The 1,005,000-nt window shown below is 41.3% G+C and overlaps 51 protein-coding genes, 2 long non-coding RNA genes, 1 other non-coding gene and 1 pseudogene across 98 annotated transcripts in view; 18 read left to right on the top strand and 37 right to left on the bottom strand.

The window, feature by feature from the left end:
- The window catches only part of pde3a (phosphodiesterase 3A, cGMP-inhibited), an 80,964-nt gene extending 61,106 nt beyond the window's left edge, over nucleotides 1-19,858 (top strand). For both annotated transcript variants that reach the window (XM_055025225.1, XM_055025287.1), the window contains 10 exons: nucleotides 6,720-6,793; nucleotides 7,539-7,687; nucleotides 8,521-8,658; nucleotides 9,773-9,884; nucleotides 10,135-10,248; nucleotides 10,729-10,928; nucleotides 12,586-12,789; nucleotides 13,166-13,327; nucleotides 16,085-16,325; nucleotides 18,186-19,858. In XM_055025225.1, the coding sequence (XP_054881200.1) occupies nucleotides 6,720-6,793; nucleotides 7,539-7,687; nucleotides 8,521-8,658; nucleotides 9,773-9,884; nucleotides 10,135-10,248; nucleotides 10,729-10,928; nucleotides 12,586-12,789; nucleotides 13,166-13,327; nucleotides 16,085-16,325; nucleotides 18,186-18,481 (1,690 nt within the window). In that variant the 3' untranslated portion in view covers nucleotides 18,482-19,858. The remainder of the gene's footprint in view (nucleotides 1-6,719; nucleotides 6,794-7,538; nucleotides 7,688-8,520; nucleotides 8,659-9,772; nucleotides 9,885-10,134; nucleotides 10,249-10,728; nucleotides 10,929-12,585; nucleotides 12,790-13,165; nucleotides 13,328-16,084; nucleotides 16,326-18,185) is intronic.
- Nucleotides 19,859-27,316: 7,458 nt separating this feature from the next.
- LOC129365935 (solute carrier organic anion transporter family member 1C1-like) lies at nucleotides 27,317-40,342 on the top strand. Of its 3 annotated transcripts, XM_055039488.1 has the most exons (15): nucleotides 27,317-27,389; nucleotides 28,726-28,883; nucleotides 30,839-30,980; nucleotides 31,689-31,821; nucleotides 32,034-32,155; nucleotides 33,133-33,279; nucleotides 33,665-33,763; nucleotides 34,511-34,765; nucleotides 35,658-35,822; nucleotides 36,605-36,800; nucleotides 37,914-38,079; nucleotides 38,207-38,391; nucleotides 38,477-38,541; nucleotides 38,779-38,896; nucleotides 39,475-40,342. In XM_055039488.1, exons 2-15 carry the CDS (start codon nucleotides 28,791-28,793, stop codon nucleotides 39,698-39,700), a joined length of 2,112 nt encoding a protein of 703 aa, XP_054895463.1. In that variant the 5' UTR covers nucleotides 27,317-27,389; nucleotides 28,726-28,790; the 3' UTR covers nucleotides 39,701-40,342. The 3 variants fall into 3 exon arrangements, with proteins under 3 accessions (XP_054895463.1, XP_054895471.1, XP_054895480.1); XM_055039496.1 differs by lacking the exon at nucleotides 27,317-27,389 and having other exon boundaries at nucleotides 28,637-28,883; XM_055039505.1 differs by lacking the exons at nucleotides 27,317-27,389; nucleotides 28,726-28,883 and having other exon boundaries at nucleotides 30,885-30,980; nucleotides 32,008-32,155.
- A 730-nt stretch (nucleotides 40,343-41,072) lies between these two features.
- bcap29 (B cell receptor associated protein 29) lies at nucleotides 41,073-44,781 on the bottom strand. Of its 2 annotated transcripts, none has more exons than XM_055039516.1 (8): nucleotides 44,481-44,781; nucleotides 44,050-44,151; nucleotides 43,742-43,842; nucleotides 42,701-42,848; nucleotides 42,481-42,616; nucleotides 41,915-42,011; nucleotides 41,377-41,477; nucleotides 41,073-41,288 (listed from the first exon to the last, which is right to left on the bottom strand). In XM_055039516.1, the coding sequence occupies exons 2-8, from the start codon at nucleotides 44,139-44,141 to the stop codon at nucleotides 41,253-41,255; spliced, it is 711 nt and encodes a 236-aa protein (XP_054895491.1). In that variant the 5' UTR covers nucleotides 44,142-44,151; nucleotides 44,481-44,781; the 3' UTR covers nucleotides 41,073-41,252. The 2 variants fall into 2 exon arrangements, with proteins under 2 accessions (XP_054895491.1, XP_054895499.1); XM_055039524.1 differs by lacking the exon at nucleotides 44,481-44,781 and adding an exon at nucleotides 44,382-44,478.
- A 12,872-nt stretch (nucleotides 44,782-57,653) lies between these two features.
- On the bottom strand, nucleotides 57,654-62,975 carry LOC129367688 (G-protein coupled receptor 22-like). Its single transcript, XM_055042324.1, has 3 exons — nucleotides 62,596-62,975; nucleotides 60,800-61,800; nucleotides 57,654-59,770 (listed from the first exon to the last, which is right to left on the bottom strand). Exon 3 carries the CDS (start codon nucleotides 59,764-59,766, stop codon nucleotides 58,450-58,452), a length of 1,317 nt encoding a protein of 438 aa, XP_054898299.1. The 5' UTR covers nucleotides 59,767-59,770; nucleotides 60,800-61,800; nucleotides 62,596-62,975; the 3' UTR covers nucleotides 57,654-58,449.
- A 32,487-nt stretch (nucleotides 62,976-95,462) lies between these two features.
- LOC129366026 (uncharacterized) lies at nucleotides 95,463-102,341 on the bottom strand. Its single transcript, XR_008606574.1, has 4 exons — nucleotides 102,301-102,341; nucleotides 102,024-102,084; nucleotides 100,490-100,546; nucleotides 95,463-96,002 (listed from the first exon to the last, which is right to left on the bottom strand). It is a non-coding gene; the product is annotated as an uncharacterized LOC129366026 (long non-coding RNA).
- Nucleotides 102,342-117,063: 14,722 nt separating this feature from the next.
- hbp1 (HMG-box transcription factor 1) lies at nucleotides 117,064-124,523 on the bottom strand. 2 transcript variants are annotated; one of them, XM_055039771.1, is made up of 11 exons: nucleotides 124,451-124,523; nucleotides 122,502-122,655; nucleotides 122,234-122,411; nucleotides 121,773-121,893; nucleotides 121,548-121,662; nucleotides 120,800-120,918; nucleotides 120,387-120,543; nucleotides 119,472-119,616; nucleotides 118,994-119,281; nucleotides 117,925-118,066; nucleotides 117,064-117,822 (listed from the first exon to the last, which is right to left on the bottom strand). In XM_055039771.1, the coding sequence occupies exons 2-11, from the start codon at nucleotides 122,572-122,574 to the stop codon at nucleotides 117,805-117,807; spliced, it is 1,356 nt and encodes a 451-aa protein (XP_054895746.1). In that variant the 5' UTR covers nucleotides 122,575-122,655; nucleotides 124,451-124,523; the 3' UTR covers nucleotides 117,064-117,804. The 2 variants fall into 2 exon arrangements, with proteins under 2 accessions (XP_054895746.1, XP_054895735.1); XM_055039760.1 differs by lacking the exon at nucleotides 124,451-124,523 and adding an exon at nucleotides 124,317-124,408.
- A 2,104-nt stretch (nucleotides 124,524-126,627) lies between these two features.
- Nucleotides 126,628-147,628, bottom strand: hsp90b1 (heat shock protein 90, beta (grp94), member 1). The gene is made up of 28 exons (XM_055027229.1): nucleotides 147,446-147,628; nucleotides 146,807-146,909; nucleotides 146,063-146,204; nucleotides 145,864-145,980; nucleotides 145,307-145,638; nucleotides 145,054-145,165; nucleotides 144,833-144,958; nucleotides 143,823-143,939; nucleotides 143,596-143,733; nucleotides 143,425-143,502; nucleotides 143,277-143,342; nucleotides 142,920-143,189; nucleotides 142,589-142,834; nucleotides 142,346-142,482; nucleotides 141,651-141,729; nucleotides 141,383-141,542; nucleotides 141,194-141,258; nucleotides 137,050-137,359; nucleotides 135,339-135,374; nucleotides 133,528-133,580; nucleotides 133,302-133,385; nucleotides 133,034-133,140; nucleotides 132,793-132,946; nucleotides 130,626-130,727; nucleotides 130,472-130,546; nucleotides 130,305-130,373; nucleotides 130,026-130,164; nucleotides 126,628-129,061 (listed from the first exon to the last, which is right to left on the bottom strand). Exons 1-28 carry the CDS (start codon nucleotides 147,492-147,494, stop codon nucleotides 128,928-128,930), a joined length of 3,600 nt encoding a protein of 1,199 aa, XP_054883204.1. The 5' UTR covers nucleotides 147,495-147,628; the 3' UTR covers nucleotides 126,628-128,927.
- Nucleotides 147,629-149,998: 2,370 nt separating this feature from the next.
- nt5dc3 (5'-nucleotidase domain containing 3) lies at nucleotides 149,999-164,602 on the top strand. Its single transcript, XM_055037744.1, has 14 exons — nucleotides 149,999-150,366; nucleotides 150,981-151,153; nucleotides 151,729-151,803; nucleotides 151,888-151,943; nucleotides 152,825-152,915; nucleotides 153,003-153,140; nucleotides 154,693-154,753; nucleotides 154,922-155,024; nucleotides 158,006-158,107; nucleotides 158,233-158,314; nucleotides 159,195-159,281; nucleotides 162,127-162,267; nucleotides 162,363-162,427; nucleotides 162,555-164,602. Exons 1-14 carry the CDS (start codon nucleotides 150,084-150,086, stop codon nucleotides 162,832-162,834), a joined length of 1,737 nt encoding a protein of 578 aa, XP_054893719.1. The 5' UTR covers nucleotides 149,999-150,083; the 3' UTR covers nucleotides 162,835-164,602.
- Nucleotides 164,603-165,365: 763 nt separating this feature from the next.
- Nucleotides 165,366-166,674, top strand: parietopsin. Its single transcript, XM_055038217.1, is given in 6 exon segments — nucleotides 165,366-165,403; nucleotides 165,576-165,775; nucleotides 165,817-166,037; nucleotides 166,143-166,234; nucleotides 166,236-166,406; nucleotides 166,530-166,674. Coding segments are annotated over 6 exon segments (867 nt in total).
- A 5,550-nt stretch (nucleotides 166,675-172,224) lies between these two features.
- Nucleotides 172,225-174,031, top strand: LOC129367537 (dopamine D2-like receptor). Its single transcript, XM_055042070.1, has 2 exons — nucleotides 172,225-173,700; nucleotides 173,876-174,031. Exons 1-2 carry the CDS (start codon nucleotides 172,225-172,227, stop codon nucleotides 174,029-174,031), a joined length of 1,632 nt encoding a protein of 543 aa, XP_054898045.1.
- A 3,281-nt stretch (nucleotides 174,032-177,312) lies between these two features.
- Nucleotides 177,313-241,169, bottom strand: LOC129361887 (potassium voltage-gated channel subfamily D member 2-like). 2 transcript variants are annotated; one of them, XM_055033088.1, is made up of 7 exons: nucleotides 240,596-241,169; nucleotides 239,122-240,330; nucleotides 185,757-185,919; nucleotides 185,167-185,265; nucleotides 182,721-182,819; nucleotides 180,828-181,048; nucleotides 177,313-177,751 (listed from the first exon to the last, which is right to left on the bottom strand). In XM_055033088.1, the coding sequence occupies exons 2-7, from the start codon at nucleotides 240,231-240,233 to the stop codon at nucleotides 177,577-177,579; spliced, it is 1,869 nt and encodes a 622-aa protein (XP_054889063.1). In that variant the 5' UTR covers nucleotides 240,234-240,330; nucleotides 240,596-241,169; the 3' UTR covers nucleotides 177,313-177,576. The 2 variants fall into 2 exon arrangements, with proteins under 2 accessions (XP_054889063.1, XP_054889071.1); XM_055033096.1 differs by lacking the exon at nucleotides 185,167-185,265.
- A 32,634-nt stretch (nucleotides 241,170-273,803) lies between these two features.
- On the bottom strand, nucleotides 273,804-302,426 carry LOC129358499 (filamin-C-like). 2 transcript variants are annotated; one of them, XM_055027595.1, is made up of 47 exons: nucleotides 301,614-302,426; nucleotides 298,237-298,485; nucleotides 296,352-296,449; nucleotides 295,210-295,360; nucleotides 294,786-294,904; nucleotides 294,591-294,668; nucleotides 294,005-294,167; nucleotides 293,707-293,907; nucleotides 293,427-293,534; nucleotides 292,684-292,821; nucleotides 292,412-292,538; nucleotides 292,190-292,326; nucleotides 291,504-291,697; nucleotides 291,301-291,414; nucleotides 291,038-291,181; nucleotides 290,763-290,886; nucleotides 289,951-290,111; nucleotides 289,758-289,848; nucleotides 289,491-289,660; nucleotides 289,288-289,405; nucleotides 288,940-289,202; nucleotides 287,933-288,530; nucleotides 287,612-287,785; nucleotides 286,733-286,895; nucleotides 285,920-286,248; nucleotides 285,004-285,127; nucleotides 284,657-284,813; nucleotides 284,379-284,568; nucleotides 284,276-284,299; nucleotides 283,944-284,185; nucleotides 283,753-283,852; nucleotides 283,539-283,679; nucleotides 283,318-283,446; nucleotides 282,734-282,907; nucleotides 282,482-282,646; nucleotides 281,952-282,155; nucleotides 281,716-281,868; nucleotides 280,919-281,041; nucleotides 280,517-280,771; nucleotides 280,167-280,436; nucleotides 279,476-279,613; nucleotides 279,230-279,345; nucleotides 277,583-277,715; nucleotides 277,312-277,488; nucleotides 275,893-276,111; nucleotides 275,230-275,451; nucleotides 273,804-274,497 (listed from the first exon to the last, which is right to left on the bottom strand). In XM_055027595.1, exons 1-47 carry the CDS (start codon nucleotides 301,987-301,989, stop codon nucleotides 274,310-274,312), a joined length of 8,232 nt encoding a protein of 2,743 aa, XP_054883570.1. In that variant the 5' UTR covers nucleotides 301,990-302,426; the 3' UTR covers nucleotides 273,804-274,309. The 2 variants fall into 2 exon arrangements, with proteins under 2 accessions (XP_054883570.1, XP_054883578.1); XM_055027603.1 differs by lacking the exon at nucleotides 293,427-293,534 and having other exon boundaries at nucleotides 301,614-302,425.
- Nucleotides 302,427-309,537: 7,111 nt separating this feature from the next.
- On the bottom strand, nucleotides 309,538-344,791 carry LOC129376914 (coiled-coil domain-containing protein 136-like). Of its 6 annotated transcripts, none has more exons than XM_055056830.1 (9): nucleotides 344,603-344,791; nucleotides 322,122-322,445; nucleotides 318,090-318,164; nucleotides 316,913-317,215; nucleotides 315,915-316,032; nucleotides 315,306-315,582; nucleotides 315,080-315,211; nucleotides 312,477-312,589; nucleotides 309,538-309,652 (listed from the first exon to the last, which is right to left on the bottom strand). In XM_055056830.1, the coding sequence occupies exons 2-9, from the start codon at nucleotides 322,405-322,407 to the stop codon at nucleotides 309,640-309,642; spliced, it is 1,317 nt and encodes a 438-aa protein (XP_054912805.1). In that variant the 5' UTR covers nucleotides 322,408-322,445; nucleotides 344,603-344,791; the 3' UTR covers nucleotides 309,538-309,639. The 6 variants fall into 6 exon arrangements, with proteins under 6 accessions (XP_054912805.1, XP_054912961.1, XP_054912597.1 ...); XM_055056986.1 differs by lacking the exon at nucleotides 344,603-344,791 and adding an exon at nucleotides 340,781-341,287; XM_055056622.1 differs by lacking the exon at nucleotides 344,603-344,791 and adding an exon at nucleotides 337,208-337,564.
- A 3,870-nt stretch (nucleotides 344,792-348,661) lies between these two features.
- On the bottom strand, nucleotides 348,662-364,177 carry LOC129377248 (transmembrane and coiled-coil domain protein 3-like). 9 transcript variants are annotated; one of them, XM_055057409.1, is made up of 6 exons: nucleotides 360,483-360,527; nucleotides 357,194-357,286; nucleotides 357,026-357,092; nucleotides 352,834-353,768; nucleotides 352,246-352,384; nucleotides 348,662-351,521 (listed from the first exon to the last, which is right to left on the bottom strand). In XM_055057409.1, exons 3-6 carry the CDS (start codon nucleotides 357,089-357,091, stop codon nucleotides 351,216-351,218), a joined length of 1,446 nt encoding a protein of 481 aa, XP_054913384.1. In that variant the 5' UTR covers nucleotide 357,092; nucleotides 357,194-357,286; nucleotides 360,483-360,527; the 3' UTR covers nucleotides 348,662-351,215. The 9 variants fall into 9 exon arrangements, with proteins under 9 accessions (XP_054913384.1, XP_054913300.1, XP_054913467.1 ...); XM_055057325.1 differs by lacking the exons at nucleotides 357,194-357,286; nucleotides 360,483-360,527 and adding an exon at nucleotides 361,205-361,290; XM_055057492.1 differs by lacking the exons at nucleotides 357,194-357,286; nucleotides 360,483-360,527 and adding an exon at nucleotides 361,089-361,196.
- A 3,834-nt stretch (nucleotides 364,178-368,011) lies between these two features.
- On the bottom strand, nucleotides 368,012-375,067 carry nr2c1 (nuclear receptor subfamily 2, group C, member 1). 4 transcript variants are annotated; one of them, XM_055038471.1, is made up of 14 exons: nucleotides 374,960-375,067; nucleotides 373,624-373,758; nucleotides 373,263-373,496; nucleotides 373,025-373,103; nucleotides 372,740-372,919; nucleotides 372,497-372,647; nucleotides 371,565-371,661; nucleotides 371,026-371,204; nucleotides 370,518-370,671; nucleotides 370,266-370,387; nucleotides 369,558-369,700; nucleotides 369,272-369,409; nucleotides 369,038-369,143; nucleotides 368,012-368,894 (listed from the first exon to the last, which is right to left on the bottom strand). In XM_055038471.1, exons 2-14 carry the CDS (start codon nucleotides 373,693-373,695, stop codon nucleotides 368,723-368,725), a joined length of 1,827 nt encoding a protein of 608 aa, XP_054894446.1. In that variant the 5' UTR covers nucleotides 373,696-373,758; nucleotides 374,960-375,067; the 3' UTR covers nucleotides 368,012-368,722. The 4 variants fall into 4 exon arrangements, with proteins under 4 accessions (XP_054894446.1, XP_054894455.1, XP_054894474.1 ...); XM_055038480.1 differs by lacking the exon at nucleotides 374,960-375,067 and adding an exon at nucleotides 374,818-374,924; XM_055038499.1 differs by lacking the exon at nucleotides 374,960-375,067 and adding an exon at nucleotides 374,615-374,682.
- A 1,213-nt stretch (nucleotides 375,068-376,280) lies between these two features.
- Nucleotides 376,281-393,718, bottom strand: LOC129364703 (FYVE, RhoGEF and PH domain-containing protein 6-like). The gene is made up of 21 exons (XM_055037518.1): nucleotides 393,307-393,718; nucleotides 389,124-391,122; nucleotides 387,701-387,842; nucleotides 387,453-387,520; nucleotides 386,129-386,159; nucleotides 383,198-383,349; nucleotides 382,193-382,349; nucleotides 381,977-382,064; nucleotides 381,432-381,482; nucleotides 380,924-380,982; nucleotides 380,770-380,841; nucleotides 380,592-380,660; nucleotides 379,693-379,776; nucleotides 379,511-379,590; nucleotides 379,298-379,400; nucleotides 379,026-379,172; nucleotides 378,320-378,422; nucleotides 378,065-378,159; nucleotides 377,140-377,268; nucleotides 376,928-377,067; nucleotides 376,281-376,819 (listed from the first exon to the last, which is right to left on the bottom strand). The coding sequence occupies exons 2-21, from the start codon at nucleotides 391,118-391,120 to the stop codon at nucleotides 376,783-376,785; spliced, it is 3,804 nt and encodes a 1,267-aa protein (XP_054893493.1). The 5' UTR covers nucleotides 391,121-391,122; nucleotides 393,307-393,718; the 3' UTR covers nucleotides 376,281-376,782.
- Nucleotides 393,719-394,780: 1,062 nt separating this feature from the next.
- Nucleotides 394,781-400,228, bottom strand: LOC129364711 (uncharacterized protein C3orf20-like). The gene is made up of 8 exons (XM_055037530.1): nucleotides 400,160-400,228; nucleotides 399,538-399,682; nucleotides 398,874-399,096; nucleotides 397,757-397,834; nucleotides 396,681-397,041; nucleotides 396,290-396,406; nucleotides 395,537-395,679; nucleotides 394,781-395,344 (listed from the first exon to the last, which is right to left on the bottom strand). The coding sequence occupies exons 1-8, from the start codon at nucleotides 400,178-400,180 to the stop codon at nucleotides 395,308-395,310; spliced, it is 1,125 nt and encodes a 374-aa protein (XP_054893505.1). The 5' UTR covers nucleotides 400,181-400,228; the 3' UTR covers nucleotides 394,781-395,307.
- A 105-nt stretch (nucleotides 400,229-400,333) lies between these two features.
- LOC129365206 (uncharacterized) lies at nucleotides 400,334-402,347 on the bottom strand. The gene is made up of 6 exons (XM_055038246.1): nucleotides 402,143-402,347; nucleotides 401,965-402,055; nucleotides 401,527-401,727; nucleotides 401,274-401,423; nucleotides 400,812-400,932; nucleotides 400,334-400,489 (listed from the first exon to the last, which is right to left on the bottom strand). Exons 1-6 carry the CDS (start codon nucleotides 402,219-402,221, stop codon nucleotides 400,334-400,336), a joined length of 798 nt encoding a protein of 265 aa, XP_054894221.1. The 5' UTR covers nucleotides 402,222-402,347.
- A 4,116-nt stretch (nucleotides 402,348-406,463) lies between these two features.
- Nucleotides 406,464-414,971, top strand: LOC129364474 (methionine aminopeptidase 2-like). Its single transcript, XM_055037132.1, has 11 exons — nucleotides 406,464-406,648; nucleotides 407,324-407,455; nucleotides 407,702-407,764; nucleotides 408,713-408,815; nucleotides 408,961-409,122; nucleotides 409,218-409,399; nucleotides 410,176-410,270; nucleotides 411,702-411,798; nucleotides 411,887-411,990; nucleotides 413,399-413,514; nucleotides 413,609-414,971. The coding sequence occupies exons 1-11, from the start codon at nucleotides 406,501-406,503 to the stop codon at nucleotides 413,859-413,861; spliced, it is 1,455 nt and encodes a 484-aa protein (XP_054893107.1). The 5' UTR covers nucleotides 406,464-406,500; the 3' UTR covers nucleotides 413,862-414,971.
- On the bottom strand, nucleotides 409,368-423,769 carry LOC129364467 (netrin-4-like). 2 transcript variants are annotated; one of them, XM_055037118.1, is made up of 11 exons: nucleotides 423,541-423,769; nucleotides 422,902-423,464; nucleotides 421,333-421,605; nucleotides 420,771-420,897; nucleotides 420,066-420,254; nucleotides 418,756-418,963; nucleotides 418,502-418,614; nucleotides 418,346-418,414; nucleotides 417,290-417,463; nucleotides 416,845-416,983; nucleotides 409,368-409,418 (listed from the first exon to the last, which is right to left on the bottom strand). In XM_055037118.1, the coding sequence occupies exons 1-11, from the start codon at nucleotides 423,599-423,601 to the stop codon at nucleotides 409,394-409,396; spliced, it is 1,941 nt and encodes a 646-aa protein (XP_054893093.1). In that variant the 5' UTR covers nucleotides 423,602-423,769; the 3' UTR covers nucleotides 409,368-409,393. The 2 variants fall into 2 exon arrangements, with proteins under 2 accessions (XP_054893093.1, XP_054893083.1); XM_055037108.1 differs by lacking the exon at nucleotides 409,368-409,418 and adding an exon at nucleotides 415,380-416,236.
- A 3,323-nt stretch (nucleotides 423,770-427,092) lies between these two features.
- Nucleotides 427,093-427,179, top strand: trnay-gua (transfer RNA tyrosine (anticodon GUA)). The gene is given in 2 exon segments: nucleotides 427,093-427,129; nucleotides 427,144-427,179. It is a non-coding gene; the product is annotated as a tRNA-Tyr (tRNA).
- Nucleotides 427,180-428,776: 1,597 nt separating this feature from the next.
- Nucleotides 428,777-436,228, bottom strand: hal (histidine ammonia-lyase). 2 transcript variants are annotated; one of them, XM_055037587.1, is made up of 20 exons: nucleotides 435,896-436,220; nucleotides 435,719-435,779; nucleotides 435,600-435,627; nucleotides 435,450-435,524; nucleotides 435,283-435,355; nucleotides 435,079-435,145; nucleotides 434,956-434,993; nucleotides 434,745-434,870; nucleotides 434,471-434,610; nucleotides 434,252-434,299; nucleotides 433,034-433,181; nucleotides 432,833-432,928; nucleotides 432,615-432,673; nucleotides 432,155-432,235; nucleotides 431,978-432,043; nucleotides 431,735-431,900; nucleotides 430,642-430,776; nucleotides 429,617-429,725; nucleotides 429,458-429,527; nucleotides 428,777-429,299 (listed from the first exon to the last, which is right to left on the bottom strand). In XM_055037587.1, exons 1-20 carry the CDS (start codon nucleotides 436,140-436,142, stop codon nucleotides 429,168-429,170), a joined length of 1,965 nt encoding a protein of 654 aa, XP_054893562.1. In that variant the 5' UTR covers nucleotides 436,143-436,220; the 3' UTR covers nucleotides 428,777-429,167. The 2 variants fall into 2 exon arrangements, with proteins under 2 accessions (XP_054893562.1, XP_054893570.1); XM_055037595.1 differs by lacking the exon at nucleotides 430,642-430,776 and having other exon boundaries at nucleotides 435,896-436,228.
- Nucleotides 436,229-438,877: 2,649 nt separating this feature from the next.
- Nucleotides 438,878-446,810, top strand: LOC129368194 (ETS domain-containing protein Elk-3-like). Its single transcript, XM_055043105.1, has 5 exons — nucleotides 438,878-439,256; nucleotides 441,333-441,541; nucleotides 442,015-442,767; nucleotides 445,235-445,357; nucleotides 446,117-446,810. The coding sequence occupies exons 2-5, from the start codon at nucleotides 441,335-441,337 to the stop codon at nucleotides 446,213-446,215; spliced, it is 1,182 nt and encodes a 393-aa protein (XP_054899080.1). The 5' UTR covers nucleotides 438,878-439,256; nucleotides 441,333-441,334; the 3' UTR covers nucleotides 446,216-446,810.
- A 754-nt stretch (nucleotides 446,811-447,564) lies between these two features.
- Nucleotides 447,565-479,576, bottom strand: LOC129368270 (cyclin-dependent kinase 17-like). 4 transcript variants are annotated; one of them, XM_055043223.1, is made up of 17 exons: nucleotides 479,202-479,576; nucleotides 466,994-467,133; nucleotides 462,912-463,070; nucleotides 461,255-461,388; nucleotides 457,711-457,836; nucleotides 455,914-455,970; nucleotides 455,538-455,652; nucleotides 454,345-454,439; nucleotides 454,090-454,152; nucleotides 453,688-453,811; nucleotides 453,437-453,557; nucleotides 452,425-452,522; nucleotides 452,077-452,182; nucleotides 451,269-451,311; nucleotides 450,686-450,776; nucleotides 450,480-450,557; nucleotides 447,565-448,640 (listed from the first exon to the last, which is right to left on the bottom strand). In XM_055043223.1, the coding sequence occupies exons 2-17, from the start codon at nucleotides 467,109-467,111 to the stop codon at nucleotides 448,603-448,605; spliced, it is 1,566 nt and encodes a 521-aa protein (XP_054899198.1). In that variant the 5' UTR covers nucleotides 467,112-467,133; nucleotides 479,202-479,576; the 3' UTR covers nucleotides 447,565-448,602. The 4 variants fall into 4 exon arrangements, with proteins under 4 accessions (XP_054899198.1, XP_054899422.1, XP_054899266.1 ...); XM_055043447.1 differs by lacking the exon at nucleotides 479,202-479,576 and adding an exon at nucleotides 478,681-479,189; XM_055043291.1 differs by lacking the exon at nucleotides 479,202-479,576 and adding an exon at nucleotides 474,749-476,092.
- Nucleotides 479,577-480,829: 1,253 nt separating this feature from the next.
- On the top strand, nucleotides 480,830-484,325 carry ucmab (upper zone of growth plate and cartilage matrix associated b). The gene is made up of 6 exons (XM_055036732.1): nucleotides 480,830-481,436; nucleotides 481,570-481,757; nucleotides 481,889-481,954; nucleotides 482,055-482,150; nucleotides 484,019-484,117; nucleotides 484,201-484,325. The coding sequence occupies exons 2-6, from the start codon at nucleotides 481,700-481,702 to the stop codon at nucleotides 484,296-484,298; spliced, it is 417 nt and encodes a 138-aa protein (XP_054892707.1). The 5' UTR covers nucleotides 480,830-481,436; nucleotides 481,570-481,699; the 3' UTR covers nucleotides 484,299-484,325.
- Nucleotides 484,326-485,982: 1,657 nt separating this feature from the next.
- On the bottom strand, nucleotides 485,983-513,958 carry camk1db (calcium/calmodulin-dependent protein kinase 1Db). Its single transcript, XM_055031395.1, has 11 exons — nucleotides 513,335-513,958; nucleotides 499,518-499,649; nucleotides 497,248-497,322; nucleotides 492,976-493,114; nucleotides 492,578-492,704; nucleotides 492,269-492,344; nucleotides 491,897-492,009; nucleotides 489,536-489,614; nucleotides 488,787-488,874; nucleotides 488,477-488,639; nucleotides 485,983-487,713 (listed from the first exon to the last, which is right to left on the bottom strand). Exons 1-11 carry the CDS (start codon nucleotides 513,427-513,429, stop codon nucleotides 487,565-487,567), a joined length of 1,236 nt encoding a protein of 411 aa, XP_054887370.1. The 5' UTR covers nucleotides 513,430-513,958; the 3' UTR covers nucleotides 485,983-487,564.
- A 4,338-nt stretch (nucleotides 513,959-518,296) lies between these two features.
- dhtkd1 (dehydrogenase E1 and transketolase domain containing 1) lies at nucleotides 518,297-532,535 on the bottom strand. The gene is given in 29 exon segments (XM_055039930.1): nucleotides 518,297-518,503; nucleotides 518,580-518,665; nucleotides 522,324-522,419; nucleotides 522,422-522,489; nucleotides 523,486-523,568; nucleotides 523,661-523,736; nucleotides 523,738-523,823; nucleotides 525,888-525,922; nucleotides 525,925-525,993; nucleotides 526,059-526,197; nucleotides 526,275-526,423; nucleotides 526,806-526,829; nucleotides 526,832-526,855; nucleotides 526,858-526,888; nucleotides 526,971-527,166; nucleotides 527,168-527,281; nucleotides 527,873-528,071; nucleotides 528,477-528,581; nucleotides 528,584-528,619; nucleotides 528,622-528,646; nucleotides 529,172-529,202; nucleotides 529,204-529,254; nucleotides 529,256-529,437; nucleotides 529,589-529,755; nucleotides 529,758-529,782; nucleotides 529,867-529,992; nucleotides 529,994-530,079; nucleotides 531,166-531,318; nucleotides 532,096-532,535. Coding segments are annotated over 29 exon segments (2,733 nt in total). The 5' UTR covers nucleotides 532,265-532,535; the 3' UTR covers nucleotides 518,297-518,401.
- Nucleotides 532,536-534,434: 1,899 nt separating this feature from the next.
- LOC129365271 (transcription initiation factor TFIID subunit 3-like) lies at nucleotides 534,435-540,705 on the bottom strand. Its single transcript, XM_055038392.1, is given in 11 exon segments — nucleotides 534,435-534,600; nucleotides 535,415-535,505; nucleotides 535,508-535,520; nucleotides 535,682-535,952; nucleotides 536,675-536,757; nucleotides 536,838-536,878; nucleotides 536,881-537,255; nucleotides 537,258-537,383; nucleotides 537,386-538,666; nucleotides 539,743-539,985; nucleotides 540,352-540,705. Coding segments are annotated over 11 exon segments (2,856 nt in total). The 5' UTR covers nucleotides 540,518-540,705.
- A 929-nt stretch (nucleotides 540,706-541,634) lies between these two features.
- LOC129364765 (laminin subunit beta-4-like) lies at nucleotides 541,635-563,741 on the top strand (annotated as a pseudogene).
- Nucleotides 563,742-566,033: 2,292 nt separating this feature from the next.
- On the top strand, nucleotides 566,034-588,902 carry LOC129362213 (laminin subunit beta-1-like). Its single transcript, XM_055033649.1, is given in 34 exon segments — nucleotides 566,034-566,132; nucleotides 567,251-567,465; nucleotides 569,148-569,289; nucleotides 569,569-569,642; nucleotides 569,996-570,184; nucleotides 570,312-570,375; nucleotides 570,460-570,662; nucleotides 570,760-570,880; nucleotides 571,298-571,486; nucleotides 572,061-572,237; nucleotides 572,925-573,037; nucleotides 573,114-573,193; nucleotides 574,607-574,742; nucleotides 575,094-575,175; nucleotides 575,178-575,251; nucleotides 575,365-575,492; nucleotides 575,930-576,050; nucleotides 576,236-576,428; nucleotides 577,409-577,552; nucleotides 578,262-578,493; nucleotides 578,568-578,731; nucleotides 581,472-581,696; nucleotides 582,043-582,260; nucleotides 582,515-582,611; nucleotides 584,275-584,644; nucleotides 584,716-584,900; nucleotides 585,358-585,599; nucleotides 585,847-586,056; nucleotides 586,131-586,275; nucleotides 586,422-586,629; nucleotides 586,737-586,878; nucleotides 586,964-587,140; nucleotides 587,219-587,378; nucleotides 588,269-588,902. Coding segments are annotated over 34 exon segments (5,391 nt in total). The 5' UTR covers nucleotides 566,034-566,101; the 3' UTR covers nucleotides 588,409-588,902.
- Nucleotides 588,903-591,010: 2,108 nt separating this feature from the next.
- Nucleotides 591,011-593,645, top strand: LOC129362302 (charged multivesicular body protein 4b-like). The gene is made up of 5 exons (XM_055033761.1): nucleotides 591,011-591,323; nucleotides 591,989-592,085; nucleotides 592,676-592,796; nucleotides 593,209-593,335; nucleotides 593,431-593,645. The coding sequence occupies exons 1-5, from the start codon at nucleotides 591,272-591,274 to the stop codon at nucleotides 593,559-593,561; spliced, it is 528 nt and encodes a 175-aa protein (XP_054889736.1). The 5' UTR covers nucleotides 591,011-591,271; the 3' UTR covers nucleotides 593,562-593,645.
- A 1,187-nt stretch (nucleotides 593,646-594,832) lies between these two features.
- Nucleotides 594,833-605,644, top strand: cdk10 (cyclin-dependent kinase 10). 2 transcript variants are annotated; one of them, XM_055033742.1, is made up of 15 exons: nucleotides 594,833-594,998; nucleotides 597,517-597,747; nucleotides 598,503-598,774; nucleotides 599,056-599,128; nucleotides 599,214-599,285; nucleotides 599,428-599,530; nucleotides 599,789-599,870; nucleotides 600,721-600,788; nucleotides 602,079-602,131; nucleotides 602,507-602,576; nucleotides 604,158-604,217; nucleotides 604,360-604,483; nucleotides 604,564-604,703; nucleotides 604,792-604,844; nucleotides 604,919-605,644. In XM_055033742.1, exons 3-15 carry the CDS (start codon nucleotides 598,685-598,687, stop codon nucleotides 605,020-605,022), a joined length of 1,092 nt encoding a protein of 363 aa, XP_054889717.1. In that variant the 5' UTR covers nucleotides 594,833-594,998; nucleotides 597,517-597,747; nucleotides 598,503-598,684; the 3' UTR covers nucleotides 605,023-605,644. The 2 variants fall into 2 exon arrangements, with proteins under 2 accessions (XP_054889717.1, XP_054889725.1); XM_055033750.1 differs by lacking the exon at nucleotides 594,833-594,998 and having other exon boundaries at nucleotides 596,747-597,747.
- A 68-nt stretch (nucleotides 605,645-605,712) lies between these two features.
- vps4a (vacuolar protein sorting 4 homolog A) lies at nucleotides 605,713-613,799 on the bottom strand. The gene is made up of 11 exons (XM_055033682.1): nucleotides 613,601-613,799; nucleotides 611,638-611,749; nucleotides 611,411-611,555; nucleotides 610,842-610,903; nucleotides 610,375-610,494; nucleotides 610,084-610,240; nucleotides 609,853-610,001; nucleotides 609,627-609,708; nucleotides 608,687-608,906; nucleotides 608,393-608,533; nucleotides 605,713-607,411 (listed from the first exon to the last, which is right to left on the bottom strand). The coding sequence occupies exons 1-11, from the start codon at nucleotides 613,619-613,621 to the stop codon at nucleotides 607,310-607,312; spliced, it is 1,311 nt and encodes a 436-aa protein (XP_054889657.1). The 5' UTR covers nucleotides 613,622-613,799; the 3' UTR covers nucleotides 605,713-607,309.
- A 1,410-nt stretch (nucleotides 613,800-615,209) lies between these two features.
- Nucleotides 615,210-638,681, bottom strand: sntb2 (syntrophin, beta 2). Its single transcript, XM_055033671.1, has 7 exons — nucleotides 637,875-638,681; nucleotides 625,928-626,150; nucleotides 624,330-624,540; nucleotides 621,646-621,788; nucleotides 620,248-620,444; nucleotides 618,610-618,800; nucleotides 615,210-618,348 (listed from the first exon to the last, which is right to left on the bottom strand). Exons 1-7 carry the CDS (start codon nucleotides 638,596-638,598, stop codon nucleotides 618,256-618,258), a joined length of 1,782 nt encoding a protein of 593 aa, XP_054889646.1. The 5' UTR covers nucleotides 638,599-638,681; the 3' UTR covers nucleotides 615,210-618,255.
- Nucleotides 638,682-641,555: 2,874 nt separating this feature from the next.
- Nucleotides 641,556-668,169, bottom strand: spire2 (spire-type actin nucleation factor 2). The gene is made up of 15 exons (XM_055033660.1): nucleotides 667,712-668,169; nucleotides 658,974-659,017; nucleotides 657,903-658,295; nucleotides 656,631-656,711; nucleotides 656,344-656,508; nucleotides 654,735-654,821; nucleotides 653,870-653,987; nucleotides 651,860-652,020; nucleotides 650,419-650,641; nucleotides 647,859-647,980; nucleotides 646,659-646,796; nucleotides 646,506-646,573; nucleotides 646,114-646,141; nucleotides 644,654-644,751; nucleotides 641,556-642,066 (listed from the first exon to the last, which is right to left on the bottom strand). The coding sequence occupies exons 1-15, from the start codon at nucleotides 668,019-668,021 to the stop codon at nucleotides 641,748-641,750; spliced, it is 2,355 nt and encodes a 784-aa protein (XP_054889635.1). The 5' UTR covers nucleotides 668,022-668,169; the 3' UTR covers nucleotides 641,556-641,747.
- LOC129362309 (uncharacterized) lies at nucleotides 661,491-662,741 on the top strand. The gene is made up of 3 exons (XR_008606210.1): nucleotides 661,491-661,649; nucleotides 661,777-661,879; nucleotides 662,220-662,741. It is a non-coding gene; the product is annotated as an uncharacterized LOC129362309 (long non-coding RNA).
- Nucleotides 668,170-669,842: 1,673 nt separating the features above from the next.
- Nucleotides 669,843-671,338, top strand: LOC129362270 (carbohydrate sulfotransferase 6-like). The gene has a single exon (XM_055033723.1). It carries the CDS (start codon nucleotides 669,877-669,879, stop codon nucleotides 671,023-671,025), a length of 1,149 nt encoding a protein of 382 aa, XP_054889698.1. The 5' UTR covers nucleotides 669,843-669,876; the 3' UTR covers nucleotides 671,026-671,338.
- Nucleotides 671,339-672,234: 896 nt separating this feature from the next.
- Nucleotides 672,235-676,285, bottom strand: LOC129362277 (carbohydrate sulfotransferase 5-like). Its single transcript, XM_055033730.1, has 2 exons — nucleotides 676,246-676,285; nucleotides 672,235-675,195 (listed from the first exon to the last, which is right to left on the bottom strand). The coding sequence occupies exon 2, from the start codon at nucleotides 675,107-675,109 to the stop codon at nucleotides 673,967-673,969; it is 1,143 nt and encodes a 380-aa protein (XP_054889705.1). The 5' UTR covers nucleotides 675,110-675,195; nucleotides 676,246-676,285; the 3' UTR covers nucleotides 672,235-673,966.
- A 2,254-nt stretch (nucleotides 676,286-678,539) lies between these two features.
- Nucleotides 678,540-683,876, bottom strand: LOC129362249 (carbohydrate sulfotransferase 6-like). Its single transcript, XM_055033690.1, has 2 exons — nucleotides 683,588-683,876; nucleotides 678,540-681,059 (listed from the first exon to the last, which is right to left on the bottom strand). Exon 2 carries the CDS (start codon nucleotides 680,934-680,936, stop codon nucleotides 679,737-679,739), a length of 1,200 nt encoding a protein of 399 aa, XP_054889665.1. The 5' UTR covers nucleotides 680,937-681,059; nucleotides 683,588-683,876; the 3' UTR covers nucleotides 678,540-679,736.
- A 701-nt stretch (nucleotides 683,877-684,577) lies between these two features.
- LOC129362258 (carbohydrate sulfotransferase 6-like) lies at nucleotides 684,578-698,527 on the bottom strand. 2 transcript variants are annotated; one of them, XM_055033711.1, is made up of 3 exons: nucleotides 698,360-698,527; nucleotides 691,308-691,417; nucleotides 684,578-687,986 (listed from the first exon to the last, which is right to left on the bottom strand). In XM_055033711.1, exon 3 carries the CDS (start codon nucleotides 687,962-687,964, stop codon nucleotides 686,765-686,767), a length of 1,200 nt encoding a protein of 399 aa, XP_054889686.1. In that variant the 5' UTR covers nucleotides 687,965-687,986; nucleotides 691,308-691,417; nucleotides 698,360-698,527; the 3' UTR covers nucleotides 684,578-686,764. The 2 variants fall into 2 exon arrangements, with proteins under 2 accessions (XP_054889686.1, XP_054889677.1); XM_055033702.1 differs by lacking the exon at nucleotides 691,308-691,417.
- A 4,293-nt stretch (nucleotides 698,528-702,820) lies between these two features.
- On the bottom strand, nucleotides 702,821-715,735 carry tmem231 (transmembrane protein 231). Of its 2 annotated transcripts, XM_055042039.1 has the most exons (8): nucleotides 715,352-715,735; nucleotides 714,341-714,507; nucleotides 713,513-713,641; nucleotides 713,250-713,393; nucleotides 704,518-704,599; nucleotides 704,317-704,422; nucleotides 703,670-703,839; nucleotides 702,821-703,542 (listed from the first exon to the last, which is right to left on the bottom strand). In XM_055042039.1, the coding sequence occupies exons 1-7, from the start codon at nucleotides 715,488-715,490 to the stop codon at nucleotides 703,677-703,679; spliced, it is 930 nt and encodes a 309-aa protein (XP_054898014.1). In that variant the 5' UTR covers nucleotides 715,491-715,735; the 3' UTR covers nucleotides 702,821-703,542; nucleotides 703,670-703,676. The 2 variants fall into 2 exon arrangements, with proteins under 2 accessions (XP_054898014.1, XP_054898004.1); XM_055042029.1 differs by having other exon boundaries at nucleotides 702,821-703,839.
- Nucleotides 715,736-716,484: 749 nt separating this feature from the next.
- On the top strand, nucleotides 716,485-723,557 carry gabarapl2 (GABA(A) receptor-associated protein like 2). The gene is made up of 4 exons (XM_055032965.1): nucleotides 716,485-716,715; nucleotides 717,560-717,615; nucleotides 720,135-720,307; nucleotides 721,702-723,557. Exons 1-4 carry the CDS (start codon nucleotides 716,682-716,684, stop codon nucleotides 721,787-721,789), a joined length of 351 nt encoding a protein of 116 aa, XP_054888940.1. The 5' UTR covers nucleotides 716,485-716,681; the 3' UTR covers nucleotides 721,790-723,557.
- Nucleotides 723,558-723,772: 215 nt separating this feature from the next.
- adat1 (adenosine deaminase tRNA specific 1) lies at nucleotides 723,773-730,547 on the bottom strand. Of its 2 annotated transcripts, none has more exons than XM_055032945.1 (9): nucleotides 730,314-730,547; nucleotides 729,794-729,862; nucleotides 729,574-729,628; nucleotides 729,360-729,490; nucleotides 728,535-729,129; nucleotides 728,004-728,149; nucleotides 726,983-727,082; nucleotides 726,811-726,897; nucleotides 723,773-725,029 (listed from the first exon to the last, which is right to left on the bottom strand). In XM_055032945.1, exons 1-9 carry the CDS (start codon nucleotides 730,453-730,455, stop codon nucleotides 724,897-724,899), a joined length of 1,458 nt encoding a protein of 485 aa, XP_054888920.1. In that variant the 5' UTR covers nucleotides 730,456-730,547; the 3' UTR covers nucleotides 723,773-724,896. The 2 variants fall into 2 exon arrangements, with proteins under 2 accessions (XP_054888920.1, XP_054888929.1); XM_055032954.1 differs by having other exon boundaries at nucleotides 729,939-730,390.
- Nucleotides 730,548-732,581: 2,034 nt separating this feature from the next.
- Nucleotides 732,582-787,177, bottom strand: wwp2 (WW domain containing E3 ubiquitin protein ligase 2). Of its 2 annotated transcripts, XM_055031557.1 has the most exons (24): nucleotides 787,129-787,177; nucleotides 782,803-782,884; nucleotides 778,742-778,898; nucleotides 777,965-778,086; nucleotides 776,745-776,882; nucleotides 769,146-769,224; nucleotides 766,515-766,672; nucleotides 766,144-766,390; nucleotides 764,346-764,435; nucleotides 758,097-758,271; nucleotides 750,286-750,340; nucleotides 747,041-747,122; nucleotides 745,286-745,414; nucleotides 744,172-744,250; nucleotides 743,358-743,429; nucleotides 742,999-743,087; nucleotides 740,494-740,653; nucleotides 737,627-737,760; nucleotides 736,596-736,736; nucleotides 736,363-736,483; nucleotides 735,373-735,477; nucleotides 735,128-735,224; nucleotides 733,957-734,029; nucleotides 732,582-733,204 (listed from the first exon to the last, which is right to left on the bottom strand). In XM_055031557.1, exons 2-24 carry the CDS (start codon nucleotides 782,870-782,872, stop codon nucleotides 733,105-733,107), a joined length of 2,673 nt encoding a protein of 890 aa, XP_054887532.1. In that variant the 5' UTR covers nucleotides 782,873-782,884; nucleotides 787,129-787,177; the 3' UTR covers nucleotides 732,582-733,104. The 2 variants fall into 2 exon arrangements, with proteins under 2 accessions (XP_054887532.1, XP_054887541.1); XM_055031566.1 differs by lacking the exon at nucleotides 745,286-745,414.
- An 846-nt stretch (nucleotides 787,178-788,023) lies between these two features.
- On the bottom strand, nucleotides 788,024-791,731 carry polr2c (RNA polymerase II subunit C). Its single transcript, XM_055032932.1, has 9 exons — nucleotides 791,579-791,731; nucleotides 791,343-791,392; nucleotides 791,176-791,244; nucleotides 791,047-791,099; nucleotides 789,777-789,905; nucleotides 789,637-789,688; nucleotides 789,377-789,545; nucleotides 789,218-789,292; nucleotides 788,024-788,431 (listed from the first exon to the last, which is right to left on the bottom strand). The coding sequence occupies exons 1-9, from the start codon at nucleotides 791,662-791,664 to the stop codon at nucleotides 788,287-788,289; spliced, it is 828 nt and encodes a 275-aa protein (XP_054888907.1). The 5' UTR covers nucleotides 791,665-791,731; the 3' UTR covers nucleotides 788,024-788,286.
- Nucleotides 791,732-792,527: 796 nt separating this feature from the next.
- On the bottom strand, nucleotides 792,528-797,442 carry coq9 (coenzyme Q9 homolog (S. cerevisiae)). 2 transcript variants are annotated; one of them, XM_055044213.1, is made up of 9 exons: nucleotides 797,350-797,442; nucleotides 795,818-796,013; nucleotides 795,543-795,666; nucleotides 795,114-795,256; nucleotides 794,435-794,519; nucleotides 794,255-794,359; nucleotides 793,785-793,940; nucleotides 793,552-793,605; nucleotides 792,528-792,873 (listed from the first exon to the last, which is right to left on the bottom strand). In XM_055044213.1, exons 1-9 carry the CDS (start codon nucleotides 797,405-797,407, stop codon nucleotides 792,838-792,840), a joined length of 957 nt encoding a protein of 318 aa, XP_054900188.1. In that variant the 5' UTR covers nucleotides 797,408-797,442; the 3' UTR covers nucleotides 792,528-792,837. The 2 variants fall into 2 exon arrangements, with proteins under 2 accessions (XP_054900188.1, XP_054899421.1); XM_055043446.1 differs by having other exon boundaries at nucleotides 794,153-794,359.
- A 249-nt stretch (nucleotides 797,443-797,691) lies between these two features.
- On the top strand, nucleotides 797,692-802,629 carry ciapin1 (cytokine induced apoptosis inhibitor 1). Its single transcript, XM_055038415.1, has 9 exons — nucleotides 797,692-797,749; nucleotides 799,197-799,359; nucleotides 799,614-799,757; nucleotides 800,334-800,413; nucleotides 801,246-801,414; nucleotides 801,519-801,595; nucleotides 801,909-802,030; nucleotides 802,232-802,313; nucleotides 802,408-802,629. The coding sequence occupies exons 2-9, from the start codon at nucleotides 799,203-799,205 to the stop codon at nucleotides 802,627-802,629; spliced, it is 1,053 nt and encodes a 350-aa protein (XP_054894390.1). The 5' UTR covers nucleotides 797,692-797,749; nucleotides 799,197-799,202.
- Nucleotides 802,630-802,953: 324 nt separating this feature from the next.
- Nucleotides 802,954-812,368, bottom strand: prmt7 (protein arginine methyltransferase 7). Its single transcript, XM_055038447.1, has 17 exons — nucleotides 812,150-812,368; nucleotides 810,953-810,989; nucleotides 810,507-810,656; nucleotides 809,876-809,984; nucleotides 809,116-809,228; nucleotides 807,939-808,168; nucleotides 807,682-807,862; nucleotides 806,716-806,843; nucleotides 806,550-806,619; nucleotides 806,375-806,458; nucleotides 806,240-806,287; nucleotides 805,727-805,816; nucleotides 805,026-805,187; nucleotides 804,624-804,698; nucleotides 804,251-804,411; nucleotides 803,818-803,914; nucleotides 802,954-803,695 (listed from the first exon to the last, which is right to left on the bottom strand). Exons 1-17 carry the CDS (start codon nucleotides 812,242-812,244, stop codon nucleotides 803,537-803,539), a joined length of 1,989 nt encoding a protein of 662 aa, XP_054894422.1. The 5' UTR covers nucleotides 812,245-812,368; the 3' UTR covers nucleotides 802,954-803,536.
- Nucleotides 812,369-812,593: 225 nt separating this feature from the next.
- Nucleotides 812,594-829,726, bottom strand: exoc3l1 (exocyst complex component 3-like 1). 3 transcript variants are annotated; one of them, XM_055040019.1, is made up of 16 exons: nucleotides 829,609-829,689; nucleotides 825,862-826,260; nucleotides 821,871-822,034; nucleotides 821,128-821,347; nucleotides 819,870-820,082; nucleotides 819,000-819,193; nucleotides 818,708-818,926; nucleotides 818,095-818,165; nucleotides 817,592-817,709; nucleotides 816,569-816,694; nucleotides 816,243-816,343; nucleotides 815,972-816,088; nucleotides 815,622-815,892; nucleotides 814,458-814,613; nucleotides 813,875-814,017; nucleotides 812,594-813,347 (listed from the first exon to the last, which is right to left on the bottom strand). In XM_055040019.1, the coding sequence occupies exons 2-16, from the start codon at nucleotides 825,902-825,904 to the stop codon at nucleotides 813,161-813,163; spliced, it is 2,343 nt and encodes a 780-aa protein (XP_054895994.1). In that variant the 5' UTR covers nucleotides 825,905-826,260; nucleotides 829,609-829,689; the 3' UTR covers nucleotides 812,594-813,160. The 3 variants fall into 3 exon arrangements, with proteins under 3 accessions (XP_054895994.1, XP_054895978.1, XP_054895985.1); XM_055040003.1 differs by having other exon boundaries at nucleotides 813,875-814,032; XM_055040010.1 differs by lacking the exon at nucleotides 825,862-826,260 and having other exon boundaries at nucleotides 813,875-814,032; nucleotides 829,609-829,726.
- A 3,647-nt stretch (nucleotides 829,727-833,373) lies between these two features.
- Nucleotides 833,374-853,078, bottom strand: si:dkey-30c15.10 (uncharacterized protein LOC559353 homolog). 4 transcript variants are annotated; one of them, XM_055041285.1, is made up of 24 exons: nucleotides 852,826-853,078; nucleotides 844,667-844,766; nucleotides 844,409-844,576; nucleotides 844,053-844,136; nucleotides 843,521-843,705; nucleotides 843,270-843,362; nucleotides 842,318-842,405; nucleotides 841,606-841,689; nucleotides 840,009-840,304; nucleotides 839,812-839,897; nucleotides 839,266-839,395; nucleotides 838,873-839,008; nucleotides 838,518-838,706; nucleotides 838,300-838,426; nucleotides 838,126-838,174; nucleotides 837,645-837,698; nucleotides 837,523-837,555; nucleotides 837,415-837,439; nucleotides 837,205-837,308; nucleotides 836,787-836,840; nucleotides 836,307-836,393; nucleotides 835,582-835,689; nucleotides 835,356-835,498; nucleotides 833,374-834,522 (listed from the first exon to the last, which is right to left on the bottom strand). In XM_055041285.1, exons 2-24 carry the CDS (start codon nucleotides 844,758-844,760, stop codon nucleotides 834,357-834,359), a joined length of 2,583 nt encoding a protein of 860 aa, XP_054897260.1. In that variant the 5' UTR covers nucleotides 844,761-844,766; nucleotides 852,826-853,078; the 3' UTR covers nucleotides 833,374-834,356. The 4 variants fall into 4 exon arrangements, with proteins under 4 accessions (XP_054897260.1, XP_054897275.1, XP_054897269.1 ...); XM_055041300.1 differs by lacking the exons at nucleotides 841,606-841,689; nucleotides 852,826-853,078 and adding an exon at nucleotides 845,488-845,611 and having other exon boundaries at nucleotides 837,415-837,436; XM_055041294.1 differs by lacking the exons at nucleotides 841,606-841,689; nucleotides 852,826-853,078 and adding an exon at nucleotides 845,488-845,611.
- Nucleotides 849,031-849,631, top strand: LOC129367080 (C-C motif chemokine 3-like). The gene is made up of 3 exons (XM_055041324.1): nucleotides 849,031-849,130; nucleotides 849,219-849,345; nucleotides 849,436-849,631. Exons 1-3 carry the CDS (start codon nucleotides 849,067-849,069, stop codon nucleotides 849,542-849,544), a joined length of 300 nt encoding a protein of 99 aa, XP_054897299.1. The 5' UTR covers nucleotides 849,031-849,066; the 3' UTR covers nucleotides 849,545-849,631.
- Nucleotides 853,079-871,725: 18,647 nt separating the features above from the next.
- Nucleotides 871,726-907,325, bottom strand: LOC129359557 (septin-7). 6 transcript variants are annotated; one of them, XM_055029206.1, is made up of 14 exons: nucleotides 907,255-907,325; nucleotides 907,020-907,160; nucleotides 902,594-902,693; nucleotides 890,302-890,408; nucleotides 883,665-883,765; nucleotides 883,454-883,588; nucleotides 880,637-880,754; nucleotides 879,987-880,079; nucleotides 879,644-879,740; nucleotides 875,703-875,754; nucleotides 874,699-874,824; nucleotides 874,347-874,482; nucleotides 873,941-874,086; nucleotides 871,726-873,539 (listed from the first exon to the last, which is right to left on the bottom strand). In XM_055029206.1, the coding sequence occupies exons 2-14, from the start codon at nucleotides 907,056-907,058 to the stop codon at nucleotides 873,500-873,502; spliced, it is 1,290 nt and encodes a 429-aa protein (XP_054885181.1). In that variant the 5' UTR covers nucleotides 907,059-907,160; nucleotides 907,255-907,325; the 3' UTR covers nucleotides 871,726-873,499. The 6 variants fall into 6 exon arrangements, with proteins under 6 accessions (XP_054885181.1, XP_054885191.1, XP_054885198.1 ...); XM_055029216.1 differs by having other exon boundaries at nucleotides 907,020-907,157; nucleotides 907,255-907,314; XM_055029223.1 differs by having other exon boundaries at nucleotides 907,020-907,157; nucleotides 907,241-907,262.
- A 4,545-nt stretch (nucleotides 907,326-911,870) lies between these two features.
- Nucleotides 911,871-913,598, bottom strand: LOC129358846 (monocyte chemotactic protein 1B-like). Its single transcript, XM_055028065.1, has 3 exons — nucleotides 913,450-913,598; nucleotides 912,661-912,778; nucleotides 911,871-912,570 (listed from the first exon to the last, which is right to left on the bottom strand). Exons 1-3 carry the CDS (start codon nucleotides 913,508-913,510, stop codon nucleotides 912,456-912,458), a joined length of 294 nt encoding a protein of 97 aa, XP_054884040.1. The 5' UTR covers nucleotides 913,511-913,598; the 3' UTR covers nucleotides 911,871-912,455.
- Nucleotides 913,599-918,084: 4,486 nt separating this feature from the next.
- Nucleotides 918,085-919,999, bottom strand: LOC129358852 (monocyte chemotactic protein 1B-like). The gene is made up of 3 exons (XM_055028072.1): nucleotides 919,888-919,999; nucleotides 918,832-918,949; nucleotides 918,085-918,741 (listed from the first exon to the last, which is right to left on the bottom strand). Exons 1-3 carry the CDS (start codon nucleotides 919,946-919,948, stop codon nucleotides 918,627-918,629), a joined length of 294 nt encoding a protein of 97 aa, XP_054884047.1. The 5' UTR covers nucleotides 919,949-919,999; the 3' UTR covers nucleotides 918,085-918,626.
- Nucleotides 920,000-924,846: 4,847 nt separating this feature from the next.
- Nucleotides 924,847-988,405, bottom strand: smpd3 (sphingomyelin phosphodiesterase 3). Its single transcript, XM_055028049.1, has 10 exons — nucleotides 988,239-988,405; nucleotides 958,463-959,195; nucleotides 957,898-958,143; nucleotides 956,243-957,194; nucleotides 942,794-942,869; nucleotides 939,204-939,365; nucleotides 938,155-938,244; nucleotides 934,623-934,686; nucleotides 934,277-934,445; nucleotides 924,847-930,725 (listed from the first exon to the last, which is right to left on the bottom strand). The coding sequence occupies exons 2-10, from the start codon at nucleotides 958,762-958,764 to the stop codon at nucleotides 930,624-930,626; spliced, it is 2,163 nt and encodes a 720-aa protein (XP_054884024.1). The 5' UTR covers nucleotides 958,765-959,195; nucleotides 988,239-988,405; the 3' UTR covers nucleotides 924,847-930,623.
- Nucleotides 988,406-1,005,000: the final 16,595 nt, after the last annotated feature.

Below are 1,005,000 nucleotides of genomic sequence, written 5' to 3' on the forward strand. Positions count from 1 at the left end.
TTCGGTAAATAAAGACACCTTTAATGCAAAGCTGACAATTTTAATGGACTTTTAATACAAGTTTTAACTTATCTTTGCATTAAAAGTGTCATTATTGACTGAATAATGCACAGTTTTAGTCTTCCATTAAAACTGTCATTACCTACCAAGTGACATTTGATTACTAGAGTAGTAGACATTCATAAACATGACAAGTTTCATGTCATGTTTACGACAGTGTCATGTCAGGTTTATGCACACCTGTTCAAATAAAGTGTTACCGATAATCCTTTATAGGGGACATAATGTCTTGAGCTATTTTTTATATAAATAAAACTGTATAAGATAAATTATTGTCTTTCATCAACAGCATGCTGTGTAGTTTTTCCCCTGTAAAGTTTTGGTCTCCTAAAATCTTACCAGATCTGCACTGGTCTACAAATGCAGTCGCCTCTGCTGTAAAACAGCGCCGTGTTTATTTCTGTTGTGTCAAGCAAGTAGGACAGTTTTTGCATCATCCTTCTGAGAGAGACTGATTTTCAACTGCTACATGGGAACTTTTGTTGAATAGATAATCTGGATCTGCAACTCAATTATTAATCTGCAGAAGAGTACCAGTAAGACACGTCTGATGTCTGCCTCAAAGAGACAGAGAAAAACCCGCTGGGATCCAAACAACACAGCTCCAGCTGATCATAACCTATATATTGTAATGTCTGCAGGAGTCTGCATGCGTGTGTGTAGTCACACGAGTTCTCACTTTCTGTATTTAGAAGTTAATGTTTGACATTTTCAAAAAAAAAAAAAAAAACCCTTTCATTATTTAGTGGGAGTCTTGTGAGAAGATATGAATCGGCTCGCCTGAGCTCTTAGTGCTTCAATCACCAAACTTTTAGATATAAACTAATTTAGCTTTGGCAGAAACTGCCTGAAACTTAGCTATTGTTAAATCCTGGAACTGCACATGTAAAATGAGGCGTGACTCTAATACTGCATGGCCTAGTTTAGAAACAAATGTTGGGTGGATAATTGTTAAAAAAGAAAAGACTACTTTGACCAGCCTTTTTTTTTTTTTTTTTGTTAAGATTTGAAAATTACAAGGAAATACCATCATAGGGGCATGCTGATTTGGCAATATAAGGAAAGGAAAAGTAAAATAGGGCAGCATTTTACTGTAATAAATGCGGAGGATACATTAGGTATGGTGAAACTTACTAAACATAATAAATATCTTGAAATAATTCATCCGTGCTGCGTAGCAAAGCCGGCCAGTCTGTAGCTGTGTGCTCTGAAGTCGTCTTTCTTTGGAAATAGTTCTTTCATCGAGTTAGTAAATGATTACAGACCTTGTCCTAACAATAAATTGTTCCAATAAAATGCATGGCTGTTTTTCCGTAATTAGCTATAAACCATGTTGTTTTACAAAATAGACAAAATAACCTTCAAGACAAAGCTTCGGTAACTCATGCTAGACTAAACCTTTAGCTGTCAGTTTTATCCAATCATGTGGTTTTCATTATGTGAACTCAAATTATGTCCATTTAAAGGCCTGTGATCGTATTTAAGGATCTACCAGGAAAGTTCTACTTGATTTTGCTTTTAATGCCACACTGCTGCAGGTTCTGAATTAGGACTGTGTAGAAAAACAACAAAACACAGCACAACAAAAAAAAAACATACGTGTTTCAATTAATGAAAAAATTAATTGGATGAAATGACTTAAAACATGCTGTTACTAAAGAAACTGTCTGGCTTTGTCTCAGCTTTTCTAAGACATGACAACACATTGGAATATATTCTCTCCATTCAGGAACAGTTGATCAAAGCTGCAGCTTTCTCACTTTTGCGGTGCCGGTTTCTGTGTTCAGGGTTTTCTCTATCATATATTTGCAATTGTTATTCAGCCTCTCGGTGAGTAATTTGCATCCGACATTTGGAAATGCTAGAATGGAAATATAACTTGCGTGCCAAGCCCCCAGAACCTTAAAAATCCATCTTAAAGAGGCAATTACTGATTAATCATCAGATTGTTGCCTGGAGTTTGGAAATGAGATGTCAAGAAAAAATAAAATAAAAATCAGGCATAGATAATACGTGATTTTTTTTTTTTTTTTTTTTTTAGGGTTATGATTTAATGCATTTTCCCAGCAACTATAAACTCTGACTAGGTCATAATTCTTTCATTTACTGCTGGTAAAATAATTGCTGAAACAAAGCAAGATTACAACCCAGATTACGAGTTGACAGACTCCCTGTTGCTCCAGTAAGAGACTCCTCAAGATGGGCCCACAGGGTTTTCATCTGACGTCATTTTGTTTTTCTGCATTCCCCCCTTTTTCTCAAGAGTCTTCAGCAGTAAATAAATAAATACATAAAAAACTGTGTGGGCTGCTTCTGTCTGTGTCTTGTTTGGTTCTGTTTGCACACAGACAGCGTGATACTCAAAACAACATCTGCAAATGTAGGCAGACCGAGGCGACTCTGCACACAAAGCTCTGTCCCCTGGACTCAAACAGTCACTCAGCCCGGCAGAGGGCCTCAGCTATACCCACTTATGGTGGTGAGAGTGTAAACAAACACCTGGGCTTTTCCCCCAGTCACCACAACCCCCTCAGTTAACACACACACACTCACACACACACACACACACGATCTGCCGCAGCTGCTGCTTCTGGTGCAGGTTACTGAGTGACTCTTGGTTTGGTTGACTGAAATTTCTTGTCAGCTGCTCTTTAGCTGATTTTCAGCCGTCTGGATGTTCTTCAGGTACCGAAAATGAAAAGAAGAAGAAGAAGAAGAAGAAAAGAAAGATGGTTCAGTATTAAAATGAACTGCTGTTGAAAATGTCCAGTGCCTTCTAAAAACAGCTCGTTCCTGATGACTGATTAATCGACAACAAGAAAAAAAGAAAAAAAAACTCAAATTCTCAAGCTGAGCTTTTACACGACGACAGTGACGTACTGACTTTTTTTTTTTTTTTTGTCTTTTCACTTTTCAATTCGTCTGGCCAAGAAATTTGTATATATATATATAAATCTCTTTAGAGATCAAACGGAGCAAAGGAATAATCTGTCCTCATGTGTCCTTAGAGAGAAAACTGGAAAACATGGACGAGGAGAACACATGAAGGGGAGGTTTGGAGGAAGGAAAAAAAAAATGGAACACATGGTTTCAATTCCCCCGTTCTCTACTCCTCATCAAATCTGCGCGATCTTAATTAGGACATTAAGCGTCTCCTTTCCTGCACACTTTTTTCCATCCCGTCAGCCTTTAGTGACGTGCAGGAACAACACCGACTTCAAAAGCAGCAACGTGGGCTTGTTATCGGACAGCGCTTGTTAAAAAGGGAGCGAGCGATGCCTCCCATTTGCCTCGGCCTGAGCCACGGCGCCTTTATCTCCTTCACGTCATCGAGCTCAAGAGTAGGTAGATTACTGGAAGCAGAAATAATGGCTGCTGTGTTTATCGTGGCTTGGACAATGTCCGTTTGGGCTCTGAACCAAAGATAATCTGTCAACCTGCTGCGAGGAAGGCCGCCTGAAATCTGGGAGTAAAATGCAACAGAAGAGGGAGCAAACAGAGGCCAGCTGGAGTTTACAGTCGGAGTCTGCAGCCAAAACTTTTATGTCTGAAAAATCCCAATTAGAGCAAGAAGCAAATTAACACATAGTTTTCTTGAAAATAAAATGAAGGGATTGAAAGCACGGCAAAAAAAAAAAAATGTTTTATTTTCTTTTCTTTTCTTACGGACCGGCTTGGACAAAGTTCATTGCAGATGGAACATTTTGTTTTCGGTCAATCAGGTTTGACCGAAATATATATATATATATATATATATATATATATATATATATATATATATATATATATATATATATATATATATATATATATTTGTGTTTTTACAAAGTTGATCATTGTCTTTTATATTTACTAATATAAATAAGCCTTTAAGTTGGCAGAAAAAGATGATGCAAAGCATCTGATTCACAAAATCTGAGTGAACTGGAAGCACACCTGCATTTTCGAGAAAAACACAAGCCCTTTGCTTCCTTGTATCAAAAAAAAAAAAAAAAAAAAACAGTCATGATATCAGCAGAATTATTGACCACCAAAAGTCTGGTTCGTTCTCCAAATGCCTCAAAGTTCGACGTTCATCTGCTGTTCCGGATCATGACGTTCTTTGCGCTAGAGATCGACCTATTGCAGTACAAAACGTGCAAATCATCCTCTGTCCACAACCAAAAGCCCCGTAAAAATTCTCTCAAAAGCTCGTAAGAAAGTAACATTTTACAGTAAAATAATAAAAAAAAGCATTTCATTTAAAAAAGATGAACAATTCTAGTTTAGAAATGCAGGCAGCGGCAAATATTTTTGGAGATACGTTCTTTTTGTACGGTGAAACTAAAATTTCGGTGTTTGGCTATAACAACTATTGTTACATGTGGAGGAAAAAGCAGGACTCCTGGAGGTCGAAGGACATCATGCAAGATATTCTGTACAAAGGCAGTGACATCATGTTGCGGGACACTGGAGAGACACTTCATAGAGAAAGTTGGCATCTTGTGGAAATACTGAAGCAACATCTTAAGACATCAACCACCAAGTTGAAGCTTGAGCACAAATTGGTCAAAGATTGAGCATCTCATCAAACCGGTTACCTTAAGGACCAGTGATTCTGGGATTTAGCTGTTAGAAATGACTTTGGTGATCATACTTGACGTCTAAAAGGGAAAGTTTGTTTGATTTAAAGTTAGACAGTAGGATAAAACCAGTGTGCAGATTTACAGGTGAATGTCGAGCGTGCGCACTGTAAATTGGAAAGCAACACATTCCTTCATCCATTTACATTCTCCCCACCAACACATTCTTACCCTGCAGATAAATGTTATTTCTAGCAGACGGGCTTTCAGCGTATGCATACTGGAATGTCTATTATGTTTTTACAATGTTTGCAGACGTCCCACTGAGACAGTTAAATTACTGTAACTGCAGCTCTAACTCTGTATCTGCTCCAGTTCTTCAACGATCAAAGCAGAGTGACTTGACACTTGACTGACGGACTGTGCGAGTGAAAACAGCCAGCCTCCTTATTTACATTTTGTGCTGGAGGCTCGGTGTCAGAACTCAAGGTTGTTCTGCTGCATTAGCAGAACGGCAAGAGCGTCTGCCAGTTCTTCAACTTTCATTAAAGCTAAAACTTTTAGGCCAAACGCTCTGCGCCCGACGCAGACTCTTGCTCCCCTGACAATAATGTTCCAACTGTTCACCCGCCAAACTATCTAACTATTTTATATTCCACACCTGTGATGTATTAGATGCAGTGGTCCGGCCTGACCATGCAAACACAACAGTACACTCCTTGTTAGAGCCCCAGGTCCATTATAGTGGGTGGGTTTGGCCCGAAAGTCTTCCAGAAACACTTTATCAGGAGGAGATAGACACACTGCGGGCCTTTGTGCTCCCTGTGACACAACACTCTAACGGCAGGCATTTCCTTCTCTCAGGAGGAATGTTTTACAACATTTAGGGTGAGGTATTTTAATTGAAACCACCTACAGCCTGACAGTAGCCTCAGCAGAGACACATGGAAAAGTGTCGAGGCTCCCTGCGGTGTCAACATCCCTCTTTCAAAACGCGTGACACTTGCCGTTTGATTTATGTTTTAAAGCAACGCTTGTGACGGTTTCCATCTATCTGCAAGTTCGTGGCTTGCTGTTGGTTGCTCATGTGGCTGAAGTTGCTTTGCCATAAATGACAAATAGAGCGGGCATGTCTGCTAATGAGACATTCATAACAAAGCCAGCACCAGCGAATGCTTCAGATTTGCTTGGATGTTTATTCTCATCGTTTTCATGTTAATGCCTGCATTAATTACACTAATTAATTGGTGTTTTCTTGGAACATCTGTAAATGTCCAGCAGTGCTGGAGTCCCAGTTAGTTTACTTGACAGCTTCTGCGGTTAGTTATCAAAGCATGACTACTAAGTGGCATCATTTTTGCTCTTTTAGCTCATCCACAGACGGCCTGATGTAACATGCTCTGCTTCTACTGATCCATTTGGTTTTGTTGTTAATTTGATATTTAAACATTTACACCAAAACCTTGTATTATGGTATTCATTACATGAAGTTTCATTTTATTCAGTGTTGTCAAATTTGTCCTCTATACTCTCAGTCATAATTCATTCCAAAAGTATTCATAGTTTTCTTTACAACAGCTATTCTCTTAAACTACCAATTTAAATTTATTTTGTTGGGATTTTATGTGATAGAAAAATACAGCCTGAGCTGAACTAGAAATGTTTGTGTCCAAGGGAATTCTTATGTGAAAATGACCCTGTCAAATTATACGCCTAAGTCCAATTCAAGCACTACTGCAAAACGTCGTTGTTCTAGGAGAGCTTGGACTAATGTGCTAACAAGAACGGACTAATGTGCTAACAAGAACGGACAAAAACTGCAGTCTTCAGATGTGCAAAGCTGGTTGGGACGGACACAAAAGAGCAAACCCAAAAGTTACCAAAGCAGGGAAAGAAGTAGTGACTCACTGAGGCTAAATTCAAATACATGATACTTTTTATTGTAAAAAACTTTGGAAAACAACCATAATTTTCTTTCCAATTGGGCCATGTGCACTAAAGAAGTTCATAGATAGTAGCTAAATCTCTGTTGTATGATAATATGCAGTAGAGTAAATAAAGATTTGTTTGATGTGTGTGTAATCTTCTTTTCTGCAGTTGTGGGAGGCCGTACATCAGACTGACCCACGGAGAGGGCTCTATCGATAAGGGAGAGAGGATACCGCGAACAGGTAGGGGCACAACAGCATCAGCATCTTTCCTGTGTCACATAAAGGAGATACAGGCATTTTTACAACAATCGTGGAAAACCCAAGCAAATTCCTTTTGTTGTTGTTTAATGAGAAAATGTGCCTTCATTTCTGACATCTACAACAATTCATGTTTCTGTATAAGTTGTTTTCTTTAACATTTAGTCTTTTATTATGAGAAAGGTATTTCAAGCCAATTGAGTTCTTCAAATTTAAGAGATTTGAAATAAAATGACTTCCTGCTTTGTTGGTATATTTTAAAGAACTGAACAAGATGCTCAATATAAACACGACCCGGAATAGTAGTCAATAGAAAATGTCTCAGATCTGTCTGAGTGCATTTTAAGAGTAAAATCCCCATTGAAATGTCTTAGAGAAATACTAATATGTCTTAATCGTTACTAAACAACAGTCTAATCAAGTGTGGATATAAATGCTGTTCAGTTAGCTTTATTTGTTTTCATGGCTCTAGTTCATAACAAATGTCATCTCAAAGCACAAGATAAGCAGATCCAATAGGCCCAAGTTCAGTTTAAATCAAACTTATTCAAATAAAGTTGAATTATCTAGTTCAGAGTCAGATTAGATACACACCAATACAGGCCAGTTCGGCCGGTTACGTAATGCCAGCTGACGAACAGAGATCTCTGTGAGGAAGGTGAGTTGATCACAGCGAGTCACGGGTCTTGCAGCAATCCGACATCTCTTTGTTTTTCTGTATTGACAGAGGACTCTGTCGTTGTGTCATCAGACTATGACAGCACCCATGAAGCCAACCACAGTGACAGCAGTGATGTAGCACAAACAGAGGAGGACTCAGAAAAGGGAAAAAAGTCCTCCCCGAACGTCATCCTCCATGCACTAATGCCTCCTGAGGTGAGTCAAGGCACGCACGTTCAAAAACATCTCTCGGATGCCGTACGATGCGGAAACGCAGTGGGAAAGAAAGAAGTCTGCACGCCCCTGTAAAAATGGCAGCTAAAACATGTGGTGTTGATTTTAAGAGCTTCTTAAGTTCTCTTTAGACTTCCTGCACTTTTACAAACGTCTTCTTCCATCTGAAGAACGGCATCGCCGTCCACCGCTGTCTTTTGGATGTGGTGAAGTTTTGGTGATGCGCTGTGGCCACATGTTCCAGTTTGGTTTTATTAGACCATACAATTGTCTTCCGTTTGGCTTGGGGATTTTTCTGCCAGATCTGTAAGTTCTTTTGAGAAGGAAGGGGATCTGCCTGTCAACACGACTCCTGAGTCCAAACACATGAAAATTACAGGAGACTGATGTCGCCAGTAAACAGGAGCAACCAGAAAATCCTGCAGTTTCTTCCATTCTGTCAGAGTCTTGAAGGTTCCCCACATCAGATTATGTTTAGTCTACAAATGATGGAGAAAAGTCCAGTTATATAATAGTAATGCTACTGTTCCACATATGTTCTCCAATTATTGTCTTCAATGTACCGTGATAGACATAAAATGCTGTGATTTGCTGCTTTGTACAGTGAAAGACATGTGATGCATGTTATTACAACTTTTTTTAAAGGTGTTTCCCTTTATTAGATGTTTGTTTTTATTTATACACTGAAGTTGAACAACACAAAAATGATTTTACCATAAATGTGCATATTTTTCAGATCCAGTGTACATGCATATGGTTTGTGCCATTCAGAAATGTATTCCTTAAAACATTTACATTATGTGTTTTTTGTGCAGGACAAACCCATTCTGGCACAAGAGCCATTAGTAATGGAAGAGCTGGAGCCTTTAATGAGTCAATTAAATAATTGGAACTTTCCTATTTTCACTCTAATGGAGAAGACAAATGGAAAATGTGGGAGGATCCTCAGTCAGGTGAGAACATTAAAAAAACACGAAGAAGTGAGATCCAACATGAATTACTGCAATCCTCACTTCTCATTAGGGACATGAACAAAACTCCAACACAGTTAAAGACTTTATTTTCTTCTTCATTAAGAACCAACACAGTTTCACTCCTCCAGCGTTTCTGACTCAGAATCAAAAAACAAGAGCACTTAAGACAAATGAAAAGCGCAGCCTCGTTAATAAATAAGAACATGTTTATAGGACATCAGATGAACACTAAATCCCACAGATCCGCAGTTGTTGTTCTCTCACGGTGATGTACGAGGAGAAAACGTCTTTCTCCAAATGAACAACTGTTGGCTTGGGGTTTGTCATTGAAAGCAGTGTGTCTGGGATCGCTCTGAAGGGGTCTGCATCATGTAAAGGTCTCTGGGTGATTTGTAAGGGAGAGGAAAGCAATTTTCTTCATAAGGAAACTTTGCCGAACAACAATTTAGGAGTAGCTGTACATTTTTAAGAGCCAGCATTGGTCAGATGAGACCGAGATGCATTTGTGACGTGTGCAAACCTAACTGGTGCACTGCAGTAAACGTGTGTTCCTCTCAGCCATCCGCAAAGGTGGGAGTGTAATTATATTTTCATATTTGACTGTTTCTGTCCCAAAGGCTCCCAAGAGCGAAAACTACCACGAGATAATGACCAAGAACACCCCCCCCCCCACACACACACACACACACACACACACACACACACACACACACACACACACACACACACACACACACAAATACTTTCTGATGTTTCAGCTGAATACTTTGTAGAAAACAATAGAATAGACAAGAATAGAATAGAAAATATCTGTATTTTTCACCAGAGATTAAATATATATATATATGTTGTTGACTCACAGAGATACAGTGAAGATTAATAACAATTTATAAAAGGGTTATGACCAAAAAGGCAAAAATGTAAGGTTACAAAAGTGAGCCAAAGTAACATAAGACAGATAAATGAAGTGAGTCATGTAGTGGTTCAACAGCTATGACACAATTGACTGCAATGGGATTTTAGCAGATATTGTAATAAACTTTATTTGTCTCATTTTCTGAGGGTGGTTTTCACAGAACATTTTGTGCTGCAGGTGTCTTACAGGCTCTTTGAGGACACTGGCCTGTTCGAGACCTTTAAGATCCCCGTCAAAGAGTTCATGAACTACTTCCATGCTCTGGAGAGCGGCTACAGAGACATACCATGTAAGCTTAAACGTCTCTCAGCTGGTCGTGGTTTCACTCACACTGTTTTCCTGTCAGCTGTTGTTGCAGATGTAAAAAACAAATCAGCCACTAGATGAAAATGCACTCCCTCCAGTTTTTTTCATTCTACGGTGTACAGTACAAAACAAGAGTTTGCCTTTGTGTTGCTGTGAGAAACCTGAACGGCTCAACAGTGCGCCCTGGTGGAAAGCGTTTTAATTTGGAAAATATGCTTTCTCCTCTGGATCAGATCACAACAGGATCCACGCCACAGATGTGCTTCATGCGGTCTGGTACCTCACCACGCAGCCTGTGCCTGGTCTACCCAGCCTCATTAATGATCACAGCTCAGCCAGTGACTCGGGTATGCACCATTTTATCAGTACCTATAAGTGCAAAGAAAGAACATGAGCTTCTTCTTTTTTTTAATGTAATTATAAGTTTTGTATTGGATAAGAAATTTCGGGTATAAAAGGTTTTTCGGAAGGTTGTTCCATGTGCCTTGATCCTCCCTGTAAGCCATCTCATCAGTGTGAGAACATCCAGCTTTCGTCAAGCTTTTGGCACATGTTTTTCTGTATTTGAAGTCTAGGACAGCATGAAATTGCTGGCAAATTACGAGTTCCCTCTCACCAATATTTCAAAAACCTTGTTTGTATGCCTCACCAGGACCATCCCTTTGATCCACACATAAGTCGATTAAAACATCCGTGTGTGTATCTGTGCATATGCGCTCCGCCGTGCATTACTGGCGCATGTAGATGGACCTAAAGTGTGAGTGTTGTGTGTAAATTCTGCCATCCTGATCCGAAACCCCCTCGCTTTGTCTCTTCCCTGTGGTCAGACTCTGACAGTGGGATAACACACAGTCACATGGGCTTCCTGGTTTCAAAGACCTACACTGTGTCAGAAGACGGATATGGCTGCCTGTCTGGCCTCATCCCCGCTCTGGAGCTGATGGCGCTTTACGTAGCTGCTGCAATGCACGACTACGATCATCCTGGGAGAACGAATGCTTTCCTCGTGGCCACCAGCGCCCCTCAGGTACTTTGTTCCCAAAGTCCACCAGAACCACGCTCTCATTTGAATCGGAGAAATGTGGAAATTTGTTCGTCCGACTTTTCTGACATCTTCATCATCAGAAAGGTCAGGCAAACATTTTTGCTGGTGAGCTGTAAAGAAAAGCAGATTCAAACAGTCAGCTCTTCACGCCGTCAAGTGTGCAGATTTACTGGAGTCTCTGCCTGGCCCTGCAATTGTTTCATTTTGTTTTTCAGAAAAGCGTGTTTTCTTTTCTAAGAAGCTATCAGTTGCTGTTGACATGAGTTTGGGCTGTCCCCAAATAATTCACCTCTTTAACATATTTTACTGTTTATTTTTTATTGCCTCATAGCCTCTGCTGCCTAAAACTCATTACATCACTCCCTCCGCTTTTCTGCTTTCCTCAGTTTGTGCAACTAATTTAAGCCCAGAGCCACACCTTTGGAAAAATAAATCCACAGCTTACAGCAAACACCAAAACATGGGGCAATTTATTTACATAAGTTATAATGTCGTAACTTTCAAGTAACAGTGTCCTAAACGACTCACCTCTCTGTAAATCCTGATGTAAAAGTCTGATCAGGTTTTCCAAGAACTACAAACTAAATCAATGTTTAACCAACTGCTGTGTCAACATTCTTGATAGCAGAGCAATAAAAATGTGACATGAAAACATAAATGAGAAGAAGTAGATATTAGCCTGACCTAGAGATAATGGTATATCTTTATTGTGTATTGATATACCTCCAGCTCTATCACTTCCATAGATTTTTCATTTGAACTGAGGCCTCAAAACATCTTAGATGGACCCACTTTTGAGTGTAAGGTTTGAAAGGTCTTAAATGTGCATACTTGCTCATTTATTTCCTCTTCCAAGAAAGTGTTTTCCTTTGTTTTTGAGAAATACTTTGGAAACATTCATGGGTTCCATGTGCTACAGTTCTGGCTGAAGACGTTAACCATCACAGACGATGTCGTCCAGTAGCCAGTCCTGCTGGAAGGAATTGAAAGCCACACATTCTGGCTCATTGTGAAAACCTAAAACAGTGTTCGCCCCAAAATGTCCTTGTTACATAGTTACATACCAGACACTTTTTTTCTGCCAGTAGTGATGCAGCTTTAGTTTAGCTCCTTTTTGTGAAAATTTTCCTACTACTGCAACTTTCACAATATTAGCAATTTATTAATCACATTTATTCAATAGTGTGATTGATATAATAAATGCATCTGTTTGCATAAGGTGGCTTTTGTATGAACAAGAAGCCCCCCCAAAAAAAAAAAAAACCTGTGTGATCTATAACGCAAACAATTCGATCAGGTTTTCCAACACATATAAAAAGGATCAACGCTTTTAACTCACCGCTGGGCCTGCTTTCTTGATGTTAGGACAGTAAAACCTCTTGTGAAAACAAATGAGTCAAAAAGTTTGTTGGGCGAAGTTCCAGGAAAAAGCAACAGTCTCAGGGCCGGGAATAGAGAACAGCTCCTCCCCCTTCAGCCCTCCACATGAAGAGCTTTGATCTAATCTGTGTAACCCTCTCATCTCTAGAGGCCCCGCATTTGGGGGGTAAAATCTCCCGGAATGGTTCCAGGAGATTTTAGGGAGCAACATTGAAGCCCTGCTTGTACACACTCATGCAGCGAGTTTGGCTGTTTGCAGGCAGTGCTCTACAACGATCGCTCGGTCCTGGAAAATCACCACGCCGCCTCTGCCTGGAACCTCTTCATGTCACACCCAGACTACAACTTCCTGGTCAACCTGGACCACGTGGAGTTCAAACGCTTCAGGTTCCTGGTCATCGAGGCCATCCTGGCAACAGACCTCAAGAAGCACTTTGACTTCCTGGCTGAGTTCAATGCCAAGGTACTGCGAAAGATAAACTCTTAAATGATTTTCATTAAGTATGAAATGAAATGGAATACGTATTATTTTTCTGGAAAATCTTATTACAGCAATAAACTCTATATCTACATTTAGGTATATCTAAAAAAGATTTAACATACACTACTTTAGGTAATTTATTGCAAGGAACAAACTTTCATTAGTTTAAACTGCTGTTGTCTGAGCCACTTGAATATTTTTTTCTCATTATTCCTAAGTTTGTTTGTTTTTTTAAATACTGGAAGTAGTCTGTGAAGAGAGGAAAGTATTACACATTTCTAACATTTCACACGCTGCCCAGGAAATTCTTTATTTTTAGATGTGAGAAAAACCGACCGGCCTTTAATTGTTCCCCCAGGTGGGCGATGATCCGTCAACGGGTATCGACTGGTCTAATGAGAACGACAGGCTACTGGTGTGCCAGATGTGCATTAAGCTGGCAGACATCAACGGGCCTTTAAAGTGCAAGGACCTGCATCTGCAGTGGACCGAGGGCATTGTCAATGAGTTCTATGAACAGGTGGGTCAACGCTCAGCGGGGCTGCGATGCTTGTGGGAACGAAGCGATTAAAAACGCCACTGCAGCACTGTGTGCCACAATGCCGCTTTGCAAAATCAATCTTCAATTTATCCTATTTGAGTTTTTAAGTGATAGATCAACAAAACTTTATATGTGGCTGTTAAGGGAAAATAAAGCTAAATTGTAAGAGAACGTACAAGAATTTCTTCTTTTTTTTATGTTCTCAAACAGATGACCTGATTACAAAATACCAGATTCAGGCAAAAGAAACACCTTTCTATTTTTCTTTCTTTAAACACAACAAAAAACCATGAAACTAATACTTGCAGTAGGTAAAGTAAAAATGATTTATGTGACAGCATGATTAAGTCCTTCAAATGCCACATGACAGCAGGATCAGCAGGTGGTGTTAGGATAACAAAGCTTGTGCATAAACAAGAAGACGCTTGACTTTAACATTTGGGTGCCATCTGCTCTTAGGGCACCCAAATGGCTAGCAACGGCCCTGGATACAAATGAGATTGTTGCTTCAAAGAGCAATTTTTTTGTCCACCCATGTTGACAGCTCCTTTGTATTTTTTCAGATTTAAAAAAAATACAAAATTTTTTTTGACAACTCAAACTGTAGGAGTTTTGCATAAAAGTCTGTCTGTACGGTAATTATGGCCTCATTTTGAATGGAGTTGCAGTAACAAACATAACCTAGTTATGACCACAGCTTATTTCCACTCGCAATTGTTTGTTAGGATGGTATGCACTATTGGCACTGAATTCCTCCTGTCTCTGTTAATTGCTCAGGCACTGCTGCTTTAATACGACGGTTTAGTGCCTACATACTGACTGGACCGCCACGCAGGGCAAAGGTCAAACAGGAGAAAAGCCTTTCTGTGACAAAAGGTTTGAATGCTTCCAGGAGAAGTGATGCATGAAGGCGGTGTCTTCCAGGCAGCTGACAGAGATGGCTGAGTGCACTTCACAGTCTCCAACATTATCTGCCTTCCTCAAAATGTTTAAAATTTTTTATTTATTTGTTTCCTGGACATGCCTTATCAACTGAGGTGTCATTAATCATGAGCTCTTTTAGTTTCCTGAAGATGTTTTAAAGTTTCTCTTGCTGCTTTGTCCTTGTTCCCGAGCATGTCAGTATATCACACACTTAAAAATCTGAATGTGGAGCTGCAGTGAGTCCCTGCGGGTCTCCTATGCAGAGACAATTTGTCCTTGACTCAGGTGACCGTTGCTCAGGTCTTTGCTGCATGACCCTTCACTGTGTGCCTCCTTTGCTGTCTGATTCTTACGGTGGCCCTGAGGTGCAAACCACCTCAGCAAATTGAAAGCACAATTACAAATGACAAAAGCGCTACGACATGAACGAAAGAACGTAAAGGACGTAAAAAAAAAAAAAAAGAAGCCTGAAATGAATTCAGGTGATGTTGTGCTGATTTTTCTAATCCAATCTTACATTTTATACATTGAGTTGGGGATGGAAAAAAATCCAACACTAAAATAATTTGACCCATTTTTTTTGCCACATTTCTTCAGGCATTTGCTACAAAACAAATTAAAATTGAAGGCAAAGTTTAAAAGAAGATTCAGGACGTTCTGCAGACTTGGTCATATTTCAGGTTTCAGTGAAATGCAGGCTTGCATCATCCACCAAAGCCACTTATCTTTAAGCCAGAGTAACTTCCTGTTCAAAAGTAATAACGAGCTGTAGTCCAATCAGCGAATTCTTACATCCTCCACTGGGACAAACCTCTTCCATTTCCTTCATGTTGGAGCGCTTGCGTAATTTGTAATATTGCTTTCAATTTGCTGAAGTGGTTTTCACCTCAGGGCCACCGTAGATTATAAAAAAAAGCCCATTAGCGACACTAAAGTAAGAAAAATATCAGAAGATAGGATATTTTATTCTTCATGTAATCATCATCATAGGTCAGTCCTTCACCCAATATCTCTTTTGTTATGTTCTGTTATTGCATGAAAAGGACAGAAGAAGACTCAGCATCCCACTGAAAATTGGTTCTTTGCTAAATTGCCTATTTTTTATTGGCGTAAACTGATTAATTCTTTGATAATTTGTTCTGTTTTAATTTAGATAAGAAACAGTCAAAAACTATATTTCATTCTGCTGGACCATGAATAGCATAATCCAAAGGTGACAAGTTAGGAAAGCCAGAAAACCTGAAAGGAGATGTTTTCACTTTTGTCTCTGTAGATGTCATGGAAATCACACTTTTTGTTGGGTTCTTAATTAATTTCAGAGATATTTGAAAAAGTTTGCAAAAGTACCAAAACAAAAACTATAAGTTGCTTCTGTTCATTGTTCAGTAGAAGTAACTAAGCAAATTTAGCATCTGGTACATGATAATCAGTCATGTTCATTGAATTAGGATCTGCAGATGAGGCCCATTTGTCAAATTAAAAGTACCTTTTAAAAAATAAAACATAGCCTACTTTTTATTAAGCTCATGTTTCTGTATCGAATATGTTTCCTTAATCGTAGGATGCAATAATCTAAAATTAAATGTCATGTTTTCATTGAACCTTAAGCGGAAATGTCATCACAATTAACAGGAATAAAGACTTTTAAACGCCTGCTTGTGTTTTCTGAAAGAAAGGAACTTAATCAGGAATATTTTATTTTATTGAATGGGTCTACAGATGACCAATCAGAATCAGCTAATGCTGTAACTCAGTAAATGTTCTTCCTTTTGGTTTGCATCATTTTGTGATAATGGCTCATTCTGTATGTAGGGCGATGAGGAGTCCAGCCTGGGGCTTCCTGTCAGCCCCTTCATGGATCGAGCAGCGCCGCAGCTGGCCAAGCTTCAGGAATCGTTCATCACGCACATCGTCGGACCGCTCTGCAACTCCTACGACTCGGCTGGCCTCATACCCGGACGGTGGGTGGAGCCAGAGCCTGAGGAGGAGGAGCCAGAGATCGCTGAAAGCGAGGAGGCAGATGAAGACGGATCCACCTGCTCTGACGCGTCGCGTAAGTACGAGGGTCCGAACCAGAGTGAAAACAAGACACCACTGGAACCTTAAAACAATCATGAACCTTAAAACTGTCTTTTTTTTTTCTTTTAGAAAATCATTTTCTCGGTATGCAAATTAACTTGCTCAATTTTTGTTCTTGACCTTCAGATTTATTTATCCAGCACAATTGATATTTATTCAACCAATCTCAGCAAATAAAACCTCCTTCGGTAATTTGTAACATATAAAGAAGTATTTAATATAACCTTTGTTAGAATTGACCCTCTTTCATTCTGCTAAGACTGAAAGATTCTGATAACTCAGTTGCAGTAGCACTGATTGATAATATTTATTCCCAGAAGACAGCTGTAATTGGCAACAAGCAGAAAGCCTTGACTTGACCTATGTCCATCAGGTAGCTAAGTGCAATTTACTAGACATATAATCTCTCCTCTATGCAACACGGATTGTTTGGATTGTCATTTGTTACTAGAGATTCATCTGAGTCAGCACACCCAGCTGGATTGCACTTCATTATGCTCCCATTTTGCTCCTGCTGATCATGTTTTCATTTTTTATGTCTTATCTTTTGTATTTTTAGGGCAAAAGTAAAAAAAAAAAAAAAAAAAATTAAGAAATTAGAAAAATACACGTATTTTTCTAGTAGTGTATTTTAGTGGCTGGACGTCTAACTAAAAATTGCTTCCCTAACTAAAATGTCTTATGTGTGCACGCAGAAGATTGGAACTGCTCTTAAACATAAGAGCCTTTCTTTGTAAATATTTGATAGGTCAGAGTTATGCAATATAAAAGTTTTTATTTTAAAAGTAAATCTCATCTCATTCTGTTTCAGTGAATAATGGCTGACAATAATGAGTTACTGAGGAAACCAAGAAACTTGCAAAAGATGATTTTCACTACACAGGAATATCAACTAAGCTCATTTAAGACCTTAAGAGAGTTTTAGACCTAAGTTAGAGACTTTTAAGAGACTTATTAGTTTAACAAACACATCTCTCAAAAATGTCACATGCAGAACTAAAAGTTAGGAAGAAATGCAAAGACAATTAACCATCCAAGCGCCATAAACCCCAGAGAATTATTGCTAAAGATCCCTCTAATAAGATCTTAAAGATGGATCGCTCTCATCTTTTGTACTGTATTCTGTTTAGAAATACCTGATTGTTGATTTTGTAGCACATTTACAGTTAGAGCACCAGTTTGTCCCCTTTACAACACAGAGCCAGAACTTTTTATCACATTTTGCTTCTTTTTTAAAAAAAAAAAAAGATTTATGAGATGGGTCAGAACAAGGGAGCCTATGATTGCAAAGTGGGGGGAAAAAAACAACATGTTTTCCAATTTTTTTTAAACAGATGCCAGTCTGAAAAAAGTCGCCTGGAAATTTATCCGCACAATCTCCAAGCCGATAAGCTGCAGACATAATTCAGTAACTACGGCTGCAATCTGGGCTGGACATTTGAAAGTGTCTAAGAAACAGTAGCCTTGATTTTCAAAGATTTTTCTTTAAAAAAAATAAATAAATAAAAGAAAACATTGCAAACATTGTACTTTATTTATAACTCATTGATAATGCTACAAAATTGGCCCTGAGCCCAAATCCTTTATTTTTTTCAAACTATAAATGAGACTGTTTATAACTTTATTCACGCTTATTGATTTATTTACTCAGGGGGGTTGAATACATAAACATGTCACAAAAACCCAGTTACTTTCACTTACCAATAATTTTGACCAATAAGTTAATGTTGGTCTGCAACATCAATATATATCCTTTATAAGAGGCATGTTGGTTATCATAAGAAAAAAGCAAAAATAACACTAAATAAATTACTTTCCTTTTTTTTTCATCCAGAAAAAGCAGCTCCCAAGAAAAGGAGGAAAGCATTCTGCCAGATCACGCAGCACCTGCTGGAAAATCACAAGATGTGGAAGAAAGTGATAGAAGACGAAGCGCAGAATGAGGAGCAGGGAACGGAGTCCGCCCACTTAAACAAAGTCACTGAGCCGATTCTGGCCATTGACGAAGAAGAGGAGGAGTCGGGCAGCAGGGAAGAGCCGGTGGAAGGAGAGCATTGTGAGGAGGAGACGGAGAAAGCCGAGTGGCCCGTTTCTGACAGGGACGACTCTCAGACTCCAGAACCGCAGTGAAACCTCTAAACACCCTCAGATAGAGACGCAGCATCAGTCAGGATAAGGATGTAAAGAAATTTTCCTTTTGACCTCATCCTGCTGACTCCTGTTTCTGCCAGCACATTACTTAGACACAACACTGTAGATGTTTGGGAAACGCGTGCCTACACAGAAAAAAAAAACAACAAAAAAACAAAAAAAACAGGGTGGGAAATCTTGTGCTTTACATATTTAATCTGAATATGTGGTTTTACCAAACATTTATATGGGTTTTTCTTTTCTCACATTGCAATAATGCATTATTCATGGACTTAGGGATACAGACTATTTTGCTACTGTCAGGAGTTGAAGACAAACAGTTGCATAGGTTTTAACAAAGCGTGGTAACACAGGACTGCAGAAATCTGCTGCCTCTTTATACAAAAATGATTTCCCGAATGTGATTATATATAAACATCACCATCACATGCTTGTGTTTTGATTGTAGCTCATCTTTTTTGGTTTAAGCTGTGCTAGTTTATGTCTTTTTATTTTTTTATTTTTTTTATATCCACACATAAATTGTAAAGGGACCGATTCACACACTAGGAATAATCTTCTTCCTTTCACCTCTTGACAGAAATAATCCCTCACTTGTGGGTTTTAGCACCCAAAGTCAAATATTTATGAATATGATGTTTGATCTTTATTGCCAAATGAGGTATTTAATGCCGTCATGTGGAGATACGTCTCAGAAACGCAGAGGCAGCTCTGAACTGTCTCTATGCGTCTGCATTTGGGAGTTCCTCAGTTTTTACTCTAATGTACACATTTGTTCTCCAGAAGGCAGAAGGGCGAAAAACATAAGTCAAATGATTTTCATTTTTAAAATGTAAACCTGATGTCAAAGACACAACCGTTTTACAGCATTGCCTGTCAAAAGTACTCATACGCCTCTATCTGCTTCCGATCACAATGACAAACTCGCTTCAGTCAGACCAAAGTTAAACTGCAATTAAACGTGTTAAGCACTATTTGAGAGAGAAAAAAGTAATGCTGCAATGCCAGCCTGAATCCCATCCGCACAGCGCGACAAATAACGGTGGCAGCATCATGCTGTGAGCCGTTTTATTCATGAAAAGATGAATAGCCAAGCAGTATTCTTGAGATCGGGACTAAACCGTTACAATCGAGCCAGAGCCAGACTGAAATGGTTTCACTCAAACACATCCGAACCAAAAATCCCAAGAGAATATCTGACGAGACTCAAACGTTGCTGTTCATGGATGTTCTTTGACCCACCGGATGGAGAAAGAGGAATTGGAGAAGGAGATTCTACAAAACATGGACTGGAATTCAAAACAGGTTAACTTTACATTTTTACTCATTTTTAATTATGCAAAAAAAAAAAGAAAATTTAGTGAAATTTGTGGCCATAATTAATATATTCAATCTTAACCATAGAAGAAAAATTCTGCACAATTCTACACATTCCTGAAAACAAGACAGTAACTGTATGCCAAAAATAACATTTTCTACTGATTTTCTTTTTCCTGTAGAAAAAATATTCTTTTTTGTTTTTTTTTTATTTTAGAAAAAAAAAATTACAGAATAACAATCTCTTAATGAAGTGAGTCATCACAAACAAGATCTAAATTCAGTTAAATTGTTGCCAAAAATTAATAATCCTGGGGGGATTTTTTACCAAACCGGTCCAGAGCTGGAACCAGCTTCAATTCCAGACAACCAGCTTCGTTCTGCTTAGTTATGTCACAAAAAAAATCTGTAGAGGGCCACAGTACAGCGAGTAATTTAAACTATGCTAGTCATAATTTATCTCTGTACCCCTGCAATTAAATGCCCGATGTCCTACATTGTTTTTAAACAAGTCATGTAGTTGCGAACTGTGTTTGACAGTCATTGAATTTGCACACGACTCATCAAAAACGACCTTTTGTAAGTCACACACAACATAGATCAGCAGATTGTGAAACCGTGTTTGCCAGTGCAAATAGCGATGGTGAGCAAAACGCAAGCGTTGCGTCGACTCACATGTGACTCCATGATGCGTGACAGCAAAACTAAAAGCTGAAAAATGAGAACGAGTGACTCCAGGTGTTCAAATGCTTGTTCAGTCTTAGATCCATGTCAAAAGTTTAGATCTGACACCTGAGGTAAGTTTGGAGTTTTTACTTGGCCCGATTAAGTGTAAGTTCAAGTGTCAGTTATCGTCGACGGCGCCAGAGCTTTGGAGCTGGACACAGAAAGAGTCGGTGCTGAGTGAGCGCCGGGACCACTGTGGTGGAAAACAAGCTGGAGCTAAAGTTCATAGTAAAACGGTACTCAGCCGACACGGTCATTCTGCTGAACTGCTGTTCAGAAATGGCTCAGCATTTTTTGGGAAGTCATCTGGTGGCCAAACTCGAGCAGGAGAACATAAAGTTCTTAAATTCTTCATTTAAAACTTAAAAGCCAACACAAGGATTGAAGGTTTTATGGGAGCTGTCACTTTTTATTTCATTAGAGATGTTTACACTTTTTGAATGGGAGCTCTTTGAAGTCTGTCAGATTTCACTTACAGGTACTTTTTGCTTCATCCATCTTTTAGATAAATTATGTAATCGGAATCAAGGTGCTGAATTTTATAAAAAATAAAAAAAACATGAAATGTAAATCTAACAGACACTGGTTGTTACCCTCAGGAAAACTACATCTGTATCACATTTAAAGACGAACACAAACGTGCGTTTGTTCCGAAACACGACTTTGAAGGGCAGAGAACAACTAAAGACACTCACCGTGTCTTTGTGCAGCGAAGCTGTTTGATTCTCCTCAGGGACTCGTTCGTTCACCTACAGTTCACAGCAGACGGCATGCTGACACACACAGGCTGGTCAGAGCTTCGCAGCAAACATACGCAGCAAAGTTTTAATTCTACTTCAAGTTAATGACATCTACTGTGGTGTCTTATTCAGGAGAGAGCTCAGACAAAGCCAAGAAATCTCATACACTCCATGTAGTCTCTTAAAATAGAACTGAAGCTTCATTAGAAACCGCTCTAACTTGTGGAGAGATGTTTGGTCAGCATGGTTATCTGACTTTTAGTTTTGGTACCACCAATGTAGTGAGTTGTTTTCATTGTCTAAGCTCGCCTGGTTCTGTTGCTCAAACCCCCCAATAAATGTCAGGTGTTCGTATTACCTCAAGCATTAGGTGTAAAACATTATTTAGTTGCAGTGATGATCACGGATGCTTCTCTTGCCTCTGCTAGGATACATGTGTATTGGGAGAAATGGTTTCCCTCCATTAGCTGTAAGGGGTTAAAATTATTGAAGTGAAGTTGTGTTAAAAGGCTATAGTCAGTTAAAATAATCACTTTTAGTACAAAGTTTTTTATAGAAATAGTTAAAAGTCATTTAAAGACAATGGACAATCTGCTTTGGCCTTTTCCTCTCTAACATCCATTGATCTGGATTTATGATCAACGAATACATCAGGTAACACTTTACCCTTTTAACAGAACCTCATGCAAAAGAAATCCCCAGCGATCCTTTTGAGAAAATTTGACAAAAAAAAAAAAACAATACGTTCATAAATGTAAGTGTTGCTCCTTGAACATAAATTTTGGAAACATTTCAATCAATTTATTATTATTATTTATTTTATTTTTTTCCAAGAAGGAGCCACAACAAACCTCTTTAATGAAAGAAAAACTGGTGTTTAGGGGTCAAAACTGTGCTGCGTTTACATTGTGTGGAAGATTTATAGCTGTAATCTGGGTGCAAAACATTTTAAAGCTGAATGGAAAAACATTTGGTAACACTTTATTTGAAGGGGTGTGCATAAGACTCACATGCCATAAATATGACATAACATCTTAAACATGAAGGAGCTGTCATGAAGGGTCTTTCGGTAAATAATGGCACTTTTAAAGCAACGTTGCTTTACAAGTAGCATTAAAAGTCCATTAGAAGTGCCAACTTTGCAATATTTGGTAAATAATAACACTTTAATGCAATTATGGCAGTTTTAAAGCAACTTAGCATTAAAAGTGTCATCATTTACTTCATGACTGCAGTCACAGACATTCATAAAGACTCTGTCATGTTCATAACAGTTTACGTTTATGACGTTGTCATGTCAGTCTTACGCACAACCCGTCAAACAAAGCGTTACCAAAGATTCATAGAATACCTCTCTGTTGATTTTATGCTTATTTGTTTGGCTTTAGACATGTTTTCTTTCTGTGAGGGAACAGAAACAGTACGAGTTTTATAAAGATGGTCGACTCCATCTCCTGCTAAGTGCTTCGCTCTTTTTCAGGGGGTGTAACATAAGCGTCACATCAAGTGGGTTTGCGAGTCTCAATACCACAAATGCCAACCTTTTGTAATGCAGTGCTTCAAAATGCCTATTAAATTTGTGCATTCCCTGGTCCCTGGTGGTCACACAATGGGAGCTGTGTGTACATGTTGGGATGTCAGGCAGGAGGCCAGACCATTGTTAGGTGTTTCAGTGGGAAAGCGCAAACTTTAAAGCTTGAACCCCCTTCTGTAAGTGATTTGATGCAAAGGTTTTCACACACAATTTACTCCCATAACCTCAACCCACTGAACGTATCTTCAGGACTAATAACAGCACACAGTAGATTATGCACCGACATGTTTTTTCACCACACAATGACGCTATCTGTGTTGAATAGGCAGTCCATGAACAATGGCCTCTTTGCTACCGTCCTGACTCTGCCACAGTGGGTGCTACTCAGAATGGAGGCCACACACAGGCTTGATAATTGGCTGACCTACCGATTAGTCTGGCATCACACATCTTTGCCCTCAAGCCTTTTATCAGGTCGCAATTGTTTGAAGCCACCGAATCATCCTAACCCTTTGCATCTTTCTGTTTGCAGGATTTACTTTTTTGCTTTTACTTTTTTTAGTTTTTTGTTTTTTGCTTTGTTGATTTGTTTCATTCCAAATGAGCCACAACCATCACTAAACAGACAAAAGCCACATTTCTTTTAATTTTAGAAAATCTTTATATTAGAACGTTTCAGTTTTTTTATTTTTTATTTTCCAATTGATCCACTGGCCCTTTGAATGTGACTGTCCAGTGTTGTACTGCTGTGGTGAGGGATGTCAGTGGGAACACATGAGGAGATGAAGGTCGAAGAGACGCAGTAAGCAGTTTTTAATTCCTCGCACATGCTCCGCTCAGATAGTTATCCTCCAAAGCTCCCGCCGTACATCGCTCCTAGTGCTTCCTCTTTGATCTGCATTCTTCCTTTTCCCCACCGAGTGAAGCAGCAGAGCTTTCGCTGCCCAGCTTCAACAGCTCAGACATGAAGGCATTCTGACTCTGTCTGTGGTGTTCATTTGTTCATCATCGCTTTATTTTAAGACAGACCGATATATGCATTTTCCCGCCTCTGAATATTTGCATTTGAGTTGAAACATTATATCTGTTTTATAGTGTTATTGCTTTTGTTGGATTGTCACAATTATTGTTATTATAGTGTTAATTGTTACCGTTTGAACCAAACAAGCTTTACAACAATGTAAACAAAATGAAATGAGTATTTTTATATAGCTGACACGTAATGAAACAATGACCTGCTTTTTCTTTTGTTTTGTTTTCCTCACTAGTACTCTTCACTTACCACACTATACTAAAGGAAGACTACGTCCAAATTCACAGTATTTGTGGAGGTAAATTAATGAATCTTTGTGCAGGTTGATGCTCCGTTTTGTACAATATATGCTGTACAGATAAAGAAATTTTAAAACTACAAAAACTCTTTTAGATATACATTATTTATTTTTACCGTTTTGTAATTTAGACACTATACTGTAGCTTCAATATTGCCGGACTTACTGGAAGTGCCTATATTGGTATTATGTATCATACAGTGAATATATTTGGAGATCATAGACTTCGTCACAGACTGAACCAGTGTGGATGTTGTAATGTGAATACATTGAATTACAAAACTGCAGTTTCTGTGTTTCTTTTTGTGTTGGTTTCCTGCACCAAGCCTTTCATATTCATGGCACCTCTGGTAAAAATATTTTCAAACAAACTTTCAACAAAAAGCAGTGGGGGATTGTGTTAAATTGATTATGTGAGCTACATGTTATCTTACCATGTTGTTCCCACAGCAAAAACATCCCTGTAGTGTTACTTTGATTCTTTCATGCATGTTGGAGGAATTCCCAGTGGCAGCCATTCAGGGATGCCTAAATGCTTGCTCTCAGAAAGCCTATTCCCATAAAGCTCCTCCAGACTAGTGGTAGCAGTAGTTAACAAACACCTGGTGGGTCTGTGAGTCTGCTGAGCTCATCACATGAGCCACTTCTCTGTCCAATGCTCCTGAGAACGGTTGTAAACGGCATAATGAGAAGCATCGTTGTGATGATGGGCCGATGGTGGAGTGTCTGAAAGAGTAGGAGTTTCCTAAGGAGACAGAGGAGCAATTTCAAGGTGTCAAATTATAAACTCAGCTCTCTTGGAAGCTGACTAAATATTTGATATTTAGAGCATTTTTAGAACAACTGAGGGTAACATAGTTATTTGTGTACTCACGATACTGCCCCTTTAAACTAATTCATCATTAGAGGAAAAACACAATCACTGGTGCCACATCATTGGCACCCCAGCAGCTACGACTTCGGCCTCTTTTGCCACCAGGACAATATTTGTCTGTTAGCCTTTCATATATAGGGCCTTCCTAGATATACATACAGAGGCATTAGAGAGAGACACACCTCTGACCATTCTTCTTGGCTGGTGATGAATGTCTGGGTATTGCCTTATGCTTGCTTCCTTTCTGCTTTATGTCTGGTAAATGAGCTGGCCCTGGGAAAGATTTTGCTATTTAGTCTGCTGGGAAAGTTCAGCATTTCTTTGGAAACATGTTCAGGGATCATTATCCTATTGATCGACCAAATTTTAACTCTTTTGGCATAGGTCATCATATTGTTTTATAATCTCTTTGCATTTCAATTTGTCCCTAACCCTTTACATATTGTAAAGCCGTAATATGGCTTTACATATGCTTTGCTACACTTAACAGTGAGCATGAGGCAGTGCACCTATCCTTTGATTCATCCCAGACTCATCTGGTCTGTTTGTTGTTAAAAAGCCTTTCATTAACTTTATGGTTTCAACACGAGTCTTAATAGCATTTATCAAATTCTGTGACCTCATATCTATGACGATATGACAGCAGTGTTGTCAAATAATAACTTGGCATGTAGAGAGCACCTAAGAGTAATTGTGAAGTCTTTGTGAGCATAATTGACTTGCTTGTCTCAGTTCTACAGCAGTGAGCATTAGAAAAGTTTACCTTCCCAATCCATCCTCTAGTTTTGGTTTATTTTGCAACATAATCTTCTATCCTGTTCCAGGCTTGATTTTTCCAGTTCTACTTTCTTACATGGCCCTACTTCAATGTCTTTTAACTTCCTGATTTTGAAGATCTTCATTTCAATCAGACAGGGCGTTAAAAAAGTTATTCACCCCACTTGAATTGTTGTCAGATTACAACCTTCAAAAGCCACTATGTTTGCAAAACATATAAGCTTTTCATTCTACTTTTTAAATGCAAAAAATGTGGTATAGAATTGCACTCAGCCTCCTTTATTCTAAAATCCCCTTAATTAAAATTTTGCAACCACTTGCCATCACAAGCCACTTAATTAGTTAACGTAGGGACACACCAGGAAATGAGAGCAAAAGTTAAAGAGCCAGCCAAGACTGCCATGGTAACTCTGGAAAAGCTGCAGCGACTCACAACTCCAGAGGGAGAATCTGTTACCAGGATGACTGTTAGTCGAGCACTTCACACATCTGGCCTTTTTTTAAGAGTGGCAGCGAAAAACTACTGGTGAAAGAATCCCAAATGCAGTCGCATCTGCAGCTTACCAAATGCCATTTAGGGAGCACAGGAAACTAACACCTTACTTCACCCTGAGCTCAGCATCCCTGCTGTGAAAGCTGGTGGTGGCAGAATGATACTCCGGAGATGACCTGCTGTCTTTGAATGGACAAACAGACTTTTTATATGAGTGTTTGGGGGGAAAAAAAGTTAAAATGATGTCTAATTTTCCCTTCAATCTCGTGTTTGTCCATCACCCAAAATCCAACTGAGATACGATGAAGTTTCAGGCTGACACTCCACCAAAGTAAAAGTAAAATGTAAATTGCAAAAAAATTTTTTACTAATACAGGCATTGAGATCCTGCCAGGAGAGACATTTAACATGTCTTCATGTGCGTTTATGTCGCTAAAATGCAATGCCCAACAATGTAATGCATTTTGATCTGTTCAGTTTCACAACCTGGACGAATTAAATTAGTACTATCCGATAATTTAGCACGTAATGATGAAACATAAAGTTATTAGTTTTTTTTGTTTTGTTTGTTTGTTTGTTTTTATAATCTTCAACAGAATCGCTGAGAGCAGCCAGTGAATGAATGAATGTCCTTTAAGAAAAATGACGCACAAGGCGGGACTCCACGTCACAACGCGCTACAGGTCTGATCAATGGGAAATCTGACCCTTCCTGGCGGGACTTACACACTGAAGAACAAACTATCGGGAGCTTATGAGAGCGCAGGAAAACCCTGGCATATGTTGTTACAATCAGCACCCCCTCCACACAAATCTTTGAAACAGCAAGTGTGCGTCACCGTGCAGGCGGCGTTCAATCCCCATCCACCGGGCACTGGCTCTGCGCGCTCCGGTCTCAGCTCCCCTGGATCTGGCAGATGATTTAAAGAGCAGTGGGGAAGTTTTTGTCTGAGAAGGGGATTTTTATTAAATCTATTACCCCCCTCTTCATTCACCCATTATTATTATTATTATTTTATTTTATTTTTTTTTTTGCCTTGCTACAGTAAATAAATTGGAGCATCTGTAAGTCGAGAGATTAGAAAACGCGACTTGGGTAAGTAGCCTGGTCTGATTTATGAATTGAATATTAGCTTTCCTTGTGCGGTTCATCTGTCTGCCACAGAGGCTGTGTGAGTGACAGACATAGTCCGTTTCAGTGCAGCATCTCCTTCAAACACTTTGCTGGTGCTGTGAACACCGTTAATCTGCAAACATGTCAGGATCTACAAAAACATGAAATCGCACCGTTTGCCTGTGACCCAAATCCATGTCATAGAAAATCATGGGCTGAAAGAGTCGGCTGAGATTTGATGCTTTTGATTTTAATTCATAATTCATTTAATATTTCATTAAAAAATTTTTTTTATTAATAATTGTATCCTCTCTCCTTTTAAGAGTAAATGAAGTGAGGTATTTTTGTCATACTTTGATCACAATGGTTTGGAGCAAACATCTCCAAATAAACGCGTTAATGTATGGAGTGCCAAAAGTGCCACGATTCTCAAGTAAATCCATCAGTGATTGTGTCAGTGTAGTTTGGTGAGCAATTTTGTTTTTAAGTCTATTGATGAGCAGTATGCAGTTAAAATGATTTCATAATTCGCTGCATCACAAAACCATGAGATAAACCCGGGCAGATGGTTTTGTGCTTTTCTGAACTGAAACTACCTAAAGAATTACTGTGTCCATGTTTGTTTGTTGTTGTTGTTGTTGTTTCTCCAAAATAAAGTCTTTCATGAGAGATATAAATATGGTAATGATGAATTTCTGAATTTCTCCTAGTTTGCCTTGGAGAATTACCTAGACTGTCAGGAAGTCATGCGCTAAATCCACATTTAAAACCTTTGCTGGTAAGGCTGGAGAATAAACATTTTTCAAGGTGTGGAGATTAATTCTGGGTGTAGGGAGTGAAAAAGTGATTGTGAGATTCTGGTCTCAGATCCTGAGTCCGAATCAAGCTGAACTGAGTCGTGACTTAAAACCTACTTCATGTTGACAGACAAGTTCTGTTCAAATGATTTCTTATTTTTACAGTTATGGCAGGAATTATGGCTGGCGGTGAGTAGCAAAGCATAACTAAGGCGTCCATCTTGTACTTTGATGACTTTTTTTTCTGCATGAATCAAATCCTCCTTTGACACCACTTTTATATTTACTCGATAATCAAACAGATTTCTATATCTGCTTGATATAGAAATTAATGTGTTGCAATGTAATATTTAAGAATAAAAAGGCAAAAATCTGCAAGAGGAGGAACTGCATTTCACAACCTCTTAAATATTTAAATTCTGTAATAAATTTGTTCTGAATCCAGAGCCTGTTTATGATTTGCTGCTCATGTCACAATGTTTATCCAGTTTGTTTGAATTATTACGCTCTTCGTATCCCAGGTGTGAGGAATAAACCTGTAGGAAGACCTGAGGCCTGAGTGCGAATCAGAGAGAAGGCGGTTGTCATGCAGAAATTGGAAAAACCAGGCACAGCTAGCTGGATGCTAGAGGACAGCCCTGCCACTTGTACAGCGAAGAACTGTCACCCAAATCTAAAGGTAATTTGTGGGAATAAATTACAAGTTACCTGATATCTAACCAACTAAAAAATATTGTTGAAAGGAAGAGTGAACTGTAATGTACAAACCTCTGGGAATGGAAAATTCATACTAATATCAAATGGCACACCCTGGCGGAGTATGTCTTCTAATTAGGTAACTTTGTTTAGTGGCTTTTATTTAGGGGTATCAGAGTAAAGGGGCTAATATATCCACACATTTTGGATTTTCCTTTCCTTTCCCTGCATGCACTACTTTGTTAGTTTTGCCACATAAAATCCCAATGAAATAGATTAAAGTTTGTGGTTGTAACAGCTCAGGATAATAAAACTTCAGATAAAAGACGGCAATTAAAGCACAAATTGAAGTCCAGTTATTGTCTTGCAGTCAGTGAAGCTACATCTGCCACAGAGTTCATTTTGCATACCACAAAAAGGTCATATGAACACATACGGAGCGCCTCAGCTTAGTGGGACACGGGGCTCCTCGTGCTCGACACTTTCAAAGACATTAAAGCAGCCTTGAACCGGAGGTGATCATGTGTTGGAAATAGCAAGAGACACACAGCAGAAAATCCTCTGGTGTGTCTGCAGAGGCTTCACCTTCGTATGCTTCAGCTCTTTTTCTGTCAGCTTTAGAATCAAAGTGCTGCTGGTGTTTATTTACTAGCAGGCGCTAGCACCGAAAATAAGTGGACTTGGCACATAATGAATTATTCATTTGTAAAACAGATTTCTCTGCAGCATTACTGCAATCTGTTTTCTATAGTAGGAGCGTCGTGGTCTTTATCCAGGAGTCAGAGAAATGAAATAGCCGAAGAGATGCTGTACTGGGAGCTCTGGTTAGTTGGAGTGGCCTGAAATCTTTCCTTTTGCACAGGATCCCTTAATAGTTCAGATTTACTACTAAGGACTTATTTTGGTGGTTTTGTTGATCTGCGCCTATGTTTATATTGACTATTAAGTGTGAATTCAGGATGCAGCAGCATTTTAACTATGAAGACTGTTCATTGGCCTGGTGCAGCTGATCTCAGCTGTTCTGTGGCCTCTCAGGTTATTCTCTGTGAAAACTTTGTGAAGTTTGAATAGAGCTCTTATTCCTCGTTATTAGATTAGAGAGTGTGTTTAACAGCCCTGACAAAGCTGCTTAGTGGAAAAAAAAAATAAAATAGAGGAATTTCAGACAAGCTGCGTTTTGTCTGGTTTTCTCCCACGGCAAGAAATACCCCAGGAGTTAACCCTTTGTGATAAAATGATTTGTAAAGCTGTGTTTTAAAAGGACGTTGTTAAGGATGTGTTTTAAAGGTCAGACCTCGTGTGTTTTACGCTCACGCTCTAAATAAAAACATAAAAGTAGTTTTCACATAGCACGACTGCAGTTTATTGTTCCCCGTGTAATGTCATCTGTCTTTGTCATTTATTTGGGGGATTTCTGCACTTTTATTTTTTACATACTTTTGAAGTTTGAACATGGAAATCCATGTAACACTGATGCACTTCAAGTTCAAAGGCAATCGAGCACGAAAATATCCCAAAATCATAAAATATGCCCTTAATACTTGAGAACATTTATTTCTGTCGGAAAAGATGTGTATCTGATTATCCATTTCTTCTAATTTCAGGATATTTTCAGCACGTTCATCAGAGTGTAGCTATAGTTACCCCCACCACCTGTTTCCAATTATTCTTACAGCTCTGAGTACAGTGGATGTGACTAAGCCTTCCTGTTACTGGGTCCACTAATCCTTCTTTTGTTACTGCCTGTCAGTGTGCGCAGGTGAAGAGCTAAAGACATGAAGAACATGATACTCTGGCCCAAGAATTATGCCAGTTTCCTTCTAACAAAGAGCCAGTTGCACTGTCCACTCATGTCACGCATGTCTTTATTTTTTTCAAGGTATTCTCTTAATAAATTTAAGGTCATGTGGAGGTGAATAATATCTCTTCTCTCTCTAGATGTTCCTTGCAGCCTTGTCCTACGCCTACTTTGCTAAGACCTTATCCGGCAGCTACATGAAAAGCACGATTACACAACTGGAGAGACGATTTGACATTCCCAGCTATCTGATCGGCGTAATAGATGGAAGCTTTGAAATTGGTGGGTTTTCTGTTCCTTTCTGCATGGTCTTCAACTGAACAGTTCAGTTTAATGTGAATGCCTTTTGTGCAAATGGATCTTGTAATTCTGTTTGAATGCCTGATCATCACAAAAATAATGACAGATTTTTGGAATGTTTGTGAATTTATGTTGCAGTCAGATGTGAGTTCAAACTTGGAGTTTCACACTGAGTAGTTACAACCCAAACCTTGGTGTATTGGTTGAGGCTACATCAATACGCCATTATTATTAATCACATAATAATTGTTATTATGCATCACAATTACTATGTCATGCATAATAACTGTGCAAATATCTTTCTACAAATAAAAGTCTGAAAGGTTTGTTGTGCACTTGCACTCACACCCCTTTCCTCAAGATTCAGAAGTACCACTTGCTTCGTCAAGTGAACAGATTTTTAATTCCTTTGTGCAGCGTATCGTCAATAGAAATCCAGCTGTTGCTTAAAGGCCTAGAGGTTTGTTAGAAAACTTTAAAAACTGCATCATAAAGTCCTGTAGAGTTGTGAAGCTCATGTAAGTTTGGTGTTTTCGGAGTGACCTCGAGTACAACTTTCCCCACCCAAAACGCACGCTGCACACAGGCCAAGCCGATCAACTTTGGTGCCATCTGATAAATGGTATTTAGATAAATAGGATTTGTTTATCTTTTGTTTTTGGTTTTATCTTACTTGTAAACTCTCTGCAGGGAATTTGTTAGTGATTGCTTTTGTGAGCTATTTTGGTGCTAAGCTCCACCGGCCCAAGATCATAGCAACTGGATGCATTTTGATGTCTCTGGGAACCTTTCTGATCGCCATGCCTCATTTCATCATTGGCCGGTGAGATGACTTCTTCAAAATTCAAAAACCTTTTGCATCTAAAGTTGTTGCATATGTGCATATTTCTTTCATCATAGAAATGTATCCACATTTTTAAAAATTGCTTCACGTAGCTAGCCACTGAGTGGATTTAAATTGCGAGAGTCTAACTGTACCTGATGCTTTCTCCCTCCCCTTGTTTAACAGTTTTGGCATTGGTATTTTATACGCAGCTATAAGATTGAAACAACCATCAGAGCTTCAGAGAATTCAACCAGCCAGCTCTCTCCATGTCCAGAAAGCCCATCGGAGTCATCCAGGGCAGGTGATAGGCCCTCTTCACTGCCCTCTGAAGGTAAGATATGGAAGTTCAGTCCTCCCATCCCCCAAAAAACACATCTTTATATCAATTCCTTTTGTAAATTGGTGCAGTCACAACAATTAACTTTATGAAAAGTATATTCATAAAGTGTGCAGTGTGTATTACTTTGTGAGCTTTAATGGTACACAACTTTGCATAAACTTTGGACTTAATAAACTAGCATCAGTAGACGACAAGGCTCCCCAAGTCATCGCTGACCGTGGAAACTTCACACTGGACTTCAAGCAAACTTCAAAGTCCCAAATTCATGTTGAATCTGGGACTTTGATTTACAAAAGAAATGCAACATTTGTTTCATCTGAAGACAGAGTTCGGATCACTAAGCATTACTCCAGTCCTTTTTCTCCTTGGCCCACATGAAACACATCTAACATCGTCTTGGGTTCAGCTGTCGAATGTGACAGATGCATCCCATGAGATGAGAACATGGGATGCATGTCCCATGTTCTTGTAGCTTGTCTGAGGGAAAGCTACTCCTGCCACAACCTGCACCTCGTTAATCTCGCCTTTAAAAGGCAATCCACTCAACGGTGCATTCGTTGCTGTTTCTAACACAATTTTACCTTCCTCTAAACTTTTCATTGGTAGAGCATTTCATGAACAACAATGATCTTTCCTTGCTTTCCCTTTCTGTGGAGGTTGTCAGTGACTATCTGCTGGAAAGCTGTCCAATCAGCAGCCTTCCCTTCGATTGTGTAAGACAGAACAAAACAAAGCATCTCTCCACTAAAAATCATTATTTTACCAGTTGGACATCATATTAACTTTTCAGAGAAATTGAATCTTAGGTTTTCATTATCAGTAAGGCATGATCTTCAAAATTTAACATAATTATATGTTTGAATCATCCGTGTAATGACACTAATGATATGTAAGTTTCACTTTTTGTACTGAATTAGTGGAGGAACTTTTTTGTATTTTTTATTTTTTTTATTCCTTGTGAACTGCAGGATGCGAGCAAGAGTCCAGCATTTCCATGTGGATGTATGTGTTGCTGGGAAATGTTCTGCGTGGAATTGGAGAGACTCCTGTGCAGCCTTTAGGAATATCCTACATTGATGACTATGCACAGTCGGAAAATGCTGCGCTATATATAGGTAATTTAGATTAATTCACAACCATTTAGAATAAAAAAAAGAGATTTATGTCATTCTTTTGGTGCTTGGTATCTGCTATCAAAGTAATGTCTCTAAGATATCCTAATATAGGATATCTTACATTTGCATTTTTGTGCACGTTCTTATAGGTATTAGTGACATGAAGTGGAGTTTAGTTGCTCATATTTTACATGTTTAGTGTGTATTACTTCTTACATGTTTTCCAAGATAGCCACCCCGACTCTTACATTGACTAAAAACATCAGTTTTAATATTGGTCAGTCATGCTTATGCATTTAATACATTAAAGGATAAAAAAAAAACAGATAACTGTCGTGACACTGACACCATGTAGCTGAGACTAAATGTTTTCTGTTTATCACAGGTTGCGTCCAAACTATTGCAATTATTGGTCCTGTATTTGGTTTCTTGCTCGGGTCTCTGTGTGCCAAGATTTATGTTGATGTCGGCTACGTAGACGTGGGTGAGTAAAGCTGAACTCCAGCTGAGGAGACATGCTGTTGGGTAATTCTCTGCTGGTTTAGCCTCTGGAAAATTATGTTCGATTTGTAAATTATTTGTTGTCTGTTATAGTTTCTTCGGGCATTCTGCCAGCAGAAAATCAAACTGGACAAATTTATGTGCCTTGTTGAAGTATTCACAACCCTGACACTTATAAAATTCATTGCATTATTGTCAGAGATATTGATGTACTTTATTGGGATGTATTGATACTTTGTTGAGTTTTACAAATAAAAGTATACAAAATTAAATTAAAAATTAAACTAAAGCCCAGTCCAGAAGTCCTTTAGTTAATGAAGAACTCCACCTGTGTGTCATACAGTCTCTATATGAATGCTACTGTCCTGCAGAAGTTTGTTACCGAACTTTGGTGAACAAACAGCCTCATGAAGAAATACTATCAGGGTTTCTTCCACCACTAAATTATGGACTTATTTGAATTTGTCCATCTTCTAAGATCCCAATAAAAAAAATAATAGTTTGTGGGTGTAACCAGACAAAATGTGATCAAGCTCTGATCAAGAAGCAAAAAATTTTTTTAAAGCTCTTGTCAAACTGCATTTTACTTGTATATAAGGATTTATGAACATGTGGCAGAGGAGCATTAAAGTCAGTTTTGTGAAAGTGACAAACGTCTGATTAATTCATGAACATGGGAATAAATTGCACCACAAAACAGGATGTTGACTGTGTGCTTCTCTTTTCACAGAAACAATCACCATCACCCCAGAAGACGCCCGCTGGGTAGGAGCCTGGTGGCTGGGCTACCTTGTGGCCGGCACTGTCACGCTCCTGTCCGCCGTTCCTTTCTGGTTCCTGCCCAAGTCTTTGCCAATACCTGTGGATAAACATGATAGTATCTGTACTCCAGAACAGACCAGGTTTATCAAAGATGCAGATTCGCCAACCCTGGACCACAAGATCAGACCTGAGGAACCAACCAATTTACATGTTATGGCCAACGGTACAACAAACCTCAGAGTTCTGCTGTGACATACATGTTTATATGTTTTTTTAACCTTCACATCACAGACTGCCATGTATTCTGCTGAGATTTCATTTGACAGACAGCAGCGAACAAAAAAGGTTTGTAATTTTTTAGACAAAAGCATCACTGCCTTCAGTGTTTGAAGTCTCCCAAGAGTCAATGCTTCTATTGCCGCTACTACTCCAAGTTATTTGGGGGAATCTGTGCAAGCTGAGCACAAATAGAGATGGAAATATTTTCTCATCTTTGGAAAATAGCTCAAGTTCAGTGAGGTTGGACGGAGCAGTAATTTTCCAGTTGGTTTTCAATTGGATTGAGGTCTGGACTTTGAGTGGACCATTCTAACCCATGAATATAAGCTAAACCGTACTATTGTAACTCCGGCTGTTGGGTGTCTTCCTTCTGATGTGCAGTCTTAGTTTTCTTCCACCCTCAGGAGTTTGTCTATGGACTACAAAGTTTAATTTTGGGTCAAAACTTTTTATTTTTGGCACGTGAGTACTTTTGACTAGATCATTTTGACCACATCACATACATTACTAGTACAATAAAATACGACGTTTGCGGTTGCAGTGTGACAAATTTGAAAGGTTACGTTGTGAATTCATTGTTTTACAAGGGGATATTTTATGGATGTAGACAGATTTGTATCTTTGTGCTCTCACTGGAGTATTTAGAGTTGTATTGCCTCTTTAAACAGAGGCATTATCTTCTGCCCTTCAGGGCAAATCTTTGGTCAGTTGCAAGTCTGAGCTCATTTCACTACATTTAGTAACTTATTAAGAAAGATTTATTAATTATTACCTTTTTTAATGTTTAATTTGACATGCAAACAATGACATTAATTAATTTAAACTTTCCTTTGCAGAATTTGTGCCAACATTGAAGCTACTTCTTGGAAATCCTGTGTACATCCTCTACCTGGGTGTAACAATAATTCAGTTCAACTCACTTATTGGCATGGTGACCTACAAACCAAAGTACATTGAGCAGCACTATGGCCAGTCGGCATCAAAAGCCAATTTTCTTATGGGTAAGTAAATTTAGACATTTTTAATTATATATATATATATTTTAAATTATGAAGCTGAAGGCTTTCGTAGAGATTGTGATGTCGTACCTAAGGTCTGATGGAAGTTATATGTCCTCTGTTTTTTTTTTCCAGTCGGGTATCTTTTGATAAATTTGTATAATCCAACCTCTACCTATGTTTGAAGTAGGTGCTGCAGCTTTGCAGTGCGACATTTAGCACAATTCTTGGTATTCTGTTGTTAGCAATAAACGCCACAGATTAATTAGACCATTTAAATGATCAATATATTGCAGCTGGAGACAGTGTAAAAACATAGCTCTCATTCGTCACCGCAGAGTTCATGGCTGGGAGATTCATAAGTTCTGTGTGAAATGCATACATCTTCTCAACCCTCAGAAGACAATTTGATGTCTTTCATGAATGGCTGCTTCTGTATTTAAATGAAATATGTGTGAGACTGATGTAATATTTCTTATTTTGATGCCTGCCTGGATGGGACGTTTCTGCACATGCTGCTTATATCCACCAAATTGCTATAATTTCCTTTTGTGTTGTATTTATATTCTTTGTTTTGTATTTAATTTGTATTTTTTTGTATTCTTTTGTGTATGCTTACTGTGTGCCACATTTTTGCCTGTGAGCTGCTGGTAACTATAATTTCCTGAGGGAGTCTTCCCAAGGGATCAATAAAGTCAAGTCTAAGTCTAAGTCTCTAAGTCTACATAACGTCTGTCCAAATTCTCTCTCCCTTTAAGAACGAGTTGTTTTCTTTGATTGGCTAGGCATGATCAACATCCCAGCTGTGGCCCTTGGGATGTTTTCTGGCGGCGTCGTCATGAAGAAGTACAAACTTGGCGTAATGGGAGCAGCTAAATTTGCCTTTGGGACTTCCCTGTTGGGGTTCTTTCTGTCATTCCTATTCTTAGCCATGGGCTGTGAGAACGCGAAGGTGGCTGGCATCACAGTTTCATACACTGGGTATGTAACAGTTAGATACATTCTTGATGAATGCAAGCTTAGTGGTTTTAAGTGAATGTTTTCAAGCTCTCCTTATACCTGGTGAGCTATTCAACTGTCCAGGTTAAGTGACTAAGGCCTATTTTGCTTCCAAGTGCCAAATGTAAAGCAAGGTTTACAGTATGGTTGCTGTTGCCTTAAAGGGAGCCTAATGAAAGCAGAGGCAGGTGGGAACGTTGTTTGACTGAATTTTCCCGTAATGCATTTCCAAAGGCGATGTAGACGTGACCTTCTGGAATGTGTTTTCTTTTTGCTTTTTGTTTGGACTGGTTTTGTTCCTGAGACAGAAGTGTTAGCTGGACAAACCTTAACTTTATCCCTGACATTCTTGAATAGCTTTAGCAAATCCACTGCGAGAATGTTCACACAAAATAATCTGTTTAGAGAGACTTGGTCGGTATTTTGAGAAAGTCTTACACCAATAACCAACATGATTTCACATTTTATAGACTTTTGGGTTGTAGACTCTTTGTTTTTATAAATGTTTCTTTGTTGTGTCATGCCTACAATCATTTGCAGCATATTGCATGCTGTTGTAATTGAACAAGTCAGGTCTTTTGATCAGACAGTTTGATAGCCTCAGGATTTTCTTGTGCAAAGAGTTTTCCTAAGAGTTCTGCAGGGTTCGGTAAAACATATTTTTTTCTCTGGTCAAGTGAAGTTAAAAATACTAAGTAGCTTAGCAAATGCTTAGTATACATTGGGAGGAACATGATTCACATCCAGGTCTACCCAAGAAGTCAGAATAAATTAAGTATTTCAATTGTAAATGTGTCGTACAGCATAAGGACGTATTAATAGAGCTTTTCTTGGCATTAATTTGGGTTCTTATTAGACCTGTGCAGGTATTTGGAGACACATTTTGTCCTTATGAAACAAGATGTGCATAACATATTTTCAACAGTTATGACAATCGAAGAAGGAAAACGCATACATCAAAAAGCATAAATCGTGTTTTGTACCAGAACACTTGAGTTTCCTCCCGTTCAAACTAGAAGAGAATTTAAGTTTCTGTCTAAATTCCTAAATGAAATGCACAATGATATGTATGTTTGCTGTTGTTGTCATTCACAGAGTGGAAGACTTGTCTTATCAGGAACAGTCTTTGTTTTCTGACTGTAATTCCGGTTGCTTGTGCTCAACAAAGGAGTGGGACCCAGTGTGTGGAGAGAATGGGATCACCTACATATCTCCTTGTTTAGCTGGATGCACGTCGTCCTCAGGCTCTGGAAGAAACATGGTTGGACAAATAGCATGTCACTGCTTTCTGAGCATTTCCGTACTATCACCTTTCACTACGTTATATAATGTGCCACCTCTCACCTTTTAACTGATTTTTATGAATCGATTGTTTCTCCTGCTGACAGGTTTTTGACAACTGCAGGTGTGTGTCAGTGACTAATGTCCAGCCAGGAAATACAACGGCTAGTTTAGGCCAGTGTTCACCCGGACGCAGTTGTGACAGAGTGTTTCCGTACTTCCTGGCTCTGTCTGTCCTCAGTTCCTTCATCATCTCTCTCGGGGGTACGCCGGGCCTCGTGCTTCTCGTCAGGCACGTAATAAATGACACACATCATGAAAAATTGTTTCAATGCGATTAAATAAAAATAACGAAGGATTTAGTTATGTGCTTACAGGTGCATAAAGCCTGAGTTGAAATCCCTCGCTCTTGGCATCCACACACTGGCCACACGCACCCTGGGTAAGAGCTTTTTATTGACGCGTCTAAGGCTTCTAAGCATTACTTAGCATGAAATGAACTGGTGATATAATCTTAGACCTTAGTTGATGACAGTGATATTTCAATTTGATAATATCACAGAAGACTCATGTCTAACGAGGAAAGCTTAATCTACTGGCGCATCCTGACATTAGCTTTGAACTGTAACCTCATTAGTAGCAGATGGATAAACTAAGTTTTCTTTATCTTGCACAACAGCAGGAATACCCGCTCCCATCTACTTTGGTGCCATAATAGACACAACCTGTCTCAAATGGGCATACAGAACCTGTGGAGGAAAAGGTGCTTGTAGAATATACAACACTTCATCTTACAGGTAACGTGAACACGAAATGCTCTGAAACCTTTAGGGCCTCTTACGACCGCCCAGTAGTTTCCAGGAACTGAAGAACAGTTTAAGGTTAGCGATTTGTTGCGAATTTAGAAGACTTTACATCAGGGTTTGTCTAAGTGTGGGGCATGCCAGAGCACCTCATGAATGTAGAAACTTACTTTTCCTGCCCGTTTTGGAGGCGATATTCTTCAGCAGAGAGTGAACTCTGATTAGTGTGGTAGGGAGGGAGCAAAGACACATATGACTGGATTTTTTTTAATTGTCACACTCTGTAAGCTCCACATGGATTTTAATTACGGCCCAAACTGTTTGTTTCTAATTAAGAAAATTCTGAAAGGGCTTTAATCCCACCTTGTCTTTATTCTGAGCCCTATCAGCTGCGAGAGGACGACCGACGTGTCTTTAATTAAAATGCATTGGACTGAAGGCTTCTTGAAAATATGAATACAAAAGTGTGAATTTTAACAATGACTTTCCCCTCAGGGATTTGAAGCCTGACTTAGACATGCACCAAAGACTGCGGAGCAATCTGTCTTATAACAATATTGTTTTTAATACAGGATAGTGTACCTGGGCCTCACACTTGGTCTGAGGGCGGTCTCCTTCTTCCTTTGCATTTGGGGATTTGCTCTTCTCAGAAGACATATTAAAAGGGAGGAGAAGGAGGCTCTGAGCAACCAAAATGGTGAACTGGAGTCGCTGAGGAAAGAAGAGAACAGCTCCATGCACTGTGAGCAATTTATACTGAGCCCCGACTGCAATCCCGACAGAGAGACTCGTTTGTAATCTTCTACGCATCATCCTCCCTTCTGACTCTTGATGCCCCACACGCGTGTTGAGACGTATCGCAGACCAGACAGGTATATATATTTGTACATGATTTGTGCAGAAATGTGTTATCTGAAACATTTAGAGAAAAAAACAAATAAACAAGCGTTTTAAGTTTGGTTTTAGTCCTCAATACAGTTGTGCTGGATTTTCTGTAGAAATCTTTGCTTTTATTTTCAGCCAGGTTGTGATGTCATCTTGTTTACCAGAATAAGAAACCTGTTGTCACACCCTGCTTTGTCAATGTTGTGTTCATGCATTTGCTCATCTGTACATTTGCATTATTTCTTCGGTATTCATTGGGACAACATCTTTAAATCTCTATAGGCAGAGCTTAAATGTAAGTTCTCTGCAAAGAAAAATAATCGCTGTTTGTCCTGAATATGTTGATTCTAGCATTGCCTTGCATACCTTTTACTGTACGTTTACAGTTTAAGCATTCTAATTAATATGTTACTTTTAAGCAAATGATGCAATGATAAGGCTCTTTGCCGCAAAAACCTACCTCATTTTTCTGGTTGTACTGTGTTGTGTGTGGAGTCCATGTAGCCACCGCTGTGCCTCATTTTGTTTTAAATTAGAATTTCGCTTTACTCAGCTCTTAAGTTTCACTGTCTTTTTTGGATCATGGAGTTTAGTCAACACCTATTCCTCAATGGGTGAAACAGGTATTGCATATGTCACCATTTAATGACATGAAACAGCCGCCAGATATCAATGACAATCCCAAAAGTCAACAGAAATAATTTCATGGATTAAGTTTTGTGTGCTTCAGTGGAATAACACAGGAAATAAATATTATTTAAAAACATTGTTTCGTTAAATCCACTTAGCGGGGCTGTCAACATTAATCGATCCTTTAATATATGGACGTTGCTATATTTAGATATATTTATATTTTTGGACAGCTGCCCTCCCTCACATTTACAATGAAATATTGCTTCCTCCAGCGCCGTTTCTATTGCTTTGCAGAAGGATCCGTTCCACTCAATTGAGAATACTCTACACTGAAACTCCACTCCCGGTTTTGCTGGTTACCTACAAGAAACAACAGAAAAGCATTTCTGAATTATTTTAAAAGTGACAGTGTCTTAAAAGTGTCTTTTTCTATACAGGAGACGTTGCGTTACAAAGTATCTACTCTGGAGTCTTTTGGTCTTTTTTGGGGCATTATTGCACGTCTTCTAGTAGTACATCTTGAATCTGTGGACCTCGTATGCTATTAAAAAAATCATAATCAGTAATAAACTCTCAAAGCATTTTTCCAGCCGGTTTTAAGATGAACTAAGAAGTTTTTGCATATGTGTTGAAATGTTACCGTGCCAGCAAATCAAAATGGACAAAAATGGACTTTTATTCATTCAATATAGTGCATAATTTTTTTTTTACATAACAATCTTCTCCAGAAGAAGCTAAACCTGAAGAGATTTGTGACAAAGACAGCTGTTGCTGCGTCATCTCGTCTGTGGGAGGGGCGGAGGTCAACCCAGGTCTCATCACAGCTGCGTGATTACTGATCTTTTTTGTCCTCAGGCCTCTGGAGGTTCTGTGGATCGAGAACAGTGTTTTCAACAAAATATGGCGGCAGTGAGTGAGGTGGAAATGTTCTGTGATTTGGGCTGCGTGCGGCGAACCTGCAGCAGATGGTGCTCCCTTAGTAGTCGGTCATATTCATGTGTCAGACCTTTGGCCTGCCTTTTCATGGCTTCAACTTCAGCGTCAGACCTTCGCACAGCTGGACACAAAAGCAGTCCATCGTTTCTAAAGAGTCATAAAAATATCTGCCACAGCTGTTAGAGATGACTTAAGGCAGAAGCCAGTGGGCGTCGAGAAGACCTTCAGTTTTCATCCAGCTTAATGAAGTTATGCTTGTTGTCTTGTTTGGAAAGAGTCTTGTTTAGTAAGAGTCATTTTTAACTTGCTCTGATAGTTTTAGATAAAAATGTAGGAAAACGAATATTTCTTGAAGAAAATTTGGGTTTGATGTTTTTACTTTAACACTGATTGTTCATTGAACTGTATTGGATGTAATTATTTGTGTTTTTTGTTATCGGCCACAAAACATACAAAAATACAACCTTAACAGGTAATTAGGAAAAACTGAAGTTTTGATTGTGTTTAGATTTTTTTTAATTACTTTAATTTAAACAAATTAAAGCAATGACTACTCACCTTCCTCTGCAACCTTTAATTGACTTTGAAGCTTTTCAATCTCCCTCTTCAGTTGATTATTGGTTATCAGCATAGATTGTTCTCTTTCCAGGAGAGCCTAAGCAAACATGATCATCCTTAGTTAACAAATTACTATTTTTCATTTTTTTCATTTTTACATTGGATAAGAGAATGCATTATCTTATAACTACAGCCATCTTTTACCTAATTTTTTTTTCAGTTTAAATGTCAGAATTTGAACAAAAAAATAGTTTGTATGTCTGATTACAGCAATTAAATCAGATCTTCTAATCAGTTTCTGAGAAGTTGAAATACTTTCATGTTCTTCATATTCTACTTGAGTGAAAAGTATATTGATGCAGTGCTACTCCTATTGGAAAAGTTTTTGGATACTCTACCCACCTCTGCAAAAACATCATCAGCTATAAAAAAAAAAAAGATCTTGGTTCAGTTGTACATGACAGAGTTTTTCTGCAAAACTTTTGATCAGAACAAGAAATGCATGCAAGATATAGATTTGTTTTAAGGTTTCTATCAGTGCAGAAATATAAATCATTAATTCTCACTGTTTTGAGAATCTGGTTGTCCTCCTGGTGCTTCTCAGCAGTTTTAAATGCATTATCCATCTGTGCCTGAAGACCTGCAGAGTTTACCGAAGTCTCAGCAATCTGGTTTAGCAGAGTGACAATCCGGCGCATGACACTGCAGAGCAGAAAGGCAAATTGACTGCATGTTATCCAGACAAAGCAGGACCTCAGGATGCCGTTTGTTTGGCTCTGCACTCACAGCCAGAGAAAGAGAGAGAAGCCACAGATGTAAAGGTTCCTCTGGGCCCTGAATAGCTTCATGTGGACGTGGTCGTACAGGTTTGGGTTGGCGTGGGCATCATGCGTGGGCTCGGGGCCAGAGTACTTCTGCACCTCTCGGATGGCGTCTGAGGTAAGGGTTGGAAAGCAGACGTGACAGGTTGAGCAGGAGTTCGTACTGACGTCGCTTAGTCATGCAAAGCTTTTCACATTTTGCAACTGAAAATGTTTACCTGCAACTGAAAATGTTTTATGAAACACAGGAACATAAAGTATCCTGTTCATCCTTGTTCAATAGTTCAGACTCACTCAGCATGAATTGAGTTTATAAAAGTTCATTTTCAGCTCCAGACACATGCTGTCAGTTGGATATACTGTGGTTGTGGACTTTGACTGGGCCATTCAATCTTATTGTTGTCCTGGAGTTTATATGGTTGGGTTTAGCTAGAATATACCATAATGTCTTTACACCCTGAATTTATCACCCTGCTTTCAGATTGCCCACAACTTTATCTCTGGTCTTTCTGCTGGTCTTCATAATGTTGTTTTTTCACTAAACCTCACAGGTCTTCACAGAACAGCTGCATTAATTTTTCAATTGATTTGGAAATATTGACATTGCATTCAAGTTGAAGGCAGTCCTGTGGTAGGAACTGAAAATTGTGGGATTTTTTATTCTGTTGGTAATAAAAGCTATGATCAAAACAAGCCAATATTTATGTATTTCACTTCATTTCAGACATTCAAGCAGTGATTAAACTAAACATCCTGCAGTACTATAGAACAGACTGTCATAAATACAATCACCAAGTCATAAGCCTCCTATTTCAGGACGCATTCAATGTTTTTCTGATTCAGAAACCAGTTACAATCCTGCTTCAGAATTTAGTTCCACTTTATTTTGGTGTGTCAAATATACGTGAGAAAAGATGAATGAAATAAGCTAAGCTTTGTGCCATAAGCTCACAAAATATGAGAAAATTCAAGGAATGTGAGCACTCTCTGTCAGCCGAGTCCTTACCACAAAAAAGAACAACAAGGGCCATTATCATCGCAAAGAAGAACTTGTTCCAGTATGGAGATAACCAGCTCCAGATTCTCCAGTTGAAAACTAAATGCCATCTGCACAGAAGGTACAAAACGTGTTTCTTTAATGTCAGACAGTAGAAGTATTTATCAAAACAATAAAGATGCAATCAACTGGAGAATTAATAGACCTGTACTGTTTACACGTCGACTCAAAAGTGTAGATTTGCACAGTCTGATCTGCACAAGCCTAAAATTACAATTAAAGTGTTGATCTAATGTTAACGTAGCATGTTCTGGTACCTCTGTGCTGATATAAAGGGGATGCACAGGATGAGGTTGAACACTATCTCTGCATACAGGAAGAAGGCCACCGCCGTCCACTGGAGAGTCATTGCAACGTTTCTGTGGAGAATAAACGGCCAGAAAATTAGACAAATCTATGATCATCTTCTGTGTGGCTCCCCGGTAAAGAGTTTAAAGATGAAACATGGCCCCCTTCAACTGACCTGAGCCCAGTTGTAAACAGTATAGTTAAATCTAAGCTACTTTTTCCTGCTATATTAAACTACATCTGTGTGTTACTTTCTCAGCCACCCTGATTCTGTTTCCAATCAACTCGCGGACGATCGTACCTGTCACTTTGTCCTGAAACTCAAAATCCTGTCTCACTCCTCTGAGCAGCACTTTGAAGGTTTTCAGAGGAACGGCAGCAAACAGAGCTGGTTACTTACCAGGCAAAGGTTTAAGGTTTAAGCTGGAAAGTTCTGGAGAGTCCCCACACGCTGGTGCTTATCCACATGCTCTCACACAGAGTCACAACAGCTGCTGGGGAACGTCACAACAGCCAAGGCCTGAAATAAAAACTCTGTAGCTGACCTCCTTCGTCATTCCCCTTGGACTCAGTGAAAGATCAGAGCGTGAAAACCCGTCTGAAATCTTTGTGGTGGGCTACAGAAACACTGAGAGTTTTCTTTTGGTTTGAGACTCCGTCTCTCCCTGTGTGAAAGAGAATATGTTTGCCGGGTGTGATCTCATGTTACACGTTGCTTCGCAAAAATAACCAAGTGTGGACGGCTGATTCGAAATAGATTCAAGCTGCTTGTTGTTCTTCCGTTCTATTCAAATTTGTGTTATTTGCTTGTACAATTTAGGAGAACATGGTTCTTTCAAGAAATACAGTCTTGAAAACAATCAGAACTTAATTTTTTCCTCCTTGGAAAACACCTCAGCATTACAAATAATAATAAAAAAGTTGATAAAACTTTACTCTCTTCATAAAAACTTCATTTATTTTGTATAAATCGAGCACTGTGATTCTCAGATCGCATTGAACAGAAATATACTTTATTTCTGTTTGTGAAATTTTTTAGAATAGAACAAAAATGCACTTTAGTGTCCCACAGAGGGAAAGTTCAGGTGCAATGGATCAAAGTCCACACAAAGACAAAACATGTTACATTTTTTTAAAAAGTAAAAAATTTTAGAATATCATACTATGTAGATCACAGTATAAAGATACCATGTTAGAAATACCATTTTCCAATGTGCAACTGTGTAGGATAACTTTTTAAAAATATACATGATGTGCATGTGTATCTGTGCAAACCATCAGAGTGTGTGAAATATTTGAAAAAAATGAAATTTTGCAGAAAAAGAGTTATCAATGTGAGTAAAAGTCTGCAAATAACTGTAGAAATAAGTTATTTGCCTTTCTGAAGCCTTTCTGCTTTCAGAAAGGGTTAAAAAAACTGTGAACTTTACTTAATTTTTGCTCTTTTTTTAGAGAAAATTATCCGTGGAAAGCGGATTGAGGTATAATCATATGCTAGTATTTTTATGTACAAATACTTTCTTTGTACTCTCTAAAAGAAACTCCAAATAACAAAAATATCTGAAGACATTCAGCAACTTCATCGCTGTGCTCAGGTCTTGTTTTAAGGTTTTTTCATTCAAAAAAATTCTAGCTGTAGATTCTGTAGATTTCCGCATCTGTTTATCAACATTCCTATCAGGAAATGCCTCCAATATCCAGTAGGGGGCAATGTTACCTCTTGGACAAACATACACGTCCAACAGGTAACGTATTTGAAATCAAAAAATCCTTTTTGAATGATTACAGTCAATTTTTAACACAGGTAATCATTTCAATAATTCTTTAGTCAAAAACACTTAAAAGTAATTTATGCCACAAAAATATTGCCAGTTTAAAAATAATTACATTTAGCATTCAGCATCATTTCTTGGATGAGTATTGCCTTTTCTTGCCGCTTAGCTCCAGAAACAATTCTTTCTATTCTCTCCTCTCCAATATTTTAGCTCACAAACTGTAATCACACGGGCTTCCTCTGTGAAAAAGCTTCATGACTGCGATAGTCTTTGGCTTCTGGCTGAGGAGCGCTCAGCTGCAAACTGTTTACAGCTGCACCCTGTCACAGCTTTGTAGGAATGGATGAGCATCTCTGACACAACGTGAGATGCGGCGCTTGTCTCTGCGCTGCTTTAGAGGCCACTGATTTGCTTCTGCACAGAGAGGTAGCCATGATGGTTTTCTCCAAGGACCACCTGTGTGGACCTACCAGTGCACATCACTTACTGAGCTGGTTGTGTAGTGAGAAAAGGTAAAAAAAAAAAAATTTAAATGATCTCACTGCCATACACAGTGACATATTGTACCATGATGTCTGTCTCCAGGGATATTTCCTAAAGCGTAGCAGCAGAGTTCAGGGTACTGTACCCTAACTTACGTCAAGGGAAGGTTTGCATTAAACAAGCATAATCTCAGAAAATCTAAGCGTAATTTTAAATCCCAGTTTCCTTTAAAGGGTATCAGCATTGATCTGGTCTGGCAGCCTAAAGCTTAAAACAGGTGGTGCCATTCTTATTTGCAACAGTTTCCAACAAGCTTTTGCAATAACGAGTGAGGCGAGAAACTCTTCTTTGTGAAAAGATTTTTATTTCATCCGTAATGACAATTTTTCAAAAATGAATGACAAGTTTGAGGTTATGCCTCAACACCTCTATTGGATTTGTCCTTTAAAACTAGGATGTTCATAAAATGAGTCCTAAAAATGGCTTCAGTAATTTCTAAAACTATTAATATCTTCTGTTTTCTGGCCTAACAATCTCCGTTGTTGTAGAAAACAATCGCTCAGAGTTAGCATGCGTCAGGGTGAACCTCCATGTTGACAATTGGCATTGCAGGTGAATATACAGATTGTTTGATTAACAGCAGTAGCAAACAAAACAATCAACCTGACTGAGTGGAGCGGAGCATCCACTCTCATGAGCAACATGGTTGTTACCGCAGCTCAGAACCGTGTCAGGAGCCACGCAGCATCACTGCCCAACTGCAAGGCCTGCAGGAATTACGTGATGCAATAATTTCAACATGATCCCTGAAGGTTTTTGTGGCAGAACCTATGAAAAAAGGCACTTTTGAGAGAGCAAAGGGAGATCCCAGCCAGTAATAGTTTGACATACCTGATAAAGTGCTCAATGAACACATAAACGACCTCGCCTCTGTTTCCCTTCGGGGTAGCAGAGGGAAAACTCATTTCAGCTGCTTGTGTCCTTGATCTCACAATTTCAGCGACTGTGGATAATGGCTGGAACACAAACCCACTGGTAGAAACTCAGCGCTTTCAGGCATAGCTGAGTCATGGGTGTCCATGTACCGTTTGTGAAGTTCCTCTCAGTTCTTCTCCTCCTTATTCTTTTGTGTGTTAAAACCTTAACCCAAGCACTCCAAAGGTTGCTTTGTTTTTTAATGAGATGAGTCATTTCCCCTGAGAGCCACTTAAAAGCTGTAGTTAGCTGTTAGTAACTATTTATTGACAAAAGAAAGACCCGATTCCTTGGTTGCAATGTGGCAGAAAAAGCATCTTCCTTTCTTGCCTAGATATTAAAACCAGCTCAGCTACAGTCAGCTGGTAAAATGAAATGAGTTTGACTGCGTCAATTTAATAGATTGTAAATCTTATGACTGTCTTGACTTGTTCTTGCATAACAAAATTAATCTTAAGCACAAACCGACAAAAGTTTCCACGTGTCATTTACAGAAAAAAATGCTTTAATATGAGTGTATCTATATTTATAATGTGAAACACTTAGAACCGCCTTACTGCTGAAATGTGATATTCAAATAAACTTGATTGTTTGATACATTAAATAATTAAATTAAATAAGGGCTTGAAAACATCAATTTGTGTGTAATTAATTTATGTAATTTGCTTCGCTCAGTGAACTGAAAATAAACCTTTTAAAGGGTCTGTATATACATCGTACTGTTCATTATTGACTGTACGATGTTTTTGTTTGCTATTATTACACTTTATTACGTTATAGTGGCCCTATTATTGCTACTTTGATCACATTATTGTTGCGTATTCAGAATCATCTGTTATTTCCCTCCATAATGGCAGATTAAAGTTGTTGCAGGCTTAATATAAGCTATAAAGAGACATTCATTGTCCTGTTTATTGCGTACTATTGTATTTATTTGAAAGACCTGTGTTGAAAACGTTTAGTAGATAGTGGCCCTTCAATCTGCTGAAAAAGTTTGCATTATTTTCAGTGGTACCAAACGGTTTACTGAAAGTATTTCATAGTTTGTGCTTTAAATTCGTTTTGTGGAAATCTAACTGCGGTGCTACAAGTGACCTTTAGGGAGAACTCTTTCACTTGTGGTTTAACATTTTACTTGGCACCATGCTGTCGACTGCTGTGTGACATTTCACTGTAATTAGAACATCCATTATCATTTTATCCTGCAGAGGAATTCAATTCAATTCTGGTTTCTTCCTCCAAAGAGTGTGTGCCATGCATTGCCTTTTCTCCTGTTCTGAATTATTTGTACTTCCGCAAAAAAGCTAATCAATAGAAGCAGATTGTGCATTTCTGTCAGACACCAAAGATATGAAGAGCGAGTGTACGACACCGTGGGCCACTGATATAACATTACAGAGCCCTCTAGAGGACCTGGGGAAAAAAAGTTTTCTTTTACGTTTCCTCGCTTACTGCTTACTCCATTTGCTTGGTCTGATTGTAAATCTATTTATTCTCTGCATATTTATGTCTGCTTGTGCAAGGTTGAGATGGAACTGCACATGAAAACGTCCCTTAAACCATTCAGACTACCAACACAAAAGAGAGACACAATCAAAACTGTCAGGTGACTTAATACCCCAGAATAGTAATTCAGAAACAGATATAAAGCTTCAGATGTGTCACAACAAGATATTAATACACATGGAAAAACCTTATGAAAACCTTATCTAACAGCAGAGAGGACGATAGCCACGGTAAGAAAGGCTCACAGTTTTCAATTATTCCTCATGAACTGATCAGTACAGTATGGCGAGAAAACGCAAAAGAAAGAGAGAAAAAATCCTCCACGTCCCTTTGGGGGCTCTGCATAATGCAATATAAATTGTTGTGAAAAAAAACATTTTATTCTTGCAACTCTATGTTTCATAAACACAGCAGCTATTTTGGATATTGACCTCTAAGTATCTTTTTGACTCTCCCTGTCTAATTTACGACTTTAGCAGCCATCTTGGAATATCTATGGCAGCTTGGTTAGCTGGAGATCACATCACATAAAAGTTATATGTGTGGAAAAGGCATGTTAGAATTGTATTTAGTTTGAATGAAGTGGCAGGGAGAAACACAATAAATGCGAGTAAGCTACGAGAATAACACAGGGTGTTCTCATGCACTTTTCGCCGTCTTTGCAGCAGACAAAGATCACAAAAGCATGTTTCCTGAACTTTCTTGGCCTGGTTCTTCTAAAAGGGAACAGTCTTCTGCAAAATGACGGTTTGCGCTGCCATATCCTCTATTCTTGTTGGAGGCACAAATTGGCACTCGGGAGAAGAGAACACATTTTTCTGTTTTGCGACTTTATTTCTTCCTATTAAAATGGCTTGGAATAGTTAAAACATGAAAAAAAGTCTCTTTTGAATATGAATGCGCAGCGTGTCGCATCAGATCAAACGACAGGGATGTGTTAATAAGGTGCTATGGCGGCCCTATTCACATCTCTTTTTGTTGAGAAATGATTGCTGGTGTAATCACAAGACAGCAGTCATTCACTGGAAGGAAAACTGGAGGGGAGCAATCTTGGTTCTGCTGTCTATCCTCTCTTACCCACAGCAGCTGACATTCTGTCACTGCCTGGCATAAAAAAAAAGATAAGTAAAAAAAAACAGGAGAGAATATGCACACGCAATGGGCAAAGCTGCAGGAGCTGAAGGGGAGACGGTATGGAAATGGACACAGAGAGAGGTCAGCGAGCAGGTCGTGTCAGCACAAAACTTGACTTTATGCTTCCAGTTTGTTATTTTCCTGGAAAGAAATATGCCAGAAAAACTAATCATCTGATTCTTAACTAAGAAGTTGCTTCACAACGGCATCTTTCATGGCAAAGACTTTGTCAACCCTTAATTGAGCGTACTGTTGAATACGCATGTTGTTTCATCTCTTCTCTGTCAAAACAGTTTTTAAAAAGAAGAGAATGCTTGTGCCAGCTGATAAAAACATAAAACAGCGAGCGTGAAACTAATTCGAGCGCACGCTTTGCGTCGTGTTAGCCTCGCGCTAATGCCATAGAGGTCATTGCTGGGAGAGGACAGGCTCCATTGTCTGGTCGTCTGCCGTTCCTGGTTTCTGCCTCTGAAAAGGCTTTTCTTGCCCACAGATTACAGGTTTGCCTTTATCAACGTCGTATATCTTCCGACTGTACAATGCGCTTCCATCTCTCTAGACGCGGCTCGGAGAGAGAGTAACATTTGGAAAATGACCACAAGCAACAATTTGTCAAGCTGTGCCGGCCCGGTGTGTTCAATTCACTTTCTGTTTCTCTACAGTAGCAGAATTACAGTTGAGTGTTCGCTGACCTAATGTAATAGAGGCTCCGTACGAACACAGTAATGTGATTTTCCCGGCTTTTATTCTGTGTCTGTGGTGAGACAGAGAGTGGCCCTGAAGAGAGGGCACCTGAATTGGGGCTGGCCGACTGAGAAAAGGTAGCCATTGACCGGGAGATCGAAGGACATAATGCATGTGATACGAACAGAAGCAAGCGGCAGGCTGGATGTGGTCGACACGCAAAGGGCCCACTTGAACATGGGAAGAGGCTTCAGTGAATTGTGAGAGGATCTAGTGGATCTAATAAATCTCTCTAAAGCTTGTTATACTGACACAATGCGATGGCCTGTTACATATACAGGTAGGAATATCAGACTAATTCAGGGCCTGAAAGGATTTAAAGCCCTTTTTTTCAGGGACAGTGATTAAATTGATCGCATTACCAAAGATTAGGTTCAAAAGTTTTATTATGGCTCTTCCATATAAGATAACATGTAAACATCCAGTCTCTCTAGTGTTTGGAGAAAGGGCCTGTACCGATTTGCGGGAGAACCTCTTGGCTTTCGTAGCCTTTAAGAAGCGCCTGGCATACTTCTCTTAGTTGACATAAGCTGGTCTGTTTTCTTGCGTTGACGCAACTTTTAAACACAATGATTCAAATTATTTTTAATCAAGTCAGAGTATTTCCTGAAGCTTAACATAGTCTAAGCTTTCCTGGACTGCATATCTGGTCATGAGCATCTTGTAGATGTGTTACGGTATCCATTATATGCAAAGATGCATAAAGGCAACAGGGATAATGTGCTTGACTGGTTAGTATGCAGAAAATATACACTTTCTATCCAAAAAAAAAAGTCCCACACGCTGATATTTTGCTGCCTTTATCTTTGATTGCTTTCACAGTGGCATCATTTCAATAAGCCTCTGCTATGGCAGAACATTTAATTTCATCCAGAAATGCATTCATTTTGTCAAGATGATGGGAAAGTTGCACCGCTGTGCAATTTGAGCCCGATGAATCTTGACATTGTAATTTTGGAATCTGTCTGTGGCGTCTGAGAAAAAGAAATCTACTCACGGAGAAAACTGGTTCATTCAGTGCGTGCTGACCTTATTCGCTGGACACACATCAGTGCTGAACCTCGACCTGAACAATAGCAACAGATCGTAGCATCGCCACCAGAGGTTTATGTTCCTCACAGCTGAATGGGGGAAATCTGAGCTTATTAGACCATGTGACCTTCTTTTATTGCTCTGAAGTTCAAGTTCTGTGCTTCCTATGTAAGCTAAAGTTTTTTTTTAATTAGTCACATGGATAAAATGCTTTCCACATTCTTTGCATTCGAAAACGCCACGAGCTCTGGTGCTTTTTTTTTTTTTTCCACATTTAAATTTAGCAAGACATTTTAGTAACCGAGAGCTTAAAAAATCAAATACGGTCCCAGACTATTCTTTCACTTTTTAATAAAACACTGCAATGTTCTGAACCAGACTTTAGAAGATTTAGCAAAAGATGCTGTTTCGACAGATGCATGCCAATAATTTGACTCTTCTGAAAAAGAATGACACAGCCACACAAAGCCTTTCGCTGTGGTTGTTTAAGAAACGAGAAGCTACTCACCGCATCAATTAGGGTTGAATGATTTGCCGCCTGCTGAAACAGTAACTATGTTAAGCTCTTACCTGTTTGCTATGTTAAATCCTTTATTTTGACAATACGTTTATTTCTCCTTGCAAGAGATTTTCTCCAACAGACCACTCAGCTCAGATTTAACTCTTTTGTAACTCGGGAAATATCCGCAGTCAGAGAGTCGATAAATGAGAATATTCCACACAATATGTACATCTTGTTCATGCTAAATAGAGCATAATCAACAGGAGACAATTGCTTTGTTGTTTCTGCTTTGCCTCCAGTGATCAAATTGCTTAATGTACTGTGGCTTTAAAATGAAGTTATATTTAAAGATGATAATGAGGCCAAGGCAAAACTTTAATCACAGGTCAGTGCCTTGTTTTAATCACAACATGTTATGACACACCCTGAAGCCCTTTGGATATTTTACAAGATCAACCCTTTAAAAACATACTCGGTGATATATTCAGGTGGTAAAGGAGGCTGCACTTAACTCTTGTGGACCTTGGTATGTAAAACAGACGTGTGTATTGATAGTGGAGTCGATAACGACAAATACGCTCTTTAAGAAAAGCTTTGCACGTTTTCCGTCAAATTACATCTATATCTTAAATGATGATGATAAATAACTTCCAGAAACAACAGGATTTTTCTCACTGCAAGCACAACATGAAAGGCTGTAGAAAAAATCCTATTATTATCAGAATTATCACATAACTGTTTATTATAATTATTGAGACATTGCTTTCACAGTTTGTTTGATACTAATACTAATTAACCGAAATAGTTTGTTACTTAATGTTACAAACTCTTCTTAAATCTACTCCTAACACATATTTATTAACAATATTATTTCTTTTCTTATTTTTGTTTTGTTTTGTGGTCATTTATATAAAACATTTACAATGTTTTTTAATGTGATTACTGAACAATGCAATATGATAGAGAGAGTGGTGCAGTGATTATTGAGTATGGTTGCTAATATCTATTAAAACACATTGAAGGAGAATAATTTTATTGCTCTGCTTTATCCAGTTGCTCATAAGGATTTTTGTGTTTTATTGATTTTAGATGTACAGGTACAAATCTAAATTTAGGAAAATATCAGGTTCGTACGTTGCATTTTTTCCCCCCTTTCCTCTTTCTTTTCAGGAACATAATAAGTTACTTCACATGAAAATAATTTTAGTCCAGGGTTTGTTGATTTATTCTAGAAGTATAAATATTTCCTGTTAATAGTGTCACAGTCAAAAAAAGACAATGAAAACTCATCCCAATAAAATAAAATAATAACATATTATTATTTTATTATGCTAATTATTTTTTCAGGGCTTCCATAATTTGCAAATGGGGAGGATTATTTGTCACGTGACTGGAGATAATTTGTAAGAAATAATCCTTCATATGCCATAAGCCAATGAAAAACTGTTGTTTTACATTATGAACCTCGTCTGGTTGAAACACTGTAGTTCAAATGCAAATCCACTGCTTACAACTATCAAGGCGAATTCAAAAGGGCAAAACTAAAAATAGAAGACAAAAAAAATAACCTGAATGCATAAGGTCAGTGTTTGCACTGAGGCCATATATTGCTGGTTAATTTTATCTGCAGACTCATATCTTTTTCATCCAAGGAGCCTCACTAGATTTCTATGGTTGCAATTTGTAAATGTCATGTATAATTCTCAAATGTTGAAGAATTATTGTTGCTGCAACATTTTCTACGTCACAAAATCGATTTATGTTCACCTTATCGTTGCACTTTGCAGTTTTATGTGAATAGCACATTTCCCACTCCTCCTATTACTCTGTCCACCACTTCAGTGGGAAAGTCTGAGTGAAGCTGTAAAAAATGTGAAATAGTTATTCAAGCCTGACTGAATGTCTGCCCTTTCTCGTCTTTTGATTTATTACTTTAATGCAACCCATGTCCGAACTGCAGTGGGCTTTGCCTGCACCAATGCTCTGTTAAAATTGAGAAAGTCTGCAAATAAAATTTTTTGGACAAGATTTTTTGGGGCTGCACTATCCCAAATAGTATATCATTTTCATACCTGCCTATTGTGGTTTAAAATACATGACTTTGGTTCATGCAGTTTGTTTATTTTTGCAACTTGTCATCGAAGCATCTGACTCCCAAAAATCAGTGGAAACCTGATTAAAAAAAAGCACAAATATCCTCAACTATCATTTATAAATTGAAAATGTTAAAAACATCCTAATGTTTGAAAGAAAATATGCCCAAATCTGCTGTTAGTAATATTTTTTAAGTTCAATTTAATTTTTTCAGATCATTATCAGAGCAAACGACGGTATTTATACGCCAGTTCTTGAAGGAGTGACCACAAAGAGATGGACTAGACACATGTAGAGGAAACAACCTCTAAATGTTTTTGTCTACATTGTACCACCTAGATTTTCTTTTTAAACCACTCTGAGCTCAAAGTCAAGCAGCCGTCAATCAACCACAGATTTATTTTTAACAAGTATATTTGTCAGATGATATTAACAATTCTTAATAGGACCAAGCATTTGAGGAAAGCTCTAATCTATTTACTCCTCAAGGCAACACAATTGGCAGTAATTAAATATAATTTAGACTTTACAGTGAATTTATTTAATAACACTCAGCAACAGATCTTAGGATTAATTAATGGTAATTTGTACCTCCATCTTGCCCCTGTGGTGTGCAGTTCCATCACATCATACTTGCATTTCTTATCCATAAACAATTTTATTATGTATATTGCTTCATTGTTAAGCAGCTAATTTATGCACTGAGGAAAATTACGTTTAATTTCAACAAAATCCACATTACTATCCAATAATGTTTCATGATGCAATATTTAGGTTTTGGTCCCATCGTGTCCCTCATAATGGGGACACAATGTCTCCTGAAATGTCGCCATTACTCTGCACCAAACCAGAATCAGTTGAACTGACTTCCTGTTGGTTGGTATTATCCACTGGAGTCACATTTTAGGAAATGACTTGAAAACGTTGATTGTCAAAGTAGCCATGAAACGTCCCCAGGTGGGTTTGAATCGACGCCTGCGGCAGATGGCGCCCCTTTTTTAGAGGCTACCTCTAGGGCATCCCGCCCTGGTTAGAGAGCGACGTTTCAGATTTCAAAAACTGCTAGTTATGACTCTCCGCTGTTGATGCTACGATTTAAAATATCCTCAGTACTATATAAATATTCATCTTTATATGTCAGTTTCCCTCTTCTGCCTGCTAATCTGTTGCTGGCTCTGATCCCATCTTCTCTCTCAATCAGATGTGCCCTTAAGGCACCGTAGCATCCTGGCTGCTGCTTTAAAGCAGACCCATAAGGATCCTTGCCCGCCTCAATATTCCCACATCAATTTTCTCTGCAGTGCCACTAACCAGGCGCTGACAGCCAGACACGCATTTGATTGAGGCTGTGCAATCAGTCTGGTAGCCAACAGCTTCGTGCTTTGTGGATTCAAAAGGGCTCCTCGATTTTCTGCCATATGTGAGACAGCAAAGGTGCACATGTGATGGGTTCATTAAGGAGATGAAGAGTGGAGGCAGCGTGCAAGGGGGATTGTGGGTAGGTTTTTTTTTTTTGTATGCATGAGAATTCTACATTTTTCTTTGGACTTCACAAAGAAAAAGACTCTTGACCTGAGGACGAAATGAAGGATGCCTCTCATATTCATATGATAGCCAAACAAATGAGAAATTGTATGTGACTCTGCATCTAGATTTACTGTTAAAGCACACAGTGAATGTCATTAGATAGAGGTTTCTTTTTTTCTCTTCTGCAGCTCTATGGATAGAATATTTCCACCTATTTAGGGCAAGTCGTTCACAAAGACCAAAATACAAAGCTGCAATAACTCAGGGAGAACAATTGTACTGCCTCCTTCAATGACATATGATAAAAAGCATGCATTATTAGTCACATGCAGGCAGTGAAGTACTTCATTACAGCAGGAGGCGAGTAATAAACATTTTTAGTCTCTTTGAAATCTTTGTTTTAATTTAAACCGTCACAGTCTCTTCTCTGCCTTGCGTTACACTCAATTCATCATCTTAAAATTAGTCTGCGATAGCTTTTTCAGTGACAAAAAAATCAATGGCAGGGAAAAAAAAAAACAAAAAAGAAGAGGCAGACCAGAATGAGATTACATCTGGTTTGTGTCAGCCAGGATGATGAGAAGCATGGCGCTCTGTTGTGTCTGTGGAATGCGTGTGCGATTGGAGAACTCTAAACAGTACTTCCTGAGCATGTATTTTTTCTTTTTTTTATTTCAAAACCAACATCCCCTGCTCTTCTCTGTGTACAGTATTCATGTTCTCATCGTGCGCATGAATATCTACCTAACTGACTTGTTTGAACCATTCTTTATTTAGATGATTCTGTGACTTTTAGAAACTTCAACATGTTGTCTTATCCAACAGAAGGTCAAATTATACATTGAGGTTAAAATATGTACATTCACCTTCACTTGCATTTAGTTAAGTCCTCTTTATGGAATTGTGGGAAAAGCACAGACTTCTTCTGTTCCTCGATATTTGGCTCTTAATACAACAGGAACAGCTCGTTCATATGTGTCGTCATCCTGGCATAAACTCAGCTTTTAAGTGCAATCCACATGTTTTCAAAGGGTTTAAGGATGCGACTGTTTAAATAATAAGGTTAATTTATTCCAAAACCAGTTTTACTGTGAAGCTGCGATCGTTGTTCTGCGGCTTGTGTGTCCAGGTTCGTGTCGAGTTTCCAACCGTCCAGGTGTGAATTTGAGGGGAAGGTGAAGAATACGGAAGTCGTCTGACTTTTTCTTTACAGCATCCCTTTTGTGCTGCAAAACAGACATCAGCATAATGCCACAACCACTATCTTTGGTAGATTGCACAGCGTTCTCAAGTTTTGAAAGCCTCAACCTTGACCCTAGAGAAAGTGCTTGTCACTGAAGCCAAATAGCTTCATCTTTGTCCCGTTTTATTGTATTCAATTTTACAGAGGGCAAAGGGACAGCCTGTGTTGGCGGCTGTACATTTGATCCAAGTTTAAAGGTGCTAATTTTAGAGCAGACGCTTTTGTCTTGGTCAGCACTCTCTCAGTCAATGTTGAAATGAAACTGTCCTCACGGTGGACAGAGGGACGGTTGTTCCAGCATCTTCCTGTTTCACAATAGCATCGCGCCGTGGTGCCAATCAGGGCCATCAGGTTGAACCTTCAACACAAGTCGGTGGTCACATATTAAAACATTAAAACTGGTGTTGGAATGGAAGAAATAGGCAAATATTAAGCTTAGAAAATTACCCAGACCTCTCTAAAAAATGCCCCCCCCCCCAAAAAAAATCCCTGAAAAGCAATCCATTTAAACGAGGTCTTTCAATGCTGATAAATCAAGAATTTAATCTCATATCTCATTTGTTTTTTCAGACACTTGCAAAAAGACAATTACACAAAACTCCAGTGGAGGAGTATGTGATGTTTTCTCCCTCAGTATATCGTTTTTCTGGATGACAGAAAGTCTCCTGTAAATTCAAACATGTACTCCCAAATCTAGTCTTTAGAAATCCTTGAAGTTGTTTGTCTCACCATCATTTCACCACGTTTTGTACCCTGAACATATTTATGCCTTCACACCTGCACTACATATGACCTGTCTTTGTTGCTGCCTTGTATTTATTGTCAAATTTCAGCCTAAGAGCCTTCTTCTCAAACGCTCCCAAGCAATAAGGTTAGCGGTCGCTGGAGACCGCTGGGACTGGTGTCAAAGAAAAGTGGCAACAAGACAAATGTGTGTAATCTCACAGCTGTTACCGATTCACAAACATCTTTCCTGAGGGAGTGGAGAATAGGAAGCTGCATCGGGTGTGAACACAAAATTTATTATAAATATACGTTTACAGAACAATTCCTACTTCTCTCTCTGTTTAAATATCTCGTTTAACCTATTCTGTACATGTAACTGTATGTACATAATGTGTTGATGCTGCTGTTACAAAAGGCCATGCAATATCTACAGTCCAATAATACATCTATGAAACTTATTTCAATTCTCAATAAATAGTAATAAATTATCCACCTTCTAAATTTGTACAACATATTGCACATCGTATTTTACATGACTGCTTTGGAATACAATTTTCCCTTTTTCATGATGGCTTGAAGTCATTTTTAGCTGCTTTGGCTGGGTTTCACCTTAACATTGCGAGCTTCTTTACTCCACATCTTCAGAAGAAAGACATTTCAGCTGTGCGTCTTTGTCCTCAAACGTCACCTTTTTGTTCCTCTTTGGGTCGATCCAGGAGTTGTGAATGATTGCGTTGTTCGGTGTAGGATCAGCCTCGATGATCGACACCACACGCTTCTTCATCTTGCTTTTCAAGACCTTTTGGAACTTCTGCCTTGTAAAGGCGTAGAGCAGTGGGTGAAAGATGGTGGTCCCGTAAGCCATCACCAGGAAGCCGAGTCTCAACCTCACCATGAGGTTACTGGGGCCCACGCTTAGGATGACCGTGTTGAGAACAGTGATCGGCGTCCAGCACAGCAGGAAGGTGGACACAATCAGCAGGGACATCCTAAAAACCCTCTTTTGGCGTTCTCGCCTCTCTCTGTGGCGCTTCACGGCCCGCCGCAGGGCAATGATGACGGAGACGGACGTTCGCATGCCCAGTGTGGGATTGCGGCTGGTGCTGCTCTGGGATGCATCTGTGGCCTCCTGTTGTGTTGACATGGCCGTCATGGACGGACGCTTTTTCCTGCGAGCCTTTTTCTTCTGTGATGCGTGGAAACGTGTACCGATGCGAATGTTGAGTGCCTGCAGGATCTTGGAGTAGGTGATTAGCATGACAATTGCCGTAAAGAAGAAAATAGGGATCTGAGCCAGCAAGTGATAATAGAGGCCAGGTTCGGTGTCGTACTCGTTGCTGAGGACCCCGTTCTCCAACGCTGTCTGGTTCAGCTCAGTGTTGTCGTGAGCGAAGAAGCCCACTTCAATAAAGGGAACAAGAAAACTAACAAAGGACAGCACCCAAATCGAAGCCAGCAGCGCCAGCGCACGACCCATGGTTAGCACCCTGTTGGCCGGTTTCACAGAGATGTCATAGCGATCGAGGGTGATAGCGAGAACGTTGGCAGCAGTGGCGACGCTCGCGAAGGAGACGCAGGCTTCGTGGAAGCAGCAGACGAGGGCCATGTCTTTTTCCAGGGAGAGAAGCACCACCACAATGGTTAAGGGGATACAGCACACACAGATCAGTACGTCCAGCACGTGAAGGTTCATGGTGACGATGTTGCTGACAGAACTAATGAGATTTGACTTCATACAGTAAAGTGCAAGCACTGTGAGGTTGGAGCTCAGACCCAGCAGTATTTCCAGCATCAGGAAGCCTGTCAGGGAGATCTGAAAACTGACAGGGTAAGGGTACGGGTCGGGGGCCGCCGGACTCATGGCACTGCTGATGGGCTCAGTGTTGTCAGTGACCGTGACGTTGCTCATGGTGTCTTCTTTTTGTCGGCAGGGAAAAATATGCATTATCCTGCAAGTAGGTAGAAGAAGAAAGAACTTATAAAGTAGATGGTAAATGTAACAAAAATCTGTATTTGTTCATTCTTATCCAGACAGTAAAAAAACAAAACACGAAAAAAAAACCCATCAGATTTAATGCTAGAGTTTGTGATGTCATTGCAAAGAACAACACACTAACAATAAGTCTTAGTTAAATGTCCTGACCTGCCTCGTCAGTTGCTTTCTTACCATATGTATCAGCAATAATGCATTACAGAGATGCATCGTTCAGACTTTAGTGGCCCATTTGCGACTTTTATTCTGCTAATAAACATTTTCAGGAGATTTCGATTGGACTTTAAAAATCTGAAGGAACAGCTTTCGAAACACGTTTTACGAGCCCTCCTGGTAAGAGCAGTGTTTGATCGAGGACCTCGAACAGTAAGTGTGCTGGAGTGGTATCGCTTTAGAAGTGGATGTTATTGTTTAAAGACAATGATTACAGGTTTAAAGCTGCCTCCGCATCCTACTCGCAGTAGAGCTTTGTAATCCTATTGAGTAACTGTAAATACCCGTCTCTGTGTGCAGTCCCTAAAGTATGCATCAGATTTTTGAGTTTCCGGCTGACTGATCACAGCTCAGAAATACACCTGGTGCGTCTTTAGACTGTATGCCATTAAAAAATAGTATCTTACGTGAATGCTTAAGTAGCGAAGTGTGATTTGGTTACAGATTTCACTTTTTATTACTGAGAAATATTCAGAGTGACTTATAAAAAAAAACAGCTCCACTCTGACTGAATATGCCTCCATCTCTCCGAGGCATATTTTCTGTTTCTATTTTTCTGTTTCGAAAATAGAAACAGAAATGTGTTTCATCTAAATAAACCCACAAAAGATCTCAGTCGTTTTAAGCGAAGGTCTTGATTTCATGTAGTCATAAAAAGCCTCGAGAGCGGCTCTGCAGACACTGCAACAACAGCTTTGCATGCACACAGTTGATATCATTCCCCAACATTATTCTAGGTAACACAGGAAAAAGCAAAGGTAGTTTTAATTACCTTTTGCTCCAGAACTATCTGAACACCAGGACTGTGTAATCAGAGCAGGCAGTCCGTGCTGGATCCACAGAGAGACGCATCGCATCCAAACATAGCCGGTGGAAATGTTTCCGCTCTAGCAGAGCCCCCCCCAGCCCAGCGAGGCTTTTCCCTTCACTCCATCCCAGAGGTGCAGAAAAGCACCTGAGCTTTTCGCCAAAAATTCCAGCTTTTTTGTCTGAGCTCCACGGCCAAAAAGCAAGAGCTATGGTCAGGGAAGGGTTGCTTTGAGGAAGATGTAAGCATTGACAGATCAGTTGAAAAAAGTGTAAGATGTCAGAGAATCCCTCTGTTTAAAATATTATATTCCCAATTCGAAGCGACTCAAGCCAACCAAGAAAATATTTTTTAAAAGTCTTCTTTAGCTCTCTACTGGAATATGTAACTCATGAAGCACCCAGGTGTGTGCCTTGTTCCTTTTCTGTTTTTATTCCAGCTCACAGATAATGATATGTGTCTTAGATGTGTAAATGTGGTAAATGCTTCCAAACGTCACGTTAAACTCCAAAAGGAAAAAGCTGCTATTGTTTGTTCCCCAGCACGCAGCAAGGTGGTGTTCAGAGTGTGCTGGGAATAGGTCAGTACATCCAGACGGTGTCGAGGCCTTTGCCTCCCCAGGGAGCGCTAATGGAAGAGGCCTTCACTCTCCAGCCTTCACGCCAGTCTTTGTTCCTCTGGCTCCAGCCAACATTGACTTGTGAACCACGCTCAGGTCTCCAGTTTTCCCCTAAATCATCGGAGACTTTGCTGCCACATGGACGTCCAATTACCATGACACATGTGATCGCCGGTAAGTGGACGCATTGTGGCTCGACTCAGCAGTCTACGAGAAGGTCATTATCGTGAAGTAATGGAAGTCACTTCTTCAGCCAGAGAGCAGCAATCTCTGACATCAATTTGAAATCGCAGAGCAGGATGTCATCCGTATATCCTTCATTTGTATGTCTTTGGATTACAGTAACCTGAAGTGAGAAAGGGGAAAAAAAAGGAGAGTATGTGACAGGGGGAGTGAGAGACAGCAGAGGGAGAAGGTGGGGGATGTGTGAGTGACTGTAAACATATTCTCAGCAAAGAAGCAACAAGAAAATGCTTAATGACAAAGATCGCAGCCTCTGATCTTTCATCGAGTTCCTCCGCGGCACCACATGGACTTCACCTGATTGTTGTGCCAACACATCTCATGCTCCTGTCTTCAGATGCAAGACTTATTGGCAGACAGTTTGCTACTTATAAAGCGCCGATGACCGGACTGGCTGCCTTGAAGCTTTAGTACAGAGTGATCCCTTTGGGGAGTCTGTCATAAAGACACGCTTACTTTGCGTGTCTCTCCATGTTGTCCATGTAATCTCGTCAAAGAAACGCCTTGTCCCCTTTTCAAGGTTGTTCCAGCCAAAGAAGATTCCTTCACTTGACTCAATCGCACTAAAACATCAGGGGAAATGTTTGGTGAGTGTGATGCCTCTATAGCATAAAGATGTGATTGCACACACTGTAATAAAGCACTCAGTTGAAGTTCTTGTTTCACAGAGTGCATGTTCACCACAAGACGCACACACATCCAAACTTATAAGTGAAGACACCAAAAACCTTTAGCTTATTGAGTCATTGCTCATAAAATACAATGCAACTGAAAACGTGCCGGACCAAAGACTGTGCACATAGGGCTACATCTGCCATCTTGCCCGCATTATTTATAGTCTGACTTTAAATCAAGCCTACAAGTGTGCACTGTCCTAACGAAACACAGCAAAGCTCACCATGTGGAGTAAACAGAGGCTCCAGAGCCGCTCCGGTCACCACACCGTATCCTCTCCTCCCATCGCTGCAACAGCTGCAGGTCGACTGGTGATGATTCTTGTTGATTTCAAGGAGCACTAAAGGAATCACAGCTGATTTCCTTGGAGCAGCCAAGAGTCCTCAGTGTTTTCTTCATGCGCCCCATTTAGAAGAAGTCCAGCAAAGAGTTGTCCTTCATGGACATGTGACATTTTTGTTTCCTCCTCTGGTCTTCATTTTTGACATCAGCTTAGATTTTGTGAATAATCTACATCCAACTAACTCTGTTACGCTTCCTCTGGATTAGAGTGCACACCATCACACTCCTGGTATCTCTGCATCTCCCACTCTCGCTCTCCTCCTCCTCCCTCACATCCTTGCTCCCCCTCTCTCTTTCTCTCTCTCTTACTGCGGCGGTTTGCAGTGCTCCCCCAGTCCTGATTGGTCTGCAGTAATAGGCTTAACTCTTTTCTCACCAGCAAGGGGAGGTGTTTCTCGTAGTTCTGCCTCTGTCCTCGCTTCCCCACTGCTGCCTGTGCAAACCCCTAGGCATTTGTTTAAAATGTTCCAAACGTGTTTTGCTCTGTGACTTTTGACGTCGGCGTGCAAACATGCAAACAATGCTGCAGAGACACTGACTTTTTAGAGATAAGGTGATGAAAACGCTACAATGGTTGTAATTATCGGATCTGACACCATGTAGTGAACGAGCAATGTGCTTGTGAAGGATTATGAGGCGGGAAAGAGGAGCAGCATTTGTTTTGAACTAATTTCTTTTGCACTTATGTAAGTTTGCACGAGAGACAACAGGGCTGTCAGAGGAGAGATCGATTCTGGCAGCTTTGAGTAGGAGAAATGGATGGATGATGCAAGAAGGACTGAAGTCAGAAAAAAGGAGAGATGGAGGGCTGCAGCTCTGACTGATAGTGGCAATTTAGTAACTCGATCCGATCGGCAGGGGGTTGACCATCCTCTGTTCCTTTGTCAGGTGCAACCATGACCAGAGGCTATCCTGGCAACTTTTCTCTCTTCCCAGAAAGGCAGAAATGTTTTCTTAAATCTTTTTGCATTAGTAGATAAACAAACAAAACCGGACTCTTATCTTTTGGCGCTGGATGGTTGCTTAATGGACAAAATTTAATTATGCCTTCTGTGCACTCATAAGTCAAAATATCCAGATTTATGGTTAGAAAAAATGACAGAGTAACTTGGACTCTTAACAGAGTTAGCATGGAAAGGCGTGTGACATATATTGTTTTTTGTGATATGATCATTTTGTGAAAACGTGTCAAACTCATGGCACATGTCTGCATCAGGCCAAGTTTTGATGAACGCCTTTTCTTTGCCATGGTTTACAAATAATGCTGAAGAAACCCATACTTGTCACCTGACACCTTTGTGTCATTATGCCACATTGATCTTCTCTTAATTCTTTTTTTATCTAAATGCACAAATGTCAATAAATGAGATTGAACAGTTTAACTCGATAGTAATTAGATTCACTACAGTTAGTGTTAGGTGTCGCCTGGCCATCGTCTCTTTACACTATTCCCCTTGATTCTCATCTACCTTCAGTGCTCCATCTGGGCTTTCTCCCATAGAAGGGGATTTCTCTGTTAGGATTCCAACAGATCCAATCAGCGAAGAGAAGGAGAAGTTGTGAATGACGTCAATTTTCTACGCTGTTTCAGAACGGTAGTCTGACTGTAGTTTGGTAATGAAAAATCGTCATCATTCACAGAGATATTGGCTTGAAAACATCTGTCTGTATTTAATTTATCTATATAATGTGTTTAATGTGGTGAATTGAGTGTGTTGACTTTTCAATAGCATTCAGATTATTCACAAATGACTAATTCAGAGATTATCTTAGAGCCCTCCTTGATGGTTATTGGTGCTCAGTTGTGTTAGACGTTCTCAAAATGTGGTGAGATACATGCAATAAGTTTTTGTTTTTTATTTTGGCTTCAACTGGAAGGAAGTGAAAATTCAAGATACTCTCACAGCAATGTTTTTATGAGCTGCAAGAATTTTAAATTTCATTTTTGGGGACTTGGTTTATTCATCAACCTCCGTCCATCTATTCATTTTCTACAATGTTTATCCTTTCGGGGTGTTTATCTGCAGCGGTCAATGGTGCAGCGGTCAATGGTCGAGCGGCAGGGTTCACTCTGGACAGGTCGCCAGTCCATCGCGGTATCTATCCACCTATGAATAATAAATGGGATTGATCTGAATTGTTTTCGCACAGGTTAATGCCGTGCTTGCTTGTCTTCTGTGTGTTGCACCCAAGATGATTTTATGAATCAACTGAACTGAAATGAGTAGAAGACTCAACCAGCTCTTGTTAACTTGAAAACAAGCAGATCCCAGACAAACGACCAGAAGTACACTGTGCTTTCCTCAAGAATCAATAACTCATATAAAAGACATGGTTACAACACAAATTGCCCCTTTTTACTGCTGGAGCGTGGCACACAGTGAGCAAGAGAACAGCCTATTTTTTCAACAAAACAAGCTGCCATACAGATTGGACATATGAAACTGTCTCCAAATGCCACTTGTTGGACAGAAGCACTGAAAAGAGACTGAATGAGTATCATAAGTTCAATGAAAATGGTAGTTTGTTTGCTTGTGAATTGATTTCATATATATATTTTTAGCACATGGTTATGTTTCGCTCCAAAGGCTGGAACAATATTTGCTCCACTCAGTTTATTAGAACAATATTTCCAAGGTAAAAAACTGAATTTATTCCAAATTTACAGATTTTGAATCATCATTTTTCCAGGGTGCTGTGATTTTTAAAGTGCTTTTGCCAACAGAAGCAGCTTTACATAAGATCTGTAGTAAAACAGATACATCTTGTTGGGGAAAACGTAAAAGGCCGGAACAGAGTAATTCAAAATGTTATTCATGCTGAAAAAAGTCAGGCTGTACATTTCCCTCTCTGTTTGAATGTCAAAAACTGCAATTTCAGGAGATGTCAGAAAACAACATTTAGTCACTGAATGCTAATGTGCAACAGCTACTTTCCGTGTCCCACTTACAATGTGGGCTTTAATTGATGCATATTGGAAGTGGCATAATGAGCTTAGCAGCCAGTCAGTCTGAGAGTCCTGATGGAGTCCATTATTGACACCAGTGTCAACCCTTTTAATGTGCGAGTTCAGGACAAACCTTTATTGTAATGTGGAACAATCAAAGACACTGGATCACACTCCAATTCAAGTTGCTGTTCCAGGTGATATGCACAGAGCATCGTTGTTTGTAGGATAAAGAACACCAAATATGAAAGCTTCACATCACATGATATGGAGAGACATTTGTAAAGAGGAGCATCTTTACCTGTACAGGTAGCAAAGGTGTGAAGTTCAAGACAAAAAGGGAAATTTCATTCCTAAAATCTCTTTATCATCCAGTAAACCTTTAGAAAGAATATAGAATGATGTAAACGCATCACATCAATGTGCATCCAACATCAATCAAATAATAAAATAATATTAATTAACATATTTATTGTTGGTCTTACACCAATGGCAAGTTGTCAGAACTTGGAAGGCATTCACCATTTTCTGTAAGTAGCTCCAGAAACAAAATAATAATAATAAACGAATAAATGCTTGTGCTGTAAATAAAACTGGAAAATGTGCATTTACTGCAAAAATACAGTGTGAATGCTGTATGCTGAATGCGCCAATACTATCTACAAATAGTATTGGAAACTGGTGCAGAACAATGCTTGCAAAGCTAAGTTCTAAGCCACAGTAGTTTATAAGGTAAAATAAGATTATAAACTGAGCACACATAGGCTAGGACTTACATGTTGACCTACAGTCATGTAATCCATGCAGAGTGAAAAAACCCATGTAAATGATCAAATTTGCTGAAGAACCAAAGCTAGCTAAAAAGTAATGCTAGCACCAAGGTTAGCATGTTGGCCTACAATAAAATTTATTCCATGTAAAAACTAAAACTAGATAAAAACCTCAAGCTAGCTAAAATATTAAGGCTAGCACTAGCATTGTGACTACAAGACACAAACTGAATGCAGTATGAAAAAAAAAACTATGTAAAAGCTCAAATGAGTTAAAATGACATAGTTTCAAGGGTATCGTAATTATGTTGGTTTATGTTGGGATAATAGCTGATAATGCTAAATCTGATTCACCATCTGACCACAGTACATTAGCAACCAACAATCTACTGGATGCAAAATGCTTAAACCTTCGGTATGCAACGTTATATGAAACAGTCCTTTAAAACTAATCACTTTTTTTCCCAGATGTTAAACGTTAAAGCTGTTTAACAAACATCTTGTTTCCTCGCTGACAGCTCTGAAACTGGATGACTCATTGTAATCAGTTAGACAGGAAACTGACACATCGAGTGTAAAACACAAATGACATTTTATATTGTAATTCTCGTCTCCTCCTTAGTTGGACCTCCTGCATGCAATGACAGATTCTGGTCACCCAGAAGATTTCTTGGTGGGACAATAATCTTTAGAATTGACTTCTTAAGTTTGCAAAGTCACTGTAATACAGTTTTTTTTTTTATTTAAGGTGACGTCTACTCATCAATAATTCCAACCATTCTTTTTGTATAATAGCATTGAAAAAAAAAAATTATATTCCATCATTCATCGAAGAAAGTGGAAACCATGAAAATGACCAAAATGGCATGCAGTGTGACTCTTTTTGCTGAAAATATTTCACAAATTTAAAGAAGGCTCAACAAAATGAAAAAATGTTTTCCTATAGCTTGAGCCCACTTATGGCTACTGATAAATCCTTCTGTTTGAACACATCTTAAAGATTCTGCACCAAAAAAACAAAACAAAACAAAAAAAAACAGCATTTGCCATTTCATTTCATGAATATTTTATATGACTTTCTCTCTTTCACTTTGCTGTCTGGTTTCAAATAGAGCTTTTTTTCTTTTTTTGCTCCTCTCACTCTTGAGTGCCTTTAGATGTTCATGGAGGTGCTGTGTTCATTTGCCTGTTGAAAGCCTTGGATATCTTCGTGCGCCCTCCCCTGGTGCATACTCGTGGCATATCTGTGAGAAGTATAGGCTCTCTTTCTTGGGGGTGATGAAGAAAAGGTGTGCACGCATTGTCCTTTGCTGGTCAGTAAGTCCACCCAACGCAAGCCAAACATCAGCAGGTAATCATGCAGCAGCAGGACAGGAGCCAGCAGAACCGGAGCACCCCGCTCTCAGACACTTTATCTCCTCTGTGCAGCTGGCATCGTGCACCCATACGATGCCGCTGTGATTTGCCCCAGAACTGAAGCACTAATGGAGAGGCTGGCCTGTTGTTTTTGGATCTGTAGAAAGTGCCCTCTTAAGAAAACCCCAAGGAGCTTCGGTTGCATCCCCCAATGGGCAAGTGGGATCTGTTAACAATGGGGAAAACAAAATGCTGCTCGCTGTGCTGCTCTGGCTCAGGTTTGTGTGTGTGTGTGTGTGTGTGTGTGTGTGTGTGTGTGTGTGTGTGTGTGTGTGTGTGTGTGTGTGTGTGTGTGTGTGTGTGCGCGCGTGTGTGTGTGTTAGTTCTAATCAGAGCAACAGCACATCCTATTTCTCTCATTATTCACCTAACCCTAAATCGATGCTGGAACAGGAGAGTCAGTCAAAAGGAAAAATGCAAGTAGATCCTGGGTTCAGATTTCAGGTGGATAAATTATGTTGACATCATAGTTGTTGTGTCTTTAGTGTTTCCACATACTCTTCGTTTATTCCACATTTTCCTTCCATGCCCACAAAGAACTTTAATGTATTTACGTCACAAGTCGACAAAAACAAATGCATATTTTTCCAGGGCAAGGTGAAGCATACTTTGTTGAACTAAAGTAGTGCACCACCTGTGCTTATCCAGACACAGAAGTGTTTGCAGATCCTCTGACCATATCTTAAATTAGTCTTGTATTCAAAGGTCAGAAAGGTCACTCAGAGAAGAAGAAGCCATCAATCCAAAAGCAACATGAAGGACCAGATTACAGCTTGTAAAAATCTTAATGTTAGAGAGAGTTGTCCTATATTTGCATACATTGACCATTAACTCATTAAAAGAAGCTTTTAGTACAAGTAAATGAGACAAAATACGTAGTTTTTATACAATGCATGAAGGTGAAGTCCTTCACACGGCAACACACACTTAATTTCCCTCAATTGAACAGTTTTCTATTTATAAAATCAGTGTTCTGATTTTATAAGTTACAAATATGTGAGCAGTTTCATAAAATGTCGATATAGATTTGACACAGCAGTCCCTGATTCTGAGTGAGTACTGAGAATCTGCATCTTAGATTCTTAGCACTGAGAATCTGTATCTTCTTAGATGCAGATTCTTCTTAGAACTTCTTCTCAGAAGAAGTTGCTTCTTCTTATTTTGCCGCAGGTCGGTGCTGCGCAAGTACAACTGAGTGCTGCATCATAAATCAAAAGAAAAAAATCCTCTGTGTTTTAGAGTTGAAACAGATTTTTCAACTCAGAGAACAAATACATGTCATGTGTTATTTAACCATGAAAAATCTTGGGTTCATTTAATTATCCATTTTTTTCTGCACCTGATTTTGTTTGCTTTCTGATTTTTGCTTGCTCAAACAGAGCATGGCTGAGGTTTTTCACCTGTTTTTTTTCCCCTTTTTGTCCAAGTCAGTCACTTATTTTATGCCTCTTTTTAAGAGTTGTATTCCTTAAGAGTTGTATTCCAGATTTGCATGCCAGGATGTCTCCGGAGCAACAAGGTGAAGTCGGCTAATTAACCTTCAGTGTTGGATCGTAAATATTCTGCCGAGCTCTCAATCCGAAATACCCCCCACAAACACTTGCGTGGGAGAGACTCCAGCTCTTTCCGGCTGGGCTGTGACCTCCTCGCTGTTCTCTGTCACAGAGACGAACAACCTCTGCTGCATCAGGCCCTCAGAAGCAGGCCACTTCCTGTTTCGACACAACATCTGTTTACGTTAGTAGTGTCAAAGATTGTCCAGAGAGGCGTGGGAACCCGAAGCTTTGCATGGCGGTCCCCGCTCCATCAAGGAGAGGGACAAGTGCAGCGAAAGGCTGGCTCTCGGGGGGGAGGGAAGCACGTAACGCACTCACACTCTGCAGACGCACACATGCACACGTTCCGGCTTCTCCCCACAGACACTCACTCATCTCAGCGTTCTGTTTATCCTCTCATTTCATCCAAATATGCTGCTTCTGCTGGGAATTTATCTGACTGGAGGTGTAGTGCTTTCTTACTCTGTAACTGGTTTTTTGAGGAGTTTAGTTGCAGATCCGTAAACTCAGACCAATGGGAAGGTTATTCTAAAATAACATTTTTGAATGGATAGAAGGGATGAAAGAATTACTTAATTATTGGGTTTCTGTCTGTGTCTGTCTTTGAATCAACAAAAGGGAAGTGCTTTTGGGAGCCTGATCTTGGCATTGACTTGGGTTTTCTTGACTGACGGTTTGCTGATAAAAAGCCTTATCCTGGTTCTCAGAGGCCATCAGGGTCCCGACAGACAACTGAAAGAAATGACCTGCCAAAGAGCACAAACACCATTAGCCTCCGAAGGCTGAAGCAGTGGAAACAAAAGACCACTTTGTGATAAACACTGGCATTTGGTTCCTTTCAGTTCTATTATGTTTATCATTTGGACAATCTGTTTGTCATTGTTACTTAGTTCAAGTAAAATCAACTAAATATGACCAAAAAAAAAAAAAAGGATTGTACAATAGAGCAAAACTGCATCAAATTGTAGATCTAACAAAAAAAACCCTCTCTCTAGGAAAAATCTAAAATTTTACTTTGTAAACCCTCAAGCTTTTATCATTGTTTATGCAAATCACTTATGTTCTATATTTTTCTCAAATTAGGTAAAATTAAGTAATTTTTTTTCAACTGACTTAAGCAAGACATATGTTGCATTAAAGACTTTAATCTCAGTTTCATAAAATCACAAACGTGACATTTTAGCAAAAGTGTGGCTGATAGTGTCTGAGCAAAAAGCCAGAATAAAGCCAGATAACCAACTATCATAACATGAAGAATCTCCAATACTACAGAGACACAAAGTTGCTGCAATGTAGCGCTTTGTAGTTTGTGAACTTTGACCTTGTGGTTGTCAGCCCAGACAATGCCTGTTTATTTTCCTTCTCTGTTTCTCCTTTATGCTGGAGACTCAAGGGACTTGCAGAGAATGTCTTGTGAGCAGCTCACTGTAGGCTCACGTAGTTTCATTCTTCTCTGTTGAGCATTTATTTATTATTTATTCATTGCATTTTCATGAAACTATCATCCCAAGTTGTTCTGTGCAATCAGAACAATCTAACAATGAGCCTTAAGATTTGCTCAAGAGAAAACAGCTAAAAAATGTTGACTGTTTTTTCTTTTCATGTGATTGAAACTTTCTATTTCATTTTGTAGATAAAGTCTATGAGATTATCGTTCGACATTACTTGTAGACACAGACATCATGAAATAAAGATATTCCTTTCTTATATCGCCCATTTCATGTGTTTGCTCCCAGTTCCTCTCTATTCTGTGTTTCACCTTCACGCCGCACCGTGTCAAACGAGCCAAACGCTTTGAAAAACCTGTTCACCTTCCTCGCCTGTAGAGGCGCTGCTCCAAGAACTACTGAAGAAAATTATTAGTGTGCTTACATCTCTGCAGATCATTCAGCCTTTTTAGTCAGGTGTGCAGGTTTCCATAACTTGAAGGTCTCGGCCCTTCATGGTCGTTGGGTTGGGGTTAGGGTTAAGCTGCCACCACTGGGCAACAATGAGCTCTGTGCAGGGACTTTTAATTAGCACATGTCATTAGTAGTCATGTTTAACAGAACTGTTGAAATCCAGAGCTGCTCATTAACCCACAGCCATGTAGCATGTATCCTGTTTCGTGCCCCTGATTGTCCTCTGTGATCAAACATTCGTATCCGGTGGCTCCGCAGGAAATTGTGCACGAGTCAATTCAAAAAGAAAGAACTCAGAATATCACTCAAATGCCATTTAGTTATTTAGAGATCATTTTCCATTAAGATGTTTGCTTTCAGGGTGAATGCATCGTGCCGTCAGCTTGGAGGAAGTTGCATCTCTTGGGCTCATACTCATCACTGCAGAATGGGAATTGATCGCACTTCATCCAGGCAGAAATCCAAGAGGGGGGGGGGCTTAAAAATGAAACCAAGTCGGGAAATGTGAAGGCCACCTTTCATCGTCTGTTTAAATATTAAACAACTTTAATGATCCGTTTTACGTGGTTGTACTGTGAAGCTTGTAAAAGAAAAGGTCCATGAATTAGATTTCTGATCAAGGAAAATCACTGAGTCATAACACACGGGGGAGTGAGAATAGATTTTATGCTTTTGCAAAGTTTTTACCTGGTGATACAGATTTTAGGTGATTACATCTTCTTCCAGAAAACTGTAAAACAGCGGAAACCCTGACTTCCTTTAAATCTCAACTAAAAACGCACCTGTTTAGAATTGTATTTGAAATGTAATATGTATGGATTTGTATTTGTGGACATGTATGTAATTTTTTTTTCCTGTTGTGGGCAACGGGGCCCGGCAAATACCCGTGTTTGAACGGACGGCGGAGTTCGGCGGTAACAGGCGCTTAAATTTCGTGTCAAAAAGAAAAGGGAAAAAAAACAACAAAGAAAAAACCATTTGGTATTTTATTCTGTTGCATGAATTTGTGTTTTGTGTTTATGATGTAAAGCACTTTGAAATGCCTTGTAGCTGAAATGTGCTATACAAATAAAAGTTGATTGATTGATTGATTGATTACCTTGTGACAAAAATCAGTATTATGGAGTTTAGAAAGTTTTTGACAGCTGATTGTTAAAATACTCATTTTGAGTCAATGTTTAAGCCTGGATTTAACATAGGACTGATAAATGATTATCATAGAAGTAAAGCAGTGTCAGAGCTAATCCCGATCAGTCTTAATTTGTAGTATTTCTTTTCAATAACTTATTATCTATGTGTGTCTTTTTGCTTCATTATAAAGGCCTCACTGATACTGGAAATGGTTGACTATGGGACTTCTTTAATCACATAAATATGTCAGTTCCCAAAATGATTCTTGTTGAAAGAGCTTTGTAGGATATGGTAACTTTACACACAGAAGGAGATTTTGAAAACTGCAGTTATTCCCATTTATTTTATGAGGATTCCTATTAAATGCACAATGCCCATTTATTATAGCGTTTTAAGCTCCAGTGATAAAATATATTTTTTTACTCAAGAAGACAAACAAATACACTGAGATGTAAAGTGTTTTGCAGGAAAATGAATAGAAGAATGTTGACCTCCTTTGCAAACTTGACTGATTTACTTGAGAACCCACTGAGTAATAAACATATACAAACTTTTTCAGAGTTGCTTAATGAATGTCAAATTAAATATTTTAATTCTTCACATTCTAAGAAAACAAACAAAAAGATGGATTATGGTAGAAATATTGAATAATTTAGTCCACAGCCTTTTTTCTCATTCGCAAAACAGCAACTTCAATGAAATCGGCTGCATATTTTCTGTTTTTTTGACATTTCAACAGTAGATATGTTATGACTATGCTCTCAGACTAAGCTTTAATAGATGTAATTACTGTTTTTTAAATATGAGCCACAAAGATGCTTGTAAGCAGGCTCTGTGAAAACTCCCTTTAACAAAGAAGCTTTTTTGTGAAGACGGAGACAGATTATCATTTAAGTGAAATATCTGATGTATTGGACAAATTTCTTTCGGCTTCCAAGAAAAGTCTGAACAAAATATAAAACAATTGCTCAACTTAATTTAAGCACAGATAAAGACAAGCTGATAGTGTCCGAGTTGTATTTTCTTACAAGTGCAAACATCATGAGTGGCTTTACTCTAAAAGTCAGAATGCATTGCCAATAGGTATCGGGCTGGAACACTTTACAAGTAAGATTCGAGGTGAGCAATCATTTCGTGACAAGAGAGCATCAAATTGGGATGAATGGTGGCCACAACAGGAGACATCCCAAGCAGGAAATACATGCTTGAGTACCAAACGTGGCAAGCAGATGGCAAGCAACAGGGCCCTGTCAGTCCAATGAACGAGTGGGCATGTGGAAGAAAATGAAGGGGAAAAACAGGCAGGATGGGTAATATCAGGCCATCTGTCTGTGTTACAACAAAGCATCATTTTGAAGCGGGTGGAAAGCTCGCTCTGACTGTTGTTTCAGATCATGTCTGGACAGCAGCTAGCATGCTGGGAATGTGCTTTTGCCTGCCCCGTCGTTTGTCTTCGCTGTGTTTGAGGGCAGGAGCAATACGAGAATGTTTTGAGTTTACAGACAAAAAAAAAAAACTAGGAGACGAACAAGGGAACAAAAGAGGTTCATCTTTGATTTGAGACGTTTGCGTTTCTTTGCTAAGGAATAAAAACAAACACTGTTTTGTGCTCTTAAGAGTGATTGTGCTGAAATCCTTTGAGTTTGACTGATTTGCAGCTTCAAAGTGTCTCTAGGTCGATATGTAGATGTAAAAGTACATTTAAGAAACCGTAACGCAATGAAAAAATAAACCTGGCATTCCTTAAGATCGCATTGAGAAGAAACTTATTCAAGAAATTTTGAGCATTTTTGAAGTTTCAAAATTAAACTAAATGTGGAAACAGTGCTTAGTTCTGCAGTTATTTTTTTCTTAAAATGTTTGTTTTGAGAATTCTGACAACTATTTTTAATTCTTCACTATTGCCCTGATGCACCCCAAAATATGAGCGATAACTTTGTTAACTGAGACACATACCAGTGATTGCTGCTTTGTCAAAAGAGAACAAAGAGGCCTGCATGAGAACGATGCTCTCTGCAGAGAAAAGCAATGAAATTCACACATATGTAAGGGGACATTCAGACTCTTTCCAAGTGGAAGGGAGTTTGTCCGCCCCCGCACGCTGAGAGGACCAGGAGATATGTGTCTGGGCCTGGTTTCGAGGCTGCTGGCTTGCTCCACAGTACCAGGTGGTGTGTGTTTTCCATTTACAAGAAAATACTAAGTGTAGGCAGCAAAGAGGAGGTGCTGTAATCTATTCCTGCTCTGAACAGGGCCCATCTGAGCCACTCTGAGGCAACATGCCTGAGGCAGTAACATCGCCAGAGAGCACAATAGAAAATAAAGGTGCGGAAAAGGTATTAATTACGAAATGCTGCTAAACGAAGGAAAAATTCGAGAGGCACTGATTGCAATTTTCTACACTCCACCTGTTCATTGATTCATTCATACACAGAAAGTTCTGAATTGCAGAATTTAACACCCTCCAGTTTCCACCCACCAACGATTACCTTGGTTTGTAGCAACTAAAACACATTGTTTTTGTTTAAAACGTCAAATAATAAGTGATAAGAATGCACTATCATTTATTTTGGGCTTTAGACAAATGCCTCGACATTTTAGGAAAACAATCCATGGTGTAGACCATAGAAAAAAAATCTATCACAAACAGATTGGTTTGTTCTCTGCAGCTGTTTCGCTCTTAATGAACTGTTCAGGTCATGAAATCAGCAAAGGTTTCCTGCAGAACAGGGCCGTGCAGAAACTTCTGGAGGGCCAGGGGCTCAAAGTTACAAAGGGGCACATTGAACAAGATCTTAAAACACCAAAGAACAACATAGCAACAACCCATAAAAATCAAGAATTTAATTGGATGCTACTATATAATTGCCATCATGCGGGATAATGCAAAGCAAATGTAGTCTATTTTATTGATCTAAAAAGCTCAAAGGGGTTTAACTCTATCATTGTTTGGTGATAGCACCTCTGAATTATAAGACTGGGATATCAAGGCAAAGTAAACTCAGTAGCTGCTGGTAGGGGCCTCCAGACATTCAGGAGCCTCTAAACCTGTAACATGATTTATAGAAAATGACAATGTTATCAAATTTTATTTAATGCATTCGGATGAGAAAAATAAATTGCGCATTTAGGATTTAATTAGGAAGTTTAGTTTGTAAAAGTTTAAAGAATCATCTTGAACTTAAACTTGGCCAAAAACCCTGGTCTCCCTCACAGATTCACCTTATTTATATTTAAACATGTTAGTGATGCTGAGGTTCTTAGTAGGAAGAGTTTTGGGGGATGAAGGGGTGATCTTTCTAAGGCCCCATGTTACCTTGGGCCGGCCCTGCATGAAGAGCCTCTGCAATGCATCTCTGGAATCTACCTGGAATCTACCTGGAATCTACCTGGAATCCCCCGGTGGCCCCTATGGCAGCCCGCCGATACTTTGGGGACATTTTGATTCATTTCATTGTGGCATGTTTGGCTTTATGCTGAGGGGCACAAGCAGGCCTTCTGACATACAGATTGAAAAATATAAATTGAAGACAAATAATGCTAAAAAAAACTCAAAAAGGGCATTAGGGGCATCAAGGATAAAAGGGGCAGGTGCTCCAGCTCCCATTTGCCCCCCTCTGCATGTGCCTGCAGCAGAATATGATTCTCTTACTCATTTTTTTCTGATCACTAACAAGACATCAAGAACATGACAGGTTTTATCAAGCGATCTACACAAAGTCTCGTTAGTAAAGATACCACATGCTATTTTCTCATCAACCAAAAGTCACCAAAGTTTGCAAGATATTTGGATGTCTTTACTCTTTGGACAGAAAGGGCAGCATGATTTTAAAAACATGGGCGCTTGTGCTGCCTTCCTGAAATACATCTTCCTCCCACAGTTCAAAATAGGCCTTTTGAAGATTTTCCAATTCTTGTTTGCAGTTTCAGAAACAACAAGAAAAAAGACACTATTCACAGATCTGAGATTTTGGTTTGACAGCGTAAAATGGCTTTAGTCTTTAACAAACAGAATATGTTCAAGAGATGAAAGTCAAATGTTAAAATTAGCCTAAAAAAAACTGTAATGTGGATTTCTAAACAACTGACGCTTCGGTGTAAATTAATAATCCAACCCTTTTCTACACCCACTAAGTCTTCACAAGTGAGCTGGTGCCGATGTCCATTAGCCGATTGGTAAAGCCAAGACAGATCGTCGGTCCATCACAGGGCAAAGCAGAGACAGAACCACACAGCTGCACCTGAGGCAGTCAGGAGTGGCCAATTAACCAGAAGTTCCTGTTTCTTGATAAAGTTTGATTCAAACCTCTGTCACTACAAAATGGGTCATAGAATATTCCTGCAGATTTTAAGAGTTGTCCTTTTAAATCAGTACTCCACAGTCACGTGCAGGGGGGGTGAGGGGGGCGAAGAGGGCTTGAGGCCCCGCCCCTTTTTATTCTTGATGCCCCAAGTGTCCTTTTTGATTTTTTTTAAAAGAATTATTATTTTTTGAAATTTGTATGTGAGGAGGTCTGCTTTTCTCCTCAGCAATAATATTTAGCTAAATATGATAATTTATCAAACTCATCTAGTCTGGCTGCCCTCAGCCTAATAATGACTCTCAGTTTCTGCCTCCATGTTGTTCAGACCCGGGTCCATGGTGAGGAGGAGGGGGCGGATCTGTGCCTCTAACTATCAAATTATGATCAAGAAGATTTTTTCATAAACTGGTTTATGAATAAAAATGTATAGAAAACCTGCTTCTGTTTATATTTTCATAAATGTCCTGCAATAGCAGGACAAAACCCGAAACACAGAAAAGCTTCGGCTGCAGAGAAACTTCTGACTTTAACTTCGTCATTCTGCGAAAGGCCCGGTTCTACTGGCAGTCTGGGTCGGTCCACCGACAGATAGAAAGAATGTCTTTATATCAGACATCCTGATATAACAAACTGTGACTGTCACCTCACAGCCGGTACCACCTAGTACCATCTGGTACTACCCGGTACCACCTGGTATTACCTGCTGACTGTTTGCCTTGCTTCTCCTAAACGTCGCTTCCAGGAGGGTTAAAGCTGCTGCTGTCTGGATCTGGTCTGGAGGTGAGCGGCTGTAAACAGCAACTTTATGCCTGTTGGGGAAAATATATTACATTTGCTTTGCATTGTTTCGCATGATGGCAATTATATAGTAGCATCCAATTATATTCTTTAATAAATTAATATGGGTTGTTGCTATGTTGTATTGTGTTTTAAGACCTTGTTCAATTTGCCCTTTTTTAGCTTTGAGCTCCTGCCTCTCCAAAGGTGTCTGCACAGCCCTGGTGTTCCCTGTTGCATTTCAGACAATCTTCCTTCAAAGAACATGCTGAGGCCTTAAATAAGCATGCATTTTTGAGAAAAAGTAATAAGGAGTGATGAGAAAGACAACAGTGCACCCACAAAATTCTTGAAAGCTGCCCGTTAGCATTGTCATCATAACTCAGGAAAGTAAATGAAACCACAGGCTGGGGGAGGCTTTCACTCTGCTTCACTCAAAATCAGCGCACAGGGCAGGTAGAGGTTAAATTTAAAAAAAGTTGAGGAACGTTATCCCGTCAGGAGAATTAATTAACAAAAATGTACAGACAGGCGGACATAAACCGCTTTCCAAACTTGACGTACGCTTGACTTTGCAGGATTCGATGCTGCACTCTGCTTTTTGGATCATTGATTGTCTAAGTGGTTGACATCCGTGGTGAAACATACTTTGCTGTGTTTGCAGTGTTCTGGGGGATGCAGAATGACCAAGGCTCTTTTTACTGTGAGAAACAAAGAACAAAGTCTGTGTCACAGTCATTTGAAAGACCGCTTAGCCCTTTTTTTAATACAATAAAGTTATGCAGTAGCTTTTGTTTTTGAGTTGCTTGATTTCTAAAAACTGAACACAAAAATTGTGTAGAGCTTTTTTTTTTACCACAAGGGTTAAATATGGTAAAAAAAAATGCTCTCTACTCCAGCTTAGAAACTAAACTCTGAGTTAAAATGACAGTGAATATGCAGCATAATGTGCTTCATTGTGGAGATTCAGCTGAGTCCGAGGCAGCATCAGAGGAACAGAAAGGTCTTTTGAAAGTGCTGGAGTTACTTGGGTATACACTACTCTGCAACACACACTGTCTGATGATGCAAGCCAAACTTTTCCAATTGCTAAAGTATGCAATGGTTCAATGGTTTTGGACATTACATTCACAGATAGCATTGGTTAGAAGATTGGTTCTCAAAGTTTTAATGACTTAGTGTTCATTTATAGAGTGAGAATATAATGAAGGTCCAGAGGGATACGAACATTGAGTATGTACAAAGTAAGAACTACTTTTTCACTGTGATGTTTTAACATCATTGGTGCATAACAAGAATTTCAGAATAAAAAAAAAAACATCTTCTTCAACTGCTACTCACTGGACTTGGCTAATCAAAGATGTTGAAATCTTCTTGGTAAAGGATATGAATGCAAAGTTGCATTTTGTTGGGGTTATGAATGAGAGAGCCATTGTGAGTGTTTGTATTTCATCGCTTATATTAGTCCTTTGCAACTTTGTTACAATTCCTTTTCAGAGTTATAAATTCTTGGACAGGGAAGGGATTATGTTTGTTCAGATGAAGCCGATCATATTTGCCCACACAATGTAGGATGCACAAGTAGGAGCTGATCTTTTTTTTTTTCTTGTTTGTTTTTTTTTTTTTTTTTTTTTTTTTTTGTTACTGCATTTTTCTTTCCTCATGTTGGGTTTAACAAAACCTAATATCCATCTTTTTCACCAGTCTTCTTTCACAGTGACTCTTCCTAAACACCACTTCACCTAATCTGAATGGAACGTCCCCCACGGTCCAGGGATGTCAGGACCTCCAGTAGGTTAGAAATCGCTGAACATCCTGGCAGTACCTAATGTGACTCGCCTCGAACAAGGAGACTTGCATGTGTGGAATCTGTGTTGCAATCTAAAACAGACATCATGCAGTTTTAAAAATGACAAAATTTCAGTAAAATTCACATGAAGTAAGCCACATGTTCATCGACTATAATAGGAGTCGTTTGAAGGCAGGATGGAGATTGAGGGTCTCCGGTTAAAAACACAGATGTTAGATTGGAGCTTGCAGGCTGTCTCTATATGTGGAGAGTTTTCAGGGCCTCTCAGGCTCCCATAACTACACGTACATGCATGTTAGGCTACGTGTTAACTTTAGCTACATTGTGGGCTTTTTTCTGGCTTAGTTTTTTTTTTAATCTGCAGATTTATTTATTAATTTGTGCTTTACTGCAGGTATGTATATCTTCATAGAAAGATACTTAAGATATTTAAAGCTTCCTTGGTTTTCTTCAACATAAAACCATAAAAATAGGGGCTCATCCAGGAAGAAATTAACTTTACAGTCTTTATTTTATTTATTTATTTTTTGCTCAGTTTTATTTTTGCTCTCATTTTGCCTTTTTGAGTCCAGTACTGCTCACACCATCTCTGTTTCCCAATTGGCAATAGAAGCTGAGCAATAATGTGAGATGAATTGCATTATTTTATACTGTGACATTTCTTTTTCATGCAAGTCAGTCCATTATAATTAATGAATTATTAGTAAGGACCATTTGTGTGAACTATTTATAGAACTGATTGCTGTTTTGACAAGGAACAGGAACTCTGTGGGCTTCATTTCTCCTTCTTATTTGATAAAACATTTTATAATATCCTCCTCCTAAAATGTTTAGTCATTTCTTTAAAAATTCCCTGAATTTGGTGTAATCTTGCAAATGTACCGTCTGTCACTGTTTGTTTGTGTTAAAAGATTCAGGAGAGTTTAAACATTTAACTGCATCCATATAATCATATCTCTTTTACTGGCAGCCAGAGATAATAACTCCATCTTTCATCTAACAATCCATCTTCAACTTCAGTCAGAAATCAATACAAGCCGGCCGGGCCATTTCGCTGCACTGGAATATGCAGGCACCTGAGCGAACAGCCTGCACACACAGGACCCACAAACAATTTGCTCATCCTGATCACAACATCTGTAACTCCTTCACATCTTTCAAAATGCAACAGAGCTGAGTTCTCTCAGCAAATTTGAAGAATCAAATTAGGAGCCAAGAGTTTACATCTGTCAAAGATAATGAGGAGAAATAGATTATTAAATGGAAGTGTGATAGCATTGCTCAACAATTTTGATAAACCTTTAGCTTTATTAATAATATAGCCGCTGATTTCTACGTAATTATTGCTCAGAGGTTTGGGAGAGAGGATCTTTGAACAAATAGCATTGCAATGATCACAGAACTAAGCAGACAGGGTAGAGGTGAAGTCATTTGAAAGCCTTAAAATGGGATTACTCAACTTCACAAACTCTCAACTTATCATTCAGCACTGCTCAATATGCCAGTGGAAAATAGAAAGAGCATGGTTTACCATGCAACGATATTATGATCTTGAAATTTCAGGTATACATGTGAAACCGTACATCACTCTGAACCCACAGTGAAACCTGATGGTGGCAGCATCATGTCGAGACAGGGAAATCGGTCAAAACAGGAGCGAGATGTAGAAAAATACAGAGCAGCTTTTGATGAAGTTGCACAAAACTCCAGACTGAGGCAGAAGGTCACCTTGCAGCAGCAAAATGAGCCTTAACACAGACCTGGGGCTGAAATAGAGATTTATACCCAGGCATGCGTTATAATGGTCCTGTCAAAGTCTAGACTGAGTTCCAGCTTGAAATGTGTGTCAGTACATCAGAGCGGCTGTCCCCTCATTCAGTCATCCAGAGCGCGAGCTATTTCACAAAGACGAAATAGCTCGCGCTCTATTGAATGGGCGGGAAAAAAATGTTCTTCAGATACAAAGCTGACACAAAACATGACGTAAAAGTCTTGTAGAACAAGGTGATTCTATAAGGCATGGACTCGGGGTCAATTCCAAACAAAGTTTTGTGCAAGAATGTTGCAAAACTGTATTTTAAAAGTACAGCAAAATCAACCAGTTTTGGTTGCCAGAATTTTACCGTATAAAATCGCCAAAGTTCTGGCAACCGCAGCTGCCACTATTTTACCATAAATTAGAGCCTTTTTTTTTTACAGTGCAGACTCTGATAAATTACAATAAAGGATTACAACATGCGAAAGTTACCAAGAAGTGAGGATTATATTTCAGTTCATCTACATAATTAAGGGCATAAGTGTCGCACGTGCTCAACAGCTCTTTCTCCAGTTCGTCATAAAATCCTTTATCTCCAAAGCGGCGTGACGGCACAGGAAGCATGGCTGAAATGCAGGATGACAAGGCCGTGTGGCAAAAAAAAAATCAAAACACTGCCGACTGTCATTTGTATGCAGCGTGGACCTTTCTTTCTTGTCAAGTTGGACCTGTGCAGAAACTCTCTCTCCCAGAACAGCAGATAAATTGTCTGTAGTGAAAAGAGCAGCTGAGGAAAGTCTGTGCTCTTTCTCAGAGTGGATTCTGCTCTGCTCTCAGTAGTTACAACAGAGCAAAATGCAAAAAGTGGTACGAAGGGAAAAGGGAGGAATTTTAACCTCTCAGTAATACGGCCGCGACAAAGAGAAGCTGGGAGACAGATAGAAAACCTTATTAAGTTCTGCTCTCCAGCAGCTTAGTTCTCAAGACTTGAGTGAGTTTTATCTGCAAGCCTCTTCAAGCATGACCACAGTAATGAACCTATTAGCCATGAAATTGACTTTTCGGATAAATAGTGAACAGCTGAGAGCATTAAAGTCCTTTTGTTTGCAAATCATAATTGTGCGTGGCTGGGTCTGTTTAATTTATTTATTTACAACGGGATCTGCACACGTGCGGCAGCGTGTGGGCCCGTCTTCGTTCCAGAGAAAGCCATTATCTTGTTGTTTTCTATGTATTAATAATGGCCTACAGCCACATTATTCTCCCGGATTGAAATGTGTCATTAGAAATCAGCACTTAACATTTTCAGAAGATGCAGATAAGTGAATTATTGTTTTATTTAACCCCTAGGAGTTCAGGCTGTTAAGACAGGTAGAGAATGAGCATCAGTCAGTCATTTGTGGATACGAATCACTATTTTTTCCCCCCATCCAGTTATTTATCGTGTAAAAAAAATTAAAAATGAGAGAGCAAATTTTTTCTCTCAGTTTGCAGGTCTGTCTTCTCTTGATTCCTGGTTATTTTTTTGGTAAATGTCATTTGGTGCACAGTCTTAACAGCTAATATATGAAATGTGTGAATGTTTAACAGTCAACCATCATGACATAAGCAATGTAGCGGGTTACATTTGGGGGAATTCATGTCTCTCAACATGTATAAATGCAGAACATTTCTTGAAATAAAACTTACTTGGAGACGGTCCTCCAAACCAACTGGTTGTGTTCCTGTTCATGGTTTCATTTTTGGATGTGAAGCATGGCAGCGATTCCTATTCTTCTGTTGCAGTTTTACAATGTAAACGCTCCACTTACGCTTGGAGATTTTTCCAGTCTGGCATCAGCTGCAGCCAGTCTTTGTTTTTCATCCTCAGCTGGCAGACAAAAAAAAAAAAAAGGTCTTTTTGTTTTGCTGCATCTCCCCCACTATTCTCCATGTCCAGTTTTCCATTCCATTTGGCTGCTTGTCAGATAACCTCTACAGCCATCAGGCTGAAATCATCTGCCGCCGTGCTCAAAAGTTGCTCTTCTCTTTCGTTTCTTTTGTGTTCGGACCATTTATGGTTTGCAGAGCTTCCAAGCAAGTCATTTATCTTTTCTTTCAGTAATACTCCTGATCAGACATTTAGGACATTCACTGTGAAAACATAGATCACGTTTGGGATGACGTTCACGGCCACAAAAGTTTGCAAAAGTTTCACATGCCTTTAAAAACAATCACTTCTGTCCTCTGGTTTCATTTCTATATGCCACAATATAACGGCATCAACATTCTGTATGCAGCTTTATATCAAGAGTATTTTCCGAAGTTTGGGGCTCATTTCGTAGATAAGCGCCATCTGATCAGTATCAAGATGGCTATCAAGATTTTAAAATAATATCACACCCTAATGATGCTTAATTATCTTTAATCAGTCTTCATCCGTTCAGCTCTAACCTCATCATTTATCTCAGTGCTATCTATTCTGGTAACATCAGATAGTTTTTTTTTTTATTATTTATTTTCTATATACTGAGAAAATTGTGCATTGACAGACAGAAAATAATCTCATTTGAATGCACCACATTGTTTCCTGTCAGGGTTTATAGCTTGTCTGCTCTTCTTCCTCAGTCCCCACCTTCACTGACAGATGTTCTCCTCTTCATGTTGTCTAACGTTTCTAAACTCTAACCTTCAGTTAGCAAGTCGTAAGATCTCAAAAGCAAGAATCCTTCCCTTTTTGCCCACAGTTGTCCATTCAACCCACAAAATGGCGTCTCAAGATGGCTGACTGCTAACTGGAGCCGGCTAAGTGGCTAAAGTGACCGACTGTCCCAAAGTGGCTACTATGGTCCTCAAAATGGGTGTTGAGCTAAACAGGCAGTGTGTTCCCGGTGTCTGACATTGTTCCATTCAGACTCTGTCCTCCCCCGGTCATTGGAAACCCTCGGACTCTTTGAGTGGTCAAAAACCAAGGCAAGGGTGTTACCTTGTGAAATTCTGCAAAATGTGGTTGCCAAGTCTCATACCTGCCCCTGTGACCTCATTCTGTGACGAACTTTGGACGCCAGGACCTTCATTTGGTTGGACGTGAAGTTGTGTGCCACAGAGAAATACATGAATGTTTATTCAAAGAATTAGCATTTCTTAATGAGGACTCATTCATCTAACAAAAATGTTTGTCCTAACACAGTGTTTTGATTTGTTGCAACACTATTTTATCGGCCACCAGTAGATATGAATAACAGTGGAAGGAGCCATCAGGTGAAGCAGCAGGTTTGGTTATTTCCTCAGCTAAAGACGACGACAATAAACACTCCTGTGTAGTTTTTTATAGTCGGCTCAACTATTGTCCAAATCCCAGTGCGTAAATGAAATGTCCCACCACAACACAGCTACATTGTGCGCACCAATCAGCTTATCCCGTTGTGCTGAGTGTCAAACGCTGGCTGATTGATGGTAGTTCTGCTTTGCACCTCTCCACTCAGAGCTCAGCCCTCCAATGACAGCGAGGACACAAAGATGAATAATGCATGTCTATATCAACCCATCTTGCAGAAACGATGCAAACAGGGAACAAGATGGATAGACAAAATGAGGGACAGGTGGCCCGAAACTGGCAGGTGAGGAAGATGAGCACTTAAGCGATTTGACATAAGTCTCAGAAAATTACATTCTCCAAAACCCAAGAACAGAAAGTAAAACCCTTTACTACCTTACATTAAATTGCACTACAGAACTTAAATATATATGAGCATGTGAGCAGGTCTTTTGAGAGAGGTTTTATCCCTGCCTGAAGCTGTATTCTGTTACTCTAATGGCTTAAAACAGGTATATATATCCACTTCTCTCCTTCTGTTTCGCGGGATAAGATGATGCTGTAACTTAACTGCATCATAATCCTGCTGTGACCTCAAAGCAATATGCAGCGGTGCTAAAAGTGACAGAAGTCTGATGAAGTTCACAAACTAAAGGACCAGTTACTTACATAGACTTAAGATTAATCTTTACCTTGTAAACATTTCAAAGCCCTGTCACATAAAATGTACTCCTTGTAACTTCCAATTCTAAGTGAAGAATATGTTTATTTTCTAAGGCCGGCCATCGCAATTTGTTAACCATGACAATATCATAGGGTAGACAAAAATATGGGCCATCCATTGCATTGCAAACTTATTTAAAAAGTATAATATAACTAATTAAAATGGAAATAGTTACACTATCAATACATGTCATTACATGTTGTTGTCCATGTAATGACGTTTACATGGAGCCTTGTAGTAACCCACCCAACTCTCTTTGTCACATGCGTACTGCAGATTACAGTCTAAATGCTTTCCTCATTTTTCAACCGTAAGAAATCCTAAACAAGGTTTTAATGGTTCCTGCGCAGACAGAGTGTCGGGTTTTTGCAGCAGTCAAAAGTGTAGTGGCCGCTGTGACCTGAATTCTGAATAAATTGGTCCGCTCATTTCAGCAGAGGTGTCAGCTGTGTGGCTCTGCGTTAACTTTGTAAAACCGACACTAAATTGTTTTCCTGCATCCTGGTCTTGTCGTGGATTTCGTTGGTAGGTGTCGTTGAAAGCAAGAATTGTCACATTGGAGTCAACGGAGATGAATAAAGCCAAAGCAGTAAATAGTCTCTGTAAACAGCAGGCAGCATGCATTTAAATACTGTGGGATTTTCCATACAGACTACCCACCTACTCACACATGGCATCATGCTGTTCCTTGTTCGGCTGCAAACTGGTGGAAAATGAGGCGAGGGTAAAATTTCTTATAGCGCCTCACATGAAGGAAATAGAACAAAACTGGAGATATCACATCAAATCTTAGCATTTAACAAATCTCTAAAAATTCTTAAGACTGTTGTTACTATAAGTGAATTGAATGCTGGACGCTCACATAAACTTATTATGAGCATTAATGACACTTCTGCTCAGGTTTATTTTCACTTCCCAAAGGCGAGATTCAGACATATGATATTTTCTATTCATTTATTTATATGTGTCACATTTTGATAATACTCTGTTCACCTTTGTGTTGTTGGAATCCATGTAGAAACTCTCACAACTGCTGCCAATAATCAGAAATATGACTAAAACAGATAAAAACCTGCACAGTTACTTTTAATCCAACTAAAGATCCACTTGAAATGTTTAAGTTTAATCCGGTCTTTAAAGGACAACTTGTATAATTCTGACTGGGTTTTTTTTTTATTATTGCAAATATTTTGGTCCTTAGCTGCTGCGTTCACTGTTCTTCTGTACATCCTGGTTTGTTTCAGTCTTTGACCGATCGTTGTCACGGCAACCGTCTATTGTCTTCAGCAACTTTACTGCTCCACAAATTGGTTTTAGCCCTGTGGCCTTGATCAGGACAGAAATAAAAGCCTCCCATCTGTAATGATCTAAAAATACAGTAGTTTCATGCACAACAAGGCATCCTGGGGATTTGAGCAGCTTAGTTTCCCTTTAGAGATTATGCTTAATCAAAATATCTTCACTCTGCTGCAGTCACAATCATTACTGAGGCAATCGAGTCTTTACTGTTGATTACGTAATGGCCATCAGATTATTTGAAGTGTATATTTTGTTTAGTTTTCTGATGCATGTAGCACAAAGTGATCAGCGCATTAAACAACCTGACGAAAATAAATATTTATGGATCTTTTAATATCCAAAAATAAAAGTTGTTTTTACCTCGCCGCCATTTTCTTTTCTTTTCTTTATTTATTTATTTATTTATCTCAGATAGACAAAAGTAAAAGCAAGCAGGAAAAAAAAATACATTATCACATTATCTGTTAAATAAAGGATCAGATGGAAGGTCTTAGGATTTCCTGCTTCTCTCATCCTGATCAAGTTATAAACAGTTAAATCTCCAAATAACGAATAAACTTAGATTATTTTCACACTTAAATCTCACATTATCATCTTTAAATGTACAATTATTTGAACAGTTCCTTTGCACAGATTAAGAAGATATAAAATCCTTTAAGTTTGGTTTTCAGATAAAAGGTCAGAATCAGTCAAGAACAAATAATAAAAAAAGTAAAACAAAACTTAAACTTTGTGTTGCGTGAGAATAAAGCCTAAAAGATTTCTGCTAGTTTAGCTGATGTAATTTATTTCATTCTTAATTACTGATGCCAACATTTTTAGCATCTAGTTAAAAAAAAACAAAACACATAACCCAGCATTTTCATCATATGCAAATCACTGGAAAACACAATTTTAGAGTAAATCGACATTCCAGGCCTTGGAAACAATTCAGAGAAACCACACATGAAACCTCGGTAGATGCTACCCAAATATTTTATACCGAGACTTCGTCCTACCATGCCTGAAACCCAAGACAGACTTTAGCCGGTTCATGGATTTCACACTGTGATTTTGTCCTTGTTCACTAAATCCTCCCAGTTTTGCACTCCTGTGGCAGCAATTAGCCCCCACTCTGTCAGGGGCTAATAGCTTTCTAATTGAGTCACTACAGGTAGTACACCTGTTTCAGGAGGTTAAGCAGAGACAGGACCCACATCTCACCACACTGGGCAGTCGTTGTGGGATCGATTTACTGTAGGGGCATCTGTGTGATTTTTCTTTTTTTTTAACACCTTAGGAGAAGAGAAATCATGTTTTCGTCTTTCAGGTCATCTCTTCGAAGAGATTTCACCCCATGCTCTTGATCTGATCTGACCTCTTCATCTCCTCCGTCTGTTTGACTCCATTTGTCTCCTGTAAGCATCAAAAATGTGTCATCTCACCATCTATACTCACGCTTTCATGTGGTGGGTTCTGAGTGGCATTTATGACTCCGATGTTTGCTTCCCACATTTCAGGGTTAAACCTTAAAATTACACAATGGTCTATACCAGCGTGACCTTGCAGCAGGACGACAGTGGCGCTTTAAAACGTCCATTTGCCCTTATTTTTATTTTTATACATCAGAGTCCTCCTAACCCAGCACTCTGTCTCTAGCTCCAATCTTCTGTCCGATACCCCTTTCAGACCTCCATTTTCCACTTTCCATTATCATTCCCATACAGCACTCTCCTTTTGGAAGCCATCTCTAAATCTATCTGTGCGCTTCTCTTTAAAAGCCTTTCTGTCTCTGACCTGACCGAAGGACGACATCATCACTGATACCGCCCACTGCCTATTTGTTAACGAGCCAATCACTTTTGCTCAATACGCAGGTAAGTGTTCGTTCATATCGTAAGATTGATGTCAATAAAGTCACAAAAATAATATTTTAAAGATTCTCTGATCTCTTCCTCCAAGAGAGAAAGGCCTGCTGTTTGTCTGATTTGGAGCAATTTGTCACTGAATCAGCCTAAAAAGAATTATTTAGTTCACCCGTGTCTATTTAGCTTTTATTTAGCTTTTTTAAGTAGTGTTTAGTGCCTTGTAAAAATATTCACGCCTCTTGAACTTTTTCACCTTTCCTGACATGACATGAATCAGGTTTTGTTGATAAAATTAACAAAACGTTAATATTACTTTTGGAACAACATGTTGGCAAAATTAAAAGTTGACTTTAACATTACTGAGCTTAAATGCATTGTTCCTTTGTGTCTAAAACACAGTAAAATACTCAGTAGTTCTTTGGCTCTGATAAAACTAAATGTGTAAGGAAAAAGTCCAAGGACTGGCAAAGGTTCTGTGTTGCTTCAAATCCCCTCTGTTATTTGAAAGTGCACAACATTCTGTTCCGTGGTAATATTCAATGAAGTACTTTATCCACAAATTGATTCTTGTAACATTAGCACTAATGCAGCAGCTTACCTCCTAAGCCAGCGGTGGTATACGTTATACAATCGACAAACCCGAGTGTGGGACGTAAAGTACCACTGCATTGAGCTCGGCACGCATTTTCACCCAAATTGACTAACAAGTGAAAATCCATTGCTTCAGTGTCAGCATGGACATCAGGCTTACGGGCACCTTGACACGCGAACTGGGCAAATCGGGGATAAAACAGTGATCTCATTACAAGAGGAACTGTTAGATAAAAACATCCGCATTGCTGGATTAGGAACTGCCATTTGCGTTGGGAAAGACGTCGCTCGTGAGGAAACGTTAGCCTGAAAGCTTTATGCGGCAATCACAGTAATGCTTACAGCAGCGTGACTGCAGGCTGCGCAGGTGAGGCCGTCACCTTCTTCTGTTTGCTCCTTGAGTATAAAAAGCCATATCTTCGAAACCATAAAAAATGTCGTGCCATTGAAGTGAAATGAAGTGTGGCTAATAGTGATCAAGAAATAAAATGGAGGAATACCCCGAGGTCGTGTACCGAGTTAAATCGGTCAACCAGCTCCAGGTGATGACCTCTGAACTCTTTACCCCCTTCTCTTTTGATAAGATGAAAGGGATGTTTATAAATTCTTCTTCGAGCCAATGTATAATGAAATGTGAATATTTCTAGAGTTTTTTTCTAGATTTTAAAAATATTGTCTAACTCAGTCTTCGGTTAAGTCATACCTTGCTCTGCTTCCATAAGTCAAGCATAAGAGATATTTGGAGAATATTATGGAACAGTGTGACGCTACATACATGGCGGATTGTGTGATGAGCGCTTATGAAACGCAGAAATTCTTCATATTTTAACATATCCATAGTTTTTACTGAAGTACATAAAGAAAAGGTAAATAAGACGACTCATAATGGGCAAAAAGAACTTCATTGCAGTACATTTGTCTTCTTCGATAAATGTAGTTTGGTGGACAGTTATGATTGGAAAACCACGGAGTTGAGTCAGAGACCACGCTGCTTAAACTCAGGCGAGCTATTTCTCCGTCTGCACCGCTGCATGTCTCTCTGCGTCCAGGCAGCCTCGGGACAGATTGTTCCCATTGCGGGTCCCGCTGTAGGATTTCGCCAGGCGTTGCTTGGAGGGAGGAGTCAGACCTCAGGCCTCAGCTGCCGCATGATTTCATGGTTTTTGTGCTGAAGCAAGTAAAAACGCTGCGCGTAGAGAACGCCTTGTAGAGAGGAAATGTTTAGGCTAAACAAGAATCAGAGGGAGAAGAAATCCCCAACTCTTCAAAAATAAGCTTCTTAAACTGATTATCTTTATGCAACTTTTTTTATTGACAGTGATTACTCTGGAATACTCATTGGATTTAGGCTGGAGAGCAATTAGCTTCGCTTCACACATAAACCACTTGCTTGAAATTAATCTGCTATAAATTCAAATGTATGAAAGCCTCAAAGGTTTGCAGGGAGATATTGGAGCATCTTTTTTTACCAGAACATTAGTGACCAACCAGGATGATGAAGGCCAAACATCATCGCGGAAAGATTAAGACTGGTGGGGTCAGAGCTGAGAAATGCATGCATGAGTTTAAGATCCATTTGAAATTCTTTACAACTGAATTAAATTACTCAACAAAACAAAGTGAAACCAGGCGACACTTTAAAATGACTTTTTAAATGTTGCTTAGATCCACTTCAACAATATTTGAAAGAAAGTTTCACCGAAGATCAAAATATAAAAGCGCTAATCAATTCTTAAGACTTTTCCACAATACTATGGAGCATAGGGAGTTTTTATGTCTTGTCTAGTTACATGTTGTTGTTTTTTTATTTATTTCTACACCCACTCCTTTGGCCTGTTGGCACATTTTTCTCCTATTGTTTGACGCTTATTGAAATCCTCTACGTGAAGAACCACTTAAAATATCTGAAAATGTAATCTTTCTACATACCCATTATAGAATTTTGGATTTTTTTTTCGAGTTTTTCCTGAAGTGTTTCTCACTTTTACCTCATTTTCATGAACACCACTGTGTTCTTCTGCTCCTCTTTCCCACTCATTTTGCCCAAAGTGGTGAAGCAGGAAAAAAAAAAAAAAGGCAGTATGCTGTGTATTGGACTATATTTCCACGTGAGTGCGTGTGTGTGTGTGTGGGCGCGCATACTTGTGCTTTTTTTTTTTTTTTTTTGGAGTGGGTGTCGCTAAAATGATGTGTTCGATGAAGTGAGCTGTGCAATGTTTTCTTCTTGGTTCATGTCTCGGCGTGGCTTATTCTTTTATTGGTAGCAGACAGTCTAATTACAAGAGTTAAACAATGTCATGCCTTTTAGGTTAAGTGACATTAAAATTTTACGGACTGTGTCAGACAGATTTCTCTGCTGGCGCGGCCGTGCATGCGTGCGTGTAGGCAGGTGATGGTGAAGGAGGAGGGATGTGAATCCATGATTAATGCAGCATTGCCCTTGTATGTTTCAAAGAGGAGAGAGGACGGAGGTGAACGTGGCAGCATTAGCATTCTGTTTGTGCTCCTGGAGGAGACTGCTACGCCCCCTGCAACGACGGTTTGCAGCTTTCCAGATTACTGAGTAGATACTTGAGAAACTTCAGTGTGAATGAACAGGTGTCTCCCAAACAACTGTGCATTCATGGAGCCATTTTACCTGGTGTGATTAAACTGTTTTCTTTTTGCGCCAAATTCAGCAGCAGCAGGTTAATCTGTGACTAATTTCCTCTAATATTGAAATGCCGTAATTGTGTCAGTGGAGTCTCTCAATGACAACATAGTGCAAACATAAAATTTCAAACAGATTTTGCTTCGGTGCATCTCTGAACGGCAACACATCTCTTTACAGGAAGCCTGGAGTCTTTTCAATGCATGAGTGGAATGGATTTAAACAGGAGCCGTGTGGCCACTGTTTTTAAAAAAAAATTGAATACAAGTCAACAAATTAAAAAGAAAAAAACTAAACGTTAGATTCACCGATATTTGAAGATTAATATTTTACACTATGTTTCGGTACAAAATCACTTTAAAAATTGTTATAAATATTTGAATCTTCTGACTTTTGGTTGAATCAGCTACTTGTCGTCAATGTGAATATGCCAATTCATTTTGTAAACAAAACATGCATCAGCATACTTTATTCCTGTTGTTTCACACCATTGGTTGAATATTGCTACTCCTTAGACATAATTTGTTCAAATCGAAATCCTCTTCATCCAAATTCCACTTTAAATAACAGCTTGAATTTTTTCAGATGCAGATGACTGAATACGTCATTTTCTCAGTTTGAACATGCCCTGTGGAGGTTTTTGGGGTTCTACTCCGAATGCTGAACTACATTTTGCTTCCATGCTGTTGGTAATTTCTAAACCCGCAATGCTGGCCTGACCTCTTTAGATGTGATTTATTTGTGCGCTCGCTAAAAATAAACAGTTTTTGATGCAAGCAGCCGGCTAGTCTGTGAATCCATTGGTATGTCTGGCAGCCTTTCTGTGCAGTCTTTGTAGTGGCCTCCTTTTTGTTGTCTTCTGGTTCACTGCTTTGTGGAAAAAGATGACAGCTCCTGTATAAAAAAAACAAAAAAACAAAAGCACTGCAGTTATGCCCCACAGACTCAAAACTCAAATATACGTTTCTGGTTTGTTTGTTTGTTTGTTTTGTCCTGCTTGAGCTTTTAATTTCTTTATGAAGAGTCTTTATCGTTGCATCTCTTCGATTGTAAAATCCATTACTTTAACCCGGCTCTCTATCCAAGTACTGCTATTGTGTTGAAAAGCAGAGAGGAGCATTTTGAACATTTTCGAAAATGCCGGCTAGATTAGCCATTACTGAATGAAATTATTTTAAAATAGAAATTTAAAAAAAAAGAAAGAAAAACCAGATATGCCATTGCTTCTTCTGATTAATTTTTTTGACTTTCAGCATTTCTCGGCACAATAAGGTTGAATTTGATTTGCGTGTCACAGTGTTTTTAAGATGTTCCTTCACTATACTTCTCAACAATACTTAGATTCAGGTGTGACTTTTTTCTTTATGCCTGAGCCAAATGAAAATGAGAACTCGACTGCATCAATTTTATATGTCAGTGATTTCACTTCCCATCAATTTGAAGCATTAATGGCCTAAATGTAAAATGCAAACAGGGTGTAAGAGGCCAAGTGTTGCTTTAAGAGATACATTATCGTGGTGCAGTTTCAAACTCAGAAGTAGAACATGGACTAGTTGTGCGAGGAAAAGTGAGACTTGTGCAGTCATTGTTAATTTTATGTCAGCTATTCTGATTACATGTTACTTGGGTGATGTACAGTATTAATGCTTGATCAGCTCTGGAGGGCCATAATAACGTTAATGCTGGAGTTTTAGTTCTTTTTAAAACTATTTTTTGTCACAATTGGCTTTTTATCACCGAGGAACGTTGTAAATAATTCAGATTGGGCTTTTAAATCCCGACATGAGGTGACAGTTTGATATCTTTGAGCTTTTTACACGTTCCCTGTTTCAGACATGAATGAATGAATGAATGAATGACAACTACATATAAATCCAAACACACATAAAAAGAAAAACTGTAAATGATCTTTAAAGCTCGCGGTTTATATGCAAACTGTCTCAGCAAAATATTTGAGTGTTTTATTCCAAAACTGGTAATAAAATCATGAAGCTGTTGGGCTCCTCATCACCGAGTCAAACTGCTGACGCTACTTTATGGTCGTGGATATGTTGGATTATAGAGGAACAGCAAATCAAGACAAATCAATAATGCATTAGAAAAGCTGCAGTCATTCTCTCACCATCTTGTCAATTCTCCCATCTGTCCAAGAAGAAGACAATGGAGCGACTTTACAGAGTGAACCACTGGCTTCAAGAATATCTCAAGTAATTCTTCACATATTTGATGTTTTCAGAAGCATCGGTGTTAATCTGTCTGACATGTTGGAATATTGCATACGAAAACAAACTCATACAGGAATAAAAACGCAGAGAGCTGTATCACAACTAAGGTAGAAATACACTGCGGGTATTTCTACACTGTAATGCTCACAGTTTAGAAATAAAGGCAGAAGAAACACTTGTACCCATGTTACATAATATGAAGTGTTGGTGGAAGAGCTCTGCTCAGAGCGCCTTTTCCTTCTGACTTTCTGAATTTGAAATAATTCCCAGAAGTGTTCTACACACACTTTATGAACATCACAGCATGCACATCGCTCCCGAATGCCTGAATTTAAGCTGAATGAACAGAAAAATGGTGGCGCGCTGTGAATCACTGCTGCTTTTGAAAGGAACGATTCTGTTTGAGCCAATGAGCTGGAGGTCGGGCGTTTTCATTATATCATATCAGGTCATGCTTGTACAACACAGCGCCTTATAAAAGCAATCATGTCCATTCCCCTTTTCACATTTTGTCACATTACAACCAGTGATGTAAATGCTTTATGTAACAGACCGGCACAAAGAAATACATCATTTTGAAACGATAAGTGGTTTCAAAACTGTTTTACAATGGAAAACCTGATAACTTTAATGTACATTTGCAGTCAGACTTCTTAGCCATTGCAGAACCAATTTTTTTTTTTTTTTTTTTTGCAACGAGAGCTGCTAATTTTTTTGGTAGTTGATTCCACCAGACGCTTTTTTAGACGTATCAAAATAAAGGGGACTGAATACAAATCCACACCGCACCATTCAGATTTTTATGTGTAAGACAAACAAAAGCAGGCAGGAGCATTGCATGAAACTTCAGAGAGCCGCTGAATGTTTTGCGCCTCGACTAAAATCCCCAAATCACTGGGTTATGCTTGGGATATTCTGCAGAGTGTGAGAAAGATCACGAGTGAGGAAAACAGCACAGCTTGACTGCCTGAACAAGCTCGTAGACGTCGCCTCACTTGTGAAATTTCCTCGCAGCCATATATCCCACGGCCCATTGTTAGAGGTGTTATAGCAAAGCAGGTACAAAGTGGTAGCCATGTCAAATTATGCAGCAGGGTCTGCAGTTGCTGACGACCGACTATTCACACTGTAAGTGGCCATCAGGTGAACGGGTATTATTGCTGTATGGCTCAAATGCGACTTAAGCTGTTTTTTTTTTTTGTGTGTGATTTTTCTCCAGATATTTTACTTTTATACTGAATCCCTTTCTTCATCTTTCTTTTTTTTTTTTTTTTAATTGAGAGGCCAATGTAAATACACTAGCTGGACTCCACAGTTTACCAAGTTAAGATTTGATGTCTTTCGAAGGCCATGTGTTGTTGAAGTGCAGAATCCAAAAGCAGCTCCTTCATGCCCCATTTTTCAGAAAGCCAATATTATGGCCGTACTTTGCCTCGGGTTTGAAGTTGCCGTCGTCATTAATTTCGCCACTGGGAGCACACACGCCTCTGTCGTGGCGTGTGTGCTACAGTGGTCTACATCTTTCGTTACCAGCCTCGGCTGCACAAATAGGCAGGACTACAACAAACAGCTAAACCACCTACAGCCTCAGAAAGAAGGACACAGAGAGCTTGAATCGCAGTTCATTTTATTCATTCTGCACAAAAGTGCCAAGGAACAAGGAAGCAAAGAGGAGAAAACACTTGATGTCAGGGACATGAAGATGGATCCACTCAAAAGAGACGAGAAGATACACACAAATGAGTTCACACAACCTGGACCAGACGAGAATAGCAACATACTTAGGAGAACCAGTAGTAGTAAGGAGAGAGGGTAAAGGTCTCATACTGTAAAATATATGAGTTTGTGGTATATTTCAATGCAGGGTTTGACAAGGAGGCCACATATATTAGTTCATTAGTGTTTGTCTAATACTAATGTGATCCAAATGCCAGTAAAGCACAAATGTAATAATGGTTTCATCCTGTTTTAAGAACTTTTTTTTTTTTTTTTTACTGCTACATTATCCAGGTCAAATTCACTTAATAAGAGGATCAAATCAGTTAAGGGAGCAACAACATGCTAATTCAAGTTGTATTAGTTAACCAATCATAATTTTGTTACGGTGCTCAATCATGTGTACTTTGTCGTCATCAAGTTTTCCTTTGCGTTCTTCCGTCAAGTGTCCAAAAATATCAGGCATTCGATTAGAGGCGTCTTCAATACTTTTCTAATCCAGTGTTGTTGTTGAGCTTGGCAACGTCAATGCCACGACGGGAAGACGGAGAATCACAATTCCTTTTGTTGTCACTGTGCAAGACAGAAAGCAAAATCTAAATCTAACAAAAAACAACTCACTAAACACATCCTGTCATGATTCAGAATACGTCTCAAACAATGTGTCGAGCTTTACTAACTACGCTTCACACCTGGTGCTGAGAATAATAAGAAAGAATTGCTTTGTGGGATTTGTTCTATGAAAAAAATAATAAAATACATTTGTGTAAATTGCAGCTCTTTTCATTAGTACATCAGCCTGGCAAATTTGTCAACAAACAGTGAAGTCTGTTTGCCCACACGAAACCACAAACACCAGAAGCTAGCTGAATGAGCAGGTTTTTAAAATTTTATTCCTCCACTCTGCTAAAGCTAAATATGATCATCATAATTCAAGCTTTGTTGTAGCAAAAGCTAAAGAGCATAGATTCTCTGTGTTTTTTATTAGCAGCTGCTGTGGCAACTACTGGTTTTGTTTTCTGATGGATAGCATTTTCAGCAAACTATTAATTTATGCTTCGAGAAAAAAACGTTGTTGTATCATAATGAATTTTTGTCACAATAAAGTTTAAACCAGATGAGATTGGATCAAGGCAAACGAGGCTTTTTCTGTGAAGTTGCAACAAACAGAACACAAAACTAAATCAGGATATTTCTTATTTAGTCATTTTGTGATCCTCCGACACGCATAATCCATGACATACATTCATTCACCTCTGACTCTAATCTCAGTAAATGCTCTGTTGCTTTCTGTCACTTCATTGCCTGGATTGGTTAAATGATTTCCTCCCAACTTATTCAGCAGCGCCGGCCTTCGGTACGAATCACAAACATTGTACAGGGCACAGACTTTCAGTTCTGCATAAATTTGCAGGGAATAAATTTTGTGTCACAATCGTACCGCAGCCAGCTACTCTCCCGCATACCGGCGCTTAATTATTGCTAAAGAAACACTGAACAAGCTGCGTGTGGAGGCCCTAGAGTGAGGTGTACAAAACACGGCTTGTAGAAACTGAAGGTAGACTGTAAGCTCACTGTGACCCTCCATTTGTTTATGCTGCTACTCATTTCTCCATATTAAAGGATGCAGTCTGGTTTTCTAATGTCATTAACTGTGCGTTTGCTCAGGTCCACCAGTAATCTAAATAAAGCTGATAGTTATCTTTCCCTTAATCAAGAGCATGTGCCCTCTTCCAACAGGGTGACTGGAAACCTCGGTAACAAAGCAATTTGGCACACCGCAGCTCCATAATTAACGGTACGTCGAGTCCCGCTGCCAGGACTCCTTGGTGTATTCTTTACAATCACACAGGATGAGTGCTCAAACCATCTACATTCAGCCAACCTTTATATTGTATGACTGTATTTTTGAGTGTCGCAATTTAAAGAATTTTAAATTGTCTGTAAGAACTTTTGCAGGTTCTGAAATACAAAATCTCTTGGCCAATCAGAGTCTGTGGATTCAACTTTAAATCATGCAAAGATGGAACTTTTTGCCCTCTTTTCACCTCTGCATTAAAAAAAAACCCACAGAACTCATTCCAGATGCTCTTTTTGTTGTCTTTACAAATTAACTTCTGAAGGAGACACATCTGGGTGGACTTCCTCTGCACTTCTGATGAGAGCTGCCCGCTTTTGACTCTGCTCTCCTTACAGTGCAAACACTTGGAAAAGCCAGAGTTTGCGAAGAGCCACTTCTCTAAACTGTCACCTTTTATAAGTGCGAAAGTCCAGACATGCCGTGCCATCTGTCAGCGGGGAATGCTGATTATTAGCTTGTGCTGCAGAGCTCATCAGTGACACAGTGAAGCTGGCCAGAAAGCCATGTGTGTCCAATGGCGAAGCTTCCTGCTGGGAAAACATCTCAGACTGTAAACTGGAAGAACTCAGAGTACTGAAGTTTGAGAAACAGTAATCTAATCTCCTGACAAATCTTCGCCTCTACAAATAACCTATTTTATTAGGGATCATATTAGTGGTAAGAATCAGATAACATCCACAGACGCCGAGACATTCCTTTCAATCGTCTCTGATCCTTCTTTCTTTCCAGTGTTTTTTTTGGGGGGGGGTTTATCCCAGGAGTTTAATTGCTTATCATGGAGCCAGCTCAGTTTAGATTGGAGGATCTTATGTCCCCTAAATAAAGTTTATGCTGGTGGTTCATCTTACTTTCCCCATCTGTGCAGCGCCGAACAGGACCTTTCAGAGATTCGATACCTGTATGCGTTACAAACAAAGATGGTTATTGTAATAACTACGGATGATCCGCAGTAAAAGTATTCTCTAAATCCAGTTTTTCATTTGATTTATTTTCATTTTTTAGAAGAAATGTTCTCTCTTTTTTAATAAATTTTTCATCAAGATTTTCCAGTTATTATTTATTCATTTCATTTTTTTTTTCCTGCTGCTGAGTGAAATGACTAGTACAGTCCAACACACTTGGCCATAACACTCTCCGACATTTGCATAAATGAAAATAAATAAATAAGTAATAATAATAATACATCAGAAAAGTGAGAGAACTGAAGCGAACTGATACATTTGCATCTATTACTGGTATACTTTTTTCACCACCGCTTCCTTATCTAAAGAAAAAAAAATCTTTATTTTCATGTCGAACTAACATTAAATATCAAAACACTGGCACTGGCCTGGAAGAGACGTAGGAAAACTTCACTTTAAAGTTGACCTGAAACGAGGGAGGAAAATGTGTAGAAATGCAGAATTCATCAGAAGAATTAATTTCCCTCAGAAGAGAGCGTCAGAGAGTTCATTCTGACCTCAGAAGTGACAGAGCTTGGTTGCATTCGTAATGTGACAAATGCATATTTTTGCGTGCCTTTATTTTCACCCAGGTCTCCTTTTCTGCATCCTGCTCACACCAGAGCAAAACAAAGATCAAATAAACAAGCTTAGATTACTCGTTAAGTTGTGCTACAGTAAAATAATTGAAGAAAACTGTCATCGTGTCAGATTCCAGCCTTTTATTTTTTTACTCAGCATATTTTGAAGCTGAATTATGTGAAGTCGTGATGGCAACTCATTATCTTGTCTGCAGTAGAAAGCACTGAGTTTAACCTCAATCTGGAGATACAGGGTGAAGGGTTTATGGCAGATAATCCCAACCTTTTGAAGTTTTCTCTAGAAGAGAGACTTGATGTGTCTATGCAAGTAAAACGACATGAAAAGATCATTTGCATAGAGTGGCATAATGTTGTGATAAGTGATGTTATTATTAAGTAGTATGCGCACTATTTGCACATTTATAATACACAGTATCAGAATAACATAGAATGACTTGGACTCCAATGAAAAGTAGATATTTATTTATATACTTTATGTGTCAGTCATGTATTTGGTGACCCTTTTTGTTCAGTGCAGCAGTGGAGGGCAATAGGAGTTGGGGTGAAGCTATGAAGGAACTATAACTACATCTGGTGTGACTTAGCGTGATATTGCTTTGTTCTTTTTTTAGCATGTCAAAAAAATATAGAATTCCCTGGCAAACGCATCCTGTGCCACGAAATGCGAAATAATGCCGTGGCATTGTTTTTCCTAAAGCAGCACATCTTCCAACACGTGCAAACATATTTTGGGGTATTAGAAAAACATCACGTGGTGAACAAGTTGATTCCACTGCTCTAGATAAAAATCTGATCTAAAGCTGATCCTTAAGGATCGATTCAGATGATGGTGGTTAAGCATTATCTTAACTACCAGGGAAACGCTGAAGCAGGGAAACACCTAGAGCATGCAGGGCAGTGCGCCCTGAAGAGCAGCGTTGGAAACGGTGATCCAAGGAGTTCTTAGTTTGACTTTTCAGAAATTCTGCGTGCTTCTTCTGAGGCCGCTTTAGTTACGACACTCATTGCTCACAACTTTTTGCACTTACGACTCCACAAACTCCCTTCAAATCCTCCTCGGAACGGCGGCGCAATCAGCATGCTGAAAATAAGCATCCAGACTGTGACAAAAGCACAACCAGCAGCAACCTTTGCTGGTTTGCACACATTTTGCCTGCAGAGAAGAAAGCAGCTGAGGAGAATCTGAGGTAGTCTCTAGACACACTGCCCTCTACCTGCAGCTGATAACCAGGTGAGGTTTTTTAGCAGGTGTCCTGTCACCTTCACCATTATATTCAGTACATATCATAGCAGTGGGTGGAGGTGGTAATTAGCTGCTATTTTGCCATTTTTAGAATGTTGCCATGACAGCTCTGCATGTTTCTCCACTTTCTCACTTTTATTTTCTCGACAACCACCGCCTGCCTGCGTTTCCCTACATCCTGGCTACGTGTGGAACATTTCCTCCCCCTTGTTTTTTTTCTCCATGTCTTATAAATATGATTTTGAAAAGAGGGTTACGGCTCCTTCTGCATTGTTTTTTGTCAGTCCATCCAACGTCTTTCTCTAATTCGTCAGAGAAGCACTGAAAACTGAACCCTTTCCTCACTGAAACGATTGGTTAAATTTTTTTAGTATGCTTTGATTTATTTTCACTGCATTACATTGTTGTCTTACCCACATATCATCTTCTGTGTCCCCACTGCCAGTGTCTGCAAAGGTTGTCCACTCACTCTACAGAAAGACAAACTGCAACTTTAAATCAATGTTATAAAATAAAATTAATGGTAATTGTTTTTAGTATATGTTTTTAGTACTTGTTGACTTGTTGTTGTTTTTGGTTTATTTGCATTTTCTGTTCATAATTCCATTTGTTAGTGTTCTTTTGAAACAATAATCCTCTGTGTATATCTTAGTCGTCTAATCATCCCTTTTTGATGATGTCTGGTCTCACACACAGATACAAGTAAGAGAAACTGCATATAATACTGGCATATTAGGCAGGGTCACATTGTGTCTGTCTAATCATGAATTGAAACAAATGTTTTTTTTCTGGGATTTATGGTTAAAGAAACGATCCCTTAGTGTTTACTTTTTTACATTTTCTCCAACTTAAGTGACAAAGTGTAAAAATGGCATTCACAGAAATTAAATATGTCTCCACACAAAGACATAAAAATATATTGTAGACCTAATTATAGATATATATCTATATTAGATATATATCTCTATAGATATATCTCTATATATCTATAGAGATAGACATATATCATACAGATATTGATATATCTATATAAATGTACCATAAGGTGTATTGGCCCATAAGCTTCCTGTGTATGGAAGCTTATTTCCCATCCCATGTGTCATGTGACCATAATCACATGACACAGACCCCCCTTGTCGCACTCAGACAATGGGGGCCAAACAGGTCTTTCATGACCTGACATTTCCCTTGAGCAGAGCATAGCTTGTAAACTTAAGAAAGGATATCCGATCTTAAAGCCATTGAGTCTCCAATGGCTTCGTGTTTGCAAGCATTTACTGCAAAGACAAGGGAATGATTTGCGACCAAATGATCTCAGAGGTCCAGCATTCAAAGGCTCTGCTTCTGCTGGTCATTGACGTCAATCTGTGACGTCACATTCGGAGTTTGAATGCGACAAAAAAAAAGGTCACGTGACCAATGACTTGCTGAGCCAATCAGATGTTTGGTATTGGTCACGTGACCTTCCTGTGGCAAACTCGAAGCCTGAATGAAACGTCATAGATTGACTTCAAAGACCTGTATCCCCTCTGCAATCATTTAGTCGCTAATCATTTTCTTAACCATCAAATGTAAATTTTATATAAATTATATGTGGATAAGTATTGATGTAACGGATCTCTTCAAGAAAGCTTCAATCAGATTTCGATCAAGTTTTTCTTTATTCTGGGAGAGAAGAACAAAACAAATTAGCTTCCTCTCCAAATCCTCTCCTTACGCTCCAGCCCCTCAGCAGCGCGAAACAACGCTGTCTACTAACAATTCATTTAGTATTATTTTTTTTTCTTTTAGACTCAACAAGAGTCAACAGAAAAAAAAGAAATCTCACAAAAATAATAAACTAAAAACAAGAAGAGAAAAACACCACCTGGTGGCCACAACATTACAATACAGGGGGACAGAGTTAAATTAAAAGATTAAAAGTATAACTTAAAATAAAACACATACCTGGGAGAGAAGAACAAAACAAATTAGCTTCCTCTCCAAATCCTCTCCTTACACTCCAGCCCTAAATGTGAAAATAAAAATAAAGTTCATCCGAGCTGTGCTAGACTAACTAGCACCGGTTGTTCGCGCCAAAATAAAAAGAAAGAAATTATAATAAAACTGTTTAGAAAAATCGGCAATGACTGTCAAAACTGCAAAATAACTCACTAACAGCAATAATAAACAACACATGGTAGAAACCTCAGAGTAAACAACAATATTCATACAGAAAACATACATCACTGCAGCGAACTTTCCTCTCACTTGCCCTCAGCAGCGCGAAACAAAGGGGTAAGCGATGAGCTAGGGCTGGGGCAACTACGGAAGTCTAGGAGACATAATCGAGGAAAATCGCAGAAAAGCGACCCCCGCAGGCAAAAGCAACAAATCAAAATAACTCAATAAGATAAAATTCACAAATTCTCAACATAAAATGAATTAGAAATAAAAATTTTATAAACACATTTGTAACTCTGTTACACTGACACATAGATATCTATATCAACATATCTGTATTTTCAATTTGATATCTATATATAATTTATGTATAACTAAGATATCATTTATATTTGATGGTTAAGAAAATGAATATTGAAGGGCCACGTGACCTATTGCCTGAATCTGACTAGCCCAGCTGTTCATTGGTCACGTGACCTTTTTTTGACTCATTCAAACTCCGAATGTGACGTCACAGAATGACGTCAATGACCAGCAGAAGCAGAGCCTTTGAATGTTGGACCTCTGAGATCATTTGGTCGCAAATCATTCCCTTGTCTTTGCAGTAAATGCTTGCAAACAGGAAGCCATTGAAGACTCAATGGGCTTTAAGATCGGATATCCTTTCTTAAGTTTACAAGCTATGCTCTGCTCAAGGGAAATGTCAGGTCACGAAAGACCTGTTTGGCCCCCATTGTCTGAGTGGACAAGGGGGGTCTGTGTCATGTGATTATGGTCACATGATACATGGGATGGGAAATGAAGTTCCATACACAGGAAGCTTATGGGCCAATACACCTTATGGTACATTTATGTATATATAGCTTATGGTATGTACCATGTACCATAAATGTACCATAAGCTGTACAGCTTATGGTACATTTACTTATATATATATATATATATATATATATATATATATATATATATATATATATATATATATATATATATTATATATATATATAAATATATATATATATATATATATATATATATATATATATATATATATATATATATATATATAAATGTACCATGTATATATATGTATCATTATATATATCATATATATATATATATATATATATATATATATATATATATATATATATATATATATAATGATACATATATATATATACATATATATATATTATATATATATATATATATATATATATATTATATATATATATATATATATATATATACATACAAATGTACCATAAGGTGTATTGGCCCATAAGCTTCCTGTGTATGGAAGCTTATTTCCCATCCCATGTGTCATGTGACCATAATCACATGACACAGACCCCCCTTGTCGCACTCAGACAATGGGGGCCAAACAGGTCTTTCATGACCTGACATTTCCCTTGAGCAGAGCATAGCTTGTAAACTTAAGAAAGGATATCCGATCTTAAAGCCCATTGAGTCTCCAATGGCTTCGTGTTTGCAAGCATTTACTGCAAAGACAAGGGAATGATTTGTGCGACCAAATGATCTCAGAGGACATTCAAAGGCTCTGCTTCTGCTGGTCATTGACGTCAATCTGTGACGTCACATCCGGAGTTTGAATGCGATGCAGAAGAGTCAATTGACTAATGAACAGCTGAGTCAATCAGGTGTTTGCCATTGGTCACCTGACTAAAGCAAGCTGGAGGATCGGACGCCGGGGATGCTGGAGAACAGGTGTTTCTCGGCATAATAGTGTAACATGATCACCTTTCTTAACCATGTAAGCCCTGAAATGGTGGGTTTTACTTCGCATATTAATTGATATAAATACGGTTTTGTAACTTTATTGAGACGTATGAGTCGAACGAGTTGCAGTCAGTGTCTGATGAAAATTTTTTCCGCAGCTGGTTTGAAGTTCCCAGATTTTTCGTTAACACCATAATAGCTTAAAGTCTTACAAAACAGAGACCCATTGTGCAGAACATTTTATATCACACTTAACTGTCTGGTCCAGTGGTTCTCAAACTTTTTTCAGTGATGTACCCCCTTAAAATAATATTTTTAGTTAAGTACCCCCTGACACGGACAAAACATTTTTGGAAGAAAAAAACAGTGCTGTAAAATCACCGTCTGATTTATTAAAGCCGAACACCTCATATCAGTGAACCTGACAAATACATCCATATTACAAACATTGCATGTAGAAACAAAAAAGAAAAACAGAACACAGTGACCACCAGGAAGGCATAAAACCAGTCAAAACTGAAATATGCAAATCACTGCTAATTTATATTGGTCTCCGTAATGGTACAAAATTAAATATATACATAAATAACTAAAAAATGTTCACACAAATAAATCTATAGCTTAATTATAAATAAATTATATTTTGTTTACAAAATAAATTGACTTTATAAATAAAGATTTGCTCACAAAAAAAAAACAATGAACGTTACCTCTCTTCGGATAAAAAAAGAAGATTGCACTTTAATCACTTTGCATTGAACATTTGATTCGGTTTGAACAGTAAGTAACGGCGTCATTAGACAGAGTTTTTAATGTATCCGCTGATTTTTTTTTGTACAGCATAGTTTCAACTGCAGCGGGGAGCAGCAGGTCTTCCGCTATGGTGAACGGTTTTTTGGCTTTAGCTTTGGCTGATGCAGTGGAGGCTTTTCGCATTGTGGCTTTGGGTGACTTGAACTCAGAAAGTTTTCTCCTGAAGAACTCCGGTGGCTTACCAACGCGACGTCCATGTTTTGTGGTGAGATGCCGCTGGAGGTGTGCCGGCTTGCATGCTAGCGTTGGCTAGCATGCAAGCTAAAAAAATCGTGGACGTAAATCCCATTAACACATACTTTTCCATGTACGTTCTGTACTTCGTCGGCTCTGGTTTTGCCTTCTTTTTCACTTTATCTGTAATTTCAGCAGCATTGCTGCTGCGCTTTAGCCACGTCTCCATAGTTAAAGTGTAGTCATGATAACGACAGGTCGTAGAGGTCCGTGGGTCAAACTAACTTGGTGGGGGGGGGGTCCGTTTTATTTTAAAGGATATTGAAACTAAATACTGAATATAAAATTCAGTGCATGAACACACATTTATATTTTATCGAACTTTTTTACAAAATAATTTCCCAAGACTTATTATGAGGAGCCGACTGATTTTTTAAAAGATATTTTGAAAAGCTTCACGTACCCCCAGGGGTACGCGTACCCCCATTTGAGAACCACTGGTCTAGTCTATTCATGTAGGCGGGATGCGTTTTAATGTCGGAGCCTGCACAGCTTATTATTAGCCTGCCAATATTTGCATGCCCTCCCTATTTTCCTCAAATATTATCCCATTGATATAAACCTCACAGCAGTAGTTCATCGTGTAAGACTGAAAATTGGAGTTATGAAAATGTTAAATGATTTGGAAATGTTTTATTTTGAAAGGGCCTGATGGGGAGAAAGGGCGAAGGGGAGAAGGTTTGGTGACAACTGATTAAGCAGCAGAAGAGAAATTAAATGTTCGACACTGAGAAAGAGTTCAATTGTTTCTGCGGATTATTATGCAAAGGAGACTCACAGTATCTGGCGTTTCGACCCGTCTAGGGGTAGCCAGGTCATAACACAAATGATCCATCCTCTCTCAAGCGGTCAACATACACAAAGTTGCACATTTTATAATGTTATTTATTGTAAAAAGATGTATTTTTGGACTGAGTTGTTACACCCGGGGGAGCATATGACTTCAGAGTGAGCTAATGCCGAAAAGAACAAACTAAAGGAAACTATGTGAATATTAACCAACTTACCTAATTGAAAATAAAGAAACCAAATGACAAAAACTTCCCTCCCTAACTAAGAAAACAGGAGAAAACTAATGAAACATAAACGGCAGCTGACTCCTACAAACTCCAGGACTTTACATGATTTTACAGATGAAACAGTGTGGCCAGTTGAGATGAGCTGAGGAAGGATGACATGAAGTGCACGTCTTCAGCTTTTATATCCGTCACCTCCGGGAGACCACCAATAGGACGTCCGTCGTCTTCCATCAACCAATCAGAGACAGGCACCTACACACTCATATTTGAATAAGTACGACACCTTCCATAAAGGACACGGAAAAGCTCAAAATCTACTTTGTGACGTAAACACATGAGGGTGTGTTAATGATTTCAAACTTGAAAAAGTGTTTCTTTCCATTAAAGCAGATCTGTTCTAACAGATAAATTTGGGTAAGGCATGTGGCACATTAAAGATGGAAAAAGTTTTGAAGCTCACTATCCTGGTCATATTTCTTAAAATTACAAAAAACCTGGCTCCAACAGGCCTGTGTTGACTCATGTTTCTCTGTTAGAAGGCTCCAAGAAAGAAAAACACCGCTGGCGAGGTAAGAATAGCACACCGGGCCAGCCTCAGTGTGAGACAGTGCTCTATTTATAACAATAATTTCTGATTTAATATTTGATGCTCGGCGCTACTCAAACTCATTCATTTATTGATGTCACTATTTTTAGTTGCATTGTTGTGACATTTGAGCTCAGCAGCCCTGGCTTCGCTGGCGCTCTGAGCTTCCCAGTCTCGTTGCATGTTGCCCTGCATGACGCAGAAAACTCTCACCTTACATACAGGCGACTGATCAATTAACAGCCCTTCAGAAATGTGTTTTCTCTCATGTGTATGTTTTTTTGTGTGCTGCGACTCGAGGCAGGTGGTTTCTGCCGAGCGGACACCCTAATCCATCACGGTCAGATCAGGTCACAGACGCTGTTTAGTGGGCTGCGGCCTGCAGGAGAGAGCGGTTGCTGCAGAGTCCCAGCTGTCATTCATCTCCAGAGTCTCTGTTGTGACAGGCTCTGCCCACAACAGGCTGCTGCAACTCATGTGGCTGCACATGCCATTCCTGTTCTCAGCGAGACAGCAAAGGCCAGGTGAGAGTTTCCATATCAACTTGTGGTCTGCGCCATTGGGCTATGTGCCTGCGACAGTGTTTTTGTGTTTCGCGTGATTTGTTCTTTGTGGTATTTTGAAGTTGCAGCACTGTCACCTGGGCAATACAGATAATATGTGAAGAAGAATCAAGCTGTCGCATAGCAGAGAGGAAGGAGTGACACGGACAAGGCAAAAAAAAAAAACTGATTTGCTTTTCACAGATTATCTGTCTAATACTGTACTGTCACAACATGAGGGCAGTTTCAACAAATACGCAAAAAAGATGCCCACTGCAACTTTTATGGATGGATTATGTTAGCCTAGAGTTGCTTTGGTTCAAAGTGGGATGGATGAGAGTATTGGGCACATTGCGGTTCCCTATACTAGTAATTGAGCCCAGGCCTTAAGTACTCGATGTTGGTTATTTATTTGCATGGTAGGTCCATTGAACTCCTCTGAAACAAACGCTGACTGTGGAAGCATCACCCGGGAGTTTGAACAGGACATCTCGTGCCCATTTGTTGCTCCTCCACACTGTTTTCATCTCAAAACAAGACTTATTCAGCCCAGGCAAGAGACGTCTCGACTAAACCACGCCCGCTCCAGCCTCATGTCTCCATGCCATCCACCTCTTCCTCTACGTACAAAAATTCTTGTTTTTCATCCATTTCAAAGAAGGCTCTGGCTTGTCCTACTTACTTTAAAAGCCTTCCTGAAGTCCAGAAAAATAGACTTGTGCTCCTTTTCCTTTTCCATTTTGTCATTTTAATGTGTGGCCTCTGTTAGCAAGTGGAAGCCATTTGAACAATCTTTCTCAATCTGTAACACTGTCACGTTAAAAGTCATGACAGCCTTTCCTCTTTCTCTGTGTCACTGTTCGTGACAGATTCAGCAATAAGATCCAAATACAGTTTGTGAGGAATATTTAACATTTAATGACCAAGGATAGCCGCTATAATGCTTCAGAGTGGCGGTGTGACAGAATTATAAGGTGATTGCTTAAGGAGGAGATGGCATTTGAGTGATGATGCCTGAGCTATGCTAAATCACCCACTGTCCTGTTAATACAGTGAAGATGAAGTGCAGAGCAAGAGAGCGAGAGAGAGAGTAGGCAGACATGTTAACATTAACAGTCAGTCTTGTGTCCACCTCTTTAAGTGCTGACTATCTCCAGCTGGTTATCTTTGAACGTTTTTCAACGATTCGAAATTATCGATGTGTCTCCAGAAGGTCTTCTTCAAATCCAGCTCTGATGGTAGAAGAGTGATCCGTCAGTGAACTCAGTCTCTGCTGAGAACCAAGATAAATCTTCCGGAAAGCAGTGTGGTTCGTTGTCCTTTAGTGAAACTGAAATGCAGATCATTTTAGAGCATCACTACATGTTACTTCCAGTCAGAAGTAACATGTTAAAGTTAAAAGCAAACCCAAGTCTGATGGCTGATGAAATCCAGGTGAGCAAGAGCAAACCCGTTGGCTCCGCCCTCCAATGTCTCAGCCTGCTTGGTCCACTGCGCCCTCTAGTGGACACAGAGATTACATAATCAAAACAGCTCTCTGCATTACAGCTTACAAGGTAAAAATGTTTTGGGTTTTTTTTTAATTTCCATCCAATCTTCTTCAAGCCCTCTGATATATTTACTTAGGAACAACCTGTGACAAGTGACTTGTGAGGCCAATCAATATTGGATGTGGTACATGAGATGGGACAGCAGATACTGAGCTTTATTGGGTTAGAAATCTCCAGAGATTCAGAAAAAGATAAAGCGACCAAATACAAAGCACCGCTCGCCTCGTTTCATCTTTGTCCTTGAAACGGACTGAGTCGCTCTGCCAAATTTATGTTCTGAAGCACAGGTCGACTGCCAAGGCCCGGAGTTTACCAGTCACATTGGGAGCGTGGGAGAAAGGTTGATCCTTTCCAAAGGCTGGTTATGCAATGCTTTGTTTTATCATTTATCTGTGGACTCCTCGTATGTCAAGGTTTGTAGATGTGTTCATCATCATCCAAAAAATCTCTATGTGTCCCTTTGGGATCATTTAATGTACCTTCTGCAGCTACAGACAAGCAGGTTTTCTTTATGCACTTGAAGTGTTTTTAAGTAGCTGCATCATTTTAGGACTGTCTGTCCTCCTTTCATGTGTAGATGGTCAGTGGTTTTTGAAAGCACCATGCACTTGAGGTATAATGTCACACTCACAAGACAACAGAGCTCAGACCTCTCTCCAGAGATTAGATGAGGTCTGATTGAGTAATTAGATGCATGGTGTAAACAAACTAAATCCTGCAGGCAGAATTTCCCCTGCCAGAAAAATATTGCAACATCTGCAATAGCTCAACTCTGAAACTACAAGGCCAACAAATGTGTTTTTTCTCCTTGCCATCTGACTGAATTGTAAACTCGTCCTCTCCGGAATTTGATCTACCGGCTTTTTATTTTTCGTCCACATTTTCTGCTTGTTAAACACACATTTTAATGGGTTCAATCATTTCCTGCGTGTTGACGCTTAACAGGACATTTACGCGGAGAACGCTGCTCAGCGCTCACTCTGTTCATATTTTAAAAACAGTTCGCTGGTTCCCTTCAAAAGTATGCAAATGTGAGCCGCCACTCTTTTCAGTCCACAACCACTGACATTATCCTTTTTAATTCATATGTAAATTGCCTGGATAAGGTCAGGATTAAAATAATGAAATTAAAGAGGTGAACATTCAGAGATGATAATGAGATTTTTTTTTTTTCTCAAGTGTGTACAGCACTATTGGGAGTAGGAAGCAAAGGTGTCAAAGCAACAGTATGACTGAATCACTGGTTGTTGTTGTTGTGGGCGCTAACGCACATTTTGTCCCCAAACATAATAAATAATTTTAAGGCATAAAGACGTAAACCAAGCTCTCTCTCTCTCTCTGGAACATATTTTCTATTGTCAGGAAGAAGTTTGTCAACTGGATTGAGTAGGTCCTGCTTGACCTTTTGTCACATTTTGTCATGGTACAACTGCAAATTTCAATGTGTTTTCACACATATTTGTAGAATTACATTGGATTTTGCTTGACTGAACAACACAACAATGTCTATACCTTTAAAGGTGACCATACTGATGAGATTTCCAGGATGGTGGAGCAGTTTTACAAGACAAAGGTGACAATGAGACTCAGAAATCATAGGCTGGAGTTATACACCAGCAACGCCTGTTGTCAGAAGGACGACCAGAACCCAACAAATTGTGTCAGATTGATAAACCAAAAAAAACACCACCTCTCAGAACTGCAATACCTGTTGTTCAATATATCACAAAAACTTGAGAAAAATACCCCAAAGTTGAGTCACCGATAACTATTTTGGTTTTGACTCTACTTATAAACAATTTTGATCGAATTAAAAGGAAGTAATTCTCCCTCCCCACACACACACACACACACAAAAATGGAAAGCATTCAACATTTAACCTACTGCAACAACATCTTGCTAATAATAATAATAACAATAATAACACAGTGAGCTCCCATCGACTTGCAGCAGATCATAGAAACATATTACGAAAGAAGTCAAATGAGTCCATTTGTCTCAGTTTTTCTCTCTCTGCCATGTCTCGATGTCTAATTATCTGTGAGCTCTGGGGCTATTGATCTCCAGGAGACGCTAATTGTGTTATCAGAGCATGACTTGTATCCTTCGACATAGGAAGCACAGGAAATGAGGATGTGAGGCTGGCGGTGTTTACTGTTTTCAGTAAATGGAAAATTCACGTGACCATCTGAGCTTTGAGTCTAATTCCAGAGAAAACATTAATGCACTAATGCATGAATATGAAGCGTTACTTGTTCGTCACACATCACTTCCGAATCAAGAAGAAATGTGAAATGAGTCATTCATTTAACCGATTCACTTAAAAATGAAGAAAGAAATAAAATAAATAGGTTGCTTTAATTTTCTTTAAATGTGTGAGATTACGGATTTATTCTGGTAGTGCATAGAAATATGCAAATGTAATGATGTAAGCTGGATTGGACCGGATTTTATCCAGATGAGACTGAGAAGGGCGAACATAAATGTCGGCCTGTCACAATAAAACATTTAGCTGCACAATAAATTGTCCCAGAAGTTATTGCGATAAAACGATGGCATTGTTGTTTTGAGACCATTTTCAACTGATGTAACGGTAAGTATTATTGCGACAGACCTGCATAAAAACATGCTGCATTTTCAGAATCTTATTTGTAAAAACCCCAAAGTGAAGACCCTAAAAAAGAAAATCTTCCGTTTTACATCTTTGCCCAACTTTACCCTATTAAATACCAATAAAACGCATTGAAGATTTCACTTGCAAGACGGCGAAATGTGAAAGAAAGCAGCAGCTGTTTTTAGGTGCTGATTTCTGTCCTTTCAGCCTTTCTGTCAGAGCAAAGAGCAAATTGTATCAACAGGAGCAAATTCGGGTCTACTTCTCCCTCGTCTGAAACCTGCAGACCAAGATAATGGAATGATTTTCCCCCCATTTCACAGTGTTCACACACCAACCAATTAGAGGGAGGCTCCGGGGAGCGCATGCAGGCAGAGCTGTGGACATTACAAAAGGACAAAAGAATGACAGGTTACAGGACACACACAGCGAAAAGGACAAAAATGAAGCGGAACATTATGCTGATTAATGCATGTGACATGCGTATGCGTTCTTAACATAAATGTCTTTTCTGTTCATTTTTGTTCACAGCAATATCTGAAACTGAGTCTAAATACTTACATTTCGCAGGTTGTGAGATGCGTTTATGTCTTTCCACTATGAGGGGAAAAGAATCATTTGTGCTTTTGTCTCTCTGCAGTCAGTTTTAATTCACTGACTGATAAAGACCAGCAAGGTAGCAGTCACTGGGCTTTCACTGGCCTCTGAAGTTTTGGCTGTTTTTCAGGTTAAGTACTCAGCTGTCCATTTTTATTTTTTTTTCCACCGTTTTCATAAAACTCTAAATAGCACTATTTTACATGAGGTCAGAGCTCAGCGTGGATGCACTTTTAATCCTCAGTCTGCATCAAAGAGATTTTTTTTTCCAAAGGCAGAGTCACTGAATTACTAAAAAAAAAAAAAAAAACTCCGCCATCCGCTGTAATGGATGAAAAAAATAAGCAGCGCAGTCAAAGTGATAAATATATTGCAACACACAGTTCAAAACTCTGTCAGGTTTCTAGACGCAGCTTTAAAATATTTTCTACCTTCTGAAATACAAGGTCAAAAGGCAATTCAGGACGGTCAGTGTAAGCCTTCAAATATTGGTTTTGATGTATATTTGGGATCATTTTTTTGTTGGATCACCTTACAGTGTCTCCATTTCAACCATTTGACCCGAACTGCCAACTTGAAATGAAAAACTATTGATTACATTGTTCAGGAGCTACTCATTGTTATCTTTAAAATGCTAAAGCACAAGTGCCCATGTTCATTTAAACAACAAGTCAAGTTTTGGGTTTGACCTTTGAACTTTTAATTCTCAATAGCAAAAAGAAAAAAAAATGCTTGGAAGAGTCGAGGTGAAGCTTCCAAGCCCTAAAAAGACAGAATCAAGTGTGAGGCACGGTGGAGGTAGCATCATGCCAAGGGCCTGTTTTTCTCGTTCATGCTGCCAGTAACTTGCACATGAAGATGGAGGACTTTCTCCAAGTTACGACTGAACTCTACCATCCTCAACCTCAATCAGAAGAGGAATTTGTCGATGGCCACAAAATGAGTTTGTGAATTGAATTTCTCCTTCTCAGCATCGAAAGAGTTCAAACATGTGGCCCGGGAAGCCTCAGACCAAACCCTGTCCCTCCTTCAGTTTCATACCTCCTCCCTTGTCATCACTGACAAGATTACAAGCCGGCAGAAATATTAGGCTCTCGAAGAAACCGAGACGGCTGAGGAAGCGAGTGAGAAATCCACCAGGTCCTTTACCTGCCTCTTCTCTCTGGTGCCAGCTCCGTTTGAGATTGTCCCTGTGTCTCAATCCGCGTTGCGCATGATTCATAAAGCACTGACGCTAAGAGGAAGGGAGGAGATGCGTCTTTTGCAGCCTTTTCCATGTGTGCGATTGGATAAATTATATTAACTGCTCCGTAAGAAAGATAAGATCATACATCTGTATTAAAATACCTCTCAGACATTCCTGCCAGACAAAAGCACTTGCTCTAACAAAGACACTGGATGACTGCTCTCTCTCAGTGAATTACTTAAGCTAATTGCCCCTAATTAGACAGCCATGATTGAGGTGCAGCCTCTGATTTATGAGGAAGCCAGCAGCGATGGTGCCTGCCACATTTTCCACCATTCAGACAGTTCATCTTAGCGTTCACGTCTTCTTTGTGCGTCCTTTTCACGCGACTCCATGCATCCTGCTGCATCGCTTCCTGTGTGGACTAATTTGCAACCCAGTGACCTCAAATGAATATACAATTTGCACATTTTTGAATCCCTAATACGCGTTTCTATTCTGGCGCGCGGCTCAGGCCCAATTTGAATAATGTTGTTTAGAGCCGAATGGAGCTTTCTTGCCTCCTGTTAAACGACATTAAGCGTGTTTTTGCTGCGAGGAGTACCACATTTCTTCTGTGTCCAACGCGGTCGGGTTCATAAATAATAGAATTTTGCTTTCCCTCTCTTGACAGTGAGACATTGTTTTAATTTCCAAAAGTGTGACAATGTTTGAAAAATGCTTTTAATTCCCAAGCACTGTAATGATATTCTTTAGTCTTCCTTGTAAATTTGAAGCGGAGTGCAGCCAGCAGCGCATCACACTCAGCTTCTCGCGCACCACTCAAGTACATCAGAGTTGGACTTGTATTCCTGTTGGAAAAGCCTGTTATGGATGGGTTTTAATTAGATCCCTGTGCTGAAAAGTAAGTGGGTTCTTGATCAGGGGCTTAAAAAAACAAGCACAGTAAAGGCAACAGTGTCTCATCAGTTCAGGCTGAATCTATTACTCACAGTCAAGATTTCTCCTTGTCTAATTCATTAAGTCACTTGGAAATGTCTTTTCTTGACGCATTTTTAGTCAACTGTTGTTCTTAAATGTGCTATATTTGATTGTAATATTGACATTCTAGTCATTTTGGCTGACTACTAATAAAAGCCATTTCTCTTTAGAATGTTGTGTAACACCACATACAGTCATATAGACAGTTATGATTTGCACAGCCATGTTCTTGTATGCACAGTCTCTGGAACTGCTGAGTCGATGGTTGTTTCGCATGTGGTCACTGACTCAATATATCATTGCTAAAGAGGTTCATTGGGGGATGGGGAAGACTGTATTCAGTCACAATAAAAATAAAGTTGAGTGGTAGAAAAAAATGCACAACTGCAAGCTTAACAAGACTGTAAGGCAGAACCAACCCAGGAGTTTTAGGGGAAATTCACAATTTGTGACTGGAATCACAAAGAGATGTTTCCTGAGCATGGGCGACAAAAACTGTGTTTTATTTGGGGAGCAAGAGTCTGGAGGAACAGTGAAGAGACACAGGATCCATGTGGCTTGAGGTCCAGAAAGAAGGTTTCGTAGTCAGTGAAGATTTTCGGAGCTGTGTTGTCTTACGGTGTTGGTCTGCTTTGTTTTCTCAAGTCCGATCAGCCGTCGACCAAGAGGTTTTAAGGTACTTCATGCTTCCCTTTGCCGCCATGTTTCATGGAGATTTCCACCAGGATTTGACCGCCGTGCAATCTGTTAACAGTACCAATACCTGCTCCAAAGTTGTCTGACAAACTAGCCTGACCCAAACCCCGGAGAGACTCAATGAGATCAGCGTCGACAGAGAGCAGAGAGACTGAGACTGGCATAGATGCAGACTTTTTCCATAAATGACATTTTACAGAGAGAAAAAGATTTCATTGAAGTGGATAAATAGCGCCCTCTGGTGACAACAGCATATACAGGCTGAAACAGAATGATGTAAGAAATAATTTGATGCACAGATCTGGAAAAGAAATTAAGAGACCTCTGCACTGAACCCCATTCAGTATACAAATCCGTATTTGTGGTTATTCCACCAGATATTGATACTGAACTTTTCCTGAGTTAAAACATTCGCATCGTTGTTTCTAAATGAACATGAACTTGTTTTCTTTGCACTATTTAATGTCTGAAAGCACTGCATCTTTTTTTGTTATTTTGACCATTTCTCATTTTCTGCAGATAAATACTAAATTTTTGCTTGGAATCTCAGAGACATGCTGTCAGACGTTCATAGAATAAAATAGCAATGTTCATTTCACCCAATCATAGACCTGGAGAAAGTAAAATCAGAGAAGCGGATCATTTTAAGCGGTCTCTTAATTTTTTTCTAGTGCTGTATATTTTACAAAGTTATGTTGAAATTGTATGGAAACGTGTGGGTTTTAATTTTCTTAATCTTAGTATTTGATGTCATTTATCTGGTTTGATGGAACAAATATTCTACTAATGATGTGTGCCATAACGAAGAAGACAATAACCAGAGAAGCTGTTTGACAAGCTCCGAAAGGCGACTATAGTTATCTGTATTGAAGGTAAAAGTTGTCAGACCATCTGCAAGCAGCATCATGTTCCTGTGGCCACGCTCTCCAAATTTGTTAAAAAGTATACAGATCACGGGGCTGCAGCCAAACTCTCAGGATGTGAATGGAAAAGCAGCTTCAGGCCGGTCAGGCAGATGGTGCAGATGGTCGAAGAAAGTGCCAAGAAGAACATCCAAAACCAACTCAAGCTGAGTTCCAAGGTCAAGGTACGTCACCTTCTAACCACACCATCTGCCACATTTTGAGTCATCGTGGGCACCATGGAAGAAGACCCAGGAGGGCTTGACTATTGACAGAAAAAAGCAAACTAGCCAGACTGCGCGTTGCCAGAATGAGTGTTCACGACGCCCAGAGTTTCTGGGAGAAAATCCTCAGGCCTAATCAGGCGAGATGGAGCTGTCTGGCCAGACAGAACAAACTTTCAATAAAGCGAGTTTCTTGTTACTTCAGGAGTGGCTGGAGTCTTCACCTATCAGTGGGTCATTTTCCATCTGTCACCAACATACAAGACCCCCAAGACAAAAGTGGCTGTAGAGTCTAAAATCAAGGCAGACACTGAACGTTTTATTTAAATGTCCGTCTGGACATTAGAAAGCCAGGACGTGACATTGCTTTGCTTGATGATCTGGAATATTTTGTGGTGGCAAAAAAAGCTAAAGCAAGACGTTTGTAAAGGGGAAAACAATGTTTATCACGGCACTGTGGTTTGACTTATTTTCAAATAATCTTGCCAAATTTAAATATAAATTTCAGTTTAGCTTTTAATAAAATGTAATGTAAAAACTTCAGATACTTGCCTTGTACAACCTATGTTTACTGCTTTATCTGATATTTAAAATATGAAGCAAACCATATGAGATGTGATGATTTCTTTCTCCGCAGTTTTATTTCCTTGAATTTTTCATTTTTCTTTTTGTTGTTGTTGTTGTAAGTGCTTGCCTTCGATGCGTCTTTAAGCCTTTGGAAGCAGTATTTAGCCACAGATTCACAACGTTCCACATCAAAGAAGGCTTTCTCCAGGGAAAATGCAAGTTTGCCTTGAAACCACCATCTGCAATTAAAGCATTTTCTCTCATTTACATTTCCTTTGAGATTTTCCAAGGTTCCAGCCAGTACATGATTCAGTTGAAACCTTTGATGTTTTCCCGCACACAGGACAGAAAGTGTCATTTCCCGCTCCCCATGTTTTTGACTCCTCAATACCATTAGCGCACAACGTTCACCGTTTCGCAGACATGAAAGGAAGGTAACCCGGAAATCCCGGATCGGGCACGGAACGTCGTGAAGTTGTTCAAATTTACCGGCTCATTCCCACACATGCTTCGCGGTACAAAACTGAGGAGTTAAAGGCACACATGAAATAACAGGCCGACGCAAACGGTTGAGAAGTTTTAAAAAAAATTATTTATAATATGATACAAGGATATTCTGTGCAACAGGGGTCGTCGGTGCAGTGAAACCTGTACATTATCAACAAAGCACTTAAAATTCAACCTGAAAGCAGAGCCTGACTGCTGGGCCATGGCTGTGTTAAATGGCTAACTACTAAGATAATAGTTTCAATATACAAACATTTGTTTTTTTATCTGTATACATTGGTTGTATAGATTCAGATTACATTATTTATATAAAGTGCAGAAAGTTGACTGGTGGCATGATAGGGGTTCATATAAACTGTTGGACATCGTTCAGCGGTAGAATATACACTGTAATACAAACCGAGTTACCAATCTGTGCATATGCATACAAAAACGAATACAAACAGGTATAAAAGTTTGCTAATATTGCCCTTTTTTTTGTACAATTGTATTAATGCTCGCGGCTTTTTCTGTGCAATTTATTTTTCGGTTTTTCACAACTGGATAAGAAATGACCTGAAGGAGGTGAGAAGTTTCACACTCTTTTTGTTTTGTTTTTCTCTCTCTCCAAGAGAATAAGACATCTTTAAAAGATATATGAAAATATATAAGCTGTTAGTGACTAGATTACATGTTCTGTATACGTTTCATAGTTCTGTTTTGTCACTATAAATGTGTCGAGGTTACAAAAGCGAGTGAATTCAGCATCACAGTTGAGTCTCGAGGATGCAGGAGAGCAAAGAGGCATCGAGCAGGAAGATGGTCTAAGTCTGCTGGGAACCCTGCAGGAGGACAACAGGAGATGCAGGTGAACTTAAGAAGGTCATCATTAAAAGACCTGAATGACTTTTCTTTTTTCTTTTTTTTTTTTTGGAGTTTCTTACCGAGTTGGTTCGTTTCCGTTTCCAGCAGTCTGGATTGAGTCTCTTCTGCTCCTCGGCCAAAGCCTTGGCCTCCATGGTGTACATCCTCCTCTCCTCGTTCTTCATCTTCTTCCATTTGTCACCCAGGATGACGCTGATGGCTCTGAGGTTCGGAGGTTCAAACAGAAGGAGAAGGGTTTCCATCATCTCCTGCTTTTTGTTTTCTCTTTTTCTTCATGTTGAAATTATGCAAAAAGTGCATTCAGCAGAATCTAAAACTAAATCTGTACAGTTTTTTTTTCTTTAAATAAACTAGAAACTTGAGACTTTCAAAAAAGAGAACAGAAATTGGTAAATTGTGCAATTCTTTAAAAGTGTAAAAATAATAAAGTGGAACTATATATTTATTCTTTGAATTCATAAAAAGATTCCAAACTAGTATTGATACAAGTCGAATCAGTTACTGTATTGATACTTCAGGTTTCCAACTCCACTTTCAAATCTGGAATAGGTACCTTTTATTAAAAAAAATAGTTAAATATTTGTTAAAACTCCCTATACGATCTGACAGCAGGAGACAGATAATCTGCCGTCCTACTGCCATTTGCAGAAACACTCCATTAGGTCAGAAACAACCAATCACAGCCTAGAGGAATATCTTCCCAGCTTTAAAGCTGGAAATGTGCAGAGATAAAAAACACTCCAATATATTTTTTGTGATATATAATTAAAAGGAGAGATTTTTTTATGTATAAAAAACAAAAAACAAGTTTGTCTCCATTACCAGTTCACTGTTTTCCTGCCATGTTTTAACGGTTAAAATCAAGTGCGTCCAACACAAATATTCCAAACAGCCAGAAATTTTATGTCTGGCAAAACGCAGACTTGTCTACGCACAAATTAGGTCAAAAATAAAGTTGCTGGTCGTTCAATATATAGAGCAGCTTTAGACAGTAATAACTTATTTAAAGTTTAAATGAGGTAAAAGAGGGACTGGCTCAGATTGTAACTTAAAACGGAGGAAGGTGAAGACTTCTGCGGGGTCAAACACTGACAGAGAAATATTTGGACCCGACGCGTCAAAGTTCACCTGTTGTCCTTTCCGGGATACATCTGCGTGTACTCCACTCTGTACTTCTTGGCGAAGAGCATGAAGGCGTTCATTGGCCGCTTGCATTTCATAGGCGTGGCACCGCTGGCTGTCCCTGAGAGGTGGCTCCGGTGGGATTTGCTGCCCGAGGATTGTGGGGAGCTGGAGCGCTCCAGCTTATCGCAGTCTGGACTGACGGCGCCCCCGCTGGACAGGGAGGCTCTGCGCTGACGGGCCATGCTGCTGAGAACGTAAACTGCTGAGGAATCTAGTGGGGTGAAGTCATAGCTGCAAAAAAAAAAAAGATATTGGAGACATTTTAGCATTGAACGCGTTTAATAAATTTAAATCTTAGCAAAAGATTTGAATACAATGCATACAATAAACCTCACTGAGGTCATTTTACTACACATACAACCATAAGAGGAGAGCAGGTGTTGACTTACAGAAATAAAAAATAAGAACATAAACTGCATACCTTCTGAAAGTGTCAAAGACAACCGAGTCGTCACAGTTGATGGCATCTGGGTGGTTCGGTGGCAGGCACACATCCCCCAGCTGCATCTCGTAGCAAGGAATCCCATGGTGCACCACGGTCAGGCTTGGGTAAAAGGAAGACCACCCTGACAGAAACAGATGGTGCAGTAATGTAAAGCTGTTTCAAACAAAACAACCCTGACAATAAGTCTGCAGGCAGCAAATGGTATTTAGTCCGTGTTCAGTGACATCACAAGCACAAATTTCAATGTGCTTTATGTTGCACACAAATTGACGGGGATATTTAAATAGGGAGGGCAAAGATAGGTGATCTTATGTTTTGTTTTAGCAAGAAAATCCAAAAAGTGTAGTGTACATATGTATTTATTCCAAAAGTTCTGTCATTTTTAGAGATTGTGAAAGAGAGACTCAGTTTTGCAAATCTGGAGCCAAGAGTCATCACTCTTTCTAAAATCTAGAGCCTAAGAGTGATCACTCTTTGTAAAACAGCTTAAGCTCAATCAGACTGGATACAGAGATTTTCTGTGAAAGGTCATTCTCAAATAGATTTAAATTTAGGCTTTGACTAGGCCAGAAAACAGATGAATGTGTTGCGATCTAAACTAGAGATGCAGAATGGTAGAATACTGAAATGAGCGCACTGATTTTGGTAAAAAAAAACAAAACAAAAAAAAACATGAATAAATAAATGAATTTAAAAAAATTAAATAAAAATATGCTCCTTGATTTTGATCCCATAAAATCCTAATAAAATACAGAGAAGTTTGCGTTTGTAGTGTGATAAAATGTGACAATGTTTAAGGGGCATTAATACACCTGCAACGTGTAAAAAACAGGAGTCATAATTCATTTTTATTGTTGGCTATCAAATACTGTAGAAAAGGTTCAACAGTACCTTTGTTCTTGACAAAAAACGGGTGATCCAATCTGCATTCGGCTGTGAGGAGACCTTTTTCTGGGGATCCGGGGTCAAAGGTCAGCTTGAGTGCAGCCTGGCCAAAGGATACTGTATCTTCATGGTTTACGAGTTTAAGTCCATCCGAACCAAATCTCTGTAAATAAAGGAAATAGCAAATAAGAGCGTTATTTACCAGCAGAATGAACAAACTGGTGCAGAAACAACTTGGTGTCATGTTTCCTGAACCATGAGTTTCTGTTTTATGTCAAGGGATTATCAACGCAAATCACTTCGGTTTCATTTACTGAACTACTGCATTTTCCTAGGCGACTTCTCTGCCATCTTGTGGCCAGTTCGGGGAAAGTTAGAAAATTCAGAAACATCTGTCCTTGAGGCGTGCACTGCCTTACTTTGGTTGAGAATGAGGACTGTGACATGTTTTCGTCGTCAGAGTCGTCATCCGAATCGCCCAGCTCATCAACTTCTTGCCACTCCACATTCGGACCTCGGTGGAAGCGTAGGCGGGTTCCTGAATCATCAGCACAACAATGTAACCAGATGAAAAGACCACGGCCAACAGAATCTATGTAAATAGATGCAGTACAGATGTTTGAACACTAGAGGTTGGAGAGGCTTAACAAATGTGTTTCTTCCAAAAAATACTCCAGTCAAAGTGTGGAGTAAAACTTTGCCCAATCAGTGCTGCTTGAACATAAAGAGTCTCACTCAAACCAAACGGGGTATTTTCACAAATGAAATGACTCGTTTCATATGATTTGATTGTGTTTGTGTGCATAAAAATATGAGTTTATTGCTCATATTTTGTTACATTACCACCACAGACTGCAGTCTGTTTTATGTGACAGAACAACAGAAAGCCGCACCTTCCCACTATCTCTGGAAGGAAAACTACAGATCTATACAACTTGATTCATCGTTTTACACGAATCAAGAATGCTGTATTTTTTTAGATTATTTTTTGTAAACCAACCGTAACGCCATTCATACATTCTCTACCTCTCCAATAATTTGCATTGATTCATCACATCAAGTCCCAGAATTATACATTAGAGCCTGCTCTCGCAACATGATAAAATGTTGCGTGGACGTACGAGTACTTTAGTAAGGCGCCGCAAACGTGCGTGCGAATGCGTTCACCTTTTAGGAAGCAGTGCCAGGCTGTGGACGGCCACGAATGAGACCACGCCATGTCTTCGTCATCAGAAAACGACGAGGACATGGAGAAAACGCCGGACTCTGATTCACTGCTGGCCTGTCGTGGGTAAGAAGCATAATTCTCAAATGTTTAGGAATAAATAAACAGCCTAAATATTATGGGGTTAGCAGGAAATTGTCCTTCGGAGCTTCGTGCAGCGAGATTACCCTGACGCGTCTGCGCTCCCTGAGGTGGCCTCTGGAAGGGCTGGGCGCGCTGCTGGCTAACGGAGGCCGGGCATAGGAATGTAAACTGTTACTGTTGCCAAAGATGTGAACTGGAGATGATCTGGAATTGATATTGAGATAAATGTAAATGCTTTTCATGCTTAATATACATTTTTTTTGTTGTGGTTGTTGTTGTTTTTTTAAACAATACCAAAACTCCACAGACAGTGTAAATGACACAATAGCTTTAAGGTGAAACATCAATTTGAAAAAAAAAAGAGCTGGTGATCTTGACAGAAGCGCTCAGACACAAAAACAGCTCAAAAGTACTCTGCAAACCTGCCGAGCCTGCTTTCTAAAAACTCCCCTGTGGGTGTACTGGAGTAATATTATTGGTCTATCACCAGGCTTGAGTCACCTAAATGGATCTGATTTTTAAGTTAGAGCAAATTGATCTGAACCTCTTGTGTGGCACGTCCTTCAGCAGAGGACTCTGGGGACTGGTGGCGATGTTGGCTAACTCGGCGAGCCAGTTGGTGTTCGGGGAGCAGCCGAGCTCCTGGTGGGACACGGCTCCGACCTGAAATAAGCCCGGAGACCTCTGATCCTCCTCCACCTCCTGCAGTTCAGGCATGTCGTCTAAAGAAAAGATCACAACGAGATTCAGCCCAAATATGGCAGGAAGGTAGGGCAGATAATAAATGTAATCTTGCTGTTTCAGCATTTCACCGTATTCCATGTGGCAACCAGGTGAGGAAGGCAGGTCCTCGTTACACTTGAGTGGATCAAACGACTCGTCCATTCTCTGTGTGAGCACTTTCCTCTTGTTTTCCAGCAAAGATCGTGAAGCAACTTACTTAGCTTCCATGTTCAGCAACATCAGCTGGTTATGGTAAAAAAAACAAAAACAGAGAAATAATAAATTAAAGTCGATAAATCAGATGGATTTCTGCTGGTAAATGTTTTTATTTTTTGTTTGTTTGCTTGCTTTTTTTGCCAGGAAGTAATCAACTGAATCTATATAATTCATAATAATATGGATTGTACTGGACCTGAATCCTAATAAATGACAGGAATGTTTTGGACTAAACTGGATTAGGGTCCCTGGAATCAGACGATTTTCATATTAACGGTTACCAATCTGTAACCACTAGCTTGGAAGCTCAAAATCTCATTTTCAACACCAATGAAGTGGCAGCAGTATAGACATTTTTTTTTTCTGTTCTATTTTCTATGACCTGTCAGGACATGTCTGTGTTTCACTCAGCCAGTGAGAGAGAGACTTATCAGCAAATAGTAGGGAGGCTTTGCAGTGAATAGCTTCCAACCTCCTTTAACCAGATGTGGAAATGTGGCGAACTTTGAGACGTCTAAAAATGATATGCTGAGGAATCCTCAAGGAAAATGCACGTTAAAACTCTGCCGCTTCAGTGAGACTAACCACGCCAATCATCCTCATCGCTGATATCACAATGTAATGTTTGTGTGGAATATAAAATTCTACTACTGTTCAGGATTTGCTTTGAAAACACAATTAAGACCTTGCTTGCTGTCATGTGCGCCTCAAACTGCTCTCAAACGCAATACAATCGAAGGCCAAGAATGATTTCACTCCACTCTGTTTGAAATGTTTATGAATTTACACACTTTGCACATCAGATGTCAACGACGTGTAGGAAGAAGAAGAAGAAAAAAAACTCCAGACCGTCTGAAAGCCACGAGTGTCGTTTCAGTCTTTAGTATCAAGGGACACGTGGGCGGTCTTTAGGGAACCCTTTGTCTCTGTGATTGGTCATGTGACCCGCTGCGTGGAGGCCTTGTTTATAAACTTAGAGAGGGGGTTGGCGCATGCGCAGCAGAGCTCATTCATTCACGGCTACGCAGCTGAAGAGTTAAATAACAAGAAAACCGTCTTTTAAAAAAAAAATGGTTCGACGAAACTTTGAGACTTCGAAAGCAGAACAAGGAAAACGCTTCCGACGACGACATGGGGTGTTTTATAAACTCCGTTATTGGGACTAATAATACAGCAAAATCGTCTTTATTTTTTACAAAGGAAGCTGCTTGCCCCGAAATGAATCGGCTTCAGAGGAAGGAGAAAAAAACAACAACCCAGACTTCGCTTTCATAAACGCGGATTCATTGATAGCATGTTGTTGAACAGACGCTTTAGACGCATTCAGACGTTGGAAACACAGAGCACTGGCTTTGGCCTCTTTGACGCGGAGGCAGAAAGTGAAGCTCGTCCACCGAGACCCCGAGCCTGTCGGGTCCAACACAGTAAACAAAAGAATGTCAACAAGTTGAGGCATGACGCAACCTCTGCTGCGGTCAAAATGAATGACACGAAAAGCATCGACTCAAACCCAAATCACGGTTTTACTCGCCTAACTCCGACTTCCGTCAGTTCGATTATTTAGTTTTTTGTTGCTTTATTTCACTGAGTAGCTGTCGGGAGGGGGTTCTTGTCATCAACACGGCGAGCGTCACAACGACAGGGGGGGGAGAGAAAAAAAAACTAGTCGATGTCAAGCTGTCGTTTACCGTCAAATAAAGCCGTGACAACCCGACTGGAACATCGCGTCGGGGCTTCGAAAACGGAGACGGCATAAAAGTCGGGTCAAAACTTTGTTTGAACCATTATTTCTGCGACAATAAGTACTCAACTTCCCACTTACCGTTTCTTTCTATCGCCATCGAGAAACTCTGTGGCTTTCAGTCGAGGGGTGGGAACGAGGGCTTCCAGAGAACGCCTCCCATTGGCCTTTGAGCGTATCGGTGTCATGAAAGAGGCGATTCTATTGGCTGGTACGACTGTGCAACGCAAAGAAGGCGGAGCTGAGATTGTTGATCATTTTCTGATTGGCTGAAAGTATATGCTTGTTACTGCCCAGTAACAGCTGATTGGAAATAACATGAACAATACACGGGTAGTTTTTCACTACAATGCTGCGCATTACACTTTTCCACAATAGTGCGATAGTATGTTCCTACAGGCGTTTTATTTTATGTTTTTATTTTATTTTTTTGTTTTTTTTTGGGGGGGTGGAGGGGGTTGTAAGGTCTAGCAAATGCAAGTGTAATTCAAAGAGTCAGATTATCATTTTCGTGCGATTTTGTTTGTTGTATTTATTTCCATTTTCCATCCATCCATTTTCTGAGCACCCTTCTCCCTAACGGGGTCGGGAGGTGCTGGTGCCGATCTCCAGCCGCGTTCCGGACAGTCTGTCGCAGGGCAACAGAGAGACAAACAGGACAAACAACCATGCACACACACACTCACACCTAGGGAGAATTTGGGAAGGCCAATTAACCTGACAGCCATGTGTTTGGACTGTGGGAGGAAGCCGGAGAACCCGGAGAGAACCCGCGCACACACAGGGAGAACATGCAAACTCTGTGCAGAAATACCCCGGGCCGGGAATCGAACCCAGGACCTTCTTCCTGCAAGGCAACAGCGCTACCCATTGCGCTTTTGTTTTAGCCATTCAATTCAAAACCTGGAACTCATACAGTCAATGTACCAAAGTACATTCTGTTGATTTAGATTATTATGGCTTACAGGTAACAAAAACAGTGTTAATTGCAAGTATTGGTGTTTTATTTTAATCCTTCTCTTTTGCTTTTTTTTTTTTTTTTTGCTGGATAGTGAAATTTTAATCTCCAAAAAAGCTTAACAGCAGAAGATAGGTTAAAGCTCCATAAGATTTCCGCTACAGTCGACCAAAGCTAGCAGATGGCATGGGTACCAAAATCTTCTCCAACTGTATAAACTTAATACTTGTTTTCTGTTCCTCCAGACTTTGGTGCTGTGATTTCCGAATGAGATTCTGACATTACTTTCATCTGAATAGAGGACTTAAGACCACTGAGTATAATTTAAACAACTCAATGTTGCACAGCAACGGTTCAGATTTTTTTCTTTTTAGGTAGGATGATTCAGATGCTGTGTCTCACCCCAGTCCACACCTCGACATTATCTCAGACTCTGTTACTCTTTTTTCTTCCACTCAACCTTACATTCTTATCTTTAGCTGTAGCAATCGTCGTAAGCAACATTTTGCACCTTAAATTCTTAACGAAAGTTGCCCAAGCCTATCTTCCAATTGGGTGTAGGTCAAAATACTACAAAAAAGAAGAATTTATGTATGTCAGCAAAATTTCAGATTTTTACTGCAGGCAAATCCACCAAATCTAACAGAAATAAACAAAAATTTTAAATATATCCAATCAGTGTGTGATAAATCTGAATGCTTCACTTTTCGAACTGAATTACTGGAATAAATTACATTTTTCATGATATCCTATTACTGAGATGTACCAGTGATTTAGTCTGTTTAAACTGTATTTAGGTCTTTTATTCATTTTTACCACCACCCTAATGAAATATACTCTGTGTTAAGAAGTTAAAAAAATTATTTCAACTTTATAATCTTCAAGCACTTTCGAAACACGCAAATCACTGGCCTGACTGCAAGTATGTTGAAGTAATTCCAAGATCCTCAGTATGTTAATTTCTCAGATGAGTCGTATCAGAATGACTCATCCTTGACACAGTCATTAACATTAAGAATAATATAGATTTAAATAAACAAATACAATATGCCTGTTTTTCTTGCTGAACTGATAACATTTGCATTTTGAAATGTTTTATTCTTGTCTATTTTATTGTGTTTGTTTGTGATCTTTTGTGCTTTTGCAAGTGCATCTTTTACTCATATTTTTCCAAACATGATGACAGAAAATCTTAACTTTTTAAACCACAGGATCAACCGGGGCGACCCAAGACCCAAAAAACAACACCAACTCTTGAGTTGTTATGGGTAACAACAAATAATCTCATGTAACACAGAACTATAAAATGTTCTTTAATGACATGAAAAGTGAGACACATAATTGTTTTTTGTTTTGTTTTTTTCTTCTGGCTAACGTTGTGGTCTTACCTTATAAAATAAAAGTGCTACTAAAATGGTTGGAGATCAGCATTTTTAAATGTAAACTCAGCTGCAGACAAAAAAAAACAGAAAAACTTTGTTACAGAAAACAATAAAAAAGAGAGAGATTAGTGGGGGGAAGAAAAAAATGACCCCTTTTTGATTCCTGTTCGGCAGGTATATGCAAAAATTGTCGTTGGCAGAGGTAGACAGCAATAATGTATATTTTACCTACGCAAAAAAATATGGGCTAAATCTCACACTAAAACACAGCAAAGGAAACTGTCTCAAGACACTGCCTACAATGACTACAATCCAGTGGAGAAATGTCTTAAATGCGAAGTGGGCCTACACCGTATAATAACACTCAGTTTCAAAATAGTACAGCAATGTGTTGTATATTCTTACAAAACTATCAGCTATTTCTCCCTCTGACGTTGCCTTTGTTGTAAAAGCAGAGAATTTCGGCAAAGAGCCACTAACACTTATGAAGAATAAAATACTGTTTATCAGATCAAAGAGTTATAATCTGCTGATAAACAAAGATGTACTCGAGTACAAATGTGAACTCAGTTCTGCTCTTAACACAGTATGAAAGATTTAGAAATGCAGCACGGTGAGAAGGTATTCACCCACTTTGCACATTTCTTCTTCTGTTGCTTTCCTTTATACGTATCACACTTAAATGTTTCAGATTAACAAATCTTAAGATGCGCCAGACATACCGTGAGTAAAATGCAAATGGCAGATTTCAAATGACGTGTTTACAAAGAAAAATAAAGCTGTCAAAAATGAAATGGCTTGGTGTGAAAAAGCAATTCCCCCAAAAATCCTTATAAACTGCTTGTTAAGCCCTTTGGGACAACCGCTGCCATCACACCATTTCTGTGGAACAAGTTTGGTCGGCTGTTGCAGACTCCTTTTAATTTAACCACATTAAAAAGGTTTTGCAGAATTCACGTTTCCATTAAGTAATGGACATAATCTTGGTTTTAAAGAATCAAACTGGCCCCAGAGCATCACACTTCAAACACTGTGTTTCCAAAATGCTGTGCCAGTTTTATGTCACATCTAACAGGACATACACCCTCCATATTGTCCTACTCTTCTCTCACCAGTCCATTATATATTTTCCCAAAAGTCTCTGGGTTCATTAAGATACTTCTGGCAAATGAGAGATGGGGCTTTGGCCTTGGAAACCTTCAAGGATGATATTTTTGCCCTGTCTCTTTTTTATGATGAACATTACGATTAACTGAGGGAAGAGAGGCCTCAGCTAAAGGCTGAAGGAAAATCTCAATGCAGTTTTAGAGCAATTTTGTTAGACGTGTTGAAAGTTCTGAATTCTTCAAAGTTTTCTCTGTTTGTGTTACGACTCTCGTGATTTCAGACACGATGCCTTGTGATTTCCTAACGTTTGGTAGTAGTAAGATTGCAATTAGGTACTTTCAAAGAAAACATGGTTAATCATAGCTAATGCAGGCTTAACAAGGGAAGAGGTTACTTTTTTATTTGCATAGGAGCCAGTTAGTTTGGAGACGTTTTTCTCTACGTAAATGGAATTGCCATTTGAAAACTGGATTTTGTTTTTACTCAGGCCATCCTTGCATGATATTAAAATTTGTTTCAATATCTAAAACATTTGCATCCGACAAAAAGAAGCAAAATGGGCAGAAATCCATAAGGAGGCAAATACTCTTTCATGCCATTGTAGTTCATGTGGACTTCTCCTTCTGAGAAAGGTAGTGCACCAAAACTGCCCATGATTATCCAAGCATAAATCAGCTTTGGAGACCTATTTACGATTGGTAAAATTTAGAAATTTACAAGCAATAATACACTTTTTTTTTTTTTTTTATCAGAATACCGTTGTCAAAAAAATGGGGTGAGGCATAACAAAGTGTTTCGGTTTTCAGAAAAAGTGAAGCACTTGACACTGACAAGTAAAATGCACACATATTCTTTACAGTGTAAGTCATGATTAATGTAATAAAACAGGCTTTAAGCAACTTCCGAGGTTGCGACTTTCTGTCACACGCTCTACCAACACGGGCCGTATCTTAGTCTTAATTGTAAGACACTCAAATGTGGTGTAGTGGATATTCACATTTCTTCTTCTGTTTTGAATAGTGTTGTGGAAAACATCCACAGTGAGAACTTTTTTCTTTTCTTTTTTATTTGTTTCTGCCGCCCTCTTGCTTCATGGTTCATTGGAGTCGCCTTATGCACTCTGTTGCTCAATCTCAGCGCTACTTCCAAACAAGGCCACCAGCTGCTCCTCGTAATTAGCGATATTCCTCTTCATGATGTCCATGCAAGGGCCGAGGAGTCTCTCAAACGCTTTCACATCCAGGACTTTGAGAAAAAAAAAGACAGAAAGACAGCTTTGATTTTTATGGGAATTATAGAAGGTCATGTGAAAACAGTAAGTCTATAGACTGAGTAAATCTCATAAAAGATTTTTTTTATTGGGATAAAGGCAAATGCAAGATGCTAATTAAGCACTGCCTATTTAGAGAAGATAAAAAATTAAGGTTGGTTTTGATGAATTACTCAGAACACCCAGCAAAAATTCATGCTCCTTCAACTCATATTTTATTATTTTTGTAGGGCAAACCAATGCATGGTGGTGCATTTGTTTCGTAGAAAAATAATGACATGTTTATTTATTAATACAAATCCAGCCCTTTCCCCTTACTAGAATCACTGTGTTCACAGTCAACTTTAAATTCAAATTCAAAAATATGTTATACACTAATACACTATTAAATAGACATAAAACATGGCAGTGACAGTTTGTCTTTGGTAGAGACATAAAAAGCTGATCAGTTAATAAAAAATAGTTGATGGATTTGGGCGGAGGTTCACTGTGCGACAGGACAAGGTCCCCCAAACCTTTAGCCAATGGAATGGTTTGTATCAAAGTCTAATTAGGACGACCTAGTCAAAGTTCAGACCTAAATCTAATTAATAATCTCTAGAAAGACTTGAAAACTGTTTTTCAGACAAGTTGGTGGAGACAAATCTCAACAGATCTGCAGTGAAAGGTTATTCCACAAAATATTCAGTCTGGAGGGGAAAACATTTTCATGCCATGTGATGTAAGAAAATATAAAAACAAAACAAATTCCACAAGTAACTGTGGCTGCAGTCATCCGTGCTTTTGGTGTCTGAGTGTTCTGAACAATATCTCCTGTCTTATGGGTAATTCTGCACAAACAGTTTTAGGGGAGGGAAAAAGAAGACATAGCGGAAGAGTGAGTATGAATGGCTGCCTCGACCCCTAACACAGCACATCAAAGAAGTGTACAAAATGTACCCAAACATTTGACACTCCCCACAGCATATGCCGATGCAGCTCTGGGCTTGTTTGTGACAAGAGCCAACTCCCCAAAATACTGGCCCCTCGTGCACGTGGCAATATCGAGCTCCTCTTCCTCCTCCTCGTCTTTTTTTGTCTTGTGAGAAACAAAAAGCACAAGGATAAGAAAGCAGAACCGAAAACACGCTTCCAGCACACGCCTGGAGCGTGTGCTTCCAGTTGTGAGGTTGAAAAGCAAAGTGGACACGGAAATCATTTTAAAACGTCCAAAATTACCCGGCTCCTTTTCATGGTGATCCTAACTTGGCCGCTCTCAACGATGTAAAAGCAGTCCGCTAAGTCACCCTGTTGCGACACAGCAATGCAGGCAAGCGGGCTCAGACTTTGCAAGTGCAAAACAGAGGATGAAATCGCTAGGAACACTCCACACAGAGACGAATTACCTGAGCAATAATTTGCTGTGAGTCATTGTATACTCTGGTGGACAGCACGTCTACCACCTTCATTCTCTCCGACACCTGAAAAGACATCAGGCTATCAACACTTTCACTGTGAGTCCGTGGTGCCCTTTGTTTGACACTGTGGTGCAAAGCTGACCTCTAAAGAAGTGAGTAGGGGCAGAGTTTCAATGAACGCTTCGTACATCTTCCTCTTCTTGGCGTTGTTCTTCACTATAATCCTCCGGAATGTAAGACGATCCTGAAACAAAGTTTGAAATAAAACAACTTTTTATTTATGTCTACAGATATAAGTGTGTGTGTTTTTTTTTATTTAAAAATGTTTTTTTAAATATATGTTTATTAACATTGTCACAATGACCTGACAGGAACAGATTTTTTTAAAAATGAAACTTCTCTGGCTCTATGTAGTGATCCAGCTGCTACATGTTTAAACACATTGCTTCCTGTCAGAAACAACCAATCAGAGCTAGGAGGAAGTTCTTAACACCGTCGATCATGTTCATGTATGTGCTGCTCTCACTGTTTCCCCATTCAGCTTGCACTATTGTTGAAGCTCGGGACTGCCAGTGTGCTGCAACTCTGCTAGTGATGGAGAAACAACCCAGTGTTACAGGAGACCTAGCAATTTCTTGAGTTCTCAGCTTAGTTTGCTGAGGAGAGAGGCGCTGTAGTGCAGGAGAGTGCAAAGGCGAGGGTGCGCACCTTCAAGTATAAGTTAGCATATATAATCGACAGAAGGATGGACTATCTGAAAATGAAACTATGGCAATAAAGCAGTTAAATAACTTGTAAAATAGGCATCAGTTGTTGGCCCACTGGTAAGCTTCAAAACAAAATGGTGAAAGTAGAATTGCAGAAAAACTTAAACATTGACAATACATAATTGACTTGTGGCTGGTGGACAATCAGCTAAACTGGCAAGACTTCAAATCAAATTCTGCCAAGGGCCCAGTACAGCCTGTCATTTCATGAGGTAAATGTATCATTACGCTTCTTATTATTATAACTCCAGACTGTTCTGCTGCTTTTTCAGACACCAACTCTTATGAAACCACAATATGCATTAGGTCTCAAAATGAGCTTGTGATTTTTTCTCTCTTTTTTTTTTTTGTGGGTGCAACAAAAGCATTTATTCAAAAGGTAAAAAGAAACACGGCACTCAAACGTTCCTCCTGCTTGTGCCATCTGTCTGCAATACAGTAACAGTGGTTTAATATGCCAAATATTGCTCCAAGAATTAGGCGTCAACATAAAATAGATTGAACTACATTGTAGGAAGTACCATTAGCTGCAGAGGGCGCCCTCCTCAAGCCGAGGCTCGCCATGACAGGCTCGAGAGCCCCAGGCCTTAATAAAGAGGTAAGTACTAGTGCACGTCAGACGGCAAATAACATGTCCACTGTAATGTTCTGTTAGCTCAGAGACTCTCTGGCACCACTTGCTCATCCCCAGACAAAGCTGGCTGCATGGTGAAGAGAGGAGCTCCTGCTCGTTCACAGCTTAAGCTGCACACTCTAAGACTCTCCGGTCAGCAGAGGGTTCAGCGTCAACGTCCCTCGTCTCCCGTAGATGACATAACAGAGCGGCTAGCTGCTCTTTAAGGACACAAACCTTGCTGAGTCATGAATAAGAGGGATGTTTCTCTTCCAAACGAACCGTCGCACTGCTCATCCGGCCCACAGGAAACTTTTTAGAGACAAAATTGCATCCAAATTCTATGGAGTCGTTTCTACTATTTCATTAGCTCTTAGTGAATATGTAAATTCATATCAAGCAGTGATATTAGTCCTCTAGTCTGATTCTCACATCCAATGGATTTCACACAGATGAAACCAGACGTTCACAATGTTGTAGGTCATGTGACTTTCTTCTCCCTGTCCTCTTTTGGATCAGCATCGTTGTTTTCAGCTGGAAGCGTGCGGATGGGCAAGACAGCCTGCAAACTTCACTCGGGTCCAAATCGTTTTTAAATTTTGTGGAAGAATGCGCAAAATGTTTGACCTAAGTAGAAAAAAAATTGAGCAAACATGAACAGTTTGGCTAATGCTAACTATCACCTATGTCAAAATGGTTTCTGACTTCATTGCAAACAGTGTGAAAGAAACAACGATTGCGTCAATTAACGCTTCAACTGCGCATTATGTTACCCAGTCCTGACTGTGCAGCACCACGCTGCAGCACAACCACAAACAGCCTGGGTGTTTATTTAAACTGTGCCAGCTGACTGCACAGCGTATGTCATTAAAACCTGAGCAAGCAGCAGCCAGCTGTGCTCCTGCTCGGGTGCGTAATGTTTCACTCACCAGGCACCAAAGGGCTCCAGGCGAGGTTGCAATTATGGTGGCCGCCCTCGGGGTGTTGTACATCAGCGCCAGTTCTCCAAAGCTGCCCTTGTTGTCATAGGAGCCCACCAGCTTCTCCGCGCCCTCAATCTTTACAAAAATGTTGAACGTCCCACTGACCGACAGCAAAACCACAAAATAAATCACTTTTAAAAATTTAGAAAGACACAATTAATCATTTAAAAGTAAGTGCGTGTAGCACCTTTCGATGACGTAGAAGTTGTCCCCGTCATCATCTTGATCAATGATGTGCTCTCCCTCTGTGCAGAACTTTTCAAACATGGCGTCCAAAACTTGAGATATTTGCTCCTGAGAAGGAGAAAAACATAAGGCTGTTTCAATTTCTTTGTGTTTGAAAACAAATGATAAAAAAATCAATATTTCCAACTTAAAGAGCTGACCAATGGTTGAAACAACGCAGGGAGGAAACACAAGCAACGTAAATCTGCTGGACCAGGTCGTGTACTCACTGGATCTAAGTTCTTGAACAGAAGAATGTCCCTGCAAGCTTCCTGTAGTCTCTGCCTCTGCTCGTCGGTTTTGGGGTGGGTAACCTGCGAAACAAAATGCATTTCACGCGGGACTGTCTTGGAGCGGCCGATGATTACATAAAGAAATCATATTCTTCACCAAAATGTCGTCTTATGCTAAGAGAAATGATATATCTGTATGATTGCTGCATGGACTGACGTTTACCCTTGGCTCTTTATCTTCGTCATCTTCGTCAGGGTTGAACGCCTCTGCACACACTGTATCACAGATAGCAACAAAGGAAAATATTGTCACATCTATGCTGTGTTTTGACAATCTCAAAGTACATTTACTCCATTACAAGCTGCATTTAATCATATTTGCACAGAACCCTGTGGACAGTAAAGACAAACAGCCTTCTTCCCCGTTCTGTTATTATGCCTTTGAATGCAATACAGTAACTTTAAGATATATTCACAGCCCTTCAGTTTTTGCAGATTTTGTCCCATTACACCCATAAGCGTCATTGTTTTGTTTTTTTTTATCAGCACTTTATTTCACAGACCAATACAAAGGAGTGCATAATAATGAAGTGAAAGGGAAATTATGTATGATTTTCATTATTTTCTACAAACAGAAAGCCAAAAGAGGCAAATTTATGAGCGTCACCTTTGCAGACGTCTCTACCCACCTTCTGAATCTAAAGACCGACTCTTGTGCCCATTTTTCTACGGAAAATATCTCACGTTGAATCAGATTAAATAGAGAGCATTTGTGGGCTAGAATGTTTGAGTCTTGTTGGATTTAGGTCTGAACTTTGGCTGGGCCATTTCAACACGTTAATACAAACACATAAAAAATAAAAAAAATTTAAAATAAAAAAAAAAACTCTGAATGTTCCTGAAAAGCCCATTTATTCTAGGAACTTTACAACTAATTGAAACACATTATGTAGCTTAATTACAGATGGATGTTTGAAAGCCATTATTTCCGTTAGTTATGACGATTTTTAGCAAACGGGTCATGAAAAAAATGACCCGTTTGAAATTAGACCATTCCATTAGACCAATAGAAAAACAAAACATTTAATACAGAAATGTGGGTGTAATAAAAAAAAGTTTATTTAATACTTGTGTGAAGGCTATTTTCAAGTTATTTTTAATCTGATAAATTGGCTTCATCTGAATGCATATTCTGATTTATTGACTATGACTGTATGTGTTTTGGATTGGATTGTATCTAATTTGTTTAAGGGAGTCTCTAGCGTCACTCTCAAGTCTTCCATCATAGTTCCCTTCATGAACTATGATGATCTTCCTCGTCTTTAAATCCTAAATATCCACACAGTGCATAATGCTGCCACCACCATATTTCTAAGTGGAAACGGTGTGCTCAAGGTAATTTGAGGTTACCTAAATTTTCTTTTTTTTTTGTTTACATTGAGGTTTGTGTTTGTCTCAAGTCAAATGTTTAAGGGATGTGGATACTTTCGCAAGGCATTGTGGGTAAACTGTGCTATGTTTCAAACAGAATTAAACAGCAACATTTTGTTAAAACATTTTTCCATTCGTGCAATAACACTTTCAGGATAAGGAATGAATTAAATCATTTTTGCAGGTCCAATTGCACCTGGTTTTCATTTCTATCTACAAGATTAGCCGATCCGAAATGCTCATGGTTTAACAAAGTACAAGTGGAACGTTTCACATCAGCAAAACTGCAGCCATCTTTCCGCCAGAGCCACAACCTTTCCCGACTATTGTGAGCGAAAGATAATTATAAGCATCACTTGTCCTGATTTCCTCGCCCATGTCACTCACTGACATAATAAACCAGGTTCAAGACAGAGCAGCTTCACAGCCTCTTACAAATCAGCCTTATTGTAATAAGACGGAAGCGATGACAAAAGACAGCTGGCATAAAAAAAAAAAAGATTTTCATTTGTCGGAGAAGCTACCCGTTCTCTGACAAATGACACAGACCAGAGCCACAGGATGTTAATAAAAAACTTTAACAAGCGGCAAATTGTAACTCACCCGATGCTCTTCTGATGAATCTGTTTATCACTGGCGCTGTAAACAACGAAAAGCCACATGTTCAGTTTCATCATAAGCTGAATCGCTCTGAAAGCTGTTTTTGAAAAGAGGTTTGGTGGCTGTGATTTCACAGCTAATACCCCCGTGGAGCCCAACTCATTAAGGAATCCACATTCATCAGGGTGAAACCTGAATGAGGACAGCTGCTTTGAAGTGGATTTAGGTCTTTGAATAATTTCAATGACAAGGACAAAAAAGAAAACATTAAAATGTAACACGGTGTGAAAGTGCCAAGCTCCTAGAAAATAGATCAGCATGAAATGTATATTAGGAAGTCTCATCTATTGATAGCTTCCCAGTCATGAAGTGGGCAGGGGAAGCTGGCTGAATGATCATCAAGCGTGACCCAAAAACTCGTCGATTTAACAAACAAACCTGCTCATATCTAAGCGCTACAGCCAGCCGGTCGGTCAATTAAAGCTGCAACTAAACTGAGCTGTCGATTTGAATTTTTTGGTTTAGCGTAGTTAAATATTTTTTGTTGCTTGCGCCTAAAGACTTTTTTTTTTCCAATCGTTGTGCCCCTTTTTGAATATCCATCATCTACTCTTGGTACCACCTTCAAATACCGGGATCCCATATTTAAAGATAGAAAAAATAAAAGACCTGAAAAAAGGAATCAAAGCAAGTGTTTTATTTTAGTTGAGAAGTTTTAACATTGCAGCACATGTAAAAGTCTTGAAATTCTACCATGGGGTTTGGTTTTGGTGTACCACCCAAAGTGTAAGTTGCATTCTGCAATCTCCATTTAAGAACATTTTTCCTCGAGTTTGTGAATTGGATTAGAGCAGAATGCTGTGATTGACTTTTATGACTAAGTCAGCACCAAACCAACGAACAAATTCCAACTTGCAGCTAGAACGCATTCAACTCAATCACTATTCATCTCTCACTTCTGAAACAATTTGCAATAATTAATAATCGTCTTCATTTTGCCAAACTTTTCCACAATCGAACTCGAGGAGGGAAATAAAACTGTGCTTGGTGATCCGTGGTTTTATGTGCAAGTGCAACCCCTCAATAGAGTCAGCTTGGGGCCCTATTTATGGTCGGACCGGCCCTGCAACCGGCCCTTTCAAACCCCACCACTCACCGGGATGCTGTCTCTGATGTGTTCTGATGCTGCTTGCATCTCTGCATGGCCAGATGTTTGAAATACAATCACACTTCAGGACAAACAAAATGTCACCTTTCAAAGCAAGGCGTTGCTTAGATCTCCTGTTTTTTCCATCAATTCCCCCTTCCTTACTGGCTAATGAGGTTAAACAGGCCTGCTGATAGGTGGCCTGAAAATACTCAAGACAACAACAACAACAACAAAATAGAAATGGAAAGATCTCTTCATTCTGCAGCTCTTGCAATCGAAATGCATTCTTAACGCAAATAAAACCCCGTTGCAGAGCTGGACACGTTTAGCGCGTCTCTCAGCCTCTCTGACCATATATGGCGAATGACAGACAGCAACGGTGGTGGATGCAAGGTGGCGAGCATCCCCGCGCCTCGTTTCCAGCGTCTCCCAGCCGTGCGCTCGCTCCACCGTGCATGCATATGTCTCGACATGCATTAACATCAGCGACGTGCACATACGCGCTGTGTCCAAAGAGAAAAAAACAAAAAAACAAACAAAAAATAAAAACGCACATCGGCTTACCTATGAATTCCTCGTCGTCGTCGTCGTCCTCCTCCTCCTCCCCGTTCTCCGAATCGATCTGCATGGCCTCGTCAATGAAATTGACCGCTTTCCCAGATCGCGGGGCCGAGTTTTGGTCATTGCCAAAGGAGGCCTCTTTGGTCTCGCTGTCCTTCAGCCGGGTGAAGTACTGTAGCGCGAACTCGAGCAGGTCCCTGGGCTGATTCCTCAACACTTCCACGGTAAAGCTCTGTAACAGCTCCGTCAGTCCCTCGGGGATTTCTATACTCATTCCTGTTTTCAGTCTTTGGATGTGGACAAAACCGGTTTGCTGCGAATTCTACAAAATATCACACACACACGCACGCACACGAGAAAAAGACAAAAACAGCTTCCCCGCCCTCCTCCCGATGGAAATAAGGATAACGGGGTGTATAGTCTGGACGCCCCCCAAGTCAGTCAGTCAGTCAGCGAGCCGTCCACAGCGGATCCTCTCCTTTTCTTGAATGAAAATGGCTGTGGATTTTTTTTTTTTTTTTTTTTTTTGGGTCCAAGCATCTTCTGCTGCTTCTGGCAATAGGAAACCCACGCATGTGACCCAGGAATCCATGGTAACCACCTATCCAGGGATTGCGTACATGAGCGGCGGCGGCGCAGAAACTGCAGTCAGTCGCAAAATACAAATTATGGGAAAGAGAAGCCGACGTGTTGTCAGACATGGATTTTCACCGGAGGAGGTCGGATCCTGCCGGCAGAACGAGACATCACATCATGCTCATGTTCTTATTTTGTGTGTGTCGGTAATTAAGTTGTTATGTCGAGCTGAAATATTGCGCGATTGGGAGTGGATGAAATGCATCGGTGCTCAAATGTGTTGTTTTTCTATTTTGTTTGCTTTTTATTTATTTTATTGTTACTTTAAGTTGAGATCATGAAACCACACCCTCAAAGCAGGTGAGGAAAATAAAAGTAATGCGGATTGAAGTTTGCATGTAGGTTTTGTCTCATCCGTGCATATTGGCCTTTTGTGGTCTGCATTGATAAAAGAATTATAATTAATCACTCAAATCCCAAAAATCTGTGGACTATTACAGCATGGTCTATATTTTGTGTTTCAGATCAAACAAGTAAACAATAGAAACAACTAATGTGTAGGAGGAGTAACACAATTTTCTTTTAAACCATGTTGTCCCTGGATGCTAATTATGTAGAAAATAATAATCATAATAGTAATAATAAGTACAGAGGCAAATCTCGTTTTGACGCCTCAATGCCAGAGAGTTTGGGGACCATTTCCGGAATCACAGGGGCGGAAAAGCAATAACTGCTGCAGGAGCGTTTAGGACATTGTGACTCTGACACTGCACACCAACAACGACGTTTATTATACAGCAGAAATGATCAGTTTCTTTTATAAGTGTAGGGTTTCCTCTCCACCCCCAGGCTTTACGGGATTCTCCTCCCCTTCTTTGCCCTGTATCTGTCACCTTTTGTTTAAAAGATAAGTTTTCTCTCTGGTGAAGATTTTCAACGATTTCTGCTTGTCTGCCTGTTAGCTTCCTGATGGTTTATTGAAGCTGCTCTGTGCATCCCTTTCCTAATATTACATCTACCAAAATTTAATAGTACATTATGAAATTAGTTGTAAAAAAAAAACAGAACAATTAAATTTAGGAATTTTTGATACGTGTTGAAACTGATCAGGACTAGACATATTTGTAGCATTGAGACTGGCTAAATAAATGTGCATTTAAATGAGAGAGATCATTTTTAAAAAAACAAAATATCTTAAGTGTTAAAATTTACATTTACCATGTTTATCAAAAGATATGTCGGTAGGAAAGTGTACCAGATCCTATGTAATATAGTACATGTGACCTGGCTGAGTTAGAGTAATTTGAGTCCCATCCGTGCGATGGCGCCATCTGCAGGAAGCAATATTATACTGCAATTTCTAAGGACAGTTTGTGTTTCCCTTCATAAAGTCTATAGGGTGTAAGAAATAGTTAATATTTTCCTAAATAATTAAAATATAACAAAGAGGCTGCCAATTTTAATCAAACCCCTTTAAAATATACTGAAGGTGAATGCTATGGTGTCAAAAGCTTGTCACTGGGATAAAGGAGTAGTGTGTGATTTTCCAACCACTTTGTGCTATAAAATGGCACTGCCAAATTAAGTAACCATGCATGCTACCTACATTTGTTGAAAAAAAAAAAAATATATATATATATATATATATATATATATATATATATATATATATATATATATATATATATACATTAAAAAAAAACTTGAGAAAGGAATTTTCTCGGGTGGTTCTTATCCTCTGAGCTCGGGTCCTCTACCAGAGGCCTGGGAGCTTGAGGGTCCTGCAGTATCTTGGCTGTGCCAAGGACTGCTGCACATTTCTGGACTGAGATGTCTGATGTTGTTCCTGGGATCTGTTGTAGCCACTGCTCCAGTTTGGGGGTTACTGCCCCGAGGGCCCCGATGACCACAGGCACCACTGTGGTCTTCACCTTCCAGGCCCTCTCCAGTTCTTCCCTGAGGCCCTGGTATTTCTCCAGTTTCTCGTGCTCCTTTTTCCTGATGTTGCAATCACTTGGTATTGCTACATCTACCACAACGGCTTTCCTCTGATGTTTATCCACTACGACAATGTCTGGTTGGTTCGCCATTACCATTTTGTCTGTCTGGATCTGGAAGTCCCACAGGATCTTAGCTCTGGCGTTCTCCATCACCTTTGGGGGTGTTTCCCACTTTGATCTCGGGGTTTCCAGTCCATATTCTGCACAGATGTTTCTGTACACTATGCCTGCCACTTGGTTATGTCGCTCCATGTACGCTTTCCCTGCCAGTATCTTGCACCCTGCTGTTATGTGCTGGACTGTCTCAGGGGCCTCCTTGCACATCCTACACCTTGTAGGTAGTATTTATCAAATATGACTTAAAAGAAATTTGACAGTGTAATTTGACTGTAATTGAATGCATTGAAATTGGGCCTGTCTCTTTAGGTCCTGTTCTATAATCCATAGGCAGACTGTTCTTCTTACACAGCTAAATTTTGTACCCAATCCCCAGTTTCCCCCACTACTTTCCTCAAGTTTCTGTACCGAGAATTGGATGACAGATCAATATCCGTTTACATGAATACATGGCATCACAAAAAATTATATATATTGCACCTCCAAACCAGAGGTGCAATATATTTCCTGCACGTTCTGTTTTTCTGTCTTGATTAATATGGACGGTACTCTGGTAAAAATGTCTGGCAACAGTTTGGAACAGTGCAAACAATATTCATATTGTATGTGAATATACAGAGCATCTTAGGATGTCCTTTGTCATGTTCTGAACTGTTGACATCTACTCCATTTGTTTCACAAACTTGTGAAACAGTGGAAGCATTTTAGAATTGACTTCCTACAAAAATACTAGAATTTGCAAACAAAGTGTCATTTTCACAGAAAGCCAGATATTAAAGTACTCTGAACGTAGCTAGTCACCTATAGCGTTAACTTCGGTGATAGTAATACTTCTAACACTTCAGCAGTTCTGCCCACCTCTGCATCTCAGTCCTCTAATTTATCTTGTGTTCAGTAGTTGTAGCTTCCCTAAACCAACCGAGTCAGTTTTGACAAATCTAAAGATTCTGGAAGCGTTTTCATGAAAATGCCGTACTGTGTCACATTTGGACGTGTTTAATGCAAAATGGTTTGGTAGTACTTGATTTGGTTTCACTTCTGCATTGAAAACACATTTTTAATTGTTTTCCAAAACAAAGATTTTTGTGGTAACATTTATTCGATCAATAGACGGAATTGCATCTTTCCATAAACAGTTCAGTTAAATATTAACAAATTTACAGTCATGAGGAATGTAAAAAAAAAAAAAAAAAAAAAAAAAAAAAAAAAAAAGTCACAAAAACCCAAACAATGGTCTTCTTAAAAAAAAACCCCATCCCCAGGACCCCACTCAGGATAACATTAAACACAGCAGCAATGGAACAAGAACTCCAATTTCCAGTTCCATCGTCACGTCGTCCTTTTCAGTGCTTCACAGTTCATCCTTTGGCTCTGCCTGCAGGGTAAGAAAGAAGTGTGAAATCTTTGGCATTCAGAGTCATGAGAGCATATTAAGGACATGAAAGAAGCCTCACCGTTTCGTCATCATCATCTATAACTTCTTCATCTTTATCTTCAGACTCTTCCTCTGCTGGCTCCTCTGGCTCTTCCTCCGGCTCTTCTTCAACCTACCGAAAAGATGCCATTTTTAATGGGTACTCCAACAGTCAAGTCATTCAAATATTAATGCGTGGGAGTCAAAATTAGATTAAAAGCCAGTGAACGTGCCTGTTCGTCCAGAGGGACGTTCATGCTGAGCCGGAGCATGCGCTCTATTCTGTCTCCGTAAGCTTTTGTGTCGGCCAGCTGGTATCCTGAGCGCAGAGTTGCCGTCTCAAACAGAACCACTGCGAGATCTGATGCGGTCTGGTCCTCAGCATCAGCCTAAAAAATGCAAGAAACAAAAAGTAGTCAGACATGGCGTCGTTTTATCGTCAAAACTGTTTAAGGCATTCGATGACGCATCAGTAGGAAGGGCAGATTGATGCTTACATTGACTCTGTTGAGCATCTGCTTGACAAGGGGATGTTTGGGGTTGATTTCTAGTGTTTTCTTCTGGCTGGCATAATAACTGAGGAACAGACGACAATACATGTGAGCTTCAAGAGGCAGTAAGACAGGTTTACAGGCACTTATACATAATTAAAATAGCAGAAAAACTTAAAATAGAAATTACACAACAAATAGATTCTAATGTTTTGTCAGGGAATTAGATTGTTGTATTGCATGTCATGGACAAGATGGTGTTTTCTGGACTTTTGGGAATCAACTCCAGCTGAAGTCCATACCATCTCAATTTTCCCAAAGACTTGGTATTGCTCATGGGTCTTTAGAGTCCCCACTAACCTTTGTAATTTTTACTACTAAAGTTAGTCCTTCTCCTCAATTTTCCATTAACATTTTTGGAAGCAGCGCATTTAAAAACAGGTTTGAACTCCGAGTGCATGAGTGTGACTTGTACAACAATCATGTAATCAGTCTTACTCTGTGATTGGTTGGGCCACTACATAATATTTTCTAAATAAATATCCCTTCTACAATTTAAGTCTTGGCAATATTTCAAGACACATTTTAGAGTTTTCACATATCAAATAAATACATTAAGTATCCTTAATCAATGAAATTTCAGTTGCATTACTGAAAAGCATCTGATGTCCTTTCTGACATGCAGCTGTGTTGACACTCACTTTGTGGAAATGTCTTTTCCTGTCTGGTAAGCCTGAGCCTTCATGATCCTCTCCATGTTTCCTGACCAGCCGTACTGACTGGCAACCAGAGCGCAGGGCGAGTTGGTCAACCTCTGAGAGAGAACGGCCTTTTCGATCTGTTGAGAAAAGAGGCAAATATTCTGACTATGCGACATTAAAAACGAGCCAAATCCATGATTTCTGTTGGTGGATGAAATAACTACAACACAGCAAATTTTCTACCTTGTCCTTCAGGGCCTTGTCCTTGAGCCAAGTAGTGAGAGGCTCAAACTCCTTCTCCAGGGCCTCCCTCTTCTCCTTGGCCTTATCACTTTCCTCAAACTTGACGCCCTCTTTGGCCACATTCTGGAAGCGTTTTCCGTCAAACTCTGGCAGCGCCTGAATGCAGTACTCGTCCACAGGCTCCGTCAGGTAAATGACCTCGTAGCCCTTCTTCAGCAGCCTCTCAACGAAGGGAGAAGACTCCGCCTGTCAAGACACAACGGATTATTTCAGTGAGCGTTCTAACATTTCAACACTCTCCAATCCACCCCTGTATACCATCGTTACTTACCTCCTTCCTGCTGGTCCCTGCCATGAAGTAAATCTTGTCCTGCTTCTCCTTCATGCGCTCCACATATTGCTCCAAGCTGGACAGGACTGTGTCGCTGTTGGACGTCTGGAAGCGGAGCAGTTTAGCCAGACGGGTTCTGTTGGAGTGGTCCTCGATGACGCCCAGTTTGACATTGGTTCCAAACTCCTTCCAGAACTTTTCGTTGTACTGATCATCTGCAATCTTCTTGATCATGTCCAAAGTCTTACGGACCAGCTTCTTGCGGATGACCTATTGAGTCAGGAGAAATTGTTTAACCAAACGTCTTTCGCCTTTTCATTGAAGGACCGTAGAGACTGCAATGGACTTTGAGATTACCTTGAGCAGTTTGTGCTGCTGCAGGGTTTCTCTGGACACATTCAGAGGAAGGTCATCAGAGTCAACCTGGCAAAGGAGACCACACTTAGTCTCAGAGAAAGTGATGGCAAAGAAAATCATATAAACTAACCAGCTATCAGCAACTCACCACTCCCTTGACGAAGTTCAGGTATTTGGGCATCATGTCGTTGAAGTCGTCCGTGATAAAAACTCTCCTGACAAACAGCTGTGTGACAAAGTTTTGACATAAATCTCAAAGTCCTGCATACGTTTTTTACTCCCTTTTTTGTTGAAACAAAACTCTGCTTTGTTCGCAAACCTTTATATAGTCGTTCTTCTTTGAGCCATACTCGTCAAAGAGGCCACGTGGAGCCGACGTGGGGATGAACAGGATGGACTTGAAAGTAACTTCTCCTTCAGCAGTGAAGTGGATGTGAGCCAGGGGGTCGTCACTGTCCTGGTGGGGAGAAAAACGTGACTGGAATTTAACAGGGTCTTGATATAAAAAGGCTTCTAACTTGTCTGACAAATATAGACTGTTCATACCTTCGAGAAGGTCTTGTAGAAGGCCTTGTATTCGTCCTCTTCAACCTCCTTGGCTGGTCTCTGCCAGATTGGCTTGATGTCATTCATCAGTTCCCAGTCCCAAACTGTCTTCTCAACCTACCATGTGAATGATTGTTTAAGAAATGGTACAATTCTGACTTTATGTACTATCCAATCCACCATGACACAGCAAAAAGATTCGATCAATAGGTGAAGAAAAATAAGAAAACGAAGAGAACTGGTTCTGGTTGGAAAATAAATATCCACTTAAATGCTATCAGTTTGCATGTACAGCTCTCTTTAGTGTTGACATTATTGAGATGTGAAAAAAATTTCGCAGAAGAAGTCCAAAAAGTTGGAAACCTCTTGTAACACCAATGGTCTACCTGAACTTCCGGCATGTACTGCCACAGTTAATAATAACTGTAGCATGATGCTAATACATGATTAGCTCAACATGCTGCTAAACAGTTCAATATGTTAAGTCCATAATGAAAGATTGTGAAATCCTGTTAAACTGCAGAGGAGACTGAACAAAAAAACAATAGGACAAAACAGCTGTTTATATTAAGGAATAATTTAGCGGTCAACAGTCAATTGGAGCCTTTTGTTCTCAAAACTCACTAATTCCAATAGCCCTAAGTGAGTTTTCAAAAAATTACAGGAACAACAAGGATCTGTAGACTTCAGGCTTTCACAACACAAAGTGCCATTTCCACAGTCGGACAGTACGACGTGCAGCTCTTGTTTGTCACACTTGTTTCTGGGAGACAAGGCGTAGCATTTATAATTGGTAAAAGGCTCCAATTGTACATGTAGCATTTATTTTAAATGGACTTTGTCAAGAAATATATCTTTTAAGAAGTTAATTATTAGATTTTCAGGTGAGCAAAGCTAGAGCAGTTCTAATAAGGAGAAAACTTCTCTAACTTTGAGGTGTTTCAAAGGAGAAAACACCCGAGAAGTACAGCTTAACTAAACTATTATACAACTCAACTTTAAGCTCTTACCTTCTTAGTCTTTGGCTTGTCTTTATCCTCCTCCTCTTCCTCTACTTCAGCCTCATCTTCAGAAGCCTCCTTCTCTGGTTCATCTGCCTCAGCGTCATCGTCGATGGGCTCTTCAACCGTCTCAGTCTTACATGTTCACAACAAAAAGAATCATTTGCCCTGCTCTATATTCTCCATCAGCTTTATAATAGCAGGAGTGAGAGTTAGAATTAAATAATTACCTTGCTAGCCCAAACGTAGATGGGAAAGTTGATGAACTGGGAGTATTTCTTCACAAGATTCTTGATAGTTTCTAGTTCAAGGTAGTCTGAAGCCTCCTCCTTCAGGACCAGTCTGAGTTTGAAAAAAATTTAAATAAATAAGAGGCAAAACACTCAAGTTCAAGGCCAGCGTAGAATGAGAACTGAAGTAGTGACTATACAACTAGTAAAATGTTTACAGTTATTCATCAGCCACTATACTCAATAAACGTACGTAATGGTTGTTCCCCTTCCCAGTGTGTCCTCACGGGGATCCTCGATGACTGAGAACTGGTTGGAGTCTGACTCCCAGATGTGCTGTGTGTCGTTGTTGTGCTTGGATGTGACAATAACCTTGTCAGCAACCAGGAAAGCAGAATAGAAACCCACTCCGAACTGGCCAATCAGCTCGGACGTAGACTGCCCTTCAGACTGCATCTCCGTCATCTTGTTGAGGAACTCGCTGGTGCCCGACTTGGCAATGGTGCCCAAGTTTCTCACCAACTCGTCTTTGGTCATTCCGATACCGGTGTCAGTGATGTGGAGCATGTTCTTCTCCTTATCAGACTGCGAACGAGAATGGAGACAGACATGTCACGAGTTAAATTGTTTACAATGTGGCAGTTCTGATAATAAAGCAAAACTGCTTAGGTAGCAGCATTTTCCTGCTTCAATCTGGGGGGAGAATTATACAAAATTCACTCCTGCACTCTCCCTGCCAACACACTTGAGGAGACTGAATCGAACATTTTAGCAATTTTAAACATCTTTAAAATATATCTCACTGCTTACTTTAATTTTGATGGTGAGCTCTTCATTTGCTGCCAATGCTGATTCATCAGTAAGAGACAACAGCCGGATCTTATCCAGAGCGTCGGAGGCATTAGAAATCAACTCCCTGAGGAAGATCTGAAAGACATGAACAGGTAAGCATCCCCCAGACAGTAACCCAAACAGGGCTTCCACTTCCCTCTTCCATCCTCCTACAAACCTCCTTGTTCTTGTAGAGAGAGTTGATAATGAGCTTCATCATACGATTGACTTCTGCCTGAAAAGCGTGTTTTTCAGACTTTTCCCTGAGTTCCTTAATCTGAGAAGCATTCAAACCATCCAGCTGGATAGCCTCCTCCTCCCTTAAGGAAGTCAAATACAGAAACGCAAGTGAAACAAAACAGAGCACACAGATTTAAAACGTCCATAAACAGAAAGCGATTGGACTCCTTGTTTAGAGTTGCTTGTGATGGTCATGTTCTCGAGAACTGAGATTCTACAGCAGTAGCTCGAAGGAAGAGGACACTTTCACTGCTCACATGTCTACCATGATGATCGGAGTACAAAGGCTTGGGGGAGCTGACCTTGAATTTGGGTGATTGTCAGTGTAACCAAAAAAAATAAATTGTGTCAGCTTTGGATTTGCAGTAATTCAGAAAAATGAGCAAAGTTGTTACTGAAACAATATTCTGTGACAAAGAAGATATGTTGTGTTTATTTTTTGGACACTTCTGCTTAGATTGTAAGCATCTCACACACTAAATACATCAGTCCCATTTAAACAATTATATTCACTAATATACAAAGAAAACACGAATCAATGACTGAATGCTAAACTGCCCATAATTGATTTTCGAATGTTCTTTTCCTTGCTGATGTTCTGTACATCAATAGTGGAAGTAACAAATGTGAACTTATTCTGAAAGCCTATTTTCAATTTCCTTAGCAAATAAGCTGCACCTACCTCTGCACCACCTCATCGTCTGTTCTGGAGCCATCTCTGCTCTTTCCCAGGTCGTCCTCAACTGTGCCATCCACATCCACTTCATCCTCGGCCCTTACAGCAGCTGCCACGGAACAGATATGGTTACATTTTTGTCACACATGTCGTACCATACCTCTGCGTCGGTTGTAACGGTCGACGCTGATCGTTTAAAAGACGAAATTAGTTTGAAAGTCCGATTGACTGCGATAGAATGGATGCATTTCTGTAAAGCGAATTGTGTTGCTAATAGAAACTTCTAGAAAAACCGTCACGAATCACAATAGTGTCCATTGTGACAAATAAATAAAAATTAAAGCATATCTGCCCAAGGATTTTCCTGTCTCCATAGCAGCCAACGTGCGGCTTCATTCCCACAACCAGAAACTTCTGGAAAGGCAACAAGGAATAATGAACATTGAAGCTGCTCTGAGCTATCAAAATATGCCGTTTTGAAGGTTTAAAACTCATATTTATGCAGAAAGAAAATAAAGAGTTGAGCATAAGGTGGAAAAGCACAAAGACAAGTTTCCATTAGCCTTGCTGTAGCTGAAGTAGCTAAAAAAAATTAACAGCAAGTGAGCCACAATGACAAAAAAACAACAACTTCCCGCTACTTACCGAAGGCCAGAAGTGTGAAAAGCAGCCCTACCACCCAAACTCGTTTCATTTTGAAATAAAGCTCTACTGATATTGTGAGTGCTCAGCTCCTGAGACAAAAGGCAGGAGAAATAGCGCAGGAAGCTCTGTCTTTGTAGCAGTTGCCGTGCGGCTACTTCTTCGACTGAGTGAGCGTGCCCAGTCCGTTAAACCCTCCACCGTCGACCAATGGCTGCGCACCACGCACAACATTGGACCAATCACCACCAAGCATATGGCACATGCGGTCCAATCAGATCCCTCAACATAAGTCGATGACCGAAAATCGTGGCTAGACACCATTGGCCAAGAGTGAATATTCAGCACATCACTTCCAAAAATTAAGGTTGTATTTTACATGAAAATCTACGTAGGTTAAAGATTGATTTGTTGAATAATATCATAGAGAAAAAATGCAGCTTGATGACACACACACAAAAAAACGATGACTCTTTTTTGTTCATGGCTTAACTGCCAATATCATTGCATAACATATATATATGTACGTAATTAGGTGAAAGCAGATATGCAAATATGAAAGACGAATATGTCTTCATAAAAATGGGAGCTTATTTGATCTGTACTAAATGGGAATCTCCAAGGATTGCGTTGCTTATTCTATAAAGTTTAGTGTTGCTCAGCGATAGACATAAAACCTTTCCAGGATTTGCCTCTGTGCTCTACATTTTTGGTCTAAATTTTGGAAAATATACAAGTAAATGCATGAACGATTCAGGGTCTGTTTTATTCTAAGAGCCCTACTTGTCTTATTCCACCAGATGGCAGTATTTAGTTAGTAAGTAAATGATACGGTTGTCACCTCTAATGAAGAATGTTTATAATAAACAGATGTGCCAGATGTGTATATTGTCGTGTTTCATCCCCCAAGGGTGTATCTGATTATATGAGCATCACATAAGGTTGCACTACTTAAAAAACATATTTATCTGTGTTGCCTCAAAATGAACGTAAATAAAATACCAGATTTTATAATAAATCAGTCTCATTTATAAATGGTCATTTCAAATCTACAGAAAAGTGACTCTGTGTAGTCATTTCAGAGCTTGACATTTTTCAGAAAATGCAAAAGTCATTGCGAGGTTTGGATTAAAAAGACCATGTGAGAAAATTATTCTGTTCTGTTGCCGTTTAAACATGGTCAGGATTGCGCAAGAAAGTAATCTTTCCCAGCGAAAGATTACGTTAGTTGCAATTAAAAACTACGAGGTTAGCAATACCACTGCATAAAATTTGTACACAGCTTTGTTAAAAATAATTACCCAACTTTGAGACGTTCTTATCAGTCCAGTTGGGGATTAACTATGGACCAATCAAGCCCTGGGATGATTTTGGACAGCAGAGTTGACATTGACATGTCATGTTGATAAATGCATTCAAATGACATTATCTAATGTTAAAACTCTCAGATGGAAGGTGGAAAATAATAACCCATAATTTGATTTCTAAAACGTAATACTTGGATGGAGGTGCGTGATTATTGTCTTTTCAGTTAATTTTCCATACCTGAATAGGGCACCTAATCCTGGGGTAATCAGAATTGAGGTACGGTATGCCCTAAGTTGGTGGTGAGGAAATAAGCAGGTTTCATGACAATGATCTGTAATCTCTTGAAAAGGTAAAGCAGAAAATAAAAGCTGCATATTTACACCTGCACAAAACTGATGTAGTTTATTAATATGACACGTTTGTCTTTGGACTGTTGGACAAAACACAAAGCACACTCCACAAAAAGGACATGTCTGCCCTTCGAAACTATGTGCTTTAACTCAACATTTTAAGTCAGTCTATAACTAGCAACTCCCGACCCCGTTAGGGAGAAGGGTGATCGGAAAATAGATGGATGGATATAACTAGCAACTCTGAAAAAATAAAAGTAAATCTTTCAGTTGTCAAAGTCTTCACTGGAGATTTTGCCTTGTACTAGTTGAATAAAGCATTAAATGATTTACTCATTGTTTTCACTTCTATTATCCAGGGTCTAACTTTTGGAGATGGTTCTCTCCACCAAACCCCCCTTACATGCAAAAACGAAGCAAGTGCAGAAAATAGATGGATGATGAATGTGAATGTAAGATGACAAAAGAACACATTATATATTTTTATAGTTTTCTGGGTTTCATTTTAGATCATTATCTCTTTTTAATTAATTCAGAGCGGGATTTGGTTTTATAGGTTTTTCTCAGCCATGTCTTTTAAAAAAATATATATATTTTTAATTGTCATAAAAAGGACGGTAAATGTATAATATATATAACTTTTTTTTTTTACTTCTATTAAACTTTTATCAAATTAATATTTATTTTCCCCTAAATGTCTAGAAAGGTGCAACACTGTGTTTTAGATAATCAGATTATCTAAAACACATCTGTGATTTTCTGCATCTAAAATACTTCTCTTTTTTTCCCCCTGTGTTTACCGAGCAGGCGGAACACCGGACGCATCGGCCTCCCATTGGCTGTGAGCCTTTAGAAACACGGAAGTGACGTCAGAGCAACCACACAGGGACAGTTTCGGTATTTACAGAAGAGCCTGTCCCACATGCGGCGGACTGGGAGTTCACGGCGCCCTCCGAACCGCTCGTCCCGCAGAGAACACCGCAATGGCGCCCCTGTCTCGGTCCCTTCCGTCTCTGGTGAAACACACGGAGTGTCTGTGGAGAGCGGGTCTCTTCCGTAGCCTCATACCCAACCACCCGCTCAGGTCTGGCTGGTGGAAGAGGAATTTCAAGGCAGTCTCCTGCGGAGGAGCCGGCGTCCAGCCGCTGTTCCAGCAGCGCGGAGCCAAAAACTGCGCAGCATCTGCGAGCAGCAGCTCTTCAGAGGGTCAGGACCCGACAGAGAGGCTGTGGTCCGTCTACAGTGAGACTAAAAGACAGACAGAGGGTATGCTGCTCTAACATCAGTATCTTAAATACAATAATACTCTAGCTTTGTGACGCTGATCTAACGAACCGCCTTACAGCTTTGCTTTGAGAGCCTCTGTGAAGAGAAGTTATGTCTACTGTTATGAAGGCAAAATATCACAAATCTTAAGTGTTTTTTGATAGTTTCTTTGTCCTTTCTGTATTTTTTTTAGGGTTTGTGGACAGTTTTTAATTGAAATCAAATTTAACTTACATCATTTGTCGACCAATGTTTCAAAAATAAAACGTATCAGCAAATAAAATTCAATGTAGTCATGGGCGTTGGACCATTTTTTGGCATCACCTTGCACGAAGGGCTGTCATTCATTTCTTATAAATAAATGTTATTTATAATGACACAGACTTGCCCCGAACTATTACTGAGCACTGCCGGTCAGCAGGCATAAAAAGAAACTTGAATCCCAAAAAGAGGCATTTGTCTGTTTGGCAGCATTTCTGTATTTCAAACTAGAGAACAGATCATCCATTTTTTTATATTGTTGATGTCTGCTAAAGTGCCTTGTTGGATGAAATTAAAGCATTTTTTAAAATTGTCATAAAAATTCTGACAATATAATTTCTTTTTCCTCTTAGTAATATCCACCAGCGCCGTTGATCCCGACACCATTTTTGCAAACAATGAGATGAGCCTACGAGACATCGAGATCTACGGCTTCGACTACGACTACACCCTGGCCTTCTACTCCAGCCACCTCCACACACTCATCTTTGACATAGCGCGGGACATTCTCATCAACAACCACCGGGTGAGGCGCCTGACGGGGTTGACTGCAGAAAACAAAAGTTTAAAGGAAATGTACAATAAGGGGTTCTAATTATTTGTGTGACCACAGGATTTGACTAAAATATTAAGAATCTGGAAACATTCTTCCCTGTTTCATTCTCTAGATGACAGATATTTGAATTTCAAAAGATAAATAAAGTCAGAAAATATAAATATTAAATTAACAGGAACCCTGTATTGTGGGTTTTCTAAATTTGTTTTAAAGTTTAACTCGGGCTTCTCAATATCAGAAAAGCATCTAATTGCAATTCTTTTTCTGAATACAGTGATGTCGGTATTGATTAAGAATAACCCACATTGTTTTTGTTTGTTTTTTAGCTCTTTTCTTTGTTGCCCATGCAGAATTTGAAACATAGTATGCAATCAAATATTGCATCCAAGAAGTTTTTTTTGTGTGTGATTGTGATACTGACACAGTGCGAATCAAATTTGAAGTATTGTGCAGCTCTTGTTTAGACCGGGATGTCACCTCATATGTTACCTGTATTAGAGTTGTGTTAACCACTGTTGTCACCTTGAACTTTGTATGATTATTAGTATCCAGAGGATTTGCGGAAGTATGAGTATATTCCAGATTTTGCAGTAAGAGGGCTTCACTACGATGTCCAGAAGGTGAGAGAAAGTTCTCTGTAAAATCGTAAGGATCGGCTAAAGATGGAGTTGCCGTGTTAAAATTATTGATCTGATTTGCGACAGGCACTCCTGATGAAGATCGATGCCTTTCATTACATCCAGCTGGGAACTGTGTACAGGTATTTTCCTCGAGTGTAGAGGGAAATCTTAACATTTATTTGCTTGATGGTTTTAGGATAGGAAGTTTTTCTCATGTCACAAAGAGTAAAGGGTTAAGATTTTCAACATACGCGTGTCTTTATAGGAAATAAAAATCTAAGATATTACCAATAAATCTTTTCAGAAAAGGTTGTTGAGTCAAGGCTGAAACGATTAATCAGAGTAATTGTGATGAATCGATGATTGAAATAATTGTCAACTAATTTAGCAATCAATCACCCCGGACTCAAAAAAAGGCCTTTTGCTGAAAACACAACATTCTCAGGGCCATTAATTAAGCTCAAACCAAACAAAAACATATACATTTTGGATCTAAGGTTAAATAACACCTGTCTAAGCTAAAACTCCTTAAATAGATTTAGCTTCATCCAGTTCAACATCCATTATCTTACATGTTTGTCCCTAGTGGGTCGCAAGGTGTTCTGGTTCATATCATAAAATTCCGAAGAAAAAAAAGCAAAACAAAAAAAAATTCCCAATAAGCATTTTTTGCTATCCACTTATTAATATGTTCATCAACAAATTAGCCCTACATTGTATTTATATCATATCAAGCAGATAGAGCTGAGATTTTCACATGTTGATGCTAGAAGTATTTTTTAGTTGCAGATGCATTCTTTGCTACAAATGATCAAGCGTACACTGAAAGAATGCCACGGTGTTGCATGTAACGCAATAAAGTTAATATTTAAAAAACAAGTTGAATTATTAGTTCATCTGCATAGTTTATTGGATTTGAGATGGTATATTGACGGGCCAATTTATTTATCTGATTAATCCTCAAAATAATTAATAAAATAACCGATTACTAAAATGACTCTTTTTTTTTTTTTTTCTGCAGAGGTCTTCATCCAGTGCCTGACCAGGAAGTCATTGCCATGTATGAAGGCTCCCATGTTCCTCTTGAGATTATGAGCGACTTTTATGGCAAGGTGAAGCTCATTTGCACACTTTCTAGCTCTTAGCTGAGCTGCTGTAGCCTCAAATGTACACAGTGATGATGAGCGCCTGTCCTGCAGAGTACACATGGCCACACCATGAAGCAGTTCATGGACATATTCTCGCTGCCGGAGATGACGCTCCTGTCTTGTGTCAACGACTTCTTCATGAGGCACAACATCGATTACGAGCCAGTCCATCTCTACAAAGACGTAAAGGTAAATGCGCCTCGTCTTGGTTGCATCATTCTTTCTATCCATGGTTGCATCTGCGGGTGCCGGCGTCTGTCTGTATTTAGAATGCCACCATGCAGTGCATTTCAAAACAATTGAACATTTCTGTGTTTTTTTTTACATTACAATTGTGTACATCAGTGAAGTGAGATGAAAATGATTATGAATGTGGTTTCATAATCATTTTATGGTTATGTGCAGGGGTTGTGCACATGTTTATTCAGCCTTCATGAGGAAATTCTTTGAAGGGCCATCTTTCTCCGTCAATTCCAGCCGCAAACGGTGAGGGTTGTGCCTCCCTCCAGCAGCTTCGCACATATTTCTTTATTTCGTCCTTGCAAAATAGCTAAATTCACTCAGATCAGATGGATGGTATCTGTAAAAACAGATATTCAAGTCTCGCCACCGACTCCGAGTTGGATCGTAACATTTTGATCTCTAAAGTGTCCATTGTGCTGTTTGCTTGGGGTTGTTGCAAAGCTTGAAGAGGAAAATCTTCATGCTTTCCGACAGGCTTTCTTCAGTTTTCTCTGAATTTATCTTTTCATCAAAAAAAGGGAAGAACCTCATAGAATAATGCTGCCACTACCATTTTCCTGCAGGGAAGAAGTTGTGTTCACTCAGTGTCAGTTTCCCACCACAGATGGCCTTTTCATGTTGGTCAGTATTGGCTTACTGTGACACTCTTACACATTTTTCTGACATTTATAAACATTATATTCTTTATCACACTACTCTGTGTTTGTCACAGATTCACAAAATAATTCTAAAACGCATTTAGGTTTGTGATTGTAATAAAAATATGTATAAAGCTTTAGGGGTATAAATAGCTATCCCAGACTAATAGTACTTGAGCGTTGCTGTACTTACACGTTGCAGCTCTCTGCGACACTCCAGCCGTCCTGTGCCGTCTTAATTTTAGCACGGCTAAAAATCACTGTCTAATTTTAGACGAGCAATTTCCCCACCAGCCACATGGCTCTGCTACTTCACAGGAGGAACGGTGAGAAATCAACGCCGTGTTTTCCTTCTGAGGCCTGCTGTCATGCTGCTGCTGTCTGTTCTCAGTGACGCTAAAGCATTTTTTTGACAGATAGCTGTCATTAAAAGCTCCACACACACACACACACACGTGTGCTGTGTTTGAAGAATCCCTCTCATCTTTTCAAGGACGCCCTCCTTAATCTCTTTCTTGCCTCCCGCTTTATGATTCAGTTTTGACCTTTTACGTTTTTTGAAACTTTTTGCTCTTTTAAATGTTTTATTGCGTCAGCTAGTCTTTGAATATGATGGAGGTTTTAGGTTTCCCCACAAGTGTATGCGTGTTTTTTGCAGAGTCGTCGGTTCAAAAGTTTTCTCGCTGTGACAACAGAGCTCCGAAACTCCGGCTTTCTTCCTGTTTCATTTGTATTCAAGAACGACTTCTTGCGCTTCAAGCAAACTGTTTATTTACAGAGTAAAGTTGCTGTCAGAGCTGAATGCTAATTGTGTGTCACTGACTTTCTGGCTGAGTGCTGTTTGCTTTTCTTCCTCGCAGGAAGCTATCAGAGATGTCCATGTCAAGGGCATTATGTATCGAGCTGTGGAGGCGGATATTGGTAACATTCCTTAACACATTTCCTTTTGTTTGAGAAATGATACTGCCTTATCTCAGAAGGTGCAAACATATCGTTTCAGCATTGAGAGGTCATGCTTTTTAAACAGAAAGCACAATAGATTGGTACTATTGACCCCTCTTTTTTCTGTTTTCTTTTTTTTTTTTTTAGGAAAATACATTTGCTATGGTGAGCAAAGCCATGCTGTGTTGAAGAAGCTGTCGGCGCACGGAAAGAAGATGTTTCTCATCACCAACAGCCCTTTTGATTTTGTGTGAGTAAGATTAAGCCATGTTTGTTCACGGCGAGTAATGTTTTGCTGTAGTAATGTTGAATTTATGGAGTTGTTTTGCAGTGTTCATAGAGTTCCAACAGCTACCCCGTTTTTGTGGATTTTTGTATTTTATTGGAATTTTTTGAGTGGCGCTTAATTGTGAAGTAGAATTAAAAGCGTGCATTGCATTCAAATCTGAAAAACTGAAACGTTCACAGTTCCAATCTTCAATCTGATACTCCTGAAATTTGTAAAGTCATTTCCCTTCAATAGTGACTTATTTAATCAATAGGTGTGCATAATTTAATCCCAGTATAAAGGAGTTTGTTAGCAAGCATTAATGAACAAACAACATCAAAAAGAAGGAAAAAACATCTGGAATGAAGAAGTTTATAGCTTAAGACCAAAATTGAGGGTTTTTTTTTTTTTTTTTTTTTTTTTTGCTTACGTGCAAAACATAAAAAGCTAACACTTCACATTAAGAAAAACATCATCTCCATGCTGAGTCATGGGGGATGACATCATCACATAGCTGCTTCTCTTCAGGAGGTTCAGGGAAGCTCAGAGTTGGCTGATGAATGATCTAAATACACATCAGACTAGGAAGAAAACTTGAACCGACAGCGCTCCAGTCTCAAAAGGTTCAGCGGGTTTGAATACTTTTGAGAGGCACCGTGTGCAGCGGGCCTCACACATCAGAGTGCCAATACTTACTATTCTGCACACTTTCGCATCGACCATGAAGTCCTTTGAAGTCAAAGCTGTGTGCACAAATTGAGCAGTTGGGAATTTGAGCTTCAAAAGATTATCTAAAGCCCAAAAGCAATGAAGCGATGTCCTTGTTTTAATATTAAGTCATCAAAGCAATAAGGAGGGAGATGAGTACACACACTGAAATTAGTCGATTCTTAAATATTTATTAATGGCGTGTTTCAAATTGCTATGTAAATGCAAGTTTTGATGAATGAAGTTTAGAGCACACGCTCAACACATTTTCCAGCGGGCGGTGGGGTTGGCGGTTTGTTCCAACATACATCTTCAGGCGTCTTTGGAAAACGAGCTCAATCTGTAATTTGCCTCAACAATGTAGGAATTAGCTTGGAAAGCAGGGCATGTAAGTAAGAGGAAAAACTGCTGCAAAGATGGCCAAATGGTACTGCAAAGTGGCCAATTAGGATAAAAAAGAAAAAACACACACCAGTAAAGTGCAGTATAACTACTGTCATTTCTGTAAATGTATGTAGTTTGTGTCTAACTGCTGCATGTTCTCCAGGTTTTGTACAAATAGATGAAACGCCCACACCGAGCCGCAGAGAAGCGGTTGCTGATGTGCCATAGGGTAGAAAAAGCTATCGATTAGGGAGGAAATATTGTCACCCCTCTATGGTCTGCTTTAAAGCTGGGCTGGCCCTAAATATTGATGTTTAAATTGATAAAATGTGCTCTTGTAAAAGCTGTGACACAGAAAATACTATGGCAAGCATAGAATTTTCTGCCTTAGAAAATACTATGCTCTTCATTCTCGCGCCACTGAATAAAATCTGTTTTGTCTTTCACACTCTACCACAGCCACACCGACTGTTTATAATGCACTTTAGAAACAACAGGCACTGACCAAATGCTGAACAAACAAAAATGATGAAAATAAAACCTTTGAAATTGAAACAAAAATGATACAAAAATTAAACTTTTGAACTTGAAACAAAAGAAATGATTAAAAGGAGACATAAAAGATTGATGGTCACTGCCACTTTTTGATAATACAAGTTTCGGAGAATCTTCCTACAGTTTGAAGGTCTTTGGCTTGTTCCTAAGTGCTGCATGTATGGTTCAAAGGTCACGTCGTTTTGATTGTTTCTTACCTGGATTTATTTTGGGATAGGAAACAGAGCGCACCTTCATGAGATTTTCTTCCGAACATGTTCATAGGGGGACAAGACACTTCGATAAACAACAATTTAAGGTCATTATTTCTACACTTTACTCATATTCTACCGTATGGAAATATTGTCAATGACCATCTAGTGATGGTTTAGGTATTAGACATCAAGTTATTTTAGTTTATAAAGAGATGATTGAAGTATTCCCAACGCTACAGACTCAAAGTTTCAGTCTTCAAGTCTGTTTCAACATTTTTTCTTGTCTTTAGCTATAGAAAACTCACATTGGATGTATAACAAAAAAACTGCATATCTGGTATTGTGAATACAGCCTGCAAGGTGAGTGGCAGCAGTGTTTGTGATGAGAAGCCAGCAGGAAGTGAAGGTCAGTTTTAGCCAGCAGCAAACTTCCTTTAAGAATAAATTTGTTCTCCCTTCTTTTGAGGTGAAGACCAAATAGGGCAAAGTTCAGTAGATATGGTCTCTTTTTGTTCTCAGGTGTAATAAATTAACAGAATCAACTCAACCCTCCTAGATTTATATGAGGAACCAAAAAAAAAAAATGGATTTTTTTGGTTCCTTTTTTTTTAGCTTAACTTGGTGTTGTTTTCTGGCAATATTGTTTAATTTGTCTTACGTCCTTATTTATTTTCTTTTACTGGCATATTTTTTCACTTTATGCCTCTTTATAGCAGATCCAGTTTGAAGTTGAGATCTCTACGTGCTTCAGGCATCTTATCTTTTGACTATCTCTGCATAATACCTTCATGTCTCAGTCTGTGGCTTTCAAAGCGATAAACTGTCTTCCCTGCTGTCTTTTAGCCTTTCTTCTTCACGGTACCTTAAAATCAAAGGTACTAGTAGTGAAGTAATAACAATGTTGCAAGAGATGGTAGTGAATAAAAAGTTGTGCCAGTACATCTAAGCAGCTATTTCCCGGCTGTTTTGTTTTCATAGGTCGACACACACTGTGGTCCGTGTGTCTGTGAAAAAATGTTAGTGATGCAACTTGACCAGCACTGTGACCATGTACTGCTTACTCCTCCTCACACCTGGAGGTATCTATAGACTCTCATCCCAAGTGATCCTTGTTCTCATCAGGGATCGTGGAATGAGCTACATTGTGGGAAAAGACTGGAGAGACTTGTTTGACGTCGTTATTGTCCAGGCCGATAAACCCAGTTTCTTCAACGACAGAAGAAAGTAAGTATTTTCTCTGAGCGGCTTCTCCTGTGTTCTCATGAATATATGATTGTTCTGCTTGCTGTTGTTTGGACTGTTTCTAACTGAGCTATTGACAATTTGCACTTTCTGCTTTTCTTCCGCAGACCCTTCAGGCGGGTGACAGACAAAGGTGTGTTACTGTGGGACAGGATTCACAGGCTGGAGAAAGGGGAGATCTACAAGCAGGTACTGCGTCTGAAAATTCATATTTTATACAGTCTAAAAAACTGCAATTAACTCCAATTTTAGAGCGTTTTACTAACTCAGTGTTTGGTCAAATGTGAACTGATGCATAATTTAGCACTTTGTCGATATTGTCAATAGATGAGTTCAACTGTATACTGGTTAAAATGAAGACTATGTTGAAAAGAATCATTCTTATCCTGGATTACTGTAAACTTATATAGTTTTGAGTTTAAGTTTGCATTAAAACCGACCAATTTGATGAAACCTCGTCTTTAATCTCTTGGGAATGACCAATAAAGTAATAAAAGTTAAATTTGGGATAATTTGTCAGCCATAGGCAGAGAATCCAGCATTCAGAGAGAAGTTTGATAGAATATTTATTGAATTATGAGCTGAATTGTCTTAATATAACATGAACACGCTGCACTGTCTATGTTGCCTCTATTAGCTCATGCTTACTATTCATTTGTTCTTTTCCACTTCCATTTTTGTATTTGTTACATGAGCTATTCATATTTATTATTAAGGGAATGAAATAAACAATGGACATGGAAATGCTAACAATTTGGCAACTAGAAGGCAAATGTTTTCTTCTGTGAAAACGATCGCTGACATTTCTGCGATTGTTCATCATCTTTCTATTCTGTATTTGATATAGTGCAAGAGGTTCAGTGAAATCTGATGAGGTCGTTCTTTACTTCTCAGATTTCTGATCCAGTGTCTCGTTAAAACCGTCCAACTTCACTCCCTAAAGGATTTGGCTCAGAGAAAAAATCCAGCAGTTTCTTGTGTGAATTTCCTGCTGTGGCCACATGCATTGATATAACAGTTTCATTGTTTTATTTGATATATATATTTTTTCTTTTTCTTTGCTCTACAGGGAAACCTCTACGAGTTTCTCAGACTCACTGGCTGGAGGGGATCCAAAGTGCTTTACTTTGGAGATCACATTTACAGTGACTTGGCAGTAAGCTTCATCCACACACATTTGATTTAATTTTAGCTAATTTTATCTACACAGACTGTTGCTGTTTGGGATTTGAGCAAAAAGAGGAGTCTTGTTTTACCACAGAGAAGTGTGTAATCCTCCAAGCTGAAAAGACAGATTCTGGCTGTTTAATCTTCCCTGTCGTCCACGGCCCATATTTACCATTCCATTCAATTTTCTGCCGTTCACAATAACACCCCTGCGGGACTCTGGGATTATCAGATAAGATTCAGAAACGTTGCCGACACAAATGCAGGAGCAATCAGCTCATTATCAGTGAAGACCAGAGAGGTTCATGAGGAGCAGCACAAGTTAACGTCGAATCTCAACCGAGCAGACCTGTTTAACCAAAAGCTGGAAATTAACTAATTACATCCCCATGTTTGTGGTGTGCTGCTGTGCACCACACCCAAAACACAGTATACGCTTTAACATCGTCACCTGTTCAGGTACTTGGCATGTGTTCAAGTCATCAGAGCGATGAAAATTCAGTCAGGCATTCGTCCTGCAGCCAGTAGGCTGCCAGTTTGAATGGGTGAATGACTTTACTGTTCAGCTACGTAGGCCTGTCACAATAAACAATAAATCAGTTAATCACACGATAGATTAAAAGAAACTCAGAAATTTTCATTGGCTTCATTTATTGTTTTTCTCTCTTTTCACCAAAAGCCGAATGATGAAAGTCTTCAGTCTGGCGTTTTGTCTCAAAAACAACAAAAAACAAGAAACTATTTTTCTTTTTTTGAAAGATAATTTTGTTTGCAGAGACTTCGTAATTTATGTTATTTGTTGTTTCTGTGGTTTTCTTTATTTATTTTGGATATTCCACATGTCTTCCAGTTCCAGTGTTTAAAACATTCATTAGAATTGAAATGTATTGATCTTTGAGAACGAGTTCTTGGATTTTTATGCGTTTATTATCATTATCTTACTCGAAACTGCTCTCAAAACAACAATATTATCATTCATTGCAATAAGTTCTGGGACAATTTATCGTCCAGCAAAATTTGTTATCACGACAGGCTTACAATTACAGGCCATTTACTATTTTCAAGACGTTCTATTTGGTTTGATGTTGGATGAAATTCCAGAAAGAATACCAAAAAGAGGAAAACTGCTGTTCCACACCGCGTTTTGGCGTCCCACGTGGCCCAGAAATTTTCTGATGGTGTTGGCAAAAAGAATGTTCCTGTGATAACATCACAGGAACAGATTGCAGTGTACAAGATAAAATAGTAAAGCAACCAAGCAAGAACACAAGTAAAGGTTCAGTTTATATGGGCGTTTTTCTCCTGCTGGTATTTTTGATGAATAATAGAGATAAAAAATAATCAGAATGTTGAAATCTTTTGCTGAACATAATTTCTGAGCCCTCTCAGAGTGCGCACACAGCGCATTTTCGAGCCTAAAAGAGATAGAGTGCCTAGGTGGTTACTGACTTTCTGCAGAAGAAGAAGATAAGACTTGTCTTGGTGTTACAAACATATTTGCAGCTCCTGGGAAAGAAAACAAAATGGACTCACCACTGTAGCAGGTTAGGGTGTTTAATTTCTGCTATGGATATGAAGCAAAGCCATTGTTTTGAGTGAGCTGAACATTGCGGCTTTGTAATGCTTTTCTAAAAAAAAAATTGACATGACTGTGTCACAGTTAATGGCACTTTTTTTTTCAGACAACAAGAAAAATTGTAATCATTTATCTTGTGGAAAAAAGTAATGAAAACACAACAGCATGACTTTCACTCCTAAGGCGACACGTTTTTCATCTCTCCAAAACCTTTTCCCTCGTGTTGTTGGCCGTCGTGTTTTCCTCAAAGGCACTTGAAGTGAAACATAGTCACGTCCCAACTTGGAATCGTGTTAAAACATCTTCTGTTTTCAGAATTTGGGGGTTAGATTATTACAGTATGCGTCGTTCACTTAAACGTGTGAAATAAAAAATGCCACATCCCGATTTGCATAGATAACTGCGTCCACTCTGACAAATTGTTAACTGCGTGTTTGGAAAAAAAAAAATTGTTTTGACTAGAACTCTTTAGAGGAAGACTGGGACCCTGCAGACTTAATAAAGTTTTTATTATTATTTTATTACTAAAAGTACAAAGCTTTACTAACGCTGGTCCTGATTCCTTCTGCTAACTGACGCACAAACTGAGACTCTAGCTCAATGTTTGAAATGGAGTAATGGACACTAAAATGCATTATCTCCTGTTTATTTTATCTGCGCAAATTGTTAAATGTCAGAGCGTCAGTATCACTCCACTTTATTCAATTCTTATTTCTAAAAGCGGCTCGTTTGTCACTGCCAGGCCAACTTCTGCCAATATATTATTTGGAATCGCAGGGTTTAAGTGCTTCGGAGATGTGTTTATAAATATGCATGATCAGCTGTGAAGAGTGATACTGAAAGAAACAATTTACATCACTGGCATGAAGCCTGCTCGGTGGCCAGCAGCCATGAGTCAATTATGTTGTCGAGCTTGTTTAGAGCAATAGAAGTTGACATTTGTGGTTTATACTGACCACAACTTACTGTCAGACCCCCTGGATGGAGAGAAGGAGATAATGGCTGTAAAGAGGCACAGTGGAGAAATGTCTTCAGGTTACGGCAGAGTTGATTCAATTACACAAAAATGCTCTCCAACTGCGTCTCAGGTATTTTTGAGTATCTCATCAGATCCCATACCAGCTGAAAATGTGTCTATTGACATTTCCTCTTAAAGTTTACCTAAGCATTATGTCGCCACTTTACTGTTTTGTAACAAATTTCTTGCAATTAATTGGCGCAGCTCACATGCTTTTGACTCAACTTTGATTTTCTTCAGGATTTGACTCTGAAACACGGCTGGAGGACAGGCGCCATCATCCCCGAGCTGCGGAAGGAGATAAAAATCATGAACACGCCGCAGTACGTCCACATGATGACCTGGTTGCAGGCGCTGACCGTACTGATTGAACAGATGCAGGTCAGACGACCATTGCAAACATTCGATTTCATCTTCTTATGCTGCCCCGTGTTTCCTTCTTTCATTTTAACGTGCACGGGGTTTTGTCTAAACAGGCGCACCGGGATCCAGCGACCCAAGCTGTCGTTGAGGAGTGGATCAAAGAAAGAGAAGCCATGAAGTAATCTAAGACGGATTTGATCTGAAAAGATTTGGCTTTAGCAAAAAAAAAAAACAAAAACCCTGCATTATTAACTTGGCTGCAGTAGGAAGTGCCCACGTCTTAATTGCGTTTGTTTTCGTGGCAGGCCGCAGACGAAGGACATCTTCAACGCTCAGTTCGGCAGCCTCTTCCGCACCTACCACAATCCCACCTACTTCTCGCGCCGACTCTCCCGCTTCGCCGACATCTACATGGCCTCCATCAGCTGCATGCTCAACTACGACCTCCAGCACACCTTTTTTCCTCGACGCACTCCTTTGCAGCACGAGGCGCCCTTTTGGCCGGAACAAAATTCTTCTGGATTTGGGGTCACTTCTTCTTCTCCTCCTCCTCCTCTAACGCCTCAGGACCGAAGCAGAGTCTGATCACACAGGAAAGTGTAAGAGTTAAAGATTGAACGGTCAATCTCTTAATTTAATGCTTTAAGAAGTGTATTTTAGAAGTAGTTTGTATTTTAAATGTGCATATGTCTTTTTTTTTCTTTTTCACCTCAACTGTGTTCAGGCTTGTAGATCATGAGTGATCTTCAATTCCATGTCTAAAGTATCAAGCAAAATAATGCGAAAGAAACAAAACAAGTACATTTTAACTGTCGCACCTACCACAGTTAAAAACCCTGGTAGGTTCTTCTGTCAAAGAATATTGTTCTGAGGACACATGCTTTCTTCATACTCAAACTCTATAAGTCAACCCACAGCTGATTTTCTCAGAGGAGCGTGTTGTTTGGCTGCAACAAGTCTCCAATCTAAAATGATCAAATGCTCTCTCCTTCATTTGGCTCACACACAACAGAAAGTGGAGTGGCTTTAGTTGTGTCCGTGCTTATGCTAGTGGTTGAGCCGCATCATAAATTGTGTTGTGTCCAGGTTCTTTCAGGGCAGTATTATGTAAAATCAACCTTTTAAAGCTTTATGTCATATTATAATGTTATTCCCTCATCAAATACAAAGCTAGAGGGTTGCTTTGATTCTTTCATGCATGTTTGGGAAATCTTTTAGCCTCCTGTGGCAGCCATTGTGGTACTCCCCCACACATCTCCTCCAGATTACTGCTCAACTGCTTAGCTCATCATAAAACTACCGTATTTTCTGCACTATAAGTCGCAGTTTTTTTCATAGTTTGGCAGGGGGTGCGACTTATACGCCGGAGCAATTTATGTGTGGAAATTAACACATCATTATATCATGTCACATGTTATTTTCACGCTAAACCGCAAGAGGACGTACAATATTCAGCCTATTGTTGCCTCTATTTTTATTGCCTTTCAAATTGACCTGTCTGTTCATGGTGTTGGATTTTATCAAATAAATTTCCCTCAAAAATGCGATTTATACTCCAGGGTGACTTATATATGTATTTTTCTTCTTTACTATGCATTTTATGGCTGGTGTGACTTATACTCCGCAGCGACTTATAGACCAGAAAATACGGTACTTCCCGAAGGCTTGATGGAGGAAGGTTTTTTTGATGTGCTGAAGGCAGACTATTGGAAAGAGCAGGAGCTTCTTAAAGAGACAGAGCCCCAATTCTCAAAATTGCAAAGTCAAATTTATTTTAAGTCATGTCTGATAAATACAGAATTCCTATAACAGCTGAAAGTAACATGGCTACTTGGTTGAGCTATGAAATCTCCCTACAAGCCTGGAGAATACATAATTGAGATTAAAAATTGTTTCCTAATCCTGGGGAGAAATTGTGGGACAGTTTTGGTGGGTGAGGAGAAAGTTTTCTTTTTCATCTACGTTTGCCCAGTTTTGCCCTCTCCATTGTTTTTCTGTGTTGCTCATGATCAGCCACACTTCCATCCGCCATCTGGCTACAGATGATATGTGGAAGCATGAGAGAATATGTGTTTTAAATCAACTTATGACGGAAAAGTGAATCATTAAGTTTCACGTGTTCAAGATTTTTCTTTTTCTTCTTTTTTTTGCTCTGACGTATATGCCCTTTAAAGTGTAACAGAAGTTCAAACTGTGGTTTCTTTAAACATGTTATTTATTTCAGTCCTTTCAGATTAATTGTCTTAAGAAGCACTGGCTCTATTTATTTTTAAGCCAAATGCCTGTGGGTTTATTTGTTTGTGTGTGTGTGTGTGTGTGTGTGTGTGTGTGTGTGTGTGTGTGTGTGTGTGTGTGTGTGGTGTGTGGTGTGTGTGGTGTGTGTGTGTGTGTAACTGAGAGTGGGTTAGATTTATTTAATAGAATAGATGGATTTTACCTATCTTGAGCAATAGGGGGCAGTCACACATAGGGCTTAACCTGCATTTGTGTTTCTGCCTTATTGTCTCTTGCCTTCCCTGGTGAAATGGGAGTTTTTACATTAACATTATATTACTCCATTGCCTTAATCTGTTGTTCATATTTCTGCAGGACGTGTCGTTTTTTTATTTGGCTGATATTATGCAGTATTTTGGTTCATTTGATTTTGTGCACGTTGACTGACGTATTAGGATCTGTTTTTTTATTATTGGTTTCGCCAATTTACACCAAATTCAGCCTGTATGTTTCATTTTAGACGATTGGTGGTCGATTATCGTTGTGGATGCTGCTGTTTCATAAAAGGATTTTTTTTTTTAATCTGAGGTTATGTGGATTTTACAAGAATAGGAAAATTTATTTCTTTACAAATCCTGACATAAAATCATGTCAAGCACTGATACATCATGTAAAAGGGATTCATTAAATAAACTTTTGGTGGCAATAACCTTTGCGTCGTAGTTTGTTGTGATTTGTTTGTAATTTTACGCGTCGTTTCATCATCAAAATGCTTCCTCTCCATTCTTTAAGTGTTTTCACTGCAGTAATTACATTCATCTTTGATTGCGTTGACTGAATATTTGTTAGGCTCTGCTCAAATATTTATATACTTTATATATTTGCTTATTTGTTCCTTCAAAATGGAAGCTTTTAAGTTTTCAGGAAAAAAAGTGTTGAGGTCTGATTGCTGTTTATCAGTCTTACAATTACAGCCCTGGGTTAAGGAGGTTTAATCCATGCTAATCGTGTCAAGAGTCAATTTCCCGTGTTGCTTTTGTTTTTATTTTTTGGGTGGGGCTTTCTCAATCAGACAGATGCACAACCTGAGATGTCAGACGAAACCATGTCAGCACGGTGTTTTCAGATTTTAACAACAAACTGGTGATAGCTGTGATGCTGAGGAACACGTCTCTCCTGCAGCCCATGAACATCTTGATCCTCATGATCGCCACACGTGGCTCGCTGGTCGCCACCGCCACAAACTACCAGGGATCCTACTTTGCAGGCCACGCTCCCTGTGTTTTCCAGGGATTTTCTGTGAATCACTTCAGTGTGTGGGGGAAAAAAGAGATCTAAAATATCCGTGTGTAGATTTAGGGAAGAAAAATCTTGATAAACCTCCAGTTTATCACTTATAAAGCTCCTACAGTCCCGAAGGCGTCCAGATGTCCTGCTCTCTGGCGTGGGAGGAGAGGTTGTGGAGCAACTACAGCTGCCTCAATCTGCACACACTCCTCTGTTTCATTGTACATGTTACCATCATCATCTACTCCCACTCCCATGTGCTGAAATTCTTGAGAAAGATGGACTTTGTGGATTTCACACCACTTACAGAGTACTTTTAAATCACTGCTTGTTCCACTCTTCTAAATTAAAATTCTAGGTGTTAATGAAGGCTCAAATGTCCTTTTCACCAGCTGACCAGGAGCCTGGAGCTGCAAGGCGGCCGTTCCAGGAAGAGTGAGGATGATCACGCCATCGCCGTGGTCCTGGCGATGATAACAGCCCTCTGTGTGCTGGCCGCCTTGCTCGGCCTTGTCAGCGATGGATCCAGAGCTGCGCGTTCCTCCTCTCATTACAACTCTGCCCATGTACTTTGTAAAAATCAGCCTGGTACACAACCCCATCATCTGCTTCTGTTCCAACAAACAGGTGAACAGGAACACTGTGCATTTGAGATGGTGGGGGGTGTTTTTTTTTTTTAATTGTCTACGCATTTTCCTGACAGCACAGGATAAATAAAGTGTGTGTGTGTGTGTGTGTGTAGGTGTAGGTGTGTGTGTGCGCGTGTTTACATCCACCAGTTCCGTGAGTGTGTTGTCGTGCAGGCGTTCTGTTCCCAGAGGCCCCGCCGGCGTCAGCATCCCTCTGAGCTCCTTGAACAGGGGGAGCTGTCTGTCTTCCAGGAGCAGGAGCGCCAGCACGCGTAGCAAGGTGTTGCCTCTGTGACTTCTCCGCAGCCAAAACAAACAAGGTGCCATTGTTGACAGCGATTGTTGGCGCCTTGTCAAGGACACGGAGTGGAGAACGGGTGATGTGTGTGTGTGTGTAGGGGGGAGGGGGTGAAATTTACAGGGAAACTTTCCAAAATGTGCGAATGCTTTGCAGCTGTAGCTCACTGAATAGAAGTGTTTTTCCGAAAAGTTTGTTCATTTTGGGAATTCAGTCTGGAAAGTAAAACTCATGCATGATTAAAGGCCTATTTTTGGCCATGTTAAGGAAAGCTACCATATGTAACCTTTACAAAAAAATGTTTCTTTTTCACACATTTGTTCATACTGTTACCATGTTGTGACAGTGCAATATGAGAGATAATCTGTGAAAAGATTGAGTTTCTCCACCTCCTGACTGAGCTGCTATGGCCGTCCGCAAAAATGCACCGCTCCCGGTCAAAAACGACCAATCAGAGCCAGAGGGAGAAACAACTCACCATTCCAGGAAACCTGTTTATCCGTCATCATCGGTGACCATGCTAACTAGACTGAGCATCGACAGCTGCAACATGGCAGAGAGCAAGGGGGAGGGTCTTAGCTTGATTGACAGCACTAAGACCCTCCTCCTGGCTCTGATTGGTTGTTTATGAATCAGCAGTGGATTTCTCCACATCGGAGCAGGACCATAAGGAGAAGACACAGGAGCTCAATTTTTTTCACATTTAAATACATCTCATGTAGTTTTAATAAACATGTGAAAAACAAGATTTGTAAAAAAAAAAGAAAATAATAATTTCTTATAAAAGCTTTAAAGTGGTTGAAAACTCAAAATTCAGTGTCTCAGAAAATGAAAATAAAAGGATATTCAGAGCAGAAATGTGTTCAGTACCGTTTACGCATTCAGTACTTGGATGGTGGAAACTGCTGACTTTACAGATGTTTTATGCCTTACCCTCACGGAGTTCAGAAAGCCACAAAACATCATTGCCAAAAAGCCGTCTGTCCGTAAAGTGCTGTGTCCAAGCAAATTAGTGAAAGCTTGAACTGAGGGGGAAAAGTGTGCTGTTGAAAGCCCGTTGAAGAGCCGTCCCACATGCAGGATACGTCTGATGCATTCATGTTATCTCGTTCCTGTACCTGAGCAGAAATGTCTTACTCTGGATTAAGTGGAGAGAAAAAAAATATCCTGTTTCAGATGAAAGTTTTTCATTTGAAAATGTATTTTCTACAGCAGGTGAGGATTCGAGGGACAATGTCATCTGCTGATGTTGGTCCGAGGTTCTTATCAAGACCAAAGTCAAGACATTTTGGAGAACTTCATGCCTCCCTCTCTCAGCTACTGATTTCATTCTCCAGGCCTCGGCGCCTGCTTTAATGACAGAGGTATCATTGGGTTTGACTGCTCTGCAAACGCATCTGACTTGAACCTCAACGATCAATGCAAACCAGATAAATGCCAGCGCAGCAGAACTGATCCCCCTCCCAGTCGGCCTCAAAGGCCACAAGGGATAGAAAGGAATTCATGCAAAACAGAGCAGACAAGAAGCACTAATGGTACGGCAGCACTCTATTTGTTCTGATCTTTTTCTCATCAAAAAAATAATTGTGTTGGCCTTAACAATTCAAATGTCTTAGAAAATGACTTGTGCTTTAATCAGCTGTAAGGCACAAACCCAAAACTAAACAAAAGCAAACGATTGAAAGGAAATGATCAGTTTCACGTTTAAAGATATTGATTTTGCACATATTTATCAAGGTTGCACATACAACTGGAAACAGGTTTGTTTTGTTTTTGCTTAGACTCTCTTTGTAAAAACGACTCTTCGTTTGCCAGTTCCATGAATCACATCACGCCACCGGGTGCTCTTGCTCTTCTTTGTCTATTTAACAGTGGGACGTTCTCAAGTGAAGACTATTTAATTTCCCTGATTTGTTTGGACACACGCTGCGCTGAAAGAAGACACAAAAAACACTGAATGGTGTGAGCTGTCGCTGTCGTCTGTGATTTTCCATTTGTGTGCATATTTAATGAGAGCAAACAAAGCCATCGCAGCCAGACAAACGGGAATGAACTGAAACCTTCTTTTTTCTGAAAACGCAAAGGTACCTGGTTTCATTCCCTGTGTGAAGCTCTATTAAGAAAAAGAGTTTCACATTTTTAGATTGTGTCGCATCTGAAAGCCTCTCTTAAGAGCTATTAATGTAAGAATACAAAAAAAAAAAACAACTAATAAAGAGAAAAAGATTAGAGTCAGCAGAAATCAGCTTCGCTCTCTGATCAATACTTACAGAAAGGTGCAGCACTGCATTTATGGTGATTACATCTCAATACTTGCGAGCCAAACTATAATTTCAACCGTATGCAGGAAAAAAAAAAGCAATTCACCTTTTCACTACAAATCATGTGAACAGAACTGAACCTTTAATCAAGTCCAACACTCTGAAGCCTCACTTCGTCCAGGCTTCAGCGGTGAAGTGACAGAGACGTCATCTGTTGTGTTTCCGAGTCTGTCCTCGCATTTAGTCGGCAACGCTCATTCGAATCCGTTGTGTTTTTAGAAAGTCGGATTTAATTTGAAAGCCCCAAAATATCCAATTGTCTCAGACGTGGAATGACGAAACCGTCTGCGAAGATTGAACCGTCGCTGAGTGAGAAAGGAAAAAGTAGATCCTCGAGAAGTCTTAAAATAAGTCCCCTTTTACGGCATAATCCTAATCCAGGAGAGCGTGAACATCTCAATCTCTTTGTGATCATTTCCACTGAGCTCTATAACGATGATCAAGGCTGACAGTCCTCTTAACTCGTGTTTCAGTGACAAACTTTTCCAAACTTGATTTAATCTAACCTCTGTCAGATTAAAAAACGTCTAACAGAGGTTCATTTTTAGACGAAGATGCAACATGGATCAGGTATATGCATATATATATATTCAAAAACCATCAGCCTTTTGTGCTATTAGAGTTATATTTAGACATTTTAAATCAGCTGGAGCTGTGATGCAAGAGGTTGGACAAACACGATAAGCTGGATTTTTGGTTAAAAAAAGAAAAACAACCTCTGAAGCAGAACAGCATCCTGTTGCAACCGAGTCAGCTCAACAATACTGAGATGCTGTCTTCATGCTAAATCGATTCGGTGGGTAACCATGGTAACCTTTTAGGAGTGGCATCATTCATCTTTCCAAATAGGAAATTTTAAACAACATGATCTGGCGACCTCCGTTAGAAAACTCAGCACGGATCATTACCGGGCTTTTCAGCAGGATAACGATCCAAAAACACGTGGCCAGATCAACGCGGGCCCTCTTCTACACACAGGATTAGATTAGCCTCTCAGAACCGAGGAATGCGGCAGTGATGGTGGAGGAGGGTGCTGCTTTTTGTCGCGCTGGCGTGAGGAGATTTAGGTCAAACAGTCTGTGACCTCTTCCAGCGTGAGAGAATTAGCTGCGCCGGATCTTCAGACGTCCAGATATTTGAAGTGGCTCTTTATTGGGAAGTGTTGGTTTGATGTTGTCAGCGTTGCTCCCGCTTCTGCTTCCTGCAGAAAGAGTGGATGGAGCTGGGTTTATAATGAAAGCTGCATCTTTTAATTCTGCACATATCACGTTTCGGTTCACGCAGTCGTGATGTTACAGCGAGATGGAAACAAAATGAAAGGCAATTTATTTTCCAAGAGTTTTAGTTTTTTTTGTCAGAGATTTCTCCTTGGCGTAACGTTCGGGATGGTCCGGACTGTATCTTATTGTGATAATCTAATCCCAGATTTATCACGGCCCATAAGCTTCCACATTTGAAGCAAAGAGCATTTCACACTATATCTCCAAACAGGATTACAAAAGATGCAACCATAATCCTGCAGCATTGCTCCCACTCTTAACTCGTCCATCTGGCATCACCATTGTCAGGCCCCCAACCTTCCTTAAATTCAGAATCAAATTAAACGGGCAGCCGATCATGTGCTCGTCACAGGGCTTCAGCAACTTGCAAAGGTTCTTACACCCCTAGAATGTTTGGCATCGCTTTATTTGACGGGGTGTGCATAAGACACTGACGTAACACCTGTCACGAACGTGAAGGAGTCCTTATGAATGTTTACGACTGTTGTCATGAAGGGTCAATTGCAAATAATGACACTTTTATTGCAAAGTTGTATTGAAAGTTGCATTAAAAGACCACTAAAAATTACCAACGTCGCATTATTTGGTAAATATTTATCAAATGACCCTTCATGACAGCAGTCATAAACAAAATCACATTTGCACCTGCTTTATTAACATTGACCATCAATGTTTTCCACATCTAAAAAGCATAGCAGGCTAATGTTTTCAGTTCTCTTTACTCGGACAATCAAAACTTAGATCCAGCCACAACCAATTGCCATTGGGGGTCACTCTGCTGGTAAACAGAGTCACACTATGTGCAATTTTAGCTCAATATAAATCATGCTGTTCTGTGAAGTCCTCAGATGTTAAAGGTCCAACTACATCATGATAAATATTTGCTGAAATGTCCACAAATTGGGCCTTAACAGAATGTGGGAGGCAGAGAAAACATTTGGAAGAAGGTGCTCCGAAACAGAGACTTCTGGGTGACACGCCAAATGTTTGGAGTGGCAGGAATCCAACACTGACTATCACCCTGAACGCCTCCTGGAAAAGCAAGGTGGTGGCAGCATGATGTGGTGGGGGGAGTTGTTATTTTCAGCGGGGACAGGGAAGCTGGTGAAAGTGGATTGGAAGATGGACGGAGCTAAATAGAGCAGTCCAGGTAGAAAACTTGCGAGAGGTAGAAAAAGACTTGAGAGCAGGTTTACGTTCCAGCGGGGCAACAACAAAGACCCAGGGCTACAACAAAACGATTTGGATCTAAGCAGAGAGTTATGTGTTAAAATGACCCAATCAAATTCCAGACATAAATTAAGTAATGAAAGTCTTTGGTACTAGTTGAACATTCCTTATCACAGAAGCTCTTCAGATAATATCACTGGACTTCAGCTCCTCAGTCTTTACATGATAGAGAAATAAAACTAAAGTTCTGTAATTACAGCAAGAAATGTGTTTTTCAGGTAATGACTGAAGCAGGCTGTTGTATGCTTCCTCCCTCAACATTACTTTGTGTTGCTCTGTCACACACCGTCCCGGGCAAATTCACTTGAGCTTGGGGTTGTAATGCGGTAAAGTTCAAGGGCTGTGAACCCTCTTCATGCATCCGCTCTTTCAAACCTGAATGCCTGATTGATTTTATGAAGTCATATATGTCAGAGATGAGACAATAGTGACATAACTGCTTTTCAATTAGCAGCCGTCTCTTATTGCCCCCCAGTTGTCTCAGCTGTGAATACACTGCAGAGGTTTTAATGAATGTGAACAGCGAGGACTCCCAGGTGACCCACTGGTGCTGCGGAGTGATAATGAAAAGGGCGGATACTTTGGAGGAACTCGTCCATGCCGCTGCTCCCCCCCCCCCCCCTTATTCATTAATCGGAGGTGGTGTGCGACCGGAGCAGCACGCACGATGTTTGCTCAGTCAGCCAGCTGAGCATGTTGATTCTCTGAACTCTGAGATGAGAGGGCCGCTCGCATCTACAGGAGGCTCTGGGAACGTCACCGTTCGGGAGGCCGACATTGACTTCGCCCTCATGGTGACAAACAGTTTTGTTCTGCTAATCACCTCCGCTGTGGGAACAGCGGCGAACGTTTTTGTGATCCTGGCGGTGTGTCACCAAAAGTCGCTGCAAACGTCCGTCAACGCGCTGGTGGTGAACCTTGCCGTCGTGGACTTTCTGCGCTGCACCGTCGACTGCCCGGTTCTGCTGCACGTCATCGTGACCCTGCACCGTAGGGGCCATGTGGACCGTCTGATCTGTGAAACGCAAACGGCCTCCTTCTCCTTCAGCTGCTGCATCCAGCTGTCGACGCTGGGCTGCATAAGCGCAGAGAGATACCAGGCGATTGCGAATCCCTTCAAAACAACTCAACGAAAACGACGGATGATGGCACTGATTCCTCTTACGTGGCTCCTGGGAGTTTCGGCGGCTGCTGTTTGTCAGGTGTTCTTGAAAGACTCACCTGTGTACGTAAGATGTAAAGAGGGCCACAGAGGAATATCCTCGACCTACGACACCGTTGGTCTCTACGTGCTGCTCCCTCTCTGGGTGTCCTGTTTCGGGGTGATCACTGGCTTCTACGCTCGCATTTTTGCTCTACTGAGATCACACAATCGCAAGATATTTGATGAAGGCACTTCTGTTCCTTCAAAAGACTCAAAGGAGGACAAGCACACCCCTGCAGTGGAAAATGGGCAAGACAAATGTGAGAACAAGCAGATCCTGAGTACAAGTGTTGTTGAACCAAGTCCAATTGGTAAAAATTCCCTCCTGACCTTGGAGGGCACCCCACAAAGCGCCTCCATTAGTCCTGAAAGAAAAACCGAGTTTAAAATTACAGTAGAGATGAGTCACTTGGAGAAGGAACAACTCCACCCTCTTGCAGCGCAGGACGCACCGCAGACTGAGGAGAAAACGTTAAAAACGGAGCAAATCAGTGCTGACAAAACAGAAACAAAAGCCTCTAATCAGGATACGCCTGCTGACAGAGAGACGCAGGAGAAGTCAAGAAGCCTTAACCGAGAAAATCAGACCGGAGAAAGCCTGAAACCTGAAAGTCCGGTCAAAGAGAACAGCCTCCTTATTGTACCATCTACTCAATCAGAGCTCCTTAAATCCACTTCTGTCTTATTGACTGGCCAGAAACAAGAAAACAATAACACCGGAGGAGAGACACAGGCAGCGCCTACGCTAGATCAAGAGCCTCCACTGCCTCCTGTCCAAAGTAATGAAGCCGTAAACCAGGAGGTCCAATTGGAGGGGGCTGTTTGCGTCATGCCTTCGAAGGCCAGCAAGGAGAGAGTGAGGAAAAGGAAGGAAACTAAAATGGCCAAACGCGCCGGGTATATCATCATAACCTTCCTTTTGTTCTGGCTGCCGCTGATCACAACCATCCTGGTGAATTTTCTTGTCTACAAAAACAGAAAAATGCAGGTGAGTCTGTGTGTGAGCTTCTTACAGGACATCCAGAAGACATTACCAGGCAAAAATATTAAGAGTGAACGGCACATTTGGACCCTTCCATCAGAAGGAATATATATATGTGTGCTTGAAACCCAGCAGAGCTCTCACACATATAGTTTATCTTTTTGCTTTTTTCCCCTCCCAGACGCCAGTGATTCAAGACATGGAGATCCTGTCAGTGTCTGTCTCCTGCATCACATCCCTGAGCGACCCGATAATATACGCTGCAGTGAACCCGCAGTTTCGCTCAGAGTTTCACAAGTTAAGGAGCTGGGTTAAATCCAGATTCTGTAGGAAGTGAGGACATCGCTGACTTTTACACTTTGATAAAACTGGACGCACACTTTTGGATTTATGGGGCCCTTAAAAGTGTGATTTAGTTCAGATATGGACTATTTACAGCGACAAACGCCAAAGTATTTCATGAGGATGTTGGGTGATTGGCTAAATTGTGGAGTGAAAGAAGGCTTAGATCATAATTGTGATTCATTTGCTAATTTTGGGATGAAAATACAAAAAAACTAATTGCTGTTCAGGAGATTATAAAAGCTGCATTGGTTTGTATTTGGGGTGTTACATTAAAAAGAGGCAAAATACAAATTTGCATCAGTTTTTATTTATCCTCTGAGAATTACTGTTTTTCTTTTTTAACTTTACCAACTCACAACTCTGTGTTGGCTTGTCACAGACAATCTAAATAAGACACACTGAGTTTTATAGCTTGCAACTAGAGATTCACCAATAAATGAGCCTGAGATCAGTCGTCAAATTTGTCCTTTGTGACAGAATTGATGTTTTTTTTCAATAAGTGGTCAAACACCAAATAGATATTTTTTTTATTTTCAACAACTGCATCAAAACTTGTCACAATTTTCAGGAAGCACGTCAGGAACCTTTTTGAGTTTCATTAAAACCTGATGATACAAGTTTGTCAAGAAAATCTTGTCTTGAAAACAGAGAACCTTCAAAACTGTTTTTGTTTTTCTTACATGTTTTATATTCCTTTAGAAAACGAAATCTGCTAAATGAAAGAGTAGTTGCGACATGACAAAATGTGAATAAGTGAGTGGTTATACAGTGTTACACATCTGATATAACGTAGCACGTAGAGCCTGATTAAAAAATAAAAACCAATCTAAGTCCCTGTCATAAGGGGATCTTTTGTTTTCTTTACATTGAGGTTATCGAGGGTCTTTTGTTTTACACGCCTCTATGCTTTCTCCCATATTCCACCTGCTGGCTTCTCAGCGCTTGCTAAACGCTACAGAGCGGAGGCATCGCATGCTGTGAGGAGCTGCTTACGCCGACGTTCAGCTCAGCAGGGCGGCGCCACAGAGCTCCCCGTCAAACAATCACCGAGGTCAGCTCATGTGTCTCCAGAGACCCCGCTGCCAGGACCCACCGCTGGGCCAGCAGGTCCTCACATGTCCCACAGCAGCTCCTCCTTATGATCCACTCTTTGTTAAACACATACATGCACCCACGCACACACACCTGGAGTAAACAGGGAAGATATTATAGTTTTTAGCCCTCTCATGAAAAATGGATCTTAAAGGAAGAATTTCACAAATTGCTGTGAAGGACAGATAAAAGCAGACATAAATATTTGTGCTAAATAACAGTAGTAAAAATATTCCAGGATCCATCAATGTAATGAAATGAAATGTTAGCTTCATGATATTTATCTACATATGTAACTTGTTAATGTCCTGAGTTGCTAAAATGTATATTTCCACATAGATTTTATTTGAATTGTTCCAGTCCCTCCTGCAGCAAAAAAAAAAAAAAAAAAAAAAAACATATATATATATATATATATATATTATATATATATATATATATATATATATATATATATATATATATATAATATATTTTTATATATATATATATATATATATATATATATATATATATATATATATATATATATATTATATATATTTTATATATATATATATATATATATATATATATATATATTATATATATATATATATGTATATATATATATATATATATATATATATATATATATATATATATATATATATATATATATATATAAATATATGTATTTTTTTTTTTTTAACTCTCGTTCTCAGTATTCTGGCATCATTTTGGACCTAAAACATTTATGCTTTGTTTCACTGAATCAATGAGAAATGGTGTAAATATTTTTGTTTCAATTGTACATGCAGCTATTACATCATCACCCTGATGCATACAGAAGAAAACTGCTGTAGTGACCACCACTATTAGGGGTCAAGAAGAGTTAAAAAAAAAAAAAAGAAAAAAAAAAGACATGGGTCATTTTATAGATGCTTCAGCAGATCTGCACTGTTTATTCTATCCACTGCACCAAATGCACAATGTGTGATAAATTTGTCCCTTTTCTTTACCCTTACACACGCAGTCCATGACAAGATTTGTATTTCATTAAAAGCACACTTTAAAATCCGGACACCCGCGTCGCTCCGTTGTGCTCCAGCCCATTAATCCGGCCGTCACTGAAGCAAACCTCCCAACAAGAAGCAGACACACACTTTAATTAAAACATAATTCTGCAATGACAGCATGCAAATCATTAAATTCAATCAGGTAACAGACAGAAAGAGTTTTCTTTTTCTTTTTTTGTTTTGTTTTGTTTTTTCTTTTTGCCAACAACTGTTTCAAACTAAATCTAGAACTTAGAGGAGCCCAACTTCAGATGCATTTGATAAAGTCCTAACTGAGAAATATTTACAGTATGAAAAATATACAAAGTGGTGCTTTGAACACAATGGAGTCAACCGAGTCGTTGCGAGGAAGTCAGTCGATGACCTTTCCTAAGGGTCTCGCAGGCCGGTGCTTGCATCTTGTCCACCTCCAGGTTAGCAAAGTGTTGCCGGAAACGTTCACTTATGCACTTGTGCCCTAGCTAATGTATACCCTGTATGGTTATCAATAACTGTTAACTACCGACAGGTGGCTTTCACGCTGACCCGGGATGGCAAATATGGCATCTAACACGGGTTTTGGTCGTTCAACCTTCACTTGCACACGTCGGGATGAGTCGTGTGATGTCATTCGCCAGGCGATGGCGCCGGCCGGTTTCGTGAGTCAGTTCGTGGATGTTCACAACAGCGATGCGTTCCGGTGGGCGCGCGTCGTTTTCGGCCTTACACGACAGTGTTACGGGGGTAGGAAAGCGTTTCAATCGAAGAGGGCTTTAAAATGCAACGGCGTGGAGAGTGAGTCCATATTCACAAAGACGGCAAGGAATACGTGTGCTTTAATGCCAAGAGGCCCGTCGAGAACGATCTTGAGACTTTTCCCGCCTTTGAATCAGAGACAGCAAACACATCTACGTCACATATTGAAAAATAAAGTTGTTGATTTTTTTTTTGTTTGTTTGTTTTTTTCCCAGTGTGTCTAGGCAACGATGACGGTCATTCCAAGCGCCTCCTCGCTTTGATGTGCTTAATGAAGCAAAAATCTGCTGGTTCAACATCAAACTCCGGCCCCCCGGGGGGAGGGGGCCGCGGTCCTCAAAGAGTTTAGATTTATTTTTTTTCTGTTTGTTTTGTGTGTGTGTGTGTGTGTGTGTGTGTGTGTGTGTGTGTGTGTGTGTGTGTGTGTGGGTGTGTGTGTGTGGGTGTGTGTGTGTGTGTTTTCTTTTGTAACACCATGCAGAGTTTGACATCAGATGAAATCACAACTTCAAAATAAAAAAAGTCCCCCGACCGCTTGTCAAGCTCACAATCCCTCTCGGTTATGGCAGGTTGATGCTCGGTGGTCCCTCTCCTCAGCATCTGGTGCTTCTCGAGACCCGCTTGGGCTGATCGGGCGAGGCAGGTGCGACATCTACAAGGCAGATACTCGGACAATGTTGCTCTGCGAGTACGTGGTGGTGGCGGTGGAGGCGTCGCCCGACGAGGTCGCCACCGGGGCGGACAGCCGGACCATGGACGGGGAGATGTAAGCCTCGTCGCACTTCAAGGGCACCGTCTCGTCCAGTTTGGCGTTCAGGCTGGAGCGGCTGAGGAGGAAAACCGCCAGAGTCAGTTGACCTTGAGAAGCATTAGCAGGCAGTCGGCTTTTGTGGAATATTTCACAGCCGTGGGAGTCAGTTTCCATGAAGAACACAAAAGCTTTTGTGACAGAAAGTTCTAAGAAATTAGCTTTTTCTCTCTCTCTCCGTTTGTGAGAGCCCATAAAAAATACAATAAAAGAAACAATTTACTGGACTCCGTTTACGAAGCTTAAAGTTTAGTACACGCATTGCTCTAGAAAAAGTAAGCCGTCTATTTTATTTATGCTTTCATTTCAATGAGGCGGACTTTTCTTTCAATCTTTTAAAGTAGAACTTGATCAATATTTCTTCTGGCGTTCTGGAGATCTTTTAAAGTTTTGGTTTTCACCATGTTTTTTTTTTTGTTTTGTTTCTCAGATTTTCTGTGCGGCCTTCGTGATGATCTGGTGATGCAGTGCGCGCTTTAAAACGGACAAACCTAAAACCGTATTATTGGCAGATGAACGGCATCGGTTTGCATTCGCTCTGTGGAAATCCATCGAAAAACCCAGAGCAACGCCTGGGTTTACTTTCATCATCGACTGGATGGCAAAACTATAGGCATCGTCTTGCCGGTGCTTAAATCCGATTTTATTTTCGTCTCTGAACCTTTTTCTTTTCATATGCTCGTTACATGGGAACAGATTGTCTCTATGAGAAGTTGCAGATGATCAAGTGTCTCCAGAGCCAATTGAAAGTTCGCTCTTAACCATCAAACACTTTTTGCTGTTTCAACTACAATCTTACATTTTGTGTGATTTGATCAAATCGACCAACGCAAAGCTGTGTACGAATGCTTTTTAATGAGTTTTTGCTTACTTTGACTGGGCCATTCTAAATACGCATTAATCTAAACCACTGTATTGTGACCGTGGCTGTATGTTTAGGGTTGTTGAGCCCGTTCTCCAGGGTTTTGCAGGTTTTCTTCTTCTTCTTTTTTTTGATTAAGCAACAACAAAAGCCTCACATCATTTTGATGTCACCATCTTACAGCACTGTGGTGAAGTTTTGCTCCAGCCGATATGCAATATGAGTTTTCTGCCACACTTGGCATTTCGTACGGATGCCAAAAAACGTTCCGTTTCGGCCTGTCTGACCGGGGAACCTTTGAGCGCACTCAGCTAAAAGAGCTCAGCGCTTACTTTCAGCGCAACACAAAACCTGTTTACTTCTGTGACTGTAACATCGCAGCATGTGAAAACGGTTCAATCGGAATGACTTCTTTTCCAGAACACACGAAGCTGCCTGTTATACGAACACACAACACGGGTTCCCCCGCTGCAGTCTTTATCTTTTTTTTTTTCGTTCCCCCTGTTCAGCGTCGATGTTTAGTGCATGCTGCATGAATGCCGCTGTCAAAAAGTGCAGCGCATCAAAAGTCGTCACAGAAAACTTCGTTTTTAATTCCTGCTGGGTTTGACTTTGACACCATCAACAGTTCTCAAACTGGGACAGGAAGATGTTTACCCCTGAGTTACATCACCCCTTTTTAGCTCTGTGACGGTAACTGAAGGGATCAGTAGCTGTAGTGTTTCTCAGTCTTTCGTGACAGAGGATTTGGGCAGCTTAAGCACATAGCACACCTCTTCAAACATTGTCACTGTTTCCCTTTTTATTGTTCAAAACGAAGAGCCCAATTCGCAGCCAAATCCGTTTTGAGGGTTCCTTCGTACGCGGCCATGCTGTTACAACAGGAAGGAAAGGACGACGCGTGTCGCCTCAGTTTCAGAAAAAAGTGAAAACGTTTGTTAAGCTTTCTCATTTTAGAATCTGTCATCTCTCAAGCCTTTAGATGTGTCAGACCAGGCACTGATATCCACTACAGAGCCACCGCCTGGGGGCCAGAAGGTTCTCACTACCCAGCACTATTTCTTGTGTGCAGGCTATCTAGGTTTCTTGGGAGAAGTTACTTGTTATACATTGCAACATCTTCAGTAATGCTCTCTGTTTATAGCAGGAAATGATAATAGTAGTGTTTGTTTACATATCAATAGTACCATTTTTTTTAAAAGCAAGCTTCTCTTACCTCACGTTTATCTTCCAATCCGCCCCACCCCCAAAAACCTTCAATCTGTTTTTATTCAGTTTTAATGCAACAAACACTAAGACTTACATATTTGTAAAGTGGAAATAAAAAGCACACATGGTTTTCAAGCAACAAAAAATTGGAGTAGTTTACCTTTCATTGGCATCCAGCTCCCCTCAGCGTCTAATCTGTAGAAGCACTTCCTGCTGCAATAGCCTTTGGGGAAATGCCTTTCTAGCTTTGCACATGTAGAATATTTATTGCTTTTGGGGTTTTTCTCTTCCAAACAGTGTAGTCAGATTGGAATTGAAAACTTATTTGAACACAAATTTCCATTGGATTTCGCTCTGAACTTTGATTAGGCCATTCTGACACGTGGTGGCTCCCTTTGAAAACCCTGTCAGTGCTGTAACCATTATTCAAAACCAGATTCGATTTTATCTAAACAACGACAACAACAAAAAATATACATGTGATTTTAAATTACGGTTTAGAAATTAATTGAATTAAATGCTTTAATTTTTGCTTTTTGTTTTTCCTTCTTCTTCTTCCCTCCAACTTTCCTACTTTGAAAAGCACTGTTCTAATCTAGTCATTGCAGCTCTGGCTTCACGTATGTTCCTACTGTACCAAAAAGCAAGCCCACAGCATGACACTCCCACCACCAAGCTTCACAGTGGTGTGTTTGGCATTATCCGCAGTATTGGTCTTCATTCGAGGTGGCAGAGCACCTTCTTCCAAATGTTTGCAGTCTCCTCTACACGGCCTGCAGCAATCCTTTACTGAGATTTATTTTAATGAGCTGCCAGGCCTCAGTGGACACTTTCCCATTAACCCTGTCTTTGCCCAGCAAGGTGTCGGATTGGAAAAAAAAACATATGTGAGATGGTCAGAACGTATGCTGATGTGATGTTTTCATGTGTAGAGCAACAGGAAGGATGTGCGTTTCCTTCCGCCTTTCGCTCACCCGTCACATGAAACTGGGAAAGGGCTCAAGACCCCGTCGCCATTCCCCACCTGTTGGACACGGGCCGCTCTCGGATCTGGATGGTGCTGAGCTCCTGGTTGTTGGCGCTCGGCAGGCTGAAGCTGCTCTTCTTCCGGTGGCGCCGCGAGCAGCAGGAGCCGAGGCCGTGCGGCGACGAGGACAGCGAGGACGTGCGCGAGCCCGCCTTGTTCACCACTGAGATCTCCATGCAGTTGGCCTGGAACGTCTGCTCGTCCACGAACTCGTGATTCTGGCAGCGGGAGGAGAGGAGACAAGGGGGATAAAATTCAACTGCTTTTCCACATCAGCGTTCAGCACCAAAAAACAAACCTAAAAACCTCATAGATGAGGGAGGAGGGGGAAAAATGAATTCTCAAGGGAGTGGAACTATATTGGGCCAGATGTCCGTGTTAAGTGCCATCTGTGTGAACACAACTGTTATCCCTGTGACAAATGAGCGGAACTTGAAGGTCAGCGTGGAGACGCGTTGCAGCTCCTGCCAGCAGGTGGCAGGGGGACACCGCGGAGGACGGGTCGGGTGCCGTCCCCTGAATCACGCCTCCGCTCTCCTCCTGCTGCTGCTCCTCTCCCCATTATCCATAATGCACATCAAGAGGCCTAATGTAAACATTTGCGCACTCCATCTGAATGCTGTGTGTGACCTCTATGTGGCTCTATGAGGATCCCTCCCCCCTTCTGAAAGCTGCTTCTGCACGTCTCTGCTGCAAGCGGCTGATGAGGGAGGGGGGCAAAAACTGTGCCACTGTATGTCACCGCCATTAAAGAGGCTCTTTCATCTCTAAATTACAGATAACATAAAAACAAAGCAGGCTGCTTTGTTTGGAGGAAAACGAGGCAACTGGCAGGCAGAGTCGAGCTCGTTGCTGGAGACGAGAAACAGCGACAACACGTTTCCCAATCCCGTTGATGGCTATTTTTAACCAGCGCTGCACGTGAAATAGATTCTTACAGTACGAACGTGGACGGAAACGTCACTTTGTTTCTATTTTTGTCTTCCTGTAACAGGTTGGGCGCTACTGACGATGCAGGAGCGAAACGGTTTCGCATGAAAGTGAAGCCCGTTCATCAACCACAGTCTGATGATGAAAGGCTTTTCTTCTTAAAACAAATATTTTGCAGATGGAAAGGTGAGAAGTTGGTTACTTTAGTAGGAAAACTGGAAGATGGAAAGGTTGTTTGCTTTTCGTTGGACGCACCTTTTAAAGGTAATCTCTTTAGATAGAATTTCAATATCAACATGATTTTTGTCTGTTAAAGTAAATCTAATCAAGGTGAAATTCTCGCCACCCCTTGAACGACCTGTTCACTACCCCGGCCTGCTGAGGCGCCGCACCAAGAATCAACATGAAAACCTCTGAAGAAGCACAACACTGAGTTTCCTTCTCCGTGGAATGTAAACATAAAACGGAGTGGCGGCAGATTTTAGTGGCTGTAGGATTTGTTTTGGCAAAAGACCCCGAGCCATTTCTCATTTTTCTGATAGCGCTACACTCGCATGCTTGTTTTGTCTGCGTTTACCCAGAATGCTCCGCGCTGCAATCCGCTTCCTGGTTTTGGAGCAGTCTCTGGTCCACTTGCAGCTATACATTCAAACCACATGACAGTTCACTGCCACCGAACCAAATACCTAGGTTTCTAGATGGACCAAAGTTAAGTTTTTTGGTCCACATCAGAGTTTGATTGCGTGTTCACACCTCCACTAACGAACCGGACTTTCTAGACAAATGAACCAGTTTGATTAAAGCAGACTAAAGAAGACTAGAAGACATATGTTTTTTTTTTATTTGATAAAATCCTGCTGCAGAAATACTTTAATAATTGAGCATTTACTTCTGTTGCCAGTGAGCATTTACAAACAAGAACCCCTGGATCACGTCTTCCACTAAGAAAACTATTCTCACCGTCGTCTTCTCCAGGCAGTGCAGCAAATGATGATGTTGGCTCTCAAACGGAGGGCTGGCCGCCTTTCCAACCAGGGCCTGTCCTGCTTGCTTAGAGGCCTTGGAAAACACAAAGTTAAAACAGACAAAGACAAGAAGAAGAAGAAAAAGAAGCTGCAGTGTAGATGAGCAGGCTCAGACTATAAAATGAACAACCAGATGCAGTGATGCGGTGGGGGAAAAGAAAAAAAAAAAACGGAAAAAAAAAAGCAAAGCACTGAAGTTTAAATGCTGATCTGTAGCTTGGCAGCCAATCTACTGCATCGGATGCATGGAAACTTGGGCTGACTGCAGAGATGCACAGAGAGATCGGCTGATGACTGGAGTTGGATGATTTTCAGACAGATTAACCCTGACTGGTGACCTGGCAGGCAGAAACTCAAACACTCTTTAGATTTTTTTTCTGGAGCAGTAATATTACGTTTGGCCCAGTCGTGCTAAATCACAACTCTTTTCGGTGTGGAAATTGTTACTGAGTGTAAATGACATAAAGATAGCTATTTCTAGCATAAGTCGAGTGTTTTAAACTAAGTCAATAGGATAAAGTTTGTGCTTCGTCTGACTTGCATGTTTTCTTTTCTTAAAGAAAACCGAATTTTGATTCAAACAACAGCTGGGCATCGAGATGTGTGAACCTTTTGCTTCAAAACGAAACGAAATTCTGGTTGTTTGGTGACGTTGACAGTCATCACCAATTAAAAGCACCAAAGTAAACCGAGGTTTTAAAAGTCTTCTATGATACAATTTCTATGGTGAAAATAGCTTTCATTGAGATGCAAAGAAAGAATTCAATTGCATCAGTGCCTCTGCTCCACCGATGTCTGTGCACTGCCACTCAGCTGGCTGAAAGACTATCAATCAAATGTTTCACAGTCACTCCTGCAGAATATATTTACAGTCCCAAAAAATGAACGGAAGGAACAGCAGCTTTTAGCTTGACAGCAACAATAAAATAAAGTTTTTATTTTTCTGAACCGCGTCATGTTTACTTTTGATATCCCGTCCTGTTTAACACTCGCTGCTCCCCTACGGACTCTGTGTGTTGTTGCCTCTGCTCATCATGTAATTAACTGGTGATTGCTGAGGCGGCGGAGGTTGAACAAATACTTTTAGGATTGTGATTTAAGGAATTAGGTTGAAAATAATTCACTGGATGTCACGTTAAAGGAATCTTCTAATTAAATTTTTATTCATTTATTAGTGTTTTGAAGTGTGTCAGCCAGATTCCCAACTTCAGTCTGATATAAAATTTATGAAGGGAGTTAAAGATTAGAGTGACACTATGGAGGCCTTCCAACCAGACTCAGCACCACAGACCAATCATTAAAGTACCAACACAGCAACTCATTTCAATTTTTATTATTTGCAAGACGAGTACAAGCATGCTTTGGCAAGCCATTTTTAATAAAATGTGAAAAAAACAGATAACTTTTGTTCATAAGATAGATGCAATTATTTTTGTTTGGTTGTGTTTCCAACGACACGAGTTGGATGGATTCAGGTTGGCTGGAGGAAATAATTTGAAAATGAAACTAAGAGGATACAGAGTCTGCTAAAGTTGGTGTCAACAGTTCAAAGCATTACAAAACCTCCCAAAACTGACCAAAAATCTCAGACCGTTGCATCTCAAGGTGAAACGGAGGGTCATTTTGTCTGTTTCTCTTCTCGTACAAAATGGAAGATGATGGTCGAATTCAAGCTAAGCTCATTTCAGAGCCACAGCAGTGGCGCACCTCGACACAGATCAAACACATCACAAATTTCAAACTGAAACACCACCACACACTGATAAAAAAAAAAACAACAAAAAAACACACACACATAGTTGATGAAGCTCTGCGCGGCTCTGGGATGGACGGCATGTTGCATTAGTCTATAACCTGGATGCTCAAGAAATCACACACACAGATCAAACACAGAGTTTAGAGGAGATGCAGGCTGAGCACACAGCTTCCACGGCCCGACGCGCTTTCCGACAAGGCCCCCCCTTTTTATGGGGTTCCCTCCTTCCCCTCCAAACCCTGTTGGACAAACATGCAGAGCTTGATTATGAGTCAGTGTGACTGCGTTCCACCGGCAGGAAAGAGTCCCCTGCCCTACAAGGCCCCCACCCCCACTCAAACCCTCTTGCTGTATGGGACAGAGAGATAGCGTTCATGTCGATGCTGCAGCCGAAAGGTTTGATGCAAGAGAGAGGACGATCACACTGAAGCACTGGAATGACATCGGCCCCTATGTCACTGCATGAGAAGCCCCTCCCCACCCTCCCAAACTTCCACGTTGCGTGTGTGTTTGGTGGCATGCCCCTCCCTCCAGCCCAAAGTCCCTCCTCGAGCAAAAAGCGGCATGCAAGCGTCAGCGAGGACCCAGGTCGGTCAGCCCCCATGCTGCTGCTTGGCGCCGTTACCTCCTCCAGCGCGTCGATCAGGAGCCCGTTTTGTTTGTAGCGCATATAGGCGTTAGTGCCCCGAATCTTGGCAGCACGGATTCTAGCGAGGCGAGTTTTCTGTTTGAACAAACAGAACCTCTGTTTTAGCCCCTGACGGTCTGTCTGTCTGTCACACTAATTGGGTCTGTCTCTGCCTGACAGCAACAGAACTGGGCTGGGAGAAGTTCTGCTTAAATCTGCTATTAGGAAAACTGTGCCTTGGCAAACACTTTAAGTGGGAAAAAAAATGAATAGTATAATTTTTTTTTTAAAAAAAGCTGCTGACATGATAATCTGTAGATATATGATTTGTTTAGGCTTCGTCATTCCCTTCTGTTATTTCTGACTCCCACTGAAATACAGTAAAGCAAGTTGAGACCGTCCCGACGCAAACATCCACACAAGCACAATAAAAGATTAATATTCTGGAAGATAGTGTTTACCCTGTCATTCTGTTACAGGCGGATAAGACAGGGACAGAGGAAAAATGGCAGAGAGAAGCAAAACAAACACTATAAAAAGAAGGGGAGATGAAGGACAGGGGTTGAGGGTTGGGGGTGGGTCAGTACCCTCTGGGCTCGTCGTTTCTCCGCCCGTTGGCTTTGGTGGTAAATACGGCTGAAGTTTGACACTATCACAGGGACGGGCAGGGCGATGACCAGCACCCCACTCAGAGAACATATGGACCCAAACACCTTCCCCACAATCGTCTTTGGCACCATGTCACCGTATCTGAAAGAATAAAAAAACACACACAGAGACACACACATCACTGTAAACAGACACACAGGAGAAAGACTGTATGTCTATATTATTAGGTTATTCATCTACACCGTGTTCCAAATTATTATGCAAGTGATATTTTCTCAGATTTTCTTATAAAATGGTCAGTACAAATGATGGTCAATGTAATTTTCAAGTCATGAGCTATTACAGTATAAATCAAATTTTACTGCTGCCCATGAGAAGAGTATTTTTCCCAAAAATAAAAAACTCAAAATGCACTGTTCCAAATTATAATACACAGCAGATTTTCTAAACACTTCATGGATTATAAAGAACTGGAAACAGTCATTCTTTGAATGTGCAGCATTAAGTGATCACATGTACTAAAATCAAAAGCTATTTCAGTCAAAAACATCTTAAACCGAGTTACATGGTAACATAGGACCCCTTTATTATCACCTGCATGATTCTTGCATCCATTGAACTTGTGAGTTTGTGGAAAGTTTCTGCTTGAATTTCTTTGCAGGATGTCAGAATATCTTCCCAGAGCTGCTGTTTTGATATGAACTGCATCCCAGCCTCAGATCTTCTGCTTGAGGAAATTCCAAAGGTTCTCAATAGGGTCAGAGGTCAGAGGAGGATGGTGACCACACCGTGAGTTTCTCCCCTTCTATTCCCATAGCGGCCAATGACACAGAGGTATTCTTTGCAGAATGAGATGGTGCATCGTCATGCATGAGGGGGATTTTGCTGCTGAAGGTGCGGCTCTTCTTTTTGAACTATGAAAGAAAGTGACCAGTCAGAAACTCCATATACTTTGCTGAGGTCATTTTCACACCTTCAGGGACTCTGAAGGTGTGAGACCAGCTCTCTCTCTCCCCATGATTTCGGCCCAAAAAATGACTCCACCGCCAGCCTCTGGAGGATCCTGGACTTTGAGGTTCCAGAGGCACCAGCAGCTTCAAATCACTGTTTGCTGCTTTGTAAGGGCATTTTAACAGCTGCTCTTTTACTCCGATGAATTTGTCTAACAGAAACCTTCCTCATTAAGCCTTTATCTGTGCAAACCCATCTTTGTTCTGAATCAGCCACAAATCTCTTCACAGTGCAATGATAACGCTTCAGTTTTTGTCAAATATCTAATGTTTTCATACCTTGTCACACGGCACTACACTATCTGATGATTTTCTCTTTCCCATATTCATTGAAACCTGTGGCCTGATTAATAATGTGGAACATCCTTTGTAAGTAGATTTCCTTTAATTGTGCCACCAGACAAACTAATCAACCAGCTCTCTGAAATTAATTCTAGAGATTCAAAGAACCCTGACACACAATACCATCTATCAGTTTAACAGCACAACATAAATATTCATCTTTATGACATTTGAATCCAATTTGCATAATAATTTGGAACACGGTATTGACCTCTTTATAGATCCTTGCAAAATGCCTTATGATATTTTTAAACACAGTGGTCTGACAAACATAAATTTCAATGTATTTTATATGATGAATCATCACACTGAATAACTGTGAAGTGGGAAAAAAGGATGCATCAATTCAATGTTTTTCTGTCTGTGTGTTTTTCAACAAATCAAACATGTGATTACTTTTGTTTGTTGAATACTGACACCTTATCGAACCACCTTTCATTGCAGATTAGAGCAGATATGTCTCTTCTAGTTTTCCACGTCTACGCTGACATTTTACCCGGCAAACAGATGGTCAGACTGGAACGACACTGATGACCCCAACATCAGCGCCATTTACGGTACACTTTCGTCTTTACACGAATGTTCAATTTGACTTAGATCTTAATTTTGACTGTGTCGTTATAACCACATTCATACAATATTCAATCAATTAGAATATGCGTTCTGATGATGCCTTTTCGTCAGATTGAACACACCTTTTGAAAATAACCTTTAAACCAGTATGAAGCATAATTTTTATTCAGCCCTCGTTCTTTTTATTGTGATATTCTAATTTTAAACGCCATGTTTTTATTGCCTGTAAGTGGGAAATCATCACAATTAACAGAAATAAAGGTTTCTAAACAGCCATCTCTGTCTAATTAATCTCTGAAACGTGTTTCACTTATTAAGAAAGTTCCTGAAATAAATGGCATGTTAAGCCACATTTTAATTATCGAATGGTTCTGTATGCCTTGATTTTAACTAGGTTTGTCCAAAGTGCAACCATTTGTTGCCCTTTGCATGATTTAGTGTGACACCCCCAACCACAATTCAAGAATGGCAGAAATGCAGCCTGACTGCACAGGTGGTTGTTGCAGATTAACATTTTCTGTTTGGACAAGGTTTTTTATAAGAGTGTACATATCTCATTCTTGTTACTGAGGAAATAAAAATACAAATTTAGACAAAAGAAAACAACACAAAACATGTAGGAAAAAGTAGGCCTGTCTTTTATTAATGAAAAAAAACCCCAAAATGCTTTGGTTCTATAATGTTCAAAAGCTCAATAAAAATATGACATGTGCAGTTTATTGCCGAGGAGCTAAAAACAGCAATTGTTTGCTCAATTTTCTCACCACAGATTTTCTTTGGTAGCGTCAGAGCAATGGGGGATGAACATAATGCCATAAAATTTGGATTTTTATTTGCAAATGACTTCAGAAACCATGCATGATTTCACACCTTGTCTGATTTAAATCACAATAAAAATACTACAAAATTCACAGAGGTAAGCTCACAAAAGGTAAAATTTGGGGTTGAGAACACTTTTGTCAGGTACTGCAGCTGCCGTGTGTTTCATGTTATTTTAGGAGCCCTGAAATAGTTACACTGACCTTGAATTATTTCACAACTTCAAATAAGAAGTCACACATTTGAAGCGGGATGGGGAATAAATAGGATTTCTCTGAAGACTACTCGTCTTGGCCTACTTTTCTTTCTGTGCCACCCTCCTTTAAAAACCCTTTTTCATATATAATTACACACCTGCTGGCAGCGGCTAATGCCTTCACGTCGTGACCAAATGCGCTACACATCCTCCGTGACCTCCGTTAGGCAAACAGCTTGTGAAAGATACGGGGAGCGGTTTCACATCGAGCGCAAGCGAAGAGGGGAGGGGCGGTGGGCCGAAACCTGGGGAGTTTTGTTTCAGATGGTGCTACCGTGGTGCTTTGTTCTTTATTGTCATGTTTAAAACAGGTTGTGAATTATGAAACGCACATATGGAGTGAAATCAAGCATAGGAAAAATAAAGAATGTCAGAAGCTTTTGTAAATTTTCAGTTATCTTGATCGGATTGTGTTTCGTAGCACAAACGGGCTTTATGTGATGAGAACAGTTTAAGCATAAAACCAAATTTGTGTCGCTGTGCTATTGGAAAATCAGATGCGATCGCTCTCGACATAAAACTCTAGGTTAATCCGACCTTTCTTTCTTTTTTCCACCTGGATACCTTGGTTCAATCTCCCCGTCGCCCTCCCCATTTACAGGCTTTTACCATTTTTGATTTATTGTCACTCCTACCTTAATGTTTCTAATCAAAGGGAAAATGGTTTTCCAAACCAAACCTATGTGAGAGAGCTGTCCACCTCAAACTAATAACTGGTTGTGTCACCCATGGCAGTCACAACCCCCATCAAGCATTTGCAGTAAACGGCAATATGTCTTTACAGCTCTGTGGAGAAATTTTGATCCACTCTTGTTTTCAGAATTGCTTTGTTCGAGCCACATGGAGGGTTTTTGAGCATGAACAATCTGTTTATGGTTATGTGACTGGATTGGAGTCCAGGACTCTGACTTGGCCACTCCAAAACCTTCATTGAGTTTGCTTTGGGGAGAGGTCCTTCCGTCGCTCAGTCACGCCTGCTTTGGGTTAATGTTAGTTCATGATTGGCCTTAAATTATGTGAAAATATAAGACACTTATATTTTCACATAAGGCCTGTTGGTTCACGTAACTTTGTATCCCAATGAACAAAGTCATTGAAAATCAGCTTTCCGAGTTTGGTATTATTTCTATTTTCGGTGTGACAAAAAAGAAAAAAGAATCAATTCTGTTGGGAAAAAAACACTTTTCACAACACTATTTCCATCGTTTGTGGTTTTGATATACAATATACAATACAATCTCACACAATTTTGTTGATTGTGACCCATAATCAGATTGAGATAAATTTGATTTATTTCTTGAGGGTGTCACATCACCCTCAAAACATATAATAAATTCTAAGCCATTGTACAGCATACACTACTACAAAATCCTGTTGCATCTGTGTATGTAAAAAGTAATAGGCAACAACATCTGACACCGAACTTTTAGAGTTGTGATCTTGCATATATTATTTTTCAGATGCTTGTTGAGTAAAATCAATGGTGCCAACCTTAATTAGAGATGTACGAATAATACTTTTGTAGAAATATTGCCCGTTTTTGGCTTTTTCCAATCCCACTGGAGTCAGAAAAAATATATACTGCTTTTTAAAAAAACATAAGTAATGGTTTTAAATCCAACCTGAAATGAACATGTCGCCTAATTACCTTCATTTCTGAACACACATGTGTATAACCTGTATCAAATGATGTGTGTTTACCAAAAACATATCAAATTTTAAACTTACATGAAAGAGAGAGCCAGTGAAGCGTCAATTTCTCTAGTTTGACCACTTGACGAGTGATTGCTGCCTCGCTCAAAACAAGACAATGGAAGACATTAAATATGACATCACGCTGGTTTTTGTAACAGGTGAATACTTCTGCGGGTGAAAGCACTTTACACAACTTCACACTCCTCCTCCATCACAAAACAAATTGCTGACACCTCTAACTCTGACATTCCACCTGAATACAGACAAAATGAAGGGCCAAGAGGATACTTCAGACCCAGAAAAAGGCGTAGGCGTGACAGAAAGAAATAGGATTCAGCCCTCGAGTGACAGGTGCAACCGGGAATAAAAGAAAAACATTTATCTGTAAAGGGAAGAACGTGTTCTCACCACAATGGCTGCCGTAGTTATTTGAAGAAAATGAGCAAATCAGACAGAACCCAAAAAATCCTTTGCAGAGAGCATTCAGACGTGTATTGCTTTTCACCACTGGCCCTCTGTTGACATGGTAGGCCACAGGCAACGCTGAGATTCACATCCAGTGCACATGAATGATTCAGGGAGTGTATGTTTTCCTTGCTTCCGAAGCCTTCCTCCACACAACCACCAGTTTGCAGGATTGCAGGTGGGTGAGATGAATGATCGGGACCCTAATGCGCAAATGACCTGAGAAGACCATTACCTCCAGTGAGGAAGATAAATGCAGGTAGGAAGGGACATCAGCACTGCTCAGTGTCTGTGACAGCGGCGCGTCTCTCAACTGAGGCGGCGTAATGTGAATGTATCGCTACACGGGAGGTTGACTATTTCATAAATGAAGTTGTCTAATGCCCACAGCCGTCTGCCTGAGTCATTAGGCTTTTGGGTTTCCATCACGTTGGACCCGGCGGCCTGGACTTCAACCAAAAAAAAAAAAAGATGTAAAAGTGGACATTTTAATATCACGCTCCACGAGGTTTCGTGTACCACGGTTTTGCTTTCAGGTCGACTAATCTCACACAGATGTCATTAGTTTTACAGATCATTACAAGTCAAATAATTTCCTCATGCAATCACAGACGCGTCCTGACAGCTGGTGTCAAATTAGCCGATTCTGGATGTTGTGTTTATATTTAGCTTTCTGGTACTCAAAACGCTAACTGGGGGCCGGGATTGGCCAGTATCGAAGTTGACCAAGCTTTTAACCCTTCGCAAGCTGGGCTCCTCAGAGCCAACATCTGGGAGTGTTAAAAAAATGATAGCAACTGTTTCTATTCAGCACACGCAGCATGGTAGAGTGATATAGTAGGTGTAAAAAGTATCTGCACTGAGTGGAAACCAGTAAATTATAAAACTTTGAAAGGGTTTCAACTCCAGGGAAATCAAAGCAAAACAGAAATCAAAATCAAACACGTACAGCGGTGTATTAAAAAATGCACTTTGAATGGGAGTAATCCTGAAGTAATGCTAAAGGGACACCTATTTCTCGAGCGAGTTTAAAAAGAACATGAAAGAGAGAAAAAAAATACACTTGGTGAAAATAAAATAAAATTCACCCCAAACATATAAAACCAGGCCAAATAATAAGCAATACCACATACATATCAAAAAATAGGTAAAAATAAATGAAAATAGAGGATTAAAATGTAACAATATAAAAATTATTAAAAATACCCATCATACTGTTATTGAGGTTTAGTGTTCTTTCAAAAAAAGATGGAACAAGAAGTTCTGCTATCAGTGAAGTTTTCTCCAAAGGTGCATCGCGGTTTTATCGTCACATTTCGTCTTTCTTAGAAAAAGAAAAGTGTTGGGAAAGTCAAAGTATGCAACCCGGAAGAGGCCAAAGGGACATACTCTCAGCATGCAAGACATTAAGGAGCCATTTCTGTTTAACAGCTGACTGTAACCAGTCAGGAGCAGATAGCCCAGTTAAATAACCAGGAAGTGCCAGCTGAGACCCTCCAGGTCACAGTTTATATTCTGTACAACAAGCATGTTTGATTGGGGTAAGATATTCTCGTCTGAAAGAGACTTATTGGTGAATTATTGTCTTGGATACAGAATGTTGCTCTAGTTGACTGTCGAACTCATCTCTTACTGCATGCAGTTTTTGAGCTTAGTTTTTCCTTTTTGCTCAGGGTGTGAAGTCTTGCTGCACCCAGTGATTCTCAATCCTTGGGACCCATCATCCTGCATGTTTTAAATGAATAACTTAAACAAACAGGTGGTTAACGGGTTTCTGCGTTAACCACCTGTTAACGCAGTCTGTGTTAACAGGTGTGTGTGGATCATATTTCCACATGCTGAGTGGAAATATGATCATTTCAATCAGGTGGGAGCAGAGACACATCTAAAACAGGCAGGTCAGTCTTCAGACAGGTTTCTATTTAGTAGGTTTCTGGATCATAAATATCAGGTTGTAATGATTCCTGGGTACGGCTTGAGAAATCAGACTCAGTTTTACAAAGACAGCATAGGAAAAATAAAGAATGTCAGAACACATCACATCATCCATTTAGTAACTGGATGATGTGTTTACTGATCATAAATGTATGCTTTAAATTTTTTTAGGTAACATGACGGTAATGTTGACCTCTTATTGAAGGCTATCACACGGCTATCCTACTGCTGGCCATGCTAACTGCTTGTACATGTTTCACTTCATTAAGTGGACAGGCAAGAAGAGACGACATCGAGTGTGGAATGCAATGTTTTCCTGCATCAACCTGTGATGACCAGGCATGGCGGTAAGCGGGGGAGGCAGGCTGGGGGGAAGCGCACTCGGGAGAGAAGCACTAACAGTGATGGATTGTTCACAAGAGGGAGGCTGAGACACACCAAGCTGCTCCTCCTGCGTGAAGGCAGAGGCAGGAATTAACAGCGGCGACAGATTAAAGTAATGTTCCTGCTTTGTTCTTGTTTTCTTTGACTGCCAGGTATCCACGTTCACCACCGCCAGCTGACACAACTGAGACGCAAAGATGGATGGCCAGGTTTTTATCCTCACTGCAGCGGAGGAAGAGGAACGTCGGAATGACTGAGTATCAATTCCCCATTTCCACCCACCTGAAACGGTGTTGTCCTCATGCCATTGTGGGGGTGAGGGGGGGTAGAAACCCGAAACACAACGGTTTCTCTAACAATCGTCCTGCGGCGAGACGACGACACTGCGGATGGAGGTCGGGTGCCGTGCAAACGGGTGGAAACTGCGGGTCTTTGAGGGAGAAATGTCAGACCAAAGGGAATATTTGAAGTCTGAAAGCGAACGGATGAATGTACTCCCGCCTAGGCGGTATAATAGACCAATCAAACATTCATGAGTCCCTGTTTCAACCTGGGTGGCAGCATTTGTGCGGCTGACCTCTATCAGAGAGGCCCCGAGACAGATTTCTGCGCATGACCTCATCGCCTCACAGCGAGCGCCGCCGACACCAAGAAAACACAGACACGCCCAGGAACACACACAGGCAGTCACGAGAACATGCACCTGTTTCTCTCTCTGCATGTGTGTGTGTGTGTGTGTGTGTGTGTGTGTGTGTGTGTGTGTGTGTGTGTGTGTGTGTGTGTGTGTGTGTGTGTGTGTGTGTGGGTGTATCGGATGGTGTGTGAAAGGGCCAGTGATTTGACATCTAGTTAAACCAATCCCCCTTCCTAAAAAGCAATCTTGTTCCTTGATTGTCTTCCAGAACCCTGTGTCTGAAATCTGACTGCCATCTGGTTTGTGGGAAGTGCAGAAAAAAAAAAATCTGGATGGTTTTACACTCATGTTATTTGTTTATTCATTTTCTTCAAGGCGCTGTAGGTGCCCTCCGTCTAAAATTAAACTAAAAAAAAGGGGGTAATTTTAACTTCTGTCCTCTGTTATTTGGTGCTGATGGCTGAGTTTGCTGCACACAATCCGGTGGTGATTGTAAAGAAAATAGTAAGTCCTACTGACTCCTGGTTCCGATTAAAGCAGTGAGGGTTAAAGTAAGTCCTGCCATCCCACCAACTCACATTCCAGTTGTGATCATTGCAGCAGCTTAGCAATGCTGACAAAAGGATTGTGGCTGATCTTTCAGCTGAGAGGGTTTTGTCAGGAGCATTAAAATCCAATCATCCTCTGGCACCTCTGTCATACTTCCAGCTTCCACCTCCTGGATTTTCCTGTGTAACCCACTCACCTTCAGCAGAGGAGACTGCAAAGTGCATTAGTGCAGAGAGAAGGAAACAGCTCACATTCACTAGTGCGGGAGGGAAAATGAAAAACATTTCGAGCAACATAACCATAAAACTGTAAATGCAACAGTTCAGAAGGCCTGAAGGAAATTTCATGTTGTAATTGGATGGGAAGATCACTCTTCGGAAGGAAATATATTTCAGTTGCAGTTCGTGAAATGGGCGGTAAAGCGGTGAAGTTTAGATATCTGTGCAAAAAGGCTGTAACTTTACATGCATTACGTCTAAAAATGTTCAGCACGAACGCGCTGTTGTTTTATACCTGTATACAAGCAGTGACATTTACGCTCGAAAGCATACACAGCCCTGTGGAAAGAATATGATAAATTATTTTCTGATTGTGCCATACATCCTGTTCAATTCAAAAGAAAACAAACAAATCTGTTAGGGGGGGAAAGTTTTTAAAATAGAGAAGCAAGAACAACCCAATTGGATAAGTGTGGACACCCTAATCAAAATATTTCTTGGAGAAACACTTTGATTTGATTTCAACATTTATTTATTTATTCAACGGTTGCAATACATCAAAGAGAAGCAAACTACCGTATTTTCCGGACCATACGTCACATCGGAGTATAAGTCGCATTTTTGAGGGAAATTTATTTGATAAAATCCAACACCGAGAGCAGACATGTCACCTTGAAAGGCAATAAAAATAGAATAGAGGCAACAACAGGCTGAATAATTGTACGGTATGCGAACGTTACATGACAAACAACAAACTGAGAACGTGCCTCGTATGTTAGCATAACATATTAAGAGTTATTCAGATAACTATAGCACAAATAACATGCTAACAAGTTTACCAAACCATCCGTGTTTCTCCAAATCACTAAATCAAATGAAATTTTCATCTTCGGTGTCACTTGTAAGAAACTCTGCTAACTCCGAAGGTAGAATAACTCAGGCCTAGAGAGCCCTCTTGCGGTTTAGTGTGAAAATAACTTGTGATATGATGTAATGATGTGTTAATTTCCACACATAAGTCGCTCTGAAGATTAAGTCACACACTATAAGTCACATAAACTGTGACTTACAGTCCAGAAAATACGGTAACTAGAAATAAACTACATGTGGTAAAGTTTTTCTGACATTTTCTCAATTTCATCCTTTAGCTAAAGTCAAAATTTACAGTGAAGTGTCGATAAAAACAGTTTTTGATTTGTGTCTTATTCACTCTCTCTATATATAGATATATAGGTGTGTGCGTACGTGTGTGTCAGAGTAAAGACAACAGTCGTCAGTCATCACTGAAAGAAATGGGACCACTGAGACATTCCATAAATTGGAGGTTTCTCTAGAATGGCTGCTCGGCAACATTGCCAAGAAGCTCACAGAAGAGCCTGCAGAAATTTATGCGCGTACAACCAGATAGTGTTACGGGCATGTCACAACAATTTACTGTATTCTCTGTATGTCTGCAGTGAATAGAGGAAGAATAAAACAAAAACCTTTTGTTCCCCAAGAAAACATTTGAACCCAGCAAAAATCTTCTAAGCCCCATGCCTTGGCGGATGTGGACAAATAGTGCAATTCTTGTAGAACAACGTGTTAAGATTCATTAAGTACCAAGTATGCAACGTGCCTTTTGCAACAGTGAAGCGAGCAGAGCACCATTATATAATTGCAGTAAAAGTGTCCACGTCTTCCACAAGACACCGTGTCTTGTTTGTTTTCTCTGTGGTGGAACATTGATTTCCATCACACAGATGATTGCCAGCAATTAACTCTTACAGATCACATAAGTGACAAACGGATTCAGATGCTTTGGCGCGCGTACTAAGCCATTCCAGACGGTTTTGGTCAACTTTACATTACAACATTATTACCTCAACGCCGAATCATAACAAAAATTGTCCCTTGGAATGAAAGATTGAATAAATTATGGCACGTCTGATGATAAATTAGACCTGAGATCTTCAAACCTGCTCGGTGATGGACTGGCGGCCTGTCGCCCAATGACTTCAGAACATGGGCACCATCGTAACCCTGCAGGAATTGGAGGGTTTAGTCACTGGATAGCTGATGAATAGATTTTCTTGTCTCCTTCATTTTAAGTCATATTCCAAAAGGCAGCTTCACCGCACCTCAGGCCAGCCATAGAAAAGTCTTCATCATATTTTGCTGCCAAGTGATGAAGGTCAAAGACTTCAAAAGAAGAAAAAAAGCACATGAATCTATAAAATACTGCGACGGAGACGCTGAAGCTGCCGGACTCTTTTATGAAATCTCTCACGCTAAAGATATTGAATCTCTCCTTCATCAACCCACATTTTGATCTACATCACTTTGGTATTTTAATGAGAAGCAATGGGATGAAACTAGTTTAATTATCACGTGAACTATATCGATTAATCAGCCGATTAGAGTGAAGATGAATGAAGCCCGTCGTCGTTTCCAGTGCACTGTCTACTCATGTTGTTTCATGACAGAAATTATGAAGGGGACCGCAATCATCTGAATAATCAGAATCTCACTCACGCTGATTTACCAGCTGTTCCAGTTCATTGGAAGTAGATAGAGGTATTTGGATTAAACATGTGGCGCTTGGTGGGTCGTTTCGTAATCTTAACCTGCTTTAAACTTCTCCGCGGCTTTATCCCTGGCTTGTTTTCTGTTTCCTGGTCTTCTTCATGTTATTTGGTCACTAACGTTCTTTAACAAACATCTGATGCCTTCACAGAACAGACACGGCCTCTCCTTGCTAATTAGTTCAACTCCAAAGGCAATTGGAAGCACTAGATTTCATTTAGGAGTATCGGAGTAACAGGGGGTCACCACAGATGAATCACACACTTTTCATTCGTCTGAAAAATGTAGCACATTCCTTGCACTTTTGACGGCTACATACATAAAATCCCCCCAAATATACTGAGGTCTCCAGTTGTCATGAAATCTAAAATCACAGGGAATGAAAACTTTTGCAAGGCACTCTTCTCAACCCGTTTCCTTAGAGCAAAGTCGATCGCAAAGGCTGCTTTTTCCTTCCTCCGATTTCTGTATTTTTACGGTTATTTTCTGTGAAAATAGGAGACAAGGTTTTTGTTGCACCGGTTAAGTCAAAGAGATATTTGAGTGTTAAAAATATATATATATGTTACGAATGTCTAGGCCAACTACTTTCACACTCAGGATGCCTTTTTCATTCCCCAAAGTTGAGAGCTTTAAATTTTTCTCTGTATCAAGTGTCCTCAGTCTGTCATTGATATATCCATGAATGCATAATTTTTCGTCTGACCTTCACCAGCCATCTGATTGCACACGCCTCCCTATCGTGCTTCCTGAGGTAATTCTCTAGCCCAGTTTCACAGCTCAGTGGCTTCAGCACTACAGACGAAGACTCCAAACCTGCGAGACCAAAACCTGTCAATTATTTGGAAACCCTGATACTGTCACTGGCCGTTCCCAAAGTTGATAATGGCAGAGACGGGCATTAACAGTGTGCGCGGATAACAAGATAGCGAAGAGGCCGGGAAGTGTTACATACCGTACCCCCACAGTGACGCCATGTCGAGCCACTGCCGAAGATCAAAAGGTGCCAGAGAAGACATGCTCCCCACTTTTTTTCTTTCTTTTTTTTTTTTTTTGCTACAGACTCCCATAGACATTAACCTGACCGTACAGGAAAGGCTCCATGTGTCATGTCAAAGAGCAAATGGTGCATTGCTGCGCAACAATTCCATTCTCGGTGCCTTCTCCACATCGCGGAAAGAGCACAATATTCATCCTTGCTGACAGTTAAATAATAGATGTAGAAAAAAAATGTAATTTTCCCTTTGAACTCTATCGTGCTATGAAGTATGAATTCAGAGTTTGAGGGAAATAGATTATACTGGCGGCGTGCCATGGAAGCATACAAACATGAGTGACAAGATGGTATAAATTTTTTCTTCGGTTGTATTTGTGAGGACTGCAAGATTTATGGAGTGCTACTGGAGAGGTTGTGACGGTGGTTTTGTCATATTAAGAGCACTCATAAAATATTTACTTTGAGAAAACACACACACACACACACACACAAGAAAAACGCTCTATGCCAAGAGGCGGTGAATCTGACCGTTGACTAAGAAAAGACAAATGTGCAGAGGCCTCAAAAAGTATTTATCATATTTTGTTATGTTACCTTTTTGTCCATTTTTGTGGACAAAGAGGTTTTTAAAATCTTTCACAAAAAGTTAGTCATGTATTGTTGTTCTATCATGTTAACTCTCAAAATAAAACGGTAGCTATCTGAGATTAATTGTTCCAGAAGTTATAGCGACAATTGATAATATTGATATTTTGAGACTATTTTAAGTAATGTGATGGTAATGGCAAAACAAGAGCACATTGTAAAAAAGAAAAAAATCAGTAAAGTTTGAATCTCATGAACATTTACCACTGGAGCTGGAAGATAGTTTAAATATTCAAAATAAATAAACAAACAAAACAACAAATAAAATGAATTGTAAAGTCTTTGTAAATAAAACTTTCCTTCTAAATAAGAGCTTGTTGAGCCCAAAGCACTAAACTGAAGACTTTTATCATCTAGGTTTTGGTAGAAAGAGAGAGAAAAAAAGAAGTTTTAGAAAAACTGGTTAAAGCTGATCAAAAGATGGATGGAACAAAATCCTAGAAGACAGGTTGCATGTTCCACCCTTTGGTTTTTAAAGACTAACCGTGACAACACGTGTGTCATCATGATTGAGAGCAAAGAATATGTGTTAGAATGGTCCAGTCAAAGTTCAGACATGATGCTATTGAGAGTTGCTAACAAGAACTATTCTGCAAAGAAGGAATCAGAGAGACTCGAAACTACAACTGGTGGAAAGGTTGTTCCACCACGCACACCTGCCACACTTTTCAGATTTTTCACTCTAAAAACAAAATGCATCATTTAGTTCCACTTCATTGTTATTCATTACCCCTTTTTTTCTTTTTGGTTCTTTTGCATATCAACACAAAATGATGTGAAAAACTTCAGACAGATGTGAATACTTCTGCAAATCACTTTACATAAATTGACTGTTATTTCAGAAAACAACGTGGACAAAGTAGCTTGTTGAATAAATGATCTGCATCGTATCTATTCTTTTGAGTGAATGTGCCAAATCGATATTGCAACGTCAGCAGCATGTTAAAATATTTAATAGATTCTGTGTTTACCATCTCCGCTGTGAGCTGACTGTCAAAGAGTGCAGTTGAATAAAAGTAATGATGAACAGACTGGCAGCATCACTGGGAGAAAACAGCCTGCAAGAATTTGTCGGTGCAGCGGCAACGTTTCCCGCGTGTTGCACTGCGGTGCTGCGAGATATACCACAAGGTTTCCAGAATCTGAAACACAATAAACGATCATGATCTCCAGCGTGATCCCGGAGCACAATGCATCATCCCCGTTGCTCCGTGCTGCATCTCTGGCTGCAGGCTGGGTGCACAACATCCAAAACGCCAGGCTCTCCTGGGTTTGGACACCAAAGACTGATGGGATTAGGAGTGTGTGGGCTGATAGGATGCTGCTCGGATGCTATCCTTCAGATATACATCATTATAGAGAGGGGAATCCCACAGGCACTGGGATTAGCCCGCTAGATTTTCACTGCAGGTGATAAGCAGGGAGGAGGAGAGGCAGGGAGAGCAACACATCATAATGGGGAGATGGGAGACAAAAGATAGAGAGGGGAGCCAGAGGGCCACACTGCGTGCCGTACGGCATGCAGGAGGGGAAAACAGATTGCTCGAGTGTTACGAACTGTGAACAATAGCTGCAGAGGTAGACAAACCTGAGACAGATAAGTGTCAGTGTTGTTCTGACTGGATTTTGAACTGCGGTAAAATGAAGTGCGCAGCAGATATGAGAGATACAGCGAGGCAAAGAATAATACAAATAAGTGCCAAACACCTTTTTCTCAACAGAAATACTTCTCCTGAAACAATGCAAAGAAATCCAACAAATAAACAATAATAAATTAGGTCATGTGTATTAAGGTAGAGTTAATAAAGTTGCACACGTAATGAAACCAAAATATGAAACAGAGTGAAAAAAACCAAGAGCAATGAAATCTGTAAGCATTTGGAAAGCAATTTTGATTTGTTTTGATTTCAAAATGGTTTGTCTAATTCTAATTAATGACCTACAAAAAGGTCAGTTAGGATCAAGGTGTTGCAAAGGAAATGCCATGAGGAGTCACAACAACAACTCACACAAGACCTCCACAGCAAAATGCTGAAAATATCATAAAATATAATATCCTCCCTCAAATTCATGATGATCAGATTCTCCTCACAAGTCAGAAGAATAATCAAAAGTAACGTCCAAGCAGAGGTCGCGCTAGACTTCTTTGTTATCCGTCATCTTGACCCACAACATAAAAACACATTTAAAAAAAGGTCATGTGCTATTTTTACCTGCCAAATTATAATCATTAACGTTTCCTATTTAGCCGCATTTTTAGTTAATTAACTAATGCACCTTTACTTATTTCCTCAAGATGAACTGCCGGTTCCTCTGTTTAGTGCTGCAAATATATCTAATACCGACTGCGTTGTCTGCATAAAGTAGGTTAATGTTTATTAACAGAGTTTTTGAAGGGTCCAGAAGGTCAATGTCCATTGGCTGAGTTTTGTAGGTTAAATGTTACAAATGTTACAACCTGCAAAATGAGTTTTCTAGGTTAAATATCACATTTAACTGAGTTTTGTAGGTTAAATGTTACATTTAACTGAGTTTTGTAGGTTAAATATCACATTTAACTGAGTTTTGTAGGTTAAATATTAAAAATGTTTTATTTGCATTGTTGTGGCACTTGACTTAATTTGATTGTTGATCCTATCACTTTGTGTTTTTGTATTTATTATGTAAAGCACTTTGAAATGCCTTGCTCCTGAATTGTGCAATACAAATAAAATTTGATTGATTGATGGATAGAAATGGATGAACACAGCATTGCACTCTCTTTAGTTTTCTCTGGTCTGTAATGGAGACTTGAATTAAAGGAGCCATGTCAACCAAAGCTCTGAAATGCGCTTCTCAAACAGACGCTCCAAAGCCTCCGGTCCATAACTCTTCAACTCGCTGCCAGCTCCCAGTCAGAAAGACGCGTTTAGTTTTGTGTCGATGAGATGATTTTTCAGAAAGGATTTCTTTTGTTAATTGATTTTAGACGGGCTTTAAATTTTCCAGTGGTTTAAAAAAATAACCAGTCAAACACGGAAAATATTCCGTTAACAAGAGCCTCTTGTTTATTGACCTGCAGTTCCTTTGTTTTTCCTGTGAAAACAAAGTTTTCCGTACCTTCACAGATATTCACAACATGATACGCCATTGCTGAGGAAAAAGCACTTTGTCCAAAATTTGGCCAAACCAATGAAATAGTGGAAGGATCCAGGTCAGTTGAGACTAAAATTCAACTCGATAGATGTCAGCGAATGCACAATGCTTGAAAAACCGGGGACAGTATGGAAGTGAGAACTTGATGTTTTTCAGAACATGCCGATGGAAATCTTCGCATTAAGTCAGAATAAATGAAGGAATTGAGTCTCAATAAGAACTTAATAAGAAAACAAGAATAGATTTCTCAGTGACACCAGGATCCCAAACACACCCCAGGAAGCTTTCACTCGGGAAACTTCCTGGTCGTTCACAAAGCAAAACCCTCTAGAACGACTCAATCAATCACCAGACTTGAATTTAACAAAGGAATCAATGGAAATAATTAGGCGTCAGAGTGCATAAAAGAGGCCCTAAAAACCCTTCGGATTTGAAGAATGGAGTTTAAATCATAAAGGAGCAACACGTGTAAATGAGTTTTTCCTCTTAAGGGAAGGTCGTTGCCATCACCAAAAGACACATAAATTAGTAAGCATGTTTAGTATTGATTTCCTGTGTGGTCTTACTTTATTCCAGATAACTTAGTTTAATGAATACATTGTTTAAGACGTGTTCACTACTTATGAAGCCCACTGAATGTTCTTTTCTTTCCTTTGGCTGCATCTTCAGCGATCCAGTCAGTGCCTGCAGCCGCAGGTTGGGCAGCAAGAGCTTCAAAGACAGAGACACGAAGCACGCACCTTGCAATGGCAGTGCATTATAAATGAAAAGTAAATGACGACTTTATGGCGCAGTGCTGCCAATGAGGCTTTGATCTTCTAGCTTAACGTTCACGGCAGAGTCTTATGAGCCACACAGACTCAATAAAGACCAGCAAAATGACTCTCCTTTAGCCACGCAGACGCAGATAAACCCCGTGGAGTAATCCTCCACGTATAGTTTCTGCAAAGGCACCTCAGCTCTCGCTTACATATCAAACATGTATTCCCTCAACCCTTCCAAATCCCAGCTTAACCCTAACCATTAAAAAAAAAAAACAGACCTAGGCGGCTAGTTATCAACACGGCTTTGACATTAGCGTGCGCACCCTCCCTCATTTGGGAGATCTTCTTAAGAGTGAGGAATGATAAAAAGCCTTTCCTCTCCGGCGCTCTTCCGATCCTGACTTTGACTCACCCTTCGTCTGCCCGGACCTGCCTGCCTCCCAACTATGAGCTGGAGATGAAACGCTTCATTCTCTTTTCCCCCTCCTTCCCCTCCCTATGTCTCTTTTTCTATTATCATGCAGCGCTGGCACAGCCCTGCTTTGACATTTTTCTTCTATTCTTCTGCTCTCCGGTCTCTCAGGCTACACCCGCTGACTCTCGGGAAACAACTGCCGTCCTATGCAAAAATAATACTAAAACTCCCCCCCCCCCCGCACCCGCCAAAAAAAGTCTATTACCTTACTGTTATATGCCAAGTCACCTTTACTTCAGCTCCTTGTCGTCATAATTGCAAGCAATTCCTTGTGGCGCTTTATTTTAATTACAGGATGAATTGCTGCTCTGTGTTGTTACAAGTGCCTGCATGTTCCCATTAAACTACATGTTACCTTGAGAACGTGCTAATGTGAGAGTAATTAGTTTGAAACGGAAAGTCAAAAGGAACATACTTTACTAAAAACAAAAAACAGGAAGAATGGACTCCACTGTTCAGGTGTTGGCCCGCCTGTCTCACGTAGCGTCAGGGTCTGACAACACATCCCTTCAACACAGTCATAGAGCTCTGATAAGAAAATCACTCTGGTTGAAGAAAGACACATTAAAGAGTGGCTGGAGGCACGGCGAGGTGCCAAAGCTTTGGATTAAAAAAGAAATAATAAAATAAGAACAAATTAAAATCATCGGAACACTCAAGCGATTATGCCAATGAGCTCGTTATGTATTCACAGTCGATTAATCGGCATGCAGATGAAGAGTGAACGGTGGCATTTAGTTGAACGCAGAAAACGTTGATTTCGCAGTGACTTGCATTACATTTAATGCCTGCAGCGACGTTAAAGGGGGAAAGCTTTAATTCGCAGAATTGATTAATCACAAGAAAATGTGTGGTAACCTTTGCGGAGAAAGTAACCGCAGCACTACATGTAGAACTGTAATTTGTACCACGGTTAATGAGACCGAGGTGGTCGGAGCAAAGGAGTCCCACAAGGCGCCGTACTCTCACCATCGTTTTTCGCTTCGTACGCTTTCAGCACGAGTCAGAGTCATGCAGAAATACTCGGACAAGTCTGCAGTGAACAGGAAAAGACACTGGGAGACCATTTCAGATCACAGTTTGCAACAATAATCTCAACGTTGGTGTGAACAGAACAAGGAAGACGATTCTTCGTTGACTTGAGTTATGCTCTAACCATTCCAGGGCCATCTTTGCACAGCAGCAGGGAGAATTACCCTGCTGAAAGAGGCAAGAGTCTTCATGGTTCAATGGTTCTGTAAGTAGTCAGCAACAATGCTTATGCTATCAACCACAAGAGTTAACACCATGCAGATCAATAATATGGTTTAAAGGTCCTTTTTACTACTGAGGGACATCAGCCAAGTTAAAAAGAAGTAACAGAAAATGCAAAAAAAAAAAAGCAGAGCTTATGCTTAGCTATTCTTGAGCAGATGGGTATTCAAGGTCAGACCTGCGACTGCTGTTGTCTGGAAAAAGAAGGGGAAAAAAAGAAGCAGGAGAGGTCTTTGGGATTAGTGGCTCTGTGCTGGAAAGGGGAACTGGTCCAGGAGCCTCATCACACTGACAGCAGATTAGTGCTCTGCAGTGCCAGAGCAGACGGTGCAAGATTAACTTTGATGTGCGATTCCACACGGAGCAGCCGCTGGATATCAGCTTCCTCAACCAAATGGCCCCTTAACTCAGAGTTTGCAGTGTGTGCATTCGCGATTTGAAGTATCTGGAAATCAGCCTCTTTTTTTTTTTTTTTAGCAGCAGGTTACAACCTGACCAGATTTAAAGCACACAGTTTGTGTAATATTTCACCTACCATAAAAAAAAAAAAAAAAAAAAAAAAAAAATTACGAGGTTTTAAAACATGCTGTGGATGTTAGTCATTTAGGCCTTGGTTTAATCATTGCTCTCACTCCACTGGCTTTATGGATGAGGGGAGTTTTGCTCATGAAGTGAAGCACTTCCTTACAAGTAACTCGTAAAGACAGTTACACAATGTCTCCAGTGGATCTTGAGGAGCTTTTATAAAGTACAGCTCCAGATTATGTCACCGTGTTGTCATCCGGGTTATCTACGCTGAGGCTCGGAGACGTTAAACTTTTCAGATAAAGCCCGGGAATAAAAGTTTTAAAGCAGCGGGAATTTTTCAGTCAGTGAGGGATTAAGGAAAGAGGCTTTCAAGTTTTCCATTTTTTTTTTTCTCGACTCGAGAATCAGAAAAGATTTGATCTTTTATTTTCCTTCCCGCCCAACCTGAGGCAAATAGGTTTAACAGGACGGATGATCAGACACTAAGCACAATAACCCCTCCATTTATCAACTGTTCAAACAATTAAATCTGAATGTCAGAAAATAATTGAAAATGCCCATCACCATTTAGCAGTTCTGAAGATGATGTCTTGACCTTCACTGCTATACGATACCTTAATTTTCCACTGCGGAAGACAAAGACAGAAAGTCTTATGTCTCATACCAACTGTAAGGGAAAAAAAAGACATAAAATAGTGAAGACAGTTCGTGAAACTGTCAAGCGATTCTTTTTGACGTGACGGTTATTATATTCCGGAGACCGTCTCACAGTATTTTGATGAAACTGTTTTCACAAGAGGAAAGTCGACTGCGAGTCGGAGATGCAGAAGTTTCTCTCGTTTAGTGCGGTAATGTGGAGCTCAGGACTTTAAGCTTCACGTTTCTATTTTTAACTCTGCGTTTTGTTTCCGCCTGTTGTCTCATTTGGCCTTAGATACTAAATCTCTCAGTCATGTTCAGTTGAAATACAGTAATAATTTGGTAACAGGGAACCTGAAGGACTCCTTAAGTAGCACCAGTTACTTTAAATACAGTCATTAAAAACTGCTTGAAATTTGAAGAGCGTAGATGAGAGCAGATAGTTAACCTGTTATTATACACACCATATTAAAAGACATAACTATTTTTTGTCACTTGCTGGCATTAAATCAGACCAAACATGTTTTTCTTTCAGGCTTGTTACCATGACTCAGATTTATTTATTTATTTTTTATAACTTTCTTCAAATGCAGAAGTTTACATCCACTAATCTGATTTTTTTAACGATTTGGGACAAGCTAGATGAAAGTGTAATGACATTGCAAACTTCTTCCTTTTTAAAAATATGTGCATGGATATATTTTAAGGTAGTAGCTGGGACACAATGCTTCTTTGAAGGACAAGATATCAGGAACAGATCGATACGTTTTTGTGCAAAGCAACTCCTCAAAGAACTTTAGATAGAGTCATCATGCAAATGCTGAAGGCCAGATCTAGAAGGATTGCAAATAAGGAGCTTTTTTAAAATTATTTTTATTGGGAAGGTTTCTTTTTGATTAAATTGATCATGTTGTAGAAAACTTTGGGTAAATTCTCTAAATCTTTACAGAGGAAACTATCATTAATATTTCTTTAATTCCTTCAGAACAACAGCAACAAAAAACCTGTCACATTTCTTCTTGATAAAAAAATGAATGAGAACTGGCTCTTTCTTGTTCCTTTAACATTCGCAGCCATGTTATTTTTATAGGCCCTTTCAAACTGGGACTTGTCCTGATAAATGTGAGGAAAGGTCATTCTGAGCTACGATTCACGAAGAGACAAAAGCATATTTTCTCTTCAGTGGACTAAAATGACCAACGAGGGTAATGATGTGATATTTTTACTGCATTTACCACGACAGCTCGAAGCCAGAGGCCTAAAAAAAAAAAAAAGTCCAAAGGAGTTTTTGTGAGCCACGTTTGCAAGAGTTTCATCAAAGCCGAGAGCCGTCAGAACAGAGTCTATGAACCCATTCAGCTCGTCTTAGCAGTGTGTAATTTTTTTGTCCTCAGGATTCCCTTTTCGATAACGCCGCTTACGTCTTTTTGCTTTTTATCATGGACAAGTATTTTGAGAGAAACATAGGATCGGGCCTTTGGTGAATCTGTCAGTTCTTGAAGAGAAGAAAAAAAAAGATAAAACGTCAACGTTCTGAACGTGTTCCAGGTCAGAAAAAGAAGCACAATACGGATGTTGTGCAAGAGGAACAACTGTTCATGATTGCTTCTTTTTACCAAGTACTGCCAATTTTCTAGTGAGTTGGAACGCCTCAACTATTATTCTGTCCTGAACTCAGCAATTTGCTTTCTGTTGCAAGTTTGTTTTTTTCAGAATCTGACAAAACATTCAGATTATAAAAGGAGAGGAAATTGGCTCCCGACAATATAAAAATATAAACTCCCAACTTCTTCTTCTTCTTACTAAAGGTCAGTTTGAGACTAAGCTAACTGTTATGGCGTCCTCTGAATGGAAGAAAACCACACACACTGTGTTGCGTGTTTTTTGTATGAGCAGGAACCCTGAACGTCAACTGGGGCAGCATTCACATGCAACAACAGTTAAAGATGACACAAATGCCTGCCACACTTTTCAGAATGTCATTTGAAAAGAAATCATGAAAACATATTTTCCTTAAAATTCACAGTTATACCCTGCTTCTTCTTTTTTTTTTTTTCTTCTTTCTTTTTGCCCAGCAACATGAAATAATAATAATACGAACACACAATAAAGTTTGTGTCTGCAATGTGACAAAATGGAGGGGGGGATGTGAAGGGGTGTGAATACACACGCCAGTCTCACAATCACACCAGCAGCTGCCCTTCCTTGAGCTCCACATAGTGCTTATGGAGCGAGCATCCAACATTAAACCACAAAACCATCATTCTACACATATAAGATCCTCACGGCAAAACTAGGGGAGAATACCAGCACTTGGAATGAGACAGAAGGAGTAGCAATGTGTAAAAATGTAATCAGCGCTCTCTCGGAGAGCGTGGACGGCAGCCAGAGAGGCAACAGAAGCGATCCCAGATGACAGCGAGCATCGGGAGCCAGTGAGAATCTGAGAAGAGGTAATGGGAGTGAGCTGTATCTCCTTTAACAGCTGTTGACTGGCCCCAGGGGCAGAGCTGCAGCCACTCCACCTGCAGCACGGGCTTTTTCTTGTGTATGGAGACGTCGTTATTTCTCCCCCGCTTTTCACTCCGCAACGCTTCCGCTGTGACACGAAAAATAATAACTCGAGGCCAGAAAACCAACAACGACAATAAGGAAACGTAAAGGTCATTCTCCCAATGAAACTTGGTCTTACGTGAGCACAATCTATCGGCCATCAGAGGTATTATTACTGTCCGCTTTCACAGCAGAAGATGAAGCCTGAATTAAAGTGACCCAGGGTCAATGTGCATAATGACAAAACCGCCATTATTTATAACGCCGACATCTTTGTCACTGCTGAGGACAAGACTCCCGATGAATAACGATGACACGAGTTTGAGGACAGGCACACTTGAGGACCCCCCCCTCACTACTAATCACTGACCTAACATGTGAATGTACCGTCAACAATCGTGACTGAATGAAGGTTATTCATTTTAATCACACCACAGTCCAGCCTTCCTTCCACTATCCCCCGGGGTTGCTATATTTAAGCACTTTTTCATTTCTTCTCCTCTTTTCGGTCCTGGCTGATGGCGAGGCAATTGCTTTGCGGGACGTCTGCCCTTGAAGACTCAGACAACAGAAGGAAATATTTCTACATAATGTAGATGTGAACAGAGCTGAATTTATCAAATTTGGTGCCGTTCTTTGTGGAGTACACAACATTAAGAAATGACATTAGTTTTTTTTTCTTTTTTGTCATTTGGTTAAGCTTCCCTTTATTTTGTTCATGTACTCTAAGATTGGCTGCACGTCCTCAGGGAGGAACAAGGAGTTGGAACATTTGTCTCCCATCTTTCCAATTTCTAATTGGACCTCTCCATCTGTTGAGGTCCACAAATTGTCTTGTGGGGAAGATAGAGCTAAATATCCAATCAAACACACAAATGCATCAGGGACAGTCGTACTGGAGCTGAACCAGAATAGTCTCTGCACGTGTCTGTCTGCGTGGACTCGGTTTTGTTCCAGTGCTGTTGGGACTGTTTGTACAGTAATATTACAGGAATCTGTATTCCAGAGTGACTAGTTCCATGTGAAATCCACCCAAATTGCTGTTTTGCCTAATCAAAATGTTGGCGTTTTCAACGAATTACAGCCTGAACAGCTACTTTATAAGATAACCCTATTCAATTGCTAAACACAAACACACCGAGTGGCGGCAGCCCCAGTGCATGAAGCCATCTAGATGTGATGAAGACTACTAGCTGACGTTCAGAGTGAGCATCAGATCGGGGAGAAGGGGGATTTAGGAGCATTTGAACATGACTTGGCAGTAGGTGGCTGATTCAAGAAATTCCAGGAACTGCTGATCTACTGAGATTTTCACTCGCAACCCTCACTGGAGTCAACAGAGAGAGATTGGGAAAAGAAAAGAACATCCAGCATGAGGAAGTGAGGACAAAAATGCTTTGTTTCAGTCGGAGGTCAGGAGAATAGTCTGGAAGGATTAAGATGATAAAATGGCAACCGAAGCTCAAATAACCACCAGTTACAGCCGCGGTACGGAGAACACCACCTGCTCGCCCACAATACATCAAATCAATCAGTTAAAAGCCACATTTGACCTGAGGGACGATGTTTCTTGGCTGACCTGGGAATGTTGGGATTCTCCCGGAAGAGCTGGAACAAGTTTCTGAGGAGAGGAAAGTCTGGGCCTCCCTTCTGAAGCTGCGACCCCCGCGACCCGACCCCGGATAAAGCGGAAGAAAATGCATGTATGGATGGATGGGTAGCACCTCATTTGATGGAATTATAAAGTTTTCCTTCCACCTCTGTATCTTTCTTGTTTTTAGATGCAAGCAGCCAGCAACTGGATGCTAATTGGTACGTTCAGAACGAGAACTCTCATCAACTTATGGTTTGATGCTGGTCTCTTTGTCCCGTTTCTATTTTATACTTTTACAGTTCTGCTCATTCTCTACTCTACTTTTTAGGGCTCAAAATAAACCTGTGTCCCACTTCCACTTGAAACACTGACAGTAATTCAATTCATTCCCAAATTGCTGTCATTTATTCCCCCCCTGTTTGGGGAAAGGATGATTTGTGCTCATTAATAAATTATATTAACAAGCAGGAGATCACTCAGTTGCTTTGGTCATCATCTGTGTGCTAAATTTGTTAGCTTTGTTAATTAGAGTCAGTGAAAACATGGCACAGAAAAGGCTGTAGAAAATAATTTTATAATGTTTTGTGAGATTTTACCATTACCTTTGTAGGATATAGCCACAAATGATCAAAATACTGAATTACAGTGAGAAAAAAAAACCCTAATATGCAAAGAGATGTGTAAAAACTACACACCTATACATGATTGAAATGGAGACAAAATTGAAAATGGTCAAATTGACCTGGAAGGTTTTTTTTTCTCTTGAGAATCAGCCACCTGGCTTTGCTCAACTAATAGAAAGCTCAGCACAGGGACATAAACATCCATTCCCTATTGGCCAATCATTTATAAACGTCTTGCTCAGAGTATTCCCACTCTTCAAGAAACACATTAGACTTTAGGGCATTCTCCTTCCTAATCTGCATGCAGAAAGGCTTTCTTTAGTCATGTTTCTGGGTAATGCAGACAAACCAATCTGAGGGCAACACTATCAAGGGCTGTTTACAAAAAAAAAAAAAAAAAACGCTTACAAAAACAATAGATTTCTTTTGGGCGGTGTGCATCTAAATTTCAAGAGTGGTGTTTTGTTTAAATCTCTCATCTACACTGTAATGAAGTCAATACACATTGATCCGTGTAACCCGAATCTGCCATGCTTGTTACTAGCTGTTCGTGTCAAGACAGGTGGACAAGAATACATAAGAGGAAAACTCAATACAATTTCCCCCCAGAATGCAAAAAAAAAAGAAAAAAATGCTCCAGCATCACAGAACAATATCACTACCACTGAAGAGATGCCTAAGACGAAACCTGAGAAAACGTGCAGCTGAGTTAATGTGGAAGGCGTTCTGGAATCAGTTCCATTAAACAAAGCACCGTCGGCCCACCATGATATTTATGTGATCAAGACATAATTTAGCTCCACATTTAGCCCAGTGCCCATCACGTAGGCTGCATAATTACCTTTAATCTCCATTCATGACAAATTAATTGCTAGCCAGCTAGCTACTGCACAGCTGCACTACTTAGGAATCGCTCTGGCTCGATGCTGGAGTGGTCGTCTTGCAGTCGGAGGAGTCTGTGCTTGAATGGGACGATAGGAGAAACAGTGAAGCTCCTTGTGGAATGAAGGTAAAGGTAGACAGACACGTAGACAGATATACTGCGGCAGAGAGGTATAATCAATTTATTTTTTTCTTCAGGTTTCATTAAGCAGATCAAAACAAGATCCATTTCTTGACTTTGAGTTAAGGTTGGGTTACATTATGCCTACATTTTTTTTTCCAATTCTGTCACATTGCAACCTCAAACTTGAATGTATTTCATTGGGATTGTATTTAAACAGCTAACACAAGGTAGTGTGTCAAGGCTAAGGGGCATGACATCACCACCTGATGAAGATTCCCCAGCTTGGAAAAAATGGAAAGAAAACAAAAACTAATGGGCCGTTTGCGTCTTGGTGCCAGTTCACAGTCACTGAGGTGTTAAGTTAACAAAATTAAACAAAGCCAGAGTCACGCTTCTGGTTTTTAAAGAATAATAATAGAAACGTACACTTTACTGTAAATTACTTTAACAGCTGGTATACAGACGGAAACGATGAGTATTTTATTACCTTTTTCTTAATCATTAAAGAGATACTGGCCTTTAATCTCATTGAGAAGGCAGCATTTCAAATAATTCTGCAAACATTTGACACTTTCAACGCACTAGTAGAGTTGTACTATTTTTGTTTTCCACAAAAGTCCGAACTGGCAGTATTACCCTTTTTTCCCCATCTAAATCTAACGATTAATGTATGTTGAAGGGCAAGCTTGTTTACAGAGACTTCATAATCCATTTTAATTGGTGTCGGTTGTTTTATTTATTCTGAATATTTAAAATATCTCCTAGTTTTAGTGTTGATCTTTGAAAGGATGTAGAAGGAAAGAATATAGCTTGAGTTGAAAACAAAAGCCAAAAATGTCTCGTTTTGTCATAAGTCATGTAGACCACAGAGCCTGGCAAACACATGGAGGAAGGTGATCTGATCAGATAATCATTGATCTTGTTGGCTTAGTTAACAATGTGATCGGTGTGCAACTTCCCAATCCCATGATGAAACGTAATGATGCCTGCATCACGTTGTGGGGAAGTTTTTCTTCCAGCACAGCTTCGACTAAAGGGCGAGCAAATAAAATTCACTTGTGAAAAAGTCTAGGCCTAAGCCTATTTGAGAATTATTGACAAGACTCAAAAGTTATAGCCTTTCTCTCGACCAACCTTCAGCTGCACATACAGCAGAAGTGTTGCCTCAAACTCCTATTTCGTGTCGGTCTGTCATAAAATAAAAAAGTCCAAGCAAAATAAAAAGTGTCAAAAACGCTGAAATATTCATGTCGCACGACTTTTGCGAGGGCCTGTGATTTACAGTCGCAGGTCAGCGTAAAGCCCTGGAAGAAAACTCAACTTAATGTCCTCTGACATGGCGGATACAGGACTCTGTGGGTGCACATGTGTGTGTTTCCACCTGTGTGATGTCTAATCAGAAGTCCAGCAGCAGCATACAGCCGGGAGATAAGCAGACATGCCGGATGCTGGGAGATGTGATTTGAAGCTGGAAGAATTGGCTGCTTGTGGAATGAATCCATCCGCCACACAGCAGATCTGTCGTTAGACGGTGGGGTGCTTTAATACGAGTTATTTCATAGGGCGGCAGCAATGAAGGGTGCCTGAAACACAGGGTTGCTTTAATTGGTTGGTGTTGACTAATAGACGTTTCTTCACTGCGGCCCCCAAACACAACTTCTCTTTTTGTTTTTTTTTTTTTTTTTAATCTGCAAAACTTTTTGAATTTTGTTCAAATTCTTGCTTCTCGCTGTTAATGATATGGGGAAACTGTGTTCCTCAGGCTTGTCACTCTTTACATCCCATTGACTAGGAGTTGAATACTCCGGAGCGAGCAGTGGGATGTATGACACAGTATTTGTGGTGATGATTACAGCCCATTAACTTTGATGGATGCCGTTTCTTGGGGAAGACGATGGGAGTTGGAACAACGGCTGCGTGGCTTGTTTTCTGTCACCGACATGTGTATACAGAGTTATGGGGAAATTTACTTTCATAAATTCCATGCAAGATTGATTTCTTTTAATGCACCACCGACCTGATACTTTGAGGTAATTGAATGTCAACATTAGAAGTTGGACGGGAGCTATATAATAAATATCCAGACATGATCCAGTGACCCTCCTCCCAGAGGACAGAAAAGATCACTTCAGCGACGTGGACAAGCAGCAGATGCATCAGTCGCTGAGTACGTCCATGGATTTAAAACTGAGTTTTCCAGTGAAAGTTAATGGCACCAAGCTTGGGCTGAAATTGATTGTGGTGTCTTGGTTTATTAATGCTACGCGTCCGGACAGCTTTTTATCTGCCCAACTCGCTCGTGTTTCTTTGCCTGCTGGCCGAAGGAAAAATGAGGCGGATTCCATTTTTCACTGTCCACTGTGTAAAGATTAGGCCAACTCCTAAGCTCCTTCACTGGGATTACAGACAATTGGCTGATTGGGGTAAAATACAAATAATAATCTACTGTTCACTGGGGGTTTTTTTCCGCAAATACCTCGGAGAGAAAGAAAAATACTCTTGTGGACACGCGAGGCTTAAGCAGTCGAGTGACCCTTGATTAGGACACCAGGAGTGAGACGCACCAGAAAGAAATCCTCAAGAAGTGAGCTAAACTTGTATGACGTAGCAGGAAGGCTAATAGATAAATCTTTGATGCTAAGGATCTATTCTATTTGAAGTAACATTTCGAACCAAATATATCCAATCAACAGAATGTGAAGCATATTCTGCTCGTATTTCGTTTTGCTTTCGACTTTACGCTCTTACCAAGACAGGCCTTCTCGGTTGTGCACCTAAACAAATATACCTGTCAATAATATAAAGTTAAATGAAAAGTAATTTAATAAAAGAGTATTGTCAAGACTGTAATCAATAACCAGCTACTTATATTGAATGCTTTCCTTCGTTTCCTATTTTGAATATTTCCAAAGAGAAATAGGTTAAAAAGATCCATGATTAGTCGAACGTTGCTGCAGACAGAGTTACAGTAACAAAACTGTACAGATGCAAACTTTTATAAGCAGTTTCCTGATGCGCTACTGCGGCACTGTGCCATGCTTGCAAACAGGTGCTACAATCAATGTAAAAAAAAAAAGACAAAGGTATTGGAAAATAGTATTCCTTTAGGATGATTCTGGATGGTGATATTTGTTGCACTAAATGATGCAATTGGAAATCCATTGCCAGATGCAGCACTGCATGAAAATATCCTTAGTTCCAAGTGAGAGATTCTGATTATTCTTGGAAATGGTTTGAAAGAAGACAGATGAGTATCCTTGCTGTATCTGATATAAAACCGTTTATGGCCACATTCAGGGTGACAATTATTCTGCTTTCTGAAGATAAACCTCAATAAGCAGTTTGGGAGCTTTTAATCCCAGAATCAGTATTTGTCCTCATCTGCAGCACAGCAGGTTTCCAATGCTTAACAAGGAATTCCCAGGGTTTGATAATCAGATTTCTGTCCACTAAAGGGGTAAACTTGACAACATATTAAAGTCATTCATCATTTACCAAACAAAGAGACACAATCGGAGCTTGAGTCCCAGACATGTCGTTTTGACTTAGTTCTTTTGTGTTTTGTTTTTTTTTCCTCCTGTTATCATGTGATTGATGGAGCATCGCATGAAAACATGCACCAGTTCGCTGCGGTCATGTCTGCTCACTTTAGGTGAAAATGATGGTCTCAGTTTGGCCACTTATCGGTCACTCATCTCGTTGTTTCCATATGGAGGACATGAAAACCGTTTACTTGTTCATCTCGCGATGTTGGACTCCAGAGTTTGATCTCATGTCTGGGATTTTGTTTCATTTGTCTTGAATTGCTGTTTGTTATAAATGTCAATATCAGGGTTTTCCCATGATCAGATCTAATCCGTAACTGGCTGGTGAAACGCTAACAGTTCCTATACTTTTTTTCTGATTCCTTAAATGAGCAAAAATTGGCAACACCCACCATTTTCAGAGACCAGCAGCAAATGCACTGATATGTTTCATTCAATAGAAATCTATTTGAAATATGTACTTTGATGCGGAAAGGAGATCATTTTTTTAGTCCCTTGATTTTCTTTTACGTTTACATTTTTCTTCTCTTTAATATGTTATATTTAGAAAAAAAAAAGGTCCAAGTTGGAATTTGACCTAAAAAAAAAAAGAGTCATATTTACAGTCCGTCTTAATGAAAGTGCGTGTTAAACAACAGCATAAATCAGACACTTTTTCAGTATTTTTATTGGTATTTCATTAGGAGCATTTTTATCCGTTTTATAATTCAACATCTGAGGAATTACTTTATGTAGTTGTTAATGTTTGCTTGCTTGTTCTGAAAGTTTTAAAAGGGCACATTTTTAAAAATTTAAACCTTTTGGCATCTTGTACGCTGAGCAAACGTACATCGTGCTCAGGAAAGGAGATTAAAAATGTAAATTTAACGGAATAATGCATGCAGGGGATTCTTCGCCGTAGTACGTAAAGGTCACTTCGACTGTTTAATTGGAAGTTTGAAATTTGTCCATCATTATGACAAACTGGGGAAATGGGGCCGGTATACCGTAATGTGATGTAATTCACAGCAACACCATTGTTACCACTGAAGCCCAGATCCCTGCTCACTTGGAAGCTCGTGTGCATTATTTAAAACCCGCAGCTTTCCGCAAACTGTTTAAACTCGAGACCAGCGTTAGCAAGGCAACTTAAAGGCTGCTTCTGATTTATTTCTCTTTTCGTTTCAGTTTTTTGAGTTTACATGTTTATTGTTTGATTATTTTTCAAACTTTCTTAGATCGTCTCCTGAGTGATGGCTAATCTCTTGTGTCTATAAAAGTAAATAAGATTTTCCAGCTGGACCTTGTGTGCATGTGCAGCACATGAGCTCCATGAGTGGCGGCACTCAACGCACACATTTACCAGTGAAAGAACCTCAGAAACAAACCAGCAGTGCAATCAATTCGATCCAATAGCATCTCTACCTGCATATGTTGACGCAGGACATCGATGCGCAACAAGGGAGGAACGAGGGCTAACTTGAGAAAGGACGCGTTTGTCACCATTCTGGGCTTTCTGGGTTTCATCTGTGTTTATAATTTGATTATTTCCTTCTTGTTTACATAAGCTGAGATCTAGCATTATCAGCTCATCCCTTTGCATTTAGTTTTGATTAATGTTCGGTCTCCTCCATCCCCAGTAATTACCTCCAGCTGTCTCTCGTCTCCTGATTTCTCCACCTCTGTGTGTGGAGCTGTAGCTTCTGCTCCCAAAGTTGTCTGCTGGATTCTCTCCTCATTTTCACCCAGCTGTATTCTGGTTGAGCCCCGATTTTGTACGATGACGACTCTACTCCCTCTTGCTTTCTGAAGATGTCTGGTTTGCCTCAGAGGTGCCAACAGGGTTTGGGGTTGAATTTTGCACTGGCACATTAAAAGGGCATAAAGTTTGTTCTTTTCTAGCAGTATAGTCTATTATTTAAAGAAAAGAAAAAAACAGCGTGAGTTTCACCACTAGATCCTACTGCAGTTGCATAAAAACCTAACATTTACCACAAGACCGAGCTCTGCATTTCCACTGCAGTAATGTTTTTCTGTAATTATTGTACTTTGCAGAAACTTTAAGCATGGAAAATATATATTACAAACTCCCTATAACGTCATTTATAATTCAGTACCAGAGAGTAATCACCGTCCTGGCTGTAGGGCAGGTTGCAATCATAACCAGATTCCTCTTCCTCATACAACAGAGGTTATTGAACGGTACAAATTTAAAATCTCTTCTAGATATTGTGTTTGGAGGAACCTTAACTTTTAAACAGTGACTGATATGAAACAATCTGATCATCAAGCATCTGTTTTTTTTTTTTTGGTTTCCCTCTAATGTTTCCAGTTCTGCTGGAGACTCTCTCTTCTTAAGAGTCATTTCTTCCCACTGTCATCAGGTGCTTGATAAGTAGGCAGAATAGTATCAAAGCAAAGGATGTATTTGACCGTATTGGACTGATTTAAAATATTTCTGTACCGCATTAGGACATGCTCGTTTTGTAAACCTCCTTGCGAAGCAACATAATAGAAAAAGCTACAGGAAAGTATTTGCTGGGGTTCAGGGTGATGCTGTAATGCATGTTCAATGCCCACAGTTGTTTTTTTAAGCAATCCTTAATATCTTGCTGCAATCACTATGAGGGAGTGGGACTACGAGAGCAAAAGATGAAATTCAAAGGTTAATGACAATGCAGAAAAACAATCCTCAACTGTAAACCAGCAGTATACAAAATTAATCAAATATTTAAAGCTTTGGCAAAGGGGGCCTATAATTGCTGCAGCTGCTAAAGTTTTTCCAAGTCTTTTTCAAGTTGCTTTTACTGTCGTCATTATGTGGTATTTTAAACTGCTGGACCCAAAGACGAGAGCTTGTAAGCCAAATAAAGTGAACAAATAAACAAATAAAGTCTGCTACTATAAGTTTATACAGCAACCTGGAGAGAGACTCTGTCATGTTTTTCATTGTTGTACTAAATTATGCTGAAATTCATCTAACACAGACTGATCATCTCTCAGAGACTGATCTAGTTGTCATGTTAATTTGCTCAATTTACTGTGTGTGGGCATAATAAAAATATCTTCACTATTTCCTTTTGTGATGATTTATTGCTCGGTTCTTGATACTGCGGAGTGCTTAATTATCTCTGCAGTGACATTAATACAGCACAGCCACTTTTATGCTAATTTATTTGAATATTACAAGAAATACACAAAACTATAAAGAACAAAAATAAATTTCTGCTTTCAAATGTACAAATGGCAAAAACATTAGTGTATTTTTAACTTCTCTCATATAGTTTTTGACATAAAGATTCATGTTTGAAGTGTTTTTCTTTATCATTATTACTATTATTTGTGATTATGTTGGCTTAAAGCTAACAAATCCAAATTAAATCCATCCATTGTTCGCTTATTGAAAATCCGGTCCAGGAGGGAAACTCGGACATCTTCCTCCTGGAGACACTCTCCAGTTCATTCTGGATTCGAAGACATCTACAGCCCAGAAGGGGTCTATAGTCCCCCCGGCGTAATCTGCATCTGCCCCAGGAGTCTCCTCTCAGTGGGACATGCCCAGGAGGCATCCAGACTATCGAAACGCCTCTACTCACTCCCTCAGGTGCAAAGGAGCAGCGGTTTTAGTCAGAGCTGCTCCTGGCAGAGCCTCCTCATCCTGGTGCCGGGCCCAGCGGCCCTGTGGACGAAACTGGTTCTGAATCCAATGTCCGACATTCAGTTGGGGTTTTCTTTCTGTCAGCCCAGAGTTAGCTCTTCCAGGGAGGCAGAAGCAAACATTTCTGTCCGCTTTCTTGAAGCTGTCATAATTCACTTTTATAAACGATAATTTATTTTTTTTCTTTTACATATTTGTTAAAAAACACCATGTCACAACGCTGTAACGTGTGACAGATGATGTGTGGAAAAATGTTGGTCTTCTTTCTCCTTCCTGAGTCATACTGCCACCTGCAGAAACACATCTCTCCTGATCAGAAACAACCAATCAGGAGAAGAGTGCTTCCTCTCACAGACCCACTCAGACCCTTCTACTGGCTCTGATTGGTTGTCTCTTCCCAAGAGGCATATTCCTGCAGATGGCAGTATGGCCACAGGGAGGAGACAGAGGAGCTTGTTTTCTTTCTTTTTATTCCCCACAGATTATGTCATGTTATACTGTGAAAATATAGAACCATTTTTGACAAATCTGTAAGGAACATTATTAAAGTTTTATTGTGCAGCTTTAAAGGAGATCACGACTCTTGTAAAATTATATTATGCAAAAAGAGTGAAGCTATGTTTTTAATGCAGCAATCAAGGCCTAATGTCAGAACATTATGTCAATTCGCTGTCCTCTATAAATACTCAATACTTGGTTGTGGCTTGTAGATTCTATCTCTTTTAGCCTGCTTTTTAATCTGCTGACACGCGCACGCCGCAGCTTACACAACCATGTTTTCTGTACGACTGTCGCCAGGCACAACATAAACAGTCTGAAACTGATTAGACAACCCTTGGCGGGTACAGATTGCAGAGAAGAATAAAAAGCTAAACTTGGTTCCATCCATAAGCTGGACGGTGAAGGACACACCATCCAGCGCTGTTCTATTTGTATGGCTTGTGACATTTGATCATTCTTTGACATTAAAGCTTGCTTTTATGTATAACCAAATCTCATTATTTCTCAAGGTAATTCGCACTTAGGGGTTCTGAGTGACTGGGGAACGGACCCGGTGCAGCACAAAGACAAAAGTGAATGGACGCCAACAATTAGCTGTAAGCCATAATAAGTTAGAGAAACACTTGAAATATCTCTCTGTTCTTAATTAAGCTACGAGTCTCATATTTTGAGCTGTAATAGATACTCTAATTTACTGCGACGTGTCTGCACTATTACAGGAATTACATTTAACTCGGGATGAAATAATGACTATTTTAAATTTTAACACTCTGTCTGAAAGAGACGTCGGTGAGATCGTTAGAGGACACAAAGTTAGACTCCTTCGGAAATATCAATACACAAGGAATCCGCTTGAGGTGAAAGAGGAAGAAACATCCCAGAGCAGATGTCCTGTTTAGTTTCAGTTTGACCAAATGGCCTACATTAGGTGATATATTTTGCTATTTATAGATGCGGGGCAAGGCAGGAAACAGCTGCCATGCGTCAGGGTGACAGGCTGACATCCCTCATCTCAGCAGGACCTCCCTGCCAGGCAGACATGAGGAAGCTCTTTATACCTAAAATGAAATGGGACACGGTCTCTTATCACTCACACCGCATACAGAAAACTAATGATATATGGAGCCTGTGGCAAAGACTCAACAATAAAACTGGGCTAACAGGGGCTTGTATGGGAGGCTCAATTCAGAGTCCAGGCTTTCACTGTTTTGGACACCCATCTGTATTTTTTATGGATATATGTATATATATATATATTTACAAAGAAAGTGAGAGAGAGAGAGAGAGAGAGAGAGAGAGAGAGAGAGAGAGAGAGAGAGAGAGATGCACATGATTCCTCTGCTTCAACAATTAAAAAAAGAGAAAACTTTTGTCAGTGTTTAAATTTACAAAATGACTGGATCGATATTTATGAGTCTGCTCATGTTCAGGTGAAACGAATGGCTGTAAACAAAGTTTTAGCTAATGAAGCTGACATTATTGTACTCCGTGAAATTGATGACGAGCCCTGCGCTGCGTTCGCCTCGACGACATGAAAGTTTCATATCGATTCCAACACTCTCTGAAGACGCGAGACGGCAATTATGTGACCGTTGCAGAGTGGACTGCATTTGCGAGCGATGATCCATTACCGCCACGGGCCGCCGTGAGAGAAGCGCGTTGCGAGAGCCTCTCGAAACCCGTTTTATTTGCATCTCTGCTTTGTTCGCGCAGCAGACTGATGAATGCTGTTCGCTGTAATCTGCAAATCTCAGCTGATCACAGATGTTGCTGCGTTGGCTGAGGGCTGTTTTTGATAAAGAGACAAATGTCAAGGGAAGTGATATTCACACTACCAAAGCTGGCACGCTTTCAAGAGATTGTGTTTGCCATGCTGCCCCACACGCCTGAGAGACATAATCAGTGAACGCAGCAGTAAGAGCCGAAAGGAGATAAAGAAACATTATGCGGCAGGAAAACCATTCGAATAAATTAAACTTTTTGACAAAAAGCAAGGTAATTTGTATTTCTCTTATTTCTGCTTTGTTGTGATGAAACCTTTTGCCAATTAGGTCTGTCTCCTCAAAGGGTGCCAGATTTGTAAGAAAAATGCCGTTGTGAGTCGAGTTGGTAGGTTGAGCCTGTGAAAAACCTGCTAACTCCTCTCTACCAATGCAAAACAGCTTTTGGTGGAGGCGGTGTAATAGTGTGGGACAGCATCTTCCTGTCAGGGAATCCTAATGAAGAAAGATTTCTGAGATAAGATTCTGCGGCCGACATGTCTACACATATCAACCGAACCTCTTCCGCCAAGATGCTGAAGTTTGTTCCCAACATCCTGGGGCTTATTTGGATGGAATTAGCTTCCACAACCTGAACACGTGTGGGATCAGCTTTGATGCGCTGCTCGTACCAGAGTGATAAACACAGTCAAATCGGCTGGCTGGGGACAAATGCTGGCTGAAGAATGGGATGCCGTCCCACAGCAGTGTGCGACCACAAGGAGGAGTAAGTCACAGGCTTGCCGTGGGTGTGTACAGTTCTCCCACATGCCGCTGAGAAAAGTTTTTCCATGTGTGGAAACCGCATCCGCACCTCCAAAAATGCCTTGTCCTCATGTGTCACCACTTGAGGGGAAATAAACAGGCTGCCAAGTTTTACGATTCATTGACCCTATGAGTCCTAAACGTAGCGGCGACAATCCGCTACGTTTTGCGATTTCGTCACACGTTGCCCTATCTGAAAGATTCTAACAGTTTCTGAAAGGGGAGACGCCTCCCCTGTATGTTCCCCACTGAACTCCACCAGACTAGCGTCAGCAGCAATTAGCAAACACCTGGTGGAAGTGTCAGTCGACCGAGTTCATCACGTGAACTACGTCTCGGTCCAAAGCTTCTAAAAACGGCTGTAAACTTCGTGTCAGAGTAGGAGCTTCTTAAAGAGACACAGACCAAATTCAAGGCATCACATTGCAAAGTCAATGTTCTTTTAAGCAATGTCTATTATGTGGAAAATTTTGATCATATTTGACGGTAATATAGTCATTTGATTGTGCTTTAAAATGGACCTGAGAGAAGTTGCTCTCCACCACCTTCTTCAGATCATTTAAAAGGTTTGTGCTATGAGCCTGGAAGATACGTAACGCTAACGTAGAATCAAAAAAGAAGTGAAAAAAAAAAATCTAACCAGAAACGCTGAAAATCATCATGTCATTTAAAGGGCTTTTAATCCTCCTAAACTGTAAATTGTTCGAGAGTAACCTCTTGCACATATATTTGTACTGCAAAGCTGCCCTGTGAAGTGCTAAAGCAGACAAGGGAGCTCGGAAAAGTGCAACTTAATGATCACTAGGTTCAGGGTAATGACACTCGCATCTAAAAATAAAAGAGCAACTGTTTCCCCATCATCCCGCAGTCATTATGTACCATTGTGGGGGTAGTGCAGTGTTCGCGAGGGCATGGGCAAAATGCTACAGCTCAGCATGAAAATGAACCCAGCTTGAGCTCTGTGTGTTGATTAGCGTGAAACAAAAGCAACAAGTGCACGACCGCAGGAACTATATGGAGCTGCTAATTACGTCGCTGATGCTACAGTGAAACTCGGAGCAAAACAGTTTAAACAAGTGAGTGGTAATGCCTATTTTTCTCACAAAAACGCCTTGTGAAAGTCACACAGTGAGGGGAAAGAAAAGGCCTTTAACAATAGAGTCTGAAATTAAGACGGCAGGATGGAGGATGGAGTACCCACGACCACTTAGCATTAAGAGAACTACGTTTATACTTAGAAATGCTTTTATTTTCAAATGTGGCGCAGCAGACTGGTGGCAGAGGTTGGCCTTGGAACGAATCAGCACATCATGGTGAGGTCACCATCCTCCTCTGACCTCATTCAATGGATGCAAGAATTGTGCAGGTGATAATAAAGAAGAGGTCCAATGTTAACATGTAACTCGGTCTGTTAAGATGTTTTCGATTGAAGCAGATGCTGCACATTCAAAGAATGACTGTTTGCAGTTCTTTATAATCCAGAAAACGTTTAGAAAATCTGCTGTGCATAATAATTGGGAACACAGTGCACATGGACGTCTACAGAGTCATAAAAAGGTAGCAATACGTTTACTTTCCCAACCAAGAACATATCGGGATCTTCTCATCCAGACTTTTTCTAAGTTGTTTATCTCACAACAGAAGCCGTTAAAAATTAAGTTGATACTTGCGGCGTTATTTTTAGCAACTTAAGACAACATAGTTACTCGATTGTGCTGGAAAATGGCACTATGTGCCTCCAAATCCCATAATTGTGCTTCTTTAAATACTTCCTGTGCTGGCGATTCTTCTATTCCACACAGTTCAGCTATCATCCTATGAAAAGATACAGCATATCAATCATAGCTGGAGGAAATTTTCATCATAACAATTTTATATGGTCATTATATACTTTACTAGATATATGGCTTTGGCCACCTTTTTGCTAAATTCTTCCTCTTAGCATATGTTTAACGACGAGTCGGAAACATTCCTCAGAGATTTCCAAATTTGCATGATAGAATCACAAAGTTGCTGCAGATTTCTCAAATGCACATTCCTGATGCAAATCTCCTGCTCCACTTCCTCCCAGAGGAGCTCTATTGGATCTGGTAATTGTGGGGGGAATGAAGCACAATCAACTCACTTTCATGATCAAGACATCATGTTTCAGCTAATTATTTAAGTACCAGGCAGTCAGGCTCACCGCCAAAAGAGCAGATGCTGATCGGAAGTATTCGGGGGGGGTGGGGGTTTGTAAACCCGTATTGATGAGAAGGAAAAAATAAGATTTTGGATTTTCCCATCTGCTGAATAGACCCACTTATTCACAAGGGTTTTTATTTGCTATACAAATTCAAAGCAGAAAGGAATGAACACTTTTTATTTATCGTTTATTTATCCCAAATGTTGCAAAATCCTCATTATTCACTGCCATTATCGCATTTTGCATGTTTTTCTAAAATCCTACGTCAATAGTAGAATGTAGGTAAATTTCCTCAGATCATCAGTTTTCAAAATGGGCGCAAAAGACGAGTGTGAAAGACGAGTCGTTGGAAAGGAGCGTCTTGAAGAAAAACAAGAGCAGGTCAAAATGGTGAACGTGACCAGCATGCCATGGGCCTTCACTTCCTGCTTTTATATATGTATAATAAAATCTTGACAAAGAACAGAAAGCTAAACCATTTTGCAGAGACGCGTCAGGGGAAAAAAAGCTTTTTAAACAAAGCAATATTTATAAAAATATAAGCTTGAAGCAACCGAGGAGGAAAACCGTTGGTGAGGAGAATATATTTTCACTTCACTTCACTTTCTTATTTTAAGTTAATAAACTACAAAAGCTGCTTCCAATGCATTCTTTATAAGAAAGATTTCTTTAGCTGACATTGGCAATAGACTCTTCTTTCATTCACCTGTTTAGTGGGGGCTTCATCTTCTTTTTCATGTCAGCGCTCAGTCGTTTGAAGGTCTGCGCTGGAGAAAGGTTAGGTTAGCAAAGACAATTTTTAAGAATCATTCTGTTGTAGTGTCACTGAATATGGGAATGCATTTTTCACTGATATATAAACGACCTTCAGCTAAAAAAAAGTCTTTATATACTGTGTAAAGTGTGAAAAATTCTCATTTTTTCCATATTCTCTTAATATTTAAAGAAAATGGTGTACTCTAAATTATGAATACCTCAAACTCATTGTAGTTTTACTTTGAGACACATTATACTTTAAGTGTTAAATTATTTACAGATGTTATTTTTGCCGCTGAAAGCCTCTGTGATGCTCTACTTATCTTGTTACCAACTTCGTTTGCAACTTCGGCTGGTTGGCGGCTGTTTTGGTTTTTAATAATGCAGCTTTCTTCTAACAGTATTTTATTGATCTCCTCCATGTAAAGTCTGTGATCTCAAACTGCATGTTTGAAAATCATTATTTCCCGTTTTCGCATGTAGGAAGAACGAGCTCCTTAAACCCACACGAGGAAGTAACACAACGCAGTTGGAGACGCCCGCCCGCCCGTCCTTTCCATCTTTCTGTTTCATTTTCTCCTTTAGTTGTTTCTGGTCTTTCCTCTTTCTCTCATTCCTTTTTTCCCGTTTTGCCTATTTTTGCTACGACCCTTGCGTGCTTGAGGTTTTTCTCCTGGTCTTTGTGCTGCTGGGTGCTGTTCTTAGCCCCAGTATTGTTCTTTTCCCCTTGATTTGTAGTTTTCTTGAAGTCCTAGTTTGGCTCCATGGTGTTTATTATTCACTGTTCCTCCGCCTAACAGTCCGCTCCCTTTTACAGCTGTTCCCAATCACCTGATTTTATCACCTGCATCTAATGTTGTTCTCCACCCATTCCTGACTGTCTAAGGATCTATTTACTTTCTAACCTTGCTTTTTCTTTCCGTCTACCTGTTTTATCTCTTTTTCCCCTTTATTCTCCCCCTTAATCTTTCCTTTCTTTCTTTGTTCCTCAGGTGCTAATTTTTTTTTCTCTGAACCTTTGTATTCCTATTTGAAATGGTCCAACAACGACAGCCTGGGAACTCTACTGACTTGAGTTTGCAGTTCGGATATGAAATATCTGGGGGAACCGTGTTTTCTTTCATTCACACGCTTTGTTTCTCTGTTTGGTGCTCCAAATAAACGCACCAACTTGTGGTGGGGTTTATGGAATTCACACAAACGCACCTTATTATATACAATAATCCACCTTTAAAAATGTATTGCACATGAATATGTATGCATTTCGCGGGGAAATGGAAAACATTTCTAAGCACTGCAAATGTATTCAGAAAGATATTCGGCTCATAAATCACGGCTCGCGGAGCCCACTGTGTTATGTTTACTCTTTAACGATCAACACGTTTGTAATAAAAGCTCTGAAATGAATAATCACGGCCGCGCTCTCATTGGGCGTCGGACGAAAACCCAAATCCATGACGCACAGCGCCCTGAGCGCGTCTCTTGGTCATATCTTTGAAGAGCACACATTTATCGATCCTGACGCGATAACTCGATTGAGTGCTAAGTAGACTCTAAACGTAAAGGGAATCCATTTAGAAACACTCTTGCACATTTGAACAAAGTGATGATGAGGCATTATGTGGGTCTGCATACCAATCTCCGTGACCAGACGAGCCATTTTCATCTGTATGTAAATGCTGAATATGTAAATAAGGCCAAGCCGCGCCGGTGGAGCCGATGGCTGCTGGGCTCGGATTTATCACTCGCAGTGTTTGATCCACTGATCTCGTGGCGCACACTTTGCATCGGATTTCTTTTTTTATACGACACGTCGGCTCTGAAGACGGGACACAGTCGCATAATAGGCAATATTTCCCCTTTTCATTCATTCACTCAGAGCTGGGTCAGGGCTTCCAGCTTGCTAGATTGGATGAAAGTGGAGCCAGGCAGAGCAAATGCTTTCTAACAACAATGAAATCGAGGTGATGTGTTTTCTCACATATCTCCTCATTCCCTAATGCAGTGATGCCGCATTCATTTGGGGTAACTTTAATCTTGTTCTGGAAAATTCCATTAATCTTCAGCATTGCTTGCAATACAAAGAAGATTAAAAAATAAAAAAAAACAAGAAAGAAAAAAAGAAGGGGGGAAAAAAATGCTGAGCGGTGGGAAAATCACTGATGCTATATTTTACATCCTCACACCAAGTGGTCCGTGTGCAGAACATGCATGTATTCCCCCCTGCATAATAACAAAGTCAATTAATAAAAATAAATTTTAAAAATCCTCCTGTGTGTGAAGTGCGAGTTACCGGTGCTGCCTTTGAGACGGCCTGTCACAGGAATCGAATCAAACGTCGGGACAGAAATGTTGTCCTTGCCGCATATAGATTATTTATCAATCTGACCGAACACGGTGACGCCTGCCTGCTTTTCGAGTCCGTTCACATACGCAGTGACCTCACATCAGCCTTACCAGCTGGCCACGGTCTGTTCTTCAGCTCAAAACACATTGCAGCTGACATTACCCGTCAGTGTAATGCAGGTATACCCTTAATATTGAATTTAGGGTGCAAAATGTAATAAAAATAATGAGCCGTGATTTGTTTGAGCCCTTCTGTATAGTGCGATGTTACATATTTTATAAGTTAATGGAGATTTTATGGTTTAAAAACCTGCTTTATTCCTCTTGTGCTGAATTTGTGTGTGTGTTGCCTGCACTACTGCTCTTGCTCTGCTGAACCGTAGCTGGTTTATTATTTATGCAAGATGATTGTTAAGCACTGTGAAATGCAGGTGTGGCCTGTTTCAAACGGCGCTTTTGATTGGTTTTGTTGCATTTTTGAAGCAATTTTAGCCCTGAAAGCTTCGATAATAGATTTTGTGAAATGCAACAGATGATTGCCCAGGTTCTGAGCAATTCATGTATAATCTATACTGCAGGTACATTTCAGAATCAGTGGTCTTGCGAATGTGCTAAGAATGAGCCGAGATAGAGGTTGAATTTAAGATCATTCAATGGGGGAGGGTGAATGTATTATGTAATTTCCAGGCACATGATGCCATTTATAATACAGTAAAGTTTAATATTTCACTTTTAGCTATTATGAAAATGCTAAATAACTTAAAAGAAAAATCTAACCGCATGATTTGATGCCTTAAATCTGGCCTCTGTCTCTTTCAGAAACTCCTGCCTTTTCCGACACTCCTGCTTCTCCTTGTGAGTGAGCAAACGACACCTGAGAGTGTCAAAATTCCACTGTGCTAAATTTCAATGATTTCATCCTGATATTTTTTATGTTTTGTTATAAAATCACAAAAACCGGTGCGAAACTAGAGGCACATGTAGCGAGCTACATGCAATCAGTGCTTACAACTGGGCGCTGCGGGGGGCTAAACAAAGCTCATGTAGTCTCAAGAACAGGAAATGAAATTCACTACCCTTTTAAATAAAAGCAGGATTATCAAAATAAGAGAAACAATCGGAACATTCACAGCATGTAGGCCGGTTAATGTCGGTTTGGGTTGGATGTGACCTGTGGTCTGTACAATCCTAAAGGTCTGATGTAAGGCGCTGCATCGCTGCCCGGAGCATTTACCTCGGGTCCCTCTCTCAGCCCTCCCACCTCGACTCCCTCTTTCATGAAGACGGTGGTCTGGCGTCTATAAAGATCCCGCATAAAACTATTTAAAGATGTATGTAATAAAGCTGTAACATATGACTCCATAAAATGTTAATAATTCAGCTCACACATCCATAACAGCCTTTCAAATCCCTGGCTGCTCGTGTGAAACTGTTAGTGCTAACAAAGGAGATTGAAGAAATGCGGGGACTCTGGCTTTTCTGTTTAGCAGGAAAAAAAAAACAAGAAAAAAAGCATAAGATCTGTGTCTTTCTGCTGATTCCGTCTCTAACAATGATCTTAATCTCCTTTGAGGACGTTCCCTATTTCCGCCCCTCGCTCTCGCTCCTCCATTTTGCAGTCATTTGCATGGGCAGAAAAGGAGTGTGTACAGAACACATTTCAGTGCCTGGTTCCTCTCATTAAGTCACCTGTCACTTCAGGACCATTATAGCAACCTCGCATTAGCATTCCCTCTCTCCTCTCCAATAAAACACCTGGTTCCAAATTGAAAGGAGGATGTGTGTGTGTGTACGTGTGTGTGTGTACGTGAGTGTGTGTGTCAGGGGGTAGTGTGTTAGCCTACAGGCGAACGGCAGCCTACACATCTCACATTAACCACTTGTGTTTTACACCGCGGTTCGTCGCATCTCTCATAATGGTTTGCTGATTTTCATAATGTGCATAATACACACAATGCCAACTGGTGTAATGTATTCCTCTGAACATGAAAATAACACCCATCTCACTCCATAATCAAACGCACCAAATGTTCTCGCCGACTGTCGTGCTCTGCGCAAAAGAAAACAGAGAAAAAAAAAGAGAGAGAGAGAGAGAGTGAAAATCCTCTGCTTCATCTGCCAGAGGCGTGCCAACTTACCCAATCACGAGAGGACTAAATCAAGAATGCATTTGTTATCTCTTGGGCACAGAAACAGTCAAAAGGCCCTCCAGATTGTTCCTGTACATTTCAATTAGATTTGACATGTGTTGAAGAGTTTGGACTTCAAAAAGGCTGCGCGCCGTGCCGAACCGAACCGAACCGAACCGAACCGAACCGAACCGCCACGTCAGGGCTCCGCATTGTGTGTTTGCTTTGAATGCTGCGAGGCTGAGGTGTCAAAACTGGCAAGCATGATAATGGTTATACTTCTGGTGGTTTATGGGCCCTACAGTGACCCTTGTGTGTGTTAACCTTGCTTCTTCTGCCTTATAAATCCTATCCTGAGCGTTTTATTGGGCTCCACTCGTCAAGCCTTTCAAGTTGGATTCGGTGGGTTGGGCTGCGCCAATGACGACGCGGCGATAAACTGATGAGCGCAACGTGCAAGCGCGCTCGTTGCGATGCAGGATAGCGCGCTTGCTCGCTGCCACAACAAGTGATTGCTCCTTTTTGCATTATCGCTACGCTGAAAAGAAATTGTATGTTAATTAAAAGTGACATTGAAACTGCACTGTTTTATTGTCCCCTCATAAATACCAATGCGTTGTGGGAGGTGTGATGAATATGATGCCAAGTCCCTGAATTTAAAGTAAACAGAAGTGGAAATAAAGCATGTTTTTTTTTGTTGTTGTTGTTTTTTAAGATGTAGAAGAGAAAAGTTTGAGTTCAGAATTAAAAACAATGTAAAACTTCTTTAATTCCTTAAGTCTGATTGCTTTAATTGCTATAGATTTTTAACATCTACGCCGAGGACGAGGTTTAGTATCATGTTTTAACATATAAGGATTTTATGGATCCACAAAAAAAATAGATAGATAAATAAATAAATAATAATAATAATAATAAAAATCTGTCACACTGTTCTTGCAGGATTGAGGTGTTTCTAATAGCTTGTCAGAGACGGTTGAGGAATCAAAAGAGAAACCCGAAGGTTGGTTGTGAAAAAAGGCAGACTTGTGATTCTTAAGGTGAAACCGCCTTGAAATGTGTGTTAAAGAGTTAATGTGCCTCACGGTGGAAAAATAACTAGAAAGTAACTTTTCACTCATTTACGAGGGAGTTATCTGATTTAGATGTGTGTGTATCTGTGTATATATGCAGCTTGGATGGATCTGCTATCAGTTGAAACGACAGACTTTATTTGAGCAACATTGATTTGAGATGTAAAATCGACGCAGAAGACGTACCGTAGGCCATGTTGTTTACACTGCTATGCATTCTGGGTAGATGATGCAGCCAGAAGAGTGATAAGTAACTTTCACTTCTGGACCGGAGCACACTGAGGCAGAAGCTCCGGCTGTTCAGTGAAGCTGTTTACAGGAAGCATTTAGACCAGGAGATTAGAATGGTGTGTAATGAACACTGTCACTTTAAATATGCATTCATTGTTTTCCTGTTTGATTTAATTTCGTGTTCGCTTTTGCTATTGGTGCCAGTGGATCACAAGCCAATCACATGAGTTGGTTCAGCAGATATCTGGTGTATAAAAACTTTGAGATAGTTTGCCTTTCGTGGCCTTTCTTGGTCATGTCCTGGACTTCTTGTATGACCTGAAGGCTTGAGTCCTCTGTAACCTACTCATGTCGTCCGTCCCAGCATGCATTGCATCAGTGAAAAAATAGTGATCTCTGTAGGTGAAAAACACAAGATGTAAAATTTATAAAGTAATTAAGCGTTTTTATGTATACAAACAACTTTTAAGGTCAATAGGAAAACTATAACATATTTAGGGCAACGTGTTCAATTAGTTGTTAGATATTTTTACATAGCATGCCTAATTATGGAGTGAAAATAGTCTCAAAATATCTCTGCGTGTGTAAAAGTCACCTGGCACACACACACAGACAAAACTGCATTTACGCACAGATCCGGTTACGAGTGCACAAGCATTTCTGAGACTCATTTTACGCTTCAGGAGCTCCCGGATTTGTGGGTAGATGGTGCGTTTACATGCTAGCAGAAAGCTGGGTCATCAGAGGTTTGCTCTGAGTCTAGCGTTTTTATCCTCTAAACATTTCTCACTGTGCTTGTGCTAAAGTGGCAAATACGTTAGTTCGGTGGAAAACGGTCAATCTCAGCACTTCCTTATAATATCCCAAAATTATTTACAGAGATGTTGTGCGTTTTTGAGCGGTACAGGAGACTAAGTGGTCTGAAATGACCACTGGGTGGCAGAACGGTTCGCTGGCCGGTACCAAGAAGTGAAACGGAGCGCCCCGGTGGTCTGAAGCTAAACCTGCAGCCTTTGCTCTCCGATTATAATGAGACATAGAGTCATTATAAATCATCTGTGTGAAAAAATGATAATTTATGTGAAGTGTTTCTCTTTCACAGTGGAATCATTACACAGCAAAAATCTTCAATCAATTTAAAAGACAAATTCAGCACTTATCTGGCATTCTCTCACTTCTGGTTTGATATTTCCCCTCTCTTCTTATCAAAACCTCATTTAAAGTGGTTGGTGTGCTCGCACAAATCTGACTTATAAGTAGACCAAAATTTCTCGATATGGTTGAGATTGAGACCGTCGCCTAAGTTGGAATACCCAGTGGTGTTCGAATTTCAACCATCACAGTTTGGGTTTGAGGTGAAGAGGAAGAAAGAAGCGGTCCTGCTTCGCTATTCCATTCATTTTCCACAAACCCCAAACACACAGCTTTGATGTGTGTTTGGTCTCCTTCTCCTGCTGAAACGCCCAGCGGTGCCCAGGCTGCAGTCGTCTGCACCCCAAACGCCACCATCGGATCAAAGAAAATGGTTTAGATGTTTTTAAAAAGACGAAGAGGAAACACAGATTTGTCCCCACCGGCAGGAAAAAGCTTTCAAAGATTCAAGGTGAGGCACTCAGACCTAAGAGTGCTGTACTGAACTTCTATCTAACAGAAGGTTCAAAGTTTGGAACAATTGAAGGTTTCAGCAGGACAGCAGTCCAAATTTCATCAAAACCGGTTTTGGTGTCGACAAATCAGGCAAGTATTCACCTTCTGCAATCAACCCAACCTGTTAAAAAAAAAGAAAAAGAAAAGGACTTTGATTCAAAGCCTGGTTATCGCCAGAAAAACAACCAGTAAGATCAACCAGTAAGATCAACCAAATGCCATTTGATTGCCAAGTGATCAAATATGTCATATTTCAAGTTCAATTTGAACGGTTTGGAGCGTTTGACGCGTCCGACGCTCCACATAGACTTTGAATGTAAACCGAACCTCATGCTCAAATCTGTTTGGTGTGAACGCACCATATCACTGATAATCCTGGATGTCTACAAAAGAATGTTGCAGACATCCGTCTTCTAAAGACATTTATCCAGGTCTTAGTGGTGGTGGATGCAGGGGTTAGAGAAAACCTACAAGAAATTCGAAATCTGAGAACCAACATCTTGTTCTAAACCAGATCAAGATCCTGGAAGTAATTTGTCGTATCATCACCCCGTAATGGAGGAAGAACCGTTCAAATGCATCACCGAAAGGTTGAAATTAACACCCCATTTAATTTTATGATGAGACGACGTGAACTTTTGACAGACATTACAGACGTAGTGTGCTCGCAATGTTTAACGCTCATTATAGGAAAGATTTCCAGACTCCATGTTCTGCTTTTCCATAAACAGAAGTAAACATTTGTTCACAGCGATCAACTGCAATTATAAAAAAGCATAACACGAACTTCATTAAAAAAACAAAATCAGGGCATTGTCGATGTCTGTTACTGAGATTTCCCCCTGTTTTCAGAGTAAGCAGATGTGAGACGGAGAGGGGCAGATAAACCGTGTCAGTGCGTGTGTGTGTTTGAAACAAACATGTTCTTGTCAGAAGCTGAGACCTCTCGTGTCTATCAGCGGCGATGTTTGTGTGGTTCCAGAGGAACGAGCGTGCCGATGTTCCAGAATAAACCCCGTCCTCCCAGTCCTCCTCCCCTGTGGGTTGCGCTTGACTTCCACCGTTTTCACAGCTGCTCTCAGCAGTGCACTCCATTACACCTTAAATCACTTAAAAAGATCTGAAGCACCGAAAACTCCCTTTGCAGCTAATTCGCCCTGACCGCATGGATCATCCGGAGAAAATAAGAGCACGAAAACACCGCAACATCTGATTCCAGCCTAATAAGCTCTGATGTCTTTAGATACACACAGCCAGTGTGAAACTACGTCACGACGCTGACGCTTTTAGCACGGCTTTTTGAAAGGCCGCCGCAAAACAAAACACCACAGATAGAAATCTCCTACTCTGCACCCAGTCGAGCGTTTTGCTCGAAAATCGGCGCAGATTCGTTTCGACAGACGCTGGTTCCTCTTTGTTGGGTATCCAAAAAGCGGCCGCGGAGATTAGGCCCGATAAATAGGACAGGATAAGTGGTTCTTGTCCTGTGTTTGGTGGCATAGAGCAGAAGACACACAGAGGCATGACATGCAGCTGCACAGAGCTATTGATTCTCCACTGGTCTCCAGGCACCCTTCCCTTTTCATTCAGGCTGCCTGCCAAGTGCCTCAGAACAGGAGCCCCCCGCTCTCCTCTCCCAATGTCTACACGTCTGCTTAAGCACAATCAATGGGCCATCAGCGGGGGAGAGAATGCCCGCCACTGCCTTTGCTTCCATGGGGTGGGAGAAATGGGAAATTGAAAATATACATAGGGGAAATGCATCATGATAACCGCGCTGGCATGAACCGCCTTTGGATAGGAAAGGAAGAAATCTGAACGCTTTGCCTTCGAGTGCAGGTTTCAGTCACTGGCGCTGCTGATAGTCTTTAGAAAGCTTACTTGCAGCTAAATGAAAAGACCAACTCATTCGTATCAGTCTAAATAGCTATTTGTTTGATGTTTTTCTGCATCCTGGACTCTGAAACAAAGCACCAAAACACCTCATTTCCTTTGCGTACTGGAGGAGAGTGCAGCATATTCTCTCAATCTGGGTTTTTTTTTTTTTTTACAGACAATTAATTCAGCTCTACAGGTTGTATGGTTTGGGTGCATCTTAATAAATTGGAAAATCACTGAAAAGTCGCCGTATTTCTGTCGGATATTGCTAAAAAATTGAAGTCGTTCTATTCCCTGCCTACAAAACGTGTTGAGCTCCTTTGGATGCTTCGCCCTTTTTATCGGTTTTTGCAGGTCAACGATGATCAACAAAATTTGCAGTTTTTGACAGAAAAGATGTACAAAAAATATATTTTGATGACAAACTGAAAATTGATTTCCATAAACTAATTAATGGCATAAAAATATGTCACATCAAGTAAGTGACTGCATTAATATCTCCCCCATTCAATGTCAGCCTGAGGCTGCAGTTTTCCCCCATTCTCCATCCTAAGCTGTTCCAGCTCTGTCAGGCTGAAGAGCCTGTTTGAAGTAGATGCACCAATTCTCTATCGGATTGAAGTCTGGGCTTTGACTAGACCACCAAAGAACATCCGCCTTGTTGCCTTGAAACCATGTCTGTGTGGCTGCAGCTGGACGCTCCGGGTCATTGTCTTGCTGGAAAATAAATGTTAACTCAGACTGATCCAGTCAGATTTACAATTGTGGGCCACATTTCCTCCCATGGATTTAGTTGAACTCCAGAAGAAATTTGAGTTTTGTTTTGTTTTTTGGATCCATCCCCTGACTTGTACTTTTCTAAAACATTTTCTCTGATTTGCTTGGGATGTCCTTTTGTCCTTTTGCTGCAACAGTAGCCAGAAATACCGATTGACCAAGGCAGAAGGGCTCAGTGGTAGAGCAGACGTACTGTATGAAAAGGCTTCAGTCCTCAGTGCAGTTGTCCTGGGTTTGATTCCCAAGATGTTTGCTCATTACCTTGCTTAATGACCATGCTGCCACTGTGATTTACAGTCCAAACAGAATCTATGGCATATTGTCAAAACAAAGTTAAAGAACAAGAGCGCTGGCAGCTGAAGGCTGCTGATAAAGCAACTTGTGTTTCCTTAAAACCTCAGCAGAGGCACAGGCTGATTTCCTCCATGCCACTCTGCATTGATGCAGTAATTCATGTAAAAGGAGCCTTGACTAGTGGCCGGCTGAATACTGACGATACATATACATCATTTTCAGTAGGTTGATGTTTTTCATCGGTCTTGTGTGCAAATTCTAATGGAGTCTCCATACTGCGACTTTGTGGCGGAAGAGATTAATTGGATTCATAGTGAACCAATTTAGTATTGGATTAATTGTTAACTGGAGTACACAGACTCAAAAACAGGCCATTTGCTGAAACAACGACATATTCAGAACAGCAATTAAAGCAAAACAGTACAAGTTGATTTAAGATTGGTTAATTGATAAATTAATCAGCAGATTATCCCTAGACTGTGTTCATCTGGAGTCCAGCGGAAAGGGCTGAATGTTGATCTTAGAAATTTTGGGGGTTTGCATCTACAAGTTTTTTTACCTGTAGATGCATTCTTCGCCACAAATGAGCAAGTGTTCACTAAAGGACTGCTAATTAATATGTTGCATTTTAGGCAATAAAATGTATATTTTGTGTCTTTTTAAAGCATTTATTTTAAGTGGTTCAATGAAAAATCTGCTAAATCTGCCAACTTTTTAAACAGAATGATCGACAGGTTAACCAATAACTAAAATAATCAGCAGCCGCAACCCTAATGTGACTTTCGCTTTATAAACTGAGTCACTGAAAACGGATTGCACTCGATTATGTTCCAATCAACGCGGCTGCACACATTTTGTTTTCCGCAAGCGCGCCTCGGAAAGCGATTGCTCCGGAGCCGAGGGCCCACGTTGTTTTCCATCGACGCTTATTCGGGCTGCTCCAGTGGTGGTCCACTATGCAGCATCCTGCACCAACTGGAAAGCTCGAGTTCGTGTTGCAGATCCGTCAGCCGGCTGTCACGGCTCACAATGGAGTGACAGAGACGTCCCCATTACCAAGGACATCTCAGTTTTGTTCCAAGCACACAAAACATCTCTTTCAAATCCATCTCGAGCGGCACAAAGGAGAGAACTCTGAGCCGAACCCTGGTGAATATCTTTGCTGCGCCCACCGTAAGATAAATAATGTAGCCTCTTGCACAACTCGTCTTTCATCTGTGCTTTGAATCTAAATGGAGGGCAAGTCCAGCACGACGCCGAGCCAGAGACGGCAGACCGAGCCTATTACTAATTATGTGCTCACTGGTCATTTAAGGAGGGTGAGTTGTAGTCTGGCTGGTATTGAGTGAGAGCAGAGAGAAGATTTGTATGTGCCATTAAGAGGACAGTACGTCCACTAACTCAGTGTCACCCACATAATAGGAGCACACAGGAGGAAGCCGGTGAGACAGCGAACACCTTGAATGATGGCAGTAATATTTAAAAATCACACAGACTTCCTGCAGAACCGAGAGAGAGAGACGCGGAGCTGCGTCAATGCAGGTGTGAAGCCAGGGGCTGCGGGGAGGGGATAAGAGAAGGTGGAGGGATTTTGGTATTCAGCCCCCGAAAAACAAACAAACCAAAAAAAAAGAAGCCAAAACCCTGTCACGTTCGGGATATTTTTGCCGTGCGGACACTTGTTCACGCTCTCGCCACGCAGCGCTGAGCACCGTGTGGGGATAAATGCACACAACTGCTGGAGATTTGTTTTGCATGTTTGATTTGTGATGTGGGGGACTTTGAGATGAGCGCGTTATTTCAACAGGACCTCGTTTCTGTGTCATCAGCAGCAGCAGGAGTGAGATGGAGTGGGTAGGGGGATGGAAGAAGTGGAGGGGGGTGGAGGGGCTGCGCTCAGTTCTGCAGCAGTGAGTGAAAAGGCAGCCAGTAGCGAATGCTTCCAACAACTGCAATAGTCTGATTGTGATTTCTGGTCAACTTGGTGAAAAAAAAAAAAGCAACTGGTGATTTTTTTTTTTTTCCTAGTAGCATCTTGGGAAAGATATCTCACTCACGCAGTGAATGATAAGGATAATAGGCCAAAATAGCTGCGATATTATTAATATCATTTCAGGACCGAGGATCCGAGCACTTGAGCGCTCACATCAATACAAATTAACGTGATGTAATCGTCTTAACGGTGTTTAATTATTTTATGCTACATCAGCACACAGCAGCCGCTGACATTGTGCATGGGCATGAAATTAGCATTCAAATATTTACTGTACCTCGCTGAAAAGGAAAATGAGCTGAGAGAGGATGAATGAGAGGCAGAGAGCAGAGGAGGAGGGGAGAGGAGAGCGGCGTCCTCTGAGTGCACTTTATCACCAACAAGTTTGCATTCGGTTTAATCCCTGCTGCTCTATAGATCTGTAGGAATTCTGGGGTGATTTTTTTTTTTCCTGTCTTCGTCAGCGAGGTTACAAGGGTCTCCATTCTTGGTTTCACGAGACCTACTTTTTTATTATCATCATTATCGTCTTTTTCACAGGGACCCTGAACCGTTGCTGTGAGCTTTACAAGCGATCCACAGAAGACCCTTGAAAGCGGGCAGGGACGGCGCTTGACCTTCAGCGCGATGATGGGTTCGGCCTCATTGACGGTGTGCAGCAGATCCGCCAGCAGCACCGTGATTGGCCGGGAACAGCTCAAGGACTTTTTAATATGTCCCAGTGCGCACCTGCGGCAGCATATCCAGTCAGTAAAGGTGCATTCAGAAGTTTTTTTTTGTTTGTTTTTCTGGGGCATCTTAATAATCTTGAAGTTTTTACGTTACTTTAATGAACGACTATTTCACCAGGAAGATCAAGAGTAACTTTCCTCCGAGGCTTTCGCCCGGTTGTCCTCCCACTGACCCAACGGGGAAAGAAGTCAAACTCAGTTTGTGGCATTATCGTACGGCTCTTGGCTAAATGTAGCGTTCCAGTTGTTGATGACTTTGTATTCTCTGACATAAAGCACTTTGAAACGCCTTGTTGCTGAAATGTGCTACACAAATAACCTTGATTGATTGATAATGGTTAAATAAGCACTGGCAGAGTCTCAATACAGGTGACATGGCTCTCTGCCCGGGGAGTCACGGCCTAGAGGGTATTTAAATTGATTGTTTTTCTGTTACTTATTTGCCCTCCTCAGTCATTGTTGAACCCCTCGGTGTGTTCAAATAATCCCATACACCCAAGCCGTCTGGTAAAACTGGATAGAAATTGAAAGCAAAATGCGAAACATGCTGTAATTGCTTTCATATACAACAGGAAAGTAACAAATATTTCAAAGGATAGAATAACATAGCTGATCAGTACAACTGTAAATAGGCTCTCAAAAAAAATTAACATAAAACTATATTGTTTAACTTTCATTATGTACACTAAGGCAAAACCTTTTTTGTTCTGCAGAATATCCTACCTTTTGTCATTTTTTTTGTAGAGAAACAAACTTATTCTGGTTGTTTAACAGAGGCTGCTTGACAAACATCCCGAAGTTGTCAAAACGGTTCACTTTGTCACATTAAAATATCAGATCTATTGATCTTTTAAGTTGAACTGCAGCATCCTTCGCTTAGCCAGCTGGAGAGGCAGTGTGCAGCAACATGTCGCGAGTGGATTTCACTAAAAGCTTCGTGGATTTCACTAAAAGCTTCGTGGATTTCACTAAAAGCTTTGTGGAGACGAGCAAATATCCTGTCTGGCATCCTTTTGATGATGCGTTACACTGCAGGAACACGATGGTTGGCGAAAGCTTTGAAATCCTTGGTGACGATCACAGTCAGGATAAACTTGGACTGGATTTGTTACACACTGATTGGACTGTAATTTGCAAAACCTCTTTATGGGGGAAAGAAAAAATAGATTCTTAAAATGTTAAAATACACATCTATCTTTCAATGCAATCACATATAAATATGCATAGTTCATATCAGATCAATGCTTTTGGTTATTAATGTTTCTAAAAAGTATCCCCTCCTTCTGCCTTCCAAATAGCTTTCAAGCAAGAATCACCACTTGCACATACATGTATGCAACATCATTTCACCGAAGCATCCTGCAAAGCTTGGGTGGGGGAGGGAGGCAGAGAGGGAGGGAAGGGGGGCTTTCAGAAACTTGCGTGATATCCACCTACCCCAGTGTTGTCATGGTGACGATGGTGTACCAAAAGGCTGCGGGGATGCTGGTGAACTTGGTTGCTGTGGAGCCTTTCTCTGCATAAAACATGACCGTGGCGAATATAATGATGGCCATGGTGAGGGAGAAGAGGAGGAAGCCCAGCTCGGAGGCGCAGCTCTTCAGGGTGTAGCCCAGGATGCGCAGCCCCGCCGAGTGCCGGGAAAACTTGAAAATCCGAAAGACGCGGAAGACCCTCAGCGTGACGAACGCCCCGCTCACCTGGTCGTTGTCGGTCATGACCAGGCCGATGTAGTAGGGCATGATCGCCACCACGTCGATGACGCTCATCACGCTCTTCATGAACTTGCAGCGGCTCGGGGCGGCGATCAGGCGAAGCAGGTACTCGACCGTGAATATCATGACGCACGCCGTGTCCAAACAGAAGAAGGCGAGCGCGTAGCGCTCCCCGCAGGACAATTCCTTGGACCTGTTGGGCAGAGTCCCGCACGGCACCGTCTCCACCACGTTGGCCATCACCGAGATGGCGATGAAGAAGCCCGTCACGTAGTAGAACACCAGCGCCAGGGTGCTGGTGTGCGGGTTTTCAAAAGCCCGCCACAGATACTCCCGGTACGTCAGATTCACCGGCGCGACTTCGTTGCTCATGTCCATCTCCTCGTCGTCCTGGAGCCGCTCCGCGTTCTCGCGCCTCCGGTCCTTGTACTCCTCGTAGCAGCAGTCCCCGATGATCTCGGGGATGATGCCGAAGAAGGCGAGCTCCTCGTCGTACGCCGAGATGCACTCCTGGCGCGGGTAGTGCAGCTTGCCCGTGCGGTAGAAATTGAGGATGTGCCTGAAGATGTCGGGGTCGCGGTCGAAGAAGTACTCGCTGGTCTCCTCGTGGAAGAAGAAGTCCCTCTCGGTGCTCCCCAGCAGCGTGTCCGGGTACCGCTCCAGCGTGGTCCGCCACGTCTGGAACTTGGTGCCGCTCACGTTGAGGATGATGAGTCCGTCCTGGGCTTTCCTCTTGTCCTGGGGAGGGATGGGCATCGGGGTGCTCGCCACGGGCATCCACCCGATGGCCGCCGCTCTGGCGAAGGGAAGCCATGCCGCTACACCTGCTGCCATGCTGACCTGTAGTGGGTTTTTTGTTGTTGTTGGTTTTTTTTTTTAAACGACCCTTCTCCGCTTGTCACAGTGCTACGGGCTCAGAGATAGATTGCATCTGCAGGAGGAAGAGCAGATAGAGAGAGACGCTCAACGAAATAGAATATTTTAACATATGTATATAATAGAAAACAACCACTTATTGAGATTCAACCGAACCTATCCGGTCTTCTCTAACTGTTGTGTTAAGAAAGAAAGCCCACTCTTTGCGGCAGAATATCAATTAGATTCCCAAATCTTCATCCAACAATAAGCGGGATTTTTTTTTTATTCCTCTTTGTCTCCCTTTCGGAAACGAATCCAAGAAAAACTAAAGGACCCACCACAGAGAAGCTCCATCATTAATCTGCGTCCGCGACGAAGTCAATGAAACACTAATCCTCGGAAGAGAACATTTGCAATCCCGCCAGCCATCAATTACCCACTGCAGCCCAGGCGACTGAAGACAAGAGGAGGGGGCAAAAAGAAGAAGAGAAAGGGAGAACTGCTGTAACGGCGCATCAACAAGTTAAACAATTGAAGCGGCGGACTCCGAGCAGAGCGTGGTCGTTCGTCCCTCCTTCGCCGATCCGCAGGGCTCCTGTGCAAAGGTTTTCTCCCCTCTCGCCGCAGCTGCTCCCCAGCAAACTCATGTTCCCTTTTTTTTTTCGCTCGTCGACTGCAAGACCACCTTCCTACCCTTCCTCGCCTCCCCCCTTTTCTCAGCACAGAGCAGTGGAGAGATGAGAGGAAAATCGGATGCAGAGAGAAAAAGAGAGAGAGAGGGAGAGAGAGAGACAGAGAGGGAGGAGCGGTCCTTCCTGCACCCTGAAATTCCTCTGCTTGCCTTGCTTCAGCGTGTGCATGGGGAGCTGCTCAATGCGTAACTTTGGTCCAAGTAGGCGGTGTATCTCCTGAAGCTCGACTTAAGATTTGTGTGTGGAGTTGGAATTTTTTCCCCCAAGATGGATCAACAGCGTCTGCAGTTTACCTGAGATATCATGAAGTCCAGGCGAATGGAACAAGTCCCTTTAAGTTTTCTGCTTATTTTGTTTTGCGCCTCGTATTTAAATCTGACCCTGACGAGATGTTATTGTTTTTTTCTTATTATTGGAATATAACGTGTTTCCCACATTATTATTATGCAGATTGAAAAAGCAGAAATATATGATTGATGAATATATAAAAAGGAAATATGACTATGAACAACTTTCTGGACTTCTACACCTTTTCGTGTCTAATGCCACGTCTCTCCACAAATCTGTCAGTCCTCCATCCATCCATCCATCCATCCATCCATCCATCCATCCATCCATCCATCCATCCATCCATCCATCCATCCATCCATCCATCCACAGTTTTTTCTGCCATTGGGCTGGACTGGAGTAATTTTCACAAAATAGAAGAATTCCAATAAAAACACTTTATAAAATGCAATAAAAACACTGACCTAAACCTGTTTGAAACCACCCTGATTTCATAATTGTCGCTATGCGCTGATGTTTTGAAAATGTTAAAGTCACGGTTGACAGGTTGTTCTCGTCTCCTGCGGATTCCTAATCCGCTTCCAGAGAAAAATGGCTTATGCGACAGCGTGAGAAACATGTGAACAAGAGATCTGAGAGTCCTGACGCATGTGGCGTTCTGTTATCAGACGGTAGGTTAGATAACATTGACCATATCTTCACTTTATTAAAAAACTAAATGTGTGTCGGTCTATGTTGGACCGCTGTGAGAATTAGCAGCAAAGATGTGCTTATAATGTGGTTTAGAGGATTGAATATTACAAGAGGCAGAGGTCATCAAATTCCTTTGCTTTTGGAAGGTCGACTGAAGGTCAGATGAAGGACAGGTGACACGAGGTGAGGTCACGGGGTGATCAGGGTAAATAAAGAGTCAACATTATCGTCCCAGCCGACCACTGACGATGAAAATTCACGGGACAAACTTCTGTATTTACACCTTAAAAACGATCTGAAAGGAAGTGAGGAAAAACTACGGCTCCGGAAAGGTGTGGAATGTTTTGACATGAAAAATGTGCAGGAGCGCTCCTTTCATATCGGCAACAAACGATAATCAATATCGTCTTATGAACTGCGTTGTTCTGTTATACTGTTGAATGGCTGTAAAAGGTCAACATCATTGGGCTACACCAATCTGCTGACATTTTCCAAAATAACTATAATCAATGAAAAGCACACGGTCTCCTCTCCTACCCCCCCTCTCCTCCCACAGGCCTGCAGACGGCTGTGGCCCCCGGGGAGCCGCCGTGTCTGGACTCAGCTTCACATATCGGCCTCTTGGAGCGCTCACGCCGAGCTTCAGGCACTTCTCGGTGTTTCGGAGATGCTTCAGCACCATGGACAGCGCCGGTGCTTTCAGCACGCCGTCCCGGGTTTATCTGCTCAGGAATCGTGCCAATGAAGACCAGAGAAAATTGGATGGCCAGTCCGGATGAGGTGTGGCACGTCCACTGCAGCTGTTGCTCTTATTTAATTTGCGGGGGCAAACGAGCGGGACGCGGATCCCCGCTTTGCCCCGAGTCAGTTTTGACGGTGTAGCTGTCTGGCTGACGGACACATTAGATGCTGCGGCAGTCAGACCTTTGACCTCCCGCTCTCCAGACCTTCAGCCGGTTCCCACAACATTCACTCCCCCAGCCTCTGGTTCCCTCTGGCACGGTGCAGCGTGTTGCTTTCTTGCTTTCTTTTTTTTGACGGCCAAATGCATTGAACTGTCAAAAGTCCTATTAGTGTATGCCGTGCATGTCAGCGCACACCCAGTGCTCAGTTTGAGCAGTCAGGCCCAGGGGCTATGTAATCATCAGAGCATTTAAATATTCCTGAGCTTGGCACCAAACAGAGTCAGGCCTGCTGAGCTTGATAGCTCAAGAGTTAAGTTTTCTTTCACAGCGCAGATAGCTACTGTTTTTGTTCTTTCAAAAGTAAGAATTAGGTGTCACCTGGTGTCAAAGTGTTCAAACGTTTTAAAATGGTACAGTAGCAAACTGATAGTAGATTTTTTTTAACCTATTCTTACTAAAATACATTTGAAGCGATTTTAACGAGATGTTTAAAACTGGGCTGAAGTCACCGAAAGCTTCTTTCACTGTTTGTAGCGTACAGTAACCACAAGCTTGCCCGTCCCCAGCTGTTGTTATGAAGCATTTGTCTTTTTAAAAAAAAACAATTCCTGCTTTTGAAATATCTCCATTTAGGGAAACACGGAAAATAAGTGGGTGTTGGGGCAGGACACTGGGGTGGTACTCTTCACACTTAAAGTGAAACGGTTTGAAAACTACAAGTGGCTGGCAACCATCTGGTCGGCCAGCGGATTTAAATTGGATGCATTGATATGAACCGATCAAATTTTTCCTGACGGATACCGGTGACAGCAAGGTTGGATTTTCATAGAGGTCTGATGCAATGTTTGTGATTTTCACCAAATCGCTTTTCTTGTTTTTTTTTTTTCTTGTTTTTTTTGATGCTAAGGACAGAAATACATAAAAACGTGCGTTGCAGGTTCTTTGATCGAGGTGTTTGCTCACGATTTGACAAAAAAGAAAAGGAATTATGAGACTCGACATTCATGCATCAAAACCACATGAATCTAACCGTGATCAAATTCCTCCTAAATATTCATCAGAATTATGACGGCTGACGTTCATAGAAGAAAAGTTATATCCAATCCCACCTCTGATGCACTTGCTCAGTAGGAAAAAGAAAGATATTGCCAAACAAGCAAAGACAACAACGAAAAAAAAAACCCAGCAGACTCAAATTTGGCCAATTTCTTGAGTTATGTATTCTTCTGTCACAGTTTTGTGTTCACACAATCTAATCGCTGTATTTTTAGTTTGCAAATTAAGCAAAGCAGTTTGCCAACCACACAATAAAAGAACCAACTGCTGCTCCAAACCCGCGATCCTCCGTGAGACAAACGGCCGCGCTGCTCTGCGTTCTGACCAATGACAGCACGAGGCACCGACACTCTGTGAAGAGCGCAGACTCCCAAGGTTGAGCTCCAAGGTGATTTCGGATGAGTGGCGTCGATGCAGAGCAGCGCAGATTATTTCATTACTCCGTTGGTGTGTTTATGGATTAGGGTCGTGCATCAGGTAATTAGTGCACGTGTCCTCAAAAAGGTTGAACGCCTTGTGTTGCCGTTTCTGCTGCGTGTTTCCTCTGGTTGGGGGGCGGTGAGTAGGGCTGACAGCAGGTGACGCTAGAATCTAAAACCACAACAACAACAAAGAAACAAGTTGCCGTGACCTGCAGCTAAAACTAAATTGCCTTCAAATCCTCGATCTGTCTGCCCAAATAATAATTGCTTGCATGTTAAACTTGACCAACTCTAAGGCTTTTGGGATTTGATGGGTTGTGTAACAGGATGAATTTTGTAAACGGGTTCTTAAGGGTATTCATTGCTGTAGCACAGAGGCAAGCACCCAAAACAAACCCAAACATACACACTCACTCACACACTGTCTGATGAGGCTTTAGACATTCGTGTGGGCTCTCACACACGCAGCCATATTTTCCGGCACTTGATGCTCTGACAGTAACAGACTGTCCACTGTGTACACTAATGCAGCCCACACTGCTGCTTGTTTTCTGTTTTCTATATTTAGTCAGGCCCTGCTCAGTGATTGAGATGATTAAACAAATGAGTTCTCCTCCACTGGAGATGAGCCAGGCCTTGTTAAGAAAAGGAGCAAAGGTGCGCAGCGGTCGACTTCATTCCGGTTTATTGAAGAAAAATTGCTGATTCTTTTCTTAATTGATTGAGGTTATTGTACTGAAGACGGAAATAATATTCTACGGTGCAAATGCTTACTCTTATGAGGGGGGGGGAACCTTTTGAAGTCAGTGTGGTGAGACGATGTTGTGCAGAAATTTGTTTTAAGCTGAAAGTCACCTCAATATAGGGCACTGCAAGAGGACGCGGGTTCACGACAGGCAATATGAGGGTATTAAATAAAGTACAGAGTGAGAAGCGAGGATCACACAACTGGAGGGAAATATTCCTAGAAGGAGAACAAAAGCGGGCCAATTCCAATTTATCCCCAGACTAAGACTCAGAAATACCACCCGGCGTGTTTCATGAAATGCCGCTAATGAAGTCATGAATGGTCCTCGTGACCTCACAGTGACACGCCGGTATCTGCAGGTGAACAGGCACACAAGTCGAGCGGCACCGCCTCCCACCACGTCATCTCCCTCAGCTGCCTCTGCCTCCTCTTGGCTCTAATGAGTTATTGACCCCCTGCGGATGTGTAAAATAGAGTAGGTCCTCATGGTTCTTTATTGCATATGGCAGCTGGTGCGGCGGCTTCTGGACGCACGCGCGCGTGACGGCGTGTGCACCAGCGTGCACGCTGCGGCGCCCGGCGGTGTGTGCCTGTGCGCCTGTGCTGCGCGGAAGAGAATGGGCCGGAGTAGCAGGTTGATCCAGAGGAATTCTGCGGATAATGTGTAATTTATCCACCGCTGGCAGCCGAATAACTGCAAGTTTGCAATATGGATATGGATGCCTCCCTACACGTGTAGTGCTCTCTGTGCAATTTGTCTTTACAAGCGTATTTGCTGTATCACAGGACTCTGTTGGCTCTAGACAAAAGGTCAGTAAGTCCAACTATATGCATCCATCAGTATTAAACACTAATTTAGCAGATAAATAGATTTCATTTGATGAATTTAAGTCCTATATATACACTGTCATCTAAAAGGAGGACCACATATTTTAACTACTTCCCTAATTTTCTTACAATCCATTCCTGCTCCAGTGCTTTTGTGTTTAGCCGTGTCTCTTTCCTGGAGTGTGTTCTCTGATCTTTATTTCTTATTTAACCCAGTCCAAGCTCGAGGTTTCATTGCTTAGCTGTGTCTCTATTCTGGACAGAACTATCATCGTTGATCACTATGACAGAAAGAACTGTTCGCCCAGTGAATCTGCGTTTAGCTGCGTCACATGGCGGAGCGACAGCTGCCACTGACTTTCTGCACTTCCCTCGTTTATTTTTACTAAAGTAAGTGGCTCAAAGCCTTTGCTGTTCAATTGTAGCTTTCTTTGAATTAATGTCCCATAAAAAAAAAAGTCAGTCCAGCTCATTTGACAGATCTGGTGCTGTCGAGCATCTTTTTGTAATCTTTCTTCCCTCACCAGTTCTCCTGGCGAGAAATTTTTATGAATCATTATGTATTATAAATTTAGTTTGTTTTCTGTCCAGCACTTTCTTTCTCTATTTATAGGTAGATGTAGCCTTTCAAGAAATGTTCACTGAATATTTCTTGGGGTTTTTTTTTACTGCAATTTTGTTACTGCAGCATGTGGGGCTTTGAAACAATCTGAAAAATACACACCGACTCCTGCAACTGCACAAGGGCAGGCATGTCAGCTGGAGAAAAAAGGAAGAAAAGAAAAATCTACAGTATGGCTATTAAACCAAACTGAACTTTTCCCCCTCTTGTCTGTTTTATTTCCAACGGTCTTGCTGCAGTGCAGGGAAAGAAATACAGGATGTGGGCTTGGTGCATAATGTGTAATTAAAAGCTAAAGGCCCCCACTTAGCAAACACTTGCTGCAATAGTAATTCTTTGCAAAGACATTGCATTGTTCGAATGTGTTGAACTCGTTAGCGGCGGCGGAGCGGGGCGAACAGATGCCATGCGAGCATTTAAAACCAACACTTCCTTTAACGGGTTCAAAATGCCTCCATGTCCACAGTGCGAAATTAAAATGAAGCTTTTCTTTTTTTCTTTTCTTTTTCTTCTGTATTTTTTTTTTTTTTTCATTTCTACGGTTTATTCGCTGCGTGGCCAGCGTTGGAGCCTTTACGCTTCAGCTGCTTCTCTGCAGCAGAGTGATGGCTGAGATAAATGCAGGAATTAACCTCGGAGTTGTGCTCGGAATCGGATCCGGCATTAGCCGGCGTATTCGGGGTTCATTGTTCATCACCAGAGCACATCGCTCTATGAGACGTTCATGCCAGAGCACAAGGGATGGTATCCAAGATACAAGATATATATATATATATATATATATATATATATATATATATATATATATATATATATATATATATATATATATATATATATATATATAAAGTTTATCTAATCTTCTTACTGTTGAAATAATGTTTGTTTGGCAGATATGAGGCTCCATTTCACTGGATCGCGATCAGCGTTTTAGTGCCATTTCAGCTGATTGATACTGAAATGTCACTGGATTTGCCACTGCTGGCTCAGAGGTCCGAGAGTTACTCAATCTGGATTGTGGACCTGATTTCGGTTGCCTTTCAGGGATAATCTGACTGAAGCGGACCACAAGTCTCATTCCTGTATCTTCTTGTTCATGGGATTTTCACTCATTTCCGGAGACTTTTGTCTTCAAGGCCCCACAGTTTAAGCTTTAATTCCTAGATTACTGTCACTGTCGTCGTTACGAGCGACCGACAGTAAGGTAAAGGAAGGGTCAGCGAGGGATTGAAGCATGTGGCCGGGTTGTTTATTTGGGCGGTGAGAGTGTGGGCCTCTCCTGACGTCATTTGTCAGGACTCGGCATTGGTGACATTTGCTTTCCCACCATGTGGCCCCTGTGCTTTGAGGCCAGATGGCAAATGACGCCTCCGAAGCAGAAGACACACACCACAAAAAAAAAAAAAAAGAAAGAAAAAAAAATACTCATGCACACTCACTGTCAAGTTTCTCATTTCTCAGCAGCAGAGCCGGTTTGGGACTAAGCAGGCGAACGATTTATCACCCAAAATGATTTATAAAGTCTTGATTGAATGCCAGAAAGCAAACTTGGGGGGGGAAAAAAAAAAGTAGTGGTATTATGATTGGTGCCGGCTAGATCGATGCTTTCTTCTCTCTGTGAGCCTCATCTTGTTTGTGCAGGGTGAAATATCATCTTGAAGGCACAGTGCAGAGCTCTTACACCTCCTCCTTTTTCCGTGGACTGCAGAATTTCTTTCTGATTCACTCACTGTCTCTTTTCCGCCCCTTTTCCGGCTTGCCTCGGTATCTTTCGGCAGCATGAAGGGAGGATTTGTCACCTGTGAGAGGCAACAAGCGGCGAGTAAGGGTTTGTCGCTGGAGCAGGTGTGTCGTGATTAAACCAAGAAAAATGAATGCTGAAAGGCAAACTTCAAACGGCGCAGTGGGACTGGGAGAGTCACTGTTCAGTCTGGAAACGTTTGGAATGTGAGAGGTGTTTTTTCCAGCTCTGGATAAGTATGGAAAAACTCTACAGAGCAACAAAAATATTCCTGTTTCTACTGTTTTTTTCTCTCACATTGACTAAAGGCAGCATTATTCCTTCCTTCCTTACTTCTTTATTTCCTTCCTTCTTTCCTTTTTCTTTCATGCCTTTTTTCATTGCTTCTTTTCTTCTTCCTTCCTTCGTTTGTTTCTTTCTTTCTTCCTTTCTCTATTTCTTCCCTTCTGTCTTTTTCTCCCTTCCTTCTTTCTTCCCTCCCTTCCTGTCCTCTATTTCATTCCTTCCTTCCTATCCCTTTGATTATAAGCCGTATCATTCCTTCCTTCCTTTCCTTGCTGTTAATATTTCTGTCATAAACTCACACAGTTCAGTGAATGCAGCAGAAGCTGTGAACGTTTGGAGGCAGAAGCAGCATCAGTTCTCACCGTGACTGTAGGAAGCCGCCTCATCGTGATGAATCCTTCGGCTTTTTGTCTTTTGCAGATTTCATTACTTCGTCCCGCCGCTGCGTCCTGCGCGGCTCCCCGGACTGTAAGTTAAGGCACCATCTTCCGCAAGGAAGTGAGTCAAAGCGTTTCGAAATTTGACAAAATTGATCCAGCCGCATCACTTATCGAGCTGATGCTCTCAGAAGGAGCAGCCCTGACGGAGGAGGCAGCAAAATATACACATGGAGAAAATGATGAAACCGTGTATCAATTCAGAAAGGCTGCATTGAGTTAATTTAAGTTAATCTGAAAGCTGCATGAGTTTTGGTGAGGGGCGGGGGTGAGAGTCACCTCTCTTGGTATCATCACTGATAGTCTACCATAAAGATCAACTTTAAATAATTTTGAACATCAAGAGTGAGATGTTTAGTCCAAAAGTGTTGGGTCGTCCCTCATCCTTTAACGTGATCAATACTTCAGCAAAATCTTCTGAGGTTTTTGTTTTTTAATTTTCATTGGTTACTCTGTCATCACTTTTCAGTCCCGGCATCTGACCGTTTTTGCAAAATGTTTTTGTTTGTTAAGCTGCTTAACTCTGTCCAATAAATGATTCAAACCTAAAAAGCCTCTCAGCTGATGAACCCTTGTAGAGTCAGCCTAGCCAAAAAAAAAGGTATTTTTAACTTGGAACTTTAGGGCCTTTGTTAGGCGAAGGCTGTCAAAAAAAAATGCAGGTTGTCCTCATTTATTTTGCTGAGTCTGTAAAACAAACAAACAAAAAAAAAAACTACCAGCTGTAACACAGAACATGCACAAAACAGTCTTTAGCGCCACTAGAAGATGTTAACAGATGGATGGTGCATTTCGGTTCTTGTGTCAGGATGAGTTTTAGATACTGTTTATATGACTCTGGCTTAATATATCTTAGTTCTTATCAGCGACTTGTCTACTCATAGAGACCACTAGCAAGATCAGTATAACTTCTTCTTCCACTGGCCTTCTTCTCTTGTTTCTTGAAGACATTTTGCTGGAAACCAGATAATTCCTGAACGTGAACTGAGCCGTGCAGATTGCGGTGCAGCAAAGGAGAGAAAAACAAACGATATAAGAAAAGGACGATGGCATAGAAAAGAGCCGAGTCATCGGGTGAAGAATCAGCATGCATGTCAAGGACAAGAGACGCAGCATTGTGAACGTTTTGAGAGGAAACACGTGTGTGGTTTGAGAAAACAGGAAAGCGTCTGTGGTAAACGTAAAAAACCAACACCGAACAGAGGATTTTATATTTCTAACGCCTCTGCAGCCCTGAATCGTCTCCACAGGTGTTTCTTAAGGCCCACCTTGAGACATGTGACCAAAGCAACTGGCAACGTTAGGGGAACATTTGGATTGTCAAACCGTGAGCTCAAAAACCCAGTTTGTCAGATGGAGGGTGGGTGGGTGGATGGATGGATGGATGCTTCCAGGCACCATCAGAACTGAAGGCACCCATTGGACGAGAGGCGAAACAAGAAAAGTCCAGCTGAGCACTTATAGTGTCCGTGAAAGGAAACGTATGAAAGCATAAAAATGATGGCTGGTTTAAAAACTAATCACATATGTAATTCAGTGTAAATGTGCTGTTAATATCCTCACCTGTCGGAAGTCTTAAAGCTCAGTCCTAAAAGAAAATGGAGCCTGAGTAAAAAGTGAGACTGATCACCCGTCCTGTTCGTTGCACATCAGTTAAACGCATGAGGAAGCAAGAGTGAAGAATAGAAATATCTAAAGTCCTGACCTGAATTCAACCACAACAAAAAAAATTGCAAAGCAAGGAAAGAGAGGGTGTTCTTAAACCAAGCAGACGTGTCATAGGTGGAGTGTGGTACTGATGCAAAGAATATTTCTGACGCTTATGAATACATCGTTTCTTCTGTAACAGATTGTTCTTTCCTTCAAGTTGTCACTTTGTGGCGTATCTGCTTGACTTTTTTTTTTTTTGGTCTTTTTCAGCTGTTCTCTTCCGATTATGGTTCAGTGAACATGTACACGTCTTCAAATGTGTCCTATGAGGTTCTCACAGTCTGCCAGAGGTCAGTGTGTTTAATGTGGCAGACCGTTACAGTAGCATTTGTACATTTCTTAAGCGACAGCCCATATTTTCATTCCTAAGCGCTTTAACTTCTTTTTTCCCCAACTTCTGATTATTCTGTTCCCCGCCAAAAAAAAACCTCAGTATTTTAAATCATTGTATAGCATATAGTGTTATAAAGCTAATATCAATTCCTGTTCTGAGTTTCAATTGAACAAGGTATTCAGTGAGAACCGTATCGATCCTTCCGCTCACATCTGAGCCGATGCCAATTGTACGTATCGGTACATTTATCCTCTTATTTTTATTGTTGACATATGATCGCGATGCGAAAAGGATGTTTGCAGGGTAATAAATCCCCGGAGGGAGCCCGGTAATGAGCTCTTTTCAGCGACTTAAATGTACACAGTCCGAGTTAAAACGCGACCGGAGGCACGAGTCATTAACTCGATGGAGACTCTGCGGAGCGACGCCGCTTCCTCCGCCGCTAAAGAAAATCTTTACGTGGAACAGCTTGAGACAAATATAACGACACATTTGAGTCTCGCACAAAGAGGCGACGCCGCCAGTGAGTGGCTGCGCGTCGGCAGCTAATGAGATAACCTGCCTGTTGGAGATAAGGCCGAGGAGTTGGGGGTCATCGGCGGCGGAGCGGCTCCACTCGGCTGCCGTAAGAGAGAGGAGGGAGGGGGGTGTTAAGGAGGCTGCGCCGTCCTTTGAGGGGTTTTGTAATTAATCAAAGTCCCTCCTTTTAAACTCAACCATTTCGCGTTTAACTTTATCTGCTCGTCTCCCACATGCAAAGCCCCCGCGTGTGACGCGAGCCCGTATCTTAATTACTCTCAGATCACCGATACCTCCCGCGCGCACACACACACACTCACACACGCGCGCGCGCTCTGGCGAAGCCTCCTGGAGAGACAGAAAATCATTTTTACAGCCGAGCAGAGATAAGTCCCCGCGCTCCCTTTTAACGCCCCCGGCAGCCCCCCCACTAGAAACCGCCGTCAGGACGGTAATGCGGTGACAGGCAGCCGGCGAAAGGCCGATACTGATAATTCATCTGTTACACACGAGTAATGAGCGTCACACACGCGCACGCCCATGAGATGGATTTCAAGCTGAGTCCTTGCACAAACATTTCAGTTTCAGACTACTGTACATCATTATTTAGTTATTAATGATGGCGGGTGCTGCATGCGGTCTGCTCGCAGGAGACGCTTCTCATGCTGAGCGAAAAGATCATTACGGCGCGTTCGGGTGTGTGTTGGTTTAGCGCCAGAATGCTGCCGTTCGCTGATGAATCTTAGCGGCCGCTAACCTCTGGGGCCGCTAATCGCTAAACGGTGTCCTGGGCGACGACATCAGTCACACCCGGGCTGGAGCGACTGCGACGCTCTCAGCCTCGCCTTGAAATAGCTACCACACTTCCTGGGAAGCCCCTTAAAAGTTTAGTCGATAAATGTTTAATGTGTGCTGTTACAGGCGATTAAGTATTTGTACACCCACAGGAGAGACGGCAGCTGCTCATGAATATCCAAGTGGGACAAGAGTCGAACAAAAGTTAAGACACAGAAAAGGAGAACCGGTCAAAAAAAACAAGATGTAGTGCTCTTAGATCTCAAATGATGCAAAGAAAACTAGTTCATATTCAGTTAGGAACAGCAATACTGACGCCAATGTTCAGAAATCAGTATTTGGTGGAATAACCTGGAGGTTTTCAATGGGGTTCGGTGCAGAGGTTTATTCTTTTTTTCCCCCAAGAGCTGCACATAAACATAAGCAGTTCATTTGAATCGTTGCTCAGACTTACTGTCAAAACAGCCCAGAAGCACTCAACAGGTCTGACCTGGACCACAAGCGCCATGTTTAGGCCTGTCACCATCAACACTAAATCAATTAATTGCGCGATGAATTAAAAGAAACTCTATGATTTTCATTTGCTCGATTTACCATTTTTTCTCTTTTCTTTCCGTTTTGACGGAAAAACCGAATGATAAAAGTGGTCAGTCTGGAGTTTTGTTCTCAACTAGCCCTTTTTAGAAAGATAATTTTGTGTACAGAGACTTCATAGTTCATTTTATTTATCGTTTCTGCTGTTTTCTTTATTTATTTTGGATATTTAAAATGTCCTCCAGTTCCAGTTTTTGAATGTTCGTTGGAATTTAAAGGTGATTGATCCTTGAGATTATGTTCTCGCATTATTGTGCCATTTTTACGATTATAATACCTGAAAACAGTCTCAAAACAACAACGATATCATCGCAATAAGTTCAGGGACAATTTATCGTCGAGCAAAATTTGTTTTTGTGACAGGCCATCTTACCCTCTGTATTTGTCCCAGTCGTTGACGTTTTGGAATAGCCTATAGTGTTTCAATCTTTCAGCTGTTATTGGAAGTGATGCTGAAGAGTCAGAGGGAGTTAAATGCTGCTTGTTCAGACGCTCAGCATCATCCTGCAGTCGTACGAGACCTACTGAGAGTCCGTTTTGTTGCTATCAGTGGTGCCACTGGTGCAGGCGGACTGCACAAAGTGGGTGGAAAAATGAGCAGGTGGGACAACCTTGAAATTCTTCAGCATCAAAGCAAATCAAAAGCGACATCCCGATGATATAAGCGACAACGGGATGCTTAAATAAAAACATCCTAAGCCAGGCGTCTCAAACTCCAGTCCTCAAGGGCCGCTGTCCTGCAACTTTTAGATGTGCCTCTGCTGCACCACACCTGAATAGAATAATTGGGTCGTTAGCAAGGCTCTGGAGAACTGATCTACACAACCAGGAAGTAATTAAGCCATTTCATTTCAGCGTTTTTTGTACCTGTGGCACATCTAAAAACCGCAGGACAGCGGTCCTGGAGGACTGGAGTTTGACACCTGTGATCTAAGCACATCAAAATGGGTTTCAGATTGGACAAATTACAGGAAGTCAACATGTTCAAATGACCTTCTCCATTCCTGGCGATAGGAGTCGTCAAACATCCATGCAGAATGATGAAAAGGACCTCTTTGATGCATTCATTCATGTGTTCAGTGTGTGCGCGTTTTGGAGTTTTTATGTCTAATTTCCACCCTGTGTGAATTGGACAGGGCGCCTGCCTTAAATTCAGACTCGCACAGCGTGTACTGTGCCCATGCGAGTCAGAAGTGTATGTAAAATTCTGACTGCCGATGTAAAATTGTGGCGGATGAAAGCGTAACATTTTGATATGCAAAGCCTCGCGGTTCTTTATCTGCAAAAGGAGAGAAAAGTGCCAGAGGGCAATCCTCGGGCTTTGGAGAGTAGCTGGAGGGCTTTGCTGACAACACAAGCATCTGGTTAAATTAAATGTGAGGCTGAAATAAACACTAGTGAGCAACCTAAACCCAACCCGTTTTATTAAATGTCGCAGATTTCCGCTTTCTGACCTGCCAGAGACGATATAATGTCATAAAAGCTCCTCCGTTTTGTACGCTCCGTAGAAATTAAAAATAGCGGAACTGCTTTTTTTATTGCAATTTAGGATTCTTGTTAAGGCTGGCCTCACCACCATGAGGATAAACATCAGAAGACCAACCGTTACTGCGGAAAAAGCAGCCCAAATACTCACCTGCTTGTTTCCCCCACTGGCGGATGAATCAGCCTGCAGTTGTCTAATCACCTCCTTTCACTCCTCCAGCTTGTTACGGGGTAATCACGCTCATTTGACTGGCTCACATGTGTAATTACTGCTGTCAAGCAGTCCCGGGTCTCGCAGGTCAGCTTGCTCGGAGCCTCGGGTCCATTATAAAGACGCTAACTTATGATCATAGCTGCAGGCCGGCTGCAGTACCAGAGCCCAGGGGAGCAAATGTCAGGCCGTCTCATTGGGGGAAATGAAAGTGTTTGTTTAACACGGAATGAGGTCGGCGTTGCTTTTGATTAGCATAAATGGCCGTAACTCATTTACGCCTCGTCCGTAGGCTGCTGTTCTCCAATCAGCAGGTCTTGCTGATGAGGCAGGCGGTAGGGCAAACACACACCTCACCTCACACACCTACAACAGCTCGCTCTGTCCAGGTCAGTTTGGCCGGCTCCACCAAATTTTAGATATAATTTTCAAAAAGCAGAACATAATTCCCAAAGTTGCGAGCCTCGTCACTACGGTCCTGTTTGTTTGCCTGGAAGATGCTAAATGATGGGGAAAGTTCTTCCAAGGATGAGATTATAGAGAATCCATTCATCACTATGGAGCCCTCATGTTGTTTCTGATTGGTTGACCGCTCCCTCGTGACTCTGACTGAACTCTTGAATCCATCAAAAACTCGGCCTCCCCGGACGGCGATGTTGTTTTTATGTTTTCTTATTCCATCTGTCTCATTTCCTCCAGACATACCCTATGCATTAAAAGTCAAATTTCAAATGAAAAAGCTTGTGACGGAGCTGGAAGGGTAAATTGCGTCAGAGAAAACTCAAACTGCAATCGTTGGTATGCAGTCGGCGTGAGCCGGGGCAGGACGCCCTCCCTGTGCTATTTGCAAAAAAATGCATTTTCAACCGGAAATTATGTTTACTTCTCTATTTTAGTTTTCCTAGATGCTTTATCAGAATATAGTTACTTTAAAGCATCATGGAAGAACAGCAGTCATACGTAGCAGAAATAACTCCACATCTCTGTCGTGGTCGGCGGGCAGCTGGGGGCTGGAGTGAATCAGTTCAGTGTTTTTGCGACCATCACAGCGCAGACAGATTGAGCATGCCACAGACGCATGAAGTGCAAAATAAATGTCCTGGCTGCCACGCTGTCTTTTAAGGGGCTCAGACGCTTACATTTCCTGTGTGACGTTAAATTTAAGGGAAATGCTCGCTTGCAAGCTGAAATCCAACGTGGGTCTAAAGTCGCTTGCCGAAAAGCAGGATAGGCTTTATTTTAAAACTAGGAAAGATTCTCAGATTGTTCAGAGGGATTTCATTTGTATGGGTTCATGTTCACAGAAAAAGAACTGCCTCCTGCACGGCTTAAATTCCCCGGTCATGACTGATACCAAGAGCATGAAAATGGCATCGGTGAGCACGAATTTGTTTTGAAACATTTATGTTGAGCTCTGCAGGCCAGCAAGATTCCTGATGGGCAAAGTTCTCATCCATTCCTCGGTTCATACTCTTTTCCATCTTCTTCTAAGATCTCGCTCTGGGATGTAGGTGGATGCTGAGTGGTGGTGGGCAACACATTCCTTTATTATTCAGTTTTGACCACATATAGCGGCAAAGTTGTAGGTGTGGGCAAGTTGACATCGATGTATCCTCGGATGTGAGCAAACCATAATGTTTTAGGTTTATATGTGACTTCTAAACATGAAGATAATTTCATGCAGCTAAACGTCACAACAAAGCTAATGAAGCAGTTGTTTTGGATTTCTTCTGAGTTATAACACAGTCAAAGCTCAGAATTTTTTTTGCAATTTTGCGGGAAATGGGAGTGCATGAGGAGACGATGTATGTAAATAGGCTGTTTTTTTACTTAGGCTGCAGAAAGTGACACCCAGAGGATGAGCTGCACTCTCAGGGCACCTACTAGTCTTTTTTTTTCCACTTTACCTTTAACTCCCTGTTTCCTCCTCGCGCTTCTCTTTTACTCCATCACCGTGCTCCCAAGAGGTGAAAAGAACTGAGCTCTGAACTGCAAGGAGAGAAGAGGAGAAGGAGGAAGTGAGAACAGGGAGAGCAGAAATTCACAAGTTGTTTGACTACGATGTGCGTGTGTGTGTGTGTGTGTGTGTGTGTGTGTGTGTGTGTGTGTGTGTGTGTGTGTGTGTGTGTGTGTGTGTGTGTGTGTGTGTGTGTGTGTGTGTGTGTGTGTGTGTGTGTGACAGAGCGAGAGAGAGCGATGACTGCATGTGTGTGGTGGGGGAAATATTTTACAGACAGACATCTGGGGATGCTCTGCAGCCAGGGGGGCTTTAAGCCGCCGTTGAGTTGAGAATCTAAGACGCGGTGCAGATCTGCAGCTGAACTGCACCAGCGTTACGGCTGGTTTATGGACTAAGCTCGTCCAATCAGAGCTCTAATTAAACCGGAGCTGCGAAGGAATGGTGAGAGAGTGTTGTTTACTGGAGCCAAAAGACTGCAGTGTGAACGTGTGCTGCAGTACCATGTCGACATGGCTGTTTTATTATGAACAAATAGCTGGGTCTTTTTTATTTATTTTTTTTATTATTTCCTTCTTTTTCTTCTTCGTCTTTCTCGCGTCTTCTCGGCTTAAAAGAATCTCGGTGAGGCAGACCCAGGAGGCTGCACGTTCTATTTCATTTCCATTTGAAAAACGGCGCAGAGGAAATGACAAATGCGCGAGGCCTGCCGAGAAGCCTTCGGGGCGCTAATGTAAATAACAGAAATTAATCATCTTCTCCAAAGAGGGAGAAACACGCCTCACAGTCACAACAAAGGTCGCAAATCCGGCCCAAGCTTTAACATCCTCCAAAGAAGAAATGACAGACTTCTGACGCTAGGCTAATGCTTGACTGTGTGGTCTGAGGGCTTTAGCATGCGCATGTTTGCGCACCGATTTCAACGTAGTAGTAGTAGCATCTCTAGTGTTTGGACTTTTTTTTTTTTGAAAGATTTATTTTATTTTAGGATTTCTAAAGATTTGTTTCAAATTCAGCATCAGTATACCGTGCCGCGCAAATTAGTTCTTGCAGTGTGTTTTATTTTATTTATTTTTTTCATTCTAAGTGATTGATAGACCAGCAGAGTAGAGTACAAATTAAATGTACGATTGTAAATTAAATGTATACAAATCTGAAAAGTGTGACTCCTCTAGATGACATCAAATGCAACCAACATTTCAGAAGTTATCAAATCAGCAAAACTAATGGCCTAGTCAAAGTCTCGACCTAGACTCGGCTGAAAATATCCAAATTTGAGGCATCTGCCAAAAATTTGGCAGAGACAAAACGCCTATTATCGCTTCGTTGTTTTGCCCTGTCAGATAAAATCCCAATAAAACACTATAAATATATGGTTCCAACTTGAGAAAATGAGGGGAAAGAAAAAATCCAGGAGGTATGACGGCTTTATGTATTTGCAAAACGTTTACGTGTTTCCACATATTCCACAATCCCCAAGTGTTTGTTTGGCCGCTGAGTGGCTTCTTGCTTTGAAGCTGAACCGTTCACTTTTACCTGACAGCAAATAGTTGAGCAGAACCAATTTAATCTTGTTTTGCAGCCCGGGATGACACCGAGGCGAAGTGAGGCAGTGAGGCTTGTCCCAGCTCCTGGTGGAGGTAGTCACTGAAGGCGCCCGTGCACTGAGCATAAGGGGGGGGAAAAAAGATGGTAATTGCAATGTGTTTATTTGAACTTTATAGTCATCATGGGAAGCCGTGGCAACACAGTGTGGAATTACCATACCCGGGGTGCAGACACGCCGCAGCTCTCTCCGACGTAGTCCAACAGCTTCCAGGGAAACTAATTTGCAGCTTGGGAAAATACCACCTGACAGATCGATTCACCGGTTATACTCACAATTAATGGACGACTCGCTCTCATGGAACAAAAAGAATCCCCCGGCTGGCCAGACCTGGCACAGAGGGAAGGGGAGAACAAATGTTGCTCTCTTATATCTCATAAATGTCACAATTAAACGTAACCACAACCTCCGTGAACATCACGATTCTTCTCAGGGGGACGGCTTGACATTTGGACAATCCTGTTGGGTTGCTGGTCGCTAAGAAAACCAAGCGTTTCTGTTATTTCTTTCTTTGTTTTTTTGAAAGAAACTGCATTGCAGCACTCCCGAATCTCATTTGCAAACAAAGGAAGAAGCATTTGCATAAGGCATAAAGTGCATCAGAATGTTGCATGTGTATTCTTAGCTTGCAGGAGGTGCTAAAATAGCTGTTTGCAACGAGAGGGTTCTATACATAGAGCTGGTCTGAGCTGAAGTGTTGTTGGTGGCGAACACACACCAGCTGTCAGTGTGAGGAAAGAGAAGAAAATACTTTCCATCGTATGGATGGAGGACAGAGAATCGCTCGGCCACAGAGAGGCAGACTGTGAATCGGTCGTAGGTTGTCAACCGAATTCACACGGGGCGAACCCCAAAATCAACCCCGGGGTTGATTTTGGGGTTCGCCCCGTGTGGTTCCCCCACGTTAACAGCTCCTCTGTTTCCCTTCTTCGTTTCACGGCTGCCTCAACGACGCCGACGTCCACAGGAATGCCCTCCTCTGTTCAGAGAGTCCGGCTGAACAGGGAAGGATAAGCTGAGCCTGACCCCATGATGACCAGGCTGCGCGACTGACAGCCTGGTCTCCTCCCTGACTGTACATGCATAAATGCAGTACATAACTTCTCTCTTTTTTTTTTTTTTCAGGACCCAGCCAACTAATAAATGGGTTATAATTTTTTTGTATGGCGCTCACACACCGCCCTTATTTTTTTCTTTTTCTTTTTAAACGCTGCCCAGGGCAACGGAGGAGAGGCGGGGGAATGATGCAGGTTGTGCAGTTTAACCAAACTGCTCGTCATCGTCCCAGGAGGACGCGCGGATGAGCAAAGCAAAGCCACGACCGACAGAAATCCACGCTTTTCCTAGAAATCTGCACAGTGCAAGTCAGATTAACTGTAGCTTCTCATCATCAAACAGTTCAAAGAGTCGTTTTACATAACATCTGTCTGGGTGCAGCCTCGCCCTGACTCCCCCCTCCTGAAGCCCGGGTCCTCCGCCGTCGCCCTGTTGCTTGTGTTGTTTTTGTTGAGGGACAAAATTATGGGACTTTGACTAAGAGGATTAAAATGACAGCCGTTAATGAGACACAGCTGGGACCGGATCACAACAGACGAAACCAAATTGCACAGAGGCGGCACGTGCTCGCCAGGGCGCGCGTGCATCAGCGACCATGTGATCCCCATCGCGCTCTTTTCTGCCTCCTCCTAAAACTCACCGAGAGACTCGGAGACAGGCTGCCAATCACCTCCATGTAAAGCGAATTACACAGGGTTCATTATCCCATTCAAGTGAACCAGATTAATTATGCCTTTTATGACGGATTTGAAGTGTTTAGCCTAACAGGACGCACTGGGAATAACAGTGTGATTGTAAGCTCTCGCATAACCCCTCCCATGTTGAGCTAAAATAAAGGGAAAAAAAGTTATTTAAATGTCTGTAACCGAAGAATCGACACGCTGCAAAACCTGAAGTGTGGAATAAAGTCATCTGGGGTCTTTAAACAGAAAATCACTTTTTGTGAAGCTGTAAAATTGTTGTTGCAAAAACCACTGCACAGCAGAACCTTTCAGAAGAAAAAAAAAATCCCCAAAACATTTAGGTCTCGACTTTGACTAGGCCATTCTAAGACATGAATATTCTTTGATCTAAAACAATAGATGGAATCTCTGTTCTGGCTGTATTCAGACAGCAGCTCTTCACCTATTAACCATCTTCTCATTCCTGCTGAACGAAAGCATCCACAGAGAATAATGCTGCCACCACCGTGCTCTGCCTCTAAAATGGTGGATTTAAAATGAAGTGCCACACATGGAGCTTTAAAGTTTGGTCTCATTTTATCCACGCATCGTTATTCTGCTCTTCACATTATATTGCTTGAAAGTGCAACGTGGTGCATGTAAAACAACGTTATTATCGTTTATCGCAATAACTTCTGGGTCGAATGATCATCCAGCAAAGTTTGTTATCATAACAGGAATGCATGTTGATCTCAGTCCCTAATTAGTAAACTTCAAAAGGCAATCATTCAGACTGGATTGTCTTTAAAACCTTCAGAGAAAATGGGGTCTGAATGCAAATGCACACCACACAGTTCAGATTTTAATTCATATAAAATAACAAACAACAAAAAAAACGCTTTCAGCCATAATTTCCGTCCACTGCATAATCATGCACTCGTTTCTATGGTTTACCACAAAATAGCCCCACAATGCTTTGAGGTAACGCAACATTTAGGCTTGTGCACGGCTGCTGTAGCTCGTGAAAGTGGTCCAGGGAAGGACAACGGGCGAACCTGTACTTGCATCGTGTCCATGTGGGGGAAGAGCGAGCGCCCTGTGTGGTCCGGCTCCACAAAGCATCGCTTTAGGCATTAATTGTGTCTGTGACAGAAATGTGTCAGGACACAAAAGTGTGCTGCTGCTGCAGTCTGATGTGTCTGGCTGCTGCTGCTGCTGCTGCTGCTGCTGCAGGCCAGAGGAGAACAAATCCCAACCACCATGCCGAAGAAGTGAAAGGAAGTTGCTTTTCTCCTGATTAAGAGAGGTAGATGTGAACGGGTTTATCTGGAGAACAGATTGAAGCTTTGGGGCAGACAGAAACTTCTTAATTTTATTTTTTTTTCTGTGATAGTTTTGAAAGAAAGATGAGCAGAAAAAAAAAATATCAGATTTACCCTTGATGTTTTTCTGTTTTTATTTTGTTTTGATTCTTTTCCTCCCGGGGAAACAACAGCCAATATTTATGAGCTCCCGGTGATGCAAAAAGATAGCCAGCGAGCGGAAAGGGAGGATGGATTATGAAAGGTGTTTTCTGAATGTCAGGAAAATGTATAATATGCAGCTAAAAAAAAAAAGAAAAGAAAAGAAAAGCTTAACTAAAGATTCAAAGACATTTTTCGGAGAATTAAAATCAAGCCGTAAAAATCTTCCTCGTGTCCTGCAACATCCTGCTCTCCGTTTGTATCGACTGATTTAACGTGCCGCTCTCACCTACAGCTGGTCTCTTACACAAACAGTCCAGTTTCCTTTTTTTTTTCATCTGCAGCAATCAATTCTGGAACATGACACGGAACTTAAGTGGAATCCAAATTACTAAGATCCCCATCTCATCAGCCATCTGCGAGATGTGCAAAAAAAAAGAAAGAAAGAAAAGATGGATCCTCAAAAGATCTTAAACAGAGACCTTAAAACGTCTCTTATAGGTCACCTTAATCTGCCTCTTGGAGACAATTTCACTCATTTCTTTTCAAGAGAAACTGCCATCCACTAAGTGTAATTTTCTTTTTTTTTCTTCCCAAGCCGGTTTGTTTAGATGGAGCTCTCGGGGCTGAATTTTAAAATAGAGGTTTGAGAAAAGAAACATTTCTTTCTAAAAGAGTAAACCAAAGATAAATAATAAAAAAAGGGAAATGGGCAAAGAGTCTGGTCTCATAACTTTTACACCATGACAGAGGCAGCCGCTGGAGCCAATTAGGACAACGAAGCTCGTGCACCACTTATGGTTTCTTGGCACTGCCACTAAGATCCAAAGGGGGATTTTACACAACTCCCTAACTGAATATCGAGACGGTGTTAGAAAAGTAGTGTAAAGCTCTCTATAATAGAACTCTGTAAATATCGGTACGGTTTATGAACATATAAGGTCTTCTGCACAGTTGCAAACATTTTTTTAACTTTATTTTATCAGCAGTTCATCCAGCTTTGACAGGACTAGCTTTTTTTGTTTGTTTGTTTGTTTTGCACACGTGCACAACGAATGGAGTCTCTGAATCGGTAGGTATTGTCACAGTTTAGCCCATTCGGAGTTTTGTCGCTGACTGAATCGACCCAAAATAAGGAGGATCAACGACTCCCCGACTTGCTCCTGAAGCGCAAAGCAGCCTGGATCATCAGTAATGAAAACCAGAAGGTCATTCCATTAAACCGTTCTCATCTTCCAGAGGGACGCTGGTGCAGATGTAGCAACCGGAAAGTCTGCAAACGAACCCAGAACCCTGCATGAGCGCTGACTCCCTGTGAAACCTTGACTTCGATGCAAATGCATTGGGATTTGCATGGAAGCAACAGAATACCGGGGTTCTGCACAACCGATGCCTTTGTGTATTGAGACCATGAAGTTGAATTTAATTGGACTCATCTGACCAGGGCAACATGGGTCACATGTTTACTGGGTCTGTCCAACATGGCTTATGTCAAGCTTCAAAAGGACATCAGTTATTTATTTATCTGACTTTATTTATTGATGTATTTATTTGATCTTATTTTGTTTTCTTTTATTATTTTTGAATGAATTCCAGTCCTTTGTAAAGGCAATATTAGTACACTGTGCTAACATTATATTAGCTAATATTGTTGTGCTACTATTAGCAATATTAGCATAATATTAGTTGTGCTAATATTGCTAGTATTAACACATAGTTGATACTGTTAGTATTAGTATCCACTACCTGGACTGTGAATCTCTGCAGCTCCTCCAAGGTTACCATGAGTCTCTTTTGTACTTGTGGGGGGGAAATTTATAATTTCTCTTCCCCAACAAAGTTCTGCTCTTCTTTATGACGGCTTATCAAATAAAACCTTAAATTATATCGAAGTATTTGTCCAAAATGAAACTGCACTTTTTGTTACTAACAACAAGCATGAAGTGTCTTTGTAGTCAACAAACAGGAAGCATGCCCGTAATTTGTTTTCCCATCTTTCTCGGAAATTCTGATGCTTTTGAAAAAGACGGCAGAAACTCTTAGGAAAAGTTGATCAAAGCTAATCTTCTTGACCACTCACCCATACTCTGCGTCCGACATTCTCGTAGGCCAGAGAACGTCACCTTGTCAGACGACATCGGCTCCTCGCGGGACCGAGGTGACTGCAGGTCAGGCAGACGTGATGTGCTGTTGGGAGAAAGTTTCACAAGAGAAAGTCAATAGAAGCCAAAGGTATTGCAGTTATTGTAGCCATGCTAAAAAAAAAACTAAAACAACTTGTATAAAAATCCAACATTTGCTGCTTGGTTTTAGGGAGAACCGTGAAAACAGCGTCATCAGTGTTTCCTGCTAAGTTCAGGCCCAGACTGCGCATTAAACCCAAATTAACATCAACCATGTTTGTAAACACGGCAATAAAACTGCTTTCATGGAAAATTGTTAAAAATCATCGCATTAAAGTGCAGGAAAAATGTATTTAACACGCCTGTTATGCTCTCCTCTCCCTTTACCGACTGTTATTAGCACAGCATCGTCTCATATATGCTGTATAAATGTCACTGTGTGTTATTTAGTGCGGCGATTATAGTATCCCAGATATGGCGTAGAGCTTTAGCTTCATTAAAAAGATTAGCGGCAGACGGAGACGAGAGCTTCTGCGGCCAGATTTGTCCTCCAATCTTGAGCGCAACAATCTTCGCTCTTCTGAGTGACGATGTCTCTAATGTGTGTCGAATGTGAAACTTTTGTGAGAAGTCGGTGAAACGTTGCCGCATGGGAAGGGGAACCTGCAAGTTACTGTTTTTCTATCTGCATATTTGGAAAAGAGTTTAATTAAACTGAGAACTAGCGTGGCCTGGACACATAGAGTAATGTGATATGATATCCGGAGGTGCCTACTTTGGAGATTTGATGTAATGTGTAATGTAATGCGTGCGTTTTAATGGGATCAACGTGGAATCGTTTGTGTCTGCATGCCCTTCGCCGTGGGTGTTTTTAATCTATAGCCGCTTCGTGTCTCTCGCAGACAGACGGCAGTGACGTTGGCGGCTCCGTATTTTCATGTAGCGGCTGATGGAAACATTTGCAGTGGCCCCGTTCACTGTCGTTGGCTCAGTGCCCAGTTGGTGCAGCTGAAACTCCGAGGAAAGCAACCAGCACGCTTTCATCAACATTCAGCATTTCACGTCCAGCGTGTCCGTCCAGGCGTTCAGCCGCGCGGCTCCGCGGGAACATTTGGAATCGCGTCGCCCTTTGGAAGCTCAAGGGGCCGCAGCATTATTTGGCCCCTGCCCGACGCGGTGATGAATTAAGTGAGTTTCTGTGAGTGTGCGCTGAATCCCATTATGCTAATATGAACATCGGCTCCTTCTCTCTTTCTCTCTCTCACTCTTTTTTTTTTTTTTTTGCGAGGCTGCATCAAAATGGGCTTGTGTTCCTGTACGCTATTTGTGCTGCAGATTCAACCACCTGTGCACATGATCTAACACAACAGTTTGCACGAGGCTTTGTGGCTGTGACTGCATTAATGTGCTCTAATAGGAATTGGCTGACACGGTGAAATGTAAAAAAAAAAAAAAAATGCAGTGCAGGTGGTTACCCAATGAGCCACGGGGCTCCACACACACCGTGTCATCTCGCCGGGTTAAGAGCTGACCGAGAGCTTAGAGTCTTAGAGCAGGAGGAAACAAAAAGAAAAAAGAAGAAGGACAAAAAAAAAAGAGTTATGCCTCCATTTGAAATCGGCTTGAGTTTCCAGCCACCACACAGGTCACGCTTCAGTGGTCTGAAAAATTACAGGATACCACCCTTTTCCAATTTCACCAGCGCCGGACCAAACTGTTGCGGGCTCCTGAAACAATTACCCCAAGGGCTGCAGAAGCAACCTTGTTTATAGCTCATTGAGTACCTACAGTTCCGATTTAGCGCCGGTAATTACAACGTCGTTATCTCCCACCCACCCCTAAATCTTCTCCAAAGGTGTTACCGCAAAAGTGAGCTGCCTTTGGCTCCGCCGCTCGATCATCGATCAAAACAAACACAGCATCGGTATGCCCGGTGTGTCAGGACGGCCTAATGTTCCCTCCTCCAGGTGTCTGTGACCCAGCGGTGCCCGCTCACCCGGAACACATCAGTCACACTAACACACATCTGCCGCCCTCCATCACAGAATATGGCCTCTCTCTTTCTCTCTCTCTCTCTGTTTCTCTCTCCTTGAACGTCCTGCCCTGCTTCAGACGGGGACAAACAAATCTACTGATTTGCCTCTAATCTGTAGTCTGGACCCTCAGCGTGCGCTGCCGTCAGGCCGGCACATCCTGAAGAGACATGCCACAGGGGGGGCCCCGTGCATTAGAGCGGCATCCTGCCTCCTCGCCGCGGTGCGACAGGGACAGGGCAGAGGGACGCGCTCCAATTAGAGACGGAGATGTGGGGGACTTTGCCCCTGACTCGTCCCTGCCCGCTCCACAAAGGAAGTGCAAGCACACCTTCCCTCACACAGAAGGACAGCTTTCTCTTCTCCTGCCGCAGACTGATGCTGCTGCTGCTGCTGCTGCTGCTGTGTAGTCACAGACCCACATGAAGCCAAACCATTTCACATCACGCTGTTCCTTTTCATACGTCTGCCTGGGTCAAGATTTTATGTGTGTGTGTGTGTCTCTGTAGGGAGGCGGGGGAGAGGAAAGAGTCTAATCTAGTGCTTGTCTGCACACTTACTGCTGCTCGTGTGAAAAATGCTGTGCAGGGGGTCGGAGGGTGGGGAGGCAGTGAGGGTCTTTGGCATGCATCTCTCGTTCCAGTCTTCCATCAACTGAAATCCGTCCCTCTCTATAGTGCAGCGTGTTTAGCAAACGGGTGTGTGAGGTGCACCGGATCTGCTTCACGCATGGTGCGTCTGCATGCTGCATGAACACAGTCTGCCAAAGCCTGACACACACACACACACCTTTTCATCCATTTGCATTGTTTTTTTGGGGGGGGGAGGAGGGTGGGTTGCTCCCCCAAGCACAAGGGGAGCCAATTGATCTTTAATCAAGATTTTGTACAAGAGAGGTAAGAGACACGGAGTAAAGCACAGTGGAGCAACACCATGATGAATATTTCATCCTTATTCTGTATGAATGAAACAAACATTGGTTCCTGTTTCAAACGCAGGACTGAGCGTGTCCTCCTCATCCCACGAGAATCTGGTCATGAATCGTTAACAAGCAGACACTGAAACGCTGACGGTGCCTCGCAAAGACAATTACAACCCTTTTTTTTTTCTCCATTTGGGTTTATTGACCTGCTGCTGGAAGGTGGACCTCTGTCCCAGCCTCAAGTCTTTCACAACCTCTAGCAAAAATCTTTTTCTCATGTATCATCTATATGCCTCAGCCGTGATCAGCTTTCCTGTCCCTCCGGAAGAAAAGCGTCAGGATAGAATGACTTTTCCTTCAACCCTTGAGGATCACTTTTCCAAAGTCATGTGCAAGTTTTACTTTTCAGTTTTGATCTTGTCTTTTCGCGCTTCCTGTGGTCCCTACATGGGACTTGTACGAAACTTCAATGAACGGGTCTCGTTTCATCGAGGGCTCCTACCGTCCGGTGGTGGGAGTTCGTCCCGCAATCGGTGGGCGTCTGGTTTGACCTCCATTCGGTCTGCCTCAGTCGTTGTGCCCTTGGGCAAGACAGTTCACCCTCCTTGCCTGCTGGTGTTGGTCAGAGGGTCCAGTGATGTTGCTGGATTGTGCTACTGGAGTGTAGCCACAGGGCACAACCACAAGCTACTACAGTGGCTACATTCCAGTAGCTTGTCACCATCAGCGTCTGTGTGTGTGTGTGTGTGTGTGTGTGTGTGTGTGTGTGTGTGTGTGTGTGTGTGTGTGTGTGTGTGTGTGTGCGTGTGCATGCGCGTGTGCGTGTGCGTGTGCGTGCGTGTGTGAATGCCTGAATGTACCGTGAAGCACTTTGGGATCATCTGGACCTGATGAAGCGCCATAGAAGAAAAACTCATTCAGGAAAAATACCTTCCTTTTTGCCAACCTGCAAAACCAGGATTCTGAAGATCGGCGCTAATTGTTGTCCAGTTGTCAGATTCTTCTGCCAGAGCTGTGAATTTCTTCAGCTCAGTTAAAGTTACACTGGCCCTGTTGACGTCTCTGACGGGGCTTTCCTGTTAGCTATGCGGTAGACTCAGCTGTCTCGGTACAGTTGCAGCTGTGCGGTACTTTTATATCTTCTTTTTTTTCATTATTATGGATCGGACATTACTCTAAGGCAGTGCTTGCAGAGGTCTGTTAATCACCCCAAATATTCAGTGCAGGTGTGTGGCAGAAGGGAAACACCTAAAACATGCAGGGCAAGGGGCGTGAGGACCGGAGTGGAGAAACACTGATTTTATGACTTATAACTGCTGTTCTTTGTTTTTCTCTCACGTTCTCTGACAGACCTCTGGAGCTTTCACAGCTGAGTTTATGCTGAGATTAAGTCACTCACAGGGCTCTCTTTTTCTCTCTCTTTTCTTTTTTAACAATCACCTCATTTTTGAAAGCAAATGATTGAAAGGGACTGCATCTGTGGCTCACTACACTTCTTTTATCAAAAGATATTCTGACAAAACACATTAGAGTTCACGTTTTTAACAGAAATGTGAATGAGTTCAAGAGCAATGAACAATTTTTTTTTTCTTGTTTTTTTTTTTTTTTTGCAAGACACTGCAAAACCGACTTCACCCGCGGCATCCAAAGAGCGTGCTTCAACATAAAGGATCAAACGTGTTTGTTTGATTATTCAGTGTATCAACTATGCATGAAGCAATTATGTCCTCCTGCCTTTGGGCTTGAAATTAAACAGATGAAATCCTGGTGCAGCAATCCCTCCTCCTTCCCTGTCTGCACGTCCATTCATTAACCTGCTGGGCGGCCATTTGTTTGTGCAAACATTCATTTAGTCTGTGCGTTCGTTTGTTTGCTCAGTCATGGAAGTGTCCCTCCCCTGCACCCCCCATCGCCTTTATGACAAGTCGGCGTGCTGCGACACGGTCTGCAGGGACTGAAGAGATGGGCTGCACTGACAGATAAAGGTCAGAGGTAAAACGGACACCTCGGGACAGAGCCTGAGGTGCCAGGAAGCGTGGAGATGGAATGCAAAGCACTGCATCTGCAGAAGCTTAGATTGATTGGGATTTGAGGACTGGGAGGGAAAATTAAATCTCTGGGAAAAGAGGGCAGGGAGAAGGCTGGAGCGGAGTGGATGGAGAGCAGCAGTCAGCACGATAGAGGCAAGCGACAAAATGAGATTTTTTTGCCCCGAGAGCTCAGCCTTCACAAGCTTAAAGACGCATGCCTTGACTCAATGTTACTCCTAATATGGTCTCCAAGTTCTTACTGTGTGTGCGTTTGGGTCAAAGCGCGTGACGATGTTGGTTAAGGAAGGGTAAGAAACAAAAACATCGCGAGGCGGAAAGTCCTCAATAACTCACCAGTTCAATGACAAATGAAGAAGCTTTGCATGTTGAAGATGCTATCTGGTGATTTACAGATGAATAAAAAGGTAAAAAATAGGTAAAAAAAAAAAAAAAAACATCCAGTCCAGGATTTTACAGTGTGCAAAACCTTTAAGATAAGACATGCTGACTCAGCTTTGTGAGTATTTGGGTTTTAAGGCATCATGAAAGCAACTAATTGGCCCATTTAAACCCAAATTTTTCCCAGACATGAAAATCTTAAAGTCAGATGTTGTTGATGGCCCTTTGAACTAATCAAGGGGAAATCATTGTAAGAATTGAGGAAAAATGTGTGAAAAAGTGTTTTATGATCAGTCACAATGTGACCGTGGGATAATATGGTGTTCTTACTAAGATGAACTAAAAGTGCTTTGTCCCGATAGAAAAGACCATAATATGTGAACATTGTTTCTTTATTTGAAAGTATCTTGTCACAGCATTAATTTAGTGCAACATTTGCTCTGTAAAGTATAAATTTGACTATCTGAATATTCTAAACCAAGGTAAATTTGAGTGTTTAGGCATGATTCTATTGAATTTCAGTCTGTTGTAGTGTTACGTTATTCCATTAACATAGATCATAAATAGAACCTCTATAATGGAGGCCTTCATTTATATTATTGAAAATCATGAACATCTGTCATACAGTAATAAACAGCCCAGGGGTCTGTAACTCCAGGGTGTGAGGGCCGGTGTCAGGCATCTTTTCCATCCATCTCTGCTTCAATTCCTGAGTCAGGTGATTAACAGGACTCTGGGGAACTGGACCGTATACTGAGGAGGTCATCCACTTAATTCAGGTGTGTTGGACCAGCGATACACCTGAAAGTTACAGGACACCGGATCCCTAGGCCTGGAATCAAAAGCTAGATCTGTGGCTCCTTCTCACCATTTGGTGACTTTGGTTTCTCATAACTGCATTGTTGCATTCTTTGTCTGGCCTTCACTAAGTCTAGCAAATCAAGAACCACGCTTAAAAAGGAAGAAGTTTGGAACTGGAAGAATTTGGTATGTATTTAAATAAGCTTACCGAGGTCAAATATTGTCCCACCGGCCACTATTGTGACCGTCAACATGCTCACACACCAAACCAAGTCTTGCAAGTGCAAAGATGTATATCATAACTAGACACTTTAAAGATGACGTGCACCAAAAATCTTTGTTGTATGTTTATTTAAACATACATTGCTCCCCTTTTCTTTGGGAGGTTGGTGGCAGTTTTCCTTCGCCCAATGAAGATAAAAACAGCTCTGGTCATGTGATAATTTACTTTGAACATGTGATACTGCATCAGTATTATCCAAACACTAAGCTTTCAATATTTCCGGAACATTAACTGAACATTTAATCTGTAAGCTTTTTGGAGTCCTTGAAAGTGAAATTACTTTCTTGGTCACTGTTGTGACCGGTGGGTTTAAATGGTTCGTACAGGATTCCTTCTCCGTTTTGTGCTTTGAGTTTGTTCGGTTTTAAAAGAAACCGCATCATTGGGGAAAAAACAAAACAAGTAAAGTCAACAAACTCATGGACTGATTTGGACCAGCCGATGACGGAAGCAAAAGGTGACTGACGATGAGCATCTGCAGAACTTTAGCTTTATCTGATTTGTTTCCATGAATCTTCATCACCCCTAATCACCGATTGTGTAATCTTGAGAGTTACGTAATTTTGCACTGCTTGGAGTCTGAACTCATAATGCCTCGGCTTACCTCCGCTTCTCTCTCTCTCTGGCTGCCAAGTGGTATTTTTTACATCGTATTTTTCTTCTTGCTTCTTACCGCTGGTGTTTGCTTGAGTGATGACGATGCTTGGAGCTGAGTTGGAGGTGCATGCACACCGGGGCTCGTTTTAAGACCTTGTTTACTCTCTGATTATTTACAAAACTGAGACTCTCTGCTCTGTTTTGCGCCTCCCTTCCACAAGAAAACAAGATTTTTGATAACTGAAATGGAGAATTTGTACAAAACCTGCCCAGAAGTGGAGCATGTTTGTCTATACGTGTGGATTTGATATTGTGGTGTTAATTAAAAATAATGACGCAGAAGAGCCACTGATGAGCTCAACATGTCAGCTGTGACTTTCTCTCCTGGAAACCATGACAACAACGGAGCAATTGTTTCAACACGTTTCTCCACAATTTATCTCTTTGTTTTGACTGTGTGTCTTTTTTTTAATTATTATTATTATTATTATTATTATTTAAGTTTTCGGCTGAAACCATTAATGACTGAGAGCAAAACATAGAAGAACACTGGAGCTACAGCTCTTTGTCCAAAAAAGTACAAAATTAGCCAAGCACTAACTGAGCCATGCACTGGATCTTCTTTTAAATTCACAGTTTGGAGTTTGTAATGATGAAGCATTACAAGGTGTTGCTTTTTGCTTTTTTCCCCCCACAGGAATCCCGAGGAAGATTCAGCACGCATTACATTTCGGTTAAAAATGACAGCCGGGCGAGCGTAGCAGGGACGCCGGAGCTATTCCTATTTGAAGTGGGAAAACTCATTCAAACTTTGGTCCACTTGAAAACGTGAGTCTCGGTTCACTTGCATGTCATTCCTGATGCAGTGCAATTAATGGAGGACGGAGGGCCATTTAGTGGACCAAAGAGAGGAGCAAGATGCTTGCTGCTTGTAGCGTCCTGCTGCTTTTTGCTTTAAAAGAGACGCAATTAGATTAGCGCACCGAAATAAAAGCAGAAATGTGAGTCTAAATTAACTTAGCGTTGCTTCGTTCTTGTGTTTGCTGAAGATGATTGATTTCTTCTTCTTCTTCTTCATGCTTTTTGCCTTATCTTGAGCTGATGAATGAAGCCCTGTGTGATGTCACCAGAGGCAGATGTGTGTGAAGGAACTTGTTGTTTTGTTTGTTTGTTTTTTTGGGAGGCTATAGATTTTATCATGATTGAGATAAAGAGGAGAGAGAGAAACTCACCGTGACATGTTGTTCTGTAAGTGATAAACTACACATCTCGGAGGAGTTGGGCTGATTTTCAGAGAAAAGCCCTGATTCGTATAGGATTCCTTCTCCGTTTTGTGCTAACTGGATTTGGGGCAATGATTGATTTATTCTTAGGTTCCCTTTTCAGCCCGTCTCAGATGTGTGAGAGTGTGCTTCCCATTCTTCCATCTGGATTCTTTAAATCCTTGTAATCCATCTTTCTCACTGTTTCCCTTCCTCACCTCCACCCTCCTCCTCCGCATTTCTCCTTTTTTTCTCTTCATCTTGCCTGCTTGATGGCTGCTGCCTGCAAGGGGAGGAGCTGGATCCTCCACGATTCAGATGAACATGTTGTAGTGGACAGACGCCTGAGTCCCGGTGCGGATGAACAGGACGGGTTGTGGGCACAGACTAGGATGTGGGTGGGGCCCTGACCCTAACCGGGTCTCCATCCTCAGTGCACGCAGCATCAGGCGGCTCCGGCTCCTCGGCCAGATGGGTCTGCTGGAGTTTGCAGCCTTCGCCTCTGTTCGTCAGATTGCACCCGGCACGCTCTCCCCGTCTCTTCTGCCTCACCATGGCCCCCAGCGTCGTGTCAGAGAGGAACCAGAGAAAATTAGCACCTAATTATAGGCTCCTCTCTGTGAAGAATGGTACTGGTGCCCATGGAGTGTGTCACCATGCGGGGGCTGCTTGGTTGACTCACTGTGAGACTCGGGCCTGAAAACAACGCAGAGGACAGAAAGAAGCACACACACACACACACACACACACACACACACACACCCTTACGCACGCGGGTCATAGAGTGATTACACACGCAGACAGAGACGCAGAGCTGCTCCACCCTTCTTCTTCTTCTTCTTGGTTGGTTTGTGCCTCAGCAGGTCCCTTCCCCTTTTGTGAGGGGCTCTGCAACGTAAACCACTTGTTTCACTTGTGATCCAACAGGATTAATTACACACAATGGAGGCCTCTGCCCTCTGGTTTCTGCTCCCCTGTGTGCTGGTGGCGGCGGCGGCGGTGGCGGCGGTCTGCTTCATCTCCAACAGGAACGATGGAGATTTGTGTTTAGGCATATATACAGATGTGAGCTTGAGTATGCTGCCATCTTGTGATTGCATCTGGACATGATTATAAATCAAGACTGTCGAGAGAAGTAATCTCGGTGAGCTCTTGTTCATAATGCAGCATCCAGTGGTGGAGGCGAATTAAAGATGAATGAGGAGCTGCAGGAGGCTCAGCGACTGACGCAGAGTTCAGCCTGCAGAGTGCGGCTACACACACACACACACACACACACACACACACACACACACACCCACACACACAGCCCTCAGCAAAACCCTTCACACACACACTGCGGCGTTTTTCACATTTATTGGTCTCGTTGTCTTTGAGGTGTAATAATGAAATGAACATGCATTATCGGTAAGTGGGAGAGAAACGATAAATGACCAAACAAAAACTGAAAAGTGTGGCGCGTGTTTCTGCTTAGCCTCCTTTACTCTGATACCCTTAAATAAATACCAGCACATTTGCAAACAGATGCTGCCAAGTTGATAAGAGGACCATTTTGTAATTCAGTTTTTGTATGAACAGAGCTGTTACGAAACGATCTCGGTTTTTCTTGCGTCCTATTGTGACAAAAGAAAAGAATGATGCTTGGTTTTCAACATTGTTCACATTTTATTTTAAAGTAGAAAAGCTTGTATGTATTCAGTCGATACCAAATCAGTATTTTGAAGTAGCACCTTTCAGGCATTTGAGGGTCTGGGTTTTTTGCACGTTTTTGCCAGTTGCTCTTTGCAAAATACCAGAAGCTCCGTCTGATTGGACAGAGTGCATACAAGTCTTACCACAGTTCTTCAGCTTGATTTAGTTTGAACTTTGAGCCATGAGTGTGATTTCAGTAGCAGCCCTGATTATATGCTTACAGCTAGTTTCATTAAACTGTAAAAAAAAACAAAAAACATTTTATGAGGACAATAACTCCAATCGCATTCATCAGGAAAGTTAGTAAACAAATCTTTATTAGGTCTTCAGAGACTTACCAAAAAATGTTAATAACAACAACAAAAACATCAATCTTTCATTCTTAAACCATACAAAAACCACGTAACATCACACGTCAATACCTTCAGTAACTCCGGCGTCTCTTAGCATCTGCATTTTGTCACCTGTCTGCACCGAACAGTCGAGACAGACAACGTTTTATCAGACAACCTTCCCTCAAGCCCTCTGAGGAAGTCTGTAACGGCTACATTCCCGCAAACGTGGATGCACAGCTACGTTTCGAGTGCGTTACTCAACTTCTGAAGTACGTAAAATAAGCAGAAAAAAAACGTTGGCACATTTGACATTCAGCCACCAGGAAAGCTGCAAGCAAAGATTTTCCTTGTGCTTCACGCATGAACATGAAGACCCGGAGAAGCTTGACCGATGTTTCGCAGATGATCAGAAAGGAGCGGAGGAGAAAAAAATTGATTGTATTTTGCAGTTTTTGGTTTGTTTTTTTCAAGGTGCAGTCACTTTGTAGGGGCTCCCCGGGACATTATCGTCGCCCCATTTGACGATAACGGTGTAACTGCCCTTGTCCTTGACGGTATAGGTGACGTTGTACAGCTTGTTGCCCATGTGTTTGACATAAACCTCCTCGCATGGCGCTAAGGGTCCGTGCACGCCCACCATCAGCATGTTGGTACCTGGACAGAGAGAGAGAGAAAAAATTTGAGATTTAAAGCCACCAGCTTGACTGTTTTTACAAAGCAGTCAAACTCGGGTTAAATTAAAACCTTAAAGCCAGAAGCTATAGTAAGTTTACTTATCGTTTCGGTAATTTGTTGAAAATGCTTATTAAATGAAGAAACAGTCGGCACTTCCAAAAACAAAAACCCATTGGCAAATGCTTCTGATTATGATTAATTTGTTCCTCTATATCTGCAGATTTTTAAAAATATTTCACCTTTAATAGATGCAACAAAGCACTTTGAGCAACATGTGAAAACTCGTCACGCAGTTCAGAAAAACCTAGAAACACTTGAGTCAAATTCTGGCTCAGAAATGCAAAGTTAAACTTTGTGCAGCTCAAATCCTCCTAAAATCGCAAACCTAGGTTGAAAACTGTCTAAAGTCACAATAATGTTTACGGATTAGCTCAGTTCTTGCGCCTCTTGTGATGTCATCAAGCAGATTTTTTTTTTTTTCAGTTTTCTTTGCAAAACTGAATTTTGTAAAATCCTGTAGAGGAAGTCGAAACTTCACTACACAGGTACTGATGTGTTTTTCCTCTGACTGTGTTAGTGAGAGAATAACGCTCCCGGATGGCACCTTTAATGATCACGGTGGTCGCAAATGCATCCAAGCAGATGGAAATTGTTCGCGCTCGGCATGTGTGGACAATTTTTCGATACTTCCTAAATTTATCCTCTCCTCACCTGCCTTGCTGGAGTCAACAGTGAAGTTATTTTTCTGCCCGACCAAAGCCTTGGACAGCCCCGCTCCGCGACAAACCACCTTGCTGGCGTCACACGTCAGCTTGGCTGAGGTGGCGGAGGAAGACGAGCTGTAGGCGCCGCCGACTTTGGAGGTCTTCGTGACAGTTTCGACCAAAACGGAGGAGGTCTCATGGAGGCTGTGTCCCCCTGACAGCCGGGCGCCTGTGGGAGACGGAGAGAGAGAGAGAAAGAGAAAAGAAACCTTATCTAAAACTGTATTGGTTCGGACACGGTTACATAACCCACTGGGTATTGACAGCGAAAACGAGGAAGGCGCAGGAGCAGCTGCACCTGGGAGAAGTTCTCACAAAAGTGAGAGAAGGTGGCCTGAAAAAATATTTATCACGACTCGAGGATAAAATAAACGTTCACAACTTGAATCTTTTAAATTTTCTTTTTAAATCACATTTTTAATGCTACAGCAAAGATCCTATTGTCAAATAGGAGCTCAGAGCTGCACAGACACACATTACATAACGATTTTTTTTTTGTTGTTTTATTTTCCTTTCCAGAACTGTCACACTTTTTTCAGCAGACCATTTGTCTCATTATGGTGACATTTGTCATCCACAGATCAGATGGGAGAGTGACTGTCGTGCAGACCTGTGATTTTGGCTTTGAAGGGGCTGCCCACTATGTGCTGTGGCCCGCCGTATTTGATGGTGATGAGATAGTTGCCGGGCGCCATCGGCGTGTAGGTGATCCTGTAGCCTTCTGGACACTCTCGACAGTCCATCTTCACCTTGGAAGGGCCGTCGATGTTGACTGACAGAGCGCCAGAGCCGGCGTTGCAGGTGTTGATCACGAACTCCGTGGGCACGCCTGCAGGGACGGTGGGCAGGAATTAATACGGCGGTGCCAAAATCGTCAAGTCAAACACACATGCTGTCTAAAACGACGAAAAATGTGCTTTTGCTTCTGCTCAACAATAAACTGAGCATGCAATGGAGCAAGTGCACGAGTCAGTTTCTGAAGGAAAGGGAAAAAAAAAAACTGAGTTTTTCGTGTTACTTAAAAGAAAGTCATCCAGGCTTCACATTCTTTTGGACTCGGATGACAAAAACAAAGAAAGAAAAAAAGTCTGCCTGTCCTCAGCAATAGCAACAGAACTTCACTAAAAGAGGTTTAACCCTCCTGTTGTCCTCGGCTCATGTCGACCGAGGACAAGCCCTTAAAAAATATGTTTTTCAATTGCAGCTGCATACAGAAACTTTAATCTAACAGTCCTGCATCAGAACTATGGTGTGCACAACTCAGGGGGAAGTTTAGGCTCAAGCAATCCAAATGTGAACTTTACAAAAGAAATAAAGATAACCAAACCCAGGCCTCAGGTCAGACTGACCGGAAGACTAAGGAAATCACAGCTGGACAGGCAAACAGTATGGAATGGCATCACTGATCTCCGTAAAACTGATATCTTTTCAAATTTCCCCCCCCTCCTGTTGCCCTCGGGTTGACATGACCCGAGGACAAGCCCTTATAAAACATTTTTTTAATTGCAACTGCATACAGAAACTTGAAATCTAACAGTCCTGAATCAGACCTACAGTGTTCACAACTCAGATGGAATTTTCTGCTGGAGCAATTCAAATGTGAACTTGACGAAAAAAATAAGACTAACCTCCTGTTGTCTTCGGGTCAAAATGACCCGAAGACAACAGGAGGGTTAATAAACTATATAGGAGCAAATCTGAGTTTTATGAAGTCTAAGTTGAAGTCAGTTTATAAATATGCTCCGATTTAAAGTAAAAAAAAAACATATTTATTAAAAGACAAATACTTTGTGTTGTACTTTATAATTTTCATTGTAGAAAATATTTGTCAGTAATAATTTCGCTCTGATTAAAGAAGAAAATAAAATCTCCATTTGCATCAATCAACTGTTGTGGTGGGCCAAGCAGAGTCAGCCAAGCGCCCGCTAATGGCCCCCGGGCCGCGCTTTGGACACCCTTGTCTTAAATATAACGCCTCATTTACTGAGCGTAAACACCCCAACGTGTGAGCGGTGTGTGTGGATTGTACCTGTGGTTCCTCCCAGCAGCCCGGCTCCGTGGGCCGTCACCAAACCGGGATCAGCGATCAGACCCGGGTCGCCCACTCGCACGTTAAAGGGGCTTCCGGGAATGTGGCACCCGTTGAACTTGACATCGATGGAGTGAACGCCGTTCTCACGTGGAATGAAACGGATTGCACTTTTGTCTAAAAAGAGAGAGAGAAAAAAAAAAGCGAAAATCAATGCAATGATTTTATTCCTGTTGGTCGAAATATGACCATCTGGGCTCCCTCTCCGTACCGCCGTCCAGATCGCTGACGTAGCACTCCTCGGATGACCCAGAGGGCGTGTGAACTTTGGCGTCAACCGCACCTCGGGCCCCGTTGCGCTGCACCATGAAGGAGGCCTCCTGGTTTACTTTCAAGTCCTTCTCCTAGAGGGAAACCAGATGAACAACTTTCAGCCATCATCAACTTACAGCACGAACTAATCTCAGGCTTTTAATGAGGCATTTGAAGTTAACTCACAGCTTTTAAATCCATAAATGTTCATTTTCGTATAAAGGTGTATGGATTTACGTGTTCATACGGTTTGCAGGATCAATGTGTCCTTCAAATCACACGAGTTCTTGCAGCCAGTTGGTTCTTCATTGACGCGCAAGCCGAGTGATCCACCGCTAAGAGTTGTCTGCTTGAGTTTTTGTGAGGACAAGCTGAGAGACGGAGAGGGTTTGACAAAAGCACACCCTCTGGTATTCGGATCAATATCCGTGCAGAAGCCACAAATTTTGCAGCCATCAACAAGCTTCTGGAACCGTTTTTGCTGGAAATTTGCCTGCTCTCGTCATCATCACATTGGTTTGAGTCCCACTTTTAATCACAGTCCATGAGTTTTCAACAGGTTTGAGCTCAGGGTTTTGAGGAGGCCGTTTAGGAAGCGTAATGTAAGCCCTCCAAAGCTATTTTCGACACGTGTTTAGGATTTTGATCCCGTTCGTTCCCCGATCGCATTATGAGAACAGCTCATAATGTTCAGGATCTACCCAGAAACCACCTGGGCTCTAGGAGATCGTAAGCTCCTGGAATGCCAATGTCGCTGTCCACGCTGAAGCTGAACAGTTTTGCCACTTTCTTCTTCTACTACTTTGCAGTATGTGCAGTCAACTGTTAGCGTTTTGCTTACTTTTCAGTAATTTTCTCACCACAAAAGCTACATCTGGCCCAGAAGATAATATCCACAGTCAATATATGTGGCTTATGTCCATGATAACTGAATGTGAGGCTCTCATTGGGAGTGATTGTGCCCACACCTGGAGGGGACACAACCTGTATGACTCACCAGCTCTTAAATAGCCCAGAGTGAGTTATCGGGAACGACATGCAGAAAAAAAAAAGTTCACAGCGAGGCGTTGCCCCATAAAGCGAAAAACAACACCGGACGCAGGTGACCTCATGCTTAAAACACTTCGGAGGCACTCCGGCTGGCTTTTATTGTCATTCGGATCCCTGAAAACACGGCTCTCAGCTTTACGTTAGCAAATAAAACAAACGCTCCTCTGCGACGGCTGTAAACTTGTAGAGGTATCTTTATCTGCTTTATCCGCTCCTTGTTTTGCTGCCGCTCCAAGAGAGATGCATAAACTGACGGAGGGCCCACATAGCACAGCTTGCATCGCCCCACATTAGCGAGGGACAGTTAATCCAGGCCTTCATCGCCAGCCAGCGTCGCAGTATTACTGTCATGCAGACTGCCCCAACACTGGCGTTCAATTACACTTCAAGGGCAAAGAGCTATGAGACAGAAATATCCACCACAAATCACACTCACCATCTGCTGCTCAGCTCTTATATTTTGTATATGTGTATGTTTTATGTGCTGAGAATTGATTTGATTTTTATCACCAGCGCGCGAGCGCGCGCGTGTGTGTGTGTGTGTGTGCGCGCGCACCTGAAGGCTCGTCACAGTGAGCCTGCGGGCCTCGTCTGACAGCGTAGCGATCGGAACGATGAACGGGCTGTCAGGGATGTGCTCGTTGTTGAATTTGATTGACACCTCGTAGTCACCTGGGGAAGCAGACGTGTTATTTACTTTCACAATCAAGTGAACCGCGGGGAAGCGGAGGGAGAACAGCTGGGGAGCCGACTGGCGAGGAGACAAAAATAAGCCGGCGGGCGCGTTGGCGAGGAGCCTCACCTGGCTCCTTCACCACGTACGAGACGCCGCAGGAGCCGTCTTTCCTGTCCTCGAAGGAGATCTCCGCCTTGCTGGGGCCTTCCACGGCGATGGAGAGGCCACCGGCGCCGGCCTCGCGGGTCCAGATGCTAAATTCGGCTAGAGCGGGCGAGACAGAGGAGAAGAGAGATCTGAAACGCCAAACTTGATAGAGTATTACTGATATACTCGTTTGTTAATTTGATCATTTAATTCTAATAAAAGAGCAGCTCGTACAAATTGGTTTGCACAAAGGCTGCTGGATTTTAAGCGTGCACTTCTGCTCATTTTGATTATTACCCAAAATTCAGTTTCTCATAAAAAATTTTATATTACAGAAAACCAACTAGAAAGCCTTTTTATAACCTCCCAAGGAGAACAAGCCATGTTAGGTAATTGCTTTGTTATCTGGCTATTTATCTATTCCTTCACAGGGAAAGTTAGGTGGAAGGAAAATGTGATAACGAATTACCATGTCAGTAATGTAAAGTATCAGAGTCCATGCACTCAAAGCTTCCTTTGCATAGCAATTTTTTTCTGAAAAAGTGAATTTGTTTTATTTTCTATCTATGAGGTAGAATTGAAAGTTTGAATCGTATCTCTCTTTCTCTTCAGCGACACTCAAATGACCGAGATGCACTTCTGCAAGGTTCTGACATCATTTCTGTCTTACATGGTGCTCCAGCCACGCCTCTCTCCAGGCCCGGACCTCCTGCACGGACCTTGTGGGCCCCGCCTTCGCCCATCGGCCCCACGGTGAACTGGAAGGGGCTGCCCGGCACGTGCTGGCCCCTGTACTTCACGTTCACGGTGTGGGGTCCGATCTCCTGCGGGATGAAGCGGACGCTGTACGTGCTGCTTCCTCCGTCCACGATGTCCGCGTCCACCGTCTTCCCGCTGGGGCTCGTCACCTGCGCCGTCATAGCCTGGGAGCCGTTCTCGGCTGCCGGGTCACACCCAACAGGTTAGACGCGGATGAGATGCTCACATCAAACAGCGCGGCTTGATCAAACTCCGACTCACGCTCGGGTCTGGCGGTGATGCCGGCGAAGCTGCTGAGGCTCTCTCTGCCCAGAAAGTCTCCGAACACGTCTCTGAAGGGGCTCCCTCCTCCTCCTCCTCCTACCTGGGTGCTCTCCTCCACGCGCACCTCCCTCTTGGTCTCCCCGCCGCGGGTCTTGCTGATCTCTGTGCGCTCCGTGCGAGTGTATGTGTGGCTGCTCCGGGTGAACGTCCTGGTTAGCCTCTCCTGAGCGGAAACCATCTGGAACCAGTTTCCTGCAGAAAGGAAGCGGCGGTGAGCATACGGATGGAAGTGTGTGTGTGTGTGTGGGTGTGTGTGTGTGTGTGTGCGTGTGCGGCGCTGGCCTCATTTAGTCTAAAGCGCTCCACCAACGCTCTCTGAGCGTTTTCTGATGCCCTCACCTGGGATCTTGAGGTTGAGGCCGCAAGTGCTGCCCACTGAGGCGATGGAGGAAGCCTGTCTCTTCCTGGTAATGCTCTCCTTAATCCTCCCTTCTCCGGTCACCTTCACTGTGAAAGGACTTCCTGCAGGAAACACAGAGAAATGTCAGAAATAAAACAAAACCTTTCATTCGAAGTTGTGGTGGACATTTATTACATTGTTTATCATGATACGAATTATGGTTTATCATTGTCATGATAAATTTTAGTTACTGATACTCATTAAAAAAAAACCCAGACAGTATAATCAGAAATTTTCTTTCTGATTTCCTCCACTTACTATTACTATTTCCTCCACTTTTTCTTTCACAAGAGCATCAATAAATATCAGTAAATTTGAAAACGTGAATATATTCAGCTGCTGTGAGCAGAGAAGTGACATAAATCCCTCTTCCTTTTATTAACCCTTTCATGCATAGCGGTCACTACAGTAGACAGTTCTTTAAAAGCAATTTTCTTGTGCTGCTTGTGAATTTTTATGTCACAAGTGCACACGGACCACTGAAGAGGACACTATTGCATCATAAAATACACTATCAACTACTGCCCATCAGCTGCAAATGCAAGTGATTATTTTTGTTAAATCCAACATGGCCGACAGACAAAAAAGCACGCCAGTTTTAGCAACGTGTTTTCTTTTTTCTTCTCAGTTTTAATGCAATATAAACTTTCACCATAAAAAGGCATTAATATTGTAAGGAATTTCCTTTTTTATGAAGTAAGGGTCTCTGTTCCCTTTCTTTTTTATTTATTCTAACCTGGGATGTGCTTTTCAGCAAACTTGATGTTGACGATGTAACTCCCAGGTTCTGTGGGGCAGTAGGTCACCCTGCACGTCCCGTCCTCCACGTCTTCGCAGTTTATATCCACTTTGCTCGGACCCTCAATGGACAACGCCAAACCGCCGTAGCCTTGTGCACAAACCGGAGAAAACGATCAGAGCCGTGTTTTGTCCAGACCTGTGTGCCAAACGGTCGGGACGCTGAGAGCCTACCGGCGTTCCTCGTGTCCACAAAGAATTCAGCCATCTCGAAAGTGTGCGCCTCGACCAGCCCTTTCCCGAAGGCCTTCACTCGGCTGGCCTCGCCGATCTCCGACTGGCCGACCATGATTTTGAAAGGGCTGTTGGCCACGTGCATCCCATTCTTCCTCACGCTCACCTCGTGCTCGCCGACCTCCTTCGGGGTGAAAGAGATGCCTGTTGCAAAAATGATCAAAGCGAGGAAAAGAATAATTGAAATCAAGACAGAGAAATGACCAAAACGGGCATTTCCTCGGAACTGACTACAATGAACGTCAACGAACGTCTCTGTGCTGGTGCTTTATGAGACGAACCGAGGCAAAACTTTGTGAAATTACGAGGTGAAAAACAAAAATATTAAATGGCTTTAAAATTTTATTGGAAATAAAAATGACAAAATGCTGCCGTACTCTGCGAACAACAAGATCTCTGACTTTCCGCCGGGAGGCATTACGCCCACCGCGCTTTACAAATGCCCTGTTCTGTTCGTCTTTCTGCCTCACCCAGGTGTCTGTTGGGCAGCCGTTTGAGCAGGCAGGGCTCCTCGTTGCCTGACGGCGCTCTGATGCTGGCAGTCAGGGAGCTCAGGTCAGTCTCCGCGATCTTCAGGGACACGTCGGCTGCCGTGCCGACGTTGAGCTGGGATGTCCTGGTTATGGTGTCATCCCCTTGACATTCAGAGGAGAAGAAAAGACAACATCAGATGTTTTTCTGTCTCACAGCCGTTTACGTTCACAGACGAAGCGTTTCCTCACCGGTGATCTTAGCGGTGAAGGGGCTGCCGGGAATGTGCTTGTTGTCAAACTTCACAATGATGTTGTAGTCTCCCGGAGCCGTGGGCAGGTAGGACACGGTGCAGGTGCCGTCTTTGTTGTCCTTGCAGGTGATCTCGGCTTTGGAGGGACCCTCGACGGCAAGTGACAGACCGCCTGTTGGAAGAAAAGAGAGAACGGGTGAGATTCACTTTGCAAAAGCACAAAATCTCACTAAGTGTTGTGCTCCAGTTTCGAGATATCAAAATATCTTCAAAGAATAACTTGCAAGTAACTTTCCAGCAAGACACTTGAAACAGGAGTTCGTTTCAAGTCAATAACTGAAAAGTTATAGGACTTTTAAACTTCATCAATATTGAGGATTTACTGACATAAAACAAGCTCCTATTTCTTGCTGAAAATGTACCTGCGACTTGGCTTTGTCTTTTTTCAAGTGCATAAATTTATTTGCACTAAACACGACACCAAAATACTTTGTAAAATGTGTTTTTGCAGTGTAAAACCTTAAAATCATATGAAAAGTTCTAAAAAAAAAAAAAGGGCATTTAAAATTGCTTCGCTGTCACCTTCTCCTGCGTTTTTGGTGACCACGGTGAACGTGGCGGCTCTGTTGACCATTCCGTAACTCAGACCCGGACCGTAGGCGGTCACCACCCCGCTGTTCACAGCATCCACGAAGAACTGCAGCGGGCTTCCTGCTCAGGGTGAGAGGGAGAAAGATAACTCGTGGAATTGGGATACCATGAACAGATTCAGAAATCACAAGAAAGAGCCGCCGAAAGCTGACCTGGAATGTGATTTCCGTCGTATTTGATGTCCATCTCATGCAGACCCCTCTCTGTGGGCTGGTACTTGATGGTGATGGTGCCGTCTTTGTTGTCGGTGATGTGTGGGCGGGACGTCTTGCCAGAGGGCATCCGCACCTCACCTGCAGAGCGTTTAAATATCAGTGACCTGGGCAAAGGAGAAACGTTGCAGGTTTTAAAATCCGCCGGCCTCACCTGTGATCTCTCCTTGCTGTGGCATGAACGGCACCAGGAAGTTAACGGGACGAAAGAGAGGATCCACGGGGTCACGGGGAACCACCGGCTCGTTTGAGGCCTGGTGACACGGCACGACAAAAGCAATGCGTTTTTAATGTCGGAACTTGCAGCGCCCGCCTGTAGCAGCTGTTTGTGACTGCTGCACTCACCACCACATGAAAGGGGCTCTTTGGGATGTTCTCCCCCCCAAAGCGGATGGTGATCACATACTTCCCAGGTTCCGGGGCCGTGTAGTAAATGTCAAAGGTGCCGTCGTGATTCTCCACCACGTCCATGTCCAGCTCCATCCCCTGCGGAGTCAGCACCTTGCAGGTCACCTTGCCTTTCCCGGCTGCCTTGGCGTCCACCGTGATGACCGTGTCCTCAGAGGTCTGCAGCTTCTGGAGACTCGCTGTGTGGGAGCGGACAACAGAGGGCATTTTAAACTTTGCTTCTGAAACAAATTCATGTAATTTAGCTGAAAAGAAAAGGGTAAACTCACAAACGCCATGTCCGCCAATTGAAACTGCAAGTTAAAGGACGAAATGAATGCGACGCTAAACGACTGGCTTTGAAAGTGTAAAACCGCGGCACGGCTTCGTTACCCGTGAGGCGGCACTTGCTGGCGTCTCCCGTGGGAAGCGACTGGATTCGATACGGAGAGTAGGGAATCTCGTCTCCTCCGTACTTGATGGTGATCGTGTAAGGACCCGTGGAGTCAGGCACGTAGGACACGGTGTAAGTCCCGTCCCTGTTGTCCTGGATGGTGGCGTTCTTCGGCTTGCCCTCTGGGTCCTGGTGCGAACGATATGCAAAATGACGTTGGCTGGAGAAAGCAAGCTTGCGGCTCCGATGATGAGCGCACATGGCAGCGGAAGCTCACCAGAATCTGCACGGTGAGCAGTCCCTCTCCAGCGTCCCGGGCATCAATCGTAAACTCAACAGGCAGGCTGGCAGACACTCCTTTGGTGTCTAGACCGGGGCCGCTGGCGCGGACCTTGCTGGCATCGTGCCCAGGCTGAGACATTACCTTGAATGGGCTGTTAAAGAGGGGCAGAGAATATAGAGCGTCTGAGACGAAAAAGAAATAAGGACAGAAAAATTGCTGAAGCACACCTTTTTTTTATATTTTAATGCAAGCAAGGGGAACTTTAATTAAGACGTATGTGAACATACAGCCTGGTTGTTTCTTTTTTATCTATTTATAAACTCATTAATCTTATGCTGAACCTGTGTGGGGCTTCCTGATCTGCATATTTAACAGCTACAGTGTAGGGGCCGTCCTGCGCCGGGGTGTAGTGAACTGTGTGGGTGCCATCGCCGTTATTCTTCACACCCACCGGCTCCACGGTGCCTGCAACACACAGAAATATTGCATTGTTAATTCGCTTTACCGAGCAGAGTGTGAAAGGTTAAGGGAATAATTCAGAACGTTTAAAGTGAGGTTGTGTGGAAAGGTTACGAGCAGTTATTATCTTAGTTCCAGTAGATAACTCTTTAGCATTTCTTGTGCAGCAGAAGCCCAGAGTCCCAGGCATGATTGCTGATTTAAGTTGATCGGTGGTTGAATTGATTAAATCATTTTCAGTGTGTTTGGTTCTTTTGCAGGCTGCACAGTGCCAAGATGAAACGTGTTCAACAAATAAAGCCGAATTTGCTTGATTCATAACATTGGAGGTACAATGATCTTCCTACATGAAACATATACGCAGAACTTTACACAAAAAAAACGTCTCTAATTTTCTCAACGAGGACATTCAAGCGATTCATATGAATGCCAATCGTTAGTATTTACACTGCCTTAGAACGTCATTCTGATTGGAAATGGTTTACGTGTTTCCTTCTCAGTAATTGTTTCACAGAAAAAATAGGCAGATTTTATAAATAACATCCTGAAGTTGATGCGACAAAAGCTTCGCCAGGTCACAATACTGTCACTAAGGTTTTCAGATAGACGATGATTTTAGACAATCCTATTCCACCCTTGTTTTTTGTTCCCCTCTTATCGAACTAAATGCAGGTCTTTAGCATCCAAGACCTGCTAATCTGGATCTACACCAAATGAAGGAGAATGTAGGTTAGAAATTGTCTGCTTACAACCTGTTAATCTCCCTTTAAAGATTTTTAAACCTGTCTTAATTTCTACCTGTGGGTCCGTAGAGTTTGACGTCCAGTGGCGCCTGTCCGGCCTGGGTACAGTCTACTGTGAAGGTCTGAGGAACGTGGGCCCTCACTCCGGCGCCCAGTCCTGGACCGGAGCATTTCACCTTGGTTGGATCCACCGGGTCCTTCACCGGCACACGGAACGGACTGCCGGGGATCGGCTGGCCTCCGTAGTTGATATTTACGTCGTAGTCTCCAGGAGTGAAGGGGACGTACTCAACGCTGCAGCTGCCATCTTTGTTGTCCTTGCAGGATATTTTGGCCTCTGAGGCTCCCTCGATTGTCAGACCCAGGCCTCCTGTCCCGGCACCCCTGAGGGAGAGAAGCCAACATGGCCCACTAAAGAAACAAAAGCTGAAACATCCATGATTGTAACTGGCTTACAAGTCAATAACTTGTAACTAACATGTAAGTCAGTCACAATAAACTTGTAACTAACTGTTTTATGCTCGTTTCATTGAGCATAACACAAGTTCAATGAAAGATTTGGCATCCAAGACCAGATAAAACAAGCTCAATAAGAACTTTTTTAAAGGAATTATTGACTTAAAACAAGCTACTTGTAAGTGAGTTTTGTCTTATTCCAAATGCACTGTAAATGAAATATTTTTTACCTTTTACTAGAAGGTAAAAAATATTGTGGATTTTGTGTTTTTGCAGAGAAGATCTTACCAAAACAGGTTTCCACCTTACGATACATTATAGATCCCAGAGAAACTCCTTCCTGTTTTGTTGTGTGCTGTTTAATATAGATGAACAAATGATATTATTTCCCCTTTGTGTGATTAAACGCTACCTGGTTTCCACTGTGAAACAGTTGGGCCTGTTGGTTATTCCTCCCTCCAGACCTGGTCCAAACGCACGCACACGGGTCGGATCGCATCCTTCCACCACAAACACTCTGAAGGGACTCTTGGGAGCGGGTGCGCCGTCGTACAGGACCTCAATCAGATGCATACCTGCGCACACGGCAAAAACAAAAGAGAAAGAAAAAAAAATGTAAGCTATCTCATCACAGGCAAAAATACTCAGTCGTTGCGCTCTTGCTTGTAATTATAGCCCAGCGAAAACTCCCTTTTAGGGAGATAAACATCTGTTTATTTATAAAATGCGCTATCTGGAGTGCAGACGCTCGGGTGAACATACAAGCCGTTACATCTGTTCCCTATTCATTATTCTGTTACAACATTTTTCTGACAGAGTGCTCTCAGTAGGCCTATAAGGCAGATTCCCAGCCACACGGCTACAGTATTAGAAGATGTCTGGTGAAACGAGAAGTGCTCTGTGATCTCTTAGCTTTGTGTTATAGGTCTCTATTAATATCCCCCTCTGTCACTCCCTGTGTGCAGGCAGCCTTCAGCACACATACCTGCCTGGTTAAGAGCTTCTGTTCCACAGCACACTATTTATAAAGCAGAGCCTGTCTGCCTGATCTCTGTCCCTCACATCATTGCTTGACTGCATCATTCTGTATTTATACCGCATACCTCGCTTGCTCCGTCTTTATTCCCTGAACGGCACCTAAATCAAGAACCTGTTAGTGCTTTTTCTGTCTATCTGCCTGAGCTCTTTCCTGTCCAGGTAAAAATCCTCTGCATTACATGGAATATTTAACGTGCGTTTAAGTCAACGCAGTTAAATTAAACGTATCGAAGAGGCGTGCCTTCTCTCTTACCGTCCTCGAAGGCCGTGTACTCCACTCTGTAAGTGCCGTCTCCCTTGTCAGTGATGTAGGTGTCGGTGTTGGAGCCAGAAGGGTTGACGACGCGAACCTTCACGCGGTTGCCTCCAGCCTTGCTGAGGGCACGCGCATCCACAATGAAGTGGGTTGTGACTTCCCTGAGGACCCCTTGAAACACAAAAGCACTTCTGGTGATTTGCAGCCCTGCATCAAATGGGCTCAATAATGCCAAGTCATCACGCGCCCTCACTCATATTGATTTAGACACAAAGCGTTGGTGAGGTGGATTTTGTCGAATAGCAAAGCGAATATTACCTCTCGGCTCCACTCCAGGCCCATAAACGTGAACCCCACTGGTGTCCACAGACGGTTCCACTTGCAGCACCTTCGGGAAGTGGGGAATGGCGTGCCCGCCGTACTTGATGGTGATGGTGTGCGTGCCATGGAAGGATGGGATGTACGTGACGGAGAAGGTGCCCTCCGATGTTTTCTGGATGTGCACTTCAGCCTTAACGCCGGTCTCGGACATGATCTCGATGGTAAGCTCCGCGTCACCCGCTCTGGTGCAGTCCACAGTGAAGGCGGCTGGTTCACCCGCCTTGGCCTTCTCCAGGCCCTGTCCGCTAGCCGTCACCTTGCTGGGATCGAAGGCCGGGCGGACCGCCGCTTTGAACGGAGAACCGGGGATGTGCCGCTCGGCATACAGGATGTTGATGGCATACTCGCCCGCCTCGGTGGGAAGGTACGCCACGGAGCACGTGCCGTCGCCGTTGTCTTGGCACTCAATCTTTGCTTCGCAGGGACCCTCGACTGTCAGGCCAAGACCACCGGCACCAGCTCCTTTTGTATCGATGGTGAAGGGAGCTGGTTTACCCACAATGCCGCCCTGCAGGCCTGGACCAAAGGCTCGCACCTGTAATGTAGCAGCCAAATCAGTTTGGGGTAGAAATACCCTGAAAAGGTCATGTTGCAACCGCAAACTGTAAATCCATAACTATACAGCTTTTGGTTTCCACAAACCAGCTGTACTTCTATTAAGATTAAATTAATTTTACTAATAAAGTGATTTCTGAGAGCAATTGGTGGCACCACTCTTGTCCTCCAGAGCAACTTTTACATGCATTTCTGTTCCAACACATCTGAATCAAACCTTGAACACAAGACTTCTGATTGAGGAGTGTCAAAGTACAAGCAGTCAAAGACAAATAATATTGTTTTTTTAAATTATTTTTTATAAAACCATGTGCCATTAATCTTCCATTTCACAGTTATTCACAAGTTTGCAAAAGTCTATTGTTGAAATGTGTAGTTGCAACTTTTACCTTTGAAGGATCCGCCGGCATGACCGCTTCAACCCCAAAGGGACTCCCCATCACAGGGTTCCCATCATAGGTGACATCAACCTTGTACTGGCCCTCCTCTGGGGGAATGTACTTCACGCCGTGACTGCTTTTGGCTTTGTCTGACTCCAGCTTGCAGGGGATTGGTCGGCCTGAGGGAGAAGTCATCTTAACTCCTACGTTGCCCTGGCCACCGGCTCCCTTCGTGTTAACAGTGAACTCCTGATCCCTCCCAACCTCCACTTCTGCAAGTGAGAGTCCAGCGAGGTTCTTAACTGGTACTGCTTTTACACAGAGTGTGTGAAAATGTTCAATATGGATGACACTTACTGGTATCCAACCCTTCCACTTTCACTTTTCCGATATCCAAAGCTGGTGCCACCGTGACGTGGAAGGGGCTTTTTGGGATGGGATCTCCTCCGTGAGTCACAGAAATAGCCATGTCACCCTGATTAAAAAAAAAGAAGATTGAATACTTACTAACGCGAGGCGTCGTTACGCACGATGACGCTTGTCAAACCGAAGCTCTGTACCTGTTGAAGAGCCGTGTACTTCACAGTATAGGAGTAATCATGGTTATCGATTATCTCAAAGTCACGAACCGCCTCCCCGGGGCCTGACGCTGCAAAATGGACCTCGGGTTTGGCCTTCCCAGCTCCCTTCGTGTAGATGGTGAAGTGGGTTGGATTCCCCACTTCCACACCTGAAAGAACAAGCATTTTCTAAGCGATGCCAGTCAAACCGTCAGATTTAGCCATAAATGAGGCAGAAACTCCCAAGCAGACTCCGAAAGATCTCACCTGTCTTGTTGAGTCCAGGACCCTCCGCTCGCACTTTGCCAGCATCATGGGAGGGGTCCACCTTCACTTTGAATGGACTGATAGGAATTTCCTGATAAAAGCATTAGAAACCGTCAGGATGACAAGACTTTGAGCAGCTGGATGGATACAGCAGATGGCAGCTCTCTCTTGCATGTCAGCTCCACATTCCTACCTGGTCAGCAAACAGCACCATGATGGTGTACCGGCCCGGGCCGGGAGGAGTGTATTTGACAGTGAAGGTGTCATTGTCATTCTTGATGATGTCAAAGTCGATGTCGGCCTCTGCTGGCCCGACCACCCCCGGGGCGCACTTGATTCCGATGCTGATGTCTCCTAATGGTGCACATAAATAAAAAAAAAAGAAAAGAAAAAAAATGCTGAATCAAGAGAAGATAAAGTAGCAATCGCCAACCAGGGCTGGATTATGGGCTGGAATATCATGACTGAAAAATGTATCAGGATGTAAAGGTTTCATATCAGTTGATACCAATATTTATTGATTAGTTTTTAGTTCTAAATATGTCCAAATTGCTGCAAATCTGGTGACGTGACCTTTCTCTTTTTTAGCCACTCTTTCATTTACAGTAGTAGATATATAATTAATCCACACCGTTCTGTTTATTTATGAACGAGGAAGCTGGTTCAGCTGGTCGTGGGAGATTGAGCAGCTAAACCTTTTCTTCTGCCTACATCCCCCACAATGCTGTTTGGTTCTGGATCGGAGATCAATGAAATTATTCAATATTCTTTCAGAGGTATCATCTATTGATATTATTCATGCGTTTCTCCCCATAGTATTGTTGTTGATTTATTTCCCAGCCATGAGGATTACTGATACCTTTGTACCGGTAACCTTATGCTGTGCTGCATGAGAGTCACCAGTTCTCCTTTTTATAAATCACGGGCTGGAGGAGACTTTTCAGCCAACCAACACCCGGGAGAGCCTTTCCTAACCGCTCACATCAGCTCCTTGTGCACGCTCACCTTGGCCGGCCTCGCTGCAGTCCACGGTGAAGTACGTCGGCTCGTTCGCTTTGAGCCCCGTCTTCTCCACTCCGGGCCCATAGACCTTGACTTTGTCAGGATGACAGCCCTCTCCAACCAGCACCTAATGAATTCACAGTGTACTTAAAGCAGAGGCAGGCGAGCTGAAGTGCAACGTCTGCAGTCCTCTTACTTTGCCTATATTTGGTAAAGTGTCATCGCATTAGATTGATTTAATTTTACATGCCGTATCCGTGGCTGAGCATGTATCTTACCCTGAAGGGGCTGTTGGGCACGTTGACCTCCCCCCAGGTGATAATGATGGTGTGTTTAATGGGTTTGACAGGAGTGTAGGCACACACGAACGTGCCATCTCCCCTGTCTGTGATCTTGATATTGAAGGCGCATCCTTCGGCGTCCTGCTCAGACACACAAGCCTCGCAGTCACTTCTGCTGTGTGCCAGCCTTATGCAATATAAATGCCACATCCCTATGAATAAAAGATAAAGGCTCTGCAAAGGTGTGTGCAACTCCATACCTGGGCATAGATCTTCAGGTGACCCTTGCCAGCCATGCGGGCATCAATGGTGAACTCGGTGGGTTTGTTTACGATGACCCCAGTTGGCTGCAAGCCTGGTCCGTAGGCTTTTACCTGCAATTTTTTTGTGTGTTTGTTTGTTTTAAATGCAAGAAATAAAGGTTCTTGAAATTTGGTTGTATGCTGAACTGAAGAGGAGTTACCTTTTCTGGGAAAACATCGTTAACAGCAGGAAGAATGTGAGCCATGAAGGGGCTGTCCTTGATGTCCTCGTCGTCACAGATGACGTGGACGGCGTAATCGCCGGGCTCGGTGGGCCAGTAGCGCACGTCACAGGAGCCGTCGCCCTTGTCATCGCACTCGATTTTGGCCTGCGATGGGCCTTCGATGGAGAAGCCTGGGGGAAATTTAACATTCAGAGGCTGTAAAAAGCCTGGCTAGCAAAAGTATGCACATCAACTTTCTCACATTTTGTCTCGCTTTGGCCACAAACTTTAATGTGTTTTGCTTGAGCCGTGGATCTCTGCAGAGATATCAGTAGCTTTACAGTAGTTAACTGTAAAGCTTAGGAGTACCTTTGTGTTTTAGTGTCTTTGACGTTGTTCAAAATACTAGTCTGTATCAAACCACAAATAAATAATAAGCTTAGTAATTTTACAAAACAGCTAAGTATCTTTTACAGTTTTCAGGAACACATGATTATAAAAAAACAACAACTATAGAATAAATAGAAATCCTAGAAAATTATTCGGTTTAATAACTGTTCTTCACTCAAACCCTTTGGACTTTGGAGGTCTGGAGTCGCACTATTTCCATTTTCAGATGCTGAAAAGGATGTCAGTGTGTTCGCAAGAGGCTTCAGAACAGTTTGACGAGCTGAAAGTCTTACCCAGAGTTCCAACTTCAGTGCCGATAGCTTCGACCACAAAATCAGCAGATTTTCCCACCATGCCAGTCTTCAGACCCGGGCCCCAGGCCCTCACCTTCTGAAAACCTGCTTCGTCTCCCACCTCCACTTCAAAGGGGCTGTGACGCACACAACAACGTCACTCGGCTTCAGCCTGATAATAGACGAGGACAAAGAGGCTAAAAGGCGGCGCCGGGATCCTACCTGCGCGCGATCGGCTGGCCTCCCCAGGTGATGCTCACTGTGTATTTACCGGGACTCAGTGGGTAGTACTCGCACTCGTACACTCCGTTCCCGACGTCTCGCACTTTCACTTGTTCCTCTGCTCCGGCTGAGGATGAACACAGAGGTTCAGCACAGTCTGACTCGTCACTCAGAACCGTGTGACGCGCACATGTAAATATAACCTTCAGAAGACATTAAAAAAGGGAAAGAGAAGAAAGCGACGGAGAGAAAAAGGACTCTGTGTGACTCACTTGGTGATTTGACAGAGACGTTCAGGGCACCGCTGCCAGCTCCTTTGGTGAAAACTTTGAAGTCTGCCACCTCTTTCACTCTCACGCCTTTAGGCTGGAGCCCTCTGCCAGTAGCTCTGCAAGCGTTGGGGTTTACGGCTGAAAGGAAGAAGTGCAAGAGAGAAAATTATTTTCAGGGGGCGGGGGGAACAAAAAAACGGGGACAGCGGTTTGACAGTATTGTTAGTATCCAAGCTGAATTTTCTGGAGAGTCTTTAAACGCTGACGAGAAAAATCCTGAAAACAACAATGATGCTTTTTTTTTTTTTGGATCAGCACACTAGACCAGATACACAAAGCAAAGGGATAAACTGGCACATTACAGTGCAGAAAGAGGAGCATCCAACAACATTTCAGTCAAGACACTTAAGACTGAAGAAGGCAGGCTTTGAAAAGGAGAGATGGCTGACTTCAGATGGGAAAACAAACGTCAACAGCACAAGCAGAGATACCGAAACGAGGAAGAACACAGCAATTCACAGAAATGCAAACGCAAAGACACTCTACGTCTATGAAACTGTTTGTACAACACTGACGGTTTCTGAACAGGACCGAGCCACCAAGCAGCGAGAAGGCGGAACAGGCGAACCAAGCAAGGCGTTACGCCCTTAAGTTTCAGGAAAGCGCAGAGCGCGCAGAGCCTGGCATAGGAGGGTCGGCGCTGGGATGGTTTGACAAGCCCCTCCTAGCAGATGCATACTAACTTGGATGGCCAGGTTTTGAGGGAGGGGCACCCTTCGCTCCAGGAGGGGTGCGCACTGACTGAGGAGCTATCTGCAGAGGAGCTCCTGGGGGAGGAGCAACTGCCGGAGCTAGAAATGACAGACAGCGTGGGTTACGGACGTCAGAGGAGGGCTTGGCTGTTTCCAGGGCTAAAACTACATGACGGAAAATTGTGACAGATAGATCACCCTGACACCAGATTGCCCGCTAAGAAATCTGATCTGTTTGACAGTTAATGTGCAACGCAGACGGATGGCTCACCCTCCGCGATGTTGACGTTGAAAGGGCTCTTGGGGATCTCCTGGCCAGCAAACAGCACATGGATGGTGTGAGGGCCCTCCAGCACCGGGCGATAGGTGCAACGGAAAACACTGTCGCCCTTATTTTCCAGGATGAGTTCCACGGTGTCCTTTTTGCCCTGCGGGTCAACGATGACCACGCTGATGTCACCAGTACCAGCGCCTGAACGTGACAGACATATAGGGTGAGCACCAAGTAAAGGAAGGGTTTTTTTTTTTTCTAAACACTTCTGGCAGATAAAGTGTGTTTTAGTAAGTACCCGCTGTGTAGATGTCAAAGTAGGTTGGCTTGTTGGCCACGTTGCCTGTAGCATCCAAACCTGGGCCCCGGGCATGCACTTTGCTTGGGTCGCCCATTGCTTTGGCCACATTGACGGAGTAGGGGCTCTTGTCGATGTCCTGACCTGCAAACAGCACCTTCACCTACAGTCAAAGAATCAATCACGTAATTAAAAAAAAGAAAAAAAAACTTTTATTTATCTTCTAAAATATCTTCTATTTTTCCATGTTTTTCATACTAAACATTAGCAGTTTGACATGATAGCACTACTGTCCAATTTTCTATTGAAAAAGGCATTGATATTGATATTGTAATTGAAAAAAGCATGATTATTTGTCAGCATCTATCACTGAATATAATGATATAATAATATAACTTTTTCTCAAGTGATAATGATTATGAGATAAGTGCTATTTTAATGACAATGCGGTAAAATACTCATGTTATTTGTTGTCGTTAGTGGGGTTTATTGTCCAAAATAAAAGTGATACTAAATAATTATGTTGCAAATATATTAATTAGTGACTCCACAGTTAATAAGAAAAGAACAGTGAGTTTGCTCTTACCTTGTGGACACCCTCCACTTTAGGAAGGTAGGTGACAGTGTAGGTTCCACTCTTATTTTTGTTGGGCTTAACTTTGGCCTAGAGAGTCAAGGAAAAAAGAAAAACAGTCAAAAAATTTAATCCCAAGAAAAGATGCTACACTTTGCAAAAACTTGGAAGAGTCAGCTTGAACGGATGTTGAGATTTATGACTCGCCTCCTCTTTGTGTCCTTCGGGATCCTCGACAAACACCAAGACTTCCCCGCTGCCCGCCTCCAGGGTTTCCACCGTGAACACGGCGGGCTGCAGGACTTTGTTGCCGTGAGGCTCAATACCTGGAAACGCAACAGGAAGAGAGACGAGAGAGAGAAGAGGCTTTGGGTGAGGAAATCATAAAATAAATAAATAAAAATGAAATAAAATATCTCAAATAGATATTATTCTTTCAATAAATCAACAGAATCGGATGGTTCTACGTGAGGAAGGAGGGCACAGAGTTTCAGGAAGACCACGACAAAATATTACCGTACAAAATCTTTGACATTTTTAATTTAGCTTATTTTCGGTGCCTTGCATTGACAATTTACCCCCTTTAACTTTTCAGCATTTGGACAGAGAAGTCAGGCTCTCGCTTGCATACCTGGTCCGTAGGCTTTGACCTTGTCTGGGAAAAGCTGCTTGGGCTTGAGAGGAGCGCCGGGTTTCAGCTTGGCCTTGGGGAACTGAGACAGGTACGTCATGACCGAGTGCTCGTCCACATCTGGGTCCACGATTTCCTCGGGGGCGATCACCTGAAACCCAGAATGTGCTGCAGGGGTTAATTGTTCAAACTGCCCAGGATGTTTCTGTGCAAAGGCATGCTCTGGTTTTCATTTAAAAAAAAAAAGAATAAACGAATGAAAACTGATTCTTAAATGAACTGTATGTCATTTTCAACAAGGGTGTGGATTACTCTTTCGGCATAATAGAATTGGATTTAAGGATTAAACGTATTTATTCTCTGCACCTCTGACTTCTCTCTCTCTCTCTCTTAAGGCACTTGTTTGCCTGCGCGTTGCACAGTGGCACAAAGCCACGCTTCACAACGGTTATATTTAACCTTAGGACAACAGGGTTAAGCCACCATGGGGGAATTTATCCTGAGCCAGACCTCTCCCCACATCTACTTAACAACACCACACTGCATTCCAGTCCCCTCCACCAACAGGCCTGCAGAGCCGTGACATTACACCACTGGCTATCTAACACAAGCAAACGCTCGCTGGGAATAGATAACAACGTCTCTTAGCAAAACAAGTAAACAGACCCCATGGTGCCCATTGTTATTCAGGGGAACGCTTACAAATGTACATGATTTAGTTGCCGGCTTGGAGCATGTTGAGAAATCTCACAACAAATTTGTGAACTTTACCAAATAAAACGCAATCGCCCACCGAGAGGTACAAAAAAAGAGACGATGGAAGCAGTTGGAGGCAGAGCTAGGTAATAAATATTTCATTTCATTCTCCGGGATGTTATCCTGGGAAAACACCAGCCTCAAACATAATCCTGATTTTAATTAATAATTTTTTTTTTGTTGTCTTTTTTGTCTAATTAGATGTTTGCACTGGCAAACTGTTGGCTGCTTTGGGTTGCTTGGAGCTTCTTCTGCGATTTCATTCTTGACTTCAAAGAGAACAAAGCAAACAGCCCTGCTTCTGTTTGTTGTTCGCGGGTGAGAGCAGGTTGACGGTGCTGAGCGGCGAGCCACGCCCCGCGCCCGCCGTCCGGCACGGATCTTACCTGGGGCACGCCCAGCCAGTCGTCGGCCTGTTGCATGGCTTCTCTGGCATTCTGCACGGGCTGATTGGGGTCCCACTCTGCCCAGTCCGGACACAGACCTAGCAGGAATGCAAAAGAGGCCAATTAGGAGAAGGCGCGCGCGACCGGTCTAACGAAAGGCAGCCGCTATAAAAAGGCCACTCAGGCTTGTCAGTGCTATCTCTGCAGCGTTTGTACGGCACTGCGAGACTGGCTGACCTTACCCACGCCGCCCTGCTGCAAGCGATTCTGTATGTGTGACAGCGGATGTCTCTATCGGGAATTCACAGGAGGCAGCGTCGACAGACACAGCGGTGCGCTCGCTGCGGCAGAGCCTCGCACGCTCCGGGCTGCTAATGCCTAAATTGGATTAGTGCTGGAAATGGAGTGGTCACTCGCTCAGAAGGCCAATGAAAGCGCGCCACAGAATGCTATGATCTGATCAATATTGACACAGGACCACTGGACACATGGGTTTCTTTAAAAAAAAAAAAAACAGTAGCGTATCATTCAATAAATTAAAATATGGGCTTCGTTTATCAGATTTAAAGTACTTTCTGTTGTTAAAAAGTTTTTTATATTTATATATTGGTTTGAAGCAACATGAAAATGATGAAAATCATCATAATTAGCAGAAGTAAAGACGTGTGATTAATCGACGGCGTTTGCTTCACTTAGTGACAAGGTTCCTGAAATAAATGAGTTTTTAAATAATATTCTCACTTATTAATGGGTCTGTACTCTGAAGCTGTAAACGTAACATAAAGAAGAACTATATATGGTTAAAAAAAAACAAAAGAGGAATTATCTATCCTGTTGTTCAGCTTTGTCAAAGCCTGGGTAGGAAACATGCTTTCATCCATCTGAGTTAAATCAGAACTTTAGTGTTTCTAACTCGGACCCTGTAGGTTCTGATGACAGAAACTTCCAGAGTTCTAAATCTCACAACGAAATCATGTCAAGTACTTCTGTAGTGGTCACTTTGCAAAGGAAGGAAGTATAGATGAGTTGCTACAACCTTTGTACAACAGCAGAGGGAATAAGTGCAAATGTTTAATCTATGATCAGTTTGGCGACACACATCCCACAGTGTTCCAGACTTTTGCAGACTGCACTGAATCCCTGCACTCAATGGAGCCACCTTCTCATCTTGTCTAAGCACCAGCAGATGAGACAAAACCGACCTTGTATGGTCATTGCAGCAGCACTGTGTTTAAAAGATGCGTCTCCTCAGATCAATGGCTCCTATAAACACAGTCGAACACGGTGTTCCACGTTTGTCACTCCCCCACTTTGCTCTCGCTGAGGCAAACCCGAGGGAGGACTCACTCTTTAGCATTCATTGTTGGAGGCGAAAGCCTCGGCTGGCTGTTGATCAACTCGGCGTCCTTGTGGTCGCTGGATCTGAGGCTTAAGCAACTCCCTATGACAGATTACGCTGCATTTTGTTGCAGCCAAGCATCCCCCCTCAACTCCCCTCGATGGGAGAGGCGGAATGGTGCCCACATTTGGGGGTGTTGTGCAGCACCGAGGCTATAAACACTGACGCCAGACTTGGGCCTGAGGGCTTTGTGACACTGGAAGTCAAATGGTTTAGTTATTATGGAACAGCTGACAGGGCAACACTCCCAACGCAATCAGAAACCTCCTTTTAAATGAAACGAAACCCAAAATGGAGACTCTATGACGATGATATTTGAACGGTGATCAGTGATCACCTGCTTATAAAGTGACCTGAGATGGCAAAGTGGGGTTTGAACTCCTTGACTCAGAAAACACTTGAGGACGCCGGTGTCATCAAGGGGTTAAAGCAGACAAAAGGGCAACTGCGCCGCACATTTTCTGACTCAGCGTTTGAGCTCCTTACCCGGGGCGCAGTTGTCCACCAGGGCTCCGAGGGCTTTCCCGTCGCGCCAGTCGCGGTTGAAGTTGTTGATGGGCAGCTGCGGCACCTTGTTCTGAATCCAGCCCAGCAGGCGCTGCTTGGGGGTCAGCTTCTTGGTCTCCTCGTCGTCCTCGTCGTCCCACATGGGCATCGAGATGGAGTAGTGGAGGATGAGCGTCCATATGAGACCCAGGATGAGCTTTAGATTCCCGTCCACAATGGCTTTACTGTCTGTAGAGAGACAACAGAGACAACGGGGTTCATGAAGGGCTGAACCGTTGCGCACATTTGGACAATCGAACGTATTTCGAAGTATTTCATGCAAAGGATTTTCTGAAAATCTCTCTTCCTTGCAGGTCTTAAGAGACGGCCACTCTATTTTAAGAAAGAAAAAAAAAGATGAGGTGTAAAGAATGCAGCACTCCTCACCCCGTACCCACTGCCCCCCTGCTCCTCCAGGCATTTTCTCCAAGACAGCTGTCTGGCTGAAGACCCTGTGACAGTTTGTCAAGCAGTCACAATAGTCCACTCTGAACGCAGTGACAGCTGAGGACGTGTGGAGAAATGGATCTCCTCTCTGCATAAATGCCACTTGGATTTCAATTACCTCCCTAAAGTTGCTGCGCCAGGGAGAGATAAATCAAGTAGGCGCAGATTAGAGTCCCCTCGCGGCGTCCACGCAGCTCATTTCCAAAAGTTCTCAGAGGGGAAGAAGTTTGTCAAAGAGGCTCGATGAGTCGCACTCTGAGGCTGAAATTCAGCTATTAAAGCCAAACATTTGCGACCTCTGAGGAGTTTGGAAACTTTAAGGGTATTCTTTCCTCTTCTTCTTTTTTTATTGATTAACAAAGTTGCTTAACTGAGGACGGTTTTTCATGTCGCCCGCTTCGCTTTTCAGGCGGCTGTGTTTGATGTGTCGCCCCTCGACTGGCAGAGACAGGTGCGAGCAACGCCTGTCTGGCTTTACGGGTGACCGTGTGGCCAAAGAGGCATCCATCATGCCGTATCTGGTTACACGCCCTGACACATGTGCAACGGGTGATTCTGTTCGGCGTCCCCGCCGCAGCGAGGCTCAAGGCTGTATTTTCGGAGGGCTCCCTTCTCTCGCTAGAGCGTGCCAGGAAGTATAATGCCGGCGCTTTGATGATCACACCTTTTTTCCGTCAAAGCAATATTGACCTAGGGCCAGTCGGGCTGTGCAGCGGGGATAGCAGAATACTAAGCATGAGACTCATCAGCCATGAGGAGCAGCGGTTAAGGTGTAATCTGTGATTGTGACCTTTGCTCTCCTGTGATCAGCAGCGGGGCTGCAGATTGAATCTGGCCATTTGCAATCTGTGTACGTACACACACACCGGAAGGGCGTGCGGCGGGGGTCTCTCCTTCACAGTCCGACGGCCAAAACCTCAACCCTGCCAGGAATTTCACTGAAATGTGGGAGCAGCACGAAAACAGATAAATGCTGTCAAACTCTTAAAGGTGCTTCCAGGAAATCGGTCCTTTCCAAGTCAAAACTCCAACTTTGAACAAGTCTGACTCTTTTAAATCAGAGACAAAAGGACCTGCAGGTTGGCTGATCAACTTTGGACCTAAACAGAAAATGTTTATTCTGATTTACGCATCAAAGCACCAAGCTCGATCTATATCCGATTATAGTTAGGCTAAAACAGAGCAGATCAAAGTACACGATGCGGCTCAGCGCATTTAAAGACCAATAACAGAAGGAGTTCTTAGTTGTAATGCATTTATTTAATGCGTTTATCCATTGACAAATCTGGTTTTGTTCTGATCAAAATTTTAACTTATTGGTTGTGATCAGAACCCATGAACGAAAAAACCGGCCTGATGAAGTTTTTAAGCCGTTCGACTGGCGTTCAACTCATTCTGCGCTCCATTTAAATCACGCCTTTGTAATTCTGCGGATGTGACGACTAACACATATATGGCAAGCTGATACGACCTGTGTGTCAGTCCCAATGGACTTAATGCGCCCGATACGCACAAGTGCCGCCGATGGCCTTAGATCGCCCAAGACGGGACCACCCCGCCCCCACGACCAGCCAGACGCAGCTGCGTTTGTGAACGTGTGCGTGGTGAGACTAATGTCTGCGTAAAAACTGTATCATTCTCATTAGCACAGCCTTGATACTTTTCCAGCCCACAGCTCAGCACACTGCAGCAGCAGGAGTTAGTTCAAGCTGGCAGAGCAGCCGCTGGGTAAGGGACCCGATCCAACTCTGCGACCTCGGTGACACGTCCTGCAGTAACTTTCCAATAAGCTCCTGACCCTCAACTCAACGCCGTCGACACCAGAGGCCCCTGAAAGCCACGTCTCTGTTGCCTGACACCTGGACTAATAAAACACAGAGGCGATTATACCTTCTTTTCTTTTCTTTTTTCTATCTATTATGTTTAATTTTGGATTCCACAGCTAATTATAGGTCAGCGCATGCTTATCTAAAGTGACCAGTACGATGCGCAGTCTGTCTAATACGGCACAGCACTCTGTAAATGCCATTGCAAAAGTGAAACATGGTAATGGTAGGATCATCCTGTGGGATTACTTTTATTTAGCAGCTACAGCGAGGATACTTGAAGCTGATTGGAAGATGGGTGGAGCCCAAATAAAGAAACCTGTTGGAGTCAGGTGATGAAGGTTCACCTTCCAGTGGTACGACGACTCTTAAAAAGACAACATGGTTTAGATCAAACTGATTGAGAACCACTACCCTGATGGGCCTTGTGTCGCTTTTAGTGGTACTCAGAAGAAATGATGTCATTAATTATTGGTAGAGTATATACAAGCATAGCAACCACAATAGTGAACCAATAATTGGTATCAAATCAGACAATAAACTGGTTCCGGTGGAAGTTCTTATCTGATAATTTCCCTAAATCTTTTTATCTATTTATTTAATTATTTTTACCACTAAACCAAAGGTTACACGGAATAGTGTGACTGATTAACTGGACCCAATTCAAGGGAAATAATGACAAAAAATAATTATAAAATTTTCAAAACAGGTTTTTAAATGTAAGGCGTCCATGTTGGATTTATAGGTCGGGATTGATGAGAAACCTCAGAACTTTCCGACTTTTAGGTACCTTCCTGGTAGTTTCATTTCTGTATTTTATTTTATTTTATTTTTACTTTAAGCATGTAAAAATTGGACCCATAATTAAACTGCACCCTTCAATACTACATACAAAAACCAGTCAAGCTCATGTTGCATAAAACAACATGAGTTTCATGCAACATGGAAATGTCAGCTGCCTCCATGTCCTTCCAGAAGGACTGGTGGAAATAGATGCATAAATAACAATCAGAGACACGATGACCTGCAAGGTCTCCAGCTCACCTATTGAGACCAGTTTGATGTGCTCCCTGTCCAGGAACTCCAGCGCCACGGACACGTTCTCCAGCTTCATCTGGCGGAAGTTGGGCCTGCTGTGGTGCTTCCTGTACATCTTCTTCTGACTCAGCACCTCCAGGAGCGAGATGAGCTTCAGGCCGTCGCTGAAGTCCCTCTGCAGGTCGGCGATGGTCTTGTTGACGCACTTCAGGTGCTCGTTGCACCACCGGGTGAAGGTGTTCTGCTGGATCTTCTTCCACGGCGCGTCCTCGGCCAGGTCCTTCTCCGTGGCGGGCATCTCGTCGTCCTCCTCGTCCCCGAAGTCCGTGGCCTGGTAGTACTGCGGAGGCAGCTGGTCCTCGCCGTAGTTGTTGCTCGTCATGATGGCCCTATGCGCGTCCACTTTCTTTTCTTTTTTTTTTTTTTTTTTTTTTTTTTTGTTGTTTTATAGCTCGGAGGTTGACACCCAGGTGCGCAACCGCGATGGAAACTTTTAGCGGGTCGATGGCAAAAAGTTCAGCCGGGACTGAGCGAAGGATCCTCTAGATTGGGGAGGAGAGGAGAGAAGAGGGGGGCGTTAGATGATCCGGTGAAGCGGGAGGCTTTGCTCCTTTTGGCACCTTCTGGAGAAGTTGTCCTGTGAGGATTGTACTTGGAGACAGAGAGAGATAGAGAGAGGGGGGAAAAAAAGGAAAAATGAAAAAAAGTAGTGGCTTTAGAGGCAGGTGAGCTTGGAGCGGAGCGCGTTCAACTTTTGCATGCAGAGAGGAGGACGGAGATGGGGTTTATAAAGGGGCCCCGGGGCCGCGTCACTCTGCGTCTGTGATCATGGTCTATTTGTTAATCCATGAGGAAAACGGGAGGAGTGGGTCGTGGGGGGTGGAAGGGGGGGGGGGGTACTGTGATTGGTCAGACCCCTGGCAGCGCAACAGTTGTGGCATGCGCCTTATTTTTAGGAACTCCAATTCGGGCGACTGAGAGGGAGGAGTGGACCGGGACTCACTGACCGATTGTTGTGGATGTGTGTCAGAGAGACAGAGAGAGGGGAGGGGGGAGTGAATGAACAACTAGACTAAGAAAAGAAGGAGTAGTGAGTCCCTGGGGGCCACAGGGTTTTCATGTCACAATTCAAGATTTATTTTTTTTTTTTTTGTTTCTATCTCTCAAATTAAAATCCTCCAGTGAGTCCTGCAAAGAAGAGAAGACTGTGGGTTTTAAAGAATGAGGTCATTATATGAGGTGACTGAATCGTGTGTCTTCCAGCTATCTGCCACCACAGTGAGATATGCATCTCAAGCAAAGGTCAGCGAGTTCACAGAGGCTTATGAGATTATATGTTGCACCATATGGGTTATGTTTAAAAAATAATAATAATAATAATAATAACTCCCCGTTTGGATGGGCAGATTCAAGTTCTCGTGCTTTGCAATCGCAGAAGAACCCTGCAAAAGGATCCAGGGCCCTTTCGCGTTTTGTCTCGGTGTGAGTCGGCTGCACGCTCAGCGAATTGCAGAAAAAGATGCTCTGATCGGAGAAAACTGGCGTTCCTGGCCTACAGGCGGGACGTCCTGAATGGTGCGACATGGCGAGGGCGACATGGCGATGGGCAGCACGATGCCGTGTCTTGTTTTTCTCCAACAAACAAACAAAACCAAATTGGGGCTGTGAAAGACTTGAGGCTTCACCTTCCAGCAGGATGAACGTCCTGAACACACAGGCAGAACCATTCCAGGTTACTTCTGCTGTTGCGTTTTTGCTGCACTCATTTCACACCATCAAACCAATTCTGAGGAAACACAGAAAGTCGTTTTCACATCGGGATTTTATTTTCTAAGGGAAAAATCTGTCCAAACCAGCCTGGCTCTGTGTAAAACCTGCCCCATCCGTCTACGATCATAAGTGAACTGTGAAGAACAACAATAGCAGAGTTCAGATTCACTGGCCACATAACAAGGAGTAGGTTCAATGATAATGAGCACATCCCACACATGGAGGCCTCAGTCCTGGACGCGGCTGTCGTAGGTTCGATTCCCTGCCCGGTGACCTTTGTCGCATGTCTTCTTCTCTCGTTACACATTTTCCTGTCAATTCACTAACAACCAATTAAGTCCACTAGAGTCATGTAAAGAAATTCAAGAACAGATAAGAAACATTAAACTGGAGCAGGTTATAATCCCACATCCAAGGCTTTGGTGAACCACAGTAGGAGCCATAATGGTCTGGACTTATTGAGTGCTTTATCAAGTCCAGTGGACCCAAAAAGCACTTTAGGCTACACTGAGTCATTACCCATTCACACACTGGTGGTAGTGAGCTACTACTGCTCTTGGGTCTGGTAAGTGAGGCTGCCATGCACCAGAGCCACTGGGTTCTCTGATTGCCACCGGTCGGCAAAATGAAGTGTCCTGCTCAAGGAAACAAAGACTGGCACAGACGGAGTTGGGACTTGAACCAGCAGCCCCTTGGTTACATACTTACACACTCTCACCACGGTTGCCAACCTGATGACTTTATTCCAAATGAAGTGTCAAAGTAATTGGCCTAGTTAAAGTGTACACTTAAACTCTTTCGCTAAAACTCCTTCACAGCAACGTAAAAACCAATTTCTGGTTATAACAAATGCTTTACGGCAGCTAATATCACCATGGATTGGCACAACCAGCTACTATGGATACATTTTACATATAACCAGGTTGGCCTGGATAGAACTGTTCTCGAGATAAAGGGAAACCATTCGCTGAAAACATTTTGCATTTACTCAGGTTTTTGTCTGACGCTAAATAGATATGAGACGACATGTCCAGTTCAACGATTACAAAATTGACATTTTTGCAGGAATAAATCGCATTTTCGGAGCAAAAAGCAGCTTCTGCACCGTGGAACTTTGTTTGGTTGAATTTCCAGCAAGTGAAAGTGTCATCTCCACATTTGCTCACTGACAGCACTGTGAGGAGGCAGTACATAAGTTTATATATAAAAATATATATATATCTTGAGGAGTCAGTAAATGTTGTGTTTGCAGCAGGTCCTGGGATTGTCATGGTGTCGTGACTCAGCACTGGTTGACACCAGCTGCCAGCTCCAGCTTGGATAAATAAGTGGGAGGTAAGAATAACTGTGACACATGCAGAAAGCGCTCTCAGGAGGGGGGCTTCAGCGGCGGGGCACCCCGGGTGGGTCTCCTGAAAGGTCACCTGATACCACAAAAGCGTTTGAGGTGCTTCTTCAAACCCTGCTTTCTTGTTTTACTTCCAGCCGACGTCGGCACAAAGCGGTCGTCTGATCTAAACGCGCAGCGTGTAGTCACTGAAAGTTGAGTCAGCGCCTCTCTGAGGGCTCGGCGGATGTTCAGGTGTCATCCTCTTCACGCCGAGTTTGTTTCCAGGCGGAGTACTCACCTCCTCACTTTCAGCCATGACGCAGCCGGAGGGGTCACAGGAAGGCCTGGCGCAGGCGCCGGAACATTCTGCAGTGACAAGAACCGCTTAACGAACGGAGATACGCCACGAGCTGGAAGACTTACACAACCACAAGAAAATCTTTAAAAAAAAAAACAGCTTTAAAAAAATAATCACAAGACGTGGAAGCATTTGTTGCTATAAACTTTTAAAAATATCACTTGAACCAGACTGGTGGCTGCATTATGCTGTGGGAAATGTAAAAAAAAAAAAAAAGTTTGGATTCTGTTCTCAGACTTCGGGGAAAGTTGCTGTCATTTCCATTTGTTTCCGTTTTTCCTTTTGCCGCTATATTTTGCGAGTCACCGTTAACACACACCCTTTAAAGCTGTTCTAAATTATTTTTATGTTTTAAAAAAAGCCCATAAAAAACAGAAGTTTGCCAGAATGTATTTTCATTCATTCATCGTAGTTTCACAAATACAAAGTTGCAAGGCTTCCCGCCGCCATAAAAGGCTTCTCAATGTTTCAGCTCTTCTGCTGCAGAAAAGTGATCAGAATGGTCCAAAGCTCAGTTCATTCATTTTAATAGTCAAAAAGTGATGAAAATAGAGCAAATAAATAAATAAATTGCTGAGGTTCATCTGTTAATCTGGCCTTTTGACTTTTTATCTTTAAAGTTCGCCCGAGGCGTTTTTCACTATCTGCCTCGCACCTTTTTTTAATTAGCTTTCCCCCTGTTTGCCTGTCAGTTGACTGTATTAATTATTTAAAAAGGGATTTGGGGTGAATTTGCTGTGCAGATAGGCCCAGGGCCATAGGCTATTTGATGAGCCCATTAAGACACGTTTTAATCCTTTAGCTGCAACTCTGACACAGAATGAGACAGGAACCTGATTCAGGATCCTAAGGGAGGTTTGGCAGACTTGGGTGGGGGGGAGGAAACTAATTTACTTTAAACCTAGGCTGGCTTTTTACACAAAGCTGCACATCCAGGGTACTTTCGGATAATTAAGATTCCCCTAATCTCAGCAAACCCATGAGCTGTGTATGGTGCGGTTCTGAGGCCTTGTCGTGAGGCGCCACTTCCCCGCAGCACTGCTTGCGTCCAAACTGCGCCTGCGAGATCGTGTCACGTCTGCGGAGTGACGGCTATTAATATCGGTACGACCCGTGTGTGTAACGCGACGCCTTCAGAGGCACGGCTCCTGCTCCGGCTGACTGTTTTTCATGAATGGGACTCCCGGACAACCTTGGACCTTGTGAGCATGACGGTCGGTGAGGTCAGCCGCCCAGGAAAGAAAGTGGCCCTCAGACATCATGTGGGTTGGATATATTTATTTCCTCGACTCATTCGCAGTGCAAAATAGACATCCGGGTAACAAAATAGCCGCGACTATATATCGGAGACAAACAATGCAATAAATGTGCAAAAAAAAAAAAAAAAAAAAAAGCGTTAAGCTTCGAAACACTGTGCAACATTGACGCTTCGCAAACAATAGTAGGAACTCTGAGAGACAATAAAAGGAAAGACGATGTCCTACATTGCCTGACAGAGGCGTTTATACCAGTTGATCTATTCCACATTTTTTGTTTTATTTCAAAACACAGACTTTTAAGGAGTTTCATGGGGACTGGGTAAGACCGACTGGGTAAGACAACATGCTCTTGTTGTTCTTGGAAAAGAACAACAAGAGCATGTTGTTTTTCTGCGCTCAGAACAGAAGTTCTGTTCTGGGCGCAGAACAGAACTTTTTCACCAACAAGCGAAACACCGTGTGGCAGAAAACCAACACTGCAGGTCACCCTGAATGTACCAGCCCCACTTTGAGACCCGGTAGGGGCAGCATCATGCTGTGGGGAGTGTTTTTCTCCAGCCTCTTGCAGTTTTACAGAGGGAAATTGGCGAAAGGCTGTGGCCAACAATGACCCGACACACACAGCTGGATGTGCAAGAAAATAATTTGAACCATTTTTATTTATTTTTTTTAGAATGGTCCAGTTAAAGTATGAATGCAATTGTGAGTCTGTGCAAAGACTTGAACACGAACGTTCTCCGTTCAACCTGACTGAAGCTTCGACGGGTTGCAAACGTTTTCTTTCCGCTCCATGCAGTCTCCTGCGTTGGCCCGTCACAGAAAATACCAGAGATAAAATGCCGTTTGTGGTTTTTAGTGACAAAACGTGGAGACGTTGAGAGTGAATGTTGGCTTTTGCAAGGCGCTGAACATAATGCAATATTTAATAGGACTTCGGTTCGTATTACAAGTGGGTCAAGTAGTGGCAGCTGCAGTCCTGCGGCACGTGTCTACTTCATAAAATCTCATTGAAGGCAGATAAAGCTCGTTAAAACTCTGTTTGACAATAAAAGTGTCTGAAATTCAGATGACTGACCAAAAAATAAATAAAAAAGGACGGTTTCATGTTGGCTAAATGCATGCGACGGCTGCCAGAGGGATTTTAAGAAAGACGTCTGGAAAGTAGTCCCCTGACTAACGATACCATAAATAAACATTTACATAGCTTAGAGTTTGGCTATCAAATATACAACGCTCTTTAAAATAGAATCAACTTTCTACAAAGCTAGTACAAATGGATTTAGGAAAGAACTCTCTCCCATAGTACTGCATGTTGCCTCTATTTACAGGAAATAGAAAGGAACCAAATTCACATAACCGACATAAATATAGTTTTGTGCTTCTATGCGTTTCTAGCATGCTTTGAGTTCGAAGCGATTGTCACAAGAAAAAAAAGAACATTTCACAAATGTAAACAATGTCCTTTGATTACATACAGAATTCAGCAGTAGATGATGCTTAAGATAGGTTTTCTGATCTCCTTATGTACAAGATTCAGACACAAATCACGTCCTATTCTAAACTTCTAATAGATCCTCAAAACAAAACATTTGGTACTTTGTCAGATCTTCACACGTGAAGCTGGCAGTAATCCTTTTCTAACTGTACCTTTAAAAAGCTGAGGAGGTTTCATAAACATCTAGCCAACTATAGTATTATATATATATATATATATATATATATATATATATATATGTAGATACATATATATTACATGAAACTGAAATGCGTCTCAATAAATTAGAAAATCATCATATTATCGTCGCGAAGATCGTAATTATAGCTTACAGCTGCTGCAAACCCAAATTCAGTTTCTAAGAGTATTAGGAGATTGCATAAAACTAATGAAAGTACTGTTTCAATTCAGAAATGTTGAGAAATAACTGGGAAGATTACAGAGTTGTTCAGCAGACACTGACAGAAGCTCGCAGAGTGCTCTACGCAAGTCCACTGGTGGAAAGTTGAGCAGAATGAGAAATTGTGGTGCTAAAAGTTCCTTGAATTTGGCAGCATGATGAGGAACTGAATCCAAGATGCTTGAGTGTAAAGCGTCTTCCCAAACTATTCTCATAGTTTGGGAAGATTGTCGTCTGCTGGTGTCAAAAAGTCCAAAATTGGCTCATTCTTCCCTCTGCTGACAAGCTTCACGGAGATGCAGATTTCCTCCCTCGCTGCCAAATCAGAAGCTGATTTAATGACCGTGACTGGTCAGCAAGCTGGCCTGACCAAAGGCCCAGAGTGAATCCATGAAGTGGCAATAAGACGCCCTGCATAGGACACAGCGCTGTATTTAGTGGGTTGACTTTTCTGCACTAAAACCCATTTATGAGACAAAAGCAATATTCAAGTTTTCAAATAAACAGAATTTTGGGTTTTCCTCAGCTGTAAGCCATAATCATCCAAATCAACAAAGAGACATCAAACAAATTCCTCTGTGTGTAAGTAATCTCTAAAACCCCTGAATTTGCCCATTTTTCAACTAAATCACTGAAATAAATGGACTATTTGATCCCGTCCTTCATCAATTAGACCATTTTCTGGGTGGGAGTTTCTTCAGAAAGCCGATTTAAAATGTTTGGTAAGGAAAAACTTCAGAAAATCTCACTGTAGGAGTTTGATGCAGAAAGTTCGAGAACTCAAGCGAGAGTGCTTTGTTTCACGATTGTGAGTTAAAGGCGAAAGAGGAGCTGACTTCACCCATCAGAGGATCAATATTGGAGTTTTGCAATAAAAAGAAGAGATTTATAAATACAGGAGTGCAAACTGACTGGATGTCACGTTTTAAGCTCGCTTTGTTCAAACTTACAGACAGAGGATTATTTTTCATCATTATCAGAAACACCTACCTGACACAAGACGAAACATAAAATTAAATTATTCAATTTTACAAATTAATTACATCCTAACTAGGGAATAATAAGAACGAGCATGTCGCATGTTAAAAGAGAAGAAGATCATATCCACAGAGGACTGTCACAACACAAGCGTACGTCTATTGAACAGATTAACTTCTCGATCGGGCCGCAGCGCTCAGGCCGAGCCCGTCGTTCCCAGTCCGTGTTTTCGTGTACCGTCTCGCTGGAGAACAAACTTCCCACGTTTTCACGTGTCACGATGAAATGATTTCTGTTCAGTCGGCTTAGGTGGCGAGAACGCAGGCTGGTCCGAAGAGGACGTCCGTCCCATCCAATCAGCACCGGACGAGAGCTCTCAACAAGCCGGCCATTGCCAGTAGCAGGGCGGTGGCTGCGGTGAGAGTCACAATGGAGTTCCAACCTACCTCACTCCCCTGAGGGGACAGACAGAAAGACAGAAAGTGTTAGGACATGTGGGGAAGTTCTGCGTTTGCTCTCGTTCTGGTGAAAAGTTTGGGAAAGCCGGTGATCCGTCTAAATGTACATTTAAATGTTTGTCTTTAAGTGTCGTGCCTGAGCAAAAACAAACTCTAACATTATTCTGGATGGATGTTTTTCGGCTTAGATCCAGCTTGTGAGCATAACCCATACATTTTCAACGGAGTTGAGATTTGGGCCATTTCAGAAGCTTCATGTTCGCCTGCTTTTTCTGATCTTTTTATTTTTTTTATTTGCTTTTGCGATCTTTGTCCTGTCGGAACAAGCAGTTGTGCACAAGTTTCAGGCAGCTACTAGTTGGGCCAAGAGTTAGAAACAGTCCTGCTTCTTTATTTTTTGCATACACATTACGTAGCATGACAGGACGACTCGTATCAGAACCCACACCATGATGCTGCCACCACCAAATCCGGCGGTGGATGCAGTGACTTTGACTCTTCCTCTCGCCTCTTTACGGACAGCTGATTCAAACTCTACTAACCATAAAACCTTTCTGCAGACGGCAGCTTCAAATTACGGTCAAACTTAAACATGTTGAATTTTGATCATGTTTTCTCTACTTGGTCTGCAGGTCACAGTTTGGGTCCGATGGGAAATCGATCATTTTTGAACCACTGCTCAAAGGCAGGTCTGTACAAGACGCCATAAATGAACCACTTCATTTGTGCGGATCCAATTCTTTTGATTCAAAGGACTTTTTACTTTTTTTTACAGTTCCGTTGCATCGGTAAAAGTCTGGAAAGTGTGACTTTCACACCCCACAGGGACTGAATATTAACTTCTCGCTGGAATTGTATTCAAGGATTTTACCAGGACATTTAACGAATAGTTCAACATGTTTAGAAAATCTGAATATTTGTTTGGGAACAGACAGGAACTCTAAAGCTTGCAGATCATCACAGTTTCAATTAGATTACAAACACTGAGGCAAATCCAGGCATATCAGACTTCACCGGTTGTGGTGAGGATCTCAACCCACCCTCACAAAACCACTAATTATTGTTTTCAGATTTCTGCCTGCGTTCACAACTCGAGCACCCAGATGTCTTTAGCTCGGCGTTAGCCGAGACAAGTGTAGCCCGGGCCGCATCGTCGCACACTCACTGACAGAAACTGCTTAGACGTCTTCCTCAGCTCTTAACTGAGTTCATTAGAGGTCAGGTTACAACACCTGACAGAAAAATGACCCAAACCCACCACACATGAAGAGCAACTGGACAACACAACCGCCTCATGCTGCACACGGGAGCCAAATCGCTGTTCATCCAGCCTGTCCAAACTTGGGCATTTAACGCTTTTTGCCAGTAAGTGAATCATTAAAACGTTGCCAGCAGCACTGCTTTTCTGTCTTTCTTAAAGCTGCTAAACATTTTAAATGCAAAGTAGAAGAGCCTTTTATTTAGTCAATATATGAAGACTTCCAAGAGCGATAGCCAGGGATTCACTTTAAATTTAACAGCAGCAAAATCTTTAATGAAAGTCATCACATCTCAGTTCTGAATATTACGTCACATTGACACCGTTGCCTGATTAGAAACTGCATTCAAGACAAAAAATTAAGACTTTTTATGAAAATAAATAAATACATAACAAAAACAGCTATGAGCATTTGTTTTAATCCATTGATATGGATATTTAAACATTATCTTGTCTATTTGGTGACGCACATGTCATGAGGCGCACCTGGACCCCTCTTACGGTGTTTTGATGCCATCTTTTTACTTAAACACAAAATAAATGTTTCAGAGGTCACGTTTGTGGACGGCACGTAAACCGAATGCAATAAAAGTTCCTATTGTGTCGTGCAACAGTTGAAACGATCAAAATAAAGTTGACGACAAACCTGTAAACTTGATGACGTCATAATTTTTGACTCTTTTTATCTAAAACTCGAAAGGGCATTTTGCAATTTAGAGGGAGGTTTAGGTTTAGTTCTGATTTGTCAAACTGCCCACCCGTCCTGCCATGTTGAGCTTGCATCATAAAACTCAATCATAACATTTTGATTTTCTGGATTAGGATTAGAATATTTCAAACATGCAGAACAAATTCAAATCACAGTCTTTCAATAATCTGTCAAAGTTGACAAAAAAAAGGAGTGAAGTTATGAAACAGTTGCACCTAAAATTATTCAACCACCGCTGCAAATTGTTTGCAACAAAGTGCTTTGATTAATTAAATAGACATAACATTTGACATGTAATAATAATAATAACAATGCTAACAATTATAAAGTTTATATCTTGGCACAAACAGGAAAAAGGAGGACACAACTCGTTGATAAAGACCTTGAATTTTTGTGTGCAAGGCTAAATTTAAAGGAATAGTGCCTACATCATCTGGAATCAAGATGGATTCAGGTTCAAGAAATCCTGATTGGAAAATGTCTGTGAGGACGCTAATGCTTGAGCCTCCCAAAATCAGGACAACAATGGTGACTGCAGACAGCCGTGAGCTTGCATACTTACCAAATAAATACGATTTGCAGAAGTGATTTGTCTCATTTTCGTAAAACTGTTTTAAAACTTTTTGCTTCAAGATTATTATCCTCCTCTTTTTTCTTTCTTTTTTTTGCCACAATTGAGTCATTTCTTTACTTTCTTTTTGAATTTGTTATTTAATTAGACACTCAGCTCGTTTGCTTAGCACTACTGGAAGATTTTCTATGAAGCATCTCAGGTGACGTTTCGTTCGGATGTCCAGATTAGCAAAACAAATAAACAAAACAATACATCAGGTAGAGATAAGCTCCTGCCATACCTTGCTCTCTGGGACGCCAGCTCCGACAACCAGCACCAGACCACAGCCACAATTATAATCATTCCTACGAAGGGGATGGAGAGAACAGGGTGCTCAGATGGATGGATGAATCTCTGAGGAGGGAACAGAAAACAAACACAAGGGCCATGGAGGTGACGGGGGTGAATGAATGGATGACCTGATAGAATCGAAACAATAATAAACATACACTCCAGAACAAACACACACAAAATAAATGAGACATGTTCTAATGCTGGGATTTGCACGGGGAAGGACAGCGATGGAGCAATTTGAACGCCCTATAAAGCAGACAATGCGTAACTTTACGATGGCATTAAGCATTAGGTCAAGATGAGAATGTGTGCTCAGGATTTGCGCGGCATTTGTCGTCAAGCATGTGATGGTTTGAAACAGAAAGACGAAACAATGTGAGGGGGGCAGTTTCGTTGTCTCTATCCTCGTTAATGCAGCTAATTTGTCGTCTGACAGGCTGAGAGGTCATGGACATTCAGAGAACAAGGACAGCGTCAGAGACGGGCAGACAGCTTGACACGACGCAGACACACTGCTTCAGTGCTGTTGAAGACAAAACATGAGGTTTTGTTTTTCGTCCTGCTTTTGTTTTGTCTTTGAGCACCAATGGGTTCAGTTTTTACCTAACTGGTCCCAGATTTAGAAGATGAGTAAATATCACAAACAATAAATAGTCAGGAAACATGTGTTTGGTTGGTTTATTTTCTTGTTGTAGGCGTTGAAAAGCCACAGAGTTTGGTATGTAGTTTGCAGACATAAGATTTCTACTCTCTCTCTCTCATGGCCAAACGTCTCTTGGTCGGTCATCTGGTAAACATGACCAAATAGCAGAATGAGCTCAAGTAATTAGTTTTCCTTTCGGCTCAGTTTCGGTATCCAAACTTCAGCTTGAGGGTCGTTTGTGTGACTCGCGGCTTTATATCAAAATGCTACTATCTTAGCCTGCCACCACATGCAAGAGGTGGTGTTCAAGACAAAGTGCTTGTCTTTGTTCACACTTTTGTCTTTGTTCACACTTTATGCTTTCATTGGATGTTTGTTGCTGGACAACAAAAACCTTTACTCTAAAGTTCGCAGACTTCCGAGCACACATTGATTGCATTTAGCTAAATATTGCAAGCGTTTCTGAGTGTAGACAAAACTATTTCTCCACCATTCAAATCATACTTGAGGAGATTCTGTTTTAATAAGAAAAAAAACATAGAATGTGTTAATTGATTACTCTTCTACAAAGATTTGAGTGCTTTATCTCCTTTCATAAAATGTGGTGTGAAGATTGAGCAGGTAAATATATAAAAAAAAAATCTCCCTTGAAATTATTTTCGCAATTTCAATTTAGAAAAATGTGAATTTCTGGACCGGAAAGTAAATGTTTTTTAAAGGAAATAAAGCTTCAGCATGGACTGACATTTACTTCTATTAAATAATAATAATAATAATAATAATAATAATAATAATAATAATAATAATACATTTTTCTATGTCTTTGCTCAACAGTATAGGAGAGAAATCGGGCTACGTTAGCATCAGTGCGCTACAAACTTTTTGTCATGGAAAGCTCAACATCCCCACGCTCTGAAAAATTGTATAACACATTAATATGGAAATTAGACTGTTTTTAACTTATTTGTTGAAATAAAAATTGTGCTAAATGGAATATTTAAAAAAAAAATTCAATGGGTGTCTAAAATATTTTGCTCATCAAACTTTATTTGGTAATCCATAATTTATTATTATTATTTTTTCCATTCTTATTTTTATTTAATAGTGTTTTTGTCCATCAACAGAATTCAAGCACCGTCGTCACAGAGAGGTCAGGACACAGACAGCGTGGACGTGAGGGGACGATTTCCCCCCGGCCCAAAGAGGAAAACAAATGCTGATATGAGCCGACAGGCCAGACCGGTTCATATCAGAACATGTATCTCCACAGAATGGGACACATAAAAAGTGGGCAACACACACAGGATACGAGTGGGTGCTATGCGTTAGTTGTAGCTGCAGAGGAAAAAGCATTTCTTTCATTATGCAGAAAATGTCTGGTCAAAAAGCTACTTTAGAGTGCATGCATGTCATTAAGAAAAATGCCAACATTTTCTTCAGAATTGCACTGTATATTGTCTTATAAGCATATTCAAACCCCTGGAATGTTTTCGCAAGTTTTATTTGGGATTTTATGTGACAGTCCAACATAAAATAGTTAATAATTGTAGAGACAAACTATGCTCTATGCTCTCCTCGGCACTAATGTCGTAAATTGCCTGAAAAAGTTACAAAAAGGAGCTGTGCCCGCAGCAAAAGAAGTTTCTGCCAAATATTGACTCAGCAGTGATGAATAAAAACAGTTTTCAGAAATCATTCAAATCCAAGAATTCTTATCCTTCCACTTCACAATCTCGTCAATCTCACATAAAATACCAATAAAGTGCACTGAAGATTTTAGTTGTAATTTGTAAAATCTAAGGAAAAAAAATGGGTATAGGTATCACTGAAAAACATAACACATACCGAACACCAATTTGTAATTCCTGTTGTCCCCATTTTGACAATGACGTCTGGTCACTCCTCACCTGAGAACCACCTGACAGCTTCTGCAGCTCCGCCTTGCAGCGCTGCAGCTCCTCCTCCAGCTCCGCCCTCTCCCTCTGACTGCTGTCGTACAGAATCTGCAGCTCCTGCAGCTCCATCTTCAGACCGTCACACTGGGGGAGGGGGCGAAAAAAAAAAGACCCAACATTTATTTTGTGTTTTAAGATCGACTGACTTGAATATGAACGTCTTGCCGAGGCGTCGTACCTCTCTCTGGACCTGCGAGGCCTTCTCCTCGGCCTGCTTCAGCTGGTCTCTCAGTGAGAAGATCTCCCCGATCCCGCCGCTCCAGCTCGTCGGCGTCACCGGCTTCCCGTCAAAAGAGATGTTCTTCTGAATGGAGGCATCCACCAGGCGACAGTTCTCAGACTGGGTCATGGTCATGTAACTCCCGGTCGTGACCTCACCCGAGCCGGCCTCGCCCTCCTTCACCTCTTCGCCCTCCGCTGCATCCTCCTCTTTGAGTGACAGATAGACGCTGGAGCTGTGGAGACGTGATTCAAAAACGACATTTCCAATTCGCGTGGCAGAATTTGCTCAAACACTAAACGGTTTAAATCTCAGTTGTTTCCAGTTGCACATCAACTAATAACATTATTTCGGTATTTGTGCATCATCCAGCTAGGTTTATTTTTACAGCAAATTTCAGCAACAAGGCCGTTCTGTGGTCTTCCACACGAGCTGCGGTAAGTAAACAGGTGGGAGGTATTTTTTCACATGACACATGGCAGCGCCTCGGGGTAGTATTCCAGAGGGTATCCCCAACAGCTGATGCAACGAGGACAGCTCGTGATTGAGCAGCCATTGACCTCTCACCAGGTTCTCTGTCTGTGCAGCAGCTGCAGCTTCTCTGTGAGCCCCCTGTTGTTTTCCTTCAGGGTCTGACACTCCTCCCGCAGCATACGGCACTCCTCCTTCAGAAGGTCCACATCACCTAAAAGAGACGACGGCAAAAGGTCAGGAGACAGAAGGGCTCACATTCTGCTCATGAAAAAAACATACTGATATCATCGAAGCCTATTAATAGACTATGCATGCCTTAGTGTTCAAAGGAATGCCTACTTTTTCTCTTATCCTTGGGAGGAAAATTAGTCAATAATAGGTGATGAATTACCAGCTGTTAGCATCAGCAAACTGAAAGTTTTGTCAGTTCTCCACTGTACAATGAAAACCTGCAGACGAAGCGCAAACACTGGAGCTGCTGGGTCTGAGTGAGGAGGATGGTTGTAATGGTGATGCATCGTGTTAGTTTTCTTCCACACAGAGTAACGGCATGTAAGCCAAAAGTTTAGCTTTGGTTTCATCGTCCAGCCAGAGCGCTTTCTACCACATGTTCGCCATGTCCTCTGTTTGCGTGAACATAAAGTTAGGCAGATTTTTTTCTATCATTGAAAAAGTTGAAACAATCAGAGAAAACTATGAGATCTCCTTCCCTGGCTCAGCCGCTGAACCCAGCGGTGAACTCATATGTCCCTCCCTGTCATGACTTCATGTTCCTGGTATCCAAATGACACACATGCGCCACTCCCCTTCCCAACAATTTGCAGTCACATCTGTCTGACGTATTATTTATTGAAGCCTAAAGCTGATTAATGTACTTGACAGCAGGATGCTAACATGATGTGAGGGAGGACTACCCAAGCTCTTGTGTTTATTTTGAGATTCTTTGTGGTTTTTAGAGAATAGGATACATTTGATTTTAAAAGCACGTCTTTCACTCTGTCTCTCATTGACATCAGATCCACTTGTAAGCGTTATTTGTGTTGTATTTTTTCCTCTTTCTGCACCACACCGATTCCTCCTCACGTCCTCACCCTCTCTCCTCTCGGCCTCCCGCCGCTGGCTCTTCATGCTGATCTCCGCCCTCAGCGTTGTGATCTCCAGCTCGTACTCCTGGGTCTCCTCGGTCAGGCGCTGCAGCTCGGCCCGCCTGCGGCACAGCTCCTCCTGCAGCGACGCGATGTCGTTCTCGCGCTCGGCGGCGGCCTCCTCCGCCGCCTGCTGGAGCAGGAGCACCTCCTCCTGGGCCACGCGCAGCTCCTCCTGGGCCTCGGCCAGCTCGCTCTCCTTCTCCTCCTCCAAACTGTTCATCTCCTCCTGCACGGAGCGCAGCTGGGCTGGATAGAGCGGGGAGATGTTAGTCTTTCTTTATGGAAGGCATGTGTGTGTGTGGGAGAGGCTGTGCGTGTGTGTGTGTGTGTGTGTGTGTGTGTGTGGTGTGTGTTGTGTGGTGTGTGTGTGTGTGTGTGTGTGTGTGTGTGTGTGTGGGTGTGTGTGTGTGATCTCACCTGAGCTATTGCTGCTGTGGGTCTGTGTGTGTTTCTGTGTGGGTGGTGTGTGCTTGCAGAATGCAGAGCTGATGTAACTCAGTGTAACTTTATAGATTTTTCAAGATGAAGTTGGGATTGTTCGGTAATTACAGGAAGAGAAAATACTCTGCTGAACATATAACTTAGATTTCTACATACCTTTGAGATCTAAAAATATTAAAGGCTTTATAAACAAAATTTATAATTAGTATTATTATTAGTAGTAGTAGTAGTAGTGGTATCTATATTTACAGTGAAATCTTCCCTCTTCTCAGAAAGATGAACTGATTTTTGCACTTCAGACTTTATTCACTTCAAAGTTGTATTTGAATAATTTTTGACAGTCTAATACAAAATATCAAATACGACAACTGTACAGCTTTTTTAAAATATATATATTTTTTCAATTTATTACAGAGGCATCATCCCTGAAGTTTTGCCTATTTATCCTCCTCCAGCTGGACTTCTATAACACTTCTGAGGTAGAAAATATTGGTTGGAATGAGATGATTCTGGCTACCCGGTTCAGTTCTTTGAGCAATTCCTTGGGCACCATGAGAGAGAAAACTTGCATAAGGTAGAGTACAGTATAAAAACTTTCTCAGTCTAAAATGTTAGTCCAGAGAAAGTGACATGACAAACTAAAGGATTTTATCTGCTGAGGTTTGTGTTTTGGTGATACCTTGTAGATTCTGGATCTGCCGAGTGAAGGCCTCGGCCTGATGGGCGCTGGCCAATCGCTCATCCTCCAGCAGACCTGAGGACATGTGAGAAAGAAGAGATGGAGAGAGTGTGAAGAGGTGAAAGAAACACACAACACATCAGTAGGCCAGAAGGGAGAGAGAGAGACTCGATAAGCTGCTGGAACCTGACGCACGACTGGAGGCCACAGTGAAAACCTTCGGCATGTTTCTCTGTTCATATTCCTGTCATAGCAGCAAATAATAAGAAAAGTTTGATTTGCTTTTGGTTGCTATTTTCACAGATTTATTTCACTGCTATTTTTAGTTTGTTTTTCTCTCAGTAAAAGCTTTTTGTTCCTGCTTGCATAATCTGTGCCAGCTATGGCGTTTTCAACCAGAGTTGTGGGATTTAGTGCCGAGGACAGAGAGCAGACTGCTCAGGCTACAACTGGGTGAAAGACAGAGAAAACGAAATGCCTCAGGACAGCGCAGACCCTGTATAAACATGACAGGTATTATAATCCAGGCAGTATTGAGTTAGCAGGTCTCTGTGGCTCCAGCCCTCCCTGCTGCTGGTCTGAGTCAAGGTCACATGTCTTATTTAATGCAACCCAACGCCATTTTTAGATGGTTAACAAGTGTGTTGAGTTTCAAACGCCTCTTTAGTTTGTCTCACACATAAAGTCCAGACCTGTCCACTTAGAACTGAATTGAGTTTTGCATGTTTTTTAAGTTGTTTTTGTTTGTTTTCTTTCACTTTTAATTACATTTTTGTTTCATTTAATTTATTCTTAATTAAATTTTGAAATGCCATTTTTATTTACTTATCATTTTAAACTTCTGTCAAATAAAACTTTTATTCAAAACCATGTCAATGTGGTCCATTTGCCGACATCTTTCCCAACGTTCATACTGATGTCTGCAGTTACGGGCTTAAACTGTTTCACTGTTCAAACTTCCTGTTTCTTCTTTCAAATGAAGGCAGGGTTTTATTGCAGCAGATCTGTTTTTTAAGAGAGATCAGATTATTTTCTTAATATGGTTTTATTATCCAGAACAGGTATAAAAGGCCCAAGGCGAGTATCTTAATATCTACAGCCAATATAACCAATCTGAGTCAAGCTATAAAAAAGAAATAGAAAGTGTCCCGTATGTCAGTTTTAGGGGTTTTATTAAAAAATTATCGGCCGTTCCCCAAGTCCTAAAAGTATTTCAATCTAACACCAAGTGTGCTAAACCAGCCATGCACTGGTTGATCAGGTAAAGATGTTTAATAGTTGCAGCTGCTGGACAAGCACCTAGCATTAATTTTCATCATGTCACATCCAATGGGAGTTAGAGAAGCAGAAAACACACGTCAGAGTGGGCCTGGGTTTAAAGTCAGACGACCACAATCATGGAATGTTGCCAAAATATGCGGAAGAAAAAACAATGTATAAGTTAAAATGTGTATTTATCCCTTTTTCTCTCTGTTATGCATAAATAAGATCCAGTTAAACAAATTGTTAGAGAACACAGCTGAACGATTAGTATCATGAAGATCGAGGAGCACCGAAGACAGGTTGAGGATGAAGTTTAGAGCAGGATTATAATTGTGCCAAGTTCTGCTTGGTGAAACATGATGGTGACAGCATCATGCTGTGGGGAGGGTTTTTGTCTGCAGAGCTAAGGAGGCGGAAATCCTGCTATCAGCCGGCGAAAGACTCAAGATATTCAAACCAGACCTAAATCCAAATGACTATCCTTTCAAAACCTCTAGGTTTTACTTGTGCTTCAGTAAAGTATTGACTCAGAGTGGCTGCAAACAAATTCAAGCCGCACGCTTCCAATTTTTATTTTTAAAAAACTGGCATCACATTGTCAATTATGCACCACTTTGTGTCAGTTTACCAAATGAAATTTGAATGACTAACCTAGAAGTTCAGCTAAAGCGGGGAGGGGATCTAAAATAGATCAAGGCACTAATTATGTAGATTACTGTGAGATTTAATGGCTGCTGTTATGATCTGCAAACACAAAGTGTGCGGAGTGAAACACAGGAACCGTTCATTCAGAGCAAAATCTCATTTTTTCAGGCAGAAATTAAAACAGGCATTAAAATACCATTTACTCTACCTTGAAGCTTTTGCTAACATGCCCCAATGTGCTTCGGTATCTAAAACAAAGATGACGCCAAAATATAAAACACACCAAAATAATGAATAATCTTTCCTTCTTTCAAACTGAAAATCATTTCTTTTGTGACCCGAGTCATGCAGAATTACCAAAGTCTCCAAATATGTCTAATTAGCTTCGCCTTGATAACAATGTTAGAGAAAAACGCATCTGAATCGCCCCAGTGCTACCCACACCGAGCCTCTGCTTGTTCCTGACTTAACCCACAGCCATTTGTCACCGCGGTCCAGGACACTTGGTCTGGAAGCTTCTCTCAGTGGACACGTGGTTGTTAGAGGACCGCCCCCACCACCGCCAGACAAACCACTGAGCTCATGGTGAACTCTTATGCTCACACTCATAAACACAAGCTGAGCTCAGAGGGGCCTCATACCTGCGGGCTTAACTCACTGCGAGGCTCCCCCAGCATTAAGACCATCATTTCTAAGGTGTGACACAACGCCCTGTCGACCAGCTCTGAATGGTGGATCTGGTCACTGACTGCATTTAAATGAGACTGATCTGCCTTTAAAGGGAAGTTCAGCTGTTCAGAAGAGAGACATATGTTTTTTTTCTGGGTTTTTAAGTCATTTTGGGGAAGTTTTACTTTTGCTTGTTGGTCTCAATAGGCATCTTGTTCAAGTAAACCTCAGTCAAAAAACTTAGATGTTTTTTTTCTCTTTTTTTTTACTATATATAAAGTATAGTTTTATACCTAGATAAACCGAAAATATTGCTCAAAATATTCTATTGGTCAGATTCTTTTTTTTAGAGAGTTAAATGTTATTGGTCAAAAACATTCATTCTTCCTTTATCTTTCTGGACTAATACCCTTTGTATCTAAAATACAATCCTATATTTTCTGCAATTTTCTTTAAATTTATATTGTAGGCAGAATTGTGAAGCAGAATGAAAATGATAAATGACAAAAAATACAGACCAAGCAAAAATATGAAAGGGAAGTTGTGCATTTGTAGTCAGCCCCCCTTTACTCAAACACCCCTTAACAAAGCCGAGGGCCACCTGCTGTTCTCAGAAGTCAACAGGTGTCCACCTGCATTTAGCTCCAGCCGTCGTCTTATTAACTGTCCCTTCTGGATGAACACATCCCCACAGCCTGATGCTGCTACCAACATTTATCACCATTGGCTCAAGATGATGAACAGCATCCAAGGTTTTGAATGACTGCGGTCGGCAGCCGTTCATCCATCCACTGGCCGCGCTTTTGAGTTAAAAAATGTTGAAAGTTGACAGGAAATTTGAAAATATCACTTTATATTGGAAAATTACCTGAACACCAACTATAAAGTCTTAAGAAAGTGCAAACATAAAAAAGACAACCCTGAAACAAATAGGCAATGCTAAGCCTGGTGGGGGCAGAAGTAAAGCCTGGTGGCCCGCCAGGCTTATAATACACCGAGGAAAACTGTGGCATCAGTGTTCCTCCACATATGTGCAGCACATCTGACTTTCTTCCACAAGTTTCAGTTGTTTCAAACATGACAAACTGTAAATTGTGCTTTTTACAGCTTCTATGCATCAGTTTTCCTTAAATATCAGATTTGTGGGGTGCTAGTCTATTGAGAGATTCTTCCACTTGATCTATGCATTTCTGCAATTACACAGATAAAGATTGTTGCTGCATTGAAAACCAATTCAGCATTTCATTGTCCTCATCACACCCGGTGGCCTACCACATAAAATACTTGTGCAAAAATCTTGACATTTAAAGTGGCAGTGAGAAAAGCATTTGTCTGATGGACATTAATACTTGTCCAAAGCACTGTACGGTGTGCCGATTAGCTGAATTATGGTTCTCCACATGATGAGTGACGAGTTTAGAAATAAGGCTTCCATTTCAAGGCTGGATGTCTCACCTTGCAACTCATGGAAACTTTCCTGGTGCTTGTTGGATGTCTCCCTGGCCTCGTCCAGCTCTAGCAGCAGCTGCAGGACCTGGGCCTTCAGCTCCTCCAGCTCCTGCTCCTCCGTCAGCAATTCCTGCTCCTTCCTCCTCTTCTCCAGCCCTTCCCCTTCTCCTTCCTCCTCCCTCAGCTTCCTCTCTTCCCCCTCGTCCTCCTGGGACCGCTCCTGGTCCATCTCCTCCTTCTCGTTGTCCTCCTCCAGGACGCCTCTCTCCTTGGCCGTCATCTCGTTGTCCATGTTTGGGCTGCTGGCGGCTTTCAGATCGCTGGGATCATCTGATGGAAGGATGCGGATGATAGAAAGAGAGATAATGAAAAGGAGAGGTTGATGTGTTATGAAGAAAAAAAATCTCTGTCATTCTCTGGATTCAGCCATGCTTGAAACAACAGCACCATCTTGTGTGATCCAAGTGGCACAAATTGTTTTTTGCGCACCAACTCTTACTCCACTTATGTCATCTGAAGATAGTGAAAGAATCATAAATATCTGCTGGTGAAGCCGTATTTTACAGAAAAAAAAATGTTTGAAAAAGAAATCACAACACGCAGCTTAAAATCAACTTACAGCATCACAATCAGGATGTAGAGTTAAAGCCATTGAGCTGCACTGTGAATACAAATATTCAGCCAGTAGGTGGAGTGAGTTAGCTGACACATTGCGGCAAAGAATACTAAAAAAAAGGGGGGTTTGGGGCGAGCCAGTGTGCTGAAGCAATCACTATGACTCACCATCCAGCAATGCACCTCAAAGTCCATAACAACACCAGCTACCACTCACAGTGAGACAGATGAGACAGATGCGACTCTCACATTCACACAGCCTTCACAGAATCCATTCTTTGCTTATTTCACAGCCCGATACAAACAAACATGACTGCTAATGGGAAAAGCAAAAAAAAAAAAAAAACATGTTAAAACTGAGGTAGAGCAATGAAAAGAGGCTTTATGTAGATTGCAAGGGGGCCTGCACAGACAAAAGGAGATGATGGAGGCCTGAGCCTCCTCCAGGGGGTTTGGTCTCTTCAGGGAAAGAGATCGCTCGCGCTCCTTTTTCAGTATCACTCCAAAGAAGTCTGCTCACGGTGCGGGCGCACTGACCCTGGCCGTCGTTTCCTTCCCACCTCTCGGCAGCACACTCTTTTAAGGTCGAGTCCGTTTCACGGCTAAATGAAGACGCGGCGTTACAAATTTGTGTCTGAGTGCCACAGAACTGCCGGTTAGTTCGACTCAGAGAGGGAGAGTGAGATGTGCAGAGGAAAGGCAGCAGCAGGGGACGGGGTGGCGTATTAACTACAGATCTACCTAATTAGGAGCCATACACACCGGTGTAATCATCACTCTGGGGATGCGTGCGCTTCTTGAGATAATTATTTCTCACCCTCCCTCTTGACAGGATGTAACTATAGTGCAGAGTGGGGAGAAGTTTGGAGTGGGTTACTTTATGAAACAAAATCCCAAGCCTGAGGTGTCTTACAAAACGCCTTACCAACACTGCAAATTCCCCTGTGAAACACGGTGGTGGCAGAATCATACTGTGGGGGACGAAGAGCAGGAAGGTCAGACATAGCTACCGTAGCAATTGAAGTTAACTAAACTCCACTGAAAATCTGTTTTATTTTCCAAATTTGGCATTTGCAATAAGTACATGGTACACAAACAGTTAAAATAGTTTGTGCAGAACTAAACTCAAAAGAAGTTGCTTCAAATTCAACCACAAAAAATGGGTTTCCGTTACTGAAAGTTCATTTCTTAAAGATGCTCTTCATCCACGCTGACTAAGCTTGAGATATTTTGGAAAAAAGAACAAGAACATTTTCAGTTTAAATGTACAAAACAAGAAGAAACATGCTTTGTAAGATTTGCAAGTGTCATTGCGGTGAAAGGTTCTGCAAAGTATCAACTCAGGAGGCTTTAATAGAAATACTGGTTATTACAAAATGGGGAAAAAAAGAATGAAAAGAGTGTGAATACATTTGCAAGGCAGTGAATTTGCATGACTATTATGCACATGCAAAACCTGCACATGCTTTATACTCAAGAGACCCAATTTCTCTTTCTTCATAATATTGTTAATTCAAAGAAGGCAGCCTCTGAGGGAAAAGTGAGAGGTGTCATGAACACAGGACTATTTTGTCATTAAACTTTGATGCTGGTGTAATGAGTTAGTCATAAAAAGCCGGAGCACATTAGCAGGAGGGAGGGTTAGCTACGTATATAGCCAGCAGCAGATAATGGCCATCAAGAGACTGAACACTTCTCCCTGAATATCACTCAGATTCTCTGGGATGTATGATTAGAGGAAGGATTCGTGCTTTTAAGTCGTCTCTGCTGTTTCTGGGAGTAATGCAGCACCATTCGAGCTCGTTTTTTTGCCCATCCATCCATGCATCCATCCATGCATCCATCCATCCATCCATCCATCCATCCATCCATCCATCCATCCATCCATCTATCCATCCATCCAGACAACCTAGACATCCTCCAGCTCATTCTAGGGCATCCCAACACGTGGGATACATGTGGGACATCCCAGTAATTTCTCCAAAGAGAGATGCCCAGGAGGCATCCAGATCAGTTACCAAAGCATCTCTGGTGGCTGACTCCTTTTAATACAGCAAAGCAAAGGCTCCCTCACTCGGTGAAGCTCTTTACCCTGCCTGCGTGTGGACATCCACCTGAGGATGCTAATTTCAGCCCCTTCTATTCAATATATTGTTCTTTGGGTCACGATACATAACTCATGACCCAAAGTCAGAACATGAACAGGCCGGCAAAATCGAAAGCTTTGCTTTTTTGGCTCAGGTCTTTCTTTACCACAACTCACCAGAGCAGCATCTGCATTATTTCAGGCGATGCCGCAATCTGTCCGCCCATCGTCATTCAATTCTGCCATCAGTCGTGACGTCAAGGTTCTTAAACTCCTCCATTGGAAGCAGAGGGAGTAGTCCACCTTTTTTCTGCTGAAAACCATGTTCTCATCCAAGATGCTTCACACTCAGCTGTGAAAACCAAAGATGAGATCCTGAGGTTCCCGAACCAGGCATCGTCCTCTCTACGATGCAGATAAATACACCTGCATCAGGTTTATTTATGAAGTAGAGCACCGGCGACAAGAGTCCAACCTACACCTGAACAGGTTCGACTTTGTGCCAAGAATGCGGACACATCTCTTCCTTTAGAGACACAAGAATCGGATAGTCTTCAATAACTATTCAAAAACCCCATAATAATGGAATAACCTTCTCCCAAATCCTCAGGCTCCACCTTCTCCACGGAGGACATGTAGTTTGAGGTCAACCAACAACCTTCTCTCCACAGCCTCTCCCAAATTCCTCCAATGGACGAGTTTTTGCCTCCTCAACCAGAGACCTTATCTACTTAAGGAGTTTCTTCAGTTTTGCACCCATACTGCATGCATTTGTTTCACACAGCTAAGTTACTGAAGTCTGTTAGTTTCATTAGGATGTTTAAAAAAATCACATCAAACATCTCGCAGCTTCATTACACCTTTCTTCAACCACACCCATAGTGCAACATCTTTTGCCATGTATTATTTGACGCTCCTTAAATAGAGCTGTTACCAACTGTGCTGCACACATTTAATGGCTCACTTCTGTTCGTCACTTCGGGCACTTTTGCAACATCATTTAAAAATCACCGCGATTGTCACAGCCGAGCTGATAATAAGACACCTTCAACACAAAGTGACTGCAGGTTGCAAATTATCTACTTCATAAACGTTTCAATGGAGAAAGTTCATATCTTTCAGAGTTTCCGTCCCCCACAGCTCTCACTTAGGTTTCCTCTACTGAACTGTCAGTCATAAAGATTTTCAACTACTTTCCCTCCTCTAATGACTCAGTGAGGACATCAGTCTTGCAGCTATTAAATGTGACTAGAGTGGCATTTTAAGACTTGTGACATCGCAAGGTTTGTTGGAAGAGTGGTGAAGCAAATTGGTTCAAGCTCATGCAATGACTAACCCTTACAAATTTCATAAATTGAAAAAAATGAAACAGTTTCGAGGTGGAAGAGAGATGACTTTCTGCCCTGTCTGCATGTGGACGTCCTACTGAGGAAGCTACTTTCAGTCCCTTCTATTCAATATCTTGTTCTTTGGGATAAAGTTGGCTGTGCTCACTGTTGACTGAGACCTGGATTAAGAATTTTAGATTCTTTTTGAACGTTTCAAAGTGTAAATCCACATTCAAATAGGATTTAGGAAAGTAAAATTCATTAAATGATTTCAGTTTTTAGCAAAAGGTCAATGACAAAATCCAGGATGTCCTGGTTTGTGAAAATTTTTTTCTTATTCATATAATCCAGGATGCTCCCTTTTTGTTTATCGTTTTTGTTCTGAAATTGAGAACTCTCCAAACTTTTCAAAGGCGATGAACCTAAACAGTGAGCTGTCGGTGCTTCTCAAACAGAATAGCATCTTTTAACAAATTGATTCACACGGAATAACTGAACCTCGTAACTTCTATTTTTACTTTGCTCATTGGCACCCAGCAGGTCCTGTAATGAGTTTCTGAATCCTCTGACTACAATAAATCATTATGTTCAGAGTACAAGCCTGGAGGGTATTTTAGATCTGGCCGTGCCCAAACAATGTGGGAAAATTAAGCTTCTCTCTGCTGGAATCAGCTCCACTCCTTAAGTAAACATTGTTCAGAGCAAAGCTGCTTAATTTTTATTTCTCTTTGCCACTGCTTCTGAACAGCATGGCATCTTAACTTCTGTGTACTGTATTTCAGTAGCTGAATTTGTGCATAAACCCATCTATTTTGTGAGGGCTTTGGACGTTTGTTAGAGAACATCAGGGAGCAAAAAGCCTCACAGAGGCCAAGGAACAGGGAGAAAGCTGTAGAGAAGTGACTGCAAATCAACATGTCGGATTCCTGGAATGATTTGAGTATTATTAAAATTCCTCAAGGAAAATTTATCTTCCTCCAAAGGAGGGAGAGAGAGATAGATATTACTCAATTAATCGTAAAAAATAATCGATAGAGTGCTTGATTGCTAAAGTATTCTACTACAACAGCCCTAGTACAATCCAATGTCTGAAAAATGGAAACAGAGTGACACACCTACCAAGACATGACTGTCCACCTAAGCTTCCATGCTGGTGAAGGAAAGGCGATAATAAGAGAACAAGAAAAGTCCCATGGTGAATCTGAAGGAGCTTCACAGATCCACAGCTGAGCTGTGAGAATCTCTTGGTACTTGAACGTTTGGCGAATGATAATTGGTCCAGAAGACCCCGAAGCACCTCACACTGCTTTCAGTCATTCCCACATGCATTCACACGCTGACGGTGGTAAGTTACATCATAGCCAGAGCTGCCCTGGTGTCAGTGACTAAGATGGATGGAGTTGGGATTCAACGACAACCCACCGGTTACAGGACAAACTCCTACCACTGTTGCTGCCAATATTATGGAAGATGGACAAGAGAAAAGCCATTGTTGAAAGAAAGCCAGACACAGTCCCAATTAAAGCTCGCCACAAATAACCGAGCAAACAAGCAGAAAAAGGGTCTCTGGTCAGATAAAACCAAAACGTTTACATTCGACGAGATTTACTATGTATAGGAGAAACCTAACCCTGTGCCTCACTCTAGGACACATGTGTCAAACTCAAGGCCCGGGGGACAAATCCGGCCCGCCATAGCTTTTTATGTGGCCCTCCACAGACTAGACTAAACACTAAGTGTGATTAAATATTATTATAAATCATATCAATGCAGTATTTATCTGTTTACTGGCAATCTATCCAGTTTCTTGAGAATTTAGTTGATGTATGATTATAGTCCATGATTTATACAGCGAGTAAATAAACAGTCACATTTATTATTAGTTCCTGAAGAAACTGAAAAGATCTTCAATAATATAATGTAATTTTAAGAATTCATTGACATATTAACAGTTTGTGAACAGATTTCATCAACACATTCTGGCACAACTGGCCCTTTAAGAGCCTTCATGATCTTGATTTGGCCCAAAACGAAAATGAGTTTGACACACCTGCTCTAGGAGGAAGTTGGAAGTTTCATGATTTGGGATTTTATGATTTCTCTTCATCAGCAGCAACAGGGAAACTAATGTGAAGATAGATGGAACCAAATACAGAGCAATCCTGGAAGAAAACCTGCTATAGGCAGCAAAAGACTCAACACTTGGGTGGTATTTCACCTTCCAGCAGGAAGAGACCAGGCGAAGCTGCAATAGAATGGCCTAGTCAAAGTCCAGACCTACATCCAATTCGGAGCACATTCCTGATTACCATTCCCGTATATGCTCCACATTTGATGTGACTGAACGTGAGCTGTGTTGCGAAGCGGAAAGGGCAAAAATGGCAGTGTCTGATGAAAGTCTTGGCTCTGCAATCCCAGTGAAAGACTCCCTTGTTTAAATGTTTTCATCGTTGTCCTTATTCTTCACAAACTGGCACCACTTTGTGTCGGTCTATCTTATAAGGCACCAATGAAGCACCGTAATATTTGTGGTTGCAGCGTTACAAAATGTGACAAGAAAAAAATTAAAGGGGGGCTGAAAACCTTCGCGAGAAATCGTAAATAAGTCAACTTTCCTTTCACTGCCCGAAGACCTCGCCTCACCTTGAGAGCGAAAGTCAAATCGGCTGCGGTCACACCTGCGGTACCTGCGCTGCAGGTCCTCGGTCACGCTGCGACCGCGTTAGACACGGGGCACCGCACACATGTGATGGCCAGCGCAGTCATCTCAGCAACCCCGGGCGGAGGGATTATCTGTGTGCGGCACATTTCCTCCTAATCGCATTGCAGCAGAACACATTCGCCACGTTGGAACAAACAATCTGTCGCTTCAGAAAAGAGGGAAAACACGCAGGTCAAGAGCTTTCTGCGAGCATCTCAAAATACCTGCCTGAAATCGAATTTGCACATTAATGAGGCAACACGGCCTCTTTGTCTCGCCTCTGGTTGGGCGCTCAGTGCCGGAGCGGCTAACGTAATGGAATTTGCACTTTGCAAATTTGAATGGAAAAGTGAAAACTTGGCAAACAAAGGGGAGGGACGTGACGCATACAGACAAGCTGTTCAGAGAGGAGGGAGCAATTCTGCTGCTGTCATGCACACGACAGAATAAAACCTTTACATTCGCTGTTCTGAAGGGAAGCGCCCATAAATTGGAGACGGAACGAATTTGCGCATTTTTACAGACTCAATTTGGCAAGAACTCTTGCTCTCTGAACAATAAACCCTCACAAGAAACTTGACAAACGGTCCGAGGTGTTGAATCCAAATGTGACCGAGCTCCTCCGTGAAGAAATCACGAGGCGGACAATCTGGCAGTCTTTTCACAAGGCAATACTTTTACATTGCCTCGCAAAAGTATTCACACCCCACAACGTTTTAGCATTATGTCTCGTTAAAACCCCAAACTTTTTTATATGGTCACTTTGAACACAGCAGTTTCATAGATCAGATTTCACAAAGGGACGTTCTAATGAAAGGAAGTCCTTTGGGTCTTCAACACACATCACATGCATTGCCAGTGAAAAATTGTCTTACTCGAGTTGAATCAGAGGTTTTGTTTCTGAATGGAATAGAATTGAAGAGCGTGGCAAGACAACGGTGCCACAATTCACCACTTTTCCAACTAGAAACATCCCATGCAACCTACAAATGTGCAAGACTAGAGAAGATCATTAGTATCTTCATACTGAATAATAAATGGATGGTTTGTGATGAACATCTGATGCTACTGATATGTTGATTTAACAATCTAAACTACTAAATTAAAAATACTGCAAGCAACGACCAACAAATTATTACAAAAAAATTATAATTTATTCTCAGTAAAAAAAAAAAAGCCATATAAATTAACTCCAAATCATGTCTCTTTTTTGTTTGTTTTTGGGTTTTTTTGCTGATAAGCAAAAAGTCTTTTTCTACCACTAACTGATTTATTGATCTTGGCTTCAACTTCGACCAGTTTTGCTCTCTTGCTTGATAAAAAGCACTCCATCATCATGATGCAGCCACCATTATGGTTTGGTTTGTCCCCAGGCTGGTATTTCCCACGAAAAATAAGCCAGACAGCTCAATTTCAACAAACAATAACATTTCTTCTCGCTTCTCGTTTGAGAAGTGCAGAAAAAGGCACAGCTAATGCCTTTCTCTTTAAGGAAATTATTGATTAGAGGTTTGTTTTGAAAACAGCTAATTGAAAACCACATCTTTTTTTCTTTCGTGCTTGCACACTATTTTGTATGGATGGTTTGCATAACATTTTCCAGTTTTATGACTGCAACGCCACAAAATGTGGCAATGCCATTTGCGGGGTAGAGCGAACACGTCCCCAGTGGTAACCAACGTGAGCCAGGTGAGGCTACAGCAGATTGCATATTAAATATGGGTGGAAATTTGCAGAAGGAGAAACTCGGGAGTGAGGAGCCATCATTTCACCCTAACGTCTTCTGACAGCCTCCGGCCAAACTCATCATTCCGCATCTCGGAGCCAGGTATAATATGATCCGAAGCAGGGTGCAAAGATATTCTTTGAATGCCAGCGTGCACCTCAGCAATTTCCCAGACCAAATAAAGTCCCATGTCGCTGTTGTGAGAGCAACAGTTGGCTGCGGAAAGCAACGACAGCAGGCTGAAAACTGGAACTGCAGCTTTTCACAGGTGCAGTGTGATGGCGCCTTGTGCTCAAGCATAAAAATATGATTAGACAAGTGTCGGTGTCAGTGGTGTGTGTGTGTGCCGCATATGTGTCTAAATCTGTGAATACGCTGTTTGCAATAGCTTCTGCATGCGCCGTAGCCTTCCTGTATCTGCGAATATCCAGAAATTAAGGCATATGTTGAATAAAAGATATAACTTCATGTCGAACAAATTTACACAATGCATACACAAAGCATATTGGATATTGCTAGGCCGGTTTCTTGATTTTATTAAAGACGTTTCTTAGTGGTGTCTGAGACCCCACTGCTTTCCTGCTGGGGGTTCGGGGGCAAAGGAGGTGCTATTGCAGTAGCATGCCTGTGAGCACCAGAACGAAAGAGTTTAAAGCCATTTTAAAGCACTAACAACACATTTGAAATTGCTGTATCACCTTTAAACCTTTTCACATTTATCCGGGCTGCCACAACAATCCTCAATGTTTCTTCAGAGCGACTGAATGGGATAGACCGACGCAAAATTGCTTCATTGTTAAATGGAAGGGAAATGATACCAGATTTTCAAAAGGTTTTACAAATGTTCTGAGAAAAAAAAAGACAAAACATTTGGGTTGCATTTGTATTGAACCTCCCACTGGCCTTGTTCTACTTTCAGCTGCAGGCCTTTTGAAGCATGTTTTATGATCCAATAATGGATAAGTTAGTCTCTATGAGATGTTCACATTTTGGAAAATCGCTTGACAAGTTAAGCCTGTTTTTCTCCACGGTATCAGAGTAAAGGGGTTAATTTCAGACTCTTCTTAGCAAAGTTTTTAAAACCAATATATTTACCTCCACTTTGTGACTAAATGCAGCTTTGTGTCGATCAATTGTATGAAATCCCTACAAAATATGTTGCATTTTAAAATGTCAAAAAAGACAAGAGTTTAATGAACATGATTATGCATTATACACACCCACCCCCTCCTGCTCCAGCTCTGAAAAGCAGCCCTTGCTCTCTCTGACGTCGTAGCTTTTCCCCTGCCCTGCCTCACTTCCTCAGCTACACATAACACACAGCTGAGGAGGTGGAGTGGTGTGGGGAGGGAGGAAGGGGATTGTAAGTAAGTGAATGGGAGCGACAAGCGAAGACAATAAGAAACGTGCAAGGACAAGGAGCTCTGACTTCAATCGAAGCTTCACAGGCTGCTCCCTCCTTGCCATTAAGCTGTAATCAGGGGCAGCCATGTGCTCAGGTTCATCCCCACCGCGACCCCTGAGGAGCAGCGCGGAAACATATGGATCGTCTCCATGGTAATTCAGTCGGGTTTTCGATCACGAGTTGGCGTACCATGGAAATCTGTCTGTCTTTTCATTTCTGCTTCCTTTTCTTTTCTTTTCTTTTTTTAATGCTTAAACCGCCTATCCTGAGTGATCTTATCAGGAGTGTGCTCGCCGGGGTCAACGGTGCAGGAGATTTGCTGACTCTTGTGTTTAGTGAACAGCTGAAAGCAGAGATGGAGGTCCTGCGGGGCCAATGTGAGATTGTCTCTTTCTCTTTATTGTGCTTGGAGCCTGAGAACTCCGGGGAGACCGAGGAGCAACAGCAATAAAGGCGACTACAAACGCCAGACACATTCATTTAGCTCACTGTGTTGAGTTAAATAATAATAAAATAATAAAAAAATCCATGTTTGCACTTTCCAAAAGAAATAAAGGGAAAGTGGGTCAATGGAAAAGAAATATATTGTGGAATGTGTCACAACTTGGCCTCATTAAATGGGCATGCAGAAAAATTGTGCGAGTCTGGATGGGTGATTTCTGCAGGGATCGTGTGTTTGGAGGGCTTTGTGCATCCGTGCGGTAATCCATTAGGAGGGGCGAACAGCAGGAAAGAACAAGGCATGAAAAATAAGTGATGCAGCAATAATCCCTGTGATCACATATCAACAAATCCCACCTGAAAGCAATCTCTTTGCAAGGTCTGACGTCGCGCAAAATGAAAGAGAGCAGCACAAAGTCACAAAGCTGCAAATTTTCGGAAAAATAAAAAGACTAATGGTGAGGAGGGGTGAACTAATAATGGTGCTACAATGCCAGCCACTGATGCCCGAGAGGCTGGAAAATGTGAAATCAGCAGAAACTTTCTCAACTCACTGGAGAGCTTCAAGAGTTCTCCCATTACGGAACAAAGCAGGGACAAAACAACGGATGGCCCACTTATTTTTGCAGAGTGCTTTGAAATAATTTTTTAAATGAAGCACTTACATGTGCGCGAAATATGTATGTCAACGCTTTTCCCCAGGAAGTATGGAAACATTTCTCGAATGGAAACACTTCTCGTGTTAAATCCACTCTGTCAGTAACAGCTCAATTACTCAACACACGCAAAGAAATCAAAACAAAGTTTATCAATTAGGTTATGTGTATACAAGCAACAGATATCAAAATTTGAGAGAGAAACAAAAGAAAATTGCTGAAATCTGTCCGTATTTAGAAGGCGATGTTGCTTCTTACTGCTGCACATTAACATTGGTTGGTGTCGTCCTAATTGATGGCCTATAAAATGTTTCTCATTTCAAGCCGCAAATGAAAAGCAAGGAATCGAGACCTCTCTCCAAACCTCTCTAAACCTTTGGAACTTTGTAGCTTGCAAAATATACTGATGGCATTGCCAACAAAAGTTCAAGTTAGCAGCACTGGGGCTATAAAGTAGAATTGTACAGAACATAATTTCCCCTCAAACGGAGCATAACCTTTTGCTCCTTGCAATATATTTGATGGAGGAGTCTAAAATACTCAGAGGGAATTGTACAGGGCGGGATTTCAATGAAAACAAAAAGGATTCCACTCAATCTCAGCCGCCTCTCGCTGCGTAATACTCCACTGATGAAGTAAAAGCATGTCCAATCCATTTTAAATTTTAACTGAGCCTTTGAACAGGTCAGTGAAGCCAAAGGAATTGGGTGAGTTGAGATAAACACTGAACTCTTTAGATATCTCTAGATTTAGCTCACAACATGCCTGTAAGGAATGGCATTGCACAGAAACTTCCCAAAACAGCACCGGATCAGTAAATCGGATCTGGGAACATTACGGTCTCGGGCCGTCTAACTGACTGGGAGAAATTTTTGCCAAGACTCTGAAAACACGACAGGAGTGAGTTTTTCAGAAAGAGAGACGGCTGAAAGCTCCCTGAAAAACTCTCCAAATTCTCGATTTTAGAGAAATAGAATCATCCGAGACATAACTCAACTCGGATCTAACTGAGAATATAAGGGAGAAACAAAAAGCTTGGATTGTTTAGAAAAGGTGCAGACATTTTGTTGGATAAAAATCACAACACATGAGAATGGAAACAAGATACATTATGACAAAGGTTTGTCTGCTGCATACCTGATTAATTACAGTGAGATTGTTCAATACATATTCCCTGGCCATTGCACTTTATTACCCATATCTTAAATCATCATCTAATTGCAGGGTTTTTTTTTCCATTTGTGGATTACTAATGTTATTAACAACAGCTGGTGTGAATTTCAAGTCAACAACTTTAATTAGACATAACCAAAGGAGAAAACCGCATCCAATACTTATTTCCCCCCCCAGTGTATTTCCAAGGAGGTCACGACAGATCAACTTAAAAATACCAGGGGCCTGGAAAAGCACGCATAATTTATTTTCTCTTGTCGTGTTTCTCAGGGCTTTCAAAGTTTTCCTAAGGCGACACACTGTGCTGTTTAGAGCCTTAGAGGATTCCTCTTGGTGTGCCTTTGGAAAGTTTCACTCCTGATGAGGGAAATTTCTGTTGTTGTTGCAACAACGAACGCTGGAGAGAAGCTGCGTGGGCCGAGGACACTGTCAGGTGCAAAAGGGTTTGTGCGTGAGTGCATGGGCGTGCATGCGTGTCGGAGTGTGTGTGTGTGTGTGTGTGTGTGGGTGTGTGTGTGTGTGTGTGTGTGTGTGTGTGTGTGTGTGTGTGTGTGTGTGTGTGTGTGTGTGTGTGTGTGTGTGTGTGTGTGTGGGCGCTGGAGAGAGCAGAGGATGGCAGCGGTAACGACGGGGGGAATCAGGAATCGAGTGGGAACGAACTGAGAGAAACGCTTGGCGGCTCGAGCAAGTGGGAGGAGGACCAGCAGAGGAGAATGTTTTTAGACAGCTGCAAATGTCAACCGCACGTCTGATGATGTTTCATTGATTAGTGACAGCATGTGTTTGTGTAGGACCTTTGTTTTGCCTTTTTGTTCTTGTGGATCGAGGAGCATTTTCGTCCCCCCACGGTGATTCGGTAATCTTTCCAAGCATGATAGAAAAAGAAGAAAAAAAAATCCCTTTTCACATGCCAGATTGATGACTGATGTCTGGTCAGAAATGACCTCAGTTAGAGTAAAGGCGTGTTAAACCATTTTAGACTCGCAACTCTGTGTAATTCTGAGCATGAGCTAATGCCAGCCATCACTCTGTCCACTTTACGCTCGCTTGAGTGTTGATATAATGAAACAGTCAGGGCGGTTATTACTGAAGAAAACACACTTGCCGTCACTGCATGGTGAATTTTCCGCGTCACCAGCAGGCCTCGGGCTACGATGAAAGGAAAGAGGTCTGTGGAGTTACCACAACAGCAACAAGCTTGTTAGGGAGGAAGAGTTTTCTCCTGAGAAGGCATCCATGTGTTGTGATGGTCAATACACAGCCTTCAGCAGTGTATTAAGCAGCATTAGCGAGTACATACAAATGATTCAGTAAGTATTTTATGAGTTTCGGACGCTTAAAATGCTACGGGATTTGTTGGTTTGTTGTTTTAGGAAGGTAAAATGCTCCCTGGTTAACCAGAAACTGTCTTAATAAGTGATTGTAGCTGCACGCGCTTCACTCGTTGTATCCCTGGAAGACGTTTCTCTAATGCCAGGCTCATATTGTTTTAAAAACATATTACAAACGCAAATTTCAATGCATTTTATTGGGATGCAATGTAACTAAAAAAAAATTCTAAAAAAGTAGTTTGTGGTTTGAGATAGTTTTACAAATAAAAATACAAAAAACAAGCATCCATTTGTATCCTGCACCATTTTACTCCAGCACCCTTAAATGAAATCAGTTGCTTTCAGAAGTTGACAGGTTATCAGTGACCCTCTGTGTGTAAATGAATCTCAATACAACTGATTCTGGCCTCAGAGGATTTGTTGGAGAGCACTTGTGAACAAAAAGTGTTCACTGCAAAGAACATTTAGGTGACAAAATATTGAGTCGGGCTTGGAACATCTAAAGAAGCACCCTTTAACTCATTATCTGAAACTAAGATAATGATGTACTGCGCTATCTGAAACTAAGATAGCGCAGTACATCAATCTGAACACTTCATCCAACTGGTAAAGCTTGGTAGTGGCTGCATCATGCTGTGGAGAAGCGTTCATTCAGCAGGGAAACAGAAGTTTGTTGTGAAAAAAAAAACAAGCAAATCTATGCTTTAGAACGGTCCGGTCAAAATTAAGACCAAATCGTAATAAGGAATCCACGTCCAGATAAAAGTTGGAACCCTTTTCGAGGCAGTGCGCACATGACTTACGCCTCATCCAGTTCACACACAAAGGCGGCCCGCCGAAGTTCAGTTTAAGGGCAGGGCTTGACAGGAAGCCTGGACGCAGGCGGACCGGCAGGCCTCTGGACCCGGCTTTCTCTGCACACTGATAAACATCCTCAAAACAGAGTTCCTCACAGGGCCGCCCTGTCTGCACAAGCATTCAAAACATGCAAAACAAGATTCCTCTTTGTTTGGACACACACACACACACACACACACACACAGAAAACATTCCAGAGATTTTTCTCAGTAAAAAAATCACAGATTTAGAAAACAAGAATGCTCTGTGCTTAATGTAACAACGCTCCATGGAATAAAGCTGCAGCTGTTCAGCACGACCTTGCAGAGGAAAGAGAGAGAGAGAGAGAGAGAGAGAGAGAGAGAGAGAGAGAGAGAGAGAGAGAGAGAGAGAGAGAGAGAGACAGAAGAAAGAGAGAAGAGAGAGAAAATACAATTCTCAACCCTGACAATAACATATGCTACTCATGTAACAGAGCCAACGCCGGGCCTGCATTACACTGTTGGCTGGCAGCCGTGTCTCACCTCACAGTCTCCATCAAAAGTGAGCATATGCCCACAGCTGACCCCACGGTGCCCACTCATAATGAAAACAATCATCTCCCTGTCTCCTCGCGCGCGCGGCCACCTCCTCTCAACAACCCCGGTAGTGGCTGTAAACACTTCCTCGGCTGAGACAAACAGCGAGCCGCTACCTTTCCTCCCGCCCCCCGCCTCTCCTTTCTCCCGAGCCTACGCGAGAGAGGGCGAGCTGCGAAAAGCAAAGCGCCGACTAAACGAGCAGCGGCACCGACCTGTGGAGTCCAGAGCCTCTTCTATGAGTGGAGGCAAGCGCAGTCCATCCATATCTCCTCTCTCTCTCCTCTCTCCTCTCTCTCCTCTGGGGAAGGCGAGTGGGCGGTCGGAGGGGTCAGAGGACTCCGCGCGCGCCCACCTCCGCTGCCGCAGGTAGACCAACGCGCGGGAAAGTACCGGGTCAAGCGGCTGGCTCGCGCGGAGAAACCGAGCCGAGCGGCGTTTGCGTTCCCCGGGAGGAGCCGCGGGAGCTGGAGCGTGGGAGAGATGCCGAGAGGACCGAGGGGAGGAGCGGAGAAGGAGGGAAGGATGCTGTTTTGCCAGACTGCAAGCTCCCTCCCTCCTCTCTCCCCCTCTCTTTCTCTCTCTTCCTGTCTGCACTCGCTTTTTACTACATGAGCATTTTTGTTGTTGTTGTTGTTGTTTGTGTCTTTCTACTTCATCCCTCTTCCTTTCATGTGCTATTTGCTCCCGTGTGCTTCGCCCCACTCCTACATCTTTATGAATGCTCACCACATGCTCACCCAGCTCACTTTCACCCATTCATCTCAGCGCTGGGATAGGGCTCGTAAATCAAGACGAGTCCTGTTAATGGTTTCCATTCATCAGGATCAGATGAGACTGGACTGGCATAAATCACTCAGAGCTCAGCGTCATTTGTAAAATCAGTTCCTTCTTGTTTAGGGTAAAAAAAAAAAAAAATATATATATATATATATATATATATATATTATATATATATATATATATATATATATATATATGTATATATATATATATATATATATATATATATATATATATATATATATATATATATATATACATATATATATATATATATATATATATATATATATATATATATATATATATATATATATATATATATATAAAATCCAAGTGCCTGCTGTGGGGAAGGTGAGGTTGGATGAGGATCTGCTCTGTCCTTGTGTGCCTGGTCGTTTTGGATTAATATGCTTAATGGCTTTTCTTGCTTATCCGTGGTTGTTTAAAAAAAAAAAAAAAGGAGATCCTCCTTAACTAATCCACATAATGCAGACTCATTTAACATTTCCCATGAACGTCTGCGAACTAAAGCTGAATGATGCCTGAACTCTGTTGATCCCAGCCCTCTTTTCCATGAACACTCATTTCTGCAAGTCAATTCAAGAGTCTTTTAGACCAGCGGTTCCCGGCCTTGGTTCTCAAGCCCCCACCGCCAGGCCTGTATGTTTTAGGTGCCTCTTTACTTGCCACACCAGGCAGAGGAACAGTTTCTTCCCTTCAGCCATCAGACTCCTGAACTCGGAGCTTCATCTCATAGATTATTTACACACATACACTTCACCATATATACATCACTTAAATTACTTTATTGTTCATTAGTTCATTTATTTGTTTGATTTACTCATCAATTTGTGTGTGTCTGTGGTGGATTTCTTGATCTGGGACCTGAGCACAAATTTCGTACCGCAGATTATCAAGGTTGTACGCCAATAAAAAAATCCCTGAATCCTTGAACAGGTTGCGCAGTCATTTGAATGAGGAGTGCTAAAACGGAGACGCATCTAAAACATGTTGGACTCGGTCGGGAACCGTTGTTCTAGTGGGTTTACAGGTAAAGCTCTGCATGTATCAGTGATGTGAACTTGTAGTGCTGTCACAAAAGGCGAGGCAGCATTTCAAAGGTAGACAATGAAGAATAAGACACTATGTTGCTGTGGTTACATTCATGCAGAGTGAGGTACTGCAAGTATTTGAAACTTTTCAGGTGACACATCTGTCAATCACAGGCCAGTTCCTCGCTCTGGTTTACTTTCTCTTTGCTTCACCAGATTGTCTGTTTCGGTCTTTTTGCACTGCAGGGCCTGGAACGGGTTCAATCCCGGGTTCGACGTAGGTGCATTGGTGAGGATCCAGGTTACAGATGTACACTCAATTCAAGGTTATGTCTTTATTGATTTTACTGTTGGAATACGTATGACCACAAATATGGACATCTCCATTTACTAAACTTGGCTAAATGTACTTGGTGTGTGTGATCTCGGTCCAAATGGAGAAAAGTCTGGACAGCACTGGTTTACGGGGTCCAACAGATGAAATGGTTTCAAATCGGCACCGTGGGAGCTCTCATCTGCCAAATCACTGTTTAGCATTGTGGTTTCAACTATCTGTGCCACAGTCTGGTGCTTTTCTTCTTCTTTAGCCTTTGTAGTTTTCTGTTGATGCATAACAACATCGTGGATGAACAGCTCTATGCATAGTTTTGTTAAACGTGTTGTGGCTTCACAGTCCCTTGCTCTTGTGCTAATGTTTTGCTTCCTTGTATGATTTTGAGTGTCTGTTCTTCCCAGTTGGTTTAGCTTCATGCTCACTGCACACTCTGATACAGTTTAGTTGCTTTCACATCTGTCTGCTGTGACTTATTACCTCCTTCCGTGTCTCCCGTGTTCCCTTCATTTTTTTCTCACATTTTTCGTCTTTGTTGTGCTGCGTCTCTCTTCATGCCTACACACCTTTAGTCTTTGTTTCGTTTTCTGCTCTTATGCAAACCCTGCCTCAAAAACAAATCTTGCCTCTAAAGATGATTTATTCGTTATTCATCCGTCTTTAGGCCTCCGCTGATACAGGACCAGACCCGGTTACGGACGTCAAACTGTTACAGAGACCGTGGAGCACCAAGGATGAGTGTAGCTGGTAAAAGGGACGACGCACACTGGATATGTTAACGCTTAACTTGAGAATGACTGGCATTATGAAGGAGACTAGTCAAAGTATCAGAAATTAAGACTCCATTGATCAGCAACACAAGCCGTCTAGTCCGAGTGAAGATGAACCAATCTAACTCCAATATCACAATTAACAAATGTGTGTGCACACTTGTCCAACAACATGCAGAATGTTTGGCGACTTTGGGTTTTATAAGTGCCCTCGCTCAGCGGCATGTCGGCATTTGGAAGCCAAATGTTGCTGTGAGCGTTTCTTGGTTCTTATGCTGGTGTCCGTCAGATTCACAAATGTTAATCCAGGCGAAATCTGGCCGCTGTTCAGTCGGATCTGGCTCGGTTCTGATGAGCTGGAAGCAGAACACAGCGCATGGTGCCAGCATGTCAGCCCAATTGTCGCAGTTCTGTCTGTTTTCTGAGAAATCATTGTTTATTTTTGGTTGCACATCAATAATGGGGTGGGGGGGGAGGAAAAGCAGACAAAGCATAGCTGTTAATAACCAGATTGAGATATTTATTGTTTTACCTACAAGCGTTCGCTCAAACGTCTCACCAAAGGAATAAAACAAAACATGCACTTCTTCTGCGCTCCGCTCTCATTTCTGCCTGCGACAATTAAGCGGCCTGACAGAACACAAGAGCGGCAAAAAGGCATCGGTTGCAACACTGCAGCAGTGTTTGAGCAGGAATTTGCTTTTCTAGTCGCAGCCGAGCCACATGGGAGATTTGAAGAAGTCTCGTAATGAGTGCAGAGAGATGTAATAGAGCAAACTGGGTTTTCAGTGCCACTCAGGGAAATCACAGGACAAAAAGAAAGAAAAAAAACCATGTGCCAAATCTTACCTCTCACTGTTTTTCACTGCTCCCGTAATCACACAGAGGCACACTCACTTCCTCAATTTGCTCATGAACGTTTGGGTCGGAGGCTCTGTGCCAAATTAATTTACCCATAATGAGATCCAGACGGGCTGTTCGCAGCAGAGGCCGACAGCGAGCTTTTGCAGATTACTGATCACTTCCCCCTTGCATTGTTCATTTCCTCCCTTTCTGCACGCTGAGCGCGTCTCACTTGTCTGCTGCTTTCAAACGCCACGCGACAAAACACGACACCAACCCCCCCAACCGAGTTTCGTCGCCGGCGAACTCTGCGCCCACTGCCTATCCCTCACTTCTGTCTCCCGGCTGTCGGTGGGGCAACGGTGAGGAGCCAGAAATGTGAGGCGTGTCAGGAAACTCCGAGGATGTTGTCAGCATGGAGACAAGAGAGAGAGACGGAGAGAGAGAGAGAAGGCCAGACTCAACTTTTGTCCGTCCCTGTAGGAGGATATTCCTATCAAAGCGCTGTCAGGGAGCAGGAAGCGCTCAGCAGGCACACTGACACCAAAACGAGACACGAACACGCGTGTTTGGTCTCCCCACAACCTGCTGACGTCTGAGAGAGGAAGCGTCGAGGAGGGAAGCAGAAGTTTCTGAGACGGAAATAGAGACAGAGGCGCTCAGCGAGGGCTCATTCCCCCCCTGCTGTGAGCAGCAAGGATGTTTTGCAGGAAAGGACAAGAAGAAAAAAAAACCCAACAACAACAGATGAATAAAGCTTGTTCTAATAAAAAAAGAAAAACACAAACAACGTTTGCTACAAACATTTTACCATGACTTGAAATCGTGCCCTTGTTGACGTTTTATCTTCTTTTTTTCTTTTCTTTTCTTTTCTGAGACAGCAAACTGTGTCACGCATCAAAGCATCTTGGAGAAAAATAAATACATCAAAATAGAATCGGTGACAATCCATGTAGGAAATAGACATAACCAGCAGTCCAAAAATATACAAAGATTTTAATATTGGCACAAAAAAAGGAAAAAATCTGTATAGAGATTGAAGGGCATTTAAGCCCAAAAACGGGGTCAACTGAAGCAATCAAAAACCTTGAAGCACATCAAATATAATGCAGGAACAGCTGAAATGACCAGATGCGATTATCTTTGAGCCTCACAGCAAAGCTGCGGTAGATAGAAACGTGTTCAGTTTCTGCACAGTTTTGTCAGGGACTCCACAGCTGAGGAGAGTGGAAACCGAATCCTGACTCACTTCGTTCGTGAGCCTCGTGACAGCGGTCCGTGATGGCTCAGGGACGACTCGGGTGCATCTGGTTTTGTTTGGACCGAACCAGATGACGTTCATTCGTGCTGCCCAGGGTTAGGACGGCTTTCTGATCACTGATAGATTTCAGCTGGCCTCTTGGCTTCTCGTGTCTTTTTCAGCCTCCTATTTCTACACTTTCCTCTCTCCGTTATTTCACCTCATTACACATAACTTCATTTCTGAACTTATTTGTTTTGGTTTCTCTCTAAGTACGGATTGTTTGGGTTGAAAACTTCAATAGCACTTTTATAGTATGTTTACTAAGAAAACCTGTGATGTGCTCGATATTTATTTGACCCACTGTATGTGTCAAAACAAGTTCCATGTAGTAAAGACACCTCTGGTCATCTAAGACTCAAATGTAAGACTTTGAGTCAGGGCAGATGGAAATACTGACTGATGGAAGTAAAAAAATAAGAGCACACCACACTATTCAGAATTTTTATTCATAAAAAAACAACTAAAAGCCTCTTCCCTTGTATGCAGCGCTTGGAGTTATTTTTCCGCAAAACCCCCCCGATATTACCTCAAAGTCTGTGGCTCATATCTGATGAAAGTGTGACAAAGATTAATGGGTGTGACTGCATCACCACAGCACTGTATTGACTTCTGCATGGCCGCCCGCAGCGCAGCTCCCGCAGTTATAATCCCCAGACGAGGAGCCAGAGCAGGGAGACATCTTTCAGTTCAAATTCCTCCCACACTTCGTTCAACCACACACACACACACACACACACACACACACACACACACACACACACACACACACACACACACACACACACACACACACACACACACACACACGCACACACACACAAACAGACAGACAGAGAGAGAGAGAAGAAGGCAGAGAACTAGCTGACAACACATGACAGGGTGTCGATAATGAGCTGACAATGTCTGGCTTCAATCCACAAGTGTCACTGTGAAGTGGCAGCAGTCTATTTGCAGAACAGAAGACAAAGAGGGGATGCAGAAACCATCAAACTTTTATATATATGTGTGTGTGTGTGTGTGTGGGGGGGGGTATGTGTGTGTGTGTGTGTGTTTGCAATTTGATCTAGCATTTTACATGTATATTCCTCAAACTGGTTTTGTTTGCATTTTTGCTTTTACTGATTCATTTGACATGTTTCAACGTAACTGTGGCAATAATAGGAAAAAATTGACCTTATTCTTATTTGTACTTTAACATAAACAAGCTGAGTAAATAGAATCGGTAAATGAGTAAATGAGTAAATGGTCAGGTGCATTATATCGGTGCGTATTTGGATAAATCCTGATCATCCTGTAGTGAGGTAGCGTTTGAAAGGCGCCATTTGTTCTGTAACAAAGAGTACTTCCATAAGGCGTGAGATCGCATGAGACGAATCTGTCCACTCTCCTCGTGCTGCGGCCGGTCACTAGTCCTGATTAGACAACAAATTATATTCAACATTTGTGAAAAAGCATTGCCTCCTTACAATCTACAGATTGCTTTTTTTGCATTTCTTTTTATGTTTCAAAAATTGCCCGATTCGACTGCAAGCTTTGACTAGGCCATGGACTCATGGTAGGACTCTCTTTTCAAATGTTTTTCTCCAAATGTTAAGGCATGCACATCATCCCAAAGTTCCACTCCGTTTCACCAGAACACAGAACATTTTCCCAAGAGTTTTGAGGATCATCAAATTTCTTTTTGTTTTTTTGTGAATCTGGGCTGGTTGATTTATTTATGGTCACGACTGATTTTGGTCTTGCAACTCTCCCATATGTGCCATCTTGTTATTTTTGAATTATGAAGACTAAACGTACCTTAGGCAAGTGAGGAGTCGAGGCGCTTCAGATGTTGTTCTGGGTCCATTTGTGTCGCCATGAATGTGCTTTCGCTCATGTGAATGTGCACCGCGAACAGAAAGAAAGGTGGGCATCCATCCAGGTCCTGGTAGGTTTGTAGTTACGCCGTACTTTGTCCATTTTAGACAACGTATGGAACAGTGATGTTGCTTAGTTAAAAACCAAATCTCACTTTAAACTTCTCCCCTACCTCAGCCCTTTTGCGACGCCACAGCAGAACCTCAGAGGCCTTCACAGAAATAAGATGCCACGCACTGAGTTGCACTGGACTTTGTTTTGCAGAGTCACACCGAAAGGGATCGCAGTAGCAAAGTTTGCACTTTTCTTTCATTTTGATGCACTACTTTGTGTTGCTCTGCCTCATATAATCCAAAACAGAGGGAAAATAAAAAAATAAAAATGTTCTGCATCAACTTGAAAACAGTCATTTTTCTCACGACTTTGAAACACGACTTTCAAAGTCGTGTTTTGTTCAAAATCCTTATTTATTTATTTATTTATTTATTTATTTATTTATTTATTTATTTATTTATTTATTTAATTCAATTAAATGTTTACCAGAAGGTTAAGTTTTTATTTCACTAGTTACAACTGGTAACTCAAAATCTGGCGCAATTATTTTCGACTCTTTTTCTGAATTTCACAAAAAACTGTGAGTTTTCAGTTTTCAACGCAAAGTCACCTACTTCTTCTTCTTCTTCGGTAGTGGTCAAATTGCAGTGGAAGACATTCAGCAGCGCCGGATAGTTACTCAGCGGTGACAGTGTATCGTTGTCACTGTCAGCTGGCTATAAAACATAGTGATTCGACCAACAATCCACTCTTCTTCTACTTCTTCTTCTTCTTCTTCTTGTTTGTTTTGTTTTTCACCCCGCTGACTTGTCAGCCTTTAACTTCCAGCGTTGCCGTGGCGCTCCGTGGTTGCCTAGCAACTAAAAAAAAAAAAAAGAAATCGGAGGTGTCTGAATCAGGGCACTGCGAGGACGTGATTTTTTTTATTATTATTATTATTTTTTTACACAGAGCTTTTAATGACAAATGTATCCATAAAAAAAAAAACTCCCCAATTTTTCACCACCTATTTATATCTCTTCGCGCTTTGACTCTGCAGCGTCACCGAGCCGCTCGTGGTGTTTTTGTGGCTCTCGCGTGGAAGCGGACCATCTCCATGACACCGCAAACAGGAAGTGGGAAGGGCGCCGCGCGACCAGACGAGGCCCGCGTGGAGCTGCTGCTAAAGAGGTCAGAACTTTCCCATAATCCCGAGTTCATTCATGGTTGACCCACAAATTAAAACTCAAAGCTCTGGAGGGGAATGAAGAGACCTCTCCACTCAAAACCTCCTGGTTATTCCGCCAGATATTGGTTTCTGAACTCCTCCTGAGCTCAAACATGAGGCGTCCTTGTTTCTAAACGGACATGAACTCGTTTCCTTTGGAGACGCGTTGTCCATAGAATAAAACAACAATGTTCATTCTTCTCAAACATAAACCTCTAATGAGTAAAATCAGAGAACTGATCAATTTGCAGTGGGCTCTTCATTGCTTGTTTTGTTTTTTTCCAGAGCTGCACTTTTGTGCACTTAAGCTGAGTTATGTATGCAGTGCCATGCAAGAGATATAAAGACGGCACTGTGCATTTCACTCATTTTGGATTTGAATTTGGAAATTCATTTCCCAAATTGCTTTTGATTTTGTCTCAAATGTTTTATGGGAGACTATATTAATTCCAGTCAAAAAAAAAAAAGGAGACATCTAAACTTGTGTAAGCAAAGCAATAAAGCATTAAAAACTCTAATGTGGGTGAATATTTATGGCACGGCGCTTATATCCCCCCCCCCCAATCAACATGGATAACACATTTCATTTCCCTTCTTCTGTTCTGAGAGAAAACAAGTATGGCGGTCCTTTTGGTGGCCTCCTTCACCAAGGACTGCATCCCCCTTCTGCAGTCGCCATGCCAACCCACACAAGGAGGAGGCTTTGACTGTGCCCCCCCCCCCCCCGCCCCCCTACCCTTCCTTAAAAAAACTTGATGAGGTCCTGGGATAATTAGAAGCCTATTATGGAGCTCCGTGAATGGGCCAGCGGGCTCCAGGAGCCACATAGGACCGCACAATGAAACACGCCAAATTGAAGCTGAGATCAAAGGGAAGCGCTTGGCCGCAAGATAAAGAGATGAGAGACCTGAAAGGAAATATTGCTCTGCATTCACACCTACAAATACAGCTCATAATCCCCGTTTTTAAGCCTCTGTGTGTGTTAGGATCAGAGTTTGGGTGCTGCAAAAATGTATGAAACATTGCTGCTTCTCCCACTCAGAGGCACACAAAGACTCGCATGCTTCTCCCCGTTTACAACTACATTTGAGATCAAACATGAGCCCAATGCAAAGCTAGAGAGTTCCCATTGCAATTTAGCACATGGACCTGAACAAACTCTCACGACTGGCATTAGCAGACCTAAACACGGACTCTAGTGCCGTAGACACCATCGTTCTATCAGGTAGGCTCAAACGGATCCAAACACCTGGCTCAAGTCATAACTCGCTGATGGAAAATTACTTGTAAATGTAGGGAATTGTTTATCAGTTATAGCTGGAACTATGGTGTACCTCAAGGTTTCCTTTTCTTTACACCAATGACGCACAAGTTCACGTTCACCGACTGCTTCCTTAAGTGCGCCTCCATAGTACCAGGGAGGCCCGCCTCCAGCTGTCAGAATGATAACAAGCAATTGATCAGATGTAACCGGATCATGTTTCCCAACGACCCAAGTCCAAATTATGCCATTTTTAACAACATTTTAGATATTAAATCTTGGGTAGCTGAGAATTTTCTGCTTAATCAGAACAAAATTGATGCATTAGTTTTTGGCACATAAGAATAAACAGTAAGTAGAAAATGAATGGAATTCATAGTTTATATATATATATATATATATATATATATATATATATATATATATATAGTGCAGGGAACAGTGCACCTACAGCAGCTATAACAGCAGCAGTTACTATGGGAAGAGGGCCCATTGTTTTATCACCTCATCAATTTTCAGAGGCAGCAGAGATTACAGGACGGAGCCATTGTGATACGTCCTTAAGTACGCTTTATCAGAGCAAGTCAGCTTTATTTTTAGATCTCAGTCAGCAGCACAGGAAAGTCCAGAGTTGCTTAGTGTTTCTCTCTGGCTTCCAAAGTCTCCACCACAGTGGTCTGGAAATACAGCCGGTGTTTGCATTTCCCATTTATCTGAGCCATAACTGTGACGCTGGTGACCACACCGGCCGTTCGGCGACGCTAAACTCGGTGCTTAAAGTTGATTTAATTGGAACCGAATGCGTCCCTAATCGTCTGCCCTACGGGAAGCTAAGTCAACCCGCTGCATCATCACACATTCATCATGCTACGGAAAGCATTCTTGATCACAGCTGTCAGCAAAACCTTTAACACCGACTCTCAGACTTGACATTAATGGATCGCATAGGAAAAATGTAGCCAGATTTTTATGCTCGACAACAGGAAGACTAAATTCCTACTGCAGGAATTCTCCTTGGTTGTAATGCTTTCTTTTATAGATATGTATGCATAAAGCACAGACTCCTGCAAAGGAAAATCAATTTGTCATATGAAAAAGAAAAAGGAAAGCATGGTAGGATGAAGTCAGTATTCTGCAGCTGTTCTGAGCCCAGCCAGATCAACTGTGAAACATCTACGCCCCCCAGTGGTCGTATCAGGAAATTGCAAGTATTCCTATACTATAACTGCGAGCTCAGAATTTGTATTATTTACTTGTTCAGTTTCTTTATCCATCTGAGAAAGACGGGGTGGTTGTAAAATGACACAGTACCAGGAACCTAACATTTAGCATTGATCTTTCAAATGTTAAGTACCTACTTGCATTTGAGATTTTGCACATCATCAACTGCTGTTGTTCGTTGTAAGATTCTTTAGCTGCAGTCAAGGAAGCTAAAGAACCGATTTCTTAAAATTTTAGGGATTGTTTTTTCAAATTCAAAATCTTCCTGTCAGTATCATAACTCATATTTTTCACCCTTAAAATGAACAAGTGTAATGAACACAAGGGTTTTCTTTTCATTTGTCCAGAAAGCTTTCATGTCCGATGTGAACTTCTTGTAAAAATGATGCAAGCACTATATTATGAAAGTGGGAGAAAACATTTGCCTCAGTTTTGTGATTTTAAGGAACCTTCAAAACATCCCCAGAATGTTTTGAATATCTACTTTTTTTTTTTTACCTGCACCTTCCATCAGTCTTTTTCTCCCACCACTTACCTTTGGATTATCTAATGGCTCACTTGGTCTTTCAAAAACACAATAAAAACAAATATGCAAAAAAAAAAAGTGCTTGCTAATGCAGGGTGGTTGTAAAGCAAGCTGAACAACTTCAGTGTGGTTGCAGTAATATCAGACTCCTGCTGCAATAAAAACCCGGGGAAATACAGGCTGAAAAGACAAAACCTGTAAGTTAATCGATGCAGAAAATTCTCAACGTCCCCTTCGACTATATAAATAGATCCTTTTCTGAAACAGACTATGCAAATTTGGAGCTTTCCCTCCACTTCCCTCTTTAGAACGACAAAGACATATAAAGCCTAATTGTCAGGTGGCATTTTCTGACTGCAAAACTATTAGAATACTAGTAAAAGAACCCCAATCGTGCAAGACTGCAGAGTTAAAAAAAAAAATAAAAACAGGTTTCGCACAGCAGTTTTAAACCTGTGTAACATGTTGATTAAAAAGGTTTAATTTAACAGAAATGATCAGACAAAGGCACAGAATGCATAAACATACAACTGATTGACCACAGTGCACCAGAGAAAAATACAGAATGTAAACGAGATCATGGTTGTGCATGGAGAATCTTCCTCAAATGTGTCAAAAAAAACAAAAACAAATTTAATCCATAAAAAGAAAAAAGGTGCAACAAGCCGTGACAAAAACTGTGCTACTACGGATTTAGAAACATCATCAGTGGTCCTTATACATTGACGTGCTGTCCTTCTAGACGATGCTCATTAGATAAACATAACATATTACATTAGTGATTCCAAAAAATAATTGGCTTGTAGTTAATCACAAAACACAGGGACGTTTTCCTCTGAAACTCAAGGCAGTTTGTTAAAAAGAGCTGCCCTTAGTTGTAAGGAAAAAAAAGCCCTATCTCACAGTATGATCCACACGCTCCACGTCACATTATAAGAAAACAGAGTAATGAAACTGGGTAAGCCCTTAAGACTTTTATAAGAAAACCAAGCAACATGATGGGGGTTTGTGCCTTTTTGTGCATTTGTGTGCGTCTGTGGCTCCACTGGAGTGCTGCGGTGTTGTTGTTACCAGGCCACCAGCAAGATAATGCAGCTCCATTGATTTTTGGCCTTTAAGAGAGGAGGCAGCTGGTTTTATCAGAGTCCAGCAGCGGGTTAGATGTTTATGGATCTCTCATGTCAGCATTGGTGACAACTTTCTTCAGCAATAAGCCCCTGTCACTGCTGTTGATCAGTAATGTAAAACGCTCACTCCTTTAAGAATTATTTTAAAAAAAGAAAAGAGTGCTCCAAGAAATCAAATATATTGCACATTAAACTGCAACAGTTAAATGAGGCAGATGAACACAATGCAATCGGTAACAGAGACTAAGATTGATTCCCAGACACACTTGCTTTAGTCTGCAGGTTCTCCCTTAAGTAGAATAGTTTGATATTTGGGAACGCAGCAGTCTGATAGCGTAGCTCACACACACGGTGAAAAGCACGCTGCTGCAGTTCTGTCCAAACGCAACAAAATCTGCAAATCAAACTTCAAAATTGAGAGCCTCTGTTTCTTCTTTGCATATTTTTGGGAGAACATGTCTTTTGAGTCTTTCAAACGAGGCTAGCTTAGCAATTTGATGGCGTTTTGTTGGCAGAAGTGAGCCAAACAGCTATTAGCACAAGCTAACGAGCAAGTAAGTGTATTTTAAACGTGTTGGCAAGCAATAGATTTTGATGTTGGCTTGCCGAATTTGAACAGCTCATTTGAGGATCTCAATGTGTTTGTTTAGCTTAGCTAGTTCAGCGATGTGTTTCAGATTTGATGCTAAGCTACATTTAGAGAGATGCAGGTAGGTGTTTGTTCAAGTTTTCAATTTCGTTTTTAGATAAAAAAAATAAATTACAAATGATCTCTTCCTCCTCTAAACAGCTTATTTAAAAATTTTCAAAGACATAAGTCTGCTTATCTAGCAAATATTTAAAATAAATTTTTAAATAAAAGTTTCTGGACTGGCACTGTTCACCTTCCATGTAACAGTCAAATTTGAAGCTTAATTTAGCAATTTGTTGCTTATTCATTGCTAAACTCAGCAAACTGCTGACCTGCACAGATAATTAGAGGTAAGTGAATATTAGAAATGACTGGAAACCAAACCCAACAGAATTTAGAAGTTGTTGTAGTTTGTATATTTTAGGGAGCTTTTTTATTTCTTTTGTCTTAATTTGACGTGATCAAAATTAAACTGCGACTAATGTGATGCAAAATTAGTCTTATTTGCTGCTAGCAGTGTGTCCACAGTTGAGAGAAAGCAAAAGGGTGTATTTTTGCTTTACTTTTATTTCAAAGCATTTTGAAATACTTTCAAAACTTTCTGTTTTTAAAGTATTTTCAAAACAGACCTCTAAAAATAGAGGTCTGTCTTTGGTTCTAGTTTGGAATTTGGGGCAGAATCTAGTTTGTGAGTTTGAGAAGGATTCTTAGCTTAGCAATTTGCTGGTGACTCAATGCTAAGCTAAGAACTTACCAAAAACAAGGGAAGAGTATTTTACCAAAAACAAAGGAAGAGTATTTTAAGGTGCCCAACCACTCTTTTAGACCAAAAAGTGACTATTAGTATTAGTAACGTCTTGGACCTGAGTGTGTTTCCAATCATGTTGCGTCATAATCCGACTGCAACAAAATGGGACGGAATGGGCTGCATTTCTTCAGTAAACAAACTTTCTCACTTTGTTTAATTCTGGCTTTGACCTAAAATATTTTGTGAAAATTTCAATGAGAAAGTAGCAAAATTGACTGGAACATAAAAATAGTCTTTTTTTTATAGTTTAGAAGAGTTAAACACATTCAAATTCCATTCAAACAAACAAAATAAAGAAATTCAATTTAAATCTGTCTTTAAAAACGCAAACCTCTAAAGATGACGGCGATCGCGCCTTTTAAAGATTGTACAACCAATCTTCTTAGACGCCTATTGCAACTAAAGGTGATTAAGTCAATCATAGTTTCAGAGTGATCTTCTCGTGTTTAATTGGGCATCAGCAGTCTGTCTATGGTATACTGTAAACGGTCCCAGTTCCTCCAGAACACGGTCAGAAAGCACACGGCCAGCAGCGTCACAGCCATGTGATACCGGCTCTTCATCAGCGGAGCGGCGAACTTGGCAGCGGTGGAGACGCACACCAGGATGACGGTGATGATGGCCAGCATGATGTTGATGCTCTTCCCCAGTAAGACCCGAGCATCTGGGCTCTCGAGCTGCACCGTTTGCTGCTGGTGCTGCTGCTGGAGCTCCAGCTTGGAGACGCGAGTCTGACACGACTCCAGGGCTTCCTGAGACACGCAGGGGGAGAGGCTATCAGTCAAAAGTTCTTCTCAGTTTGCTGCGGTTGCTTTGGGTGGCGTCCAAATCATCAAATGACGTTATTTAAAAAAAACCAAAAAACTATGACGTCAGAAGAATATCTGGCAACAAATGTTTGAAATGTAGCATCTCAGTCAAGCTCAGCTGACAGAAAATAACAATGTATCACAGGTCTATTGTATCTTTTAGAGTATTTCTTCAGAGATTGTGCAGCAGCAGAACAAAAGGTTCTTAAAAGTATGATTCAATAAGCATGAAAATCGTTCAAACAAATTAAATGTTACTAACAGACACCTATTATTATTGTAGAGTGGGAACTACAAAACCGTTGTAACTAATGTCAGAAAGCAACGATAAAAGTTGTGGATCTTTTAACGCCTAACTTGGTTAATTTGGATCTTACCAAACTGATTTGGGTATAAAGTTAGGATTCTAAACAGCCTACATTTTTTTAAAACACCGCCTGAGAGAGTGATTTGAAAAAATGAGTATCAGCAAATGAAGAAGTCAAGTTTTTTTTTTTTTTTGAAAGTTTGAGGTAAAAGTTTTTCAGTCTAACTTCTAACTTGAAAAAAAGATGAACATGATGCGAAACTCTTCTTGAGGTTTCACATCAACCTCAATAACTAACTACTTTTTGCAGGTTCCTGCTTAGACTTGAGCATCATGAAAATGTGTTTGACCTGTACGAACCTGTATGTCCCGGGCTCTTTCCTGGGCCTGGTAGGCCACCCGCTCCTCTATGCTGGCCAGCTCCTGCTTCAGATTTGCCATCTCGTTTTGATGAAGTTCTGTCAGGTCGTTCAGCTGATCCTCCAGATGCTCATACCTGCTAATCAGAACGCAGAAATATGGACTGAAGAAACTATTTTTGTTTCTACATAAAGAAACATGCTTGGAAAGAGTTTACAATTCCTCATTTTAAAACCCTCCAAGTGCTCAAGTTCCCAATTTTGAAAGAATTAATATCAGTTTCTTCTACAATGACTGGCCCTCAAATATAGAGCACAGATATGACACACACAAAGATGGAATGAATATTGGATGAATCCGAAATGATGGGATATGTCTCTAATTTCATCATCTTCAAATCTGGAGGAAACTTTAAATTAAATCAGATTCCATGTTCATACAAAATTCTCCACTTTATAAAGAAACTGTCTGTGCTTTTTCACATTTACCCCAAAAAACTTGGGTTGAGTTTTTTGGAGGTTGTTTAAACTCTGGATCAAATCAGGTCTGTTGCTGAACTTTGTGATCAGGAAGCGGTAAACAACTCACCTGAACCTCTCCTCTTGTAGTGTTTGGTTCAGAATACCATACTCCCTCTTGAACTGCTCTTTCATCTCGTCCATCTCTTCCTCCAGCTGGTTCTGGACCTCTCTTATCTCTCTCACCTCTTCGTAGCACAGCTCCAACCTGCCCTGGCAGTCTCCCCCAGGCTGCTGCCCCTGCCCCACCACGGCTCCACCCACACCGAGGTTCCCATTGCTGTCTGCTGAAATTGAGGAGCATTCGTCGTCGCTGGGATACTTGGCCTTGCTCACCAAAGACGTGCTGCTGCTCAGCCCCTTCCCTGCGCCGTCGGACGACGCGTCCAGGTTGCTTTTGAGCTGAGCAATATTATCCGCGCTGCCAAACTTGTTCCGGATGAGGTTGGCAAACTCCCTGGGCTTGTTGAAGAAGAAAGGAGGGGAGAGAGAAACGCCGGGCCCGATAGTTTTGATCTTGTCCATGGTCGGGTGGCGCCCGCTGCCGGTCATGTCCCTCAGCTGTCGGGGAGACTCCCTAGGTATGGTGCTGCGTTTGGCCGAGGGCGGCCGGGGCGGCGGGCTTTGAAGAATCTCCCTGTCCTTCATCTTTCGATGATACTGCTCCAGCTTCTTCTGCATCTGCGCAATGTTCTGTGACGACTTGTTGTTCTTCTTCTCGAACACTTGCTTGATGCGCCCCAGCTGCTGCTTGTCCACGCTGTTCACCAGCTTTAGATACTCCGCTACGTTCTCGTCTCTGGCAGCCTGCTCGATCTTCAGCTGCTCCGTGACTTTCAGGATCTTCTGCTGGAGGTTGTCCAGGCAGGAGCGACTCCGGTGGACCTCCGAGACGAGACTCTGGCGGGGGCTCCCGTCGATGAGGTCCAGATCCAGGTTGTTGTCCGAAGAACCCCGACGCATCGATAGAGGCAGGCTGAGGAATCCGGCCTCCGTGTTCCGGTCCTGCGGTGCGAAGAAAAAGGAGAAGCTCTGTTCAGGACTGATGCACTTCCAGAGAAGATGTTCTACACAGAAATGTGTCTCATCAGCAAAAGTGTCCATCCAGGAGGAACTGAAAGTACAACTTCATGTACTGACAGCCCACAGGGTATGGCTATTACCTCATAAATGATGCAATCCTTTGCAGGTTTTGCAACCACACATGGACATTTCTGTAAAATCCTTGCATTTCTAACTTGAATAGAAAAAAAATTAATCTCAATCATACTCTCAGGTTGCACTGATTGCAGTTTCCCAACTGATGATCGATTTTTAAAAATCCTCATCTTGTTTTCTGAAAAGTCCCTACAAATTGTAATACAGTCGCTAAGTTGGCAAAAGTGTACTGACTGGTGCTAACCGTACATGGGCAGATGTGATTTGGAGGACGGGTCAGTGGCTGATTTTCAGACCTTTGCGGCGGTAGATGAGATTGGTCTTTAATTCAAGTATTGGCCAATTGCTGATCTTCCAAAATATTGGTCAGCCGATTCAATGGTGCAACCCATCTTAGGCATAGTTAAATTAAACCTACTGGTGTGTTCACACCAGCTGCTTTAATCAAATTCTAGATTGATCATGGTTTGCGATCTTTCACCAAAGAGAAATTCTACATCTGCTAAAATCTGACGCTACTCCATTTTTGTTTACAATTTGCGAAGAAGACATGCGACTTCTGTGGAGGTTTTTGTGTCGTTTTCTCCAGTGAACTGCTCTGTTGCCACCAAAAGCGAGGGAGTGAACAGGTTTTACTAAAGGTTTCAATAGTTTGACACGATGCAGTGTGAAAGTGAACCAATCCAACTGAAAATACAACAAAAGTAGCAACTTTGATCCCCAATCCAACCCAGTCCACCAACCCTTGGTTACATTAAAAACACTTTTAAAAATAAATACAAGTTTCTATCCTGTGAATTACCACATACATGAATTACCACATACTTTAATACTTTGAATGCTAATGTACCAAACTGTTCATGTTAAACTGTGATTTATGAGTAGGTCCCAATGGTTACAAATGAGTACATTTTAATTTTAGCAATACTTCTCTAAATTCTCTAACGGCCTTCGATGCTTGAATGTGAACCTCCAAATAACATTTGCACACTACTGCACTGCTGACACTGTGAGACCATCTGGGTGTGTCTGTAATGCTGTTACTTGGCACATCTGCTCCTTTTTACGAGCCAGTGTGTAATCCCATTTGTTTATGCTGTAAAACGCAGATGATATTATTCGGATTGCGTCTATGAAACACGTTTCAAAGAAGCATGTAATGTAGGTCAGTCATTAACGCGACGCAAAAGCCACGGGGCTCAGAAAATCTCTGTCCCAGACGCAGCCTTCCCTCCTTTTACAGTTAATTAGCGTTTCTCCCCACAAGGACTGTACAGTGCACTCACTTTGTCACTGAGTCAAAAGTTCAGTGACCAGAAGAGAGCCAAAGCTTCTCGGTTGCTCATTTTGAGGAAGTAAAGAGCGACGCTAAGATGCATGCAAGCAAGTTTAATAATGACAGGAAACCAAAAGGGGACTGTGGCTTGAAGACTAGGAAACTGCAGAGAAGAAGTAAAGTTTGACTTTCTGGGGGTTTCTAAAATGTGCTTTTTATTTTGCAGAGGAGTGGTGGGAAATTAACTTCTGGCATAGTGGAACGGCAACGGCGGCTTGGTGAGGCATCTAAAGATGTGAACACGGGCTCAAGGCTGGTGTTATGACAGGAAGTGCAAGCTGTTAAAAACTACAGCAAAGTATTGTGCAACGAGCACTGTGGGTGGTACGAAGCTGCGCTGATCCCCGGCAAATATAACGCCGTTATTCAAGCAAATAAACAGATCTCAGCTGAGTTAAGAGGAGTTAGGCCCACAATCCTGCTTAGCATTGCAACATCGACATGGACTGGTCGCATACGGCGAGCTCCACATTTCAGCAATGGATCACCACATTCTGACGTTAACGAACACATGACTGTCATGAGGAAATAAGCGGAGGCTTAACCCCGAAGTGGATGAATTATAACTAGATGTGTGCTGACACAGACTGAATAAATCCTCAGACTGAAACAGAAAGCTGTTTCTTCGCACATCTGGACTGAAGTTTGATCCAGTTATCCATGCAGATTCCAATTACTTGCCAAATTATGCTAAGAATATCTGCATTTTACACAAACAAAAGCTTTTTTTGACATTAAACTGTGAATTCAGATCCCATGAAATGTTTTGAAGAACTTCAGTAAAATGTCCCATGTCAAGCTTTTCCATAATCTCTAACAGATATGAACGCAAACAGATTTTCCTGGTGATGTACTTCTCAAATGGCAGCACAAGTTGTCATCATTCCTGGATTTGATAAATGCTTGTAACTGTTTTTTCATGCAGGCATGGGTCAGTTACTGGTATCAAGATATAAAAAAAAAAAGTTCTCAAAGCAGAAGGAAACAGCTGTTGCTTTTCAGGTTTAAAATAGAAGCGACTAGATTAAGTTTTTCTCGACGTTATCACACTGCAAAAATCTCATCCCAGCTAAGAACTGATGTCAAACTCCTTAAGTTGCACCACGCAGATTCAGCTGTAATTTCTTTATGCGTGTTGGCTGCACAGAGTGGCCAATGTTCATATCTTCAAGGCTGCTGGTGGGCGTGGGGGGCCTTTCAGCGTCTGTCCTCGTTCCACCCTCCCATCTGTCCTCCTTGGACACAGAACTCTTTTTGTGCGGAGGGGAAAAAAAGCCACTTTGTCATGTCCCACCTCAGCTCCGTCTCTGACCGAGCTCGATACATATGGATTGACGTGCGAACAGTCCGAGGAGCCCTGTGTCCAATAACAATCCTGCTCTGTCCAGTGTGTGGTCTGTGGAGATTATCTAAACCACGCACACATACCAAACGCTGCCCTATCATCCAACCTGTTTGCCATACGAAAGAAAGAGAAGCCTATCTTTATCCTTTCAAAGGAAGTGTGAACTAGGCTGGTATGTTGGTCTCTTATGCTGCCAAGTCTTTTTGGTTTACAAATGAACACAACAAACTGCCTGTGCAACTCAGCAGGAGAGGAAACAAGCTGTTCCTGAAGCACTGGATCTAAACTTTACCCTGAGGCAACCTCTACATCTTTGTAAAAACATGAACAACAGCGGTCCACGCATCTTCCTCGGGGAAGCTCAACTACGAATTTAAGACACGGAGATGGGTGCATCATGTTTGTGTCGGTCAGTGTACTTACACTGCGGACCAGAGCAGAAGCCATCTCTCCGAGTTTGTGCTGCACAGCTGAGGGCAAGGGCCGCATACTTTGAGAAACAAAAAAAAACAAGCCTGACTTTGGCAAGATGAGGCCTAATCAACGTAACAGGATCACAACCCACGTCTTCATTCATGAGCCACAACTCACTAGCGAGTATGACATCAGCCGGCTTCCCGCTGAGAGGTTTGATGGAACCGTATTTCAACTGAATGAGCGCCTTTCTATTGCCGCTGCTGGATGCTAAGGAGTGAAAGCCACTGATGAGAATTTGCTCCCTGGATGACTGGCTTGGCTTAAATGAAGTAGCCTCCCGCTGATGGAAACATCCACATAAATCTGATGCTGTGCTGCCCTACTTTTCACACTTTCTTCACAGGGTTAGACGCAGCAGGGTGACAAATGGTTTGCTCAGAAGGGCCGGGGCCACTAATGAAGTAATGACCAGGAGGACGTCCTCACCAACTCTAATTTATGACTTTTTAAAGACGGTTCTGAGTGGAATTTTTAAGGCCTAAATGTACAAAAGAAAATGGCAAATAAGTCGCATCTGTATCAGAAAAAAAGTAGACCAATGGCTACGATGAATATCGTCAAACCACCTGCCAATAAATTTGCACTTATCCATGATGGATGTAAAAAAGCTAGCTAGCTAGCAAAGCTATATTAGCAGCTAGTTAGCGGTAGCTGCAACTGATTCCAGTCATAGAATGCAATGAGGTTTTCCGCACGCGACTCAAAGTTTAGCTTAACAGAAAAACTACGTAGACTAAACGAGATTAAATAGTCACGCTAAGACAACATTTAAGACCTGTCACTAATGTATGTAGTTTACATTTCCATTAACTTAAATAAATCAATTTAAGTTAATTTAGCCAGATCAGGACAGTCTCATCTGGCTGCTCCTTAACTTAAAGGTGTTGGTATAATGAGGCAGAAATCATTTGGTGTTTCTGAACAAAGCACTCGTGCATGTGTCTGGGTTTAAAAAGTCCCAAGTTTTAAAACAATCAAAAGTTCTCCCCATTCCATTCATGCCGTTTAAACTTCTAGTAATGTATTACAAAATATTGTACCAGGTTTACTGTGATCATTTGGAGTGTGAATTAATGCCCCTCCTCCACCTGTTGCTATGAACAGTCAGCTCAAATTGACAGCATCAATAAGTTGGTGCACATTTTTAAAAATAAACTTGTTTTACAAAACTAGTCAGGTATTTTTCTGTGATTCCTTGGCTACCAGAGATCCACCAATTATGTCTTCCAACGACTTAAAAAGAGTCGTTGGAAGACATTACTCGACATAAACATATCTGAAACAAGAGTTTAAACAAGCCATCATCATTATGTTGAGGAAATAAACAGCGCCTGCTATGAACGACAGTAGGCGCTAAATAATGAAATAACCAACAGAAAAGCACAATGTTCTGTGCAATTAGTATATTTATCTCAGAACTTTGACTAAATATATTCGAGGACAATTCTTTCAGAACGTCGCGGTCGCTTAATAACTTAAATTATGTCTTTAAAACCAATCTTTAATGTTTAAGATAATAAAAATATATTAATAACTGCATGGGTTTTAACAATAATAATCAATATAATGGCAATCTTTGAAATGTTTTCTTGAGCAGAAGCCAACATAAAATGTTCTGACGTCATTAGAAACTTGCACTAGTTAATTGTGACATTTCTTCCTCTTGATTTGTAACAACAAATGTCAGGGTTTTTATGGGGGAGGTGGGAGTTCCCTCAGGCAGAAATATGAATTGTGATTTCTTTGACATCTCCACCCCAGATGTTCACCCACCGCCTGATTCCCAAGCCATAGGAGATGAAAAGCAGATTCGCAGGAGTGGAAAAACTGAAGCAAGGCAGTTAAGCGGGGCAAGCTAAGCAGCTCATATCTCAATAATCGCCATCAAATATACCGACACACTTCACTCGGCTCTCCTTGTGACCTCTGAGTGGCTCTTCCATACCGCAGTCTGGTAAACCCTCCCCCCCTTCCCCCTTGTCACTCACAATGCCCTACATATATCAAACCAAACATCAAGACCCTCTTAAATCCTCTGGGCACATAATAAAGATCCATCTGCCTGGGCCTCAATCTTAACACAAGCCATACATCCAAATGTGAGCAAAGTCAAAGGAGTCGATAAAAATCCTGCAGATGCTGCTTATCTTGCACTGCAGTATGTCCTCCTCCTGGATCAATGATGTAGTTGGTGGTTCAATTTTTCTTGCAAAAGCAGCTGCAGCATTATAAAATACAGGCAGAGCGTTGGTCTAGATCTGAACCAGAGCAGGGCTGAGAGCTTACAAATTATTTAAGGCAGACTGCAGAGGGTGCTTCTCTGAAAAACTGGTAGGATAAATATTGGTCCAGGTTAGCGAGCGCATAGAAACCTCCTTGCTAACCTCGCTTTCCCTCCCCTCCGTTATGAACAGTAAAAGAACCAGACATTTTGGCATGCAAACGGGCCGTGCACACTGTTCCCTCGATGAGGAAGTTATGCTTCTGTCTGCGCACAGTCGCAGCTGTATTCTCTTGAATCCACCAGGTCGGGTCTCGGCGGAATGTGGGGAGTGGGGGGGATTCCGGAACAGGTGTCGGCGGTGGCCCTAACCCGTCTGATCTGCCTAACAAGAGTCTTATGTGTCGCACATGAAGGGGCACCTATTAGGCCCGGCCTCTGGCAGAGGGCAGTCCACATGAGCATGAAAGGGGAATGGAGCTGGCATGCTCACAGAGACGGAACAAACCCGTCCCTTCAGCGGAGAACAGAACCGCAGAGGCGAAGAAGCCTCCGCAGCTTATTGGTATTCCCTCCAGCTGATCCTCATGGATACAGACTCACACAGAGAGATGGAGCGAGGACCAAAGACAGAGGGAAAGAGAGAGAGCAACAAGGGGCACATCTTTCATTTTAGTCCAAAAGCTGACCCAAAATCTCCTGCTCCCAACTGCGTCCCACAGCTGCCTGTGTAGTCCAAACTTTGAATTCTTTCATCAGCATGAAACCAAACAACGACCCTCATTCAAAGCAGAAAAGAGTAGGGAGAAAGAAAAAAAAAAAAAAAAGAAAAAGCAACAAGGTTTCCTGAATGAAAAATCCCGCAGATTTTTCTGGGAATTAATCGCTTTGGGGCACATTCACTATTATCTCATACAGACGAGCTGGTCCGGGACTGAATCAATAACCCATTAACATTACCAGTGTCTGCTTGCTGTGTATTGAGTGGGATCTAATTACAGTAAATATGCTGGTGCAGTCAGTGTAATGATTCAAAAACGGGACGAATAATGGAGCCGGTGATAGATCAAGGCTGGTGAGGACTTAAAGCGCCTAATTAACCATGAAAAATCGAACGGGCCCGCCTGTCCTGAGAAAGGTTTGGAGCATTGTTTCAGAAAAATGTTAGCGCGTGTCCTCTACCTGATGTTAGAAGAGGGGTTCATACGGGGTTAGGAACCACATCATGACCCATGGCGTGACCTCTGACCTACAAAACCTGGCCTGCTGAAGAACAGCTTTTTGAGGAAAAAAACCTTGACTGTCATAGGCAGCAAGCAGAATTTGAGGAAAAACACCGACCTGTTTCTGACCAGACACGGTGTTTTTAAATGTTGATATTTCCACAATGCCATCTGGTCGTTTAAAAAGACAGTTCCGATTTTGATTTTTATTTTGAAAGTGAAGCGGTAGTTTTTGTGGCGCATCTGTATCTTATTTTGAAGGGATGCGTGAACGTTACCATAGCGACCAGAGCCAGAGCGCGTTAGGGCAGTGGTCGAGACAGAGGAGCTCGCGAGTCTTAGGTCTGGTTCACGCGGCGCGATTTAAGGATTGTCGGCCGATTTTCCAAACCTCTGTGATCACACAGGAGGCGATGAAAGGTTCGGTCGGTTCCTGTGTCGTGTGTACACACCACAAGAACCGAAGAAAATCCAGTAAAACCCCCAACACAGAAGCCCTGACTGAACGAACGGCCCCCGGTCGTTACAACCCAGTTGTGTCAGTTAATGACAGCCGACACGTTACCGGCTTCCTCGACCGCGGTACCGGTTTCGCTCCAGTTTCCTCTCATCATCGTTTCTGTTGACGTTCCCTGCGTCCGAAATCCCGAGCAAACATTCACGCCGTTCCCCACACATCACCTCCAACGTTCGCCGGACTCTCCGTTGCGCCATGTCAGTCGTTTGGGATTTCCCCACCTTTACGTGATTACGTCACGGCGCTCTCTGACTCAACGGGCCGCGCTCTCGTAATGCGGCGACTCCCGTCCCCGACCTGTTTCTGACCAGACACGGTCAGGTGGCAGAATTATAAGCTAGCACGCCCCCATCGGTTGCAGCAAAGACAAATCTGCCTGTTTGCAAACACAATTGCAGACAAAAATAAATAAATAAAATAAAAAAAAAACACAAGAGCAGCACCATGTTTCAAAACTATATTTAGCTAGCTATGAGCAGCATCTCTGTTTGCAGCTAATATAAGCTTTGAGATGCTCTATAAAGAGCAGTATGCTAAAATATATAGCAATAATAATAATATTCATTACATTGCCACTAAATTCTGCAAGAGTCTGATGTATATTTTGTCTTCAGCAATTGAATCAAAATCAAACAAATAAGTGCCATAAAAAGCACTATGGAGCTGTATTAATTAATTTGTAATAGATGGCTAATATGCCATAATTGTTGGTTTTCTGCTGTTACAAAGGGTAGGGCCTCTTGCACCTAGTTCCAGCCACACCAACAACTTAATCTGGATTCATAATAAATGAAGATGCAGAGAGAGTTTTCCACAGCAGGTAAGATATTTACTGCTTAGAAGCTCTCGTCAGAAATCCTGAGCTATCATTTTAAGTGGGAAGGTCTCAAGCTGAAAATGAAAACGCTTCACGATTGAATCAGAGTTTTCCCCTTGTTTCGTAGCGAGGTTCCTTCCTTATTGTCATTTTTCAACCAAGCCCAGAAACACGGACTGGTGTGGCTCCTGACAGTGACTCAGCTCAGGTCTAAGGGTTGACTCAGCTCAGGTGGCGACTTCCTTGTTATTCAAGAGTCCCACATCCTCTCCTCTCTGCGTCCCGGTCACCTGGAAAACCTGCTTCTTGTCAAGCTTTAACTGATCAGAGCGAAAAAGGAGGAAACCTCTGAACTCATCAAACGTCACTGTCCGGAAATGTTTCTGTAGCTCGAAAACAGAGAAGCAACCATATGGGATTTTGTATATTCAAATTTGAGGTATCTTAAAAAAGATTGAGCTATTAGCTGTGCAGAATATTGCTTTTTTATTTTTTAAGAAAAGTGAAGTGGGGTAGAAAAGGCAGACTAACTGGAAACTTTATTTATTAATATATACTGGAAGTGTATATGTTTAAAGGAAGATTTCCCAGTTTGTGGGTAATTAGGGTGTTCAAAATATCAAAACACCAACTTATACCACATTTATTCACAAATTTGCCATTACAGTTTAATCACTTTGTAGCACTACCTATTCTATAAGATGATTGATTACATTATAAATAAAAGTTTCTGTGTTTTCTTCAAAAAAAGGAAATGGAAGTGAATTCTAACAAACGCTTCATAAGAGCCAGACATCAATTTGCACCAGGCTTGGGGATTCATAGTACCTACTTTGACAACCTGTGACTTGAAACAACTTCCTTTACACTAGTCATGTCCACTGTACTGACATTTGGTCAAATACGGTGCAAATAAATATTTTCTACAAGCAGAAGGTACTCTGAGTGGACCAGGACTCGTGTTCTGTCATGAGAGCCAAATGGGTTTACAGGGAGATCAGAACTGCAATCGATGAAATCAAAGTTTAGCATAAACCTTTTGGTACGTCACGTATAATTAAACTACTTTATCTAAAAAATAAAAAAAAAGACTTCATAAAGAATATCTGTCAATGAAAGTAAACTGATATGCTTGGTGTTTTGTATAATTAAAAAAAACACGGATGTTGTATATTTAATGAAATAAATGATGAAATTGGCAAAACAGTTATGCGACTGGTTCAAAAAGCTTTCTACGTTATTGGACAATAATTATGTTACTGTGTTCTTTACATAAAAAAATAAAAAAATATTTCAATATTAATTACTACCTGGTATAGTAACTTGGTGTGGGGGGCCTGGAGAATTCGTTTTTATTATTATTATTATTATTATTATTTTATCATCACGACTGGACACTTTGGAGATTTGTGGGTAAGGAGATCAGAGGCTAATTAAACAACAACCTGGGTCAGAACCGGACTCACCGAGTGACCACAAGAAGACAGAAACCTCCATGAATCCAGTGCAACACTTTGTCACTACATTACCCGGCTCTTTCAGTTTCTGCTGGGATGATTCAGTTTGTGATGCTGATGATGACTCAGGTTTGTTGGGTCGGCACAGACTGACCCACTGTTGTGTTGAACTAGAATGAGCCAAACAGCAGCCGCACTCATCATTTATTAAAAAGTGGGTAAAAAAAAAAAAAAAACTAATAGGAAAATCACCAGATGTAAACGCAATATGGGACTGGTGTGAGAGGCAGCTTTTTTCCCCCTGCGTTTGACAGAACTAATAACAACGCATGAGGAAACTAATGGACCTCATGAATCATTTGGACTGTCTCTCGTTTCGCTCGTGTTCCACCGCATCTTCTACATCCATCACATCCGCCCGAAACGCACAACACCCGGGTCACTCGAAGCCCTTTGTCTGGAGAAAGTGCGGCGCTTCGGAGCCGCTGCTGGCCTCGACGTAACGGAGAGCGCGAGCGGACAACAATGCGGCGCCGGTGCCGCGTGGGAAGAAGCTCGGTTCTGACTCACGGCCGCCCGGCCCGCAGAGAGAAACTCGCTCGGATATTACTCACCATCCGGCCGCCGCTGCTGAGGTATTTCTCCACTTCAGACAAACTTCGCACGGGCACGCTTACCCCGGGCATAATAGCCTCCCATATGGAGCCCGGAGAGGCGGTACCGGGGAGAGGGAGGAGGTGGAGGAGGGGGGGGCTTCAGTTCGGTACCGGGACCAGTTTCCAACTCTCACGGTCTGAGCTCCGACGACTCATGTTCAGCCCGTTCAGCGCCGCGTTGTTGTTTGCTCTGAGTGTGTCCTGTACTCTCGCGTACAAAACTGTGCGTGAAGGTAACTCCGCCCGCTCCTCTCCGCAGAGAGGAGGGGGAGGGAGGAAAAGGAGGGAGGAAGAGGAGGGAGGAGGAGGGGCTTAACCCTTTCGGCCTGTCCGCCTATCAGCGGTCGATTAGAAATCAGTCGAGCGAAAGGCGCAGCGCCTCGCGATGCTCCTCCTCCTCCCGCCGGAACTTCGCCGGGAACCAAATTTAGCATATTTTCACGGTGATGGAGCGAAGCGCTCCGTGACTGTGAACGTCAAGTTGTCAACACTTTGTTCAGACTTCACAGCAGGCCATATGTTACATCTTTACCCCAACCATTTCTGTGCATACATGTAGGGCGGCCTGTTCTTCCCTTGCAGTAACACAAGGCGGTATCCTGCCGGTATGTCACTCTCTGTAAATTTCTTTCCCCAAAGTTGTGGCACAGTTGGTCAGGGAACAGCTGAAAATGTTTTTAGATTTACTCTCACAGCACTGAAAGTGGGGAAGGATGTTTTAAGATGCCCGAGATGGCTGAAAAAAATATTGTGCAGCTTTTTTTCCCCTTCTTTCTTTCTTTCTTTCTTTCTTTCTTTCTTTCTTTCTTTCTTTCTTTCTTTCTTTCTGTTTCTCTTTCTTTGACTCACAAAAAAGGCATTGATACTGCTGATTATATCATCTCAGTGAATCAACTACAAGACTGTGAACTGATTCTCAAACTGCCTGGTGGAACACTGCGTCCAAACTTTGGGGTGTCTTTTCTTCCTCCTTTGTGCTTTCAGGGGAGTGCCTCAGGGCTCCTTACTAGGCCCATTGCACACAATTCTTGTGAACAATCTGTGCGACGACTTACCAAATCCTGCCAGACCACATGGCTGTTTATCGTCCGTCTTCTTTGGGTTTTCAGTCATTAAAACGTCCGCAACCTGCATTTGACTCTGCACGACTCTCACTAAGCGTAAGCAAATTTTGAAAGCAGAGAAATATCCAACTGTGATAGTGAAACCAAACTACTGACCAGGGGGAACCTGTTGGCAAGTGGTTGTGCACGCCATATATCTTGTATTTAATGGCAAAGTGACAAGAAGATAGACATGGTTGAAATGTTTACACCAAACTACTCCTAAAATCTACTTAGCTGTGCACTAGAACTATTTATTTCTTTTTGTTTTTGGACAAAAGAGTAGCTATAAGCACGTTTGTTTTGGAACACTAGCTGGGTGAGTATTTCCCATTCTGGTACATGGTATTCAGACATCTGCGACGTGTTTTTGAAGATATGACCTTATCAATAATGCTGGTAGTCAGACAGAAGTTGGTTTCCTTATCAGAAAAAAAACGAGAAGTACGAAAGCAGCAGCGTCGAGTAAAACCTGCGACTAAAGTTCGCCAACTAATCCAGTCGTGGGATATAATTTTAATATGAAGATTCAAAAGCATCTGGCAGCAGAAAATCAAGCCAGGAGGTTGTTCCCTCCTAATTATCAAGCGATAATTAGGGGCAGTTTAATTATTTTTTGTACGTGATCCCTGGGCTTGATGGGGGGATGTCTAAATATGAAGCACGAAGACTGAGCTGAGATAGCCACAGTGTCTGATTTGAATCTGCGAATGTTCGAAATGAGGAACAACGAACGCTGGAAAAAATGCTCAACATCTCAGCAGATATATATGCATGACAGGAAGTGTGCTTCAAAACCAGTTGGCCTTTCCAACTGGTTTTCACACTATACTTGATCGTTAGTGGATTTTGTTTGAGTTGTTTTGGTTTTGTTTTTTTGTCACACAAAACTCAAATCACTGAACAATGTTTTTACAGAGAAAACACAAAGGCCCGACAGTCTCACCATTTGGCAGAAACGATCTTGTTCTCTTCGCACAGAACAAGATGAAGTCTGCAGGAAGACGAACACGGTTTTTGGTGAAGAAGACGGACAACCAGTGACCATGTCACCACTGTGCTGCCGTTCATTTCTGTGATCCGAGCTGCTGTTTCGCAACACACCTCCCATTGCAAACAATTCCACTGGTCTTTCAACTCACATCCAACTTGGAATGAGCTTATCCATCCTGCACGACACACAAAGGCCAAGAATTGCATCACAAATCCCAGACCCCTTCAATGAGGGGCTTTGTCATTCTGTACTGTTGGGAGCGATTACGAAGCGGCCAGAACGTTTTCACAGGCGTGTCCACGCCGAGACAGCAGCTCTCGGGTTCACTTTCATCCCCGGCTGCCGTTTAAGGACATTTGTTATTTTCATTCTGATCCAATGTACAAGTGGAGCGCAATCATGTGAAAAGATCGGAAGCGGACTCAAAACACAATGTGCTCTGAATTATTCTGAAGTTTTTAGACGCGAAGATTTCAAACACATAGTGAAGGAGGGAAAAGCATCCATAGACAAGACTGGTTAGTATTAATTAATTCTATTTGCTTGCTCCAAAACATTGTGAGTGGGTGTGTAGTGACAAATCTGTCGTCGCCGGGTCTGCTCATTTTCTTGCTCCCAGCATGTCAGATGAACAAAAGAGATGCTGAGCAAAAGCAAAGTTTTTTTTTCCTTTTCAGTGGTTTGGAAATTAAGCTTTAGAAAATGTACAATATCTCAAGATATAAAAAGAGAACAGCCATTTATTACTTGATAAATCATATGCAATGGTTTGACTGGCTTTATGGATTTATTGTACTTTTTACAACCTTTTTTTGTTTTTATTTCGGCCACATAAACATAATTGGCTCAATGTGATCACCACGCAGCAGTTTTTACGTTATAATCGTGTTCTGAGTGTTTATACTGGTGATGTTCTGTGAATATGTGTCGACGCTGCTACGTTTGATGGACGGCAGATTAAGTGAAACAGGACCAGTTCCGGCGACCAGTCGCCCTTGAAGAACGGGTGGGAGAACCTGCTGACAGGGCACCAATTGGTTGTTCACTGCCACAGATCTGGTGTTTCAGAAGAGTAGCAAGAGGAAAGCCGTCGCTGAGAGAAAAGTCGCAGGAAGTAACCATTTACCAATTGGAAACACAGAAGCTCTTCATCCAGTCAGATGGAGCCACATGTTGTTTTCTGAACAGGAACGTGATGAAATGTCTGATCTCCGGATGCACGAAGTCGGCAAAAACGGAGCAGCTTTTTTTTGACTTCAGAATGAAAAAAGTTTAGCAAACGATCGCCCTGTGACACAAACGTGCAACCAGTATTTTTAAAGATAAAGACTTTAAATGGATGGTGCTCTATTAAATCTAGATATTTTTCATTTTAATAAAAAAAATGGGGAAGATTGAGAGCAATTAGAAGTCTTATAATAATCATTCACACATGTAACAACAGAGAGACCAGGGCCACGCTTTAAATAGCTACGCCCCTGCTCGGGAGAGAACAGCTGGTTGCAACAGCTTCATATCTCTCTGCAAGCGTGTTTACTTTACACGTTTCTCTCAAAGCTGGCCAGATTAAGGATTTGCATGGACCATTTTATAGGCAGCATTCATTATGTTCTCAATTCAGAATGTTTACGTGTGAATTCTTCCTTCGTGGCCCGTTTAAGGTGATCTGCTCATTTTAAGCACAGCATTTGTTCTTCTCAGAGTGACAGCGACGGGTGAGAAGTTTGATTGCACCACCGCCGTCCGTCCATTTTGGTTGTTTGACCTGTTTCTTTGCAGAAATTCCTGCTTGCAAACGCAAGAGTTAAGTGGAAGTATCTCAACTTTCAAAGGCCACTGAAATGTAAGCCTTTTTAAAGGCCAACTTTAACAACTGCCAAGTTCATGGAAACGAGAATTTAACCTTGATTGTGAAAGACCTAAAAAAAAAAAAAAAAAAAAAAAGACTGAAAGATGTTTTTATTCTCAAATGACACGACCATCTTTACCCATCAACATTTCCTTGTCCAAAATGACAGAATACACAAATTACCAAATGTTGACTGTATAGCTTTTTTTTTTTCGGTGCATTTTATATATAAATATATATACACAGTTACTTCAGATCCACATGATGCTAAGATGCTGCTAATCCGTCGGATTAGCAAACTAGTGAGCCATAAATAACCTTTGATGAGAAGAGCTCACAAATTTATTTCACATTTTCTTTTGTTGTGACCACTCTAACATAAAAAAAAGAAGCGTGGCCATGTCGGAGAAGTAATGAATACAAAAAAAAAAAAACAACAACAACAAACCATGCTGCGTCAATCAAAATACAAATGAGTTTTTCAGAAAAACAGAGGCGTAAAAGGTACAAAGCATAAAATACTATACAGTAAAAAGCTAAATCTGCTATGCAGGTTTTAAGGATTGTATTCTGAGTCTCTGCAGGTTGTTCCATTAGCGAGCTGAGCACAGCTGACAGCGTGTGGAGAAGAGAAGCTAACAGAGAAAACAGAAATGAAAACGGATAACGAGCCATAAATCTAGTCTGTTATACTCATTCAAAAACCGGTTTGATGAGTTCTCTAAATGCTTTGTTTGCCAACCTTTTGCAATCCAAATGTTTGCCCTTTTTTTCCCCCCTCTTTGTTAAATGGCACCATCCGTTTGTCAGACACCAGAGCCTGCTTGGCTGTTATAATCAGTGGATTCCATCTTGAGGATGTAAGGGATGATGCTGTCAATCTGCACGTTGCCGATGAGCCCGGCGAAAAACAGCTCCTCCGTGACAGCTGCGCTTATTAGCCTGAGGGCCGGAAGACGCAGCAACAGCTTGGATAACCTGGGAGTGATGAGGCAGAGAGGAGACATGAATCTAAAAAAACACACGAAGCAAGCACATCTGGGACAACGTCATCAATCTGTCCCTACTTTAAAACAGCACCGCTGCTCTTTCAGCACCGTTAGCTGCACGCAAGTACAAACCGGTAAGAGTCCTCGGGGTAGGTCCTCGTAACGTAGTCCTGCAGCTCCATGTACGCTTTTTCCTGGAACATCTCGATCTGCGGGATGTTATCTATGCCGGGGTGATCTAGCACAAAAACAACGCGTGCACGGAGTAAGAGAAAAAAAAAAGGAACGTATAAAACATGCTTTATTAACAATAACAATGCACATAAAAAGGAAAAAAAAAAAGAGAAGAAACTTGATTTCACACACCAGGGCTGAAGAGGACAATAGCTTTGAGGTAGGCATATTCATAAGAGTCTGGGGACAGCTTGGACATGCTGTTGCAGAACTCCTGCATTCTCCAGATGTGCTCCATTACCACTTTTCCTCTCTCCGGGGACAGCTTTTCTAAGCACGAGACAAAACAGACAACTGTGTTAAAAAAAAACAACAAATCAATTTAAAGAGACAAAATAAGAACTAAAACTCATCACAATCAAATGTCTTCCCGTTTCAGACATTTGACTATGTTAATGGATGCTTGCAGCCCTCCTACCTTCCTGTAAGCTGGTCTGCAGATGGTTGATAATAGCACTTAGAATGGTACCAACATTCATAATGTTGGAGCACTGTGCCAGGCCCAGGGCAAAAAGTTCATTCCAGCAGGCTTTCATCAAGTTAATGTCATTGTCTTGACCACTGCAAAAGAAGTCACAGACTTATGCTTAATAAAGTTTGGGCAGAGAAGAAGAGTCTGATTCATTTTGTTAGGATTTATGTGATTTCCTGGGTTGGTGCATTTTATGGAGCGAAGGTTTAATATTCCTTCAAGAGTAGCCAGAGACAGTGTTTCTATGTGAAGATCTTCCCGTTCAAACAGAATTATTCACATATTTTATTCTGTTCATCTTTTATTTTTCTCGTCAGCAACCGAAGAGGTTCCTGTTTTATGTTTTATAAATATGTCTTAAGTTTATTCATATTACAAAAACGTGTTGCTGTTTACTCAGTGAGTATTTAACACGGCTGACACAAAATAATGATCAAATGTTTGTTTTCTTTTTTTTTTATTGAGCATTTTAAAGTGAAAAATGTAGCCCTTTATGTTCTGGAAAGACGGAAACCGTTTAATTTTGCTCTCTCTTTTCACAGACGGACCGAGTGGGTGACTGTGACACAAAATCCTAATAAAATACATTCAAATTTGACCAAATTCGGGTCAAATCTAAACAATCCATCACTAAAACAGAAGACATCATCTTACCCTAAGGCTTGAAAGGCAGGTATGGAGCGTGCCCAGTGCATAGAGAGAAAAAGTAGCCGGGACGCGGACTCACAGATGTAGTTGACATTGAGGTACTCTGGTACCGGCAAAGGCATCATAAGCTGGAGAGAAATCATTTCGAAGCATAAAGGGGGAAAACGCGACGACATTGTGCATCTTAAAAGCAAAACAAACTGGAGTAAATTTGAGTTGACGCGAGTGGGAGCTTTCGTACAACAGTTCTGCTTTTACCTTGAAAGGGATATGGCTCTCAGAAAGCAGAGGCCCATCCAGCTCCACCACCGGACCCGACTGGTCCCCCGACATCAGCTGCATGGTGGTTTCTAAAGACTCTCCGGCCGAGCCGTCGTCAGGATGTAGGACTTTGGCCAACGTGTCGAAAGCTCTGAGCATGGAAAAAGAAAATACAAGAACAGGCAGACATTAAAAAGATAAATGTTTGTTTCTTACATTTAGATTAAATAAAGCAGGACATTTATCATAGTACAAAAAAAGGCACTGGAATAGACACCCCAATACAAGATGGAACCTTTTCTGTAACGCTAATAAGATTCATATGACTGGAGTCAGAAACCACATGGCCCTGGAAGAGATTCAATTAAAGCGTCAAGAGCAAAGAGGGAAAAAAAAAAAAAAAAATCAAATAAAAACAGGTTCTGGGTTTCACTCCGGACAAATCCAGTCATTACACTCAGTCGTACGAACACAACGACGAGCATCAAAGGCGTCCAACGCTCACCTGGTGATGTCACTCGCAGTGTGATCTTCAACTTTGACGTCCGTCATGGAGCCGTTGCTGAGCGTTTCGGCTCCCATCACGTCGTTCCCGCAGTCGCCCAGCTCCCTGGTCTTGTTGAGGTGGGCGAGTGATGTCACTACGTTTGCTAAAGTACCAAGGTCCCCTTGCGACAGATCGTCCTGTTGAGAAGAGAGACTCTTCCACTGTTTTTCTAAACAGACGTTTAATAAATAGAGAAGTTACCTATGAATCTACGACGCATAGTTCCAGGGTACCCAAAAATTGTACTCAAGTGAGAGTAGCGCTACTTCAATACATTTTTGCTCAGGTGAAAATAAAAAGTGGCCCTCCGAGAAATGACAGAAGAGTAAAAAAAAGTGTTTGGTAAAAAGGCTATTCAATAGGTCATCAGAACAACCAAAATGTAACGGAGATGTGATTACAAAATAACAAATCAGGCAATAGAAACACATTTCCAGATCAATTTCTTTCAATAAAACAAACCGATTCATACCAGTGACTCAAACATTGAATGTTACCTTATCAGGGGACGCTGGAATCAGGATGGTGTTTTCCAGCTTAGGGAAGGGCTGCTGGATGTTGAGCAACATGCTAGACTCAAGCAAACTCGTGGATCTGAAAGTAGACATTGATTATTGTTATTATTAGACAACCATATTGAATAAATCCAACTATATCAGGGATTCCCCCAGTATATTTCAAGCCTGGCGGGCCACCAGGCTTTACTTGACCCTGCAGGCTGAGCATTGTTTGTTTATTTATTGAAACATCAGTAATAGTGATAGCAAAGACGGGTTTTACGCTAGATTTATATATAATAAAGCATTATCAATCTTTAGCAGACAATTATCCATTTAAAAAAGGCAAGGCATTTGATTCTACATTTTAAAAAAAACTAATGAAATATTGTTTTTATTTAGTGTACCGCTATATTCTCTTTATTGACGTTTTACTTTAAAAATTGTCTGGTAAGTTTTGCACATTATTTTAACAACACAACACAGTGGGCAACTGGTCCGACTTCCCAAGCACCCTACCTCCAGGTTTAGCTAGTTTGCTGGGGGAAACCCTGCATATCAACGTTTTTAAATACCAAAAACATTTGAAAAACTCAGCTGTTGCATTTTAAAATCATATTTGCTTAGAAAATTCATATACTCCATGTCTGATATCTGGTTATTAAAGTCAAATTGAGTAATAAGAAGATACTGCCGCTTATTAGTTGGGTGATTGATTACATTCAATGCTATTTAAACGACAGCATTTAACTAGCTAAAAATAAACATGAAAAAAAATGTTTTAGACATATTTAAAGTATTTTACTTCTGTGTGCTATTCTGCTATAAATATGCAAACAGAACATTTATTGTTTGACATCAACACTGCATGTATATTTCAATGTCAACTGGACATCTCATTACTGTGTTATCTTGGGGTGAATGTTATGTACCGAGCAGTTTCCTTCTCAGATACAAAAGTGGGCGTGGCAGCCAGAGGACTACAAAGGTTCTTTCGGATGTAGATCTTTTCCGTGGAGGCTGCACAATTCATCGATTTCTCTCTGGTGGCAACTTCCACAGGCTTGCGTTCACACTGCACAGCTGGAAGACGACACAGTACCGGACGGTAAGGCGCTTGAATCCTTGCCGACACGTCATCAAAAGTGTATGAGTAGTTAAAAAGGGTCTCTTACAATCCTGCTTCATGCCCAAAGCTATACAGCGCTGTAGTCGGCAGTACTGGCAGCGGTTTCGGTGTAGTTTGTTAATGGCACATTCTCCGGATCCCCTGCAGGTATACACCAGGTTCTTTCTAATGCTACGTTTGAAGAAGCCCTTGCAGCCCTCGCAGCTGACGGCTCCATAGTGACGCCCTGGAAAGAGAAGGAAATGTTACAGCTTGCTACACACACACACACAAAAGCTGGCTTAAAGTACACAAAAATACTGTCAGTATTTAAGTAAACTGTTATTTCTACCTGACGCCTTGTCCCCACATACAACACAGTACTCCACCACAGGCTTGACGATAGACTGGTCCGAGCCGTCAGTCACAAACTGACAAACAAGCAGAACACGACGGGATGATTTAAGACTGTAAACGCTGCGGTAGGTTTAGGCTGACTAAACGGGCCCACGATTCAGTCATATGCTCTTTCAGAGGCTTGTTTATGGAAACAGAATCGGGAATGACGTCGATGTGCTTTGGACAATTACCTGAATCTGCTGTCCTGCCAGTTCGGGGGCAGCAAAAAGCAGCTGGTTGACCCCGGAGCCGTCCGAAGAGGCGAGGATCACCTTGTTAGGAGAGCCTTCCTGCTTGGCCAGAATCACCTTCCCGCCAGGGGAATAGTCGGCATTCGCCAAGATGAACTGTTGCTTCCCTGGGGAGGATGGCTCAAGTGCTGTGACAATTTGGATCTTCTGCCCGGTCTGCTGATCAGTTACAATCTATCAGACGAAAAATCATAGAAAGCGTAAGGGGAATATGTTTATTTATTTATTTATTTTTTTGCAGATAGAGCCTAAAAACACATTAACGTGAATTGTGAGAAGGGTGCCGAGGCCCCTCATTCACCTGAATTCGATGCCCTAAAGCCATGCTGTTGTCTGTTGACACAAGCTGAATCTTGTGAGTCTGTCCATCCATTCTAATAGTGCGCACACCTTCATCCGCCGCTCCTCACATCAGTGCCCCATGAGGCATACACACCTGTACGGCAGAAACCATTACAATAAGAGGCCAGTCATTTTGAAGGTCTATTATTTATTCTGGTAAATAATGACATTCATACAACATACGCAGATTCATGTTACTGAAAAAAAGGCTTTTGAAGGTACAAATATTTCGTGAAACTGGGTTTATTATGAGCTACGACCCCAGTATCACTGAAATCAGCAAATAACCCTTGCAATAGACAAATTCACTTTCTGGATATTCTAACTTATTGACGCCCAGCAACAAGAAACAACAGATCCAGACACAGAGCAGCATGATAAACCAAAACAATGACAGCACCATCTCAGCAAAAATAGATTCTGGTTTACCTCCACTTTTATATGTTAGCACCTCATTCTCTCCCCTCTGCATTTGACTTCTACATATGTGACTAAGCGTACACTTGTGCCAGTTCGCTCAGAATGGCCTGGGTCGGAAAGCATAAACAACCGCTCGGTTTATCATGATGGATGTCAGGACGTGTTAAAAATGCGGAGCCTGCGGGAAGCAACCGAGCTAACATTAGCCAAAACCCCGCAGAAACCCCTCAAGAGCTGAGTCCGGGGATGTCAGATGAGTGGTAAAAACACCATATTTACACATGCCACCGACAGCCGGCTACTTAAAATCTGTACGGAAGATAAAGGTATTTCTTTTCCTGTCGGTGAAAGGTCAACATTGAAGGGTTAAAGCACGCTAGGGTTCAAGGCCCGTGCTGCCAACAGAGACAGTTCCGTTTGCGACAACCGGCCGAAACGCGTTTTGGGAGGCTTTGGATCTTCACCCATATCATCTAAAATAACAAGACAGCAGTCGGGTTGACACCGCAAACCGTTAATATGACGACTACCTGCAATATGGACGCCTTTATTTAGGAATCCATGGGGCTGCTCCAGCACCGAAGGTAGCAGTAGCTCTGTTAGCTGCCGCTGCTAAGCTAACTAGCTGCCACCTTTTATCAACATTCCCTTCGTTCAGCGTCTCTTAAAAGTCCACCTACTCGCGCGTGAGGCTAGTAAAAAAAAGTATGACTTTGTAGGAGCATTCACATACCAGACCTAAGTGTAGCTCCAGACTCCGAGAAGCTATGTTAGCTGGTTGTTAGCCAGTAGCTAATGGCAACTTCCTTCCTGCTTCTCCGACAGCGCGATACTCACGAGTCTCGCGGACCTTCGCAGTAACTAATGCCTCTTACCTTTTGAAAATCCGATATGTAATAAAATGTATTGCCTTTAATGCAATAATATTGGAAGTATTTTCTGCAGTTGCCGAGAGGGTCAGAGTTCGTGACCTTTTCCATCCATAAAGCTTTAATGCGCATGCGCATTAACGTTGCTGCGGTTGTGTATGACAGCGGCTGCGGCGTGTTGACTGTCTGTCTGCATCTGACTGTCTCCTTTCGCTGGTTGTCTGTAAACAATGCTGGTGGCTCTGGATCAAGAGAAACAAAGATGAAAATGACAACAGTCCTGCACTTTACCTCGATGTTCTTTTGCTTAAATTCATTTTAAGTTCCTGAAATAGATAAATGTACATTCAAGTTTCATTTTGTCATTTGTGTACCAAGTTTTTAAAAGTCTTAGACGTTTGTTTAGATTCAGTGATTATTTCTATAGACTTCCTCTGATATTTCGGATTGTTTTTTTGTTTTTGTTTTTTTCAAGATTGCTTAACTGCATGTGCATTCCAGTAGGTTTCTGAATATTGTTTTGTATGGCTTAATGTAATAAACATTAAAACAGTGTAATGATATATACCTTCCTTGTGTTTGCATCGCAGGCATGCGACTCCTTTTAAGCCATCTAATTCACTTCACCTTACTGAAATTGATTTGCTAGAAAAAGGATGTAAGCATTTTTCTTCTTCAGTGGTTCTCAAAGTTGGAGCTGCAAATCAGCAAGTGTGGGGTCTTAATAATCCCTTCAGAAACCACTATTAATGCTGTACCTTCATAATTCCATTTTTTTAACAATGAAACTCCAGTTGACATCTGTGAGTCGGAAAAAAGTCTAAAATTAAATGTGGCATAAAAATAGAGGAGCGTTTCATAAAACAGTCAAATAATGGTAGTAATGTGATGTTCTGGGTCGGCTTCAGGACTTGGATGATATTCTGTAATTAATGGAACCATAACTTTGTGTTCTGTACCAAGAAACTCTTAAGGAAAATGCATATCTGGTCCTCAGCTTACAGATACTTTTAGCCATTATTTCAAAATCCCCTCTGAGAAATTTCCAAAAGATTGGTTTTATAGCTCAAAATGTTGTGGATAGACCTAAAACAGGCTCATGTTCAAAAATCCTCCAAAGTGACTTAATTTAGCCATTTCTGGAAACGAGTGAGTCATAGCAATGTGCAAAACTACTATCAGACAACCTAAATAAAATGTAAATTATACAAAATTAGGAAAGCTAGTATGTATTTTCACAAATGTATTCAACATGGTACTTTAATTGTTCTTTTTAATAAATACCCTTGCATAAAGTCCAGTAAAGTGAAAAGCAATGATACAAATATTCACAGAAGTTTGATTTTATTTTTCTCAGCTCACATGCAAAATTTCATATGTACATGGTCTTAAGTGACATAAGTGCAAAATATTTACAATATTTTTTATTTTTTTTACAATGGATGTTGAAAATGTGTAGCCTCTTATGCAGGGACAGTGTAGTGTCAGGCAACAACAACCGGCCTTTGCACAATTTTTGTGGGCCTTTTAAAGTTAGAACATAGGTCCAATATTTTTCATAAATTTGCAGCCATCATTAACAGGTCATAAAGTGCGAGACAAGAGCCTGACATTATTGAATACTCAGTGAAATACCATAAATCTTGTAGGCAAAGAAGTTTGCTTATATATAAAAATAACATTTACAGGAATTAAAAAAAAAAATCTCATAAAAATGGGAGTCACTTCAACTAAAACGGTGCCTCCAGGAGACTTTCTTCTTCTTTGTAAAAGCCATGGAGCACTGAGGTAAAATACAAACCCCTCCACTCAGAGATCTTCAACAGATGTTACAACACGACTGCCTCTTTGAACGTGTCGATCCATCTACTCAAACAAAAAAAACAAACGACAAAACAGGAGCACATAGTTTTGAAATCGCCGCCGTCTCAGTGTGCCACAGCAAGTTGCACTCATCTTTTCTGCTGCACGTACCTTTGGGCTGTTTGCGCATCGTCTGCCCTGAAGATGTAGTGAAGTGTGTTTTTGTGGTAGAGCTTGAACTGCTGCTTCTGAGAGGAATCCACTTTCAACACGAAGCCCAAGAGGGGCAGACTCTCTAAGGCTGCCACATCCTGCAGGTCGAACCAAAACAAAGGTAAACAATCAGGCTAGTTCACGCATCTTCCTGCGTCGGACGAACGTACCTCACTGGCAGCGTACGTGTACAGGACTTTGTCTTTAATGACAAACCACAGCCTCTTCCCCTGCTTCTTATTGCGCTTGGACCTCTGCAGATATCCACTCATGGAGGAATTGTCCGTGTTGGCGGACACCTGAGAGGAAGAAAAGTGAGTTTTTAGGGCGAAATTTTAAAACAAAGCTCTCGTGCTGTGACAGTATGACGAGCTATTTTGGTGTCAGTCCTCAAAGGACATGCGAGAGAGTGAACATTCATAATTGTGTTGTGTGTTTTCTGCAGAGTGCCCTTTAAATGTACACATACTTCCAATGTATTTTATTGAAACGTACACAAGGCAATTAAAGATGAAAGTTTTATTGTGCTGTATCAGAGTAAAAAGGGCCTGATACAAAATGGGTGGCGCATGTTACACGTTTTTATTTGTAAATTAATTTTTGTAGTTTTGCTCCTGCTTTGTATTGAGCTATCACAAAAGAGTGCAACTTGTGGCTCCAAAGCACAGGTGGCATTTTAGCCATTAAGAGCAATTTTGGGGAGTTAGCAAAGTTACAATAAAATGTGGTTTAAATATGTGTGCGTGTTCAAGCTGCACCATCAAAAATGACTAGTAAGTAGTAATGAATAACAAAAGTGTTTTTCTAAGTAAACAACCTGTTGAGAGCCATAGAAGTCCAACTAAGATTCAAATGTTGCTGAGATATTGGTAGAAATTTTTCAGGGGGCAGGGACTAGTGATGCGACTCATAGGGTGTCGGATAAGTCACACTCGCAGTGAATTTGATGGCGAAAGTTTATTTTTTGAACGGCAATTTATACTCGATGGTTGCGACTGTCTTTCTAACTATCATGAATTGAAAATATCGCGATACATCGAGCATGCTCGATACATCGCCCAGCCCTAATTCGAATCAGGACAAGGCGTCAGTCACCTCTTTCAGGGCCGCAGGTATCCTCTTATGTTTCCTGTTAAATGCAACTGTTGCCTTGCTTCCAGGTGGCAATGTTGCTGCTGAGGCAATTTCACCTGTGAAACAGAAAGTGCTTTAACTCTGAGAACATGTTTCTGAACCTCTGGTGTCTGTTTTAGGGATACATGACACCCTGAGAGAGTAGAAGAACATGCAAGAATGGCAATGTCTTGGTATCAGAATGAAAGCAATGACTCTAAACATGTTCAGGCTTACTTTTATGTTGAAGAATGTCGAAGCACTGGTCACACACTCTTGCTGACTGCTTCTTCAGATATGCAAGACAGTGTTTATTGGAGGAACAAGCCTGGCACACCACCTGAGGGAATGAAACCGCAAAAACATTTCGGTCACATGGTAGAAATTCTAATACATAAATCTGTTTAGTTGTTTTATTTAAGCACTTTAATTGTCAGTGAAAGAACAATGTGTATTACCAATTCTGACCTTTGTTGATGAAACAGAACTCTGTATGACATTCAAAGCCAGGGAAATTATTTCAAAAGATAATTTTGCTTAAAATGTTTGCAAAACTTTATTCCTGTGATACCATGATGCTGTAACAAAACTCTTTTTGAGCTCTCTGTTTGTTAATTATTCGACAGATGGCACTGGGTTTTAGTTTGGAGCGATAGATGATGCAACAATATTTAGATGTTCATTTGTAAACATATGTAACATGCCATTACACACCTACACACCACTTGGTGTTAAGACAAGAATGTAAACAAACACTTTTTCTACTTTTTCAACAAATTTCTACTGGATATATGAAAGAGCTGCATAGTTCTTTTGAAAGAGGCAACCTATAGTTTTTATTTGTCAATAAAAAATGATTTCAGAAATTACACCTGTCCTTAAAGGGTAGAAATAAAAAAAAACTAACTAACTAAAAAAATCCTGCATGTATTTGTCCGCGAACCTTTCCACATGCGCGGCAGTGGTGCCTCCTCCACGTCAGGGTAAAGTCACCAGTGCAGATCATGCACATGGTGGTCCGTGTGTCCGGGATCCAAATGGGGGCTGTGGATCCCAAAGGTGGACCATCAACGCTTTCGCCCACATTTTCCTGGATGAAAGCAAAAATGATGCACTGAAGTTCCCACTCGTTGCTGAACTCTGAGTGTTTAAATCACAGTGACGCAGGCTTTTAGATCACAAAGCAGAAAGGCGTACGCTGAAAAATATTCTTACCTCGGCCGGCTTATTAGTAGATATAAAGCTAATTTTCTTCTTTGTATATTCAGCAATGGCCGAGGAAATAGTCGTGAGCCATTCGTCTCGCTCTGCAGCCGAACTTTCAAAAAGAGAAAAGGTAAAAACCCTCCACATAAAACCAACAGAGTGATCTCATATTGGTGATGGATATTTCCGTGACGAGAACAGAAAGCCTTTTTGCGAACTTACCTTGCAGAGAGAATAAAGGAGCGCTCCACACTTTCTATGTTCAGCTCATTTTGATAGGCCTCTTGACTGGGTTTGCTAACCTGCAATTATCAGCGTTGCGAACGGCTTTAGCAGCATGAAGCTCATCGAGATCACATGAATGTGATCACATGGAGGATGCAAGAAAAAGGCGAAGCTCTCACCTTCATCCCAGCCAGAGACAGCATGTTTTTCAGCTTGTACTGGCCTGACTGAACAGGAGTGGTGTACAGCAACACATCGCTAAGCTGAAAGACAGACAGACAAAAAAAAAAAAAAGAAGAGTCAGAAGTTTTATGATGTAAGTGGTTTCTCGCTCTCTTATGTCACCGCCGGGAATTGCAGCAGAGTAACTTTTGTTCCTCTACAGCCTCAGGATATGAAGAGTGATTCTTTTTTTTTTTTACCACCAATCTAACACATTTATCATGTGGAATCCCATTTTAGGACACACTGAAGTTTTAATTAAGGTGCTCCGTTTATTAATGTGATCCTGGTTGAACGATTTTTGAAACCTCATGCTCAAATACTGGCAATCTTCCTGTTTGGATATAATTTCGGAATGATGAATCAAAGACTTCAGGGGACTTTTTTCTGATCTAATGTAGGAAAATACATCTATCACTTGAGGTCGTTATAAAATTCCAATATTGGAAGATTACATAATTTAATAAAGAGTTAAACAAATACTAGTGAATTACTTACTTATCATATGGTAATCTAATTTAAAATAGCACCAATCGACCAGACAGAGAGGAGAGGAATTAGAGGGAAGATTAATTTTAGGCTGAATGCCTGCATGGCACTTAAAAAAAAAAATAGAGCAGTTCTTTGTTGTGAGTGTTGATCTGACGACAGCTCAATTCTGACACATAAGCTCCTTATATTAGACCACAGTGTTACTTAAATCACAAAATGTTGTGCTGCATTTGGAAAAAAAACAAAACAAAAAAAGCCTTTCTTTCTGGGCTGATTGTGGTTGAGATAAGCAGCACATTTGTGCTTGCCTTACTTTTTATTATCCAAAAAACAATAAATATGAAATAGTAGCAGAGTACTCTACCAGGAAGAACATTCTGGGCTGCATGACCTTCCTGGACAGCTTCATCAGGACGCCCTCTTTGATATAGATCTGGAGCATAAATACCAGCGGAAACACGTTGATTTAATTTAGCTGCTTTGGTCCAACCGCTTTTAATTCACAAAAAGCGGAGACTAAAACCGATTCTTCGGCGTCTCACCCGTCCTGGCTGGACGATCTCATGGCTGCCGTTCAGACGACACTGGACCTGAACCAGCTTCTGGAAGTTATCCTGGAATGAAAGCAGCAACATTTACAGGCCTTTCATATTTATGTCATCAAAATTCCCATATGTGTTTTGATGCAGCTCTCACCCCATGTTTCATGATGTCGTTGGCATGATTGGCCACCTCTTTCACAAGAGAAAGGGCAGCTGGTTGGATTGAGAAAACATGTTTTAATTCGTGTTTTCAGATGAAACACATTGATTATCACAATGTGCCTTGCTCAATATAATCCATTCAAAGCAGCTCCTTTCACAATTTGTCTAATAGGTCTTTTTTTATATATATATATTCAAAGCAGGGAGGACAGGCTTGTTAGGAAGATGGTTAAAGCTGAGCCTTTTAGATCACGTTATATTGATGTGCTAGAAGGATCCAGACCTAAATCCAATTATAAACTTGTCTGAGACTTAAAAATTTATATCCACTGGCATTTTCCTTCCACTTTATGATAATGGACCAGCACACAGAATCCCATGAAGAAACATTGCAGTTTGTGGCTGTAACATCACATAATGGGGAAATAAAAAAAAACTATACAATACGAATACTTTTGCAAAGAACTTCATTTTACGTTACGCAATAAAACACGGCTTACCTTCTGTGTCTTGGTAGTCATCTGAGTCTACCGACAGATTTTTTAGGTAGTCTGCAAAAGAGGAAAAACCATTTTAGATTCAGGAGCAACAGCGAAGGCACATGAAGGGAAAACGTGAATCACCACTCCGGGTTTCAACTAATCGCCTTTTGGAGATGTAAATTCCAGAAATAGTGTGGAAATACAATCCTGGGTGAAAGGGTCTGCAGGTGCTTATGTAATGTAATTACACAACACAAGAGCAAGTGACGCCTGGAGAATTTTTCACATTTTTTGGGACTCGATCCATTTGACGCACAAAACACTTAGAAAGCTTCTGTTATGTCACTAAATCTGGTTTGGGCCGATCCTTAATAATAGGTGAACTGTTGAAGTGGGCTAACTTTTAAGTTTTGGACAGTAGAGGGCAGAATGGGGCAGAAGATGAGCCCTTGAAGGGTGGTTAGACACAAACAGTTGATATTCCACAACAATGATAAGATTTTAAGCAAAATGAATGCAAAAAGACCACCAGTAGCTGATGACGATATTTGTGTTGGACGTACCTGTGAGCAGCAGCTGGTACTGAGGGATTCTCTGAACTGGCTTCAGCAGGTAATGCTTCACAGCTAAGTTGGCACAGCGAGGACTCGCCTTAATGAAACGAATAAAAAAAGAGACCGTTTTCAGGGGCAAAATTACATCCTTCTGTTCTGACAGAAACAACGTAAAGCCACCAACACAGATACACCTCCCCAAACTGGTTTGGCCTGCAGGATTACCTCAAATTCTTTAACCACGGCGCCGAATGCAGAGTTCTTCTTACTCTGCTCTACTAGTAGGGTCACATTCTTGTCGAACTCGCGGATGTAAGTGGAGTACATCTTTAGATAGGGCCCTTTCTTCAGGAAGATGTCAGCCACCTGAGAACTCTCATCCCTGTTCACGAGACAAACCGAGTCAACTCCATCTAATCAGGTGGTTCTTGATGTTCCGGTGGTCACAATCATCTGCATATTTTTTTTTACAGTCTCAAAAATTAAAACTGAAAAATGCTTGAATATTTTGTTTTCCTGATTAAACCCAAGTTAGTATTTATCTATTGATCTACAGTGTCTGAGAACTGCTTCACATATCTGCTGAACGGAGCTGACAGATCTCTGTCACCTGTAAGCCGGTGTACCAGCCCAGGACGATTGGACCAACTCCCACAATTCCTTTCCAGTTCTTGGTTTTGCTTCAGAGGCATCACGGTTTCTATTTCATTGAAGTTTTTTGGCCATTCTACAATGCCAGTCTTATTGGTATGGAAACTGGTGATGATACATGAACCATCATTCTTCACAGAGAAATATAGCTTTAAATCCATGTTTGGGTGTCACCTGATGCGGCCCTTATGTCCCAAAAAACAATCTCGCTCTCATCAGCTGCACAGTTTCTCTCTTGCCCAGTCAGTGCGTCAGTTTAGAAACCATAACCAGCAACTTGGCTTAATATTATATAAGTCGATTATTTTCTCCACTTGCATGTTGTTTGAAAACATAACTATTTGGTGATCTAAGAAGATGTACTTTCATACAATAAATGATCTGATTTATTTTATTACTTGCATTAATAACTTATTCATCATGCGTGGATGGACAGCAGGAACATCTGTGTCGCAGCAACAAAACTGCTGCTGTAAAGCCTGACTTTTAGTCAAATTCACGTCCTTACGTGGATTTGATTTTAAAAGGACTCGCACAGGTTTGTGCATCTAAAAATTCATCAATACAAAACAACTATACCAGTTGGCAACTCTCTGCTCCAGCTCTTTAAGCAGATCCCGGTTGAGTTCGTAGAGCTGAGGGAGATAGTACAGGATCTGATTGAGATGACGTTCCTCAATCACCGGCTTCCCGTTCTGACGAGATGCCTTGTGCACGGCCTCGCGGAAGTCCTGTTGGTCAGAGACACGGATAACATCAAGTTCAGGAATGTGATGTTGCACACACACGAGACAGGATTATGCTGATTAAGGCGGTTGTAGTTCTGGTTTGAGTCAGTATGCAGGTTCAGGGACTGAATGTCCTGCAAATTATCCATCCCTGCCTTAAAGCTATGAGTCAGCCATACTAAAGTTTTTCTTTAAAAGAAGACCAAAGAGGAAGTCACTGGCTACATCTCAAGCTGATTACACATTAAGAAGTCTTACATTTCCCAAAACTATGACTCAAGGGTGAAACAAGAGGGCAGAGAAGCATGAGGCGCCACTGAGCAAATCTTCCAGATGATGTGGCGTCTTGTAAGTGGTTTATAGGGCAGGTGGCAAATAAAACTGCTTTTTGGTCTAAGTCCCAGGAAAAACAACAACTCCTGTGGTGAACATTTTCTGCTTCAACAGCTGATGCAGAAATGTTGTGGCAGCAAATTAGGGAAAGGGGATGACTCTGCAGAGAGAACAGATAACTGAGAGTAAATCATTTTGTTAAAATTGCATGCAGCCCATAACAAGGCCAACGAACTGCTGCGGTGTTCTTTTTGGTGGGTTTTGATTTTTTTTTATATATATATATATTTTTTTTTGCTTGTTCTCCAAACACCAGATCTGAATATGTGACTGTTCTGCATTACTGGACATTCTTCCTCTGCAGATATCAGGGATTTAACCACTTCCTGTTCATGTGCACATGATTCAGCCCAACTACGCTCTCATTTCATGACCTTTTTTTTTTCCATATAAATATCAACTGTGAGGTTGCATGTACATTTTAGAAAATAAGGATGTAAACATTACAATAAAACAATGAGGGGAAAAGCAAGTATGTTAGAGACTTTTTTTTTCTGTTTCCAAAAGGTTCAAACTCAACGTAAAGAAAAATAAATTTGTATGAAATGAAAGTTAAAAAGTTTTGATTTAATTAGAAATAAGAAAATTGTCCACTGTAACATTGTGAGATTTAGGACTCACCGCTATTTTGTCCCTTCCTACATGTAAAACTATGTCTCACTCATTCGCCTAAACCCATGTCTATCAGTTTAGATTTCTTTGTATTTCAGTATCCCTATGAATAGTCAAACATGCTCAAATCTCATGTTTAAGTTAATTCAATAACATATCATTTTCAAAGGAATTTGCAAAACTTCATAATTCAAATTATTCTGGTCCCGATTTTCATTTGGATCACTTGACTCTTAAGACTCTGACAGACATCTGACCAGAAATGTGCTGATTACTGGCATTAAACTTTTACAAAATGGTTTCCATTTTCCTATTAAACTTTCCATAGTTTAAAATCACTCGATGGTTTACTTTCTTTCCCGGAACATTTACTGAATGTTTCACTTCTCTTTAACACTTTTTCTAGCTACTAAACTCTGAGATAAAGGCCATTGGTGACAGACACACAAAGAAACAAACAGAAGAACTCTGAGCAACCTTCTGCCAGTAGATATTATATGTTAGAGTTGCACGTCCCCCATGACAAGAAACAAACTAAAACATGGTCAATAAGAAACATCCTGTGGCAGGAAGCTGCATTTTGTGGCTGAAAGAGTTGGGTACGATACAGTCCAAACTACAAAAAGGCACGAAGGGTAGAGGGGCGAAATGACAGCACTCAAGACGTCCTCAAATCATCAGACGGAGCTTCGAGATTCTGTAAAATGGCCATTGAATTTTTGACCATACAGATGGGTTTCCCCTTCTCTGAAAGAAAAGGTTTACAGCATCGAAATCACTATGCTGTGACAAACGTATTTGTTACTACGGTGTAAGCTCTGTCTACCAGATGGCTTGAAAAGAAAAGTAAAAAGTTATAGTTGTTTAGCTGTTGTTTGACTGCGGGAGGAAGTCAGAGTACCCAGAGAGAAACCGTGCATGCAACAGAGAGAATAGACAAACTCCATGCAGAAAAACCAGAGGCTTCGTTTCAAACCCAGGACTTTCTTGCTGCATTATGTGACAGTCCTGCCAACTGTTCTGATGCGATAGCTAAATCAAAATATGCTTTTCATTGGCTTGATCAGTCATATGGTGGTGAAACTAGCTATGTCTCAAAGGCCAAAATCTACGTCTATTTGAAAAAATGGGCCTAATAGAGTCACTTCAAACCCTGAAGACCTTCTGGAAATAGCTGTGACACATGCTTCTCTTACATCGTACGCTCTGCTAAGTTGTACTTTTTTGAACGATGCTCTGCAGAAGTCTGTTTTTGTTTTTCAGATTGGGAAAAACAAAAACAACTTGGAAAAAGTTGGACAACTTTTTCCAAGTTGTCCAACAGTTCCAAATCCAAAGTGAAGGTCTTCCAGACATCTAAGCCTTGAAGTAAGAGAGACCATCACCACTGGCGTATGTCAACTGACCTCAGTGGCATTCTTGTAACAAACACCTCACAGGAAATGTTGTAGAGGAAACTCAGAATCATGTGTCTGTGCCTTTGATTAAACATTAAAATCCTTTTCGTTTAATCCACAACATGAAAGAAGAGGTTCGTCATACCAAATAACCCGTTTCTTCCATCTGAGCTTACTGACAGTCTGGGGTACACCGAGAGGAATGTGAAAAAACAAAACTCAGGGCGGTTGTGCTGCTCAGGGAGTGACCCCATTTCTTTCACTAGTGAAACACATCTGGAGAAACTGAGCTTGAGCTTTGAACAAGACTCTGCTATTCTCACAACAAAAACAAAGGTTGAAAAGAAAAGGCGATTTTGGTCGGATGTGTGGTTACTTACAACATGAAGCAGCTTAAGGACGTCAACAAACCTACAAAAAAACAGGAAGGGAGAAAAAGCAAATGAGGGTACAAGCAGCAAGTGAGGAGCTAATTTTTTTAAAACAAAACAAGTATTAGATATTAGTAACAACCTTAGGCAAAAGTCCAACAAGTTCGATCGGTTTGTGTGTCCAGCCACATGGCAGGAGCAACACACCACCCACGACCCGATTCCAGTCACGAACATCCCGATCCCAGAAGAAAATCCCGTAAAACCACCAACATACGTCAATTTCGAATAAACAAATACGTGTAATGATGTAGAAGCAGTAGTGATAGTTTGTGGATTCATTTGAAGCGATCAAAGACGAAACAAAAAGAAAAGGCGTCGGATAAAAGACTGAGGGAGCAGCAGCTCTATTTGCTGCACTATGATTTGGAGGTGAGTTATGTTTTTTTCATAGTTGACATTTTTAACTGAATAAACATCCGTGTTCATCAAGCGCATGATAGTTTCCACATATCATCTTCAATGTCCACCGAACTCTCAGTTGAGCCATGTCAGCTGTTTGGGATTCCCCTCCGTTCTTACGTCACAGCGTTTTCTGATTGGCTACCTTTCACGTTCAACAGGTTGCGTTGGCTCAACTGAGAGTTCAGTGGACATTGAAGATGATATGTGGAAACTATCATGCGCTTGATGAACACGGATGTTTCCCAGTCAGGGAAAACCCCACAAGCTGAGATAAAAGGGCCAAGACAACCCCATCATGTTCAGCAGATCCGAGCAGTCCCGACGATCTCCATGACACACCACACACTGCAGGATGATCGGTTACTATTATCTCAACCGAGTCGACATGTGAACACCCCCTCACCCACCCTTTGCCCCGCGGTAAAATTGCTAAGTCTTGACCAGTCCGCAGTGATGAAAAGGTTGGGGACCACTGCGCTAATAAACCTCTAAGGCCTTCACAAAGAACCTGGGTTTATTTCGAGAATAAACTAGATACTAAATACTAATTAGGTGACCCATGAAAGAGAACTGGTTGTACCACATTTTAATTTGGATGGAATGACAGTATAGGATGCTGACGACAAATGCATGCCGCACTTTGTAAAAAAAAAAAAAAAGAAGCTAAGTTGGAAGTCATGTATTATTATGCATTGATAGTTGACCCTCTGCACCCATCAATGCTACTTTACATTGGTTTGAGAAATAATATGAGCTTGTGGCTGTAATGCGACAAAACATTAAAGAGTCCAAGGGAGTTGAATACTTTTCCAAGGCACCACATAACCCAGAAAGCATATGTGAGAGAGATTAAAAGTATTCAACTCACACACTCTCGGAGGTCATGATTTCGGTAGCGATGTGTTGTATCTTACTTTTCTTCTGTTCACTCTGCACCTGTAAAAGATGCAGAACCAGACGTTCATTCAACACGTTAAAATTTCTGTGTTGCAGACCGTGAGCACATTCAAGCAGAGCTTCCATTTCAGTGCTGAAGTGAACAATGAGAAGAAACTGAAGGACAAACGCTGTGAGGCGACTCTATGATGCACAAACCTATCGACGTCTGAACCTCACCGTACTCTGCGCTGGACGCTCATTGTCATCTTTGCCTGAATTGACACTGCTATCATCTTCGTCCTCCTCATCGGAGGTGTTAACTGCGATGTCATCATCGGAGAAAGTATCACTGGTAAACGCCGCCGCCTCATCGACAGAGCTTCCGATCAGATTGCAAACATGAAAATGTTAATACAAAATTAGCAAACTCTGTATATAACACAAATCATCTTTAGACATGCAGTGAGCAAACAGGAAACAAAGCTGGCCTATTAAAATAGTGGTTGAGCGAGATAAGAGGGGGGTTTCAATTTATGACACTTGTTTCAGCAGATTATCTGATAATCTCTAAACACAGCTTGTTCTCTGTATGCATCATGCTCAAATTGAAAGAAAGTTTTACAAACAGAAACCAAAAACAAAGTTAGCATGCAAGAAAAAACCCCCTCTGAAATACAAATCATCACTTCGGTCACGCCCTGCTAACACCAGTCCAGCTGCTTGTATATAGTCAGAGTGTTAATTTGGATTGATTCTGCCAAACCCAAAAGGTGTCCTGAAAACATGAACCAGGCATAAATTACAAACCATGACAGAGGTCAGAAAGCTTGCAGCTTACTGTGTTCAAAAAGATTGCAGTGGAAAAAAAATAAAAAATGCTTTCAAGATGCTTCTAAAATTCCATAATTCCCTCAGGGAGTGCTGCAGCTGAAACAGCGGCACCACCCTTAAAACAACTGCACAGAAACATTACAGCCAGCAGTTCAGTGTTTAGGTCATACTGTGTTGTGTTCATAAGAGCTGTTGCTCTTACCTATGAAGCATTCTTTGAGATCTGCTCCAAGTGCTTTCAGCATATATCTGTTGCTCAGTTTGAACTGCAAAGGCATGTTTGGCTGTACAAAGCAGAAACCTGACAGGCTTTTACTGTGTCCATTCTTCCTATTTGTGTGCACACATGTATTTCTAGCAATACTAGTAGCAACATGTAGACAAGCAGTACCAACACACAGAACATATTAAATCTGCCATGTTCTGTCTATTAAGGGACATATTCCTTAATAATCCCTGTGGAATACCTCAAGAGTCCTTTCCTCTTCTTGTAATTTTTTTCTATATGATTCCTTGAGGATCATCATTTTAATAATTCAGTTTGATCCACATTTCTTCAACAATAGCTGTGCTTACCAAAAACCGATTGAGATATACAAACATAAGTTCCCATTTTACAGCCAAGGCTTCTTGCGCAGTTACAGAGTTGCACATTTATGTTTTAATTATATGTAGTTTAGATTACTGCAGCTCCTTGTTCATTTGCTCTTGATTGGTCATCATCATTATTTTTTGTAAGCCGAATAAAAGAGTCAGGTTCAGCCAGTAACCAAGCATTTTGTACATCATGCAGCACATAACAATGAAGAGAACTGAAATTTAAGTTTACCTGTGGCGTTCTGCTGGTGTCTGATCCTGTTCAGAGTTTTTCACAAGAGAGAAATATGGGTCCTGTAGCTCATAAATCCCCTCACTGTCGTAAGGAGATTTCGGCCAGCCGTCTGTGTGGAAACCTGGAGGAGAGCTAGCCTTTCCCACATTTACGTTCTCATACTGTGGAACATTGTCGTATAGAGGAATGGTCTCGTAGATGGGAGACTCCTTGGGCTCAAGGTTAAGCTCATCTCCGTCGACACTCTGTTCAACGTTGGTTTGTGAAGGATGAAAATTATTATCAGTGCCAACAAATACGGGGAAGTTCTGCTGTACATAATGATCCCTGCGAGGTTCTGGTATGGAATCATTCGCAGTGGATTCATTAGTCCGGTCGGGTTTTGCTGGCGTCTTCGGTGGCGTCTTCTTGACGAGCTTCAGTTCCAGCATTTTCTTGAAGGAATTTCGCTTTTGTCCTTCAGAGCAATTGTGATCGGCAGAAGAAAAAGATTTGGCTTTCTTTTTGGCGGTGCTACTACGAGAAGGCTTGTTGTTTCCAGCCGTTGCATGTTTTTTGCTGGGTTTCTCATCGGGAGTTAAAGGCAGTTCCCTTCTCATCAATTCCTTCGATGCTCCATCTGGTACAGTACCGGCTTGCCTTGCCTCAAAGTCTTCTAACTTATTCACACCTTTATCCTCTAGTATTTCCTTCCTCTGAATCAGTCCCAATGAGCTTTTGTTTCTACGATGCTTCCTTGGCATTTTGTTTTCCATCCTTTTGTCCTCTGCTGCCAAAATGGTGGTTGGAAGAGCTTCGAGTTCAGGTTGTTTAAGCAATGTGTGAAAAGGCAGATGGGTACTTTCTTCCTGATCATCCACAACTTTCTTCTGCATCTTGTCAACCTCACCATCAACACACAACTCTATCTCATGGATCCCGCTGCCCCTACTCGAATCTTCAACGTGCATGTCCTTAGACGGAGTCTGCATAGAAGGGGAAGGTGTGTTCAAATGGTTAGGTAGCAAAGGCTTTTTCCTGGAAGGAGGGACTGGTGGAGGACAAGCTCGCCTTGCAGACAGAAACACTGGCAGCCTATTTTCATTGCTGGGTTCGCTGATGGATAAGGATGAGCATCCTTTTCCGTCTGTTGATACCCCTACCTCTTTGACACTTGCTTCCCTCTTTTCCTGGACAGCAGTTTCATCCCTGCCCTTCTCCACCTTTTTCTGATGGGCAGGGACACATCTCGTGGGTTTCCATGGAACAGGAACAGGGTGAGGCTTCCTAAGGACTGGTGGGGGACGTTTGGGTTGTAACGCGCTGGTTTGCTCTGTGCCAAGACTACCAGCCTGTTGTCCTGTTTCACGTACATCTGGATGTATTGCACTGGACTCTATACCTTCACTTGATGATCTGGGAGATGACCCAACACTGTTTTCTGTACTGAGACTGTAAGAGTGAGAGTTGTGGTTTTGGGTCATGTTGACTTTATCATGATTGATGATGTGACCATTGCTTGAGGAGTTGTTCATCACTTGGGACTTGGTGTTGTTTGTTTTCCCTCGGTTGTTATCCCGAGAATCAAAAGACTGTATCGGGACAGTCTTTTGACTTTCTTCTGGCTTGTCTATGTGTGATGATTCAAAGTCTTTTCCCCCCTGCTCAAGCTTCTTGTTCTTGACGCATGCGCAGTTTTCTTGGCTGCACAGGCAAATGGGAATAATATAATCCCAGTCTGGCTTCGTACTATGTGAAATTCCATTGTGAGTGTTAAGAGTAGCGACTCTTTGATGGGTTTCTAAAGCAGGTTTTTGTTGCGTCCTCTTCCGAATCGGGGGCTTGGATTCTGAAGGTGAGGGAAGTTTAGCCAGGCAGGGCTTGGGGGGAAGCGCTGGTTTGACCTTTCTTGGAGGGCCAGAGGACAGAGGTGAGAGGTCATCTCTTCTGGGGACTGGACAAGGCCTCTGTTTGGGAATGAACGTTGGCTTGGGGGCTACCGGTGGCCTTTCCATGCCTGAGGACAGAAACATAGACAGGGAGCTTAAATGACAACACTCATAACTGGAAAGAAATATGTAAATAATTTAAGAGAAAGATATTGCAGACAAATTAGCATGTGGCTAAATCAATGTACAACTCCAAACCAAACACAAAGTAAAGCCAATGTCTTTGGTTTAATTTTGGAGTTCAAAGATGTGGATTTGATATTGAAAAAAAAAAGCACAGGATCAATATTTCAGCTTTTATTTTTGAAGTATTTCTATCTGTATCTGATGCACAACTTTGATTTATAGCCTTATTTGTAATGGAATACCAAATGTTTCACTTTAGAGAAATATTGGTGCATGTGACAGACAGATGTCTCACATTACGCTAATTACTCAAATAATAAGAAGCTGTAAATGTCTTTTCTCTGTTGCAGTTTGCCTGTGGAAACTTTTCAGCTGAAGATGTGACCAGCATAAAAAGAAGCGAGCAGTCTGTGGGTGGAAGAAAAACATCAAGGAAACTGAGTCAATGCATTGACATTAGCAGTGAACCAATTGAAATGCCCTGAAGAACAAAGAAACCACTGGGTTACTAAGTCAGAGATAACAGCAGCTGATGACTAAAATACTGTGTGAGAAAAAAAATAATTACAGCAACTTTTGTAAGCAGCAATAACCTCCGGATGGGAGGAGTGAAGGTGCCACAACGTGCTGTACTGTTCCAAGAGGAGTTATATTCATACAGTGCAGCCCTTCCAGCATGTTCTCGGTCTTTTTTCTGACAAAAGCCTCCAGAGAGCAGTGCAGAGGAAGAAACCCATCAGTTGCAAACCTTCCCCATCGTCTGATGATGTAGCTCCAAGCCGTGTCTACTGGGTGAGTCCAGCCAGCTGCTCAATTCAGCCTCTTGTATCCAGAACCTCATTCTTTCAGTCATGGCCAAAGACGACGGTCAGACTCGAGGCTGACTTTTAAATGGACAGTCTAGCCTCCTTGCTAAGGTCTTGAGCCCCCATCTTGATTTCCATTATGTCAACACTTATGACTGACACAGTCACCGGGTTGTTGAAGGTAAACCCGGTTGATCCGGGTTGAGATCAACCCTCATCCCGGAGGGAACAGTCCACATTATCAGAACCATGGTCTTAGATTTAGAGTCTTGAGTTTTGATCTAGATTGTTTCATAGTCAGCCTGGATCTGCTCCAGCCCATCCTGAAGACGGAATCAGATCAAAGACAATATCCGAAATATTCCAACCAGACGCCATTTTCTCTGCTAAGACACCTTGGCAAGATCCAGTTAATGACCCAAAACATCAAAGTTATTGAGGGGCATTTCCTCACCTAATTTTTTTTATTTTGGTGTTCTATTTCAACAGATGTCTTTTTAGCTTGTGTATCAGATCCAAATGTGAATACCAGATAGTATGAGTTAAAATGTTGAATCGTCATCCCGCGCTGTCAAACCCTTGCTTGGCAAAAAATAAAGAATAAGAAAAATTTAAATATCTGCCTCACTGCTCACTCTGTAAATCTACTGATCCCAGCTACTAAAGGGCCCTAAGAGGCACCGGCCAAAGAAGTTTAAATGTCACATGGCTTTCTGTGAGCCACCCCACTACACAGCACAACAATCCCACTAATGGCTCATGTCAACAGGCAAAGGAGGAGGAGTTGAAATGGGAGATGAAGAAGCTGGAGGCGAGCTGGAGAGGAAGGGGTGTGGGGAGTGTCAAAACAAACTCGCACATCTGGCTGAACTAGTGTCCCAGAATCATCTGTGCAGGGCAGAAAAAAACAAAACAAAACACACACAAAAAAAACATTCTGCCATGTTGACAGAGACATGGCAGGGATGTAGCCGTCACACAGTTCCTTGTTTACAATGGCACAGTGAGAACACCTGAATTAGAATAAATCATTCAGGAATTAAAAACAAAAAAAATACTCCATGTGTGCATTTAATCCGCAGCTTAAAAGTCTGAGATATTCCATACTTTAAAAGATCTTTTAACGGTACTGTTGAAATAAGAATACAAGGATAAGCGTGCAGAATAACAGATGGCTAATTTCTAAGTTTACTTATCTTACACTTAAAGTTACACTCCAATTTCTCAGCTGTGTCATCTCTTCGGGTTGCATTGGCTCAGCTGAACCAGCTGCCACAATCAAAGCGTTACCAAAAAAAACAGAAGAAGAAGTCGCTTTACCTGGGTTCAACCTGTCCTCGCTCACTTCGCCTTCAAAATGAAAACCGGAGCCCAGAACAAATCCTTCATGTCCGCAGACGCTCAGCGGAGGTTATCCGAGTCAAGCATTTGTTTTTAATTTTTTTTTTAATCCGTCTCCGAATCGGAACAGGACTCGTAACAGTTCGACCCGGCGGAGCGGAGCCGCTCGTGTCACCTGAGACGCGTCGGTGAACTTCCTTTCTGTTCCCCTCGACCGCCAGGGGGCGTCAGAGGGCAGACACTTCAACAAGAACCAAGACAAAAAGATGACTGGAGAGAAACTGAAGAAACTAGTGCTGTAAGCAGTAAAAGAAATGTACAGAATAAATAAATAATTAACAGAACGTTCTTCCTTGTCGTGTTTAGGTTATAGTTTCTTTAAGACGACTTTCGTGTGGCGCGTTGTTTCATTGCAAATTCCCAGTCTGGCGTCTTTCCACGCAGATCATCAGTTCTAATATTAACAGGATGACTAAGGAGCCACAAGTATGATTGGAATCAGACCGGGCAGACATCGTCGTCGTTTTACGTTCTGCGTGACATGTGGGAAGTACAGAGTGTCTCTCTTCCTGTCAGAGCCGCCGTCACGCTGTGCAGCCTATTTGTCAGCAGTCGGTTCAACTGATGAGCAGGAAATAAAACCAGAGAGAAACATCAGAAAAGATACTTGTCAAAGTGAAACAAACAAACAGAAAAAGGTCCAGATCATTTATGTTCTACTGGATCTTCTTATACTTGCAAATGTGATATAGGTCTACTCCCCCTAAACCTGTACACATGTTGCAATGGGCAACCATCTCATTCAAAGTGTTTTGTTGTGATGATCTGTCACTTGCCAGCTAAAATACCAGGAAAAAAAAAAAGATGCATCATTAGATTTTTAGATCTAAAATGTGAAAAGTCAACACTGAAGTCTATTGTCTCTACTAAATTTGCACATTATGACTAAAAATCTTTGCTCTTTTGTATGTTTTCAGTCCAAGTAAAAGGAAATAATCTTTAAACAAAACTGACCCAAGTCTTGACAGAGATTTTTTTTTTAATTAGACCTGGGTATGTACTTTGACTGGGCCGCAGCTCTGCATGAATGTGGCACCTTTGACCCCAATTTCAAGTATTTTGCACTTTAGCATGTTTTCTTCCAGTATTATCCAGCATTCAGCCTCATCCATCTTCCCATGTACTCTTCTTCCCTGTCCCTCCTGACGAAAAGAACCCGATGACAAAAAAAATGTATGAATGTTCAAGGAAACCAAGAGCTGATCCACAAGTACTGCTTTGTAATATGTTTTCTGTGGGGCATGCATGTCGAATACAAACGGGAACAACAGGGTATAATTATTTGGATGGCTCATTCATTTACATTTTTCTTGCTTTAAAAAAAAAGAAAAAAAGAGAAAGCATGGTAATATCACACCTTTAATTATATATCCACATATTGTGTTGGAAAAAAACAGTGAATGAATTTAAAAAAAACACTATAAGCACATAGAACTATTTTTGAAGCTTTAAATCTATTAAACAGATCAGTAGTAAGGGAGAAACTAGTTACATTTACTTGTGTACCTTTCAGGAATAAACATACTTTATGGTTTAGTTTTACTTCACTACCACCAGATAAGCAGAAAAAAATAGATGGATGGATTTACAAAACCAGAGTTTTTACGTTTACTTGAATACTACTCTACTAATACAGCAGCAACATTCAGTATTGCTGCTGTTTCCTGAGCAGCAGCCAAAACCCAGCAGAACTAATATAATCATGTTTTACTCTAAAGTACAGAAATGTCTTGGAAGCACATTAGCAAACACCAAAATAGAGTGTTTTAGAGGGAATAGATATTTGCATGACATGTCCAGTCACTGCTGTTCATCAGCAGAAATGAGCAGCAGATGAAATCATGCATGTTGCAAAGTTCCTCCTTCCTTCTTCCTCAGAGACAGCCATCTTGGAGTCACATCCTTCTGCTCTGACGCAATCTATGCTTCTGTGGCTGCAGGAGCTTTTACCACATCACTGTGATATTGACGTAAAAAAAAAATCTTACGTTGGTCAAAATGTCATGCGCTTTGAACCCATCTTTTATCTATAGCTTGAACGGACACGAGGCCACATTTTCTCAACAGTTTCTGGAACCGGTGACCAACTGGAGGGACGTCTCCGTCCTTACCGCCCGTCAGGGTGAACGTGGTTGGCACTAAGCGATACCTGAGCTTGTGGTCAGCAGGGAGGCTCAAACCCAGTCGAGAGGCTCTCCTGGTCCTGCAGATTTGCCGTTGAAGATCCACAGCAGAGCAGCTGTCATCTCTGCGTATGTAGCCCAGAAACAGCAGCTTCCCCTTGAGGTACATCTTTAGTGCACACACACAAAAACAAAGATTTTATATTCCAATATGGGCGTCGCAAATTTTCCAGACAAGCAGCCAACGGACTGACGTGACTTGAGAGAAGCTCTGGTGATCCACGGCTCAGGTGGGAAAGCGTGTCTCAAATCTGGCGAGGATCATTTAAGAGCCATAAAACAGATTTGAGCTTTTTTTTTTTTTTTTTTCGATCGCCCATGTTTTGCGCGCGCTAGCAGCAGTTCTTTCTGAGGATGAGATCCCTGTGGATGCAGAATTTAACTGCTGGTACAATTTCATGCTGCGTTGACTTTGGTCACTTTTGTCTGATTTATGGAGAGAAGAGTCATTTTTCACTGCACGGCACAAATCAGTCAAGCAGATATCGTGGCTTTGGGCCAAAGATTAGCGATGTCTTTAGTGATTAAGAGGCAGCTCTTCTTGATGCTTGTCAGCACAAAGTGTCTCCGGGATAAATGTGAGACACCTCTCCATCACTAACCCCTTTGTGCTCCCTCACGAGAGCTGCTGCTGCCACCATGTGGCGGCCTGAAGGACCTGCAGCGCTTGAGCACGCCGCCGCCGCCTTGCTGCAAAGGCTGCAGTGAGCTTCACTTACCAGGAACATCCCAGGAGCGGCACCGTGTCGCTGCTGCAGCAGAACGTTCTCCGGCCCGCGGCCCGCCACCCCGTCTGACATCTCGTACCTGACCAGGCGAAAAGAGTCCATCTGGCACTGAAACATGAAACAACCTGTTACAGGGGTTTTCTCCAAACTGCTGACTGGTCTGTGTGTCAGTTTCTGTTCATTTGTTTATGCAACACAGCTTCTATCCTTGAGAAAGCGCATCAGCGTCAATAAAAATTCCTGCTGATTGACAACAGTGATGCCACCTGATGATGATGCAAATCCCTTCTGGATAAATTAGAGACTTAGTTTGGCATTCATGCGTGGTTATGCATGCATTCATCGTTCTTTTGACTGAAAGTGCTGCAGAGTGTCCTCACACCTGGGTGCACGGCATGGTCCTCTGCTCATTCCTCCTCCTGTAGAGATCCTCCAAATCATCCCACCTGCCTGCTGCGTGTGTGTTAACCGGCCGCTGAGGTGTGGTGACACACATCACCAGTATCTGCCTGCTGTCGAGAGGTTGGCCCGTAACGAAAGCGTCATACTCCAGGTCGGTGACCACTGGCATCAGCGTTGCACTGCAGCAGCACCTCCTCCGCCGCTCCTCTCCCCGCAGGGCAGCTCTCAGCAGAGCGGGGCACGTCGCGAGAGGGACGGAGGGAGCGGCGGGCCCCCTGTCCGCAGGGCCACACCTGGCAGGAGGAGTTTCAGGCTCAAGGCTGCGAGAGAGAGTCACAGACCTGGCAGACGATCGACAATCAAAACCAGATGCTTACATTCGCTTTGTGCAGAAACACACACCATCAGACTCAGCGTTTCCTGTTTGAGGTCAAATTAAAATTATATGTTTGCTGCATTCCTAGAATGATAAAAGAGGGATTTATTTTATTTCATGTTTTCTTTCTTAGAAATGCTTACCCGCTTTCTTCACATTCGTATTTTTGCTGCTTTTAAGTGAAGCAGAAACACACCTATTGATGTGCGTTTTTTGTTTTGTTTGTTTGTTTGTTTTTATTTTTCAGCTAACGGCTCAAATCCAAACTGCACCAGGGCACAAAATCTTACAAAGCATTTTTTGTCTAGTTTCTGGTGCAAAATTAACTTACAAGTAACTTTTCAGCAAGAGACATGAGCTTGTTTTGAGTCAAACATTCCTTAATATCGATGAAAAAGTACTACTTATAAGTAAAATAATCAACGAGATAAACAAGACTTTATTAGTTAAAATGTCTTGCTCTACCGGCAGATTACTACTTACAGCTAATACCTTTTCATCAGTACTGAGGAACAATTGACTTAAAACAAGCTCATATCTCAGTGAAATGTCTCTGATTATTCTAAGATGGAGGATGTCGAGATGTTTCTGTTAATCCTAAACTGACCTAAAACAGGAAACTTCTGTCTGATTTAATACCAAACGTGAAAAATAATTGCCTTTTGCACAGAGGGTCTTACCCTGGTTCGATGTTGCCATGAATTCGAAGGGGTCCGATTTGTGTGACAGGAGGCTCCTTCCTGCTTTCCTTCGGTCTCCTCGAAACAAACAGATTTGAACTGTAAAACAATCCTTTCTTGAGGTTTGTATGCCTTTTTGCATGAAGTTTTGTTGTTGTAGTATTAGTTTTTTTTTGGATCAGGTCCCTATTTCTGCAAAGCAGTGACTGGATTTAATTTAATGCACGAGTCAAACTTAAGGCCCGTGGGCCAAATCTGGCTCGCCAGTTTTTTTTTTGTGGCCCTGTAGATTCGAGATTAAACATTCAGTGTGCTTGAATATTATGTTATCAGTCACGTCAGTGCAAGTTTTATCTGCTTACTGCCAGATTATATAAATCACTCCCTCCAGTTTCTTGAGAATCATCGTGGAAATTCACGCAAAATCAACAAATCCCAACTTGCAAAATTGGGAGTTTAGTGCAGAATTTTCTGAAATTGTCAGAAACTTTTTTACTTGTGATATAATGGCTTTAATTTGGTAACAGTCCATGATCTATGCAGTGAGTAATAAAATGTCGCATTTACAGTCACAAATAGGCGCAAATATGGGAAATATTTCCAAATTCAAGCACTTTGATTTTTATTGCAAAAAAATTACAAAAAAAAAATCACAACATCCTGGGGGGACTGAAAAGATGATTAATAATAATAATAAATCATTTTAACCCTCTCAGGCTCAAATTATTTGAAAAGACTGTTTAAGTTGTTGCAAATCTGCAACCCCTGCCTGGAGAGGGTTAAGAATTAATTTAAGAGTTTGTGAACAGGTTTTATCAATACATTCTGGAACAACCGGGCCTTTAAAAGCATTCCTGTATCTTGATTTGGACCTAAACAAAAATGAGTTTAAGGGGCTAAACAAATTTTCTATTCATTTCACAATGAATATTTAATTAACTCTAAATAAAAAAATAAAAAAAACATTGAGGTTTTTTGATCAATTAGGAGGTGGTTAGTGAGGTAAAAGCAAATAAAATATTTTTTGATTTTTATTGGCCGAATCCTACTAAAAGTCACCCTGATGATTTATTGATGAGCTAATAGGACACCAGGAAAACTCTACATCAGTCAGCACCTCTGCATCTGGACGAGGCGGTCGTGACGTCTCTCTGCTGATGCTGAGTGGCGTCCGTGACTCTCTCTGAGCTCAGCCCTCCTGCCTCTCCCGGCACGCCGCGGCGCAGCCGCTGCGCGTTTGGGCGAGTTCGGGGAGGGTAGAGCGTTCGACTGTGGCGTTCGTCTCGGCTGGGCTCGCGGCGGGGCCCCTGCCAGTCGCTCCGCGTCAGGACACTTGATACCTGAAGGAGAAGAAGAGGTCACTGACGTGCGCAGCCACCGAGTGACACGAGTGACCGTGAACAGGATCCTGATGGAACTATTCAATAATGTTGAGTTTGCAGGATGAGGCGATACTGGAACGTTTTAGCTTCAGCAAACTACGCCTTACAAGCCCACCGGGTCGGATTGGCTCGGCGTTCGGTTTCTGCGCTTTGCACCGGGGAAGAGCTTTCTGAAGTGTGCAAACACATTATAGTCGCAAACAGTCATCAAATACAGAAAATTATGACAAGAAATGATTATCCCGGCATATTTCTGGCGCCCCGTCTAGTGTGGCACCCCAATGTGTTGCATAGTTTTTGCGGCACATCCTTGCACCATGAAACGTGCCTGGCATTCAGCATCCTTGTGCCGCGTTGTCATACAGTGATGATGTGTGGGTGAATTCAGTTTGTGGTTACCGACAGCAACGCGATAATAATCCAACCAGCTCTCTGCAGCATCCCGAACTCTCTGCTGAAGCCCCTGCAGCTCCCGCACGGCGTGTCTCCGTCGTCTCCACAGAGCAGACGGCTTCACCTGCTGCTCCTCCTCCTCTCTGACCACCTGGTGAATGAAGCCATAGAAACTTAATTGAGGCACTTAAGGGAGATGTTCATATCAAAAAAAAAAAAAAATGTTCATGTCAAAGGTACTGATAAAAAAAACAAAAAAACATTAAAACTGTGATTTTGATCTGAAATCCCTGCGTTCTGATCAAAGAGGTGTGTAAAGTACCCCAAAAATGATGCTTGAGTAAAGTAACTTTTACTACGGTAAAGGTAAAAAGAGGCAGTCCAGGAAATCACTCAAGTTAGAGCAAAAAAGTATTTGATAAAAATGGTACTCAAATACTGAGTAACGGATCAAAACATACATTTTTTTTAATACTTGAAAATTACATCAACAGACGAACTAAAATATAAAGCTAAGTGGAAATTAGCTTTATATTTTATATATAGGTTTTTTTTTTATAACATTATTACAAAATAAAGAAAAATTCAGCAGTAAATGGTTCTGGTGCAGTAAATAAAAGATCCTCACAGGTGTTTTCCTCTGGCTCATTTTGTTCTCTGAGACGCCAGCGGGACTTTTTTGCTTCTGTAGCAGACGAGGCTCCTGAGCAGCACCTGAGCTGCATTTGTTCTCCGTCTGCAAACGGGGCCGCATGAAAAGCAGATTTCAGAGAGGAGAACCGTGACGGAAACCTTTTTTATTTTAGTAACTACAGGAGAGCTCTGATCTCGCCATTTTCTCCGTCTGGCCTTTGTTGGTGATGAAACGGAGGGGGAGGTGAACACGCTCGTCTTCGCATCGGAAGCTGAGCACACCCGACTTCCCACTGAACAGCTTCACTGAGATTTCCTCAGAGACCTGCGGGAATCAAAGAGAAGAACAATCAGACAATATTCAGTGAACCGAATGAGCGAGTTCATACTCTGATGGCCAGAATCTCACGGTTTGCCGTTTTCAAGAAAACGAAATCCACTTGACCTACCAGGAAATCTCAAGACAAAACGCAAACATTTCCGTTGCCATTTCTACAACTCACTACAGACATGTTGTTCAGCATGTCTGTGTGAACACTTCAACCACATCAAGGTTGTTCCAACATTTATGGCGTTATTTCGTTTTTGCGTAGAAAAACAGAAAACAACTTTGCTCATCTTTTGTCTATTCAGCTGGTGATTCCCACCCGCATCATAATATGTCTCCTCGGTGGGCGATATGTCGGCCAGCTCCACTCCTCCGTTGTGTTTCCGAAATGGTCGAAGCGGAATCCTCCGTCCTGATCCCACACGGCCGAGATGGTGGAGCTGCAGGAGCAACCCAGCGAAGTGATAACAGGGTTAAAGCTTTACAGTACTACTCCTGCATTTGTAAATGCAGACAGAACAAATTAAAAAAACAAATAAAAACATTATTTTCTGTTGTCATACAAATATTGCCACCTACCTCGATCATTCTTTACAGCTGAGAGAATAATTACTGACCCTTAAACAAAATATGAATATTGAGTGACTGAAGCCAGAAACATTGTCACCGGAAACGTTTACGAAGACGCAGCTATGAAAAAGTTTGAAAAGGAAAAAAAAAAAAAAAGACGCCTAACAAGAATAGAAAGCAAAAGATAAACAAACCGCAGGTCTGAACTGACCTGACGGCGTCTGTGACCGCCCCGTGTCCAGACGCCGTGATGGTCAGGAGAACGGCGGGACGCTGGCCGTCGCTGAACACGTTGGTGCAGAAACCTCCGAGAGGCAGACCGGAGCGACTCTGGCACACCGCCACGCAGCCGGACGGGTAGCTGAGGCAGCCAGGTCAAGGGTCAGCAGGTCAACTCCTCTGACACATTTTACACCGTGTTTACTCGGACCTCCACTTCACATGAGACGATTAGTGAAGGATACTAGATGAACGAGGAGCCGTCGTTCATCCTGTAGTGCAGCTTCCTCTGCACTGGATTCTGCAGACTCTCTTCTGGTATCAGGGGCAAAACGTCAACCAGAGGGGCAACCGCCGTCCTTCTACTTCTTCTGTCACCCCTTCCATCACCATAGTGACGGAGAATCAGAGCTGTACTCGGATCTTGCTCGGGTGGAGGCAGATTTCTGAACATTAGGGCCATAATGATGTTTTAGATTCTTTCTTGTGTAGCTACAGTGCCTTGCTAAAATATTCATAGTATTATGCAGCACTTTACGTTGGTCTTTCACATAAAACCCAAAATGTAAGGTGATAAAGTACAGTCACTCCTCGTTTAGATTCTCTTTGGCTTCTATTCGCAAGACCTGCATAAAGGAAGGTGGCTGTTGTTGAAGCTGCAGAAGAAGAGAGTGAAAACCCACCGGGCCGCCCTCAGTCGCTCTGCCACCCACCGGCTCGCTCTCGTGCTCTCAGGCTGGTCACAGCGGCGCTGCTTTGGCTGAGCGATCCCACCTGGACACACACCACATTCCCGCTGAGGCAGCAGAAGGTGCAGCAGAGACGCAATCAATAACACAACGCTGCAGCGCCGCGTCGTACCTGCGTCCTCGCCGCTCCGGACCGAGACGGAGATCCTGACGGCTGTGGAGTTCGGAGCGGGAATGAGTGGCTTTGTCATCCAGGTGGCCCGGTGTCATTTTATTCACGCAGGTTAGATTTGTATGAGCACGTAAGTCAATGAGCCAGGAGCAACTGGATAGCCTCGCCACCGTCCATTAACACAGAGGAGGGCCTCTGCGCTACACTCACACACCCGATCTGGTAAACCAATACCTTCACTTCCACAAGGCTGCAACTAAAGCGGCCCTACCGGAGCGTTTACAGCCACGAGCTTTTACTGCAGAGTCTGTAGGTCGGCTGTGGAGTAAATACTCAGATTTTAGTTTATTTTTAGGATGCTATTTATTTCTCTTTTAAGCACAATCTAAGATGTGGGTTCGGAAGACACTTGATGCTTGCCTGGTTTCATCCTGTTAAAAGGGAAGTGCTTTCTCCCCGCCGTCGCCACGTGCTTGCTCAGCAGAAGGGATTATTGTGAAGTCGGTGGCTTGATAACAGATAACAGATGTTTAACAATTAATTAACTGAATCTGGTGTCAACACATTCCAGCAAATGGCTACATTTGACTGCATCTAATTACCGTATTCTTCAGACTGTAGCGCGGTGGTGCGGCTTATATATGTACGTTTCCAAGTTTTTTCCAAAAAAAATTACAGTGTGGTGCGCTCTATAGTGGGGAGGATACAGTAGATCTGAATATGACAAAATGATTATAATTCATTGGTTTTGTTTGAACGTAATTGTGACCAAACACGATTCCCACACCATCAGGTAGGTATGAACTAAACCTGTTTATCTGATCAAATACATTGTACTGTGATGAAAAAATATATCATTTGTTTCAATCAAACAAAGGGCTAATTATCCATTTAATGCTGGAAGAACACTTAGCTATTAATAACAATAAAAGAAAAGTAACATGTTCAGGAATGCGTCATTGAGGACAAACCTTATAAAAGGTGCATTTTGAACAAGACAGATATTTTAGTCATCTTGCGTCTGTGCTCGTTTTCACGTCTCCATCTGAACTCATTGGATTTATATTTCTCATCCTGTTTTGTCTCAGTTTGAACATTCAGTGGTAAAATGGGTCTCTTTGAGACTGATTGTGGTCTGTCGGTGTTTCTTTCACTGTTTTGCTTCTCGTTCTAGATCTTTCTGTTCCTTTTTGGACCGTTCTCTGCATCGCCTCCATGCCACTTCAACTATTTTGAATTTACTTGTTCCTCTTTGAAAACTCTAGAGATATTTTTGTCGTTGTTGTCTTGTTTATTATATATTCTCACTACTCTGTCGTTAAATGTCACACTTTATTGTTATTTATTATTGTACTTTGACACATTCTGATGTTTTCATGCATAATTCTTTAGGGCACAAATTCACCTCATGCCAAATTTACCTCCTTTTGAGCTTCGTTTTTCCTTTCTTTCACTCTGATTTGCTTTCTCTCTTGTGAGAAATAAACCAGAGCTCCTCCCTCCTGCCTGCCCCCCGGCGCCGTCGGACACCCGCCAGGGTGTTTTCTGCGTCTTCGGGGATTCTGTGGAGCTCCTCGGGTTCCCTGTCGCCGCCGCCGGCCCCCTCCGGCGGAGCGCCGCCCCTGCAGTCAGATCGTGCCAGGAGCAATTCAGGATATTGAGGACGCCGCGGGGGGTGCGGTCTTCCTCCGACCACTTGTGCTGCGAAAGCAGACGAGCCAAGTCGTTTAGTAAATGCGGGGCCGCTCGCCTGTAGGCATCCATCGGATCCTTTGGCGCGGCGCAGACAGATGACGATGATGACGATGAAGGATCACGTCCTTCATCCCCACAGACCGTACTGGAGGGGTTCTGGTTGCTTTTGTCCTTTTGGCCCTCCTCTTGCTGACTGTGAGGAAACGGGTCGTCGCGTTAGACGCGCAGCTCAGCAGCAAAACTCACAGGAAGGATCTTACCGCCTCAGAGGCGCCTCTTCCGGCTGTGGGCCCGCGCTCCTCATCACGGCATTTAAAATGTTGCCTTCAACCGGGTTTCGCCTCGTTGGCTGTAGGGAGGTAAACGATGAACGTGGATTAATTTCTTTAAAATAAATAAATAAAAATGACCGCTCATTTTTATTTATGAGCGGTCATAATAGCGGTTTGTAGAGTGAATGTACGGAAGCCTCACCTGGTCAAAGAAAAACACGGGGCCGCATCTGGTCGCCCGCGCGCCTGCAGAACCCGACATCTGGAGGAAACAAGCTGGACTTAAGCGATCAAATCGATTTGACTATTTGAACACTTTTATTTTTATTTAGATTAATCAATAACGTTCTTATAGAAGTTCAACACCCAACAGACACTGAAACGATGTTTGTCGGTTTATTGATCAGTGTCTCACTTTAGTATAGGCTTTGATAGCTTGGATGCTAACAGATAGGCTATTGAAAATGATCTTTTTATTTATTAATTAATTTATTTTTTAACAAACTGAAAGTTTCTTCAATATCAAGTCTTTATGTTTAGGGCTTACAATGACAGACGGTTTTATTCATTTTTTTGTTACACCCAGTAAAAAAACAAAACGGCGAGAGAAAAACATCTACCTCCTACTTCCACAGACACCCCCCCCCCCCACACACACACACACACACCCCACCCCCCGCTGCGCTCACCTTGTTGCTAAGATACGCGCTCCTTTGCACACGTCTCCTGGTTTGCGCGTCGTCGATTCATCAGCTGCAAAGGGTGTCTGTCACGGTGCAAACAGGAAAACGTCATTCCCGATAACAGTTCGGGGCCCTGGGACGATTGTGGAGCCGCGGGACAAGAACCGTGCCGGCCGGGCTGCCGCTGCGGCAGTCAGGTGTTCACCGCCAGGTAACCCGAAACCCTGACGCGCCTGGAGGCTCAGAGAAAGTTGATGAGTGCAACTTTGGGAGGCCCCACGTCATGACCCCCCCCCCCCCCCCCACACACACACACACACACTGGGGACCAAAACAGGATTTGACTTGAAGTCCCGTCACTGTTTTCCCTTTTTCTTGTTTGAACTTCATGGATTTCACTACTCACTCAGTGTTATTCACAAAAATGGCCACAAAAATGTGATTAAGCTGCAGGAGCAGAAACAAAGAGTCTGCTGAGGTTCTTTGTTTGACCAGCATAATCTTGCGCATGTCCAAAACTGCAGCTGCAGCGTTCGGGGCCTTTAGTGGACAGAATCTGTCAATGGAGGTCTGAGCATGGGGCCAGGTGAGACCCAAAAGAATGCACACTGATCTGCACCTTGAACAGGCTTTCTATGACTTCTATACTCACTCCTATGAGTGTTGGGTCGCTGAAGGCTGCTGAGAATGAGATCTCAGAAGGAGGAGCTCGCCCAATGGAGCCCCCAGGGCCGGACTTACAAGGATGTGGGCTCCTGGGCCGAAGCCAGCTTCGGTGCACGATCCGCTAAGGAAAATGTGCTTTACTAATCCAAACTGCAATAAGTTAATAGGTAGTTCTACACATACACATACGATTTGATGCATGGAAGGTTAAATATGCCTCCTTGCTAATAACGCCATGTTGTTCCCAAAGAAATCAACTATGACTTCATAATTTTTAAACATTTGAATATTGCTTATCCTCATAAAGAGCCTAAACTATCCAATCAATCAATCAGTCAAATTTGATTTGTAGCACATTTCAGCAGCAAGGCATTTCAAAGTGCTTTACATCATAACAAACACACAAAAAACAAAGTCTTGCAACATCGAATGAATACATTAAGTCAAGTTCCATCATTACATTTTTAATTGATTACATTTCAAACACAATACTAAACAGATGCGTTTTTATTCGAGTTTTAAAGGAAATCAGTGTTTCAGCTGTTTAACAATTTTCTAGGAGTTTGTTCCAAATTTTTGGTGCATAGATGCTGAATGCTGTTATTGCAACTCACCTAATTTGAAAAAAAAAAACACACAAACACATTCATTGAAAAGACAATAATATTTGAGTGAAATATAACATAAATATATATTTGCAGTGGGTTATTACCCCTTTAATGCAAGTCTGGCCCAGGTGCCACTGGTTCACTTATGTCTGTGGCCGGCTCGGGTTGAAAAACCTGCTACTGTTTTGACCCAAAATATTGTTTTGTAAAATCCCCCTCCGCAATTTTCTTATTGGTCGCCACAAAGACGCAGCATCTCCTCCCTCTGTTCTCACCAGGTGAAACTGTCGTTAATAAGTCATTACGGTCCGCTGACTTTTTTTTTTTTTTTCTTTTTTTTTTTTTTTTTTTTTTTGTTATCCGCTTCGACCACTTGGAGGCTCCCAGCAGCCTTACTATGCGTCACTGTCTCCTCTCTTCTCAGTCGTTTGGCGATGGCGGAGCCGGAGCGGCGGCGCGAAGTGGAGCCTCAACTTCTCAACGGGGACGAGCTGAACGACGAGGACCGAGAGGAGGCGGACGCCAGCGAGGCGGTGAAGAGAAGGAGGAGAAAGAAGAAGAGGAGCCGGACGAGCGGGCCAGGTGAGGCGCATCACTTTGGCACATGTTGGGGGTTGCGGGGTTGTGCGGGGTTGTGCGGAGGGGGGGTTCAGAGCGCAAAATAAATGTGGCCCCCCTTCTTTATTTCTCTCTGGCTCCGTAAAAGAGCGTAAAACACAGGCGAGTTTCCAACCTGTCAGAGGAATTTTTTCTTTCTTTCTTCTTTTTAGGCTGCAACTCGGTTTGGGGGGAGTGATCTTTAGAAAATGATTCAAAGTTGTCCTGCAAGTACAAAATGAAGGGATTTCATGTTAATTTAGTTTCATTTCATTTAATGGCAGCAGCAACAGTTCAGTGCAGGAACGAAAAAAAAAAAAAAACAAAAGGAAAAGAAGAGAAAAGAAAAGAAGTGACTGCATTATGGCTACTTTTTGGAAAGAACGAGGCGCAAAATCCTGAACAAAAGGCCGAGCTGCTTTTGCTGCATTAAGAGCCATGTTTAGACCACAGCACTTAATGTCATAATGCTGCAAGATACATATGCCCTTGAGGATAAAGACTAAGGTGTAGTGAAGGAATTATTCACAAGCTCTGCCAAGTTCAGAACATAGCGGATACACTTTCTTGGGATGAACCACAAATAATCAACTCTGTGTGTGTGTGTGTGTGTGTGTGTGTGTGTGTGTGTGTGTGTGTGCGCACGTGGATGCACAACAGTATGTGACTTTGCAGCAGGGACAAACGAAGCCGAGGGAGACTCTGGAGAAGCCGGAGGTGTCGGCGAAGTGGCAGCGCAGCTGGAGCAGCAGACCTTGGAGGAGAAGGAGAGGCCCGAGGATGCAGAGGAAGGTATCGCCTTCTTCTCCCACAGTCATCCTCACCTGCAGCAGTGATGCTGCTGGAGCTCAAAGTGTCGTAAAAGTGCCACCGCGAGACTCAGCCGCACTCCGTCTGCAGCGTGATGTTTGATTGCCGAGCGGACGCCCCGGGGCGTGAGCCTGTGTGGAGCGGGGGGGGGGGGGGGGCTTGGGTTCCCCGTCAATAATATTTCCTCGCTTTAATAGCTGCGTCGCAAACTAATGGTTCCTTCACCAGATGGCGATGAAGGGGAAAACTCAGCTGTCAAAAAGAAGAGGAAGAAGAAGAAGAAGAAAGGAGGTGAGGCGCTGCGAAACGGATCTGTCTGCAACCAACTAACTTACTCAAACACTCAAAACTTCTCCGCGTTTTAACATGTGACAACTTCTTTTTTCATGTACTTTTTTATTTTTTTGAAGCTTTAGTTTGTATTGCGGTCCAATAACATAATAGTGTACAACTGTGAAATGGAAGGGAAAGGATGTGTGGTTGGCAACGTCCTCGGAAAGAAATATAAATATAGAAAAGCTTAATCAGCCCTCTTTACTCTGATGCAGGCAAATAAAATGAAGTTCTTTGAAAGCTTCTAACATGGCGCTGGCAGCATTGTGCTGTGGGACTGCAGGATCAGGGAAGTTGGTCAAGATGAATGGAAATAAGCACGGTTAAAGACTGGGGTGAAAGGTCACCTAGCAGGAAACCTCAGCAAGCTTAAAATGAAATCAACCGTGTTCACAGAACGGCCCAGTTAAAGTCCAGACCTAAGCCGAATTGAGACTCGGCGGCAAGAGATTGAAAACTGATGCCTACACAGCCTCTGTTTCCTATCTGGGGTTAAGCTTGTTTGCAAAGAAGAATTGGGAAACATTTAAGTATCTGGAGGAGTGAAATATGTCAGAGACAAACCATAAATCAGAGAGAAAGGCGGTTCTACTCCGGGCACCGAATACTGACACACAGCAAACCCTTAAGAAAATTATTTAGACAAAAAAAAAAAAAAAAAACATTTTGAAAACCACAGGTCACCTTCTATTCTCATTATGATTTTACACCAAATCCCAATTAAAGTGACAAAATGTGTATCTAGCATGCATGCAACAACAATAAGCAATATAAGAGACAACAGATGCCTTCCTTTAGTAGCAGGATTTGTGGTCTGAAATGTAAATATCAGTGTTCATTAACTTGCTTTCCTGCCCTGTATCCCTCTTCTTTCCTGCGTTTCCACTTTCTCTATCTGGGCCACAGCGAAGGGACAGACTGACCCTCCCTCAGTACCCATTTGTGAGCTCTATCCCAGCGGGGACTTTCCAAAGGGAGAGGAGTGTGAATACCCCCCATCGAAAGACGGGTGTGTGACCTCCACACTTGGCCAGAAATCTCCTGCAGTGCCTTCATTTTTATTCTTCTTATTTAGGTCCCCACATGAACCTTGAATAAGTCTTTCTGCAAAAGTGTGTCTTTTTGCTCGTAATAAGTGCCACAAACCCCTCTAGGCGCAGCGCCGCCTGGCGGACCACCAGCGAGGAGAAGCGGGCGATGGACCGGGCCAACGAGGAGATGTGGAGCGACTTCAGGCAGGCGGCCGAGGCCCACCGACAGGTGCGCTCCTACGTCAGGAGCTGGATAAAACCGGGGATGACCATGATCGACATCTGGTTAGAAACGAGCCGCGAAGCATTTCTTCAAAGATTCGCCGCCTCGCGTTCGTCGTCCTTCACCGTCCGTCTCTGCTGCTTTCTGTTGGCGGCAGTGAGAAGCTGGAGGACTGCTCCAGGAGGCTCATCAAAGAGGACGGGCTGAGTGCCGGACTGGCATTTCCAACGGGCTGCTCCATCAACCACTGCGCCGCCCACTACACCCCCAACGCCGGAGACCCGACCGTGCTGCGCTACGACGACGTCTGCAAGGTCGACTTTGGCACCCACATCAACGGTAGGCGTTCTTTTCCGAGCTGCGCCGAAGAAGAGAAACATTTTTTCAGTGTCCTAGCCCAGTGAGAAACAGCTTTTGTGTATAACAACCATGAGTTTCAGTTGTTTGCACCCAAAGCATGTTGTGACACTACCACCACATTTTAATTGATGCGTCAACACTAAATGTCATTCACAGAGGGTAAATGAAACATGGGCAGTGCTGGGACATTTTTACAAATTACGCCTTAAACGTAAATATTGTTCGAAAGAGGAAAGGGGAGATCCACTGCTGAGTGAAGATCTGGACGTCAGAGGCTACAAAAGGCCTTGAACCAGGTGGAGGTTCACCTCTCCGCTGGATAATCATCTTAGACATGAATCCAGAGTCACATAACTTGGATTAAAAAAAAAACCTTTGTCATGCGTTGGAAGGGTCTAGTCAGAGTCCAGACCTAAAATAAATCAAGAGTCTGCGACAAAGGCTCTCCATTCTAACATGGAGGTATTTAGCGAAGCAAAATGGGGAAAAAAATGAGACACACTTCGAAACAATTACAGAGAAAGGTGAAAGGTCAGATAGGTTCTGTAAAGTATTGGCTGAAGTCATGCCACACTTTTTATTCACTTTATTTATTTATTTTTGAAAGTGTAATTATGTTCATTCTTCTTCCCACTCCACAAATTCTAATCTACATGGAGGGCAAAATAGGAAACGCACAGCAAATGCTGACGTTTTAGAAAAGTGATCATTTCATGCGATGTGAGAACGAACACTTAAACCGTTTCATCTCTCAGGTCGAATAATCGACTGCGCCTTCACCGTCACTTTCAACCCAAAGTACGACAGACTGCTGGAGGCTGTGAGGGATGCGACAAACACCGGCATCAGGGTAACACCGTTTTCCTCTCTCCCCCCACACTTTTTAAAAAATATATATATATCTTTCTTTTATAATAAGACAATTCAGGTACAATACATTTAATTAATGAGAGTCTACGTTTCCTGCCTTCCGGACATATTTACAGAAACCTTCTTACTTTACTAAACGGGGCTCGTTTGCGATTTCACCTCTACCGTGATGCCACGGTGCTCTTGAGAACGCTGCTTCAAAAGGCTGAATCAGAAAAAAGGAAAAAAAAAAAACGTCGCTGGATAAATATGAGCGAATGTAATGGAAAAACGCTCCGTAAGCAAACGCCGTAATTCACAGGGGGTAAATGGGACACGTCCTTCTGCGTGTGAGCAGAAGGTTTGCACGAAAATTGCACCTTAAAAGTAATTATTGTTTGAAAGAAACTGGAATAAAAGGGACCTTTAATACCTTCATCTCCGATCACATTACGCCACTTTACCTGTAAAACACTTTAAGCAGTAATAAAGCTGGCCGCAGCATTAGAGGATCAATTCATGTAGCGACATTATCGTTAGCGTCTCAACTTTAAGCTTCTGGTCCACTTGGTCCTGTTGGACCGAGACGATTCGTATCGGTGCAGCAGCTCAGAGGGACAAATGGAGCAAAGTTACTGGGACAAACATATATATATTTTTTTTAACAGGAAGACAAAGTTGGCGAAGGCTGCCAGTTGAAAATCAATCGACTGTGTTTCACTGCAGTTGGGCGAGCAGTGGAAGCAGGAGGACAGCGTCGTCTGTGACACCTGATCGAGTTCACTTGATTGTCAAGAGGTCCGCTTTTGCTCCGAATGAATTTCTCACGTGAGAAACGAAAAAGTGAAGCCGAGCGTCGTTGTTTTCCTCCGGCTCACCTCGTGTTGTCGCCTCGTTCTTGCTCTCGGTGGGATCGCAAACCTTTTATGCCAACCGACTCCTAACGTTAGCAAGAAAATCAAAGTTTGGACAGAGAACCCAGTTGTTAACACTTTTGCTTAGCGAAAAAGCAAAACTGCCATTCATCCGCGTACGAGTGGAAAGATTTGTCTCTAAAAACGGCACAAAAGAGAGATGACAGGGGAAAAAAACGGAAAACGGGAGGTCCAAGAACAGAGCCTTGTGGAATGAGAGCAGAAGACATAGAAATGATACAAATGTTCTATTTCAGAGCTAAGAACAGAAACATCTAAGAGTTTCTCCAGCGTCTTGATAAGGGCGACATTTTCAAAAGTATCAAATCAGCTTTTAGATCCAACAGGAGAAGCTATTCAAAATGATTTATCATGGCTACGCAAACCCAAAATTATCTTCAAGCAAAAACTGAGTTTGTTACGGGAGGTTGAAATGGAACGAACCCTTCGGTTTTCAGAGGAAATACAATATATTTCACACACATATCACCTGAGCCAGACTACTGGATCTCTCCCAGTGTGCAGGGATCGACGTGCGCCTGTGCGACGTCGGCGAAACCATCCAGGAAGTCATGGAGTCTTACGAAGTTGAAATAGATGGAAAAACGTACCAAGGTGAGAGGAGGCTCGCGTTTTGCATCCGCCGACCCGGTCGGTCTCTGTTGCGATCGCATGAATGAAAGCTGTTTCGTTTCCCTTGCAGTGAAGCCGGTCAGGAACCTGAACGGCCATTCGATTGGACAGTACAGGATACACTCAGGGAAGACCGTTCCCATCGTGAAAGGTGGCGAGGCGACCAGGATGGAGGTTTGCACTCAAATTAAGTCTTTGGCAAAAGTGATTGTTTCTGAACTCTGCCGCAGAAGAAGCCAAACGCAGCCGCCGCTGCTGCTGCTGCAGCTGCTGCAATGAGGCACTTCTCGGCTGTTTGACCTTGTAAATAAGCCTTTTTAATTCTTAAGTGTAATTGGATGAGGATTCGGCTGGTGAATCCTTTTGGCTTGCCAAAGGATTCACTCTAGCTGAAAACTGCCTTTGGCACTGACAAAGGACTGCTTTATACAAAAACGATAATTACACAAAGGGCAACGTTTAACCTGCTGCGTGCCAATAAATACCAGCACCAGATGAAGAAGTTTTGGTTCGCGTCACATCGACGGAGTCCTTAGTTTAAATGTTGACATCGAATCCATTGAGGACGAAGTGGGAGAAGGACAATACACGGATTTCTGGCTATTTTACAAATAAATCACTATGAAATCCTTGAATAAAATCAAGTGCAGCTAATTTCAGAAGGACTAAGGAGGATTTAATCTCAGGATTACTTATTCATTCCACTTTTTAAAACAGGAAGAGGTCAAATTGGGGGGGATGGATGAACTCTCCACATGTGCAGTGCGGGTAGACTCTCAAGCTTTGCCGCTGTAACTGTTGCAAAAGGTAATCGATTATACAAAGCATCAAAACCCTCCAGACTTTTCATTTCAACAGTTCATTTCCTCTTAAGGACACGTTTCCTCCCAGCTCACCAATCGCGCGCCGCGTTGCGTCGGCTCCCGCGCCCAGGCCAAGTTCTGCCACACAAAGAAACCGAGCCGCCTCTAAACACAGCCACAGCAAAACAGCTGCATTTGGACAGAAGCAAGCATTTTTAATTGGCAAGTTGCTGCGTCGAGCTTTTATTTTAATTTTTTTACCTGAAGGCTGCAGGAGGAGAGAGGAATGGGGGGATGGGGGGAGGTCGGATGCTGATGTGGCACCTTTTGCCACATTGTATTTTTAGCTGAAGTGTGTCGGTGTAACAGGGCCATTAGCTCTGCTTTTGTGATCAGAGAGTGGGAGTATAGCAGCTGGGCGCGCTGCAAGCACTTTGACTGATTATCGGCGCGGCGGCAGAGGGCGGCGCGGTGGCAGAGGTGCTATCAGCTAATACCACGGGGAGTGGGTGGGACTCCGGCACCGAGCCCGGGACGGCGGAGGCACAAAAAATGTCAGCAAGACGCAGCCAATCAAAGCCCGGGGGGTCGCCGCCGTCCTCATTACTCCTCGAGCGAGTAAATCAGCGGCTCTGACAGCTGGAGGTTTTTAGTTCAATTTACTCTGTCATTCCGCGGTGCCTGCGTCCTCTCGTTCCTGACATTTTTTTTAAAATTTTCGTGGTAATTTCTCACGTCGTGTCAGCGGGGTAATGGGGTTCTCTCTCGCTGCCTTTCAGGAAGGTGAAGCCTACGCCATTGAGACGTTCGGCAGCACCGGAAGAGGCGCCGTCCACGACGACATGGACTGCTCTCACTACATGAAGAACTTCAACGTCGGACATGTGCCGATAAGGTCCAACTTTCGCATTCGGTCCTTCTCAAATGGTTCATTTATTTTTTTTTTTAGGCCTATTTTATCCGTTGCAAAACTTGCCATTGTTTTCCAGACTGCCGAGGGCGAAGCACCTGCTGAACGTCATCAACGAGAACTTCGGCACGCTGGCTTTCTGCCGCCGCTGGCTGGACCGCCTGGGCGAGAGCAAGTACCTGATGGCGCTGAAGAACCTGTGCGACCTCGGCATCATAGACCCGTACCCGCCTCTATGCGACATCAAGGGCAGCTACACCGCCCAATACGAGCACACCATCCTCCTCAGGCCCACCTGCAAGGAGGTGGTGAGCCGAGGGCCCGACTATTAAGGTTTATCGAGACCCCTCAGGCGAAACCCGAAGGAGCGCGGCGGCTGAGCGCCTCCAGAGTGACTGTCCTTCCGGTCTGTCCTTCCGGCGCCTCGCAAAAGTATCCACAGCCCTCGGACTCGTTCGCGGACCGTCGTGTCACAACCACAAACTCCGTCGATGCGGCGAACGCGAATGTTTACGACATAGAAATCGGAAAAGAGCGGCGTTTTGATTCAGTTAGCGAACCGTCAGCTCCGAGTGCGGCTCTGCCGGCTTTGCGCAACCTCAGAGTGACTTTTTTTTTTTTTTTTTGCACGTTTTGCTTCGCAGAGCGGCTCAAGTTCAGTCAGACGGGGATAGATGGCGTCTGTGAACATGCAGTTTCAAGCCCGGCCAAGATTAATTGATAATCTCACCATTTCAGCATGGGGGATTTTGATCAAAATCGCAGCTCTGGCTGTACATATAGGGTAATTGTACTGCTGGTGTTCAACTAGTAGCTAATCAATATATTTTCCCACATGACCTGTGCATCTCTGCAGCTCCTCCAAAGGTACCTCTGATTGAAGGGCTTTACTTACTCAGTCTACCGGCTTGTTCTTGCCATTTGTTTGCTTCTGATATTAAATTGGACCGAACTTTATTCAGTACTTTGAGAAAACATTTGCGCTTGACTTTATTTTTGGGGTTTCAGAGCAAAGAGGGACAAAGACAAACGTATGCCACAATCTTTTTTCATTTCATTTTTGAAAGTAAAACCAAGCTTCATGTTTTCTTCAGCTTGCCTTGTGTTGGTTTTATCAAATAAAATCCCAATAAGTAGATTGACGTCTGTGGCGGTAAAGTGGAAAAGTTCCGGTGTGTCACACTGTAACTGCAACAAAGCAAAAACCTCGTGTCACGAAGAGAGCTTACTTAGTTTTGGTTTTCTTTTAAGGATCAAGCCAGCAGAAGAAAAAAAATATGGGTGTATCTTTAATGAATGCAGCATTGCAGGCTTAGTTAACAGCGCTGTTTTTAGAAGATATGCAAAACTACTTTATGCAACCAGAAAAAAAAAAGAAACATTGATTAGATAAGCAGCTGTCCAGAAAACACATTCAGCTTTACTGTCATGTTAGGACGTCTTGAAAAAACTGCTGTATGATGATGTTCTGCTGCTTTGTTTTCATTTGATGCATTTTTTCTAAAATAAATAAATAAAAAAACAAATTGTTATATATCTGGAACTACCATTCCTATATTTTGGTTTGTGGACATTATAAAACCCTGCATTTATATCACTAAGCTGCACTGATGGCTGTTCAGATTCTCTGTACTGTTTGAATTGGGGATAAAATAATAATTGCAGTCGACTGATTTCTAACTTATTTTTTCCAAGGATGTTTGAAATTTGGGTGACCAAAAAAAAAAAAAACACCCAAAATATTTGGTGGAATTGGCTGAAACTGAACCGTTTAGTGATGCAACAGCTGAATTGAAACGTTTTAGTCTAAATTTAACCACTTAAATGAATCAAGAAGCCAGAGTCCCATGATCCGGCGTATAAATAATTTGTCAATTAAACTTTTACATGTGTGGTAGTCACTAAAATTGTAACAAATATCTTTAACAAATGAAACATTTCATCAATTATTTACAAGTTTTAATTGTTTATTCAGTCCACAATTTAATAATTAACTGTCAAAAATACAAATAAATTAAAACGGATGTTGTAAAACGATGCGTATATTAGCACATTTATAGCAATGTAGGCCAATGCATTTATTTAATATCCATTTCTATTCTAATAAATTTGTTTTACATGTTTGACACAACAGAAGCTGCAACCTGAAAAAAATAAATAAAAGGATTTCTTATGATACAGCTCAGTGTTTAGTGATTTTTCTTCCCTCCTGTTGCATTTTTTAACTTGGTTTTCTGAAAGTTTGCTAAAATGCCATATGAAGAAGTGTCGACCTTCTGGGAGTGTTTTGTTATCTCCTAACCAAAAGAGGGCGGTAAACACACGGCTTAGTCATGTGAAGTAAACATATTCTGGATAGCCATCCTTCACAATCATAAACAAACAAGTAAAAAGATGACAAAACATACTAAGGATAGAAAACACAAATTATGGAACAAAAAACAAAGAGACTTACTTGGAATAAAAACACTCTTGAATAATAATTTCTTACTATAAAAGAACGTTTACCCTATTTTTGCATGTGTGTGTGTGTGTTTGGCTGATGAGTTCATTTCTGAGGAATTCTTTGCATCTCTGTAGGATGTTTGTTGCTCTCCTTGGAGACAGAGCATCAGACCTCTTCCTAATGGGGCGAAAATGTCCAAAAATGTCCTGTTTACTCTGGTTTTGAAGCACAGCCAGAAGAGGACACATGCTGAGCCAACGTCTGCACACACAAATATGGGCTTATGATCAAACTGGGCTCTCAGACGGAAGAGGATCTTTCGTGAAAGAGAGAGAGAGAGAGAGAGAACATCCTGACAGTAAGTAATTGGTTGGCCGAAGGATCTGTGTTCAACTGAACTGGATGAAAGGCTGAATTAGCATGTTGTCACCTTCCTAATGTAACTTGTTTTTTGTTGTTTTTCTGAAGACAGTGACTGGCAACAAAAAAAAGTCACTACCATCTTTGCCAAAAGATGAGTTAGCCAAAACATTACATCTTTTTTGGAGATATTATAGAGCTGAGAGGTTTTTCTACCAAGGAGTCACATGCACACACACGTTAATGTAATAATTTATTAATATTTGAGATAAAAGTTATTATAAAAACTGTGACTTTGAAAATGTTCAAGTACTTATCAATAAAATAACGCAGTGTGACTGTGTGCGTCTTTTTTCCGCCCTATAAGCTCCTCAGTGGAGGAGATGCGAGTCATTCACTCCAGCATCCAAGCAAAAACAGTCGCTCTGAAGATCGTCAGACCCTGATTTTGGTCCGACATTCAGACGGATCAACAAACCGCCCGCTTGTCGGTCTGGGCAGCGTTTTACCTGCGCCCACAGTCTTTTCTGATAACGTGAAGGAGTTTGCGTCCCAGGCTCGACTTCCACGGTTTAACAAAACTCCTGGTGTTCACCATGAGCCGGCCAGTTTTCCGGTTCTTATGGCCAGCCACGACGTATTCATCTCCTAGGGAGGAGGACAAAAATGTCAGATGCGATCAATTATCCAACACAGATGAGCAGCAGTAGAGAGAAGCCATCATTAAAAGAAATGTGTTAAACAACCACTGCTCCAGCTTGAGCTTTCCTTCTTCTCGTTGGTGTTTTCTTAAACATTATAACCACTTTATGTATTGCTTCGACCTTATTCCTGTTGAAAACGTCTGGGCCATGACTAGAAACGGGGTCTGTGCCAAGAGGTTCAAGTAAATCATTCAAAGGTTCTGAGTTGTCACAGCGTTCGCGACGATGCCGAACGGACGTAAACGCTAACCTGGGTTGAGGATGGGACACGTACAGCCTTGGACGGTCCAAGACTCGGGGAAAAGTGTGACGTTTCCGTGCTGGATCTTCATCTGGGGGTTCTGCTGTAGAACCTTTTTAACCTTTGCCTCCACCTCGGCGTGAGAGCCTTTATCATGAGCGGACATCACCTTCACCACCAGAACTGCAACACAAACAGTAGATTTTTTCATTCTTTTTTTTCTTAATTCTTATAAAGGTTATTATTTTTAGTTTAGACTAATTTCATTTATACAGACTTCTATGATAAACAACATCTGGATTCCTTCTTTTGGGCTGGGTCGTTCTGGGACGCCATCAGATATTTTAGGTCACTTACAAGTTGAAAACCGCAATGAAACAACTCATTTTCCTGCCTGGTAAACCTTATGCTCACAAACAACACGTCAGAGTCAAATGATGTCACCGTACCGGTACTGTGGGTGAGAGCTCGCTTCAAACTTCCCTGAGTTTCAATAAGATGATTATCTCACATCGTCCTGTTTCAGGTGTCTGGAAAACAGTTCTTTTTTTTTCTTCCAGTTTCCTAAATGCAGTCATATTCAATAAATTAGAATGTACGACCCAATGAGCCTCATTTGTCAGATTGAAAGTACTTTTTGAAAATAACCTATAAGAAGGTATTAGACATACTTTTCATTATGCCCGTTTGTTTTTTTAAAAAGCTTTCTAATAGGTCTGATGTGTATTCACTCTACAAACTTAATCTACTGAAAGTGTTTCACTTGGTGATAACGGTCCTACAATAACTGGGGTTTTTAAATAATATTACATTTTCAGTGAGGTGTGGCTCGTTTTTTTACACCAGAGCATTTCATTGAAAAATATATGAGCATTAATAAAACAGCTTAAGCATCTAAAGTTTATGCTTCTTTTTTTCCATCTTTGTAAATTTAGTTTAATAATATCAACACTGCCAACATGTTACACCTCATCTTTCTCCGCAGGTTTTTAAATTACATCTGGATTATACGGTTGCCTGCCCTCTGCCTCACACAGTGCGGAATAATTAAAGATTTCTGCTCACCGTAGTCAAACTTCGCTACGCAGAACCACTTAGGGCTGCCCAGGGTTCCTTCAACGCATTGGCATTTCTCTGCAGCACAGAGTAACAGCACGATCAATGTCAAATGGTAGTTTCTTCAACAGACGTGTGGCTGGAAACAGGTGACCAGTTCCTCACCAGAGTGGTGCAGTGCAGAGAAAAGCTCCTTTGCTCTTGAGAGTGCTGTCTCACTATCGCTGCTGCTGTTTCCTGGTTTTCCAGCAGCCGCATAGAGGACCTCGGCATCTACGCTGCACAGCAGAGGCAAAGTCAATTAGACGCGACACTATTCAGCGTTAATGCAGAAAAAAAAAAACTCCCCTCACAGTTTGTGTGTTGCCCTGTCTTGATTTATTTCTGCTGATTAATACGAAACACGTTCAGGCTCTCACCCAGACACGCAGTCACCGGTGTAGGGGTCGCAGTCTCCCGTGCAGTCACACGGACGGCAGCCATATTCGTGGAGCCCCCAGTATCCCGTTATGCACTTGTCACAGTGGGGGCCTTCCACACCAGGCTTACAAGCGCACTGCCCAGTGCTAGGGCCACAGATGGTGCCACCAGCTGAGGGGTCCGAGCCAACAGGGTGGCAGGAGCAGGCTGTGGAGCAAGACAGGTGCAGAACAGGACAAGTGCTTGTTAATATGTCTGAAACGTTTGCAACTCTGGCACTGAGTGCAATGAGAATTTATGGGCATTTATCGTATCGTTTCTGACTGATCGGGCTAAATTTCTCATGATAATAGTTTTGATTTATCACCGCCACAATAAATTCCGATTAGTGATGTGCAAAACCTAACAAAAATGTCCACGTCGTCAGGGTTGGTAGTTTCACTATTTTCGCCACTATTTGTTCAATGAAAGCACCAATAAAAATCAATACATTTGAATACAGAGCTACCATGTGGAGCTTTAATACCAAAGACAATCTAAGAAAATGCAAAATACCTTTTAGAATCAATTACAGCGTCTACAGGTGGTTTTCCCAGCTCAGCAAGAATGATCGGCGATTGGCACGGTAACATAAACAATGAAAGTCCTCTTCGAAAAGACTGGAGTTTCGGTGTTTCGATACAGCGGAAAGTGATGGGCGCTGCGCCGAGAAGCGATCAGCCTGATTCCTCCTTGACTCTCCAAACTGGGATCATTCTGACTTTTGCCTGCTGCCGGCGAGTCACTGACTGCTTCAGCAGCTACCTGGAAGGATGAGTGACGTGTTCTCAAAGGACGCGACGAAAACAGGCTTTACGAAAGCCCCGGTCTACTTGCTCCTCTCGCGTTCCAATCGCCCCCATTTGTGGCAAATGTTCTTTCCAAAAATGGCATGTTTGTTTGTTCCTAAACAAATGCAGCAGCATTCCGTTGGAGGGGGTCGGTGAAAGGAAGAACGGGAAAAATGTGCTCAGCTGGAGCATGAGAAATTCCTCTGCTGTTGGACCTTACAGCCACGTTCCCAAGCGGTGACGCGTTTGGCTCAGGGGGGGACAACGGATATTACAGCTTAAGATAAGGAAGGGGTCATCATCCTGTCACATTACTGATAAAGCAGCGAGGGATGCGCATGCTCTTATCTGAGAGATCGGCGTGCTTGAATCTGGAGGCCAGCAGGGAAATCAGCCTCTCAACGAGGCTTTTCTGCTGCCGTCCATTTATGGTGCGAGGCCAAAGGAAGGTCCAGCCTGGACGCGTCAAATGCTCTTACGTTTGCAGGAGTCCGGGGCGGTTTTGGGACGGCTCGGGTCTCTGTAGAAGCCCCTCTTGCAGTTTTGACAGTGACGGCCCTCTGTGTTGTGGAGACAGTGGTCGCACACGCCCCCTCTCCGCCGTCCCGTGGCCAGCCAGAGTCCTCGACTGAAGTGGCAGCTCCTGGCGTGGTCGTTGCACTTGCATTCTGCGTTCGATCAGACACGCACAGTTCAGTAAAAACATGGCGGTCAGCTTGCATCAGAGACTGTTTTCACCTTTTGCCTCAATAAAATGCAAATTCTGTGCTTTTTATTATCATTTCATGCAGTTGACAAACACAAAGTTTTCATCATTGTGAAGCGGAAATTGACTTGTTTTTTTATATCTCAGTTAAAAACCTTCTAATTCTAGAGGGATTGAATTGAAATAGCAGGAGGAACGAAAAGACAAATATTGATTCATTCGTTTGTAAATGTGGAAATCGCGCCTTAAAGATTTTCTATTTTTGAAATCTTTCTCGCTTCACCTCACAAATATGCAGCACTTTATCATTTTGTGTTCATATAACACGTTTACGCCTTTTGACGCAACAGATCACAAACAAGTTCATGGGGTGCGAACGCATTCAGCATGTGATTCACGACACCCGACTCATTTTCAGGACGCGTCGACATGCGGAGGCTCCCAATCTGCTTTTGCCTTTCTGGGCCCCATCACTCACTCTGGCATGCGTGTGGTGTACCCATGATGCCGTTGGCCGCCTGCCAGGGCAGGTCATTGTAGAGAGGGGCACAGCGCTCGCAGTGGTCGCCGGCCGTGTTGTGTCTGCAAACGCATTTTCCATGGACCTGCCAGTTGGACAAGAGACAGGAAGTGATTTTAAGACTTTTGGAAGTCGGATTGCACGCGCGCCTACTTCAATAAGCCTGGCGTTAAGAGTTTAGAGCCGCCGCCCTCCTGCTGCAGCATTGCGACATTGGCACGCCAGCTTTGTTTACACGGAGTTAAAAGGCAGCGAAGCACATCTATACTCCTTTAAGTTTTTTAAAACTACTGGTTTATCTGACATAAACCAGTAGGCTGCAGAGAATGAACACCTAAGATTAAAGGTCGTTAAAGTCTTAGGCTCAATGCTATAATTGAGATTTCCACATCGTTAAAGTCCCTGTAATGGAAGGTAAAACAACGGCTTGACGTCAAGTCTTCACTTCATCTCTCAGCTCAGGCAGCACGTAAAGTGGCACGTAAGAGTCAGCGTCGGTCTTCACTAAATCGAAACTCGCCACACTGCTGGTCTTTTCCGGGCCGGGTCGATAGCCTCTGGCTGGCACGCAGTGGTCAGCGTGTCCGTTACAAAGGCAGCTGCCTTTGACGACAAAATCATAGATAGCGTAGTGGTCCGTCGGGAGAGAGGCCGCTCCCGGATGCTTGGTCTGGCACGGGCACCGCTGTCTCTGCAGGAGACGAACTCTGAGGTTGGTGATGGCGAGCTGGTTCTGGGCAGCTAGTCCGTAGGGGTCCACCGAGCGCCAAGGGGACAGGGCTCGGTAGATTACCTGAAGAGCAAAGGACAGGGCAAGATGAAAACCAGACTTATAAGACGGTCTTAATTTAGAGAAAACTTTCAAATAAGTGTGACAAAAACAGCAACTGTGTCTCTTACAGTGTTGAAAAATGCAATTTCTCAGAAAAATTACTGTATTTTCTGAGAAATACAGTCTCAGAAAATACAGAGGACAAAATTCAAGTTGTCTGAGGTTTAGTGAGTCGTTGTCGCAGTCAAAGACTATCAGCAGAGTCGTGTCATCTGCTGTTTTCTGTGTTTTCAGAAGACGAAGGTCACTGCAGCTGCCTTCCAAGACTGCATGAAAATATGAAAATATTTCTGTATGAAAATATTATTTCACTGGTTTTACATAAATGACTCATTTGCCAAGAAGCTAGACTTTGCGTGTCTGTCAACTCCACGCCATAATCTCCACAATTAACAAAAATAAACACATGAAATACATCGTTCCGTGTGCGATGAACCTACATGCACTGCCTTCACTTTGTTGTTTCCTCTGCAGAATTTGAGTGCATTACTTTTCTGTTTCTCATACACGGCAAGAGGGTGAGAGAAGGGACTCTCTCACAGCAGACACGATGAGTGAAGAGTGGATTTGTTCCCATGGATTTAACAAAAGGTCCATTAAACAGCACGTAAATCTGCTGATTAGGAAAAATGGCACATGCAAGCAGAAAGGGTTTGTCATATGCGTTAAGACACAAAAAGGTTCAGTGACTTCAAACTCGTCTGTCAAAAAGCTGCAAACCAAAAAGCTGATTATGAACTAAACTGCTATGAGCTCAGTAGTTCTTCTTCTGAGGAAATTTTAAAAAATAAATAAATAAATAAATGATTTCTTCCTTCTGCAGCCGTGACCTGCTTGAGAATCAGACGTTTTTGTGGCTCGGACCCCTGGAGAGGTTCTGCACGTCTCTGTTCCCCTTAATAATAAAAATGGAAATCTTTTTTCTTAAAGTAATAATTTACCACATATGCACTTAAATTTTAGTGCTGGATGTGAGAAAGGTGGGCTGAATATCAAAGAATTGAGTCTTTTTGCATTCAAATTTTGCACTTGGCGCTCCATACCTGTCTCTGTGCACACATTTCTCTTCATATTCAGACTGAACTTTCAGCAGAAAACATCTAGCAATGAGCGTTTAACTTCAGGCATTATATATATATATTTCCTTGCCTCTTTTCTGTGCTTCAGGACTAAATCTGCTGCAGAAGTTCAGTATTTTGGTTGCATTTCACTGTGCTCTATTTTTGGCCCCCTGTTGCACGCTGAAGGGTCTCTCACCTCTCCTCTGGTGCAGGGGGAAGCTCCTGAGTACTTAGAGGTGCATGTCGCCCCGTCTTCCTCGAGAGGCAGACCCTCAGCCAGGCCGAACATCTTCTCGCAGTCCTGGGCGAAATACCCGAGGGTCCTCCATGTGCGCCCAAAGTCCTGGGAACGCTCCAGCAGCATGGCGGCGGGGCGCGGGGAACGGAACACCAGGATTAGATGAGTGAAGAGAAACTTGGTCTCCAGGTCCAGCCGGAGCGCCTCCTCCTCCTCCTCCGGCCCCTGGGCAGACTGCCACCAGGTGTCCGGGTGGCGGAACGAGGAGTCGCTCATAGCCGAGGCGGGGTGCGCCAGTGCGGGCTTGGCGGCGTCGCAGCTGGCGCATTCGGGCGCGGAGCAGGAGCGCCTGCCGCGGGGCCCGGCCGTCTGTCTGAAGAAGCAAAAGCGCTCCGAGGAGTTGGAGCCGCAGACGGACCGCGTGTGGAGCACTCTGCCCGCGGCCAGGTTACCGATGCGGGGGTTGCAGGCTCGGTCAAAGCAGCGGCTGTGCGGACCCGGGCTCTTCGCTTTAGATTGATCTGAGTGGGGAGTAGAAGAAAACTTGATCCTGGGTGAAAAGTTTACTCAAACTCAAGTTGAAAATCTGTAACTCACCGGCTGACAGGGAGAAAGATGAGCACGTCAGAATAAAAGCTAATAGAGTCTCCAGTCTCATCCTGCAGGAGAGGAAAACTTTCCACAAACTGTGAAATGATCCCTCGCATGCCTCCTCCTGACTTAAAGAAATAGTTTGGAAATATTTGCAGAGCTCGGATCACATCTGTGCGCGCGGACATGCAATCATTGTTGATCCTAATATTGTCTTAGAGCCCCTGTCACGTCATGCCGGGGTTCAGGACTCTCCGTGGAAAGTTTCATTGACATTGGGTCCCGATGGGGCTTTAGCCCCGCCCACTTCAGACCACTCCTACTGTAGCTCTTATGATAAGGCTGGAAGGGCTGCAGCCCCTCTAACCAAGTAAATAATACATCTTAAACGTTTTCTGTCATTTTGGATTAAAAAAATAAATTTTAAAAAATCTGAAATGCATGTTTTATAAAATGCAGTGCAGCCAAGTGTCTTCCAAGGCATCTTAAATAATAATTGGAGACCATCTGTGTGCAATTTTAGTCATTTTATCTCTATAAACGCAGCTGTTCTGTAAAAGTCTGAGAGGTTTGTTAGAGACATTATAGAGAGAAAAAAACCAAACAGGATCATGAAGACTAAGGAACACAGTGGACGGGTCACGGATAGAGCTGTGGAAAGATTCAGGAAATGAAACGAAGAGTGAAGCTTCACTGGTTCTGTATCCATCTGGAAATGGAAAGAGTGTGGACAGTCACAGAGCTGCCAGAACAGAGACGTCCTCCCAATCTAAACCTTTATACGCTCACGTTTTCACATGGTTTTAACGCTGTTTTTGTGACAACATGGACTAAGTATTCACCAGAAATTTGTCGCTCAGAAGTCTGATCTCCATCAAGTCATGAAAGCACACAACGCTGAAACCGAGAGTGACATTGGGCCATTTCTGTTTTTTTTTTTTGTTGTTTTGTTTTTTGGCATCTACTCTGTTACAGAGTCTATTATCTATTTCATAACCTTTGCACTTTTCAGTCAGGGTTTGAATTATCCTAAAATAAATGTAGTTTCTGTGAAGAACATTCTGTTCACATCAATCCTGAAACATTGCAGTTGTATTTCTTTTTTCTTTGGCATTTTCACAAGAAACGTCGACAGTTCAACTTGACTCTGAACGTAAAGATGTTTTTTTATTATTATTATTATTAATGAAAGCACATTTATTCAAAGAATTGAAACCCAAAGCGCAGAAGGGTAAAATCTCATAAAGGAGCAGCATGGCCTTTAAATCAGTAAATCAGTAAAGAAAAAACACATCTGGAAAATCAAATACTGCAGTGCTCAATCTTTTCTACTATAATCATCCAGACCTGGAAAATGATTATTTAAAAAAATCATCAATGCTTTTCAAGATTTTATGGGAGCCTCAAGTTTTCCACAAGCCATGTGGTGAAAACAGCAAAAATGAAGTTAATGCGAAATATTGACACGTCGACCTGAACATGTATGCTGCAATGTGACAGAATGTGAGAAAGTTCAAGGGGGCATTTATAAATCTTTTTCTCTCTTTTTTTCCCCCTCATTTTGACAAATCGGTGGCATTAGATGGAACAGAGCGTTCCGGCGCAGAGCGAGATTCATCTGTGACCAACATGCTGTAAGGAGAAGCTTGAGAGCTGCTGCCGGTATAAAACATTAACTGGGACATGAAGATTGCCTCCACATTCCTGAAACGTATCATTAGGACTACCTGGCATTTATTAACCACACCTCGTCTGTCTCCTCAGACAGACAACAGCCCCGGACCCGGGGAGCAGCACAACCCTTGACCCATTAATCATGCGGCTGCACGCATGCCTTCCGGCCCGTTTCAAAGTGACATCATCGCCTGACTGAGTCCAGGCAGATTTTGTCAAGAAAATGAATGAAATCGGTTTACAGTGTGTTTAGTTTGAATGCACAGGGTGGATCTGTTCGTACTGCGACAATCAGCCGCTTTGTTAAACAGCCTCCCATTCGTCAATCTGCGACGTGGTGAACATTCATAGTTTTATTTTAGTTTAGTTTAGTTTAGTTTTTTTCTTCCCTAAAGCTGACATTCCTGGAATTCTGCTGCTCTCGTCACAACGATGCTTCAACAGGAAACAGGCTTGATCTTGGAGTGTTTCTTGATTTACATGGTACGTTGAGTTCTTCCCAGATCATTTGTCTCACAGCAGGTCCCAATGAAAACTGCCTCAGGAAGGACGTCTGATCTCGCCTGATCTGTGTTGTATTCCCTCGGCGGGAAGAAAGCTCCGCACGTTGCAAGCAACTTCCTCTTGCTCTCCAAAACTCCCAACATTTACCCATATTAAGAAGAAAAAATGCAAAGAGTGGAATATGACTAACAGCCACAATCATTTCAGGGAGCTGACGTGATTTTGTTCAATCTGGCCATCAAACTGAAGCTCAGGAATTAAGGTACTCTAACGTTTGATTTGACTTGTAGTAAAACTTTACGGAGATTTGGATTAAGTTGCTAAAAAAAAACCCTCATATATGCTGATATTTCAAACTCATTTTCGACCTTAGCTGCTTCTAAATGTCGCCAATTCTTCATCATTGGACGATCTGAGGTGGGGAGAAATGGGTCCACCTTTGAATGTTTTGGTTCAAACTCAAGGTGAGGAGAAAATTGTAAAAAGTTTTTTTTTTTACAACCACCTGTAAAGCACGGTGACGGCTCTGTCATGGTGTGGAGTGAGCCTACACTAGGAGAGTTGATCAGCTTTTTGCTAAACTGAATGGAAGTAGAAATATCAGTATCCATTGCTTCCCATTGCAATACACCTAGATCACTACATGTTGATTTCTAAGCTGGAGAATGACCCCACATGGACCGAAGGGTCGCGACACAACAGCCTCCTGCTTGTCTCCAAAGAGCTTTGAGAAATCTTAGGCATCTGGAAAGCAGGTCTGGGATCTTAAGAAGGTCGGCTCAAACGACCCTACATGCTATTGTTCATCATTAAGTTAATCAAGTGCGTCTTTTTGATCTCCATTGTGCCTGAGGCGTCGTCCTTGACCAGGCATATGTGTGTTGCAGTGGTCTCCTCGTGCAATGCCTCAGTGAGAATGCCAGACATGGGTCAGACTAGCCAGCTGTATTTCCAGACTGTAAAAGGCGATGCTTCCCTCCTCTTGTCACCCTGTACCTCCAGCTCACTGAACCCGACAGGAATCTGTCTGCACTTGTGCAGAAGCCAGACAAAAAGCCAGAGAAGACCACGGGCTAATCAGAATTTCTCAGCTCATTTTAGCATGTTTACCTTTGGCAGATGTCACAGTCTATGTTATTTATTTTCTATCTTTGTCCATCTTTGTTTCTGTTTCTGCTCTGTTTTTATCACAGAAGGATTTCGTGTTAAACTTGTGGGTGAAATGCGGGCAGTTCTCTTGGAATGTTTTGCTGAATCGGACGCGCTGTTTGGTTTCATGAAATAGATTTGAAAAATAAAGCGATATACTATAGCTCGTGGTTACGTAGCAGGCCAGTCGCCTCTATTAAACGCGTAGAGTCGTCTGTGTGGCCAAGAGTCCCTTCGATAGCTCAGTTGGTAGAGCGGAGGACTGTAGAGGCTTCAGCTGAAATCCTTAGGTCGCTGGTTCGACTCCGGCTCGAAGGAGACGATACTTTTTTTTTTATTCATCGCTATGAATGTTTTCGGTCAACATTGACAGTTGTTTTTGCATTGCTATGACGCAACGCATGAACCTTAGTACGTAGGTTGCCCTTAACACGTTACCCGGAGCAGGTTGTATTATAAGGTGAAGGCGTGTTTGCGTCTCTGTGTGTGTGTGAAAGATTAATGCATAGCGCTAGAAAGGCTGACCTTCATCCTCAGGTAACATATAACAGACTATGCCTTTCGGTCAATCACAAAGCAGGCAGCAAGTCTCGTTCATCTTCAACACAAGCATGTTATCAGCTCTCGCGGTTACGTTTATAATTATAGTTTTGATAGGCAGAGTAGAATGAAATAAAAATATAATTTTGTCGTCCCACAGTCAGGGTTATTCAGCAGAAAAGTCGAGTCAGATGTGTTTGTTTAGCACATTTCAGCAACATGGCGCTGGAGAGTTGCTTGACGCAACAAAAGAGAGGAAGTGCAATTATAATTGTCTTTGTTAAGCCACCAGTTTATGCCACTGTTTGTTTGTTTGTTTTTGGGGCGGGGATGTATTGAGAAATGTATGAATTATATTTCTTTGAGCACTTTTATTTTGAAGGTCTTTTATTGCGCGCACCTTTCCACGTGTCTCAGTGAAGTGCTCTCCCTCACATTGCCGCAAAGCACTAAGAAGGTATACCTCTATTGTAGAGAAATTGCTTCGGATGTTTCTATCCTTTTTTTCTTCTTCTTTTTTTGTGTATAAATATATTCTATGTTATTCCACATGGACGCTATTTACAGTGCTCCTGTGACGCTTGGCTATATGTGAATATATATATATATATATATATATATATATATATATATATATATATATATATATATATATATATATATATATATAATTTACGTTTCATGCTCAGTGGGCGTCCTTTACAGCCCCCTAGTGGCGGGTGCCTGTTATTGCGCTTCATTTGTTTGCCTTTTTATTATTTGTCTGACAATAATTTAGTTTCATGTAGGAGTCAAAAGCGCACATGAAACCCAAAAGACAGCCAATGTGTGTGTGAGCGTGTGTGTGTTTCAGATTTTTAAGTCTGCCAGGTGTGTATTAAAACGCGTAGTTTAAGTAGAATTGCCAATTAAAAGTTGTAGTTTGCTATTAATCCAATGAGAATAGCTGTTTCTTTCTTGCACAGCAAAAGTTAATGTAACACTAATAACACACATCGTTGCCAAGCATTGTGGTGGGGGGGCGGAAGTTCACATGAAACCCACAAGATTACTGATGTGTCTTTTGTCGTCTTTTTGAACAAATGCAGAGCAAACAGTTCGCCCGTGTGTTGGTCTTCTGTATGTATCTGTTACACAATCAATCACTGTGTCTTATTCTCCTTCCACGTGCAGACCCTGAATTAAAAGGGTACTTGTCTCAAGAAAACTCCAAGCTCTGAAGCAGGTGAACATCGACACCTAGTGGTGTAAATGTGAACTGAAAGTAAAATAGAAACTACGAATGACAAAAAGAAAAACCCTGGCAAAGCTTGTGTAGAAAAGTCAGTGACTGCAGCCCCGACAATTCTATGAAGTTAGAAATATTACAAAAAGATGTGATAAACATTTTAATCAATCAAAATCTAGCAAAAGAAATACAATTTAAAACAGACGGATGCATAAACATCACATAGCAGCAAATTACACACAAAGCAATTTTATTTATGCTAATAAAGCCTGAAATTGAAGAGGCTATAAAAACTACATTAGCAGCAATAGTGAAGAGTAATGCAAGTTTACTGCAGTGCTGTCAGGGAAAGTATAGAAAGTTACTAAAGTTATAATAATATCATTTGTAATGTATTTCTAGGTAAGCAACAAATCACCACAGATTTTTATGTCAGGAATCTTCCAGGGTCTTACTGATAATTAATATTTATACTTTTAGCTTTTTGGTAAAAATGATTCAAGCAGAAAACAGGGTGAACTTGATTTGAGGCCTCGTTTCACTCGTGACGGGCGCGCTTCCTCGGTGATGCGGGGGGATCCAGGGAGAAGGCGGTGGGGGAACTGGGTCGAGACTCTGGGATGTATTCAGTCTGGTACTTGTCGATGTAAGGCTTAGCCACCTTCCACACCTGAGATTGATAAGAAAACATTTTCTAAAATCTCTTTCTTCTACTTCACAAATGTGAAAAAAAAATGTTTTTTTCTTTTACATCAAATTCCAATAAGATGACTTTTTTGGTTTTGACTCAACAAAATGACCTGAACTTCAAATATTTTAGCCTCTTGCCTTCTGGTCGAGGAGGAGACGGTGAACAGCTTCGATGTCTGGCGACATGAATCGGTCTTTAATCCATGGCCTGTTACAGTACAAGCAGAAAATGAGAAAATTGGAGACAAATTCGCCCCGTGTACATATTTTTGCGGGCTTGAGATCCATCTGACTCACTTGACAACGGTGCGCACAAGGTCGTAGACCTTCTCCAGCGGAGTGGTGGTCCGAAGAGGGCGGAGGAACTCGATACCCTGGCAGGCCGCCAGCAGCTCTATGGCAAGGACTGATCACAAAAATCCTGTTAACTGTGCTAAAGTATGGAATATCTTTATGTGCGCATGTTTTGGGGTAAAAATGGCCTGATCAAACTGACTTCTAATGCCGCTTTATTTGGCCTGGCAGTCAACAGTTTCTTGTTGACTGCCAGGTCATGGTCACTTCTAACATTACAAAACAGATACATTGTTGACTGAACCAAATCTTGTGTAGAAACAACCCTGACTGACAAACTGGTTAACCGTTTCCACTCAGACGGCTTGTTATAGCCTTTGAGGTAACGGCCTGAAAAATAAGTGAACAAAACAGCCAGAATCTGAAACTGAAAAAAAAATGTATTCAAGTCACTTTGAAAGTTTGAAAGAAAATCTGGCAAGTATTAAGACATAAGGCATGACTCAAAGTTTTCACCGAACTGCATTTAACCCCTTAATCCTCATGCAATGGGAAAACAGCACACGGGCGTCCCACTGCACATTAAGGGGTTAATGAACTGTCACTGGACTCGACTTACTGAACTGACATGCAAATATTCTGTTGTTGCATTAACCTACTTTAGCCTTCTGGTTCTGGTCTGCTTTGCGCCCCCATAATCAGAACCAAACATGGAGAAGCAGCATTAGGTTTAGTGACTGTGCCATTAATCTGGAACAAACTTCCAGAAAACTGCAAAACTGCTGAAACACTGAGACTAAAAACCCATTTGTTTAAAGTCACCTTGATCGCTATCAACTGAGACAGAATTTTAGCCTGTACCCATTTTAACCATCGAAACCACAAAACAAAACCTACACTATGGCCTGTTTAAAGCACTGTCTGAACATGAATTTATGATTACTTATGTTGTTGTTTTTTTCTCGAGTAGGCTCCTCTGGGTTTAGTATTTAGATTTGCTGTGAAATATTCTGGACAGAGCGTTTCACCTTGCTCCACATGTTCCACAACCCGCAAGGCTTTCCGAGCGGCCCAGCCTCCCATGGACACATGGTCCTCTGTGGCCGCGCTGGTGGACAGGGAGTCCACCGACGAAGGGTGGCATAAAACTTTATTCTCTGAAACTAACGGGAAGAGATGTCAAAATGAGTTTTCACTCAGATTCAATGATGAAGAAGAAACGCAAAAAAGGGATTTTGAATTTTTAAAAAAAGCAGCAGAAAAGAGCAAATGTTTTCAGAACCCAAATTGAAAACTGTACAAGAGTTTAAAAAAACAACAACAAAAAAACTTTCAGCTAAAGCAAAAAGCGCACCCACTGACATATTTGTGGAGAACACTGTTCACAAAACACATTTGTTTATGAGCGAACATGGGCAAGAAGGCTAAAGCTAGCTTTTCTAGCCCCTGTATAATCCTAATCTAGATGCTACGAACAGCTTCTGGGTAAGAACACGCATCTTGACTTACAGCAACATACTCAATCCGGTGAAGAAGTCAAAATAAGCTAAAGTAACAATGATAGCATCAAGGCCAGCGCCAGCCATGCTGATCCACAGTATTCTATGCAATGTGAAAAACAAAAGGAGAAAGAAACGCAAGAAATGCGAGAAGAATCATTTAAAAAGTTGAGCACTGACTAAATTTAGCAGGCTTTCATGAAATGTAGACCAAATCATTTGATGTTAAATTTCTGCCCTCATGCCAAGTTTAGGGTTGGAAGGAGGGTTAGAATTCGAGTTTCCTGAAATGTCTAAAAGATAAGAAACAGCATTTTAAAGTTTGAACGGCGTTTTTACCTGAAGTGCAAGGGTGCAACGTTTTTAGCAGAACTTTACCGGAAATTACGCAATGTTCCGTTAATTTCAATTGGGCCCAAGATGATCACAAAAAGCTTTTTGTTTCACAAACCACAGACGACGTCAGCACCGAAAGACGTCGCCCGTAATGTCCTGAATGAGCAGAATGTGGCAAAAGTTGAATGACTGCAGCGGGACGCGACGTTGTGAAGTGGGGAAAAAAGTGAAGATGTCACCTAAAATTCTCAGGTCAGGTTTTCATTTGCTGTGCTCACAAACCAACCTAGAGAAGCAGCGGTGCAGTGGGCAATCATGAAGCCCGAGTTGAGGCCGCCCTCGTTAACAAGGAAGGCGGGCAGCTCACTCAGTGAGGGGTTGCATAACCTCTCAATCCTCCTCTCACTGATGGAGGCCAGCTCATGGACGGCGATGGACAGAAAGTCCAGAGCCTTTTAGAAAAAAAAATATGGCACGAGGAGTTAATTACTTCCTCAAAGGTCATGAGGCCGTTTTATTACCCACAAACCTTTGCCGGATATTCTCCATGGAAATTCCCACCAGAAATGGTTTCACCTCGTTCAGCAAATACCATCTTGTACGGCCGTTAAGGTGACAAATAAATCAATAAGAAAAGTGGAAGTCCATGTGCGAACTTAATAAGTTGGGTTTGAAAAAGTGTGATCGACGTGACGCTGAAGGATACCGGGTTGTCTGTAGCGCTGTTGATCTCTGTGTTGATGATGTTCTGCACAAACATTATTGTGTCATTGGCGATTCCATGCACCTGCATAGAAAGAAATATGCTAATAAAAAAAAAAAACACACTCACAACTGATCTTAACGCCACATATTTAAACACAAACTTGAATAAATTCAAAGAGAAATATCTAAAAACAAACGGTCTGAAACATGTTCTCACTGAGTTCTGACAATTTAGCAAATAGAAACAATTTTGATTACTAATGATGATTGATACCAATTACTAAATCTTAGTTTCTTTTTAATATGTGCTGTGAAAGACAAGCAGGGCAAACAATTGGTTCAGAATGTAACTTTATTCCCAAATTAGGTGAAACTTCTGACTTTCACTTGGAAAATTTCCGTTGCTTCGCTTCAACGTTCTGCTAATCGGACTAATTAAACTACATTCGACCTGAAGTTACCTGAGGACAGCAGCGCATGGTGTAGGCATCCTGGACCCTGTCACAGAACCTATGACTCTCTGAAAATAGACATCAACATCACACATATGGACATGCAACATAGCCACATGACCATGATTTCCTAAATCCACATGGCCGGCAAATTTGACGCGTATTACCATTTTGAAAAGTGGCTTCATTAATCAATACTCCCATTGGGTTTGGGTCGCTCTGCTAACCTGCGATCTCAGACGGATGGTGGTCAGAGTCCAGCAGCGAACGGAAGCGCAGGGCGACCTCCGTCTGGCCCGGATGGGGACGCAGTGAATGGATGTCTGAGGAGAAACCACAATGTGTTGGCATGAACTGTGGGCAAATCCACGTCAGGTCGGAACATCGACGTGGATTTGTCCACATCTGCCCTTCCTGCTGCTGCTCACCGCTGTCAAAGGCCTTAGTGGTTCCCTTCAGCACCTCCAGCGTGAGAGCAGCAACTATGTCCGCCTGCTGGGCGATGGCCCGGGCGCGATCCACCGCCTCTGCCCCCAAAGAGGTGATCATCTGGGTGCCGTTGATCAGAGCGATGCCCTAGGCGAAGGACGGACAGAGGACACCGTCTGTTTGCTTAGCAATTAATGAATCTATCGATTGTTCTGACAATCCATTAATCAGATGGAAATTTCTGCAGATACTTCATTTAACCACTTAGTAGTAGAGAAACATATGATCTAAATAAACAAACAATTAAATTTCTTTTTTAAACAAAATAAGCATTTTATTTTTAAATGTTTGAGTGTGAGCTCTATTACTTGTAGGAAAGGATGGATCTGCATCTTCAAACTTCAACATGTGAAAATCATTCAATCGATACAGGATTGAGCTCATGAATTTTATTTATTTTTTTCACATAATTTCAACCCAATAAAATCAACTACATATCTCTTGAGAGGCTCTGGTTAGAACATTTTTACAGACAAAGTTTTTTTTTAATTTCATTTTATCTCAAATGCAAAATATGTACATTTTTTGTACAATTTAGACAAATATTTTTTTTTTTTTACCTGTATACTCCAGCTCACAGGTAATCAATCACTGACTTGTTGGACGATTATTCCAATAATTGATTCATCACCTTTAATCCATCATCCCTATTGAATGCATCAACTCAGTGATTTCTTATCAAAATAAATATGACATAAATCTGGGCGTTCCAATGATTTTTACTTTTTATTTTTTCCTTTTTAGGCATGATGATGGATACGACCACAATGATTTTTAATAACAAAATTAGCTGTACACTAGGATCTACTGTGATTTTTTTTTTAAATCCACACAGGTCTAAATAACGAATAGATGCTCAAATAGTAAAAGAATGACTCAAATGTCTCATTAATTCAAGTGGCATTCATGTTGACTGTATGTACAGTGAAGCAAACTGTATTTAGGTTTGATTTATCTTATTTAAAACCTGTTTTTTTCATAAATAAAATCGTTTCAACTGATTTAAAATTTGATAATCGTCTGTCTGTCTGTCTGTCTGTCCCACTTTATACATAAAAAAAATAGCATCCTGTAATTGTCAGAACAAGTTGTGTACTTTGAGCCCTTAATCTCAAATAAACAACTACTACACCACGTGTATATTTTTGAAATGTTACCTCTTTGGGTTTCAGTGATATCGGCTTTAGTCCGTGGGCCTCCAGGACCTGAGCAGGAGTGAAAAGGAGACAGAGCGTGTGCAAAGACAGGGGTCATCAAAAAGCAAACATGTTTCCCCTTTGGACCGAGCAACCTTCTACTTTTCCAAGAACGACGCTCGTTTCCTTGAGTTATTATCACAGAGCTGATGTGTTGAAACCATGGAAAGGTGACTGTACATATTTGGCGTCTGCCCATCCGCTCTTGGGGGACCACATTTTCCCTTCTCCCATCAGTCCCAGGGCAAGGTGTGAGAGGGGGGCCAAGTCTCCGCTCGCGCCCACCGTCCCCTTCTCTGGAACGAAGGAGAGGCAGGAGGCTGCATGGGGGCGAAGTGAGTTGGAGAGAAGGACTCGTCAGAAATCAACTCTGAGCCTTTTAAAGAAGCGATCAGATTGGCGAATCAGCATGGGGGAAATGATTTGGTATCTGATGGGTCTGGTTGAAGCTTACCATTGAAGGCCTGGATCATGGCTTGGAGGGTTTCCAGAGAAATCCCGCTGTGACCTTTAGCTAAAACATTGATCCTCAGAGCGAGCAGCATGCGGGTCCTCTCGGGACTCAGTGGATTCCCCAAACCTACAAGTCACAGCAAAAACTCTAAAGTCCAACATACTGAATGCTCAGAAGTGTCAATATCAAGGCGGGCTTTACAGATCGCTACCTGCTGAGTGCGACCGCACCAGGTTCTCCTGGAGTTCCCTGCAGAGCAGAAAGTGTGTGGTACATAAAAGAGGATCGTTCTGCATCAGTTTACAAAGATTAAACCAGAAAAAGTTGCCTTTACTTGAGCTTCCCGACAGGAATGACAGTTCGAGCAAATTTGCCGAAACCTGTCGTGATTCCATACACAACTGCAGGAACGACAGGCGCAGAGGAATAAGTTCATGGTTCATGGTTCGTTTTCCCAAATTGTGGGAAAACTAAATTCTGCGATCACTGATTTATAGCATGCGCTCCGCAGTTAATCAGTCGTCAACTGCAGGTTTACCTCGGTTTTCTTTGACAATGGTGTCCAAAAGTTCTCGTGATTGCACAACCTTTCTCTCTGCCTCCGGAGTTAGCTGAAAAAAAAAAAAAAAGGTTTGGTGGAAGGGAGAGAAGTCAAAGATTTACCACAGACAAAAAACAAAATACACAACAGTGTTTGATCATTACCTTTATCTTGTAGAGTCCTCTGCCTAAGTTGACCAGATCAGTGGAAGTCAGGCTGTTGCCATCCAAATTAATGTACTGCAAAAGCAAAATGTGTGACAAAAAAACAAATCTGAAATCCATTTTTAGGCGTTCAACAGAAAATATACTTACTTCTGCGGGTTCCTTGTACGCAGCTGTGCTGTTTTGTAGTCTGGTTAAGAATAAACGTTATCAAAATGTTGTCGCTACTTGGATTTACTTCAATGTCTGTTTTGCAGGCCTAAGGATACATATTTGAAACTCCAGGCTCACATGGGATGAAGTCGGAGGACATGGTGTCTCCCTCAATTGCTGGAAGCAATTTAGGAGAACAATTATATTAAATTAAAAAAAAAAAATAAAATCTTTGAATTAAGCAATACTCATGTATACAAGTAGGGTTGCCTTGCATTTAAGACATTAATTACCAAGTTCCACAAAGTCATTATCCTCCAGCACATCATCGATGGTGTCGTCCGTGTCCAGCAAGCCCAGGCCCTGGCACCTGCGCACTAAGAACCGCGTCTCCTTCACAGACTCGATGCCGCCGTTGTCCGGCTTGTTCTTTATGTACCGCTTCAGCGCTTCCTGTCCGAGCCACCGGATGTTGTTGGAAGTGTCCCGGCAGGCCACTGCCACCCATTCGTCTCGGATGTGGACGGTAAAGCGAGGCATTGCGCGTCGGCGAGGCTCGGCCGCAGTGAGCGCTGCGCTCCGGGCTCCCGGGTTCCACCTTCAGCCGCACGCCTGCCTCAAACACCAATCAGATGCGGGCTGAGGGGGCCACGCCTCGCCGGAATAGCGCATTTTGTTGTTGTTTTCTTTCTTTCTTTCTCTCTTCAGAGACCAGTGACCTCCAAAGGTTGTTCACACAGATGTTTGATCTCATCGACCAAATGCGGTTACAACAAGCCCAGGGGGAGGAGGCCAGTTTGAGGGAAAACGACTGTTGTAGCAGAAATGATTAACACTGGAAAAATGAAGTTAGAGAATCAATATGTGAATATATTTTTCTTTTTTTGGTCATTATGACAATGAATATTCAGGAAGATGACTTATACAATGACATGATTCCAGAAGCATTTTGCTAAGTCTTTCAAAACTCAGACGAGGCACAAAGGTGCAGCGGGCACTACCTGTGGACGGGTTCGAGTCCCGGTCAAGTCTTGCCGCCTGCCCTACCTGTGAGTTAAAGGCCACTACAGCAAAAATAAAAACAACCCACTGAACCTGTCAGCACATACCTGACATTTATGTCATGATAAGTGAAACGTTTTAGATTTGCCGCAGTCTACAGCTGCTTTTCCTCGCAGGTTTCCGGGGGGCTGGTGCCAAATGTCATCGGGCAAGAGGTGGGGTTGATAGTCCATCACAGGGAAGCACGTAGACATGCAGGACAAACAACTGCACGCGTGCGCACGCACACACACACACACACACACACACACACACACACACACACACACACACACACACACACACACACACACACACAGGCACACATAAGGGCAACTCAGAAAGAGCGAGATTGCAGAGTTCCCAGAGACAACATGCAAACTCAACGCAGAAAGACTCCAGGACCTTTAACAATGTTACATTGTTAAAATATGCAAAGCATAATAACAATAATTATCACAATAAAACAATCATAATGCAGTGAAAACTGTTGTCCAGTATTGGATAACTTTAAACTTCATTCAAACTGCTGGTTCAGTTCCAGATATTTTCTGGATTCAGTGGATTTCTGTCCTCTGTTGCTCAGCTTCACTGCCTCTGTCTCCTCCACCCTTTGATTGATGAACATCCAGAACTTGCTGTACATTCATCAACAGACAGTCTGGGGTGATTGCACTGCAGCATTGCATTGCGTGGATGCGTCTGAATCCACACAAGTATAAATTAATCTCAAAGAACCCTGGATTGGAAACTGCAGGTGTGTTACTGCAAATATAAATAAAATATATTTAAGGTTGCCCTGCTTTGTTCCACACCTTTTCTTAAATGGATTGCGATTTGCATTAGCACACACTTGGTGAAATAACCTAAACGTCTAAATGTACATAGTGATATAAATTGTAATCTTTTCTCGACTTATAATTAATATGATCAGAGTGCAGAGAGTGTGTGCAGAGTGCGGGTCATGTTCAAGGTTTCCATGCTGCTCTGCATTACAACTCCCTGACAGAACCGGCTTACAGTATCCAAGCACGTATTTCATTTAGTAACCGCTATTGTTTTGTTCGTGTTATTATTACACCCCATAATTTATTTAACATTTACTGCCTGTTTCTATGTAATTTGCAAATTACATGGAATTGCAAATTCCATGTAATTTGCAATTACATGGAAACATAAACTTGTTGTGTTTTTGCTGCTGTGGAGATATTTCACTGAATTTGGATGGCTGGAGTACAACAAACACAATAGATTTAAATGTACATATTTAGGGTGAACACTGGGAAAATTTGGCATGGACATGTAACCAAACATGCACCTCTGCACACAGCAGCAACTGTTTTTTTATTATTATTATTATTTTGTGGTGCTGCTCAGCGCAACAAGCCTTGCTGTATGTTTTGAAAACTTTCATGCTATTAACATCTGTACAATAAAGCAGGTCAAAACAAGTGAAAAAAACAACAACTGATGAATGTGGTAAAGTCAGGGTAATCCACAAACAGTGCTTTTCAGAGGCAGGTTACATTTACCCGAGTAAACGTTTGGGGAAATAAATACTTTCAGGTTGTGTTTTATGTCGTACTTTTCACTTTTGCCTGAATGATATTATAAAGTATTGCTACTAAATAGAGAACAAACATATTTTAACCAGAAATGCATCAGACACACACATCAACACTTCATCTTAAAGTGAGCCTGCAATCCACAAACTCTGTTATTTTCTGTTGTGTATAAATAAAAAGTGTTGTTTCTTCTGCCTAAATTTGCTCAATTTTAATTATGTTATTTATTTTTGTAATATATATAGATATATATATTTAAACAGCATATTTATGTTTAGGTTTTCTCCTGTGTCTCTTTGCCTACTCTTCTTGGATGGATGTTGTTTACTTTTACTTGAGTACTACTCTTACCTAAGTAAATTTTTTTTGCCTACGTCGGTTCTGACAGTAAAATAGAGCGCAACAAACACAATAGACGCAAATGTTCATATTTAGGATGTACATTTAAATCCATTTAGGAGGTCAGTAATGTTCAGAAATAGTTTAAAATCCGATCCGTTTTTATACTAAAAACTTTGACCAAAGAAAAAAAATAAAATAAAATTCAAGTGAAGTTCAGTTGAAGCAATGTAAGTATTTTACATTTCAAAATACAACCTGGTGATTTATCTGGTAAAAGAAAAAAATAAACCACCAGATTTTTCTGTTTGTTTGTTTTTTGTTGTTTTGTTTTATTTGTCCCGTTTTGACGAGGCGTCCCCGAAGGCGTCACCGCGCTACCGGTGATGTCAGTTCACGGACGGTAGGAGTTTCCGCCAGCATGCGCGCCGACGGAGAGCAGACCCGCTGCTGGGCGTCGAGGAGGGGAGGAAACGCGTGTTTACACAGACGGCGAGCTGCCTGGGGAATCGCAGGGGAGAGGAAGTCGGCCGGCTCCGCGTCCGCCTGCTCCAACTTCCTGCTCGGAGGCAGAAAAAAAGCCCAGGATCCGATTTCAGTCCAGCACAGCCGAGCGAAGACCGGGAGTCAGCATGGAAGAGCGAGGGCTCACACGGCGCTCGACGTAAAGTTTGGCGGAGCGAGAAAGACCCAGCCGGAGACCGTGAAGGTAAAGTGGACCAAAGCTGCTGGCGTTTCTGGACACAAAAGGGGGTCTTTGTTGGCGAGCGAGGGGGTCTGTAGACCGCAGCGGGGCAGGGCGAGCGGCTCCAGCGGCGCTTAGCGCCCACTTTACCCGAGAGCGTCGCGGCTGCGAGCCGCTGCTTCCCGAGACATACTTTTTGGAGAGTTTCAGGCGAGACTCGAGTCGGACGCGGTGCCAACTTCCGGTCCGAGCAAACATCTTGAAAACGAGTCAGAGGGGCAGGAGGCTGAAGCAGACCTCCGCGGGGTGACCGCATGCTAAAGTGGACCCAACTCTCCACCAGACCCTCCTCGGCTTCTCGCTGAGTTTTTTTTTTTTCTTCTTTTTCCACCGACTGCAAACAGGAAGTGAGCAGATTTGGTCAGGGCCGAGCAATGTCTGCATGCACCATGTAATCTCATTAGGAGTTTCCGTTCAGCCAACACACTGCGTGGCTTTGTGTTCACTGAGAAAAGAGCTCTTCTTCCTCCGAGCATCAGCAGCAGGACTCCTCATCCTCACTCAAACCAGCAGAGATGTTCCTAGAAAGAGCAGCAACATGTCTCCAGATCTCCAGGCGGGCTCCACTCTCTTGTAGGTCACTGTGTCGGTCGTGTTGTGAGGCTTGTGCAACAGGAAGTGCAGCATCTTCTGTCCCACAGGCGTCTCAGCTCGCCGGCTGGACGGAGACGCTTTTCACTTTTGTCTTTGTCCGGCAGCCACAGTTGAGGTCCAGGTTCAGAGCGGGTCGCTGGGTGGACCTGAGAAAGCTGGACAATGATGTGATCTTTTGACCTCCTCCCTCTGGGATCGCAGTGGGAAGTGTGGCCGGATCGGGGGAAACGCGCCCCCGCTGTGGGATCCCCTCACCTCTCCATTTGTCCTTGGAAGTAGAATAGGAGGAAGTCCTGACTTTGACAGGTTTGTGGTTTCACATGGCAGACAGGAGGCTCTGGGGCGAAGCTTGCGTCGGAAAACCAGTCCCAGTCCTCTTTGGACGGTGAAACAAAAAAACAAAAAAGCTTCTCTCTTGTCAGTTTTTCACTTGTTGCTTCTCACATAGCGTACTGTTTTTTAAATCGGTGCCTTTATAACATTTTGGCACCTTATAACCACAAACTCCGGTTCATTTTGCAGGACTTTACATGAATATAACTGGAAAGGTCGACAGGTTTAAAGTGGTCAATAGTCTGTAGACCAGGAGAAGAAAGGCGAGACTGAAGGTCTGCGTTACTTTCTCTTTAAACACCCTCCACACGGTGAAAAATGGTGGTGGCACCGTCATGCTGTGGGAACGGCGTTCCTCAACAGGGACAGGGAATCCGGTTAGACTTGATGGGAAGGCTGAGCAAAGGCTCAAGATCCAGCTGGACGACTCAAAGCACCCGGCAGTGGACCGGCCTGTAGGTCGAAGGGCAGTCATGTGTCAGAATGGCCTAATCAAAGTTCCAGCCTCTGAATGTGTGAAGCCGGTAAAGAAATACCCTGCAATACATACCATTAATCAGCTGAGTTTAAATAACGTCAGTCACGATCCCTTATCAACACACCAGGCTATTATTTGCTTATCTGCTAACAGACTGGCATTAGAGCTGCATGATGGAGCCACTATTTGTGAGAACTAGAGCAAGAAAGAAAAAAAAACAGTCAAAAGGGATGCAGGATTCTTAATGTCGTCGGGGACAGAAAGCTCCTAGTCGGCAGACAGGAGCTCGGAGGCTGCACATTCCTCCATTAAAGGAATAACCCACCCTGGGCCCGTCATGCTTCCTGTGGAGAGAGGGCCAGGTTGAACCGCAGCATATTTCTGGCTTGAGCTGTTGTTCCTGCTTGTATTTTTTTTCTCTCCCCTGCTGCTGCTGCTACATTACACCATATTCTTTTACACACACTGTTCTATTCATGACGGCCTGCGCTCAGACGGGCCGCCCCCCCGACCCCCAGACACACACACACACACAAAACGAGACTCGGTCTGCATGCGGCTAAGCCGTGCTGGCAGGAATACGTTTGAAAGTGAGAGTGATGCGAGTGAAAAGTGTTGCCTCCCGCTTGCTGCAGGTATGGACAGCGCCATCACCCTGTGGCAGTTCCTGCTGCAGCTGCTGCTCGACCAGAGCCACAAGCACCTGATCTGCTGGACGTCCACGGACGGCGAGTTCAAGCTCCTCAAGTCGGAGGAGGTGGCCAAGCTGTGGGGGCTGCGCAAGAACAAGACCAACATGAACTACGACAAGCTGAGCAGAGCCCTGCGCTACTACTATGACAAGGTAATTCATGAGCCGCTTACCTCTTCCTCTGCAGTAGTCTAATTGTTCCCCTGCAGGTTTTTGTTTGTTTTGGTTTTTAGCTGAAAATTGCATGAAAGGATGACAGTTTCTAGGAAATACTCTTTACTTCCTACTTCCTCTTAGGTTGCATTCACACCATTCCTGTTTAGTCTGCTTTAATTCAACTCCAGTTCGTTTGAATGAGGAATTGAACTCTGATGATGGTCTGGTCCATCTTATAAGGCTGTTTTCACACCTGATAGTCCAGTGGACTCGTTTCGATTAGGGACCAAAATTGCAACATTTGTTGCTTTCGCACTGAGCTGCGTAAAACGGTTTAAATCGTTTGAAAAATCCGTCCTGTGCGAACGCACCCTCGGAACAGAGTCTGCCGGACTATCGGCTGATGCAGTTGAGGCTGAACCGAAACTTCAGCCACTTTCTCTTCATTGTTGCGAATGTTTGTGTTGCAGAACATCATCAAAAAGGTGATCGGCCAGAAGTTTGTCTATAAGTTTGTGTCCTTCCCTGAGATCCTGAAGATGGATCCGCAGGCAGTGGAGATGGGCTTAGCCTCTGGAAGGTTTCCCCTCCAGGAGGGAGACGCGCCTGAGCTGGACGTGGAGACGGAAGAGGAGGAGGACAGCGAGGAGGAGGTCCAAAGGAGGACCCTGGCAGCCTTGGGGGCGCAGCAGTGCCAAAGGGACTACCTCCACTCGGGCCTCTACTCGTCCTTCAGAATCGGCTCCTTGCAGAGGAGCCTGCGCGAGCGCCAGGACGAGCCGCGCTCCGTCATCCGCTTCGGTGCCAACACCGGCGGGAGGAGCTCCCCTCCCTCCGTCAAGTCAGAGTCCTACGCCTCCCCCAGGGCGTCCAGACTCCCCTCGCACTCCCACTCCCCGTCCTCCCTGCCGCACTCCCAGCCCAGACGAAGCTGGAGTCCCGCCGCCGAGCAAGAGGACTCGGAGGACTCAGACCAGAACCCTCAGCCACTCAATCTCTCCTCTGGGCACAGGGAGCGAGCCCTGCAGCCTCCTGAGAAGAGGAGCAGCAGCAGCAGCAGCGGGGACCAAGGGGACGAACTTCCTCCCAAAAGCAAAAAGCCGAAAGCTTTGGAGATCTCCAGCCCGTCCCTGCTCCTGGCGGGGAGCGACATCGGCTCCATTGCCCTCAACAGCCCGGCGCTGCCGTCCGGCTCCCTCACTCCTGCCTTCTTCACCGCACAGGTGAGGCGTTAATCTCAGTCACACACAGCTGTCTTAAAAAGTCCCATCAGGAAGCCCAACGTGTGGGAAAGAAAGCGACATCGTTTCCTTGTTTCTAGACGCGAGTTTGGCTTAAGAACAATGGGAAAACCCTGAGTCTGTTACGTTGGACTCCTGTGGTGTTTTCCACCCTCACAGGGATCAAATGCTCAGAAGTGACACAAGCAGCACCAACATTAAACCAGCGGATCAAAACTGAATCCCTCTAAATGGTTCCAGACCAAATGTCCTGTTTCCTGTCCGTCGCTTTAGACGAAGCTAAATATAGTCAGAAAGGTGTTTCGATGATGCGGCTGTTTGGGGTGAACCGGGCTCTCAATCTGCCTTCACCTCCAACGTGCCACCACATGCTGCCACACCCTTCTCTTTCCCTCGCTCCGCACCAGCAGTCGAACCGGATTCTGACACTTTCTTCCAGCCGAAAGCGGTCCAGCTCGTAAGTCACGAAAGCACAAGAAAGCGGTTCCCCTCTGAACGGATGCTCTGATCAAACTTTTCCTGGCTCGGGTCCATTTCCAGGTTTTCGTTGAAGTCCGCCCCGCTGATTCCAGTTTTGACTTCCCCAGAAGGGAAAATGAACTGCAGATCTGAATTTAGCACATAAGTGAAACGAAATACTCGATTATTACCTTGCACTATCGAAGGGATTTTTCCTCCAACACGGAAAAAGTGCATGGTAGTACACTTTGTGTTCGTTGCTCAAAGATTACAGGAGTTCGTAGTATTCATGCATTTAATGACCAAGAAAAAGAGTCAGACTTTTCAGTGTTGCACCCACCTGAAAGCATTTACAGCCAATTAATCGCTGAGAGCAGCAGATCTTTGCAGTGCTTTAAGAGTCCTTAACAAATCCAGATTACACTCGTTCATCAAAAGCTATTTTTTATTTTTATTTTCCTTTTTAATGGGATGTTGTATTTTCGTTGCTAAAACTTCCTAGCAGAAAAAGGGATGAGGTTTCCAGCGCACAGATAAAAGGAATTGAAACACAAATTTCCTTTTTTTATGTATTTTTTTTGTTTTTGCTTACAAAATGACAATTTATTCAGCTATTGATTACATCAAATACCGTAAATAAATGTAAAAAAAACATTTATCAAGCTTTTATGCAGGTTCATCCAAGTTCATTAAATAACATGTTTAAGTTTATCAAGTAGATTAAATATGACTTGCATTATAAAGTTAAACCTAATAAGATTTTTACTAGGTATGTGTAAATGTAATTCATTAAGTAAATACAAACTAATTAAGTGGGATTCTTAAATTATTATTTTTAAAGATGAGTCAGGAAAGGCATTCAGTAAGTATTTCATAAATTTACGGTGTCTGATTTGTCGCCATATTTTTTTCAGACTGTGAAAAAAAATCGTAATTTGCAGGTGAGAAAATTGCAATCGGTGCACCTGCAGTTAAAAATAATCAATAACGATGATAAAAAACAACCTTTTTTTTCCCCCCAGATGTTTTAAAAATCGAAGTCATTTTGCGTGGCGACATGTTTACACCCATTTGTCCTGTTTTTTTTCTCGTATTTGATTTTTTTTTTCCCCCCCAAAGAGGTGTGTAAAATGCTGCAGGTAAGGAACCCTTGCAGCAACAGGTCTGTTTCATTTTCATCTGAAGTGTCAGCCAGCTCATAAATAATGGAGACCTATTAAATTAACTTCCTCGTGACCCGACAAGTCACTCCATGATGCTCATGTTCTCTGTATTTGTCGAAGGTGGCACACTTTTAAATCCAGACTCGTTTCTGCATCAGCTAATATTTGATCGTCCGTTTTAAAATTCGACGTATTTTTTTTTTTAACAGATCACGCAACATCGACGTTAAACCAGAAAGGTATTAATAAGAAAGGTATTAATAAGTTTTCCCAGCCCCGCTGTCTGTTTACGGGTGAACAAATCGGAGGAAAAACAAGCAGTTTACTGAAATCTTCAGCAAGTGGGGCTGTAAAAGAGCAGAGGGGGGCGGCGGGGTGGTCCCTAAGTGATGCCATATGCTCCAATAATTCCATTAATAATGGGAGCAGGGCCGGGTCCGTCCGCTGCAGCTCTGGCTCACGTCGCTGAGGTGACACAGGGAGAGACGAGTGTGTGTGTGTAGACGGGGGGGAGGGGAGTAGATGTAGAAATTGATTTCATATGTTTTCTCTCTTAAGGATCAATGCCCCCCATTGCCCCCCCTGTATTGAGGAGGAGAAACCACAGACTTCCTTCCTGCTCCCTCAGTTTGTTTTTCCAAACGCCAAAGCGCATCCATTTACCGTCTCAGCATGTTTCACATTACCCAAACGTCTCAGAGCAACGTTTTTCCCCCCCAACTCCGTTTCTCCTTCAGTCTTGGGGGGAAAACCTTTTTCTCTTTTGTTTTTTTTTTTATTTTATTTACCGGCCTCCTCCCTCATACGTTTGGACTTCTCGCTCACAGACTCCGTCGGGTTTGCTGCTGGCTCACAGTCCGCTGCTGTCGGGGATCCACTTCTGGAGCAGCCTGAGCCCCGTCGCGCCGCTCAGCCCCGCCCGGCTGCAGGGCCACGGCTCCCTCTTCCAGGTAAGAGCCGCGGCGCATTGTGGGTGTGGCGCCGACAAGCGGAAGACAAAAGGGGCCAAAAATAGCAGAGGAGAACAACAGAAGGTGCAACGCAGAGAGTAATTATTTACTGGAAGCTCTTCAAAAAAAAAAAAAAAAAAAAAAAAAAGACAAAGGAGGAAGTGGCATGCTGGTAAAACACGTGCTCCTACAAAAAAAAAACAAAAAAAAGTTACGATTTTGCTTTTCAGCAAAACTTTGATTATAAATACTTTAAAAAAAAGAAGATTTTCAGTACGTTTTATTCTTTGGTCTTTTGCAAAGCGGCACACACACAGAGTTGAGAGACACGCTCAGACTTTGGAAGCGGTTCCTGCAGAGGTGTCCTGTTTCAGAGCTTGTGAGAGGGAGAGGAAATCCTGTGAATACTTCCTGTTAGAGCCCAGGGGAGCCAGGCTGAACAGGGTGGACTGGTTTGAGAGCTGCTCCTCATTTATGAAACACACACACACTGGAGACACCGTCTCTGCAGGCAGATAGGGCCTGAACAGATAGTGTTCAGGTATTGGTTCATAACGTTTTGAACAAATGATCACTCGTTCTAATGTGGAGCTTTAAGGTTCCAGAGACGAAAAGGAAGGAAGGAACAATGAATTAAAAATTAAAGAGGAAGAAAAAAAAAACAGGAAAGCATAGCAGTGACCATGCTGCAGTTCTTTACCGGAAAGCAGCCACCCGCTAACTCTCGGCCTCGTCTCTCTCTCTCTCTTCCCTCCGCAGTTCCCCAGCCTAATCAACGGACACATGCCTGTCCCCCTCCCAAACCTGGAAGGAACACCCTCCTCCCTGCTCCTGTCCCCCGCCACCCACAAATCCTGATCCAGTGACTGTGAAAGAAACAACAAAAAAAAAGAGCATCATCGTTTAGTTTCTCAGTTGTCCATTTGCAGTCGAGTTCATGTTCAAATTCAGCTTAAAAACAAACAAACTAACTAAAAAAAAACCAAGAGACATGACCTCACTCCTTTTTGCACTTGAGTTGCTCCAGATTCTAGTTGTTGAAAGCACTTGGTAAAAAGCCATACAGCAGGACGTCAGAGACGTCTGTGGTAGAGGAACATTTCATCCACAGACAGGCTCATTCTCTGCAGAAACTTTTTATTTTTGTTTTATTAATTTTGTACAAACATTATTTTTCTCCTTTTTACAAGGTGAAACTGATGGTTTCACTAATGTGGTAAATGTAATGTATGCACTAAGCTTTTCTGATAGTACCAGCCGTGCCTTAGTCTTTTTTTTGTTTTACTTTATTACAAAATCTTTTTAATGAAGACGAGATTTCTGATCAATTAAACAATTTGTAACAGTTATGTACTTTTTTTGTTTTATAATGGACTTGGCATACAGTTATGCATTTTGTATATGTTTTGTATTGTAAAAAATGTCATTTCCAATAAATAAGGCATTGAATGCATGGAAACTTTTTTCATTATTTTAACAACCTTCTGAAAGTATTCATTCCCCTTTGTCCTCAGAGATTTTAGGGATTGGAAGGAAATTGATACATGGTTTGCAAACATGGGGCCCAAAGCCAAATGTGGTTTTGGGGCCTTCTAGTTCTGGTAACATTGTGGACTGGCTGCCATCAGCAGCCCGATCATTAGGTCCTTCACACACACCTGCTATAAACTGCCGATGTTGTTTACATTATGTACATGTATAGGATACATTCACTGGCCAACTGATTTTTCAACCTATTGATTTCTGGGCGCCAGTTTCTTCGTCAGCAAAGGTTTAAAAATAAGCCTCTGATGTACTTTACTAAATTAAAAAAAGTCACGTTCATGTTCCACATTTTGCTTCGTGCAGCGTGTCTGGACCCTCGACGGCTATGCTAAATGCTAATGTTTGGCTGCTAACGTTTAGCCGTGACGTTATGAAGCTTACCGGAAACAGCCTGCGCTGTGAAGCAACCGTCCTCCACTGCGATGAGAAAGAGCAAAGTCGAACAAGTTGACTCGATATTTGAAGATTGTGACCATCGTTTACTTCCACCGCCGCCATTTTGCAAAACTGCAAGCGCGTACAATTCTAAGAAAATTGACGTCATTGCTCAGTTCTTCTGAATTTTGTACAAAGGCAACGATCACAAAAGATGGCGGAAGGTGGGAAATTATATGGGGTATGATGAACACTTCTCAGAGAAACAGAAGCGGATATAAAAGAGAAAAGCAAAACATTTGTTTAAACTTTTAAATTTAATTTGTTTTACTCTGGAAAAAAAACCTCAAAAAATGGGAATCATCTCCAACAAAATCCCACACTGTTAATCATTATTCACAAATAAAGTTAAAGAATATTATACAAAACATCTGTTGTAACACTGGCAGACGAACGATGAGACTGAGGGAGGCAGAACTAGAGAGCATCTTCCTGCTTCAGGAGTTCACTAGCGGTGGCATGCAACATGTAGACGGAGCCGAGAAAGAAAAACAAGAAATGACGTCCCCCAGAACAAAGTAGAACATTGAGGCGTTTCAACGAGGATGTCTTCCAGTGTCGCCCCCGTTAGCATGTTCTTTATCCCAACTTTTGTCTCATTGGTCGTGACTGAGAGCGTCGGAGGACGCAGCCCGCGCTCCGCAGCTCGGGCGTCATCTTCCGGTCGATTGGAAAGCCATCACCTGCCGTGTGACACCTGGCTTTGAAAGCCTTCAGAGGTCACAGATGATTCACGCAGCACCGCTTACGACAGACACAAACGCTCGACCTTCCTCCGAGTTGCCACAGAAACATTGCTACGTCTGCGAACAGCACAAGGAGCTTTCAAGGTGGAGTGAACATGTTAACAGTGGGGAAAAAAAAACTTTAAAAAAAATAAAACTCAAAAATGTATCACGTCAAAGCTCAAAAAAGGAAAAAAAAAGTTAAAAATCTATACAAATGGCATGTATTCATTAAAGTGACTGAGCCAGTTAAATTCTAAACAGTAGTTTGACTTAGCAGCAAATTCAATAAATATAAATGTACAGTAAATAAACGTCTCTTATTGGAGCTGGGCTCGGCTGAACCTGGGAGGAGGACGGAGGGACAGGGGAGGAGTCGTACTGTGGACAGACAGCCTTTCAAAGTATTTTGAGGGGAGGGAGGAAGAGGAGCCATGAAGATGATTTAAACACATTCATCCGCTTTGAGCTGATCTGTCTGCAAGGAGGTCCTTCTCATCGAAAAACAAAACAAAGGTAAAACAGTCCGGTCCGGAGTTTTTAAAACAGCATGCTTTGTCTTCTGTTCTTCCCATTGCCTGGTGGGAAAAAAACAGAGAGGAAACACGGATCAAAACACAGTTCTTATGATTTATAATAAATGGTTTTTAAAGCCAGATGCGAAGGCGAGTGTCGAAACGAATACAAAAAAAAAAAAAACAAGAAAAATAATCAGAGTAAACAAAACAAAGCAACATGCTACCTATTCTTGTTAGCACGCGCAAAGGTTTGTGGGTAATGAGTCAGTTTCACACAGCGGTCAGGCTACCGTAACACAATGTGGAGACTCTGGGATTTTTATAACCACCGTTGACCAATCCAGTTACATTTTCTAGCTGCAGTATGTAAGTATGGATTAATGAATATCAATAAATCAAGTAGGATCAGCAGTGCTTCAGTGCATCATTTGTTTTTTTTTTATTCAGGTAGCATCCCACTGGCAAACAGGACATTCCTCCAGGAAGCTGAAATGTAATTTATCTCCTCTGATCAGTAATAACATAGCAACTCCATTTTACTTTTTACATAAAGTAAGAGGAAAGCAATAACGTCAGAATTTAAATTTGAAAAGATGTGACAGCAGAGTTTATACCCTCACAGATTTGATCTTTGTTTGTTTTTTTTTGGTCACATATTCCAGATATCCAAAATGAAATATTTATTTCACACTTCAGATGTTCTGGGTTTTTGTCACCTCCCAAATGAGTTGTTTCTTTCCCCCCCATTGAGTCGGTTTGTCAGCCGCTGCTACGAAGCTTCACCGCTGTTCCACTCCAGTGGTCCCAAAACCTGAAAATGTCTTTGTAGCCATTTTAAGACTTGATGTCAGCGAGTTTGTTATGAGTTTCTTCACATCGTTGTTTGCTTTTTCAGGCAGAGAAAGTGCTTTGCTGATTGGACGCGAGGCGGTAATCGAACCTTGGTAAGGAATGTGAGACTGAACCCGAGATCTGCTTGAAAACGAGATCAGCCAAAATAATACTCGTATTAAAGAGCACAACTCTGCGGTTGTTGCGTTGGTAAAATATGTTTTATTCCAAAGTTTGTCTCACTACAGTTGCATGCCAATCAGAAGTGATTACATTCATGCAAGGTAATGTGCTGGAACACTTATTGAGTACTCGTCACAGTTGCTATTGTGCCGATACCTTCTTGGAAACCCGAATGCTTTTATTTTCAAGGCTTCGTGTAAAAGATAAATGAATAATAAGTGAGTTTGTGGTCAATTTGTGCCTTTGCCGAAGCAGGCCACTTTACAGTTTACTTAAGGTCACTTATGGTGGTAGTTTGGAATAAAATGCTAAAAATATTTTTATTTTGTTTGAATTTAAAAAGACAAATTCTATTGCACACCATCATCAGTGACTGTGGCTCTGATTCCCATTGATTGATATGAAATATGAGCCAAAACAACTTGCAAAAGTGTCCACACCTCTTAAATATTTCATCTTTTGCAGCTACAAAGGCTCGCATTTATGTGCATTTGTGTCAGATTGTGTGTAATTTGATGTCGGTATAAATACAGGAGTTCTTTAAAGAACAAAGAGAACCAATGCGACCATGAAATAGAGTGGAGAAGTTTAAGGTTGTGCTAAAGACCATCAGCATGATGCGGCCAACAGGGTGGTGGCAGCATCATGCTGTGGGGAATGCACAAATAAGTATCGTGATGGAAGAGACAGAGCGCTGCTCCCTGAAGGTTGCAAAAACACGAGCCTCGCTGAAGATAACATCTGAATAAAAAAATGCAGCCTTGCTCCTTTACAGTCGTGTACGATGTTCTACTTCAAAGTCCAAATGAAACACATTACGCTTCACGGTTTTAACGGGACAAAACAAATAAATAAATACTTCTGCCAGGCAGAATCCCGTCTCACCTGATTCTGCATGCGAGGAGCTCCGGTAGCCGGGGTCTCGCTGCAGCTGCACCTCCTTCAGCGTGAATATGGACATGTCTGCAGAAGAGACGCAGCCTGTCACCTTTCGGTATGAAAGCCCAGACCGATCCCCTCCGCGCTCTGGAAGAGCTCGGGAGCTGTGCACCTCCCTGGCTGCATTTCTGCATCACGATGCGATTACTCACTCTCTGGCAGCGTGTGCACGCGCGGCCCCAGGGTCCTGAAGTACGGCTGCCTCATTGCTTCATCGGCAGAGATCCTCTTTTTGGATTCGTACTGAAATTTGGGACAAAGGGTCGGCTTACGGTTATTAAAGAACAGCTTAAGACGGAGCAAGAATCGCTGCAAAAAGAAACAAAAAACAAACAAACAAAAAAAAACACAACATCTTGCCAAATATTTTCCGTCCGGTTTCTACACTTCAACTAAGACGATTTAGAAGTCAGCAAGAAACACAAACTTGTTTTAAGATAATAATTACTAAATATTGCTGAAAAATACTAGTTATAAGTGAAGTCTGGGAAAAAGTGTGTCGTTTATAACATACTTATTCAACAATATTAAGAAATGATCGACTCCTAACTGCTACTGAAAAGTTACTTGCAAGTTAGAACGTTTGAAATAAGACAAAACTTAAGATATTTGACTGAAAACACTTTTTGCGTTTTTTGCAGTGACCTGTTGTGATTTTAACAAAAACATTATCCTAACAGGAAGCCGCTCTGCTGCTGGCACTGCACCGTTTCTGTCAGGTAGCCAGTGACTCACTTTTAGGAATGAAGACAGCAAGTCGATTCCATCGTTATCCAGCCTGCATGGAAAAGGGGAGAGGGGGGGTGGTGGGAGGAGAGGGGCGTGGGGTCAGTAAGGTGGGGTGACTCACAGATCCTGGCGGCTGTAAGGAAGGAAACTCGGCCAAACAGAGTCAACTATTCCACAGGATTTCCTTACAGGAAGTGACAAAGCACACACACTCCTAGCTAAACAACCCGGCTCCACGAACGTCTACCATTTGACTGCTTTCAGTGAGCTCTACTGCTGTACCTCGGCGTCGTGACAAACGCTTGCTCAGTCCCGCTTTCAATAAGAGGACTGCCAGAAATAAGTGGGGAGGTTATGTTAGTGTGAAGGTTGTTAAAAAAATAAATCCTCGTATGAAGGATGCAGTGCAAAACTCCAAAAATCTTACCAAGTATCTTTGGTCTGGTTTCTACTGCAAATATCTTAAGACAACACTAACTTAAAAGTAACTTTCTCTGCAAGAAATAAGAGCTTGCTTTTACTCAATATGAATGAAGAAGTACTAATTAAATAATTTGGCTTTTTGTCCTGCGTCATGAATTAAAACATCTTATTCCACTGGCAGATTATTTCACTTACAACTAGCACTTTCTTCATCAGTATTAAGGAATTACTGACATTATACGAGCTCCTACGTCTTGCTGACGAGTCACTTGAAATACGATGAAAATACCTTGCAAGTGCGTTCAAGATGTTTGCGCTAAAACTAGACCAAAAGTACTTGGTGACGTTTGGCGTTTTTGCAGTGTAGCAGAGAATGGGACATCTGTCCTACCTGGGAGCATGATTGATCAGCGGCTGTGGCTTGTACTTGGAGAACTTGTAGGACCTGAACTCATCGATGGAGGATATTCCAGGCCAGCTGTCTTCTGTAGGAGAGCCTGTGTGGGACATTTAATCGGAGTCAGGCTTCACTGCGCCAGCTGGAGGGGCTTTTTCATGCACTTAGAGTGTGTGTGTGTGTGTGTGTGTGTGTGTGTGTGTGTGTGTGTGTGTGTGTGTGTGTGTGTGTGTGTGTGTGTGTGGTGGAGGGGTTTACATGCCATGGTTGATGCGATTAAAAGCTCATGTTCAAAAAGTTTGTTTGTTTTTTTTTCCCCCTGTCACCAGGGGCAGCACTGACCTAGCAGTCTGAAGATGAGATGCAGCTCGTCCTCCACTGTGGAACCGGGGAACAGGGGCCTGCCGGCAGCCATCTCGTAGAATATGCAGCCCACTCCCCTGAAAGGTCGACAGATGGTGCATGGGGGTGGGGGGGTCACCAAGAGACGAGCGAGTTCAACTTTCACCGGCGTTCGGTGTCGGGTTCCCCAGAGCGGGGCATTCAGAGGCTGCTTTCAATTCGTCACTCACAAAACTCAACACGGCGCTTGAAGCGTCGGTGAACTCTTTAGCCTCTAAAAGCATTTTAAACCTTTCCATGTTTTGTCAAGTTAGAAACAAACAAACTAAAACAAACTCTTTCCATAGGAACTCTGAAGGAGCTGTAGAGCAATTTTAGTGATTAAAACAAAACGGTTTGTCAGGGCAGATCCAGTCAGATGCAGAGACAGCGATACAAAAAACATTTAGCGGCAATATGAAGCACCTTTAACCCCTTTATCTAAGTTATTCTGCATTTATGGCTTCCATGCAAAGCACTTAAGCATGGCAGAAACTTTTGACCAAGATCTTCTCACCACGACTATGTGACTGTGCCACACAGTGGTGGCGACCTGATAGGAAGGTTTACCCGACTGGCACACAGATAAACCTTACAGGAAGAGTACGGTTTAGACTAAAGCTTACTAAAGTATTAACACATGAACACAAATGGATAAAACAAATATTTTTCACCCTTTTTCTTCAGATTTAGTAAAAAAGTGTTAAATTTCACAAACATTTCATCATTTGTGTTGGGCAATAAAAACTACGCTACACTTTGCCACATTTTATTACATTCGAACCACAAAGTTCAAACGTTATGAGTACTTTTATGAGAAAGCGATAAAATGAGAGGGCTCTGTTTGCACACAGGCCAGACTGAAGCTGTGCAGAGGGAACTCTCCCCGTTTTGGAAATCTTCCGGCCCTCTCCTGCACAGTGCCGACATATGGAAGTAAAGACTCTCTCCGCGCCGAGTGAGGCCCACTCACCACATGTCTATCTGCGTGGAGTATTCAGAGGAGCCCAGCAGAACGTCCGGAGGCCGGTACCAAAGCGTCACCACCTCGTTGGAGTACGTCTTAGTGGGCACGGACTTGGCCCTGGCCAGGCCTGTTGCAGAGCACGTAAAAAAAAAAAAAAAAAAACATCATGTAGTGTTCGGTAGAGGTTTGGGTTATTTTTTCCACAATAATAAAAATAAAAAAAAAACAGAAGATGCGATTACAGCGTTGGACCTCACCGAAGTCGGCCAGTTTGAGCTCTCCTCTGTCGTTGATGAGCAGGTTCTGGGGCTTCAGGTCTCTGTGGAGAACCTTCCGTCTGTGACAGTACGCCAACCCTCTCAGGATCTGGTACAGGAATATCTACAGGAAGAAACCTCTGCGATCAATAAGACAAATACGTCACAGAAAACTGTCCAATTAAAAGCCTGTTAGTGCGTCGTACATTGCTACTCCATCCAACAATCAACGTTTTGGTCAGAAAAATATTAACGTCTTTAACATTTTTGCACTGATTATACCAGTGTCCACACTTTGCCACCAGGGGGCGCACAAGCAGTGTTTCTTAAACCAACACCAGCATACGAGTAAAACAAAACAATCTCGAGAGTTCATTGAGGCAGCTGGGCCGGCAGGTTCACCTTAACGTTCTGCATGCTCAGGATGTTCCCGCAGTCGTCCATGTACTGCTTCAGGTCTTTGTCCTAGAAAAGAGAGCGAGGCCGTGAAGTGACGAGCTCATGATCCGCAACAGTTGCTAAACTAACTGCTTCCCCCAGACTCTGCATAAGGTCATGAATAATAAATGTGAAGAAATGCATAAATTTCGGCATCCGCGGTGCAAGGAAAGGCGCGAGTGGAGAACAAGGTGACAGCGAAGGTGAAGGCAGGCTCACCAGGTATTCGAAGACCAGGGTGAGCGACTTGTCCGTGTGGACGATGTCGTGCAAAGTGACGATGTTGGCGTGTTTCAGGTCCTTCAGTAGAGACACTGAGACAATGAAAGAGGAGAGAAGAGGATGTAATCTCATCCAATAAAGCAAAAAAAAAAAAAAAAAAAAACAGTGAGCAAATTTAAGGCATGACTAAATGCTATTTCTGACCCAGGATGGACGTTCTTTGTGGTTTTAAGACTGTTAAGAGTTTAAATTATGATGATTCAATTTAAGAACCAAGTCTTTTCCTAATTCCACATATTATCTAAAGAAATATGTGGATATTCTCACGTCTTGCCTCGACTGAGGATCTTTGTCCAGGGACCAGAAGCTGGGCTAAAGCAAATCAGCAAACAGTCTGGACACGAAACACGGGCAGATGTAGTTTTTGCAATGTTTTCTTTGCAGTTCCACCCAGTTTATTGTGCACAGACAAAGCTTATAGAAGTTGCTAGGTAATGTTGCAACTAATGACTGAAGCTGTGCAACAAGCTCCCTTGCAACAGTCATTGTCGTTTCAACAGTTTGCAAAATCACAAAGGCAAAGGACTGCCTGGATGCAGGATTTTGTTGGCTGTAACATTTCAGACGCCGTGCATTCAAACGCCGCGAGCACCTAATTTAGATCCTAGCAACAGAGATGCTAAAAGACGCTAAACCTAATGGAGGAAGAAAGTTTTCAAACTTTTCCACTGCCACACTTTAGAGCTAAAAACGATACAAATGAACTAAAACAGACAGCGTCGGTCCACTATTATAAGTCATTTATTACTATTAAAAATAAATTGTGACAATATTCTACATTTTACAGCAGGGACAAATTGAAATGTCACAAAATTGTATGTTTTCAAATGTCTCAGAATATACACCTTACTTCTCTGAGATAAGAAATCTCTAATAAATGATTTGTGTTATATTTTTCCCCAAAAAAAAAAAAAAAAAAAAAATCTCCTGAAGAAAAGCAACCCCAGAGCATGATGCTGCCTCCACTGTGCTTTACAGTAGGGGAAATGTGTAAAAGGTAGGGCCTTCCTGTCGCATTTAGTGCGTAGGATTAAGAAGTCTGAAATCTAAAGCCGCATTTAGCATTAAATTTGCTACTTTGCAGCAAAATGCCTTTGGCTGCTTGCTGCTGTACGTCCAAGTCTTCCCACCTTCTCTGATAGCCGTACACGGGGCCCCCTCTTCGTGCTCCAGTCTGATCTCCTTCAGCGCCACCAGGTTGTCCGTCAGCTTGCTCCTCCCCTTGAAAACCGTTGCGTACGTTCCCTGGAGAGCAGGAGGAGAGGAGGATGAACAAAAAGGCCTCAGAGCTGCTGGACAGAAGCAGCATCGGGTTAAAAACTTTATATCTGTCCACAGGTCCAGCGTTTCAGCTCTCGCAGCTTTAAAGTATTAAAGAAGAAATTAAGCAAGCCAAAAGTCCAGAAAGTACAAAGAAGGAAAGAATGAAAAGGAGGAGCTGCGTTGGTTTTATCAGTCACAATGAGATCGTCTGCGTCCGGGTGACGAGAGAGACGTCTCGCATACCTCCCCCAGTTTGTCCAGTTTGATGTACGTCTCCAGCTTCCCGAAGCCGATTTCTGACTGGAAGAAAGAAGAGGACAAACAACATTAATGTGGGAAGCGTCTTTATTAGCAGCGACAGCATTAACAGACATGGCGACGAATCCTTACGACTGCCTGGCAGCATGAGACGAGGGGCGATGTAAGGAGGTCAAACGCCCAAAACCGAATCAGACTTAATCAGTTGTGACAAAAAGAAAGTTCGCTTCTGGCTTTTGGGATGAGATCGCAAACAGGAAGGCTAAGCAATGACGAGCTTTCCAATCTCCAGATTGGTGCGTCTCCAATAGGGAGCAACATCAATGTGGATTTCTGAAGGAAACGTTTACATTCTCTACATTTCTTTCAAAGCCGAGGCTGGTTCATGTATGGATGTGAGAGCGGTGCCTTTGCAGAGGCCAGAGCTCCTGCCGAGCTGAAAGGTCAGGGAGTCTAACACTCGACTGAAACCATTCGGAGCTTTATAAACAACCCTGCAGGGAAGCATGTATGCTAATGAAGCCAACTGGGTGGGGGACAGGGTTACGTGTTCCTCAGTTCCGCTTTTTTTTCTTTTCTTTTCTTTTTTAACAATGCAAATTCAAAGTATAAACTCAAGCCAATTACTGAAGCTAGCTCACAAAGGGAACGCTGCATTTTAAAACACATGGCGACAAGCTGGGAGGATCAGATTCTCTCACTTCTGCTTTTAAATAAGACACGGCTCTCGCAGTCGGCTTTATTACGGCGTGGCCTCGCCGCGACCCGACCGCTCCGTTTCTATTAAACTCTCATTTCTCTTACTCACAGGCCGTCAACCTCAGATGTCGGCAGAAGGATTCTCAATTTGGTCAAGTGTGATTTAAAAGGCGGCAGTTATAAGATTTCCTATGAAAGTGCATTTTCAATGAAGCAGCCGGTCCAATATTGCTTTTTGCATTGTCTAAATTTACCTGAACAGAGACATATTTAGAAAAAGAGAGGGAAAAACTGGAATTGAACTTCTAATCAAACTTTTTATTTCAATTAAAAACTTCAATTGAGAACTGGATCCTCCCTGGTTCGGATAATTTTCTCTGAAGGTCATTTTGTTTTTTTTTTAATTTTTAATAAATATCAAGTCAGACGACCATTCCGGCAGCTTCAACTTTGTTGCTCCTATAAAAGACCCTGGGAAAAAAATCTCAACCTCTTTTTTCCCCCCAGTCGGTTGCATTTACCGTGAACCCATCCCACCAGGCGCGATCCAAACGTGCTGGGAGAAACTGTATCTGTCATCTAACCAAACAACTTGTTCACACCGCTCGTCTTTGCTGTTCCTGGGTTTTATTTACGCAGAGAGAAAGCGACATTTACTCTGGATGTGGTTCAGAGAAGCTGACGTCACAAAATGTCAGATTCGTGAGGGGGGGGAAGAACCTGACTTCAATTTGTAAGTCTGAAGGAATCAGAGCAGGCTTTCTACAGAAGTCAATCTGGATTTTAGCTTCAATTTAAACACCTTTGAGAGCAATGCTTATGCTATTTCCCATTTTTGTTATCCCATTGATATTTTTCAGCTACATTAGTTACCACAAGTTCTCTTCCAGTCAAATAATTGCAATTGTAAATAAGAAATAAAGTCGTTTCTGACCAAAAGACACACTGCCCATGATCCCTGCTTCTTATTTAACATATTTAATGTTGAGAAACGGAGCTGATTTGAGCTGCTGCCTCTTCCCATTTGACCTTTCTGGACCACAACGTAATAAACCCGACATTAAAACTCCTCCTCTTCCTCACCAGCGATGCTCTGCGGGAGCGTCGGCTCAGCGGCTGATCGAAAGCCGGGCTGCTCAACTGCAGCTTCTGCAGGTAGCCGTCGGGGATCCGGATGTCGGCAGGCAGGGACAGACGTTTGTTCAAGTCCTGCAAATACACCCGGATGGAAATATGAAACAGATCTTAGGAAACGTACAGAGAAACAAAAGTTATCAGGAATCTGCAGATCTTCATCTTGGCTGGTTCTGACCGAAACAGAGGAGACATTTTTTCCTCCCAACATTGAGAACGGATTTTAAAGAATAGTATTTTCTACTATGTGGATGTGGGTCTCCTGTTCATTCAGGCTAAAAAAAAGAGCGAGAGAGAGCAAGACTTCCAGCAGACAGCTGAACAAACTGCATGTTTTTGAATACTTAAGCTTAAGCTCAGCATCCTGGCAATCTTCAAGTTAAAGGTTAGCAGCTGCAGTTTTAGAATACACACAAAAATGTCATTTGTTTTAGCAAGGTTGGCTGTCCTAACCATGGAGATTTCTCATTTAAGACATCAAAAATAGCTCGGAGTCAACTGTAATCATTTAGTCTGTGCTTTGAAACAATCAAACTGTGTTTGTTCTGAAATCAGCCACAAAATTAGCTTAAAATCAAAATCGATGTCAAAAACCTCTTCAGCATAACAGGTGTGTTTATTTAACACACCTGCAGCAGAATGTTTCTTTTTATTATTATTATGCTAAAGCACCTTTTGTGATATTACAAGTCCGTCCCTTTCAGAAATCCGAGAAAGGTCCTGGAATGCCCCGCTAGTCCACTGCGATCCCACTGACATGTTATATAAACTCAAACAGACTCAACATCTGGATCCTTCCCAAAATGCATCTCCAGTTGGTTAGATCACTGTTTTTAATCCGGCCTCTCTCGCTGCTTTAGTTCTGCCTCCAGCTGGCACATTTACACCTAAACTTCCTGTTTTCAGCCAACGCCGACTTTTATGTAACTAACATTTCAGCAACATTTCAGGAAACAGATAGATCTATCCCAGCCTTGTGGACGGGTCACAACAGTGACCCAAGTCTTAGGCTTAGGTAGTTGAATAAACAGGAAGTAGAAAGCAGCACAGGTTGATAATCTGCTGCACAAGGTGAACAGAAATGTCCTCCAGAAGTAGCTGGCGAATCCGCAAGCATATCTTATTAAAATGTTACATTTCCAATTCACATTTAAGGCAAATTAGGTTTAATCAATGCAAACTGGTTTGTAAATGAAATTGCATAATTACTGATTAAATATAAATCACTTTAAAGTGTTACTTTTTTCCATTATGGTAGCACACCATTATTTTTAATAAACCTTATAAATGTGTATTAAAAAAACTTCAGTGGATATTTGGTCAAAATATTTTATCCTAGAACCAACTAGAGGCTTTTAAATTAGATCTGAACTAGGAATCAAACGACTAATCGTGATTAATCGATTATTGAAACGATACTTACCTAATTTAGTAATTGAGTAATTGTTAATAAAGTTGACAAAATAGGACATTTGCTGAAAAATTCAGAGCAGCAGTTACGCAAGACTATACAATATATATCTACATTTTGCATCTAAGATAAAAACACCGCAGTCTGTAAATAAGTTTTAGCCAAAACTTCTAAGGTGGCACAGTTTTATCGTCATCCAGTTCAAAAGTACTAAAGGAATGCTATTTTGTTGCTTTTCAGGCACTAAAATGTAAAAAGAAAATATTTAAGTCTTTTTTTTTTTTTTGCATCTTTTACTGCATTTCTAGTATTGTGTAAAAAGGCCTAAGCGGTAAAATAAAAATCCTGTTGAATGTGCCAGTTTTTTATTCGATTGTCTGAATAATTAATAGAATAACTGATAACTAGAATAATTGCCAGTTGCAGCTCAACTCTCAGCATTTTCTTTGAAAAATGGGAAAAAAAAGTATAAATTTTCACATCCAGTTTACCGCCGTCTTAGTTTGTTTTCATCTAAAGCCATCAACAAAAACACTGCGGCTCTCGAATGGGCCTCTGTCACTGTTTTGTAGATTTTTTCGAACAATTTGCTGATGGCAGATTATTTTGTTTTGTTCAAGCGACGTCCGTCCACCGCCTGACCTTTGCACCCTTGCCTCCCCGCCTCCAGTCGTCCCGTTCTAATCCCTTACAACACGGGCCCGTCTGGACCGCATTACACTAATCCTGGTGATGTAATCCCAAAACGGCATGGCTTCCTCTGCAGAAACGCGATCCGCCACCTGAGCACGCACAGGGACGCTCTCATTTCTCTCAAAAGACCACAGTGGCTGCTCCTCATTAATAACAAGTTTGCTCTGTTGCTAGATACCTGCCAGTTTCTCTGTGTCTTTCATTGTAATGAACTTTTTCTGCTTGTCAAACAGGAAGTCTGAGGTGTGCTGCTCTCTGAGTTTAGCTCTATGTGTGGGCAGCACAACATTTACACCACAAGTACAAAAGGGTTTTTTTTTCCAACCACACGCAATCTTCCATGCATGGTGTCTTGGTTATGCAGGCTATCTGCAAAACCAAGTGTTCATTAATGAAGAAATCACCTTGTTTGAGCTCATTTATCCCATTTTCAGTTGGAACCGCTGAGAAACGTGACATGTGAAAACAGTTTTAATTGTATCACCTTTCACTGACAAAAACGACATCCGTTGAAATGTAAAGATGAAGGAGGGATGTGGGTCTTTCTGAGCATTCACTTGGACAGACATTTGTCCCGATTCCTGATTCATGTCAGCTGTTCAACCTTTAAATCTCATCAGCCCATTAAAACCTGAGGCGCCCTGCACGGGCATGCAGGTGTCGCATTCGCTTCCAACGGTCGGAGACGCACTCGATGCACTCACCACTCTGATAAACGCATGCTAGACTTAAAATACCAAGACGACATCTGCAGGGAGATTTCAATAAACATGCTGATCAATATCTTCCAGGGCAATTTTTCATCCCATTTAACTCGTAGAAGAGAGAAAAACCTTTCACTGCATAAGGAAGAGCAATCTCAAGAAGGAAACAAAGAGACAATCAGAGATTTATTCCTTCATCTCTTCGCATTATGTAATCACAAGAGGAACGCTGAACTTGGGTCGCTCTCGGCAGGATGTGTGAGAGAGAGAGACGGAGAAAAAGGGCTCGGAGTAGGCGGACACAGTGACAATAGTAAAAGCTTTCAAACCATGTTTTAAAAGTCTGCTCTGAAGAACAATAAGTGGAAGAGGACGGAGTGTGTTCACGCTGAGAACACGCCTACGCGGCCGTGCAGTTTGTCTGCTGAAATGCCTTCAGTGAGATGATCAGACTTCCCTTTATTCCTCCGACATCTTCAAAACATATGTTCAGCCATGAAGAAGAGGCCGGATAATCAGACGGCAGCAGAACTGGCAGAGTTAATACGCCGGAGCGTTTTCACGCGTCAGAGTTTGTTAAGACAGACGGATGACTCGCATCCCACAAGACGTCCACAGTGTGACGAGTGGAGAGGAAAAATTAGGACACTACCAGTCTGAAACGTGAGACTGAAGCTCGTCTCACCTCAGCAGAGATGCGTCTGTTCCCTTTGTTCCTCAGACAGACTCCTGTGGGCGACTGCACCTCGTCGGAGGACGTCCCCGACGCCTGATCGCTCTCCCCGTCTGACCCCATGTTTATGTTCTCATGGACAATATCTGGACAATAGGAAGACAAACCGTAAGGCAGGGATGTGCAACACGTGGCTCTGGACCGACACAGGGCTCCTAAGTACTTCTGCAGGGGGTCTCTTCAGCTTAAATCTAAATTAAATACACAGAAAGTTTAATATGTTTAAATACCTAACAGTTCCATGCAAAACACAGTTTTTACACCAGAGTAACATTTAACATGATGAAAGACCGCATTAACAACTTTTAAGCTAATGTAAACACAGTGTACACATTATTTACACTATATACATTGGTTGCTATATTAGAACACTTAATACATTATAAATAAAAAATCTAAATTAGTTTGCTTCACCCACCTTCAACTAGACATATCCTGGTAGTTTTAGATTTTAAACTCTTTTAATTTCACCAGGGTGTTTGTCTCGGACAGAAAATCAGACAGAAACTGTCTTTTTGCAGAGTCGGGTCATCAGTTCAAAATTGTTCATTAAGCTACGCTTGTCGAGCCAAGAGCAGCGGTCAGAAACTCTAAAGGAAGAAAATGTGGTCGCCGCAAAAACAGAAAATGTTTGATGATCTTTATACATCCTGTGAGTTAAAAAAAAACATTTCAGACAGTATTGTGGGTTTTTTTTGAGTTTTCAGTTTATATCCAAGTCATTTTTATTTAACAAAAATTCCATTTCATAACTTCTTGTTACTGATACAAAAACATTACATTTCCAATAAATGTAGGTTATCTTTCAATTTTTTTTGTAAAACTGACCACATTAAGCAAAGCTAAACAATGTGTTGAAATTAATTTGTTGATAGAAGCAAAGTAATTAAGTTGGTCAAGCGTAAATTCAAATTACTAATAAAATTTAGAGTTCTTGCCTGTTTGGCGTTGGAAAATAGAGCCGCTTGCATTTACATGGCATGAAGTGGCATTTCTTTTGCTGCTGCATGAATCGTATTTTGTCCCTTGTTCATAAAGCTTGTGCAACTTTATGTGCAAGTACGGTTACACTTTATTTATTTAGACCTTCTGTGTGTTAATGTCAGAGGACACAGAACAAGTAAATTAGGTTTAATTTGTCTGGCATATTTTATTTATGTCACAGGCGATGAGCCTTACAGAAAAAAAAAGCAGATCAACAAATATAATTGTCCTCTTGCTTGAGCACATTTAGAAACAAAGCACACTTCTATTCCCTCTGGGCTTCATATTTATGTAAAGCACTGATGCATGGTGAACTTGAACCCTTGCTTTGCCTTGAAGAATCTCCATTATTTCTAGTTACATTTATATAAATAAACTTGTGAAAGAAAAACAGGCCTTTGCTGAGGTTTTTGTGAACTCTGTTCATGCATGCGTTCCCCAATCAGGAGGTTAGTCACAGCTGGATTGCTTCTCTTCGGGGTTATTAAAATATAACATTTTCAGAACCTTATTTAAATGCTTCTAACTAAACTCACTATGGTAAAATTGACAGAAGTTCAATATGGGAGAAAATTGAGGTTTCCGGCCATGTTATCAGTACTGAAAGCACAGTGCGACAGCTCACCGAGGCGGCTGCCGTTGCGGGGCATGACCAAACCCAGCCCTCCTCCGATGATGCTCTGCGGCCGTCTCATTGGCGGCTTCTTAAAGGAGCCTGTGTACTGGTGCAGGTACGAGTGGACGCTGTGGGCCGCAGATGGACGGCCGTTCCTCACTATGGGCTCTGCGGGACAGAGGACACTTCCTGTTATGAACACGTCCACTCTAAACAAGAATGTATCACTTAATGATATCCTAACACTCGATTTTATAGACAAATAAACCTTTTCATACAACTAAAAGTCAAATACAACAAAATGTGCTATAGATAACACTATAATTTAAAAAAATATAATTGAAAGAGTCTAAGACTGACTTATTCTCAGCTCTTTCAGTTTCAATTAATCATCAATTATAAACACATTTTCTATCATCTAACTCTTTGTAAAAGTCAAAGAAGTAAAAAAAAAAAGTCAATGTTTCTATATTGTCTTTAATAGGTTTGTGTGCAGAACTAGTAAAAGGCTGTCAAAAATGATTTCATCGGAGACAATGTATCCTCAAAGTTCTTGATGTTTTGATCTACTACTACATCCCTCCCACAGCCTCCCTCTGATACTTCATTACCAAATGTAAACATAGCGGTGAAGCAACGTTGTCCGTTCTGCGCTGTGAGAAATGACCAGACAGAGGTCAAAGTCAACGAGGAGAAAACGGGACGTAGTACGACTTGGAGACGGCATCGGGCTGCAGCGCTGAGGAGGACTGCGCCATCGAGGCTACGGCTTACGCAGATTAGTGAGTGTCAGTGCAGGGTCAGAGGGAAACATGTTTTTATGTGTTTATGACGGATGGATTTGACTGGCTTCCAGCGTCAAATGCTACAGCTTCTTTTTGAACCAGTAAAGCTGATTTTTGTCAGCAGCGATTCAACTGCATATGCACCTGCTCCACAGTCACAAATTGCTTAGATCACCTTATGTCAGCACACTATTTATTAAGTACATATTTTCATTTGGAAAAAGGTGACACACACTAGAATAATACAACAAACACCCGTAGCAATACACAGACATACTGTACGGAGAAGTTAAAAGCCTTACAGTACAAAAGACGAAACTTAAATATTATGGAAAATAGGTACAATAAAAATAAAGCATTTCTATACTGAACCAATACTCAAACATTTACTATTATGCTTGTTATGTATAATGTGTACTACCACTACAGTTAAAGGGAACAACTGGTTGGCAGGCTAAGAGCAGCATGAGGCTGGTTACTGGAGAGGATAAATCAACTGGTAACCCAACTAAAACCAGCTTGTCAGTCTTTAGTTTCTCTACCATGACAAAAAAAGGATGAAATATCCTGTGCAGTAAGTGCAGAACTTTGTATTTGTTCTGTATTTCTAACCACATCTATTGAACAAAATAAAAATAAAAATGTGATATTAATATAACAATAAACATGTACGTGTTAAATTATTTTTCAGCAGTAGAAACAGTTGTTTTTCTGTTGTCAGTGAAAGCACCTCTTTTAGATGTTTTTTTTTTTCTGGATATATATTTCTCTTAACATAGCTGGTCTTTCTTTGATTTAAAAATAACAATAAAAAACTTCCTATAAATCAGATGAAAACCTTGTACATGCAGCCATGTGATTCCCATGTTCTTCTGTCATTTCCCCTTTATCTCTGGGCAGCTGCTGCTGCTGCTGCTGCTGCTGCTGCTGCTGCTGCTGCTGGCCTGATTTATGGGTGTTGCATAAGCAGATCAGCACCAGAACCAATCACACAGTTCAGATCAAATCTCATCTGGCTACTCCATTATGTCTCGTCTCTGCCCTGCTTGCTGGTAAACAGGCCGCAATCTTTCCTTCTCCCAGAGAAACGCGGCGATTCTGCGTCCCCATTATACGAGCAAGGAGCGCCGCGGACTTGGTGCTGATCGCAACACAAAAAGCTCATTGCGAAGCCCAGCGAGTTCTCAGAGGGAGGAGGAGATGGGGGAGTGCGACCGGAGGGCCAAGCTCTGCAGCCGAAACTAAAAGAAACGAAGAGTTTAGAGGTGCAGGGATTAAGAACAGAGGAGGCCATGAATAAAGATGCCTGGATGATTGCACCAAGTCAGCCAAGTCGCCGTGGCAATGTCATGGAAATTCAAGACTGTTTCCAGACCTTGAGAGCCATAGCAACGACACGATGGCACACCGAGGCATGTCGGCCCCTCCTCCCATCCTCCCCACTCTCCTTCTCTGCATATTTTGCAAAACAAAAATAAATAAACAAAGAGGAGGAGCACTGAGCCAGCCTGCTTTAACCTGACGCCTCGACGGCCACAACCTCCACTAGGCTGTGGCCGTCTTCGCGCGAAAAGTACAAAATGTTTCTGCTCCGACATTAAAACACGGCAAAGTGACTGCAGAGTGGAGCTGTGGAGTCGTTTCTCTACAACTTCTCTGGCAAAATAGCACAAAAGAAAGGCAGCTTAAGGACTGCATGGGTTTAAAATAAAAGTGCAACAGTTACATTAGTCCATTTTATTGATAAATGTGAACTGAAGTGAGAGATTAGACATCCACTGATCCAGAGTTTTTAGGTCTGCTTCAGGTTTTATGCAACATGAGATCAACTCATTTACAATTTGGAGAGTTTCCTTTTTTTTTTTATTGATGACAGATAAGCAAAATAGGCTAATATATGTTCTTAAACTGTATTTGATTCTTATTAAAGAAAAAAAATGCATGTTTGGTCGATGCATTTAAAGGAATCAGATTTTAAAACAAAAATTGGCTAATTCTACTCTGGTTGATGAAAGTCCAGATGATACATTTCAGTTTATGTTCAAAAATACCCCATCATACTGAATTATTATTTATTAAATAAATATAATTCAAAGCATAACCATCACTGCACAGGTTTTCAGTCAAATATAAAGTAAAATTGACTTTATTAAGAGTTCTCTGACCTAAACTCAGCCATGTATAAATGTTACGGAGGAGCTGAGCTACAACGCTGTGATTTACCAACGTACAGTCAGATCTGACTCTGTGATGTTGAAAAATCACCAAGGTGATTCACTTCTCGCCAGGCAGCATTGCTGTGGGAAACTACGCTCACCTTCTCTGAAACGTGAAATGAGTCTGCGAGATAAACAACTGTGAAAGCACATCTTACTGACAAATTCAGTTTCTCAGAGAAGAAACGCTGGAATAAAACGTCCCTTCTTTTATATAACATAGTGATATAACACTGTTCCAATGCTGGAATTTCAACAGAATTTGTATACATAGAAAACCAGTTCCTTTACACTCTCTTAAGCTGCAAATGTTATCCAAGTCTTCTGCATCTGCCTCACAGCAGCTATCACAACTTCGTCAATGCTTTCTGCAGTGCACGAGGCTTAATGGATGATTTAATTTAAAATTCACCCTTGAAACAGAACGAGATGTGAACATTTACATTTTAAGGAACACAAGGAGATAAGAGTCAGGCTTTATCAGCCCACATGCAGCAAAGGTCATACTGACCCTAAAACACACAAAGCGCAGCATCGTTTGTGAGGCGCATGGGAAACCGATGCACGGTTTTTAACAACTTTCACAAATAAAATTCTGAAAAGTGTGGTGTGCATCAAGAGTTGTTAGTACCAGATTTTGCTGCAGTTACGGCTGGTTGTGTTTTGTGGTATTTCTCCAACAGTTTGCTCTTCTACAGACTGAAATGCTGGCCCGTTCTTCTTTGCTAAGAAGAACAAACTAAACTCTTCCCAGTTGAAGAAAAGCCTCCCCACACTGTGAGGCTGCTACCAGCAGAGTTAGCTTACGTTTACATCAGCAGAAATCACACACTCTCTTATTACTCATTTTGCTCATTTGTTCTCTTGATCATTATTTTTCTATTTAAAAAAAATTATAAAAGGTGTCAGCAGATGTTTGTGACTGTGATGTGTTGATCTCAAAGCCCCTCCACTGTTTCATATATCTAAACATGAACTCAATGTGCAGTAATTGATGAAATGCGACGTTCGTAAAGAGTGTCAATATAGAGGACATGAGGTCGGAACGCTTTACGTGATGAAGTAAGATTCAAACATAAACGAAGCTCACCGCTGTCCTTCTCGTCTATCGTGATCTGCTCAGCCAGCTCGGACAGAGACTCGTCGATGGTGTGGCTGCCTCGCAGCGTCTGACTGAGGCGTCGCTTGAACCGCTTCATCTTCTCCATGGAGCTCTCAGGAAGGGGAGGCCTTCGAAATGGAAAAAAAAATAATAATAATGAAATGTTAGTGGCGGTAATGGATACAGCTCGTAGGCCGTCTTCCTGATACAGGCCTTGACATTTCACACGGTGAAATCTGTTACATAAACCCGTTCTGGGTGAAGACACCTCATCCACCTGCTGTCATGTTTCGCAATCTCACAAAGAGACGTAGTAAGAAATCGCCAGGAATCCGACAGGGCAAACAATGAAACGGTAAAAATCAACACGGTGACTATGTAATCATGACTCAACTCACTCCGCGGGCCGCCCTCAGGGCCAAAAGCATGACAGGTTGGTGAGAGATTCCTACACGCAACTTTTTTTACAGCACGGTTCCTGGCACACTGAGCTATGAAGGCCAATCACAGGAACCAGCGGGGGATTTGCTGCTGAATGGTTCAGGACGAGCCCGGGCTGCGCCGAGTCCACATCACACATTCCAGCCTCATTTACGGGCTGCGTGAGAGCGGCTGATTGGGGGCGTTTTGGAGACCCTGCGAGCGTACGCGGCGGGGGAGACTCCAGCGATATGGTGCGTGTGACTTTGAATCAAGGCTGGCGATATTCGCAAATTCAACAAACAGCCTCTCCCCATGATCTCATGTAGGTATCAAGACGCCTTCAGCAGATCTGGACATGTGTCTGTCTGCGATGCCGATGAGTAAGGCCAGAGACAAAAACACAGGAGGAGCAACAGTCCCTCAGGGCTCACTGTCAGGTAACTGCTGCACAGGCTCACAGATATCACAGACAAACTGATACGAGTCCAGAAAACCCATCACCACTGGTGCTTTTTAAATTCACATGAAAAAATATGCTTATCCAAGCATTAGGCAACCTCTTGCAAAAGAATAACCACCTCCAGTCTTCCAGATGATTGTAGAGGCCTCAAAAAAATTGTCCCAACATCATGTTAGAAAATATTAGTTTCTGGTCCAAAGTGGTATTTTGATATTAGAGTCAGCACACTGGTTCAATTATTACAGCTCGAAACCAGTGATCAGGTCCAAAATCAGAGTGTGGTGATGGACTCAGACCTGAATATACAGAAACACACAAAGGTAATTACAAAGTTGGCCTTCTATCACCTGAAGAACATTTCAATGACTAGCAGCACTAATGTCCCAGCAAGATCTAGAGAAACTCATTCATGTGTTTTTCTTTAGTAACATTGATTGCTGCAACAGTGTTTTCACAGGTCCTCCTAAAAAAAAAAATAATAATAATAATAATAATAATAATAATAATAATAATAATAAAAAGTGAATCAGGCAGTTGCAGCTGAGTCAGAATGCCGCTGCTCACATTCTGACTAGAACCAAGAAGAGAGACTAACCATCTCTTAGGTCCTTACACTGGCTCCTTAACAAATTAACACATTACATTAAAGATCTGCTGCTGTTGTATCGACCTTTCAGACCTCTGAGGGCTTCTGGTTCTGCTCTGGAGAAGCAGCATTCAGCTTCTGGGCACCACAAATCTGGAACAAACTTCCAGAAAGCTGCAAAACAGCTGAATCAAGACTAAAATCCTGTCTATTTAGATTTACCTGTGATTAGCAGAAAGTAGAACATCGATCAGCGTATTCCATGTGTATTTTCTTGATTATTCCGATGACGGCTTTTGACCATCGGTGATATTTATCGTTTCATAATTGGTCCCCATCATGTTTCTAAATTTGGGGTTTTAGCTTGTAGTCGTCACGCTGAACTGAAATAAGTACTTCAAATATATCACCGTGTGTAATGAACCTACTGAGCATACAAGTTTCTTTTGTCGCCTTATCTAAAATCGTAGCATGATGGACGACTATTTTTAGCAACTTAGTCTGAAAATAGAGTTGAAATTGAAATTTTTGTATCCCCCATCGAGACTTCCTTTCTAACTGAAAGAACCGAGAAGAACCGAGGTCTATTTTCACACTGTGGGAACCAAATGTGAACCAAACAAGCCAACTCAGATAACGACCAAATGAAACCGAAAGGCTGTGGCATTAAACAATTTCAAAAGCTTTTACCGAACCAGCTGCTGCTAGATTTACAGTATTTACAGGATCAACATTATTCTAATTTAGGTTTAAAGCAGGGATTCAAGTTTTTTTTTCCCTCTAAAATCTGTCCTAAGAGGTGAGAAGCAGTGAGCCTGTCCTCCTTCACTCCGCACGGGGCAGGCCAAGACTGAACCTGGGCCACGGGCCAACGCAAATGGGGACAGTGCAGAGCAAAATACTAATCTGTACATCATGCATCATCAGTACATCGAGCTCCACATAAAACTGAGCACACCCATTCCTCCAAAAAGAGTGGGGAAAATAAGCAGAGGAACTGAGCAAGACAGTATTAATTTACTGCATTCAGTGACATTCGTCAGGAACAAAGTGTTACAAAGACCTGCTGTCAACATTTAGTCATCCTGTGATTATTACGGTAAAATGATAAAGCTGCAAGAAAATACAGTCAAGAATTTCACAGTCGCTCTTTGTGTTGCTGAATGTTTGAATTCAGTTGTGATTTAATTGAAATTAGCATTCGTTTCCCGGTTGGCTTGTCAAAACTGATTTCGTTTTTCCTACTATCTAAAAATGATGGGCCTATAAGTAAATGTGCTCACCATCAATTGGCAGCTTAGTAAAAATCAGACGCATATAGAGGGGTAATCTTGTAATTTTGTCATTTTCTGATGGATTTGAACACACTGCTTTTATTAACATAATCTGCAGCACATTCTTTCCTTTTTTATACACAAAGAAAATCAGAAATGAGTAGGAAAATCCTGATACACACGTGCAACTCCAAAAATGTAAAATTCTGACAAAACTGAAACAATTGTATTAAAAAGGAAAGTTTGTCAGTGAAAAAGGAGATTATATATCAGCAAATATCACTAAATATTTTTAACAAAATGTTAAGTCTACCACGGTTGAATATCTGAGTCCTTCAATCATCGCAGCAAAGTACCGAGAGCATATTTTCACAAAAATAAATTTCACTTCTGCATTTTCTCCTCGATTTGTTCCCAGTTCACCGAGTTATTCTTAGTAAAACCACAATCAATTTGATTTTCCGCGAGCCAAGATGAGGGAAAAGGACGCCGACTCGCCTGTCACAACATCAGAACCGTCGGTTCCGCCTCGAGACACGTCATCTCCAGCCAGGCTCGCCGCCTCGCCTCGCTGTCCCGCTGCAGCCACGCACGCACACACACACACACACACACACACACACACACACACACACACACACAACACACACACCCACACACACCCACACACACACACACACACACACACACACACACACACACACACAGCGACATGTGTGCAGCACACACGCAGCTCCACTTTTCTCAGAAAACAAATATTACTCATTACCGCTGAAGCTGATAACTTCCCCAATAGAGCGCTCACTTTAAATGAAGAAAATGAAAGTAGCACTTATTGCAATAACATCCAGGATGAATGCGGCAAAGACATGAAGGCTTTTTCGTTAGGTAGTTTTCAGAAAAACAGCCTGACAGATGAATCAATGACAACCGTTACTGATAGTTGCAGGCCAAAATATATTGCTGTAATAAATCTGGAAAGCAGAAATCCCGACAGCGTTAACAGTCAGAGATAAGATTATGGGATTATGTGGCTCCAAATGAGAACAGACAACCATTCTCGTTTTCCAGAGTTTCATTCATTCCTGTGCTAATTCATGAATCTAGACGGCAGGAATGGAAAGGTTTCATAACTTAAGGTCATGTGAAAACACTTTTTTTTCTTACCATTTTCTCATGTGTTCTGTTTTTTTTTTTTTAAACGAGCACATCAGTAAATAAAATTTGAAAATAGGATTAAATGAAGTCTCTGTGTGCAGTTTAGTGATATAAATTATACTTTTTGTAAATATGTGGCGTCCTGAAGAAGCTTGTATCAAATTAGAATTTTTTTTTTCCGAAAGGCAACAATTTACGTTTGTGGCACCACGAATGCTGCGCCACCGAGTCGTCTTAAGATGAAGTGATCAATTTTATCATCACTTTTATGGTTATCACAGTAGCAATCCAAAATATTGGCATCAAATTCTCAGTCCGTGTCGCCCAACAAGGATGGATCGACAGACGAATGAGTGAATAAGTTGATGCGAGGAAAAAAAAAGATGCAAACATATGTAAATATTCACTAATATTTCCACACCATTTACTTTTTCTATGCTTCATCATAAATCGAAAAAAAAAAAAAAGAAATCTTCTGACTACCAACATCCAATTGGAGACTTTTCATGTCCTGAGACCCAGAAAATAAACCTCACTGAAGAACTAATGGGCTCTGTAGCAGAAGACGAGTGTCTCTTTAGCGCTCGAGTCCATCGGCCCACATTCCTGTAGAGTGTGGAGCTTTGGACCGGATCCCTGCTCGGAGCGGTGTCCCTGCTCCCGGGAGCAGACCGGTCCGCGCTCTGAGCTCCGGATCTGCCCTGGGAGGGGGAGGGAGGAAGTGGGTGGATGTGGAAGAGGAGGAGGAGGAGGAGGAAGAGGAGGAGGAGGGAAGGAGGAGGAGGAGGAGGAGGAGGAGGAGGAGGAGGAGGAGGAGGAGGAGGAGGAGGAGGAGGAGGAGGAGGAGGAGGAGGAGGAGGGAGGAGGAGGAGGAGGAGGAGGAGGAGGAGGAGGAGGAGGAGGAGGAGGAGGAGGAGGAGGAGGAGAGCTCTGAGGTGTGGAACCGAGGGGTCCGAATACTATGCCGTTTCCCGATCATTTGCTGCCACGGCAACCCCCACTGTATTTCCCGTGCTGAAGATGCTAAGCACTGCGGGAAACTTGCATACGTGCTGGTTTTCCGATTCCCTTCATCTTGCATCCGAAGCCGAGGCCTTTCTCCCCCACCGGGTCTCGATCTTTATGCTCATCACCTCGGCCTGAGGTAACGTCTCCTTTAGCCCAACAACAATCTGCTCCACCTGTCCAGCAAGAGCAGGCGGAGGTGAAGCTGATGCAGGGATACAAAGAGAGAGGAGGAGGTGGAGGAGGAGGAGGAAGTGATCGCTGCAGATGCTGAGACACCTGGATTCTGTCCTCCCCCCCAAATACTCACGACAGCAGAGCAGAAACATTTTTTTTTTTTTGAGGACATGAACCGCCACGTGATCGCCTCCGTCTGGACGAGCAAGGTCGAAGCCCCCACATGACCCCCGCAGGGCTCGGCAAAACTCCCTGAAAGGACAACGGGGGGACGCAGACAACACCCACGTCCCCTTTCCGGCTGCTGCAGCGCTCACGCTCGGGAGAATGAAACACGGGAGAAGCATGACAGTTGCTGTGATTCACGGGTGAGCTCAGCCTCGGGTTTTCTGAATAGCAGCCTTTTTTTCTCCGACCCGACCGAGACAATGAGGGCACGAGTGAGGGGCTGCTCGGTCTGTTACTGGGGCTCTAACATAAAGGCTGCTCTGTGCTGAGTCAAAAAGATTCATAAAAAGGGGGCGCCCTCCTTGGATCTGAGGAGGAGCGCTCTGCGTGGTGCTGAACAGATGAGCATGCGCTCGTCACTCACTGATGTAATGTGTCGTTTGTTCCTTATCTTGACTCTTTTTATGCCATTTGACATATTTTCCCGCTCACGGCGCCGTCACACCAGGCTCTCGTGTTGCCTGCATTCAAACGCCTCGTTCGGAGGCGGACAGACGGGTCAGAGCTGATGATTGTGGGAAACTAGGGATGCATGATATCAGTCGATATTGGCCACTGCGCGAGAAATAATTTGGCCGATAACGCCGATATTTTTGTCCCAAATCAAATTTGACAGCTGTTATTGGTCGATACCGATAATATTGTGTATCCCTATGGGAAACAATGTGGAAGAAAGAAGGAGCCAGCAGTGTCCCAAAGCCACAAATCCCAACAAGATTCAACAGCAGCTGATTTAACACTGCTGCTATAGCAGGCCAGCTCCTCTCTGCTCTCGCAAACCATTTAATTCACCGTCATCAACACGTCCATGCTGGAAACAACTTACAGAAAAGTCAGAGATCAGAAATCAACAACAGAAATCTCCAATCTTACCTCCAGTTAGCAAATGAAAGCAATGAAATGAAACAAAAATCCCCTTGCGATTCTGGAAATTATAACCTAATTACCTGCAGTCATGATAGAATTACTTATGACAATTTTCAGAATGATGACTAATTAATACAGTAGTAGGCAAGACGCGGCTGTGTCTCAGTTTAAGTGCCTCTGATTGCTCATAGTACCTGATCAACAATCCAGACTGAGTGTTCAGCAGAGGGCAGGGCTCGAAGAAAAGCTCTGCCACCAGGTGAAACAGTGACGCATTTCCATAAAGTTCCAGATTTGCACTCTTTCAAATGACAACTGTGAGCAGAAATCTACACTCTCAACTAGAGCTGCACATTCTCTTGTGATGTGTGATAATTTGATAAATAGTGGCGACTGACTCATGTAGTGATAAAAAAAAATCAACTTTTAATTTTGTAAATATATCACTGCCAGGCCAAATTGCGAACCCATGACTTCTGGAGATATAGTAGCCCATTACTTGATTGATTACCTACTTTACTGATATATTTGGAAAGTTTTATCTTGATAAATGTTATGTCCCAACAGGAGTTTCTTAAGAACAGCCCACAGCCTTCATTGAACTCCCATCTTGCTCCAGTTGATTAGGTCTTAATGTTAACCCGTTTGTCCTAGGCTAACATTAACTCGTTTACTCTGTTTTGATAGGACTTGTTGAAAGTTTCAGTCACTCGTGTGCAGGCCTTGGGGCGCTCCTAGTCTCAGCCATTAAGTTCCAGAAACATCGATCAGATTTTTGAGAAGTGGAGCGAGAGGACGGCTGACATTTTGGCCTTGTTAACTGCTTCGCTAAACTGGTTCTAAAATATGCTCAGTTGTGTAACGCGACGCAATTTGTCACTGCAATGACTGACACTTTAATCCAAGAATATTCCTTTGTGAGCTCAAAGCAAAACAATGAACTGCTTCTTAGAGGTAAGCAGGCATTAGAGAAAAAACATGACCGCAAAAAAGCCTGATTATTGCAGCATAATTAGCCAAGGGTTGAGTTGAGACGAAATTAATCAAAGGTTAAACTATTTGTACATAACCAGGTCTTTGTGATGCAGTGTTTTATGAATGAAAGAAAAGTCATCCTCAGATGTGACATGTGAACTCCATCAACCCGCCATGCTTTAGAGGTCAACAGAGTGATTTAAAAATATGTATTTTAAATCAAGAGGTGTCAAAAGAACTGATTTCAGGTACAACGATGTTATTAACTAGTTTGGCTCGTCGTGGAGGCAATCAGACCCGTCTGATCTGCATGTTGACTCTGGAGTCGCAGGTTCTCCGATTGAGTGCCGGGCATTAGCATCAAAGAGCGCGACAAGGAGTTTGCCCTCACAGCATCAGCAGCAGCCCCTTTGTGGCTGTTAAAAAGCGGAACAACAGACTGGGAACCAGCTGGCCTGTATTCAGAACATCAGAGATCAAATCAAAGTGTAAACACAAACGGCGGCCTCTGTGGCAGCTTCAGGCAGACTCCGTGGCAGTGCACCTTTTCTTTTTAGGGCGATTAAATAAACATCCGCTGCAAAACTTACTTTGCTTTTGATTGTCTCTTTTGACATCTGAAACGGCACTGAAAAAGAAGAACAAAATAATGAAATGAAATGAATCATCGAGGATCCACAACGTCACAAAAAAGGTTGGGCTTTTCAGGTGCGAGCGCCTGCCTCTGTTGTGTAAAATCATGCCTTTGGCAGCTGATGTGAGGGTTGTGAAATTGTCACGGCAGGCTGTTGCACTGGTTTCTCACATGCAAACTCTGTGGCCCGATCAGGTAGTGAGTCAGACGTTCCCCTCCGCCTCGAAAATTTAAATTATAGATTTAATTAAAGGAAACAGAAGACACCACAAACACAAGAAGTGACTTGTTAATCTAGACGAGCCAGCCCGGAGTATGAGATTCAATCTTGATAAGTAGAAAAAGAAGCACAAATCAAATAAAGACTCATTAATTTGTTTCAGCTGTCATCTCGAAATCAGACGTGGTTTTGGACGACGAGCTCGTTCTGTCGCCGTCGGTTCTGGGAGCGATGTGACCAGTGTTGTGCTGTTTTATTCTTTTTGAGCTTCAATCTGTGTTTGTCGTGGAGCATGCAGAGTTTTAAAATGCCAGCAGCCTTCTGGAAATCTCACAGACCTACATTTTCTCAGACACACATACACAAACAGAGACTACTGTTGTGTTGGTGCAAGCTGCAATGCTAATACAAGATGCTGAAGAATGTCAACTCTGTGAGCATTTTGTAAAGCATTTTGTAAAGCTCTGTTTTACAGCCGTGGCTCGCACCAGGGCTGTTGTAAACAAATATTTTGGTTATCGAATAATCTATCGATTATTCTTATGATTAATCAAGCAATCGGATAAAATAAGATAAAACATTGGTAAATCTAACATATCAGCAGAGTTAATATCGCATATCAACATTAGTCCAATTTTTCACATTTGAGCTTCCCTAACAATGAATTTTCTGTATTTTGGAAAATCAGCCTGTAACAATAGCAGCTCACTTTCTAAGTTAACCTGAAGAAAAGTAATACAAGAATCTGAAGTTCTATTGAATTTAATAATAAAGAGACGGGCTTGCAATTACGCTGATAAAAATACCAATACTCCAGCTTTTTGTTTTTGCATTCATCTCCAGTTATTTTAACAGATGAACTGTCACTGTGCCCAGACATTTATAGCTTTTGTGTTCATGTTAGCGACAGGATTTGACTCCTTCGTTCGTCACACAGAAACATCTTCCAGCTACGTGCCGCCGCCATGAGCTCCGCCACACATCTGGCAGCAGCTCCGGGAGGAGAAAAGCTGCCGGACTCCAGGCATCACGCCCGGTCATTTTAATGCTCATCGGTCCCCGAAAAGCGACAAAGACCCGGACATTATCGCGAATCAACAGAGTCCTCTCACAGTTGGCTTTCCTCAACAACTAACTCAAAAATTAACTTCAATTTCAATTAAATTTTAAGACATTCTTCTGATAAAATTCCATCTTTGTTCTGCAAATATTATAACTACTTTTTCATCATTTAAAACAGAAGTTTCTGCGGCATGGCACTGTTTGAAAACATTTTCTGTCATTTGTCATTTCTTTCTCAGAAAAGAAAGCAAGAAAAAAATAATCAGAAATTGGATCTGGTATGAAACAAATTTTAGATTTTATTTTTTAAGTGATGTTGCCCAGTCCTAGTGTAGAAGAAAATGTTGGCGTCTTATTAAGAAGTGCTGAACTGTGTTCGATAAGAAAAAAACCTTTGACATTAACCCAAACATCTGAAGCCTGGTAGTCTAAATTTAGATCGAAAAAGGCAAAACAGACACTGAAACCCAATTTGGATTTTTATCAAACCACGGGGAAGTTAATTATGAGAACATGACAGCGAGCGCTGGAAATATGCACAGCTTTGCTGGCTCTAATAACACGGGCTCAAATGAACCTGTGTTTGTCTCCAAATAAAGACCAGAGCGGTGTTCAAGCATTTCTCACTAAACGTGCCAAGAAAATAAAAAAAATGAAAAATCAGGCAACAGTCGTCCATCACCTGTCTCTAACTAATGCAACAGCTGACGACAGAGTTGCAGAGTAAGTCACTAATGGGGGAGTCAGACGAGTCGTCCGCCGAGCGGCTCTGGGCTGCATGGAGATCTGTAGGTCAACAGATACCTGAATTAAAAAGAGACAAAGAGTCAGGAAGTGGAGGCTGCCAGACATGCAAGCAGCGACCACATGCGAGCGAGCCGGGCCGCATGCCGACGGTAATGCGGCAGAGAAAACGAGGAAGAGTTTCTATTCATGGCTATCTATAGACGGGAGTGGAGGCTGCGACAGAGCAGCTGCCTACCCCGAAACCCCCCAGCCCCACCCACAGAGAGGAGTGACACGTTAACCTTCAGCCAGCTGTCTCAGCCTGCAGCTTCACCTCGCCGACAGGAAAACTTCCTGGACTTCAGGGGACGCTGCGTTTAAACACATGGACTTTTCATTTCTTGTTGGTTTTTAACCTTTTCGTTCCCTGTGGTAACAGAAAGAACAGCTTCCATCCGTGCACAAGCTGAAGACACGGAAATAAAACTCCCAGCTGGACAGACTGAAAATATATTTCAATGAAACCCACTCGTGTGCATGCTTACACACCCTCACACGCCCATTCCTTTGCCGGACCGTCATCTGATCCGCACTGGGACTCAGTTGGGATCAGCTCGGCAGGCTACAGCTGTTTCCACAGCGGGTCAGGTTACCCTGCCACCGACCGTCCCCAAGGCCTTCACCAGGGAGACGGCCCCATGCCAAAACAGCACACACGGGTGCGTCCCTCCGACAGCTCCCTGCTGCCCTCCCTCCGTTTCTACCCAGCCCCACAGCAGCGGCCGCCGCGAGCTGAACGCTGACCCGCTCCGAAGAGGCCATCGCCTACCAGCTCCATACCGGGTCGCCTGGCAGCTCGTGGTTGTCAAAATGAAACCTGCACACAGGAAGTGAGCATGAAAAGAAGTGCTTGAACTGCACTTTCATTCACTCAAGAAAACATGAGAGGCAGCAGAGCATACAGATGTGGCCTTACTTTGTACCTCAACGAGCTTTTCGCAACGCAGACCAGATAAAAGTTGGACTGAAAAGTTGCTTCTAAACATTTTTGCTCATAACACAGATACTTAGTCATTTAGTCTGATCCATTTTCAACAGCCGGCCCAATAAATGGCTTTTAGGAGGATATAAACAATGCAAAAACGCAAACTCCTACCAAGTATTTTTGGTCTACATTCAAGTGCAAATATCTTGGTGCGTTTGCAATAAGACAAAATTAACTTACAAGTTAAAAACATGACTATTTTTCAGCAAGATAGTCATGTGCATGGCTAATCCTAATCAGACCTAATCAGATACTGATTGGTTATCATCACTCAAACCCGGAGGTCGGGGCACTCAGGCAATCATTCATCCAGCGGCCCGCCATGTTGTTGAATTAAATATTTAAGGTTGACAGGAAATGTGAAAATGTCACTCGATAATTATGTGTCCTTGGAAGATTAATACCTGAACACCAACTACAAAAAACGTGAATAAATAAGCAACGATTAGCCTGGTGGAGGCACAAGTAAAGCCTGGTGGCCCGCCAGGCTTGTAATACGCTGAGGAAAACCTTGCAACTCGTACCACTGAATGGGACCACAACTGACGGCTCCCTGAGATGATTATTCAAAGACAGGGAAACAACAGTTGACCCCCAGCTGTCTAAAAGACTATGGGCACAAAAGTAAAATCAATGAGAATAGCAAGATCCAGAGATACAAATCAGCATTGTTACTCACTGTCCCTGTCAAAGGTCAAAAATGCCTCAGTTGGATGACCCGGTTCATCACATCAACCTGCACAGTCACTCAAAACAAAACTTTTTTTTTCTCATTTCTGATCTTATTTAATATTTGTTTAAAGTTAACATCTTGTGCTTCTAAAATACAGACGACCTTTTGAATCTTCTGCTGCGTCCTCTCAGGGTTGATCCTGCATCAACAGGAGATTGTAGGGAATCACAGAAAGCTGCTCCAGTCCGGGCCTTCACGCAGCAGCTCAGCCGGGGCTCAAAGCTCCTCTTCCGGGGCTGCGTGCGAAGGCTGAGGCCGGTGTGACACCTCAGAAATGCGGGTCATTGGATGTTTGGGTGGCAGCAGTGTAAGATGATCCACGGAGAGCACCCGGCCGGCCCTGCCGTCCCACGCAGCTCTCTGACAGCTTCCACGCAGGATGTTCGTGGAGCAACAAAGACGATACAAATGCCGGAGCACAAATCACAAACTGTTCGCCTTCTCTGAACTTAGTTCAGCAGCATCCAGCTGGTGAACCGCGGCCACTCACCGGAGACTCTCTGCGCTCAAACCGTCTCTAAAGTCCACATTTCTTGCGCGGCCGCGTCGTTGTTACGCTTTGTGCGTCCGCGGAGCGCAAAGTTGAGCAAACTGAGCAGAAATGTAGTGAAAACGAGCCTCACCAGAAGCGACGCAGGCTGCTCCGACCGGAGTCCCCGACCTCGGAGCGTCTTTTCCTCAGGCCGGATGCCGTCGTTCCCTCCGAGCGTGGAAAAAAACCAGAAACACGGAGAAGCAGCTGCTTCTGCTTTTGTGGCTTGTGTGAGGTCGATACTTTCTCCTCCGCAGTGTCGCTTATACCAGCGGGGTCGCAGCGTCCAGCACCATGATTTTGTGGCTTACGCTTCAAAGTTTCTCTCCCCGCAGAGGGCAGGAAGCTCCGTCGAAGGGCTTGTCGACGAGCAGAGCATGGCAGAGGGGACGGCGGCGATTACCAGTTGATCTGTGTCAGTCCCTCCGCGCCAGCTGACGCTGCCTTCTGCCACCAACGGCCGCGAGAGCTGTCGAGCCGCCGCGGTTCCAACAGCGCCATCTACCGGCAGCCGCGGGGAAAAAGAAAAAAAACAACAACACAGCACCGAGTTTGACTCGACGGCGACATCTGCTGGAGAATATTTGATACGGCGACGAGTCTGTGGATTGAAAACAAAAATCACGCGTATTTTCTCACGTCACAAACGTGAAGGTGGAATGGCTTCCAGATAAAATTCAGAAAAAAAAAAAAAAAAGATCCATTCAAATGAAGAATGTGAACGCAGGGCTTCTGTTACAGGTGCAAAAAGTTTCATCTTTAGATGTGCAGAGAGCGAAGGCTTAAAGCAAAAATCTAAATGCTGTTTGCAACAAAGTTGGCATAATAGGTTATACTTCATGTGGGAAACAAATCATCTGGACAACGTGCACTGAAGTGTGGAGATAATTCTTTTTTTAAAAAAAATTAAAGCATTTGTGCATAGCTTAAATGTGTCAATGTCAAATAAGATCAGTTACAACGGCAAAAATCATTATAATATGCAATAGGATAAACATATCTTGAATGAATGTATTTCGTCTAAAAACACACCTCGAATTATTTCATGCATTTACTTGAATGACCCAAAACTGAACGTACCATCGTCAATAGGCCAGAAAGAATTGTCTGTCATAAAACATGAAAGCAATTTTTTACTCATAAACAGAGTCAATAATTTAAATGGGATGAATTCAGCTAAGAGTTTTCAAAGAGGGTTCTCAGGGGAATAAGCTGAGATTAATATCTGTCTCAACAAGTTAGGAAATTGAACAAATTTGAGACCCTTTTTCAGACGTTTTTAATCAAATGGCGTGTGACTGCTGAGCAGGTAAAAAGAAAAGAATTCACAATGAAATCATTTTTTTTTGCACTTTTACCAGTGTTTTCAAACAGGTAATTTTGGCCCAGGATGAAAAACGTTTGGACAGTGTTGAGTTGGGTAAATTCAGGCAAAATCTTTGGGAACGAGGCTCTGCAATGATGATGATGATGATGATGATGATGATGATGATGATGATGATGATGATGATGATGATGATGATGTTTGCACACTCCCTTGAAACATATGCCTTTTGTGTGGGGTTGAGTGCGTGCTAGGAGACCCCTGACCTTTGACCTGTATTTCAGGTTAACTTAATGTCACAATTCAGTTTCATCCATGCAAATCAGAATCATGTTCCTCTTCAGCTTTCGCACCGAACTAAGCGAAGCCTTGCCACTTTTGTCTCGCCTTCTCAAGCCCTCCCTGCGATTTCCTCTCACTTTCCCGTGAGCCAAAGCAAAACCAGTTTCAAATTCCTCACTAAACATTGGGACATTCACGGTTTTCTGGGGCGCAGCCACGATCCACATTGGAAAACAGTCAAGTATGCACAGGGCTGCTCACTCCTGAGCTCTATTTATGCAAAGCAGACGGGGTGGATTGGGGGTAGGGGGGAGTCGTACTAAGGGGCCCAACACTCAGGAGGCCTTTGGCTGTAAATCTGTGCATCAGTTCTTCAGCTCAGCTGTTTTCTGTCACTGGAAGTTAAATATTTATTTGTTCCTCGTCCATCTTTGTCCTACCGCTGGAATTACTCTGAACACTTCTTCATTATCAGCTTGTATAACTGGGTTTGTATCCTTCTCTGACTGAAAAGCCGATTTAAACTAACCTTATTTTCAGTGTGTGGAGTGGAAATCTAACACGTCGCTCCTGAAAGCACTATGAGCTCATTGCAGTATCATGCTGTGGAAGGGGGGGGGATGCAGGGGAGCTGATCAGAGTTGATGGAAAGACAGATGGAGCTGCAGAAAACTTTGGCTAAGGGTTCAAACTTCCATCTCAGTTAAATAAGGAAAACAGGTGATTATATTGTTTTATGATTTATGCACTTTCTTTTTACTTTAGTTCGCTTTTACTCTCAGATCTGCAGAGTGTCTCTCTCTTTCTCTCTCTCTCTCTCTGAATCTCTCTCTCTCTCTTCCTCTCCTGACAGGTAGTCCAGATTTCCCTGAACTCCTCCGTCCTCCTCTAATCCCAGTCTCAGTCATCTCTGTCCCTCCTGCTTGTTTTTTGACTCTGGTTCCCCCGAACACATCAGGACGCGGAGTTTGAAAAAAAAAAAAATGTCCTGGACGCGTGCAACCCTCCTGGCTCTCCTCGCAGTGCTGCTTGCACTGAGCTGTGAGTTTAAATGCTTAGAAAATCTTACGCGGGGACTCTGCTGATGTCTGTTTTGTCTCTCTTTGACTGAGATGTGCTTTTCTAAATAGATTTCCAGTAAGGCCTGTCTCATTTCTGTCTCCTGAACGCAGTGTCTCCAGAGACGGCCGGATCTGCAGCCGTGGACGGCAGCACGAGAAATGCAAAAAGTCCAGCAGGTGTGGAGCTGCATTTCACAACCGTGTGTGACCTCTTGTTTTGTCCTTCAATGCTGAAAAGAAAAAAACAAAAACAAAACAATCTATTCCCCCACCTTAGGTCAGCTGAGGAGGATCTTCATGAAAGAAGCCGATGCCTCCAACTTCTTCAGGAAGCGCAGCAGGCGAGCTGTGAAATCCCAGGACGAGATCAGCGGTGAGTTGGTGGAAGGTGTCCGGTCAGAGAGGCTGAGGCGTCTCGCGGCGTGTGGACACGCTAACGTGGTCACTGTGGGAATCTGTGCGTCACCGTCAAGGAGAGGAGATTTTCACACAGGAGGGATGTGGACCAGTTTGTCCTGGCGAATCCCTTTAGAAATGAACTGCGGATCAGAACAAAATCAAGAAATGTGATTATGCACACTCATTATTATCTTTATTATGAGTAGTAGCAGTGACCTAAACGTGGAACATGGAACATACATCAGCATGAAACGTACAGAGATGACAATGAACACTATTGCCAATATATTGGAATGCTTTGCACATCTGATGCAGAGCTGGTAGGTATATTCAACAACAAGCTGGCAAAAACTGAAAAAAAAATATTTTTAAAATGTGAAATTTTTTGATTTCTCCCATGTCTGAACATGTCTGTCACATTCAAAGCACTTAGCATCATTAAGAAAATCAGCCTTTTATTGTGTTTTCATTCTAAGAAGACATATAAAATGACTCTTTTTATCAATTTTTTTGAAAAACCTGGAATGGTCGCTGTGGTGCTTCGGTTAACCTTTAGCGGGTTTACCCCTCACTAACCGATCACCTCAGTCTGTAGTTACATTACAAACAACACGCTGCTGTGAAGCTGGCGACCGTCTGCCTGTCTTGGCTTCCAAACATTGAACTGCTCCCCTCCCAGCAGCAGGAGGCACAGGCCAGCATGGAGCTCCCACACCCACACCAGGTCTCTGAGCGCAGCCGCTCTCTGGCGGACCGTCTCGACAGCGTTGAGGCGCGATGTTGCGCAACATGCCACAACGTACGTCTGCCAACAAGGTGAAAAAGAGCGAGAGAGAGAGAGAGAAGGAAAGAAGCTGGGATGGAGGAGTGAGGAGGTGGGAGAGCGGCTGAGAGTGCAATGAGGAATTTGCAGGAGCGACCAGACAAAATAAAAGACAGGCGAGAAGGACAAACAGGCCACACATTTTGAATAATAATAATAATAACAAGTCTGTAAGTCTTGTTTAGTCTCAGGATGTTCTGCAGTTAACAGTGGGAGCACAAACTTGAGCAGCCAAGTCTGAGAAAAGGTCAGGGGTCGTGGCCTTCCTTTGGAAAGGTCGGCACTGCAGTCTCTTTTCCGATCGGAGCTGATGTCCCCAACGTTGTCGCAGACGTTCTGAGTTTCACTCACAATCCGATTGCTAAAACAAAACAAAAAAGTTTTCAGACATACGACCTGTTCAGCCCTGACAGGTTTCCTGTTTTTCTTTCTTTCTTTCTGTTTTTTCCAGTTAAACATTTCAGATCAGCAACTCTTTCATAAAGATTAGAGTTGCGGCTGTTACAAGAGGTTCTACCAGTGCAGCTGTGGGTTTCGACGAGTTATTTTCATAAAACCTCTTTTAAGCTGACGTTCTCAACATACTGTTGACGCACCCAGCGTGTTTTAGTCTGATTATGTGGTTATGCGTTTCCATCCCCGAGTCATCACAACATGGCTCTTTTGTTAACTCTTTCGCAACGTTTTACCAGCGTTTCACTGAGAAACAGCTTACGTAACGCGCTCGGCAGATGCGCAGTGCCACCAGGCGTTTGCTAGTTGCTGCTGGCTAGTCTGAAGGAGCAGAGTCAGAGAGTCAAAGGGAAGGGTTGTTCTGAGAGTCGGAGGGTTGAAAGCGTGGAAAATGCTTTCGTGATGAGGGAATAACATTATAAAATAATGCATCGCTCAAAAAAGTTGAGTTTACATAATACTGCCTCTTGAAGCAACAGCCACAAAATAGAAGGAAAAGCAGAGAACCCCTTTGAATGGGAAATCCGGATCGTTATCAACTTATCTGTTTTCTTGTGTGTTCGCAGCGGAGCAGAGGCAAGTTTTGGCTGCAAACAAGCGAAAGAGGGAGTTTCACGAGGAGAAGAGGAACGAGTTCGAGAGCTACGCCGAGGAGGACAATGACGGTACGCGCCGCACGTCGAACAGACGCGGCCGAGAGGAGTTCGCGCAACTTTGAAGCTCAGGTTTGTCTCCCTGATTTCTTCAGAGCAAAGCGAGAGGACCAGAGAGAGCACCGAGCAGTGGAGGGAGTTCCACTACGACGGGATGAATCCTCCCCACGAGTTCAACCGTCACACCGCCTGAGACCGCCGAGAAGGAAGGCTCAATAAATACGCTCTGCTCTTACAAAAAAAAAAATACATTTGATTAATTTTCAGGAGAAATGTTCTCCCATTTTTATTCTAGTGGGGTTTTTTTTTTTTTTGTTTGTTTGCTTGTTTGTTTTTCTTTATGTAGCTTAAATCTAATCCTGTAAAGATTGGTCAAAAATCTTTCATATTTTTGAAAGCAGATCTAATCCGTAATTTAGATCATGCTCGTCGTTTCTCGTCGTTTCATTCCTTCTGCCGTAAACCAGTTGGATTTTTGACGTCAGGACTGATTTAAAAGAACAAATTCTACACAAAATTGAATTCACACAAGTAAATCAACTTCAGATTTGTTCAAATTTGAAACAAAACGACATGTTTCCCACAATTTACAGTAAAATAGGTAGAAATGATCAAAACAAACCTATAGTTTTGTTGTCGTTTTTAAAAAAAAAATTCTTTTCATTATGGCCTAAAAACATTTTACCGTTAATTTCTGCAACATTTGATTGTCTCGTTGAGAAAACAATAACATTATGTTACACCAGGATATTGACAGTGAAAAAGAATTAAAAATACAAGTTGGAAGATAAATCTCTTTTCTTATCGACAGGATTAATATTAATACTCAGTACTCTGTAGAAATGAAAGCTCAGATATTGTTTACGTAGATGTTCACTGAATATTAAGCATTTATCTTAAAGTGACGACGCATATCTGTATTTGTTTTATTCACATCATTATTCAGCAAGGGTTATAAGGTATTATTTTTTTATTGAAACAGTATCTGTGCTAAACTGCTGTGTGATAGTAAATGTTACTTACTTTCCTTCAAAGAGCAAAAATTTACAAAGACTATAAAAAGTTATGCTTTTCTGTTAAATTATCAAGCTTTTCCAATGTAAAAAATAAGAGCTAATAAATTATTGTGATAAAAATAAATAAATGAAACATTTGTTTGAAAAAAAACAACAAAAATCTTTTAGATTGAAAAACAAAAACTCACTTGAAAAATAATGTGGTTGCATGTGCAGGCAGGCCCTGGAACCAGCCTCAAATCACATGGTTTACTTTGTTGTGGACATCATTTTTTTTATCTGTCTTTAAAAGATGGAGACGCTTCTGATGTTACTTTGCCAATGATTCCAACATAGTAGTGAAGATGTAACATATGCAACTCGCTCTTCCCGTTTCATTCAGCCACGGACACATTTCTGCAACGTGGCGTTTAATGTCAACTTAAAATCTTTCATTGCGTCGCGTTTTCTGTAGGGATCCTCAGATTGCAGATTTCTGGCCGATTGCCCAATCTTTTAAAAAGCCTGACCTGCTTTCAGATTCCCATTTTAGCTGATACCGATTTGTTTCGTCTGAAATGTTGCTCAATATAGCAAGAAAGTTGCTGAACTAGAAACAGTGAGGTGACTATTGCTAACAGTAAACGTGCAGACATGGTCCAGTCTGTCAGTCTAACCTCTCTGACGGCGGAGCAGAGGAGGACGGTGGCTGATCTTTAGACCTTTGCCGATGCAGATAAGATCGGTGGAAAAGATCAGCTTCACATGTAAAAATCAGTCGATCACCGATCTCCCAAGATTGCAAAAATCGGCACAGAAGAATCGGTGTACCCCCAGTTTTCTTTTCATGATAATTTACGACAATAAAACACGCAAGGCTGGTGAATGTTGTAGAGGTTTTGTATTTACAGTGAGTATACGTCCAAACTCTTTGATATTCACCACATCTTTTGTCATTAAAGGGCGGCAAAACCTTATACACTGGCCATGCACTTGTTACTTTTCTAGTTTGCTTTTTTTTATATATATATATTTAATTCCACATTCATCTTGAGTGATTAAAGTTAAGCAGAGAAAGCACAAAGAAAATGCAGAGATGAACCCTTTTCTCTTCTCTGTCAGAGGCAGTTTTTACAGAGCAGGAGGGGACGGGGGGTGAGGACGGAGTCCTTCAGCTAAATTCAACAGGCTGGTATGAAAAGCACAGTGATTCAACACAGAGTCGAGCTGTTCCCGGAGCGGCCTCTTCAGGAGCGGAAGCGGGGCACGAAACCTCAACTGCACCACTGCAATGGGAGCAAAACGAAGCAGAATACCGTCACATTACTGGTTGTTCTCCACATCCCGTCAAGGTTCAAGGTTCACCAAGAAGAAACATAGTGTCAGGAAGTAAACATCTATCCCTGTGGCACATTGGGGATCAAAAGCTGGATTTAGGTGTTTTTTTATTCTTTCAGTGAGTCGCATGAGTCAGTTGTGATTGATCACACAGAGGCGTTTGGTTAGATTCAAGCACACATCCCTGCAGATCCCTGAGAACTCATAAAGCGCCCTCCTGTGGATGAAGGAGGACTTTACAGTCACATCGAAACTCCTTAAATAAAACAGCAATTACAAAGTCACATCTATTAGATACTGTATTTATGTGGCAATGACTGCAAGTCCAGTTTTAATAAACATTTACACGTCTCAGCAAATCATATTCTTACAAAAAGTCATAATATGTAATATAGGAAAATAAATATTCCCAATTGATAATCAATCGTTTGCACTCTCTGTCTCTCTCTCTCTGGAATCACAGCCATGACCGATGCAGATTGTCCTGCTTTGATTGTTAACCGAACTTTGAAAAAAATCAAATAAAATAAAGCACAGACACAACACCGACTGCCATACTGCTGGAAGTTATGATGCCGTGAGCCGTCACAGCGAAACACCACAGCGGATTGGACAGGAGAGCCGCCTGAACAACAGCAGGTTCAGAGTGCAGATGATGGCACGATTATTAACCACAGCTTGAAGCTTATACGTTTCACCTGCATGACATGACTCTACAGCACGGCTCCAGGCAGCATGAACAAGGCATACAGCGGAACGACTTTTCACAGTCAAGCTCCAGCAGAGAGCTCCCTCTGGTCCCGTTGCTCCCTCAGCAGCCGCTTGTTTGATCGCCTGCCAGACGAACCGTCGTCTCCACGGAAGCAGCAGCAGCTTCGGGTGAGTCTTCCCTTCTCCCCCCACCTTCATCTGAACTTCCATGTCTGTGTGAAGTAAAGGGGAAGCAGTGCCGTGCGAAACGAGGCCGAGCCAGGGCTCCTCAAATTTCCTGCCTCGGGGTTTCGGCGTCAGCAGACGGGAGGCGGCGGGGTGGAAAAACTGGGCGACCGTGTCGCGTTGTGAGACCCCCTCGACTGCGGTCTCAAAGCTCGGTGGTCTCCCAGCTCACCTCCCGTGGAACCTGGCGTCATTTAGTCCCAGTGTGGATGACCGTGACGGTGGAGGGGCGCGGCCGAGCGGGTTCGGCCACCGTCTGGGGCTCCTCCAGGGACACAGGGAGGTCAGAGTCCTGGTTGTGCACTTTGACGACGGATGGAAGAGGAGCGATGGGGGAACCTGTGGGAGACATCGCTTGAATCAGAGACAGATTTATGCTGCATCATTTTACGTAATAATGAGTTGCTGGCTAGATTAGTTCAGCAAGATATCGGAGCTTGCATCAGTATTAACTCCTTAATATTGACGAATGGACCTACAACTTTTTCATCAATATTAAAGAATCATTGAGTTACAACAAGCTCGGATTTATTGCCAAAAAAAGTTACTTGTAAGTTTGTTTTCTCATTCCAAGTGTACCAAGAGATTTGCACTAGAAACTAGATCAAAAACACTTGATCAAAAAAAATGTGAAAAAACACTTTTTGCAACGCAGTCCTGTTTCTCACTTCAACAAACCTCGTGTAAATCAGAGGCAGTCAGACGATATTTTCCTTTGGTCATACTGGATTTCATTCAGGCGCATCAGTAAAGTAGGTGCACCGCGCTTTTCCAATTTTTCATTGCTAAGATTTTGTGAAGCGGAAACCCAACTCCACAACAAAATCCTACCAAATGTATTTAGGTTTGCGTGCTGCAATGTGTAAAGAGTTTAAGGGATGTAAATACTTTTGGAAGATGTATGTCTCATATCAGCAGCGCTGCAAAAAGGTTTCTTCTTCTCCTTTTTTTTTTTTTTTTTCAAGAGATGATAAACCCAATGGCGGCAGAAGCTTTGATCATCTTAACGGAGCAGGCAGCAGAATGAAAGTTTGGCTAAACTCCAAGCTGGGAGTTGAACACGTCTGTTTTGATCACAGCTGGCATCCGCAGAGTCACTTACAGTCCTTCAGAGAGAGCGGGGCGCAGTCCACAGACTGGCTCTTGGCCGGCGCTCGGCTCTGAGAACTCGCCGCAGCCGTGGCGCTTTGGATGCTGCTTCCGAAGCTGGTGCCGAGCTGCAGACGCCTCATGTGGCGGATCACAGCTGTCGCGTTGAACGCTTGCTAAGCGGAGAAGGTGCAAAACAAAAATTACTCAGCTTTTTTCCCAGCAAGAAGAAACAAAAAGATTGAGTTTTTGTTGTTGTTGTTGTTTTTTGGATTGTTGCTTTTTTTTTTGCTTTGATAAATAAGATTTAACGTTTCACATACCCTCCATTTGCTCTTGGCGAAGTTTTTGCGCATTTGTCGACTGACAGATTCATGTATGTTCTTGCACAGAGCAGTGTCTCCAGCAATCCTGTAGAAAAAGAAAGGAAAATGCACACACACACACACAATCAGTGGAAACATTCGCGCGCACACCGTCCTGCCAGCAGAATGACCCCCATGCTGTTTTCATATTCAATCCCTGCGGTTATTTCCATTCAGTCGCAGCACTTTTTGAGTGGACGGGCTGCTGTTTCTGCAGGATCCCCTCTCACATTCATCATCATCACATCTCTTTACGAAACCCTGTCAACGAAAGCCGTTTCTCTCCATTACGGCGTCCGTTCCCGCCGGTCGTATCAAAACGACCACCTGCCCACGACCCACGAAAACGCCCATTACTCCCTAAACAGATTTGTTGGCCCCCTCGGCGAAATACGTCAGCCCACGCCGTCTCGGCCTCGCGACGACTGACTCAGACCTGGGAATACATCCCAGTTGTTCATTAAGACTTCAAGGATCCTTGAGGATACAAGCCACTAATTGGCGGGGAGTTATTCAGAAGATTTCTCGCCGAGATGCTGGCGCTGCCCGGCAGAGGTGGGCCCGCTGCTTGGAGCCGTGCTGACAGATGACTGTGGGAGGACAAGCTCTCCATGACACATGCGTAAGCCTGGCAATCTGCGTCACAACGCTATGAAACGAGGTGTGTGTGTGTGTGTGTTCGTGTGTGTGTGTGTATGGTTCCTCACCAGGGGTGCTCAAGAGCCTGGTCGCATGTGAATCTCTTTTCAGGGTCCTTCTCCATTAAGCAGCTGATGAAGTCTTTGGCTGTGAAGAGGAGGAGAATAAAAGTCAAGTGTACGTCCAGCTGAGGACACGTTCTTCACTTTCTGACACTCCAGGTTTTGTGTTTTCATCTGATGTCTCACATTAAGCATCGCAATTCACAGTTACTGACAAGAACAAAGGAGGTTGGTAGAAAAAACTAGAAGGGTTTTATGATGCCTGAAACAAGCCAGTGTCTCTTGCTTGATTTTAACTCATCCCCCCCCCTATATATATATATATATATATATATATATATATATATATATATATATATATATATATATATATATATATATATATATATATATATATATATATATATATTGGTTTTATTAAAAAAAACATGCTATCTGTTGAGTGTGTTGGTGAGGTTTATATGTATGTTTGTTTGATTTTTTAAAAACTGATAATTGACTGAGAACACTAAAAATAACCAGAGCTTTAGATATAAATGTCTGCGAAAAAAAAAAAAAAAAAACGTGTCACAAAACAGTTTCAAGGTCAGTCGGCAACATGTTGCAGATTTTGTTTCCTCGTATTCTCAATCTCAATCCACGGAGCTGAATCCAGCCAGAGAGCGGCTCCAGCTGTGAGTCACCAGAGGAAGTGGTGAATGCGACCCCTTCACTCGCGGGACCAGATGAATCTGAAGAGGATGCAGGAAGTACTGCACGGATAAAATTTGCATCACACAAAAATGATTTCAATGTGCGACAGAAGCCTGATTTACAAAACGCTGACGTCCGCAGTTGAGCTACAGTTGGCAGGAAAACTACATTTGTCCGCTTTTTTCCCCCTCTCTTAATGTCTGCAGGTGATTTTCGGAATCTGTTGAATAAAGTTCATGTGTTTCTGCCCTTCTGAGCATTTGTCTGAATCAGCAGCCACATTTTCACAATTCATCTTCATTTCAGGATTTGGTGACCAACTATGATTACTAAAATCTCCAGACTGCTTTTTTTTTTTTTTTTACAAAATAAATAAATAAATAAAATAAAATAAGTGTCATTTGAAATAAAGGGATTGAATCTGGCAAACAGGAACCATTGGTAGCAAATCCAAATTTAGTAAAGACAAACCTCTAACTTTGACGGAACAAGATTTTGTGTAAATTGATGAAAAAGTGGCACAATAACAAACTCAGAGGAATAACAGTTCATCTGTTTGATCCGACAGCAAAGCTGATTGCACAAAGGATCCATTTTGTTTGACACCAAGGACATAAAGCGATATCCTGTCGCATGACTGAGAACTGTATCCATTTAGCTGTCTTGGTTTGACCAGGGGTCATGACCTCTTCTTTGTTTCGAGTCAACTGAACAAAATGGAGGTCAGAGCCGAGCTAAATCTCAAATTAAATATAAAAGTAAATTAAATATGCGATAGACTTTCGTATTCATCTTCTGAAGTCAGAACATATTTGTACAAAAATTAGAAAGGGAAGTTTAAAGAAAAAAACACAAATATTTTAAATAGGGAGCATTTAAAATAGTTTCAATCCTGGTCAATTTAGCATGTAAAAAATTTTTTTAAAAAATTTAAAAAATTACTGTAATGACTTCTCATTTCCTAAGTTTGCTGGAGTGTTGGCAGTGTGCTCCTTTACACGGCTAAATGGTAGGAGGGTTGTGCAAAGAAGCGGTTTCTCTTTGACGCGCGGTTGTGAAAGTCAATGATTTACACTTTGTTTACGAAATTTCTGACTCCACTCAGAAGACCTGCTGTCACTTCTCTGGCTGGGGTCCTTTGTTTTCCACTAAGCCAGAAGAAGATTTAAATATGACGCTATTTTAGGTAAAGCAGGAGCCCCACGTTTGGTGCCGTGGGATGCTGATGCTCGCTTTCCGCACGCAGGTAGCGGCCACGTCTAAAAACGCTGAAACTTGACAAACTGTAAGGCTGGCGCCCCCTAAGCTGCAGCCAGTGATTCGTGTCCACTTTTAAATAGCTCGCTTGTTATGTTTTGACACCAAACGTGGGATATAGACATATTGCAGCATCGAGTTGCCATGGCAGCTGCTGAACTGTGTCCCCTCATTACTTTTTGCCTTGTTATGCGGCTTTAAACACAAGGTCGTTAGCTCTGGCAGAGTTATGTAACGGCAGAATCTCTGGGGGCTTTGATTTACCCTTTATGTCAAACGCAGCGGGAGAACACACACACCCACACATACACACACACACACACATACACACACACACCCACACACACACACACACACACACATACACACACACCCACACATACACACACACACACACACATGCAAACTTCAGCTCACCAGAGTCGGAGATGTCGTCCCAATACGGTGCGTCAAACTCGTAATCTGCCTTCAGAATCTGCTCGAAAAGCTTCGAATCGTTCTCGTCGTAGAACGGAGGGTAGCCGCAAAGCCTGGGAGGAAGATCAAGTTCGAAAGATTACACGACGGTGGGCAAGAAGGTTTGTTATGATGCCTATGTCAGAGTGTTCAACCCGAATCTAAAAGGATTTACAGTGACCAAGTCCTGGAACCTAATCCCGGTTCACAGTATCAAAGTGTGAACGATGTTTAAGCCCCCTGCCGGTTTCTGATCTGAGCACTTGTTCATTCATAAAGCAAACGAAAAAGAAAAATTAGAATTTTAAATGTTAGATAATGACAAGTACTCACAGAATGTAAGCGATGACTCCGATGGACCAGCAGTCCACTGCTTTACTGTACGGCTTCTGCGCCAGAACCTCAGGAGCTGAAACCATGAAATGTTTAATTGATCAGCAATACCTTCATCTGTGTGTAGAAAAATGTTTGGGTTTCTGAATGAATCAGGTTAATCTGGATTTTATTTAAGAATGTTTAAGGAAAATGGCGGCCAACCACATCTGCATACTAAACTTTTCACTTTTCTCATTAGTAAGTAAATTTGGTCTGTCACAAAAACTCCAAATTTTGTAGCTGCAGTCTGGTAAACGTAAAACTTACCGACATATCCTGGCGTCCCGCAGGCGGTGGCCATGACGCCTCCTGTGCCCTCCATCTTGGACAGGCCAAAGTCACTGATCATGATCTTTGAGTCGTCGTGAGGACTATAGTAGAGCAAGTTCTCGGGCTGGAAACACAAACAGGAAGCAGCATGTTGCTTTCCCTCGTCTCAAACCATCCAGGCTAGGCAGTCGGACGGATTTGCCGTTTAAAGAGCTTTCACGGCTCAGTCAAGACCCTTCCTACGGTTTACCGAGAAGGAAAATCCCCTGACATTTAACCTCGACGGGTGATCACCGCAACGTGCGACAGAAACCCACGCAGGTTTCAATGCCAGGCACTCCCCCTCTCGGGCAGAAGAAAGACGCCTACGCGCCAAATGTGAAATACTGCCGTACCTTCAGGTCCCTGTGCACTATGCCCATGGAGTGAAGATAGTTGACGGCGTCCAGGACCTGACGAATTAGCCGACTGGCATCCATCTCTGTGTAGAAGCCCTTTTCCACGATCCGGTCGAACAGCTCGCCACCAGAAACCCTGTTGCCGCAAAAAGCAACACAGGAAACGACAGAAAAGCATGAACAAATAGCATGAAAAAGATCTAGTGGGCTTCAAATGGTTAGTTAAGCCAGTGGTTCCCAAAGATTTTCTGGGCCCCCCCTGTGGATTACAATAAAATCCAACCCAAAAGAACAAGAAAATCAACTGGGCACACCCATCGTTCAACCAGTCATAAACACATATTTTGTTTTCAAACTCCACTGAAGCATATTTCACACTTCAGGTTGCAACAAAACACACTACAAACCATCTTTACAGTGAAACACTTTTTTCTAACTGTGTTTTTTTTTCTTCATTCATCCACTGAGTTAATCCATGCTAGTTTGTCACATTGAGCTTGTAAAGCATAACACTGATGTTGTTGTTTAATATTCTACATCCCTTGCTTGCTAGTTAATGCCAGGAATAAACCCGATTTTCCTTTGTTTCCGTACAAAGGTTGTGCTCACTGTTGCTTTCCACACTTTTAAAAGAAATCTATATTGTCACGAGAGGAAGAGCAAAGAGTGAGAGAGGAGACGTTCAGCCAGAGGCCAGCAGAGGTCAGGTGAGGACTGATCACAACTTGAAGAGAAAAAGAGAAAAGAAAACGAAGCCTAGACTGAGCAGCAATTTCAACTTTTTGTGAAACAATGTTATGGCAAAAGTAAATCTTGACAGCAACTTTTCGGAAAAGCTGCCGGCAAATCAGTCATTTTAGGCGGCAGCAATCACAAACTGAAAAAAAACCCAAAACACAAAACCCAATGTATATTCTAACTCAAAATCTGATAATAGCTATTGCTATTATAAGAGCAATAACTCTGATAATAGGCGTCAGAGTTATTGCTAAACTATTCAGCTGGGCTGATCGGACCTCTAAAACAGGTCCAACATGACAATAGAAACAACAGCAACAACAAAGCTGGGTTTGTGATAGATAAAGAAATCTGGCATTATGCCTGTTGAATATTTCTGATCTCGCCGTAATTAATAAAAGCTGAATATGTCTCAGAAAACATGCTGGCTTTAATCCACCTTTCTGCAATGAACAGTGGTCAGATAATCCAGGGGAATAAACCTTGTTGATGGCAACACTACCTGCTAAATTTTGAAATGTACATGGTGTATTTATTTGTTCATATCTTTTAGTTTATATGAATAAGCTGAAGCTGAGAAAACCTACAATGAATTCAAACAGGTGGATCAATTTCTTGTTTTTAAAATGTATTCAAATTGGACATTTGTACCATTGATCCACCTAATCGAAAAATCAACATATTCATATAAATTACATGATATACATGTACAAAATGCCTCCATATTTAAACATATGTACAAAGACTACCACTGTACTTTATACATCATTCCATTTTCATAAGTTTGTTTTGAAAACAGCTTTTTATTCAGTTTTGTTGACGTCTTCTGTAACAACACTGTTCAAGTTCAAAACTCCTCAGAGTTCATGTTTTTCATTTTCTATCCTCTTGGTAGCTAAAAACATATGCAGATTCTCCCACTCCGATAGCGATTATTAGAGTCGTTGAGGAACGTTCGGGTAAAATCGTAGCAGCAATGTTTTGCATGGTGTTTGTTTTTCTCTTCTCTCATTTCCATAAAGAATTATGGATGTCATAAGCTTGTTGGACACCTGTCCCATTAGTATCCCTTGGGGGTTTCTGACTCGTGTTATCTGGCCAGCCACATGTAGGAACTGAAGAGCAGATCTGACTCCTTTATTACAATGTTAATAATAAAACACTGTAATACGGCGTTTTAGAGGCACTTTAAAAGCTGGAGAAGTTCTGATCCTTTCTGATCTCTGGAGAGGAAATTCTACTCAAAAATCTATTTTAGACAGTTTTCTTGGTTCGCACAGACAGATTGTGATATTTAAACTAGGTTGTTCTTTTTTACTCGTTATAATTATTTTTATTGGTCATAGATGAGCTGAGGTTTGTTTTCGATGCCGCCTCGTGTGACGACAGTACCAGGGACGAATCATCCGGGACGTAACCCCCCTCACCGTCTGACATCGTGTCAAGCCAAACCTTTCATCTTCAGGCCAGTTAGGATTACCGAAATCATTTTTATTAGCTAAATATCCGAATAATGAAAATGTTTTCTGATTTTGCTCGTCTATTGTTGTCCAAGAATTTGGGACAGCCCAGACGATGATACCAAACTTTGTAAAGGCTTCGAGTAACTCACCAAGTTGAGATGATTAGAGGCACATCAGGGAAAATATTTTAAGGCAACAACTCCAAAATAAAAATTCAAGCCCGCTATTGGGGTTGACGCAAAGAAAAAAAAAAACAGGTACAACTGCAAACTATTTCAAGTGGTTTTTGAAAGGACAAAAAATGGTTACCCAATTACATTATTCGGATAAACGTTCCCAATAGTATCGACACACCAACGTTATAATACACGGTGACATTATGCGTCTCGGCAGCGTTTGGGCTTGATGAAGCAGCCGTTCTGAACTCCTTCAATCGGCAATTAGACGAGGCAAAGGCATAACAAGTGACTCATTAAGTTTAGCACCAAGCGTGAGTACGTCTCTGCTTTCACAGATGACTGGCAATCAGTGTTTATTTAAGAATGAGGGAAAGGCAACATCGAGCAGCTTTCAGAGACAAAGGGAGGGCAGCGAGTCATTGGCTAAACTACAGTATCCAATAACTAAATAATCTGCGGTTTAAAATGTAACACTAAAATGAAACCTCATTTCTTTACCATTTTGTAAAGAAATAAAAACATGAAAATAACTTTCAGATCCTTACTTGGGATGCACGGTTTCAGGACAATATTCAATTGCAACAACATCGATTTTTTTTTTATCATAATGCAATGTCTCTACTACTCTTTCTAAGCCCTATCAAAATTAGAGAAGACCCAATGCTTTGTTAACAAAACCTGAGTCAAGTTTGTGCTTTCAAGCTAAAAGGTGAATCATAATTTAATAATGTTTATGATATCTTTGCCAAATTTTCTAAGATCAGATCATGCAATGCTTAGAGAAATCTCAAAATACCCAAAAGGTTAATCTCAGGCCTCAGTTAGCATGTCAAATGTCAAAGGTCAAGCCAGGGCTGACAGCTTAACAAGTACAGTTTATTAGGAAGAGTCGCCAGAGAGAAGGCAAACGGCAGTACAGCTTGCTAAGTGTGAAGTTAGAGCTGAATTCACCTGGATGGATCAGAGCAAACTGGAACTGCTTCAAACTCAAACTCAGCCTGTTTGCACAGACACCTCACAGCAGCTGTGGGCTGCGGCGGTGGAGGGGTTGTTACTTTTATTTTTTAGACTCAGGTTGTGAGTAATTTCCTGTCATTAAATCACCATCTGCATGTGAAAATGTTCTAGAATAAAATATCAGGTCATCTGTCAGACAGCCAAAGCTTTGCCAAAACCGTACCTTCAACAGGATGTTGATGTCAGAACCAGCAGCCCATCGACAACAGAACAAAAAAAACAAAAAAAACAAAAAAAACCTGATGATGATGATGCAACGGCCCAGTCAAAGTTCAGACCTCGACCTCAAGGACATGATGGGACCTTAAATGAACTAACCTCGATGTGCTGAAGGATTGTTTTAAAGAAGTTAAGATATTGCTTCACATCTATGTGAGAAACCGACTGAATCATGCTTCAACTAACCAGCGACTCTTGAAGCTTAAACGCACATTAACTACAATATCGTACATGAAGATGAACTTTGGTTCTATGGAGATTTTCTTGAACTGAGCATCTCCAGTGAAGGTGGAATCATGAAGCATTGAGTTTTCCATCAACATTTGTTGCCTTAGCTGTAAAACAGCTGCAGTTTGTTCAGATATTGAGACAGAATGACTCCTGATTCAGCTTCACATTTACTCAGAAAAGACGGCAGCATCGATACCGTCAACCAAGAGAGCCTCTTTATTAAGAAGCACAGCTGAACTAAGAACTTACAGCTTTGCTTTTTTTTTTTTTTACACACTGCTGCATTCACTTAAGCAAAGATGCCTCAAGGGCATCGCAGACGCTCACTCAGGCTCAGCGTGCGGCACATTATCGAAATGACGGGCCAAATGGGAGGCCGGGAGCTGACCCAAACTAACAGCGTGGTGGGCTGATGTACTTACAGCTGCATTATGAGATACAGGTGATTGGAGCTTTCGTAGATGTCCTCCAGAGCCACAATATTCTCATGTTTGATCCTGGATGGGGGGGGAAGAAGAGAAAATTCACTTAACAACAGCTGAAACCTCCTTCTTAAGCTGACACCCGGCCGACAGAAAGCAGATCCGTCTTTTGTTTCTGTTACACTTCTTTGTCAGAAGAAAGGTGCGCTTGTCAAATACGGTACGCTGCAAAAAGGGCTGAACTCATCTGCATTTTGTCACACCGCGACCACAACGTGCTGCGAGTTTTATCGTGCGAAATGCCAACATGTCGCCGTGCCTAACCTGAAGCAGAAGGAAAACGATGCATTCATTTACATTTTTATTTCAAGCCGGACGAAGTAAAGTACAAATTCGACGTGTGATTTAATTCAGTGTGTGCCAGAAATGGAGCTTATAAAACCACGTTCTGCTTCAATTATTGGACTTTATGACTCTCAGGAGTGACGTCTGCCTTCTGCAGCTTTGCGTATTCTTGTGCGCGAAATAGCTCTGGCTCAGTCAGAGTCAACGGAGACGTCAATAGACAGCAATTTTCAAGACTTTTTCATTAGGTCTTTGGTCTGAACTTTGACTAGACCATTCTAGCACTGGACCATTTTATATAAACCTCTCTACTGCAGTTCTTGGTGCAGTTCTTAGTTTTTCCATAATTTTATTTCATTTTATTAATTTTGACTAGCTTCTTTGTCTGTGATAAAATAAAAAAACAGACAAAAATAAGAACTTTGACGTCACACAGCGCGTTGTTTAGTGACGCAGCAATGGTGGACGCCGCTGTCTGTTTTAAAGTTTATTCAAGATAAAGGAAGCTAATAAAAAGAAAGAGCATCTAATAGAAATTAAATGCTGTGGGGCACCGACTGCAACTTCTGCAGAGAAGTCTGTTTGGATGTGCAGTCAGAGCCAGAAGTGCATGATGCTACGTCCTTTATAATTTCATAATCACAATTTTATTTATTTATTTTTTTAATCACCCTTTGTTTGCGTCCGATTTGGCTTCTTCTGGTGCAAAATTGTGATGCATGTCTCCCCTTACCGATGTAAAACGCGGATTAAATGCAACATGATTGTTCAGATTGTGGGCGCCTTGAATTTTGATTTTTTTGTATTGCTTTATTGATCTTGTATGTGAAAGAGGCTCAAATCAGATTTGGGAAAAGATCCCATTTGGCTCAGGATGCAGAAAAATATTCGGATACGGGTCCCATCTGTGCAAAACAAGAAACAAACAAACAAAAAAAAAAAAACTGATGCACCGCAGCCTATGTGAAATCCAAAAAAAGTTACGCTGGATTGTTTTTCGAGGTGTAAGAATAAAGGGAGCTAAATTGAAATATATGGCATCTTTTGAAAACAAAGAACCATTTCCTTCCACTTTGCACTTACGCACGACTTTGTGTTGGTCTACCACATGAAATCGTTTGTGCAAACCTCCAAGGGGAATGAATGCCTACACGTTAAACTACAAAACCTCAGGATGAACGGAAAATAAGAGCGCTGAGTGCATGTGGCCGGGCGGGCGAGAAGAAAGCACAGGCCGCGTAAAATAAAGTTGACAAAAGGTCTTCAGAAAGGGTGAGCGTTTGAAAAGAGTGAGATGGAGCTGGAGGAGGACGAGGAGGAGGTGAAAGCCTCAAAGGACCAAACAACCTTCACAACTTCTCTCCTTTCCAAGTCTGGAATGAAAATGAAGTTGCAGTTTGAGGACTGTCAGATGAGAAGAGAGCGTAAAAGAGTCACAAACCAAGAGAAAGACAGAGAAAAAGAGAGACGGAGAGAGAGAGAGAGAGGAAAATGCAGCTGTAACCAAGCAACGACAGCCGAGCAATGCAATGCTCACTTTTAAAATGACTGATAACTGAGCTGCTCTGAGTATCGAAATCAGCCCCTGGAGGAGGATGTGTCACCTGGTGTCAGTGCTATCCTATCAAAGCCACATGGGCGGGTGTGTGTGTGTGTGTGTGTGTGTGTGTGTGTGTGTGTGTGTGTGTGTGTGGTGTGTGTGTGTGTGTGTGTGTGTGTGTGTGTGTGTGTGTGTGTGTGTGTGTGTGTCGACAGCAGGGACGAGACAGGGCAGCCACTTAAGCTGGTGGGCTAAATAAACAGAGGCTCAAAAGAGGAAAGAGAGCAAGAGAACCAGAGCTTGGCCCCGGGATAAAAACAAGGTGGGGCGACCCTTTCCTGGAGCTCTGCCCCGGAGAACAGCTCGGTCACTCGGCGGGGCGTACTTCCTGAGCACGGCGATCTCGTTCTCGATGCTCGTCTCCTTGCCCTTGAGCGCCTTCTTGGGGATGCACTTGATGGCCACCATCTTTCCTGTGGCTCTCTCGCGAGCCATCACCACCTCAGAAAACGCACCACTGCAGGACACAGGCAAAAAATTAAAAAAGACAGAGAGAGAGAGAGAGAGAGAGGGTGGTCAGTTCGGTCATATACGAGCTTAGACAATATTGACACATCATCAGTGAGCGGACAGCGGGCACTCAGAGGCAGACGGGCCAGAGTACACAAACAGCATATTGTGAATATTTACTGAGACCCATGAAAGTCCGTGACTGTGGTCAACCACCCGCCGTGCAGCCAAACGCCTGGCAAACACTTTTAACCCCCACCTTTCCTAAAAAAAAAAAAAAAAAAAGAAAAGAAAAAAAACTATCTGCCATTCAGCAGGGCAGATAGCTCGTCTTCTTCTACCACCTGCCCCCACGCGCGAGCGTGTTTAAAAACAAAGCAAATACAGAATTAGGGGAATATTTGCTCAAGCAATCTATCTGTTGCTATGATACCGCAGAGATAATAAGTCTTGCAAAGCAGACCCAGTGATTGCTTCTTCCCCGCTCGCGACACGCGCTCTTTTCCCCTCCGCATATGTCGAGGTTGGCTTCATGTCGGCGTCCTGGGCAGAGCTGGAGAGCTGCAGCATCTTTTGGGTCATATTCACCAGGCCTGATGCTGACGTCACCCTAAATGCTGCAGTTATCTTCACTTCACTGGAGCCTGGTTTTTTTATTATTATTATTATTATTTTGATTTTGAAAGAAAATATGAGAATTGTTTCCCATAGAAATGCTTAAAGCCGATTCTGATGTTTCAGGACTTTCCTGACGCACAATAAAAACGACTAAAGCTCTTGGTTGGTGAGTTTCTAGAAATGGAAGAAATGTAAAGTTTTGATGCATTTAATGAGTGGAGGGGGAAATATTTTTCAGCATATGGCCTTCAGGATATCAATCAGAGTATACCAAGGGAAATATGGTGGTTTTGATCTCTGGCTGACTCACTGATGAAAGCAAAGATAAAGACAAATCTGTTGATTTTAAACTCACAAAGTGACGTTAAAGTCCCTTTAAAACAAAGTGAGAACCACTTTGGTGCAGATTATGTTGTTCACACAGTGCACTTAAATGCATCATCATAATGCATCCAGATTTTCAGACACAGAAAACCTTTTAGTTGATTTACTCACCTCAAAATAGAGTGAAAAATATTCCATTATCATGACATCACTTGTTTTTGTCCTGACAATAAATCCTTTTTCTTACAAAACGACATGAAACGGGTCTATGGCAACGATTGGACGATCGAGTCAAAAATTTGAATCAAGTCCTTTGCACATCACTTTGGCTCTCTGAGTTGTTTTATTGGAGTTAATTTAATTAATTCTAATTTGGATTACAATAATTAGGGGGAGGGGGGGATGCTGATTTAAAACATTCCCTTATTTGGTTCCTCTGATGCTATAAATGAAAAAAAAAAAATAACTTAATGGATAAATGCATCAAATAATCGCAATTCCAGTCTTGTGCAACATTAGCATTTGATTATTTTGACTATATATCAGCAGACTGATTATTTTTTTAGTATTTTTCCATATTCAAATCGCAGCGGCACAGACTCCTGTTCGCTGCTGAAAGCAACCTCATAGTGAGCATCACAGCAGGACAGCAGAGCAGCAGAAGGTGACCTGAAGTGATGACTCAAGCTTTTTCCATGACATCATATCTGCATTTACCTGAGGAAAGGTGGCAGCATGGCGCACTATCAGAAGATATTGACTTTGAAGTTCTGCTTCAAACGTCCTTTAACTTGGAGAAGAAAGCCCTCTGAGCTAACAACAGACCGACTCTGTCCAGCTGTGCATGAGTTCAAGGCGCTCATTTGCCCTAAATCTGTTACATGTTCAGCTGGTGCGGTTCGCTTTCACACTGCACTCTGTCAAACAAACCAAAGCCTTTGGAAAACCTGTTCATTCCCTCGCCTGTGGTGGCGCTGCACCAAGAACCACAGAAGGCAACGACAAAGCCTCTGAAGAAGAGCAACTTCCTGCTTCATGAAATGTAAACAATGAGCATTTGTCCTGTTGTTGGTAAAAAAAAACAAAAAAAAAACACAAGCCCATTTCTCACGCCAGCGCCAGGCTTGCGAGGTTGTTTAGGTTGTATTCACCCAGAATGCCTTGCGCTGGTGTTCTCCCGTCCGCTTGGCGTCCACTTATGAGTTCACTTCAACTTAACCAGACTTAGGGTTTTAGGTGAACCCTAGTTCGTTTTTTTTTTTTTTTTTGGTCCACATCAGAGTTCAGTTTTGCATTCACATCTCCCCAAACGAACCGCATTTTCTATGCAGATGAACTGAAGTTGGATGAAAAGGGACCAAACAGGACTGGTGTGAATGCGCCCACATGTTCTTTAATAAACCTTTGAGGTATTTTACCTTAATAGTCAAGCGGGGATCCAGATGTTCATACCATATGACCCCTCTGAATGTAACTGTGAACGCCGAGAGGGTGCCGACGAAGAACTACTTGTCTTCCCACTGCGGCTCTGGCCGTGGGGACAATGAGCGTCGTTCCCATTCAGCAGCAGCAGCACACGCCAAGGTTTGCCACAGCTGGTGTGAACGTCGACCATCTGCGTGCCGAGCAGTGGGGAGGGGGTGGTTTTGTTTGTTTTTTTTTTCTCTTCAGAGCTCCTCGCTCTCTCTCCCTCTCTCTGCTCTCTGCAGAAGAGACACGCTGATGAAAACCACAGGAAACCTGTGATCTCAACGGGAAAGTGTGCTGAGCTGCATTTTGTACCCCCACCCGGTTCACCACACTGACAAGCAAATACATCACTTCCTGTGAATGACAGCTTTGACACAAGGCCGCCACTTCCCTCGATTTGTCAGAGCATGAACCCTGACAAACAAGGCTGCAAAAGCATTTACTCACTTCGCCACAATTCACAGAAAAAGAGCTTCTTCAGCGCGTGACGGAGACTTGCACATGGCAAAGCTGCTGAATCTCCACCGCAGTCAACCGTTTTCAAACATTTCGTCCAGGTTTCTGCTCTGTGGGGTTGCAAAGTAACAATCATGTTAGCTGGTCGGTTAATTGGATAACAAAATTGCCACATTCTGCAGACTTTTTGCTTTTGCTTTTGTTTTGAACCATTAAAAGATGCATGTGAACAAAACAATAACCTTTTTTAAGTGAGAATCGAAATATTTTATCGCCTAAAATGCAACAACATGGCTTTCCTATCGCGAACGACTGATCATCAGTAGCTGCAGCTAAAAAAATACCTCTGACATCAACATGTGAAGAGCTCAGCTCTTTCTGCTCGACATCAATATGGCGCAGGGCTGATCTGTTGATTGATTCTGGATTACCTGATCAACAACTGGACAGCAGAAGGTGATGAATGGGAGAAAACAAATGATTTTTTTTAATTTAAATTAAATACAAACTGTATATATTTTTTGAACAGTTTTGGCTCAATATTCCTCTGAATATGTTGTTCTTTCGGCATTTCGCTTTTGTTTGCTCCAGTTAATGATTCCAAATTAGTCGACGATTATTTGAGTAATCGCTGGATCATGATTAATTTGATTAACGATGATTAACTCCTAACAGCTTTTTTGTTGTTGTTGTTTATTTGGTTTGTTGGTGATTAAATTCTCTCTCATGTACTCATGCGTGCGGCTGCGGTGCATCTGAACGAGCTCAGCAGCAGACCTCAGAGAAAATCTCCGCTCGATTTCAATCTGATCTCGACCTGTTATGCATCACAAGTGAATCGAGGCTTCCTTTGCAGCGCTCTGTGCTCACAGCTCTGGATGTCCCTACGAGCGGAGTGCGACAGTCTGCAGTCACACAATGTGCAGACAGGGAGGCCCAAAAAAAACCGGCTGACTAATATGAAAGTGGGCTCCGTGTGAAACCCGGCGGCTGTTGCTGCAGATGCAGAGCGAGGCCAGCCGAGAAAACTTTTCACCGCCCCGCCTGCCTGCGGGGGAAAAAAAAAAAAAACGCGGGGAGTAGCCGGCGGCGGCGCAGGAGCTCGGGGTGGGGGGTTGATTAACAGAGGCTCTGCTCCTGGATGCTGGAGGCCGGTGCGGGTATTGTGCTGCTGCTGCTGCTGCTGCTGCTGCTGCTGCTGAGTAATCGCACTGAATCATCTCCTGGAAGATGCATCACGGCAGGCGGTTATGCAACATGATGGAAGAGTCGAGAGCTGATGATGAAGGCGGAGCCGCGGGCCGGGGACCCGCCGGGTCAGAGTCACCTTGCAGCGACGCCTGCAGCCTGACCCAAAACGGAGGATCCTTTCACCACTTCGAGCGACTAATTTATTTCTGTACTGAGTTGCAGTGGCAGAATTCACACAACCCTGATCGTATCCCACTTATACCACTTGAACCTTTTTGTTTTTAAATATTGGCCGTTTACAGCTACAAATCCCAGTGTTTACAACAATTTACACAAACGAGTGCATGACTACAAAGTTATACACTTCATTTCCCCTCCCCCCTTTTTTTAGCCATAAATAAACATAGCAAAAGTCTCCAGATCTGGGGTCTTTTGCAGCTTCTCAGGTTCTCGGTTGCCACCACCTTGGTGTTGCTATGGTGACGGCAGAGTTGAACTTTGCCCTCATCTTCTTCCATGAGCCGAGCTCTCGGCAAAAGTCCACGTTAGGCTTCTGAGGTCTCAAAATACTTTATCAGATAAATGATGACTACTGAAACTCAAACGTTTATTTAGGTTGTGACCACTGATGTTAAAACAACACACACATAAAAAACCCTTTGCTCTCACCCTGTTGAACGGATGTGGGTCAGACTGGGATAAGTTTGCCGCAGTCACATCTTTATCGGGGTTTTTGACTTTTACTGGTGCCCAACAAATTCTCGGCATTTTTATTTTAAAGGTAGCTTTAAGAGGTTTTGTTACGGCGACAGGAAATGAGTATAACATTAGTGGCGGTGAGCCAGTGGTTAAACAGTAATGCATCAAATTAGACACAGATCAATTCAAACTCTCCCATGCTTCAAATGTTAATTAATATTACATAATATGATGTTTTTTGAAAAATCTGGGATGCTTTGAAAACCAGCTTCTATTGATTTTACTTTCCATCATCCATTTATTCCATCAACCAAACACAAATCCCCCTGCAATTCTTCCACATTCTTCACTGCTTCAGTTTCAAAAACATACAGCGTTTCGCTTTGTTTTGCTTCCCCTCCAGCAATAATAAGAACAAAATGGCGGCAGGCTCGTGCTACGTTTTCAGGACTTCTCCGTTTTCCTGCTGTCGCTTCATGCTCTCACCGCTCTTTCACCGAACGTCACTGCAAAACGTGACACGGGCCTGAGATGGTTAGAAAAGAAAAAAAAACCACAAAAATAACTGTATCTGGCTAACTCGGTGGCTCTCCGATAAACTGTCCGTAAAGCACCCTCATGATCATTCTGACCACATTTCGCGAGTGTCCTCCGAATGAGGTAGAAGCAGCTTGTTTGTTTTGTTTTTTTTAGCTCTGCACTGTTGGATTCAAAGGCACCATCTGTAGCGTACCTCCTGATTTTATGCATTTAGCTGTGAGTTCGCCAAATAACGACGAAACGCACACCGATCCTGGTTACCAATATGAAACCAATTCACCCGGATCATATTTCCACACTATGTTGCCTTTTGGCCGGAAGCACGTATGGAGTAATTCGAGTAATTAGTTATTCAACATTGGCCACTCTTCTTGCAGGTATCCTTGAATTGGATTAGGATTACAATGGATTAGGATTATAGTTGATCTGTTAGGTCTATGTCTGTTTATCAGGCTGCCGGATCAGTTTGACATCCATCTGTGGTAACAATGAGCAGCACTCTTATCACATCCAGAGACTCCAGCGTGCGTCACAGTGCAGTCAGTCATGCACGCGTTCACACACTGATAGCGTGTGCTACATTGTAGCCACGGCTGCCCTGGAGCAGACTGGGAAAAGCGAGGCTGCCATTCAGTAGGTGCCGCCACCGAATATAGTAAATTTCCCCTTTGATTTCACCGAATACATCGTCATAGTACTGTTTCATTTTTGTTTTGCTGGGATGGCTAAGTCAAAGTGGTGGCATAACTATCACAGTCACAAATCCAACCAGTGCTGAGCTGCAGTCGAGAGACCGTCTACTGTGAGAAATGTGTCGTTCAGCAGAATCTGATCGTGAAGATGTGCCACAAATCATCTATCTGACTTTCACATTAACCAGCCCATGAAGGTAAACAATCAGTCAGAAATGTGAAAAGCCAATTATTCTCACCGTAATGAACGCTTGTTTATCACATTCTAAAAGTGGGTCAGTGAGCCGCCGACAACAATGAGTTACTCCAGATCCGCCACAGACACAAAATCAACCAATATCATCAATAAATCTGCCTATCAAGCACATAAACTGCTACATTCATTCACCTAAAGAAAATGATGTCATTTTATTAGTAGCAGAAGCATTGACCTTTTAGTTGATTGTGGACGTGAGGTCTTCAAACCATCGACTTTCACCTCATGACGGACTTTTCGTTTAACAAACTACATCAACACGTCCAACGTGACAACGAACGCTGAATCGACTGGGCATTCTGCTGCCATGCATTAAACATTGAAGCTCGCTCAAAATGCTACCGCTAACGCAGGCTATCACATCCTGGTGTTGCTATCGGCAGCGTTGTTCTGGTGTAGCCAAAAAGAGTCTGCACCAGAACTCCTTTTTGTTTGATTGTCCTCCAGAACCGCAGAGCGCTGCGTCACCGCAACAGGTGCCACGATGCCTGGAAACAGTAAACTGTAGGACCCGGCGAATTAATCAATAGCTTCCAACTTCAGCTATGAAGAAGTGAATGTGAGCGAGGCGATGCGGCCGCCGTCTGACATTTAGCAACATTGTAAAGAATGTCAAAGTGATCGGTTGCAGCAGCTTTGGTCAGGAGGATGTGGAAGTGTCAGGGTGAAAACCTGGCCTCTCTTATAACATGTAAAGGTTTACTTCTAGCATTTTTGTAAGCTGAGCTTGAAAAAAAAAAAAGAGAGACTTTTCTCTCAATCCACTTCCTCTTCCCCACATATTGCTGTCAAATATTTGGAGATGTTTGGTTTTGTTTCGTGAAAACCAAATTGTGCCGCCCATTTCTAAATGTGATCAGGAGGGCAAACACTCAACAACCTTACAATTTCAAAGAGAAGAGGTTTTCGACAATTTGAGCTTCACCTCCGGTGTGGACAAAGGACCATAAACACAAGAAGATCCAGAACAAAAAACAATAAAACAAACAAAACAAGAACGTGCGTCCTTCGACAGCCAGCGTCGCCTCAGGACGGCGAGGGCAATGTGTGGTCTTCCAAAGGACTGGGAGCATCTTTGTTACCTAGCTGCTGCGTTCAAAGTGTTCAAGGTTGCGGCAGCATCTCCATGTGGCACATGCAGAGCTCTTTCAGGCATCTTAGTTTTTTTCTGTGCAGCGGGTTGCCTTGAGGCACTGATATTATCATCACTGATATTATGGCTTGTTCAGCCCAGGCAAAAAACACATTTCCAGACAAATGCAGCTGGGGTCTCATGCAGAAAACACTCAAAGCCTGTATTTCTTAAGGTGATCTAGATGTTGATTTGTTTTAAAAAGTGTCAAAATAACACCTTTTTTTAAAAAAAGATTCCGTTCACGCACCTTTACCATCTTTCCCATGTAGCGGCTGTATAAACTGATTTCTGATCACAGGTTTATCAGTTTGAAGATTTTCATTATTAATCTGCCTGTAAGATCTGATCGGGGTTTAAGTACCCTAAAAAAACTTCCAGTCATCAAAACAAGGCTGTTTACAACTGGTTGTAGTTTGCACAATAAGCTCAGCAGATGCGAAATTCCACCAGGTGAATACAAGTTCCTGCTGCCGCTAGTCTGCAGGAGCAGTGCAGGGCGATGGAGGGGAGGGGAGCGGCATGACATTATAGGATAATATAAATCTAAAAAAAAAAGTCAATTTAGCTCCCTTTTACAAATGTAAACTTTTGTTGAAACCAAAACCAAAAAAAAGGGAACTTCAGACGGGATTAACTTTCAGTAGGAGGCATTAGACAGCACTGTGTTCTGTAATACAGCTGGCTGGGTTTAAATGTTGAGTTGACTGGATGGAAACAGACCAAGATTACCTACTTCTCTTAAATCAGCTGCAGCGAAATGCACATGTTTGTGCATTGCAGTTCAAAGTTTCAGAGAGCGAAGCTTCAGGACCAACAGATTTAGAGTCAAGCGTTTTCCTTTTGTCATCGTCTTCCAGTGAACCTCGATTTCACAGCTCCGATGTGTACAACTTTCACCAATCAGCCGCAAATCCTGAGCTACTGCAAGCAGTTGCCAAGCAATATGAAAATCTGAATAACTGGAAGAGCAGGTAGAAAAAGAAAAAGAAAAAAAAAACACAGCAAATCGGGTTTTCTTAAGAGGAGTTTTTCCAGTTCCTCATTTTTATCAGGAAACGCCAGCGGAGTGGGAAGAGGCCACATTTCTGTGTGCAGAACAGCAAATATGCTTCCAGAGATAGAGAGCCGCTCATTGCACTGACAGAAAGGCAAGATAAACAGCTTCGCAACAAATGAGATTATGAGACTCTAAAGTGGTGGTTCGCTGTTCAGCTGCTAAGATCTAATAGACGCTTTGACAAGTTCATAGTGTTTAAATCGGTTCGTTTACAGGGCTCAGCCAAACAACTGGACAGGCAAAAAAAACCAAGGAGACTGCAGAAACAGTTCAGAGTTGTAAAGTCACAAACGATACAAAAAGAGCTCCAACATTAAAAAACGAAAATGGCGCTGCAGTGTTGGGAGTTGTGCGTACATCCAGCAAACAAGTTCTACGACGTTAGATGCCTAAAAACTGCAGTGTAAGGTTAGCAGAAAACACAGCGAGGGGCTTAAAATCCAACTTGTGAAACTCTACTGAGTGGAATTGTTCATTCCTTGCAGGAACGGAGTTCCGAGACGACGGCACAAGCGTTCAACTCCCGAGAAGAGCAGAACTTGTCACTCTTGAATCGGTACCAACTCACTCTGAAGTGCAGGCAACTTCGGCAACGCGCTGAACGAATGTGACAATATTAAGACAAAGTCCAAAATGTCTCAGTTTGGGTTTTGTCTTTTCCCACGTTTGTCCTCCAAGGTTATGGCAAAATAATGTTGAAGTTTACATGAAAAAAAAAAGAATGGCTTCCTCCACAGTGAAGCATGGTGTGGGGTTAACCACAAGCAACACAGCAAATGTTTTACTCGAAAGGGCAGAATGATTTCAGATGACATAATCAAGGTTTTCCTTTACTTTGGTATTTGCAACAACAAAAATGCTGAAGTGCTGGTTATTCTACACGTCCATCTTCTGCTGTTTTGCTCATTTTACACCTGAAATAGTAATTTCCAACACCCTACGTCCACTCGTCCCCCGGGGGGACGCTTCATACTTGGTTTGAAAATTGAGAATTTGACACAATTTCCAGATTTTTACTGTTAAAAAAAAAGAAAAGAAAAGCTTTGTGGCTGATAAAAAAAGAGGACTTGCATTTTCATTGCTTAACAGGTTCTTAACGCAGTTTTTTTTTTTTTTTTGCACTGAATAAAATTTTTACTCCGTTATTTCCTGTCTTTCTCCTCACTCAGGGGAGCCAATCACAGAAGACAAAGCCTCCAGATTCCAATCGATACCTGGAGCGACGCTCTTCAGAGCTCCGGCGTGCTGAGGCAACTGTGGCTGGGGCTTTGGCGTCACAACACTCTGCCCACTGGGGATCTGTGAACGTGCTCGCGGTTTGGTTTACTTAACTTGCCTCCTCAGAGCATCAGCAGCTTAAGGGGCTGGAATTAGCTCCAAGGCAAGAACAGAGCCGAGATTCAGAACCGGAGATCTCATTAACGCTGCAGCAAGACCGGTTTGCAAAACGAGCAGCTCAATTTGCAGTCCTCCAGTGTTTCAGGTTGGCAAATTGAAAAAAAAAAATAAAAAGTACTTTATTGATCCCGAAGGGACATGAAATGTTGTTGTAGCTCATTTAGTTAAAGAATTGTTGTAGGTGGTGAAAGGTCCTCCTGTAGCGGTCCGTATCACAGCGAATTCGAAGAGGCTTCCGACTGAAGACACGGTTTTCTCAATAAATACCTGCAAATCTTTCTGCGTCGTCTGCCGATGTCGAAAGAAATGCAATTTTGCAATTGCGGTGTTTCCGTTAAATAATAAGAGACGCAATTAAAATCACATGTAAAGAAGCGTGCACGTGCAATTAGTCACTAATAAACGCTCTGCGTTTTGGGGAAATTGTAATCTGGGATTTTACAGAAGATCAATGGATTCAACACTTTCAATTGACATACAACTTTTGATGAAGAGTGTGATACTAAGAGCGCTCTGGTGGACCTACAAATAAGGAGGAAGACTACTTTCTCTCGTCTTCTTCGTGGTTTCCGCCAGTAGTAACATCCGGCTGTTGATCACGTGACTTGTGTGATGTGGGGGAAAAAAACAAAAGTGCTTTCATTACAGTTACATGCGGCTGAAAAACCACTTCATCCCAGCACAACTTTGTTTTTTATCCAAAAATATAACTTTTTGTGGGGGTTTTTTCTAAATCGGAGTGTTTCCGATTTTTTTTTTTTTTTGAAATCTGAAACAAATTAACCAAATTGATTCTCATAATTTCAATTTGTGCAATTCTAGCCGAGTTTAACGGAAACTCAGCTAATGACAGTCTCCAGAAGACGATGGTGGTCAGGTTTGTCCATCATCTTCATTTTATGCAAAAAAATAAATAAATAAATTCAAATTTTAAATTACATCACAGGCTTTAGCGAAGAGCACAACGCTAACCACGCTTTGCCCTACATATTTACCCCAACCTAAGTGGAGGAAGGAGAGGAAGAAGATAATCTGTCTCCTCCTTCGGCCAGCAGGCCTTCCTCTTCCGTTTTTAATCCTCGGGCAAAGCTCCAGGCCTGCTGGGCTTTTCTAAACCCAGGTGTCCTGCTGCGAGCCCCCCGCTGTGAGGCAACAAGCCTCTCTCTGATTAAGACCCGGGAACAACTGGGCCGCGGCAAACAAACGAGAAGACGTGACCTGGGTGTTCAGTGGGCGTCTCTTTCCACCTGGCCTGCGATTCGCCTCGCGTCACTCACACACTCCTCACACACACGAAAGCCCTCCAGGCAGGAGCGACTGACCGCTCCATCCGACAGCTGAAGCGTGGGGTCTGACTTTGCGAATCGGCCGTCTGGATGAGGATTTAGCGATGCGGCTGCTGTTGCTCCCTTAAAATAAATGAATAAATAAAAGAAACTGCGGCCCATGCTCGGCACTGTTGCTCAGAAAAGCCAAAAGGAGGCAGAAAACTAAGAGGGACGAGTGTATTTTCTCGTTTATTAAAAGCGAGAAGCGAGCTGTGGGGACGCGTTGCATTTCTGTGATGCTTTACCGCCAGTTTTTGTGTCCAAAATGAAAGAAGGGAAAAAAACAGACCAATTCCCATAGGGAGCCCTCTTCCTCTGCAATAAATCTCAAACATGAGCCCTGAGCTGGACGGATGTGTCTTCGGGGACAAAATGGGTCACAGAAATACGACACAAAATGTGTGTTAACACCTTAAACCATCTGAGTTCGGCTCCAGAGGAACTCTTGGAAGGGTCTCTGTTAGGGTACCGATTTTAAAGATAAAACCAAACTGTGCTCTCTGCAGACAAAAATAAACTCTGGAATTTGACTGCTCTGTGCTTGGAGAGACAAAAAAAAAACCTTGATCTAAAGGGGCCCCAGTTCCCATAACTGTTTACAGCTGGACAGTGTCTTGCTCGGAGAAGCGCTCAGACCCACTGAACTTGTTCCCTTTAGGTCACCCCACAGCCACAGACTTTAGTGAATTTTATTGGGATTTCAATGCGGCAGGCCAACATAAGAGCAAAAATAACAAAGCTTTCTCCCCCTTTTTTCCCCTGCTACTTTCACTATTTAACTTTGGTGATGAGCCCAAAGTCGTTGAGGTCGGAAGGCCTGTTTGCCGTCACCTTCATCGTTAAAAACCGCCACCGATTATCCAACAGATTAAAGTCAGGACTCCCCACCCGCCAAATCCTGATATGACTTTCAGCCAGGAGAAACACACGAGCAGAATCAAAAGAAGGGAAGCTGAATGACTTCTTGCTTCCCTGCAGCTCCGTCAGCTCTGCACTGCTTTCCTGTCTCCGACGATGAAAAGCCCATCCCGCAGGATGAACCCGCCACCGCCGTCTTTCTCTGTTAGGAACGGTGAGGTCAGGGTGGATGCGCAGCGTCGTCGTCGTCAGTCGAGCATGCGTCGCGCTTTGCACTGAGGCCAACAGAAGCTCGAATTTGTTCCGGCGTTGCCTTCGTCCACATGTTTCCCCCCCACACGGCTTCCTGTCTCTTCCTCTGACTTTCGTCTTACCACGACCATCATCTGTCCTCCGCATTATCGGATAATAGATGTGGGCGCTGTCTTAAAGAGGGCGCCAAAACGGTGGCAAAAAAATAAAAAGACATTAGTCGGCATTTTCTGTATTTTTAATGGCTCTTTGTGTAAATGACGTTGTAAACTATCTATAACAGAGGCGCCTCGATTATGTGTCCGCGCACACCTCAGAAAGTATAAAGTTGCACTTAAAACCCTGAATATACAGCTTTGGAAAAAATTAGGAGGCCACTGAAAATGACCTCTGATTTGACTTTTTATAGGTTTATGTTTGAGTGAAATGAATATTGTTTTTTTTATTCTACGAACTACTGACAGCATGTCTCCGAAATTCCCAGCAAAACTTCAGTATTCATGTGCAGAAAATGAGAAATGGTCAGAACATCGAAAACCATCCAGCGCCTTCAGGTCTCAAATAAGTTCACAATCGTTTAGAAACAACAACACGCATGTTCAAAAATCCACATCTGGTGGAACAGCCACGAGGTTTTCAGTGGACTTCACTGCAGAGGTCTATTTAATATTTTATGTCTTTTTCCCCCCCCAGAGCTGTGCTTACATATTTCCTGTTGGCTCTGTGCACATATATTCCCAACAAAAAAAAAAAAAAAAAGAAAAGCTTTTTGGTCGGTGATTGGAATGTGTCAACGTGAGGAAGAGTTGACGGCCCCGAGTCACTGAGAAGGTCAGGAAACCATGGAGCCAAACATGAGAGCTTCTCGACTCGGACCTGCACACTCTTTCTACCGACCCCTCCTTCCAGGAGAGGAGAGAAAGTGACGGAGGTCCCTGCAGACGACTGCGTGCGTGTCGCTGTCGTTCGCTAGTTTGTGTATGCAAACAGGCGCCCTTCTGCGAAGGCGAGCACCGTTAAATAAATGGCTGCCAGCGACGAAAGCCCTGGATTCAGACTCTGAGCGGATGGTCCCCGACAACGAGCTGCTGCGGTTTGTTCGATTGTTCGATTGTTGTTCTTTTCTGAATGAAAAAGACACAACCAAGCGGCGCCCTCCCGTCATATCGCAGCGCGTCTTGTGAATGAGAAACGAGCCGACGAGGCGTTTGGAGACGATCAGTGCGAGAGCGAGGAGAAGTTTAAAAGGCGACATTCAACAGCTGTCAGTCAGCGCGGCGGCTCTGCTCGCTCATTTCCGTTCAAACGCCACAATGTGGCAGGTTTTCTCTCTCTCTCTCTCTCTCTCCCCTCTCTCCTTCTCTCTCTCTTTCTCGCTCTTCTGCCTGCAAACTTTTGCGATCGTCGCCTTTACTCACGTTCCGAGGACTTCCTTGAAGTCGAAGATGCTCTTGATGTCATCGACGTGCTTCTTCCAGGACCCGTCGCTGGACTCGCCGTTTTCTTTCGCCATTTCGCGCCGGGCTCGGCGGGAGAGCAGAGCAGAGCAGAGCAGAGGATGAGAGGAGGAGGGAGGAGGATGGAGATGAGGAGGAGACGCTGCCGGAGGATCAACAGCACTCGTCTCACCCAACCCCCCCTCAAAAAAAAAAAAAAAAAAAGAAAAAAGAAAAAGAAAAGTGGTGCACTTTTTGGTATCTCTCCCAGCTTTCTGGCTGTCCGTCAGCGCTGTCTGTCTCTATGTCTGTCTGTCTCACTCATGCAAGCAAGGCAAGCCCGAGGCGGGTGGGCTGGAGGAGGAGGATGAGGAGGAAGAGGTATGTCCTACCCCGAGAGGTTATTTGACTAATCTGCCTGACGTAGCGGATCCTGAGCCAGAGCCTCCCCGCTGATCGCATCACCGAACGGGGAAACACATGCAGCCCCCCCACCTCTTCCTCCGCCTCTTCCTGTTGCTGCCGGGGCGGGGACCAGTCAGTGCGGAGCGGCGACGCAGTGCGCGTGAGGGTCGGAGGACGGCAGCCGGCCGGCAGGTCGGCCGGCCGGCCGGCGCTGTTATCAGCGGCGGGAGGAGCGGGAGGTTCCCGCCGCACTATCTGACACGGTTCGCATTGCACCAAACCCCGTAGAGCAAGGTGGAAAGTCCGGCCCGCCTTTCAGCAGCGCGTCTCCGCGCACAACAGCAAATCAAATCAATCAATCAAATTTTATTTGTAGCCTATAGCACATTTCAGCAGCAAGGCATTTTTAGTGCTTTACATCGCAAACACAAAGTCATGCATCATGGAGTAAACAATACATTGTTACATAGCCTATTACATTTCAAATGCAATTCTAAACAGGTGTGGTTTTAGTTGAGATTTAAAGGAAGCTGTTTAACAGTTTTCTGGAAGTTTGTTCCAAATGTTTGGTCCATAGATGCTGAAAGCTGCTTCTCCTCTCTTGGTTCTGGTTCTGGTCTGCTTTGCATCCTGAGCGGTCTGGAAGGTTGATACAACAGTAGATCTTTGATGTATTGTGGTGCTAAACCGTTCAGTGATTCTTTGAGCTGCAGGGAGCCAGTGGAGGGACTTTAAAACTGGTGTTATGTCTCTATCTTCCTGGTTTTACTGAGAACGCGAGCAGCAGCGTTCTGGATCAGCTGCAGCTGTTTGATTGATTTGTTGGACAGGTCTGTGAAGACGCTGTTACAATAATCAATGCGACTAAAGATAAACGCATGGATGAGTTTCTCTAGATCTGGCTGAGACATTAGTCCTCTAATCCTGGAGATGTTCTTCAGGTGACAGAAGGCCGACTTTGTAACTGTCTTTATGTGGCTCGCAAGGTTCAAGTCCGAGTCCATCACTACTCCCAGGTTTCAGGCCTGGGAGTAGTGATGGACTTTTGAAGTTAGTTTCAGATTCATAGCAGGGGTGTAACAAGGAGATGCCGAGGTCAGAGGGCAGCAATTCACCATTGCCCCCCCCAACCCCCCACCACCACCTTTTGAATTTCTGTAATTTTATTGAGCTCTGGTGCCTCAACAATCACATTTACAACCTTTTATTGGCTCACTTGTGACAGGGCAAAGCTGCAGTGGCTCAGGTGTGTGACATTGTAATCGCAGTAATCTAATTATGGATCACAACGCAGAGGGTCCAGCTCTGAGTACTCTGATTATATTATTTACACACACTGTGCAAGGAGCAGGTAGTAGCTGTGCATCTGTTACAAATGTGCACAAGATCTCATATTTCTGGAACAACATGAGCTTCGTAGGAGTTGATGTGTTTCCATTGGGCGAATCTCTTTTCGAAATATCAAATTGCGCATTTATGCAGTCAGTGGAACTGCAGCTATTTGTCCTGTTGACTGACGATCCCACCTGAGCCGGGGGGGCTCTGCAGCTCCTCCAGAGCCACCGTGCACCTCCTGGCCGCTGAGCTGGTGTCCCTACAGGTAGAATAACACTTTTGAATAAATACGTCGATCTCTTAACAGGAACAAAGGCTTTCGATCATCCATTCGTGTTACTAACCTATACAGTAAGTTCCACTGTAATAGTAATGTTGCATTTTCATGAATGGATCTTTATTTTTACCATTCTAACGTCACCTCCGCTCTTAGTCGATGTAAATAATGGCAGCTCACAGCAGGAGGGCTCTAAAAAAATAATCAGTGAATTATTGTTGAAGTTTCTTAGGACAAATTAGACTAGGATACTAGAATAAGGTTAGAGCTTTACAAAAATCAGAGACTGGCAATCATCTCTTGTGATTATGAATTCTTGCCTACTTTGAAGTTATGAAAGGCAAATGGAGAACGATGAAGTGAAGCTGGCGCATTGAAAGATGAGAGCAGCACCAGCTACAAACATAAATATCCCCACTCTTAGAAACAGCAGGGACTGAACATCAGCTTGAAACAGAAATGCATAAAAAAGTTCATTTTCAAGGGAAAAGAGTGTGATATTTTGAAGCCAATCACATTCATACTCCATACATTATAAATATATTTGACTAAATGGCCATCAAATTTCATTTACTTTCCTGAGAACCTGGACCACGAGGGACATTATGATCCCAGCTAATCAATGACATCAAACGCAACACATTTTCCAACAACTAGTCCTCAGTTCTTCACTACTTGCATTCTTGCTTGTTCTCCCCCCCTAAACATCTTTTGATTTCATGTGCATGAAAAATAAAACACCAGTTTGGACGATCGGAGTGAAAAAAAAGAATAAAGAAGCAGACTGTTGCTGACCTCACCTGATTCATTTCTTCCGAGTACCGGAAGAAACTGAAAAAAAAATAAACTCCTTTGGAAAAAAAACAACAACAAAAAAAACACTTTTAGGACTCGTTGCTCTGATTTGAGAGACGATGTTAGGCTAAACGTTCATGTTCGTTTCCCCTCGTCTTACCTGGTGAAGTTGGGTAATAAACTCATTTCAGACCCGCAAAGATGCTGATTGCTTCAGATTTTTCGTCTGCCGCGAGCAGCCAATTATGACACCTCCAGACCGCCCCGACTTACTCAGATCAAGAGTAAAAGGCTGCAGCTTCAAAGTCTGCAACCAACATTAAGAATATCCTGCATAAGTGGGAGCAGATGGAGGCGTTTGTCACCGAAGCCCCGGATTTGTTGTTTCTTCAAAAATGACGTGCAGATTTCCAGTTCATACACAGAATATTGATCATCTTTTAACCTTTTCACCTTACAACCTCAAAAGGTTGTTTTTTTTTCTATTATGTTAAATAGCAACACAGAGAAGGGCAGCACTGCAAAACAAAAAGAAATTGTGATTTTCATTTTTAAAAAAATAAATAATGTATAAAAATATATAATTTATAATTCAGTTACATCAAATTTCTTGACAACTGAAGGTAGCATAATTACTTGATTAATATTTTCCCAATAGGGAAATAACTAATAGGGAACCAATAAAGAGAAGCTAACACAGGGGAAGTATGATCCTTTCACTTTTTTTTTTTAAACCAAAACTCACGGATCTTTACCGCTTGGTGGACTTCCTGATAGAAACGTTTCTTATTTTAGCAAAATTGCAGAAGTTCAGAAGGCAGTCCTAGAAACCTCTTTTAATATGAATTAAATTTCAAGAGCAATAGTGAGAAAAACAGAACCAGAACCCCGAAGAGCATTTTAAACTTCCCCACACAGATGTGGGGAAGTTTAAAATAGTTTATCTACAAAACAAAAAGCCAAGCTTCGGACATGGCATAGAGAGGGGGTCATCCTCTGAAAATAGAAACCCATCATGACACCAGAGCAGCCATGTAGGGACAAACACGTGACCCGAGACGTCTGGACAAAATTAAACACATTTATATACAGGTAAGTTCAAAATGATTCACACTCCTGGCAGAATTACATTTAAAGGAATATTTTAATTTGATCCACCAGCGTGTTTCGTCTCATTAAAACATCGTTTGTGTGGCCAGAGTCCTGAATTCAGTCTGAACGGAGATCCTGTGGAGGGAATTAAAGACCTGGAGCTCATGAACTGTTTAACAGATGACCGGGAGAAATAATATTTAATACGATTATTGAATTATTGAGAAAGGATATGAACAATAATCAACAAGCCAGTTTTTAAAGAAAATGTGAAATGTTCCTCTCTGTTTAGCTCTTATCCTCCCAGACAGAACTTGGGCTTTACAAAAATCTGTTAGTGGTAGAAAACGGACATTTTCTTTGACAGCGGTGAGACGTGGAGGTTGAACTGCTATACATTTCCCAGGTATTTTATTGTGAAGGGAAAACGCATTCAAAGCAGTGAACTCTTATTTTGACCCTCGACTCTCAGTTGAATTGAAAGAAACACGACCAAAAAACAAACCGTGAAAATAGATTTATTTAAAAAGTTTTGTTGTATTTACAGGAGCTGTTCCTGTTGTCAGTATTTTGTTTCAGTTTCAGCCTTCGTGTAAACAAGGATGAGATCATCTCAGATCATCTTCTGCGTGCAGAATTACAACTGCAACAGTTTTCACCATTTAATCACAAAATGCTTCATCTCCGTCTGAGCTACGGTTGTTTTGCACAACGCCACACTTCAAGATTAATGCTGTAAGTGTAACAACTTAAACCGACCACTTTCTGCTTTCAGCAGCACAAACATGGACGTCTTTGTGTGCGACATGATCAGATGGGTTTGGATTCCTGAAGAAGAGAACCTGCACAGGCTTTATTTATGCAAATGCATCCCTCCGATCATAAAAACAGAATCGTCATGTAAACATGATCTCTAAGGCCTTGATTCAGACAAATCTAACTCCAAACACAAAAAAACTGCTGTAAAATATAAGATTTAAGACAATGCTTTCAAATGATTCAAATTATCACGCTAAACTACACAGCAGCGACTCAAATTATGAGCGTTATTCTCTTGAAGACATTCGTTGATTGCATCATCACCACTGACCCTGTGGTGTAGACCTGCTGCCCGAGTTCTGCTGAGTTTGGTTTCCAGCTTCACTTCAGGAGAACGTGGCTGTGAGGACGGCCTCCTGCTGCTGCTGATGAAGGGTCCCGATGCCGACGGCGGGGGCAGGAAGAGCAGGGCGACTCGCCAACCGGAGCTGATGTGCAGACGAGAATGAGTCGCTTGTGAAACGGCAGGATGTTCTCGTTGAAAGCTACTTCACGCTAGTTTACCTTGCAGGCCAGCTGCTTCTCGAACCTGGGCGCCACGAAAGACCAGGGGCCCATGTTCTGAGGTTCCTCCTGACTCCAAATGAACTCTGGGAAGAGGAAACAAGCTCACTGTCTCATGGTGAATTTCTGCTGCTTCTCTTTTCTCCTTTTAAAATCAAGCTGCCTGACTTCGGTGTTTGCTGGCCTCAGAAAGCTGAAGTGAAACCAGGAGTTTCAAGGTTGGTTTTAGCTCAGAGTCACCTTGACAGCAGAAAGAAGAAGAGCTCTGAATACATCGCTGTACTCTGAGCAGGTAGCAGGGTGTCTGCAGGTTTCAACAAATCAAATTTAAGATCGTTTTAATGCTGCCTTGGATTAAATTAAATTTTAAAAACTATAGTTTTTTGACATTTGGCCCTTTACGGCTTGGCAACAGAAGTGAGCAGGTGGCAAAAACAAATATCCTGCCATGACAGAGGCAAAAAAGATAACTAGCTAGCAAGGACACGTTAGCAGCTAGTTAGCAATAGCCTCAATCGCCTCGAGTCACAGAACGCGATGAAGATCTCAGTCAGTGCGCCTCAAACTTTTGCCTCACAGAAAAGTTCTGCGATTAAAAAACCAAAACAAACTACAGATACAAGTCTTGACTTATTCTAGGAGGTCACACAGTTTGACATATGATTTTATTCTCTCGTACATTCCCAGCAACAACACGTTGCAAAAGTAAATAAATCAATTAAGTGCAGATTGGGCCTCATCCTGGCATATTAACAATAAACCTAAACTTCCAGATGCAGCAACTGTTCAGCCTCACAGAGAAGAAAGAGGCTCTAGATTTGCTTTGCTGTCATGATGGGTGTGAGGGCGCGCCGCAGACGTGGTGCGTGTGCAGAAGATCCAACAACCCGACTGCAGAGTCTTGAGTCAAAGCAGCAGCTCGACAGCCGACAACAGCGAGAATTTAAGTGAGACGAGAAACAGGAACGCTTCCTTCTGCTGATGTAAGAGCAGGTAATGCTGCTCAACACGGATCTGCATGTGAATTTGGGCTGGAAAATAAACCCCGCTTTGTTTTCATTCATCCTAATAATCAGACAAAATCTGTGTTTTCACTGAATTTAATTAATTAATGAGACACGGTATTTGAAAAAGACAAACTACCATTGAAAGTGACCCGGCCTGCTTTTAGGCAAATTACTTTGAGATTACAGTTTTTTGGGATTTATTTCAAATTAAAATAAATTCCTCAACTCCTCAGTATCAAATAGCTTTTTGACATCATTTCATTTATGTTCAGATTTTAGATAAATCAGAGTATTTTTTTTATCATATACTTTGCAAAACTTCAACTTGGAAAAACACTTTCTGCAGAGTAATTAAGATTTTTTTTCTTTTTCTTTTTTACAAAATTCAGTCGTATTTAACTGTTGAAAAAATGTTTTAACCAAAAATAAATAAATAAATAAATATAAATATAGAAATGTCTATATTTCTTTATGTGACCATAAAATGACATCCAGCTTTAAGGCAATAATCAAACAAATGTTGAAACTTTCTTGAAAGTACATTGGACTCTAGTCGACATATTTAATAATGCAGACAGCCTTTAACATTTAATCTTACTATTTAGTCTTTTTGATTTTTTAACTCTTTTAACAAAGGCACCATCGTTTTTCACTCCTCCATTTTGTGTGTCCTGGTATGTATGTGTGTGAGAGACAGATGTATGTGTTGCACTCGAAACATTCATGAAGCAAACGCCGTTTTACCTGGATGATAAAACTCCTTTAAAGACAGCGAGAGAGTCTAAGTTCTGCCCGTATTTCACGCCAGGAGACGATAAACAAACGCTCTGGAAGCTCTGTGAGATTTACTGCTTGGACACAGAAGCGCAGAGCGACGCGCGAGCATCAGATGCTGCTAATGAGACGACAGAAAAGTCAAAGCCCGGGCCCACGCTTGGCTGATTAACGCTCTGCCTGCGCGTGTTAATGTGCAGAGTTTATGCAGCCGACCAGACTAAATGTGCACCTGCCTGGTTTAGTTATGTCAAATGTGATTTTATCACCTCAAACAACATTTAAACCATGCGAACTCCTAAATAATACATGCAGCTAATAAATACAGTTGATAACTGTGTTACATGTCAAGGTTTACGACTACATTTTTTTATCAGGTTTCAAAGAAGCGGAGTCAGTGGCGCAGTTGGTAGCACTGTTGCCTTGCAGCAAGGAGGACCCGGCTTCGCTCCAAAAATACATGACAGACTTGTTGATGTTGTATCAACGTTCCAGAATTTCCCAGAACCAGAAACAAACGGGGATGAGCAGAATTCAGTTTTTATGCTCCACGTCCAGAAAACTGCAAAACAGCTGAAACACTGTTTTCTTTTTGATCACCCGCTTAAAAATGCCTTTGATTCATAGCAACTGGAGCATCGATCTTTATATCTGATGTGCATTTCTCCATGATGACGGCATTTGACAAAGTGTCACATTTATGGCTTGTTTCATAATTATGTGCTTAGATGAAAACAAATACATTTGACAGTGGCTGTACAATCATTTTATGTTTCTTAAATGCTCTTCCACATCGAAAACGTATAAGTTTCAGTTAAAAAAATTAAAAGATTGTCCAATAAAGTTGTATATTTCAACCTGGATCAGACTTTAGGACATTAAACAATTGTCGATTTTAATTCTTTATGCTATTTTAAGAAGAATTTTCTTAAATTATGCTTTGAACAGTCATGTCAGAGTTGATCAAATGTTCTCTTTCTTGCCATGAAAATGTTTCTGATCAGACTACAGCATGTAAAATTAGGGCCTTTTGTAATTTAGGAATATTACAAAAAACTTTGAGATCTGTGTGAAAAAGCCACCCAGCGATACTCCAGTTCAGAGGAAGATGAGTCTAACTATGTCCTGCTCTAACAGCCTGGTCTGGAGTAAAAATGAGACACATTATCAGACTCCAATTGGAGCATTTAGAAAAAGGATAGGCTAATTTTGATTTCTGTTTTTCACTTCCCCAAAACAGCTCACAGCCCCCTCCTAAAAGAGGAAGTAGTCTCTTGTAGAGCATTCGACTCCACTCACGCTGTCAATTAAAAAGCTCTCGTTTGGAAAAGCTCCACGGCAAATAGAAAATTAAACACGCTTTTTATTACCTTGATTAAAAATGTTAATGACTTTAATTTATTTTGCTCGGCAGAGCTTATCTCCATTGGGTAGTCGTGGGCCGGGCAGCACTTCCTGCTGTTGCAAAGGGGAATTCCTTTAAAAATAAAACCGCTGAAACTCGGGACAGGTGTGTTTTTTCAAAGAGGAACCCTGAAAACAAAGAGACTCCAGAAAAAAACAGGTAAGGTGGTGCTGAACAGGAAGCTCTCCAAGGCAAAACTACGCTCACAAAATGTACCATTACGTATGTGACACAATGCTTCAGGCTATAAATAAACCAAAAATGCAAAGCAAAACTGAAGAGAAGTGGAAATTTATCCACATGGTTGAGATTTGGAAAAAGGAACTTGTAAATGTTCAGGTTTTAGTTGCACAGTAAATCAAAAACATGGTACAATTTGACTCGCATGTGTAAATAAATGAAAACCTCATCTTTAAAGAGTGTGTGTGTGTGGGGGTGTGTGTGGGGGTGTGTGTGTGTATGTGTGTGTGTGTGTGTGTGTGTGTGTGTGTGTGTGTGTGTGTGTGTGTGTGTGTGTGTGTGTGTGTGTGTGTGTGCGCGCGCACTGGCTCTCTCTACCTTTAGCGTTCGGATACTTTCTGAGCTCCTGCTGCAGAGGCTCGACAGGAAACGGACACAGCTCCTCCACACGGACCAGCGCCACCTTCTGGCCGGTGCTGACGTCTCCCTCTGCTTCAGCAGGGCGTAGTAATGCTTTCCAGAGCACAGCACCACCTTCTGGACGCTAATGAGAATGAAGCAGATATTTTTCAGAGAGCAGAGAAAAAAAAGAGGACAGAAAAGGTAAGAGCTCTTGGAAAAACAGATCATGTGTTAAGTTTCGAAATTTCTTCAATGCAATATTTATATATCTGTTAACATTTCCTTAAAATCATGACCAAAATCATGCATAAACAACTTTACAGCTGGTCTAAGTTGCTGTAGACAAACGTGGGTTCATTAAAAAATATGTGATTCTTGAAAAAGGGACTTTTAAAAAAACATTTTTTTGTTCTACACAGATGGACAAAGGAAATGATTTCGTCCTCAACTTGCAGTTTTTAGATTTTTTTAGTAGTTTCAAAAGCAGTTATAAACTCAGTTAAACTTGATGAAAACAGAGTTCAGCTTGTTCTATTCTGGCTGATGACTGAAAAATCTGATTTTCCTCCACCAGTGAACGCATCACTGATAATAAGAGCTAGCTAGAAAAACTCTCCCTCCCTCTGGATGACTCACAATGTCAGCTTCACTGAAGTGTGAGAAATTAGACCAGAGGAAGCACAGAGACGTAAGATGCTTTTTAATAAAACACTTTTTTTTCTCTCAATTTTTCCGGCTGCGACAAAGCGAGAGATGTAGGTCTGGCACTTTTCATTGTGATGTTATAGTTTTCTTTTCTTATCATTTTATTCTATTCTGATTTTACATTTTTCACAGCAGTTTGTTGCTGGTCTGTTTTTCAAAGTGCCACATAAATAAACTTGCCACTGACATTCAGAGAAACACTGGAAGGTTTCTCTATATCATCTGTATGAGATTTCAACATCCATCTATCGTCTGATATTCTGAATTTGGAAATGTTGGACATCTTTTAGAAATTTCAGAGCTGAGATCAGCAACGTCTTCTTGGACATAGACAAGGAGACTTAGGTCTTGACAAAACCTAAAAGTCGAGATCCAAAATCAGACACAAAATGAAATTCTCAGTTCTCCCGGTTAAAGGTCAGGTTGTGTGTACCTTTCTGCGGAGACAGAAGCATCCCCCAACACCGGCCTGAAGGACGTTCCCGGTGCCAGTTCACTCAGACTGGACACCGCTCCCTGGAATAAACAAACATCTCTGATTACTTCTCATGGAAACACTGGAGGAAAAAGAAACAAATCGTACTCTAGAAAGAAGAGCGTCCTCTTACGGAAAACCTGAGCAGCGTTTTGGGCCCGACCACAATGAGAGGTTTGCGGAAGTTTCGGATCATCTGTCTCCTGAGGGTGGAAGTACTGGGCCGGAGTGGTGGGGTTGACCACCGCCATGTTGACGGTGTCGCCGTCCACACCCTCTTCGTTACTGTCGCACATCTGACAGATAAAAGCAAACGAGCCAACCCTGATTTCCTTCCAAAAGATGACAGGAAATCAAAAAGCACTGATGCTCAAAGGTTTTAAGTCAGAATTTTACGTGATCTAAAATCTGGTGCAGAGTAAAGCTGAAACACACTCAGCTTCAACCTGAAACCACATCTAAGCTACCACATCCTAATCTCTGGAGGATGTCTTATACATTAACCCTGAAGAGAGCAACATATTGGCCGTATCTCCTTTACACTGATATACGAGATACATCTGAAATACATTGATCACAAGAATGACTGTCATTGTGATTTTTTTAGCAAATTGCCAAAATGTTTTTTTTTCCAGGGACAATTAATCAGACAAACGTTTGTAAATTTATTCATAATCTATAAATCAATTTTGGGATTAAATATGTAGCAATGATGTTTGGATAAATGTCCCTTAGCATGTTGCAGGGACACCACTTTCATTTTGCCTCGGTCATAAACCTGGATGGAAATTTGTTCCCTCTTCTTGGCAGGTTTTTCCACTGTCTTTGTGATCGACTTGCAGGTTCCTGGAAGCCAAACAAATTTATTCCATCTGAAAATGACAGTTTAGGTCGGAGGGCTGAAATTTGGGCATAAATGGGTCTTTCAACAACACAGTATAGAGAAATAGAGAAAACCCTCAAATCTAATAGAAATGTATGGGTCATGCTTAAATTCCAGGTCCACAATAAGAAGACAATGCATTTACTAATTCTGCGAAGAACGGAAAAACATCCAGTTAGATTTTCCGGGATCACTTAATCTGAAAGTACGACAGACATCACTCAGTCATAAACATGACGTTAGACCTGTTATGAAGCCTTATGAATGTTTAGGACTGAATGTCCTTAAGTGTCATTCAGTGAATCATAGGGAAGCCGATCATATCCACTAATCTCATCCAGCTTGGCAAAGGTCTAAGAATCAACCGCTGTCCTCTTTTGCTCTCCAGTGAGGAAGGTATGACTGACAGACCGGCCCACCAAGTTAAGTCAGCACATTTACAACTAACAATAGTCAGGCCGCTGCTGTCAGCTCAACAACCTTCTTGCTACATTGAGCAACATTTCAGATCAAAGAAATTAGTATCGGCTAAAATCGGCAGGTTTAGCTTTTGAAGAGATCAGTAATCGGCGATGGGCCAGAAAACTGCAAACGGTGCAGCTCTAGCAAATAATGACACTTTTATTGCAAAGTTGTTCTAAAACTTGCATTAAAAGTCCAATAAAAGTGTCAACTGAGCATCAAAGGTGTTATTTTTTTACCACTTCATTCCAACAGCCATGCAAATTCATGAAGACTCCTTCATTTCCATTACAGGTGTTGTATCATTTTTATGACAGTATTATGTCAAAGTTATGCACACACTGTCAAATAAAGTGTTACCAATTCTCCTGTGGTAAACACAATTATGTTTGACAAACAGGTTGATCGTTTTGTCAGAGCCGGCTGCTTCCGGCTCCGAATTCTTATTTCTGTCACTTTTTACAAGCATATCAGCCAATCAGAGCTCAGGTCAAAGTTCAAACAGTAGGGTAACTTTTCATTTGCTTTGGCTGGTCCAAAGCCGTTGAATTTATTTACTGTTTGAATTGCGGACCATCAATGATCTATTTTTGTTGGATGTTCAGCTAAAGACGCAGCAGCAGCTAGCACAAAGTAGCTAGACCTGACCTTGTTGTTTTGAGACTATTTTCAAGTCACATAACAATAATTGTAACATCACATTCTAATTCTAAAGAAACCACAAATAAAATAAATTATGAAGTCTCTGTCAGCAAAATTGTCCCTCAAAAAATTAACCAAAGCACCAGACTGAAGACTTTAGTCGTCCAGGTTTTGTAGAAAGAGAGAAACTATAAATGGAATGAAAATTATTCAGCTTGTTTTCATTAATCATGCCATTAATTGATCACTTTATAGTAGCACCATTACACTTATGTGATTCTGCTCATTTTGGTTGAGCACAATTTTGTAAAATCTGTAAAATGTGTCTTTTAATGTCTGCATTTAAAAGCGTGACATGAACGCAGCGCTGCACCTGGAGGAATCGCTCCATGCGGCAGGACGAGTGTTCGGTCCGGCTCCGTCGTAGCCGTGAGGCAGCAGGATCACCATCCCACTCTGGAGCTGCCACTTGGCTTCGCCTGCAACCCAAACTCAATCAGCCCCGTTCACTTCACCTTAGTGGGAGTATTTAACCCAGGCCGACCTCCTGAGATGAAAGTATCAAATATGATCTGAGCCCCGTTGAAGAAATCCCCGAACTGCGCCTCCCAGACGGGCAGCAGCTTGGGCTGGGCGATGCTCATGCCGTACTCGAACCCGAGCACCGCCTCCTCCGACAGCGGCTGTTGCACACCTGAACGCACAAGATCCTTTTCCAAAACGCGTCCTGACTCGTCTCCAAACTGTGATTGACTTTTACTGTTGTTACCTCGAGGAATCCCGTCTGCTGGGAGCTGATGTGGTTCAGAGGAATGAAGGTGTCGTTGGTATCTTGACACACCAGCATGGCGTGTCGCTGGCTGAACGTGCCTCGCCCGACGTCCTGGCCGCTTATTCGGATGTGAAAACCTGCAACAGTTATAAATCCATATTTACGCTGAAGAGAAAATACGACCAAGAAGTTTTGTCTGGTTTCTAGTGCAAATATGTCAGCACACTTAAATTAAGACAAAAAGAACAAGACATACAAGTATGTTTCAAGTGATAATGAATACAGATACAAAAAATACCATTTCTACTGGGAGAGTTTTTTATTTAAAACAAGAAAAATACTTTTAAATTATTGACTTACAAGTGAAAAGTTGCTGAAAAGTTTGTTTTCTCTTATTTCAATTATACTAAGCTATTGGTAATGGGAATTAGACAGAAATAATTAGTGAGATTTAGATTTCTGCAGTGTAAGCAAAACACAACACCTCAAAAGGGAAACGTTGTGAAGGCGCACACACACCCTGGCAGAGCAAAGAGCCGAAGCCAGGGCCTCCGCTGTCGACCAGTCAGCTTGGTGCCCTCCTCCAACTTTTGCAGCCGAGCCTGAGTTCAGAGAGAAAGCAAGACGACAGCGCTCAGCCTGCGATGGCAGAACCGGACCCTCCGGCCGAGACCACTGCTGTACCTGTACGTGGGTCTTTAGGAGGTGGTTGTGCAAGCTGAGTTGTTCTGGGATGTCTACGGACTTCGCTCCGACAAACTGCAGCAGCTGGGCGGGGACGCCCGTGTCCCAGGTGGTCACTCTGGCCTGGGGCTCCACCAGGTCCCCCCAGCGGCCCTGCAGGTTGGTGGGCGGGGGGCTGTACAGGGTCATGCCGGAGCTTGTCGTTGAGCGTGCCGTAGTAGCTGGACTTGATCTCTGCTCGCTCTGCCTCCGTCATCAGACCCTCAGATATCAGCTGGTCCGAGTAGGAGTCGGGGACGCTCTGACGCGATCTGAGAGGAGGAAAAGAGACATGAAGAAGAAATTTCCAGACAGTAAATCATCTCAATCGTAGGCGTGTCTGTCGCGGTGATGGACGAAATTGTCCCAACGTTTAATGGTAATACTGTCATTTTGAGGCCATTTTTTGACTAATATAATAATAATAATAATAATAATAATAATAATAATAATAATAATAATAATGATAATAATGATGTTAAAGCAAGTGAACCCTCTCAAAGATAAAAAAATATATTTCTAAAGAACATTTCATGTTGGAGCTGGAAAACATGTTAAATGTCCAAAACAGATTAATTCTGAAACAACAATAATGATAATGTGTTATAAAGTCTAAATGTCTCAGAAAATATGAACCCTTAATAGACAAAACAGGCAAATGACATTTATAGTTTAAAAAAATTAAAATTAGGTGCAAACTATTTTGTTCTGGCTCTTTTTCAAAACTGTGGCAATAATAAACAACAGAGAGCATCTCCGATGATCCAGCTGCAAATTGTCGAGCTCATCGTATTTGATCTTATTTATGTCTTATTGAGACAGACTTCCTCAACCTTTGACCCGTGAGGTAACAATGGACCGACCTAATGATCTTGTACATGGCCGGGTTGGTGAAGAACGGCTCGTCCAGCTCGTTGTGGCCCCACTGACGGTAGCAGATCAGGTCCAGGATGACGTCCCTCCTGAACTGTCGCTGGTAGTCCACAGCCAGCCTGGCGGCTCGCAGGACTTCCTCTGCATCGTCGCCGTTCACATGAATCACAGCACAGTTCACCATCTTACCTTCCAAAGAAAAACACCTGGATTTTTTTATTTTGAAAGAGGCTGAAACGATTAATCAGCTTAATCGTCATGAATCGATTAAGGAAATAACCGTCAACTAATTTAGTAATCAGTTAATCCTTACCTGAATATACAGACTCAAAAAACCACATGAAGAAATTCTGTTATCGCTTTTTAGGCAAGACATTTTATTTTCTTATTCAAAAAGGAACTAAAATTACTTATTTCTTTGCATATTTCAATGCATTGTAAATATTTTATAAAAAGACTTAAACAAAACAAAAAAGCCAACAAAATATGATATTTTTATTTGATAGTCGTCAGAATAATAATGAAAACTAAAATAACCGATAGCTGCAGAGCTCATTTTTAAACCAACTACTTGCTCTGCAGAGTTTGACTCACCAACGTCGCTGCAGTACAGGGAGGATCTTCCTCTGTCTGACGGAGTGGTGTACCCCACCTGGTTGTTCACTATGAGGTGAATGCTGCCGCCCACTCTGTAGTGAGTAGGTTTGAAAGGGTCAGCGTTTCTGGAACGATTCCTGGCCGGTAAATGACCCGTCACCGTGAACCTGGAAATAACACAACACAAAATAAAAACTCCCAGGAAGATTGAACAAAATGACATTTTTGTAACTTTCTGTATGCTAACGTGACTAAATACTTTAGTCATTTAGTGACTAAATACTTTAGTCATTTCAGCATTCAACACCATAGTGAAGATGTGCAAAAAGCCTTAAAATAAGCTCTTCTTTTATTACTGTAGCAAATTCTCTTTACCAAAGTATTGAAAAAGGAGAAAAAGTGCAACGAAAACTATTTGGTAGCGATTTCTTGCCGATAAATAAGCCTGTCGGCCTGAAGTATCAATCTGTCGATTGCAACTCATGGCTAAATAGTGTCTCATGTTTGAAATTACACAATATTTTGAGGTTTCTTTCTTCTAGAGTTTTTTTTTCTCTCAACAAAAGTTCTGAAATGTGTTGAAGATTTTTTGCCAATCATAAATCTTGATTTTCCAGCTATGAATTTTTAACTAATCAGCAGCAGATATTCAGGACTGTTGCAGTCTGTGCTTAAATGCGTGCTGCAAGTACCTGCAGGCAGATGACCTGGTCCCCAGGGTAGGCCCTCCTCCGGCGAATAGTCTCCCTCTTTCCTCAGCTGCTGCCTGGCTCGTTTTGCCCTGGGCCACCGGGTTGATGGCCTCCAGGTGAGATGGGTTGGGCAGCATCGTGACGTGAAGAGGGTGCCCCGCTCCCATGTCCAACTCCACCGAGGAGGTGAGATGAGAGAGAACGTCGCCGATAGCGGGGGAGGTGTCGGGGAACTCGCTGAGTCCGCGCATCTTGCGGAACATGAGCTGCAGGGGGCAGCAACGAGAACAACCTGCTTTAGCGCAATTATGGCTTCCAGCGTCGAAGCAAACAGTGACTTTATTGTAGCTTAGCAGCCTGAGCGTCATCATGGTTGCCCTGCAGCAACAATGTTTTCTTTATTCACATCTCTCTGACCTCTGGAGGGAACTTCAGCAGGCCAGTCAGGAGGTTGAGGCGGCCTCTGTGGGGCATCCCGATGACGACGTCTGTCACGCCGCTGTGGGCCGACTGGTGGAAGAGCTCATAGAAACATCCCATCATGCTCTCTGCTCCTTCTCCTCCGTAGCGCTTCACAGTAGCAACTTAGTGGCCAGGAAGTGGTCGAACTCCTACATAAAGGGGGGAGAAAAAAAAACTAAACATTTCCCCACCAGAGATGCGGCCGATACCTGCACACCTCCTCTTAGATCTACCTGAGACTCCAGCATTAGCTTAGCCAGGTGCTTCTTCTCCTCTGGAGAGAAGCCTTCCCTCTTGAGCTCCTCGAAGCGGTCGGCGAACCACTCCCTCTCCTCCAGACTGCTCAGCTGGCCGATCTCCCACGGACAGGTGGCCGCAGTAGACCTGCTCCAGGTAGCTCTGGACCTCCTCCGCCGAGGCCTGAGCCTTCCCAAAGTGACGCAGGCCTTAGCGAGGAAGAACACACACCGTTTACCTGAAGGCTGGGGTCTGCGCATAATTAGAGAAAAGGTTAATAAAACCTTAAAGATTGAAAAGCTTTAAACAGCTTTTCAATTGGTTTTAGTAAGTTGGAACTTTGGGCTTAGTGGTGCAAAATGTTTTGGGAGAACATGTTTTTATTTAATATTTAAATATGAAGACATCGCTCTCAAAACTAAATACAATTCAAGAGAAAACAACCAGTATTATATTATCATGTTTATTTTAAGATAAATTAACTTTCAGGAAATATTCATTTCATTTACTTGAATATATATATATATATTAAAAAATCTATTATTACTTTACTAAACAGGTATTTCAAACTATCTTTCATGACTTTGTAAATTAAGCCTGGATCAGTTCGCTTCACTCTGCAACAGGTTTACACAAGTTATTTGGTTGCACTTAAAAACCAACAAATAGTTCCTGAAATCCTTCATCACAACCACACAAGTGTGTCTTTCTATCTTCACAAGGACTTTGCATAAATTTCCATTCATTTTTAATTTATTTCTATATCCCGACCTACACAAATAAATCAGAAATTATGTTTTGTTAAACGTTTTTTAAATAGTTACTTATCTACATCTAGCAGTAGAAATAAAGTGAAGCAAGTCCGGGCTGGTACTTTCTGGAAACGGGTTGGTGAGTTAATCCTTTCCTAAGGTGCAGGGATTCAATCTTTTGTGATTGGTTGCTCATCCTTGTCAACACAAGAACTTAGATAACACTGAAACTTCCTTAATCTAAAAAGTAGACAGAAAAAGAGGGAAAATAGAAATATGGCACTAAAGACACCAGGAATGTGTGACATCAAATCCTACCTGAAACTCCTGGCTGATCGTAAATACAGTAAATTATTGTCCATGCAGGCGGTGAAGACACACGCTGTCATTCAACCGCCGGTTCTTCCTCAACATTTCCATGAAGTCCAACATTTGATTTTCAGAAGTGAAGCAAGACACAAACAGCTACAGACCCTGAAATATCACTTTCCTGAATGTGTGTCCGACAGGACCCTGACTTCTGTATGTCTCTCTGAAACTTACCTGAGGTGTTGAGCGTTCCTGTGACGGCACCGGCCAGCATGTCTATCTCTGGAACATGGTCCACAACGGGCTGCTGAGGTAGTAGGGGGTTAATTTTAGCAGCCTTGTGTCCATGTTTTCTGTACGCCTCCACCAGGCGGGCGAGACCGTGATCTGAGCAAAGGACAAAAAACATGAGGGTGAAGCCAGAACGGTTTGGGCAGGGTGGAGGATATGCCAGAATATAATGTTGTTCATAAAGTATGTTGCTATGGTTAGAAATAAGTACTGAACCTAGCATGAACAAATAAATGTAATTTGATCTTGAACATAATTGCAGAAAAATATGACACATAAGCATGCTTCTCAAAAAGCTTTTCAGTTATTCAGTTCAAAAAGCTTACAGTATTTAAAGCATTTAAATACTGTAAATGCTTTAAATACTTATTTTAAAGCATTTATTTCTGCTGAATTTGACAACCACAATGAAGCTTGAATTCATGAATGAATCAAAATTAATTTTCCCTGAAAGTCAAATTGCACTAAAAACCTGTTTTAATAGAAGTGTTTATGTTACGCTCATACTTGGTTTAATACGACTCTTTTTCTTCTCCCATCAGTCTGTGCCTAATGAACCTACACAGGTTTTACATTTGAACTGAATTTGTGGGGAATAAAAATGAAATGACTCTAAAGTCTAGTGAAGATGGTCATGGTGCCCCCCTCAGCCCCCCTTGGTGTCGCCTCTGCTCTGAAGAAGAAACTCGACTCTTCCTGATAAACACAGGTGCAGCTAGCACATTTAGTTAGCTCCAGCGGGTGATGCTCAGATTAATACATCACCCAAAGGCACATAAAGGCAAATTATTTGGGTGACGTATTACTGTAGCCTCCGTTTATCCCCTCCACATCGTCATCAGCTCTCCGTGTTGTACTTTCGCCCGTACCGACCCTGGTTCGGAGCAGCGACGCGGTCCTTCAGTGACCGGTCCCCGGCGAGCTGCTTCGGTCGGTACCCGTAAACTCCTCTCTCGGTGTGGTAGTGGCAGGCGAACAGCCGCCTGGCAGCACCTGGTGGGAGTCTGCTCAGAGTCTTTTTCAGGAAGAACACGGCCGACATGTTTCGAGGAGTAAATCTTTAATCCCCCGGCGGGACAGTGGCTCTCCTGACGCCGCAGGGCTACAAGGCGGCGGCCATGCTGCTGCCGTCGAGCTGGGAGGAGATGCTGCACCGGCCACCGATTGGCCGAAAGGCTTGGACACGTTCACAACAACTCACAGTGACTCTGAGTCCGTGTTTTTATTCTAGTATTCAAGACAAAAGTTACACGTGGAACCGGGCCGACGCTGTCGTGTTTCAGCTTATTAAGAGACGCTGATATTTGATGCGACTACCTGAGTTAACGTTCGGCTGATGCGTTCAGGGGCCACTTGAAATTTCATTACCACTCTCTTCCCCTATTATATATATATCAGAGAGAATATATATATATATATATATATATATATATATATATATATATATATATATATATATATATATATATATATATATATATATATATATATATATATATATATATGTATATGTATATATATATATATATATATATATATGTATATATATATATATATATATATATATATACATAATATATATATATATATATATATATATATATATATATATATATATATATATACATATACATATATATATATATATATATATATATATATATATATATTTATTATTATTTTATTGTAATTTTTAATGTCTTTTTTATTATAAAGCTCGACAGGAAAAGAGTTATTTTTCCTTTTGTAACTCCAATAATCTGCTTCCAAATGCAGTTTGCATAACAACAATCGCTCTTTGTAAAGAATCACGTTAAGTGTGTGATCAAAAAAAAAAAATAAAATAAAAAATGGAAAAGTGCCAGAGAGCGAGATCCATCCTCTTTTTCAGTGAATGTTGTTCAAATGTGTGCTCCATTTATTCATTTGTATCCAATAGAGATTTTAGTTGCCATTGTTTCAATTATGAAGGCGAATAAAAACTCTTAATATAATTCATTTCTCGTTGCAGCATTATAATCTCATACTAAAAGGTTTTGTTTCGTTCTGTTTTTAGCAGAAATAGTGACATAAGGGTAACCAAAGTTTAATTTAACAAAAGAAGATTTAGAAAACATTTTGAAACCTGATGAATATTAATAAACATGATTAAAGCTCTAAAAATTCATCTGGTCACATCTTCCCTCAAATCAAAAGGCAGTTCAGCTGCAGATCTTTGAACAAAATGAACAGTGAATAGATGAGAATAATAATAAAGACAAAGAAATGACCTAATTGTGTTTTCTTAGCTTATCTTCATGCTTTTTTAAAGGTGGAAAACAGTTTCACAATAATACAGGAGCCGGTAATGCGCCTCAAGAGTGACACCGTGTGGTCATTTATGGAAGGGACGGGAGCATTTTAACTACAAATGGCAGAAGGGGCATTATTTTTAAAATTGCATTTAATGCACACATTATGTTCTACTATTTCTAAATTTGTTTCTGCAAAGTAAGTTCAAACTAATTCTTTAAAAAAAAGAAAAGTGTTAGCAAGCAGGCGTAGATGTAAAAATGATGCAGATGTGACACTTTCCTTCTGAGTCTGTGGACGCACAGACTGTTCACCTTTAATATTGAAATATCAGCAAAAATGATTTACATTACGAGCACAGCTACAGTATATGACTCAAAGAATCCATGTGAAGAAACAAAAATAAAAATACAAAGTTCAAATTTAAAAAAATGTACAGAAATTACAAGGAAAAAACGGTTGAATTTTAAAAACCGCTAAGTGAAAGTGGTTCAAACGAGACGATCCTAAGAAGAAAACGCACTTTGCTTCCAAGGTGGTATTTACATATTTATACATGCCTGGCGCAATCATCTTTATATACATGACATTTCAATGGTACTGCAGGAAGCCGCAGAAGGGTCCGGCGGTGAGGCCCGGCCGTCCTGCAGAAGACTGGAAGGAAACAGAAACATCTCTCCGAAAAAATAATAATAATCGGCAAACTTTCAGAGCTGATAAAGGAAGAACAGCCTCGCAGCAGGAGTAAGGCTGAGTAGTGCTGGTTGAAGCCGATTCCTCCAATCTCTCCCGACTCACGATGCATAGCGGCTGACCTCTTTTTAAAAAAAACAACCCCCAAAAGTTACCGTCAGCCGCGGATTATTCTTTCGTTTTGTTTTTCTTTTTTTACAGCAGTGCCGCCAGCGATCAATAAGGCTTTATAGTTGAGAAAGTCCCAAATCTGTCCGTTTGTTTTTTTTTTGCATAGTCTCAGTGGGGTTTGTGTTTCTCTTCTTGTGTTTTTTGTCCTTCTTCTTGCTGGAACATTTTACGCAGAACCACGGCTGGTCCTCCGGGGGCGGCGTCAGGATCCCGACACAAGGCCTGAGCGGAAACGAGGAGACAGGAGTTCACACAGTGAGGGTTAGTATGCATTCGGGTTGATGCGACGTGGAAACGTTTGGCTGTCCTAACGAACCAATTCAGATTTAACCAGTAAAGTTCTGAATGAGTCAGAAATGTCTCACTTTTGGACCATGAAGGTCCAAAAGGTCCAAAAGTGTAGAAGTAGTTCATCTTTAATTATAGTAGCCTAACCAAGAATATATGTACTATTTTGAATACACTGACTGGAGAAAATTAGTTCAGTTTAGTGTTCATTAGCGTTAGTTAATTAAGAGTTGGGCTGCAAATAACGATTATTTTATTAATCTGTCGATTATTCTGATGATTAATCAATTAGTCGGATAAGAAAAGTCGGCATATTGTGCAGATCTTTTTAAAAATTAAACTATGATATTAGCTTTTTCTATGAAAATATTAGAACTGCATAACAAGACAGAAATTAGAAAATGATTAAATTCCTTTTTAAAATAAGAAACAAACATTTTATTGCCTAAAAAGCAACAACAATGAATTTGAACCAGGTGAATATTTAAAAAATGCCTCTTGAGGAGTTTTGGGTGAAACATATCAACAGACAAAGAGGAAATATATGGATTTCAAATGTGAAATCCATATATTTTTTCTACATATTTGGCTTAATTTCTGTTCTAAATGTGTTGATTTGTTTCGCAAATCGCAGACTCTTTTTGAGTCTGTGTACTCGTGTTAATGATTAATTGGTTAAATCATTATTGAAGTAATCTCGATTACTTCAATAATTGAAATTAAAAAGGTTAATTAGCGCGTCTCTCACCAGTGGTACCAGTCGTCACAATCGTCACATCCAATCATTGGGCTGCCGTCATCCGGTTTGTTACATCCAGGACAAATCCAGATTTGATTCCCCATTCATCCCGGATCTGGGACACAAACGGACACCACAGAGGATTCCCAAGGGGTTCAACTTAACAGCTATTATGCAGATTTATTAGATTCACGCAAAACGATTAATTATTTTTAAGGTACAATAATTCATAGTTCTCCAAACAACACTGCGGTAAAATACGGTATGGAAACCCACCACGTAAGTACTGACGGTCTCGGTTACGACGCTGCGGACCGGTGGCTTGACGGCGGCAGCAGGGGGCAGCATAGAGGGCAGAGGCAGCAGAGACGCTGGTGGGGCAGGAGCGGGCTGCAGCGGGGAGGCGGGCGGCAGAATGGGAACCACTGGGGGGAGAACCGGCGGAGGAGGCGGCGTCCGGGGACGGTTCCCGGGGGCCGACTTGGCAGCAGGAGTCTTGGTTCCTGGGGTCTTGGGCTCCGAGTTTGGAACCACTTTGCTGATGACGCTGGAGAAACAAACCCAGGTTAGCGTGAACCGCCGGACATCTTTGTGTGACGGTTCTGGGCTGCTCTGCATCCACTGAACCAGAACCAAATATGGAGGAGCAGCATTCAGTTTCTACGCTCCATTAAACTGGAACAAACTTCAGGAAAACTGCAAAACTGCTGAAACACTGAGCTGAAAACTCAGGTGATAATAACTGGAACATTGATCCATATTTTTCATATATATTTGCTTGATGATTTTGATGGTGGCATTTGACAAAATTTAATGTTTATTGCTGTTTCATAATTGGTTACTGTATTATATTTTTATAGTTGTACTTGACTTTGTCACAAAGTTCATTTAAAAAACTGAACTCTACCACCAGAGATGAGTTTTGGTAAATATATCAAAACAACCTAAAATCTACTTTAATTCCAGAAAAGAAAAGGTGAAAATATTTAAATTGCAGACAAGTTTGTAAAAAATTCATAGAAAGTTAAGTGGAGGGAAAAAGTGTGGTAGAAAAAAAAAAAGAGCAGAGGCTGCAGGTATCTTTATGTGTGAGGTACTGTGTAATGAATCGATGCGACAATTCATTTCCACACTTGAATTGAATAACCTGACTTCAATTGAACTATTCAACAATTTGATTTATTGAGATTCGCCTGTGATATACAGGTAATCCAAGAGACTACGGGTTTCTGGATGGAATTGGGGATTGGGAAACGTCGGCAGACTTACATTTTGTCCTGACCTGCTCCCACCCTGAGGGTCAGCCGGGGAATGACTGGAGACGGCAAGACGACTGGAGTCTCCATCTTGACCTGGGATGGCACCAGCAGCGTTACCGTTAGCAGCCGCCGCACAAACAACAACAAACAAACAAACACAAGCCAACGGTTACCTTCTCTAGACGAATCTTCTCCTTCTTTTCCTTCTCCCGTTCTCCTTTTCTCTCTCCTTTTCCTTCCTTTTCTCCTCCTTCTCCCTCTCCTTCTCCTTGGCCTTGTCTCGCTCCTTGTCCTTGTCTTTTTTCTTCTTCTTCTCCTTCTTGTCTCTTTTCTTCTCCTTCTCCTTGCTCTTCACCTCCTTGTCGTGCAGGATGGGCGCTAATGACGGCAGCATGGGGGGCAACCGCAGGCAGGTCGAGGGGCTGAACAGCGGCGGGAGGTCGCTGAGGGAAAAGGTCGACAGCGCCGACTGTTTCTGCTTGTCCTCCTTGTTCCTGTCTTTATTCTTCTCCTTTTTGTCTTTGTCCTTCTTGCTTTTCTCTTTGTCCTTCTTCTTGTCTTTATGTTTATCCTTCTCCTTCTTGGTGCCTCTCCGTCTCTTGATTTTATTTTGACGGGGACCTCCGGCAGGGTGAACTCTCGCGGCATGAAGAGGTCGTCACCCTTGACATCCTTCCAAGGCATCTTGAGCTCCTTGGCGAACTCCTTGTTCTTGTCCTGTTTTTCTCCTTGTTCTTCTCCTTCACCTTGCTCTTGTCCTTTTCCCGATCTTTGTCCTTCGGCTTGTCTTTCTCCTTCTTCTTCATCTTGGTCTTGAGGTCCTTCTTTAGCTTCTTCTTCACATCAGGCGGTGGCAGCGTGATCTTGCTCTTCTCCTCGAACACCTTGAGCAGCGGCTCTGGGGTGGGCGGAGACGCCGATCCCGACGACACATACTCGGCTGGGATGGGGGGAGGAAGGGGAGGAAGAGGAGGATGTGGGGCCGACGGACCGCCCTGGTTGGCTTTGCGGACAACTTCGTTGATCGAATCGTCCAAAGTCCAGTTCCCGAGGCCGACATGGGCGTGTGGGTGAAGCGGCGTCGAAGTGTCCTTCATGAAAGCGGCGATGGCGGCGGGTATCTTGGGCGTGGACGGCTCCATGATGGTCAGCCTCCTGGGGCTGGAGAAGCCGTTGCTGTCGGAGTCAGAGCCAGAGGAGAAGGCGAAGGGGTCGGGCTCGCGCTCGGCGCACGCTCTGGCTATCACGGCGTCGATAGAGTCGTCGATGGCCGTGTTGTCAGGCTCCAGCTTCTTGAACGAGACTTCGGGGAACTGGGGGTCGTCGTCGACCGGACGCTGGTGGACAATATCCTTCCCCATCCTCTCGCTCAGAGCCGACAGCTTGTGCAGAGCTTCCGCTTTGATCTGAGCTGGAGGCGCTTTAAGCGAGCCCATCTTCGGGCTCTTCGGGCTTTTCGGACTCTTGGTCCTGCCCGGGGACTTTTTCCGCTCCTTAGAAGGTTTTGGAGAGTGTATGGGACTGCCTGCGACCGCAACAGGAAGCGCCCCTTTCGGGGACTTAGTTCGTTGCCTGCCGGGGGACGAGACCTTAGGCTTTCTAACCGGGACGGCGAGCGCCTTCTGGTCCGAGTGTTTGGGTAGGACCGGCAGAGGCCTGAAAGGAGGCAGGGGCCCGGATGGGGTTTCAGGCGAAAGGGGGTCGAGGCTGTCGTGGGAAGGCAAAATGCCTGGCGGGACGCGCTGAGTGTTGAGGGAGGTCAGGGGCTCCCTGGGCTCCACGCCCCACTCTGGGCTGAGACCAGGGTACATCCGTGGCCTCTTGGAGGTGGGCATCATGCCCAGGGCCGCGTCGGGACTGTCCAGGTGTCTCTTCAGCGGGTGGTTTTCGTCGTTGACCATTTCGTCTTCGTCTATTTCATCCTCGTCTTCTTCCAAGGCCACCTGCATGGCCTCAGCCGAGGTTCCCATGTCAGGAGGAACCTCTTCCTCCTCCTCTTCTGCTGAGCAAAGACAAAACAAACCAAATAAGCAACTCTAGCAACCTTAAAACCCATTTCTAACCCTGGAAAGGTTGGTGTGTAAATTTGTGAACATCTTGTCAGAAAATGCACAGGTGACAACAGGGCTTTTGAGAGCATTAAAGAAAAACATCAGCATGTTCACTCATTTTAAAACCCAATCTATGTCACTTTGAGTTGTGCAACATGCAGCTTAGAGAATTCATTTTCTGAATCAACACCATTAGACTAACTGGGCCTGTATAGCAGTATAAGATGAGCCTTTATGATGTGAAAGAGCTTTTGTTCACTGCACGGTTATAAAAACCCTGAAACAACTCAGAGCACAGAAGGCAGCAAAGACAGTCAAATTTACTCCAAAGAAAAAATGACGGACTCACCCTTTAAATTGGATTCCTAAAACAAATACCAGCACAAGTTTAATTTGCAAACACTTGGAGCAGAGTGTTTGCAGACCTTAACAAGCCGCACCTATTGGGAACCCTGTTGGCGGATGCACCTCCTTAAAAGATTCCCATTTAATAAATCAACACAGTGATGGTAAAGATGCTGGGTCAGCTGGGCCTCAGATATATTTGGAGAAAAAGACCAATACATGTTAATTTTAGAAAAAGCCCTTAACACGGGAACTTTAAATATCCAAACTAATCATGATAACCAAGAAAAATAAATAAAAACAACTTACAACGGAAACCAGAAGTAAAATGGATTATGAAGTTTCTACAAACAAAATTAACCTTCAAGAAAATAATCTGCAGAATTGAAAATAATTATTGAGCTTCAGGCTCACTTTCAATCATTTGATGGCAGCTATCACCATCAAGGGTGAAGCAACCAGTTATTGGGTGATGGTTACACTGTAATAACAGTCCATCTTGGTTTGGACAGATTATTTCCTTTATAAATGAAAACAAGTCATCAGAAAATCAACATTGTAGTTGGTCTCATTATCTTTGTTGTAAAAACTTGCACTGTGTTCAGAAACATTTGAAACAGAAGAAATCTGGAAGGGAGAATGACTCTTTTTTCACAGTACTGCAGTCAACAAGCATGCTGACCTTCTTGTAAGGAGACCAGAGGCGGCATGTGCTCTGGGATATAATCCTTTCTCTCCTCTGCATCTCTGACTCCAGGCTGAGGAAACTGCAGGACGTTGTTCTTGTTGAGAGGAAAGAGCGGCGTCTGATGGGTGAACGCCACGGCCTCCAGGTTGTTGACGTAGTCTTCCAGTTCGCTCAGGTTGACCCCCATCAGTCTGAAGGCCTGGCTGAGATCGTCCAGAACCGGATCCGTTCTTCCGTCTACAGACACGGGATCAAAACAAGAAGGTAAACCTTTAATCTGTCAATTTAGGGTTGGATAATCTGACTGAAAGCAGAAGCTGGAGATGATCAACACGTTTTAGAGTGACCTAAATTAACACTTCAGAGAAATTACACAAACCAAAAGCGTGTTACTCGTGTTGTTAGTGAAAATAACTGTAAAGTAAGCATAGTGACCACTGAGGTGCGTGGAAGCCGGTCAGGGATTCAGTTGCTGTACTTTTTGACACATCAACCTCCGCTAGGGGGCGCTACTGAAGGGAACAAGTCAACAACAACGTGATCGACAACTTCTGGTTTATTGGAGCAAAAGAAAGTCATCAGAGTATGAAACAGAGAACTTACACAGCTCAGAGTAGCGATGGCAAACCCTTGCCAGCTGCTGGATGTACCTGTGTAGCACATCGGACAGCAGATCGCAGGCTGTGAGCTGCACCGCATCCCAGCCCAGAGCCTGGCAGATCTGCGCCACCGAAACACGCAGCAGCGAGCGGGCATAGTTCTCGCACATCTCGCTGGCTTCGCTACGGTGATCAATACCCCTCAGTTCCGTTTCAAAGACATGCCCCCGGTCTTCATGTTTCACCTAACCCCCAACGGACCAAGCGAAACCCACTATCTCGGTTAGTTTGGGACATTTACTTTAGTAGATATATTGGCGCTTTCGCCAGAGTCGCCATCTTGATTCCATCGGTAAAACCCATCCCGGAGGTCTAGTCTGCACATGCGCAAAAGTGATGGCGAGTCAGTGATGGGAATTGAGTAGATTCGAAGAGATCCGAACCTTTTGGCTAAAATCAGCAAAGCGAGATGAATGTTTCATTGTTTGTTTTTTATAATTAGGTCTGATTTTATTTAATCAGTCTTTAGCTTTTGATTGACTGATTCTGGTCTGTCATCACTTGACACGCCAGAGGCTGTCTGCCACAGACAGCTCCCTCTGCCGTCACAATATGCAATGATCACACAGAGTAACACTGAACTTCCCTTATTTTTTTTATCTTTAACTCCCTATGATGGGTGATTGAGACACGGAGCTTAAGGCAGAGTGACAACTGACTATCCTTCATTAGTGTGTGACAAATATTAATGTCACGTGTGCAAAAAATGTGGTCATCGGTCACGGACAGGAACCGAACAATCAAGTCGGCTCAGTCCCCAACAGCACACCCCAACTGCTTGAGCAAATACAGGAAGCACCGCCGTAGATAACAGATCGCTGGGAACAAGGACCTCGCTGCAGCAGACATAAAGGGGCGGGGACTGACCGCTGTCACTCTCATACCTTTTTTGGAAATGAGAGTGACAGCACTCCTGAAGTAAAGGGGGCGCTATTTCCTGTAATTTGTTTTATTTTCTTAAGGATTTAGAGCCAATTAAATGACATAAACAATACTTTTATACATTATAAATAATATCTATATATCGCCATCAAACATAGGAGGAACAGAAAAAATAAGAAAACATGAAAAATAGTATGATCAACTAACGGGAGGCCATGTATAATAGAGAAAATAGCGCCCCCCTTCACTTCCGGAGTTCAATTTCCCGCCACTTTCCGTTTGCTGCAGCGGCCCAACTGATATATGTGATTCAGAGGCGCCACCTATTGGTGAAAGGGAACGGAGAAAAACAATAACATTGCGGTTGATGGTATGACTGCTTCCAACCAGTGTCCGATGTGCGTTGTTGGCCAGTGTAAGTAGTTCTGTAAGTTATTTATCTGGTTCTGTTTTCCCCTGTCTTTTTTTTTCTCAAGGAAATAAAATTAGTTGTAAAATATAAGAAGGTTGATAATTATGATGCTAATTGTGCTCAATTAGCCTAGCATGTCCTGTTATGCTAATTAGCATAATTAGCAATTTGTAACCTTGTTTTCCACAGTTCAGTTTTTAGTCACAGTGCTGTTTGAGGGATAATTCTTCATCTGTTTTTTTTTATTAAGAACAATATATATAGTTTAACCATAAAAATAATATTTAATGTGCCTGTGCAGGTTCACTGTTTATTGACTCAGCATAATTGCTGAGTCTCTAGCAGCTGAATTTGTAAAGCAGCCTAAAGCTGGTTAATGTTGGTAAGTTTGTGTAGCTTTTAAGAACAGGTCCATTTGAATATTCTAATTTAGTTACTATATGAAAGGAACCTTTGCTTTAAGAGTTTACTTGTTATTAGTCTTGCATTTTAGGACCACACATAAACACTCAGATAGCTACCAAACCGCCAAAAGAGATTTCAAGTCTGTCTGAATGCAGCTCTGATTGTAATCCTCAAATCTTTTCAATAAAGAAGACAAAAAAAAATTCACATTGTGTCCTGACTGACACCGACTACATGTCAGCGTACAGTGATTCATTTCCTTCATTAAGGGTTGTGTGGTGATGTAAAATGCAGTCACTATGGGGATCGTAGGGCAGGACCTGGTCCAGTCGCTCATTCCCATCACGCTTTTGTAGTCGGCATATTCTTCCCTTCTCATGAAGTACTGGTCGCCCATGTAGTTGGTGAGGTCATAGACTATGAAGCAGCCTATCTCCACCCTGCAGGAGTGACCCCTGCTCAGGTAGGAGGACGTGTCAGCGCAGTCGCTGCTGCAGTCACAGGAACGCCCCTGGAACGACCAACTCAGACACTGGAAACATCAACAGGAGCTTTATTGTAACCACTGTTGTATTCTCTGGACAGGAGAGTAAAAATCCTGAAGATATTTGAATCAGGATCATAATTTAAATATCCTTCTGAGGATGTTCTCACTCTGATGGGTCACTGTTCTTCTCCCACCACCAAGTCCTCATCATCAGCTGTCCTGAGCTAGCATTTAGCTCCCATGTTGGAGGATTCTTTTTTTTATTTTGATACCTTGACAAACTTCCTTCATGACCTTCAACATGACTTCTGGTTCTGACCTTCTTAACTCTTTTCTGTCTTCCAGATCTGTTGTACACTTCCACCTCCAGTGGGGGCTCCCTCACAACATCCACAACCTCCAGCAGGGTTTTCTTTACGACCTCCAAAAACCTGCGTAGAAATCTCCTGTCCGATATCCAGTAGAAACTCTTTTATGACCTACAGAGGGGGCTTCTTAACACCATGACCTCCAGAGTGGGATTTATTATGACATTCAGGAAATCCTTCTTTCCTTCAAGAGACCTGCTTTTCAACCTATTTACCCCTAGGGTAAATCCTTCATGGCATCCCAAATCTTTACATTTTCCAGAAGTGGAGTCCCTTACAAAGTTGGAAGTATAAAATGGGCTCTGGAGCCTCCTTCTTGTGTCCAAGAGAGTTTCTTTTTGGTCTCCAAAGAGAACTTGTTCCTGTACGCCATCCGGAGATCTGCCTTTCAGGATGAATTTCTCCTGTGATATCAGATCTGGTTCTTCAGATTTAGAGCATCTAAATCTGAAACATAACGTGTCACTGCGTCTTTTCTCTGAACAACCTGGCTCAAACACACACGTGTGTTAAAGATATCTATTACTGTAATTTTGGGTGGAGAACCAGGGCTGACAATAGGTAACCTGAGGGTCCATTGGACCTAAAGTGCTGTTCCTGAAACCCTCCCCAAACCACCACTCTGTACAATCTTACTCTTGTAAGAGAAACGTCATCAGAGAGGTTGGATATTTTAGTAGGTTTTATTCTGGATGTTCCTCCCAGTGATTTCTCTCCATCTCTGACAGCTTCAGCCCCGGGCAGCAAGTGTCTCAGTTGTGCTGTTACCTGCCCAGGTGTGCTCATTCGTTTGGATGGCAGCTCGAGCAGGTAGGCCCACTTTCTCTCCCTGTAGACACCAAGTGTCTTTGATGGAACTGAAGTTCATGTTGTTATAATTCAGACTAAAGGAAAAGAAAACTGGACTAATTCTGTCAGATGGGTGCAGTTAATCCCTGGATCAGCCTTTTCTCTTGAACAGTCAGTTTTAAAAAAAATTCATTTGGTTAATTTCTTATTTCTTAAATGACTTCTGCTGAAGTAAGAGTTTGCATTGAATCAATTTTGCAGGTTTTATTCTGTGCAGCTTCTTTGTGTCAGCGGAAAAAAATAAACGATGTTCTTCTGAAAACCAGCCAAAGAAATTTCACGAGTTTGTGTGTTTGGGTAGAAGTGATGTTTTATTTTGAAATGTAAATGAAAAAGCTGCGTAAAGGTCACTGTTGGGTACATTTAACTCATCCATTGCCACGCTGACTTCTCCATAAATAAACCAAATGACAAAAGGTCCACAATCCTGAAGAACTTGTGCATGTAAAAACATGACGCACGCGGAGTACTGGGGTTCAACACGCTGTCAGACACACTGAAGATAAATCATTGTTTGCGTTGAGCTTTGGTTTGGTTTCAAGACGCCAGGATGGAAGATAAAAATATTTTACAATGTAATGTTTTTCAACAGAAGATGAACATGTCAGGGATTGAAGTCGCAGTGAAGTTTGAATCGCTGAAATCTGAAAACATAAAGAATGAAGTTAAATGAAATGCTCGCCGTGGTGCTGCATCTCATTTTACAGTTTTTAGTTGTCCTCTTTTAACTGGGTAAAATCATTTGAAATGGTTTCTCGTGTCGTTATTGTAAAATCGGGAGATGCATTGGTTTAAATGCATCTTGTCCCATTTTTCAAATTAACCTGGCAAATTTTTTTAGCATTTGTGTGTAATTTTTACATTTGCATCCAACAGCTGCAGTGAAACATCTAAATATATTTCACAGTTTAATGACTTTATATCAATTCTGTCCTTTTTTCCACTCTGCACCACCTGTAGCACACAGATGGTGCAAATCTCAGTGAAGTTTCTTCTGAATTCATCATTTTCTCTCCAACCCCTGGAGAAGTGGCAGGATAATTTCTTCGTGCAGCTTTTGAAATCTTCAACTGTTTGGTTTTCACCCCCACTCCTTGAAAACGGCGTATAAAAAACAGACATGACCCACAACGTCTGAGAGCTGAAACACTAGTGGCATGAAAAGAAACGGGACCTTATCTCTGATGTTCCATCTTGTTTTAAAGCAGCCACACGACTCTGATCTCCAGCAGATCTTCTCGTTCTGTTTCATGACTATCAAAGTGATTTATTCCTCTGCACTGCAGCCAACACTTTGCATCGTAGCAGAAACCTCAAAAATGAACCTAAATGCAGCGTTGTTACTTATGAAATCGCATGTGCTTATTATTGTACCTAAGACCCACTTTCTGCTCCACAACTTTTATAAAATAACCGCACATTCCTCATTAAATCCATCTGCAGATTCCTCAGAGCTGAAAGAAAAAAACATGTTTCATTTACGTTTAGTTCAGAGGATTCCTCGGGCTAATATCTAAAGCGTAAAATTAGACCTGAGCTGTCTGTCAGAGTAAAATCCCAATTATCTGCAGAGACATGTTCCCTCAACTCCTTTATTTCTTACTGTCCCTAAGCCATGTTTTTAGCTTCTTTCTTTTCTTAACGTTGATCATGCGTGAAAGTTTGCAGCTGGAAAATCTGAAATTTTAACTAATGACATTCATTCACCCATCCATCATCTAAATCCACCTGTCCTGAAAAGGTTGCTGGGGTGTTCACACCTTGGACAGGTCACAAGTCCACTACTGTTAACAGATTACTTTTAAATTGTAATTAAACAAATCTAACACTGAATCTTCTTGATATTAAATAAATCAATTCAAATAAAAATGTTCTATTTAAAAACCTGGTGCTCAAATGTGCTGAACAATCAGGTTGTTGTAGATTTTTATTAACTTTTCCTAATTTTTAATATAAAGGCCAGACCTTAAATCTGCTGTGTGATGATTGAAGAATTGAGATTTTAGTTCTGAGCTGCTGATGGAGTCAACAAGAACATCAGATTTATGGCAGAGGAGATGCTGGTTCTACTGGTGCGTTGTCCTCCATTTCCAGTGAATCTGTTGTGTGTGTGTGTGTGTGGGGTGTGTGTGTGTGTGTTGCTGCAGCATTTGAGCTGGAAATGCAGTACAGTTCAGTCAGTTTTTGGAGAGACACAAACATTCCAGTTAAAGTTCATCAATCCCTTCAGGGCGCACGGTTCACTGCTGGATAAACACGTTTCTACCATCCAGAGTCCTGCAGCTGGGTTCCAGCTCTCAGAAAGTTTCAAACCACAAGAACCGAGTTGGAATCAGCTTCAGTCGGAGAATAAACACGTTTCATTATTAGCAGTGGCTGAACCACATCGTGTTGTGGTCTGTGGGTTTTAACTGGTTTGGTTGTTGCACTTTTCTCTTGGCTGGGTTCAGATGCTGTACTGTTTCTACAAAGCTTCAGTTCAGGGTTACGTATTGCTCTGTACTTTTATTTACTTTTTGTTTTTAAAAGATTTTTATTGACTCTAGTGGCTTTTATTTGGTAGTTAATTGACAGGAAAGTGGGTCATGAGAGAAGGGGAAGACATGCAGCAAAGATCACCAGGCCGGAAATCGAACCTGCAACGTCCGCGTCGAGGACCAAAGCCTCCATAAATTCATTAATTATGAAATCTCTGTAAACAAAATGCGCTACAAAAAACACTCAAGACTTTGTTTTCCCATTTTTGATAGAAAGAGAGCGACAAAAGAAAAACTCAATAAATCATCCAAGTGGAAATTATCAAGCTTGCTTTAATTTATTATGGTGATTCATTCACTGATTTTTTGCGATGGGCCTAAAAGTTTTGTGTCTTGTTTGTTCAGTGAGATTTTATTCAGCCCACGTTGCTGTGGGAGACATTAAATGATAAAATTATGACTTTAGTTACTGTAGTTGTTGGGTTCTGGTGCCGTTCATGCTTTTATATTCCTTCCCCAGAGGGATTTTGTTTCATTTTGTGTAATTGTTTAATCCATTGTGAAGTTGCATGCAGTCCTGGTTTACAATCATCTACACGTTGAGATAAAGCTACTTTTTCCCCACCAACAGATTAGGAATCATCTGCCGTCCACCAGAAACTAGAATCCACCAGATGTGTCAACATGATCCTCGTCTTTATTTTTGGGTGAGTTTGATCATCACATCCCAGACTGAAGAAATGTTCTCAATGTCTCTGCATGGAGGAGGAACTAAGCTCAAGTTAAACTCCAGTGGAATCCGCTGAACTGTGGGAGTTTGGGAAGGTTGTCTGCTTGAAGCCATTGACTTCACTCTGAACTTCTCCCCCCTGCTGAGTTCCTCCAATAAAGGTAGAGAAAATTACCCAGAAGGAAAGAAATCCAGAACAAGATGCTCCAGAACATTTAGAGAACCGAACAGCAGAAACCAAAGCAAAATGAGACAGAAGATTTGTTCAGGCTGGTACTGGAGACATTTGGAGTCGGAAACACTCCTAGAGTCTTTTGGAAGACGTTCTCTTCCAAAACAAGAAACAAGACAGCAGGCTCTGTCTTGAAACAATGGATTCATCTGTCTCTGCAGTTTGTCTCCCGGCGGTAAAACCCCAGGACCTCCAGGACCAGTGCCCTGCCGGCTCCTGCCACCCCCAGCTTGGTGACCTGATGGTGGGTCGAGGAGCGCAGCTCTCAGCCTCGTCCACCTGCGGTGCGGACGGACCCCAGAACTACTGCATCGTTGGATACCTGGAGGTTAGAGACAGCCCTCATACACGCTGTCAGCCGATAAAGAGGTTTTCATTGGCTAAAGCTCAAGCCATTTCCGTGGGTTAACCTGTGCTCACACGTGTTTATGCTGAGGTAATAATGTGTGACGATTTGTGGGACTGTACAGGTTTGGTGGATTTCAATAAGCTGTTGCTGATCTCATTTTTTTCTCCCCTCGTTCTCTGACTTTCATACCGAAACAAGTCTTGATTTGTCACTTTACGTTCTGACACTCTTCACCCTGAGGAACGTTTCCAACTCCTCTCGCCATTAATGCATTTTCCTTTCTCCTCTTCTGTCATGGCTTAAGTGGGAAATTCTTAGAGCTGTAAAAAAGATATGGGCCAACAACTCCAGCCTCCAAGCCCGTCCACAAATCAGACGCCCGTCTTCATGTTGCTCTGAAAAGAGTGGGCTCATTAGATACAAACCCGAAGCTTTCAGCACTTTTTAGTGAACCGCTGATAATTGATAAGGTTCAATGACTAATTTAAATTTTTTTCTCATCAGGGGGAGAAAAAATGCTTCACATGTGACTCCCGACTGCCGTTTAGTCCCCAAGGCAACCCACAGAGCCATCGTATCGAGAACGTCATCACGACGTTTGACTCCGACAGACGACTGAAGTGGTGGCAGTCTGAGAACGGTGAGCTGGAAGCCGTCCAATCACAGCACATCGTTATGAATGACAGAATAAAACATAAAAGCTCGGCTGTTGTTGTTTGCAGGAGTTCATCAGGTCAGCATCCAGTTGGACCTGGAGACGGTCTTCCAGTTCAGCCACATCGTCCTCACCTTCAAGGTAAACGGCTAAAGACACTCATTTAAAATGTTCTTTTTAAGTCAGATGAGTTTTAAATGTGCCTGATGAACTGAACAAACAGTTCCTGTAGGTTGGGTTTCCTACTCCCCATTGACTATCATATTACAATCCATCACTGACTCACCAACTTAAATAATTGTAACGTTTGTTAATTAAGTTAATGGGCCAACAACTCCAGCCTCAAGATTCCAGTTTGAAATCTGGAGGTTGATTCTTACAAAGAACAGGGCATGAACAAGGACAGGCTAGGTTATCCTAAACTTTATCCTCTGGTCTGACAGCGCGATGTTTCTCTGAAGAACATCAGAGATGTCGGACTTAGAGATGAACAGGGTTCAGCCGCTGCATGAGCCCCTGTGTCTGAGCTGTTTGATTGGACACGAATGTCTCCTGTCTGTCTTCCTGCAGAGCTTCAGGCCTGGAGCCATGCTGGTGGAGCGTTCGAAGGATTTTGGACGAAGCTGGAAAGTTTTTCGCTACTTTGCAGACGATTGTTCCCTTCATTTCCCTTCAGTTCCTGCAGAACCTGCCAGCTTCCTTGACGATGTTGTCTGTGACAGCAGATACTCTGGACCAGAACCATCCACAGGTGGGGAGGTCGGTACCACATCTGAACACATGACAGAATACATAAAAAATATGACTGATTTAACATCAGAGAATACAAACTGTGTTTTTTATACAGTGTATGTAAATAAATGAGGAAGGGATTTTAGTTTAGATAAATCTGGTATGTTTGTCCACCAGGTGGTGCTAAAAGCTCTGGATCCTGTCTTTGAAATCGATGACCCATATGCTCCAGACATTCAAGGTGAGACTATGGAAAAGTTTGTCCTCACCTGAACACATATTGTATATTGTATTTATTAATATAACTTCTTATACATTCGTTTATGCATGTCTTAATTATCCTCAGAGCTGATCACCTTGACGAATATCCGGGTGAACTTCACTCGTCTCTTCACGCTGGGCGACACGCTGCTGGCTCGCAGACGCAGAAATCCTCAGGAGAAATATTACTACTCGCTTTACAGCATGGTGGTTCAGGGAAGCTGCTTCTGCAACGGACACGCCAGCCGCTGTGTCCCTGTGGACGGGGGACGTGGGGACGTGGGGACGTCTTCACCCAGTCTGGCATGGTGCACACTGAAACTCCACAGCTGCTTTGACATTAAATTTACCACCAATCAGACAAATTTGTATTCGTGTCAATTCAGAACGAGTATGAGTTTCATTTTTTTTCTCAGCTCAAACAAAGAACAGGGTTTTCCTTATCAAGTTAAATGGATTTCAGACTATTAACCCGTCTGAGGTCTTAAAAACATGTCAGAGCAAATCATCTAATTCATAAATTCAGACATCTCCTGACATGCAAGCAAAGCAATGCAGCTAAATTCAATTCAGAAAGACTTTATCTGTCCCCATAGGGAGCAATTTCTAATACCCTGCAAGCGGCTCAAACATGAGTACAATCACTATAAACACAATAATTAAAATGCTTGGAAAAGCAGATGATAAAAGCCAAGAACAAGAGACAAGGATCACTTTTCTGCTAATCCCTCAACAAAGAAATCCAGATTGGTGTTTAGTAAAAGTGTTATGTTGTTTCAGTTGGATTGCAGCCATTCCTAAGTTTTGTGGAAGTGAAAGTTAATTTTACTGTAAGAACAATATGACTTTCTTTGCTAAAGAGCAGTAAATTCTTTGGGTTTGGAGGGAAATCACAGTCAAATAATTGGCTTTGGAGAAAAGCAACACTTCCTTTTGAGAGGTGAATTCATCAGGTCTGGGTCGCTGGCTTGACTCTTACAGTCCCACTTAAATTAGGAGTTTAGAAGGAAACAGATCCGATGTCTGTTTCTGGGTTTTCCCACGGTTCTGCAGGTAACGAGGGCTTTTCTTCCCCAGGTTCACGGTCGATGTGTCTGTCAGCACAACACAGCTGGGGAGAACTGTGAGAGATGTCAGCCGTTTCACAATGACGCCCCCTGGAAGCCTGGAGGAGAAACTGCACCCAACATCTGCAGGAGTAAATTTGATTAATTTCCTCTTTTGTTTCCGCACAAATGAATCAAGTATCATTTTATTTGGAATTAAATACAGACATATAGATTGTTTGTGCTTCTAAACCTTCACATTTATGATGCTTGAGCCATTGAGACATTTTGACTTGTTTCAGGTTTCACCTGCATGTCTGTGACATTGCTTGTGTCTCTTTAGGGTGTAACTGTCACGGTCACTCAGACTCGTGTCACTTTGATGCTGCTCGCTTCGAAGAGACTGGAGGTACAAGTGGTGGCGTGTGTGACGACTGCCGCCATGACAGGACGGGCCTCAGTGCGAGCGCTGTCGACCTTTCCTGTATCAGGACCCGCAGAGGGCGCTAGAGGACCCCCACGCCTGCATACGTATGCTTCATCGTGTGCAATTTATTCATAGTCGCTGTTTTAACAGTGCAGCATCAAACCAGGTGATGCTGGTGGGAGTGATGGTTCTGATGTTTCACTTTAGAGCAAATAAAAGCTGCAGTTCCAGATTTTTAAAACATCAGTAATGGTTAAGGCTTGTGCTTTTTGGTTCTTCTATATAAATGGATCTCTAGGGATCGGTGCAAAGTTGATACATTCCCCTGCTTCCTCTCTTCGGGATCAAATCAATGACTCATCCATTTGAATAAAGAATACTAAAGATAAGAGGCAACTAAAACAGGGTGTCCAAGTTCAGTCCTTGAAAGCTGCTCTCTGCTTTTAAATGCATCCATTTTCCAACACACCTGAACAAAATGGCTGAACAATTTTATTAAGAATAATAATGATGAGGGAGTTCAGCCTGACAAAATAGCTGAACTCCCTCATCAGCATTCAGCCATTGAACTCTGCAGACGCCTGGTAATATGACCTTCATTACCATGTATATCAGAGAAGGGATGCATGGACTTGGACAGCTCTGATCTTGATTTGAGATGATAACCAATGTCAATATTGTCAGATTTTTTACTTTTGCATTAATGTAACCTTCTTCCAAATATACCCTAATGTCTCAAGATCGTAGCATTTTAGTTCTAGCACCTCTGTGATTGAAACTGGTGCTTCATAACTGAGTCAAACTCGGATTTTCTCTGTGGTTTGAGTCCTGATTCTCAGATGTCTCACAGGTCAGAGATCACTGATGTTTCTGTAGCTTCCAGCAGCATCATGTCAGGACGTTTGCTGAGTCCGAGCATCATGGAGTGACGTTCTTGTTGCAGCGTGTGACTGCGACCCCGCGGCTCCCACAGCGGCGGTTTGTGTGATGCTTCCAGGTCGTGTTTCTGTAAGGAAAACGTGGAGGGTCAACCGCTGCGATCGCTGCAAACATGGCTTCTTCAATTTGAGATCGACAACCCGGCTGGATGTGAAGGTACCAGGCACCTGTTTTTACATTCATTCAGCTCTCTTTACTCATATTTTATTAATTAAGAATAATAATGACAATGTCATTATTATTGCTGTCAATGACAGCAGTAGCTCCTTTAGTGGCCTCATCTAGGAGAAAAATGCAGCCATTTGTAAACTCCATGAACTGATAAACAAAATACTGTTGATCGGTGGCAGTAATAGCTCCTTCAGTGGTTAGACACTGGATTAAACATAGAAAGATGAGGCAAAGTCTGTCGAAAGGGAATAATTTGTTGGCAGCAACATCTCTGCCAGGTGTGACTTTCAAGACCAAGTTAAAAGTAGCAATAACTGTATTATGACGCACGACTGGAGAGTGGTAGGAGAAAGTAGCAGAGTCAAGAAAAGTGGTCATTTTGTCCTCCAGCTGCCTGGGTTTTTAGCAGCAGAATTACAGAGATAGCTGATGATAATTTAAGCTGGTCTAATTATAAGAAAATAATGTCAACAGCACCGAATGCAAAGCACCATTCCCCAACCCACCTCTAACCCCTCATTGGAAAAGTGGTCGCCCAGGACGCCAAGCAGGCTAGGACCGCCTGTGCCGGGAGCTGGTTCTTTAAATTGTCAATAAAATTTCTTTAATCTGTCCAGGATTGTGGTTTCTAAACCGCACATTGTTTGTAATATGCAGAAACATGTTGATGTCCTCGGGCAACTTTAGGTTGCCTACTAATCTGTGTATCTTGTAAGGTGCTTTGAGTGGTCAGTATGGCTGGAATAGAGTGATATAATTTATCTTAGCATGTGGGAATATTGTCAGGGTTTCAGTGATATGATGAGATCAGGTGCAGCATAGATGCTCATTTAGTTGATTTGCAACTATTTTTTAACCATTTAAGAAAACGGACAGACCAGATGAGACAACATCTTGCTCTTTGTGTTATTTCTGGTCAGCTTTGCTCTGACTTCATGCTGTTTTCAGCCTGCAGGTGCCACGGTTTGGGAAGTGTTGGACCATGCAATCCGCTTACAGGGAGATGTAAATGTGAGCCAATGGCCACCGGGCCGCTGTGTGATCAATGTGTGGTAGGTTGAAGATTTGCAGAAACAGATCTGCAGAAACAGATCTGCAGAAACAGATCCATGGTTTATGTCACATTTTGGGAGTTAATGGTTTTGTTTCCAGGCAGGTTTCTGGGGTTTGGGAAACTCCGTGTTCAAATGTTCACCCTGTGACTGTGATGTTGGCGGATCTAGCAGCAACATGTAGAGTTTTCTTTTTCTACTTTTGCCTCTCTATGTTGAAGTGATTTAATGCTTTAATAAAACGTAATCCAGTCACTGGTTGTCATCTGAATACCTACAAGTCATTAGGAAACACACTTTAACAAGATGTGACTCGCTCTGAAGGAATTAACTCTCAAAGAATATAAAATGTAAGGTTTGTGAATGTTCTCAGGTGTTCTCCAGAGGATGGACAGTGTTCCTGTTTACCCAACATGGAGGGCCGGCGCTGCTCTGACCCTGCACCTGGTCACTTCCTGCCTTCGCTCATCTACTTCCTGTATGAGGCGGAACTCGCTGCACAGCTGACAGGAGGGAGTTCCTCCCCTTCTCCTCCTGCTCCTCTTCCTGCTTTCCCCTCTTCCTCTCCACTGGTGTGTATCATCACTGAATGGAAAACTATCTGGTCCAGTTAAACCATCAGAACCAGGGACTGATTTTTAGCATCTGAATTCAAACCAGATTCAGATCCAGATGCTAAAAATCCCAAACCAAACATTAAGTTATATTTCTCAGTCTTTGTGTTTTTAGGTGAATCCTGGCCTTTTGCCTTCATGTGAGCAGTATTACAGAAGTCAGGGCTATGACTTCCAGCTCTCTGATGGAAAAGTGATTTTGATACGGAGGCCTCGTCATCTCACCCGCCGGAGGAGACGGGTACAGCTTTGGTTCATTTCCTGTTTGTCTCTGAAACAGAACTGAATGTGATTCTTTCATTGATTTCCCTTATTTGTGTTGGTCCTGCAGCAGAATAACACCCCTTTGATCCAGGGTCCCCTGCAGATCCTTGCCCACCAGGGCTCACCTGAACAATCAGGAACTGGTCTGGGATTGGTCAGGGTGACAGAGGGGGGGGGCTTAGATTCACTGTGGACAACCTGCCAACTTCGATGGAGTACCACCTGGTGATCCGCTATGAATCTGAGGTGAGGAGAACTGCAGGGTCTTGTTTATGAACTCTGAAAAATAGTCAGCTTTACAGATTTTATTTTTTTATTCTTATTTCAATATATGCCAAAAAAAAAACAGACATAACCTTGAGCAATGTGAGCATCTGAACAAGACACTGATCTTGAGTTTTTCCATTTAGATGTCAACACTATAACATCAAAAAAATTTATTGCTCACATTTTGAAACGATAAATGTAGCAATGTGTTGGAGTTTAATCCAGGAAGTTTTTCTCCCTGGATTAAACATCAGCCATCTTCCTCTGCAGTCTGTCGCCGATTGGGTGGCGAGAGTGAACATCATCACTCTGTCACCAGGAGATGGAGGCTGCAGTGACGACCCTCCAACAGGAAGTCTGACACTGATCCTCCCCAGAAGCTCCAGGTGAGTCAGCCTTCGTGAGCGACAGGTAATTTACCTTGGGAGTTCACATTACTCTTCTGCTGACCACTTTCTGCAGAGCATTCCTTTAAAATGTAGCAAAATGAAAACAGACCAGTAGAAACCAGTTCAGTAAAACTTGTCTGGCAACACAGAGCAGGCAAAGCAAATTTCATAGAAATACATGAGAAATCATTAACATCATCAATGATGCATCGAGAAAGTTATAAATGATCCCAAAACAACATCAGTTGAAGTTATAGTTCATGATTCAGAAGAAACTGGTCCAAAATAGGAGAGTTCCTGAGCCAAACGAACACAAAGTCCCATCTCAGATTCGTCTTTATAAACAAATATTCAGTAGACTCTCCTGACGCTTGGAAGTAGATGGCTGTAGGGTGAACATGGCAGAAACTTATTGATTGGAGCACACAAATAAAAGTGATTTAAACGCTGCATTGCTTCTCAGCCTGTTATCTCATTTCCTCAGTGTCCTCTAGGTGGCATACTTTCTAACACACGAGAGCTTTTGTGATTGTGATGTCAACCGTTTGCCATGACATTTTAACTGCTGATATTTTTATGTGACATGCTTGTTTGTTTTTCCAGATTAGGTATTCTGGATTCCCGCGTGTGTCTGAACGCCAGAGGTCGATACCATGTGGAGATTTTCTTTGACAGGCAGCAGAGGTCAAACGAGGCTCTTCTGCTGGTCGACTCGGTGAGAACGTCATGATCTGAAAACTCATTTCTGCACAACTGGAGGGAAGTATTTAAAGAGCTGCTTTAGGAACAGTTAAATCTGAGCATAAAGTGTCTCGGTAAATAAAGTGGTGTAGAAATATGAAAAGCAATCAATGTTTTTCAGTAATTGTAAGCTAAAGCAAGAAGAGCAAAAGGCAAAAGATTTTTGTTTTATTTCCTATGACCTTAAGGTTATTAACTTTGGTTTATGAAAAGTCTGAGTGTTTTAAATAGAAGAATCCTGTGAATCAGGCCTAATGAGACCAAAGAACCTTATACTGTCATTTTGTGTTGCATCACTTTGTTTTATTATTACCCAGATCATCTTAACCTCAAGTGCAAAAAAGAAAACAAGCCTGTTTGATTAAAATGAAGCTCAGTGCTGTTTTTTCTGTCAACATTTATTATTATTGTTATTATTATTTTTAGATGGGTCTGGTTCAGAGTTTCTATTCAGGCCAAGACTCCTGCTCCCAGAGTGACTTTGACTCTTTCAGTCACTTTCGCTGCGTCGGGTTGGACGTGTATCTCGGCTCTCAGGAGTCACTTCCAAGAATCTGCGAAGGGCTGATCAAGAGTCTGTCGGCGCGCATCCACAAAGGAGCTGTGGGTGAGCCTTTACTGCAAATCCCCAGCCAATTAGAAACGCTCTCATAACATAAACATTAATCAGACCTCGGCAGGAGATCCTTCCTGTCCATCAGCCTCGACAATAACGCTTTAAAAATGAGTTACGGCAATATTCATTTTCAATTTGTTTTTTAATTGAACAAAACATCCAATCAAACTGGACCAAGGTCCACCTTTTAACAATTTACACAAATAATTTATAGGTTTTACTGCCACCTGCTGGAAGTTGTGGATCCAGGTTCTGGTTGTGTCAAAGCCCAGGTGCATTTTCTCCATTCAGGTATTATCTGAATAGAGTTCAGATAAAAAGCTTTATAATCTCAAATCCAGAACTCAACCTTGTGGTCTGTAGATTATATTCATCTTCATAATCTGCTGGTTCTTTGTAGAAACTACTTCTCATGCTGCTTGAATTTATTTACCAATAGATGATAACATAAGGTTTGTTACAGACAATAAATATAAACTTGATCTGCCTAATTTACGAACTGGGTGTGTCCAAAGTTTTACATGGTCAAGTTTGAGCATTAATGTGTCTCTGGAGGCAGCTGACGTCTGTCACACAGTTTCATGTGAACCTGGTTTGATGCTTCCTGGTTTCAGCCTGCAGGTGTAACGTCTTTGGTTCTCTTGGATCGGGATGCAGTCCGCTGGCCGGGTTATGTGACTGTAAGCCCAGCGTGATCGGACGTTGCTGCGACGCTTGTGCACCTCTGACCTTTGGGTTTGGACCTGAAGGCTGTAAACGTAAGAAGAAAGTTCAGAATCAGTCGTAGTCCTGCTACAGTAACGCTTCCTCTTACAGCCAATCCTTCATGTTGTTGCAGGATGCGAGTGCGACCCTCGAGGCTCTCTGTCGGAGGCGTGTGATCCGAGCGGAGGTCAGTGTGCGTGTCGCCCTCAGGTATCGGGTCGACGCTGCGATCGATGCGAGTCTGGATTCTGGGGATTCCCGCTGTGTCAGCCTTGCGATTGCAACGGCCTGTCGGAAACCTGCGATGGGCGGACCGGAGCGTGTGTGAACTGCAGGGAGCACAGCAGCGGGCCGCACTGTGACAGGTTGGACTGAAGGTTCTGGATCCGATGACACAATATTCTGCCTTTCCTTATGAAACTCGCTTCGTCAGCAATGTGAGATATTTGATCACCTCGCTTCCTGATGGCATCTTGTGGTTCTGACCCACCTGTGTGTGGCTGCTGTAGGTGTGTGGAGGGTTACTATCGTAACCCGGTCTCCAGACAACCCTGTCAGCCCTGCCTGTGCCCCGATATCCTGAGCAGCGGACGGTTCTTTGCCTCTTCCTGTCGATACGACCCGCAGTCCGTCAGCGTGAGCTGCTCCTGCAGGGAGGGACACGCAGGTAGGAGCCGGTTCTGCGGATCACCTGGTCTGCAGCTGTGCAGCCAAAGCTTCCTAGTAGTTTCCTGTTTGAATCCAGGGAACCAGAAATAAACATAGGAGCAGAGATTTTTTTCACCGAAGTGACTGCAGGTCACTTTCCCACCCCTGACCCCTCCTTGACCCCTCCCTGACCCCTCCTTGACCCTGTGTTGTTCCCTGGTGCTTGAGTTGAACTCTTTAAGACGTTGTAGATTATCATCAAATATAAAGTTATATTCTAATAAAAACTCCCAGACCCCATGACGAAAAAGTAAATCAGTTATTAAAGTTCACCTGATCGATCCTCTGACCTTCGACCTCTCAGGTGAACGATGTGACAGGTGCGGTCCGGGTTTCTACGGCGACCTGAGGTCGCCAGGTGCCGTCTGCAGGGCGTGCTCCTGCAACAACAACATCGACCCGGACGACAGCGACGCCTGCGACGGCACAACCGGAGAATGTCTCCGCTGCCTCCACTACACAACGGGCCCACAGTGCCAGTTCTGCCAGCCTGGTTTCTATGGCAACGCCCTGCAGCACACCTGTAGAGGTAAAGCAGCCAGTGAGGATCGTGTCACATGGTCACGACTTGTTGGTACGGTCACGGATGTGTCGCGTGTTTGCTGGTATTTGTACCTTGATGTTTCCCAGAATGCTCCTGTGACCGCCGGGGGACCAAGGCGACTCTATGCCCCCGGAGAGCCCCTGCTTCTGCAACAGGGAGACAGGACAGTGTCCCTGCAGGACGGGTGTGGTGGGAGATCTCTGTGATGAATGTGAGGACGGGTTCTGGAACCTGGACGGAGCGTCGGGATGTCAGCCCTGCAGCTGCGACCCGTCTAACTCCGTCTCTAACGTCTGTGATAAGGTGAGAGCATTTTCCTGAGGGCTTTCTCAGGCTGAGAATGAAAAGGTCAGAGGTCATCCTGGGTCCGTGCAGCAGCAGGTTGATTATTTGAAAAGCCAGCTGGCTGAAGCTGCGATGTGTCCAGGTGTCGGGACAGTGTCCCTGTCGTCCTGAGTTTGGAGGAAGACAGTGTGACGAATGTGGAGAAAACCATTTTGGGAATCCAGACCTGCAGTGCTTTTGTGAGTGAACTTAATACGTCAGAGACTGTCTGCTGTTTTTTTTTCAGTCATTTTAAGTCAGTGTCTTTATTCTTAAACTCAGCACACAAATACATCCACCTTTACAAAATCAAACAAATTTGGTATCAATCAACTGTGCTACAAAAATTTGACTGAACAAATCGGCAAACATTTGGCACCAGCATTGTTTAATTTGAAGAAAGTTGGGAGTGGAGGCAACTTCACTCAGATGGAAGACCCTGCTTTCAACACCAGAAAACAACAAACAAATGAATCAACAGACCTTTTCAAATTCAGGGTTCCTGGTCAAATATAAACCGTGTTGATCCTTCAGGTCATCCCAGACGTGTCAATTAGCAGAACCAAACAACCTGAGATCCACAGAAAGTGTTGGCCCCTTCAAGCAGGACTCAAAGCATTGCTGTTTACTGCAGCTTACCCAAAAAACTGTTTTATTGAGGCAATTTTTATAAGCTTTTCTATTTATTTGTTAATCTATTTGATTAATTTTGGCCTGTTTTGCCCAATTTCATCACTTCTTGTTCTTAGCTTGTGACTGTAACCCTGAGGGAACGCAGCGCCCGCCGTGTGACCCTGAAACTGGTGAGTGCATCTGTCGGACTGGCGTCACCGGTATCCTCTGTGACGAGTGCGCTCCAGGCTACAGCTCAGAGTATCCTGCCTGTGAGAAATGCCATGAATGCACGGTTCTGTGGACGGAAAACGTCACCGACGTCCAGCGAGCCGCCCAAAGGATGAGGACGCTCATCCCTCTCCATGGCAACACCCAGCATCCCACTCACAGTCAGTACTGGCAACGGATGATGGAGATGTACTCCAGACTGGACAGCATCGGCAACATGACTGGTTTCTCTCTGCCGAAGCTGGAGAAGGTAGAGAAACTCTCCGTGAAGCTTGGGTGAGATCCATATTTTACATTTTGTTGTGCCAAAGATAATCTGGTTGTTAGAGACCAATTGATTGGTTTGTTTGCACAAACCAATAATTTTGAAGGACCTCTCTTTGCAGGAAGCTGAAAGACGCTGTTGACACCAACATAATTCTGATGGACCCGTCTGTCCTCCTGAACAATGAAATCAATAACATTAACATGGAGTTTCAGAAGATGCTCAAAAACCTGAAGGAAAAACTCATCAAGGATCCAAACAAGAAACAAACTCAGCCAGTGGAAGGTGAGACATGAAGATTGGCTTTATATTTACGCCAGTAACAAACTTTAGGTCAACCTTTTTTCTGACTTGACATAAAATGCACTAATTCAAAGCAAAACCTTAAAATATATATATTTTAATTTGAATAAGAAATAATCGACTCTTGCAGAGATGCTGCAGGAGATCCAGAAGCTTCATAAAACCTTCATGTCAGACGAAAAGCGGGTGAGAAACTCCAATAAAGCTGTGGAGGACTCCATGGACACCAGACGGGAGACCAAGCGCAAACTGAGCATGTGGAGCGGCCGAGGAGACCTGGCAACTCTGGAGAAGAAGGTCAAGGAGCTCAACACGCGCCAACTCAACCAAAAGGTGAAAAAGATTCAGCAGAGAGATGGCCGGGACTTTTCTGACACCAAAGTTCGATCGGCTGAACTTCCTCTCCTTGATGGAGGTTCCAGCCGCGTCAACACATCCAACACCAACTCGCCAATAGAGCTTTACATGTTAGCGACTGGGTAAAATGTAAAGCTTCAATAGAGAAAGCAATCATTTCTCCAAAGCCAAGGGTCCAGACCCTCTGTGGAAAGCAAAACATTAAAAAAGATGTTGGTTTTTACAAGGCTAACTTAGAGTGTGACATCTCCTAAAAAATATAATTTTTAATCCTCTCAAATGTGTGACATCTTGCCTGCGAAGCTGTTTCTCTGAGCAGATCAGGGATTCAAGAAAGACGATTGAAACATCATTTCAATGTCCAGCTGCAAAGCTTCGGCAATCAACACATCAATATGTTACAGGCCATTACTGTGGCCTTGAAATACAGCGGCTTTTATTTCCATCAACTAACCAGAGAGCTGCAGTGAACTGGTCACTCATTGTTCATGAAATGGAGAAACCCTCTAGTGCTCATCAGTGGTATTACACTCGAATGAAGAAACTGAGTGATCTTCTGTTTCCTCTGAGCAGCTTGTTTTGGTCGGATTCAGGTCTGCGGGCGACCGGATCCGGAGGACTGCTCTGGATGTCCCGAAGGTCAGATCTGTGATGGAGCTGTTCCCGATGCCCAGGAAGCTTCTGAGGTGGCAGAGAAAGTAAAAGAGCAACTCATCAAATTCCCATCCAACCTGGACGAGTCAAAGAAAAAGGCAAGTTTACACTGGGAACACTGGAAGGGTTTCTCCACGGAGCTGGTTCCTGTGGGAATTTTGTAATAAAATGACTTTTATTTGTAAATGAAAAAGCATTTGATGCAGCTAAGTGCACATAACTTTATATTACTCCAGATATAAACACAGTCTTCTGAGAATATTTTATGGATTTTATCAGGAACTATGGATTTTATAAAATGTATGAATTTAGGTTGGTGCTGCAGATGTTGTTGAAATAACATGTAAGATTTTTTGGTTCAAAAGCATTAAGTCTAGTGCATTGATTTATATTGTTGCTGTTATATTTTTAAAACTGATTTCAACATCATCCACAGGCAAAATGCTTTGTTGTAGCCAAATCTTTCAGGAATCAAAGTTGTTCTGCAAAATCCCAACTTGGTTGATTTGAGGGAAACTGGAATGTTATCCTGGATGGAAGAACTTGTTGTGTTGGGCTTGGAACCCTTTAAAACTGCCTATGGTTCATGTTTTTATTGACTTACCCTGAAGCCTAGCAGTTTGAGATCAGATTTACTCTGCGGCATTTTAATTGCTTGTTAGTCTCCGTGAGTCAAACAGCCCCGTCCTCATTAAAATGGCTACTTCCTCTGGAGCTGCAAAGACTTTCTGCCAAGACAAAAACAGTTTTAAGGTCCCCAGAGTTGATAGAAACCGTTTGAGCGCCAAACCAGAACTTTACCAAGTCCAGTTAAAAGCAACACTTTGAAAAATCTGTTGCAGGTAAACAGTTGCTGTAGACTGGTTGGTGAGTCTTCTCTGAGGGTTGTCCTGTTTTAAGAAGTGTTTCTGTTATTTTGACCGTTTCAGATCAGTGACGTCCAGCAAGTGGCTCAGGACACCAGAGACCAGGCCCAAGTCCTGCAGCGCCAGATCAGCGACACCATCCATCAGTGGAGAGAGAGAAAAACCAAACCAGAGAGCTCCTCCAAAGAGTCAAACAATATCTGATGGGTCAGGGTTCACAGTCAGTTCTTTTAGGAGACCTTCAACGCCAAATAATCCAACCATGAAATGATCAGCTCTGTGTCTACTGTCCTCTAAAAATGGACCAGAGTGACGCATCTTACTGTGGGAAACATCTCTGTATGTTTCCTTCCTGGCAGATGACATGGTTTCTCCAGATGACATTGAGAAAATGGCCAACGCTGTCCTGAGGATCCAGCTACCGCGATCACCTGCTGAGATCCAATCGATGATCAATGAGATCAATAATCTTTTGAACGGTGCCCCAAAATTCCAGGAGGACTGAAGAAGCTGCAGGATGAAGCCAAAGCAGCTCAGGAGCTTCTGCAGAAAGCGACAGAAGTCAAGTTGGTGTCTGAAAACAAAGTTATTTCACACACAGCTCTGTTCAGAAACTATTTTTATTTATTTATTATTATTATTTTAACAGGGAGCAAACTAAAACCATCAACGTCAAAGACATCCTCAGTGACCTTATTGCTGCAGACGCAGCTCAGAGCAACGCTAACGATGACCTGGAGGTTGCAAATAAGACAGAGACGACGCCAAAGACCGAATCCAAGAGGTGAGACTCAAACTTTCCAATTGTTTCACAGAGATCATCTCAGCCTGACTGGTTCTGATGGTTTCTCTGCCGTGTTTCAGGTGGAAAACAAACTGAGCCGCAATGAGAATCAGCTGATGAACCAGCCTGTAGATCTGCTGGAGGAGATTGAGGCTCTGAAAAATAAAACAGAGCAGAACAGAGAGATGGCAAAAGAGGCCAGAGAAACTGCTGAGTCAGCATTGACCAACATTTCTAATGACACGGTAAAATCTGAAAACTGTTAGCAAAAGCAGCAGCTGCTGGGTTTGACCAGGTTTCTGAAACATCTTTCTCCCAACAGGAGCTGCAAGAAGTTGAGGAGCAGTTTGAGCTTTTAAAGCAGAAGCACTTGAATAAAACACTTGAAGACGAAGCCGCAGATCGACTGCAGAAAATCCTGAAGGAGACCGAAGATATGCAGAGACAAATGGAGGACAGACTCCAACAGATAGAAGGTTATCACCGTCAGACTAAGAGTTGTTGTAGGATTATTAATGATATCAATGAGACACTGAACAGGTTGGGCAACACGACAGTTTTACAGGAAAAGTAGAAGAAAAGAAAAGAAATTCTGAACACTGAAAGGAGCGTGAGTCTCAATGTTTGCCCCAGTGACGGTTATTTGTCCTGGGAAAAAGCTTCAGTGTTTTGGCTCTGATAAGTTTCCTCAGAGAAAGTTTATGAACAAAAATGTAACATGACATTTGCATCAGGTGGTTAAAGAATACACAATATTATTCTACATTAAATGTGACAAAGTGACACTTATTTAGCAGCTAATGGAAAAGAGGAAAAACTGCACCATCCGATTTAAACTTATAAATAAAAACATTTATAAGGTTATGTTTCAAATCCTGCCTTGTCTTTCTGCAAGGAGCTTGCATGATTTCCCTGTAAATGTGTCAAACTCCACAGTCCAAAAACATGACTGGTCTCTCCAAATCACACTGAACATGGTTGCCTGTCCTGTGATGGACTGGTGACCTGGCCAGGTGAACCCTGACCTCTGGAGATCAGCACCAGACTGATGCAGTTTGTAATTTAGGAAAACGACTGAAATTCACTCTGGCCAGGACAGTGAGACGGTTCTTCCTCAAAACGTTTTCGTTCTGGCCCACATCCTAATTCCTGCATGTGAATGAGGAGGCCGAGGAAAGGAAGCTGCTCCCTGCAGTCCGAATGACCCTGATGTTTTCTCTTTGGGTTCTGAATGTTTGAATGTGGTTTCTGCAAGATGTTTTTGACTGATCTGAGCTGATGTTTCCTGTACATTCATCTCTGGCAGACGTGGAGCAGAAGATCCAGCTGCTGATCCAGAGAAAGAAGGAGAAAATAGTGGAGGTGGCCGATCTGCTGCAGACGGTGGAGTCACTTCAAATGGAAATCGCCTCAAGAGCTGAAAATTCCACCGCATGTTCCTCATAAGTCCTGCAGGGTCCTGAAAACAAAGCAAAATGATGACTTCATTTTTTTTACTTGTATATCTGAAGTTAAAATTAATGCTCTTACTTTTGGAATATTTGCTTTTTTGTGTTAGAAACTTTCACAAAGATCAAACCTTACATCATAAAAATAAAAAAATTATTATATTTGGATTGATTGAGTGATTTCTTTTGGGACAGATTGCAGATTCAGATGTTGCATCCAAACATTTATCAAAATTCTCATCATTATACCGGTCTTCTCGAAACCCAACGGATGACCTCTCACCCTGAGCCAGATTAGTCATTATAGACTAATGTTCCTGTCCACTGTCACCACATGCTTGCTGAAGCATGTGGCTTGAATTTGAACAAATGTATTTTATACATTAAATATTGCAGGTGTGTCAAGTACCTTGAGAGGACATTTGTTTTGTTTTGAATCAGAGAAATGAAAGCTCATTTGAACCAAACTAAATTGAGTCATGGTGCATTGTTTCCTCTGCCTTTAAAAAGCACCAGTAATTTGAGAAGTAAAATGAATAACTAATTCTCATGTGTTAGTGTAACTATTTGTGGCAGGAATCGTTTTGAGTCCCTATCAGTTTGGGAAAAGTCAACAATACAGCTTCAGAAAAGATCAGTGATAAATCTTTTATTTTAGTCTTCCCTCTTTTTTAGTTATTACATTCAGTGTCAAGTTGTATCATTGAAAAAAAATGCTTAGTGGCATGAACGAAACTCTAAAACGCAAAAAAAGACATTTTAATCTACTTTAGATGAAGTCTTTCCTGCATGAATGAAATATCTGGATGTGTTTAAAACTTATTGATTTATTCAGTTTCTATCCACCAGGGGGTGCTGATCTTCAGAGAAATTTGCGGAACGTTTCCTGCAGAAGCGTCATCTGTGTCAGAATGACCCATTCAATGAATTTCGCTTCCATTTCCATAAAGGTTTTCAGAGTAAACCCAAAACAACTACAATCATGAACAGCCGCTCAATCTCTCAAAAAAAAAAAAAAAAACAAGCCTGAGAACCACGGGGTTTGAAACAAGCAGCACAGGATTGGGGAACATTGATTTAAATGATGAAGCTGTGAAGTGGCATAAGGTGAGAGCGAAACCTTCATGTTTTTATTTTGAAAAATTTAAAACGGGCGGCATCTGAAACAGACTCCCAGGAGACAAAGACAGCAGAATGAACACAGATTATTGTCCCCACGATTTAGTTAAAATCCGATGACTGAAAGTAAGCTAATCAACAATGCAAGGATTAAAAAAAATAATAATCCAAGGATGAAAAGACGCAAGATTATTCAGGTTTCAAAAGATTCATGATTCTTTAAATCGGTTTCTCACGCCAATCTGCAGCAGCCAATCAGCACTCAGCCTTTGTTGATCATACAACAGGAAGTTTACAGTAAACACCTGAAGGAGAGAGGAGAGAACCAGCAGACCAACTTTGTTACCGAACATGTGGCCGCCTGCTGACATGACACACACGAGCAGTTTTTACTTTGAACCAGTTTTTATTTGTTACCAGTTGGGTTTTTTTTTAGGACTTTATCTGACTTTTTTTAGTAACTCCCAATTGCACCAAGCACTTCGCAGGTCAGTGTAGTCAGAATACACTCCTAACACCTAACAGTACTCTCAACTTCAACCCTGACACTACCTGTGGTTCTGCTGAACCGGGATTTGGGTCCCATATGGCTTTACCAGACATAAGAAGATGGGTGAGAGCCCCAGAAGAAGATGGGTGAGAGCCCCAGAAGAGATCCTAAGCAGAAAGCCCACACACACACACACACGCACGCACACACACACACACACACACACACACACACACGCCTTCTTTGTTGTTGCAGGTGAGTTTCATCAAAGGGGGAGGGAAGGGGCTCAGGAATGTCTTTGTCTCTGGTCCTCTCGAGGGGAGTGTTTGTGTTTTCTAAAGGGGGGTTAAGAGTGAAACTTTGTTTTAGACAAGGACATCAATATATCAGCAATAATCAGCAACAAATGATTCATATTACTGATTAACGTTAATCTTTGTTGATCAGTAACATTACTGTTATTGATTAATGTTGTAACAGTGATGTTACAGCAGTATCAACGTTACAGCATTAATGTTAATGTCTGGCTCTTCAGACTGAACATTTTCAGCATGAGACGGATCCGGGATCCAATTTGGGAACGTTCTCCTTTTGAACGCTTCATTTCTTTCTTTGCCAAAAACGTTCTTCTGACTTCAGGTCAGCTGCCGTTTGATGGATCCAGAGCTCAGTCCAGTTTTACCCTCTAAATCTGAGTGCTGTTCTGGTTCTGGACGGCTGATCGTTCGTTCTACGGTTCTGTTGGAGGGGTTTTAATCTGGGCCGGCCGGAAGAGGGGGTGGGTGGCTCTCAGGAGGCGGGGCTCGGCAGAGGCCACTTGGATCTGGTGGGGGGTTCTGGGAGCCCACAGGATCCTCAGCAGGTCTGCAGGGGTCTGACAAGTTCTGATCCCGGTTCCCGGAGGTTCTGGTTGTGGATCATGTTGCAGCTGCGGCTCGCGGTGCTGCTCGGTGAGTAAATGTGACTCGGTTTTGCAGAGGGTTTTTTGGGGGCGGGGGGGTTTCTTTCCCAGACAAGCTCTTGAACTCAGTGCCGGTGATCTGACCTGAGATCAGCTTGGAAACTTTAATTTTCTTCAACTTTCAGTTTCAAACATATTAAAAACTCCATGGGGAAAATAATAATAATAATTGAACGGGCGCGGACTGGATCCGAACCAGAACAAGGTGACTCCTGAAACAGCTGTTTTCAATCAGGGACCAAGAGAACAACTTAAATGACTTTGAAATGAAAGTTCAGAGAGAGTGGACTCAAATCTTTAGAGAGTGCTGAAACATGTTCAAGAAACTTTTTTTCCCCCCCTCTGTCGGCTGAGTTTAGATCGATTAATCTATTCACTTTCAAACTGGTCTGAGATTAGAAGAGGAAAAAATGATTAGATATTTAAATCAGCTCAGCTCCCAACAAACTTCAACTTTTTAAGTGTTTACAAATAAAGTTTGGCAGTTTTTGTGCACAACTATGCATTCTGCAAATGTTTTAACGACCCTATTCTGTTCTTCGTATGTTTTAAATTGGCTATTGATGTGTCTGCTTGTACAAGCTGCTGATGGAATTTTTCCCACTGTGGAACAAGCAGCCATATTTCTACTCTAAATCTGACCTGGGATCAGTCTGATGGAGGAAAAGCAGGACGCGAATAGAACGATATGTCGTGTTGAAAAGTGATTACACATCAGTTTGATCTCGGGACATTTTGATGGAGACTAATTTCATTCAGCTCTTGTCTCTGCTTGACCTTTGAAATATTCAACTCAGCAATTTAGAGAAATACTGCAAATCTGACCTGGGATCAGTCTGATGGAGCAGAACTTTATGATGCTGTCTGAAACCCAGACATGTCTTGCCGCCTCCAGTAATTTTAGGTATTGGATTTCCATTGACCAATTTAAACTCCGGGCAGGAGGCTCTACAGAGCAGGTTAGAAGGTCAGTGGATGTAATTGTAGTGGCCAGCTGTAAATGCATCCACCTTCATCATACTCAGTAGTATCTGCTCCTCATCTTCAGACGTTCATCTGCTTGAAAGAGCCAGTCTGACTGCAGCGCTGCATGGTTCGCTCTCTCAGCTCTGCAGGTACTCACCTGCAGTCAGGAGGGCGGAGACTCGCTGGGCGGGGCCCCGGATGACCTCAGCCTCCCAGAGTTTAGGGATGTTTGCACCGAAGGCAGCTGTTACCCAGCGACAGGGGATCTTCTGATTGGCCGAGCTCACCAGCTGATGTCCACCTCTACCTGTGGACTGAAGCGTCCAGAACCGTTCTGCATTGTCAGCCACCTGCAGGTAAAAGACAAGTTTGATGCTTATTTTGCCCAATGGAGTCATTCCTTCAAGGTTGATGAATGGCTCCATTCAACCTGGCAGTAGGACGAAATCTGCTCCTTCAGTCTTGTTGCCCTTTGCCATAAGGGAGCAAAACTTGACTTCCTCATAGATGGACATGTGTGTGGACAGAAATAACAAGTATAAAACAGATATTAGTCGCATTGATTATTGCAACAGCGTCTTCACAGGTCTGTCCAACAAATCAATCAAACAGCTGCAGCTGATCCAGAACGCTGCTCCTCGTGTTCTCACTAGAACCAGGAAGATAGAGACATAACACCAGTTTTAAAGTCCCTCCACTGGCTCTTTGACTTTTAAAGTCAGAGAGTAGACTTTAAAATATTGTTGTTAGTTTATAAATCACTGAACGGTTTAGCACCACAATACATCAAAGATCTGCTGTTGTTGTATCAACCTTCCAGACTCTCAGGTCTTCTGGTTCTGGTCTGCTCTGCATCCCAAGAACCAGAACCAAGAGAGGAGAAGCAGCTTTCAGCATCTATGCACCAAAAATTTGGAACAAACTTCCAGAAAACTGTATAACAGCGGAAACCCTGACTTCCTTTAAATCGCAACTAAAAACACATCTGTTTAGAATTGTATTTTAAACGTAATATGTAACAATGTATTGTCTATCTTGCATGACTTTGTGTTCTTGTGTTTATGATGTAAAGCATTTTGAAATATCTTGCTGAAATGTGCTATACAAATAAAATTTGATTTGATTAAAGTTAAAATTAATGGTCCAGGTTAAACTTTTAACTCAGCGACTAAGGATTTCCATGAGCTTCTCAGTTTGTAAATGAATGAATGAATGAATGGGCTTTGAAAGATTTGAAGTCGGTAAAGGAACCCCTCTCATCAGCCTGTTTGAGTCTCATGGGAAACGACCTTCAGTTTCTGACCTCCTGCAGACTTCCCGCCTGTCCCTGGGATGGACGCTCTGAGTGTTTGGTTAAACTGTGTGTGTCTGTGGTGCAGTCTGTGGTGTTTCCTGTGTAAAACGATCTCCCTATAAGGAGGTCGAGAGTCTGGCTGCAGGCAGATGTTTATCCAGATGTTTCAACAAACAGAACAGCGAAAAGGTCCAACACTCTCCATCCGTTCTGATATAAAACCAAACCTTTCTGGGACCTTTTTTTTTTTGTCGGCATAAAGTGTTCACACTGACCCGGACTTGTTGGTTTCAGGTCCGATTGCGTAAACTGTTTGAACTTGATCTGTTAGTTTTGAGTTTTAGACTCTCAGTTGGTGGCAGGAGGTTCAAAGGACAAAGAAAATATAAGCAGCAGCTGCGGCTTAGGATGCGTCTGAGGTCTGGTTCTCCGTCTTTGAGCAAAACACCGAACCCCATGTTGCCTCTGATGCACTTATCAGAGATTGAATGTTTGTGATGGAAAGAAGAAGATAAATAGTGCTCAACAACCTCGGATCAGGAAAGTCTTATTCCGACAAATTAGGCAAAGCAGCGGCGCATGTTAAAACCTCCCAGCTCGAAGGTGTTGCTGAAGGTTCAACTTGTTCTCAAGAATCTTTGCTTGAAGAGTTTTATCTCCGCTGACCACCAGCAGAGAGGAATCCGAGGAATTTAACTCCCTGTTAACTCTTTGCCCTCCCCCTCTGTTTTCTTTTTTAACCAGGAGGAGAAGAAGTGCTTTGTGTGTGACTCAGCAGCACCATATGACGATGAGCTGGCCAATCACAACCACAGCCACCGAATTGAAAACGTCGTCACCACATTTGGTCCCAACAGGCTGAAGACCTGGTGGCAGTCCGAGAACGGTAACGGCTCAGACGTTTTGTTCTATGAACATCAGAGCCGGGTATCAACCTCACAGTTGGTGTACCCCTTTATCAGCTTCCCACTTTGTTCCTTTATCTCTGTCTGAATTACTTTTCATTAGCAACCCTTTGTGCTTTTTTATTTAATAAAAAGCAAGAGTGTTGTCATTGAAGTGTGCATCAGGAACCATGTTGGGGTTATTGACGATCACTCAACATTTGAGGTTGTTTTTTTTTGTTTTTTTTGGTACAAACTGATTTCCATTTGTGGCTCTTCAGGTCTGGAGAACGTCACCGTCCAGCTGAACCTCGAAGCCGAGTTTCACTTCACTCATCTCATTATGACCTTCAGGGTGAGCTCTTCACACAACGTGACATACTGGTGATAGAAATCAGAAATTCTGAGAAATTGGGTGCTGAACCCAAGTGGGGTTGATCTGATGAAGTAGAGTTGATTCTGGTGTGGTAGAGTAGGTGGAAAGAACCTTTAAGGAACCATAAAAATGGTCCAGGTCTTTATGCTTCAACCGATTCTCTTTTTAAAGTAATTAGACTTCAGCGCCTTTCTGCTGATTTCTTGAACCAGCAATAAGTAGAAACATGGCCATTCCAGCTCTGTTGATTATTGGATGAGCTCATTGTTAAGCTTAATTAGACAGGCAGATGAGATTTGGACGTGTCATCTTTACCTGTTCTCTTTCGTCAGACGTTTCGACCAGCTGCCATGGTCATTGAGCGATCAGCAGACTATGGAAAAACCTGGCAGGTTTATCGCTACTTTGCCTACGATTGCGAGTCATCCTTTCCTTCAGTTTCCCATGGTCCGATGCGGAAGGTTGATGATGTCATCTGCGACTCTCGTTACTCGGATATCGAGCCATCCACTGAAGGCGAGGTACTGCAGCTCCTGAAAACATTTGAAGGCAACTGCAGGGGCATTTCAGTGTCCTTACATTGACTTAATGGATGTCCATTACTGTGACCTTCTGGTGCTCTTTGGTTGTTAATTGTTCTTCTTTTAGGTGATTTACAGAGTCCTGGACCCAGCATTTCGTATCGAAGACCCTTACAGTCCACGGATCCAGAGTGCGTCCCCTTGAATCGGGCAATTTAACCAGAGTCTCATTTAGAAAAAGGTTGTTGATCTGTGATTATTGCCTCTTTGTTCAGACTTGTTGAAGATCACCAACCTGCGGGTCAAGTTCACCAAGCTGCACACACTCGGAGACAACCTGCTGGACTCTCGGATGGAGATCAAGGAGAAGTATTACTATGCCATCTATGACATGGTGGTCAGAGGAAACTGCTTCTGTTATGGACATGCGTCTCAATGCGCCCCTGTCGAGGGAGCAGGCCAGACCATGGAGGGCATGGTGAGTCTCCAGCACATTTAAACTGTCTTCAGTTCAATTCAGTTTCAATTGTTTTTGAGTATGTAATGATTATTGATTATCTGCCTGTGTCTTTTAGGTTCATGGTCACTGTATGTGCAACCACAACACTAAAGGACTGAACTGTGAACAGTGCGAAGAATTTTACCACGACCTGCCCTGGAGACCAGCCGAGGGGCGCAACACCAATGCCTGCAAAAGTGAGTCCCCGTGGTTCCATACCGGTCCAGAATGGCCCACATGGCTGTAAACTGGTCCATAACTGGTCCATAAGAATCCACTTGTGTGTCAGCCATTTCCATTTGTCTAAGCCAATGCAGTCTCTGTAGCTTTAAAGTGGTTCAATAATGCCCAAGTAAATCTCCAATGATCCAAAGTGGTTTCACTGATCTGTCACTGCTGGTCCACATTGAGCCACTCATTCATACTTTATTGGTTCTGATGATGATTGAGATAAAAGTTTATGATTCTGCCAGAATCATATCGTCTCTTTACTGACTTAATAAAATCAAAACAGCTAATAAATGGTTAAATCTAATCTGCAACAGCTTCTACGGTGAACTGGACATCAGATTGGTTATGAAAGCTCCTTCTTGTTCTTCTTGTTTGCTCTTCAGAGTGTAACTGTAACCAACACTCGGACTCATGCCACTTCGACATGGCCGTGTTCATGGCCTCTGGAAACGTCAGCGGAGGGGTTTGCGACGACTGTCGGCACAACACGACCGGACACAACTGTGAGCAGTGCAAACCGTTTTACTATCAACATCCGGAGAAGGACCTCAGAGACCCAAACATCTGCCAGCGTGAGTCTACCTGTTTTTATTCAAATCTAAACCTGCGAAGGCTTGAAATAACATCAGAGTCTAGCTGATTCCTGAGGTCTCCGAGTCGGTACACAGTTCTGTCTTTAGAAAGTACCAGGATCCTCTAAGATCCACAAATCACAGTTTCTGTGCTTTGCAGAAACGCTTTCATTTCAAATGCTCTTTTGTCTTGTTAACATGGTTTTATATTAAAGTCCTGATCAGATTTCAAACACTCAGACATTTTCATGAAGGAAGATGAAAGGATGAATTTAAGACCAAACATTTAGGGATGTTTTCATGTGGGAGGCCTTTGATGTGGTTTCATCCAGGCTTAGACCTGCCTCACAGATTATCTTCTCACCTTTGCTCAAACGACAGAATCACACTTTTAATCATCCGCATCTACAGCCTGACGTTCTGATGATCACACTGAGGCAGATATGAAAAACACCCAGAGTTTTGGTTTTTGATATTTTTCCATGTCAACAGAAGATTTCCGCTTTTGCTGACATGAAGCTGGAGTTCTGCTCTTCTGATATTGACCCGTTAGCTATGATTTGTTTGTCTGCAGCCTGTAACTGCGACCCCGTGGGCTCCCTGAACGGAGGAATATGCGACGGGCTGACGGACGTCCGAGTCGGTCTGATCGCTGGTCAGTGCCGGTGTAAAGTCAACGTGGAGGGGGAACGCTGCGAACACTGCAAACCAGCATACTACGGGCTGAGCGATGAACCTGAAGGCTGCAAAGGTATAAATCGCTCACATGAAGGCTCGGTTCATCGATCATTTCTGAAAGATCCTCACAGACAAATCAGATTCACTGATAAATCACTGGCATGTTATCAGTCGGGACTGACTTGAGATGCTTGATTTTGAAACAGAAGAGTTAAATCTGAGGTAACAAACATCAGAACCACTGCGACAAAAGGACATGAGATTTCCTAGAGGCTGTTAAAACTTTTATTCATGGTGTTTGCATGTTTTCCCAGTACATTGGTGCATTAGGGGTTTATTTACACCCTAATGCACCAACACGCAGAGGCAGACTTTCAGTGAGTTTGTGTTGGGCTTTGGACTCTTTAAGTCGTTGATTAATTTCTCCCTGGAATGTATAAGGAAACAGAGACTGAAGTGAATGAAACAGAAATGGCTAAATGTGCTAAGCATGGTGTTGGTAGTCTCATGGTTTGTTGCTGCTTTCCATCAACAATGACTTTCTCTGAAACATTAAAAGTCAGTGATCTTAGGGGTATAATTGTGAATAAATAAGGATGTCGAAGCATCATAAAATCTCCACAGAACATCAAAAGGCTGCAGGAACAACAAATATCAGGATTTTCATTCTTAAATCCTTTATTTCAGACCTAAACAGAAGCAGGTGTTACTGGATATATTTAGGATGCAGATTGGGACTGATGAGTTGTGATGGTTGCAGCGTGTACCTGCAGTCCCCTGGGAACAGCTCCTGGAGGAAACCCGTGTGACAGCGAAACAGGAAGCTGTTTCTGCAAACGCCTGGTGACCGGGCGCGACTGCGACCAGTGTGTGGTGAGGAAAATACTCAGATTACTCTGCACTTATCCAACTTATCCAACAACCATAATCGGACCTGCTGGGTCTGCAGGACGAACACTGGGGACTCAGTAACGACATGGACGGCTGCAGACCATGCGACTGCGATCTGGGAGGGGCCGTCCACAACCGGTGAGTCCATTTTAATACACCCTCACCAGTTATTGACGCTTGAAAACAGGAAGGATGGGAGACTCTTTTTCACAAAGGTATATTTTTCATAGATGGTAACACTGCAGCAGAAGTTCTGCATGATCTGTAAACACCACTCATTGCATCATGTGGTTTAAGTGGATTCAGGTGAAAATTAGGGAACCCACTTAAATATCAGTTCTTAAAGAAAGGCTTGGTGCCTAATCTCAGTTTTTATCCCTGAAAAGAGAGGGTTTTATTGCTCTTAAACACAAAAATGTACCTTCTTTTACTCATTATGCAAACAGAAAAACAGCACAGCCTGCAGACACTCTGTGTCTCTTTAGCTAATGCACTTCTTTCAGCCTCACACTAAACTCTGATATGAGCCTCTGAAATCTTGTCCCATTTCTCACCTTCAGTCCAAGTTCATAGACTTTCATGTTCATTTTCTGATTATACAGTCATGCATCTCATGTCAACAGTCTGAGCCTGCTGAATGATGACATTTTTTTCATCTTAAGAAACTTCTTGTAGCATCTTGTAGTCTGCCTTAAGGTCCGACATGTTGGATGACCTGGGCACAGTGGCAGCTGTTTTAAATGCAGCTTTCTGCACTGTGGCTTGAAACCTCTTTGAAACCTTGACCAGACCTTCAAGCTGCCATAATCTTCCTTCTGAAGCCTCCAGACAGCTCTTTGGATCTCTTTATAATGTTCACTCTCATTTACACAATTACGAGCGTCGGGCGCGCAGGGGTAAAACTCGCGACCTGTTTACAAAAACCTCGGTTCTCGACGAGGTCATCAAGGGTTCATGTCCTGACCCGATGGCCTTAGCTAAGTCTTCCCTCTCTCACAACCCACCTAACTATCGTTCCACTATCAAATAAAACCCACTTGAGTAAAAAAAATCATTAAAATAAACAATTGGGAGTATCTAACTGCATTCCTGAGGCTTAAACTGAGTAAAATTCAGGGTAACAATGTTCAAGTTTAGCCATTTTAAGAGGAAATTATTGAATTTAGACCAGAAATCTGTGTTTTTTCCTATAAAAACTTAAAAGCTCTTCTGTGTTTTTACTTTTTTATAGCTTGCTTTATTTAAGTGTTTTGAAAATTAATAACACATCTTTAAGTTCAAATTTGCTTAAAAATAAAAAACCTCTGGGCGTTGCAGTGTCCATATGAGTGTGGGCGCTCATATGTGGACATATGAACTGAACTGTGATCTCATCAGTTCAGTTCATCGTGACTGAACTGATGAAATCACAAACCAAATGTTTGACTGTAAAGTTCAACCATAAAGAAGGAAATAAAATGGCTGAAATAAATCCGTCTCCCTCACCGAAACAAGCAGGTTTTTGTTGCGACAAATCAGTTTGCACGCTTGTTTGTGACTTCCTGTCTGCAGGTGCGACCAGGTGAGCGGTCAGTGTGTCTGCAGGGATCACATGTTCGGCCGTCGCTGCGATCAAGTGGAGTCCGGGTTCTACTTTGTTGCTCTGGATCACTACACCTACGAGGCTGAAGATGCCAAGTTTGGACCTGTGAGTTTTACCTCTGACCTTTTCATGTGATGAAGGAGCTTGAGTCTTATGTCCCATCTGGGAAATAGAAAAAGGGTTAAACATTGCAGAAAAAACTATCTAGAGTTCTAACATCTACTTTAAAGTTGATTCCTAAAAAGAAAACAAAATATTTGCAGCAGAAAGCAGGATGGAAGTTTTATTAAAACTATTACGTTTTAACAAAACTTAATAGTGTTTCTGTCACGTGGTTTGACATGCTTCTCATTATTCCAAACATCTTCATCGTTGTCACAGGGTATCTGTAGTGTTTGTTTATTTTTGGATCAGCCTGAACCCGAACACCTGTTGGCCTCCTCTGTGTGTCTGTAGGGAGTGACGATGGTGCCCAGACCCCACCCTCATGACCGCAGTCCCACCTGGACAGGCGTTGGCCTGGTCAATGTCCCTGAAGGGCTTTCCTGGATTTCTCTGTGGACAACATCCCTCATTCCATGGAGTATGACATTCTTATCCGCTATGAGCCTCAGGTGAGACGCGACCTGTGGGTTTGATACCTCAAACCAGGAGAAGCTGAAAACCTGCGGGACGTGTTGTCAGTCAGGAAGACGCGTCTTCACTTTACTGTGATGTCTTTCTGCAGCTGCCTGACCAATGGGAGGAGGTTCTGATGACGGTAATGAGGCCTGGACCAATTACAGCTGACAGCCGCTGCGTCAACACGGTGCCGGACGACGACAACCAAATGATCTCCCTTCATCCCAGCTCCCGGTGAGTGGGCTGCTTCCTTAAATTATCAGAGGGTGAAAAAAATGGACCATTCAAAGGAAACCAGTCAGAAAGACCAGAAGATCTTGAACTGGGGATAGCCAACTTGTTGGATAGCCAACTCCAGTCTTCAAGCCCTTCATGTTATAGATGCTTTCCTGTGTCAAATGACTGGATCACAGACTGAATTACCCCCTGAGCGTGTCATCAAGTTCTGCACAGGCCTGTTAATGAGCCATACATTTGATTAATCTTATACATCTTAAAATACGGTGACCTCTCGCAGTCGGGTCTGGATTTGGCCAACTTTGGAAACCCCACATAAAAAGAAACAAGTCAAGTAAAACACCAAATCCTGAACTGGCTTATTGTTGTTTTTTTTTAAAGACAGGATTAAAAGTCATGAGTGATGGAAGTGCACGCTGAATCTGTGTCCACAGGTATGTGGTTCTGCCGAGGGCGGTTTGTTTTGAATCTGGGTTGAACTACACGATCCGCCTCAGTCTCCCGCTCTACTCGGCCCTCAGTGAAGTCCATTCTCCATACACGCTCATCGACTCGGTGAGGAAGCTCTTCACTTTCTCATTTCTGTCCTTTCTTCCACTGAGGTCATAGTTCACGGACTGAGTCACTGACACGTTTTATTCAGAGTTTGTCAGTGGTCCATGTCATGCTAAACGCACTCAGACTGCAGGTCTGCACATCTTCTGGACCTTCAGGTCGGTGTTTTTCTCCCTGTCCCTCAGATCGTGTTGATGCCGCACTGTAAGAACCTGGAAATATTCACCTCCTCTGTGGGAGGGGACTCGAGTGCCTGGGAAACGTTTCAGCGTTATCGATGTCTGGAGAACAGCCAGAGTGTCATTAAAACCCCGATGACTGACATCTGCAGGAACTTCATCTTCAGCATCTCTGCCCTGTTGCACCAGGGAGCTAAAGGTACTCGGCACTCTGAGCTCAGCGCAGCGCGGTGATGACGGAGCAAAAGGTAGTTCTTGCTCTAAGAGGAATGTCTCTACTTAACCCCGGACTCCGACCTTTGACCCAGCCCAATCAGGCTGACAGCAGGAATTCCCCTCAGGGTTTGATTTCAGCTCGGCTCTGATTCAGAGGGGATCATTTCAGTCACACCTCAGTAAAAACCAGGAAGGGCTGCATGAAAACGTTTTCAACGAGAAAGCGCTGTAAAAAAAAAAAATGCAAACGCAGATTCTTGGTCTAGTTTTTAGTGCAAATATCTTGAAATAAGACGAAACTAACCAATACATTACTTTTCTGTGAGACATAGGAGCTTGTTTTAAATAGAAGATTCCTTAAAATTGATGAAAAAGCTCTAGCTATAGGTAAAGCAATCATCCAGTGGAACAAGACAGTTATTCTTATGGTATTGAAAAAAATGTCTTGCTGCAATGGCAGATTAGTTTACTTATAACTGGTACTTTTTCAGCAATATTAAGAAATTATTGACTTAAAACAAGCTCTTACATTGAGCTGAACTGCTAATTTCTAGTTAGTTTTGTCTTATTTCATTTGTACTAAGATATTTGCACTGGAAACAAAAAAGAAATTTGGTTTTGCCGGGAAGATAAACTTCAGAAAGACTTTTATTGTTCAAAATATAAAGGTGTGACCGATCCCATTAACAGTGTTTCTCCTTTCCTCCCTCTTTACATGCATCTGATTTCATCACCTCTCGTTCTCTTGCTGCCTCCCTCACAGCTGCTTTAACAGTGACCCGTTGTCTTTGCTGATCCCTAAATGCCTCTCATCAGCGCTGAGCCTCCAGCTTTCTTCCCCAGCAAGACTCGACTTGTTTCCTCTTTGAATTCCCCCTGAGCTCGTAAATTCTTCACGTCTCTCCCAGGATGTGCAGATTTAGTGTTTTGAATTGTCCCTTGTGTTGGACGCCCATTCTCCAGAATGCCAGTGTGACCCCCAGGGCTCCCTCAGCACCGTGTGTGACCCCAGCGGGGGCCAGTGTCAGTGTCGACCCAACGTGGCCGGCAGGAACTGTGACAGATGCTCTCCGGCCACGTTTCAGTTTGGACCGAGCGGCTGCAAAGGTCGGACATCTTTTCTTGGATAAACAGCCTGTTGGATGCGGATCAATAATGTGATCATCAATGAGTGCAGTAAAATGTGCAGCAGCTGATATGTTGTATGGATAGTTTCACACTTTTACACTGATAAAGCAAAATGTTATCAATTGTTTTTGCTCTGGTTTCTACTGTAAATATCTTAGTTCACTTGAATTAAGACTGAGCTGACTTGTAAGTAACTTTTAGAAAGATATAGGAGTTTGTTTTAATTCAATAATTCCTCGATATTGATGCAGAAGTGCTTTTTGTACTGGCAGATTAATTCACTTTTCATATGGGGAAAATTGTTTTGCTATAAGTGAAATAATCTTCCAGTGAAACTAATACTTTTTATTTATATTAAGGAATTATTGACTTAAACAAGCTCCTATATATTGCTTGAAAAGTTACTTGCAAGTTAGTTCTGTCTTAATTCAAGTGATCTAATATGTTAATACAACATATGTACTAATATGTTATATCATATGTTTATACATATGTACTAACGCAATACTTTCCAGTGAGATATAGGCGTTTGCTATAAGTTGATGATTTCTATTGTTGAAAACAGGAAGTAATTGCAAGTAACTTTTGAGTTTGATAAATATGTTAGTACACTAGTATATTAGTGACATATGTTTTGCTATGCTTTGCGGTGTGGATGGACTTCCTGATGTTGTTGTGCGTTTTGCAGAGTGTGCATGCGACCCTCAGGGCTCCCAGAGTCCGATCTGCGATCAGCTGAGCGGTCAGTGCGTCTGCGTCGCCGGCGCCTACGGTCGGCAGTGCGACCGCTGCCTGCCGGGTCACTGGGGCTTCCCGACCTGCCGACCCTGCTCCTGCAACGGACACGCGGAGAGCTGCGACGCCGCCACCGGCCGCTGCACCACCTGCAGGGATCACACCACCGGGCACAGCTGCGACAGGTGCGCCCGGGCGACACGATTTGATCTCCGATCAGTTCCATCCGACCTCACGGATCTCTTTCCCACCCGTTCAGGTGTCTGGATGGTTACTACGGCGACCCGGTTCTGGGCTCAGGTGACCACTGTCGCCCGTGTTTGTGTCCCGACGGCCCAAACAGTTTGCGGCAGTTTGCGGGGAGTTGTTACCGTAGCGACACCTCGGAGCAGGTTGTGTGTGTTTGCAACCCAGGATTCAAAGGTGGGAACTTTATTCACTCTGTCGGAACAAACACACAGAACTTAAAACTTTCTCCAAGTTTGTCCAAATCTGTCGGGGAACTCCACACAGAATAATTTTCTAAATGTCTCTGAATTTTGTGCCTCTCCTCTGCTCTTCTAAACCGAGAAATATTGTGTGAAAACTAAATTCCTTCTCTACTTTTTGAAGACATGCATTTGAAATGTAAGATACAGCACGCTACAGTCATCACCACACAATCTAGATAATTCTCTGAATTCATGAAGAGTATTTTATATATTTGAAGGAAAATATCAGGAAAAATTATTTTGGTTTCCACCAAATAATGCATTAACAGAGTCAAAATTTTGCCAAACTGAAACAGAGAAAGTCAGAAATATTGATGCTCTCAGCATCGAGACTAAAAACAATCTGCTTGGAAAAAAACACTCTGGAGCTTCATGGGGATCTTCTGTTCCTGCAGCTTTATGGACCAGAGGAATACATTTATAAATGTCTTTGTTTCATAAATGCATTTTATTATAGTTTTCACAAAACTAAAACAAGTGTCTAGCACTTGGTTCAGAACAGAATCATAAATCTAAAGCCCGGTTATTATCAGACAAATCTGCTAAACATTTCAGAACCTGTCACAGTCACAAGGTGGATCAGGGAACCTCGGCTCACCGGTTCATGCTTGAACACAGATTGTCAGCGCTCTGATTTTCTGGCCGCAGCTTGAAAGCATCACGGTGCATCTGTGAGAGACCTGTGTTTATTTGTGGCCTCAGTCAGTTCATCACACACCACAAACATCCAGGAGGTTCATAAACATCCTCCCAGTCTGACCAGCGACTGCTTCCAGACAGGGCGGGGAGTCACGTGACCACTAGCTGGGTTGTTCAGGATGAAATCCAAAGTCCGGCGGCAGAACCTCCTATTGGTCACAAGAACTTTAATACACGTGTTTGAATCTCGGCGTTGCTCCTCTCTTCTCTGTTTTATACGTGCAGTTCATGCTTGACTTTCTAGCTGGTCCATTAATTCTTGTGTTACAGAGGAGGGACCAGCTCTGCGCTCCAGATGTTCCTCTGAGGATCAATTTATGATCCTGACTTACGGTCTCTGCTGCACACATGAGAAGCTTTTAATTTGAGGAGAAGCTGCTCTGTTATTCAGCCCGATGGAAACTCTGAGAGTGGGGGACATGTTGAGATGTCAGGTCTGTTATTAAAGCAGGAAATAAGATGTTCAGGGGGAAATCAGCTGCTGACAGGCACATGAGTCACCAACTTTCTTTGTTTTCGTCTGACAGGAGAAACACGGGCTGAGAGAGGGAATTAAATGTCTGCATGTCTGACCCAAAGTCATCGCTTCTGGCAGGTTGCTTTACTCTGGCCTGCAAAGTTGACCAGAGTAATATTGATCAGCTTTACCATCAAATACAACTGAAACCAGATGTTTACATACCCCGTATGAATGGATGGATAACTTTAAATCAGATTAAACCTGTTTTAGTTCAACTCAACCACAAGATTTCTATTTACTAAATCCAAACACAATCAGATGTTTTGGGGTTTTTTTTGTTGAGAATTTAGTTTTTTACGCTTTTCTTTAAATTAATTTCTTTAATTTCCCTGGTCATTTTTACCTCGTGTTCTTTCCTCATGATATGTACTTTGTGAAGTGCACCGATCTGTTTGGATGTTTTCATCATCTTCCTCTGAAGGTCTTTCTCTGTAAGAGTGTTTGCAAGATGTTATGTGGCTTTTCCTTGTTGTTTTAGAAATGGCTTCTTCCTCACAGCATGGCGTTTCTCGCCATGTTAATACTTGTTTTGCTCTGGATAATGTAGGTAATACCACCTGGTGGTAGTGTAATGATTGCACATTTTACACCGTTTACACTTTCTGTTCCAAATTTTAAAAGCAAAAGACAGCAAATTTGGTAACTTGTTTACTGTAAATTCAATTTTTATCTCCAAAAAATTCAAATACTTAACTTAATATGCCGCACTTACAGTAAATGCCACTCTCCATCTCAAATTGTAAATTAATTGCATCATCTTTGCTTGTTTGCTACTCCTATAAGATTAAAATCAAGAGCCATAATAACATTGGTATGATATACACTGCAAAAAATACAATGCAAATTGTACCAAGGATTTTTGGTCTAGTTTCGAGTGTAAACGTCTTAGTTCACTTAAAATATGAAAAAACTCAAGAAGCTTTTCAGTAACGTATAGGAGATTGATGTAATTTTGTTTAATATTTCTAAGTATTGGTTCCACTAATGCAAGGAAATAATATGAAGATATTTCCTCGTACTATAGGTGAGGAGATGTCCTAAAGGGCCTGGGTCGCTCCAGCCGAGGATAAACAGACTTGTAATTCTCTCTGTGAATCTGGGCTACGTTTAAGCTTTTATCTCTTGACACATGAAGCAAAAACTAAAACAGCTGCACAAGGAAGCAGATGTTTGTCATTGGGTGTTCCTCCATTAAAACAAACCTCAAAGCCATGACGTCATCGTCTGCGCTTTCATAAACTGAAAAATATTCGACTGAATATAACGTTAAGCTCAGAAGGTGATGATGATGTATTTTGGATTTATTTTCCAAACTTCATCAAATTTTGTTCTCTTGCATAATAAAATAATTATGTTGGAGTTAATTTTTGCTTTACAGTATGTGATCTTGAGCCCATTTTAAAACTCTGCAGAGATCAAGGAAGCTGTTAACCAAACCTGCCGTGCTCTGCAGGTGCTCGCTGTGATCAGTGTTCACCTGGCTACTATGGAAACCCCGACGAGGCGGGTGGCCAGTGTCTCCCGTGCCAGTGCCACAGCAACATCGACATGCTGGACCCGGAGTCCTGTGACGCCAGAACCGGCGAGTGCCTGCGCTGTCTGCACCACAGCGAGGGTCCGTCCTGCCAGAACTGCAAACTGGGTTACTACGGCAACGCCTTGGTTCAGGACTGCAGGAGTGAGTGAAAGCGAAAACCTCCTTCACACCTCACAGCACAGAGAAACCAGTATAACTGAGACAGAACCACTGAAAACCAGGAGGTAAAAATCCAGTATGGACTGGTTGAACATGAAAAATATCAAATGTATTCTGTGACACAAAGGGTTATTGTCGCCACTAAATTGCAAACAATATTCAGATAAGATATATCTTTTTTGATTAGGAAACTGACTCTGTACCCAGAGGTCAGTGAAATTCAGAAGACATAAAGTGGAAAAAAAAAATTAACTTAAAAATTGAAAATTCAGCTGCAAGGTTGTTTAGTTGCTGATGAACTGTCCATAATTCTGCTTTGCCATCTCAGAGTGTGTCTGTAATCAGCTGGGCAGCGACGAGTCCAGCTGCCAGTCCTCCACCGACTGCCACTGCGACCGCAGCAGCGGCCAGTGCCACTGCAGACCCAACGTGATTGGTCAACACTGTGACCGCTGTGCGCCCGACACCTGGAACATGGCGGGCGGCGCCGGCTGTCAGAGCTGCGACTGCAACACCGAGCATTCGTACGGGACCACCTGTAACGAGGTGAAGGGCTTTTCTGTTTCACTGAGGAAAATTCAGACTGAAGCTTTGCTCTCATTTGTCAGACTTTTAATTAAGCCTCAAATATTTCCATCATCTCATCCTGAGGGTCGGCTCGCTAACTTCTGGAGTCCAACATGAATGACTAGTAGCCTTCTGATGAACTTTTATCACATTTACAGAAGGGTCTCTCAGCACAAACAGCTTCTGCTTGATGAAGTGACCGAATATTAATGGAGACGGTTGATTTCCCTCAGATCAGCGGTCAGTGCTCCTGCCATCCTGGTTTTGGAGGAAGAACGTGTAACGAGTGCCGAGAGCTGTTCTGGGGAGACCCTGAAGTCCAGTGTCATGGTGAGTTTCACTGGAAGTAGATCAGTCTGGCTTGTGTTTCTAGAAAATCTGGTTTTATGCTTCCTGTGCTGCGGAATTTCTGAATTGTTCATAACACCTACAAAACAAAGGACTATATCATTTTTGAGAGGGAAAAAAAATTATTTTTCAATTTTTGTCATTATTGTTTTATGCAAGGTAAAAAGGAGTTTGCATGCGAGTGAAATAAGTGCAACCAGAAACAGAGTTCAGACTCGCTTAGATTAACTATTTTGTCACATAGTTCAGTCAATTTAAATTGTGCAAATAATGTCTTAGGTTTCCTAAATGACCAGAGGAGATATGAGAGGAAGTGGGGAAATTCTTCAACTCTTCCATTTTTGGAGGCAAACGAATGTTTTCTGTGAAATCTAGGATGAAAACGGTAAATAAGAGTCATGGATGAGTGCTAAAAACATAGCAATAAATTTAGATCCACTGCTAAGACAGCAATGCTGTGGCAAAAGAAGAAGAACATATAGCGAGTCTCCAGACTGTGGTATGATGAACATCTGCAAAAAGTGCTGAAGATTCAAACATGATTTAGAGTTTCTCTGAAGAGGAGTGGATTGAAATCCCATAATGACACACAAACCAATTATGAAGTCTTGTATAGTGGATTTTTTTCTGAATTATTGTTTATATTCTCAGTGTGCATTAAAACAAATCTAAAATCAGCAAGGGCTCAAATACTTATATCCCTAACTTTATGTGTTCAAGACTTTTGCCCCCAAAATCCAAAAACCAGAAATCCAGAGTTCAGATGCATTTCTAATTGCTCGGAAAAAAAAAAATAACCCAAACTACTTTGTGGGAATTTCTGTGCTCAAAGAGCCTCTCTGCTGCAGTCGGATTACATCCAGATGTGCAACAAGCTTCAAATATTTTTGCTCCATGTAAACGGGACCAGGCTGATCAGAACCGCCACAAAACTCAAAAATACGCAAAGACGTTCAGTCGGTCCTTCACACCAAAAAGTGACGGAGCCGGTTCTGTAGGATGGAAGGATGAAAAGGAAGAATTACAAGTATGAAGATAGCTGCAGCAGGACGACACAAGTGTTGCAGGAAAATATTATTAAAAAGACCTAAAAACCTAGACTTTGTGAGAGTCAGCAGTGCTTTCTTGGGTTTTTCGTTTTCGACGGAAGATTGGAATAGAAAAGTCCCGGTTTGTCGCTGTTAGTTTCTGCATCTGAAAGCAGCCGTTTCTTAATTTGAACCAGATACAGAAAAGCCAGTCAGACAAAACATGGCGCAGGGTGTGGTCACCGGTCACAGTGCTGTGGGATGCCGTCCCGTTCCTCAGCCGGTGTGGTTGCGTTGGTCACTCTAGGAAAACAGCACATCCAAACTCAAACTACCGCGGCCCTTTCTCAAACCTGTTTATTTTGTTTCATTAAAATGTTACTTGTTTAATTTATTGACGATTATTAAAAAGAGAAAAATGCACAAAGTTTCCGACTCTTAATTGACTCTTGCGTATTTCCACCTTGGGGAACCACAGATCAGTACTTCCAGTGTTGCTCAACTCCTCGTGTTATTAGCTTTTTCTTCCTCTTTTAACTTTGAAGTAGGTGGAGTTATATGAGAAACTAGTGGATTTCAGCTTTTCAGAATAAAGTCACGGCCGTTTGTCTCCACAGCATGCGACTGTGACCCTCGCGGCACCTTGGAGCCGCAGTGCAACAAAGTGAGCGGCCACTGCGTCTGCGTGGAGGGCGTGGCCGGGCCTCGCTGCGACGTCTGCGCCCGCGGCTTCCACGGGACCTTCCCAGACTGCCATCGGTGCCACCAGTGTTTCTCAGAGTGGGACGGCATCATCGGTCAGCTGACCAATCAGACACACCGACTGGTCAACAAGGTCAACTCCATTAAAGCCAGTGGACTCAGCGGACCGTACAGGAAGTCTATAGAGAGCATGGAGAGAAGTGCTGCAGACATTCAGAGCATCTTGGACCAAGATCCGGCCTCGCAGCCTCTGACTGAGGTCCAGAACCTGCTGCAACAGGCCAGGTAGGTCAGACGGGTCCTGATGTGAAAATGTCCCATTTGGAGGTGGACTCTGATCTCCGTTTGTGTCTCAGCGACCTGATGGCAGCTTTGAGCCAGACCATGAACAACACCCAGGAGACTCTGGATCTAGTGGCTGAGCAGGACTCTGGCATTAAAACCCAACTGGACTCTGTAACGTCGGATGCTCAGAAACTGGAGCGAACGGTACAGGAGCTGATGGACCAAGTGGAGTTCATCAAGAACTCTGACATCAGAGGTAAAGACAGGCAGCTCACAGCTTGTAGAGAGTTACTGAACATGATCCTTTCAAAATTAAAGCACTAAACCTTATGAGAAATGGACGGCAATTTCTTTGGCAATCAGAACCGGGTAAATTAAATAACTTTAAATGCTGTCATTCCCTGATTAACAGGGTTTTGCAACATAAAGTTATATTTAGACTGGATCAGATCCCTTTGCTGTGTCTCCCCCTGCAGGTTAATCACTGAATTGATTTCATTTCAGAAAATTAGTTCTGTTTTTTCTATGGTTGGTTTCTCAGTGAAGAAGCAACAAATTCAGCTAGCAGGAGGGAATGGCATTTCAGACCTCGTTTTTTCCTTACGATTGTCATAACTTGTACCAAAAGCGCATCAGTATGGACCAGTTCTTTTGTCATAAGCAAGAAGATGATCCTCTCAGATCTACACAATATAAAGTCTTTCTGTTACCAGGAGCAACAGACAGCGTCACCAAGTACTTCCTGCAGTCTCAAGCAGCCGAGGCGCGAGCAAATGCCTCAACCATCAGCGCCGGCAGCCCAGTTGAATCTTCTGCTGCCCTACGGCAGCTCACAGAAGACAAAATGAACCAAACCAGGGAGGAGTTTCTGGAGAGACAGTCTGAGCATGCTCAGAAGCTGGACAACCTGGCTGGAGAGATGGAGACTTTGGACCTATCAGTAATCAGCTATAAGGTGAAGCATCTGCAGATTGTACAGTCTGATTTATACAGTTGTGTTACAAATAAAAGCAGTGTCTTTTTTACAGTGATATATTACTTTAAGATATTTTGGATTTCTTCAGACTGGTGGGGTCAACTCCATAATCAAACCTTTACAATCCTGCTGCTCATTTCTGTATTTTATTCAGAAGGTCCTTGTCTTTCACCAGATTTAGCATTTTATTGTTTTGTTGTTGTTTTTAATGTCCTGGGTTTTGCAGACGTGTGGCAGTCCATCTTCTGGCCAAGACTCCTGCTGGTCTTCGCCCTGCGGAGGACTGGGCTGTGTGGACCCTGAAGGTCAGCCCAAATGCGGAGGAGAAGGATGTGATGGTGCGGTGACGGCAGCCAACAGCATCCTGCTGAAGACTCAGGAGGCCGAGCAGGAAATCATCAGTGCCATGGCAGAGGTGGAGAAGCTCTCCAACATGGTAGGTCTCTGGAGTCCAGGTTTGTGGTCTGAGCTGAACCGTGAGGACTGTCTTCAGCTGTAGTCTCTCCTCAGGTGTTGGAGGTGAAACTGCAGGCAGACGAGGCGAAGCTCAGCGCCCAGAATGTCCTGATGAAGACCAACAGAACCAAGCGCAAGGTTGACCAGAGCAACGAGGAGCTGCGAAGCTTGATCAGACAGATCAAAGACTTCCTCACACGTATGTTTCCCCTGCTTTAAAGCAAGATCTCTAGGTACTCCTGGTGTTCAAAACCAGACCTTGCAACACCATTTTTAGGCAAACAAGCTACTTGGAGACAAAACTAAAAAGCTTTGGTCGAATATAAACTCCTGTGGCCTTTTCAGAGGACGCTGCAGACCTGGAGAGCATCGAACTGGTGGCAAATGAAGTTCTGGCCATGCAGATGCCGACCACACCGGCTCAGCTACAGAACCTAACGGATGAGATCCGACAGAAGGTGGGAGAGCTGGGAAACGTGGAGGCAATCTTACAGCAGAGCGCCGACGACATTCAGAGGGCAGAGAGTCTGCTGGACCAGGCCCGCCAAGCCAGGTGCCCCACTTTAAAGATTTCTCAGAAACCTTAGTGAAAAGACACCAGGATATACACGGTATATTTGTTTCAGGTAGATATTAAATAGACTTTTCTGTTGTTGTTAGTAAGCAGGCGACGGATACAAAGGACTCTGTAGAGAAAGTGAAAGAAGCTCTGGAAGAAGCTCAGAGAGCTCACACAGCTGCCAGCAGCGCCATCCAGCAGGCCGCCTCCGACATCCAGACCACCACCAAGCTGCTCTCCTCCGTCAGTGGCAGCCGCCATCGATATTCGCCCCATCGTACCTTGACGTCAGATCTGATTAAAACAAAAGCACACATTGTGTTTTCAGGTAGAGACGGAGACGGCAGATGCAGAGTCGAAGCTGGACAACGCCACCCAGAGGCTGCAGAGGCTCGAGCAGGACGTGAAGCTGCTCGCCGATAGATCCGCAAACGTCACTCAGAGAACCGAACTGGCCAATCAGGAAGCCGCAGACATCGGAAGGATCGCGGAGGAGGTCAAAAAGGTGGGCTCACCCGTCTGACAGTTTAGTCTTTTCTGCAATCCTGCCTCTGCTGTTCTGATGTCCTTGTGCGTGTTTTAGGAGTTTGAGTCGGAGGTGAAGCAGAAGTACAGCACAGTAGAACAGCTGATAGATCAGAAAGCGGGGGGTGTGGCCGACGCTAAGAAGAGGGCAGAGTCACTGCAGAACCAGGCCAAACAGCTGCTGCTGCAAGCCAGCGACAAGCTGCAGCTACTGAAAGGTAATTTCACAAAAATGATATGAAAAAATTTATCCAGCACTCTACTGAGTCAATACATTTCAGTATACTTTGACACCTTGTTCTATTTTATTATTAAAAGAAAAAAAAATCTACTCTCTTTGGTTCTGTCAAATGTTCAGTACTATACAACAAGTGGCGTCATCTGCAAAGAAAAGTGGTGGAAGAAAAATTATCGATGTATAAGATTAAAGGTTTTGGACCAATGAGTGACCAAAACCACGGTTTATACATAAATCAGGTCTAACGTTTCATTTTTCTAATTAACTGGAGAGCAGTCATGTATCAGTCCTCTAATAGCATATTTGCTGAACTACAAATATATTTGTGGACTTTTTTTTTGAAGTCTACAAATATATTTCTAAAATAATGTTTTTTGTCTATTCCAGCAGATTTTTCTTCAAACATGTAGAGGTGTAATGATTGTTGCAAAACCCAAATTGATTTATACATAAAATGTTCTGTTTGTTGATCTAATCGGGCAACAAATAATTTCTCTCATTTTAAAAGCGGAGGACGTAATGACATGGGTTGCTAATTTAAAATGCTTTTCACTGTTTTCATAAAGTGAAATCTATTCAAAATCTTCCAGTTGAAAAGGATAAGTTACAAATATGTACGAATTTATTTATTTATTTTAACCAAATGAATTATTGAATTCTCTAATCTCTTGGTTGTAAGGGATTTTCTTACAAATGGGGTATATTACTTCTTTATTTTGTACTTTGAAAAGAAATATGAGATGTCAACATTTTTAATCAAACTTTGTTTCGGAGATATTTGGTGCAAGTCTTGCACCGACGTGAACATAAAAAAAACGTAACCATAAAAAAAACGTAACATAAAAAAAATGTCAACCATTCTGGTTTCAGATCTGGAAAAGTCGTACGATGACAATCAGCGAACTCTTGAGTCGAAAGCTGAACAGCTGGTTGAAATGGAGGCAGCAGTGAAGAAGCTGCTGCAGGAAATCAGCCATAAGGTCACTCTTTACAGCACCTGCTTGTTTTAGATTAATCACATCATCATCATCATCCTGAGGCCAGTTACAAAAGCATATCCACCTTTTTGTCACTTCAAATCTTTTTTATTTGGCTCTGATTTTTTTTGGGGGGGGGGAGCCAATGACTAGAAAGTTGCTGTGCTAATCCACGTTTAAGTACAATTACTGATTTATCCAGAAAAGACCAAAGAGTTTTTTATTAAAAAAAAAAATTGTTGTTTACTATTGTATATTTGATCTTTTAGTTCATTTCATTTCAAGATTGTTCTCAAACATATTGGCTTTCATATGAATATTTTTCTAAAGCCATTTCCTACAAATTTTAGTCGACTGATTTTATTAACTTTGACTGAATTGAATCCGTGGAAGAGAGAATAACTTCTCGAAACGTGAATGTTTTAACCATCTGACTGCAACCTGTTCTGTTACAGTTGTTCTGTTTTACCAAATTATATCTTTAAAACCCAAAATAATTTGAATAAAATGTTTTAAATAAGTAAAAAAGTCATTGTGATGCAGTTGTTCATTTAAGCTTTTTTTTTTATAAAGTGGGTTATTGGCAGACCTGAGGTTCATTTATCCGTTTCCGTATTTCCATGTACAACAGAATTTTGTTATAAAACATTGATATATTTTATAATTTACCTTGTTTGGCCTTTAACAGTTATTCAGAAGTTATTTATTTATTAATTTATAAATATTTTTGGCTAAAAAAATGTATTCACTTTTAAAAAGAAAAGAAGCTTTAGGCAGGAGCCATGACTGAGAAAACATTTTGTTTATGATGGCCATTCTTGTCTCTTGTCCCTCTAATATTGGGCAACAAAATCATATCAACGGAGTAATTTACTCAGTTCACGAGAAAAGAGACAAAAAACTTAAATATTCTCCCTTGTATCTCAATATAGCCATGAAAATAGAATAACATTTGTTTTGGGTGTATTGGAAATATATGCAATATCCCTCAAATACAAAAACAAAAGCATAACAGTGATTATGTGGTCTTCTAAATTTCATTTTATTTTGTAGTATTTGATGGATTAAAATGAGAACAAAATGTATATTTTTGGCAGAATATGGTGTTAAAAATGATTTAATATTGTAAACACTACAATCAAAGTTGAAAATCCTAATTAAACCCCTAAATAAATAATCAGTGTAAAAGAAAAAAATGAAAAAAACAAATGGTTTGTGTGTAATGTCAACTCTGATGAAAACGAGGGAAACCAAAACAGTTTGAAAAAGTGCATCGGTCTTGCTTTTTAGAAGATATTTACCAAAAATAGTCCACGATAAGAAGTTGCTCAAACTGTTTTAATTTCAATCATCTGGTCTCTGAAGTATGGAAGCCCATTTCTGCCAATCTGTTAAAAAAAATAAATCTCCTTATAATGAGATAGTATATAAAAATAATGACATAGTATCTCATAATCTCATCACATAGTATGTCTGTCATTATAATGATGACATAGTATGTCTGTCATTACAATGATGACATAGTATGTCTGTCATTATAATGATGACATGGTATGTCTGTCATTATAATGATGACATAGTATGTCTGTCATTATAATGATGACATAATGTCTGTCATTATAATGATGACATAGTATGTCTGTCATTATAATGATGACATCGTATGTCTGTCATTACAATGATGACATAGTATGTCTGTCATTATAATGATGACATAGTATGTCTGTCATTACAATGATGACATAGTATGTCTGTCATTACAATGATGACATGGTATGGCTGTAATTACAATGATGACATAGCATGTCTGTCATTATAATGATGACATGGTATGTTGTAATGATGACATAGTATGTCTGTCATTACAATGATGACATAGTATGTCTGTCATTACAATGATGACATAGTATGTCTGTCATTATAATGATGACATGGTATGTCTGTCATTATAAGGATGACATAGTATGTCTGTCATTACAATGATGACAGTATGTCTGTCATTACAATGATGACATAGTATGTCTGTCATTACAATGATGACATAGTATGTCTGTCATTACAATGATGACATAGTATGTCTGTCATTACAATGATGACATAGTATGTCTGTCATTACAATGATGACATAGTATGTCTGTCATTACAATGATGACATAGTATGTCTGTCATTACAATGATGACATGGTATGGCTGTAATTACAATGATGACATAGTATGTCTGTCATTACAATGATGACATAGTATGTCTGTCATTACAATGATGACATGGTATGTCTGTCATTACAATGATTACATAGTATGTCTGTCATTATAACGATGACATAGTATGTCTGTCATTACAATGATGACATAGTATGTCTGTCATTACAATGATGACATGGTATGGCTGTAATTACAATGATAACATAGCATGTCTGTCATTATAATGATGACATGGTATGTTGTAATGATGACATAGTATCCCATTATGACATGCCATCTCATGATAATGAGGTAGTATCTCATGATTATGAGATAGTGTGTCATTATTTTGAGGTAGTATCTCATGATCATGAGATAATGTATTACATTTTTTAATAGATTGGCCGTAACGGGTTTCCATACTGAAGGTTCGTCTGTTGCTAGCTGCGCCGTTAGAGAATGTTTTCTTCTGAACTCAGAGGAAGAAACATCTGCAGCGGCCACGAACCGAGCCTGCTGTCCCTCCTCTGGTCTTCTGACTGGCACTTACCTGACATTTACAATCTGAAGAGTTGGTCCGGTGCACCAGAAACAATCACCGGCACCTCGAGCTACTAATTTGTCTCGAAAAAGCGTGTGGCTGCCATCTTGGTGCGGAAGGGAGCGGTTAGCATCCGGGCGGAGGGACGTTGCTGAAAACTAACCTGAAACAAACATGGACCTCGACCTCTTGTGCGCCAAGAAACACTGTGGACCAAATAGACGAGGTGAGGAGGCACCTTCCACGAAATGTAAAAATGTAAACATGAATTAAAAAAAAAAACCCGTTTATGATAATGTATTATCAAATACTAATAATTTAAAACAGTCATTGAAAAGAGTTAGCTAGCTAGAATCCAGCTAATAAGCTAGCTCGCTATAGCGCGAGCTTTGGGTAAATGGTGAAGTACATATTTGAATAGGGACGATATTTCATTTACTTGTACACTTTTAATAGGTAGAGGTAAGTTTCAGTGTTAATGAATGAACTGTGACAGACCTTGAGCGTTTCCTTGGAAACTGTTTGCATTCAAATATTGACTAAATAAAGAATATAATTTATGCATTTTGACATTATAGTAGACAAGTAATTGTTCTGAAATTTTACTCATGATCTAGCTACCATTTATACATTCACAAAAAGTGGAAAAAATTGTGTTCAAATTCAAACAATACTTCATTCAGATTCTCCAAAGAGTTAATGTTGGCAGGAAAGATCTCTTGTAGCAGCCTGCATCACAACGAATGTGAAGAAACCTCTGACTGAAGACGCTCTGTTTTCTCAAGAAAACTTCGAAAGTTTGAACGAGACAAGATTACCATTTGCACATCTTTCAAACGTCAGAACAGTTTCTGTATTATTTACGCATTTATTTATTTATTGTTTTGCCAGCTGCTCTGCATGCTCTGAGAAGGAAGAGATGGTATGAGAAACATCAGCGGTATGTTGACCATGCTGTTAAGGCCACAAAGTCTGCTTCCAAAAACAAGTAAGAAGGACAATATTATCAATAATCTATACATCTGTTGAATTAGGTAAGAATAATCTCAAGAAAATTACGTTTTCAACATTGGGTTTGTCTGTACATGTACAAATATTCTTGAAACCACGTTGAGAAGAGAGTGGAAAGTCTCAGCCTTAGGTATTGAATGTTAATTTAATCTCGGCATTGACAAACTTTGTCATTCAGTTGTACATTTAAAACGTACACATTGAGCGAAATGTTGCAATAAAATAAAATGAAACAATAATAAAAAGTGGGAATATAAATAGAAACAATAATCTCTTTAAAAAAATGCACCACCGATTCTTGCGTCCCATTGTTGTTGTTTTTTTTTTTTGTTTTTTTGTTTTTTTTAAATCTTAGAATAAACCAAAATCAATTTAGCCCAATTCAAAAACACTTGTTGCTTACAGGGTGAAATTGAATGAGAGTTTGCGATACCCCAGAAACTCTACATAGATACATGTATAAATATGTAAAATGGATCATTTTTATTTAATTTTTTATTATAACACAGTTTTTTTATGAATACGGTAATTGGAACTTGGACTGTACCATTTTTTGCTGCTTTGCAGGGAAATGACTGAAGTGAACGACATGATAAAGGGCATCAAACTGGAAGATGATATGACCGAGGTGTCAGGCAATCTCTACAAGGGTGAAAACCAGGAGTTGGACCAGGTCGAATTTGTTGAGGTGTTTTAGGACAACTTGTAGTTTTTTTTGTAAATTGGAGGAGTTGGAAGGGATTTTTCCAGATTGTGGCATCTCTTGGGGCATGTGTTTATTCATGCCAAAGAGTGTTTTGTGAATTACTCTAAAAAAAAAAACAATTACAGTACAGTTTAAAAGTCCCTAATTTGTTTATATTTGCTTTCAGGGACTCGGACATTTGTGTCAGAGTCGTTTTCTAGATGGGATTAAAAGTTTTCTTTTGGATTTCAGCTGCTTTTACGCTACATTTAGTCAGGGACTTGCACTGTACGCAGTACGACAACTGGACTAAGCATAAGTGAAAAGCAGAGAAAGTCCAAAAGAACTATCAATTTGCTTCAGTCAGTGGATTTTCTTGGGTCCTTGAATGAAAACGTGAGTTTTCCTTCATCAGGATGAGCTGCTGGCGGAGCTGGAGAGACTTAAAAAAACTCTGGATGAGAGTCTCTTGCAGGCCAGCAGAAAAGAGGATAAAGTCCATCCTTCTCCAGTGATGTCCGCGGCTTCACCTTCTCGTCCTGGTAAAAAAATATTTGTCCTTTTTTTTTTTTTTAGTCAACAAAGTTCCCTTGTGATACAACTTGAATTCTCAAGTTGCTGTTTTGTTTTACCAAAGGTGCGATGGAAGAAGACGAGGAAGAAAACGAGGTTGAGGACGGGGTTCAAGACGGTGCTGAAGACGAGGATGAGGACGATGATGAAGAAGAGTTGGAGTACCTTCGCCGTTGGGCGAGTGAATCCTTGTAATCCCAACATCAGGCTCAGCTGGCCGGCTGTTACAAATAAGAGGGAAGCACAGGACAGAATAAACAAACATCTGTTCATGCTGTTCTTCATGAGCGTATTATCTTTCTCTGGATGTTTGACCAATTTTGGTCTCTTAAGGAAAGTGATTTCAAATCCTTGATCCTTGATTTTAGCTTTTTAATGCACCGTAATCCCAGTAACTACTTGTAAATCCTGCGCTGATGGAAGTGGATGCATTAGTTGCTGGATTATAAACTTGTAAAATTGATTCTCTTGTTGGGTGTTCACGCTCATCCGTTTGTCGGGTTTCTTTCTCACGACTCGTTGTTTCGGGAATTTTGTCAAGAAATAAAAGCCATGACTTGACGGCCATCAGAGTTTATTGCACAAGGACACATTTCCAAATGAGAAAAATCAAATCTTTTAACGAATACGTTTACTGCGATGGACTGGCGACCTGTCCAGGGTGAACCCCGCCTCTCGCCCATTGACCGCTGGAGATTAGCGCCCGGGAAAAAGGATGAATATGTTTAATCTGAAAATTATGCAAATGACAGTTGGACTTAATTTTCTATTGATTATTGTGAAGGGTGTAAATTATTTAGCCCACTTAATTGAAATTTAATTCAAAAGTATAATTTTTCATAGAATATGTACGATTTATGGCAATATTTAATGGAAAAAAGAATCTGTGCAAGTGCTTTATATCTGCCAATACTTCTGTCTCAATTCTTATTAGTAGCAATAGCAACAAAAAGCAACAAAAAGAAAGAGGTAATAATACAATAGTAAAGCTCACTTATGTGGATAATTATGGTTTACATTCAGTTGGATTTTAATGCTTGTTTTCTGAAATGGGTTTAATTTCAGGTCAGAATTTACTAAGTTGAAATAATTACAGTTTAAGATAGATATTGTGACTTCTGTAGATGACAGTGACATAAAATCACAATATTCATCATTCAAAATGGCGTCATAGAAAGTTTAAGGGATTTTTTTTTATTATTTACACAGTGAGGCCCCCGGAAAACTTTCATAGGGATGGCCAGATGAGGCCAGCAAAGAGTTTGATTAAAGAAGATGACTAAGGTTCGTATGAACTAAATATGATTTATTTAAGGTTGGATGGGTTGGCCAAACCTTGGAGAGACATCACTGTTCACAGCTTTCCTGCATTCCTGGAAGCAAGGTGGCGTTTCTGTGCTCACTCCTAAACAAGATTTGCCCTTTAAATCCAGGATCTCTTAACATTGCCTTAAGAGACTCTGCAGGATTAGTCGTTCCTCACTCGGACTGAGGGAGCGGGGAGGTCGGCATGAATGCGAGCTGTGTCTGTCTTCCTGTAGACCAGGCAGCATGTGAACGTCATGTGTGTGGACATGTACGCACTTTTTAACAGCCCAATGGGGTCGGGAGCGAGTCAGAGACAAGATTCAGGTGAGCAAAATATCTATACCAACATATTACACAGACTGGAGATGCATTAAACAACAAAAAGGGAAAACTAAAAGAATTGCTTCAAAACCACTTGTGTTAAGTTTATCATGATTTCTGATTTAGCATCAGAAATCATGATAAACTTTCAGCGACAATGTCCCAAAATAATGCAGAAGATGTAATTTTTATGAAAACACAACTTTAAAATGTCAAGAAATTGGCGATCACTGCTGATCTGACCCTAGGAGATGTTTAAAATTCAATATTACTCTGATTGATAGAGATGGAGTTTACTGCATTGACGCTTGTACAAAAACAGTTTGTGGTGTATATTTTCGCTTCAAATCTACACAAAGTTAATATCATTCAGGACGCGTTGGGACTCTTTCTTGTGATTAATGGACCAGTCTCCACCACGTACTTCTTCTCATATAATGAAAGCCAAAACAGTCTCCATGCCATCTGGAATCTAGAACAATCCAATTTAGTCGGGGCTGCCAAAGACTGACCACAGGTCTTAGAGTAAACACGCACCGATGGAGACGTTCACGTCAGCAGGGACAGTTTAGATCACCTCTAGCTGCACTTTGGGCCAAGGCTACTGACGGTCAACAGTCTGGCTCTATAATCAAGGAGCAGGACATAACAAAGGAGGCTTGGGCGTCTGGTGAAGAGAGAAACCATTAATCGGGTTTAAATGAGTCCAAAAACAGCAGTCACAATAATGTCAACTGTAAATTCAGAATCTGCTTACAAGCAAAACATAAAAACAGTTTTTTTTATATATAATTGTGCATTGATGGTAAAATGACAACAAAGAAATTGATTTATGTTTCATTTGAAGTTAATTTAAATGAGTAAAAACTAAACATGCCTTTGCTTAACAGCTCAGTGCATAAAAAATAAAAAAAATCACAGAAAAAAAAATGCATTTTCTTTTTCAAAAAAATTGAAAACATTTCTAGTGGCTTTTTATAAATTTCCAGACAGAAAATACATTCATCACCACATCAGTTTTGGTCTTTGAATGATTAATTCTCAACTTTCTTTCTGTTGATTTGAGGTCAATTTCAAGGATTCAAAGGCCACAATTCACCTTATGCAATACACTGATTCCATTTGTAATAAGACGGACTCCCAGCATGATGCAGCCACCACCGTGCTTTACTTTTGATAACGTACTCTTAAGGCTCTTTTCTATTAGTGCCTGCTGGTCTCTGGATAGACTGTCAGGGAATGTATGCCAGTTGATTTTTTTTCTATCAAAAAAAAAAGTAGCTGTAGTCAACATTATCTACATTCCTGAGGTTATTTGGTTATTTAATCTGACAGCTTTTATACCAGTCAGTTAGTTCAAACACTGATATTTATTTATGGGAACAAAAATACAAAAAAAGTGAAACACAAGGTTTTCTGAAAATAATATGCTTCTGTAAAATAATTTTCTCCATTTAAAGTGTCTGCAGATTTTTTATTATTATTTTTTGATTAACTGATTAATAACTAAATGCTTTTTAAAACGATTGTTTTGTTTATTCAGGGAAAACATTTCTAAACTAACATGCTCTTGTGTGAAAATCTAAACTTCCCCCTATATCTAGTAGCTCGTTGTGGCACCTTTGGCATCAGTGACTGCAGTGCACTGACGATCGGTACAAATAACTCATACGATCTTCTTACATCACCGTGGAGGATTTTTGTCCTGCTTTTCTCTGCAAAAGTGTTTTGATCAAGCCTTCTGGGTTTTGATCAAGCCTTCTGGGTTTTCCCAGATGGTTGCAACTTGCTGGGTCTTCAAACAGAAAAGGAATCACACACACACAAAAACATCAAAACCAGATATCAAGCTTTTGACTTTTTGTTTTTTTCCTTCTTCTTAACTGGACCAAGTATTAATGGCCAGTGCTGAAAAGCTAAATCCGCGCCTGGATTCTGACCAATTGAATTCTGTCAAGCAGAGGTAAAAACATGCCAGAGGCTCGTTGAATGCTTCACAAACCACAGTCTGGCAACAAGAAGGTTATGAGTTTGAGTTCAGCTTCACATGTCGATGTCCTGAAATCAGTTTACAGCACTTCAAATAAAATGAGAAACTTGTGCCTCCACATTTCTGGTTAACAATCGGGTAAAATGGCCAAACATCTGGAGGTGACAGTCATCTGATTTATATGGAAGTTTAAACACTGTGGGAATGTGGCGCTTGATCGGGATAAAATAAAATAGAATAAAAACAAAAGAAGTTGAAAGTGGAAAGAAAACATTGTCATTTTTCTGACAACATGGAAGAAACCATTATTCCATAATAAAGCCCAAATATGGAATACACATAGATTTCATGTCCTGTGGGTCTAATGAAAGTGTTTGACTGTTATGACCATTCTATCCAGATCCAGATTAATCTCACAAAGCTCTCTTGAGATCTTTTTTTTTTTCTTTCATTTTTACCTGATGAGTCCAGTCAGGAATGTGCTATTTGTAAATCTTATAAGATTCATGAGAAACCTAAGCTTCTTTTAAGTTTCAGAGAACCACGTCTCATCACAGCCCAACACTGAGACCGATTCATCCAACTCTTCCTGCCACGCGCCCGTCATCATCGTCACGGCTCCGTCACGAGAAGACGTCTTTGCCGCGCCGTCCAACGTCACTATAGCTGATGCTATGAAAGAGCGGCGGCCTGGCTCCTCGCCTTTCGTAGTGGGGAGGAAAATCACAACCAGACAGTGATGCGACATGTACTCCACATGATGTAAGTGCCTCTTAAGAGACATTTGTTTGCAATGAAAGTGAATCCTCCAGGCATCGAGCAAAGGCATGTCGTGGAGAAGAAGAAAAAAACTTTTCTAAACCATAAACGCACAGAGAAGTGCAAATATGAAGATAAGGGATGGACTGAGCAAGAAACTAAGGGATGGACTGAGCAAGAAACTGACTTTTAAATGGGTCAGTTTGTATGTATGTAGATATACACACAAGAGAGAGAGAGTGTGTGATGCATATATATTAGGTGATCATTTAATTACATGCATTTTTTAAAATAAAATATCTTAATTTTTGTGAAAGTATTAAATGGCTTGATGAAGATCAAATTGGGAAACAAACTGTCTTGCATGATTTATGAGCATTGGCACAGGAAACACTAAAACCATTGTAAATAAATTTCACACAAAACAATCGCGAGGTTAAACAACTGTTCTCATAATTTAAGTTATTTAACATCAGTAGTAATCATTTATCATTAAGTAATAAGTATTCAGTTATTTTTTTCTGTGTACATTTGAAAAGTGTATAAGTATATATGTTTTTATTTTCACTTATTAAATAAACATGAACAAAATATCCATTTGTTGGATCATGAAACTTTTGGCTTTTGACATAAAGTCATTTAACAAATAGTGTGCAACAAGAGAGCAATGATAATTAGAATAGAATGATTTTATATATATCCACAACTGCCTCGGTTTCGTGCGGTTTAAATAAACAATTGATTTTCTTTCTGATTAGTTTCTCTGTAGATATTTATTTTAACTCCAAAACTGACACTCCGGGAAAGGATTCAAATGGCCTCGAACTCCGGGAAAGCTCTTTGTTGTCCTGCGCGTGGACTCAAAACAAACCTCATCGGGAATCCCACCTGACGTCTCTCTTCTCGCCTGAGCTGCAAAAACCTTTTAAAAACTCGGAGAATGGACGCCGTCGGCGAGGACGAGCCGGACTTGATAAAGCTGAAGTCCATTAAAGACAAGAAAACCTTCACAGTACCGCAGAACGACAGGGTGAGTGGATGAATGCTGGGAACGATGCCGAACCTCGTTCTCGACTTGGCAAATTTTAATGAAACTACATATGTCTTGACGGAATGGATCGACAGGATATAATTGACATTATTTTATACATCTACGAAGTATATGGCGATTATCGGCATACACTGCAACGTGTCAAAACAGTCACGTAGAGAGGAATAAAGAAAAACCTACTTTGAGGTGGGGGGTAGGGGGGGATGTAGTCCTTCACAGCTCCTCAGTATTTTTTTAAAGTATGTTTTTAATTCCTTTAGTTTGGAAGCTGCCGAAGTGTCAGGGAGTTTGAGAAGCTCAACCGAATAGGAGAAGGGACGTATGGCATTGTGTGTAAGTTTGTCCGACACATTTGATCGACTCAGATCGACCACAGCCCACTAATCGACGAACTGAGCGGTTTCTCCTCTTCCTTCAGACCGAGCCCGTGACACCAAGTCGGATGAGATCGTAGCGTTGAAGAAGGTCCGCATGGACAACGAGAAGGATGGTGAGGACATTTTACTGCTACAGATCTAATTCAGGGCATGTCTGCGGCTCTACAAAGGGGCGCAATGAATGAAAAGTTCACCTTCAACCATTATTCTTTGAAGTTCTTAAAGTATTTAGTTTTGGTGGGTTTTTTCTGTCAGGCATTCCCATCAGCAGCCTGAGAGAGATAACACTGCTGCTGAGGTTGAGACATCCAAACATCGTGGAGCTGAAAGAGGTGGTGGTAGGCAGCCATCTGGAGAGGTACCCACCCACTGAAACTTGTTTTCAGACATAGGAACAGAGCCAGCAGCTCGACTTTAAATACTCCTTTGTATAAATACATGATTTGAATGAAATGGCCTCATTGGATTGGCCAGGTTCTGTTTTGTATGGGTTCTAAAATCATTCAGACCTGACCTCAAGTGTATGAAAATACATATATAACACCAACTCGATGAATTAAACAAGAAAAGAAAAAGTATGTGCAGAAGTACTAGTTTGCGTCCGTCTTTCTTCCAGTTTGTTTCTGGTGATGAGTTACTGTGAACAGGACTTGGCCAGTCTGCTGGAAAACATGCAGACGCCATTCTCCGAAGCTCAGGTAAAACTCGGTTTCTATTTATTTATTTGATTATTTTAATAATCACACATTTACTTCCCTGCTTTGTTATTGATTAAGCATTCTTTTCCTTCACGTTTACACCAGAAGTGCTTAGGGACTGTTTACATTTATTTAAGCAGCTTTTTGAAAAACCGGGTACGATTTCAGTGTTTCTCTTCTGGTTCTCTTCATGGACACCAGACAAACACAGTGTTGTTTCACACCTCAAGACGTCTCGGTTTACCTGCACATTTCAATGTTTATGTTCAAACAAAGGGTGACGTTTCTGTGTCTGTACCAACCTGTATTTAATGATATTAATCTGATAGAAAATTAATCTTTTTTGTTGTTTTTAGTGATTTATATATCATTAAGTCCAAACCAGGTGGGGTACACGATGGAGAGTGGTGGATGGTTCATTTGATTGGGAAGATTACTCTATTTAGATTAGGATTTAACTGCCGTTTACGCGCGATTAGGATGTGGCCCTTTGTTGTTGTGAAATGTTTAATGCGTTGTGGAAACAGCCACTGCGTCCGTGGAATTTCAGTGATTTAATTTCTTCAAATTCCACATTGAAAATTACAGCTGCAAAATTCATCAAACGTCAATACCTGTGTGTGCAATACTGCAATCTGCGGTTTCCTTTTAGTGCCGGAGAGGCTAACGCTCTGCGACGGCGTCTGGAAAACGACAGACGGCTGTAAAAAATGAAATGTGTTCATTAAAAATTTCAGCCTTTTGAAGACGGCCAAAAAATATCCAAAAATGAAACTACTTAAAAGAAAAGAATAAAGTCAACATGTTCGTTTCCCGTCTGTTGTTTGAAGATATGTCCTCTCTCCTCCAGGTGAAGTGCATCGTCCTTCAGCTGCTCAGAGGCTTGGAGTATCTCCATCACAGCTTCATCATACACAGGTGAGCCTTCCAGAGGATTCACCCGACCCGAAACTTTCCAAAATTTGTCTGATTCAACAACTCAAATTAGTTCACAACTGGGAGGTCGAAGGAAATTAATATATGTTCAGTTTTTTCTCTTAGCCCCCCCAAATAAGAAGACATTTCTATTTGGTTTCCTTTACTCTGATCAGAGAAACAACTAACAATGGCGGAGCTGCAGAGATCCACAGGATAACTTTTAGTGGTGCGTTCCTCGATTTTGACCTTTTTATGGACGGGTGGCAAGAAAATAAATGCGAGGCGAGAAGAAATCCTCCTGTGGTGTCTGCTAAAAGCCGATTCGGGGTTGCGTTTTGAGGCCAAAACTAAATTTTCTGGCTTGCACGCAAAATGCTATATGTTGTAGGAAACCAATGCCGCAGATCACCCATGTTGAAGTACGGTGATGGCAGCATAATGTTGAAATGATGATTGTTTCTCGGATGGTGCGTTCACACCAAACGCGTCACGCACGTCAAAAACGCTTCAAGTTCGACGCGCTTGAGGTTGTTTACACCGTCTGGTTTACATTTAACATCTATGTGGAGCGTTGAACCCACTCTGTGCGTCAAGTGCTCAAAACGCTCCAAACAGTTCGAATCGCGCCGCGCTAAATGCTCGAAACGCATTCGGTGTGAACGCACCATGAGGGATAGGGACACTAGTCAGAGCTGATGGGAGAGTGGGATGAGCTGAAAACGGGTGAATCCCGAAAGAATAATAATAATTTTAAAAAAAGTTACAGGAAAAAGGAAAAAAAAACAATTGTCAAAATTAGCAGAATTTGCTTTGAAAATGCTTATTAAATAACTTTTAGTTTTAGAGACATGGCACGCCAAGCTTAGGGGTGACACTATCTTTTAAAGGGTCCATACGCTTATTTTTCTGTTGTACATTTTTAGATTATCAACACGTAAACATAAACAAAATATTTGTCTGAGGATATAATAGAACCAGTGAGCTGCTAACGTTTTGTTGAGATAGTTTAAGCTGCGAACTCTGAACCCGACATGCAGCAGGCGATGAGTTCAGCTTCAGTCGCACTAATGATCTAACGAGGTTCAAATAGATCCACCCACGTAATGCCGAAAACTCTCGCTTTCAGCTCAACATAGCAGGCTAAGCTGCTAATCTCTCAGAGGGAAGACGTGAAGCTGTGTGCAAACAGTGAGCTTTAAAAAAAAAAACGTAACGTAAGGACCGAAGACGCACTGCAGCAAACGGAGCTGAGAGCAGCGGCCTCATTAATCTGCTCTATCTCGTTATCAGGGACCTGAAGGTGTCTAATCTGCTGATGACCGACAAAGGCTGCGTTAAGATCGGTGAGTCCGTACGGTGACATTACCACCAACACCACCGCAGCAGCAGCTTCTCTGCTAATCCCTGCCTCCCTTATTGCAGGATTGACCTAAATTAAAGTTCAGATTTGATGAAAATCATCTCCAGTGAGAAATGATGTTACTTCAAGAACATATATGTTTATTTTAGGGCTTGCGACGCCATATTTTTATCAGTTTGTCGGCATTTCCAGTTTTAGTGTTTCCTTGTTTCCTCTCTTTGCATATTTAATGAGTTTCTAGGAATTTTTTTGTAGATTAAAAAAAAATCTCAAACTTCCTTATTGGGTTTAGGGTTAGTGATAATCTTTCTGCAGCTCTGGTTGTTCATCCATCCATCTCTTTATCTCTTCGGTTCAGCTGATTTTGGATTGGCCAGGATGTACGGGATCCCTCAGCCGCCAATGACCCCCAGAGTGGTCACACTGTGGTGAGTGTTTCCGGACGCTGTTTACGCGCGATAGACACATTAGCTCTCGCCGTTGTTGTTCTCTGGACGCTCCAAAAACACCATGTAGACTTTGAACGCTTCAGGTCGCGGATGCACCATAAAACTCATGTAGTCATCTTATATTATTAAGTAATGATGAAAACAAATCTGAATGAGCCCAGATTTGTTTTTTTGTTTTTGTGCAGAACTCTCAGAAATTGCTCTCAAATCCTGAATTTGACAAGAGCACCAGAGTCCTAGAAACCAGAGAAGCAAAGACAAAACGAAGGTTTGAAGAACTCGTAACATCAGATTAACTGGTGACCGGTTGGAGATAAGAGGAGCGTCCAGGCTTAGGCCCAAAGTTACTGCGGGTACCTCGGCCGTTACATAACCGGCATTTAGATAAATGTTTAGATTCCCAGGATTTGTTGTTTTTATTTAGCAGCAGCTCTTAATTCTCTGCGTGGAAAGCATCGCTCTTGCTTTGGCAGTAAATTCTGTCCAAAGCAACCAGCTTCCTCTCGCTCACCTGAGAGCTAAATCTGTAACACGGCTGCATGTTTGTGCGGACGGTAAGCGGCTCGTCTGATCACAGAACAGGATTTATGCAGACGGCTGTGATTGCCTGGAGCTTTCACTGAAATGATAAAGGTCGTCCATGTTGTTTCGCAAACTTTAGTTTATTTTACTGGCATTTAATGTGATTGAAATCAACACAAAGGTTTTCTTACTTGTAAAGCAAGAAGAAGACAATACATGCTTTTTGTTCTGACAAGTGTGGTGTGCAATTGTATTCAGCCTCTCCTGACTCAATAATTTACCACTTTTTGCTCCAATTATGCAAATCTTTCAACATCTAGAAGCAGAAATTTTCAGCCATTTTACTTTGGAAAGTAGCTTAAGCTGGACTTTGACTAGGCCATGTTGACATATGGATATTCTTTGATCTAAACTGTTCCATTGTGGCTCTGGCTGGATGTTTAGACTTGTTGTGCTGCAGTGCAACCTCTGCGTTTTTAAACCGGTGTTCTTCCTCAATTCATCTCCATCAACTCTGACCGGTGCGTTCACTTTCCTTGGTGTTTTCAGGATAATGTGAAGCATTAAGTTTATTTATTGTTTTCCATGTTGACCAAAAAGGTTGGTGGAGAGCAGCCTGTCAAACAGATTCTTTCACATGAGAAGCAGCTCCTCCAGAGGAACTACGGGCCTTTATGTCATATCCTCTTCACATCTTCACCCGACTTTGAGACTTCCACACCCTTTTTCCTACCTATCGTTTTCCTTCCACTCAACTTTCCATTAATATGTGTGGTTACGGTTGTCTCTGAAGAGCCAGCTTCTTGAGTAACTCAGCCTCCTTGTTGAAGATGACGTCTAAAAGTGACGGCGGTGAATAATCAGGTCTCCTTCTGTTTGATCCCAGTTGATGTGTGTGTGATGTACTGTGGAAATTCCCCCGGTGATGCTGTGCTTGCGCTGCCTCAGTGGAAACTCTTCCCGTTAATCCTCTGCAGTAATCCAGCTTCATTATCTCATTGAGGTCTGCAGTCTAACCGTGTCTTCTCCTTCACGCAGGTACCGAGCTCCGGAGCTCCTCCTGGGGACCAAGACTCAAACTACAGCTCTGGACATGTGGTGAGAAATCCCAGCAGGTCTGATCGAGTTTGCAAGTTTGGTTCTCTGGGCTCAGGCTGCGCTGAGGTTTTTACGTGCCACGCCGGTACTCGGGTTGATATCACGATAAAAGACGAAGCCGGACGTGACGTTTCCTTCACAGGGCAGTGGGCTGCATCCTGGCCGAGCTGCTGGCCCACAAACCTCTGCTGCCCGGAACCTCAGAGATCCAGCAGGTGGACCTGATCGTGCAGCTGCTGGGGACGCCCAACGAGAACATCTGGCCGGTGAGACTCTGGTCCGGGAGGGAGAACCCTCCAGAGATGAACGCCACAGAGCATTATAAAGGCGCCGTGTTTTGTTGCAGGGTTTCTCTCAGCTGCCGCTCATCGGTCAGTACAGCCTGAGGAAGCAGCCGTACAACAACCTGAAGAACAAGTTCACCTGGCTGTCTGATGCTGGACACAGACTGCTCAACTTGCTCTTCATGTACAACCCACAGCGCAGGTAGAACACCTGGATTTAAAATGATCATCATTACCACCACGACACGGTGTGGTCGAGATTTAAGTGCGGTTCTGTTTTCCTGTCCCAGAGCGACCGCCAAAGATTGTCTGGAGAGTTCCTACTTCAAAGAGAAGCCTCTGCGTGAGTTTATTATTCAACAGTTAACGAGTGACCTCTGACCTCTGCTGACCCCAGCGGCCTGTCTTCTATCCCAGCCTGCGAGCCGGAGCTGATGCCGACGTTCCCGCACCATCGAAACAAGCGAGCTGTTGCTCCGGCGGAGAGCCAGCCGAAGAGGAGGAAGAGCAGCAAAGTCTGAGGAGGGTGATTACTGCCCCCTGGTGGGGAGCTGCGGTGCCACACTGGAGGCGAAGTCCAGGGGGAGAAAATGAGAGCGCTAACGATGCAGTTTTAAAGCCAATTTTGTTAAAGTGTTGATGTGATCAAAACAAAAAGAGCCCAAATGGGCTAAATGATCAAATGTACAACATAACAAGATGGCTCTGTTCAGTTTTCTTCATTTTTACCTGCTTCTTAAACACAAACTGGTACATTTTGTGACACTTTTCAGTGTTTAGATCCAATATTTCTAAATTAATTCACATTAAATTAGAACCTGGTAAAGTGTTTCATGGTAATGAAAGAAAATATTTAAAAACGGCTGAAACTCGTCTTTTTGTTGTCTGTATAAAGGCCTTTGTTTTTCTTCTTCGTTGGTGCGTTCTGCCTCGATAACGAACAGTAGTGCTTTGATAGGCACAATGTAAACTTATGATTGAAGCTGTACAGGTTGAAAAACCGAAGGGTAATGACTTGACTAATGCTAACCTGCTGGGTTGTTTCTGCTGCTTCTTTAAATGATTAGATCTTTGTTTTATCTAAACATGCCTGTAACATATCTTTTTTATAAATGGAAATTAAAAACATTCACAAAAACTCAACCAGTCCTGAAAATCTCTAAATGCTTTTTGTGTGTGTGTGTGTGTGTAAACAACACAGCAACACAGGCTTCATTTGAAATGTCAGTTTTTATTAACTCCGGTTAAATTAGTTGTAATGGTTACACAGCCAGCAGCAGGTTTTTTTCCCCCACATGAGGGATTTTGTTCACTAAGCTCCCACTGAACCAGAACATACCAGGACAAACACAGCTGTACTACTGCAGGGCTTAGTCATCGATTCACCGCGAGTCTCGTCGCTCAGAGCACACGGAGCCTGGCGTCCCGATGTCAGCGTCTGTGAAGACGGCCGGCTGCTCTCCTAGCAACCAAGATGGCTGAAAACAAAACTAGGCAGCAGCATCTCAAAGAAAAATTAGTGTGGATTTCTCTCCCAGAAAGCAAAAAAAAAAAAATGAATTAGGCCTTTCAAAGGTGCTAAATCAGCAAGAAAGGTAATACTTCAAGTGTAAACATACTGTTTCTCTACAGAGGAGACGAATCACCATAAATAAGGTTAACACTACATGTGCAGGGAAATCTCAGAGATGTGCCGGACCGGGTCTCCTTCATGGGCCTTGACAAGGTTTTCAGAATCAAGTGATTGTTTTGGTTCAGCTGGAATAAGATGCAGTTAAATGTTTCAACCAAAATTTTAAAAACGTTGGCATTTGTTATCCCAGACCGTAACTGCAGTACCTAATGACTGCTTCAGATATATATTTATATATTTCAAATCGTCTTCGCAATATCGGCAGTCGCGCCTGTCGGAAGCAGTCATTGGTAGGGTTTTATGTTTAAAGTTTCTGGCTCTCGTTCCGTGTTTAGCCACATTTAATGAGCTGGGCGGACTCTCATTCTTACGTTTACTGTCAGAAACATAAAACTCACAGAACGTTGAAGGTCTGCGAGTTTGTAAAAGGTAAAGAAAGAAAAGTGTCTGGAAGATTTGGGTTCAAATGTCAAACGTTTTATGGAATTTGTGAAACCCTCGTGAAAAACTATGACCGCCATCGACTCTGCTTTGTCTCCCAGTCAGGCACATCTCTTCAGTCAGATTGCTACTGGCCTGCCGCTGCAGGCCTGAGCCAGACACGCTTCAACGTTAAATAAGCAAACAACCGGCTCCTGACATTTAAACGGAAACATTAAGACACGCACGTTTAACAATAAAAACACTGAGATGCATTCACACGCTTGCATGCCTGGTGGAAATGATAAACTTCTGCTTCACCTTCAGTCATCAGGGTTCGTCATGTGGATCCGAAGCAAAGTGCACGACGGCGACAAAACGTACAGTCCTTCAGTCGTAGAGCGGGTCGGCTCGGGGCCGGGGACTTGGAGCGTTCCCCAGCGTAAAATGCAGCCGAGTTCATGTAGTGAGGATTCTGCAGGGTTACATCATCAGAAATGAGGGCGCGAGACATGAGACCTACTGTCCAACTACCAAAAAACCAAAAAACAAAAAACCACACAGATTTGTCTAATGTGGCATTTGGAAAACGTCCTTCGGATGTTCTATAATCGCGGCCTGCTTGAACAGACGTCAGACCAGCTGGATGTCAACCTGCTGAAAGATGGAGGCCTACACAGCGGTGAGGAGGAGGAGGAAGAACAGGAGGAGTGGCTTTACTGGGAGCAGGTCTGAGCCTCCGGGGTCGGCGTCCCTCAACCCTCCATCCCAAAGTCTTCCGTGAACTTCTTCACCTTCATCAGGTCTTCGGTGTTGACTGTGGGACGCGTGGTGGACAGAGAGCGCAACATGTCCGACTGCACAGGAGGAGGAAGAAGAAGAAGAAGAAGAAGATTCACTGCCACTTCCTGCTCCAAAATCTCACCTGGCTGATTTATCTAGATCGAGAGGCAGCGTATTTCGCATACAAAATAAAACTCACCTGGAGACACAACAAAATGTTTCATTATAAAAAGCTAAAATAATTTATGTTTTCAGGATTTAGGACAAAACGATTCCCCTAGTGGAAAAGAGCCTCTTCTGTGAAAATAGAAAAAGAAAGATGGGCAACATAGTTTAAAGCTACTTACTTTTAAGAGTCTGTTGTAGGTAATAAATAAGAACTTTGCATGAAAATACTGAAACAACCATTTCTTCTTGATTCCATAATAAAAACCAATTCCTTTTTGGCTTTGTGAGAACCACAGTGACAGATTCAATGTGTTTTATTCTTGAGTAAATTAGAACATCTGTAAAAATGTATTTTTATTTCAGTTAACAGAAAACGCATCATCAGATCATCACTTAACGTCACTCCATGTCTCACAAAGTTCATTTAAGTCTTTTAGTAAACTGATTTTTCATTCACTGATATGCATAATTGCTTATAGCCAATTCATTTTAAAGTCTAATAACATTTTTTAAGTGCTTCAGTTTTTGGATGGACAGCGATAGAAAGAACGACGTAAAGAGTGGCGTCTCAGGGTCATCATGTCTCCATCACAACCAGCAGCGCAGGGATTCATTTTCTGTTCTTTCCTTTCAAAAAGGTCAAAGTTTTCTCAGAATTTCTTTCTGTTTTAACCTGTAAAGCTTTTGTTAAGACCATAAAGGCTCAAGGTAAAAGAAGAGACGACAATCCAGGTTATTTGTCTAAACCTAAATAGAAACGCTTCAGAAATCCACCACAGGTTTATTGAATACAGAAAGCCTGTGAGTTCAGCTAAAACAAAAGCAACCGATGATAAAAGCTGATTTACTTCAGGGTTTCAAACACATTTTTCATCGTCGTCTCTCACCATGCAAACTATGGGCTCCAGTAGTTTATCGCTAGGCACATCCATCCAGGTCATCTCTATGGCTGCAGGATCTCCAGGGGAGCACGGGGTCAAGAGGTCATCCACCATCACCTGGTTGTTGCTTCGGGACGGACCACGAACCTGCAGGAAAACAAGGACAAAAAAAAAAAAAAAGACAGACGCCCCTGTTCAGAAATGAAAACTATTCAACCTGAACTCCAGATTAGAGATTTGAAATATTAAACACGACATCCAGGAGGTCAGCGGTTCACGGCGCCCCGGAGCCTTTCGTACCTTTTTAAAGTGAGTAGCCGACTGGACCTTCCTGACCGGCTGCATGAGCGCGTCCCGGACGATGATGCTGATGTCGGCGCCCGAGTAGCCGTCCGTTTTGCGCGCGAGCTCGCGGAGGTCGGCGTCGCTCAGGCTGTGCGGCGTGTTGCCCAGGTGAAGTTGGAACATCTGGGCCCGGGCCGGCTCCTCCGGGAGAGGGATGTAGATCCTCTTCTCGAATCTGATCCCACAGAAAACAACTTTAACAGCCGGGAGGAAAACCTCTGGCTTCTGACACTCAGAAATCAAACTACACACACCTACAAAAACCTTCATAGTCAAATCTTCAACTTATCCTGGTTGCTTCACATTTCATATATTTTTGCAGATTTTAAAAAAAATTATGTTATAAAGACCTGCAGTGTTGACATCTATACACACTTTAGCCAACAATAAACTGCTCACTTTAGCAAGAAATGCATTTTGTTTTCCATTTGTCCACTGCACTTTATATTTGGAGACACTGTTTTCTAACATTTGATACTCAACCCAGCTAATGTGTAAGCCTCAGGCGGAGCTCACTTTTTTATTTAGGATATTTTCCTTCAACAGGTGCTGTCTATTTGAGTTATACAGGAAACACGTCACTTTACAGGTCAAAAAAGCTTTAAAATGATCTGTTACAAATTCCTGGCATGTTACACAGGCAATAACAGGTGCACTGTTATTTTCTCTTATCTTGGATGCATTTACATCCCTGCATGTGATTAAAGATGTACCGGTTTAGCTAATAGCAGTTCTACTTTCTTAACGGAGCTATAATCACATAGTTACATCTTGTTTTTCTCGCGCATTCAAACACAAAACTATCTGGTTGTGTGATCCTGGTTCTTAGTGACCCAAAAGGTTATTAAGCCCACCAGAAGCCAAGCTAACAGTTATGAAGTATTGATCTTCTGACCTTCTGCGAATGGCAGCGTCCAGCACCCAGGGGATGTTGGTGGCGCCAAGCACCAAAATACCATCGTTATTGTTGCCAACACCTAAAATAAGCAAACAGCTGTGGTTAACATCTAAACAGGCTCTCTTGCTGGATGACTACCTGTTGTTATTGCAATAGCTCGGATTAATGTTTCAACTAAACATTGAATAAATGTAAAGGGGCGTGGCGTGGCGTGGCTCCTGACCTTGCATCTGGACCAGAAACTCTGTCTTGATGCGGCGCGCCGCCTCGCTCTCGTTCTCGTTCCTGGAGCCGCACAGCGAGTCCACTTCGTCGATGAAGATGATCGAAGGCTTGTGCTGACGCGCCAGATCGAACAGGTTCTTCACCAGCCTGATGGAGACGGACAGAAACAGTCATGATGCCACAGAAACACCCATCCGCATCCATGACGCTGCGTCGATGCAAGACGTACTTCTCGCTCTCTCCCAGCCACTTGGACATGAGGTCAGAGGAGGACACGGAGAAGAAGGTGGAGTTGTTGGCTTCGGTGGCCACGGCCTTGGCCAGGTACGACTTCCCCGTCCCTGGAGGCCCGAACAGAAGGATGCCTCTCCACGGAGTCCGCTTCCCTGAGAGAGAAGAGACGCTGCAGTGAAATGAAACTTTCAAACAAGGCTTGAGGATTTTTAACCCACTGAAACATCACATCGGTTGCAAGAGAAACAGTCGATGTGTAATCAGAGCGCCAGAGGGAAGATCAAACCTGTGAAGAGGTGAGGGAACTTGATGGGCAGGATGACGGCTTCCTTCAACGCTTCTTTTGCTCCCTCCAGTCCAGCAACGTCGTTCCACCTTACGTTGGGCTTCTCCATCACGATGGCACCTGGGAAACACAAACAGATCTCAGACGGATGAGGAAACCGATGCACGGCTTGTTCATGCCGTTACAAAACAGACAGCAAAAGCATATCAGCGTGAAGAAACTACCAGTAGAGAATGTTCTATATTTTAATATTTTTTATCTTGATAAATGGGGTTACAAAAGTAGAACTTGTCACAAACTAGCATCAGTAAAGCTGAATGAGAGTCTCAGTCAGTAACTCCAATATTAAACGCCAGTCATGATTTGAAAGATGAGACATAAGATGCCATCAGGTGACGCTGCAGCTTTATAAATACACAGTTTGTTTTTTTCTATGACAGAGATCAAATCTCTGCCAGTCGACTGACCCATAAGTTGCTCCTGCAGTTTCTTCTTCTCTGGATTTTCTCCCTCGCTGTCGCTGTCGCTCCTTAAAAACAAACAAAAAGTAGAATGACCTCAAAGCCGCGTTCGCCGCAGCGCCTCGCAACCTCATTCACATCTCCTCAAAGCTTTCCGGGTTTCACGTCACAGCCACAAACGTTAATGGTTTTCATGTGATAGACAAACACAAAGCTGTGCATCAAACAGAAGAAATCGGTACAAATAATGAGAGTAGATTCCACACAAACTCTGTTTACAAATTACCTGACTTCTGCTGGAAACAGTTTTGTTAAGGTTGTTTCCTTGTATAAGGTGGGGCCAATAAAAAAATGAAAATTGACATCACATCTGTAAATGTAAAAACCTTGAATCGTTTTACTTTCACTTCTCATGTTTCGGCTACTCTGTGTTGGCCCATCACATAAAATCCAAGCAAAATCCACTTAAGTTTTGTTGAAGGAATTAAATAAAATCCGGAAAAGTTCAAGGGGTGTGAATACTTGAGCGAGGCATCGTGAACTCTGGGTGCTTTAACAAGAGAGAGACAACGTACTTGTCATTGCTCTGCGCCTCCTTGACGGGCTTCTTGCCCTGCTTGTCTTTGTTCTTCAGATAGTCTTTGAGTTTCTCCGCTCTGTCCAGGTACTGCATGCACTTGGCTCGTATGCTCTCCTTGGCCTTGTCGCTGTGGGCCTCATCTGGACACAGTGACCATCGCAAGGCGACGTGAACAACACGGCGCCCGCAGAGGCCGGCAAATTGTCGGGATGCAATACTTACATTTGATGGCGTGCAGGAAGTACTCCACGGCATGCTGGTATAATCGCAAAGCCTCCTCATAATTCTTCGCTTTGTCCTCCTCTGTGGCTTTGGTGACGAGATCGATCGCTTTCTGCAGCAGATTCGGAAATATGATTTCAGAGGATCAACGCTGGATAGACTGAGAGTTCAAACTGTTACTGAAAGCTGCCGCATTGCGCCCGAGCGCTAGAATCTCAGCCTGCTTCTCTAATTTCAGGTTTTAGAAGATTTCATATTATCCCCAATTTCCACTTTGGTTCTAATCCTTTTATATCCTTTTGTCAACTTTTCACAAATGATGAGTAACTATCTTCTAGATCAAACCACAATCCCATTAGACCAGGAGTATAATACGTGAGATGTTTTTAACCCAGTGATGTCCAATTTGAGTCTTAGAAGGCAGGAGTCCTGCATGTCTTGCATATTTCAAGCTTCACTGCTAGGTGTTACATTCCCTGATGTCGCACATGTTGAAAAAGCTGTGCAAAGGGAATAAATCTATTACAAACAGAGCACTTGTGCCATGACGACTAGAACTGGACACAGTCCTTTTCCAGCATCAAGTGTCAAAGTAAGTCCAAAAGAACCTGAAGGAGGAGTTCTGAGGTTAAAACTGTAATGGTGGAGCAAAAGGACCAGAAGGCAGCGAAATACAAACAGAGATTCTGTCCAAACACTTGTTTTTCTTCATTTACATCAAATTCTGACTGCGCCATCTTGAATGTTGTAGCTGAATTCAATAGTCATCGTACCAGACAAGCAGTAAGTTTTAGCAAACCTCTGGAGCATCGGTTTCCTCATCTTGAGCAGATGCAGAACCTTATGCGGTTTTCTGCACATTTCCATCCAAATGACATGCGAGTTCAGAGATGATAATCCTGGACGCTTTATTTGTTGTATAAAGTGGCGATTTGAGCAACAGTCAGTATCCTCTGACGTCAGCAAGGCTTCATCATCGACACAACTGTCGCTTACTGGACATTTTCTCTGTAAACCAGGGAAATTATTCTGCTTAAAAGATTCCCAGTGGATCTGCAATTTCTGAATGCTCTCACCAACAACAATCTAATATTCAAAACCGCTTAGATGGCTTTTCTTCTTCATTCTGCTGTTCGGTTTTACCTTCAACAAGTCATTCCCAAAACACCAAATATATTGAGCTGCAGATTTCTGTCTTCAAACAACTGAACAAGTGTGGCTGTAACCTGACTTCAGAGTTGTACATTAAGAGCATTACATACTGTCACAAACATGTTTGTGACGAGAACAAGCGCTGACTCCATTAGATGTAAATCAAATGTGCTTTTACAGGTTTCGCTTCCAAGAGATGTTGGACATAAATTTACCAAAACAAGCCCTGAAATTCTTGCTGTGCAAGACAAACCCCACATTTAATTACCACTAAAGTGAAATGTAATGTGAACTCATTTTGTTCTGCTGCAAGAAATGTATTTATATAACTTTTTTGTGGTTTCAGGCTATTGACAAATGGATCAAAAATGACAAAATGTTTGATTTGCTGTCTGAGAGTAGCAGGAAAGAGACAAAAAGAGCAAAACTGTTGAGTAGAGTTTGTGACCTCTGAATCTTAAATAACAGAAACAATCTTTTTAATTTACTATATACGAACAATAGTTTCAGGTAGCACTTGTAGCAATAAATATATACTTCAAATGCTTATGGAAGGTGAACAGCATAGACATAATCATGCATTTATGTCTATGGTGTGCAGTATTTAAGTCTTTTGTTTTGGTTTTGATTCAAGTGAAATCGACTACCAAAATCTGGAATTCATCCGGCGGTCCTAAATAGCTTTAGTAATTAGATATAAACCAATGAAAAGAATCGAAAATAAAACGCTGTGTTTTAATTGCTCAGAACCAGGCTGGTTTAAACTCAAAGGTTAGCTCTGCTAGCTCTACTGGCTAACGTTGAGACGTACCTGCAGTGTTGACGTTGTCATTTCATCTCACTTTTCGGCTCCTCGGCTACAGCTTTATCTTCTTATCCCACCACAAAGGTGAACGCTTGAGAAAATGTTTGTTTGTGACTGTATGTTTACGGTAAATTGGCTGTTAGTGACATGACAAGAACAGAGCAGCGGCTAAAGCGCTAGCAACAACAACACTGCAGCTTCTGACAAGCTGGTTGACACGAGAAAAGCTTCCGGTTCAAGTTTTCAAAGCGCTACGGAAAAGCTTCCAAACGGAGGGAGTTCTTTTAAAAAGAAAAACATCTTTGGACAATTAGGTATATTTTGTTGAAGAAAAAAAATACTAACGCTAATCTACACAGTAATACCAACGATAAAGATGTTGGTGATATGTGTGTAATTTGAAGGCAAGGAATCATTAGATCCGGTTAATTAAAGCCAACTTGATAGCTGCCGAGGTCAAGCAAGATACTGCCACCTAGCGTCGAATCTCGGGTATTACACTCAGTTTCAACTGATTAAAAATAACTATTAATCCCAAAGGGAAATTAAATGTTGCAACTCCTTAATTTAAATTTTTCTAATAATTTAAATTCCTAAATTTAAATTAAAGAATTAATTCTGATATTGATATCTTCAAGAGTTACAGACAATAGTGATGACTATTGGCAGAAAAAAATCTTCTTGCGGTCTGAGCTGCATGGAAAGCATAAAGCAAAGATCTCCACAAAAACACAACAATAATTTTAAAAAGTAACAAAATAAAATGTCAAACAATCTAATGCATAAATGTAATACATTAAATATGTAGCAGTGTGCAAATGTTTTCTATCATCCACTGAAACAAAATTTGGAATAAGGCATGTTCTTCAGGATTTAAATATTTTTAAAGGCCTTTAGCTTTCACAGCTTTCCAGCACAGCTATGTGGCAACTGGCAGCCACATTAACAGCTTCCTTCCACCACATCTTGTAAGATCCCTTGGGCAAGCCACTAAATCTGAAATTACTAATATGTATTGTTTTGCAAGCGTAGAATTATCGCTGTACTTGTCGTTTATGCTCCAGGTTTTATCCAGTGTTTATGCAGGAACCTCTTGTGCTGCGCTAAGAAAAACAGAATCATCTTTATTTGCCAACCTTGTGCACACAAAAACAGAAATTTGACTTCAGTTCTTCAGTTTTGCTCTCAGACATCCGAAATACAAAACATATATGCACTATTTTCAAAGAGTAAGACCAGAGTTTATTAATATTAATATTAGGTAACCTTTTCCTGACATTTGACCTGCACAAGACCTGGATGGAGGGAAGGTCACCCCTCAGGAGTTTGCGATGGGAAAGGTTTGGATGGGTCAGTGCAAACAGGCAGAGCATAAATAAGAAAGGAGCTCATGAGAAGTTTGAATTTTGCCACATGTGGAATAATGTACATTTTAAATGTGAAAACCTTCAAGGGACCTGAAAAGCTCTACTCTGTACGTATGAGCATCCTCTCACAAGGTGGAACCGGCTTCTAGCAACCAAAGTTAAGCAACCAAAGTTGAACACAGACGTCTCAAATAAACTCCAATATTACAAAGGGAAATCAAAAACCACAAGAAGACGAGACAAAAACATTCAATTTACAGTTTTATTGATATTTACACATAAAGTAACTACATTGGTATTGTACATTGTATACTGTATTTTGGAAGGATATCTAAAATACTTTGCATATGACAAGTTATTGCAGCAGCACAGTAATTTTTTCAGTCTTATGATTGTGTAGGACGCAAGCTGCCACAGATAATACCTTTGGTTTAATGAAACTCTTTCTTTGAAGTGTTAATTTGCATAGACAGGAATGCCATGATTTCATAAGAAAAACAGAAAAAGAGGAAGAAGGCTAAAGTGTACATTCAAAGGTTTGAAAGGGGGTTTGCCAGGTGAGTGCATCAATTGAAAACAGGAAAACCTGAAGCTTATTGAGTAAAATTAACATAATTATAAGGTCAGTGTTATATAAGCGGACGCAACATCAACAGCCTCTAGGACAATCTTTACTGTATGCTCAACAATGTAGCAGGAATTATTCCACTCATTTATGCTGAGTGGAATAAGGGAAGTAGAGTCTACTTCTGCTTAAACACCGTTCACATTAATTTGTTTTGAATAAGGCTTAAACTGTTAAAAAACGAACTGGACAGAAATGTGTTTTCACTTTCTAAAGATGTCGTTTTCCTACAGTATGCAGGTCAGACATGCCGGACAGACCTTGCTCTGAGAACAGAGAGGTTTATCTTGTTTTCCTGCGGTGCACAGTCAGTGGACACAATGGGACATTGTCTGAGGTCTAAAAGAACTGAGGCTTCACTGAGGGGGAACTTCAGAAACACAAACCAGTCCCAGATGATGGCTGTGTGTAAAATGATAATCATACAAAAATTTGTACACCTTGCCACCATTGATTAAGCTTGTTTCTGAACCTTTTCAATAACATCTTACTGTCTTTAATATGTCCTTGTCCTAATTTACAGACTAAACGATCACAAAGTCTTTGGACATCAGCAGTTGTAATACTGCAAGTATAAAAAATGGTGACAACCCTTTATTCAGAGCATGTTACTCAAGTCTAGATTGTTTTTAATATTGTGTTTTATGTCATATTGACATAATTTCTTAATTTGATCAGCATTTTAAGTTGAGGACTACAATAACCAAATTAAACACAGTTTGAACCGGGACTAGTTTAATTTTAAAATCTGCTCAAAGCTAAGTCCAGTTAGCATTCAGTCGAGTAATAGCTTGACTGATGCTACATGATCTTTTTAAATGACAATTAACAAATGATAACTTTAAAATGTTTTTTTTTTTTTGTAATGATTCAAATTTAAATTGAATAACAGTGTAAAAGTCTTTTGAAACTTTTATGGCTCTGATTAAAATTTAGATCGAATAAAGCTAAAAGCTAAGCTTAACTTCTAGTTGAACTAGCCTAGCTTAGCATGAATAATAAACTCTGAAAAAACTCTTGTTTGTCAGGTTAGGTGAGTTTATATGGTCTATATAAACTAAGTAAAGCAGAATGTCATATTTCAAAACAACATGACAGACTACCAAATTATTTTAAGTAAATTTACAGTAAAAGATCAGTATCTGTTTTTTGTTTTTATGAGAGCAATAAAAAAATCATTGACCTTTTTAAACATGTCCTTTTTACATTTACACAAAGAGTAAAATGAGCTTTTGTTAATTTGATTAGTTTTTTTGGTTGTATTTGAAAACATACTTTTAAAACTCAGGTTTTTTTTAAGTGATTCAAGCCTGATTTGAATTTATTAATAATCAGTAACAAAGCAGCAGTTTCAATTATTTTCAATGCAAGTTTGAACAATTACCATTTTCACAAACCCTTGAGGTGATTCATCCTGAAAACTGCTTTTTTTTTTAAAGTAGATTTTTTTCCCTGTTGATGTAAAAATCAGTGAATTTGGCAGTTGGTGGCGTGAAACGTGGCCAACATTTTTCATGTGACACGCTTGCAAAATCTTTCATCACTTTACAAAACGAGAGATTGTTTGGATGGCCTTCGTCGAGGGTAAAGAAAAGTTTAAAATAGGTTTAAGAAAGAGTGAAGCGGCTCTTGAAATACATTCATATCTCCATCATGTGATGGCATGCCTGTTAGACAAGTCTTTACACCATAACTCGCTGCAGAAGTTGTAGTAGAGAAAGAGGGAGAAAAAAAGGTAATTTTAAGCAACTTGGATAAATAAACAGAATTGGGAAAAGGAAGAGTTGTAGCTGAAAGAGGAAGTAACTTATAATCTGATAGTGGATAAGAGAGTCATGCTTTCATAGGAAAGATATACACTTATAAAACACAGTAACATGGTTTACACTATCAGAGTAATACTATTGCTTGTGCATGATCAAAGCTCTTATAATGTGGAGTATAAAAGGAAACCTTATAAAGAGTGCTGTTGACTACAAGTTAAAAAAGGCACAGCTGGCGATCCTGATTGCAAACAGCAGTTAGGGATACCGTGCGGTCACACCGTCTCTAGCTTGTCGTATGGAGTCGCACTGTTTGCACCATCTCTGCTCAGATGGGACTGCACCGGGACTCTAAAACACCTTCCTAGCACAGGCTGGCACAAAGACAAACACGAGTTAAAAAGAGCCCAGCTGCATGGGAAGGCTGTAATGGAATGATAGGCAGAGTAAAAACAGGGAAAATCGACCAGTTTGTGCTGAACTCTGTGTTTTGTATCTACAAAAGCCCTCCTGACCGAGGTTTTCAGTGAAACCTTTAGTGCTGCGGTCTTTTACGTCAGCCCCCTACAACCAGGTTTAAACTTTGCTCTGTGGAATGTGAAGAGATTTGATCAACTCCTACTTTTTGCACGTTGAAGTAGCTTCCTTAATCCTCCTGACCTGAAGCGAAACGCTCCTTCCTTTGACATCAACTTTGCAGCGCAGATGATTGCGAGAGGCTGAGAGGGGGAGCTGGAAGGCACATTTCTGACACAATCAACAAAACGACCCGTGCTTTAAACTTTCCCTGCAGCGCCGCCGGCAGGCCTAACCTCAACCGTAAGTCGAGAAAGTGGGGAAAAAATAAAAGTAAAATTGGCTGTAAAATGTAAATCCTTCCGTCTGTGCTGAAGTGAGTCGGCTAGTTCACGTCAGAAGGCCCATGCGGGTGAGCTTGGCTGACAGGAAGGAGTGCAGGACGAAGACCACCGGCTTTGGACCCGAGTGGAGGTCGAACACCTGCGGGGAGGAGGGAGGAAGGAAGGCAGTGAGTAAGACTTTTAAAAAAAAACAACAAAACAACTAAAGGACAATAGCACAGAACAGATGGGACAAATAAAGACAGTGATGTTTAGGTATGATGGGCCTTTATTAATAGGTTATCTGCTCTGAAATGAAGCAGCCATGTTAGCAAGGAAATTGTCATATTTTACATGTTAACATTTTTACATTTTAAAACAAAGATTCCAAGTTCTACGTTTTTATACATATAAAACTCACCATTTCTCCCTCTGGACCACCAAAGTCAAGGTAAAGATTGCGAATTCCATCGTCGGCGGACATTTTGAGCTTCTCGTAGGGGTACCTGAAGAGAACAGCGCCCCCTGTTTGGTCGGCTGGCTCCCTTGTAATAGTAAAGCCCTTTTCGTAGTGCAGCGTGAGCCGGACGTCCTGCCTATTCACCGTGCAACCTGTCAGAAAACAGTGAGGTCAAACACAAGAAAATGCCTCGATTCTCTTTGATCAGCACCAATTACAAAGATTTTTAAAAAACCCAATACGTTATTGATCCATAGATCAGTTGGATGTACACACACTTTATAAAGATCATAAGCATATCTCCAAGTTAGCTGCAAAGTAGCTTAAGCACAACAAAAACTTCAACATGTTGAATCACAAACCTTTGACTTCGGTCCACAAACCTGACTCAGGGGGAATGGGCAAGAATGCCAGCTAACTACTGTTGGAGTATAACCAAAACCTTTGCTGATAGTTAATCACTCTCAAAAGCTATTATACCAAATACTGAGGGAATGTGATCTGGATGATATTTGAAAGAAATGTTCCAATTGTCAATAAACTTGGTGATCTTGACATGTAACAGGAAATGTTTAGTCTAAATTAATGTCAGACATATTCAAATATTGACAATTTAACTAAATCCCTCCCCCCCAAAAGAGTTTATTTTCTATGTAAAGCCCAGACAACACTGTGCAGACACAAGTCATTTGATCCAAAAGCGTTTCGCTGTGCAACGCTGTATCTGCAGTGACAAGAATGTTTCTGCACAGCCGTGTGTTTGTGTAGCAACTGGACAAGGAAGGAGCATTAAAAAAAAAAAAAAAAAAAAAAAAAAGAAGTCAGAGTCTCTCCATTACTGTTCCGACAGGCAGCTATTGTTCTGCTTGGAGCAAAAACATTCCCTTCTCCTGGCTCCCGCTTGTGCTTTTTCCCCCAACACAGAGCTGCTCTTTCTCTGAACTGCAACAAACCTTTGTGGGACAGCTGCTGTCAGACTCTTCAGACTATTTCATGTGAAGAAGACCAATGAATAACGTGCGACTTTAAAAAAAAAAAATCTAAACATGTATGTTATCCTAAAAACAGCATTTCAGTTAACCAGACTAGAATGACGAAATCCTGCAGAAAGAAGAACCCACATCCTGTGGTTAAAGATCATCACGCTACGGCGAACAGGGCAACTGTCTCACATAACCTCAACCAGACACCGTGCAACACGAGTACGCCGAGATGAACGAGGCTCTAAATCTGAAAAGTGAAATCTCTGTCAGGTGTATGTGAGGTTTGATAGGTAAAGTTTCTGCTGTGAGGTAATCCCCAAGTGCAAATTTCAAGATGGATCAATAAAATCAAATCTAGAAATGGGAATCTGCCAATTTTTCCTCTGCTCTTTACCTTGAAAATGTCCATATTGTCTCAGTCGTTGAGTAATCAATCTGCCTGAAGCAATACAGGAAGAGACCTTCAGCAGAACCAGATGCTGGCTCTAAAACTAAATGCATGTTACTTAAATAATTAGCTGACATCTCTTCCAGTCCAAGCAGCAGTACTATTTGCGACACTGTGCAGCTTTACTCCAGATATTTTCCACTTTATAGGAAGTCAGTAAAGCCTCACCGATGGAGACCTCCTTGATGATCTCGGCTGCGGCGTGAACCCCCTGAACGAGAGCGCGCGTCCACGTGGACAGGTCCCAGTGAGTCTCCACTCTGAAGACGTGCGACTCGATGCCGCGCCCGGTGCCGGTCCGAGTGGCGAACACCAGTTCTGAGCCGTGAGACGGAGAACCCCTGGCGCTGCCGGAGTGAACCAGTCTGAAGACACAAACGTAGAACAGGCAGGAGTGAGAGAGAAGGAAAGACGCTTCTTCACAAGGCGGATGAAACGTTGACATTTGCACGACTCTTGTTTATGTTTTAAAATGACCCTGAACTATTCAGTTTCTTCTGAGCTAAACAGATAATCCAACCACAGTCCAGCCGCTCTTCCTGCAAGATCTCAGGCTGATACTGTGAAACCAATGTGATTTTTTATCTTTTTTTTTGCACCTGATCTGTAGTAGAGTATCTGGTTTTGATTGGTTTTTCACATTAAGAACTAAAAAAAATTTACAACCCCTACAGACGGTCAGCTGAGTAAACCAGACAAAAACTGTTTACACAAAAATACATTTATTTAGAGGGAAAGCGTTGCATTGCAACAATTTTGGACACCACGCCTTTTCTTTGTGACAAAAAAAAAAACATCTGAAATTTGTGGGGCGAAAAAAAAACTGCTGTCATTTTTCTACTTTCTGTACAAGCACTCAGGTTGATATTACAGGCGTTCTCAAATGTGCAGCACAAATAAATTTGACTTTCGTCAATCAGTGAATCACAGCTGTAAGTGTGGCTGTGATTCACTTGAAATTCGGGGAAACAAAAAGCATTAGAAATTTTTTATGGAAGGAAAACCAATCAGCAAAATACCACTAATATACCGACTTAATTTAGAAAAGCAGAACTCTGCAGCTTCATGTGAGCATCTGGAAACTTGTAGATACTCACCAGTCATTACTGGAAATAAAAGGGAAGTAGTAAAAACAGAAAGATTGCTGATCGGCTGATTTACAGATAACCAAAATAAAAAAAATAAAAAAAACGTTTAACATAAATATAAACGTATAGAACCTTAAAAAAAATAGCAGTAGAAACCAAAACAACTGTTGTAGGTCCGTAAAAGACTTTATTAGCGTCATGTCTAGATGTTTAGATGATATAAAGACCAAATTATCTTCTTCAAATTCTAAAATACGACTAATTATTAGTGTGGATAAAAAAAATAACATCATAAGATACAGAACAATATAACACACTTTGAATGCCATATAAATAACATTTCTTCTAAGTTTCTAAGAGAACTGACTGGTGCAGAATTTGTCTGTTTTAGTTTTGGAAGAAAACGCAATGCAATGCACCTCAGCGCCTGAAGCTGCACCTGAAGGTCACGCAGTGCAGCTGCAGCACCTGACTTTACCTGGTGGCGAGCAGCGGGTGTGTGAGCAGAGGCATGGACCAGGACTCTCTGCTCCACGGCACCGAGTCGAACAGCAGGATGTCTTTTTCTGTCAGCGCCATGACGACCGGCCTGAACTGCTGCCGTCCGCCTTCCAGCTGAATCTGCGACATCAAGTCAAGAAGAGGAATCGAAGCTGATCAAAACGAACGCTGTTTTATTTTGGAGTCTGGATGGAATGAAAGTGATGCAGAGGCAGGAAGGGGATGTGATGGTTTCACACAGACCGGTTCATTTTAAAATGAATCCCAGTACAGAGTGGAGCCAGAGCTGCAGAGTGTTAGGAACAGACTCTTCTGACTGAACTCAATATTTTACTTTTTTTTTTTTCCCCTCAGCACTGCAGGTAATCACACATGAACTATGTTTTCACCTTTGCGGTTCTGCAGGGTGCTTCTGTTTCCAAAGTGAAACAAATAATAATAAATAAAAGTTTTATAGCACTTTTTCGGACATCAACTCAAATATTGGACCCCTTTCGTATCAGTCACAAGATATACTTCTATAAAATTTAATTATAAGTTGATGTTAATGTTTGTTATCTTAGCAAGCATGTTGCATATTTAAATTTTTCTTGATCAAACGGGTGGAACTAAACGGTATTTTGTGGATTTCACATGTGTGTTTGTGTATTGTTTAAGATGCAAATGCGTTATAGATGTTTTATGCATATTGAAATTTAAAAAAGTACAATAAAGTACTTTTTCCTAACAATTGCCTGAGACCAACTTCAACAGTTTTGCTCCTAACAATAAGTCAACTCCCCTCGAGTCAAATGCCACTAAAAATGTGTATTTAAGATTTAAAACCCATCAAACCGACGCCCCAGAAAGACCCATCCCTACCCCAAAAACACTGTGTATGTGAATTTTTAGTAATTATGGAGTCCTGACAAGGTAAAGATATGTTGATGGTGCAGTGGAGCTCAGCAGCTCACAATCTGACCTGAATCTTGAAAGAGCTCTGGGGGAGAAAAGAAAACAGAGCATTTTATCTTTTCTTCTTCACTTTAACTGAGTCGTGACTGAACGACGTCAAACTGGACGGTGCGATTGTGAAAGTGCCTGCTGTGAATAAAGTGGCCTTCACAGGAAGTAGCGTAACACGACAGAAACTTCCATCTGTATTTCCTGTTTTACTCCTGCCAGCATAAGCACGGCAACACATGAATCCATTCAACCAGCGCCTGAATGAACAGTTCAAAGTGAAAAGATACGAATCAGCGTTTCGTTCCTGTGAGTGATTTCAGGACAAGTCCCGATTTGGTCGGCATGTTAGAATTTAGAGTGCTTGTGTGTTTTGAGAAAACATGCACTTCCTGTGGATGTTGCATTACTGCAGTGGAGCCAGCTTTCAACCTCTACCTGCGCTGGATCAGAAAATACTGCCGGTGTTTTCTAGATTTAAAAGTTAGGAGATCTTCACTCTCTAAGGAACACAAACACACGACGACTGCTGTTTGAGGAAGGCTATTTAAGCAAACAGTGCTAATCCCCAATACAGGAAACTAAGGAGTTTAGAAGGTGAACTTCACAATGCTTTTGTCTTGCAACTTAAAATAGTAAAACCACATTTAACCGTATGTGTGTGTTCTCTCACTAAATAATGAACACTAGCCCAACAGAATCACAAATTCAACTTTGTAAAAAGAGAAATTGTATCATATCAGAAGACTAAACAAAAAAATGTCTTGGTGTTGTTGTTATCTAGGTACATATTTTATATACAAATTAAACGTAAAATAATGAAAACACACATTTTGCATATTTGAAAATCAAATTTAGTGCTCAACAGGAAACTGAATTTACTTTGAAAAAACTTGTACAAAGTTCACGCAAGCATTAGAATACAAACGTATTTATATTGTAACATTTGATGGAAACCTACACATAATTTTAAAACAGTGAATCAGGTACATATCAAGTTTATTGTGTGAACCAGAATAGAGGACAAAGCTAAAGGAATGCGCTTTCAGCCATGAATGGGGATAATGTTATCCTTATAACCCTTCTTTTAATTACATTTGTTGAATCTAAAAAAAGTTTACACAAATTACCTGCAGCCCTTATAAAGGAAAATCTTATTGAATCTAGTTTTACGGTAGGATGGACATATTTTTTCTTTATTTTGACATGATGTCAAGGTGCAGCGTTTTTCTTCCATTTTGTGATCTTTCGTCATTGCTCGTAATCTAGCATGAGACCATTTTGTGGCAGATGGCGTTACACAATGACCACAGAGAAATGCAGAGGGACACGGATTCAACAAAGCGCCAAATCAAAACTCTTCCCTTGAGGATTGTTTTGCAAGTCATTTGAGTTTCTCTATGAATAGTTTTCACAGAGCGTGTTTTTAGTGGATGTCTTTCACAGCAGATGTCCTTGAGCCTGCAGTGATTCATTTCACTTTATGGCACATCTAGATCCCAGTGGGTAAATGTATCCTTTATGAACTCCACAGGTTTAATCAGGAAAAATAAACTTGATTCTTAAGGAAAGCATGGGTGGAAAAAGAGGAAAGGAAAATAAAAATACTAATGGAAGGAATACATAAACCACTAAAATGTCTACTTAATTTTCCTTCTGTAATTCAACGATCTCCCAGAAAAATGTGTTTATTTTTTTTTCAGAGTAGTTTCTGCGTACCTGTTCAGCCAGCCAGCCGATGTGTTTAAGGTGGGGGTGTGTGGAGGCTGCAGACGAGGCCCCCAGGTAGGCGTTGATGTGTGCCAGCGTCTGCGGCAGGAGAGCGGCTATGTTGGTGTGTATGGCAGTGAACCAGGAGTTGGCTGTGGCTCCGTCTTTACAGCGCAGCACCACGGTGTGCTGGCCGTCTGGTGAGTGCAGCTCCAGCAGCCTGCAGGGAACAGGAGAGGTTCACTATTTTGGGAAGAAATAAAAACTGTAAATAATGCCGAGCATTTATATCATCAGATTTTATTTTCTAGTTAGGTCCCAGAAAACATTTCCTCATATTTTTGTCCAAAACTCTCGTGTAAAATGTGATTTTATTCAATTAGTTTGAGCTCTGTCTGAATAACTGGTGGAACATTCAGTTCCTACCATACACCAGCGAAAGACAGAAGCTTGTTGTAGTTTAATGAATTAAAATTAAAAAAAAAGAGCTTGCTGCCTAATCCACCATCAACTGCTTTGTAATATGAGTGTTTATATTTGACCAAGTTTGGTTTGAGTGGAGGAAATTCAAAAGATGGTTAAAAGCTTTTAGTTTTTCCCAAGCTTACTGTGCTTAGGTAACCTGGAATTAAAAAAAAAGAAGCTATAAGCATTATTTTATGTTCTGTAGTTCATAAAATAAGCTAAATATAAGTTTTTAAAAATGTTACCGAGTTACTATACATAATACATTACTATGAATGTTACTATTAATTCCTTAAGGGTTAAGGAATGATTAGATATTATGAAATTTTAATTATGGTTTTAAAAATGCTTCTTGAAGTCATCATTTTACTTGCTTCTGTTCCTCAATTTTATCCATCTGAACCGTCAGCCTCGGTTATACAAAATGCAAATTTGGAAATGTTGCCAGCCGTTTGGACAACGAACAGTAAAGTTCTCGTTTGTGGATAAATGCAAACTCCTGTTCACGATTCGGATCACTACTGGAGCCAGTCATGCTACCCGCTAACAGAGGATGCTGAAAGCAGTTTAAAGTGTCAAAAGTTGCTAAAGTTACAAATTTTTGTCTTTGTGTAAAAAAAAAATAAAATAAAATAAAAAAGTTACATCCAGTTTGCAGCTGCTTTCCCTCTAATAGGAGTATTTAATGACAGCAGGAAGACTGGGGAAAACATTTTGAACTTCGGTGGTTTTAGCGATGGCAGAGTAAACAAAAGTAATTAAAATCAGGTTAAAAGTTTTACAAAGACCAGAAAAGAAGTTGGCCCAAAATATCCTTTATTGTTAGTTTACCAACTATATTAATGTGTTTGGATATTTTTTTGTTGTTTTAAGATAAATATATTTAAATGACCAATAATATTTTTAAAAAAAATTCTAAGCAATGTACTAAACGACTAGCAGACAAGAACAACTTTTATCACAAATGTAGGCAACACTGTCACACACCGTCTGACTAAGTTTTAGATCAACATGCTCACAGGAGGTTTTTGTTGTCTTGCCCGTAATGTTCAACAAAAATAAACATTCCAATCTAATGAACAGAAGAGAGACACACAAACCCAACTCCCAGCCCTCCCTCAACCTCAAGTATTTCAGCAAACCTGTTCTCCAGATCAGGCATGGTGAGGTTCCTGCTGATGAAGCACATCTTCAGGCTGATGACCTTCCTGTCTTTGGACGAGGACGATGAGCTGCTGTGCTTGGGTGACCCAGAGTCGTCGCTGCCGCTGTAGCTGGGGGACTGTGGGCGGACGCCGTCCCACTGCAGGTCGGCCACCAGGGACGGCTTCTTGAAGAGCGGAGACACCTCGCGGATGTACTTCACTGAGGATGGGTGAAAGGGAAGAAAAACAGTTCAGTGAAGGTACAGTTCACTTCACTTGGATGGGTTCCTATTCTATAATATGCAAGAAGGGAACAGTACAAAAGAGCCCTAAATATTATGTTCTTAGTATATTTTCAAAATGGATATTTATTCCCAATTTCTGGAAAAAGAAACGTATCCACATGAGTTCTGAAATTACACTCGAGTGATTTTCTAATTGTGCAGCAGCAGTATGTGGTGAAGACAACAAGACCCTGAGCATGGCTAAAGCAGTGCTTGGCTAAAAACTCTCCCAAAACAAATTCAAAACACACATGGAACTTGTTCTGCAGCTATTTTGGTTTCAAGCACATGAAATGAACAAAGGAGACACACAAAACTGATTCTGTACGTAAATCCAGAGGCCAAGCAGTCGTGCAGTAATGCATGTGCTACTTGAACACACCTGACGTCAAGGAATGAGTCACAGGCAGGCCCCAGCAGGGAGCAAGGAGCTAGCGAAACAACAAAACAGTTAAAAAGACGCAGACCCTGGAGGACAGGAATTACCCATCTCTGGTGGAGAGACTGATTTTCCACAGAAAATTAAAAGAACATCAGTTTGGACAAATCTCATGAATCGCATAGCCACTTTAGTTATTCAACATAATACAAAGAAATGCATCTGATGAATGCCAACAGACAGCCAAGGATGCATCTATGGTTCGATCAGATCCACCCTGTGACAGCTGGTTACTACAGAGCAAAGTGGCTGCAGACTAAAAGCCTTTCAACCCTCTCAAGTCCACTTCCCGGTGTGCAAATGAACGATGAAATATCTGCAGCTGGATTTTTCTAAGATTATTTCTAGAGCTGAGTGTGTAAGAGAAACAAGCCCAGAAGAAAACCAAGTACAGATGTGAGGTTGGCCAGTTGGCTGTTTGTACAATAAAAGGGGGGCTTTTGCTCCGATGTGATGGATTCGCTTTCCAAATTTGGTCCTGTGGGCTCCCGTCCCCACGGCGGCCTCACTGTTATTCCCCTCTCTCCCTCCTAAACATGAAGGTTTTATCTCTTCATTGTTTCCTCCTGCGTCTGCTCTCATACTCTTCGTACGATGATGGTGAAAACAGGACATAAGCATTTCTGAGTGTGTTTGGGTTGGACAATGAGTCCGTCTGCTTCGTATGAAACCTGAGACAACCCTCTGAGGAGATGAGGTCATTCTTGAACGTAGATATTCCTTGTGAGTCTATGCTTCCTAAGGAGAACGGCGAGTTTCTAACCAGAACAAAACACGCGTGGGACGAGATGTAAAGAGTTAAAACAAAAGAGCTATTCTAACTAACATGGCTCTGCATGAGGATGTAAAGATCCCAATTTGTTGACTTCCTAATTAGCAGTGACTATTTAAACTAAATAAAACTTTTACAAGCCATACTTGGTGCTGATCGTCCCTGCCGGATGTGTACAACAGAGATAGATAAACAAGAGCCTGTAGGACAACATGAAGTAGGCTAGAAGATCTCAAAAAAGCAACACATCATAACCCCCGATCAAAACAACAAAATCAAAAGCCGATGAGAACCAACAGTCTGATCACAGATCTGCAGAAGCAGAGGAGGCTGCGGTGTGCATAAGCCCCTGCATGCTCCTGTGTACATTACTTTATGCATGACTCAGAACGCAAGACTGGGCGGGGAGCTACAATGAGGAAACGGGCCAAGGCCGACCATCCTAACCACATCTCCCACACCAACAAGAAACGGGAGCGTTTCTGCAGACGCAGGAGGTTTAGAGTGAGGGAGTGAGTGTGAAAGCATTCCTGGTTGCCTATGTTTACGTGCGAGGCTCACAGGAAAGAGAGTGGCTCTGTAAAATCCAAGTGTCACTAATCAACAGAACTGAAGAAGAGATGTTGAGATGAGACACTTTCTCTATACAGACATTCCACCATCGGTGGTTTTACGAGTTTAACAGATAATCAGAGCGCAATAATGAACAACACTAAGTCTGCGCCAGCTCTGAATGTTACCAACATCTACTCAAAGCAGTGTAAACAAATACAGATGCAAAAAGTTGTCAGCCAGAATCCAGCCAGTTATTGTACTTGATGTTTTAGTTCACTTTGGGTATTTTATATTTTCCACAGAAGAAATTTGCTAACGAAGCTAAATCCTGTTTGTATATGTAGGTGCCAATATTGTTTTGAATCTCTAAGTGCTAAAGTTCATCTCCCACACAGTTCTTTTTTTAACCGACTAAACCAGTTTCACAATGAATCATGTCAATAAAGAGAAAATAGAAGCACTGGTTCATTCATCCTCTTTGTTAAGCTGCTTTATTCACTTCCAGATGTTCAGTTTCTCGCTCTCTTCACGAGCTTAGTTTGTTTTATTATAAATAAGTAGTTAATCTGTTGTTTATATATTAAATCTGTTGTTTCTTTAAGGGCATCACTGAAGTCATAGCTTTAAGCTATAAGCCGATTCAGCGAGTTTGCAGGGAACCAGTCAAAAAATCAAAACTCAACAGTCTGCGACAACTTTAAATGTGCCATCATTTCCTTCAAAGGGTGAACAGTAGCAGAGACTGCAGTCATTTCCAAGCCATCGTCGGCGAACAGCTGTGCTGGTCAGTCTCCATCTCCTAGCACACGGCACTCTGCCTCCCCGACTAGGTCAGCTACTTATACCGACAGCCTCCGAGCTAATGAGGAAGTCCGCTCTTCTCCATTAACAAGTCACCTACTATCCACTAGACATCACCGTTTATATTCATATCCATAAAAACAACTGAAAATAGCAAACTGGAACACAGTGCATGGAGCCACAAATTAAATTGCATGCCATATCGTGCAAGCATGTTGGTATTTTTACCTTCATAAAATGCTAGACAGACTGCATTTAGCTTTTACACTAAAACAAAAATAAAAAAAAAAGAATCTCTAAAAGCCAGAGCTTGGTAACTGCTTGATTTCTCATGCATTTAGCCATGTGAAGTTTGGAGAGAGAAAAAAATCCCGGCTGCAAACGACATGCAGCGAAGAATGTGTGTCGCATGTTGCAACGGAAATAATGACTTCATCAGCGAGCAGCAGATTAAAATAGGTTAACTTTCTATCGAATTTTTTAGATGTAATCATTAAGCACATTTGTTTTTAAAAGACCAATTCTGGGAAAATGAATAACAGAAGTGGGGACTTGGAATACTCTTCTGCATGCCCCTTGTGTAAACTGTAATTATGGTCTTGCTTTGCAGCAGTGGAGTTTGTAAAAGCTCTGCTGTGTGACGTTTTGGCAGCGCGTGGACCATTCTACATCTGCTTTTATTCAGTCTCCTTTCGTCTAAACAATGAGGCCTCCAAGCAGCTGTAATCTTATATGTAGTCAGATAAGTCAAACCTATCAGAGGTGCCTTGCTTAAAAGCCGAGATGTTTCAAGTCCTGCGGAAAAACTGAGAACTTTTTGCCATTTCTACCTGCTGCATCCCATTGGCGAGATCAACGACCCCAGGTGGAAATGAGCTAAAACCAACTGGTTTCTGTTCAGGCACAGCTCAAGACCAGTAAGTGGCTCACTAATACTGTCTGTGTCTACCTGGGAGTAGGTACCTCACAGACTGAGTCTCTCTTTTCAAACATGAAGGAACCTTTGGTCTAACTTTCCAAGTCTTCACAGCCTTCACTCTCTCCGCCGTAGATGGACTGTTTCATTCTTTTGTGATCGTTAAAAAGAGGTTGAATGCATTTGGATGGAACGGCCCGTCTTTCTGGCTTTGTTGCAGTCTGATGAACTCATTAGTTCTTTCAGGCCGATTGCTCAGCTCCACTTCTGCTTCTAATTAGGCCCATCCACAGAGGGCCGGCCGATCTGTGCAGTATTGCATGTATGCTTCTGTATAAATGCGCGAGGAGGAGGATTCCCCAGAGACGCCAACCAGCATCCCATAGGGCCATCTCATCTGCTTCCATTTATACCCCGCTGCCTGCCGGCCGGAGGATAGACGGAAGAAAGGGAAGACAACGTCCAGAGGTAGAGGAGGACTGTCTGACTCGGCACATATTTGGTTGTGGCAATAGCTGTGGTTCAAAGCGACCCGAAAAAAATACTCTTCTTCATCGCTTAAAGAAGTAATCATCTTCTGGAATGGGTGAAATAATAGCTCACAGAGCGGCGAGTCGTTGAGTCAGACCCCGGCCTCTGTACTTTCCTCCCCAACTGCCCAGAAATTCTCCTGTGGTTTGGCCCAACACGCTTTCCCCGCTGGCTTTTCTCTAGCTTCCCTTTCCTTTTCCAAAAGCATCCATCTATCCACCAATGGCACAATCCCCTCTGAACAATGCTTTGATTCTGCAATATTTGCTGACTCTAAAGAGTAAAAAGTCTAAAATACATCAGATTGCAATGACCATTTTGACTTTAAAAAAAAAAAAAGAAAACGTAATCAATTTCACGTAAAGTAGTTATCTTCTTGATTTGGATAGATGACTGAGCTGCACCGATATAAAAATTTGAATCGGAATCAATATCCGATGCTGATATTGCCGTTATGGCCGAAAACAATACAATATAAAGTTCCCTAAAAAAAAAAAAGTCAGTCCCAATGCTCACATTGCCTACCTATTTCAGTACATAAAAAGCACCAGAATTCACTTCTCTTGAACGAGGCCTTTGTTTTTAAACAGACCAGAGTCTGCATCAGAGTTTGATTCACACCACCACAAATGAAACATACTTTCTAAGAAAGCGAGCTAGAGTTTGATTAAAACAGAATAATCAAGCCTGGTATGAATGCACCCTGAAACTGGGGTGATAAATTCAGATAAATTCACACCGTCGCCTCGGCTACATTACGGTACAACCTCAGTGAGAGTATTTGGAAATAAAAACACAATTGGAAAAAAAACTAGTAACCGCTTTATGCTAAAACATGTTTGCAACACTACGCCACCACATTTATTTAATTACATGACTCAGTTTTTGAAAAGATCAGCGTATGCAGTGGACTAAAAGTGGACTTCGGTGTGGGTGTGTCAACTTTCTGCACCCTATAAAGCAGATTATGGACAAAAATAATCACATTTATCATTGTCTGCAGCGCCGACAGTTGAAGATTATCGCCGTCTGTGCTGAGAGCACAGATTGATGGTACTTTAGCGCCGGCAGGTTCCCAGCAAAACGGGCAAGGTGGATTATCTTGAGGATCAAAGGGATCCTCCTGAAATTTCTAATAACAAAAATGTATCCATTTATAGTTGAGGCACAAATATGTGGACCAATCAAATATATTTGTGGGCATAAATATCAGACGCTTTGATGTATGGGAAAGAAAGCAGACGTGCTCTTTTTGAGGCTTTGCGGACAATTTCTGATCCTGCGGATCCGAGGACGCCAACAGACAGTGAACAAAGTCGGCACCAGAGAGAAAAAAAAAAAAAAACGTTCCTGGCCAGGTTTGTCCCCATTTCATCAATGCCTTTTCTATTCCTCCTAATTACTCAAACAAAAGCCTCCAAACAAAACCCCCCGTGCCCCGCAGCAAACCAAAACCGAGTTTAGACTAATTAAGCATATATGAGATGCTGCATCTCTCAGTCAGCAGAGAGGATAAGATTAACTCGTATTTGTCACATATATCCAAAGTAAATATGTTTCTCAATGTGTGTGAACCAGCATCAATCTGAACAGAACTAAAAACTTGTGGATTTAAGGCAGCAAAATATCAGGCAGCATGCCAGCAATGCGAGAATAGCTCAGCGCTGCATGGCCACATCAAACAGTAACAAGGCTTCTGAGCTTCAATTGGTGTCTTTTCTGACGCCGACTCTGAGTTTGCAGCTCCCAAAACGCTGCAGGCCTGAATACAGAGTAATCAGGCTCAAACGGGCTCAGAGCAATGATCAAATCAAGTTAAATGATGAAGTTGACAAATAAACATCATACTTCAACAAAAACCAAAATGACAGATGTATGCAAAGTACTGTACTCAGATTTATAGATTTGTTGCTTTTGGGAGTTGTTTGTCACTTTCTCTCCCTCTCTTCTTTTAAAAACAGTTTGCAGATTATCATCTGATTAGAATCCATATCTGCAAAGAAAGTTTAAGCCCAGCTATGAATTAACGTCTCCCAACATTCTTCAGAAATTAATTTTTACCACATCATAAAGTTTGAAAGATGGCAACAATATATCTTTTACCACAATCTGCAGAGCAGCTGTGCTAAAATATGAAGCCGAGCGCAAGTGATCACGTAATAAATCCAAATAAATACACAACTGCCTTTGGTTAAAACCAAAATCTCTTGTCAAGGTGTTGGCTGAAGCTGGGTGGAGGGTGACACTTTCCACAGGAAGACAAACTGTGTTCTGACATGAGCTGAAATGGAGGAAGGCATTACTTGAAAAGCAAAAAGACAAGCTGTTGTTTACAAATGCACTCAAGGACAAAAATCTTAACTTTGAAAACCATATTTTTTAGTCTAAAGAAACTAGAATGGAAGTATCTGGCCAAAATGACCACCGTCACCTTTAGAAAAATGGAATCGCCTGCAATCTTTAAAACACCACATTACAAAGTACGGAGGTGGCAGCATGGTGTTAAGGGGAGTGTTTTGTTACAGGGAGGACTTTTGCGATTCACTTTGGAAAAAAGCACAATTTGGACATTTTGAAGAGACAACTCAAAACACCAGCCAGGCACTTAAAGCTTGGGCACAAACGGGTCTTCAAATGAACAGTGGCCCTTAGCGTACAAGAACATCAGTTACAGAGTAGCTTGGATAAATCATGACTAATCAATTATTCAAATAATTATCAAATATTTTAGTGATCAATTATTTTGGGCAGGTTCTACAGATTTTTCATCTAACTACGTAAACATTTTTAATACAATATTAGAAATACATGATACTGTCATGAACATGATGGAGTCCTTATGAACGTCTATGACTGATGTCCTAAAGTGTCATTTGGTAAATAATGACACTATTAATGCAAAGTTGGTCTAAAAGTTGCACTGAGAGTCCATTAAAAGGGCCGCCTTTGCATTAAAGTGTCAACATTTCCAACATTTAAAGAAACTTTGCATTAAAGCTGTCGTTATTAACTGAATGACACTTTCTGACAACATTCAAAGACTTCCAAATGTTCATGACAGTGTAATGTCAGGGTTATACACACCCTGTCAAATAAAGTGTTACCAAATACATGAACACTACATAAATAAACCAAATTCCATTCGTTTTTTAAAAATAAGAAACATTTGATTGCCTAATGAGCCACAACACAGCTTTCATTTAGTGAATTTGAATGGTGTTAAAGCTAATATCAGTTTTGGGAACGGCGTTTTATCTTTAATGCAACATGTATACATATTTTATACAATTTTGGATTAGCTTCACCTTTTTTATACAAATAACCCTTTTTTGAGTCTCTACTCGAGTTAATGATGAATATATTATTAAATTAATCATTTCATACATTTATTAATCACAATTCATCCGATTAATTGATTCAGCCCTGCTTTCAAGCTTCAGGACAGTAACAAATGCCGGCCTGAGCATTAAGTGCTTTATCTACTTAAAGAAGTGTAAAGTAAGCGTGAGCCAGGCGTGTTAAGGGTGTTAGGAGAGGAACAGGCTGAACTGAGCTGCAGTGAAGGCAGCAAGAGCGTCATTCCTGGAAGAGCTCAGAAAGGAACAAGAGTTTGTGTGACTGAGTTTAAATAGCGGGACGCAAGCCATGAACCGCCCTCTGCAGGCCGTGTTGCTGATCACTGGAACAACGGCTGGTTATTTTCTGTTTTACAGAAGTGGCTTCGGATCAATCTCTGCAACATGAATAATTTAAACCACTAAAGGCTGCAGAGGAGCACCAACCATCCAAGTCAGATGACTGACCTCTGGCCCAAATAAGCACGTGTGAGCGGAGGTCAGGAATGTGGGGCTCCGGAGCTAATAGAGTTTATGTATTTGTGTGCTGCCACTGCGTTTTGGAAGGTCAAGCCTCACTCTGACTGACCGCCGCTCCTTTTCACAGAGCAGTGGCAGATCCACAAACGCTCCGATGACAGGCAGCTGACAGATTCCTGCAGCAGCACACGCAGCCTTCCTCCTCAGCGCGCCCGAGCGGGTCGCTGCTTTCCACAGAGGCGCCAGCAGGCAAAGTTCAAGCTGTGGTTTCAAACCAAAAACGTTTCATTGCTGGGAAGCATAAAGACGCTGCTGTTTCTCTGATTATAAAAGATGAATAGCTTGGTTAATCTGATTCTGAGTGGGGAAAAAAATAAAAATAAAATCACATTTTCACAGAGCAGATTGCTGAAAACGTCTGTTGCGTTCAATTGGATTTATGTTGGGAGGAACACAACAGGCCTGGTTTTGACTTCAGTGGAAATGTGTCCCTCATTGATTAGTTCCTACAATTTGCGCTTGTCAGTATTCAACCCACGTTTATTCCGAGCCATTAAACACAGCTTTTAGCTGTTCCCCATGTTAAGTTTCCAAACCCTGAGGGCTCTGCAGTCCGCCCGACGTTCAACAAAAACGCTCCCGGTTTGGGACCCTGATGCTGGTTCACGAAGCCCTGTGTAGCCGGTTTTACGACAAACACCCCAAAATAAGACGAGATAATCATTTATTAGTCCCAGAAGTGGGGAATTTATGTTGTCACAGCATAAGGTGGACAGAGCAAAACAAGATTAACAGAAACACTGAACACTAATGTAAACACAGAGTAAAAAATAAAAGTAATATTGATTTAATCATAAAACTAAATAATTAAGTGGCTAAAATGATGCAACAGTTTCAGCTTAGACAGTAATTTTGACTTAACGTGTGCGTCTTGGAGTTTATTTACATATAGTGCAGTTTTAATCCCACTTAAAATGGTATAAAACATTGTAGCAATTTGAAGGTTCACTTAAACATTCGATTTGATGCTCCTAAGCATTAAAGTGAGAGGGAATACCATGGTGAGATCCTGAGAATGGTCAAACCTTCAGAAACAAGACTGTAGATATGATTTAAAGAGGCATCAAAAGGTTTAAAACCAGCCATTTCACTGTTAAAAAAACAACTATCATGTAGTAGTGGAGGGCAATTAGGGCAACTGCTAACATGACCAAATCTGGCTGTCCCAGCACATTCACCCTGAAAGCGGACCGCAAGATGCTGACAGGAGTATCCACGTAAACTCAAATAGGATATTTTGGGGTAATTAGAGTCCATATCTAACTACCACAGATATAAGAGTGGAAATCAGTCAAATCTGGAAGAAACCAAACAGATTTAACTTTAGTAGGAGGAGTGAAAGAAAGAAAACTTTATTCTCCAAGAAAATGCAAAGGATGTACGTTTTCAGAAAAAATGTAGACAAAGAGCAGACCTTCCAGATGGGGACAGGCGTTTATCAAATCATTTGTCATTTATTGTGAAACGCTTTTTCATGGTAAGAATGTTGATTTATCGGTGCCACAATCAGTTCCATAATTGCCCGTATTGTTGGGATTGTTTGTTTTTCTATTTTCTCCACTGCTCGTTCATTTAGATTATCAGAAAATATTCTCAAAAACATTATCAACCATCTCCTCAGATGACGACGATCAGCTGCCACGGTTACCTCCCGCTGAGAAAATTTGCAAACTTTTGACCTGCGGTTAAAAATAAATGCCGAGTTGACATTTGGAGCAAATTAAAGTGGGCTGCCGTGAGTCACCTGAATGTCCCGTTGGCCTAATTTAGTCAATCTACACTGTGTTGATCGCCAACAGTAAGTCTCAAACCAAAGAAAAACCCCAAACAAATAAGGTTTCAGTAAACACGCAACTTCAAAATGTGCACCGACTGTGCAATAAAAACTAATCACTCATTTACTTTCTTCAGCTGTTGTAGTGAAGTGGCTCAGGTTTGTTTTTGGGAGAGTCTGGCTGTATACGGAGAGATATATTTGTATTAGAGCTGCAAAATATGTTGAGCTGCATAATAACACAACTGCAAGTAAAGGTTCATCACTACTAATATTGTTAAGATTTTTTATCAGTGCACATTTTCCCAATTCATATAGTCAGTAGAATTTTTTTCTTAAAAAGCCATTTTTAAAAAAAAAACTATTTTAAATGGCAAAATACCACCAAATATAAGAAAGCATGAAGTTGGCACATGCCGAGAGCTTGTAAAGATTTACACAGATAAATCTCATTGGTTGAATCCTGCACTGACCTTTGATCCTTCAACATGCAAACCTGACCAGAGCTGTGCTTAAATTCCTGTTTACACTAATCAAAGGATTTGTGTTCAGCTGATTTGAATCAATGCAGCTTGAACTTCTCTATCTGCTCTGATATCAACACAGGACTGTGTTGTCTAAGGGTGGCATACAATAAGTGTTAATCGGCTCTGCTTGGTTCACGCAACAAAAAATTGGATTTTCTTCCCGCTATCGTCTAAAAAAACAAAAAAGCAGCGTGTTAGTTTGGGACGAAGACGTGTGATAATCTTGTAATTCTTTCATGTTTTATGGATTTATATTTTGAATACAAATGGATTACATCTAATGGAAACCCAAAATTCAGTTTCCCAAAAAATGTTGAATCTTACATTAGTCAAATAAAGAGTTTATAATGCAAAATGCCAGTCAACTAAAAAGCCTGTCCATATATTGTATTGTAAATGCACCCATTACTTGGTTGGGGCTCTTTTTGCATGGGTTACTGCATCAATGCGACGTGACATGGAGAAGATCTGCCTGCGTTTCTGTTTAGGTGTAATATTGTTTTGTTAGCAGCTATCGTGTTTCTGCAACGTTCGTTCTAGAAACACGGGATCTCACCTCAGACTTTCATTTCCCAATTAAATGAGAAATCCACACTCACCTGAAACAGAGCAATTAGGACCACTGAGCAACAGTTCTGTCTTTCTGTCCCAAGTAAGGCTTTTGGGATTGTCTCTAATTCAGAAGCGTCTTAACACAAGGTTTGCAAGGATGTGGTTGTTAAACCTTGTTGATTCTATCCTTTTTGGCCAAACGTTTTTCCTTCCGCTCAACTTTCCAGTAAAATGTTTGAACATCCATCTTTTGAAATGGCCTGTCTGCTCAGGTCTACACTCTTCACCATTATTGTGAGGAAGTTTCTGTATCGGGAACTGCGATATTAAAATTTTCTGCAAAACTGAAGTTTGGTTTTCACTACATATAAACCATAATCCTCAAAATTGAAAGACAAAAAAAAAAAGCTACTTTGCCTGTAAATAATCACTGTAATAAATTGACTTCTTAATAATATTCTGATTTATTGATACCTCTGCAGAAGATGCAATGTGAGCCAATCTTGACCAAAATTGGGATTCAATTTACCCAGATGTAAAGTGGTATGTTCAGCAACTGATTATGCTTCTATAATCTCCTTTCGGTCATAGATTGAGTGAAATAAGTTTTTATTTAGGTTGGCTTTCTACTATTTTACCTCACAAAACAACAAAAGTTATGAAAGTTTACAGAACACTGAGCATTAGTTCAAGAAGAGCAGACTGGCTCCATGTTGAGATGAAGGCTCACTTTGCCCTAAAAGTTTCTTTAATCTATACTTGTCATTTTTCAAGTGTGCAATCCAATTGGTGGGCAAAGAGTCATAGTACTAACTGCCACCTGTTGTTGATTGAGTGTATGAAAGTTTGGTAGGTGTGTTCAGACCGTGGAGTTTAATCTCGGCCTTCAAATCCCCGCTCTCGCGTTGGCCCGCTTACCCTCCAGCGTGACTTCTTTCCCGGCCTTCTTCAGCGCCTGCACCGCCATGTCGTGGGTCGCCTCGCGGAGGTCGTTGCCGTTCACGGACAGGATCGCGTCGCCCACCCGCAGCGCGCGGCTCTGGTCAGCGGCGAGCCCCGGGAAGATCTTGGAGATGAGGATGGGCATCCGGTTCTCCCGCCCTCCCTTGATGCTGATCCCCAGCCCGCCGGACTCTTGTTTGACAACTCGGACCTTCCGCACCGCTTCGGAGGAGCCATCCAGGTTGCCCGGGGGCTCGCCTGGCCTCGACCCGAAGCTTGACCCGGGACTCCCGTAGCCGGAGCCGGGGCTCCCGAAGTCAGAGTTTGCGCCGTTCACCGGGTACTTTCCAGAGCTGTTCGCGCCGTAGTTCCCATCGTACGGACTCCGGCTGACGCTTCCCCGACTCGGGCTGCTGCTGCGCCCCCGAACCACGTGATTCTGATTCTGCAGTTGGTCTTGACCCGCGGAGGAGCCGCGGCCAGGGTTCCCCGGGCTCGATCCGGGGTCGTTTCCGTTCGACATGCCATTTCGGAGGCCGGCCGAGGGGTAGTCCCAGTGATTTCCCCCCGGTCCGCTCGCCTCCGCCTCGGCGGTCAAAGTCAGCGTCTCCCGCGTGAGTTCGGCCGCCACCCGGATCCAGCGGTCGCGGAGCAGGAGGTCCAGCTGGCCGTTTTTGTCCGCTCTGGTCCAGACTGCCATTCCCCCGACGGTTAGCCTGCTCCGAGGCGGGCCGCTCTCACTCTGAACTCATCGTCAACTTTTTCCTCTTTTTCAGAGTGCGCACAAGCAGCGACGAGGCTCCACTGGTTCGCATCGACACACCCACTCCCACTCCCACTGTGGGTGGAGGGTGGAGTGGAGGGGGAAACACAGGGACTCCAAGAACACCAGGAGAGGAGGAGAACAAACGGCTGCGAGCGGCAAGCCTCGGAGGACTCGTCGATTAGTTCAAGCTCTAAAGCTGACCGACTTCCCCTGAAGTTAGCATGAGGACAACCCTGTTACATCCGCTAAAATCTTTCAAAATAAAAGCCGTCAAAAATAAAATAAAAAATTACCAACATAAAGTATTCGTTTTCACGGGTTTTGAGAATCAAGGCAACCTGACAACACTTTATTTCAAAAGACTATCGTGAAGAAATGACTTGTATAATGGAAAAATAATGCAATTTCCTAAGGATGTAAAAATCCACTAGGGGAGCCTTAATTTTGTAAAAAAAAAAAAAAAAAAAATCCGTAATTTTAAATTCTAATATGATGTAAAAGTATGAACACATGTCGGCCACTTTTATTGGAAGCAGCAGTTAAATTCCCTGTTAAGTCAAATAACAAATCAGTCCATGTGGTGAGTGAACGTTTCAGAAACTGATAATCTGCTAAAATTTGCATACAAATTTCAGCAGATCACCTTTCAGCTTGGCAGAGAGTGGCCAGAACAAGTGACAATATGCAGTGAACAAAGAACGCAATAAAGAAGACTTGCTTGTAACAAAGATCTATACAGGAGATCCTTCCTTGACACAGCCATCAGTATCTGCAAAACTATTAAGAAAATTATGAGTTACATTATTTAATTTCCCTCAAATAATGAAGTATTTTGAAATTGAATTGTGATAATTAAATTCTTTGTTGCCCAGATTAGTTTTTTATTTGAATAATATTAGCTCAAATATGTTCAATACCCAATCTAAGTGAGAAAAAAAATTAAAAATTTAGGCAGACACAAAACAGGAATAGATCACACAAAAATATTCACTTGCCAATAATATGGGTTATATGAATAGATTGTGATTCATTATCTTACTAATATTTGAAATAGTATGAATTAGTGTATTTTTTTTTGTTTGTTTTGTTTTTCCAAATACCTGGTGAATTTGGATTATGTTGGAAATGAACTAACCTACAAAAATTCTAAGAAACAAAAGTTAAATAATCAGACATAAATGGCGGCCTCAAAAATGTACATTTTAAAACTGTGGTCAAAAGCTTGAAGCGACAACAAATAATGAATGAAAAATTCATTGCGGGTTCCCCATGCTTTTATTGTGAAAGTGCAATCGCCCGTGTTCCTTTTTGAGTCTCAGAAGGTTTGCGCGCGCTTGACCTGCATCGGCTTCTGCGGGAAAGTAAAATCAGAGCCGGATGACAGGAGGACGTAGCCAATAGGAGCGCGGACCTAATTATTTATTCATGATCTGGAGGCGGGGCTTCCGTCCAGGCCACATTGACAAGAAAGGAAAGCCTCAGTTTACTTCATTAATGGATTCCTCTGCAGCTCACAGGACACTTTCATTTTCCCCATCAATACCGCTTTTAGAAACCATGAAGAAGACAATCACTCCTGCTCATTTTACAAACAATTCATTTTGCTCCTCAGGTATAAATGGTTGGGACTCACTTTACAGTTGCTGTCATTTTAATTTCTTTTTAAATTAACCCTCCTGGTTGTCTAAATTTTCTTCCAGTGGTTTTAGCTTTTTTAATTTATTGTTACATAACGCCAGTGTATTGATGTAAATTATATTCTATTCTTTTTTGTTGCCATTTGTATATTAAGAAAAAGTTAACTTGTATTGTGGTTCTTATTTTTTATGTGCCTTTCAAAATAGTTTTAAAAATAGTTTTTGAAAATTATTTAATACAACATTTATTAAAAAGGTTATAAATTTGCTGAATGAATTAATATTTGAAGACTAGGAGAAAAAAATATGCTTACACAAACCCTTTTTTTTGCATCTGAGAGACACAGGTAGAGCTGTCTATTCTGAAATAACTTTACACACAAAATTAACCAAAATATGATGCACACGTTGCTGCCAATTTTTGACCCATGCAGAGCGCCAAAATGCAGAACACCTCCTTCTCATTCTGATCAGTCAAATTTGCACCATTGCAGGATGGCTGTGCTCTTTGGTTGTCTGGTGAGCCCACAGTAAAACTCGCAGATGCAGCACTGGTTGTGTTTGTCACTGGATCTTTATTGCAGCCGAGGTTCACTTTGTGTTTACAAAACCAGAACAGATTGCAAAGCGTCCATGTGGGAGTGAGAGAGGCGGGAGATCGACCTGCTCGCCTCTCACCGCGGTCGTCATGCTACGTCGGCGAAAGGTGCGGCCCGCAGCTTCACCCTGTTACATTCACACTGTCGCTGCCATTTCGCCCCCCCACCTCACCCTGCCCCGCTGCAGGTCTGGGGTCTCCACAAGCATCGCCAGAGAGGCCTTATTATGCAGCAGATTATTTTTAACTCCCCTTTTTAATGGTTAAAAATAAATATTTTATTGTCCACAAGCTATTAGGTTTGCAATTTTGTTCTTGTGAGGTACATTCATGACAAAAGAAACAAGGCAACCCATTGGAGTTAAATGCTAATGCAACGCTGCACAGCTTTAACCTCTCAGCCCTGCCTCTCAACTTCCAGCGCTCCCCTCTGATTGAACCCCTCCCGCCCAAAATGTGTGAGTGAAGAGTGAAGGTTTAGTGCAGCAGATAGGGCAGATGCAGAGAGAGATTTAAGTGAACAAAGTGTGTTGAGAGTGAGATGGTGAGATAAGGAAGGTAAAGCAGTTGTGCAAAAAGCTGGCATCTCTACATTCTTGCTAAAGAGTTCTTAACAGCTTCAGTGGTTTATTTATTTATTTTTTTTTTCATCTTTTATTTATTTTTTTTTTCATCTTTTAGACCTAAACTTGACTATTAAATGATACATTTAATGCTCCAACCCAGCAAAATTAACTGTGAAGCACCTTTACTGGATTATATGATTATTAAGACACGCTTCAACCCTCGGAGAACCCTCCCCTCTTTAAATACAAACGTGTGCACAGTGAGGTCAGAGTCTGAGCCAGTCATTGCTTCGTCTCGCTGCGGACCATCTCGCTGCGGACCGTCTCGCTGCGGTGGAGCTGCGATGAAGATTGTTGGTGGCGATGGTTTGGTTGAGGCAAAGCCTCAAAGTTGGGCTGTCGCTGCAGCTGTGGCCTCTGAGCGGCTTTGGCCTCTCTCTTTGGAGTGTTGTTGAGGATGTCCAGGCTCCGGCGGCTGGAGGAGATGACGTCAGCGACGAACTTTGTGCATTCGGCGCAGATGTCGCGCAGCGTGCAGCCGTGAGCGTACAGGTGTGGGAACTCCTCCTCCACTGAGCGGCGGGACAGAGTCCGCAGGGACCTGCAAGCAGAAACGGAGGATGGGTTTGTCTTCACGTCGTATATAAATCAGACATGTAGCCAGATAATGGCAGCCTGGCATCTATAACTGGGATAATACACAAGTGCATCATGTTGCAGTAGACCAGAATTGGAATTTTAGTTTGTCTCAGTAATTCAATTCAAAAAGTGAAACACGGTATCCAAACGTATTTATGGAAAGCTGAGTGGAAGGAAAAAGTCTGTAAAGATTAAAAAAAGATGCACAAGAATGACTGCAGCCTGGAGAATATTGGAGGAGTTTGGGGGGAATTAACGAGGCTTAGCCCACATTGGAGAGTTTATGTTTTTATGCTTAGTTCAGATAAAAGGGTTGGATGCACTGAAACTGAAAAACTACACAAATCTGAGATTTTCAGACTTTTATGAGCGAGAGCATTTTGCTCCCGTCAAGGGTTTGACCTTTTTTTTCTGGTTGTAAAAAATTATGTAAACAAAATTTTCCAAAACTAATAATGCATCAAAATAAGTATGATCGCTTATTGCCAGTAGCTCAGTCAATATTGCGGTAACCTCGTCCCGCGTGGTCCAGTAAGCGACTTAAGTTTGGAAAATATTGTTCATCATGACAAAAGAAAAATCTTTTTGTCTATGCACCGGTAGTAAACAACTGAAAATAGTTGACATGTTTATTTATTTTATTAATTCAATTTAGGAAAAAAGTGTTGCAAAAACATGCGGTCTGACCGTCTCAGTCCAAATAGTTCACTTTGCCAGTCATAGTTTTAGGAGATAAAGTCGATTTTGTGTTTCTTCCTACCAATTAGACCAAAAAAAAAGAAGACGCTTCATATCTCAAATGGATGAAATGCTTGGATGAATGGAAAGCAAAATAAACAATGAAGTGAACTAAAGTATAAAAATGATGCCTCAGCAGTGAGCCAGGAAAATCAGTCACCGTGGAGGAGACTGAGCTTTCCGATCGAAAGAACAACAATCTCAGTCGTAAAATGAAAACCTCCCTGAGAGCAGAGGAACACGACACCACAGCGGCTCTGCTTCTCACCGACTGGCTGCCTTCAAGGCGGGAGGATCGTAGTGACAGCTGGGTAATTATTACATAATGGCTGCTTAGAGGCCGTGTAGGAGGCGCCGCACTGATTACACAACAAAGGAAGGAGGGAGTGTGTGTGAGGTGGAGGCTTCTGGCTCTTATTTGGGGAAAAGTTAGTAAATTGACACCAATCGGACAAACGGTGGGATAAAGAGGAACTTTGAACAGTGAGGAACATAAACTACAAGTCAAAAGATAAATGGAGAGAAACAACATTTAAATATGACTTGGTTTTACAATGAATTTATGTCCAGAGTCAGGCCATCTTCATTCCCAATGAGAGTAAAAAAGCTCAGCTGTCTTGTTGCCTGAGTTTTCATTGAACATTTGACGTGAAGTTCGCTGAATTCAGAGTGTAATCCACCATACATACGACACTGAGCGTATATCTGGAGATATCCCTCTTGCATTGAACTCAGTTGGACTTTCTGTTTTGAGCAGATTTCATTGTTGGTTTTCTTCTTTACATGTAATTTGTTTTTTTAGTGACTTGGTCAGACTTTCTTATGTTATTTAAAAGTGGTCTGACCTTCCTGATGGTTTTTCTTTGGACTTCAGATGCTTCCTACTCGTTTTTATTCTTGCCAAGAGATAACCTAACACGTAAGAGAACATTTTCTTAAACTGAAGCCAGGTTTACACTGTGCGATTATCAGCTGTCTTAGATCAAATTTTTCGTCGTGAAAGCAAACCTGTGGTTGCGAGGTGACTCTGTGGTCGCCACTCAGACAGAATTCAGTGCTCCAATTAGCAAAGATAACCTGAGAGAGAAATCCAGCAGCGCCAGAGACGTTCTGAGAAAGTTGTGCAGCGTGACTCCAGACTGGTTTTTGGAACCTGAGCATCAAATGAACACCGATCGAAACCACCTTCAAAGATTACAAGAAACTTTTAATTAATGTTCTAAAGATGCCACGAAAAGTAACTTCTCCTCTGTTAAAGATAATTCAACAAAGAAGATTTACTCAATCAAATGCTAACAGTGTCAGACCCTTTCATACATTTCCATAAAATCACCTAATAAAGATGTGATGTGTGAGACTGGCATTGATATTTGCATGAATGTGCTCCAATAAACATGTACAAAAGTGGCAACATTCTGGAGAACGTGAGATTTTACGGTGTTGTTTTCACCTGCCGAGCCTGAACTGAACACAGCTTCCCTTGTCGCCACTAAAAGGTGTTTTGTCCGGTAGTGAACGGCTGGCGCAAATGAAAGACTCTTAAAGTTGCAGTGTTTCCCCTCGAAAGTAAGAGTTTGGGGACAGCTGGATTTGACGGCTATGAAATGCACATATTTATCCTGCCGACTGGAAATATACACTTCTCTTTCCTTTCTTTTCGCTTGAACGTTGAGTTGACCCGATTCTGTTGGCTACGGCCTGCTCTAAAGCAGACAAATTGATTGTGTCACTCTCACCTTTTCTCTGGGACCAACATAGAGGTATCCAGTTACTTAGACTCTTTAAATTGCTTAATAAATTCAAAGACTCACTTGTAGACTTGGCTTTTGTGTCCATGGCCTTTTGGGGTGCTGTGAAATCCCACAGTGTACACAGGAATATGAGCCATCTTCTTGGAGGGAATCTTCATCTGAATTCAAGAAACGTGAACAAAATCCAGTCAGGAAAAGGCAGAAAGTTGGAGGAAAAGAAACAGCCATGTGACGTTAAGAAATGTTGGTTAAAATACATACTGATAAAAACTGATTCATACAATTTGTTCATACAATAGGTCGGTATTATTTTACTCTCATCGCACAGCAAGAAAGCACTGAACACACCTACAAACAAATGCAGACATTTTAAATGAACAATTAGAGTGGCACTGACACAGAGGAGCCACAGCACCACATAGACCACAAACAAGAGAAGCACAACGAATCCAAACCTACACAGCACAGAACCACAGATCCAACACGGGCCGGGACTGAGGCGACAAAGCAAAACAAAAAAAAACAAAAAGAAGAAATTTGACGTCAACAGGGGATCAAACCAGTGCTAAAAGCTAAAATACCTTCATTTGCCTGTTTCTGTTGCAGCCTTTCTTACATTCCTCAATGCTTTTCATGAACTGTTTTTAAACTGACTTGCGAACTAAACAACTAATAAACATAATCAAAACATTAACAGGAGCTCAACTTGTTCGATTAAAGCTGCAAGCGTTTGAATTCGCACACGTTTAAAATTGTAAAAATTACATGCTCTTCTGTCATTGTGACGCCACTGAGTAGAAATAATAGAGGTGGATAAATGTGGCGATTTAAATCGCCCTGATTTCTGATTCACGTTTTGTCGTAAAATGAAGATCATGGAGATGATTTGTTTCAACTTGAAAAATGTGCTCTGCATTATAAGCTTCATATAAACCATACATTCAAGCCATATAAACAGAGTAGGGACGCACCTGCATGATAATTTAGGTCAGTACGGATATCCAGTATTAACATTAGTGTTGTGGCTGATAGCCAATATTATACATATTTTCCTGCCCTTTGAACACCAAGAAACAAACATGGCCAGACTGCTGACACAGCTTTTCTGCTTCAGTTAGATAACAAACAATCTGACTCTGGATGACCAAACAAATGCCACATGACACACTTCCTCTCTCTCCTGAAACACATATACAAACAGCAACAAGATGGAAATGAACATTACTCATTAATATTGGGCCAGTTGTACGTCTGGCACCACATGACTAACATAAGTCAATCAAATGGCAAATTCTAATTAATCCGAGAGAATGACAAACAGGTTTTTTGTGAAATGTTTTTTCTTTTCTACGCCACTTTCCAAACTGATCCAACAAACGACATTGTTTGCTTCAAGCAATGAAAATCAACCTGTGGTATTTTTATGAGTGTAACTATTAAAAAATCTATAAGAATTTAAAACAGAGAGCGACACCAACTAATATTTGGGAATAAAAGAAATATGATGTGTCTAAAGTTACCTTTGCGCTACAAGAGCCACACACTGACCTGCAAGAGGAACAAAAACAAAAGAGTGCTATTACAGTTCAAATCTTAAATAGTTCCTGTGGTTCACATTGCAGTCGTGGGAAATCAAGCTGTAGAAATGATTGCTTAAAAACAAAACAAAAACTGATTTTTTTTATCTTTTAATTTGGGATCTAATTACCTAAAATATGTGCATTTTGAAAACAAATCCTAGAGACTACATCAGACATTTAAAGAGTGACAAACATAACAGTGGCGAATGTTTTGGAGAAATTCAGACTCGCCGTGTTTCGTGTGAAATTTGAACACGAGCTTAAAGATAAAATGAATGAGAACAACTATTCCAAAAACGCTCAGAAGGTCCAGTCAAACTTTTCTCGGCTACCTTTTGCACAGTAAGCATGTAGACGGCCACGAGAAGAGAGGGAATTTCACTCTGCAGCAGCAGCAAACCTGAGGAATCAGACGCGGTAAATGCTGACAGCATTTGCTGCAAACACAGCAGAGACAACAGCAACGAGGAAACCAAAGCTGCTACCTTTCCTCGCCTCAGGTTGCTGTACAACTCTTTGCTCTGAAGGTATTTCTCCATTTCTGCTTTGACGAGGACTCGACGCACGTTGATGATCTCATCCAACGTAAGGGCCAGGCTCTCAACGGGGTGGCTGAACTCCTCCTGAAGAAACACGGAGGAGGAGGAAGAGGACCCATCAGTCTGATTTAAACAACACATGAAATCAGAGGATAAAGAGGATGTTCTAAAACTGTAAAGTTATTGTTCACGTTGCAGAACCTACTGCTGTTAATCGAAAGCTGAATGTGCATCAGCGTTCCTGGGGCATTAGTGGTTTTCATGACCAGCGTCTCAATAGGATATCCCAATCTTTGCTTTATACAGATGACGTGGTTCTGTCTGCAGCCGTTTGGGAAGTGGCGAAGAAGAGAGTCAGCTCAGGTCAGAGGCCAGGGATCCATACCAGAAAAATCTGGACTCTTCCTCCAGAGGGGGGTTAATCTCCTGCCTCAAGGGAAGGTTTGAGTGTCTTCTATAAGGGTTGATGGTACGACGGAGAGTTCAGAGCGTTTCTTAGGCCTATTATGATGAAAATTGAGCTAAGACAGAAGCCAAAGCTCCTGATTTCAATGTCCACCAAAATATTAGAAGATCAAGTTCGAGGATATAATTTAACATCCTCTATGTAGAGAGAGATGTCAGATTAGAGACACCGAGTTAGTTAGGGTCACTTGAACCTGTAATCATATTATTGCCCTTGAGTGTTTTCCATTAGAGGACGTGATCCAAAATGTGGGTCAGTCCTGATAGATCAAATTCTGGTTCTGGAACTCATTGGGATGTCCAAATAAAAACAAAAACACGTCACTGAGTTTTGACCAGTTCCTTTACGGCGGTGTTAACGTTTCCTGTGAATGTTCAGTGGATTTTGTGCGCTGTTGCCAGTGTTTTTTATGTCAGTGGGATTTTGCTGGTGAAATGACATTTAATAGTAATAATAAAAAAACAAGTGGGAAGGGGGATGCTTTGAATTGGATCATGATCCATTACTGCCACAGTGTGCGTGGATTAGATTGGATTGATAGATGGATGGATTGACGGTTAACAAAAACCAAACAACCACATCCTTTTACAGGTTTTAACCATTTCATGTGATCTTCATCTTCCGACTCTTCACAGTGTTCTTTCTTCACTGTCTCTGAGGCTGCTGGGATTTTATCTCACCATCCACTGGTCTCCGCTCCTGGAGTCCGGCGTCGTCTCGGGACCCTCCGTCGCCTCGTCGACCGAACTCAGAGACAGGCGAGCGGGAGACGGGGGCACCCAGCCGTAGACGGGGAAGGAAGCTGGGTGAGGAGAAACGGATTAAAAGTCAGCGAGAGGAAACAATGAATAAAATACAGAGAGGTGGAGCGGTATCAGGTGTGTACGGCTGAGACCGGATGAGTAAGGCACATATCCCGGCCTCACTACTCCATGAATTACCCATCAGCCTCTTTCGTTCAGCACCGTCTCAGACCTCAGCCCCGTACAGCGTTTGGCGAACTCCTCTAAAGCTGTCGTGTATTATTAATCTGATTTCAGGAGGGAGATTTGGCTCAAGCTGCTACGACTGCAACGTAGATGGCAGCGAGGGGGGGGCAGCCCTCGCACAGCTCAGACTGCTGCTGCAGAGGGAGGCCATCGATTTGGCTGCAACAGGCCGAGAAGATGGCTGAGACAGGCCAGTAAACATCATCCGTACACATAATTTGGATCAGCTGCAGCTTACAGGCTTACATCCATACACAACCCCAGCTTAAGCATATGAGCCCCCTGCTGGCAGGGTTAAGTACTACATGATGAACCTCTGCGGATTGCACAGCAGCTGTGCAGAAGCTGGGAGTGGACTGGGATCGTTTTTCAGACGGCGAGGCTGTTAGTACACAAATTGTTGCCATCGAGCTGAACCTTCGCTGCTGAAGCCCCATCACCCAGTCTGACTTTATCAGCACATCTTTTTATCTAATTACAATCCATCAAATGTCTATTAGCATCCGCAGGGCTGATCTGATCCCCGTCAGTGGCTGCTGTTCCAGCGTGGAGAGAAAAGGCTCTTATTTCAGTGAAGCAGCAGTAATTTAATAACTTTTTGTGCTCGAAGCAGAGAATGGAGGCAGCAGCGACGTAATGTCTTTGAAAATCACCAAATTATTTGTCCATCCTAAGTTAGAAATGGAGGAAATAAAGAGTGAAGTGAAAATCAGTGAGTTTGGTGCTGGGCTGTATATATAGGTATATATAGCTATAGGTTCCAACATGGAATAAGAGCTTAAATCTCACTGTTTTGAGATATGGAGTTACAGAGCGGCCCCTCCCCCACATGTTGCTGCACACTGCCAGTTAACTGGTAGAAACATGACTGCTACCAGGAAGGTCATGCTGAACATTAATTCTCCGGTTTTTAGAACCACTGGAGAGTTTGTCGAATGAACGCCGCATGGTGTTTACCGCCACCACACTCTTTTTTTTTTTTCAGGCTTTAACATATTCTGAAGCCTTCATCTGCTTTGGTTTAAAGTTTTTGCACAGTATTGCTCTAATATGTTCATCTTAAGTTCTTAATTTACCACATGCAACCTAAAGAAAACATGTTTTTTTTTACAGGCTTACATCCCTACACAGCCCCTGCTTGTGAGGGAAAATGTGACAAATTTTCCCTCTTTCATTAACCTCAAAGTCAACATCTGAGGATAGAGTGGTGCTGATAAAAATATCCAAAATGACTTTCCCTGTAAATGTGCCTATAAACAAATTTAAAGAAATAAATAAGTGAGATACTGTGCTTTAAAAATCTATGCTTTTCAAGCTAACAACTGCATGTCAGCCAAGCTGACATGCTAATATAAGCCCATCATTTTCCTAGTGATGCTTTATAGAGTGCAGAACTACAAAAAAAAAAAGGTTATTTCAATACTTCTTTAACTGGTGTTTATTATATAACTAGAATAACTTTCTGTTCTCTCCAAACTTTAATTGCCGTGCTTTTGTAAAGCCGAAAATAAAACAATTTAAACCTGTTTGGCTTCAGCTGACATATTATCTTCACTGAAGTCAATTTAAAGTTGAAAAAAAAACAAATTATAATTGTCATAAATCTCAGATTAATTCTTAAGCAGATTCTTGGCAACTTGTCCATCTTTCGTCTTATTTATTTAAGTCTCACTGCATCCAGTGATGTCATGTTTTTATTTGCCTTTGCAGAAGGAAGATGTACCACAACCCTGATGCTTTGTCTCCCTCTAGAGGAGGAGAATTAAAATTGCTGCTGCTGCTGAGAGCAAACAGCTGGCTTTCCCAATCATCTTCCTTTCAGCCAAATTAAAAGAGCCGCAGCACTCCAGCAAGCTTCAGATGTGAGTCAAGATGCAGATGGGCAGAAGAGTGTAAAGACTGCACATCTCTTAAATGTCTGTGATTGAGACACAAAAAGGTTTGAGTCTCTAACTCGTCCTGCTATGTTGCAACAGTATTCATACTGCTGAGACGGATTCACTTTTTCCAACATTACGACAAAACCCTGGGAAATGTTATTGGGATTTTATGTTGTAGATCAACACAATGTGGCTCACATTTGTAAAAAAAAAAAAGAAGAAGAAAAAAACAAAACAAAAAAAGAACAACAATATTCTACTGCAGTTTTAAAACTTTTTACCAATAAACCTAAAAAGCCTCGATTAAAATCTCTTTAGCCGCAAACCCTAAGTTGATCTAAAGATAATTGATGAGAGAAAATCCATCAGACCTCTGTGATAAGGAGGCGCTCCGGCACCAGTCAGCGTTCTGGATCGCGGCCTCGCGTCCTGCAGTCTGACTGTCTCGCCCAGCTGTGCTGACTCCGACAGCGAGGGAAGCATGTCCCCGCGGAGAAAGGCCAGGTCCTGCTCCGAAAACGATCGGTCTCTCTTCAGCGGCGCCGGAGAGCTCTCAGTCCTCCTCATGTCCCCGCTGTCCGGGGACTCCTCCTCCTGCCGGGGTTCAACGAGAGACGGGAATTATTACACGACGTTGGAATAGCATGAAAAAAATGACCAAATTATCCATTTATTTATCTATGCTACAATGGATTTTTGCTTTTAAATCAAAATTCTAAATCTCAGGTTACTGACCTCCATCTAGCTTATTTTTACAATGTAAATCTAAATGTTCAGTGTAAATTTATGTCATATATTTTTTTTATTTTATTTTTTTTACAAAGGTCAAACTTAAATTCTCTTTCAGGTTAAAGATGTACAATAGATGCTGTGCAAACACTGCGGAATAGATCCAGGTTCATGGGATCAACAAGACTGGGACATTGTTTAGGTAACGGATGTGCAAAGTTCAGCATGTTTTCTTCAGTCATGTCTGAGAGAAATTTTACTATTGAGTTAAAAGTCCCAACACATTAAAGCCAATCTGCCAGATTTTTAACAGTAAGTCTAAAAAAGATCAATATATAATTTCAAAAACACAGTAAATCAGTAAATTTACATTTAATTAAATGTTTGTTTGTTTTTTTAATCACCCGAAATTTTATTTATGAAACTACAACAATCTGTTAATATCTCATAGGTCTGTGTTCACACATTTTGTGCTGTAATACTGTTTAAGACTAAAACAGGTAATTATATTAATTCTTAGTTGTAGTTTTTATTAATTAAAAGACATATGTGGATATATATTCATATATTTTTTAAAGCATTGAAGCAATTTGAATGACTACCAAACAGTGAAATCAGCAGTCACTGAACCTTTGCCTATAATAACCATAATAATAATAATAAATATGCATTCAAATTTACATATCTTGCTTTTTAAAACGAATAATAACAATTCCATGCAATTTGTCTTCATCAAATTATACATTTCAAAATCAAAATGTGAAGCACACTTTCTAAAAATGTCCAAGGTAACTTTTCCAACATTTACAGCACCTTATGACATATGTCAAAACAAAGAAAACAAGCATTAAGTCCTTTCAGATGGAAGAAACATCTTTAGTATGGATGTTGTGGATGTTTGTGCAATTCTAAATTAAACAAGTTTTGATATTTTACAAATCTGTATAAAAATGTTTCTCTTTGTCCAAAATTTAAAAAAAAGGATGCATCTCTCTGCAGAGAAGAAACTAAACCCTCCAATGCAAGGAACTAGAGTCAGAAACACAGAATCGAAACGAGCGACAGCCGGTGGGTCTTCCTCACCTCGGAGATGTTCATCTCCTCCATCTCAGCCAGCGTCGGGGCCTTGAGCAGGATGCGAGGCCGCAGCGACGGCCGAGGCTCCGACACAGACAGATCGATGCATGACGTAGATTTGACATCGCAGGGACACGTCTGAGCCAGACAGGGCAGCGAGCCGAATGCTGGGAGAAGAGGAGCAATCGCAGCATTAGGGAAGTCAGGAGCTCTCAGACGTGCTGCGTGTGCAACTTCAGCATCTGGAGCTCATCATCACAATCATTCGGAGACGTCAGAGTGACTGTAGCTGCCGCATTTTTAATAAGTGGGTCACAAAAACCTAATTAGTGTCTTATTTTCCTTTCATCTAATACATTAATGTTTGGCTTTACTCTGTCCGTTGGTAACTGCCATCTGGAGTAGGCCCTAATTTTATTGTTCTTTCATTTAAAAAAATAAATAAATAAACGAAATTAATTAAACTGAAACTTCACATTCTGTTCACAAAAACAAAACAGTGTTGAGGATGCTTTCTTAACAATATGCGAACTTTGGTCAACTTTATTTCATCTTTTCTATTCGAGTTTCTCCTCGTCCTCAATGAGACCAAATATTCTCATTTGAAGATTGATCCATTTAACAGAAGCAGTAAAATCCGACACAATGTGATGCGGGAAACATTTCCTGCTGGTTGGTGAGAGCTTTTATATGGTGATGAATATACAATATGAAATATAAAGTGCAATAGAACATTTAATATGAATGTTGCTAAAATAAAAGAAATTAAGTCCAAGAAATCAACAGAAAATCTAGGTTTTATTAAACTGATTGGTTTTTTGTGGAACCAATTAGCTTCACCGACTACAAACGGTTGCAAACTTGCTTCTTCCTTTTTTACTTCTTGTTAGTGAAGGCTTAAGTTACATTTTGCTGCATTAAAGGCCAATTTATAAATTATTACTTCTTTTTTTGTGAAATTAACACAATCAGAAGGTCGGGATCGTTTTCCTGCTAAGGGAGACTGAGAACCACACAGGCAGTGGAGCTCTGGAGTGTCTGCGATTAAATGATTGAAATATTATTCCCTCTGCTGCGCGTAACTAATAAACAAGACCTTTACAAGAACTGGATCGCTTTGCTCCATGTTTTTTAAGACTCGGCAGCTTTAAAGATCCTCCGTCCCATTTGTTGTGGTCTTTCGCCCACAAAAAGGATAAACTAGCCGACCTTCATCTGAAAACAGCTGCTCAGTGTTTGTAAAATTTGTATCAGCAAAATGGCTGCAATTATAAACAGAAACAGATTATCATATCAGTGTTCAGTTCTGACTTATGATTCTTCTTAAAATGACTCAAAAAGGCAGAAAACAGAGATGGAAAAAAAAATATATATATATATATGTATGAATAAATTCAAAATACAACCAATTAAAATGGCATCTGTCATAATCTACATTACATTTGGGAAGGCTTCAATTGGAGCCAATAGAAGTTTGTTCTGAGCTGCATTTAATCTAATGGCCAGGAGGAGGTGACACATTATTAGAAATGTGTGTAAAAGTCTATGGAAAATTTAATTCAGGTTTCATTCACTTCACTTTATCTACAATTCAACATGAATGTCTTCTCAAAGCACTTTATCAACATACAGAGTGACGAACAATTCAGATCAATAGATCCAGTTCAGATCCAGGAAAATTCAAACTTAATGATTACGGGCAGCTGCCCATGTGATCGTAATGTTTGGGACGTCCAGATGGAAATGGGTTTTCTGTTTGTGGACACGTGTGGCTGTGAAATGACAGATATCACCAGAATGATGCCTTTTAAATGAAAAACTCGTTTCAGGAAGCAGATTATTACTAACTTTTTCCTTTAAGCTCTTTTTTCATACCTCGTCTCTCTCCTCGCGGTGTGATAGAGACAAATTAACGGATTATGTTCTCCAGATGCGAGGCGTTCATAGTGCCTCGAAACTGGAGCGAACATTTTGTGTGACGCTTCAGAAGGTAAAATACAAAAGTTTTGCTCTTACGCCTGGCGCTGTGCGGCACCACAGGCCTGAGCTTCCTCTCCTGCTTGATCTCTGCCAGAACCCGGTCATGAAGCGACTGCTGCCGCGGAGGAGGAGGAGGAAGGCTGCGCTCCGAGACCTAATCGGAAGACAATATTTCACCACATCCGTTCATTAGAAAAACAAAAGCAGAAAACACAAGAAACCAAGATTCTTCATGTCCCACCAGGCAAAGTTGCAAAAGGTAATGGTAAAGTTTTCACACCTCTCTCTTTTTACAACCACTGAAAATCATAGAGTTGCTCAGAACCATGGAGTGGATTCAGACATTTTTTGGCAGACAAAATCAAGATTATCCTTTATTCTGACACCTCTACCCGCTATCTTTGGTCTAGTTTCCAGTGCAAATATCGCAGTGTACTTGAAATAAGTACACTGTGACTGTGTTAACTTTTTTAAGGCAGCAATTTCTTAAGATTTATGGAAACTCACTAGTTTTACTGGTAGATCATTTCATTTATAACAAGAAAATCCTAGCAGAGCATGTCAGACGTGAGACTGGATCAGCAGTTCAGCTATAGAAAACAGCATCTATCGGCCAAATCTTCAGCTGAGAAAATAAAAAGTAAAAAAATTCAGCTGTGGATTTGTAAAAAGGAGGAGGCATGTCCCCAAAAGACCGGCAACTTCAAGCAGCAGCTTCTACTAAGTATTGATTACAAAACATTTTTGAAGAGTTATAGTTTTGTTTTGTTTTTGTGCATCATTTGCCTTCAGCTCTGCCTCGCGTTCACGAAACAAAACCCCAACAAAATACGCAGACGTTTGTTGTAATAGGTGTGAACCCCTTGAATGTTGTGGGGATCCTGCAAATGGATCCACTTACAGGTTTCAGAGGAGGTCTGGATCTGATGAAGTCCAGGATCAGCTCATGGGCACTCCTCTTCACTCTGGTAGGAATATCACCATCCACCTTTGCAAGGCAGGAAACACAAAGTCGACTTAGGAAACTCTAAAAATCATACAGTCGCCCACTATGCAACGGAACAACGTCTAATTGTGACAAAAAAATGTTCTATTGAAGCTTCGATAATTGACTTTTAGGCCTCCGGCAGCTTTAAAGGCACCAGGCTCTTTAAAGCACACATGAGCAGCATTAGCTATGATTTGTAGCCTCACACAACGCGACTCTGTGTTGATGTATAAACACCATAAAACAGCAACAGCTGAACACCGCTTTTAGCACTGAAGCGATTATTAAAAAAAAAAAAAAGACCTGCAATGCAGCCAGAACAACAGAAGGCAGGAGGGTTTCATTAATATTTGTGTCACTGAATAATGCATCTGGTCATGGAGAAGGCCTCCAGGCTAAAGCCACCGCACCATCGACGTTTGATTTCTGGGTCTGAGTTCAGCGTCTTCCTGTGGAAGCTCTGCCAGGTGGAGATGAAAACAGAAAACATCTCCCAGAAATTGTCTTTAATATTGTTTTTTTGTGGCTCACATATGTGGGGATGATTTGAAACCCAAATCAGCTAATCGCGCAAAGTCAGCTGCTTTAAAACTGTGTAAGCTGAAGGATGATCTCGGTGTTCAGCATCTGTAGCAAGCAAACTGAACTCAGCATGTCTACGGTGATGAACTCCAGCAGTTTTTAGCCTTTTTGTATCCATTTTAGTTGCTACAAGGCTAGAGAGGTGGATCTTTGATACAATTTTACCATTAATTTCTGTCCTTCATGCTTCTTGGATTGAATTTTGTGCAATATTTCAAACTATTATCTCCTGTTGGTGGATGTTTTAGCCTCTGCACTGATATCACATTGTGGACTCTCTCTGCTAAAGACTTTGCAGCTGAATGAGGCTCCAATCAGAATGTTACTTGGGACCCGAATCCAGTTCACATGTTTTATAATATTCAAGCAATAAGTTATAAACAATTGAATTTTTTTTTTTGTTGTTGCTTTATTTTTTTCCATTTCTTTTCTTTTGGTTTTGTCTTTTTCCCCCTTTCTGTCTTTTGTTAGACTAGATTCTTTTCTCTTCTTTTCTCCATTTTACTCTCACCCTGCCCTTGCTGGACCTGGCGGACATGTCTGGTGTACAGCGTTTAAAGCAGATTAGGTAAAGTCAGAGGTAAAAGAAAACCTCAATTTCAGAGAGCTGCAGAAAACATACACGTGCCACCTAGTAGGTTGAAGTGTATTGCAGTTTTTCCGCTCCTGGGACCCTGTGCTTTTGTTGGACGAGGCTAAGGTTGAGCGTTTTTGTAACAAACACTTCTGGTGAACCTTCCTCACATTTCCAATTTATATACTTTGAGGTTTATTTAGTGATTAGAGGATATTTAGCCGCTTTTAGCTTTTGAACTTGAACCAAACACTAAAACATCTCTTTATTTTGCATATTTATTCCTCCAGCGGCTCTCCTGCTGTTCCAGTAAAAGTTGAACTCTTCCCCTCGATCGCAGCGCTAACTGGAGCCGTCGCCTCTCACCATGACTTTGCGAAGCTGGAACTTTCGAGCTCGAATGTCCTGCATCAGCATCTCGAAGGGCGTCAGGCTGAATTCGGTGGGCAGCAGGTTGAACGGCTGCTCCTGGACCTTCTTCAGCTTCACCCCCTGCCTCAGCTCCTTCATCAGCTGCACCCACAGACGAGCCTGGTGGTGTGGGAAACAACAGCAACACATGTGCTTCTGTCAGCGTGACGGCTCTGCCCGCACCCAGTCAGACACACAGCGCTGCCGTCGTCCTTTCTGTGAACTTTGTCGCGTCGTCTCACCCAGTCTCTGTGCTTCAGCGCGTCCAGCTCGGCCGTGGATCTGTCCTCCAGAGCTTCTTCGGAGGAAATCTTCTTCAGCATCTGAGCGGCACAAAACAAATGTCAAACATTTGACTGCTCATGTTTCTGAATCACTTCGGTTCACCGTCCAGAAATCACTTAAAAGTGATTCAGAAAGGCTCGAAAAGTGCTGTTCGCAGGTCCAGGCTGGCTGAGCCTGAGCTTTGCAACAGTGAATGAGTAAAGATTTTGTCTGTGGATTTGCAAAGCTGGTGGAGACGAACCCAAAAGGCGCTTCTATCACTTGAGATCCTGAGAAAGGTAATTTAAAGTTAGTGGCTGTATAACAGCACAAAAGGGGAAGGTTCACAAGGAATGAACATCTTTGCATGGCACTGTAGGTCTTATCAGCATTCAAGACTGGTCACACACATCCTGTTCCAATTATGAACATCTTAACTAAAATTCACATGTCCTGTGATTAAAAGAAATACATTTCAAGTTGTTCAAACATTTAAACCTTACGTTTTATTTTCAGAAAATGCCTAGAAACCTGTAAAATGTATATGATTTTAGGACTTGTTTGCATAAAGTTGGTATTTAACCTCATGAGCATATAGAAATGTACTTATTTTTTTGCCCTCTACACTAAAATAACACTTTGAAGCTCGACTAAATTGATGGTTTTGGGTTTTGTTTTGGATTTCTATCAACTGGATGACCGAACTTACAGGGTTTTTTTGTTTTGTTTTGTTTTTTAATGAGATTTTGTTTCTTTTTTTAATGAGATTTTATACACGACAAAACACAATACCAACAAGAAAAAGGAGAGAAATTGTTTTTTTTTTAAATCACAACACAGACAATAAACAGCATTCAGAGCAAAGGTCACCAAGGGAGGCAAAAGATCCAGTTTAAATCACAGCTGGACTTCAACATTACATCAATGTGATGTTGAAACCTAACAATAGAAATGTGTTTTCTTCACTTGATTTGTGTTTAAAGGATTCATCAATGGAGTCATATGGTAACATATTCCTGACTTTGGCTACAAATATTATAAAAAGTCTACATTAAACGGCTCGTGCAGGATAATTTATTCACAAACATAATTTACAAAAAACTAATGTGATAAAGCCACTTATTTTTGTCATGTTGTATTAAATTTTTCGAATCATTCTTGTACCCAAAACGTGCAAAGTTCACTCTTCTCGTCTGATTTGGCCCTTGTTTAGGAAACAACCTTTCTGACGTGACGGCGCCGTGACGTACCTCCTTTGCATCTCTGATCTTGATGAGGAAGGTCTGCAGCTCCAGCGTCTCCACAAACAGAGCGCGGCAGACGGCCTGGTAGTGCTCCGGGGCCAGGCTCGGGTTGGCCAGACGGGACGCACAGAGCACCACGACCTGACGGAACGAACACACCGGCCTCATCGAGCCCTCCTGCTCCTCTTTCTCCTCCTCCTCCTCTTCTTCTTCTTCCTGTCCACTGTACCCCTCATCGGTCGCTCCGCCGCCAGCAGAGCTGACGCCCGCGCCGCCCTGGTCCCCGCCCACCATTCGCTCGATGAGGCGCTCCAGCTGCGGGCTGAGCTCCCGCTCCTCGTTGTCGTCCAGTCCCCAGTCCAGAGCTCGATAGATGGCCACACCGAGGGACTGAACCAGCTGCAGGGATCAAGAAAAGCACAGAGAATAAACTTAAAAAAAACATTTTTCTAACTATTATTACCACCTATATGATGTTAACATTAAGATATTTCTAAAGTACACTGTGGAGAATAAATGAGTACATCCCAACAGACTTGTCAGAAAACTTTTAGCTTCCTGTCAGAGTCAACATTCACCATTTGATACTATTCTACAAAATATTCCCACAGCCGAGGGCTGTTAATTTCAAACATGATCTTTTTATTTTGCACACGCAAAACAAGTTGCAAGAACGATTACACCAATGAGTACGCCACTGCATTCAAAAATGAAAAGAGTAATGACATGTCAGAAATGTTCATTTGTAAAATCTGTTTTTTTTTTTACTTTTGTCATTTTAACACATGGAAACAAATAAAACGGATATTTTTTAACGTTGCTATTCAAATGTATTATTCTCCTAACATTTACTTTCCTTAAATAATTAGTTTAAAAAAAAATTTAATCAGTAACAAAACGTTTCCAGCATTGTGTTGTATAACACTGTTTGAAATGTTATTTTTCAGTAAATTACTAAGCAATAAAAGTCAAGTTTAGTCTTTATTTTGTGTAAAGACTAAACTAAAGCTAAATATGAAGCTAAATATTCATCATATTATGAGAAAAAGATTTTAAAAAGTGTTTTGTGCTTCTTACCTGTCGCTCTGCGATTGGTGGAAGAGCAGCCCCATCATTGTCATCTAGAAAAAAACAAAAACATGAAAACTAGTTAAAGTTTTTTTTGATTTTTTATTTCTATGATGATCATAGAAATCAAAAATATTTCTATGATCATCAATATTAATAGGACAAAAATGCCAGAAACATCAAACAGCACATTTTCACCATCTCCAATTTTATTGCAGGATTATTGCTGAAAATTACAATAACAGTATTCATTAAGACTAATCCTTATTTTTCAACAAGTCAAATATGTTATGGACATGGATAACATCACTATATGACACTTGAATTGCATGATGACGATTGAACTTCTGCACACAAAAAATATTACATTACATCTATAGCATCTTTATGGAGCTATATGAACTGAATTGCGTAAATAAACAAACTTTTCAATGATATATATTATATATATATATATATATATATATATATATATATATATATATATATATATAATGTATTGAGATGAGTCTGTATAAATGGGTGGTAATTGGTAGATGGAGAGCAGCTGATCTAACTTCATAAATGGCTCAGTGATGAAACTGAAGAACGGCAGAAAGGCTGGCTGCAGCATTCAACATGAGAAAGAAACTCACAGAAAAAGAATGACCTGCAAAATGACACAAAATACTCCTTAGACTTGTGACGAACAGCAGACAATGAGCAGATTATACAAAATAACTTTAAATTATCGGCTGTCAAAGCAAAACAAAACATCCACGAGATGAGTAAGAAGTGGTGCGTGATGAACACGGCGTCTTGAATTGGCTAAAGCTGATCGTTGTTATCTGTGCATGGGTGAGTAAAAAGGAACCAAGCAGGAGGAAGACGAATGGAAATGACGAGCACCAGACAGAATAACAACAGAGGAGGATATGACGGAGGAGAATTAGCAACAATGGACAGGTATGAACTGCAGACAGCAGGTTTCAATGCTTGCAGCACAGGGCAGATTATATAGGCTTGCAGAGTTAAACACGAACCAAAACAAACACATCCTGAAGCTGAGACGGGAGCTTAAGGAAATGAAATAAAACCAGAAAAGCTCAACAGACCATCACATCTGTTCAGAATCACTGCAAAAAACACATCACACCAAAAACAATTACATCTGGACACACCACAATGGTCTGATAGGACCATAACTTTGGATAAAAATAACCCCATTTGATGTTATCAGGGTATTATTTTGCCCTGATGACCTGTCTGAGTCGTGCCCTGCCTCTTGCCCCATGACAGCTGAAAGCAGAAACAAAAATATCAAGACCATATCTAGAAGGAATGTCCACTGAGTTGAGTAAATGTTGCTCTTGATGGAATAATGAGATGATACAAGCAGTCTAACTAGTCAGGGAATCTGCACATGTAGCTAGTCTGCTGCAGAACAGAAATGGGTTTTTTTGCCAACTGTAGTTTGAAAACACCAGCAAGTAACTCTGATAGGTTTTACTGTACTCCATTGTTTTACTATTTGTGTTCATAACCGTAAATATTTCCAAACGGGATTTTGAAAGGTGCGGAAGCACGGAAAGCCATTTTTGGAGATTAATCAAATGTCTTCCAGAGTCCTCTGGCATCAAATAAACAATGTTGAAGCCACATGTGTATAAAATGAAAAGAAGATCTTTAAGAAATCGAGGTGAACGTCACAGCTTTGTTTTTTTGTGGGCTAATGTCGCGTTTGAAATTTGGTGCTTTTAGCTAAATACGTTTATGCCACAATTTCAAATCACTTTCAAACTCCTCTTGCTGGAACTGCAGTTGTTTGGCTCCATTAAGTTCATCTCAACTGCAGTTTTTGACCGCAGATGGGTTAGCTTGGTGTGCCTGTGTCAAAGAGTCACACAAGCCTTTCCTCTTGGCTCACATGTCAGTAGCAACACCCGAGGAGGCCTGAATGTCCTTTATCAGCAACTCAACAGACAAACGGGAGACTGGACGAACACAAATAGAGAGGAGGGAGAAAAGATGTGAGGCTATTCATCAGGAAACCTAAACTGAAGGCAGTAACTACAGTGTTTATTATCAAACATGTCTGAGCAATAAATTCTGAAATATTAGAATTGCCCTACATTCCTGTGTTTTATGCATAAGCAGATTAATTGTTACCTCACTGGAAATAGAAATAGAAAGTTTAACTTGTTTTCCCTGGATAATTCTGAGTGAAATAAAAGATAGAACTACATTTATAAGACTTCAGCAACAAATCTCGGTGCAGGCTATTTAAAGATGACACATTGTTAGTAAAGGTGTCTGCACCATCCACAGTCTGAGTTTTTGCCCTGTAGGTCTGTTTGTGCCGCAGGACGCAGTTGGCATCTTTTGCCGTCTACAAAACAAAGCGCTGGCAGCAGGGCGTGAGCGCATCGACCGGCAGAGCCTCGGCCCGTTTCCTGTGTGAGACGAGATGCTGCTTCCATCAGCAACAAAAGGAGAGTCCATTACAAAGCCCTCCACTCAGGAAGGAGATAACATGAAGCCCTGTAAACCTGTCGGCCAGGTCCGCAACAATGGAGGGCCCCGGTCACGGAGTGAAACCGATGATACCTTCCCACAGCTACGGCCCGATGAACACAAAAAGAGGAAAAGAATCTGCAGTGAAAATCCCCCAGCAGCCCTGCAGCTCAGCTCCTGGAAAAACACACGGTGAGCCATGCACTGTGGAAAACGGGAGGCGGGTGCTGACGTACCAGTTATCATCTCTGAGCTGTGCCACTCCTTGCAGCACCTCGCAAAAGTATTAAACTTTCCTTTTTTCCTCTGTATCTTTCAGCCATAAACGTCAACATGGTTTATTTGGGATTTTCAGTGGCATACCGACACAAAGCGGCGGATGACTTTGAGCGGGTGCAAAAGGACAAATAAAATTCTGAAAGGTGTGGCATGCATTTGTATTCCAACCCAGTGGTTCAATGGTCTGTACAAACTTTTTTTCTCACAGCAAATACAACTGCGACTTTTTTGGTGATGAACTTGAAAATAGATCAAACTCGGATCAAACAGAGTGGAAGAGTGAATAAGTTTCTTGTCTTTGAACAGATTTCTTAATCGGTTTTAGGTCTGGGCTTTGACTGGACCATTCTAACACATAAATATGCTTTCATCTAATTGAGGGATGCACTGACATGCACATTTAGCAGAAATGTTAGAATTTCTCTCATAAGTGACATTTACTGATATTATACATATTTTCCTTCCATTTTTCATCTCTGTCAGAAAATGTCCACATTGCTGATGTTGCTTCTCTGCTTCGGTTCACACGCCACAATCCTGAGTGGCGTCACCGTCACATGACCAAACCAAGACTACATTCCTTCCACCCCTCCTGAAACTTACAAAACCACCAAGACGGAAATAAACAGCAGTTATTATTATCATTGTCTCGGTTGCTCTAGTCTTATTGTCAACGTCCTGCTGAAAGTATCACGTCCACTCCAGAATCAAGCCTTTATCTTTTACTTAACTCCCTCTAAAAGTGACAAAATGCAAGGGCTATGAATGCTTTCACAAGGTATTATAAGTTCGTTTTTTCCCATCAGCTAAAAAAATGATTTGTGATGCTCTGATTAGCTCTGATTTTTACTCCACATTCAAACTCAGACCAAATTTACAGCGTTGAACTTGGCACTGTTAGTGAAAATGGCTGAACCCAAAGGGTACATGATGTTTTCATCCGTTTATGAGGCAGTGATCGTGAACCGAGAGCCTCCTGCAGAACATCTACGGCTCTGCCCCACAGAAATGTACATAAAACAACGCAAAAGCCCAGCGATGCAGTCAGAGCTAACCTGGATCAGGCTTTAGAGAAGGTTTAAAGGAGCAGTGACCTATTTTTAATGCAGGTTTTCCAAAACATAACACTTTAAGTGAAACTCCTGGGTCCAAATAAGCGGAGGGGTTTTAAGACGAATGGATTTCCATGGATACAAACAAAACTCAGGTATAGATTCCAGTCCGCCGGCAAGTCCAACCCAACAACAGAAGAACTAGCTGCATGCTCCACTCCTCCTGGGTTTTTGGTGTGTTTCAGTGGTTGAACTGCAGAAATGCTGGCCTGGGTAAGTTATGGAAACATTTTTATTTTCATGCACCAGAAATTGTTGGGTATCAATTGCTTGATTAAAAGAAATTTGAGTGAGCCGACATCAAGCCTGATCTCCAGCTCAGACTCCCGCCCCATCTCATCATTAGTGTCGTCCTCTTTTGGACAGTCAAAGCAGATATTTAAGAAAAGTAGAGCGACTACCTCAACGAGACCTTCTTGCGACATTTATATTCACTCGTTTCTGCATCGCTTTTAGCCCGTGGGATTCAAAGCCACTGTGGAGAAAATAAACACCCACAAGCTGTCGCCCCCCACCCTAATCCATTAGACGCATTTTTATCGCAGAGAATAACAACCTCACGCATAAAGACATTCGGCAGGTGTCATCGACGCAGAGCATCTTTCTGCCAACCAAAACGTAAACATATCATCGGGTTCCCGAGTTCTCCGCTCGACTTGACGATAGGTCCTGCTGGATCTGACAGAACTCCTTCCCGTTAGTCACACAGTTTACTCCGGCTAATGACGGATGGCTTTCATCCTCAGTAGCCTGACGCCTCCCCGTTTCCTTCGTTAGGGCGCAGTAACTCCAAAGCTCCCCCAGTGTGGACTTTGCCTCCTGTTGCCATGGAAATAAGGACGGAGAAATGTGACAGAAGAAAAAGCAAACCGGGTTCAGAGGAACAGGCTTGATAGTGAGTGATCAGAGGAGGCAAACAGTGCAGAAGAAATAGGACGGTGTGATAGCAGCCATTATATGAGCCGGAGCCACGTCCATAAATCCACCAAATCTAAAAAAGAGGCTCAGATGTCAGTGCAGGAAAAGGCTGCTGCGTGTCACCTGTGATGATTCTGATGTTTTCTGACTTTAAGACACTTGCTGCTCAGTTTTAAAAAGCCAAATGTGAATAAGCCCAATACTTGACGTTGTAAAGTATTCATTCTCCTTGATTTATCCACATATTATCCTTCTGTAACCGCAAACGCATTTTACTGGCATTTTGGAGCATTTTTACATTTAGGCAGTGTTTTTGCCAGACAGCTCAAGTTCGGTCACTTTTCAACATATTTCTCGTCTCCTGATATTTCAACTTGCAGCATCTAAGTGATCTATAGACGCTGGAAGTTCTGCAAAGAAAAACACAAAGTGTCCTATGTGTGCTCTGAGCTCTTCTGGGCAGATTTTATGACCTAAAACAAAACTGAGATAATGCAAAACTTTACAAGGCTGTTATCACAGAACTCCTATCACTGTCAGAGTACAAATATATTCATAAAATGACTTTATCAGTCTTTATCTATACACACCTATGCACCTAAAAGCAACAGTCACGCATACTATGTGCAGTTTAAAAGGTGCACCTATTTTATTTTGGACTTTTTACCTCATTATCAAACCTTTTTCTCAAGAAATGCAAAAACTGAAATGAGATAGTCAGTAAATCAGTACTAATGGAACATTTTTTTAACTGAATGGAAACTATCATAGTCTACAACGAGTGGCTTTGGTTTCTTGGTGGGTAAGGTCGGTGGTGCAAACTGCTTTTATATGGCAGCAGCCATTTTTATATGTGGACTTTGACTTCCTGAGGACCTTCTGTGTAACAGAATCAAGACGAACCTCAATCTCTGGAGTTCATGTAAGAGCTCCAATGACTCAAAGCAAAGATTAGAGTCATTTAAAGTCCAATTGTTCCACAACCTCTGCTTAAAGCTTTCAGATTAGATCGCAGCTCAGAGGAAGCTGAAAGAGGATTGTTCAAGTTGGATAGATGATGAAATAAACCTCACTGCTGTCAGAAGTTGAGTACCGATAGATAAGTGAAGGTCTTGTGATTGAGGAGGGATATTTACGTCCTTTAATACGATCTGGGTTTGAAATGACAACAGGGCTTCCAGATCCTACATCCTTTCAAACCTGTGACCGTAAAGTCCTCAGCCAGACTTGCTACAAGGACACAAAGACACAACCTCTTTCTCCTTGAATAAGAACTTTTGGACAAATATTTGTCTAAAATTACACCTGAACACAGCTCACATCATTATAAGAAGCTCAGGAAGTCCTTCACTGAACTTCTGTTTTGAGAAAACCTGAAGCATAGATCAGCGTGCCCCAACTTTGTTTTTGTCATTGGTGCGTCATGATGCTTTTACTGTTCGAATAAAAGGTAGCCACAGCGTGAGAACCTTGGGATTAAATCATCTTAAAACACTTTTGAATTTGAACACATATTTAGAAGTGCTGGTATATCTGAGAACTGGAGCGCGAAACTTAATTTGAATCCATCTTAAGTCTACAGCAATGAATTTGAACACCAGATTTATTTCACACAAATCTGCTATGGTCCATGAAATCTTTACAAGCTGCCACTGGAATATACTCCCCCATATTGTTATTTTTCCACCAAAACTGCAGAGACGGCTCTCAGACGCTGAGCTCCAGATGGCAGGTGGCTGATGAGCGCTCCAATGCAGCTGCGTCGTAACAATTCAGCCTTTTATGGGCCCATTGCGGCACCGCGGCTCATGTTACGACGGCTGCTTCGGCTCAGATTTGTGCTCCGTCTGACGGGAGGAGCCGGAGCAACAGCCGATGTCAGCAGCGTCTGAAAAATTGCACACCGGCTCTTGTGTTTACCATCGGATCCGACAAGTTTGCTCTCCTCTCCCAGGAGACCGGTGATACCGGAGGAAACGGCAGAGAAGGAGGAGATGCCCACGGTGCCTGACGATGTGAGGATTGTTTTGTGTTTTTGTGCTTGTGAGCGCACAAGAGGACAGGAAAAATGGAATAACAGGAAAGTGGGAACGTTTCACTTGAAGATATCCGTCACAGAATGGCACAATGGTTTAAAAACTCTACAGTCTGGATCCGGGTTGTTTTCCCTAGTTTGAAAGCACACAACTTGTTTTCTCGAAATGTCGTCCATTTTTATAGCGCTGATAGGTTGGGACGGAAACCACAAGCACGGCGGCCATCATGTCAGTACATTTTTAGAAACTCAACTTCATATCTTACGTTTTTATTTGTTTTTTTTTTACTAATGTGCACTGAAAAAAAAGTAAATGGAGTTCCTACTTATTGTGTTAACTGGATAAAGTTTGTCAGACGTATTTTATTTTCATTTGCAACCTAATAAAATGAACTTAAAAACTTCATGTGATTGTTTGTGACCAGTTGGCACAATATATTCAAGTTGGATCACCTGTTCTCTTTTTTCAGTGCATGGAGAAAGCAGATTAACGTGGCTGACGGTCATAATATTACCACAGAAAACCAATTTTTGAGAACCATGTCTGGAGGCAAGTAAAGAAGTAATCCAACCTGTTAGTCAGGAAATGTCAACGTCTTTCTAACGCAGCCACAAGTTTGCAGTGTTCACTCTACCAGGCAAGCAATACCTGGTCATTGTAGATTAACTCTACAATGATTGCACATAAAAATTAAAATGCCTCTTTTCATTATTGGCGCCTTGAGATTCAGTGAAAGACTTTGTCCTGACCATCATAGTTCTGGCTGCGTGCTTAGGGACATTGAACATCACTTTCTGCAAACTTTAAAAATCGGCTAATCTTCCGCCTGTCCTGGGAACGGACTCTTCCACCCGAGCAGTGGATCTCTGCTGCTCCTGCTCTCTCTTTGACCAGCAGATGTGTTTTTGAGACGCTTAAATGAACTCTAAAATTCTCCACAACTTCACTTTCAGGTTTGCAGGCGTGTCAGCGAGGTTTTCCAACAAACTCTGCAGAGCAGCCGCATCCAGACGCCACTAAATTAATAAACGCAGGTGACTTATTCTTCCTCTTCATTACAGCTGGTTAAGGTAGATCTTATTTTCAAAGCGTAAGTGGAGGCCAAATGCAAAGTTTACCCTGTAAAAAAAAAAAAAAATCATCATAAATATTTCTCTCCCCACTGATGATGTCTGTGGAAAAAGGCGTATGTATCTCCCTGTAGAGCACTGTAGCACTTTAAAACGTGGATTTAAGTTTCCCACAGACGGTTGAATGTGCACGCACAGTTTGGCCTCCAGTTGTCTCCATGCGGACTCAGGAGCAGATCCCCCCCAGACCGCAGTGAGGACATAAATACTTCACATCCGGGTAGACATCACGGTCGGCGCAAGCTTAAATTCAAACGGTGAATTTCGGTGAAAAATAGGAGACCAGGTTGGAAAGCTCGTTTGCTTCCATCCACGTCTCCTCGTCTCTGAAAACGGTCCTTAAATGAAGGGAATCTCGGATGCAGCTTTATACTCCTTGAATAATTGATCATTTACCGGCACACAGTCACCGCTGTGTGCCGGTGAGATTATTGTAAACACTGCACTGCACGAGGAAATGTCACTTTGTTTTAAAAGAACTGTAAATACTAAAGCACGAGGTCAGCTGAAAAATAGAAATTCTAGCTGGGAAGTTCCTCTGAGCCAAACTCCCTTGGAAAACCATTTAATTTAAGATAGAGCTGCTTTTTTCCCCACAACGTCCAAAGCAAAGAACAATATTTAAGGTTTCTAATAAGAGATCTAATGGTGTTATTACATTCCGCAGCGTGACTGTAATGGTTTGTTAGTACACTTTGCAGACTTCAGCTCCGATTTCCCGCGTTTGTTTTGGTTCGGGATGTAAGTTTGGGGGGGTACAGCTGGGGGTTCGGTCCTACCGTCGGGCTGCGGCTCCTCCTCTTTCAACGACACGGTTCCGTCCCGGTGCAGGAGGACAGAGGACGGGTCCTTCACCCGACCGGGTCTCCCGGGCGGCGGCGGCGGCGGGCGGGGCACCCGGAGCCCGCTGCAGCACTGGTAGCACACCGCCCATGCCTGCTCCTCGTTGATGGGCTGCTCGTAGGACTTCAGCACCTCCTCCAGAGACAGCTCCCGGGGCTCGGACAGGTCCCGCGCCTCGGCGCGGTCCGTGGGGGCGGTTACACGGGGAGCCCCGTCCTCTGCGCTTCGGTTGGTGGCTCTGGCCATGACCGCGATGCCGCGGAGCCCATGCTTCGCTTCGTGGGCAGCGGGGACACTGACGCCGAGCGCTGCGTGGCCCGGTCTCCTGCGAACCGCCTGGTGTGTCGTCTCGCTACCGCAGCTGCACCGCGTTGTCTTCTGCGCTGTCAAGGCAACGAGCGGATACAACTACATCCGGTTGGGCGCCTTGCACAAATAAAAGCATTTTAAATCGCAAAATAAAATCAGTCACTACACTGGAATGAATCTTTTTTTCTTTAACGAAAGAGTTGCAACTTTTAAGCCAGTACTTAATGTCTTTTCCTCAGTGGCCTTTTCTAAGATATATATTCTTATATATACATGTATATTCAGAGTCTGCAAGTTGTACAGACAGCACAGGAAGACACTTGTGGTGGAAGACTGTCATTGCAGACCTTGAGAAAAAAAAAAAACATCCCTGCCATGAAACATAGTGATGGCGCCATCATGCTGTGGGGACACGCTCATTCAACAGGATCAGTGGAGCTAGTCAGAGATGACGGGAGGATGGGTGGAGTTAGCTGCAATTAAATTCCCAATGAACAACACTGACGCTTGTGCTTCCAACATTATCAAACATAAATAGTTCCATCTTTTCCTTCATCAGATCAAAATTGTGGGCATGAGCTGGAAAAACAGCAAAATATAAAAATCAACACTAACTAAATTATTGTTGATGTAAAATTAACTATGTGATTTTACATAATTACATTCCAGTGTACTTGTAAAACATGTGAAGGAAGTCAGGAGGAAACCAGCTTTACAGGTTTGAAATGTTGCACCTTATTAAGCAAATCTGCAGAGTCGGCATGTAACACAATTCCAAATTCCAAATAAGTCAGTGAGTTGTTGTAGACACGAAGCGCATCATTTTCCACAAAGCTGCTGAAGCAACTCATTCAGTCGTCCAGCTGCAGATCTTCACCAATTTATGTACTTCCCACAGAGGGATCAGTTGGAAACGAAAGTGACATGCAGTTGGTCCTGTGGCTTTTTAGACCTTTCTTTTCTATTTAGCTTCTTGCTCTTGCTTTCAGGGTTGGAACGTGCTTGGAGAGCCGGACCTGGAAGCATCTGCTGTTTTTTCCTTCTGTGGATTTAAAATTTATTTTAGACCCTCTCAGACTCCAAGCCGGACTCAGGAACCTACAATCTTCTTCCCGGAGGCCTTAGGCAAGTGTGATGATCACAGTCACTGCAACAGTCAGGAGCGCCAATAAATGTCAAACCTTCTTATATGTGCTAATAACAATGTAATGTCAGGCTTTGTAAGTCGTAACAAATGCCCTAATTTATTCCTCACCTGAAAAAATGTTAGCTGTTTGCTATTAGGTCTTACTGATTATGTAAATACTTTTAATTTCTCAGTATCATCCAAATGGATATTAAAGATCAGCTTGTACAAATATATAAATAAACACAATGAGTATGTGTCAAAATCTTAATAGTAGGATTGATTGATGTTCGTACAAATAAGGGGAGTTAGATAATGTTATATGTTGGAACTTTATAATTTTTTTCATATTGTTAAAAGTATATAATTTTATTTGAGGTTACCGGCTGTCAGAGACTGATACTGAATGTGTAAAACAGAAATCGTTGGAACCCCCCCCCCAGGAAATATCAGGAGTATGGATCTTCTCTCTATCAGGATCTTCTCCATTTCCAGCTTCTCTGTGCTGAACTTAAACAAAAGCACATATTTTTCCCGTAGAGTAATTTTGCTGCAGGTGCATAAAGAAAATAGAACCAGTTTGTCATGCTTTTCTTTTGTCTCTTTTTCTTTCACAGAAAACACGGTGACCTCAGATCAACTGAAACCTGAAATTGAGCTGCAGCAATGGGTCGCCACAGGAGATTCAACCCCAAAACCATGAATAACCTGATCATCGTGCACGGGCTGGCGGTGGTTCTCCTTTGCAGCTGGTTCGTTCACTTCGAACCCTGCGACTTTGCTCCCTCAGGCCCCAAAGTTCAGGTTTTGCTGCTGTCCTCGTGGCGGTCGGGGTCATCTTTTCTGGGCCAGGTTTTCAGTCAACACCCGTCCGTTTTCTACCTCTCAGAGCCCGGTTGGCACGTTTGGACTAAAAAGTGGAAATCTGGCATGCAGGCTCACCGAACAGCAGTGAGCAATCTCTTGCAGCATTTATACCGGTGTGACTTTTCTGTGATGGGTTCCTACCTTTCAGAGAAACTCAGCGTGTCCTCCATGTTCATGTGGACTCACAGTCGGGCCCTGTGCTCGCCTCCGGCCTGTCCCCTCACAGCCACCAATGAGACTCAGTGCCGCCAGATATGCCACAATCAGGACTTGAAGAAAGTGGAGAAAACCTGTCGTGCATACTCTCATCTCGTCATTAAAGAAGTTCGATTTTTGGAACTGGAGTCCCTTTATCCCCTTCTGCAAGACCCAAACCTGGACCTCCGCATCGTTCATCTTGTTCGAGACCCACGGGCGGTGATACGGTCGAGAGAGGAGTCAGCCAGAGTGCTGAGGAGGGACAATGACATTGTTCTGGAGCACCGAAATGTGCCAGCGGCTGAGAAGAACTACAAAGTGATGCAGGAGATCTGCAGGAGCCACGTACGCATCAATGAAAGAGCAATTCTGAAGCCGCCTCCGTTTCTGAAAGGTCGCTACAAAATGATTCGTTATGAAGACGTGGCACGCAACCCGCTGAGGGAGATGAACGACATTTATAGGTTTGTAGGCTTGAAGATGACTAGACAAATGGAGGAATGGATCTACAAGGTGACCCACGGAAAAGGGAAAGGCAGCAAGAAAGAGGCTTTCCAGATCACCTCCAGGAATGCCACCGAGGTGTTGCAGGCGTGGCGCACCGTGCTGCAACACAGCAAGGTCAAACGCATTCAGGACCTGTGCCAAGGGGCCATGTCGCTTCTCGGCTACCGGACAGTTGACAGCGAAAAAGAGCAGAGGAGACTCGACATAGATCTGCTGGTTCCGCTGGAGTTCAGATGGGGGTAAACTAAGAAGACATGAACCTTGGATCATCACCAAAACTGCTCAGACGCCCCAAAGGCTATTTGTGCACCAATCATGTTTTTACTGCATTTCTGACAACTACAAACCTTCACACAGTCAAATGACCTGACATCTCATTTGACTGAGTTCTGTAAGCCAGGCGTATTGCATGACAAGCTTCAGTTATGTTGTCACAACAAACACGCAGCACATGCATGGTGGAGCAAACTGTCCGGCCACTAGAAAGGACCTTATTGTCACACAGACCGATGATTGTTGCAAGTCAACAGCAACAACGTTTCTAAGCAGTTTTAATTTATTGAGCAAAGTCAAAAATACTTTTTTTGACTTTGAATGCGTCACAAATGTGAAGCATTCGGAAAAAGTTCAATAGTTTTTCTCATTTCAAAGAGAAAACTCAATTTATATGCATTTACAAATAGAATGAAATATTTCAAACCTATTATTTATTGTAACATCATGTAAACCAAATGTTCTAAATAGAAAACGTTCTTTAAAACTCCTATGCAGACCCTCCTCCAAAAACAATAAATAATTGAGCACCAAAGATCTGTTTTTGTCACTGGTGGATTTATTTTTGACGGATACATTTGTAAGACATATTTTGTTCATAATGTCAAAAATCAAGTTAATGGTAACTTGATGTCTTTAAAACATCATTAGTAGTCATTTTTGGCCGCTCTTCACTCACAGGTGCTGCTATCATAGTAGCTAGCTGTGAATATTATTTTTACTATGCATGTTATTAACGGTCGTTACAACAATTATGGATTTTTATGAAGCTCTGGTATCCAAACGTTTTGTCACTGGAGCCAAAATCACCAATTCAAAACTGCTGAGAGTCCAAAGGAATATGAATAAATAAATAAAAAAGTAAAAGAAATGCACAAGCAAACCGTACATTTCTTTTTACCTGCACACCTACAAACTAAGCATGCAAAACAGCTCTTGAGTCTCACGTTGGAAAACTAATTCTACCAGCAGGTGGCGCCAGAATGTCAACGCAAAGCAGCTGCAGGATTTAAAATATCAACGTGAAGCCATTGGAAGGAAGGAAGTTGTTAGTCTTCTTGATTATATTGTGTTCAAACTAAAATAATGACAAAACCACCGTCTCTGTTTTTAATGTGATTTATATTTCTACATTCAAACATGAAACATGTCAGGTTATTATTGATGACATTAGTGGGGAGTTGGTTAAAATATTGTTAGTGAATGTTGCGATGACTTCATGGGTTAAAATGAATAAATTCTTCTGACTTTTCTTTTTCTGATTAAAATTGACACATTGATACGCACGAGTTTTCCATGTAAATGTGTCGTTATTGTCAGGTTCTGGGAGGTTCTTGTCTTTGTTTGTTTTGATCCTGCTGCCGGTCGCCACATTGGCCACAAGATGACGCCAGAGACACTTACCTGGAGGGGCGTGCTCGTCATTCGGCGCACCTGTCTGTGTTTACTCATCATCATCTGGAGGATGTAGGGATCTGGCTGCCAACACGTCGACACCTGAGTGATATCATCACATGGTGCACACTTCCGAGTTGTTTCTTTGAACCTCCCGAAGGATGCATTATTATTGTAATAAATATCTAAAACTAACTTTCTTCTCCTGTGGTGTTCTGCATGTGGGCAAGAAGTCTAAACCCTATCATGACAGTTATAGAGAAACATTTCTGTCCACATGACGACTGGAACAAAAAGAAAGAATCAATCAAACTTTATATGTATAGTACATTTCAGGAGCAAGGCATTTCAAAGTGCTTTACATCATAAACACAAAGCCATGCAACATAGAATAAACAATACATTAAGTCAAGTTCCATCATTACATTTTTAATTGATTACGTTTCAAATGCAATTCTGAACAGTTGCATTTTTATTTGAGATTTAAAGGAAGTCAGTGTTTCAGCTGTTTTACAGTTTTCTGGAAGTTTGTTCCAAATTTTTGGTGCATAGATGCTGAATGCTGTTTCTCCTCTTTTGGTTCTGGTTCTGGGGATGCAGAGCAGACCAGAACCAGAAGACCTGAGAGGTCAGGAAGGTTGATACAACAACATTCACTGTAGCCGTTCAGTGGTTTTAAAGTCAATTCTTTGAGCTACAGCGAGCCAGTGGAGGGACTTTAAAACTGGTGTTATGTGCTCTATCTTCCTGGTTCTGGTGAGAACATGAGCAGCGGCGTTCTGGATCATATAAATATATTGGAGAATATAAATATTGAATAAGGGGGGTCCTAAGATTGAACCTTGGGGTACTCCACATGTGACCTTTGACCTCTTTGATGAGAAGTTTCCAATTGAAACAAAGAAATTCCTGTTCTTTATGTAAGATTCAAGCCAGTTGACCTGGAGAATCCAACCCAACTCTCCAGTCGATTCAGTAATATGTCAAAAGCTGCACTGAGGTCCAACAGAACCAGCACTGTGGTTCTCCCACAGTCCGTATTTATATGGATATCATTGAATACTTTTACGAGGGCAGTCTCAGTGCTGTGGTGAGCACAACAACCAGATTGGACAGAGTCAAAGCAGTTGGTCATCATGAGGAAACTATTTAATTGTTTACACACAGTTTTTTCAATAACTTTGCTGATGAATGGGAGGTTGGAGATCAGACTGTAATTCTGCAGTAGTGATTTGTCCAGATTGTTCTTTTGGGTGACTATTGTTAATTGTAAGTGTGCAGACATGACCTGGTTGGCCAGTAGGGGTCAGGGTCAGGGTTAGGGTCAGTGAAACCTCTCTCAAGGGAGAAAAGAAAAGCACAGCGGTTGATTTTTAGACCTTTGCCGAGGTTAATAGCATCAGCGGATAACATCGCCTTTACATGTAAAAATCAGCCGATCGCCAAGGAAATCGGCACCAATAAATCGGCGCTGCCCCCCTACATTGTTTTTGGTCCAACTTGGAAGCTGAACTCTTTATGGGAGCCCAGGGTATAACAGGTCGATATCGAGTTTCGTCTGTTCTTCTTCGCGGTTTACCATCCTGTAGCCGAGCAGCAACATGGCGCCTTTGCACAGCTCCTGAACGCGCCGGACCTTGCTGTGCTTCAGCACGGTGCGCCAAGCCTGCGACACTTCGGCTGCGTCCCTGGAAGTGACTCGGAAAGCTTCGTTCTCACCGCCTTTCCCCGGTCCATGCGTCATCCTTTGGACCCATTCCTCCACCTCGGAGGTCATCTTCAAACCTGCGAACTCGTAAATATTATTCAACTCTGTCAGTGGGTTTCGTGCCACGTCTTCGTAGCGGACCAGTTTGTAGCGACCCTCCAGAATCGGAGGCGGGTCGAAGACCCCCCTCTCATAAATCTCCAGGTGACTGCGGCAGATTTCACGCATGACTTCGTACTGCCTGTCGGCCGCGGACACGTTCCTGTGCTCCAGAACCTTCGCGCTGTCCCCGTCGAGGAGGTAGGCCGACTCCTCTCTGGACCGCATCACGGCCCGAGGGTCCCGGACCAGATGGACCACCCGGAGGTCCAGGTCGGGGTCCTGCAGAAGGGGATAAAGGGACTCCATCTCAAAGAAGCGGGTTTCTTTTAAAACCACATGAGTGTACGTGGCGCAGGCGTCCCGCACCCTGTCCAGGCTCGCAAAGTGACACGCCTGCTTGCACTGACTCTCATTGGCTGACCGGACGGGGCAGAGCGGCGGCGAGCACAGCGCCCGACTCCGCGTCCACATGAAAAGGGAGGACAGATGAGGGTTTCCTGGCAGGTAGCCTCTGATCAGCGAGAAGTCGCACTTGTACAAACCCCGCAGCATGTCCCTCACAGGCACCCGGAGACTCTTTGCACCGGATCTGTGATTTCCAGCCCATATGTGCCACGCAGGCTCCATGAGGTAGAAAACAGACGGATGCTGACTGAACACCTGGCCCAGGAAGGACGAGCCAGATCTCCACGACGACAGCAGCAGAACGTGGACCTTGCGGCCTTCCGGGGGAGGGGAGAGATGGGGGCGGATCCCGGCGCACCAGAACCTGTCGTAGAACAGCACCACTGCTGCCCCCTGCAGGACGCCCAGGAGAATTAAGGTGCTGAATCTGCAACGGAGAATCATTGTGAACTTTATGGTACTTTAGGCTTCAAAGTGTGAAGTCCATATCAGCCTTCTTTTGTCCTTTGTGGTGCACAGACGTATTTCTTCTGCAAAAAAAAAAAAAAAAAAAAAAAAAAAACACAGAATTTGGAAATTCATCAGCTGCTTGTTTCAACAAGTTCTGCATGTTCTGTTCAATTTCAACGAGCTCCAGACAGTTTCATCAAAACTGTCTGGATTAAAAGATTAAAGTGAGGTTGAAAAAACCCAGGATTTAGATGACTCTGAATGCGTCATGCTTGTGTTGCCAGATGAAGAGTATCAGAAACTGCTGATTTGCTGGTATTTCCACTCATAACCGTCTCTTCTGCTTACAGAAAGTGGTCTGGAAGAGAGAAAATACCCAGTGAGCAAAAGTCTTGTCGACAAATATTTGAATTCAGACGGATTCAGGATGTGAGGGTGGAGCTGTCACCTGTACAGTCTTTCACTGTAACAAAGGAAAGCGAGTGACAGTGCCAGGCTAAATATTCACCCTTTGTTTTCACTGCTGGCAAAGCACAAATATTGTGATAGACCTTCAGGTATCTGTTAGGAAAGTTCTCAACCGAACAGAACTACTTTTGTTCAACAATAGGCTTTTGTTCAACAATGTTTCATTCCTCAAGCTCAGGAATGAGGAAATCTCATTCCTGAGATTTTGGTCCACATCAAGGTGATAGCATCGTTCATGTGGCTGTATTTTTGGAACCAACTGTTTGCCCCAAATGATGTCAAAATTGGCATCCTAAAGTAAATTCAGTAAGGACGAGAGAGCAGGAAACCAGACCACATAAAGTCAGTGGCGTATTGGATACTTTAAAATGTTAAAAGCTGCACAAAATTTTAAGAACTGCAGTTGGAAATATTTGATTGAAACTGGATCTCCTGCTATAAGACTTTTTTTTCTCTTTTTTAAATCTTTCTAATTATGGTGAAATATCTCTGACTCACTACAAGTACGATCACTTTTAGTTAGTGATGAACTGAAACTTGTTGCTCGGTGTAAAAGTGAAAGTCGTTAATGACTCACCTGGTGAAATAAGAAACCCCCTCACTCAGTAAAGAAGAAATCAATTTTTTTTAAAAAAAGCATTACAATGAGAACAAATTCTTACCTCTGATGTCTTCGGTCACACTGGTTCAACTGGGAGAGGCTGTTGGGAAAGTGTCTCGCCAGGACATGCTCACAACAGAGCTGCAAGGTAAATGAACAGGCTAACAGGATGCAAATAAAGTTCTTATCTGTGGCAGGTGATCCTCTAGTTCAAAAGACAGCCTTGTAGTTCCCCCTGCTTTCAGGCCAGTAGTCGATTCAGTTTGTTTGATTTTCATATTTAATCTTTGAACCAACAACATAACAGCCACAGCAGCCAAGCAGGCTTATCAATATTCAACACAAAGTTCACACTTGTAAAAGTAAAAAAAAGGTGTTTGGTATAAAGTCCTTCTCAGTTACTGTGACTGATAAAAAAAAAAAAACAAACAAAAAAGAAAACATATAATTTAATTGGTGAAAATGTTTCAATCAAACAGACAAAATTATAAGTTTATCTGAAAATACTGGTATTTTACAGATTAAAGTAAAAAAAGAAAGAATGAAATGAGGAGAAATAAATATAGAAAAATCAAGAAGAAACAAACGTTTCCTGATCCTTTTTTCACAACATAGAGATCTATTTCTACTTTATTTATAGGACGTTTACATTCAGTAAATTGTGAATTCAATCCACTGTAACATTCAGTAAGTTGGTATTTATGAGCGTCGCACTGCTGGGATTCTGGGCTGCATTCTTGTGGTTTCAATAATATGCAGCTTTAATGGAATAAGAACAACCTTTTACACCTGATGCTGCAGCACATGTGATCACCTTTTTCTTTTAAATGTCGACTATGTCAAGACATAGTGTAGTGGCATTTCCGCAACAGCTTAAATGACTCCGTATTAAGCGGATAATATTACTTAATCTGCTGTTCCTCCAACCAAACGCTTTGTGAGGTTTTACTCACCTCAGCATGCCGAGTTTGGAGCGACTTCGACAACAGGGACTTCCAGCCTCTTTTCTCATCTGTCAGCTAGTAACTATTTGGCCACTGGGGGGCACTCACACACTCCAAGGACCGTTACTTGTAATTTGCAGGTAAGTGACGTCAGAGAAACTGTAGGTAGCTCCATCCTTACACAGCTCCGTGCTGTGGCTGTATGTAGGCGTCTGGATGATTAGAGGAATGCACACTTACTGGCAAATGTAGAAAATAAAGATTTGGTAAAATGAGAAAAATAATGCACCAGTCAGTTTATTAAGCTGACTTTGACAGCGTCTTGTTTAGCCTCTTTGGCCTTCAGAACTGCTTTGATTTATTGATTTATTTTGTTAATGTACAGATTCAACAAGAAAACATTCCTTGGGGATTCTGGTGCATCATGCAGGTCCTGCAGAACCGTCAACTGCACTTGATGTGAATCCGTCAGTCCACCGTCCCAAAGATGTTCCACTGAACTGAAATCCAGTGACTCTGGAGACCAGGAGAAAAACCAGACAATAAACACATTGTCATCTCCAGGAAACCAGATTGATAGATGGGGCATCTGACAAACCAGGGAAAATCATATAATCTAGGCAGAAGAAATCTGTCACAATATACCAAAATAACTGTTTTTTTAAATGATTTTTAGTTGATCTGCAACAAGTATAGCCTCTGCTGAGTGTTTTTAACGAACAGGATGGATACTCGGGCTGGTCTTTTGCTGCTGTAGCTCATCTGCTTTAATGTTTAATGTGCTGTGAGTTCAGATGCAACTGTCACAACGGTATCTCGTTGTTACTCAACAAGATATCGTGTTGGGTAATTCTCCCATGAAATCAAAACAAGAAGGTCCTGTCTGCAATTCAAACAGATTTTACTTAATAAGCCCACAGACTGCATGAAGGTTCTACGTCTACCATCAGTTACTGGTTCATTCAAGTAAAAGCAAAACAAACGAAAAGAAAGTTAAATTATTAATAACCTTAATTTGTACACTCGCAAATTGCAATTTAATTTGTAAATTGTGCAAATTGAAAGTTTTTATTGTTTTTTGGTAAAACATTTGCATCTCATAGTTGAGCAACTGTTTTAATAAGTCCTGCTTTTAAATGTATACAATTACAATCTGGAGAGCTTCTAGAGACAATTTGCTTTATCTTGATTCAGATGAAACAAGCATATAATGATAATAATACTAATAATACTATCCATCCATCCATTTTCTGATCACCCTTCTCCCTAATGGGGTCGGGAGTTGCTGGTGCCTATATCCAGCTGCATTCCGGGCGGGAGGCGGGGTACACCCTGGACAGGACATAATAATAGTAGTAATAATAATAATAATACTTCGTGAGAATTGCACATTATAATATAAATACTTTAATCCACAACAGAAGACACCTTCTTAAACAGAATAATTCAATCAGTCCATCCAGTGAAATACAGAACACAGAAAAGTGCTTCATTCATAAATCAAACATTTATGCACTTATTTATCGCATGAAGGGAAACATTTCCTCAGTTACTAGACGACATTAGAAAACTAACACTCCACTAAAGAATTTAAAAACTCCATTTGAAAATCCCTTAAATGAGCCAAAGTGACAAAATCTAATTGCTTTATGGTAATCCATCCACCGACGCTATACAAGCTTATCCCATTGGGGTCGTCTGGGGCGCTGGTGCCTAACTCCGCCGGTCAACGGGTCAGAGGCGGGGTCAACCTGACAGTCATGTTACTGGACTGTGGGGGAGAACCCAGAGAGAACCCACCATGCAGAGGGAGAACATGCAAACTCCACGCAGAAAGACCCCGGGCCGGGATTCAAATCCTGGACCTTCTTGCTGCGAGGCAACAAGACAGTGCTGTCTTGACAAGAATCGCACTCCTATGAAAACAGTTGTCGGCAGCTCAATTTCTCTTAACTCCCATGTTGTGCAAGCAGCAGATGATGGAAGCTGCTGTCGACTAATAGAAAGAGTGACCTGCAACAATCCGATATTTCATGTAAACAATTCATCACAATGATAATGACCTCACATGCCACGATGTAGGTATAACACAGAAGGACAAATAAGGGACAAAATGGTGGCTCAGGACGATAAACAGAAGTAGAGGCACTTCCTATAGATCTGTAACACATTCAAACACTGTGGCAACCTCTTGTCTATTTCATGGCTATACTCAGGATGGACTAAACTGCTTTGTATGAAAAGAAATAGTGGACAAAAAAATATCTACTATCTATTCAAATGTTTTGGAAAGAATGCTTTGTTCCAACAGGAGATGAGATTTAATTGATCACTCATTTCTAAAATCGACTCACCAGCTCTTAATAAAGCTGAGTCCTTTGCATGGCCTTAACTTTTTCACAACACAGATTGTGCCGTTATGCGGTACCACTGTACTCTTGCAACACATTTAAATCTCTTGAACAAATAAATCAGTCTATAAGACAGTAAATACTGTTATAGAAGTGATTATGGACAATGCAGTTTCAAATAAAATAAATATGCGTTGCATTGTCCATGCTTGTAGTCTCCAGAGGAATCTGAAGCACCTCGTAGATCCTTGAATGTCTTAATGGCTCTGCAATTTACCTGATTCCCAAGCAAAGCCTTTTGGTCGTTCTGGCATGTACAGATCCATGTCAAGTCTCTTCTGCTCTTCTTCACTGTTCACTGCCTTGTAGCGAAGCATTGACATGGCCTCTTTACACACTTCCTGAATACTTTTGACCTCATTGTATGGCACCATGGTGCGCCAAGCCTGGGACACTTGGGCAGCGTTTCTGGAGATAACCTCGAAAGCATTGTTCAGGTTGCCTGTCCCCCTTCCGTGGGTCATCTTAAGTATCCAGTCCTCCATCTCTTTGGTCATCTCTAAACCTACAAAGTCATAAATATCAATGATCTCCTGAAGCGGGGAGCGTGTCACGTCTTCATAGCGAACCAGCTTGTAGCGACCTTTGAGGAAAGCAGGAGGGTCCTGGGTAGCTGTTTTGTTGATCCGGATGTGACTCTGGCAGATTTTCTTCATGATGAGAAACTGCTCCTTGCCTTGTGGTGCAGCTCTGTGCTCCAAGACGATGGCGTTGTCCATCTCAAAGGATAAAGCTGACTCATTTCTGGACCTGTACACAGCCCGAGGATCTCGTATGAGATGAACAATGCGTAGGTCAAGATTGGGGTCTTGAAAAAGAGGGTAAAGGGATTCCAGCTCAAAAATTCTAGTTTCTTTTAAAACCACATGGCTGTAAATTTGGCAGGAATTTGTCACCTTCTCAAAAGCTAGATCATGGCATTCCTTTTGGCACTCTTCCACGTTGCTTATCTGACCAAATGGTGTGACGGAGCAGACTGGCGGCGAGCAGAGTGCCCGACTCTGATACCACGTAAAGAAGGAGGAGGTCTTGCGATCTTTTGGCATGTAGGAATCCATCACTGAGAAGTCACACTGGAACACGCTCCGCATTAGATCCCTCACAGCCATCCGGAGAGTCTTCGCCCCAGAAGTTCTCATTGTGCTCCACACGTGCCACCCGGGCTCCATGAGATAGAAAACAGACGGGTGCTGGCCAAACACCTGGCCCAGGAAGGACGAGCCCGATCGCCACGACGACAGCAGCAAAACGTGGACTTTGCGGTCAACAGGAGGAGAGTCATAAGGGCTGAGTTCGTAGTACCAGTTGCAGAACATCACCACTGCTGACCCCTGCAGGAGCACCAGGGGCATCAGGAGCATCAGAGTTTTGAAGTTCACTTTGAAGAAGAGTCTCATGTCTGGAGATCAGTGTCAGTTTCTTGAGCAGGAGAAAATCAGCCTTGCTATTCAGTCTGTGGAGACAAATTCAACTGATTCACGCTGAAGTTGATCAGCTTCCACGGGTCTGAGGCGACTTTTCTGCAGAAAAAATGGCAAACAGAAAAATAAGAGATATTGATACGGTTCTCAAAACTGAAATATGATGGCTTTTGACAAAAATTACAGAGAGCTTCTGCTCTTTATCAACATCTAGGAAGTACCTTAAGATAGAGACAAGCTACAAATCTTGAGCTTTAAAGTGTTACTTTTCGAAGAATTGTCAATAGATGTTGCCCCTGTATTTATAATAAAGCATGTATATGTTTGTAAAATCAGCCTCTGACAGAAATAAGGTGTTGCACCAGGTGAGGATTTTAATATTTAATGTTTTACATCCAGTATTGGAAACGCCATCAGTTAATCCTCCCATATGGAATAAATCAATATCTATTTTAAACAAATATAAATATGTCGCCTCGTCATTGTTTATATTTCTTAAAGATAGAACACTTTAATCTTTTCTAAACTTCATCCCTGATACGCCTGCTGGTGTTTTTGGCCTTCATTATAAATCTTTATGTCTTAATTCAGCCCAGGCAGCTGTGGACGTTCTCCAACCACAAAGGATTTTATTAGGAGCATTTTGCTGCCATCTGGTGGTCAGAGTGTGACTGACACCAGATGTGATTTTACAGCATTTGGCTGTATCTTAAGGGTCAAAGTTCTTCATCGTCATTTGACATTTACATGTAATTACAGTCGTTTTTTAGGACTGATGGTCCTTTCAAATGAGTAGCAATCAAAATGAAAGAAAAAAAAAACATCACCATGATAATGATCTAAATGACAGCAAATGGTTATGAAACTTCACAGTAAAAATAACTAGACTAACAAGGAATACATTTCAACAAAACATAGAGAGTCACTAAGAAGATCAGGAAAACAGGCACAAGATTGATCTGAGCAAAATCCAACCAGACAACCCAGGACAACACTTCCTGTGTGCTTTCTCTATTGACTATCCAGAGAGATAAACCAGTTAATATTTGATTGACTTTTAGTTCCTGTTGGAAGTTGTGGTTTGTTTGGTTATGTTCGCCCTGCTTCTTTCCTCATCTCCACTGATATCAGCGTGGTTAATTATCGACAAGATTCAATATAATCATTCAGTTTCAATTGAATTTTTTTTTTTTCTTTTTAGAAAGTGTTAATTTAAGGATCACTGCATACAGCACTTTACCCATTGAATATATTTCAATATGAGACTCAGGATGATAATGCACTCCCCTATTTAAAAATTAGAATATTGTTGAAAAATGTATTTATTTCAGTAACTCAGTTCGCTAAAACACATTGTTTAGATATTTTTAAATCTTTTAAATTGTTTTCACGCCTTTATTTCTGTTATTAGAGAAAAAACACAACATTTAATATCAGAATATAACATCAGTCTCCTAAAAGTACAATTTTAAAGCAGAAGTTTCCAAATGAAAGTCGCAAGAAATGCCCGTTGAAAGGTTATTTCAAAAAGATACTTCTGACTTGACAGCTGAGCTTAAATGAATGCACATTTTGAAGATGACTGTATTTTACTAATGAGGCTGATTAATCCACGCTGCTTGCTTCATTATAAATCTTTATAAATTGCAAACAAAAACGTGCTCTCCCCAAAGTATTTGAAACGATCGATATGCACATCCGAAACAAAAGCGAATGAAGAAGGACAGAAAAATAAATCAACTGGCAGCATTTATCTTATGTCTCTACCTGAACATGAAGTGAAAAATGTCTTCAGCAGAATATGAGGAAGGAGAGGTGATGCCATAAATCAAGAATCAGGAAATGTGGCACAAATATGTATTTTAAACAAACCAGGAATAGTTTGGTATGGTTTTGTGAAACAAAGGGTTGTGACTCATATACATTCCAGACACTTATCATGTCACTTGTTTGCTGGGATAAGCGTTTGATGTCTTTAGCAACGTGCCTTAAGGGAAAAACCTGACAGGACGTCTTTCTTTCAACGTCTTTAAATGAGCAATTAATCACAGCCACTAATAGAGCTGTAAATTAAGAGCAAATGGGAGCAAAAGATAAATTAATAAAGATAAAGAAACACAATGTTCTTGTCAAAATCACTGGATTTAAAAGAAACAAAACAAAAAACCCCTGAAGATTCCCCATGCCTCTTTGCTCATCATTAGATGTTTGGTCTTGCCCTCAGAGTTTCCTGAATAACTTTTCAGAGATTTCAACTAAAGTGCGTGACGCCTCGTGATCTGTGGATCGTTGAGCCGTTGCCTGAACCGAGGCATCTAAACAAACAGAGATGAAGCCGAGATAAATATTTCCTTTTGCTTTGTTACAACAAGCACATTTGCTCTGTGTCCTGTTGTATTCTGTGGTTCTTGAAAGTTTGCATTTTGTCATTTCATCGCAAATATTTAGCATTTTAAAGCATGTTTTTCAAAATTCAACATTGAGAGGGATTTATTATAATTAAAAGTAATAAGTAATTCCTCCAGTTTTGCCCAAATAGAAAAATAAATTGTCCTCCTATTACAGTGTTAAAGAAATATTTTCAACACATCGTCCATTCATTCATTTTGATAACAATAAATTCCCACCTTCAGTGTGTTATTTATCTGATGGCTCCCAGCAGCTCTCCTCCTCTGCGTCGTCCTCTGGACTGGGTGAACTGGTCCTGGTCCAGCGGAGCCAGTGGATGGGCTGGCTGATCAGCAGGTGGGGCCACATCCGCTGCAGGAGGCGCATTGCTCTGTGGGTGGAAGAAACCAGGTGAGTTGGCATGTGGAGACCTGATCAAAATGTGAAGTTAAAGCTGCTGTTTTAGCGCAGTATTATTATTATTATATATTTTTTTACATTTTAAAAAAAGTTGTATTCATCTTCCTAAATTTAGAGTTGCTGTAAACCGGCAGTTTGACCGTATTTGCTTCAGTACCTATTTTAGAGTACTTCTCTTCAGTTGGGTTGGGCTTGTCTGCGGTCAGCCGAAGGTGCGCAGTCCCCGCCCCGCGCTGTTTCTGTTGAGTCATTGTCCTCCGTCCTGGCCGCAGCGCTGCCTCGCTTCTTCCCACTGTCATTTTACTGCGGCTGATTTCATGAGCGACCAAAACGATTTTCCCGGATCTAAAAGTCTGCTTTTCTTTGGACTCTGTATGGAAGCTCATTCGTGCCAAACAAACCCGGCATCAAAATACAATGTCAGTCACAACGGTGGTCGCGTTGGGAACTTTGAAAGTTGACAATGTGATTGAAGGTCCAGTAACTTTTCAGAAGCCTGTTCTCATGTATCATAATAGGTCAGGATTGTGACTCATTTGATACTCCAAATTTGGACTTCTGATGTTATAAGCATGAGGTACAAAGTTGAAGTAGTCTCTAAAATTAAAAGTGCTGATCTGATGGTGCTGATGGAGAAAAGCAAAACATTGTTTGTCACAGTTTTGACATTACGTTATGTGACATTGTGGTATGTAAATATTTTGATTATTCTCAAGTTATGAGAATAATTCAGAGACCTTAAGCACAAATGGAGAAAACATGAAAGAGCGGTGAACCCACGCTCACGTTTAACCTTTTATTATCCAGAATGAAACACTGCAAACTGGCACCAGGCGTTAAACACAGTTTGTTTTTTTTTACTAGATTTTAATCGACATACAACAACATACATTAAGGCACTATTTCTATAAATATATTCCAACAACATGTGCAAGTTTGGATTACATATCAGTACCAGACAGGAGCTCCTGGGCCAGAGAAGGCACCGGAAACATTTTAATTTAAAAAATTAATTAAAATGAAAGAAAAGCTGACAAAATATCAAGAAATGAAACTGCACAAACATCAAAGGAGGCGAAAAACAAGAAATTGACATAAAATCACACAATATGACCATTAAACAGCTTCAGCTAACCAATCAGAAACCTAGGAGTTAGTGTCTAAAAAAAACATTAATCATTAATTTATAAATTAATATAATGTATTTGTTTCTTATGAGAAAAAAATAGGAGTCAAAACATTTGCAGCTACAAAGAACCACGAAACCAAAACGATGGAAGAAAAATAAAGTAGATGCAACAGAAACTATTATTCAAAACACAAATAAAAAAAAAAACAGGGGTCAGAAAGATCAGGGGTTCTTATAAAAGTCCAACATGTGAATCAACGTAGAGTAAAACTAAGTGACATCCCAACTGGGCTCCGTTCTCTTTACATTCACAGAAAAAAAACAACAAATCAGGCACTTGCACACATTTATTACTGCAACCCTAATTTTCTAAAACTGAATTGCTTTTCTTATGTTGATCAATCTGAACTGTGTTGAACCACAAAGGAACCGCGGCGCATCAGTTTCATTGAAACAGTAGATATTACTTCAGTCATGTGAGAATTGAAAATGAAAACTGAAACTATAAAGGTCTGATTCATCAACACTTTCACCTAAAGTACTCAGTCAACACAGATAATCAAGCTACCTCCTCGACGTCTGACTATTTTGAACGATACATTTACAATGTAAAGAAAAATCTGGTCCACTCAGAGGGATATCTTTGTTGTAAAAATCCTACACGTAAAAATCAAAACGAAGCTTCGACATTAAATCACCAAAGACTCGGAATTATAAAAAATGTCAACGAAAGTCACATAAACTGAATCCCATTTCCAGGCACTTTGATGAGAATAATGAAATGAAACCAGTCTTTATTTGGAACCAGTTGGAAAACTAAAGCCACTCAAGTGGAAAAGTGAAAACATACAAAAATATAGATATTTATTACTCATACAAAAGAAATGATTTATCTCTGAATATTGCTATTGCTTATAAACTTTCTCTGTTTCATAATTTTAGTGCAATTATGAAAGGATTTTTAAAACAAAAGGTGTAAGGTGGTAAGACACACGTAGCAGACAACCAAATCCTGTGTTCGAGGCAAAATATTGTTGAATCCTTGATAAAAAGAAAAAGCCAAAGCTTGTCCTAAAAGGATCTCGTCTTCAGGCGTCTCGTCTCCAAATCAGTACTCCACAACGAGCTGAGCTCTATTCAAGTTTCTCAGGAATAAAAAGCCATATTAAGCTCGGCGTTCTCAAGACAATACACATGTACCCTCAACACTGGTCAAAGAGCATGTTGATTTACACTAAATTAAATGTGAGACAAGATGAGCGCACACCATTCCACTGTATGCAAATTTAGGTAAATCAGATCTATCCGGTGAAACCCCTGATTATTGTGAGAATCAAGTTTGCATAGATCCTGTTAAGTTTCTCCTCCAAAGCAGTAGAGAGACTCCAGGAATCGCTGGGCCCAATAATCATAAGAGAAACGCTGTATGCTAATTAGCATAAGGTGCATGTAGACCATTTTGCTAAGGTTTACATGATCATTTAAAAAACATACAAATACAAACGCCAGTGGAAAAGAAGTGGAAAGCATTGAAAACAAGTGCCATTATTTTGTCTTCAAGCTCAATTGTGACTCTTAAGGTAGTTGTGAGTGACGTCCTGTGAAATGCAATGGAGTGCAACCCTGCACAGCTAAACATCGCGCATAGAGGTTTTTAGGAACAAGGTTTCTACTGAAACCCTCTACTGGGTATTTTTTCCCACTTTCACATGCTATACTGTCACGCAAAATAGCTGTAATTTCTCTTCAGATCTTGAAAACAGGCAGTCTGAGGAGTCTGTATCTCACAAAGCCACGTTTTACAGCGACAGGGAGACCATTCGAGCTTGTTGCCTCTGAGGGGACCTGAACCAGGAAGCGTGATGCTTTAGGTGCTCCCTGTGCGCTGAGATTTAGCTGAAACCCAGCTGAACTCGTAAGGTTCACGTGGAACCAGCAGATCTATCTCGAGTCTCCTCTGCTCTTTTTCGCTGTCAACTGTCCGGTAGCCGAGAAGCGACATGGCCCCTTTGCACAGGTCCTGAATGCGTTTGACCTTGCTGTGTTGCAGCACGGTGCGCCACGCCTGCGACACCTCATTGGCATTCCTGGAGGTGATCTGGAAAGCTTCTTTCTTGCTGCCTTTCCCTTTTCCATGGGTCACCTTGTAGATCCATTCCTCCATCTGATTGGTCATCTCTAAACTGACAAAGTCGTAAATATCATTAATCTCCTTCAGCGGGTTGCGTGCCACGTCTTCATACCGAATCATTTTGTAGCGACCTTTCAGAAACAGAGGCGGCTTCAGAATTGCTCTTTCATTGATGCGTACGTGGCTTCGGCAGATCTCCTGCATCACTTCGTACTGAACACTGGATGCTGGTACGTTTCTTTGCTCCAAGACGATGGCGTTGTCCACGTCAAAAGACTTGGCTGACTCCTCTCTCGACCGTATCACGGCCCGCGGGTCTCGAACGAGGTGAACGATGCGGAGGTCCAGGTTCGGATCTTGAAAAAGGGGATAAAGGGACTCCAGCTCAAAAAAACGAGTTTCTTTTAAAACCACATGGCTGTAAGTGTGGCAGGCCTTCTCCACCTTCTCCAAGCCTTGAGAATCACATTTCTTTTGGCAAAGAGTCTCATTGCTCATGTCACTGCGCCGTGTGAGGGAGCATGCTGGAGGTGAGCACAGCGCCCGACTGTGGTAAAACATAAACAATGTGGACATATTGTAGTTCTCAGGCATGTAGGAATCCATCACTGAGAAGTCACACTGGTACAAGCTCCGCATTAGATCCCTCATCGCCATTCGGAGAACTCGTGCACCAGGTCTCTCCATTTTGGTCCAAACGTGCCACCCGGGCTCCATGAGGTAGAAAACAGACGGGTGCTGACTGAAAACCTGACCCAGGAAGGATGAACCCGATCGCCACGACGACAGCAGCAAAACGTGAACTTTGCCTTTTCGGGGAGGGGAGTCGCAGGGGCTCAGCTGGTAGTACCAGTTGCAGAAGAGCACAACTGCTGCCCCCTGCAGGACGACCAGGAAAATCATAGTGTTGAAGTTCACTCTGCAGCGGGGACTCATGACTGGAGGTCACTGTAAGCTTCTGAAACAGACAAAGAGAGAGGAAGACAGATTTTTACGACAGCAGGTACAAAAATCCAACATTTCTATTCATAAATGTTCCTTTCTCAGCTTTATGTCTGAGACCCTAAACCCTGCAGATTCAGAGTGTCTTTTGAACCCTTAATTGTCACCCAAACTGCCGACATGCCAGACAGGGGACTCCAACATTTATTATTTAAATGTCATCAGGACATTTAAATAATAAACCACCTTGACAAAACTCATCTCTGCAACCAAGTTGAATGGACTGAATTCACATTGTGCATCTCTCTGACCACTCAAAGCGTTGTACAATATTAACACTTTCACCCATTTCCACTCCAAAAAGGAAGATGTGGCCAATCAGAACCTCAAAAAGTGTCACATTATTCTTTTGTAATACTTGTAGTAGAACTAGAAGTGAAGGTCAAAAGTGTCAGTCTTTTTGATAATAAATAACTGCATGGCTCTACGAAATAAAACCCATCATCAAAAAAAGGTTTACAGCTACATTATATTAGGTGTGCAAATGTTACCTGTTAGTTTATCACTATATGGTGCCTATTTGTGTTTCAGTATTTGTGGATTCACCTATTAGTGGGTTCTTCCAAGTTATTCAACATGCTTATCAAAAACATTTGAAAGAAAGAATCCTCGGCTCTGTGACGCTCGACAAGCTACTGGCTGACGGCAAAACACCAGAGAAAATTTGAAAACATCATCTGACTTCAGCAACTGACATTTTCTTGTTGAACGTAAATGCTTGGGTTTGTTTTATTACGCAATCAGCTCTCTGAAGAGAAAGAAGAGTGTGGAAAAATCTTTCCACTTCACACCTTAGGAAAATTTTTATCTGGCATGCACCCAAAAAACAGGCTTGGCATACCTAGTAGGACAAGTCTTGAAATACCTGCTGAATTTAGATCATTATACAGGTTGAAAAACAAATGCATAAGTCATGTTGATGTGAACTAAGTCATGCCAGATTTGAGATGTTATTTTTTATTCTTTTAAACTCTTCCAAAATGGTGCTGCCTAAAACCTGACCAAGCATGAAGCAATACAAATATGTGACAAATTTGATCGCCAAGCAGGGGTGGTCTGGGATGATACAGAATTTGTTACCAATTGGTGGTAATTAATTTGCCACCACCAGCAAATTAACGCAAACCACCAAGACTTAGTTGAGTCTAATCAGTGGGAACAAACAGCTGCCTGGAGGCTACCACTTGACTTTGCATTGAAACAAACAGAAATGTTTCATATCACGCATTCAAGAAAAAAATAAATGCAGAGCTATCCTTAAATATAGTTTAAGTCAGGCAGAAACTACCCGAGAGAGTGGCATGAACCGCATGGATTGTCACGTAAACCACGTTAGCCCCACTATGCCTCCACCTTAACAACAACCTAGGCTAGAGGGAAGAACAAAATAAAACCATCATTTCAGCAGGAAATGTGACCCTAGGTACTTTGCTAATTACATTATGTTGAGTGGGGTGTGTTGCAGCTGACTGAACAAGGAAAATTCAGTTCTGCAGATGTTACAAAATAATGTCCTCCACTCTGTTTATGCATGTAGTGTCTAATTTATGTCTAATGTATCTGAGTGTCTGATATGAGAATTTTCTATGTTCTTTGATAAATTGTATGTTTCATGCTCATTTCATACATTTTCAACACATTTTAAGTATTTGAGTGCTGTATGTTGATTGAATTATGGAATGAGCTCATGGTCGTCACCTCTGGAGCCCATGGACAACGGGGGTCGAGCCATGGACAACAGAAGACTGAGTACTGTATGCTAATTGATCATAATCAGGAGCTCATGGTCCAGTCGTGTGCAGGGAAGTAGCATTCTGATTGGCTAACCCGTCTGGGAGAGGGGAAATGGCCATTCCCTTCTTTCATTCGAGGTTGTTTTGGTAATGAGTATAAAAAGCAAAAAAGTCCCATTGTTCAGTAGAGTCAATAATAATAAAGCACTTCAAATTTACTAATGTATGGAGAGTTATTTACCAAAAAACTGCATCCCTTTTCTGAAATCATTGAGAAAATTTTGTCTTAGTCTTGTGTTTCCTCAGACTTTACCGATTTTGGTCCAATTTGAGGAAACTTTTCCAAAACTTTGAAGCACCACATGTTTAGACTTGCAATTTGTAGTTTCTTAAACGCGTTAAGTGCTATAATATGGGGCGTTCAGGAGCTTGACAATAGAACCAACAGTTGCATGAAGACATATCCACATGTTGCATCATTCCACAAGATGTTGTAAAAACGAATCCCCAAACACTGGACATTTGCAAAATATGACAAGTTGGCTTGAGCAAACCTAAAAGGAAAGAGTTTCACTCTTTAATCTTGTGTAATGTTCGAGGCATGTAATACACTGCTTTGACTGTCCTGACGCTACTTGAGCCTTCAGGTGGTGAGAATCCGATTCTAGAAATCCTTGTTCTTTGGTTCGTGCTGATATTTTATTCACCTGTTTGAACATTTGACTAAACTACATCACAAAATGAAATAATCTACATGCCATGTTCGTGATCTGTTTGCATACATGTTTAGTTATTTTAGTGTAGAATGACCTTCATTAGCAACATTTAGTTGTATCAATTGTAAATTGTTTACCATCCAAGCCTGGTTCAGTGGCCTAGATATAGAGCAGGGGTCACCAACCTGGTGCCCACAGAGTCCACAGTATGACTGTTAAGTGGGTTCTCTAAATTCTCCTTAATGAGTGTGTGCGTGTGTCTCTGTTTCCCTGCACTGGACTGGTGACCTGTCCAGGGTGACCCAGTCTCTGACTTGTTGACCGCTGGAATTAGGTACCAGCACACTTCCTGACCCCATACTAGGCCGTAAGAACATGGATGGATGGATTATTTTCAATCATATTCTATAAATTTGAATGTTACTTAAACAGAGAGTCAAACTGAATTGAGCAAAACACAAAGAAAAATCAAAAATCGGTATTATTGCAGCAGGTTTTTCTTATTTATTCTGGTTTTTTTTTTAGCTTTAAGTCACCGATTACTATAAAGGTGTGATAAAAAATGGACCACGTTGGTCTAACTTGATCCTACGCTGTGATTTTCCGTAAAAGTTGCAACATCAGGGAGCTCTTGAGTCCTGGTAGAGATTTAACTTTAGGACGCAGCAGTGTTTTCACTCGAGCGCCGCTGAGCGGTTCCTGAGCTCATCTTCCGCTAATCCGTGTCCAATGCTGTGCCGCCCGAGGGCTCAGAGACCAAAACCCATTCCCGGCTGATTTCCAGGCTTTTCTGCTCCACACCGTCGCCTGTTTCGTGCTGGTACTCACTCAGAGCTCCATCTTCAGCCTGCTGGCCATCGTGATCGACAGATATCTGGCGGTGAAGATCCCGCTGAGGTCAGTCCACGCCTCGTCACCGCCTGGGGTTTTATTTTATCCTGGCAAACATGCAGACAGGGAATGCTCATAACTCGGACTGAATTCCTGAACTCCCAGAGGTGGTATTATGGCTCTCTGCCCTGGGCGTCATCGCACGAGGGGGATAACATAACAGCTCGGAATAAAATTTAAAAAAGCTCTCTCTTCAATTCTTTCTGATATTTGATGGAGTGTTATTGGAGATTTTAATAAAACATGGCATAACAATGAGGCAGATGTTGTTTGCTTAATTTAAGGATAGCTTTGAATAGAATAGAGCAATCTAAGACATGAATTATGAGTTTACTTCAGAATGAAAGCACTTGGTAGGCCACATGCTGCTCTTTTCTCATTTGCGGTTGTTGTTGCACAACATGATAAATCGGCTCATCAAACAAAACATATAATACAGTGAGTCGGTGACTCAACCAATTGAAAAAGAAAGCAAGTTCCCTATAGGTGAAACATTAAGGATGCCATAAACACAAACAGGATTTTCCTGTCCGTCTCCTATAAAGAATGTTTACCAAATTCAATGTGTTCCCAGGAACACACCCATCATAACCCATCTTATTTTATATATAATTTTAATAATGGATCTATTATGTCATTTGTAACCTTCAAACATTTTTACAGCTCAAACTTGAGACACATTTTAAGTTTCCAATTTGCCAATATTTTCCAAAAATGTAAAATTCTCATAGAGAAAGGAAAAGAAAAGATGCCAAAATCTACGGAGTGAAACACAAAGTAAACCAGAGGAGAATTTCATCCGTCTACTCAGATCTGGTCCTATCAGTCTTATGTGTTAATGCTGCTTTTCTGTGGAACCCCCACTTTATGTGCTTTTACTTGCTGCAATGAAAGGTGAACACAGTTCAGTTATGGATTACTAGTGTTGTTAAAATGCAGCGTGACAAACATCATGCATAACATCAGAGATATTTAGTAAACACCCTTCTAGGTTTACTGGAATCCATCCGGCCCTCATTTGTGTACCTTTTTGTCAGTGACGCAGGCAGACTGATACCTATCTCCAACAGTCATCGGACGAGTGTCGGAGTACACACAGGACAGGTTGGGTTTTGAAATAAAATCTGTAATATAGAGCAGTGGTGTACTACATTAGAAGATACATTATACTGACAGCAAGATTGTTAACAGCTTGTTTTCATTGTTATAAAGGAATCCACAAATTGTGTCCAAAACAAGGCTACCTTATATCTGCAGTAGCTTAATTTCTGGATGCTCTCTATGTCATCTTATCTTATCCGTCTCTGAGTTAGATAAGGTATTCTGATTATCCACTTGGAGTTCATCCTGATAGACAATTGTCTTAACATGCTTGTTTCAGATGAGGAAAACATTGCTGCAACAAAACTTGTCCCTATAGCCTTATATCTGCAGAAGCTTAAATATATTACCACAACAAAATCACAAAAAGCTGAGCTTGTTACATTTTACTTGGTTGCCACCGATTTACTAAAATATCACTTACTCTGGCTTGTTCCAGACAATATTTGCTCTGTGGCTTGTTCAGCATGTCAAATTCATGACATGTTGCTCATTTCATGTATGTAACAAGGCTAACAGACACACCCCTTCATGTAACTCAATACAGGCCCCAGAGTTAAACAACCTACTTTTAAATAGTATGAAGCAATTCATATCCCACGCTGCTCCAAAATACAACTAGAGGCGTCCATAACTGAAGCCCAAAATGAAATAAGAAGTGTCTAATTCCAAGAAAAAAGCATGACTATAGATTTCACAATGTACCCAAGGACAAAACCACGTCAATCTTCTGACATCATTAGCGGCATGGTAATTTTATTGTGCCGCACATTGGCTTATTTCCAAGTGTAATTGCTCTTGATGAACATGTTTTAACACTCATTCCTTGCCTCGGCTGAATGGATCTCACAGAATAACTGCCCTGGTGATCATGCAACGCTGCCACCTGCTGATTATATTTGGTAGGTGTGACATTATGCATTTTCCAGGCACATAGTGTCATTTTAGAGCACAATCAAGCAAGTAGATTGTTATAAACATGCTATACATGTCAAACATAATTGAAAAGAAATTTTACCATACAATTTTCTACCTTAAAATTGGTCTCTGCCTTTTTAAGAAGCTCCTGTTCTTTCCTGCACTCTGCCTTCAGCACGCCATCACAACAATGTCTTTCCATCACGTCGTTTACAAACGTCGTCAGGAGATTTGGACTGAGAAGTACTTTGTATGCTGAGCTCAGCAGACACACATTTCCTCAAAGTGTTTGCTAATGACTGCAGTTGATTTCTATTGCTTCATATATATTATTATATATCAATGGGCTACGCTTTGAGACCAAGTATGTTTGCATCCTGAATGGCTGCCAACGAAGACAATCCAGAGCGTTTTCAGACAACTTGACTGACACCAGAAGAGCAGTGCGTGTCTAAGTTTGTAAGAGGAGTTTCGTTAAACTGGAATGTCTCATTACATGGTTTTGCCCTTGGGTGCATCTGCTATTCTATTCTATTTATTTATTCATTTATTATATCTAGTGACAATAGAGAGGATGTAAAGTTGCATAAACCATAATCATACGTTGATTTTTCTAACAATGCTGAACTTCTGATGAATTGAATCAGATCAAAATACAATTTGACACTTCCTATTAGTCAACAAATTGAAAAATTTTCTAAAACAAGTACATTTTCACCTACTATAGTTTCTTGGCACACTAATAGAAGATTGGAACGTTGTTTGTTTGTTTTTTAAACACTAAAACTAATTTGAATCATACTTGACTGCAACGTTTGATCAGTTGGATCAATTGGAATGAATGCAACAGACTTTGAATCTGTTTTTATGATTGAATTGACTTCTTTAAGTGCCAAACCGTCAGTGTAATAAGAACAACTGGTTATACTGGTGTCTAAAAAAGAAAAAACTTTAAAAGACATTCAGAAGGATTCTCTACCAGTTTCTGCTACAACGTGGGCTGATGCTGTTGCAAACCCTGTCCGATGTTTTACTTCGCTTGAAGCTACACTCCTGTGGTGCTTAAAATGAAATGTTAGATCAGCTGCGTTCTGCCTCACTGGGTTTATAAAGACCTGAAACCATGTGCCTTGTGGGAAGTTTGAGCTGATTTATTACAGCTCTTTGTGTAATTTATTTAAAAACCACAAATATTCAATGTTGGAAACTTATCAAAAAGATTTACCAGCATAATTAAAGCTGCACAGAGAATTTTTACAATTATGACAGCGGTTGTGAAGACACCATGGTGCAATGGAGACTCTTTTTTTAAAACTCATGGATCATCTCAACGTTGCTCTGCACAGAGAAGTAGAAGACGTAAAATATCGACATTGAGTTGTTTTTAAAAGCAGACATTTTGGTACATTTTAGGCTTTTAATTTTTAACTTACCAGACCATTAAAAACCAACGTGGACCAACATCTCTCGGGTTCTCTTTCTGCATTTTTTCCCCACACAGTTTATCTGATGTAAGTATCTTCTCCCTTGTCCAAATATCTACTTTTTATTTAAAGAAAACAGTAACCCCATGCAAAAAATAGACATGTTTACTGCCTAATACACAAGAACAAATTATTAAACTTGATAACTCCCTTTTAAACTTCAATTTAAATTAGCTAATCCACAACCTCCACATGAATGACACATAGGCAGATTGTCATCTCATACACTTTGTAAATATTACCTCTCTGTCCTCTGCTTATGGGTGTATTATGAGTTGTGTCTGTAAAAGTCAACCCGAGACACCAATAATTCCTCAAAGATATATTCTTCTCCTAATGTTTTCAGCTAGTCATGTCGTTTTTCATCTTAGAGCGTCAGTTTATTTATTGTTGAGTCAAACTTTCCATCTCTGTCAAGACTGTTCCAGATTATACTTCACCAGCTAAGTTACGCCTGCGCTTAAAATATCAACAACACCCTGACTTGGAGCTGAAATATTCTGCAACAACAAACTGAACACAGTCTGTATTTCAAGAGTCCTGGGCCATCCTACGTAACAGGCGTAGTTTATTCATAAATAAGTTTGCAGGCAAGAACGACGTCTTCAACAAATGGCCAACTTTCAACAACAACAAAGAAACTTACTGTGCACATCTAAAAACAAAATAAAATAAAACTAGAGCTTCACGTTTACTGTACCTTGACTTTACCTGTAACAAAGTGGGTTTTAGTGTTTCACTTGAATATTAACTTTGACTTATTCTTTTTGATTCGTTGATTGGCAGGAAAAAGCTATAACGTACTTTTTTTTTCCTAACAATGAGTGTGAAATATCTTGTATTTTAACCGTTGGGAGTGACTCAGCCACAGTGCCGACTTGAAGCTGATAAGACAGGAGGGAGCAGAAATTAAGGTGGAGAAAACGAGGCCAACGGCCCCAAAGACCTGGAGCAAATCACCAAAGAAAAACCATGAATCAAATTGCCAGCAGGAACATCCAGAGAGCTTTTCAGGAATTTCAGAAGCATTTTATTGCTGTAACACCAGTAACAATTTTTCCATTAATCCGCGTGGAAGTAATTTCCAATGCTAACCCTATTTTGTTCAAATGTAAATAACCAGAAAATAACCAGTTTGAGAGTTGCCTGTTGCATTTCCATAGAATCAAAGTTCTTGATTGAATTTAAATCATTTTAATCGTCGATAATAATCTGGGGTTTAACGTTTTTTTTTAATTTTTTTATAGCTACAATAGTCATTCAAACTTTCACAGAGCGTCAAAAATGGTTTGATGTGTTGCCAGTTTGAGACAACATTATTTATGTTATCTTAATAATCAAAGTCTGATAACATCAATATATTCCTCAATAAAGACAAACCATGACACGAGCAAACTAAAACGCTGCTTCGGGCTCCCGCGCCAGCAGGGGGACCCCCAACAACTCTTCACTCATCTCAAAAAGTTCATATTTGTCTGTCCTGATTGTACAGGTCAACAACTCAGGTAAGGGCATCTGCTACTTGCAGAAATTATAGAAGAATGTTTTTCCTTCTTGCTTTTGGTAAAAGTGGACGCTTTCTTCCTCTGCTCCCTCCATGCCCTGCTTGTTCTGTTTTTGTCCTGTCTTTTTCTCTATTTTTGGAGCCTTTCTTTGCACATCCTCCAAATCTACAAATTATGGATCTGGTCAAGCAATCTCTCAATGTAATTGATCAAATTTTCTCTATGAGAAAACTGGACACAGGAGAGCCCTCTTGTCCTGATTGGGAACTGAGATGTATCGGTGAGACTTTATAGGAGATTGAAATTTATCATTTAGACATTCTGTATCTGAAATGGCTTTTTCAGTCTTGGAAGGGCTGCATAGTTTCAGTCTCCTTGAAGATATGTAAACCCGATATGTGATTACAATACTCCTTATAATACTCCTTCCCACCTCCTCCTCCTATTATCCATGCCGCTATGGGGCCGAACGCTCCCAAGGGCATCATGCCGGGAGGCAGAGTGACATGGTTTCCTGGCCCTGTGACATGTCTTTGTTTTGTCTGAATGATGCTATGTGCCCTAATGTGTCCTTTCCTCTTTTTATTTCATTCCCCTTTATTATTATAAAGAAACTATGGAGTACTCACTTTTAACCCAGAAAAGGAATTAGATCAGAGGATACTTATACTTATCTCGCAACCCTGAATATGAGTATCTAGTTTGTCTAGTTCAAATACTTTGGAGTAACATTATTAGACTACTTTTTAGACTCCAGTTCTTCCAACGCAGAAGATACTTAGCAACCCTTAACGCGAGCACCCAATTTACTTTCTTTACATCAACAGTAGATTCTTTTTCTTCTTTTGCTCTTTCTTTTGGTTTGTTATTTTGTTTGCACTTCCTTGTAATTCATGTTCCCATTACCATTACCTGATAAAAAGCCATTCTGTAAAGAAAGTAGTAATAGCCTTCATTGGCAAAGCCCTGCAGGGGACACAACAAACACAAGGCTACAGGTACAAAATTATAGTCTTTGTTTGGTTATGCATAACAGTAAGTGTGAGAGAAAAGAAACTCTGCTGTAAAAAATGAACTGTAAAAGAACCACTCCTTAGATCAAACATGAAATAGAATAATAAACTGTGAAGGATAGAAATAGCTTTAACTTCAATTAAGATGTATGGACACGTGTTTTTAGTTTGCTTTTAAAAACATCCAAACTTCCTTTTCCACAGCTGAGGGCCCCAATAAGTAAAAGACTCCTCCACGCACGCTCTAATTCTCACACCAAACACCAGAAGAAGACTTTTCCACAATACCTGCTGAGATTATTTAGAGTTTTAGATAGCAGATTGATTAGATTGATTGATTTAAGATTAGATTGATTTAAGAGCCCCTTAAATCAATTCAATGTTTGACAACAGTGTGATGTGAGCTGGCTTCCTGGGCCACTTCTGCATTTTGGGGGGCAAAGTTTTGAAGTGAAGCTAAGGTTGTTTCAGGACATTACAACATCTATTCTACAAGCTCTAAAAGATCAACTACAGTCTCTGCACTGAAACTGTGACAGTTCTGAAAATGTATTTGTGTCACATACAATATGGCGGCTTCACATAATGTGGTTTGTTTTAAGTTTGACTCAGGAATTATTGGACTGTGATCTTGTCTGTGGATATAACATAAAACTGATTCAGCCAAAGGAAACTCGGAGCTATCCATACAGGGTCACAAATGTCTCTGTGTCCCCTCACCAGTCCGACCCACTCGAACCCATTTGGGTTATAAAGCTCCCTATTAGGTTCAATTTAAAGAAAATAAACATGTGTAAGTTTTTCTTCCTGTCTGTTTCTGTTACAGATGAATAACTTGTAATGAAATGAAGTTTGTTTGCTCGCCTGCAATGAACCAAACGAAGGGACGACGTGAGGACAGGAAGGAGTCGCTTTATTCAAACTCTTTTAGAACAGAATAAAAAGAGAGAGAAAAAAACAAACTCTACCGTGTTCTCGTCGTGTCGCTGCTTTCCAGCGGGGGAGTCGTCGCTCGGTCCGCCGTGTCCCTGAACCCCGCGGTTTCTCCCCGCGGTTTCTCCCCGCCGCTCCCCGCTCCGCCAGACCACCAGGACTAACGTCGCCCTCTTGGGTGAAGAGCTCAGCTTTCTGAGACGTGTCCGGTTGCTCCGCCGTGCTGAACTGGACGGGCAGTGGGCTGGGCGGAGGCTGGTGGGTGGGAGGGACAGACGGACCCCTGAGGCAGGGGAAAGCGTCCCCAAACCGGGGCGCAACACGCAGGTAGGAGAGCCGACGACCTCCAACGTCTAGTGGCCTCGACGATGCTAAGCAGCCTTAAAGCCAGGGTTTACTGAGACACTGAACACAACAAATGCCCTGATGCTATTTTTCACTTTAGGTTAGAAATAAAAAACAATACTTGTCTCTTCTTAAAAGGTGTTCATGGCCACTTGCAATTATCGGGAAGTTGCCCAATAATTACAAGCGCTGCCTGTACGACCTGTTGTTTTAAAGCGTTTTACAAATAAAATTGACATTGACGAGTGTTATGTTACTACATATTGAAAATGCAAACGAGTTCCTTTCAGCACAAGGATGGAGGGTCATTTTATAAGGAGCTGGAAAGTTTGGTGTTGCTTTGAAGCATAAGACTGTATTGATCCCACAGCAGAAACAGGCAAAACAGCCTGTAGAAAATGAAATAAATAAACTAACTAATAAAGAAATGAAAAAGGATAGAAATTAGAGTGCTCATATGTACAAAAACCTGATTAAATAGTAGTAAAGTATTTGATTGTTCGTTATTTTTGCTCCCTTTTTAGTTGGATCTTGAATCTGAAATATGCAATATGTGTGTTTTGCATATTTCATGGTTGAGCGATCAGAGGTGAGATTTAATTGGCAGCAGTGGAGGCAGAAAATGGAAGAAGTATTTACAACTTAATATGTCAGTGTCTTTAAAAGATTTTTCTTTTATGTCGTTGCAGTTACAACAATCTTCTACCGAAATGCTGGAAGGTAATCCTTTTCCATTCACATTATTATAGAGGGAATCCTCAGATGAAGCCTTCTGATTTATTGGAAGACAACTCCAAGTACCCACAATAAAGCCCATTTGCTTTATCAGTGCTTAACACTGCGTAGGTTTTCACAATAATGAACAATCTGAAATACATATGTAACAGAGCTCTTTGTCGCAGTGTATTTGTGTCACCATTTCAGTTACTACCTATTCATCAGCAGGCAGGAAAGCAAATAATACGTTTCACCTCCACTCAATAGAGAAAGAAGGACAAACGCTTTGAGTTACATGCAGGAAACACCCAAAGAGGTTCTCATTCACTGCTGGTGGGAACTGTTCTCTTGTCACCTGCAACATTTTTCCAATTACTTAATTTCGCGAATACATTTAGCACCTGAAAGTATCTCTGTATCCCAGAGAAGGTAAGACTGATCACGCGGTTCCCATCCCCAGTGTACCCGAGGACAGAGTAATAGGATACATCTGGTTCCTGTACACGGCGAGCTCATATCCTGTCCTTCATCTCTCTGCTGCCAAACGCAAGCCACTCTGCCTGGAGATGGGACGGTGGCTTTATTCTGAAGCGCTGGTCTGGAACCAGTTTGAAAAGGTCACGCCAACGTTTAAGAGGAAAAAGCCCCCCCAAAAAACAAACGGCGCTCTGTCATGCCAACAGTAAATAACAGTAGTAGGAATCCACTTATTTCCTTCGTTATTCAAGAACTTCCACTGCAATTGGTTATTTTTTAAGTTATAAGCTGATTTAAATGCATTCCCTCGCCAGGATGCCCTGAGAAGATTGTTCTGTCACATTTTTAATGACAGGGCGACAGATTTCACTTGGACGCTAAGCACAAATACCTTAGAAACATCAACCCAACCAAGCAAATAAGAATTGAGAGAAATTTGTGGGTTTCTATTCATGGCTGCCTGACAGCGGCACAACACAATAAATGTTTTGAGGATTTGTTCGACCTTTCAAATAGTAAAGCTTAGCATCAGTCAGCAGTTTCCTCTACTATCATGAGCTGCGTTCATGGTAGTAGTGCGACCATAAAATTGCACAATTTGACATTTCTAAAATAAATTTGCTTAATAGAAGATTCTTTTCAATAAACCGTTTTGGCACAGGGGTTAAGTTGGTGTTTTGGCCTACCAACGCTGCAATAGAAACACTTTTCGCATCACAGGAGTCACATAATCGACAACCAGATGTTGCCACTGGCACAAACTACGAAGAAAAAGACGACAGGAAGTAGTTGGCGGATGAAGGTGTGGTATGTTTTTTAATAACTTACGTGAACAACTGTGTGCTTTTCCAACATAAGCAGGATATTGAGAAAGCTTGGTGTGAATGTGTTTTTGGCTAATTTTGCTAACAGCAGTTAGGCAAATTTCACTGTTGGTTTCAAACCTTGAGCTGGAGAGTGGCTCAGTTGGATCAGATTTGATTCCCAGAGCCCTTTTCTGAATTTAGATGTGGAACAAAACTTTAACCGGAATCACTTCTCGTTTCTCTGTCGTCCACTTCAGCTTATATTGGGGTCTCTCAAATTCTTCATGCTTTATTTTTGTCAATGTCCCGCAAGCAAATATTTAGTGTCAACATTTCTTCTAATCACCACTGAAAGCATCCCAAATCCAACCATTGCTACTAACTTTGCAGCATAGTGAAGTTTGTAACAAATAACAAGGAACTACTTCAAATCAGGTGAACCCTGGTGCTCTCGCCATCAATTTCCCAATAAACCAAAATCAGCACCTTCTGTGAATAGCTGTGCTGGAAGAAGCTAGCAGCAAGGAATGCTAAGTTGGACAAGGCTCTATTACATGCAAACAGTGCTTCCCTATTCAGATCGGCAACAAATGCCTCAAACATGAGAAAAATAATGGCCTCCTAGCATCCTCATCTGACTTTAATTTTTCTGAAAACCTCAGCAGCAATGAGGAAAGTGTGAGAGGGTGTAACAGTTACGTAATTCTCCGCTTGGCCCTAACCAAGTGGAATAAGTCATTTACATGAGCTAATTCAGAGGGATGGGCTCAGGGCCGCGAACACAACCAAAACAGACAAAGCACGCCGTGGCAAACCATTCCTGGGACAGACTGGCTGGGGGAAGAAGCTCAATGAAAAGACACACCTTTGACCAGAAAAAACTGATCACAGATTTTCAGTCAGGCTTTGGAGAAGTGTTAGTATTCATTTCGCCATAGATTTTGGTAACAATGTTGTTCTTGTGCTTTCAAACTTGACAGTCGTATTTGATACAGTGGATTAGGAGTTATAATCTCTCGCTTACAGCAGTGGGTGGGTGTGAGGGGCGTGGCTCCGGAAGGGTTCAAGTCCCGTTTGTCTGGGCGAACATTCTGTCGGGTTTAGTAGATCTGCGTCCTCGCAGGTCTTCCTTTTGGAGTTCATCAGGGCTCAATCATATGTCCCTGTGTTTTTCCTTCTCTGCCTGCTTCCTCTCTGCTCCATTTTTAGGTAGGATGGTATACACTTCCACTGTTACGTGGGCAATGTGGAAAGTTACCGGCCTCACCAGAAAAGACGCCTCTTCGGTCTGTTGTTTAATGGACCGGCTTGACGAGATTTGGGTTTGGAAGTCTTTAAATGTTTTGAGTTTCAACAAAAAGAAAACTGAGGTCATGGTTCTTGGCAGCGCCTCCATCTTTACCTCCCTTGATCTTAGTTCCCTTGCAGACTTTACAAAGGCAAGTATTACAAGTGATGTTTGTAATAGTTGTCTGTCTAAGTCTGTGTTCTCTAAGTCTTCTAGTAGTATTCCACTGATTTTAAATTTCACACAGTAACACAGTGCATTGTGACTCAGTGTAGAAGTTCTGTGTGCTCTCTTAGCAGTAGAATAGAACATTTTAAATGGTTTTTAATACTTAACTGAATGACATGAGTAGAGTAGTATGACTTGATTTCATTTTACAGATCTTGTTTGTTCATTGTGCATGCAGTTTTGTGGCGACTGTGATGTGTGTTGTGTGTTTCTTATGCCATATCCAAAGATAAATTACCATTTTATGTAAGTTTAATGGACAATAAAGGAGTCTAAAGTCTAAAGTTAATCCTTGAGCTGCAATCCACAAGACCTGCTACTAGAAAAGCAAAAGACAAGAGATGCATTGATGGATGGAAGGAAGAAAGGAAGTGAGGTGAAGACAAAACAAGCAAAAGTTCCAATTTCCAAATGCTTGTGGAAACGAAATGTTAAATTTACCAGTTTAACAAACAAGTCATCTTGTCATTATTAAATGATTGTTTAAAGAATTACAAAAAAAGTTATAACTATCCTTTATGAAGTTACCCTGAAAAATATTAAACTCTTAAACACCAGGTTTCATGCAAATGTACAAAATGTATTTGAATTAATGAGAAAAGAAAGAGAGATAGGTCCACCAAAGTTGCTGCAAATACTGTGCAAAATAATTTCTTTTATTTATATCACAAACTGTTTTAGAACATATAACATTCAAGTTGCGAAAATAAAGACAATTCACAAAATCCCTACACTTCAAATGCTATAAAACAACAGAAAAGAAGAATAATTATCTTCTAGGAAAAAGGTTTATTATGCTACCACACAGAAAAACTGTAGAACTCTATGAGACAATAAATGTGCTTCTCTTGTAAGTTTTCCTTTACAAAGAAAAGTCTAATCAGCTCTGATGAATCAGCACAAACAGAAACAACTTTCTGTCCTGCGGTGAGTCCGTAAGTTTAGATTCTGACATGAATCTAAAGGGTATTCAATGAGAGTCATCTGTGTCGTACATTGCTGTTGCAGGAAAAAATCTTTTCAGGCTGTTTATACCGACTTCACAGATGCAGCAATAAATTAACCCATGTAGGGAAATGTGTAATTTAAATTTATTCCTTCCTTCTTTATATAAAATTTGTGTTTATTGACACGCGACACCGAGTTGTTGTCTTAAGTGTGTGATACCGGAGCAGACTTGCAATGCTTTTATAAGTGTTGTCCGGAAACAGCAGTTTGAGAAGCACAAGTGTGCAAAATTTATTTATCTTCTCAGTTCTGGTCTCACTACATGTTATTCTTGGTGTCAAATTCATCCTCAGTAATGAAAATCTTCTTTACTTGTGTCTGCGTTCTTGTAACGATGCTACAAAATGTCCTGCACGGATCAACTCTCACTTAACATTTAGTTAGATTATGAAGTTAAAAAAAAAAAAAACAATATCAAAAATATGGAGCCATTTGAGAAAACTTAATATAGTCTACACCAATAGAAAACATATTACCCCTGCATCAGGAAAAGTGAGGTTTTCCCACAGGTATGGATACGGTTCTGATGACCTGGTTCTGGAAAACAAAACTCTTGATGCGTTCAAAGACCCAAAGGAAGATTAGGAGGATGCTGACATACTGGATCCAGGCAAATTTGATGGTTTCCCAAAAGCCGGGCCGATAGGTGGAGGGAGGCAGTTAAGGCGCAAATGCAGCTCAGTCAGCAGAATCTTTATTTGGCTTTTGATATGTTCTTCAGTCTAGACTCAGTGTTACTGATTCACCTGGTCAGTGAAGGTCAGAACAAGTTAATATTTACAAATATTTACATGTCTCATTAGCATTTTTAGGGAATATTAAACATGTTGCTTTTCCTTAACTGTGAAATGTGTTCATATCCAGTGCAAGTAAGTAAAAATAAATCAAAGGATGGAGATTTGCAGCTGTGTAACATTCTTTTTTTATTATTATTATTTCTGTTTTAAATGATTAAAGCTGGAGTTTCTTGATGAAAATAAACTGGGAATGCTTTTTGGAAATGGGACAGTCACTCGCCTAAACCTACTTGTTTGTCTAACGTAACATTTCATACTCCAAGTATAGAACCCACCTTAAAATAAGATATAGGCTCAATCCCGTCACTGTTCTTGTTAAAGGATATCTGATGATCTCCAAGGGATAACGGATTTCAGCATTCAGCTCAAAGGGGGAGCCATCAGCTCGACCCACAGTCCAGACCAGTACCGGACTGGACAGCACCGTCGATACTAAAGGTCAGAGAAAGCAGTGAAGAACAGGATACGTTTCAATCCCAGTGCGGAGAGACGGCAAGCAAACAAAACCACTCCCTTTGCTAACTTACAGTTTCTCTCCTGGTAGCTCCTCATGATGTTGATCAGGTCATATGAACTTGCAAAAAGGCTGGCGCCGTCGATCACTGAGACCTTCGCAACAAAACAGACGAGACTGGATGACACCTGAGAGCCTGATTCTGAAGAAATGCAGAATGTGGCTAATGCACTAAATATAAGCCAACCACATTTAATCTGAAAGGAGCTGGCACGTCTAAATCTGCCCCAGGGGTCCTGACTGGTGGCATAGTCAGTGAATTAGATGATATGACTCCTGAAATCATTCAGTGGTACAACGCTACATGACAGGCATTCTCTGACTTTCTAGCACAGTTTAAAGTGTCAGCAATGATTCTTTCCATACCAATCTATATTGTCTATTTAATTTTTTGATAAATTTCCAGCAAATAGTTTTTGTTTTTTCTGCTAATTTTTGGCTTTATGTTGTAACATAACCACTATGTTTTGTTTTTCTCAGCAAATATAATAAATGTTAAAAATGCCAAGCCGTCTAGTGGAACAGTTGTGGATTTCATTATAAATAAAAACATAAGAAAAAATGTCGAAGTTCCACTGTTAAAAAAACTGATGTTGGGTAAATCATGTTTGGGGCCAGGTGTGTGGGAATTAGAGATAAAAAGGGGGCGTGTGCGCCGGAAGGCGCGGCGCAATTTGTAAGAAAGACGCTCGTGTCGAACTGTGCAGCGGGAGTTTTGGCCTTATCCTTAGTGTCTGTTTAATCCAAAGAAAAGTAACAAAAAGATAAAACATCGATTAAGGTTCGATTAAGGTTCGTCCCAGCGCCACAGATCGGGCCCGGAAGCCTGGACCGGAGGGTGCACCGGGGAACGCCGCCCGGTGCAGAAGGACGACGACAGTCCATGGAGGAAACCACCGGGGGGAAAAGGGACGCTCCCGGTGAGATCTGGACTTTATTTTTCTTTTGGGGGGTTTTTTGGGTGGTACCACTCTTCTTTTTTCTCATCTTTTTTGGGGTTCTTTTTGACGTTTTGAATTTTTCTTCGGGAAGAAGACGGGGATTAATACGGAGCGACGCTTCCAGGTCGTGGTTGGATTTGAATGTATGGGACTCCTTTATGGACAAAAAGATAAAAAAGGAACAGGACTTTTGGGATTTTCTATTTTTTTTAAGTGTGGTTTGTGAATCGGCCTGACAAGGCAAATCAGACTCTTGATATTTTGGGGGTTTTGATGTTGATTTAGGTTGATTGACTATTCAAATTTTGGGTTTCTGAATAAATTATTTCTGGTGCAAACCTTTAATTCATACTGAGTGGGTGAACATTTGTTTTTTATCAAAACTGATTCTGGTAACACTTTTAACCTTTACCTGGAACAAGATCCCCCTTGTGTGTTTCTTTGTGAGTTCTGCTTTAATCAAGCCGGAATATTACAAAATGGTGGCCCGTACGGGGACCAGGATATAATATAATTTTAGGTTTGGTGTTACATTAAGGGATACAGATAAAGAGAATCCTGTGGTAGACAATTTCATTTGCTTGTTGTTTGTTTGGAGTTTTTCTTTTCAAAAATGGATAACATAATTTCTGATACACAACATGATGAGGAAAGAGACCCTGCTCAGGATGAAGAAGAAACAGAAGCAGGTCGTGTAGATCAGGAAGAGGAAGGTAGCTACAGAGAGGGGGACGCCTGGGTTACAAGGAGGAATCCTGTAGGTGAAATAACTTCTCTGCTTAGCTCCCTTTATGTGTCAGATAATGAAGTTGAAGAAAATGAGGAGGTTGAGGAAGAATATCTCCCTGCGTCAGAGGTTGATGATGTTAGGAATGATTTAACTAACATGGGAGATAGGCTTTCTTCACTGGAACAAGATTTCCGGGCCTCTATAGACAGTGCTTTGAATAGAGAGCAAAACATTAGATTGTACATTGATAGGAATGTTGAGGCCATGGAACAACACATGAACGCAGCCTTTAAGGAATTTGAAACTAAGGTAGTGGACTGTTTGCTGCGACGAGATGAGAAGTGGAGGGCTGAGATAGAGAAGTTGAAGCGCGCTAGATTCTCTACAGCTATCCTTTCCTCAGATAGGGTCAGACCAAGTCTACCTGTGCCGTCTGAACATCTTTATTCCACCATGAGGCCCACTTTCCCTACACCTTCATCTCCACCTTTTGCCCTACCGCCACAAGAAGTACCACAAGATAGTTTTGGTTTCTCAGACCCTCAAAGGGCTGTTCACATCGGTCCAGGGTTGGGTTCAGTCCGGCCCTCAACAATCTGTGGGATGGAAAACATTCCAGCATTGACCTCCCACCTGACCATTCCCTCGGCAAGCAGAACACCTGTGATGTATTCTAAACCCCCTGTGCACCTGGAGTTCCCGACATTTGAGGGTGCAGGAGAAGTTTCTGATGTCTTAAATTTTATCGATCAGTGTGAAACCTTTCTATCAGTAAGACCTCTGATTGATTCTGAATTATTGGGAGCTCTAACAGCCGTCTTAAAAGGCTCTGCTCGGAGTTGGTGGAGTGTGGCAAAAAACAAAATACACAACTGGCTTGAATTTAAAAATGCTTTTTGTGCTGCCTTTCTACCTCCAGATTATCTTTCGGAGGTGGAAGAGAAGTTGAGGGACATGGTCCAGTTGCCAGAGCAATGTCTGAGAGACTTTGCCTTGAGTATCAAGCACTGTGTCTAAGATGGAAAGAAGCCAGACATCAGTGAAGCAGAGTTGGTGAGGAGGATTTTGAACAACTGTAATCCGAAGATAGCCGGCTGTCTGCGTGGTACAGTCACCTCCATGGATCAACTAATAAAGGTGGGATCCCAGGTTGAAAAAGACTGTGCTGGTGTTAAAGTCTACTGGGGGAAAGTGGATCAGCACAAAGCCAAAGGGAAAGCCCCAGCAAGAGGACAATCCAAGGTGAACCCAGAAGACCTGCAGACTCTGTATCTGTTGTTCAGCGAGGCCCTGTATCTTCCCTCCTTCATGTACCCGTAGAGGTGCGCGACAAGATGTATGATGCTGTACTGGATACAGCCTGCACCTATTCCCTGATGAGAAATAGTCAGTGGAAGAGAATTGCTCGAGAAGGTGAAGTTTGAAACCAGCTGACAACCAGAGGTTTGCACTGGCCAATGGCAAAACCTATAGTGCTTTAGGAAAAACAACTGTCATTTATTGTTGGCATGGGATGATGTGGTCTTTAGAAACTTTTGTGGTGGAGGATAGTAACCTCACCTTTCCCATCATCCTTGGTCTCGATTTTTTAACCAAAACCTCTGCTATTATCAACCTAGGTGACCAGACCTATGGAGTAAAAGGACCAAAAGGTTACACCTTTTATCCTTTTTCAACTTCAGCAACTGCTGCATCTCCTATGAATGCTAGTATTTCTTCACTTAATCTGATCCTGGCTCTGCCCAAGGAAGAGGACAAAGTATCAAACATAGAGTCATTTCCCAGGGGACACAACATCCACCCCAAGTCCAGAAGCTTTTGAATGCCTGGCCATCCGTGTGCTCTGATACATTGGGTAGAACATCTGTGGAAGAACACAGAATAATGACCACTGATGAAATACCCATTCGATGCAGAGCTTACCGGGTGTCTCCTTTCAAGCGGCAAATAATAAAAGAACAGATTGACGCAATGCTTAAAGACGATATTATAGAACCATCACAGTCATGGGGGTCTCCTGTTGTCCTTGTTCCCAAACCAGACAAATCTTTCCGATTTTGTGTGGACTATAGAGCTTTGAACGCCAAGACTCTCCAAGATGCTTATCCCATGCCCATCATCCATGAGTTGTTGGAGTCCATGACTGGAGCAAACACTTTCAGTACTCTAGATTTGAAGTCTGGATACTGGCAGATGACAGTGGAGGAGGACAGCAAAGCAAAAACTGCTGTTATTACTCCATTTGGACTTTACCAATTTAAGTGCATGCCGTTTGGACTGAAAAATGCTGGAGCGTCTTTTCAGCGTTTAATGGAGAAGGTTTTAGGAGAGCTACGGGGAAAGATCTGCTGTGTGTACATTGATGATGTGATCGTTTTCTCAACCTCTCCTGAGCAACACCTCAAGGACCTGGATACAGTTTTTGCAAGGCTTCATCATGCAAATTTGTCCCTCAACCTTAAAAAATGCAACTTTTTCCAACAAGAACTCAGATTTCTGGGACACATTGTATCGTCAGAAGGGGTTCAAGTGGATCCAGAGAAAACCCATGCCATTACGGTTTATCCAACCCCTACTAACCAGAAAAGTCTTCAGAGATTTCTTGGAATGGTTGGATGGTACCACAAGTTCATATCACATTTTGCAGAAATGGCTACACCGCTGTATCAACTGCTCAAAAAAGATGCAAGGTGGGAGTGGACAGTGGACTGCCAACATGCTTTCATGACGCTGAAGAAAGCTTTGGTGGAATCACCAATACTAGGACAGCCAGATTTTGAGTCACCATTTGAAATTCATACCGATGCCAGTGATGTTTGGCCTGGGGGCTGTTCTGGTCCAACCAACCACTGGTGGAGACAAGGTTATTGCTTTTGCTTCCAGATCATTAAAGGGCGCAGAGCAAAACTACTCCACTTCAGAGAAAGAATGTTTGGCAGTGGTTTGGGCAGTAGAAAAGTGGAGACACTTTGTCGAAGGAACAAAGTTTACCATTTACACTGACCATGCTGCTTTAACCTGGGCATTCAATTGCCCCAAATCCAGCTCTAGATTAACACGCTGGGTGCTAAGGTTGCAGGATTTCAGTTTTGAAATACGATATAGAAAAGGAATGCACAATGTAGTGCCTGATGCGCTGTCCCGAGCGATGCCGGCTGACCCGAGTGGTTTAGCACATGTGGCTCTGAATTCTGCTACAGCCATGTTAGGGTTACCACTATCATTAGCAGAAGTCAATGAAGCTCAGGAAAAAGACTCAGACCTATTGGAGCTGGTTCAGGATCCAAGATACCAGAGATCTGATAAGATTAATTTCTGCAAAGTTCATAATCTCTGGTATAGGAAAACCCCAGTAAAAGATGGTATAAAATACCAGTTGGTGGTTCCCAAGTCTTTAATTCTTCAGTTTCTCCAATACTTCCATGATCGTCCCTTAAGTGGACATCTGGGCAGGCTAAAGACACTCCTCCGGTTGTTGGAGGTGGCATGGTGGCCAACAGTCCGTAAGGATGTGTGGACTCATGTAAAAAACTGTGCAGTTTGTCAGAAATATAAATCAGACAATCAAGCTCCAGCTGGTTTTCTGCAACCCACTCCTCTAACTGAACCCTGGGCAAAACTTGGGTGGACTTGATGGGACCGTTTCCTCGCAGTAAAAAGGGAAATGTTTTCCTTTTTGTAGTGATTGACTATTTCACTAAGTGGGTGGAAATGTTTCCTGTTAGAGACAGCAAGACACAGAGACTCATCTCTATCCTAAGGGAGGAGATATTCACTCGTTTTGGAGTTCCACAAAGTCTTGTCTCAGATCGGGGTCCCCAATTTACCAGTCAAGAAATGGCCAGATTTTGCTCTGCGTGGGGGTAAAGCACCATTTTACCACCAGCTATCATCCCCAAGCTAACTTGACTGAACGGGCTAATCGAACTATCAAAACAATGATAGCCTCATTTGTTGGACAGCATCACCATCTATGGGACCAACATATATGGGAGTTCCGTTTTGCCATCAATGGGGCTCAACATGAAACCACGGGACGAGCCCCTGCGGAGCTAATGTTGGGACGTCAACTTCAAGGACCATTGGAGAGAATGATATCCAAGCCTCCTTCACCTCAGCAAACCGAATACAAAGTGTTGGAACGACATAATGAGATGAAGGAAGAAGTCAAAAGGAAAGTTGGGATAAGCCAAACCCGACAAGCCAAATATTATAATGCCCGGAGGAGAGGTGTACAGTTCCGGTCGGGAGATTTGGTCTGGGTAAGGTCTCATCCTCTTTCCAAAGCCATAGATAGTTTTTCCTCAAAGCTAGCGCCAAAGTGGTCAGGGCCAGCTATAGTGAGGAAACAGTTAGGCCCAGTAAACTATCAGCTTCAGTGGAAGGACCAGGACAAAGGAACAGATACAGTTAATGTGGTTAACTTAAAGCCCTATTTTGGAGTTCAATCTCCTGTGCCTCCGGCTGGGGGGGGGGGATTGGCTCCCCGACGGGGAGCCAATCCCCGACATCTCATTACATCGACATCTCATTATGTCGTTCCAACACTTTGTATTCGGTTTGCTGAGGTGAAGGAGGCTTGGATATCATTCTCTCCAATGGTCCTTGAAGTTGACGTCCCAACATTAGCTCCGCAGGGGCTCGTCCCGTGGTTTCATGTTTCATGTTGGCTCCCCGTCGGGGATTGGCTCCCCGACGGGGAGCCAATCCCCCCCCCCAGCCGGAGGCACAGGAGATTGAACTCCAAAATAGGGCTTTAAGTTAACCACATTAACTGTATCTGTTCCTTTGTCCTGGTCCTTCCACTGAAGCTGATAGTTTACTGGGCCTAACTGTTTCCTCACTATAGCTGGCCCTGACCACTTTGGCGCTAGCTTTGAGGAAAAACTATCTATGGCTTTGGAAAGAGGATGAGACCTTACCCAGACCAAATCTCCCGACCGGAACTGTACACCTCTCCTCCGGGCATTATAATATTTGGCTTGTCGGGTTTGGCTTATCCCAACTTTCCTTTTGACTTCTTCCTTCATCTCATTATGTCGTTCCAACACTTTGTATTCGGTTTGCTGAGGTGAAGGAGGCTTGGATATCATTCTCTCCAATGGTCCTTGAAGTTGACGTCCCAACATTAGCTCCGCAGGGGCTCGTCCCGTGGTTTCATGTTGAGCACCATTGATGGCAAAACGGAACTCCCATATATGTTGATCCCATAGATGGTGATGCTGTCCAACAAATGAGGCTATCATTGTTTTGATAGTTTGATTAGCCCGTTCAGTCAAATTAGATTGGGGATGATAGCTGGTGGTAAAATGGTGCTTTGCCCCCCATGCCGAGCAAAACCTGGTCATTTCTTGACTGGTAAATTGGGGACTAGTCAAGAATCTGACACAAGACTTTGTGGAACTCCAAAACGTGTAAATATCTCCTCCCTTAGTATAGTGGTGAGTATCCCCGCCTGTCACGCGGGAGACCGGGGTTCAATTCCCCGACGGGGAGCCAATCCCCCCCCCCAGCCGGAGGCACAGGAGATTGAACTCCAAAATAGGGCTTTAAGTTAACCACATTAACTGTATCTGTTCCTTTGTCCTGGTCCTTCCACTGAAGCTGATAGTTTACTGGGCCTAACTGTTTCCTCACTATAGCTGGCCCTGACCACTTTGGCGCTAGCTTTGAGGAAAAACTATCTATGGCTTTGGAAAGAGGATGAGACCTTACCCAGACCAAATCTCCCGACCGGAACTGTACACCTCTCCTCCGGGCATTATAAGATTTGGCGTGTCGGGTTTGGCTTATCCCAACTTTCCTTTTGACTTCCTTCATCTCATTATGTCGTTCCAACACTTTGTATTCGGTTTGCTGAGGTGAAGGAGGCTTGGATATCATTCTCTCCAATGGTCCTTGAAGTTGACGTCCCAACATTAGCTCCGCAGGGGCTCGTCCCGTGGTTTCATGTTGAGCCCCATTGATGGCAAAACGGAACTCCCATATATGTTGGTCCCATAGATGGTGATGCTGTCCAACAAATGAGGCTATCATTGTTTTGATAGTTCGATTAGCCCGTTCAGTCAAGTTAGCTTGGGGATGATAGCTGGTGGTAAAATGGTGCTTTACCCCCCACGCAGAGCAAAATCTGGCCATTTCTTGACTGGTAAATTGGGGACCCCGATCTGAGACAAGACTTTGTGGAACTCCAAAACGAGTGAATATCTCCTCCCTTAGGATAGAGATGAGTCTCTGTGTCTTACTGTGCAGCGGGAGTTTTGGCCTTATCCTTAGTGTCTGTTTAATCCAAAGAAAAGTAACAAAAAGATAAAACATCGATTAAGGTTCGATTAAGGTTCGTCCCAGCGCCACAGATCGGGCCCGGAAGCCTGGACCGGAGGGTGCACCGAGGGAACGCCGCCCGGTGCAGAAGGACGACGACAGTCCATGGAGGAAACCACCGGGGGGGAAAAGGGACGCTCCCGGTGAGATCTGGACTTTATTTTTCTTTTGGGGGGTTTTTTGGGTGGTACCACTCTTCTTTTTTCTCATCTTTTTGGGGTTTTTTGACGTTTTGAATTTTTCTTCGGGAAGAAGACGGGGATTAATACGGAGCGACGCTTCCAGGTCGTGGTTGGATTTGAATGTATGGGACTCCTTTATGGACAAAAAGATAAAAAAGGAACAGGACTTTTGGGATTTTCTATTTTTTTTAAGTGTGGTTTGTGAATCGGCCTGACAAGGCAAATCAGACTCTTGATATTTTGGGGGGTTTTGATGTTGATTTAGGTTGATTGACTATTCAAATTTTGGGTTTCTGAATAAATTATTTCTGGTGCAAACCTTTAATTTCATACTGAGTGGGTGAACATTTGTTTTTTATCAAACTGATTCTGGTAACACTTTTAACCTTTACCTGGAACAAGATCCCCCTTGTGTGTTTCTTTGTGAGTTCTGCTTTAATCAAGCCGGAATATTACAATGTGAGATGTAGAATCTGAAAGTTTGTCTCTAAAACACAAACTGTTTTATTCAAGGTGCTAGCATCCCAGGAGTGTGCAAGCACACACGCGTGTGCGCACGCTCTCTTACGTTGTAAATCTTGTGGAGCCCTCGGTGAGGCAGAGGAATCCTCTGCTGCAGCCTCAGGTCTCCACTGATGAACATCTTCGCTCCGGGCACCGGAGACGAGTGTTGCACAAACGCAAGGCTCTGCATCACTACAGTGGACTTCCGCTGGAGAAGAAAAGGGATAATATAAGAATAATCTCTGCTGCATCCTTATTTTTATTTTTTTGGGTGGATGGTTTACTATTATTTACTACATATTAGGTAAAAAGATGTAATTTACGTACAAAGAGCTGGTAGCTGAAGGTGAGCAGCAGCTGAATACTGTATACGTGTTCATCAGATTTCAGAGGAAGCTGCAGCTGAAATGACAAAAGGTCCAACTTTCCATCTTGGTTCTGGTCCTCTTCTCTCACCTGTGATGTAGATCCATAAAGAAATAGAAGAAATAGGGTTTGTCTAAGTATGTTACAGTTTCCTAACCTGAACACGATAAGATGGAGACTGAACAAGGCATGTCGTTTTAAACACCGACTGATGTCAAGAAGGGCAACAGATGAGCCAATTGTTTCAAAGAAAAACATAAAGTGTTGATTTATATTCTGCACAGAGCACTAGAAGATGACTGGAATAGAGTTATTTCCTCTCAAGAAACCTTGTCTGTCTGGAAAGTCTGAAAAAGAAAGTCTCTCTGGACATGCCGTGTAGATAGTAAACATCTCTCCTTCTTCAAGAAAGTGGGCTAACTCGGTTTTTTATAGAAACACGCCAGTGAATAAAGAAAACATCATCCAAAAGCAGCTTTGGTCAATGGTCCAAAAGCAAAATGGTGAACTCATCAGATCTAGATCTAAACCTGTCCTGAGAGGAAACTAAGTAGTGATGGAGCAACACGGCCAGATGGTGCAAAAGGAGCATTAAAAAACAAAGGCAGACACTCACATTATTGAAGCTTTGCATGTGGTTGATGCCTTTCTCTTTTGAGGTCATAAAATTGCTACTAAACTTCAGTGTACAACAGAAACATTGCGCAGGAAAAGATCACACTGCATCCTTTATAAAAGCTGTTAAAGTTGTGATATCACCAGTAAAGCAACCCAGCGTTTTGTTCTTACAGAGACAGCGGGAATCCTTAAGTTGGTCCCAAGCATGTTGTTGAGATGAGGAAACGTGCTCCAGGCAACGTAGTCTCCTTGTAAACTGGTGGCTGCGAACAGCAGCGTTTGGTACTGGAATCTCACCACTGGCTGTTCTTCATAAGTTTTTCTCTTAATCCAGAAACCTGAAGCAGAAACGACAGCTCAGAACTGAAAATGCATTGTCCATCTGTACATTTCACTACAGTTTCAACATTTATTTCATAATAATATTTCAGAATTTGCCCTTCATATGCACACTCTAAAAGATCCTCAGAAGACGCAGTCAGCACATTCACCAAGTTATGTCCAAGACTTTTCAATAAACAGATGAAACCGACATTTAATTGGTATTTATAATTGGTTTAATAGTCACTCTGAGGCACGAAATAAAAAAACTTGACCTAAAACTCTACAAATTGCAGAGTGTTATCATTCATTAAACAAAAGTTAAGAAAAAATGGGCAAACTGCAAGAAAAAACCCGAGCGCATCTCATGATGCCACACTTCCAGCCATCTAATGCTCACATTGTTGCAGTAAAATGTTGGTATGCTCTTATTTAACTCTTCTCCAATTCACTGAGGTTTCTTTCACATTGTCTGAACTTTGACTAGGCCTCTAGAAATGTCTTGATCTCATTTTACAGCGATTGTGTCGTGGATTTGCTCCTGTTTTTAGTTGAATTGTTCTCAGTTTACCGAGATTTAGCCATCGTCACATTTGACCACTGAGGTGATTGTTCTGGTGTGCTGTGCTAGTTTTCATTTTTGCCAAAAACCTCTAGTTTGTTGAAGCAGTCTTGAAGTAGTCACATGCAACTTTGCAAATCCATGTGATGCTCCTTTATAATAGGGGTTTGCAACTCCAGTTCTCGACCTAAACCATTTATTTTGTATTTTTTATCCTTGTTCCCAGCAGTTATGACAGAGTATTATCGGCGAATAACACATAGGGACAGGAGCAACATAAAAAAAAAACACCACTGTACCTTGGCTTCTGTAAGCGACCAGCAGAGGCGCGATGTATGTGAGGCACAGAACGACCACCAGGAACAGGGTGGCCTTGGTACAAACGCTGGTTCGGTACCGGACCAGAGCCGGGTGAGAGTACGCTTCATAGAAAGCCATCGGCGATGCTAAAGCTAAAGAAGATGCTAACCGAGTGTGACCTAAAGTGAGCAAACGTTCACACGAAACAAATGGAGGTGAGTAGCATTCTTCCCCTGTTAGGTAATGTCCATCTATCTGTCTGGAGCGTCGACAAAATGTCGTAATGTTGACAAAATGTGGCGTTTGCGGACGCTAGCTATGCTAGCTTTCTGTTAGCGTATTAGCGGCCACCGCGCCACGTCCAGCGTCAAACGGTTTCCATGGCTGCCACCTTCAGCAGTCAGGCTGCGTTCAAGTACCGTTGGAGTTTATTCTAAAATCGTCTTGAGAGTAAAACTTTACCATAGGATGTTATTTTATTTATATATTTATGTATTGCTCTTTATCTTCTTATAATCTCTACAAATTTAAGTTTTTTTATTTTTCTCCATGTTTGATTTTTGTTTTGTCGGTTTGTTTTTGTCAACATTGCATGGCGTTGCAGCTGTAGGCAAACGGTCCAGTCAGTGGGTCTGGTTGCCCTACATTGTCGGGGAAGATTTGCTTCCAAAGCTGGAACATTTGATTTATTCGACTAATTCCTTCGTCACGAGAAACCATATCAGATTCGTTACACGGAGAGTGACGCTTCAAATGCGTCTTTTGACTCATTCAGATTAGAAACGACGACCCAAAAATCCTAAAACTAACAACAACCTCAGAAAATCTGAGTTCCAACAGATTTTGGTACTCGCTAAAGAAAGGCCTGCATGGCCTTAATACTTTGTCTGGCTTCTCTCTTTTTTTGGCATGAATTTGTAGATTCACAGTCGGATTGAAAATCGCCATTTTCTGCTGTAGTTTTTCCTTCCGCTCAACTTTCAAGAAATACGCTTTGACACACAGACAGTTCTGGTCAAACCCTCAAGTCAGCAGACTTCCCTGCATGTTTGCATGCATTTCATGCATATATGAGATGGACGCACACACAGACTGTCTGAGAGTGCGCCTGAACGCGGCAGCGCTCTGTCAGACGGTGACGTCACCCTGTGTCTGACGGGCGGCTGAAAGGCAAAGACTTCTTGTTGACGTTTTTTGTTTTGATCGCGTTTGTTTGGATGTTTTCATTTTTATCATTGTCACTGTTGTTATTTTTCGGACGTTTCAGCAGCATTCTCGGCGGATCCAGAAGCTCGCGCCGTCACGCCTCAGTGCGGGGATCCTGCAAAGATGAAATGGATGTTTAAAGAGGACCATTCCCTCGGTAAAAAGAGAAAGAAAAAAAAAAGAAAAAGGGATTGGATTGTGTTGTCACGCATCGTGATTCCTTCTTTCGTTTCTGTTTCTCAGTTCCCCGCATTCATATTTTATTTTTATTTTTTCTGATTTCCCCTCATTGGCGCATTAATGCACGTTTGTTTGTTTGTTTTTTCCCCCTCTGCTACCTGCAGATGAATGCTGAAAATCAATAATGGCTTGGGCTGTAGCAACCTATGATAACGCGCCTTTGCTGCAGGAAGGAGGCTCAGAAAACAAACGAACCAGCTGACTGCACCTTCAAATATTATCTCGTGTGCACGTCGTGATTTTATTCCTATTTTCAAGTCTAACGACTGAAGTTGGCCAGTTGAAATTGCATCGACCTGCTCCCAGACGCCGGGATCTGTGTTTTACACCCATTTGACCACCTGCTGTGATTTCTGTGACAAATTATTGAACTTCCACATATGACTAACAACGTTCCTGAGCTCAGCTTTTATTTTGAAACTCTCTTTAGATAACCTCCAAGCTCCTTTCTTTAGAGGAGCATCCCAAATTAGAACCTCTATGTAGGCTAATGAAGGCCTAAATGAGTCGTCCACATTTCACCACCTTCCTGACCTTTGATCATTTTCTGCCTGCTGTGGCAGCTTCTGGGCTCCGTGACAGCCCTGGGTACGCCCGATGAAAGGCTCCAGATTCAGAAAATATTGTACTTATGTGCATGAGCAAGCGTCAGCTTATCTCTCCGCTTGTTGTCTTGTGCTTTGTGGCACAAGGATCCCAAGAGGCCTCGCTCATCCCTTTAATCTCTGACTTCCTGTTTGTTTGCTGTCTCTCTCCCCCAGAGCACCGATGTGTGGAGTCGGCCAAAATACGCAACAAATACCCGGACAGAGTACCGGTGAGTGGAGGGGGAGGGAAGGCGCTCTTTGATTTTAAGGCCGCCGTGGTTCAGAAGAAGTGACAGAGAGTCGACGAATAAAAGCAGAGGCAGGGGATAGGCAGCTATTTATCACTTCTTTTCTTATGTAACGGTGTGGCCGTGTCAGTCTGCATTATTCCACAAATATTATGGATAAGATATTTATCTTATCTTATCTTATCTTATCTTATCTTATCTTATCTTATCTTATCTTATCTTGTCTTGTCTTGTCTAGGACACAAAGAAATATGATTTGCATCACTTAACATGACTTACTGTTGCTTTCTTTCAATTTGGCCCCTTGTATATGGCCTAAATGGGTTAGGGTGCCAAGTCCAGTGCGAGGGTTTGAGGGCAGGCCTTCATCTGGCCGCCGGTCGTGTTTTTGAGTTAAAAAAATGTTTAAAGCTGACAGGAAATTTGAAAACATCACCTGATATTTATGCTTTATTGGAAGACTGGAAGATTACTTCATAAACGTCAACAAAAAAGTCTTAAAAAACAGGCAATAATTTAAAAAAGAACTAAGATTAGTTAACAATACCAAGCCTGGTGGGGGCACAAGTGAAGCCTGGTGGCCCGCCAGGCTTATAATACACTGAGGGAAAACCTCAAACTAGTTTTTAGATGATGCGATGGTCACTAAGTTAACATTTCCTGATTTATGAGTTTTTTTTCTAAAGAACAGCTCAACTTATTTGTACTCTCAATGGCAGGGGTCCCCAAAGTGGGCCCTGGAGGGCCGGCATCCTGCATGTTTTATTCTCTCCTTGATGATAGTGACAACCTTTTCAGAATGTCAGTGCTCTTCTTGGGGCTCTAAAGATCCATCATGTGATCCAGGCGCGTTAAACCGGGGAGGGAACTAAAAGATGCAGGACGCCGGCCCTCGAGGACCCACTTTGGGGACCCCTGCTCTCTGGCTTATGAAAATCAAATTTTGTTGCATTGCTGCACATCTCATCCGATTTGCAAAAATGTATTTTATTGTAATATTAATATCAGCATGTGACACAGTGCAAATACACATTTATATTATCCCACCGGTTGGATTTACTCAGAAAATGTAATAATTATTCCCACTAAGTGACAAAGTCTCATCACCTTCATCTATCGTGATTTATTGCTCTGGATCGTCTTCTGTTGGGCCGCAGGGTGACTGTGAGATGAGCCGCACGGCGTTTGCCGCTCGCGACTCTTTGACTCATCAGACTGACGGCGGTGCAAAAAGATAGGCGTGGTACCGGCCGTAAAGCAGACACAGCTCTTCCGGCGGGATCCAGAGGTGTTTCCACCTCGATCCCTTCAGTGTGACACGGATCTGTCCCAGTATCTCCTCCCTACCTGGAGAGTCTCCCAGCATGACTCAGCAGAGTTTCAGCTCAGAGCGCTCGCCTTGCTTAAAACAAATGTACATGTGACAAGCAAGAACATTTGATAGATGTTGAATTGTGGCACCTTTTGGTTTCCGTCCTGCTCTATTCTGGAAAAGTCTCTCACTTATTCGCTGCAGCTAAATTAATCTCTTACCAACTTTGCATCGTGCTGCACAGATAAAACTCTGCATATCTAAACACGGGCGCTGTTATGTCTTCCTGACGACTTCAACGCAGTTGTTCCTGGTTCGATTCCTGGCTTCAGCCACTTGCTGCACGTCAGGCCCCCGTTTAACAAAGGTCGTCAGTGTCATAAAGATCGCTAAAAAAGGAGATGTTTGACCAAATCTTAGCAGGTTTATTTTGCATGCCGGATATATATGAACCTGCATCAATTACAAAAAATAAATAAATTCTAAAATTTTGTGCATAATTCTGCTATGGAAAAAGAATATTCCAATTTAATCAGAAAATATTTAAAAGGCTGCAGCATTTATGGTGATTGTATGCTTTGTAATATCATCAGCCAATCTTCAAATATCACCTTCAACAAAGCGCCCTGCCTCTTAGTGTTATTGTATTTTAATTAGACGTTATACTCAAACATTAAAGAAAATCCACTTCAGTTTTTCTGTGCATTGAATTAGACTTTAATTAAGTGACTTTTGTCCCAAATTCTTCTGTCTCAGATTCTGTCAGTACGGATTGGGGAAAGTTTGTTTGCTTCTTTTACAACAGATCAAGGATCCGCCAAACAGCCGCTGTGACGCAAAACGTTGGCCACATGAAAAGACTGCACATGTCCCATTGATGAAAAATATTCAGGCGCCTTCAGGCGTTGTTGATCTTGGCCCAGCTTTTAAGCCTCCTTGATGTCATTTTAGGAGGAGCAAAGACAAACAAGGTCAATGCATGTATCATTCCAGTTTGCACAGGGATCAAATGGTGACGCTTGGCTCAGGGCCCAACGGTGGCATTTGATCCAGGAACTTTGACTGACAGCCACCAGAACAAACAGTTTACATAAGCAGACAAATAAAAAGCCTTCTGAATAAACAGCATAATCGTCTTGTTGGAGCGCGCGTCTGACCTCTCAGGGCGGCTTGCTGTCTGGCCCCCCAGGTGATCGTGGAGAAGGTCTCCGGCTCTCAGATAGTCGACATCGATAAGAGGAAGTACCTGGTGCCTTCGGACATCACGGTGGCCCAGTTCATGTGGATCATCAGGAAACGCATCCAGCTGCCTTCGGAGAAAGCCATCTTCCTCTTTGTGGACAAAACTGTCCCCCAGTCCAGGTGAGAGCCACACAGGTGACCCCACAGCGGGTAAACACGAGAACAGGTGCTGCAGACTGAGGATGGAGTGAGTCCCGGTGATGCGGTCGTGTTATTTCTAGTGGACAGTAACGAGGTGACGTAATTAAAGCCGGTTTTAACGTATTCTGGGTGTGAAAATCAACTCGCAGATCCTTTAAGGTTACTAATTATGCAAACTGAGTGCTAAACTAGTGAAAGGTTTTCTTTTGCGGATGCAAGTTCATTTGCAAGTTTATCCACTCGCAAACACTCGTATTTGCCGAGTGTTTATCCACCCATCTAACAATAGAGCTGGAAGTTTCCAACAATCCCCTGTTTTTTTTGCGTGAGGATTAGGCCCCACCTTTGGGTTCAGTTTGTTTAATCCCTAACTAACTCCGTTTTGAAATGTGTAATGTTTGTCATTTCACCTCTTTAAACATCATCACAACCAGATGTTTACTTAAAAGCTGTACTAAAACACACATCAGCTTTTATTTATTTTGTTTTTGTATTGATTTTTGCGACATTAGATCTGATTAATCTTTACCTGTTTAGAGTTAGAATTAGCACATTTATTTTTGTTTGGTTAAATGCTTGAGAACTTGTTGGTACAATCCAGATGTTTACGTGCGTCACCGCAGTGTTTCTGAAGGTTGTGTGTTAAACTACGTGAGGCTGTTCAAAGGTCTTTCAAGCCTTTGGCCCATTTCTCCTGGGAGAACTGGTGGAGCTCAATGAGATTTACAAGCCCCCCCTTTTTTTTTTACACAGATTTTAATTTTTGGTCATTTGCAAAGTTTTCACTTTTTTTGGAATAACTTCCTTATGGAGTGGTCTTTCGTGCCATGACTGTCTTCTACCTCTTCTTTTGCACGGCGTGACGGCGCTCGACTTAAACGTTAGGAAATCAATGTTTCTAAAGCCAGGTCGTTATCATCTGGGCTTTTTCGCACTGCTTACAGGGATACTAATATTGACGTATGTAAACTGAATGTAGAAAGAAACTCTTTAAAACAATTAGTTTTTATTATTTTGGTATTTAGCAAAATTTGAAGGATCTGATATCAGACCATAAACCATAAAGGTAGCATTTTCTTTTTAATTCTTGCTGAATTTTTGGTAGTTGTCACTTGTTGTAGCATTGCTACAAGTGACAAAATCCACCATAAGTCTAGAAAGTTGCCATCGTGAGATTGTTTCCAATCCAGTCTACTTCCCATAATGACTCTCTTTCCTCAGATGAAGCATAAATAAAACAAACCCACGACCTCCATGAAACCTGTCCCGTTTACATCAGTTCTTGATCAGAGTTTCAGAGCCTGAACCTGCAGCAGTGTGCGCCTTCAGACTGGAGGCGCGACCTCGGGTCATGTTTCTGTTTTGTGCCGCAGTCTGACGATGGGCCAGCTGTACGACAAGGAGAAGGACGAGGACGGCTTCCTGTACGTGGCGTACAGCGGAGAAAACACGTTCGGTTGACGCCTCAACGAGCCTCCAGCCTTCTCCCTCATGCACACACACACGCACACACACACACACACACGCACACACACACACACACACACACACACACACACACACACACACACACACACACACATGGAGAGGGGCCTGACAGCAACACGGCCCTTCACTTGTGATATTCCAGTAACGCCCACACACTTCAGTTGTCAATACTGAAATACGTACATTTATTGGGTTAAAAAGCAAAATGCTCCATTGTTTTGGGTCTAGTTTGGATGATTAGACACACAGAGAAAATACTCGACTGTTAAGGACAGACAAATCTGAAACACTGCCGTTAAATCCGACACACACGTCACAGACACACCTGCGTGAGACTAAAAGAGGAAAAATAGTAGATAAACCCAGGAAAGCCACCTTCATCCTCCCTCCCGTCTCTGTTGCTGTTTTGTGTGCATCCAAAGCAAGAAAGCAACTGTGACCTTTAAAGGTCAAGCTCGGCTTGACGGCCGGCGAGTGAAACGGGCTTCAGTGCTTCCCAGGTTTAGATTTGCACATTGCGGTCACCAATCTGGATCCAGAGCGCATGAGGATTTAAACTTTACTTGAAGCCAACTGTGATATTTATCTGCTGGCAGGAAGAAGGCGTATTATTCTGCAGAACCTCAGTCATGTAAGAGGCGACAGAGAAGCGAAGAGACAGAAATAGTGGTAAATGCTCCTTTTATTAGGTTCGCTGCTGTTCCCTTTTTGGAATCTTTCTGCACCGTTGATTATGAATCCATAATTTATTTGGACGAAATTTAATGAAGTGTCTCAGAATATGTAGGATAAAAAAAATTGGAAGACTCAGATTCGCTTTCAATTTTATTTTATTATTATTTTTGCATGCATCAGTCTGACAGAAGTTTGTTTTTCGCAGCTAGTATTTGTTAGGTACTTTTAAGTTATTATAGGTACATTCACTCTAACAACACAAAGTTTATTTTTTCTTTGTGGCACTTTGGTTTCAAAGTATCCAGATGTGAAAATAAAGAGATTTGATGAAACCTGTTTTCGCTGAACACTAAAACTGTTGGCCAAGAGTTTAAAAGGATTCATCATCACGGTGATTATCGAAATAGTTTTGTGAATTTAATGCTTTCTGTCGGGATGATTTTAACGAATTAAAACAGATCACTGACTGGCCACCAGAAAAGTTGATTGGCTTTATATTTATGTAAATTGCAGCAATTATATGTATTCATTTTTTTTTTCTCCTTGGATTTCTACACTTCAGTTAGTGAAGAGTAAACTATATGCTAACAATGACATATCTTCAAATTAGTTCTTATTTTTGAACTAAATAAGAACTGCTTGGCAGGAAGCACCCAGAGAGATTCTGGGACATTTTAATGGGACGTGTGAGTCATAAAAAAATGGGATTTGTCACAACACGTTGCTGATTTTTTTTAAATTAGAATTTACAGCAGAAATCAATCACTCAGTAACAGAGGAATAGTTTTTAATGATCTTGCTCACGTGGAGCATGGAGATATGATTTCTCTGGTTAATTTACCTCTCTTCTCTCAGACAACGTCAGCTGACATTTAGTTTGCTTTGGTGCTGGGAAATCCTGGCTGAGCCTCACAGAGACGAAACCGCCGCTCAAAAATACCGACGGAACGAGAAGGCGTGTTGCTCCTCCACCATCATCAGACACGCGCTGCACATGTGAAGGGATTTTCCACATTTGTAAAATGTATGTAGCCAGATGAAATGATCAATAAAGATAATAAGCTGACTTCAAAGTCCATCTTCTTTACAATAAACTCGGCTGCATTTTTCAGTTTCTCTTTGGTCTTGTGCGGGAATGCTGACGGGTAAGAAACGCACAAAAAAAAAAAATCTGGAAGTTTCTGGCGTCACGTATGCATTGTGCTCTGATAACCCGCAGAGCCGATTCACAAGCTCTTCTTGTGAAGTTCAGGTGCTTCCATGCCAATTATCAGTCATCCATTAAAAGCACGTTTTAATTGGACTATTTCAACTATGGCAGTTTGTCACATTTAAAGGAAACGGTGCAACAAAATCAGAGTGCAACGCTGATGAACCAAAATATGCATAATCAACATCTACCCAAAGACATCCTGTCCAACATGCTGAGAGGAACATTTGCCTCCTTAGCGATTCATTCTGGTTATGACCAGACACATTTTTCACTAGTTAAATTATGGGCTTAAGTTTGATTTCCTGGCTTCCTGATTGCTGCAGGAAGTCACTGTAACACAACCTGGCTGACATGAAGTTGGACAAAAGTTGCTCAAAAGGCAACACGTCGCGTCCCAATTAGGGCTGAAACGATTCGAGTACCTCGATTATTAAAATCCCTCGAAGCTTCGTTAATTTACAATTTTTAATTATATGGCAGGAGAGAGTTCATCTACGAAACTGACAGAAGATGAAAGCCTGCCTCTTAATTATTGAATTTAATATAACTTCAGATCTTTGGATTACTTTTCTTCTTCAGGTTCACTCAGAAAGTGAGCTGCTGTTGTGACAGGTCAGTTTTATAAACTACAGAAAACTGTTAGGGAAGCTCAAAAATGCAAAACTGGACCGATAGATATCGGTTCACGACTCGGCAACAAGAAAGAAACTCGCTTGGCAAAAACAGAACCTAAAAGGTCGATCTCAAGTTTCCTGGAAATATCTCAACTGTCCATAAATCTTGCAACTCAGGGAAGCAGCAGATAGAGATCACTGATTTCATTCTGCTGTCTGTGGGAGAAAGACAAGGAGAGTTTGATAATCAATGCGGCGAAGTGACAGGTGCAGGCGGGTCCGTCCCAGCTGTGTTTTCAGAGCGCTCTTGCGACGTGAAAATAAAGCGGCCACATGCAGACATCAGTGGGACGGAGCGGGACGTCCCGCCGTGGGTCCTGAGCCGCAGAGCAGCTGAGCCAACAGACAGCCGGGGGGGAGAGCGACGCTTTGTCTCTGGTTCTGCCGTCCTCGGCTTGAAATCAGAGTTTTCTGCTGGCCGGGCGGCTGTTCCAGCACGTGACCCTGCGGGCCCGCGCCGCGACAAAGCCGGTTTTTCACCGAGCCCGACGAGGACGCTCCTGCTGCGGAGTCGGCTTTCAGCGGAACAGGAGGAGGTTTCTGTCGCTGCGAGGCCACAGAGGGAAGGCCTGCAGGCGCAGCTGCCGCCAGGCCTGCTGGTACGACTGGGCGGCCCGCTTATGGTCCCAGTAGGTGTGCAGCTCTCCCGACCTGAGCAGAAAGAAGAACGAGGGTCGGACTCTTTGTGCGCCTGTATTTTAAGAATTACTCACCGAGCTGCGACAAATGGACGGGAATGAAAACGGCGGAAGGTGCCGGGATGAGTAACATTTTCCTTCGCGGGACCCCATGAGGTTCCCATGAGGCAGGAAAAGCCTCATGGGATGTTTGCATAGTGTGTGTACTCGGAGCAGACTTCCTAAAGTCATCCGAACAGGATGACTTTAGGATGACTCCGGTGAAACTGGGACATGTTTCTGAATTAAGTAGCTGAAGTTCCTTCTCATGATCTGTCATTCATGACAGTCAGATGCGCTAACGTTGCCAAAACGAGGAATTCAGAGCAAACGTCACCAACAACTCGAGAAATCCCACAGGTATGGAAACTGATCTAATCTCATCTTAACAAATGTAACTGATTTCATAAAATGAAACTCGTACATTTTGTCTTTGCGCTCAGGGTGATATGTTTAATTCAAAACATGTTCTATTTATGATCATGGTTTATGAAAATTAAAAGCTTAGTTTGAAGTTGTGAAAATGTTCTGCGATGGCAAACACAAGATTAATGGAGGTTTCACCGACTCACTTATGAGACGTTTACGTTTGAAACTTTAGACACGTATCAGATAAGAAGCTGGACAATATTTCTATTGTCTGAGAAACCAAACTAAAGTCAGTTTATCCATCGTCAATAAAAATAAGTTGAAATATGGAACTTTTTTAATCGATATTTGAAACAAATTAAAGAGTTTTGATGCTATTCTAATGTACTGAGACGCGATCTGTGATTTATTTTATTCTCCAGCGATCACTTTTCATGCAGCTGCACGGTTTGGATCTAAATCATCAGAACAACAATTCACCTGCACCTTCTTCCTGTCACTGCATAGTCAAGAAAACGTCCTGGCGACCCTTTGGTACGGCAACCACGTTACTGGAAGCTGCGGTTTGGTTTTCAGGTGGGGAATAATGAGCGACTTGTGCGCAGAAAGCAGCGGATCAGGTTCTGTGCAGACGCGTCGAGGAACACAGGAGCCTCTGTTTCTCCTTCGGAAAAGATTCCCAGCCGTCAGCACACAATGTGAGCCTGCTTACACGGACCCAAACAGACTCGTGTTTCTGTTGTTTCAGGGTATTGATTCGGAGCAATGCAGAGATACGTAAAAGTATTGAATTTTGTCTTCAAAGCGTCCTCATTTAGTGGCAGAAAACACTTTGGACATTCTGGGATCTGCCGGTGAAGAACATTCTGACGATGGCTCTATGCAAACTGACCCAAATAGATATGATTATAGGTAAATAACATGAGAAATATGTGAACAGCCACAGCCTCAGGCAAACTGAAGGAGATGATCACATAAAATCTGGTCAGTAAAAACTGAATTTGACTGTTTTGCCTTTTAAGGGCTTAAATACGGACCCAGATTCACAGGTAGTCGGATTTAAAAGCAAGTGAAGCATGATTAGCACAACACAGACATTCACTAACTGTACTGCAAGTACAAGTATTCGGTGAAAATTTCTGACCAAAATAATTAACAGCAGAGCTTAATATCTGAGCATCGGGATGGATTTAGTGACAAAACGAGGTGCAGTGCAAAAATAAGTTGCTAAGACAGGAAAAAAAAAACATTTAAATCAGGGTAAAAATATTTTCAATTACACTTAAATGGACTTTAACACACTTCTTGGGTATTTTTATTGAACAACATTAATAAAAAATAAGAGAAATCTCTGATTTCTGCCGGATGGGAAAGTCAGTTCGTCACCTGAGAGAGTCGGGCAGAGCCGAAGGGTCGGTGGCCGCGACGAGAGACAGGAACGAGTGAAAGAGCTCCAGTTTACACAACAGAGACCTGAAGACACAAAACGACACGAGGAAACCTTGATGACACAGGAACAGCAGACAACACTTGAACTAAGAGCCTGTGAGGCTCCTACCTGGCTTTCGGTGTTCCCAGGACTTTCTTCGTGACGCCATGTTTGTAGCCGTTGGCGGTGACATCGAGTGGCTGATCCGCAACATTACACCAGCTGATGGCTGAAAGACCAGAGACACGGAAAACGACATTAAATGTCTTTTCTTTTCACACTTAAATCCTTTTTTCTTATATAGAAAATCATTATTCAAGATGTATGCAGCATTTTATGTAGATTCTAAAAAAAAAAAACCCAAATCAATTTCTTCTCGCTTGATATTTCTACAATCTTTTTCTATTAAAGTCAGTTTTTCCACTTTCCGAACACAAAATAAATGTTTTTATGAACACAAACACTAGTTATTGCTGCAAACACCAACTGTGCAATCTATTTGAAACTCTTTCTCAGGCTCAATCAGGCTGGATAATCAGCTTCTGTCAACATAATTTTTCAAGTTTCGCCATAAATTCCAAAGTAGGTTTAGGTCTGGACTTTGACTAGGCCATTCTAACTATGAATGTGCTTTGATCTGAATCTCTTGCGGGACTGCAGTGGCTGTCATCCTTCTCTAAATACAGAGGCCTCTACCGGTGCTGATGTGGAGTATCCAGAAATGTACTGATCAGATTTCCCCCTCCAGTTTGTGTAAAGCCTTCATCTGCTGACAACTATGATTTTCATCAGCTACGCCACAAACATAAAACCGCATATGCTTCCTGTTGTCTACTAAAGGTCTCGGTGACGTGTTGACATGTCATAGAAAAAGAAGCCGTTTTAGTCTTTATGGGAACGGCTTCCTGGATGGGTTATGGTGCCTTCACTGATCAGAGTTTTCTACCAATCTCAGTCAGTTCTCATCAAACTGAACATTGGAAGAGTTGGAGAGGAGATCCATTGGTGGATCTCCTCGTTAGTTTGGATTTCTTTCTGGTTTCCCATAGCCTCACTAATATCTCAGACCTCCAGACTAGCTCCCGCCAAGACTGCAGCAGTCATCCAAGTTTTATGTGTTCAGTGATGGTGATTGTGGGGGAGAGCTGACCCGCTCCACACGGGGAGATGCGTCCCTGTCCGCCCTGGCGTCGGAGCTCGGTTTGGTTCTGGCTGAACTGGAACTCCAGGCTGGACTGCAGCAGCAGCGGCGAATGGACAGAGAAACCAGCAGGAAGCTCTGAAACGCGGGAGCACCTGCAAGTAGAGGGAAATGACCCACAAAGAAGACTTTAACTGCGCTCTGTGTCTGTTCTTGGAGGAACCGATGAGCTCCGCTTTAGCGGCCTGGTTTCCTGCTACTCAAACATAGCCCAGAATTTTTGAACAGTGTGGACGTCAGGGCTTTGAATAGGACATTGGGGTCCTCTTTTTCAGTCATCTCGCTGTACAGTATCACTATTTTAGCATTCAGCATGATGCTGCCATAACTAAGCTACAGCACGCTGATACAATATTTCGAGGCTAGTCTGTGGTCTTCTACAGTAAACGTTTTGAATATTGTTAAAAATAATAGTAAAATCACTAAAAAGTGAAGCACTTGGCCTTCCTCCAGCAGAATAAGACTCTGCAAGCCGCGCACCTGGTGACCAGCGCCCTGTGCATGACTTCCTGGCTGTACGGACACTTGCCCACCACCACCGTGTCGAAGTACAGCGCCTCCTCCAGGTAATGAGACAGCAGCGCACCCTGGAAGCCCAGCACCCCCCAGCGGGCCAGTTTGTCGCTGCAGGACAGGGACAGAGTCGGCTCTCCTCGACCCGGCTTCACACGGAGGACCCCGGTGCTGTGGTAGGCCGCCCCGGGCCGCAGCGGGTCGGCCGGGCCTCCCGGGACACACTTGGCGCCCGTCCTGTGAACGTCTCCGACCGGTTCGGCGTCTGACGGCCTCGAGTCTGCGGAGTCCCCTGGTTTGAGCTCCGATGCGGGGACAGACGCGGGGACAGACGCGGCTCCGTCAGGCGATTTAGTCCTGGATTCAAACCGGCCCGTTTCTCCTTCTCTCGTCTCTTCCTCTGCGAGCCGAGGCAGCTTCGAGTTCCCTCCATCGGCGGGTTCCTCCACTTTCCTTTTCAAGTTCCGTCGTCCGTCCGGCTCCCCGCAGCTGCTCAGGGACGTGACGGGGGGACAGGGCTGGGCCTGGGGGTCCGTCATGGGGATGATGGACGCGTCACCGCCTGGGGATGAAAAAACAAGAGCCTCAGAAACCTCCAGACCAGAGTTTCCTTGGTGACGAACTAGTAAAACATGTGAAACCTTAAGATTGACTAAATTTATTTCAATGGTGAAATGAATTCTGGATTTGGCTGTAGTCGTTCTGTCGCTAGACATGAAGATATTGCAAACAATAACACTTTCCCAGCTCACTTAGAGCTTGTTGAGCTCAGTGGGAGCACACTGGACTCACAGGGAGTGTGACTGGTGAAGAGCAGGAAGGAAACTCCGGGCCGAAGCCTCCACTTCCCTCTCCGGTCCGCCGGGCGAAACAGCGAGCTGCAGCGGCCACTCACGGCTGCGTGAAGCTCCCGGATCAGATACCTGCACAGAAATCCGTCCGCTCTGAGCTCAGCGTGGAGAAAACGTCCACGGAGAAACGTGACAGGGAGGAACCGGGCGGTCACCTGACGCAGCCTCTTCTGGCGACGACCTCAGCGTGGCTGTCGTTGAGCACGTCACCTGATGCAGAAGACGGTTTTCATTTAAAGTCGAGACGGCTCGTCTCCACGCTGAGTCCAGACCTTAACAGGGACTAAAATGCTGAGGACGTTTTAAAGCGACGTCCAAAGCAAGTGTTTGAATAACAAATGACGTCAAACGAAAGAAAAGCAGGATGGCACAGACCAGCGGCGCTCATGGCTGCCTTTCCGATGCACTTAGTCCCGGTTCCCAAGGAAACGACCTCCATCTCCACTGGAAAACAATAAACATTTCATTTTACATGTCAGAGATCAAAACTTTTATGTCAAGTTTTTACATTTCAAACCACCTCTTTACAGTGAGAGATGAATCACATGCTGATGCCTCACAATCCCGCCAAATCCACTATTTCTTCTGCGGATGATTTGTTTTTTCCTTCCACTAAACTTTCCCTCTATATGCTTGAGACAAACCAATCTCTTTCTCAATGACCCGTTTTCGGTATTCCCACTTCCCACTGGGTTTCTCCTCCATGTTCCAAACACAAAGGTTTTTTTTCCACTAATTTCATGACATTAATTAAAATAAATTATTTAAATTAAATGTTGAATTGAATTAGCCGAACGCCAAATCGGATTCTGCGCAGTCACAAACTAAGATAGCTTTTAGAAACACGGAGTTATTCATCGTCGCAGTGAGGTGGTGGCTGGTTCTGCTCTCTGACCGGAGTCGGAGTTTGGTCTCCGGGTGACCCGGAGCGCAGCGGCCAGCAGGCTCCACTCTCTGCCCGGCTCGGGCTTCCCTCGGCGGGGCAGCTGGCGGAAACGCTCGAAGCACAACTCGGCGACTTCGTCCGCATCGATCATGTCGAACAGGAGAGGAATCGCTCAGAGGCGGTCAGGTCGCTGCTGGTCGCGTGTCGACCGAGCCGCGAGAACCAGTTTGAAAACGTCTCCAAAACAACGGAGGAAGTACTTCCGGGGTGAGAGGAAGGCGGGATTTCCACAATAAAAGCCCCCTGTTGTTATCGCTTATCCCTCTTTCTTAATCTAAAAGTAGAAGGGCAGAAAGTGATCTTTAATGTTGCAGAATATATATGTAAAAAAAAAAAACAACCAAAGAGCAATTCTCATATCCAAAACTATAACATAGGGAGGAATAATAGAAAAGAAATGCGACCACATGACCTATTAGGTGATGTGGTCATAGGTCATAGGTCATGACCAGTTTGTTTGATTCTGGGCCCACCACTTGGTATCAATGTTTCCTTGTAGCAAGAAGGTCTGAAGAAGGCAAATCTGTTCAACTCAAGGCCTGGGGGCCAAATCCGGCCCTTTAGACTCTGAAGAATTACATCGCTTGAACTTTCAAGACAACAGATCTGTGCTTAAAATATTTTTATTGAATCAAAGCAATTTTTCTCTTATAGTGGCAAATTACATCAAGAACAGTAAAAGACAGCGATTTATAAATATTTTAACTTTACTAGTTTGATCACTGCATTCTGCCACCACTGGCCCTTTGAGACATTCGTGACCTTGAAACGGACCCGAATTGAAAGAGTTGGACTCCCTCCCTGCTCTATGGTGTTTGTCTCCGAGTTCCCCTGTGACAGGCTGACATCCTGTCCAGGATGTACCACCACTGGAAGCAGGCAGATGATTTTTGCGTTGTAGTCCAGTTCCGTCTCCTTTTAGCATTCAGGCCTCGTCTTTGATGTCCTGTTGCACCTCCGAGGTATTTTCCAAATCCAGACGTAGTCTCAGCCATCGGCCACTTCGTATCTTTGCTCAGTACGATTTACAGCTACTTTCCATCGCTCCCAGCTCAAGACTGGAACCTCTGTTGGCAACGGTTGGGGATGACATGACAACAGTTTGTTTGTGTTGCTGCATCCCAGCATCCATTTCCAATTACTGAAAGCCTGCCGGCCAAACCACAAACTGCGTCTCGATGAGGGGAAAACGCCGCCGGCTCCGGCACAGCTCTATCTGCTCCAACAATCACTGGCTAGTTTTAGTTTGTAGATTCAGAGGCACTGGGTTTGATTACGGTCAACGTTGTTCACATTCCCTTTGATGCTCTGAAAATTGAAAAATCAAGTTGCGTTTAAACCAGGGGTCCCCAAAGTGGGCCCTCGAGGGCCGGCATCCTGCATGTTTTAATTCTCTCCTTGGTGGGTAGTGACAACCATTTCAGAATGTCAACGGTCTTCTTAGGCCTCAAACAGCCATCATTTGGTTCAGGTGCGTTAAATCAGGGAGACGCCTGGTTTAGACGAAGAACTGCTAGAACTGATTGTAGGCCTACTAAAAATGAAATTGCCTTCAATTTCATTTCGAGGAGCATCGCCTGTTTTCATCTCCAAGCAGCCGCCTCCCTCCAAATAATTCACCCCAGCTCCTTCCTTGGTATCAACACATTATGTGTTGGAACAAAAGCAGCTTCGGTCAGTGAATCCATCTTGTTTAATAAAGTTAGAAAGGGCAAAGGTGAAGCTGGGATTAGGCCCGTCATAATAAATTAATCGCACTACAAATTAAAAGAAACTCAATCATTTTTCATTTGCTTGATTTGTCCTTTATCTCTTTTTACAAAAAAACTGAATAACAAAAGTCAGTTTGGTGTTTAATTGATTTTATTTGTTTTATTCATTTTGGATATTTAAAATTTCTTCCAGTTCTAGTCTTTAAATAATATAATTTAAAGGTTATTTATATTTGAGGATGTGTTCCTGCATGATTGTGCCATTATTACTATTACTTGAAAATGGTCTCAAAACAACAATACTGTCGTTTATCGCAGTAAGTTCTGGGACAATTTATTGTCCAGCAAAATTTGTTGTTGTGACAAGCCAACAAGTTACTAAAAACTAATAACACATACATTAGTAAACACAATAATGCACCCAAAACCTGCAGCCACCTTTACTATCGATCACTGGGAGCAATTGCTGTCCTGATCTAGTTGTAGAAAGGATGAATCAACTCCGTTTACGATTGAAGGCTCATTTATTTAGGGCCTGTACAAGAGAAAATGCAGACTTTTAAAATTAACATAGAAATAAAAAGTAAAATCACATCTCCTCTCTCTAGCCTCTCTAAAGGAGGTGCAGTAGTTCCAGTTAGCCTCTCGGATGTGTTCCTCTCTTTAAAACGCTAAAAGTGTTTGTCTCTGGTAGATATGTTGCGCTGCATTCGGGGTTAACTGTGCTGTGGCTGTGGAGCGGCATTGAAGCTTTAATGCCGCCTGGTTTCGGTGCGGTTTGTAAGCTCAGAGTGGTGCTGTCAGCGCGTTCTTGTCAAATTTAGACAATTACAATAAAGTGAGCGTCCACACACAGAGTGTCCATTCGCTCTCGGAGCAACTGTGCTCCAACTTCAACTCCCCCTCCCCATCAACAGACATCATCTGATTGCAAGTGAGCGGCTTGGTGAGACTGCAGCCCTGTGATTAACAAATGCAAAATAGGATCGATAACAAAAACAAGAAACTATTTTGTTGCTTTAACGGCTTCACTCCTGTCCGAATCCCTCCGTCTCCTCGATGGCGAACAGCAGCTTCTCTCTGAGCTGCTCCAGGCTCCGGTAGGGCGGCAGATCCAGACGGTTGAAGCTGAAGAGAACAGAAAACAGAGCAGCCAAGTTATGCATCCGGGTTAAGACGCCCCCCCTGCTGGACCGTAACTACACATTTTCAGGAGGAGGAATGATGAAGTATTGTGCCTACAGTGAAGCACGACTCAGTAGAGAACTAGAGCTGCCTTGCTTTCTCTGACACTGGAAGCCTGCAGCCAGTCACGTATCAGGACATCCTTGGAGAAAATGTCACTCCGTCCGTTCAGAAACTGAAGTTTGGGAAGCATTAGACTTTTTTCTGATACCAAAGAAATCTGAAAATCTGCAGAGGATTGTGGCCATCGCGGTCGTCGAAATGGATCTGGATTTAAAATCTCCGTTGGGATTAAAAAAAGATAGTTACATCCAGTTGAATAAATGAATGAATTTCTTTTCACAGCAAAACCACACAAGGAGGCGCCAATATCTACTGAAACGGTTAAATAATTTTGAGACTTCAATAGACATTATAAGTGCCACTCTGGGTTCGTCGTGAGAAAACGGCTTACGATATTAGTCATGTAGAGCTATATAAATCACATGTTTATGCCTTTGGCCAGAACATGTGGGTAAAATAACTCATTTCAGCTGTATGCATTAATGTCTTATGTTTGACAATCCAGCATTGTTCTCATTCAATGTATAAAAAATGTGTTCCTCATCAGTGAGACAATCCGTTCAGCAAATCCTGTTTCTAAAGAGTCACTGCTTCGAGAAGAGAAGTTTTGAGGTTTTCAGTCCGTTTCTCACCATGTGTGGCTTCTTGGAAGCCAAGTCTCCTTCCCCACTCTGTCTATGCAGAACTTCTGGGGACCGTTGCTTCCTGCAGGGACGAAGAGGAGAACAAAACTCATCGCACTTTCTTCTGGAAACGTAAATGAAAATGTTTCACATTTTTTCCTTTTCACCGATGTGACAGTAAACTCAAGGAGCTCGTTGTCGTTTTCTATGAGTAACTGAGCGATACTGTTGCTGACAGTTGGAAAAAAACAAAACAATCAAATCTCCACTTTTTTATCAAAGCAACTATTTTGTCTGATAGAAATAATCCGGGGCCTCATGCATTCAAGAGTGCGCAGTTTTCACACTACAACTTGCCGTACGGAAAAAATTTAGAGAAGTGCGGTGCACAAAAAAAATTTGGATGCATGAAGCCGTGCGCACCTTTCCTTTACGCAGTTGCTGGTCCGTCCTGTCGCCTCCATAAATACATCTTAATGTAAACTAGTACAAATACCTGGAAGTATGCCACCAGGTGAAGCAATAACGATGGCAACGTCCTTGTTCGTAGCAGTTTAAGTATTTGTAATAATAGTAATTATATATATTATTTAAAAGGTGCTTTCAGGGAGCATAAGGTAACTTCACAAAAATGTTTTCACGCCAGCGAAAAAGTGTGCGCATATTTACACAAACTTAGACGCAAAGTTAATTTCTGTAGACTTGTGCGTAAAACATCAACTTTTTTTGTGCGCACACACTTTATGCATGAGGCCCCTGGTCCTTATGAGGTTCTGAGAATTGTTTAAATCCAACCTTATCAATCAGAAATAGTCAACAGATGGAACATTGTCATTACTGACTAAATACAAAAGAAAAAAAAAAAGCACGAGTGGAAAACAAGACAGATGCTTCCATGGGAGTTAGGCAGCGAAGTAGCACAGAGGAGCGCTGGACGAATGAGAAATGTCTAGAACAGCAGGAGCATCTCAAACAGCATCATGTGAAGGATGAGACCAACTCAGCTCAATAAACTGAAGCGTTGCTATAAAGAAGAGCTGGAGACGGATGAGGTCAGACAGAAAATGACTTCTGAGAGTTACTGGATCCTGGGGAATACTTAGTTTTTCATACACAACGTTCCCCATGTGTTCGCCTCGTCCTGATCAAACACAGCGTGACTCGTCTCATCCCGGTGTACCTATGAGCTCGGTGAAGCCTCCGACCGGCAGCCGACAGGTTCCCGTCACGAACTGCAGCAGACGGATTCTCTTCTCGTTGTCCATCTCTTTCACGACCTGCACGTCAGTCACACAATGAAAGCGTTTTATTATCTTTCGTCCCTGAAGATTCTTGGCTAATTCCAAGCCTCAAGTCAATGTTTGGGATTCCTTCAGCGTGCGGTTGATTAAAGGTGTGCAAGTGCGTACGTTTGGACATCGTTACCTGCCAGAACCAGTGGATCTGCTTGCTGTTCTTGGTGTAGTGTCTGTAGATGGTGTTCTTCTGCCAGTCGGCCAGATCGATCTCCTGCATGCCGCAGAGCATCAGCTGAAAGCAACAAAACAACATCGACGACGCAGTTAGAGTAGCTGCATGTTTGTTCTACGCCATCGACAGTCAGAGGATGAGTCTAACTCTCTCTGAGTGAATCACAAAACGCTTCAAAACTCCCGACAACCAGACTTTCCAACTCATATCTGAACGGAGAGTCCCTGGATACACTTTGTCGTTGATATAATCTGTGGTGGAATTGTTCATCTTGTGGATTTGGGGCATAATCCTGAAGTTATGCCCCTTCAGGATTACAAAGCACAGTATTCAGTCGAAATCAGCGGATATTTCTTTCCTTCATCTACTTCTTCTTCATGGAAGAATCAAGCTGCATGACGCAACTGCATTGAAATTCTTTATATCTCATTGTGACAATGAGATATAAAGTTATGTGTCATCAGCTTATTTATGGGAAGAAAAGCTGCAGTACTCCATGATCTGATGTCAGTGGGAGAATGTAAATATTGCATCAGATCCCGAGACCAGAGCCTTGAGGAACACCACGTGAGCTTTGTTCACCAAAATAATTGCCAAAAGACCCAAAGAAACTTTCACCTGTACACCAGAAGTAGTCTATTTTTGTCTGACAAAGTCTGGAAACTAATGGGGAAATCAATGGAAATTGTGTAGAAACCCTGTAAAGTAATTTAAGAAACTCGCAGTTCTGATGTTTGCTGGAAATAGTTCTTGAGTTGGAATGTGAGAAGATGAATGCCTGCATTATTGAGCCTGGGAGATTTTACAGTCACCTTTCTCGTTAAATAATTGGAAAATAGTCCAAGAGTTCAACAAGACGCTGAACACATGGAAACGTTTGATGAACATTGTCGCGTTTGCTCTGCAGCAGGTGAAATTCAGGCCCCTGATTCTGGTCCTCCTCACCTCCAGCTCCTTCTCATCGAAGTAGCGAAGCCACTCCAGAGGAACCACCTCATTGAAACCGTCCAGGAAGGCCTTGGTCTGCTCCTCCACCCCGCGGGTGAACCTCCAGTCTGTCAGCAGGCTGCAGCGACAAAAACACCTCTCCGTTTTCAAGGTCTGACTCCACCGCTTCTCTCACACCTGCTGAGGTTTCATTCCTCTCCTGTGAAGTCCAGCAACTTCTGGCGCCTCACCTGATGTACTCCTCCTTGTTTTCTTCCGTGACCAGCTCGTCCTCTCCGCCCTCCTTCAGCGCGTGACTGGAAACCTTCCCGAGGATTTCCATGTCCTGTGCAAAATACAGCTCCACTCCGCACTCCTCCAGGTTGTTCTCCCTGGAAACAAAGAAAAACACAAAACACGTTACGGCATCAAACATCACAGATAAACTCCTGCTCATCTGCTGCGTTTTTACACACTTTTAACACTTTAAGATCATATAATAGTCCATTTCTGGTTGTGGACTTGAAACTTCTTAGGGGCTAAAAATCCCATGTTTATTTCAAATTTATAAAACGTATAAACTGATAAGCAACATTTATGTGCCGTTTAGGTAGCATATTTTATAAGTGTTGATAAAAGTTTGATTTATTAAGCCATATACATATTTGTTAAAGATGTTTTGCCAAAAGGCTGTGCTTCATTTTGTAATACTTCTTTTTATTATCATCATCACAATAGATACAACATATTTAAAAAGTAAACTCTATTATCACCTATCATATCTCTATTTCAAGTGTTATGAAAATAAGATAGAAAACAAAGTATTTTAACTTTGAAACAACTAATTCTTTGGATTAACTGAAGTACTTTTTTCAATACTACCTTCAAAATAAATATAAATGAAACCTAAAAAAATTATTTGAAATATTTATAAAAATAAAGTCAGCAGCACAAGCTGCTGCATAAACAAACATCATGTCTCCCTTTAGATGCAGAAATATTAACAATATAGAAATAAACACATTCAGGGACGATACTGAATACTTTTCTATTAATTTTCTCTTCTTGAACATTGATCTCTACTCATCAATTGACATTATAGTTATCTATTTTAACGGTTCAAAAGTATGATTGCAAATTTTTTGGAGAGCATACTAAGATGCTGTTAAAATCTTAATTTAAATAAAAATGTAAAAGTCATCAAACATCCTGATTTTCTTCAGTTCAGAGGATTCAAACCAGCTATAACACGAACCTGAGAACAAGCAGCGACTTTACTTACTTGACCCACATGATGGAGTTATAAAACTCGGGATCGATGGACTCCAGGTCTTTCAGGGTCGGCTTCTTGTCCAGCATTCGCTTGTAGAATGGCAGCGTGAAGCCGGTGTCGATGAACTTCCCGTGGTACAGCGCCTGCAGGGAGGACGCCTTGCGTTAGAAACCACACTGAAAGTCTGCAGCTCTCTGCTCAGATCCCTTCAAAAATAAACTCAAAGGTTTGTCTGCAGCTCAGACAAGCAGGTGATGTGTTTGAGTCATGGATGAAGCTTTTTAATGTACTTGTATATGTATAAAAAGATGCAGATATCCTAGAAAAAAAATATTTTTTACTGCTTTAATTTGACATGGCAGCCTGAATAAAAGACCGACATGAAGGTGTTTTAAAACACTGCTCTGTGTTCCTGAATCAAACTGGTGGACAGAGCAGCACCTCACAAATGGATGAGACCAATGTTTTTTTTTTTAGACAGGAACTGACATCACTTTGTGGTAAAAATGTTAAAATTATAAATAAATAGATGTATATCGACTGAATGAAATCAACAGACCAAGTCGGGTAGGGATTCCTAAAATTATTTCTGTGCCTTGTCTGAATAATTAAAGGCAGATTTTTCTAGAAAGCTTAATTCAAAGCCGGAGGTTCACATAAATTATCTGTGTATGAGAAAACAATGCCTTTACACTTTGTGAGTTGGGTCAAAAATTATTCTTCCACAAGCCTCTCACAACTGTTTGTCCTTAAGCCACTTTGTAACTAATTTGGCATTAATTTTGACCCCTTGCCTGTTTGAAAAGCCCATTTAAAGTCAGAGAACAGAGAGACTAACACACACCAACTAAAAGCTGATTCTGATTTGTTTCTCCTCTGATTTCATCAGGTTTAAGTTCCAGGACAAAGTAAAGCACAGAGTTGTAATTTTGCCGTCTCGCTGTTCTGGGATAATTTATGGTTATTTCATGGACACATGGCTGAAAGTAGGTCACTGAAAACTCAATCATTAGGTGTTTGCACTGATGACTCACGGGGGGGATTATCTGGTGCCTATTTAGGTGTTAGAAAGGTTTCAACAGCCATTATTTCTACAAGAATCATGAACGGGTCTTTTATTTCTGTAATCGTTGCAGCCATTTACCAAAATCACTGGCATGAGGTGTGTGACTCAAACAGTCAATTTATTACAGCCTCAGAAGAGCTGCTGCCTTCTTCTTGTGTTATGTTTTTATAAAAAAACAAACAAGATTTATACAAATGTGAGAACTTGAAGAGCTTTAATCCAAGACCTAATATTGCTTAGGTGTCTGTGTGTTTGCAGAGAGTCAGACAGATGGAGCTGTTTAGCGTTAGCGAAACCACAGAGGGTTCAGAGCCGCGATGCCAACAACAACACAGCCGTCCAAGGACTGACTCAGTCACAGTCTGCTCTGCGTTATCGACTGGACCGACCTGCGTTCGTCTCACAGTTAAGACGAACTGTGAGACAGGCAGAAGGCGGCTGTGGAAATTTACAAAATGAAAATGAAGGACCGCACCGGTTCGGTAGATGGAGAAAGTCGACTTTAGGAGAAAAGAAGTCAACAAAGTGAATCTGTGCTCTAAATATAGGCAGCCGGTGGCGGGTGTGGGCTGGTTGAAGCAGTGAGCTCATGGTGTGGGCGAGAGCTGGCAGGAGGGTGGAGGGTTTGGGAACCTAAACCGTTTGGAGTCGATCCCAAAGAGAAACCTTCAGCTTTTCGCTTTACGCTGCGAGAGCTGGAGATGTGTTCACAGCAGGGGAGTGAGGACACACTCATGTCATTAGATGACACAATACAGGAAACAGGCCACAAACTCAGCTGGAAATGTTCTGAACTCAGAAGAATAACTACAGGCACAAAGATTTTTAAGGAAGACTCCGTATACAGTGCCCCTAACTCCACAATAACACTCCCAAAAATGTTGATTTTTTTCCTGTGTGTAACAGAAAGAGTTTAATTCGTTTAATCTGAATTATCCAGTTCTAAACGGTTCAGAACTGAGTAAAGATTTCCTAAAAGAGAACTCAAATAAGCCGAACTGACAAAATGAGTCAGTTTGAATTACTTGCTTTGTGATGAGTAGTAAGAGGGGGGAAAAAAAGAATCGGTTTGTGTGAGTTTTGACAAACAGTGCTAAAGTTTCAACACAATGAAACCTGTATTAAAGATCCAGGCCTGCAAAGGGAGAACAAGCAAAGTGCATACAGAAAAGCCTCTGCTGGGTTTCTACTAACCTTTAGTAACAAAGTTAATTACTTTAATAACTACAGTTATAAACCATACTGCCAAAAGTATTTGTTGAACCGTCGAGTTCAGCTGTTCCAGCCACTTAGTTGACCACAGGTGTATTAAATGCGATTCACTGCTAAATATTTTACAGACAGTTCAAACAAAATGGAGGTGATTGCGATTTAAATACAAAGCGCTTCGCTATGTCAAATCACAAAGCTGTCGAGGTGCTTAGAGCGCGACTTTCTGCATCGTCAGCAGCTGCAGACCTCCAAACATCCCGGGGCTTTCAGATTAGTTTAAGAACAGTTTCCACGGCCTCCTCAAATCGGCCCCTTAGTTCCAGTAAAAGACCTCTTCATGCTAAAGCGTGCCAAGACATTTTGGACCATTTCATGCTCCCAACTTTGTGGGAACAGTTTGGGGACGGCCCCTTTCTGTTCCCAGCCGAAAACCGAACACACATCAGAAGTGTAGGTTTGATCTTATAGAAGAAAGAGGTTCTTGATGTCGCTTTTTATTTCTTCAGCAGAACAAATAAGCGTGAAGGTGCAAAAACGACGGCAGGGACTTTGTTTAAAGAGTGACTCAAACCAAAGATATTTAGGAGGTGAGGCTCACCATGGCGATGAAGCGACCAATGAAGCGGAAGTAGGTGAGATGGTCGGGGTTGATGGAGGAGGCCGGGTTTATCTGGAGACAGTAGTTGTTCTTTCCGGCGTATTCAAACAGGCAGTACATGGGGTTCAGGACTTCATGGGACAGCAGGAAGAACCACTCCCTGCAGAGCCAGAGGACAAAGGCCATCAACGACAGAAATCACTCCATTAACCTGTAATTTAGCAGGAGAAACTGTTGCTTTGCGCCAAGCGGACACAGAGAAACCTCAATCACTGAGAGCAGAGCTAAACCAACATCAGCTTAAGACATATTTTAGCACCACTGACACAAAACTATTAGCAACACATTTAATCTGAGCCATTTTTTACAAACCTGATGAAATATTATATCTCTTCTTGCTTAGAAACAAATACTGGCAGACAACAGTATGTTTAATATTAACTATAATAAATCCAGATGGTTAACCACTGGAGAGGATAAGAGAATCGATGCAGAAAAGGTGCAATGTTCTGAACTTAGGTAGTTTAATTTAGAACTAAAACTGTGAAATTTATACAAAACAATTTCACTGATTCATTTTTCCCCACAATTTTTGTCAAATATAGGAAAAAATAATAGAAATCAGATTTTTCTTTTTGTTCAATACATGCATAAAAACCAAGATTTCTCACCATTTTCTTCTTTGATGCTCTTTTAGCTGATTCAAAATCAGATAACACATGTTTCGACGCATAAATCTTTTGATGCATTTTAAATTACTACCACACTTGCCCGGCCTTTATAGCCTCTAGTTTTACATAATGGAGTCAATCATGCAACTCAGATACAGTCTTGGTATTTATTTGGTGCACAGCTGCTCTTTGCTCCTGCAAATGTTCCTGGGATATGATGATTATAACTATGAGAATAAATATTTTTACAATATCTGACGTTATAGCAGGAGTTGCCCTTTCTGTTTTCAATTAAAACCAGTGGCATTATCTTAGTTATTATGTTTCATACTTTTTAATAAAGACAAAGAAAAATATGGAACTATGCCGTTTCTTGCTTTGCTCTAAAAAGAATCAAACTTGTGATAAATTTGGGGGAAAGCAAAGCTAAGGTGTGTGATATATGACCCCAAAGCCACACCAAGATGTTATCTTGTGTTACTGAAATCTAATTTAAAAATGCTGCCTATAACAAAAATCTGGGCTTTAATCAGAAAAAAAACGTGAGGATAAAAGACACAACATCAAAAATGGTGGACTTAAAAAAACAACGAAAACCCCCCCAAAAGACACAGGATATTGAGGAAGGATGCATGTTAGAGAGAATGAAGGCCCTCCACCAGCTGCAGCACCAAGCGCTCCCACGGTTCACCCGTTTCAGCACACATCGGGTGGAGTAGGCGTATGAACGGACGGACGGTTGGACGCAGACACCTCCCAACATCCCGTCCGTGGTTCTACCCTGTGGTAGAACAGCATGATGTCACCTACCATAGGGTAAAACCACTGACGTGACACCGGAGACAGAGACACAATGCGAAACCAAACAGAAACAAAATGGGAACAAAAAAGAAAAGCAAAACAGAAAAAAATGCCAACATATTACAGAGACTTGGAGAACAGCAGAGGGAGGTGTGGGGAGGATGAACGGGATGAGGGAGGGAGGACAGAAATGTTGGAGGAGGAGGGCGTGCTGCATGGTCTCAACAACACTTACATCAGACACACAAGGCCTAAAACTCAAACGTTACAATTTGATTCAGTTTCAGAACTCAGTTTTATGGAATTAAAAAACTATTTCTGGATAGATGTTAAATAATTAGAATTTTATTCTCCTTGAAATGTTCGAGAACAGTCCGCTCCATGGGTTTGCACTTTAGGAGGGCGTAAAGGGACAAAAATACGACATTAAGTAATCCCAAAATAACTGATCGGGCTTGGACAATTTATACTGTTAACATATTTATTCATTCTTCTATTTTCAGTGTTTTCCCAAGTGTATTATAAGCCTGGCGGGCCACCCGGTCAAGTATTACTTATTTATTTAAGTCATTTTTAAGACTTTATAGTTGGTGTTCAGGTATTAAGCTTCCAATCTTTCAATAACACATAATTATCAGGTGATATTTTCACATTTCCTGTCAAGTTTAAACATTTTTTAACTCAAAAACACGACGGCCGCTGGATGAATGACTGACCTACAACCCCATCCAACGGGCCTAGAAAATATTCTCGGGGGGAAACGTTGCAGTTTTATATCCAAACAACTATCAAAAGACATTTGTATTAAATATTGAACGAGCCTCCTCTATTTCTTGCCCTCTCTTATCATCACAGCTTCTGCTTTGATCCAAAGAATGTGGTCAGAGATTGAACAGCAGCAAAGACAGAAAAACAGCACACCATCACCAACATCACTAGAGCAAAAATAGCTGAACAAGTCAAAAAAAAAAAAAAAAAAAAAGCCCGGAAATAAAACCAGAGCGGGACAGGAAGATGGTGGCTCGACGCTCACCTGGCGATACCGCCGTAGTCCAGACCCTCCTCTCCTCTCATGATGATGTAGAGCCGACGCCGAAGGTCATACGGCTTCACGTTCATGATCTGAAAAACATTTTTTTTTTAAATAAATAAATCACTCATTAGCTTTTAATGCAGAGTTCAGAACTTAAGCATTTGGGTAAAGAGATTTGAATAGTTTTGACTTTAAATCTAAACAAAAAGGGAAAAGGTGTGCACAAATAAAATATTACCAAATATAAACACCATTCATTCAGAAAACACAAAACTGAATACACGTGTTATTTAATAGGGTGATTTTAATTCCTTTGTGTGCCACACTGCTGCAGAGAAGGAGTGCCGTGTGTGCCTGACCTGCTGGAACGAATCTTCAAACAGTGTTTGTCTGGACACGGAGATCTTCACATGGCTGGGCAAGGCGTTGGACTGCACAGAGACAACAACGTTCGGGAATATCAGGAATGTTTGCACATTTGTTTTGGCTCACAGGACATTCTTGGAAACCCTGTCACAACTTAGCAGTTTTAGCTGACTGGGACAGCTAAATCCTGGAAGTTAAACGTTTCTCTCTGGAAGGTGCAGCACTCATGAGGTAAACTTCATGTGAGATGAACAGACATTTTTACCCTGAATGTTCAATTATCACCCCGTAATTAAGTTACTCTGAACAATTTGTGAGCTTTCAGATATTTGTGTTTAGAAAATATGCATTTGATATTAAAGATTGTCTTGTTACAAATGCTAATTTTGAATAATTAATGAATATGCACTCAAATTATGGGTTACACTTTCTGGCAAAGATGTCAAACATTTTAAGCTTGCCGTGTCCAAATTTCAGACTCAAATGTCCAAAATCCTCAGTTCTTTTTATCCAATTATAAAGGTAAAACAAAACAGTGTGAATTTATGACCTATATTTTAACAAAAGGTAGGCATTTAAATATGCAGCCTCTGGAAAAACGAGTGAACGAATGATCTGACTGATGGATGCAACGTTTTTTTCTCTATACTTATCCAGACCTGGAGAAACTCAAATCACTACAAACATTTCCAGGTTGCATAGGAACGCGGGGCAGCTTCAGTGAGAGGATTGTTTCCTTTCTTTTAGAGACTGAATCAAGAAGATCAAAGCCGTTGAAGGTAAACTGAGTGTTTTATTGACACTTACATGACACAGGAAACGGAACTGGTGGTATTTCCATCTGAAGCTCCGATCATAAGCTCCAGGCGAGCCGCCCTGCCTTGACCTGAACACAGACATGAAAACAGATAAAAAATTGGTCAGTTTCACATTAAAATAAACCGCAAACAAAAAATAGAAAAATGAAGAAGTTGACGTTCCAGGGAGCAAGTGATATTGTATTTACATAATTCATTCTGCTGCAAATCAATGTCTGGGCCTCAAAGAGAAAGGTGAGCTTAGGGATGCAGCTGTGTTAGTGTTAGCCCCACAAACTCTCCGCGCACACACACAGGTTTTCTGCTTTGTCAGCAGCAAAAAAGGCCAAGATGCAGAGAGAAAGAAAGTAAAAAAAAAAAGAAAGAGGGGAGGAAGAGACAAAATGTGTGGGGCTCGCTGAGCTGCCAGGCACTTCTCAGTCTGGGTTCAGAAGCGGAGACCGCAGCGGCAGAGCGCCGTCCGTGCGAACCCGCGCCTCTGCAGGATCCAGAGCAAAAAAACAGTCCAAAAGTGTCTTTCTGGACCGCTCTGAAGCCACCGGACTAAAAATAAGAGCAAACATTACCAGGAGGAGCAGATTCATGCAGCTTTCTCCACAAACACGTGCCGTATACAGCAGTGGCCACATAAGCAAAACTGAGAGGGCACACAGAAAAGCATAAACAGCCACATAGATGCCAGGACAGTCTGCGGCGCGGCACACAGCCCGACTCCGGCTCCGGGATTTCAAGCTGCTGCAATAAAGACATTTACAGTTTGTCCGAATGAGCATGTTGCTGCGATTTAATGTCATCTCTTAATTAAACGGCTACGACAAAAGGAAACGTAAATCATAGACGAAGAAATGAAAGGAGTGGAGTTAAGATAACAAGCTGATAAAAATAAATAAATAAAAAATCAAACAGAATAAAATGTAGTTCAGATTTAGAGACATTTTGACCCTGTTATGTGGAAATTAACATTGTATGCAAGACCAAGGCAGAATTACTGTGCAAGAATCAAAGTATTGGAACACAAATAGAAATCTGATTGTGATTGTTTCGTTAAAAGTGGCTCTCTGTCTCGGTCTGTGGCAGGTTTGAGGGGGAGAGACAATAGTTACCCTGACTCAAAGCCGGGTCTGGGGTCTTTAAAGGTGGTGGTGCGAGAGTTGTGGTCCACAAAATACCGCACTCCCTCTGCGGTGTACTTCATCTCCCAGCCAGGGGGCAGGGGGTGCTCCTTGATCATCCTGCAACAGGGAGAGGGGCAGTGAGCACGTTGCCGAGCCGAGGGGCCCCGTCTGGGGGGGCGAAGCTAACACAATCCCCCCCTGCCAACCTGTGCTGATAGAAAGCCAGGGTGCTAAAGCAAAAAGATGAGCCACAATGTGGCAAAACCTTTAAGTTTGAAAGTAGTGGAGATCAACTCAGAAAAAAAAGCTCAACTGTGCATGCCTTATTTGTGATAGAGTCAAATAAATAAATAAATACAGCACCTTCCACATAAAGAAAAATAGCCAATAGCAAAATCTCACTGAAAAATTCAGAAGTTTTCAATCATTTTAGGCACAATTATTCCAAAATATGTTTAAAATCACAGAGGCCACATTTATTGGCTCCCTGAATAATCCCTATAAAATAAATGCAAATGAGGCTCTTTTTTTTTTTTGTCATTTATGTTTTACATTTTAAAGTTGATCCAAGCAATAGTCATGCTCCAGGGAAGAAGGAAGTCATTGATAACTTAGAGGTAAGAATAGATGCATATCCACTGCAGGAGCTTTTTTTATAAGAACCATGCTGTCTGCCTGGTTCTTCTTTTCTTTCTCCTCAGGGAAAAGGTTTTCTCCTGACAAGGAGCCTCGGCATAGATGCCAAAATATAAATGAAGTTTTGAGTGTGATAAATATTTCTGTGTGGTTAAAATATGATTACACACTACCACACAGTTTGGGGAGTCTTCACTTCACTTTTAAACCACAACAACAAAAATGTGATCCGAATTAGACTCATTCCTCCAGGTTTTGATGACAGAGGGAAGAAGATATATGTCCAGACTGCGGAGGCAGCCCACTCAGGAACAGTGGGAGGAAGCAATTTGATCAAACAGCCCGGCAGTGGACCCCATAGTGGAAACGCACACAACCATCCGTGAAATATAAAGTTTGGGGAAATTCTGGCACCACAGCAGGCCCGTTTTTATTAAGCAATTCATCAAAATAGGAAAGACAAGAGAACTTGATCCTCGAGTAAGCCTTGTGCGTTAATAGAAATGATTCAGGGTGTGGGTGCACAGTGAAAGGTTTAACTGTAAGGCTTTCACGCAGCCATTAAATATGAAGGATGCTTATGTGCTTTCAGAAAAAACATACAAATTTGCTGCTGTTTTAAATAAAAAAAAATTTTCATTTATATCTAAGGCATGTAGACTGACTTGGCATGGAAGCTGAGTAAAAGATGCTTTCCATATGAAGTGGCAAATTGTCTGAACTTAGCAGAATCGCAAGTGAGTGAAAATATAACAAAAGTTTAATTATGAGTGACATGAAACAAAAATAATTTAAAAACTCCGGCTAGAGGAAGATAAAATGACATCGGCAACATGATCGGTTGTGTTGTGATAAACTCTGAAAATGGCTTCATAAGCACTTTTGTCTGTTTGTTGTTTCGAATCAAACTTTTGTGAAGATCCGATGCTGGTCCGTTCCTGGGAAACTTTTCAACGTCTGTTTCTGTCATAATTCGGAAAGCTGTCTCACAGCAGTGTCATGTTCACGTCTCCCCCTGTCTGAGCAAACACTCAAAGCAAGGCGCCACCTAACAAGCAGGCAGACACACATGCTCAGACACACTCGTGTTGAATCTGGAGCTCTCACCCTTGGGTCCGAGGATCGTCCCACTGAGTTGTCCTGGTGTTGTGGTTGACGAAGTACACCCGGCCATTGTCCTGACGTTTCTCTGCGAACACAAGCAAGACAGAAGGAGCTCGAGTATTGCATCAGAATATCAGAGTAGGCATTCATCGAATCGTATATCGTTTATCGTGGTAAACTTCGCACCGCGATAAGATTGGACTTTTCGCTCCAATTAATAATGTTTAAAAATGACAAAAGATTTCTGTACTGTTAGGATTGTTATTTATTTATCCAGTTTGTTCATCAAAGGTGTGTCGATAAATATCAATACATTAGAAAATATCATTAAATGCAGTTAATGTTTGCATTTTAATCACACTTCTTAAACTGATTTTCGTCCTAAAGAAGCTTATTACAAATTGTCGGGCTTTGACTGCTGTGCACAGCCCCTCAGACACTTTATAAAAAGAAATAAAAAGCTTTTATTGTTATAACCGTAGCACCATAAAGTACTGTTCACATTGCTCACCCCTTAATCAGAGGAATCACCTTTTGGGATGAAGGGGAGAGGAAAACTATCAGAACTCTGAGATAAAACTGGCAGGTCTGTGTTGTATTTCACCACGACTCGATGTGAATACACGGAGGTTCGTTTCTGGTGGTTAATAAAGTTTTACAAAAGAAAACTTCAGTGAAAGTTTTCTTCTTTCATGCAAAAGTGTGTCTGTGCCATGAAAGTTAAGCCGGTGCCCCATCCTCCTCCCTCCGCTGCTCTGACATCTTTTTCTCATTACCAGCAGTAAGTGGCGGGCCCAGAAACAGTAGTGCTCACATTGCAGCTCCTGCTAGCGTTCTCCTTTCCTCTCTCCACCCCCCTTCATCATCCAGTCAGAGCTCCCTTCACTTTTTCTCCTTCATCATCTTTTCTCCCATCTTTCTCTTTCCGAATCTGAGCCTCAAACAAAAGAGAGAAAAGAAAAAAAAAGAGAACTAGAGGGAAGAGACCGCAGTTGACAAAAAAGAAAAGAGAGCAAAAAAGAAAGAAAGCACGCCCGAGAGGCGAAGCTGAGCCAATGATATAATTGAGGTTTTCGTCTTGAGGTACCATAACATGTTGAAAAGGCATCATGGGCAGAGGAGAGGGAGCGTTTCTGGAGAAGACACGGCTGTGAAAATGCTGGCGGACGCGAAGCTGCCAGCGGCGTTCGTTTATGAATGAATGTGTGTGACGAGGGGAGTCTGCGTGGATCCCATTACATTACTCTGTTGGGAAAATGTTGGATGATGAAGGGTCCCATCAATAACACGGCCCCTGTAATTTGTAGACCTTTAGAGCAAAGGGAGTCCTTACAGTGATAAACGAGCGGAGCAACAAATAGAAAGCAGGAGAGAATTTCTTCAACGGAGCAGAAATCAGAATCACTCGAGTGGAGACGTAAATCTGCCAATTAACGACCGGTTCGCTAGCGGCACCAGCGTCCCCCCGGACAAAACCAAAGGGAGAACATTCCTTCTGTTGTTTCATGAAGGCCTAATACCACTAAAAACTGCTCTGAGGTTGGCAAAAGCAAAATACACTTAATGCGTTGCAGAGCTGCACAATATATCAAGTTATAATTGTAAAACACTGGTGGGATCCAATATTTACCAGGCTACTACGTCTTAAAAGCCAAGCGCTAAAACTCTGCTGGTCAAAGATATGGCCTCATGGATGCACTTTTACTGTCACAGCTGATCTAAGTGACCCTGGAGTTCAGGGAAATCGCTCGTGACATTGTGATGACAGCAAAGACAGGACGAAAAATGTGAATTAATGACAAGTCGACCTTGTGCTTGTGAAAAACAAAACCATTCTCTCAAATTGTTCAGAAAACCCAAATAAAAAGTGCTTGAACAAACAAAAATAATGCTCTGCTGCACAACGTATCCAATTAAAACCATCCTGGAAATGTCAGTGCAATGCTGCATCAAACAACACCGCTTTGACGGGATATTTAGTAGCAACATTTAAAGCTCTGCAGACAAATAATGTGTTCAGATGTGCTTGTACGCTTCCTTTATGGCCGGCAATGATCGATCCTAAAAGCTCAGGAATAGTGGAGGGCACGTCACAACGATGAAAAAGAAGAGTGAGGAAAATCCCAATCTATATCGCCGATGCAGAGTTCACCGATAACATCGTTGTCTGATCCTCCGCAGACTCTTTACCAAACCTCTGCTCCACAGCTGAAAGCAGGAACTTAGGCTACATTTGAAATCTCCTACTTAATGACAAAAATATTTATATTGACGCAAAATAAAAGCCGAGCCAGAAGAGCACTGCCAGCTTTCAATTTAAATAAGTGAGTTAAGAAAAATTCATTTCTAACTGAGGTAAGATAATTGATGTTAAACTTTGCAACAACTCTTCTTCTTCATCGTCTCGTCCCTACCACTCTCTGATTCATTCGCTCAGATCTCAATCCCATGTCAGCAAAAGTCCAACTAACAAGAGGTACAAAATGTTGGGAAGCAGAGTTTTAATGAACTACCTGGAAGATAACAGCCAATCACATTTTGCCTTGAAGAAATATTTTGGGTTTTCATCATTGCACAGATTGAAGTTGCATTGACCTTCTCTTGATCTGGCATGCAGGGCCCCATTTAAAAAACAAGCATCCATATCTTTACCAGACTCCATTTTCTAGATTTTTCAAGCAATATTGTGAATGTTAAGAGCAGAAATCGTTAACATCATTGGGGTAAGCGACTATTTCACTAATTTCCTGGCAAATGGACAAACTCAGGTTGAAAGGTATATAAAGAGGAGACGTATAAAGTGTGAACATTAATTACAGATCCGTTAAATGACAAGTAGTGATTGGTTATGCTTTTATTTTGAAAATTGCAGAACAATGGAATGCTTTATTTGGTTTCTAAATCAGCTCAACTTTAAGAATCACAGCTCAAAGTGGCCCAAAAAGAAGTAAAATTGACCCTCTGTTTAATCTCTGTATGACTTATATCTTATTCCCTATAAATTAGAAAAACGATTTGTTGAATCAAATTAATTTGATATTGTTTAAAGTCAATACCCAATAACTAGATGAGGGATTCAGAAATAAACATCTTTCTTCCTCAATCCAGACTCGGAAACTTTTTAAATCCAAATCCAAGACTTCAAAGGAAGCCTGAAGATATTGTGCAGCCCTAAGCAGATGACGACATAAAGGCAGCTGGAGAGAAATAGTAATCTGTGTGCATACGGGCGAGTCAGGCGAACTTACCCCATCCGGGAGGCAGCGGGCCCAGGGGGTCATTTTCCACCGGCGCGCCGGACGGCTGGGGAGAGACAAAACAAATCCAGTTAGGACATCTTTCTGTCTCTCGTCTTCCACATGCTGCATGTTTCTTCTCAGCCTTGTGTCACTCTGTGTTGGTATTCTGCTTTCCTGATGCTGTTTGTGTGAAACATTGAAAAATAAATAAAAAAAAGTCAAGCAAGGAAGGGAAAAAGTTGAGAACGAAAAAAAACCTTACGCAGTTCAGCTCTTCCCAGGGCAGCAGATCTTTTCACCTTGCTACCTCCTGAAGCCCAGTGTGTGAGTGTGTGTGTGTGTGTGTGAAGTATTTAAGATAGAAAGGGGCTGGCGGGGCAACATGGTGGGCCGGGGGGCAGGGGGGTCCTCTCTGCTCCAGCAGCGAGGGGCGACTGAGGGAGCTGGCCGGCCAGCGGCTCCAGTGGTTTCCAAAAGCGACACGCTCAGTAGGAGGATAAAACAACAACGCTGTTCCAATGAGCTCACTGGCTGGATGCAAGCCCCGCCCACTCAGCTTCCCGCTCCACTGCTCGAACGCACACCCTCCCGCCCCCACCGACACCACCTTCTCATCCACCGACCCAGCCCTCAGGTCCTCCTCCTCCTTTCTAGCGCTGCTGTGAAACCAGGCAGGGAAGTGTGATGTCTGAGCAAACTGAGGGAACATTCATGCCTGTTCCAGACTGGACACCCCACCTCCTCTCCTGCCCCACCCACCCAAAGTTTCACAAAAGGCACCTTTATTCACCGTAGGCTTGGAAACCACTGTGGTCAGGCTGCACACACACACCTAATAGGGGGAAGGAAAAAAAAAAAGATGTGCGTGTGTATGTGTGTAGCAAAGTGTGGAAAATTTGTCCGTGGCAAACAGTCGGTCAGTGTGTACGCTTTAATATGAGGATAAACACACACACCAGCACGCAAGAATATATGAACTGGACTGGGAAAGCAGCTCAAACGTTTGCTTGTTTGGAACGTTACAAGAAGCTCCAACATCACTGGAGAGTTTACCAGAAATCAGGATGCACACTATTACAGCTTAATTCATCCATTTATGCAGAAAATCTAAAATAAATGATCATTTTTGGCAGGATTACATTCACTGAAATCCCTGTACACTGCAAAAAAACACAAACCTTACTAAGCATTTTTGGTCTAGTTTTTGGTGCAGATCTCTTAGTACTTAGTAACTTTTCAGCAATAATAAAAATTAAATATGAGCTTGTTTTAAGTCAATATTTTCTTAGTATTGATAAAAATGTACTAGTTCCACTGGGACATTATTTCACTTATAACACCTTGTTAACATCTTGTTACAAGTGAAATAATCTGGCATTTTTCATCAATGTTAAGTAATAGTTGACTTAAAACAAGCTGTTATATTTTATTGAAATAAAAATACTTGTATATTAGTTTTGTCTTATTTCATATGTACTAAGACATTTGGACCAGAAACTACACCAAAAATATTTGGTAAGATTTGTGTTATTTGCAGTGCAAAGCCTTGGGAGGCTGAATGCAGGCAACAAAAACTCATTTAATTTCTCCAAATGAAATCTGCAGCTTCTTCAAAAGGTCTTTCCCTCATGCTGGCCTTAAAATATTGATGCTTTCCTCGGCGTGCATGAGTGGAGTATTATCCACCTAATGCCAGCGTCACTTTGAGCGTCTTTTAAAGCAGCTCTGTCATGGAAACTCTGAGGGAGTCGGGATGGAAAGGACTGGGAATGCGTGAGGAGTGAGACTGGGCACAGAACAGGGTTAAAGGGTGTGTGCGATTGTGTGTGCGAGTGTGTGTCGCTCCCATCGACAGCCAATCTATGCCCCGAGCCCCGCCCGTATGGGTTTTCTGTGACTAAAAAAGGTAAAAGGAGAATATAATGATATAAAGACATGATGACTTCATCCTGGCTCTGACCATTCAGCTCCTCCGTGGCTTCCAGACAGAGCGAAGCTGGAGGGAGGAAAAGAAAAGGAGACTGGGAAAACAAGGGAGGGAGAGGAAGTGAGGAAAAGCGGCCATTTGGCACAAAACGTGAAATAAGGATAGTGTGCTGCGGACTGTGGGAGGAGTACAGGTGAAAATGTAGCTTTGGACTCATGAGAAGAAAATACTGAGGACAAAACTAAATCTAGTTGTTAATGTGAACATACATCAGGGGGTAAAAATCATGTACTACAGGGAAAATTAGTTGGGAGTGTCTTAATCAAAAGGTCATGGAGTTTGCCTGAGAAAATACCAAGTCATCTTAGTGCTTCATGCCAATGAAGCAGAAAACGGGGAGTACTGTCAACTCACATTTCAAGAGGATTTCAGCTTTTGGCCTGTTTTTAAAATGCCAATAAAGTTTATAGTGGAAATCTCTACAGTAGTGAAACTTTAAGTGTGGAAAATGAAAAAAAAAAAAAAAAAAAAAAACCCACAGAGTGTAAGGGTGGACGATCAGATGAACAAAAAGACAACTGGACTGACTCACTGGATGATGAATGGATGAACTGACAGACGGATGTACTTGTAGAAATCTAGATATTTATCCATTAGACACTGAAACATTTTAAGATTATCCAGCGCTTCACTGACGAGACTTAGAAATGAAGAACAGAAAGTTTAAACTAGATTCTCTAGTTTTTACATTTGAATCCATAACAAGAGGTCAGGTGGGGTTAAATTATCCTTTAGCTTTATTTATGTTGCCATAGGCTCAGGCAGCTTGATGTCAAACTCACCAATTTTTTCCCACTTTCTTCTTCTACGACTCTCCAATTTTTATCATTTGCTGTGATTTCAACCGCTAACTTTTTGTTTTCTCAATGCAATCTGTTGGGTTTAGGCAGAAAACTTTTTAACCTACTTTGAATAATTAATCGAACATTTGTATCAGATTGATATCTGGAACCAAATAGAGTGTGTGATTGAACTGAAATTATCTTTTTTTTTTCTAAATGCCTGGAGACAAATGTTTTTGTGAATTGGCGCTACATAAATAAACTTAATTGAATTAAATTTTATATCACAAGAAAAATTGACATTAGTACATTAAGAAGAGCCAAACTGAACAGGAATAAATTAACATATCAGTTAATAGAAATTACATTTTCCTCTTCTCAGTGTTTTTGTGCATCAGTTAAAGCTGGCAGTGACAAACATACCAGCGGTTCACCCAAACGCAAGTTTTATGTGAAACCGGGAAGGAGAAATGCGTTTTATTAATGTTTTATAGAAAAAACCCCCAACTCTAATTCAAAGACTTTCTTTTCCCCAATTAAGATAAAAAACAAATGCCTAGATTTTCTTTCAGAAAAGCAGCATGTTTTGTGTTTTTACCTGCAGGATCTTTGCAGCATTTTTTGTTTTTTTGAGAACCAAATTGCCATATTTAGTCCAAAGTATAAGTCCACCAAGGTCCAATGTACTGAGCAAGATTCGTGCAGCTTCAACATTTTCTGTTCATTGTCCTTTCATGGCAAAAACGCTGTATATGGAAATATGAGTGCTGACGGGTTGTGTGTAAACACAAGCTAAGGTGTTAGCAGGAGCAGCGCGGACATGTGTGAATTTTCTGTTCTGTGCTGTGGGTGATAAAACACAGGGTTGATTCAGGTGCTGCTGTTAAGGAGCCCTTGTTCAGGCAAAAATGGGCTGAACTCATAATTGGAGCGGTGGAGGAGGGATGAGGAGATTCTGCTGGGAAGGAAACCAATCTGACAGCAGAAAATCAAGGGCGGAAAAATTGTGTCTGAAATAAAGCCAGATGAAAATGAAGACGTTCTGATGCAGAAAGGGAAAGTTGTGGAAACCAAAACGAGATTGTTTAGCAAGGGCGATGGAATGATGAGGAGGGGTTACAGGAAGGAGCAAGGGTGAGTAACACGGAAGGGACGGCAGGCAGAGAAGGAGGAAACGAGGGAGAGCTGGAAATGGCAGCTAATGGCCACGAGGCCGCCCTTCTAACGAGCTAAAATTACTCTGCAAACACACATTTGTGCTTCTATCTTTGCATGGACTGAGACAGCAGCGGTCAATGTTTTCACTGTTGATTCACGTTCACTTTACTTTCTCAACTACGTTCTTTGCTAGCTCAAAGAAAAAGAAAAAAAAAAAAACAAGGGAAAGTCTCAAGTTTTACCTAATTAAACGACAAATCAAAAAAATTTACTTAATCTGTAATTCGAAAAAGAAACATCAGAATATCAAGTTTTTAAAAATGATTTGTGGTGAGTTTTATTTGTTGACATCTGACAAAGTTGTTGAAGGACAAAAACTTATTTCTATGTGGAACTAAATTAACAACAATACAGGCTCCACCTTCACCTCCTTCATTCTGCTGTTTATACAGATTAAAAACTGAACAGACCTGATTGTGTTTGGTGTTAAAATATGAAGAAATGGAGAACAAAGTAAGATCAGTTTGATACTGAACACTGTCTACCATGTTTCAAACAGAAAAGCTCTGTGAAATTTGCATATGCTGAACAGTTATTTTATGTAAAGGTGTTATTTTGGATATTTTTCATAGACTGAATTAAAAATAAGATAAAATGGTTTTGTGATGAATGAGGAGTCACCGGAAAGAAGTACAACAAAAACGTCTTAATAGTTGTTCAAATATATTGACTGGGACCAATTTAAAAGTCAAAGTCTGGCTTCTTGGAAGCAAACAGAAAAACAGGAGAGAGCTCCAACACTTTTTGCACAGCAGTGTAAATGAAGAGCTGCTTTGGTGCGTGTGTATATTGGTTTGCGCAGATGAGCCTTTGCACAATGCTTCCATACAGCCGTGTGAAAAATGTGCATGCCCCTTCGAGCAGCTCCGTGGATTTAAGAAGACCGGCCACTTGACCCTCTTCAGTTGTCATGTGCAGCGCAGAAAAATGTTGCACCTGAGCTCAACATTAGCAGCACTTGACTCACACCGAGGCAGAAGAAGCACATGATGCTGCCCCTCGACATGCACAGTGGAGTCGACGTATCCTTCAGTGCATGAAGTCCGCAATCCAGTTCGTTTTCATTCAACCAAAAATGAAAAACTCTACAATGCTTGCAGAACCTTTCAGCTGGTTGGAAAAATAACAGTGCAGCTGAGCGGGGGCGGTGGTGAGTGCGCCAGCCAGGCAGCGGATCGTGTGCCTGTGTTCACAGTGAAGCTATGAGCCCTTTTGTGAGCCTGTTTCCTTGTTCACACACACTGGGGCCATAAATAGTCGGCGCTATCAGCAGTTTGGGCATTCCAAGACAGAGCAGCGTACTATCAACAACCTGCCCTCTTGGCTGTTCTCACACACTGGGTGAAGGAGGGAAGAGAAGGGAAGCGGAGAAGGAAAGGACGACGGTGGAGTTGTTGATTCTGTCCAAAAAAAAAAAAAAAAAAGCAACGGCATTGAATGCTTGTGTCTGATCGGCTTTTTCTGCAGTTTTACCTGCAGAGTAAGTGGCGTAAAGGAGGATGCTTAGTTACCGGTAAATCCAATCCTACTCAAACAGCTGGCAGGTGGTTCTGAATGTTTTTAACTCTGAAAGTCTGGATATTAATTTCCCACAGAACCAATATGGAATGATTCGTGATGCTTCAAAACACTTATTTCACCAGATGTGAGAGAAAAATTTGATAATCTGACAATATGACATCAAGAACTTAACTGGATTCTTTTTTCACTGTTAAAAGTAACATTTTAAACCTTATATTCCTGATGTGTAAAAGTATTCGTACATTTAATGAATGCTCACAGTTCAGACATTATGTTCTGCTATATGCAGTCAGGTGAATAATACTGCATATCAGTCGTAAGCAATTGCCACCCTCATTTGGAAAATAAACATGTTTCTTTTGCTTTCTGCTAAGTAGCAAACGAGGAGAAAACCATGATATAATTTCACTTCAAAGCAATTGAATAATTACTTGTTATATCATGCAGAAGAATGAAAACTTGACTCTACTGAACTCTATTTACCAAACATTTGACTTCTGAAGCATGTTGAGCACCCATTGTGTTTGTCTGCAGCATAAAATGGCACTAAAATCCACTCAAAGTTCTGGTTGTAAAGTTGTGACTTGTGAAAAGGTCAAGCAGTGTGAATTCCTCTGGAAGGCATTTTACGTGTTTCAATAAAGTCAGTCAACACCTGATTTTCACAACAAATCTGAGCTGTAAAAAATGGAAATGTCACATCTAGACTTGGAATCATTTTACTGACTAACTTAGCAGGAAAAAATAAAAAATAAATAAATAAACTTCCCCCAAAAAGAAAGAGAAGGTTATGACACAATGGTTTGATTTGGGGTGCTAAAAGAAAAGTATTTGGGTGCGAAATGAGTAATTAGTGGGATACAACACAGTTTTCTTTCAAAAAATAAAAATAAAAGAGTATGTGGATAAAAGAAATATGTAAGGGATGTTTAAGTCTAAACTCTAAAGTTGGACCGAAGACAAATAAAGCCCACACTCGGAAGACCATAAACCCAAACAGACGCAGGACAACAAAACGAAGTGCACGAAAAACACCAAAGCTGCATTAAAGTAAAAAACAAAGGGTGGGGAAATTTTATTGGAGCTTGTATAAGTTTTAATGCTGGTTTAACAGATGACCCATTGAAGAATCTTTGTTGTTTTAATCCAGTATAATGTTAGTGTCTGGCAACTGTCTGACTATGGCTGCTCCATTCAGACCCACTGGAATAAACACACGTCTGTGTGTAATTAATCTATATAATGCGTTTCAATTAGAGATAAAGTTCCTCAGATAAATGGACTTCTCAATAATATTCTGGTTTATTAAAACCCTTAACTAACAAGATAACATGCAAGTGTTTTAGGGTGTCCGTTAGTTTTTATTTAAACTCAAAAATAATGACAAATGTTCCAAAGGATGTATTTATCCCGAGTTAGAATTTGTCATTTTTCAAAAGGTTGTACAACTTTTGGAGCTCTAAATTACATTTATTAATCTGGAGGAGAGCAAAAGGCTCTCTGGATCACTTAGAGCATTTTAAATGTCACAAAAATGCCCGTAAGAAGGAATGAGGAAATGTGGGATGACTCAGGAGTTTGCTACATGACAGCAGCAGTCTCCAGCCTCGGTTTTCTTGGCCCACTGAGCTGCAGGTTTTAGACGTCTCTGCTCCAGCAAACCTGATTTAAATGATAGCAATAACTAACAATATTAATCACACCAGTTTTAAAGGCCTAAACTGGCTCCCAGGAGCTCAGATAATAGACTTTAAAATACTGTTAGTTTGTAAATCATTTTAAGGTCTTAGCACCACAATACGTTAAAGATCTGCTATTGTTGTTGTTTCAACCTTTCAGAGCTCTCAGGTCTTCTGGTTCTGGTTCTGCTCTGCATTCCCAGAACCAAACATGGAGAAGCAGCATTGAGCCTCTATGCACCACAAATCTGGAACAAACTTCTAGAAATGCGCAAAACAGCCGAAACCCTGACTTCCTTTAAATCTCAGCTGTTTAGAGTTGCTTTTGAAACCTAATCATGAAAAAAGTAACGTCGTTGAATGCATCACCTATGACTTTGTACTTTTTTGTTTTTATGATGTAAAGCATTTTGAAATGCCTTGTTGCTGAAAGATGCTAGACAAATAATTTTTTATTGATTTGATTAATTTGCCATGTCTGACCTACAACAGCAAACTGATCACATGCGGGTGGCTTTATGTCTTGGAAAGCAAAGGGACGCGGCTAAAACAAGCTGAACTGACCTCCCAGCAGTAGCTTCCTTTAGCTGAAACCATTTGCAATCTTATGAATCGGTGAGGATCTGTGGGTACCTGGTAAAGGAAGCGCTGGCTGAATTGGTGCATGGCGCCCTGCAGCTGGCTGCGCTGGCTCTGCCATTGCTGATAGTTACGCACGGACTCGGCCGTGGGCCTCTGCCACGTGGTGGTTCTGGTGTTGTGGTCCACATAGTAGAATCGACCTCCCTGGTCCACTCGTTTCTCCCAGCTGAAAGGGGGAATTGGTTGGAAAACACAAGTCGGGGTGAGACGGGGCTTTCAGCAACATCTTTTTTATTTGACAGGTCAAGAGTGGGTGGTTGCATCAAAAAGCTGCTCCCTGTTTCTAAAGTCGAGGAAAAAGAAACAAAGACAAGAAAAGGAAGGAAAACAGAGAGAGGAGGCGATGAGCGAGTGGTAGTTGAGAAAGCAAGAGAAAAAAGACCAGGAGGGAAAAAAGCAATAATGTAAAGATACCATTTTACAGGAAAGGAGGAGGAGAAAAAAGGAAAATGCTGCTAAAAAAGGAAACGTAGAGAATTCTAGAAATTCCTACAGAAATATTTAAAATGTTATTTTTATGCTCCACACCTAAAATATAAACCTTCCTAGAAATTAATCATGATGCGGTAAAAACTTATTCCACAAAACCCAAAATGGATTACAACGGCCAAACAGGAGATGGATGACATTTTTCCTTGTGTTGAACTCAGTTTTCATGCTGCTCATTATTTTTTTTAGTAATTCCATTCAAATAGTAAATTATGTGTATCCATTACACACTGAGTGATTAGTTTCAAGTGATTATTTCTGTCAAATTCTTTGACATAAAAGATTATTTAAACAAAAAATTACTGCGGTGTGGAAGATACGACTGTGGGACAATGTTTGACCTGCTACATAAAGAGTCATAAAAGTCTGCTGTTAAAAAAGCTGGCTAATCATAGGGTGCTGCATATAAAATTGAGTGGAAGGTAAAACTCTGATAAAAATGTAGGTGCACAAGACACTGAGATAACCACTACCTCGAGAGTGACTTCAGATGAAAATACTGTTTGAGTGTTGTGGACTGCAGCTGGATTTAGGCTCAGACAGAAGTATGCAGGACCTGAAAGCGTCTCGTTCCTTATGCTTAATCTCTCAGCAAACTGGCCACAAAGAGAAATTGTCAGATATTGCCAGGAGGAAAACGAAAGACACCAAACCCAACGATGCAGATGACCTGAAGGCATTCTGGACTTCTGTTGCACCTCAGCAGAGCCACAGGCCGACTGCCTCCATGCCACACACCAAAGATCCAGTAGATCCTAAAAGTCTTTTTTTTATTTTTTTATTGATGTTATATCACATTCTGATTTTCTGAGTAACTACGTTTTGGGCTATTATAAGCTGTAACCAATACCCATCAAATAAACACCTAACAAAGCTTTCTTTGTATCTCACCACTTCTACATTTTTGAAAATGTTTCAATAATATTGAACTCTATTAAGATTTCCTCAAAGATTGCAGCATGTTGACTGTAGCATCTTATTCTGTTTGAGACTCATTTCTATTCCCCCTTTATGCTTTGGGGAGCGCTTTATTGCATTTATTCTCGATTGCGCCATTTCTTAAGGTTTCATCTTTCAATGAGAAGCACATAAAGTTAGTATGAAATTGCTCTTGCTAATGCAAAACACTTCAAGCCAAAGCCCGTTTTCAATTATGTAAATGAGAGAGAACAACAGGAGAAGCAATTCTGACTGCCGATAGCCATGTTTGCACCACAGCGAGCTTTTTGTCCGCTGCTGCTTGCCAGTGGTATTACTCAGAGGTGAATGTGTATCCCAGTTTTCCCCAGAGGCAGGAGGTCTGGACAGAGGCTGAGATAGTAGCAACCCACAGAAACACAAACACACACAAAGGACAGTGTTATGAAGGACACCACACACACACATAGGCTGACTGCTGCTATTCTCATATCTGACTTAAGCGTTGCAGAATTTGGAAGAGAAATCAGCATCAACTTCCATGTGCTTGGAAAAACACTGACTTGATTTCTTAGGAACCTTTTAAAATCTGCACGAGAGGAAAAATAAATATAGTCCCCTGCGGTGAAAGATGGGAGTTTCTGCTTATAACCAGAAAAGGTTAAAGACAAGCCATGTAAAGCTGCAAGTCATTATATGTCAGGGCACAGGTCTCGCCCCTACTTGAGCTTTAATCCTCCAACTTTTAGTTTGCACAGCCTCCCAAAGCTCTGAATAGATGCACTTTGGTTACTCCAAAGTTATTAATGCAAACTCACACAAAGACAAACACATCCAGTCTGCTCAGTGGGCAGAAGAACTGCATACATACTTCAGTATGTAAGAAATGGACTGGGACATTACAAAAACCCCCAACAATATTTAGTGTAGCTATGAAAAGTATATACTATTGGATGCGTTAAACTTTTCATTGCTCTTACAAATTAATTGTGATCAACAAAATTACAAGACCATTTTTAAGTAGTTGATTGATAATGTCATCTTCATGTTCGCTCTCGCAAAGACAAATAAACTTTAATTTGGAAAAGACCCTTAACACAGAAAAATACGGCAAAATCAAAAACCACACAGATGAGTAAAATGTATTACATCTCAAAACAAAATTGCCCTTGAAAAAATGCTAATCATCAAAATAGAAATTGAGAAGCTCATTTAAAATGATCATGTGATTAAATGATTATTTTCTTACTAATAGTCCTGCAATGAGCGCAGTCATTGTGTCTCAAGTGATTGTTTTACAGTCGTACACCTGCAAAGTCTATTCACTGGTTGCTCAGCAATTCAGAGAAAATGTTACTCAAAAGTGTAAGATATTAATGAACTACAGTGGTTGTCGCCATAACAGCTCTTGGCTGCTGAAGGACTCTTTACCAGTGGAGTTGATTACAAACAAGAGTTTTTCGGATGACCTCCATGTTTCTGTGCATCATATAAACAGCAGGGCTCTTCGCTCTCTGGTGTCATCAACAGTAGCTACTCATTTACTGGAGACGGGGGAAATCTCATTGAGCCTCTACATAGTTATTTATCTGATTATATCTCCAAGAACTGCTCGGAGTACATCTGCGTTCCTCTTTTGGACGGGCCATTTGTTACTCGTCACTGTTTCGATTCAGGGTAAGATCTTCTCCGTGTTTGAGGTTTAAAGTTAAAGTTTTGTTCTGATAACCAAAGAAAAGAGTAAAAAGATCAATAAATGATTGCAATTTCATTACAATTAGATTAAAAAAAACAGTATGTGAGAAGAGTCTAAGAAAAACAAACTTCTGAAAACGTTTTCTTCCTGACACAGCAGTGACCCCCTTTAAACTAAACCAAAAACCCACAAACACCCTGGATAATGTCAGGCTTTTGTCTCAAGTGGATATTCTCTGGGTTCAGTCCTATATTAAATGACTGCAGTACTTGTGGCTCCAGATCTGATTGCCTGTGATGTAAAAATAACACTCCCTAATTTTCTATGATGATACTTTACTCAAACAGGAAAGGGTACAGCTTATTCTTTGGTCTTACTAATAGGTGTTTACTGAAACAGTTAAGGATCTAAAAGGGAACGGAGCTGCAAAACTCACATACATCGATGCAATGACTTAATAAAAAAGTCCTGCTGTGTATCATCGACTCCCATAATCTAATCAAAAATTATACACACCGTCACTGCTTGCAGGAACTGTTATTAGCCAGAGCGCAGAGATTATCTGTAATTTCTGTAGTGCTGTGTTTAGTTAACACACCACAAACCTGGTGGAAATTGACTTTTCATTAGTCATTTTACACAGTCCCATTAAAATATCTAAGGTGAACATTAACACCAACTCTGGGCATTAAAAACACTGGAAACTTGTGGAAATTAGCATCTGTTTGCCAGGTATAAATTACTAAAATGGTAGTTTCCAGTTTTTAAGTTGGCCAAAAAAAAAAAATTCACTAATATGCAAAATGAGGCACAAGTGGTTCACTTTACTGTCTGCTTAATCATCAACATGGGACAGACTGAAATCAGACATATATTGGATAGTTTGAGAATGAGTTGCAACATGATAGCTCTGATTACCAGAATGTGGGTTTGCTCAGTGTGCACCAGACACATTTTTAAAGAGAGTGACTGTTGCACAAAAATGCAGCCACATTAACAATGCAGTCTTGATTACTGATCGGAGCTTTGATTGCATTGTACACATGCGACAGCCACGCGCTTTAGTGTGGTCGTTTATCCCTGGAAGTAGAAGTAAGTGCTCCACTTTGGTTTGGCAGAGGTTCTCAGTCTCGAGGCTGGTATTTATTTTACACAAAAGATTTTTTTTAAAAAGGACAGATTTGTTAAAATGTAACTACTAAATTTTGAAATATGCTTGCTATAACCACAAAATGCAGCTTTGCAGTCCACTTTTTACAGTTTATCTGTGTCTACATAACGCCACATGATAAAACTGGCACCATGCAAAGTATAGCTTTGTGTAAACATGCCTTTTGCTTTGTTTATAAAGTCCCTAAGAGTGAGAGGCACAAAAACAAGAGTCACTATGTTTGTGATGCAAGGCTGGACTCAAGACACGACAGAATATTTGATGAAAACAGTGCGACTCATAAGCTCTCCCCAGCCTAGCTTCGGATGGCTTTCATTACTCCAGCTTCCAAGCTCTGCTCAGCTACCCCCACTCAACCTCCTAAACAGTTCCTGGTGCGTACATCTGGAGCGCTGGCCCACTATTAGCCTGCTAATTGATCCTCTGACAGGCCACGGCAGCCAGCACAGCGGAGCATGGAGGTTCATGTGGCTCTAAGAAAGGACTTTTGTTCTCAGGGCCCCAACAGTCTTGTTCCTTGCATGGAAAAACTGACATGGGGGGCAGGAGTTTTGGAAGGAGGAGGAGGAAAGGGGGGTGACCTTTACTTAAAACAGACTCTTTTTCTCTCTGTCACCCAGTCAAACACGCTGTGAAAACCAATAAATATGAGGGGAAAGTGAAAATGTCATGAAAACAGTTGAACTCTGATAAGAAAAATCGATTAAAAACGGAGAGTGCACTTCCAATTGTACGCATATAGTACAGTTAGACTGCAGGATAAGGGAATTATCTCTTTAAAAGTCAAATTTAACACTTTCAAAGACATGTTCAATGCCAACTTGAATAAAATTTAAGGTCAAACAAACTAGTAATGTAGAGGATGGCTGGGGGATCTTGCTGCATTACAATCAAGCACAGCAAAAACTTAAATTTCTGGGGTCTGTTTGTGGATCTTAGCAGCGGCTTTGTGCTTCTCACTCATTGTGTCAAACTTTTATAGTTTTTTAGTACCAAGCCTCGTATGGGTGGCATCAGAAGTGAGCCAGTGGTGAAAACATACGTCATCCAGCTGAATGGACACAAAAAAGCTAGCTGGCTAGTTAGCTAGCAAGGGTATAGCAGCAGCTAGTTAGCAGTAGCCTCAACTATCTAGAGTCACAGATCACAATGCAGATTTCTGTAAGCGGGAAAGATTTTCATCCAACAGGAAAGTCCTGCGAGAAAAAAACTGAATACAAGGATAAAGATTAAATACTCTCACCATAACAAAGTTTAAGACTTGTGATGAATGTATTTGTGAGGCTAAAATATCTTAAATGCATCTTTTAAATGCATTTAAGATCTTAAAAAGGCTTTAGTTGTAGACATGAATTTAAGATTTTAAGACTTTTGAAGGATGTGCAGAAACCCTGTGTGTTTCACTAAACTGTAGCTGCAGAAGACAAGAATCAAATATTTCATTTTGCTCATTTTTTTTCAGGGTTGCAGAAATCAGGGATCTTAAAATCCTAAAAATATTTTTCAGGACTATGTAGAAACCCTGATTTATCTTAACATACTTACTTACTGCAATAGAAACTTGATAACACAAGTCTATCAGCAGCTGCTCATCAGTGACAAGAGCTGACATTTAAACATCTCCAATTTGTGTCATCTATATAAATCTTTTCCAATTTGCTAAAGTAAATGAACCACTAAATACCAAACCACCTTCCTTTTTACCCAGAAATGTATTTTAAAGCAAGTTGTGTGTACCTTCCAAAACAAATGTAATATACATATATTTTTATAAATAGAGCAAATATTATTTGAAATCACATCTGTTTTTCTTACCACCGTTGAGGAAAGAACTTCCTGTATCTGGACGAATATGAAAAGAAACGTCCAATTCATTTTTAAGACGTGAACCTGCGTTACTCGGCCTGGCCCGACTCACCCTAGGCATCAACAGGAAAAACAGATATATAAAGTGTAATGGGCGTACCCTGCTGGCAGTGGTCTCTCCCAAGTTGTGGTTTTGGTGTTGTGGTCAACGTAATACACTCTGCCATGAGGTAAAACTCGCTGCTCCCAGCTGCACAGAGAGACAGGCACACACACAAACACACATTTACTTCATCACTGAAAACAAAGACAGTATTTGGTAGGATTTCACAATGTATGCATCTGAATGTTATTTAGAGAGGACAGGGAGCGTCCTTCCTCGGTGGGTAAGGATGGGACATTAACGCTGACACAGACCAGCATTGATGAAACAAATCCATGGAAAACTCCACGGATCTAAATCTGACCAAATTATCTGTAATCACAGAGTTTGCTAAATGCATCCCACCTGCTTTTGTATCTCCTCTCCTGGGCTTTTCTATGGACACTTTGATTAACTACAATTCAATATATAGAAGTTAATTTCAGCTTGTCAACATGGAATAAACAGGATGCATTATATTTAAGGTTATTTTGTGATTTTATTATGTATAAACAAGATCACGTCTTTTAAGTATTTTGTCCTTTCAAAAGAAATGATCACTTATTACGTTGGTCTAGTGATGATCATTAAATTAAGCTTAGATGAAATATTTTCAGTGATTCTTGTATCCATCTTTGACCTTTGACCTAGTCCTCCGACGTTTGAGGGGTTCTTTGGATGAACAGCTCGGTTCAAGTCACTCCACAGATCTGACATCAGGACCCTGGGCTTTGACTAGGCCCAGGATTTTCCTTTTCTGAACCCTGAGCCTCGGTGGATATGTTTTGGATTACCGTCATATCACAGGGTCCGGATCTGGTTCATTCATCCATCCCTGCTCGTCCTCGTCAGCGTGCGCGGAGCAGTTCATCACACAAGACACTCGGGACAAATGTTAGCAGTTTGTTCTAAATCTCTTCCAGCTGCAGACGGTTTTCTGTCCAGCGGGGCGGCTGATTTCAGATTCGGTTGAGCTGCTAAAGTCGTCTTATTGAAGAGCTGAAGCAGCTCTTTTGATCTCATCATTGTGTTCGCTCATACTTCAAGAGTCAAACTAAATGTTTGAAGTTTAAATGGTGAAAACCTCTTTGAAATTTTCAATTGTTCACAGGTTAAATTTGACCTCAGAATAATAATTAACTGAAGTAATAACCTGGAGAAATTCACTGTTTTCAGCAAGAAAGAAAGAAAAAGAACAAACTCAGGGATTTTCACCTTATTTACAATTTATATAAAATATTTTTAAAATCTTCTATCTTATGAAAGGCTTTCGCTGTGCTAATCTGAAAAAGTGTATTTTTAGGGGTTTTCTTTTCATGTCAAAATGAAAAAAAAAAGACTTTTGATCTTCCAAATGAACTCCTGCAACATTTGCAGTCGGCTTGATTCATGGCACGCATCTTAATACATATTTTCATTTCAAAATGACAGATACAAGTCCTATATTTTTGTATAAAAATAATAAATATCACATTTTAATTTATGACAGATTATAGAAATTTCAGCTTTAAATAATTTAACCTTCTGTTTTTGTACTTTGAAAAGCACAGTAAAGTACTTTTAATATGTCAGTCTGGCCTGGATTGGATGGACTCATTGAGACTGATGGGTGGAGGGAGAGAAAGATGGATACAAGATGTCGATAGGAGGGAAACAGAGTTGAGAAATACAACATAAATGGTTTTATTTGCTTTTTCACCTCTTAACCAGACTGGGAAAATACTTAAATTCCAGAATCTTCCAGAGCCCTCTTTTTACCTTGATATTTGTTTATGTTGCTGAACCAAGAGAGAGACGAGGATGTGCCAGTTCTTACCCTGCCGGAAGCGAATCTGTGGTTGACTCAGTTGTGTTGCTGTTGGCCTGCTCTGCGCTGGAGGGGGCGTTGGGGCTGGGCTCTGCCGGAGCCGCCGGACCCACGGCATCCTGTCCCGGAGAGGGGCTGCTGCCGCTGCTGTTGGCCGCCGGAGATCGGCCAGACGGGGAGGACGGAGGGGGAGGAGTCTGACGGGCCACGGCACCACGACTGCCGTCCAACCCGTTGGACGTCAACTCAACTTTGTCTGCAAGAAGATACAGAGGAAAGAAGATCGTAACAGATTTGCTTAAAGTAGAAGGAATCAAACCCTGTCCGATCCAACACGATTTTATGCGTTGTTGTTGGATCTATGTGAGCAGACAGTTCACCTGCACTGTGACCCGGGCTGCCGTTGCTCTTTGAGGGCTGTCGGTGGTTAGATGTGTCACGGTTCTGCTCCTCGGTCAGCTCCCCGTTATGCACAGTCCTCTCTCTGGAGCCCCCAGGGGAATCGCCCTGCGGGCCTCCCACTGAGTGCCTGTTGCTCCTGCAAACAGTAAAACAAAACAGACAACAGATAAGAAGATGAAGTGGACAAAAAGAAGGTTTAAAAAAAAAAAAAAAAAAGGACACAATTGAGTTTTTCTCAATTCAATATGAACCCCCTCTTGCATGCGCTTCCTTCTCAGAGATGTACTGTGGTTCCTCAGGTTAAGTCGTCTCAGGTGCAGCTTTGGTCACAGTCAGACCCACAATCACCTGATGAGGTGTCAATTTTCCTTTCTGGACAATCTGGTGTTTGTTCTCCTAGAGCTACATTTAACTTTGAAGTTCTTCCAAGAAGAAACAAATATGTTGAAGGTAGTGGTGGGCAATATAGGCATAAAACTTTATCCAGATATGTTGTGGTACTATTGTGAGAATGATAAGAAATATTTATAATTTATTGTTTTAGGTGACTGTGTGCATGACACAGCAATCATAACCAAGCAAATACTGCTATTGAACTCACTTCTTTAGGACACCGGTTACATGATTTATATCATTAAACAGCACACAGTAGCAGCTTTAAATAATATTTTCCAATGTATTGATATTTGTTGATGCTTTCATTGAACAAGCAGAGGAGAAAAATAGCAAAAAAACATTAATTTTGACAATATGGACAGTTGTGGAGGGAGGGGGATTTAGACATCATCTAGATGTCATTGTGACAAACTTCTTATCACGACAAAACAATCACAAAAAATGATAAACTCTGCAATAAATTCCCACACCTAGTTGAAGGATCGAGTTAGATCAAAAAGTCACTGCTTCATTAGTCGCAACAAAAGCATAAAAATATAAAGGAAGAAGACGACATTTACAATTTTATTTACGAGAGATATTTTTTTCTTGTCCAGGAGAAGAAACATGCGCTGGTAATATTCGTGAACGTGAAACATAAAGCTGCTGACTGCTTCTCCGTGACAGCTGCGCTCTGAGCCCTTGGCTGACCTGTACACAGCCGCCCCCCCACGATGTTTAGAAGGAAATACCATCTCACCTCTCGCACCCCCCGCAGAAAGGCTTTGAAATAAATGCAGCTATTTATTATCCTGCTACTATTGTAGCCGACGAGAGCAGCGTCTGAAACCGCAGTCAGAGGGGAATAACACGCTGGCACGCCGCATCATGCTACAGCCGACCAACCTGGCACCGGACCCGTTCATCTGATCCTCCTCTCTCTTCCATTTATTTTGAAAACTGTTATGTTCTGGTTTCAGGATTTTTACATAAGCGCTTTGCAAAACAGTATTTAAGAAACAGTTTCATGACTTTATTATTGTGCTATTATTCTTATTATCTTACCACAAGGTCTGCAGAGTTTTAAAAGCAGCGGTATTAGGTACTATTATGGATTCTGATGCCTGAAAAGCTGTTTTCTTATGTCCTTCTTTACAGCCATAAAGCTGACTATGATTTATGATCCGACTCCTGTGTGTCTTGTTGTATTATAATGACAAAACCCAAAACCTTCATTTCTCTGGATGTAATTTTAAACACACTTTTCCAGCTAGATTCAAATTTGTTTTCATTTTTGCACAGATTTTTTTATGGTTCCAATTTTTCGCACATTAATTGATTTTAATTGATATTTACCATGCTGATAATTAAAACACTTAATTAAATTGAAGTGTGATTTTAACCAAGTAGAACAACAACGAAACTTTCCAGTGAGCGATTAACAGAAACTTAAATTTGTCCACTTAAAGAGCAAAGTAGGTCTTTTTATTGTTACTATATTACAACAACCACACACACACTATATATATATAATATAGGTTTAAGTAGGATTTTTTTATGTTTCAGCCACAAAACAGGCATTATATATTTTTTCATTTATGCATGGCAAATGGAAAAAGTTAAGAAAAGTCTTTTCAAACAATAAACTTAAAAAGGTCATTTGACTCAGTCTTATTGGCTAAAGGTGTCAAGGCAAAGGAATAACGATGAGATGGGCTAATATCTGGTCCGTCTTTACGTCCATTCACTCAGACTTTCACTTGATCGAATTTGAAGGTCAACATGTTACGTGCTAAAAGTACAAAAACTAAAATAAAATCTGATTCTTTGTCTCACTATGTTGACCAATTAAAGGTCTGTCATGGTTTAAGCTGACCAATAGAATCAATTTAATATTTAAGGCTGTGAATGATGAAGGTGAAAACATTATTCTGTTCCTTCACAAGAAAACAATGTTATCTTCAAAACATGATTAATGTTCAAGGTGTATGATTATGAGGCAGAACAGTAATGAACAACGCTGTCATGGCTCAGAAGAATAATCCTAAATGTATTATAGTGAACTGAAGTAAATGTCATAAATATGTCTAAATCATCCATCACCTCCATCTGTTTAACGCGCCTCGATTTTTTTTCTGCTTATAAACATTTCGAAGTTCAGTCACCGATTCCAGTTGGCGCTAAACACTGTTGGATGTCACACTATGATCCTGTGTTAGTGCGTTTGGTCAGACCTGCTGTTTGGTCCAGCTGAAGTGGGAGTCCCCTCACTCTGTGTCCTCCTCAGGTTGGGTCTGTCAGGCTGGAGGATCTCTGCAAGTCAAACATAAACACATCATTGACGTAGCAGCAACACAAACGGCTGTTTGTCAGACTGGAGGTGGAAAAAAAAGCAAACTTGAAATTATTTGGGGTTTGGTGGTAAAACTAATGAAAAATGGTGCAGGGAATAATGATATGTTGCTCGTTAAGTAGCAGCAAAAGGGTTGGACACAAGGAGTTAATGTCTATTATTTTCACTGACATTCCTATTAATAGATTGTGCTTTAGTTTCTTAAAGTGATTTGAAATGCACAAGAAAATCAGGTGATGATAAAATGTATTGGTCTTGAAGTTGACCAGCCTTCAGAGACCAACCATTCCCAATGTTTTTAAATTCACAGCATACGAGTTAAAAAGTCTTTTCTCAAGCAGCAAGACGTTTAGTTTCAGGTTCATAAGGTTGCTGTTGTTTGAGTTTTGTTTGCTGTAAACTTAAATTTACAGGATGTCTGGAAACAGGTTGCCAGATATGCAAAGTAATTTCTCTAAACTGAATTACAAAGACTAAGAATCAGCTGTTTTCACTACAGGTAAGGAGTTTAAAATGAAAAACAAATCTATTTACAACAACTCCATCCATTCATGACATTTTTTCGTCATTGATGTTATAATCACACAATAAAATTTCCCAAATGAGGCATTGTAGCAAACTGAAAATCTAAACTTAACATTTTCTAACACTCTTCAAGCCAAAGAAGAAGAAAAAAACACCTAGTAAAAGGCAGAAAACAGGTTTTAACAACGCAGGCCAAAGCTTTCCGAAAATCTGTTTTCTTCAAACTATCATCAGTTCTAGTCTGCCAGCAGAGGACTTATTGCCTCTTTGAACATTACTGAGGTCAGCTGTCCTCCTTGCAGCTGTAAAGGATGAGAAAGTGATCATATAGAGGCTTAGACCTCTTTAAGTTTATAAAAAAATAAAAAAATAATGAAATCCATGCAGCCGTCACATGTGGCAGTGGAAGTGAAGTTAGTGGTTTGACATGGACCATTCATCCCTGTGTGTGCCACAGAGTCTGCGCTGGGCTTGTGAGCCTGGCCATGTGCGGTCTTGGTGGTGTGAGGGAATGTGTGACTTACGGTCCCGACTGTGACCCAAAACCACAGGCCTGTATCGAGCTTTTCATTAACACTCACTTTCTCCTTTACACACAAACATCCAGCATCTTCCAGTGACACACCGGAGCTATAAGCGCCTCAAACGCTGCCCTTGTTTACACACACACACACACACATACAGTACATCCTGCTATCTAAAGTAAGGCAAACAGGTAAGCTCTTACAGGCTCCTTTGCACAGACACACAGTTCTGTTTTGTGGCTATGAAAGAGCTTCTTGTGTGCAGACCCTGGGGACATGCAGAAAAATAAACAGTGGTCTTGAGGAGAAACCATTGTGTCATAGCCTGCTAACTGAGTTCATCACCCCCTCCCTCAGAACAGCGCGGCTCTAATTACTGGTAGGCTGTGTGTCTGTAGAAATGAAAAAGAGCTTTTATGTGTAGAAAAATCCCAACAACCAAAGTCGAAGGAAAAGAAGGCAGGGTTTGGCTGTAAACTGTAGCCTATTTTGATTTTAGGGTTTAAGAAAAGTAGTTTTTTAATGTATTCTCCCTCGGTTTGAGAAAAAGACTCCTGTCCTGGTGAGAATGGAGAAAAAGTAGATTTCAAAATAGCCACAAAAGGACAGCAAGTGCTGATGACGTCAACACGCTTTATGAGATCCTTTCAATGGACATTCAGCACATGGGAAAAGTTGCATTGCAAAGGGATCGGGGTGGTGAAGATCTTCCAGGTTATACATGAAGCACTCTGCTGTTAGGTTCTCTAAAAGCATCCCAGTTTGTCAAATCAATGCCGTTATTCCCTAGTCATCATGTTGCATAGCTACCTTGTACTTCAGTGGCATATGAAGATATGCTGCCTTGGGTAAATAATACTCCAGCATCATCTTCCTGTACGTTTAATGCTGTAACATAAACAATTTGGTCACCAGAAGTAGCTGCAGCTCTGATCTGGCATATACATCACACATATCCAGCACAGCAAAAACATTTATACAACTGCTTTTCAAGACATCGCCCAATGATGACTTAAGCTCATACTACACTATGCAAACGCTTGGTCTGCGCTGAAGAAGATTCACTTATCGCTGGATGCTCGATCTTTGATTATTAAAAGTTAAAGTGAAATAGATGGCCTGATCTACTTTCTGTATAATGGGGCAAATTATTATCTGATCACTTGAGGACAGTCAGAGGATTGGTATTTACTTTTCAGATCCTACAATGTAGGGGAAAAATATTACAACCAAGAAAGGTTTTTCAAAAGTAAAGATACCCAAGATCAATTATTTAATTAACATTCATAGAGGAAACACAGCCACACGTCTACAAAGCTCAGTGAAACGACATGAGGTTCATTAACTTGGTAAACAATCTTTAAAGATAGACAAAACTGGATTTACTTAAGGTTTCCTTTTGCTAAAAAAGATGTTAATTAAATCAACTACTGGCAAATTCATCACACTAAAGAACGGATCTCGATACAACACAGGGAGGAACCTGGATGTTACTCATGGCCTGAGTGTATCTGTGCTGTGCAGGGAAAAAAATAGTCTCACGGTTCTGTGGAAATGGGAAGTCTGAATATGTGAGAGTCCCAGTCGGAAAGGGTGCCAATATTTCCAGAGCTAAAAATCTCTCTGCTCTGGATTCTGTTTCTCACCATCCTTGAATGGAAGTTTTGTTTATGAAGGCTTCCACATGTACGCGTGCATTTGTGCGTCTCAGAGGAGCTGCCAGAAGAAAATAAGAAAAATCTTGGAACTAACAGAGTAACGTTCAGAGCAGGAACACAGGGTGCCTTCACGCTAGCAGCAGGCAACACACTCCTACCTTTATATATTCATTCGGGTCCCATTGGTCTATAAGCGTGCACACATACACACACACATGCACACCCCTCAATAAATGTAAAACATGTGCATGCCTGAATTTACAAAACCATAAAGCAAAGACAAGAACTGTAACACTTCATCTCTTTATGGCTGCTCCTGCACCCCCAAAAAAACCAACCACACACACATACACACGACTTCTGTCATCCCCAACCCTTCAAGTCAGGGGAACAACCACCCTTCTCCGGGTAAACATACACACAGCTTCTGGATCACAGGAGGTGATTGTGCTGCCGAGCTGCAAGCAATAAGGCTCAATTACTCAATCCTCAGAAACAAATTAGACAAAAGCGCTCCTGATGTCTGTGATTATGGGTGTGGAGAGACTCAAAACAACGGGTCATAAAAGGAAAACTGCATGAAGGGAGATTTCTCTTCATTAAATGGTAACCTTTGACCCGCACACATTCTACAATTATAGCCGCAGCTTTCTCTCACTGCTTTCTGACATCTTACAATGGGAATTTGGTTCCTTCATGAATCAGGGTTTACTTCTTTTTAAGGCAATAGTTCAAAATTTAAGAACTGTTGGTTTGGTAAAACTGGTGCAGAACTATTACTCATATGAGTGTTTTGACCATAACACAATTTTTAGGCATGAAAATTATGATCTTGAATGCTTGATGGAGTTAAGGATTTTTTAGATCCACATTATATCGAGGTACGCATAATTATTTGGGAGTTCTTTTTCTTTTGGCAAACTGGGTCATAAAAAAAAAAAGATTTCACTGACTCTGAAAAGCTGAAAATTTCTAAAAAGTTTCTCAGAGGAATGCAGCACTGAGCAAGTTTGTCTCCAAAAACCAACAGTATACACTTGACGGATGGTTAATTTCGGACTCAGCACACAAAACACACCTGGACTAAATAACAGGCACAAATCAATGAGTAATGTTCATCCTGCGTGCTTCTAAAGTTCCTTTTGGATCGCTTGAACCTTTGGTTTAGGCCTCTGATGATTTGTAAAGTTGAGCACAAGTAAACTATTTCTAAGATCTCAGAGAAATTTGCTTTTAACTAAAATAACATAAGGGGCTGAAGTAAAGAAAACTTTGCCTTCCTCTTCTTTTTGCATAAAATCATAGGTCAAAAGAGGAAATAAGGTCCAATGCAAGGACTTTATAGCTGAAATCTATTTAATTAATAAAACTACAAAAATTAATCAATTGATCTTTCTGGGGAACGGTAAAGCCATAACAACAATCTGGGAAAGGCAGACGACATTGATTAAGAACCAGTGCTTCTTTTCATAAAATTCAGTGAGGCTATTGGAGCCAAATATGTGTATTTTTGGTTTTTGGTCACTAGATGGGGCTGTCGGTTCCAGTATATGACAGGGAGTTGACAGATGTTGAACCTGGAAGGGCATACAAGTTTTTTACTGTTGTGTCAGAGTCATTGTTAACACTGTTGTCATGTATCATGGGATAAATTGATTTTTTCACAAATGGTTCATCTGACTGATACAAATCTGGACAAGAAGAATATTTTACACGTAATCAGAAGGTACAATGCTAGCCTCTAGCCAGCTTAATACTGGCTAGAGGCAGTAACTCTGAAGTGATTTATTTTCTGCTTCATAAGTATTCAGAACAAGTACATATTTTTAGACTACAAGTGAATTGTATTTGACACGGTTGCCATCTCCAGTTTGACCGGTCAGAAACTGTCACACAACGCGCCTCACTCCAATTCATCCCTCCATCAATCCACTCAGTTAAACCTGCAGAAAAGCCTCCGAATCTGATCTTTATGAGACTTTTCCCCCATCTTGCCGTCCCTGCGGTGCAACATGGCACGCACACAAATATAAACAGATATGATCGCTTAATTTCACTTCACAACTAAACATTTACAAAAAGACACATTTAGGTGTTCATGGCAGGCCCTCGCTGCTGTTCCTGTGTTCATTCAGCAGGAAACACAACCGTCTCTGTGTGCTGCTCAATGAAAAGCTGTGTGTGAGCTGCTGCATGGACTTGGCCGGGTGGAAGGGACAGTTAAAGAACAGTGTATTCGTTTAAAAAAAAGACTTTTAGACTTTGCTTCCAAGCCATAGAGGAAGGTAAAATGTTAGTGCAATACCTGGAAGGGGAAAGCACTGTTGATTGAATGTGAAGGCTTTGAAAACCTTCCTCCTAGGAGCAATTGGTCCGGGAAGAGCACATTAATGTGAAGATTAAGTGTTCTCCCATGCTGATGTTAAAGCTCTGTGGTAGAAAATACTGCAGCCGAACACAGTCAGTATATGCTGTTGGTATCAGGTTACTTTAAGTTTAACAGTATACTTGACATGTTGCTGTTGGCAAGACAGAAGAACCTCTGACATACAATTTAAACATCAGCCAAACTCTCCACTAAAACCCAGGCTTTTCTGAAACGAATAAATGCACATATAGGCCGGCCTTAACTGTTGGCAGGTGTGATTCTGCAGCAGAGAAACCCAAGCTGCAGACTAAGTCTCTGCAAGCAAAAGGCGTACTTATGTCGGATAAGTAAATTTTACACAGTTCAGCAGAAATACCAACGCTACACAATAACCAGGATTGTGTTGTTCTGTCTGGAGGTCAGACTTAGTTGTGTTTTGAGGAGAAACGCCACGACACAGACAAGTAACTGTTTTAAATCTCATAAACAGGTCATTGTTATAGTCCAGTCTAGCTTTCTTGATTTGAGTTTAATAAGCAAAATGGAACCTTATTTACCTTATGGTGACCCAGAACCAAAAAAAAAAAGAGTTGCATGTTTTTATTACCTCTAAACTCAACTACTACAACTTTTGTCGCCTGCAGTTGGTCCAAAACGACAGGTAACAAGCCATGTGAGCACAAGAGCCCCATATTCTCCTGTCTACAAGGCATGTTTCAGTTTTGATTTTAAGATTTTAATTTTAGCTTTTAAATGTTGAAATGGTCAGGCTCCTTCTTCTCTAACACAGTATGCACGAGAGTGTTCCCAGAAGAACTCCTGCTGCTTCCAGATCAGAGCTCCAAGTGCTTCAAGTGCAGGATACGGTCCTGCAGGTTTTAGACGGACCCCTCCTCCAAAACACCTGGTCAGCTGAATGTCTTGTTACCGGGCCTCTGCAGAGCTAAATGAGCTGCTTCTAAAGAAATTCAGGAATGCAAACAAAAGTTGCACGGCAGAATATCTATGAACAAATCCATGGATTTATAGCTAGACCAAAGTTGAATTGAGATGTAATTGATGTATTACATAAATAGCCACCAGAAGATGTTCCTTGTTTCTTTTTTTTTTTTGGCTGGTGGTGCTTATGAGCGCTACACCAGTTAGTTTCTGTGTATTTATCTTGCAAATGATTTTACCCATATTTCCTCTGAGTGCAGCTGAAGGCAGCCAAAGTACCTCAAGTATAAAAGCCAGGGAATATTTAGGAAAGACTTTGATTTGTAATCGACTACTGTTAAGCACAATTAACAATTTAATTATTGTTGTGGCTAATTTTATTTTTAAAAGATAAATAGATGCTACAAATGTCGTAAAAATTTTCTGTTTTCTGCATGAAAAATGGTTTATGAAGGAATCGTGTGACAATTGAAAAATAAAACAGAACACCTTTTGCAAGAACAAAATGAAAATATGAGATTTGTGTTTTCAACTGGCTTTCCTTACAGTCCGTGAGCCACTTTCTATCATTCGCTGTGCTATTAGGGGTATAAAATCAACTTTTTTGAGGTTTATATCATGCTGCAATATTATTTTCACATCATAAAATACCTGGAATGTTACTTTCAGTCTTTCATGCATGTTGGAGAAATCCTTGAATCTCCGATGGGAGCCATTTGCACAAATGGTTGATCTAACAAATTGCCTCCTTGGAGCTGCAGCCTCCAGGCTACACACTTATTTCTGGGATGCTTCAAATATCATTAGTTAGCGACTTCCACCTCTAAATGTCACCTCTTTTTCCTTCGCCTCCTCAGCCCCATCATTTTCTTTGTTTTTTTTTAAATCGGTATCCATATTTCTTTGGCATGAATGCTACAACACTCTCCTTTCCTGCTACTACTACTGCTTTTGAAATAGCTGGTGAACCATGCATTGCTAGGGTTGGAAAACACAAATATCACCGTTTAAAACAGATACTCGAGCCTTTACAATAATTTGTACAACACGTTTGTGCAGCAGTATTACCAAACATCATGGAAAAACAGGAAGCGATGGAGTTAAAAGAGGAAAAATGGTTTAATGTTGGGCTGTTTTTTCCTAAACCAAGCATGTGAATTTTCACTTTTAAAAAAAGCAGCAGCTGGGATTGATTGATTTTTATGTGACCAATTAATATAGATGAAAGCTTTTATTGTATCTCAAACTAATTTAGCAGCACAATTCATAAAACGTGATAATAACCAATCATGTGTATCTAAAGTCTGTGGTGCGAAGGCTTAACGAGGTGCTCCTCTGTTCATTTCTGTTCCTTTTCACACCTCTGAGTAAATGAGGCTGAGTGTTTGAGTTTGTATGCGTGTGTGTGTGCGTGTGTGTGCATGGGTGTGGGTGTGTGTGTGTGCGCGGTAAGAGGCAGGACTTACTGTCTGCTGCTGTGCTGCCATTGGGCAGAGAGCCCAGATCAACAACCATGCCGTCCAGACAGACGTTGAGCTCCCCTCCTGCCACAACCGAGCCTTTGTTCTCCGTCTGCAGAACCAGACTCAGCTGGACGTTCTCCACTAGAGGGAGAGAGCACACACACACGCACACACACACACACACAAACATGGTGAAGGAATGAGTGATTAAGAAAAGGAGAAAGTTGTGGTGAGAGGGATATAGGGGGAGGAAAAATGTAATTGGACATCCTTCCTTAAGAACTTCCACTCAGGGGTTTAGACATTGTCTTCATTCATCACGCATGCATGTGATTACATATGGAGTAAAATCAATTAATTCATTGTGTTTGCTATTTAAAAATAAAAGACAGTTAAGATAAGGGTAGAGGCATGATTACATTATAATGCCCCCACTCCTCTTTGGGCTCTGTGGCTGGATCCAGCTGCAGACATCTGCACTGACAGCTGTGTCAAGGTGAGCTACATTCACTAATCAAATTTGAAAAATAAATAAAAAATTATCACATCACCTGGCCCTAATTGAGCAAACAAGTGAGATCCCACTTGTATTAGAGCGCTGCAGTGCTGCGCTTCAGCTGGGGTCGAGTTATACGACGCAAGCTGATCTGCTTCAACACCAGGGTCAGGACATATGGCCTGTTATTGTACGAATTACTTTTTTATGAAGGTCTGTGTCAAACAACTAAACAGAAAAAGGAGATTTCTTAAGCAAGTTGGTTCAAAAATGTCAAAACCGTCAAAGGTAACAAAATTAAGTCTTGTAAGGATTTGGGTCAAACATCACTGACCCAGTGGTTCAGCCACAGAACTTTGTACTTATCCTTATGTTTGCCTATTTTTTCTACAGCATCAAATTTATGAGTAAAATGTTCACTTGGGCTTAGTGATGCACGGTATGTTGCATCAGTCAATATCAGTCAGCCACTGCTACAAAGACAAAATAAATGACAGCTGTGTCCAAGCAGAATTATGGACAGAGAGGAAGAAAAAGAAAAAGGTGCACAAGATGCAGGGATAACCTCAGCCTGGAGAGAGATGGGAGCAAAACAAATGATCTGAAAAGATTTCAGAGTTAAGTTTTAAGTGAAAATGTTCAAACTACCCAAGAGTCACATAATATATCTGTGCAGAATATACCTTTTTTTTTCTTCTTTACCCCAAGCCTGAGTGCATTTTCTTACTTTTGCCATCGTGTGTGCGCAGAGTGTCCAGGAGGTCTATGGTAGCGCTGCCCAGTAGCTCCTTCCTCAAGGTGTGGCAGCTCCACAGCTTTAGATCCAGATGGCTCTGAGGCGTCACATTGCTGCAGCACACAAGGAAACAATGCAAGCTGCATGAGAATGCACTTGCTTGAGCAGTTTATCATATGTGCAGCTCTATTTCTTTGACTTTTAAAATGATATCAAAGGTCAGTTTTATTTATAAAGCACTTTAAAAATGGGTTCCAAAGTGCTGTGTGATATTCATAAAACCACATGTGAAAAAAACACATTGGAATAAAACACAATAAATAAAAAAGACAGAGTAGATTACAATGTCACATCTCACATAAATGCCAACGTTTCTGGGTTCCAACTTGAGATGTGGTGTTTTTAATAATTTGGAGATGAAGTGAGGAAGATTAGTCCTTTTTTATGTATAGTGAGGGACAGTAATCTACACACGTTGTAACAAAGACATGGATAAACTTTTCAACGCCTTCAGTATAGAAACTATATTTTACCTTTTCTAAAAGGTTCAAATTAAAAATGCTTGATTTTACATGATAAATCCAATTTTCAAACAACCATCAAAATGACACCAAGACTCCTAACAGAGGAAGATAAAAAAGAAAGGTTTGCTAATCAAAGTTATCCACAGCTATGAACTCCTCATTTAAGCTGGGGAAAGTTTTCTCCTGCACCGAGATTATTTTAAAACTCAGATGAGCTGTGTGTGTCTGTGCGAGTTGCTCGTACAGGGTGAGGTCTTCGTTCCACTGCAGCTCCAGGTGTCCGGTGCGTTTGCCTGTTTTTTTGGTTTCACTGGTCAGGCCATCGGCAGTCACCTCGACGAAGGAGTTGAGCCGAGAGTGACGGTTCGGCAGCTTTGGGGACTGGGGTTTTGCAGACACCACTGTGAACAAACAAGACAAAAGATGAGTCAGTCACAACAAAAATCTTGCTTTGATTTTTTAGAATGGTTAATGAGGAGGAGACAAAACCAGAGCAACATTTCTATGTGCTGTTAAATTATCACAAAAATAAAAAAGTTCAATAGGTTTTAGACAGCTTGATCAGAACATAGGTGAAAGTTTTACTTTAAAATGACAGATTAAGATAACAGTAATGTCACAGATCAAAATCAAAACGATTCTAAAGGTGATCAGAAAATACCCTTTGATATTCTATGTAAAAAAAAAAAACAGTCAGTATAAAATATGTTTTCATAACGCAAAATGAATACACAACTAGGCCCGTCACAATAAATTAATTAATTGCATAATAAAAAGAAGAAACACAATAGTTTTCATTTGCTTAATTTATTGTTTTTCTCTTTTTTTTACTAAAAATTGAGTGATAAAAGTATTCAGTCTGTTGTTTTGGTCTCAGTTATTCCTTTTCTGTAAACAATTTAGTTTACAGAGACGTCATAGTTCTAGTTGTTGTTTGTTTTATTTATTTTGGATATTTCAAATGTCTTCCAGTTCCAGCATTCAATTGTTCATTCGAATTTAAAGTTTATTGAATCTTGAGAATGTGTTCTTGCATTATTGTGCCATTGTTACTATTATATTACTTGAAAATGATCTCAAAACAATATTATCGTTTATCTCAAGAAGTTCTGGGACAATTTATCACCCACCAAAATGTGTTATTATGACAGGCCTATACAATATAATATGTACAATATCATATTTGCTGAAAAAATTTTATTGTTAGTATCAACCACGGGTACAACCTTAAAAAAAAATAAAAAATAAAAAATACATTTTGATTAAACAGAAAATTCAGATGTAGTAATTACATAAATATAGGGTTTTATTTATACCGAATTAGTAGCTTAATTAAACTACTATTTAATCATAAACCTCTCCTTGGGTTGCCATCTTATCGTGGTGGAGGGGTTTGATCCAATGATCCTAGGAGCTGTGCTGTCTGGGTCACCCAAAGCAGACACCCAAATTGGAGATTTGGTCACCCAAATCTCCAATTCTACTTTGGCGCTTAATTTGTTTCAGTAATGCACTTGGGTGCAGTTCTATGATCAACAATAACTATGTGTTGAGTCTTTTTCATGCTAGACAAAGCACAGCCCGAAGACCCCTTATGATGGACAAGAACTTTGGACATGGTGTTCCCTCGCCCTGACGCAGGTCACCGTGGCCCTACTCTGAAGCCAGGCCTGGAGGGAGGGCACGACGGCGAGCGCCGGGAGGGACTCAGAGTAGAGCCGCTGCTCCTTCATGTTGAAAGGAGCCAGGTAAGGTGGCTCAGGCATCTGGTCAGGATGCCTCCTGGACGCCTCCCTGGTAAGGAAGGAGGCCCTGGGGAAGACCCAGGACACGCCGCTCCCGAATGGCCTGGGAACGCCTTGGGATTCCCCGGAAGAGCTGGAAGAAGTGGCTGGGAGAGGGAAGTCTGGGCCTCCCCTCTGAAGCTGCTACCCCCGCGACCCGACCCCGGAAAAAAGCTAAAGAAAAACGAACGAATTAATGAATGAAGTAATTAATTAATCATAAATCTCCAATTCTACTTTGGCGCTTAATTTGTTTCAGTAATGCACTTGGGTGCAGTTCTATGATCAACAATAACTATGTGTTGAGTCTTTTTCATGCTATTAATACAATGTGCTTTAAATATGAATTAAAGTATGCAACCATTAAATGATTTAAATCTTTATTTGAAGTGCCTGCAGTAATTTGTCATAAAGTTTGTGTCTCAGCTTGCTCAGGATGCACATGGCCTTTTTTCAGTGTTGGGGCGACAAACCAGAATACAAACACTGCCCTCTAGAGGCATAAAAGAAAACATGCAGTATTACTTGAATCCTAGTACTCTGTGTGTACTATCCTGACTGTTTTGGGGTTTTGAAATTGTTTACATGTTCTGACAATCTTATCAGAGCTTGTTGTGGTTCGAAAACGCTGAGGAGCTCATCGTGACAGAACGACCAAAGACAAGTGTATAAATATATTGCAGACAAGACATGAGGAGATCTAATCTGGCCGAGACATGTTGACGTCTGTGCTCCAGCACATCGGGCAAAACAAATGTGAATCACTGCAGTTAGGAGGAAATGATAGAAAGATGGCACAAGGCCAGTTATGGAACAACCAAAGCAGGTCTCAAGAGCATTCAATGATAAGGCGAGGAGATGAATGGCCTTTTTATGAGGCTGTGAGTCAGAGGTGACATAAAAAACATAATAATAAAAAAACACTACTGGTCAAGTCGAGCTTCACTGCCAACACAGTTATAAGAAAAGCTGTATTTTGCAAGATTTATTTCATCATTAGAGCCATCAGTCGATCCAAAATGTTAACAAACCTCAAACATTATACAGTCATTTCAAAATACAAAAATTAAGACAAAATTTGAATGCACAATTATTGACCAACTATGAGAATGCCAATCAAAAACTATTTTGACTTCTGTTCTTACATCTATAGTTGCTCTGTAAAAAAAAACTAATGTACTTTATAAACACAAATTTATCTTTACTATCACTATCATTATTAGCATTTCACCAGTTGCATTTTTCTGGGGAAAAAAAATCACTGATTACAGATCTTTAAAAAAACCTGACCTGCCAATTCTAATTTTGGCTGGTAACCATTTTTCTTGTTTGTTTGAAATGTTAAACATACCAAGAAAGTCACTGATTGGGCAACAGTGAGGTGACCATTGTTCACTGGAAATGAGCAGACATGAGCTGGTGACCCAGTCGATTTGTCAAATCTCTCATGGGAGAGCAGAAAGGGTCAGCAGCTGATTTTGTGACTTTTGCAGAAGTTGATAAGGGCAGTGGATGAGATTAGCTTCACATATAAATATTGGCTGATCACCAATCTCCCAAAATTGAGAAAATTGGTGTCACTAAGTCGGCTGGCCGACAAATTGGTGCACCCCTAATTATTATGCACAAATGAAAAGACCAAATTAGTTTAATTTCTAAGAAGCCGTGCTTAAATTGACAAACTCAGAAACTTGATGTGAAAATCCATCTGATAAGCAGCTGTCTACTTTTACCAGCATGTGGTACCAGTTGCTAACACAATTACAAAGTAGCAGTTTTATGCTCAGATGTGTCGTGTGATTTTTCAATGCAATGTTCACCATACCTGCCTTAATACAAGACCTCAGATTGTTTCTGCATCTGATTCTGCAACTTAAGTTTTTATAAGAAGCTTGTAAAACCGCAGCCCTGGGCAAGCTGCACATTCTCTCCCAAAACACGTATCCACTCACTCACAGTGAACAGTTTGACAGGTGGAAAAAGACTGAACACAAAGTTTCCTGGCAAGCAAAATTCACCAAAGCAGAAAATGTGCCCTCTGCAATTATTGGTACATCTGGCAACGATGTTCAAAAAGCGTTAAAAAATCTTTAATAACTGTGAAAAGCAAGAGATCTGAAGATAAAATCCCACAAGTGTAATTTTCTTAGCGTCTCTTCAAAACAAACCATTTAAACAAGGCAGATGTGTGCTGATCTCCATAGATTGGGAAATTACTATGGAAATGGCTACTGACCTATGTTAGAACAGAGAAAATATTGCCCTGCAGTGGTGAAGGTGAAACTTTATGAGGCAGCATGATCAGCTTTACAACCATTTCTGCACTCAGCTGAACGTCAGCTGTGTGTATTATATTGAATGTTGCGTGTTTTTTTGCACCAGTCAATCAAGATTAGATTTGAACCATTTTCCCGTAATCATTGGGTTAAATACTGAAAGTCACACATTTGTTGCTATTTAAATAGGAAGAACAGTCTGTCAAATCAAAGCAGGACATTTTAGGTGCTAATTAGCTCTTTACCTTTTAGGATCAGCTGAGACTTCTCGGGGGTCTGGGCACTGCCAGGTCGGGTCACGCTGGCAGCCGCCATAACATCACAGCTCTGTAACACAACCACAAAAAAATAAATAAAAGCGCACAACATTAAACAATATGTCTCCTGATCGCTTTTAAACCAGAGGTGCTTGATGTGAGGACTCTATCCCATCTGTGTAGGGGAGAGTTACCATATAATTGCTAAACGGTCTCGGAGACACATTAGTCAATGAGATTACAGCCGAGGCTGTAATCTGAACTGATCGCTGCGATTTGTCTTTCCGACAATTTGAATCGTCGGAAAACTCTCTGCACTAAGTCTGCAGAGGGTTTCTGTCTACACAGGCTCAAATAAACATTTATTTCCTTTTTTGTTGCTTCCAATTGTCTAAGAATCAATAACAAAGAATGAAGTAGACTGAAATTAGTGGAACAACACTGGATGTGAAAAACTCGCTCCTCTCTTCCTTCTCCGTCATTTTGTCTCAAACAACCCGTTTGAGCTTCAGCGTCTTGGTCAATAAAATTATAATTCAACTTGGTTTATTTACAGACTGCCAATCACAACAAATTTCATCTTAATGAAAAGAAATTCATCCTATTTTGATGCTGAAATAGTCAAATTAAGAGACAGATTTACACTGAATTAAATGCATTCAAATTCAATCCCACTTATTAATGCAATCAAGTTTAATGTAATATGTCAACTGGGTAAAAAAAAGCATCTGAAGAAATGCTGCCAAATAAATCAAATTCACAACTTCACCTAAATCTTTCAAACCGAACAAGCATGTGGCGACAGTGGACATATGACTGCACTGAGATATTGACTTTTCAGCACTCTCTCATATTGAGCATCCGCAGCATTAGGGTCCTGTGCAGGTATGAAGATCCAACTAATATTAAAATGAAAACAAAACAAAACAAAACAAAACTCAGTTGTCACTTAATTTAAACAATCTCAGTAATTGTAATATCATCCAGGGTTATTTTTTAACTGAAACATTTGCAGCCTTTTCTGAAGTTCCATTATTTGGGGCAACTGCCTGTTTAATATTATGATGTCTACAGATATCACAACAGAAAATATATATATATTATTTTCTTTGAGCAGCATGGTCAATGTCACAGCAGAGGTTTGGGCCTCATCAGCTTCACCTTGAGCAAAGTCATAGTTAAATGCTGCAGAGCTTATCTGTAAGAAAACCGCAATGCACAACGAGGCTGCAATCAGCTAAGATGCTGTCGTTTCTACAAACTCTTATCAAGGTAAGGTTTGTCACTCTGCTGGTTACATTTCTGTTCACTAACCCAGAGCTTGCACTTAAATTTGGCTTACTCTATAAAATTTGTCAACTGTTTAAGATTGCAACATCTTCTTTTCATCAACTTCAATAACAGACCCACTATAAAACATTTGGTTTAGTACTTGATACGCCACTTAACTCCACCAATGAAAAGATAAATAACCTTTAAATTATAATAACATTTAAAAACTAGAAATGAAAACAATTTAAAATATTCAAAATAAATAAAGAAAACAACAGAAACAACAAATAAAAGTAAATAAACACCAAATTGATAACTTTTGTTATTCAGCTTTTGGTAAAAAGAGAAACAAAAGAGAAAAAACAACAAAATCAAGCAAATGAAAACTATTGAGTTTCTTTTATTTTACTATGCCATGTATTGATCTATTGCGACTGGCCTAGCATTGGCAGATTATTATTTATAGCTATAAATGAAATAAATTATCATTTATAGCTATAAATGAAATAATCTGCCAAAGGATCTGGCACTTTTTCAACAAAATTAAGTAACTATCTACTTAAAATAAACTGCTATGTCTTGTAAGTCCATTTTATCTTCATACTTTTGTCTTAAGATACTTGTACTCAAAACTAGACCAAAATACTTGGGTCAGATTTTGTCGTTTTAAAGCGTTATTGCTCAGACAAAAAAATAAAAAAAGACATAGTAAACAAAAAAGTAATGAGGAAAAGCTCCAGACGTCTGTATGATTAATCTATCGCTCTGCACAATACATACGTTCATAGTTATTATTACATCAGTTTGTGCAATATTATGGTTACAATGGAGTGATTGACCGAATTCATCCTTTAAATAATTTTGGTCAGCTGCACAGCCTCTTTCTGACCTTGATGTCTCCACAGCAGACATAGATTTTATTGAGTGACTGAAATGTTATTCGGTTCAGTTCTGTTTATTTAAAAAGCCTCCATTCAAAACAAATGTCGTCTAGATGTACTTTACAAAAAGAACATTTCTGGTCGCAGCATTCTTTTTAGTGGGATTGTTGTTGCTTTCAACAACAGTGGAAACGTAAGAAAAGATGAACCTCCAGTCAGCCAAGCGGACAATGGAGTTCATCGCGAAGAATGAAATAGGAATCCCGATCAACTACCAAACGGTCAAGAATGATTTAGCACATGTATGACTAAAAATTTAGTACATGTATGTTCTCCTATTAGCCTCGGGGCTTAAAAAATATATTCGCCATTGCATCAAGATGAGCCTGGTTAAAATCTGGAGCTCATCCCGTCATTTCCAATCACTAAACCAAAAAGCATGTTTTCCATTGATTTCTGAGGGGAGCTATCCAGACATACTTAAGAATAAAAACAAAGTTAATGATGTGAAAGTGGTCCCATTCTACCGATTATATTGCATCTCCACTGAAGTTTGCCTCCAACTCTTTGCAGCTGCAGACCTAATCAGGTTCATGGTATTCGGTTGTTTTCAGCGGCATTAATTCTGTAAAACTATAAAGGTCTTGCAGTGTATAATCTTAGAAACAGTTAGATATTGGCAGCTTGCTTGAAGAAAACAAAATAATAATTAACAAAAACTGTGAATGTATCATAAATAATATAAATCTGTGTGTGAAGCTGGTCCTGACTGAGAAAGAAAGACTCGGGTTTTTCATCATCAGAGTTAGGGACGTGTTGAGAGAAGGACGTCAGCACATAATGGGAAGTTGAATACATTGGCTTGCTTTATTATTGATATTATTTTTATAATACCAATTGTGTCATGGAGGATACCAGCACAACAGGAAACGTTGGCTCAAATTGTCTTCCTATTTTCTGCCATAATTCAATTGAAATCCACAAGACGGCCCAGAATAACTTATTGTTCTGTACCATCAAAAATGTATTGCCAAAGTCAAAACACAACGCGTCTCTCCTCTTTGAGGCAAACTTTTAAGAGCCGAGTTTTGTAGAAAAATGTGCAAATACTGAGTGCTGCATCAAGGTGACTAATGCTGTCATCCCAGCCTGGGGCCACATGAAACTATGATACATAGCTGGAATATTTTTGGTTACGATCAAAGCAGATAACTGGGTGTTGATCCAACAATAAACAAACAAAAAACCCACAACCAAAGGTCACCGCCACAACCGCAGATGATCCGATGGGATTTGTCACAACAAAAGAGGACAACATGACCTCTTATCCACTTTGCAAACCAAGCTGACCGGCTGAGCAGAATGTGGATATTCTGTTCGGAACCGACTTCAGTTTCATTTAAACTGTCAAATGTGTGTTGTTGACGAACAGACTTGCGCTCAACCTAATAAACACCCATGGAAGCTGCGCACAAAACACAAACACGGAAGACGATTGAGGTTCGCACCCCATAGTCAAGGGATGATTAGGACCCGGCAACACTTCCGGCACGTCTTTTTCAAAATAAGACAAAAGAGGAGCGCGTATCGACAAACCCAAACGGCTTTAGGATACTTTACAGTGCGTGCACCATTCTCTTTCCTACCTTTATTATTTCACTGTCAACTGTATCTCCGATGTAATGTTAAGGGAAAAAACATGTGGTTAAAGGACATGAGTATAAAACGTATAAGGTTACATTGACAAGGCTGAAGAAAAAAACCTAGATGGGGTATTATGTATAATGAAACAATTAACGTTAATATAATTTTTAACAAATTTGTCTTTTTGTGACCACACAGCTTTTTGTTTGAATTTCTTTACGCTTTATAAAATAAACAAATGCCACACGTCATAGGAGAAGTACGTCCTTAACTTTGAAGAGCGCTCTTCCTAACATCCGGTCCGACGCGCTTACATTCAGCGAGCTTGATGCTAAGGAGGCTAACTGTTAGCCAGCCAGCTCCATAAGGGGATTTCACAAAAGGACACACCGGCAAATGTCGTTTTCACCACCCGGGAGCAGGCGGAGCCGTGCTTATAGCGGCGTCTCGTATGTCAGTAAGTGACAGGTGAATTGACATGCCGGAAATTGAGGCGAAGCAGTGATAATTTGCCTACCTTGTTCGGCTGTGCTCTGCCGTTGTCGCTACTGAACTTTCATTTCCGCCTGTGACAAAACCACGTGACCGACGCAGCGTCGTTGTGATTGCACAAAGACTTGTGGGTCGTATCGGTAATAATAAACACCAATCAGCATATGGAATACCTTTCCACATGAATGAGCTGATGTGAGCGCGCTGGATTACTGCAATTAACTTGTCAGGTAGGTGAGAAATAAAAAGCTGACGTGGATCCAGGGGCGCTGCTAGGCAGACAAATGTAGAGGGGCAACACTCCTCTCTTCTGCCACCCATTTGTAATGCTGTTAAAGGTGACAATGCAAAGGTAGATATTTATCATTAGCAGGAACTGACTGGAACTTGTCATACAAATGTGATCTAAATGAGATTGGTGCTGTTCCCTTAATCTCTATCGCAGTGATTGAGCATGTCACCAGACTGGTCAAATGTAACACTGCCCTCATGTGGTGCTGATATTTATCTTCCTTATCCAAAATAAGTGGATTTTTTTTTTATCTGAAGCATTCATTATATTACACAGAATAAAATATTAAAAAATAATTTAAAAAAACCCTCTAATCTAAGTACAGTATCATTCTTTAATCTGAAAACATCCACACTATTATTAACTTTATATAATTTCTTTTTGCTTTCTCGTCACTGATATGCAAACCATTCGTCTCCCTTTTAGTTTGGTCAGACCCGAGCTCCCTCACGTTGTGAAAACATTTGACTGAACGCCTGTTTTCTATCTTTTTAGCATTTCAATCGTGTGTCCAGGATTACATCCAATAATGCAACAAGTCTCTTATGAAAGTTATATATTGCAGCTTCAAGAGAAAGAAGCTGCTGCATTAATACAAGGCATTAGCTTAACAATAAAAGCAAATATTAAAAAAAACAAATTTATTATTTTTTTTAAAAGAAGCAAATAAACAAATAAACTCTTGAGAAACTGAGCATGCGTCACATTTTTAAGCTAACAGTTTCTTCTGCAATACAACTCCCCTCTGTTGAGCGAGAAAAACGAACACAAATTAATTTAATATTACAGATGAATCTGATCCAGTAGATCTGGGCTCAGTCTACAGAGAGGAGGCAGTTGCGTCTGAAAAGACATGTTGAGGTTGAGCCTCCGGCAACAACAAAGACGTCTTCAGTTAATGGTGAGGACGTCACTCTGGATCTCATGGCTCAGCTGCGTCTGCAGGTCGCTGAGCTTCTTCTTCAGAACCGCCAACGCCGACATGACGATGGTCTCCGGCCGGAGGGAACCACAAGACTCCACGTTGAAATAAAATCTGGGGGGAGAGTCAAATCTCACATGTGTTCAAGGTTTCCGTCGAGCCGCAGGGACAATTAAACAATAAACACAGGCAAGAAATTCAGCAATTCAATTGTAATGGTTCTGCATTGCCAGGTAGATAGAACATGAAATCCAGCAAACTATTCTAAGAAACTAGTTGAAGGAGAACAAAAACTTTGGATTAAGCCAGACTCTTTCAATTGTATATTGGTTTTTCAACTCCAAAGCACTTTACACTATGATCAGTCATTCACCCATTAGTACACACATTCACATACTGATGGGGGTAAACTACATTGTCATTACAGCTGCCTTAAGCCAGACTGATATGAGCCAATTTCATAGTATTTGTTCTTCTAAATACTAAGGAAATGAATGTAAACTTCTGAATTTAACAAACATTTTTTCTATTATTTAGCAAATAGACATAATTTAGGTATCCTAATTATAACTGGAGAGTTAAATCTAGTTCAGAGACAAAAGAGACAGTGAGGGAAAATAAGGTTAACTATGCTTTTATACAGTTTATGAAAAAGTTTGGTTCCAAATAAATTTGCCTTTTTATTATTTTACTGTCCAAATTTTTAACTTCATAATTTTCCAAACTTGCCAACACAGAGAAATTTCCATGTCCACTGAACATGCATAACATGTGTTAATGACATGAACAGGTAAGAGCCAAACTATTGGCATGTAATCATACAAACAGTCCAGTTTTGCTGAAGACATATCAAATACTTAAACTTTATGCAAATATCTTATCCGTAGACTGTTTGCTCACCTTTCTGGCTTTCCGTTGGGGTCATAGGGCGCCTGAACTTCATCTTCCTCAATCTCTGAGTATTCACTCTTTGGCCTAAGAAAAACCACACCATTCCACCGCTGATTAAATGATCAACTCTAGTACTTCACAGTGACGTTTACTAAAATGAATACCTACCATTCCTCGGGTCGTGGATAGACTGTGTGCCTCAGTGCGTTGTCCGGGTCATACTCGAAGGAAACCCCAGCCGTCGGGTTCCACTTGGCGTGCTCTTTACCGAAGCCCTTCTTGGCGTACGCTCTCAGTCGAAGCTCCTGACCTTTACGGAGCTTCACCAGCAAGATGTCTAACACGGACAACGCAACAGGGATGGAAATTATTGAAAGATAGTAGCAGAAAAGGCTAAAACAGGTCGGTGAGGCAAGATCTGAGGGTACCATCCTGCTCGACGTAGTCGTTCGGGTCATTGTCTCTGCTTCTGGAAGTGACCTGGAAAATCAAACAACTTCAGATTCCTTCCCTGGTCCACATCCTACGTACTGGACTGTCAGCTGTGAAAACGCCCTAAAAGACTCACGGGGATCACTCTGGGGTTGTTGGAGAGCAGATCGCGAGAGGTGACGTGACGCGTTTGGTCCTCGGTGCAGCGGACGTCCAAGGTCAGTTCCACGGAGCATTCTGGACAGAAGTCGTCACAGGTGCAGTCCTGCAGGAGGAGCAGACGGGTACATACTCGGTTTCAACAACAAACTAGCGTTCTTCTTAGTCTGAGCAGTTTTCCTTTTTTGTCACGGTTTACATTTATCACCAACAGAACCTCTGGTTTTCACACACAAAAAAGAAAATAAATGAAATTCTGCATGCAAAGGACATTTTTTCTTTGTTGTTTTGAACTTATAGACTGAAGCTGCAAAAGAAACTGGATTGAAGTCAGATTGGTTGAAAGATTTGCATGTGTGTGCTGGGCGGCTCAGTTGGTACAGAAGCTGTAGTCCTCAATGAGGTTGTCCTGGGTTCGATGCCCAGGCTTACTAGCTATAACCCGTTTCTTCCCCATTTATTGCTCAATAAAGGCAGCTAGCCTTAAAAAAAACTTTTAACAAGCAGGATCATCAGGATAAAAGCAGAATAATCTTCAGTTAGCTTAAAATAATGACTAGCAACATATTTAAAAGCTTTTATTACTTTATTACTGATGTATCAACATAAATGTTGGTACAAATTTCAGATGTTATCTGAAATATTCTATTTCTAACATCCATAGTTTTGTTTGTGTAAACACTTAGTTGAGTAATTTGTCCCAACATGTAAAGTTTTACCAATATTCACCATTCACACAAATGCTTTTATCACTCCAGGTTAGTTATAGGAGTCCATCCATCCAAACCCGGTTATACGGCACGCATCTCAGGAGAACCGATGTCTAGGTACAAACCTTTAGCTTTAGCTGTTCCTGCTTCAGGAGTGTGGCAAATTTAGACTCAGTTAACCCCCCCACTCTCCAAATAAAATTTTAAAACATTCAGTCTAAATGGCTCATAGTAGCACTGTGACACTGACACTAGGAACGCTGTTTTATGTGCAGATTGTGTTTTGCTTTATTTCCTTTTTGTGTGTGTTTTTTATGATTTGCTTTATTTATTTTTTTTTCTGCGGTTGCCCTTTAAGATGTTGTAAAAGCTCCCATAAATGTTAACCGATTTATTCTGTACACAATCAGCAAAAATCTTCTTCCAGGTCACAGGCTTAGACTCAAACATTTATTTATTTACTATTTATTTTCCCAAACAGCTTTGAGCAACATCCGTTTTTTTTTTTTTTTTTGTCAGCTGCAACAGTCCACTCACCCTTGAGTACTGCATCTTATCCACTATGTCGTCGCTGGTGAGGGGAATGAGACCTGGAGACACAGCGAGCAGATTAGTGTTCAGGTCTCTGCTCATAAATTGCCTGCTATGCTGGATGGAGATACACACCGACTCTGTGCGCGATGAACTCGTCGTGCAGCACCGATGAATTGGCGTCGATCTGGATCCAGTCGATGGCTGAAAAAAAAAAAAAAACAAGAAAAAAAAAACTACGAGTTAAAGTGATGCAATTACTAATTATTAAAGGCTATGATGGGCCAAAGATGTTACTTTACCTATAGTGGGAACTTCTGACATGAAGACTCGACGGAGAGAGTTTGCAACCCTGAAAGCAAGAGAGAGGGGAATAAAAGGTGTAAGATGTGGTGCAGCTGTATGTATGTTTTGTAGGCCTGACCTCTATTTTCTCTTTTATGTTTTTGTATCGTCTCGTGCTTCTATTTAAGCACACTAGGACAATGGGCGCCCTAATCCCAATACAGCTATAAAAAGAGGGTAAATAAACACTCACGCCAAATCCGTGTTTTCGATAACAAACTTGACATTTTCGTCTGTCAATTCTGTTATTTTGACCGTCGGCTGGTTAGCATACGGCATCCTTAAAGGTTATTCTGTTTAAAAATGACGAGCGCTGCGCCGCCTCGGCTTTTAGGCCTCCCGGAAGTGGCTGCTGAGCTGATTGGCTCAGCGGAGGAGGCGGGACTTCAAGGGGCTCCTTCCGTGGATTTTCAAAATAAAACTCCGATGGTCTTTCTGAAACAGGGGTCCGTAACCTTCGCAGTTAATGTTAGACCTTTTTATTTATTTCATTCACAAACAAATATTTTTGTTTTTGGATTTCACAATGAAGAAAAATAAAGTTTTAGTAGAAAGAATTTGAATGAGTTTCTTTCTGTGGGATGTTGAAATTTATGGAAGATGGGAAAAAAGTAAATAGTTTCCAACTTAATGACACAAAAGACAAATCTGCAACATCACTAGTGTTTTTAGTGTGATTATGTTATTTTTTAAAATAAAAAAGTACTTAAACCAGCATTTGTTATGAAATTTATATTGGAAACAGACTACTAACTTTTTAATCCTGTGTTAGGTTCGGTTGCAGACCCCCAGCTGTTCTTAGTCATTGATTGAGGTTGAAACTTGACAACAAAACAAACAAAAAAAAAAAAACTGTAACTGATCTTTTTAGTCTGAAAAAAATATTAGGCTCTTATTTCAAACCTTGCAACATAAAGAAGTAAATATTTTGCACTACTGAACTGGTAAAGTTAAAAATATATATATCTACATAAAGAAAATCATGGTTACAACCCTAATTTGGACACTAAGCTGCATAGATCTATTGTTCAACTTGCATTTGTGAAAAAACTAAAACCAAAGAGAAACTGCTTTTTTTTAAAAAAATACAGAATGAATGATTTATTTTCTGCACATGTAATAAAGATCACAACAGACATGTGTTGAATATACACTACTTTATTTGGCTTGCGACTCCACAATCAAATTGAATCTGTTCTTGTCCTTCTATACAACAGAAAAAAATATGATTCGAGTAAAACAAAAGAAAGCCACTCATACTGAAGGTGAATTGAAATATACAGAGGACTTTCAACAAATCGGGTGTTTCTGTGTTCTTGAAATCAATAGTGAGATTCCATCAGCCACACCATACAACTGAAAAGATACGTAGCAATCCGCCCTCTCAGAAAACACACCGTCCTCAGCTCATGGATTATGGTTGGGCTTCATTTGCCTCAAAAATGTTTCACATCATCGTTTCTGGTTCAGTCCTGTGAGGTTCTTCAACTGAAAAAAAACAACATATTTTAAAAATGGGTCACCTTATTTCAGATCAGCTTCCATTTATCATTAACTGCAAAGCTACTAACACTCATATGTACCCCCACATTATTAGGAAGTATAACAAATAATTCAACGTAGCATTCAGCATGATAAAAAAACACACTCATTAAACTAAGGCATACATGTGCAATGCTCCAAATTAAATACAGTAATTGATAGATGACAGGTCCACAGAGGATTTGTTGGAGCTGTCAGTCAAATAGGGATAAAAATGTACTTTTTCCAATACATTGAGATGCAATCATAAAACCTTTTATCAGAGCTGGTGGTATGGTATGGTGGCATCTTGTCTGTTTTTGTTGAACTAAAAGGTCTTGCCAGGAGATAGAGAGGAAGAGTGAAGAAAGGTGATTCAAACGATACTTTGAAAAAAAAAAAACAAAACAACAAAATTAAACCCTCTTCCTTCTCTACTTCTGTGTTGTAATTTGCAGTATTGAGGCAATTTTGCAGATCCAATGCTGCCATCATGTGGGCAAATGTGGATGTTTAAAGTTTAGCAGCTGAGAAATAGACCAGGTCCATTAATAAGGAAAGGTCGGAGATATGCATCAGAAGCCATGATGGCTACAGTACTTTTATTCGCTGATTAAAAAGAAAAAACATCCTCTGAAAACTCACCGTAACTGCAGCTCCCATGAGACCCTGTGCTACAGCTTCACCAGTCAATTTCATCTACAGGGAAAAAGAAAATTATGCCACGTCGTCCGAACAGGTATTTTGGTTTTTAATTCATTCACACTTTCTCTCTGCTGCCCAGCCAGGGCAGAGAACATTCAGAACATGACTAAAAGAGAGAGATTCATCTCTTGAATGATCAAACTTGAATGTTTTCTGTCTCAATTCTTCTGTACCTGCTGTGCCGTGACGGCCATGTTGGTTACGTCCTGAATGCGGTTATCAAGGAAGGTCCAGGTGTCCTGGAAGTCCGGAGAGGAATCCTGCAGCATCACCAGTTCTGTTGCGTTGTACAGACCGGTCAGCACTGCCCGCTTCGTGTACCAGTTCATCTTCAGACGGAAGGAGGACAGAAAAATAACTTTGACGTATTGTTGTGGAAGAAACGGACTGTTACTATCACATATGAATTTACCATTTATTAAGACAAAAGATGCAGAGTAAAAAAATAAAAAATAAACATGCAGAAGAGTGAGATTCAGAAATCTCAAGAATAAAATGAGAAAGAAGACATGAAAGTTGGCTTGGTGATGGGCGGGGAAACCTGAGACGTAGCAGGCCGGATATTGTGGGGGTGATGATGAATGGGAGAGAGGAAGGTATGAGCAGAAGAGGAGGAGGATCGACGGTGGGAGGATCCACTCACGTCTGTGGAGCGGTCCCCGGCATAGTACCAGATGTCGTCCACCATGGTGGAGAGATGCTTCAAGCTGTCGGGGATGTTGTGAGGAAGGAGCAAGATGCTCATCGCCTACGGACACAACAGCAAGAGAAAGGTGAAATGTAATTCTTACTGTTTCTGCTGGGAGTGAGTGTTGATGGTCACCTGTGGCCAGGATTCCATGTAGGGGATGTACATCCGCAGCCTGGTCTCTACTGCGTCTCTTAGGAAGTCAGCCGTCTTCTTTGGTCTGCAACAGAAATAGCCGACAGGGAGTTCGGGTTTCCAAAAGTCTCACAAAAGTAGTTGTACTGTAACTTTTGAGCATTTTCTCAAATCCAAACCACAAACTTCACTGAACGGAAATTAGATTTTATGTGACAAAGTAATGCGCAATAGTGAGGTGGAAGGGAGAGACTACAAGGTTTCAAAATGTTTTACAGGAAAATATCTAAAAATTGTGTGGCACACATGTGTATCCAGCCCTCCTGAGATAATACTTTGGAAAACCAGCTTCTGTTCAAATTACAGCTGGAGGTTTCTTGTGACATGTCTCCATCAGCTTTGCAGGGCTAAACACTAAAACATTTGCCCCTTTTTTGCAAAGCAGCTCAATGCAGCATGAAAGCATTCATCTTTAAGTCTCAACATACATTGCCAACTTGATGTAGGGTTTGACTTTGACTAGATCATTCTAAAACATTACAAATTTCCTCATCTAAACCCTTCTACTGCAGCTCTGCTTGTAATTTAGAGCTGCCTGCCGATGAGTAACGTCTCAAGTCTCTTGCAGATTCTGAAAGTTTTTATTTCTGAAATGCACAGTGAGGTTGTGCGTACATACTCTGCCTGACCCAGCTGGACTTGATTGTGTTGCTCAGCCAGGATCTCTGTCAGCTTGGAGTTGCACTGGGAGATGAAATGTAGCACCAAGTCTCCCGCTCCGTTGGTGAACATCCCAGTGGAAGCAGAAGACAAACCCACAGCCTGGGTGCAGCACAGCAATGACATAAAAAACATGAGCTGACCCTTCAAAGATAACCTGAAGCCTCCTTTAACATAATGAAATTAATTTGCTCCTGTTAATTCCAATTGTTGCACAATCCAGATAATCTCAAATTGAACAACTGCTTCAAAAATTACCTTGGCCTTAGAAAGGTGAAGTTGTTGTGTTGAAAAAAAAAACATTCAAAAGTCCAGATAACTTTTTAACTGCTGATAGAAGAAGTAAAAAAAGAAAAGTAAATATATTTGGAGGTTATTTAAACCTTACTTCAGCACCAGCGGAGATGGCCTCCATGGACCAGCCGTGCAGCGGGACAAACTCCAGCGCCGCCGTCAGGATTCGAGCCTGGAGCTGCTCTTCCGTTTCATACTCCTCGTCCTGCTCCTGGTCACTTTGTGCAAACACAGGGTAACAGCTTACAAAGCGTGAAGCACAATTTAAACACAAGCACAAGTTAAACTTGTCTGAATTAGCATTTTGAGACAGACTGCTCAGGAGGTGGAACAGCAGCAGAGCTCACAAACAGCTTCTTAATGACTGACCCGCGGCTTGGTTCAGAATCCTGCTGGGAGGTGTACTCATCGTGGGTTGTGGATGACGATGATGATGAGGAGGAGTAGGACGAAGATGCAGAGTGTTTGTCAGATTTGGACTCGTCCTTCAGTCTCAGCGCTGCACAGTGGAAGCCTCGTCTCAGGCTGCTGCACTGAGGGGTTGTTGATGTCGGTGCAGCGACCACTGGAGGAGGGCAGAGATTTTGCTCAGTCTCCAAATTAACTCGGTTATTCTGGCTTTTCATTAAGAACGGTTACTGGGTAATAAAAGTATGAGCTGGGACGACGTTGCTCACACAGGGGTGGGAGGAAGCACCCTGAACAAGCAAGTTACTCATTCACCACATGTGTCTTTGAATTTCAGCAACTAAACATAACACATAAGCAAATACTCTTGTTTAAAATTTGTTTTCAGTTTGCTGGTGTTTGTATTTTAATTTACCTTTATTTTGTTTACATACAAGTAGTTTAAGCAATTCTGTTTTACTAGGGCAAATTTCAATCAAGTTGGAAGAACCCAACATCTTTAAATTATTTATGTAGGATTTTTCCCAGTGTATTATAAGCCTGGCGGGCCACCAGGCTTTACTTGTGCTCCCACCATGCTAAGCATTGCTTATTTATTTAAGTTTTTTTTTTCTTTAAATGTTTGCATTTTTTAAGACTTTAAAGTTTAAAAGTTATAAAGTTTTTATAGTTCAGCTATTAATCTTCCAATCTTTCAGTAACACGTAATCATCAAGTGATAGTTTTCAAACTTCTTGTCAACTTAAAAGATTTTTAACTCAAAAACACGGCGGGTTGCTTGCCATGGATCATGGATCAGTAATCTGGGATCAAATACCACCAAAAAAACCAAAACACACACACACACACACACACACACACATATATATATATATATATATATATATATATATATATATATATATATATATATATATATATATATAAGAAAATCCATAAATACCAACTAGTTCTGCTTGAACTAAAGGCTAATGTCCATAAACATGTTAATTCATCGTGAGACAAAATGAAGCTTTATTTTACTTTTCTCTGTTGTTGTTCCGAACAACTATTGAGATTAATATCAAATTTAAATACTGACACAGTCCAGCTTATATCGGCGACTGTGCTATCCGTTGAAAATGTTGTCATGAAGCAAGAAAATAAACAAGTATACTCAGCTGTTTATAGTCGATTTATTAGAACAACGCTTGCCATAACTGCAGATAAACACGCCCCTCAGCTGTAGAGACTAACACGTTTACAATGCACTGCAATACAATTAACAAATGCCCGATTTTATGACTTAAATACTTAATTTTTACAAACCGTACGCCGCCGAAAGGTAACCTGTTTACTGTCCTTCATGATCACCTTCGGTTAGCTAACGTCAAAACTGGCTTCTTTGTTTTTCTTTTTTCAAAATGTAAAACTGAAACAGAAAGATTTGTAGGCGTGTTTTTGGTCTCTTGGGTGTTCTGCGGTGAAACAAAGCAAGAACGAGTCTGTCTTACCGCTGGGTAGCCCTCGGAGGAGCCTTCCAGCTCGCAGTGCTCTCAGAAGCGCCGCCATAACAAGCCGCACAATTGGGAGGTTCGCAGCTGCGTCACTTTACCGCGACGCAAATTTACCGGAAGTGTAGTTTGAAACCAAACTTGACTGCCAAAACAATTTAAAATTAAAATTGATATCACTCAATTTTTTTTTGTACATGAAACCCAATATTATGCAAAAGAACAATTATGTATTTAGTAATAAACATACATCACCACATTATCCCTGTTTGTATTAAATTCTTTAAAATGTTGAATTTAAAAAAAAAAAAACATTTTATTTTGAAAGATAATAACCGGAAACACTTCCCTTCAATTCACTTAAGCGACTTGTTTTGTGTAAGTACCGTGAGAAGAGCAGGTGAGTCATTGAGAGAAACCCTTTTAGTTTTTATTTTAATTGGTTAATAGTACTTTTTGGAGGTGTTTTACATCGATAACTCGAAATCGTTATGTATTTTTCCCGGGAGTGGAAGTTGAGCAGGCTCTCGCCGTCTAAACAACGTGTCAAAAAACCTCAGAAGTGTCGCTAATGGCTATAAACTGCGTCACTATGTCGGTTTTTAGTAAAAAAGAAGAAGAAGAAAAAAGATTTTCACCAAAGATAAGTTTTGGTGGCTCGTTGTTGATGTTTACACCGAGTGAGGATTTTAATTTGCGGCTTTGTGACACAGTCGACGGAGAACATTCTAGATAACTGGTCAGCTCATCTTCAAGGTTTTATTTCTACACTGGGTGATTTGTGAATTGGCCACTTTAAGGGCAAAGTCAGTGATTCACATCATTTAGTAATCAATGTTTAAAACTCAAACATTGATTCTTAACTGTAGCCTGGACCATCATATATGCTGTATAAGTGTCATTTTTGTTCCCATCTTTCAAAATCTGAGCAGTATTAAAACGTATGGAATTATTATTTGTTTTTTATATATATATACAGAATTTGGAAACCCAAAACGGCACGCTGGGTGCTGCTAGAGAGAAGCAAAAATGTAAAGTGTGCACACTCGCCTGTATTTGTTTTTATATATATATATATATATATATATATATATATATATATATATATATATATATATATATATATATATATAAAAATAAGGCACTTCAGGCTTGAGGCCTTTTCTCAAGATTAGAGTTCAGAAATCTACAAACTGATCTGGAGCCAAAAACATTCTCATTTTGATCTGGATCCTGGCCGGTTTCTAGTTGGGCAGTCTGTGCTTTACATCTATGTATAATAAAACAATTATTCAAAAAATACCAAACCTCAAAAGATAAAACCATAAGTTGAGAAAGTTAGAGAAAGTCCTGGGTTTATATTGTAGTGATTTTTAAAAAATGCACTTACTTAAAGGTCACATATAACTTTCAAAGGTTAATTATAATTAAACCTTCCAGGAAATAATGTAATTATTGTCATGTTTTTTTTTCCCATCGGGATGTTGGTCTGAGCTCAAAGGGTCACGTGATGTAAAATTGGTGGTTGACGACGTCGACAGATCAAGGAAAAGAACAGCAACCCTGTCATTTCCTCTGTTGTTTTGTTGACATATAAATACTGCCTGCCTTTATGTTGCTGTGTTGCTTGAGCATTGTGATTAAAGGTACTGACATATTATGAAGAACTGAAACCCCATCTGCAGGTTCAGACTGAGTCCTAAATGTTGTGATCTAACCTTATCTTATTTTTTTTTCAGAAAATGTTTCTAATTTTTAGTTTTCGCAGTGATTTGTGAATTATCAAATTTTTTTTTTAAAAAAAGGAAAATGTACAATTGGAACAATTTTGATTCATCTTTCCCCAGGAAAGCATGGCTGACCTTGGTATCAAAGCAGGGGACAAAGTGTTGCTGGTGTGGACTCAGTTGTCAACACCAGAAACCTTGAAGCAATACGCGGAGGAACTTGGGGCAGCAGTGGGTGCAGATGGAAAAGTCTCAGTGGAGAACATGGAGAGACTGTCACTCTGTGAGTCAATCGCCCACCAATTTAATTATTCAACCCAATTAAGTTTAATTGGTGAAACATCAATGTATTCTTCCTTGGAATTATTTTACTGTATTGAAACATTCAGATTATGGCCAAGCTTTCTAGTAAAGTTTACCCTGTTTTGAGTTGAAATCTTAAAATCAGATATAATATAACCAGGGCTAGACAATAACATTTTTCTATTGAAGGCATGAGTAGAAAGTCTTACAGTAGTTCTCCCTTCTTCATCACAGCCTCTCACGCAGCTTCGTCCTTTGACTGGGTGCTCTCCTGTCTTTTGGCCGACTGCTCCTACAGCCACAGTCCAGACACTTTAGCCGAGATGGTCCGAGTGCTGAGACCTGGTGGGAAGCTGCTCCTGGATGAACCAGTCACAGGTAAGATGAATCATTCCTTTCAAGTTGCTTTCTGGTCTCTTGTTGGGTAGTTCGGTCACTGTGGCTGACCCTAACGCAGCCTCACCAGAGACCCTTCTGTCTGCCGTTTTTGTCTGAAATACCCGGGAGGCCACAGTGTTGGACTACATGTGTGACTTAGGGCACCTGGCAAACCGGATTTGTTACCCTTCACCTGCAATGTGTGCATCCAGTAAGGTTTAGTACTAAGAAAGTAGCTTTTTCGTGTCTGTCGTAAGTGTAAATTTCTTGTCTGGATGACGTTTGTCTTCAGCAGTGCTGCATTCGTTCTGTGCTAAAAAGCTTAGCACTACTACAATATAAATATATGCTTTTTAAAAAAAATAATTTTCTGTACATATGTGCAATGATAAAGGCTTAAATTCTATTCATAATGGTCTTAAAAGGTGCTAAATATGTGTGATAGTGTTCACATAAGAGAATGGTGAAGACCTTGGAATCATTAGGATTTATGTTAGTGAAGCACAACTTTTCTAACCGCAGTCCTGCTAAAAAGCCCGAGGTTGGTTCTCTAAATGAACTGTGTTTGTGTTCCAGGCACAGAAGCACAAACGATGAGGACTGCAGAGAAACTCGTGTCGGCTCTGAAGTTGTCTGGCTTTGTGTCGGTAACAGAGGTGAGTGAGAAGCCAGGGTTCAGTGAAATGTCCCAATTTATTATCTGTACATGGCAGAATTATTAGCCAAATCACTCCATAGAGTTTAAACAAGAATATCAAGCCGTCACTAGAATTAATTCAGTGGCTTGGTGGTTACACTGTTGCTAAAACCTCGTTTGGTTTGGGTTTTTTCTGAAGTTTGTTCCTTCTGCAAGTCCTGGCCATGTAGGTCAACTACAGGGTGGCTGGATTAAGAAATGAAAGACAGTGGAAGAGTGAGTTGTTTGTCAGTAAGCTCGTTCATCTGAATTTTTGTTTTCTTTCTACTCTTTTGCTGATTTTTGTCATTAATAATAGTGGTGGGAAACGTTGGATGGTGGAGGGAGCAAAAGATATCTGTAGTCTGGAGAAATTTCAAGAAAAACACAAAGGATGGTAGAAAAAGAAGCCACCTGTGAAGAGGAGGGGGCGAAATGCGGCCCTAAATAAAGCACAAGTGATTTTGTAAAGGGAAACGAAACGATTCTGGTGGCTGCAGCCCAGCACAACCACACTGTGACCAATAGTGTGCTCTTCTTCCAGAAACATGAAAAAGAGCAGAACATTCTGCCATCATAGGGATGCGGGGCTAAAATGTATTGTTTTCTTAGTTTGTATTTTAATTGAAATATTTGGTGGTTATATGTTCAGGAAAACCTGTAAAAAAAAAAAAAAAAGGAATCTTATTTTAAATGTGTTTTAAATGAAAATAATAATATAATAAAATAATAATAAAAAGGTTGAAAAACAAAAAAAATCACAAGATTATCTGTTTATGATCTGCTGACCCTCTTGCTGTCTCTTCGTTCAGGTCAGTAAAACGGAGCTGAGCCCCGAGGCGCTGAGCTCCCTCAGAGCAGCCACTGGTTACCAAGGAAACACTCTGACCAGAGTCCGCGTGTCTGCCTCCAAACCCAACTACGAGGTGGGATCCTGCAGCCAGATCAAACTGTCGTTTGGGAAAAAGACGCCGAAGCCTGGTGAGTTCACAAAGATGGTCTGTCGTTTAGTCGTCGTTTTCATGCCGGCTTCAGCAGCTTTTGTTCATTTCAATGTGTATAAATGGTAACATCTGTGTGTTCAGCAGAGAAACCAGCTCTGGATCCCAACACTAAGAAAATGTGGATGCTGTCGGCGAACGACATGAATGACGACGATGTGGTGAGTTCAAAGGCAGTTCGATTTCTCAAAAACCACCATGACTAAAATTCTGGTTAATGTTCAGTTTCTGACTTGTTTTGCTGTTTTAAGATGAGTTTAGATGTGAAATATAAAATATGGCAAATATGAGTCATTTCACTGAGGACTGTTTTATATTAAATATAGATTTAATGTAAAATTGTGCAAGGTTATAGCAACATATTTATTAGTTTATCAGATTTCCACAAACTGAGCATTAAAAAAAAAAAAAAAGGCGTAATCTAGCTGCAGCCTCCTGAAGCGGGTCATCTCCGTTCTGCTCCGTTTGCTGCAGGACCTGTTGGACTCCGACACTCTTCTCGACGAGGACGACCTGAAGAAGCCAGACCCAGCTTCTCTTAAAGCTTCAAGCTGCGGCGAAGGAAGTGGAAAGAAGAAAAAAGCCTGCAAGAACTGGTGAGCTCGCACCCCCTTAAGGTTTCAAAACCCTCCAAGGTCAACTTTCATTTCAAGGTGTAAGCCATAAGGTCAGAGAGGTCAGAGGTTGGGCTATTCTCAGACGACATGCTGATTTGAGGTCCTATTATATCTACATCTGATATAATGTCACTACGTCATTTCAGAGTATTAATATTTTCAGATTCTGTCATTGTGCAGCACGTGTGGGCTTGCTGAAGAATTGGAGCAGGAGAGCAAAGAGAACCAGAAAACCAACTTACCAAAGTCTGCATGTGGAAGTGTGAGTAGTGTAATAAAAAAAAACAATCCAATCAAAATGTCGTCTTCTGTTTCCAAATGATTAAAATGATATTGATGTATTTTATTTGTGCTAGTGTTATCTTGGCGATGCCTTCCGCTGCGCCAGCTGCCCGTACCTGGGAATGCCAGCGTTCAAACCGGAGGTCACGAACACAAACATCGCTTTTCAGGACAAGCCAAAACGTCCCACAACGCTTCAGGACATCAACATTCCTCTGTTTCCATCCACTCAGAACTCGCCAGCCCCTCGGGAGAGAGGGGGGGGGTGGTTCTCACTGCGATGTCGTTTCCCATGAGGCACCGTAACGCCACGACGGCTTTACAGGTCGTTCAACAAGCGAGAACCTAAACAACTCTTTCAAAATTTTTCATTTGCAATCGATATATCTATGCGATTCGGTGCCTGAATTTAGAGGATGCCAGATTTTTCATGGGTCAACAGAAAATGGAAGTGAAAACAGCATTTTTTTTCTGGTAATCTAGTGATGAAACTGTTTACCTCAGTCGTCTGCTGTTTTTTTTTTATTCATTCATTAAAACTAATCACAGAATAGAAATGTTATGTTCCGACATCGTCAGAGCTGGAACAGGGAGCCTCATCAAAATGTAGAAAGCTTCACTGAAATGGTTGAACTGAAGTTTATTTATGTATGAAGTCATTTCACTTTCTGTCATTTATTAGAAATAAACTCCAGACTAACTGAATTTAATCTACAGAATGTGATGAAGACCTCTGGTACTTCAGGTTTTGTCGTCCTTTGTTGTTGCCAGCAGTGTGTGCCTGTCAGTAACCGATCAACCAGAGGATCTTTATAATTTTTTTTCAACAATTGTATAATATAACGTAGAACAATCTTTTACTCTCAGGGCACCTGAAGATGTTACTTCTGTTTTATTCCACTCTGTTTATGTTTTGTGTTCCAAACTTTGCTTTCTTCATCTGTGCAAAGTTGCAAGTTTTACATAAATGAGTTCATGTCTGATTTTCACTATAAAACAAAACAGTGGCTCTGTTGGAGGATAACTTGTGTAGGAGGTTTTTATGTCTCCATGTTCGGCCCTGAGGATTCCTGATGTCGACATGTCGTTAAAAAAAAAAAGGCAAACTGTAACTTCTGTCATTACAGCAACAGTAAACGCAGTTAAATATGCTCTAAATAAGAGACTTGAGGTAAAACTTTTTCAGTCAGGTTTGGATTCACATCAGTGACCCGTGATGCTGAAGTCCATCTTGACGTCTCCTAAGCTGGGCTCGAACGTGAAGCTGTACGACACGCCGGTCCTGCCGTCGCCTAAACAGTCCCACGCCGACCTCAGGAAGTAAACTCCCTGCTTCCTGTGTCGACTCCACTCGCAGTCCCCCTGCAGGGGAAACAGAAAAAACACCTGCTGTCAGATTTCAGGCAAATCTGAATGATTTTAACAATTTGAAAATGACTTATTTTTCCAGATTTGCTTGCACAGATGACAAAAGGGGAAGGTACCTGCTCACTGATTGGTTGAGTCAGACCCCCACTGACTGTGACATCAGCAGTCAGGTGATATTCCATCCACAAGGCAACGCCGTGACATCGGCCTGTCCTGAAACCCGATTTTTAAACACAGTTTAGCAGAAATACCAAGCGCTACCTTCTGAATAAATTAAGCAGCAGTAGAAGAAAATTTAACTAAAATATAAATAAACCTGTTTAAAAAATAATTTCTCCCCTAAGCTGAAGGTAGCATTTTTTTTTTACAGGAGTTTGTAAAATGATGCACAAGGAAAACAGACCTTCCTTATCTGAAATATGAAGCTACTCAGTAAAAATAACCTAAATGAAAAAGTGCATTCAATTAAAATAATTTAGCTACCGTAAACAAACAAACATTCTTCTGATTCTCCATCGGTAGCGTCTCAAGGAAGGAAGCAGATCCTACCTTATGAACGGCAGCGAGCCCTGGCTCCTGATTGGCTCTTGAGGGACACACTGTGTGAAGTCAAAGGTCATGACAGCAGCGGGGTGAGTGAGAGCTCGACATGGATACTCCCACAGCGGGTGGGGCTCTGCTTCACGGGACTCACGGAAATCCAGAGAGCGCTGAGGAAACACACAGCCTGAATCCACCTACTGCAACTTCAGCTCAGCTTTATGAACTCGGCTCATACCTTTTGTTTTTGTTTTCCATTCATGGGTGATTTAAAGACAGGTCTACATTTTCCAATACAAAAACACACCTTGACTTTTATTATTGTTAAAACGTCACCCTAGTCATAAATAACTTAAGATTTTAGCTTGACCTTGATCTTTACCTGGACCATCTCATCCATGGGAGAGACGTCGAAGCCTTCGCACTTTCCACACGGCGCTCTTATTCTCCACAAATCCTAACAATAAAGAAACATAACACAGTGATTTATTTTGAAATCTTAATGGATTCGCTTGAAGTTCATTTGAAATCGTGACACTTTTCAGCACAGACGGAAATACCCGGAGCCTTTCAAAGGAAACAAAGGAACGGCTCTACTAGGAACGAGCTCAAAAAGATACAAGCACGTTAAAATAACTTTAAAGTAATTACATTTTTTAATTACGCTCATCGAGTTTCTACAACTCTAAACTGAAATGTAATTGTGCATAAAAGTTGAATTGTTCTGGTAACATCTTGTGTGCCTTTTGGATGACGATGGATCAAAAAGGCTCGATCGTCTGACCTGGAACTCCACGGCCACAACATGCAGGGAGGCCGAGCAGGGCAGGATGGTGGCAGTGGGCCGCAGGAGGCCCGCCAGAGCGGTCCGACAGTACCAGAAGAACAGGGAGTGCCACGGCAGGAGGCTGGTGCTGAAGTACGGCTCCCCCATTAGGACGGAAATCTGCAGGAGACATAGCACCAGGTTTTAGATGATAAAAACGTAACTGGGTCTTTAACTTGGACAGTGTTATTTTAAACAAATAAAACATTAATAAAGTTACTTTTTGATTACTTTGCTTTGATTAGGACAGAATTACTAGAGCTGCAAATTGTATTTATTTGAGATATGGATGTTTCATTGTTATGTTAGCCCCAAACGTTTTTTTGTTTTTTTTTTCTGCTCAAATAAATCCCAGTCTGAGAAACCCTTCTTTACTGTTTTGAGGTGATTTACATAATAAAATTATTCTGATTGTATCTTAAAAAAAAGCTTTCGACCGCCTGTATTTTTTGTATTTTTGGAGGTTAGGTCTCACAAAAATACTAAAAAGCAACACTTGTTCCAACTCCCTACTTTCCAACTCGGCACTAGCTTGATGTTCATAGAAGCACATCAGTGTGAAAGATACTATTTCTGATAAAAATGCCTGTTCTCATCCTCTTGCTCTGTTTTGAGTGAAATGTCCTGCTGCGGGGTGTGACCGTCGTTCAGAGCGGTACCTGCTCTCCTCCGAGGTCCTGACTGGTGAGCTGATCAGGCCTGACCTCCAGCAGTTCCACCCCGCCTTTCTTAGAGTTGGCTTCCAACACCTGCAGAGCAACGTTAATCAGAAAATGTCACATTTTTCTGTAACAAAAAAAAAAAGAAAAAAACTGTTCAGATTATGTAGCATTTGTAGCTTTAGCAAAATTTATTCGACAGGACTGGCAACAAGACGGTTGTTTGGAGTGCAGTGGTAGCTGGCGTCTGGTTTAGGTGACAAAAAAAAAAAAAAAGTGTCCAGAGAATGAGTTAATTAAAATCTGTAGTTTGAACTCCACTCTTCAAATGCCTCTGGATTCATTCCTGCGCCAAAGTGCCTGAATGAAGCTGATTGTGGTCACAAATAAAGACCAGGGCTTTCCAAAGCTTGCCAATTCGGCAAAGAGCTTATTAAGTCTTCCCTCTACTAATCACCATCCCATCATTTGGTACCAAACTAAAGCCTTCAGACAATAACTTTGTGGTTTTACCTCCTCGATGACTTGTTTGGACATTTTGGAGTTTTCCAAACTGAACACCTGAGTCAGCACAACAAAAACAAACAAACAAAACACATTAATACCAGAACCTGAGCAGGGACATTTGGATCGCAGGAGCTGCCGTACCTTCTTGGCTCCCAGCATGTGAGCGAACACAGGAAGCAGACTTCCATCGCTGACAGAGAGACACACGCTGTCCTCGCTCAGAACCTGGAGGGACCGCCGCGTTAATAAAACGCACGCAACCGCAACCTGCGTGCACTCGGTCGCGACGACGGCGCTACGTGCGCCGTGAGTTCGCCGAGCGAGGCCGAGCCTGGCAGGCGCAACGCGGCCGAGGCGGCGGGGTCCCAGCCCGGGCCTCCTGGAGACTGAAACACCGAGACAGGCAGAGAGGTTCACCACACTGAGGACAAAACGTCGATTAATTGGGGAAGTAATGACAAAACAAAGCTGTGCGAGCGGACCTGTGAGGCTGGAGGCTGTACCACAGGCTGTAGTCGTCGTGGCAGACCGTCAGACTGAGCTCCTCCTGCTCAGCCACCTGGCGCTCTGCAGGCAGGAAGTAGACACTCTGCATCCAGTGATCCCGCCACTGAAACACACCAGCAGGACTCCCTGGGTTTACTGGAGAAACTCAAAGCCGGTTTTTCATCTCAGGTCAAATTATTGATGTTCTCAAAGGGCTGGTTTGAGAACATCAATAAAACAGTCAAGATATGAAGAACAGCTCTGTCTGCATGCAATGATTTGTATAAACTAAATAATACTGTACATCTTGTCACACTGACCGGTCCCTCCAAGATTTTAAAAATATTTGTTCCTCACCACATTGACTGCAAACTACAACTTGACATTAAGCAAGAAATGCTGCCACCTGCAGGCGAGAGTTAGCATAACTTAAACCCTACGTTTAAGTGATGTTTCGTTTTCTTGTGGAAAATTGCAAAAGACTCACAATTATGGATTCACACAAAACATTTTGTGTAAATCAGTTGATTTTGCATAAATTTCAACCATCAGAAAATCATGAAAAACTGGATGGGCTGATCTGTAATTTGGCATTAAACAGATAAAAACGTCTGCGATTTAATTAATATGCTGATATTTAAGAACTCTGGGATTTAGAGGGCAACATAAAAAGAAATGGCGGGATGGATTTGGACCCCAGACCTTACGTTTCACACATTCAGATTCAGATATTCATCCATGTCCAAATAGGGAATTAATACGACATAAAGTCACAGTAAAAACAACAACACACCAACAATTGATATTTAACTAGAGGGTGCAGCTTTTAACTCCACTGCTTCAATCAATGGAGGTTAAAAACACAAAACTCTTAAATCTTCTGCACCTATTTAACCCCCAACAAGCTTTGGAGTCGTCGCTGTGGACAGATCTGCCCCCTGAAGCTCTGACTAGTTACTCACTGGGGCCTTCGCCGGCTGTGGATACGTCCAGCTGGGAGCCATGCTGCACACAATGGTTCCGCTGGGATCCATGTCCAGGTCCCACCAGGACAGAACGACCTGAGCCCGACCGCCGGACCGAGCCACGAACCTGGTGGAGTGGGACTGGAAGGCACTGCTGACCGGTTTGCTGAAGTCCACACTGGGAAGGACGGAGACGCGTGAGAGAGCGGCGCACTCCGCGTCGGAGGGACGAGGAAAGCAGGAGACGCTCCTACCTGAACATGCTGCAGAGCGGACTCAGCGGGGTGAAGCTGCTGGGGGGCACCTGGCTCAGCTGGACGTCACAAACCGAGTGAGAGCCGGCGCAGCGGCCGACGGCGGGCGGCGGGACCAGACGGGCTCCCTCCACCTCCGCTGGCCGCAGCTGGGCCCAGCTCCACAGCAGCTCCGACTCCACCAGCTGGGCGTAGACGGTGGCCCGGTGAGGCACCGCCTCGCAGCCCGCCTGCACACAGAGAGAAACCGTGAAGAGCCCAAATAACAACAGTGACTTAAAAGGTTTAAATGGAAATCTGACGGATGAATAGAACGACCAAAGTGCAAACATTTTTCATCTGGTCCAAAATGAAAAAAAAAGAAAAGGTTTGAGGTCTAAACTCTTTAATACTTTTCAAGCGCCCTCTAAAGGGAAAGTGCCATTGAGATTAATTTAAAAAACATCTCTAGTAAATAAAAACACATATAATGCTCTAAAAACTATCTGCACTAATATTTTACTCAACACATCGTGTGTTTACTAAGTGATGCTGAGCTTTGGTTTTAAAACACAAATCCTAAAAATGTCTTACAGATTTACACAAACAAAATACAAGGAAAAACTTACTACATTTCTTCACAGTGAGAGAGAATGAAATAACAATTTGAAGAGAAATTAGATCACATCTTACTAATTTCTGGCCACAGAGCGAGACCTTTACTCTGCAACAAGGTGGACAGTCATTGGCCTACTATATAAACACTTGAACCAATGAGAAAAACTCTTCCAAAGGGGCACAAAATGCAAATCTAATGCATCTTCAATAACTATAATTTGTTGTATATAAAGTCTGTCTCTTTTTCTCACATATTTTTAAAACAGAATAAACAAAAACAGATTTTTAAAAGTATTTCTATTGAGATTTATTAATTTTATGTATTGAAAGCGTTTATGAAATTATTTCATGTCACCTGAATAAAATAATTAGCATTTTCTCTAGAAACTACACATGGTTTTGAACTTATTTCTAAAACACGGACCTTGCAAAGGAAGGTCCGTGTGGGAGAGAGAGAGAAGAAATGAATTACAGCTTGAGCGGCCTCTCGGACATTTCTGTCACGAAAAATACACGACGGCTCAACCGTGTGAGCGGGACGTAAAGACGCCGGACTGAATTTGGACGGTTTTGGACAAACCTTGACCAGGTTCTGGTGAGCGTGCTCGTAGCTGGGCAGAGCTCCCTCCCCGATGAGCTCGGTGTCAAACAGCTCTGTGATCAGCAGGTTGGCCTTCTCGCGCATGTCCCCGTCTGTTAAAACACAAGCAGAACGCTCACAAAATGAATGACGCCGCTGAGAAGGAAAACAAGAACCACTTTTAGTTCCACCAGGGAACTAGAAGACACCGACAGTTTTAGAAACAACTTTCGAGGAGTTCTCAGAAATGTTTTGAGAGGTCATGGTTAAATAAGTGGATCGGCAGGAAGTACTTCCAGAAAAACAAACAAACAAAACAAAATTCAGATTTGAACACGAGTTAAACCTGTGAGTTAAACCTGTGAGATTAAATTTAAATGCAGCGGAAACATGATGAGTGAGTCATTCCTCAGCTTAGTTTAAAAGATGAGGAATCAAACAAAGTAAATGGCATAAACTAATTAACTCGATTTACCTAAATTAATTTAGGTAAATTCACATTGAACACTAAGGTTGGGCGATGCAACAGAATCAGTGAACAGAAGGCACATTTAGGACAATTACTGTACATAAAAGAGGTTATAATCTGTTATTGAGTTCAATTGAATTTACAAATCCAACATTAGCCATCCTTACTATATTTAACAACTTTGATTTTCTTTTCTTTTTTTAAGGTATAAGAGAATTTCCAAGTTTATATCAGTACTCAGTAAAGCAGATTCAGCAGGGAGGTGTAATTTATGGCTTTCTTCGTTCTCACCTGGTCCCACCGTCACATCTGACGAGTGTTTGTTGATAATCTTGATCTTGTCAGAGAAGTTGTTCTTCTTCACGATGCACTGAGCTGCTTCTGCCATGGGCTTAAAGACCTGCAGAAAACCCAGGTTTGATCACAGTAATATAGGAAGAGCAACGCTTCGTGCAGCGCTCGGCTTTTCTTGCTGGCTCGTTATTAAGTGTCGATGACGTGATCTCGAGAAATCTTTAAAAAGTTGTCTTTTGTCTTGAACTTGGCTGCTCTTCCCACTCATTTTCACTCAAGTCCCTCATCATTTTCCGATACATACTTCAACTTTAAGGAACCACAAATCATCTAGTCCCAGTTGCAGTGGAAAAACCACATGGTTGGAAATCTGCTCGATCCACTAGAAGTCCATGTGTTTTTAGTTTTTAAGTGCATAAAGTCAACAGTATTATTAAGGCCCTTCTCGAACAAGAATGTAACCCAAAGCACGAAACGCAGTGAAGCGTAAAGAACAGACAAAACTTTAAAGGTCAAATGACATCAGAGGTCGAATGATGAAGAAACTGTCTTTGTAGGCTTCGATTTTCAGTGAACTTCTGCTGCAAGTGTTGACATTTTACGAGACAAGCGGAGAATATTTCCGTACCTCCACGGCGTAACAGAAGTCGGCTCCGGCAGTGACGGCCATCATGGACAGGAGGCCGGTCCCGGTCCCGATGTCCAGGACGACGACCCGCTCGCCTCGAGCCTTTATTCTGGACACAGCGGCTCGGATTCCCTGGTAGTACTTCTCGTTCTGAAAGGGAGCGAAAGCATTTTCACAACTAAGCTTTCTTTTAACGCTTTGAATAACAAAATATTTATTGTAAATCGTGGTGATTTTAACTTCCTTGCAGGCGATCTTTGATGAGTTCAGGTGGATGAAATGGGTTTTTAGATGATTGAAAAGGCTCTAAAGCCAAAACGATGAGGTATAAACAAATTCAAAGTCATAAACCATATGGAGACCATCTAAGCCATCATTAATCAACTAGAAGTCACCACATGGATGGCGAGCCGCAGTCAGAGCAGCGATGTGTGTGGAGTTCTCACCCTGTCGTGGTCATGCAGCATGTCGGCATAACAGGACCTGAAACAGAAACAGAAACACCATCAGACTAATGCGGAGGATTAGTTGATCTCACAACACTTCGATCGTGACATTGCAAAATCAATTCTCCTTCAGACATCAACCCTTGTCGATTCAGATCGTTTTGGGTCTGTTTTTTTGTGTAGTTTTGTTTTATCTGGAACAAAAAAAATACAGTGTATTGTTTGAATCAATGCATAGATCTCATAAGCCTCTACCAACAAAAAATTAGAAATCGGAATTGTATTTCCTTCTCAACATGACTTGACATCATAAATAATCTGCTGCGTTTCCACTATGTTATTCACCTGATACTAAACATCGAGAAGTAATAGGAAAAAAAACGTTTTAAGATAATGATCTAATTCAGTGGCAAAGATCATTTGGATTTTATTGGCAAAAAATGAAGAGGCCGCTGCAGTGAACCCCATTAAAGACCTCCTGGTTATTCCACACCATATTGATTTCTGAACTCTTTCTGAGTTAAAACATCAGTATTGTTGTTTCTAAATAAACATGTTTTCCTTGCATAAATTGAGGACTGAAAGCTCTGCATCTTTTTGTTATTTGCACCATTTCTCATGAACATTATTTCATAGAATGAAATAATGTTCATTCTACTCATAACATAAACGCACAAGTGTCCAATCAGAGAAACTGGTCTGAATTTGTTTCCAGAGCATGATCAGCTACTGCATTCTCGGTTTTGACGTGATCCAGAGATGTGAACTATCTGTTTAATGATCTTTAAAAAATAAGGTTTAACTTTTTTTGTTTACAAATAATAAAAGCTGCAACTGGTGCCCTAACATTTTTTTCAGACACCATATTGTAATAATTTAACATCCAAAGTGTTTCTTTGTGACTTACTCTGCAGTGTTTTCGTGCCATTTTTAAAGCTGGTCTTTAATTCATTCATGTCTCTTTTATCAAGGTTTGACTATTTACTGATTATAAATGTTCTGCTTGATTCTCGGTGTTGCTGGGTCACATATTAAATGATGCTTCATGATTTATTTTAACAGATACAACCCTATCTAATGTGAATTGTAATGTTCACATATTCATGCTTTTAAGCCAAAAAGGCACAGCGGCCCCTCGCCGCCGTGTCCGTCCGGTCTGCCTCGCTTCCCGGTGCCGCCCGGTCGTGTCGGACCCACCGGGCTATCTCTTGGTGGTAGTCATACTCCTCGCTCTCCTCCACCCAGTCCAGAGCTCCGGTGGTCGGGTTCGCTCTGCCGCAGAAGGTCTTCATCTCCGCCAGGACGTCCGAGGAGAGAGAGGGGCGGGGGGAAACTGAATTTAGTCGAGCTATTCACCGCAAACCTAAAAGTGAACAGGATTTTCAACACCGCATCGCTTCCATGCGGGCCGCCATGTTGGAATGTAACGTCACTAACTGTACCGACGGTCACGTGACCAAAGCGTGTCACGCGTCAAAGAGCGTCATTACGCTTTCTCATCGCTAGATGGCAGCACAGAGCCTCAGATTGTTACAGAGAAACATAATAATCTGCCCGGAACATGTGGGTGTAGTGAAACTGGGAACTACGGTCAGATTTATGCAAATTATCCGCAGAAGGAGAAAGTGAGTTTTACGAAAGTCTGCTTTGAACATTTTTATTCAAACTTCAATGCGATCAAGTTTACAGTGCATACAACAAAAGATTAAAAAAAAACACCACTTAAATACAATAAATATGCAACAACAAATAAAAAACAAAACATCTGGTATAAACAACAAAGGAGGAGACGACTTTGGAAAACAATTACGTTTTTGGAAAATAGTAACCTAATTGGTAATAAAAGTTATTACGCAGTATGTTTATCTCTTACTCACTGGGAGCATTCTCCCGAAAGACTCATATATTTACCTTCAGTTTTTATTGTATGTGTTGACGTTACCATGCATCCAATAAAATGCGAAAAAATATCAGATACATTTTTAAAAAAATGCAATTTATAATAAATCTGTAATATTAACTTTGAGAACCAGCTGAGGGAGAGAGACAGTCATTTTAAGGCACAACAGATCTTTACAGTGAATGGAAGTCAGACCCGAACCAGCAAGTCACAAACTTTTTCCCTGATAAAAAAGCAGAATCAGATCCATCACGCTCCAGAAATCTGGACAGAAGAGGATGCTTTTCCCCGCTTGACGCACCGTCCAGTCACGCACACTTGGCCGTCGGCAGGCAGAAGGCCAAGGTGGAGGGCGGCACCAGGATGTCTGTGAAGATGGGCCGGTATCCGGCTGGAAGAGGGGGGGCGCTCTGCTCCAGCAGGTCCAGCACGGCCCATCGGACGTCCCTGGAGACGTCTCCACGGATGTCCAGCAGCACAGACACGTGCTCCTCACTGAGGGGAGACGAGGACACGGCGTGTAAAATGTTTGAAAGTTCAAACACACTTGATGGTTTTTGCAGATGATTTTGTGCTGGATGAGTTTTAGAAGCAGACAGTCACAAGACATCGTGTTAAAAACAAGCGGTTTGTTCAGACTAGGTCAAAATAAAATCTAAGTAACCCAAAAATCTCAAACAGTTTCTAAACAGGTTTTAATTGAAAGATGTCTTAATAATTTCTGTCTCTCGTGTTGATATGAAACTTTGCTTTTTCTGCTTCTGCTCACAACATTGCTTCAGTTCAGTGATATTTGCAGACATTTCTGTTGCCGCTGGTCAATCAGTTTAACTGAAGCATTGCGACACTTCCGTTTTTTGTTTTTTCACCCTTCCTTTAGCAGATCTGCTGCCATGCCGTGTTACATTTATTTAAAAGCAACAACCAGCGTGCCACAGACAAGCCATCGCACCATGAACATGAAGGTCTGTGGAAGCTCAGTTCTGCGTACGGCTGCGTCACTTTACGTGGGGAAGGGTTACCTGATGTCCGGATATTTGGCTGCGAGTCCAGAAACCTCCAGAGTGAGCATGCAGGGATCTTTGAGACGGATGAAGTCGGCCAGAACGGGGAGCAAAGCCAGAGGATTCACTTCAGGAAGCGACACCTCGCTCTCCTGCTGAGACTGGAAAGTGATTGTCTGGGTTTCATAGACATGAGAGGAATGGGTACCAAAGGCTGCTGTGTTAAACTTATGCTGTTTAATTAAATTATTGATTAAATCAGAACAACATGGTTAAAAAGTGTTAATACTTTTCTAATTTTTTTATATGGGACAGGCGATAAATCAGGTCTTTTTCTAAGATGCAAATGACACGTACACGTAAATTTTACATGATGGAGCATCTGTTCAAAATAATATAAAACCTTGCCATGAGGAAAGGAAGCTCTGCTGTCCAGTTTCTGTTAAGATGTTTCCCCACACTATTAAAAATAAAGTCGGGATCTCATCTTGTCATGAAAACCAAAACCATGGGAGATCCGACGCTTTTTATTTTATTTTGAGTTCTGAATATTATTTCTATCAGTATTGATCTCCAGATCAGAATAACCGCATGTCCTCACCAGGCTGAGGAAGACTTCTCTAAGCAGCTGGTCGTCCAGGATCATCTGCTGGGCCAGCTGCCTCCGCTCCTCGCTGTTCCGACACACCAGCTTCTTCTGCATCAGGGCCCGGACGTACTCCACCACCATCAGCCACTGGGCCTCCTCCTGCAGCCGCTGCAGCCACAGGGAGCGGGGCGGGGTTATGACGCAACATATGCACAGTAAACTTCGTCCTTCCACAGAAAACAGCTGGGTCGTTGTAATACATGTATGAGACGTACATGTATTTTTTTAATGTTGTTTTATTTTTTTGTCACAAGTTTTTCATATTGGCCAGAAAGGGTCATTCTGATCTCACCTGTAGAGATCACTTTCTTGTATGTTTGCTGTTTCTCTCTCATGGATCGTGTTAAAATAACAGCTTTCTCTCAAAAACTGTTCTGTTGAACACTTTTTTTCTTGAAGTCCAAATTTGGAGTCTACAGCTAAAAGTTGCCCTTTCAGGTTCTGAAAGGCCACCTGAGCTGTGGATCCCTGCAGCTCCTCCAGAATGACCAGGGGCCTCTTGGCAGCTTCCCTGATTAATGTTTTGGCCTCAGAGCTGGACTCGGACCAAAAACTGGCCCTGGTGATTTTGGCCCTGGTGGCTCATCATGAATATTTACACAATATGCATGTAGGCCTCTGTGGGACAGACGGTCACAGTATCAGAATTCCCATCAAAGAAACACTGCTAAACATGCCTTTTTGGTGTTTTATGAAATACAGTGTTTGTACTGTTTTAAAAACTCATAATCAGGTCAGATCCATGTCAAATAAAGAGCTCCTCTCTGTTTTTAAAGTATAAAAAGCAGAGGGAGAATTTCACTGGCTTTACTTCTCTGATTACCAGTGATAAATCATCTGTTTCCACAAAACAATGTTTCACTAAAATTACATGATAACAATAAGCAGAAACATCTGCAAACTGTAACTTTATATCTAAGAAGTTTTGGACACATTCCACCTTAGTATTGCCATTTTGTGTTGTTTTCGTCTGCGTGCTGCGTCTGAGATGAAGTTGCTGGGCTTTTCTCAAATTACCTCATAAAATCCAAATGAAGATCGGCATTGCAACTTAACAAAATGCTAAAGCACCGACTTCTTGTCAAAGCAAAAGTCTGCCGAGTGATTTTTAGTCACCTGCCGGCAGGGCGGCCGCACTCGACCGTACAAGTCCAAGTGTCTTTCCAGGACGCTGCACAGTTTCGGGATGGAATCTCCCTGGACCAGCCAGGGTCGGGTCAGCAGGCCGGGGAGGAAGGGCTGAAGCTCCAGCAGCAGCTGATCCATCGCCAGACGACACGCCCGCCTCACCGCCCGGTCCAGAGCTGCCAGCGGGTTGGGGGGAGTCCGAGAGAACATTCCTTCAAAGCGGGACGACTGCTGCTGCTGCAGGCTCTCCGTGGACTTTCTAGATTGAGCACAAGACGATGCTGAACTGAGAAGTGTTGGGTATTAAGATGATGGGAAGGGTTGCGATCAGAACTTACTTGAGAATGACGCAGTTGCTGATAGAGGCCAGCAGGTAGTGGAGGTAGAACTTGTTTTTGTTGTTGGTCAGATCCCTGCGGTGCTCCTTCCCAAATTCCACCAGAGCTTCCCGGAACCTGGAAGTTGCATTAAAACAAGCATTTTCTTGTTTCTGCAAATAAGCCATTGTTTTAAATCGGTGATATGTGGCAAGAAGAACAAAAGCAAGGCTAGATAAAAGTATCAAACAGTTGCATGACTGCTCAGGTAGCCTCTGGTTGAACAACTCACCTGTTGAGGAGGTTCTCCACCTCATACAGCCCCATCTGGATGGTCTGATCTCGAAGGGATTCCCCGATCATCAGAGCCACCCGGGCGTTCTCCTCCAGCATCTGGCGGCCGACAAACAGTGACACAAATTATGCAGCCTGAAAAAAGCAGGAGCAATAAAGACTTTACAGTCAGCAGATCCTGGTAGTGGAAACTCATATAGATAATTATGATCAAATCAGCCGGTTATAATTTATCTCCAAAACGGTGTAACTCTACCACTTGTGATCTTTCATTATCTGCGTTGAAACACTATACAGTAGCTTACGTTTGTGCAGAAAACTCACCTGAGTGATGATGGTGGGAAGGCTGGTGTGGTAGAAACCTTCGTGGTCCGTATCCGGTTCCTGATCTCTCTGCCAGTCCTGCAGCTCCACCTGCAGAGCTTTGTGCATCCACTCAGACACACTCTTCTGCAAACCCACAACAACAACAAAAAAGAAAGAAATCAATGTGGCGCTTTCCAATCGTGTCCATAGGACTTGAGCTTTCATATTTTGTCACATTACACTGGACTTTATGGGATGATTTGGGTCGGAAAAGAGTATTTACTCAAAAGCAGACATGCACAAACCTATTTACTACAACATAAGCTTTTAAAGAGAGTGACTCATATTATAATATCGTTACTGAGAATAGATAATAAATTACCTAGACCTAGGAAAAACAAAACAAAAAACATAAAAAAATGGAGGAAATTGTATGTTTTTTTTACATGTATATATATAAAAATGCAACTGTTTTTATGAGTTGAATAAGAAATAATTTGATAGCTTCACAACAAAAACAAAAAAAACCCACTTCGTTTGGTATGCAGATAAAATAATTTTAAAAATGAAATAATACAATTATTTCTGAATTTCCCATTTAAAATATATTCTGCTCTGTGGCCCCCTGTATAATCAATGAGGCAATTTTAGTCCATGTTTTGAAAAATGTATCCACCTGCTTATTGTAGGCTATGAAAGACATTCACTTTTCCACAATAACTAAAGACGCAGCCATAGATATTTTAATATTTTACCATTAAGAACCAACCATTCTTAATGGGAAAACCATTAATCACTTTTCATCCACTTCTATGTACAACTATGTGCTACTTTGTATTGGTCTGAGGCTGTAAAAAGAAAATTATGTTCTGCGGAAGAGGTTTTTGTTCCTCCTGCTTGGAGTATTTGGAATTTGTTGAAAGTGTATTTTAGATCTTTTGCAATGACGCAGCATCTGAAGCTTCTCATTAAGTCTGCAAAAAAACCCAGGGCAGAGTCATATTCAGTGTGAAGTTGAAGAAGCGATTGTGACCGACTCACCCGGACACTCTGCACGTATTTCCTCTGCAGCTGCTCGACGCCCTCAGTGGAGATGAGCGGTCCCAGCTCCGACCTGTCCGACTCCGTGACCAGCTCTGGATGTCCCATCATATCTGGGCTGCCAACAAAACCAACCGTTTACCGTCCACCGTATCGGGATACTGGGCTTGATTAGTCACTGTGATGCTGCACTCATAAACGCCGTACTTCACAACGCGGACCAAATATTTCTTTGAATAATGCTGTGACCTCCTGCTACACAAATCCACACCTCAACATCGCCACCTTAAATTTTACTGAGCGTGATTTATTATGAACAAAAGGAGAAAGGCAGGAGGTATTGAGTGGATTTTCTGTCTGCTGTGTTCCTTGGTTTTCATCGGAGAATTTAAACCCATTTTGTCCCACTTCTCAAGAATCAGTTGAAGATACCGACATTCATGTCAAAACTGCGGGATCAAAAGACGGGGATTCATCGTCGAAGTGTTGGTGTTGAGACTCACCTGTTGTAGATGTGCAGCACCCAGTTGAGCACAGCAAATATCTCACCGCTCTCCAGATCCCAGCTGCTAACCTAGGCCACACAATGATGAAGACAAAATGTTTAAACTCTACTTTGTTCCTGAAGAAGTGAAAGTATGCGAATCAAAACACAAATGTAACAACCTTTAAGTGAGTGAAGACTAGAGCGACATGCTGTATTGAACAACTTCAATAATTAAGCTTTTGGTGTAACGCCTTCATCAAAAGCGGCGTAAATAAGTCTGCATTTAACTGGAAAAACTATGACAAAAATAACAGAACAATCACATGAAGATGTCAACAAACAAACATGGAACCTAAAAGGTTCTTAGCCTGCCTGGATGAGTCTTTATTTATTCAGTAAGTCAAAAAGCAAAAATACTAATAAATGTTAAAAGTAAGGAGTGATATGGCAAATCAATGAAAGTCATGTCGAGTCAGTGTGGAAATCAAATTATTTTTCAAGGATTATTAAACTTTTCTTCATCAGAAAACAGAAGAAGGAGAAAGTCTCTCACACATCACAGCTGTCGATGCAACAGTACGCGAGTTGTGAATCCCATCACCACTCACAATTCATAAAACATCGCTGACCTGCGCCAGGTGAGTGTGTAAACAGCGGTGGCTGGCTCTCAGGTAAGCTGCAGTCAGCTGGTAGTGAGGTGGGACGCAGTGCTCCAGCAGGTGGCGCACTGTGGCCAGGTCAGCCATGACGGCGTGCTGGAGAGCACAGAGGTGGCCCGCCAAACCCGGGCCTCGCGTGTGCAGATAGGAGACGCTGCGAAATCGCGCAGAGACCGCCTCCTCTAGTACCTGATGTGGAGGAAGTGGGAGATTTGACAGGCTGAAGTTTGTCATGTCAGCCTGAGTTTGAGGTAATGCTCACCTGGAAGAAGCAGGCCTTCCAGCAGCGAGGTCTTCCTGCGGGCAGCGGCCTGCTGCCGCCGCCGCCTCTCTCCGCCAGCAGAGCCTGGTCCAGGGCCTCCTCCCGCTCCACTATCCTAACCGCGGACACAAACGGCGTGGGGTTCTGACGGGCCAGAGCCAGAGAGCTGCTCACCACGGCCCACAGCTCCTTCCCTGTAGCCACACACCGGGACAGGAAGTTAGTGCAGTGGTTTGAGATCAAACTTCTGGACTTAGTTTTTATTTTTCATCCTAAATTATTTCACAGTGGTACTGGTACACCACACAAAGTGGATGAAATAAAAAAAAACTAATCTAAATCCTTTGGCTTCTCCACTTATCATCTGTGGAACCTTGAACACAGTTTGGTTTCCCAAATTCATATTAAAACAGGCATTTAGATGGATAAACATGGCTAACATTAACAATGTAAATCTTGTTAAAAATCGGATTTAAATTTGTGAACTAATCTCGGAAGCCGGAAGAAGAGCAAACCAAACTTAAATGAGCTTTACGACCTCAGCCAAGAGGAGTTGTCAAATATTCACCCCGTTATGCCAAATGTTTGCAGATACCCTTGACTGATAATGATAAGGGGTGTGTGTGTATGTATATATTGTTCAAGTCTGTGTGATACTGTATGTAATAATTAGATAGCTATGTTTAAAGTTCTGTTAAATTGTTTACCAGACCGGCTCCTGCTCGATGCCTGCTGACCAATCCATTTGTGTAAAAGTAGATGTAGCATTTTCTAATTTAATAATGCTGAGACTAAAAGTTAAATTCACTCTGTCGTCTTTTTGGAGCGTGGAGGGGAAAAGCTACAGCTGGATCTCCAAGGCGTCCTCACCCAGGGCGTCCACCAGCTGCCCGACTCCAGAGAAATATTTGGCCACCAGCTCCGCGTCCTCGCTGCTGAGTGAACTTCCTGCCGTCCCAGCGGCCCCGTGGAGCTGCCAGAGGATGTCGTCCTGCCAGCGCTCCAGATCCATCAGCCGGGCGTGGGCCTCCAGGAGCCGCCTGGACTCCACCAGACGCTCCGTCTCCAGCACCATGCTCCGTACTGGACACAGCCAGGAAGGGAAGACTGAATGTTAATCTCAGTAATGGCGTCTCAAGAAGTGAAAAGCTTCTGCATAACACTGGCGCTAAATCCTGTGTCAAACTACTGTGGCGTGAGCTGCAGTGACGTGGCATTGGTGTGTTTTTGTGTTTTGGAAATGCCTTTAATACTTTTCCCTTAAGGCATGTGTCAAAATCAAGGCCTGTGGGCCAAATCCAGCCCACCGTAGCTTTTTATGTGGCCCTCTAGATTCTAAACTAAACACTAAGTGTGCGTAAATATTACACACAAACACACACACGCACAGTTTTGGGTCAAAATTAGACCAGTCTTCATATCAGAAATATAACAACTCATTTTATTTGGTTGGTTTTCTGAATAAACCTAGAGTTTGGTTCATTCCTCTTTATCCAAGTCAACAAACAGCTTTAACCCTCAGTATGATTCTCCCACCACCATGTTTGACATTTAAGGTTGTCTGGGTTTGAAATTTTCACCTGGACTCGTCCACACGTCCTTCTCATCACTGTGGCCGAACAGTGTCTCATCTGATGATCTGATGTTTATTTATTTAATAATAATAATTAAGTTGTTATTATTGGTCATTCTTGTGTGACATCGCTGCCTCTTGGCCAGGACTCCCTTTTTTAATCTCAATGAGACTTTCTGGGTTAAATAAACGTAAAACAAAATTTAAAAAAGTCACTTTATCCAGGATAGTATTTGTTTTGTCCATGTCAGCAGCTGCACATTTCAGGCGTTGATATTTCTACTTTTCTTGGTTCAAGGCCTAACAGTTTATTTGATGATTGTTTCATGCCTGAACTCCGTCACTAATTCTCCTTCCTCCAAAGTGAATCATAAATGTTGATTTTTATTATCATTAAAGCTGAAAAAAAAAATCAGCTTAGTGAAAATTTCATGGCACGTACATACCATGACGAGTGTGTGTGAGTGCGTGTGTGTGTATAAGCTGCGGACCAGAACTGTAAGACATTATTTCTGCACAAGCAGCGCAGTCACACGCCGGCTTGGAGCTTCTCACTGGCGTAAAGTCGAGGCAGGTTGCTGACGGCGGCGAAGAGCTGCCGATGGTCGACCGAAACCTCTCTCAGCTTCTCCAGCGACGCCAGGCAGTTTGTGTTTCCGTCCGACTCCAGCCCTGCTTCCTTCAGGGTGAGCGACACCTCCCTCAGCTCGTCCCGGGCCTCCCGCAGCTGCTCCAGGCCCCAGCCGACCCCCTCCAGGTACGACTGGACCATCGACTGGAAACAAATCATCCCAGCAGGTCGGGTTGGCTTTCAAAATGGCATTAACTTTTTACAAAAATGAATGACTTCCTTCAGACTCTGGTCACTTTTCAACTTGTCAGACCTTGGAGATATTTTTAGAGGAAGATTTAATCAACACGACACAATCTGCTGAATTTTTCAGGGTTAGAGTTTGTGAAATGTACTGAGAGCAATATTTTTAACCATCTGGTTAAAAATATTGTCTCACGCTATCCAGTGAAAACCTGGAAAATATTAGATCATCAATAGACGATCTTTAAGAATCTGTGTCAAAACATATATAATACATTTCTAATACTCTACTACTATTTACTACTTTCTTTGCCCACTTCCCTGATTTTTGCATGTAATGTTGCAGTCAAGTACAAGAACTGAACGGGAAATGAGGGACAAAGTTCAAGGCATCAAAAAACTTTCACTCACTTTAAAAACTGATGACATGGACTGCTTTAAGACATTACAAATATGATGATGCATCATTTTGGTTCTCTCTGACCTTCAGTCTGGTGTGGATGGAGGCCGTCCTCTGGCTCTCTCTCTTCTTGTACTGGCCCAGTCGCTCCAGATGTTCGGGCCGACAGAAAACTCCAGACGCCCATTTCAGAGCGGCGCCGCGGGCCAAGCACTCTGCCCGCTCCACCTCAGGCCACACAGCAGCCTCTGGTTTTAAAGAAGACACACACACATATTGTGACGTATCGGAGCGTGAATGCCTTTAGCTGCTCACAGATGTAACATCAAGTTGTGTTTCTGGTTGAAATGTGGGTTTCTCTGTGGAAGTACTCATACCTTCTGCACTTTGTCACATTTTGTCAAGCTGTAGCCAGTTTTGAAGCTACTTTGTTGGGATTTTATGTATCAGACTGAAACAAAAGTGTTGCACAGCAGTGTCAAAATGTTCCATGAAGACATCCCGAACAAGTGCGGTGCGCAGATGTATTCAGCGCTCGACACCACTAGGTAAAACCCACATCATTCCCATTGTAAAACATGGCTGTGGAAGCATCATGCTGGGGGAATGATTGACTTCAGCAGGGACAGAAACCATTCAGAGGCTGTGAAAGAGTCGGGGATGGACAGAGTTTCACCACAGCATAATGACTCCAAACATAATACTCCGTTACAGACTTAGATCTCATGTGTTAGAATGGCCTAGTCAAAGTCCACACCTAAATACAATTTGTAATATCTGGAAACACCTAAAAATTGCATTTATTCAGAACCAGAAATACTTTGGAAAGAAGATCAAATTTCATCTAGATTCTAGAGCTACTATGAATAATCTGAAAACAAATGCATGCCACACTTTTCAGATTTTGAGCCGCAAAAGTGCTTTGAAACCAATTCATCTTCAGCCTCACAACTGTGCTCCACTTTGTCGGTTTACCACATAGATCTCAGGAAAATACGCTGAAAGGTTTGTGCCCATAATGAATCTGAAACATGAGAAATTTAGAGGGCCGTAAATAGTTTGGCAAAGCAAAGTTTGCTCATGCCAACTTTTTCTTTCAAGATCAAATTGACCCATAAACCTTAACAGCGGGAGGATTATATTTTTGATCCTATAGGAGAATTAGATTAAAAGCTCAATAAATCAGAGCCACAGATCAATCACCCAGGAGGAAAAAAAAAAAAAAAAAAAGCAGAAAAAGAATCGTCCCATCTGGGAACGAACCTCAAAGCACAGCAAATTCAGTTTCTGCAAACGTTTTCTGGAAGCGAAGCTGCAGTTGAAACAGAGATAATGATGCTGGTGATCAAGTTAAACTTCACAAGGAGTTTAAATTGGCCGGCTGCAGCTTTTCTGTCGTGGGAAAAGGTTGTGCCCTGGACTTAAAGAGCCGTTCGCTCCAATGGGGTTTCTAAGGGACCATGGCATTTTAAACGTACTTCTCAAACTGATGTTTGTCGATGGGATGAAAGAGTTTCCCAGCAGAAAACGGCAACGCTTCAGGTCAATCTGGCTGGTAAACCAGAAGTATTTGCAGCCAAACGGAGGTCCGTGAGAAACACTCTTTAGCCGTTTTTATGGAAGTCTTTAAGAGACGTTTCAGGACTTCGTTAAAAACAAACCAGGCTATTTGTGTTTTGGCTGTCAGACATCAGCAGTAAAACATACAACTTATTTCTCTTCTATGGTTTCATATATTTGAAGATAATGAAATGGCATGGATAGTGTGGATGAACTGTGCTTGGATTTCTGTGCATGATGTCACAATGCTTCAATCTAATATTGTACTGCCAACATTTGCTTTAACAAGTACGTGTAAGGGTCAGATAATGTCTCACTAAATCGTTCTTTAATAAACGTAAGACTTCTTAATGACAGCAGAATCAGCTTTGTTTGCTATGTGTGCACACACAAACAGGGAATTTGACTTCTCCAATTTGTTCTCAATCAAGACTTTAAAATGTAAATTATAAAAAAGAAAAGAAAGATAAGGTTGAATTATGGGAACTCTGATTAGTGTTCATCACTGAAACAGTCTCGGGGGAAGAAACAATGCACTCCAACGTGGAGGTGAAGGTCTTGGCAGTTTAATTATTTTTTTTTTTCTGACCCTACACCCATACAAGTCCTGCACGGAGGGGAGGTCAGCCCCAAAGGTGACCTCTGCTGACCCGATTGTTGGTTATGCATTATTAACCGGTCTGATTGACACTTTGCTAAATATTTTATATACTCTTTTATTAAATCAGTAAGCACCTAATTAAGTATATTGTAGTAAAAAATGAGAGGAATAAGGCATAAAAATATATTCATCTCAAGTTACGATATCAACATGTGAATCTAATGATGACTTGCATCTAGTTGCTATATTTGAATCAATATTTAACCAATTGGTAATCACATGAATAGATTTGTTGTTCAATAACTGTAGTGGCGAAGAAAGATCTCAGCTCTCAGTTTTTCTGTGCATTGACAGACAGAGCAGAGGGTCTGCTGACAAGTCCAGGTAGCCTGAATATCATTCCTGATCTGTTCAGTCAATGAGAAGAGGGTCACATGACCGAGCTTTGGTCTGGGGATGCACGTCCTGATTGGCTTTAGCAGGACGACAGCTTCACAAGTGACTCAGTGGAGATAGATTCTGGGCCCAGGTCAGGAAAACAGTTTCTGTTAGTCACGAGTGTCGTTGTGCAGATTCTGTTAACGTCTCAGTTACACCAACAGGCCCGTCTCTGTCTCCGAGGAGGTCATGGGATGCTAGCCGGAGCAAATCTGATGACGCTGAAACGTTGTCCAAAGCAAAACTGCAACACAGTAAAACCACAGAGCTCCACGTGACAACTGATGGGGCTAATGTAATCTACCTCTGCATTGGAGCAGAGCCCACAGTGAAGCCAGACAGAGAACAACACACAGTCACACACTGATTAAGCCCCAATGATGCGGCTGCTGCATCAGCAGGGAAACAGCCGGGCTGACGGCGACTGAACAAACATTATCTGATGCTCAGAGTTCCACGGCAAGCTGAAGAGTTGAACTTCCTTTTTGATTAATGTAAAAGTTGTAACTTTCTTATATAGCAACAACTGCAAGAGAAGTTATTGGTACTTTGCAACACCAAAATAGTGCTAACGGATCGCCTTGTCTCATGCTGAAAGGTGTTCTAATAAGCTTTAAATAGCAGACGGGATTGTTCTCATACTGAGCTTTCAGTGTGGGATTATTATCCTACAATATGGAATCAAACGAGAATTGTTGGCCTGAAACAATAAGGTGAAGCTCATGTCATCTTTTGTTAATGCTGTTCAGGATCTTTCCCAGGTTGACGATTCAACTTTCATCACAAAGGAGTTTCAATTCTGGTCACGAGTTCAATGAAGATCATATCAATTTTGGAGATTTTAATGATTTATTTTGATGTTTTTCCAGAGTGGAATGGCTCTAAAATCAAATCCAAACATATATTTAATTAATTTTTCAGTGATCAGATCAGGGGTGGAATATTTATTTAATCTTAATTAATTTGACTCAAGAATGAGAATTTTTTCCTTTGTGTTTCCACATCAAAACAGTCAAACTTCATTCCTTTAACTCATTTGAAACTTTGTCTTAGAAATGTTCATCAGTCCAAGTTTAAATCTTGTTTTTCAGTATCACTAAATATTCACTTTTCTGAGGAACAAATGCAAAAAAAAGAAAAAACACGGTGCTCCTGAAGTACAGCAAAACTGACATTTAGCTCAGAGAACGACATTAAAACTGCCCGACAAGTTTGTGATGTTTTCCGAAAATTCTCCCAGGGAGTATCATCCATCACTCAGAGGCGGGATGGCGATCAATACGCAGTCAAGACGCCACAAATCAATGCATCGCTCCCAACCTGTCTCCTCTAGGTATGGCAAAGCACAGTCCATTCATTTCTCTGGCTGAGAAGCAGCACTGCCGGCTCATTTTGTTTATTTCTGCTCAGGGACTTTAGGGAAGTGGGTGTTGGTCATCCAGAAAAAGCTGCTGCTGCCGCTGTCGCCGTCTTTACCTTTAGGTTTGTCACCTCCATTCTTCTGGTTCCCAGCTGACATTGAAGTTCAGTTTTCAGCCACCCGACTGCCCGACGAGACTCCTTCAACCCCCGAGGGCGCGACCAGTGCGCAACGCGGGCCGGGAAGGCCGAGCAGAGCCGGAGAAGAGGAGAGGAAGGAGAAGAGAGGGTGGAGGAGAGAGGGCACATATCCATTCTACTGACGGCTCCCCCCCCCACAAGCACTTTCTCTCCCAGACACATCCTCTGCCGAGAGGCTGGCAGGAAAGGGAGGGAGCTGAGGGGAAGCAGGAGGAGGGGATTACTGCTTGGATGATGAGGGGGGAGATAGAGAGAGTGAGAGAGAGAGGAGGAAGGGGCAGGGATGAGGAGCGAGGATGTGTTGCATTCAAGAGCCTGGGTGAAAGAAAAAAAACCCAAAAAACAAATTGTAAACCTTTAAATGTGGGAATAACTTCAACAAAGCAGTTTCTACAGATATGAAGGTGATAAATGTAAATAAAACAGCTTACAAAAGGTTCTAAACTATTCAGTTTTTATGCGTAAAAGTGCATCTGTTCAGTTTAGCTCTCGGAAACTCTCGAGGCAGATTGAAGATGATCCGAAGCTTCAGCATCTTAATAAAAAAAAAATCAAGCCCAGTCCCAAACCTCTGAGCTGCTTTTTCATAGAAAACCCAGTTAGCCAAGAAATTCTGTGTTTATCACTTCATCGATTAGATAAAGTCATTAAAAGAAAGCACTCCTCGCTCAGCGTTTGGGTCCAGCTCGTCTCTTTTCCGGATGGAGTCATTGACCAGTCTTTCCATTAACTTTGGGGTTTTTCCTTCATCTTCTTTACCACAGAGTGTAATAATAGCTCGCTTTACCCTGAGTGTCAACACCATAGGGCATGGTGTTGAGAGCGTCATGCTGTGGGACAAGAAAATCATGCGAGATGCTGCAAACCTAAAGATACAGCAAGACACAAATGAGATTCAAGCAAGTTCATGGGTTAGAATGGCCTAGTCAAATCCAACTGTTAGTACGTATCATTTGCAGCTCACAGTTTATGATCCAATTCACCAATCCATGATGAATATCCACTCAAAACCAACAGATTACGTACAATTCAACAAAAAATATCCAAAATCAGTAACATTCAGTGACGTTTGGTTCAAATTATAATAATAATAAACAACAGTGTTGAGTTCAGTTTACCATGAGAACTGGCAAAAAAAAAAATAAAGAGGAAGAAATCAACCCAAATAAACCAAGTCAGAAGTATTGAGTTCACTGCAAAAACACAAAAGATTTTCTGGTCTAGCTTCTAGTTTAAATATTTAGAATATGATGAAAGGCAAACTAACTTTTCAGAAACATATGAGCTTGTTTTAACCCTCTATGGCATGACTTTTTATTTTTTGGGGAAAAACATATTTCCCTGTATTCTCTGGGAGCTTGTTGATCCTTAATTACATATCAATCATCAAATTGGACCCTAATGCCTCCCGGCGAGAGCCAGAGTTGGGTTTGTTGCCTCAGGGCAACATTGGGTCAAGAACACCAAGGTTTTCCACAGTGATTATCAGAAGTGAGATACAAATCAAACAAAAACTAAATTCTTTTTTTTTTTTTTAACAAAAATAAATCAGATGTGGTTCCAACTCACCAAATATAAAAGAAACAACTGGTGTTCACCCTTTTGGAATGAAGTTAGTTTTCAAGCAAACAATGAAATAATGGTTGTGCAGTGGATCCTCATGATCCCAACTTATGAGCCATGCACCTTTTGTCCATGAAATGATCTTGCATCCATCTCCTATTGCTGTTAGTCATTAATAAAGTTTAAAAAAGGCGTTATAATTATTTTGTAGTCAACTGTATATCAACGCACTAGAATAATATTGTCTGAACAAAAGGGCCCCAACTGTGCAATGTTGCCGTGAGGCAACAAATAAAACAAAAAAATACAGTTTTAATAAAATTGTTTGAAATGATCTACAATGCTTCTTTACATAGTCAATCAAATAAATAATGTTGCATAGATTATTTCATTTATAACATGGAAAAAATGTCTTGTGATGGTACATTTTCATAATTTTCATTTAAGCAAGCTCTGGCATCTTGCTGAAACAGTAAGTTAGTTTTGTCTTATTTTCAGTCTTACTTTCGTACCAGACCAAAAATCCTTTTGAGTTTCTGCAGTGCAGCTGACCGTACTGACACATTAAATCTGCAGCAGTGGAACATACCGAGCATGCAAAAATATGTCCAGCACAATGATGCCGACAGTAAACTTCCCAGTTTTTCTTTCAATCCCAAGGAATGTTTTGGGGGTTTGCCCTTCGGCGGCAGCAGCCCTTAACACACATCAATGTCCCAGCAGACCACGAAGAAAGGAGGAGATGAGGAAAACAATCAGGTGGTGGCACAAGCATCAGGGGTGGATGTGATGTTGTACAGGAGCTTCTGGGAGACTGGGAGTCTCCCATACTTGTAAAGGGAAAGCAGTTACTGGAAAGCACAATGTATAATGTATATGTCATTAGTCTACACCCATAATAACTGAAAGGAGGGCGCAAGACTTAATGGAGACTGTAATGATATCACTGAGAGAGTTTACAAAGTCTCTGAGAAAGGTAAACTATCTTACTGGAGAATCTGCTTGCAGGGCCGACCGAAGCCTCCACAGGGCCCTAAACGAAATGTTTCTGGGCCCTCTAGCTCTACTAACAATGTGGACTGGCTGCAATCAGCAGCCCGATCATTAGATCTGCTTTTTTTCCACACCTGCTGGAAACTTATTGCATCTCTGGCAGTGCTGTTTACTTTATATACATGTTTAAATAGGATACATTTATTAGCCAACAGATTTATCAACCAGTTGATTTCTGGGCGCCAATTTCCTTAACTTTGTGAGATCGTGATCTGCTGATGCTTACATGTGGAGCCGATCTCATCCCCTGATCTCATCTTCGTCAGCAAAGGCTCTTCTGCTCTGCAGCGAGAGGTTTGACTGACAGGCCGGCCCACCGGGTCTGGTCTGAACGTTTACAGGTAACAATGTTCACCACACTGTTGCCAACTCGCCGACTTTCTTACAATATTTAGCAACATTTCAGAAAAAAAATATTTGTATCAGCCAAAATCGAAATTGGAAGGTCAGGATTTTTAAAGATCGGTAACCAGGGATCGGCCAGACAACTGCAATCGGTGCAGCCTCACACACAAAATCAATACATTCTCTGATTAAATTCATTTCTCTTAATCGTTACTCCAATAGCTGAAAATGTCATTTATACCAGGTGAGTCGTTCTCCCCTGAGAATGTGGACCGGTACCGGTACTGGACTGATTCTGAGCCTTCAAATGATTTTCACACAACTAAGAAGTTGATGTAAAAAAAAAAATTGTTTGTTTTACCCACAAAATGATTATGCTGAGTATCAAACGACATTATCTCCAACTGCAGCACAGAGCAGCTCGTCCATGTAGCCTGATGTAAAAACATTTTGCTGGACGATGTGAAACATTGAGAAGTCTTAATTATCGACAAACTCGGTGGTTTGAAGCCAAAATACCTCAGAAATAGACAGAGCCGACCACGAGAAAGAACTCATTTAAAGTTTAAACTAAGTTTTCACACAAAGACGCTAGCATAAATGTTTGACCGTTGAACTGGACCGTTGCAGCTCGCTATCAAGCTAATTTTCTATTAGCAGCTTTACAAATCTTTTACACTATCAAGGCACATTAAAACAAACCTTTATATGGACTTTTGTCTTTTTTTTCTCCCTCCATGAAGGATACGACCTTTTTTTTTTGAGACACTGTTTTGCTTCTTTATCTGTGGACGTTTGGATGCTCATTGCATGCGGTACCTTCCGCGGGCACCAGGGGGCCCCCCAAGAGTAGATTTTATTTTTTATTTTTTTATACATAGATACCTTACATAAAATAATGATTTCTACTTACATTATCAAACATATGTTACTGTGAAAAAAAATCACCTCATAGTGAAATTGTGTTAAAATAATGACAGAAATTATCCCAAAAAAGTAAATCAATAAATCAGCTCCAGTGAGGCATCTAAGGGGCCCCTAAGCAGCATCAGTGGCTCTGCTGCTTAGTTTGCTGAATCCTTGGGCCGGCCCTGATGAGCAGAATTGTAACCACGCCTTTTCATGGAATTTTGCTTTTAAATTTTTTTTGAAATGACTGAATAATGTACAATTTATGCGTTTAAGTTCCTTTTAATGCAACTTTTACATTAAAGGCTTCATTGTTTACCAAATGACACTTCATGACAAAAGTCATAAGGATTCATGAAGACTCCTTCATGTTCATGACAGGTTTTATGTCATATTTATAACAGTATCATATCCGTTTCAACTAAAGCGTTAGCAAACACTCTCTTCCAAAGTGGCTCAAACATTGGGCCGGCAACCAACTGTACAAACCCTGTCGTAACGTAACAAAATAACAAGACAATATTTAGTTGAGATTGAATATTCTGAAAAAACAAGTGGCTCAAGGGGCTGGAGGACATTTTTTTCCTGCCAGTTTTTCACTGGTTTATTCTCCATTTTCTCACAACTCCATATTTATGCTGCGATTGCCGATGGTGGCTTTCTGTCGTCTGTTTGGGCCCCAGGTTTTGGATTTTCTCAGTTTCTATCCTGGATGAGGTCACTGAGATCAACTCTGCACAACATTCTCGTTTTTCCCTTTACCGCAGAAGATACTCGTACCCAGTGCTTCTCCGGCCACAAGCAGCAGACGGCAAACTGAACCCGACTTCTGCCAAACGTTTCCACCTGTCAAAACGAGTGGTTCCTCTCTACTCTCGCCACATGCTTGCTCGGGATGAGGGCTTTGCTGTAAAGTCAATGAGTTGTGGGAGTGATCTGCCCCGCAGTAAACTGGATTCGATAAAGCTGAATGTGAACCGGATTTTTTTTTCGTAAAGTCCACTGAAGTTGCATTTGTATTATATTATTAAATAAAACATACCAAAATCCAGCACAGCGGCGTGATAAAAAATAATTTTTCCATGTTAGTCCAAACAGAGCGGGATGTCTCCTTACATAAATCTCTTATTTGTGGATCCTTCATCTCACCTCCTGTGTTGTTGCCACACAGGAAGAGCGTCCCTCGCCTCCACGCAAAGAACAGAGCACGGGTCCATGTGGTTCCTGCCCGGGTGGAACCACATGGACCCGGACCACAAGGCCGCTGTCCGACCGGCTGGACTCCATTTGAGTGTTTCTTCTCATCCGGGTCTCAGCTGCTCCTCACCATTAGGGTCCAATGAGAAAATCAAGATTTAGAGTGAAGATGTAGTTCAGGATTCAAATCAAAAAATGACTCAGAAAAACATTTCTGTTTGGGAACAAACCTGCATTTGTTTCTGTTGGTGTGGAAGAAACAGGAGATATGACACATTAAGTAAGGAACAGCTGCTCTAAGCATAGGCAGGATGCAGCTTTTAGAAACTGCAAGACATTACAGAGTCCTATTATATTACAGCGGCCATCTTGCTGCTGAAAGCACTTTGGCTCAGTACGGCTCACCTTACTAAATTTCTGCGACTCTCAATAATTTGAAACTGCAACAGGAACCAGATCTTCCACTTACCTGGATCATCTCCTGTGGACCCAGCAGTTTTTGCCCATGAGGCAGAGGCTCATCCAACATCAAGGCTGCTGTTAAACGTTTCCATTATTGCAACTATTCAAATTGAGCTTTTCTTCCCAAATGGTTTTAGTCTTTGCCTTGTCTTTTAAGTCTCAGGCTGCTTCTCCTAACTAGGAGACATTCCTCTCCACAATCAGCCTGTGTGTTTGGTCTGAGATGAAACGTTATAAGATACAACAGGACATGACTGGAAAACAGAAACTGTGTAAAAACAAGGTCACTGCCAACGGAGCACTTGCCCTGATTTGTAACTTTCAAGATGGATGCTTCTGGTGAAGCGACAATTATGAACCGAACAAACACAAAATTGTAAAAATTTTACAAAGCTATTGTAAAATAATTTCTTTTTTTTTCCACTGTTCAAAAGATCAAATGGTTAAAAATGATGTAGCGCTTCAATTACCCCAACCACACAAAGCAGCTCTCATTCAGCACATTTGTGCACCAATGCACAGCTCGGCAGGCGACTTGGGATTCAGTCCCTTGCCCATGGGAACATCAACATGTGGCAGGAGAGGAAACACAAAATTAAATTCATAACACTGCAACTGCAGAACACCCGCTCTCCCCACTAAACTCCTTTTTAGAGAGGAAACTAGTGTGATTTAAATAAGTTTAATGTCACGAAGTAGAAATCTGTCCCAGCTGTGAGGCGTTCCTGTGTCACTGGAAAGCACAGCCTCCGAAAACACCAGGGTCCCCCCCCAACACGGCTGAATAGGTGTAGCCCCTCCACCCCCGCCTTGTTGTCATCACCTTAGATTTAATGACGCCCAGCAGCACCTCCACCCAGAGGAGCGAACAGGAAGTCTAATTCTAGACCACTTCCTGTATGACATTCCTGACCTGAGCTGCCTTCCTGCCAGACTCCTGCAGGCTCTGAATGTGGAGCAGAGCTTCAGTTGGCGAGACATGCAACACACCACCACTTAGGTGTGAGAGAAATAAACAAGAGAGCAGGAAATAGTCGCCTTTCCTGTTGATACTGAAACGACTTCACATTAAGGCAGAAACTATACCCCAGTAAAATGTCCTACTAAAGCATAAACACAGCTTCAGCTTCATATTTTGTTGTATTACAAGCAGAGAAGTCAATGGATTTGATGCAAAGATTTATAGTTCAGGACAGCTATTAGTCATAGGCTTGACAAATCTGGTGTCAGATAAATTTTAAGAAAAAAAGTCGCAAGAAATCCACATTGGGGAGACAGCAAATGTGAAATGAGGCACCTTAATCATTTGTGACCAAAACTAACATTTCTGGCTCACGCATGCACCACAGTACGCAACTATCCCACCGCGAAACCTGGCGGCGGCAGCATCATGCTATGGAGATACAGACAGTGAAGCTGCAGGAATGGAGGTGGAGATGAATGCAGGCTATTTCAGGAGGAAAACCTGCTAGATGTTTCCATGAAACTGGGCCGGAAGTTCGCCAAGCAGAGCTGAAACAAAATGATTTACACTCATTTCTTATACTGTCCTAGTCAAAGTCCAGACCTAAATCCAATGGAGATGCAACGCTAAGTAGCGTCTACATGGAAAGCTGTTTGACGGAACTCCACAGCGACGTAACATTATAATGAAGCTGGAGTTAAATATAAAATGAATTTAAAACCATAAACTGTTCAGTTTTGAAATGGTAAAAGGTTTTCTAAAGCCTGCATCAGTTTTCCTCTACATCCTAATTATTTCATCACAAACTTTGTGAATAAATATCTGGAGGTTTGATGTGAAACTTCACCGTTCAAGAAAGAATATTTTTGCAATGCACTGCATTAAAACTTGGCAAGTGTTTTTCATGCCAGTTGTAATCATTCAAGCCATTTCAATCCTTAGACTTTATTGTTACTTTCTAATAGACGCGTAGACTGAAAACACACATATACAAGAAAACTAACAACATGACAGAGGGGAAAGAAAACTAAACAGAACAAATCATTTACCCTCACCTTACATACGTGTTTATGTCAGAAACTAAATGGATCTTTGCATTTGTAATAATGAACACTTAATGTGCTGGGAATGCAGTCAGGCAAGACGCCAGCAATGTTGATCATCAAAAGGTCCATATATACTTAAAAAGAATCTCATTTTGAAAAAAAAATAGTAAGAAACTGCAACCATTTAGATATTAAAGGTAAAACTTTGTAAATTAGGAATATAAAGTCTAAGCAACCAAAGTCTCCTCCTTCACATCAAGGTGAATAAAAATTGTTTTGTATATTTCTCTTCCACTTAATTAATCCCAGAAACAATAACAGGCTTTTTGTCCATCAGCCTTCTGAAAGCAGCCAAACCCGAACATTTAACAGAAAAAACGGCTTTTGATCGGTTTCATGTTCTCTCATTTTAGTGTTTCTGTTCTCACTGATACGCCCATCCTGTGTTCGTCATACATTTATTTAGTATTAGTGTATCGATCATTTATCCTTCAAGCTTGAACAATAAAAATAGAATCTGAATCCATACACGTACATCAGTAAATATTGGTAATAGGAAAGGCAACAACTTAAAGTGACAAATTATTAACAGAGCAGCTGCTCACCAAATGAAAACCTGCAAAAAATAAAATTAGTAAAAAAAAAAAAATCTGACAACATGATACTAAAAATATTCGATTTGCACCAGAGTTTGCAAATAAAAGTGAAACCCAACAACTGTAGATTAGATTAGGATTAAAACAGAAGGATGAATTAGTCATCAACATGAGATGTTTCATGGCGTCTCCCACAGCTCTGATCCAATCTCCGATATCAGCTCATACCAAAAACCTAAGAGCTGATTCCAGGACGGCTCCAGGACTCTGTTCGCGCTACAGAATGCTCTCCGTCAAGTTCCCGCTGTTGGACACGTTGGACATGTTGGACTCCTGGTCCTCAGCCGGGGGACGGCTCCATGTGTGGAAGTCCAGCAGGGCTTGGTTGAGCTTCTCTATCCAGTCCAGCCTCTCCTGCTTGGTGTCAGCCGAGAACCAACACCTGAGAGGTTCGGCACAAACGCACAGCTCATTCATCAACAGCTCACACATTCTGAGTTTAAAGCAATTTAAAATAAATAAATACAAACTAGCACAAGTCAGACAGATTGTCACATGAATAACAAATAGTAAGTTCAGTTAAAAAAAAACGTAGTAAGTTCAGTTAAAAAAAAAAAAATAATTGTCTTACTCCTCAAGGTTGAATTTATGAGAACATGGAAAATGCCAGAAATTACAAATTTGGTCAACAACAGCTTGAATGATGATCTAGAATAATTTTAACTTCTTACAAATTCAAAACATGGCCTTACACAGTTAAATTGTGCTGAAAACCAGCAGAAAATATTTGTGTTAACTTCATAAATTAAATCTTTTGTGGGAAACTGTTGTACTTTCACTAAATAATAAAACTGAACTTAAATAAAAGTTGCATGACATTTATTATTATAACTATGCCAAAAAAAAAATAAAATAAAATCAAACTGCAATCATAATCTCAAATGATTGTCTGCAGGCATTCTCTGCATGTTGCAGACATTTGGTTAATCATTATGCCTTTTGTCAGGCTCACAACTGATAAAAGAAAAGAGCCTGAAGAGTGAGGAAGATTAATCACAACGGGTAATCTTATGAGATTATCAAAAGCTTTTACTATTCATGTTGTCCAACAATTTTTAATCATCAAAGACAAAAGAAAAAAAGAAAATATCTAATCTGACATAAATGGAGGCAAATATTATTGGACCAATCTATGGAAACGGTTCATTCATTCATTCATTGTCTGTGTAATTTAAGTGAATCCAGGGTTATGTTGGCAGTTTTATATGAACTTACTTGGAGAGCGCTTCCTGGTTGTGGTCTTCCTGCTGAGAGGCGTTCACCAGCTCAAAGGTGAAAGGTCGAGCACACGAATCTCTCTTAACAGGCCTGACGCACTGACTGGGAGACCTGGACAGACAGATGCTGCCTTCTGCTTCCTGAAGAGTTCAACCAGAGAATCAAAACATCACCCGATGGCTTTTTTCTCTCCTTTTTTAAACACCTGTTGGTCAATTGCTACCTTGGTCTCCCTGTCATTTGGGCTGCTCCAGTAGGACAAGTTGCAGTCCTCCAGGACAAAATATCGCCGATTCCACACCCCAAATTCACTGATCAACTCGAACATCGTCTGCACGGAAGAGACAGAAGCAATCTCAGGATTTTTCACTTCAATAACCAGCATCCTCTTTGTAGAAACTGCCCTCACTACTAGCATCACCTGTTGGTCTCAAAATAATCTTTTGGATATTCTCAAAAGTTTGTGTTTAGAGAAATCGTCCATGCCAACGACTGGGAGGTCATTTTCCACATAGACAAAGAAAAATAAATCCAGGTAATGCTGGTAGGTTTTTAAGCCCAAAGAGATCTCCAAGGACAAAATAAAAACGTCTTTTCCAATCATTTCGCAGCACTTTCATGATTAAATGGAGAAAAGAAACTCCCGGTTGCATCGAGATGCTTTGATTGCAACAGATCTGCATTTGATACGAGGAACACAGAACAGATGGCTTCAATATGACTGCAAACACATTTAAGGCAATGAAAATAATTGTAATCAATAATGTAATGTCTGCTGTGCAATTTGCCATTCTGGCCAAAACTTACTTTCAACCGATTAGACAGAAAAAAAAAAAAAAAAAACAAGGGTTCTCAGAGTTCAACACTCCAGTTTATAATTTCTACTCTGAAAACACAACTGTGCTGTAGAGGAAGGGGAGCAAATGACAAAATGGTAATATTGCTGACCAGGAAGCCTTGGTGCTGCACGCCGGAGTGGCCCTGGCTGTCCAGTTTCAGGTAGATGTGGCCCTCCAGTGGTGAGAGAAATGGCACCTGCAGTCACAAGAGGAGGAGTCACCTTGAAATTTATAGATTATGGACAAAAACACTTCACTCGGTCATATTTATCTATTCTGGTTGAGCTAAATCAGAACATTTTAGCTAAATTTCATTCTGTGTGTGTTTAAGAAAACTGGGCATAAATATCCTCATGCTGATTTGATTGGAGGGACTGAAATGGATGAATTCACACAGAAAGAACTAAGGGAGCAAATTATATCACCTTCAAAAACACGAAAATGAAAAAAAGAAAAAAAAAAACCTAACTCATGTTAATTATCACAGAAATCAAGCAGCTGGTTAGTTTTTGCATAGAGGAAGAGAAAAGGGAAGACATGTGAAGAGTGATGGAAGTTAAAGGGAAAAAAAACAAAAAGAAAATGAAACCTTTTCCTGAAATTCATCTCCCAGCAGCCTCCTGATTTTGCCATCAAGTTTCATCTGAGTGGACGGAGCAAGACAGAGAGAGGGAGGGGGACAGACATCACGTCAGTGAGTCCTCCCAGGTGTGCAATTGAAAAAACCAAACAGACCTCAGTGACTAAAACAGTGAAAACAGTGCACTGGGAGATAAAACTGAACAGTGCAGGAATGTGCAGAACCCAGAGAGAAAAAACAAAACAAAATAAAAACTGTGGTTTTCTTTGTGATTCAGCTAAAACAGGAACCATTGACTCAAAAAGAACAAAATCACGGCTTGGTTTGTTTAATTTTATATCGCTCAGAAAATCATGCGACCGTTTAGGACTGGAGTAAGAGAGACTTGTTTAACCTTCACGCTGAAATAGCACCAATCATAAATTACCTTATCGAGAGGAAATTTCTTGCATCCCAGTGAAGCCAAGGTGATCTTGTGGGAACCCACCAGAGAAAAGTTACTGGAGCGGCGAGAGTTGAGAGCAGCAGGAGCTTAAGGTAGAGGAACAAAAACAACGAATCATGAAACTGCATCATAAAATAACCTTCACTGAGTTTAGCAAATACAAAGTTAAATCTGAAAAGAAATTCAACTTACATGTGAAAATGTTGCTGGATTTCTGCTGAACAAAACGACATTGAAATGATGCATGAAACAGAAAAAGGTCATTAAAACCACAGAGCATGATTACAGATGAACTCTTACTGTGAGGGTGTTCAGAAGCTTCCTTGGCGTCACCTGATTATGTCAACAAACACACACAAAAAAAGTTAGACTGCTTTCACTAACATGCTTTGAATTTCTGAGGAAAATAATCGCTCACTTACACGTGACTTGATGCTGGTCCGGTCTGTGGTGCTGGTGGATCCTGAGCCAGGACACTGGATTGTGGAGAAAAAATAAATTAATTAACTACAGAAAAATAATAACCAGTTTCAAAGAAAATCAGAACATAAATGCATTTAATTTCAAATAAGATGAATAAAGTTACTCAAAAATATCACATTGATTTTTTATTTTTATTTTAAAACTTTGGGACATTCAACTACAAGAATAAAAAAACCAAATGCGCTAAAAAAGGGTTTGACATTTTGCTCTCTAGTCTGAATTAAAAGAAAAATACAATGATCTCAGAATTAAGGCTTCTGAAATGGAAAACTGAAAATTCCAGAGAAATTTCAAGATTAAATCTTCAAAATTTGTAATCTACTTCTGTGACCCAATAGTTTAACAAAATAAATTATTGCACCATTAAATTTTACTTGCATCCATAGCAATAAACTCTACAAATCAAAATGAATGTCTCACCAGGCTGTAGACTTCGACATCAATCTCAAAAGACGAGCGTATATCCTTTCTGAAATTTTAAATAAATAGTCATTTGTAGTGCAATGTTTTTATTTTAATTCAGCAGCTATGCTGGATTAAGGATTCAAAAACTTGTGAAAAGAAGAGCAGCACAGAGGAACAGGTGCAGCTCACAGTGTGACTGCAGTCGGGAAGGAGATGGCGTCTCCATTTTGAGCGTCGGAAGCTGTGGCCAGCGGCGTGGCGATGACGTTGCACGGTCCGTAGCGGATCAGGACGAAAAAGTAGTGGCTCGGTCGACCTAGACCAGTTCAATAAACCAGTCAGTCAGTCAGGAACCATCTGAAGCAACATGTGTGCCTTAATCTTTGAGAAAATGACAGCTTTGCTACCTGGACGGCTGTTGGACGAGCAGACAAACTCAACCTTCAGAGGCAGCTGGATGTTGGTGATGTTGATTGTTCCTCTGCAGGCCTGCTGGGAAACGTAGTCCGTGTCCTTCTTTGGAGCCTCTTCAGATTGCAGGCTCCTCTCCTCCCGCAGTCTGGACACCTCTGCCAGCAGAGCAGACCGTTTCTCACCTAAAGAGCAAAAAGTGGAGAGAATGTACTAAAAAAAAACCCCAAAAACAGCAAACGTAAAGATTCTCTATTCAGGTAGTTATCCTGAATAGAGAAATATTCACTATCAACATGACTGAACCATTAAACACCCAGTGTGGAGTTTAAAATGCTGTGGTTGTCATACAGGACACCAGCAGAAGTTTCTCAGCTTCGGCCTCCTCCAGAGAGCCTCGTCCGTGATCCTCATCGGTGCAGCAGCTCAGCGCTTGCAGCGTCTGGTTGATCACCAGCTGCAGTTTCCCAGCTTCTTCATTCAGAGCCTGAGCAACCACACACAACATTATAGGAATGTAAACATTTAACAGAGCCAAACGAATCTAAGGAAAACAAAAATAACTTTGTTAAATTGACCAAACTGAGCTGGTCATTGAGCCCACATGTGAAGCTCAAGAATAGTTTTGTCTTTGACAAAGAAAGGACAAATTGAAACTCATTTTAGAACATTTTTTTTAAAACAAATATCAGAAAATGTAAAAGAAAAAAAAACAAACCAAAAAAAAAAAAAAGTTCTTCTCACAGTTATCCTCTCCTTGGTGTTGGCAGACTCTTTGGGCTTCGGCGTCTCTGGCGTTCGTCGTTGAACCACTGGGGTCACGCTCTGAATGGCAGGCAGCTTACGTTGCCTTTGTGTGCGGTACGCATCGATGCTGTCAAACAACAACCATCAGCTTAGTGAACGCTGTTTACTCAAACCAGTCACCTGACGTCTGTCATGTATGGCAAATTAGAATCAAACCACTATGAGACTTGGAAACAGAATAAAATGGTTTATTAGTGACTTTTTTACGTGTTTTCCGATGGTAAAACATTTTGCTTTGCTCATTTCTAAAACAAAAACAAATCCCACATGTTGGGAGAAATGTGCATAAGCTCCATCTTTTCACATTCGAAACTTTTCACTAGCAACCTTATTCAGTCTTCTCATAATTTACACACATCTGGGTGAATGTGTCGATGAAAATATCTATATTCAAAGAAATTACATCTCTAACTTTCTTTTAACGATTCATATGGTTCTTAAGTTGTACTTAGTTAGGCAAAAATGAATAAAATCCTTTCCAACCTGTACAGAGGAGCAGATTCAGGGCTGCTTTTCTCTGGAGACAGGGGCAAAGGTGGAGGATGAGACTCTTGGGCCGCAGCCAGTTGCTGATGGAAAACACCAAACAGCGAAGTCATAAAAACTGTCGTTTCTGACGTTCATGAATCTGAAAAGGTTTGAGGACATTTAAACAAAGCAAAGGTGTAAACCAGTCTTACCAGTGGGGTAACCACAGATTCAAAAGACTTGCTGAGAGGAGAGATGATGCCGCTTTGAGGAAAAGTAAGAAGCTCGTCATTTTCATCACAGTCCTCTCCTCTGGGCTCTTCCTCTCTTTCGATCTTCTCACCGCTCTTTCCAACAGAACAAGAACCAATGCCGCTGTCGTGATCCTCTCCGTCTTCCTCAACTCGGCCCTCCTCTTCCGCACTCGCAGCATATTCCAGCACCTCTTCAAACATCTTCTCAATGGTTTCTGTCGAGTTGGTGTCATCGTGAGAGCTTGACCCGGAATCTGATGACACAACATTGTCTTGAGTTATCCCTTACTCTCTTATGTGATAGACTTGAACTTTTTAAAGAGGTAAGCTTCAGATTCTTCAGATTCATTTTCCTGCCTGATCTGTACATATGGCACAACTAGGACTCTTTAGTAAAAGCCTCATTTTAATCGACTTGGGTCAGTGATTAGGCAGTCCTACAATTAAAAATAAATTGCTGCTCTATGAATGTTTTCCTCTTCTACATCTACATTCATAGACAGGTAAAATAAGAGTACAGCTCACATTCAATGACAGCTTGTTCTATTTTCTAAAATCACCTCAGTGTGGAACCCAGTGTTCCCAGTTCACCAGTGGAAAATGATCACCCAAAGTGTTTCACCACAGGGATGCTCCTCTAAGAAGTAGCTTTTCAGACACATCTCACCTGACAGACTGGTGTCTGCCCTGGACTCCTCTGAGGCGTTGCTCTCAGATAAAGGAGAGCTATTTATCAGCTCCGGCTCCAGGACAAAGGTGACTTTTTTTGAGCTTTCTGCTTTCAGCTCACCTAAAACCGCCCTCTCCCCCTGATGGGAGTCTGACATCTGGATCTCAGATGAACCCTGACATTCACCCCTCCCACCAGGCTGAGCTTCGTTTTCAAAGTTGGTTTCATGTTCTGCATTTTCTGATGGTTTCTCTCTCAATGTTTTGGTTTTTAAAGCCGATTTCCTTATCAAGGAGTCCTCTACTCCGTTTTCTCCATCACTCCTCTTCTCTTCTGGTCTAAGCTTCTCATCTTCCTGTTGTTCACCAAAGCCAGCTGTCTTTCCTGAGACATCTAGATCTGGAGAACTTCTATCAGGTTCACTTTTATTTCCCAAGCTACTTTTTTTCTCCACTCCCTCTCCAGTTGCCTCCATTTCTTCTTCCGTCTCCTCACTAAACACTCTCTCCCTCTCTGAGATCGCCTCGTCAGCCGACGCGTTTCCTTGAGGATATCTCCACTCCCTTAGTTCCTCATTGGTCGAAGGCTCAATCTCTTCACCACACGTAGAACCTTCCATCGTCTCATCTTCGTCAAAAGGAAACACCTCAGACTTTTCCACCTCAGTTACTCTGGAAACTTCGCTCGTTTCCTTCGTGTTCGACTCATCTAGGAGAGTTGATTGTAAGAAGCTGTGCTTATCAGCTGTGTGCAGATCAGACAGGCTGTGCTCATCGATGAAAGACAACTTTAGCACAGCCTGGCTCTCTGGGTGTTGGGACCCTGGCTGTTCCTCTGTATTCACAGTTGCAGGCCTGAGCTTGTTCTCATGTCCTGCTTCCTCACCATGAGGAACGCTCTCCTTCTGCCCCTCTCTGTTGAGTTTAAGCTCTTTAGATGCAACAGGAGCATCAGCGACCGCTGCTTCACCTGTTGAGGGAGAAGGTCTGAGTCCAATTAAGTCACTGAAATGTCACTTCAGAGATTTATCTTTTATTCTGGCAAACAATATACAATATTTGGAGTCGCGAAAAGTCAAATTAGAATAAAATGAAGTTGACAAAACAAATGTCAGATATCAGCACAATACTTTAAAATAAGGCAGCAAAACCTTGTCTTTCAAAAACTATTTTTCATACATTGATACAGTTCACATTCCCTTTAACAACAGATTTTATTTTTTACTGGAAGGGTAGAAAATTTCAGATTTCATTTTCTTAAAAACATATTTGGCAACTAAAACACTTTCACTCTTTCTGTTCACAAATCGTTGTCTTTAGTGAGCAAGATGATCAGAAAACATGTTTCTGGACACGTGGTGGGGACATCGTGATAAACACCAAATGAAAATGGAGTTAGTTGCCGTATGTACGGCTACCGCAATACTTAAATGTCTACTTTTTCCCTTTTGTAGTCTTAGAGCAAAGAACTTTATCAAGTTTTTTTAATTTAACCTGAGACTCAAACTAAAGTTTATTGATCCTGGTTCAGTTCCTTGGATTCAATTCCAGGATTTCTTTAAGACAAGATCAGGAGAAAGTTCAGTCAATACTCTTACCCGTCGTATTTCCAGAAGGTGTCGTAGCCACTGATGTCAACATTTCAGTAAAACTCCCATCTTTCATCTCTACGTCTCCAGGAACCTCCTGAAAAAGAAAAAGAAACAAAAAGAGTAATGACATCAGGATAAGAGGAAGGGTTGTTGTGATATTCAGGTAGACAAATATTATAAGAATTTAAGCAGAAACAGTTTGAATATGTATTTGTGTAAGAAAGAAATGATGTTCCCCAAACCACACGACTGTCCTAAAGAATGTGTCAAAGCTGAAAGAATGTAAAATCCTGAGGAGAATATAAAAGAGGTGAATTTTTTTTAAAGGTTTTATTGGCTCTAGTGACCTTTATTTGATAGCAAATTGACAGGAAAGTGGGTGATGAGAGAAGGGGGAAGACATGCAGCAAAGGTCACCAGGCAGGGAAGCGAACCTGCGACTAAGGCCCCCATGTGTGGGTTGTGCTTAACCCCTGAGCCACCACAACACCTACAAAGGTGACCTTTCAAATCCAACTTAATGTGTACAGAATTGTTAAAAGTGCAAAAGGTGGCCAGTCAGTGAAGTTACATTTAAATCACTGACTCACATCCCAGGGCTGAATGGGAGGCCAACAAAACATCCTTTTAGACACAGAAACCCGTGAGGCGGGGGACGAGCAGCCAGCAGGAGGCCCTCCCTTTTAATGGTTTTACAAAGTAATATAGGAAACAAATGTTAAGAGTCAACCACAAACACAATTTCTAAAAAATAAACAGTAAAAAAAGTAGAGGAAAGTGCTATAAAGTGTGTTAATGGTCATTTGTTAGAATAAGCATTTGGTGAAAAACTCAACTTGAAGTTTGTTAAAATGAATCAATTAAAGGAGTAAAGCTTCCAAACATGTTCAATCAAACCCATAAACTACAATTTACATAAAAGTACACCCAATAAATGGTACGGACGCCTCAAACCCACCTGAGTTATTGATGAATCCGAGCTACACCTTCTCAGCCAAGCGTTCTTACTAATCGGCTGGAAAGGCAACTGGTTTAACTCGAGCTCCCGTTCCTGATTAAAAAGAAAAATAATAATAATAAAAAAATCTAGAAAAATATTCTGATTCAGCCAACAAGCCTTTATAACTTCCTTATTCAGGCTGCCAGTATTTCAAACTCAAACAGCAAAGGTGTACAGACAGACCCGGTATGTGTAGCAGCAGAACCGACCTGGCGCATGATGGAAGCCTGTTTGGAGCTGGGTGTTGTTGTGCACTGCAGTTTCTGCTGAATGCCAGACACGAAGTCGGAGCGGGGCCGGGGGCAGGAGCTGGCAGGGCTCGGTGTTTGGGTGGTGTCGGCCTGAGAGGCTGGTGCCTTAAAACGCTCCAGCCGTTGATGAAATTTTTCCTCACCTGAAAAAATAAAAATAAAAGCAACCAAAATGCTGACTGTTGACCAGTGTTTCAAATAAATAGTTACTTAGCCTACTAAACTGCTTCAAAAACACTTTCTTTGGTTTAAACCATTGCCAAAATAATATTCAGAGCATTTATAATGCATTTTTATTAATTTATTTGACATTCTTATTGACCTGGAGATAAACCCCCACAAGGCCCATTTTCCAAGAAAGCAGTGATGCAATTAGTTCTGCTTTCTTCACGTATAAAAAAACAATAAAGGAAATCGTTTTCCCCAGAGTAAAGAGGTAATACTTCCTCTACAGATGAGTGTAAAGGTGTGATCTCATTTGCATCCTTACCGAGAAGATGCTCACCGACAGCCTTGCTGGAAACCGATGGGCCTTCATTTCCTGGATGAGAGAAAGAACGCTGCGCAAAAAACCCTAAAAACAAAACATTTACCATTACAAGCCGCAGTGTGATGCCTGCATTACCACAACAATTCAGCAATGTTTTGACAAATATCATCCATATATTTTTCTATAATTACAGCTAGACTTGATTCCAACAGGAAATCATCAGTGACAATCGAAGGCCGATGGGATTTTTATATGCGACTCAATCTGAGGTTGGAGTTTAAGTTGTTACAATTTAATGTGAATGTGGTTAGACGCAACATAAGCATGCCAACGTCAGTAGTGTGAGATGAAGTTACCGTCTTTTCTCTGGGTGAGCAGCTGGACTCGGGAACGGACCGACGGGATCATTGGTGTGTCCGGTTTTGCCTGGAACTCCGCTAGACGTCCGGATGAGGACGGCTCAGGAGTCAGGTTCTCCTGACCAGCTGCTTCCACACGTCGTCGCTTCAGTCCATCTTTTACTTCTGAAACAGCAAAACGAATGCTTGCTAAAGGCCGGCACAGTACAAATATAAAGATTTGGTTCTTAACGTTGCAGTACATCAAAAGCACACCTGCTGCAGGTACGATGTTGTCTTCAGTGTCCGACAGAGGTTCCCTCTGCCTCTTAAAGGTGATATTGCTGCCATTTTCCTGCCCAGCTTCCATGATTAACTAAAAACAGACACAAAACAAGCATGTTGAAGTGTTACTTCTCTCCAAATCAAACATAAAAGCAGAGTCAACTATAACAAATACAGCCCTTAACACCCATTAACAACTTTTCCCAAAAAGTTTCATTCAGCGCAAACAATGCAAAATCATAACATATGATCAGATGTTGATACATGAACACAGCACAAAATAACTATTGCATCAATCTCAGTATCAGCTGTTTGAGGTAATCAGAGGTTAGCTTAGCTTGAATAATAAGACCTTGTGGTACTCAGCTGTTTACACACATATACAACATATTGATGGTCAATAACACTCAATTGTTCAAATTAGAAACTATATTTTTTAATGATTCATAACACCATGCAGTAAGCACAGAAGACGTTTGTGAAAGGAGACGTGACAACGCCCAGGTCAAAGTAGGTTTCAAATGAAACGCAGGTAAAACAGGTGGCTAGTTCAGCTGCTAGCTGCCCCACAGTGTTCAAACTAACACAGGAAACCTAAACAAAACTAAGTGGCAACTATTTGAACTAACTTTAGAGAGACAGAATATAATATCAAGAGTTGGTCTTTCAACATTAATAGATGTGTGTTTAAAACGAGCCATATTATTTACAGTCGGCCATCATAACGTTAGCTTAGCTTCGAGTTGACGCCATAAGCGGAAAAAAGCTTGAATTTCTCAACATAAGAGCCAAATTCGTTGTTGGCGTCTTACCTGAGAATGTGTCTTAAACCCTTAAATTCGATTCAGGTCAGACCTAAGTTGCGTTAAATCGAGAGAACAGCCTCCTTGCCTTCAAGTGTTACAGTGTGCTGCTCTAACTTTGAATTTCAGCGGGTCCTCTGACGTCAGCGGAGCGCACAAATGGACTCTTCCTGCTACCGTAATATACCGACACTCTGCGCAGCTCGCCGTTTGGTCAGCAAACAAGGTCGTAGACCCGTATTTCATTAGGTAACAATAAAACAAGCAATTCAAATCAACGTTTTACTGTTATGGACACGCAGAGGGTACGTCATTACTGCAATAAAACTGCAATCAAAGGTCCAAGCTGTTGCACTGTAGATACTAAAATAAAGTATATTGCCTCACCAGCAGTCGCTCAGCTCTGCAGAGGCCTGATGAGGAGCTCATTTGATTCAGGTGTGCAGGAGAAGGGACGCATTTAAAATTGTAAGATGTAGTTCTCGAGGAATGGGCGAGGGATTTTGTATAAAAACTTAGACACTCTTCATTTGATTACTATTTTTCTCTCATATTTCTACCCATTTTCCACCTAACCTAATCTAGACATGATTCTCCTCTGTACAAAAACTTCAGTTTCAAACCAATGAAGATGCAGATATAATTTCCAGGAAAATGCAAAGACCAACGCTGAGTAAAGTCCTTCTGCACAGAAGATCTTAATGTCTGCAACCCAGCAGTCTGTGACTGCAGAAGTGACTTAGTGACGTTGTGAAACTGAGCAGCAACAGTTTAGCTTTTTCTCTTCTGTTTAATAATTTTTTTTTAACCATTACCAATTCTTTGTACAGGATTTATAAGCGTCACAGAGCTCAGTCACATAGCAAAACGAGAAGCCTCCATCATCTTCCACCAACAGCATCATGAAAACTCTCTGCCTGTCTGTAGGAATGACGCTGATCGAGGCCTGCTGCCATAGATCAGTGTACATTATGCCTCTTGTTTCTGGAATGAATAAAGCTTTAATTTGTTTTGTATCTAAAAAAAACTTCAACAAGTGAGTGCTCAGACATTTTTGGCCTCATACAATGAAGGACTGAAAAATATATTTTGTCATGTTACAATGTGTGTTTGTTAGCCTGACTTTCACTTTTAAAATCACCAGAAGCCAAAATGTGTTGAGTTATCCTATGAACTCCTTTACAAAATCTATCTATCTATCTATCTATCTATCTATCTATCTATCTATCTATCTATCTATCTATCTATCTATCTATCTATCTATCTATCTATCTATCTATCTATCTATCTATCTATCTATCTATCTATCTATCTATCTATCTATCTATCTATCTATCTATCTATCTATCTATCTATCTATCTATCTATCTATCTATCTATCTATCTATCTATCTATCTATCTATCTGTCTATCTATCTATGTGATTTAGGTATTGATAAGCATTTAACTGCAGCATGGCTGCAGGCCTGAAAGTCCCTTTGAACAACAAGCTGCGACTTCGTTGTGTGGACAAAGGTGTAAAAGCTGCAATCTAAATATGTTGCGTCGGCGGTCTTATCTCCGATCTCATCTCCCAGCAGAGATGAGATCAATGTTTCCCTCATCTCGGCTTGCAAACAGATTTGCATAAACAGAGGAACTGAATCATGGTGCGTTTCCACACAGACATGTTCAGTTTATATTTATAATCCGGCGACCATTGAAAGGGTAACTCTGACTTTCTCGTTTTAAAAATAACGTTGTGTCTGGCCAATAGCTTTCTTAGAATTACATGCTGTAATATGGAAATCTTTACAGCCATAAATCAGACAATGACTAATGCACTGTCTTATGGTCTCCATTTTAAAGGGTTAGTTCTCAAAATTAAATATAAGCATTTTAAATGCTTCCTTTCTAGTGATTTCAGACAGATAGATTGGGTGAACATAAAGTGTGTTTTTTCAATTGTGATTTAAACAAACCTATATTAAACTTATATTAAAATGAAATTGGTTCCCTAATTAGTTCTGTCACCCTGAAATCTGAATAACTCTGAGTATCTTAAACCTGATTTTCTCTGCACTCATTTATAGATTGTGTATAGATGCATGTGCAGGCTTGTTACTTTATTTATTTGTTTACATATTTATTTTTTATTCATATTTATAAGTTCTTATACATAAAAATGTATAGATTTATATAATACATTCTATTGCTTGTGGTTATATTTGTACTATTAATATTTAACAATTTGGATGGAGTAGCTTGTCAACTGATAAACAATTTCCCCTTGGGGATCAATTAAATATATTTCATTCTATTCTATTATACTCAATTTAATAAAATTTTTGTTTTATGCTTTTATCTTGTCAATCCTCAAAATGTAGCTATCATCATCAAGATATATGTATTTTTTGGCCTAAGTGATCTTTTTGGTCAAAACCCTCTTGAATCCCAAAGCCTTAGAAACGAGCTTCAGGCCTCTGCAGACAGACTGACGTCATTTATTTTGTGTTTGACACAAAATAATTGTAGTAAATAACCTTCAACCTGAAGCAGTTTTTCATTTACGTTCAAGGACTTTCATGCATTCCTTACAGCTGATGTCACTGTGATCCTGTGCCAAATACATCCATTCAGAAAGCAGGAAGCCCATCAGTGAGTTCAGGATTTGGTCAGACCAGAAGAGACTCTACGGACAGCGCTTGATACCTTAAATAAGTTACGTCTTAAACTCTGTCTTTCATTGTACCAAAGTAGGTAATGAATCGTCGAGGGTCAGTTTCAGGTTAGAGAAATACACTACATTTTTTAAAGGTTTTATTGGCTCTAGTGGCCTTTATTTGAAAGTGGTTCCTCTGGAAAGAGGGTAATAGAAGACCTTTTCATTACCCTCATATCTCTGCTTAGTGACATGCAGCAAATGTCACTAGACCAGGAACCGAACCTGTGACCACCACTATGACGACTAAGGCGTCAATACGTGGGTCGTGCTTTGCCCCCTGCGCCACCACAGCGCCCCCGAAACGGCTCATTTAAGGGGACTTTGACTCTGCCACAGCCACCACAGTGAGGATCCAACCCCAGTCAACTTGGATTTGGACGGGACGGTGGTACAAAGTGTTGCTGCATTTGACCCACGTAAAAACTGAATCCCATTAAAAATCCACCAGTAGCTTAGAGTAGAGTAGCTTAATCCAATCTAGACATGATTGTGCTCTGTATAAAAATGTCGGTTTCAGAATACTGAAGGTGCGACATGCTTCACGTTTAGAGGTTCAGTTTCCAGGAAATTAAAAAGACAAACGCTGAGTGAAGTGTCACATTTTTATCGCTGCAACCCATCTGTGGTCAGTGACTTAGTGACGTTGTGAAACTGAGCAGCAGCGGTTTCATTTTTTTTTTCTCCCCGGGGAAATTGATTTCTTTCTTCTTTTTTTTTAACCATTAAAAATTTTATCTTGGAAAAATCACCACCTCAAAAAAAAAAAAAAAAATTCAGTTCCCAGTTGAGCAGGATTTATAAGCGTCACAGAGCTCAGTCACAATCACAGCAAAACGAGAAGCAACAGAACATCATCGGCTCCAGCATCTTCCACCAACAGCATCATGAAGACTCTCTGCCTGTCCGTAGGAATGATACTGATCATGGCCTGCTGCTGCGACGCCATACGTGAGTGATCTCTGTCTTGTTCTTCGGTTTCATCTCATCTGATATATAAACTGTAGTTTCATGCTGACTTGTTTTGATTTCCTCACAGCTATGGCAGTACAGTTCAACACAGGTCCAATAACCTGTTGTGACCAATTCAGCAACATGAGAGTGCCACAAAATAGGATTGTGGACATAATAAAAACCCACAGCTCCTGCTTGAAAAGAGGATTCATGTGAGTTCGCTTTATATTTTTTCGATTAGACGTAGACTTCAGGTGAAAAGAGGATGAAACTGATTTCTTCTTTGTTTCTACAATCTGCAGAGTAGAGACTAAGAAGGGACGATTAATCTGCTTCGGACAGACCACTGCATGGGTTGAGAAGGCTTACAATCAAATGACCAACTCTGAAGGCAGCGGCCTGCAACAGTGAACGTCCTGAACTGTATTTATGTGCAGTACATTATGGAAATGCCTGTTGTTTTTGGAATGAATAAGCTTTAATCAGTTTTGTATGTAAATAAACTTCCACATTTTTGATTCAGACATTGTCTTTTGCATCTTTTGCTGATGTTAAACTTCACAGTCAGTGTTTGAGTTTCTGATGACCAAAGCACGTGTTGGGAGGTAAATTGAGACCAATTCAATGTGTGCAGAGCAGGACTGGAAGAGCTGAGGAGAAATGACAAAACGACACAGAATGAAAACAAATGAAAAACTGGGCTCACAAACTGAAAAGCAAGGAAACCAAGTAAAGATCCCAAAAAATGATGACAGCAAAGTCAACAAAGTCCAAAAGGCCAGAATCTGTTTACATCCATAAAGCGACAGACTGCAAAATGTATTTTGTCAACTTACAATGTGTGTTTTAGTCTGAGTTTGACTGTTGAAATCACAAGCAGCCGTGATGCATTAAGTGATTTTACAAGCTCCTTTTCAAAGCTAACAGATGCCATACATGAAGAGGCCACTTAAAATGATCAGTTTCTCTTATTTTGCTTTTTATAGGTGTAAGTTTGAGTAAAATGAACATTGTTCATTTACTCTATGAACCACTAACAACCTGTATTCAAAATCCCAAGCAAAAATGTAGTATTTAGGAGAAGAAAATGAGAAATGATCAAAATCACAAAAAAGAGGCAGTGATTTCAGAGCTCAAACAAAAAAAAATAAAAATCTCAAAACAAAACAAACAACCCCTCCACCCCAAAAAAATACAAGTTCATATTCATTTAGAAACATCAACAACACTGTTCTAACTCAGGAAACGTTCAGAAATCAATATTTTGGTGGAATAACCAGGAGTTATAGCAGGCAGTTTGTTCAGATCCAGGTGTTTGTGGTCTGAGTCGACCTAAACTAGAGATCTGTTTATCAGTGAGGAAATGATTTCACCGATTAAGACAAGTCTGTCTAAAACTAAAACTGGGAACATAGAAATCTGTCAACTATTGAGGTATCAATAGGACTTCTCATCAGAAGAGGATTTGATGGCAGAGATGGAAAACCAAAACAATGAGCAATGTCAGTCCGATCTTTTATTGGAAACCTGAAGAACATTTTCAGAAATTGTGCAATGCTGTAGAGAAGGATTTATAGATCTACATCTCCACTTTGATGTTAAGCTGCAGTCAAACTCTGTATTTCACAGAAATAGTTTTGTCTGAACTGAGTCCTTTGATGATTTCATTGTTTTAAAGTAGCGCAGAAAAACACAAATCTCTTTCTTTTACAGCTGTATTGTAATTTTTCTAACTAGCTATACATTTCCTCTTACATATATTTCCTCCAATACCTTTTCTCCACTTTATCTCTCTCTTTTTTTTTAATTCCCCGACGTGTTTCTTTACTGTGGGTTTGTGGTGAGCGTCTTGAAAGTCTTGTAACAGAATCATAATAAAGTCAATAAAAAACTTAGAAATATCTGTAGGAATATCATTTGGAAGCCTCTTCAGAGGTAATACTGCACTTCCAAACAATCCTTTTAGGAAGTTTCTAAAGTTTAAACTCTTGCACAGTAAAAAAGATACAACTGTGGTTAGACAAACGCATGTCTCAAACCCATAGAGTTTGCAGACGGGACATGAGTTATAACACGAACGTTGTTGTGAGCAGGTTGTGTCACATGCTGAGTAAAAGACGAGGAAACGTCTGAAAACTAAGAGGACAAAGAATGAGGCTGATCGGCAAGGAAAAAACCCAAACAAGCCAAAGGAATAATTGCAGGGGAAACTTGAATGAACAAAGTATTTTATAGAACTCAGCACACGCTCACATATTCATGACGTACTTTGATTAAACTAATTTATCTTGGGTGTAATTCCAGTACTGAAAAATGAACTTCATACCAGGTGAGTCTCTCTTACCTGAGAATGTGAATCTGTACTGGATTTATTCTGCCTTCAGATAATTTTAACATGTAGAAGATTCACAACTTAGAACTTAAAAGTCTGAAACAGGAACGGGTCTGTAAAAACAGCCTGTGTGCTTCACTCAGGAGAGAGATTCATTTGATGCATCAAAGAGTGATGTCATCACTGCTGATGTCATTGTTGCCAGTGGAACCGAACATTCTACTGGTCCATTCACATCAAACCCGTTTTGAGCATCAGGCCGGTTTATATTCAAAGTCTATGTGGAGTGTTGGATGCGCTGGACGTGTCAAACGCTCCAAACGGTTCAAATTGCGCCGCGCTAGTCGCTCAAAGCGTCTCCACATAGACTGAATGCAAACCAGACGTACCTGATGCTCAAAACGCATTTGGTGTGAACGCACCTTTATATGTCCAGTGTCACATTAGGTCAGTGTTTCTCAGTTCCTGTCCTCAGGCCCCCTGCTCTGCATGTTTTAGATGTCTCTGTTTCAGAACATCTGATCCAAATGATTGCATGACCTCTTCTGCAGTCATCAAGTTCTGCAGAAGCCTGTTAGTCACCCACAGATTCAATCTAGGGGTGTGGCAGAAGGGGAAACACCTAAAACATGCAGGGCAGGTGATCCACCTGAGGAGGGGAAGTGAGAAACACTTCATTAGTTCCATCATATTAGGACCAAAGCCTGGTCCTAATATGATGGACTCATTCATTTGGGTAATGTTTAGAGGTAAGATCCAAATTAAGTTTTAGTTAATAGGAATTGTTGTGGGGGAAAAAAAAAACTATTTCTAAGCACCGTTCAAGTAAAATCACTCAGTCAGGTTAATTCATGCATTGTGCACAATGCAGAGAGCTCATAAGACGATCAATAATCAAGCCAGTCTGGATGCAAAGCTCACAAAACTCTCCCAGGCAGAGACAAACACCTAAGTTTCATGCAAGGATAAGGAATCAAATCAAGGTGCGAGTCGGCCTGGTTCCCGTGCAACCATCCAATCTCGTACATTTAACCCAAATAGTCCTCGGATGTTCAGTCGAGGGATTTTGATTCCTTATTCTTGCATAAAACTTAGGTGTTAGTCTCTGCCTGGGAGAGTTTTGTGAGCTTTGCATCCAGACTGGCTTGATTATTGATTGTCTTATGAGCTCTCTGCATTGTGCACAATGCATGAATAAACCTGACTGAGTGATTTTACCTGAACAGTGTTTATATAATGTTAGTTATATTTCTGCCAATTGCATAGATGCATTAGACTAGTAGTCTAATGTCTTAGGACAACTTAGGACAATTTAGAAAGACCAATTAATCAATTAATTAATGCAGAGTTTTAGTCTAACCTGGGTTTGTATTGTGACCGAGGTTAGTACCCAAGTGTGGGTCGCCGCAAAGGCCGAGCCGGGATTAGCTTGCCCTTCCTGCCAATGCCAACTCGAAGGCCCTCCATGCAACCGGTGGAGGTTGGTTGCATGGTCGTCTGTCTGTCCTCGGACCTCCAGGTTTGTGTGGAGGTCTGGGTTTGCGTGGTCTCCTCTCTTTGCAACCTGGATGTGGGTCGGTGCAAAGGCTGAACCGGGCTATGGATGGAGACCTCCGGTTGGTTCAAGGTCTGCCTGTCCCTGGACTCCTCTGTTTGCAGGGGGGCCTCTGGTCGGGTGGAGACTTCAGGATGGTTAGTTTCCATAGCAAGTTTTAACTTGAGCTTCAGGTCTGCAACTTGATCTTGCAAAGACTTCACTGTTGCCTCTTGTTCTACGAATTTAGAAGCTTGCTCTGCGTGATGTTTGAGCTGTTCCTCATATTTCAGCCTCACTCTGTACTCTTCGACCATTACTTCAATGAGGCCTTTATTGTGGGAGGCATGTTTTACAGCCTCCCACTTGAAGTAATCGAGCTGTCGAAGAAGGTCCTTGTCAGCTGTCACTTTGGTCGAGCAAGAAGCCCTTGAGCTACCTGTCGTCTCCGGCACCTTTCTGTCACGATCTTGTTTGACTTGCTGGTGACGTTCTTTCTGTAACAGGTTTTGCAGTCTTTGAATTTCGTCCTGCTGGGATTGGACTTGAGCCTGATAGGCAATCCTTTGTTCTCGTTCCTCATGGAGATCAAAGATCTTGCTCTGTAACTCTTTTTTAAGATCATCCACCTGCTTTGTGAGGTCGAAGACGTGTTGGTTTGTCTCGTCCTTGACTTCCACTGAGGGGGTGATCTGGAAGCCAGCAGACCGAGTTGTTTTCTGCTCGACTTCTGAAGATGATGGATTCTCAAAGTCGCCGGAAGGACTTGATTCCCCCTGGTTCTCTGATGGTACACCTTCCGGCTCAAAGGGGCTGTCGCTGTCGTCCTCAAAAGGAAAAACGACGGCGTCGTAGTCGACCTGGACGTTGAGGTCCACGATGTCGACCCATGAAAGCTTAGATGGAAAAGCTTCATGTTGACATGCAATTTGTTGGTGCTTCATGTCGGTATTCTTGCTGTAAAAGGCGTGCGATATCTGCAATCGATATCCCGCTTGTCTCAGTGACTTTCGAACGTGTTTTGTAGAGTGATCTGCTGCAATCGAAATGTGGAACAGGTCTGACAAAACTCTGTCAGTGAGCTGAATTCAAGAGAGAGATTCCTTTGTGGTGTCATAGAGTTATGACATCACTGCTGATTTCAATGATACCATTGGAAAAACATTCTTTTCCTATGGGAGTTGATGAGCAACCAGTCCTAGAGCACCGCCATCTGCTGGCCATTCATGGAAGTGCGCTTCTAAATAAAATTACTGCATCAAATGATTTTTTATCATCTGTTGAAAAAAGGCTGAAAAATTCTGACGATTTTTTGAAAATTCTAAAATTAAACTCTAAAATATGTTTTGTTTTTCTCCACAGTAACCCTAATATTCTTTTGCACCAGCAAAGACAATCAGGTTTGTTATATATTGATCATCTAGTGGTGGCAAAAGCAACAACAACAAAAAAAGCTAGTCTGCTCTGGACTTAAGATGGACAGAAAACAGGTAAAAGCATCAGGTAGTGCAAGCTAACTACTTTGTACAGGTATCAAATGTTTACAGCGTTTTTTCAACAATATTAAGTGAGCTTTTCTTCAACGACTGATTTAACACTTATCAATTGATGTGTTACTTATTGTGAGAGGTTTAGTCATTTCTAACATCTCACCATTGAGAAAGAAAAGCACTGAAATAACGTACGACCAGAATATATATAAATATATATGTAAAGAGTTCTAGATGTCAGCCAAATTTGGACATGCAGTATTACATGCAGCACACATACTGTATTTACAGCCCAGCAACGTGGCTTCTGCATGACTACCTTTAAATCCCGCTGCAGATTAGGATTTTAGTTGTGCTCAGTAAACCAGGAATAACAAACAAACGGTACAAACTGGAATGCAGCGATGCTTCCCACTGAACACCGAAGGGGATTGATGGTAGACCTCTCAGCTCCCAATACATTTCCAAGCTGCTTCTCAAATGTAAACTACAAACACTTAAGTAAAAAGCCAAACCGAGCCGAAACTAAATCAGTTTCTCTGCACAGAAACAGCTCAGACCAACAACAGCACAGCTTTGATCGGTGGATTCAGAGTATTTTTTGTCATTCGCTTTGTGCTCAAACAGAACTGAATCATGATCAGTGGATGAGCATTTCCAGTCATTCCTGTGATCAGCAGGTCAGCAGCTCCAGACCTGGAGATGCAGCTGCGGTGCGACTACCAAGGCAGGAAGGGGTCAGGGGTCACGTCTCAGGGAGGGGGGGGGCGATGGTGGGGAAGTGGGGGTTCAGAGGTTTGTTGTAAAGCAGGCGGACACACAGACAGCTGGGAACAACAAACCTGTCAAAGCCAACTTACCCACTGTCTGAAAAGGCTTCTCTATGAGGGGTCATATGGAGAGGAGGACACGTTTACTACATGTTTACTGCAGAGGTTCAGGCTACAGCATGATTCAGGCAGCCACACTTTAAGAGTAACTTCACCTTTAAAGCAATTTCTGTTTCCAACTGAATATCCTTACCTGTTAAAAACATATCTCCAATACAAAGGTGTTGTTAAACATAAAACAGTATCAGACGAGGAAAACACGTTTTTGCTGGAATTGAATTAAACACAGACTGACTCAGATCACCGATTCATCGTATGACAGACTGTCCAACGCAGCCACAGTGTGTCCACTGAACTGCGCAGGTCATTGTGTCGATGAAAAGGTTGGAGATGATCAATATACACTAACATTACATGACTATTACACAGCTTGAATCCCACAGAGTATCGCTGACATCTACTTATCGAAGTTTGATAATAAAAAAAGAGTGTAATTAAACTAAAATATTTTTAAAATATAGCGACAAAATAGCCCACAAAACAACGTATTTTGTCCTGATTAACCGCCAAACCATGACTTGTTTACAGTAGTAACTAAAGCCATTTCTAAGCTGCCTGTCATGTGAAGTGGAAACATGAAGCAAAACAGCAGCTCAATGAAAGCCAGGTGTGAAATTAATGAAATAAAGCTGACTGTCGTCTTCGACGAAACAAAACTCATGAAACAAAACTTCCACAGGTGGGACGTATGTCAAGGAAATCTGCTGAGTAAGCAGATTTCGCATGACCACGAGGTAGGACGGATTTACGGGTAGCACAGATGAACAGAACCCCGGCTCGTCAGGCATGTCGAGACGCGTTAGAAGGAGTGATTTTGAAACCAGGAGATGTCGGCGGTCATTACCGAAGATCTCCGGTCAATGAGCGCGGACAGGGAAAGAGCAGATTGCTTTCTCTGGGAAGAAAAACAGAAAGGGTAGGAGGGTAAGTCCTGAAAGACATCACTTCTGATAATGAAAACGCTCCCTGTATTGAAAGAAAGCCATTTATGCAACTTGGTCATGAAGGCATCACCTGGTGCTCGTCTCATTTGGCATAAAGAAGCATCCGGACTGAATTCATTTTCTTTCTTTCTTTTTTTTTTTTCTCGCAGGAAGACGTAAAATACGTCGGCGTATTAAGGCCACGCTAGGAAAATGAAATATATAAAAGTACGAGAATGAAGCTATAATACTACGAGAATAACGTCATAGTATTACGAGAATAGATCTGCTGTGACTTTATTCTCATTATATTTTTCCGAACTATTTCATCGTCGTTTTATTATGACTTTATTCTCATGCTTATATTTTTAATTTTTCTAACTATGGCCATAATACTCAGTCGTAGTAAAAGCAGCAGCCTCAGAAATTTGCACAGGGGTGGCCAGACCAACCTATTAATTTGATTAATTTATTTGCTGTCTTGTTGAAAAAAGACGACTCTATGTACCTTTTTACAAGCTGAACATGATTCTCTAGGTTTTCAAAAGGGGGCCATGGCCCCCCAGGGCCCTCCCTCGGGGGCCCCACTGTGTAAAAGCAGATCAGCAGCAGCGATGGATGGCTTCATTTGGCTGCATCACGCCCAGGCAGAGGCATTCATGGCCATGCTCCTCTGCCCACGTCTGGGCTTTTTCTTTGCTGAGGGTTATTTCTTTTATTATTATTATCATTTATTTATTTTTTGTTCCCGTCCACTGTGGCTGAAATAAAAACTCACCGGGCTCCGTTTCTGTCCGCCAGGTGCCCGAATGGACCAAATGCAGCAGCCGGGAGAAGAGGAAGGAGAAGAAAGTTGAGAAGCCGTTCTACTCCGACTCAGAGGGCGAGTCCGGCCCGACCGAGTCTGCTGACAGCGGTAACCTTTAACCTCAGCGTGGCGTCGTGACGCCTTTTATCAAAACGGACGTTGGTGGATCTGCTGTGAGTCGAGGACATTGCTGAGCTAAAGTCTGTGCAGGGAGCACAGACAGGTCAGAGGTTACAAAACAATGTAAAACGAGCTGTTGATGCCTTCGCTGTTCAAGACAGAAGTTTACAGACGCAGAATAAAAATACACCTGCACCTTTTTTTCCTTCCCTGTCTGAAGTTAAATCAGACCAAACCTCTCTAAACAGAAATCATTTTCTATTATTGCTTTGCCACAATAACGGGAGGAAATGTCAAACTCTTATTTAGTGATGTCTTCAAAATGACAATAAAGTTCAGGAAACATAAACACTTCACCGAGACGCGGCTTTTTTGACATCGTAACTGAAGTATTGACTTTTTTTACATAACTTAACATTAATCAAAAACAGCGTTTCCTTTAAACCGGAGCAGCAACGGGAAGCGGGACGAATGAATGAACTAAAGAGTTGCGCTAAAGTGTTTCACTATCAGTGATGGCAAAGTTACTTTGGAAAAGTAACTTTAATCGGATTATTGATTACTCTTGAAAAAGTAACTTAGTTAGATTACTGACTACTTGATTTAGAGACTAAGTTGCATTAAAAGTAACTATTTTAGTTCCTAACAACAACAACGCTCCAATACCTGTGAACATCATATTGATCTTTGCCAAAACTTAATTGCAAGTTATTTTATAATGACAACATCAACAATGTGTCTCCGCTTATATGGTTGATTGTTTAATGCTTACACAAAAAAAAAAAAAAAAAAAAACGCTTCCAATTTGTGCTTGTTTTTGTTTCTAGTCTCTGGAAAACTATAAATAGGATTTTGCCCACCCTCACCCCCCAGCCAGTCTGAAAACAAAATATGCATATAGGTTTAATGTCTAGTTGTGCCCAGAGGCTCCTGCTGCTGAATTTACCTTTTCTTTTTCCTTTTACACAAAAACTTGAAAACAAGTTTCCGGGTTACGGTATAAAACACGATACAAGAGAGAAGACGGGTAAGCTTTAATCTTTTTATTTGTACAATAAATAAACTTGCAATACCTCAAGATTACAATTCACAACCACACACAGGGCATGATAAACCATACTTTGTCTATGTGAAAGCCATTGGAGATGAAAGGAACGACCAGGTGTGAATTTGCTGTTTTCTGCGAAAACCGCCTCCTTTTGGTTGGGGGATATTTCATTACCTCTACATTCCTCGTTGTGACTCTGACGCGATCATCGGATGGTTTTAGGATTAATGGCAACCGAAACAAAATGTTTGTGAACATGTACTCTCTCCACGACTGGCTGCATCTGACATGATGTGCTGCCTCTGCTCCTGACTTTGTCTCCGAGGGCAAAAAAGACAAATGGACATTTTTCATGGAGCTCTCAAGTTTCACAAAAATAAGCCGCATGAACCTCTGACTTGAATGTGATTTAGACAAACAAACAAAAAAAAGGTCCTTGCAAATGACTTTGAAATGCAAATTTCAAAATGTTTTCCTCAAACCCAAACAGTTTTGAACAAAATGCTACCTTGACATGAATTGATTGCAGTATTTTTAGGTAAGCAACAAATTTGAGATTTCCTTTAAATATCCCGACTTAGCGGTTAAGTCGATTAATGAGTTTTACAAATCCACTTTGACACCACGACAATGCTTGTATGTCTATCTAGTTATAATTGACCAGTGTTCTGATTTCATACTGGCATGACAGGGTTTGTTTTTTTTTTCTTCAAACAGATAAAAGTAATTTAGTTCTAGTGCATTTTTGGATCTAGCTAAACTGTGACAGCTGCGTAGCCACAGTAGATATTAATGTGGAAGAAATTCAAATCAATTTCCAGAGCACGGCTAAAGCGGTCCCAGGTTAAAGATCGAACAGCTTTAGCTTTTCCTCTCGGTCACTAACTTCACCAGCTTAAAACCGAGGATTAACGGAAACAAAGTCAGGACTGAAGAGTGAATGGATGAAAAAGCAACATGAAAACTGCTTCACTGTTGTAGAACAGAAATCAGAACCGGACCCATGCGAGCTGGGCCTCTAAATTCAGTTTCTACTTGTCTCTGGATGCCCGGTTTATCTGGTCACACCACAAAAATCTTCGGTTTTGGTAGCATTTTGTGTTTTTTTATTTCACCTGAAACAAAACTTTTAATGTGGACAATGAGCAGAGAACCTCCAAACATTTACGTCCATTTTGCTTCCATACTTAAACTGGAAACCAGTAAGTGGTTTAGTGAGCAGCTAAACGATGATTATGCTACAATTCGATGTCTTCTCTGTCACTCTTCAGATGCATGGCTCATTATCTTTTCACACTCTGGAAGCTTCCTGTCCAACGTGGCTTGTTGGAGAACGCAGTCCTAAACAAAATCCGCGGGGTGGCTGGAGTGAGGGGGGCACAAGTGGAGCCGGGCGTCCGCTTGTCGTCACTGCGTCAGGGCCAGCAGGATGTCCTTAACCAGCATGGTGCCGATCACCATTTTCTCACAGTTGATCGTCAGCTGGGCGGCGCCCTCCTCTCTGGTCGTCACAGTGACCAGCACCAGGCTGCCGCTGGTCACCGTTCTGCCCGCAAACCTGTGGGCAGGATGTTCAGGAGGAGGAACAGGAGGACTGAGGTCAAAGCAGCAAAAAACAGAGCAGAAGTAAGGTTGAAAACAAAGAACGAGAGTGAGATGGACGTCGGTTACCAGGATGTCGATTCAGATGCAAAAATTAGATAAATTCTCAAGATGGAGGCAAAAAAACCCAAAACTGATCTTTCAGTGTTTCTCAGTTCCAGTTCTCAGGAAAGAGAAGGACCCCAACTGGGAATTCAACCCATAACCCTGTGGTTCAAATCGAGACATGAATGATTCACTATCAGGTCTTTTCCCTTGTCTTCCAAACCAATTAGTATTTCCATCATCAACCGCATTGATTTTCTGAGTTTGCGCTGCGTTGCAGCAGGTAACATCTTACAGACTGATTGCATGTTTTAGGGGACGACCAGAGCGTGATTTCTACAGAAATCAGTTCGCCTTTTTGTCAACAATGACAAAAAATTAAAAAAAGGAGTGATGATTAGCAAACGGATGTGTTCCTCCTCAGAGGAAACATGGGAACGGACGGAGTGAACAGCATCCTTTCGCAGAAGAGTGTATGCGTTGAAGGTGAAGAAGTTTATGAAGAGTGAAAACGCGAGTGGAACCCAGCGTTAAAAACACAAGCAAAAAATGAATGGATGTTGATTTAACGTCTTCTTCTGCAACAAGATTAAAATGTATAAATAGATTTCATGTCTTATTTTGCAATAAGAGTTAAAAGTAATAAAGTCAAAAATAGGTTCATAAATATAGATAAAAAGTGCTAAAAATCTTTAAAAACTGTGAAACATGCCTCCAGTGATTGCTTTGAGTGACGGATTAAACATTTTATTTTATTTAGAATCTTCTGATCAGGCCCAATTTTCTTTGTATTTCTGTATTGTTGGTTTTCACTATTATCAGCTGTATTGGAAGTGACCTTTCTTGTACCATCAGCTCAACAGAAACAGCTGAGCTAGCAAGCAGACAGCATTGTAGCAACAGTTGTTAGCATAAAACTGTTAATGCACCAGTCACCACTGTAGTAACAATTCCTATCATTTCCTGTCATTTTTTTGATCACAGCTGCTGCTGTGGCTAATTACAGATTAGCTACCACTGAGCTCTTTTAAATTGGGTTGGGGTGCTGGTCTATTAGCTCTCTAAAAACATACTTTACTTGAACTTTGTTGTCGTTATTGGTCCAGAGTGTTTGTTAAGAACATGTATTGATGGTCATAGTCTGTTTGTTTTGCTTCTTTTATAGATTTCAAGTATGGACATGAAAATAAACAGCACTATAACAATATGGAACCAATTTTTTTCTGAATCAAACTTCTCCAATACAACTGCATTTTTTAAAAATTAAAATAGATATTGATATGCTAAAGACTCAACAGAACAGCCGAGTCGGTCCGGGCTAACTCCTCAAACTTACAAAACTTGAGATGGTTCTTTGCTTACTCAGCCGTAAAGGCAATAAACAGAGGGAGAATCTTAAAGTGTATTCACATCTGTTAGTATGGCTTGCTTGAAGACATACTAATTCAAGGATGTAGTGACATCTAATGGCTAAAGCGGAGAATGCAGCCAACTGAATATCATTTGCCACAGATTTCAAATTATTTGGAAATTCAACCCTCCTAATCTGCAGCCATGTCAGCTTTCGATTGTGAAGAGTACAGAGCACGACTATTAGCGATTTGAAGTTTGAAGCCTCATTAAAAAGTTAATTCAACACTCAAACTGTCATTACTGTTATTATATTCTGCGGTCTGGACAAAGATGCTGTTACTATTGACTATATCCTGAGATTTGAAAGCTGATTATGCGTCTCATTTGAACGACTTACTGCACAATGAGGCGCCGATCCCCCTACCTGCACTCTTTGTCTGAGCCGCAGGGAACGCGGCTGAGGTTGGCGGCCGTGGTCACTCTCTGGACGATGGCGTGCTCGTTCCGACACTTGGCGTCTAGAGTTAGCTTCTCTGTGATCTCATTCATTCCCATCAGCTGACCTGGAAGAGTGTCAGCACCGCAGGGGACGAAAAAAGAAAAGCCGATCGGTTAGTCGTTTCCAGGCCTGTCACAACAAGAAATCCTGCTGGACGATAAACTGTCCCAGAAATTGGGGTGATGAAATAATAGCATTGCCGTCTGGAGGACATTTTTCACTAAAATAATAATAATGCACAATAATGTGCGTGCTCCCCCTCAAAATTAAGAAAAAACTTTAATTTCAAAATAACATTTAACACTGGAACCAAATAAACAACAGTATCTAAGATGTTATAAACAAAACTGCATTAAAAAAAGTGATTTCGATAAGTAACTGTAGTCTGACTACTGGATTTGAAATAGCAACATGTTAGATTACTAGTTACTGACCAAAAGTGGTCCGACCGACGACAGTAACACGTTACTGACATCACTTCACAGGTTTGTTCAGATCCAGGTGTTTGTGGTCTGAGTCGACCTAAACTAGAGATCTGTTTATCAGTGAGGAAATGATTTCACCGATTAAGACAAGTCTGTCTAAAACTAAAACTGGGAACATAGAAATCTGTCAACCAGAGGTATCAATAGGACTTCTCATCAGAAGAGGATTTGATGGCAGAGATGGAAAACCAAAACAATGAGCAATGTCAGTCCGATCTTTTATTGGAAACCTGAAGAACGTTTTCAGAAATTGTGCAATGCTGTAGAGAAGGATTTATAGATCTACATCTCCACTTTGATGTTAAGCTGCAGTCAAACTCTGTATTTCACAGAAATAGTTTTGTCTGAACTGAGTCCTTTGATGATTTCATTGTTTTAAAGTAGCGCAGAAAAACACAAATCTCTTTCTTTTACAGCTGTATTGTAATTTTTCTAACTAGCTATACATTTCCTCTTACATAAATTTCCTCCAATACTTTTTCTCCACTTTATCTCTCATTATTTTAAAAACGCCCCGACGTGTTTCTTTACTGTGGGTTTGTGGTGAGCGTCTTGAAAGTCTCGTTCATGTCACAAAGTAACAGAATCATAATAAAGTCAATAAAAAACTTAGAAATATCTGTAGGAATATCATTTGGAAGCCTCTTCAGAGGTAATATTGCACTTCCAAACAATCCTTTTAGGAAGTTTCTAAAGTTTAAACTCTTGCACAGTAAAAAAGATACAACTGTGGTTAGACAAACGCATGTCTCAAACTGAAAGAGTGTTGGCAGACGGGACATGAGTTATAACACGAACGTTGTTGTGAGCAGGTTGTGTCACATGCTGAGTAAAAGACGAGGAAACGTCTGAAAACTAAGAGGACAAAGAATGAGGCTGATCGGCAAGGAAAAAACCCAAACAAGCCAAAGGAATAATTGCAGGGGAAACTTGAATGAACAAAGTATTTTATAGAACTCAGCACACGCTCACATATTCATGACGTACTTTGATTAAACTAATTTATCTTGGGTGTAATTCCAGTACTGAAAAATGAACTTCATACCAGGTGAGTCTCTCTTACCTGAGAATGTGAATCTGTACTGGATTTATTCTGCCTTCAGATAATTTTAACATGTAGAAGATTCACAACTTAGAACTTAAAAGTCTGAAACAGGAACGGGTCTGTAAAAACAGCCTGTGTGCTTCACTCAGGAGAGAGATTCATTTGATGCATCAAAGAGTGATGTCATCACTGCTGATGTCATTGTTGCCAGTGGAACCGAACATTCTACTGGTCCATTCACATCAAACCCGTTTTGAGCGTCAGGCCGGTTTATATTCAAAGTCTATGTGGAGTGTTGGATGCGCTGGACGTGTCAAACGCTCCAAACAGTTCAAATTGCGCCGCGCTCGACGCTCAAAGCGTCTCCACATAGACTGAATGCAAACCAGACGCACCTGATGCTCAAAACGCATTTGGTGTGAACGCCCTTTATATGTCCAGTGTCACATTAGGTCAGTGTTTCTCAGTTCCTCTCCTCAGGCCCCTAAAACATGCAGGGCAGGGGATCCACCTGAGGAGGGGAAGTGAGAAACACTTCATTAGTTCCATCATATTAGGACCAAAGCCTGGTCCTAATATGATGGACTCATTCATTTGGGTAACGTTTAGAGTTAAGATCCAAATAAAGTTTTAGTTAATAGGGTTAGGAATTGTTGTGGGGGAAAAAAAATACTTCCAAGCACTGTTCAAGTAAAATCACTCAGTCAGGTTAATTCATGCATTGTGCACAATGCAGAGAGATCATAAGACGATCAATAATCAACCCAGTCTGGATGCAAAGCTCACAAAACTCTCCCAGGCAGAGACAAACACCTAAGTTTCATGCAAGGATAAGGAATCAAATCAAGGTGCGAGTCGGCCTGGTTCCCGTGCAACCATCCAATCTCGTACATTTTACCCAAATAGTCCTCGGATGTTCAGTCGAGGGATTTTGATTCCTTATTCTTGCATAAAACTTAGGTGTTAGACTTTGCCTGGGAGAGTTTTGTGAGCTTTGCATCCAGACTGGCTTGATTGTTGATCGTCTTATGAGCTCTCTGCATTGTGCACAATGCATGAATAAACCTGAGTGATTTTACCTGAACAGTGCTTATATAATGTTAGGTTATATTTCTGCCAATTGCATAGCTGCATTAGACTAGTAGTCTAATGTCTTAGGACATCTTACAACAATTTAGAAAGACCAATCAATCAATTAATTAATGCAGAGTTTTAGCCTAACCTGGGTTTGTATTGTGACCGAGGTTAGTACCCAAGTGTGGGTCGCCGCAAAGGCCGAGCCGGGATTAGCTTGCCCTTCCTGCCAATGCCAACTCGAAGGCCCTCCATGCAACCGGTGGAGGTTGGTTGCATGTCGTCTGTCTGTCCTCGGACCTCCAGGTTTGTGTGGAGGTCTGGGTTTGCGTGGTCTCCTCTCTTTGCAACCTGGATGTGGGTCGGTGCAAAGGCTGAACCGGGCTATGGATGGAGACCTCCGGTTGGTTCAAGGTCTGCCTGTCCCTGGACTCCTCTGTTTGCAGGGGGGTCTCTGGTCGGGTGGAGACTTCAGGATGGTTAGTTTCCATAGCAAGTTTTAACTTGAGCTTCAGGTCTGCAACCTGATCTTGCAAAGACTTTACTGTTGCCTCTTGTTCTACGAATTTAGAAGCTTGCTCTGCGTGATTTTGAGCTGTTCCTCATATTTCAGCCTCACTCTGTACTCTTCGACCATTACTTCAATGAGGCCTTTATTGTGAGAGGCATGTTTTACAGCCTCCCTCTTGAAGTAATCGAGCTGTCGAAGAAGGTCCTTGTCAGCTGTCACTTTGGTCGAGCAAGAAGCCCTTGAGCTACCTGTTGTCTCCGGCACCTTTCTGTCACGATCTTGTTTGACTTGCTGGTGACGTTCTTTCTGTAACAGTTTTGCAGTCTTTGAATTTCGTCCTGCTGGGATTGGACTTGAGCCTGATAGGCAATCCTTTGTTTCTCGTTCCTCATGGAGATCAAGATCTTGCTCTGTAACTCTTTTTTAAGATCATCCACCTGCTTTGTGAGGTCGAAGACGTGTTGGTTTGTCTCGTCCTCGACTTCCACTGAGGGGGTGATCTGGAAGCCAGCAGACTGAGTTGTTTTCTGCTCGACTTCTGAAGATGATGGATTCTCAAAGTCCCCGGAAGGACTTGATTCCCCCTGGTTCTCTGATGGTACACCTTCCGGCTCAAAGGGCTGTCGCTGTCGTCCTCAAAAGGAAAAACGACGGCGTTGTAGTCGACCTGGACGTTGAGGTCCACTATGTCGACCCATGAAAGCTTAGATGGAAAAGCTTCATGTTGACATGCAATTTTGTTGGTGCTTCATGTCGGTATTCTTGCTGTAAAAGGCGTGCGATATCTGCAATCGATATCCTGCTTGTCTCAGTGACTTTCGAACGTGTTTTGTAGAGTGATCTGCTGCAATCGAAATGTGGAACAGGTCTGACAAAACTCTGTCATGAGCTGAATTCAAGAGAGGAGATTCCTTTGTGGTGTCATAGAGTTATGACATCACTGCTGATTTCAATGATACCATTGGAAAAACATTCTTTTCCTATGGGAGTTGATGAGCAACCAGTCCTAGAGCACCGCCACTGCTGGCCATTCATGGAAGTGCGCTTCTAAATAAAATTACTGCATCAAATGATTTTTTATCATCTGTTGAAAAAAGGCTGAAAAATTCTGACAATTTTCTGAAAATTCTAAAATAAACTCTAAAATATGTTTTGTTTTCTCCACAGTAACCCTAATATTGTTTTTGCACCAGCAAGACAATCAGGTTTGTTACATATTGATCATCTAGTGGTGGCAAAAGCAACAACAACAAAAAAAGCTAGTCTGCTCTGGACTTAAGATGGAGTAGAGAGCATTCACAACAGAAATCCAATAGGGAGATCTGACTCAGTCTTGTTGAGGATCCAGATTTAGTGATTTAGTGCAGTTGGCCCCAACCTTTTTATCACCGGTGATAAAAAGCCGGTCCGTGTTGTTCTGCTTCCACCCCGGTGGGTGGAAGCAGATTTTCACATCTGTCTCATGATCAGGGTGCAGTGAAAATATCAAGAAATATGTAAATAAACAGCAACAAATCTTTACAATAAATTACCTGCAGCTTAAAAACATTTTTTAGTTAAAGAAAAAAGAAAACAAAACTAAAAAATCCCAGGTGACTTTGAATATATTCTGAAGTGTTTCAACAGTTTTGTAATGTCATTTCGAAACCATGAATAAACTGCAAAGAGTTGAGGGTCAAACAATGCTCAGGTAAACTTTTTAACTCTCGTTTTATGATGCAGGATCTTTGTTGAGGTGCTGGAGATTTCAGAGCGTCGATACACCCGAAAACCTTTTGTTCCCTCAGAGATGATCAAGAGATCTGCAGCGGTGTTCTGCACAAACACACACCGCATCTGTTTCCATACTGAGATAAAAATCTGTGAGGTTTTTGTGCAATGCGCTCGCTGCAGAAAATGTGTCCTAACATTTGACCTTGTCCCACTTAAATAGAGCAACATCAGAAAAGTTTCGGTTTGTTCCGACAGCATCGCAAGAAACTGCTGCGTTTCGGTGCAGCCTGCAGGCCTTATCTTCACCAGAAATCACACCGGCTGCCCACTTTGAGAACACGAGGTGGGTAAATCTAGGTCAAAGAAAAAATGATATTCGACTTCTTTTGTTGAGTAATATTGCAAATGTTGAGATAAGACGAGGGCAGGTCGGGAAGCCAAAGGTGCGTTTCATTTAACTTCAACAAATTAGAAGAGGTTTCAATGAATATCACTTGAATGAAACGTAATCTGATTTCATGGACATAATCCATATTCCACATCTTAAGTTCATTTATAGTTAATATGAACAGAAAGGCAGATGGAAAGACTGATGAGTAAATGAAGGAGCTGGGGTCAAAGATTGCAATCAGAGCATTGGTACTTTCCCAAAGTCACGGTTTTTAGATGTTATCAGAGCTGTAATGCCAGAGTGAAGCAAACTACAACTTGTTACACAAGACAGAAAAACACCAAGACAGAACCCACTCTCACCATGTGTTCATGATTTAGCCGTAGCGATGGTATGCTGTGTGTTATTTATAATCCAGCTTCACTGCTGTTTCTGTTGAATGTTAGTCGTCAGGATGCAATCAGGTGAATCGGATTCTCTCTACAATCAGATTATCTGATGAAGATAAATCATCTAGAGGATTTCATTTTCAAATCTTGCGTGACTGACGAATACCAGAGAAACTTGCGGGGCACCGCAGGGTGCCATGCTGGGACTGCTGTGTAACATACTCATGAGGAATGTCGTGAAAGATAAAATGAAATGAAATGAATGGATCATAAAATGAATAACATTTTGGGCCACCCCGAGCATCTCTATAACAACACGATAGTTAGTCTTCAATCAGAGGCGTCTTCAGAGCCGCTGCTATACTGACAGGTACAGGAGATTCTTCCCGTCAATGCCAATTCGAAGGCCCTCCATGCAACCAGTGGAGGTTGGTTGTCTGAGTCTAATTTCTGTCAATTAAATTTCCCTCTAATGTTAGAGTCTGAAATCTGCGTCTCAAATCCTGCTTTTAAATCTCAAACAACCAAAAGCAAATTCACAACAGTCCCTTCTTCTTCTTTTTTTTTTTTTTTCAGGATAACTCCCTCCCCGATTTATGATTAAAATCCTCTTTTTCAAGGGAGTCCTCACAAAAAAGCAGCAACAAATACCACCACAAAAATAAAAAGGGAAAATATGAAACTGTAAAGAAATGATGCAGGTCATAGAATCGATTTGAAATGGTTTCTGCTGAAAACTGTTTTATGGCTAGTGTCAATAAAGCATCACGTTCTGCTCAGTGAAGGACAGCAGATGTCTAACATCTTGGCATTAACTAGACATGAAACAATAAAATAACATGTGACACTTTTCACGCTGCCACGCACAGTTAAGGTCCAAATTGGCTTCTGTTGGCGTCCAGGATAAAGACTTCTTCTTTCCGAAATGAGCAAGGCAGCATGAATGTGACTGGCAAAGATTAACCTGAATGAAGAACAAAACTACTGGAGCAATGTTTAAATAGACAAGCTCAAGATCAGAGCAAAAGTCAAGCAAGGTGTTGGAGGGATGATGATGCGGGGTTTTATTCAACCTGGGCTCCTTGAATTGGAGCGGCCCTGTCAAAGTCCCAACCTGATGGAAAACCAGAGGTGGAGGGACCGCTTGCAAATCTCAGTCGACTGCAGCAACATTATGGGAGAGAAGAATCCTAAAGGCCGTGTGATAAAACAAGTTGTTTGAACGAACGGCCTTAAAGACCGTTCGCTAGAAAAGGCCGGGCTCGCTTTGTGGAAAACGGACTCCGCTGTTCCTTATTATAGTGTGCCCAAAGGATTTATGCAGTGGAAACAATCAGGAAACAACATTATGTAACTCACAGCTGATGGGGATTTGGTGGTGACCAAGGAAAAGGTCGGTACCACATCTCCACTTCCTTTGGCCTGATTTCGAAGCACTGTTGGAAACTTGCCCAAAAAAAGTTCCCTTCAGCTCATGAATATGCAGATCTGAGCGCAATCAAGCTAATATAGGTCGAGGTTTCGAGGATGGGTCGTTTCAAACGTGCCGCCACCTTTGAAGAGAAGTAAACATGAAGACTCTCACCGTGGGACTGCTGCTGCTCGCCGTCTACTGCTGCAACGCGATGCGTAAGTCTGGCTCCTCTCTGCACCCCAACACACACAACAACCAGCTGTTTTAGTCTTTGATTGATTCAAAAATAATTTGAGCGTGAAAGATAACCAGAGCATAGACAAAATGCACATTTCAAAGGATGGTTTAATTTAAGGAGAAATACTATACAAACCAATCTGGTCACATGTGAAAATGTGATTGCCAGTTACCTGTGTCATGACTTACAAGTCCTTTGTAGATTTATTAGTAAGTCTATGAAGTGTGGCACAGATTTGTTTTAAAATCAGCCACAGTGAATAATTTATGAGCGCCAACAACCTACATTATAATTCCAGACTTTGACTAGGCCACTCCAAAATCTTCATTTAGAGTCATTAATAGCTGGAATTGCTCAGGCTCTTTGGATCATTGTCCTGACTGATCCCAGTGCACTTTATCACTCTGACATCAAAGTGGTGTCACAGCTTCTGCTTCTTTATTGTTGTACATGCTGGTCAAAGTGCATTGAACGGGTCACAGCTGAGAAACAGAATACTTTGATTAAGAAGTTGGTTTGGAGAGGAGGAATTATATTCAGCAGTGAAGAAGTGAACTGTTTGCACAGGTGAAAATGATCTCAAATGCTTTAAAATGGAACAAAAAAAAAAAGAGAATGATGACCTTTGGATGATGTTGAAGCAAGAAATTGCTCAGAAACATCAAATGCAAGTTTTACTGTTGCAAAAGATTATATGGACCTGGAGAACACGACGAGCAGAGGGAAGATGTGACGGTTCGGGGACGGCTCTCTTATCACGTCCTGCTTTCTACAGGATCAGTTTAATCTGGGGTGGACATTAAATCGGCCAGCCGATAAATCAGTCAGTCTCCTTCATTTTGTGAGATCAGAGATCAGTCTATGCTCACACGTGAAACCGGTCTTATCTATTTGTAGTTAACAATATTCACCCCGTTGTTGCCAACTTTCTTGCTATATTTAGCGACTTTTCAGACGAAATCCTCTGTATCGGTCGAAATCGGAATCGGCAGGCCAGACCACAGATCTGCAATTCGAAACTGCAATCAGTGCAACCCTACTTTGCATACGTCAAATGTTTGAAGATGTCATTTGTCCCTCATATGCTGAATAAGGGATGCCCTTAAACTGGTTGATTCGCTCCAAGTGAACCAGCATCAAATAAGCCAACCGTCGGGCAACACAGAGGTTTTATGTGGGGTTTGTTGCTAAGAATCAAACATGCAGAGCCAAAAAATCAGGGACTGTTGAGGAAACAGAAAACTTTCCAAAGATCCGGACACAAAAACGCAGCTAATGTCACAGGAGACCCACATCTTCAAACATTTTCAAAACATCCTTTATTTTTTTTTAACAATCTAGAAAAGTCACAAATGGCACGTAGGAAGATGTGTTCTTATCAAGAGTTCAAAGGTTAATGCAGTTAAAAAAAATAAAATTGTAGATTAAAAATCACAAGCTGAGAGCGGTCTCCGTTTCCAGTCCATTGTGTCAAAACGTCTTAAGAGTTTCAGTGTCTAAATGTCTGCATGTGACTTGAGGACACGTTTCACTCCTGACATAAAAGACACAAATGCAGTTGCAGGAGGTCGTGATTTATTTATCCTTGCCATGAACTCATTTTCAAATTCTTTGTCCAGCTCAGGGACCCAACGCCCTGAAGCCCGGGAAATGCTGCTTCCACTTCTTCACAGGCAGGATTCCCGTCGGCGAGATTCGGTCCATCGCCAAAACTCACGAGAGCTGCTTCAAACGAGGATTCGTGTAAGTTGTTTTCTTTGTTGTCTCACTGACAAACCAGGTTCATGCGAAGAGCTTCTGAGTAAAGCAGACTCGTCCTTCCGCAGGATCAACACCCCGCGAGGAGCCTTCTGTGTGAACATGAACCAGAAATGGGCCATCAGAGCTTTCCTGAACACCCCGAAACAAGTCGCCACGTCCGCCTCGCTTTCGACCCCAACGGCATGAAGAACGTCTCAGCAAGGCCCGACACTTTGTGTTCATCACCGAGGAAACAAAACAGCTGACTGATTTTTGACTGATCGTATATATATCCTGAACAAGTATTATTTTACTTTGTATTACACACAAATATATATTAGTGTTACTTCTGATACTTTACTATTAAAAGTTTTTGTTTTGCAATAATGAGACTTGATTCTTTAATAAATTGCAGAACAGTGAAATGTCATGAATTTAGTGAGTGAGCAAATCAACTTCATTTATATATCATTTTTTTATGGGTCAGAAACCACAGAGTGCTTTACAAAATATATTGAATAATGATAAAAAAAAATATCAGTTTTGGAGGAGCATGAAATAAATGGCAAATTACAACATTTCCAGTTTTGCATTATGGCACAAACCGCTGCAATAATCTTGATTTGGTAGATATGTAATGACTTTAGAAAGCCGATTTAAAAATATTCTGTGCCAACAAAAATGATTAAATGTATGTTTTCCTCAGTCCTGTTCACTTTTTAACGTAAATTACTGAAATACAATGGCTAGATACTTTTTTTTTTTTTTAGCAGAAACGCAGGTTCTGTCAACCTGCATCAAAGTAAAGCTTCTTTATTTTGATGCAAATTAAAGTAGCTTGGAAAAATTCAAAACTAAATGTTCACAATTTGTTCATCTTTTCCAAAACAACAACAAAAAAACCCTCCAAAATTCAGGTGCAAACAGAGGAAAACACCCAGAAGCAGATGTTGTTAAAGCATAACTTTAATATTAACCATGTACAGTTAGGAGACAGTACACATGATGAACAAAGAAGAGAAGAAAAAGTATTTATATAGAAAATATTACAAATAAAAAAATACAGCTAAACTGATGCATTTGGGTCAGTCGTTGAAGTTCCTGATGATCTCAGATTTGATGCAAAGTAATGAAAAAGGTCTTTAAGGGGACAGATGTACAGACAAATTTTTACATATTATTGTTTATTAAGATGCAAAACAAAAAAGAATGGAAGAGAAACAAACGAAGGAGCCTCATATATGCCCACAGTTAATGCTTTATGTGTTGCAGGTTTGTCCCTTTATTGATGGACTCAAAACAAAATCAAAGACTTTATATTCAACTGTACACAGAGTATTTTTTTTAACCATATGAAAATAAAACATTACAACTCTGAGAAAAAATCTGGAGATTTTAATCAGGTGAACTTTATTGTCTATCAACTCAAAAAGTGTGTTTTTCATTTGGGAAAAAAAAAGAGAAACACTTTGGTTCATTGGGCAAGTTTCTTTAAATGGTCATAAAGATGAATTTGGTAATTTGGCCAAAATCTGAAGATGAATGTTCAAGGTCTATGACAACCGTCTCACACACACACACACACACACTACGATATTAAAAATGTTTCTATTTACTGCGACAAGGAGAAATTTCACACCAATTTGGCTTTTGCATAACGTCTTAAACAGATGGAAGTAAAAATATATATGCGAGCAGAAGAACGCGTCCGTCTTTGTTTTGTTTCAGGTGAACAAAAATCTCTACATTATTGAGTATTTGATAAAATAACACACACCTGCCACCGCACAGTGAATCATGTCTAAACACCCCGACCTGCCAGTACCACAACTTCACACCTCATAATTTATAGAAACTGGTTTTAATTTGAAATGTGTTGAGAAAAACGTAGCAGAAATGAATCATTCTGTTTTATTAAGGAAACATTTTTTTTTTTTTTTTTTTACAAATATGCAATCCTTAAATTTATGGATGTAAAAATGTGAAATTCATCATGTAAACGGATTTAGTTTAAACTGGTTAACTGGACAAAAATGGTAAATACGAGAACATTATATTTCATTTAAATGTAATCTTTGCGTCTGTTAACAGAAGACATTTTCAACAAGAAAAAACAAAAATGGTTATTTCGGGGAGGGAATCTTTTGCCAACATCCGTTTTAAAACTCAGATACTGTTATAGAATCAGATTTTCCTAGTTTTAGTTACTCTTTTCTTTGAAAAAAGTCAAATCCTGAGTCAGATGGAGATGTTATAATACCCAACAGCAGCTGCAGGTTAAACATCTAGTCTGTCTGCAGCTGGAGGAAGCAGATCCTGATGGAGCATTTCTCTGAGCTACATCTGTCCGACCTCGCTGCAAATCCCTCAGCGAGGGTTTAAGATGTCAAATTCACAACAGTCATAAGAAACCATTCGCTCATCTGCAGTCCTGTGAACAACTACATGTTTACAAATGGCTATGCATGGTCCCTGCCACGTGTCAACTCCGAGGAAGTCCCCTCTTTGTCTAGAAATACAGGAAAATAGAAAAGCACAAACATGCGTTCCTCATGAGAACCAGAAGCGCTGCAGAGACGAGTCTGCCCGTGTGTCATGTGATATGAGGAGGTTGAAGCTGATTTCTGACGGAGCGTGCGGTCTCAGGCCCACATGACGAAGACTTCAGAGGAGATGGAGAGGAAGAAGAGTTTGGAACCAAACCGGGAGGTCGACTCGGGCTTTAAAAGATCTTTCCTTTCTTCTTGTTCTTCTCCATTGTCCTGAGAGAGAAATAATTCAATTATGTTACAGACAGAAAAACATACATTTATACCTAGAGATGTGAATGTTTTAAATAATGAAAGACATTTAGAAAGGGGGGGGAGACACAATTTAGGAAGAATTACATAAAAAATTTGTGTAGAATATTTTTTTAATGCCTTTAGACAGTATTTGTAAATAAGAAGGACAATAAAATCCATGTTCAAATAAACTCTACCTTTCGCAAGTGGACTTCATTTCCAATGAAAAATAAGACTAAACTTTTGGATAAATGTGAGTCAAATTCTTAAAAAGGTCACCCGGGGGTCACTTGTTTGTCGTAAGCAGAGGATCATAAAGTTACTTCAAACATTGCTTCAAGTATTTGGCTCTTTTTGGAAGAACAGAAGGTGTTACTGACTTGGAGGCGTCCAGTTTCTGCTGCTCCAGGATTCTTTGCTGAGCTTCCCAGTTGGCCTTCTCGTCCTCAAACACTCGCCTCTTCTCCTCCAGCTCTTTGTACTGCGCCTCCAGGTTCCTCTTCATCTGCTCGTGGCGCCTTTCCAGCTTTGGATTAAAAGTAGCAGAGAGTCACTCTGACACTCTAAATTAAGCTTAGTTCCAGATGCTTAAGGTTGAAAATGGGAGCTGATGAGAATTAGCAAGAATGATGCAGTTTTCAGTATTTACAGATCGTGGAACAGTTTCATTGTCACCCTCATTTCCATGCCTCTTTTTAATTTGTTTAGTAATAAAACGTTTATTAATTCAAATAAGTTCCTACTGATTTGAAGCTTTAGTTCCGTCAGTATGAGCAGCACACCAACCTCAGACTCTGAATCCTTCAGCTTCTGCTTCTTCTCCTTGACCTTCATTTCAAAGACCTGCTCCATCTCTGCCTCCATCTTCTTCATCTTCATCACGTGCTCCCTGCGCTCCTCCTCCATCTGAGCCAGAGGACTCCTGTGGATCATGGAAATAAAGTAAAGATTAAAGCAGTCGCAGAGCGGGCCCCAGAAACTGATCGGACACTCTGAGTAACTCCTGACGTGCCCGACTATAAACCACAAGCTTTACGTTGCGATCGCTGATAACAAGCAGAATTTCAGTGTTTCCATGTCTGCATGGATATTTAGTCATTTCTCCTTTCAAGTGTAATCTTGAACACAGAGGTCTTACTTTGTGAGTTGTCCCTTGGCCTTTGAGGTGTCCACCCCGTTACAGGTGACGGCGGCCAGCTTCTTACTGCGATAGTTCTCATAGTGGACGTTGTTGGTGACGTCCTTCAGGTCCTGCATGTGGGTCCTTTGGAAGGACAGAAAGACAATAAACAGACATGAATGTCTCCCAAATCCACCAATACAAAAGGATTTCTCAAACATGCATGAAAGAATCAAAGCATGAGGGAAAAACGTTACAATATGATGAAAAGGGGAAAAAAAAGAAGTACATTTTACATGATAACCTCTCCTGCTTCCTCTACAAGAACTTAGATAGTAGATATCAAAAATAATATATGGATATATAAATATATATTAAAAAGTACGATATAAAATAAAAAACCCCATTGTGGACATGATTGCAGGTTCTTTTTAAATTGTTATAAAAAAATACAGAAATTTGTGCAAAATTTGCATTTTAATAATGAAATGTTTAGTTTTTATGACATTTTTGATATATAAATTACATTAAAACACTTTGAGGATATTTCCCCATCATTCTGAATTGTCCAGTTTGAAATTTGCTAAGCAAAAACTTTCCTTTAAGAATGACTGAGAAAATAAAAAGCATTTCCCATTAATCCATAAATGTAATAACAGATAATTCAATGCAATTAGTTTTTTTTTTGGTCATTTATAAAACTGAAGCTTGTTATAGGGCTAAAAACTACTAATTTAAAATAAATAAAACACAGATTTCCTACAAATCTAATCGTTCTACTTAGTTTAATAAATGTTTGAAAACCGAAAACTCCCACATTTTCTTTTCTGTAAATGTCTCAGCAAATAGGCATTTGATCTGATTGATGTTTTGGAAAAATGTGTATAACCTTAATTCCCACTTTTTCTCTATTAATGAACCTGCAGCACTTTCTTTTATCCATCTCTTGGACTAAAACCAAGCGATCACTCAGAGCCAGCAGGACAAACTTCAAAGTGCTGAAGTAAAGCTGTGTTTCTCACCGGATCAGCATGTTGCGCAGCACCGTGAAGTCGCAGTGCTCTCCATTCTCCACTGAAACAAAGCAACAAAGAGGAAAACGCAGCAGCAGTGAGAGACACACAAACATTTTAACGTTGATGCCTCCCATCAAATCTGGCTTCAGTGCGTCTCAGAGGAAACTGAGGCAGAAACGTGAATATCTAACAGCTTCTGCAGTGGATTTCCAGTCGTCTGGGATTTGTTTGCTCTCCAAACCAACACGATGCTCAGGATGTTATTTACAGTAGCTAGAGCATGGATTGAGTAATGTTACAATAAAACAAGAGATATTAAAATGGAAATAGTTATGAAACTAACAGAAGACAACGTGTTCATTCATTCAGCGGTTCTAGAGGAAGGGGTCTACATTCAACGAGGTCTGTTCAGGTGGCGCCAGTGTGTCAGGTGTGAGTCGTATCAGTTGTAGAAACATGTTTACAGAAAACAAAGGGCAGCAGGATCACAGACTGTGATCAGACAGGATGGTTTCATCTAGAGTTTTTCATTCATATTTTAAAGCATATGCTGCAGTTTCCTCCCACAATCATGTCTGAAATGATTCCTGAGAAAAACAAAGAAAAAAGTAAAATTTTACTGTTTGAATGGTTTCATTAAAATAAGCCTAGTTTCAGGACTGAAGTCTTCTCACAGTGTCACTAAGAAGCCCAGAGCAAAACACTCAGAAAGTCAATGAGCCTCTGAGTGTATTAGTATGTGCAATGCTGCCACCTACAGGACAGACTGAGGACAAACCTCTGCTTACTCAGATCATTCCAGTTTTGCTCCTAATCATTCATCATAAATTGGTAAATCTGCTGGACTCCAGCCAAAACAGACCAAACAATGCTAAACCCAAACCCGCAGGAACCAGCAATTATATATATAATTATATATATATATATATATATATATATATATATATATATATATATATATATATATATATAGATATATATATATATATACATAACTTAACTGATGCACTTCACATCTACACTTTACATTGCATTGGTTTATCAGATAAAATATCAGGACATTGTGTTGAGCGAATCTGGCATTTGATACAAAAATGTAACTTTCGCATGTTTTTAGTTTTGTTTATGTAGGAAAAGAAAAGCGTCCCATCCAATCACAGTTCTCTACTGGACTCACAGATGCAACATAAACAGAGGTGTTGTGGGTGAAACAACAGTAAACACAGCTGCTCACACGTTAGATGGTTTATACTGAGACAAAGACGACAGGGTTATAAGGTCAGACGGGATTCTGGAAAAGGACTGCAGATAGACTACTGCTCAGGTTGAACATGGTGGATCTCCAAGCCTCCTCTTCATTCAGAACGTTGCGCCTTCTAGTTTAGCCTCCAACCAACTCAGCAGCACATCATCACCAGTGGGGAGGGGGGAAGAGGACACCTTACCATTGATGAAACTTAAGCTGACGTTGCCCTTGGCCTTCCAAACCAGCCATTGACCTCCTGTCTCTTCTAGAGGAGGGAGCTCTGACGAAGGGGAGGGGTACGGTTTTTGAGTTACTCTGTGCGCCCAGCGAGGGGCTAAATCTGGGTCTGGAGCTGCTGGGATTGGTGCGGCTCACACGTGGCCCAGAACTGGCCAGCATTTGGCCCAGATTCAGCCCGGCTCAAACACCAAAACCTGCATGTGACCAAACTGAGTGGCTAAGGAGCACAGGTCTCTGTAGGGGGGGGGCATGGTGGTTGGACGGGGGTGTTTTAGGAGGTTCTGTGCATGACCAGCAGGGGGTGCAAGCCTCAGTAAGGGACCAGGAAGAGGAGCTATTTGGGGGGGGGCAGAAGGTCAAAGAAAAAAAAAGTTTCCACTATGAAAATAAAGATCTTATTTATTAATAAATGACAGAAAACACCTGATTGCTGCGACTGCTTGGTTATCTGATATAATTTTTAAAAAGTGAATCAATCAGAATACAGTTCAAAATGAATCAGGTATTTTCAGTGTTTTTATATACTAGACTGGGTTCACTTAGGCTATGATGATGAACTGCATTAGTTAAATGAAAAAAGAGGAGAGCCTTTTATTTAATACATGCAGAACTACATTTGAGCACGACGTCTTCCCACCAAGTTAAAGCTCTAACATTCAAACTCTGTGAATGCTAATGAGTGAACATTTATGACAAGCCACATGTTTTCTTACTTCCCTAAGTGAGCTGCTACATGGCTTTCTGGTACACCAACATACCCTCAGTTACTCATGAAACTATAAGCAATGTGTTAGCGCATGTTGGATTCCAGTCCTTGATCCAAAGATACAGCAGGGCCTTCTCACCATCCTCCCTCCGCACCATTCAGCTCAGTCTGCGGCGTCGCAAGCTGAGCTGCAGGGTGAATTGGGGCTCACGTTTAAGAGCGATGGCGATGTGTTTAAACGCCCTGGGAGCAAAGAAGGAAACCGCAACGTTAGGGTGACGTTTCTGTTGCAGATGGGGATTCAGCACAAAACAGCCTCTGGTTCTCTCCATGACTATTTACAGCATCAGACCTGGGAATAAACCTCATCTCTGGGCAGATCCAAGACTTTTACTGCTTAAAAATGATCTTTCAGCTCTTTTTCAATCAGACAGTTTGCACACTGTGTCAGCAAGCAGCATCAGGAAAAGCACCTTGCAGGATCTTGTAATACTTCAAAAAGACGGAAGCAAATTGCTGGGAGAACTAGGACTAATGCACGAGCTCGTTGAGACCGATCTGAAAGGCAAATGTAATCTAGATTCATCTAGATAAGTTTATGTCAGAGATTACGCACAATTCATTTACTGATGTATTCAGGAGACTTTTAGTTTATATCCCAAGTCTGATTCGAGCATTGGTTGGACCATCAGCCTGATGATGTGACAGCAAAGCAAATGAAAAGTGAAAAAGAGGGATGGGCAGATTCTGACAGGAGGGGGGTGGGAGTTTACATCGAGGCAAGAGGTGTGGGGGTAAAAAGTGAGAATGAAATAAAGTGAAAGATGGTTTTGTTTACCAAAAATGCCCTCTGTCAGTCATGGAATAGAGTAGACAAAGAACAAAAATAAAAAAGGAAAAAAAAAAGAGAGAAAAGAAAGAATGAAACAGTGAAAGACTGATACATGGTCAACCACAAAGTAACAAAAATGGTATTTCACTTTATTTTCTTAATAAACAAAGTACCGACTTTCTGAAACATCATCGACAAAAAGGAAAAGAGGAACAGTTCGTAGTGGCTGGTTGTGAGGATGTGTGAGATACCAGAGGACTCCGGGTCTTTTCTCCTTTTCCAGAATCCCTACCAGGATCAACTCTACCAAACAAGTGTGTACACCGGTGCAGAAGGGAAAGGGAGGTGGGAAATTACTAACTGGATAACCTCTCACTTGTCAAAATGCAACACTACACACTTCAAATCTGTGGTAAATTAGTTTTGAAGAATAGTTTCAAATTGTCCTATCGCTATGCTGAATATGGACTCTATATGTACTTGTAAATAATTCCTTAAACAATCATAGCAGCTCTAAATAAGGTTTGGCTGATCAACATTTTGACAAGTTAATGCATTACCCGGTGATAAACGCACAGAGTGGACACAAAGGGTCACTGTGGAGAACATGCATTCTGTGCCATTCTTTCTGGAAAAATCATGCCTCATCCGTCCAAACAGGAAGTACGGCCTGTGGGATACTTCCCAAACACTTCCATCTTTAAACAGCGACATGTTTGAGGCTCTTTCTGGCACGACTCCCTGGCTGACAGAGTGCAGTGCGAGTTCACACAGAGCCAAATTAGAAACCTTAGAGAAACTTAAAACACTACGTGGGTTTCTCATCCGTTTGGTTTAGCTAAACACTGCTTCTAGTCGCCTGTGTCGTTTAAAAACTCAGAGCCTTTTTGCTCTCGTTCAAACCTGGCCCTGAGTGAACATACCTTCTGCCACGCCCCATGGGTACTGGCGACCTCTGACCTTCTTGCCGTTCACCTCTACAACCACGTTGCTGCCGACCACAGCCAAAGGCATCTTTTCCTAAAAGGAGAGAACAACAACAGCGACATACAAACAAACAAACAAGGTGTATTTCAGAATTTACAGTCTTGATAACCATGTGATAGTCTAATTAGTTTTGAACTAAGTTTTGCATCGACAACTCATCTCACAAAAATTTAAACCTATTTTGTTATTCTTTACATATTTGTGTCACCATGGTGCTTCTAAATTATAAAATGTTGTATCAGAAGTGATATGTAATAGTGACCCAATAATAACAATTACCTTGATCTTTCGGATGAGCTTGTTGTCCTCGTCGTCCTCAGTGTCGGGGAACTCGTAAATCTTTATTTTGTGCTCCTGAATCTCTTTCATGATCTGCAATTGAGTGAGCGACTCAGAATCAAAGATATGAGACCCAAAGACATGAGATACAGTACGAAGCTTAAATTGGTTAAAAGTCAGAATAAAGACAGTTTTGACATTTTCAGAAAAAGTTTGTGATTTGTTAGAAAACATTTCCTTGAGATATAAGAAATCATTTGCCTTCATTTTCCTCTAACTTATAGAGGTCAATAAAAGGCATCTTGCCGTTTTTTTTGTTGGAAGATTTTTTTTTAAGGCTTATTTTTAAAACCAGGATCTTAAGCCATACAAACACACACACACCTTACAGCAGTCTTATAAACAAGCAGACTACTAAGCATAAGTCTCTACCTGTCCAACACCAGCTGTGATTTTTAAAAATAAAAAGAAGTAATCAACATGAAACTGTTCAAAGACATTCAAAGACGTCTAATGTCTTATCATTAGATGCTTTCTAATGATAAGACAAAAATATTCAGCTTGAGCCGTTTTGTAACGGCATAAATACTTTTGGACTTAAATTGTGATAAATGATGTTTCATATCAAGTAATATATGGCCAACACAAACCTGCTTTTTAAACAGCTGACACTCCTCCGGGGTCAGTGTGTCTGCTTTTGCGATAAGAGGAATGACGTTGACTTTGTCGTGGAGCCTCTTCATGAATTCAATATCCAGAGGCTTTAAACTGAAGTGGAGAAAAGAAACAGGAAAGTATTAAAGTCAAAAGGAGGTAATTAACATTCCGACCTTCATTCATTCTAATGTGTCACAATGTGTACGGAAGTTTATCTCCTTGTATTAAGTTATATTTACTGAGTTTTATTTTTTAATTAGCTTTGAAGATTTATAGGCAGAGAAGTAAAATGCATTTCACCTGGTCAAATCTCTGACTGGTCTGGACAGTGAGAATACATGAGAATAATACTGCCTATGATAATCTACTAAATATTCTATGACTCAACTCTGAGTGACTAATTATTACCCTCTGCACAGAACATTAAATACCACAGGATGATGACAAGCATATGAGGTTTAAGGAGGTTATTTGAATGTAGCCAAAGCAGTGAGGATTATCTGGAACTATCCTGTTAATATGTAATATTATTACTAATGTATAGTAATTGGTAGTACTCTGTTAATTTAGTCTGTCAAGGCATGTCTTTGGTCCAAAAAATCTAGAACTGAATTCAAAAGGATTGCAAGATGACGCCGAGTAGCGCAGGTGGTGGGCAGATGAGGGTTTTGGTGACATTGGGATGTTTCAGCAATAGCTCGAGGAGGAGTGCTTAAGAGGAAACAGCTTTTAAGCACTCCTCCTGCTCTGATCCTGCTTTGGATAAGATTGAGAGGAACTGCGCTGCACATGCCCAAGAAAGTGTGTGACATCATTCCTCACAATTTGTAATTTTAAAAAAAATATATATAAAATGTCAACATAAAGCTGCATCTTTCTACAGTTTTTTTTTGTCTAATTTGATTTGTTGCTCTGCAGGTTGCTAAACCAATGGAAACATACTTGTAATATGTGACTGGTATATACTTGTTATTGACAAGTGTGACAATGATAGAGTACTAAAACGTTTGTACAAACACACAAGCTCCAAATGAGACACAGACTCTGTAGTCTGTGTCCGGAGCTCGAGTCTGAAGATTCAGGCTCAATTAAATGCTGACCTGCCACATTCATCAGTGAACTTTACTTGGGGTCAGCAGTGTTGTCAGGCAGTGTTACTCACAGTAAAAATAAATCCACATTAATGAATCTAAACCTTCCTACTCATTGCACCACTTTGCAAAGAAGTTGCAGTGCAGTGGGTCGCCAGCAGAGGGCCACAGAGAACAGAAAGTTGGACCAAAACAAAAGAAGAGAACAAACAAGCCGTCTGTCCCTGCAGGGTCTTCACTACTGAATGTCAAATAAGTCTTCTGCTTAGTTGTGTCGCCTGACACAATGAACTCAGAGAGCTGGTGTAGGAAGGCAAATATGTGCTCCATTACAGTGAAAACAATTGTATTTGATTAAATAGACAGTAAACAGTGGAGTCTGTATGGATGCAGTTATTTCTATTTACGCAATTAAACAATGCCTGATTTGTGTGTGTATTCAACTGTGGCAGCTCATCCAAAAGCAGCTATAATTGACAAGATGTGTGCAGCAGACAAAAGGAAGACGTTGATGAAGTTTGTGTCCTGCTGATCCAAAAGCGATTTGAGTGTAAGCAGCTCCAGATAAAACAGGAGTCAGGTTGTCTGCGCTCAGACTTAAGGGAGACAAAATATTGAGTGTTCAAAAATTTCTGTAAATTAGAACTCATAAATTAGCTGAAAACACTGGCAGTGATTTAAGAAACCATCAATAAAACCCATTTCAGCCAGACAAAATTTCATCCACTGATGGAACTTTTTTGGAAATCCACCCATTGGAAGCCGGTCGAGCCTGGAAACATGCCTGGAGCTTACCTCTAAAACAAGATTTATACATTTTCAAATTTTACAGCTTTCTGTGAATTGAGGAAGGAGCGGCTCAGGAGTGCGTTTCAGCTGTTTGGCGGACAAGATTTAAAAGGGAAAAGGCAGGAGCTTTGAAACTGCACTTTCGTCCACGTCTCTGAAGTTACAGTCAAAAACATTTAGAGGGTCTGTTGAAAAAATTAACCTGATTATTTACAATTTTGAAAGTCTGAACAACATATTAATATATATCTAGGACAGAAATATAGCCACTTGTGTGCATTTTTACAGTTTTTAAAGTGCAGGAGTTATTTTGCATGCACTCTCATAATTCTATTGTTAAAAGCTCTGCACAAACTAAGCAATTTAAGCAGTAATGCATGGTCTATTTGCTCTGCATTATTGTGCAGCTGAGTTAATCTACATGCTGAAAAATTCTGCCAATTTAACAGACAGGAACATGTATGACACACTGTGGCTGCTGCCATTCAAATATTTACATATTAATGCAAATTACACACCTGGCAGGAGATTAAACTCCAGAGATTTATTCACACTCCAGGGATCATTCAAATCCCTCCTTAAAGCAAAAGCGGATGGATGGATTTAAAGTTGTACAAATCCACAGCTGCACACACACACAAGTTTCAAGATGACAGAAGAAGGCATTTGTCTGCCTTTGTGAGCATCTCCATTCTAATTGGCTGATTCAGTGATGGTGAGCGGATCTTTTCTGAGCATGAGCAGAACTAGGTTATATAACCTTTGTGGGACAAACCTTGGCCGACTGCCTCATCATCTGTAACACAAGGACGTGCGAACATTCCCTACATCCTTCCGTACGATGGTGTCCAGACAAACATGGTGGCCATATTGAAATCACTTCCTCCAAATAAAAGTCTCAGATCAGCTCATATTTCATTCTGTACTCACCCATGTCCAGAAGGCGCTATGAAATACAGGCAGCAGTGAACTCTGTTATCCGGCATGGATCTACGGTTCACCCTCGACTCTGCGTTCAGGAAGTCCTCAAACTTGCTGTCGATATAATTTATGACGGGCTGCCAGCTGGTGAGATGGAGGAAACAGATCAGAAAGGAATACTGAAAAAAGGTGAAAACATGCGACTATCCGCATTTTGTACCAATTGCTGTTGTCCACCGCATCTCCAAAACCTGGCGTGTCCACGATGGTTAGTGTCAGCTGGACGCCGCCTTCCTTGATCAAAACTTTAGACTGCTCTACCTAAAACACACAAACACACTTTTGTTAATAAATGTGACTGCACCGACAATAATCTACAGACTTCCTACCCCCCGTCTTGGGGTACAGACAATCAACAGAAAGGAAAATCGGTTTATTTGGTCATATACCAGTGTTAGTGATAAAGAGCAGGATATTGGGGAGTTTAACTGAAGCAGAGGTGAAGTCAGTGGTGTCGCCGTTTCTTTTTTAAGGTGTCGAAAGGCAAGTGAAATATCAATTATATAACACTGGTTGATATATGTTATCGGCCAAAACAATAATTTTATATTAAAATCAGATATCAAAATTGGATAAAATTATCTTATTGGAACACACCCAATGAGCACTGAACTGGGTGTAGGCGATGGTCCAATGTGCATAATTCAATGAAAAGGTGGAAGGATGGATGAGGAAGAACACGGATGGAGGTTGGCCCAAAAAATTAGTTAAACGATGGATGGAAAGGAAACATCGTTTAGACATGGACATAAAGTCTGGAAATGCAAATATTTTTTCCTACTATTCCAAACTTTGTAAACTCTTAAATCAAATCCTCTACTCTTCTGGACAGCATAGGAACATTTATGGCATGTATATTTATTTGAAGGATGTGTATTCAAGAGTTAACAGTATTTTGAGAATTTAGAGTCAATCAACAAAGACCTTTTGAGAGGTGAGAAATACTGTTGTCTGTTCTGTAAAACAAAATTAAAGGTAATTACTATTTCACGTCCCTCCATTTCCAAATTCAATAAATCAATACAAAGTTTATTCACAATGACACATATTCAGGTTATTTTCTCTAATTAATACCGGTTAGCAGCATGTGAAGGCAACTTTTTTTGGACTTTGTTCTGTTTAGACATGCGTTTCATAGTAGACATTCTGGACATGCACTCTCACAGCTGGAAATGAGAAGAGCGGAGAAATGTTTGTCCAGAGAGCAGAGGAGAACGCCATCCAAAGACTATACGGTTTGGAAACTTGCCGTCCTGTTCACAGCCAGTTTAGAAAGGCATAAGTCTGACTGACTCATTTCTACTTAAAAATTGAATCATGTTTACTCAACTGTATCCAAACTGAAGACAATAAAAAACGATGTGTAAGAAACTCTTCAACATGCTCAGACATTCCCTACATCTGAAAACTAACTGATGAATTCCCAGGCCGCATTTCTAAGCTAGCATCCAGTTAGGGAAATAGCTTGAAATTTTTTGCAGACTATTTGCATTCTTGCATACACTTCTGTGGAAGATTCACTGAGAGAAAAAAAACAGAGCTGACTCCAGAGGAGAGCAGTCTGGATGCTGGATTTATACATTATACATTTCCACATAAAACAGTAACCACCTGGAGTTAATAAAGGAAATATGTAAGAGTCTCCCATTGGACGGTTACAGCATGGATTATTATGTTTCACCCAGCAATGAGTTTTTAACCACAGCTCCTGCTCACCAATGGATTGGTCACCCAAGTGTCCAAACTTTAACCCTATTTATAGATGGTGGAATGTGCTGTAGAAGAATTTGTGCTGCAATCTGCCTCTCACATCTTCTCAACAAGATTCTACTGAAAAATAAAATGAAATGGATGGAAATAAATTATATTTCAGAGACCTATTGCCTCAATGACAGTGTAATCAAAGCAAAAGGTGGTGTACTTAAGTAATAGGGTGTGTTATTTTTTTGGGATAAGCCACGAAACAGGTGGGCAATGATTGATATCCAAAGCCATTTTTTCATAATAGATTTGACTAAAAATGCAATTATATTATGACTAGTATGCAATAGTGACCTTTAAATAGTTTAAGTGAAATTGTAAAAACTGGCATGATTAACTTCATTATTAGCTTTATTGTGCCACAATACACTCAAGTCAGAAAAAGTAAAGATTAAAAAATGGATTGATTCGTTCAAGTGGCCTCAGGTTGAAGCAGAAAAGCTGCTCCTCAGTCACACAGATTCTTTGTTGCTTTTTGCTGCCTTGCATACTTTCACAGGCCCATCTGGTTATTTTCAGATCACCCTTTAAACTTGAACTACGGCCTTTTAACTCCAACACAAACATTCTTGGGTTTCCACAAACCCTGAGATAATCTGTCGGACTTTATAACTGAGCATATATATCATGCACCACAGTCATTTGACATATCTGAGTTTGACTGATCACACGTCATGTGTGTTCAAATGAACGTGTTTGTGCGTGAAATGTCAGCCGTCCCAAAACCAAATCGGCTATTTCAACCATTTCCGTAAGGGAAAACAGATTGGGAGAAAGCCTCAAAAATTTCCCCTCAGGCCCTAAAGCATCATTTAAAAAGAAATCTGATCTGTGAGCGACAAAACATGGTAGATTTTTCTGTAATATAAATACTCTGAGCCGGTCAGCCTCAGACCACAGAGGCCTTTTCCAACACGCCTGCAGACACCAACTCCTACTTGGAGGGGAGAACATAAACCCACGCCACAGTCACAGCATGCATGGGAAGAGGGAGGTGAAGGTTCTTCAGTCAAAGACAGTGAATGCAGCATTGTTCTCATGCACTGACTTGATTGTGATAAAGCTGCTATGCTGAAGAGATGCAAAGGCAAATGTCATCTACAGTATGTGCAGCAGGTCATATTTTAGATTTGGCAGCTGCTTGAAAACTAAACACAACTTTCTCTGTTTCAGTATAATGAGAAGTTATGATTCACTGCAGTGCAAGACTTAAAAATGAATTAAATTAAAGGCAGCCATCACCACTTAGTCAAACAATATGAGATTGGGAAAGCAAACTGGGTCTCATTTATGTACAACAGGCGTAGATATTGGGTGTGGTAATGATTGTAGGACCAATGACTGATGAATCTGTGGGAACACTGGCTGATCCCAGCATACACTCAAATATCTGACAAATCTGGTGGTGAATTTACATGCCATGGCTTATGATTAGATTTAACGCCCACGGGCACAGAATGCGACACCAATAAATCAAGTTAATAAAGGTTTTTCTCAAATTTTTACTGGTAGCATCTCAACAGACAAATGAGCAAATAACGTCTCTGCAAATATTGTGTATATTTTAATAGTCTTATCTAGCCTGCTGTGTTTACAATGTTTTACAGCTGCTATTCTTCCTCCCAGTTTGAATTTTTATTTGCTATTCTGATTGGTTCTAAACTAAGATGCAGCTTGACATTTTAAAAGTGAATGTCCTTCTTATTTATTTTCATTTAAACCATTTGCTAAGTAGAAAAAGCCAAGCAGCTGAAGGGACCTCAGAAAATGTGAAGAATTACAACCAGGCTTGTAATTTGAATTAAACGGTGATCTAGATAGCACAAACTGATTCTTTCTGAACGATTACACAGTGCAGATGAGTTTTCTCACTCACCAACCCACACAGAGGCACTTCTAATCAGCTGAGCAGCAAACTGAATAGCATCCTTTCAGAGAAGGAAAAGCTGTGGGGCCTGTGTGTGTTTGTGTGGGGGATACTTGTTTGTGTCTAGGTCTAAAGACAACGCAGTGCTGGTGTAAAAAAGTATAAGTTAGAGTTGAAGTTCTTTTATAAACGGGATTTACGAGTGTGTGGGCCGGGGTTTGTGATTTGGCCACAGGATTTATTAACCACACAGGGCGGTTTTCCAGCTTTAAGGCAAAGGCTGATGAAGGATTGACAAAATGGTGTGATGGTTCGTGAGAACATTTCTGCCCTTAAAGTGACCCACACAAACCTCAGGGAGATATAATCGATCTCCGACCAGATGCCACATTTTCATTTTAAATCCTGTCACATCTTATAAACCCATCATTCCCAATACCTTCTGACGAACACCAACTATACCATGTTTGATGCCTTCCTCCCCCATCATTGCTTCTTCCTCTCCTTTCTTCAAACTCCTTCACTTTCCTTTTGCTTCTATTGTTGTCGCCCACTTCCTGGTGGTTTCCTCCAAAATTCCTTAACTTGTTCCTTTTAACAAATTTCTTCTCTTCCTTCTTTCCTCTATCCTTTCTTCCATCAGCAGCCTGCCTTCTCCTCTTTAGTTTGTCATAACCATAAAAGGACACAACTGAGCCTTGTGGCAGTTTTCCTCTTAGTTCCTCCATCCTCCTTTGCCCCAACTGTTTTTCTTATTCTGCAGCACCGCTGTGTCTTATTTTTGCTTGTGCTTCAACAAAAGTAAAATGTAGTGCACAAAAACTGATTTTGTTTTCCGAAACAGTTGGTTGAGCAGAGATTCATCTGTCAAAAGCAGCCTCAATTCAGACCACAGTAATCCTCAACATTAGTTCTTTTGTCTTTTAGGTTTCTCCAATCATTGATTTTGCTGTTATTAGACTGCTTTTGGACAAATCGCAAGACTAACTGGTTTACATAAAAAAGATCTGAAATAATATGACCATGTAAGCTTGGTTGAACTGATGATCTGCATTGTTTCATTTAAAAAATATATAGTTCTTAAAGTCAATTGTGTCTCAACTGATCAAATCAAAAATATCTTTTTAGCATTTTAAGCTAGTGAGCCAGAAAACCAGCCGGGACCTTTAGTTTAGTGACTAGAGGAGTCTCCTTTCAGAGCTGATCTTTTAACCCTCACCACATTAAGTTTCTCCTGTCTTTTAAAGACAGAATTACTGGAAACAAAGCTGTCAGAAATGTCTGTTGTCTTTGACCTTTTCATACTCCCTGACTCGACATTATGTTATCGAGTTGCTGCAGGCAGAAACCACACAAAACGTCTGCAAAGACTCTGTCACAACTCAGGAATGTATGGTGCCGACATTTTTGCAGATATCTAACTCATCATTCCTATATCTTTGGTCACTTTTAGGGAGGAGGGCTGAATTCCCTTGGATATAAAGACAAATTCAAGAATAACTAAATGATACATTTCACATTTACAACACAGACAATGTGCATCAAAGTAGTCCGAATTTGTGGTAGGGCTTTCAAATTAAGTCATAAATATTGCCCTTCATAATGTTGCGCTGATAAACATCTGTAAAACTTGGCAGCTGTAATGTCTGACTTGGACGTACTGGTGCATTCCTTCAACTTTGGCTGGTTTATTTTTGATCTTCACACTCAACAACCAACGACTCAGTTTGTTGTCCATCAAAATACTGCAACCGCAACCACAAGCTGGGTCGAGTTTTTTTTTTTTTTTTTTGGTTTACAAAGTCCATTCTTATGATACTTTTAAAGCTTTTAAGAGACCACAAGAAAAGCGATTTTAATCCGTGCCTCATACATATTTCGACCAAAATAATGTTAAAAAGCTTGGCTGGATTAACTGATCTGAGCTTCACAGCTTTATCTGTTAGTTTTGGCAGGAGACAGAGTTTGAGGCAAAATGTATGCTGGGATTTCCGTAACGCCTGCTTTATTAGGGTTCAAAAATGAAGAAAATGAAACTAATATTTTCATTCACCATGGGGTGAAGAGTAATCTTTAATATAATTCATCAGAAAATAGGGTAGACTGCTGTGCCAGTCACTTCAATTAAATAAACTTTCTAGGGCACTTTTTAAATGGTCAAGTGTAACACAACGTGCTTTGCAGAGCTTAAAAACAAAAAGAGAATAAAACAACAACACTGTGAATACGTTAAAACGATCACTGACCAAGAGAAAAAGATAGTGTTAAAGATTTGCATTTTGCAGAAATAACTTGTTATAAGAGTAACACTTTCAAATATCTAATCTAAAGAAAGATTTGTATGTAAAGAAATTTGATTTTGAACAAAACTAAAAACTGGCCTGGTAAAAATCAGCCCCTAGTACAATTTTCTTCATAAAGAGTCTGGACTCCCAGCTACTGAGAAGTGATTCCTGGAGGTATGGACTGTGTTGGCATTTTAAATTTTACCCAATCGCTGACATTTGCCCGTGATTAACTAATGCACCAGTTCAATGCCAAGTAGCTTATCTAAATTGCCTGTGCTGTAAACAACCATCCTCCACCTCGCAGAGAGAAGTACTGGTCAAAACGAGGCGGCTGTTAATGTTAATTAAATATTTGGGTGGCCAACATGAACTAAACAACTTTGTTCATTTCCTCCACTGCCATTGTTAAAACTACAGGCAGATTAAAATTTCAGCCCGGAAAATCAACATCATGATTCACAACTTCTTCTGTTTCCTGATTGGCCCGGTATAAAGTCTACCGGAGAGAATCCCAGTCTATGGGAGGAAGCCCTGACCGTACTGGAAGCATTATTTTTTTTGCACAGTAAGGTAATGGCCAGACGAGAATCCAAAAGACCAAGTTTGAAAAACTAAATGCTGAAGGAAAATCTGCTTTCCACATTCACAGTCCTCACATCTGTGTCTGTTTCTGTATCAGGAATTCATTCAGAGAACTCGTCGTCTATCAACAAACAAAACCAAGCAAAAAAAAAAAAAAAAAAAAAAAAAAAACAGCAATTAACCATAACAAAAAAAGATTAACGAGCTACTTCTGACATCTGCAAAACCAACTCTACAACAAAACGCTGAAATGAGCTCTGATTCCAAATCAAGCTAATCCAACGGCAAACTGAGCTCACCTGCACAGTCTTCTTTATGCGCTGCGATGGTCCAGGGTAATCCTTGGAGTACAGGTCAGTCAGGAACAGAGAGTTGATGAGAGTGGATTTACCAAGACCAGATTCACCTGAGGAGAAAAAGTAAAGAATCAACAAGGATTCTGCTGTTATAATGATGGGACGACAGCCGACTGTTCAATTCTGTGACTAGATACAATGTGCATGCACTGCACACACACTTCCTAAAGACTTAGTGGTCTTTAGGAAATGGGTTGCAACACAGAAAATAAAACTAGATCCATTGTGTGTGAGGAAAAAAGGTCAAGGCATCATCTGCCAGAACAAAAAGCTCCCAGATAGAGGAAATAAAACATTTCCTCTCTACCTTGCCTCGAGGAGATTCCCCTCTTCAACATGACCATTTATCCACTCTCTGTCCATCTCTCTGAATGCCTCCTTTATAAATAAATCTAAATATTTCTGTTCTTCTCACTGTATAAACTTTCCAGTCCCACTGATGACAAATACACAGAAGATGCAGAACTGCAACAAACAATGTATTTGACAAAGTGCATTCAATCCAAGCGTACATATCACATATGCTTCCTCACACACACACACATGATGGCTGAGCATCTGGCTCATGTCTCATGAAGATGAAGAGTAAAACTACAGAGGAGGGAAGTCTGTTTGACAGGGCAGTCTCTGCAGAAGGGGTGAAACACAATCTGATGATATCAAAACATAATTGTCTTTCGTCAAAGTCAAACCCTTTTGAAGTTCCCAAAGATTTTTGAAAGGATTTTGCCCGACATGCCTCCCAAAGCCATCCCTTAGCATCATTAGCTTCACTCTGCTGTAGAATTTCTCTGCAGGAGTTCAACAACCAAATTGTGCACAAGCTTATCTTATTGCCTTTTTATCCACAATGTTTACATTTGCTTAAAAGTCATAAAGAGCTTTTGTGAGGGGCCTCAAGAGCCACATGTGGCTTACACTTGATAATTCTACAACTAAGATTTTTATTAAAAACACAGTTTGAGATGCCCCAGTGTCTCCTCCCAGTTCAGATTTTATGTTGTATATTTTTTCTTATGAATGTTCCACAACCCTAGGACTCCAATTTCTTCTCCAATCCTTACAAGAAAATAAAATAAAATTCGGTAAATTTCTGATAAACTGGAATCAAAAGTGTACTATCATGCAATGTTCTTTCTCAAAAAAACTTTTTAAATTCGTAAAAACATCTTATTTTCCTCACTCTATAGCGAGAGTGTTCACACTGTTAGAAATAAACAAAAATGTTTCCATGGCTCTTTCCCATTGTGTCTTTTACTGCTCCTGGAAACTTTGCACAACTCGGAATGAAAAGTTGTTGTTTTTTTAATTGAAAAATATCCACTTGGAACAAACTGCATTATGAATCCCCATCTGGGAAACGTTGCATTGACCTCCAGCTTCAAGACAGGATGCCAAAGGAGAGCATACTTTCTTCAGATATACTTGGATTCAAACATATGCACAAAGCTGCTTACAGTCCTGGCAAGCTGCATGCACCATGAAGGAACCAAGCTAGAAGTTTTCCTGTTTCTAAATGATAATCAGATGTTGCTCGAATAACTCCAGTTTGATCAGCACTTTTCTTAAACTTCAAAGTCTGTGTGATGAGCTATACTGGGAGCTTTGGCTGTTGAGATCTGCAGTAAGTAGTGAAATATACAGAGTCAGCCAGTTCTGTACAAATATTTGCCTTTCACCATTTCCTTAAAGGGCATACTTCTTTTTTGGATGCATTTCTTTTCCTCTCAGGCACGCCCTTGAATTGAACAGGGCTTCCTTTATATTGACTGTGGGACATCTGGATGTTTCATCAGACTATAAAAACTTGGTGGATTTGTGTTTTTCCCCCGCCGTCTTCAACTCTCAGCTGGTTCCCTGAGTGTGTTTGCACAGCTATGGATGATATTCTGTCACCGTGTGAGTGATGAACATGCTGCTTCTCCCACAGTCTCTCCCAAGAGGAGATTACCAACTCATCAACTACAGACTATTTGGAGTTCGAGGTCCAGCATGCACATGTCCACAGAGACCATTTTGGCAGGATGGTGCCACTTCTGATGCTATGTCAACTAAAACAAACAACACAAAGTGAAGCATCTCAGTCTGTTCTGGCCCTGTCACTATTTGAGAGCATTGCGATGGACAAACCACAGTAGTGCATGAGAAATAATTTTTACAAAGAATAATCTGATAAGTTAGTTTGTAATCAGCCCACATTGCTATTATACCTCTAAATAAGATCCAGAGCAACTAATTCCCTTCAGGAGTCAATAAATTGGAAAACAGTTGGTTTGTGTGTAACTTAGCTTTGTGTAACTACAGATGTTCTGTGAGATTTCATCAATGAATGAGTTTCATCCAGAAGACCAAGGAGCACAGCAGAAAGTTGTGAGAAGATATAAAATAATATCACAAGCTTTAAACATTCCACCGATGTTTAATCCATCATCCAAAAAACAGAAGAGTATAGCAACTATAAACATATCAGTAGAAACAAGGAGACCATTAATTAGAAAAACAGCCAAGAAGTCAACTGGAACTCTGGAAGGGCTGCAAAGATCCAATCTGTTCACCAGGCAACTATTCATTTAAAAGGTAGTCTTTTGAAGAAAAGTCTACCTTTTCATTAAAAGTAGTAAAAATCTGCGAAACCATAAAGTTGCATTCACAGTTTGTCAGGTAGATTTATGTTTTAAGGACGACACACATCACTGCTGGTAGCCTCATGACAAGCAAAGTATGTTTGTTGAAGTAATTTATAACACCTCGCATCAGCAACTGCTGTCAACAAAGTGCCACCCATCAAGGTTTTATGACACTTTCCCACTTTGAAGCAGCAAAACTTCTGAAAAAATAGAAAGAAAAATAATTCTTTTGGCATTGATCCAGTGATCAGTATAGCAGCGACTGACTGAAACCTTAACTCACAAAGTTAATTTGAATTTCAAACTGGAGAGAAATCAAATTAGTCTCCGACTAAATCTTTAACTCTAAAACGTGCACAATGATGACATAATAATTAAAGCAGTTTCTTCAAGAAGCTGACAGCAGAGACTAAAGCATCGGTGGCTGTTGCTGAAAGTAGCTCATCGGTTCATATCGTTGGTTGAGAGACTCGCAGGGCGATGGAAGCACTGCGGGAGTATAAACTCCCTTGGGGCGAGCAGCGTCCCAATTAGCCCCCTCTTGTTCAGCTTTAATTAGATATTGGTTCCACATGACAAGTGGAAGTGCACTGCCAGCTGCAAACAGACTAATGACCTGAACGTCGGTGATAGATGGCTGACCCTTCCAGCTCACCCATGCTGTTCATATTCCTTCTCTCTGAGTAACTTCATTTTCTCCCATCTTCCATCTACATTCCCTGAAGTCCACTTCAGCTATTTTATTGCTGAAAATATGAGTTTTTCTTCTGAATTGTGAAAGAGAGTAGTGAATGTACAGCTATACTGCAGTTCACTTAGATTGGTATTGTTCAGGGAGATTGTGGTGCTTATAGGAAGACATTGGTCAGCATGTGATTCTCCATGTACAGTAAACTTAACTTGGGTGGAACTCCTTTAGTTTCCAAACCATGAGTTTTTTTTTCCCACACGGAAGTTATTTCCACTCTGATAAATTTCTCTGTTTTATAATTGAGGACAAAGCGAAGCAGTGTCCTTTCAGCCAGCTGACTAGTAGTGCACAGCAACATGTGGGAGGGGAGGATGGGCGTGTTGCGCTACTCTACACTTCAAACAAAAAATTCTCCAGCCAGTTTCCAGGGTATTTCACTGAAATTAATATAAAAAATTGTAAGACAGGAAGGTTATTGCAGTTATGAAACCATAACAACTGTAATCAATGTATGCATTTGTTTATTCAAGGATTGTCCTGATGATATTTAACAAGGTAAGCACAGGCTACATATTTTTCTAAAATCCTGTAGATACTTGTAGATGTTGTAATTCATTGGTTATGGCGTGGAGGCTTCACTGGATCAACTTGGTCTTAAGATATCTTTATTCTTGTTTTGAAACATTGTTGAGTCAATGAGTCAGTATTTTTATGCTAGGTATTTCATCTGAAGTTTAAGCTCCCGTGAGATTACTGTCATATCTACAGGCTTACTCAACATTTCTTTTATAAGACTTTGGCTTTTATTTTTAGGCTAATGAATCCTTAGATTTAAGTATGAGAAATAAATGATGGATATGATTAGGAACTTAAAAGTGTAAGACACGAGTACCAAGCAGCATGGATTACGTAGGCCTACCATATGTATGTGAAGAAAACCAGGCATATAATCCCTGATAAAGGTTTGAGCCAGATGGACTGAGCACAACAGAAAAACAATCCAAGAAACGGTCACAGCGGGATTCCCATGAGATTCCTGACATTCCTCATTTCTCTCCTCTTTTTGTCCTTGCCACTATCGGTCAGGCCGGAGACAGCAGCTGGCCCCCTCACATCCTGACACAAACACACACACCTCTAACAGGCATGTGTGAAGTCAAAACCACAAACTGTGAAATGGGGCAACTTGGGAATATAGATGCATAAAGAAAAAAAAAAAAAAAACATCAGTCACAGTCAACAGGAGGAAATTTGTATTTGGTGAACAGCAGACTGCTGGAGAAGATAACTGTCCATGGTAGCGGTTAAAGAGAGTAGCTGAAAAAGAGGGAAAATGTTATTGTTAAGGGAAAAGATAAAGATCTCAGAGTCTGACAGATCCTATAAACGAGCCAGAACCTAAACGACCCTTTCTTTCTGGATCTTGGTGATCAGAAAGGCTGGCAGGGACACCAACCACTTTTCTCTTGACTTTTTTACTCCTTTTAAAATTAGAGGGCGATCTGGTGCGATCCACTGAGCCTGGGACTAAATCTGACAGAATCGGCACATGCTGGGTCAGAGCATACATGTGCGTCTCAAAATAGAGGCAGAGAGAGAACGGGAGCAGAGCAGTGAAGAAGAAGGAAGAAGACAAAAAGAGATTCGCCCGGAGTAATTTAACAGAGCATGCACGGACATGCAGAAATGCACAACCTCATTTTAACAAACACACATACACAGTTGTGCACGTTGACATATTAGTCTGGGAAGTGTGTTGAACCTAGAGGCAAATGGGACACTTGGAGAGGAAGGTTTGTAAACAGGTTGATGTAGTGCTCTACAAACGGTTGACAGCAAACTAAACCAATCTAGGAAGAATACTACGGTGAAAAATTCTGAAATTAACTTTGTTTTGTGTCACTTACATGGAGGAAATACACTAGGGCTAGGAAAACTTGCAAAAAACCACAATAAAATGTAGACGATACCACAGGAGTATTACTGAGAAACCTGAATGATAAGTTGAGGATTTTTTTGTAACTATAAACAAGCCCATAACATATTATGTCGGGGATGTGGGTACAACCAAACTAACACTTGTGTAATGTAACAAAGCACTCTGCCATGTATACCTCATTTATTTGGTCCTAGTTAGCAAATCTACCTTTTTTGTTTGGAGAGATTCTCATCAGTCTGATAGGACAGACGACCCTAGTCTGGATTTGTATAAATCCAGCTTAATATTGAACTTGTTTAAAAGTAGTTCACTCTGATTTAACAGAAACCGTTATTTTACATAGTTCTTTACTTCTACCCTGATGTCTTTGCACAGTGGACCTACACCATATTAAATTGTAACAACAAAAGTAGGCTAAAGTTTCTAAGACTTTAGGTGAGAAACACGATAGTTACATGTTCGGATTTCATCTCTTTTTGTTCGCACAACCGTTTATCATTCGCCGACTCGACACCTGACACTTTGACTTGTCACAGCAGGAGAAGTTCAGATTTCACTAATAGTTACTTCTTTCCATTACGCCATCTCGGGTGATAAGCAGGGGCCCACAAGAATCTCACGTTATGATAATCTTGAGTAAAATACCCCAGTTCTACTAGTTTATAAATCATGGACTACTTATTCTTAAACATGGGGTTATATTTCCTCTTTAGCTCTTTCCTTTGGTTTGTTGTTTTGTTGTATTTCCTTTCCATTCATGTAAAGCACTTTGAATTGTCTTGTTGCTGAAAATGTGCTATATACATAAAACTGCCTTACCTTACCTTTCAGGATATCACAGTACAACAATTATTGCTGCCGTTGCAAAGCATTAACCTGCTGATTACTAGGATTATAATAATGCAATAACTGTCATTTTGATTGAGGATGTACTTCTTTCCAACAACATTTAAGGTGATATTACAACTTTCGTGTTTCGACATGTTAAAGACATAATCTCAATATCTTCACATAGTTCTCCACAAAATCTATGTTCTGATGAGAAATCTCTTCATTTCTCTTGACTCCATTTATTTTACTCAGAGCAGAAGTTTACAGAAGCATTCCCTCTGAGAAGGCGGTAAATATACTGGAGTGAAATTAAGGGGTAAAAATGATTTAAAAAATAATACCATGAACATCAGTGCTGCATAGTTGTCAATAAGGCCAAAGCAGATAATCTTGACTGATGTCAAGGCCTTAACCCTACTGAGTCTATGAAGCATTGGCATCTTTAAGAGTCTGTTTGGTCACAAACCCACAGAACAAAGGGAATCCTGTATAAAATGTACGCACTGTATTTCTTGCTGTACATAAACTTGTCATAATTATAAAAAGAAGAAAAAAACTTCTGTGAAGTCAGCATGGTGCAGCATTTATCTTTTACATCTCAGTACTTAAGAACTTGAGACAAAATTAATTCTTACTGTGACTGTGACTGCAGAAGTTAGTGTAGACCAGACTGTATGTTTCAGTTTGGATGCTTCAGTCGGGCTAAGCTGACAGTTTAGACCAGGAAATACAGCCAACCACAGATCACCAAATGTCAGAGATTCTGTTTTTTCAGAATTACTTCTGTTAAAAATAGGAAATAGTTTCAGGAAGTAGCAGAATAATACCACTGCTTCTAACATGCTAACAATAACCGAAAAATGTATCTCCGCCTCACAAACAGCCATAAAATTCAATGTTAAAAAACATGACAGTTGTGTTTTTTAAATCTACAAAATTTGGATAATTTTTTTTCTGAAAACTGATTGAAGTAAATTTTGTTGCATCACATACTACATAGGAAGTGTTAAAGCTGTCTTTTAGCTAATTATAACGACAAGAGAGAGGAATCCGTGTAGTTCAAAATATGTGACTAGGGTTGCATGATTAGAAAAACATGTGATGGTGAAATTAAAAGTAAATAGTGTTCCGATAGTATCTGTGAGAAAATTATCTGAAAATTCTAATTTGTGTTTTCAAAATGTTACGCAATGCAAGGTTGCCATTGACTAACGTAATATTTACAAAATATTAAAGAAATTGCTGCGCATACATAACTAATCCTTGGAGATGGGTATAAGGATGACTAAGTAGCCACATGATGAACAGTTGTAGAAATGTTGTGATATATGTGTATGTGTGTGTTTTCAGCGCATCTGTTTAAGCCAGCAGATTAACTGCACCAAAGCCTCACTTCATTCACTTCTTTCTGCAAGGTCAGTAGGCAAGACGGTCAATCCTAAGCCTGTCAGACTGTCTTATCTGGATGTGCATAGCATACACACACACACACAAACCATGTGCACACACAAAGCTCCCAAGATTATAGGACAACAACAAGCAGACAGGCAGCACAGACAAGAGGCAAACAGTTTTCAAATCAAACAAGGATCAGTCTGACAAATAAACTGTTCCTGACCCAGAAGGGAAACTGCTGTTGATCTTTGAAATGCATTCAAGGCTCAATCACCTCTTTAATGGTAGCAAAGTTTGTCACTTTGATCCTATATGCTATTGACTGTCTTACTGACAGTCAATAGTCAATAGAATTTAAATATTCTTGAAGTAAATTGAGTAAGTTCATCTCCATTGTAAACTGGTTGTATTTAATCACAGCAGAAATGAGTCAAACTTTTACTGGCTGTCCTGGCAGTGTATTTTGAGAAGCTGAAATTTGATCTTTTATTTTTATTTGAACAGTAATGAAATTGATCCAATCATTCCAACTTGTATTTTACTCAAAAATATATTAATCATAATAAAAATGTTATTATATCTTTAGGCCAGCTTGATAACGAATGAATAAAAAATCTTTTCCAAAAATCAAGTTTTAGAATTTGTAATGCAATATGTCAATCTGCATCCCAACTCTTCTTGCAATGGTGAGTCTCCCACACAGCATCTTTGGTGCTCTCATTATGGGTTGCTTTAACAAGGCAGAAGCATGACAGAGCTATTAAGTACTGGTCTCATTACCCATCAGGAGCAGCGTGAAACCGGCATCACATCCCCTCTCTTCCAAGCTCTCATCTGACTATCTGCTCTGTTCAGATCTCCATGCTGGCGCTGGATCTCACGAATCTTTCCAAGAGTTTCTGTTCAAACCACCAGCTGGACAAAGGGGGGGCAGGAAGCAGCTTTTTCCCCCAAAGAGTGAAGGGAAAAGGGGGCAGGACGGAGGGGAGGAAAAAATATAAAGAAAAAGAAAAATCCACCAGACAAGAAGTTTCCAATGGCATTCCTTGTTAGGAAGGGATCGAGTGACAGAAAATAGAACGATTTCTGGCAAGAGACAACAGACGTAAATGTACATTTCTTGTCAATACTTTTCCGTTGAAGATGTCAGACCTGTGCACAACCTGGTTGTTACATAACTGTTGTGGGAAACCTGAGCTGTGGCTAAAGAGATGCTACCGAACCAAGCATCAGCTGACTAATGCATGCTAATGGAGTTGTTTGAATCCCTTTCAATAAGCGAATATCACCAGGCAAGCAGGGCGTGGTATACGATTATTTTTTATGCCATTGCATGTCACTTAAAGGTGAAAATAAAAGGGGAAGTTCATGTTAATTTATCCCTCTTTTTTTTTTTACTTCACACTATGTGCAGCTCCTCGACTGCCATCACAGGTCAGTACGGAAATGTCTATTAAAATATAGATTATATCCAACTTAATGGTATTTACTTGATTTATTATAATCTATAATCTGTATGCTAGGAATGTAGCCATATTTATTAAAATACCAGTGAAAGCAGAAAGTAAGTCCTTTACAACATAAACGTTTCAGTTAGTTTTAGCAGGTTTGACAACCATCAGATTACCGATTAACATCTGTGCTGTACAATAAATATTACAGATTTACTGCACATTTTAAGAGTTTTGATATTTGCTCAGTCTTTACTCTAATTTAACCTCTTAGCTGATCAGAAGTACCCACAAGAAGCTTTCTATGTCTGCAGCAGGAGTTTGAGTGAGTGACCTCCAAGGACCAGAAGAGTCCCCTCATATTCCACCATGTGTAAGATCTACCACAGAATAATAATAATAGACCTCTAAAGCCAGCCAAATTTTGACACTTCACCAAGAAACCAAGAGCAGCACCAACTTTCACAGCCTGCCTCGTCCTGTTGCTCCTCAAATCAAAACATGATCAGCTCTCCTGTCTCAGCACTGGAATTTCCTTTCTCATCTCTCCATTGTAAGCTTCTCTGACTATATTGGTGGACAAAGCAGTCAGCCGACAAAGTATTTTTGATGTACTATTCTTAAAGCTCCCTCTGGTTTTAATTTGAGTTTTTAACCTTTTGACATTAGTCCCTCATAGGATTTACAAACTGCAGCTGTAGTTTCAGAGGTAATTTGTATTATTCTCAAATTTTATTTGATGTCTAGAAGCCAGAGCAGTGGGTTATGGTATAGCTTTGAAGTAAAATATTTGCTAGATGCTCTACACACGTCAAAAACACTAAGATCGCTATACGTGGAATAGGAAAGACTTACAATCTCCATACAACTCAATAAAATCGGCAGACAAATTCTTACAATGCTATGACAGAATTGTCAGATTCCAGCCAAAACTGCATGTTACACTTGGGGAGATTATTTTGGGCCATTGATGGGACTCTGCAACATCTCGACCATAAATACTCCACCGCTATAGAGACTGTTGATGAAGGCTGTCAAACAGTTTTGGATTGTAAGGAGGAGCTGAATGATTGCCAGACATTCTTGGACCTCTCAAGACCTCTCACTGGAACGATCCCCAGGAGACTGTGGACTATTCTGGAAACAACCCATGGAAATTGGACATTTTGGACAATTATCAGCACACTGAGAAAAAAAAGTTTTTTGGACAAAAAGAGTTAAAGAAATTCTGGTTAGTTTCCCTTTTTACACAATAACGATACTCTTAGACAAACTGTTTATTCTTTCAGTGCTGGTCAGGTTTTCTTTCTGCTTTTTAACACTTTACATGTACGTTAACTCGATAACTATAAGCAATCTCATATATATTCATATATCAAAACTCTTGTTCAGCTAGTGTTGAGAAAAAAATTGCCATACAAGTAAAAGACGAAGTGGAAATTTGAACCGGTTATGTTTTTTTTCCTTATAAGCTCATTGATTTCCCAATAGCTTTGAAACCCTTAAATATCACAAAAATAAATTAACACTCTCTTGCTTGGATCTCGAGAAACTTTAGGGAATAAAGATCACATTAAAAGTAAAGTTAGTAATGTGTTTGGAAATTTGAGCCTCCAAGTCCACTGCCTGAAGCTTTCCAAAGAAAACCAAAAAACTACTCAAATTTGAGGTCTGGTTTGATTTTAAATTGTTAAAGGAATTTCAATAGCAATAAATAACCACAAAAGACAAAAAGCTTATTAAACATAGCAATGTGTTTTTCTTGGATGTCTAAACGTTTTGGGAAGAATAGCTATTCTTCCAAAAGTTTCCACCCAGAGACAGACTTCGTGGGACTTAACATTTATTTATGTTATATGTGAATGTCTCTGATTCTCACCTAAGTCATCACTGTGTTGCTCGTCCAAAGCTAATGGACACTAAACAGGAAGCCGAACTTCCTATCTGGACGCCTCATTGTGTTTCTATCTTGACTTTCACTGAAAAGAACAGGGTCGCCACAAGCTGCAGATTTAGTAGATCAAATCTAACCCAAGAAGAGCAGGTAATCATTGTGGACCTGATTGGTTTTCCTGTGCATGGATCAAATGAATAAATTCTGGAGTGAGAGCAGGTTAGTGTGCAGAGTCACTTAGTAGCAAATATGAAAATTACACAGACTATGAATGTCCATATTGAGAAAGCGTAACTAAAAACATATTTACTGATGGAGGGCCAGGTAACTCTTTTTTTTGCTCTGCTTCTAATTCTTGCAGACATCCCTTACTGAAACCTCTTTGGTATTAATTTGCTAAAAATAGTATTGGGGACAAAAAATACTTTTAATGTTTTGCCTTTGCTCAGTCTAAATTACTTAATGACTTAAATCTATTTGTTGCAGCAGGAGGATGTGGTTTCAGATCCAAAGTTCTCCTTTTATGGCAATCTACACACAATAGTTTAAAATACTGAAGCTTTTTAAAGTGACAATCTGTCACTTTAAAAAGCTTGCATGCTCATGTGACAGACACACACAAAAAAGAAAAAAGTTTCTGATGAAAAAGAGCAAGTGTTAACTTTTACTTGAAGGAAATCAGAAGTCGTTTTTTTCACTGTTTGAGCTGCATTAGCCTAAAAAGATTTAATTTTAAATAAACTGAAATCGAAAATAAAACCGTGTTCTATACCAATCAATTTTACACCACATATTAGACACTGCTCTGGAGAACTCATTGTGTAAAAATCGATGTGTTAATTACTCAGTGCTCCAACTCACACGAAGTTCTGTTCAATAAGTCAAAAACACCACAGCTGTATCAACTTCATGTCTACATGTGCAGTCCAACACACAGTTCTTCCATGTCAGAGTTCACTTCCCTACTACCGTGATGTACTTAGCTACGTTTTTGCACCCAACGCCACTTACGCTGGAGGTTAAATTCTGCCGCACGCATTCCAAATGAAATGGCCTAAAACACAAAAATGTGTCAAAAAATGTCCAGAGGCCAACGAAGAAAACAAGAAAAGCTCTCCACATTCTCCCCAACTCAGCAGCATTCTAGAGGCTATTAGAGCCAGGCCAAAAAGGCTATCAGCTCTCTGCAGAAACTATTCTTTAAATTGTCAGCTTGTCATCCTGAACATCTGAGTGCACCGGATGACACACGCTTCCATCCCCATCACGCTGTGCCAATGACTAACGACTAACGCTCTTAAAGAAACTGTCAACTGTGCAGGTGTGCATGCAGTACTCTGCCTTCAACACAGACACAAACATTTTTATGGAATGCTGGCGGTTAAGACGTAGGTGTTTCCAACTTACCAACAACCATTAATGTAAACTCGAACCCTCTCTTGACGGACTTCCGATACACCTGGTTGGGGAGATTGGCAAAGCCCACATACCCCTCCAAGTTCCGCTGCTGAAAGAAAGACAAGATTTCTGTTTAAGTGTTTGATAAGCAGACAATGACAACAGACAATCAAACTAGCTCAAACATAGTCATGATCAGGGGAAAGTAACACCAGAGGGATGTATGTAAACATGAAAAACTTTTTCAGTCCTTTTCTCTTCGCACTTATATCAAAGAAAATGCAGCAAAAAAACAAGATTGCTCCTTTTCAAAACCTGCAATTAGCATTTTTCCTTTGCTACATCGACAGAACCCCTTTCAACTTAAATGTAGCTGGTATAAATACAAGTTGGGAAAAACAGTTGCTTTGGATGGGTGGGGGCTGAGAGGAGAAATAACAGGCTTTAGTTGGAAAATGATGCAAACAACTTTCTAGTTACGCGAACTAAAACAGAAATATTAGACGGCTGAACATCTACTTTCTTACAGCAGGCATATTTAGCCAAATGAAGACATTAAAAACAGTAAAAGTCCTACGTGTTCAATCGTGTCCATCGTGTACGACCGGGTGTGAGGAAGGAAGCTGGTTGCCACAAAGGTATCTCTTCATCTCTCTCCCTGTTCTCTTTCTCCACCATCTGTCTCTCTATCTGTCGGTTTGTTATCGTAATAAAAACCCTCCAATCACCAAACAGCGTTTTGCATGCTACATGGGGCAAACACAATTGATTGTTGGCCTCTCCAGCTCTGTCATGCATGGCACAGATGGAAACGTGCAGAAGTGACAGAGCTACTCATAGATTAGGTGTTAATCTTAACGATGGTCAACAATGTCAAAAACTTCTTTTGTCACATCCCCAACTACTAAACCTCCATGTTCTGTCCCTCAGAAATACAGTGTGAAATATTTTGTTTATCAATTAAACATTATTTCCATCACGTTATTTGGAAAAAATACCAATATAAATCAGCAATCATAGTAATGTATCTTGTGACCCAAACCGATATGTGGAAAGTTTAACAAGCTTTATTTTCCACAGAAATAGAGTAGTAATCTTTTGAAGAGATTTAAAAACTATATCTAAATGTTGTCTACGAAATAGAATAAATATAAAGAGAAGTGAGGATGAAAGGAGTTGTCCAGCAAATCTCAGAAGGTAAATACAGAAAGACGTGTGGGATTAAGTGAAATGTACACTCAAGCGCTAATCCACATGGTTTTGATAACCACATGACTGTATTGTATACAACCAGGTACCAAATTTAAAACAATAAGAGTGATCAAACAAGAGTATCTGCAGGTTTAATTTAAACATTTTAACTTTAATACCTACATAAACTTGGCAATATAAGTAAACTCACTAGCTCTCAAAGTTATTTTTACTTGCCTAGTAGCCAAGTCAAGACACAACTTAACCCAACTTCAGTTGGATTAAGTTACTTACTTAGGAATATATTTTAGACTAACATAACCAAACTTGGGTTAAGCTGTGGGAAAAAAAAAAAAAACTTAACCCAACTGTGTGGAAAAAAAAAGACTGAAAGTATCTTGCCAACAGAAGCTGCAACAACAACAAAAAATAAAAAATAGGCACAATCTATTCACCTCATCAATACTGTGATGCTTGCAGCAGAAAAGCAGGAGTAACTACTCCAAACAAGCCTGAAGCACTTTCCAACATTTCTATGTTTGATCCACCCACATTCACATGCTCCGAGTATGTTACATAAACCACCACCTCTGACGATCCGTTCATTTCCCTGCTGCTACATTACGGGTACCCACATAGGTTTTATTTTAGTACTTCAGGAGAAAGTGGTGGTTCCGATTGTCAATGTTTAGCTCCAAAAACCGCCTGACTCTGAATGTAATAAAGAGGTAGATGGATGTAGTGTGGATCAGTTGGAACATGTTCGTGTGAATTTATAGGTTAACGTTCCTGCGGAAATAAGCAGGCACACAGGCGTACACTTCAGATCTCCACAGCTGAAAGGAAGCGAGGAAACAGTTAGAGCGGCAGGCACGGGACTTAAAAAAAGGAAGTAATGGGGGATGAGAGAGAAAAAGACTAGTCAGCCCATACCATTCATGCAGCCCCATCCCCCAGTCCACCCAGTGGTGATAGTAGCTGCCTGGCTCACTGACATCATCTTGCCAAGCCCCTCACCCTCCACAGGCATTCAGCAGCAGCTGATCCCTGGGCCTTCTCACCGCCTCCATCAGCTGTTTCCAGTTTTTAGTTTTACATATTCCAAATAAATAATTCATCAAGTATTGCTTTGTTTAAGCAGAGCAAAGGGAGAAGTGAATGCCTTTGAAAAGAATAACCGTGTTGGTGCCGTTTTGGTATTTTTAGCTCTTATCTCCCAGCTATTTCTATTTTTCTGTACATGACCACTGCCTTGTTATGCCAAAGAAAGCCACTGCCAGTCACCTTTGGCTTCATTGCAGACAGATGCAGAATGACAACATGGTGTAGCATACATTGTGGTGAGTAATCCTTCATTGCTAAATGTAAGTGACAGTGTAAAAAAGCCCTCCTAAAGAGGAAATGACATACATAGAGGCATGAGTGGCTTCTAAATCAGAGCTTGTGTTTAAAATTTTATGATGAACTGACACCATAAATACACTAAAGATAGAAGCCAACAACATTCAGACAGCTGGGCGATGAAAATGATTGAAAACATATACAAAACATATTTCCAGGTACAAGAAGAAACCACAAAAGTAGGCCGCATAGTTACCCAGTAGATTTGACTTGAATCTGGGAAGAGAACCTTATATTTAGGATGAATGCTCTCCATGTGCATGTATGTTCTTCTCCCCAGATTGAGTTTATTGAGGTTTTGATCCAACAAAGCAGTGATTGATTCCACTGAAAATTGTTTTTTGCAATCAAATAAGTACTCAGAGATGTTTACAGTAATTAAAAAAAAAAAAAATCTACTGACCTGATGTATGATAACATGATGAATTAAATCCCATAATAAGCTTTTCAATTTCAGGATTTAACTCGAACATCATCTTTGAAATATAAGGTGAGTCTTGCGTTGAAAAAACAATTCTTGAATACAAGGAAAAAGTCACGAGTCAACTATATGACTTTTATTCTAACCTGCATGTTACTATAAAGCAATCAGTCGACTGTTTTATAGTAAGGTCATTTTTTTCTTTATTGAAAATTGTTACTTTGTTCTGTTTGATTTTTAAGCTAAGGTTTTTACTGGTTTTGTGTAACTTTGGCAGCTTAGGCAATTCAAGATCTTAAAATGCTGTTAACAGAGACGAACAATCCAGCTTTTCCTGGCCAATTTTGGGTTTTCTTTGAGCTCTCGCGTGGCAGTTCTTTAGTTTATTCTCCGGAAAACAATAACCAAACATAGTTTAATTTGCTGCTAGTTTTTTTTAAATATATAAATTTAGTAGCTTTGAATCCAACAAAAGAAGGAAAAGTTAGAAATGAATACTTAGTTTAAGAATGAAGGCCCCGCTTGACCAAAAAAACAATCTCAAGTCAGTGACTCAATGCAGTCAGCTGTGTTTCCTCAGATAGAAAACCTTTTAATAAATTTGAATAATACATTTAACTTAAGTGCATCGATTCATGACTATGATCCACCAGGACTGTATATAATTAACTTAGAATACGTATGATTGGCTTGAACTAACTTGGCTGTCTGTGCTTTGAAATAACATTAGTTGTGAATGTGGTGCTACAAAAATCCATCGACCTTACTCAATACCCCGCCTTGACGACTCAAATCAACAGTTGATTAATCTGTTGCTGTCCTTATTAACAAACATTCATGATCCTGGTATAATTTGAATACTTTTATTGCTCCTTCAGATTGCAGTATTTGTTTTTTCCATGCTTTTTTTTGTGCAAACTTAATGGCACATGTTGCTTTAGATAAAATACATGACTGTTAAATTCCTCTTCCTCGTGGTAAGAGTATAAGGTCTACTAATTTCGTTTAGAAGCACCTAGTTCTAAGAACTGAGGCATCCATTGCATACTTTCACTGCTGGCATTATCTGAGCAGCAGTATAGCTTTTTCCACCGCAGCCAGCTCTAATTGAAACCAGACCACGTCCCTATGTGTCCCATATGAAGACCTCAAACCAGTCTAATTTCCTCAAGAATTTAACACAATGATGTCGTCCAACGAATAAACTTGTAGAGAAAGGCGTCCATCTTCCCCTGACTAAATGACGACTGTTATATTTTAACATCGATTAACAAATAGTGGGGCTAAGAAAATGGGAAGGCAAGAATCCAACAAGCTACATTATAGTGCTCAAGCATACAAAGAAACGAAGATACACACCGTAATATATTTTCAGTCAAATACTCAAAAGCAGATTCTTGGAAGAGGTGGACATGGACTTACAGCGATGCTCGGAACAGCAGCCTCTGGTCGCTCGATCATTTTGCTGTCACCACCCAGCCTGATACGGACACTCGCCGAGGCATACACCGAGGAACGTCGGAGGGAGTCACGCGAGCTTAGCACAAAATGCTGCTTTCTCTGCTAAAACACCAAAGCTAAGTGAGATAACGGAGACAACGTGGAAAAGTGAATGAATGAATGAATGAATTGGGTCAAATTACATATGGCCGCTTACTGGTGGTACACGGAGGTAGACCTCAGTGAGGAGGAAAATGCTCCAACGGCTGTTTTTCTTCACGAGGGGAACCAGCGGTACTTCCACCAAGCTACTTCCGGTGGAGAATTTCAAAATATATTTCATAATTTATTTTAAATAAATATGAATAGCGACTAATAATAACTACTATTATTATCAACAGACAATAACATTTCCCTCTATTCTACAGAAAGTGAATGAAAACTTGTTATTCTTTAGAGTTGTATTTTTGAATGAATATTGCTTTAAATATACTATGCTTTTATTGGGGCCTGTCATAGCATTAAATAGGCACCTATTGTTTTCTGTCAATAAAATGTCTCTTCATTTATTTATTTATTTTTCTTCAGTCACCGTTAATGCGGCTGGAACCGCAGGCACGATCTCGAGAAGGGAGATGGAGCCCCTTCTCGAGTTACTATGGCGACATAAATCGCGAAAAATCGACGCCCCAAAACCCCCCCAAAATTCCTAATAAACTCTATTTTTGAGGATTTTCTGTGTCGTCAGGAATTCACGAAGAAGTGCCCTGCAAATTTTACTTTGAAGATACGCCCCTGATTTCTTCAGAAGTGAAGACAGCAAGTCGATGCAAATTACGGTGTGTCCACAACTTGGCTCTAAGCCTAAGCGCACCAAATTTTTTGATTATTCGTAAAATTAGAGTGAGAAACGGAGTGCCATTTTGACCCCAAAACATTTTTTTTAACTCGTCCTCAAGCCCACCAATATCGCCTATACTGGTATCAAAGTCGGTCATGATGATAAGCATGTGTAGTGGTTTGAGAAACTGTAAAAAAAAAAAAAAAAAAAAAAAGTAAATTAAAAATAAAATACACCCCCTAATTTTGAATCAGAAATAGTCTTGTCTTTTGTCTTTGTTTTTCTTTTTCTTTTTTCTTTTTATTCTTATGTATGTAGACGTTTTTGTTGTGTGCATGTATCTTCTTGCCTGTGGGGGCGCTCTCGTGCCGCTGTGGGTCTAACGGGGAGAACGAGTTTCCTGCTCTGGGCATGCGCGGCTCAGAATAAACGAGCTTTTGCCAGAGTAACATTGTTTCAACTCGCTTCCTCTGTGATACACAGGTAGGATAAACGGCAATTTTTATAAACCCATTTAAAATGTTCTGCAAATATATGAAGATTATGAACTTAGATGTTATAGAATGGACATAGACATTTGCACAGTTTTATATTAGCCTTGATCTGTGTCGGCATATGGCTCGCTTTTTGTTGTTGGAGCCTTGGGATTTTGAACTTATTTAAATCGCTTGATTACTCAATATTGTGTTTGTATTTGGGTAGCATTGCAGTGTTTTTTTTTCTCATAAAAGTGTATTTATTTGTGGTAGGCTCAATCTCCTTTATAACCTCTGTAACGATTATAACTGACAAATGTTAATGATTAAAAAACGGTTTTAACTAACAAATGTTTTTGACTAATTAAACAGTCATAACTGACAAACGGTGGTGTTTACTGTGTGTAGTAGATGAAATGTTTTGTTCACTTTGGTTATGTTAATTACCATAGCAACGGAACACAGAGCAGGGAAGAGCAACTGTTTAGGACTACAAACACGCATCATCACTGCAGTTCTAACTCTGGCGGAACATTCAGTTAAAATAGAAGGCTGAGCTGCCATTTACAATTACTTGCTGTTTTGGCCAAAATATAACTGATTTAACCCAATCACTGTTACTCACAGGTTTAGGGTAGCCCTTTAAAATAAAGCTTACTGAAAATTTCTAAATGAAAGCCTGAATATTCATCTCAGGCTTTTGTTATCTTTTTCTCTCAGGTTACTGCGGAGAGAGCTACAGATATAATTCGCGGTACTGTCGGAGACAAGAAATGGCACTCTTATATGCTTCAAAAGGTTTTCGGATCGCTCTTAGGGATCCTCCACTGGAAGGAGTTGTTCGGACTGCTTTGTTCAGAAAAACTGCTTCAAACAGTTAGAAATCTGCCTCTCCCTGTGTCTCACTCGCATGACAGTTGAACTGTTCTTTAGAACTACATGGCGGAACACTCAGTGCCCATAGAAGAGGGATGTAAGAACTACAAACATGGCGGAACTGTCAGTTACTACTGATTAGGACTGAGCTAGCAGCCAGTAGTAACAGACAGTTATGCCCACCATTGAAACATACTGTAACATCAATTAATGTAACATTTATATTACTTTATTTATCTGCGTACTACTGTAGAAAGTCTGTTTCCTACAGTATGCACTACAATAGTCATCTGGATTATTTTGTGATATGCTGTTTTGCTTGATCATATTGTTTGATTTAATTATAACAAGACCATTTGTAAATGGCTAGATGTTGCATTCCAACATTTATTTTTTGTTTTCATTATTTAGCGCACTTTCTTCTGTGTGATGATATACTGACAGTTGTTTTAATCAAGAAATGGGCTTTTTCTAAATAAGTTAATGATCCGTGAACACTGCAAAAATGATTTGAAACATGAAAAGTGAATAAGTAATATGGTATTGACTGTGCTTAGTTGCACATCAAGCAGACCAATTACTTTGATTAAGACTGCAAAGAAAAAGCTAGTCCATATTTTTATTATGAAAGTAAAGACAACCATTGTCTCCTTGTTTTTGTCTTGAGTTTGGGTAACTTGATTCTTCTGTTGGGATCCTTCATTCGTTCTCCTATTGGTCAAATGTAAATGGGATAGGCCCCTGGTTGTGGGTGTGGGGTTAGGGTTAGGCACCAAATCTACTACTTTAAAAGACTACAAAGAAGACCAGTACAACAAGAAAAGGATAAATTGTTATTCATGCAGATGCATATCAACATATCTGAATATAGAAGCATTTAAAGCGTTTAAAATCAAGCTCCGTCAATCATAATTAGAGACCTAATTGGTCCAGATGTTCCTGACAGAGCTCTTCACTCTCAGACTACAGCTTCACTGGCGGTTTTAAGAATTTCGAAAGTAGAAATGGGAGGCAGATCTTTTAGTTATCAGCCTTTTCTCATTTGGAACCGACCTCCAGTTATATACTATATACTATAAAGTCTGTCCACCTTTAAGACTAGACTTAAAAGTTTCATTTTTGCAGAGGGTTGTTTTGGAAAAAAAAATAAATCCAAGCACTCAGTGTTTGGTGAAAATCACTCAGTAAGATTTGTTTATATCTCGCACAAAAAATGAGTGGATACAAGACAATCACTCACGCACAGGTAGGAGTAAAACCTCTGTCAATAGGCAGACAGCATAACAGTTTTATAGAAACAGGAATAATCAGGGAGAGGGGAAAAGAATCACAAGGAAAACAATGTGAGTGTCTGGATCTTTGCTCTGCTGAAAGCTATTTCTCTGGGGACAAAAAACCTTCGGTCAGTTGGCTCAAACTTACCATGTATCTGAAAAGGATACATCATAGCATGACATGAACATCAGATTAATAAAGTTGTATCACCTGAAGTAGCACATCAAGCTGCCTTCTGTAACACCCTCCTGGATGGAGGGATTGGCTGAGCTACTGCTGCCTTGAAAACTGTCTCAAGACTGATCTCCTTGGCTGTGTTCCTTCTCTAGAAGAAGCCATTATCTTTCAGTATAAGCTTAGCAAAGTGGTGTCATGGTGTTAATATTTTTGGCAGACAGTGCAGATGCTAAATTCTGCTAGAAAATGCAGTCATCAATTGAATAAAACTTTAAGCAGAAGGAAGCATAAAGTGCATCAAAATGTCATGGTAGAGTAGACTTCGGACTTGATAAAACACGATGGACCAACACTAACAGATGACAATGCTTCCCAAATTATTACTGACTGTAGAAAATTCACATTGCACCCAAGCAGCTTGGATTTAATAATTAATTATGTATTCTTAAAAATTATGTTCCTTTCCACTTTCTCCAGACACTGGCTCCTTAATTTATGAATGAAATACATTAAACCCTGAACTGAAAAAGAGAAAAATACTAACGTTTAGATGGAATTGTAATTAATTGGGATAGACCAGTGTTTATTTATATTTGGTTACTCTAAAACTTTATATGTATGTATTTTTTTGGCCAAATTTTGCTTTGTGTTTAGTGTTTTTATTATAAAATCCAGTGGGTTTGAAAAAAAAAAGAAAAAGAAAGCTGAACTGTAACAAATTAAAATAACTGTATGCTGATGTCCTCAAAATGAACAAAACAAAAGCAATTTAGAAGAAACAGGAAAAAATGTACAAGGGCTTGAGCAACTTTGAAAAAAAAGGCAACATATTACAATTACACATATTGCCCTCCAATGCTACAAACCATATAATAATTAAAACTTTTGACATTTTACATGGAAAATGCTGTCTCTCGCTGTGTTTACATGACTGGGTAATGAGCTGTAAAATACTTTACCTTCAACCCTTTTTAAGAATATTAACAAATATAGACTACACATCAACCAAAGCACCGTTTGCCCCCTTGTTGACCTTTTACTATGGCAATTACAGTAACAGCACGGCAGAGAACAGGCATTCAACTGTTCTGATGCAAAATGATCGAGTTGCGCCATCTAGTGTTCACAATCACGCAATGGAGGCGGCAGCGCTAAAAACGTGAACATTAATCCCAGACTCTGCTACAACTTATAATATGAAAAAGAGACTTTGTTGAATTGGAAAAGTAACATAGGTTTATTTCATAAGAATCAATGTACGTTTAAGAATATAGGAAAGCTGATACTTCTGACAGGTTTACAAAAATCCAAAGTTCAAAAGCATGACTATAACAGACTTTAAATAATTCAATTACAGCAATTAAAGTTTTGCTGTATTTCTTAAACATTAAGAAATAGGATCTGTGCAACAGATCCTAGCTTATTTAATAAAAATTGACACTTTGTTTATTTGTAAGACATTTGTCTTTTACAATAGATATTTTATCTGGTCGGTTCAAACTACAATCAAAACTTACAGTGTTGATGGTTGAACTTAAAGTTGCATTTAACACAAATACTCTTGTTGTTCCATAGCAACCATTATAAAAACACACTTCCTTTATCAGGAAAAAAAAAATTGATTCTCCTTCATCTTATCTTGGTAGTCTACCATAAAATATTAGAATATTTGCTAAATATCATGGAAAGAGAGCTGCTGTTTTCAGTGAGAAACTGTAGCAACACAGCCTACATATTTATGTAAGCTGGAGTGTTGGCATATTATTGTCAAGTTTACAGGTTGGTATTTGCACCAGAAGCTTCTCTGGTCTCCAGGTAGATGATGAGATTCTTCACCCAGGTCTCAGAAGGTCTGACACACATCTGACGGCCGGCCACTGTGTTCAGCCTGGATGGGAAAGAGGAAGAGGAGAGTGTCAGCAGATTCAGGGGCAGGTTCAGTGTCGCTGGTGCAACTTCTGTAACTGTGGATACTCACAAGATGGCACGGTTGGAGCAGCGCTGACTGGTTCTGGTGTAGCTCACAACTTTATCTTGTGACACCGGCTTGTCATTGAACCTGAAGCAGCACTTCTGTGGGCCAACTCCACGCAGGCCTGCAAACAGAAAACACAGAGTGAATATCACAGATCTATGTATTTCCTTTTGTAATTTCCTGTTAAACTGTGAAAGGGCAACATCTGAAATGGTTTCTTCTTGAAATAGAAAAGACTGTGCTTTTTCCACTTTCTGACTTTGCCCATGTTTGTGTCTGCTTTCCATTATTTTGGTAAAAATTAAATATATGGGGTTTGAGAAGACAGAACACAGAAGAAATTGTGCCAATTTTGAACTTCTTTGATGTTAAAATCAAAACACAAATTGAGGAAAAAAAGTTATGGATATGCCCAAAAGTGTGTTCACGTGTAGCTTAAATGTCCTTCTAGCCATTTTGATGTGTCTTTTCTAAAATTTAAATATGTGCGATTTGCAAAAAATGAATCTTCCTTTCTAAAAATTGCTTAACTCTAAAGTCATTGATGCTCATTTATCAGCAAGTCAGTAGCTAAATACCAATATTTTGACACATTTTGACTCTTTACTGATCCTGACACTATCTCAGGCAAAGCAATGCTTTATTATTTAAGTCATTATATAAGTTAGTTCAGCATATTTTTAACTCACTGTATTTTTTTAATCATATAAACTTATCTTAAAATTTAAAAGTTGACTGATAGTCTTTAAATGTATTTAATAGTTTATATTTTATTTCAAAGTTTCATCTTACCTTCAGTGAGAGCGATGAAGGCCATCATCATCACAATCGCAGACAGAGCAAGGCGAGCCATCCTGAGGTGGGTTTGTTGGTGTTAAGGGTTGAAAATCTCAGCAAACGTTGGCTTGTTATCTCTGCTGTTTGATCACCACCTGCCTTCTTATTTATACATCAGAAAAGGGAACCGCCCCCCCAAATTCCATTTTTGGGGGGGAATTACCTACGTACATGGGAGATTTTTTTTAAGGTCTTCTTTGTGTCTGCTAGTACGTGATATCTTATCACTTCCCTAAAAATGTTTAATGAGGAAGAGAGTGGTTTCCCTTCCTGACCAAAACTGTGGTTTCTCCCACAACCGGGTCACATGATCCTCTATCTGAAGCCTCTGTATACAATGCAAAACCTCATTGCAGAGAATTTCTAAGATGAACCGGGTTTTTTTTTGGGGTTTTTTTTTTTTTTTTGGGTCCTCAATAACAATCTCAGTCATAGAGGCATAAGTAATTGTCCATTGTTCAGTCTGAATCTGAAGTTTTATTAAAAGAGTTTGAAGGGGATTCGGACAAACTAAAAAACCCATCTCAAAGAGCACTGTTGTGGGAGAAAGCTACGTTACCAAGCACTGTCAGGTGAAATCGCTCAGTCAGGTTTATTCATATAATGTGCACAATACAGAGAGCTTGTAGGGCAATTATAATGAAGCAAGTCTGGATGAAAAGCTCTGCCAGGCAGAGACAACACTTGCGGTTCATACCAAGGATAAGAAATTCAAAACAAGGGGCGAGAAAGTCTGGTTCTGATGCAGAACAACTTCCAATCTTGCACATGTAAGAGTTTTTTTTTGGTGAGAGTTCACAAGCATTTCATATAACCTGATCAGCAGATGTTAACTTGTAGTAATTTTCCACCACAACGCCAACACAAGGAGCACTGGGACCCTGATCTAATACTTCACATCAGACCGAAACATCCCTCAAACCTGTGGCAGTAAAAGAGACTTCACCAATGAGAATCCAACCCTAAAAAAATAGTCTGCCAATGAAAAAATATTAATTTGTTTAATACTGCCAATGATTATAAATATGTTCTTAAAACAATTAATAAATACTTCAGGAAATACAAAATTAATAACAATCACAACATGTCTTTTGACATGTCTTGCACTGTTTGAGTGTTTCCTTGTCTTAGAGAAAGCAAAAGTCATGAATAAGATGAAAGTTTTACATTATTTTCAGCCCCCTTTTTGGCATTTGCGTTTATTAGCAGGCTAAATTGACAAAGATAATGCAGTACTTTCATTCCACAGAAGAGAAAGCCACATAGTTTGAGTAAGTAGGAAAAGGAAAAAAACAACAACAAAAAACGCATCTGCATTGGTTTTGGTCATTGGTCAAAGGAGTTTTAGTATAACGGCATATTGGATAAAGACCAAAAATCCAATATCGTGCATCCCCAATAAAAATATGGATGTTGACTTTTTAAAATGTGTAAAAATAAAATTCTATGAAAGTAACAGTTTCAAATGTTAAAACACACACTTCAGAATGAGTCATCACCGATATCTATCACTGTGCAGAAAAGAACAAACCCATTTGACATTTCTTCTGATTATCACTTCATGTTTGTTCAGGTTCACTGATACAACTGTCATTGGGGAGTTTTTCCACTTGACAAAATATGCAAATTTAAATAGCAAGACATCTCTGCAGTTCATGAAAAGCAGAACCTCTACTTGCTGGTTTCGCTTCTTCATTGGGCTTGATTTAAGAAATAATAATAAAACAGTTTTTGTCTTCGAATACACATTTAGATAGAACTAATCGGGTGTGACTCAGATATTAATATTTGATGAAATTAAAAAAAAGCAGAATTAATCGATGTAAGACTTCATTGGCGCTCTTTCCATTTGTTCACACTATGATCCATGACCACTTCTGTAATTCACAGCCAACGTCATGGGCGGCCGCTAAAATGAACAAGTATTTCCACTCAAAAAATTAAGGCTCTTTTGTTATGTATCTTGGAAAAGTATAAGAACATTATAAGTTTGTTGAAGATTAAAAAGAGAAAATTAACAGATCTCTCAGCCATGCTACAGCAAAGTGAGGCATCATTATAAGCCTAAAATGTTATTGTACAGTTGTATCTTGTACATACAGCTGTACAAAATTACAGCTGAACTCCTCTAGTAACTTTATCCTACTTTGATTTGAAAAATGAAACTTTTTGATAAAAATCCCAGGTTCCTCAGAATGCTGTCAGGACTGGATCTACATGTCTGTTGATGTGAAAAGTTAATAACTGTGTAAGTTGCCAATGTTGAACATACATAGAATGTTTTCTAAATTTGAACTTATGTTACCTTCTTTCACATTAGACCTTTTTATATTCCTGCCCCAGTGTGGCTTTTAGGGAATTAACATGTGATTATGGACATCTAAGTCCAGGTCTTTGAATGTCATTAGTGACAGCAGTAATGGGAATTGTGATCTACATTTAGTGTGGTTGGACTCCATAACCAAAAAACAAGCGAAAGGACAATGTATCCTAAACTATTACTGCCAGGAGTTGGACTCATCTGATACAAACGGCATTATTTCTCTTGCAGTGTAATTTAATTATAGATTACCTGTTAAAACTCAAATTTTGACAACAAACCTGGTAGAGGAAAACCATTACAAAATGAAAACCCAAAACTGTCGAACATCTTGCCATTAAAACTGACCTGCAGAAGTCATAGAAAGCTATCAATCTATTTGGAAGCTCACAAATCGAGCCCTGATTTTTTTCTTTCTCATTTCTTGTGCACTGATTTCAGTGTGTGCAGATGACATATACTTTTATCAGAGTTAATGAAAGTGTACTTTCTTACTTAGTTGGAGCTTCTCCTTTCTTGGAGTTGTAGTTTACCCATTTTCCCCTCTGTGCAACACCCAGGTCCGTTTACCAGTTTCAGGACCCGACTGAAACCCCAGTGTCGTTACCTTGAGAAATAATTAGATTTGGTTAAATATAAACCAGACTTCACTGCCAAAAATGATCAAATGTTACATGTCATACAAATGGAACAGGTACAGAGGGACATTCACGGTCCAGCGCAGGGCTCCACCCAGCTAAAATATGGCAGACCGTTCTGTCAAGCCGTCACATTGACCCTTGGCCCTCCACACAGAACGACATGTCTCCAGTGACGGCCCACAACCCTCAGTGTTGCGAAACCCTGTACACGTCCCACAAAGCTAAGCTAATGTAATAGTAAGATTGAAGTAATTAAACATGATAAAAATATGGCTGAAACCAATGAGTAAAAACATACCAAATTTAATATGATTCTCAAATAAACAATCATGATTAAAGATATTGCTAATGTAAAGGAAAAGAGAAAATGGATAAGTAAAATGGAGGAAAGTGGAGGAAAAAGTTGTAAAAAGGAAAACCTATCATTCCAGCAAAATGAGCATGTAAGATAATATGTAAGATTAGTTAATATGTAGAACCTCTATATACTAATTCATTGTCGTCTTGGCTCTGGGCTGTCAAGACCATCCCAGATCATCCCATTATTCCCGTGCTGGAGATTTTAGTGTCGCAGTAAGAATACATGAAGTCACCTTTAATATTAATCACACAAAATGACATCTATTCCTCAGAGGGAAATCAAACTTGAATAAAATCAATCAGGTTGCGTTTTTATGTTTTGTCTCATGCAAGTGGGTAAACTCATCAGATGATGAGTTTGTTGCGGTTGGCAACAAACTTTTAGCAGCATTACCGCCACCTACTGGTATGGAGTGCGTAATGGTCTAATTCCATCCATCCATCCATCCATCCATCCATCCATCCATCCATCCATCCATCCATCCATCCATCCATCCATCCATCCATCCATCCATTTGTATATTTTTACTCCCTAAATTCTTCCTCAAAATATCAGACACATCTAAAACCCTTAGTACACAGGCACTCAAAGTCATGGAATAATTATTCCCAATCTATTTTTTTAATGTAATTTAATTTGATTTAATTTAAGTTTATTCTTTTTTTGTTTTACCAACTATGTTATTCAATCTGTTTTGCTTATTTTATGTGCTGATTAACTGCCAAAATGCTAGCAAACTATCATATTAGCAGGTGTTATGTCTCTTGGTTTATATGCTATATGTGGGTTGTAGAGAATACATTTTGCCCAAAAACTCAGTGACAAACTTCATAATCTGAGGTGTTGCTGTAAATGGTGTTCACGCATCATCACATTTTCAAGTTGAGTTTTACGTCCTCTTTTTTTAATTCTTCTTTTATTGTCTTCTTATTTCGTAGGGTAAAAACTGATTAAGGTAATCTAGTTTTAGTAAGATATTCTCAGAAAATGGATATAACATGTTACAGGTCAGGCACACAAATAAACTGTTGTAAGTATTAAGGGCTAAATGAAGTGATTTGCTTATCAGTAGTCGATCAGTACCTTTGGCCTCATATAGTAACCAGATTGATACCTTTGCACAGGCAACCTGTTGACAGACATGACATCTGCAGGGGTCATGCAGATGTCATGACCCCTGCAGAGTTGGAGGCGGCAGCGCTAAAGACGGGAACATTAATCCCAGACTCAGCTACAACTTATAATATGAAAAAGAGACTTTGTTGAATTGGAAAAGTAACATAGGTTTATTTCATAAGAATCAATGTACGTTTAAGCATATAGGAAAGCTGATACTTCTGACAGGTTTACAAAAATCCAAAGTTCAAAAGCATGACTATAACAGACTTTAAATAATTCAATTACAGCAATTAAAGTTTTGCTGTATTTCTTAAACATTAGCGAGTGCAACAGATCCTAGCTTATTTAATAAAGATGACACTTTGTTTATTTGGAAGACATTTGTCTTTTACAATAGATATTTTATCTGGTCAGTTCAAACTACAATCAAAACTTACAGTGTTGATGGTTGAACTTAAAGTTGCATTTAACACAAATACTCTTGTTGTTCCATAGCAACCATTATAAAAACACACTTCCTTTATCAGGAAAAAAAATAGATTCTTCTTCATCTTATCTTGGTAGTCTACCATAAAATATTAGAATATTTGGTAAATATCATGGAAAGAGAGCTGCTGTTTTCAGTGAGAAACTGTAGCATCACAGCCTACATATTTATGTAAGCTGGAGTGTTGGCATATTATTGTCAAGTTTACAGGTTGGTATTTGCACCAGAAGCTTCTCTGGTCTCCAGGTAGATGATGAGATTCTTCACCCAGGTCTCAGAAGGTCTGACACACATCTGACGGCCGGCCACTGTGTTCAGCCTGGATGGGAAAGAGGAAGAGGAGAATGTCAGCCGATTCAGGGGCAGGTTCAGTGTCGCTGGTGCAACTTCTGTAACTGTGGATACTCACAAGATGGCACGGTTGGAGCAGCGCTGACTGGTTCTGGTGTAGCTCAAAACTTTATCTTGTGACACCGGCTTGTCATTGAACCTGAAGCAGCACTTCTTTGGGCCAATTCCACGCAGGCCTGCAAACAGAAAATGCAGAGTGAATATCACAGATCTATGTATTTCCTTTTGTAATTTCCAGTTAAAAGATTGTGCTTTTTCTACTTTCTGACTTTACCCGTGTTTGTATTTGCTTTCTATTATTTTGGTAAAAATTAAATATCTAGGGTTTGAGAAGACAAAGCTTTCTTTCTATAAATGTTAAACAATGAAGTGATGGATGCTCACTTTTTATAGTAAGTCAGTAAAAACCCTTTTAAAGGAAAGTAAAAGGTCAAAAGAAACCCATTTTATTAACAGGATTTCTGAGCTATAGAGGTAAGTAATACCTCTACAGCTCAGATTGGCAATCTGATTGGCAATTGCAAATAATACCTTTTGCTTTTATAACTTGCAAGCAAAATGTTATTTTATGCAACTTTAATTGTCTGTAGCACATGGATTTATGGTCACAAAAGACATTAAAGTTACACTTTTAGTAGTTTTGAAATTAATTGTTTGCAGTTCCATTTCAAAATACTTGTTCAAACAATTATTTTTCTAAAAATGTTGATCCAGCTGTTTTAATGCTCGCTAAAGTCTGCTGCCTAAAGCAAAAAGGAAAATAGAAGCACATTTTTGCAGCTAATTGAGCAACTGTCTTGTTTTTTAATGTATTGACTTATAATAAACTATTGTGTAATATTACACGTATTTCAAAGAATAAAACATTTATCTTTAAGAAATGCGGTATTTGATTTGTATACAAAATTTAGCTGTAAGCTTTAAATTTATCTGATTTTAATGTGCTTTTCACAAACGTTTGAACATTTTGACCAATCACCCATGTTAGTTCAGCATATTTTAAACTCACTGTATTCTTTTTTTATCATATAAACTTAAATAAGAAATTAAAAGTTGATTGATAATCATTAAATGTATTCAATGGTTTCTATTTTATTTCAAAGTTTCATCTTACCTTCAGTGAGAGCGATGAAGGCCATCATCATCACAATTGCAGTCAGAGCAAGGCGAGCCATCCTGAGGTGGGTTTGTTGGTGGTAAGTGTTGAAAATCTCAGCTAAGGTCGGCTTGTTATCTCTGCTGTTTGATCACCACCTGCCTTCTTATTTATACATCAGAAAAGAAAACCACCCCCCAATTTCCATGTCATCAATCTTTTACTGGGGAATTACCTACGTATATGAAAGGGCCGGCCTTCTTAGTGCCTGTTTCACTTCTCTAAACTACTAAAGTTGAACAATGAGTAGTGTGGTTCCCCTCTCAGTGTTTTCCCCCACTATGTGGTCACATGATCCGTTTTATTCACCTACCTTCATCTGATAAGATATTGTAGCATTTCTGAGGTCACGCGTCAGATATATTTTGTCCCCAATAACAATCTGATTCATGGAAGCATAAGTTATTGTCAGTTTCTGGGGCGACCTTGGGTCAGGGGTTAGGAGTTCGTCTATAACTGGCAGGCTGAAGGTTCGAATCCCCAACTCTGTTTCTCTTTTGTCATTGGCAAGACAATTCAAGGGCCACTAACAGGTGAGTGGCCCCATGACCTCTTGCCTGCTAGTGGCTTTGCTTCTGTTTGACTGCCCCAGGACAGCCATAGCTACAATGTAGCCCATTAGCATGTGAGAGTGTGTGTGAATGGGTGAATGATTGAGTGAAGTGCGGCGTACTTTGGTGTCCTCTAGACGTATAATGTCCCAATCTGAAACTTAAAAGGAGTACGAAAACAAACATTAGAAGAGCCTGCAGGGGTTTAAATGAAAAATCCCCATATAAAGTGCTATGATGAGGCTTGATGGTGGCGAGAAGCAGGGTAAGGTGGAGAACATGAGTTTTCGTAAATGTCCAAGTTGTTCACAATGCCAGGAACTACGAGACACAGGCACAAACTCAAGTTGGCAAACTGTGACCTGACAAAGACAACAATGACAGCAACAACTAAGACAAGGATTCAGCCTGGAATGGAGGACAAAGGTAAGGCTAAATACACAGGAGAATAACCAGGGGGACAAGAGAGAGGTGGGTCCAATGAGGGACTTGATAAGGCAACACAGAGATTAAATAAACTAAGAATGCACAGAAAAACCACATTGTTACATAAAGAACTCCAACACCACGGGAAATGCAATACTTCTCCCTTGTGTAGCAATTAACTCATAAGGATAAACAGAGATGAGCCAAGAAAAAAATGGTTTAATAACAGTTTTCTCCTTAGAAGATTAATACATTAATAAAATTAATAAATAATGTTAGATTCGGGAAATCAGAAACTAATAACAATCAATACCCAAATCAAGCTTAAATGTGTTGTTTCATGAGTCGTTCTGGAACCAGTTCAGGGGAAGCCAGTTTTGATTTCATTTTAATGTTTAATGTTTTATGCTCATTTGGTTTTTAAATGCGTTAAGGCATTCCAGTCTAAGGTAAGCTTAGAGCACATGTACACAAGGCAGGTGTTATTTTTTTCATTTATTTTAGCTGTAGATAACAGATCTATATTTAGATCAGACATAGCATTGATCATGAGGCTATGTAGTGCGGAGGAGAGGATGGATTAAGACTTTGCTCTAACCAGAGAAAAGGATGCAGGGTTAAGGGGCTGAGAGGTCCACATTACAGAGATCAGCTGGTGACCAAAGGAAAGAAGATATTGTCATTTTCTCATTAAGTCACATGTGGAAGAGAGTAAGCAGCAGAAGAGTCTAAGGCTCTGTACCCAACTATGAAACCACAAGAAGGAAGTGGTTTAACAATAAAGGTAGAAAATTCAGAAAGAACCCATCATAATGGTCTTTACTGTCGTTACACTGGGAGGCACAATGAAATTAAGGGTGCTCCCACCAAACCACCATGCACCACACACGCACACACAAAAAAATAACACACACAAAAGACAACACATGAAGGCAACAAAGAGATAATAGATCTAAAACAGATATTTTTCTTACTTGCAGTGTATAAGATACATAAACAAGAATAATAATTTAAAGCTTAAGGTGTCTATAGACTTTGCATGCATTACAAAATCTGAGAAGATGTAGGAAGATGTAGATTGGGCTGCTTGTTGCTTTCATTGAATTATGGGCGTCTGTGTATGTTTGTGTTCTTGTCTTTGTTACATTGTCAGAACCATTTTCTTAATATGATTTGCTGTTTTTGAGTAAGAGGTGACATGAACGACCTGAAGCATCTCAGACAGGGTCACAGGTCAAACAGAAGACGGGCTGGGTGTAAGGGGTCATCTGTGATGACCTTGGTTTTCCTGTTGAAACATCCTCCATGGTGAGCAGAGGGCAGTGGTTCAGAGAGCAGATGTGTGCAGGGTATATATGAAGGCTCAAGACGCAGCTTTCCTTTTTTACTTCCTTCACGATTGATTGCTGTTAAAATCGAATGACAACTTCTGATCTTTTTGCCATTTGTGCTGATGTTTTGCTGATGGAAGATCTAGAAATAGTCTTTAAAAATAAGCTGAAGGTTCCACCTTTCACACAATTTAAAGCTTTACAGTCAAGCATTGGCGTTTATGTTTAAGGTCAGGCAGTTCAGATGAAAACTGCTTTGGGAGTTTTTGATTTACCAATAAGAAGAACATTCATCTGGTGAATCATTTCTTGTGATCTTTGCTCAATTTCAAGAATTTATTTATACTTATCAGGGAAAAAAATCCTGGATGGGTTTCTTGTTTTTGGAGATTTTGCTGTGGCAGGGTTCTGGTCAAGGTTTACGCTGTTTTCTGTATTTTACTCATGTTTGCAAGAGTGACTTCTTCTAAATAGTCCACATCTTTTAGACAGTAGTTTAGGTTTTTCCTGTTGCTGTTTATCCTGATTTATAAAAATATATATTTTTACCATTCTCGATTATGCCTCTACATATGTTTTTGTCATGTCATGCTCAATAATTTTCAAATTCTGGAATTAGTAAAGCATATCTCATCTTACCTGGCAAAAGAAAAATGCCTCTAAACATGCTCAGACAGCAACATCACACTTATAAAGCCAAAGAAATAACCAGGGTATTTTTTTTTCACATGTGTATATATCAAAGTTCACTGTAAAATGACTCATAATTGTGATTTTTGCATAATTTACTCATAGGAATCCCAATGATGAGTTTGAATCAGTCAAACATGAAGAAAATCTTTCTTCCGTTGCAGCTAAAAATCCCAAGATAATACGTTCAGTCATACTCGAAGTACAGTGTTTTTATATTTTCTCACCTGCCTATAACTCTGTTTTACAAATAACCTAAATAACAAGCAGAAGCAAAAATCTCAAGTCAATTCTGTCTGTCTTCCTTTTTACTGCATCAAAAGAGATAAAAAAGACAAAAATATTCTCCAAGTTTGGAGGGGCAGATCAGTCTGCCTGTTGCTGCAAAGGGATTTAAAATATTGTTTTAAACTTACAGGCTGTGCAAAGAAATATCTAAATAAATTAAAAAAACATTTTTATTGTCAGTTTTGCTGTTTTGATTTGGACCATTTTTCCATGCTCCATAATGCCTAAAGCAACTTAATGATGTCTTTTTAAATCAGCTTCAGACAAATAAATAAGTTGTAAACCATAGCATGTGTTGAGTTGAGTCATATTGGATGCTTTTGAGTACGTTATATGAAGGCACTTTTGTGTTTGCAAAGTGAACTTCATAACGTACTTCTCCTTTTTGGCCATTTATTAAGTCTTCTTTGGAAAACGGTGGCTGCCTCTGTGAACTTATGAGAGTAAATAAACAATTACACAAAGAACAGAAAGAAGCTTTAAATCCTCAAAGCGGAAAAACAATGTGTTTTTTTTTCTAAAGGTTGTATTTGTTCAAGCAGACTTTATTTGACAGTGGTTAGAGAGTTAAGTAGGTGTCAATTTTCTTGTATGTTAGATTTTTCCTACTTTTTTTGGACACTTGCACATTTTGAGGTTCCTAAGATTAGTGTGGTTTTTGATTTGTCCCATGTTTATGATGGTTTCAGGTTAAATTTCAAAGTCTCCGTTTTTTTTTTTATTGTTTAGGCTTGCAGCCAGCTTCTCTCCTCTCCTTTTTTGTATCCACTTCTCCTTCATGGGGCCTTCTGGCTCTCCTTTCATTTTAAACTTGAGACCACCATTTAACACCGAACAAGACACTATGTGGCTTCCAGTGCCATGTCTTTTCCCTGTCATACATTAAATTTCATAATATCAACTTGCAGAGAGTCACATGTCAAAATCTAAATCAGTTTTTTAGAAACCAAACAAAGTTTTCTGGCCCTCACTCTTAAAATTCCCATGGGAAAAATATTAAACACTCATTTTGTAAATAATAATTTTGCCTAATTAGCATTTTGCATTAATTTGTCAGCCATACTTTATACATGGATGTTAACTATTTAAAGGCTAATAAATAAAATCAGTGCTTCTTAAGTTGAAAGCAAAGAGACAAACAAATAATTCAGAATGAGTCATTGTTGTGTAGAAACGAACAAAGCCCTTTGACATTTGTCCAGTTTAACACTTTCATGTTTCTTCAAGTTGATGGGTGCGACTAAAGTTTCACTGTACGAGGGAGTTTTTCACACTTGACACAGTATGTAAATTTAAATGGCCAGACATCCCCCCTCTCACAAAAAGAGGAACCTCTGCTTGCTTCTCTCACTTCTCCACTAAGTGTCCTTTAGAAAACATTTTTTTTTTGTCATGGTTTACACATTTAGAAAAGGCAGATCTGGTGTGCATCAGACATTTCTATTTAATGACATTATAAAAAGCAGAAATAAAGAGATTCTATTTTTTTTTCCATCAGCGCTTGTTCCCTTTGCTCACACTAGAACCTCAGACAACTTCTTCATTTCATGTGTGGCTGGCACCAGCAACCATTTTTTCCACTCATACATCAGAGTTCAAAACGCTCAAAGAATGACACAAGACACAAAAAATAAAGGGAAAGTTTGTTTGCTTTTTTTTTTTATCTTAGAAAAGCAGAAAATAAGCAGTTTGATGAAGATTAGAAAGAGAAAACCAACGGAACCCTCCGTCATGTTACAGAGACCAAGTTAGACAATCTCAAAGATGAACAATCCCCAACAAAAGACAAGAATAAATAAAAAACAGGAAATTATAGAAAAGTCAAACCAGAAAAAGATAGCAAAGTGAGGCATCAATTCTACTGAGACTACTAGCCTGAAGCATTATTACAGTACATGCAGCTATGCAAGCCTGGAGCTGAACTTCTCCAGCAACTTTGTCCTACTTTGACTTAGAAAAAGGAAACATTTTAATAAAAATCCCAGTTTCCTCAGAATGCTGTCAGGACCACATCCACATGTTTGTGCACATGAAACGTTAATAAATCATTGTTGTAATGTTGAGCATACATCTAAATCTTTAACTCAAGCAGCCTTCGTTCACCAGCATACATTGGACATTTTGATATTCCTGCCCCAGCGCGGCTTTTGATGAATTACGCAGGGATTACGGATGGCTAATTCCAGTTGCTTGATTGTCGTGAGCAACAGTATCAACAGGACAGGGGTTATTTGTGATGTGATGTGAATCAGTGAGGTTGAATTGCAGAGTTTCACTCCTTTCTTTAGCGGCGTAATTTAATTGTAAATTAAATGTTTAAGCTAAAATTCTGATAACAGACCTGGTTTGGGAAAAATATAAAAAAAAAAAAAAAAAACGGTTGTACATACAGGCCTGCAGAAGTGATTAAAAGCTATCATTAAAATGATAAACTATAATTGTGAATTTGGTGACTCACAAATCCATCCCTGATCGACAACCATTATATGACAGGTAATGTTTTCTTTCCTAGTTCTTATGCTCTACTATTCATGGATAAAGGTGCCATAATTCTTTATATGTTCAATTCCATATCCACCCTAAGATTATTGTTCTTTAAAATATCTTTAAATCATGTATACATTTGAGCATAAAGAGGAGTTATTGTGAATTATTACATTGTTTTGGCTGGTTGTCTGTTACTTTCAATGTTGTGAAAGTTCAACCTCAAAAAATAAGGGATTCATCTTACAATGAATGCTTTTAATCTGTAATTTTAAATTATTATCTTGTTTTGTATCTTTAACTGGGAAATTACATTTCTGTAGACCTACAGCTATGACATCACAAAAGCCTGAATTGAAAAAATGAAATTGATGACTCCTTGCTCGACGTGAAATTAAATCCAAATGTGGACCTCCAGGCTATCTGTTTTGTTTCTGTTTTCTCTACTTTTGTTTCATCGTTCACGTTCTTACATTGCTTCACATTTTCAAGCAACTTTTTCCCACCGAAAATAAAAAATGCAGCTGAGCAGGTGGAAGGCGGATGCCCTCGCGTTAATGTCGTTTGAGTTTGTGTGACATGAACTGCGGGTGGAGATGTGGATTTGCAGAAAACTGTGTTTTGCTTCCAGCATAGAAGAAAACCGCTCAGACAAACAGAAACAGAACCATACTCATAGTATTTAATTTGCCAATAGTGGGAAATAAAACGTTTCTCATAAAATATCACTTCATTTTCCTCATTCTCCACCAACAAATTTTACATTTTTGATCTTCTTCCTTCCACATACAATTCAACACTTTGTCTTGCTGAACATCACGGTCCCACCACACTGTCTGTGTTGCAGAAAATCAGTTTTTAAACTGATTCAAAAACATGGAAACAATCATGGAAACAAATTGAAGAACAAAAGGTTAACAATATAGATTGTGTTCTGAAACTGATATTTTACATTGTGGTAATTTGGGTTTGTCACGATAAAAAGCAGAAATAGCAAAAAGCTGTGAATATAAATTTAAAGACTTGAATGGAGCCAGCCAGCATCTTATTTACCAGTAGAGTCACAATGTGGGAGTTTTTGATTCACAGAGTCTTCATAAAAATGAAAGTAGAAACTCTTCTTTGTTCAAAAATAATAAATCAGAGCTGGTCTTTGCAAAGCTTAATTTGTTTAATTCTAACTTAAAGTGGACAAATTCCACACAGTCGGTTAATAAACAGATTAATCCAAAGTTCAATGAAATGAGAGCACACACTTTTTGCTGCGGCAGCAAAAAGCTCCTAATTGACTTCAGATCCGTATGTAGCAGGATCTTGATGTTTTAAACCCTCGACCTGAAAAGAGGTGTACTTTTGCTTATAATGTCGGCGCGTCTAAGGAAAAGAAGAGAAAATAATTCTGGAATCGGAGCAAAATTTCTTTGAAAATCAATCACACAAGCGGTGAATTAAAAAATTAAAAACAAGAAATTTTGCATAAAAATAAGAGTAATTGTCATAGTAATTACAATATGTGAGTCATAAGGAGCGTGACCGGGCTGCCAGGTGATCTCTGGTCTCAAATTGTAAAACAGAAATGAACACAGACACAAAACCTGGTATTTTTCTGACTCATAGTGTCATTCACCGTCTCACTGCTACGGTCAGTAGCTCGTGTTTCTGCAGCTTGTTTACGGTTTAATAGTTTCTAATAATTTACTGTGTGCGAACTCCCCTGACGTGACTTTGAAACAGATGGTTAAAAATGTCTGTAAACATTATTCACCATGTAAAACACTGGAAGTCAGTCCAGATTTACTTCCACGAAGCCGTGTCGTCAGAATCTGTCCTGAACGATCAGATACAACTCTCTTCTGCTGAATAATGAATCTGTCATTAAAATGTATTTTCTAAGTTAAAAGCTCTCTGCTGTATGTCAAAAACAAACAAACAAACAAACAAAAACAAAAACACTGGTTAATCCCTTGAGATGAACCGTTTTATGCCTGAATGACTCACAACTCAGACTCAAACTGTCCTCTCAAAATGGTCCAACCTTTCCGTGTAACGAAACCACCAAAAGGCATGTTTTGTCTGTCAGACTTGGGAAATGTTCCTCCCAGAACGCATTTTCCTGCAGCGCTCTAATTTAACGCACCTTCTGTGCGTTTTCACTGTGGTGAACCTGAGTGAATGACTTCTCCTACAGCAGAAGAGTTGATCAGTGTCTTGTTGAGCTGCTGAAGGAGGGAGAGACGGGTTAGGTTACGACACCCAATGGCTCTGTCACAGCGACTATACTTTATCATTTTAATAGAGAAACCTGAGAACTTGTGAAACAATCAGATGATGCATCTTCTGGTGCAAAAGAAAAAGGGGAGGAGATTTATGCTGATAGTAAACACAAAATATGAGGTGTTAACCAGCTTACCCCCAAATTACCACTAACACCAGCTGATGAATATTCAACACCTAGAAAACATCATATCAAAAGCACTTTGCGGCCATATGGTGCTCACAGTTTCACACAGTTATGCCTGGTTTGCAGAATTTGGTACGAAATACCAATATTTATATCTATTATGTAAGTTTAACTCTAATTAACAGTCTCTAAGTAACTTGGAATTTGGTTGACAACAAATCAAGAAAAAGAGGCCAACTAATCTGACTGAATTGTGTTTTTCCTTTTAATCAGTTCAAAATGCTGGACATACTTCCTCCTTTGAAATATTTGCTCAAAGTTAAAACGATTACAAACAGGAAAGAAAATATGAGTCTGCTCAAAATACAGACTTTTGAGTTTGTATTTACGTAATGGGTTTCATTGCAGCTTTCTAAATGTCAGTATTGAATATCCATTGTATTTCATAAAAAGCTTTGAATTTATGTGACGTGATGGCAATTTGATTGTTCCAACAAGGTGGGTTCATAACAAATGATCAAAACATACAACGCTGCAAAAAGTGTTTGCTCTCTCAGGTTTCCTCTAGTTTTGCTTTATTTGGCACACTGAGTCATCAGGCAAAAGTTGAAATCAGACAAAGACAACCTGATTTAATCACAGCTGCAGTGGGTAACTTCTGTAAAAATATATACTTTTTAGATATTTGTTAAAACTGTCGCTACGGCCGGACAGGAGAATCTGACAGCAATAATCTGTTGGGAAAAAAAAAAAAATCAAAAATCAAACTCCTCTTCTTTCTCCCAATGATGCTACCGCCATTTCCAGAAACGGACCGCGCCAGGTCACAACCAACCAATCAGAGCAAGAAGGAGGATCTTAATGCTATCAATCATGCCTGTGTATGCACTGCTTACAACTTTTCCCCTCACAGTGCAGTGTTTTTTTTTTTTTTTTTTCTGCCCTCCCAGTAATTCAACCCCAGGATGTCTCACTAAAAAGTCAAAGTCTGGACTTTAATCTGATTGAGAATCTGACAGATGACCCTAATGTTGCTGAATCAAACTGATTCTGTAAAGCAGAGTGGACCCAAACTCCTCCACATTGATTGAAGGGACTTTTTTCACTTCCCTCCAAAGCTTGAAGACGATTATTGCCAGCCAGGGAGTCACAACCAGTTATTAGCATTTGGAGATAATATTGCTTTCTTAGATGCAGGGTGTTTGGAATAGCATTATTCCTTATGAATAAAATCATCATTTGAAAATTGTTTTGTGTGTTTACTACTTTGTTGGTCAATGAACTGACAAACTTAAGAGACAAATAGTTAACAGATTCTGTCTGGGAGAAGGCGATTCATTTTCAAAGTGTTGTAGCGCCACAGGTTTAAAACTACACACCCTGACATTATCTATTTGGGACAGTCACATGATGAAGACGATGACAATGATTATTATTCCTACAATCTGTTCTCCTTTACGCAAAGTGTAGCTGCGTGCTTTTGTTGTTTAAATCCTCCTGCTCCTGTGCACACCTTTCTGTGTCTTGCACATGCACAAAAAATAAATCCGAGTGCGTGTTTCAGGGTAAATGCTCACTGAGGCATCCAATCTCAAGTCAGCGTGAATCGGGCTGCTGTAACAGTGCGGTAAACCGTTTTACCTTCATGCATCACTGGAGCTTTATCTACAAAATGCTCATACTGATAATATCTGAAAAAACATGCTAAATGCATTACATTGCATCCAACCTCTTCCTTCCCTTAGAAACATTTAATTTCATATTAAACAGGCATTATAAGTTTTATAAAAAGTGGAGCATCTATAATAGAAACTCTTGTTTTTTATTCTTCTCATTTTAGTAAGATTTGTTTGTAAGAAAAAAAGACACTTGTTGAGGTTTTGGGAATGACGTGAGGGGGGGTCAGCGCGGTGAACGACTGACAGCGAAACCGACCGGTAACGTTTAGGGAAGGAGCACAACACAAGGTCACAGATGGTCGTCGTAAAGGCCGGTCAGCAGCTTCACTTCAGTTTCACGTTCTGTCGCACTCTCAACAATGAGCATCCAAGCTGTTCCTGAAGGTAGAGGCATAAAAATAAAAACAGCTATACTGGAAACTACGTCCTAAAACAGATCCGATAAAATGAGTGTGTGCATTGGCTACATGAAACACTTCACTCGAAACAAAACCCTCCGGGCTTTAGTTCAGCGGGGAGGGTCGGAGGAAAAACCAACAGTCTCAAAGTCGCAGTGTTCAGTGTGAATCTGTGGGTAATTTACCCAGGAAGATAAAAAAAAAATTTCTGACTTCCTAATATGAATTCCCCCCAGCTTGTTTCTCTCCTTTGAATTTTCTCTCTCGTCCTTCTTTGTAAATGTCCTGAGCGTTCTTCCGCAGATTTACTCATCCACTCGCCGCCCCTTCAACCTTCCCTCATGCTGCTCTGCTCTGCGTATGTAAACTCGGAACTTCCCGAGTTTCTTCCTGATTGTTCCTCCATGGCAGTAAAGTGTAAAGAATATAAATATCAGGCGGTGGATCTAAGGCTCCTCTTCCCCGGTGGAAACAGCCAGTCGCATGGCCACGGAAAGGTGGTCGGTGAGGCCGGCCAGCTGAGTGATGAAGCTGAACTCTTCGATGTCCTGCAAAACGAGGACAAATGTGTTCAAACTGAGACAAAAAAAAGAAGTAAATGCATACACAGATGAAAGAGCATGCACAGTGGAAGCAGTAGAAACTGAAAGGTAAGGTGATTGGCAGGTGTAATTTCATCTGTATTTTTGAAACAGAAACTCTAAAATTGTTGGAATTGTTTATTTCTGCTCATTATGGCCAATAAAAAAAAAAACCCATCAAATTCTCAGAGACCAAAAAGTAGCGGCCTTTAGGAGATCTGCATTGTTGGGTCTGGTGTCTCTCATCGTCCTCTGGACGATGTTCTGCAGATTCTCTGTGGGGTTCAGGGTCAGACGAGTTTACCTTCAATTAAAGACATCGCTCTGTGAACGTCCAGGATCTCTATCTGTGACCTTTTGTGACCTTTTGTGGCTGAGACTGTTTCTGGAGGGAGTCAGTGGCTGCCTGCTGAGCAGACTTTTGACATTGTCGGTTTCACTGACATCTAAATGTGGCTGTGAGGAAGATGGCCGCTGCAAACAGCTTCTGGATTATGTCATTGTGAAACCAGAGGCGAGACGTGACAAGTGGGCGCTCAACTGGCCTCTCTTATTGGTGATAATTTTATATAAACATACTTACAAAATAGGGAAATAAATCTGCCCTCGGGAATTTTTTATATGCTTCAGACCTTTCTTCTCTTGCTTTGACAGAAGTGTTGGGGATTTTCTTTCAGTAAAATAAGATCAGCAGCTGTAAAGCTGGGACTATTGTATCAGATCCTTTTTTTACTCAGTTTGTTTTATTGAGTTTGAACTTTTCTTCCATTAGATGTTTCTCTGACAGCAGTGTTGCAGCATGCAACACGTTGCTCTGTCCTGCACTGTGATGGGATTTATATGAACTTTCTTTTTCAAAGCATCAATTTTCTGGATGTTGTTTATTGCAGGTCAGAGATTCACTGAATGGTTTACCTACAGACTGAATCTGCTATATTTTAATTTAAAACACTATTTCAGGCCCTCGCATCTTTAGGTCTTTGTTTATTAGAAAAGCTAAGGTGCTAAAGATCTTCAAAGAACTGCTGCGAATAGACCTGCAAATTAACCACATTTTCAAAGAGCTCTTCCTTCGTCCTTCCTTCAGCGTCTGATTGTAAATATTTTGCACAATTTACTTTTAATGAAGCTTCTTAGCTTTGATTGGAAAAACAGATCTCAATGAAATCAATGTTAAATCAATTTCTACCATGTATTTTAATCGTAAAGTAGAATTTTGCTTCTTGGTGCAGGTTTGTACTCCATCTGGACTTCCCCTTGTTGCTGTTTGTGCTGTTCGGGGATCGAGATGGATCTTCCTTTACAGGACCTAGTCTATTAGGGCATCTGCTTCTTTGAATTTTTTAGTATATTACCATAATCAAGAGCATGAGTGGTTTTTAGTGAAGTGGTTTCTGTGGTTCTTATCTTGAAAAAAGGAGGCCAAGTCCCTGATGGGAGCCTAGACAAGCCTGATCGAAAAAGTCCTCAGATCTGTGACCCAATTACATTTCAGATTCTGACTATTGTCATAAGGTACTGACTGTAGACAAAACAAAAAGACACAAGATCAGTACTGCCATTGTTGTGTTAAGACCACAGGGCCGTCCCCAGGCTGTTATCACAACTTCACACGTCCTCATGTTCCTAATATTCCTTTCACTGGAAGTCCAGGGACGAGGTGAAACACATGTAAACAACCTCCGTCAAGTCAATCAGACTCAACAACCTCGTGCGGTACTTTCCAACTACAATTACTTCCTCTAATGTCACTCACTGCAGCTGCTAATGATAGCAGAAACGCCACAGATAAAATTAGATTATCAGTTAACACAGTAAGGCCAGAGATTTGACAGGCATGCTCATAAAAATTAAAGCCAACACTGAAAAGTCTTGATGTGTAAGATTCCTGACACCAATTCTTGCCAGCTGCAGATCTCTGGATGCATAACACTCATTGCTCCGGATAAATGGGAAAGGCCTTGCCTGTGTCTTAATTGTTTCTTTTTCTCATCAGGTTCTGGGAGGTTTTCTTAAACCTGGTTTAGTGACTTCTTGTGTCATAAATGCTTGATTTACTACAACGACAGAAGGCCTTAGCAGCCGACGAGGTCACATGACAGGCAACGTCTGAGCCAGATCTAAATAACGGGAAACATTCCAGCAACAATCACTGACTCTATTGTCACTTAGAGGGATACTTCAACTTCTAATGAGAACAGCAACTCTATAGCTAAAAAGTTAAAGCAACAAAGCTAATAATTTAAAAGAGTTACACTAAAAATAACCATTGACCTTTATCATATGCTTGTAAATACATTTCAGATCAAGAACTGATCTGAAATGTATTTAAAGTACTAGAAATAGCAAACAGAAATATTGAAAATGGCTATCCGATTAGCTTTTATGAAAGAGATATGAATTTCAGTACTCTGCCACAAGGTGGCGACGCCTGGCTGCAGTTTATAAGAAAAGGTGCTGAAAGCAGGAGGATGAGAGTGAGTCGTCTTCATGTAAGTGATGAGTTTTGGTTTTCTAATGTCTGACAAAGACTCTGTTGTTTATACCTAAGTGGTTCCGGTTTGTGTTGCTTTGTTTTGTTGTTTGGATCCCTGGGTCTAGTCAAAGTCTTCCTGTGGGTTTGTTAAGCCTGTCGTCCATACTGAACCACAAGCAGAAGCCTGAGAGCAAGTTTACTGTTCTTTTGAACAAATTCTAATAAAAAGTGGTGTAAATGTTCTGTATAAGTTTCTTAAACTGAAATAAAAGTATCTGAAATAAAGTTCTACTCTACATATTACACCTGAGGATGTAGCTGTTGTGAATCAGGGGTGATTGAAGCGGAAAAAAGGCTCAATATTCTGATTTTGCCATTTTGTTCAAATTTGTTTTAGTATAAAATTTGCTTTAATCAGCACGTTTTTGAAAATAAGTCTCATTGTTCTAGTAGGTGAAACTTTGCAACTTTTTCAGCTTGTAGAGTCAAATTAGACTTTGCAACAAGTTGGGTGTTGGCTATTTCTTCGGATGCAGTTTTAGATTGCCAATGTTGTACTTTTAGATTAATGTGTTTATGTAAATCCCGTTATTTTAATATTTGGCATGACATAAAATCATAGCGGCTTTAAAATGGTGCAAAGGAGACTTGTGCCGATAATGTCAGTCCTGTTAGGACCTTTAGTTTGACATGTTCTGTACATTTTATCTGAAACAAAAGTCACATGTAAAAAACGCTTTCCATGCACTCTCAGCATTCAGTCTTGACTTTATATCTGCCACCAATTTTAGAAAATCCTATTAACCAAATGCATAGGTTAATATTCTGAGCACAGTCTCTCAGAATATTAACCAAACAATAAGATTGAAAGGAAGGCTGCTGGAGCACTGAGAGCAGCACAGAAGGAGCTGCAGGCATTTTCAGATATAACTAATTACGAACTACAAGTGACAACAATCCTGCATTCACCACATATCTGCACTGAGGGACTAAAGGTTCAGATCATGTTCTTCAACACCCAGGAATGCATTTCATCATCTACCAGTTTCCAGTCCTGCTGAATGCCTTCATCGCTGTAGAGGATGTAGTCAATCCGGCGTCCATTGCCCTTCAGTGGGATTTTCCGGCCCTTCTGACTGCTGGCAGGACACTGGTTCTTACTGGGAGGGAACACCAGGTATTCCTTCCTCCCCTCTTCGTTCTCCATCACTCTGCAAGAACAACCAGATTCACGCAGTTGGAGAAGTGGGCTCACTGCAGGACTTAAAAGTATGCCAGATTAAGAGTTTGTGTGAGTGGGAAATAAACATAGCGTGGCTTAACACAAGTGACACCAATGGCTGCCAAAATGTGTAACATAAAGTGGAAAAAAAGAAGGTGAGGCTTACTTTTGTAAACTTTCGGGTGAACTGACGTCGTCGTCATAAAGGCCACTGGGATCCAGCAGAGTGCCTGCAGAAGAAACCAATAAAATCAAAAATATAAGCGGCAGTCTAACTGAATCATGTTCAATCTTTTCAATGTGCAGAAACATTTAAAATGTAATTTTGTTTTGCAGTTTTCTCCTCACAGAGTTCATGCACAGTGATTGGTTGATTCATGTACCTGGCAGGTTTCGGTTTGAGGAAATATTTGACCTTTTCCAATATCTTTCTTTTGACTAAAATTAATGTTGTGGACCCAACTTGAGACACAACCAGAATTTGAGAACTAGTATGTTGAGGGAACTAATGGCTCATCACGATGGCTCATCACCAAATATAAACATGAAAATACAACATGAAACATATAAAATACCATTAAAAATAATGGTTTAATGGCTACAATGCCAATAAAGAATTTTTCATGGATTTCATTCATCTGCCTATACTGTTGTACATTGAGCAGCAAATCCGGGTCAGCGTTAGAGACGTTGTGGACCAAGCAGGCGTTGGTCCACTCCAGTTGCATAACTCTAAACCACTTCTGCATCCTCTTCATCGATCTGAGGCTTGCTTTGCAACGTGTCCCTCTCTGTGAAGTTCACTACTTTATCTCCAGAATAGCTTTCATGAAAGGCAACAGCTCTTCAAGAGAGGATGTTGTTCAGCGGGCCTTCGCAATCCTCAGACTCCAGTATTCTCTCACAGAGCAGAGAGATGTGACGGCGAGAGGAGAGATGAGCACTCAGAGACATTTTTCACAGTGAGGCTGAATAACATGATGGAAGCGGCTCTATATGAAGAGAGAGTCCAGTCAATTTACAAGAGCTCTTAAGAGAAGTGGATGTTTGATGTGCAGACAGCAGTTTTCACAACTCTAAGAGGAGATTTTTTACGATTACTGGAATATAGAGGAATGAGATTTCATGCGGGAACTTTGTGCTTCACAGAGTGGAAGTTATTTACTCCTCATTTGGGAAAGTGCTGCTACTCAGTCTTGGGAAATGGAGGCTTTTTTGTGCCACCGCGGTGAAAATGTGTGTACATCTCAAGTGCTTTCAAGAAAAGAAGCAGCCAGAAGCTGATGATAAAAAGCACAAGATATTCATCAGCGAAGTCGCCACTGTTAAAAGCAGAAGTTCTGAAGAAGCATCGTATTCTTCAAAACGATGAAGAATACGTTTCATTATAGTTCGTGTCAGCTCACTGAGTGTATAATTTTTTGACAATTTCCAACCAGGCTTTTGCCAAATTATTTACATCTATTTAACAGCAGCAGGACAATGATTCCAAACACAAGAATCCAAATGTCCCATTCGTCCAATTCGAAGTCCAGTACTTTAAACTACTTTGGTTTAGCTTAGGAAAGCTCAGAGAAACAAAACCCTGGAACCCTCAACAAATGACGATGTTGAGTCCAGAGTCCGATTCGGCCGTACGGAAAACTGCTGAGCATCACCGGGTCTGAAGGTGGTTCTGAAACATGGATCTGTTTCGTTTTTTTTTTTTTGACTGCAGAAGAGTTTCTCTCCTCTCGGTGGTCAACGTTTCTCGGTTTCTCTGAGCTAATGAATCCTGATGTCATTCAGACTCAACGTCGCACCGGAACAGAGGAAACATTTCACACAGTTTCCACCCACACTTCCTCATTTCCAACAGAGGCCGCAGTTTCTGTTCTCGTCGGATTGCTTTCCTTCCCAAAGTTCATCATGGGTCACAAAAAAGACGGAACTCTAAAGCAGGAAAATACAAACAAATACTGGATATTATTATGAAAAGTAGAGATATGTTTTTTTTAAATAAAGTACTGACTCATAGTGACTGTATTCTGAAACTCATAGGCTATATGTTGAGGACATCCTAAAATGAGGGACATCCAAGGACTCGACAAGACTGACGATGAGAAAGCTCGGAAAATTCAGTAAAGGTCGGAAGGAGAACTTTTGGGAGTCATTTCTAGTGCAAAACTCAAAAATCATTTGATGAAATAGTGTCACATAAACACACAATTAATATGTGCTATAATGTTTAATAGAAGCTGTGATCACAAGGAGAACACTGGGATGTTAAAGGACCATAAACTGAAAACTGCTGGAGCACAAATCTGATTGTCCTCAAGAACATCACCAGGGATTAAGAGACTGATGACTGAGAAAAGCTTAGATAAGACAAATATTGAACTTTTTGTCCACAATCATATAGCTTAGGAGGATTTAGGGTTTGGATGTCAAGAGTCTAGACCAAAGAACAATTAAAATCAGGAGCAAGAGAGGAGAAAGAGCCCAAAGACAAATCAAAACAGGGGGTAGAATGGATAAAGCATCCTAACACGAAGTGTCTGGACTGGAGACGTCTTTCCTGAAAAACGAAACCTCACATCTCAGTGGGACTCAACCGCATGAACGAAGAATGAATGGATGAAAAACAGCCCACAGTAAAAGCTGAATCTGTGGCAGAAAAGCGCGCACTTTTCTGCATAGACTTGTGGTGTGTACATATTATACATGACGTCTGTTGTACATTGATTTTGCACTGGGAAAAGAACAATTCAAACACGTCCTTAATAAGCAGCATTGATCGAAAAATCTGACTGATGACGACTGCAGATAAACTTTTAGGTTAAAAAAAAAGAGGTCAAATTAGAAATGAGTACATAATAAAACACACCTTAAAACGGTTGACATGTTCAACTCATAGTTGTTTTGGAACTTCAGGTCCTCCAAATGTATTAGTTGGTATTTATCTTGTCATTAAATATTATTTCCTGAAGATAATGAGAAAAAGAAAAAAAAACCTCCCTTGACTCATATTTGCTCATTTATTTGGCATTTATTTGCTTAATATGAACTAGTCAGTGCTTCATTTGTTGTTTAATTACCAAAAACAGACAACATTTTAATCCTCGCAGCTTCAGTCAAGTTCCTCTGATTGTTCTCGAAAGCCGCCTCATGCTTTCTGATGATGACAGGCTCTCGCAGCAGATGTCAGGTTTCACTCCTCTGTTGCTTCTTGCTGCAACACAAATGTTTTTATATGTGCCAAGTCTTCTCTGGATTACCTTTGTGAAACGCGGTAATCTTCACCTTCACTGATTCCCCCTTTCTCTGCTCCCGCCGAGCTGCTACAGAGGAAACCGCAGCCGAGCCGCTCCTCTTCCCAGCTTGCTCCAAAAGAGAGAAATAAGCTCTTCTCCAAACAAGCTCTTTCACTCTGTCCTGCCCACACTGTCCCCGAAATACCGCTGGCCTAAATAGTGCTTCACATCCAGACCAAAAGCCTCCCGTCTTTGCGTCACTAATGCCCATGCATCAAGCCCTGCTGTGCTGGTGGTATTTTAATTCACGTCCTGATTTAAGCCCGAGGATGCAGCTCGTGGTCTGCTCTGCTCTCAGGCCCGTTTTTGCTGCAGCAACACCTGCCACTGTGGATGTGTCACGAGCTTCGGGCGACACTGAAATCCCTGTCGGCGTGAGGCGAACTTGAGCGGATGTGTTCTTACCCAGAGCCCACGGTTTGTCCTCCCCCGGCCCCAGGCGACATGGGTCCTTGTACTGAGAAAAAAGTGTGTGCTGCTGCTCCAGTTTGTCTTCTGCAAAAGTACAGACACACAAACCGACCGTGGATGTTAAAATTATAGTCTCGGATCGGAATACACTGAAAATCTCATGTGAAAGCATTGATTTAAATGTGATGTATTTTGTGGATCTTTTTTAAAGGCTTTAAAAACAGTTACACCATCAATCAACTCTAGATGGCAGCGAAGGGGAATTTTTATTTAATTTATTTTTTTACTTTATTTTACTTAGCACAGAAAAGAAATCATCTTGGGTCTCTATGTTACAGATATATGATCTAATTTCAAAGAGCTTGTGATAAAACAAGATGAATGTGAGAAATCCAAGTATTTTTACAACTACTTCTTTTTGAGTTTTCATCGTTATTTGCCTATTATTTGCTTCTAAACATAAAGACGACTCAACAGATACACTCCTGGTAGAAATCCTCAGACTGAGGAGGAGGAGGCCGTAATTATTCAAATTTCACACAGTTGGATTGTAACCAGTTGGATTTAAAGAAGAATGCATGAATAAGAAATGGGAACAAAAGATCCAAATAAATTAGAAATGCAATAAAGACTGCAAACAGGTTGGCTATGAGCCACCAACACTGAATGGACAGAGGTAGCAACTGGTTCAGTTTAGTGTTGTACTACTTGTACATTTAGCAGTAATTTCATTGCACCAACATTTTTATTTTTACTTGAGTATGGTACTATTATTATGAAGTAATACTCTTCATAATTGAGTAAAATGTCTGGCTACTCTACCCACTGTGTCAGCGACTTCATTAAATGAAATATAAACAACCACAAATGCATCAGATGAACCTCTACTAAATAAATGGGATTCAGTAATAAAAGTGTTAATCATTCATGTTTTAGCCACTCAAACTACTTGAGTTGGCTTTTACTTTGAAGGGTTGACGACGTCAACACCTGCACAGCCGAACGTCGGCAAGGTCACGCTGGCAGAGGGGATACCTGCATACCTGAAGAGCAGTTGTCAAAGTTGAGGTCTCCCAAGATGACGTCGAAGGCCACCAGGTCCTCCAGCACCTTCTCTCCTTCAGGGGCCTGGGGCGAGGATTGGCGAAACTCGGCCCCCCACTGGAGGAGGAGGTCCAGCTGTTCGCAGCGGACCGACGAGTCACCTGGATGCAAAACAGAAAAAAAAACACCGGAGCATGTTTGTCCACTCTGAGCTAAAAGCAGGCTCATCCAGAGGCTACTGTATCAGCTTCATTTGTTTTTTTTTAAAGTTTTAAAAACATTTTTTTTTACATTATTACATAACAGGAGAGTTAGAGAGACTGTTTGTTAACACTGAGGTCTGCTGCATCTATCCACCGCTGCCGGTGGATGCGAGGAGGGAGGAGGCGAGCGGCAGAGGGGGAGGCAAAGGCTGAGAGCATCCGAGAGAACAGATGAACAGTGGAAGGTGTGAGAAACAAAGACGTGTCAAGATACTGGAGGGTGAGTAGGTGGCTTTGGCTTTGATTACTCTGGGCCGCAGCTCAGCTCCATGTGAAATGTTTGTGTTTCATCAAAATTTACAAAAAAACCAACAACAAAAAAAAAAAAAATAAATAGAAATGGAAGAAACTGAGGAATGTGGAGGCGTGTTTGTTGTAAATTTGTTCGCGAATGTGTTTGAACGGGAAGATTTGAGGGAAGAAAACATTCAGGTGAGACTTGTGCACTCGTGAGTGAAAATGTATCCATGTTCTCTTTATGCTTAGTAAGTTTTTTGAAAAGCTTTTGGTCAGTTGTTGAATTGTGGAAAAGCAGGCAAGAAGGACGAGAAAATCTGCCTCTGATGTTGGACCAGAGTTTGCATTGTTGATAATTTACAGCCGTGGCTGAGAAAAATCCTTCGGAGGGCCACAGACGGACCGTCACTAAGCAGTAATTAAATAACCATGTTTGTTTAAAGTACCTCTTTAAAAGGTTTTTTAAAGTAGTCCAGATATTGTGCTGCGTATTCACAGTCACTTTCAGTCCAGAACCCATCTTCAGGGAACCGTTCTGCAGGTTGAGTTTGCAAACTAAAACAACTTCTAGACTCTGCGGGTGACTCTTGCTGTTTGGTTGACACAAATATTTGCTAAAAGATGATAACATCCCCTGGCTGTTCTTTCATTTAAGAATGATGTTTCTGATGGGAAATGAGACATTTGATTTACATGTCAGGAGAAGTCAAAAGATCACTTTAAACAATTTAATCCAAGTTCTTTAGTTGTATGTGTGACAGATGAGGATTTTAGTTCTGACAATGTGACTCTGAAACAACGACGCTGCTGCATTTCATGTGTCACGATTCAGATTTCTCTTCTGCATCACAAACGCAGCTTTTAGTGATGCCTACCCTAACCCTAAACTGTTCTAGTTATTTATTTCAAATCCAGACACATCCTTTTTTTTCTTTTTAATTTTTTGTTCAACCTGTTTGCTGCTTTTTATTTAACACACTGCACAATAGTGAGTTTTAGATAAAATACAAAACAAATGCCTTTTATCACAGCCAAACCAGTTGAGACAATTCATGGAAACAGAAGTCATGTCTCTGAAATGATGGTGTCTCAACTCTGTTGATTAAATCAGACTGTTTCCATTTGCTGCATCCTAAATAAATAAAAAAACCTAATAACCTGAGTTTGACTCCTGCATTGATTTTCTCCTACGAATCTCCAGATGGTTACATCAGCACCTCACAGGAGAAACAGGAGGATTGGTTGAGGGTAATATGAACCTACTACACAAGTTACATAATCATAAAGGAAATTACAATGTAGCTGAAAAAAGTACTTTTATAAAGTATGAAAAGTGTTTACATTTTTGCCCTGATTGGTGGAAGATCTAACAGCGGAGAAAATGTAAGAATCAAAACACAACAAAAGCAGGTAAAGAAACATCAAGTCAAAGCAAAGCATGGGCTTTCCATAAATATGACTGTTGCATAAATAAATACAGACATAAAAATGCATTACAAAAGTGTTTACAGTTCTTTACATGATTTCTTTTCTTGTTTCCTCGTCACAATCTGAAACTTATTGTAGAAGAATTTTATTTGAAAGCTCAAAACAACATATCAGATTGTGAGGTGGAAGGAAAATAATTTATTAATTTTTAAAACATCTGATTTTCTTGTTTGTGCTCTTTTTGCCTTTTCTTGTTGCGGGTTAATTCTTCACCATCTTTCCATCTACAGGGGGAAATATTCAAATTCTCCGTTAGACCAGTGACTGTCAATTGGATCTGGGTCAGGTCTTTGACTGGGCCGGTGTAGGTGTGTTTTTGCAGCCAGAGCCTGGGCCAAATAAAACAAGAGCAGGAGGAAACTGACCCTCACAATGTCTCTTGTGAGGGTCAGAAAAAAAGGCGGATTCAGATTTGTAGTTGAAGGATGTTAAATATTTTCCCCCTGGATGAACATTTCCAGACTTTTTTTCCCTTTATTCTGTAGATCAAATTTTGTTACGTTTAAGTTACATGAGTTCTGTGTTTATGGAAGAAATCCCAACATTTTTACCCAGGCAGCCGTGCTGAATATCAGACGGCTTTATGAGGTTTATATTCAAATGTGTTGATAGAATCTAACGACGTCTGTGGAAATATCCAACTGGATGTAATGTCAGGAAGAAAGAGTGTAGCAATCTCACCAAAATCTTCTAAAGGTAATAAAGTTCAATCATTTATTATTGCAAGCTTTTGTTTAGAAATTACGATAATTTGGCACGACAGATAAATCTTAAACTGTATTTTTAGCAGGTTATAATCAAGATTATCATTTCTCTCATAGACATAAAGTGTACATAAACTTTGGAGGAAATAATATAAAGTATAAAAAGGGATGGTGTGTGGATGTACAGATTACAATAGAAATTCAAATAGAGGCACTGTGAGGATGGTAAATAAATGAAAGAAAGAAAATGCCATGGTATTGTTGACAATAAGAGGTGGGAAACAGAAATCTGGAGTGGTTTTAGACGCATCCACATGTGTGCCACAGTTTGCACATATCTGAGCAGCTCACAGGTGTGCAGAAGAAAACACACCAGCTGATGCTCACCTGAACCCCCAACCCCCCAAACCTCCACTCAGGCGCTGAATTATTAACTTCAGTTCATGCTCGGTTACAGATTCAGTAAGCCTGCACCTTTTGCTTCACTTCTTTCTTCTTTCTCCCCGACTCACGTCGCAGCCCCCTTCACCTCAAGAGGGGGGTTTACCTGAGGTGCATCTTTAGAACCAGCCCTGATTCTGCTATATTTAGGCCTGCAACAAGCGTAGGAGAAAAAAAGCCCAGAATAGCAGAAGAGGAAGGGGGTGGGGGGAAGAAGGGGTTTGTCTTTGGTAAAAAATGAGCGTGGCATTGACCGGGAGGCTTTAAATAGGTCTGTGACGCCTTCAGCAGCGTGAGGCAGTCGCCATGGGAACAGCAGACGGAGGGTTTTTGACGCACTCGTTTAGCTCAATTTCCGAACGTGAAGGCAGGCACTGTTAACAGGCATTCACAGCGAAGGAGCAGCTTACATGCAAACAGACGTACGGCGGAGCAACTGAGCAGCAGCTACTGTACCTTCTATGGCGTGGAGGTGCGTGCAGGTGAGGTATCCCACCACCCTCTGCTCCTGATGGGAGGTGCCCACGTGAACCTGCAGGGACGAGACGCCACACAATGTCAGGGAAACCGTTCTGGCAGGACCAGCATCGTTTTCTGCTTCAGTTTGTCTGTTGAATTAAGCCACGTTTAATTTTCTGACACATTAGCCAACAAGATGGTCACAATCTTGTTGGCTACTTGGTAGCCAACAAGAGTTCAGACTTGATAGTCTGAAATACTTGGTCATAATGTTATGCCTGAATGGTTGGTGCTGCTACTCTCTCTTATTAAATGTCCCTGATCGAGTTGCACCTCGACCACAAATTCGCTGTTGCAATCAGCAAGTTTCCATCTGGATATTTGACCTTTGCCCTCAGGAGAAATTCCAGGTTAATGACACTGGTGGATTTCCTGGCACAGGCGAGGCTTTTAGGTAAAGGTCCAAACAGTTTCAACCAGGTTGAAAGTGGCACTAAGACGCTAATGAATGTCAGCACGGGAAGTTGGCTCGTGGATCCCGAATGGCACACCAGCAGAGCATTATGGGAGTTGTGTTAGTAAAAAAGACGTGTGGCAGCTCTTTGATGGAGCTAAATGTTCAAAATCAAAACCGCTTTTCTCCTGATCCTGCTGCTGCCTCTTTGCATTTTTGGCTTGTAGGGAGACGCTCTCAGTCAGCTAATTGTGCTCTAATTTGTCTAAATACTGGCTGCTGCAGCTGTGACATTAGCATGTTGCAGCGCAGTCGATTGATGTGTCACAAAAAGCAGAGCTGCAGTGAACTCTGATGGAAATCTGCTTTCTCTGAATCCTGATGTTCCTGCTCCAGAATACAGATCCGGTTCATCACAGTCACATGACAGCAATACAATTTGAGGACTCAAATGGTAATGCTGTCTTCTTTATTTATTTGGTTTAAACACAAAGCTAAATATTCTGTTTTATTATTATTAGTATTACTTTCTGTAGATTTTTGTAGGGAAGCAGACTAAACCTTGTATTCACGTGCGATCAGTTATCTGACTGTGTCTTTCTGCTTATGGTAGATATGCAATAATGCAAAGCTATAAAAATGGCTAAAAGGTCAAATAAAAAAATAGAAACCTTTTCCAAGCATGTTCTGAAAAATCTGCAAATGTCAGCTGAAGTTATTTGTGTGCAAAAACAAATACTGCTGATCACCGTCTGATCTGCTCCTCCCCCAGAAATCATGGCACTTCTGACATTTTGTGCAGCATTAGTGCTGCTGGGGCACGAGACTTTTTTTTTTCTATAAGCAGTAAACAATACAAGCTGAAAAGTAAAACTGCGTTTTCTTCTGAGAGGATTTCAGGAGGATAAGCAAAACAGGACGACTCGGGTGGGGCAAAATAAAATCCAGAGCTGTTAAAGAGTCATTTGCAACAATCTGCAGCTTGACTGAAGACAAACAAACAAAACGAGGCTACCGAGGAGATCATGACTTTTAACACGTCCACGTCGCTCTCCGTGCATTTTTCACAGTTTCTTCCCGACCTCGATTTCTCCACTCCGCAAGCAGCAGACACGGAGAGCGACGTCACGGCAACAAGGCATCACTCCAGATTTAATCAGACACCTCCACCAAGCAGCGCTGAGAGTCCTGAAGGAGATGCGAAGGCGACGACTTCGCAGCTCTGAAGTGTCGGTGGGTGGAGGCAGACCCACGGTGACGAGGAGGAATAAGGGCCGCGGAGGAGAACAGGGGGAAGCTGCGATCGTGGGGTTTGAAGTGCAAAGGCGTCCGCGTGAAGCGGGGTCTGTTTCAAGCGAGATCAAAACAAATCGCTGCTCGGTCTCACAGATCAGACGCAGAGCTAAAGACGGGGCGGCATCCGGCCAGGTGAGCCGAACGCAGGACGACGGCAGAGCATGAAGCCAGGCCACGGGGGACTTCTCGAAGAGCTGGACGACCGGCATTGAGTTCAGCGAGAACTTGTGAAAAATCTACAACAGTTGGGATTCGACTAAATCAGAAAGTGCTATTTTGAATCCACAGATGTTGCGAGTAGCTTTTGTTTATTCCTTTGTTTATTCAGTGGAATACCAGCTAACCCACAACAGTGTGAAATAAATAGAAAACCATAAAAGCCTGGTTGTTTTTCAGACATTTTGTGACACATATACAGTAGAGACCAAAAGTTTGGACACAACCTTCTCCTTCAATGGGTTTCCTTTATTTTCATGACCTGTGAAGTGAAAACCATCTCAGGTGACGACCTCTTGAAGCTCATCAAGAGAATGCAGAGTGTGTGCAAAGCAGTGATCACAGCAAAAGGTTGCTACTTTGAAGAAACTACAATATAAGGCGTATTGTCAGTTGTTTTACACTTTTTTATTTAGTACATATTTCCACATGTGTTACTTCATAGTATGATGCCTTCAGTATGAATCTACAATGTCAATAGTCATGAAAATAAAGGAAACCCTTTTCCAATTTGGAACAATGAGGAAACCTTAAAAATAACACCAGCAGTGTGTTATTGGAACATCGTCACCTCTTCAGGGAGGTTTGCCTTCTCGGGCCTGCAGTTTGGTGCTCCTGATTTGAAGTGAGAGCGAACACCAAGGCCGGTCCAAAAGTTCGCCTTTCGGGAAGAAGATGGTCACCACAGGGAGACAGGCGCCCTCTATTGGTCACAAACAAAATACTGTCTTTCATTCAGACCATGTTATCTTTAAAATGATGGCGCAACACACAAAGATTGATGCACCGAGAACCAGCCGAGGCAGAGCTTGAAGCACTGAGTCCATTTCAGTTTTGATCTGTAGTTTCTCAGCTTTTCCAGACATTTTGTGCTTTCTTTTGACGTCTAGCAACAGCAAGATTCTGCAACCTTTCATAACTCACAGCTCTCAGCTTTCATGAATTGGGATCAGAGTTGCAGCCAATGCAAATATTGTCTTATATAAAACGTCTTGAAAATACTGTACAAATAAAAGGAATTTTATTATATGTTTTAGATTGCTGTACGATCATAAATATATTCCCCCCCCCCGCTCCATCAAAAGTGAAATTATGATTACCTGGGAAAGTATTTGAATAAACTATCTAAAAAAAAACATTTTAGATAGTTTTTGTTTTTCACAGATTCACTGAAAGTGAGATTTATGTCATCAGTGACCACTGCTGCCCGTCGTCACGCTAACCAACCGGCTCTTTAAAGGTCATCTCTTAATTGAAGCCTTCAGTGCAGTGACAAATAAAACAAACAAACAAACAAAAAAACAACAAACAAAGAAAAGGATCAATTGAAAAGGAAAGTTTTGACAGGTCTACGTTTGACAGCTTTAGCAGAGATTTTCGACAGCCAAGAACTTGTTGGAGCATTTTTCCTGCAACATTTAGTCATTTGTGTGGAGCTGTGAGCCTGTGACAAAACAACAGGTACCACGTTTGAGAACGGTTCCTAAGCTAATGTTTATCCAGATTTGTTTTATTCCAGCCACAAGTGAATGCATTTAGTGCTTTTAGCACCATATTCCATCATTTTATTTATTCACGTGACTGTTGTACATACAGTAAATAGATAAAATGTCATTACAAATTGTTCAGGTTTGACATTTTTGCTATGTGTTTCAGGGATTTTATTTGAACCGACGATATCTTCTAGCAGCGACGGTCTGCAGGACCGGGCATGACGGTTGGTATCATAAACATCATTGCAGTCGCAAAATTAAGCAAAAATAGAGGGCGAATAATTAACAGTTTTTTTTTTTTTAGATCTACTCACAGATTTGTCTAATGATAAATCAGCCTGATGATCTGAAATGATAAAGCCTGGTTAGGGGGGGAAGCAAAACCACAAACAATATCTAAGCTCTTTTTCACAGAACTTGAAACAAACAAGAACAACAAAAAAAAAAACATTCATAAACTGCAACATCAGATTGAAACATTTTGGTTTAGACCAAACAAAACAGAGCATTTTCTCCATGCTGTGACAACACAGCTACTCTCTGATCAACCGTCTCTCAGACTTAAAAACACGCTTCTTTTCTAATGTCTCGTCGACAAAACTAAAGGCGTTCGCAATGCGTCTTGCATAACGAGTCAAGGCGTCAGGGTTTCCTGTTCCCTGAATTAGCCGCAGCGGTGAGGCAGCCTGCAGAAGAGTGGACATTTATTCAGACAAACTGAAGACGACTGCCAACAACAGGCGATGTGATTTGGCTTGATGTCTGCGAAGAGGCTTTCAGAGAAACCCCCTCAAAGCATTAGCTTAATTAATCTTACTGTAATACCAAACACAAGCCAACTTTTTCAGGTTGAAAACACGAAGTAAACCTCACAGCCCCAGATTCCCCGCCCAACATTTACGTCTCTAATTCAATTACTCTTCATATAACGAGTGTTTAGGGAAGGTGGGTGGCATAATGCAGCATAGGCCTACTCCATGTTGCCAACAGTGTTCACTCATCCGTCCGTGTCGTTGAATTCAGACATTCACGTCCCTCGTTTCCATTTCCACAAAATCCAGCAGCTTCATGAAATTTGATGAATTTCAGCAAGTCCAGCCATCAAACATGTCTGAACATGCTTGTTTCTTCCACTGTTTGAAGTTTCACTGTTAATCCGATGAAGATCAGTCTGTGGCTTTAGCGGGTGCATGCTCAAGAGGGATTATCTACACAATTATTTTGTTATTTTGATGCAACAGATGACGCACGAAGGAGAACGGGGCCAAGCCCTGCAATTTTAAAGCAACGACAGAAGGCCCTGCAGGAATTGGCCTTTCACCCGCAAAGAGTAAAAAATTTTGTGCTTTGGATACAATGAAGAAGAAACGTAGGCCTCTGAGAAAGATGAACCCAACTCCTGGGAGCAGATCAGGTTTTGTTTCAGGTTTCAGAAATAATGAGAAAGGTGAAAGAGATCCCTTCCTTTCTCTCTCCATCCATTTTCAATCTGCAACAGAAAATCGCCACTTAAAAAAGTTCATGTTCACACGTCCTTTTGTTTACACTCAAAACTGGATGCGGCTAAAAGATTTATCGCCTAAACCTGGGAGCGAGGTTGGTATCTTGGTGCTTTTCGACATCATTTAAAAACTGGGTTTGTGTGTCATGAATAAAAACTGAACTGCGTTTTAAATTTAGCTGGCAGCATAAATGAGTGCCATGGCAAGATTTCATTGTAAATTCACTGCTGTTTCCCTCTGAGTAACATTTTTTTAAGTTTTGCTTTCACATTTTTAAGACTGAAATGCTTATTTATTATTATTTTTTTTTTAGAACTTGACAAAGGAAATGCTTCCATCTTTCCTCTTGTTTAGGTTTGCATTAAGACAGGAGGAAAGGGGGGGGAAAAAACAACAACTATTATCTGGTTCAAATTCGTGTAATTCGCTCCAAATGAAATTTTAATCAAAATTTAATAAAATAAGAGATTCTGCATCTCTCCAACCACATCTCCATTCCGACCTGTTCAGTTGCTCTTTTTCTCCATCCACATGCCACACTGTGTATTAATATTTCAGGGGCTTATTCATGCCTCAATAGGTGAGTGTGCGCCCTGAAACTGACGAGAGGCCTGCGGGGACGTTTCAGTGCGTGCATGCGCACATTCATGCTTATGAGGAATGTTGGACTGTAAATATGTGCACATAAGGTTGTGTTGACACGATGCCAAGGCTTTTTAAAGCTCAGAGCCTCATCAGGAAACAGTTTATGCAAAAAAAAAAAAAAACAACCATTCAGTTCCTTTCTTCTCCTCTTCTGCTCAGTATGAGCCAAAAGAACAAAAAGTATAATTAACTGGGTTTCTCATAAAATGATGATAATAATGATAAAAGGAAAATGACTCAAGGATGTGGGAAACTGGAACTTTCCAAGACTTCCTCTAATTACGGCGCACTGAGGCAGAATCGAGCGGTGAAGAGTCGGACTGCGAGAGGAGATTTCACACTCGACGCCAACCGAACCGGGCAACTCCGATTGCAAAAGCTCTGAGCCGGACGGAAATAATTGCTTTAACTTTTATCGTCACGTTGGCGATGAAGAGAGATTTCACCTCATGGTACTTTCATGGATTTGATCACTTCACTTGAAAAGCGAACAGCCAATTTGTTGCCAGGCACAACAGGAAGCAGAGCAAAGCTGGGGGGAACAAAAGAGCCTGATTTTAAACTCTGGTTTTTATCTACATTGTTAAAAAGACGCCTGCATTAAATATGGTGAATAGTTAACGGCAAACCTTTCATGTACATTTAACCCTGACCTAAACAAATGGTTGAATGGCTTTTTTGCATTTTGTCACTTAAAATAAACAGCGTAGGGTAAGTACTCAATATCAGATAAAGTACAGAGTAGATTAACAATTAAAACAATGATTAATGAGTTAGCAGTCAACAAATTCAGAAATTGCAATATCAGAATTGTGATCACATTGCCAAAAGTTCAGGATCAGCAAATCCTCCCTGTGCATTCCTGGGTTTCAAACAAAAAACGTTTGGGAATAAACCTCAATAATAATAATAATAATAATAATAATAATAATAATAATAATAATAATAATAGACAGAAAGTGCAAATTTCCGATCCTGATCTATGTGCACTGCAAAGAAAATGACTGACGGCTCTAGTGGAGCTGGTCGGTGATACTCCTGACAAAAACAGCAAGAACGTGTCTCAGACTTGGCTTCTCTGTGTCTTGTGAAAGTGAAAGTCAAAACTTTTCGTGCCCAAAAAGAAGTTGCTCCAAATCGGGAAACCCATAGAAAACAAATTGAATAAGACGAGACAGAAACAAAAGCGCCGTGTCATGTTGTTCCACTCAAACCTTGATTTAATGACGACAGACAAAAGAAACATCTAAAACTACAGCTTCTGACTCCCTGGTTTAAAAAATAAGCGTTACATTAAAACATGAACCCTCTCCTCTTAAATGTTGAAATGTGGCAGAGTTTTTTTTTCCACAATACAATATGCAAATCAGAGAAACAAAAAAAAAGCACTTTCAAGTCTGAAAGCAGTGATTTCACCACAAAAACCTGCTGCAAGGTGCTGCTCTGGTTCATTTCATCAAGAGTGTTGCTCAAATGATGCAGATCAGAATGACTGAAGTTAAAAAAGGCACACAAAAAACTTTCATGTGTTTCATGCACCTTTCATGGGTTTCATTTTTGTCTTGCCTTCAAGGTCTACAGCTTTAGTTCTGGATGAATATATGATGAAAACCTGAAAAAAATTAAAACCTGTCCTACTGGAAGAAGGACTGTGTAGATATCAAACTCAGTCATTATCAGGGTTTCAGACCGAAAGGATTCAAAATCTCTCGTGCAGAAAACTCTTTTTCTGACCAACTTTGGTTACAGACTGAAATCTTCCAGGTCATTGAATCTCTGGGGTAAGTTTTCTTTCTATGTTTTTTTCCCCATTCTTCATCCATTTTCAGGTCTAATTAGCAGTAACGGATTTGAACTGTGTGTTTACTCACAATCGTGTGCGACTCCTCAACCATGCACTTAATAGCTTCAAATAATTATAAACGTTGAGAGTAAAAAAGCTTTAATTACGGGGTCCAGCTTTGGTGCTCTCTTTCTCTCCATGCCGTGTTTCTCTTTGGGGAAGCATTTTTAAATTAATATTCTCTCTCTCCCCGTCTTTCTCTCTCCGTCTCACTTGTGTGTCACAATTCAGCTTTATGTTGCCGACCGGATGCCGCTCTCAAGGTAAACACATCCACGGGGAAATCATCGGAACGCGTGCGGCCCCAACCCGCCGGCATCAAACTCCGAGCCGTAAATTGTTCCTAATTGGAGCGAACTCATCAGGCAGAAACGGCCAGCGATGATCTGGGTTGAGCTTTGACTTACTTCATCTACTCATTTCCCAGATAAATTTCACCAGGTTGAAACGCGGAGCCACGACTATAGCTCAGAGGTCATTTTTAACATTTCAACCTGCCCAGACCTTGGCTGTGGGAAGGTTGAAACAGAGTTCTCCAACTCCAGGCCCCCAAAGCTGGAGTTTTCTGCAACACAGCCGAGTCACATAAAGGGCTTGTTGCCAGTTGAATGGCTGCTGATGACGAGGAAACTCAGTCATTTGATCCGAGCGTGTTTGTGCAGGAATGCGTCTGAATGTTGCTGAACATTAGCTTTTGAAGAGTAGGAGACCGTCAGGTCAAGAGTCTGGTTGCATCTTCTCTAAATATTTCCTGCTCTCTGATTCTCTCTCTGTTTTTCTCCTCACAGCTGCACCCTTTTTCCAATCAGCCACCTGTCCTTTATATGATGAGAACGTAGCAGGAAGAATATCCACGATGCATGCAGTGCGTGACTTCCCAGGTTTAAATCTGGTGATGATTATTCTAATTTTATAAGTATAGTATTCACTTAACTAAAGGGTATATATAAACAATCAATCATTTTTACAATATCATTCAAACAGGCTATGTTCAATTAATTTTCTACATAATCAGAACTGAAATAAAAGAGAGAAATGAATTGTAAATCACATGTACAAATGACACCGATGCGCCACAGCAAACACGGCAAAGCATCATGAAACAACACAAACAGAGGAACAACACTAACGCGTTTCAGATGAGAGAATGATCAAGTCATCTGGCGAGTACAAAGACAAACACGGTGTGAACATCAGGTGCCTCAAATGAACTGGATCTAATGAGATGCGTCCCAGCTGGCGGTGAAGTGAGCTGGGGGGGGTCGGGATCTGCGCAGGACCGAGGGCTTCACCTTGGAAAGTCGCCAAGACGTCTAAAGGATGAGGAATAAAGAGCAGACACATGAAAGCCCGCAGCCGGCCGAGAAACATAAAACCGGAGCTGATGGACACAGCAGAGATAACGATCAGAACACTGGGAAGTTCTTGCACCGACGTTGACCTAGACGGTTGCATCTAAACGGACTTTCAACGCAGTCTGAAAAAAAAAAAAAAAACACAGAGGACTTTCGCTTCTTCAAGAATTCAATTTCAGGAGCTGTCAAGCAGTGAAGTATGAACACAAAGAAAAGAAACAGTGCAAGGAAATTATGTTTTGCTTTCAAATAATGTTATCAATTTCAAATTAGTGTCAGCTAAGACAGCATTGCTTTTGGTAGACTGAAGCAAAATAAGGCCAGAAATATTTAAAACAAACTGTAATGCTTAGACTAGACTGGAAGTTTGATGATTTTGTTTTTTAAGTTAAAGGTTTTCAACGTGAGCCGGCTCACACAAAAATCTTCAAGTTGACGTCAAGTAGCCGCATAAAAACAAAAAAATCAACTTGGTACTTTGGACCTGATTTATGCACCAGTGTAAATCATGAAATCCTACAGTTTTCCCGACAAAGACAGATTTGCACAGGGGAAAATCTGAAAGCCACGTCTGGAACAAAGTTGTGGATCTGGTTGCAGATTAAAGATGAAGTTGGAGGTTTAACATCTCAGTCCTCGTGAGGCCAGTTTTGATTTCAGGCTATCGTCGCATCCGTTGTGTTGTTTGTGTTCACAGCAACAATATTTACATCCCTCTCACTTGAACGATCGAAAGAATCAGCGAAGCCCACCTTTTGAGCATCGTCCCAACCTCCTGCATTCGACTCTGGAAATGCAGCAGGAAACTCGGTTTGACACTCATTAACTGTGTGGCTGCTCCTCGGCTCTCTACTGTGGGAGCCATGCGTCTTCTTTTGCTTTGCTTTCATTTACTGCTACCTTGCTTTTCTGCTTGGACATGCAGAGACACAATTTACTTATGTTCTTCCGCACGTTGAGTTAAAAAGCGGCGTGGGTTTGGTTATGACCGCAAAAATTGATGCCTCTCTTTGCTCGGCAAGAATAGAGACGCTTTCTCTTCACCAGCAAAATTACTCTCCTTTACTGTTTAATGTTTGAAAAACTTGAGTAAGATTTTACTGTAATAAAAATTAAAGAACGAATCCTTTAGGTAACCATTTTACTCTGACGGGTTAATGTGCAAAACGTCATGTTTGTTTTATCCTGATAAGATTCCCAGCTTAGAAGAGGAAAAATACTTTGAGCGATTGCCATTAATTTGCTTGAAGTTGCCCTTGTTCCTAAATACCATCAGAGTTGGAAACATATAGAGGAAACCATCACTTCCCACCAACAATCCGTTCATTTGACAAAGTATTTACAGTTTTCGAGAGATGTGCTGTAGCCAGAAATGCAGCTAAATTAGCGAGAACCATTTTGTTAAACAGAGCTTTTTCTTCCCCAGCAGCTTGCTCCGAGACCAACCACCTGCCAGCTGGCGCCCAGCCGACTTGTCGACGTGACCTGAAGTGACCTTACATGCACGGAGGTGGTGAAACAAGAAAGCAAAGGCAGCTTGCGAGCTGCCGCCGCAGTCAGCGGGCGGCGGGGAAACGGGATGAGGATGTCAGCGTGCAAGCTGTGATGAAGCGCGGCTTCGTAAGATCCGGGGCATGTAAGGCGTGCTCATGCAGGTATTCACCACCCACATCTGGTCACATAATGCCAACCCAGTCCCAGCGGGGACTGGAACCGATCCAGCTTCACGTTCTGTCAGAGTCGCAGCATGTGACTGATTAATGAAGCCGCACGCTGTCAAAACGTGGCACTTGCACTCAATAAATGGCATACATGCGGCACACAGCCTTAGCTTCTGCAGGGATCCAGCGCCGTGAAAAGCTTTTAACTGTGCACCGCTGCTTTTATCCAACTGCCATGAGTTTGGTTATTGTACAAAGTAACATCGACAGCTGGTAAATGGAAACAGAAAACAACAAATATGTCCAGTTTAGAAATCCCATTGTTATGCAGGGAGCCTGCAGTGCATTAGCAGGTACGACATAAACCCATTGTGGCTGATGGGCTGGAATTTATGCATTGAAACTGCTAAACACATAGCAATATATACACATGTTCAACATAGAAATGAGCTAAATGGCGCCATAACTCATTACATAGCATACGGTCCTCTGCACATTGTTTGCATGTCTGATAAAGGTGCATTAAAAGTATTATAGTAAATTATTATCTTTTTCAGCAAAATCTCATAATCTCAGACCAAAAGTATCTAAAAAGCCAAATATCCAGCATGAACTAAAACCTCAGAGTGGAAAAAGTAATAATATTCATACAAAGCTGCGGGTGCAGCAACAATCCAAACGGTTCCTGAAGCAAATGTAACCAAAGGGTTTCTGTTGAGGGTCCAACTGGAAAATGAAGACTGAAGGAACTCATTGTGTGTTAATTTAACCGATTAATTTATCAGTCTGAACAGCAAAGCCCTTAGCTTTTCGATTTCATTCAAGAGCACTAAGATACGTTTGTGTTGTTTCACGGGGATCGGTCTGTCTCTTTCAGTAAAATCAGATTGAACCTTTGAAGCAGAACATAGAAGATTTCTTTTAGCCACCCTTCAAATGAATGTGCCATGGAAAAGTTGCAAATGCTTGACATTTTCGCATTAAGTCCTGTATTAAAGTGCTAAATGTGGCAGAGAAAAATCCCAAACGTGCAATGCACGAATTTAATGGCAAAACGTGAGACCCCAAGACCTTGTGAAAATAATGACGTGTTTATTTTGTGCTTTCACACCATAGATATTCATGCATTAGTAGATTCATGCACTTGATACAATGACAGATGTGCTCTGTGTGTGAATGGATGTGGGCGTAGAAAGTGTATTTTTACACGTCTGCCAAACGCTTCAAAAGAGTGACGGCTTTGAAGCACCAAAATGTTGTCCTGCCATCTCTGCAAACATGCATTCAAATTGTGCATGGGACGAATCTAATAACGTTATTATAAAAGGTGTTTTAAACCTCGAAGATAAGACGGAAAGAAAGAGAGCGTGGGTTTGAAATGTGCCATTGCACAAGAGTCCTTTGCAGCAAAAGGGACAATACAGTCAGCTAGAAGGTCATTCCAGCCTCTTCACTTCTCTCTTATGCACGCTTTCATAAATATCACAGATTTAATTACCAGATTAACAAAGTCACGGAAATGAAAAATATTGTTAAAACAGCAACATAGAGGGATCAGGGGAACAGATTTCCACAGCAGCAGAACCAGAAAATTAGAGACATGTCACTGTGACATTCATATTCAAATTTAGCTCAGTTTTCCCTCCCCCCCCCACAAAAGAGGAAATGTTCACAGCTAAATCCGCATGCGGAGTAAAAAGACTAACTGCGACTTGAAACAACTCCAAGAAAAGGTAACGAGAGACTCACAGCTGTGTCAAAGTGTCTTTAAAAGGAGCACACTCTAAATGTAGACGTGTTGTTACTGTTCTGGCTTAACCTCAACTTCTGTCTCTGCTGCAAGTAAAAACCGATTCTGAAATTAATTAGAAAAATCAGGGAAACATAATGAAAAGAATGGCTGTGGAAGGCCAGCTTTGTGCTAAAAGGTCCTTTCGGCCCAATGCAGCTGATGACATGATGAGACTGAACGACACTTTGCTGTTTTTGCACCAGAGCTTTTCCATTTAAGGACAATAATGTCGTCTCTATGCTATTCTATTCTACTCAAGAACCGTGCCAACATTCAGAGGAAAACTATTTTGCCTTATGTAATCTAAAATTCTTCCAAATCTTCAGGGAACTTTTGTGCTCTCATGCAGAACAAAAATAAACTTCTTTTGGAATAAGTAATGTCCACGGCCCTCAGTTTGTGTCTTTCTTCCTCGCCGGGTTTGGAGGGAGACCTTCTGCCTGAACTGGTGGTTTTTGGCTTGATTCCTCTCCTCCCTCCCAAGATCCCCATTTGGTTTGGCTTGAGCCTGATGGTTTGTTAGCTTTGTTTTGGCTTTTACTTATTTTATTTGGTTCTCCACGAGCTTTTGATGAACCCAGATTTGGTTTTTCAAATTAGATATTACTTTTCAGGTTATATTTCTGTGGTATAATTTATGTCACTCCACCAAACAAGCTTGGATGTAACGGTAAGTAAAATAGCGATTAAAAAAAAAATCTTAATAGACAGGAACAATCAAGTTGACTTTTCTTAATCCTAAGAGATTGAAAACAGAGTTGTTACATACAAAATCACATATTTACATGCGTGGTATGGTACTGTAAGGCAGCCAATTAGATTTCACCTTTTACTGTTTGAAATTGGGCTTCTGTCTCTTTAAGAAGCTCCTGCTCTTGACAGCACTCTGCCTTCAGAAAGTAATCTCTATTAAGCATTTAACAACATTTATACCAGCGAGCTACTTCTTGGAAAGAGTGATTTTGGTATTTGGAAACTTTTTCTATAACCTGATAAAACCACAATAAACACTTGGTGGAAAAAAAAAAAAAAACACCAACAAAAAAAACCAAACAAATTATTTTAATTGAATTTCTTTTACAAACGTAAAAAAAAATTTAAAAGAAACAAAAAAAAAAGAAGAAAGAAAACAATAAATTAAAAGTTAACTTAAGGCAGAGTCAAAAGAGGAAATGGGGAAACCACTGACCTTAGCAAACAGCGCCCCCTTGGCTGCCAGTGCGTCCTCTCCTCTCCCGTTGGGGTAACACTCATACCGAGCATCCAGGATGGGGTAGCGACTGGCTAGCAGCAGGCCACTGTTCAAAAACTTAAACCTGGAACAGCAGCCTTTCCATCCGTAGCGACCGACGTCGCTCAGCACGTAGGGGAAGTAGCGATGAAGCTGACGTCGAAGTCTCGCTGTTGCTCCGTGGTCAAAAACTTCCTGCAGAGCTAGAAAATCCAAGTTGGCAGGGAAAAAGGCAGAGATCTCATGGTCGAACGTTTCGTCTCCGTGCCGACGCTTCCTTCCAGGTCTCTTGAAGATGGATGTGCGCGGTACGTGAGAGAGGGTGTTGTTGGAGGATATCCCTACTGCTGTGTCGCCTCCGTGGTAGCGCGTGAGGGATTCGCGGGAGGCAGTCATGCTGCCCGTGTCGACTCCTGCCAGATCTCGATGGTTTCCAGTCTCGGCCTCCTCCTCCTGGGGGTCCGGTTCTGGGGCACTGATGCTGATCTGAACCCCTGAGGTGTGAAGCGGACACTCTGTGGAGGGATCTTTCTGTGTTACCTCCCCGTGCATGGGGCAGTCATGATGGCCAGAGTCATTCTGACCTTCTGTTGAATGCACTGGGCAGTCAGTGGCGTCGCTCGAGGGGTGGACGGGACAGTCTGAGCTGTTGGTTGTTCCAGCCAGATGGAGGGGGCAATCTGCCGTGTTGTCTGATCCATCATGGTGAACGGGGCAATTGGTAAAACTCTGGTCTTCCGAAGGTGGGTGAACAGGGCAGTCGGTGGTATCCGTGGGGTGAACAGGGCACTCTGTGACTGGCTCTATTTCAGTTTCAGCTGGGCCATTGGTGGTGTGGACTGGTTCTGGACGCTGGTCTAGAGAGGACGTGCGGCGGAAACCAGTGGCAAGACTGCTGAAGGACGCCGCACTGAATAACAGAATGAGAAGCGAGACAATTTAAAGGCCTGGTCCCGACACCCAGCTCATAAAACTAACCCACAACTCAATTTCTTTTCCTGATAAACTGTCTAAAGGCAATTTAAGGTTCTATCTTTATGTTTCTGTGCGAATTCTTATGTTTTTGTACAACTGGTTTAGTTTGGGATTATTTTGGCTAAAACCGTTTCACTCCTCACCTCCTTCGGTCGAACGGTTCTTAGACAGTTGAATTTTCCTTTTGGCTGCAGCCTTATGGCTTGGTGCAACTCTGCTACAATTGGGAATTAAAGCACCGCTGGAGAGGCTGATGGCCGCTCTCGCTACTTGCTCAAGACATTCAGGCTGCAGCCGCTCTGCAGAGGGTTGTCGCCATGTAAGTCTCCAAAAACACAGGAAGAGAGCTTCTAGATTTATCAGTAGTAGGTGTTTTGAACATAAAGTCACTGGAGGAGTCTAAAAAATCTGTATACATTGACGACAGTGCTTCTTTCGCCTTGAGCCCCTCGCCCACTTCATCTCCACACTCAGCTGTGTCTGACTGTAAAGATGTCTTTGCCAGAGGAAAGGTTTAGTTTCACTTTAAATGTTTTTCAAAATAATAAAATTAAATCAATCCATCCATGGAACTCTTCCAATGTATAACAATAATCTCTGCAATGCACCAAACCTTTGCAGAAGTAGAGTCCACTCACCTGATGGATGTGTTGGTTGGCGAGTCGATGTATATTTTAATCTGGGGTCGACTCGCGCCGTTGCGGATTCTCTTGCCCAGCTCGCGTGCTCTTCTCTGGGTGTTTGATAAGTTATTGAACCGGGCCAGGGAGTCTGGGAGGAGACAAACATTGGCGCTGCAGAAACAGAAGCTTCTGCCTTGTGGCCTCCATTCTCCTGTTCCAGCGCCGCCTGCTTGACCTTGCTCTGCCTGGTTCTTGTCTGGTCTGGATACAAAGAAGATGCCCCCAAAATTCAAAAGTGTGAAAAACATTTGGGAAATCAGCTGCGTTGTGGATTGTTGGATCCCTTCAAAAATAGGCGAAATGTTAACATTTTGCCAACAAAACTTTGTCATATTTGGTGTTTTCTAAGGGGCTGTTTAAAGATCACAAAATGAACAGTGCCTTTGTGTTGCCACAGTTTGCTACTCAAATGTTGCCAAACAAAACAAACCAGAAAAGACTTTTCCACAAAGCAATCATATTGTCTCTGAGACAACATTTCTCCTTAATAGTGCAAAAAATTAGCTGAATCAATGCTCACCTTTGATATGTGTACAGGTATGGCTGGCGGACAGCCTGCAGGGGGGCCCAAATGACAAAGCCCAGCAGAGCAAACGGCAGGGATGCGAGCAGGAGCAGCAGATAAAGCGGTGCAGCAATCAGGACACAAAGGGTGAGGAAGGAGCAGGGGTCTTGGGACCGCTGGCGCTTCTCCAGGGAAGTGGCCACGCAGGAGGCCAGGAGCCGGTCCAGGAGCCAGTAGCAGGGGAACACCAGACTCCATGACAGCCCATCCAGGAAGTGCAAACAGGCACTGGAGTAAGGGGTGGTGTGGAGGACCATCTCTTCCCTTCTATCTCTGTTCGTTCACTCTTCTTTTGTCCTCTCTTTCACTTTCTCCTCACTTCTCCACACCCACATACACTCAGCAACCGAGCAACAAATCTGTCTCAGTAATTACATGAACAAAAACGAGTAAAAAAAAAAAAAAAAAAAAAGCAAAGCAATCACAATCCAGCTTACGCCCTCCCCCCTCTTTGGAGAAAGGAACACTACATGGTTTGAATGATTTCCATCTGCAGGTGGAGGCTTTCCTCAGACTCACTACCCCTCCCTCAGTTACTGCATCCTCCACAGGAGGGCTCAAGAAGGACAGGCTGAAGGTAGCTTGTTGCCATGATGAACACCGTTTGCTTGATGTCAGGTCTATGATTGCGAGGACTCCAACAACCTCTGAAGGGGGCATCCGTTAAACATCACGATTTCCTGTGGCCCTGGAGAAAGTGAGGGAATCAATAAGGAGGGGAGGGAGAACGGAGGAAAAACAAGTCAGTGACTGACTTGCTCTCATGTCTGTATCCTAGGAGGAGTGCACATTCATTCAAAAATAGCTATCTCAGTGTACAAGTCCTTCTAAAGAGTCTCGCACTGGATGAAGCCGTAGTGATAGATTTCACATTTCAGTCCCACCAGCATGAAATGTACTGCACTCTACATTGGCAATCAAACAAAGCTCACCTGTTAATTGTTCAAAACAAAGTTGAAACTCAGATAATGTATTGCGATTTTGCAGTTTTCTTCTAATGCAAATAAAAGGCATTAGAAGAAATGCCTCCATTACGTTACATCTGCAAAAGAAAAAAAAAGTGGCCTCCTGTTGGGAGGGATAATTTCCTAATGTCAGCACATAAAAGTTGCAGGGTAGTGAAATCATTTAAGATGATTCAAAAGCATGCAGAGTAAAACAAATGTATTCATGTGGATGTCTTGACAACTTTGAGTGTAACTATATTTTCAGGTTGAAGGCAATGTTAGCTTTTCTGCCTTTTCAACAAGGAAATCCATCACCAACAATTCCTGTGACATAAACTTCAAATGAAGCAGTTCTTAAAATTCTTCTTTACTATTCAGGTTTAACTGGTATTTAGCCAACCCTGACTTCCCACCTCACTGAGCTACAACTGTGACGTGAGTCAGAGATTAATTTGCCTTTTCAAAATAAGAAAGAGCAGAGATCGTCCCAAACCAGATGTCAAAGCTGCTCCACATCTCACATCACAATCATAAGCGCATCATCAGTGTGTGTAAAAATTAGCATTTTAGTCATATAAAGGTCAAATGCAGGTCTCAGTTTCCTGCATTTTGCATCTCTGTGTTTGTGTATGCAGGGCCTTAAAGCACTAAAGTTGCATTTCTCCAGTTCTGTGGCATCTTGGTGTTTTGCGCTCTGAATATAGCATATGAATCGGAAGCAAGGGTGTGGATTTTACATTGATTAGCTGAAATTGTTAGTTCATATGAGTAGCACATTGATTTCACCATCCCTCTTTTTTCATATGAAAGAATTAGCATTGTTACCCAGGTCGCTTAGATGATGGCGTCATCTTCTGTTTTACTTTTCAGCTTTTATGTTGAGGTAATTAAAGCCTCTGCATAATCATGTGTGAGACTAGGATTGTGAGATAGCTGCTGCAAAATCTGAGCTGCGGTTGGGTTCGTTCTGCAGCGGATGCAAACAGCGGTACTCTTGCAGTCAAATATTTTGATATTTGTAGGAAACTGTGGCAACTTGCAACACATTGCTGCAGTATTTTCTGGTCGCAGCTTGCAAGGCAGTATTTTCCCACCATATGCTGTCTTCCAGTGGCATTCCAGCAAAAGCTGATATCAACAGCGTGACGAGAGTGTCACCAACTAAAGTGGCCATGTGTACCCAGTGAAAAAGACTGTCAATTATTTGGCTTACAGTCATCTATTGTTATTATTATTATTATTATTATTTTTATTATTATTATTATTATTATTATTATTATTATTATTTTTATTATTGATTCTTCTGCTTTTAACACAAGAATGGGAACAAATTTTACTAATGCAAATCAGCCGTAAGCAAATTAATTCTAGTATTTCTAGTCAACAGACGTTAGTTCATGAACAAAGACTGCACTGGATTTTTGGCCAAGCTGACATAACCCACAAAGACCAAAGGAGCGGCAGCACCTTATCTGCAAACACCGCCTCATCTACAGCCAGACTATTTTAGTTCAGCGATTTATTTAATCTTTGTTGTTTCAAGCAAGCCGTCATCAGCTCGCTGAGTGACTCAATTTTCCTCCAAACCGCACAAATTATCGTTTGTGGTATGCATATTTTATATTAAATGTACATCGCATATCAAGGCAAAAAGCTCAAAAATAAATCAGAAAAATTGTATTTTTTAAAAATATATATTTCTGCCCTGTCTCTTTAGAAAAGTAACTACGCATTTTTCAATAAAAAAAATAAAAAATAAGATAAAGCAAGAGAAAGGAAAAGAAAATCACATAAAAGGCTAAGCTTTAGAAGGAAGTTACTCTGTGTGAGCCTCTCGTCCTCGCAGACTGTTGTTTTCTTCCAAAATGAGGCTTGTTTGTTCAATAAAGTGACTTCCTATGAATAGCACATCTCTCTCACATGAACAACGAGCGCTGGCTGCTGCATCCCGGTAACCTTCTCCACACTCCAGCCCTGCTGTGCACAACAACGGTTCTTCCTACGACGGGTGATCTGTCTGCAATGTTGTATGACTGACTTGCATCCTGCTACTTTCGGCTGAGCAGAAGACGCAGTGAGGTCTGCAGACTCATCACCACACCAGGCTGACTTATTGTGGTGCTTCTATAGATGGTTGTTTTGCTTGTTTGGATTGTCTGAATTGTCTGAAGATCATCTGACTGCACTTGATCATGCAGCCTGTGCTGCATTGTTTGTTTAATTTCTTCTATATGCCAAATTTACAAATGTGTACCATCTGTTCTAAAGTGATAACTTTATGAAAATGTATTCAGCTCCATAAAAATTCAGCTGAAAAACAATTAAAGTCACAGTCCCCATTGCTCCTCCATATCATCCACATTATGATTTAAGTTTTAACAGTTTTGCTTTTAGTTTGATTCAAGGTAAACTGTGATTTTTCTGTCCAGTTTCCACAACCGTTGTTTTTTCTCTGCACATATTTGAGAAGGCCTACAGTAGACTTAATAGTATCTTCAGGGAATCATTTCTGTCCAATTATCTACAGCCAGATTGCATTTGATTCTATTCTTATGCATTATTTTATTACTCAACATTTAATTTTACCAAGTGGAGTTTTGTTTAGTCTGTTCAGCACTGAAACATATCACAGACGCAGGAAAAATGTGTATAAAAAGGAGTGCATTTGTGAAAGGAAGGCATTTAAAACTTGGTAGTGTCCCACAAATAAAGTGACTGTAACCTTATTAATGTAGCTTTACGGATATAAAGTGTATTTCCTAAACTAGACTCCTTTTACTTTAACTTAAGAAGACTGTATGAATAAATGTTTCATCTAATTTTATTTAAAGAAGAATTTCATCATGCTGATACAGTTAATCATTTTATAATGCAGGTGTAGCATTTTCAGAGTACATACAGTCATGTCCTTTGTTGCTAAACAGGTACAAATACATGTATTTCAAAAATGAGGAGAATTTCAAGAGTGGCGAGATTGTAACACAAGTTTCTGGAATAAGCTGAAACGGCTCCATAACTGGGTTCACTCGTGCTGAGTAGCTGCATTACCAACATCACTGGATGGCATTTCAAGGTACAAAACTCAAAGTGAGTTGAAGGTTAAAGCAGGTCAGCTACTTCGCTGCACTGGGGGGTTTTGTCCATTGCTTCCTTCTGTACTCACAGCAGAATTAAACACTGCGACCCACAGCATTAAAGACTTCCACTCTTCAACACGGCTGTCTTTCCTTTAATCGTCTGACGGATTTTCTCTTTGGTAACAGCAGACAGCATCAACAACCAATCCCCGAAAAATACCCGTCAATCAGAACAGATGAATATCAACAGGTGCAGACTGTCAGTCTTGGCCTTATCAGGCTAACTGCAGCTGTGCATAGTTTATACTGGGCACTAATATGAAGAAACAGAAAAAAAGTCATGATGAAGTGTGCCATGAAAAACTCATACTGCAAAAACGTCCTTTGCAACCTTTGCAGAAAGTAAACCTAAAAGTTCACCGCTTGACAGATGTGTGATGTAAGGAGTCGGTTCATATTCTCCTTTTGATTTATGAAAAAAATAGTGATATAAGGGAATAAAAATGATTTCTACAAGGAGAGAAAATAAGCTCAAGCCACAAAGTAACACAAAATGCTGTTTAAGATGAAAAACCTGTAAAATGATCTGTAGAAACATAAGCACAACAAAAATATATCTGCAAAACAACTACAGTTGCTCTATTATTTCCTTTCTCAAGAAAGGAAATACACTGAGTGTCACAAAAAGGCGTCTGGTGGGAACAAAGAGCATCCATGCAGATAAAAAGGAGGCAGAGGTTCAACAAAACTGTGAGGATCTTGGGCTGTTTGAGTTGGTTTTGAGTCTGTTTTACGTACTTTAGTTCAGCCCTTTCTTAATGATTCACCCTCACAGTATTAAACCCTGCTCCCTTATTCACACTCCTCCCTGCTTCCTCCTGTTAAATTCCCTCATATCCGTGGTTTCTTTCCCGATGAGACTCTGCTTGCTTTTTGTTCCCGGTTCTTGCTTTTGTTCTGCTCTGGCTCCCTGCATCCCCCATGATTTTTGTTGTCTGTTTTTAGTTTTGCCATTAATAAACATTCAACATGATCCATGCTAACAGCTCCCATCTACAGTTTGGGTCTACCAACAAACACTTCATGGCAAAAATAAATAAAGTAATTAAAAAAAATAATAAATTAAAAACTAAACCAGGAAGCTACACAGAGATCTCTAAATACAAAAAATGTAACTACCATTTACATGATCAATACATAACATGAAGGGTGACTATAGTTCTCTGACAATATGCTCCTGGTCACAGAATGCCACAGAAAATATGGGTATGAATTTAAAAAATAGAAACAATTGTGACGGTAGTTGAATTTAAGGTTTACAATTACCAATTTTGCAGAATTAACAAATGTACACTTCTACTCGTACAACTACTATTGCTGAAACACCTAAATTATTGTATTCTACAGTAACCAGCAACTGTAAAGAGCAGCGTAACACAACGTGATACACCAATAACTGTAATAACAACTTGTTGACCAAATAAAATGAATTGAAAGAATAAAGAAACACATTCTGAGAAACGTCACATTTTTAACATGGTGTGTTGCACACATTTGGTTTCCATTATCATAATAGACCTTTAGCTCAGACATTATTCAGTTCTTTACTTCTGTGAAGTGGCTTTTAAGAGCAGTTGATATTTTGTTTGATTATTTAATTACTTTTTGGCACCGTGGAAAAACTATTTGCAGGTGATGTCCAAAGTGAATATAATAAGTGGTGCTTTAATCAGGACAGAGGGTGGGAGTTTTGCCTAATTTTTAAACAAAAGGAAGCACACACACAAAAAATCACACGTAATAAATACATTTTTATAATTCACGTGAGCAAAAAAGACTGACGGATCGCTACGGCACATTTTGGGAATCTGCCCTGTTGTGAAATGATAAATTACAGTCAAATTTTCAAATCTAAATATTTTATGCAGTAACCCGACTTCTGAGCTTCTATCAATCTTTATTTAAGTAAAGACAGCAGCAGAGAGCTCTTTACAGGGCAGTAATTGACAAATCTGATGTCAGTGATAAACGACAGTCTTGTGACCTCGAGAATTGTTGGGAAATTCATCTACACGTCGGCCTCAGACAGTTTCCCTTCCGGCCAGAATCAATACTGTCTGCCTGGATAGACGACAGGAAAACTGCACGTGAACTGTAGGGGTCTGCTTTGTTTAGCCAAAAACTGTTTGCGTTTGTTGGTGGTGTCGAGATAAAACGCAAAATACTGCAAAAGAAAATAAAAACTTATCTTAAAACATACAAAATGACTGGATTTGGATTAATGAAAAGTATTACCATCTTAATAGCGCAGTTATCGGATACCTCTTGGTTATTTCAGAGGATAGAGCAGCAGCACTGATGTCGCCTGCAAACAGCCCTAAAAACTGATATGAGTGAGAAAATAAAACAGTGTAGTGTGAACCGGAGTTTACTTTCTCTATCCGCCGTCTTCCTCAATTGTCTACCTGTTTTGTACATTTGCTTTAGTTTATTTTTCTTGCAGCGTGCTCCAGCAGCTTCTGCAGGACAACGCAGTGCCACCCAACATTAAGACGCGCACAAACCTGCAAAGGCCAGTGACGTCACTCTGCTGACAGCATGCTCCAGGGACTGCTGTTGTCATGGTGAGCTACTCACTTCTCTACTACTGTACAGACAATACAGACAGACACACACACACACACACACACACACACACACACACACACACACACACACCCACACACACACGCAGAGACACAGGCACACACATACAGGCAGGGGCTCCGTCGGGCCAAAGCATACCTGCAATAAACGGAGAGTGAAGTTTGATTTTCCACGACTTTGTCTGAAATAAACTTAGATAAACTCAGGGGGAATACAGTTCAGATTGTTTTACATATTTTTCTTTGCTCATTGGGGAAAAACTGGAAAAGCAATACAAGTCATTCCCAGAGAAGCAATGCGTTCAAATGGCAGTTTTACACAAACCAAAAGCGTTTTAGCATAAAAATGCTTATTCTATGTCAGTCATGTGAGAACAGTGTGATGCCTCGTTGTGTTCGGTGCTTTCCAAACTAATGCTTTTGTGCATGCAGAGCTTAATTCCTACAGATGATCTCACATTTTCTCTGAGAAGAGCGAAAATGTGCTGTAGCAAAGCAGCCCCACACCATGACACTCCCACCTCCTTGCTTCACAGCTTGTTGAGGTTCTTTGCCAAGGATTTCATATGCCAAATATATCATCTATTTCTTGAGTCCAGCTACTTTAATTTTTGACTCATTTGACCACAAAACAGCTTTTCAAAAGTTCTCTGTCTGCAGCCTCTCTGCCAGACTCCAGGTTGGACTTTGAGTTTTCCACAGAGCAAAAATCCCTTATTTCCCACGAGAGATAAACTTTGCCTCTCTCTGTCTAAGGCAAGCAGGAATTCTTACAACAGTAGCAGAAGCCCATGATGACATTTTTGAAAACTTCTTTCAGTATATTGCGACATTGGAACAGCTAATTTTTTTAACCTGATCCTGCCCCTTTTTTCTGTTCTTAAAAGTCTGACTTTTAAGACTGTGTTTATTTGACGTGGATTATCATTTGGAGTGAAGCATTGCTTTTCATTTTCGTCTCTGATTTAACTTCACAATTACGGCAGTCGTTGTTGTGGCGCTCAGCAGGGAACTGATGTCGATCAGTAAAAGAGCAGCCAACGTCCACAGAACGAGAGATTCTTAGAAATCTGGAGACATACTGATCAAGACAAACTATACATTGCGAAGAAAAACGCAGAAAGTAATATAAGTAAATTAGAGGTGCAGATAATTTTATACACTGTTGATTTTGGTTCTCTGGAGGCTGTGGGAGATTCATTACCTATGTCACGTGTCTCCCAGATGGTTATTTTCACATCAATTAAAACGTATGGCTTCACGTTTCCATCCACAACAGCAACACAAACAGACTTGGAATCAAACTCATGGGAGCTGCTGAGCAGAACAGGAACTTCCACAGGCATCATCAAGACTTCTCCGCCGGGGTGGGATGAACTGTCACATGACTCATCATTAATCAGAGAAAAGCTGGACGCTTATTACACTTAATGATCTGTGGCTTGTGACAGATTCATGTATATCATCACAGATTTACATATGAAAAAGTTTGAAAAAGTTGTTCCTGGTAAGAGCCACTCTGAAATATACGTAAAATCACCACCGACTATCATCAAAATGACCAGAAGTCAAGGCTTGGAAATATCAAATTGCGCTGCCTTAATATTAATCGACACAATGTGTTTCACTTTGTGAATTGAGTGACTTCAGTTGAAGAATGTTCCAGTATTATTCGACTTTATTAAATGTCTCCATTTGAGTCACTATGTGTTATTTTGAATAATGATCCGCAAAAAAATTCAAACTATTTTAACTTTCAGCTATCAGCAAATCAGTGATTGTGTTGTACAATAAATCAATCCTTAAGGATTTCCAATTCAAATGTATCCTTATATTCAATAACAATAATGGGAAATATTCCTCTAATAAGAGCCCATAAACGTCTTCGGCTTTGCACATTGCTTTAAAACAATGAACGATGGCTTAGGGAGCTGCTTCATTAATATTTCTCCACAAAACAATGCACATTTATTGAACTGAATAACTTTAAGCTCTACAAAAGAAAAATTTACCACATAATAAGATAATCTAGAGTTTCCGAGTTGTTTTTTCTTAAATTGTATCCAATAATTAACCCAAAAGCTGCTAGGTTAAAAAAGGGAAAGCTCCCTCTTTTGGTGGGAAAGATTATTTAAAAAAAATGTAAAAGAATTCTTGAAAAAATTGGAGACAAGTCCAATTCGGTTTTTGCAAATGAGGTGTTCTTATATTGGCATGATATTAAGGGAATATTCCAGCACTTAAAGCTTTGTGGTCATAAAATAAGGCGAAAGTATTTTCCCCCCAATTTAAACGTCTGCAGGCATCTTGAACCATCAAGCGATAACACCCTCCTCCCCCTCTGCGTTTCTCTGTGTCTGAATAATTGTGGTTATGTAACACGGTTAGGGAAGGCACACAATGCCATCACTATGAGGTGCGGAAACTCTATCAGGACCTGCTGCCACCTGCTCTGGAGCAACACTGCTGCATTTAAAACAACAAACAAACCAGACAAGGCTGAGTCACTGCAGGATGGAGAGCTGGACGCCTCTCTGAACACCTGCCAGCAAAGATGATCTAAATGTATGCTGAGGAAATTAGTTTTACAGATTCGAGCACAGATGCAAGGAAGCACCATTTGTCCTCTGGGCTTATAATATGGCGGGTGCTCACTGTGGCGGATAATGGAGCTGCTCACATAAAAGAGGAGCATGCGATCTGAAGAAAGAGGTTGAAATGCCCCTTTAACTGAATGACATTAAAGGTATTATCCCAACCATGACCTTTTGTTTTATGTCTTCCTCTCCTTCATCTCTCCGTCCGGCTCCCTCCCACAGTCGCCGCCCCTCCTTCCCGCCGCTGATCTGATAAATTGCGCTGCAGGGCAGCACAGCCTCGACCTCTGCCCTTTTATGTAAGGCGAAGGTTGCTATTAGAGCCATTAACCCGCTTTTGATTCAGGGCCCACATCAGCATGTCATCGGCCAGGTATGACAACCACAGTGACTTGTTAGCGCAGCAGCACCTTTGGGTTATGCAGGGATATTTTTAGGCAGGCCAGGACCATCGCTGTATTCATGAAGGCAAGACGCAGGTGTTGCGTCATGTGAAATGGAGATAAATAGCAGACAGGTTTGAAATGAAATGGTTAGAGAGAAAACAGGTGGCCTATGCTGCCTTCCTCTTATTAATAAACGTATCGGAATATTAAATACTCTGCAGTGGCTAAGTCCATTGGTTAGAAGATGGAAAACCTGCTGACATATTACATGTAACTTTTTGTGATGAGAGCGTTTTAGTGCATACATTTAAATATTGAAAATTCTAATGACTCCCGAAACCCAAACCCAAAACTGACATCTGCTACTTAAAACTGCCCTTTCCAATAGTTAAAACAGCAAATAAATCTTCACCTGCATTAACTGGAGACTGTCTTGGCACAACCACACACGCTTCAGTCTTTCTTATCACCGTACTTTTGGGCACAGTCAGTCAGTCAGTGGCGAGGGCAGTGAAAGCTGATCATGGATTAAAACATCAGCCAATAACGTGTCCAGTGGCGTTCTTTGAACATTACACTGGACACATTGTTGTAGAGCTTTTGTTGCGCTACAACAAAAGCTGCCAATCGGCATTTTATCTGACATAAAAAAGAAAAATGGCAATTTTTTTTAATTTAAGCCGAGAGAATTTACAACAGAAATAAACTTCTCCATGAATAATTTGCAAATATTTCAGCGACAGCTTTGTTTCTACAGAAGTCGGGAAACATGGGTAAAAAGCAAATGAGACTGTAGGGCTCTAATTAGCGTCACAGTTGGGCAAAACCAAAATTATTCACTTTCAAAGTATATTTGATTCAAAACTATTTTTCAATGTTTACTGTCCTTGTTCATCCCCTTAGTGCTTTGCCATTATCTACTGCTTGCAAGTCTTTTTAGAGTGTAATTCTGAAAACGAAGACAGACTTCCTACTTGCTGATGCTCAACAGGTTCAACTCTTGACCTTTTTGCATCCATCCATATTGGCTGACATCAGCCAGTATTCAGACTCAGACAAACAATGTGTGTGTTTTGTACACATGCTGTGCTTACATTTGCACGACAGTGTGATTACACTCAGAAAAGCTGTGGCTCTGTTGTTTGTTCAGCTTTATCTGGGTCGACAGTTTGTTATTGATCAATACTGGAAACTGATTGCTGTCTGTGTACCACAACTGGGAACCAATTTTCATGACAGAATTCATAATCACTTAGCAAATGAATACCAAAAAGACGTTCGGACTGAATAAAAGTATCTGGTTTTTGCAAGCTTTTAAAATGACTCCAAAAAGTATAAATCGGATGTCAACCCTTTATGTACCAAGCAAAGATGAAGGCATAAGCGTGAAGTTAGTCACTGCTGCTCCAAAAGTCGCAGAAAAATCCCCAAACATTTGATCATTTTCTGTCTGCTAAAATAAAGGACGGACTTTCTCTAACATATGAAAATTGATTGATAAATTGATATATTTGAATAGTCTCAATGACTATTATTCTGATGCGAGAACTGGATTTTGGTTTTTGAGCGTTTCTGGACTCGACCTTTCACCTCATATTTATCCCTCTGCATTTATCCCTCATATTTATCCCTCTGCACACACTTTTTGGTCTTTTTTGGTTAACCCAGAAACCTTTTGACCTCTGACTTAAAATGTGTAATAGTTGCGGCATAAATGCCGTTCTTGTGCCAGTCCATCATCACTTTCTGTGCTGGAAGAGACGTTTCTTTCTGCACCCGTCTCACTGTGTCCCGATTGTTCCCACAAACCTTTAGCTCCAAGCTAGAATTTGATTATAAAGAGGAAATTGTGAACAGAGTTGATGAAAATACCAGGTTTTAATGTTTTGGGTCAGTGTTGTTTGATGTAGACAATGTCAACGTTACTGCCACCTACTGGTGCTTGCGCACATATGACACATATCACATTGTTTCTAACAGAAATCCCAAAGCTGCGTGGCTTATTTTTTTGCAAACAAGCAAAAATGTTGTCCATTTGTCCATTTTAATATTGTAAAGGAGAAACAACAGCAAAAAATTTAATGCATCAAAAAAAGAGGCTCCTTTCATTTATCTGATCCTCTTTGAAGTTAGATAGAAAAAAAAAAGAAGAGCAAAGCACATTTGTGCTGCCAGTGTTGCTCTATGACAGTTATTGTTTTGTTTAAAGGGAGAAAACACACGGGCCTCTGGAGAGTTTTATCCATTTCATCCCCAGCCTCGCCTGCTTTTTTGTGCTACTAAACCCTGACCTCTGCCCCCTACAAACATGCTAGCTCGCCTATAAACTCCCCCCACCCCCCAGAAATGCAACACATGATGAGACAGAGGCACACACATGAGATTTCGCTCTCAGTTTGCTAAATCATCAATACTTAGCCAGAGGCGATGTGCCAGGCTATAGAAATAAATCAGTTAATTTACGTCTGAGGGAATCTCTGTCTGCTTCACAAAATGATAATTTATTTAGGTTTTAACAATTACTGCCAAGTTGAAACAATAAAACACTGAATAAGGAGATTCTGCTGAAAGACCTTCCTTTATTTTGACTCTATCATCAGTTCCAGGTTTCTGCAAGTTTCCTCCTGCAGCACAGCACGACTGTGTAAAATTCATCCCTCTTTTCTTTCTAATTTACATCCCAGGAGACACAATTTCAAGTAAGCTTTTAAAGGAGTCTCAAACATATTTTTTTTTAGTTTTTCCAGGCAATAACCAGCATAAGGAAATTTGCCTTTGTTTGAAACTTCTGCACAGTCTTGCAGGTCGGAAACCCAGCCTCGGCTGTTGAACGCCTCATTATTGCTGCCCTGCTTGCAGTCTGAGCAGAACCCTCCCCTGACAACCAGAACCTCATCCTGTCCTATCAATTATTTATCAAACTGGTGACAGCGGCCCCTTGCTTTGTGTAGAACACATCTCCTGCATCTCTGTCATGTCTTCCTCTGTTATGGGAGTCCTGGAAACTAAACTGTGGCTATAAGCTCAGAATGGCTTCTGTGAAGGATTTTTATGTTCACGAGTCACAACCTGGAGAAAAAACAGCTGAAAATGTGTTTTTTAGAAAGTCAAATTCTCTGATTAAGTGCTGCAGAACAAATGAAAAGAAGATGAGAAAGAGGTTGTGTCGTCTGTGAATGTGGAGAGAGAAAGCAGCCGCAAAGGACAGCTTCCTGGCTGTCACTGTTGCTGAGTATGATTAATGCTGTCATGGAAACGGCCCGAAGTCCAGGCTTTGGCAAACAGAGGTCGGCTTTGGATGGCAGAGATGAAAACGTCGTCAAAGTTCCACACCTTAATGAGCGTTTGCTTCATCACCAGCTTTTCATTGAACTATGCTGTAAATTGTTCAAATTGAGAAGACATGTATCTTAATAACACGACGGATGTAATAAAATAAATAAACGTTGCAGATATTTCTCATTCAAAAACCAAGGTCTCAGACTTTCATCCTGAACTCTCTAGTGTTTATCATCATGACTGAAAGACGTCAAAATAACCACATCATTGTACAAGTGTGTGCTTGGGATGGATGGTGTTACAGAACCACAGCAACCTGCAGTGTTCCCCCGGGTAAGGCATAAAATGACTTGGCTCTGTGTTGCTGTCCTCAGTAATCTAACTTCACTTTCAAATACGAGCACAGTTTTTTAATTATCCATAACATGCTATTATCTGCGTCAGTGCATAGTCCACAGACCCCTAGTGCTTCTGCAACTGTCTCCATTTTGTATTATATCACCGATTCTATAATCCGCTACTACTAGGGTTCATGACACACTCGCACCAGACAAATACCTTTCTCCTTCAAAACTTCAAAAAGTGACACCAGAACGAAACAGAGACGACTCCCACCTACCACTAAACTCAGCTCTTTGGAAACATTAAAGGTTACAAGGGGGAGGAAGAATGGTGGACTTTATGTGGCGTGATTCAGCAGCAGTCAGACACGGGGCTCGCTTTGCACCGAACCAAATTATCGATCGGAAACAAGGTCCAGCTACATGCGAACAGACATACTGGAGAACAATCAACTGATGTTCAAATCTGGCTACCGGCATCATGCATCAGGTAGCCAGATTTTTCAGGTGCAGCTGGGACACTAGGAATCCCAAACATCACAAAAACTAACGGGATTTAAACACGTTTTCACTGAATGAGGGCAGAGTTTGGTTTAAAGTTCATTAAATGTCAACACCAACTGTTTTCAAATCATTATATTGTGCAATTTGTCTATCTAAGCTACTTTATACCTCATCCTTCATTATTTAAAAAAAAAATCTACTAAATCTCTGAAATGTAACATTCAAATGTGCATTGAACTACATTTTTTTTTGTGCTGAGTTACACCAGTATGTATTACCAGTCCCATATCAGAGTGGTCACTGGTTTTTGACTAGCTCCTAGTCACAAACCACACATCTACCTCCTGAGAGGGCATAGGAGCGTCACATTAATAAACATAGAATATACGACACGTCCATATTTACTGAAACCTTTAAAAAGTCGATGTTTCCCACAAGAACACATCCAGATGATGGGAAGTAGTCCTCGAAGGGGACATTATCTGTGGCAGCTGAAGAAGATTTCCAAAATCGATGTTGGATAAGATCTTATCCATGAACATAAAGAGTAAAAGCGACAATCATCTGGAAGTTTTTCCTCTTTTTTGGTTGCTCCATGTCTCAGCTCTGAGCTTTTAAGCTGTTTAAATTTGATGTGTTTGCTTTATTTCCAGTTTGAAGCTCAATCTGGGATCCATAAAGTCATCATAAATTATGTATCAAGGAGTGCTTCGTAATCCTCACAGGAAATGAACAGAAAGTGTGGAGGTGGGGGGAATCTATGGTCATAAGAATTAACAAATTGATAGACTTGAGAAATCAATAGCTTTATTCGTTTTTATCCTTTCTTACATAATATTGCATGTTTTGAAAAACTAAATGAATGTTGGTTGTGCATTGAGCTACAACACTGAAATGTCTATGTGAACAACGTTTTCAATTGTTTTTAAAGTAAGGAGAAATACAATTAGAAAAAAATCAATGGACTACTTCTCTATAATGTAAATGTTAAGTGCGCATAATTATGTTTTTTTTATCCCAAACTCTCAACACTGAACCTAATATCATAACATTTAAATATTTATTTTTTCTGCTTTAGTGTGCCACAAGAGAAATTTTGTTTCCAATCTTCCTCCACATTTTTAATTCTGTCCAAATGAGTTCCTGATAGAATCATCATTTGAAAATAGTTTATTTTCTAAAGCGTTAAATACAAACCAAGACCCCGAAATGACCAACACCTCGTCAAACGAAATGAAAACAAAACCTTTTCCATCACTGACTACTGACCACCATACCCACATCACGAATATTACTTGGGATGATTATGATGATGAATTAATGTGAGCATAATCCTGATTGTGGTCTGCCAGAAAGAAAGCAATAGAGTCACCAGCCAGGCTTTTTACAGGCAAGTTTTCAAGGAAGCTTATATTGGTGCCTTTACATGCACGCTGTGGGAATTGTGCGCCATTGGTCGACTGACCCATATCTCGTCAAAAACCGGAAACGCTGTAAATTTGTTAAACTTTACAATAAGAGAATGATGAAAATAACTGCATACTGTCTGCTTAATAAGAGTGGATATTTGTGAAACTACTTACAGCTCTTAGTTTAGCTAAATATTAATCGGCATGTTTTATTATTCCTGTGGTTTTCCAATTATCTACTTATCCAATGTTGGACAAGCCCATACTAAGAAAAGAAGTGAAGATGTGAGGCACCAGAGATTGGAGATTTTGTGGCAGAGTCGGAAAACCAGCCCTCAATGCTTCACTGCTTCACGGCAGAAACATACTTCACATATTAAAGCCGTGTCAGCTGAACGCAATCGATCTGACTACTGACATCCACATGTCTTTCATTGCATTCAGACAATGACAGATTAGGATGTAGGATTTGTTGAAGAGTTTCTAACAGGATATTCTGCTTGAACAGTGAAATTGTCTGACTTTCTACTTTTCCACCTTCTAAAATATTCACAAACCTTTTTCTTTTTCTTTTTTTGCCTCTAGCTCCATCTCCACACATACAGTACATAAAAATAAATTTTTTGAATATTGTTTTGCCTCTTCTTTCAGAAATCTTCAGGGAAACTGATTGTAGATGTTTTTTTTTTTGTTTTTTTTTTACAGTAAAATGTTATTTCCACTTCTGGTGTGTGAGTTCAATGGTTTTTGCCGGAACATTTTGAAGTTCAGAAAATCTGAACTTACCTATTCTGACCTCCTATGCAATATGTTGGTAATGAGAAACATTTTCTAGGTCACCGGCTAATATTAAACCAGCTTTGACGCACATGTCGCTACAGGTTACTAATGATTACACTCTTTCTATAAACCTTTGCAAAAACGAATTGCTCGCACTCCACTTTCACAAGTTCTTCATTTTTCATCTAAGCAGTGGAGTACCAAAAGATCATTGTGGTTGAAAGTAAGTATATGCTAACCTCACTTCAATAGCTTAGATAAGACTGAAATTGTCTGGGTTTATGTAATGTTTAATCCTGTTGCCAGTGTCTACGATTGACCCCCGTGTGTCCTGCATTTATTCCGCTCTCATGAGATTGTTTTCATATGTGTGACGTTAAGCGGCAAATGGGACCAGTGCAGGAGCCGGTGCGGCTAAAATTTATTAAAAATAGTTGTCGCTTTAGATAGGCCTTTTTAAGTTAAGTCTCCTTCTCTCTCTCTGCTTCGCTCTCTCTCTCTGCCAAGTTTGCTTCTTTTCCTGAAATGTTTCCGTTGCTCAGTTCGAGCAACTCATTGTCATTTCTGCGTCGTTCTGGTGTCAGTGCCAAAGGCCCGCTTGAAAAGTAAGGCAATAAGAAAGCCGAAGCAGAACCAAAGTTTGCAGACTATTAAGATGCAGCCGTGTCAAAAGCAGAGGTCAAATCTAAGAATGGTAACTTTGATCAAAATGTTACTTTATTCATAGTAAGATGTGAAAATTCTGACTGAAAATGAAGGAAATATCTATCTTAAAATAATTATTCCAGTCAGTTGAGACTCTGTCTCTCTTCGACACCGACATGCAAGAGATGTGTGAAAATTTTACTTTTTTTTTTTTTTTACATCACAATGTATTCAAACACAATATTACATATTTAACACTGATTCTGGTTCTGTCACAATGATCACTCTCCAAGCTGACTGTTAGCCCTGATAAAGATGTGTGAAAATAATCCTAATAAATTCATATTTTATTACATTTGCATAATTGCACACAATTTGCTTGTACGTTTGTGTAAATTGAGTCAGTGGCAAAAAAAAAAAAAAAAAAAAAAAATACTGCATTGTTTACAAAATCGGACAAATACATAAAGATGAACAAATTGCTGATGGCAAACCTAAAGTAGGAACGAGCAAATGAGGAATAAGTTCATATTTTGCTTCCTCTGTCCTAGCGACTGTGTCTGTTGCCTGAAATACTAACCTGTCGGTCGCCAAATCAAGCAGGTTTATTTCCAGTCTGTCTCGATTTCCTCCAGCAACAGCAAGAATTCTTTTGTGTCGTATTTACCGACGTTACCAGATGTACTTGTTGCATCTGTGTTGGATCTAATCAGCCAAGCAGCAGGTCTGAATCTGCCATGTGGCTGGCCGAGAATAGAAAGAAAACGCGGAGGAAGTTGAAAATCAGCTTAACAGGCAGAGCAGACCCACGGCCCACCCGGCTCACATGTTATCTTTAACCTCATCACCTCACTAATTACCAAACAGGGGGTCCGCCCCACCCTCCTCGTTCTCGTTCAACCAGCACAGACTCCTTTTGTGAGGTCAGAACAAGGCCTGCAGCTCCTGGAGGTAATAAGAGACTGTGAGTCTCTCACAGACGCACTTATTTTAGTTTGCCCCTGTAGTTTTCAGCGTACATCTGCTTCTCCGCATAAACAGTGTAGTTCAAGTCGACCACATCTTACACAAACTGCTCCACCCAAAGCGTCACGGTCAGAGGACGTTAGAGGAAAACCTTTGACGGGCGGAGAGCACAATGACTGAAACTGACTTCATTCATGTTGCCAAAAAAGATTTTTTTTGTCAACATTGCTAAAAATGAATCAGCTTCTTTTTCAAATGACTGAAAAAAGCAAAACAAAACAAAATAAAACAAAGGAAAACAAAACGAAAAAAAAACCCTGCAAAAGTAAAAGTAGAAGTTGCCCCTGGAATCTTTTTGCATTTTCTTTTTTACACAAACCAAAAAAGGTAATGACATCACACTTATTTTTTACAAGTAAATAGTACTATGTGTTTTCCAACCACATTGTGCCATTTCAAAGCACCATCGAGTAATTGTGCTACTCTCTGTTGTTATAAACATGACTTACAAGAAATTGGCCGTCTGTCTCTTTAAGAAACCCTTTAACTTTCCGACACTCTGCCATCAGCATGTCATCACATTCCCCTTCTATTAACCCTTTCACAACGTTTTGACCAGCATTGTGCAGAGAAGCAGCTCGTACAATGAGCTCAGCAGAGGCGCAGTTCCACCAGCTGTTTGCTAATTGTTGCTGGCTAGTCTGAAGGAGCTGAGTGGGTAAGTTGTGGGGGAAAGCTGCTCTGTCAGGTGGAAGCCCAAGTGGAAAAGGTTCAAGAGACATGAATACTTTTGAAAATTCAGAATAAGCATTTAGACATTTGGGGACTTGAGAAGAAAATATTTAAAATAGGAGTAATCAATCACAGTGATCGTCTGACGAGACAATATTTCAAGAGATAAATAAAGATGCCAGGATCCAACTGCAAGTTAATTCACAAAATTCAATTTTTTCTTGATTTTGAAAGGTTGGGATTACCATGGTTCTTGGCACTCCAGCAGCCATTATGTTCTTAGCAGCCATAAGGTTGAGATGGGTGTCCACTGCTGACAGTGCTGGGTCTGTCCAGAGTGCATTCGATGTGCTAAATGGTTTTCAGACTCCGCCCACATAAAGAGCTGCAGCATGCAGAAGGTGTGGACCCATTCTGCTCTAAATGAGAGTCTGTAATTTCATCAGTTAACAGCGCTGATGACTGACAGAGCCTACACGCTCTCCCCGTTTCCAAATATAAACCCACCCCACCGCCTAAAAGATTAAACCGACCCAGCCCAAATCCTGCTCCCTGCAACTTGTCAGCAGTGGAAACATAATCTGTCTTTATATTCACACACTGACCTGCCAACAGCAGCGGGCAGCCAACCAAAGCTCCCAGTCGCATCAAACACAAACTCGCTATCGAACACGCAGCTGTCTGCTCTAAATTTGCTCCAGTGCGACGAGCATATTTCAGCAAATAGGCCGTAATCCAGAGTAAATATCATTCAGCCGATCTCATTGGGATGGATTTAAAACAGGAACTGCTCTGTTGCCCAAATCCTTCTCTAAACGGCCCGGTCCAACGTCCTGATCCAGCTGAGCCACTCACTTTGCAATACAGAATGAAGCAACGCGCACAAGACTCACAGCTGCAAGGTTCTAAAGAACCAGCTTCTGATGTGCACACATTCAAATAATTATGCATCCATATTCTATCATTTGTAACCTTATTTTTTGTTCACACAAATGCAGTTAAAGGAAAATTAAAGTCTACTTGACTGATTTAATTGTCAGATGAAAAACTTCCTGTTTCCACATTATTTGAAAGGAAAAGTAGAAGGTTTAGGTTCTGCTAATCAAATGGGTTTGATTATTTGATTACTGTCAGGGTGAGCGCCTCTATAAAAAAGCATGGGGATGAGCAGGTGCATGCAGAGGTGATTGACAGCGCTAAGGACCTCCTCCTGCATCTGATTGGTTGTCTCTAGTTCACACCGGGAGAAGACACAGGAGTTTGATTTTTTTTCACACATTATTTATCTCCTACCATAATGTCCTGACATAGAGACAGTTTCAACAGATGTGTAAAATTATAAATGTATATATTTATATTTTTATAAAAGTTACATACTACCGCTTTAAAGGCCAGAGGTCTGGGAGTCGTTAGCTCATATGACCAAGAATGAAAGCAACAAAATAAGTAAGCTGCAGATCATCACTGTGACAGATATGCACACATTTCCCTCTGAAGCATCCAGAAGAAAGGTGGCAAAAATGCTTTTTGGACGCAAAAAAACAACACTGTTTTGTCATTTCAAGTTGGCAGAAAATATGCTGAGCAAAGAAAAATAAACTGATGACTGAAACAAAATGCTTGGAATGATCAGTCGGTGGAAATGTTCAGCACCGTTTCACTACAAAGCTCCCTCTTTGGCAAACGGTCTGTCAAAGAAGCCCTTCCTCCCCGGCAGCAACACGTTCACGGTGGATTGGGTTCTGGTTCCTGCAGCGGAAAGGTCCTGCAGAGAAAAATCACCCCAGAAAACTACCCTGGTCCCTGAAAATGTCCTTGGAGTGGAGCGTTTTGTAATTTCTCAGGGCACTGCGTGATCTCATCTCATCTAGAGTATAATGTCGCCTGCTCATTTGACAATGCATTGCCAAAATGGTTATGGTGGTCAGTGGATGATCACATGACCAATAGCAGCAATGGAAACAGAACAGAGTTTTGTGATGAGTTTCACATCTTGTCCTATTTGTCTCCTTTTCGGTTCTTCGTTTAAATATTGACTTTATGGAATCTGCTTTGTGGGTTTCTGTGATTCTCTACAGATTGAAATGATGTCAAAGCTATAAATGTTACATTAAGAGATAAAGTTGAGAACTACTGCCTTGCATAAAGATGTAAGAAGAGTGATTTGGCCCACAGCTAGAAAAACCTACAAGAACATATACTATATTTTCCCCTATAATGTGGCATCATGGGTAAACGGGCAATGAAAACAAGAGCAAAACGGAAAAGACTTCAGGTTGAAACTGTGCTCCACTTTGTTCAACAACTGGGTTTGATCAGATGACAGCAACCAAGAGATTTATAGCAGAACACTGAGAAGAGAAGAGTCCATACGTGTGTGTGACGCAGGAGTCCATTTATATAATCTCTATGTGTCATAGAGCACAAGTGAGGTTAATACGTATTTGTGATGTGTCTGTGCTCAGTCGTCTTGCCCGCAGCAGACGGATGACCTTGGGTCGGTTGTCTGCTTTTCCCTGTTTAGAGGCTCTCAGACGTTCACTGAAGCTGTAAATGATGTGACGACATAAAAAACATAAAACACTGCGCCGACCAGGAGCCCTGAATAAAAAGAAATGCTTCTCAGGCTGCTCAGATCATGTCCTGCTCTCTATCTTGTTTTTTTTAGTTACATTTTCAGAGCTGTGCTGCAGCTGCCGCCCACTCTCATTCTGGACATCCGCTGACCTCTGTCATGTTTTGTTTTCTGAAAAGGAGGGCGGTAGAAATGTTTCAATTTGGAAATGCTTCTGTGTTGGCTGATTCTTTTATTCTGGAAATAGTACTTGGGTTGCGGTTTTTGCAATGCTGGGTGTTTTTTATTTTATTTTATTTTTCCAGGGAAAACTTTTAAAATATCCTTTTTTCCCCCCTTGTTCATTTTGTCTTTGCCAGGATTTAAAAGTTTTATTGGACACCACTTAATGGATTCACACATATTTGGAAAAGATCAAGAAATGCTGTGAAGAAGTTTCTTTTTTTGAACACTCAGCAACCAGGGTCATCATAATTTTAAAAGTAATGTACATAAATATATAAATAAATATATAAGTACACAAAAGTAGATATGCTTCTACTTTGCCCAGGGTGTGCCTAGCATGTTTTCTTGGTGGACCACATGTGCACAGATAGTAGAAGGGTGGGAAGCTAAATGCAGTTTTCTCTAAATGCCTAGCAGTCTTAAATTGCATTGAGCAGATGCCATAATTTGAAGTTAAGTAAAAGTGGTGAAATATTTTGAATCCTCCTATATGAATTGATATTCGGTCTGGATATTCCACCTTCACGCATTATTTTAGTTTTCAGCTCTTGTCTGTATCCTGGATGTTTCCCTCCCAGCAAGGTGGCCAATCAAACTTCAAGGATCCCAGATCTTAAAGTTTTATCATGTGTGGATGAGACTAAATTTATGTCGTTTAGTTCTTATTCCTGGCTGTTTCACTTTGTCCAGTTGTTGCACTTTGGATAAAAACTGCCTCAAATAAGTCCTTAAAAGTCCAGAATGAATTTTTTGAAGGCAACTCCAGGGTCACAATCGCTTCTTTTTCAAAACTATTACATTTATTTAATTTTACTCACATATTTATTTCTCGGACTTCAAATGTTCCACATGAACCTACAACAACAAATCTACGGATCTCAGTCAATTACAGTAACTCGCTGTCCATTTTGGATGTGTTTGTGTTTCCCTCATTTTGTCTTTAAAGATAAAAGTATTGACAAGAAAACCAAAAATAAATCAGATTTCAGGTTCAGGTTTTGATCCTGTTTTTCTTTCCTTTCTGGACGGAGCATCAGTGGAAGCGGTGGAGTTCAGCCCTCCCACTGGCGCTGCCATGCTGGCACCTTAAACTGCCTGCATGGATGGAGGGAACAGACAGACAGATGGGGGACAGAAGGAAGGCTGACACACAAGAGTGATGAGAGGGTGCAGAGACGGAGACACTGAGGACGAGCCCACATGAAGGGAAGAGGCAAACATGGAGCCCTTTCAGCCTGAGAAGAAATCACAGAGGAGGAGGGCGAAGACTGTAAATGGTCTTTAATCAGCTGTACATGGTTTAAACGGGGCTACAGTCATGTAGCTCAACCTCATTTACCATAAGTAGGCAGTGTGCTACTGGTTAAACACCACCTACATGTTTTAGCTCTGGGTTTTTTACTTCAGCAACCTTCAGCTTCGGCCTGTGAGACCCCGTAAGCCTTGAGCGAGATGTATTTTTAACATTCCTGCCTGAAAAAGAAAAGCCAGACAGAAACAGGCGCTCATCTGTAAGGTCTAGTCATAAAAATATTAGCCGTGCTAGAAAAATGGCACTTTGTCCATATTTGAAAGACCAAGATTTCTTTCCTTCGTAAAACAAGACTAAGATTAGAAAGAATAAAGTTGCTCAAATAACCTCATCCTGATGTCACACAACACTGTTTGTTGCTTAATGACCTTAATTAACTTTCTCTACCTACTATCAAGACTGGAAAATTACCTTACAGACGCCCAACACTTTCTCCTGTTTTTTTTTTTTTGTAATGTTTAGTCTTTAAGCCTTTTACCTTGAATATTTAAAGTGCCTTTCTGTCCTGAAATGAACATGAACCTGATCTAACACAGGGCTTCCCAAATCTTGAAATTCAGAGAGCCATTACTCTCACAAATAAAATCCTAATTGAAGACGCATTGCTCATGTTTTTGGGGTAACCGTCAAATACTGTATGCAGCGTCTGAACGGTTGATGTGTTGCTAAAGACTGAAAGCAGAACAGTGTCTCATAGTCAAAGTTAAAATATGATCTGCAGACAAGTTTAAACTGTGACAGCTGTTTTGTTTTTTATTCCAACCAGAAATGCTTCTCCACTCTACGAAGCTTTCCCATGAAACTCAGGTCAGGACCGAAGCTAAACTTCCACACCGTTTTCTATGATTAATTTAGAACTGAGCACGGGGGAAACAATGACCATAAATATTTACCCCTGCTTCCTGAAAAGGTTACTGAAGAGAAAACGCGTCTTTTTAAGATGAGGAGAACATTCGATGCTTACAAATCTCCACTCCTCTTTTGGGTTTGGAAAATTTCCTCAACTCTCACTGGTTGTGAAATGTAACTTTTAAGCTCTTTGGTAGCATCTCAGTGTTTCTAGTAGCTTCTAGTATTGTTTTGTTGTTTTCAAATGCCCAAACAAAGGAGATCTATAATGTTGCCACAGATTAATCTAAAGCTTTCAGATCTATTTTCCCGGCCTGCTGTTCTAAATGTGACAAAATAAATCATGTCCACCATCTCGTTACTTGGTCCTCAGAGACTTGACCAGGGCTGGATCTTTTCCCAGTGGACATTAGGTGAGAGGTGCATTATACTCTCAACTGGTCCATTACAGCCATGAAAGAGGCAACTAAGAGCGACCAGTTATCCTTGAAACAATAAGAGGAAAATGCTCAGTACAAAAGATAAACATGATAAATGAACCCAGAAAGCCTGGAGAAAAGACCTTCGATTGTGACAAATCTGAAGTTGAGGGTCAGAAAAGATACCCCCCCCTCCAGAGTCCCACAGGGTAAAATATAACCTCCAGCTGGGACTGTCTCTGTGCTGGTGCCAGTCGAGGCTTTCTAAAGAGAGTGCGCCATGGGATTCCAGATTCACACCACTTTTGAATCCCTGGTTTCAAATTAACAACAAAAGCCCGCAGACATCACACGTCCTTTAAGGTTTGCAGTTTCTGATTCAGATACCAGCAGGCCTCCATGCAGCTGTCCACAACAAGCCTCTCATCTCTGCTGCACAGCTCTCAGCGCTGCGCAGGACTGATGCGCTCACTGTTTTAGCTTTCATTTTTCATTAGAAAAAGAAAAAGAAAAACAAAAGAAAAAAGCTCTGTGCTTCCTGCACTCTTAATTGCCTCTGTGTGACTGTTTTGAGACAAGCTTCTTATCCGATTGTGAATCTGCTGCCAGCGGCGGCGACAGTAAAATATTCAGGCTTCGGTGAGAGCACCTATCGGAGAGAGCAGAGGGAGATGAGAGGGATGCACTTGAGTGTGAAGTCTTGGCTTAAATGCAGGAGGAAAAATGATGGTGAATAAGAAGAGGCGAAGGAGACGTGGGAGGTTCACGACATGGCCCTTCATCCAGTCGTTGATTAGAAATCCGAAATAGGAAGTAATCCTGAGGGAGGCGGGCAAAAAGAGGAACAGCAACTAGTTGCTGCGATTACCTGCTCAGCCATTTAGTCAGAACAACAAAGAAACTCAGATATGAAACATGAACCCAAAGCATTTCAAATCCAAGCTCCTGAATTTTATAGACAATCACTATTTCAAACACTTGGCCTCTATTTTAGACCTAAGTTAATAAATGCCAGGCATGCTGGTTACACTGGATTCCTACAGAAATTGGAGTCAAAATATTTCCATATATACTTATCTCAAGATTAAAGAGCAGTGATGGGAGGCTGGGATTCATGGAACAGCCAGAAAACCTCAAAAGAAGTCATGCTGCCTTATGCTGGACAAGAAATGTCTTTGAAATGTTTCAACTAGACAATGGCTTCAACACACCACTTATCAAGAGTTTTCTTGGTCCCAGACCACAGAGAGCAAAAGGTAGAAAACCAAAATCCTGGACCTGACTACAACAGGAATCCTTTAAGCATGTTGTGTTTTGAAATAAAACCAGGAAATACACAGGAACTGAGGTCCAAACAAAGAGCTGATAATCACATATTGAGTCTTTACTGCCATCTCAATATCAGTGCAATGTGCAGCGTCGAAATCACAGGCAGAACCTGGACGCCGTGTGATGAGAATCAACAGCTTTTAAACCAGAGACCATAATTATCGGCTGAGAAAAATGTGAACTAATCCCATAATATTGTCATCAAGTCTCATTCATGAGTGATAGACTGAAATGACTGAGATTTTCTTCTGATGCCGTTGCTGCATCCTGTTGCACAGAATACGTCGAGAGATGCATCAGCAACACAGCAAGGACCCAAGTCAGGTAACGGGCCGTCATTTGGCGCCTTCATCACATGCATGCCAAGGTCATGCTCGGGTGCATCGGGACAGGACAGAACAGACTTCAGCTGCAGAGAGCGTCATGTGAGCGGCTGGTGCTTCTTGATAATGGAAAAAATTGACAATGAAGAAGAAGGAGTTTCCCCCAAGCTGTCGCTCTTACTTGCCAAGCAGAGAGCGAATGATTTTCATTCAAACAATTAAATTCTTCACAAAATACACCAAGCATAAGACACTTTCTTTTTTTTTTTTTTTTGCAATTCTTCAAATAATTATCCATGATGTTATGTGACGGCTGCAGAGCGAATCACATTTACGTCACACAAAATTCGGCTTTATTGTTTAAGATTACCAGTTAGAAAATGGAGCTCCCTCTTAATGTTCTCAACTGTGCCTTGCATGACGACAGGAAACATTTCCTTGGGTGGTAAATGGGTTTAAAAGCTTAAAATTGACTGCTGTAACGCAGGGAAAGAATGACTTTGATTATCTCCAGATGGCACAAAAAGCTACAGAAAAAGCTTCCAGCTGGAACTAATGAAAGAACGCACAGGATTCCCGTTTTATCACATTTTGACTTGTCACCATTTGCTTTCGGATCTCGTCTTAAAACTGGTAGCTTTCGCGGCCGAACGCCTCGGGAAAAGCCCGTCTTGTTAAAACTTTACACTTTGAGTGTAAAGTTTTAACAAGTATAAAGTATAAAGTATAAACTTTATAAACAATATATAAAGTTTTATTCATACATATATATATATATATATATATATATATATATATATATATATATATATATATATATATATATATGAGCCTTAAGAAAATTGTATATAGTAGTAAAAATATTTTAAAATCATAACAATTTTTTTACTTAGTTTAGTTTAAATAAATATATAAAAATATCATTAAAATATTTAATTAAAAACAACAAAAAAATACATTAAAGAAAATATGTAATGGAAAAAACACTAAAAACTGAACTTAAATTAAACAATATATACAAAAGGTACAATAAAAAAATACATTAAATACATACAAAACTATCAAACTAACAAAAGACATGACATACGTTTCGATAATGTCAGTATCTGCATCCAACAGAGGAGATGATCATTTGAAATGCTGTTCCACTCATTGTCAGGTGTGCAGCTTCAACCCTTTGTCTCTAAACATGACAAACATTACTCCACATAATGCACGGTCAGGCAGACCCTGATGTTTCTGCTCAGAGGCTCAGAAACCAGATCCTGCCCTATCAGGTGTCCCAGACGAGCCCCCGGTCAGCCCCCCACCTGCCGATCAAATCGACCTGCAAAACCACCTGGCTGATTTGACAAAGACGCGCTCCACTGCACGGATGAAGAGCAAGAGGAGGAACACAAACTTTCAAGCTTCCCTCTTACATAAAGGCTTGCTAAATGAGTGGGGAGGGGGAGGATTGATTTGCATTATTAAAAAATGAAGTAGTTTTCTTGCACGATTCTGAACAGGCAGCACGACGTGCAGCCACAGCGGCCAATCAGAGTCGCTTATTACGCCTCCGGGCTCATTCTGGGATATCAATCACCAGAGCTCTCGGCTTCCACTGAGTTTAATGAAGCCACTTATTTGAAAAATTACACATTCAAGAGTGACACTTAAACCCCCCTCCCTACAAAAAAACACACGCTCAAACATTAACACACACTCATCAGGGAGACTTGTGACTAACACACAGCGCTAATTAAAAACATATCAAACAGAAGGTGAGTTAAGCAATCAAACTGGCAAATGAAGACACGTCATGCAGGGCAGACCGAGGAGGTTAGTGTGAAGATCCTGTTTGAAGACGTGTGCATATTGCAAAGACTTCTGCTGCTCCGACATGTTGGTCTGAAGCCAAAAAGCGTAATAAATAAGCCACAGCGGCTAAGGCAAGTGTTGTTTTGGCTAAATGCAGAGGATTACTTTAATACAGAGATGATTAGGGGAATGTAGGAAGAGTTGGGCTGCAGGCCCAGATCTCAGTCCACACGCATGGAACTCCTCCTCTTCATCCACATAAAGCACTGAGTCATTCCTCATCTCTTTGTGCTTTGCTTAAAATAAGGCAAACGTTGTTTCTTTGCTATATGCCAAAGTAATACTGAGCAACAGTTTTTGAGGCTCTCTGATGGTTTCTCTAACTTTTTCTTTTGACTTTGGCTCCTTTTTTTCTTTATCGAGGTTCAGCACCAGAACGTGGCCTATACAAAGCAAAGCAGACAAAAATATACTAGCCAGGCTGAAGCAGGTTTAATAAGAGTTGCCCATTAGACATTAAGTATTTCAGTGGATGGTACTTTCCAAACGTAATCGGTGAAAAATTCTGTTTTAAGCTTTTCTTCATTTCAGCGTCTGCTCCGTTGGGTTTCTGAGCTTCGAACAAAATAAAAATGCCTCAGTTCTGCAGCCGAAGCCAAAGCATCTTTGTTGGAAGTGCAAAGAGCTCAATAATGTCATTATGACTTTGAGGAAATGAACTTCCAATGTTCCTCCAGCTGACCGGTCTTAGGCTTGAAAAAAATGTTCTGTTTCGCCTTGAACACGCGAAACCGGCCGCTTGGTTTTAAACAGAATGGCAGAAATATGTTGAACAAATCAACAAATGGCAAAAGCATTTTTCCGGTGCAAACTACGTCTTCACTGCAACAGCCAAGCAAGCAGAGTATCCAAGTCAGGGTTTCCACTTTTTCACTCCTGTGCTCATTATTGAAATCTAGTGCAACCAATTGCCGTCAGAAAAATATCTAATTGGTAAAATACACCAATTGGATTTTAATCTCATTATAAATCCAGCTGTTCTGAAAGCCACCGGTAATAAAAAAATATAGTGAACAAAGAGGGTAGAAGCACACCAAACAGGTCAGAGGTCAAGTTGCAGAGAGGATTAATACAGCGTTAGATTTTAAAGCAATATTTCGAGCTTTGAAAGTCTAACAAAGCGCTGCTAAGTCACCTGGAAGTGAAATGTACGAGCTTGGCTCAGCAACAAATCAACCAAGACGTGACAACACTCACCAGAGAAGACAAAATGTATATTGTACCTCTGGAGGAGCTGCAGGGATCTAGAACTCAGTAGGGGGAATATTTCGATTGGTCAGCTGGGACCTGTGAAAATGCTCCCAAACAGTTGTGAGACTCCGATGAGGCAGAGAAATGAAGGAGGGGGCTTTGAAAATACAGAATATTCACTTCTAGCGTTTCTTTAAATGCTCCAGAAAACATTTTCCTGTTACTCAAATGAACGCGGCAGCGTTGGAACATTGTGACTAAATAAATCAAGAGAAGAGAACCGAGCACTCTTCAGATCATCACCGATCAGAATTCATTTTATTTTAGGGCAAAACGGGGAGCAGTTTTACAGGCTGTACTGTGTGTGTGTGTGTGTGTGTGTGTGTGTGTGTGTGTGTGTGTGTGTGTGTGTGTGTGTGTGTGTGTGTGTGTGTGTGGGTGTGTGTGTGTGTGTGTGTGTGTGTGTGTGTGTTTTACAACATCAGTTAAGGCAATAAAACCTCAGACAAGGAAGGGAGAGGGGGAGCAGCAGGATGAGACAAAAATAGGTGACGATGGGAGGAAAAAGACTGGAAAAATACATTTGGAAAACAAACAGAAAGAAGCTAAATCGAGAAGAAAGTGGAAAAACACATGGGAAAAGGCAGTAAATGGCGAAAGAGAAGGAGATAAAAATGGGGGAGGTGAAGCAAACTGAGAGGAAGATGGACATCAGATGAGGAAATGGTCAGCAGAGAGGAGGGGTACAAAAAAAAAAACAGAAGCAGAAAGAGGAAAAAGTGAGGAGAAGAAGCCGCACCTAAATCTGCTCTGGTGGAGAAAGAGGAAACACTGAGCTGAGCAGATTCTCTGCACTCCAGGCTGCTGCATCAGCCATCCAGACACCCAACCGGTAGCAGACCACTACTCCCAGTACCATCCTACTGGTAGCTAAGCCACACACACAAACAAAAAAGCCAGAAGATGGACAGAGCACTACAGAGTGGGAATGATCAGACCGGCAGAGTGGCCGTGGATGAAAGGCCAGGTGGAGGGAGTGAGCGTGTCTGACTGACTGACTGGATTATGCAAATACGAGTCAAATGTTTCGCCCGGGCAGAGACAAGGTGCGATCGAGGCGCGGCTGGAAGACGCAGCTTCATGAAACCCAGCTGTTCCGCCAAAACATCCGGTCTAAATCAGACAGAAAGCAGAAAGACCGCTTCTGGTTTATCAGCGTTTATAACGCTACAGCTGGAGAGTATCCCCCCCCCCCACACCCCACACCCCACACACACACCCCACGCAAATGGTCTCTGACACACACCGATACAGAGGAGGAGAGGAAACGCGCCGCTTACTTGTTGGGAAAAAAATAAAAAATAAAAGAGAACAAAATTCCCCCACAGGAGCTTCGGTTTCAGGACGGTTTCCTCGGTGCGGGGAAAATTCCACGTCCGCGTCCACGGAGCTGCTGGTTCCCCGCGGTGTTAAGAGCCACGGAGCCCGCTGGCTGTGTGAGCGGCGGGCGGAGCGCTCTGCCTTCAGCACCACACTGCTTTGAACAGCTCCCGCTGACGTCACCGCACGGCTACGACACCACGCCCACTTCTCCTAGCAACCACGGCCGCCACGCCCCCTCTCTCTCCCTCCCCCCGTACTCACGGAGAGGAGGGGCCAAAGTTATCAATAAACTCATGCCTGGATCAAGACTGCTTGAAACATCCCTTTTTAAATGTATTATTATTATTATTATTATTATTATTGGGTTAGGGTTAGGGTTAGGGCTGTATTTTTTATTTTTTTCTCTTCTAACATTTAAGTTTTAATGTCTGGCTGCAGGAGAACATGAAAGCGACTAATGAAGATCAGCAATAAATGCAGTGAATTCATCAATAAGAGAATCCAGATCTAGGCGATTAAAAATGTGCAAACAAACAAAAGTGAAAAGTTATCTAACCTACATTTTTGGTTCAATAGATATAAGTACAAATTGAATGAAACGTATTGATGTGGCAGCAAACAGCAAGTGTCCTCATAGAAGAGAAACAGATTCAATTAACTTCCTGTTGCGCTAAAATATATTTCTAATCAATCTCATGTACTTCTAATAGATGGACAGTTGGATACACACTTGGATCCTAATTATAATACAAGGCAGCCAAATTTGGTTTATAACACTACCCAGTAAATATTATCAAAACAAATCCCCAACAAGTGGAAAACTGCAATAAAAAAAAACTGCTAAATATATTAGCAGCAAATTGCCGATGCTGTCTGTGGAAAGAAAGGCAGAGAGAAATGTTCAAGTTATGAGTAACATCAACGCCTGTTTGATTGGAGACAGGTATGGAAGTTCAGGGCCAATAGAAGATGCTAAAATCACAGTCAGATTTTGTGCCCTGGCACGATGACCTCAGAGGATCCGAGGTGTCATGGCGGTCCTGTCAAGAGGTGAGACTTTTCCCCAAATCAATACCTGGAAATGCAGGCAGGTCCCATGCAGACACAGCCTCAGTTTTCTGGCAATTCAGCATTTTATTGATGCAGAACAGCTGTTCTCGAAGTAAAACGTTCAAATGTTTTCTATGGCACACATGAATGTGCGTATAAATGGTCGTCGCAGTGTGTGGGCTTTTGGAAATCTGCTGCAGATTCCTGCTGAGCTGAGAGAAGTCACGCCGTGGTCACTTTTCTGTTATGGAAGCGATATATGAACCTTTTACTTGCTGGCCGTAAACCAAGCTGAAGAGATGATACAGCAGAACATGTTGCCTTAGTCACAGAACTAAGAGAGGTGAACAATAAGCTTTAAGAGGTTCTGGTCTACAGAGTAACTCCTACAATCCGAATGCTGAGTGCAGCAAAACATGTGTCTTGGCTGCAAAGAGATTCAAAGAGAGCTTATTTTTGAAACAAAGCTTCTTTGCCAGACATCCACCCTGACTGAACTGCAGATTCTACTCTAAATTAGCTTCATGAGCTTTTTCCCTCAATATGGATTCATCAATGCACTAAAACGTTGATGAATGGTTTATTCATCAATGTTCGCGCTAATCAAAAAGATTAGAGAGCGATGATATCGCTCTCTAATATCGCATGATCACATGATCACACATCTTCCTGATCACGCACCCGTCCCTGGACGCTCTGAGAAGGAGTGTTTTCTAAACAGGAGTGTTTTCTAAACAAAAACAATTGCTCAATGCTGGAGAAGAATCTGGGGATAAATTAATCATAGAATACTGTAACAATAAAAGGAGGTGATGATATTTGTCGGTGTCCACAGGAAGAAAACGACTTATTATGTGCAATGAAGTGAAATAAACGTTGAACATATTTAGTGACAGTTATTAAGTAGAAAATCATTTTTGGTTATGGAACCTCCAAGACAGATCCTGTAAGAATGAATGAGTTGCATTATTATATATATATATATTTTTTCTTTGCACAGGGCTGATTTTACTCAAAAACATAAACTGCATCAATGTTGACATTCAGTCACTTTCATGAAGTTCCATGTGATTTCTAGCCAGATGATTAACTGGGTCATCTAGTAGCTTGATTTCCTCTCTCTTAATCAAGCAATTTCCATAGCTTGTTGCTTTTCGTGCTGAGAACCCCACCCTGACTTCATTTTCATAATCTGATAACGAACTGGCACATTTATCCTTTCTTTTATTTTATTTAGGTGCTTTACAAATAGACCAGCAAAACCTAGCCTGTCCAAAATGTACTTATATATTAGTACAAGTTTTAGAAGCAGCATCAGTCAAAACATGCTACACTTTAAAATGTTCAGTTTTAATTTTTTTTCAGGATCACTAGCAATTTAAAATGGGGTCATCCAGAATCATCCAGGGGTGGAGCACAGATGAACCATGAAAATGAATCTTTTGCATCTCTTTCTTTCACACGACAGGCGGCAGAAACTCTCTCATTGCTGTCGACGGCCGTTCTGTCCTGCCACCGCACCCAGAATCAAAGGTGCTTCAACTCTTCCGATCAGTGTTGAGTTTCATCTCCTAGACGCAGAGAGCTGAGAGCCGTGACCTGCTGATCTGCAAACACTGCGATCACATGATCACACACCTTCCTGATCACGCACCCGTCCCTGGACGCTCTGAGCAGCAGTGTTTTCTAAACAGGAGTGTTTTCTAAACTAAAACAATTGCTGAATGCTGGAGAAGAATCTGGGGATAAATTAATCATAGAGTACTGTAACAATAAAAGCTACAGTAGCAATGAGTATTGACTGATCAAAAGAAAAGCCCTGAGCAGCTCTTTTCATTGTTTCAGATCAAAATCTTCTCCCTTCCATTTTGCTTAGAACTATTGTTACTCTTGTCTTATTGACCTGAATCATTTCTCTGTGTGCCAACTCTCTCACTGCTTGAAACTGTGGCCAGAGACAAGTGAACAGCCTGAAGCTGCTCTCTGTGCTGCTTGTGTTCAGTCCAGCGACTGTAAGTGCAGAGGTGTGAGACTCTGGCTCTGTGAGGCGGCTGCTGTCTTTTCGCTTCCTGTCAGGCTGCTCTTCATGGACCCTTTTAACAGGTTGTCCTCCCATGGTCACTCGAACATAAATGCCAGCTCCGTGTTTTGCTCGATGTGGTTCTCTTTCCTGTTTTAAAGTTAGCGCTTTGTTTGCCATTTAAAACAGTTTGTAGACTAGATTTTGTATTTTTTTCCACATCTTGTTTTGCGTTTCCTGGTGAATTCCTGCGTTTGTCTTTTCGGTGCTGTGATGTGCAGACACATCTTACCAGCATGTTTCCCTCACAGCTATTTCCCATTCACACATCGCTCCTCCCAGTATTTCCACTTCTGGTTTGTTTTGAGTTACTGTCAGGCTCCAGCTGTCACCCACTTAACTCCTTGGGGTTTTTTCCACTTGTTTCTTTTGCAGAGTGGCAAGTTATTGTATTTCTTTGGTAGGTTGAGTAAAATATACGATAACATGATACTGTCTCCCCATCCATATTTGTTTGGAACCTCCTCGATACACGAAATAATCCATAGATTCAAAGCCAACATGATGGCCTCGGTTGCATGCGCGTGGGAAAATTAAACTTAAATTATAAACGTGTCATCAAAGTTACTATTAATTGTTGTAATAGACTATTACACTCTGAAATAATAATAAAAAAAATCTCAGAGCGTTAATTATTCAAGACAGACCAATACCTTCCTATGCTATTGCGCTTGATTTCAATCGTGTTGATCTAAAAGAAAAACGAAAAGAAAAACGCAGATTTTGCAGTAAACATGAAACACTTTACTCTTTTTCTTTTTTAGCAAATAACATTTATGTGTTTCTCACTGATAGAAAACATGTTTACTTAACTCTCTATAAAATATTATATTTATTTTATGTTTATTATGTTTATTGAAGAGTTTCAAATCTCACACATGTACAATTCTGCACGGATTTTCGAGTGGTTCTTTGTTTAATGATCCTGTGAATCCAACGTGCATAAAAAAAAAGAAAAAATGAAGCCGGCAGACTTCAGTAATTTGCTTTTGCAGTTCATAGTTCATGTTTGCAGTAAATCTAATGTGACAAGGACGTGCCATATTGACTTCTCCATGGACCGGTGAGGAAATGAGCACAAATTAATCTCTATGTTCTGAGGAGATGATTCTGCCCTCAGATATATTTCCAACTTTAATGATCTCAAACTAAACAGGAGCATCTTTTCCTGAGAGGTTTTGCTTTGACATCTGAAATAAACGGAGGATGTATTAGACAGATAGACAGGATAGGACACAGGCAATCAGAGCTTTTAGTTGAGTGATTCAAGAGCTGGGAGCCTGCAGGGCAACCTCCGGAGTCCTCGACAGGCCTGCAGACAGAAGCTGCAGGAGATTAGCGAAGACAGACGAAGAGAGCTGTAATAATAAATTTGGGACACGAGGGATTGTGGGGGCTTACATCAGCGTGGCTCTGTGATCTGTGAGTCAGATAGTGTCTAAGGTGATTTACCATGCAGTACGTGAGCAGCACCTGGCCTCCGTTAGTCAAAGAGAGGACAGTAATCCTTTTCAAGTGAATCTGTGTCATCAGACAAAATCCTCTGATTTCCTAAAAATTCAAGATAAAAACAGGGATTAAGACGAGACAAAATACAAGCAATCTGAGGGGAAAAAACAAAACACAATTCACAAAACCTATAACTTTAAATGTATAAGACCGTCATACAGTAGTTTTTGTATTAGTGTTGAATATGTCTCATTATTATGACAAAAAAAAACATCTTGCTGAATGGAAGAGAAAACAAAATAGAACATAAAAACATCTAATACACCGTCTCAAAAGCATATTTAGTATAAAAATCATAAATAAAAAAAGAAGCAATCAAACCACAGTAATGAGAGCCCACATTTACATGGTTTACCATTTGAAACCCTTCAGAGTATTAATAAAAATCTGCTGTTCAGCAGTTAGTACAATAATCTGATAGTGTATTTATAAGGGAAACATGCAAATGCATGAAGAAAGACCCCAAACCTGAACATGAACCCAGGAGATCGTTCTTATTTTGTTCTTTTCATTACGCTCACTGGGAGAGAAAGATAAGGCATGATGGTGAAGTGTAAAAAGTGTTATCAGTCCGACAAACAACATAGAAATGACAGGTTTACTATGAATGTCAATCAAGTTGGTCTGAGGCCTAAAACTTTACAATAATGAAGCGTCAGGAGCCAAACCAAAACCAGCAAGATTTTTTCCTGATAACAGACGCCTGCAGGCTACAGAGACAGCTGAGTAAAGGTTCTGGGTCTCATTTGTAAAGAATTACATAGGTTCCATACCAAAAGTCCACAAATGCCCAAAAGGCAAACATGGCTCTGCTGACCACTGCTGTTTTTCACAACAAATAGAAAGCAAAAGACACAAAATCTGGACAACTTCAAACTTAAAGTATAAATTTACAAATGCTTGAGTTACATTTCTTGTAAAGGAAGAGTTGAGGTAGATATATATAAATATATATATATTGGGTACAAGCTGGTGTTTCTTTAGTCTATCAGCAACCTGATTCATGTAGAATGGGCATAATTTGGAGGGATGCGTCCTGTTCCCTCACAAGAAGCTTTACACCAACAAGCACATAGCTCACTGTTTTCTATGTACAAGAGGCATATGGCTGATGGGATACTTATTGCCCCTTGCTGTAAATTGGTAGTTACCTGTATTCCACAGATGTCAAACTCCAGTCCTGAAGGGGCGCCGCTCTGCAGTTTTTAGATGTGCCACAGGTACAAAACACTGGAATGAAATGGCTTAATTAAGTTCTCCAGAGCCTTAATGACCTAATTATTCTATTCAGGTGTGGTGCAGCAGAGGCACATCTACAAGTTGCAGGACAGCAGTGGCCCTTGAAGACTGGAGTTTTACACCCCTGTTGTATTCTGTTGCAGGACCCTTAAAAAAAGCATCTTTGGTGTTGTGGCTTGAACGAGGTGGACTTTACTCACCTGCAGAAGTTGCAGCAGGATTTCTTCTTTGTGAATATGTTCACTGTTTTTTTTTTCTGGTGAGCATTTAGAGACCCACATCATCTGTGATTTAGCAAGCAAACAAATTTGAGCCTTTTTTTATGCCAACTCACATCATCACTCAATTACCCAAAAAGGGTAATTGAGTGATGATAGCTGGACTTTTCGAGAAGAACAAGCTTTTGGGACCACATGCTGCTTTGGAGCTGGTTAGTTATTCATCTGAAGGACTATAACAAGTCTTCGTCGCGTTTCAGCCGGCTCCTGAGCCTGTGTGTGCGTCTCGGCCTCCTCAAATGATGTTTGTTCTCAACAAGTCATCTAAAAGCACTTGAGAGAGACCGTATGCCGTTTGAACGCAGATTGAAAAAGCCGTTCTCAGCTCCTGAGTGGCAGCTCTGAACACCTCACAGGAAACTGAGGCTTGACGGTCGGCTAGATTGATCCATCAGATAGCGAAGAGCTTCTCGTTATGTAATAACCAGCCAGGGTTTGAGAGTGGAGGCGGACAGGTGGCTGGTATTGACCGCACCGTCCAACGTGTAAGAGAAACAGCCGTCATGCTGCACGCGGTCGCCAGTTTAGCCCTGTAAACTGACCACTGTTAGCTTGTTTTTCGCACTAACACACGAGATAAACAAGCCAATTTTGCTGAAACAGTTTGTCAAAAAAAGATCTTTGGCAGGACAAAACTGATTTTTCTTCTGTTGTACACAAGATTTGTGTCAGAGCAAGCCACTTCCTTTGTCACAAAGGAAGTGGCTCTGGGCTTCCTGTTGTAGTTAAGACTCTTAAAGATGACCAGACATGTTATGTAAGCAATAAACATGTCTATACGTTTCCTTGATGAAGGCAGAGGCCCTACTGCGCCATCCATGCAAATCTTCTTCATTTGTTAAAGAATGAGTTCTGAAAGTAAGCAAAAGGTAGTCAGCATAATACTTATTGGGGATTGAGCTTTAATCTAAAGATGTTTCTTCATCTGTGGCACGTTTGTGATAGACCTGATATGTGTTGGGTCCATGAAGCTGCCCCGGGTTCGCTCCCCGGCAGCTCTCCTCAATGCGGATGATTATCCTCTTACACAGAGCCTGGGCCAAATACACACGCCGCTGAGCTTCAGTCAGACTGAAACTCCTGACACATTCAGCTGGAAACACAGATCACTTCATGATAACATTAAGGCTGCCCTCACTTAAAAGAGAAGTGATGTCACATCCACCAGGCAAGGTGCAGGTGTGTGTGTCTTTTGCAAGCGCCAGGACGGGGCAACAAGCTCCAGCTCCGTCTCATCCGAGCTGCTTTGAAGGAATGGCACAGTAGCGTCAAACAAGTTTCAGTTACTTCTTCTGGTTTTTCTTTTTATTGTCCCTCCTTTCAGATCTCAGAATGTCAGATATTTAATCCACGCGTCCCTCCTTGATTCGCCCTTCCCACCTCCTCTTCGTTTCTGATGCTCCCAATTTTCTTTTTGCTTCTCCAGACACCACGCTGTGTCGCTACTTGTCTCTGTGTCAGAGTCACTCAAAAAAGAAAAAAGCAGGTTGAATAATCAAATTGAGGACATTTTTCCCAGATAAATGATCAGTAACACAGAACCAGTTTCCCAAACATGCAGAAGATACCTCGGAGAAGCCTGTAGTAAAGAAAAGTCTGCAACCTTAAACAACTGTCTTTGAATCTATTCTGATATGTATCTTTTTAATATCTCGTTTTCTTAAAGAATTGCAGTGTTTTACATTGTATGCGCTCATTTGAGCATGAAATTAAATGTGTCTGGATTTAATGTGAAAGACTAACACAGTGGTAAGAAGGTGAAGGAGAAATGTTTTTCATTTTTGATTTTTATTTACCGACCAATCTGGAAAGCAAAGTGGCTGTCATCTGTGTTCAGTCTTCTCGCACTAATATTTTCAGAACCGCTTTCACAGGTTTCAACATGAACTCCTGGAACCCTGCAGACCTGAACTGAAATGAAACTCATCAACCTTTGCTGTAAAGGAGACGGAAATGTCTGAACAGACATGAGCTACAACACAGCGAGGCGCATGAGAACTGCTGATGCTCAGGCACCTCCTGCCGTTTTTGAGCTGCTTTCTGTGAAGTTACGGCTTAGATTTATCGACTTGGACTTGAAATGTGCTGACTCTGCACTTATCAGATTTCTTCTCCTCTCTGTTGTTGCTGTGAACATTACAGTGTGCAAATCTGGCATCGGACAAAAAGAAGCTCTGATCTTTCTCAGATTTTGCATCTGCTTCTGCTTGATAGGAAGTGACATTGCAAAGATAAAAACTGTGTAGGTTGTATATTTTTTCTGGAAATTAATTTCTATGAGGATGTGATGTGGAAAAGAGACAAAGCAGCAGATAGCACAGCAGGACACGCTCTCAGCTTGTTTCAGTCTTTGAATCAAAGGATGGAAATCTGCGCCGGGGGCTTCAGCTGTTGGCTGATGGGAGTCCTCAGAAGAAAGTTAGACCCTGTGGATCTGCAGAAATGAGAAGGGACTAAAAAAATGCCCTTGATTTGTTGATATGACAGGTAAGTGTGAGATGACGGAGTCGTCTTTTATTAGAAACTTTCCTTATTGGCAGGCACAGCATGAGGTTAGCACTGATGATACAAGACAGAAACAAGCCCTCTATTTGTCTGAATAATTCAGTCAAACATTTCCTTTATTTTAGATCTGGGATGCAACAGGAGTCAATTATCTGCTTTTTGGCTGGAGATGTTTGGCCTGCAGTGCCTTCGCATGCAAACAAATGCCTCACTGGCTGTGTCTGTGTGTGCGGATGCGGTGATAATGGACAAGAACAGAGGAGCAGCGGCAGCGTCTGCTCCGGAGCCAAAACCAGCTAACAGGAGCTACTCTATTAAAGATTATGAGATTAAAGAGGCTTTGAGCTGAGCCGCTCCCCAAGTGTTTTCACTCCTCTGCCTGCTTCAGCTTATTACACATAACTGACCCTCATTGGTTTAAAAAGCTTTTGGCAAAGGAGGGCTGCACAGTTCATGGTAATCTGGATGCCAGCATTGGTGCAAGTTTGCTACAGCATGAACTCTGCAATTTGCATGCACTTCAAGTTATTTAACACTACAAAGGCAATACATGGACCTTGTTATGTATTATACAAAGTACAGAGTAATACTTTACGACCCCAAGCATTGTATTGTGGTATCAATCCAGGGACAACCGATTGTTTTGTTTCCCATTTTAGTGTTGAAATATCTAAGAATGTTTATCAGTTATTTTATGGGAGACGGTTATTAATGTCCCCCAACGCATCTTGTGTTTGTATTTGAGTCTGATAGAGAAAGGTAAAGAATAATGAGGGAGATTCTGAGAGGTCAGGCATCGGGTCCATGCGGCGACTGGCGCTATCGCGCACAAATTGCAAAGTATAGGTGTGATGTGAGAACCTGTAATAATAGCTCCACAGATAATAACAAGTAATAAGCCGGTGGCTCTGGCCGTCGTTATGCAGAGGTTTTCAACAATCTCACAATTCCTCATGAAAAGAAATGCGATCAATTTAGTTCTTAAAAAAAAAGAAAAGAAAGAGAAGACAAGGAATTTGAGGAATTATCTCAGAATATTGGATTATGATTATTATTTTACAGAAACAGCTGGTTAATTTCTTGGATAAATTTTGCAATGTTGTATTAAGGTGTTTTAACATTATTTTATATTATCTGACAAATTGGATTTTTTTGAACAGGCTGAATGTTTCTTATGCTTGAAATCTAATAAAAACAGATTTTATTAGCTGCTGCCGTCTCATCTGTGTCACACTACCTGCTCTGTGCTTAGAGATCCAATAGTCGATGTGGGAAAGAGTGACGCACCATGAAAAGGGAGAACAGTTCAGGGGACTGTTGAGAGGGAAAGAAGGAGACAAGAAGAAAAGGAGAGAAACTACAAAGCAACACCCTAGAAGTCCGTTTGAGATTAAACATCTAAATCCTGATCAGAATGTCCCAAGATACAAAGCATAATAAAAATGACACAAACTTGTATGCTGACATGATGATGTCATTCTAAATAATTCATAAAGCGAATCACATCCATCAGCTGATTTGATTTGATTTTAAAATAAAAAAGAAAATAAAAACAGAAATAATACAAGAAAAAGATATAAGGTAAGAAAATAATAATAAGAAGAAAACCTGTCTATCTGGAACTGCATCAGGAGCCTGTTGACGGGTTTGGAAACCAGGTGGTTGAGGTGCAAGTTGCAAAGGAACGTTACTCAAATGTAACTGGGGTCGTGTCCATGAGCCTGCATGCAAAATTCTGACCTAAATCGAGAATCCAACAAAAAAAAAATTAAATTTCTAAAATTACTGAAACTGTTTAACTATAAGCTCATTCCTTTCGGGAGAAAGGACAGTTCGTATAAATTATTGAGAGCCTGCGACCAGGATGGCTCGTGTTCATGGCGAGTGCATGGAACTTCTGATCAACAATGCGTCTAGTTTGTTATGATGGCAACAGAATAAATAAACCTGGTTTTAGATTCAATAAGAGTTTTTAAATCAAAATCAAAAGTGGACCTTTTAAAGAAATATGTACAAAATTAGTCCCGAAAAGCTTGCTCTTCATCTGGCCACAGTGTAATTGACAGTCAGCTCTGTTTGCGGATCATTAAATAAGCACGCAGAATACGCACCCAAACACTTTGTCTTTTGCATGTGTGGCCGCAGAGGGACAAAGCCATCTGTCTTGTCATTAACAGGAGCGAACGGATTATATTTTGTGGAGGAGAAAAGCCGGTTTGTTCTGCCTCATCCTGCTCTATATAAAACACTGGGGCTGATCCAGCTGCACGGCTGCACACTATGGCAGCTTAGCATCAGGTTCAGACGCACACAAACAAATACACACGCTGAGGAACCACACATTTACTATTATGGACATTTTCCACAGGTAAATAGAGTAGCCTTAGAAAAGATTTAACATCCTGCAAAAAGCAACGACTGCAATTGCGTCTTTTGTTTGCGTTTTAACCAACTACTGCAATTATTACCGCTCTAAAATCCTGTTTAGACAAAAACATGCAAAAACAACTAAAGTTTCATTTTTACTATTACCATTAAACAATCTCCCCTTCAGTTCAACCTTATAAGTGGAGATACATTGCTGATGTTACCATTATAAAATATCTTGCAATTAAGTATTGGAAAATATCAATGTAAGGTGGCAGAGGGTTGTCAGCAACTGCCGAATGTAACTAAAAAAAGTTACTTTTCCAAATCAAGTAATCAGTAATCCGATTAAAGTTACTTTGTCAAAGTAAATATAGCATACATCATCCTATTAAGCCCCAGATTCACTGGCTTGAGGATAAAGACGTGTGGGAAATTAATGTGTTTGGCCGTTTCAAAAAAGCACAAAAACTGTAATAATTGTTGTGCATTCAATTTGTACTTTAAAAGAAAACTGAATTTCGACATTCTGACTCGGAAAAATCAACTACTAGCCAGATTTATGACTTGAAAAGTCAAGTGTTCCCAATCAAGACACAAAATCATTATCGTTGCAACATAAGAATCTAATGTGAAACGATTGATCCACTTCACAACTTATAAGACTTAAAGGATCTTTTTGGCACTAGATGCCACAGCACATGGTTCTAGAGTCCCACCCTCAGTGGGGGGCCGACATTAAGCCGGTCCAGCTTTAATCTGAAAATGAGTGGGTGAGAAAAAAAAGCAAAATAACATACATTTAAGCATCGAAATAAATGGTTTCTTAACCTTCTGCAGCTAAAAATACCAGCATCTGCTTCTCACATCCATTAGAGTGATGAGTTGACAAAAGTCATGAGTTAAAAATGCTTTTACTGTAAGCGGAGAAGTTTTTAGAGTGCAGCGGCAAAGGTTATTGGGGAACTACTAGAAGTTGGTTATTGCAGTAAAAATGTTCAGAAAATGTCAGGATAATGACTCGGTGTGCTAAATTTCTCTACTGAAAAAAAAGATGCATTTTGTTTCAGGAAAAATGAGACACAATGTAATAAAAAAAAATGCAAGGAAGCACAGAAAAACCCAATAACCCAAATAGTCCTTTGGCATAAACAGGAAACATATTGCTTGATATGGGAATTTATTTGCTCGTTGCAATAAAATGGAAGACTTATGTCTGCCTGAAAGGGCTGCTCTGTCTGGAAGAGTTATTTCCTGTCCGCAGGCTCTCCCCTGCCTTAAGTCAACATGAAGCAAGCAGCTGGCCAGCAGAAAATGAACCATGAATCAGAAGCTTTTTCAGTAATTCATAACACACCGAGTGTTGCTTTTAGCATGTGTGGCACAGTCGCAGAGCGTACAAGAGAGGAAGGAAATTAAAATTTCCACCCAGTGTTAGAATTAACTGACATAAATACACACCCCCACCCAGAGTCGCTTTCCATCCACCCTGTCATTTGCAGATTCCTTCTAGAGGACTTTCCTCGGAGCAGCTTTTTAAGAAAGTATTTATATCCTAACGTTCTGAGACGCCTTGTCATTAGAATGTCTAATTTAGCAATGAGAGCAGTCCCACCCATCTCTCCCACAGCGCCCTCTCTCCTTTTCTCAACTCGGCCACCTTTGCGGGTTTGTGTAAACACAAATTTAAGATGCCAAGTGTGAAGTCCCACGAGACATCTGCTCGTCTCATCGACACTTCAGTGCTGACTCATCTAGTTACCATGAAAATCCAGTACTTGTTTGACATATATTCCTTCTGCAGCAGCGATTAGACATTTTAATTTGTGCTACTATGAAATATCTCACACGCTTTGAGATGCTCACGTCTGTTAAAGAGAAACACAGCAGCAACTCAGGCTGTAGTTTCATCTACCCCTTAGAGCAAGTCCAGTCCTTAAGAGAAATCCTGCAGCTTTCTGATGTCTCCCTTCTCTGACACATGTGAATCAAGTGGTTTAATTGCCTCATCCACATTTTCAGTCCTATTAAGAAGCCATTCACTTGATGCAGGTATCCTGGAGAAGAAATACATCTACATGTTGCAGGATAGTAGCTCTTGAGGCCTGGATGTCACGTCATAAAACCTGTCTTGACATCACAAAGTAGGTAAAATCCCTCATAACGGAACCGAGTGGGAACTCAAGAACATGCAAACTCCAGTGAATCACAGTGAATGGCCTTAGTAGATAAAAACAGAAGTAGAGAAAAAATATCAATGGTCAACTTTGCCAGGAGTGTCATGCACACCAAAGTAAGTCCAGGAGAGCAGCAAGGACTCATCGAGGAGGTCATCCTGCCGCAGTCACATGGGCTGCTTACTATTAGTAAAAAGAAAAAGGTTAGGGTTAAGTCCAGACTTAAACCTCATTTTAGAAGCTTATGACCTTAAAAAGGCCTTTCATGCTGATGAACATTTCATTGTGGCTGAATTAAGACGGTCAGATTTCCTCCAGGGATATAAATGACTGATTCCCAGTTTTCACAAAGTGAAGTCGTTGCAGTGTGGGGTGACTCAATCACTGACTGGGTTTTCACACACCATCCAGTTGGGTTGGATAGCTTCTCTTAAATGAAATCATCAAGTGATGGCATTTTTTGCAGTTACTTCGGTTAACTCGAACTTTTGTGAAATTCTGTTTGATTATCTGAAACTAATGAAAACTGTAAGAGGCCAAAAACGTTTTCACAGCACTATAGATTTGACAAAGAGAGCAGTTTCCACACAACATGAATGTGGCATCAGTTACATTCATGTTGTGAATGTAACTGATTCACAACATGAATGTACGCTCTTTAGCGTCCTAAACTAAAGAGAGTCCTCTTTAGTTTAGGACGCTACATATTGTTCAAAAAATGTGTAGACAAGCAGTCCAGCGTCTTTTCTTGTCTGGTCCGATTTCTGAGAGGAAGAAAAGAGCCATGAGAACTGTGAGGGAATATGCCAGCTGGCTCCATTTGACTTCAGCGGAGGATAATGCATGCCGACCGTCCTCTAAGAAAAACACTGAGACGCCGTCCAAAAGAGATCCAGGGCTGCTTGTTGAAGAGTTTGACAGACAAATGGAGCCAAAACATGGAAGCATCTACTGGAGCTGCCAAACTAAAGAGATATGATAAATAAATAAATAGAATCAAACACCTCAGAATACTAGATGATTTATTTACTGACATAATTTTTCACAAAGCATCTGCAGTTTCGTAAAACCACTTCTTTAAACATCTGAGTTTAAGGACATTTCACTAGTTTGCCTTCTCGTTTTTTAGTAAGAAAACTAAACTTAAGAATTTAGTTTAGTTTTTGTAAACTAAACTTAACTAAACTCTTTTTGACACAATTTCTACAACTTTTATATTGTCTCAACTTTTTATATTTTATATTGTTTTATATTGGGTATTGTGCTGAACAAAATAAATTTAGATTTGTAAGAAAAATATCATAAAAACAATGGTCAATCACCTCATAGTCAAAAGTTAATCAATAAAAATGAGAATAAACTTTATCATCATCATCATCATCATCACCTGTAACAAGTACAAGGAATTTCATATTGCTTATGAAAAACTCTAAACATTTAATATCCAATATATATTTCACACAATTGGCTGTGCTAGAGACAATGTGCTTATTGCTATGAAATTGAATGAAATGTGACCATTAAGAGTTAAATGTTTACTCTCTGGCTAAATTTTGTAGATTCAGTCCCTGTTTCTAAGAGATCAATCAAGCATCCAACATTGCACTGTATTTTGATTTAACTCCAGACATTTTCAGAAAACGTCCTATTTATTCTATGATTTGTATTAGTGACAAAACACTGGGGGAAAAAAAAAGATTTCAGATGAAAGAAGCTCCATGTTCATTATTCTCTGTGGAACAAACATGCTGCTTTGCTTCTGCCAAGCTCAACATTTCAGCTTTGCAAATATTTGTTCTGTTATATATTTAAAAAAACAACAACAAACAAAACAAAAAAACTCCCTCTGAGGAGGCAAAGAAAATATCTTGAAAGCTAATCAAAGTTTATAAAATGGAGCCAAAATATCTTTGCTTGTATTTGGTGAAAAAAAGACACTTTTCCTTAGAGTTGGTTCTTGTTGCAGTCTGAGCCACACAGAGAAATAAACACAGAAACCCTTTGTTCCTTCTTACTTAGAAATAAATGTTTAGCATTTCTTCATGTTGATTTGAGTCACAAGCTGCAATGTTTCAGGAAGACTTTTAAAGACTTTTAAAATGAAATTTATCCAAACTAAAATTGTCTGGAAAATGTTGCATATCAGGTCATCCATATGTATAATCCAGGAAACAATTATTTCAAGCTACTCAATGTTGCAGATACATTTTTGTTGACTTTTCCACTATGGTGCGTGTGATATCTTTACAACATGACTGTTAGGAAGTCAAAACAACGTCCTTGTGGTTTTAATAAGCAACAACTCAAAGTGTCGCAGTCAATTCTCATCCCTATAAATTCAGACTACTGTTTTAAGCCCAAGCCGCATCGTTTTGGCCCCATCGTATGTAAACAGAGAAGCCAAGAAGTGTTTTAGAGTAAAGGGAGCAGGGCTTCGACATGATTGTTATTCAAATAAAAAGAAAACGCAGCTATCCAAAAAATTACTTTAGAGTAAAAAATGTTTTGGTGTAACTGGTCATGACATCTGATGTAATTTGTAAAAATAAAGGATGTGATCAGACAGACAAAATGTTGAAGTTTCGTTCAGATTCCAGTATTTTGAAGGTTACCGAAAAGTGATACAAAAAAGAAAATAAATTACTAAGAGACGAATTCAGCCAGTAGAAACATTTTCAAATTATTTTTGAAACCAATACTTACTCTATTCAATACGATAGAACAGTGTAAAGTACTTTTAGTAACAATATATTCTGCTTACTTTATATTAGTCTGACCTCCAAATGAAACAGCAAGCTCAGCAGATAGAAAATCAAGTTGGAACGATGAAGATGCCTGACATTGTTTCTGCGTCCGGAGTAATTTTGGTTGGAACTTGCAGGAATCTTACTCGGGAAACAGTAGCAGCAATTCAAAATAATCTAAATCAAGTATAATGTACAGTGCAGGAAAAAAACATCACTAAAACATAAGTGGTTACAATCAAGACTTTCAGATGAGAATTTGTTAAGCTGGCAAACATGGCAAAGTTCAAATTTGTTTTTTCCAGAAAACAACAGTCACATGTGAAATACACAGAGGTCAAAACAAGAGGCCAGTTTGTGACTTTGCATCTCCAAACCTAACATCCTAATATCCTGTCAAAACCTGTCTAATGCCAGAAAGACATCCGAACAAGAACCAATCCTAACCCTTCATTCACACAAGATAATCTTAATACTCAATCTTTATTCTCCTGTTATAGTTTTTCTGTCCTCCGACCTGCTGCTCAGCAACAGAACATATTACGAAAAGGATGTTCAATTCAACTCTTCAGCATTAATTCTAGGAAACGTATTTTGGCTAATTACTACTTAATGTTTCCTATAATTAAGGACAACACTGGCAGTGTGTGCAGATTATATAATTAAGGCAAAACGATCTCTGTGATGGTGGAGACGGAAGGATGATAGAAAAGGATTAAATCTCCACAGATGCTTGTTTTTTTTCCTTTTTTTTTCCAAAATAAAAATTT

This window comes from Poeciliopsis prolifica, unplaced genomic scaffold, assembly GCF_027474105.1.
Source record: "Poeciliopsis prolifica strain line A6 unplaced genomic scaffold, Auburn_PproV2 SCAFFOLD001, whole genome shotgun sequence".
NCBI lineage: Eukaryota > Metazoa > Chordata > Actinopteri > Cyprinodontiformes > Poeciliidae > Poeciliopsis > Poeciliopsis prolifica.

What these genes read in the sequence shown, in the direction of transcription:
- nr2c1 (XM_055038471.1), bottom strand. Translation starts at nt 373,695, where the DNA reads ATGGATGGACAGACTCACAAGATTCAGCTTGTGTCAACAGACAACAGC. An exon ending in CTTTAGGGCATCGAATTCAG is followed by an intron (nt 373,497 to 373,623) that starts GTGAATGAGGGG and finishes TTCGTCTGATAG; the next exon opens with ATTGTAACTGATCAGCAGAC. An exon ending in ACTGCGAGTGACATCACCAG is followed by an intron (nt 370,672 to 371,025) that starts GTGAGCGTTGGA and finishes TTCCATGCTCAG; the next exon opens with AGCTTTCGACACGTTGGCCA.
- LOC129364711 (XM_055037530.1), bottom strand. Translation starts at nt 400,180, where the DNA reads ATGAGCCAGAGGAAAACACCT. An exon ending in GGACCATGCCGTGCACCCAG is followed by an intron (nt 396,407 to 396,680) that starts GTGTGAGGACAC and finishes TTCATGTTTCAG; the next exon opens with TGCCAGATGGACTCTTTTCG. An exon ending in CCTGCTGACCACAAGCTCAG is followed by an intron (nt 395,345 to 395,536) that starts GTATCGCTTAGT and finishes TCAATATCACAG; the next exon opens with TGATGTGGTAAAAGCTCCTG.
- nt5dc3 (XM_055037744.1), top strand. Translation starts at nt 150,084, where the DNA reads ATGGCGCCCCTGTCTCGGTCCCTTCCGTCTCTGGTGAAACACACGGAG. An exon ending in GACTAAAAGACAGACAGAGG is followed by an intron (nt 150,367 to 150,980) that starts GTATGCTGCTCT and finishes TTTTCCTCTTAG; the next exon opens with TAATATCCACCAGCGCCGTT. An exon ending in ACATTTACAGTGACTTGGCA is followed by an intron (nt 159,282 to 162,126) that starts GTAAGCTTCATC and finishes GATTTTCTTCAG; the next exon opens with GATTTGACTCTGAAACACGG.
- hsp90b1 (XM_055027229.1), bottom strand. Translation starts at nt 147,494, where the DNA reads ATGAAACGAGTTTGGGTGGTAGGGCTGCTTTTCACACTTCTGGCCTTC. An exon ending in CAGGGACCAGCAGGAAGGAG is followed by an intron (nt 142,835 to 142,919) that starts GTAAGTAACGAT and finishes GTGTCTTGACAG; the next exon opens with GCGGAGTCTTCTCCCTTCGT. An exon ending in GGAAAAGACATTTCCACAAA is followed by an intron (nt 141,730 to 142,345) that starts GTGAGTGTCAAC and finishes TCTGTTCCTCAG; the next exon opens with TTATTATGCCAGCCAGAAGA.
- bcap29 (XM_055039516.1), bottom strand. Translation starts at nt 44,141, where the DNA reads ATGACTCTCCAGTGGACGGCGGTGGCCTTCTTCCTGTATGCAGAGATA. An exon ending in CCCTTTATATCAGCACAGAG is followed by an intron (nt 43,843 to 44,049) that starts GTACCAGAACAT and finishes CCTTCTGTGCAG; the next exon opens with ATGGCATTTAGTTTTCAACT. An exon ending in GGGAGCACCATCTGCTGCAG is followed by an intron (nt 41,289 to 41,376) that starts GTTCGCCGCACG and finishes CTCGATCCACAG; the next exon opens with AACCTCCAGAGGCCTGAGGA.
- polr2c (XM_055032932.1), bottom strand. Translation starts at nt 791,664, where the DNA reads ATGCCGTATGCTAACCAGCCGACGGTCAAAATAACAGAATTGACAGAC. An exon ending in ACAACCCCAGAGTGATCCCC is followed by an intron (nt 789,689 to 789,776) that starts GTGAGTCTTTTA and finishes TTGATTTTCCAG; the next exon opens with GTCACTTCCAGAAGCAGAGA. An exon ending in CCCAACGGAAAGCCAGAAAG is followed by an intron (nt 788,432 to 789,217) that starts GTGAGCAAACAG and finishes CTCTCCCCCCAG; the next exon opens with ATTTTATTTCAACGTGGAGT.
- LOC129365935 (XM_055039488.1), top strand. Translation starts at nt 28,791, where the DNA reads ATGCAGAAATTGGAAAAACCAGGCACAGCTAGCTGGATGCTAGAGGAC. An exon ending in AAAAGCCAATTTTCTTATGG is followed by an intron (nt 35,823 to 36,604) that starts GTAAGTAAATTT and finishes TTGATTGGCTAG; the next exon opens with GCATGATCAACATCCCAGCT. An exon ending in ATCACAGTTTCATACACTGG is followed by an intron (nt 36,801 to 37,913) that starts GTATGTAACAGT and finishes TGTCATTCACAG; the next exon opens with AGTGGAAGACTTGTCTTATC.
- cdk10 (XM_055033742.1), top strand. Translation starts at nt 598,685, where the DNA reads ATGGACGCCGTCGGCGAGGACGAGCCGGACTTGATAAAGCTGAAGTCC. An exon ending in CATGGACAACGAGAAGGATG is followed by an intron (nt 599,286 to 599,427) that starts GTGAGGACATTT and finishes TTTTTCTGTCAG; the next exon opens with GCATTCCCATCAGCAGCCTG. An exon ending in ATGTACAACCCACAGCGCAG is followed by an intron (nt 604,704 to 604,791) that starts GTAGAACACCTG and finishes TTCCTGTCCCAG; the next exon opens with AGCGACCGCCAAAGATTGTC.
- LOC129368194 (XM_055043105.1), top strand. Translation starts at nt 441,335, where the DNA reads ATGGACAGCGCCATCACCCTGTGGCAGTTCCTGCTGCAGCTGCTGCTC. An exon ending in CTGCCTTCTTCACCGCACAG is followed by an intron (nt 442,768 to 445,234) that starts GTGAGGCGTTAA and finishes TCTCGCTCACAG; the next exon opens with ACTCCGTCGGGTTTGCTGCT. An exon ending in GCCACGGCTCCCTCTTCCAG is followed by an intron (nt 445,358 to 446,116) that starts GTAAGAGCCGCG and finishes TTCCCTCCGCAG; the next exon opens with TTCCCCAGCCTAATCAACGG.
- wwp2 (XM_055031557.1), bottom strand. Translation starts at nt 782,872, where the DNA reads ATGGCGGCTGCCAGCGTGACCCGACCTGGCAGTGCCCAGACCCCCGAG. An exon ending in TTGGTCGCTTCATCGCCATG is followed by an intron (nt 737,761 to 740,493) that starts GTGAGCCTCACC and finishes TCCTCCCTGCAG; the next exon opens with GCGCTGTACCACGGGAAGTT. An exon ending in AACAAGGAGGAGTACATCAG is followed by an intron (nt 736,484 to 736,595) that starts GTGAGGCGCCAG and finishes TTGTCGCTGCAG; the next exon opens with CCTGCTGACAGACTGGAGGT.
- LOC129358852 (XM_055028072.1), bottom strand. Translation starts at nt 919,948, where the DNA reads ATGGCTCGCCTTGCTCTGACTGCAATTGTGATGATGATGGCCTTCATC. An exon ending in CTTCATCGCTCTCACTGAAG is followed by an intron (nt 918,950 to 919,887) that starts GTAAGATGAAAC and finishes TTCTGTTTGCAG; the next exon opens with GCCTGCGTGGAATTGGCCCA. An exon ending in TGCTCCAACCGTGCCATCTT is followed by an intron (nt 918,742 to 918,831) that starts GTGAGTATCCAC and finishes TTTCCCATCCAG; the next exon opens with GCTGAACACAGTGGCCGGCC.
- LOC129367537 (XM_055042070.1), top strand. Translation starts at nt 172,225, where the DNA reads ATGAGAGGGCCGCTCGCATCTACAGGAGGCTCTGGGAACGTCACCGTT. An exon ending in ACAAAAACAGAAAAATGCAG is followed by an intron (nt 173,701 to 173,875) that starts GTGAGTCTGTGT and finishes TTCCCCTCCCAG; the next exon opens with ACGCCAGTGATTCAAGACAT.
- LOC129364703 (XM_055037518.1), bottom strand. Translation starts at nt 391,120, where the DNA reads ATGGAAAGGCCACCGGTAGCCCCCAAGCCAACGTTCATTCCCAAACAG. An exon ending in GTACCAGCTGCTGCTCACAG is followed by an intron (nt 381,483 to 381,976) that starts GTACGTCCAACA and finishes CCTCTTTTGCAG; the next exon opens with ACTACCTAAAAAATCTGTCG. An exon ending in CGACATTCTTCAACATAAAA is followed by an intron (nt 378,160 to 378,319) that starts GTAAGCCTGAAC and finishes TCTGTTTCACAG; the next exon opens with GTGAAATTGCCTCAGCAGCA.
- LOC129364467 (XM_055037108.1), bottom strand. Translation starts at nt 423,601, where the DNA reads ATGAGACTGGAGACTCTATTAGCTTTTATTCTGACGTGCTCATCTTTC. An exon ending in CGGAAAAGACCAGCAGTGTG is followed by an intron (nt 420,898 to 421,332) that starts GCGAGTTTCGAT and finishes TCCAACTGGCAG; the next exon opens with GTCCATGGAAAATGCGTTTG. An exon ending in CGTAGCGAAGTTTGACTACG is followed by an intron (nt 417,464 to 418,345) that starts GTGAGCAGAAAT and finishes TTTGTGTTGCAG; the next exon opens with TTCTGGTGGTGAAGGTGATG.
- LOC129377248 (XM_055057093.1), bottom strand. Translation starts at nt 360,505, where the DNA reads ATGAACCCCTCTTCTAACATCAG. An exon ending in AACCCCTCTTCTAACATCAG is followed by an intron (nt 357,093 to 360,482) that starts GTAGAGGACACG and finishes TGTTTCTCAAAG; the next exon opens with TATGCGGCCCTTGCCCTCAG. An exon ending in CTACAAGAGGAGAGGTTCAG is followed by an intron (nt 352,385 to 352,833) that starts GTGAGTTGTTTA and finishes CGTTCTGATTAG; the next exon opens with CAGGTATGAGCATCTGGAGG.
- LOC129359557 (XM_055029206.1), bottom strand. Translation starts at nt 907,058, where the DNA reads ATGATCGAGCGACCAGAGGCTGCTGTTCCGAGCATCGCT. An exon ending in GTTTACATTAATGGTTGTTG is followed by an intron (nt 890,409 to 902,593) that starts GTAAGTTGGAAA and finishes TTTTCTCCTCAG; the next exon opens with GTGAATCTGGTCTTGGTAAA. An exon ending in TGAAGGATTCAGAGTCTGAG is followed by an intron (nt 874,087 to 874,346) that starts GTTGGTGTGCTG and finishes TTTAATCCAAAG; the next exon opens with CTGGAAAGGCGCCACGAGCA.
- LOC129367688 (XM_055042324.1), bottom strand. Translation starts at nt 59,766, where the DNA reads ATGCATATTTTTCCCTGCCGACAAAAAGAAGACACCATGAGCAACGTC.
- LOC129362277 (XM_055033730.1), bottom strand. Translation starts at nt 675,109, where the DNA reads ATGATTCTCCGTTGCAGATTCAGCACCTTAATTCTCCTGGGCGTCCTG.
- hbp1 (XM_055039771.1), bottom strand. Translation starts at nt 122,574, where the DNA reads ATGGACGAGTCGTTTGATCCACTCAAGTGTAACGAGGACCTGCCTTCC. An exon ending in AGTCCTCATTCTCAACCAAA is followed by an intron (nt 120,544 to 120,799) that starts GTAAGGCAGTGC and finishes CTTTATTTACAG; the next exon opens with AGATTTGGTTCGGATGGACT. An exon ending in TATCCCGGAAAGGACAACAG is followed by an intron (nt 118,067 to 118,993) that starts GTGAACTTTGAC and finishes TCCGAACCTCAG; the next exon opens with AGCCATCAGCGTCATCCTGG.
- LOC129358846 (XM_055028065.1), bottom strand. Translation starts at nt 913,510, where the DNA reads ATGGCTCGCCTTGCTCTGTCTGCGATTGTGATGATGATGGCCTTCATC. An exon ending in CTTCATCGCTCTCACTGAAG is followed by an intron (nt 912,779 to 913,449) that starts GTAAGATGAAAC and finishes TTCTGTTTGCAG; the next exon opens with GCCTGCGTGGAGTTGGCCCA. An exon ending in TGCTCCAACCGTGCCATCTT is followed by an intron (nt 912,571 to 912,660) that starts GTGAGTATCCAC and finishes TTTCCCATCCAG; the next exon opens with GCTGAACACAGTGGCCGGCC.
- smpd3 (XM_055028049.1), bottom strand. Translation starts at nt 958,764, where the DNA reads ATGGTCCTCCACACCACCCCTTACTCCAGTGCCTGTTTGCACTTCCTG. An exon ending in AGGGGGCGCTGTTTGCTAAG is followed by an intron (nt 942,870 to 956,242) that starts GTCAGTGGTTTC and finishes TCGTCCCTGCAG; the next exon opens with GTTCACGTGGGCACCTCCCA. An exon ending in GCACCTCCACGCCATAGAAG is followed by an intron (nt 939,366 to 942,793) that starts GTACAGTAGCTG and finishes TTTTGCATCCAG; the next exon opens with GTGACTCGTCGGTCCGCTGC.
- LOC129368270 (XM_055043223.1), bottom strand. Translation starts at nt 467,111, where the DNA reads ATGGAGAAGATGAAGCGGTTCAAGCGACGCCTCAGTCAGACGCTGCGA. An exon ending in AACTGGACAAACTGGGGGAG is followed by an intron (nt 455,653 to 455,913) that starts GTATGCGAGACG and finishes CCTGCTCTCCAG; the next exon opens with GGAACGTACGCAACGGTTTT. An exon ending in GTGTACGGCTATCAGAGAAG is followed by an intron (nt 454,440 to 455,537) that starts GTGGGAAGACTT and finishes TCATTGTCTCAG; the next exon opens with TGTCTCTACTGAAGGACCTG.
- LOC129365206 (XM_055038246.1), bottom strand. Translation starts at nt 402,221, where the DNA reads ATGACAAAGCCACTCATTCCCGCTCCGAACTCCACAGCCGTCAGGATC. An exon ending in GAGCGACTGAGGGCGGCCCG is followed by an intron (nt 401,728 to 401,964) that starts GTGGGTTTTCAC and finishes CCTAATGTTCAG; the next exon opens with AAATCTGCCTCCACCCGAGC. An exon ending in GGAGACATATTATGATGCGG is followed by an intron (nt 400,490 to 400,811) that starts GTGGGAATCACC and finishes TGATTCCCGCAG; the next exon opens with GTCTCTGAGGAAATCTCAGT.
- LOC129376914 (XM_055056622.1), bottom strand. Translation starts at nt 337,259, where the DNA reads ATGGATGGACTGCGCTTGCCTCCACTCATAGAAGAGGCTCTGGACTCC. An exon ending in AGAGGCTCTGGACTCCACAG is followed by an intron (nt 322,446 to 337,207) that starts GTCGGTGCCGCT and finishes TCCTTCCATCAG; the next exon opens with ATGATCCCAGCGATCTGAAA. An exon ending in CCTCGCAGGTCCAGAGAGAG is followed by an intron (nt 315,212 to 315,305) that starts GTACGACGCCTC and finishes CCCCTCCCCCAG; the next exon opens with TGTGACGGTCTGAAGATGGA.
- LOC129362258 (XM_055033702.1), bottom strand. Translation starts at nt 687,964, where the DNA reads ATGAGTCCCCGCTGCAGAGTGAACTTCAACACTATGATTTTCCTGGTC.
- hal (XM_055037587.1), bottom strand. Translation starts at nt 436,142, where the DNA reads ATGCCTCGCTTTACCGTCCACATCCGAGACGAATGGGTGGCAGTGGCC. An exon ending in TAATGACTTTGTGGAACTTG is followed by an intron (nt 435,780 to 435,895) that starts GTAATTAATGTC and finishes AATTGCTTCCAG; the next exon opens with CAATTGAGGGAGACACCATG. An exon ending in GTCTCCTCCTCGACCAGAAG is followed by an intron (nt 429,300 to 429,457) that starts GCAAGAGGCTAA and finishes TATCAATCTCAG; the next exon opens with GTGTGGAAGGTGGCTAAGCC.
- ciapin1 (XM_055038415.1), top strand. Translation starts at nt 799,203, where the DNA reads ATGGCTGACCTTGGTATCAAAGCAGGGGACAAAGTGTTGCTGGTGTGG. An exon ending in CATGGAGAGACTGTCACTCT is followed by an intron (nt 799,360 to 799,613) that starts GTGAGTCAATCG and finishes TCTTCATCACAG; the next exon opens with CCTCTCACGCAGCTTCGTCC. An exon ending in GAAAAAGACGCCGAAGCCTG is followed by an intron (nt 801,415 to 801,518) that starts GTGAGTTCACAA and finishes CTGTGTGTTCAG; the next exon opens with CAGAGAAACCAGCTCTGGAT.
- sntb2 (XM_055033671.1), bottom strand. Translation starts at nt 638,598, where the DNA reads ATGGCAGTCTGGACCAGAGCGGACAAAAACGGCCAGCTGGACCTCCTG. An exon ending in GAAAGAAGTCACGCTGGAGG is followed by an intron (nt 626,151 to 637,874) that starts GTAAGCGGGCCA and finishes ACCCATCCTCAG; the next exon opens with TGAAGTACATCCGCGAGGTG. An exon ending in CATCAAGGAGGTCTCCATCG is followed by an intron (nt 618,801 to 620,247) that starts GTGAGGCTTTAC and finishes GTTTTCTGACAG; the next exon opens with GTTGCACGGTGAATAGGCAG.
- LOC129358499 (XM_055027595.1), bottom strand. Translation starts at nt 301,989, where the DNA reads ATGACGAGCAACAACTACGGCGAGGACCAGCTGCCTCCGCAGTACTAC. An exon ending in AATTGGCGGACATGGCGTTT is followed by an intron (nt 284,186 to 284,275) that starts GTGAGTTTACCC and finishes GCTCCCACACAG; the next exon opens with CGAGTCTCCAGAAGCTGCAG. An exon ending in CCTCAACCTCAAGATCCCAG is followed by an intron (nt 280,772 to 280,918) that starts GTGAGGGCATCA and finishes TCCTTTCTGCAG; the next exon opens with GAAACTGGTTCCAGATGGTT.
- tmem231 (XM_055042039.1), bottom strand. Translation starts at nt 715,490, where the DNA reads ATGGCTTTCTATGAAGCGTACTCTCACCCGGCTCTGGTCCGGTACCGA. An exon ending in CCTTCAGCTACCAGCTCTTT is followed by an intron (nt 713,394 to 713,512) that starts GTACGTAAATTA and finishes TTTCTTCTCCAG; the next exon opens with CGGAAGTCCACTGTAGTGAT. An exon ending in TATCCCTTGGAGATCATCAG is followed by an intron (nt 703,840 to 704,316) that starts ATATCCTTTAAC and finishes GCCTCCCTCCAC; the next exon opens with CTATCGGCCCGGCTTTTGGG.
- LOC129362302 (XM_055033761.1), top strand. Translation starts at nt 591,272, where the DNA reads ATGGACCTCGACCTCTTGTGCGCCAAGAAACACTGTGGACCAAATAGA. An exon ending in AAGTCTGCTTCCAAAAACAA is followed by an intron (nt 592,086 to 592,675) that starts GTAAGAAGGACA and finishes GCTGCTTTGCAG; the next exon opens with GGAAATGACTGAAGTGAACG. An exon ending in GGCTTCACCTTCTCGTCCTG is followed by an intron (nt 593,336 to 593,430) that starts GTAAAAAAATAT and finishes GTTTTACCAAAG; the next exon opens with GTGCGATGGAAGAAGACGAG.
- exoc3l1 (XM_055040003.1), bottom strand. Translation starts at nt 825,904, where the DNA reads ATGTCAGCTGGGAACCAGAAGAATGGAGGTGACAAACCTAAAG. An exon ending in CCTGCCTCGACTTTACGCCA is followed by an intron (nt 820,083 to 821,127) that starts GTGAGAAGCTCC and finishes GGCTGTGTCCAG; the next exon opens with TACGGAGCATGGTGCTGGAG. An exon ending in GTGGAGAACCTCCTCAACAG is followed by an intron (nt 816,089 to 816,242) that starts GTGAGTTGTTCA and finishes TGCAACTTCCAG; the next exon opens with GTTCCGGGAAGCTCTGGTGG.
- camk1db (XM_055031395.1), bottom strand. Translation starts at nt 513,429, where the DNA reads ATGGCGAAAGAAAACGGCGAGTCCAGCGACGGGTCCTGGAAGAAGCAC. An exon ending in CGGGACGCCAGGATATGTCG is followed by an intron (nt 492,345 to 492,577) that starts GTAAGTTTTACG and finishes TCATGGTTTCAG; the next exon opens with CTCCTGAGGTTCTGGCGCAG. An exon ending in CCCGCTCTCTCTGAAGGACT is followed by an intron (nt 487,714 to 488,476) that starts GTAAGTGACTCT and finishes TGTCTCCCACAG; the next exon opens with GTTCCCCCATCGCTCCTCTT.
- LOC129362249 (XM_055033690.1), bottom strand. Translation starts at nt 680,936, where the DNA reads ATGAGACTCTTCTTCAAAGTGAACTTCAAAACTCTGATGCTCCTGATG.
- prmt7 (XM_055038447.1), bottom strand. Translation starts at nt 812,244, where the DNA reads ATGAAGACCTTCTGCGGCAGAGCGAACCCGACCACCGGAGCTCTGGAC. An exon ending in GCCAGGCTCGGCCTCGCTCG is followed by an intron (nt 806,459 to 806,549) that starts GCGAACTCACGG and finishes CGGTCCCTCCAG; the next exon opens with GTTCTGAGCGAGGACAGCGT. An exon ending in CCATGGATGAGATGGTCCAG is followed by an intron (nt 804,412 to 804,623) that starts GTAAAGATCAAG and finishes GTGTTTCCTCAG; the next exon opens with CGCTCTCTGGATTTCCGTGA.
- gabarapl2 (XM_055032965.1), top strand. Translation starts at nt 716,682, where the DNA reads ATGAAATGGATGTTTAAAGAGGACCATTCCCTCG. An exon ending in TAAAGAGGACCATTCCCTCG is followed by an intron (nt 716,716 to 717,559) that starts GTAAAAAGAGAA and finishes TCTCTCCCCCAG; the next exon opens with AGCACCGATGTGTGGAGTCG. An exon ending in AAAACTGTCCCCCAGTCCAG is followed by an intron (nt 720,308 to 721,701) that starts GTGAGAGCCACA and finishes TTTGTGCCGCAG; the next exon opens with TCTGACGATGGGCCAGCTGT.
- ucmab (XM_055036732.1), top strand. Translation starts at nt 481,700, where the DNA reads ATGTCCTGGACGCGTGCAACCCTCCTGGCTCTCCTCGCAGTGCTGCTT. An exon ending in ATCCCAGGACGAGATCAGCG is followed by an intron (nt 482,151 to 484,018) that starts GTGAGTTGGTGG and finishes GTGTGTTCGCAG; the next exon opens with CGGAGCAGAGGCAAGTTTTG. An exon ending in CGCCGAGGAGGACAATGACG is followed by an intron (nt 484,118 to 484,200) that starts GTACGCGCCGCA and finishes TGATTTCTTCAG; the next exon opens with AGCAAAGCGAGAGGACCAGA.
- coq9 (XM_055043446.1), bottom strand. Translation starts at nt 797,407, where the DNA reads ATGGCGGCGCTTCTGAGAGCACTGCGAGCTGGAAGGCTCCTCCGAGGG. An exon ending in CCTCCGAGGGCTACCCAGCG is followed by an intron (nt 796,014 to 797,349) that starts GTAAGACAGACT and finishes GCCCTCCTCCAG; the next exon opens with TGGTCGCTGCACCGACATCA. An exon ending in TGGCCGTCACGGCACAGCAG is followed by an intron (nt 793,606 to 793,784) that starts GTACAGAAGAAT and finishes TTTTCCCTGTAG; the next exon opens with ATGAAATTGACTGGTGAAGC.
- adat1 (XM_055032945.1), bottom strand. Translation starts at nt 730,455, where the DNA reads ATGATCGATGCGGACGAAGTCGCCGAGTTGTGCTTCGAGCGTTTCCGC. An exon ending in GCCAGAAGAGGCTGCGTCAG is followed by an intron (nt 729,491 to 729,573) that starts GTGACCGCCCGG and finishes ATTTCTGTGCAG; the next exon opens with GTATCTGATCCGGGAGCTTC. An exon ending in CACAGGGCGCTGGTCACCAG is followed by an intron (nt 728,150 to 728,534) that starts GTGCGCGGCTTG and finishes CTCTACTTGCAG; the next exon opens with GTGCTCCCGCGTTTCAGAGC.
- LOC129364474 (XM_055037132.1), top strand. Translation starts at nt 406,501, where the DNA reads ATGGCGGAGCCGGAGCGGCGGCGCGAAGTGGAGCCTCAACTTCTCAAC. An exon ending in GAGCCGGACGAGCGGGCCAG is followed by an intron (nt 406,649 to 407,323) that starts GTGAGGCGCATC and finishes GATGCACAACAG; the next exon opens with TATGTGACTTTGCAGCAGGG. An exon ending in CGACAAACACCGGCATCAGG is followed by an intron (nt 410,271 to 411,701) that starts GTAACACCGTTT and finishes GATCTCTCCCAG; the next exon opens with TGTGCAGGGATCGACGTGCG.
- LOC129362270 (XM_055033723.1), top strand. Translation starts at nt 669,877, where the DNA reads ATGGGTCGCCACAGGAGATTCAACCCCAAAACCATGAATAACCTGATC.
- si:dkey-30c15.10 (XM_055041285.1), bottom strand. Translation starts at nt 844,760, where the DNA reads ATGGAAGCTGGGCAGGAAAATGGCAGCAATATCACCTTTAAGAGGCAG. An exon ending in CGGATTCATCAATAACTCAG is followed by an intron (nt 842,406 to 843,269) that starts GTGGGTTTGAGG and finishes TTTCTTTTTCAG; the next exon opens with GAGGTTCCTGGAGACGTAGA. An exon ending in TTCCCGACTGCAGTCACACT is followed by an intron (nt 838,175 to 838,299) that starts GTGAGCTGCACC and finishes TTAAAATTTCAG; the next exon opens with AAAGGATATACGCTCGTCTT.
- vps4a (XM_055033682.1), bottom strand. Translation starts at nt 613,621, where the DNA reads ATGACAACGTCAACACTGCAG. An exon ending in CTTCCTGCACGCCATCAAAT is followed by an intron (nt 611,556 to 611,637) that starts GTAAGTATTGCA and finishes CACTGTGTCCAG; the next exon opens with ATGAGGCCCACAGCGACAAG. An exon ending in GTTTCTGGTCCAGATGCAAG is followed by an intron (nt 609,709 to 609,852) that starts GTCAGGAGCCAC and finishes TGCTTATTTTAG; the next exon opens with GTGTTGGCAACAATAACGAT.
- spire2 (XM_055033660.1), bottom strand. Translation starts at nt 668,021, where the DNA reads ATGGCCAGAGCCACCAACCGAAGCGCAGAGGACGGGGCTCCCCGTGTA. An exon ending in CGCTGAAGCACAGAGACTGG is followed by an intron (nt 656,509 to 656,630) that starts GTGAGACGACGC and finishes CCACACCACCAG; the next exon opens with GCTCGTCTGTGGGTGCAGCT. An exon ending in GGAGCGGAGACCAGTGGATG is followed by an intron (nt 646,797 to 647,858) that starts GTGAGATAAAAT and finishes GTGTTTCTTCAG; the next exon opens with GAGGAGTTCAGCCACCCCGT.
- LOC129361887 (XM_055033088.1), bottom strand. Translation starts at nt 240,233, where the DNA reads ATGGCAGCAGGTGTAGCGGCATGGCTTCCCTTCGCCAGAGCGGCGGCC. An exon ending in AGAAACGACGAGCCCAGAGG is followed by an intron (nt 185,266 to 185,756) that starts GTACTGACCCAC and finishes TTGTTCAAACAG; the next exon opens with AAAACTCGCCTCGCTAGAAT. An exon ending in TGATCGACGCGCTGGAGGAG is followed by an intron (nt 182,820 to 185,166) that starts GTAACGGCGCCA and finishes GTGTTTTCCAAG; the next exon opens with GCCTCTAAGCAAGCAGGACA.
- LOC129367080 (XM_055041324.1), top strand. Translation starts at nt 849,067, where the DNA reads ATGAAGACTCTCTGCCTGTCCGTAGGAATGATACTGATCATGGCCTGC. An exon ending in CTGCTGCTGCGACGCCATAC is followed by an intron (nt 849,131 to 849,218) that starts GTGAGTGATCTC and finishes ATTTCCTCACAG; the next exon opens with CTATGGCAGTACAGTTCAAC. An exon ending in TGCTTGAAAAGAGGATTCAT is followed by an intron (nt 849,346 to 849,435) that starts GTGAGTTCGCTT and finishes TACAATCTGCAG; the next exon opens with AGTAGAGACTAAGAAGGGAC.